This window comes from Schistocerca serialis, chromosome 7 (genome assembly GCF_023864345.2).
Source record: "Schistocerca serialis cubense isolate TAMUIC-IGC-003099 chromosome 7, iqSchSeri2.2, whole genome shotgun sequence".
Taxonomy (NCBI): Eukaryota; Metazoa; Arthropoda; class Insecta; order Orthoptera; family Acrididae; genus Schistocerca; species Schistocerca serialis.
The window spans coordinates 92098564-93030409 of record NC_064644.1 but is presented as its reverse complement, the minus strand read 5'-3'; the positions used below and the strand labels follow the sequence as shown (position 1 = coordinate 93030409).

The window sequence follows — 931846 nt, the reverse complement described above, 5'->3', positions numbered from 1 at the left end:
GCCACACCATGCAGACGTGAGCAACATGGGAAAAAAGCCTATTTCTCGAGTTCTGAATAAACTGCGTACTATGGCATTGATAACCAACGCCCCTGTAACAATCATTGCTGGTAATGGAAAGTTTCTCTGGCTGACTGTCAAATCCAAGACCGGTTCATCTAAAATGATATTCTCCATAGAATCCAGGAGCATATAACAAGAAGTTTGTGCACAACTGAAACTGGAGGGATGAAAGTGTGTATCTCATTGAGTGCAGATAATTTTGATGTGTGAGACGCAGTAATACCGTCAGGAACTATACTGGCCAGTATACAGAAAATAAGTGAGGCTGAGGAGCTCTGTGCTGAAAGGGCAATTAAGAGAAAATGCCAACAAAAGCCATTACCTATCCAAGAAGCGTACAGAGCCATGCCAGCCCACAAATGGCAGTTGCAAAGTAAGCTGCCACATGTTACTGACTCTGAGTGGAATAAATTGTATCTGGTTTTGATGTTACATTCATGTTTGTTTGAGGAAATGCAATACGTCCCCTGCACTGATCTCATTTACAATGAAATATCTACTGGAAACAACAGACCCTAGTGCAGAAACCACAACAAATTCCATATCAATTACAGTCTGTCGTGAAAGAGACAATCCAGCAACAGCTTGATGCAGGAATAATTCAGTCATCTGCTAGCATAGACAAAAAAATCAATCAATGGTGAGGAGTCCTATCACCTACGTGTAGGCATGAAGGCAGTAAGCAAGGTTATTGCAGCTGATACTTTCCCCTTGCCACAAATTGGCGAAACACTGAACAGCTTGGAGAATTGGAAGTTTTGCATTACTCTTTGTATACTGTCAGGCTACCACCAAGTTACAATAGCCTCCCAGGACTGGCCAGAGACAGATTTTGTCACACCCTCAGATTTATATGAGATCTTAAGTATGCATTTTTGGCTGAGATATGCACCTGCCATATTCCAGAGATTTGCTGATTTGTTATTATGATGCTTGAAATTCATCAGCTGTTCAGTATACTGAGATCACACCATAGTGTTCTCTCAAACTATGAAAGAGCATGCTGAGCTACTGATAAATGGATTAGCAGTGTCGCAGAATGCTCTCTTAATTTTGAAGTTGAAAAAAATGCTACTTTGTAGAGTCTCAATTTCAGGATTTGGGATACATTATCAGCTTTCCTGGAGTAAAGGCAGTTCTGTGGCTGTCAGAATCTGTAGACAACTTTCCTGCCACTACAAATCTTAAATAATTGCAGAGTTTTCTGGGGCTGACTAATAACTGCCTTGACTTTCTAAAAGACAATGCTACTGTGACTAAACCTTTGATGAGGACCAAGTTATGAAGGGTCCACTGAGTGTGAAACTGTAATGAGGCAAAATAATGAGATACTAACAAGTTCACATTTGCTCAGGTACTCTGACCTTGAAAATCCATTTATATTATCATGCAATGCTCTGATTTCTCATAGGCTGTATTCTGAGTTAAGAGTACACTGGGAAGGAAAAGCCTATTGCTTATGCTTCTCGCCAGCTCCATAAGGCTGAAGTTAACTACAGCACCACAGAAAAAGAGTTGCTCACTTTGATGTTTGGTCTTAACTATTTTAAATGTTACTTACACAGCAGAAAAACTACCACGGTAACTAATCACATTGCCCTCTTATAGCTTTTCAATGTAAAAGACCCCAGTAGCAACCTGACATGATTGGCATCAAAATTATCTGAGTATAACTAGGAAGTATGCCATAACCTGGTAAACCACATCAAAATGCAGATGACCTAAGTAGAAGGCCCAAGTGCTACAAGCAGATGAAGTACTTACAGCAGCATTAAAAGACACTCACAGAAAAAATACAGATTACAAACAATATACCACATAGCCTGATTTTGTGTCTGAAGACAGTGTCTTAAACCGCCAGACTCAACTTGGAGATGGGTTACTAACACAGGAGTTGCTCCAGACTCATATCATCTCCTAGTGTCATGATAGCGTCCAAGTTGTTACAGTGGCAAACATGCCACAGATGCCCATGCTGCTATTCACTGTTGGTGGCCCGATTGGCTCTTTGACATCAATAAATATATACGCATGTGCTTGATATGCACACAGCAGACACAACAGATACGTCCAAGATTTCTGTTGCAAATCATATCTGAAGGCTCTAGATCTTTTGGGATTGTGGCTGCAGACATAACAGGACCATTCTCCCAGACCCAACAGGAAAACGAATATATCTGGTCAGTTATTGATTACTAGTAGCACTTGCTGATTTCATGGCAGAAACTGCAATAAAGGCATTTGTCAACCACATAATACTATCTTCTGGCACTCCTGATGTTATATTAACTACCAGGGAAGAAATATTATGTCTTCATTATTTGTACAAGTGTGTAGACTTCTCAGAATCAAAAAGTGGAGGACTATGTCCTTCCACCCAGAGGTGAATGGCTGTTTGAATGGGCCATCAAATTATCATTTGTAAGTTATTGTATTATCTGAATAAATCACTTTCTGATTGGGACCAGTATATTCTATATGCCCAATCTGCTTGCAGTAGCAGAATTCATTAGGCAACTGGGCACATCCACTATGAGGTGATCTGTGGTTGTCCTATGAGATTACATTTTGAGGTAGACAAGTTGCATCGAAGTGTAGATTCTAACAAGGGAACCTCCCCATCGCACCCCCCTCAGATTTAGTTATAAGTTGGCACAGTGGATAGGCCTTGAAAAACTGAACACAGATCAATCGAGATAACAGGAAGAAGTTGTGAGGAACTATGAAAAAAATAAGCAAAATATACAAACTGAGTAGTAAATGCGCAACATAGGCAACATCAAGGATAATGTGACCTCAGGAGCGCCGTAGTCCCGTGGTTAGCGTGAGCAGCTGCGGAAAGAGAGGTCCTCGGTTCAAGTCTTCCCTCGAGTGAAAAGTTTACTTTCTTTATTTTCGCAAAGTTATGATCTGTGCGTTCGTTCATTGACGTCTCTGTTCACAGTATTAAGTTTAGTGTCTGTGTTTTGCGACTGCACCGCAAAATCGTGCGATTAGTAGACGAAAGGACGTGCCTCTCCAATGGGAACCGAAAACATTTGATCGCAAGGTCAAAGGTCAACCGATTACCCCACAGGAAAACACGTCTGATACATTCTACACGACACTGGTGACGGCATGTGCGTCACATGACAGGAATATGTTGTCGACCCACCTAACTTGTGCACTTGGCGAATGGGTAAAAAGATTCTTCTACCTTGCCCGATTTAGGTTTTCTTGTGGATTTGATAATCACTCCCAAAAAAGTGATGAAAACATAAGAGCAGTTACCAAGCATCGGACGGACAGATAATAATTGTCTGAAATAACAAATTAAATTCTTCACTCGAGGGAAGACTTGAACCAACGACCTCTCGTTTCGCAGCTGCTCACGCTAACCACTGGACCACGGTGCTCCTGAGCTCACACTCTCTCTGTTGTTGTCTATGTTGCGCATTGAATACTCAGTTTGTATACTTTGCTTCTTTTTTTTCATAGTTCCACACAACTTCTTCCTGTTTTCTCGATTGATCTGTGTTCAGTTTTTCAAGGCCTATCCACTGTGCCAACTTACAACTAAATCTGAGGGGGGTGCGATGGGGAGGTTCCCTTGTAAGGATGTAAGAAACTTGGCACATGGATCCAAATTGATGTGGAAATGAGTTCAGCGAAATACGCTGAATGGCCAAAGAAACTAGTACACCTACCTAATATCATGTAGGGTCCCACGAGCATACAGGAGTGCCGCAACACGACATGACATGGACTCGACTAATGTCTGAAATAGTGCTGGAGGAAACTGACACCATGAATCTTGCAGAGCTGCCATTAAATCTGTAAGAGTACGAAAGGATGGAGACCTCTTCTGAACAGCACGTTGCAAGGCATCTCAGATATGCTCAATAATGTTCATGTCTGGGGACTTTGGTGGCCAGTGGAAGTGTTTGAACTTAGAAGAGTGTTCCTGGAGCCACTCTACAGCAATTCTGGACGTGTGAAGTGTCGCATTGCCCTGCTGGAATTGCCCAAGTCTGTCGGAATGCACAAAGGACATGAATGGATGCAGGTGATCGGACAGGATACTTATGTATGTGTCACCTGTCAGAGTCATATCTAGACGTATCAGGGGTCCCATATCACTCCAACTGCACATGCCCAACAGCATTATGAGCCTCCACCAGCTGAACAGTCCCCTGCCGACATGCGGGGTCCACTGATTCATGAGGTTGTCTCCATACCCATACATGTCCATCTGCTCGAAAAAATCTGAAACGAGACGTGTCCGACCAGCCAACATGTTTCCAGTCATCAACAGCCTAATGTTGGTGTTGACAGCCCCAGACGAGGCGTAAAGCTTCGTGTTGTGCAGCCATCAAGGATACATGAGTGGGCATTCAGCTCTGGAAGCCTGTATTGATGATGTTCCATTGAATGGTTTGCATGCTGACACTTATTGATGGTCTAGCTTTGAAATCTGCAGAAATTTGTGGAAGGGTTGCACTTCTATCACATTGAACGCTTCTTTTCAGTTGTTGTTGGTACCATTCTTGCAGGATCTATTTCCAGCCGCAGCAATGTCGGAGATTTGATGTTTTACCAGATTCCTGATATTCATGGTATATTCGTGAAATGGTCGTACGGGAAAATCCCCATTTCATCGCTACCTCAGAAATTATGTCTCCCATCGCTCATGCACCGACTATAACACCATGTTCAAACTCATTTAAATCTTGATAACTTACTATTCTAGCAACAGTAACCAATCTAACAACTGCGCCAGACAATCGTTGTTTTATATGGGTGTTGCCGACTGTGTTGCTGTATTCTGCCTTTTTACATACCTCTGTATTTGAAAACGCATGCCTATACCAGTTTCTTTGGTGATTAAGTGTAATACTAAACTCAGAACCAAGTAAGTACAGGGAGTAAATAAAAGAACAGTAGTATCCTCTTTATCAACAGAATGACTGGGTCCTGATGCGAAACACAGTATTCAAGAATGGAAAGACAAAGAAATTTATTCCTCCTTATGAAAATTCTTATCAAATTATGCTTTTACCATCTCCTGTCAAATGAGGGATACAACCAGCTGACCACTCCATGGTAGTTCTTTTTGTCAGTTGATGAGCTTATCAGGGGAACACAGTGCTAACCATGCCTGCTGGCATAATAGAGCCACCAAGAGACAAACTGCACATTGGTAAAGCAGTGCTGAATAGGAAAAGATCAGCACCCATGTCATAACCAAGATATTCTCTACATTCAGAACATCCTTATGCACTGTGATCACACAGTTAGCAGCAGTCTATGTTCAGAGCCATTATTCTCTAGCAACTCTCAACTGGAGAGATTCTGAGTTAACAAACAATTCTCTCTAATTTAAGTATATGGCCGAAAGAGTCAGCCTTCAGGAATTCTGAAATGAACCCTGTCGTAAAGTACCGGATGCCACAAAGGGCGCAGATTCGCTACGAGATGGGGTAACTCACAGACGTCTGTCTATTGAGACTTGAGCACTGTAGTGTGCGAGTGAGACAGACGAGTACCCACATCACAGGGAAACCCAGTAGAGGGCTTTTGTGGCCAAGGAGACGTAGCAGTGTTAAATATGGCGCACCTAAGATCGGCCATAAAGGGAAACATTTGTGAAAACTGTTTAATTCTGTAGTAGTGCACGGAATTAAGCCACAGTTATTTTAATCTATCATCCTTCATAAATTTTCGTGGTGATCCCAATAAAACTTGAATTTCATATAGAAGCGCATCATCAAAATGACAATGTTGTAAATAACACCATTGTTTATTTATTTGTTTAAAAGATATACTAAATTTAAATTATCAGTATTTTCAGTTAAGTATCGGATCATCATTTCCTCCACACAAAACACATTGAACGGTGACAGCATGACACCTTATTGAATCATTAGGTAATAGAATATTTGTTGTAAAGTTTAGTGGATAATAGTTACTTTTGTTCTTTATTTATTTATCAGAAAGCACATTGGTGCAAGGCTACTGGCCGTGACATTCAAAGTAAAGGAGAAAATTGTATTGGTTTTATGTAGAAGAATTTAACGTTTATTATGTAATGGATATTCTTGTTACATTATTTTGAATTTGAAAGTGGTCAAGACTTGATTATTTAGATATGTTAAAAAGTAAAACAATGTAGAATAAGTTGTAGCCAATCAGATGGACGGCTTCAGGAAAGGGAACTGCCCTAGTCAATTGAACGAGGATATTCGGCGCGCGGGAAACGCGGCCGGGGACGGGCCTAGGGAGTGCTGGAGGAGACGTGAAAGCACACGGTCGGTCATTAGGTAGCTAGGAAGTGAAACGACTTAGAAAATTTCGCGTTGTGTGGTATCGCGAGACCTAGTCTCTGAGCAGTGAGTAGCCGCACGCCTAGTGTGAACTCGTAGCTTTTCGTGTAGCTAAGGAGGCGGAGTATTGGACTTGTGTTTAGCGATGAGATTGTAAATGATCGAACTGTGTCAAATAGATATGCACTCGAGTGTAACAGTAACTCTAAATACGACGACTTTCTCTATTAGTTTGCTTTCTGAATAAACATTACTCTAACCAAATCGCAACTGTGTGGCCTACATCATTTATGGGTCGTTGATTTAGTTCCCGATATTTTTATTACTGTTATTATACGTAAAATTAACTTTGTATTTCGCAAACTTGTCATCAGCCAGACAATTTAACCAAAGGATCACAAGTGTCTAATTTGACGGGCGTGTAATGCAACACGTGCAGTTCAACCCCTAGACGAGTTTGTGCCAAGATATTTCGACGAAGAGGAACTGCATGTGAGCCAAAACATCTCTGGGATGATAGCTCGCAAGATGTAGCTGGCGCTCACTGAATATTCCTAGCTGGTTACAACAGTATTTCGTTTTATATTTTTTTGTTGTGACCTTTCATACCACCTGTCATCCCTCCCTTGGTGTTGTTTCAGCAGAGGCCTTCACTTAGAGTATATGATCTCACAAACTCCTTGATCAGTTTCAGTAGATGATGTTGTGTTATGGTTATTATGTTTATGGGTCTCCATACTCCCACTATCGGTACTTGCTGATATGCTTCTCAGCTGCCTGGACCAGTTGCTTGCTTTTCTTTTTCAGGGATGGATCAATGTGATGTCGTCAAACGCCTTACATTGCTATGTTGTGCTGCACTGTGCCACTCACATGTGGGATATGGATACCTTAAGATTACGTGTAATTTTCGTTGCAGGTTTTATGCAATGTTTTTTTTTGTTTTTTTTTTACTAAATGTTAGTATAACGCAACAGATGTTTATTTTGGTTGTTATCCAGTTTTGGTCTATAATTTAGACCAACTTCAGGTAGTAGGACCCATGATGGAAGTTGTTGGCGGCAGATAGAGCAAGATCATAAGAACGCGGACGTTAACTTCTCAAGTTGCCACTATCATGGTGCCTGTGATCCGAAGATGGTCTAAGTTATAGACCAAAGCCAGTTTACAACCAAAATAGACATCTGTAGTGTTCAAGACTGTTTTACTAAAAATTTTAAAATATTCACACCAATCACTGTTCACTTTCCATTGAAAAAAATCTTTCTAAAACTTCCATCAGTGGTTGTATTTGCATATTCAGAGGAAGTAAAAGTAAAGATTATCCCTTTACCATGAACTGTCTGCGGATTTGAAATGTTGTCCTCCCTAATGTGAAATGTTATGCTGTAACAATGGGGACAGTTACTTCTATGACAAGATTATAAGTATTCCCAGTCTTCTACTGGAATTAATAGCACCTCACCAAGCATGTCTTCATGCACCAACATGTAAGCCATTAGTACGGCTAGTTACTACCATTTGTGAGGTTGAATATGTGCCAATTATACTGTGCTGCCTTTATTTGTGAATTCTTCTCAGACAACAGCCAATGTAAGTGTTACATCATTAACATGATTCCTTTCCCCCCTTGTAGCTCTGTAATAAACTTGGCAACAAATATTTTCTTTGCTGAAGTTTACATGATTTGAATGCAGAAATAATCTGAGTAATGAACGTTTACGAAATATTTCACTTAAGCCAGAGACTAGGTTGGAGCTACAGTTCGAGAAAGTTTTGTTTTCAAAAGACAAATTTCATATATGTCACTAAATATGGTAAAGAATAACACAGCGTGACTGAGGACTCCACTGACAGCCTGGTGCGCCAAACAACAATAAACTTCTTGATATATATTTTTTTAGTATGTCTGAAAACGTGTTATCCAGTACCCACTGAGATTAAAAGTTAAATGTGTGGCCCCCACTGTGTAATAATTTGCTAACTCCTACACTAATTCTTCCTTCTGGCACTACTGCATGTAAAGACGATCACTGTTATTGTTAGTGTGTTTACATTAACCAATGTCTGGGTGTATCGGTACTTACTCGAATGAAGGCTTCACCCTTTAACTTTTGTGTTGCCCGGAGTCCCCCCTCATGCACATCTCAAATACATTTCCTTGCGTAATTTTGAAAGGTAAGAAGTCTGCTGTGAAGTAGCATTATGAAGTAGTACTGGAATTGTATGTGGCTGGAAATTATTAGTTTGTGATCATACTGTCGTTAACCTTATGCCTACTGGACACTGAAACCAAACCAGCCTTTGCCCTTTTCATTCCAAGTGAAGTTTTGTACAGTCCACTGTTAACAGGCTGCATGTGCAGTACAGACCCTGACCACCTTATTCTTTTCTGGTGAATTCCATTAGTGCCAGCTACATTTTTCTTGAGCAACAGGATTTGTTTCACACATGAGATTACGTGTTGCAGTGCATCACGCACCACCATCAGTAATGTCATCGCTGTATAGATGGAGCCACCCCACCACACACTCCACTGCCATGTAGTCTGTAGTTAGCCTGTAGTTACTACCTGACATCTTCCATGTACGTCATGCTAACCTCTGTTGCATGTCTTATAGACTACACCTCAAACAATGGAAACTCCAGGTAGGAATATCAACAATGTAGTAAAAGACACTATCTGCTTACCGTATAGAAGACAGGTCAAGTAGCAGACAGACACAATTTAAAAACACTCACATAAAGCTTCTGGCCAAAACTTTCGTCGATAAAGGAGACACACACACATATAGATTTTGGGGACAGCCTTTGTCAGTAAAAGAGAGAGACACACACACACACACACACACACACAGAAGCAAGCATACCCCACAAACACATGACTGCCAACTTCAGCATCTCAGGTTGGAATGGCGGTCGTGTGTGTGTGTGTGTGTGTGTGTGTGTGTGTGTGTGTGTGTGTCTTTTACTGACAAAGGCTGTCGCCAAAATCTATATGTGAATGTCTTTAAATTGTCCCTGTCTGCAACTTGACATGCCTTTTTTACGGCAAGTAGCAATTTGTCTTTTGTTACCTTGTTAATATTACAGACTATAATCTGTCATTCATAGTAATTACAGTCCTTGGTCCTCAGTAGCTCACAATAGGGAGAGAAAAACAAAAGAAAAGAAAACTTTAAATAAATTCCCTAATTTTCCCATTGAATTCTACTTCCCTGAGATTAATAACCTGGTGACTTGATGTCTGGAAGTGGCAATGTAAATCATACAGAATACCTGTGCAGCTACATTCACAAGTTTATTACACAAGATGAACAAGGTGTTATCAACCGTCTTGATGACACCCTCTCCATTACACTGGTTAATCGTGGAGAGAACTGTCAGCCACTCTGAAGGTCAATATGCAGTGACTAGCCTGGAGATACTAAAAGGTATCAGATAGATTATATAATGGTAAGACAGAGATTTACGAACCAGGTTTTAAATTGTAAGACATTTCCAGGGGCAGATGTGGACTCTGACCACAATCTATTGGTTATGAACTGTAGATTAAAACTGAAGAAACTGCAAAAAGGTTGGAATTTAAGGAGATGGGACCTGGATAAACCGACTAAACCAGAGGTTGTACAGAGTTTCAGGGAGAGCGTAAAGGAACAAATGGCAGGAATGAGGGAAAGAAATACAGTAGAAGAAGAATGGGTAGCTTTGAGGGATGAAGTAGTGAAGGCAGCAGAGGATCAAATAGGTAAAAAGACGAGGGCTAGTAGAAATCCTTGGGCAACAAAGAAATATTGAATTTAATTGATGAAAGGAGAAAATATAAAAATGCAGTAAATGAAGCAGGCGAAAAGGAATACAAACGTCTCAAAAATGAGATCAACAGGAAGCGCAAAATGGTTAAGCAGGGATGGCTAGAGGATAAATGTAAGGATGTAGAGGCTTATCTCATTAGGTGTAAGATAGATACTGCCTACAGGAAAATTAAAGAGACCTTTGGAGAAAAGAGAACCACTTGTATGAATATCAAGAGCTCAGATGGAAACCCAGTTCTAAACAAAGAAGGGAAAGCAAAAAGGTGGAAGGAGTATATAGAGGGTCTATACAAGGGCGATGTACTTGAGGACAATATTATGGAATTGGAAGAGGATGTAGATGAAGATGAAATGGGAGATATGATACTGCATGAAGAGTTTGACAGAGCACTGAAAGACCTGAGTCGAAACAAGGCCCCGGGAGTAGACAACATTCCATTAGAACTACTGACGGCCTTGGGAGAGCCAGTCCTGACAAAACTCTACCATCTGGTGAGCAAGATGTATGAGACAGGCGAAATACCCTCAGACTTCAAGAAGAATATAATAATTCCAATCAGGAGGTGTTGACAGATGTGAAAATTACCGAACTATCAGTTTAATAAGTCACGGCTGCAAAATACTAACGCGGATTCTTTACAGACGAATGGAAAAACTAATAGAAGCTGACGTTGGGGAAGATCAGTTTGGATTCCGTAGAAATATTGGAACAAGTGAGGCAATACTGACCCTACAACTTATCTTAGAAGCTAGATTAAGGAAAGGCAAACCTACGTTTCTAGCATTTGTAGACTTAGAGAAAGCTTTTGAAAATGTTGACTGGAATACTCTCTTTCAAATTTTGAAGGTGGCAGGGGGTAAAATATATGGAGCGAAAGGCTATTTACAATTTGTATAGAAACCAAATGGCAGTTATAAGAGTTGAGGGGCATGAAAGGGAAGCAGTGGTTGGTAAGGGAGTGAGACAGGATAGTAGCCTCTCCCCGATGTTATTCAATCTGTATATGGAGCAAGCAGTAAAGGAAACAAAAGATAAATTTGGAGTAGGTACTAAAATCCATGGAGAAGAAATAAAAACTTTGAGGTTCGCCGATGACATTGTAATTCTGTCAGATACAGCAAAGGACCTGGAGGAGCAGTTGAACGGAATGGACACTGTCATGAATGGAGGATATAAGATGAACATCAACAAAAGCAAAACGAGGATAATGGAATGTAGTCGAATTAAGTCGGGTGATGTTGAGGGTATTAGATTAGGAAATGAGACACTTAAAGTAGTAAAGGAGTTCTGCTATTTGGGGAGCAAAATAACTGATGATGGTCGAAGTAGAGAGGATATGAAATGTAGACTGGCAATGGGAAGGAAAGCGTTTCTGAAGAAGAGAAATTTGTTAACATCGACTATAGATTTAAGTGTCAGGAAGTCGTTTCTGAAAGTATTTGTATGGAGTGTAGCCATGTATGGAAGTGAAACATGGACGATAAATAGTTTAGATAAGAAGAGAATAGAAGCTTTTGAAATGTGCTACAGAAGAGTGCTGAAGATTAGATGGGTAGATCACATAACTAATGAGGAGGTGTTGAATAGGATTGGGGAGAAGAGAAGTTTGTGGCACAACTTGGCTAGAAGAAGGGATCGGTTGGTAGGACATGTTCTGAGCCATCAAGGGATCACCAATTTAGTACTGGAGGGCAGCGTGGAGGGTAAAAGTCGTAGAGGGAGACCAAGAGATGAATACACCAAGCAGATTCAGAAGGATGTAGGTTGCAGTAGGTACTGGGAGATGAAGAAACTTGCACAGGATAGAGTAGCATGGAGAGCTGCATCAAACCAGTCTCAGGACTGAAGACCACAACAACAACAACAGTCTGGGTTTAGAACATACACCTAATGTGAGTGTTATTAAGTGTTGTTCAAGTGTGCACACGCTGTGCCTATACAAAGAGAGGCATCCTACAGAACCATATCCAGGAAAGCCATTTGCTGGAATACACTATTGAGATGTATACACTTTGATCAATCGTTATTGCATTTGATGAAGACAAACAAATTAAAAAATTGCTTAAACATTTTACCCTTTTTCCTTTGGACTTGTCACCATGTGACGAAGCAAGCTGGGCTATTTTTACTTCCCCTCTTGTTTTGCCATCTGCCTCCTTAAAATTCAATTTTCCATGTCTGACTAATTACTATTAACATACATGAATATAAGATCCATTTTCATAAAAGAGAAAGATTGGTCCTCAGTTTTAGAGAATATAGCACCAGATCTAATTTTGTGCTTAGTTTTATGTATGTATTTGATTTTCTAATTTATTTCGACTATTCCTAGTTAATATCTTTTGTTATAGGGTGAAATCAGTAATTGTTTAGTAACTTAAATTCTATTGTTGACTTATAAACAAATATAAATTCTTTACTAATTATAAACATTGGGAGGACAAAACAATAGTATTCTACAAGTATTTATTTGGCTCTATTCGAAAACATGTTAGCCAAACCAGCCCTTAATTAATTCCAAAGTAATCACCAGTTTTGTCAAAAGCATTGTTTGCGTAACTATATCTGTTAATTTCATCATTTAAACAAATAATTCGGCTTAATCCTCTTGGTAGAAGAAACAGTTAGAAAGAACCAATTTTTCGATGAATTCAGTTAAATTAATGAGTGATGTTGTAATTGTAATTTCTTTAAATTAAACATAAAACAATGTATAGTTTCAGTATGTGTTATTTTGATGATATATAAATGCTCCACTTTTGGTCTCGATACGATCAATCCATGTCCGAGTTTCAGACGAGAAACCCATATTGGTTAGATCAACAACAATGCATCGACTTAACAGTGAAATAAGAGTAATACAAATAGGCCACATGTTAAAACAATGACAGTGTCTGTTTGATACACACTGTATTATTCTATAAGAACTGTGAACTGCGTGGTTATGTTTTTACTGCTCATAGATGTTTAACGGTAACTATTGTAGCAGTATGCTGATGTATGCCTGCAAACTATTAATGAGGCTTATCGAAAGTTAAACAATAGTGCACTGGCCATATAACTGTGTATTATTGGGTGGATTGTCGACAGTGAAAGTAAAGAACTGTGAAACGCCAATGTGCACCTGTTGGCTACATCATTTAAAGCCGTCAGTGTTGATCTTCCACCCCCACCCCCTCCCCATTTTTCAGCCAGTATAGCAACGCAGTACGTCGACACCAAGGACAATCAATGAGAAAACAAAGCAGAACCAGATACCTGTTTACATGGGGCCTAAGCTGACATGTGGCCCACTGTACATTACACTGGTACTATATAAATAAATAAACTCTGTTTGCTACTCACTACAGATCTTGCTATTACACCTAAGTAACTTATGGTTTTTAAATATCAGGTATGTTTCTTAGGCTTTTATTTGACCTATCCAATCTTTTTTAACCAAGGGTATATTGCTTATGTCAATATATGTTTCGTGACACATGTGGATGAGAAAACCAGACCTCCTAGAATGACTACTGTATTTTGCTGCTATTTTGAAGTCATGGCTCTAATATTGATTGTGCTATAGTGAAGTGAGCTATTTCTTTGATGTTAACTGTAGCCAGTTTTAAGAGAGCCACTGATACAACCAATTCAGAGGCATTCCACGCCCCACTCTCCTATAGGAGTTAGCAAACATGTGTGGCACCCGTGTTTGTGGGGGTGGGGTGTAACCTGTCTCCCTGCCATGCAAGTGTCTTGGAATGCTAGCCCATGCCAAGTATTTTGGTGCCTTATCGCCCCCTCCTGCCACGTTACTACCTTCAATAGAGTGAGCTTGACTGCTGTGTCTCCTGCCAGAGATCTTCATGTTGCCTGTAAGTCCTAGAAAGATCCACAGATATCTCTATTAACACAATTTTACCCACATACATGAAACAGTATTTACCACTACAGTTGTGATTGAAGCTATCACCATGTTTTCACCTAGCAGCATTAGGACCACTGTGGAAGTGAGCTCTGGGTGCATAAAGAATGCTGCCATAACCTTGGCCTCTTCTAGTAACACTTCATTCATTGCACATATAATTATACATCTGGTGTGCGTGCCAAATAGTTGTTACATTTGACAAATTGGTGCAGGCCATATCTGGGGCCTATGGTCATGATCAAAGCTGTATCTGTTACTACTCTTCTGTCAATGGGAATGATACACTTTATGCCACTGAAAGCACCTTACCCATTTGGCCTTACTATTACAATTACTTAATCTATGCATAGTTATGTGCATCTCTGGACAATTTTAGTCTTGCTAGTCTTAGTCCCAAACATTTTAATGATGCCACCATCAAACAGCACTGGAAAGTAAACTGTATGACTAGAATTTCTACAGTTTTTTCGGTGCTTTTGGCTACTACTGTTTCATATGTTTTCCAGGAGAGTTATTCCAAGAATTTTGTTCTCTGCATGTTATGATATGAATGCCCTTCTTTATATTGTCCTTTGTAACAATGTTTTTAATATAGTCCTCTGTCACCTGAGCAGTGCCTCTTTTCTTCCACAGTGTGTTTTACAACACAATACTTGTATCTTCATACCTATACAGAGAATATATCCTGTGATGAGCTGTACATCTTAATTACAAGATAGATGTGAAAAACACATCCACAGGGTCTCAGTCATTTCATACACTTTCATGGTTTCTCTACTTAGTGGCATTCTACTGATTGTCAGTCCATCACAATTTCCTGCGTTAGCCAGAGTCACTCACACTGCAATGTCCACGATTCAGTTCAGCAGCAAGCTCAACCAATCACTGTCACTATTTTCTTCCTTCGTCCATAACTGGAAACTTAAGGTGTGAGTTTATTTAGCTCCTAATATATTATTTATGGAGCATTGTTCCAGTCTGAGCTGTCAAATTCACCTTAGTTATAACCTGCTAAATGAGAGTATACATCCAGATGTAAAATCTAGATCCTGGTGCAACTGCATTAGATACAACTGCACCATTAAACGTTAATTTTCCCAGCCATGGCTCTGCTGCATCTATCTTTATGCCAACAGGTAGACTGCGTGTACCCGTTAGAATTTTTAGCAGCTAGCACACTGAATATGAGTTTTAACATTCTATGCAATGTGCAGTTAATACTGACTCAGTGCTCATTTCATAACTTTATTTAGGCTGGACCACTCTTACATGCAATATACAAAGAAACATCCGTAAGATAGACAACACTCTACTCTCTTTACTCTTATTTGGACACTCCTTTTTATCCAGAGGTGAATTGCTTTTAGAACTTACAAAGGTGAGATGTACATCTACCTTGGGATGGTGTAGCTATTGCAGCTGGACTAGGTACTGAGCCACGGGATGAGCTGTCAGCAACCACACTGCATGTGAGGGTGCACCACTGCCTGGCAGCCATATCTCTTAGCACTGATATGTCACCATGTCATGAAAAATTACTGTACTCTGTCCTAAAGACTTTTGTATTTGTCCAATCTTGGCAGGACAACTTCATATAAGCCACTTATTCTCCTTTTTTATTCTGTGGTGACTTATGTCCTGAAGGTTTCACAGAAATGTCTTGATATCTTCTTTAGTTTCCCTGCATATGTTGAAATGAAAGGCCACCCCAAGCACCCCAATAACTGACAACTAACTCCACCATGTTTCTGGCTGCCAACTTTTTAATTTGATCTAATAGTATTGGCCCCACTGCCTGCTACCAGAGCTGCTCCCGCTTTCAAAATGGATTAGGGTATACTTTACCAGGAAGAAGTAGGCCAACTGATAGCTAAGATGGTTTATATTTATACATGCAGTGTCCAAAAGAACAGAGTCCACTCATGAGCCTGCAACCATATATACATGATGAAAGAATAATTCTGATATCAGCTGCAACCTGGCACTGAAATAAATCAAGTGGTGACAAGTGAAAATTTGTGCTGGACCAGGACCTGAGCCTGAATTTCCTGCTTATTGCGGATGGTGGCCTTGACCACATTGGCTATCTGAGCACACTTCTGACCCGACCCAATGGCTCAGTTCCTAGTCCAGCTGGCATAGCTACACCATCCCAAGGCAGGTGTACACCTCACCTTTGTAAGTTCTTAAAGCAGTTCACCTCTGGATTAAAAGGAGTGTCCAAATAAGAATAAAGAGAGTACCACGTCACCTGTCCATTATCCCCATTGTTTTAAGCCTCACATGATGTCCACAATCCACACAGAAGGTATCACTACTTGGTGTCAAGGTGCATATATTTATATGTGTGGTGTCTGTTCTTTCAGACATATTTGGAAGAACAGACTCCATTCATGATACTTCAGCCATATATACATGATGGAACAGAAATTCTGATCTCAGCTGCAATTTGGGACTGAAATAAATGTAATGGTGGCAAGTGAAAATTTGTGCTGGTCTGGGACTTGAAACCAGGTTCCCAATTAGTACGAGTTGTGGCCTTAACAATCTGAGCATGCTTCCCATCTGATCCAAATTCACATATGTTACACACTACATACATGGCATCCACCATCCAATATCTTCATTGCTCACATTGTCACCTGATTCCTGCTAGAGGTCTAACAAACACAGAAGGTATCATTATTTGCCATCATGGCACATGTATTTATATGTGTGGTGTCTGTTCTTTCTTACAAGTCTGCTGAAAACAGAGGGTGATGTCTGTGATTAAGTATGAGGATGCCCAAAATATGCCTATTATTACTCTTTGATTTCTTATAAAGATACGCTAACATCAGTCAGCTAGTGAGCAGTGACATGTACTTCCACCAATGCATAAGTGATGTGTTGGTGATAGCCAAGCTAATTGCATGATTATAAGATGTTACATGCTTGCTATTAACAATGTTAATACTTTGCACATATTATATAAACCTTCGTTTCTAGTGATAATGGTATATTATTTTGTTAACTGTCTTCTTCTGAACAGTTTAAGAGGACATGCTCATAAAAATTATCAAAAATTTGAAAAAAAATTCTTGGCTTATAGAAAAGAGCATTTCATGCAGACTACAAAAAGGTATAGTTAATGGGCATTATCATTTTCTGTTCATTCTAAAATTGAGGTTGAACGTAATGTTCCACCGGGGCCACACGTATCTGTCAGTTTGAAGTGCATCAGAATACATGATGCATTATATTGTTTCTCCATTACTTCCATTGTTAGTTACGGATCGTTAACACAGGTGTATTCTAGAAGGCACTGACTACCAGAACCAAAGTACAGGCATGTCTAGAAGGCTATGGTTCGAATGTAAAGAAAAATCTGAGAATATATGATATCGGAATTACATACACGTGTGGTTTTGTAGTTATTGAGTATGTTTCCTTTGCTACAAATGCCGAGAGTAAAGAAATTTAGCCCCAGACGAAAATTTCGCGGCAATCAGTTCCAAACACAACTGAATAGTACACATCAGTTGCTTCAAAAGTCGCCTGCGGAAACTATGTCTACAGGCAGTGCTTCTAGGCGTAAATTTTCGATTTCTGAATGTAATAAGAACAAGCCTAGTAGTATTGTGAGCAGCAATAACGACGGAAATGTTATTGTGAACCTAAATATGCTGAGAAGACTTTTGAAGAGTGTTGTGAAATGTAAGTACTGCAATTGTTAAGATAGTATTGACGTTTCTGAGGATATTTCAGCAAGCAAGGGCCTTTCAAGTCGGTTTGTGATTGCCTGTAACTCATGTAAGATGCACAGCGATACTATGACATCGCCAGTAACTGATAGTCGACATTATAGTGTAAATATTCAGCTTCCTTATGCAATGCGATGTATTGGAAGGGGCAGGAGAGCTGCACAGACTTTTTGTGCAGTGATGGATTTGACTCCTCCTCCACTGAGGTTTGACAGGTACAATAAATTAATACATAATGCTTTATGTGGTGTGAGTGAACATTCAATGAAAAGAGCAGCAGAAGAAGCAATAGCCTTGTCTGAGAATACAGACATTGTAGCAGCATTTGATGGATCTTGGCAGAAGAGAGGTCATACTTCTCTGAATGGGGCTGTAACTGCCACATTTATTGTAACTGGTAACATACTAGATTATGAATATCTAACAAAGCACTGCCAGTTTGTTCAAAAAATTTAGTGGCACCCATGTTTGTGAAAAGAACTTTTTATGGCCCAAGTGCAAACATGGAAAAGAAAGGAGTTCTAAACATTTTTACAAGATCAAAGGTCAGTTGTGGTGTGAGGTATGTATGCTACCTTGGGGATGGAGAGTGTAAAGGGCACAGTACTGTTGTTAATGACAGACCATATGGGGACACACTGATAGAAAAGCTTGAATGTGTTGGGCATGTACAAAAAAGAATGGGGGCTCGTCTGAGAAAATTATGTAAAGACTTCAGTGGAAAAAAACTGTTAGGAGGAAAACACACAGGTGTTCCAGGTCGTCTTACAAAGTGGAATTGATTCTTTGACTCAGTATTATGGACCAGCAATAAAGAGTAATGTACGAGATTTGGAGAACATGAGATGAGCTGTTTGGGCAATATGGTTTCACAGAGTGTTAACAGATGAAACCCCACAGCATGGTTTGTGTACAAAAGGGGAAGATCCGTGGTGCAAGTACTGGCTGAGCAATGCTACAGGCACACAATATACCCACAAGCATTCCTTACCACTTGCTGTAATGGACGCAGTTAGGCCTATACAGGGTGTCCCATTTATCTTGACCACCCTAAATAACTGTTTGTCCAGATGCAAATTACAATATGTTTCAAGCAAATGTCCTTTAGTCGTCAGGGGGACATCAATCAGCATGATTGCCCTCGTTGTAGCTTTGTTTTTTACAAAGATATGAACAACAGTATGACTTTTTTAAATGGCACCATGCATTTTTTATTCGCTAATTCATTTCCTCTCCTAAAGACCTATTCAAATATGTAGCACAGTGTTCCATTCACTGAAACACAAAGTTATTAATTACATAACACAAATTTGACATTGAGCCCAGGATCACAAACTCTTCCACTTGCTGGAGTTGTCAGAAAACAACTGAAAACCAAGTAAAAACATAATACAAAATTGACTTTGACTCTCCTGTACCATTGACCGGGAACAGAACTTCATAGGTGCTCAAAGTGGTGACCCTGGAGACCGATACACCGGCGCACTCGTTGAATGAAAGAATTATTTACTGCTCCCAGTGTTGCCTGCTGAAGAAAATTACAAGCAAGGTCGACACGTTCCTGCAAGCCCTCTGGAGCTGTTGGAATATCGCGATACACAACGTCTTTAATGCATCCTCAAAGAAGAAAGTCCAAAGGATTTAAATCGGGAGACCTAGCAGGCCAAGTAACTGTTCCCCCTCGACCAATCCATCTGGCTGGATACCTTCGGTTCAGAACAAGACGTGCACACAAGGCATTATATGCTGGACATCCATCGTATTGATAACACATAAGTAGTCTGGTTCTTAGTGGCACTTCATCCAGAAGAGGAGGAAAAATTTGTCTGAGGAAGTTGACATACGCTGTGCCGTTTAGACTACAATTGATGAAATAAGGGCCAATAGTTGTAGTAACAAGCATCCCACACAAGACGTTAACTGTCCACTGACGCTGATGTTCCACCTGTCTAAGCCATTGTGGGTTGTCACTAGACCAATAATGCTTGTTCCTTGTATTTACCTGTCCTTTGTTTGAGAAGGAACACTCATCGGTAAATAGAACATTGGAGAAGAAGTTGGGGTTGGCGAGGATTTGCTGCTTTGCCCACTGACAGAACTGTACACGATTCTGGAAATCATTCCCATGCGATTCTTGATGTAGGTGTACATGGTAAGGATGGAACTGGTGACGTGTAAGAATACGATGTGCACTGGTTTTAGGAGTACCAATCTCGTGTTCAAGCACTTGTGTGCTCACATGTGGATTCGTAACAACAGAAGCGAGTACAGTAACTTCGGCAGCTTTGTCTGTGCGAGTGCTACGACGATTGCGCTGTCGTGGGCTGGAACTTCCCGTTTCCTAAAACCTCGCAACAAGACGAGAAAACATCCGTCGGGAAGGTGCATTGTGCACCTTCTGACAGGCACTCCATATCAGCGACCTCAATAGTCATTAGACATCGTGAGAGAGCAGAATGGGGTGCTCCGCAGAACTCACGGACTCCGTTCAGGTGATTGGATGTCACTTCTGTCCATGCGTCTGTACGCGATATTTCCACTCTCCTAAACATCCCTAGGTCCACTGTTTCCGATGTGATATTGAAGTGGAAACATGAAGGGACACATACAGCACAAGATCGTAAAGGCCGACCTTGTCTGTTGACTGACAGAGACCGCCGACAGTTGAAGAGGGTCGTAATGTCTAATAGGCAGACATCTATCCACACCATCACACAGGAATTCCGAACTGAATCAGGATCCACTGCAAGTACTATGACAGTTAGGCGGGAGGTGAGAAAACTTGGATTTCATGGTCGAGCGAATGCTCTTAAGCCATACATCACGCTGGTAAATGCCAAACGGCGCCTCACTTGGTGTAAGGGACGCAAACATTGGGCGATTTAACAGTAGGAAAACGTTATGTGGAGTGACGTTCACGGTACACAATGTGGCGAGCCTATGGCAGGATGTGGGTGTGGCGAATGCTCGTTGAACGTCATCGGCCAGCGTGTATAGTGCCAATTGTAAAATTCGGAGGCGGTGGTGTTATGGTGTGGTCGTATTTTTTATGGATGGGGCTTACACCCCGTATTGTTTTGCGTGGCACTATCACAGCACAGGTCTACATTGATGTTTTAAGTACCTTCTTGCTTCCCACTATGGAAGAGCAGTTCGGGGATGGCAACTGCATCTCTCAATACGATCGAGCACCTGTTCATAACGTACGGCCTGTGGCGGAGTGGTTACACGACAATAACATCCCTGTGATGGACTGGCCTGCATAGAGTCCTGTCCTGAATCCTACAGAACACCTTTGGGATGTTCTGGAGCGCCCACTTCGTGCCAGGCCTCACCGACCAACATCGATACCTCTCCTCAGTGCAGAACTCCGTGAATAATGGGCTGCCATTCCCCTAGAAACCTTCCAACACCTGATTGAACGTATGCCTGCGAGAGTGGAAGCTGTCTTCAAGGCTAAGGATGGGCCAACACCATGTTGAATTCCAGCATTACCGATGGAGGGTGCCACGAACTTGGAAGTTATTTTCAGCCAGGTGTCCGTTTACTTTTGATCACATAGTGTATAAATGAGAGATAGCTGAAAACTCTTACACACACAGTCAGGGCCATTAGTCCAAGTTTTTCCCACAAAATCATTGAGACATTTATTACATTTTGGTACTGACGACAATATTTATAATAGTATAAAAAATGGAGCACTATTTCACTGTGGTACCATTTTCTTTGGAACAACTGACTGCACGGCTTGGAAAAAGAGTCAGAGTACAGACAACATTAACATAAGTGTTTTACGCTTCCAATTTCCTTTCCTGATCCTGATCTGTGAAAAAGACAAGTAATTTATTGTACTACAACAAAAACATTTAAAAATGTAGCTCAAGTATAACGGACATTATCTTCATGTTAAAAAGTTTTCAGGAAATAGTAGGCAAGGGAGGTAGAGGAGGTCATTCTAAGTATCTGTACCAATTTTTGTAAGTTTAACTTCAGTCATTTAGGAGAAAAGTGTACCCAACTGATGAAATTTCAAGTTTTTGGTAAATCGCAAAAGAAGATTTTCAGATTTATTAACTCATCACTATGCTCGTTTAGAATATTCCAGCTGCATACACCAGTTGTCCTTCTGTTTCCTTATCCTCCATAATCTTTCTCTTCATTCTTTCCTTTATCCTTGACTCCTTGGTAAGAGCTTCTGCAGCTGCCTCTGCTTCGGTTACCCACCGTTTATCAATAGCAGTTAGACCTGAAGCCATATTCCTTATCGTCTGGATGTTCAATTTCTTCATAACATTGATCCTTGACATTGCACCATCACTGAATGTTATTATTGCATCCATTACACCAATCTTCAGCACTGTCAGCCCAACAAATACAGTTTTGGGTATTCTCTCCCATATACAGCTGTTGAACCTTTCATTTGCATTCTGAGAGAGACATTTCCTTAGTAGATTTTTATCTGACAGATCCCTATACACAGGGTGTCACATTTATCTTGACCACCCTAAATAACTGTTTGTCCAGATGCAAATTACAAAATGTTTCAAGTAAATGGAACAGTGGTTTGACTTTTTTTAATGGCACCCTGTATTTTTTATTCGGTAATTCATTTCCTTTCCTCAAGATCTGTTCAAAAATGTATCACAGTGTACCTTTCACTGAAACACAACGTTATTAATTACATAACACAACATTGACGTTGAAACTTCCAGCGCTTACTGCAGGTACCCGGGGTAATGGACCACACCCATATGCTGACGTTGACAGAGGACAAATGTAAACATAAGTAGAAAGCACACCCGTCATTCCGTCAATCATCGTCAGCTGAAGGTTTGTGTGAGTAAAATGTACACCAACGAAGAGAAGGTAGAAATGCTACTCATCTTTGGGGAATGTAAGTTAGCAGTACAGTAACTGCGATACAGTTTCCTTATGTACAGGTAATTTTAGTACAGTAGTTTAGTAAAAAAAAAAAAAAATGTTCTAATGTTTGTGAAATCTTATAGGACTTAACTGTTAAGGTCATCAGTCCCTAAACTTACACACTACTTAACCTAAATTATCCTAAGGACAAACACACAACCATGCCCGAGGGAGGACTTGAATCTCTGCCGGGATCAGCCGCACAGTCGATGACTACAGCGCCCAAGACCGCTCGGCTAATCCCGCGCGGCAGTAGTCCAGTCCTTTCAAATACTGTTGTGTGTAGAGTAGGCAAGCAATAAAGGCTGCTCTTCCTACAAACTGCATCGACATAAGGTTTCTTTTATTGTTGTTGTTGTTGAAGGTAGGCGAAATGCTATACAGGCAGCAGAACTGTACAGAGAGCTATATCCTGACAAGACGTATGTTTTCGAGGTTGTCCGGATACCTTTGATCATGTAGTGTAGATCAGTTGCACTGTGAGGGTGAAGATAATGCTAAAAATGCAGCCCACTCAGGGGGGGGTGTCCCCTTAAGTATTTCCATGTTATGGATGACTATTCTATCTCCATGTCCGTATGCTGCGAGTTCCACTTAACTTTGCCGATTCCTGCCATCTATGGTGCCTGCTTTTTCCATGCAACTCGCACATGGCTTACTACAGTGCTCAGCCAGTTCAGGGATTTAATCAGATCCACATTTGAGTGAATGTCATTCCTGAAGTAGCATGCGACGACGTTTTACTGCCTGTTTTAAAGACATTTTATGCTACACTGCTTCTATAACGTAACAAGATATTGAGTTTAAATGACCAGTTGTATAACACCAACTAAGCAAACAAAGGGGTTCCACCAGCTGTATGAATTTAATCATTAGCTTCCGGAACATGTACATCTTATCTTTTCCAGCTGAACTGAGTATCTGCATATTAAAGGATAACGTCCTAAAGGCTGCCTCATACTAGTCTACTGCCTACGCTACATACACCCTCGTTTGGCACCTGACAAACAAAAGGCCATTTACCTAACCTGGAGGAATCTGCAGAGTCATTTGGACTGTATACGATAAACATCAAACACTCTTAATCTGATACTGCCTATGCAAAACCATGTTTACACACCCATGTTTCCTACATCTTGCAAAAATATAATCGAGGAATTCTCCTCCACCGTTCCTTTTGAGTTATACTACATTGGATAGCTCATGTAACATAGGGTACGCACACTAGCAAATGTGGTTGTCAGAATCTGCTGGCCTTTGGTGTTACCTTTATGACAAACAAGCAGTTAGGGAGGTTGTATCAAACTCACAACAGATAGAGACTGGCTCTGATGTACTTTGGGTGGCCCAGTATCTTCCACTAGCAAGGGGGCACGTCCACAATTGTCTGTTCTGCCAATCTGCGTCTTGAATTAAGATCGGCGGGCGACTGCCATCGGATGTTACCTGGTTTTGTTTTGCCTTCACTGTTTTAATTCTTACTCTCCTGCTGAACTACAAATGCTATACTTTATTTGGTGAAGGTGAATAATTTTGACTAAGCTCTCTCTCCCAACTGCACTGGTAATTAGAAGGGACTGTGGCGGTTTGCTATCTCATCTGTTCCAGACAATTGCGTCTTCCCTCTTACTGCGTCGACTACTCTCTCTCTCTCTCTCTCTCTCTCTCTCTCTCTCACACACACACACACACACACACACTATCCATCTATCTCTCAAGTTCTGCCGTGAGCAAAACTTGAGAACAAGCAAATTCCTAGCCTCACCTTACCCTAAGTTTAATGTGAAATCAGTCAACCCAACTTTCAGTCAAATATATGGTAGCTGTAATTTTGTGTTTTACTTCTTTCCGTGTCAACCAGTAATAATGGAAATTAAAATCTGCACTGTAATGATTTCAGGTTACAAATGCCGATTCTGGTTTCCTGCAAGAGCTGCTGACACTCCAATTCCGTCTCACTGCAGTAAAGTGTCCTCTTACGTCCTCCACGCCATAGAAAAATCGGTGAGTTGATGCCCAACAGCAGTTCCAAACTAAAAGTTCTTCTGAGCAGAGAACTTTGTTTGCTTACACCTCCAAGAACTCAACAACACTGATCAATGGTTGACCGTCAGTCCGCGCCGCCATCTAGCTACTAAAAGTCAATCCTCGCCACACCTACCGACGCATACAGGTGATAACACATGCCTGCTTCCAATGTGGGATTAGATAATGTGCGTTATCCACTTCATATTGGGTCACAACATAAATCTCGTCCTCCTAAGTGGTAATAATAATAATAATGGCGTGTGACGAGGGCCTCCCTTCGGGTAGACCGCTCACCTGGTGCAAGTCTCTCGATTTGACGCCATTTCGGCGACTTGCGCGTCGATCCTAAGTGGTTGTGTCTGTCTATCGTCAGCATCACTGACTGCATGCCCTGTCTGATGGTCTCCTCATCAATTTACTGACCGCTATGTGGGACTCAATTTTTTCTGCCCTTTTTAACGCATGAACTGCCTTACCAGTGCATCAGACTGAAGTGTGATATTTTGTTTCTTTTTCTGAATGTCATCGTCGTAGTGCCAGCATTCCACGTCCAGTATCAGATCAGGAGTATCATTTGAACATACAAGCAACCTGCTGCATACACCTCGCCATGCTGTAATTTTTGGAGAACTGAAGGATTCACTGCCCAATAACGAGGAAAATAATTTGCAAATGTGCAAACGAGAAGCTGATAAAATGCGAGTCTATCATAATGCAACCTGAAGCTCTTTGGGCCTTACAAAATCTGATCACAGTGTTCATTAACTGCAAACAGTTATAAGGCATCGCTGATGCCATTCCACCATCTCGAGTGGTGGTTCAGTGCTGGAGGATCAATCTTTAAAAATCTATTTCTAACACAAGATCATGCAGACGCAAGTTGATGGTATATATCCATCCTTCATCCGCCTCTCTTGCAGCTAATAGCCACGACGTTCTCGTCCGCCAACACTTGAGACTGACCCATTTATATTTCGTGAACAATGGCGGTCGAGTTTAATCTTGTCCTGCACACCTACGCCACGCTTTTTGCGACAGCCAATGAGCGTTCTATAGTGTTCTGCGGTTTGTGGTGGTGTGAACGTCGTAGCCAATGCGAGCATTAAACGTGATCGTAGCGATTTATTTAGTGGATTTTAATTCCATTTGTTGCGAGTTGCCATTTCTGATGGCATTGGTATGCGATGAACTATACACGAGCAAGCGAGAGACTTAATTCGTAAGATACTCTCTTTCTTCAAGCTCAGAGCATGTATGCTCAATTGTGGGTGTCCACATAAATTTTTCCAAGAGGGGACAAGATTCAAAACTTGCCAGTCTGATATAACCGTCTCGGAGAGTTTGCGAACGAGTCGTGCCCCCAAGAAGTAAAACTGACAAGAAGTCCACAAAACTTATTGTATCTGAAGAAAATCTACTTAGCACTTTTAACGTAGATTACCTTGGTACCTAAACGATAAGCACATTTCAACTGCACACCTTTTTACGTTATTGATATGAATGTGGATGACACTTTTTGATTCAGCAATCTGAAATTACATCCTCATATTATTAAATCCAGAACATCCGGAGAGTAATGAAATACAGCTAGAAAATATTCACAAATATTATTTGTTCATATCCTAATAATGTTAGGCTGGAATAGCAAATTAGAAATCTAAAATAGCAGCGGAGAGGGGGGGAATAAATGAAAGAGAAAATACTGTTGGATGTCAATAACAATGCCACGTTAACACTCCTCGAATTAGAGAAAACTTTTAAGATGGCTTATAGAATTTTGGCACTCTCTATAACACTTCATTCGCTCACAAAACTTAACGTCCGTTCACGCTAAGATTGTTAGTGCATTGTGACAACTAAAAAAATCCATGTTGTATAGTGACCGCTGAATCTGCAGTATTTTTCGTCTCGGTCGTCAATGTCAAATCTGCAGTTGAGTGGAGACGCAGACAATAGCTACTAGAAATTCGAGAGAAATCTATAATGAATGAAAAATCTGTACCCATATTCCAGGAGGGGGAAATGCCGCCCCCGCCCCCCTTACTACCAGTTGGGGACGCCTATATGTGGGTGCTTCTGTAACCAAAGAAGCCGAAGTATCTGGTGTTTCAAGAGGCACTGTATCGGAGATTTATACCGCTCACAGGGAAAGCCGAAAAACGTCATCCGTTAAGTTGCAATGTGTTAAGTGATAGTGACAGAGAGTCATTGAAGGAGATTGTGGCGAAAAATAAGAGGACGACAGCTTAAAAAGTCACTGCTGAGCTGAATGTCGCACTTGTGAACCCTGCCAGCACCAGAACAATATGAAGGGAGCTCCATGAACTGCGAATTGCGGGGCAAACTGGAATCCCACAACCTCTCATCAGTGATGCAAATTTCCATAACAGGAAAAAGTTGTGCTGAAGCCATAAAACCTGGGCTATGGGGCAGTGGAAGGAAACCATTTGGTCAGATGAGTCTTGTTTCATACTGTTTCTAACTTCTAGCCGAGTTTACGTCCCGAGAGTGAAACATGGCGTGGGTCCAATGATGACTTGGACAGCCATATCATGGTATGTTAAAGGCCTATGCTTGCTCTGCAGAATGGCGTTACATATGACCATTTTAGCTGACCAGGTCCATCCCATGAAACAATGTTTGTTTCCCAGCAATGATGCCATGTTCCGAGACGACCGCCCCATATTCACAGAGTTCACCTTGTCCAGGACTGATCTTGTGAGCACAAGGATGAATTGTCGCATATGTCCTGCCCACCACAGTCACCAGATCTCAATACAGGTGAGCATTTGTGGTCTACTTAGGGAAGAAGGGTGCGTGATCGCTGTCCAACTCCATCATCATCACCAGAACTTTCCGCTATTTTGCAGCAAGAATTATATCATATTCCCTTGAAAATCATGCAGGGCCCGTATTTATCCATTCAGAGATGACTGGTAGGTCTTTTGAATAGTCACAGTTTTCGTACACAGCGCTGGGTATGACAAATGAGTTGTCTTTTTCGCTGTTTCCATATTTCTGCACATCCTCTTTTACGCTGATTCAGGAATTGGACTTATATACAGCAAGGCAAATATCTTAAAGGACAGTGTGACCATGTCTGGAGCACCAGAGACATTCAGCAAGCGACCATCCTTGCAGCTTCCCATTGTCATAGCAGCACTGAGAAGCATGCTCAGAATGATGTGACCAAATCCAGGAACTGGACTTGTATACAGCAGGGCAAGTATCTGAAAGGACAGTGTGACCATGTCTGGAGGACCAGAGACAGTCAGAATGCGACCATTCTTGCAGCTCCCCATTGTCATAGCAGCACTGAGAAGAACGCTCAGAATGATGTGACGAAATTTAGGAATTGGACTTGTATACAGCAAGGCAAGTATCTAAAAGGACGATGTGACCATGTCTGGAGCACCAGAGACAGTCAGCAGGGGACCATTCTTGCAGCTTCCCATTGTCACAGCAGCACTGAGAAGCACACATAGAATGATATGACTAACGCTCACACTGGACGTAGGTGTGGCACCAAATTATCTATTCCGGGAAGTTTCTGTCCTGCGTAAAGCATCACGATGGCTACATCTGTGTGTGGATGCTCCGAGAAGAATGAATGTGCCAGACTGAATTCGCCACCGCCACATGGAACCAGTACATGGGGCGATGGTACGGGTCCCAGCGGCCACACAAGACTATCACCTGTGGTTCACATAACCCGCCTGTTACGAACAGCAGTCGTCACATTTATGATGCATTACGGTCAGCAACGGTGTCCTAGCTTCGAGGTCTCTGTGATGTTATGTTTCAATAATATAACACAAGACCTCGACGTAGAGGATGTCCCCCTGTTGCCCAGACCAGAATGTTCTACTGATATCTCACCCGTTGAACACACATGCGTTGGTGAGACTGGCAGCACTTGTCAGCCACTACAACTGGTGACTATGACTGTTCAAAGCAGCAAGAGAATGGAGGACCTGTGCCAAGCTCAGTTCGACTCAACGCCTGGCCATGTTAGAACCATTGTTTTTATCAAGGGTGGCAGTACTGTCAACTAAACTTTGCTTCCTATATATCCCCGGATCACCTACAAATCTAATCATACTATACTATTTATATCAAATAAGTAATATTTTGTTATTTGGTAATCTTCAAATGGTTCAAATGGCTCTGAGCACTATGGGACTCAACATCTATGGTCATCAGTCTCCTAGAACGTAGAACTACTTAAACCTAACTAACCTAAGGACAGCACACAACACCCAGCCATCACGAGGCAGAGAAAATCCCTGACCCCGCCGGGAATCGAACCCGGGAACCCGGGCGTGTAATCTTCCTGACATTTCAGTTTTAATGGCCAGCAGGATAAATACTCGTAACTGTACATTTATAAATGAATGTTCGCTATTTTTTATTAAGCTTGTAATGAAACAGTTGCAAAAAATAGAGTTTGTCATAGGCGTCCTTCTGTTGGCTATTATAAAAAAAATAAAAAATAAAAAATGACGCACTATGAAGGAATTATCCGAATGGGATGGAAATCGGTAGATGTGATGTACATGCACACACAAACAAATGATTACAATTTTAGATAAATTGGATGTCTTATTCAAGAGAAAGAGCTTCACAAAATGAGCTAGTCAATAATGCATTGGTCACCTAAGGCCCCTTGGCAAGCAGTTACTCGGCTTGGCACCGACTGATATAGTTTTTGGATGTACTCCTGAGGGACATCGTACCAAATTCTGTCCAGCTGTCGTGTTAGACAGTCACAATCCCGAGATGTTTGGAGGGATCGGCCTATAATGCTCCAGACACGTTTTCGCTGGGCATTGGGGCTCAATTCGAAGCGGCACTCATCATTCAAGATAATTCTACCCCAGTAAATGAGAGTATAGGCCGAAGCCGTGTCTGGAAGCGCCCAAGACAACGGTGGGACACCAACCTGACTGACGCCGGCCGCCGGCCGATGTGGCCGAGCGGTTCCAGGCGCTTCAGTCTGGAACCGCGCGACCGCTACGGTCGCAGGTTCGAATCCTGCCTCGGGTATGGATGTGTGTGATGTCCTTAGCTTAGTTAGGTTTAAGCAGTTCTAAGGACTGATGACCTCTGATGTTAAGCCCCATAGTGCTCAGAGCCATTTTTTGGACTGATGACCTCAGATGTTAAGTCCCATTTTTTTTTTTTTTTTTTTTACGCCCGCCATACGGCCTGACAGATAGGAATGACGGTATGAAATGCCATTTTATTTTACTGCAGAACACATTTGGTTGTCGTGCACGGCACCCTTAAATAACAAAGGCAATTTGATGATATTCTGTGCCCCGTTATGTTGCCCTACATGGCAAGCCATCCTAGCCTTACATTTTAGCAAGATAATGCCCGCCCGCACAAGACGAGAGTCTTATGCTGATTGGCTTGATTTGGTGGAAGAGTCCAAACAGCGGGGGTCATCGGTCTCATTGGATTAGGAAAGGACGGGGAAGGAGGTCGGCGTGCCGTTTCAAAGGAACCATCCCAGTATTTGCCTGAAGCGATTTAGGGAAATCACGGAAAACCTAAATCAGGATGGCCGGACGCGGGAATGAACCGTCGTCCTCCCGAATGCGAGTCTTGTGTGCTAACCACTGCGCCACCTCGCTTGAACTGATTTTCTTCGTATTTGCAAAACCCTAGCTTGCACAGGAAGGTCACCGGATATCTATACAATTGAGCGCGTTTGGAGCATTATGGCAGGTCCCTCCAACCATCTCGGATTTTGACGATACAGCGCGCCAGTTGGATATAATTTGAAAGTGTATCTCTCAGGAGGACATCCAACAACTCTTTCAACCAATATCAAGCTGAGCAATTGCTTGCGTAAGGGCCATAGGTGGACCAACGCATTATTGACGTTTTCAGTTAGTGAAGTTGTTTCTCTTGAATAAATCATCCAATTTATTTGAATTTGTAGTAATTTGTTTGTCTGAATGTGTTCGTCCCATCTCTGAATTCCTTCATTGGGTGTCCTTTTCTTTGTCTTAGAGTGTATTTTTCGAGATAGAAATTGTAATGCACCTTAAGAATGTCCTCTGACAGCTTCTCATTCAACATTTATGCGTGGATTAAAATACTGTTGATAAAATTCAGTTTAGACACCAGCGACAGTTTAAGACCAATGGTATTGTAGGTGACTGCAAGGTAGGTCCACATTTTCTCCTGGCAGATCATAAAGGCACTGTCCGTAAGGACTTCATTCAGCACACTTTTCCAGACCTACTACAGGGTGTGTCCCGCAAGTAAGAGGGAGTGGGTTCATAAATCTTGGAGATACAACACATTTCAGGGGCACTGTTCGAGATGCACTATTTCGGTCATGATAGATGGGTATATGGATGTGTGGACGCGTAGGAAAGGGCCAGTTCCATGACCAGAAAATTCCTCTCACCTTGTTCCTTTGAACTGTTAACTGTGGTACCAAATGGTTTATGCAGCAGAGACTTCGAATTTAGAGCCTCCGACACTGTCATGGAGGTCTGCGAAACCATTTGAAACCATCTGAGAATGATTTAAGAAGTGTGCAATCCGTGATTCAAATACTGCATGCTTGCATGAATACAATCGGTAGACATTTTGAACATTTGTTGTCGTTTTATGACTTGAAAACTTTGTGAAATGTTATTTCATTAACAACTCAAAACGAAAGGTTTCCTGATATATGAAATACGTTTCAGTGTTTTGGGGTGAGAAGTTCTCTCACAAGGATTGTAAAAGTGTCTTTGGTACACACTACATATCCTGCGGCACGTAATCTGACGTCGCAGACAGGATGTTCAGAGCGCTATCCATAGAGTTGCGAATACGAAATGGATTTTGCAAGTGTCACAAGAAGCCTGAATCATCTATAAATATTCTCGGTAAGAATTACTCCGTCGACGAATACAGCCGAAAACATTGTTCACAAAAACTCGAATAGGGAAAAGTAGTGTGTTTCATCATATTTCTTACCTGAAGTTATTCGCCAGCGTAAAACAACCGATTAAGGAACTCAAAGACGTTGAATGACGATCTTCATGTGGCGAACTCGCACGCATATTAATATTTCAAGGATGTGTGTCACGCGACTGGCTTTCGGTAAGAACCTGGGGAATTTTTAAGATTTAATGCGTACTGCGCAGCGCAGCGTCTTCTCTTTGTCTTCCAAACGGACGAAAAAAATTCATTACACAACACACGTGTTAGGCACGAGAACAGTCCCGTCTTCGTTTTGCATAAGACTAATGTGATCCGCTCGATGTTTCACTGTCCTGCGTTTTCCAATGACGAACAGAAAAAAGCAAATGACAGTGATTTAATATTCCTGTACCATGTAAGAAAGGACAGCAATATTTCCGCCTGAGAAATAAAAATGACTAGCTACTATCTTCTAAAATTAACTGGCAAATATTTCTTACAAGAATAATTATTTAAAAAATGAAAGCATACAAATAATATTTAATTATTCAAATTTTGTCTGATTTAGTTCTAATCTTGTAGCTCACGTCGAAATATTTTCTTCGTGGTCCCAGGAACATTGAAGGAACTTGCAAAATTCAAGGAATCGAATTCTCGTTATAGTATTGAAAATGGAAGTCCTATTAATTACATTTTCTACTTTGCCTTCCATAGATTACATAAAATTCATTACAACATCTTGCATTTGAGCAATATTTTCAGTTCAAATAATTTTTAATTTAATCTCTCCATGAGCCTATACAAGTTTTTTTACAAAGCACTCCATCTTGGAACTGTCTGTAAGAGCTTGTACTTTACAGACATGCGACTGGCAATGTTGGCGCCAAAACAAAATTTATATAAATGAGTGACTTAAATACCTTAATATTAATTATTTTGATTAATTATTTTATTATTCAATAATTTAATTATTTAATAATCGCTTAAGACTATTTACAATATATTGTTTTACAACAAGTATTCTGTTTGAGTTTTCAGGTATTACACTGAAGAGCCGAAGAAACTGGTACACCTGCCTAATATCGTGTAGGGTCCCCACGAGCACGCAGAAGTGCTGCAACACGACGTGGCACGGACTCGACTAATGTCTGAAGTAGTGCTGGAAGGAACTGACACCATGAATCCTGCAGGGCTGTCCATAAATTGGTAATAGTACAAGGGGCTGGAGATCTCTTCTGAACAACACGTTGCAAGGCATCCCAGATATGCTCAATAATGTTCATGTCTGGGGAGTTGGGTGGCCAGCGGAAGTGTTTAAACTCAGAAAAGTGTTCCTGGAGCCATTCTGTAGCAATTCTGGACGTGTGGGGTGTCACTTTGTCCTGCTGGAATTGCCCAAGTCCATCAGGATGCACAATGGACATGAATGGATGCAGGTGATCAGACAGGATGCCTACATACTTGTCACCAGTCAGAGTCGTATCTAGACGTATCAGGGGCCCCAGTCACACCATCTTCACACGCCCCACACAATTACAGAGCCTCGACCAGCTTGAATAGTCCCCTGCTCACGTGCAGGGTCCATGTATTCATGAGGCTGTCTCCATATCAGTACACGTCCATCTGCTCGATGCAATTTCAAACGAAACTTTTTCCACCAGGCAAAAAGTTTCCATTCATCAACAGTCCAGTGCTGGTGTTGGCGGGTCGAGGCGAGACGCAAAGCTTTGTGTCGTGCAGTCACAAAGGGTACACGAGTGGCCCTTCAGCTCCAAAAGCCCATAGCAATGATGTTTCGTTGAATGTTTCACACACTGTACAAAAGAGCAAACTCTTACTGCAGAACTACTTTAAGGGGTGGAGGATCATGTATTTATATCAGAAAAGGAAGACAGTTCAAATCCAGACATGACCTCAGTACAGTAAGTGAAGACATACACTTTGAAATATCAGCTATTGAATTAACAGCACTTGATATCAGCAAGAAATTAATAATGTTGTGTGTGTATAGATCTCCTAGTGGTAGTGTGGACACTTTTTTTAAATACATTAACAGAAGTTCTACATAAAGTCACAAGTACAAAGGTCAACATAATTCTGTGTGGGGACATTAACATCAACACTAATATCATAAATGAATCCAGTAGCACCTTCATAAACTTCCTCCAAAGTTTTGACATGTCCATATTGGTCAATAGCACAACCAGGGTTACTACAATGACTGCATCAGTAACTGACCATGTGGCCACAAATACGGACAGGGAAAAATGTGATGTAGCTGTGAAAGGTCTCGGACTATCAGACCATCTCTGTCAAATAACAACAGTAAAATCAGGCATCGAATCATTTCCTAAACTACAAGCCTACAAACGACATCTATCAGAAATAAAAATAAAAGATTTTTCAAAAGAACTAGAAAAACAAAGCTGGGATGAAGTGTATAAGGAAACCAAAGTGAATATGAAAATCTCTAAAATCTCCACACTGTTTAAATTTAACTTTATAAAGGCATTTCCAAAAGTATGCATGTCTGTATCAACATCTCACAAAAAGAGATGGATAACATGTATTAAGAAGTCGTCCGAAACACTTAAACACCTCAGTTCCATGGAAAAGATTCGCAATGATCCACAATTCTTAAATTTCTATCATAGATACAAAATTATCTATAGGAAGGTGCAGATTGCTGCAAAAAAGTCATTTAATGACAAAATAATATATAATGCAGAGAATAAAAGCAAAGCAATCTGGGATGTTATGAAAAAGGAAATGGGGAGAGGCAAACAAATTCAGAATAACATACTGCTAAGGGAGGGGGATGAGTTAATAAATGATCCACAACACTTAGCAAACTATGTAAACGAAAATTTTTCAAGTATTGCAGAAAAGTTACAGCAAAAATTCCCCAAAAGAAATATAACACCTGTAACTAATGTTGCACTAAATACAATGATGTTACTTCCAACCACAGAGAATGAAGTCAATAAAACTGTTCAAAAACTAAAAAATAAAAAGTCAGTAGGCTTAGATGAAGTACCAATGTGTGCACTGAAACAATACATAGGGATTATACATGGCCCCTTAACAAATGTAATGAATGAATCCTTCACATCAGGGACATTTTCAGAGCAGTTAAAACAGGCAAGAGTTGTACCTTTGCTTAAGAAAGGTAATGCAGAAGACAGAAAATTACTGGCCCATTTCCCTGCTGTCAGCATTCTCAAAAATAATAGAAGCAATTATGAAAGACAGATTAATGAGTTACCTGAATTAATACAATCTTTTAAGCGACTTACAGTTTGGTTTCTGAAGTGGCAAAATTGCATAGTCAGCCATAGTAGAATTCACAAAAGTTGTACTTGATGCTCTTATAAAGATGAGTGTGTCACAGGCATATTTTTGGATCTTTCTAAGGCGTTTGATATAGTCGACCACAAGATTCTATTAAATAAATTAGAAGCATTAGGAATAAGAGGGGTAGCTAATGACTGGTTTCGATCATACCTAGCAGATAGGGGACAAAGAGTAGAGATAACACATACTTCAAATAGATCTAAACATTTAGTAAAACACTTATCAGGACCAAAATATATTACTATAGGGTTTCTGCAAGGTAGCATATTAGGACCAATATTATTCCTTATGTACATCAATGACTTTCCCAGTAATGTTAATCATGGTGAAAAAATTCTCTTCGCTGATAACAGCAATATTATAGTCACTGAGAAAGCAAACGAAACTCTCAAGGACATTTATGATTGGTCGGTAAGCAATAGAGCGACATTGAACATAGAGATAAACAATGCCATGAATTTCAGTTTGAAGAGGAAAAATGACAACGTTAAATTAAATGTAGATGGCACCTCTATAGACTGTGTAACAGATGCAAAGTTTATAGGAATGAATATTGATTCTCAGTTGAAGTGGTGTGAACACACGAAAGTACATGCAATCAGAATGTCATCAGATGTTATACCCTTAGAATCCTATCATCAGTGCGTAACATACAGTTTCTTTTAGTTACATGTTATTCATATGTACACTCAATTCTTAGCTATGGCATTCTTTTTTGGGGAACAAATGCACAAAATATGAACACAATTTTCAAACTCCACAAAAGAGCCATAAGAATAATAACCAAAAATAGTAGTCGAGCTCACTGTAAAGATCTGTTCAAAACACTGAGGATTTTAACTGCTCGATGTGAATACATTTACCAGTCAGTTGTACACATCAAAAATAACATTGGTAATTATTGCACCATGCAACAAGGGATAGACTCAAGTTACATTTACCAAGAAAAAATAAACATAAAACTCAAAACAGCATTTTCTACCAAGAAATAAAACTGTACAATAAATTATCAAAAGAGATTAAAGAAATTGCAAAAATACACTTATTTAAAAAGGCAGCTAAAAATACCTGTAGTGCAATACATTTTATACATTGAAGGATTACTGAGATAAAATAAAGTAGGGGTTTGATGAAAAAAATTTTATACAACTAAATAACAATAATAAGGACTATAAAACATCCAACATTCCATATATCACCTTCACTTTATGTTTTTTCCTTTCTAGAAATACTTTCCCCCAATCTATGCATAGCACAATACTAACACCTCTTCCTATTTCTGAGCTCAACATCTCATTCGTTGTGGAGGGATGCCGACTCAGTTTTTCAGGATAGCAAATGGGAAGTTATGGTATAGAAAATGGCCCAGAGATCACCAGTGTGTGTGTGTGTGTGTGTGTGTGTGTGTGTGTGTGTGTGTGTAGTGAGTGAAGTGTTATGAAACGATGTGTGTATAGTGTGTACAGTGACTGATAGTGAGATATGAGTGAATAGTGTGACATTTTATTATTTATTATTTTATTATTTACTAAGTTATTTGTAAAAAAAAGTATTTTATACCAGGAGTAAATGTAATGATTGTCTCTAACTAGAAGTCTGTAACTATACGTGTATACGAATTAGCTTATTTTAAATTGGTCTAAACTTTTAAATACTTTGACATGTCCTATATCCTTCTAAAACGAGATCTACGGATGAATAAACTACTACTACTACTACTACTACTACTACTACACTAACACTTGTTGATGGCCCAGCATTGCAATCTGCTGCAATTTCCGGAAGAGTTGCACTTCTGTCACGTTTAACGAGTCTCTTCAGTGATATCGGAGCTTTGATGTTTTACCGGATTTCTGATATTCACACAGGTTCGAATCCTGCCTCAGGCATGGATGTGTGTGATGTCCTTAGGTTAGTTAGGTTTAAGTAGTTCTCAGTTCTAGGGGACTGAGGACCTCAGCTGTTAAGTCCCATGGTGCTCAGAGCCATTTGAACCTGATAGTCACGGTACACTCGTGAAATGGTCGTACAGGAAAATTCCCACTTCATCACAGCCTCGGAGGTGCTGTATCCCATCGCTCGTGCGCCGGCTATAACACCTCGTTCTTACTCACTTAAATCTTGATAATCTGCCACTGTAGCAGCAGTAACCGATCTAACAACTGCGCCAGACACTTGTTGTCTTATATAGGCGTTGCCGACCACAGTGCCGTTTTCTGCCTGTTTACATACCTCTGTATTTGACTACACAAGTCTGTACCTGTTTCTTACTACGCTGGTGTGCAAAACTGTAACTACACGGTGGAAATGAATGAAAGTGCAGGAGTCTCAAGACTCACGGAAAGCTGTACGTCACATGGCGTGAACTCAGCCTGACTATGGCGCCAAATGGGGCTGGCGCCGCCAATGGATGCAGGTGAAGAAACGGAGAAAGAGAGCGCGTAGCAATCAGCGAGCTGTTGCGGTCCACAGTGGTGGTGTTCTTCTTTACAACGTGGCTCTGGTACAACATTTGGACGGTTCAATACTGGGAAGAACCATTGGGAAGATGGTAGAAGGGTGAAGTGTGAAGAGTGTAGCCCTGGAGTTTGGCGTTGCTCACAGCATTGCTTCACGTGCATGGGGAGCGTTCCAGACGACAGACGCTGCTGCCAGAAGAAGAGGTGCCAGAAGAAGAGGTGATCGACCACGGTCGACTACAGCAGCAGATGACCGCCACAGGTGCAACAGGCATTAAGTGACCCACACCAAACAGGCAAGGCACGCAATCTCACACTCTACAGTGGCAGGGATACTGTGTGGGGGTGGTCTCTTTGCCCGACGACCAGTATGTTGTGTTCCCTTGACACAGCAGCACAGTTTGCGGTGGTATTAACAAATGAAGAGAATAATAAGATTTCACCATTTGCGACATAGTCGCGTATATGAACAGTGATCCAATACTGTCAAATGTTTTTTAGTCCAGTCTTTGATCACAATATTAATTCTTTTGATGATGACCGGTTTCAGTCAGTAATGACCATCCTCAGAACTACAATATAAAAATATATGCACCTACTGAGCAGTGTGTCTGTCAACACAATACAGCATTACGTATCAAAATATATTATCATACAACCAGGGAAATGTATAGATAAAATACGGTAAAACGTACCTTTTCTACACCATGTCCTAAAGTGATAAGGCCGTAATGGCATCGACAAAACACGTGAATATACTCAGCACAGCATCGTCACATAGATATAAAATAAGGTGTAGAATAGGCCACCATGTTAGAGCTCAGTTCCTACAACTGTTCAACATATTAACCATTTACTTTGAAACTAACCCGCATCTGGGAATAGCACATTTGCACTAAAATGAGGGATGACCACGTTCTTGAAGGAACCACTCACAGAAGTGTACCTGTATGTGATATGGATACAGCAGGTTCTCATATAGCAGCCTCGAGACAGACATGTCGTCAACATTACTAGTTACAGCTAATTGTCTTAGGTTGACAGTAGTGTTGCCTTCAACTCAACGAAGGAGTTCCTCCTGCAGCTACGTCCCATGCTCCATTACACGACGATCAGTTACTTGAAACGTCCTCCTGTCGGCCACTTTCGTTCTGGAAATATCTCCCAATTTCAGTGTTGAACGTCACGGTCCTTACTATCTACTAATCTGTACCGAAGATGCCAACTCAGCGTCTGAGTACACTTCCACTGCACAATACTGGAAACACAGCTCACAATGAACACTAAACAGTTGATACTACGTGCTTGATGCTACTAGTGCAATGAAGTGAGTCATATGTCAACATACCTTCAACTGAAACGACGATTACTGGCGTTGTAACCAAGCATAGGTGAGAGGGTATTTTGAACATTGCATCGAAGGAAACGTTTCATGTAATGTTAGTAGGCCGTAATGTTCTGTTTATGTGTATATCCCATGATTCATGTGATTATGAAGACAGGTAGAAAGTGGACTCCAACATGGAAATAAAACGTTTCCAGATCCATGACCATGCAACACATCTTATTCCTACATGTGTGAGGAATATTTATGTACCTTTTTGTTACATCCAGTACATAAACGATTTATCATATAGCTTTCGCAGCACTGTCATGTGGTTGATGATGCTGTTGTCCATCATCATTTGATGGGCCAAATGAAATGACAACACTATGAGATTGGGCTACAGTGAGAAGCTATGAGATTTTTTACTCTGGAATGTAAATCACATACTGTTCGTCTTGCACTTGCAAGATACAACCTAAGCTCTTGGCCATCTTATGCACATTCTTCAAGAGACTGCCAATGCTTGCCACTAAAACCACCCGTGTAAAAGATGCCTTTTACCTGAAAATGGTGGGCTAAGCATCGAAACGTATTGTGAATGAAGTAAAAAACTTTTCGATGTACACAGAAATTTATATATGCAGGGTGTCCCAGAAGGAGTGGTCAATATTCAGAGATATAAAAGGAACGATCATTCGAAGGAAAAAGCCTGTTAAACATGGGCTCTAAAGTGCATGCCTTAAGAGCTATGAGCAATTGTTGAAGAGATGTGTTCGCGGTATGGAAGATGGAGGCGTGCTTTTAGCTCATAAGGCCTGCGTTTTGGAGCCCACATTTACTACACATTTTAGCTCCGATTTATCGTTTCTGTCACATCGCTGAATACTGGCCATTCCACCTTGGACGCCATGTACATACTGATGAACCAAACTATTCTGAGCACTGCTCACCACTACACTGAACGCCGCATAGTAGCTTTTTGGACGTGTGACGCGGTAAGCAAAGTATACAGGCTGAGGAGAGGCGAATGGGGAATCACTCTTGCGACTATGTGGGGCACAAATGAGTAAATGCACTGACAAAAGTGACTTCGACATAGGGCAATTGTTTCGGCCTGGCTCCTGGGGACGAACATCTCAGAAATAGCATAGCTTGTCACGTGCTACCGTAATACCTGTAGAAAGTGGCTGAAGAGTTTTGAAACCAGAAGTAGACGACAAGGTACTGGATGTCCGCGCTTCATACCAGAACATCGAGAAATCAGAGGCTTACCCACTCTGTACAGCAGAATAGGCGGTGATCTGGGTAATTTCCAAGAATGATTGCCTATCGAAGTCGCTGAGTCCAGACGATACATATCGATCGTGCGATAGGAAATCGATCATGCTCCACCGGTGGCGGGCGTTGTGATCAATTATTTGTGATGATCATTTTTATCTGTTTTCGGTTGTACCCTTACTTGCTCTAAATTACATACCTCCGCGAATTATTTGTGAGTTTCTAGGGAAACCCAGGCGATTTATGTCATTAGTGAGTGGGATGTCTGGTGTTGACGTTTCTTCGGCGTTTCTCACATGGAAGAATCTAATTCCACCTTCATCCAGCGTAGAAAATTGTTTACTTTTTGTCGCAAATATGGAGTACTACCGGACGAGGAAAAAAGGGACTGTGTAGACTGTAGACTGTGGTAGTGCGAAGTGTGTAATACTTCGTAACAACAGATTCTACGCTGAAATACCGTTACAATTTCATTGCGGACAGTGCGGAAAACGAACGAGTATCATTAAGAATACGTGGTTCTACTCTTCCAAATTATCGATCCAGACGACCGTAATGGACTTTCACATGACGACAACACCGACGACGAGTAAGGTAAGTCGTCTCCTTTGCAATTACAAGTATTTTTGTAACGCTCTTCTTTTGTCGTTGCTGTAGTGACTAACGCAAACATACTCATAACGCCCGCTGAGTCGCATGATCGATTTACGATCGTACGTTCGATATGTATCGTTTGGACCCAGCGACTTCGATAGACAATCATTTTTGGAAATTACCGCGATCTGTAACATATCTGACGACAGAGTACAAAGCTGGTGCCGGCAAAAGTGTTTGCAAGCACACCATTCAGCTCCACAGCAGATGACTCGTACATGTTGCCATATTGGCCCAACAGCATCATCATTTATGAGTGCAACGGGCATGTGATCATCGAGAATGGATCTTGGATCAATGGAGACATATCACGTAATGGATGAATCACATCTCTTGTTACACCAAGTTGACGGTTGTGCCCAGTTACGCTGCTGGCGAACAGCCAGTCAAAATATGCAACACGTCACAGACACAGGCCGATGGTGGCAGTATTATGCTATGGAGGACAGTCGCCTGGGTTTCCATGGGACCCCTGGGGATAACCAAAAGTATCTCGAAAGCTGTGGACTACGTGGACAATATTACAGATCAACTGTGACGGCATCTTCCAGCAGAATAACTGCCCATGTCAAAAGGGCGGAATCACGCTACATTGATTTGAAAAGTATGGTAGTGGACGCAAATTTATGTTTCCCAAATGGTTCAAATGGTTCTGAGCACTATGGGACTTAACATCTATGGTCATCAGTCCCCTAGAACTTAGAACTACTTAAACCTAACTAACCTAAGGGCGGCACACAGCACCCAGTCATCACGAGGCAGAGAAAATACCTGACCCCGCCGGGAATCGAACCCGGGAACCCGGGCGTGGGAAGCGAGAACACTACCACACGACCACGAGCTGCGGACTATGTTTCCCACAAAATTCATTTGATCTGGACCTGATGTGACACTTCAGACATGCTATCTGGCGCAAGCTCCAGGCCTACAAACCACCAGTCTGCGATTTACAGGAATTGCGTGACCAGCATGGACACATCTGGTGCCACACACTTCTGGAAATGCACCAAGGATTTGTCGAATCGACGCCACGTAGAATCTCTGGTGTATTTCATTCCAAAGGTGGACCAACTCGCCATTAAGCAGATGATCATCATGGTTTGGCTCATTAGTGTATGCACTGAGGTGACAAAAGCCATGGGATACCGATATGCAAGTATACATGTCGCGTTAGTATCGCATACTCAAGGTGTAAAAGGGTGGCGCATTTGCAGAGTTGTCATGTGCACTAAGGTGATTCATGTCAAATGGTTTCCGACGAGATCATTGCCACACGACGGGAATTAAGAGCGTTTGAACGCGGAATGGTAGTTGAGCTAAATGTATGGAACATTCCACTCCGGGAGTCGTTAGCGAATTCAACATTCCAAGATTCACAGTGTCAACAGTGTACCGAGAATACCACATTTCAGGCACTACCTCTCAGCACGGACGATGCAGAGGCCGACGTCCTTCACCTAACGACCGAGAGCAGCAATGTTTCCATAGATTTGTCAATGCTAATACACAAGAAAACTGCGTAACACAATTGCCGAAATCAATGTAGGATGTACGACAAACAAGTCCGTTAGGAAAGTGCGGCAAAATTTGACGTTAATGGGCTATGGCAGCAGACTATCCACGCAAGTTGAAATTACAATGAAATGAATACCCTTAGCTGCATACAGGCGTTGATATAAGTCAATGGGGACAGCTGAAAATGTGTGCCCCGACCGGGACTCAAACCTCGGATCTCCTGCTCACATGGCAGACACTCTATCCATCTGAGCCACAGAGGACACAGTGGATAGTGCGACTGTAGGGACTTATCTGTGGCACGCCTCCCGTGATACACAAACTCGCAGCTTATTGCCCTGCACTATATTCATAGTGCCCCTGCCCATCATACTCATTACTCGTGGCTTTACTGCCGATTACCGTAAGAGTTCTTTCAGACATGTCCGAAAGAACAGATACCATCTTCATATATATATCCACGCAAGTGTCTTTGCTAACAACACAATATCGCCTGCAGCATCTCTCCTGCGTTCATGACCGTATCGGTCGGACCACAGACGTTTGGAAAACCGTGGCCTGGTCCGATGTGTCCCGATTTCAGATGGTAAGAGCTGATGCTAAGGTTTGAATGTGGCGCAGAGCCCACAAAGCCATGGAGCCAAGTTGTCAACAAAGAGCTGTGCAAGATGATGATGGCTCTAAAATGGTGGGAGCTGCGTTTACATGGAATGTACTCTCTCTTCTAGTCCAGCTGAACCGATCATTGACTGGACATGGTTATGTTCCGCTACTTGGAGACCATTTGCAGCCATTCACTAACTCCATGTCCCCGAACAAAGATAGAATTTTTATGGTTAACAATGCACGATGTTTACAGGCCAAAATCGTTTGCGATTGGCTTGAAGAACATTCTCGATAACTCAAGCGAATGATTTGGCCTCTCAGATCACCCGACATGAATCCCGTCGAACAGTTACGGATCTTAGTCGAGAGATCAGTTCGTGCACAAAATCCTGCACTCGTAACACTTTCGCAGTTATGGTCGGCTCTACAGGCAGCATGGCTCTATATTTCTGCAGGGCGCTTCCAACAACTTGCTGACTCCGTGCCACGTCAAATTGCTGCACTACGCCGGGCAAAAGGAGGTCTGACCAGATATTAGAAGGTATCCCACGACTTCTGTCACCTCATTGTACATCACGGTAATTAATTATTTTCTATCGTCTGGGTATATTTCTTAATGAATTAAAGTGTTACAATGTCTGTGTATAACTGTACATAAGATATCATTCATAGTTGAGTCTCGTTTTATTCTCTACAGATTCTTCTACACATATTTGTTGTTGCTCCAGAGGGGGGAAAAAAATAAACAAAATAAAAAAAAAAACCACTTAGACTGATTCTGTGATGATTACACTACTGGCCATTAGAATTGCTACACCAAGAAGAAATGCAGATGATAAACGGGTATTCATTGGACAAATATATCATACTAATACTGACATGGGATTACATTTTCACGCAATTTGGTTGCATAGATCCTTAGAAATCAGTACCCAGAACAACCACCTCTGGCCGTAATGACGGCCTTGGTACGCCTGGGCATTGAGTCAAACAGAGCTTGGATGGCGTGTACAGGTACAGCTGCCCATGCAGCTTCAACACGATACCACAGTTCATCAAGAGTAGTGACTGGCGTATTCTGATGAAAGTTGCACAGGTCACACCAGTATTCAAGTAAGGTAGGAGGAGTAATCTACTAAATTACAGGCCCATATTGTTAACGTCAATATGCAGCAGATTTTGGAACATATATTGTGTTCAAACACTATGAATTACCACGAAGAAAACGGTCTACTGAGACGCAGTCAACATGGGTTTAGGAAACATCGTTCCTGTGAAACACGACTAGCTCTTTATTCACATGAAGAGTTGAATGATATTGACAAGAGATTTCAGATCTATTCTGTATTTCTGGATTACCGGAAGGTTTTTGACACTGTACCACAAAGTGGCTCGCAGTGAAATTACGTGCTTGTGAAATATAGTCTCAGTTATGTGACTGGATTTGTGATTTCCTGACAGAGGTCACAGTTCGTAGTAATTGACGGAAAGTCGTCAAGATTTCTGGCGCTCTCCAAATTTTTATCAATTAAACGGCATATTAATTAAATGCCCGCACTTCAGTTATGCATAAACAAGCATGAATTTCGAAATAAACTAACACTAATTATGAATGAAACGGGATATTAAATAAGTGCCTGCATTTCAGTTATGCATAAACAATTTTTTGGACAAGAAATAAAATTTTTAAATGCACTTTCACTTATGTACGATTTTGTAAGCACTTCTTGTGCAACCCACTGAGTGCTATGTCGCCTTCTTGCTCTAGTTTTTTCTGTCACACAACACATACTCACATGGATTTTCGCACAAAGTACTGATCAACTCATATCAGTCTTTTGACCAAGTGCCCAGATATCGTGTCTGCCTCTGAATTCTGTGTTCCACTGTTTATCGTGAAAATCAGTCTACAACGAAAACCAAAAGTAGAAACCCGACAACAAACCATTTCCCAAACCCAACCATGATCCTCGCTAAAGATTCACTCCAGCAAAAAATGATACGTTGGGAACAAAGTCACAAGGCAAATGACTGATTAACAGTAAGCTCAAATTCCCACAAGTTCTATCTGATTGACTTCAATAAATCCTTCCTACCTCTATGCACCAAATATTGCATGCACATACAATTACAATTTTAATACCCTTCAAATTAACCACTAAATTCTTCCCCACACTCTTATACAAAGCATAAATCAATACTTTCTTGCTTAAATCCATGAGGTCACTGACCTCCATGCACCCTCAGTGCCTAAACTTCCCCTTTTGCACACGCACAGAGCGACAATAAACTACCAAATTACTGATGTATTCCCAAATAAGCATATAAATTTATCCCTCCAAAATTACTACCACTAATTACAAATTAGAACAGCTTTTCATTTCTTCCCTTTCTCTATATACAGCCTCAACTCCGTCACATTTCTTAGACCCAAAGGTTTTCCTGAGACAGGGTATTTTAAACAGTATGCATTTGGGTGAGGGCACTCTGCCACAACAAATGGTCCATAGCATAACTCGAATAATTTCTTAATCTCCCCGTCCACTTTGCTAGAATGCTGTTTGGTGCGTACAAGCACTTTGTCCTCCACTGTGTACTTCATCGGGTGTATCGTCCATCGTGTCGTCTTTCTTTTCAGCAGCTAACTTTTTCATGCGGGCCATTACTGCCTGCTCTCTTTCAGCAGCCAATTCAGCTTTTCGTGGCAGGAATTCTAACTATTTCTGTGAGTAGGAACTTTGGTTTCAACCCGGTCGTAATTTTCAAAGGCGAATACCCCGTAGCATTACTTTTTACTCTGGATTTCTTTCTCCCCCGCTACCCCCTTGATATACAGTAGCTTAAATTTGTTCGGCTCTTCCTTTCCATCAAATGCACTCTCATACTCCACCCACTTGGAATGCTGATTGATCCTACATAAACGTCCTACTTCCAGCATATACCGTTCACACGGCTTGCTTGCTGGGTGGTAGACGGATATGATGTTACACTCTTGTCGTTCATGAACATGTTCCAATCACTCAAAGTAAACTGTGATCTGTTTTCAGACAAAAGCCTTACTGGTTTTACAATATGCTTGAAGAAATCCTTCTCCAGTTTGGTGATCAGAGTTTTAGTATTCGCTTTCTGTTTTGGATTCAGTTTAATGAACTTAGAGAATACGTCCACCACAACAAAGATGTACTTCATGCCACCGCGTCCTGTGGGTAGTGGACCAAAATTGCCCACAACCAGTAACTCGCCCACTTTAGTAGGTATAATGTTTTGCATTTCCCCCCGTTGTGCAGTCCTGCAGTATTAGACCCATTGGCAATGGTCACACACTGCCAGCTACATGCGGACCCGTCTGGCCAGGTTATTTACATGGGCGATGATTTCGATGCACTTTTTGGTCCTGTAATGTCTGTGACTTAAATGGATATAGTCTATTAACTGCTTCACATACCTATTGGGAAAACACAGTCTCCATTTGTCTGTCTCTTCATCCTTCCACCGGAATAACACGCCCTTGTGTACCTTAAAATATTTTGGTACTTTCTTGTATCCCTTGCCGTCGAAATTCATCTTAATGTGTTTCAGCTCAGGATCATCGTTTTGTGCTCACCGCATATCTTTGCACACCGCACGAATTTTTTTCTCCCCCGCTACCCTCTTGATATACAGTAGCTTAAATTTGTTCGGCTCTTCCTTTCCATCGTCTTCCGTCTCCACTGGTAATCTGGACAGAGAATCAGCAACACAATTTTCTGTACCCTTGATGTAGCGGATTTTGTATTCGAATTGCTGCATGAACATTGCCCAATGCATTACGCGGTCGTTCAGTATCCTGCAGTCCAACAGATAACTCAGCGCCTTGTGGTCTGACAACACTGTCCCTTTTCTGCCCTCTAAATACATGCGGAATTTCTTAAATCCATGTACGATCACGAGTATCTCCTTCTGCGATATGCTGTAACCCCGTTCGTGCTTATTTAGCATGCGGCTGGAGAATGCCACACTAAGGAGTTCAATTTTTCCATCGACTAGCTTTTCCTGAAACAGCTCACAACCTGTTCCATAGTCTGAACTGTCCGACGCTAAACAGAAAGGGAGATCCATATCTGGGTAGTACAAAATCTTACTATTGCACAATTTATCTTTTAAAACCTGGAATTCCATTTCACATCCCTTGGTCCACCTCCAAGCTGCATTTTTCTTCAACAATCTGCATAAATTTGGACCATTCATTCCTCCCTCCCCCAAGAATTTTCTGTAGGAACCACACAAGCCCAAGTGTGACTTCAGTTGTTTCCTACTTTTGGGTCTATAACATTTGGCAATGACCTTTACTTTTTCAGAACTAGCTAAAATTCCTTCCAAAGTAAGGATATGCCCCAGGAATTGAATTTCTGCTCGAACAAGTTCACATTTTGTGGGCTTTAAAGCCATTCCACCTCATCTCAGAGCTATGAGTACCTCCTCCAAAACTCGACAACACTCACACCATGTTTCTGTAGTGATCAATATATCATCTATGTCTATCACGAGTTTGCTCATTACACTCTTCCCACGACATGACTCAACGCTCTTACTAAAACTGCCACAGAAATAGTAAGTCTGAATGGTACTACCCTAAACCGGTAGCTTCACCCTTCAAAAAGGAAAGAAGTGTACCGTCTGCTTTCCTCTGCCAATGGGATCTGCCAAAATCCTGAGGTCAGATCAACATGGACATTAAATTGATATTATTAAAATTCTGAAGCAGTTCCTCCATATTGCCAAGCTGGTCAAATCCCTTACAATTACTTTATTTATTTTTCTCATATCTAATACAATTCTGACCAAGTTATCATGTTTTTTAACAATAACGATAGGATTGCAGTAATCGCTCCTACATTGCTCGACTATACCCCAAACCAACATTTGTTTTAATTAACCTCTGACAGCATCCCAATCAGTTATAGGTATTACATACGGTTTGCTCTTTATTGGTTCATGCGGTTTCACTTTTATACAATATTTGAAATCAGTAACTTTACCAGGTCAATCCGAGAATACATCCTTGTAGCAGTACAACAACCCATACAACTCTTTCTTTTCCCCTTTTGATATACCATTGACTGCATGAATCACTTCCTTAATTTTATTATGCATATCGACTTCCTCACTCCAACCCTCAGTCACTATGGCATGAGCAATCTGATTTTCACCTGTTAAAAGTCTTTTAAATTTTACTTGCCCTTTTTCATTCTTAAATTAAAATTCTAGATATTTCCCTACACAATTAAGTGAAGTATTGCATTTGCACAGGAAGTCAGTTCCTAAAATTACCTCCTTTACTAGACCACTCCCTAAAAAACACTCTAGCTCGAATCTATTCTCTCCACATTGAAATTCTAAAAGTATTTGTTGTCTTACTGGCTTACTCATACCACCAACTGTCATTTTAATCTGAACACTAGTGACTGGGAAGATTACTAGTTTCCTACTTTTGATCATGTTCATGAAACTTTTCGACACTGCTGACACATTACTACCTGAATCTAGAAGTGCCTCTACCATTTCTTTGCCAACTTTAATTTCAATAACTAGCTGTACATTTACCATTTCCTTTCGTTCTAAATATTTCTCCCTTAATAAATCATCTCCTATGTCTCGTCCCTTCCCTTCCAATTCTAGTGCACACACCTCCTCTTCTATCCATCCCCCAATCTCATGTTCATCCCAAAATAATTCATTAAATATTTCCTTCACCCCACATTCATTCCTTCCCTTTTCTAAGCCCCTAGCAATTCTAAACTTTTCTCGTTTTCACATATGCGGCAGTAATGATCGTAATGTTGTACCGTACCAACGCCAATCAGTCACATTAAAATCACACTCCTCCTTCATATACCAATTCGTACAAACTTCATTACACAGACTATCCCCATCCACATCCCTCTCTAAATATTCTGTTAGTTCTTCCACACATTTCGCTGATTCACTACCCACAGCATGCACAACTTTACTATTTTTCCCCTCCAAAATATCGACATCTGCAGCTTCAACAAAATTACACGTAAATTCACTGTTAAACACTTTATCTTCTTGAAATAATACATTGATGTCTAAGCCATCATCACTATAAGTACTAATCTCAGCAACCTTATCTGCTGATACATCATTTAAATCACTACATAAATTCACATCAGAAACCGTACTTTCCTCCGTCGACGAATTAACTTTATGTGAATTGTACACAACTTTATCCTCCGCTGCTACATTACACAAATTGCTGCTACTTTGTCGTACAATTTTGGGACTTCCAGCCTTGCTACATTCCACCGTGATCAGACAAAAATCAGCACACACTGCCATTTCTACACATCTTTCATCCAGATTAACCCCGAATCCTATTTTACATACATTCTCACGTTCATACACTGACGAACGTTTTAGATACACACATTCATCAATAAGTTTCGTTTCGCCTTCATTCGTGACTAGAAACGTGTAAATTCATTCCCTCGAAGTGTCAATACCAGTAGCTTTTACATCATTACATAAATTACCATTACTTTGTTCCTTTAAACAGAAATCACCTACCTTCGCAGATACATTTTTAACTTCAACTGCTGATGATACCAATTCTAAGCCCCCCTTAGTAACATTGACTCTTTCCGCTGAAACACGATCACCCTCACTTGCAGCTGGCGAGACCAAAGCTACGCCGCCTTCACTATCATCAACGCTTTTCGCCAACTCACAAACACTTGCTACTACAACACCTTACTTACTTCAATTGTTACTGTTTGCTAATACCTCTTCAGAACTCTCCACAAAATTTGCTTTCACCAAATTCATCTCTTTAACTTCTTTTTGAACTGCTCAATCTTTCCATTCATTAGCATTCGCACACTCACTCATTACACATTCATAACTTACATCATTCCCCGCAAATTAATTCCCATTAGTTTTACTTAAATCTCTCACAAATCTATGTTTCCGCAGTTCGCGCCTGCTTTTATTGAAAGAGCCACCTATATAGCCTTTGTCTTTAACATATTCCGTATTACATATTTGTTGCCTTTCTCCAAACCTACCAACATTCCTACCATTACCATTATCTCCAGTCTTTTTCATCACCTATTCAGATCACCATCCCCGGACCTGAGATGTGGCAAACATCAGTTTCCTGAGCGGTTGTTGTGTGATTGCACTTCGTGTGAATTTCCCCCATCAAGTCTGCGTTCTTTACTTGGGTCCTGTGCACATAAGTTATCCTCCCGTTCGTTCTCTGACCATTCTGCTCATTTCAGCTACTACTTCCCTGAGAATTCCTTTGATTTCATACACAATTACTATTTTGGGATGATTATCTGGATTCCTGTTTTGATAACTACCACCCAGTTTGCTCTGAGGTTTGAACTTCAAAGCCCTCTCTAATTTTTCTACAAATTCTAGAAATTCGACCAGAGAATCACATGGACTGTGGACAAGATCCCACTGCAAATTTTTGGGTAATCACCTTTTTAAGGTGATTTCCATTAGAACCCCCAACAAATGTTTCACAACATAAGCTTGCAAAGTTCGCGCTTGCAAAAATCTCTCATCATCCCATTACCGTACCTGTAACTCAGCCTGTTTAAAAATTCATTTTGGATCCGTGTCTGCTTTGCCTCACTCCTATATTTATTCAAAAAACACTTTTCAAACTCTTTGTACGATTCACATGAACTACATTTAACATTTGCTCAAGACTGTGGGTCTCCCTCCAAATGCCGTTTAACGTATTTTATTTTCACTTCGTCCGACATGACATGAACAAAAGCGTCCCTACACAAACTCAAGAAATTTACTGGGTAGTGATACTGGACTCTATTTTATATTTAATTTTGCCCACTTCTTTCTCCCCCTCATCTACACGAATGGAAATGTCATTAATTGCTAAATTTATATCACTTTTATGAGCATCTTGCACTTTTATACAATCGCTTACCTTACCCCCAAGTTCCATCGGTTTCTTATCCATTTTTTTCCCCAAGATCTTTTTCCACTGATTCGATTTTAGATTTTACTATTACAACTTTGTCTGTAATTTTCCCCGTATTCACCCGGACACATTTTAATTTATCATCAATTGCTTTTTCAAGGTTACCCATAATTTTTTCAACTTTCTCTTTCACAGCAGAACTTATTTCAGTTCACATTGTACTCATATCAGTCCGAATTGTATCCATAACTGTTTGCAATGTGCCCATACCCGTTCGCAATGTACCCATATCTGTTTGAACTGCACTGATATTATTTGACATTCCCTGGATCATTTGCATTAGCTGAGACATCATATCTCCCCCACATTCATTCCCCTTGCCTGAATTCCTACTAGTTACACTTTCGCACTCTGATTTCAGACTAACCAGCTCACTTTCGTTTTCAGAATTGCACATACTAGGTGACTGTTTTATATTTGTGAGATCTATAAGTGGAGCTTGAACTTCAGAGTTAAACACTATCTCACTATTTGCACACACACTTATCTGATCTGAGATGGTTCTCTCTGCCATGGTGATGCCGTTGGTTGTAGTGGGAGATGACAGTGAAGACTGCCCTGGAGTACTTGAAGACGCTGCCATGGTACTGCTGTTGAACTGCGTCTGCCTCTGGAGAAGTCGCCTGATGTAGTTGTAGCTGCTGCCGGTTACCGTGTGTTCCATCCATCTCCGATACCTCTGTCCATTAAATGCGCTAACCGCTACTGTTCCCTACACTCAACTTACTTAGACTCTGAGCCCCATGCAAATTGCCTTTAACATGATAGCTTAGGACCTCTATGGATGGTATGTGTTAGTTGGGAAAATTACTGCATAATTTCACTATTTCCAGAAACCTACTAGCAAAAAAAACAGATCTCACACTGTATTTTGTGAGGGGTTCACCCTACAGAAATCTCTACTAGTTTTGCAAAGGTTTTTACACTTCACATAGTATGCTGACTAACAGAGAGCAAAGGAATTACCACTTTGCAGGACACAAATCCTGAATGAGCCCCCAATTGCAGGCTTTCTAATAAAAAAAAAAAAAAAAAAAAAAAAAAAAAAAAAAAAAAAAAAAAATATGTAATGAAATGTGGTATGGCCCTCAAGTACATACCCTCTGACTCAGAGTTGAAATATTAAAAGGTATCGGCTGGTTTCATTGTCTAGATGGCTGGGATATGTAGTTGCCGCATTACAAGCCAAATACTTCTGAGTCTACAGTATACAATGTGAATATACACATGAATTGAATGGTTGAAGGTTCCCATCACTCGGCAGTTGCGAATTTTGAAAGTTATATAGAAATTTATAAATGAAAGATTGCAATTAAATAAAATCTGCAGGTACTATTTTAATGACTTTAAATGAGGAGTACAATAGCAGAAGTACCTTTAAGAATGCTTTATTACTTTGTAACACTTACTGGTGTCGATGGTCCAGCAATTAAATAAAATATAAGTTGAATAACAGGGAAACAATAGATTCCTACTTCACATAATTGGTTATGAACAAAAACATAGCTCACGAGATATTCACTTCTAAACGCATACTACGTCTTCACTGCAGAAGCCACGGAAATCTCACAAATGCACAAGTCGGCACTATGAAATATTTCTATCTCCCGCAAACTGCTACACTCTTCGAGTCTTTCCCGTGACCATGTGTCCGTCACGCTGTACTGTCCAGGATTCTCTCCTGTCCTCTCCCGAACTGTCCCTCGCGCCGCACTGTTCGAACTGCCTCATGTCCTCCCCGGAAACGATGCTCCTCCCCAACCTCCATAAGTCTCTTCATGTGTCCTTTTTAAAAATGATCACTGTGACTTGCTAGAGTGCTCCCGTCCTGCCTTCAAGCCAACGGTACACTCACAAACATAATGAAACACATTCGAAATACTGGATTTACATTTAAATAACTTGAAATTAAATAAATATTCCTACAGCTGGACCATAAACACACTCTAACACACAATATTAATAGGTAAAAAAATTAAATAAACATATATCAAAGGAACAGAACAGAAGTAAGCCAGTAGACTCTTGTCTCTGTGCTTTCTAAAATAGAGTAAATAATTGACCAATTTCTTCACGAATTGTATATATCAGATATAAACAAAGACATAGATGAATATATATATTTATAAGCATGCTGCTACTGTTTTTTCGTGTAACTGTGGAGTACTTATGGTCTGATGTGATTGTTAGTAATTGGTCACTTTGACCTCCCATAACTCATGTACTATTCAAGTGACATGCCTGTAATTTATACCAATTTAGGTTTACACTAAAAGCATCGATCAACAAAATCAGATTAACTGTTTAGATTTTGGAAATTCATTGCTGGGTGATACTTGTATAATTTATCATCAGATACTAAACTTTAAACTAATAAAGATATTGAAAATTTGATTACACCATGAGAATCGTCATGCAAATAATGGTAACGTTCATGTTTCTTTTTGAGGTATCATGAATCATCTGGCTAATATTAATTTCTATACAAACTGTGAAATGTCTGCCATTAAGGTTTCACAAAGTCCACCATCTTTGGCACTCCTGGCATGTCTCCTTCATTGATACAGTGTCACCATGGAATTCCAAGCCACACTTCGGCTGGACCCTGTGCTGGGGCTACCCCTCTTGCTCAGCTAATGTTCGGCACCACGTGGTTGCTGCCGGGCCCCGGCTTGCCAAGCAGCCACGCCAACTCCAAACTTAGAATATTTTCAGGGCGCCACAATTCGCCCATTACCTCACACGTCACTCACATGGCAGAACAGTCACACACAAAACAGACTGGCTTGCATGCGGCTGTTTCATAGTTTGCCATATTAGGAAATTTGAAGAACTTAAAGCTGTGTCTTTATTTTTAACCGGCAGAAAACTGTAGCAGCGCATCATTTAATGCAAACTACAAAATAAAGCTGAAATTTGCCAGATCTAATAAGCCTTTCAGCAATGGCAAGCTAATTAAAGAGTGAATTGTTGGGGGCAGTGAAATTCATGACACCATTGGAGGTGCAGAAGGTTACCGAAATCAGTCTTTTGCAACAAACAATAACTCATGTTACAGCTGTTGAGGCAGCAGGTGTCTACAGGCATTTAATTGACAAGCCCAGCAAGTTCATTGCATTCTCGATTGCTTTGGACGTGTTGATCAACATTTTGGACATGGTACAACTTGTGATTTACATTCTTGGAGTCGACAGCAATTTGCATGTGACAAAACTGTTAAATCTGGTGCCAATGAAAGACGCAACTACAGGGATTGAAATGGTAAAAATAGTTGAAGAGTCAGTTGAAGTCATTGGCTGGAATTAGAACATGTTGATCTCACTTACTACCGGCAAAGGAATTTTACACAAATAGGGCTCATAGCATTGTTGCGCAAAAAGCTAAAACGATCAAACAATGATCAAGTCACATAGATTATTACATCATCAGTTTAAATAGTTTTTGATGGAACTGCAGGAACAGTATGTACGTGCAAATTTCTACTGTGACGTATATTTTTTATGCCAAGGGCATGCCTGGAATGATTTTTCGAGTCAAGTCCTGCTGCAGAAACAAATGTTAGAAGTTACGGAATGGATTGCAGACCTCGCATTTTTCATTGACATGACTGCACACTTTAACACAATAATATGGAACAAGGTGAGAAGCAATCAATATGTGATTTAATAGGAAAGGTGGGTGCATTTAAAATGAAAATCACATTGTGGAAGAGACAAGTTATGAAAAAGTACACCACCTATTTCTCTAAGTTTTCCAATGTTCAAGAAAATGTGAATTTTTGGACAGTTCATAATAAACACAGGAACAGTTTTCAAATCATTTTCAGGACAGTGCCAACCTCACACATCTGTTTTTGAGGCTTTTTGGATCGATTTGCCATAACAGTTGATAGTGCCCACCTGTTAATTTGCAGATTGAGCTGATGGATCTACAGTGTAATTCCTGATTAAAAGATAAATTCTTTTACATTAAAACTGTCCAAGAGTTCTAAGATGGTTTTCCTTTGGAAGAGTTTCTATGTCTCCATGATAAGGCTACAGAAGTGATATCCATGTTTGCATCAACATGTGTGAGTGGAGGATTTTTTCAATAATGAAACTAAGTCAGTCATGATTACATGGCAGCTTGAGTGACAATCTGATAAACTTGTCTGCACCTGCCAGTGTGCTGACAGTTTCTACCAGATATAAATTTTGTTATGTCTTCAACAAATCAAAAGTAATTAAATAATGATGAAAAATTTTTTTGGTATATTTTGGTGAGAATTTTGCCATGGCACTGTCTCTACAGAAGTACTCGGTAATAACTTTTCATATAGCTGCGATAATTTTTTCCATCCCTTACGGCATTCTGTAGAGATTGCTTTTGTGTCTTCTTCTGTATCAAAACTGAAATGTAAGAACTTAAGTCACTAAGACAGTAAAACACATAGGATTTCTACAAGCAAATGGGTAAAATACACAAACATAATGATCACACTGAGAAAGGCTTGCTGCGCTGCACTGCACCTTTTTAGATCTGTCAACTAGTTTTCTCTTTCATTACCAATTAAATCTTTGAATTCTTTGGTTGGTTTGTTAGTTGGATGATTGACGGGACCAAACTACTAGGTCATGAGTCCCTTTTTCCTCGAACAGAGAGGTCTATACGACTGTAGATAGAGAGAGCATACCGTGTAAAACCCAGGGGAAGAAAACCCCAAGGTCTACCAAAGGCCAGCAAAGCTGAGCCAAGGGACAAAAAGAAGAAAGGGAGTCAGGGGAAGAAAGGCAGGCAAAGTACCTCACACAGCGAGCACCCAGAAGCCTGAAAACAGAGTGCAATGAGGACATACATCCCCCAGTCCTTGCCATTTACCAGAGACACTCCACTCAGAGACTGGCTTGGAAAGACTAGCAACACAGACACGACAAGAGAAGCACAGAGACAAAAAATGAACGAGTCCAACAAACTATGTGGGAGGTGGAGGGAGGGAAGAAGACGAAAATAGCAGGTAGAGTGAGGACAGAGGTGGACCGTCTGGGCAGAGGAGGCAACAGAGTGTTCTGTGAAAACCTCAATGGGCTGATAAGATTAAGTGCACCTCTCTTAAAGGGAGTGGTCAAATCCCGTTTCATGAATGAAACATAAAACTAAATCAGCTGCAGAGCCATCATCTCCTAACATCAGGGGCAGCGAGTCAGGGAAATTAAAGAGTCCGCTGCAGGGCAGGCCGGTTGGGACAGTCCAGCACAATGACGACCAACGCCAAATGCGAACGACAACAACAGTGGTGTCGGTCCTCACTATGGAGATGAACTAGAGACGACCGAGTATGGCTGATGCGGAGCTGGCAAAGGATGGTAGACTCCTTGCGAGACGCCTGCACGGAGGACTTCCATACATTCCCAGTCTCCTTTAACACCCGTAGTTAGTATGGTGAAGTTAGAGTGAACCAATCTGTATTCCAGGCACCTACAACTACAATCAGGTTTGTTTCCGGAATACCAGTCTCAAGAGTCAGCTTACAGGAAGCCAGTTTGACCAGGCTATCAGTGAGTTCATCCTCAGGAATCCTGTCATGGCCTGGACCCCAGACGAAGGTCACTGAGCATTCACACTGTTAGAGGGCACACAGGGAATCCTGGATAGCAATGACCAAGGGATGGTGAGCGTACACTGGTCGAGAGCTTGCAAGCTGCTCGAGGAGTCACTGGAAACGAGAAAGGACCCACCAATGCATGAAGGAATATGCTCAAGAGCACGAGAGATAGCTAGCAACTCGACAGTGAAAACACTGCAGCCCTCCGGCAAGGAGCACAGTTCTAAAGCTTACATGACCAGCAACCATGGAGCCATCAGTGTAGACTATTTTTGATCCCTAGGATTCACCAAGGATGGAGAAAAATTGGTGGTGGAGGGCCTTGGGATGAACCAAGTCTTTCGGACCTTGTGATAGGTCAAGACGAAACTGTGGCCGCAAAACGCCCCATGGAGTTGTACGGGAATACATCTTGAGGAGAGGTGGAAGACGAAACAACAGAAGTTCAGAGAGGATAGACCAGATGTGGGTTGCAATCATAATCCCTGATCTTGGCCATTGCTACAGGAGCTGGAGTACTGTGTTTGGAAAAAGGAGAAGGTAGTTTGGATGCTTAAGGGAGATGTGAACATGGGTAGCACATCTGAAAAGCTGTTGTTGTCACCTGATTCACAATGGAAGGACCCCAGCCTCCACATGTGGAGCTGTTCACATGGCTAGTTCGATAACCTCCTGTCACAAGTCGAAGGCAGTAGTGGTGTATTAGATCCAGTATCTGCAATGCTGAGAGTGATGTCAAACCAAGTGCCACACTCCTACAATCAGGTCATTGTAAAGGGGTAGTGCTATCTGCACCTTGGCTGGCATTATTCCGGCAGCAAAGTGTATTAAGGTGCAGCCAGCAATTTTGCTGAAGCTGGTGAAGATTGGTCCACGTCAATTGAAAATCTAAGAGCAGTCCTACGAAGCGATAGGTCTCCACCACACTGAGCAGTTGCTTGTTGATGGCAAGTTCTGGTTGTGGGTGAATGGTACTATGTCAACAGAAGTACACGATGCAAATTTTGGCACCTGAAAAAGGGACCATGCCTGCACCTTTCATGTGGTGCCTGGCACTTGACATTCAGCAATGCCCACACTGGAGGAGCAATAGTAGAGGCGAAAGTCATCAGCATACAAGGAGAGTGCTACTGAGGATCCCCACAGCTGCTGCTAGACCACTGATGGCTACCAGAAAGAGAAGGACACTCAGTATAGATCCCTGCAGGACCCCATTCTCTTGGACATGGGGGGGGGGGGGGGGGGTTACTGTGGGAATCACTAACTTTAACATGGATCACTGGAACACACGGTGTGACAGGCAGTTCCGTATGAAAATCTGAAATGGGCCCTAGAGACCCCACTCAGGTAAGGTAGCACGGATGTGGTGGTACCACGTGGTGTCATAAGCCATTTGCAGGTCGAAGAACATGGCTACAAGGTGTTTACGTTGTGCAAAGGTTATTTGGGTGACACACTAGAGATAAACTAGATTATTAGTAGTAGAACGGCCTTGACATAAACCACCCTGGGATGGAGCCCGAAGACTCCGAGACTCGAGGAGCCAACACCGCTGCCAGTTCACCATGTGTTCAAGCTACTTACAGAAATCATTGACAAGACTTATTGGGTGATAATTGTCCACCTCTATCGGGTGCTTACGTGGTTCAGTACTGGAACAATGATGCTTTCTCGCCATGCTATGGGAACTCGTCCTCACTCCATATGCAGTTAAAGATGGCAAGGATATGACGCTGACAGTCTACTGGTAGGTGCTTGATTATTTGGTAGTGGATACAGTCTGGCCCTGGGGCTGTATCAGCGCAGTGGTCTAGGACACTGACGAATTCCCACTCACTGAATGGAGCATTATATGGCTCTAGGTGGTGAGTAGTAAATGATAATTGCTTCCATTCCACCTGCTGTTTTCAAACACGAAAGAAATGTTGATAATTCTCAGATGCTGGGGCTTGAGCACAGTGCAGAGCAAAATGTTCAGCGACAGTAGCTGGGTCAGTGTAGACAGTGCCATTCAAGCTAATACCAGGTACACCTGCAGATGTCGAATCTGTAGAGATGTCCGATCTTAGCCCAAACCTGCGAAGGAGAAGTACACAGTCTGATAGTTGAAGTGTACCATTTCCAGCATTCTTGCTTCAGTCTGTTTATTGGGTGGTGAATCTGGGCACAGAGCCACATAAAGGCAATGAGGTGCTCCAACGATGGGTACCACCTATGGTGTTCGAGAGCCTGCCTACAATCTCTGATGGCCTCTGCGATTTCTGAAGACCAGCCAGGTACTGTCTTCTGTTGGAACGGGTCCAATGAACAGGACATCACTAAATCAGCTGCTGAAAGAATGGAAATAATTGTATTCCAGACTGCCTCACTGATATCTCCATGTGGCGGGGAACCAAGATCAACAGCAGAGGCTAGAGCACTCCAGTCAGCACTGTTGGGAGCCCATGCGGACAGGCGCCCAGAGGAGTGACATTGAGGGAGGGCAGGAAGATCGCGAAGTGGTCACTAGCACACAGGTCATTGTGGACCCAGAGGAGTGACGCTGAGGAGCGACGCTGAGGGAGGGACAGGAAGATCGGGAAGTGGTCATAAACACACAGGCCCTTGTGGACCCTCCAGTGGGCAGTTGGGTGGGTGTATGGATGGGCAGATGGATAGGAGAAGAAAAGAGCTGCAAATGGAATAATCAATGGCCAAGTAAGTTCTGTGTGCCACACTGAAGAGTGTGGTGGTACCAGTATTCAAATGCAAAGGTCACATTGAGCCAGTAAATTTTCGAGGTCTTTATCATGGCCAGTGATCATGGTTATACCACACAGAGGGTTATGATGGACATTGAACTCATCCACGATCAGGAAAGACTGGGGGGGGGGGGGGGGGGCAGAGCTGAGAAACGAATACAAACAGTATGTTTTGACACACTTCACCGTCAGAGGGAGGTAAACATTGCAGATGGTAATATCCTGAAATGCCTTTACCTGAACAGCCCGAGCTTCTGCAGGAGTATTAAGAGGCACAAGTTCACTATATATTGTGTCTACAACATATGTAGAAACTCCACCCAATATCCCATCATAGGTAGCATGATTCTTATAGTATTCCCAGTATCAAAGGGAGCCTGGAAAGTGTGTTGCTTGAAACCAGGTCACCTAAAGGGCAAGGCAGAAGACAAGGAAAAAGATTAAAAGTTGATGTAGCTCAGCCAGGTGGTGGAAAAAAACCTGTACAATTCCACCGGAGAATAATGTTGTCGATTTACCGTGTGGTCTCCTCTCTCGGGAAAACAGTGCAATCTCGTGAACTGGGTGTTTTCCACAGTTGACATAGACGGGGAAAGGGCACAACGAGCGTTCACATGTAGCAGTTGTGCACAATCTCTACAGATGGGGCTACCCTTGCAACACACTGACATGTGCCTCAATTTCAGACACATGGAACACCACACAGGGGTGAACGTGCAGTTTCACATCGCTTCAGTATTCCACCACCTTTACCTTTTCAGGGAATTAATTGTCCTCAAAGTCCAAGATGAAGGCATTGGTAGTGACCCTATTGTCCTTTGGCCCCCTATGTACATGATGGACAAAGCATATACCCCGTCACTTCAAGTTAGCGTGTAGCTCATCAGATTGTTAGAGCGGTTCTGTGTGGAAAATGATGGTCTGAACCAAATTTAGACTATTATTGGGAGTAAGAGTCACCAGCAGGAGATAACTTCATCTACTTCATTTGCAGCTCATACGTCATGGTGCCACCCACTCGAAACGGGGGATCTCCCCATGGGTACCACATAGCCCCAGCAACAGCTACTCAGTTGCTTGGAGTACCCGTGCCCAAGTCATGACGGGTACATACTCCTAAGCATACATGTGGAGCTTCCAGCTCACACACCAACAGTGCAATCCCAGCATGGTCACGGGGCTACCACCTTGTAGGTAGTAGGTACTTGATTCTCACCTCAAGAGATGGTTCCTGTGCTGTATTTTGGTTATATTACCGTATTAAAGCAAAGGGTGCAAAAATTGAAACGCACGAAGGTGGGGCATAAACTGCATTGGGTGACCTTCCCTACACAATCCGTATTTCTGGAGAATTTTGAAAATTGGTGGCATGTCAAACCCAACAATGGGAACCACATGTTTATTTCATGAAAATTTGTAGAATACACTTGAAGTGAAATATCAAGATCCAATCATAAACCAGATCTAAGCAGAGTCGGCACCAAGAAAACCATCCAATGGAGGGGCAGAAGGGGAAAGGGATAGTGGAACTACAAGCTTGCAGCACAGAAAGGAAGTAATGCTGGAAAGCCTGGAGCTCTGTGATGGGCCATTGCAACAACAACTGTTATTTTACATTTCCTTTAAACCACAATGAAAACCAAGGAATACACAGCGATGGCACTTTGAAAAATAAAGCAGCAATGCCAGAAGAAACAGGGCTGCATTTCTCTACTACATGAAATGTCACATTGTACTGAGTACTTCCACAAAGGACCAAGCAAGGCCGAGACACTCCGAGCCTTGGCCTACACATTATGCGCGTGTGCAGTTCAGTACACATTGGCTGGCCCTGGTCTACCCAGAGATATAAAAATTTAATGGATAATAAAATTAACTTCAGATACATATTGTAATCATACCTGTGTGTCAACTTCTTACTCTCCACAGCAGAACTTCTGAATGTGTAGGTGCTGTAGCAAGAGCATCATTCCATGTCAAATCGCCTAATTTAAGAACATTTTCCTGGTCGACCATCAAAGATTTCAAAGAAATTGTGTGAGATTATTTGCACATACCCATGATGAACACTCGTGAAATTTAATGTTTGTCAAAGCAATACTGGACAAGATATAGTAAATTGACTCCATGCACAACTTCATCCAAAGCGAGTGTAGATTTCTGGCAACTTTTGGTTGTTGTAACTCGGGCAGAAATTTGTTGAAACAGATAAAATTTGGAATTCTTGAACAATTGTAAGTGGTCTCTTAAGACTAAAAATGAATAACTTTACAAGCTACATTAAGACAGAAAATTTTAGACTAAATCAACCTAAAAATTTCAAAGCTACAGGGGCTACTGGTCATACGAATGTCAAAATTGGCATTTAGTAACCTAACACAAGACAAACTTGGGACCTTTGCCTTTCGCGGGAAAGTGCTCTACCAACTGAGCTACCCAAGCACGACTCATGACCCATCTTCATCTTCACAGCTTCAACTCTGCCAGTACCTCATCTCCTACATTCCAAACTTCACAGAAGCTCTTCTGCAAACCTGTGAAGTTTGGGAGGTAGGAGATGAGGTACTGGCAGAGTTGAAGTTGTGAGGACGGGTCGTGAGTTGTGCTTGGGTAGTTCAGTTGGTAGAGCACTTGCCTGTGAAAGGCAGAGGTCCCAAGTTCAAGTTTCGATCCAGCATACAGTTTTAATCTGCCAGGAAGTTTCATATCAGCACACACTCTGCTGCAGAGAGAAAATCTCATTCTGGAACCTAACACGAGGTTCTCAGGCATTCATTTATGTACCACATTCCACTACTGAGTAAATTAAATGCAAAGTTGAAGATTTTGTAAAGGTCAAAAATGCACTATTTTTGATCCAACTTTGCAAAAAACTGTTCAGTAAAACTCTCCAAACTGAGCTCATTAGAATGGCAATGGTTTTAACTACCTATGAAACTAATTATGCAGCATGACAAATACAAGATAATTTGAATCAAAGTTGGGCATGAAAATTGCAGCACAAAAAATGTAAACTTCATATTCTTATATCTCAAAGAGTAAATGTATGCTAAACATGGAACTTAATATGCGATAGCTCAGAGGCAGGATGTCGACTACAAAACTTCATTCATGTACTGTTTTCCAATAATTAGCAAATTCATTGAAAAGATTGAAGATTTTTGTAGCAAGGTGAAAATAATGTATATTCAATACTTCTGTTACAAATACTGTTTCATTTTAAAACCTCAAAACCAAACTCATTTGAAACCACTTACAAGGGGATGCCATCATGTTTGGAACGGAAAATTACTGTAAACTTCGAACACTCTTAATACTCCATTAGGACAACAAAATGTGTAAGCAGTAGCGCGTACTTCTCAAGCGTTATTGAGGAAATCTCAAGATAATTTGGGTCATCAAATATCGCCAAATATATACCTGAAACTTCCTGGCAGATTAAAACTGTGTGCCGGACCGAGATTCTAACTCGGGACCGTTGCCTTTCACGGTCAAGTGCAGGAGAGTTTCTGTGCAGTTTGGAAGGTGGGAGACGAGGTACTGGCGGAATTAAAGCTGCGAGGACGGGGCATGAGTCGTGCTTGGGTAGCTCAGTCAGTAGAGCACTTGCCCGCGAAAGGCAAAGGTCTCGAGTTCGAGTCTCGGTCTGGCACACAGTGTTTCATATCAGCGCACACTCCGCTGTATAGTGAAATTTTCATTCTACAAATATATACCTGTGCGTGGCCGTTTTTACCATGAAGCGTCGGTAGTCGAGTGGTTAGTGTTCAAGCCCCATAATTACTGGATCGAGTCCCCGCTTGTCAGTTTAATTTCTAACACACTCATTTTCTTTAGTATTTATATTACAATTGATGTAATGGCACAAATACGTGCAATCGGATGAACTTTTATTAAATTTACAATGTTATTTGGCAGTCTACAAATTTTTATTATAACAAATAATATAATATTCATAACTACCGACTATTAAATGGCCAAATGCATAAAGTGATACTGAAAATATACGCTTGTCCGTGATTTGAGAAATCACTTATATCTGGAAGGAACCCAAAACGACTTGTTACCTCCAAGTTTTGACCGGCACAGACGGCTTCCGAAAGATGTACCATTAATTATCACTCTCGACATTACGAGTACAAGTTGCGGGATGATATTTTTTGTAAAAACCAGAAAAACAAGAAGTTAAACGGCACCAGCTGCATTAAATAAGTGCTATGTTTCCGCACACGCAAGGTCTTTTGAGGTTTTCCGTGGAAACCTCTCTTTCAGCCGATAATTTGGAAGCAAACCATGCATAACGCAGCATTTCCTTAAATATCGATGCTGATCATTGGTCATGCAGTATCGAGTGTGTTTTAATAGTGTCTTCACAAGAATCAATTTCTCGTTCTCTTTCGATTAAATATGAACAATTTTGAAGGCATGGACACGCATACATTATCAGTATCAATTCATGTGTTTGGTCGTTTACTAGTCAGTAGTTATGAATATTATATTATATTATTTGTGACAGCAAAAATTTGTAGACTGCCAAATAACATTGTAAATTTAATAAAAGTTCATCTGATTACACGTATTTTTCCCATTACATCAATTGTAATATAAATAGTAAAGAAAATGACTGAGTTAGCAGGACTCGATCCAGCGATTACGGGGCTTGAACGCTAAACACTCAGCTGCTGATGACACTTCATGGTAAAAATGGCCACGCACAGGCATGTATTTGACGATCCAAATTATCTTGCGATTTCCTCAATAACACTTAAGAAGTACGCACTACTGCTTACAAATTTTGCTGTCCCAATGGAGTACTGCCAATGTACGAAGCTTACAGTACATCTGCATTCCAAACGTCGTGGCCTCCCCTTGTTAGTATAAGCCTCCAGAACACCGGGTGTAATTTCCAAGATGGGTTACAGTGCGACAAATTGAGGCAAACTAGATGGAAAAATGATGCAGTGAATAAAGATTTAAGTTTAGCTTCTTGTATCTCATTGACTGAAGACAGGGTGAAGGTGAAACTTTGGACAGCAACTTAGTAACAAAGTTTTCCAATATAAACTATCATTCATCTAATGCTTTCCATATTTATACAAAATCAATTCAAACTTTAGTTTTGTAAAAATTACAAAGAACAGGTAATATTTAGTTTGTTTTTAGAAAATCTGTTTTCCATAAGTGATTTCAGACTAAGCACAGTTAGAAACAGCACGTTTTCAAGCATTCAGAAAATCCTGTACAATTTTCAAGTGTCCTCTAACAATACATGAAAATAAATTTGAGGGAACATAATACAGCAACAGGCTGTGTTTCAGCAGCCTGTTTTTCGTGTTTTGTTACATTTGTTTTATTTTTAAACTGATAAGTAATATTTTACTATACTGCAATGATCAGTGGTGACATTGTCATTACCAGTTCAAGAACAGGAACAGGCACCCCATTTCCATGGGGTTAAACCTGATATCTTCATCCCAATTCCCAAGCCTCTATTTAGTTTCTTAATTTAGGTTCTGAAGCCTTGTGATGGTAATTTTGATTTTAAACTTCTCAACACTACAACATCACTGACATAGCAATGGAACAAAAGGATGCATCTCAACACCTGGCCAATTTGTTTTACTGTTTCTAGAGACAGGATGCTTGTTGAGTATCAGAACAACCCCTATTTCCACGTTTTCTGTTCTTTATTTTCATCTGGTTGACAGTATCATTTTCCAGAAGATAAAAATTAGAAAAATGTAAATTGCAATATTAAATAATTTAAAATCAAAATTGATATTTTTGGCTAGCCACCAAAATGTGCGATACTCGTACAGATTGGATAATCAGAGATAAGGTATTTAGTAAATGGCTTAGTAAGCAGGCAGGTACCACCACAGGGTTTTTAACTTAAATTAAGAAATCAAATTAAAGGCTTGGAGACCTCAATGAAGAAACCCACCCATGGCACAGCTATTAGGCATGACCCCTATGGGGTGGTTTGTTTTGTTTTGTTTTGTTTTGTTTTATGGCACAAAAACAACTATGGCCATACACAGCCACGTCAGAACAGAAACTCGTTAAGCCCAACTGACTGGAGGAAAGACAGTTAAAAACAGGGATTTGGAGAACGGACCATAAAATCACGCCATAGACAAACAGACGTTATGAACTAAAGATTCAATGTTCTTCACCATATTGCTATAACAGATAAAACATAAAATGCGGTCAACAGTCCACGTGTCGTTTTCTAAAATGGCCAGCAAGTCAGATGACAAACATAAATGAGAATGTAAATTTGTTTTTAAGGCATTCTGTCAGGAAATCGTGAACTGTCAGAGGTTGACAACTGAACAGAAAGTGCCCAATACACAACCTACCTTAAATTTATCTCCCCATGGTGAAAGGGCCAAGAGGTGGTCATCCAAGCCAAAGGGAGAGGCTTAATTGCCCGGAGCTTGTTTCCGCGAAAGAAGGACAAGTGGTGATGCCTAAGTGACACCACCTGCTGACAGTTGGCAACACGTAGTTGATCGGAGGAAGTGGAACAACTAGTGGGCCACGGTACAAGGACTGCAGCCTCGGCAGCAGTGTCAGCAGTCTCATTTCCCATCAGACCGGCATGACCAGCGACCCACATAAATGTCATAGTGGCTTCATCAAGAGTGAGCAAGTGACAGCTTTCCTGGTCCCCCTGCACTAAGGGCCAGACTGTGTACAGCACACACAGGCCCTGAAGGGGCACAGAGAGTTGGAGCAGGTGACGCAATTGAAAAGCCTGTGTTGTTGGGTGTACTGCGTGGCCTGATACAGGGACAAGAGCTCTGCTGTAAATACTGAGCAGTGTTCTGGAAGCCAATATGGAAAAACATCAGTGCCAATTAAGAAGCACAACTGATGCCACAGTCAGTCTGAGAGCCATCAGTGTACACAAATGTACTATGGTGAAGTTCCCTGTAAAGGTCATGAAACTTGTGGCGATAGAGCGAGTCTGGAGTAGTTGGTTGGTTGGTTGGTTGGTGCCATCAGTGCCAATTAAGAAGCACAACTGATGCCACAGTCAGTCTGAGAGCCATCAGTGTACACAAATGTACTATGGTGAAGTTCCCTGTAAAGGTCATGAAACTTGTGGCAATAGAGCGAGTCTGGAGTAGTTGGTTGGTTGGTTGGTTTAAAAGGCCGACACGTACCTCTCCCAACACCCTTGTTTCTGTCGTGTTATAAGCAGGTGAATACAGGCACAGAGCTGCTTAAAGGTTATTAGGTGCTCTACGGAAAGGTGCCTCTTATGCTGCTGCAGAGCTCGCCGACGCTCTTTAATTGCCACAGCGACTTCCGGTAACCACCAAGAGACTGTCTTTCACCAGGGGCACCCTAGAGAACAAGTGATCGCATTTTCCGCCACAGAAATTACTGTTGTAGTAACCTGCTCAATCACAACATCAGTGGCACAACATGGGGGAGATTGAACTGTGACAGCAGAGGTGAAGGCTACCCAGTCTGCCTTGTTTAAAGCCCATCTGGGTGGGCACCTGTGGGCAAGGCGCCAGGGGAGTGACAGGAAGATGGGGAAGTGGTCACTACTACACATGTCGTCATGTGCTCTCCAGTGGATAGATGGGAGGAGTCCTGGGCTGCAAATTGATAAATCAATGGCTGAGTAACTACCACGAGCCACACTGAAATGTGTGGCGACCCCAGTATTTAAGAGGCAGAGGTCAAGTTGGAACAGTAAATTTTCGACGTCTCTGCCATGGCCAGTAAGCATGGTGCTACCCCACAAGGGGTTATGGGTATTAAAATCTCCCAGGGGTACTGCACCATCTGGAGGGAGATATACGTTGCAGTCAGTTTATTTCCTGTGTCATCCATATTCTGACAGTCACAGCTTCAAGAGGATTTTGAAGGGGCACAGGTTCATTGCATACCGAGTTCAGGAATCAGTGCAAACTCCACCTGACACTATTATATTCGCCGTGAAGGGCAGGGGTCTGCATTGCCGGGAACCAGGTTTCCTGGAGGGCAATGCAGAAAGAGGGTGTACAGTTTAACAGTTGCCTTAGCTCAATCAGGTGGTGGAAAAAAACCGTCACAATTCCACTGGAGGATGACGTGATCATGAGATTGGGAAGGCATGAAACACTCAATAAGGTAGCTCCAGGGTCACCTGCTGCCGCCAGCTTATTTCCTGAAGAGGCTATATCCATTGTGTCCGAGGGTCTGACAAGCTCTAGGTCTTCAGCAGATCCCAGAATCTTCACCTATCCTCAGATGCAGAGCTCGTAGGCAGCAGTGGTGTGGGTGCCCCAGCAATTCCCTTGGTCTTGGGGGTCTTCTTTCTGGATTTCTCTCACTGCTCCTTGGGTTTCACTGGCTAGGAGGTCTTCACTTGTTCCGTTTCTGGGACTGAGGATGAGCATTAAGCCCTATAACCAGCTGCTTTTGGGCTCTTCAGCCAATGGCGGGTATGAACTTTCCCACTTTCAGAAACTTGTGAAGGGAGTGACCCAAGGGACCGCTTCCTAGTGAGAGGAGGTGAAGAAGACTTGTGCTTCTCTGGTGCAGAAGTGGGGACAGATATCCCTGATGGTTGGGGGGGGGAGGGGGGGGGAGTGTTACTCCTGAAGCAGGTGGTGCAGGAGCAACAGGGAGGGAAGTGCCTCCCACCATCAAGAGGGCAGGTGTAGTCTTCTGGTTCTGAGAGGTGACGGGGGTTGGCGAAGCTGATGGGGTTACAACTGTTGTAATGGCGGCAAAAGATGATGTCATACATAGAGGATGTAGGTGTTCAAATTTCCTCTTAGCCTCAATATAGGTCAGTCTGTCCAGGGTCTAGTGCTCCACAATTTTCCTTTCTTTCTGGAGAATGCTGCAGTCAGGCGAGCAAGGCAAATGGTGCTCTCTGCAGTTGACACAGATGGGAGGCAGGGCACATGGAGTATTGGGACGTGTTGGGTATCCACAATCTTGAAATGTGATGCTGGAAGTACAGTGGGAAGACATATGGCCAAACTTCCAGCACTTAAGAGCACCACATTTGGGGCGGGATACAGGGCTTTACATCACAGCGGTAGACCATGAAGGCACTGGTGGCAACCTGATTATCCCTCAGACCTCGGTGGACACACCGAACGAAATGTACACCTCGGCACTCTAAACTGGCGCGCATCTCATTGTCAGACTGCAAAAGAAGGTCCCTGTGAAATATGATATCCTGGACCGTATTTAAGCTCTTATGGGGCGTGATTGTAACAGAAACATCTACAGCTTGTCACAATGTGAGTAATGCCCTTGACTGGGCAGAGGATGCTGTTTTGATCGAGTGACTCAGATCTCATTTTGGACAAGCCCTCCATCTCCTCAAACTTGTCCTCTAAGTGCTCAACAAAACACTGAGGCTTCATCATCATGAAAGATTCTCCATCAGCTCTCAAACATACAAGGTACTGGGTTGAATAAGAGCCGCTGCCATCCTTAGCCTGACGTTCCTCCCATGGTGCGGCCAGGAAGGGGAACAATTTGGGGTCGTACTTCTGTGCATCGAATTGAGCCCATGAACGCTTAGGGACTGCTGGTGTTTGACCACCAGAAAGAGATGATGTACTATGCTTTATCACGTGTCATCCGCCCTGATGCCATCCACTCAGAGCAGGGGCCCTTCCCACGGGTGCCACCCAGCTGCAGCAAAGGCCACCTGGCAGGATGGCCGTTGCCGGGAGTCCTGATGCCACAGGGTGACGGGCATCTACTCCTCGGCATACGTGGAGAGTTAATGGCGCAGGCATCAGCTGAGTGATCCTCGTGTGTTCAGGGGGCTACAACCAACAGGGTACATGACAACCCCACCACAACGGACTGGCTTCCGTGCTGGATATCAGGTGCAACCAAGCAAACAAGTCCATTATCATTGTCAGTGTAGAAAACTAAACTGCACAGTTGATTGAAAAATACACACCAAGGAGGGTAACCTCACCCAACAGTTGGAGTATGAGCAGAAGTGCAGATCCACATTGACGAAGGATGCGATAGGTCTCAGTGCGTGATGGACACGATGCACCATGTAAGGCACCCTTCCCCAATTGGCTCGCTCTTCGGGAAAATTTTGAAAAATGATCAAACCCTACAGAGGACCAACACATAAGGGCCGAAACGTGAGAGACTTCTTTTGGTCACCTCTTATGACAGGCAAGAATACCTCAGACCTATTCTAACCCCTGGGCCCGCAGGGGGTGGCTGGAGTAGTCTCTTTATGAAGTGAATTGAGGCCGAGGTGAACATAGGCCAACACATGAAGCCAAAGTGGAGAAGGGCTCACAACCATCAGGAGAATGGCAGGTAGTGTAAAGTTAAGCTGCTGGAGCAAGAGCCAAAAACGAACTCCAGGAGGTAACAGAGAAGAGGGATGCATCCCATACTAGCGATGAAAGGAGTCATTGAAGGAGGTAGCATTGGATGGGTGGCCAGGTATGGTAGACAAATGACATGCCTACCTGTTGAGGAGAAAGTCAAAGTGTTATGACAACGGTAGTTTGGTAATTTCAGCATACAGACTCAACCGAGCTAGTGTAAAAGGCACCAATGGAATGGCCAAACGGATACCATGATGGTGGACAGTATTGAGACAGTGTATGAGGGATGGATGGGCAGATGCGTAAATGGAACACCTGCAGTCTAGTTTTGAATGGACAAGGGACTGGTACAAATGGATGAGGGCAGTCTGATCCCTCCCCATGAAATACTTTGAGGACACGCTGGACATCGAGGGACCGCATTCAGCAGGTGGCTAGTAAGGGTTTCCTATCAAGTGTGAGCCCTAGGAATTTTGTAGTGTCAAGGAATGGAAGAAAAACAGGCAAAAGTTGTACAGACAGTAGGAAAAACCAACTGAGCCACCTGAAATTCCCACAAACGGTTTTGTCAGTGGAAAAGTGAAAGCCACTGGCGATGCTCCACGAGTAAAGATTATCGAGACATCACTGAAGATACCGCTTAAGGAGACAAGTTGGTGGAGAACTGCAACAGATTCCAAAATTGTTAATGAAGAGGGAGCTTGAGACGCCCGGCGGGAGACAGGCCATAATAGGGTTATTGGTGATAGCAAACTGGATGACGCTCGTGCTGGAAATGTGAGCATGCTGTCTTCCTGGATAGAGGTGTCCAAAAAGCAGAACCCACACAAAGCTTGAAAGCTAAGTCTTAAGAATTTCTAAAGGAAATGGGGCATTTCCCCATGGAAGCCAAATGTATAGAAAATATGGAGGCTAATAGTCCTCCAGCAGGTGTCTCACTTTTTCCAAATCTAAAAACACAGCCACAGTCTTATTTCTGCAGGAAACCATTCATGACATAGGTTGACAAAGTGATGAGATGGTCAACCGCAGGCTGGCATGCAGTAAATCCACACTGTGTAGTGGTTAGTAAATGGCAAGACTCGAGCCACCAAACCAGCTGGGAATGAACCCTACGTTCCATCACCTTGCAAACACAGTTGGTGTGAGAAATGGGGCAATAGCTAGAAGGACGGCATTTGTCCTTGCCGGGCGTAGGTATGGGCATGGCAGTGGCTTCACGCCAGCTTCTGGGAAACATGCCCTCTGCACGGATGTGACTGTATGTATGAAGGAGAAAGTGCTTGCCCGAGAGAGATTCTGCATCATTTGGCCCTGGAATGGATGATCGGGAAGCAATGAGAGCATCCTTTAGTTCCCTCATAATAAAGGTGGCATTGTAAAACTCATGATTCTGGGAAGAGAAGGGTATCACATGAGTCTCCTCCACTTATTTCCGATGGAGGAAGGCAGGGTAATAGTGGGTGGAGCTCAAAATCTCTGCAAAATAGCCGTCCAAGGAGTAGGAGACAGCAGTGGTCCACAATGACATCATCTGCTACTGTCAACGTGGAAATTGGAAAATGTACCTTGGTCCCAGACAACCATCAGAGGTTGGTCCATGTGACTGAAGACAGTGTGTAACAGTTAAAAGAACTAGTAAAGGAAATCCAGCTTGCTTTTCTGCTATCCTGAAGAACGTGATGACACTGCTATCCTGAAGAACGTGATGACACTAAGCATGCAACTGTTTGGTACAAATGCAGTTGGCCATCACAGGATGACTGTTAAAAATGTGAAGACCACATCTCTGTGCACAAGTTGCGTTGCAGCACACCTCAGTCCACCGAGGGACGAGGACACAGTGGAAGTGCAAGGAATGGAACATTTTGTGGCAGTAAGGATAATGTTTGTAAGATATACTATCTTGTCATCACAGTTGGGGAAATGTTGCTTGTTGTAGGCCACCAGGAGGAGTAAAACCTTCAGTTGGCCTTAGAAAGCTGCCATTTGGGTATGCACACTTAGGTGGCGTACGAGTCGGCAATTGGACAGCACATGGGAAATCTTTGCTCGAGCACATGTCAGGAAGAACGGACCACTCGAGATGATGGGCAAGCTGGGCAGTGCAGAAGGAGAGGTCTAAGTGGGAATAGGTGTGAGTGGAGTCAAAGGAATGTGGGTGCTCCTGTGTTAAGGTAGAAGAGGTTAAGTTGGTTGAGGTCAGCCAAGAGTTCACCTCTCTGACAGGTTCTGGGTGAGCCCAAAAGGGGTTGGTGCACATTAAAAATACCGAGCAGCAGAAAGGGGTAATGGAGTTGCCCGATACACTGGAGGAAGTCTGCCCTGGTGACACCGAATGACGGAGGGATGTAAACAGTACAAAGAGAAAAGGTCAAGTGGGGAAGGAAAATGCGGACTGCAACAGCTTGAAGGCATGTAGTCAGGGAGATGGGTTGACTATGAACGTCATCCCAGATGTGCAGCCTGATTCCCCATGAGATGGGATGCTGTTCTCGAGATGAAGGTAAAAATGGACTGGGAAGAAATACAAGAGCTTATAGCAGTTGTGAGGACACAGTTTCATTTCCTGGAGACAGAGAACAAATGGACACTGCAATTCTAAGAGCAGCCCTAAGTCCTCTTTGTTGGACTGAAGGCCACGTATGTTCCAGTGGAGGAAAGTTATAACAAGGAAAGGGAGCAGGGAAAAAACTGAAGGGGTCTCACCTCTGCGGCTGCCGAGAGCCAGATTTTGAAGACTCACTCCTACAGGGTGCAGAGGCTGGAGGATTCTGATTCATGAGATCTACAGAGGCATCGGCAATCTCCCTCTGTCGAGCGCAAAAAAACACTTGGTGGTGTGCACCGACGTAATGGAGGTCGGCCGGGCAAGGGTATCATGTGATGACACCGTCAAAGAGGATCTCTGAGTCAGTGAAGGAGAAAATTGTTTGACTTCTTGGAGCCTTTCCAGCTGGCAGAGAAAGACTCAGATGTTTTTTGGCTGGATGGACATAGGAAGTCTTTGATGTAATACTACTTCTGTCCCCTTTAGCCCACTGGTTGTGTAGCAGGTGAGTTTGCCCCATGAGGTGCATGTTTGGTGGCTTGTTGCACAGCTGGAGGAGGAGACATGGATGCTACCATGACACTGGGTGATTTCACAACCGCAATGCTGAATCTGAGGTCGCATGGCCATGTCCTTCGGGGAGAGAGATTTAGCGAGAACAGTACTGCAAGTGCCGGATGCTAAAATGTAGGGTTTCCAACTAGCCAACAACTTGTGAGCACCGGGTAAGGTAGTTTTTCCTTCACCTGGATCTCCTGGATGGCCCGCTCATCAAAATACATGGGACAATCTTAGGAGAGCTGGCATTGTTGCCATTGCAGTTGATACAGCAGGGAGAAGGATGTGGGCATTCTCCCTCGTCAGCATCCCTACCATGGGTTACACACTTGGCGAGGTGTCAACAGGGCATTCGAGTGTGGTTGTAACAACGACAATGGTAGCAGCACATCGAGTTCGAAACATACGGTCACACTGTGGCAACTTCATAGCCTGATTTGATCTTTGATGGAAGTGCCACTCTACCAAAAGTGAGAAAAAGAGTGCATGTGAGCACTAAGAATGCATCTCCTTTTTCATCACAGGATGGACTGCAATGACACCCTGATCAGAGAGGTACATTTGGTATTCCATGTTGGTCAGACCATCGAGCAGACTAGTGTAAATAACACCACGGGAAGAATTCAGCGTTCAATGGGTCTCAACATGAACAGGATAGCTGTGAATGAGCAAAGCTGCAAACAGTGGTTGTGCTCGAGATTCACAAGTAGTCTCCAAGTGAAAAGTATCGTTTTGTAAACGAGAGCAGGATTTAACAGGTCCAGTAATTGTATCAACAACTTTCTGGACAATTAACTGATTTACCATAGCAAAGGACTGACCGTCTCCAGTACAAGAAACAATGAGGAACCATGGTGTAGCTGGGACGGTCTTTGAATCATTAGCCTCATTCTGTTTACGTTTGGTAGACACTGACTGGGAAGATCACGATTGGCTCATTTTGAGAAAATCCTCCATGACTGCCAGCATCTCCAATTGTGCACTCCTTCCAACTGGGGACACCCTCAGAAAGTGCGCACCCACCTTAAGTGATTGTTCACATCTCAGGTCACACGAACTGAACACCTGACAGAGGAACCAATCGGCAATCTGGGAAGGGGCAGCTCAGGCAATCACCCCTCCCTGGGCTTGGCCCGTACCAGGAGCTATGTGCGAACCGTACCTGTCAACCCGGGGCTGGGAATTACGTGTTCCAAAGTCACATGTTATGTGTCAGATGCGTGGGCTGGCCTTCAAGAACACACAGGGAGGATAAGAAAAACAGGAACCTCACATGCCGAAGCAGAGGAAGGATAGGAGAAGGGGAACGAAGAAAGAAAGAAAAAGGAACGAAGAAAAAGTGGAGAGACTGTTCTGATATCGGCTACTGAATACGCAGAATACATTTCTGGAATATTCTGACATGTTCCCCAAGGGAGGAGGAAAGGAATAGCAGCAGCATAGACATGCAGCATGGAAGAGAAATGATCCTGCAAAAGATGGGGCCTCGTGGTAGCCAAGCACAAACCCGCCAAAGAGTGGCTAGCCCCACCCCCCTCCCTGCGGGGTGCCTATGGTGTGGTGTTCCTCATTCATGTTGTTCAAGTGGTAGTGATAGCCACCATGGACCAACACAATATATTGAGCTATTTTTCAATTTAAAAATAAAAACCACATTCAATGAAACATGAACAACAGGTTGCTGCAATGTAACCTGTTGGCATGGTGCACTCCCTCAAATTTGTCCACGATTTTCAGGTATTGTTGGTGCACACTGGACAAACGAATGTGGTTTTCTGAATGTTTGGTAATGTGCTCTTTCCAACTGTGATTAGCTTGAAAGCAATTATAGGAAATTATAGATTTCCTAAAAGCAAATTTAAGGTGATCTATTTTTGTTATTTCTATGAAAATCAAGTTTGAACTGATTTTGTAGAAATTTAGAAAGTAGTATGTGCATGATATTTTATATTGGAAAACTTTGTTACTAAGCTGTTGTGTAAAAAGTTTCATGTTTATCATACCTTTGATCAACGAGATACGAGAAACCAAAGTTAAAACTTTATTTGCAGCACCTTTTTCTGTCTAGTTTTCCTCCTTTCATGTTCATCAAGTGTTTACTCTACAAAATATGAGTCCAAAGTTTACATTTTTTTATGCCAAGATTTTCACACACAACTAATGCAAATTATCTAGTAGTGTTAGCCCACGTTAGATAATCAAATACTTTTTAAGGCTGTTGAAACCATTGTCTTTCTAATGAGCCCAGCTTGGAGAGTTTTATAGATTTTTTTTGCAAAATCAGATAAAAAATAGTGGATTTTTACCCCTTTACAGAATGTTCAACTCTGCACTCAATTTACTCAATATTGGTGAGTGGCACATAAACAAAACTTTATATTTGAGAACTTTGTGTTGTTAGGGTTGCTACAAGCTAAGTTTCACATTTGTCACACCTTTAGTCAATGTGATATATGAAGTCAAACTTTGAAATTTTTTTTGGGTGCCGGTTTTCTTGGGCAATTTTATCTACAATTTTGTGGCTGAATATGGCTTGTAGAATTGTTTTCATTCTTATTCATAAGAGAATGCTTACAGTTGAACAGTATAGCCAAATCACATTTTTTTCAACAAATTATAGCTCAAGATATGACAGCTCAAAGTTGCCAGAAATTCGTGCTTGTTATGTGCAGTCATTCATGGAATCAAACAAGTGACTATATGTCAGCCAGTATTGTTTTAACAAATGTTAATCTTGATCAGTGTCCATCAGGGGACGTGTGTGAATGTTCACCTAAAATTTTGTTGAGATCTGTGATGGTCGAGCAGGGAGGCCTAGATGAGTCAATCTAAGGGTGTGACAATTTATTCACTCCCACAACTGGCGGTGCCACAAATGCACAGCAAGCCGCAAGCATACCACAGTGGACCTGAGACACATAGGCTGTCCACATCATGACAACATACTTGTCATATCGACTCTTCATGCCTATATCATGTGTATCAGCTGCCCACTTCTTGACAACCTGCACTGTGAGCACAGACTAAGGTGTTTTGTTTCTGGCTGATTTCTCTGTGCAATGTGATGGACATGGCTTTTATTCATGGATCTGCAGTGTTTCACATGTTTCATTATTTGCATAACCACAACCAACCAGAAGCCTGTGTTGTGCCCCAGTATGGCCAGAGAAAGCACTTATGTTCACAGTGACAATTCTTGCTTGTGTGAATGTGTGCGCGTGCAAATTCATTCTGAAGAATGCTGTGCCCAAAAGCTCAGTGTGTAACAAACAGTCTTTTCATTGCAACTCAGTGTCATTACTGAAGTAGCAACCTATCCTTTTCATAACACTGTTGATATTCCAACCTGGACTTTTCATTGTTAAAATAAGAATACTTACCTTTTGAGCTGCTCCAAATGCCCAGCCATCCAAATCTTACATATTTCAATTATTAACATCTCGGCAAAATTCTCAGACTTACTGCATACTGAACACCACCACACTAGATGAATATTTTCTTGCAAATGCCTTTCACAAGCACTACAGTGACGAGATTCAAAATGAATTCACATTAAAATGTTTTCTGTATGTAGTAGACAGGTATTGCTGTGAATATTGCTCACATAGGACAACTGTAACTATACCTGCAGTTCAATCTTGCCACATACTGATGTATGCTGCCTCAAGTAGGAAGCAGCCTAGGTAGATTGTAGGTACAGCTAAATAGGTGTGTATAATAAATATTTGTGATTTTATACAATGCTAATATTTAAAGTACCGGTAATAGCAGGTTACAATCAAAAGTTGATACATCATCATTTATAGCAAGCTAAGTCTAATTGTCACACTTTCCCATACAGAAACAAGATGTAGGTGTGCACTGAGCCACTATTAAATGAATGAAATATTTTCTAACATATTTCCAAAGGATTGAAGACTTTCAGCAATTGACCTTCCAAAAATTACGTTTCTGATTGTAGCTTCCAGAAGTAAAGAACTAGTTAAAAAAATAAAATAAAAAATGAAGAAAGCGATCATAAGTTTGCTAATTTTTATGAATGTGGGGTGAAAATTTGAAATTTGTGCCACCCCAGGACACACACACATCCTGCTCACAAGGATCAGTTCACTATTCCATTTCAGTGGATTTAATTCATTTCACATGCTACTTTTACTTTACATGTTCATGAACTTCAGGGATGATAAACTAACAGATTCCCTTCCATGTACACGGTTTTTATTTACAAAAGAAAAGATCTCTTAAATGTTTCCATATCCGATGTATTCTTGGGGAAAGTATACAGCTTATAACATTATTAATGTTACACAAAAGCCAATATACTTACGGTATGGTATGTGTCACAACAAATTTCTAAAGAATATTTGATATTTGTGCATCATTAGGATCCTTCAATTGTGTACACACACACACACACACACACACACACACACACACAGCTTTACATAATATTCAAAAGCAGGTCTACATCATTAAAATTCATGATGAAGCCTGAGTATCGACAGTCCATTTTGTCATTACAATATTTTACAGATAGCACTGCTATAATGTCAAGTTTAATTACAGATTCTCACAAACAGAAGAGCATCACCATACTTCTCAGCACATACTGAGAGTCAAAATTTAAATATTTATCTTATACAGCTATATTGTTGAAAAGCTACAGTCGTAAAATTGCCACACTGCTCAACACCAGTCCCCCTACATTCTACAGGGGAGTGTATTTTTATCTGACGCATATGAGTGTCCCGTCCATTCTGGTGATTGCTAATCACTGCTATCTGTATCATAAAAGTCCGTATAGGTTTGTCATTTATGTCTTTGATTGGAATCAGAACCCACCCAGTAGGCTCATTCAAGTCAACTACTTCCACTTCTTGGAGATCATTGAAGTTGGTTCCAGCTCGTATTGAAATCCTGAAACAAAAAAAAGTGAACACTTACACTTTCAAGTAGTAAATGACAGATCTGCTCTCTGTTAAGTAAAAAACTTAGCAACAGATGCAAGACATAAAATAACGAACACTGATATTTGCTGTTATAACACTGATTAAGTATCACTATTTGAGATGTAGACCTATTCAATTTTGCAGCTTCACACTTCACACACAATAGTATTTTCACTTAAATCTATTTCTAATTTCAGCCTTCACACACCTATCTCTAATCACCTTTCTGCACTTTCAAGAAGAATAACTACTTTCAGTAAAAAGAATTGTATTATGTAGGAAGGAAAAGGGGGGAGGGGGGGGGGGGAGGGGGAGAAAAAGTTCACAACAAGCAACATACTAAGCTCACGTGTTGCAGCATATGTACTATCCATGCTTCCATTATCATATGCAGTTTAACTGATCTTTTTACTTCGTTGCCATATAGTTTACCATTTTTAATAGACTGGTAATGTTCTGCAAAAAATACCATTGATAAAGTGTTAATTCTATCAAATTAACACACAAAAACCCCATCTCAAGATGGAGATTTGAGTTGCATTTAGAACTGACCAACTCATTTCCATGAGAGTTTAATTTACTGGGTAAATGAAATAGAGCCCCCTGAATATTGCATATTGTTTCACAATTTTAGTTGGATGATAACTGAACACCTCCCATCTGTGGAGTCACTTCATCCAAGTTGCAGCTCTTAAAGAATCATTATGTTAATGTTATCTCACAGCCACTACAAAAACCTGTATTGTTCTTGGCTCAGTTCTGGGTTTGCTGAGGGCTGGAGACTATAGGGTACCATAATAATGTGGCAAAGCCAATACTGGCCATACTCCATGCATACTTCATGAAAGAAGTGTGGAACATGATGGCCACACTCATTTTGAAGACCAGTAAGTCAATCATAGCTGATTATTGTATCACCACAGAATGTGCTGTGGATTATTCTGCCACAAAAATACTGGTCATGATGTGATCTTTCTGGGATTAATTTTTTAAGGAATTTGTCAAAATAAATTTGATAAAATTATGTGAGATGGTGATTCCCAAGTGGACAAGGTTTGGGACCCACGACTTTCTTTAACATCTTCAGGAAAGCAAAATTTTATGCTTAATGATGTGTAACAATTTTATTATTTTGGTAACTAAATTTTAACCCAGCAGGCCTACAAAATCAACAGAGGGTGTGCAGTGTCATTTGGGATGCACAAGTGCACTTCAGATGGAACAATATTCAAGAAGGGTTGCTGAACTCTAAAGAGTGTAGCCTTGCAACAAAAGCCTATGTGTATGCTCCACCACACCAACTTTTGACCAGCACCAGCAACATTCATTGTAAAACTGGCAGCATGCCAGAACAATTGAATATCCATTGTGCAGGGAAAATTCAAGAATAAGAAACTAATGAATGTTAAAAGAAAAACACCAAGTGGTAGCACACCAACATTCAAAATGTCTATTTATCACAGCACATCTCATTTCAATTGAGCTGATGTTTTCTCCTAACACATTTCAAGATAAAAAGAATTTAACCTCTCGCAATTAGTAAATTGCAAGTACGATGTATTAATAACTTACAGAATTATCCTTTCAAAAATTAGATTTTTTGTATGAATATCCCAAAATCTAAATACCATTTAAAAATGAACAGTTTCTAACAGTCACCACTGTACTGTTTTTTGTATACCCATTCACATATTGAAGTGATATTAAACTTTAACCAATTCCCTATTCAACACAGTTTTTTTTTATTTTTAGATGGAAAGATCATCAAATTGCTTTTGACTCATTCTATATACTTGTATTCTTGGAATAAGTCAATTTGTTTACGTTATTAATGCCTTACAAAACCCAACAAACCAATATTAATAGAATGATTCCATGGATTGGACTGACGGGGTTAAAGGAACCAAAGTATGAGGTCATCAGTCCCTCCATCTAATATGCACTGAGCTGGCTAGAGTCTTTACAGAGTAAGAATAAGAGAAGGCAAAACCTGTGAAATCTGATTGCAACCAAAGATCAATAAAACAAAGAGAGAGAAGCAAGTAGAAATATGAGAGGGGTAAGAGGGTGAAGGTGGGCGAGTTGTTCTGTCTCAAAAGCAGCTGGAGGCCCTGGAACACTGTATGCTTGGGACAGACACCCTCTGCATCCAGCCAGTGTTTTCTCTACTTCCATCACCACAGAAAACTAGCAATACCAACAAGTTGATAATCTCATGAAAGAGAATCATTATGGGACAGTAAAAAGACATCTGATGCAAAAGGGTAAGAACACTCGAAAAGGTGGGAAGGGCAGGAACCAGGCTGCAATGGGCCCTTGGGTCAGAGCAGGCAACAGGCCACCTCTCTAATCCCTCAAGCAGCCAACGAGGCCAATATGCTCTACCTGACAGATGAGTAGAAACCACCTTCCCAAATAAAATGCAAAACAAGATCAGGCACTACGGCGCCATCCGCTAGCACCAGAGGCAGTATGTCAAGTTTATGGTTTTGCTGCAAGGTGGCCAAATTATGGCAGTCCAGGAGAATGTGGGCCACCAGCAGACAACCACCACACTGATAGACATGCCCATGAGTAAGACAAATGCCAATGCAAAGATGAGAAACAGTAGATTCCCTGACACAAACGTGAAGGGAACACTGCCCTGCAGCTGTGGTTTGCTCCACTGCTTGCAGTTTATTTGTAAAAGCCAGAGTGCACCAATCCATGTTCCAAGCATCCAACAACAACATCTTAGAGCCAACCGAAGGTTCAGTTCCAGTACTTCCATCTCCAAAGTCACCAACCTGGTGACCAACAGGTCAGCATGTTCCTTCCCTGGGATCCCAACATGACCTGGGATTCAGACAAAGCAAACCAACCATCCAGCTTGACTGAGCTCAGGAAGAGGTTCTAGACAGTCATGACCAATGTGTGTCTAGGGCAGTGCTGGTCAGTAACCTGCAGACTACTTAGGGAGTGATGTCAATTGTGAACATCTCACTGGTTCACGAATGAATGGACTGAGGGCTCCAGTGATGGCCTCCAATTCTGCAGTAAATACACTGCATCCACTAGGCATGAAGTGTTTTTCACTGCACCTTGCATGGGTGTAGGCAAAACAGGTTCACCCATCGACCGTAGAGCAGTCAATGCATACAATTTTTGAAACTGGAAATGCATCTAGGACAAACAGGAACAGATAGTAAAACACCATGGGAACAAGAGACTTTTGGTTTTTAAGGATGGGGTACACACCACAGGAACACATGTTATTGCTCTCCGACAAGAGGCGACAGATAGAAACTGGAGTTCAGAGTAGATGCTTTATGCAAACTGTGACTGAATTCCAGGGCCTCTTTTGTGGGAAGTGGATCTCCTTACCAGGAAAAACGACATACTACTTTGGATGCTTCGGGGAGCAGTGAATGTGTGTCACATAGTTGAGCAGCAGTAGTTGGTGGTTGATTTGTAGAGAAGGGACCCCTCCCTCTGCAAGTAGGCTGTTCACAGGGCTCGTCTGAAAGGCACCTGTCTAAGTTGGATCTCAGCATCTGAGGCTGACTGCAGTACAATTTTATTGCCGCCAACTTATATTTTGCGGAAAGACCACAAAGATAAGAGAGATTAGGGCTCGTACAGAGGCATATAGCCAGTCATTTTTCCCTCGTTCTGTTTGGGAGTGTAACAGGGAGAGAAGATGCTAGTTGTGGTACGAGGTACCCTCTGCCATGCACCGTATGGTGGATTGTGGAGTATGTATGTAGATGGTGTATCAGCTCCACCATACACAATGCTGAAGGTGATTCTCAGATGCATACCAGACTCCCATAATCAAGGTGGGATAGGATCAGAGCTTTGTAAAGTTGCACAACTGTACAGTGGTCTGCACCCCAGCTGGTGTTATTTGAGGTAGCAAAGAGTATGAAGTTGTGACTAGCACATTCACTTAAGTTGGCAAATATGGGGGAGCCTTTTGAACCAAGCATCACAGAATAGCCGCAAAAAGCAATGAGACTACACCACATTGAGCAATTTGTTGGCATGGTAGAGTTTTGGTGGTGGATGAACAATGTGGTGGTGACAGAAGTGTGTAATGTATGGCTTGGCAGCTGAAAACCAGAAGCCACGGGTGAGAGTCCAGGACTGCACCTTCCGTATGGCGCCCTGTAGTCAGTGTTCAGCAACAGCCACAGTGGAGGAGCAATAGTAAATACAGAAACAGTCAACATACGAGAGCAGTAACAGCAGGTCCCCACGCACAATACAGAGCCTTGTGGGACCCTATTCTCTTGCATATGGATGGTACTGCAGGAAGTACCAACTTTAACCAAGAATGTATCGTGTGACAAGAAGTCGCAGAAAAAAAAAAAAAAAAAAATCTGTAGTGGGCCCCAGAAACCCAACTAGTGTAGGTGGGCAAAAGCTGACCATATGGTAGACTATATTCTAACCCACAGAACAGCCTTGGCAAAAGCCACCCTGGGACAAAGCTGAAAGACCCCGAGACTCAAGGTACCAACACAGCCACCTGGTCACCATACATTCGTGCGACTTGCAGAGAATACTAGTAAGACTAACTGGGCGATAGCTCTATATCAAGGGGGCGTTTACCCAGTTTCAGTACCAGAATGACTATGCTTTCTCAACATTAAGATGGGTACTCACCCTCACTCTAGATACAGTTGAAATTGCAATGACATGATATTGGCACTCCACCGATAGGTGTCTGAGCATTTGGTTGTGGATGAGATCTAGTCCTGGAGAGCAAAGGGAACAAGCAGCACTTGCGTGCAACTGATGTCCTCAATCTCTACAGATGGGGTTCACGTTACTGCACAAAGACATGCACCTGAATATCACACATTTGCAGCACCATATGGGAATGGGAACATACGCTTTCACATTGCGTCGATATGCCATCACCTTGTCTTTCTCTGGCATCAAGTTGCCTTCAGGGGCCAAGATGAAGGCCCCAGTATCAAGCCTACTGTCCTTTGGTACCTGCTCTACATGCCAGACATAATGCACACCTCACTGTTCCAAACTGGCAGGTAACTCATCTGTCTGTAAAGGTCATGGTGGAAGAAGATACCTTGTACCAACTAAGACTGGTATGGTGGTAACCATTACCAGAATGTCACCCAACTTGTCAAAGGCAAGCAGTACTTGTGACAGCACGGAGTGCTGTTGTAATCAGAAATGAACCACTTTTCATTTCTGAAATTGCTGCTACTTCCCAAACATGTCCTCAAGGTGCCAAACAAAAAACAATGACTTCCTGGTCCAAAAGTGGTCTCTGTAGTCATAGAGCAAAGTAAGTATTGTATTTTCCCTTGCCTCTAGCCCTGTGTTCCTCCCACAGCATAGCCAGGGAAGGAAATGTGGTTGTGGTGGTGGTGGTATGTTCTCCACGTTCTAACTGTCCTTTCCTTCAGGAGATACTGTTGGAGCCTCCAGTAGAAAAAAGTTTGATATGCTTCATTTGCATAGCAGTCCCTTGAGTCACTAGGGAAACAAATGTCAACTCAGGGACAGCCACATGTGTCTGAGCAAGCCATACAACATTGAGGGCAGCAGGTGCCCCAAAAATTTCCCACTGATGACTGTTTTTCCTCAACAGCTATTCATATCTTTTTTAAAAGAGGCATGCATCTTCCTTGCAGTCCAGGCAGTGAAGCCAAGGCCCCCATTCTCTGCAAACACCCAATGTTCCATCACTAATGATGTTATCTGAAGTATGCCCAAATTTTATAATAGAAGAGGTATGGTGGCACTAGCCAACCCTCAGCCTAAGAAACAGCCTGGCTCACCGTACATGTTCGGAACCACTGCTGGTTGACCTCCCTGGGAAAAACAAAGCCCTCTGTTGCCTAAAATAAACTAAACTAGTCTCCAAAATTATAAACCAAATCCACATATAGTCAACACCAAGAAGACCATTCAATGGAAAGGCAGAGGGGGAAAATGAATTTTAGAAGGATAGACTTGCAGCACACAAATGTGCATGGGCTGGGGCCCTGTTTTCATCAAGCACGTACTCACAAAGGCCATGTGAGCTCCCTGAGGGAGGGGCAGTGGGGGGGGGGGGGGGGGGGCTGGGGGTTACGGGGTGATTCCATATTAAGCGGTCTTGGGTAGCCCAATAACAATTCAGATTTTAGCCAAATTTGGTGTACGTGTTTGTTAAACAAAGAAAGTTTTACAAATTTCTGGCTCCCAAATTTCAATACTTCATGAGTAGGGACTTCTGAAGTGAAAGGTATGCAAAAGCTGCACTGGCATTTCAATAATTTCAGCTGTGGTCAAACTGCACCATGGTGGTACAGTGTATTTGAAATGGACCGTTTTTGCGAAAGTGCTTGAGTACACGATGGTACTCTAGTGTGGGATGTTTCCAAACTGTATGTGAGTGCTGTTAGTGATGCACTTGCCTTCAGTGCTGTTTGATTTTGGCAGTTATAGGCAACAAATTCATTTTCAGGTTTGGGATTATTAGTGTGCAGTGTTGTTTCTGGTTGAAGATTAGATTTAATTTTGTGTGTTGTGTTTTTATTTGTTATGGATATGACAATAAAGCTCGACAGTAGCTCCCAGCACGCTGCCAAGGGTGACATGTTGACCACTGAGACTTAAGTTGGCAACTTGATAACTTCTTTCTTTCACCACCACCACCACCACCACCACCACCACCACAAAAAGTTGTTTTTAAGCTTTGTTGTATGAAAAATTAAAAAAGTGTATTAATTAATCTTAATACTTATGTGTACATACCTTGTAAGCTGACTTTTCACACTTCGATAAAACAATCGTTCAAATGATGTATGGAACACAACTAAAAACCTACTTTTGATACATATGCACAGGAAATATGTAATATGTACATAAATATTTGTAAGTATTGCTTAGGTAAAGTTCCATTTAAATTTATTATCCAGTTGTGTATACTCAACATGCTGATTACAATTATGTAATTACTTTTACCAGAAACTGTATTGCCTATCTGAAAGTTTTGCTGCAATACACACGGGAAAACATTGTGAGCTAACCAGCCTATGAATATAAAATGACACTATTATAAAGACTAGCATGCCACATTAACAATAACATTTTATTTTGTACAAAACTAACTTCTGAGGAAACTAACACTAAAGTTTGTAATTAGCTACATCTTCCATGACAGATTCTGCCTATATGCTTCTTATATTCTGAACTTTGACAATGCACATTTGTTACTGTATTTTTTTGAATCAGACGAAACCCTTCAACATTTAACTAAGCCACTAATTAATATTTTGGATAATTTAACATACCGGTAATATAAAGTTATTTTCAGGTTTGATGCCATATTTGTAAGCACACTATTCCCAAAGGGGAAGCACACTGGTTCAGCATACTTTTATAATTTACTAATGTTCAATAATTTTCATACACCTAAACAGTAATGTCTCACAGACCATTCGAATTAGCGTCATTCCATACCAAGTGGTCTAGTGGTCACCAAGATGAATAGATTTTTTATCTAGAATGAAATTTTCACTCTACAGCGGAGTGTGCGCTGATATGAAACTTCCTGGCAGATTAAAACTGTGTGCCGGACCGAGACTCGAACTCGAGACCTTTGCCTTTCGTGGGCAAGTGCTCTACCAACTGAGCTACCCAAACACGACTCACGCCCCGTCCTCACAGCTTTACTTCTGCCAGTACCTCGTCTCCTACCTTCCAAACTTTACGGAAGTAAAGCTGTGAGTACGGGGCGTGAGTCGTGCTTGGGTAGCTCAGTTGGTAGAGCACTTGCCTGCGAAAGGCAAAGGTCCAGAGTTCGAGTCTCGGTCTGGCACACAGTTTTAATCTGCCAAGAAGTTTCAGATTTTTTATCTACCCAATTAAATAAGTTTGTCAAAAAATTGTTGTTTTTGTTTTGACAAAAGTTTCACGATCACTAAATCAATACTTCCAGAATAATAGTCATTTGTTTGACCTCATAGGGCAGCTATCAACAGTGCACCCACGAGTTTTCACAACTTTCGCACATAATATAACTGGAAATACAAGGTGTGATTCAGAAGTTTCAAGACTGATTCATTTCTGAGTAGGGAACCAGCTGCGCCGGATGGGGGAGGTAGTGGGGGGTCACAGGGAATGAACTGATGCTACGGCAGTTGCCTCCGCAACCCTGATCGTGTGCATCGCTTGTAGCATGAGTGCGTGTCATTGACCTCAGTCAAAAAGTGGGAGACGCAAAAATGGAGCAGCATTATGTGATTAATTTTTATGTGTGACTGAACAAAACAGCCACAGAGACTCTCGTTATGATTCAAGAGGCCTTTAAGGAAGAAGTTTTGTCCTATGCAATGTTTTTCATGTGGCACAAACATTTCAAAGATGGCTGCGGGAATGTTGAAGATGACGACCGCTCTGGGAGGCCACCATCAAGCCGATGAACTGGGACTCAGTCAGAGTACGATGTGGAGGATTGTGACGGAGAATTTGATGATGCGAAAAGCGTGTGCCAAACTGGTGCGAAAGGTTCTGTCGGTGGATCATGGTGGATCAGAAAGAACGGCGCATGAATGTTTTCCAGGAGGTTGAATGTTGATCCGAACCGTCTGGAGAAAGTGGTTACGGGTGATGAGACCTGGGTTTACAAGTACGATCCTGAGTCGAAGCGTCAAAGCTCAGAATGGCACACTGCTTCCTTGCTGAAGCACAAGAAAGCTTGCATGAGCAAGTTGTGTGTGAAGTGCTTGCTGATATTTTTTATGGAGGAGTGATTCACAAGGAGTTTGATGCTCGTGGACAGATTGTCACAGGTGACTCTTACGCTGGAGTGCTCTGCCGCTTGAGAGTTCGAGTTCACCGCATCCGCCCAGCCATCAAGTGCGATTGGATTCTCCACCACGACAATGCGCTCGCTCACACGTTGCGCGCCGTCACCAAAGTTTTGGTCAAGTTCAACGTGACAACACTGCCGCAGCCACCCTACAGCCCTGAATTGGCTCCAAGTGACTTTTTTATCTTCCCCCGACTCAAGACAGACCTAAAAGGGAAGTGATTTGACTCCATCGACGCCACCCAGCAGGCTTCGACGAGAGCCCTTGACAGCATGATGCCCGAGGCCCTCCAGAAGTGCTACGAACAGTGGAAGACGTGCTGGCAGTGCTGTGTTGATGCTGAAGGACCATATTTTGAAGAATGAACCATGGACCTTGCCGTTGGTGGGGAGGCTTGCGTGCCTCAACGATACAGATAGCCGTACCGTAGGTGCAACCACAACGGAAGGGTATCTGTTGAGAGGCCAGACAAACGTGTGGTTCCTGCAGAGGGGCAGCAGCCTTTTCAGTAGTTGCAGGGGCAACAGTCTGGATGATTGACTGATCTGGCCTTGCAACAGTAACCAAAACGGCCTTGCTGTGCTGGTACTGCGAACGGCTGAAAGCAAGGGGAAACTACGGCCGTAATTTTTCCCGAGGGCATGCAGCTTTACTGTATGATTAAATGATGATGGCATCCTCTTGCGTAAATAATTCTGGAGGTAATATAGTCCCCCATTCGGATCTCCGGGAGGGGACTACTCAAGAGGACGTCATTATCAGGAAAAAGAAAACTGGCGTTCTATGCATCGGAGCGTGGAATGTCAGATCCCTTACTCGGGCAGGTAGATTAAAAAATTTAAAAAGGGAAATGGATAGGTTAAAGTTAGATATAGTGGGAATTAGTGAAGTTTGGTGGCAGGAGGAACAAGACTTTTGGTCATGTGAATACAGGGTTATAAATACAAAATCAAATAGGGGTAATGCCGGAGTCGGTTTAATAATAAATAAAAAAAAATAGGAGTACGGGTAAGCTACTACAAACAGCATAGTGAACGCATTATTGTGGCCAAGATATACACGAAGCCCATGCCTACTACAGTAGTACAAGTTTATATGCCAACTAGCTCCCAGATGACTAAGAAATTTATTAAATGTATGATGAGATAAAAGAATTTACTCAAGTAGAGAAGGGAGACAAAAATTTAATAGTCATGGGTGACTGGAATTCAAGAGTAGGAAAATGGAGAGAAGGAAACATAGTAGGTGAATATAGAATTTTGCGCAGAGCATAACTTAATCATAGCTAACACTTGGTTTAAGAATCATGAAAGAAGGTTGTATACATGGAAGAACCCTGGAGATACTAAAAGGTATCAGATTATATAGTGGTAAGACAGATTTAAGAACCAGGTTTTAAATTTTAAGACATTTCCAGGGGCAGATGTCGACTCTGCCCACAATCTATTGGTTATGAATGGTAGATTAAAACTGAAGAAACTGAAAAAAATGTGGAAATTTAAGGAGATGGGACCTGGATAAACTGAAAGAACCCGAGGTTGTACAGAGTTTCAGGGAGAGCATAAGGGAACAATTGACAGGAATGGGGGAAAGAAATACAGTAGAAGAAGAATGGGTAGCTTTGAGGGATGAAATAGTGAAGGCAACAGAGGATCAAATAGGTAAAACGACGAGGGCTAGTAGAAATCCTTGGGTAACAGAAGAAATATTGAATTTAATTGATTAAAGGAGAAAATATAGAAATGCAGTAAATGAAGTAAGCAAAAAGGAATACAAACATCTCAAAAATGATATCAACAGGGAGTGCAAAATGGCTAAGCAGGGATGGCTAGAGGACAAATGTAAGGATGTAGAGGCTTATCTCACTAGGGGTAAGATAGATACTGCCTACAGGAAAATTAAAGAGACCTTTGGAGAAAGGAGAACTACTTGCATGAATATCAAGAGCTTTGATGGAAACCCAGTTCTAAGCAAAGAAGGGAAAGCAGAAAGGTGGAAGGCGTATATAGAGGGTCTATACAAGGGCGATGTACTTGAGGACAATATTATGGAAATGGTTGGTTGGTTGTTTGAGGTTAAAGGGACCAAACAGCAAGGTCATCAGTCCCTTGTTTCAAATAGACTCCATTCTGTTAACGGGACATCTCAGTATAGTCAGAAAAATAAAACGGATAAAGGGGAAACGTAAAAGGGCAGTCACGTTGTCATTAGTAAAAACAAATGAGGGAAGTTGGCAAGAGAACGAACCCAACACTATGCTGAAACAGCATAGGCAAGACCACCTGTGACTTAAAAGGTACAACTGCTATAATGCAGAAAGTACGTATGGGAATAGAAAAACTAACTAAGCCTTAAAAAGAAGGGGTAAAAACAGAGTAAAAGGGAAAGAAAAGAGGATTCCGGTCAGGGAGGTGAATCGGGAATCTCTGAACACTGCCTACAGTGGGAGACACCCAAACACTCACCGCCCTGCCCCAACACCAGAGGGAGATTAAAAACTTTAAAACTGAGAATAAAAACCACTCTCCCGGAGGAAACCTAGAACCAGAGAGACCATCCGGGAATCGTCAGCCAACATCAAAGGTAAAGTGTGGGGGAGTCTGTACGTAGCACGCAGAGCCAAAAGAAGGGGGCATTCAACCAAAATGTGGGCCACTGACTGGAAGGCTCCACAACCACATAGCGGGGGTGGCTCATCACGCAAAAGGAAACCATGGGTCAGCCTGGTATGGCCAATGCGGAGACGACACAGTGTGGTCGAGTCCTTGCGGGAGAGGCGAAAGGAAGAACGCCATGGGCCTGTATTCACCTTAATGGCACGAAGTTTATTAGACAGTGGAGTAGCCTCCCAAGAATTGGCCCATGACTGTGCAAAGTGGGATTTGATGTGAAGCCGTAAATCCGCTGCAGGAGGGGTTACAGAAAACGGGGGGGTAAGTAACTGCTCCCCCAGCCAAACGATCAGCGAGCTCATTACCCGGGATACCCACATGGCCCGGGACCCATAGGAAGTCAATGGAACAAGCAGCACGGTGAAGATCAGCGAGATGGTCATGGATGGCAGAGACCAAGGGATGGCGCGAAAAACACCGGTCAATAGCAAGAAGGCCACTCATCGAGTCCGTACATAACAAAACGCGGTTGTGTTGGGATTGTTTAATAAAGGTAAGGGCCCGGGAAATTGCCATCAATTCCGCAGTAAACACCCCACATGAGGGTGGCAGTAGATGATTTTCCGTTCCAACAAAGGACGTGAAGGCATACCCAACATGATCAGCAGATTTAGAGCCATCAGTGTAAAAAACAACAGCATCCCGAAACTCCCATAAAATTTGGCGGAAAAAGGAACGGAACACCACCGGGGGGATGGAATCTTTCGGACCGCGGCGGAGATCCATCCGAATTCGAGGCCAAGGAACTAACCAAGGAGGGGTGGAGGGGAGGGAGCGAGGAAGACAGGACAAAGAAGGAAGCCGAAAATCACGGGTAAGAGACGCAAGGCGCAGCCCAACCGGTAAACCCGCCCGAGGGCGGGAGTCAGGCGGGCGACGTCCATGGTCTGGGAATAGGATAGAATAGGAAGGATGAGCGGGAGAAGAACGGATAGTAAGGGCATAAGACACCAGAAGCTGGGACCGCTGAACAGAAAGGGGGGGGATCCCAGCTTCAACCAGGAGACTATCAACAGGGCTAGTACGGAAGGCACCGGTGGCCAAACGGATACCACGATGGTGGACTGGATCCAGCACGTGCAGCGTGGAAGGAGCAGCTGAACCATAAACTTGACAACCATAGTCCAAACGTGACAGAACTAGAGCACGATAAAGACGGAGGAGGAGGGAACGGTCCGCACCCCAGGAGGAGTGGGCAAGGAAGCGAAGGACATTGAGTTTACGGAAACATCCTACCTTCAGGAGTCTGATATGGGGCAGCCAAGTGAGCTTGTTGTCGAAAAGAAGACCTAGGAAACGAAACTGTGGAGCCACAGGCAATCTTTGTGCAGCGAGATAGAGCTCTGGATCAGGGTGGACCGTAGTACGGCGACAGAAGTGGACCACCCGCGATTTTAAAGGAGAGAATTGAAACCCGTGGGAGAGGGTCCATGCAGAGGCACGCCGTATAGCCACCTGGAGCTGCCGTTCTGCAGATGCCATCGAGGAGGAACTAACCCAAATGCAGAAATCATCCACATACAGGGCAGGGGCGACCAAGGGACCGACAGAGGCCACAAGTCCATCGATAGCAATGAGGAAAAGAAGGACACTCAAGACAGAACCCTGTGGGATGCCCGTCTCCTGGGTCCGTGGAGAACTAAAAGCAGTACCAACTCGAACTCTGAATGACCGATGGATCAGGAACTGGCGGATAAAAATCGGGAGTGAGCCCCGAAGACCCCACTGATGAAGGGTTAGTAAGATGTGATGGCGCCAGGCCGTGTCATAGGCCTTGCGAAGGTCAAAAAACACTGCAACCAAATGGCGGCGCTGGGAAAAAGCCTGCCGAACTGCGGATTCCAAGCGAAGCAAATGATCGATTGGAGATCGTCCCTCTAGAAAGCCACACTGGTAAGGGGACAAGAGATCCCGAGATTCAAGGACCCAAATGAGCCGACGGGCTACCAGCCGTTCAAGTAACTTACAACCAACATTGGTCAAACTAATTGGCCGATAGCTGTCAACAGATAGGGGGTTCTGACCAGGCTTAAGGACAGGAACCACAATGCTATCCCTCCACTGAGAAGGGAAGTCACCCTGGAGCCAGATACGGTTAAACACCCGAAGAAGATGGTGCCGTTGTGGAGCACTGAGATGTTGAAGCAGCTGGTTATGAATGGAATCTGGGCCAGGAGCCGTATCATGAGAAGCAGATAGAGCAGAAAGAAATTCCCATTCAGTGAAAGGTTCGTTGTAAGATTCTGACTCACAAGTGGTGAAACATAAGGTGACAGCTTCAGCCTGCTGTTTTTGATGAAGGAAAGCAGCTGGATAGGAGGCCGACGCTGATGCCACTGCAAAATGGGTCGCAAGATGTTCTGCGAGAACTAATGGGTCCGTACAAATGCCATCTGGGAGGTGAAGGCCTGGGAGGGTGGACTGCCGATGGCAACCTTGGAGAGAGCGAAGTGTAGCCCATACCCGTGACAGAGGGACAGTGGAACCAAGGGAAGAAACGAATCGTTCCCAACATATCCGCTTGCTCTGTTTGATTAAATAACGGGCTTTAGCGCGAAGGCGCTTAAAGGTAGAAAGGCTGGCTACAGATGGGTGCCTCTTAAAGTGTTGCAAAGCTCGACGGCGATCACGGATGGCAATGGCAATGGCCGTACTCCACCACGGGACTTGCCGACGACGAAATTGTCCAGATGAGCGCGGGACAGCAAGGTTAGCAGCGCGAACAATCGCGTCAGACACGTCACGTAGGACGTCATCAATACAACCCGACAAAGAGGGAGAAAACTCGACCTGTGCAGTATATAGAGGCCAATCGGCGCGGTGGAAAGACCAACGAGGTAACCTCTCCATCGGGGAGCGGGAAGGGAGCGTGATAATCAATGGGAAATGGTCACTATCACAAAGGTCGTCGTGTGGCGACCAGTGTAATGAAGGGAGGAGAGAGGGAGAAGAAAGAGAAAGATCAATGGCAGAAAACGTACCATGACCAGCACTGAAATGAGTAGGGGAGCCATCATTAAGAAGGCACAGGTCGCGGTCTGCAATAAATTGGTCGATAAGAAGACCTCGTCTAGATGGAAAGGCACTGCCCCACAAAGGATGATGAGCATTAAAATCCCCAAGGAGGAGGAAGGGAGGAGGAAGTTGCTGAAGAAGGGTGGTTAAGGCAGCAGGTGTAAGAGTCCTGTCAGGAGGGAGATAAAGATTGCATACTGTGACTGCAGAGTCTAAGTGGACCCTAACAGCAACTGCTTCCAATGTAGTTTGGAGAGGAATCCACGTGCTAGCAACGTCTGTAAGGACCAACGTACAAACGCCACCAGAAGCCCGCAAGGGTCCGACCCGATTTCGACAGAAAACACGGAACCCACGGAGGGTCGGTGAGTGAGCATCAGTAAAATGAGATTCCTGGAGAACCACACAAGCTGCTGAGTAGGACGAAAGAAGGGATTTCAATTCCGGAAGGTGACGATAGTAGCCATTACAGTTCCATTGGAGAACCACAGAACGATGGTTTAAATGAGGGCTGAACACGCTAAATCCAGTCATACCGCCGGGTCCCCACCCGTCACCGACAAGGAGGGGGCGACATCCATAAACGACAGGTCAGAATCCGGTTGTGAAGCCGGGGAAGGGACCTCCGGTGACACCAGAGGCTCTTTGTCCCGGGACTTATGTTTCTTCTTCTTTTCAGGCTGAGATCGAGGAGGGCTGTGTGGCATAATGGAGCCAGCTGCAGCAAGATCAGGAACAGAAAGAGACCGGGCGACCTGGGGGCCGATAGACCGCGGCTCTCGCGGTCGCCGCGCTGCAGCAGACCTTTGACCTGGAAGGTGCCGGGAAGGGGCATCCCGGGAGAGGCGCCCTTGACCGGCAGACGCCGAAGGAGTGGGACACTTCTCCGGCTGGGGAGGGGGAGCGGCGCCCAGAGGAGAAGGTGTGGGAGCCGCAGGGGAGGGGGGAAGGAGAGGGGTCCGGGACGGGGGTAAGGAAGGGGGAGGAAGGGATGAAGATGTAACCAAGGCGTAACTAGATGTCATGGACACAGGGTGCAATCGTGCATATTTCTTACGGGCCTCTGTGTAGCTTAAACGATCAAGAGACTTATACTCCTGTATCTTTTTTTTCTTTCTTATAGACTGGGCAATCTGCTGAACGTGGAGAATGACTACCATGACAATTTACACATACAGGAGGGGGAACACAGGGACTCCCCTCATGGAGTGGACGTCCACAGTCACCACAGAGAGGGTCCTGGGTACAGCGAGAAGACATGTGGCCAAAACGCAAGCACTTAAAACACCGCATAGGGGGTGGGATGTACGGCTTCACATCACAACGATACACCATAATCTTAACTTTCTCAGGAAGGGTATCCCCTTCAAAGGCCAGGATAAAGGCACCAGTATCAATACGATTATCTTTAGGACCCTTCTGAACACGCCGAACAAAGTGAACACCCCGCCGTCCGAGATTGTCCCGAAGTTCCTCATCAGTTTGAAGGATGAGGTCTCTGTGAAAAATCACACCTTGTACCATATTTAGAGACTGGTGAGGGGTAATGGACACGGGAATTGTGCCAAGATGGGTACAGGCACGAAGGGCCACAGATTGGGCAGCCGAAGCAGTTTTTATCAGTAATGAACCCGACCGCATCTTGCTCAGGGAGTCCACTTCGCCGAACTTGTCTTCAATGTGTTCCACAAAGAATAAAGGTTTAACACTGGTGAAAGTATCTCCATCAGTCCTGGTGCAAACTAGATAACGGGGGAAAGGTTTTGCCCCTAGACGACGGGCCTGACCCTCCTCCCAGGGGGTAGCCACGGAAGGGAAGGCCGAAGGGGCAAGAGAAGCAGCACTTGAGGAATCAGTACCACGCAGAGAGACGGCCGCAGAAGAGCGGCCAGAGGTTTGGACCCTTATGCGTTTCATCTGCATAGCGTCCGCCCTGATACCACCCACTCCGATCAGGGGCTCTCCTCACGGGCGCCACCCAGCCACAGCAAGGGCCGTCTGGCACGGCGGCCATTGCCGGGAGTTCCGATGCTCCAGGATGACGAGCAACCACTCCAAGGCATGCATGAGGAGGTCACAGCTCAGGTATCAGAAGTGTGATCCCTGTGTGTTCAGGGGGCTCAACCAAAAGGGTACATAGCGACCCCACCACACGGGCTGGCTACCGTGCTGGCTATGCACCCTAGCATCAGACAACGACGTAGAAGAAAAGGTGGAATATACTAGGAGGGCACACGTCGGAGACGCTAGGTAAGGTGCTCTTCCCCAAATGGCTCACACTACGGAAGAGAAATTTTGGAATGGAGGTCAAACCCCAGAGGGGGACCAAGGAATGCCAAAAGGAGGAGATGATTACGCAACAAAGCCAGAGTGTAAAACCAACAGAACCAGGAGGATAGCGGGGGCCAACATAAGCAAGGACACCAATAGAGGGAGAGGAGAGGGCGAGGGGAAAGGGGTATGGAGGGGAAAGGAGGGGAAGGGAAAGGAAATGCAGCCCGGGAGAGGAAGAAGGCTGCAATGGCTCGGGGCCCCGTGCTCGCCACGCACGTATCCACGAAAGAGTTGTGGACCCCCTGGGGGGTATGGAAATGGAAGAGGATGTAGATGAAATGGGAGATATGATACTGCGTGAAGAGTTTGACAGAGCACTGAAAGACTTAAGTCGAAACAAGGCCCCGGGAGTAGACAACATTCCATTAGAACTACTGACAGCCTTGGGAGAGCTAGTCCTGACAAAACTACCATCTGGTAAGCAAGATGTATGAGATGGGCGAAATACCATCAGACTTCAAGAAGAATATAATAATTCCAATCCCAAAGAAAGCAGGTGTTGAGAGATATGAAAATTACCGAACTATCAGTTTTAAGTCACAGCTGCAAAATACTAACGCGAATTCTTTACAGACGAATGGAGAAACTGATAGAAGCCGACCTCGGGGAAGATCAGTTTGGATTCCGTAGAAATGTTGGGACACGTGAGGCAATACTGACCCTACGACTTATCTTAGTAGAAAGACTAAGGAAAGGCAAACCTACGTTTCTAGCATTTGTAGACTTAGAGAAAGCTTTTGACAATGTCGACTGGAATATTCTCTTTCATATTCTGAAGGAGGCAGGGGTAAAATACAGGGAGCGAAAGGCTATTTACAATTTGTACAGAAACCAGATGGCAGTTATAAGAGTCGAGGGGTATGAAAGGGAAGCAGTGGTTGGGAAGGGAGTGAGACAGGGTTGTAGCCTCTCCCCGATGTTATTCAATCCGTATACTGAGCAAGCAGTAAAGGAAACAAAAGAAAAATTCGGAGTAGGTATTAAAATCCATGGAGAAGAAATAAAAGCTTTGAGGTTCGCCGATGACATTGTAATTCTGTCAGAGACAGCAAAGGACTTGGAAAAGCAGTTGAATGGAATGGACAGTGTCTTGAAAGGAGGGTTTAAGATGAACATCAACAAAAGCAAAACGAGGATAATGGAATGTAGTCGAATTAAGTCGGGTGATGCTGAGGGAATTAGATTAGGAAATGAGACACTTAAAGTAGTAAAGGAGTTTTGCTATTTGGGGAGCAAAATAACTGATGATGGTCGAAGTAGAGAGGATATGAAATGTAGACTGGCAATGGCCAGGAAAGCGTTTCTGAAGAAGAGAAATTTGTTAACATCGAGTATAGATTTAAATGCCAGGAAGTCCTTTCTGAAAGTATTTGTATGGAGTGTAGCCATGTATGGAAGTGAAACATGGAAGCTAAATAGTTTAGACAAAAATAGAAGATTTTGATATGTGGTGCTACAGAAAAATGCTGAATATTAGATGGGAAGATCACATAACTAATGAGGAGATATTTAATAGAATTCGGGAGAAGAGGAGCTTGTGGCATAACTAGACTAGAAGAAGGGATCGGTTGGTAGGAAATGTTCTGAGGCATCAAGGGATCACCAATTTAGTATTGAAGGGCAACGTGGAGGGTAAAAATCGTAGAGGGAGACCAAGAGATGAATACACTAAGCAGATTCAGAAGGATGTAGGCTATAGTAGGTACTGGGAGATGAAGCTTGCACAGGACAGAGTAGCATGGAGAGCTGCATCAAACCAGTCTCAGGACTGAAGACCACAACAACAACAACAACAACAACTTAAATGTCCAATAAATTTCTAGTTCTGAGTTAAGTCTTGAAACTTTTGAATCACACCCTGTATTCTCTTAACAGAAACAAAACTATGCCATCCTCTAGAACTTTTTGCACTCACTTAAGCAAAGTAATAATAAAAAATATCCTGAGCCATTTTCATATGGATAACGAGAAGCACAGTTGGTTGAAAAAAGATGTTTGAAAAAAATGTGAAGTTTAATGTTTTACAGGTACAGAAGTAAATATGGAATACACCTGAAGCTGCATGTCATAACTTACCAATACAAGGTCTTAGAACATAAAATTTCATCCTCCTACTGCTTTCCAACAGTCTACATACTGGGGACAAAGTTTTTTCCAAAAATGTCTATTTTCGGTCCACTTTTACACAAAAGAAGTTTGTGCGAACTCTCTTCAACCATTTTCATTAGAAAGACCGTGTTCTACATCACATAAAAACTAGATTTGGTCTTGAGATGTGAGGATAAAAGACGCTAAAAAATTAAAAGGTGGAGGTGCATTGAAAGTGGGGCCCATATTCCAATGTTACTCATATCTAACATCTTTTATCATATTTACAATAAATTAGTGATCTCTAGGAAATGCAGCATCAAAAGGCTTTATGATTAGGAAGTGAGACAATGTCCAAATAACCTTAAAAAATTCAAGAAAGAGATGTCCTGTCACAACTCATCATGACATTTTAGTGTAGAATAAAATTGGGTATAAACTTTTCACTTTACATTTCATTACCAAGGCAGTGGGAATCATGGTAGTGAAACTACTGCATAACAGCTGAAGCACATCATCTAAATAACCTTTAGGGTTTACATCATTGTCACACTGTGTAAATTTTGGTGATGTTCATAGCAGTCTTCCTTTCATACTTTGGAATAGAATCATGTTATATTTATTAGTATGTCTATTGTGTAATGCTATTGAAATGCTAAATTAATTCTGGTTCAAGGTACAATGTACTTCATGTTAGTGCAGTTTGTTGTTTATGTGGGACATTAGGTACTGATGAATTGTATAAATGTGTTTTTATGGTCCATGGTGGCATAAGCACTCAGTTTCTTTTAAAATGAGAAAACTAGTATCCCCATTACCACAGGGGACACACCTGATAGCTGTGCAACAGCAGCTGTGGGTGGGTTTCTTTACCAGAAGTTCCCCTATCTGATGAGGGTTTCTTTACACAGGATCCTACACCTGATGATACCTTTATTTACAAGTCAGAGGCCAAAGCCAGAAGAGGTCTCTCCTGGAGTCCTGAGCTTATGTTTGCTTCAAGCAATTCAATTTTTTACAGATTTCATTAATTTGTTGTAGAATGTCATGAGGAAATCTGTACAGCAGGCCAGGTGTCACTGATGGGAAGAAATTTTGATAAGACAGACCCCAAAAAATTACTTTTTACCCATGACCGTTTAAAATTATTAGAGCCACAAAAAGTATTAGTTTTTTACTGGATTCCTTATTCCATTTCATTTTTTATAAAAAGAATTTTGTACAGCTGAATGCTGCCGAGGTGTCTAAAAAGAGGCTACTTATCTGCAGTTTTTCTAACTCATGATCATTTCTTAGCCATCAAGACTTCCAATACTATCTTCCACAGACAGTACTAAACACTCGCACATGATCTCTCTCTCTCTCTCTGTCTCTCTCTCTCTCTCTCTCTCTCTCTCTGTGTGTGTGTGTGTGTGTGTGTGTGTGTGTGTGTGTGTGTGTGTGTGTGTGTGTGTGTGTGTGTGTGTGTGTGTGTGTGTGTGTGTGTGTGTGTGGGGAGGGGGGGGGGGGGGCGCGCGTGCGTGAGCAAAAGCTTTATTTGTGACAGTCTTTTTGTTGTGCCTATCTGCGACTCTGAACCTCCACTATATGGTGAGTAGCAACTTTCTTTTTCATAACATTGTTATCCATCCTGAATTTTCCTATATGGTCATTCTATTTCATATCTCTACAAAGCGTCACACCCAGGTATTTGTATGAGTTGGTCAATTCCAACAGAGACCCATTGACCTTACAGCCAAAGGATACTACATTTTTGTTGTGTGTGAAGTGCACAATTTTACATTTCTGAATATTGAGAGCAAGCTGTCAATTTCTGCACCACATTCCAATCTTATCAAGATCTGCAAAAATCCTGATTTTACTATTAATATTGTCTGCAGGGTCATTAATATACAATATCAATAGCTAGGGTCCCAAAACAGTTTCCTGAGGCACACCTGAAGTTAATTCTACATCTAACGATGACTATCCATCCAAGATAACGTGCTGTGTGCTCCCTACCAAGTTCTCAGCCCAGTCACAAATTTCACTTGATACCCCATATGATCGTACCTTTGAGAATAAAGATAGGTGCAGTAGTGAGTGAAATACTTTTCGGAAATCAAGAAACACAGGTTTGAGCTCAGAATATGTTCCAAGATTCTACAACAAATCAATGTCAAGGATATTGGACAGTAGTTTTCTACATCTACATTGATACTCCGCAAGCCACCCAACGGTGTGTGGCGGAGTTTTGTGTATCACTTCTTCTGTAAAGCCTCGTCACCAGTATTGTAAAGGCCTCTTTGCTACTGCTGCAGAGGTTGAGTTTCCAGTGTTGTTACGGTAGGCAGAGTTTGTGAAATGGCTTCTGGTGCAGTACACCACTAAGACAATTTACCTCTGCCACTATTACACAGCTACGCCCCAGCGTCAGGTAACATGACAAGAGAACGAAGGTTCTACAACACTTCAACAAACCAATGATAAAGTCACACAAATAAATGAAAAGGTTTACTTATCTTTGTGACTAGTTGAAACGTGAAGTCTGCAACACTGCTTGTAATATAGCACAGAAAAGGTCCTCATTGGCTAAGTGTAGGCCTAAATAATTGTTGGTACACTTCACATTACATAGCAAATGCAGTTTACAACAACCGTCTGTTCACTTCTAAGAGTTCAGTAAACAATGTTCCCTGTCTATGTGATCCCTGGATGACGACCTATAGCCTAGTGCATGAGAGTTGCCCTTCTGTCTTCCGAGCCGGCTTCTGTCTGTTGTTCAGTCAATGGCGGCTTGTACTTGGCCTGCAATTGGCCGAGGCAAAGTCGATATATTCATCCTCAGTGTGCCTGTGGCACTGGCGAAACTCACCCAGGTAATGAATCTCTATGGCACTGGCACCAGCTCATATATTTGCACCTGTAGTGTTTTTGTCCTGGCTGTGTCTTGTTCGGACGACACAGCAACTTCTACTACACTTCTTGTAGTCAGCTGTGACCCGTGCCCTTTTCAAAGAACTGGGGAGATACAAGAGGGACTAAATCAGCCACAAATTCAGTTTTGAATCTGACAGGGATTCCATCAGAGCCTTGAGCTTTGTTCAATTTTAACGATTTCAGCTGTTTCTCAACACCACTGACACTAATACTTATTTCATTCATCTTGTCAGTGGTACAACAATTAAATTGGGGCAATTCTCCTAGGTTGTCCTTTGTAAAGGAACAATTCATTTCAGCTTTTGCTTTGCTACCCTCAATTTCAGTTCCTGTCTCATTTGCCAGGGACTGGACACCACTTTAGTGTCACTAACAGCTTTTACATATGACCTGAATTTCTTTGGGTTCTGTGAAAGATCACTTGACAGTATTCTGCTATGGTAGCTGTTGAAGGTATCTGGATGGTCATGCAGGAAATTTATTCGAAATTAGGCCACTTTGTATGGAATGATCCAATAGTGAAACCTAACCTAGCCAATCTTAAAAACATTACGTAGTTACCAAGATCAACCTGCATGCTTGTCTAAATAGACCTACTCACCCCAAAATTACCAATCTGTGGCCCAACATTTAAAATCTTAACTACGTATCTAGAAGTCTGCCGCAACAAACCAACTATGTTGGTGGGTGTGAGAAAGTCTGCATGGTCCAGTCATCATGTTAACATATGCACTAAACTCAAGGTTCAGTTAGCAACCATGTAACAATGCATCTCCCAAACTCTGGCACAATACTAAACAAGCAATATCCGAACGGAACTTTTCAATAAACCTACTTACTGGATATGTCAATTATAATTACTGCTTTCTATACAGCAATAATGTGTGCACTGTGTTTGTGATTAAGTACTGCCACTACGCCAAGTTTTTGTGATGTCCAAAGAGTAGTGTGTTATGGAATTAAAACCAAGTTATTGTTGAGAAGTTTATGATAGGATATGCATAATTTTCTTTTCCTGTAACAATCATTTATTGAATAGTTGGAAATGGCCATCAACATTTTTTGAGAGCAAATAAAGTGGGAAAGAACCATTTAATTTCAGTTACAGTACTTTATAGATCATTTGGCACTACGCTTTCTAAAGCCAGTTTTCAGGATATCACATCAAGATAAGAGACTTCAAGATGAGTAGAACTGAGTGCAAAGCAGGTAAGGGGAGCGTCGCACCTTGATTAAATTTCCGTAGTTAATTGGTTTAATTGCCGAGTATGAAGTGTTGCACCAGCGACCTGTATATAGGGTGTTGTCAGTTGGACAACATCTGGAACTGTACCCCAGAGGTTCCTGGTTTGATAATTCTAGGCTGGTAATTCGGGAGTCTGTGTTTATGATTATTTTTGTATCACTCGATTTGTGTGTTGACTGACTTGTTGATAAATATTTTTTATGGTTTCATTTTTTATTGTGTGTATGGTATGTGAGTGTAAGTGCATAATTGTGTGTTTTTGTATAAAGAAATTGGTGTTAATGCAATTCACAAGTTTCTAGGTTGTGTCATTAGTTCTTGGTAAACATAATTGGTAGGTATTGTGGAGTTTGTGTTACCTACACTGGTGAGGGTAGGTGCTCGTTATTAGTTATCTAGGGCAATTTTGGGATTGTTGTAGTACAGACTTTGTTTAAGCTACAAACATCAAGTTACCTGTTCGATACCAGATTGTCAAACTGTGTGCAATTTTGTATTATCGTGGATTTTGTTTGTTCTATACAGGTGAAATGAAGTTTTCAATACAAGTTTTTCAATTTTGTTTCTAACGACTGTCTTGAGGATTCCAATTGCCTCATTTTTGCGTTAGCATTATTTTGGCATGTCTTCATTATTAGGGTATCATTTAATTGGTTTGTCTCCTCCAAAATTCCATAATTCACACACTAGTCCCATTAGTTTGAGATTATTTCTGCAATTAAAATTTTTTCAAATTATATGTGTCTGTTTACGTGAGTAATGAGTAATGTCACGGTTACCATATCGTATAACCTTCAAATAGGAGTATGCGCCATCTTGACGACTTAGGTCAAACCCACCAGGGTGATAACACAATGTTTGATTTTGCTAGATAACCATTGAATGTTTGGAAAACTCTCCTAAATTCTCCAGAGGCTTTGGAACCTGTTTAAGAAACCCACAAAAGGCTTGACAACCTTTATAAATCAACCCATGAGCAAGCTTGGAAATATGGATAAAGTCTCCCACCCACAGCTGGACTTGCCTGGTTATCAGGCATGCCCTAGTTATCTGAAGTGGCAAGAAGCCAAAATGGACCAACTAACATTTAATTGAGGCACTGAGAACCATAAGGGCCCAAGACAGACACAAAGTCTTGAGAAAAGTAAATTTTTGTGACAATCAAAAATGGATGCAAACCACCAGTCTAAGAATTTGAACTTTTTTAAAAAATCAAGTCAATTTCCTATATTTCCGATAAAAGAATTATGTCAGAACACGCATACACACTACAATTTCAAAATTTATGAGGTGTGCCCCTTCAGTTCTCAGCACCTCAATTACATTGTGACTGACAACTAATTTGAAAAATCTTATGGTTTCTGATACTCCAAAACAGTGACTTGCATAAGAAACTTTACTGACTTTTTGCAAAAAGCATTCGTCAAAATTTGCTATTTGGAAGAAGAAAGGTCACAAAAGATGTTTACAAACCAACTACATGGAGAAGTACAGCTACTTCACCTAAGGAGAAACTTCGTTGTGGCAAATTTCATTGACAACTTTGAGGAAAAATAGTGAGCCAAATGACATAAAACTTACAGAAAATGTAAACCGTTCAGTTATCTTGGCATGTTTTGCAGCTTTACCACAACTATCCACTGACAAAGAGCACTATGAAAATAGCTTAAAGTTTTTGCCAATGCCACCATGACATTTGCATATTCTTCCCTTAAGAGGCCCCTACATCAAAAGCAGCAAAATTGTAAATCTTCCTGTGGTCATATAGTAAATCTGCACATCAAATTTGAACAAGATCTGAGAAAGGTGAATGGGGACTATCTTTGAAACAATTTTACTATGCAGAAACACTGATGGTCAACTGTCATTTGCTACACAGTATTACTGTAGTCCTCAATTTCCAGTAAGAGAGAGGAAACAATCTGCCAGTGCATATTTGATAGTGTTGATTACAACGAGCTGCAATTATTTAATTATCCTAATTCTTAGAGACATCATAATTTTTATGTCATATGGGTAGAAACAAAGATCAGGAGTAGGACCTATATTATTGCCTCCATGTCTCAGTGAGACATTTCCGTAAACTAGCTATTTCAATCACATCTGTGTGAAAGTGGAACCCTCACTATACAACACTGGAGTCTACTAAAGATACTAGGTTCACCTTCCTCCTCTAGTACGCAACCTTCCTCTATTTCTAGCTATAATAGTGATGTGCTTAGATATGATGCAGGAATTTAAATAGTTAACATGGATATATCCTGAAATTACTTTGCAGTTTTAATTTTAAAAAAAAGTTCGTTACATATGGAGGGAACATACACCATTAGGCAATTTTACAGGATCAGCCTTTTACCACAATCTTTATTTAGCCAACATGGGTAGACTTCACCAAATCAAACCCAAGGTGTTAAAATTAGATAGGGAAGGATCTTCTCATTATTCATAGTTTATATACATACGCAGGTAGGTAGGTATATTACATGCACAAAAATACTCTGCCAACCAATGTCTAATACAGGTTTTTCTGAATCCATCTCAGTTTGTTTTTATAGCTAAAAGCACATTGAATATGGTGCGAATGTATGCATTCCGGCCACCTTAAAGATCAATTACAACATTTCACACATGCATCTGACAGCTACATCACTTCACTACAAAATAATCACTTTTCAACCAATCTTAGATTCTGGGCTACATTACTGATCAACTTGTCAGCACAACCAAGATTTCAAGAAGAGTTCACAACTAGACTCTAGACCAAATATCCACCATACAACCGAAATTAGACCTAGGGTTTTATATAACATTTCTGTCACCACAACCAAGATTCCAGATGGAGGTAATTATCAAAACCTAATGATACTACTACTGCATATACAAAAACTTGTTTGCAAATATCACTTTAATTCTGTTAACAGGTATCTTCAGTTGTTGAACTGAGACAACCAGGTACTCACACGCAATAGTTTCACTAAAAATAACCTTTTGTACCTTTCTTAACACAAGCTTGCATTACAAAGATTGGTCTGCAGCGTGGCTCTCCCCTCCGCTCCCCACCCCAAGTTTACTCATTCAATGTGAAAATGCAGTAACAGTTTTAACATACTGATACGAATTGTAACCAATGGTTTATTTTCGCTCCATATTCATCACACTTTTTAGTTATAAACTGTAAAAGTAAACATGCAGTATTGTGGTGCATATTATGCACATATATCTTAGACAAACGATGAAAAATAAAAATAACAAAAAGTGTATTACGGGGGGGGGGGGGGGGGTTGCTTTGCGGTACTACGCAACTCTTACCATTTACTTTATCTTCAAATTACCTGCTTGGAGTGTAGCTCTCATCAAGTTTGTAATCCGTAAAAATGCAGATATCACGGACAGTTGTTTTGCGACGAAACTGTATGTTTACAAGATGTGGTAACTGTCCATCAGACTGCCAGTAAGTGTCCATGCAGTCATCACGAAGCTGGTCGACACCGAAACCTTGAATGTTGCGAGGAATAGAAAAATATATGTATGGATTATTACGGAAGTCTTATTTACTGGCAGACAATTGAGGGTCAACATGCAAACTGCCTAAACTTCTCTTCAAAAATAATATATTACGGAACTAAAGTACAACAAAATGACAACGGCATTTGTCCGCGTAACTATAGCAACGAAACAAATGGAGCAAAAACTACATGACAAAAAATCATTGTTGCATGCGTTTTAAACTGAACATATTCATTCTATACCTGGTTTGCAAGACGACAGACTCCAAATCGCCTGTGACCCAACTTCCCTCACTTTTCCCGCACGTTCTTCTTTTATGGGGTCAACAGTTTCTGCTCCAGTTCTGGTTGACATGGCGCAGAAAACTATATAAACCCGAACTGCTAACACTACTCAACAACATCACAAACACACCCCGACAAATCACCTCCGCGCGGATCGCAGCTGTACTACATTGTAAACAGACTCTATGGCCAACGATGATTCTTTGTCAAAGATATGATCTCCAACTCATGGAGAGTAATCATCATGGAGGTAAAATGGTAATCATGGCCGCATGGAATAGGGAGTGTCTTGCGCCAATAAAACGCCTGGCTGCACTGATGTTTCGGCCCGGAAATTGACATCAAGTGACCTTACATACGGTAGTTATCTAGATTTCGCTTTTAGACTGAATAAATCTTAATAGTTTTAACTTCGCTCGGCTGATGATGTCAATGAAACATCTTCAACAGTGATACAGACGCCTAGAAAAATGAATTTCGTGACACACACCAAATATTATCAGAAAACTGATTGTGAAATATGAACGTCACTTATTTATACAACGTTAAATTAATTTATGGGCATAGACATCTCCATAAATGAATTGACTATTGTGTAATCTAGAGTCGACACTTACAAAGGGGACACACACATGTTCCAAAAATTGCAGTCACATACTTTTTGTCAGATGAAACTTCTCAAGTACAACTAAAATGTAAGTAGCAACGTATTTTCGCTTTTTTAATAGCAGTCAGCTATTTTAGTATACTCACTAATTTTTTTAGTGGATATGCATAACTGAGGGACCAAAATGAGCAGAAGTGCGTGAATTTTATAGCTATAAATATACAACAATATTCAACTCGAACATAAAAGTCTGCATCAGTTGTTCACCTGTCGTTGCAGGCACGCGTGTACAGCAGCTAGTGTCGTGATGCCAGTTTACGGTCCGAGACGTCAGGGCAGCCAGTCATTTTATGGCGCTAGAGACTCCTCCATGGAGTATGTGTCTGGAATAATTCATTTCTGTACCCTCTGAAGATCTGACAAACGATACTGGACATGTGCAGGTCCCTTAAATTAGATTCAGAACACACTACTAAGTTTTCTCAACAAAAAAGCCGATCCACATACTACAATTTATCTTGACATGTCTCATGAGAGCAAACAAATTGCAGTGTGAGGATGGTAAATTCGCACAGCTTTTAAGCGTGCACAAATCCGAAAGTTGGATTTGCAAATCTGAACAAAAATAACTCAAAGCTGTTAGCACAGAAACTCTTTAAACATGTGTAATTCACGTATTTGTTCCGTCTAATGTTTCTCGTCGTTACGTGGGCTGATATGCGTGAGTGCCATAGAGAGAGCTCAGTGTGTAATTTATTGAAATATTAACGTCGGCCAGCCGAGATGGCCGAGCGGTTCTAGACGCTACAGTCCGGAACCGCGCGACCGCTACGGTCGCAGGTTCGAATCCTGCCTCGGGCATGGATGTGTGTGATGTCCTTAGGTTAGTTAGGTTTAAGTAGTTCTAAGTTCTAGGGGACTGATGACCTCAGAAGTTAAGTCCCATAGTGCTCAGACCCATGTGAACCATTTTATTAACATCGTTTCTCTCTTGCTGGAATGAGATGTGAGAACATTCCACAGCTGATTTCAAGTGGCAGCATTCACATAGGCCCTCACTGGAATGGAACAAGAGGGAACAGAATGGTATGTCAAGGTTTCTCAAGAAGAAAGTTTTGACGTTGGTGGCGGGAATGGTATCGTCGCCGACTACCATCAGAAGTTAACCTATTATCGCTGCTCATCTTATATTAGTGGATTTTGAGCTTTTGCATTGTGTTAGCCGTTATTATTTTGTTTCCATGACACAGTGCAAATGTTCCATGATATCGAGAAGTAAAACTTTATTTAGAGCTTACACAGCAAAACAGAAAAGGCCTACACTATGTACAAATAAGAACATTAATTGATAAATTAATTTTCGTTAAATAATTTTAAATAGAGAAAAGGTCAGGTATCTTGAAGCAGAAAATATAGTTATTTGGTATTTAGGAAAAAGGATACACAATATGTAAGGTAAACAGGCTTTTTGTATTAGTTCATAAACTTCATTTGATGTGTTTGTAAGTATAAAGGCCTATTTTGGGGAAGAAAATAAATGTCGATGTTTGAAATGTCTGGATGATACTTTTGCTGTTGATTCCTTCTCAACATTTTATCACACGAACTTTATCACGAAAATCCTTTGTATTGGCTTATATATCTGTACTTATACCCTTTACAATCTGAGCTCTTCATTATTGGTCTTCCAGTCTTATTGTTCACTCTTGGTTCTAATATATATTGTGTGTATTACCCGTCTTTCCCTGTAGCTTACCTTTATTTTTCTAAGAATTTCGAATATCTTGCACTATTTGACATTGTCGAACACTGGTTGTGCGGTAATTTTCGCATTTATAGGCTGTTGCTATCTTCGGAATTGTGTAGATACATTTTTTCCAAAATCCTGATGGTATATCGCCAGTCTCACATATTCTACACACCAGTGTGAACAGTCTTTTGTTGTCATTTCCCCCAATGATTTCAGGCATCCTGGTGGAATGTTATCTATCCATTCTGCCTTATTTCATCTCAAGTCGTCCAAAGCTCTTTTAAATTCTGATTTTAATACTGGACTGTCTATTTCTTCCCTGTTGACTCCAGTATCTTCTTCAATCACGTCATCAGACAGGTCATACCTGTCATGGAGGCTTTGAATGTATTTTTTCCACCGATCCCTCTCTCCTCTGCATTTAATAGTGGAATTCCCATTACACTCTTAATGTTACTGGCCTTGCTTTTGATTTCACTGAAGGTAGTTGTGACTTTTCTGTATGCTGAATCAGTCCTTCTGACAATCATTTCTTTTTCCATTTCTTCACATTTTTCATGCAGGCTTTTCACCTTAGATTTCCTGTACTTTCTATTTTTTTCTTTCCTAAGTGACTTGTATTGCTGTATTCATGAATTTCCCTGAACATTTTTTTCTTCCTTCTTTCATTGGTCAACTGAAGTACTTAATCTGTTGCCTCGGGTTTCTTCACAGTTACCTTCATTGTAACTATGTTTCTCTTTCCAAGTTCTATAATTGTCCTTTTTACAGAAGTCCATTCCTCTTCAGCTGAAATGCCTACTGAGCCACTCGGTATTGCGGTATCTATAACCTCAGAGAACTTCAAGCGATTATCTGCATTCCTTAGTACTTCCATATCCCACTCTTCACAGACTGATTCTTCTTAACTAGTGTCTTATATTTCAGCCTACTCTTCTTTGTTACTAAATTTTGATCTGAGCCTATATCTGCTCTTGGGTACACCTTACAATCCAGTTTCAGATTTAGTCATGTCAACCTGACCATGATGTATTCTACCTGGAATCTTCCAGAATTTCACAGCCTTTTCCAAATATATTTTCTTCTCTTGTGATTCTTGAATGGAGTATTTACTATTACTAGCTGTAATTTATTGCAAGATTCAGTTAGTCTACTATGGAGCCAATTTTCTCCAGTAACCCTCTCTTCTTTTCCTTTCCTTATAAACACATTCCAATCCCCCGCGACTATTAGATTTCCGACTCTCTTTTTTCATCAACCTTATGTGTTGCCACTTTCTGTCATTTTCATAGACAGTCCTATGTCAGTCATAAAAAAACATTGGAATTGACGAAAAGTCGAAAAGCATAAGGCCCATTAAAAATAAAAGTGTGCTCAAGACATAAATAAAATTATTAAAAGTGCATCCAGACGGCCGCATAGTCTCACAGCACTTTCATGCAAATTGCAGCAGATTCATCACAGCAGTGTGCGCTACATTAAGACCATTGTGGGCCCACCAGTGTCATGTAGGCCAAGACGCCTTGCCCCTGACCGTTCTGCTATTGCCAGGGCATAATTCAATACTGTGCTGAAGAAAGGCCTAATGCGCCCCTCTAGTATCCTATGGTTGTCGCCTCTAAACTTGAGCTCCAAAAAGTGTGGCGCGTGGCGCCCATCCAGAGATTACTGCGCCCTTAACGCTAGAACGATACCAGGTCGTTATTCTGTACCCCTGTTGCGAGACTATGTTGCACAACTACATTTAGCGTGCTAGACGTGCCAACACCTACACACAAATTCCTGTGGCAGATTAGGACGTAATCCATACGGCTATAGCTGCACCATTTAGCCTCTTCCAGAGTCTTTACATGATGTTCAGTTTACACAGCGCGGCACAGACTTTGCAGACATATACAGAGTCACAGGGAATGCCTTGAGTGCGAGGCCACAAAGCACCAATGATGGCATTCAACGCTGGCTGCTAATGACAAGAGGGGAAGGGACTAGATGTTATCACCCAATAAATAATGGCATGATAGTGTCAGGATTCATATTGGACAACGGCTTTACCACTGGTCTTGCTCAGTTTGCCAAGAACTTATACATCCGGCCTTGGCTCTCTGTCGGCCTAGCTCATTTATGGCGAAGGGCAGAAATTCTCTGGCGAGGTTATTGATCTGCAATACAGATGGATGAGGCACCGTGGCGTGGAACTCCAGACGCTCCTTTTTGCACCGAGAGCTACAGTCGTGAACAAATGTTATGCTGCGCACAGATGGAATGAAACTGGCACTGACACCTCCATACATGGGCCCTCATCGTGTCTACGGAGAAGCCTACATGTATGGGCACACCCAATCCAACTTCCCTCCCAGTGCAGAAGAACTCAATCATCTGTTCTCTGGATATCTGCACTTAGTGCCTATGTGATGCTCACAACATAACACCTGAGCTCAAAATGTTGTGAACAAAGTTCTTGGCCAATGGTATAAGCATAACTCCATTCACACAGCTATGACAATGAACAAAAGAAAGCAAGATAGGCAGGAAAATGACAAATTGCAGCGAGCAGCACACTTATCCTACATGAATAATGTCGCTGACCAAATTGGTAAACGCCTTTGCTGGGTTGATGTCCAGCCTGTGTCAGCTGCAAGATCGAGGATCTGCTAGGCTATACCAAGGACAATGTAGATGCTACACTCGCTGGAGCAGTGTAGAATGTGGATAGTGTGGAGAAGTATATATTGCTGGGACCGGACCAACAGACTAGTACCTACAGGGTGACAATTATTGAACTATATGAAAAAAACCTGAATTAGTTACAAAATACGGTGTGCACACAATCTATTCAACATGTAAACGTCACCACAGATAATCGTATTTAGGTTATGGCATAGTCGATGTGCTTGCGATGATGTGGCGCAGACGAATAGCGAAATTCTGTATGACCCGCTGAAGGGTCGGAACATCGATGCTGTCGATGGCCTCCTGGATAATTGTTTTCAACTCAGCAGTGGTTTTGGGGACATTGCTGTACAACGTGTCTTTAATATAGCGCCACAAGAAGGAGTCGCATGTGTTCAGATCTGGAGAATATGGCGGCCAATCGAGGCCCAAGCCAGTGGCCTCTGGGAAACCCAGAATCAGAATGCAGTCCCCAAAGTCCAGGACATCAAAAACCCTCCTGCTTCGATGGGGTCGAGCTCCGTTTTGCATGAACACATCTTGTCGAAATCAGAGTCACTTTGGATAATCGGGAAGAAATCATCTTCCAGAACCTTCACAAACCGTTCGGTAATCACCATGCCATCAAGGAATATCGCATCGATTATGCTGTGACTGGACATTGCACACCACGCAGTCACCCACTGAGAGTGAAGAGACTTCTTGATCGCGAAATGCGGTTTCTAAGTGCCCCAAATGCACCAATTTTGGTTATTGAAGAACGCATCCAAATAAAAGTGGGCTTCGTTGCTAAACCAAACCATACAATTCCCATCATTCCCTGTGGCCAACCATGCAGTTTGAACGCCCTAACGCAAACCATTCACAAGTAATGACGATTATATTTCATATGGTTGAATAACTAGCACCCTGTACATGCATATGTGAGCATAAACAATGCACTCATCTTGGGCAGCTCAACAAATCTGCAGTGGCTGAATACAGGCAGACTGTGGCAAGGAAATAAATTTAACGAAATAAATTTAACCTGCATGCTTGCCAAGCTGCTGGGTATGGTGAAACTCAAGATCACAGAAATCACTGAAATATTAAAATACCAACATAGCATAAATAGTGAGGATGGACTCAGGCTTTCCATCAGAGCAAGCGATATCAGCGAATAGCTGCCGCCATGGGGCCTGTGTCCTGCAGGAGGAAAACAGTAGTCGATATCTCATTCGTCAATGATTGGCAATCATGCTACACTCCGAGAACCAACAGACAACAGTAGACCCACACGCCTTCCACCACAGCAATCTATTACAACACAGTTACCAATCTTATCGCCTCAAGAGACCAGTGACATCAACCTTTCTTCGAAATTATGACGTAATGTCTCAGTGAGCAATCCTGACAAACTACAAGTGAGTATGGACAGCAAAAATACACCAGCAGACACAAGAAGGCACTTAATTGTTGTCGAAACATTGGTTTCATCTGTAATACTTTTTTACAGAATGGAGTGGCGCATACCCAGATAACTTTTATATCAGTATGTACCGCATGTATAATTGGTCATAACCACCCATATGTGTTCTGTAGCCCCGGATAACAAATATTGCTAGTTTTAGTTCTGCTAACCTCACACCGATGTCTGCAGTCACCTCACCTCAGGACTTGGTGCTGGTGGATGGAGTTAGCAGCTAGCCACTGTTCCCAGAACTCCATTGTTCGCTTGTACAACCCGTTAGGAGAACATTGCTCCTTACCTGAATCGAAATGCATAGTGAGCGTCAACTTAAGGAGCACAAAAATCGGCCGCGCTATTCCATAAATATTGTATAGCATCACATTTGTGACATCAAGGTAAAAAAGACGTCGTGTTGACCTTTATTTGCAAACATTGAGGTTGATATAGTTGCGGATATTCCAGGCGGGACAACTTTTCCGCCTCTGACTGGGTCGTGAACGCGTTGCTTTTGGCTGTGCAAATGTGTGTTTGATGGGCGATGCATAGAGTGCAGTACCTGTACACACTTCAGAGTCTGGTTTGCCCTGGATCACTTTGTCACCAAAAGGGGGCATTCTTGTGTTTGACAAACTACCTATTAGCTTCTGTCTCGGGTTCTTCAGCCACTCGTGCTGGCGAAATGTCAGTAAAATCATTAGATGAACGTCGGCCGAAGAACCCGAGACAGAAGCCAATAGGCAGTTTGTCAACAAGTGGCCACGAAAGACTTAACAATTTTGTATTCTTGTGTTTGTTACTGTGTGGAGCGGACAGGAAATGGAGCGCCGTTCTTGGGAGGAAAGAGCAGACATGAACTGTGCTTATGGGGAAGAGGATGGAAATGCTCACACTGCCCAACGTTTGTACGATCGGCGGTTTACGAAAGGTCGAGTGCCAGATCCACGCACATTTGCTGTCATCCGCGAGAGACAGGTTCACTCTTGAGGTACATTTTCCACTGGCACGTTCTCGTAATGGCACATGTGCATTTAAAGCCTACGTCGAAAACCGGTGTATTCATTTTGTCTTACAAGTGCGAATGCCTGGCGGATGCGTTCGTCAACGCACATGCGTACACCAGGGCTTGAAGAGGAGGTGTTAGCAGTGCTGAAAAACTCACCCTCAACAAGCTGTCGGCGTGTTGCATGGGAAATGGGTGTAAATCATTCCACAATTTGGCGTCTGTGACATGAAGATGATTCGCACCCATACCGCCTTCGGAAGGGTCAAGCCCTTAACTCAAACGATTTTCCATGTCGAATTGAAGTCTTTCAGTGGTTTTTGCGAAAGCGTCCCATTCTACCGGACTTTCCTAATCGTGTACTTTCTATGGATCAGACATTCTTTACACGAGGGAGTATCTTCAACAGCTATAATCAAGATATGCGGGCACAGGAAAATCCTCATACCGTCTTTGTTCGTGGTCACCAAAATCGCTTCGCTGTCAACATCTGCGCCAGCTTGGTAAGCGATAATCTGATACGTCCATACTTATTACCCCAGCGACTGAACGCAAGCAGATACTTAATCTTTTTACGAGAAACTTTTGCCAGAATTGTTGGAACACGTCCCACTCAACGTGCGACAGCGTATGTAGCGCCAACAACGATGGTGCACTTCGCACGTGCAGTGCAAATGCACTTGTATGAAATCTTTGGTGAGAATTGGATAGGGTGCAGTGGGCCAGTGACGTGGCCTGCACATGTCCCTGACTTGATGCTCATAAATTTTTTCTTCTGGGCCACCTGGAATCTGTTGTCTATGAAACACCCAGTGAGACTCATGAAGAGGTGATAGCGCGCATTACGGCATCCACCAATGAAATTTCGATTTTGCCAGGAGTGTTTGAAAGAGTGTGACACCACTCCAGCATTGTTACACGGCATGCATTTCAGCAGGAGGGCGTAATTTCGAGTACTTGTGTAACTGTTTTCAAATAAGTGGTAAAGATGAGGAAGGTAATGTTTATAGCACATGAGAACTATCTATTTTTGGCGGGGGTGGTCTTCTTCCAGTGGAGAAGCAGATAGAAGCAGAATGCTATGGGAGTCAAGTGGGGATTGAGACTTTTTGAGTGAAGAGCTCAAGGGAGCGATTCTGGGCACTTTTACGTGAGTTCTGAAAGGAGGCAGACCTGCCTGTAGCTACAAGTGATATTCGGTCATAGACATGTTTAATTCTGGGCAGTGAACGGCTGCTATCATACTTTAACTTCTTAAGGGACTTCATATTTCGAGAGACCTGAAAGTACTCCAGAGTAGGACACTTAAGTTTTCCTCCTTGCATTTCGGAACTGAGGACAGACAAAGAATGAGATACTATTCTTTGTATCGCATGTGTTAATTTGTGAATCATCATGTTGAATTCTGGAGTATTTTGAGCTGGTGAATATTTCGTATATTGTGATTCTGAAATGGACCCTTGATGAGTATTTAGTTTGAGGATTTTGCTAGCATTCTCATGATGGTCTCAACGTAACTTTACTGCATTTGATAAGGATATTTTCTTTCTATTTTAAATGAATATTGTAGGACCACTACTTGCTTATTTGAGATATCCTTGTTTGAATAAACATTATGCAACATAATTCTCAGCCATATACATCACTTACAGACGTCAAAAAAGAATCGTTATTATTGAATAATTCATTTGACTTTTATTTTGTATTTATGGGTATTTTATTAACTCGCAGTCATAGCCAATTCATAGACTATTTGACTGCAGTATCACAGCTACGGGTTATTATTTGCAGTGATTTAGCGGTGTGTCACGAAAGCAGACGTGCTCAGCTAGTACGTATGAATACAACGGGCTATTATTTTTAAACACAGAGTTGTGCATAGCCAAAGCATCTAACGCACGAGTAACCACAGGTAAATGCGCAACTGGTTTGCTCTATGGTATGCTTTTAGGAAGAGCAACTCAGCAGCAGTAACCATTGGGTACTATCGCACTGTCTTAGAAGTAAAAGGTGGCTGACAATCCCCTTCAGTCTTATTTTTGGAGGTCCTAGGTTCAAGACGTCTTAGTTCCCTCCATTTATGTTAAGGAATCCATCATTTGCCCTTTTTTTGAAGATGTTTCCTCCACTAAACCCCAGACAAGCATTTGTCATTGACCTGGTCCAACCTTTCAACAACAGTTTCCACTTCTTGTACTGGACCATCGCCCAATCCAATTGTTGAAACAGCTACCATCAGTTCCAATCTGAAGCTTAGGTGCTTGAGATCTCACCAAGTCCCTCAGGTTTTGTTTTGTTCTGTATTCCCCATTTTTGTCTCATGAGAATTGGGAATTTATTTCATCAACACTACAGAACCCCAAGCAGTGCAAGGCTAATTACTGAGATGTCACCTTGTACCCTGAGGCTTCATTAGTGACAAATCTTCCCATATGCCATGCACCCCTCAGCATGGATAACACCACATCTTGAGTTGGGTGTCAGTGGAATGGGGTAAGGGCTATTGGTGTGGATATGGAGGAGATGGGGCGGTTTTGGACACTCTTCATCTGGTCTAGGACTAGGACTATCTGGCATGGGAGACCCTGCCAACAGCAGAGTTACAGCTGACATAGCTCTCAGCTTGATGTGAACACACAAGTCTCTTCGCCCTCAGAGTCAGTATTTTGACAGGGTGGTTTCCTCCAGAGACGAATTTGTGGTACAACTTGACTAAAAGAAGGGATTAGTTGAGAGTACACATTCTGAGGCATAAAGGAATCGTCATTTTGGTAATGGAGAGAAGTGTTGGGGTAAAAATTGTAGTGGGAGACCTAAGGATGAATACAGTAAGCATGTCCAAATGTAACTAGGCTGCACTCGTTATTGGGAGGCAAAATGGCTTGCTCATGGCAGGGTAGCCTGGAGAGCTGCGTCAAACCAGTCTTTGTATTGAAGACTGTAACAACAATAACATTATGTGGAAAGATACTGGATTTCAAAAACAACGTACCTTCTGTCATATATTCTGGAAGTTGAAAATCTTCAAAATAAAATGTTAACATTAACAAAGATATGGTGATATACGTTTACTTTGCCAATGATAACACCTAAAGCTGTGGACGTTGTCCATTGATATAACACAAGGTGCCAAGCCAATGAAGTGTTACAGTACATGTCAGAGACAGCTTCCTATCCAATACTACACTTCTGGCCATTCAAAATGCATCCGCAAGGAGGGCAACAAACACACATATTTTGTTTTATTGAATGTATACATCTCAGGAATAGTGCCTTTAGTTTGGCTGGGCATCAAGACGAACTGATCTTGGATGAGAGACGTGGATATGTCATTCGATGCTGCTTCTTTGCCAGAGTTCATAAATCACAGTGGCTATGAGGTGTGGCCTGCCAGTCTCCACCCATACCCACGTTTTTGGTGAATGAGAGATTTGGAGAACTTTGTTGGCAAGGGCAAGGGTCGAACACCCTTTGTATCAAAACAGATCTGGGCAGTATAGGCAACATGCAGTCTTTGTGTTGTCTTGTTGAAAGATAATGTCGTAGAGACTTCAAAGATAGGGTACAGCTGGGGACTTTAACACATCTGTAATGTAATGGCTGCTGTCCAAATTACCAGCATACATTGGGAAATTTAAATATTAAAGACACTGAATGTTGGGAAAAATTGTAAGATAGCGATGGCGGTAAATTTTTAAAAAAAATGCAAGTGGTTCTGGTAGGAAATATTTTTCAACTAATAAAAGTTTAAGATGGTGGTAGCAGGAAAAATTTTACAGCCATATCTATCATATGTATAAAGCAGAGTGTATATGTGTATACCTGTGATCTCCTACTGGACCGATTCTAAAATCGCACAGAAACGGCAGGCTTCATGAATAACAGCACTGTGGTGTTATAAGCTCCTGGTTTGAATAGGGGTAGAGGTATGACGAAAAACGTATTTTTCCCCAGTTCATGGTTTATAGACTGCCCCGCATGACAGCCATGTTGTGTAGAAACAGTACTGGGCAATCAAATCAACCTATTTTGCAGGGCAGCCTACATGTCAGGGGCAAGAAATGATTTCCAGGTTCTATATGTAGGCTGCCCTGCATGGCAGGCATATTGTGTTGGGGTGGTATAGGCCTGCTTCATTGACCTGCTTTGCATGGTGGCCTGTACATCGGGGGCAAATAAATGTTTTTCAAGTGCCTAATATGTAGCCTGCCCTGCATGACAGGCATCCTGTGAGCGTATTATTGGCCTGCTTTATTGAACTGTATTGCAGGGGCTACACATGGCGATGAGCATCACTGGGGACATGTTGAGATAAATAGAGGAGAGGGTGGACAGAGGAAGAGAAAATGGAGAGAGAGAGGGGAGGAGGAGGAGATGTATGAGACAGGTAGAATGTGGAGAGAAGTGGTGGTCCGATGGAAAAGGAGAAAGGGGAGCCAGATATGGAAAGAGAGGGGGAAGCAGTATATGTTCAAGTGGAAGGTGGAGAATGATATGGGGAGACAGAGAGGTGGAGGAAATTTATGTAGAGAGGAGTAGAGGAGATGAGCAGAAGGTGTTCACTACTGTGTAACACATCTACTCTATTGAATAAGTGCTCATAGTTCTTAAGGTATGCATTTTAGCGCGCACGTTTCCTAGATATTTTTTTCTTGCTTTGGTACACACAGCAGCGAATACTCTGTTCGGGAAAGGTCGATTCCGTGATGGTGATACAAAGTTTCAGGGCATCAAGAGAAGTATCCTTAAGAAGTTTTGATACCCACACTGATATATTTCCGGTCTTGAAGAAACCAGCCATTGCCGTGACCAGTAGTTTCGCCTCCTCCCACGGAGATATCGTGGGCACTACCTCCTTAAGCCAATACATTGTTCCCAGTCCCTCACAGACAAAGATAATAGCACCTCTGTCGAGATAGACATCCCTGAACTTGATGTCCAGTCATTGAACAGCATTGTGCACCGCCAAGAGGGTAGGGACACAATAAGCCATCCGAGTCGTCATGGTAGCAGGTCTGCAGGGCAACGTTTACAATGTATTTGTGGTTTCAAAGTAAGTGGGAAGTCGAAGTGAAGTTTTATAGCCTTTATTTAAAAACGGCAAAATCCCCAAACTAAATACTCATCAAGGATATGTGAAAAGTAAGTCCATTTCATGATCACAATATGGGAAGTATTCACCAGCACAAAACAGTTCAGAGTGCAACATGATAATTCACAAACTAACACGTGTGATACAAAGAATACTCTGTCTATGCTCAGTTCCGAAATTCAGCCGGGAAAAGTTAGAGTCCTACGCTGGAGTTCTTTTAGGCCTCTCAAAATATAAAGTCCCTTCAGAAGCTAAAGTATAGTAGCAGCCATTCACTACCCAGAATCTGACATGTCGACAGTTAAATACCACTCGTTACTACAGGCAGGTCTGCCTCCGTCAAACGTGTCCAGAATGGCTCCCTTGTGCTGTTCACTCGAAAAGCCCCTGTGTCCACTTGACTCCTGTAATGTTTTGCTAGTGTCTTCTTTTCCATTGGCCATCCACCCCAAAAAGTGGTAGTTCTTATGTGCTGCAGATATGATTTGACTCATCTTGACAACTTTCCTGAACAAAACTAATATATTACTAGGTCTACAGCTTTGTTTCCGCCGTTTTTCTCGCAGTTAGAGACTTTATTGTGAAAAACTAACAAAAAATTTACGATTCAAAGTATTGGTCGTCGTTGGCCACTGCTTTCTCCTAGCTTTAAGGCAGTATACGAATCCTGTAGTGTATAAACTGGGCATCTTTTGAGGGGAGCCATGAATCGATCCAATTTTGCACTTGTTCATATGACCGCAAGTGCTAGTCAGCTAGGTCGTGTGTCATAGATCGAGAAAGGTGTCAGTCAGAGGGAGGAATATCTGGAGAATACAGCGGGTGGGGTATAACTTCCCATTTCAACTTTTCCAAGTACGTCTTTACGGGATTTTCGACATGGGGTCATGCACTGTCATACTGCAAAATCATTTTTTCATGTCTATCGCTGCAGTGTGGCTGTTTGTCTTTCAGTGCTTGGCTCAAACACATTACCTGCTTTCGTTAACGATCTCCTGTGATTGTTGGCTCTAAGCACTATGGGACTTAACATCTGAGGTCATCAGTCCCCTCCTGTGATTGTTCCCGTCGGTTGCAGTAGCATCGAAAGCTTTCTCTCTTTCATAACTGCGCCGATCTTCAACGTCAAAATCTCCATTCTTGAAGCATGGAAACCATTTTTTGCGAAGTTCTGTCACTAACAGGCGTCTCATCATAGGTCTTACCCAGCTTTTAATGAGCCTCAGCCACAGATTTCATCATATGAAAGCAGAAAATTAAAACCTCCCGCAGATGACGAGATTGGGCTCATAAGTTGACGTATTCAGTCGAGAATAGCTTCACGATGCAATCAAAAATCGACTGATATTTTGATGGCGTTATGTTCTCAAATGCGTAAGTTTACTGTATTGACACTTACGACGAACGATTTGCACCACTACTTTCCAGTACTGCAGTCTATTGCAAAACTGCGGAAGCAAATTTGTAGACCTAATACAATAATATTTAAATAAAAGAAATGTTATGAACACTTGGTCACACTCAGATCATGTACAATAAATATAAATAAAGGTTTGTCCATAAATAAATAAGCCAGTATTCTTGCTCAAGTGTACTCATGACAAATAACAACGATTTGTCGTTAAATATTATTCAAACAATTATTTATGCCTTCCTGGCAAAGGTGTCTTTCGGTTCTTTTCTGAATTTTGGCATACACTAACACACGCGATTTACCACTTTTAAATTGGATTGGATTGTTTGGGGGAAGAGACCAAACAGCGAGGTCATCGGTCTCATCGGATTAGGGAAGGACGGGGAAGGAAGTCGGCCGTGCCCTTGTAAAGGAACCATCCCGGCATTTGCCTGGAGCGATTTAGGGAAATCACGGAAAACCGAAATTAGGATGGCCGGACGCGGGATTGAACCGTCGTCGACCACTTTTAAATTAACACTGTTTTTTTAATAGCACTTGCAATTAATATTTATATAAAGTTACAGGTAAAATAGTACACTGTTCGTTAAGAAGTTGTTTCACAGTGGAAGACCACACCGGCACAGAAACGGAAGATAACAGAGAGAAGGCCGAAATACTGAATTCGGTCTTCCGAAGTTGTTCCGTCGCGGAAGATCGTAACACTGTCCCTCCTTTCAACCGTCGTACGAACATCGAAATGGCAGATATTGAGATAACCGATTGCGGAATTGAAAAACAGCTACAGTTGCTTAGTAGTGGAAAGGCTTCAGGACCAGATGAGGTACCTATAAGATTCTAGAAAGAACTTGCTCCCCTTCTAGCAGTAATTTATCGTAGATCGCTTGGGCAACGAAAGATACCTAACGACCAACAGGTCGTTTGCTAAATGACATGCTGAATAACAGAGCATAACACCATCGCCTCCGAATTTTACTGTTGGTACTACCAACAGTAAACCGTGATTCGTCACTTCACACAACGTTTCTCCACTGTTCAGTCGTCCAATGTTCACACTCCTTACACCAAGCGAAGAGTCGTTTGGCATTTACCGGCGTGGTGTGTGGCTTATGAGCAGCTGCTCGACCATAAAACCCAAGTTTTCTCATATCCTGCCTAAGTGTCATAGTAATTGTAGTAGATCCTGATGCAGTATGGAATTCCTGTGTGATGGTCTGGATAGATGTCTGCCTATTACGCATTACGATCCTCTTCAACTGTCGGCGGTCTCTGTCAGTCAACAGACGAGTTTGGCCTGTACGCTTTTGTGTTGTACGTGTCCCTTCATGTTTCCACTTCACTATCACATCGGAAACAGTAGACCTAGGGATGTTTAGGGGTGTTGAAATCTCGAGTACAGACGTATGACACAAGTGACACCCAATCACCTGACCACGTTCGAAGTCCGTGAGTTTCGCGGAGCGCCCTACTCTGCTCTCTCACGATGTGTAATGACTACTGAGGTAGCTGATAAGTTCTTGGCAGTAGGTGGCAGCACAAAGCACCTAATATGAAAAATGTATGTTTTTGGGGATATTCAGATCTTTTGATCACATTGTAGGGAAGCAGCCTACTCACGCCGTATAGAATTCATATGTTTTCCATTGTGTGCCAGCCTAGTCCACTGTAACTGATTAGTCACAAATGTTGCGCAATACCTTAAAATTAAAGTAAATAATCTGAAAAGTTAATAGCATCTCACGAATGATGCTAAAATGGTAATGTGTTAAGTTTCAGTTTAGTAACTTCAACAGTTTTCGAAATTTGGACCTTTTTCATAAAAATCATCGGCGCAACGGGAAGGAGCTAGAAACTTCAAAATTTATATTCGGATTTCTTTTTCATTGTAATTTATTGGAAACAGCATGCTGGATCTCACAAAGTAATATTTTGGTTGAAATTCATGACTTTTTGTATCCTAAGAGTAAGGAAGCAAGATAGATTAAGTAAGTGATTAGATAAAGCTACGATGTGTAAATTTAGGTGGAATGGAGGTACGCTATAATAACAAAGATGTGAGAAGTTTCCAAAAGGTAGCTATAAAACTATAGCTGTAGCGTCTCTCCAAACGGCAAGTTCAGATCTCATCTATTGCATGCAGTACAACTAAAATAATTCTCTCGCCAAAAGTATTTAACCTAGCCACATCAGGATTTAATTATGGATATCGAATGAAGCAATTAATTATTTAGTAAATTGAAGTGGTGTTTTGCTAGCCCAGCGGCTAGTCAGTAAGGCAAATATTGTCGGCTGCGCCTTCGGCTGACCGCACCGCGGCTACATAAATAAGAGCACTGTGAGCTAGAGTACTCTCCCGTCTGGCCAGGCTCTATAATGTGGTCCTGTCCACCGGCTACTACCCCGACCTGTGGAAAACCTCCCGCATCCTGATGTTCCTTAAACCCGACAAACCGCCGTCCACTGTTTCCTCCTACTGTCCCATCAGCCTTACCTCGGTCTTCAGCAAGGTCCTGGAATCCATCCTTACCCAACGCATCCACCTGCATCTCCGCCAGCACTGCCTCCTTCCCGTTACCCAGTGTGGCTTTCGGCCATCCTTCTCTACCGATGACCTTCTCCTTCACCTCACTCATCTCCTCTCCGAACAGCTCAATTCTCGTCGCTCCGCTACCTTCCTCTCCCTCGACCTCGAACGTGCCTATGACCGTGTGTGGCATTCTGGTCTCCTCTTCAACCTCCAAACCTTCGCCCTTCCTATAAACTACGTCCGTCTGATAGGGTCCTTTCTCTCCCAACGTCCTTCCTGCGTCACCGTCCATAACACCTTCTTCCCCTCTGCCGGTGTGCCCCAAGGTTCCGTCCTCTCCCCTCTTCTGTACCTTTTGTATACGGCGGACCTGCCGCCGCCTTCACCTCCCATCCACCTTCTCCAGTACGCCGATGACACCCCCTTCCTTGCTCTCGCTCCCACCCTGCAGTGCTCCCAACACCTTCTCCAGTCCCATCTTGACCGATTCACCACTTGGTGAAACCACTGGTTGCTTAAGGTCAATCCTTCCAAAACCCAGGCGATCACTGTAGGCAAAACCACCCCTTCCATCCGCCTCCTCGACTTCTATGCCACCCCCTATGACAGTCCTATCGTCCTCACCCTCACCCTTAAGTACCTTGGCGTCACCCTTAACCGTCGCCTCTCCTGGACCCTCCACCTCCGGACAATCCAAGCCGAGGCACGCTCCCGACTCTGTCTCCTCGAGCTCCTTTCTGGCCGTACATGGGGTCTGGACCCCTGCACCATCCTCCACACCTACAAATCTCTCATCCGCCCTATCCTCTGCTACGCCCACCTGCCTGGATCTCCGCTCCTCCTTCCTTTTACAAATCCCTTCAGATCCTCGAACGCCATGCTCTTCGCCTCCCCTATCGCATCCGTCTCCCCTCCCCCACACGGATCCTGTACGACCTTATTCCGTTCCCCCACCTCCTCCTTTTCCTCGAACGGATACGGATCCTCTACACCTCCCGTAAACTCGATCCTCCTCACCCGCTTGTCTCTCCCATCCTCTCCCACCCCTGCCCACTGCCGCGCCTGTATTTCCACGTCCCACCTGCTCTCAATCTCTCCACTCTCCTTACCCTCTCCCAAGGTGGCTTCTGCCAGCTCCCCCTCCCTGATGATGTCCTCCTCCCCTCCATCTACCTCTCCTACCAACTTTAATACTCTCTTCGCACTTCCTGTGTTTGTTCCTATGGGCACCCTCTCTCCCTTCTCTCCCCCTTTCCTCCCTCCCCCCTTTTTCCCCCCTCCTCCCCCGGGCTTCCCCTACCCCCATACCATCATTCCTCCCACCATCTCGTCTGCCATTGGCATCTTTGCTCTCCCCTCTCCCTCCCCCACCACCTTCTTCCCCTATTGGCAGGTCCCTGACTCGCACACGTTAAATGGACATTCGCGTACCGGAAATTATCGCCATCAGTTTCTCGTGTGTGTGCCATCGTGTTGTGATTTAGTGTTTTTCGCCGCCACGCTCCTTCGTTCACTTGTACCGTCTAAGTCATCAGTGCTTGTGCGCAGTGCCGACAGTTTTTCGTGTTTTGTCGTCGAATGTGAACGGCTTCGTGTTTTTAATTTTTGTATCTACTGTTTTTAACCACCAATCTGTTACTTTCTGTCTTCCTTGTCTCTTTTGCTGTAATACTTGTGGCTGAAGAGCGGAGTAGATTTATCCGCTGCCAGCCCACTTTTGTTTGAGGTGAAAAATAACAATAAAGAAAAAAAAGCTAGAGTCAGGCCCTAGTTCTCTTCTAGATTTGTATCAGCGCGCACTCCGTGTCGGAAGCCGCGTCGCGTTTGTGCAGTTGCAATGAACAGCCTTGGATGCCGTATTACATAACTCGGTATGCACTTAACAATGAGTTCGCAGTGTGATAAAGTGTTAATTGTGGAACGACTTCAGTGATTTATTCTCAGTTTGCGTATGACGTATTTTCACGTGTCGCCACAGGGCAGACCTTCTGTCATTACTAGCATGGCGTTTGATGAGTATTAACATCAAATTTTGGCACGCATTCACTTTGAACGTTTACATCGATAACGATTATTGAACAGTTTCGTTACCTAGGGAAAATAGGATCCGTGAAATAGACTCTGAACAGCTCTGATAGTGCAACAGCTGATAGTAGCATTGGTTAAACATTAATTTGAAATTTTACGCTTTGTCGTTTTCAGAATATAGTGAAAATTGTTATAGTAAACTGCATTTTCTATGAATCCCAGACATCATCCTAAATCCTCAGAGTAATGAACTTCAATGATCAATAACTTTATTTCTCCATCAGAGTGGGCACAGTGAACTTTAATTGTAGGCATCATGTTTTTGTTAATCACTTTCTCGTTGCCAACATTGTACACTCCTGGAAATGGAAAAAAGAACACATTGACACCGGTGTGTCAGACCCACCATACTTGCTCCGGACACTGCGAGAGGACTGTACAAGCAATGATCACACGCACGGCACAGCGGATACACCAGGAACCGCGGCGTTGGCCGTCGAATGGCGCTAGCTGCGCAGCATTTGTGCACCGCTGCCGTCAGTGTCAGCCAGTTTGCCGTGGCATACGGAGCTCCATCGCAGTCTTTAACACTGGTAGCATGCCGCGACAGCGTGGACGTGAACCGTATGTGCGGTTGACGGACTTTGAGCGAGGGCGTATAGTGGGCATGCGGGAGGCCGGGTGGACGTACCGCCGAATTGCTCAACACGTGGGGCGTGAGGTCTCCACAGTACATCGATGTTGTCGCCAGTGGTCGGCGGAAGGTGCACGTGCCCGTCGACCTGGGACCGGACCGCAGCGACGCACGGATGCACGCCAAGACCGTAGGATCCTACGCAGTGCCGTAGGGGACCGCACCGCCACTTCCCAGCAAATTAGGGACACTGTTGCTCCTGGGGTATCGGCGAGGACCATTCGCAACCGTCTCCATGAAGCTGGGCTACGGTCCCGCACACCGTTAGGCCGTCTTCCGCTCACGCCCCAACATCGTGCAGCCCGCCTCCAGTGGTGTCGCGACAGGCGTGAATGGAGGGACGAATGGAGACGTGTCGTCTTCAGCGATGAGAGTCGCTTCTGCCTTGGTGCCGTTGATGGTCGTATGCGTGTTTGGCGCCGTGCAGGTGAGCGCCACAATCAGGACTGCATACGACCGAGGCACACAGGGCCAACACCCGGCATCATGGTGTGGGGAGCGATCTCCTACACTGGCCGTACACCACTGGTGATCGTCGAGGGGACACTGAATAGTGCACGGTACATCCAAACCGTCATCGAACCCATCGTTCTACCATTCCTAGACCGGCAAGGGAACTTGCTGTTCCAACAGGACAATGCACGTCCGCATGTATCCCGTGCCACCCAACGTGCTCTAGAAGGTGTAAGTCAACTACCCTGGCCAGCAAGATCTCCGGATCTGTCCCCCATTGAGCATGTTTGGGACTGGATGAAGCGTCGTCTCACGCGGTCTGCACGTCCAGCACGAACGCTGGTCCAACTGAGGCGCCAGGTGGAAATGGCATGACAAGCGGTTCCACAGGACTACATCCAGCATCTCTACGATCGTCTCCATGGGAGAATAGCAGCCTGCATTGCTGCGAAAGGTGGATATACACTGTACTAGTGCCGACATTGTGCATGCTCTGTCGCCTGTGTCTATGTGCCTGTGGTTCTGTCAGTGTGATCATGTGATGTATCTGACCCCAGGAATGTGTCAATAAAGTTTCCCCTTCCTGGGACAATGAATTCACGGTGTTCTTATTTCAATTTCCAGGAGTGTAGTTAGAGAGCTTGTGTTGAGAATGGCAACAATATAATGTAATATAAGGTTTCCACCTACCACCCCACAACATAGTGCAGAAAGACCCGATCAAAACGGTAATTGCAGCCATAGAGGAAAAATTCAGCTTGAATAAAGCCTGGCATCAAAATGGACCACAAAGCAGAGTAACTAAATTCCATGTATTACCCAAAAGCCTCCGGGTTTTGAGTCGCCGCTTAAAACCTGGTCAGCTCTGAACAGAATACGGAGCTAGCTTGGTAGATGTGCTTATTTCCTGCAAAAATGGGGCAAGAAATCGACGTCCTTCTGCGAATGTGGTGAAATCCAAACCATGAAACACATCACAGAAGAGTGCCCTCAGACAGTTTATGAAGAGAAAGCTGAAGATTTCCTGATGACAACTACAGAAGCAATACCTTATATAATTATGTTACATGTTTGTTTATAATTATTTCAGTTTTCAGTAACTGCATTGTTATTTGTCTCTTACTGTCATACGGTAAATGAATAACGTGAATAAAGAAGGGCGAGTGAAGTTGTATTGACCTCTGTTTAACTTCCTTGAGAGGACAGTATTCCTCGTTCATAGGAAGTGAGGTGACTGGTAGAGAGCTGCTTACAGCAGAATGAATAACTTGGTTGCTTGTCATGCCAGTGTCCGCAACCTTGTGCAGGAAGCAGCGACAACGACAGCAGAGATGAGCACTTACTCGAATATCTACTAGAGGCCGGCCGCGGTGGCCGAGTGGTTCTAGGCACTTCAGTCCGGTACCGCGTTACTGCTACGGTCGCAGGTTCGAATCCTGCCTCGGGCATGGATGTGTGTGATGTCCTTAGGTTAGTTAGATTTACGTAGTTCTAAGATCTAGGGGACTGATGACCTACATGTTAAGTCCCATAGCGCTCAGAGCCATTTGAGCCATTTGAATCTACTAGAGGATAATTTCAGAATATTCAATAGGAATATCGAATCTATCTTCAGGAGCAGAGGGGAAGAAGCAATTGACCTAATTTTGGGTCCACTGTAAGAAATAGTTACGTCAAACAGTGACACTTGGCGTAGATGACATCTTTATCTAACCATATCTAAATTAAGTTTGAGGTAGAAGTTGGTGTTAAACAGACCAGGGCCTATAGGAATCCAGGAAAACAGACTGAGACTCATGTAAGGTAGATCCAAATTCACTCTTATGTGAAGTCAGAACTTTGATTAGGAGCTCAGTAGTTTTGAGGAAATGGAAGACACAGTGACATCTGCCATTACGACCTCATACTTAGGAAACTGAACAGACATCAATAAATGTACAAGCAGAAATGTACCTTGTTGGAACAACAGTCTGGAACTACAAAGATACGGTGACTGTTTAATCTTGCAAGAAAGAAAGAACAGTGGGCAAAGCTGAACCTAGCGATCAAGCAAGCGAACTATCATCCTGGAAGATATTCTGGGAGGAAGTGGAAGGTACAGTTACCTGCGCTGGAACTCATAAAACCATCATTAGAATACCAACGATATCCGTTAAAGATGCAGGTGGTCATAGTAACACAATTTCATTTCTCTATCACAACGTTAACAAAATCCTCAATATATTATGGACGTAAAATTCCTTAAGTCTGAAATTAAACAAAATTATTCCAAAAACGAACAAACAACTGCAGTTCTTCAATGACAAACAAAGTTCCTGACTCCCAAAACAAATAATTAAGTTGCTCAACACATAGAATTAATCACAACACACTTTAAAAGTAAGCCAGATATTGAAATGTGTATACAGTTAAGCTCGGCAACAAGCAAGTTCCTAAGTTTTTGTGTTTGAAAACAAAGTTCGCACTCTGCTGTAAGTCGCGGAAACAGAATAATTCCAAAAAATCGTACGGTAGTACTTCACAGGAGGTGCAACGACAGTTAAACAGTTTAGGAAAATTTGTAAGTTCAGCAAGTGTATACATACAAAATAATGTCTTGGCACTATCATGTGTTGGGAAAAAAGAAAGAGTAGAAATTATACCAAGTCCCAGGTAGCACGTCACCAATCACACTTCAAGTGGAGGAAGTGGTATGGTGGTGGAGTCCAGGCGCACGCGACATCTTCTGGTCGGTTGCTCGCTGCGATGGAACTGCACTACTAGGCAGCCACCTTTCTTCTTGAGGATATTTTCTTCTTTCTTCGTCGGTGGTTGCAGGTCAAATGTGAAGTTACTCCTGCAGACATGCTTTAGAAAAGTACATGAATATCCATAAACATTAACTTTTTCGTTGACTACTTTTATTTTGTTGCATGATTTTTATTTATTCTGTGCTTATTTGGGTAGTGGACTTTTGGAGTAAGGAATATTTGCAGCAGGATGTACAAAAACTATTGAGTTGTCTCATTAGTTCGTTCGTTTTGCTATTGCGTTCCATCTGTAGCGCCTCCAAGCCCTGCACCTGCCGTGCACTCCAGGGTAACACAGTTGCCTTCCAAGATGCTCCTCCAGGCGGGTGTAAAATGAATGTGCGCAACAGAAAAATAAAGATTTGGCCCTGTCTAACAGCCGGCCGAAGTGGTCGCGCGGTTAAAGGCGCTGCAGTCTGGAACCGCAAGACCGCTACGGTCGCAGGTTCGAATCCTGCCTCGGGCATGGATGTTTGTGATGTCCTTAGGTTAGTTAGGTTTAACTAGTTCTAAGTTCTAGGGGACTAATGACCTCAGCAGTTGAGTCCCATAGTGCTCAGAGCCATTTTGAACCCAGTCTAACAATCCCCTCCTTCCTGCTCATATATAAATTACAGGATCAACATAAATGAATAATTAAGGGAACTAGTAACTACAAATAATAAATGCTGTTTCTGCTTATACATTTATTGTGGATTAAAACTGCTTTATATATTACAAATGTTTATATATCAATGTTCAATGGATATAAAGAGATGCAAGTGGATTTCCTAACCAATATGATTGATCAGTGGCCCAAATCTGCCCCTTTTTATGGCTACGTGATGTAATATAAATAATGCTAGATGACTGACATCACCTACGTACCAAACTCTACAAGACACTACTTTCAAAGATGATCTACAGTGGTGGAAATAAAATTTACGTGATCATAGCTATTTAGCTTTATAGCCCTAATAAGCCGAAGCAATTAGCAATATCACCATACGTACTGCGTCCGGTGCATCGGAGTGATAGTTATCGTACATGTTTGTGACGACGGAAGAACTCCAGCCACAAAATATAAAAAAATCTCATTCAAACACTAGGGAAGCAGAAGACGGTTCTCTGACTAGCATAATCTAATACTGTCTGCTCATCTCTGTGTTCTACAGACGAGAAACGCGAACTCCCAGCCACAAGGACGGAGTTCAGATAACGTCTCAATGTGAGTATAGGCAGAATGTTGTTGTTGTTGTTGTTGTGGTCTTCAGTCCTGAGATTGGTTTGATGCAGCTCTCCATGCTACTCTATCCTGTGCAAGCTCCTTCATCTCCCAGTACTAACTGCAACCTACATCCTTCTGAATCTACTTAGTGTATTCATCTCTTGGTCTCCCTCTACGATTTTTACCCTCCACGCTGCCCTCCAATGTTAATTTGTGGTCCCTTGATGCCTCAGAACATGCCCTACCAACCGGTCCCTTCTTCTTGTCAAGTTGTGCCACAAACTCCTCTTCTCCCCTATTCTATTCAGTACCTCCTCATTAGTTACGTGATCTACCCATCTAATCTTCAGCATTCTTCTGTAGTACCACATTTCGAAAGCTTCTGTTCTCTTCTTGTCCAAACTAGATATCGTCCATGTTTCACTTCCATACATGGCTACACTCCATACAAATACTTTCAGAAGCGACTTCCTGACACTTAAAACTAACACATTTCTCTTCTTCAGAAACGCTTTCCTTGCCATTGCCAGTCTACATTTTATATCCTCTCTGCTTCGACCATCATCAGTTATTTTGCTCCCCAAATAGCAAAACTCCTTTACTACTTTACGTGTCTCATTTTCTAATCAAATTCCCTCAGCATCACCCGACTTAATTCGACTACATTCCACTATCCTCGTTTTGCTTTTGTTGATGTTCATCTTATATCCTCCTTTCAAGACACTGTCCATTCCGTTCAACTGCTCTTCCAAGTCCTTTGCTGTCTCTGACAGAATTACAATCTCATCGGCGAACCTCAAAGTGTTTATTTCTTCTCCATGGATTTTAATACCTACTCCGAATTTTTCTTTCGTTTCCATTACTGCTTGCTCAGTATACAGATTGAATAACATCGGGGATAGGCTACAACCCTGTCTCATTCCCTTCCCTACCACTGCTTCCCTTTCATGCCACTCGACTCTTACAACTTCCATCTGGTTTCTGTACAAATTGTAAATAGCCTTTCGCTCTCTGTATTTTACCCTTGCCACCATTAGAATTTGAAAGAGAGTATTCCAGTCAACATTGTCAAAAGCTTTCTCTAAGTCTACAAATGCTAGAAACGTAGGTTTGCCTTTCATTAATCATTCTTCTAAGATACAGCGCAAGGTCAGTATTGCCTCACGTGTTCCAACATTTCCACGGAATCCAAACTGATCTTCCCCGAGGTCAACATCTACCAGTTTTTCCATTCGTCTGGAAAGAATTCGCGTTAGTATTTTGCAGCTGTGACTTACTAAACTGATAGTTCGGTAATTTTCACATCTGCCAACACCTGCTTTCTTTGGGATTGGAATTATTATATTCTTCTTGAGGTCTGAGGGTATTACGCCTGTCTCATACATCTTGCTCACCAGATGGTAGAGTTTTGTCAGGACTGGCTCTCCCAAGGCCGTCAGTAGTTCTAATGGAATGTTGTTTACTCCCGGGGCCTTGTTTCGACTCAGGTCTTTCAGTGCTCTGTCAAACTCTTCGCGCAGTATCGTATCTCCCATTTCATCTTCATCTATAACCTCTTCCATTTCCATAATATGGTCCTCAAGTACATCGCCCTTGTATAGACCCTCTATATACTCCTTCCACCTCTCTGCTTTCCCTTCTTTGCTTAGAACTGGGTTTCCATCTGATCTCTTGATATTCATACAAGTGGTTCTCTTTTCTCCAAAGCTCTTTTTAATTTTCCTGTAGGCAGTATCTATCTTACCCCTAGTGAGATAAGCCTCTACATCCTTACATTTGTCCTCTAGCCATCCATGCTTAGCAGTTTTGCACTTCCTGTCGATCACATTTTTGAGACGTTTGTATTCCTTTTTGCCTTCTTCATTTACTGCATTTTTATATTTTCTCCTTTCATCAATTAAATTCAATATTTCTTCTGTTACCCAAGGATTGCTACCAGCCCTTGTCTTTTTACCTACTTGATCCTCTGCTGCCTTCACCACTTCATCCCTCAAAGCTACCCATTCTTCTTCTACTGCATTTCTTTCCCCCATACCTGTCAGTTGTTCCCTTGCGTTCTCCCTGAAACTCTGTACAACCTCTGGTTTAGTCAGTTTATCCAGGTCCCATCTCCTTGAATTCCCACCTTTTTGCAGTTTCTTCAGTTTTAATCTATAGTTCATAACCAATAGATTGTGGTCAGAGTCCACATCTGCGCCTGGAAATGTCTTACAATTTAAAACCTGGTTCCTAAATCTCTGTCTTACCATTATACAGTCTATCTGATACCTTTTAGTATCACCAGGGTTCTTCCATGTATACAACCTTCTTTCATGATTCTTGAACCAAGTGTTAGCTATGATTAATTTATGCTCTGTGCAAAATTCTACCAGACGGCTTCCTCTTTCATTTCTTACCCCCAATCCGTTTTCACCTGGTATGTTTCCTTCTCTCCCTTTTCCTACTCTCGAATTCCAGTCTCCCATGACTATTAAATTTTCGTCTACCTTCACTACCTGAATAATTTCTTTTATCTGATCATACATTTCATCAATTTCTTCATCATCTGCAGAGCTAGTTGGCATATAAACTTGTACTTCTGTAGTAGGCGTGGGCTTCGTGTCTATCTTGGCCACAATAATTCGTTCACTATGCTGTTTGTAGTAGCTTACCCGTACTCCTATTTTTTATTCATTATTAAACCTACTCCTGCATTACCCCTATTTTTTATAACCCTGTATTCACATGACCAAAAGTCTTGTTCCTCCTGCCACCGAACTTCACTAATTCCCACTATATCTAACTTTAGCCTATCCATTTCCCTTTTTAAATTTTCTAATCTACCTGCCCGATTAAGGGATCTGACATTCCACGCTCCTATCCGTAGAACGCCAGTTTTCTTTCTCCTGATAACGACGTCCTCTTGAGTAGTCCCCGCCCGGAGATCCGAATGGGGGACTATTTTACCTCCGGAATATTTTACCCAAGAGAACGCCATCATCATTTAATCATACAGTAAAGCTACATGGCCTTGGGAAAAATTACGGCTGTAGTTTCCCCTTGCTTTCAGCCGTTCGCAGTACCAGCACAGCTCGGCCGTCTTGGTTAGTGTTACAAGGCCAGATCAGTCAATCATCCAGACTGTTGCCCCTGCAACTACTGAAAAGGCTGCTGCCCCTCTTCAGGAACCACACGTTTGTCTGGCCTCTCAACAGATACCCCTCCGTTGTGGTTGCACCTACGGTTCGGCTATCTCTATCGATGAGGCACGCAAGCCTCACCACCAACGGCAAGGTCCATGGTTCTCGGAGGGGGGTGGGGGGGGGGGGGATAGGCAGAATAGTGCTCTCAATAACTGAACGCTGCTTGCTCAACGACGATTCCCTACAAAAGGTGAAGTCAAGAATCGTATTAATTCGCAACAGTACAGTTCCTAATCGTTCTAACTATAAAATCTCCTGAGAGCAAAGACAGCAATTCCGTCTGTACTAACGAAAGCTGATACTGTGCGGCTGTCAAACACAGGCGCTCAAAACGGAAGAGCTCTTTCTCTTCACCACTGGCTTCCCAGCAAAGCTCGGCTCCCCTCTCTTGTAACTGCATAAGGCGAATCATTTTCTCGAAACCACGGAATATTCTGCCTCTTCCGAACGTCGACCAACCATATTTGAGTCTTTTGTCGTCCAGCGTGGAAAGTTTGCAAGGAAATACCTATCCTCGTTAATTAGGAATACATGCAATGGTACGCTTCTCAGAGAAAAAATCCTCGGAAATAACCTAGTCTGCGTGATTTCCGACGTAATGGTTCCTCGTTCGTCTCTGCTGTGTCCAAGATTCTCAGAGTTTCGGAAGCATTATTTAGGTATACTTCGGGCCTCACTACAAAACCAGCCGACCGCTGCTGTATTGTGCTTCAGCGCTCACGTGTCCTGACCATCCTTGGCTACTTCCTGTGTTAAGCAGGACCAACACACCTGTGTGGGCTTTTCTACCCAGGGTTTGAGCTGTGCCTGCCGTTTCATTTCCACTGGCATTCCAGCGTCTGCTAGTATAGACAATAATTTATTATGGTGTTTTGATAATAAAGACTCTCCGTCACCTTTCATGCAATAAGCGTTAACAACTATTTACAGGGTGTACGTGACAATGTCAGTCTTCTTTAAGCATTCATATATACGATGTGCAACCTATCAAATGATACCTAATTCCAGTTGTAAATCACGGCCAAGTATGTAGATGAGAGCTTGTAAGGTACGAAATTATAGCCACCTTACAATACCCTCACCTAATGAACTATTTTGTACTAGGGTGGGGTAATGCTTATAGTATTATCTCATCCAGTACAAAATAATATAACCATCAATTGTCTGTACAAGCGAACTACTAAGAATATGAGGGCAGAGAAACAATTGAATCATGATATGTTCTTCTACAGTCATTCTGCGTTGATTCATGAGCTTACTGCCATAAATTTATTTACTACGTGTTTATTATTTAATCTCTCTGCTCCTTATGTTTGGCACAATTTTTCGAGGCATGACGATTTGAATAAACAATAATATGCGAAATAACCCAATTTTCAAAAAAAAAAATTTAACTAACATTACAAATTTTTATGCTCTTTCTAAAATGGCAGTTCCCATCTTTCTTTAGACTTAAGTCTCACGCTCTCCGTCATTCACCCATTCCTAAGACATTGAGGCAAGAAATATTAAAATAGCCTAATCTTTTCAAAGTGGTTGTCCAATAAATTACATGTGCTTCATTTAGCCATTAATATGCAAAACAAGCAGTTATGTCATTTATTCTAGAGATTATCTATTGGTCGTTATACAATCATATAAAATTCATTTACATTTACTGTGACAACTAATATTTTTAGTAAGAGTTTGGATCGACCAGCAATTTTAACTAATGTTCTTGTTCACAATGTATAAAAATGTAATACATTAAAACTTTAAAACCCATAGCATCATTATCAAAGGAAATCACAAAGAATAATTTTACATAAATAAATACACAAATATTCAAAAACAGTGAAGCACATAGCATAATTATCAAAGAGAATGACAAACAATAACTTTACATGAATATATACACATATATTATTTTAAGGCTAAGTACAAGACGTGTACAAGATGATAAGTATATAGCACAAGCTGTTAGTTTGTGGGTGTAGCTGTGCAGTATTCATCAAATTATACGCCCTTTTTATCAAGAGTCACTCACTGATGAGGATGTCACAACACACTTTCGTCTTCATTTGTGTATGGAGATGGAAGCTACAGTTTTTGTGAAATTTAGAAAGCGAAGATTGGTTCAACAACTTTTTTGAGATCGATCATGGTGACTTTGCAAGTCAGTCTTTGGACCCTCAGCCCATTGTTGATCCTGTCAGGTTACAAATCTCTCACAGAGTTGATAATGTGGAAGGATCCTGAGAACGTACAGCAAGGTAAGTGGGTGTATGTTTTGAAACAGCCAAGTTTTAGTCGAACTTGCACACAGTATGAGAGAGGTACAGTCATGTAGGATCTTTATAGGTCACCTAAAATTCTTCAGCGTCAGCTAAGAGAAGTGTAATGGTTGATAGCCTTCAGTTCTTCATGTTTCTTCTTTTTGCTATGTTTGTGTCCCTACTCTTCTGTTCTTCATGTTGCTTCTTACTCTTGATTGTATTTTGGATAAGGATATCGGTAATTGTGGACAGGTAGGTTATCTGTTTGGTGACATTATATATGGAACTTGAGTCGTTGTGTGTGACCCAGATTCCTCAGAAGTCAGTGCCAGGTGACTGACCGCTACAGATTATGATGTTTATCAGTCTTTGTCTGGCAGAGAACAGCAGAAGGAAAAGCAAATAGAGTTCACAGTTAAGTACAGCTATTAGCAGTGGCGCTGTAGGATTAACTGACTAAATCGTGTGCAATTTGCTTATCTCGTCTCCGTCGTGTAGTACAACAGTGGGGACAAGTCATTAATGGCCGTTTAAACACACATCTTGACCCAACCCATCAGGTCTGCCACAGATTGCTGCACTACCTGCTCAGTCGTCGCCTGCCGCCTGAGGTCGTCAGATTGTCCCATATGAATAGACCTGCTGTTTGCCCACGTCCGTGACATGGCTTTGGCTTACGGAGGGTGTCCCTTGCTTCCGCTTTTCTTTACAGCTGTGCCGTTAGCATCCCGTTCCATCCGCACATCGCTTTGCTGCTTCCAGTGTGTCTCGCAGAAGGGTTTTTTTTTTTCAATAGAATTAGTTTCTGGTTTACACAAATACTATAAAATACATAACACAAAATGATTGACATGTTTCAGTTACGAATTTTTTTTAGATGCGCTCACCAGTGAGGTCATTTATCTTTACATTTATTATTGTTCTAGTTGTACAATCAGCCAAGACACTGACTTATTTACTCTTATTATTCTGATCAAAATTTCATTTACAAAGTTAATGTTAATTATAAAAGAACATATTCCTCAACCTATATAATTTAATTATTAAATATCTATCAGCACCTGTATACCTATGAAAAAAATACACATAACAGTAGAATAATGATCATCACCAGATCCCAATGTTCATATTGCAAATACTACTTGTTAAACTACTTGTTAAACTATTGGCCAATAGGATGTTTCTACAACCCTATTCAAAGTACTACACCGTCGTTGGGTATCACAAGATCGTCAAATCTCATGGCGCTTTGTTTTGTCGTGGATGTCATCGTGAAGAAGTCTATGAACAAGAAAGTGCACGTCTGCACAAACATACACAAATGAATGATTAGCCCAGCCTCTTCTTCATTTCATGCTTCGGCTTGCTTCCTGTGGATAATCGTAAACTACATAGCAAGTTTAGTACAAAATTACTGACAGCTTCTTTAATCACACTGTCACATACCATCTTTCATGTTTTTAGTCAGTAATACCTTCCCTGTCGCTGTCCTTTTTCCAGAGCTGCTGCTATTACCTTTATCTGTCGTTAACTCTTCCTTTTATGTTAATAAAGTTACATCTTATTTTGTATTGTATTGTATGTTAACCAGGGGCGTAGAAACGATGGAGAGGCTCCATCGCCGCCGCAGCCGTAGTGGTCCACAACCCCACGACGACTACCGCAGTCCACTTCACCTCTCTGCCGCCCCACACCGAACCACTCTTTCAGGGTTATTGTGCAGTTCACCTCCCGATAGACCACCCCAGGGAACGTCTCACGCCAGATGAGTGTAACCCCTACGTTTACGTGGTAGAGTAATGGTGGTGTACACGTACACGGAGAACTTGTTTGCACAGCAATCGCCAATATAGTGTAGCTGAGGCAGAATAAGGGGAAACAGCCCGCATTCGCTGAGTCAGATGGAAAACCGCCTAAAACCATCCACAGACTGGCTGGCTCACCGGACCTCGACACAAGTCCGCCGGGCGGATTCGTGCCGGGGACCAGGCACTCCTACCCAATCCGGAAAGCCGTGCGTTAGACCGCATGGCTAACCAGGAGGATTTACATTTTATTTTTTCTAGTGGTACCTGCAAATGTAAAGATTTTAGTGCCTCTTATAAAATCACTGTTTATCAACTCGACTGCTTGCCCTTATGTATTACCAACGACGTCACGTGCTTCGAACGTATAGCATTTCTTACTTTTTTTCATTAATTTTTATGTGTCTATATCCCCTTATTACTTCCATTTCATGTCGCTATAACACTCAAACAATATTTCGGTGCGCTCATGCGGCGTTCCGCAGAACTGGCAACCATGTACATAATTTTTCTGTCTTTCTGAACAGACATAAATACAAAACTTCCATATACAAATAACGGTGCGCTCTCGCGTAGCCACGTGTAGCAGGTCACCTAGTGAACTCTTATTTCTCTGAATGAAGAAAAAGCACTTGGACGACACACCTGCCTGTTACCGCAAACCATTACCAGCAAATCACTCATTTGTGATCCCATTGCTAAACATGGAAAATAGGTGCTCATTTCATAAAGTAGCTCTAAAATATTTTCAAAATGCTAACATTCTTTTCTAATACGTTCCACATCAGTTGGATAACAAACTTACCTATTAACACATCTTTACAAATCTGTTTTATTCTTTTTTTGCAGTAACACACGTTTATCATTTTTATTTTATTCCTTCATGGACAGATAGCACATCTTAAACTCGAAACACTTTTTAAATAGCATGCTCAGCCTGCTGTGCACATAGTTTTAGTCTACACAAAGAAACATACCCTAATTTTTCACTCTTGACATCCTGCCCTTTTATGCACTGCAGTAGCTCTTTTAACATAACAGCACAGAAAATATTGATAAATCTACATATCCCTTCAGTGTACTAACTTAACATAATTGCTAACTATATACAATATACTATACTTTTTCCATACCAGCTCCCTTCAATTCTCCCTAGTTATTCTATAAATGGCTTGAGATGGCTCACATGCTGGAGTCCCAAAGATTTTCCTGAGTTTACAGACTCAATTTCAACCGCAGTTGCGTGAGCTAGTCTTCTTATACGTACAGGGCCGCTGTATCTCTTGAAGAACTTTTGACATAGCTTCATTTGTTTATTGGACAACCTATAAGACTTAGACTTTTTGTCCAACTACAAATTCACTTAGATGTGCCTTTTGGTCCGCACGCCCCTTGCTCTTCTCCCCAGTGACCCGAATATTACGCAAAGCCTCCTCCACTATGACTTTTTGTTGTCGGCGCGTCCTTTGTGGAAAATCGATCTGTCCTCGAATGTTATCTTGGGGGTCGCTATACTTCAGAACCATCATAAGTGTAGCTCGTTTATCACATCCTGACAATTTAAGAAATACATCCCAGCTAGCATGATTCTTTCCACAGAATAGTCTACATAAATTACCCAAATCTTTCATAGTTCTCTCCACGTGGTTCAAATTCAGATGAAATCTACTAATAAATATGGGCTTTATTTTATACCTTCTTAGTGTTCTTTTCCATACCTCAGATTTATATTAAGGTCCATTATCTGAGGTAATACAATCTACAGTTCCCACTTGATTCATGAAGTCCCTGTACAAGGCTCTACACACAGTTGCATCAGTTGCCCTTTTTAGTGGTGTCAACATCACAAATTTGGATGTCAGCTCCAGTACTACCAATATAATATATTGATGGCCCCTCGTTGTGTTGAATAATGGTCTCATTAAATCCGTCGCTGCCATATGCCTTAGTTTCTCAGGAATAATTGATTATAAAGGAGCCTGGGTCTCTACAATTGTGGATTTCGCCTTTTGGCAGTTTTTACAGATGGCCAGTACTTTCCTTATACGTTTCTCCATGTTTTTAAAAATAGCAGACACTCCTCGTTTTCATAGAACACTTTCGGGGACCGAAATGTGCGTGACTTAGGTGTGTATACCATATAAGCTTATTTATTAATTCATTTGGTGCCCACACCACCCACAACGAATCATAAAAGTTTGCCCTATAAAACAGAATCTCTTTTCTCAAGAGGTAGTTTTGTCTTATGCAGGCCTGCTTCCGATCCTTTCATCTTTCTTTTATTTTGACTAAATCTGAGTCTTTGTCCTGCTCATTCTGGATATTGCGCATCGTTACAGTGACGAAGTTTTCAAATGCAACCCCTTTGATGTAGAACAACGAAAAGTGCTGTTGATTAAATGCTTCAGCCGTCTCTTCTGCTATACCAATAGGTGAGCGGGACTGGGCGTCAGCAATGACGTTTGTCGGACCAGCCACATACACTGTTGAAAACTGGTCTGCTTGAAGCACAGCTACCCATCTCGCTAGTCTTCCATGTGGAAGTTTTCAAGGGCTTCAAGTTCGGTAACAGAGTAATTCCTTTCACTTCTGGATAGTACCCTGGAACCAAAGGCGATTGTCCTGTGTGCTAATTTTCTGTCTTGTTCACACTCTTGAAACAACATAACTCTCAAACCGGGCTTCGCGCTGTCAGTGGCCATACAAAAACCCTGCGATAAGTCAGGATGTGATAAAATAGGAGCATTGACGAGTGCCGCCTTCAAATTATTGAATTCTCGGTCTGCACATTCATGCCACACCCAGGGTGTTCCTTTTCCCGTCATTTGGCAGAGTCGGGGACTAGCTGATGTTTTCACGTAGATAAACTTTTTATAAAAATTTATTATCCTTAGAAACCCTCTCAGTAGTTTTCTGGTTGTAGGAGTGGCAAACTTTGCAATTGCTACCATCCTCTCTGGGTCAGGACTAATCCCTTCTGTTGTTACGTGTCCCAGAAAGCTAACCCTACTGCTCCCAAAACAAGACTTATCAATATTTGCAGTCACCCCACACTTTTTCAAACTACTTAAGACTTCCTCTAAGAGTTTGTTATGTCTCTCCTAGGTATATAATGCTCTCGATATATGGTGGGAATTTAAGGAGATGGGACCTGGATAAACTGACTAAACCAGAGGTTGTACAGAGTTTCAGGGAGAGCATACGGGAACAATTGACAGGAATGGGGGAAAGAAATACAGAAGAAGAAGAATGGGTAGCTTTGAGGGATGAAGTAGTGAAGGCAGCAGAGGATCTAGTAGGTAAAAAGGCGAGGGCTGGTAGAAATCCTTGGGTAACAGAAGAAATATTGAATTTAATTGATGAAAGGAGAAAATATAAAAATGCAGTAAATGAAGCAGGCAAAAAGGAATACAAACGTCTCAAAAATGTGATCGACAGGAAGTGCAAAATGGCTAAGCAGGGATGGCTAGAGGACAAATATAACGATGTAGTGGCTTATCTCACTAAGGGTAAGATAGATACTGCCTACAAGAAAATTAAAGAGACCTTTGGAGAAAAATACTATCGCGAATTCTTTACAGACGAATGGAAAAACTGGTAGAAGCCGACCTCGGGGAAGATCAGTTTGGATTCCGTAGAAATGTTGGAACACGTGAGGCAATACTGACCCTACGACTTGCCTTAGAAGATAGATTAAGTAAAGGCAAACCTACGTTTCTAGCATCTGTTGACTTAGAGAAAGCTTTTTACAATGTTGACTGGAATACTCTCTTTCAAATTCTGAAGGTGGCAGGGGTAAAATACAGGGAGCGAAAGGCTATTTACAATTTGTAGAGAAACCAGACGGCAGTTATAAGAGTAGAGGGGCATGAAAGGGAAGCAGTGGCCGGGAAGGGAGTGAGACAGGGTTGTAGCCTATCCCCAATTTTATTCAATCGTTATATCGAGCAAGCACTTAAGGAAATAAAAGAAAAATTCGGAGTAGGTATTAAAATCCATGGAGAAGAAATAAAAACATAGAGGTTCGTCGATGACATTGTAATCCTGTCAGACACAGCAAAGGATTTGAAAGAGCAGTTGAACGGAATGGACAGTGTCTTGAAAGGAGGATATAAGATGAACATCAACAAAAGCAAAACGAGGATAATGGAATGTAGTCGAATTAAGTCGGGTGATGCTGAGGGAATTAGATTAGGAAATGAGACACTTAAAGTAGTAAAGAAGTTTTGCTATTTGTGAAGCAAAATAACTGATAGTGGAAGTAGAGAGGATATAAAATGTTGACTGGCAACGGCAAGGAAGGCGTTTCTGAAGAAGAGAAATTTATTAACATCGAGTATAGATTTAAGTGTCAGGAAGTCGTATTTGTATGGAGTGTAGCCATGTACGGCAGTGAAACATGGACGATAAATAGTTTGGACAAGAAGAGAATAGAAGCTTTCGAAATGTGGTGCTACAGAAGAATGCTGAAGATTAGATTGGTAGATCACATAACTAATGAGGAGGTATTGAATAGAGTAGGGGAGAAGAGGAGTTTGTGGCACAACTTTACTAGAAGAAGGGATCGGTTAGTAGGACATGTTTTGAGGCATCAAGGGATCACCAATTTAGTATTGGAGGGCAGCATGGAGGGTAAAAATCGTAGAGGGAGACCAAGAGATGAATATACTAAGCAGATTCAGAAGGATGTAGGTTGCAGTAGGTACTGGGAGATGAAGAAGCTTGCACAGAATAGAGTAGCATGGAGAGCTCTCAGGATTGAAGACCACAACAACAACAATATATCGTCTACAGAACACGTGATCTTCTCTTTCAATTCCTCATTCAACATTTTGCAAAAACCCATGATAAATGCAGCCGAAGGTATATTCAATCCAAAAGGGAGCCTTTTGAATTAAAAACACCTTCCGAAGGCTATAAAGGCTGTTTATCTTCAGCAGTCAGGATCTAGCTCTATCTGCCAAAAGCTCTGTCGCAAATCAAGTGAGGAAAACACCGAAACTCCGCGAACTCTTCGAAGGAGCTCCTCAAGCCTTTCAGGGGGATCCGTATTTGGCACAATAATCGCATTTATTTGGCGTAAGTCTAATAGAAGTCGAATTCCACCGCCCTTTTTGTCTACTATGGGTAGTGGACTATTATACTCAGATCTCGCGGCCTAAATTACGCCCTCGTCCTCCATTCTTCGTAGTTCACCGAGGACTATTTCCCGGTATTACCGTGGAATGGCATAAGGAGGTAGCCGAAATGATCTATGTTTCTTTACTTCAAATTTATGTTGATACCCCTTAATGTATCCGCCGGCCGCGGTGGTCTAGCGGTTCTGGCGCTGCAGTCCGGAACCGCGGGACTGCTACGGTCGCAGGTTCGAATCCTGCCTCGGGCATGGGTGTGTGTGATGTCCTTAGGTTAGTTAGGTTTAAGTAGTTCTAAGTTCTAGGGGACTTATGACATAAGATGTTGAGTCCCATAGTGCTCAGAGCCATTTTTGAACCTTAATGTATCCGGTTTTAGGTCAGAAGATCTCTGCATTATTTTTGGGTGCAAGCTCCAACCCTTTCTTGTCCATATTATATATGTTTGCCAGATTCTCGAGTTTCGAATCAATCTTACCGTTAATTTCATTAAACTGCTTACGTTCTGACTTGAACTCTGCTCTATTCTCATTATTTTTTTTACACTCTACCCCCTGAACTGTATGTTGTTCCATTAATTGTAGTTTTAAACAGCTCGCCGGAATTTGAGCTTTTATTGCCTTCTCATCAAATCTGATTATTTTGTATCTCTATCCCTAACGTTAACTCCCCTCTACCTAGATCAATGGTAGCTTTCTGCGCTGAAAGAAAATCCACACCGATTATTATATCATTGTTAGTTTCGGTATTACGAACAGATTTGCGCCGGCCGGTGTGGCCGACCGGTTCTAGGCGCTTCAATCTGGAACCGCGCGACAGCTACGGTTTTCAGGTTAGAATCCTGCCTCGGGCTTGGATGTGTGTGAACTCCTTAGGTCAGTTAGGTTTAAGTAGCTCTAAGTTCTAGGGCACTGATGGCCACAGTTGTTAAGTCCCACAGTGCTCATAGCCATTTGAACCAATTTGAACAGATTTGCAGTCCTATGGTGTCCTTGGCATTCAAAATCTAGACGTGTTTGTTGCCATAAATGGTTCAAATGGATCTGAGCACTATGGGACTCAACATCTTAGTCTTAAGTCCCCTAGAACTTAGAACTACTTAAACCTAACTAACCTAAGGACATCACACACACCCATGCCCGAGGCAGGATTCGAACCTGCGACCGCAGCAGTCCCGCGGTTCCGGACTGCAGCGCCAGAACCGCTAGACCACCGCGGCCGGCTTGTTGCCATATTTCCATATCCTTCCCAACTAACGCACCTTGTTCCTTTGTTTTTTGTACTATGAGCATCGGTGGATTAACTGAATCCTTGCATTTAGCGAACAGCCTATCTGAAATACACTGCTGGTCATTAAAATTGCTACACCACGAAGATGACGTGCTACAGACGCGAACTTTAACCGACAGGAGGAAGATGCTGTGAGATGCAAATGATTAGCTTTTCAGAGGATTCACACAAGGTTGGCGCCGGTGGCGACACCTACAACGTGCTGACATGAGGACAGTTTCCAACCGATTTCTCATACACATACAGCAGTTGACCGGCGTTGCCTGGTGAAACGTTGTTGTGATGCCTCGTGTAAGGAGGAGAAGGGCGTACCATCACGTTTCCGACTTTGATAAAGGTCGGATTGTAGCCTATCGCTATTGCGGTTTATCGTATCGCGACTTTGCTGCTCGCGTTGGTCGAGATCCAATGACTGTTAGCCGAATATGGAATCGGTGGGTTCAGGACGGTAATACGGAACGCCGTGCTGGACCCCAATGGCCTCGTATCACTAACAGTCGAGATGACAGTCATCTTATCCGCATGGCTGTAACGGATTGTGCAGCCACGTCTCGATCCTTGAGTCAACAGATGGGGACGGTTGCAAGACAACAACCATCTGCACGAACAGTTCGACGACATTTGCAGCAGCATGGACTATCAGCTCGGAGACCATGGCTGCAGTCACCCTTAACTCTGCATCACAGTCAGGAGCGCCTGCGATGGTGTACTCAACGACAAACCTGGGTGCACGAATGGCAAAATGTCATTTTTTCGTATGAATCCAGGTTCTGTTTACAACATCATGATGGTCGCATCCGTGTTTGGCGACATCACGTTGAACGCACATTGGAAGCGTGTATTCGTCATCGCCATACTGGCGTATCACCCGGCGTGATGGTATGGGGTGCCATTGGTTACTCGTCTCGGTCACCTCTTGTCCGCACTGACGGCACTTTGAACAGTGGACGTCACATTTCAGATGTGTTACGACCCGTGGCTCTACCCTTCATTCGATCCCTGCGGAACCCTACATTTCAGCAGGATAATGCACGACCGCATGTTCCAGGTCCTGTACGCGCCTTTCTGGATACAGAAAATGTTCGACTGCTGCCCTGGCTAGCACATTCTCCAGATCTCTCACCAATTGAAAACGTCTGCTCAATGGTGGCCGAGCAATTGGCTCGTAACAATACGCCAGTCACTACTCTTTATGAACTGTGGTATCGTGTTGAAGCTGCATGTGCAGCTGTACCTGCACACGCCATCCAAGCTCTGTTTGACTCAATGCCTAGACGTATCAAGGCCGTTATTACGGCCAGAGGTGGTTGTTCTGGGTACTGATCTCTCAGGACTAAGCACCCAAATTCCGTGAAAATGTAATTACATGTCAGTTCTAGTATAATATATTTGTCCAATGAATACCCGTTTATCATCTGCATTTCGTCTTGGTGTATCAATTTTAATGGCCAGTAGTGTAGCTGAGAGTTCGCTTACACTATCTATTAAGCAGTACCCATAATACCTCCAATTTGTACCTTTAACACCGGGTCGATTTTCTGTTTGGGTAAAGCTTTCTTTTCTTCAAGTAATATCTCTCTCATGTCGTCATATTCTATAATATTTATGTTATTACTACCGAGACGGTTTACGGGCGCATTTTCACTAGTGCCCGTTGTCTAGCCTAGTCATTGCTCACTTTCTGTGTCATTTTGGCGTACTCTCCCAGGGTTAGGAGGTCTAATTTCAATTGATTGTTCCCGATTTCTGTTGTTATTGATTCCACCCCAACCTTGGTCAGACCGTTGACAAGTTTCTCCATTGTCGCTGCATGATGCGCCATTATTTTGTGGCTCCCATCTGCGTTCATTTTGTTATCTATGTTCTCTGCCATAGTTCTTCCACTGTACATTGTTCCCACTACGATATTTATGGTCCATGATTTGGAGAGGCGGCCGATTTACATTGTTTTGCCAATTATGGCCTCTATTATTCCCTCCGTTGTTCTCCCTTCTTTCACTTAGCACGTCTCTCTGCTTACGTTTTTCTTGAGTCTGCTGCTCGTTGAAGGCGAACTCCAACTCTCATAAGATACCCTTGAATCCTTCTACATCACTTCCACATCGCCCGACGAGCGTTTGCTGGTAGGAAATTGGTAACTTCACGAAACACAATCTTATAATCTCAGCCGGTATGCATGGGTCGTCAAAATAATGATTTTTCTTGGTCAAGTTTTCGAAATACTTCACTGGACGACGGAACCCTGAACTCTCCAAGTCTCTGCTCATCATTATTTCCTGCTTGATCCTGTCCTGTGCCCCGTTGGACCAGTGTTTGTTTAAAAATGCGTCACGAAATCTTCGTACGACGTGCACGTTTTTGCAATGTTCCGCATGCATTTGGCCGATGTTCCTTCGACATGTGAACATACGAAGTCCAGTTTGTACATCAGAGGCCAGTCGGGAGGTAATGATTTACCAAATTTTCCAACAAAAGTTTTTGAGTGTAAAGTACTACCCTCGTCTTTGTAATGCTGGAATTTTCGTACAGAGAAAAAAATGCTTAAAATTGAAAATTTCATTACAATTTCTACCCGCTCGGCCTTCCACATTCTCACCTGGCGCTAACGTTTCCTGTCTAGCGTTACCTTGGGCGTCCTCTCTTCTGTTCCCTGCACGTTTTCGTTACTGGAAATATGTCCCATCGTGCGCATTATCGGGTAACAATTATGCATACAAAATATCTCGTTGCTGTTCTCCGTATTCGCAATTTGCGACCCAGTCGTGCCCTGTAAAGACGCGGGGCCCATATCTCTAGCGATATTTCGTTGCTCTACGGTACGCTTTCAGTCCGTAGTTGACGAGCAACTCTTACATTCGAGTACATTCTAGTATCGTCTGGGCTTGGACATGATTGTGCTGAGTTCGAACTGGCTCTTTCGGGTTCTGTTATTTCCAAATTGCCTACTATTTCTTTTCTGAGATGTGATTTTTGACTAGGTTAGGACCTGAATTCCTGAGATAGCTGTTTAATTTCGCTTTCTATGTTTTATTTAAATTGTGAGAGCTCCGCGGTCAATGCCTTATTTGGCGCAGTTTCTGTCTTTTGCAGCTGCGTTGTTTCTACTTGTTTCAAGCTCCTCTGCAACTTTCGTTAATGCACCTCTACCTATCTTTGTCGTATTTTCTGTCTTCTCTAACGTTGCGCCCCTCGCTAGTAATCGCGCCTCGTTCGCAGTTCTTCTGACTTCCGCAATCTCTCGTTCTAGTTTTGTTCGCAGCGTCACTATCTCATTTTTCACTTTCCTCGTTTCATGTTTTATCGACTGAATATCGACACTAACGTTTTGAATTTTACTTCCCATTTCAGCACTAATGTTTTGAATTTTACTTCCCATTTCAGAGCGTACTTCATCATTCCCCTTTTCTATTTGGCTTGCCAATTCAGGGTTGACCATTTGAATTTTACTTCCTATTTCACTTCCCTATTGAGAACTGACCTATTGAATTTCATTTCCCATTTCACTCCCAATTGCTTTTGGATATGCAAGGATGTCCAACACACCTGTGTTATCTAAATCTTCTCTCCTATTGTAGCGTTCTCTTCCTCTACTCTTAGGTGATCTTCTGCCCTTTTCCCTTTCTATTTCTTGGTATTCAAAAAAGTCATCACCACGTTTCCCTGACATGCTGTCTCGTGGCGATGTCACTGACGGCGATCTACTACGATTCTTAGTTGTTCTGGGTCCACTTGAACTCCCCACATTATAGTCCCGTATCTTTACGACTGCCTCAGTGTGTATGTTATCTCATCTTCGCTATCAGATTGCCCACCATGGGATTGACTGTGTACATCATTCTCAAAAAGTTCCCTTGGATCGGTATTCCCCTCACCTGTGCCTTGTGCTGCTAACAAAGCTAACTCTTTTTCATCCCATAGGCTTTCTTGGCTATCTCGTGTATGTGCCATTTCTATATTGTTACAACTAGTGATCTGTTGTGCTATTAAGCGCGCTTTCACCCTAGTTATCATGGACTGATCCCTGATAACAGTTCTCTGTTAAAAGTATACACAAATTACACTACCCACATTTATTATGTAACGGGCATGTAACGTATCTACAACAAACAAGCTAAACTAATGGCAACGTCGTGAATGAGCAGTGTCGTTACAATACTAACAAAATACAACGACAAATGACATAACATAAATATAAAATAAATTGCAGCCAGCGGGCTGAAGCTCAACACATCTGAAAAGAAATGCAATAAAATACCCAAATATTGTTTTTAATGTTATCACGTGACTTTACCACTGCAAACTACACACGCGAGCTGGTAATCACTTTCAATAACACCTAAACATTATAAATACGAAATATTTTTTTTAAAAATTTCTGAGGTTTCATAGCACTTTATGACTACTATCAGAAAACACTAAGTAGGATGCTGGCAAAGTAAGCCATATCCAAGATGCTACTCCAGGCGGGTGTAAAATTTATGTGCGCAACAGAAAATACTGAACGCGAAAATGAAGATTTGGCCCTGTCTGACTACCCCCTGAAGCAGATCTTACGATCTCTCAATGGAGATTATCTCCTCCTTCTTGCACTTTAACATATCAATTACAACATAAACACAAATGAATGATTAAGGAAACTAGTAACTACCAAATGATAAATGCTGTTTCCGCTTATACATTCACTGTGGATTAAAACCGCTTTATATATTACATATGTTTATATATCAATGACCTATGGACATAAAGAGCTACAAATGGATTTCTAACTAATATGATTGATCAACTGCCAAAATCTGTCCCTTTTTATGGCCACGCAGACGACTGACATCATATACGTACCAAACTCTACTAGACACTACTTTCAAAGACGATCTATAGTGGTGCGCAACCTATGTGGAAATAAAATTTACGCGATCACAGCTGTTTAGCTTTATAGGCCTAATAAGCCGAAGAAATTAACAATATCACCCTATGTACTGGTGCGTTTGCGACGACGAAAGAACTCCAGCCATAAAATATATTAAAAAACTCATTCAAACACTAGGACCGCACAAGACGGTCCTCTGACTAGTATAATCTCTCTTCCCCACTCTGTGTTCTACAGATAAGAAACGCGAACTCCCAGCCACAACGGAATTCAGATAACATCTCAACGTGACTATATGCATAAGAAGTGCTCTCAATCACTGAACGCTGCATACTCAACGACGACTCCCAACGAAGTCCAGAATCGTATAAGTTCGCAACAGTACAGTGCCTAACCGTTCTAACTATAAAATCTCCTGAGAGCAAAGAGAGAAAGTCCGTCTGTACCAACAAAAGCTGTTAGTGTGCGACATTAAACACGGGCGCTCAAAACGAAAGACCTCTTTCGCCCCGACGGCTTCGCAGTAAAGCTCGGCTTCCCTCCCTCGTAACTGCAGAAGGCCAATCAACTTCTCGAAACCACGGAATATTCTCCTTCTCTACAGATTCTTCTGAACCCGAACAACCATATTTTAGTCGTTTGTCGTGCAGCCTGGAAAGTTTACAAGGAAATACCTATCCTCATTAATGAGGAATACATGCAATGGTACGATTCTCAGAGTAAAAATCCTCGGAAATAACCCAGCCTTCGTGATTTCTGATGTAACGCTTCCTCGTTCCTCTGTGCTGCGTCCAAGATTCTCAGAGTTTCTGAAGTATTATCCAGTTATCCTTCCGGCCCCGCTACAAAACCGGCAGGACACCACTGTGTTGTGGTTCAGCGCTCAGGTGCCCCGACCGTCCGTCTTGGCTGCTTCCTGTATTTAGCAGGACGAAGACACCTGTGCTGGCTTTTCTACCCAGGGCTTGAGTTACGCCTGCCGTTTCATTTCCACTGGCGTTCCAACCTTTACTTGTATAGGCAGTCATTCACTACGCCATTTTGATAATAAAGACACTCCATCACCTTTCATGCAATAAGCGTTAACAACTATTTACAAGGTTTACGTGACAATGTCAGTCTTCTTTAAATATTGATGTATACGATGTACAACCTATAAAATGATACCTAATTCCGGTTGTAAATCATGGCAAAGTATGTAGATGAGTGCTTGTAAGGTGCTAAATTATAGCTACCTTACAGCCTGACCGTCCCTACGATGTAGAAGTCAATAACGTGGTGAGCCATTGAATGTTTCAGCGTGTGTTCGTGCCATGCGTTGGATTGAACGGCGTGAACGTGTGTTTACAAGCTGTGAAAAGCAAGAAGAAACGTTCCCGACATCTTATGCTGTTTTAATATCGCAAGGGGGAAACCTCTTCACAATGCCGGCAGAAGATTTGTGCTGTATACTGGGATGATGCAGTAACGGCTCGAGCATGTCAAAAATGGTTCAGTCGATTTAGAGCTGGGAATATCTCCCTAACAGACAGACCTCGTTTTGGAGGGCCAACGGTTACGGACGTGGAACGGTTTAATGAGATGATGGTCAATAACCGACGAATGACACCGCAGGTATTGGCATTGAAACTCGGCGTCGCTCTTGCTACTGTAGCCAGGAACTTGAAGAAGGTGGGTACGCAAATATTCACGACGAATGAGTTCCTCACGAACTGAGTGAAGCGAATTTGATTCGGTGCGTGTTCATATGTGACTCCTTATTGTGACGTAACCGAAAGCTCCTTTTCTGGAACGATTGGTAACTGGAGATGACTGAACGTTGACGAGTTCAACCTGAAAACCCCCAATTTTGGAAGAATGGGGCTTATAAGCTTCCAGAGAAATTGCAATATATTGTCGACAATAATGGTTTATACCGCATGAAATAAATAGTTTTTGTACAGAACCGACTCGCCTTATTTAGCCATATTGTGCACAGCTTTTTGTGTAAGGAGACGGGCAGCAACCATTGTGTCGTAGCAGTGCTGCGGGGAGATGTGTTAAAAGGCGCTCTTCGTGATTGCACTGTAACGAAAAGCGAACTAACTTATGAGGCAACTGAATATTTGTATTCAGGATGTGGGCTTGGAATAGTTAGTATTCTTGGGAGAGGTGGGTGTTGTCTGCACCGTCTTCTGAGCTTCCCAGAAAGTCTGGCCACCGTATGTAGCGCTGACGGTTGTCAAGGTCGGCTTTGAGTGGGTTGACTGCTCCTTGGATCTTCTTGTAGAAGGTTTGTGATGTCTGTCAGCTCATGGAGCCCAGTGGTTGGTAAGTTCCAAGGCAGGTTGAGGGCACATTTCGGCGCGGTTCTGGACTTCTTGTAGCTGCTCTATGTTTCCTTGTCTCTGTAGCGTATTCGAGGACAGGCTGCACCAGTGTGAGGTAAAATGTGATTCCTTACTCTTATGGGAGTACGGAGCTGGGACTGAGGAGTGTTTAGAGTTTCCACTGTCTGCCCGTGGCCTTCGTGTGGATGTTACCGACGTGTTTTCCGTGGAGTATCGATCTAGCGTTATCTCTAGGTAGAGTGCGATTTTTCGCTAGGGCACTGGAGTGGCACGAACTTCTATGCATGGAAGGTGCTCGGGGAACTTCCTCCTTCAGAATGTAATGATTTGCGCCTTGGTTTCATTGAGAGCCAGGCGTCATTTCGTTGCCCAGTTGCAGAGGATGTTGGTGGCTCTCTGCAGTCTGTGTTGGACGTATCTTGCACTTCTATTCCTGGTGTGTAGAGCCGTATCGTCTGCATAGAGTACAGAGTGAACGTTTGGTGATGTGGGGAGCTTGACAGTGTAGAGATAGGGCCAAGTACACACCCTTGTGGGACTCCAGCTAAGATGCAACATCGCGACGTTTCTCCTTTCTGTATTCGCACGTGGAAGATGCGTCCACTCAATTCCGATTTCAGTAATTTTGCTTGTGACACACACATGAGGCCGTCCTGCCAAACTGAGTCGAACGCTCTTGGTATGTCTAGGAAGACCGCTGCCAGGAACTGCCGACAGAACTGCTCTGCTGAGCTCGTGCGCCAGCCTAAATAGCTGCTAAGGGGAATAACGCATGCGGGCCTGTTTTCGGTACATGACCCCTCTGCCGTCGCCTTGCACGTCCCCTGGTGGCCTGGTTGGAACGCTGTTGTCGCCACCTGCTGATCCGGTCGCGGTGTTACGACGTTGAGTCCCTGCGGGGTCTGTTTCTTTGGGGCGAAGCTCGCGGCAACCCAAACGACTTAGAAGTTGTGCGGGCTGCCGTCGGCGCCTAATATCTTGGGTGCCACGGCATACTCTAAGGAAGGAGGATAGTGGGTATACAAGGAGGGCGTGTGAGATGCTGTATGTGCTCCTCAGGACTCATTTCCCCCGTGCCCTCTGGCAGTTTACATCCGCATCTACATATACTCTTCCCAAACCACCGTACGATGCATGGCGGAGGGTATCTTGTACCACTACGTTATTTCCTCTTCTGTTCCACCCGCAAAAAGAGCGAGGGAAAAACGACTGTCCAACAGCCTCCATACGAAATTTCTCACATCTTATCTTCATGGTCCTTACGCGAAGTGTACGTTGGTGGCAACAGAATCGTTCTGCAGTCACCTCAAATATTTGTTTTCTATATTTTCGTGATAGTGCCTTTCGGAAATCTCTATCACTCCCTGTAACGAGATCAAAGATTGTTGTAGAATGCCATGAAGCCCTTGTGAGGCTATGGGAAAGAAACAGGGTAATCATTCTGTGGGTCAATCAGGAATTAGTGCCAATGAGCAACCTGATAGGCTGGCCAGGATGGGCGGTCCATTTATTGAACCGGAACCTTGTTGTAACCATCAATAAGGCGATAATAAAATCAAAACTATGTAGCTGGGTCAGGAGGCAACACGTGGAATATTGGACTTTGACCCAAAAACAAAATCGTGGCAAGCCTATGATGCCCAAGCCATGTTTCATGAGAAGTTTTGTAGTCCTGGACTTGAATAGAAGAGAGATTAAACTCATGGTAGGATTTACGACCGGCCATGGGATCTTCAAGAAACACCTCCAAACGATAAATGTAGAATAAGAAGAAGAAGCCCCTAAGTGTACGTGGCGAAGAGTATGAAACCGCGCCGGCCAGTGTGGCCGTGCGGTTAAAGGCGCTTCAGTCTGGAACCGCGCGACCGCTACGGTCGCAGGTTCGAATCCTGCCTCGGGCATGGATGTGTTTGATGTCCTTAGGTTAGTTAGGTTTAAGTAGTTCTAAGTTCTAGGGGACTGATGACCTCAGATGTTAAGTCCCATAGTGCTCAGAGCCATTTGAACCATTTTTTTTTATGAAACCGCACCACACCTAATCGTAAAATGCGAAGCATTGGATATCAAAAGACGCACAATAGTCGGGGCATTAAGTCCTGAAGAAATCGTGTATAATAAGGAACCAGTAAAGAGTCTCCTGCTACTCGTAAGGGCACCGACTGCTTTTACTAGACCCACAGGGAGTGAAACGGCACAATAAACTCAGTTTCGGTGCGGGCAACAGTGGGCTAAGACCACTCTTGTTTTTATATATATGGAGATGCTATCTGTTCTTTCGGACATGTCCTAAAGAACAGATAACATCTTCACACAGATAAGGCTTAACGGCCAATGATCTTCTTCAGTGCGGATGCACTCACATTGCTCGAACTCTTACGGGAATCGGTAAATTGACTGTCGCTAGTAATGAGTATAGTGGGCGGGGGCACTAAAAATGTAGTCTGTGGACAGTAATTTGGAAATGTGAGTCTCACGGGGAACGTGCCAGAGACTAGTCCCTGCAGTCACATTATCCACTGTGTCCTCGATGGGTCAGTTGGATATAGTGCCTGCCATGTAAGCAGGAGATCCCGGTCGGGGCACAAGTCCTTTACTGTTTCTGTCAGGATTACAATGTCGTCGGCAAATCTCAAAGTTTTTGTTGGTTTTTCCCTGAACTTTAATTCCCTCGCCAAATTATTCCTTGATTTTTTCTCTGAACTTTGATTTCCTCTTCAGATTAGTCTTTGATTTCCTTTACTGCTTCCACAAGAAAAGAAAATAAGTTAGGGGAAAGGCTATAGTCCTGTCTCCCTCACTGCTGCTCTTTCATGTCCTTTATTCTTATAACTAAAGTATGGTTTCTATAAGAGTTGTAGAGAGCGCTTCGCTCTCTCTGTTTCAAAGAGTACGTTCCAGTCAACACTGTTATAACCTTTCTCTAAATATAAAAATGTTATAAATGTTGTTTCTATAACCTATATTTTAAGATAATTCGTAGTATTAGTATAGCTCCGCGCGTTCCTACATTTCTGTGGAACCCAACTGTTCATCCCCAAGGTTGGATAGTATGGATTTTTCAACTCTTCTGTAAATAATTCGTGTCCATATTTTGCAAACATGACTTATTATTGTGATAGTGCGGTAATAGTCACACCTTTCAGCACCTGTCTTGACGTTCGTTTCCCTTGTACACTCCTTCTACAGATTCCTCCTACCTTTCGACTTCACCTTTTTTGCTCAGTACTGGCTTTCTATCTGAGCTCTTGATATTCACACAGCTGCTTCTGTCTTCTTCAAAGGTCTCTTTAATTTTCCTAAAGATCGAATTTTCCTGTAGATTGTATTTATCTTTGCCCTAATTATGCTTTTCTCTAGAGTCTTGCATTTGCATTTGTCTTCTTCATCTGTTAAACAGCTCTCCCATTCAAGTGGTTTGCGAGAAACCCCATGTCGTGTGCTGAGCCTTGAAAACATCCACAACAAATTCTGAAAGAATGAAATTTTCATTCTGCAGCGGAGTGTGCGTTGATGTTTGATGTTTATACTTGGTTTACTTCGACAGTTGGATGTTAGGAGCCCTTTAGATGGAGACAGTAGATACGAATGCACTAGGTGTACTAACTCGTGTGACAAATGTACTGTGTGTGTTGCTTATGGCAACCCGACTAAATACACCTTCAGAAGTTGGTTCATATGGCTATCTTAACTGCTCCTCTATACACTGACGAGCCGAAATATTATGACCACTGTTAACCACGCAGCTGAATGCGTTTGGAGGCAGCGTGGGCACATGACACAATCAAGCATGTGTATAAGCGGAACACGAATGGAAAATCATACTAGAGACGATACGGTAGCGAACGATATAATGATCTGACATAACCGACTTTGACAAAGAGAGGTTTGAAAAGGCCCACCATTCGGGAACAAGCATCTTGGGAGCGGCGAAACTAGTTTGCTGTCCGCGTGCTACTGTCGTGAGCATCTACGGAAAATGGGGATGAAGGACAGCGAAACCTCGAGTGCGCGGCAAGGTCCACACCTCACCACAGGACGCAGAAGTCGGAGGCTTGGCTACTCCGTAAAACATGATAGGTGGCGATCTGTGGCAGAATACGACGCTGGTGCAGGTAAAGGTGTTTCAGAGCACACCGTTCAGGGCTCAGTGTTGAACTCGGGGACGACCCCTACATGTTCCCACGTTGACCCAACGGCATCGTCAGATTACGACTGCGGTGGGCACGGTGTGATGTGAATTAGCATTTCCAAGGCCCGCTCGAATTTCCGTCTTCCCCTAGCAGTTGCAAAGGCACTGCTCATGTTTCCTGACGCGCCAGAAGGCGTGCTTATCTGATAGTCGCCGACTGCATCACGATGGGGAGATGAGAAGTGGTGTGCCGTCGGCACGAACCTCAGCCTCACGCACGAAACAGGAAATGCAGCTTCACCTTCGACCAGCGTTGGGCCACTGTGTGTAGCGGTTGACAAGACTTCGGTGTGTCGCTGGGGCCATGCGTGGGCCAACGGCTGGGGTTGTTTGGGTATCGGCGTGGACAGCCCAGTAGTGTAAGTATCAGCGTAGATTCATACAGACGCAGGACGGGCGGCCTTCAGGCCAAGGGGAATAGGTATCAGCGAAGGTGTCAGTGAAGCAGAGGGACTTGGAATCGGCTAGCAAAAGTGGAAACAGCCAGCACGTTGGAGCTGGAGAGGGGCCACCGTGAAATGGGGCTGTACTGGACATGTGGCAGAGCAGCAAGGCAGTTGGGCTGATGGATGATCGACGCTGGGTGAGGATTTCTGCCAACACGAGGCATTGTTCCACTTCGCGCAGCAGGCAGTGTTTGCCATATACGTAAGGAGAGATGGCGCAGCTGGGAGTGAGGAATTGCTAGCTAAGTGTGATTGCCATTACGACAAGTGGTTGGCGGTTTGTAGAGCTAGCCGTATAAGCCACTGAGCCTCTACGAGCATAATTAAATAACCAAAATTATGCGTTGGTGAAACGTGGTAAGACCACTGTTTGACCTGGAATTTATAGAATAGCGCTGGAAATTGTAGAATAGCGCTTTATCTCACAGATTTTTTTTTTGGGTTAAGTTAGGTTGTTATCGATGTTGTTTTTCTGTGTGTCCTTGCTGTATGAAGTACATCTTTTTACGTATTACTGGAGACGGTGTTTCTTGTGTAGTTTGTGTGGGATTTGTTTAAGGTATCACTCTTGACTGAGTGCATATTAAAGCTAGATTCTCGAAAAGAGCTATGCTTGTCCTTCTCTTTGCCTGTTGATACGTGCATTGTTATTTTATTTGATAATTAGTGTTTCCTTTACTGTAAGGTCTTCATCTCAGAAGGGCGAAATATTGATTTTTGTGTTGTATATTAGATTAAGGCTTTCTGATTTCGTATGTGTGTCTGTACCACTTTTGTAAAGATGATTATTTCCGTACGACAACAGCTTTGTAGAGTATTATTTTATTATACTAGGCATCGACATCATTTGGTAAACTGAACCCTAGTTCTTGGTTTGTGTTTTCTCGCTGATTCACTCTGAATTATTTAACGATTCACATTGTTTAATAAAACTGACTACCATCTGGGTAAATGTCTACTCCCACTGTTCTCCTGTGCCACAACTGATAGCAGTGCGCGGTTGTGAGTTGGTTGGGAATTGTGATAGTGGTAGTATGAAAATACTGATATCTTTTTGTGTGTCCTTGCACCCTTTTGTTGTAGTGTTGCAGGAATTGGAGCTAGGGAAGTCTCAGACACCTGTTGGCTCAATAAGGACGAGTTGGCGTATGAAGCCTCCATTCACAGGCAGCTTTGTCCGTGTCAACCCAACAGCATCGCCAGGTGACGGGAGGGGCCACTGTGGCTAGATCGTGTAATAAATCATATCATATAACTGGCGGTTATATCCGTCCACAAGGTTTGTGAAGTGTGTGGTATGTCGTCGTCATCATCTGTGTCGACTCATTTCGGCCCGTCGTTGACTGTGCCATTTCTCTCTCGATTAGCTTTTATGAGATAATACTATATGCCGCTGCTACAGAATAGGTTTTAATTTTAATTTTATTCTTTCGTCTTTGATTTATTTTCGTAATCTGTTGACGAATATGAGGCATATTTAGATACAGTAAATTTCCAAGAGTCTCAATCTTTCCAATATTAGCGTCTAGTCCTTTTATGTAGACGTTATAAGAACTGCAGTCGGTTATTTTATTCTGCAGCCGGTGTTGTGCGTCAGTACTAGTACTCACATTCCGTATTTAGTGTACAATTGAGCCTGTGCATACATTATGATCTAGCAGTGACGTTAGTGTTTCCCTTTATACGGTATTGTTTGGCATTTCTGACTGTCAATCTCTTATCTGCATTCAGATTTGTTTCCACGTCACGCAGCCTTTTTCTGGTCGTACTCGTGTGAAAGTTTATCATTAACAGCATCTGTTTATGACATATCTGCTACACAGCGATTTTTGAAAGTAAAGAAGTACACACGTATGACATCGATGGACCTTGTAACATGTATACCGATAAATGGAAATGCCCTGTGGCTAGCGCCTCCCGTCGGGTAGACCGTTCGCCTGGTGCAAGTCTTTCGATTCGACGCCACTTCGGCGACTTGCGTGTCGATGGGGGTGAAATGATGATGATAAGGACAACACAACACTCAGTCCCTGAGCGCAGAAAATCTCCGACCCAGCCGGAAATCGAAGCCGGGCCGTTAAGTATGCCTTCCGTCGCGCTGATCACTCAACTACCAGCGCGGACTACCGATAAATAAAACATCTAACATGCATACCGATAACATATGCGCCGAATTACTAACGTAAGTGACAATAGTTGAATCTATTAAAAGCAATTTTATTTTCTAGTTTCACTGTTTGTAAATCTTCACTGAAATAAACATTGAAAGTTTATGTTAGTGCAAGTCGTTTGAAGCATATTGCTACTATTTCTCAAGATGAATAAACCTATATCTTCCTCATGAATGATACCGAATCTCTAGTCCAATTTTATCTTATGCATAGATTTACAACGTTTTCATTTTCCAGTTTTTTTTTCAGGCGACAGTTAACAGAATGCAGTACACATAATGCTTTCTTGTCACACTCATTTATTACCACCGGTTTCGGTCTTACCACGGTATCACTTGCCATAGAGCCACTTTGCTTTAGTACCGGGTACTTACAATGATGAGCCAAAACATTGTGACCACTGCACACTACAACGTTAGATGCTGCCCCTGGTGGAGTTATGAGCACGTGACGCCGTAACAAAAGTGTAAAAGCGAAGCAGACAAGGGGGGGGGGGGGTGATCACCCTAGTGAAGACGTGCTGCAAATGGGGAAATCCATTAAGATAAGCTACTTCGACAAAGGGGACTGTGAAACTACCAACAGACGCTAAATGACTGGACGTCCACGGCTCTACTCTTCATAGCACGTGGAGTTCAGAGACTTGTCTGCTCTGTAAAGTAGGATAGATGGTGATCTGTGGCTTCCCTGAGGGAAGAGCACAATGCTGGTGCATGCACAAGAGTTTCAGAGCACACCTTTCATAGTGCATTGTTGAACACGGAGTTCCACAGCAGACCACCCCTGCGTGTCCACATGTTGACCCAACGACATCGACAGTTACGATTGCAATGAGCAGACGGCCACGGGGATTCGACCGTTGATCAATGGAAACGTGTCGGGTCGTCGGGCTACACTAGGTCGATGGTCGTCTTCACAAACGCCGTCATCGAGGTGAGCGGTGGCTCGAAACGTGCAGCGCGCCACAGACGCAGGCTGGTGGGATCAGTATAGTGCTATAGGAGACATTCTCCTGCGCTTGCATAGGACCTGTGGTAGTAAACGAAGACACACGCTGGCAGCTGCGAATCACCTACATCCCTTCATGTTTGATGTCTTCCCCGACGGCGATGTGATCTTCCAGATTTATAATTGTCCGCGTCTCGGAGCCAGAACTGCGCTTCTGGGTTTGAGTAGCATTGATGTCTGGGAGACAAACTTCGCCTGATGTAAATCCTATGGAGCTCATCTGGGTCGCTATCGGTCGCCATCACCACGTACGCAAATGAGCGGCCTGTTATTTACGCAAATTACGTGACCTATGTGAGCCGTGCGTGGCTCGTGTTCCCGCCATCATGTGTTTTACACCCTGTTCTTAACGTACTTCCACCTCATGACGTTAATTTAAATTACTACTGTCACTGAGTTGCTGCTTTGCCTGACCGTGAGCGGCGCTAGCAGCGTGTATCGATATATCCTCTCTCGTAATATCTTTGCTCCACTGATATTACTTCCCGGTCGTTGTCTGTCGTAGGCCAGTTCGGTTTTGCGAGTTCGGATTGAGAGTTCGGATCTGACAGTCAGTTGGAACGCGTTTTGAGCGCAGTCCGGACCTGACAGTCGTGGAGTTGCAATGCGGCACTAGTGCAGTCGGGTTGGAGCAGCAGTGAGGCCTGCGCCGACATCGCTTGCCCGACCATTGCCGCCATGCATCACTTGATCCGAGCCACGGTCTTGGTGGATCGGCGGTCGGTCGTCCTACCAGACGACGCGTTTTGGCTCCCCGATCGTTCGAGACTCCCGATTTGTCTTCGCGTGTGCTTAGATACTGTTGGGTATCGTTCTGGTCTTCGTGCAAGTGTTTGTCAGGTTGTGTGTGTAGTTGGCGTAATTTCCGTTGACAAGTTATTTTAAATGTTGTCGGCGTACTGTCTCTGAGAGGTCGGTCGTCTCATCGGGTGACGTGTAACTGGTTCTCTGAGCGCTTCTGGCCCGCTTCAATTACCATCTTGCGGAGCTTGGGTCGGTCCTGGTGCAGGGATGTCGTTTAGCCAGTGGGCGTGTTTCCTCTGCATGGTTGGGTCCTAGACAGTATTTCCGCCGTCGTGTGCCTGGAAGTGAGACGCACCAGCGGTGCATTCGCGACGGAGCAGCAGTTGCGGACGGATCAGCAGGCAGTCGGTCGGTTGGTGCGGCACAAGGACATCTCCGTGCGGTACAGTCGCCTGGGTCTCAGCGTGTGTGGAGCTGTCCGGCTTCGTGGTTCACCGACCCAGGACGTCGAAGTTGAGTGTAGTTTTGACGGCTAATGCATACTCCATTGTGGATTATCACGTTTGTAACCTTTTGTGTTTGAGTTCTCATGTACTGATTGATGGGAAGCAAGTCGTTGTGTCGGTCTGTCCGTGGCTGTCTCCTGGTTGGCTCCCGACGGATTGAGTGTAGTTGGGCTCATCACATGTCTCGCCTAAGTGAACGAGGGTAGACCGACCTGCCTGGAGGCTTCTGAGTGGCACCGGTGTTTAATTATCTATTTTCAGCTACTTTAAATTTAAGGCTTATGGTTATTTTTTTATTTTAATGTCCTTGGTAATATATTCTGAAGTCTTGAAATTTAATTGTGGCCCTCAGTCATTTGTGTTGCACCTTGAATATGTTGCTTTTTGGGTTTTTAATTATTTTATTGCTACCTCAATTGAATTTTCAATTTTATTAGATTTCTTGTGGGCTTTCTGCCTTTAAAGGTCTATGATAATATATTCTAAAATTTTGGAATTTAATTGTGGCCCTCAGCCATTGGTTTTGCACTTTGCGTATGTTGTTTTTTGAATTATTTTATTGCTATCTTAATAGCATTTTATCTTGTTAAGATTTCTTGTTGGAGGCCTTCAGCCGTGAAAGAGTTGCATTCGGTTAAGACTCGGCTATGTGCCGCTTTTGTTGTAAAGGTTATTAAATTACAGTAAATGACAATTAGAAACAGAAACTGACCTCAACTCTTTTGCCCAGCGGGTTTAGCGAGCGTATCACCATGGGTAGGTAGTTAATGCTAGACTTATCCAGCAGAATGTGTGATGTATTTCGTTCCAAAGACAGGCAAACATGCTATTAAGCAGGTGGTCATAATATTTTGGTCGTCAGTAAATGATCATTGCTTTATATATTTTGACTATGTTCAATTTATTTTTCGTGTGTGAAGATATGTTTGACTTCTGATGTTGTGACTATAATTTTTATTACCTTCTCAGGTCAGTGACCGCGTTGTGGCGTGGCTATCTGACCAGTAACACATCACCTCAGTTCGACTGCGCCAGTATGGTCTCAGGAAAAAATACATAACAAAGAGTCCAAGTGTAAGAACCATATATTTGAGCATCAAATCTTGTAAGAAAACAGTGAACGAACTTGGAACAGGTTCCTTAGCATCTAAGTACAATAATGACGGGAGGAAACACTCCGAGAGAGTCCAACGTTAAGTCCATAGCTACCACGCAAACTTTCGAGCGGACGTCCGGGACAACCTAGGCAGTGACGCTCGATTAACTCCGGCTGCAGGCCCACTGCATACTGCCCCGTAGGCCCAGCGAGGCCGGTTATAATATCACGCGGAAGGATACACTCGCCGCGCGGGATTAGCCGAGCGGTCTCAGGCGCTGCAGTCATGGACTGTGCGGCTGGTCACGGCGGAGGTTCGAGTCCTCCCTCGGGCATGGGTGTGTGTGTTTGTCTTTAGGATAATTTAGATTAAGTAGTGTGTAAGCTTAGGGACTGATGACCTTAGCAGTTAAGACTCATAAGATTTCACGCACATTTGAACATTTTTTTTTATACACTCGCTCTGTGTGACTGGCTACTGCTGCTCTCTAATTGGCTCACGAGGTGAGATCATGTCATCTCCCATTTGATTAGTATGTTAGAAGGACATGGAAAAGTAGTTCCTCCGTCTAGAGAGCCCTCTATAGGAGGCCGTGGATCCCTGTTTCGATGAGTGGCCGCACCTGCGAGGTAGGCCACTGGTGGTAACCTGACGTGCACAGGGATGACGTCCGACAGGGACTGGACAACGTAACAGACCGAAACCAAACATACAAATATTTTCAAGCTCGTCCCACACTTTTGCGAGTATGTCTGTAGTTACTGCATTCACTGATGTAGCCGGCCGGTGTGGCCGTGCGGTTAAAGGCGCTTCAGTCTGGAACCACGTGACCGCTACGGTCGCAGGTTCGAATCCTGCCTCGGGCATGGATGTGTGTGTTGTCCTTAGGTTAGTTAGGTTTAATTAGTTCTAAGTTCTAGGCGACTGATGACCTCAGAAGTTAAGTCGCATAGTGGTCAGAGCCATTTGAACCACTGATGTAGCTATGCAGCATCGGAGTTAACCTTAGATTGCTGGGAGGAGAGGAGTGTTCTACAGCCCCCCCCCCCCCCAAAAAAAAAGGCGGGCTGTGATATCAGGTAACCTTGATTCATACATCCCTTACGCTGCAAGACAGGCTGTTTCACTCGGGGCCAGCATGGTGCCCACGGGCACAGGTGGGCAGGGCGAGGAAAACAGTTGATGCGTGTGCACTCTTGCAGTTGGCCACGGCGTACGTGGTCACTCCGCATTCGAGTGCATGCGGGCTGGAATGGCCAAGTGGCTCAAATGGTTCAAATGGCTCTGAGCGCTATGGGACTTAACAGCTGAGGTCATCAGTCCCCTAGAACTTAGAACTACTCAAACCTAACTAACCTAAGGACATCACACACATCGATGCCCGAGGCAGAATTCGAACCTGCGACCGTAACGGTCTCGCGGTTCCAGACTGAAGCGCCTAGAACCGCTCGGCTACTCAGGCCTGCCCAAGCGGCTCGCTCATGCGGCGAACGTATACAATAGAGCCCCCTTGTGGGGTAGCGTACAGTATCTGCGCCAGCCCATGAGCATGCTAGTGCACGGAGAGTAACACTTGCCCAAGGGGGCAGCAATGGAGAAGCCTGGCTGTGTTCTCATCGAAAATTATGGCAGTGTAGTCTTAACTGAAATGCACCTGCTGAAACTGAGAACGCCAGATGAATTTTGTTTCCGTGATGCTGGCGTCTTGACTCAACATATGCTCGGTGATGAACTAGCCAGTGAGCGAACTTGCTAGACTGGAAAGCTGCCTACAGTATACCTTATGAGATGGCAACTAACAACTGGTGCACAGGTAAACGTTATGATAAGATGTGTAAGATAAAATCCGTCACAAGTTCCTATCCCAACATGTGCTGTTCTGCTAGTGGATGGACAACACTACGAAAACACCAAGAACACAACACGTTATCCTCTATGATTTTCAGACAAATGTTATACCATTCTTCCTGCCACATAGTGGCAAGTTCTGGTAACGGAGATGGATAGCTATCACGTACCCTTCTCTCTGCAGTAGACCATGAAGGATCAATAATATTGAGACCTAGTGACTGTGGTCGCCAGGGCAGATGCGGCAATTCATCCTGGTGCTCGGAAAACCACTCCTGGACGAACTCATGTGTGAACAGAGGATCTGTCGGCTTGGAACACAGCAACCCCATTGGGGAAGAAATAGCGAAGCACGGGATGGACCTGGTGAGCCAAGACGGACACATAATCCTTGACAGTAATAGTAGCTTGCAGAGTAACCAAGGGGCCCATGGAATACCGCGATATGGCTGCCCAAAACATCGCCGGATCTCCGCCACGTTTTACTCTTGGCAACGAGAAGCAGTCTGCATCGTGGTCTTGGGACGGCGTACACCAGATGTAAACTCGGCCAGAAGTTGGAAATAGTGTGAAACGAGACTCATCCGACCAAATGGTTCTCTTCCATTGCTCCAGTAAGCTGGTTTTACGCTTCGGCACCACGTTTTCTTGTTAAGGACATTTGCGTCACTGAAGTGTGATTTTCGGATGCGAGCTTGCCCAGCAAGTCTCAGATTACGGAGCACTTTTCGCATTTCAGTTAACAACTGAATTTCCGTGAGTCCATGCGTTGTTTTGTATATCTTGTGCAGAAGGCACTGTTTCTTAAGATACTTGTTGATATTCCCTTTAAACTAACATTGACATCTAATCTGCCGGGTATACATTACCCTAGAGCTTGGCCGACCATTTATTTGAATATGAATTAGAATTTCCCTACGTATTCTCTGACTGAGACAGTTTCTAACTACAGTTTTCTGCTTCTTCCAGCATTTTATGTTTTCTTTTCTATTCCTTTGTTCTTTGGTGCCGATTGTTCGTACAAATACATCCCAGTATCTGTACAAATATCCCTTAAGAGATCGGATCTATCTGTTGCCAATAAGTGTGGTATTTAAAATTATCCCGTCGCATAGATTATTCTGTGAAATATTGGAAGACTGACATCTAGCACTTCTCCCGAAATTTCATGGAACAGGTCCATTGACTTTTCTTTGTGGGTAGAGAGGCATACCGTTTGTTGTAGGTCATTTCCAGGGACACACTTTATTACTGTTTCGCAGAGGATTTCTCTCGTCCACCATTTATGAAGATGTAACGTCAAAAATCTCCTCCAGCTATTACATAACTGCTCGGGAACATAAGAAATAGAGAACGGAGATGTTCTCTGAAGATATCACTGATTTCGGTGGCCCATAGGATGACGCAACTACAGCTTTCATCCCAACAGGGACTGTTATACGTACACAAAACATTTTGGATAGAGACTGAGGTTCTATGTGAGCTGATCTAAGATTCAATCATTATTTTGTTAGTAAACACTGCTGTGGCACTGAGACAAATGGTTTTTGGAAGAGTACTGCATCTACCTGTTTTCTTTCGGCCATGGTTTTCGTGATGTAATGTGAGACGCGTTCTGACCCTACGACCTATTTAAAAGATAGGGTAAAGAAAGACAAACTTACGTTTTGGAAACTGTGGATTTAGAGAAAGCTTTTGACACTATGAATTGGAGTACACTCATTTAAAATTCTGAAGGAGGCGAGGATAAAATACAAGGAGCTAAATGCTATTTACAACTTTTACAGAAACCAGACTGCAGTTATAAAAGTCGAATGACGTGAAAGAGAATCAGAGATAGAGAAGGGAGTGGGACAGTGTTGTTGTCATTCTCGAAGCTTTTCCATCTGTACATTGAGCAAACAGTAAAGGAAACTAAGGAAAAATTTGGAATAGGAATTAAAGTTGGGTGAGAAGAAATAAAAACTTAGATTTATGATGCAAAATTCCCGAATTTACTGCCCACCACGAAGCTTCTTGCGCTCAAATTATTCTCGAGTCCGAGAGCTGGTTGAAACCCTAAGTAAAAAGCTCCAAGATATTTAGCGATTCATTGATCGTACACCGTATAGACAAATGAGACGCCATAGGAGTGGGTGTGTTTATTGCAGTTGACAAAAATATTGTCTCTGCTTAGGTCGAATATGAATCTGACAATGAAATTATCTGGTGGAGTATAACAGGTATAGATGAAATCAAATTAACTGTCAGATGTTTTTACCGGTCACTCGAGTCGGTTGTGAAGGTTTAAAGTCATTGACAGAAAGTCTATGGTAAGTAGTGCAGAAATACCCAGGTCATTCATTATTAGTTGGAGGCGACTTTAACCTACCGAATACCGGAATATGCACGTCTATTGATTCATTGCAGGGGGTACAGACAGACAGTCCTGCGAAGTTCTTTTGAATACGTTTTCCGAAAACTGTCTTGAGCAGACAGTTCGACAGCCCACACGCTATGGAAATATTTAAGATCGCGTACCTGCAAACAGGCCTGACATAACCGACGGCGTCAGTATAGATGCAGCGATTAGTGACCATGACGTCATTATAACACTTTGGTTAATAAAGTTAATAAATCAATCAAGAAGGCTGGGACAGTATTTCCGCTAGTAAGAGCAGATAGATAGTCAGAATCCTACTTAGACAATGACCTGACATCATTTAGTCCCAGTACGATGGACGTAAAGGAACTGTTGTCCTGGTTTAACGCATTGTAAATCATACTCTGAAGAAGTATGTACCGAATAAGTGGATTAAGGAAGGAAAGGACTCATCGTGGCTTGACAAAGAAATTCGAAAAAAGCTCAGGAAGCAAAGGCTGTTGCACTCCCAGTTAAAAAGTTATTACTGTGATGGACATAGTAACAAGCATCGCTGGTGTAGAGAAACAACTGAAATAGTTGAAAGCAAATAAGTCACCACGTCCTGATGGAATCGCAGTTCGGTTTTACAAAGATTACTCAGCAGCACTGGCCCCTTACTTAACTTGCTTTTGTTGCGAATTTCTCGTGCAACTCAAAGTCCCAAGCGACTGTAATAAATAAATAAATAAATAAAACCGCAGGTGACTCATATATACAGGGTGTCACACTTATCTTGACCACCCTAAATAACTGTTTGTCCATATGCAAGTTACAAAATGTTTCAAGAAAATGTTCTTTAGCCGTCAGGGGGACATCAATCATGCTGATTGCCTTCGTTGTAGCTTTGTTTGTTTGTTTTTTTTCCAAAGATATGAACAGCGGTATGACTTTTTTTAATGGCACCCTGTATTTTTTATTCGGTAATTCATTTCCTCTCCTAAAGACCTATTCAAAAACGTATCACAATGTACCATTCACTGAAACACAACGTTATTAATTACATAACACAACACTGACGTTGACGCTCCCAGCGCTTAGTGCAGGTACTCGGGGTAATGGAACACATCCACGTGCTGACGTTGACAGAGGACAAATGTAAACATAAGTAGAATGCACACACGTCATTCCGTCAACCATCGCCAGTTGAAGAGTTGTGTGAGAAGAATGTACAACAACGAAGAGAAGGTGGAAGTGCTACTCATCAATGGGGAATGTAAGTTAGCAGAACAGTAATTGCAATACTATTTTCTTATGTATGGGTACATTTAATACAGTAGTTTAGCCCTTTTAAATGCTGTTGTGTACAGTAGGCATACAGTAAAGGCTGTCCTCCCTACAAACTGCATCGACATAACGTTTCTTTTATTGTTGTTGTTGTTGAAGGTAGGCCAAATGCTGCGCAGGAAGCGGAACTGTACACAGAGCGATATCCTTACAAGAGCCCATCTTCCCGACGGATGTTTTCTCGTCTTGTTGTGACGCTTCACGAAACGGGAAGCTTCAACCCACGGCAACACAATCGTCGTAGCACTCGCACAGACGAAGCTGCCGAAGTTACTGTCCTCGCTGCCATTGCTACGACTCCACATGCGAGCGCACGGCAGCTTGAACACGAGATTGGCATTCCTGAAACCAGTGTACATCGTATTTTTACACGTCACCGGTTCCATTCTTAACATGTTCACCTACATAAAGATTTGCATGCGAATGATTTCCAGAATCGTGTACAGTTCTGTCAGTGGGCACAGCAGCAAATCATCGCCAACCCGAACTTCTCCAATGTTCTGTTTACCGATGAGTGTTCCTTCTCAAACAAAGGACGGGTACATACAAGGAACTTGCGTTATTGGTCCAGCGACAACCCACGATGGATCAGACAGGTGGAACATCAGCGTCAACGGAGAGTTAATGTTGGTATGGGATGTTTGGTACTACAATTATTGGCCCTTATTTCATCAATGGTAATCTAAGCGACACAGCGTATGCCAACTTCCTCAGACGAATTCTTCTTCCTCTTCTGGATGAAGTGCCGCTAAGAACCAGAATGCTTATGTGGTATCAACACGATGGATGTCCAGCACATAAAGCCTTGCGTGCACGTCGTGTTCTGAACCGAAAGTAGCCTGCCAGATGGATTGGAAGAGGAGGAACAGTTACTTGCCCTGCTAGGTCTCCTGATTTAAATCTTCTGGGCTTTTTTCTTTGGGGATGCATTAAAGACGTATTCTAACAACTAAAGAGGACATGCAGGAACGTATCGTGCTTGCTTGTAATTCTCTTCAGCAGGCAACACTGTAAGCAGTATATAGTTCTTTCATTCAACAAGTTCACCAGTGTATCGGCGTCCAGGGTCACCACTTTGAGCACCTCTGAATGTTCTACTCCGGGGCAATGGCACAGGACAGTCAAAGTGAGTTTCGTGTTATGTTTTTACTTGGCCTTCATTTGTTTTCTGACAACTCCAGCAAGTGGATGAGTTTTTGATCTTGGGCTCAAAGTCATTGTTGTGTTATGTAATTAATAACGTTGTGTTTCAGTGAATGGTACACTGTGATACGTTTTTGAATAGGTCTTTAGGAGAGGAAATGAATTACTGAATAAAAAATACAGGGTGCCATTTAAAAAAGTCATACCGCTGTTCATATCTTTGTAAAAAACAAAGCTACAACAAAGGCAGTCATGCTGATGGATGTCCCCCTGACGGCTAAAGAACATTTACTTGAAACATTTTGTAATCTGCATCTCGACAAACAGTTATTTAGGGTGGTCAGCATAGACGGGACACCCTGTATAAGAGAAGTAAAAGAGCGGACCAGCAAAATTACAGACCACTGTGCTTAACAACAATTTACTGCAGAATCCTTGAACATTTTCTCAGATATAAAAAAAAGTTCCTGGAGAGGGAAAAGCTTCAGTCCACATATCAGCGAGGTTTTAGAAAACATCTCTCGTGCGAAACTCAGCTTGCGCTTTTCTCGTGCGAACCAGGAAATTTTCTTTAAGCATTTGACACGATGGTACATTTTCGACTGTTAACGGAGGTACAAGCATACGGAGGAGGTTCCCAGGTATGTGAGTGGCTCGAAGACTTCTTAAGTAACAGAACCCAGTATGTTGTCCTCGACGGCCAGTGTTCACCCGAGGCAAGCGTATCGTCAGGAGTGCCGCAGGGAAGTGCGATAGAACCACTGTTATTCTCTATGTACATAAACGATCTGACGGACCAGGTAAGTAACAATCTGCTGTTGTGTACGGGAAGTTCTAGTTGTTGAATGACTGTAGGAGGATAACGTAGATAAAATTTATGGTTGGTGTGATTAATCGCAGCTAGCTCTAAATGACAACGGAGGGGTATCTGTTGAGAGGCCAGACAAACATGTGGTTCCTGAAGAGGGGCAGCAGCCTTTTCAGTAGTTGCAGGGGCAACAGTCTGGATGATTGACTGATCTGGCCTTGTAACATTAACCAAAACGGCCTTGCTGTGCTGGTACTGCGCACGGCAGAAAGCAAGGGGAAACTACAGCCGTATTTTTTCCCGAGGACATGCAGCTTTACTGTATGATTAAATGATGATGGCGTCCTCTTGGGTAAAATATTCCGGAGGTAAAATAGTCCCCCATTCGGATCTCCGGGCGGGGACTACTCAAGATGACGTCGTTATCAGGAGAAAGAAAACTGGCGTTCTACGGATCGGAGCGTGGAATGTCAGATCCCTTAATCGGGCAGGTAGGTCAGAAAATTTAAAAAGTGAAATTGATAGGTTAAAGTTAGATATAGTGGGAATTAGTGAAGTTCGGTGGCAGGAGGGACAAGACTTTTGGTCTGGTGATTACAGGGTTATAAATGCAAAATCAAATAGGGGTAATGCAGGAGTAGGTTTAATAACGAATAAAAAAATAGGAGTACGGGTAAGCTACTACAAACAGCATAGTGAACGCATTATTGTGGCCAAGATAGACACAAAGCCCATGCCTACTACAGTAGTACAAGTTTATATGCCAACTAGCTCTGCAGATGATGAAGAAATTGATGAAATGTATGATCAGATAAAAGAAATTATTCAGGTAGTGAAGGCAGACGACAATTTAATAGTCATGGGAGACTGGAATTCGAGAGTAGGAAAAGGGAGAGAAGGAAACATACTAGGTGAAAACGGATCGGGGGTAAGAAATGAAAGAGGAAGCCGTCTGGTAGAATTTTGCACAGAGGATAAATTAATCATAGCTAACACTTGGTTCAAGAATCATGACAGAAGGTTGTATACATGGAAGAACCCTGGAGATACTAAAAGGTATCAGATAGACTATATAATGGTAAGACAGAGATTTAGGAACCAGGTTTTAAGTTGTAAGACATTTCCAGGCGCAGATGTGGACTCTGACCACAATCTATTGGTTATGAACTGTAGATTAAAACTGAAGAAACTGCAAAAAGGTGGAAATTTAAGGAGATGAGACCTGGATAAACTGAAAGAACCAGAGGTTGTAGAGAGTTTCAGGGAGAGCACAAGGGAACAATTGACAGGAATGGGGGAAAGAAATACAGTAGAAAAGAATGGGTAGCTCTGAGGGATGAAGTAGTGAAGGCAGCAGAGGATCAAGTAGGTAAAAAGACAAGGGCTAATAGAAATCCTTGGGTAAGAGAAGAAATATTGAATTTAATTTATGAAAGGATAAAATATAAAAATGCAGTACATGAAGCAGGCAAAAAGGAATACAAACGTCTCAAAAATGTGATCGACAGGAAGTGCAAAATGGCTAAGCAGGGATGGCTAGAGGACAAATGTAAGGATGTAGAGACTTGTCTCACTAGGGGTAAGATAGATACAGCCTACAGGAAAATTAAAGAGACCTTTGGAGAGAAGAGAACCACTTGTATGAATATCAAGAGCTCAGATGGCAACCCAGTTCTAAGCAAAGAAGGGAAGGCAGAAAGGTGGAAGGAGTATATAGAGGGTTTATACAAGGGCGATGTACTTGAGGACAATATTATGGAAATGGAAGAGGATGTAGGTGAAAACGAAATGGGAGATAAGATACTGCGTGAAGCGTTTGACAGAGCACTGAAAGACCTGAGTCGAAACAAGGCCCCGGGAGTAGACAACATCCCATTAGAACTATTGACGGCCTTGGGAGAGCCAGTCATGACAAAACTCTACCATCTGGTGAGCAAGATGTATGAGACAGGCAAAATACCCTCAGACTTCAAGAAGAATGTGATAATTCCAATTCCAAAAACAGCAGGTGTTGACAGATGTGAAAATTACCGAACTATCAGTTTAATAAGTCACAGCTGCAAAATACTAACGCGAATTCTTTACAGACGAATGGAAAAACTGGTAGAAGCGGACCTCGGGGAAGATCAGTTTGGATTCCGTAGAAATGTTGGAACACGTGAGGCAATACTAACCTTACGACTTAACCTTAGAAGAAAGATTAAGAAAAGGCAAACCTACGTTTCTAGCATTTGTAGACTTAGAGAAAGCTTTTGACAATGTTAACTGGAATACTCTCTTTCAAATTCTGAAGGTGGCAGGGGTAAAATACAGGGAGCGAAAGGCTATTTACAATTTGTACAGAAACCAGATGGCAGTTATAAGAGTCGAGGGACATGAAAGGGAAGCAGTGGTTGGGAAAGGAGTGAGACAGGGTTGTAGCCTCTCCCCGATGTTATTCAATCTGTATATTGAGCAAGCAGTAAAGGAAATAAAAGAAAAATTCGGAGTAGGTATTAAAATTCATGGAGAAGAAGTAAAAACTTTGAGGTTCGCCGATGACATTGTGATTCTGTCAGAGACAGCAAAGGACTTGGAAGAGCAGTTGAACGGAATGGACAGTGTCTTGAAAGGAGGGTATAAGATGAACATCAACAAAAGCAAAACGAGGATAATGGAATGTAGTCAAATTAAGTCGTGTGATGCTGAGGGAATAAGATTAGGAAATGAGACACTTAAAGTAGTAAAGGAGTTTCGCTATTAAGGGAGTAAAATAACTGATAATGGTCGAAGTAGAGAGGATATAAAATGTAGACTGGCAATGGCAAGGAAAGCGTTTCTGAAGAAGAGAAATTTGTTAACATCGAGTATAGATTTAAATGTCAGGAAGTCGTTTCTGAAAGTATTTGTATGGAGTGTAGCCGTGTATGGAAGTGAAACATGGACGATAAATAGTTTGGACAAGAAGAGAATAGAAGCTTTCGAAATGTGGTGCTACAGAGGAATGCTGAAGATAAGGTGGGTAGATCACATAACTAACGAGGAGGTATTGAATGGGATTGGGGAGAAGAGAAGTTTGTGGCACAACTTGACTAGAAGAAGGGATCGGTTGGTAGGACATGTTTTGAGGCATCAAGGAATCACAAATTTAGCGTTGGAGGGCAGCGTGGAGGGTAAAAATCGTAGAGGGAGACCAAGAGATCAATACACTAAGCAGATTCAGAAGGATGTAGGTTGCAGTAAGTACTGGGAGATGAAGAAGCTTGCACAGGATAGAGTAGCATGGAGAGCTGCATCAAACCAGTCTCAGGACTGAAGACCACAACAACAGCTCTAAATGTAGTGGAATGTAAGTTACGCAGACGAGTAGGAAAAACTCGTAATGTCCTAATACGGCGTTAGTAGAGTGCTACTTGACAGAGTCAGATACATTAAATACGTAGGCTTAACGCTGCATAGCAGCATGAAATGGAACGAGCGTGCAAAGGTTGTAGGGGGGAAGGCGATTCGTTGACTTAAGCTCATGGAAGAGTTTTAGGTAAGTGTTTTTCATCTGTACAAGAGACCGCATATAGGCTGGAAGGCAAGTGCGACCCGTTCTGTGGTGCTGTTCTAGTGGCTGGGATCCCCACCAGATCAGATTAAAGGAAAACATCGAAGAAGTTAAAAACGCGGCCTGCAAGATTTGTTACCGGTAGGTTCGATCAACACACAAGTGTTACGGAGATGCTTCAGGAACTCAAATGGAAATCCCTGAAGGAGAGGCGACGTTCTTTCCGACGAGCAGTATTCAGAGAATTTAGAGAACCGGCATTTAAGTTGACTACAGAACGATTCTAATGACGCCAACATACATTTCGTGTAAGGACAATAAAAATTTGATTAGAGAGTTTGGGGCTCGTAAGGAGGAGTATAGACAGAAAAGGAAATGATTAGTAGTGGTACAGGGTACCCTCCGCCACGTACCTTACAGTGGCTGGCGGTAGATGTATAGTAATTCTGCCAGAGACAGTAAAGGACTTGGAGTAGTGGTTGAAAGGAATACGAAGTACGTTGAGAAGGGGTTACAAGGCGAAATAAACAAACTAGAAGAAGGCTAATAGAATGACGTCGATAACCATACTGAAGAAACAAGTGTAGACAGTGAGACTCTAAAAGTAGTATATGAGCCTTGCTATTTCCGCAGCAAGGTAAAAGATGACAGCAGAAATAGAAACGGCATAAATCGCAGACTGACAATGGCGGGGACAGCATTTCTGAGAAAAAGGTAGTTATCATTTAACATAAATTGTTAAGAAATATTTTCTGAAGGTATATAAGTGATTCGTGACCGATAACTACCAGACAAGAAGTGAATATTTTCAAATGGATGAAAAACAGTCTTGATCTCAATAAAATTGCTTGAGCAGTTGGCGTTCGTTGAGAGACAACACCTGCTCCGTTGACACCCATTGGGTACCTTCGTGTGATAATTGTTCTGAAGATGGCACATTCTGAACGAAACCGGTTACCATAGCAAATAAATATTTTATTACGGTCAAGATGGTTTTCAATCCATTTTAAAGTATTTTAGCTAGACCGATGGTTTTCTCTACAGAAAAATTTCTCAAAAATTACTTAAGAAGATAATACGAAATTGGAGTGCCTGTGATATTCCGAATTACGTAGCAATGTTCCTTCGGACATGCATGCGCGGCAGGGGATCGAGCCAGGATTTCCCGCTTATTGCGAGTGGCCGCCTTTCCATTAGGCTATCCGAAGAGGACTCACGGCCAGACCCAAACCTCCCTACGTGTGCGTGTCCCAATGAAGAGTGAATCGTAATTTGAAACAACACAGGCACTGCAATATCGTATATTTCCACCGACACGGGTAAGAGACTTTCAAGTAAAATGTCTTCTTTGCACGGGATTAACGGATGTACGAGTACACGTTACAGACACCTGGTTTACGACATGTGGAAGTTTGCTTGACTAAAAGAAGTGATTGGTACATAGAGCACATCCTGAGGCATCAAGGAATAGTCAGTTTAGAAATGGAAGTCTGGGACGGTAAAAACTGTAGAGGAGGAAGATCAAACCTTAATTGCAGTACGCAGTTTCAAACGTGTGTAAGTATCAGTATTATAAAATCGCTCTCAGCACTATGGGCCTTAACTTCTGAGGTCATCAGTCCCCTAGAACTTAGAACTACTTAAACCTAACTAACCTAAGGACATCACACACATGCATGCCCGAGGCAGGATTCGAACCTGCGACCGTAGCGGTTACGCAGTTCCAGACTGCAGCGCCTAGAACCGCACGGCCCCACCGGCCGGCTATCAGTATTATAACCCTGGCTTCGGTGAGGGTCAGCCGTGGGATGAGTGGACTACTGTAGCCTGTTGCGATGTTGTGTACCACTGCGGGCTACGGCGAGGACGAAGCCTCTCCATCGTTTCTAGGTCCCCAGTTTGTAATGGTTCTTTATTTAAATGACCATTGCGGCACTCCAACCCCAGTTCTCGATACCAGTAATATCGCACTACTTTTCTGCGAAGTAACAGCCATATTTTTGTGACAATATTCACATTTGGTATTATTAATGTATAGGTACTCCGATGTATCGATATATTACAGTGATATGGTTCTTGTTTGTATTCATTTCTGTGAGACTGTCATAATCTTTGACTTACTTGTAACCGTTTTGGCGCGAATGCCCACAGAGCAGTCTTTGTTTCACTTTGCAGAAGTTAAGTTGTTATTTCCCTTTGTAAAAGAACAGCCAAGTCTTCTGTTTGGTTAAAGTGGACATTAAATATATGAAGATTGATACAAAACTGTTTTCTTGATGATGTGACAATTAAGAAGAAGTATATGTGAATTTACAAGAAATTTAATAAAAATGTGGATCGTGAACACCAAGTCAAAAATTATTTCTACAATAACATTATTCTGATCTGGGATTGTTTGATAATTAAGAATTTACTGAAAAACGCATCTGTTAGGTTTTCAAATATTGCTAAAATACAGATCTGGACCTTCTAGCAGTCAAAGTGGAATGACTTTTTTACAGTGAGTTCATTATTTCCATTCTGACGATAGCATCCACAGTCAATATCTTTGTTGTTGCCCGATAAAGCGAACATATGCTGCGTGAGCAACATTATTAATCTAATTTCTAACCTACTTTGCAAGTGGTGGTAGTGTTAGAAGTTCCATACAATACGATACAATGTATCAGTATTTATAAAGGGATGAAGAAACTTGCACAGGAAAGATAAACTAAAGTGGAGGGCTGCAGCAAACCAGTCTCCAGACGGAAAACAACAACATGTGATCGATCTTTAGTCATGCGCGTTGAGTGGGACGAACGAGCTTTCCCACCGCGCTGACGAAGCAGTAATCGAGCGAGAATAACTGCGGCAAATGTGTTGAGGCTGATAACGCAAGGGGACCAGTTCCCGTAGACGCGGAGCAACAGCGTGGGAGAGGTGCGCACAGGAGCGCGCGCTACGTAAACAGGCGACTGCGCACGCGCGAGGCGGTCGTTTCGAGCTCTGTGGCGTCGGCATCGGGCCGGCGCGTTAGTCGGCTGCCGGCGATGGAGGCGCCCGCAGCTACGCCGGCGCTGCCCGACGCGGGGGCGGCGGCGCCGCCCGCCTGCCGGCTGTACGCGCGCCGCTGGCTCATGCTGGCCATCTTCGTGCTCTGCTCGCTGTCCAACTCCATCCAGTGGATCCAGTACTCAGTCATCACCAACATCGTCACCGAGTACTACCGCGTTGACAGCAACGCCGTCAACTGGACCGCGATGCTGTACGAGGTGCTCTACATACCGCTCATCTTTCCCGCCTCGTGGATCCTCGAGAAAACAGTAAGTCCATTCGCAAACCCTACTAGATAACCCTACAAAACAACTGGCTTATCCTATCTCCTTAAAAACATCGTTCGCGAAATGTTGCTTCAGTACGATATACTTTGACAAAAACTTAGCATATGGTAAATGTTGTTTTGGTTATCAACCATAAGGTTTCCTTGATGCACTTCACCTGTGTTGTCACTAGCTAGGCAGCCCTCCATTTCAGTGTTAAATGCAAGGTAAGGTATGTTTTATTGTAAACTTCCGATCGCATTAGTTTTTGTCCATGTATTTAAGTTTTTGCCCGCATAAAACTATAGCCTGTTCTTTTTTTCTTGCGTCCCAAAGTATAAAAATCTGGAATTATTTCACTGAAATTCGAGATTGTATCCGAGTCTGATCATTCTGCAACTCTCTCCTATAATATTCAATTTTATTCTTATGATATCTCTCTAACAAAAATACGAGACGCTGATTTAATTAATATAAATGATTGGTGTCTCCTGTTGAACGTATAACGAAGTGCTACTGACTATCTCGCGTGTTCAAGCAACCCATATCAAACAGTGACTCCGTCTGTTAACTGTAAACAGCGAAACGGAAACAGGTCCGTTCCCCTTTCTTCGCTTCAATTAATACAGGATGAATTGTGAGCATAAATATTATTTTTTATGGTTGCATCCTCGAGACAGGTGTATCGAGCACTGTTTTATGTTAGCTACTTCCAATAAAGTCGAGAAAGGAAATGTGAAATGAATTCGTTTACACATCCCATACGAATCATGTGGCGACCGCTCAAACAGGTGGTTCCTTGCGACGCTGCCTCATGTCACGGAACGCGCAAGCTAGTACTTATAGAAAATTGCGTGGAACCTACAAAAGGTCGAGTCCCACAGAGTCAATTAAGATGCCAGTACCAGGCACAAAGATTAAGTAATATCAAACTGTTGTTTCCATTTTAGGGATTGCCTGTTGATAAGATGGCCTGAAAAAGTGGTAAAGTGTTCGATCTAAAACCGTTGTACACTCGGTAAGGAACTGCTGAAAACTGTGTTTATGAATACTTCAATTTCAGAAATATTTCTGGATAGCATTAAAGGAAATGTGTTGTAATGCGATTACATTAGGTACTGTTATTCGTTTCTAAATTATTTGACGCGATATTCTTATATGTTGAATGTTTCTCTTGTGTTTCTTTAACAGTAATTACTAAACCCTCATAAAATTTACGATTGCAGCAAGATATAAAACAGGACATTACGTACTTAATTTGGTATGTAGCATACCACTGGTGGTCAAATAATTGTAATTAATAATGCATAGCCTATAAATTATACTTACATTGAATAAAATGTGGAGTGGTGAACTTTACGATTGTTTAGTAGCAATCTAACATTCTTCTCCCTGCAGTATTTCAGAGTTAATACATCGCTCTTGAAGCTTATTCCGCATTTTGATATTTATAAATTACCAGTTTGATATGTCTTCTTCACTCATTTCTCTAGATGAAGATTATTGCAGGTACCCTACAGCGATCGCTAAGCAGAATTTAAACTAAGTAGTTAGAAGTGCTTGTTAATTAAACATAGCAATTTCGTATGCGTAGCATCAGGTGGAAGGTTTTTTTAAAAAAAAAATCTTGTCACCTCATTGTCATACTGCTTTTTGTTACCATGACGTTTCGGAGGGTACGTTGCATCTTAAGGCAGTGTAAATATAATAATTCAAGCACGAGTTTATCTGTTTCTGATCGGCAGCTACAGCACCTCTAGTTGTGAGGTAGCTGCCTTCCATTCAAAAGAATTATGTCGCTTTCCTTCTTACTCGGGAAAGATTAAATTTTCTTCGTCGTACTGCAAGATATATTGTTGGAATGGCTTACTAGTGTACATCTTACTTCAAAGGAAAGAGAAGAGACGATTTTAAGTTTTCGATACACAACTACACGGCAGTAGCGGTGAGTTTAATATACTGACAAGCGGCAATATGTTCAAATCTGCATACGGGCTGTAGACTAACCATTGTGAAAAGTTGAGTGGCAGTCACTGGTTGCTGTTTTATTCTGCGCAAACGGTTGTAGTTTAGACACGGACTCTGATTACAGAGCACTGCAGCTTATTTTAAAGGTTCCTGGAAGAATAAAACTGTGTGCTGGACCGAAACTAGAACTTCATCTAAAAATCCTCCCCTCCCCCCCCCCCCCCCCCCTCCCACAGGGTGCGGTAAATCGTGTCTCCGCAGTATCCTATCTTCTAGGAGTGCTAGTCCCGCAAGGCATGTAGGAGAGCTTCTATGAAGTTCAGAAGGTAGGAGATGTACTGGCGAATGTGAAACTGTGAGAGCGAGTCGTGAGTCTTATTTGGACAGCTGAGACGATAAAGGACTTCCCCGCGAAAGGCAAAGCTCCCAGGTTCGAGTTCAGGTCAGGCACAGTATTAATCTCTTATTATCATAACTGTTTATTGACAAATTTAAAGTTCATCAAGAAGTCCTAACAGTTTCTGGGCGCTGTTCTAAGTTCTTCCTATCAGTTTTTCTCTAGCGGCTCACGATAACGTACTTACAAGCACTCCAGTCAGGTATTTGTTCATAAATAACTTTATTTTAATGTTTTGGCCGATGGAGATGCTATTCCATGAAATTTCTATAACCCTCCACGTCTTTCTGTATATGCCTTGCTGCAGTAACTGCAACCTTAGTCTCTTCTGTCCACCCTCCGACCAAAATGTTGACTTAAACTCTATTTGAAATCTCTCGTAATACTCATATCTATATTCAACAGTCCCCACTGTAATGCAGTATCACAAAACGTATCTTTCTTCTGTAGCCCAGATAAATGCTTTCAGTAAAGGCCCCACTAACCAAATAGGAAGTCTGCTTCTCTTCTAAACGTCTCCCCCTTTCCGCCTGAAGTTGTGCGAAGATCGAAACTAAGTGGTCCGGTTCCCCCGACGATTCATAGACTTCCAGACATCCATAAGCAAGATGTTCCTATGAGCCTAACAGTGAGTAACATTGGCTCTCCAAACTATGACTGTGCGAAACACTAACGCCTCTTGCGTGAAAATGTGCTCATCACAAACACCACTGTGCGGACTTCATTGACAAGCTAAAATCGCTGAAACTGAACAGTTCTGATCTGTTAGTCGGCTTCAGTGTCGTGTTTTTACTCACAAACGTTCCACTTTCATAATTATCACTTACTGGTACAGTTTTCATAAAGATATTTCAGCTTTCTTCAAATATGTAATGACCTCGACATAGTTTTGGTCCAACAACGAATTTTTTAAACATACTGACGGTGTCACCGTGGTTAGTGTCCTGTCACCTCTGATGGCCAATTTATTTACGAAGGATTTCGAGGAAAAGATTCTGAAATCGGCTGTCTTAAAAAACACAGTATTTTGGGGGTATATTGACGGTAAGTTTGTTGTGTGCCCCCGTGGGGAAAATAAATTAAAAGAATTTTTGAACCTTCTGAATTCGATCCATGCACAAATCCCGTTTACAGTGGAAACTGAAATGAAGGGATGCCTTCCATTTAAAGACGTTTCGGTTCCGCACAAAGTTGCCACCTTGTGAAGTACAGTATATCGGAAACTGACGCATACAGTCTTATATTTACGTGCAAGTAGCTGCTACGAGTTTGAGTGTTCTCAGACCTTTGGTTCATAGAGCACCCATCACTGCTGCAGGATGAGCTCCTACAATTAAAGAGTTTTTGAAGCCAACGAGTAATCTCCAATACAGATATGTAAAGTGCTACGAATGAAACCAAAGGTGGCCATAAGTTATGTAGAAGAAGACGACAAAGATTTCAGTGGCTTTCTCACCGTATGTGGGAATCCTATCGTCAGAAACAGGACGGATCCTCAGCAAGCACAAAGTAAAAGTGATCTTTCGTCCTCCACTGAAGACAGCAGCCCTCTTAGGTTCAGTTAAAGATGGTTTGATGCTCCAGAAGGCTGGAGTTTACTAGATGACATTAAATAATACCTTTCATGCATCGGGCAGACTACTTGTACAATCCATGACAGATGTATGGAACGTAGCAGGTATATTTATGTCTACATCATCTTTCTGGGACTCGGTGGTGAAAGAGGCAAGTGTAATTCGTTTGGCGATGGATTTAATTAATAGCTTCAGCTTGCGTAAGTCACAGAAACCGGCGCTTTCTGTAATAAACTTACAAATACGTCGCGACAGTGCAGCTCAGAGTGATACATAGACATCCCAGCGTGGACTGACTGCGAAGCCACAGATACAATTAATGCACAATCTACTACTTTGCCGGCGAGCAACGTCTCTGGCGCCTTTGTCCATCAATGGTCGCATGCGCACTGGCGTGGTCCGCTAGTTTAAAAATGACGGAGCGAGTGCTGAAGCGTCAGTGTTTCGGCTCACTCCGAAGATGGCTGAAATATAAGCAGCCGAAATATTAGAAGTTGAATGTATGTAACTGCACAGCCGAAAGATGATGAAGCACTGCGCCGCGAAAACATGGAGATGGTTCCCTACTTATCTAATCGTCTCTTGTAACAGGTTATCATCTTCCCCAACATCTTAAAGGAAGGGGTGTCTCACCACTACCCTGAGCGTTCTTTCGTTTTCCACTCTGCCCACAAACATCCACATTTGTCACACTCACACTATCCGTAGATAAATCACAATCTATCAACTTCTTTACTAAGCAGTTTCTGCAACTCTGAAAACTCATTATTCAGTTTCTTTAACAATTATAACCATCCTTGGACACTTTCAGTCTCAAGTTCCCTAGTCCAGAGTTGCAATATTCAAGTCCCTCCTTCTGTCTCCTTTCACGATTCGTTGCGATACCGCCTCATTCAAATGCGCTACTTGATTATTGATTTCATCCATTTGTCTCATAAAATGATGCTGCACAGCTTGCTTAAACTCTTCTTTACATTTCTACAATTCTATAGCTAGTTCTCAAAAGTTATTCACAAATATACCTTTCTACTCTTCGTGTTTCGTGAAATCTCTTTTTACATTATCTAATAACTTTTTATATCTTGGAACCAAACGATTAAAAAATCTCATTATCACCACCACTGGCTATTTTGCTGAAATTGAAAAATCACTCGCTGATACAGAAAATAGCATTATTAAATCTATATTTCTAGTTCTACTAGAGCCATAGTATCACGGGCATACTACTTGAAAATACATAGTTTACGATGATAGTTTCTGTCTCGAAGTTAGAAAGAAAGTTAATGTATCTGAACTTGAAAAATACTACAGTGACTAGTGGAGGCCAACAAATGCACGTTTACTCTTCACAACAACATTCTGACTACGGTCAGCACTTCCATAAGGAAAAAGAATTTTTGTTTTTCTACGAACACTTTATCTTAGGCTGTAGCTGCTTATAGTAGCCTCTCTTTGGAAAACGGTTATTAGTTAATCTCCACCAGGCAGTCCCTTTACTTTTCCGCCAACGACGACGTTATTTGAGTCCCTCGTCAGTCCTCAGTACAAACGCATCTAAAATATCTTTGTCAGCTATAGGTATGACATCCAGGTGCAAACAGGGCACTTACGACAGTATTGATAGTAAAATAGTGGATTCTCTTTTCATTACCTGTTTGGAAACTTCTCAGTTAGTTTTACAGATTTGAAAGGACGAAATTCATCTTGTCGTAACGGTTGCCAAAAACACTAGTGCACAAAGTGACAACGTGGATCAGAGTACGTCCGTGAGGCGAACGACATGTTTTCAGTACTGTGTACATAAATTCGATCGTAAAGATACCGCTCCAAAACCTGTATCCAAAGTAAATGAAGGTGGTTTGCTGTTGTAACGTAATATGAGAGAAAGTTAAGACGTGGGTTTCACGTGATAGGTGATATTTAGTTTTCGTAACTGCAGGGTGGCTTTGTTGTGTGATACGCTGCAATCCATAAACAGCGGATAAGAATACATATCCCGTTTCTTTGAAAATATGTTGCAGTTCCCGCGTTATCGAGGGTATGTCTAATCAAAATCATCCAACTAGAACATCCTCTCGCTGTTATACTCGTAATCATACAAGGGAAACAGAACGCCAACATATACAATGTGACTTACTCTTGTGCAATGAGTTTTTAGTTTTACCTACTCGGTGAACAGATGTCGTACCACGCTTCTGTCTGATAATAAAGATGTAACCGCTCTCACGTGTCTGATTCACAACAACTTAAGATACGTCATCGGCAAATCTCTCTTGTACTGATTGTTAAAAACTAAAAGCTTTCCATTCAATTTTTGCAAGAAAAGACAGTCTACAATCTCATTAATGAAAGGAAAGAAATATTTAGTTACATTACATTTTAACATTCCAATTAATCAGCATAGCTGGCGGGGTGGACGAGCGGTTCTAGGCGCTACAGTCTGGAACCGCGCGACCGATACGGTTGCAGGTTGGAGTCCTGCCTCGGGCATGGGTGTGTGTGATGTCCTTAGGTTAGTTAGGTTTAAGTAGTTCTAAGTTCTAGGGGACTGATGACCTCAGATGTTAAGTCCCATAGTGCTCAGAGCCATTTGAACCATTTGAATCAGCATACATTCGTTATTAGCGTTGTCTCAAAAGTTTTTCGATGCTCAGTTCTCATGCCTTCTTAAAATCTCACAACAAAACTCCCTTTTCGGTGTCCATAATCTCACAGATAATTTTAATTATTACTCCAGAAAGAGAGAACACATTTCCTTTCTCCATTCAAGCAGGAAGAACATTCTTGAGAATACTTAACACATCGCCATATCAAAGAATAATAATAGTTCTCTCCCTCCCCCCTCCCCCTCTTCATCGCTTGCGGCGTGAAAACCGAAATAAAAGCCATTTTAACTACTAGTTCCTCTTTATGTACTTAATTGAAAACATTTTTACTTAAATTATATTTCATCTGAGTTCTGCGAGATATTATCTGCATGTCTTGAGGTTAAAAAAAAAAAGAAAAAAAAAACGCTGCTTGTGAACGAAACTCACATGAAAATACATACGGGAAAAAGTGTTACCGTGTAACTTAGCCTACCCCAATTACGAAAGACCCCACTATACGAGCACCAACAATCTGCCCACATAGGAGTTCACTTACTTCCGACATAACGCAGTCAGAACTACACAGAACACTGCTCTGCCCACTGCTGAGACTTGCAACATATCGAGGACATTGCTCTGGTGCTACTCGTGGTGAAACGCAACAGCACACGTCGCAGTATTGCCTACCATCTGTATTTATGTTCAAGCTTCATTTCTCGCGGCGTTTCACAAAATGACAGTCAAAGATAACGACGGAGTTGTGCTGTTTGGGAGAAAAATAGCTGACAATGACGGAAGTAATGTGCAGACTGGCTGTAGCATGTGCTTCTAATAAAAGATAAATTTGTTAACATGTAATATAAAGCATTAGGTTGTCTTTCCTGAAGGTACTTGGCTAGTGTTTAGCCTTTTACGGAAGTAAAACGTAGACAATAAGGATTTCAGACAAAAAGAGAATAGAAGCTTTTGATATGTGATGCTACAGAAGAATGCTGAAGATTAGGTGGGTTGGTCGAATAACTAATGAAGCACTACTAACTGGGGAAACATTTTTTTGTGGCACACATTGACTGAAAGAAAGGATTCTGAGGCATCAAGAATCGCCAGTTTGGTAATGGAAGAAAGTAGGGGGTGTTTAATAACTGTAGAGGGAGACGGCTTGTCAGCAGTGATGAAGAGCTACGCACAGAATAGACCAACTTGGAAGACCACGACAAGAAGAAAAAGAACAAGAACAACAACAACATCGAATTCAATAGAAATGGCAACGCCACTTCATTGCTTCAGGACATCGACTGCTAATACTAAACAGGATTGCGCAGTGGGAAAACTCACTGGACTTATATTCGTAAGGAAGGGATCCAAACTTCAGTCGTGGCGTGCTGATTTAGATTTTCCGTGGTTCCTCTGGGTTACGCCAGACTACCGGCGGCCGGTTCCCTTCCCCAATGTCAACTGCTGTCGATGGCTTGTTGAACTCTGAACCTTTTATCAACGAATAGCTGCGAGTAAAAAAAGTAACTTAGTTCACAATGCCAGCAGCTGACTCAAATCCTACGGCTAGCTCGGCTTCTGCAGACTGGCCATCTGTCGTTACATCTACACACACTGGGAGTCTTCCATTTTTTTTTTAAAGAAAGGCCTATAATTTTACAAATGACAGGTAAATCGGAAAACTGTACAATAAAAATGTGGCAGAGAGAGACATAAGCTCACTAAACGAAAAATTACTCACCTCTAGAGCAATCATTACGAATACATTTTGCTACCGTGTAATTCCGGCCGCGGACTTAATAACTACCTGGAATCGGTAGTGAACCCACAATGTCGTCCAGGTACGTCGCATGCAGATTAAGACACTCGCTGAGGATCTGATCTTGCAGTTCCACCAGATTGCGGGAATGCTGATGTCGGCGCTTTACCCACTGTTCTAACTTTCTGTGGGGTTTAAATCATATGATTCTGCAGACCAGTCGAGATGTTACAGGCTGGGGGAGAGTTCACAAAACTAGTCACATATTCTTCCAGCCCTATGAGCTCTGCTGTTGTCTTGAAAAGTAGGGATACCAATAGCATACTCATCATGCAGATGTTGACTGAAAGGCAACACCCGATCCTTCAGAATGTTTAAATAAGCGTGCTGGTTCATGTTAGTGGCCACCTCAGTGAGTGGACCAAATTCACGATAAGAGAAAGACTCCTAAAACGTCACAGATCCATCTCCGGCTCGAGCCTGACGTCACACACATTTAGGACGAAATGCCTTCGGTGCAGTAGCAGACGTGCGTCATTTGTGAAGACAGGCGACGACGTGATTCGTCAGACCATGTTACGTTCCGCAAGTCAGCTACTGTCCACGTTCGATTATTTCTAGCCGACTGAAGCACAGTTTTGTGTGTCTGTATGAGCAAATGACACTTGAGAGGTGACAGATTTCAAATATTCATTGCATGCAGTTCCTTTCGCAATAATTTCTCGCTGACAGGTGGGAACGGACCTTCATTCACTGCCTGAATCAATTCCTGTCGGGTTTGTAAGTGATTTTGATTTAAAAGACGAGAAACGCGTCAACGGTCCGTCACAGTCAGCATCTTTTTTAGGCCACAGTTGTGACATATTTAGTGGCTACTTGTGTTACACCACTGGTTGTAGACACGTTGGAACAGTTCTCCGCACAACACCAAGAAATCCAGCAACTTCACACACCATTGGCGACTCTGCCACGTCCTTAAATTTTCCCACGTCTACCTACAATGTCGGCTTGAAGCAAAAATATCTCAATAGATCGCTAACGCCTTATGCTCTCGTAGAGCAGTGCTGGCACTGATGAGCACGTGACTCGATCGCTGCCCCATCTGTAAAGGCCTAACGACTTACCTGTGCGTGCGTATGGGGGTGACTAATTTTTCATACGGTAACCTTCCTTTTGAGGTACGGGCCATTCTGTCTTATGATAGTCTTTTAGCACTACAGGAAGTTCTCGGAGTGCTTTCCAATTGTCTTTACACATCCCAACCTACCATTTCAAATAATCGTGAACTTGTGCAAAGACACCTGGATGTCTTCCGATTTCTTCAGAAGCATGCTACACGCGCTACCAAAACGTGTATACGTTGATGATGGGTATGGAAACATCAATGCAATTAAATGACACCAAGAAACTTGAGAAAGCTACAAATGTCGTTTCTCGCTAAGACCATTGTACGACAAGGCCCCCATTGTCAGACTGAGTTCGTGAAACAAGATGCACATTATCAGACTGAGTTCTGTAGCGGTACGAATAACAGTTGCCTCACAGTGTGAGAGTAAATTAGCTCGGGAACTGGAAAAATACTTAGGTTTAAGTACACGGGACAGTACGATTCTTGTGGAAAAACTTCTATATCGCACACAGATTCATTGTGAAATTCGGCGGCACGTGGACCAAATGCAATGACGCGTCCAGCTGTAGTGAAATGGTGCCAACAATTTGACGAAGCCCGCTCAGACAGGATGATGGTGGTCGGAAATGAAGGCCATCGACGAAAGACAATAGCCAGACAACCGAGGATCTGATTCGCAGCAATCGCAGGGTGATTATCGCGGTCATTGTCCAGTAGATGCGTAACGTAACAGGCAGTGCTCGTTCCATCGTCTGGAGTATATTGAACTGCGCTCACTCTAGGTTCCGCGATCTCTGTCCCATGCAAAGGCGCAAGGTTTACGGCGTCTCTGGATTTCGTAGAGCGTTACCCCGTGGAAGGCAATGTTTTCCTAAACAGCATCAAACAGGCGATGAGACACGAATCTACCATTTCACTGCTGCAACAAAGACAGCGTATGTGGAATGGAGATACACCACCCCGCCTTTGCGAAATGGCGCCATCAGCAGTTGAGGTCGTGTTCACCATTTTCGTCAACTGTGAATGAACTGAGCGCACACAGTTTACGGCAGAGGTCACAACCATTAATGCACGTTAGTACGGTGCGACACTGACTCAGCTGCAAAAACTCTATCCAGAGCAAGGGGCGTTGAAAATTAAGCACAGACATTATTCTTCACACGACAGTGCAACACCCGACAAGGCGCCCACAGCGCAAGCTTTGCTTCAGCGTTATCGATGAGATGTTTGGAAGTATCCACCATACAGACCAGATCTTGCACCATACGATTTCCATCTTTTCGGCAACCCGGAAGAATATCTGGGAAGGGGTGGGCTCGAGGGTCGAGGGCGGGGGTGGGGGGGGGGGGGGGGACGCAGAGACCGCCTAACAATGACGACGTTCGCACTGTGGTTCTCGAATGACTTTGCTAGCGTGACACGTCATGAGGCATCGAGCCACCATAAATTTGGTAATGGAGTGAAGGTTTTTGCTAAAAATTGGAGAACGACGATCGAATACAAAAATCAGGTTAAAGGGATATACAGGGGGTGGACAAAATAATTTGAACACCTGACAATCACACAATTTTTAATTTATTATAAGGAGTTGGACCACCATTGGCTTTGAGTACGGCTGCAGTTGCTCACGGAATAAGTTCGTAGAGTACTTGAAGTGTTCCCAACGGAATGTTGCCGAATTTTTGTACCAAACCATCCGCCAACTGCTTCAAAGATGTTGGAGCTGTAAATCTGCTCCTCTCTCTCCCTCCCTCTCTCTCTCTCTCTCTCTCTCTCTCTCTCTCTCCCCCTCTCCCTCTCCCTCTAAAACTCTGCAAAAACGTTCAGTGATAATGAGATCTGGCGATTGTGCTGGCCAGGGGACTTATCTGAGAATATTCTGATGCTCCACAAACTACACTTGAACCTTTTTGGCTCTGTGTATGGACCCTTTATCATCTTGGAATATGGCAGCAAAATGTTAGTCATAGAAGCACTTAAAAATAGTCCAAATGGCTCTGAGCACTATGGGACTTAACTTCTGGGGTCATCAGTCCCCTAGGACTTAGAACTACTTAAACCTAACTAACCTAAGGACAGCACACACATCCATGCCCGAGGCAGGATTCGAACCTGTGACCGTAGCGGTCGCTCGGTTCCAGACTGTAGCGCCTAGAACCGCACGGCCACTCCGTATGGCATAGAAGCACTTAATTGTCAGGGATGTCGAGATATTCATTCACAGTAATCCGGCTAGAGAGGACAACGAAAGGACCAGCTGAATACCAGAATATACCCACAAAAATCATAACGGAACCTCCCTCATGATTGACTGCAGGAAGTAGGAAGGGCTGATCGTAGGCTTCATTTGGGGTTCTCCATACATAAACCAGGCCGTTTGTAGGAAATAAAGTAAACGATGATTCATCGGACCCTATCACATTCTTTCAGTCATCAAGTCTCCAGGTTTTATGATCGTAGCACCATGCCTTCGGCAGCTTTGCATTGGCTTCCGTTATCAAGTACTGCGCAACTGCAGCCTTCCATGGATGTTGGCCTTGTGAAGCTGCCGCCGTTTTTCTCGACACAGTATTGCTCAAGTGAGTGTAGATTTCTGTAGTCACTTCTGCCGCGGAAATTTTATGTTGTCTGTCCACAATCCTTTTTTAAAGCTTGTCGGTGAAGCGTCCGCCTTACTGTTTTTCTCGGTAGAGCATTATTCACGTGAGTGTAGGGTTCCGGAGTCACTTTGCCGCGGAAATTTTTTCTGGTCGTCGGTCTCTGTCAGTTAACTTCACCTTTCGCCCACTAACCGTCATCGTTGATGAATTACCATGTTTTTGTATGCTGTCATTACCGTGGACACTGTTGCTCGTGAAACGATAAACAATCCAAATGTTTTCGTCACAAATGCACCGATAACCGCGCACCAACAAGTTGCCATATTTGCAATTGTAAGAGACCACACATTTCACCGATCACTTGTGTTGACGGTCGCAGTACAAAGCGTATGATAAACTGAAAGATAACCTCCAAGACCTGGCACGTTAGCTGCGCACTGCAGCCGCGTCTCTGCATTTCCACGCACGCGGTGGTGCCACCTTCCAGCAAGATGCACTGTACTTCATAGTGTCCATATTGTTTTGTCCATCCGCTGTAGACTGCAATAATTATGCAAGGTTGGAGGGAGCTGCACAGGCTAGACTAGCGTGGACCGCTTCATAATTGGACTGAAGGTCGCAACATTTGTCGGGACTCGAACTGGCGACTTCAGAGATGAGTGCGTGCGGTAGTGACCACCGCTATGAAGTGCGGTTGGTTAATTACCAACTGCTTAACGAAGAATGTGAATCATCATAATACGACGAGTTAGTTATTGCTTCATGTACTATTCTTTTACTACTTTCCGATTTTTACTCGTTCTTTCTTTTATTTCTAGAGTTCAGTATCTCAGTCGGTAAAAACAGAAACCTTACAAGGTAACTTTGTTGTCCGTCCGTCTGTCTATCTGTGTGTTTGTCTCTCTGTTGGACCGACTTTTAGGAACCCTTTCTCTCTGGAACTAGTAGATGTATCAAGTTGAAATTTGTGTCCCTTACCGGTGTACAAAATTATAGCTTATAAGCCACTGAAATCAAAAGATACGGCCATTTATTTCACATATTTTGGTACTAGCAAACTCACTCATCAAAACCTGTAGCGTACTTCCAGTGACCTAGAACAATAAATTCTGCCAAGAAGCAAGGATTCACAGTACACGTAAAGGAAAAACTCAGAGAAATGTTAGTTTGTAATTACACACACGAAAATAATGTTTTAGTCATTTGTTGACCGTCGGCGTGTCCGTCAGTCTTTTAAGACACCTTTTTCTTAGGAAAAGGTAGGCGTATCAAGTTCAAATGTATGTCACGTACTAAGGTCTACAGTCCCCGGATACAATCAAAAGATACGCCCGATCATGTCTCACGTTTTGATACCCAGACTCGTTCATTAAAACCTATAGCTTAATTCCCGTGACCAAGATTCATGAAATTCAGCAAGAAGCAAGGTTTCATAGTAAAAGTAAAGGAAACAGTCCGAAAATTGTTAATTTGTGATTATGTTACACACATATCTTTTTGCCATTAGTATTTACATAGCGTTAATCATCCGTGAAAAGCACAATTGAAAACATTGCTGCGTCCAAACAAGTCAGTTCCATACTAACTTAATTATATACATAATTAAGTTATATACATAATTTATATATACAATTAAGCTTGTACGGAACTCTGGGTGCGAGTCCTATTCGCTCTTAGCCAGTTTTCTTTATTACTATCTTTTCGTTTTGTGAGGCGTTGGTGTTTTTAGGGGTTTATTTTACAAGATTCTAGTCGTATGTACTGTACGCTAGCGACAAGACAGAATCAATGCCTTCCCTGCTCGACAGCAATGGAAATGCTATCGACGACAATGCTGCTAGAGCAGAGCTACTAAACACAGCCTCCCGTAATTCGTTCAGCAAACAAGACGAAGTAAATATTCCAGAGTTGGAATCAAGAACTGCCAATAAGAATGACTTAGAAGTAGACATCCTTGGATTAGAGGAGCAACTTAAATTACTTAATAAAAGCGAGCCTTCCAGTCCAAACTGCATATCGGTTATGTTCCTTTCAGTGTAAGCTGATTCAATAGCTCAATACTTAACAATCATATACAACCGCTCGCTCATCAAAAGGTCCGTACCCAAAGACTGGAAAGTTGAACAGGTCACACACATTCGAGAAAGGCTGTAGGAGTAATCCATTAAATGGCTGACCCGATATGCAGCAGAGTTTTGGAACATATATTGTGTGCGATCATTATCAATCACCTCGAAGACAACGGCCTGTTGACACACAGTCAACATGGATATAGAAAATATTATTCTTCTCAAGCTATACTCACACCGGTGTTGAGTGCTATCGACAAGGGATTTCAAATTGATTCCTCATTTCTAGATATACAGAAGGCTTTTGACAGCCTATCTCACAAGCGGCATATGATCAAATTGCGTGCTTATGGAATATCGTCTCAGTTTTACTATTGGATTCGTGATTTCCTGTCATAAAGGTGACAGTAGCAACTGGCGGAAAGCCATCAAGTAAAACAGAAGTGATTTCTGGCGTTCCCCTAGGTAGTGTAACAAGCCCTCTGCTGTTCCTTATCTTTATAAACGATTTAGGAGACAATCTCAGCAGCCGTCGTAGGCTGTTCGCAGATGATGCGATCGTTTATTATCGTCTATTAAAGTAATCAGAAGATCAAAAACAATTGCAAAACGATTTGGGTAAGATATATGTATGGTGCGAAAAATCGGCAATTGACCCTAAATAATGAAGAGTGTGAGGTCATCATCTGAGTGCTAAAAGGAATCCGTTAAACTTCGGTTACACGGTAAATCTACTAAATACCTAGGAATAACAGTTACGAACAACTTAACTTGGAAAGAACGCACGCAAAATGATGTGGGGAAGGCAAACCAAAGATTGCGTTTTATTGGCAGAACACTTAGAAGAGGCAACAGATCTACTAAAAAGACTGCCTACGCTACGCTTGTCCGTCCTCTTCTGGAGTGCTGCTGCGCGGTATGGGATCCTTATCAGATAGGATTAACCGAGTATCTCAAGAAAGTTGAAAGAAGGGGAGCACGTTTTGTATTATCGAGAAATAGGGTAAATAATGTCATGGACATGATACAGGATTTGGGTTGGAAATAATTAAAATGAAGATGTTTTTCGTTGCAGCGGAATCTTCTCACGAAATTTCAATCACCAGTGCTCTGCTCCGAATGCGAATGTATTTTGTTGCCGCTGACCCTCATGTAGAGAAACTATCATCATACCAAAAAAGGAAATTAGAGCTCGCACGGAAGGTATAGGTATTCTTTTTCCAGCTCTCTGTTCCAGAGTGGAGTAACAGAGAATTACTGTTGAATGTGGTTCGATGAACCCTTTGTCAGCCGCATCAGTATGATCTACAGAGTAGCCACGCAGATGCAAATGAAAGAGTGCAGACTAGCATGTACCACCGTATCTTTTCTAGGAGCCACAGGACATTTGTGGAGCCAGTGCTAACACAAGAACAAGCAGGTTTCAGGCCAGGAAAGCGCTGTACATCTCAGTTCCTTAACTTCACCCAATTTATTGACCATGGCTTTGAAATGCGGAAAATTACAGGGGTAGCTTTTATCGATCTGACGGCTGCTTACGACATTGTAAATCGCCGTGCACTGTCACAAATGAACTGCGGGATAACAAAAGATGGTTTTTTCAAACTTTTTCAATGTTTACTCCAAAAGAGGAGATACTATTTGAACTTCGTCACAGTCGATGGAGAGATCAAAGAAATGGCTTACCACAAGTAAGTGTTCTTTCGCCACAGTTATTAAGCATTTGTACCAACGAGCAAACACTTCCGGCGAACAAATTTAGTTTCCTTCCTGTCAATGGTCTTTTATTAGATAGTCAAAGGGAATGTTTTGATGTTGAAACTCACCTGACAGATTCATTGATAGAGTTGAGTGTCTATTGCTCTGAAAATCAACATCGTCCAAACCAAGCTACAAACCCAGGTGTGTGCATCTCGTCTATGAAGAATCAGACATGTCACAAACTTAACGTCACATATTAGTAAATATGAATCATTCGAAAAATTTTAAAGTCAGTCTGGATCGCACTCTGAAACATTCAGAGCCTTAAAAAACCCAAGGGCGTAGTTGCATTATTCCGGTCAAAAATGAAAAATGCACTGTAGAGAGACTCTTATTCTTTTGTACTTACACTGAACCGCCAAAGAAACCGGTATAGGCATGCGGATTCAAATGTAGAGACATGTAAACCGGCAGAATATGGCGCAGCGGTCGGCAACGCTTATATGATAACACGTGCCTGGCGCAGTTGTTAGATCGGTTACTGCTGCTACAATAGGGGGTTATCAAGATGGGAGCGAGTGTGAACGCAGAATTACAGTCGGCGTACGAGCGATGGGACACAACATCTCCGAGGCAGCGATGAAGTGGGAATTTTCCCGTACGACCATTACACGAGTGTACCGTGAATATCAGGTATCTGGTAAAGCATCAAATCTCAGACATCACTGCTGCGGGAAAAAGATCCTTGAAGAACAGGTCCAACGACAACTGAAGAGAATCGTTCAAAGTGACAGAAATGCAACATCTTCCGCAAATTTCAATGCTGGGCTATCAACAAGTGTCAGTGTGCCAACTATTCAACGTAACGTCATCAACATGGGTTTTTGGAACCGAAGGCCCATTCGTGTACCCTTGTTGACTGCACCACACAGTTTTATGCGTCGCCTGGGCCCGTCAACACAGTCATTCGACTACTGATGACTGGAAACACCTTGCTTGGTTCGACTAGTCTCGTTTCAAATTGTATCGAGCGGTTGGATTTGTACGGATATGGAGATAACCCGATGAATCCGTGGACGCTGCGTGTTAGCAGGGGACTGTTCAAGCTGGCGGAGGCTCTGTAACGGTGAGGGGCGTGCGCAGTTAGTGATATGAGACCCCTGATGCGTCTAGGTACAACTCTGACAGGTGACACGTACGTAAGCATCCTGCCTGATCACCTGAAGCATGTTAATGGTCTATCTTTGTGTCTCCCTACCTTTACCCCATTCACTCCTTTGTCCCATGTCCTGATTATTTTCTCTAAAACTGCGTTAAATAATATGGGTGACAGGCCATCTCCCTGTCTCACTCCTGTCTTGATTTCAACGGTTCCGAGATCTCTCCTATGAACTTCAGTTTGTATTTTGTATTTTTTAATGTTTCCTGGATTAGTTTCCTGGTCTTGTTGTCTACTTTCGTTACTTCCAGTGTACTGAAAAGTGTTTCTCTGTCTATGGAATCGTAGGCCTTCTTGGAATCAACAAATGTTAGTGTGGCGTTTCTGGACTTTCTCGTTGTTAATATTGTTCTCTGTCACCAGATCTGTTCACCTCACCTCACGATCTTCCCTTCCTGAACCTTGCTTGGTACTCTTAGATATGTGGATGTAGCTGAGGTTCTAGGTGATTTAACAGAGTTTTGGATAGAATTTTGTATGTCACAGGCAGTAACGAAATTCCTCTAGCTACTACCATCTGTTTTGTCTCCTTTCTTGTGGAGGGGGGATGTATTAGGGCTGACTTCCATTCTTCTGGCACCTTTCCTGTTTCCCTGATGTTTTTGATTATTCTGTGTATTTTAGGTGCAATGTTTTCATTGTCTAATTTCCATATTTCTACAAACAGTCCATCTTCTCCTGGTGCTCTGTTATTTTTCAATGATTTTATTATTTTCACTATTTCCTCGTGTGTTGGGTGTTCGGAGTCCTGGTTAGGTTCTGGGTTTGAAAACTGTAATCTCTTTTGGTTCATGGCAGTTGAGTAATGTGTCAAAGTATCGAGCTAATATTTCAGTTTTTCTTCGGATTTGTCTCCAGTGTTCCATCTTGTCTCTCCAAGCATAAGCTTGGAGGTTGATATCCTGTCATACACTCCTGGAAATTGAAATAAGAACACCGTGAATTCATTGTCCCAGGAAGGGGAAACTTTATTGACACATTCCTGGGGTCAGATACATCACATGATCACACTGACAGAACCACAGGCACATAGACACAGGCAACAGAGCATGCACAATGTCGGCACTAGTACAGTGTATATCCACCTTTCGCAGCAATGCAGGCTGCTATTCTCCCATGGAGACGATCGTAGAGATGCTGGATGTAGTCCTGTGGAACGGCTTGCCATGCCATTTCCACCTGGCGCCTCAGTTGGACCAGCGTTCGTGCTGGACGTGCAGACCGCGTGAGACGACGCTTCATCCAGTCCCAAACATTCTCAATGGGGGACAGATCCGGAGATCTTGCTGGCCAGGGTAGTTGACTTACACCTTCTAGAGCACGTTGGGTGGCACGGGATACATGTGGACGTGCATTGTCCTGTTGGAACAGCAAGTTCCCTTGCCGGTCTAGGAATGGTAGAGCGATGGGTTCGATGACGGTTTGGATGTACCGTGCACTATTCAGTGTCCCCTCGACGATCACCAGTGGTGTACGGCCAGTGTAGGAGATCGCTCCCCACACCATGATGCCGGGTGTTGGCCCTGTGTGCCTCGGTCGTATGCAGTCCTGATTGTGGCGCTCACCTGCACGGCGCCAAACACGCATACGACCATCATTGGCACCAAGGCAGAAGCGACTCTCATCGCTGAAGACGACACGTCTCCATTCGTCCCTCCATTCACGCCTGTCGCGACACCACTGGAGGCGGGCTGCACGATGTTGGGGCGTGAGCGGAAGACGGCCTAACGGTGTGCGGGACCGTAGCCCAGCTTCATGGAGACGGTTGCGAATGGTCCTCGCCGATACCCCAGGAGCAACAGTGTCCCTAATTTGCTGGGAAGTGGCGGTGCGGTCGCCTACGGCACTGCGTAGGATCCTACGGTCTTGGCGTGCATCCGTGCGTCGCTGCGGTCCGGTCCCAGGTCGACGGGCACGTGCACCTTCCGCCGACCACTGGCGACAACATCGATGTACTGTGGAGACCTCACGCCCCACGTGTTGAGCAATTCGGCGGTACGTCCACCCGGCCTCCCGCATGCCCACTATACGCCCTCGCTCAAAGTCCGTCAACTGCACAAACGGTTCACGTCCACACTGTCGCGGCATGCTACCAGTGTTAAAGACTGCGATGGAGCTCCGTATGCCACGGCAAACTGGCTGACACTGACGGTGGCGGTGCACAAATGCTGCGCAGCTAGCGCCATTCGACGGCCAACACCGCGGTTCCTGGTGTGTCCGCTGTGCCGTGCGTGTGATCATTGCTTGTACAGCCCTCTCGCAGTGTCCGGAGCAAGTATGGTGGGTCTGACACACCGGTGTCAATGTGTTCTTTTTTCCATTTCCAGGAGTGTATTTTCTCGGAATATTCTGTAAAAAGTTCGTGTGTTGTTTCTGGTGAAGTCCTCTTCTGTCTCCTTCAGCCTGCTGTTCTCGAAACCTCTTTTTTCTATGCGGATTATTTTTGAAGTGTTTTTTGTACCCTGTTGAATTCTTCCCATTTTTCTTGTGTTCTGTGGCTGTTAAATTATTTCCAGGCTTGTATTCTGTGTTCTATGGCTCTGTCGCATGTCATGTTCCACAATCGGTTTCCTTTTTCTCGGTGGTTGCCCCAGTTTTATCAGTTCTCTCATTTTTTTCCGACAGTTCTGTCCAGTTGTAGCTGTTGATTTTCGTAATTTCCTCTATTATTTCTTTCATGTTTAGTTACAGGTACCCTGGATCTTTTCTGAAAAGGTCTGTTGTTTCTCTTGATTTGTCTGTTGGGTATAAATTTTGCTTCGATTTGTAGAAGGTGATGATCAGACTCAAAAACTCCTTTCCTAGTTTATTATGTAATGGATATTATTGTTACTTTATTTAGAACGTGAAAGTGGTCAAGCTTTGATTATTTAAAGATGTTAAAACGTAGAGCAATGTAGAATAAGCTGTAGCCTGTCAGATAGATGGCTTCAGGAAAGGGAACTGCACTAGTCAGTTGAGCGATGATGTGCGGCGCACGGAGAACCCGGTTGGAAACGGGCAGAGGGGAGTTCTGGTCGAGACACCAAAGAGGAAAGTTCGGATGGAGACGTGAAAACGGACAGTTTGGCTGGAGACACCAAAGGGTACAGTTCAGATTGAGACGCGAAAGCGGACAATCGGCCTATAGGAAGCTAGGAAGTGAAACGATTTAGAAAATTTCGCGATGTGTGGTATCGCGGGACTTAGTCTCATAGCGGTGAGCAGCCGCGCGCCTGGTGTGAACTTCTAGTGTAAATATCAAGACGGAGTATTGTGTTTCTCGATGAGATTATGAATGATCGAACTATGTCAAATGGATATGCGGTCGATTGTAATAGTAATTCTAAATACGACCACTGTCGCTGTTAGTTTTCTTTCTGAATAAACGTTGTTCTAATAAAATCGAAATTGTGAAGCCCACATCATTTATGGGTCGTTAATTAGTTACCGATATTATTATTACGGTTATTATATGTTATATTAGCTGTGTATTTCACAAACTTGAAATCAACCAGACAATTTAACCAAAGGGTCACAGGTGTCTAATTTAGGGCGTGTAATGCGGCACGTGCGGTTCAGCTCCTAGACAAGTTTGAGCCAAGACATTTCGACGAAGAGGAACTGCATGTGAGCCCGAACATCTTTGGGATGTTAGCTCGCAGTATCGACGCATTAAAGGAATACGGAAAGGCCCTCTTTCTGAACTGCGGTTGAAGAACGTGATTTGGAAGTTAGAATTAACTGGCGCCTCCGAAATTGCTTCTAGTAGGGGCCGAAAGGCCAATTGCGCCTCGAATTGTTGAAGAAGTTTTAGGGAGTGTGTCAAAACTCGCCATCACGTTGAAAGCAATAAACTTAACGCTATTCTTTGCATTGCGTAACCACTCAGATATCGATGGTGACAATCTCAGGGCGAAACAAGGGAGTTGTGAGACGAAGTCCGGCTGCGAGAATGGTAGTAGTTGTGTCGGTCGAGAGCTCGGAGACAGAAGACGTGTCACGCTTCCCTCACGTCGGCGGTGGCAGATCTCACCACACTCAAGGCCTGGTTTCATTTATATAGCCAGGAGGGATTTAGATGACTTAACTACGCTTGAAGATGGAATTCAAGGTAAAATTCGCAAGCATAGCGCAAAAGCAATTGCAGGGTTAGGCTCATGATTGTTAATTTGCAGTAATCCCATGTTTTCCTTGTCAGTTAAAGAAGCCTCCTTATTCTCGAAATAATAATTATTCTCCACATGTAAATAATATGCTGTGGTTACTAAATATTAATGTAACTGTGACATTGTAATAACTTGTTAATCTGGCGCTGTCATTATTAATGATTCTGAAGTTTTAAGTAGACTTAATTGGTAGTTAACTGGACCCAAGCAAACTCCTTTTTATTAAATTCATTCTTAGTACAATAAGCTTTATGTGCTGCTGCTGCATGCTGCTGCGAATTGCTGTAAACCACACGGAAAAAGGCAGTCATCTAAAGAGGTGAGTGCAAAACTTAGGGACAAAACAGAGACACTGAGACACCACATGTCATGTTCTCTAGTCGAGTAAATTTCGTTGCACAAGTCAGATTCTGTATCACTTGTAAATTTTTGTTCAAATGCGCAGTCAGATAGCTTATCCAAATGTTAGTTTTAAGTGTTTCAAGTAACGATCTGTTGGGAACTTAAACGATAGTGAAACTGACACTCGTACAACAGGCACACAGTATTATGCAGGTTAGATTTCGTTTACGGATAGTTCAGGTTGCTTATAGAGTCCAGTTTCACAGACTAACATAGGTATATTTGTTGTAGCTAAGCTGCTGAATTGGTCGTAGCTACGTTACATATCAGTTGCATATACTGTGGTGTCACCGCCAGACACCACACTTGCTAGGTGGTAGCCTTTAAATCGGCCGCGGTCCGTTAGTATACGTCGGACCCGCGTGTCGCCACTATCAGTGATTGCAGACCGAGCGCCGCCACACGGCAGGTCTAGAGAGACTTCCTAGCACTCGCCCCAGTTGTACAGCCGACTTTGCTAGTGATGGTTCACTGACAAAATACACTCATTTGCCGAGACGATAGTTAGCATAGCCTTCAGCTACGTCATTTGCTACGACCTAGCAAGGCGCCATTACCCGTTACTATTGATGCTGTGAAACATGTACCGTCAACAGCGATGTTCAGCATTTATGGATTAAAGTTAAGTATTCCAGCAGCTGCGTACATTTTTTTTTCTGAAGTCTAAATTCCTTGTCCTGTTCCAGACCTCACGCCAGCCTGCGTTGAGCTTAAACGCGTGCCTTTCGGCTTCCTCTATTTATACGGGTTGGCTCTTCTGCCAGCCCACAACATGTACGTTACAAAGTTACCGTTGCCATGGCTGAGAATGGTGGACGCGATGTGCGGTCTTCAAGCAGGGTACGAGCCGCGTCGCGAAAGCTGAACATTCCACCGTCCACCGTTCGGAAAGTGCTGCAGAAAGTTGTGAGAGGACATCTCTGGTGCGGTTCCACGCTATCGTGGATACAGAAGGTAGTCACATTGAACAACGTTTGTAGCCTGGTCGTAAAAATGGTGCACAAATGTTTATCTCACGTGGAAATTAGAATATTCCTTTCGTTACCTCTCCTCCACAAGCCCTCACAAATGTTTCTAGGTCCTACGATCACTCGTTTTTCTTAGGGGCCCTCTAAGCTAGCGAAAGTCCAATTATAACCACCCTGCATATCCATTACATCATGTATTGAGAATGACGGCTTCAAATCCATTTGAAAATGACCTGGACGTGATGGAGGAAACTGGCCATGGACTTACGTAAAAATCATATTAGCAACTGGAGCGGCTATAAATCAATTGAATTTACACGTACGAAGCAAAAAATGGTTCAAATGGCTCTGAGCACTATGGGACTCAACTGCTGTGGTCATAAGTCCCCTAGAACTTAGAACTACTTAAACCTAACTAACCTAAGGACATCACACACATCCATGCCCGAGGCAGGATTCGAACCTGCGACCGTAGCGGTCGTGCGGTTCTAGACTGTAGCGCCTTTAACCGCTCGGCCACTCCGGCCGGCCAGGTACGAAGCAATAGCAGTCTCTAAACATGTGGAAACTAATACTTTCTATGTTGTTAATTCCTAAACTGGTAAACCATCCGGAGCAACCGTAACAATTATTCGTCCCAAGCGCTATTCGCAGGTGGAACAGGGTTGGAGGGCTCAGTTAGTGGTAGAGAACTACCCTCTGCCACACACCATTAGGTGGATTGTGTAGTATGATGTAGACGTAAGTGAAATGACTACATGAAACAAATAATGGGAAAAGTAGATGCTAGGGGAAGAATCTTAAGGAAGTGTAACTCATCCACGAAGGAAGTTACAAAACATGCGTGCGACCGAGTCTTGAGTATTGCTTGTTACTCTGGGACGCTTACGAAGTAGTAACATTACGAGGGAAGATCAAACGAAGAGCAGTGCGTTTCGTCACGGGGTCGTTTAGTCGGTGAGAGAGCGGTACAGAGATGCTCAAGAAGCTCTGCGCTTCGAGGGAGGCGTTGTGAATCACGTATTGGTTTCCTTTTGAAATGCAGAGATCGTTCTTTCCGGAAGGTATTACTTCCTCCCAGATGTGTCGCGAAATGACAATGACGACGACGACGACGACCACGAGACAATTCGAGGTACTGGAGATAATACAGAGGTTGACCAGCAATCCTTGTCACCACATGCCACTTGCGAATCGAAGGGGGAATCGGATAGTGATACCAGAACTATCCTCCGCTACACACCGTCGGGTGGCTTGCGGAGTATTGATGTAGATGTTGGTGTAAAAAAAGCGAATATACGTCCACGTGATACTCTGCAATTCACACTTAAGCGCGTGGCAGTGTGTTCATCGAATCACTTTCACTCTATTTTTCTGCCGTTCCACTCTCGAACCGCGCTCGGGGAAAACGAATACTTCAGTCTTTCCGTGCGAGATCTGATTTATCTTATTTTATGAAAATCATCATTTCTCCCTATGTGGGTTCAAATGGCTCTGAGCACAATGGGACTTAACATCTAAGGTCATCACTCCCCTAGTACTTAGAACTACTTAAACCTAACTAACCTAAGGACATCACACACATCCATGCCAGAGGCAGGATTCGAACCTGCGACCGTAGCGGTCGCGCGGTTCCAGACTGTAGCGCCTAGAACCGCTCATCCAACCCGGCCGGCTCCCTATGTAGGTGGATGTCAATAAAATATTTTCGTATTCAGAGGAGAACGTCGGACATTGAAATTCGGTGAAAAGATCTTGCCGCTGCCTGAAACACCTTTGTTTCAATGACTGCAATCACAACTGGTGTATGGTATCCGTGACACTTTCTCCACTATTACACACTAACAGAAAACGAGCTGCCCTTCTTTGAACTTTTTCGATGTGCTCCGTCAGTCCTACGTGATAAGAATCCCACACTGCATAGCAATACCCTAGCGGAAGACGGGCAAGAGTAGTTTAGCAGACCTGTTGCATCTTCTAAGTGTCCTGCCAATAAAACGCACTTCTTGGTTTGGCTTCCTCACAACAAAATTATATCGTCCTGTGCTCGGAGCCAAAACGTTGAGAGTGATTAGTTGCCAATGACGTCTTTACATTAGTGACTAATTGCTGCCTATACTTCACCAGAACCTGTGGCAAACGAGTTGTTATGGCAGAGGACGGCCGATGATGTAGTTAAGTGTCTTCGGCGCCGCGCTCGTACAGAGGTGATTCAGACCATTGCTGTTATGCTGTTACGCCATCCACGCTTGAAGCGCAGTGGGGGGACATTGTGACGTAGTACTTCATATGATAAGTGCCTAAGTCATACCACGGCCGTGATGGAATTGTTCTGGACTTGTATCCGCATAATGCCGTTCCTTTCGGTATGAAAGAAGCAGTAAGCAGTTCCAACTGGCTCTTTGTTTGCCCCACTGCGCACTGCCCCCTTCGCAACTGTGTCGGGGAACTCCGTGCTCTCTTATGGCGCAGTGCTCCGTCTACCATTTCACAAATCGTCTTTTTACAACGAAGTAATTCTGCCACTTGTTCTACAGAGTGGCTCACGAAAAACCGATCCGGGAACGACACTGGTCGTTGTCGCCCGCCAGTTGTTGTCCACTGTTTTGAAGCTCTTGCGACTACGTTTCGTATCGTCAGTACGAAAGATGTTGCGACTTGGTTAAGACGTCTGAAGCAAATATCTCACCAAAACGTATCCTCTTCAATGAAGAATCGCAATAGTGGAGGCGTACGTGTCTACAGGTTCATTTAAGGAAACGTGGAGACAGTTTTGCAAATAAATTCCCTGGCGTTTCCATACCGGCAAAGAGCAGTATGCAGGATTTGGTAACAAAGCCCCGTCCGTTGGTACACGTGGTGTGATCGCGAATATTCGAGCACGGATGATTCATAGTCCAAAGAAGCTGACAAGTAAATTGTCGCAACAAGCCAATGTTTCGTATAAGTCTTGCAAACCTGTTCTACAGCATACAGGGATGAAGCCCTACAAAATGTCATGTGTCAAAGACCTGAAGAAAGCAAAACGTGCGAATTACTGTACCTGGCTGCGTCAAACAGTTAAGAGTGGAATGTTGGGTCCACTGCTGTATTTCTTGAGCGCAGCATCTCACAGGACACGTGAACTCGTAGAACATCAGACAGTGGTCAACAAACAGTCTCTGCACGATTAATGACGAATCTCTTCACGGTGGAAAAAGTCGGATTAGGGTGTGTCGTATCAGCAAGTGCGATTGTGGGTCCCATATTTTTTGAAACAACAATAAACATCGCCGTGTGTATAGGAATCTTTGAGGAATTTTACGCTCTGTTGACCCCACAATGAAAGTACGTATGCTGTCTTTTAACAGGATCGGGGCGGCCTGTCACACTTCACACGATTCAGTCTCACGAATCTGAGGAAGATTCGCAGAAGGAAGGACTGTCAGCAAAAGACAGCGGCTGCTGCGTTCGCCATACCTAACAACTTGCGACTTTTATCTGTGGGGCCGCAGAGGAACTGTCATCCGCGTGTTTACTCGACTCATCCGATCTGTTTCTGTAAGCATCTGCGCCCTAATCTAATCTTATCATCCGTTCCCGCTGCCCGGTCCTAGTGCAGGTGGCAGGCATAGTTGCTACGATTTTTACGAAATGTCTGAATAATATGAGTATACAGGGCATTTCTATGTTTATATAACACGAAGGAAGTAAAACTAGGGTTTAAAGTCCCGTCGACGAGGAGGTCATTAGAGTCAAAGCACTTGCTACGACAGCATGAACAAAACTCGCCTATCCTGTTCTTCGGAACCAGCCGTGCATTTGGCTTAAGCGATTTATGGAGAGTACGGAACACCTAATCTGGTTGGTTGTAGAGAGATTTTAAAGCCAGTCCTACTTAATGAGAGTTCGCGGACTTACAACAGCGTCACCTCGCTCGTTTTGTGTAACACACTTTGAGGGCTTCTAGTTTGTTAAGTACAGAAAAGTGCTGTTTCCATACGATGAGAACAAACAATCAAGGTACTTCACTTTCCCACGTTCTATGGGTAAAATAGCAATAGCAGTTAAGTGTAAATCAGTTGGTCACGGGTGTAACAATTAACAAAAAGCAGTACAGTAACATCCATCTGCTCTCCTCTGATATGTCAGACTTGCCCACATATTCACGACAACCGCACAAATACAGTTTGCAGTTGCGAATAAAATATGCACTAACGCTGGCAAAGCAAGAGATGAATCGTATGTGTGTAGAGTCTTCCTTCGTGCCGACCTCCAGAAGGAACACCCGTACCCCGTCGCTCGAAACACACAAGTGTTTATCGCAGTGGCAGTGACCTCGTGCACGGTCCCGGTCAAGCCGTAAGCACTGAACGAGATTCTGATCATATCTCGCTCGCTAATCAACACTTCAGAAATGCGAAAGGACATGAAAGTTCATCTTATCGGTATGCATACGACAGCATGAGCACCTAATTTGATCCAAAACGCTATGCACAAAAACGGTTCTCTTCCGTGCCCATACCGCGGGTTCCGTTAGTGACAAAAATATAGGGTCATGTTTTGGAGAGCCCATGGGGTAGGGATCATTTTTATACCCAACAGAGGGCTCGTCTTAGTGTCACCATCCTATAGTACATGATCAAAGTATGAATATTACATAGTTCTCATGCTTAGGACCGAGCGAGGTGGCGCAGTGGTAAAAATGGAAATGAGCGTACGGCACTGTGGGCCGGGAGTCCCTCATTCGGGGAAGTTCGGCCGCCGAGGGCAAGTACACACCTGACTCGCATTCGGGAGGACGACGGTTCAAACCAGTCCGGCCATCCTGACTTAGCTTTTCCGCGATTCCCCTAAATAGCGTCAGGCAAATGCCGGGATGGTTCCTTCGAAAAAGGTAACGGCCGATTTCGTTTCACATCCTTCCCTGATCAGAGCTCATGCTCAGTCTCTAATGACCTCGTTATCGACGGGACGCTAAACACAAATCTCCCCCTCCTCCTCCTCAGGCAAATGGAGCAAATCGGTCGGTTCTTTTTGCATTTGAGATAGTCTACGGTGGACTTGATGGAACTTGTGGAGGTACCTTTAGTTTATGGACGGTTCCTCGGAAAACCCCACAAAAGGCGATTTCTTTACTATATTTTCGCCGTCAGTAGCGGACCAGAATCCAGTGGCGAATACATGTGTTCCTAAGATCCCGATGTCGAACAACCTTGTCAATTTATTTCATATCGTTATCCGTTTCCGAGGTACAGAGGTTCAAGTTACCCTACCTACACCTAAAATACGGTGCGAGGCGAAAACGTAGTTTACTAAGTGACGTAGCGTGGAGAAATATGCCGTAAGGTTTCTCAGTTACCATTTGAGAACGCTATGTTGTAGTACTGAAGCACATACAAAATTTTTTTAACACGTAAGAGTCATTCTGAGGTGTAAAATTAGCTTTGCGTTATTTCAATTTTACATAAGTAAACTATCTAAATTTTACTGACGAATACATTCTTTTCATGATTGTTACATGGTCTGCTGCAGCTGGGAAAAGTAGGGAACCAGCGGAACAATGCTCCTATCAGAGCACAAAAAATGCGAATATGTTCTTCTTTATTTAAAAGAGTGACTCAGAAGTGGGGTACCACCTGCCCCACTCTACCTTCCTTAGGACCTGTAAAAATGTTACCAAAAGCTTGCGGGCATTCCAAATAATATGAATGAAATGATGGTAGTGGACCTCAACTACGTACCCTCCGACTCAGAGTTGAAGTATTAAAACTTTTGGCTCGTTTCGTTGTCTAGAGGCTGGGATACCTAGTTTCCGCATTACAAGCCAAATACTGCTGAGTCTACAGAATGCAATATTAATATACATACAGATCGAATGGTCAAAGGTTCCTATCACTCGGCAATTGCGAATGACACGTAGAAATTTATAAATGAAAGATTGCAGTTAAATAAAATCTGCAGATACTCTCTTAACGACTTTGAATGATAAGTACGATAATAGAAGTACTTTTGAGAATGTGGTATATTTCTCCAAAACACTTATTGGCATCGATGGTCCAGCAATTAAATAAAATATAAGTTGAATAACAGGGAAACGATAGATTCCTACTTAACGTAATTAGTTACGAACAACAATATAATCACGAGATATTCACTTCCAAACGCGTACTACGTCTTCACTGTAGAAACCACGGAAATCTCACAAGTTCACAAGTCGGCACTCGGAAGTATTTCTATCTCTCGCGACCACGCGAAAACCACTCCAGTCTCCAAGTCCTTCCGCCGACCTCGCGTAGTCGCGCCGTCGCGTCCAGCACTTCTCGTGTCCTGTGCCGTACTCCCTGAACGGCCTCGTGTCCTCCCCACTTCCATACAGTCTCTCCACGTGTCCTTTTTGCAACGATCGCTGTGATTGGCTAGAGCGCTCCCGCCCTGTCTTCAAGCCAACGCACACTCACAAACATAATGAAACATATTCGAAATACTGGATTTACATTTAAAAACTTGAAATTAAATAAATACTCCTACGGCTGGACGATAAACACGCTCTAACACACATTGTTAAATACATAAACAATTAAATAAACATGTATTAACAGAAAAGAAGCAAAAGGTAGGCCAGGAGCCTAATGTCTCTGTGCTTTCTAACACACAGTAAATATTTAACCAATTTCTTCATGAATAGTATATATAGGATATAAACAACGACATGGACGAATAAATATATTTACAAGCATGCTGATACTGTCTTTTCGTGTAACTGTCGAGTACTTATGGCCTGACGCGATAGACAGTAATCGGCCACTTTGACCTCATATACTATTTAAGTTACATGCCTGTAATTCATACCAATTTAGGTTTACACTAATAGCTTTCTAAAGACGTGTACATCGACGAAATCGGATGAACTGTTTAGATTTTGGAAATTCGTTGCTGGGTGCTACTTGTATAATTTATCGTCAGATACTAAACTTTAAACTAATAAATATATTGAAAATCTGATTACACCATCAGAATCGTCGTGCAAATAATGGTAATGTACATGTTTCTTTTTGAGGCATCATGATTAATCTGGCTCTTATTAATTTCTATACAATCTGTGAAATGTCTGCCATTAAGGTTTCACCAAGTCCGACATCTTTGGCACTCCCAGCGTGTCTCCTTCATCGTCACAGTGGAATTCCTAGCCACGCGGCTGGACCATGCGCTGGGGCTACCCCTCTCGTCCGGCTAACGTTCGGCCCCACGTGTTTGCTGCCGGGCCCCGGCTGCCCGAGCGTCCCGTGCGATCTCGCCCAATCCGGATTTAGAATACTTTGAAACGTCCCCTTTAAACAATTATACATGACTGTCCTTAAACTGACACACAATATTTTTAGCGCAACGCAATCTGACTTTCAATAATCCCTACAAAAGAATGGCCCTGACTAACATTAAACTATACCTTTCACAATTCACTTACCTCACAAAAATCTTCGTTACTCGAACTACTGCAACACAGCGAGCGCCACTACTGCCAGCTACATAATAGATTGAAACTACTGAAGGTACTAACTACTGGATATCCAGTTACTGTTGCGTCCATTTTCCGTTTTATATGACTATATGAAGGATGGGTTTCACATGCGCTCTGATGATCGTCAAAAGGGAATAAAGGCTTCAATGACATTAAATAATTTCGCAACAAAGTCTGTTTTTATTCTGAACCAAGTACATACATAAAGATCAGAATAACTTTTGAAACATCAACTTCACACATGAGCATTAAAACAAAACAGAATAAATAACGTCTAAGCATCTTTACAATGTAAATAACATATTATCAGAAAAATTCTACAACATAACTCTTATTAGCTAAACACATAAAGACAGGAAAAACACAAATATACAAGAGTACACAAACACATAGCAGAATAACACAGGAGGAAAGGACAGGGTTTGTTTTCAGTGTAACATTTGGTACTGAAGTCCAACCCAAAACTTCATTCCATAGATCTTTCATCTTATTTCAACATTTGTTTCCACCAAAAAATCCTATCCAAGCATGCTTTCCGTATTTATATGTTCACATATTTCTTACCTCATTATTTATTTTCCATTATCTTACCTCATCATTTATTTCCAAGAAAATCCTACCTAAACCTGTTGTCTCTAAACCCTACTTTTTTGTTCATATCCTCTTTCAAAATACTTTTTTGGCCAAACCATTTTCTTATAGCTTCTCAATGCATTTCTTCCAATTCACCACAACTCGTTCTCTTATATAGCCTACCCCATCTTAAGCAAACTTAAATCTACTGAGCTCAGATGCTAAACTAAGGGACGAGGCAATGCAGCAGCACAAAACAATTAACACAAACAGCAATCCCCCCAGGGGATCCACAACTCTTTTGTGGATACGTGTGTAGCGAGCATGGGACCCCGAGCTAATGTGGCCTTCCTTCCTTTCCGGGCTGCATACCTTCCCTTTCCGTATCCTTCCCCATCCCCCATCTTGCCCCCCCCCTCACCTCTGTCTCTTTCCTTCCCTTTCTCCCCCTCTGGGGAGTATGGTTTGTGCCTACGTCCGGAGACGGACGCTTGTAAATGTCCCGCACTCTTCGCCTTCCTTGCTTGTATGTCTTCATCTTTCTTCGTCCTTCTCTATTCCTTACCTCTTCTCCTTACCTCTTCTCTTTAGCCTTTTCTCCGCTGCGGCGTTTGAGACCTCTCTTCTTTCCTTTCCCTGTCTCTTTCTTCCTCCCTGTGCGTGTCTGAAGGCCGACCCACGCACTTCCATGCGTAGCCGGTGACGGGGTAACGCGTAATTCCCCGCCCCGGGTAGACAGGTAGGACACGTACGTACCCCCTGGTAAAGGCCAGGACCAGGGAGGGGTGATTACCCGAGCTGATACCTTCCAAAAGTGCCGATTGGTCCCTCCGTCCGTTTGTCGGGAGGTGTGACCTGAGGTGTGAACAATCACCTAAGGTGGGTGTGCCCTCGGTGAGGGCCCCCACAAGGGAGGAGCGCGCCATCGGAGACGCCGGTAATCATGGGGGATTCTTCCGCAATGGTTTCCTCACCTTCCACTATGTCTGCTCACAAACGTAAGTTCACTGAGTCTCAGCCACAGACGGTTCTTCCATCGTTGCCACAGTTCCTTGTTGTTTCTCGGTCTGACGAAGGTCACGACTTTTCCACGGTCAACCCTTTCATTATTCAGAAAGGTGTCGACGCAATTGCGGGTCCTGTAAAGTCTTGTTCCAGATTACGGAATGGCACCCTGTTGTTAGAAACACACAGTGTCCTCCAGGCTCAAAAATTGCTGCGTACTTCTCTGCTCCACACCTTCCCTGTCCGGGTGGAACCGCACCGTACCTTAAATTCCTCGCGTGGAGTCGTTTATACGCGCTCCCTCGATGGATTGTCTGACGAAGAAATTCAGCACTATCTGTCTGACCAAGGCGTCACGGCTGTTCATCGGGTTATGAAAAGGGTTGACTCGAACATCATTCCAACCCGCACTGTCTTCTTGACATTTGACAAAGTTCAACTCCCATCAAAAATCAAAGCAGGCTATGAGATAATTTCCGTTCGCCCTTATGTCCCAAACCCTACTCGTTGCTATCGATGTCAGCGGTTCAACCACACCAGCCAGTCCTGTTCCAATCCGGCCAAATGTGTTACGTGTGGCAGGGATGCTCATGAGGGTGCTTGTCCACCTCCATCCCCTCGCTGCATCAACTGTATGGGTGACCACGCTGCTTCCTCTCGAGATTGCCGTGTTTTTAAGGACGAAAAGCTGATCCAGGAAATAAGAGTGAAGGAAAAGGTGTCGACCTTTGCTGCTCGAAAGTTACTCGCCAGTCGACAGCCCACCGTGCCTCAGAAAGGAAAATACAGCACTGTCCTTGCTTCTCCTCGGCCAACAAAGGAGGCGGCCACGCAGACTTGCGACCTCACATTTAGTACCACGGTCGTCAGATCGGCCAGCGCAAAGATCGCCCGTTCAACCTCACCTCTTTCGCCTGCCCACTCTATGGCTCACCCTTCGTCGGGTTCTGCTAAATCTCGAGCCCAAAAGTCAGATGCCAAGTCTTCAAAAAAAGAGCATTCTCGTGAAGAGTTTTTACGTACTGCAACTTCACAACCATCGGTTCCTCAATCATCTAAACATACCTCCAAGAAGGCTACGAAGAAACACAGTTCCTCTCCTTCTCCGTCAAGGCGTGTCCCATCTACAGCACCACCTGGCGGAAATCGCCCTCGGCCATCTTCTGTGTCGCCGAGGCGGACTGTTGGTGGCCGGTCAACTGGCCGATCGTTGGTGGCAGGAGCTGCTCCTGACCAACCTATGGATCAGGATCTTCTGCCTTCGACTGAATGCCATTCCATGCTGTCGGTCGCAAGCTCTGAGCAGTCGTTGAGTTGACAGCACCCTTGGTCACGTTCCTCCATTTTCTGTTCACCCTATGTCCATTATCCACTGGAATATCCGCGGAATTCGCGCCAATCGGGAGGAATTGTCGATCCTCTTACGATCCTACTCGCCGGTCATCTTCTGTCTTCAGGAAACAAAGCTGCGTCCCCATGACCGCTTTGTTCTCCCTCATTTTCAGTCCGTCCGATATGACCTCCCCTCTGTTGAAGGCTCTCCAGCCCATGGAGGACTCATGATTCTGCTCCATGATACTCTCCATTATCACCCAATCCCCTTAAACACTTCCTTCCAAGCTGTCGCCGTCCGTCTTTCCCTTTCTGGATACACGTTCTCTCTTTGTACGGTATACATTCCATCGTCTACACCAATGACACGAGCTGATCTCCTTCATCTTCTTGATCAGCTTCCACCCCCCTATTTGCTGGTTGGGGACTTCAATGCCCACCACCCGCTTTGGGAATCTCCACATCCTTGTCCACGTGGCTCACTATTGCTAGACGTCTTCCACCAAGCGGATTTAGTCTGCCTCAACACTGGGGTCCCCACATTTTTGTCTGCCTCCACGGCACATTTATCCCATTTGGACCTTGCGGTCGGTACTGTTCCGCTAGCTCGGCGCTTCGAATGGTTCGCCCTTGATGATACACACTCGAGTGACCACTTTCCATGTGTTCTTCGACTGCAGCCTCAACTGCCATATATGCGCTCGCGACGCTGGAAGTTTGCCCAAGCCGATTGGACACTTTTTTCGTCTCTAGCGACATTCGATGACCGTCGCTTTCCCAGCGTCGACGATGAGGTCACACATTTTACCGACGTTATTCTCACAGCTGCGGAACGTTCAATACCACGCACCTCCGAATTGCCCCGGCGCCCTCCAGTCCCTTGGTGGAACGAGGCATGCCGTGACGCAATACGTGAGCGGCGACGTGCTCTTCGCATTTTCCGTCACCATCCAACTTTGTCCAACTGTATCCGATATAAGCAGCTCCGTGCGCGATGCCGTCGCGTCATCCGCGATAGCAAGAAGGCAAGCTGGAAATACTTTACTAGCTCATTTAACCACTCCCTCCTCGGAAGTTTGGAGTCGGCTTCGACGGTTCTCAGGCGCGCCTAGTTTCTCCCCGGTCTCTGGGCTCACTGTCGCGCATGATACCTTAGTGGACCCCGTCGCAATTTCTAACTCATTGGGTCAGCACTTTGCTGAGATTTCGAGCTCTTCAAATTACCCGCCGGCGTTTCTCCCGAAGAAACGTGCAGCGGAAGTGCGACATCTTGCTTTCTCCTCTCAAAATCGCGAAAGCTACAATACTGTTTTCTCCATGCGCGAACTCCAACATGCACTCTCTTCTTCTCGCTCCTCCGCCCCAGGACCGGATGGTATCCATGTCCAAATGTTGCTGCACTTATCAACCCATAGCCTGCGTTACCTCCTTCGCATTTATAATCGAATTTGGACCGACAGTACCTTTCCCAGGCGATGGCGGGAAGCTATTGTCGTTCCCGTTCCGAAACCTGGAAAGGACAAACCTCTCCCCTCTAGCTATCGCCCCATTTCTCTCACGAGTAGTGTATGTAAGGTTTTGGAGCGTATGGTGAATTGCCGTTTAGCTTGGTGGCTGGAGTCCCGCAGTCTTTTAACACCAGCCCAATGCGGATTCCGAAAGCATCGTTCTGCTGTTGACCATCTTGTTGCTCTCTCCACTTATATCATGAACAATTTTCTACGGAAACGCCAAACGGTAGCAATATTTTTTGATCTGGAGAGAGCGTACGATACCTGTTGGAGGACAGGCATCCTCCGCACACTGTTCTCTTGGGGCTTTAGAGGCCGGCTGCCCCTTTTTCTTCGCGAATTTATGGCAGAGCGCACATTTAGGGTGCGGGTGAACACTACTCTCTCCCGTACTTTCTCCCAAGAAAACGGGGTACCCCAGGGCTCCGTGCTGAGTGTTGTACTGTTTGCCATCGCCATTAATCCAATTATGGATTGTCTCCTTCCTGATGTCTCGGGCTCCCTCTTTGTGGACGATTTTGCGATCTACTACAGCTCTCAACGGACCAGCCTTCTTGAAAGACGTCTTCAAGGATGTCTCGATCGCCTCCACTTGTGGAGCATCGAAACCGGCTTCCGTTTCTCACCCAGTAAGACCGTTTGTGTTAATTTTTGGCGACGTAAGGAGTTTCTTCCGCCCTCCTTACATCTAGGTCCTGTCAACCTTCCGTTTTCCGACGTCGCTAAATTCTTGGGTCTTATGTTTGACAGAAAACTGTGCTGGTCCTCCCACGTTTCCTATCTTTCGGCTCGCTGTCTGCGTTCCCTTAACACCCTCCGTGTCCTGAATGGTACCTCTTGGGGAGCGGACCGAGTGGTCCTTCTCCGCCTCTATCGCGCCTTAGTGCGCTCGAAATTGGATTATGGAAGCATAGTCTACTCCTCTGCTCGGCCGTCTATTCTTCGGCGTCTCGACTCTATCCACCACCGTGGATTACGTTTAGTGTCTGGAGCTTTTTACACCAGCCCTGTGGAAAGCCTTTATGCTGAGACTGCTGAACCTCCGCTGTCCAATCGGCGGGCAGTCCTTCTGAGTCGTTATGCTAGCCATCTGTCTTCCATGCCTGCTAATCCAGCCCATAACCTTTTTTTCGACGCCTCCTTTGATGTCGGGTATGCAGGCCGCTCCTCCTCCCTACTACCCCCGGGAGTCCGCTTCCGTCAACTGCTCCATTCTCTTTCCTTCCGCTTTCCTAAAACCTTCTTGACAACTTGGGGTACAGCACTGCCTTGGCTCCGTCCCCGGATTGACTTGCTCAGAGACCTATGTCAATTTCCCAAGGATGGTACCCCTACACTTGTTTACCGTCGGGCATTTGCTGCTCTATGTGCACAAATGACGGAAGCCACGTTTATTTACACCGATGGCTCGAAAACATCGTTAGGTGTAGGGAGTGCCTATATTGTTGGCGACACCCCAAATCACTTTCTGCTTCCCGACCAGTGTTCGGTTTATACTGCGGAGCTTTACGCTGTTCTCCAGGCTGTCCACTATATCTGCCGCCATCAGCGGATACAGTACTTAATCTGCTCAGATTCTCTCAGCTCTCTCCTAAGTCTCCAAGCTCTTTACCCTGTGCACCCTCTGGTCCACCGGATTCAGGACTGTCTGCGCTTGCTCCACCTGGGGGGCGTCTCAGTGGCGTTCCTCTGGCTCCCGGGACACGCTGGTATCTGTGGAAATGAGGCGGCCGATGTAGCGGCCAAGGCTGCAGTCTCTCTTCCTCGGCCAGCTCTTCAGTCTCTTCCGTTTAGCGATCTACGGAGCGGTTTATGTCGCCAAGTTACTCATTTATGGCATGCGCATTGGTCAACACTTCCCCACAATAAATTGCGGTAAGTGAAAGCCCTTCCTTGCGTTTGGACCTCTTCCTCCCGAACGCGTCGTCGGGAGGAGGTAATTTTAGCTCGACTCCGGATAGGGCACTGTCTTTTTAGTCATAGACATCTTTTAAGCGGTGATCCTCCCCCACTCTGTCCCCACTGCTCTCAGCTGTGGACGGTCAGACACCTTTTAATTGAATGCCCCTATTTTAATCCGTTACGATCCCGTCTACAGCTCTCGCCTGATCTATCGTCGATTTTAGCAGATGACACGCGCTCAGCTGACCGCGTTCTACAGTTTATTAGTGACAGTGAAATGACGTCAGTCATTTGAAGCTTTTTTTGGGGGGACAACCAACCCCTTTCTATAGTGGATTTTTAAGCATTCCTTCTGCCTTTAGTTTCTCAAATTTTCTGACTTTGTTTCCATTGCTGCTGCTTTTAAATTTCGTTTTTTTCCTGTTTTCTACGTCACAGGCTGGGCGCTAATGACCATAGTAGTTTTGCGCCCTAAAACCACAAAAAAAAAAAAAAAAAAAAAAACAAACAGCAATGACAAAAAAATGGAAATTGTCAAAGCAAGCTACAGTAAATCTAAATTACCAAGCAATGCAACATTACAACTAATATGAGCCAATGTGCAGCAACAAGAAAAATAAATCAGTAGTAAAACTAGCTTCACAGAGTAATACAAAGTGAAATTTAGTAGCAATATGCCTGGCAAACAGCAAAAGCAAATGCAATAACTTACATCTAAACATGACAAAGATCAATCAGAAAAAATATTACACTAAAGATGGCCATGTCTAATACCTATGTCACATCTTAATACTAGAGTGATGCATCACATTAAGTTACTGTAGCAGACAAGTTACCAAATCGTTTAAAAAATTATTTATGCAGTTCCTGTGAAGGGAAATGTCTTTGTGCTCTCTTTTCTAAGAAAGTACATCATAAATGTATTTTTTCCTCGGTCTGTAGACAGAAAATAGTGATATTAGTACATCTATTACATTTTATAATAACCAATGCTGCAGTGCAGCTAGAAACTAGATATTAAACGAAATGAGCAAATATATATAGCCTATATAGAGCAATGCATGAAACGTCATTCACTAGGCAAATGGCGTCTCCAAAGGCAAAAGAATCTCTCAACTAGAAAGACAATAAATGTAAAATGTTTCTTATCATTTCATTAGGCATTTCAGTAAATATCATAAATTAAGAGCTCCACAGTGTAATCATATGTTTTCAAGTTTGAGTGCGTCGTATTTGCGATGCTTTCTACAAAGGAATGTTAATAGCGAGGATAATGGCCTCTTTTTTTTTTCTCCACCTGTGCCTCTGAAAGGTTCACACTAATGCTTTTTTCCAGGCGAATCGCGCAGCTGGATGCCCACGACGCATTATGTGCAGGTGGTCACTTAACTTTCTTACCGAAATATTTACGACGCCAGTTTGCACTACAGTGACAGTCTCATATAAAAATTTCACAGGTAGAGAATTTGCGTTATAAATGTGTAGAAACAAAATCCTATAAATATAAGTGTCCAAAAAATTTTCGCCGGCATTGTGATAGATTCACACATCTAACACATTTCATAACTCTTAAAGTACGATTCTTGGTTTCCAACATCCTTTTTCACAAGTCAGAGTCCCTAACCACTACTCATTACTCCTTACCTTATTACACATATACATATTTGTCGACACTTCTTCAATATTTCATCATAATAAATACAGGGTTATTACAAATGATTGAAGCGATTTCACAGCTCTACAATAACTTTATTATTTGAGATATTTTCACAATGCTTTGCACACACAAACAAAAACTCAAAAAGTTTTTTTAGGCATTCACAAATGTTCGATATGTGCCCCTTTAGTGATTCGACAGACATCAAGCCGATAATCAAGTTCCTCCCACACTCGGCGCAGCATGTTCCCATCAATGAGTTCGAAAGCATTGTTGATGCGAGCTCGCAGTTCTGGCACATTTCTTGGTAGAGAAGGTTTAAACACTGAATCTTTCACATCACTATGCGTGAAACTTGCCCGCACGCGTTCAACCGTTTCTTCGCTCACTGCAGGCCGACCCGTTGATTTCCCCTTACAGAGGCATCCAGAAGCTTTAAACTGCGCATACCATCGCCGAATGGAGTTAGCAGTTGGTGGATCTTTGTTGAACTTCGTCCTGAAGTGTCGTTACACTGTTATGACTGACTCATGTGAGTGCATTTCAAGCACGACTACGCTTTCTCGGCTCCTGTCGCCATTTTGTCTCACTGCGCTCTCGAGCGCTCTGGCGACAGAAACCTGAAGTGCGGCTTCAGCCGAACAAAACTTTGAGTTTTTCTATGTATCTGTAGTGTGTCGTGACCATATGTCAATGAATGGAGCTACAGTGAATTTATGAAATCGCTTCAATCATTTGTAATAGCCCTGTACATATCATAATCAAATTCGTCATATAGCATCAGCTTATTGATCATAAACATACCTCAACAGCATAATACACATCGTCATCGTAATAACATCATAATACCTCAGTCAAATCTCAAAATCTTTGTAGCTTTCTACAATAATGTCAAAACCTAAAAAAAATTCTCTGCTCATTTCAATAGTGTCATCTACCTCAAACGTACTTCAAAATCATGCTCCCTTACCAAATACATCATTCAAAGCTCTCATAGTATCACAATGGTTCCGAAAAAATATGAACATTTCACAAAGTACAGACAAAATACAATTTCATAAGTGTGAAGTTATCCAACTGTGTAATTACGTAAGAATCTGTCACCGATTTACTAAAATAAAGATTTGTATCTCTCAGTTAAATGACCAGATAGCTGTGTAATTCTGTGTTAGAGAAGTATGGTACAGATGTGTAAAGTTGTATAAGCAAATACCATATTAGCTAGGGCTCCTTGTGCTTGCCAAACACGTGGTACACAAAGCAAGCGTGTACCCCCCTGAGGATTAATGTAATTATACCCTCAGGTGTTACAGATTACAGCAATGGAATGAAATGTATCACGGAAAACCTTTGTATCATTGTACTTCAGCTTCAAATATCTTTAAAAATAAATGATTTAAGTACAAAATTAATCACTCAAATACGTGTCCTGTACCGCTAAATGTGCGTCTTGCTGTAAGATAATCTCTGTGGAATTGTCATAGTTATTGTCCTCCAAAAGCTAAGTTCTGCAGAAGCCAATGTACTTACATCATGATAAACAAAAGTGAAATGCTTTGTGTATAGATATCATAGTTATTACGTACAGTACCGTGATCAAGAAAGTACTACACTGTAACGTATTGTTGGGCTACAAAAAAAAGGCTGTCTTATTGTAGCTATACCACAAAGTTACTATTAAACATGTTTTACTTTCCAGAAGAATTCAGAAAACTGTGCAGATATAAAGCAGATACAGCACAAAAGCAACAATGTAAATTGTGTCACACATTAGTAGCGTCGTGATATAATTGTGTAGCTGTCAAAGAAACCAAGTGCTAAGTCATCTTCAATCCCACAGAAAGGACTTCAAATAAAGAATGTCTTTTCAAGTAAACCAAAATGTTGCATGAAAATCTCATTAGCAGTGCCGGTATATGTTCTAAGTATGTGAGCCCTATAATCATTACGTGATCGTGCAACTAACAAGCAAGAATGTACAAATAACAACACTGTGTCGTCTATTCACTACATCAATGAATTTGTAATACTAGTCTAAATAAGTTGCCCAGTTTCTTGACTGGATAGTTAACTTTAAATCATTGTTGCATGTTAACAGTTTCTATGTGTGACAAAGCATACTAGTAACGTGAAGTGAAAAATTTTATAGCAAAGACTAAGTTAAAAAGCAGATTATCTCTCAATAAACGGTTTTACATGTGAAATGTGGTGCAATCCTTTACTCTTCCTAGTGCGCAGAGGTTCAACTTGAACGCAGTTATCATGCGGTATACGTCGGTAAAGAATACTGGAATTTTTCTCAAGGTTAGCGTCTATGTTATTTTTCTCTGAGCCAGCCGGCGCACGCGGCTGCCTGGGGTGCGAGTCATTGTCTGTCTCTTTGTTGGCGCGCGTCGTTATTGGGATTAGGAGACCTAACTTCTACAAATTCACCTTGACGAGAAGGCCCTGCCCTGTTTGAAGCTCGCCAGTTCTGATGGAATTCAGGTCTGTCGTTTTGTCGGTAGTTTACATAGTTTCTTGTTTGTCGGTCATGTGGTGGAGAATTTCTCCCAGAATCGTAACTGCACGCTGAACTGTTGCGTCTGAAGTTATTCTGTCTCCCTTGATAATAATTGTTTTTGTTCCCATATTGTCTGTTTCTATGGTAATCTGTCATATTCATTACTACGGAAATGCGATCTTTCTCTGTAACTATTATTACTCTGCCAGTGGTTGTCATATGGGTGGTGTCTGTTTTGGTCACGATTTGCGTTGTAAGAATAGACTTGTTGTGTCCAGTTATTGTTTCTGTCGTCACGGAATTGTGACGGATGTGATCTGTAGTGATTGTTTTCCTGTTTTTGCATCCTGCAACTGTCTGTCAATTTCTAATTCTTGTAAGAGTCCCTGAAAAGGTTCAATGTCGTCTTTGCAACGACCTGCCAAAATAATATTTCTTAAATGTTCAGGCAATTTCATTAAGCAAATGCGGATGAGTTCTGAAGGGCTGTATGGGTTTGAAAGATATTGATTCTTATGCAACATGTCTTCAAAATATTTGACAAGACTGGAAAATTCAGATTGTTCAAAGTGTTTCATCATCATGATACTATGTTTTACTCGGTCTTGTGTAGCTTGAGACCAATATGCTGAGAGGAAGGCATGGTAAAATTCTCCTTCACTGTGACAATTGTGAATGACCAATCGCATTCTTTCAGCTGGTTCATTCTCTAAGTAGCCACACATAAATTCTAATCTGTGCTCTAATGACCAGTTGGGAGGAAAACAATGAGAGAATTGATGGAGCCACGCTTGTGGATGAATGTCGTTGCCAGAATTCTTAAGTGTTTTAAATTTACGTGTAGTAATGAACAGCTTACAGTCAAAATCATCATGTCGGCGAGTCGCATATCGGTCATTGTTGCGTCGTGTCGGCGGTTCCATCTAAAAATTCGGTGCACCTTGCCAATTTCTTTCATAATTTCCGAAATGCCCTGTGTTATTATTTTGTGGCTTTTCCGTATTTCTAAGTCCCTCTTCCGGTATTGGAGTGCGAGTGTCCTCTGAAATATGAAATTCTTGTATTACTTGTGCCAACTGATCTTGAATTTCCGGATTTCTTTTTGGTGTTGCATATTAATTTGATTCTGATTTTGTTTGAATTTCCTGATTTCTTCATGTCATTAAAGACTACCGGTCTTGCGTCATTCAGATTATCATCTACACTCCTGGAAATGGAAAAAAGAACACATTGACACCGGTGTGTCAGACCCACCATACTTGCTCCGGACACTGCGAGAGGGCTGTACAAGCAATGATCACACGCACGGCACAGCGGACACACCAGGAACCGCGGTGTTGGCCGTCGAATGGCGCTAGCTGCGCAGCATTTGTGCACCGCCGCCGTCAGTGTCAGCCAGTTTGCCGTGGCATATGGAGCTCCTTCGCAGTCTTTAACACTGGTAGCATGCCACGACAGTGTGGACGTGAACCATATGTGCAGTTGACGGACTTTGAGCGAGGGCGTATAGTGGGCATGCGGGAGGCCGGGTGGACGTACCGCCGAATTGCTCAACACGTGGGGCGTGAGGTCTCCACAGTACATCGATGTTGTCGCCAGTGGTCGGCGGAAGGTGCACGTGCCCGTCGACCTGGGACCGGACTGCAGCGACGCACGGATGCACGCCAAGACCGTAGGATCCTACGCAGTGCCGTAGGGGACCGCACCGCCACTTCCCAGCAAATTAGGGACACTGTTGCTCCTGGGGTATCGGCGAGGACCATTCGCAACCGTCTCCATGAAGCTGGCCTACGGTCCCGCACACCGTTAGGCCGTCTTCTGCTCACGCCCCAACATCGTGCAGCCCGCCTCCAGTGGTGTCGCGACAGGCGTGAATGGAGGGACGAATGGAGACGTGTCGTCTTCAGCGATGAGAGTCGCTTCTGCCTTGGTGCCAATGATGGTCGTATGCGTGTTTGGCGCCGTGCAGGTGAGCGCCACAATCAGGACTGCATACGACCGAGGCACACAGGGCCAACACCCGGCATCATGGTGTGGGGAGTGATCTCCTACACTGGCCGTACACCACTGGTGATCGTCGAGGTGACACTGAATAGTACATGGTACATCCAAACCGTCATCGAACCCATCGTTCTACCATTCCTAGACCGGCAAGGGAACTTGCTGTTCCAACAGGACAATGCACGTCCGCATGTATCCCGTGCCACCCAACGTGCTCTATAAGGTGTAAGTCAACTACCCTGGCCAGCAAGATCTCCGGATCTGTCCCCCATTGAGCATGTTTGGGACTGGATGAAGCGTCGTCTCACGCAGTCTGCACGTCCAGCACGAACGCTGGTCCAACTGAGGCGCCAGGTGGAAATGGCATGGCAAGCCGTTCCACAGGACTACATCCAGCATCTCTACGATCGTTTCCATGGGAGAATAGCAGCCTGCATTGCTGCGAAAGGTGGATATACACTGTACTAGTGCCGACATTGAGCATTCTCTGTTGCCTGTGTCTATGTGCCTGTGGTTCTGTCAGTGTGATCATGTGATGTATCTGACCCCAGGAATGTGTCAATAAAGTTTCCCCTTCCTGGGACAATGAATTCACGGTGTTCTTATTTCAATTTCCAGGAGTGTACTTTCGTAGATAAATTATTTATCTGATCCGAAAGTCGACTACTTTCTCTGATAATGAACTAATTCCCTCCATGTGTCTTTCTGAAAAAATTTTCAGAGTATCTACTGTGTCCTTTGAGTTTTCCTGAGTTTTTGCAAGTAGTGTAACCGAATCAGTAGATGTAACTGAGTCAATTTTAGCCCACAAGGAATCATGATTTTCATGAACAATGGTTTGCAGTTCTTTTATGGCTGCTTCGTGATTCTGTAATGCATTTTCATGCCGCGAAAAAATAGGTTGAAAATGCTCACAAATTTGTGTTTTTACGTCATTACAGACTTTCTGACATTTCGATTCAATGTTATGTAACTCAGTAGTTAAATCTTCGCGTGTTTGTTCAAGTGTGGTGTCTAACTTTTGAAGATTTTGTTCCATTATGTCTAACTTCCGAAGATTTTGTTCCATTGTGTCTAACTGTTGCTGTGTTTGTCTCTGATTTTGTTTCAATTGTTGCATTAATTGCAATAATAATGTATTAGTGTCTGGAATCTGATCCTCTATGCTTTTCGGCAGTGCAGTTGCACCGGCAACATTCATATTTTGACAAGCAGAAAATGTGTCTTGACTTAGTTGAGAAAACGGTGAGGACGCAAAACCTGAATCTACAGTATTTGCAAGATTGTGTCCTGTCATTTTGGATTCCTGAGGCGAGCTGTTGTCGACCGATCGATCGATAATGCTTCCCTGTTCACTAATTGTTTCACTGCCTACACCATTATTTGCAGCCCGCTCGATTTCCCTATGCACAATTACCAAATTACTACTTTGAACATTAGTTAATTCATTACTCGGGGGCGCTAACACCTCTGTCATTTGTCAGTTTACTTTGGAGCCTAGTATTACGTTTTTCACACGCCATTATTGTCACAATATTTCACACGATAACACAGAAAAGCACAATTCGAAGAGCAAAAATAAGAGAACACATTAACATAGCATTGAAAGTAATATCTAGTTAATTGCAAGCGCAGCTGCGAAATACTTGGTGGAAATCTACATGCATGCCACAACAACAATGAAAGACTGCAACTACAAAGGAGATTCTCTCTACAATTACGCGCTAGCAATAAACAAAGGCTGCACTAATTACACAAACTACAAGAAAAAATCAGAAGATTCCAGTGAGGTATCCTCGGCTAAGGGTCGACATATGAAACGTCCCCTTAGAAAAATTATACATGACTGTCCTTAAACTGACACACAATATTTTTTAGCGCAACGCAATCTGACTTTCAATAATCCCTACAAAAGAATGGCCCTGACTAACATTAACCTATACCTTTCACAAATCACTTACCTCACAAAAATCTTCGTTACTCGAACTACTGCAACACAGCGAGCGCCACTACTGCCAGCTACATAATAGATTGAAACAACGGAAGGCACTAACTACTGATAGGCATAGTTAGCAAATGAAAGATTTTAATAGAGAACAAACAATGTATTTACCTTAATAGTGTTGAAAAATCATAATATACATAGCAGTTCATGACATCCAGTCTTACAAATTTCAGAACTCCGCCATTTCTCTCCCCACATCCACCACTGCTGGCGGCTCACCTCCAACTGCGCAACGCTACGCGCTGTTAACAACCAACAGCCCAACACTACAATGGCAGACAACAATGCAAACTAGCCACAGACTGCACACAGCACAGCCAGTGATTTTCATACAGAGCGCTACGTGGTGGTGGCGTTACCAATATAAGAACCTAAACAACCTACTTACAACTTTCAGGGCGTCACAATTCGCGCGTTACCTCACAAACTTTGGCATGCGAACATACTCGCACTTTCATGTGCTGAGGTGGAAGAAGACGGTGGCCGTGGCAAAGAGGCGAAAAAAGTAACAAATACTGGAAAATAGTAGACAGTGGTTGCGTTATAGAAAGAGCGAAGGAGACAATGGCAGCGTGAGGGAGAGGGCACAGTAGCAGTGGAACATAGTTGACAATAGTAGGACAACACTGAAAAAGACAGTGCAGGAATAAAGAGAAAGTGGAGGTGCGTGAGAGCCAATGATAGCGAGAGACAGAGTATAAGTCAGTGGCAACGAGGAATAGACAGGACAGTGAGACGAGACAGCAGTGGCAGTAGGAAGGAAGGAATTACCCAGCTGCAATAAGAGAGAGCAAGAGGGAGACAATGACCGTGTGAGGAGACTTCTTCAGAAATGCTTTCCTTGCCATTGCCATTTTACTTTTCATATCCTCTCTTCTTCGACCATCATCAGTTTTTTGCTCATCAAATGGCAAAAGTCATCTATTACTTTGCCTCATGTCCAAATCTACTTCCCTCAATATCATCTCATTTAATTCGACTACATTCGATTATCCTCGATTTGCTTTTGTTGACGTTCATCTTATATCTTCCTATGTCCATTCCGTTCAACAGCTCTTCCAGGTCCTTTGCGGTCTCTGACAGAATTATAATGTCTTCAGCAAACGTCAAGGTTTTATTTTTCCCCGTGTATTTCAGTTCCTACTCCAAATTTTTCTTTTGTTTCCTTTCCTGCTTTCTCAAGATACAGATCGAATAACATCGGCGATTAGGCTACAACCCTGGCTCACTCCCTTCCTAACCACTGCTCCTCTTTTGTGCCCCGTGACTTTTGTAACTGGCATCTGGTTTCTGTACAAATTGTAAATAGCCTTTCGCTCCCTGTATTTGACCCCTGACATTTTCATATTTGAAAGAGAATATTCCAATCAACATTGTCAAACGCTTTCTCTAAGTCTACAAATGTTAGAAACGTAGGTTTACCTTTCCTTAATCTATTTTCTAAGATATGTCGTAGGGTCAGTATTGCCTCACGTGTTCTAACATCAAACTGATCTTCCCCAAGGTCGGGTTCTACCACTTTGTCCATTCGTCTGTAAAGAATTCGTGTTAGTATCTTGCAGCCATGACTCATTATCCTGATAGTTCTGTAATTTTCACACCTGTCGACAACTGCTTTCTTTGGGATTGGAATTATCATATTCTTCTTGAAATCTAAGGATATTCCTGTCTCACACATCTTGCTCACCAGATGGTAGAGTTTTGTCGTGGCTTGCTCTCCCAAGGCTATCAGTAGTTCGATTGCAATGTTGTCTACTCGTGGGGCCTTTTTTTGCCTTGAATCTTTCAGTGCTCTGTCAAACTCTTCACGCAGTATCATATTTCCCATTTCATCTATATGTACGTCCTCTCCTTTTTGATCAAGGTTACAAACTTTGACAATGAAGAAGCTTTCAGCTACTCGATGAGTAAGTAGGGTGGAGAGTGAGAAGGGTATAAGGTAGCAGACAAGATAAGTCACAGGCGTCCTTTTTTGGGTGAGCAACAGCGGTGTTGAATCGAAAACAAAAAGCGAAGCACACTCGCTGACTGTGAACGAATTAGAAAGCTTCAAGTTTATTGCAGGCATTGTCATATGGTATGACCTTCTCTTTGCCATTAACGCCGCAAGTAATGCACTTCAAGTAGGAAACATGGAAGTGAAAGTAGCAACTAAATCCGTCGAAAGTATAGTGAAGTTTACTGAGAAGTTCCGCGAAGGAGGTTTCGTTACTGTGCAGGTAACAGCGAAAGGAAAGAGGTAGCTGAAAGTTTACAGAGTGAACCAAAATTTGGAGAAAATAGAACTGGCATGAAGGCGAACGTATTTGATCACGAAGGTGACGACATGGTTTGCAGAGCTCAACCTGCAGAGGAGATACACAAAATCGATCTTTTCTGCCCTGTCGCTGACACGGTGTCAAAAAGTTTGAAAGCCAACTGGCTTAGTATTCCAAAACATCCAGCTTTTTCTTTTCTCCACGAAGTTTAAAACACATACTGGACGAAAAATTGGAAATGCTATGTAAAAAACGATGAGAAAGTGCTAAGTGGAAACATAAATGATGAATATTCGAAAGAGAATGTTGCATTCGACGTTTTGACAGAAATTAAAGTGTTCAGAGAAATTAAAGTGTTCAGAGAAATTAAAGTGTTCAGAGAAATTAAAGTGTTCAGAGAAATTAAAGTGTTCAGAGAAATTAAAGTGTTCAGAGAAATTAAAGTGTTCAGAGAAATTAAAGTGTTCAGAGAAATTAAAGTGTTCAGAGAAATTAAAGTGTTCAGAGAAATTAAAGTGTTCAGAGAAATTAAAGTGTTCAGAGAAATTAAAGTGTTCAGAGAAATTAAAGTGTTCAGAGAAATTAAAGTGTTCAGAGAAATTAAAGTGTTCAGAGAAATTAAAGTGTTCAGAGAAATTAAAGTGTTCAGAGAAATTAAAGTGTTCAGAGAAATTAAAGTGTTCAGAGAAATTAAAGTGTTCAGAGAAATCGTGCCCGATCACGTGATAACCCCTATGTTAATATTGCAGTGTACCGGAATAACTTTGGAAACCCATTTACCAACATTTGTATTGCCTGCAGAATTTTATTAATCGTGCCAATTTCTGTCGCCTGCGCTGAAAACAGCTTTTCACGTTTGAAGCTTACCAAGACTTATTTCAGAATCAACATCTCTCAAGAAAGCCTGTCTCTTCTTCCCATGCTGTCAGTGGAACATGACGTTGTTTCAAAATTGAATTTTGAGGATCTTATTGATGAATTTGATCGTCAAAAAGCAAGGAAAAGACGTTTCCTGCAAATTGTGTAGAGCAGAAGACCCTTAGAATTTATAACCTACAACCTTTTTAATTTCCTGTAAATATAGAGCACAGTCAAGTGACGAAAACACTTAAGTGTATATCCGAAACAACACGTGTGAACCTTATTTGATTTTCATTAAATTAGGAGGATTCCTATAGTTAGTTCTGCTGTAGTAACAGTTTTTTGATATATTGGTAGTATGTCAATGACGAAACTTAGAATTCCTTTGAACGTGACAAAGGTGAGTAATCTGTATTGGCGGTGCGGAGGGGAGGGGGAGAGGAGAGGAGAGATAGCCCTGCGTGGAAGCTTTGTACATGGCCCCGCGCCAGCTAAGGCCGGGCCTGGTAAAACAGTGTGCGCAGACCCTGGTATGATGTAATACGGTGTCTGTTTATTCTCTGTCGTACTTCGGTTAGGCACAGCGTGAACTGATATTTAGTGACCATGGGTCGGGCCTCGCACTCCCTGTAATTCATAAAATAACTAGAAAAGAAACCGAGAAAGAATAGGCCGTCTTATGATTCTGTTTTAAGGTTTTGTAACATACCCGTATTTACCTGTACACATGTCATCGGCAGCTGCGCCCCCATCAAATCTGGTTGAGATGCTGGTGTTGTGGACAATCTACTACTATTAATAATATGGTCCACACAGGGTTTGTAGTACACATACTTTAACAGGCCTTGGATGTTGACTGAACTACTATTTATGGCCAGATAGTCTCTTCCATTATATACTCACAGATAAGCAGTTAGCCACTTACTACACTCAGTTGATGTCCTATGTTGCGATTGTTAGACTGCAGTGATCTAACACAGTCGTAAATAATCACAAATATTGAGATGTGGCAAATAAATCGTTAATAAAGGTACCGAATAAAGTTCTCAAATAAATGTCCTTGAAATCACAGTCGTACAAATAGGAAAACGATGTGCACAGCAAGTAACTTTTGAAAACAACACTGTTCATATTTTCGCTTCTACTGTCCCAGCAGAAGGCATTACTGAAGATGAACACAGTTCATGAAATTAATTAGAGAAATTTGGGGTAAAGTGGCCAGGACGGTAATAGTGGCCATTGGATATTTTTTGCCCTCAGCAATGGTGGTGCCTACCGAAAAGTGGTCAAACTAGTTCTAATATGCATCGTTACTGCTGTCAGTGAGTTTGACCAAGGAAGTTATTCCGTTACATTTTAGTAAAAACTTTTCTGATTTTCAATAGTCAAATACAAGTGTAATACAAGTCTTATAAAAGTCTTGTTACCTCGATTATGTTTCAGTAATACTTTTTAAAAATATCAATGTTTCAATAAAGTCTTTTGGACTACAAATGTAGTTCCTTGTGGTTTGTTTGCGTTTGATAGTTTCATCTGTGATCCATTAATGCCGGCATGGTGTCCGATAGGGAAAAGTTGCCAACTTGTTTACCCTGGTAAGCGCCAGTTACTTCCATATAACATGCATAATATTTCATGTCGCACTTACTTCGAACTCATTTTATACAAAAAGCTATCGCCTGTCATTCTGTCTCCAGAATTAATTCATATTATTTTAATCTCTCTCCGTTCTATTAAATGTAGCGTAATACAAAAATCCGATTGAAAACGATCTGGCCAGTGTGCGTCGATGTGTAAAGATTATGGCCGAAAGTCAGACCAACAAACATGGGATCCTATTGCGATGGAACTGAGAACATTAACAGCCTAGTTAGGGAAAAGTGGCCACTTCGAAAGCCTTCAGAAAAACTCATACAGCTCCAATATACTGTTTTCGTTTTCACTTTCCAATATTTGGTGTGATATCTTGTAATATGTATATTCAAAAAGTGTAGGCGTTAAGCTTATATTGATAACCACCGCTTGGTGAAAATTCAATTTCCGTTAGGATGGCCACTTTACTCCCCCCCCCCCCCCCCCCTCCATTGTCCTACCAGTTAAGTAATTAAAAACAGTGAATGGATAAACTCTCGGACACGAAATTTAGACCCAAAACAATTCATTCTCCGACTTATAACTTATGCTGAAGCGTTTGCGGTACATTTCCCCCTTTTGGTGGACACAGATCTTGCACCTTTCACAACCTTCCGCAGACTGACTAAAATGGCTTCTGATGAGCCTCTTTTGCTTGGTATTAGCTGTTGTTGTTTACTGGATTTTCACAAATTACAATTAGAGTTAGAGATTTGTATTCGCGATTGATCGAATAGTGAAGAGATACACGTTTTGGATATCTGACGGTACCTAAAGATTACTGCTGGTGTAGTTGTTTTTCTATACAGCATGCCACACGAGCAAACCCGTTGTCTGTTTGCCTGTAGTCACTCGTACTTTAGGTACACGGGCTATGCACAGCTCTGTTTAAAAGACTTAGCTCCTTGTAGTCACAAGGTCGAGGCACACAGGTCTGCTTTCATGCCCTGCTACTAACTCGCTGCGTATAATAATCTGTAGCTGTGACTCTGCAGTCAAATGGTATATGCATTGGCTAGAATTACAGATTAATAAAATATATAGGAATACATAAAATGAATGTTTGAAGAATAATTTAATAACAAGGGTTCCATTCTAACGTCTGTAGTTGATGTAGAAAACGGAGAATTATGTTGAATAATGTTTATTCAAGAAAGGATATCTCAAACAGGAAGCGCTCCTACGATATTCAGCTAAAATATAGATAGAAAATACCCTTATCAAATGCAGTAAGGTAACATAGAGAGAATGGTAGCAAAATCCCCAAAGTAAATACTCCTTAAAGATATACGAAAACTAAGTCCATTTCATAATCATAATACAATAAATACTCATCAGCTCGAAACCGTTGAGAATACAGCATGATGATTCACAAGCTCACACATGATACAAAGAATACTAACTCATACTCTGCCTTTCCTCAGTTCTGTAATACAAGCAGAAAAAATTAGTCTTACACTGGGGCATATTTGGACCTCTCAAAGTACAAAAGCCCTTCATAAGTTAAAAGTATGGTCACAGACATTAACCGCCCAGCATCAGTCATCCACTCTTTCAAAGAACACATACCACCACATGCAGGTCCGTCTTCTTCCAGCACAAACGTAAAGGTGTTCAGAATGATTCGCTTTAGCTCCCCATTCTAAAAGTCCCAGTCTACACTTGATCAAGCAGTGTTCGGTTGCTGTCTGCTTTTCCATTGGTTGAAGGCTGCCCCCCACCAAAAATGCATGGTTATCAAGCTCTGCAGAACATAATTTGACTCAGAATGACCACTTCCCAGACCAAACTAATGTATTAAAACAATATTTAAGTACAGAAATTTTATAAATATTCGGTTTCACTTTACAAATAAATAAGCCAGTATTCTTGTGCAAGTGCATTCACGTTAAAGGACGACAAATTGTCGTTAAATTTTGTTTAAAATATTATTTATGCCTTCTTGACAGAAGTCTTCTGGTTCCCTTTTCAGTTGTGGTGTTTTTTGACATATGCGATCGACCATTTTTAAATTACAGCAATTTTTAAATAGCACTTGCAATTAACTTGTGAATAAAGTTACTGCCAAAACATTTGAATAAAGTTACTGCCAAAACATTCATTAAACAAATACACACATATGACAAAATATGAGGTATTCATGCTGTACTGATTTGCTGTGTAACTGGAGAATATGATGTTTCTCGAAACGCTTGTATAATAGAAAAGTTATAAAAGACATCATAAGTCAATTTATGAAATATAAAGATGATTGGCTTTTGGGGATTATAGTTATCATGCTACCACCAGGGATATCACTTGTTGAAATCACATGAAGCGTTTAGAAGTTTTTGATTCAGTGGTCCATTGTGAAACTATTTAGTCACTATAAATGATTAATTCTGTTGTTTTAAAGATATTGAAATTATTGTTGTCATTATACGCGCTTAACATTTTTTTTTTTTGGAGATTGCGTATGTATTCAGATTTAATATTTGACTGAATTATTGGCGAATTGTAGGCAACAAGATAAAACAGGAGAGACACATGATCTTATTGCCATTTCGCCATACCATGGGATGAGATTCCAAGAAGAAATGAAGGTAGACAGTTCGTCCACTTGTTGCGTTCCAGAACCAGTGGAGAATCTTCTGCAACAACGAAGCCACAATTTCTGGTTGAAAATGTTGAGGATAACTTTCCAGAAGTTGGCGAAGTAGAAGAAATGAGAAGAGGATCTCTGTTCACAAAAAATAAAAAAAATAAAAAAAAACAACTTAAAGCACTTCAAGCCTGTGACAAGCTTGGGGATGTGACAGTTACCATCCCTCCTCATGGAAAGCTCAACAGGATTAAAGATCTCGTCTTGCATTGGGACCTAACGCTACCACAGACGGAGAACCGTGCGCTGACATAGAGCAGGCTCGAGTATATTTTGTTCTTTGCAGTAGGAGGGCACCCAGGGACAATAAGGTCGATACTGGCGCTTTATTTCTAACTTTGGGGAAATGTTTTACCTGAAAAAGTTAAGGTGACGGTTTATAGGTGTGATGTAAGATTGTTTTGCTCCACCTACGAGGTGCATTGGGTGCCCGAGGGTTGGACTAAAGTCCTCTGACTGTACTGATGATCCTACTTGGGTGGCGTGCGGAAGATCGATACGTGAGGGCAGACCTTGCGAACTACATCCTACAAGCATAAACCGCCCAGATCACCATCCACCTCGCTCATGGACAAGTTCACTTATCAGGAGGGAGAAAAAAATGCCAAGGATGAAATAGACCAGCAGTCTACCACCAACCAGTGTCTGTAAAAGCCACAGGCTTCGGTTTGTAGGAAAGTATGATCCTCTTCCGTCCCAGAAACCAGGACATGATAATCCCCCCAGAAACCTGAGACAAAATGGAAAAACTGAAACTACTGTCTGCACTGCTGGTGGAAAAAATCTCCATCTCAGCGTTGGACTTGATATTATTGTGCACAAGTTCACATGATAAATTAACAGATGAAACGTCGAATCGTTGTGGCCAGATCATAAATGTACCAGAACATAATGAAAGTAGCAAAACGGACGAAGGGAAGGTGAAGCGTGTTCTTTAAAATGCTCCATAAAGAAATCAGTCACTGCCGGAGGCAAGTGACAACCCATGGCTATTTCGTCAGTTGTATCATAAAATGTACCACTATACAAAAAGTTGGTGGTTACAAAGTAAGGTGAAACAGTCCGATAATCTTGGGAAGAAAGTGATCGACTAATATGTATCCTAATCAGGGACTTCCGTGAACAAGGAAATCAGATCCACATTGACCATAATTCCTATGCAGTAGTTCTTATTTATTGAATTATATCAATGAGAATCCGTATGCTTTGATATGATGTTTGCAGTAACCAACCATTGGTGGCAGTAAATTGGTTACATACTTAACTAGCCAGCAGGTTGGATACGATTAATGACAAATCGTAAACGGACGTCTTCATTGGGGGTAGCTAGTAGGAGTTCGCTCCCGCAGATTCTTTATCTCATTCAATGGAGTGCCAGAATTCTTCGGTAGCTTCGCCGGCTTCTATTTAGAGGTGACGTAGGATCAGGTGAGAAGGCTTTGTAGGTATTATCATCCAAAAGTAAGTACACATTGTATTGTTGTATTAAGGGTGAGCGTGGCACTTCCCCTCTCAGCGGCTAGCACTGTTAGATATTCGTTTCTCCACAGAACACGCTGTCTTTCACTCTCTGCTCTACCAATATTATACTTTGGAGGCTTCGCTGTAGTTGATATGTGAATTGTAGCTAGTCTCACGTCATTGGCAATGCCCTACGAGATATTCCGTACGGCCTGTTCCACTCCACTGATGATATCCACAAGGGGTAGTGCGCGGGGCGCTTTTGGGACCTCTGGTCAGGGCTAGGATGGGCCCTTAGTCAAGATTTTTGTTTGATAAGCTGACGACCCTGCATGCTGATTCGCTAGACAATACTCAGCATGGCGCTCAGATTTATTTGTTTTGCCGTAGTTTTCTGAGATTAGCTCCTTGGTGGGCTACCGTGCTTATATCAACCCATTACCACTCGAAACCTGAGAGGGTTGTGCCAGCCCGTGTGGCCGAGCGGTTCTAGGCGCTTCAGTCTGGAACCGCTCGGCCGCTACGGTCGCTGGATCGAATCCTGCCTCAGGCATGGATGTGTGTGATGTCCTTACGTTAGTTATGTTTAAGTAGATCTAAGTTCTAGGGGACTTAAGACCTGAGATGTGAAGTCCCATAGTGCTCAGAGCCGTTTCTGAGAGGGTTGTAAATAGAAAGCGATGCCGGCATTAAAATCCAGAAAGTTTTTCTGACATGATCTACACCTTGGTGGATCTACTCACTATGGATCTATTGGAACTAAAAATACATCCAACATAATGTAATCTCTCGTAGTCTTCCTTTATCAGTTGCTAGACTAGTTTTCCGCGAAACATTGTTTAATCTAGCAGACCGTAAATAATGTTTTGCAAACACACGAATCAGTCTTCTCACATATTTTGCGTCTTTCCACTGAGTCATATCTTGTGGAATAATTTGCTGCAGTAACTCATCACTTAGAAAGTATGTATTGCACAAAAGCGAGCAGTAATAATAATGTGTGTGGTACGTGGCGTTCACTCGTAATTATCTTGAAGATACCTCTTAAAGGGTTAGGTATTTTAACTGCATATTCACTATAGACATTTATCCCCAAATTGTAAAATTCGTTATAAATAATCCATAGCAGTCTGGGAAGAATAGTGAATGTCCATACCTTCAACAATACAATACCCATTGTTAAAGCTGTCAGAGGTTCAGAAAATATTTCATTGTGCACCAACAAACATTTCTGATCATTTGCACGATAACATAAAATGTCTGACATGTGGCAGAGCAAGGTTTGAAGCTGACCTAAAATCATTACTTCTGGGCAGCTGGACAGTTCACTTTATTCCGTATACGAATTTTTATTTTGAGACTGGTAGTCCATAGGAGAAGAAGAAAAAGATATTTCTTAAATTTTTAAGTGTAGCTGTATGGGTAGGGCTGAAAAGAAATTACCCATAAGTGTTAAAATTAATCACGTATATGTATCCCGTAAACAGAATTCTTTCACATTTCAATAAAAAAATCGTGCAAATGATCTATCGAACATGTAACTAACGAACTAACTAACTAACTAATGACAGAAAACTTGGACACCACGCCGACCTCTACAGCGTCGCAGGAGTACCAAATTGCTCCACAGGTATGACTGGTTTGTGAGCAGCTTCTTTTAGAAGACGTAAGTTGCGTTCAACGTCCTCCTTACAGAGGAAAATAATGGGAGACCGTAGTTTTTTGCGCTGACATTATGGGTTTTCTTGCCGCTTCAGATTGGTTTTTATATTCTGGATTTCAACATCATCTTCTGTCGTTGTCGTCAGCAGCTAATCCTCGTACTAATAGCAAAATCATCTCCTACTTGCAGCGTTTCATTTCCTAACCTAACTCCCTGATCGTCGCCTGAATTACTTTGACTGCACTGCACTACCTTGATTTACTTTTGTTGGTGTTCATGTAACAACCTCTTTTGGAGACCGTATCGATTCCGTGCAAGTGACCTTCCAGATCTTTTACAGTGCCATACAGAATTACAGTGTCAAACCACGGACTTTTTATTTCTTCTCCTTGAACTTTATTTCCTTATGCAATTTTTTTTTGAATTGCTTCCAATGTTTTCTCTGTGTAAACTATGAGTAATTATGGCGGATAGACTACAAGCCTGTCTCATTTCATTCGCAAAATAGTGTCATTCTTTGGTGCTCTTCTGCTCTTATTACTGCAGTCTAGTTTCTGCGCAAGTTGCAGGCAGTCTTTAGCTTCCTGTACAGTACGCGAACGCAAAAACTTGTCCCGTAATAGTAAAACAGGTTACTAATTACGTGCTTAGTATTGCTAGAAAAGCTTGCGAAAGCGTTAATCTCAACTCGACCGGGGTTATCTACTGGAAATCTGGGTCAAAACCTTATGTCGAGATCAGATTGGCGGACAGAAATCCAAGCTCGTGGTCAGTAAACCTCTAGCGCCAGCAGGGAACCGCTTGATTCGGGGCCTGCTGACTTTGGCCGCGCCACCTCAATAAATCAGTATCTGCTCGTCGGCGACCTCGGTAGTGGCGGGGAACTGTGTGAAGTCCCGCACTGACCATTCCACATGACTGCTGGCACCTGCCTGTGTTCAGCGAAACGTCGCGTTCGTTTTTTGCAGCATCGCCGTGAGACTGATGTCATGTGGTGGTTGCGAGGTACATCGCAAGATAATTACGAGAAAAATCGAGGTCACTCGTAGCGGACGGTTCAGGAACTAACGGTAGGCGTAAAACGTTCGCTTCTGTTCCGCTAATCACTGTAATCCAAAGGTGTCCGACCGGTTCTGAAGTCAAGCTATCGTGATGTCATCTGCTTACGAGCGTTTGGACGCGTCAGTTAATCCGCTGGTATTAAAACCGGGACTGGCGCACTGAACCTTTGTGGTAACGCGCGATGCGCTTTCGCATTGCTCAGTTGGAAAAGTGTTGATAGAGAAGCAAAGGTGGGTTATAGTACTGGTGCGGTGCGGCAGCCAGTGGAGAACCTTCGGGAAAGTGCGAAGTGTTCCGCAGCGTGTGTAGAAACACTGCCTAGTCGAGGACGTCGGGTATTTATGCGGTCAGCTCACGAGGTGTACACAAGGAATGAACTTCTTACGGTCTCTCGCGACAAGGCAATAGTGCTGTTACTCACAACGCTAACATGTGGTAGGAATAGTTGCCACGTCGCAGCGATGTAGGCAGCGCAATGGTTAAGGCACCTGTAAAAAAAACCAGGTGGATTCCACTCAGCTGTTGAGTTTTTCTTAGCACCGAAATTACTTTCCTTTGTGAACATGATCATGTATATGGGATGTGTACAGTATCAAAACTCTTGAAGGCTTAGCAAAGTTAACTTCACTATCTGTTACCTTCTTCTGGTAAATTTCGATCCATAAGTGTTGTTAATTTACCTAAAAACCGTGCTAGTTGCAAACACCAGTAATTCTAAATGTCGGTGCCGTTGTTCATCGTAAACATTGAGGCGTAGCACCGTATACCGATCCTGCCTTGGAGGCGGTTAAGTGGGAGATGTGTCTCAGAGCTGGATAGTGACAGATGGTGACGCGAGACTGGACGCGCACGTAGTTTATGTATCAGCCGATAGAGGACAACATTGGATAGGGGACTGATTTAGTTTCGATTGTGCCCACTAGAGTGCACTAAAGTAGTAGAATGTTTTTCATAAACTGTTCTAGTATTTTCATAGAGTGTTACTATGTCTTTTTGTGTAGGTAAAATGTTATAAATGTGCTTTAGCAGTATGAATGATGCGTGAGTGTGGTTTAAGGTTAATATGAAGATAATTGTTTAACGAGTTATGTAGTGGGATTTAGTGTGAGAACATTTCTAAGAAGTATGGATGTGGACAAAGGGGATTTTTGTAGAATAGATTTGTAAAGTAAGTTTATGGTAAAGGGAAAGTTAATTCAGGTATAAATAACAATAGTAAATGAGCTTATGCATAAACAAAACTTCAGCATATTAGATAATTACGTCGGTAAAAAGTGCAGTCGTTAGGTTTAGTATTTTGCGATTGGTTATTGATGAAAATCGCGGACTGACGCGGGAGAATGTTGTTTTGCTATTGGCTGTTGAGTAAACCGACCAATGGTAAAGCAATATTCTTCGCGCGCCTTTCTCTGTTGGTAGTATTCTAGAGTAGAGTTGGAGCCTAGCCATGAAACAGTTCGGACGTGTGTAGTAGTAGTTGCGATGGAAACGATAAAGTGACGGCATAATTATTCCGATGGGTGTGTAGAAATTTCGGTGTTTTTAAGTGAATTTTGTGACGAGAAAAGACATATTCCGCGTGGCGTATTGAGCAGGTCGGTGGCTAAAAACTGTGATGCGTTAGGTACCGACAGACTTAATAATTGGCGAGCATTATCAATAAAAAACAATACGTATTTTTGAAACTATTGCGTTTTCGGGAAATGCAACACCATAAATTTGCTAACGTGAGTGACAGGGATTGTGAGTGACTGTTAAGACTAGCACGGGCTTGGCAGTGATACTTGTTCACTTAAGTTTCGGGGCAAAATTTCCAAACTTTCATTTCGTGTGAAAGCTTTCTCCCGAAACGTAGATTTAGTGACTTTAATTGCAACCTGATTCACGTTGAAGTACAGTAGGTTTCGCTCGGCTTCCCTACTGATGCTATGCTGAGACAATGTTCACAGGTAGGTGCAGGTCCGTCGTAAAGGGACGGAAAGAACCACGCCGCCGCAACATGTATGCAATTACTAACTTCCTGTCAAAGTAGATGAGAAAGATAGGTAAATAACTATTCAATTTATACGGCTAATACTGAAAAGATGTTAGCAATAAATTACCTCTCACCACGGACAACGCAGTAGCCGACGGCCTTCGCCTTACAACTGATAGAAGCGGCGTTTGCGTGGAGTAGTCAGTGCTCACAGAAAAGCAACACTGCGCGAAATAACCACAGAAATTTCAAATACGGAGAAATACTGTATCTGCCTGAACGCCTTGAACCATAACGTTCAGAAAGTAAGGTGAAAAAACTGCAAGTTGGGTTTCACGTGGTCGATGTTTTCGGCATCCATGCTGCTTGATACGGAGGAGCTACAACATTACATCTGAGATCAGAGCATGTTCTAAAATTATACAACAAATAGATCTCAAGGATAGTGGACGTTTTATGGTTCACTTTTAGTACGCTTCTTGTGTATGGCTGTAACTTGTGCTTTCTTCCAACCACTGGACACCGTTTTTGTTCGAGGGATCTATGACAGATTTTGGTTACAAGGAGGGCTAACTCAGACGGAAATATGGTATAGAATTTAATACATATTGCATAGGGTGCTGAAGCTTTGTCAAATTTTAATGGTGTCAGCTGTTCAACAGCCCTGACACTAATTTTTCTATCGTTTATCTTTGCGGTAGTGCGACAATTCTGCAGGAGCAGTAACCTTGCACAATTCTGCAGATCATTGTCGTTATTACTAAGTGGAAGATGCATTTCCATTACAAAATTCTGTATTAAGTAAGATGCACTAAAAGAGTACTCATTATAACTTATGTAAGACCATAACTTACGTAACAAAAGAACAGTTATTTTTCAAGGTGACAAAGCATAACGATTTTTCATATTAGGAAAGAGTATGCACTGTATGTTACTGATGACAGTGCCATTAAAGGGGAGTCACTAATTCTGGTTTTCCGGAATTTCTTCACCAAAGAAGGCGAAGTAACTATTCCAGAATTCCAATCAAGAAAAGCTGCAAACATGACTAACTTCGAAGGAAATATCCTTGGTGTAGCGAAGCAGCTCAAATCACTTAATAAAGGTGAGTCTTCAAATCAAGATTCTATACGAATTAGGTTGTTTTCAGAGTATCCTGATGTAATAGCTCCACTTTTAGCAATCATAAATAACCGCTCGCTCGACGAAAAATGCGTATCGAAATCGGGAAGTTGTTGCACAGGTCACACCAATTCCCAGGAAAGGAGACAGGAGTAATCCACTGAATTACAAACACATGCCACGGACGTCGATTTACTCGTACAGTAAGATTTTGGAACGTAATTATAATTTATTTTATGTATATAGACAGAGGTGGTGAGTGGAAATTTGTACCAAGGCCATGAATCGAACCCAGTTGTCCTGCTTACTAGGCAGGTGCGTCGGCCACTAAAAATAATTATGATACACCAGGAGGAGGCGTGCCAGGGTAATTCTTGCAGTTGTATGAACCGCTGCGCCAAGGTAGGTTAGTGGCTAACGCACCTTCATAGTAAGTAGGAGACCTGGGTTCGACTCCCAGCCTTGGAACAAATTTTCACTCGTCGCTTTAGTGTATATATATATATATATATATATATATATATATATATATGAGACCAGTAAATTCTCTGAAACTGTGTTATTCCATAGTTATAACGTGCTCGAAAATTACGAATTACCTCGAAGAAAACGATCCATTGATACATAGTCAGCACAGATTGAGTGTAATCGTTCTTGTGTAGCACAACTAGCTCTTTGTTTCATGAAGTAATAAGTGATATCGACAGGATATATGTAATTCCCTATTCCTATAGTTCGAAAAGCTTTTCATACCGTTCCTCACAAGCGATTTTTATTCAAATTGGTAACTATGGAGGATCGTCTCAGTTGTGCGAATAAATTTGCGATTACCTGTCAGAAAGGTCAAATTTCGTAGTAATTGAGGGACAGTCATCGAGCAAAACACAAGTGCTAGCTAGCGTTTCTCAAGGAAGTATTATAGCCCCTCTGCTGCTCCTAACCTATATACACGATTTAGGAGACTATCTTAACAGCTCTCTTAAATTGTTTGCAGATAATGCTGTCGTTTACCGTCTAGTAAAGTCATCAGAATATCAAAACCAATTGCGAGATGATGCAGTCGAAATATCGAGATGGTGCAAAGAGTGGCAATTGACTGTAAATAATGAAAACTGTGATGTCATCTACATGAGTCCTAAAAAAATTGAATAAAATTTCAGTTACGCAGTAAATCTCACAAATGCAAAGGCGGTCGATTCAACTAAGGATGTAGGGATAAGAGTTACGAAATAATTTAATAGGAATGATATATAATCTCGTGTGGAAGGAAAACCAAAGGCTGAGTTTTATTGCCAGAGCAGAAGATGCACAGATATATTTAGTAGACTCCCTACACACTGCGCTTATCCATCGTTTGCTAAAGTATTAATGAGCGGCATGGGATCCTTACCAGATAGCATTAACGAAGGACGTCGGAAAAGTCCAAAGAAGTATAGTTCGTTTCGTATTACGGCGAAACGTGGGGGAGAGTCACGGACATGACACTCCAGTTGGGGCGGCAATCATTAAAAGAAAGGAGTTCTTTGTTGCGTCAACCTTTGTTCACGTAATGCCATTCTCCAACTTTCTCCCTCTCTTGCGAAAATGTTTCATTGAGAAATGACCATCCTAATGAAATAAGGCAAATCAGAACTCGTACGGAAAGGCTTAGGTGTTCGTCTTTCCCGCCCACTGTTGGAGAGTGGAACGGTAGAGAAAAAGTGCGAAAGTGCTTATGCTAGGCACTTAAGTGTGAATTGCAGAGTAGTCATGTGGTTGTAGATATTCATCATATAAGTAGTACAGTAGGATATAACGCTAAAACAAATAGAACCAGTGTCGTATGCGCATGTAACGCGGGACATTGTAGAACGTTGTGTCAACGATTAGTTGCGCTCTTGCTCTCCTTTCGGCAATATGGTGTTCTGTTCACGTTGGTCATTTGCATGGGAGGGTCGAGGCGTGGCGTGGTAGAGGGGGTGGGCGAATACTCGAGGAGCAGTTAGGCCGTGACACAGTGAGGAAGCAGTTCCCAGGTAAAATGGGTGCAGATTTCATTGGATGACCATTTAGCAGCAAACAATCCTGAGCTAATAACGAGCATCAAAACGGATTCAGGGATTAGTGAACATCGGGTTGTCGTAGAGAATATTGTAACCCACCAGAAATAAACGAAAAATATACCTATTCAAACCAGCAGATAAAAATTCACTTGTCGCCTTCGTGAGAGACAACATCCGCTCCTTCCAAATTAAGAATGTACGTACACCAGACGTGGCTTGAATTATAAGAAAGAGAATCGGCAGCAATTGAGAGATTTATACCAAATAAATTAACAAGCGACGGAACTGATCCGTCTTGGTACACTATACGGTTCAGAATACTGTTGCAGAAACAACGAGAAAAGCATGTCAAATTCAAACGAACATAAAATCGCCAAGGCTGGCGATCTTTTACAGAAGTTAGAAATTTAGTACGGACTTTAATGAGAGATTCTTACAATAGTTTCCACAACGAAATCCTTATATCGAAACCTGACAGCAAATCCAAAGGGGTCCTAGTCGTATGTAACGTATGCTAGCGGCAAGACACAATCAACGCATTCTCTGCGCGATAGCAATGGAAATACCATCGACAGTGCAACAGAAGCAGAGTCATTAAACAGAGCCATCCGAAACTCTTTTCCTAAAGAAGGCGATTTACACATTCCATAATCGGAAAAACGAACAGCTGCCAACATGTGTAACTTAGAAGTAGATACCTTTGGAGTAAGGAAACAACTTAAATCACACAAATCTGTTTACAAAACATGACACACTAATGTGTTGCGACAATGAAAGGAGCTTGTGACAACTGGACACAGTGCCATTCAAAAAATGGTAACACAATACATGCGCACATCATACTAACAAATGTAAATCCACCTGATGGAGGTTTAAACCGTTGAAACGCGCCGTGGAGATAAATAAACAGTGACTGGTAACACTAAACTTGTTGTTTCATTTGATTTAATACAAGCAATTCTTCCGGTCCCGACTGTGTACGAAATAGGTTCCTTTTGCAGTATGCTAATACAATAGCTCCATACTTACCGATCATATGCAACTGCTCGCTCAACGAATGATCGGTATCCAAAGACTGGAAAATTGCACAGCTTACACCAATATTCAAGAAATGTAGTAGGAGCAATCCACTAAATTCCAGGCCCATGTCATGAACGTCTATATGCTGCAGGATTTTGGAACACATACTGTGTTCAAACATTATGAATTACCTCGAAGAGAACAATCTATTGACACATTGCCAACACGGATGTAGAAAACATCGTTTTTATGAGTAGATGAATAATAGGGGTACTGGTGCAGAGTGCATTGTTTCCAGATGTATCCAAGATGGCGGCGATGATGTCATCCAAGATGGCGGAAATGACTTCAGATGTCGCGAGTACAGTTTTCCAAATGTGGCTGTACGTTTCTAATTCCCCTAACAAATTCATCTGCAATCTTTTTTTTTTGGCAAAATGTAATATCCCTAAGTTTTCTTCGATTCTTATCTCTGTTTTTCCGTCTTGTACTTCGTTCACTTCTTTGATCAGCATGGATCGTAAAATAAAACCAAACATCTTCCTTATTAGATGTAAGGAGAGCTTCTCAGGAAGTAAGTACAATGTATAGAGAATATGTAAGTGCAAAACTATCTAATCACAGGAACTTTGTTATATTTTATTACGCGCATGTGAAACATGCAGAGAATTCAACTCTACCGATGGGCGATGTGCTCAGTCCCGAAACTAGTAACGGTACAATAAAATCATTTAAAAAATCTTGTGGCTGGTTGCAGTATTGCCTACAGTGTAATTTACGAAAACAGCTCTGTTGTTCTCTAATCAAAATGTGTAACATGATAAAGAATTAGGTTTTCTGTGGATTCCGTAACTGCTTAAGGTAACTGCCAATATCACCCGCTCGAATTAGCTGATTCTTCCTCAGCCTTCTCTAGTCAGAGTTACAACTCAGCCTCCGAAGTTCTCATCGTCAACGAGAAGTTAAACGCTAACTCTCTTCAAATTTACAGCGCTTCTAGGAAGCGCTTAATGAGCAACTATGACAAGCTGAGGCTGAAATCTGAGAAGCGCTCTGCAAGCATTGTTAAGGAAATATACACAAGAACAATATCAGTCCTGAAGCCGGTCACTATATTGGGAGCTTGAATTATTTCTCGCTCTCCACAAAGAGAGTTGGACTAGTGCAGCATAGTGGACTGCGACACGAGACGTATTGAACAGTTTAAACATCAGACTTCCATATCCTTGAGTGACATTAGAGTGTAGGGGAAAAAACATATCCATTTAGTGCCTTGAACATGTTGGACTGTGTACATACAGAGCACCATTCGCGCTAAGAGTTACTCTTCTGATTTCATCTCAGGAAATCTGATGTGGAAAGTCATCGTTCGGTAGTGGAATTTTATGGAGAACATGCTCTTTGGGACTAACTTGCACATATTGGTTACTGCGATTCAAAGACAACGACTGTGAGGTGAGTGATAACGTACGTCCTGATCGGTATGGTGTATCATCAGTTACTGCAGCAGGCTGGGACATTGAATGCTCAGAGCTAAGAAGTACAGTTAGTGATGTACGTGAGTCCAGGCTTTTTCGGCGTATTACAATGATAAAATCTTCTCGAGTGATCAGCCCAGTGATGGAGTTGTCCTGTCGCAATGTTTCAATGAGTTTCGTATCCAACATCTTCAGCGGAAGTCTGACTTCACCTGAAGATGATGGCTACGAAACTTATTGAAACTTTGCGACAAGACGGCGCGACCACTTGGCTGATCACTCGAGAAAATTTTATCGTTGGCATACACGGGAAAGCCTGCAAGCACACTTAACGTGATAGCTATGTTAATTTTCCCATGACGGCGTGCAACTACTTGTGTTACAGGGCGCTGGCACATCTTCAATCACAGACAAGTACAGATGAGTAGAGTGAATACCCTGAGCAATTATGAAACGTCCTAAACATTAAAGTTACTCGTAGAAGGAGCACTTTTCCTTGTTACACTAAGGGGATACGGAATCACCTATCCCCGCAATGTTAATATATGCCTACTATAGGGAACATTTTCTCACAAACTACTGGAGACAGAGAGGTAAAAATTTTACTGTATGTGCATTCATATGTTACAACAATACTGAAACAACAGTTTATTGTCAAAGTATTTTCTTACAGAGATATTGTACATTTATTTTTAAGTAAATTTTTTCCATCGCTTTTTACTAGACTATCACCCCTAAGTCTTTTGTAAATCAAGTAATTAAAAAATCGTTGTTTCAGTATGTAATAGGGACCTATGTCACTACGTCATAAAAATTTCAGACTTCTAGGTTGACCAGTACCTGAGATAATGTTCCTAGATGAAGTAAAAAGTAAACTTACGGGAAACGGAGAAAGAAGATTAAAACATTCCTGATCCGTAGCTAATACCCCCTTCACAGTCTTCATAATCATCTTCAAGTCTTCTTTTGGCACCCCTCTGCACCTGTCTTGCTTTTTTCACTAATGTCTTGATTATATTATCAGCATGCCTTAGTCTGTGCTGATCTAAAAAGAACATAGCACGTACCGTACGGGAACCAACACACATACCCAACTTTTGAAGGACCTGGCATTTAGTTATATTTCCAAGATTGAAGGTTGCCACAGCATCATACACACCAAAATGTAGTGTATTAATTCCGACAAACACTGTTTTTGAGAGACGATGCCATATCACACTATTCAAGCACTCGTTGGGGTTCTGCGTTTTTCCGTGAAGACATTTCATCAGAAGACTTCTGTCAGCCAGATCTCTGAAAATGGGCTTTATTTCTGCCATGATGGCTGATGGTAGACTGTGGTGGTGAATGTATTTCTCTCCTGTTGTTAGTCCCCTATTGTATTTACACCAGCTGTTTTCACCTTTGGGGCACAAACCATGTTGTGGATGCTCATCCGTGGATGCGGTGTGGAAATATAAAGCCCATATAGCTCTCCTCATTTCTTCAAGATTGCCTGTATTTTGCCTGATTGCAAGGCCATAGCAGTTCTGAATGTGGTCTATTATGGAATCAGTCAATCTTCCTCTGCCATCCAAGGTTTTCCCATCATCTAGTTTTTTCCCTTTCATAACTGATTTTAACCTTCTCAGCCTGGCACCCATTCTCTTCTGCACATGTCCTATACATTCAAGTTTGCTTATATTTACACTGTTCCCATATGGTTTGCTTTCCAAAACTTCTTTGAATGCTTTAGAGTCACCATCTCCCAGATATTTGACATAGCGAACATTATACCACTGTGAAGAGCGATGAAAAATTTTCTTCACCCCAGCAACCTCCATGCCACCACTACTACCATAATAATTAGCAATACAGTCATCACTGTGTTCATTTTTCAGCCTGCCTGTGCACCTACAGTATTTAGACATTATTGCAACATCAATAACCTTGCCAGTATCAACACTAGTTGCTGTTACAACACCATTGTTGGAGGTGTGGCCCCTTTTCTGCCACGTGCCATCAAACGCCACTGTGAGGTCACGACTGCCGTCATTTTCTTCCACTGCTTCTTCCACAGCAACCTGCATTGACTTCTGTGCTACATCTTCAACTGCAGATCCTAGTACATAATTGTAAGCTTCAAACTTTGAAGGTGCACTTGGAAGATTTAGAACACCACATAGCATATCACCAGCTGCTTTGCCCTTACCAATTGCTCGCAATCCATAAACTAACCTAATATTTACACTATAAAGTTCAGTTTTCTTGTATCCATTATTTACAGTTACTGAAACCGAACTTGGAAACTTACAGCTGTATTTACAAACACTGCATATTAAATTAAACTGGGCAGCCAGGGCAACATGGGATTCTACTTTCAGAGAAACGTTTCCATGACATTTTTTGCAGCACAAACTGTTTTCAAGAGCTTCACACAATATATTCGTATCAATGAGTTCAAAAACTTCATTCCCTCTATCAAGTAAATTATATTTCTCTTCCAAATCTCTTAGTTTTTTATGAGAAGCACTGTTTTCATTTGGTGTAAGTTCGTTCGGCAAATCAGTAATAAGTGGATTCACATTTTCCAACAGTGATGATGATGAACTGCTTTGCTTTGCTAATGAATCATTATTTCTTTTCTTTTGCCAGTTCACACGCTTTTTAAATACTTTTGCTTTAGCTCTAGGCATTTTCACTGCGAAAAATGAAGCACTAAATACGAAATAACTCAACAACAACTACTTTCTTATATCACACTGTTTACAAAACAGTCCCGCCACAAAGTCAAAGAGTAACTTGAGGAAACCAGAGAGAAACATTTTCGGGCAACTAGTGTATAGTTATAATTGTAGTAGAGCTATGTATGATACGTCATTTTAAAGAGGAAACATGGCAGAATATAATACGCCAATAAAAAAAATTCGATTTTTTAACCCAAAATCCGATTCCGTATCCCCTTAAGTCAGCCTCGACGAGCGTTTTAGATGAAAACACGAAATCCGCCTAATGTTCAGCAGGCATACGACCCATGACAACTATATCATCCAGACAGTTTTAACACGGAGGGATTTCGGCTGCTAATTGTTCTATAAAACGTTGAAAACTAGCTGAAGCTAAATCACTTTAGGCTGGTAATCTTTAAACCGCAACAGTCCGAGGTGAGTAGGACTATTGATCACAAAATATTGCTTGGACTGCACGTCCAGCGACAACTTTAAATTTAACTCACGTAAATGAATCTTCGAAAAGAATCTGCCCTGTCCTACACATTTCACTAATGTCTTTCATCATGGGAGAGGAAATGAATCCACAACAGGTTGTGGGTTTACTGTGGCTTTGAAATCAGCACACAGTTGTAAACCTCATGATAGATTTTAAGTACTACTAAGGGGGATGACCACTGGCTTGCAAAAACGGGTTGTATCACTCATTGTCTTTCCATCGCTGCAGTTCCCGAACAGCCTAATCATCTATAGCATGGAGAACAGGACTGGCTCTATAAACCTCTCTACTTTGCTGACACAAGAAGAGTTCGAGGAGTTCGTGAACAAAGGCTACTTCACTATGAGAAGGAATGGCCTGTTTTGGTCCAGCATGCTGTCAGACTTGACCAAGACGACTTCGATGCGGCCATTCTCAAGCCAAGGTGGCATGACTCATGTTAGAGGTATGACAGATAGTGCTCTCAGTAAAGGGGTCATTGGGATGACTGCAACTTCACCCGCAGAATATTGAGGTGTTAAGTTTTAATCATACGAGGAACACACAGGTGTCGGAGAAGCTTGCCAGAGTCGAGATACAAGAGACAATCTTACACAATAGTTTGATAACAGCCCTCTTTCCTGAGGACCAAGAAAATCATTTCAATAGCGACTAGAGTCACGGGAGGTGATGCAGTCTTGTCATGATGCAGTTACAATTGACAAATGAACAGTGGCAAAAAAGGAAAACTTGCCACTCACGAATATCAAACTCACTGAAAGATCGCACACTTCCTCTTCCCTCAAGGAATTTGACAATCAAGATTGACAGTGAAAAAGTTATCGTGAATACATTTCTGATTTTTCAGCGAATCTCCATTACAAAGAAATCAGACGAGGATTTGAATAATTATATGCAATATAAATTGGCTCCCTATCCCCGGGAATTCTTCAACGTAAGTGGTATGGGGAGGTGCAGAAAGTCACCACTATACACACTATTTAAGAAAATTGATGAGGGCATTGATTTAATTGCATTCAAATTTGTTGTTTACGGATGGATCCTAGCCTACAAAGTTGTTTAGTAAAAAGAGACAACTGTATCAACTGCTCATAATGGTTATGTTAGATTATGAAGACCCATTATCGTTGGAGAGGTTGATGGTTACACTGACACATCAAAGAGCACAGCTGAACAGAGTCGATGATATCGACTCAGGAGATATGTGGATATCAGCGCCAGTTTGGAAAGTGGAAGTAAAAAAGAGTATTTCCTTTCCCACTTCCATAATAAGAGTCAGCTGATAAACATTCTGATGATGCAGCTGCAGAGAAATGGGATAAATACGCTCAAAGGTTCAGGTGATGCTGATGTTGAATTGTGAAGACAGCCATCAACAAATCGCAAAACCCCTCGGGTGCTGTTATTTCAGAGGACGTCGAGTAGGCTGTTCTCCTGGTAGCCAAAATCCTAACTGATCGTGACATTCTGCTGGTAAAATCTGGGAGGGGAAAGGTGAAGATGAGTGTATATTCCTCACAACAGCTGCAGCAGAAGTTGAAACAAGGAAAATGCCTGAAGTCGAAAATCGTACAAAGTGCAGCTAAGGTATTTCTCAGTGTTTCTTCTACCCTGACTCCATTGAGACAGCTGGTATCATGAGTACACTCTTGGCAAGGCTCTAAAGCCACAGAAAATTACTCAACGACTTTCTCCATAAATAATTTATCAAAGCAGCTGGAAACTTGATGCCTGATCTCTCTCTCTCTCTCTCTCTCTCTCTCTCTCTCTCTCACTCACTCACTCACTCACTCACTCACTGTGAACCGGCATGCATTCCGAACTTACCACCAAGAACAAATGTGATGAGGGGGCGACATAATGGCAGGGTGCCGAATTCGGGTTGGGGGAAGGCGGAGCAATGACCAACTCTGAGTTGGATGCTTCTCCTGACGAAATCTTGAAGATTTTTCGTCGATGCGCGAAAGAATGTGGCAGTGGCAGATGTGGTTACAGAAAATTATCGTTAAACTACTGTCACACGCCCGAAATGCAAGGACAGTTGCAACAACGGAGTCAAAATATTACTTCAGGAAGAAGGTGACATAGATACAGAACCAGTCTCGTTGGGTGACGTCTCCACAACACACGAAGATGAATGAGCCCCGATCCTTCCGTCTGAGAAAAAAACCTGGATGTTATCTTGAATGCAAATTTTTCATTTTTAGTTATTATCAGTCAACGTAAATATTTTCGTTGTATAATTTGTAATAATATTATAAAAGCTATAATTATACAAAAGCGTCATGTTTCATTTGCAATTACTTTATTTCCAGTGTTACAGCTTCTCAACATCCTCACTTTTAGAGGAAAACAAAGCTGAGTGTACTTCTTAGAAAGTGTATAATTTTTGATTCGTTGGAGATAAAGTGGTAATAGCTTATATAAAACTGAAGGAAATAAAATGATCCACAACCACGTCTCGGCCGATTTTCCTCAAAAACGATCGTGGACGGCACCAGAAGCAGATCTGTAACAAAAAGAGTGAGGTAAAATTGATATTCTGGAAAATCATCGATTTTCAATAACGTATATCTCGAAAACGTTTGGGAATCAGACAAATATTTATTGGAACAATTTTATAGGAAATTTTAATTAGCTTTAATTTGTATTTGGAACATTTCTTTTATACAGTGTACGGTTTGAGAGATATAAGCAGGAAACCAAATAATGGGATCTAGGCACCCCTTTCGCCCTTAGCTCACATACCAGGGATGGGACTATCTTCCAACTATTCCTAACAAAGTCCTGAAGTCAAAAATTCTCGCATATTTCATGCACTCTACAATGCACTCATTGACAGGACTATACGCACAATTCATAAAATCATATTTTGCGTCATTCGCGGTGTCGCGTATTTGATGCCCATTCGCGTACCCACATCAGAAACTAATATACCTGTTTAATGACGATGCTCTTTAGAGTCCAACAACGGTAACTTATTACTTCCACACAAGATGCTGCTCATAAGTGCCTGAGCTGTCCACAAAATCAGCATAATCTTCCAGCACATCGTTCTTTAGTCATGTCTGTCTATATCTACAGGTTTACTCTGCAAGTCAGAATCAAGTGGCTGGCAGAAGGTTAATAGAACCATCTTCAAGCCGTTATACCGTTCCACTCTCGAATAGAACTAATGGGAAACGAACACTTAAATCTTTCCGTGCGAGCTCTGATTTCCCTTATTTTATTATGACGATTATTTCTTCGTATGTTGGTGGACCCAAACAAAATATTTTCGCATTCTGATGGGAGGGTTATTGATCGAGATTCCATGAGAAGATCCTGCAGAAACGAAAACCGTTTGTGTTTTAATGATTGCCTCCTTAATTCTCGCATCATATGCGTGGCACTCCCTACCTTACTTCGAGACAGTACAAAACGAGCTGCCTTTCTTTTTGAGTTTTTCGATTTCTTGATGCGTATCCCATACGGGCAGCGATATTCCAGAAGAGGACGGACAAGTGGAGTGCAGGCAGTCTCTTCAGTAGACCATAGTTCTGTCAATAAATCGCAGTCTTTGGTTCACTTTCCCCACAACATTGTCTACGCGATCATTCCAATTTAGGTTATTTGTAACTGTAATCTCTAAGTATTTAGTTGAATTCACAGCATTCAGATTTCTGTTATTTGCTTGTAATACTCATGTGGATGACTTCCACATTTCATCTTCAAACTGTCTAAGAACGCTGATCAGACTGTCTCCTAAAACGTTTATGTAGATTAGCAACAGCAGGGGATCTATAACACTTCCTTGAGGATCATCAGATACTACTTCTGTTTTACTCAATGAGTTTCCCTCAATTACTGCGAAATGTGACCTTTCTGACTGGAAGTCACGAATCCTGTCGCACAACGAGACGATACTCCGCAGGTACGCAATTTAATTAGAAGTCGCTTGTTAGGAACAGTGTCAAAAGCCTTCTGGGTATCTAAAAGTATAGAATCAATTTTACATCCCCTGTCGTTAGCATTCATTACTTCACGAGAACAAAGAAATAGCTGTGTTTCATAAGAACGATTTTTCTGAATCCGAATTGGCCATCCGTCAATTTTTATTTTGAGGGAATTCCTAACAACACTATACGTTTGAAAATCCTGCCATGTCCATCGCTAGCGCGACAATGACTGACCAACAGAAAATAAGTTTATGCAGTGCTAATATTAGTCGCGAAAAAAAGAACACTTCATGCTGTTTGCATTTAATTACTGCTGAAGACGTATCGCTACTCACATCGGACCGCAGCCCATCGTAAGGCAGCCAATTACAGTGTGTACCACACGAAGCTTGACCAAAAATCTGTGACGTCAGCGATGTGGAATTTTATGGGATGTTAATGAACTTTATCTTCTAGTATTAATGGAATGGAATGTTTATTGCCCACCGTTACTGTTGCGCCTTATGATGTTTATATCTTTAACTCCGTCTTGGTTGGGAATATTTCCATCTAAACTAGTCGTATGTAACGTTGTAGTATTTACTTCACAATACAGTTCGTCATTCCATTAAAATTAAAAAAAGAACAGTATATTTGAGTTTGGAAATTTATTTCATCATCGCTGACTTTTTCCTTGCTCACTGCATTTCTCTGTGTGCTATGTCATGCGTTGTGAAAATTTCGTTCTGTTTTCAGGGTCTCTCCTCTCAGTTTTAATAAACACGAGACAATTTCCTCCTCAACGGAACAGAGGACTATAATTCGTATGTCCAGCCACGACGAGCATGAAATTTCAGTTAAAATCTTTACCTTCAAGGAACTATTTTTGAAGACTATGGACAACAATAAGAGAACTTATGCCTATGCCTCGCGGTTTGGCATTAACGTTAAGAGGCCTTCGGGCCATTCACCACTTGCTGTCTGGTAGTTCACTCAGTTCGTAGGAATACGGCCAGTACTGCATCTGGGAAGTAGTTTGTGCTCAGCCTGTAAAATTTCCACAGATGCATTAGTCACAACGATTATGGTGTAAAAGCTGACCGTAACAGCCGGACCTGACATGGCAGCTAACGGCGCAGCACACCGTCTTTCCAGTAGTAAGTTTAAAATATCGTACTGTCGCCCCAGTGTAATCAACATAAGCAGCTACATAATTTGATAGCAACGGCCAATGATAACGGGCAGACGACAAACACAGTATTGACTTTTCACAGTCAAACGATGTTGTTATGCGTTTAGAGCCTCAACTCATCTTCAGGCGACCATTCGGTACAACAAATGTACAGTAATAATTACCAGAATTATCGTGAATTATCGCTTCTTTCTCTCTCTCCCTCTCTCCCTCTCCCTCTCCCTCTCCCTCTCCCTCTCCCTCTCCCTCTCCCTCTCCCTCTCCCTCTCCCTCTCCCTCTCCCTCTCCCTCTCCCTCTCCCTCTCCCTCTCCCTCTCCCTCTCCCTCTCCCTCTCCCTCTCCCTCTCCCTCTCCCTCTCCCTCTCCCTCTCCCTCTCCCTCTCCCTCTCCCTCTCCCTCTCCCTCTCCCTCTCCCTCTCCCTCTCCCTCTCCCTCTCCCTCTCCCTCTCCCTCTCCCTCTCCCTCTCCCTCTCCCTCTCCCTCTCCCTCTCCCTCTCCCTCTCCCTCTCCCTCTCCCTCTCCCTCTCCCTCTCCCTCTCCCTCTCCCTCTCCCTCTCCCTCTCCCTCTCCCTCTCCCTCTCCCTCTCCCTCTCCCTCTCCCTCTCCCTCTCCCTCTCCCTCTCCCTCTCCCTCTCCCTCTCCCTCTCCCTCTCCCTCTCCCTCTCCCTCTCCCTCTCCCTCTCCCTCTCCCTCTCCCTCTCCCTCTCCCTCTCCCTCTCCTATGAGAGTTAGTAACATCATCAAGTAATCCCCCTGTATATGCACCGGAAAAATCATGAGAAAGTAATTCACCCACGAAACCGATAAGCTTCGTTGGACAATTTCTTGAGTATTGCTCGTCATTACGGAACTATTTACTAGGTAGGATCAGTAGAAAAAGTAGAGAAGATCCACGTCATAAGAGCGCGTTGTGTGTGTCGCGAGTTCTTTTAGCAAGCGCGAGCGCGCCTCCGACATGCTCTTCTATCTCCAGTGGGGCTGAGAGAGAGGTATTGTGATTCGTGGAGAAGTTTTCTTTTAAGATTTCGAAAGCGTACGTTCCAACAAGAGGCAGGCAACTAATTACTTCCTCCCACATATCTATTGCGAAATGGCCACGACGGGAAAAAAATGAAAGAAATCAGAGCTCTTAAAGGGCATCATCAACAGTCTTGGTTACTTGAACCAGCTACGAATGGAGTAGGGGAGGCGGTCAATCACAGTGCTAGCGGATATACTCTCCCCAGCACGCCAGTTGGTGACTGACTTGCGGAGTGTATGAGTATATGAGGAACCCTGTAAGGCACACAAAGAAGATAGATTCTCTTTATTTTATTCATTAGAAATGATGATGAAAGCCTGTGACTATAACAACAACGGGTTTGTTTACGAAACAAGTTTCTGCTACAAATAATGATTTTATTTTTATTATATTTTGAACGACGCATTTTTCGTGTGCTATGCCGTTTGCGTAAGTGTATCGTTCTGTTTTTGATATGTGATGTACTTACTGCCTTGTTCTGCTGAATTATTGCACAGTACGCAATGAAAACAGCAAATGTACAATAACAAATCAGCGAAAAATGCTCTTTACATGTAGTCAGGAATCTATGCATGACAAACTGGCAGAGATTTCCATACCAGCAGTAGCTACATACAGGAACAATACAGGACACCCATTGGGAAAAAGTAGGGCAAAGCGTCAGAGTGCTCCAACGACTAAATAGAGGTCATAACACTAATCTGTTGAAACAACTGGAGATGCATTCACATCACAAAAAATGTGAGAATGTAAAACTAAAAACTGTGAAGTGAATCAGTGAATATATAAGCACTTTATTAAGCTAAATATCCTCCGTTCGAAAGACTAGTATACACTGTGACCAAAAGTATCCGGACACCTGCCCAAAAGCCGGCCGGTGTGGCCGAGGGTTCTAGGCGCATCAGTCTGGAACCGCGCTACCGCTACGGTCGCAGATTCGAATCCTGCCTCGGGCATGGATGTGTGTGATGTGCTTAGGTTAGTTAGGTTTAAGTAGTTCTAAGTTCTAGGGGACTGATGACCTCAGCTGTTAAGTCCCATAGTGCTCGGAGTCATTTTTCAGTCACCTGCCCAAAAATGACTTAAAAGTTCGTGGCGCCCTCTATCGGTGATGCTGGAATTCAGTATGGTGTTGGCCCACTCTTAACCTTGATGATAGCTTCCACTCTCGCAGGCATACGTTCAGTCAGGTTCTGGAAGGTTTCTTCGGGAATGGCAGCCCAGTCTCCACGGTGTACTGCACTGAGGAGAGGTATCGATGTCGGTCGGAGGGGCCTGGTGCGAAATCGGCGTTCCAAAATGTCCCAAAGGTGTTCTATAGGATGCAGGTCAGGACTCTGTGTAGGCCAGTCCATTACAGGGATGTTATTGTCTTGTAACCACTCCGCCACAGGCCGTGCATTATGAAAAGGTGCTCGATCGTGTTGAAAGATACAATCGCCGTCCCCGAATTGCTCTTCAACAGTGTGAAGTAAGAAGGTGCTTAAAACATCAATGTAGGCCTGTGCTGTGATAGTGCCACGCAAAACAAAAAGAGGTGCAAGTCCCCTCCACGAAAAACACGACCACACCGTAACACCACCGCCTCCGAATTTTACTGTTGGCACTACACACGCTGGCAGATGACGTTCACCGAACATTCGCCATACCCACACCCTGCCATCGGATCGCCATATTGTGTACTGTGATTCGTGACTCCACATACAGTTTTTCCACTGTTCAGTCGTCCAATGTTTACTCTCCTTACACCAAATGAGGCGTCGTTTGGCATTTACTGGCGTGATCTGAGGCCTATGAGCAGCCGCTCGAAGATGAAATCCAAGTTTTCTCACCTCCCGCCTAACTGTCGTAGTACTTGCAGTGGATCCTGATGCAGTTTGTAATTCCTGTGTGATGTCTGCCTATTACACATTACGACCCTCTTCAACTGTTGGAGCCGGCCGAAGTGGCCGTGCGGTTAAAGGCGCTGCAGTCTGGAACCGCAGGACCGCTACGGTCGCAGGTTCGAGTCCTGCCTCGGGCATGGATGTTTGTGATGTGCTTAGGTTAGTTAGGTTTAACTAGTTCTAAGTTCTAGGGGACTAATGACCTCAGCAGTTGAGTCCCATAGTGCTCAGAGCCATTTGAACCATTTTTCAACTGTTGGCAGTCTCTGTCAGTCAACAGACGAGGTCGGCCCGTACGCTTTTGTGCTGTACGTGTCCCTTCACGTTTCCACTTTACTATCACATCGGAAACAGTGGACCTAGGGATGTTTAGGTGTGTGGAAATCTCGCGTACAGACGTATGAGACAAGAGAGACGCAATCACCTGACCACGTTCGAAGTCCGTGAGTTCCGCGGAGCGCCCCATTCTGCTCTCTTACGATGTATAATGACTACTGACGTCGCTGATGTGGAGTGCCTGGCAGTAGGTGGCAGCACAATGCACTTAATACGAAAAACGCATGTTTCTGGGGGTGTCCGGATACTTTTGGTCACATAGTGTATATACTCTCTCGACCACCTCTAGCGCTATCCCTATTAAACTGAGCATGGTTTTACAAGATATCACCTCACATATCAAAATAAATGGTATAATAAACGATAGACGCACTTGAAAATGGGACTAGTTTACTGAAATATGTCGTTCAAAATATGTCGTGCAAAATATGGGGTGTCCCAGAAGGAATGGTCAGTATTGATGGGTAAGACAGGAACGATCATTCAAAGCAAAAAAGTCTATATAATTTAGGTTCTAAAACGCATGTCTCAAGAACTACGGGCACTTGTTGAAAAGAAGAGAAGTTTCACAGTGGCGAAGATCAACAAGTACTGATAGTTCTTAAGGTATGCACGCAACAACCCGTGTTTCCCTGCCATTTTTTCTTGGGTTAATCCATGCCACCACTTCTCAAACTGTGTAAAGCAAAGAATATGCAGTAGAAGACATTTGTTTCACGTTATCGAAGAGGAGGAACTGATTACAGCTCTAAAGTATACATTTCAGAACCCATGTTCGCTACAAGTTTTTACTTCGAATGACTGATGATATTATAGGTCTGAGTATTGACCTCTTCTCCTGGGACACTCTGTATGACAGGCAGCAAAAAAAAATTATTTTATAAACAAAGAAGTCAGTTTTAGAAACAGAAATAATCAGTCGTCAGCTGCAAATTTTTTTAGTTAAAAATTAACTTCTTGATTAGTTTCGGCAAATTAATTTGCCATCCTCAGATCATCATACACTTAAGCTTACATTGAAAAGCAATCGTCAAGCAAACTCTTGACAATAGGCCTTCGTTCAAATTTTTTGCATAGTACTGTCAAGCACTTAAAAAGTAACGTAAAAAATACGATTATGGAGACTATCTCATTTGTGCAGCTGACGACTGACTATTTCTATTCTCAAAACGTACTTCACAGCTGCTGATTGACAAGCAAGAATAAAATTTTGAGGAAGTCAGTTTATTTTTTTCGTAATGATGTACCTAAGAAAATGGCCTGACACTTCCTAACGCCGAATTCTCGAATACGCCACAGCGGCGTGCGACTGGGAAAGCGCTTCCAGCGCAGCTCATCAGCTGAGGAGGGATCCACGCGTGAGGTTATCTGCAGTCCGGACCACCGCACTCAGCGACGCGATAACCACCAGTCGGATGGCGAGGTGGTGGGGGTAGGCTCGGCTAGGCTGAGCAGAGAAGCAGGGGGGCGCATGCGCTACAGTGTGTGGGCAAGCAAACGGCAGGGGCCCGGGTCCTCTGGCCACTAGCTGCCTTGTGTGATAGGAGCAGCCTAGCAGTGGCGGCGCTGCACGTTCTGCAGGCGGCGTGAACACGAATTGCGGTTCGTACGCAGTACTGAGTGTTTCAGAATGCCACTCACGACGGAAGTCGTCGTCCAAGGTCGAATCGTTAAAACTTAGTTATGCTGAAAAACGAAAAACGTCTCTTCTACCGCCCATCAAGGACTTTTATCTGTATAATTCTGCATTTGGGTAAAACGATTTTGAAGTTTAAAGAATTTCCGAACTACATGTCGTTGAGGACAAACAGTACCATATAATAAGCAGTTGTGTGCCACAGATTCACAAGAAGTTTTATTTGCCAAAAGCTATACATTTGCTTGAAAGAATATATGTTGACATATGCAGCGTTTAGAGTCAGTCACTTTGGTACGGTATTTCCTTATTCTTCATCAAAATTCAAATGTAGACTTTCTGCGAAGGTGAGCATAACAGTGATTGTTTGTTCAATTATTATTAATGCTCAAGAAGAGTAATAATCAATAGAAAAAAAAATAACCGGACAAGTGCGAGGACAGCTCGGCTCGTATATACGGTTATATGTATTGATCAGGGAGTTTGCAAATATCAAAACATGTGACATATTGCACACCGTCAAGGACGCCATATTTGTTTACGAATTAGTATACATGTGATGTGTTACGATAGTGAAAGGACCATGTGACCATTGGAGACAGTGCCTCAAGTTCCTCCAAAACATCGTAAAACACACACACACACACACACACACACACACACACACACACACACACACACACACACGTCATAATAACAAATGTAAATCCACCTGATGATGGAGGTTTAAACCTTTGAACCGCGTCATGGCGATAAATAAACAGTGACTGGTATCAGTAAACTTGATGTTTCATTTAATGTGACACAAGTCGAAAAACGGCATTTTTAGTATTTGTCACTGAAAAATAAGTCTGAAGCGCCCAAATGCACGAAAAATATAATGGAATTTACTGTCAACAATACTTACTTGAAATTTAAAAATAAGCTTATATTATTTCAATATAAGTTTTATAGAATTAATTCTTTAAGTCGAGTTTTCTCAAGTTTTTCATTGTTTGACTTGTCACTGTTCTTGCCGGTGCGATTGTATCGATTTAGGAATTTAAACATTTAACATCCCAGAGGAATCGTAGGCCTGAGTATCTGACGTGCGTTTCAATTTAATATCTCTTCCTGTTCCTGAGGAAAAGGTATCGTAACAGACGGGTAACAAAATGATCGTGTAAGGCTTCCGTTTTTACCGACGAGGAACGGAAGCCTGTAAATTACCTGACGTTGGACAAAAATAGCAATAAAACCTTTTACTATAAATATTCTGCAGAAGGTTTAATATTCTAACAACCCAACATCTACTGGTCATACATACTACATCTAAATTTTATTCATTAAAATCTATCTATACTATCACATACACGCTTTCAGCGACAACGTTTTTCACAAATCATAATTTTAAGAGAAGACACTCGTGAACGCTCTGCGTCTCCAAACATCCAGCAACATATCTATGTGCACAGTTAAGGAGCAAAAATTATACAGGCTGCCAGTTCTTCCACAGTAATAGATCTAATGGAATGAGCCTGTTCCTTCGAGTATCCCCACACAAGGGAACTCAGGTGATTCGTGCCATGTGAACACTGAGGCCACAAAAATCCCACACTAAACCACTACTCAAGAAAGACACTTTTTAAAGACCATATTCAGCAGACCCGGTAAAAGCATTGTCTAAATTGGATTGCAAAACAAAGGCAATCCAAATTCCGGGAAATAGATTAAACAACCTGAGATATGCTGATGATATTGTTCTACGTGAAATAGTACAGAAGAACTTCAAATATTGGTAAGCAAACATGCATTAATCCTCTCTGAAGCTGGCCTAAAATGAACTATGATAAAACCAAGATCATGATGTATGAATGGACATCGGAGGAAAATACAGTAGATCTGTTGGAAGTAAACATATCGAAAGGATCACAGAGTATGTTTATGTTGGTCAACATGTAAATGTGAAAAGAGACGTTCTAAGATGTTGGCTGAGCTGAAGAAAACAATTTTTGACCAATGTGTACCGTGAGTAATAACTTGAGTGTCCTGTAGCTGTGAGACATGGATATTGAATAAATTAATTATTAGAAAACTAACGGAAAGATTTGTTGGGCTACGGAAAGATAGGAGAAAGAAAGCAAACTCATATCAGGCGAATAACAAAGATCACGGACATAATGAAAATATCAGATTACCTTCCATTAGGAACGTGGGTGTACTCAGCGAATGTGACATGATTTACAAATTACAGAGCGCAGCAATCAGTCGTCTTTTTGCATGTTTCATTTGGCAAATCCAGATTTCGGCTAGTGCCTAACCATTGTCAATGCACTATTTTCTAGTCTCAATGCATGTCAGTTCCCTGTTGTTCGGGAGTCAGCCAGAGTTCTTTGAATATTTCAAACAACCGAGACTGACGCCCGAGCAACAGGGAACTGAAATGCACTGAGACTAGAAAATAGGAGCGTTGATAATTGTTAGCGACTAGCCGAAATCTGGATTTGCCAAATGTTGTTGTTGTTGTGGTCTTCAGTCCTGAGACTGGTTTGATGGAGCTCTCCATGCTACTCTATCCTGTGCAAGCTTCTTCATCTCCCAGTACCTACTGCAACCTACATCCTTCTGAATCTGCTTAGTGTATTCATCTCTTGGTCTCCCCCTATGATTTTTACCCTCCACGCTGCCCTCCAATACTAAATTGGTTATCCCTTGATGCCTCAGAACATGTCCTACCATACGATCCCTTCTTCTGGTCAAGTTGTGCCACAAACTTCTCTTCTCCCCAATCCTATTCAATACTTCCTCATTAGTTATGTGATCTACCCATCTAATCTTCAGCATTCTTCTGTAGCACCACATTTCAAAAGCTTCTATTCTCTTCTTGTCCAAACTATTTACCGTCCATGTTTCACTTCCATACATGGCTACACTCCATACAAATACTTTCAGAAATAACTTCCTGACACTTAAATCTATACTCGATGTTAACAAATTTCTCTTCTTCAGAAACGCCTTCCTTGCCATTGTCAGTCTACATTTTATATCCTCTCTACTTCGTCCATCATCAGTTATTTTGCTCCCCAAATAGCAAAACTCCTTTACTACTTTAAGTGTCTCATTTCCTAATCTAATACCCTCAGCATCACCCGACTTAACTCGACTACATTCCATTATCCTCGTTTTGCTTTTGTTGATGTTCATCTTATATCCTCCCTTCAAGACACCATCCATTCCGTTCAACTGCTCTTCCAAGTCCTTGCCAAATAAAACCTGCTAAATAGGACGACTGACTGCTGCTCTCTATAATCTATGAATACAGTTAGTACCTTTAAATGACAGTGGGCTGATAATGTCCCTCGAAGAAAAGATTATAGGGGTTCAAAACAAGTACTAGACTGAGGGACAATTTAGCAAAAAGTCCAAGGAGAAAACCACCGGACAGACGGGACAGAGACTTAAGACAGCCACCTAAATTGAATTGGCAACAGGAAGCTCAAGGTAGGCAGAAATGGAAGAGCTTGCAGGGATCCTATGTTGCACACCGACTCAGAGTCCACGTTACCAATTGATCGAATTGGCTGATGATGATGGTATTCACAATTACGATGAGGATTCCTTCCAAAGAGCGAGCGGCGTCGCGCACTGGTATGACACTTCAGTAAGACGACAGTTCCAACTCAAGTCTGGCCTTCCAGAGTTAGGTTTCCATGATTTCCTTAATTCATTTAAGGTGAGTGGTTCTCTTCTGACGTCGTGGCAGATTTTGTTTCCACATCCTTCGTCCTTATGAACTTGCACTCTGCCTCCAACCTACATCTACACACAGGATGACAATTGTTGAACTATATGAAATAAAATCGTTATAGCTTCTGAACGGTTTGCGTTACGACGCTGAAACTGCACGGTTGGCCGCGGGAATTAGTATGCCCATGCATGATTTGGTTTAGCAATGAAGCTCAGTTTCATTAGGATGAGTTCGTCAGTAAGGAAACTTGGCGCATTTGGGGGACTGAGAAACCGCATTTCGCGATCGAGAAGTTTCACCCTCAACGGTTGACTGGTGTGGTGCGCAGAGTCCAGTCACGGAATAGTCGGTGCGATATTTCTTGATGGTACGGTGACTACCGTACGGTACGTGAAGGTTTTGGAAGATTATTTCGTCCCCATTATCCACAGTGACCCTGATTTCGACAAGATGTGAATCATGCAAGACGGAGCTCTCTACCCCATCGAAGCAGGATTGTGTACGATGTTCCAGAGGAGCACTTTGGGGACCGCTTTCTGGCTCTAGATAACCAGAGGCCACTGACATGGGCCTCGATTGGCCGCCCTATTCTCCGGTTCTGAAAACATATGCAGCAATAACCTCAAAACCATTGCTGAGCTGAAAACAGCCATTTAGAACGTCATTGACAACATCGATGTTCAGACACTTCAGCGGGTCATGGTACAATTTCTTTATTCGTATGCGCCACATCATCGTCAATGATGGCAGGCACATTGAACGTGTCATAACCTAAACCCGAATATCTGTAGTTACCGAATATCTGAGCTGAAAACAGCCATTTAGGAGGTCATCGACAACATCCATGTTCCGATACGGGTCATGCACAATTTCTTTATTAGTATGCGCCACATCATTGCCAATGATGGCAGGCACATCGAACATGTCATAACCTAAACCCGAATATCTGTAGTTACGTTTACGTGTTGAATAAAGAGTGTGCACGCCGTAGTTTGTAACTTATTTACGTCTTTTTTCATGTAGTTCAGAAATTATCGCCCTGTACGTACTCCGCCAGGAACCATATGCGTGGTGGAGGGTACCCTGTACCACAACTAGTCATTTCCTTTTCTGTTCCACTCGAAAATAGAGCGAGGAGAAAAACGACTGTATGTGTCTCCGTACGAACCCTAATCTCTCTAATTTATTTTCATGGTTCTTACGTGAAATGTGCGTTGGTGGCATTAGAATCGTTCTGCAGTCAGCATCAAATGCCGGTTCTCTAAATTTTCTCAGCAGTGCTCAACGAAAAGAACGTCGCCTTCCCTCCAGGGATTCTCATTAAGTCCTCCGCAATACTTCTATGTTTTCGAATCTACCAGCAACAAAACTAGGAGCCCGCCTTTGAAATGCTTCGATGTCTTTCTTCGATCCGACCTGGTGCGGATCGTAAACACTCGAACCGTACTCAGCAGTGCCTCGCACCAGCGTCCTATACGCGGTCTCCTGTACAGATGAACTACACTTTCCTACAATCCTCCAAATAAACCGAAGTCAACCATTATCGTTCCCTTCCACAATCCACAAGTGCTCGTTAAATTTCATGTCGCTTTGCATCGTTACGCCCAGATATTTAAACGGCGTGACTGTGTTAAGCAGCATACTACTCATACTGTTTTAGAACATCACGGGTTTGATTTTTCCTTCTCATCTGCCTTTACTTACATTTTTCTTCATTTAGAGATAGCCGCTATTCATCAGGCGGTCCTATCACACTTCCGTGGGCACTCCTGACGATACCCTTGTCTCCGATGATCAGACCTAGTCGTGGACGGGTCGTTAAATCCGAATCCCCTTCCGAGGTATGTTGCAGTTCCTCTACATTGGTTCTATAATCTCTGCCGAACTTAGAGTGCAGCTCCCATATTGTTTATAGTAACTGCAGGAAACCTTCGTACTGTTAATTTGTCCAGCGGCTAGTAGGAGCCCAAAATCTTATCTTCACAATATTCCGGTCCAAGCAGTGATCGTAAGGTGGACCTGAGAGTCAAGGTAGCTGCTGACGCGTGGATTAACTTCACGCCAATGGTGAACGTTGTGCATATTGAAGACGCTCAAACATGAACTCATCTCCAGCAGACCGCATTACAGTGTTTATCAAGTCGTCAATGACATCCTATTGTCGTTGGAACCGTTGTTCCGTAGGGAGGTGGTTTCGAGGAAGATGGTGTTGAGGTAACGAATAGCAAGACTTCAGCCTTCCACCGTGCAACACGTAAATGAGCATGCGTTGGGAGATATGCAGCCGCTTTAATGTGTCACATGTAACCCATTGGGCTGCGTGGTGTGGAGGCTCAAGAATAGCTTCTTCATTTGTAACATGGCTAGGACGTGGATCATGACTGTCCAACTTTGAGGACGGTAGAACCTATCTCTCAAATTTGGAGTAATCTTCTATATTTTTCATCTTTATTGACGTGTTTTCTTTGTGAGCAAGACTAAATCCGTTGTTCAGATCGAGAGATTTCGTTCCACGTTCGAGGATCAATATCTATCTTTCGTTTATTTATCCACGAATGTAGTCCCCCATTCGGATCTCCGGGAGGGGTCTGCCAAGGGGGAGGTTATCATGAGATAAAGATCGAATAATCAACGAAAGGATAACGTTTTACGAGTCGGGGCGTGGAATGTCAGACGCTTGAACGTGGTAGGGAAACTAGGAAATCTGAAAAGGGAAATGCAAAGGCTCAATCTAGATATAGTAGGGGTCAGTGAAGTGAAGTGGAAGGAAGACAAGGATTTCTGGTCAGATGAGTATCGGGTAATATCAACAGCAGCAGAAAATGGTATAACAGGTGGAGGATTCGTTATGAATAGGAAGGTAGGGCAGAGGGTGTGTTACTGTGAACAGTTCAGTGACCGGGTTGTTCTAATCAGAATCGACAGCAGACCAACACAGACAACGATAGTTCAGGTATACATGCCGACGTCGCAAGCTGAAGATGAACAGATAGAGAAAGTGTATGAGGATATTGAAAGGGTAATGCAGTATGTAAAGGGGGACGAAAATCTAATAGTCATGGGCAACTGGAATGCAGTTGTAGGGGAAGGAGTAGAAGAAAAGGTTACAGGAGAAGATGGGCATGGGACAATGAATGAAAGAGGAGAAAGACTAATTGAGTTCTGTAACAAGTTTCAGCTAGCAATAGCGAATACCCTGTTCAAGAATCACAAGAGGAGGAGGTACACTTGGAAAAGGCCGGGGGATACGGGGAGATTTCAATTACATTACATCATGGTCAGACAGAGATTCCGAAATCAGATACTGGATTGTAAGGCGTACCCAGGAGCAGATATAGACTCAGATCACAATATAGTAGTGATTAAAAGTAGGCTGAAGTTCAAGACATAAGTCAGGAAGAATCAATACGCACAGAAGTGGGATACGGAAGTGCTAAGGAATGACGAGATAAGTTTGAAGTTCTCTAACGCTATAGATACAGCAATAAGGAATAGCGCAGTAGGCAGTACAGTTGAAGAGGAATGGACATCTCTAAAAAGGGCCATCACAGAAGTTGGGAAGGAAAACATAGGTACAAAGAAGGTAGCTGCGAAGAAACCATGGGTAACAGAAGAAATACTTCAGTTGATTGATGAAAGGAGGAAGTACAAACATGTTCCGGGAAAATCAGGAATACAGAAATACAAGCCGCTGAGGAATGAAATAAATAGGAAGTGCAGGGAAGGTAAGACGAAATGGCTGCAGGAAAAATGTGAAGACATCGAAAAAGATATGATTGTTGGAAGGACAGACTCAGCACGCAGGAAAGTCAAAACAACCTTTGGTGACATTAAAAGCAACGGTGGTAACATTAAGAGTGCAACGGGAATTCCACTGTTAAAAGCAGAGGAGAGAGCAGATAGGTGGAAAGAATACATTGAAAGCCTCTATGAGGGTGAAGATTTGTCTGATGTGATAGAAGAAGAAACAGGAGTCGATTTAGAAGAGATATGGGATCCAGAATTAGAGTCGGAATTTAAAAGAGCTTTGGAGGACTTACGGTCAAATAAGGCAGAAGGAATAGATAACATTCCATCAGAATTTCTAAAATCATTGGGGGAAGTGGCAACAAAACGACTATTCATGTTGCTGTGTAGAATATGAGTCTGGCGATATACCATCTGACTTTCGGAAAAGCATCATCCACACAATTCCAAAGACGGCAAGAGCTGACAAGTGCGAGAATTATCGCACAATCAGCTTAACAGCTCATGCATCGAAGCTCCTTACAAGAATAATATACAGAAGAATGGAAAAGAAAATTGAGAATGCGCTAAGTGACGATCAGTTTGGCTTTAGGAAAAGAAAAGGGACGAGAGAGGCAATTCTGACGTTACGGCTAATAATGGAAGCAAGGCTAAAGAAAAATCAAGACACTTTCATAGGATTTGTCGTCCTGGAAAAAGCGTTCGACAATATAAAATGGTGCAAGCTGTTCGAGATTCTGAAAAAAGTAGGGGTAAGCTATAGGGAGAGACGGGTCATATACAATATGTACAACAACCAAGAGGGAATAATAAGAGTGGACGATCAAGAACGAAGTGCTTGTATTAAGAAGGGTGTAAGACAAGGCTGTAGCCTTTCGTCCCTACTCTTCAATCTGTACATCGAGGAAGCAATGATGGAAATAAAAGAAAGGTTCAGGAGTGGAATTAAAATACAAGGTGAAAGGATATCAATGATACGATTCGCTGATGACATTGCTATCCTGAGTGAAAGGGAAGAAGAATTAAATGATCTGCTGAACGGAATGAACAGTCTAATGAGTACACAGTATGGTTTGAGAGTAAATAGGAGAAAGACGAAGGTAATGAAAAGTAGTAGAAATAAGAGCAGCGAGAAACTTAACATCAGGATTGATGGTCACCAAGTCAATGAAGTTAAGGAATTCTGCTACCTAGGCAGTAAAATAACCAATGACGGACGGAGCAAGGAGGACATCAAAAGCAGACTCGCTATGGCAAAAAAGGCATTTCTGGCCAGGAGAAGTCTACTAATATCAAATACCGGCCTTAATTTGAGGAAGAAATTTCTGAGGATGTATACGTCTGGAGTACAGCATTGTATGGTAGTGAAACATGGACAGTGGGAAAACCGGAACAGAAGAGAATCGAAGCATTTGAGATGTGGTGCTATAGACGCATATTGAAAATTAGGTGGACTGATAAGGTAAGGAATGAGGAGGTTCTACGCAGAATCGGAGAGGAAAGGAATATGTGGAAAACACTCATAAGGAGAAGGGACAGGATGATAGGACATCTGCGAAGACATGAAGGAATGACTTCCATGGTGCTAGAGGGAGCTGTAGAGGGCAAAAACTGTAGAGGAAGACAGAGATTGGAATAAGTCAAGCAAATAATTAAGGACGTAGGTTGCAAGTGCTACTCTGAGATGAAGAGGTTAGTACAGGAAAGGAATTCGTGGTGGGCCGCATCAAACCAGTCAGTAGACTGATGACCAAAAAAAAAAAGTCATGGCTCACGTTACTTTCCTATGTATACAGTATTACTATAGGTATTAGGTATCATGTGAGAATCCTTCTTGTGGTCATTGTATTCCACGCTGTCCCGTGGAGGACTTCGGTAATTTCGTTGCAGAGCTATCGCGTTGTTTTTATTGAATAGTAAGGGACCATTATATCAATTTTTCTTTGTTTCTCATCCTGAAACCATCTTGGCCAGTTCCCATCAGCTCATTTACTCTTTGACAGAAGCCTAGCATAACTGAATGAGTTGTGTCTTTAGTGAAATCGTTGGGTGGGTCTAAGCTACAGGGAACTTCTAGGCACCTACTGATCCTGAATGTGTTGAGAATGACTTACGTGTATAACGTTCCTTGTGAACATATATTAGTTTATACAATGTTGAGTCTATATCACTACTGCAGTCATTCTCCCTGTGGGAGGATGATATAAGACTTCATATCGTGTTACGTGTGAAGACATTGGGCACAATTTTTCATCGCTTAAACATATGATCAAAGTCCCCTATATTTACCGTTGCGCTGTGAAAGTCCTACATTATTCCGATTATCTCACAAAAAGAATATTCATTTATGGATCAAAATCTTCTGTACGAGGGAAGTACATTCAGGGCATGGATGCGGAAGTCGCAACAATTATGCGTTACAATTAAATTTAGTGCTGTCAAAGCAGAGTTACTAAACACAGCCTTCCGAAATCCCTTCACCAAAGCAGACGAAGTGAATATTCCAGAATTATAATCAAGAGCAGCTGCTAACATGAATAACTTCCAAGAAGATATTCTCGGAGTTGTGAGGCAACTTAAATCACTTGATATAAATAAGTGTTCCGGTCCAGACTGTATACCAATTAGGTTCCTTTTAGAGTATGCTGATGCAATAGCTCCATACTTAACAATCATATACAACCGCTCACTCGGCGAATAATCCGTAACCAAAGACTGGAAAGCTGCATAGGTGACACAAATATTCAAGAAAGATATTAGGAGTAATCCAGTAAACTACAGGCCCATATCATTAACATCGAATTGAGTAGGATATTGGAACATACATTTCCTTCGAACATTATGAATTACGCAAGCTGCGACATAGTCGCAAATAAAACGATGACCCGAATATAGAATAAATTTCCTTTACTTTACGTCTATGGTCAAAAATTGTCACCAGACTAGCGGTTTCGGTCCATAATGACCATCTTCAGATCTGTTTCATAAAAACATGTCCTAATGTACTGCAGCCATAGTGGCATCGTCAAATGTTGGCTGCAGTACATTAGGACATGTTTTTATGAAACAGATCTGAAGATGGTCATTATGGACCGAAACCGGTAGTCTGATAATTTTTGACCATAGACGTAAAGTAAAGGAATTTTACTATGAATTACCTTGAAGAGGAAGCTCCATTGACACACAGTCAACACGGATTGAGAAAAATCGTTCTTGTGAAACACAACTAGTTCTTTACTCTCCCGAAATTTTGAATGCTATTGACAAGGGATTTCAGATTTATTCCGTATTTCTAGATTTGCAAAAGGCTTTTAACTCAGTACCACACAAGCGGCTCGTAGTGAAGTTGAGTGCTTATAGAATATCGTCTCAGTTATGTGACTGGATTCATGATTTCCTGTCAGAGTGGTCACAGTTCGTAGTAATTGACGGAAAGTCATCGAGTAAAACAGAAGTGATTTCTGGCGTTCCCCAAGGTAGTGTTATATGATCTCTGCTGTTCCTTATCTATATAAACGATTTGGGAGACAAACTGAGCAACCGTCTTAGGTTGTGTGCATAAGATTCTGTCGTTTATCGTCTAGTCAAGTCATCAGAAGATCAAAACAATTTGCAAACCGATTCAGAAAAGATTTGTATGGTGCGAAAATTTGCAATTTACCATAAATAACGAAAAGTGTGAGATAATCCCCATGATTGCTACAAGGAATCCGTTAAACTTCGGTTACGCAATAAATCAGTCAAATCGAAAGGCTGTAAAGTCAACTAAATACCGAAGAATTACAATTATGAACAGCTTAAATTGGAAAGAACACACAGAAAATGTTGCGGGGAAGGCAAAACAGACTGTGTTTTGTTTTTTATTCCAGTCTTGGATCACAATACTAATTGTTTAGACGATGACCGGTTTCAGTCCGTAATGACCATCCTCAGATAGGACATGGTGTAAAAAAGATCTGAGGATGGTCATTATGGACTGAAACCGGATATCGTCTAAAGAATTCATATTGTGATCAAAGACTGGAATAATAAACACGCTACGGTCGCAGGTTCGAATCCTGCCTCGGGCATGGATGTGTGTGATGTCCTTAGGTTAGTTAGGTTTAAGTAGTTCTAAGTTCTAGGGGACTGATGACCATAGATGTTAAGTCCCATAGTGCTCAGAGCCATTTGAACCAATAATAAACATTTGACAGTATTGGATCACTGTTTGTATACTCGACCATGTCGCTGTTGGTGAGATTGCGTTTTATTGCCAGAACACTTAGATGTAACAGATCTACTACAGAGACTGCCTACTCTACACTTGACTGTCCTATTTTATAGTACTGCTGCGAGGTGTGGGATCCTTACCAGATAGGATTTACGGAGTACCTCGAGAAAGTTCAAAGAAGGGAAACATGTGTCGTATTATCGAGAAACAGGAGAGAGAGTGTCAAAGACACGATGCTGGATTTGCGGAGGACATCATTAAAACAAAGGCGTTTTTCGTTGTGGTGGAATCTTCTCAAGAAATTTCATCATCAACTTTCTCCTTCGAATGCGAAAATATTTTGTTGACGCCGATCTGTTTAGGACGAAACGACCATCATAATGAAATAAGGGAATAAGAGCTAGTTTTTTCCGCGCGCTGTTAGATGTGGGAATGATCGTATTACTGTGAGGAGGGTTCGATGGACCCGCTGCCTGGCACTTAATGTGATTTGCAGAGTAGCCATGTAGATGTAGATGAAATTTAAGGAGGAATAGGAAGCTTCCAACTTGGCGGATTACTGTTGGTGCAGCTTAATCTCAGGCATTCCAGACATTTGATCATAGAACCACCCCTGGGTCCGCACTGTTCTTTCGTGAGTTCGTGCGCGGCGCACACGGGGCCCTGAGCTATTGCAACTCATTCTTCATTCCCTAGCTGAATTTCCTTCACCCTGCCCCCCTCCCTCCCTATCCCCGCTCCTTCCCCATTGCCACCTCCTTACCCGCTCTCCTGATTTATGTCGACCTGGCTATTCCACTGGTTTCCTATATTGGTTGCAATTTTGTTCCTTTTGCCCATTCTTTCGCCTTTTTGGCGTTTCGGTCCCCACTTGAGATTTGACCACTTCAAAATTTCCTGTTTTTAGTGTGAGCCATATGGGGAAAAACTCCCTCCCTAGAATCTCTACCCCTCCCTTTCCCTCTCGCTTTCCCTTCCCTTCCCCACTGTAGCCTCCTTGCACCTTGCTATGTCACCAGCGTATGTAGCCAGTCCGTGTGGTCGGGCTGTTACGCACCCATATGGCTAGCCCTCTGACAACACAGGGATCACACTAATGGTACCTGAGCTGTTCCCTCCCTGTGTATACCAAGGAGTGGTTGCTTGTCTTCTTAGAGCATTGGAACTCTCGGCAACGACTGCAGTGCCAGATGGCGCCAGTGGGGAGAACCGCTGGTCAGAATGGGTGGTATCAGGGCGGATGCTTGGAGCATGAAGCATATCAAGCTGTTCAAATCTGGCCGTTCTCACACTGCCGTCTCTTCGAATGGTGAAGGATCCTTAAATGCTGCCTCATATGATGTCGCAGCCTTCCCTTTCCTTCCCTGGATACACCATGGGGAAGAGGGCAATGCTCGCCGTCTTAGGTTGAAACCCTACTAGGAGGGATGGGGACACTTTCACCGCCACAAAGCCATTGTTTTTCGTGGAAAATATCTAGCACAAATTTTGTGTAGTGGAGTCTACTAGTAAGATGCATTTGGCTCCCTGTTGATCAAAGCTTCATCTGCCACCCAATCCGCAGCTCTTCGTGCCTGTGATCGTCTTGGCAACGTCCAAGCGTCTGTCACTCCTCACCAATCTTTGAATATGGTCCAGGAAGTCATTTTTCATAGGAACCTCATCCTGCAAACTGATTGGGAACTCCGGGGTAATCTGGAGTGGCGTGGCATTCATTTTGTTCGACGTGTGCAGAAGGGTCGCAAACGCAACTACCCCGATACTAGTGCCTCCATTCTGGCTTTCGAGGGAGATATCGTCCCACAGAAGGTCAAGTTTATGTGGTACAGATGTGACATGAAGCCTTACATCCCTCCACGGTCCTTTCGGTGCTTGTGTTTTTGGCATATGTCTTCCCACTGCACAGCGGACACTGTGTGTGGTGACTGTGGCCACCCAGTCCATGAGTGATGCCCTTGTGTTTTGCCACCTGTGTGTCAGTTGTGCTGACTGCCACTCCCCTGCTTACCGGATTGCCCGGCGTACAAGAGAGAAAAGAAGATACAAGAATACAAGTCTCTGGATTGCCTGTCTTACGCTGAGGCTCGCCAAAAGTATGAGAGACTCCATCCGGTGTCAGTATCTTCAACTTTTGCCTCTCCTCCTCCTCCTCCTCCTCCTCCTCCTCCTCCTCCTCTTCCTCCTCCTCACCCCTTCCCCACCCCACTCTCCTCTTCACCTCCTCTGCAGTTCCCACGACCTCCCATCAGGGAGTCACTCCCCCTCCCCCCCAGATCCCCTTCTTCAGCATCTGCCAGCGATCATGCTCCCTCCAAGGAACCACTCTCTCCAGTGTCTCTCTGGCCAGAAAACTCTCACCACCACTTGGCCATGAGGTGCACCATCTGTGTGCCCAAGGTCGCCCACTCCTTCACTTCCCAATATTGCAGATACCTGTACTCCCCCTGTGTCCTGCCCTCCTCAACCTCAGAAAGAGAAGAACCTGACATCTTATGGATGTCACCCCACCCTTGTCAGTGACTACTACCAGACCTCCTCCTCGGCTCCTTCATGCCTACGTTGGACTCAGGCCACACAATCATCATGTGGAACTGTAATGGATACCATCGCCACCTACCGGAAATGCAACGTCTTGTCTCCTCTTATTCTGTGTTCTGTCTTGTTCTCCAAGAATCGCATTTCCGTGACGATCACACTCCCACTTTACGTGGTTATCAGGCATTCTATCAGAACCGTGCTGGCCCTGGGATGGCATCTGGTGGGGACCTCACTTTGGTTTGCTCCGCTGGCTGGATCCCCCTACGTACCAACTTGGAAGTGATAGCAGTTAGAGTGCAAACGACTCTGGCAATCACCATTTGCAATGCCTACCTCCCCTCAGATAGGCCACTTGCTTATGTTGCACTATCTACCTTAATCCAGCAACTCCCGCCCCCATTACTTCTCCTTGGGGATTTCAATGCGCACCATCAACTGTGGGGAGTGTCACTTCAATGGGTAGGGGTATCCTAATGACCAACTTATCACGGACTTCAGTTTGTCTCTCCTCAACGATGGTTCCCCTACCCACTTCAGTGCCACTCATGGCACCTTCTCTGCTATCGATCTCACGATCTCCTCCCCTGCCCTCGTGGCTTCCCTACAGTGGTCATCCCATCATGACCTTTGTGACAGTGACCACTTTTCAGTGATAGTATCGTTCCCCTAGTGCCGCCACGCAAACAGGCCCCCACGTTGGGGATTCCACAGGGCCAATTGGCCTTTATACACTCCTGGAAATTGAAATAAGAACACCGTGAATTCATTGTCCCAGGAAGGGGAAACTTTATTGACACATTCCTGGGGTCAGATACATCACATGATCACACTGACAGAACCACAGGCACATAGACACAGGCAACAGAGCATGCACAATGTCGGCACTAGTACAGTGTATATCCACCTTTCGCAGCAATGCAGGCTGCTATTCTCCCATGGAGACGATCGTAGAGATGCTGGATGTAGTCCTGTGGAACGGCTTGCCATGCCATTTCCACCTGGCGCCTCAGTTGGACCAGCGTTCGTGCTGGACGTGCAGACCGCGTGAGACGACGCTTCATCCAGTCCCAAACATGCTCAATGGGGGACAGATCCGGAGATCTTGCTGGCCAGGGTAGTTGACTTACAACTTCTAGAGCACGTTGGGTGGCACGGGATACATGAGGACGTGCATTGTCCTGTTGGAACAGCAAGTTCCCTTGCCGGTCTAGGAATGGTAGAACGATGGGTTCGATGACGGTTTGGATGTACCGTGCACTATTCAGTGTCCCCTCGACGGTCACCAGTGGTGTACGGCCAGTGTAGGAGATCGCTCCCCACACCATGATGCCGGGTGTTGGCCCTGTGTGCCTCGGTCGTATGCAGCCCTGATTGTGGCGCTCACCTGCACGGCGCCAAACACGCATACGACCATCATTGGCACCAAGGCAGAAGCGACTCTCATCGCTGAAGACGACACGTCTCCATTCGTCCCTCCATTCACGCCTGTCGCGACACCACTGGAGGCGGGCTGCACGATGTTGGGGCGTGAGCGGAAGATGGCCTAACGGTGTGCGGGACCGTAGCCCAGCTTCATGGAGACGGTTGCGAATGGTCCTCGCCGATACCCCAGGAGCAACAGTGTCCCTAATTTGCTGGGAAGTGGCGGTGCGGTCCCCTACGGCACTGCGTAGGATCCTACGGTCTTGACGTGCATCCGTGCGTCGCTGCGGTCCGGTCCCTGGTCGACGGGCACGTGCACCTTCCTCCGACCACTGGCGACAACATCGATGTACTGTGGAGACCTCACGCCCCACGTGTTGAGCAATTCGGCGGTACGTCCACCCGGCCTCCCGCATGCCCACTATACGCCCTCGCTCAAAGTCCGTCAACTGCACATACGGTTCACGTCCACGCTGTCGCGGCATGCTACCAGTGTTAAAGACTGCGATGGAGCTCCGTATGCCACGGCAAACTGGCTGACACTGACGGCGGCGGTGCACAAATGCTGCGCAGCTAGCGCCATTCGACGGCCAACACCGCGGTTCCTGGTGTATCCGCTGTGCCGTGCGTGTGATCATTGCTTGTACAGCCCTCTCGGAGTGTCCGGAGCAAGTATGGTGGGTCTGAAACACCGGTGTCAATGTGTTCTTTTTTCCATTTCCAGGAGTGTACATGTCTGCTGTCCGCTTTGACACCTCCCTCTCGAATTCCATTCATGTAGTCGTGCAAAGAATCTCTGCCGCTCTTCTTCATGCTGCTGGAACTGCTGCTTCCCCCCCCCCCGCCCCCCCCCCCCCGTTGTCTGGACCAAGCACGTCGCAGTCGCTGTCCAGGACCGCCAACAGGCGCTGCAGCGACTGAAGTGACATCCCTCCCAGACCAACCTCCTCACTTTTAAGCGTCTCCGTGCTAAGGCTCGTTACCTTATTAAGAGTAGTGAAAAGAAATGTTGGGAGCACTGTGTTTCCTTCCTGGCGACATATGCCTCTTCGTCGCAGGTTTGGTCAAAGCTCCGTAGTGTTCTGGGGCGCCGGCCGGTGTGGCCGAGCGGTTCTAAGCTCTTCAGTCTGGAACCGCGCGACCGCTACAGTCGCAGGTTCGAATCCTGCCTCGGGCATGGATGTGTGTGATGTCCTTAGGTTAGTTAGGTTTAAGTAGTTCTAAGTTCTAGGGGACTGATGACCTCCGATGTTAAGTCCCATAGTGCTGAGAGCCATTTTGAACCTTACCGTGCTCTGGTCTTGTCCAGACTAGATTATGGTATTCGGGTTAATGAGTCAACAGCTCCTTCCACTTTGAAACTCCCTGGCCCTGTCCATCATTGTGGGTTATGTCTGGCTATTGGTGCCTTTCGCACTAGTCCTGTTGTCTCCTCACAGAAGTAGGGATTCCTCCTCTACACATCCGACGGAGCCTACTCCTTGTTTCTTACACAGTCGCCATTCGCCAATTCCCTGACCATCCTATGTTCCCTGTGCTCTTCGCCAAAGAGGGGTGTCTCCCTCCTACCACCTGCCCTTGGGTGGGACTACTGGTTACATGTGTCTCACTACCCTCTGCTGGGATCTCTATCTGCGCTCACTGGACTGTAAGCCGTGTCTTTGCTTCCATACCCCCCCCCCCCTCGCCCCCCTTGGATGGTGCCTAGACCACAGATCAGGATTACTCTCTTCCAGGGTCCTAAGGCGTCTGTTGCTCCTATGGTTCACCACCGTCTTCTATGTGCCAACCTTGAAGAGACCAGGGTGCCACCATCTTTTACACTGGTGGTTCTAAGACTACTGAGAGGGATACGCTTTCACATGTCCTACCGGCTTCGAGCACCATTTGTTGCCAGAATCATGTAGTGTATTTACAGCAGAGCTTCTAGCCATTCACAGGGACCCCCTTTTTGTTCTCAGGCCTCCCCCCATAGTGTTTTAATTTGTTCAGACTCATGTGCAGCCTGCAGGCTATCGATCAATGCTACTCCCGTCACCCCTTGGTCTCTGCCATCCATGACCTTCTCTCTGCCCTTGAGCGTGCCGCCTGTTCAGTCGTCTTTCTTTCGGTCCCAAGTCATGTGGGAATCCCAGGGAATGAATTGGCTGACCGTTTGGTTAGAGAATCAGGTGCTTACCCTTATTTCCTTTCACGATTCCAGCTGCGGATATGCGGATCTACGTCAAATCTCTCTTTGCCCAGCAGTGGAATGCCATCTGGAGCGCTACTGCTCATAATAATAAACTCCGTACAATCAAGGAGTCTACCGCAGTTTGGTGCACTTCTTTTCGCCCCTCTCGTAATGAATGCACTGTTTTATGCCGTTTACGTATTGGCCATACCCGGCTCAGCCATTGTTTCCTCCTACATAACGACCCATCCTCACAATGTGGTTGTGGCGCCAGACTGACGATACCTCGCATATTGGTGGCCTCTCCCCTTCTTTCGCCCTTCGTGTTAAGAACAGTCTTCCTGCTGACTTAAATTTAATATTAGCGGACGATCCACGGATGGTTGACCATGTCTTCGGTTTCCTCAGTGAAAGTGGTTTTTATTTCCAGATACAAGATTCTCCTTTAGTCTTGGAGCAGGGGCAGGTTGGTTGTGGTTAGGACTCCTTATGCAGTCTTCACGGTCTATGACCCCACGACCGCCCCCATTTTTTTCCAGTTTTTGGATTTGGTCGCACCTTTTATGCTTTTACTGTGTGTGTTTAATGTTCATTCTTTTATAATTTGACTCCCCTGACTGAATCCGTCCACTTTTAGCAGACCCTCTTTCTCCCGTAACCCACTTTGGAATCGCGGGACTGATGACCTCGCTGTTCGGTCCCATACTCTCTCAATTAATCAATCAATATATCTATTTGATGATAGAAGAACTGTCGCTGTGCACAGACAAATATCAGCTGTTTGGAGCGCAGCATGCGTTTACGTGTCGCGCGGTAACACCTAAGCCCATAGATCTGCTCCAGCAGGGGGGAGTGTTTGGGCTGGCGTTTAGCTGCGGGCCTCGGCGGAGCGCGTGAATTGCGGCGGCCTTGGGTCTGCTCCTCTCGCTGCTAGCCTGCCGTGTTCCCTGGCTTCGCGCTCATACAGAATTCAGCTCGCGTGCGGTGACCACTCGACCGTCTCTGTGGTGTCAGCTCGGCGCCGCGTGGTGGAGCGTCTCACGTATTCCTGTACGTTCCGTCGGTCGGCAGGAGACTAGTTTCTTAATTAAAGCAACACATAACCATCTTCAGCAAATAGGAACTGTATTAAACGTTGTTCATAATCAGTGAATGAGACCATATTTCTCGACAGTAAGTCCCAAAAATAGTAGAACGCGGTACGGCTTAACCATAAGCTATTAGGTACGTAGTGGTGCTCAATACTTCTAATGTAAACAGATATAAAACTGAAAGAAACTACGTTTAAATAAAATATTTTCGTCTATATCAATAACAGTCGTCGCCGAACTAGGGCCCGCAGGACGCATGCCACCCGAATAAAGTATTTCTGTGACCAGAGGTTCTCGGCCGTGGGGTTGGTGGGATCACTCGTGGGAAAATTCCTGCAGTAGTGGGTGTTAGAGCTGCACCTTTTTTTAGATTGAAGTCAGCTAATAGATATTCCTGCTTAAGGGAAGTCTCTCTAACAAAGGAACCACTTTTGACAAAGCTTAGGTATCCGATTAATGAGGGAATTAGTATATTTCATCAAAATATACAAGGTATTAGAGATAAAGTTAGCGAACTGCTTATAGATGTTGACTCTGAAATTATTGGTATATCTGAACACTTCTTAAATAAGGAGATAATTCAGAGGCTTCCTTTACGAGGATACAGGTTGGCTGACAGCTTTTCGAGGAGCTCTTTGCGGTGTGGGGGAGTAGCCATGTATGTGAAAAACGGGATCCCATTTGAGTCAATTGATGTTTCAAAGTACTGCACTGAAAAGGTGTCTGAATGTTGTGCAGGTGTGGTTAGATTTATAGATCCCCAGACTCAGATTTCACAACATTTTTGCTAAAGCTAGAGGAGGTTCTTGGTTCACTTTATAGGAAATACAAAAAGTTAGTTATATGTGGTGACTTCAAGATTAATTGTATAAGTGATTGTGCAAGGAAGAGGATGCTGGTAGACCTCCTTAATTCATATAATCTTATGAAAACCGTATTCTTTCCAACGAGAGTGCAAGGGAACAGTAGAACAACCATAGACAACATTTTTGTTCATTCGTCATTACTAGAAGGGCATTCTGTTAGCAAAAAGGTGAATGGCCTTTCAGATCATGATGCACAAATTTAGCTCTAAAAGATTTTTGTGCTGCAACACGTGTTAAATATAGTCATCAGCTGTTTAGGAAAGCTGATTCAGTTGCTGTAGAGACCTTTGTAAACCTTATCAAGGAACAAGAGTGGCAATATGTTTATAGCGCTGATACAGTAGACGATAATTATGTTTTCTCAAGACTTTTTTCGTGCTCTTTGAAAGTTGCTTTCCATTAGAACGTTCAAAACAGGGTACTTGCACAAACAGGCAGCCTGGGTGGCTGACTACAGGGATAAGAATATCTTGCACAACAAAGTGGCAATTATATCAAAACGTTAGGAACAGCCAAAATCTAAATGCGGCAGCCCATTACAAACAGTACTGCAAGGTGCTTAAAAATGTTATTAGGAAGGCAAAAAGTATGTGGTATGCAGATAGAATAGCTAAGTCTCAGGATAAAATTAAAACCATATGGTCAGTCGTAAAGGAAGTGGCTGGTCTGCAGAGAAAGGTCGAGGATATAGAATCAGTGCGTAGTGGGAATGTCTGTGTTTCTGATAAGTCACATATATGTACAGTATTTGAATTGTGAGTTAGAAACTGCAAAAACTGAGTCTTACTGTGATTTAGCATCAAATTATTTTCCACAAGCCACGAACTTATTTCATGAACTACATTATTTGATACTGTTTCAGTATTACACACAAGATCATTCACTACCAAGCTGGTGTTATCAGCAAACAGAAATATTTTTGAATCACCTGTAATACTAGAAGGCATATCATTTATATAAATAAGAAACAGCAGTGGCCCCAGCACCGACCCTTGGGGAACGCCCCACTTAATAGTGCCCCATTGGGACTGAACATCACTACCACTCTCAATATTGCGGAGAATTACCTTCTGCTTTCTGTTCTTAAAGTAAGAGGCGAACCAATTGTAAGCTGCTCCCCTTACTCCATAATGGTCCAACTTCTGCAGTAATATTTTGTGGTCAACACAGTCAAAAGCCTTCGTTAAATCAAAGAAAACAGCGTTCGCAACCTTTTATTTAATCCGTCCAAAACCTCACAGAGAAAAGAGAATATAGCATTTTCAGTTGTTAAACCATTTCTAAAACCAAACTGAACATTTGACAGAATATTATGTGAATTTAAATGCTCCAGTAACCTTGTATATACAACATTCTCGATAACTTTAGCAAACACCGATGGCACAGAAATAGGCCTGTAATTGTCAACATTATTCCTGTCTCCATTTTTATAAAGTGACTTCACTACCGAGTACTTTAATCGGTCAGGAAACCGACCACTCCTAAAGGAAAAGTTACAGATATGGCTAAGTACTGGGCTAACATACATAGAACAATACTTCAGTATTCTGCTATATACCCCGTCATATCCATGAGAGTTCTTGGTCTTTAGTGATTTAATTATTAACTCAATCTCCCTCTTGTCAGTATCATGGAGGAGCATTTCAGGTAACAGTCTCGGAACACTTTTTTCTAAGAGCGCTATATGATTCCCTGTTGGGACTAGGTTTCTATTTAGCTCACCTGCTAAGCAATTGATATGATTCCAGTTGTTTAGAATGAGTTTTTTACCTGCAGTTTCGATCGCATACGAATGTCATATACACTGTGACCAAAAGTATTCAGACACCCGCAAAAACGTAAGTTTTTTCATATTAGGTGCATTGTGCTGCCACCTACTGCTAGGTACTCCGTATCAGCGATCTAAGCACTATGGGACTTAACATCTGAGGTCACCAGTCCCCTAGACTTAGAACTACTTAAACCTAAGGACATCACACACATCCATGCCCGAGGCAGGACTAGAACCTACGACCGTAGCAGCAACGCGGTTGCGGACTGAAGCGGCTAGAACCGCTTGGGCACAGGGGCTGGCACCTCAGTAGTCACTAGGTATCGTGAGTGATCAGAATGGGGCGCTCCGCGGAACTCACGGACTTCGAACGTGGTCAGGTGATCGGCTGTCATTTGTGTCATAAGTCAGTACGCGAGATTTCCACACTCCTAAATATCCCTAGGTCCACTGTTAGTGAAGTCAAACGTGAAGGGACACGTACAGCACAAAATCGTACAGGCTGACCTTGTCTGATGACTAACAGAGACCGCCGACAGTTGAAGTGGGTCGTAATGTGTAGTAGGCATACATCGATCCAGACCATCACACAGGAATTCCAAACTGCATCAGGATCCACTGCAAGTACTATGACAGGCGGGAGGTACGAAAACAAGGATTTCATGGTCGAGCTGCTGCTCATAAGCCACACATCACGGCCGTAAATGCCAAACTACGCCTCGCTTGGTGTAAGGAGCGTAAACATTGGACGATTTAACAGTGGAAAAACGGAAAAACATTGTGTGGAGTGACGAATCACGGCACACAATGTAGCGATCCGATGGCAGGTTGTGGGTATGGCGAATGTTCGGCGTACATCATCTGGCAGTTTGAGTAGCGCCAACAGTAAAATTCGGAGGCGGTGGTGTTACGATGTGGTCGTGTTTTTCATGAAGGGGGCTTCCACGCCTTGTTTTGTGTGGCACTGTCACAGCACAGGCCTACATTGATGTTTTATGCACCTTCTTGCTCCCTACTGTTCAAGAGCAATTGGGGGATGGCGATTACATGTTTCAACACGATCGAGCACCTGTTCATAATGCACTGCCTGTGGCGGAGTGGTTACACGACAATAACATCCCTGTAATGGATTGGCCTGCACAGAGTCATGACCTGAACCCTGCAGAACACTTTGGGATATTTTGGGAAGTCGATTTCCTGCCAGGCCTCACCGACCGACATCAATACCTCTCCTCAGTGCAGCACTCCGTGAGGAATGGGCTGCCGTTCCCCAAGAAACCTTGCAGCACCTGATTGAACGTATGCCTCCGAGAGTGGAAGCTGTCATCAAGGCTAAGGGTGGGCCAACAGCATATTGAATTCCAGCATTACCGATGGAGGGCGTCACGAACATGTAAGTTATTTTCAGTTAGGTGTCGGGTTACTTTCGATCACATAGTGTGTATTTCATATGTATGTAATATGTTTCGCACTTATTTGTACGTATACGTCACCTACATTGTTACCGAATTCCGCCATGTAGTTCCGTTTTCATGTAGCTTGACGTTTATGACGTCCATACCATCCCACTGGCGTCACTAAATTGGTAACGGTATCGAAAGTTTCTTTTAGACGCCAACAGCAACGGGATCTGCTGGATCCAATGGTGCGCGCCCGCTGAGCCACACCTGCAGCAGCTATGGACTGCGAGCCCCAACTGCCGCCGCGATGTAGGACGGCCGGTGGAGGCCACTGAAATGGTTCAAATGGCTCTGAGCACTATGGGACTTAACATCTGAGGTCATCACTCCCCATGCTCCAGGCAGGATTCGATCCTGGGACCGTAGCAGTCGCGCGGTTCCAGACTGTAGCGCCTAGAACCGCTCGGCCGGCAGTGGAGGCCACTGAGCCCAGTCACAGTTTGAGCCTCGTCTCTGACACCACAGCTCTTTGTTGGTACAGCGAGCCTCATCCTAGTCGCTATTGTTTGAGCTGAACCCTAATTCTTGCTGCAGTATTTCTAATGAGTCTTCACACACTTGGTGAAACACAAATTAAGTAAATATTCTTTTTAATGTGTTAACTTACTCACTAATAGTTTCTGCTATTGTAAAACTTCCCGACGACGACAGTTACTGTACCACTCCGTGGCCCACCTCCCCCCTTTGTGTACAAAAGACATACACAACACGTACCTCCTGAACTGTGTGTCGTACAATGATATAATTTTTCTGGTCGTTCTGTGTTATATATGAATATTCGCCACAAAATGTGTTAAGAATGAAGTTACTAGTAAAGAAGTAATAAATTGAAACGTCATACTTTATGCGACAGTTTTACTGCATGAAGAGGAAAATGTGTAGCAAGCGATAAACTTTCCTATTTTCAACATTTTGTGGGATTGTTACCAAGAAAAAGTTTCGGAAAGGCTTGAAGTTACGCGTAAAGTTCGTTGCAAGTCACGAAGTACTTTAATTCTACGAGGTGCATTCCAGTTCGAAGGCCTCCTATTTTTTTTTTTTTTCTAATTAACTACTCACCCGAAATCGATGAAACTGGCGTTACTTCTCGACGTAATCGCCCTGCAGACGTACACATTTTTCACAACGCTGACGCCATGGTTCCATGGCAGCGGCAGAGGCTTCTTTAGGAGTTTGTTTTGACCACTGGAAAATCGCTGAGGCAATAGCAGCACGGCTGGTGAATGTGCGACCACGGAGAGTGTCTTTCGTTGTTGGAAAAAGCCAAAAGTCACTAGGAGCCAGGTCAGGTGAGTAGGGAGCATGAGGAATCACTTCAAAGTTGTTATCACGAAGAAACTGTTGCGTAACGTTAGCTCGATGTGCGGGTGCGTTGTCTTGGTGAAACAGCACAGGCGCAGCCCTTCCTGGACGTTTTTGTTGCAGTGCAGGAAGGAATTTGTTCTTCAAAACATTTTCGTAGGATGCACCTGTTACCGTAGTGCCCTTTGGAACGCAATGGGTAAGGATTACGCCCTCGCTGTCCCAGAACATGGACACCATCATTTTTTCAGCACTGGCGGTTACACGAAATTTTTTTGGCGGCGGTGAATCTGTGTGCTTCCATTGAGCTGACTGGCGCTTTGTTTCTGGATTGAAAAATGGCATCCATGTCTCATCCATTGTCACAACCGACGAAAAGAAAGTCCCATTCATGCTGTCGTTGTGCGTCAACATTGCTTGGCAACATGCCACACGGGCAGCCATGTGGTCATCTGTCAGCATTCGTGGCACCCACCTGGATGACACTTTTCGCATTTTCAGGTCGTCATGCAGGATTGTGTGCACAGAACCCACAGAAATGCCAACTCTGGAGGTGATCTGTTCAACAGTCATTCGGCGATCCCCCAAAACAACTCTCTCCACTTTCTCGATCATGTCGTCAGACCGGCTTGTGCGACCCTGAGGTTGTTTCGGTTTGTTGTCGCACAATGTTCTGCCTTCATTAAACTGTCGCACCCACGAACGCACTTTTGACACATCCATAACTCCATCACCACATGTCTCCTTCAACTGTCGATGAATTTCTATTTGTTTCACACCACGCAAATTCAGAAAACGAAGGATTGCACGCTTTTCAAGTAAGGAAAACGTCGCCATTTTAAGTATTTAAAACAGTTCTCATTCTCGCCGCTGGCGGTAAAATTCCATGTGCCGTATGGTGCTGCCATCTCTGGGACGTACTGACAATGAACGCGGCCTCATTTTAAAACAATGCACATGTTTCTATCTCTTTCCAGTCCGGAGAAAAAAAATCGGAGGCCTTAGAACTTGAAAGCACCTCGTAAGAGAAACTGGATGAATACAGAATTGGTATTGTCTTGTCGTGGCTACGCATCCTTTTCACATCCCCACCTTTCATAGGTAGGTATAAATAAAATAGCTTATACCATGAATTAACGCATAAGCTATCTCCAATCCAAATTTCATCCAAGTCTGTGCAGCCATTTCAGCATGAAGGACACACACTTTTGCATTTATTACGTATAATATGCTTCTAGCAACTAACAGCCGCGTGCAAAAACGTCAACTAACGTTGGCGCATCCGGTTATCTTGATTTAGTTTTCCGGTGATTTACCTGAATCGGTTCAAGGAAATGCCGGGATCGTTCCTTTGAAAGGGCAAGGTAGACTTCCTTCACTAATCCGATGGAGCTGATGACCTCGCTGTTTGGTCCCCTCCCCCAAATAAACCAACCATGAAATCGCTCGTGAGCCGAGTGAAGTTTGCCACAATGGGGCAGAGGGTTCAGTAGCATGACCGTTGTGTGGTTGGAGCATGTGAGAGGGCGAATGTTTCGTGGTTTGCCTTCCATTACTGACAACTCACGGGCGAGTGTGCATCACATCAGTCAGCTGCTATGGTACAAATTTTAACACAGAAGCAACAAGGATTCATAGATACACATTACACAGACTGTCGTCTTTAAATGTGGTACTTACCTTGTTTTGTACATAGGTCCGTGTAGTCAGAGCGTACACAACTTTCCCACTAGAGCGCGCCCCGCTAAGCACAACAGCGCAGGCGCAGCGCTCGTCCGTCTCCGCACTACGAGATGGCGCTGCCGTAAAGACGGACCAAATTCTGCTTCCGCCGATCCGCGTATTAATACGTAACGGAGCCAATGAGATTGCTGATAACATAGAACCTTTTCTCCTCGCGGATCACACTCGCGCAATGATACCTGAACGCTCGAGGTATTATAACGAGTGTACAGACCTCCGATTAGTCAGTCTGCATCAGTCGGCATTAGTCTGTACCAGTCTATAGTCAAGTTTCAGTCTGCGCCTAAGACGATTATCATATTCCTGTACATAGCCATGAAGATAAATGTATAGACACTTTGTCAAGTATCAGAGATACGTGAGAATAAGATTAACATACCAAGACCAAAGGAACTTTAGATTGTCAATTGTAAACAGCATCCAGAATCAAGTTACGTAATGTCTATGATTTTTATTATTTTAATAAATGTGTGTGAAATTTAATCAATTCTGTTTAAAGTTGGTCACCGTCAATCTGCTACTCTAAACGTGCAAGTGGCATTTCTATCGTCTGCCCTAACGGCAGAAGATAAACACGCCACGATAAGACCACGAGACATATCGCTGACACTCGCCTACTTCGTTAGAGCGACAAGTCAAATAATCTGATGGTGTGTACCGAAGGTCTTACAGTACGCACCCCACATATCTGCAGCAGGGAACAGTAAATTAACGCTGTTGTAATACAATGCCTTGAGTAGGAAAAAACTGGTACTCAAATAATTTAACAAACTTTTGTTGTGGTGCCTCAAACTCAATAGCGAAGTTATACTATTATTAATCAAAGTATTCTGCACACATGGTAAAACCAACAACTCTTTATCAGGCAACTATAGTGTCACAACAATTATATCGCTGAAGTTCGCAGCAATCCAAAAGACATTAAGTAAAACAGTGATTTCTGGTGTTCCCCAGGTTAGTGTTATAGGGCCTGTGCTGTTCCTAATAAACTCGTCAGAAGGTAAAAAGAGTAAAAAATCTGTATGGTGCGAAAATTGAAAGTTGAACCTAAGTAGTGAAAAGTGTGAGTTCATCCACATCAGTGCTAAAAGGAATTCGTTAAACTTCGGTTACACGGTAAATCAATCAAATCTGAAGACCTACGAATTACAATTACTAACAACTTCAATTGCAAAGATTACACAGAAAATGTTGTTGGGAAGGCGAACCAAAGATTGCGTGTTATTGGCAGGACGCTAAGAAGATGCATCAGATCTACTAAAGAGATTTCCAGGACTATGCTTGTTCGTCCTCTTCGATGGTGCTGCTGCGCTGTGTGGGATCCTTGCCAGATAGAATTAACAGGGGACATCGAGAAAGTTCAGAGGAGGACAGCACGTTTTGTACTATTGAGAAACGGGAGAGCGCGTCACGGACATAATACAGAACTTCGGTGTAAGTCATTAAAACAAAGGTGTTTCACGTTGCAGCGGGATTTTCTCACGAAATTTCAGTAGCGAACTTTTTGCGCCAAATGCGGAAATATTTTGTTGACGGCGAACACAGGAAGAAACTATCACCGTAGTACAATAAGGGAAAACAGAGCTCGCACGGAAAGATACAGGTGTTCATTTTTTTTTCCGCGCACCATCCTGTTGCTGCTGTTGCATCGTGAGGGCGCTGAACACCGAGGTCAACGGCATCCGTACGTTGACTGTAAGAGACGTGTGGGGCTGGAGCATTCAAAATAAGAACGGCCTGAAATACAACATAAGGTCGCATATGCTCCCTTGTGCTCTTTTTTACACGAACACTCACGACACCTCTGAACAGTATGACGGAGTAAGCGAGTCAAAGCAAACCATTAAGAAAAAATATCAAATCTGAACGGCCGCTAAGAGACGGGTCATGAAAATTGTATCTTGATAAGCCCCAGTCGTTCTCTAATACACTAAAAGCTTCGACCTAAGAGCTTAGGTAGAGTGGAAGACAAAACACACAATCGTGAAATACATCTACATCTACATGGTTACTCTGCAATTCACACTTAAGTGCCTGGCAGAGGTTTCATCGAACCATTTTTATACTACTTCTCTACCATTCCACCCTCGAATGGCGCATGGGAAAAAGGAACACCTAAATCTTTCCGTTCGAGCTCTGATTTCTCTTATTTTATTATGATTATCATTTCTCCCTAAGTAGGTGGGTGCCAACAAAATATTTTCGCATTCAGAAGAGAAAGTTGGTGATCGAAATTTCATAAATTGATCTCGCCGCAAAGAAAACCGCATTTGTTTCAGTGTCTGCCACCCCAATTCGCGTATCATATCAGTGACACTCTCACCCCTATTGCGCGTTAAAACGAAACGAGCCACCCTTCTTTGCACTTTTTCGATGTCCTCCGTCAATCCTACCTGGTAAGGATCCCACACCTCGCAGCAATACTCCAGCAGAGGACGGGAAAGTAATGTAGGCTGTCTCTGTAGTGGGTCTGTCGCATCTTCTAAGTGTTCTGCCGAAAGTTAAATAAAAGAAAATTATTGTGAAGGTTATTCGATGAGCCTTCTGCTAGGTACTTATGTGTGATTTTTAGGGTATCCACGTAGACGTAGAATCTGAAACAGATTACAGTGAAGCGCGGGATAGCCGCGCGGTCTTAGGCGCCTTGCCACGGTTCGCGCGGCTCCCCCCGACGGAGATTCGAGTTCTCGCTCGGGCATGGGTGTGTGTGTGTTGTACTTAGCGTAAGATAGTTTGTTAGATTAAGTAGTGTGTAAGCCTAGGGACAGACGACCTCAGCTGCCGACCGGTGTGACCGTGCGGTTAAAGGCGCTTCAGTCTGGAACCGTGTGACCGCTACGGTCGCAGGTTCGAATCCTGCCTCGGGCATGGATGTGTGTGATGTCCTTAGGTTAGTTAGGTTTAATTAGTTCTAAGTTCTAGGCGACTGATGACCTCAGAAGTTAAGTCACATAGTGCTCAGAGCCATTTAGACGACCTCAGCTGTTTGGTCCCATAGGAACTTACCGCAAATTCCAGTCAACAAGGACACATAGCGATGTGGCGTAGTGGTTAGCACACTGGACTCGCATTCGGGAGGATGACGGTTCAAACCCGTCTCCGGCCATCCTGATTTAGGTTTTTCATGATTTCCCTTAATAGTTTCAAGCAAATGCTGGGATGGTTCCTTTGAAAGGGCACGGCCGATTTCCTTCCCCATCCTTCCCTAATCGGAGCTTGTGCTCCGTCTCTAATGACCTCGTTGTCGACTGCACGTTAAACACTCATCTCCTCCTCCTCCTCCTCCTCCTCCTCAGTCAACAAGAAGTGTTCCGAGTGGTGGCGACTATTAACGATCAACGCTTAGTCGCCAATAGCAAAGTTACTGCGCCCTTAGCATAGCTGCCAATTAATAATAAGATCGACACATATGCAGCCCGAAATGGGACCCACAGTGTTAATATTGGCTCTCGATCAAAAGTGTTTGACAACCACTAATCTACAATCTGCAAGCCACCTGCAGTGTTCGCAGCCACACCGGTTCACAGTGACCGCACCAGAGGGTGCACCGAGCAGGCGGTCTTCAAGCCCAGCGTCACCCAGTTCCGCTCTGTCGCCACCCAGATGGCGCTCGTAAACTGGAACCAATTTACCCTTATACCACGAGACCTTGCAATAGCCAACTCTGTGGGCCTATAATGATCTCACTCGCCACAGAGGGCGTCGACAAACGAGATCGCAAGATTATTCCACCCCTCCCGTATAAATGCGGACGCACCACACACACTGGTTTTATCGCTTGCTTAAGTTTGTTTTTCATATCTCCTGATTCTGATTTTTAACTTTCCTGTAGGGTACAGAGCGGCGTATTGTGCTGCTGCCAGCCCGCCTCCCCTCTGGGGGGAATCGAAATCCAATAAAGAAAACACACACACACACACACACGGCCAGTTCCTGTCACAGTTCCAGTGGCTGTTAGTTACAGTCTACTTCCATCAGCCAACGCAGATCAGTTGTCGCCATTATAGCCAACCTGTATAAACGCGTGTTCGTCGGATAGTAAATGCAGAGCTTACTGTGTGTAAGCGACTTTCAGATCAATGACAGACTCCTGGACTGTTAGATACAGCAGTCAAGGCTGTAGTTCTATACGTCAGGTAGTTCTGTTCCTCTCTGTTAGGTTAGTTTAGCGTATAGGATATCAACTACACTCTCATGCATTCTCCAACACTCAAAGCTGAGTATTTCATTCTGTGTAAATTCTTTTGATAAATATTAATATTGTGTGTTTCAGTCTCTGGTGCCCATATTATGTATGTTTTAGATGTCACGCTAGCGTGCATGCCAGCTACCGTAAAATGGGGTGAATACATACGGTTTCACATTTAAAAGTAAAAATTGATACTTTTAAAGAGAAATACGAAAAACAAAATTACATGAAATTTTAGATGTTGTGCCTAATTTTAAGCTTGCAGTTAAACCTGGTACCTAGCTCAGGTTTTCATTACATTAAAATAATTACGTGGTGTTTCCATTCATTCCACAGTGAAGCGTGAACAGAACCAACAATGTTACTCGTATTATCTATTATTGGTACTCGGGGTGAAATAGGGACATGTCAAAGTTTGTTTTGGATTAGGTGAATGAAGAAACAATTTTCACCTGCTTCAAAAAAGTTTTATTGAATACGGAAACTAAAATTCTTCATAAGAATATTGCAATAACTGTGGCCACTTATTCTCCTTTCCAAATAAAAATCGTTATATCTGTAATTACTTTATTGTAACATTAAATTGATGAACTCGATAAGTTTAGTAATACATTAAGACTCTGACATCACGCTTAAAAAGGACGTCTTTGAATCGACAAGTCATCTCATCAGAACTAACTAAAAGCTCCTTGACTAAAAAATGGCTCCTCATTTTGATTTTTACAGTATAAATTTTGTTATATTTCTTAAGGATTCTATCCAGTATTTTGTTATATTTCTTAAGGATTCTATACAGTATTTTACTAATAAGATATGTAGGACTGTCTGTACTTGCCACAATTATAAAGCAGTGCATTACACTTATAACAGAAAACGAGAAAAAGCATATGTGGTAACGAACCCAAAAATACTCAGACTACGTGGAAACCCAAAAATAGGTACACCTTCATTTACAACCTTGCCGGTTGTGGATAATATACAGTCCTACATATTAAAAAAAAAAAAAAAAAAAAAGCGCAACGTAACCTTTCCCTCGCAAATAACAAATTTTACATGCATATAATCTAAATGACTGCTTACTTTTTGCATAGTCTTTAATCACAGCATAATATGAGTTGAGAACAGTGGCGGATGGTTCTTCTTTTCCGTGAAACTACTGGTGCTCTTCTCAAGAAACACTGAAAATTGTTTCTTGTCACCACACAAAATCCAAACACAATCCTAAACTGTTGGTTGATGAAACGGCACTGCATATTTACTTAATATGTACTTAAACAACGCCGTTTAAATTGGCTCTTATAAAGTTCGAACGTCTGTCACGGAGTGCACAAAAGTCATCTGACGGTGTCGCCAACTTTGAAATTACTAATTTAACTGAGAGATTGGTTCATTACCAATCTAAATAAACTAATCTTAGCATGATATTCCCATTTGTCTACCGACACGATAGCACAGATCTTTTTTAGAAGTTTCGTTTCTGTTCACCCCATTCTTTCTGGTGACCCCATTTTGTGGTACCATGATGTACAGCATCATATTGTCCGTTGTAGGAGACTGGCTCCCCGCTATCTTGGATGATGGACATCAGAGCTGTTTTCGAGAATACGCCACCACGTTACGTGGTGTGTAGTGGAAGCTACCTAATTTTCCAGTCATCTGCATTCCCTCCCCCCTCTCCACCCCCCCCCCCTGCCCCTCCCCCATCCCCTTACCTATTCTGCTTGCGAAAGGAGCGTGGGAAGAACGACTGTTCGCCAGCCTCCATATATTTTCGCGATGTGCAGAGTGAGACAGTTAACGCATGCCACCCAAATTATATCCAGATGGAGTTCATGTATGGAGGCCTGGTCTTTGCAGAGCTATAGCGAATAGCGCGTGGAATTTTCCGATGTACGCAATACTGAATTACGAAACGGACGTAGTTTTTTTTTCAGTGAAGCTGTATGTCCGTTTTCTGTGGAAAGCGAATTCGAAGATTTCAACAACATAAGTGAAACCTGATCAAATAATCCTGAAACGTCCCCTTTGAAAAATTATACAAGATTATGCTTAAACTGACACACAATATTTTGTTAGCGCAACGCAATCTGACTTTCAATAATCCCTACAAAAGAATGGGCCCTGAATAACATTAAACTATACCTTTCAGAAATCACTTACCTCACAAAAATCTTCGTTGCTCAAGCTACTGCAATACAGCGAGCGCCACTACTGCCAGCTAAATAAAAGATTCAAACTACTGAAGGCACTAACTACTGATAGGGATAGTTAGCAAATGAAAGATATTAATAGAGAACAAACAATGTATTTACCTTGATATCATCATATATAAATATAGCAGTTCATGAAAAATTACAAAACTCCGCCATCTCTCTCCCCACATCCACCACTGCTGGCGGCTCACCTCCAACTGCGCAACGCTACGCGCTGTTCACATCCAGCTGCCGCTGCCCAACACTACAATGGCGAGTATTACAACAATGCAAAGCAGCCACAGACTGCACACAGCACAGCCAGTGATTTTCATACAGAGGTGGCGTTACCAATAAAAAACCTAAACAGCCTACTTACATAGCCCCCATGCTCCCCACAAAAAATTTTACAAATTGGTTTGGGCAGTAGCCAATACAGATTTGAAAAAATTTTCATAATTACAATAAAAAACCTAAACAGCCTACTTACATAGCCCCCATGCTCCCCACAAAAAATTTTACAAATTGGTTTGGGCAGTGGCCAATACAGATTTGAAAAAAATTTCATAATTACAATAACAAAGATGTCAAATGCACACACTTACTGATACAATGTTGGTCAAAAGCTAAAATTTTCTCACAGTCCATAAAGACAGTCCTGATCATTCATCATAATAGTAATTACAGTTTTTTTTCACAAAGTCTCATTAGTAAAAGAAATTGCACACAGAAGTAGTGGATTTCCATGCAGTCTTGAAGAAGTAGTGTTGTCCTTCCAACGAACAGACAGTGCTGACTCTTGACATGCTGACAGGTAATGGGCCACAATGGAGCAAACCCACAGCAGAGTCATTCGAAGTTTTGAAGAATATTGGTAGGTAGGTCATCACAGAGCAGATCCACTGGAGTCCTGGTAGAGATTGTGGTATTGGTGGGCCACCAGAGGTGCAGACCCACTGTAGTCCTTGTAGAGATGGCCAGCAGCCATCTGTTGCGATTGTGCAGGTGCACATTCACCATCAAAGAGTCTTGCGGAGAATATAGCAAGTCCATAAACCACCACTTGTGCACTCACAAAGTTTTTGGAATTGTCCTTAGAACCAGCAATGCTGTTATCCAGTCACTTGCTGAATCATTAACACACGTGCAAACACTATCAGTCCCTACTTCTCACATATTGTCCAAATACTATGACCAACGGAAATGTGTGCAGTGAAATGAATGCTTACAAGTTACTTAGTTTGATAAACTGGTGTCAATTACAATTTTATAACATGAGAATACAATAACAAAGGTACAGAATACATCATTAAAAACATAACAATACAGATAACATTTGTAGTACAGGCTTTACAAAAGAATCGAACTAACATATACATCAGTGGAACTATGACATGAGTACATACATAAAAGATCACAATAACTTTTGAAACATCAACTTCACACATGAGCATTAAACAGAACAGAATTAATAATGTCTAACATCTTTACAAAGTAAATAACATATTATTAATGCCAATTATATTCGAGGATAACAGTATTCCTCATCATAGTGAATGTAGCTTAATATTAAAAGAAGAAAAAATTCTATGAAACTACACAGAGACAGGAAGAAAACAAGTACACAAGGGTACACAAACACATACTGGGATAACACCAATAGGAAAGGACAGGGTTCGTTTTCAGTGTAACATTTGGTACTGTAGTCCAACCCAAAACTTCATATATCTTTCCTCTTATTTCATCCTTTGTTTCCACCAAAAAAATTCTATCTAAGCATGCTTTCTGTATTTATATGTTCACACATTTCTTACCTCAACATTTATTTCCAAGAAAATCCTACCTAACCATGTTTTCTGTACTTTTTTTCGTATAACTTCTCAATGCATTTCTTCCAATTCATCACAACTCATTCTCTTAGAGGCTACCCCCTCTTAAGCTAACTTAAATCTACTGAGCTCAGATGCTAAACTAAAGGACGAGGCAATGCAGCAGCACAAAATAAGTAACACAAACAGCAATGACCAAAAAAATGGAAAATTGCAAAGCAAGCTACAGTAAATCTAAATTACCAAGCAATTCAACATTACAACTAATATGAGCCAATGTGCAGCAACAAGAAAAATAAATTAGTAGTAAACTGGCTTAGCAGAGTAACACAAATTAAAGTTCAGTAGCACTATGCCTGGCAAACAGCAGTAACTTATACCTAAACATGACATAGCTCAAGCAGAAAAAATAGTACACTAAAGACAACAATGCAGACAAGGGAAATGTATATTCACATCTTAATGTCTATGTAATTAAAGTGGTGCACCACAACAACTTATTGTAAAAAAAAAATATTACCATGTACTTGAAAAGAAAATTATGTGTCCAGTTACTGTTACTAGTCCCTTCTTATTGTTCTTTCCTTTCCAAGTGCTCCTTTTTTTAAAGAATGTGGATTACAAAATTATCATTTAATAGATCTGTTGACAGAAAGTGTTCACATTAGCAAATGCATTTAATTTTATTTTATGAAACCAATGCTGCAACACAGCTGGAAAACAGATGTCAAATGAAATAAGCAATTACGCAAACCAAAGCATAAAAATATCATTCAATAGTCATGTGACATTTCATAAGTTAGTAGAAATTCTCTCAACTCTCGTAGAAAGACGCTTGTCGTAATCAGGTGTGCAGATGTAAAAATATTTCTCGTCATTTCATTAGGCATTTCAGTAAATATCATAAATTACGAGCTCCACAGTATTCTTTCAACAAGGAAATGTCAATAGCGAGGACAATGGCCTCCCCTTTCTTTTATTCTACCTGTGCTTCTGATGAGGCACTCACTAATGACTTGTTCTCCCGGCGTCTGACACAGCTGCGTGCCCACGACGCATTGCATGCAGGTGGTCACTTAACTTTCTTACGGAAATATTTATGACAGCAGTTTCCGCTACTGTGACAGTCTCATATACAAAATATCACAGGTCAAGAATTAGCGTTGCAAATCTGTAGAAAGAAAATCCTATAAATATAAGTGTCCAAATAAAATATTCGTCAGCATTGTGATACAGTCACGCATTTACGCACATTTCATAACTCTTAAAGTACGATTCTTGGTTTCCAACATACTTCTTATTCCTCATATACGGTAGCATCATCTTATTGATCATAAATATATCTCAACAACATAGTACACATCGTCGTCGTAATAATAACATCATAACACCTCAGTCAAATCTTAAAAACGTTGTACCTTTCTGCAATAATTTCAAACCCTAAAAAAAATTCTCTGCTCATTTCAATAGTGTCATCTACCTCAAACGTACTTTAACATCATGCTCCCTTACCAAATACATCATTCAAAGCTCTCGTAGTATCACAATGGTTCCGAAAAATATGAGCATTTCTCAAACTACAGACAAAATACAATTTCGTAAGTGTGAATTTATCCAACTGTGTAATTACGTAAACATCTGTCACTGATGTAATAAAAAAATGTTTATCTCTCAGTTAAATGATCAGATAGCTGTGTAATTTGTGTGTTAGAGAAATATGGTACCGATGTGTAAAGTTGCATAAGCAAATACCATATTAGCTAGGGTTCCTTGTGGTTGCCACACACATGGTACACAAAGTAAGCGTGTACCCCCCTGAGGATTAATGTAATTATACCCTCAGGTGTTACAGATTACAGCAATGGAATGAAATGTATCACGGAAAACTTTCTTTGTAATTCAAAAATCTTTAAAAATAAATGTTTTAAGTACAAAATTAGTCACTTAAATACGTGTACTGTAGCGCTAAATGTGCATCTTGTTGTAAGATAATTCTGTGGAAGTGTCGTAATTATCGTCCTCCGAAAGCTAAGTTCTGCAGAAGTCAATGTACTTACCCCATCATAAACGAAAGTGAAATGCTTTGTGTATAGATATCGTAATTATTATGTACATTACTGTGATCAAGAAAATACTATACTGTAAAGTATTGTTGTGCTACGAAAAAGGCCCTCACATTGTAGCTTACTACTAAAACATGTTTTGCTTTCCAGAAGAATTCAGAAAAACTGTGCGGATATAAAACAGATACACCACAAAAGCAACATTGTAAATTGTCACTCATTAGTAGCGTCGTGATAAAAATCGTGTAGCTGTCACATAAACTAACCACTGTGTCATCTGGTATCTCGCAGAAAGTACTTTAAATCCAGAATGTATTTTCAAGTAAACCAAAATGTTGCATTAAAATCTCATTAGCAGTACTGGTAAATGTTCTAAGTATGTGAGCCTTATAGTCATTACATAAACGTGCAACTAACAAGCAAGAATGTACACACACAGTAACACTGTGACGTCTGTTCACTATAACAATGCATTCGTCATTTCTGTTTCAATAAGTTCTCTTGGTTCTTGACTGGATATTTAACTTCAAACATTGTTGCATGTTAACAGATTCTAGGTCTGACAAGCATATTAGTAATGTAAAGTGAAAAGTTATATGACAAAGACAAAGTTAAAAAGTAGATTATCTTTCAATAAACGGTTTTACATGTGAAGTGTGGTGCAAACCTTTACTCTTCATAGTACTCAGAGTTTGAACTTGAATGCAATTGTCAGGCGGTATACATCGGTAAAGAATACTGGAATTTTTCTCAAGGTTAGCGTCTATGTTATTTTTCTCTGAGCCACCTGGCGCACGCGTCTGCCCGCTGTGCGAGTCATTGTCTGTCTCTTTGTTGGCGCGCGTCGTTATTGGGATTTGGAGACCTAACTTCTACAAATTCACCGTGACGAGAGGGCCCTGCTCTGTTTGAATCCCGCCAGTTCTGATGCAATTCAGGTCTGTCGTTACGATCATATCGTCTGTCGTCATGCCGGTAGATTCCATAGTTTCTTTCTTGTCGGTCACATGGTGGAGAATTTCTCCCTGAATCGTAACTGCGCGCTTGTCCGTTGCGTCTAAAGTTATTCTGTCTCCATTGACAGTATTTATTTTGGTTCCCATATTGTCTGTTTCTCTTATTGTCTCTGTGATAGTCATTACCACAGAGAGGTGATCTTTCCCTGTAGTTATTACTACTCTGCCAACGGTTGTCATACGGGTGGTGTCTGTTTTGGTCACGATTTGTGTTGTGAGAATAGCCTTGTCGTGTCAAGTTATTACTTCTTTCATCGCGGAATTGCGACGGACGTGACCTGTAATTGTTGTGTTCCTGGTTTCGCATTCCGCGATTGTCAGTGTAAATTTCTAATTCTTGTAAGAGTCCCTGAAATGCTTCAATGTCGTCTTTGCAACATCCTGTCAAAATAATATGTCGTAAATGTTCAGGCAGTTTGATTAAGCAAATGCGGATGAGTTCTGAGGGGCTGTATGGGTTTGACAGGTACTGATTCTTGTGCAACATGTCTTCAAAATATTTCACAAGACTGGAGAATTCAGATTGTTCGAAATGTTTCATCATTATGATGCCATGTTTTACTCGGTCTTGTGTGGCTTGAGACCAATATGCTGAGAGGAAGGCATGGTAAAATTCTCCTTCACTGTGGCAATCGTGAATGACTGATCGCATTCTTACAGCTGGTTCCTTCTCTAAGTAGCCACACATAAATTCTAATCTGTGTTCTAACGACCAGTTGGGAGGAAAACAATGCGAGAATTGATGGAGCCATGCTTGTGGATGAATGTCGTTGCCAGAATTCTTAAATGTTTTGAATTTACGTGTAGTAATGAACAGCTTATAGTCAAAATCATCATATCGGCGAGTCGCATGTCGGTCATTGTTACGTCGCATTGGCGGTTCAATCTCAAAATTCGGTGCACATTGCCAATTTCTTTCATAACTTCCGAAATGCCCTGTGTTATTATTTTGTGGCTGTTCCGTATTTCTGTGTCCCTCTTCCCGTATTGGGGCGCGAGTATCCTCTGAAATACGTAATTCTTGTATTACCTGTGTCAGCTGATCTTGTACTTCCCGGATTTCTCTTTTGTACTGTGTATTGATTTGATTTTGATTCTGTTTGAATTTTCTAATTTGTTCATACTCTTCTGTGTCAGTGAAGGCTACAGGTCTTGTATCATTCAGATCATCATCTACCTTTGTAGATAAGTTAGTGACCTGATCCGAAAGTTCGGCTACTTTCTCCGATAGTGTACTTATTTCCCCAGTGTGTGTTTCTGAACCAAGTTTCAGAGTGTCCATTTGTGTTGAAATCGTATCTACTGTGTCCTTTAAGTTTTCTTGAGTTTTTGCAAGTTGCGTAACCGAATCGGTAGATGCAACTGAGTCAATTTTAGCTTGCAAGGTGTTGTGATTTTCATGAACAATAGTTTGCAGTTCTTTTATGGCTGCTTCATGATTCTGTAATGCATTTTAATGACGCAAAAAAATAGGTTGGAAATGCTCACAAATTTGTGTTTTTACGTCATTACAGACTTTTTGACATTTCGAATCGATGTTATGTAACTCAGTAGTTAAATCTTCACGTGTTTGTTCAAGCGTGGTGTGAAGATTTTGTTCCATTGCGTCTAACTGTTGCTGTGTTTGTCTCTGGTGTTGTTCCATTGTGTCTAACTTTTGAAGCTTTTGCTGTGTTTGTCTCTGATTTTGTTCCATTTGTTGCATTAATTGCAATAATAATGTATTAGTGTCTGGAATCTGTTTCTCTACGCTTTTCGGCAGTGCATTTGCACCGGCAACATTCACATTTTGACAAGCAGAAAATGTGTCTTGACTTATTTGAGAAAACGGTGATGACCCAAAACCTGAATCTACAGTATTTGCGAAATTGTGTCCTGTCATTTCGGATTCCTGAGGCGAGCTGTTGCCGAGCGATCGATTGATAATGCTTCCCTGTTCACTACCTGTTTCACTGTCTACGCCATTGTTTGCAGCCCGCTCCATTTCCCTATGCACAGTTACCAAATTACTACTTTGAACGTCTGTTAATTCCTTACACAGTGGTGCTGGCAAGCTACGCTCATCGTCACTTTTATTTCTCAGTTTACTTGGGAGCCTAGTGTTACGTTTTTCACACGCCATTATTGTCACAATATTTCACACGATAACACAGAAAATCACAGTTTGAAGAGAAAAAATAAGAGAACACATTAACATAGCACTGAAAATAATATCTAGTTAATTGCAGCTGCGAAATACTAGGTGCAAATCTACATGCATGCCACAACTGTGTACAACAATGAAAAACTACAACTACAAAGTAGATTCTCTCTACAATTGCGCGCTAGCAATAAACAATAGCTACACTAATTACACAAACTACAAGAAAAAGAATCAGAAGATTCCAGTGAGGTATCCTAGGCCAAGGGTCGACATATGAAACCTCCACTTTGAACAATTATACAAGACTGTGCTGAAACTGACACACAATATTTTGTTAGCGCAACGCAATCTGACTTTCAATAATCCCTACAAAAGAATGGGCCCTGATTAACATTAAACTATACCTTTCAGAAATCACTTACCTCACAAAAATCTTCGCTGCTCAAGCTACTGCAATACAGCGAGCGCCACTACTGCCAGCTAAATAAAAGATTCAAACTACTGAAGGCACTAACTACTGATAGGGATAGTTAGCAAATGAAAGATATTAATAGAGAACAAACAATGTATTTACCTTGATATCATCATATATAAATATAGCAGTTCATGAAAAATTACAAAACTCCGCCATCTCTCTCCCCACATCCACCACTGCTGGCGGCTCACCTCCAACTGCGCAACGCTACGCGCTGTTCACATCCAGCTGCCGCTGCCCAACACTACAATGGCGAGTATTACAACAATGCAAAGCAGCCACAGACTGCACACAGCACAGCCAGTGATTTTCATACAAAGGTGGCGTTACCAATAAAAAACCTAAACAGCCTACTTACAATCCATACAAATTATAAAAATGCATGCACTTACCTATGTATGTTCCACATCCCCTAAATCACTGGAACGCTATCTACTAACTTAGTACACATAACATTTGCTGTCTGGTAAGAATCGCTGTGGGCGTAATAACCACTCACCTATCAAAGGGGTGAAACAGCAGTGTAGCCCACGACACGTGAATACCAACACCTCAGTGATCCAGTATTTGTGAATGAGAGCACTTAGAGACTTCCAACAAACTTCACGCATAATTTTAACCCTCTACGAATATTTTTCTCGCTGATGACACCCACATATTAATGAAAGGAAAACGTTTATTGCTTGCTACATTTTCGCTGTGCATGCAGTAAAACTGCCACAGGAAGCATGACGTTTTAATTTATTACGTCTTTACTACTAATTGTTATCATGACACATTTAGCAGACAGTATTCTCATATGCTACTCAATGTACCAGAAAAATTACATCATCGTACGGCACTTAGCATGCCACTGAATGTACCAGAAAAATTACATCATTGTACGTCACTTAGTCCAGAACATAAGACATCATAAACACTGAATGCGTGAAAAACTACTGCATTGTGCAAGACGTTTAAATTTATTGCTACGTTGTTGCTAACTTTATTCGCAACACTTCTCAGACTATTCACACCTGCAGCTGAAAATACATCATTGTACGACAAACAATTTGGGATACATGTCGTCTTAAACACTGAGATGAGTGAAAAACTGCCGTATCAAGCATGTCTTCTTAATTCATTACTTTCCTATTAACGCTATTCACAACACAGTTTGCGCACAGTAGACACGTATACCACTCGATGTATCTGCAAAACTATATAATTGTACAGCACATACTTTTGGAGATACTGCGTCATGAATATTGAGATGCATGAAAATGGAACTACAGGACGCAATTCGGTACACATAAAGGTGAAATATGTGAACAAATACGCATGAAATTTATAAAATATGTGTGAAATTATTTGACACGTGAGTGTGCGAGCAAATTCACATACAAGGAGCTCATCCTAAACCCTTGGAACGATTTCAGTCAAATTTCGTCACATGTTGGTCGCAATCTGGAAAAAAAAAAAACTGTGGGAGTAAGAACCTCCTGCCTCTTATTGGGATGAGCGTGATAATGTGTAGAGAGAAGGGAGGATGAGGAGATAGATACACAGCGATGGAGAAGGAGGAGATAGTAGGAGTTGGGCGAGAGGGAAATGAACAGAGAGAGGGAAGAGGAGGAGGTGGACAGATAAATGAGAAAATACATAGAAAGGAAAGGGGAGGAGGTGAGGGGACAGTGGGGGGATAGGTGGGGACAGTGGGGGGATAGGTGGGGACAGCGGGGGGATAGGAGCAGATGGGCAGATAGGAGGAGATGGGTAGAGAGAGCAGAAGGTGGGTAGAGGCAGGGGAAGCAGGCTGACAGGGGGAGGGAGGGGGGAGGAGATGGACACAGAGTGGGAATCGGAGGAGGTGGACAGAATGTGGGGTAGTGGGGAAGGCAGAGAGAAGAGGGAGGAGATGGACCAAGAGAAGACTGGAATAAAGAGAGACCTAGGCAACGCCAGGTGGTCACCGAGTAACAAGATAAAAGCTCTGCTAACCATAGTCGCGCCGTTAGGAAGAGAGGTCCCTCAAACCTGTAACTGAGGCGAAGTTCGTATCTTTACTATAATTACCGTCATATCAAGTGTTCGAAATCATTAGTGATATGAACGATTCTGCATAGACAGTACTGCACGTTTAGTTTCGTCTCAACATCTCGCAACACACACCCATATTATACGGCATTTGCCATCTAGGGTGTTGCTGGTGATTCCTTGTAGACTTCTTTTTTTTTAATCTTCCCCTCATATAACAGCTAGGAGATGTTAAGTCTGGCAAAGTGTAGGTCAATTTGTGTTTCACGGATGACCAATCGAACGAGCTGGAAATGTTCGTTAAAGTCTGTAATTATCTGTGCGTCTTGGAAGGGGCATCCGTTATATCAGCACCAGCGAACTGCCTTAAGTCCAGGGGAATGTCTCTCAATAACTGCAGCAGCATACATGTTTATGACCTATACATACCTGAGGCTATGTAACAGTACCATCAATTACCTAGGGATCAACATGCAGTTCCTGAAAAGACCGCCCAAATATTGACTAAGGTCTTGTTTATCCATTTCTCTCATCCAACGCTATCACCTGACAAAGTGCATATTGCCGATGGTTTGGAAAATACCATTCATTCGTAAACAAATGCTGCCTACAAACGTCGCATCACTTCAAATTCGTATAGTATTAGGAAGATCGGACAAGGAATTAATAAAAGGTTCTAGCCAATTCTGTCACTAAATTTTGAAATGTTGGTGTTTGTTTTTTCTTTGGCGTATTCTGTTCCTTCCGTAGTCAAATCGTTATGATTGGCAGTAACAGGATACGTGTCAACATATAACCGCACTGCTTCTCTAAAGGTTTGACGATATTTGCCAAAAAGAATAACATTTCGAATGTGGAAGTCTGAATAACTTCAAGAGCAAGTTGTCCGACCGCCGCAAAAGCCGGATCTATGTCACGGCTTGTTTAGGCGTGAGTCAGTAGGGCGGGATAATGCTCTCCTGAGTTACCTTCTTACTATTCGACAAAGTTCCACACATATTATATCGTTCGGGTTATTTTCGATAGCTCTTGGAAATGCCACAGAAAATAAGAGTTCTTAAAAAAACTGATGTCTTAATTCGGCAGCTGTAAATGATAAAATTGCTTGTGTACCTCATAAAATTTGCTATAATATACCGAAAACGACATCCAGATGCATTTACTGGTTTTGGACATACTGATTCGCCAGTCTTAGCGGCCTCTCTCAGAAAATAAAACAGGAAAAACAGGGTGATCCATTTAAGCTGTTGCTTAATTACATGTTCCATAGTTAGCTGAATGATTAGCATTAACATTAATCAGCCGGTCGAAGTGGCCGTGCGGTTAAAGGCGCTGCAGTCTGGAACCGCAAGACCGCTACGGTCGCAGGTTCGAATCCTGCCTAGGGCATGGATGTTTGTGATGTCCTTAGGTTAGTTAGGTTTAACTAGTTCTAGGGGACTAATGACCTCAGCAGTTGAGTCCCATAGTGCTCAGAGCCATTTGAACCATTAACATTAATCAGCACACTACAGTATTTTTTAGTCCTGCTCATGCAACTACCCCTAAAAATAAGGCGGCTTTTTTTTCAGACTACCAGTTTTTAAATGGGAATTCGTCCATAGAAGGAATTTTCCAGGAGAAGCGATTTTAAGCTTAGATTTAAAACTTTCTTTGCTACCTATCAGACATTTTGTGTTATTGCATAACAGGTCAAAAATTGTTCTTGCTGCATGTTGAAGCCTCTTTTGAGCCGCTGATAGCTTTAATAACGGGTAATAAATGTCATTTTTCTTCCCTAGTGCTGTAAGTGTGGGTATCACTACTAGCACCAAATCGTGGTGAATTAATTACGACTAATTTCACTAGCGAATCATATGTGTATTGTGAAGATGCAATTGAAGAGGTACAAACATGAAGAGAGCGGACGAACACCGTGTATTATTCTCACTTCTCGAGTTTGCACAATCAATACGTGCTTTCTAAATGGCGAGCTGCCCCAGAAAATTATTCCATAACATTATTGAGCGGAAATACGTAAAATATCTCAGAAGGTTGATTCGTTTATTTCTAAGACTAGTAATTGTACAAAAAGCAAAAGCAGCCGACCTAAATTCTTTGAGAAGCTTAGTAATGTGCTTCTTCAATTTCAACTTTTCATCAATATATTCACCCAAAAATTTGAAGCTTTCTACCTTCCTTACTGACTCCTGTCCATGGGCTACATTAATTTTTAGTGGAATTATTTGTTGAACAGAACTGAATCTAGCATGTTTGCCAAAATTTAGGGACAGTCCGTTTTCTGGGAACAACTTCATAATTCTTCAAAAAAAATTTACAATTCTTCTTTCGGTTTTTCCTTAGTGGGACTTATTATAATACAAGTATTATCTCCAAAAAGTGCCATTTCTGATTGTTTACTCTCAAGTGGAAGATCATTTGCATATATAAGGAATAAGAATAGACCCCAAATTGAACCCCGTGGGACTCCCTTTGTGATTTGTCCGCGATCACTAAAATTTTCTACCCCTCCTGCAGTGTCTGAATTATCCAGAACAACTTTCTCCTTACTGTTTAAGTAAGATTCAAACCAGCTGTGTGTAAAGCCATCAATTCTATAAAACCATTAATTTTTCAAAGAATGTAAAAGGATCTGCAGAATCAGCGCCTTGGAAATATCACAAAAAATACCAACTGGCGACATTTTATTAACTGAGGCTTGTAATATTTAGTGAAGAATCTATAAATAGCATTCTAAGTCGAGCTACTCCTTTGGAATCCAAACTGTAGTATGCTAAGTAAATTGTTTCTACTTCAGCTTGAGACAACTCTTGAGTACACTAGTTATTCGAATAGTCTAGAGAAGGATGTCACGTTTGTTGTGAAATGGTTTAACAGCTGCATATTTTAATCTGTCCAAAAATTCCCTGTCCCAATGATGCATTACATATATCACGAAGGACAGTACTTAACAAGTTAAAGCAACTTTTCAGAATTCTGTTTGAAATTCCACCAACTTTGAGCTTTTGTTGGTCTCAGATACTTCACGAACTGCTTAACATGCCGTACTTCTGTTTTCACCCACATGAATTATGAAATAGTCCTCGTTAAAAAGGCGTACACTCTCATTTCATAGTTACCTTAGTTACAGATATATCGGTATCAACTTTGCTTTTTACAGCGGAACAACAGTTATATATTGAATTTTTGTCTATAATGGATGCAGCTGAACTCATCACTGTTCTTCCGTACAGTGTAGAACAGTAACCACTGGCAGTGACAACTGAAGGAGATATTATTTCATGCATGTCCGGTTGCGGGCTTGTGCCCATCTTCAGGTGATTTAAATTCGATTATATGTTTCAAAGCTCAATGTTGGAGATCACAGTTTAAATAAAAAACAAGTAATGTGATGACTAAATAGATCCAACTGTAACATTTGGAAGTTGGTAAGCGACATGAATAGTTAGGTGTTGTAATATACTTACGGACTGCTGGAGTATCCATGTCGCTTCGACATTACATACATCTCATACTCGTATTTCAGAAAAATATCTGGAGAAAACTTTGATTTAAACTGATACTAATCACACTTGACTGCGTGTGTTGGACTGACACACCGTCTGCAAGGCAAAGAACGTCATATAGGGATGATTCAGCAGGTCACTATGGTAACAATGCTTCAGTTCTTGTTTCTGCCAGAGCTTTGAAAGACAGGTGCCGCACGTCCAAACTGAAAGGATATCTAAAACTGGGGACTAATGTACGGGGTGCTTATAATTAAACTTTCCCTATTTAATACGTTATAATACGGAAACCAATTACCGTACGCGACCAAATTGGGTAGCATTAATGTCAAGGACATGGAGAAGAAAAATAATGCAGAATCAATTCAGTTGAAACGCTTTTAATGTGCTGCTACGGTAAATTATATCATTACAGACTGCTACAAAAGGGGGTCAATATGGCCCCCATCAGTGTCGAGAGGAGTCTGAAAGCACAGGATTGCGTTCTGCACTGCAGAACGAAGCATGTCCGTAGGTACGCTGGTTACGTCTCTTGATATGCTGCGCTTCAGATCGGTACATCTGTGAATGAATGTTCCCCTGTAAACCCTGTCCTTCAGGTAGTCTCACAACCAGAAATCACACGGAGTGAGTTTAGGTGATCGTGCTGGCCAAGCATTTGGAAACGATCGGCCGATAATTCGATCGTTTCCAAATGTATTTCGGAGAAGCAGGTGAACTTCATGAGCGATGTGTGGTAGGGCCGCATTTTGAATGAAAACTGTTGTGTTCAATGCTTCTCTCGTCTATAGAGCGGGTATGATATACTGGCGAAGCTTACCACAGTAACTCTGGCTGTCACGCTGTACGTCTTGGGTCCTTGAGCACCAATCTGTTCAAAAAATAATGGGCCAAAGATGAACGTAACCGTGAAGCCACACCATGCGCTGACACGTTCGTCACACAGAGGAACTCCATTCACATTGACTGGAGGTGAAGACCCCCATGCTCTGCAATTCTGTGTGTTCCTCACCCGTCAGAGGAAAGTGAGCTTCGTCTGTCCATAGGATGGTTTAACCCTTGCGAGAAAGTGGAGAGCGGAGTCAACACGCCGTTGTGCGTCCTGTGGTGTAAGCTGCTCTACGATATGAATCTTGAACGGATACAATTTGTGAATGGATCGAAGCACTTTCCGTACAGTCAGCCACGGGATGTTCAACTGTCGTGACACACCACGCGCACTGCTTGACGATCGGGAACTGCGTGCTGCGTTGTCTGCCACAGCAACAGCGATTTCATGAACCACCTGTGGTGCAACCTGTCGTCGGCCTCTTCCCGGAGCGACACCCAGTTCTCCAGTTGATTCGAACTACTTCAGAATGATCCGCACAGCAGGTAGAGAAAGAGGATCATTCTGTAATCCACCCAGCCGGCGAGATCCTCTAAATGCGTTGATAATAGAACTTCACCAATAATCCCGTGTTCTTTTCGTTCTAGCTCATGTTGACACGTAAAGTTCACTGCTACTGATCAGGTGTGTGAGACTGTGAATCACGATGACCGATCACGGCACTTGGTGACCATAGTTGGAACTGGACAGTAGCACTGTGACGCCTGGAAAATCATGCACCCCAATCTCTGGACATTAATGATACAAAGTTTGGTGCTCGTACGGTAGTTAGTTTCTGTGTTATAACGTGTCAAACAGGAAAAGTTTAATTATAACCACCCGGTACAAACACTGTTAAAACAAGCTTCGCGTCATAAGTTTAATGACCAGATACACACTCACACTGAAAAATTACATCAGCAACTTCAAAATGAAACACAAAAGACTGTGGTCAAAAAGTCTTCCTTAAAATTCCATTTATGTTATCAAGGGTCTGAAATGGCCAGTGCCTACTGCAGTAACAGTTCGCAACCGCAGGTTCTAGTACTTGCGGACAGATTCAAGAGACTTTCCTATCAATGCATATGCTGCGATAATGCGAAGGGTCGTATAAAATTGTACATACACTTCATCTTTGAGTTTACACTAGAGAAAGAAGTCCAGCGACGTGAAATAGTGCGAACGTGAAGACCAACAGCTGATAAAGTTGCATACAGCTACTAGGAAAGACCTGGGTGAGCGCTTTCCTAGCGAGTAGTAGTAAACCGAGCGCCCGCGACGCAGTGCCACGTAAATTTACGTATTTCAATCGTTATTTTCTCTAGAATAGCCGGTAACACTCGGTACAAAATTGTATCTTTTACCCATTAAGATTTCTTCAGTGATAAAAGACCAATCACGCAATCTCCACAGATGCTACATCAATCGTTCACACCCTACTAGCGCTGATATCAACTTGCCTCAACCACTGCGCATTCTCAGCGATCCAATAGTGAATATTTTTTACATGCAGCTTTCCATAATTTTAAAGATAGCTACATCGATAACGACAGCTCTTTGAAGAAAGATCCTATTGTCTTGATGTCATGTCAGAACCGATCGACAGATTTTCAAGCATCTTCTGCAATGCCATTGGCTAATCAGCTGGTGAAGTGACACGTGGTAGTAGTGGAAGCTGTTAGTACGTGAAATGTGAACAACATTGGGGAGACTTACTCCACACACACTTGAAGTCCCCCCAGGGGATCCACAACTCTTTTGTGGATACGTGCGTAGCGAGCACGGGGCCCCGAGCTAATGTGGCCTTCCTTCCTTTCCGGGCTGCATACCTTCCCTTTCCGCATCCTTCCCCATCCCCTGTCTTCACCCCCCCCCCCCTCACCCCTGGCTGATTCCTTCACTTTCTCCCCCTCTGGGAGTATGGTTTGCGCCTACGTCCGGAGACGGACGCTTGTAAATGTACCGCATTCTTCTTCTTCCTTGCTTGTATGTCTTCTTCCTTCCTTTGTCCATCTCCTTTCCTTACCTCTTCTCTTTACCCTTTTCTCCGCTGCGGCGTTTGAGACCCCCTCTTCTTTCCTTTCCCTTTCTCTTTCTTCCTCCCTGTGCGTGTCTGAAGGCCGACCCACGCACTTCCATGCGTAGCCGGTGACGGGGTAACGCGTAATTCCCCGCCCCGGGTAGACAGGTAGGACACGTACGTACCCCCTGGTAAAGGCCAGGCCCAGGGAGGGGTGATTACCCGAGCTGATACCTTCCGAAAGTGCCGATTGGTCCCTCCGTCCGTTTGTCGGGAGGTGTGACCTGAGGTGTGAACAATCACCTAAGGCGGGTGTGCCCTCGGTGAGGGCCCCCACAAGGGAGGAGCGCGCCATCGGAGACGCCGGTAATCATGGGGGATTCTTCCGCAATGGTTTCCTCACCTTCCACTATGTCTGCTCACAAACGTAAGTTCACTGAGTCTCAGCCACAGACGGTTCTTCCATCGTTGCCACAGTTCCTTGTTGTTTCTCGGTCTGACGAAGGTCACGACTTTTCCACGGTCAACCCTTTCATTATTCAGAAAGGTGTCGACGCAATTGCGGGTCCTGTAAAGTCTTGTTCCAGACTACGGAATGGCACCCTGTTGTTGGAAACACACAGTGCCCTCCAGGCTCAAAAATTGCTGCGTACTTCTCTGCTCCACACCTTCCCTGTCCGGGTGGAACCGCACCGTACCTTAAATTCCTCGCGTGGAGTCGTTTATACACGCTCCCTCGATGGATTGTCTGACGAAGAAATTCAGCACTACCTGTCTGACCAGGGCGTCACCGCTGTTCATCGGGTTATGAAAAGGGTTGACTCGAACATCATTCCAACCCGCACTGTCTTCTTGACATTTGACAAAGTTCAACTCCCATCAAAAATCAAAGCAGGCTATGAGATAATTTCCGTTCGCCCTTATGTCCCAAACCCTACGCGTTGCTATCGATGTCAGCGGTTCAATCACACCAGCCAGTCCTGTTCCAATCCGGCCAAATGTGTTACGTGTGGCAGGGATGCCCATGAGGGTGCTTGTCCACCTCCATCCCCTCGCTGCATCAACTGTATGGGTGACCACGCTGCTTCCTCTCGAGATTGCCCTGTTTTTAAGGACGAAAAGCTGATCCAGGAAATAAGAGTGAAGGAAAAGGTGTCGACCTTTGCTGCTCGAAAGTTACTCGCCAGTCGACAGCCCACCGTGCCTCAGAAAGGAAAATACAGCGCTGTCCTTGCTTCTCCTCGGCCAACAAAGGAGGCGGCCACGCAGACTTGCGATCTCACATTTAGTACCACGGTCGTCAGATCGGCCAGCGCAAAGATCGCCCGTTCAACCTCACCTCTTTCGCCTGCCCACTCTATGGCTCACCCTTCGTCGGGTTCTGCTAAATCTCGAGCCCAAAAGTCAGACGCCAAGTCTTCCAAAAAAGAGCATTCTCGTGAAGAGTTTTTACGTACTGCAACTTCACAACCATCGGTTCCTCCTTCATCTAAACATACCTCCAAGAAGGCTACGAAGAAACACAGTTCCTCTCCTTCTCCGCCAAGGCGTGTCCCATATACAGCACCACCTGGCGGAAATCGCCCTCGGCCATCTTCTGTGTCGCCGAGGCGCACTGTTGGTGGCCGGTCAACTGGCCGATCGTTGGTGGCAGGAGCTGCTCCTGACCAACCTATGGATCAGGATCTTCTGCCTTCGACTGAATGCCATTCCATCCTGTCGGTCGCAAGCTCTGAGCAGTCGTTGAGTTGACAGCACCCTTGGTGACGTTCCTCCATTTCTGTTCACCCTATGTCCATTATCCACTGGAATATCCGCGGCATTCGCGCCAATCGGGAGGAATTGTCGATCCTCTTACGATCCTACTCGCCGGTCATCTTCTGTCTTCAGGAAACAAAGCTGCGTCCCCATGACCGCTTTGTTCTCCCTCATTTTCAGTCCGTCCGATATGACCTCCCCTCTGTTGAAGGCACTCCAGCCCATGGAGGACTCATGATTCTGCTCCATGATACTCTCCATTATCACCCAATCCCCTTAAACACTTCCTTCCAAGCTGTCGCCATCCGTCTTTCCCTTTCTGGATACACGTTCTCTCTTTGTACGGTATACATTCCATCGTCTACACCAATGGCACGAGCTGATCTCCTTCATCTTCTTGATCAGCTTCCACCCCCCTATTTGCTGGTTGGGGACTTCAATGCCCACCACCCGCTTTGGGGATCTCCACATCCTTGTCCACGTGGCTCACTATTGCTAGACGTCTTCCACCAAGCGGATCTAGTCTGCCTCAACACTGGGGTCCCCACATTTTTGTCTGCCTCCACGGCAAATTTATCCCATTTGGACCTTGCGGTCGGTACTGTTCCGCTAGCTCGGCGCTTCGAATGGTTCGCCCTTGATGATACACACTCGAGTGACCATTTTCCATGTGTTCTTCGACTGCAGCCTCAACTGCCATATATGCGCTCGCGACGCTGGAAGTTTGCCCAAGCCGATTGGACACTTTTTTCGTCTCTAGCGACATTCGATGACCGTCGCTTTCCCAGCGTCGACGATGAGGTCACACATTTTACCGACGTTATTCTCACAGCTGCGGAACGTTCAATACCACGCACCTCCGAATTGCCCCGGCGCCCTCCAGTCCCTTGGTGGAACGAGGCATGCCGTGCCGCAATACGTGAGCGGCGACGTGCTCTTCGCATTTTCCGTCACCATCCAACTTTGTCCAACTGTATCCGATATAAGCAGCTCCGTGCGCGATGCCGTCGCGTCATCCGCGATAGCAAGAAGGCAAGCTGGAAATTCTTTACTAGCTCATTTAACAACTTCACTCCCTCCTCGGAAGTTTGGAGTCGGCTTCGACGGTTCTCAGGCGCGCCTAGTTTCTCCCCGGTCTCTGGGCTCACTGTCGCGCATGATACCTTAGTGGACCCCGTCGCAATTTCTAACTCATTGGGTCAGCACTTTGCTGCGATTTCGAGCTCTTCAAATTACCCGCCGGCGTTTCTCCCGAAGAAACGTGCAGCGGAAGTGCGACATCTTGCTTTCTCCTCTCAAAATCGCGAAAGCTACAATACTGTTTTCTCCATGCGCGAACTCCAACATGCACTCTCTTCTTCTCGCTCCTCCGCCCCAGGACCGGATGGTATCCATGTCCAAATGTTGCTGCATTTATCAACCCATAGCCTGCGTTACCTCCTTCGCCTTTATAATCGAATTTGGACCGACAGTACCTTTCCCAGGCGATGGCGGGAAGCTATTGTCGTTCCCGTTCCGAAACCTGGAAAGGACAAACATCTCCCCTCTAGCTATCGCCCCATTTCTCTCACGAGTAGTGTCTGTAAGGTTTTGGAGCGTATGGTGAATTACCGTTTAGCTTGGTGGCTGGAGTCCCGCAGTCTTTTAACACCTGCCCAATGCGGATTCCGAAAGCATCGTTCTGCTGTTGACCATCTTGTTGCTCTCTCCACTTATATCATGAACAATTTTCTCCGGAAACGCCAAACGGTAGCAATATTTTTTGATCTGGAGAGAGCGTACGATACCTGTTGGAGGACAGGCATCCTCCGTACACTGTTCTCTTGGGGCTTTAGAGGCCGGCTGCCCCTTTTTCTTCGCGAATTTATGGCAGAGCGCACATTTAGGGTGCGGGTGAACACTACTCTCTCCCGTACTTTCTCCCAAGAAAACGGGGTACCCCAGGGCTCCGTGCTGAGTGTTGTACTGTTTGCCATCGCCATTAATCCAATTATGGATTGTCTCCTTCCTGATGTCTCGGGCTCCCTCTTTGTGGACGATTTTGCGATCTACTACAGCTCTCAACGGACCAGCCTTCTTGAAAGACGTCTTCAAGGATGTCTCGATCGCCTCCACTCGTGGAGCATCGAAACCGGCTTCCGTTTCTCACCCAGTAAGACCGTTTGTGTTAATTTTTGGCGACGTAAGGAGTTTCTTCCGCCCTCCTTACATCTAGGCCCTGTCAACCTTCCGTTTTCCGACGTCGCTAAATTCTTGGGTCTTATGTTTGACAGAAAACTGTGCTGGTCCTCCCACGTTTCCTATCTTTCGGCTCGCTGTCTGCGTTCCCTTAACACCCTCCGTGTCCTGAATGGTACCTCTTGGGGAGCGGACCGAGTGGTCCTTCTCCGCCTCTATCGCGCCTTAGTGCGCTCGAAATTGGATTATGGAAGCATAGTCTACTCCTCTGCTCGGCCGTCTATTCTTCGGCGACTCGACTCTATCCACCACCGTGGATTACGTTTAGTGTCTGGAGCTTTTTACACCAGCCCTGTGGAAAGCCTTTATGCTGAGACTGCTGAACCTCCGCTGTCCAATCGGCGGGCAATCCTTCTGAGTCGTTACGCTAGCCATCTGTCTTCCATGCCTGCTAATCCAGCCCATAACCTTTTTTTTGACGCCTCCTTTGATGTCTGGTATTCAGGCCGCTCCTCCTCCCTACTACCCCCGGGAGTCCGCTTCCGTCAACTGCTCCATTCTCTTTCCTTCCGCTTTCCTAAAACCTTCTTGACAACTTGGGGTACAGCACCGCCTTGGCACCGTCCCCGGATCGACTTGCTCAGAGACCTATGTCAATTTCCCAAGGATGGTACCCCTACACTTGTTTACCGTCGGGCATTTGCTGCTCTATGTGCACAAATGACGGAAGCCACATTTATTTACACCGATGGCTCGAAAACATCGTTAGGTGTAGGGAGTGCCTATATTGTTGGCGACACCCCAAATCACTTTCGGCTTCCCGACCAGTGTTCGGTCTATACTGCGGAGCTTTACGCTGTTCTCCAGGCTGTCCACTACATCCGCCGCCATCAGCGGATACAGTACGTAATCTGCTCCGATTCTCTCAGCTCTCTCCTAAGTCTCCAAGCTCTTTACCCTGTGCACCCTCTGGTCCACCGGATTCAGGACTGTCTGCGCTTGCTCCACCTGGGGGGCGTCTCAGTGGCGTTCCTCTGGCTCCCGGGACACGCTGGTATCTGTGGAAATGAGGCGGCCGATATAGCGGCCAAGGCTGCAGTCTCTCTTCCTCGGCCAGCTCTTCAGTCTCTTCCGTTTACCGATCTACGGAGCGGTTTATGTCGCCAAGTCACTCATTTATGGCATGCGCATTGGTCAACACTTCCCCACAATAAATTGCGGGAAGTGAAAGCCCTTCCTTGCGCTTGGACCTCTTCCTCCCGAACGCGTCGTCGGGAGGAGGTAATTTTAGCTCGACTCCGGATAGGGCACTGTCTTTTTAGTCATCGACATCTTTTAAGCGGTGATCCTCCCCCACTCTGTCCCCACTGCTCTCAGCTGTGGACGGTCAGACACCTTTTAATTGAATGCCCCTATTTTAATCCGTTACGCTCCCGTCTACAGCTATCGCCTGATCTATCGTCGATTTTAGCAGATGACACGCGCTCAGCTGACCGCGTTCTACAGTTTATTAGTGACAGTGAAATGACGTCAGTCATTTGAAGCTTTTTTTTTGGGGGACAACCAACCCCTTTCTATAGTGGACTTTTAAGCATTCCTTCTGCCTTTAGTTTCTCAAAATTTCTGACTTTGTTTCCATTGCTGCTGATTTTAAATTTCGTTTTTTTCCTGTTTTCTACGTCACGGGCTGGGCGCTAATGACCATAGAAGTTTTGCGCCCTAAAACCACAAACAAAAAAAAAAAAAAAAACACACTTGAAGTAACTGAGGAATTAACGTGTGCATTATCACCAACAGCTGTCTTAACGTCTGTTTCATTCACTCTGCTTGTTCTAAGCTTGCTCGTTACACTCTGGGTAGTACAGTCGCGAAATTAAAACTACAGTGAAAATCTGGTGAACCTTTGCACAGATGTGTTGCACTGAGTCTCTAGACGCTTGTCTATCGTGTCATGCCACACTTTCTGTTTCTAAGCCCACTGTGAGCACGAAAAAGCCTGCAAAATAGTGCCTCTCGCCAAGTTTAAAGTCCTGCTGATGGGTTTCGCCTGATATCATGCAGCCCACATAACAAAGCTGTCACGCGTTTCCTCCTCCCTGACAATTCTCGGCCTTGTACTGCAGGTGCAACTGAGATGCTCCTCTAGGGTTTTCGATGTGAAGTGATTGAGCACCCAACATACAGCCTGGACTTTGTTCCGTCCGATTTTCAGATCTTCATTCCCGTAAATGGCTGGTCACGAGGACAGCGTTTGGGGAAAGACAACGAGCTACGACCAGCGAAAGGAATTTGCGAAAGTCACGGGCAACTGCCTTCTGTTACGAGGGTACAGGAAAGTTGGTAACACAGCAACTGTGTAGAGAAGTGGTTGGAAGGTGTAGCTTAATGTTGCAGATAAAACGTTTTTGATTACCACTGTGGTTTCTATTACGCGAGTGATCCGAGCTTGGAAAAAAAGTCCATCATACTTCAGTTCTCTTCCAGTTATTGTTTTTTTTAGAACATTCACTGAGTAGTTGTTGTTCTTGCTAGACTCTGTCTGTTGGGTTACGTCTATGTGTACAACTAAACTGTTGCCTTCGTGTTCCTTCTCCATTATCTGTAAAGCAGTAGCATATACAGATTAAATTGGTTTATGAAAAACATTTTTTTTCCAACTAACTAGCACTTCACACACGTCAACGACATAGAGAGAATCAAAGCTGCCCTTCCTCTGTGCCCCTTTTGTACTCGTTTTGCGACTGTGGAACTTTGTAATCGTTCTTATATGACGTGAAGTATTTCTGTTTGTAGGTATGGAATTCATGTTTGTAGGTGTGGAATATCCACATAAGACAGTGGTTGTTTTCGAACTTACAACAGATAAATGCTAATTTACAAATATTGTAATTATTCTGGAAGTTTATGAATCGAAATTTGAGGAGTGGGAGGAAGGGAGATTAGTGTTTAATATCCTGTGGACAACGAGATCAAAATATATATGGAACACAATCTCGGATTAGGGAAGGGTGGAGAACGAGAGCGGCTGTGCCTTTCGAAGGAACCATGCGGGCATTTGCGTTAACGATTTAGGAAAATGACGGAAAAACATAAAACAGGATGGCCGGACGCGGGTTTGAACAGTCGCCCGCTAGAATGCGAATGCAGTGTGCTAACCACTATGCCACTTCGCTCGGTATTTGAGGAGTGAAAAACCGTTTAATTCGCCTCTCTTAGAATTTAGATGTTAGCAGCGAAAATACCTGGCGTTACCTTGAGATGAGAATACTGATTGCTAAATTTTGCCATCAGCGTTCTTACCTCAGGATGGTTGAAAGTTCTGTTCTGTTCTTTAGTATACGCAAGAGGACAGAGAGAACAGCCAATTGAATTAATGTACACAGTGCATTTATACTGACAGACTTCCATCTTTTACTGCTCTCCATTGCTGTGAGTGAAGGTAACACGCGTGGGACTAATTGTACAGATATGACTCTTGTGTGCCAAGTAGACAAAGACGGACCCGAAGACAATGAGCCGAGTGATACGACACCTATATTTTTCAGTGCAAGCTCTGATTTCGTTTATATTATTATGATGATCGTTTCTCTCTATGTAGGTCGATGTCAACAAAATATTTTCGCATTTGGAGGAAAAAGCTGGTGATCGAAATTTTGTGAGAAGGTCCCGCCACAACGAGAAACGCCTTTGTTTTAATTATTTGCACCCCAAATCCGCTTTCTTGTCTGTGACACTCGCCGCTGTTTCTCGATAATACAAAACGTGCTGTCCTCCTTTGAACTGTTGATCCTATCTGGTAAGGATCCCACACTGCGCAGCACTACAAAAGTGGACGGACAAGGGTAGTGTAGGCTGTCTCTTTAGCAGATCTGTTACATTTTCTAAGTGTTCTCCCAATAAAACGCTATCTTTGATTCGCTTTCCCCACTACATTTATTACTTGTTCTTTCCAATTCAAGTCGTACAGAAGTGTAGTAGCTAGGTATTTAGTTGAATTTACAGCCTTTAAATTTGACTGATTTATCGTGTAACCAAAGTTTCACAGATTCATTTTAGTACTCATGTTGATGACCTCGCACTTTTCGTTGTATAGGGTTAGTTGTCTATTTGGGCACCATTTCGTAGGATGTTCTGAGGCATCAAGGAACCACCAATTTAGTATTGGAGGGCAGCGTGGAGGCTAAAAATCGTAGAGGGAGACCAAGAGATGAATACACTAAGCAGATTCAGAATGCTGTAGGTTGCAGTCGGTACTGGGAGATGAAGCAGCTTGCACAGGATAGAGTAACATGGAGAGCTGCAAAAACTAGTCTCAGGACTGAAGACCACAACAACAAGAGATATCTTATCCAAATGCGCTTGCAATTTCTTTCGATCTTCTAATGATTTTATAGACGATAAACTACAGCATCATCTACAAGAACCTAAGACGACTATCAGATTGTCTCCTAAATCCGAGGGGCCTACAACACTACGTTGGGGAACGCCAAAAATCACTTCTGTCGTTCTCAGTCACTTTTTGTCAGCTACGACGAACTGTGACCTCTGACAGGAAATCACGGATCCAGTCACATAACTGAAACGATATTCCGTAAGTACGCAATTTTACGACAAGCCGCTTCTGTGATACAGTGTCAAAAGCATTATGGAAATCTAGACATACGGAATTTATTTGAAATTCCTTGTCGACAGTACTCAGCACTTCGTGTGAGTAAAGAGTTTCACAGGAAAGATGTTTTTTAAATTCTTGTTGAACATGTGCCTCTTATTTTGCTCTGCACTAAAACGTACACAAAGCCAATAAATATAGAAGTTTGCCCCTTGGCTATGTTTACTTGTCAGGACATAATGGGTCACATAGGGGCCGCAACGCCACCGTCGGCCAGTGCTGACCGCTACTTCGAGCGACATCGCCGGTTTGCCGTTGGCTGCGAGACTGCGGCTATGTTCCAGTCTGAAGGTGACGGGCTGGGTTTCCGCTAATCCGGCTAATGGGTGCTGGGCCGGTGCGGCTGGGTGGTCTTAAGAGGCGATTGTGTTTCCCACAGAGTGGCTGGCGCTTCCTAGCACCCTTTGTGAAACAAACTTCTCAAAGTGTCGGCAAGCAGGAGCGCTTTACATATGTGCCCTGTGCGTCGGCTGTAAATGGCCACTCGCAGTGACTACATTCTGCTCTAGAGGCTAATTGTCCGAAATGTCAGCATACGAAAATAATGTCGCGGAGCTGTGGAGTCGGTGGGTGGCAGCAGTATGGTGCAGGAGGCGAGTTGAGACCTCTGGGGCAGACGTGGTTTGGAGGCGTATTTCGGAAGCCAGGGTCCAGTAAGGCTATCCTCCAGATGTGGGAACATCAGATGTGTTCGTAAGTGTGATCCCTTTCGCGCTCCTGAGGAACGTCTTAATCTTTTGCTGGTTTTGGAGAAGGGTGTTGGTGTCTCCGAGCGTACACTAACCGTTAAGTAAGAGGTCGCCTAACAGCTTGTGGAGCAACTGGATAGATGGAGGCGTAGTGTACCGCACGAAGCGGACTTCGCGAGGGTTACTGCGAGAAGACTAAACTGGGTTTTACTCCAAGTGTGGAGTTCTTGTGTATGTCCTTACCCTCTTTGTGTTTAGACCAGTTGTCGCTAAACTTTTATACTCAGGAGCCAATACTGACATTGTGGGACGGCACATCGGGCAACATATGTACCGATCTCGTTAGTTGGTGAGATCCCCTGCTATACTCGCAGGACAGGACAGATAGTTTAATTTGCGGAAAGGGGCCAAAATGGGTGGCTGTCAGTTGCGCTCGAACATACTACTTTATTCATTTGACAAACATTACAAGAACAAAGAAAAAATTAAAAACAGAGCAAGCCAAACGTTAATTGTAAAACTTCATTCCCGACTAAATGCGCCATTGAATCTCACGCCTCAAGGGCAAAACAATTTTAAATTGAAACCGGCTGAAGGCCAGTCACTTGAAGACTCAAAACAAGAATTTGAATTTTAAAAGGCAGAAGGCCTCATCTTAAAACATTTCTCTAAATTAGGCTGAAGGCCCAAACTAATTTAAAATCGTCTAGAAGCCATACATAAACCAACAACAAGGACAAATAAGGAAACGCAGCACATCAAACGGCGCTCAGAAGTTTCTAAGGGTCACTCTGGAATACAAACACTAACAGGCAGTTGGCCCAAGAATTCTCAATCCGACGGCAACCCAACCGACAGTCAACGGACCAAGCACACAACAGGGAGTTCAATGGAACAACGCAGAAGGTATCTGCGCCCACAACGAATTACACATTCAGCTGGCAAACTACACGCCGTGCTGGACAGCCACAACACGAAGAGGAAAATACAAAGCCTGATTTTACTTCAACTCTCAGTGCAGGTAACCGGAACGCTAACGGCCACGAGGCAGAAGATTTCGCTGGTGCACTTCAATTAAAAAATAATCAAGTAAAACTCCACAGGAGGGCGGCTAGAATTTCGGCAAGTTGAAAACACACGTTGTTGCTCGCGGGAATGTCCCAACAGCCCACAACGAAATTCAAACGACACAGTGTGAACAGTTGGGGCTGGCTGGTAGATTAAGTAAAGACTCAACTTTCGTGTCCGGGATCGGTGAGCCACGGACCTCGTAGTAATGGGAACAGCACCACACATTCCGACCGCGCGTGGACGCCGCCAGCGGCCCCCGGCCAGACACGTGCCCCGGAGACTTCCTCGCTGCCCCGTGCCAACCGACCAACTGCCCGCACACGGCACAGCGCAAGGCCAAAGATAGTGCAAGGGTGCGAATATCGATACACACTGCTGCTGCCACTCTCGGAGAGAGAGGATAACAGCATAATCGCGATAACCGTGGGAGAATAATCACAGAATAGCAACCAAGGTTGCGTGCGGCACGTTCCTTTTGTACCGCCCTGCCAGTGTCCAGCAATGTTCATTTGTCTAGCTAAAAGCTGTAGTAGAAAATACTAGACCACTACACTCTACTTAATCCGTTACGCTCCCGTCTACAGCTATCGCCTGATCTATCGTTGATTTTAGCAGATGACACGCGCTCAGCTGACCGCGTTCTACAGTTTATTAGTGACAGTGAAATGACGTCAGTCATTTGATTTTTTTTTTGGGGACAACCAACCCCTTTCTATAGTGGATTTTTAAGCATTCCTTCTGCCTTTAGTTTCTCAAATTTTATGACTTTGTTCCCCTTGCTGCTGATTTTAAATTTCGTTTTTTACCTGTTTCCTACGTCACGAACTGGGCGCTAATGACCATAGAAGTTTTGCGCCCTAAAACCACAAAAAAAAAAAAACTACACTCTACTGCAGGTCGCAACATGTATAGAATTATCCGGTAAACGGGATGTGGCCAGCTATTCAAATAAAAGTTTTAACTTGGCAATGTAAATTTTCAGGTGTATTTTTACGATAAAGATCACAGTTAATACTGCCAAGACCGTACTAAGTGAAACACAATGCAAAGTTCACGCGCAATCCACAATCACACACGTAGCCAGTTTATGGTATTTACACCCGTTACCGAAGTTAATAAAGTTCACTAGATCGTTTAGTTATGAAAATGCTCGCTCAAATGTTGTGCACTCTGCTCTACACGTAATACTTGTTCCAGTCTTAGATCGCACAACACGCCACGTGGTTTAAACTAACAGTCAAAAGCAATAATTTCGATATTCCGTCCGAAATTCCACACGACTTCCACTATACCGTTCACTTAAATAGACTTTGTACTACTTCGCGAGCTCGTAATTAGCATTTTTCCACGATTTTACAGTATTTTCGTCGGAGCTGCTTTCAATGAGCTGAGCTGTTACTAGTTCGAACCCCCAGCCCTGACTTACTTAGATCACACCAAAGGCTTTGTTCCCAGCATAGATTGGCGCGAGCCTGCATTTTTCTGATTGGCTGATATCACAAACAGCAAATCAGGTTGCAGTATTATCCCGCTAACCCGCGCTTTACTTCAATGACCAATCATAGTAAACCATTTCTTTCTATGGCAATTGCTAAATAAATAAATTTAGAAAAGTATCAAATATAAAATTACTCCTTCTGAAATTACCGATTAATTTGTGTTCTACTCACGATTTATTAGCACCATAAACTGACTGCACATTTAATTATAGTAAATCCCCTGTATAGTTTAACTGGTACTTCATGAATAAAGAAAACAATTTTCATTTACTTCTGTTCTTCTTCACTCATACAACACTCACACTGCTAATTACCACACATATAAAACAATTATGCAAATACCTTAAATATTAATCAAACATAACTTTACAACATTGTTTTGACTACGACTGCTAGCATTGTCCGTCAACTGCTGACCTCTGCCGCCTACTAGTACAACTACGTGCAGCTCTGTAACTCAGGTCTGTCAGCTGGTGACATCTGTCGATGACTCATGCCTATAACGACATTGTCCTAACAAGTGACAGGAGCGATGCGAAGGCGCTACGCCTCAAGGTATAATGCAAAGCATTACACGAGCCAGCCACGGCTCAGTTGGTAACCTACGTGAATTAGTGAGTTAGGAGGTTCCAGTACACAAGCTGTTGCAAGAGCGTGATAAGTCGGTAGCCAGCCCCGAAATACTGCTTGTTGAAAGTCAGCACCATTAGGAACACTTCGTGTCGACTGTTCTGTTTGATTGCTGCAACCTTCAGTGACAGCAAGCTGTGGCACAGTAATTGCCTGACAAAGTGGTGGTACGCGAGAGCAGATGATTAACTGATTACCAACAGTAACTGTACTTCCATTTAAATACACCATGAAATATGACACTCAATCACAAATACTTGATTCTGGAAGCCTATAGCCTATGGACTGCAGTTTGATGACCATTGATGTAGGCTGTTATCTTGTGTTCTTTACAGAAGAGAGGGCGAAACTGGTTGGTGACGGTGCAGAAATTGACTGCAGTGTTTGTTGTCCAATGCAGTGGTTGGGCTTCAGAGGTTTTGAAGGAAGTCAGAGGACTCCAGAGCACTGAACAGTGGTATAGAAAAACGGACTCTTTAAACCCTGACTCGCGGGTCTGTGTGGCTGGCGACCGTCCTTCAGCTTGATGTCAAATGTATAGCAGGACACAGAAATTATCCAGGTCTGTCAACAAGTTTTCGAGTAAGTCCACAGAGCAGTCTCCCTGACTGCAAGGCGCTAATGCTTTCGAACGTCAACGTTGAACATGCCGAGTTCAAATGCTGCAGAAAGTTCAGAAACGATGCTACTTGTGAACATGGTACGTGTGCCTCAATGTGGTGCACGCGGTTGCAGCGCGCTTCAGCGGCAATTGTGAGCTGTATGTGGTTCACATATCGCAGAGTTTACCAAATGGACAAAAGTACAATTCCAGCGTTAGCTCTTTCAGAACGGACCTTTCCTTCCTAGTTGTGTTGCTCCGTCTGTGGCGTACGCAAACAAAAACTTCAACGTCTATGAACATGTTATAAGGCAGAACCGAAAGTACCAGCGAGCCAGGTGGGCAGTGGTTAGCACAGAGGACACGGATTCGGGAGGACGACAGTTCAGACCCGCGTCCGGCCATCCAGATTTAGGTTTTTCGTGGTTTACCTAGATCTGGTCAAGCAAATGCCAGAACGGTTCTTTTCAAAGGGCACGGCCGACTTCCTTCTCGATCCTTCCCTAATTCGATCAGACTAGTGACCTCACTGTTTGGTCCCCGCCCCCAAATCAATCAACCAATAAACCAGGCAATCGAAAGAACCAAGTATCAATAAGGAGATCAGCTTAAAAAAGTTCCATTCAAATTTACTGTATACGTATATGTGGTGTCTCTTCTTTCGGACATATTCTTAACTAAGACTAGAAGGCGAATGATCTCTTCTGTGCACTTGCACACCAGGCTCTAACTCTTATGGGAATCGGCGAAATGCCTCGAGTAATGCGGATAATGGGCAAGGGCACCTGTGTGGATAAGTAGAATTTTGGGTCTGGCGAGAGGCGTGCTAGGGTAACATGTGCAGTTGCAAAGACCATCTGCCTGACTGGTTCACTGGTGGCAGCACAGTAGATCAGCGTGTTCGGTCAGAGGGTTAACTGCCCTTCTGTAACGAAAAAACAACTGAGTAAATGGATGAGCGATGAAACTGGTGCGTCCACCCCGAATAAAGGCAACGAACAATAACGAAGAAAATGAAATTAAAAATAGCGGTCACAGCATCTGCCTAGTAAGGAGCAGACCCGGGTTCGAATCCCAGTCCGGTACAAATTTTCGTCTTTCCCCATTGATTTCAATCACTGCCCGTTCGCAGCCAAGATCTGTAATTCCTTTGTGTCCTAAATTAACAACAGTTCTCCACATAAGGTAAATTTATTTCATCATTTTCACTTTCTAGTAAAGTCGTAAGGTCATTCTTACTCGATAACTGGTGCTATTCATTAGCAGAAAACTTAAGAAATACAGAACTCGAAACAAGAAATTGCAAAATATCTTGCTGGAAGTAGTGAAAGCTGTCTCGTAGATAAAGCCAATCGAACAAACTCACTCCGCAGAAAGATCGCAGTTACATTTACATAACATCGAATATTGTAGAATATAGATGTATTAAACTCACAAGAAAGTATTAGAACCTATTGTAAGACGTGAAGAACAGTAAAAAAGGGATCTAATAGCACGTGAACCAGTAACATCGCCTTTTTTACCTAACAATTCTGTGTCCCTATTCGTTATGCTAGACAGGCCATGGGTGAGTTACACTTTGCGTCTTACCGTCTCCTGAAACTTTTAATTGTAGATATGTTATAACTGACATTTAATTACAACAAACTACACCAAGAACAATGAGTTTTTGATGGCTCTCCAATGTACCGTTGCCTTGAACCCGCTTACTTTCATAATAAACACGTTACAATAATTCTTTTAACACAAATATGACGTTTCTGGTAATTTTAGTACAAAAAATCGTACTGTTAACGACGGGTTTTCGTGTCATCTTGAACTTCATGGTGTTACGAAAGACATACAAAGAGTTTCACAATTCATGTTACATACCTCTAGAGGTTGTAGAGGGGACTTAGCACATCAAGTTTTACATAGGAACCTCTGTCCGGGACGACATTCAACGACTCTACAAAGCGCCAAAGTTATAGGCACCGGTGCACGTTTGTACAGGGTGATTCCGCGACGATGTTACAAACTTTCAGGGATGATAGAGAAGGATAAATTTATTAATTTGTGGTAAGGGCCCAGTAGCGGAAACGAACGAGTCGAAGGTTCTGACACTTCTGACAATGGAATACATGAACCGGAACGTTGTTGCTAAGATTGCAGGGTAGGCAATTTTCAGAGGTGGTAGTATGGACCAAAACACGAACAAATGTTCAGTAGATATGGCCACTAAACTACATACCTTTACAGCTATGAGCACTTGTTCAATAGATATGTGTTTAAAAAAAAAGTTCGAATGTGTGTAAATTCCTAAGGGACCAAACTGCTTAGGTCGTCGGTCCGTAGACTTACTTACTACTTAAACTAACTTACGCTAAGAAAACACACACACACACACACACACACACACACACACACACACACATCAGTACAGGTGCATACATTCCACTGTCAGAGATATTAGAATGATTTTCGGCTGTAACTTTTTCGATATAGTGACCCCTACCTCAGATGCATACATTTACCCGTCTCCATTATCCTTGAAAGTTTGCAACATCATCACGGAGTCGCCCAGTGTATACTTACATTTACAGACGCTGGAGCCTCTAACTTCGATGCTCTGTAGCGTCGTTGGATGACGTTTCCGGACATGGGTTGCAACATTATGGTATATTGACAATTTTTAATTTATGGACCGTCTGACTGCAACTGAATGAAAGACAATTTTCGTGCCATACGCGTTTCGCCTTTATCTGCAAAGCATCTTCAGTGGCATGGAATATGTACATACTTTACTATTTAGTTTATACTTTGGTGAACGTATCTTTACACGCTTAAAAAACCGCACGCGCGCGCGCACACGCAAGATGCATACACAAACTGATCACAGATACTTCAAAAATTACGCTCGAAAGTTGGCAATAACATTCGATCTTTGGCAATAACATCTGACTGTCGGCAACACAAACCAAAACATTGCACCAAAACAAGTGTTAATTTCCTAGTGCTGTGAAATGTGGAAAAAAAACCGCAAGTGGCATCTACAAGAAGAGGGACGACACCGAAAATGGAACAGGAGCGGAATATGCAGAAAATTGTCCACGCAACCTGAAAGTACAGTTCAAAATATTACTACATAATAGCAAAAACCAACCACCAGAATTGCTTATAACCTATAGGTACATGGGCCAAAATGTAAACTAAATTGTAAAAATATGTACATATCCCAGGCCACTTAAAATGCCTTGCAGAGAATAAAGGCGAAACGCGTTTGGCACGAAAATTGTTTCCTTCAGTTCTACATCTACATTTATACTCCGGAAGCCACCCAACGGTGTGTGGCGGAGGGCACTTTACGTGCCACTGTCATTACCTCCCTTTCCTGTTCCAGTTGCGTATGGTTCGCGGGAAGAACGACTGCTGGAAAGCCTCCGTGCGCGCTCGAATCCCTCTAATTTTACATTCGTGATCTCCTCGGGAGGTATAAGTAGGGGGAAGCAATATATTCGATACCTCATCCAGAAACGCACCCTCTCGAAACCTGGACAGTAAGCTACACCGCGATGCAGAGCGCCTCTGTTGCAGAGTCTGCCACTCAAGTTTGCTAAACATCTCCGTGACGCTATCACGGTTACCAAATAACCCTGTGACGAAACGCGCCGCTCTTCTTTGGAACTTCTGTCTCTCCTCCGTCAACCCGATCTGGTATGGATCCCACACTAATAAGCAATACTCAAGTATGGGTCGAACGAGTGTTTTGTAAGCCACCGCCTTACCAACAATTAATTTTATATGATCATTCTACTTCAAATCATTCGGTACACATACTCCCAGATATTTTACAGAAGTAACTGCTACCAGTGTTTGTTCCGCTATCATATAATCACACAATAAAGGATCCTTCTTTCTATGTATTCGCAATACATTACATTTGTCTATGTTAAGGGTCAGTTGCCACTCCCTGCACCAAGTGCCTATCTGCTGCAGATCTTCCTGCATTTCGCTACAATTTTCTAATGCTGCAACTTCTCTGTATATTACAGCATCATCCGCGAAAAGCAGCATGGAACTTCCGACACTCAGACGGTCCATAAAGTAAAAATTATCAATATACCGTAATATTACATGCAACTGAGGAAGACAGGACTACAAAAGTTGAAGATGGGTTGCAACGTAAAACTTGATCTGCGAAGTCTGCTCTAGAACCTATCTAGAAGTGTGTAACATGAGTTGTGTAACATCCTGTAGATTTACGGGTCTCCAATGAATGCCATTATGGCGTCTCCATACTCTGTACTGAATAGAGCTATTGTCGCGTGATGTAGGTTGCATTCCTCCATCTCACTGGTCTACGTTCAAACGCACGTTCAGAATATCTGACAAGGGAACCTCCCCATCGCACCCCCCTCAGATTTAGTTATAACTTGGCACAGTGGATAGGCCTTGATAAACCGAACACAGATAAATTGAGAAAACAGGAAGAAGTTGTGTGGAACTGTGAAAAAATAAGCAAAATATACAAACTGAGTAGTCCATGGGTCACATATGCAACATTACGGAGTTCGTGGGTTCAGGAGAGCCGTGGTCTCGTGGTAGCGTGAGCAGCTGCAGATGAAGAGGTCAGAGGTCCTTGGTTCTAGTCTTCCCACAAGTGCAAATTTTACTTTCTTTATTTTTGCATAGTTATTATCTGTCCGTTCGTTCATTGACGTCTCTGTTCACTGTAATAAGTTTAGTGTCTGTGTTTTGCGACCGCATCGCAAAACCGTGCGATTAGTAGACGAAAGGACGTGCCTCTCCATAGGGAACGGAAAACATTTGATCGCAAGGTCATAGGTCAACCGATTCCTCCACAGGAAAACACATCTGATATATTCTATACGACACTGGTGACGGCATGTGCGTCACATAACAGGAATATGCTGTCGACCGACCTAACTTGTACACTTGGCGAATGGGTAAAAAGACTCTTCTACCTTGCCCGATTTAGGTTTTCTTGTGGATGTGATAATTACTCCCAAAAAAGTAATGAAAACATAAGAGTTTGTCACATAAACTGGAAATAAAAAATTAAAATTTTCACTCGATCGAGGATTTGAACCATGGACCTTTCATTCCGCAGCTGCTCACGCTACCACGAGACCACGGAGCTGCTGCTGTCGTAGCGTCCTTGATGTTACATATGTTCCCATGAACTACTCAGTTTGTATATTTTGCTTATTTTTTCTCAGTTCCACACAACTTATTCCTGTTTTCTCAATTCATCTGTGTTGAGTTTTTCAAAGCCTATCCACTGTGCCAATTTATAACTAAATCTGAGGGGGCTGCGATGGGGAGGTTCCCTTGTGAGTCGATAAATATTGCTCTACGCGTTCGGAAGGAATCCTCAACGTGCTTTTTCGACGCTATACCGTCAGAAAGTCGGCACGCTTGACGTTCGAATGCACGGGCCGTGTGTCGACGGCTTAATAGCTCGTAGAGTCGGCCGGAGTAGCAGTGCGGTTCTAGGCGCTATAGTCTGGATCCGAGCGACCGTTACGGTCGCAGGTTCGAATCCTGTCTCGGGCATGGATTTGTGTGATGTCCTTAGGTTAGTTAGGTTTAATTAGTTCTAAGTTCTAGGCGACTGATGACCTCAGAAGTTAAGTCGCATAGTGCTCAGAGGCATTTGAACCATTCGAGCCAGCTCGTGGAGTCTGACTGCGGCAGCAAGGGGACTTCACCAGGCACTGCAGAAGCTCCGAGACGACGGACGAGGATAAAAGTTTCACCTGCATACAAGACTCGCACAAGCTCGGCAGAGCGGTGACGTGACGGCTGTGTCCACTGCAAACAGAAGTAGACTAGATGTGAACTTCAAACGGAAATGCCGCGCGTGTCCCCTGCGGCCGTATTTCACAACCGATACGCGGCGGTGACGCGTCGGAACTCCCTGGAGGCTTGGCCCGAGCCTCGACCGGATCGGCTTCGCTGGTGATGCTGCTGCGCTGACACGCGGCGTCATTGCGATGGTAGACTGCCTCTGTGATGTTACCGAAGATCGACGAAATCGCAAGACCGACAACCGAAACACTGTGAGAAAGTATTTGTACGATACGGATGCAGACACGACAAGCATATTGTCAGTTAATGCGACGGGAGATTTCTACGTAGCTACAGAGACTGCTATAGTTCCTTACACCAATGACCACCCACTAGTTGTCAACCATGCTGGTGGTTGAGTGGAACTCCCTACCACCAGAGCTCCTTACTAACTTCGCAGTCAGCATGACAACACGTTGCAGAGCATGTATTACTGTCCGTGGTGATCACACGCTCTATTATGTTAGACTTCTTTGATCATATTTCACCATCATGTGCACAGATATCCTGGTTGCGTTCAGACTAGGGCAGGCTTTTGCATACTCTTTCTCTTCTCTACTGCCTCATCAATGAGCACTGACCCTCATGCAGGGTGACAATTATTGAACTACATGAAATAAAATCGCCATAACTTGTCAACGGTTTGCGTTGGGACGTTCAAACTGCACGGTAGGGCGAGGGGCATGTTGGGAATTAGTATGCGCATGCGCACGCGCCTTGTTGTTGCCAGCCATTTTCACTTGAAAATGTCAAAGTAGAGCAACATTGGCGCATTTGGAAGACTGAGACTCCACATTTTGCGATCAAGTCTCTTCAGCGTCAACGGGTGACTGTGTGCTGTGCAGTGTTCATTCACAGAATAACCAGTGCGACGTTCCTTGATGGCACGGTGACTGCCGAACTGTACGTGAAGGTTTTGGAAGATGATTTCATCCCCATTAGTCACAGCGACTCTGGTTTTGACAAGATGTGGTTCATGCAAGACGGAGATCGATCCCAATGAAGCAGGAGAGTGTTTGATGTCTTGGAGGAGCATTTTGGGGACCGCATTCTGGCTCTGGGTTACTCAGAGGCCACTGGCATGGACCTCAACTGGCCGCCACATTCCCCGGATCTGAAAACATGCGACTCCTATTTGTGAGGCTATATTAAAGACAATTTGAAAACATCCATTCAGGAGATCATAGCGTGGATGTCCCGACACTACAGAGGGTCATGCAGAATTTCGCTATTCGTCTGCGCCACACCATCGCCAATGATGACAGGCATATCGAACATGTCATAACCTAAATCCGAATGTCTGTAGTGGCGATTACATGTTGCATAAAGCGTGCGCAAGCTGTAGTTTGCAACTAATTTACGATTTCTTTCATATAGTTCAATAATTGTCTCCGTGTATCTCTCCTCGACATCAAAGCCTTTACCTGAACAACGTGGCAGCACTATCTGTTCCCATCAGAGCAAAATACTTGCTTTCCAACTCCATCGTTCAGCCATTTTCTCGAAGTCTTAAACAGTGGCAGGAACCCGACTGTGGAATAACCTGCCGAATTATATTAGAGAAGTGAATAATATGATCAGCTTCAGTACTCAATGACATATCTACTAAGGCAACAAACAATAAGGGTTACTGCTGTCCCTGTACGCACTCGTTGCCTTTGTACATCCTTCTTTCCAACCAGATCTTCTCATTTCCTAGTGTACTTAGCTGATGCAGTCCCCTTAAATTTCCTTTTCTCAACTCGTTATATAATTGTTTTTATATCTACCACTATAATTTTTGTTATTACTGTCATTATTATTATTATTATTATTATTATTATTATTATTATTATTATTATCATTACCATCATCACTTAATAGTCGTAGTAGCTGCAGTAAAAGTGCTGCCAGCATTAACTTTACTAGTTCATAGTCAGTATTATTATTTCTTTCCTTTCTTAAACGTTATGTCTGGTTAAAAATGGAAACTAACGCGGACCTTGATCAAGCGTGACTTTCTTTTAACTGTATGATATGTGTTACATTGCATTTAGGAACTTTCGGGTAATTGAACATGTATCAATAATTACAGATTTCTGTAGTTGTATGTATGAGTTTGGATGTAGCTGTATTGCGTTGATGTACTGGTGGATACTGTGTGGTATGACTCCTGTAGTTGATAGTATAATTAGTGTAATGTCAACTTTATCATGATGCTACATGTCCTTGACTTCCTCAGCCAGTTGGATGTATTTTTCAATTTTTTCTCCTGTTTTCTTGTGTATATTTGTTGTATTCGATATGGATATTTCGATTAGTTGTGTTAATTTCTTCTTTTTATTGGTGAGTATGATGTCAGGTTTATGTGGTGGTGTTTTATCTGTTATTATGGTTCTGTTCCAGTATAATTTGTATTCATCATTCTGCAGTACATTTTGTGGTGCATACTTGTATGTGGGAACGTGTTGTTGTATTAGTTTATGTTGTATGGCAAGTTGTTGATGTATTATTTTTGGCCGTGCGGTTAAAGGCGCTGAAGTCTGGAACCGCAAGACCGCTACGGTCGCGGGTTCGAATCTTGCCTCGGGCATGGATGTTTGTGATGCCTTAAGTTAGTTAGGTTTCACTAGTTCTAAGTTCTAGGGGACTAATGACCTCAGCAGTTGAGTCCCATAGTGCTCAGAGCCATTTGAACCATTTTGTATTATTTTTGATACATTGTCATGTCTTCTAGGGTATTCTGTATTTGCTAGTACTGTACATCCGCTTGTGATGTGGTCTAATGTTTCTGTTTGTTGTTTGCAAAGTCTGCGTTTATCTGTTGTGGTATTGGGATCTTTAATAATATGCTTGCTGTAATATCTGGTGTTTATTGTTTGATCCTGTATTGCAATCATGAATCCTTCCGTCTCACTGTATATATTGCCTTTTCTTAGCCATGTGTTGGATGCGTCTTGATCGATGTGTGGCTGTGTTAGATGATACGGGTGCTTGCCATGTAGTGTTTTCTTTTTCCAATTTACTTTCTTCGTGTCTGTTGATGTTATGTGATCTAAAGGGTTGTAGAAGTGGTTATGAAATTGCAATGGTGTAGCCGATGTATTTATATGAGTGATTGCTTTGTGTATTTTGCTAGTTTCTGCTCGTTCTATAAAGAATCTTCTTAAAATGTCCACCTGTCCATAATGTAGGTTTTTTTTTTTTTAATGTCGATAAATCCCTTTCCTCCGTCCTTTCTGCTTAATGTGAATCTTTCTGTTGCTGAATGTATCTGATGTATTCTATGTTTGTGGCATTGTAATCGTGTAAGGTTAGGTTAGGTTAGGTTAGGTTAGGTTAGGTTAGGTTAGGTTGTATTGAGTGCTTCTAGGTCTGTGTTACTCCATTTCACTACTCCAAATGAGTAGGTCAATATTGGTACAGCATAGGTATTTATAGCTTTTGTCTTGTTTTTTGCTGTCAATTGTTTTCAGTATTTTTGTTAGTCTTTGTCTATATTTTTCTTTTAGTTCTTATTTAATATTTGTATTATCTATTCCTATTTTTTGTCTGTATCCTAGATATTTATAGGCATCTGTTTTTTCCATCTATGCAGTCGCTGTGGTTATCCAATATGTAATCTTCTTGTTTAGGGGGTTTCCCTTGACTATGCTATTTTTCTTAAATTTGTCTGTTCCAAAAGCCATATTTATATCATTGCTGAATACTTCTGTTACCTTTAGTAATTGGTTGAGTTGTTGATTTGATGCTGCCAGTAGTTTTAGATCATCCATGTATAGCAAATGTGTGATTCTGTGTGGGTATGTTCCAGTAATATTATATCCATAATTTGTATTATTTAGCATGTTGGATAGTGGGTTCAGAGCAAGGCAGAACCAGAAAGGACTTAATGAGTCTCCTTGGTATACTCCACGCTTAATCTGTATTGGCTGTGATGTGATAGTATTTGAATTTGTTTGGATATTAAGTGTGGTTTTCCAATGTTTCCTTACTATGTTTAGGAACTGTATTAATTTAGGATCTACTTTGTATATTTCCAATATCTGTCGTAACGATGAGTGGGGTACACTATCAAAAGCTTGTTGGTAATCAATGTATGCATAGTGCAGCGACCTTTTAGTTTTAGCTTCATATATCACCTCTGTATCTATTATCAGTTGCTCTTTACATTCTCGTGCTCCTTTGCAGCAGCCTTTTTGTGCTTCATTTATAATTTTGTTCTGTATTGTATGTGTCATTAATTTCTGTGTAATGACTGAAGTTAATATTTTGTATATTGTTGGTAGGCATGTTATTGGGCGATATTTTGCTGTGTTTGCTGTGTCTGCTTCATCTTCAGGTTTCAAATAAGTTATTCCTTGTGTAAGTGTATCAGGGACTGTGTATGGGTCTGCAATGTAATTGTTAAATAATTTAGTTAGATGTGAATGTGTTGAGGTGAACGTCTTTAGCCAGAAATTTGCTATTATAATTATAATTATAATAATAATAATTATTATTATTATTATCACTTCAGACATTCAAATCGTTTTAATACTATTTTCATATTAAAATCGTTATTTCTTAGGTAACTATGACGTAAAAAGATACGGTTTGCGTGAAACCCTGATCCGATGTAAATGGGGTCCTAATGATCCTAACCAGATCAGGAGAAATAAATAAGTAAATAAATATATGTATAAATAAATGAATATGAAGAACCATATCCCGACTTTTGTAATTATCTAGGAATCCATCATCAACCGCGGTGTCCTAAGCGTAATTATTGTCTTTGAATAAAAGTGTTATTTCTGTTCGTCTCACTGCGTATATCTTTCATTTACCTTCTGTACTACACTGTAGCAATTCTATGTATTGTCCAAGTTTCATCGAGCTATCTTATATCGCAGTTCCACATCACGTGGAAGTGACTTTCGTCCTTAAGCTTTGCACACCAGTGAAATCAAACAGGGAAATGGAACTATTTCTGCGCATTCACGCTAAAAATACATTAAAATAAAAACAGTTTTGCTTAAACATATACAAAACGAGAAGGCAGTTCCAGTAGCCTCTGCCACAGCGGTCCAGACAACTTACAGCTGGAAAAACGATTTTTAGCTCACTCATTCGAGCACTGCAGGTTTGACAACCATCTCCAGACGCCTAGTGATGTTTGTTTCGAAGAAATCGTCACCAGCGCTCTTTGTATCGCGGCAAAACACAGCTACACTAAGCATCAAGAGGTAATGGAGTAAGTACCAGCATCACATGAGAAGATACGCATTCTTATTATGCAATATCCTGAACGTAGTTCTTCTCTTGAATAAGATTAATAAATGGTGGGCGCCTCGTTCGTTCACTACATACCATATCCACTTGAAGACAGCATTCGTAAATCGTGTTTGTAAGAGCTGAGAAATGATCCAAAAGGTTCGTGTCTTTATTGCGTGACTGTATTACACTATAGCCACTATACCATCACGGAGACAGAACTGCAGGTTGGAAAATGTGATAGTCCTCCTGAAACAAGAAAAAGAAGAGTTTCGTCGGTGAGAAATGTGGCTGCGAAGTATCTTTCGTCGTCCCGTACCCCTCCCCCCCGCTTCCGCCCCCCCTCCACCACTTTCTTCACTTCTCTCTCTCTCTCTCTCTCTCTCTCTCTCTGTTAAACAAGTGGCCAGATATATCATGCAAAGAAAGTGCTCCCGCATCACCCGAATTTTAATAGCCAAACGAGCAGCGGAATATGGACAAATGATAAATCAAATTGATTAAGATGGTGTGTGATTGCATGTTTCACGAACAGCTGCTGCTACGTGTGCAAATGAAATGTCAAACTGAATCCCAGCATAAATTGAAACTTCTCTGCTTCCTCTTGATCTGTATACACTTAATAATAATAGAATACCGATCGATATTTAAAGATATTATATTTCATGCTTTGTGATCAAACTAGAAAATAAAAAAAAAAGATAAGAGTATTGCAGTTGGTCCTCTCCTTACGTTACTGACGTTTGAGCATCTCAGTTGCTGCACATAATTCCGAGCATCGTGCAGAGGGGCGTCAAATGTTTTTCAAATGTGTTTTATTTTTTACTTTGAAACAAATCGCTTTTCAAAACATTGGAACATCTTTTCTTTCCTATCTGCCGTCCTCATGATTAGGTTTAAAGAAATTTCTCTTTAGATTCTGTTACAATTTTTTATTAGTGCTCATTGGCGCTGGTTTGTTTGTAGAAAACGTTGTTTTTTAACAGACCGTAGGGTGAAAAACAGGAGCCAGCAAGAAGTACTTTGATCAGCTCTTCAGTAACAACCCTGTTGACGCGAGGGGCACTCGATGCTATGTAGTCGTTTTCTACTGACATTCGTAGAAACAGTACTTGCGCCATATACGGTATAGCACAGCGCAAAATATCGTGCAAAGCACTATAGCTAATACCGGTTCAAGGTTATCGGTCTCATGTCGAGGCCTGACACAAGCTAGGCAGGTCACTGCCACGAACCACGTAGTGCGCAGAAACCACATGCGTGTCACGATACGCTGAAGGCCGAAAACACAGTTCGGAGCGAATACAATGTTATGACTGCAAGTAACGTCGCATCAAATCACGTTCGATGAACAAAGCCAAAATCTTTGTAGACAGCAACTCTTACAATCAGATTTTCAATCCAACACATACAATCAGAGTTACAATTGAGGAGCTGAGAGAAAAGCGACACAAGTGCCGTTTCACAAGAAGCTGATACACAGGGTGTTACAAAAAGTTACGGCCAAACTTTCAGGAAACATTCCTCACACACAAAGAAAGAAAATACGTTATGTGGACATGTGTCCGGAAACGCCTACTTTCCATGTTAGAGCTCATTTTATTACTTCTCTTCAAATCACATTAATCATGGAATGGAAACACACAGCAACAGAACGTACCAGCGTGACTTCAAACACTTTGTTACAGGAAATGTTCAAAATGTCCTCCGTTAGCGAGGAGACATGCATCCACCCTCCGTCGCATGGAATCCCTGATGCGCTGATGCAGCCCTGGAGAATGGCGTATTGTATCACAGCCGTCCACAATATGAGCACGAAGAGTCTCTACATTTGGTACCGGGGTTGCGTAGACAAGAGTTTTCAAATGCCCCCATAAATGAAAGTCAAGAGGGTTGAGGTGAGGAGAGCGTGGAGGCCACGGAATTAGTCCGCCTCTACCAATCCATCGGTCACCGAATCTGTTGTTGAGAAGCGTACGAACACTTCGACTGAAATGTGCAGGAGCTCCATCGTGCATGAACCACACGTTGTGTCGTACTTGTAAAGGCACATGTTCTAGCAGCACAGGTAGAGTATCCCGTATGAAATCATGATAACGTGCTCCATTGAGCGTAGGTGGAAGAACATGGGGCCCAATCAAGACATCACCAACAATGCCTGCCCAAACGTTCACAGAAAATCTGTGTTGATGACGTGATTGCATAATTGCGTGCGGATTCTTGTCATCCCACACAAGTTGATTGTGAAAATTTACAATTTGATCACGTTGGAATGAAGCCTCATCCGTAAAGAGAACATTTGCACTGAAATGAGGATTGACACATTGTTGGATGAACCATTCGCAGAAGTGTACCCGTGGAGGCCAATCAGCTGCTGATAGTGCCTGCACGCGCTGTACATGGTACGGAAACAACTGGTTCTCCCGTAGCACTCTCCATACAGTGACGTGGTCAACGTTATCTTGTACAGCAGCAACTTCTGTGACGCTGACATTAGGGTTATCGTCAACTGCACGAAGAATTGCCTCGTCCATTGCAGGTGTCCTCGTCGTTTTAGGTCTTCCCCAGTCGCGAGTCATAGGCTGGTATGTTCCGTGCTCCCTAAGACGCCGATCAATTGCTTCGAACGTCTACCTGTCGGGACACCTTCGTTCTGGAAATCTGTCTCGATACAAACGTACCACGCCACGGCTATTGCCCCGTGCTAATCCATACATCAAACGGGCATCTGCCAACTCCGCATTTGTAAACATTGCACTGACTGAAAAACCACGTTCGTGATGAACACTAACCTGTTGATGTTACGTACTGATATGCTTGATGCTAGTACTGTAGAGCAATGAGTCGCATGTCAACACAAGTACCGAAGTCAACATTACCTTCCTTCAATTGGGCCAACTGGCAGTGAATCGAGGAAGTACAGTACATACTGATGAAACTAAAATGAGCTCTAACATGGAAATTAAGCGTTTCCGGACACATGTCCACATAACATCTTTTCTTTATTTGTGTGAGAAGAATGTTTCCTGAAAGTTTGGCTGTACCTTTTTGTAACACCCTGTAAACGCACATTTGGAAAGGTAAAGTGTGTCTCACTTCAGAGTAAAAGATAATTGAAACCTGATAGTTAAGGGAAGGCAGGATTAGGTTACGATTGTGGACGGGGCCGTAAACAGTTACAATTGGTTGCCTTTTACAGTTACACAATTTATTTTAAACCAGTAGTTCTAGACTCAAAAATAAATAAAAATACCACACGCTATTAATGAAGGAATAAACTACTGTGTAAATAATAGTATTTCAGTGAGTTACAATTTAGAAAATCGCCATTAAATACAGATATAGCATATAATGGTTTAAAAGCAAGCCACTGTGATCTGGGCGGAAGGCCTTACACGCCGGGAATGGCAGTAAATTAAGAATTGTTTAAAACTCGCCGCAACAGGTACTGAAATATTAAAGGCAAGTTGCCACAAACACATCAGAAGGCTTCAGACGCCAGGAATGACAGTAAATAAGGTTTTAAAGACTTACTGCGTAAATACATATACCCAATTAGAATTTGAAGGCAAATGACCACAATCACGGCTGAAGGCCTTACACACCAGGAACGGCAATAATATAAAAAATTTAGTAGCATGCTGTCAAACAGCAAATACAATAGCAAAGGTCAATTAAAAAAAACAAGCAACTGATCACCAAACGGGTGAAATAAGATGATTGTAAACTTCGTAACACAGCCCTTTACGTCCACTGAACACTACACTGCTGGATTTTTTCCAGAAGGCGACCAGAACTATTAACTAGACATATATAACCTTTAATGTAGGCATTACAAGGTATTGTAATAAATAATACAGAAACAAAACACAAGAACCAGTAAATAAGTTCCTTAAAGGGTATTAAGACAGATTATAACCGCAGAAGTCGTGGGCTGAGGGAACGTTACACTGAACTACTGGCCATCAGACCTCCTTTAACAACACACGTCTTAGAAGAACCAAGGGGCTTCAGGAAACGACTTCTGAGAAGCTCTGGCAACAAACACTTCGGCGACCGATGAGATGGACAGCCAAGAGTTGCATTCAATTCACACGATGATAACTCAGGCTAGTGGCAGTCTAACGAATGACTGATGATAACCTTTCTGAAGCTTCCTGACGTCCGATAAACCAAATGCAACGATGGAACAATACGCCCAAGCCGGAACCGGTGGTCTGCACTACGTCCCCAGAATACTGTGTTCAGAGCGCCTGGAACGAGAAAGGAACTACTACCGCCAGAATAGAACAATCACCAACCGGCGTACAATCAAGAAAGCTGTCAAAGCTACACGCCTTACAGGACAGCAGCGGCAAGGTGAGGAAACGTACACTGCCGTTTCAAACACTAACGTTCAGGGCAGGTAACTGGGGCGTTAGTGGCCACAGGTAAGAAAAATTACAGCTGGTTGAACTTAACAAATTGTAACAAGTTCAACGCAGTAAATAGCAATAAGAAGTCGAGGAAAGCTAATCAGATCCGCATTCCCCGCCGGCCGTGGTGGCCGAGCGGTTCTGGCGCTGCAGTCCGGAACCGCGGGACTGCTACGGTCGCAGGTTCGAATCCTGCCTCGGGCATGGGTGTGTGTGATGTCCTTAGGTTAGTTAGGTTTAAGTAGTTCTAAGTTCTAGGGGACTTATGACCTAAGATGTTGAGTCCCATAGTGCTCAGAGCCATTTGAACCATTTGAACCGCATTCCCCAAGCACTTAACTCGCTGCTCTTTGCCTCGGCGACACTACGAGCAGCAACACGAACCCAAGTCACTTGAGAATCGCGAGATACCACAATGGTGGGGGTTTCTCTACTTTGATTGAAATGCACTCACCTTAAAGCTTGCTGGATCCGGTTTACGACGAGGTCGTGCACCCTAGTGACCACAATTCTTCTATCAGTCAGTCCATGCGTGCTGCCAGCGGTCTCGGCGTGTTGTGGCACTGCGCGGACCTCGCACCTCCTGAGTCCCCAACCGAACTGGCCCACTCACACGACCCGGAAAAACGACAACGTTGCCCCAAAGATAGGGCAGAAGTTACTACATATCGATACCCGCTGCTGCTGCCACTAGCGGACAGGCAATGCGTGCGATACCGAGTGGCGCCAGTCAACACGAGAAGAAGACAAACAACCGCAACCATGCCAACTAAATGATACTGTGTGGCCTCCAACGGAGGGCGGAAACCTACAAACGGCACCAACGCGACCAGCAGCACGGCTCAGTTATTAGCACAGTGGGTGGCACTACGCAGGAGGCCTTTAAGTCGAAGGCTGGACTGCATTTAGAGCACAACTAGCGCAAGTGAAACTGCAGACAGGAGGAGAATTGTTGCTATCTCTCATGAAGGTTCAGGTATTGCGAATACATAGAAAGAAGGATCCTTTACTGTATGATTATATGATAGCGGAACAAACACTGATAGCAGTCACTTCTGTAAAATATCTGGGAGTATGCGTGCGGAACGATTTGAAGTGGAATGATCATATAAAATTAATTGTTGGTAAGGCGGGTACCAGGTTGAGATTCATTGGGAGAGTGCTTAGAAAATGTAGTCCATCAACAAAGGAGGTGGCTTACAAAACACTCGTTCGACCTATACTTGAGTATTGCTCATCAGTGTGGGATCCGTACCAGGTCGGGTTGACGGAGGAGATAGAGAAGATCCAAAGAAGAGCGGCGCGTTTCGTCACAGGGTTATTTGGTAACCGTGATAGCGTTACGGAGATGTTTAATAAACTCAAGTGGCAGACTCTGCAAGAGAGGCGCTCTGCATCGCGGTGTAGATTGCTCGCCAGGTTTCGAGAGGGTGCGTTTCTGGATGAGGTATCGAATATATTGCTTCCCCCTACTTATACCTCCCGAGGAGATCACGAATGTAAAATTAGAGAGATTAGAGCGCGCACGGAGGCTTTCAGACAGTCGTTCTTCCCGCGAACCATACGCGACTGGAACAGGAAAGGGAGGTAATGACAGTGGCACGTAAAATGCCCTCCGCCACACACATTTGGGTGGCTTGCGGAGTATAAATGTAGATGTAGATGTAATATTGTCTACAGGGACAGAAACTTGAATACCAGCAATCCGTCACCCCCAATATCCGTGTGTTCAGTAGACCAGTGAATTTCGAAGCAGCAAGTCAGCTGCACGTTAGGCATCCATCAATATTTTCTGGAGACGATGGTCAGGAAACAATGAAATGGCTGCAACGAATCGACTGGGTCGCCAGTTACAGGAGGAGGGATGGCATGACGTGTTTGGCAAATGTATTTTCTTGCACGATACAGCCCAGCGGTGATTCGACAGTAAAGAAGAGAAGTTCGGTAGCTGGGGCAAATACTACGCCGAACTGAAGAAAACGTTTGGAGCCAATCAGCAGCAGGTCCACTTAGCGGAAGAGCAATTGAAGAACACACTTTCGCACGGAATGTATTGGCGCCATGTCATAGTGTGATTCCGAATATGACAGAAGCCAAAGAAATCTCACACTTGATTAAAGGTGTTACAAAAGACATATACCAAGCTCTTTTGGAAAAGGATGTCACAACAGCAGAGTAATTCATCAAGTGGTGTCAGCGCGTCAAGGAAATGCGACGGAAAGGAGTCGGACTAAAAAATGGACGACCAGCTCCCAAATGCAATCACTATGGCAGTTGTGGAAGACCACGTCGTCTTCTCTCTCATACACCAGGTAAGATGGCAACAGGTACAGCATTTAGTGACTGCCAAAAGTGTTGGACAGGCTAAGCAAGAGATAGCAGCCATGAATGTTGAATTCGCACACCAAGAGGTACATGGAATAGAGAATGTTGAAGAAGAGATGTATCAGACGTTAGCAAAAATCTCCCCACCAATGGAATGCACCAGGGAGAATGAAATCGCCTAGAACGGACTTGTGCTGAAGCCATCAAATGACAATCCAGCACTTCACAAAGGCAAGTGCAACCAATTCCTCCACCAACCATAACGTGCCTGGAGGACACAAGACAACATGCCAACATGTCTCAACAGTGACACCCTGAAAAAATGCGCATAATGCAGAGAAAGAAGACAAGTTCCTAATGGCTACCGTGCCATCAAGCTTCAACTATCACAACAGTTCTACTCAAGCCAGTGAACTGCAGACCATTATAGTCCAGCCGGGGATGGAGCCCATCGCCGGGTCCTGGACGAGATAAATCCCCAACACGCCGAAACCTTCCCCCATCGCTGTACAGAGGTAGCTGCTGCTTACCTTGCCACAGACTTCAGAAACAACTGAGGCGACCGTCTGTGGAGGTGAGACACCGCACAAATAAAATTGTCTATGGACGGCACTCAACAGGATGTTCGGAAATCTCACTGACGTCATCACAGAGCGCCAGCTTGTCTCTGCGCTAGTTAGCTTGAGGGCTTCTTTTTCTGTAATGCCGAATACTAATCGTCGTTAGCTAAAGACGACCAGGTTCTGCTATACCAAAGCAATTGTACTGACAGTCGCAAACAGGAAATACTTCCAGTTGACAGGAACATGTATTGCAAGAATAATTATCAATGGTACGATACAGTCCTTTGACGTTTTAACAGAATGTAGTCACACAGTTACTGTTGGATGAGATCTCTTCCAGGCATCACAAGCAGTTATAGACTGTGGAAGATCCGAACTCCGAATTGACGAAGCTATTCCAACAAGCACACTTAACGAAGATTTCTCTGGGCGGTTGTTTGCCATTGTAGGCATTGTTATCCCGCCATATTCAATGAGATGAGTTACAGACATCAGTTTAGATGTTCAGATAACTGTGAAGATTCAGTCGATTGTAAACAGCAACTCAGGCTCACAAAAGAGATCCTCATGATAGCGAAGATGAGAAGTGTTGTAGGTGATCAAGAAGAACTTTGGATCACTGTCATGGGCAGGCACAAGTCCATCCTAGGGATATGTGCTCAGGGAAGCCGAACCAGTCCAGGAAGGACATCTTAGTGCCACTGAAGAGATACTGTACTTCGCTACCACTACAGCCAATGCAGGGAACGAAGACACTATAAATAGGTATCTCGCCTGACATAGGAGGAACGTATCCAAATGACAGGCGTTCTGTATCCATTTTCCGATGCTTTCAAATCTGGAGTGTAGAAGAAATGGATGAAGTGGCCAATGGTGAAACACCATATCAACACTGAGTATAATCCACCAATTAGTCTGTGCTCATACTGGTGTTGCCTGCTAAATGACAAATAATTGGGAGGAAAGGAGATGATGATGCAAGAGACATTAATGAGCCTTCAGAGAATCCTTTCTTTTCTTGTAGTGCTTGTGTTGATGAAGGATGGAAATAGCGTTTCTCCATGGCTAAAAAATATCACGAAAAAAGAGTACTAATTACCATGAACTAATGACACCACAGGCTGCTTGAAAAGAGAAAAGTATTTCTCAGCTATGGAAACGATTAAATTTCCTTTACTTCACGTCTATGGCCAAAAAAATTTGTCATCAGAGTACCGGTTTCGGTCTGTAATGATCATCTTCAGGTCTGGAGCAAAATGTGGGCATAACACAAATACACCAGCAGGTGCTCTACAGCTTAAAACAATAAAATAGATCATAATGAAAAATATTACGGACATTTGTATTTGTACGCTTTAAATATGAAGAGGCATACCTGTATTATAAAATCAAGTCGTAATACACCGGAGCCATAGTGGCATCGTCAAATGCTAAACACAGAACCAGTGTCAGCATCGTAAAATATCTATAAATAATAGCATATATATAAGAATCATCTTGTCAGCAGCACTACCGTTCAAAACAAACTGCCGTACAGCAGCCACAAAATGTTTGTGTTGCAAGTTCGCCAGATGTCGCTGCTGTAGGCGTACACATAATCTTCAATGGTTAAGTGTACGATGTAAAATAACGGGAGATACAATCAGTACAGTCTGTTATGGGCTTATAAGGTGTAAGAGGCATTCTAGTAATAAAAAGCAACGAGAGAAAACACGACAAAAGTTAGATTGTTAAAAAGGAAAAAGTTAAGGGACAGCAACTGACATACGCTCAAGTGGCGATATTATAGATAGTGACATAAATAATAAACAGCTTTCCGAGTGCGGAGAACAATATAAAAATTACAAAAATAGTAGCTAAAGAAGCCCAATGAATGAAAACAGACTGCCGCACATAATCAACGCCCGCTGTTAGCGCTAACGCCAGAACGCCGCATGGGCGTGAAGTGAAGTTGTCAGAGGGACGTGACCACCAGAGGGCACCCCGTACCCTGCGGCACGCCGTTCTAAGAAAAGATTGATGAAACACCGTGCCTGCACATGAGCAAAGTTATCAAGTTAATGAAATATATCATATAAACAGAGAAGGAACAACAAAACACTAGAAATATGCGCACATAGTTAAAAAAAACGAAGTAAATGTATAAGGCACCATACTAGGTGAACCTGCTAGCAAGACACACAAAACAGAGGCGTTCAGTGATTAAGGTAAAACATTATCAAACAAAGCAATGTAGGCATTGGGTCTGCAATCGCTCTGGCAATTAAGCACTTTCGTTGGGTCTTGTTTAAATTAAGAGCATGACCCTTTTCCGCCCTGTGGAGAATATGCATACTCTTCTCAATGTTCGCTGTAGAATGACAAGATTCAGATAAATGCTGTCACAAAGCCGTTTTGTGCCGGGGCTGTGAATGTTCCTTAAAACTTGCGTTAAAAAAAAAAGCGGCCCGTTTGAAGGATATAATATTTGTTACAGTTACTGCAATCAGTCGTATATACTCCAGAGCCATCAAATTTGTCATGCGTCCTTTTCAGTTTGTTTTATTCACAGTTTTAGGGTGGTGTTAGCCTGAAAGCCACATCTAACATCAAATTATCCATAGGAATGGTTTTCGTTCTTTCTTCACTGGTTGTATTGTGCGTGTGCGCCATCTGTTTGTTACACTTTTTTTTTTATTTTTTTTTGTCTACTGTAAGGGTGATGACAACAAAAGAATTTGTGACCATAGACGGGGAAGTAAAGGAAATTTATTCTATATTCCGGTCACTGTTCATTTCGCGACCTATTGCAGCTTCTGAAAATATGAACATGCAGACTGACTGATGTTTACAAGATTGCCTTCATATCTCTCGATAGCCGTGCGGTTAAAGGCGCTGCAGTCTGGAACCGCAAGACCGCTACGGTCGCAGGTTCGAATCCTGCCTCGGGCATGGATGTTTGTGATGTCCTTAGGTTAGTTAGGTTTAACTAGTTCTAAGTTCTAGGGGACTAATGACCTCAGCATTTGAGTCCCATAGTGCTCAGAGCCATTTGAACCATTTGCCATCTCTCGATGGCCTCTGAGTTCAAAGCTATGCCGTTTAGACAGTGTGACACGTTAGCCACCGTCAAATTTGACAGAAGAACTGCTCGGATATCTTAAATGGTCAACATGTCTTTGCTATCCGGATGATTATTTTAGGACTGCTTGAAGTGTGTTCAGACTGCAGGGCTCCTACTGAATATGAAAAAGTGCCTCTGAAGAAATAAAAATCTTAGAGCCCCTTGTAAATGGCGTTAGTCTGTCCCGATCTAGAGAAAATAAGAACAGCCAGATATTCATGACTCCTCAGCACATTTATGACGTGATTTATTTTCTTGTAATGTGCTCATATTACCAGCGATTCATAAAGAGCTTCTGTTCTAAGGCATGCCCCTTGTACGAAATACTACAAGGAGATGCCAAGTTTTGCTGGACCATGGTGTAAGAAATATCTTTCCATGTCCTTTAGGAGGTACTAACAACGTCTCCAGTCCCAGCAATGTATGATAAGAAAGCTGAACACAACATCTATGATAGTGGTTATGGGGTAGGTGCAGTTCTGGTACTCATTTAGGACGGTGCTGAAAAGGTGATGGCTTTTGTTGCCAGAATATTCTCCAAGTCCAAGAGGCCTAATCATTATCGTGATGCACCACCATACTGTATGGTGGCTGACTAGCCTGAAAGATCCTTTGGATCGACTGGCGCTGAAGGCACTAAGATCTCACGTGTATGAGGTCACAGTGGTACACAGGAATGGAGGCAAATACAAAGACGCCAACTATATTTCAAGAAATCCTTTGGCAGAACACAGCAGCTTGGACGAAAACTCTGGCATCATTGTTTTGAATGCCTTTGCTGCTTAACAGAGAGAAGATCCAGCTATAGAAAGAAGCTTTGAAGAATGAGGAAAATTTCAATTAATAAGTGGAACCTTGTATAAAGGGAACTATGATCTGATGACGTCTCAGCTCATCTATGGCCAGTCATCCTGAAGCTTTCTCATGACGCCCAAAATCTGGCCATTTAGGATTCATGAAAACTATAGACAGAATGAGACGCAGGTATCACTGGGCATGTCCTTACTGATGTATTAGACGGTATGTGAGCCACTCTAAAGAATGCTAGTTATGGGAGCACACGCCACAATTACCACCGGGTATCTGGTAGCAATTCCACCAACAGCTGTATCATTCCACCAAATTGGAATCGACCTCTTGGGGAGGTTTCCAGAGTCAGCAGATGGGAATCTATAGATAAGACTCAACTGACTACCTCACCTGCCACACGAAAGCTGCACAGGCCCCTTGTAGAAGACATCATTTCGAAGCACAGAGCACCCTAAATGATGATCGCTGATCATAGAAAAGTTTTCCAGTCGAGACTAGTGTCACAGGTGATTTTACATTTTAACGTCATATACAAGTTGATAACTGTCTACCATCCACAGACGAATGACCTCACAGAACACTTCAGTCAGACGTTGACACATGCGCTCTCGATGCGCTCTCGAAGTGCAGTGATGTCGAGCAGAGAGATTGGGATAGAATACTGCCTTTCATGACATTCATACACAACACATAGAAGCAAGACACTACAGGCGTCACACCATTGCTTCCGGTTTTCGGTTGTGAGGGCAAGACGAAAATGAATAGATCGTTGCTGTCTCAATTGGATGATACAATGATTACATGAGTAATCACATACAAGGGCCGAAGAAGCAAGACAGCTAGCTGGCGTATGGACCCTAGATGCCCAGGAAAAGGACCAAGGGTCTTTGGTGTGACGTCATAAGCGCGTGACTGCGTGTGAGATCGCTCTCTAAGTTTTCATCTACTTTTAGGTTTCAGATACATATTTTAACTGTTTTTGTGATAATATTTACTATATAAGTGACTTATTAGTGGTTTCTTCATTCACCTCTGCATTTCTTGTGTTGTGGCCTGATATTTGTGAGTGTTTCGTATCGAGCAACTTAACCTCTTACCCGTGTTTACATTCCGCGCTGACCAGTTGCAGCTGTAGCGGCGCATCGAAAGCTAAGTACTAATTAATTGTTTGTGTATAGTAGTTTATTTAGGAACTTTAGTAGTCTTCAACCGGTGTTCTTGGTGTTTTCCGGTGAAATAACTTCAGAAGAAATTTTTGCGAACTGCTTTCAGTTTCGTTACTGTCATTAGACGTTTGATTTTCTTTCTGTGTTAGTATTTTGTTATATTCTCATTTTTTGTTGATTAATACCGTCAATAATAATAGTTACTTCCCTTGTAGAGCAAGTTTGTGATAATTGTAGTCAGTTTTTAACATCTTCTTATTGTAGTAGCGGAACTTAGATAAAGTTGTTTTCTTGTTTCAATAATTGTAAAATTTTACCATGAGTGAGAAGTGTGGGCTTTGCCGTAGGTTCGTGAGTAGTGGATTGCGGTGTGAGACTTGTTCGAAGTATTTTCACTGGGGGGAATGCAGTGGGGAAGCCAGTGGGCATTCTGGTGAGATCCTCTCCTGGAACTGCAGGTTATGTAGCAAGAGTAAGTTGATAGAGGAGCAGGAGCGTAAGATCTGTGCCCTTCAGGTGCAGTTGAAACACGCACAGGAGGAGCTAGATAGGATGAGGAGGGAGAAGGGGGTTGGGGAATGGGAGCTGGCTGTTGGCAAGAGATCTGCTAGGAGAAGGAGATTTTCAGATAGTTTTACTATTGGTGTTTGTAATAGATATGACCAACTGTCAGAGTCTAGTGGAGAGGAATCTCTAGTAGCTGTAGATGTAGGAAGTATGCAGCAGACCTCAGCAGTTACGGTGGCTAGGACAGTTGCAAAGTCTAAGAGAAAGAAGAAGGTTCTGCTGTTAGGTAGTTCTCATGGTAGAGGTGTAGGCCAGCAGTTGCAGGAAGTTTTGGGGAGTGAGTACCAGGTCACCAGCATTGTGAAGCCTAATGCAGGATTGGCTCAGGTGACTTTTAACATAGGGGGGTTATGTAGGGATATTACTAAAGAGGATCAGGTAGTGATTGTGGGTGGGGCTGGTAATAGTATTGATAGGGATGGGGAGTATGACATAGATGGTGACCTGGAAAAGATAGCCACTCAGACTGGCAACACGAATGTGCATTTCGTGAAACTGTTTCAGCGTCACGATCGGCCTCATCTTAATACAGCCGTCAGGCGTAATAACATGAGACTTGGGGGTGCGCTGATGACAGAAGGCATGAGTCACATTTCAGTGGTGTCGGTGGAGTCTATCAGTAGGACGGGTTTCACTAGACATGGCCTGCATCTCAACAGGTATGGGAAGGGAAGGTTGGCAAAACTTACAGGTGACAGCATAGGTGGGGGTGGTGGGATCACTCATGGGAAAATTCCGGTAGTTGTGGGTGTTAGAGCTGTACCTTTTTTTAGATTGAAGTCAGCTGATGGGTATTCCTGCTTAAGGGAAGTCTCTCTAACAAAGAAACCACTCTCTACAAAGCTTGGGTATCCGATTAATGAGGGAATTAGTATATTTCATCAAAATATACAAGGTATTAGAGATAAAGTTAGTGAACTGCTTATAGATGTTGACTCTGAAATTATTGGTATATCTGAACACTTCTTAAATAAGGAGATAATTCAGAGGCTTCCTTTACGAGGATACAGGTTGGCTGACAGCTTTTCGAGGAGCTCTTTGCGGTGTGGGGGAGTAGCCATGTATGTGAAAAACGGGATCCCATTTGAGTCAATTGATGTTTCAAAGTACTGCACTGAAAAGGTGTCTGAATGTTGTGCAGGTGTGGTTAGATTTAATGGAGCTAAACTTCTAACTGTTGATATTTATAGATCCCCAGACTCAGATTTCACAACATTTTTGCTAAAGCTAGAGGAGGTTCTTCGTTCACTTTATAGGAAATACAAAAAGTTAGTTATATGTGGTGACTTCAATATTAATTGTATAAGTGATTGTGCAAGGAAAAGGATGCTGGTAGACCTCCTTAATTCATATAATCTTATGCAAACCGTATTCTTTCCAACGAGAGTGCAAGGGAACAGTAGAACAACCATAGACAATATTTTTGTTCATTCGTCATTATTAGAAGGGCATTCTGTTAGCAAAAAGGTGAATGGCCTTTCAGATCATGATGCACAAATTTTAAGTCTAAAAGATTTTTGTGCTGCAACACATGTTAAATATAGTTACCAACTTTTTAGGAAAGCTAATCCAGTTGCTGTACAGACTTTTGTAAACCTTATCAAGGAACAAGAGTGGCAAGATGTTTATAGTGCTGATACAGTAGACGATAAATATAACGCTTTTCTCAAGACTTTTCTCATGCTCTTTGAAAGTTGCTTTCCGTTAGAACGTTTAAAACAGGGTACTAGCACAAACAGGCAGCCTGGGTGGCTGACTAGAGGGATAAGAATATCTTGTAGAACAAAGTGGCAATTATATCAAAACGTTAGAAACAGTCAAAATCTAAATGCAGCAGCCCATTACAAACAGTATTGTAAGGTGCTTAAAAATCTTATTAGGAAGGCAAAAAGTATGTGGTATGCAGATAGAATAGCTAAGTCTCAGGATAAAATTAAAACCATATGGTCAGTCGTAAAGGAAGTGGCTGGTCTGCAGAGACAGGTCGAGAATATAGAATCAGTGCGTAGTGGGGATGTCCGTGTTACTGATAAGTCGCATATATGTACAGTACTTAATAATCACTTTCTGAATATAGCAGGTGAACTAAATAGAAACCTAGTCCCAACAGGGAATCATATAGCGCTCTTAGAAAAAAGTGTTCCGAGACTGTTACCTGAAATGCTCCTCCATGATACTGACAAGAGGGAGATTGAGTTAATAATTAAATCACTAAAGACCAAGAACTCTCATGGATATGACGGGGAATCTAGCAGAATACTGAAGTATTGTTCCACGTATGTTAGCTCAGTACTTAGCCATATCTGTAACTTTTCCTTTAGGAGTGGTCGGTTTCCTGGCCGATTAAAGTACTCGGTAGTGAAGCCACTTTATAAAAAGGGAGACAGGGATAATGTTGACAATTATAGACCTTTTTCTATGCCATCGGTGTTTGCTAAAGTTATCGAGAGGGTTGTATATACAAGGTTACTGCAGCATCTAAATTCACATAATTTGCTGTCAAATGTACAGTTTGGTTTTAGAAATGGCTTAACAACTGAAAATGCTATATTCTCTTTTCTCTGTGAGGTTTTGGACGGATTAAATAAAAGGTTGCGAACGTTAGGTGTTTTCTTTGATTTAACGAAGGCTTTTGACTGTGTTGACCACAAAATATTACTGCAGAAGTTGGAACATTATGGAATAAGGGGAGTAGCTTACAATTGGTTCGCCTCCTACTTTAAGAACAGAAAGCAGAAGGTAATCCTCCGCAATATTGAGAGTGGTAATGATGTTCAGTCCCAATGGGGCACTGTTAAATGGGGCGTTCCCCAAGGGTCGGTGCTGGGGCCACTGCTGTTTCTTATTTATGTAAGTGATATGCCTTCTAGTATTACAGGTGATTCAAAAATATTTCTGTTTGCCGATGACACCACCTTGGTAGTGAAGGATCTTGTGTGTAATATTGAAACATTATCAAATAATGTACTTCGTGATATAAGTTCGTGGCTTGTGGAAAATAATTTGATGCTAAATCACAGTAAGACTCAGTTTTTACAGTTTCTAACCCACAATTCAACAAGAACTGACATTTTAATCAGACAGAATGGGCATGTTATAAGCGAGACGAAACAGTTCAAGTTCCTAGGTGTACGGGTAGATAGTAAGCTGTTGTGGAAAGCCCATGTTCAGGATCTTGTTCAGAAAGTAAATGCCGCTTTATTGACCATTAGAATAGTATCTGAAATAAGTGACATTTCAACACGAAATGTAGTATACTTCGCATATTTTCATACGCTTATGTCATATGGTATTATTTTTTGGGGTAATTCTTCTGATTCAAAAAGGGTTCAAATGGCTCTGAGCACTATGGGACTTAACATCTATGGTCATCAGTCCCCTAGAACTTAGAACTACTTAAACCTAACTAACCTAAGGACAGCACACAACACCCAGCCATCACGAGGCAGAGAAAATCCCTGACCCCGCCGGGAATCGAACCCGGGAACCCGGGCGTGGGAAGCGAGAACGCTACCGCACGACCACGAGATGCGGGCTCAAAAAGGGTATTTTTGGCTCAAAAACGGGCTGTTCGAGCTATGTATGGTGTAAGTTCGAAAACCTCTTGTCGACCCCTATTCAATAGTCTGGGAATTTTGACATTGCCCTCACAGTATGTATTTTCTTTAATGTCGTTTGTTGTTAGCAATATTAGCTTATTCCCAAGAGTTAGCAGCTTTCACTCAGTTAATACTAGGCAGAAATCAAATCTGCATGTGGAATGCACTTCCTTGACTCTTGTGCAGAAAGGAGTGCAGTATTCTGCTGCATCCATTTTCAATAAGCTACCACAAGAACTCAAAAATCTTAGCAGTAGGCCAAACACTTTTAAGTCTAAACCGAAGAGTTTCCTCATGGCTCACTCCTTCTATTCTGTCGAGGAGCTCCTGGAAGAGCTAAAAAATTAGGCAAATTCCAGTGTTACATTCTTGATTTTCTTTATTTAAACTAACGACTTGTCGCCTGAATATGTTTCTTATATTTCATTTTATCTGTTTCTACAATCGTGTTATAATTTCATGTATTGACTCGTTCCATGACCATGGAGACTTCTCCTAAATGTGGTCCCACGGAACAATAAATAAATAAAAAAAAATAAAAAAATAACACCAAGGAACAGCCAGTGAGATAGAGCCTGGGAGACTTTGTACGGATTTTTGTGCGTGTGCGGAAAATGGGACTATCGGAAATGTTAGTAGGTCTCTAGTTTGGACCATGTCATAGCCTTCACCACTTGTCAAATATCACATATGCAGTCGAGAATTGACACTTCATCGAGAAAACAAAAGCCTAAAGAGATTGTCCATGTCCTTTGTATGAAGCCCAACTACAGTCTTGAAATGCAGATCGATGTTGTGGGGCTTTTCGTTCAAGGAAACTGAAGATGCACTCGACGATCGCATTACTTCGATGTGAGGGGCTACCTTCGCTGCTCGTCATAGTGAAGAGGATGTGACAAAACGACCAGAATGAGACGATCCTCCAGTGCTGACATGCACAGGACCACTGACAAGATCAGTTCTAGCCAGTCAGTTCCAGTGAAAACTTGTGAAACGGCGGATCTCTGTTCCTTTCGGAGAGAGAGAAATTCTTCGAACTGAGCTGCATGTAGTGACGTTTCGGTTAACAGTGCTTGTTGACTTCGTTAATTGAAACCAGTCCACTGCCAATCACTTGTTATTTAGTTTATTTAGGATTTTTATTTTGTAGAAGTTTTTTCGAAATTCCTTATATTTACAATGTGCATGTATTTTGAAGTCTCCGTCTGTCCTTGCTGTACGTTGGTGTTTGTAATAAATGTGCTTTCAGTGCCAAGTGTTGCATGAGTACTTTACTGGCGACCTTGCTTTCGGTTTTGGAGTTGATTCTCCATACAACGTGAAGTTTTTTGGTGGAGACGTTAGTAACTTCAAAACTTGTGCATCACATGCGACCTGTCGTACACATGTATCAGTGCCATGAACAAGTGTGTGTAAGTTTGATCTGTAGCTATTCATTACAAGATCATGAACGTTGACGACCGTGCTACGCACAAATAGGCATGGCGTGCGATATTTTGAAGAGATGAGGACTTCGTATCCAGACTTGTTGCTATAGAAACACGTGAAAGTGAGCCACACCCGAAACCATCACAGCGAAGTAAAGTATTTTAAAATACAGCCCGGTAGAATAATTTCTTTCATCAAATTTATCGAGGCTGTGGTACACACCCACAGAAAACGAGTTTAGATTTATATTCAATGTTAACTGATTTTTCTCTTTCTGAAATGCTTTTGTGGGTGGCGTTAGTCGGTATTTAATACCCTCGTTACTTCGGTTATTGTAAGTAATTTTGCTGTCGAAATAATAAGTCATCTAATGCCTTTAATGGGTCAATACTAAGACTGCTGATACTTTGTAAACTATCGGGAGTCTGATATATCGATATTTAAAAAGTATCATTATCGGTGCTCGACACATCGGGAAAAGTATCGATTATCGACGTAAAAATTTCAACGTATTGATCTAAGTAAATATCGGCTGCATATTGTAAATATTCTGCGGGTTTTAGATATGTATTTTTGAGTATAGACTTACTATTAGATACTCTGTACATCAACGAGCTAGCTGCCTTCTTACCCCCCCCCCCCCCCTCCCCCCCTTACAGCAAGAATTGAAAGGAAAAGATGCACATTCACGCTTGGCGATAACCACTTTGCTAACAATGGTAACTGCACGTAAGTGGCACAATAAAAGGTGTCCCGTGCCGTGGGTCCGTCGTTCGGTTTCATCACGTATCGGATTTGTCTGGAAGACTTAATGAGAACTTCTCTGTTTCTTCATTTCTGCAAACGCCAGCGACCTAACAGCTGTAGTGTCAAAATCGCGTGGTGAAGCTAAACGCTGCAGTTTCTGTTGGCAGCCCCGAGTGCCGATAACGTCAGCATCTCCCCTTATACGTCTGCGCCTACCACAAAAACCAGTTTTGCCATTTAGATTATGGTTATCTTTTTTTCAGCAACTGTTTTTGAAGATTGCCGATGTGGAGGAATAGCACACTAGTTGCGTTAAAAATTGTGGTGCCTTTTCTTTTTCGCGGCTGGTGGGCTATTTCTCCATATCGGAAACCATGTTATGCCCCCCCTCTCCCCCCTCTCTCCCCCCCCCCCAGTCCTCAGACGTCTCCTTTGTGACATCTGTACTTGCTTCACACAGTCAAAGAGAAAGATTGGACGTAATGGGTGCTCAAAATGTAGTAAACCGCATTCACAAAGTGGAAGTAAAATTACGTTCTACAATAATTTCAAAAGAACAATCTCCTGTATTTACCGAAAATTGCGAAAAAAATAATATAAATAAAAATATTGCCATTTCGAATCGATATATCGGGGTAAAGAACATTTCCTATGCATATCGAAAGTTTTGAAAATATCGATGTATCGAAGTTTTGACAGCCTAGTCAATACCTAATCTAGTTCCCTCAATATCACCTGATTTAATACATCAGTTCATTACTCTCGTTTTATTTTGATTGCTATTCATCTTATAGCTTCTTTTGAAGATACAATCCATTCCGTTTCACTAAACTTCCAAATCCTTTCATGATACTGCGAGAATTATACGTCTTTGGCAAACTTTAAGGTTTTTGTTTCTTCTCCATGTGCTTCAGTTTCGTTTCCAGACTTTTGGTTGTTTTCCTTTACTGCTTGATCAATGTACAGGTTACAGCCCCATCTGACTCCTCAATTACTGCATCCCTTCCATATCCTTCCGACTCTTACAACTGCAGTCTGTTTTCCGTACAAGTTGTAGATAACTTGTCACTCCCAAAGTTTTATCCTTACTACCTTCAGAACTTCAAAGGGCGTATCCCATTCAGCATTGTCAAAAGCTTTATCTACATCTAGGGATGCTAAACAAATAGATCTGTCTTCTACTTTTTTCCAAACCATACGGTCATTATTGCCTCACGTGATATTTATTTCTCCTGAACCCCTACTGATCTTCACTCAGATAAATCTGTACCAGTCAGTCTGTTCTTTTATAAATAAAGTGTTCGTATTTTGCAATGGTGACTTAATATTGCCGTTGAACACACAGTTAGAGCAGGAATGTTTACCAAAATAAATTGTACACTTCGATTACGGTCTTATAAAATGAAAAGTGGGCTTTCTCGCTTTGGAAACATTTACATAGGGACTAAATTATGCATAGCGGCTAGTTGTACGCGTATTTATAATTTTTTTCAGAGGCAATAGAGAGCATTGTCCCACAAATTAACTAAAATATCTGCAATCTCCCGGTTCAGATCATGGTTTTTGGAGGTTTTTCTTGGTTGTCAGTTAAATGGCGAAACTTGTGAGCGCCTCCCATTTACTGCCAATTGGGAACTCTCTCTGCCTCGTTACCAGCAACTTGCTGAAAAGAGCCGCAACACCATAATGGACCAGATCTAAAACAGACCACTCTGTTTCTTAGAGTGAAGAATGAAAAGTGAAAAGTAAGGCGTGGCAGCACACGCAACGCTAACTTACGTAGGCCAATATATCTAAGTACTTCACTATGTCTTTCCTTTGTATAACTTGGCGATAGGGTGAAATTTATCAAATATGAGAGAACACGCTCGTTAGGAAACGTGGGGGCATGACAAATGAGGGGATGACTCTAAGAATAATGAAGGCCGTATTCCACCAGAAGCAACGCCGAAGACGTGCGATATGCGTGGACATTGTCTCTTCTGATCTTACCGAAATGGATATCCGAGAATGAATGAGGAAAACACGAGAACAGAAATCGTGAAGGCTGTTAGTTGGAGGCCAAGGTCCGTTAAGGAATGTTGTGTAAAAGAGAAAATGTTCAGGTGTTTTTGTATTCGGTGCTAGCTCAGTGTAGTAAGGTTAGTCTTCAGAAATGCTACCATGCGGCACGTGTCCTACCAATTCCCAAGCTGAAATGCTGGGTTCGCTCTCGATACACAGTTACTGAATACATTTGTGTCGGCTTTCGCACTGATAGATTGTATTAAATACGTACAGTATGTGGCCAATCACTTTGGCGTCCCATTTCTAAAGCTATAAATTTTCAAGAGCACTCTCTCAGTCCATGAGGATGACGATGTTATCGAGCCTCGATCACTAGAACTCTGACAGTGAAGGAATAATTTTATGAACTTACTTTCCCCACAATCTGCAGGGTGAATTCGATGTCCATCGACAAAATTTCGAAGGTTTCCTGAGTACTTTGATACTACAGAATCTTGTTACCGGTGGATCGTTACAGAGCACTCACCAAATTATATTTATTTGGTTTGTTACTTGAATTACTTCTGTTGCTTTGAAGATTAGTACACAGTAGCGAAAAGCCTGTCATATGCTATCAACAAAACATAGAACACACAACACACAGTAATCCAGACCAATCCATTGTTCTCAAAACCATGCATCAAAGCGGCCCCTAACATCGAGTGCAAAGTGAGCTGATGCTCCGTCATGCTGGAGCAACATAAGCTATTTGAATTCTCAGTGACGCTTGTTATTCTAGGAAGGGTGTGAGCACATGTTGGAGGAGCGTTTTGTATAAGACCTCTTTCAGTTCATCGGGAAGTACGTGAGTTCGAATAACATGGTTGCCGAAACACCATCCGGCAAATGCAGAGCGAACGCATATTGATAGGAGCGACAAACCAGTGCGTCTGGGTTGTCGTGATCGTATAAGTAGCTATTCCTACTGTTCAACACACCCCCTTTTGTAAACATGGTCTCGTTTAGAGGAAAAGGAATCAGGAAAATTGCAGTTTCCTGCACATTGCTGTGTATCAGCATACTCTGAAAGAAAGTTAATTGATTCACACGGCCGTTACAACTGAACTTTCGCTACTTGACGCAGTGCAGAAGGAAAACTACACTCTTGCTCATAAATTAAGGATAATACATGGTGAAGCAACGCTCTGGTGGGCGGTTTGCGGGTTTAAATCACCTCGGGGGTCTGACCATGTGGTGCATTTGACCTGCGGTCGTCGCACGGTGGCGCTGGCAGCAGTCCACATACGCAGAGGTGTGTGTTGGTGCATGTCAGAGTACGGTGCAGCGAGTAAGTGTGCAGTCGTTTTCAGACGTGCTGATGATGACTGTGTGTCGAAAATGGCTCAAAGAACACACATTAATGACGTTATGAGGGGTAGAATACTAGGGCGACTGGAGGCTGGTCTCATACAGCAGGTCGTAGCACGGGCCCTCCGTGTGCCACAAAGTATGATTTCAAGATTATGGGAACGATTCCAGCAGACAGGAAACTTGTCCAGCCGTTACAGTACAGGACGTCCACAGTGTACAACACCACAAAAAGACCGATTTCTCACCATCAGTGCCAGCAGACGGCCACGGAGTACTTACCGCAGCCACTGGAACAGTTGCCTCCAGACACACAGTCTACAGACGACTGAACAGACATGGTTTATTCGCCCAGAGACCTGCAAGGTGCATTCCATTGACCCCTGGTCACAGGAGATCCCGTAAAGCCTGGTGTCAAGAACACAGTACATGGTCATTGGAACAGAGGTCCCAGTCTATGTTCACGGACGAGTCCAGGTATAGTCTGTACAGTGATTCTCGTCGGTTTTTCATCTGTCGTGAACCAGGAACCAGATACCAACCCCTTAATGTCCTTGAAAGCGACCTGCATGGAGGTCGTGTTTTTATGGTGTGGGGTGGGATTGATTGTTGCACGTACACCACTGTATGTATTTGACAGAGGAACTGTAACAGGTCAGGTGTATCGGGACATCATTTTGCACCACTATGTACACCTTTTCAGGGGTGCACCGGGGTCCCACCTTCCTCCTGTTGGATGATAACGCACGTCCCCACGGAGCTGCCATCGTGGAGGAGTATCTTGAAACAGAAGATATCAGGCGAATGGAGTAGCCTGCCTGTTCTCCAGACCTAAACTCCATCGAGCACATCTGGAATGCTCTCGGTCGATGTATCGATGCACGTCTCCAAACCCCTACGACACTTCAGGAGCTCCGACAGGCACTTGTGCAAGAATAGGAGACTATACCCCAGCAGCTGCTCGGCCACCTGATCCAGAGTATGCCAACCCGTTGTGCGGCCTGTGTACGTTGCATGGTGATCATATCCCATATTGGCGTCGGGGTACATGCGCAGGAAACAGTGGCGTTTTGTAGCACATGTGTTTCGGGACGGTTTTCTCAACTTATCACCAATACCGTGGACTTAAAGATCTGTGTCGTGTGTGTTCCCTATCTGCCTATGCTATTAGCGCCAGTTTTGTGTAGTGCCACGTTGTGTGGCACCACATTATGCAATAATCCTTAATTGAGCATGAGTGTCTGTGGGGACGCAACTTCATAGGCATTATGTTCAGACTGAGTGCTACTGGATTTGCCTTGTTAGTAGTTTTGGTGTCATGAGTTGCCGTAATGGCCGTTGCTGGTACGGCGACGTAGGAGGAACTCGTAAGCCCCAGGGCCAAGGACATGCACCGTGAGGGGCATACGTCACTGCGAACTGCTTGTCCAACGTGTGAGCCCTGCTCTACGGATGAGAGGTGCTTTTGACTCACCTGTTTTGATGCACAATGGAGTTTCACCTCGTGACGTCACTTAGCTATTTCGTAACGCTTTTGGAGAAAACCGAACCATTAGCGTGGCCATCTAGATCACCAGGTTTGAAGCAGAGTGATTTCTGGCTGTGGAGTTACCTGAAGGACAGAGTTCATCAGCAGGGCACTAACACACGTTGGAGGATGAAGATGAGCATAGCGGAGGAGGTAGTAAACATGCCACCTGAGATGTTTCGGCCAGCAGTAGAGCAGTCTCTGCGATTTCAGGATGTATTGTATGCAGGTGGACGTCACACTGAGTAACGTTTGTAGCCTGGAACGTATTGGTACCCAATTAACAAATGTTACTCTCTCGCATGGAAATAAAATTGTATTTATTTCAGTGGTTTAGTCGTTATTTCACTTCCGCGTGTCCTTACAAATATTTCCACAAAGGTTCATCGTCCTTTGATCCCTCGGTTTTCATGGCGGCCCTCTCGGGCAGCTGAAGTTTAATTACAACCACCCTGTACAATCTATACCGGAACACTTGCCTTCATAAGACTTAAGTAGCTTCCCTACACATGGGGCAACTACTTCTAAGCTACTCATTATTGCAATTCTTCTTGATACAAATTCTGTGATATTTTCTTTTTCTTTGGTGAAGGAACTTCGGAAAACCGCGTTTAGTAACTCCCTTTTAGTGGCACTCTGATAAGCAACATTACCACAGCTATTACGCAACGAAGGTATTGCTCCTCCGTCTTGTTGCTGGTGTAATTTGCATACGACCAAAATTTCTTTCGATTTTCTGCCAGAGATCGAGACAGAGTTTCGTTGTGGAAACCAGTGAAAGCATCTTGCACTAAAGTCCGCGCTAAATTTCGAACTTCTGTACAACTTTGACAATCTACTTGATGGTCGAACAAGGGGAGGTTCTGACATACGGATCACCGATTTTGATCAAATTTTGCAAGGACTTTATATACAGAAAATAGAGAGAGACGTATTTCGTGTTTTTGCTAGACATTCCTAGTTTTGGGAAAAAAAGAAAAAGGTCAAATTTGATGACGGAAAATCGTGTTTTCAATACTTTACATCGACAGATCGTCTAAAAACGAACATTTTTTGTTAATATAAGATGGATTCGAAACTTGATAACGTTAGAGTTATTACAGTTTTTGTGTTTTTACGCTACGCTGTACCTTGGGTGTGTGTGTCATTCAGTGTGTCCAAAAGAGTGAGGCCAGTGGTCGTGCAGTCAGGGAATCAATCCACCAGGCCGCTGGTCCGTGTTAGATTCTTGTTCGTGGCATTTTTTCGGTAGATTTTTTTCGGTGCATCTGATAATATTCTGATAATCGAAATACTTTTTCTTCCCTTTTTCTGAAGTAAAATATCGAGAAGTGGGCCACTTAAACAATTCAGCGGAAATATCTCTGGCCCAACAAAAGATACTGGAAAAAGACTTTCACAGGTATGAGAGCAAGGCAGGAGCTCATAGAAGTAAATACTATGAGACATTCTAAAACGTAAGCAAATAAAAGTTTCAACAAGTTACGCTTTTTTTGATATAGATACCCCGTATTATTTCTTATGCAATCAGTAACAAGAGAAATCACAAAAAGAACTGCGTTGGTTGCATCGCAGTACGAAAATTACCCCCGGAGAAATTGGAAACCTAAACTGACGCTTGAAATTATCGAAACGCGCTGCTGTTGCACGTCCCGAGTTGCAAGCGTGATAACCACGTATCAGTGTTTGTGGCAGAAAGCCCTATTATTACTTTCGGCTCCCGAAACAAGTAAGATTACGTATGTCAGTCACATCGCGGTTCTGAGCAACGTGGTATTCACGCTTGCATCTCGAAATGTGCAACAGCGGCAAGTTTCGTTTATTTTAAGCGTTAACTCCGCTTTGCTATTCAAATGGCTCTGAGCACTATGGGACTCAACTGCTGTGGTCATAAGTCCCCTAGAACTTAGAACTACTTAAACCTAACTGACCTAAGGACATCACACACATCCATGCCCGAGGCAAGATTCGAACCTGCGACCGTAGCGGTCGTGCGGTTCCAGACTGTAAGGCCTTTAACCGCTCGGCCACTCCGGCCGGCCGCACTTTGCTATTTCTCGGGATGTAACTAGCGTATTGCGATGTAACCTACGCCATTAGTTTTGTGATTTTTCGTGTTTTTGATTGCACAAGAAAATTTTTTTGTATTGAAACTAATATTTGATTACGTTTTAGATTGTCTGATAGTGTTTATTTTCATTAGCTCCTGCCTTACATTCATTCCAGTGAAAGTCGTTTCTCGATATCTGTTTTTGTTCCAGAAATATTTGCTCTGAAACGTGTAACTGGGCTACCCTGTGTTTCATAATGTATTCATATTTATTTTTCATCGTGATACGTAGTACAAAAATACACAAAGTATATTACTACGTAATCCTAACTGATCGTCCATTCGCGAGGGTTTTCGCCATCAGCGCTGTCAAATTTATCGCAGAAGCATGTCAAACGTAAACTAGTTCTGACACCGTCCGCAGCACACGAACGAAATTTCGCCGCATTGACACTTGTTTTCCGGGACATTATTCGTAGAAAACATTTGTGATTCACTTTGCTAAAAACAGATCTAACAAATATCACTTGTGATATATACAAAGTGTAGAAAAGCAGCTGTGGACAGCTGTGGACAACTGGTTATAGAGCAACGCATGAATCTTAACGATATCCCTCTATCTCTTAATTCTACACTCTACTGTAATGTAGCAAGATTTCGAAGTCGCGCAATGAAATCCTTTACCTGTCAGAAAAGTAAACGGCACACGACTGACAAAGATGCGTACATTCCGGTGGCATCCCTTTCACGGTGCAAGCCGAAAATACCATCTAGCGCGTTAGTGTATCACGATGAAAATAACTGTCAGGACATTATTTATATTTTTTCGATTATTAATCTCACCTCCCGATATTTTACTTCAAGTAAAGAAATGAAATGTATTCCATTGTCAGTATACTATCAGATACGCCGAAAAAAATATCGAAAGAAAGCCATGACTAAGAATCGAGCACAAAGCAGCAGTTTGGTAGTCTCATGCTTTGACCGTCCGACTGGTGACTTCGCTCTGCTAGACACGCAGAATGAGGGTAGCCAAGCTACAGCAGGAAAACATAAAAACGATAATAACTCGAATGTTATTAACGTTGGACCCCATATTATATTGAGAACTGTTTAGATTGCAGCGCGTCAGCAATCGTGAATAATTTAATGATTATAAAGAATCCGCCTCGAGTTTACTTAGAGTTTACCACGAGTTTCCCTGAGAGCCCGCGGCCAACCGAACGTTGGCGTTTGACGTTTGAGCCAAGTACAGCTATTGATATGGTACACACGTACCGTTTAATTTTACATTTTATGCGAGTCTTTTGATCTTTTGGGCGTTCTGTATTAATGTTGGACCATGCCTCTTTAGGCACTTTGTAGTTTTAGTGTGTTCCGAAGAAGGCGTGGCTATTCGCGACGAAACCTAGATCAACATCGGGTTTCAATTTGCAATCGAGACGGATTCTTTATAATCACCAAATTATATTAATTAAAAATGTTTGATTTTAGGCGATCTTTTGAAGTGTAACACTGAAAATAGGATTTTTCATCACCTTTGATGATTTTTTTCAGAGTTAGGAAGTGTGTAGCAAAATGCTGAAACACGTGTCTCTTTATTTTCGGTACAGAACGTCCTGCAAAACTTGACCAAAACCGGTATCTCGCATGTCAGATGCTCCACTTGTAAGCTCTGCTGAGCGCCCTCGGGATAAGACGGCTCGGCTCTTCCAACTGAGTTAGCCGGTCGCAGCCTCGGCAGCGCCGTATCAGCGGATGCGGAAACGGCTGACGGCGCAGATAGCCGCCTCACGGCCCAGGAATGCGGGCGCGATCGTCCAGGCTGCAGGAGCGGCGGCCAGACGGGGGCGTGCTCTGCCTCCAAACCAGCCACCGACCCTCGAGTCTGGTGCAGAGCTCCACTGACGGGGGTCGTTCAGTGAAATTTTTCTGAACATTCTGGTATAAGGGACCCGAGTTCTACGGTGGCCCATTACAAAGTGACAGCATTTCGTTCGAGTTTTCATCTCCCATGTAATGCGGGATTGAGCACTACATCTCACGAGAGGTAGCACCGCAAGTACACTACTGGCCATTAAAATTGCAACACCACGAAGATGATGCGTTACGGACGCGAAATTTAACCGACAAGAAGATGATGCTCTGATATGCAATTGATTACCTTTTCAGAGCATTCACGCAAGGTAGGCGCCGATGGCGACACCTACAACGTACTGACATGAGGAAAGTTTCCAACAGATTTCTCATACACAAACAGCAGTTGACCGGCGTTGCCTGGTGAAACGTTGTGGTGATGCCTCGTGTAAGGAGGAGAAATGTGTACCATCACGTTTCCGACTTTGATGGAGGTTGGATTGTAGCCTATCGCGATTGCGGTTTATCGTATCGCAACATTGCTGCTCGCGTTGGTCGAGATCCAATGACTGTTAGCAGAATATGGAATCGGTGGGTTCAGGAGGGTAATACGGAACGCCGTTCTGGATCCCAACGGCCTCGTATCACTAGCAGTCGAGATGACAGGCATCTTATCCGCATGGCTGTAACGGATCGTGCAGCCACGTATCGATCCCTGAATCAACAGATGGCGACGTTTGCAAGACAACAACCATCTGCACGAACAGTTCGACGACGTTTGCAGCAGCATGGATCAGCTCTGAGACCATGGCTGCGGTTACCCTTGACGCTGCATCACAGACTGGAACGCCTGCGATGGTGTACTCAACGACGAACCTGGGTGCACGAATGGCAAAACGTCATTTTTTCGGATGAATCCAGGTTCTGTTTACAGCAAAATGATGGTCACATCCGTGTTTGGCGACATCGCGGTGAACGCACATTGGAAGCGTGTATTAGTCACCGCTATACTGGTGTATCACCCGGCGTGATGGTATGGGGTGCCACTGGTTAGACGTCTGTCACCTCTTGTTCGCATTGACGGCACTTCGAACAGTGGACGTTACATTTCAGATGATTTACGACCCGTGGCTCTACCCTTCATTCGATCCCTGCCAAACCCTACATTTCAGCAGGATAATGCACGACCGCATGTTGCATGTCCTGTACGGGCCTTTCTGGATACACAAAATGTTCGACTGTTGCTCTGGCCAGCACCTTCTCCAGATCTTTCACCAATTGAAAACGTCTGGTCAATGGTGGCCAAGCAACTGGCTCGCCACAATACGCCAGTAACTTCTCTCGAGGAACTGTGGTACCGTGTTGAAGCTCCATGGGCACCTGTACCCATACACGCCATCCAAGTCGTATCAAGGCCGTTATTACGGCCAGAGGTGGTTGTTCTGGGTACAGATTTCTCAGGATCTATGCACCCAAATTGCGTGAAAATGTAATCACATGTCAGTTCTAGTATATATTTGTCCAGTGAATACCCGTTTATCATTTGCATTTCTTCTTGGTGTAGCAATTTTAATGGCCGGTAGTGTATAGAAGGAGGCGCGGAACATGTTGCCTGTAGAATGAAAAACGAATCAAAGTTGTAAATTTTTACTTTTTGTTCATTCGATGACTGGTTTTGACCCGAGACCCATTTTCAAATCATCATAAAGTCTAAATGGCATTTCCGAAAATGTTGATTGCACATTTTTTACATATTCCGAAATGTCATTTTCGACTTTGTTATAATGGTTTGAAAATGGGTCTCGGGCCGAAACTAGTCATCGAATGAATAACAAGTAAAAATTTGCGGCTTGGACTGGTTTTTCGTTCCACTGATTAACAGAAGTTGCCGACTCAAGCTACTCCAACATGGTGAATGTTTGTAAATGGTGTTGACTTTCTATTACGAGAGGACGTCGTGAATCATCCAGCCAGGATGAAGAGGAACAGCGTCCAGAAATGCTTAGACTCCTGTACCTCATACCAAGGATATGGTCATCTGTTAGCGACAGTGGTGTTATCTAGCTGTGGACCAAGCTGTTGTTTCGGAGTATGTGTTATTAGGGTTATGTTTATTTTTTATACTAGTTACTTTTAACAGCTATTTATAACTTTCACTTTTACTGCCAAATTGCTGCACGAGGGTATAGCTCAATAACTAACTAGGTAGTATCCATCAATCTATCAGCGTAATTAAAACTGCGGGTATAGTGTTTGAAGGATTATCGGCGTTTCATGTTACATGTATGTTGACTGAATTTTCTCATGCTGAAAAATTAGGAGCGGTCTGTTTTACTTGTTAAAATCAAGATCGCATAAATATTTCTTCATTTGGAAACAACCGGTCAACAACAATTGTCTACAAGACGACTTGCCATGAGGTCCAACTCAAAATGAACACATTTTATAATCTAAATTTTCGAAGATCTGAAATTACAGGAAAATCTGTCGGAAACGGTTGTTTGCAAATAAAGAAATATTTACGCGATCCTAGCTTTAGAAAGTTTTTAATGTGTACCTTGATTATGGGTCGCTGTTAAATATAACTCTCACAGCTGTTACAGAAACTATACGAAATTTGGCCACAGCACTATTAACAGTTAAATGTGCTTTTGCAAGATCAACTAATATATAAGCCGTATATTGTAGTCAAAATTCGAAGTTTGATTTCTGGTGCTGTTCACTTAGTGCAACAAGTGTAGGGCCATGAAATTCAAAATAAAAGTAAGCGTGACGTGATACGTTCGTTTACTGTAGTACAAAATATTCCATTTGAGAGGACTGAGAGAACGGTAACAAAGTTTTATGTGAGATTTGAAAAAACTGCTCGATATCTGCAAAGTTTCTTCAGATACCGACGTGGTCTCCAGCAGTTCTTTAGTGTGAGAATGACTAATTACATTTCTCCAAGCCTTGAGTGTGTCGCGTAAATCTTACGTTTAATATTGTTTATAATATCGTTTTAAAACGTTCTAAAAAGTATAAAATGGCTCTGAGCACTACGGGACTTAACATCTGAGTCAAAAGTCCCCTAGAACTTAGAACTACTTAAACCTAACCAACCTAAGGAAATCACACACACCCATGCCCGAGGCAGGATTCAAACCTGCGGTTCCAGACTGTAACGCCTAGAACCGCTAGGCCACTGCGGCCGGCCTAAAGAGTATAAAACAATTAGTTCTAGCTTCATGTAAATTCCTAATGCCATACATACAGTTCTGAAAATTTGTCCTTGTTCTTTTTATTAACGCTGACAGTACTTATAACACTAAAACAAAAAACTTGGGACGTATGGTATATTGCATACGCCTCAGGTCTTTCGTTTGAAATTTTAAAAGTCCTGTCGTAGCTATTAAAAATTCACAAGCGCATGTTTTCAGGACTATCAGTATGGAGTTAGGAATCTGTAGCGTCTAGGAATTTATTTTATACTTTGTTACATTAAAAAGTTTTTGGTTTAAAAATTATTTTCTGATTTTTAGTCTTGTTTGTGTGAAATTCTTCAATCGATTTCAAACATTTTGATAAGGCTGTGACAGGGACATTTGGCAAATTTCAGGTTTGCTTCAGTTTCTCTTCCTCTGAGTTAACTAACGAAAAGACCGTGAAGGAAATGAGAGATTCCACGTCACATGGACGCTGGCCAGCAATCGTTCTTGCCTCCAGTATTCGTGACTGGAGCTGAAAATGGGGGAATAGCAGTGGTCCACAAACTACACGCAACTACACACCACACAAGAAAGCAAGCTCATATTGCACTGTCATCCGGTTCTGAGCTATGATGAAAGTTTCAAGTCTCTTGATCATTCGGAAGTCAGTTTATAATCGATTTCTACCAAACATCAGAAAGAAAAACAAAGTACTCTTCACCGCACGCAACACAAGAAAGGAAGTTACTACGGACTGCGTTGTCATCAGTTTCCGAGATATGTAGAAAGTTTCAGGTCTCTACCTCATCGGGAAGTTAATTTGAAATCAACTCTGTGGAAACCCCTGACGACTGGCGGTAATTTCGCAGAACTACGAAAATACTTGTTTCACGACAGCATCTGCCGTCTCTGGAAATATCACGGTCTGCTACGACTTGCTGGAGTCCGGGACACAGTTATTGACTCGTAGGGTACCTGTAGTGGTAGCCCTTAAGTCACAGAGGAAAAGAACTGCGAGCCAAAGTAACTGCCACAGAAAAATAATTACAGATCTATTTATATACTGACATTTATTCCCATTGATGGCACGCAGCCTAACAGCTATAACTGCCACAGAAAAATAACGTATACTCATCTGCTGACGGTTATTTCCATAGTGGCAGGAATTCCTTATGGGCGCTCTGTGTAGTAAGATAGCCCGAAACTGAGATACACACTACGATAAAAAGATGGCGTCCGTGGTCTGAGATTTATTTCCATAAACTACAGAACACGTTGCCAACGGCCTTGCCGTAGCGGTAACACCGGTTTCCGTCAGATCACCGAAGTTAAGTGCTGTCGTTCTGGGCTAGCACTTGGATGGGTGACCGTCCCCTCTGCCGAGCGCTGTTGGCAAGCGGAGTGTACTCAGCTCTTGTGAGGCAAACTGAGGAGCTACTAGACTGAGAAGTAGAGGCTCCGGCGTCTTAAACTGACATACGGCTGGGAGAGCGGTGTGCTGACCACATACTCCTCCATACCAGCATCCGGTGACGCCTGTGAGCTGAGGATGACACGGCGGCCGGTCGGTACAATTGGGCCTTCATGGTCTGTTCGGGCGGAGTTTAGTTTTATAGAACACCTTAAAGATGGTCCGTCCCTCTGCTCTCTTCAGTTATTCATGGTCAGATCTCAGATGACGCGAAAGCGTAGCACTCACGTTGGTAAACAGATGACACCACTCACTACTGACAGTTATCAAAATAACTCCCAGTAATAGGTGAGAGGTTACTACAATAACTGCTACATACCAGTATCCGGTAATTTCTGACAGCTATTTTTTGCCACATCTAGGGTTATCAGCAGAGCAGCAGTACGAGCGGAGGCCGGCCGGAGTGGCCGTGCGGTTCTAGGCGCTACAGTCTGGAGCCGAGCGACCGCTACAGTCGCAGGTTCGAATCCTGCCTCGGGCATGGGTGTGTGTGATGTCCTTAGGTTAGTTAGGTTTAATTAGTTCTAAGTTCCAGGCGACTGATGACCTCAGAAGTTAAGTCGCATAGTGCTCAGAGCCATTTGAACCAAGCCAGTACTTGCGGAATGAGTCGCCCAGGAGAGCTCAGCGACTTCCGACGTGGAGGAATTATTGGATGTCCCTTGAGTAACGAATCCATCAGGGGACATGTCGACTCTCGTAAATCTGTGCAAGTCGACCTTTCGTGATGTAACTGTGAAGTGGAAACACGGAGCCCCGAAAACTGCTTAACCGAGACCAGACACACCTCATGAACTGGCAGACACGGATCGTCGAGCACTGGGAAGGTCTGTTGCAAAACACTGCATGAAGTCAGCGGAGGGAACCACTTTTGAGGTTCCAGACTGCTCCAGCGGTCCAACTAGCACAGTGACTGGGAACAGGGAGCTTAAGAAAATGGGTTACAGAGGTCAGTCAGCTCCTCATAAGCAACACATCGTTTGTGGGCAACAGCATTCCTGAAATACACTGAGCTGCCATGGGGTGGCGACCTCCACTGCGCCACAGAACACCTCTGGGGTGATGTAGGACGCCGACGTCGCTCCATAACCCAGCGTCCAACATCAAAACCTTCTTTGGTTTCGACACATAAGGAGAAAATGCACTGCCGTTCCATGACAGGCATTGGCACTGAAAGAGCCCCAAACAAGTTTAAGGCCATCGTAAAGGCGAAGGCTGGACATGCGCCTTTTAAATGTCCGCTAGAATGTGTCCCGATACTTTGATCATATACGAGACCTGTTCTTCCGAGCCGGCCGGAGTGACCGAGCGGTTCTAGGCGCAAGTTCGAATCCTGCCTCGGGCATGGATGTTAGATTGAAGTAGTTCTAAGTTCTAGGGGACTGATGTCCTTAGAAGTTAAGTCCCATAGTGCTCAGAGCCATTTGAACAAATTTTTTTGTTCTTCCGAAACTCTGGCTACAACATTTTTCTACGCTTACCTTTCGCTTACTGTGCATTCTATCCTTCGAAATACTCTCCCCCACAATCAGTACACAGCTGCCAACGACGTTTTGACTTCCGGAAGCAGTCTTGGTACGCCTCTTGCAGGACCGCGATTCTTGTACCTCGTCTATCGCTGCAAATCTTGTCCGTTCAACGGGGTTTCCAACTTTGTAAATTAGAAAAAGTCCGCAGGAGCCAGGTCTGTGCAGTACGGTGGATGGGGCAGCACAGTGATCCCGTTTTTTGCGCAAGAGTCACGCACTAACAGGGATAAATGCGCGGGTGCGTTATCGCGATGCAAGAGCCATGAATTGTCTCGACACGTTTCGACCGTCATGCATTTTCTCACAGGCGTCGCAACACGTGCCGATAGTACCATCGACTAACAGTTTGTCTCTGTGGCAAGAATTAATGATGAACTAATCCTTCAAAGTCAAAGAAAGCTATGAAAATGGTTTTGGCATTTGAACTGACCTGACGAGCTTTTCTTGGTCTTGGAGAACCTTTCCCGACCCATTACAAAGATTGAACCTTGGCCCCAATATCACAACCGTAGACCCACGTCTCATCACCTGTTATGATTCTTTTGAGGAACATCTACATCTACATACATACTCCGCAATCCACCATACGGTGCGTGGCGGAGGGTACCTCGTACCACAACTAGCATCTTCTCTCTCTGTTCCACTCCCAAACAGAACGAGGGAAAAATGACTGCCTATATGCCTCTGTACGAGCGCTAATCTCTCTTATCTTTGTGGTCTTTCCGCGAAATGTAAGTTGGCGGCAGTAAAATTGTACTGCAGTCAGCCTCAAATGCTGGTTCTCTAAATTTCCTCAGTAGCGATTCACGAAAAGAACGCCTCCTTTCCTAGAGACTCCCACTCGAGTTCCTGAAGCATTTCCGTAACACTCGCGTGATGATCAAACCTACCAGTAACAAATCTAGCAGCCCGCCTCTGAATTGCTCCTATGTCCTCCCTCAATCCGACCTGATAGGGATCCCAAACGCTCGAGCAGTACTCAAGAATAGGTCGTATTAGTGTTTTATAAGCTGTCTCCTTTACAGATGAACCCCATCTTCACAAAATTCTACCCATGAACCGAAGACGACTATCCGCCTTCCCCACAACTGCCTTTACATGCTTGTCCTACTTCATATCGCTCTGCAATGTTACGCCCAAATATTTAATCGACGTGACTGTGTCAAGCGCTACAGTACTAATAGAGTATTCAAACATTACGGGATTCTTTTTCCTATTCATCTGCAATAATTTACATTTATCTATATTTAGAGTTAGCTGCCATTCTTTACACCAATCACAAATCCTGTCCAAGTCATCTTGTATCCTCCTACAGTCACTCAACGACGACACCTTCCTGTACACCACAGCATCATCAGCAAACAGCCGCACATTGCTATCCACCCTATCCAAAAGATCATTTATGTATATAAAACAACAGCGGACCTACCACACTTCCCTCGGTCACTCCAGATGATACCCTCACCTCCGTTCTCATTTGCGCGATCCAAAGGCTGTTCAGAGTTTGCGAGGCGACGGTCTTTCTGATCCCCGACTCATGAGCCGTGGGCGAACTTCGTGGCAACACGATGCAGTCCAAGATGCTGTGTCAGAATTTCGTGGTGGGGCCCAACTGAAGTGTTACATTCTTCTGCAGTCTCTCGGGCAGTCTGTCTTCGATTGGCACGCACAATTTCACTGACGTTTCTCACATGAGCGTTGCCGGTAGATGTCGAAAGGTGTCCTGAACAAAGGTCATCTTTAATTTCCGTCCCGCCGTTTGTAAAACGTATGAACAGTTCGTAACACCGAGTATGGCTTAAGCCCTCACCACTGTAGGCTTCCTGCATCATTTAGTGTGTCTCTGAAAAGATTTTCTTAAGTGTCACGTAAAATTTAATACAGACGCGTTGCTCCTCTTACTCTGCCATCTCGAAATTTGCAAACTGTGCGACGCAACGTTCTTCTCAATACAGCACTGAACAATAACTAATGGGCATAAACAATGAAACTTCTGTTTGTCACACATTAAACACAGGCGTGTGCAGGAATGCCAACCGCATTTCACCCCAACACCCCACAGGCACGAAATTATGGGTGTTGTGGAACTTTTTGAACAGATGTCGTAGCGTATGACTAACATTTAACGGTATGCAAGATGGATAACATGTAAAACGGCTTCATTTGACTTCCCAATGTTAAGGAAACATTCTACAGGGCTTTTCACAAAACCCGTGTGATTAATTACGACAGAAATTCGTAACGTTGAACATACCAAGAACATTACAGACCAAGTTCCATTAAAATGTAGTCATGATCGTCTTCAAAGTATTTAGTCACTGGGTTATAATTAAATGTCCGACTTAAAAAAGTGAAAATGTAGAGTAGGGAGGAGTCATATCGTCACTTCTACCGAGCAGATTGAAGTGATGTACAAAATTAGAATATCTAGTCCTGCAGAGATGTTCATTTCCACCGTATTCTGACGCAGCCATACGCTAAGAAACATTATGCGCTGCTGAAAATGAATAAAGAGTCGGAATCGCTGTAGCCAATAAAAAATCTTTGTGTGAATGCTTGCTGATGGCATTCGTAGTCAGTCTAACTAGTGATCCTCGGATTCTTTGTAGAAGGAAGATGAAGTTAATGATGCACTGAATCGAAGAGTATTAAGGCTTTTGCAAGAAACTGGAACTGCTTACATTTCGAAACATATAATTTGTACCGAGTGTGATAAGGCAAGTATTTGAGCATTTACGTGCTCGATGGCAATGATGATGATGATGATGATGATGATGATGATGATGATGATGATGATGATGATGATTATTATTATTATTGTTATTGTTATTGTTATTGTTATTGTTATTGTTATTATGAGACATGAGCAAAGCCTGTATCACGTATTCCATGACGAAGTAAACCCGAAGTTAATTCGTTCCCCGTGGATGGCTGTTAGAGTTCTACCGGTCTACACGTTCACGACCCAACATAAAATTTTTTTCCGTATTATGTGCGAATTTCTTTTGTTAGTAGCTAACGGAGCTGTAGTGAATCGAAACCTTTTGTGTAAGTCTGTGAACATGGAATCCACAGGCTAATTCAGTCGATTACTCTTTGGGATATCTTGTGCGCTGTCGATGCGTCGCCTTGCGCAGTGTGTCACACGAGTGCAGCTCCGGCTGCGATACACATCTTTAGGTCCTGTGGCTCCGCTGTTTCCGACTACCTGCTACACAAAGGCGCTTTCTGCGGTACAGCGAACCTTGAGCAGCCCCGGACCACCCAGACAAAGCCACGTGTAGCCGCCTGGCTTCTTCCAGCAAAACCTGCTGCACTGCTCTGCGCGTGCGAGCCTGTGGCCAGTCCATCTTCGCACTGTTACAACTCTCGTCTTGTTTCCTTCATAGCTGATCGACCGCGTGGAGTTGTCACCACAGAACTTACTTTTCTTTCACAGGAGAAATGACAATTAACGCCTCCTCTACTTGTACAAGGTGGTTATAACGAAACTATCGCTACTTGGGAGGGCCCCCACGAAAAATCAGTGGTCGCAGGCCAATGAAACATTGCGGAAACATTTGTAAGGATATGTGGAAGAGATGCAACGAATAAACCATTGAAAGAAAGACATTTTACTTTCAGCATCAGAGGGTAGCATTGGTCAGTTGCGTACCTTGCTTAAGTTCCATGTTACAAGCGTTTCTCAATGTGACGACCATTAGCAACCGCGCTAGGGATACCCCAACTGTTCGTAGCACTTTTCGAACGGTGGACCATGAAATGTTCTGTTGTCGTGACACAGATCGTGCACTGCTTGAAAATCACACATTGCATACAGCATCCTCAGCCATGGCAATAGTAATTTTTCCAAAAATTTGTGGCGCTATAGGACACCGGTTTCTCCCAGGAGCAATTCACAAATAACGAGTTAATTTTTAATTCAAATCATGTTCTTCATTCCCAGTATGAAAAGAGGACGTCCCCGCTTTCCTTTAATGCGGCGATACTCGGGGAGATGTAATCAATCTCGCCTCCTTACAAATTTTCGATTCCCTATAAATTTCGGCCTGACTTGAGATAATTTTTAAATTATATATTCCACACTTAAAAATAATTTTGCGTGTACTTGATCACCAAAACACTATTCTTCTGATAATATAATTTTACTTTTCATATCGATCCATTTAGGAACATCGACCTTGGAACGTGAGAATTTACCGAGCGAGGTGGCGCAGTGGCTAGCACACTGCACTCGCATTCGGGAGGACGGCGGTTCAATCCCACGTCCGGCCATCCTGATTTAGGTTTTCCGTGATTCCCTAAACCTCCAGGCAAATGCCGGGGTGGTTCCTTTGAAAGGGCACGGCCGACTTCCTTCCCCGTCCTTCCCTAATCCGATGAGACCGATGACCTCGCAGTTTGGTCTCTTCCCCCAAGCAACCCAACCGCAACTCATGAGGATAAGTAATAACAATCGTTAACTTAAATGAGTCAAAAATCACTTTACAGTGAAACTAATATTATTATACTTAAGTTCCCTTGTAAACAAAATTTGTTTTTATTTTACATTTTTCGAATTTTACCGTCAATATTTCAGTCGACTACTATTCAAAGACAGGAAGGTGACAGTTTTTATACTCTCTAAATTTGCCACCTTCATTATTAATTATTAGATGTACAAACCCTGATATAAATAATTATCTCCAAAAGACGTCCTGTAAATTGTGCCTGAAAAGTAATTTCAATTAAGACAGTCATCAAATTAATTTGAACTACATCTTGTTCTAGAAGTATCTGGGAGTTATGAACGTAATACTTAAATAATTTTAGACGCCAAGCCCGCTATGATAGTTTCAGTTGTTGTTGATATTGGTCAACTTAACTATCAAGTTCCTTGTGTAAAATTGAAATGTTGCACAATGCGATTACTTAACAAGTGGTGTTGCAGAAAGTGTCAAATAGTTACGAATAAATCTTGATGTCAAAAAGCAGAAGTATTCTAGCTACTTTTACTGAAACAAAAAGCTTTGAACATAATAATTGGAAAGCATAAATAGGAAGCGACCCCCTATACATCGAGACAGCCATAGCAAGATAAGAAACGTTTATCTGCTTATAGAATGTTTCTACCCTTACGAAATTGTATAAACGTTGACAACACTAGAATAGTTGGGGTAGTAGGATATACACATCCTATATATCTACGAACATTTTGATAGTAATGGATATGTAACATTACAAAGAGGAGCAGCACTATTACCGTCGTTTTTTTTTTTAAAAAAAACAGCTTTATCAATAAAGCGCTGTTCGCCTTGTCCAGAACCATGTTGATAGTCTGCAGGTGTAATGTACACAGGTGCTTGCGTTTCAACACTACGTTATCTTACCAGTACTGAAATCTGACGAAAGATCATGGCACTAACACTACCAACAACATAAATCTTGCAGCGCTCGGGTACCCACACCACAAATAGTTTTCCATCTACACTGGTTCAAGTATCGGAAGTTCAGTTACAACCACACAGTATAGCACTCCGCAAGCCACCTGACAGTTTATGGTGACGGGTGCTTCTGGCACCACTAACTGATCCCCCCCCCCCCCCCCCTTCCCTGCTTCGTTCATGAATGGCGCGTGGGAAGAATGACTGGTAACCCCTGTGTTAGCCCCATGTTATCGAATTTTCTCGACTTTTCCCGGAACGAAATTTCTCTCGGAATTTCAACGCCCCTGTCACAGCGGCCACCACTGGATCTCTCGCGCCGACTAAACGATCGCGTGACGAAAAGCGCCCATCATATCTCTCTCTCTCTCTCTCTCTCTCTCTCTCTCTCTCCCCCCCTATTAATCCAACTTGGACAAAGAAATATAACTCATCTACGAAATTAGTGTATACCACTAATTTCGTAGATTAGTTACATTTCTTTAAGATCCTTTCCATAATTTGTCTCGCATCTGCTTTTCCTTCGATTTGTTTTATGTGGTCATTCTATTTCAGATCTCTTGGGATTGTTAATCCTAGAATTTGTTTGCTCTAAGTGAATAAATATTAACGCAATGCTAAAGTTAATATGATACCAACACATATTGTAAAAATATGAAGCCGCCCGCTACTTTTTTCTGTGTATATGTGACTGATAGTCTCAGGAGCTACAGTAGGGATTATTATTGGGTTTTTCACTAAAAGATAGACTGAAGAGGAAGATTTTCGAACGTAATTTACAAATTTTTCGTGCCTGCTGGTTGAACTATGGTGAGTTTTAGTCTCCCGCCACGTTTTTCTGTCCGTATGTCAAGGGTAACACGAGTAACTACTGCAGGGATTTTGTTACAGTTTTCTCTAATACACGTACTGATTTACGTGGAAGGTTTGTGTACGTAATTTATCACCGCTATTCCAGAAGAGTCATCCGACCATAAATAATTACTGCTATCCGTGCAAACCAGACCGGGCAGCCAGTACTCTCTTTCTAAGGTGTGTAATCAGCATGAAACACGTGGCTGCGAATGTGAAAATCTTAATCCAATCTACGTCTGTTTACTGTCCCAGATAAATCCCATCTACCACTGTTTACCGTCGCAGATAAATCCAACCTGTGTCTGTTCACACTGCCAGATAAAAGCTTTTTAATGTTGATGTAGCAGAGAAAAAAAATGTTCAGTAGCTAATCCGTTTCTGCACAGCCACAAGTTGAATGTTCGTCTTCTGGGTCCTTAATTTCTCATTTTTTATTTTTATTTTTTTTATCGGACGTTACCAAAACGATAAGACACCAATAGCAGTACACAGCGTGAGGCAACGAAGTCTAACCACCTCAAATTTATCCACAACGGATTTCGATATTCTATAGAAGAGGTGTGGCGAATCTTATGGCGTAAGCGAGTAATTCTCAACGTACGTAGGTGCCAAAATATGACATACATTTTTTCTGTAACCGTATACGTTTTCCTGCGGCAATAGGAGACTACTACCACGAGAGCATTCTTCCGACCATAACCTATGGAATATAACAAGTACAATCATAAAAGTTTAGCTATGAAACGAACAATAACTACATCGGTTAATATATACATTTAGAAATAAAACGCTGTTTGGGTTCATATTTTGGTTAGTTTGCGAACTAATCCATGTTATTTAAAATCATGCCCCAGCTTATTTCAAACAAGTATTCGTCTAGTAAACAAGATCCCAGGAACGCTCCCGCACTGACACACACCCCTATCCCTCTCCTTCTGCAGTTGTGCGAAATCTACTTTAGCGAATAGTTTCCTCTCTGTTTTCGAAGGCTATGAGTGGTATTTAAGTAATACGGGTCGAAAACGTCGCGAAACTACAAGAGAAGGAAGAGAATTCTGATTCAGGTTGTTTCGAAAAGCAAAATCTTCTGAAGAAATCGGAGAAACCAAAGGCAAACATACCAGTACAGAGAACACAATTTTATAACTTGCCACCGCACTTCAAATGCATATAGGACAGTACGTTTCACCACGGACTGTAAGAAATGTAGTTTGATGCAGCTCTCTAGGCTACTCCATCCTGTGCAAGTCTCTTCATCTCTGAATAACTACTGCAACCATTCTTCTGAATCTGCTTGGTGTATTCATCTCTTGGTCTCCCTCTAAGATTTTTACCCTCCACGCTTCCCTCAAATACTAAATTGGTGATCCCCTGATGCCTCAGAATGTGCCCTATCAACCGATCCCTTCTTCTAGTCCAGTTGTGCCACAAATTCCTCTTCTTCCCAATTCTATTCAGCACCTCCTCATTAGTTACGTGATCTACCCACCTAATCATCAGCATTCTGTAGCAATACATTTCGAAAGCTTCTGTTGTCTTCTTGTCCAAACTATTTATCGTCCACGTTTCACTTCCGTACATGGCTCCACTCCATACAAATACTTTCAGAAAAGACTTTCTGACACTTAAATCTATCCTCGATGTTAACAAATTTCTCTTCTTCAGAAACGCTTTCCTTGGCATTGCCAGTCTACATTTTATATCCTCTCTACTTCGGCGATCATCAGTTATTTTGCTCCCCAAATAGCAAAAATCATTTACTACCTTAAGTGCCTCATTTCCTAGTCTAATTCTCTCAGCATCACCTGATTTAATTCGACTACATTCCATTATCCTCGTTTTGCTTTTGTTGATGTTCATCTTGTATCCTCCATTCAAGACACTATCCATTCCGTTCAGGTGCTGTTCCAGGTCCTTTGCTCTGTCTGACAATAACAATGTCATCGTCAAACCGCAAAGTTTTTATTTCTTCTCCATGGGTTTTTATTTAATTCCTACCCCTAATTTTTCTTTTGTTTCCTTTACTGCTTGCTCAATATACAGATCGGAAAACATCGGAGACAGGCTAAATCCATGGCTCACTCCCTTCTTAACCACTGCTTCCCTTGCGTGCCCCTCGACTTTTATAACTGCCACCTGTTGTCTGTACAAATTGTAAATAGCCTTTCACTCCCTATATTTGACCCCTGCCACCTTCAGAATTTGAAAGAGAGTATTCCAGTCAACATTGTCAAAAGTTTTCTCTGAGTCTACAAATGCTAGAAATGTAGGTTTGCCTTACCTTAACCTATTTTCTCAGATAAGTCGCTAGGTCAGTATATCCTCACCTGTTCCAACATTTCTACGGGTTCCAAAGTGACCCTCCCCGAGGTCGGCTTCTACCAGTTTTTCCATTCGTCTGTAAAGAATTCGTGTTAGTATTGTGCAGCCACAACTTATTAAACTGATAGTTCGTCAATTTTCACACCTGTTAGGACCTGCTCTTTGGGATTGGATTTATTATATTCTTCTTGAAGTCTGAGGGCATTTCGCCTGTCTCATATAGCTTGCTCACCATATGATAGAATTTTGTCAGGGCTTGCTCTCCCAAGGCTGTTAGTAGTTCTAATGGAATCTTCTCTTCTTCAGGGGCCTTGTTTCGACTTAGATCTTTCAGCGCTCTGTCAGATTGTTCACGAATTATCATATCTCCCATTTCCTCTTCATCCACGTCCTCTTCCATTCCCATAATATTTTCCTCAAGTACGTCGCCCTTGTATAGACCCTCTGTATGCTCCTTCCACCTTTCTGCCTTCCCTTCTTTGCTTAGAACTGGTTTTCCATCTGAGCTCTTGATATTAATACAAGTGGTTCTCTTTTATCCAAAAGTCTCTCTAACTTTTCTGTAAGCAGTATCTATCTGACCCTATGACCCGTCGTGATATATGCCTCTACATCTTTACATTTGTCCTGTAGCCATCCCTGCTTAGCCATTTTGCACTTCCTGTTGATCTCATTTTTGAGACGTTAGTACTCCTTTTTGCCTGCTTCATTTCCTGCACTTGTATCTTTTATCTTTTCGTCAATTAAATTCAATATCACTTCTGTCACCGAAGGATTTCTACTAGCCGTTGTATTTTTACCTACTTGATCGTCTACTGCCTTCACTTTTCATCTCTCAAACCTACTCATTCTTCTTTTACTGTATTTCTTTCCCCCGTTCTTGTCAACTGTTCCCTAATGCTCTCTCTGAAACACACTAAAACCTCTGGTTCTTTCATTTTATCCGGCTCCCATGTACTTAAATTCCCACCTTTTTGCTGTTTCTTCAGTTTTAATCTACAGTTCACAAGCATAGACTGTGGTCAGGGTCCACATCTGCCCCCGGAATTGTGTTACAATTTAAAACCTGGTTTCTAAATCTGTCTTACCATTATATAATCTAAGTGAAACCTTCTAGTGTCTCTGGGGCTCTTCCACGTATACACCCTTCTTTCATGATTCTTAAACCAAGTGTTAGCTATGCTTAAGTTGCGCTCTGTGCAAAATTCTACGAGGCGGCTTCCTCTTTCATTCCTTATCCCCACTTGATATTCATTTACTACTTTTCCTTCTCTTCCTTTTCCTACTATGGAATTCCAGTCTCCTATTAAATTTTCGTCTTCCTTCACTATCTGAATAATTTCTTTTATCTCAGAATACAGTTCTTCAGTCTCTTCCTCATCTGCGGAGCTAGTTGGAATATAAATTTGCACTACTGTGCTAGGCGTGGGCTTCGTGTCTATCTTGGCTACAATAATGCGTTCACTATGCTGTTCGTAGTAGCTTACCCGCACTCTATTTTTTTTTTTTTAAGTTCAGTATAATAGCTACACCTGCATTACCCCTATTTGATTTTGTATTTATAACTCTGTATTCACCTGACCAGAAGTCTTGGTCCTCCTGCGACCGAACTGCACTAATTCCCATTATATCTAACTGTAACCTATCCATTTCCCTTTTTAAATTTTCTAACCTACCTGTCCTATTAAGGGGTCTGACAGTCGATGCTCCGATCCGTAGAACGCCAGTTTTCTTTCTCCTGATAACGACGTACTCCTGAGTAGTTCCCGCCTGGAGATCCGAATGGGGGACCGTTTTACCCCCGGGATATTTTACCCAAGATGACGCCATCATTATTTAACCATACAGTAAAGTTGCATGCCCTCGGGAAAAATTACGGCTGTAGTTTCCTCTTGCTTCCAACTGTTCGCAGTACCAGCACAGACAGGCCGTTTTGGTTATTGTTACAAGGCCAGATCAGTCAATCATGCAGTCTGTTGCCCCTGCAACTACTGAAAAGGCTGTTGCCGCTCTTCAGGAACCATAGGTTTGTCTGGCCCTCCAACAAATACCCCTCAGCTGTGGTTGCACCTGCAGTACGGCTATCTGTATCGCTGAGGCACGCAAGCCTCCCCACCAACGGCAAGGTCCATGGTTCGTGGGAGGAGGTTGAACAAAATGTGGAGTAGTAAAATTTTGATTGTTTATTAACAATCTAACATTTTCTCTTTCAGTGTTCTAGGGTTAAGTCAAATGAGCGAGTAATAGTTTGGATATAAAGGAACTGTGATCTAAAAGAGAGAAAAATAAGAGCCTCAGTTTAACATGGAGTAGGTTCAGTACTTGCCTGGAACTTCATGAGTACAAATGTTGTAAGGGATTTGTATTTTATTGATGAAACTATGGGTCACGAGGTTTACACAGCCATCCTAAAAACACATCTATGTAGAAGTGTGAATAATGTGGGTCTCTCTGGAGGATTATATTTCGAAACAAGAAAATTGTCCAAAACAGGTAGCTCTAGATGTAAGGCTGTGGCTGTTGTATAACACTCCCCGCTGGATGCCGACACCACTGAAATCCCCAGACATTAATCCAATACCGAATTTGTGGAATGTTCTCTACAGAAATATGAGGAAACATCGGAAGTCGAATAGAAATGACCTAAAGAACTCTCTACTAGAGGAGTGATGTAAAATGACAGTGCAAACAACAGAATCTCTGGTGAAACTCGTGCTAAAGAGAATGGAAAACATCATTAAGAGGAAGTGTGGGCATACTGACCGTAAAATTACATATTCAGAGTATCATTTTCAGTATTGTAGACGAATACTTATTTTGCATCATAAATCGCGTATGTTTACTGTTGAATGTTTAACTACGTTTACGTAAATAGAAACCTAAGTTCCTTTATTGTATTCTCGTTTTCACCGATTAATAAAAAACACCGTATCTCTGCTGCACTTCGTTCTGACAATTTTTCACTATCTGTTCCCCATTAGACATAAACTCAAGTATTAGATGGATATTTTTTGTATAACTGTAACTTGTATGGCCCTCGATGAGACAGTAACAGGAAAACAGCGCCAAAAACCATTATCCTGCCGTCAGAAGAGGGGATGAGGTCCCACTATCGTCTACGACAATGTACCAACTGTTAGCAAACATGTGACGCAGGTACGGTTCGTGTGTTTATCCGCGCGCTTGAAGGCTGCCAGTCTGCTCAGATGTTACAGCGATCAAATGACATATAAGTCAAACTATTCAGACTTTCACATTGTATAGAGTGTCGAAAATATCGATATGACTTTCAGGGAATGTCGTCAAAGTGCTGGAGTAGCGGCAGGGCTGTAAATACTCATTGCGGCGCAGGTGCAAGTACGTAACGTCCAGGGCTCCCTCACCGTCTTGCACGTCTACCCCTATCCCACCCCATGTACGACTGATGCAGCCAGCCACACATCCCACTACCGAGCGAGGTGGCGCAGTGGTTAGTACACTGGACTCGCATTCGGGAGGACGACGGTTCAATCCCGCGTCCGGCCATCCTGATTTAGGTTTTCCGTGGTTTCCCTAAATCGCTCCAGGCAAATGCCGGGATGGTTCCATTGAAAGGGCACTGCCGACTTCCTTCCCTAATCCAATGAGACCGATGACCTAGCTGTTTGGTCTCTTCCCCCACACAACCCAACCCAACCCCACACATCCCACTAACCCCTCACATTACACCACTCCCGGCAGCTCTCCTCCCATTTGAATCTTGAAGTGAAATGAGCGAGATAAATTAAAAAAGAAAAGCCTCATAAAACGCAGGCTACCGCCGTCGGAATTTTGCTTGTTGCTGCTATTTATTTTAAGGGCATTAGGCGGTGTTCCAAGGCGTAATTCTCTGCCTAACGTTCCTTCTTCAGTTGCTGGAGACATCAACATGGGCTTTAACGATTCAGAAAGCACATACTCAGTTGCTTCTTGGACTGCGACCTAATGCCCGTAAAACAAATATTAGCAATAACTGTGAAGCGAAATGTAATCTTAACAAGTTTTCACTTGTCTATCAGTACGTGAAACAGGTATTTGTCCCTGCTCGTAATAAATATGACACACTACACCAGCGGCATTTTAATTAAATGCAAAATCAAACTGTTTTTATGAGTTTCCGTATCTCACTACTAAGACAATCTTTTTACGTTCAAAATAAAAAGAAATTAAAATAAATATTAATCAGCCCCGAATAATGTGAAATAATACTCAATACTTTATTATTCTCGGCCATAATGGCTATGTTTGTGAACCGTGACTGTGTGGGATAATCATTTATTTGTAATTTCTGCTAACAGTCACTTTTTTAAGTGTCTGGTAGCAGAAATTAGAAATACTCAGTACTTTAGCGCAAGACGAAACAAGAACGAATACATAACTTCAGCGAAGAAGATATGTTTGAGTATTTGTTTGAAAACGTAAATTGCTGTTGAAATCTGTGTGGTTAGTGATCTAAGTTCTCGTCTTACTTCAGTGATCACATAATGCAAACTTTAATGGGCTGTCATTTACGTCATCCGTGATTTTTTGTTTTGCGGTCATTACACTAGGGTCCAAAGCCTGTTCTGTGCCCAACGTTTAGTTTCCTGATGCTGGAGACACCATCGGAAGCTGTAAATGCCCAGATAACGGTTTCAAGCTTAACCGACCTCAGAGAGCGCCTGCTTCGATAGCTGTTGGGTCAGCGCGGGAGATTGCAAACGGAATGAGCCAGAGTTCGATTCCCGGCCAGTTCGAGGAGTGGGTGTTGCGTTGTCCTTATCTACGTACCGCCATAAGTGACACGAACATTGCCTACACGGATTCACATGACAACTCTAAGCATATTTAGCTTCGTACAAGGGTACGCCTTAACCCTCATGAATATTTTGAATTGTTGAGAGACACTGCCGTATCTTCCACTGTCAAGATAGTTGACAGTCAGGGAACCGAACTGTTTTATTGTATCCGCGTTAAGTGATGGTCCGTTCCAGACCTCATTAGACGGCTGCCTGAAACCGTGTTGTCGCGCCGGCCTGTGTGGTGGGTATTGGAGTGCCGAAGAGTTCCCACTTTTTTCTTTATTTGGCACTAGGGCCGACAAAACATTTTCACTCCAGTCTTTCCACTTTCCTTTTCAGTTGCTTTTTTGTTTTTCAAGGATTCTCTAGGTCAACATCTACGTTGCTATTCTGCAAATTGCACTTAAGTGCCTGGCAGAGGGTTCATCGAAGCACCGTCACAGTAATTACGTTACTCCACTCTAGAACAGCGCGCAGAAGGAAACAAACACATGCACCTTTCCGTGCGAGCTCTGATTTACCTTACTTTGATGATCACTTCTCACTATGTAGGTCGGCGTCAAGATGATACAGCATTCGGAGCAGAAAGCTGGAGATCGAAATTTCGTGAGAAGATCCCACCGCAACGAGATTGTTTAATGACGTCCACCCCAGGTCCTGAACCCCCAGGGGGCTCGCCACTCTTTTGCGGGTTAATGCTTGGCTACCATGGGGCCCCAGCCTTTGCAGCGTTTTTTCCCTTCCGTGCTGAATGTCTACCCTCTTGCTATTCTTTTTCTCCTCCACTGGGCAACATGTCTTGGGTGTTACTGGTAATCATCCGCATTCTGTCGCTGACGTAAGAACAGTCCCACCTTTGTTTTTCGCTCTCTTTGCCGGCCGCGGTGGCCGTGTGGTTCTAGGCGCTGCAGTCCGGAACCGCGGGGCTGCTACGGTCGCAGGTTCGAATCCTGCCTCGAGCATGGATGTGTATGATGTCCTTAGGTTAGTTAGGTTTAAGTAGTTCTAACTTCTAGGGCACTGATGACTTAAGATGTTAAGTCCCATACTGCTCAGAGCCATTTGAACCATTTTTTTCGCTCTCTTTTCCTTTATTTGTTTCCCTTCTCCTCTCATCCACTTCAGCGTTTGAGGTTCCTCTTTCACTTCTTCCTCCCTGTGCACTCCTGAAGGCTGGCCCACGCGTCTGACGCATAACAGGTGACTGGGTAACATACAATTCCCAGCCCCGGGTCGACAGGTAGGGTTGGCACATACCCCCTGGCACAGGCTAGGCCCAGGCAGGGGTGGTTGCCTGAGCTGCAGCCTTTCCAAATTGCCGATTGGTCCCTCTCTGATGTTCGGGAGGTGTGACCTGAGGTGTGAACCATCACCTGAGGTGGGTACGCCCACTTGGGAAAGGGGCCCCCAATTGGAAGGAGCGCGCCACGGAACACTGGCAATCATAAGGATTTCCTCGCGCTGAGTGAATCATCTTCCCACTCAACGTCTACAAAACGTAAACGTAATGAGGCTAATGATTCAAAGACCCTTGCCGTTGCAAAACGGTTCCTCGTGGTCTCACATACTGAAGGCGCTTAGTGAATCCATTTATTATTCTGAAAGGTGTTGATGATGCACTTGCTGGCCCTGTGAAATCCTGCTCTCGTTTACAGAATGGCACTTTGCTTTTGGAGACCACTTCTGATTCTCAAACACAACAATTGCTTGCTGCCTCGCTTCTCCACAGTTACCCTATTCATGTCGAAACCCACAGAACTTTGAATTCTCCCCATGGTGTAATTTGCACCAGGCTGCTCGACGGTATGAGGCGGAAATCCAATCTTACCCCTATGATCAGGGTTTCATTGCCGTCTATCATGTAATGAAAAAGGGTGATTCCTTCTTAGTGCCCGCCCACACTCTTTTTCTTTGATAGAGTGGTGCTTTCGTCCAAGATCAAAGCAGGCTATGAACTTATCACAGCTTGGCCGTACATTCCGAGCCTGATGCGCTGCTACCAGTGTCATCGCTTCAACCACAATAGAGCGTCTTATTGACACCCAGCCGAATGTGTCACCTGTGGTAGGGATGCGCACGAAGGCGATTGTCCACCTCCTCCTCCCCCTCCCTGCTGTGTCAACTGCCATACCGCCTCCTCTCGAAATTGTCCCATGTATCTTGATGATCAGGATGTTCAAGAGATCTGGGTAAAGGAAAACATGCCTTACCCAGTCGCTCGCAACTTACTGGCTAGTCGCAAACTCTCCATTCTCCCGTCTGGTTTCTATTGTTCTGTTCTTGTTACCCCTCGCTCCGTGAAGGACATTGCCATTCAGACATGCGACCTCCTATTCAGTTCTGAGGTTGTGAAATCGCCTAGTGTCAAGGTAGCATCGCCATCCCGCCATCCAACTGTGCACCAAGCTGTCAAACTCTCGCCTCAAGGGGTGAAGCTACCAGCTACACAACCGGTAAGCAAGGAAGGATAGGTGGAGTACTCCCGTGAAGACTTCCTCCATCCATCAGGGCAAACAACACCCGAGTCTTCCTGTAACTGGAGAGGCTCGGAGAAGTCCACCAAAGGCAAGTGGTCTTCTCCTTCGCCAACTCTAAGATCCTCTTCGATGGTGTCGCCATGTGATACCTTAGCCTGGCCGGCCTCTGTGTCGCTGGTGCGAACCAACAACCGTTTTTCAGCGTTGGACTCCACGGACCGACCGCAAAAGCAAGCTGATGGTTCTGTGGACCTCATTGAGCAGGATCCTCCTGCTTCTGTGCCCTGTAGCAGCGATTCTTTCCGAGCTGTCACTCGGTAGTTGCCGCAGTGATACCCCTACGTCTCTTCCTCATTGTGACTCTCCTACAATGGAATGTTCGCAGCCTTTGGTGCCACAAAGAGGATTTACGGGTGCTTTTAGCATCGCAGCGTCCCCTTGTACTCTCCGTTCAGGAAACGAAATTGCGCTCTCATGATTGGTTTGAGCTTTCACATTTACTACCGCTTCGTTTTGACCTTCCCCCTGAGGTCGGCATTCCGTCTCATGGGGGCTTCACGCTACTCATACGGGATGACATTCGTAGTAAACCCATCTCTCTGACTACCCATCTTCAAGCTGTTGTAGTTCGCCTTCTCCTTCCCCAGCGGACTTTTTTCCTGTGTACCATTTATCTCCCTCTGTCATTCGATGTCACCAGGGCAGACATCCTTCAGCTTATTGGGCAGCTACCTTCCCCATTTTTACTACTCGGTGACTTTAATGCACATCATCCCCTTTGGAGTTCTCCCAGCACCAGTCAGAGTGGTGCCCTTATGTCTGGCCGCCTTAACCAACTTACTCTTCTGCCTTAAGACTGGAGCACCTACTTTCCTTTCAGACTCCTCCCACACCTATTCCCATTTAGACCTCTCCTTGTGCACTGCCCAGCTTGCCCCTCGTCCTGAATTGTCTGCTCTTTCTGACACCTAGTCCAGCAACCATTTCTCGTGTGCTATCCGTTTGCTGACTCCTACCCTATCTGCGTGCATGCCCAAATGGCAGCTTCCTAAGGCTGACTAGCAGCTTTACTCCTCCCTGGAGACTTTAGTAGAAAAAGGTTTCCCCAGTTGTGCTGACCAAGTGGAATATCTAAAAAACGTTATCCTTACTTCTGCAGAACGTTCCATTCCCCGCACTTCTTCTTTACCACGTCGTGTCCCAGTCCCTTGGTGGACTGAGGCATGCTGCGAGGCAATTCGCGCACGGAGACGTGCTCTCCTCGTTTTTAACCGCCATCCTGCGATGGAAAACCGAATTCATTGTAAACAGATCCGTGCAAAGTGTCGTCGCGTAGTTCGGGATAGCAAAAGAGCTAGCTGGATTTCACTCCCTAGTTCTTTTAACAGGTCCACCCCTTCCACTGTCGTGTGGGCCAACCTCCAACGGATCTCTGGTACATAGATCCATTACCTTATTTCCGGCCAAACAGTAGCTGACGATATCATTGTGGACCCTATTGCTATCTCCAACACCTTGTGCCACCATTTTGCGGAAGTTTCGAGCTCTTCCCACTATCACCCCGCCTTCCTCCATCGGAAACGAGCGGAGGCGGCTCTGGTGATATCCTTCTCTTCTCCTAATCGTGAGAGCTGCAATGCCGCCTTTGCTATGAGGGAGCCAGATCATACTCTGTTTATCCCGATCCTCCGCGCCAGGGACAGACGCCGTCCACATTCAGATAGGGCAGCACCTTTCTCTTACGGACAAACGCTTTCTGCTTAACATGTTGACCGTGTTGGGGTCATGTTATGGATTGGTTTAAACCTTGGTTCCTATACCGTGTTTGGTTTCCCGCGGTTATTGCGATTATGCTGTTATTCGCTCTCTCCGTGAGAGGCAGCAGCGGTGTGTATCGATATTCGCACCTTGTACTGTCTTTGGTGTGGTGCTTATAGTTTCCAGCTGTGCTGGGTGCGAGAAGTCAGTCGGTTGGCGTGGAGCAGCGAGGAAATCTCCGCGGGGCGTAGTGTGGCCGGGCCCGCTGTCTGTCTCTACGCAGTGTCGGAGTGTGTGGGGCTACGTGATCCGTGGCTCACCGACCCTGGACACGAAAGTTGAGTTCGGATTTAATTTACCAGCAAGTCAAGACTGTTCACATTGTGCCGTTTGGTTCTCGTTGTTGGCTGTTAGGACATTACCGCGAGCAACAACGTGTGTGTTCGAGTTGGCGAAGGTTTAGCCGCTGTCCGGTGGAGTCTAACTGTATTTGGTTATTTGCAGTTGAAGGGCACCAGCGGAAATTTCTGCCTCGTGGCCGTTAACGTTCCGGTTACCTGGCTTGGCTGTTGACGTAAATTTAGGCAGTGTCCTTTCCTCAGCATGTTGTCGCTGTCCAGCACAGTGTGTAGTTCGACAGCTTAATGTATGCTTGGTTGTGGGCTTCCATGCTTTTACGTTTGCATTGAACTCCCGGTTGTGTGCTGGTAGAGTGGAGTGCAAGTTACCTTGTCGATGGGTCCGTTGACTGTCTGTTGGTTGGGTTGTCGTCGGATCGAGAATGGTTGGGTCGAATGCCTGTCTCACCTAAGTGAACGTTAGTATTTCAAGTGCTGGTCGACCCCTGAAACTTCTGAGCGCCTTTAGCTGCACTGCCATTTCTTATTTTCTGTTGTGTGTATTTGTATGGCTCATAGCCGATGGTTTTGAATCAAAGTTGAATTATTTTTAGTGGTATTTTAAGTCATGAGGCCTTCAGCTGTTTTTAAATTAAGGATCTTTGTCTTTGGAGCATCAGACTGCTTGGGGCCTTCAGCCTAACTGAAGATAAGGCCTTCTGCCTTGTGCTTTTTATTTAATTTTACCCTGAGTCATCAATCATCGGCCTTCAGCTCTCTTTAAATTGAGGTGGTTGCTTTTCAAGTGTTAGATTTTTGGGCCTTCAGCCAAATTATAGAACTTACTTAACGTGAGGCCTTCTGCCTTCTAAATATTCTTTTTGGCGTCTGAATTTTGAGTTAATGGCTTTTAGCCATTTTTTAAAAATTAAAGTGGTTGTGCCCTTAAGGCATAAGATAGTGTGGTGTATTCAGCAGATAACTAAGTTCAAGAATTTGTACGGTAATATTTGGACAAATAAATAAAGTTATGTGTTCGAGTGTAACTGATAGCCGCTCATTTTGGCCCCTTTCCACTATTCCAGCTACCTGTCCTGTCCTGCGGGTTTAGCAGGGCGTTTCACATGTACAGCCGCATCTGGGCAGAGGGCACATTTCCCGGACGCTGGCGTGAAGCCACCGTCATACTCAGTAAGGACAAAAACCTTCCTTCTAACTACCACCTCATCTCTCTTACCAGCTGCATTTGCAAGTTGATGGAACGTATGATTCATGCCAGGCAGGTATGTTGGCTCGTTGGCTCGAGTCTCTCAATTTACTGAAGAATGGACAGCGTGGATTTCGAGCGCGGCGTTCTGCAGTTGACCATCTCGTTACTTTGTCCACCCATGTCATGAATGGATTTCTGCGGAAATCCCAGACTGTGGCCGTGTTTTTCGATTTTGGATTAGGCCTACGACACCTGTTGGAGAACTGGTATCCTCAGTACTCTTTATACGTAGGTCTTCCATGGGCGCCTGCCCTGTTTCCTTCAGGCATTTGTAAAATACCGAGTTTTCATGGTTTGTGTGAGAGTGTGTGTGTGTGTGTGTGTGTGTGTGTGTGTGTGTGTGTGTGTGTGTGTGTGTGTGTGTGTGTGTGTGTGTGTTCTACCTTGTCAGACATCTTTATCCAGGAAAATTGTGTGCCTCAGGGTTCCGTGCTGAGCATCGTCCTCTTTGCTATCGCCATGAACCCTATAATAGCCTGTCTCCCGGCGAGCATCTCTGGCTCTCATTTTGTTGACGATTTTGCTGTCCATTGCAGTTCTCCACGGACCTGTCTCACTGAGCGGTGTCCTCAGCACTGTACTGATCGTCTTTACTCCTAGAGCATCGACAATGGCTTTCGCTTTTCCACTGACAAAACCGTATGTATGAATTTCTGGCGGCGCAAATGGATTCTCCCACTGTCTCTACATCTTGGTCCTGTTGCCCTTCCGCTCGTTCGAAATACGAAACTTCTGGGGCTGATGCTCGACAGGAAACACTCTTGGTCTTTCCATGTGTCGTACCTGGCAGCCCACTCTAAGTAGTCCCTCAGTCTCCTATGTGTCCTCAATGGTGCTTTATGGGGTGCCGATGGAACCACTCTCCTTTGTTTGTTCCGGTCCCTTGTTCGTTCACAACTCGACTACGGGTGTTTCGTTCATGCGTCTGCACGCCCATCCCTCTTACGCCGTCTCAACACTATCCACCATCGTGGCATCCGTTCAGCCACAGGCGCCTTTTACACCAGTCCGGTTGACTGTCTGTATGCTGAAGCTGCTGAACTACCACTGTCCTGCCGCCGTGAGATTCTCCTCAGCAGGTATGCATGCCGTTTGTCTGCCATGCATAGCCACTCCTCCTATGCCTCCGTCTTTGATGATTCCTTTGATCGTCAGTTTGGGGCTCGTCTCTCTGTTGTCTGTTACTTCCTGGAGTCCGCTTTCGCCACTTGCTACGGTGGCTTAAATTCACGCTACCTGCAATACTCCCAGTGGGTGTCAACCCTTCATCATCCTGGCTTCGTGAAGCGGCCTATGTTAACGTTGGCATTTATTCGCTTCATAAAGACACTACTCCAGCCTAGGTCTATCCCCTTCAGTTTAAAGACCTTCACATGGAACTTAGCAATAGTGCCTTTGTCTACACTGATGGCTCTTGGACTGACCATGGGGTCAGGTATGCCTTCGTCATTGGCACCCGTGTCTTTCGATATCAGCTTCCGGCACACTCTTCGCCTTGTATCAGGCCACAGAGGACATCTAGCGACACAGCCTTTCCAATTGTTGGGCTCTGCTCAGACTCACTCAGTGCCCTCCAAAGACTATGTGCGCTGTATACTGCTCATCCTTTAGTGCAGCGGGTCCAGGAAAATTGTCACTTGCTCACTCTTCGTGGACCCGGTGTCACGATTCTGTGGGTCCCTGGTCACGACGGTCTGCCAGGAAACGAGGCTGCTGACGCTGCTGCCAAGGCTGCAGTCCTCGTACGTCAGCCCGCGAGTACCTATATTCCCTCCGATGATCTCTGCGTTGCCGTCTGTCGGGGGGTGGTGTCCCTTTGGCATCACCAAAGGGACACCACGAGAATAGGCTTCGGCTGATTAAGCCTCTCCCAGAGTCTTGGACGACCTCCTCTCGGGCCGGCCAGGGTGGCCGAGCGATTCTAGGTGCTACAGTCTGGAACCGCGCGACCGCTCCGGTCGCAGGTTCGAATCCTGCCTCGGGTATGGATGTGTGTGATGTCCTTAGGTTAGTTAGGTTTAATTTGTTCTAAGTTCTAGGGGACTGATGACCTTAGAAGTTAAGTCCCATAGTGCTCAGAGCCATTTGAACCTCCTCTCGGCCCTCCCGCCGGGAGGAGATTATTTTAACTTGGTTGCGTATAGGGCACTGCCTTTTTAGCCATCGTCATTTGACAAGTGGCGCTACCTCAACACTTTGTTCACATTGCACCCAAGTTTTAACTGTCCACCTTCCTGCTGGAAATCCGTTTTTTAACAATTTACGTTCCAGGTTGGGTTTTACTTCTGAGTTATCGGCTGTTTTAGCAAATGACGTGCGGGCTGTCGACCGCGTTTGCTTTTTATTCGCCAAAGCAATATGGCGAAGCTCATTCAATTTTTAGTTTTCGACATCTGTTTCAGTATGGTGCCTTTTTTAGCTCTTTTTCCACGTGCCTGTTTTTAGCTGTCTTCTCTTATGTCAATAGGGACTTACGTATAGTCGTTTCTTAACTCCTCTCTGTGTTGGTGTTCTATAGTTTTTACTTGGGCGCGAATGACCCCAGTTGTTTTTTGCGCCCTAAAGAAAACCAAAACCAAAATCAAAATCCAGGTCCTGTATTATGTCTATGACACTCTTTCCTATTTCTCGGTAATACAGAAGTGCTGCCTTTCTCTGAACTTAGTTGATGTACTCCGTAAATCCTACCTGGTAATGATCCCACACCGCGCAGCAGTACTCCAAAATAGGCCGGTCAAGTGTAGACTAAGCAGTCTCTGTAGTAGATCTGTTACCTCTTCTTAGTGTTCTGGCAATAAAACGCAATCTTTGTCTTGCCTTCCCCGCAACATTTTCTATGTGTTCTTTCCAACTTCAGTTGTTCGTCATTGTAATTCTTAGGTATTTATTTGAATCTGCGGCCTTTAGATTTGGCACTCACCGGGATGACCTTACACTTTTCATTATTTAGAGTCGATTGACAATTTTCCCACCATGCAGATATAATATCTAAATCGTTTTGCAATTTATTTTGATCTCATGATAATTTTACTAGACGTTAAAACAGTCAACTGCGAACAACCTAAGACGGCTGCTCAGATTGTCTCCTAAATTGTTTATATAGATAAGGAACAACAGAGGACCTATGACACTACCTTGGAGAACGCCAGAAATAACTTTTGTTTTACTCCCCCACTGAGACGATATTCCATAATCATTCAGTTTCACTACAAGCTGCTTGTGTGGTACTGTGTGAAAAGCCTTCCGGAAACCTACAAATACGGAAATACCTTGTCAATAGCACTCAACACTTCGCGCGTGTAACACACGTAGTGTGTTCTCTTCGATGTGATTCACAATGTTCGAACACAACATATGTCCCACAATTTTGCTGCATATCGACGTTAATGATACGGGCTTGTAATTTACTTTACTCCTATTGCTTTTCGCGTGTATTGATGTGACCTGTGCAACTTTCCAATCTTTGGGAACGGATATTTCTCGAGCGAGCAGTTGTATATGATTGTTAAGTATGGAGCTATTGCATCAGCAAACTCTGAAATGAATGTATTTGGTATGCAATTTGGACCAGATGACATGCTTTTATTAAGTGATTTAAATTGCTTCACTACTCCGATATGTACTAAGTTTACCGTTAAATCTGTTTTTGTGCTCTCTGAAGGTTTCAAAGTATACAACTTGTGTCTGGGCTTAGTGCTAATTAAAGCAAACAGCGCCAGTTAGTCCGCATTACAAGCTCCTTAACACAAGTCGACGTGACTACGTGAGCATAAGCAGTTCGGCTCTGTGAGGTTGTTTAAGTTTGAAACTGCTGTGTGAGTGTTTACAGCCTGTGACGGTGTCTCCAGCAAAGGAAGAAAAAAAAAAAATCCACAGAAACATATCTAGGACCATGTCCTGACGACCATGAAACTATAATCATGTAAATGAATTTTTTCCCGTTCTTGAATGTGCAAAATTGTCGATCTGTATAAATACAAATGTAAATGTTCGTTCGTTCAAAACCGCGTATCTCTGAAAATTCTTAACTGATTGCTTTGAAACTTTGACACAACGTTGCATTCTAATACGGGCTTTGTTTTAGGTACCTGGTTCCTTAATGTATGTATATTTTTAATATTTTATATTTTTATAAATGGAAATCATTGTTACCAAAAATTTCAAAATGTACCAATCCGGTTTCCTTTAAATTTTTACACGTTACTGTAACAAACGTTTAACCACACAGATATAGACCTTTTAATACATAAATGAATATTCAAAATATACAACACTGAAACGTTGTTAGCAAACAGGAAAGTTGTATTTATGGCTTACTAGTTTATGACTTGAATACTTCTATAGAATATGAATTTGCAATAACGGGGGGGGGGGGGGGGGGAGAGAGCTGATGGACAGAAGTGAGAGGAAATGGACATAGAAAACGGGAAGCAGGAGATGGCAGAGAGAGGAAACAGGAGGAGGAGGAGGAGGAGAGAGAAAAGGAGGAGGTGAAGATGGGCAGAAAGAGAGGAGGAGGAGGAAGAGGGGGAGGGGGAGGAGGGGGAGGGGGAGAGGGAGATATACAAAGAAAGAAGGTGGGGGAGATGGAGATGGTCAGAGGACAGGAGGAGGTTAGGACGTATATCCAATACCCACACGTGTTAGCAACGTGCGTTTTGTCTTTCTTTTCCATTTAAGCATGCTGAACCGCAGCTAAGCATGGCCGGTTAAAGCTAGTGTTTTATAAAAATCAGTATTTCGTGCTCTTTCAGTTTCTCCATAAATTTACACGCCAGCATAGTCACATTTACTCTGCGTGGCAATTGACACTTACTACTGAACCATACAGTAAAACCCGTTGGTCTTCCATTCGCGAATAATGCGTGTAAATAATGACTGCTTCTACGCCTGGTATCATCTGCACGATCGCTACGGCACGCTTCCGTAGGGGGCTGAACATCTGTGGTTTGTGCGCTGAGACGTGGGCCTTAGAGTTTTCCAAGCATCTTCTTGAGGGATTTCCGACGTCTTGCTTAGAGTTCCACGAGCAATGTAGGATTTTTCAACATTTCTCTTAAACTCTGTCACCAGAGTATTCGCGCCGTCCTCCTCCTACTGAAACTACTGACAAATTCGACAAGCATTCCTCACTCATTGTAAAGTGCAAATATAAAAAAAGAGCTTGAAAAAAGAATGGTCAGCCTTTACAATAGCCGTGGTTTCTGTAAGACATGGAATGTCCATACTTAAAGTTTCAGGTAAAAAGAGAACCACAGCTCAGAATGACGTCAAATTTAAACAGCATATTATTGACTCGCAGGGAAACGTCATGGAATAAAAACAGATAATTTTACCAATAGATGCGCTGTAAGCGTCTTAACATGAATTAGGTCGGCTAGAAATGACAAATGAATCGCAGTGCGACAGCTATAGTTTGTTGTAGATTTCGCGCCCGCACTGTTCAATGTGTATGACTGCACGAGTTCGACAGTCAACAGTTGTGGCACTGTTAGTTAAGTAAGAGTATCAAGCACGGCAAGGTCGAACCTTATCGAATGGGAAAAATCTGTTTTCAACTGTCCTGAGGCCAAAAATTGCATACAAAGCAAAATGACTCCGGTTTTTAATTGTTAATGGATCAAAAACAGAATAGAAAACAAATGTCATAGGTTTTCAATTGTCCTGGAGCCACAATCCGCATAAAAATCAAAATGAAATCGGTTTCTAACTGTCGTGAGACAGGTGCAAGACATATTTAACATTCTGTCCACCTTTTTCTGCCACAAACTAAAATCGAGAAACAGCTTGTTCCACAATAAACCGTAGTCTCGGGAGTCACGTTCAAATGCGTTGCGCATTGGGGGTGCCTTAAATTCGGATACGTTCGTAATTGGAGCTATGAACACAGTGTCTTTCAGATAACTCCTTTGCCGGAAATCACACGGATTAAGATGAGGTGATCAGGATGTAACATTCCCGCAATGCCTCTGCAGCCGCTTCACTGACTTCGCGATGTACGGAGGAGCGCCATCTTGTCTAAAAATGATCCTACCTACGCATACACAATACTGATGGGTTGGAATGAGGATGATACGCAAAAAAGACTATCATAGCGTTTACCAGTGAGGGTACAGGTAACAGGATCAACAGGAATCATCTCCTTGGAAACGTAGGGCCCTACGGTAAACAATGCAGTAAACCCGCACAGTCACCTTTGCAGAATGAAGCGCTACTGACATCGGTCCAGTCCCTTTTTTCGTGCCCTTCAGTGTGCGAAACTTCTGCAAGGCCACTGGCGAACAGCGATCGTTCTCGTGAAAGAGTTTTATCAGCAGCGAGCGGTCCTTCATGGCGACAGTCACATTCGCGTCTCGGGCGCAAACTGAGGAACAGCCGTGTGCCGCGCTCGTCTATTAGTGTGCATATTCTGACATTTACAGCGCTATCCTTTGGTCAGATCTTCTTTTTTTTCCCCCATGATGTTTTCCCCTGCTTCAATAATACCCCGGTCAAATTTGACGTCCTTCTGAGCAGAGAATCTCTTTCTACAGCGTATTGAAACTGGAACTTTTAATTGTAGGTACCCTGTAGATCAGGACAGCTTTAACCCCCACAATAGCAGGGCGGAGGGGTGGGGAAGGTGTACTTTACGCCCAACTTTTGAAGATATTGTAATCTTTTCAATTACTTTATATTGTAAAACTTTGAAAAATGTTGTTGTGGTCTTCAGTCCTGAGACTGGTTTGATGCAGCTCTCCGTGCTACTCTATCCTATGCAAGCTTCATCGTCTCCCAGTACGTACTGCAGCCTACATCCTTCTGAATCTGCTTAGTGTATTCATCTCTTGGTCTCCCTCTACGCTTTTTACCCTCCACGCTGCCCTCCAGTACTAAATTGGTGATCCCTTGATGATGCCTCAGAACATGTCCTACCAACCGATCTCTTCTTCTAGTCAAGTTGTGCCACAATCTCCTCCTCTCCCCAATTCTATTCAATACCTCCTCATTAGTTATGTGATCTACTCATCTAATATTCAGCATTCTTCTGTAGCACCACATTCCGAAAGCTTCTATTCTCTTCTCGTCCAACTATTTATCGTCCATGTTTCACTTCCATACATGGCTACACTCTACACAAATACTCTCAGAAACGACTTCCTGACACTTAAATCTATACCAGATGTTAACAAATTTCTCTTCTTCAGGAACGCTTTCCTTGCCATTGCCAGTCTACATTTTATGTCCTCTCTACTTCGGCCATCATCAGTTACTTTGCTCCCCAAATAGCAAAACTCATTTACTACTTTAAGCGTCTCATTCCCTCAGCATCACCCGAGTTAAATCGACTACATTCAGTTATCCTCGTTTTGCTTTTGTTGATGTTCATCTTATACCCTCCTTTCAAGACCCTGTCCATTCCGTTTAACTGCTCTTCCAAGTCATTTGCTGTCTCTGACAGAATTACAATGTCAGCGGCGAACCTCAAAGTTTTTATTTCTTCTCCATGGATTTTAATACCTACTCCGAATTTTTCTTTTGTTTCCTTTATTGCTTGCTCAACATACAGATTGAATAACATCGGGGAGAGGCTACAACCCTGTCTCACTCCCTTCCCAACCACTGCTTCCCTTTCATGTCCGTCGACTCTTATAACTTTGAAAAATATATTTCTTTTTTAAATGAATTCTTCTACCAGATTCTATAAATGTAATAAATTTTTAATTTGAAGTTAACACAAGAGTTTACGTCTCAGTGGTAGAGACTTCCTCCAGTGAATCTCGTGTTAAATATTTTTGGGTTCAGTACCTTACTTACAGATAAACATATTTTGATGGTATGTTGAGTAAAAGTCAACAACAATTAACATTTTTCGTTTTTTATTTTTTTTAGGGTTAGCATAAAGTATCCAACCCTTCACAATACGTGTTATGAAAATAATATTTATTTTGAAGTCTTTATCTCCACTTGCTTGGTGTGAACAGAGGAGAAATGTTCTGATGAAACGTCACTGAAAAATTTTTGTGCTTTATTTTTGAGAGCTTTGTCACAGGCAGTATTCCAACGTAAACGTCTATACGATACATCATTCCTTAGCCAGATACTTAATTGCGAATAAGTGTTGCCAATCACAAGTTATTACTACAGGCCCCTTTAACGGGATCTGTCGGCCCCTCGCCCTCTTAACAACGCTTCACGATGTGCTTCGCGGCTGCTGTTATGCGTTTGTTAGACAATTTGCATTCAGTGACCCACCTTTCACAGACGTCGAGAGGATGATACTTTGATAACAGCTATTTCTGTCCGACGTAGTTTTTGCGTGGTTTACACCAACTCGCCTGAGGCAAATGCCGGGATGGTTCCTTTGAAAAGGATACTTCAAACTTCCTCAATGCCTATCCTTTACCTACTCGAGTTCAAGCTCCGTCTCTAATGACCTCGTCGACGGGGCCTTAATACCCTGATATCCCATCACGCTACAGTTCGTTCTTCACATTCCTTATTCGCAGGAATTACGTTTGTCGGAGCCGTAATAACGTCAGTAAATCTCCCTTTCCTTGTATATATTAAATTAACTGTAGTTCTTACTCTAATGCTGATCTTTGACCTCAGTAAAAGAGAGAAATTATAATTATCATATCTTTATATCAGAATGGTTTAAATGACGATCTTCCATTATTTTAACACAACGACAGACTTCTCTTGACCGATCGATTACACTAATATCTGCACTTTTCCTTCCTATCTTAATTTCTCTCTCTTCTTTTTTTTTTAATTTCAGAGGCGCCTTATCCTAGGGGCTATTGCCCAGATCGTCCAAGACTGTTTACGCCCCATCTCTTACCGTTAGATAGTCTCCATAATTGTGTGGTGATTATTTTTCGCATATCCTCTTCCAAACAACCACAAGGAAACCGGATATTTGTAATTTTTTTATTTAAGTTCATCGGGTTCAAAACTAAAAATACTTTTCGCAAAGCAGCTAAATGCAATTCTTAAACTCGAGAAAATAAAATTTGAAATATTCCTACAATTTTTAATATGTTGAACGAAGGGGGTTTTCCTTCAGCAAGCGGTGTGGCTATGTGGTATAGTGCTTACCTGTCGCCTGGGGGGGCCTGGGTTTGAAACCCGGCTGAAAAAATTTCTTAAGCAAACTTGCATGTTGCATGAGCATTTACTTGAAACGTAAAATTAAAAAAAAAAATAGAAAAAGATCTAATCTGTGATTTTTAAATTAGATTAAATTTCAATTTTTTAAAATTGTAATTTTGATTATGAGTCTTTTATAAAAGATAAATAATTAAGAATTTTTATTTGCAGTGAAAATTGGATTTTGTGTGCAGTATATAATCAAATATAAAACTACGAGTACTGCCCTTAAAAAGTCAATAGAATGTATTAATTGGTGTATATTTGAAGAATTTTGTATTTGAATGACGTAGGTATTCGAACTGAACGAAAAAAAGACAAAATTATGATCGAAATGAGACTCGACCTAGTGATCACCAGTCTCGTGTGCTTAATGTATCATACGCTTCACAGAAATGCTCGTAGAAAATCCACTTTTGTTTAAAAAGATTGATTCAAACTGAAATCGAAACTTTTTCCAAGAATTAATTTTGTATCTTTTGTTTATTATAGTAAGGCAAATTGCTTACGGAAGTATCGTTGACACGTCAGCACGGTAGCAAGGAAAGAGGTTGGTTGGTTGGTTGTTTGGGGAAGGAGACCAGACAGCGTGGTCATCGACCTCATCGGTTTAGGGAAGGAAGTCAGCCGTGCCCTTTCAGAGGAACCATCCCGGCATTTGCCTGGAGTGATTTAGGAAAATCACGGAAAACCTAAATCAAGATGGCCGGACGCGGGATTGAACCGTCGTCCTCCCGAATGCGAGTCCAGTGTCTAACCACTGCGCCACCTCGCTCGGTAAGGAAAGGGGGCTGACGGGTGTAGGGAAATACGTAGAAAGGAAAAAAATGGGAGTTAACAGCATCTTCTTTATATAACAGCATAAAATTTATTTGTTACGTAAACGCAACAAAAAGCAAGTAGAAAAATTTGCAATACATTTAGTTACCATTTTTTGTAGCGGTTCTAGCCGCGCAGACCGGAACCGCGCGGCTGCTACGGTCTCAGGTTCGAATCCTGCCTCGGGCATGGATGTGTATGATGTCCTTAGGTTAGTTAGGTTTAAGTAGTTCTAAGTTCTAGGGGACTGATGACCACAGATGTTAAGTCCCATAGTGCTCAGAGCCACTTGAACCATTTTTTGTTGAAAACTTTCTTTCGCATTCGTTTATGTTTCTTCTTTTTATGATAAGAATCTTTTTTGATTGTCTTCTGGCTGCTGTTTTCTAAAAGTCTATTTCATTCACTTCCGTCTTTCCGCTTAAGTCATCGAGACTTACATGAACGGTCCAGTGTTTAAGTGCTTGTTTTGCTACGAACGCCATCAACTAGAAAATTATTATACCACTAGATATTCACAAAATGAAAATTTTAATCAACACAGTAAAGATAAAAATATAAGTATTTGGCAGACTATACACAATATTGAGAGTTCGTGGTAGTAGCTTAAATGATTTGTAGTTTACACATACATAAATTATGAAGATGGAATCCACAATTTTTCGTGGAGCAGATAGAAAGAAGACAGTTAATACACAAACAATTTTAAAACAAACAGTTGAAGCAAGTGGAGCGGTTGTATTGCAGGGTACAATGAATTATTAAAAATTAGCAGGACAGTCAATAAGTATAATACTAATATAAGGAAAGACAGAGCACATAAAACTGGGACAAATTAAATCGTCATATCAAACATGAAAATAAGACAGTCAACTAATGAGCAAAGTTGGATGGATAACAATAGGTAAAATAATATTTAACAAGATCTAATTTAATAGTTAAATGAAGCACAGTTTTCGATGGGAAAATGTCGGCGAGACGAACACTTAACGAAACAGAGAGAGAGAGAGGAAAATTTTCAGGCCCCTCAAACAGCGAGGGGGGACCATACCACAGAGCTATACTGCTCCTTATGTTAGTGTACTAAACGTGGCTGGAAAACTTCGAAGTCGATTTTCTCGAGAATTTTGTAGCGCTATATCGAACTGCTTTGGAAAAGACTTCATGGACTATAAACAAGGAAAACTACAAAAATCCGATTGGCGTGTGGTCGGCCCGTTTTCTTGGAGTAAACAAACATATCACGCGGTACGCAGTTGTCAACAGTACGGGGATCCCTGCAGTCGACCACGCCGTTGCGCGGCGACAGTTTCAGACGGGGCGACTGGCGCGTAACATGAACGTATCAACTCCCAGGCAGCACAATCTTAAGAAACCAGTGAAAAGCAGCAAGAACATGGGGCACCGATCGCTGGCAGGAGGTAAGCCATCTACAAACATCTGTGTTCCGCCAATGCGTACCAACCAAAACACGTGTGTGAAATAGACTACAGCTTGAAGTATGACATACATTCTGATCTCCCAATGTTTCCCGGCGCAACTACCTGTGTGCTTCTGTGCGTTTTGCCCGGTTGTTGTTTCCATTCTATACACTTCTCAATTTTATGGAAACAAGAAGTCGGCAGAACAGCCGGAAGCCCATTATCAGACAAGAATTCTCACAGCATGTGCGTTTATTGGATACGGATAAAATCCCACGCTGGTTTTCAAAATCACATTACCATGAATGTAACTCCAGTCATACAGCCTGTTTATCAGGGTCTGTCAGAGGCACTTTCTGTTTCAGAAGCGTGAATTTTACAAATCTTATAATTACAGGAAAATCACAATACTATAACTTTAACTTTGTGTTCTGCCTTACGGCAGTTCTTGCCATGGGGGAAGCCTCGTCAGAGAGGTCCACCGCATGAGCGTCTAGGGAAGTGATTCCAGTGGTGGTTTCCCGTTGCCTTCCACTGGTGATGATGAAATGATAATGAGGACAACACAACACCCAGTCCTGGATCGGAGAAAATCTCCGACCCAGCCGGGAACCGAACCCGAGCCCCTTGGAGTGACAGACCGCCGCGCTGACCACTCAGCTATCGGGGCGGACGGAATACTATACAGGGTGTTACAAAAAGGTACGGCCAAACTTTCAGGAAACATTCCTCACACACAAATAAAGAAAAGATGTTATGTGAACATGTGTCCGGAAACGCTTAATTTCCATGTTAGAGCTCATTTTAGTTTCGTCAGTATGTACTGTACTTCTTCGATTCACCGCCAGTTGGCCCAATTGAAGGAAGGTAATGTTGACTTCGGTGCTTGTGTTGACATGCGACTACTCGCTCTACAGTACTAGCATCAAGCACATCAGTACGTAGCATCAACAGGTTAGTGTTCATCACGAACGTGGTTTTGCAGTCAGTGCAACGTTTACAAATGCGGAGTTGGCAGATGCCCATTTGATGTATGGATTAGCACGGGGCAATAGCCGTGGCGCGGTACGTTTGTATCGAGACAGATTTCCAGAACGAAGGTGTCCCGACAGGAAGACGTTCGAAGCAATTGATCGGTGTCTTCGGGAGCACGGAACATTCCAGTCTATGACTCGCGACTGGGGAAGACCTAGAACGACGAGGACACCTGCAACGGACGAGGCAATTCTTCGTGCAGTTGACGATAACCCTAATCAGCGTCAGAGAAGTTGTTGCTGTACAAGGTAACGTTGACCACTTCAGTGTATGGAGAGTGCTATGGGAGAACCAGTTGTTACCGTACCATGTACAGCGTGTGCAGGCACTATCAGCAGCTGATTGGCCTCCACACGTACACTTCTGCGAATGGTTCATCCAACAATGTGTAAATCCTCATTTCAGTGCAAATGTTCTCTTTACGGATGAGGTTTCGTTCCAACGTGATCAAATTGTAAATTTTCACAATCAACATGTGTGGGCTGACCAGAATCCGCACGCAATTGCCCAATCACGTCATCAACACAGATTTTCTGTGAACGGTTGGGCAGGCATTGTTGGTGATGTCTTGAGTGGGCCCCATGTTCTTCCACCTACGCTCAATGGAGCACGTTATCATGATTTCATACGGGATACTCTACCTGTGCTGCTAGAACATGTGCCTTTACAAGTACGACACAACATGTGGTTCATGCACGATGGAGCTCCTGCACATTTCAGTCGAAGTGTTCGTACGCTTCTCAACAACAGATTCGGTGACCGATGGGTTGGTAGAGGCGGACCAATTCCATGACCTCCACGCTCTCCTGACCTCAACCCTCTTGATTTTCATTTATGGGGGCATTTGAAAGCTCTTGTCTACGCAACCCCGGTACCAAATGTAGAGACTATTCGTGCTCGTATTGTGGACGGCTGTGATACAATACGCCATTCTCCAGGGCTGCATCAGCGCATCAGGGATTCCATGCGACGGAGGGTGGATGCGTGTATCCTCGCTAACGGAGGACATTTTGAACATTTCCTGTAACAAAGTGTTTGAAGTCACGCTGGTACGTTCTGTTGCTGTGTGTTTCCATTCCATGATTAATGTGATTTGAAGAGAAGTAATAAAATGAGCTCTAACATGGAAAGTAAGCGTTTCCGGACGCATGTCCACATAACATACTTTCTTTCTTTGTGTGTGAGGAATGTTTCCTGAAAGTTTGGCCGTACCTTTTTGTAACACCCTGTATATATATATATATATATATATATATATATATATATATATATATATATTCAGCATCCACACAAATGCTCCTCAAGCCACCATATGGTGAGTATCGGAGGGTGCCGTGTACCTTTGTCATTTTCTTTCCTATTCTACTCGCAAATAGTGTTGGAGAAAGGCGACTGTCTATATGCCCATGTACGAGCCGTTATTTCTCGTATCTTATCTTCGTAATCATTACGCGAAATGTATGTAGGCGGCATTGGAATCGTTATGCCGTAGCCTTCAAATGCCGGTTATCAAAATTTTCTCAACAGTGTTTCGCGGAAAGAACGTCTTCTTCCCTACTGCGAATTCCACTTGAGTTCGCCAAGCATCTACGCAATACTCGCTTGCTGACCGAACCTAAAGGTAACAGATCTAGCAGCATGTATCTGGTTTGCTTCGATGTCTTCCTTTAATTCGACCTGGTGTGGTTACACTCAATCTTGGGTGCTGGTTCCATTGTATATCGCTTTGAAACGTACGTCTAGATATTTTAGCGACGCGACAGTGTCGATCAGTACTCCAATAATGCTGCATTCGAACGTTACGGATTTGCTTCTCCTACCCGTCTGCATAAACTTACATTTGTCTAAATTTAGAGTAAGCTGCAAATCATCGCAACTACTAGAAACTTTGTCATCTTGTATCCTCCTACAATGAAATCCACTTTCCCGTCCGCCACAGCATCATTAGCAAACAGCCGTAAATGACTGCGCACCATGTCCCTCAGCTTATTTATGTACATATAGAATAAGAGCAGTTCTACGAACATCCATGGGACAATCCTGACTATACCCTTGCCTCTGCTGAACACCTGCCGTCGAGGATAACGTACTAGTTGGTAATTTCCAAGAATGATTGCCTATCGAAGTCGCGGGGTCACTACATCAACGACAAAAGAAGAGCGTTAAAAAATACTTGCAGTTACAAAGGAGACGACTTACCTTGTTCGTCTTCGGTGTTGTCATGTGAAAGTCCATTACGGTGGTCTGGATGGATTATTTGGAAGAGTCGAACCATGTATTCTTCCTGATATTCGTTCGTTTTCCGCACTGTGCGCAATGACAGTGTAACGGTATTTCAGCATCGAAACTGTTCTTACGAAGTTTTACACACTTCGCACTACCAAGGTCTACACAGTCCCTTCTTTCCTCGTCCCTTAGTACTACATATTTGCGACGAAAAGTCGAACAATTTTATACACTGGATAATCAAGGAATTAGATTCTTCCATATGAGACAATCCGCCGAAGAAACGGCGAGAACACTAGACATTCTACTCACTAACGACATAAATCGTCTGGGATTCCCTGGCAACTCACCAATAATTCGCGGAGGTATGTAAATTAGTGCAACTAAGAGAACGAGGAAAACAGATAAAAATGACGATCACAAATAACTGATCACAACGCCCGCCACCGGAGTCAACTGCTCGATTTACGATCGCACGTTCGATATGCATTGTTTGCACCCAGCGACTTCGATAGGCAATCATTCTTGGAAATTACCTACTAGTTTCTACTACTTACGAAGTCTTCCAGCCACTCGCATATTTAGGAACCTATTCCGTATGCTCATACTTCATTAAAAGTGTGCAGTGGGACACTGTGTTAAAAGCTTTAAGGAAATCCAGCACCACGGAATCTGCTTGTTGCTCTTCATCCGTAGTTCGTAGTATATCATGTGAGAAAAGGGCAACCTGAGTTTCGCACGAGCGATGCTTTCTAAAACCGTGCTGATTCTTGAACATAAGCTTCTCGCTCTCGAGAAAACTTATTGTATTCTAACTGAGAATATGTTCAATGATTTTGCAGCGGACTGATTTTAAGGATATTGGTCTGTAATTCTGCGGATCGTTTTTTTACACTTCTTACATACAGGAGTTACCTGCGCCTTTTTTTTCCATTCGCTTGGGACTTTGAGCTGGCAAGGGATTCCCGATAAGTGCAAGTTAAGTAAGGAGCCAATGCCATAGAGTGCCCTTAGTAAAACTAAAATGACATTTCATCCACACCTGGCGATATATTTGTATTCAATCCTTTCAACTGCTTCTCTACGCCGGGGATGCGTATTACTACGTCCTCCACACCGAAGTCAGTGTAATGTCAAATGACGGTAGGTCTGTCCGATCCTCCTGAGCGAATGATTTCTTTAAAGTGAGGTTTAAAACTTCGGCTTTCCCCCTGCTCTCTTTTATAGCCACACCAGACTGGTCAACGAGTGACTGGATAGAAGCCTTGAACCGCTTAGTGATTTTATGTAGGAACAGAATTTACTCGGGTTCTCGGCAAGATCTTTTCCTAAGGTGGCAGTCGTTATGTTTCGCGCATCATTCTTTTTAAAGATGAACGAATTTCTGCTAACGTTTGACTGTCATCATTTGAGAATTCTCTTCAGCCGACAGTGCTACAGTGTCTGCTTCCTCAGCAATTTCCAAATTTTGTAACGAAAACAGAGTGGATCTTTTCCGTCCGTAATCCACTTATTCGGCACGCATGTCTACTAGACATTTTATTTCGATGGGCAGACCGTCAAATAGTCTTATAGGTGCATATTTCTCGCCTTTCTCTACAAAATCAGGTTCATTACAGGGTATTGCAAATCATTTTTTCTACTAGTGTCGTACTAGTGAATTTCTCTGTTACTTTTTAGCTCAGATGAATTGTTGACAATAAATTTCATAAGCGAAGAAGATCGTGTAAACAGATGTCCGCAAGGTGTTGGTGTGCACATCACTCTCATAACTCTAATTGCTTTCTTTTGTGCAGTGAAAATTTTTGCCTAAGTAAGGAGTTAGACTAGAATATTATCACGCAAGGCATCAGTGAATGAAAATATGATATTTAAAGATAATTTTGCATACATTTGGCCACAAAAACGTTTTTCTGGTAATATAATTTTATTCTTCATATCGATCCATTTAACTACATCGATCTTGAACCATGAAAATCGTTCATCACAAATGAGGCAAAAACCACTTTACAGTGAAACTAATATTATTATGCTTTAGTATTCATGTAACCAAAATTGTTGTCATTTTTAACTTTTCTGACGTTTACTATCGATAATTCAATCGACAATTATTCAAAGACAGGAAGTTGTCAATGTTTGCTACCTTCATTATTATTAGGCGCATAAATCTTTATATAAAATAATTATTTCCAGAAAACATAATGTAAAGTATATTTGAAAAGTAATTTCATTTAAGACAGTCATAATAAAATTCATTTCAACTACATGCTGTTCTAGAATTATCTGGACGCTATGTACCTACAGAAATTTTAGAGGCAAACGCGCCATAATAGTTCGTTGTTTCCGAGATTTATCGATATAAGTATCAAGACCTTTGTGTTGAAATGTTGCACAGTGCATTTACTTAACAAGTGGTGTTGAAGAAAGTGTCAAGTATTTATGAATAAATGTTGATGGTATCAGAAAGCAGCAATATTCCATTGACTTTTACTGTAACAAAAAGCCTTGGACCTATTAATTGGAAAGCATAAACAGGAGCCGACACCCTAGACCATGGGACAGCCATAGCAAGATAAGTAACATTTATCTGCCAATGTAAGGTTTCTGCCCTTAAGAAATTATGTAAACTTTGACAACACTAGAAAGGTACGAGTACTACAAGAAATTCCTACTCGACGATCGGTTATCAACATGACGAGGAAATCTACAGATGACGTGACTACGTATTGGCAAGTGGTCTTAATTTTGCTTCTACATCGGTCACTAGAGGATTTTGTCAGTTCCATCGAAGATGAAGTGCGACGTCTTACAACAGAGGCAGCAGAAATAAATGGTCCGAAATCTTACCGTGTCCTGACGACAGCCGCACCATCGAAGAGCAACATAACTTACGAATAGCCGTGGATGCGGTAGTACTAAAGCCAGATAAGGGTAATGCTACAGTGCTTATGCCACCGGAGGACTATATTAATAAGATCAAACCTTTGATGTGTGACTCAACGAATCACATAATCGATAAGGATCCTACTAACCGTGTGATGCGAAAGACAGTAGAACTTTAGACGAAAGTTTTCTTGCAAAGGACTCCATTAAGCGACTGAGACAGAATAGTTCAGTTCCACCTAGGTTGTACGGACTGTCCAAGATCCATAAAGGTGTATCTTTACGTCATATAGTGAGCAATATTGGAGTAGCCACCCTGTGATTTCGCCAAATACTTGGCGTCTTTACTACGAGAACCCATTGTAGGCAAGTGGCCACATCATATAAGAAATTCGAGTGATTTAATCAGCAGACTCCAGTCATTCAAACTCAAGAGCAGCGATTTGTTGGTCAGTTTTGACGTCGTTTTGCTTATTACAATGTGCCTTTGGTGGACTCATTACCGCGCTGTTTAAGCATACTCTCTCCTCGACGTTCTTTTTATTCAACAACAGATTTTTTGAACAATCGGCTGACAGTGTCGCCATGGGAGTCCTTTGTCTCCCCTAGTGGCGAACTTTCTCATGGAAGTATTTGCCGAGCGAGCACTCGACTGAGCTATTATGAAACCAACAGTTTTTGGCGGTAGCTGATGACACTTCTATAATTTGGTCTCATGGTGTCAACAGTCTCAGAGAGTTTCTTCAACAGCTGAGTTCCATACATGAAAAAATAAAATGTACTGTGGAGGCGGAGAGAGATGGTTGCTTGCCGTTTTTAGACGTCTTTGTGCGTTGTAAGAGCGATGAAACAATGGGGCATCCAGTGTTTCGAAATACCATTCATACTGGCCTTTATTTACAGTCTGCCAGTTGCCACAATCCTGCACAAACGATAGGTGTTTTATATAGCTTGACCCACAATGCCGATTCGATCTCAGATGCCGATAGCCTGAAAACGTAACTGGGACACCTGCAAAGTGTGCTCCTGAACAACGAACACCCGTATCAACAAGTTCAGAGTCTCTAAAGAAGTACAAATGACAGACCAAGAAAGATGTTGAGGCCTTCAAAACAGAGAGAATATTAAGAAGACATAAGGTAATCTTTCGACCTCCTTCCAAAATATCAGCACTTTTGAGATCTATTAAAGACGATTTAGAGTTAAGCAAAGCTGGTGTGTACAGGATTCCCTGTGAATGCGGAAAATATTATACAGGGCAAACGACACGCACTGTGCACGATTGCATTATAGAACATCAGCGACAAAGTCGCCTTCTCCAAGGAAATAAGTCAGCTACCGATGAACGCTGTACGAGTACTTACATTGAGCATTCGACGAAATATAATGGCCCATGTTTCAAAATTTTGGAACTCAATCATCAATCAATCAGTGGAAATACGACTGTCTGAATTCCTTACCGATCGAGATGGCGGTTTCCAAGTAACTTCTGCATGGGACCCGAGTATAGGAACAACTTGGTGCTCTGCGTAATCGGCGTCGCCCTACTATCTTACTGCACGAAGACAATCGTTGTGACATCGAAGAGGCGAGCTTTTACGGCGGAGGGCGCGCAGAACAGCGCACAGACTTCCAGCAGAAGCGCGTATGCTCAGGCAACGCAACGCATACGCAGTGCCAACGAGGACACCTCGCACGTGCCAGTGGGAGCTCAGTGCGTGGCTCGTCAGTATTCACCTGAAGATGGCCAGAAGACTCTGCGCCGAAATATCGTACCAGCATGTTACAGAAATACGGCAGTTCTCCCGAAATTTTTCAGGACAAGCTAGAACAGCTAGTTCAACGTAGAATGTTTACCTTTTGTAAATCTACGAACATTTGGACAGTAAGGGATATGTAACGTGATACATGGAAGAGCTTCATTGAGGATCTCATTCACTTCCTCAGTGCATCGTTCCAGTGAAAGCACAAGCTAGGATTTTCGCAGAACACTCCATTTTTTTGTGTATCCTGTGACAACATCCATGCTTTTCGTACGTGGATGATCAATTTTATGAAACTTCGATATTGCGTAAAATGAAAGAAAACCAGCAAAGAATAATACAATTTTCAAGCCATTTTATATCATTTAACACGACAGTAACACGTTCGCTAATGTCACTACACTTACACAGTATGTGACGGTACGTCACATAAATGGTCATTTCTAGAAAGGGGAAAGAAGTTTTTGCTATGAGACGTGTGAAACATAAATTATCTAAAGACTAAGTACGTCACCGGGATGTATAACAAATAGTAAAGAACGTAAGTTGTTATTATCAAAACCCAAATATCGATGTAGTTAATAAAACACAGTTTTTAGGTATAATCTCTGTGTAACATAGCCATGAAGATCAGAGACAATGCTTTGATTGAACAAGCTCTCTTGTTTTTGTTTCGTCTAGAAGTAGGCCGCAATTGTAACGCTAGATAATATTTAATGTAAGTTTGGTTGTAATTTAGTAAAATATACTTACAATTGTTATTAGAAAGTGTGTATTATTGACTTAGTTGTCACCTCTCATGATTGCAACCATTAATTCTCATTAACCAAGTTTTTACAGAACTTCGTAGTGCAGGGAACTCATCTCCCCTAGCAGGATTTAGTCGGCCCTTACGCTGACTGTATTATTTAATTAAAATTTCATGTCATAATATTAAATGTAAATGCGAGAGACTTCTCAATCTTGATCTTTCATTAATTTCAAAGTTAAAAAGCTTAGTAATAAATTTCATTTACTAAAATCCACAGCACTGAATGAGCTCAGTAGGTATCATTTTGGCCGCCTAACGGCAGACGAGATTCTCTCCAGTTTTGCCTTGCAAATAATGAACAAGAAATACTGAAAATCATTACACCCAATGAGCTCCGCAATATCTCAGTTAACCTTTGGGACACTTGGTACATAAATAACCAGTAGCCCCTGAGACCCATATTAATAATTACAGTTTGCGTAAGAATACGCATATTTTCTTTTCTAAATAGCAGCGCTCACACAATTTATTAGAAGGCGGTGATTAGCGCGTTGTGTTTAAAAAATATTATATCGTACGAGTGTTATCGCGGCATAAGTTAATTAAAAGTCTCATACTAGCCCACAATATTTAACCCCCCCCCCCTCCCCCCACATATATATATAAAGTTATACTGTGATAGGTATTATAACAAGAAACGCTTAAAAGTGGCATCTAATCATCTGTTGTAGTTTAACTGTATTTCATTAACCTTGTTTGAGTTTCGTTCATGTGTAGAAGGTGTGTCGAAATGAAAAGGAGACTATAGTTATATTTACAGAAATTCTAATAAAAATATTGTAATTACAGTTCATGTGGGACAGTACAACTATACATAGGTGCCATTGACAATGGAACGCCGATCCCTGTGCGTAAGAGGGAAGTACATCGTTTCAGTGGAGAAACGCTTAGGTTGCTGACGGTTCCAGTTTTCCATGTTGGCCTACACTTCATTGTCACAGGAGAACCTCTGACATTTCAGAGACTGTTTTTAGGGGCCGAAGGTATGAGAGTCACGTGGGAGATACGTGGCTGTGAGGAGGATGTTCTAGGACCTGGCATAGAGATTTCTGAAGCAGTTCGAGGGTCGTCTTGGACGCATGTCGGCTAGCATCGTCCTGGGAAAGCATTATCACATTCGAGAGCTTGCTTGCCTCTGCACTTGTTCTTGATGTCCTCTTTGAACCTCGTCAATGTGTCCCGTTATTGATCAGCGTTAACTGTTGCACCCCCAGGCAGCCAATCTGAGAGGAAAAAGAAACCGAGAATCATCTTTCGGACTCCGAGGCCGAGTGCCCCTGTTTTGGACAAGGGGGGCCTTGATGAGGCCCCTTCATGCTCATCCGTTTGAAGGTAGAGTCTATGTGGTGACACCACGTTTCATCACATGCCACAATTTGAGCCATGATGGGTCAGTCAAACACCTGTTCTCGCAGACTTCCCATTCTGTGTAAGATGCTTGGGCGCAAAGAAATTGGAAGACTGCTCTTTGTGCTGATCGGGAAGAGTCCATCATGCAAGGAAATGCGAGAACAACCCTTCAGAAATGAGGAAGTTGCCGAGAAACCTTTAAAGCTGCTTGTGCAACTGGAAAATACCACCATACCAACTCTCGGCAGACATATTCGTGGGATCGCATACGACGCCATTTTCTTTTCAGTTGGACACACCTTACATACAAGATGATTCTTATTGACTTACCGAGCGAGGTGGCGCACTGGTTACCACACTAGACTCTCATTCGGGAGGACGACGGTTCAAACCAGCGTTTAGCCATCCTGATTTACGTTTTCCGTGATTTCCCTAAATCGCTCCAGGCAAATGTCGGGATAGTGCCTTTGAAAGAGCACGGCCGACTTCCCTCCCCATCATTCCCTAATCCGAGGACCCATGACCTCGCTGTTTGGTCCCCTCCTCCCAAATCAATCAGCCAACCCCATTAACCCCCGAAGCGACATAGATGAAACTGAGATAATAAATTAATGTAAGATACATTGGGAAGCAAATGTCGGGAAATCAGTGACAAAAGTTTCATATGTGTCGTCACCAGATAACGTACCTCGCTCCACATGCAGCGGTAGAGCCTATCAGTCCGTTGCACCTGCTCAATCCAACCCAACCCAAGACAAGTCAAGTCCTGACGTCGGTGTGGGTCTGGGCCTACGAGCGCGGCTTTAGCGTTTGGGGCTCAGGGTTCGACTCTTGTGTCTGGCAAGCAGTACTTTTTTCCATTGCGTTAGACAATTATGTCTTTACATTGAAGTAAAATACATCATTTTCTTTTTTACTGGTCTCACCGCCTCCCCTGGTTTATTGCAAAGTGTAGTACAATACAACAAAAACCTACCGTATTGCGCCACAAGTAAACGAGAATGAGCTTCCGAACTGAGTCGTTATCAGTAAATGACCTACGTTTTCTTTAAAAATTATTCCATTCCACTGTGGCAGGATGCTACAGCAACGAGTTTCGAATTATTCTAGAATAAAAACAATTCTGGCCGCGAAATTACTTAATATCAATGACGCGTTTCACCCTTTTGGGACATCACCAGATTGTGTAAAAGTAGCTGCTTACGTAACTCATTCCTCAACATCCATATAAAATGGAAAATGGACGCCACAGTAACTGGATATGTAATACATCATCATAGAAACGATTAACATGCAGTGTGGACTTTCAGCACATCAGGTGACTCCTCCATTGTAGTACAAAAAAAGATCCATCTTGCGGTTTGTGTGTTTATGACGGATGGATAACATATACAGTTACTGTTGCGTCTGTTTTCCATTTTATATGGCTTCGTGACGGATGGGTTATATATCCATCTACTTTCCACACACACACACACACACACACACACACACACACACACACACACACACACTGATGTCCTAAAAGGGTGAAACGCATCATTGATATTAAATAATTTCGCAGCCAAGACTGTTCTTACTTTGGAATACGTTGTCTTTACAAAATAAAATTTGCAAACAGAAAAGAACTGACAAAAAGAAAGAAATACAAAATAAGAACAGACGTTGCTTCGTTACAGCGAAGACAATAATAGTAATTTATACGTCAATAATAGATCACATTTACAAAACGTGTTACTAATTTGCATCGTTTGCTCAAATGCCAATATAGAAACATGTTATTATCCCTTCATGCACGAGCTCGAAGGTATCCTCCGTAGTTTGGATCACCGCAGCGGTAACAGCTAAGCGAGCTATGAGGCTCAGTCGGGACTGTACTGGAGCGCTGTACACTAGCTGCTTCATACGGCCCGCCCCCCTCCCCCCCCCCCCAAAAAAAAAACAAGGTAGTGGGTTTAAATCTGGCGATCTTTCTGGCTAGCGAATTAATCCGCTTCGACCAATCCAACTATCTCTATACACCTGATTTAAGTAATATGTTGCGATGGCACGCTACGGCGGAGATCCATCCTGCTGAAGCCAAATGTTTGCTCTTACTTCGCGAGGAAAATCTTCAAGTAGCTCTGGCAATCCCCCCCCACCCCTCCACCCCGTTCAAAAAGACTGATTATGTCCATTTAGATCATACCGTAAAATTTAGTCCCATTATTTGATTACCTAAAATTCCAGCCCATACAATAACCTAAGATATGTCTAGACGACCATGCTCGTGCATTTGATTTGAATTAGCATCGAGTCAGTAAATGTTACTTTTGGCGTCGAAGATCCCTTCTTCATCAAATGTCACTTCTTCGGTGAGCATAACCACGAAAGTAAACTTACGGTGCTGTTGCTGTCGCGCACGAAACCATTCACAAAATTCAATATCGAGCGAGGCGGCGCAGTGGTTAATACACTGGACTCGCATTCAGGACGTCGACGTCTCAAGCCCGTGTCCGGCAGTTCCGATTTAGGTTTTCCGTGATTTCCGTAAATTGCTTCAGGAAATGCCAGGATGGTCTTTTAAAAGAGCACGGCCGACTTCCTTCCCCATCCCTTCCAAATCCGATGGGACCGATGACGTCGCTGTTTGGTCCCTTCCGCCAAAATTAACCAACCAACCAATGAACGAAATTCAGTACGAGTACATAATCTCTTACGTACAACTTGCGCACTTTAGCCCTGCGGTACCCTAACGTGCCTTCTCCGTTCTACGCATGCTATACTGTTCACTGCGAAACACCCAACTGGTCCGTAACCTGTGGTGTACTCGTTACAGGGTCCTGCTGCACTCACGCCAAAGCAGCTTCCGCAAGGGCGAGGCACAGCAGTACCGGCATGTCAGAGACCCTAGAAAGGTGATGGTTCAAATGGCTCCAAGCACTATGGGACTTAACATATGAAGTCATCAGTCCCCTAGACTTAGAACTACCTAAACCTTAGGACATCACACACATCCATGGCCGAGGCAGGATTCGAACCTGCGACCATGTGGTTCCGGACAGAAGCGCCTAGAACCGATCGATCTCAGTGGCCGGTTCTGGAAAGGTGAAATTAATGACAAACGTTCACATGCGACGGTAACATCTTGAATAACGTAGAGTATGAGTGGAAAAGCTGCGGTGAGTTTCATGTTTGTCCGCAGCTCGTGGTCGTGCGGTAGCGATCTCGCTTCCCGCGCCCGGGTTCGATTCCCGGCGGGGTCAGGGATTTTCTCTGCCTCGTGATGACTGGGTGCTGTGTGATGTTCTTAGGTTAGTTAGGTTTAAGTAGTTCTAAGTTCCAGAGGACTGATGACCATAGATGTTAAGTCCCATAGTGCTCAGAGCCATTTGAACCATTTTTGAGTTTCATGTTTCAATACTCGAAACAAAAACACGGTTTTAAGGTACTATACTTATTTATAGAACATGATAACTTAAAAACCCATAAAACAAATAGCGACAAAGCATAAATAATTTCATACGTTAGATCTTCTCTGACAATTAACCTTGATTTCAGAACACAGCGTGCCTGATTACTGTGTTATCATCCCTCAATACAGTTTTTTGCTGACAGTGTGTACTTAAGCACAGGATCCCTGTTTCACTCATTCGACTAGCCACAGTGGCAGACAATACGTAAGAAGGTAAAACACGCTGTGGGGAAAATCTGTGTGTAAATACGTATTGCTGGAAGCGCATTGGAATTAGGTGAACCCTAAGAGATGCGTGTCTGCAGGCTCATTAAATGTAAACGGAATCATCGTAGTCTTGTACTGCCACTGCTGCAAGCACTGGCGTATGACATCGCAAAGTGGAAGAAGGAAAACAGAGTAACCTACAGGGTGAAAAGTATTTAAACCGACAAACTCTGGGGGGTTGTAGGGGACATAAAAACAAATATTTTTCCCTAATGTCATTTTTTCCTATGAGGATTATTTAAACCAGTGGAGTGCGTATTACGCTCTTCAGTTGTAGGCAACTGCTGTCCACCAGTGTAGCAGTGCATTGTCTCTGTTTACTAATGGAGCGATACACCTGGAGTGAGTAAACTGATGTGGTTGGTGCGCACTACGCAGCGCACCACAACGGACGAGCTGCACAACGGGTTTATCAACAATAATATCGTAATCGCCGTATCCCGCATCATACAACCTTTGCTGCTGTACCAACGTCTGCGTGAGACCGGGTCATTTAGCAGATTATCTGGACAGGGACGCCGTCGCACTTTAAGAACGCTGCAATTTGAGGAAGCTGCCTTGCAGCATGTGGAGTGGGATCCTTCAATCAGCACTCGTGCAATTGCAAGTAACATGGGGACGAATCAGACGAATGTAAGAACAGTCCTTCGAAAGCAGTTGTAACGCCCATTTCACTTACAGCGTGTCCACAACCTGGAATCAGTTGATTATCCACCCAGAGCACAGTTTTCGCAGTGGTACCTGGAACAGTGTGAAATGCATCCTACATTTCCATCCTCTACGTTGTTTACCGATGAATCAACGTTCGGGCATGATGTAGTCTTCAACATGCACAATTCGCATGTTTGGGGTAAGGATAACCCACATGCCACAGCTACTAGCGCTCATCAAGTGCGGTTCTTCGTTAATGTGTGGGTCGGTGTTGTTGGGGACTGTTTAATTGAGCCGTATCTGCTACCTAGGCCATTAAATGGCAGGCACTATTACAATTTTCTCGCCAGAGCATTGCCAGAATTGCTGGAAGACGTCCCGCTCCCTACAAGACACACATGTGGTCCCAACATGACGGGGCGCCGTCACATTTCAGTCGTGGTGTGCGTCGATTCCTGGACCGACGGTTCCCAGAAACATGGATTGGCAAAGGTGGTCCTGTACCATGGCCTGCTCGATCCCCAGATATGTCCTCTCTCTACTCTTTTGTGTGGGGAGAGATGCGCAACCTTGTTTGCGCGACTCCTGTTGCATTAGAAGAGGATCTGGTTGCCCGGATAGTAGCAGCAGTAGGAACAATTCAGGATACTCCTGGGGTTTTTGCCCGTGTCAGACAGAACATGATCCGACGGTGTAACCTTTGTTTACGTGTCAATTGAGGCATTTTTGAAAATCTACTGTAACTGAAATTGGGTTGTGTTAATGTGTTGTCTATTGGTCATAAAAAATGGAAAAGTATTTGTTGGTTTAATTAATTTGCCGCCAGAGAAATCTTCCTCTACCGGTTTAAATGCTCCTCATAGGAAAAAATGACATTAGGGAAAAATATTTGTTTTGATGTCCGCTACAACCTCCCAGAGTTTGTCGGTTTAAATACTTTTCACCCTGTGATGTGCAGCACTGATCCCTACCGGCGAGGGTAGGGCGGGCAAGCTCCTTACATGTAAACCGAAGGTGGAGAGGGCGAGAAAAGAAACGAAAGGGAGGGAATCACTTCTGTCAGCTGCATCGGGACATTGCACCGAATCAGCGGCGACGAGTGACAGGGTGTACCGGACCGGGATTCGAACCCGGGATCTCCGGCTTACTAATCAGGGGCGATAACCACTGCGCCATCCTGGACACGGCGCGAACTCTCTCGACTCAGTTAAGGCAGATCTACATTCCCATCGATCGGCACCTATCCGCAGTCTCTGTGCATTTCCTCAAAGTTCGCTACTCAGAGATTCCCACAGGATGTCGGACGTATCTGTGCTTCCGCACTGAAGAATGTGGATACATTGGCCAGCTAGACGTATCAGTTATATGAATGCATGTTGTTCTATAAAGAACAGACAGCATGCATTCGTATAAAGACAACTCCTATACTTGGGGCGAGTTACGGATGTGATGACGTCACATGTTGTACATTGCTCATCGAGGTTTGGGACATTTCCCGACATTTGCGGCCCATGTGTCCTATATTAAATTACTTATCTCAGTACCATCTACGTCGTTACGGTTTTTTTTAAGCGTCAGTAATGTGTGATAATGTTAGCATACATGTGAGATTTTTCGGTGTTAGTTCATGCTGTTATATACACTACCGGCCATTAAAATTGCTACACCAAGAAGAAATGCAGATGATAAACAGGTATTCATTGGACAAATACATTATACTAGAACTGACATGTGATTACATTTTCACGCAATTTGGGTGCATAGATACTGAGAAATCAGTACCCGGAACAACCACCTCTGGCCGTAATAACGGCATTGATGCGCCTGGGCATTGAGTCAAACAGAGCTTGGATGGCGTGTACAGGTGCAGCTGCCCATGCAGCTTCAACACGATACCACAGTTCATCAAGAGTAGTGACTGGCGTATTGTGACGAGCCAGTTGCTCGGCCACTGTTGAGCAGACGTTTTCAATTGGTGAGAGATCTGGTAATGTGCTGGCCAGGGCAGCAGTCGAACATTTTCTGTACGCAGAAAGGCCCGTACAGGACCTGCAACATGCGGTCGTGCATTGTTGTTGTTGTTGTTGTTGTTGTTGTTGTTGTGGTCTTCAGTCCTGAGACTGGTTTGATGCAGCTCTCCATGCTACTCTATCCTGCGCAAGCTTCTTCACCTCCCAGTACCTACTGCAACCTACATCCTTCTGAATCTGCTTGGTGTATTCATCTCTTGGTCTACCTCTACGATTTTTACCCTCCACGCTGCCCTCCAATACTAAATTGGTGATCCCTTGATGCCTCAGAACATGTCCTACCAACCGATCCCTTCTTCTAGTCAAGTTGTGCCACAAACTTCTCTTCTCCCCAATCCTATTCAACACCTCCTCATTAGTTATGTGATCTACCCATCTAATCTACAGCATTCTTCTGTAACACCACATTTCGAAAGCTTCTATTCTCGTCTTGTCTATACTATTTATCGTCCATGTTTCACTTCCATACATGGCTACACTCCATACAAATACTTTCAGAAGCGACTTCCTGACACTTAAATCTATACTCGATGTTAACAAATTTCTCTTCTTCTGAAACGCTTTCCTTCCCATTGCCAGTCTACATTTTATATCCTCTCTACTTCGACCATCATCAGTTATTTTGCTCCCCAAATAGCAAAACTCCTTTACTACTTTAAGTGCCTCATTTCCTAATCTAATTCCCTCGGCATCACCCGAATTAATTCGACTACATTCCATTATCCTTGTTTTGCTTTTGTTGATGTTCATCTTATATCCTCCCTTCAAGACACTATCCATTCCATTCAACTGCTCTTCCAAGTCCTTTGCTGTCTCTGACAGAATTACAATGTCATCGGCGAACCTCAAAGTTTTTATTTCTTCTCCATGGACTTTAATACCTACTCCGAATTTTTCTTTTGTTTCCTTCACTGCTTGCTCAATATACAGATTGAATAACATCGGGGAGAGGCTACAACCCTGTCTCACTCCCTTCCCAACCACTACTTCCCTTTCATGCCCCTCATCTCTTATAACTGCCATTTGGTTTCTATACAAGTTGTAAATACCCTTTCGCTCCCTATATCTTACCCCTGCCACCTTCAGCATTTGAAAGAGAGTATTCCAGTCGTGCATTATCCTGCTGAAATGTAGGGTTTCACAGGGATCGAAAAAAGGGTAGAGTCACGGGTCGTAACACATCTCAAGTGTAACGTGCACTGTTCAAAGTGCCGTCAATGCGAACAAGAGGTGACAGAGACGTGTAACCAGTGGCACCCCATACCATTACGCCGGGTGATACGCCAGTATGGCGATGACTAATGCACACTTCCTATGTGCGTTCACCGCGATGTCGCCAAACACGGATGCGACCGTCATGATGTTGTAAACAGAACCTGGATTAATCCGAAAAAATTACGTTTTGCTATTAGTGCACCCAGGTTCGTCGTTGAGTACACCATCGCAGGCGCTCCTGTCTGTGACGTAGCGTCAAGGGTAACCGCAGCCATGGTCTCCGACGGGATAGTCCATGCTGCTGCAAACGTCGTCGATCTGTTCGTGCAGATGGTTGTTGTCTTGCAAACGTCCCCATATGTTGACTCAGGGATCGAGAGCTGGCTGCACGATCAATTACAGCCATGCGGATAAGATGCCGGTCATCTCGACTGCTAGCGATACGAGGCCATTGGGATCCAGCACGGCGTTCCGTATTACCCTCCTGAACCCACCGATTCCATATTTTGCTAACAGTCATTGGATCTCGACCAACGCGAGCAGCAATGTCGCGATACGATAAACTGCAATCGCGATAGGCTACAATCCGACCTTTATCAAAGTCGGAAACGTGGTGGTACGCATTTCTCCTCCTTACAGGATGCACCACAACAACGTTTCACCAGGCAACGCCGGTGAACTGCTGTTTGTGTATGAGAAATCGGTTGGAAACTTTGCTCATGTCAGCACGTTGTAGGTGTTGCCACCGGCGGCAATCTTGTGTGAATGCTCTGAAAAGCTAATCATTTGCATATGACAGCATCTTCTTCCTGTCGGTTAAATTTCGCGTCTGTAGCACGTCATCTTCGTGGTGTAGCATTTTAATGGCCACTAGTGTAGTTACGATACCATTCCATAGTGTTTAATTTACAGATGTCCCATCATAATTCACGTTATTCTCGTGCAGCAGGCCAGCGCGACATTGGCACAGGTAGTAATCAGTCAGCCACTTGCGAGGTGTGAGGTGTGTACAGCACGCGTGGTGTTCGGCAGGGCCTGCGCGTGTGCCTGCTGGCGGGCATCCTGGGCACGGCGCTGGGCTCCTGGGTGAAGGTGTTCTCGGTGGGCCGCCACCTCTTCTGGGTGGGCTTCGCCGGCCAGAGCATCGTCGGCGGCTCGCAGATCTTCATCCTCAGCCTGCCCGCGCGCATCGGCGCCGTCTGGTTCGGCCCCGACGAGGTCTCCACCGCCGTCTCCATCGGCGTCTTCGGCAACCAGGTCAGTTCGCGCGCAGACCAGCTGCTACCAGCCTACAGCGATGGTGGTGTTCTGTCTTGTTCGTCGAAGCTGCTCTGCTGTTCCGAAAGCGCGAGGACACAGTTCGTTTATTTACAACCTGATATGAGCGCAGATCAAAAACTGGCTCCTTCTGTTTAAGTTCCTGTGGGACCAAACTGCTGAGGTCATCGGCGCCTAGGCTTACACACTATCTAATCTAGTTTAAACTAACTTATTCTATGGACAAGACACACACCCATGCCCGAGGGAGGACTCGAACCTCCGACAAGGGTGAGTCGAGTGAACCGTTCTAAGGCGCCACAGACCGCGCGGTTACTCCGCGCGGCTACTCCGCGCGGCGCTCCTTCTGTCCAGGGAATTCGGACGGTAAATAGTTCGACAAGGAAACGTCCACAGAAAAGTTCACAGCGTTGGGGCTCGACTCTTTAAAACCATCTATACGACGATCTAGGTTAACACTGTGGTGCCGGCCGGTGTGGCCGAGCGGTTCTAGGCGCTTCAGTCTGGAACTGCGCGACCGCTACGGTCGCAGGTTCGAATCCTGCCTCGAGCATGGATGTGTGTGATGTCCTTAGGTTAGTTAGGTTTAAGTAGCTCTAAGTTCTAGGGGACTGATGACCTCAGAAGTTAAGTCCCACAGTGCTCAGAGCCATTTGATCACTGTGATGTACATGTCCAATGCAGTGGACAGCTGGTAATGGTCGTTCTTTGGCGATTTCAACCAGTCCTGACGTTGCAAATGCACACAGTGCACAGCACCAGCAAGGAGTGTCCGCTGGCGAAAGGGCGGGAGGGGGGGGGGGGGGGACTGCGTACATTTGCAGCTTCAGCGCTGTTTGACAAGGTCAAAGAAGCCACCATTAAGCATTAAGTTGTCCACTGCAGTGGACCTGTGCACCACAGGTTTAGGTCCTGGGTATCACACCCTACAACCATTCACCCTGGTAGGGCCTATTATGCGAGTTATGGACGAAGAAAGATTTCAGTATTTAGCATGACGCTCCTCAGCTTCAAGAAAGGAGTATTTTACAGGATGGTTACGTTCTGTAACGCCGACAGTCCTGTTGCAAAAAGTTGTGAGTTCGAATCTCAGCAGGTACTTCAAAATTTTTATTTTTAAGTATTTGTCAAAAAGACTTTGATCATTATTTTTATTCAGTTAATTGGTTTAAATGTATTTCTCTATTTTTATCATTGTATTACCTTTTTCATGTGCTCTCATTTTTCTTCCTATCCCTATTGCATTCATTATTTCTGTTGCTCATTTTGCTTGAATTTGGTTTTACATATAATTCATCTTCCGTTTATACCAGTGGAGTGAATCTACCGACGCAAACACAATTTCCTAGCGCTTTGCTGAGCAGTATGTTTGGTCCTTTGCATTGGAGAATTACCCCCCCCCCCCCCCCCCTCCTCCCCGCCTTCCGTACCATCAATCGGCTTATGGAAGGGAAACTCATCTCGTTCACTGTACGCCACAGTGAACCATATAACGCTACATTTACTCCTCAGCGTCCTTGCACATTGCCCCGACAACGCTGCTGGGCCAGATCGGATTTGCACTCAGATGACTAAACATCTCTCGTCGGACTACCAGTGATATATCCTCGTCATCTTCAACAGCATCTGGAGCGAAGGCGTATTCCCGTTGGCATGGTGGGAGAGCACAATCGTTCCAGTGCTCAAACCTAGTAAAAACCCGCTTGATGTGGATAGCTGTCAGCCCATCAGCCTAACCAATGTTCTTTGTAAGCTGCTAGAACGTATGGTGAGTCGGCGGTTGTGTTGGCTCCTGGAGTTACAGGGCCTACTGGCTCCATGTCAGGGCGGTTTCAGCCAGGGCTGATGACCTAGTGCCCTCGAGTCTGCCGTCCGAACAGCCTTTTCCAGACGCAAACACCTGATTGCCGTCTTTTTGGATTTAAGAAAAGCTTACGACACGACCTGACGACATCATAGCCTTGCCACGTTATATGAGGAGGGTCTCCGGGACATGCTCCCGATTTTTATCCAAAACTTCCTGTCGCTCCGTGTTTTCCGTGTCCAAGTTGGTGCCTCCCGTAGTTCCCCCAGATCCAGGGGAGTGGGGTCTCACAGGGCTCAGTACTGAGTGTGTCTCAATTTTTAGTGGCCATTAACGGTATAGCAGCAGCAGTGGGGCCGTCTGTCGTACCTTCTCTGTATGCAGAAGACTTTTGCATTTCCTACTGCTCCTCCAGTACTGGTGTCCCTGTGTGGCGGCTACAGAGAGCCATCCAAAAGGCGCAGCCATGGGCTCTAACCCACGGCTTCCAGTTTTCAGCCGTAAAGTCGTGCGTCGTCCAATTCTGTGGGTGTCATACCGTTTATCTAGGACCAGAACTTTACCTTGATAACAATCCACTGACTGTAGTGGAGTTATATCGATTTTTAGGATTGGGTTTTGACGCCAGATTGACTTGGCTTGCTCATCTTAGCTTAACCGGGAGTGCTGGCAGCACCTCAATGCCGTCTGCTGCCTGAGCAACACCATCTGTGGTGCAGATCGCTCTACGCTGCTGCAGCTCTACAGAGCCCTTGTTGAATCCCGCCTTGACTATGCGAGTCTAGTTCACGGTTCGGCGACGCCCTCAGCGTTGCGTTTAGTCGACGCAGTGCACCACCGTGGCGTTAGACTGGCAACAGGAGCTTTTAGGACGAGTCCGGCGATCCACCTATTGGTGGAGGCCGGGGGTCCCTCCACTGCAGATCAGGCGCCGACAAATGCTCGCCAATTGTGTCGCACAAATTCATAGCTTTCCTGAGTATCCAAATTACCTTCTCCTTTTCCCACCCACGATGGTTTATCTCACGCATCGGCGGCCCGGGTCAGAAATTACGATCGTGATTCGCGTCGAATCCCTTCTGTCTGAACTGGAGTGCTTCCGTTTACCACCTCTACTCCAGGTCCATTCTCATACAATCCATGGTGTATACCTAGGCGGCAGCGTCACCTAGCTTTCGCATGGCCTTAAGGACTCATTTCCACCTGAGGCTCTCCGTTGTCACTTCCTCTTGATTCTTGACGGGTCCCGGGGCTCTGAAGTAGTTTACACCGACGGCTCGATGGCTGATGGTCACGTTGGTTTTGCGTATGCTTACACATGACAAAATGAACTGCGCTCCTTGCCTTTCACTGAAGAGTTGGTGCTCGTGCCCTTCAGCATATTTGTTCATACTCCGAGGAGCCCTTCCTTGTCTGTAGTGACTCCTTGAGCTGCTTATAAGCAACAGCCCTCGCCATTCTGCGACTGCTACGGTCGCAGGTTCGAATCCTGCCTCGGGCATGGATGTGTGTGATGTCCTTAGGTTAGTTAGGTTTAAGTAGTTCTAAGTTCTAGGGGACTGATGACCTCAGAAGTTAAGTCCCATAGTGCTCAGAGCCATTTGAACCATTTGAACCTCGCCATTCTTTCGTAGCGATCATCCAGTAGTCCATCCGTGCCCTGGAACGGTCTGGTCGTTCAGTGTTGATTGTCTGGAACTCGGGACACGTCGGAATCCAAGGAAATGAAGTTGGTGACAGGCTGGCCAAACAGGCTACTCGGAAACCTCTTCTGGAGATGGGCATCTCTGAGACTGACCTGTACGCGGTACTACGCCGCATCGTTTTCCAGATTTGGGATACCGAATGGCCTAATCTCGGTGTACACAATAAACTGCGTGCCATAAAGGAGGCTACGAATGAGTGAAGTCCTCCAAGCGGGCCTCTCGCAGGGCTCTGTGGTTCTCTGCCAGCTCCACATTGGCCAGTCTTGGGTGTCACACGGCTACCTCCTGCGCCGTGAAGACCCACCCCAGTGTCGGTGCGGCGGCCGGTTGACGATGGCCCACATTCAGTTGCAATGTCCCGTTCTGCTGCCCCGCGACGGCACTTTGTTACCAGACTCGTTACCCTTAGATTTAGCTGACAACGCCTCATTGGCTGATTTAGTTTTATGTTTGATGCTAAGAGGGGTTTTATCATTCCATCTAAGTTTCAGCACATGTCCTACGTCAGTCTGTGTTCTCTACCCTAGTGCTTTTAGGCTGGAGGTATCAATGTGAGGAAGAATGGCCGGCTTATCTCCTTTTATTCTCGTGATCAGCCAGCCACGGCCATGTGCTCTCTTGTATCAATCCTTTCTGCTTGTTTCTGTTGTTTTCTTGTCCTATTTTGTCCATTGTAGTATTTGTTGCCTTCTGTAATTCTTGCGTCTTTCTTTTCTCCAGGTTTTGTGCGGTAAGTCTTGTTTGTTTTATTCCTTCCCTCGTGGACGTGTTTTATAGGAACAAGGGACCGATTACCTAGCAGTTTGCCCCCCCCCCCCCCCATTCTGCCGTTTAAACCTTCATCTGCGTTATTTTGTGCATAATGCAGTAAGAATTTATATTAAACGCCTGTATGAAGATGACCGTCCAAAGAGTGTACTCCTTGTAACGAAAAATACTTTGACATCATTAGACTATCAACACAAATAGATTATTTCGTCTTTTGTTTTCTAACCGGTAGATCAGCATTTTCCAATAATAAATATTTTGACAGGTACATAAAAATAATTGAATTCAAATGCACAAAGATTCAAAGTGGAAACAGAATGATATAAGGGAAAATGAGAGCAGTCCAAAAAGTTAATATGGTTTTTTAAAATGATGTGACAAAAAAAAAAAAAAACATCTTCATTTAAACCTATTAATTGAATAAAATAACGATCAAAGTCATTTAAAAGTAAAAAGAAAAAAAATCAGTGCAACTGAAACGTTCGAACCCGCGTCCTTTTACATGTGAGGACTTCACCTTAACCATTAAGCTGCACAACCAGTATGTATAAGGCTCCTTTTTTAAAGCTATAGAGCATCATGTGAAATTCCTATTTCTTTTTCTTGTCGATTAGTCACAAATGAGAGCCCACCAGGGTGAATGCTCGCTGGGTGTGATACCTAGGATCTTAACTTATTTTGCTACATAAACTGTCTTAAAAAGTAGATTCTACCGCTGGGTACATCTCCGTGTTCGGCAAGTTCCGGCGCCTACTCAGATCAATCCCAGTCGGTAGTAAAATGTCAGTTTGCGTTTGGAGTCTATCAGGGAAGGCTATTTCGTATGTGGCCATCCAGTTGTCGGGGATCACTGCGGATGGAGTCAACGTCCGTGGAGGGACAGCGGGGCGAAGCGGGGTGTTTCGGCAGATGTGTGGAGTGTGATCTGAGTGCAGATGGAATGTGTTGACATTTGTGCTCAGCCGGTGAAATTTCAGGTAGCGGACTGCGGAACAGGCCGTTTCAGAAGTGCGAGTACGATATACTGGCCCGTCCGCCGCTGCCTGCGACGTGTTACTGGAAAAGGAAACTTCAAGTAACCAGTTTGGACAGTACTCTACACTTCACGTAAGCGATTCTCAACCTGTCGGTCCCCCTTCCATCTAGGGGGGCGTGACCACATTGAAAAGAAAAAAATATGAATTTAAAATTAATTCACTGAAAGGAAAGCAAAACAAAATATATTCTAGTATAATAAAACATTTAAATTCACATTCACCCCGACACAGCGCACTAAGACTTTACCGGTTCTGCACAATGCAATTAATAATTAATGTTTCAGTACTACATTGAAAATAACTTCATTATTTATTAATGACTTCCTTGGATCAGAGTTACAGAGAGAAATTTGTCGAATTACGTAATTCGTCAACGTTTCGCGTACTTCCTGCGAGACGGAAGCAATAGATCGTCAGTAGATTCTGGTTTTGTCAACGTAGCAGACCGATATTGCGCAGTAGCAATAAATTTAGTCAGTCTTGGTAATTTTTAAGGTTTGTAGCTTTAGCGTCAAAATACGCAGAATGCATTATATACACTGAGGTGACAAAATTATGAGATAGCGCAATGCTCATTTACAGAAGGTGATAGTATGGCGTACACAAGGTCTAAAAGAGTAATGCGTTGCTGGAGCTGTCATATGATCTCAGGTGAGTCACCTGAAAGGGTTTCTGACTTGATCATGGCCGCCTGACGGGAATTAACAGACTCTGAAAGTGGAATAGTAGTTGGAGCTAAATGCATGGGACTTTCCCTTTAGGAAATCGTTAGAGAATTCAATATTCCGAGATCTCCAGTCTCAAGGATAAGTTGAGAACACCAAATTTCTAGTATTACCTCTCACCAATGACAACCTAGTGGCCGACGGTCATAATTTACCGACCGAAAGCGGCAGTGTACGTCTAGAGTTGTCAGCGCTAAAAAACAAGCATCACTGAAGGAACAGCAGTATGCAATGTACGACGTACGACGAACGTATTCGTTCGGGCAGTGCGGCGAAATTAGACGTTAATGGTCCATGGCAGCACGTGGCAGACGCGATTGCCTTTGCTAACAGCATGACATCGCCTGCAGCGCCTCTCCTGGACTCATGACCATACAGCTTGGGCCCTAGGTGACTGGGAAGCCGTGGCCTGGTCAGATGAGTCCCGATTTCACTTTGGAAGAGCTAATGGTGGGGTTCAAGTATGGTGCAGACCCCAATGAGCCATGGGCCCAAGCTGCGAACAAGACATTGCGCACGCTGGTGCTGGCTCCATAATGGTTCAAAATGGCTCTGGGCACTATGGGACTTAACTTCTAAGGTCATCAGTCCCCTAGAACTTGGAACTACTTAAACCTAACTAACCTAAGGACATCACACACATCCATGCCCGAGGCAGGAATCGAACCTGCGACCGTAGCAGTCGCGCTGTTCGCTCCATAATGGTGTGGGCTGTGTAGACATGGAATGGTGTGCATCCTCTGATCCAACTGAACCAACCATTAACCGAAAATTGTTATATTCGGCTACCTGCAGCCATTCATGGACTTGGTGGTCCCAAACCACAATGGAACTTTTATGTATGACAATGCGCCCTGTCACCAGGTCACAATTGTTCGCCATTGGTTTGAAGAACACTGTGGACAGTTCGATCAAATAATCTGGCTACCCAGATGGCCTGACTGGAATCCCATCGAGTATATGTGGGACATGATCGGTAGGTCAGTTCGAGCACAAACACTTTTACAATTATGAACGGCTATAGAGGCATCATGGTTCAATGTTTCTGCAGGGCACTTTGTAAACGCCTTGTTGAGTCCATGCCGCGTCGAGGTGCTGTACTACGCCGGGAAAAATATGGTCAGACACCATACCAGAAGTATCCCATAACTTTTGTTGCCTCATTGTATGTGTTTTCATATGAGGACTGGATGGCGATGAAAATTAAGATTGAAAATTCGTTCGCAAGTACTGAAAGGTTGAGAAACGCTGCTTAAAGCTAATGTTCCTAGTTCTTGGGAGGAAACCAACGCTATTTATGCTGTCTAAGGTTTGTTAATGGACAAAAGACGAGAAATATTTGAACGTCTTTTTAAACGTACTGAAAGCAACGTTCGTGGATGGTACACAGCGCGTCTCTCGCGATGGACTTCGAAGTTGCTATTGTCCAATCAACTAGAAGCTTGTTTCCTGAAACAGACATTATGTATTTCAATTATTAATTTATCCAATGTTCGTGGAAACAAGTTCAGTGTTGCGGCCGTGTTCCTCCCTGTAAGGAAAACGAAGCAATACGGTGCCATGTAAGGATGTGTCCAGCTCCAGCACATCCACCCCTGAAAGTGCACGCATGAAAACCAAAAGGTTTAGGACTTCTATGACTATTTTTTGCATCAGTGGCACGAGAACGAGCCTTTTGCAATAGGCATGTGGAGCTGCAGTGGAAGCCGCTATGGCAGTAAGAAAGGCTCTGAACGATAGAACAGAAAGAGTAATAAACATTTGGATAAACTTCTTGTATTAATGTAAACATTAGTAAAGAATCTTCCACAAGACGCAGAGTTCCACGCCCAGCAGTTTGACTGATTAATTTTATATGTCGATGGGAAAAATGAGAAAGAAGACAGTAATTAAGACTGACGAGACTATTGCAAAGACTACAGACTCCAAATTGGTCCGCAGCTCGTGGTCGTACGGTAGCGTTCTCGCTTCCCACGCGCGGGTTCCCGGGTTCGATTCCCCGCGGGGTCAGGGATTTTCTCCGCCTCGTGATTACTGGGTGTTGTGTGACGTCCTTAGGTTAGTTAGGTTTAAGTAGTTCTATGGGACTGATGACCATAGATGTTAAGTCCCATAGTGCTCAGAGCCATTTGAAGCCATTTTGAAGACTCATTTCTAACCTGTGTGGCTAACCCGCAGAAATTACAGTGGCTGTGTGATAAATATGAGCTTCTAAATCGATGCAATCGGAAGATACGGTCATTTATGTGGCATCTTTCGATCCTCGTAAAGTCACTCATCAAAATCTGCAGGCTACTTCCCGTTGACCTAGAATCATAAAATTTGAAAGAACCAAGGTTTCACAGTACAAGTAAAAAAGAAAAGTTTTAATATGTAATTATATCATAGGAAAAATATTTCTTTCGTCATTTGTTATTTGAATTCAGACTTTAAATCAAAACATTCTCGAAAATCGGGATCGATATCTTGCCACTATCAATGTCGATGACAGGCAAAAATCGTAGAGTTTCTCGATTCCCGAAATGGGTGAAATGTCTGTAAAGATCAGGGGTGGCCAAAAAGTTGGCTCACCAACCTTGCGCTGGAACGAGCGCCTTATCGCTCTGCAGCCGACCGGAGTGGCCGTGCGATTCTAGACGCTACAGTCTGGAGCCGAGCGACCGCTACGGTCGCAGGTTCGAATCCTGCCTCGGGCATGGATGTTTGATGTCCTTAGGTTAGTTAAGTTCAAGTAGTTCTAAGTTCTAGGCGGCTGATGACCTCAGAAGTTAAGTCATTGAACCATTTTATCGCTCTGCCTCCCTGCACATTTGCTCACACAGCCACGCCACGCTGTCTGTGCGTGAGGAAGCGGGAGAGGGGAAAACTGCGAATGCGCCTCATCCAAATGGCATTGCACTCACACTGCATACGACTTGGTTTTGTATTACGCATTTCTCTGTAACATAGATGACAAGACATTTTCAATATTTTTAGTTATTTTTGGCACACTGAAGACATAAAAAATTTTTATGTGGTACAAAGTAATGTAGGCATGTGGACAGGCGCAGATAATTTAAGAGATTTTCGCTCTCAAGTTGCCACGTAATCTTGACTTAGTTAGATCATAATCAAGAAAAGGTCTCGTACACAAATACATCGACAGCGATGTTGTAGCACTATTGCCTCCTCATTATGGAACTGTGGAGACTCCACCTGAGGAAAGCAATGTAGGCGTCATGGACAGTTTTAACGTGAAAGGATTTATCATTAAATCGTGAATTACATTGCCGAATAATAATTAGATCTGCACATGATGCACATGCACACGCACAGGAGCGCTTTCAACTGGATAGGCTAACGGTCTCGAAAACAGAAGATTGGAAGTGTCCTCGAAACGTTTAGGAAAGTATCCTTGTAATTGTTTTAAGGTCACAATGAATTCGTCAGTCCTCGCGTTCTCTTTAGCGCCCGTGAGCTTAGGGAACAGGACTGTGCTTTTCAGAATCCGTTCCTTCTATGACGCGATTTTCTTTTTCAATACACCCCATGAAATCAGAAGTTGTTTCGCACCTTGCAGTATCTTATTATGGGCAGTGTGCAGTGGAGTCTGCTTAAAATGCGACGTCTGCAACCCATTCAAGATGCCATAATTTTCGTTCCTTCACTCCTTTTGCCTTCATAATTTCAACAACAGAGGGCTCTAAATAAAAAAATCGTTGGAGGCATGTCGCTTGACTAAAACAACGTATGTTGCAATAATATATAAAGTCTCCACACTCTTTGTTCAGTTTCATCGAATACTATTGCAACTGACACTGGAATAAAGCGTGCGACTTCAAAAATGTTACTATTCGTACCACTAGTTTCTTCACGTGTTGTGTGCCAGTAAACTTAGCACAACGTGCTTCTTGATGGACAGAACAATGAATCCCGTGTGTCGAGCGTTGTAATCTTATTCTTTTTCACTGTCCACTCAATCTTTAAATTCCTTCATCACGATATAGTAATATTGTTTCATAACAGACTATCAATGCCCGTCACGTAAGTAACTGCATAATACGTATTGAAAATTCTCATCCCTCTCTTCTGTCATTCACAGTCATTTTAAAGGCTTCAGACGATAGATCGCTAGACTGCACTTTTTTGTGCAAACAGCCACGTGACATGTAAGCGTCCTTAATACCTCAAACAAATACCAAAGGGTAAACAACGCTGACACCACAATTCTGCCATACTGAAGAGAGTTGTGCCGACCAGAAAATGTCACACCGCAGTACTAGATGAAATGTTGTACTATATTGGGTACTTCCGAGAATCGAATCCTTCCGGTGGATTAACGAAGAGGGCCGGTATGCCGGCCAGCATGGATGTTGTTTTTTGGCTGTTTTCCACGTCCCGCTAGGTGAATACAGGGCTGGTCCCCACGTTCCGCCTCAGTTCCACAACTCACAGACGTTCGCACAATTTCATGGTTTACACCAGACGCAAACAGCTGGGGTACACTCCTTATGTCCTGGTGGGGGGGGGGGGGGGGGAGGGGGGGTTCGGGGTGGTGGCAGGAAGGGCATCCGGCCACGAAAGAAAACTGGTTTCTTCCGAGAAGGACCTAGCAAATCCGAGAAGGCCGAAATTTATCCCGCACGCCACCCGCACACACGGCAAGTTTATCACGCCGAGGCCGACGCCGGTACAGATAATTAAGTTAGTGAGGAATAGTCAGAGCTCGAGTCCTCCTCGCACATGGCCAGTTTCTTTCGTTTCGCATCATACTTCCAGAGGCACACAGCCGTGTCTGTTTCCGTAACCTCCATCTCGCGACCGATCTGCGAGCAAACGACTGCAAGCCGTTCCGGAGAGCCGCAGCCCAGACCAGCCCAGGTCGCAGCAGCTGCTGCCACGACATTCGTTGGCCGTGGTCGTACTAGTGCACCACCGCTGCGCGGCTGGTCGTAATGTTCTTCTGCAGTTTGCTTCTCGCCGGTGACTGTGGGTAACGGCACGCCTTTACCGCCACTCATGACGGAGTCGAGAAGTTCATACTTTGCGACAAAAGTAGCCGCTAGAGCTATAAGGGAATAGAACTTTATCTGCAGCCTACAGCTTTACAGTCCAGCGATAGCCCGTTCTTGTACGTAGGGGCAGTCGGAGAGCGGATTGCTTTCTTCCTGTTACCTCTGTGTTCGCGTCAGGTGGTGTCTAGTTAAGCTAAGCGGCAGAAACAAATGGGAAACGTTCCAAGTGCCAAATCTGGCATTTGACAGGACAATGAAAAAAAAAGTGTGTGTCTTTCTACAAAATTGATTTGTATACAAACAATTGAAAAGTTATTCCGATATCCCACAGTTATGCTGCTCTCCGTATCATGCCAAAAAAAAAGAAAAAATAGGAAAGCAATATTTTTTAAGAATGTTCTAAATTCCACTCCAGGAAACGGACTGGTCAAAGCTGTTAATGAGAAAGATTTTACAGATCTATTCTCCCAAAGAAGAAGACCAACCACTACCAACAACGCTATTTAGTTGCACAAATTTCTCCGTCATCGGTTTCTAACTGACAGGTTCATCTTCAGTCGGCTCCTCACGTTTATATTGTTTGTTGCTGTTTACTTTAGTTGCTGACTACTTTTATCCTACAACTAACGTAAACAGCGATGATAATATAAATGTGAACAACAGTCTGAAGATAAAACTGTCGGTTCGAAACCTGTGACGGCACTATTTGTGTAAATAACTAGGATTGGTAATAGTGGCTGGTTGCTGTTTTCTTCTTTGCAAGAATCAACATGTACTTTGTAGACAACAATGGTCTCAAAAATATCAATTTTCGACAAAAAGCAGCAAGGATGTTTTTGTTCCAAGTGCCAGTAATGCTGACGCATTATGTTTTATTTGTGATTGTACAAGTACAGAAATGTTTTTAATCAGTAGCATTATAGTGAACAAAAACCAGTTCTGAGATATTTTAAATTTTGGAATTGCAGGTGGAAAAAGGTTGGCGCAAAGACTACTCGTATGAGCCGTGTGCTAACGCATCTCTGAAGGACTTTATCCGCCGTCTGTCACTTGCATCAAGTCTAGAAACATGATACAGAACACCGAGAACACAGTAGCACGGGAAACAAATTTTGTAATAAAAAAATGGCACTCAAAACGTTTCCAATTTCCACTCGCCAATTAATTCCTGACCTAATCGGTAACGTAACACACATCGTGTTCTACTAGCAGGCAAGGGTGTTTTATGGGCTTGTTTGCCATCTCACTATATCCGAGGAATCTATACGCAACTATAAGAAGTGAAAACAAACAGGGAGATTGGTTATTGCAGCTGATCAGTATGTTCTATTTACGGTTCCGCATCTCAGTCTCTAAAAACGGAACCCTTGTAGGATCGTTTTGCCGTCTGTCTCTATCTGTCAGACTTTTAGAAACCCTGCTTCTCAGATGCAGACAGACGCATCAAGTTGAAAGTGATGTCACATACTAAGGTTTATGGTCCGTTGGAGGTGTAAAAAATTTAAGCCTGTACATCAATGCAATCAAAAGATACCGCCATTTACATAATATATTTTGATACTCGGAAAGTCTCTCATCAAAACCTATAGGGTACTTCCCGTTGATCTGGAACTCTGAAATTCGACAATAAGCAACGTTTTTATAGTAAAAGTAAGGGAAACAACAATCCGAAAATTGTTACCACACGAAAAAAATTTTTTGGTCATTTGTTAACCTAATGCCTGTGTGTCCGTCTGTTAAGACCTTTTTTCCCTCAGAAAAGGGTGAACATTTATGATACTAAGGTCTATGGTCCCTTGGCAATGCAAATAATTTAAGCTTCTATGTCAATGCAATCAAATGTTATGGCCATTTTTGCCAAATAATTTAATATGTTTCTAGTATCGATATCAATAGTCTAACAGTCAAAAATGACTGAAATTCCGGATTCCCGGGATGGATAAACTATCTACGTACATATATAATTGAGTTTGTACGGAACCTTGGATGCGCGAGTTGTGCTCGCACTTATCGGGATTTTTTGTACAGCCTCGTTCTGTAGTACTGAAATGCAGGCTAAGGTTCTAGCAATCTGATATTAGAAACAAAGATTTTTCTCGCATACAAACGGTGATATTGAAGCTCAAGATCTGTCTGCCACTTGTGGTCTAAGAAAAAGACTTGGACAATGATCGTAGATAATTCCACATTTCTACGGATCCAGAGAGAGAGAGAGAGAGAGAGAGAGAGAGGTCGACATAAGAGGAGAGAAAGCCAAAACCGTCAGTGATCAGCTGGTGTACGGGCGACAGCCTGCTGTCCGATGAAGCGTCCGGACGCTCCTCCCTGCAAGCAGTGGTTGTATAGAACAAGGCGCCGTAGGGACTGTCACCTACCTCTGCGTAGTCTGCAACCTTGTTAGTCAGAAGATGGTCTCAGACAAAGTGACATTCAGTTAATATATCGTGAAACTCAGCTACAATGGCTGTACTAAAAGGAATACTCCTACGATGTACTTACTCGATGAAAATACGGCACCGTGGTCCGGCGTTTGAGAAGACAAGAACTGCTGTATCTTGGAGAGAAGAGACTTCTTTGTGCTGGCCGTCTCCTCAATAGGGACTGAAAACTCCGCTCCGTAGTAAGTCAACCGACCGCCAGGATTTTCTTCTATAGTGTCCGCAGCCTGCTGAAGGCATTCCTGTCATAACGTTCCCGTTCGAAGCATCCTTCTGCGAAAATCAGAGACGTACACATATCGAACGGGACGACAACTTAACGGCTGGCATACATTTTAACTAGAGGATGAATTAACAGCGATTACTGTGTCTGGAAGTCGACACACAGTCACTACAGTATGTATGGATTACAATATTTACACTCGTTGCTCTCTCCTAGGTCGAGAAGATACATTTCTGCGCCAAAAAAATTTAGTGTGTTAAGAAAACTGAATTATGCAAAATCCAAATACTACTAGAAATGTTGATTAATGCCCACTACATTTGACACAATCTGCGTAAAGGTTATTGTTCTTGGCTGGAGACAATAAAATGTATTGAACCCTTTCTTTTGGTATGCATATAGCCTCAACTTTACATCTGCAGGTTCCAGTCACATTAAGGCGAACTCCTGTCAAGAACCTGAATAACCACCTTTTGCAGCTTGGGCGTAGAGCAAGTGTCAGTGATGTTCTAGAAGGTGGTGGATGTGGAGCAATGCCGACTCCAGTGTCGTAGGCAACTGTGCTAGGTTTCACGTTTAACCATCTATGACGTGAACATCCCGATGGAGGTAGTCCCACTTTCTAGATTCTGTTTAAGTTGGGTGAGTTTGGTGGGCGGCGAGTACGGTCAACTCACTCACGCACGAACACTGCAAGTTGTATTACACATTACATTGTCCTGCTAGTAGATGTCGTCATGCGAAGAAAGAAAGGAAAAAAAAAAAGCTGCAAGTAGGGGCGTACACGGTCGCCAAGGATAGATGAAAACTTTTGTTGAACTATTGCACCTTCCAGAATGACGAGATCACCCAGGGTGTGCCACGAAAACATTCCTCAGACCATAAGGCCCCTCCTCCGACCTGGATCCTTGTGACGATTATTGCAGGGCCGTACACCTCAACGACAATTTGTCGCATAAAACGTGATTCACCAGAAAAGGCCATTCAGCGGACTCCTAGCTGCGGTACTGGCGTGCAATTTCCAGCCTTCGTCACCAGTGAACAGCAGTCAGCATGGGTGCATGACCCAGGCTCCTGCTGCGGAGACCTTCATGCAGCAAAGGTCGCTGAGGAGACACTCGTGGTAGCCCCTATGGTTGTCTGGGCTGTCAGCTGCTCAACAGTTACACGTCTCTTCACCCGTACACATCTTCGCAGCCTTCGTTCACCCTGTCATCTGTGGCCCGAGGTGCACAACAGGACCTTAGGCGCCGGTTTTCGACAGCGCCTTCTTGCCACGCACAGTATGCTCTAACCACGGTGGCACGTGACAGTTTACAGACGTAGCCGTGTCGGAAATGCTTCCACACTTTTCCCGAAAGCCAGTGATCTTGCCCTTTTGGACGACAGACAAATCGCTCCGTTTCCGCGGTAGAACGGTTCCACTGTTTCACGCTTACCCGACACGCTTTATATACCCCCCCGCAGGGGGTCCACAACTCTTTTGTGGACACGTGTGTAGCGAGCACGGGACCCCGAGCTAATGTGGCCCTCCTTCCTTTCCGGGCTGCATACCTTCCCTTCCCTTTCCGCATCCCTCCCCGTCCCCCATCTTCGCCCCCCCCCCCTCACCTCTGGCTCTTTCCTTCCCTTTCTCCCCCTCTGGGAGTATGGTTTCTGCCTACGTCCGGAGACGGACGCTCGAAACTTTTCCAACTTACTTGCTTTCTACACTTACAAGTCCTCGTCCTTCCTCTGTCCTTCTCTTTTCCTTCCCTTTTCCTTCCCTCTTCTCCTTGCCCTTTTCTCCGCTGCGGCGTTTGAGACCCCCTCTTCTTTCCTTTCCCTTTCTCTTTTTTCCTCCCTGTGCGTGTCTGAAGGCCGACCCACACACTTCCATGCGTAGCCGGTGACGGGGTAACGCGTAATTCCCCGCCCCGGGTAGACAGGTAGGACACGTACGTACCCCCTGGTAACGGCCAGGCCCAGGGAGGGGTGATTACCCGAGCTGATACCTTCCGAAAGTGCCGATTGGTCCCTCCGTCCGTTTGTCGGGAGGTGTGACCTGAGGTGTGAACAATCACCTAAGGCGGGTGTGCCCTCGGTGAGGGCCCCCACAAGGGAGGAGCGCGCCATCGGAGACGCCGGTAATCATGGGGGATTCTTCCGCAATGGTTTTCTCACCTTCCACTATGTCTGCTCACAAACGTAAGTTCACTGAGTCTCAGCCACAGACGGTTCTTCCATCGTTGCCACAGTTCCTTGTTGTTTCTCGGTCTGACGAAGGTCACGACTTTTCCACGGTCAACCCTTTCATTATTCAGAAAGGTGTCGACGCAATTGCGGGTCCTGTAAAGTCTTGTTCCAGATTACGGAATGGCACCCTGTTGTTGGAAACACACAGTGCCCTCCAGGCTCAAAAATTGCTGCGTACTTCTCTGCTCCACACCTTCCCTGTCCGGGTGGAACCGCACTGTACCTTAAATTCCTCGCGTGGAGTCGTTTATACACGCTCCCTCGATGGATTGTCTGACAAAGAAATTCAGCACTACCTTTCTGACCAGGGCGTCACAGCTGTTCATCGGGTTATGAAAAGGGTTGACTCGAACATCATTCCAACCCGCACTGTCTTCTTGACATTTGATAAAGTTCAACTCCCATCAAAAATCAAAGCAGGCTATGAGATAATTTCCGTTCGCCCTTATGTCCCAAACCCTACGCGTTGCTATCGATGTCAGCGGTTCAATCACACCAGCCAGTCCTGTTCCAATCCGGCCAAATGTGTTACGTGTGGCAAGGATGCCCATGAGGGTGCTTGTCCACCTTCATCCCCTCGCTGCATCAACTGTATGGGTGACCACGCTGCTTCCTCTCGAGATTGCCCCGTTTTTAAGGACGAAAAACTCATCCAGGAAATAAGAGTGAAGGAAAAGGTGTCGACCTTTGCTGCTCGAAAGTTACTCGCCAGTCGACAGCCCACTGTGCCTCAGAAAGGAAAATACAGCACTGTCCTTGCATCTCCTCGGCCAACAAAGGAGGCGGCCACGCAGACTTGCGACCTCACCTTTAATACCACGGTCGTCAGATCGGCCAGCGCAAAGATCGCCCGTTCAACCTCACCACTTTCGCCTGCCCAGTCTATGGCTCACCCTTCGTCAGGTTCTGCTAAATCTCGAGCCCAGAAGTCAGATGCCAAGTCTTCGAAAAAAGAGCATTCTCGTGAAGAGTTTTTACGTACCGCAACTTCACAACCATCGGTTCCTCCTTCATCTAAACATCATACTTCCAAGAAGGCTACGAAGAAACACAGTTCCTCTCCTTCTCCGCCAACGCATGTCCCATCTACAGCACCACCTGGAGGAAATCGCCCTCGGCCGTCTTCTGTGTCGCCGAGGCGCACTGCTGGTGGCCGGTCAACTGGCCGATCGTTGGTGGCTGGAGCTGCTCCTGACCAACCTATGGATCAGGATCTTCTGCCTTCGACTGAATGCCATTCCATGCTGTCGGTCGCAAGCTCTGAGCAGTCGTTGAGTTGACAGCACCCTTGGTCACGTTCCTCCATTTTCTGTTCACCCTATGTCCATTATCCACTGGAATATCCGCGGCATTCGAGCTAATCGGGATGAATTGTCGATCCTCTTACGATCCTACTCGCTGGTCATCTTCTGTCTTCAGGAAACAAAGCTGCGTCCCCATGACCGCTTTGTTCTCCCTCATTTTCAGTCCGTCCGATATGACCTCCCCTCTGTTGAAGACACTCCAGCCCATGGAGGACTCAAGATTCTGCTCCACGATACTCTCCATTATCACCAAATCCCCTTAAACAGTTCCTTCCAAGCTGTCGCCGTCCGTCTTTCCCTTTCTGGATACACGTTCTCTCTTGGTACGGTATACATTCCATCGTCCACACCAATGGCACGAGCTGATCTCCTTCATCTTCTTGGTCAGCTTCCACCCCCCTATTTGCTGGTTGGGGACTTCACCAAGCGGATCTTGTCTGCCTCAACACTTGGGTCCCCACATTTTTGTCTGCCTCCACGACAAATTTATCTCATTTGGACCTTGCGGTCGGTACTGTTCCGCTAGCTCGGCGCTTCGAATGGTTCGCTCTTGATGATACACACTCGAGTGACCACTTCCCATGTGTTCTTAGACTGCAGCCTGAACTGCCATATATGCGCTCGCGACGCTGGAAATTTGCCCAAGCCGATTGGACACTTTTTTCGTCTCTAGCGACATTCGATGACCGTCGCTTTCCCAGCGTCGACGATGAGGTCACACATATTACCGACGTTATTCTCACAGCTGCGGAACGTTCAATACCACGCACCTCCGAATTGCCCCGGCGCCCCCCAGTTCCTTGGTGGAACGAGGCATGCCGTGACGCAATACGTGAGCGGCGACGTGCCCTTCGCATTTTCCGTCACCATCCAACTTTGGCAAACTGTATCCGATATAAGCAGCTCCGTGCGCGATGCCGTCGCGTCATCCGCGATAGCAAGAAGGCAAGCTGGAAATTCTTTATTAGCTCATTTAACACCTTCACTCCCTCCTCGGAAGTTTGGAGTCGGCTTCGACGGTTCTCAGGCGCGCCTAGTTTCTCCCCGGTCTCTGGGCTCACTGTCGCGCATGATACCTTAGTGGACCCCGTCGCAATTTCTAACTCACTGGGTCAGCACTTTGCTGAGATTTCGAGCTCTTCAAATTACCCGCCAGCGTTTCTCCCGAAGAAACGTGCAGCGGAAGTGCGACATCTTGCTTTCTCCTCTCACAATCGCGAAAGCTACAATACTGTTTTCTCCATGCGCGAACTCCAACATGCCCTCTCTTCTTCTCGCTCCTCCGCCCCAGGACCGGATGGTATCCATGTCCAAATGCTGCTGCATTTATCAACCCATAGCCTGCGTTACCTCCTTCGCCTTTACAATCGAATTTGGACCGACAGTACCTTTCCCAGGCGATGGCGGGAAGCTATTGTCGTTCCCGTTCCGAAACCTGGAAAGGACAAACATCTCCCCTCTAGCTATCGCCCCATTTCTCTCACGAGTAGTGTCTGTAAGGTTTTGGAGCGTATGGTGAATTACCGTTTAGCTTGGTGGCTGGAATCCCGCAGTCTTTTAACACCAGCCCAATGCGGATTCCGAAAGCATCGTTCTGCCGTTGACCATCTTGTTGCTCTCTCCACTTATATCATGAACAATTTTCTCCGCAAACGCCAAACGGTAGCAATATTTTTTGATCTGGAGAGAGCATACAATACTTGTTGGAGGACAGGTATCCTCCGCACACTGTTCTCTTGGGGCTTTCGAGGCCGGCTGCCCCTTTTTCTTCGCGAATTTATGGCAGAGCGCACATTTAGGGTGCGGGTGAACACTACTCTCTCCCGTACTTTCTCCCAAGAAAACGGGGTACCCCAGGGCTCCGTGCTGAGTGTTGTACTGTTTGCCATCGCCATTAATCCAATTATGGATTGTCTCCTTCCTGATGTCTCGGGCTCCCTCTTTGTGGACGATTTTGCGATCTACTACAGCTCTCAACGGACCAGCCTGCTTGAAAGACGTCTTCAAGGATGTCTCGATCGCCTCCACTCGTGGAGCATCGAAACCGGCTTCCGTTTATCACCCAGTAAGACCGTTTGTGTTAATTTTTGGCGACGTAAGGAGTTTCTTCCGCCCTCCTTACATCTAGGTCCTGTCAACCTTCCGTTTTCCGACGTCGCTAAATTCTTGGGTCTTATGTTTGACAGAAAACTGTGCTGGTCCTCCCACGTTTCCTATCTTTCGGCTCGCTGTCTGCGTTCCCTTAACACCCTCCGTGTCCTGAATGGTACCTCCTGGGGAGCGGACCGAGTGGTCCTTCTCCGCCTCTATCGCGCCTCAGTGCGCTCGAAATTGGATTATGGAAGCATAGTCTACTCCTCTGCTCGGCCGTCTATTCTTCGGCGTCTCGACTCTATCCACCACCGTGGATTACGTTTAGTGTCTGGAGCTTTTTACACCAGCCCTGTGGAAAGCCTTTATGCTGAGACTGCTGAACCTCCGCTGTCCAATCGGCGGGCAGTCCTTCTGAGTCGTTATGCTAGCCATCTGTCTTCCATGCCTGCTAATCCAGCCCATGACCTTTTTTTCGACACCTCCTTTGATGTCGGGTATGCAGGCCGCTCCTCCTCCCTACTACCCCCGGGAGTCCGCTTCCGTCAACTGCTCCATTCTCTCTCCTTCCGTTTTCCTAAAACCTTCTTGACAACTTGGGGTACAGCACCGCCTTGGCTCCGTCCCCGGATCGACTTGCTCAGAGACCTACGTCAATTTCCCAAGGATGGTACCCCTACACTTGTCTACCGTCGGGCATTTGCTGCTCTATGTGCACAAATGACGGAAGCCACATTTATTTACACCGACGGCTCGAAAACATCGTTAGGTGTAGGGAGTGCCTATATTGTTGACGACACCCCAAATCACTTTCGGCTTCCCGACCAGTGTTCGGTTTATACTGCGGAGCTTTACGCTGTTCTCCAGGCTGTCCACTACATCCGCCGCCATCAGCGGATACAGTACGTAATCTGCTCAGATTCTCTCAGCTCTCTCCTAAGTCTCCAAGCTCTTTACCCTGTGCACCCTCTGGTCCACCGGATTCAGGACTGTCTGCGCTTGCTCCACCTGGGGGGCGTCTCAGTGGCGTTCCTCTGGCTCCCGGGACACGCTGGTATCTGTGGGAATGAGGCGGCCGATATAGCGGCCAAGGCTGCAGTCTCTCTTCCTCGGCCAGCTATTCACTCTCTTCCGTTTACCGATCTACGGAGCGGTTTATGTCGCCAAGTTGCTCATTTATGGCATGCGCATTGGTCAACACTTCCCCATAATAAATTGCGGGAAGTGAAAGCCCTTCCTTGCGCTTGGACCTCTTCCTCCCGAACGCGTCGTCGGGAGGAGGTAATTTTAGCTAGACTCCGGATAGGGCACTGTCTTTTTAGCCATCGACATCTTTTAAGCGGTGATCCTCCCCCACTCTGTCCCCACTGCTCTCAGCTGTGGACGGTGAGACACCTTTTAATTGAATGCCCCTATTTTAATCCGTTACGCTCCCGTCTACAGCTATCGCCTGATCTATCGTAGATTTTAGCAGATGACACGCGCTCAGCTGACCGCGTTCTACAGTTTATTAGTGACAGTGAAATGACGTCAGTCATTTGATTTTTGGGACAACCAACCCCTTTCTCTAGTGGATTTTTAAGCATTCCTTCTGCCTTTAGTTTCTCAAATTTTATGACTTTGTTCCCCTTGCTGCTGATTTTAAATTTCGTTTTTTTTCCTGTTTCCTACGTCACGGGCTGGGCGCTAATGACCATAGAAGTTTTGCGCCCTAAAACAAAAAAAAAAAAAACCGCTTTATATACCCTACACTGCTACTGCTGCCACGTGCCGTCTGTGAGTGGTTACTGCACGTTGACATCGAACACAGGCGGTGATCGCATTAATGTGGTTCAAATGGCTCTGAGCACTATGGGACTTAACTTCTCAGGTCATCAGTCCCCTAGAACTTAGAACTAGTTAAACCTAACTAACCTAAGGACATCACACACATCCATGCCCGAGGCAGGATTCGAACCTGCGACCGTAGCAGTCGCGCGGTTCCAGACTGTAGCGCCTAGCATTAATGTGGCTGCACCGTGTATAAGATAATTGCTGTTTGTCTCGATGGTTTCCTCTGTGGTTGCATATCTAGATGGTCTTTCTCGTGGATCATACGCGGGAGAGGTTCGGCCATGTTTCCATTCATCTCTCTAATCCTTCATTCTCTAAACTTAAAGAACAAACACCTAATAAAACGTCTGCAACAATGATCAATTTTCCTTTGGTGATAACTACTGAAAACTGTAAGACACACACACACACACACACACACACACACACACACACACCTCAAAAACAGTATGAACAGAACTTTCCCACAGTGAAACTGATCCATGATTTACGCTATCGTGCAACCTTTTACTACAAGAAAAATATCTATACGGCAAAAGATTCCACAACAGCACTTCAGGGCGAATTCTTTAAACAGTCTTCTTACCACAGCGAAGCAACAAAAATAGCATCAATCAATATACAAGGCGTATCTGTTCGAACAGACAAGTGTCTTTAAGTTCAGTTTGTAAATGAATCAAAATGGTCGGTAGATGCTTCAAAAATTATTTCTCGCTGTAGTATTTTTATCCTGGTTTTAATTTCGTTCTATCTATTCACTGTGTTTGTTTTGTTTGATTTTTATGACCGAGTGAGTCTCAGACCCAAATTGTTTGCAAGTTAGTCAGACACCGAGAAATATGAAACAGACACGTTTGAAAGCGTGCATTTTTTTTTCGGACAGCCAGCTACAGTGGGATTTTAATGCTACAGATCGTTTCCGCTTCGCTCTGAGCTTATTTTTGCTAAAAGGCAGTTTCAGACTGGTAGTGTAATGGAATGGCAATAAACATCGCGGAATACGATTCCCCAGATGACATAACTCTATCTACAGGATGCAAGACTCGGTCTTTAGAAAAACAGTTCCACAGCGATTAGTACGAACGGAAACTATGTTGACGTGACTCACACCAGGGGGCAGAGCTAATACAAGGTAACCACTAACATCAGGATCTGCACTGTACGTAACTAGCCCCGAGATGGATGTATTCAGACATTACTCTTACTAATATTGTTTGTAACGGCTTCACAGCCTTGATATATTTTTCAAGGGCGCTGATGACCTCGACGTTGAGCGCTCATAAGCTCCAAAACACACACACACACACACACACACACACACACACACACACACACACACACACTATATTTTTCAAAAAGAAAACAGAAAAAAATTGTGTATTGCGGGCTGCACAGCTCTCATGTGATTTGTTATTGGTCAATTTTGACTGTATGGTCGTTATCAATCAATCTACAGATCCTTTCTATCTAACATGCCGCAGCAGATGCGACATATAAATTAGACCATCAGCTCACATGTGGAACCACACACAGACATTAACATGATCTGAATCGAATATCAACTGAAAGTTTATAATGTGTGTGGAAAAATTGTATACAATAGTACTTCTGTACGTATTTGACATCCAGCGTCCAAAAATCCAGCTTTTTCCGTAAATGAACCTCATCTTATTCTTTCGAAAGATCTTTGTGTGTATTAGCAGTTCTGGTTTATGGTGGCGAGACAAAGAGTTTTAAAACGAAAGCAGTTAAACGACTTGAGTGTTGCTTAGTCAGCAATGGAGAGATATATCTTAAAAGACTAGGAAAGACATAAAGACAAACTAGTGGATCAGGGGAACAAATGGAGGAAAAGACTGCAATGGATATGATATGTAGCCACGTCCACAGGTGGAAGATGGACCGAGAAAGCTGTTTGCAGCATTTTAAGACATAAGAAAAGGCGAGACATCTATCTGAAAGGTATTAGGAAACCTGCAACAGCAAAGTAGGTACCTACAATTGAAGTCTTTAATGCATGGAAACATCTAGCGGAGGCATTTATCCAGCAGTGCATGTCAAATGGCCAGTGATGATAACGGTGACGAATCTTCTTGTGTACTCGCAGCAGTTAAAAAATAAGATAACAAGATGAGAAGTGTATCATTGTATAAAAAAGAGGTGCCTGTAACTGTTCTAGTCTATTAACTCCGAGCATAAAAACGGGACTTTTGCAGCTCATACTTCAGAGTTCTGTGGGTCATAGAAAGGTAGCGTCAAGTGTTTTGGATAGCCCTTGGAATAGGGACCATTTGTATTCCCAGCAGAAGGATCATCTTACTCTAACTACCCTACAGTACAGGGTCAAATTATGACTATCACACACTTACTGCCGCTTACTATCCATCTGAACACACAGAAATTCAGTTTAATCAATCATATGACCATTCTGTGAAATTAAAATGTAGGGTTTTGTTGAATTCTGTGGTAGAATCTGTATAAACTGAGTCTTACTGTGATTTAGCGTTACTTTATTTTCTACAAGCCATGAACTTGAACTTGTCATGAACTGCACTATTTGAAACAGAGTCAATATTAGAGAGCATATCATTTGTGTAAATAAGGAACGGGAGTGGCCCCAGCACTAATCCCTGGGGCACCATCCCCCCTCCCCGTACCCCCAGTTGACCGTGCTCCGCTCAGGCCCCACATCAGAGCCACTTTCAGCACTAAAGTTGGTTCTGATCTAACGTAATACTACTTATTAACTGAGCTGCCTCCATCTCCTGCGTCTTGTTATATCGTGGTTTAACCACCTCAGCCAGTGATTTCCTCAGCTCCACTGCTCTATGCAAGCTACCAGGCGCAAGTATTTCTATTGTAACTGACAGAAAATTATTTACATTTGTGTTTAGTTGTGGCCATGGGTGGCCTAGCGGGTGAAGTACTAGACTCCGGCCCCGAAGGAACCGGGTTCGATCCTGGATAGAGGCCGGGGCTTTTGCTCGTCAGTTCGCTCCAGGACGGCCCTAGGTCTTTCAACGTGTTGTCAAAATGTGTGCTGAGGATCTAGAATGAGATTTCCACTCTGCAGCGGAGTGTGCGCTGATATGAAACTTCGTGGCAGACCAAAACCGTGTGCCGGACCGAGACTCGAATTCGGAAACTTTTACTTTCGCGGGCAAGTGCTCTACCATCTGAGCTACCCAAGCACGACTCACGCCCCGCCCTCACAGCTTTACTTCAGCAAGTCTGGAAAGTAGGGGACGATGTACTGGCAGAAGTAAAGCTATGAGAACGGGGCGTGAGTCGTGCTTGGGTAGCTCAGATGGAAGAGCACTTGCCCGCGAAAGGCAAAGGTCTCGAGTTCGAGTCTCGGTCTGGCACACAGTTTTGATCTGCCAGGAAGTTTCAGTGTTGAGGATGTTTCCTGAGTGTAAAAGGAGGCTGGTACGACCGGCACGCCACCGTCTCCCTACTCCTGTCACGGCGGAAAGACTGTGTTCTACCTGCAGTCCGGCCGATAGCTAGGCCACGGGCTTGCGCTACGTTTACCTTTTGTTTATAGTTAATGTCTATCACCTTGCTTCGTAAGGTTCCAGTCCGTAGCTTCAACCTTAAGTCAACTAGTTTCTGCATTTGTGTGAAATAATCATGATGATGATGATGATGATGATGATGATGATGATGATGATGATCTTCTTCTTTCTTCCTTCCCTCCCTCCCTCCCTCCCTCCCTCCCTCCATCCCTCCCTCCTATTAGGCCTCTTGTCCTGTTAAGGTCCAGTTGAAGTTTTCCTGCCATCTATTCATTGGTCGACCTAGCGATCTTACACCGTTGAGATCGTAGTAAAGCATGCATTTTGAGATCCTCTTTGAGCTCACTCGTTGTAAGCTCGTCACTCGTTGACCACTTGGTCTGGCACTAGAAGACAGCAAAGGAATAGCCCAAGTTTTAAATTACGCGTTTAAGAAGTAGCTCACGCATGAGATTTGTACAAACATACCGTCGTTTGACCATCTTACAGATTACCGTGTGAACGACGTAGTAATACGCTTCCCTGGCGTAGAGAAACAACTGGAAGAGTTGAAAACAAATAAGTTGCCAGGTCCGGACGGAATCCGACTTGGGTTTTACGAAGGGTGCTCTTCGGCATTTGCTCCCAAGCGACTGGAAAATATGCAGGTGACTCCTGTATATAAGTAGGGGAAAAGAACGGGCCCCCAAAGTTACAGACCAATATTCTTAATATCGGCTTACTACAGAATTCTTGAACTTATTCTGAGTTAGAATTCAATAAAATTCACGGAGACGAAAAGCTTCTGTCCACTAGTCAGTGTGGTTTTAGAAAGCATCGCTCGTGCGAAACTCAGCTTGTCCTCTTTTTCACATGATATACTACAAAGTATGAATGAAGGGGAACAGGCAGATCCCAAATTTCTGTGCTTTCGGAAAGCACTTCACACGGTGCTCCGCTGCAGACTGTTAAATTAAAGATACGAGCATACGGTATTGTTTCCCACATGCGTGAATGGCTCGAAGACTTCGTAAGTGACAGAACCCAGTACTTTGTCCTTGATGGCGGGTGTTCATCAGATGCAAGGGTATTGTCAGGAGTGCCCCATGGAAGTGTGACAGGACAACTCTTACTCTCCTTATACACGAATGACCTGACGGACAGGGTCAGCAGCCATCTGTGGTTATTTGCTGATGATGCGGTGGTGTATGGGAAGTTGGTGTCGTTGAGTGATTGTAGGATGATAAGACTTACAGAACATTATTAGTCGCTGTGATGATTGGCAGCTAGCTCTAAATGTAGAAAAATGTAAGTTAATGCAGATGAGGAAGAAAATCAAACCCGTAATTTCGAGTACAGCATTAGTTGTGTTCTGCTTGACACAGGCACGTCGATTAAATATCCAGCGTAACGTTACAGAGCGATGTGAAATGGAAAGAGCGTGTAAGAATTGCAGTAGCGAATGTGAATAGTCGACTTCGATTTATCGGGAGAACTTCATGAAAGTGTGGTTCATCTGTAAAAGAGAGCGCATATAGAACACTAGTACGACCTGTTCGTGAGTACTGCTCAAGTGTTTGTTCTCCCCACGCTGTCGGATTAAAGGAAGATATCGAAGCAAATCAGAGGCGGACTGCTAGATTTGTTACCGGTAGGTTTGAACATGACGCAAGTATTACGGAAATGCTTTGGGAACTCATATGGGAATCCCTGGAGCGAAGGCGATGTTCTGTTCGAGAACGATTCTACTGCTACCAACGTACATTTAACATAAGGACCACGAATATAAAACAAATTAGGGCATACAGACAGTTCTTTTTCCGTCGCTCTATTTGCGAGTGCAACAGGAAAGGAAATGACTAGTAGTGGTACAGAGTATTGTCCGCTACGCACCGTACTGTGGCGGAGTATGTATATAGACACAGACGTAGATGTTTTTCCAGTTGTTCTGAATATAATATGTGATTGGTTCGTTTTTAAATTCCTTCAACACGTCTTCATTCCTTTTGTATCCCATTCTATGTAACCTGCTGTTCATCTCAAGAATTTCATTTTACAGGCTGTTAGTATTTTGCATATTTTGTCTTTATTGTCCAACGAAGCACAGGTCTTGCAAAGTACTTACAAAGGTGTTTTGTGCTGTGCTTCTTGACTAGGGGAAGTTTCTTTACATTATTTATGACTCAATTGTTTATATGTACTTGAGGCTTTTCCAGCTATGTCTATTTCTTTCAGAAAGACTACTTTACAGTCCAAATGTGTGAATATGTTGACTATTTCTTAACCTTTGTTTTTCAAACAGATCTTACTTCGTACTGGGTATTTTCCGCAGAAGGCTGTAGGTTTTTTAATTATTCTTTTATTATTACTGGTGCCCATAGTGTATTTCTCAGATGTTACCTGTAAACTGTGTACGCAACATCGCAGGCCATCCTCTGAAGACGCTACAAGAGCTAAATCATCTGCAAAAAGTAGAGCATCTAATTCTGTGTTTCTGTTGATCTGAATGAGACCAAATGACATTTATCTGCATTCTTGGATGCTTTTATTCCTGTCGCACAGCTTCCGACTGCAGTGGTAAATCTTCCCTGTGAGACACACCCGTAACAACTGAGGCGTTTAGGAGATTATTAGGGTTTGAAGGTTACAGAGTGCTCTGATTTACAACAACACTACATTATACAGCCTGAGGTTGTCTTCAGCATCACATTATCCGGATACTTGGTAGTGCAAAAGGGAAAGCTCTTCTTGCCAAATATTTCCTAAAAATTCAGCCTACAGTCGTTGAAGACCTTATCGTCGTCGGCAGATTAAACGCTACTCCTGCTGATTACCGTGTTTTGGTTTGGTCCACCACTCACCAGGATTCCCAGTGCTGGTCATGTCTTTAGTTCGGAGTCGGCCCCACTGCTCACCTCACAGCTTGTCCTTGGTGTTTGTCGCACCACTCCAGACCGTGTTTACCCACTCGTAGAGCTGGCGTTTAGCCCAACATTTCCAGCTGTGGCGTTTAGACGACTGACGTGCAATTTCACACAGTTTAACATCTTCACCAGTTGTGCTCCTGGCAGAGACGTTCTAACGGAGCTGCTACAGCAGCGGTAGAGTCATCGGGCTGTTTCGGGTACTGGCGCTTGGTGAGTGGTACAGCAACGAGAGGTACTAGCAGACAGAACGCGACACGAATGTTTGGGGAGACCGCCAACAGTGTGTTACACGCACACTACCGTCCGCAGTACGTACACATCTATAAATGATCTAGTGCAGTAGACGGAAACTTATCACTCAAAAGAGAGAAATCTCAACAGTACAAAGATAGAAATTTCTCTTAAGAGTCAGTTTTTTTAACTGAAACTATATACGTAGGCAGGTACGCTGTTACTAACAGAATTAGGGTACTCCTAAGCTAGCCTGTGCTGAAAACTTCCTTTATATGATTGTGGTACTTTCACTGAAGTTGACTCCTTCTGACTCCCTTCATCCACATTCATGTTGCTTACCTCTGCCGTTGTCTCCTTTAGCTCGCAATCTCCATACAGTATGTCCAAACCATCTCAACACACCTTTCACAATACTCAATACCACACCTTCTTTTACTCCACAACGTACCCTAGAATTAACATAATAAACGTAACTTAAAGTTTTAAGACTTAGCCAGGTACATTGAATAAAACTTTGTATGATACTTAATTAAGGATAAAAACTGTTTTTCTGCCGATTGTATGTGTCAGCAATACTATTTCAGGTGCTGAAAATCAACATATTTTCCTTCTCAAAGTATTTCAAAGCCGATCACTTGCGCTTTGAATGAAGTTCACATTTGTTTTTCTCCAATATTTCTATTTCGAGCTCGACAATGCTCCGATTTTTTTAAGTTCATCTAGCGCAGTTTTTTAAAATTCTAACGTTACTTTCCTGTTTCTGAATTTCTCAAACCTGTTGAAAAAAGCTTCACTTACATTCGAAAGTGCTCTTTCGAAATATAAAATGTCAATATCAAAATTATGTTCATGGTGATGTTTCGACAGGCTTGGAAAGTGAATCAATGTTATTCATTCAAAAAGTTTAGCAGAAAGAGAAAATTCGTTTTCAAATAAAAAAAAATTCTTTACTCCTGTAGCTTACGATTAAGATGATAGAGATAAAACGTAAAGTTTAGCCTGAAGTAAAATTTTTTCATTCACTGATCTTTCCTTAGTCCTGGATCTTGAAGATACTTTTGAAGGAGAAATACTTTAATTTATATTAATGAGAAAGCGAAATGTTTCAAAACGTTTTCTACTCATAACCAACTTACCGCGTTACGTAGCAGAACACCTGCGTCTCAATCGCCATTTCAAATACTTTTTAAAAAAATTGTCGATGATTAGGAGCGCCGGCCGCGGTGACCGAGCGGTTCTAGGCTCTTCAGTCCGGAACAGCGTGACTGCTAGGGTCGCAGGTTCGAATCCTGCCTCGGTCATTGATGTGTGTGACGTCCTTAGGTTAGTTAGGTTTAAGTAGTTATAAGTTCTAGGGGATTGGTGACCTCAGTTGTTAAGTCCCATGGTGCTCATAGCCATTTGAGCCATTTTTGATTAAGAAAAAAAAAGTTCAAATGTGTGTGAAATCTTATGGGGCTTAACTGCTAAGGTCATCAGTCCCTAAGCTTACACACTACTCAACCTAAATCACCCTAAGGACAAACACACATACCCATGCCCGAAGGACGACTCGAACCTCCGCTGGGACTAGCCTTTGATTAAGAGCTTTGTTTATAGCGGAATTGGTAATCTTAATCCACAGTTCTATAACTTCGCAAAATTCTTCTGGAAATATCTGTCTAAAAAGCTCTTCTTGATTAATGCTGTTACGGTAAGTAAGTATTTCACGATTAATTTGTTTCTTTCAAAAATTGTAACAAACCCATATGTCGCGCCAATCATACTTTACTCCCTGTCTGTTAAAACTGAAAATGAGGCAGTATCATACGGTGGATTATGATGCTTTTCAATGCACTGAGTTTCAGTATTTCTTATTTCCTCTCCAAATGTTTGACCTTTGAGTGACTACAATCCTAAAAATTCTCCTTTAACACCTGCATATGAAATCGACCAAAAAGTGAAACTTGCGCTGTATCATTTAGGTCACAAAACTTGTCAGCTCCCATTGATGAAGCTGAAACCAATTTAAAATCTTCAACTTGCTCTTTGGTTACAGTCGAAGACATCTTGTCCGTTCTATCTTTCACCGCTTTAGCAGACAATGGAAATTCCTTAACTTTTTTTAGAATATCTGCTTTGTTTTTAAAATCCCGAAATAGCTCTTCAGATGCATCAGTAAAACAAATTTCATGTATTCGACATCTGTATATTTTCCTCCCTTCGTAGTCTCTTTACTAACCTCAAAACTTGAGTTATTGACATTGTTGGAAGATTATATCAAGCAATTAAATACAGAACTTGATTTTTCTTGATTCTTCTGAAGTTCCTTTCCTGCTTTTTTCCTTGTATTACCGACAGTACATATAGCACTACATATTATGTATTTGATTGATAAGTGACACTACAAATTTGATTTTTTGTTATGAGCCAATTTTGGCTGATAAATAAGACTGGTTGGGAGGGCATTTAAGTTCTGAATAATAGCGGAAGTCCCGGTTCATTCAACTTTAAATTCGCGGTTTACGTCTTCTGTTGTTCTTCCTTTGCTTTGCAGCCACGTCTAACAAGGCACTTAAAACGTGTCATTTCATAATAATAGTCATCAACACACAATAATTACAATCTGATGACAAAAATACCTGTAGGATTTTCAGCTATTTGGAAAAATGTAGGGAACTTTATGCTCCGAGTAGCACTAACAGCTCGCCACTGGCTCACTCTGCTCGTACTTTAATCCCGAGCGTCTCCTCCGCGCGTACAGGCCGACTGAAAGTTCGTGGCCCTTAAATGTGCAGAACGGCAGCGAATGGAGGGGAAAGTGCCACTGGCGGGGGAACGTTTGAAGGAAAGCAAATCGTTTCGGACAGAGGCAGATGAAATTCCCAACCGCGTGGGGTGCTGATTTTAACTACAATGGTAGTCTTTCGGGCATGGACGAAGGCATTTTGATCATACTGTTGAGAGGAACCCACATGCCTTGCTCATACTGTGGCATCAAGCAGTCAGGCCTGCAAGATGAGTGGTCTGCCAAGCGAGTGGATTCATTTTTATTTATCGAGAAACATGAGCTCTAGTACTCACAATTAAGTTACAAATTATTCTCCTGTTTGAATATTACGCAACGGAAACTGATAACGCAAACCTGACTATTAGTAATTTACTCAACTCTGACTGTTCACTATGCACTGGCAATACCACATTTTCTTTCTTACCCAACGGCTTTGATCAACACGTGGCCATCGCACTGAATATGAATGGATCTTTTTTATTCCGATAAAATCTATAATCTAAACACACCATTACATTTTCTACAACAATAACACATGATAAACTCCGCCCAGTGGGCATGGCTTTACATTAGTGATTCTCTATCTTATGGTCTCGTAATTATTGAACACTACAGTGCACTTTCTGGATAGGATGGTGGATCTTTTGCTACCTCTCACACTTCGACTCTCACACCCCATCATCACGAAAATTTCCTCCAGACCGAGCGGTACAAAAAGGAACATGCATAACCCACCGCCTCTGAACCTATCTTGCTACTCTCCCATGCAAACCACACATTCTTAAATTACATGAAATACACCACACTGGCAACATGGAATACAACAAAAGGAATAGTCACAACGTTATAATTACATCACTTTCAGCTTTCCCACTTCAATTAGTATTCATCTCAGTTTCAAACGACACTGCCCCGCTTCGTAACTTTTCTTTCCTACTATGAACTCAGGAGGATATATGCACGTCTTCCTGTGCAATGCAAGCCAAGTGGCGTTGCTGGATAGACAGCTGACTCACCTTGCTTCACTCTGAGTATTATAGTTTGAATCAAGCGTCACACGGAAACATAACACGCAAAGTAATATTAAGAACATATTCATCACACACGCGAGTCCTCAACTGATACCATGGACGAGTACTTCTTATCCTTTGTCTCATACACAGACTGAGACTCACACAGTACTCACCACGTGGAAGTACTCGTCTCTAATTTCAAGTCCTGCACACGCCATTTCTTAAATATTTCCAACTCATAGTACACACGCCAGTAATTCAGCTTACCTTTAGGATTTTAAACATAGCTGTGTAACAGCAACGGTTCCACGTAATTAGATTTAAAACAGCCGACCCGTTGCAAAGGATAAAGTAATCTTTACCTAGGTTTCGATAAGTTTAAACCTATCTACTTCAGAAGTCGGCCTGAGGAAAATGAACATCGTGATCTATATGAAAGGTGTACACATAAGTCAAGTTTTTTTTTTTTTTTTTTTTTTTACTTTATTGTTATTTTAAAACCTGTACAACAGGCAGGCTGTCAGCAGCACACTACGCTGCTCTTCAGCCATAGAAGACACAAGCAGCAAAAACGGTGAGAAGACACATAAGTCACAGAGCGGTGGGCAATAAAACAGGAGAGACATAGAGACAATCATGGAGCCGTTCACACTCGTCGATAATCCACACTGCTAGCTGATGAGACGACGCACAACCACTGAAGATGATGATGGCACTGGTGAACGATGGAGGGGACGGTGAACACTAAACACAAAACACACAAAACACTGATGGTGGCGACATCCGGCGCGCGAATGTCCACGTAACGTGTGCGAGTCCGGGGACCTGCCAAGAGGGGTAGAAGGGGGAGGTGGGGGAGAGGGGAGAAAAGGGATGCCAATGGCTGAGGAGTCGGGGGCAGGAGGAGAGGAACAGGGGAGGGGAGGCCCGGGGGAGGAGGGGGGGGAGAAAAGGAGGAGGGAGGGAAAAGGGAGAGGAGGGAGGGAGGGTGCACGGAGGAATAAGTACAGGAGGAGGGCGGGAGGATCAAAGTTGGTAGGAGGGGTAGATGGAAGGGAGGAGGGCATCATCAGGGAGGGGGAGCTGGCGGAAGCCACCTTGGGAGAGGGTAAGGAGGGTGGAGAGGTGGAGACCGGGTGGGACGTGCGAATACAGGCGCGGCAGCGGGCGGGGGTGGGAGAGGATCGGGGAGACGAGCGGGTGAGGAGGATCGAGTTTGCGGGAGGTGTACAGGATCCGTATCCTTTCAAGGAAAAGGAGGAGGTGGGGGAAGGGGATGAGATCGTAGAGGATCCGCGTGGGGGAGGGGAGACGGATGCGATAGGCGAGGCGGAGAGCATGGCGTTCAAGGATTTGGAGGGATTTATAAAAGGTAGGGGGAGCGGAGATCCATGCTGGATGGGCATAACAAAGGATAGGGCGGATGAGGGATTTACAGGTGTGGAGGATGGTGGAGGGGTCCAGACCCCACGTACGGCCGGAAAGGAGCTTGAGGAGACGGAGGCGGGAACGTGCCTTGGCTTGGATTGTCTGGAGATGGGGAGTCCAGGAGAGGCGACGATCGAGGGTGACGCCAAGGTACTTAAGGGTGGGAGTGAGGGCGATGGGACGGCCATAGACGGTGAGATAGAAATCAAGGAGGCGGAAGGAAGGGGTGGTTTTGCCTACAATGATCGCCTGGGTTTTGGAAGGATTGACCTTGAGCAACCACTGGTTGCACCAAGCAGTGAACCGGTCAAGATGGGATTGGAGAAGGCATTGGGAGCGCTGTAGGGTGGGGGCAAGGGCAAGGAAGGCAGTGTCATCGGCAAACTGGAGAAGGTGGACGGGGGGTGACGGCGGCGGCATGTCCGCCGTGTACAACAGGTACAGAAGGGGGGAGAGGACGGAGCCTTGGGGCACACCGGCGGAGGGCATAAGTCAAGATTAGAGTTTAAAATATATTAAGAGAAACTTGTGTTACAGAATATGAGAAGAATTTCTTGTACTTACACTATTATATTGTAATGGAGTATTACGTCATTGCCATTTTTACAAACGTCTCCATAGCTCCATTAGTCAATATCAAATATAGCCCTAAGAGTAGGGTTTGTCAGATAAATAAAATTAAGTACATGGAAGCTGGAGAGCGCATAAGCAACTGAGTAAAATCGGCCTGCGTGGTAGCACTGCGACCAGGGCAGGTGGCGCTCAAGTCGCGTACTATGTGCCGATTGGGGTACTGAAGCAACATGTAAAATATAAATGTTAATTGCGTCCTTAGATAGAGTGACAGTAAATAAGAGGAAAGCATTTAACATTCCCATTATGACAATGTGGGAGCCTTAGAAACAATAACGTAGGAACATATTTCAAAAAGGTAGGTGGCGCATACGCCATGAGTTACATGCAGTGGCATATACAGCCAAAATAAAATTATATTACCATATTAGTGAAGCACATAGAGCGTATATAAGTCTAAACTTTAAAATAAACAGTAATGGCATCTTAAGACATAAATTATGAAAGCTGGTCCACAATCTAGTTAATATATATTCACTGGGATCCGAGGTTTTAGGATAAGCGAGAATTACATGAGGGCCAGTGTAGTGGCAGCCATACATCATAAGTAAATCACATTGCATAAAAGGTAGTGAGCTTAGAGATATAAAAATGCATTACAGTTTCCTGAGGAAATAGACAACTGAGGTTATCAACATTAATGTTATGAATTAAATAGTACGGGTTTAAAGCCTTCAAAAAATTGTCTACAGGCAACGTTCAACTGATCATTGAGTATATTACCGTCTTTGAGCACTAGATGTTTAAAAATAAATAACTCTTCCCACAGATCTAGTCTCCGTCCTTTAACTTGTCTGTCTAGGATAACCGTGTCTTCTAACTGTTTAGGCGTATGGCCGGCTATCAAGAGGTGTTCAGCAAAAGTAGAGTTGTGAACATTAGCTCCTTTTTTACCTAATAGATGTTCTTTATATCGTGTTTTAACAGCTCTCCCTGTTTGACCAATATAATATGAGGGGCAGTTATTACAGGTTAGTTTGTATACACCTGAATTAGAAAACCAATTGTTAGCAATTTCTACTGAATGTATAAGATTTCTTTTTAAGCTGTTGTCTGTAGAAAAGGAGACGTTACAGTTATATTTTTTATTTAGAAGACGTTTAATCCTATACGAAATGTTACCCAAGAAGGGGATGGAAATAAATTTTTTAGTTTCTGTGGTATCTGTGGGGAGGTTATTACTCAAAGTCGAACAATTTCGGGAAATTTTCTTATTAAGCAATTGATCGATCATATTCTGGTTATATCCATTATTAACAGCAATCGTTTTGATGACATTCAATTCCTTCTGTTGATCCGCAGGTGATAAAGGCGTGGTTACCATTCGGTGAATGGCGGAATGAAAAAACGCCAGTTTGTGCGCTTTAGGATGAGTTGAGCCAGCAGGAATGACATTATCTGAATATGTTTCCTTGCGGAAGATATTGAAATGAAAGGTATTATCTTGTACAGAAATTGTTAAATCTAGAAAATTAAGCTCATGTTTATCATTTTGAAGTTCTTTTGTGAAGGAAATTTTTTCATGTAAACCATTGAAAGTGTTGAAAAGCTGCTCTAGCTCATGGTCAGTGCCATCAATAGCAATGAAAATGTCGTCCACATAACGTGCATAATAGCGGATTTTTTAGTGTAATTCTGAACTAGAATTGAAAAATGCTGTTTCCAGGGCGTTAATGAAAACCTCTGCTAGAATACCGGCGAGAGGGCTGCCCATTGCTAGACCATCTGGCTGTATATACATTTTCCCATTAAATGTGAAATAATTGTATTTTAATATGACCTTAAGCAAACCAATAAGTTAAGCAAGCTGAGTTTCACTTAGTTTTTTATGGTTAAAAAGATTTTCTTTTACAAGGTCTATGGTTTCATCAACCGGGACATTTGTATAGAGGCTGACGATGTCGAAGGACACCAGTCTAGTGTCAGGTGTACATTTTACAGATTGAATATTGTTAATTAATTTCTTACTATTTTTTATAGAAAAGTTATTTTCAAATATGAAAGCATCTTTAATTTTAAAATGGAGGCGCCTAGCAAGAGTGTGATGTGGACTGCCTATACCATTCACTACAGGGCGGATCGGATGATTTTGTTTGTGCAGTTTAAACTGGCTTCTGAGCACGGGTGGTTTCGGGTTCATATTTATAAGCCCTTTTTTTGAAACTTATTAAACAGGCTGACGGAATTAGAGTACGTCGGATTTCATTTTGCAGTTCAGCAGTAGGATCTACGGTAACCTCAGTGATGTCGTTTTCCTCAAAAAACTTTACAGTTTTCTCTATATATTCATTTTTATAAGCCACGACAACGGTGTTACCTTTGTCACTCTTAGTGACTAAGGCGTCGTGTTCTCTAAGTTTATGATTAATGCTTTTTACTATACTATATTCGCCCGACTGACTATTAGGAGATAATTTAATTTCTTTTTCTATTATGTTATTACATTCGTAGGCACATTTAACTTGCTCCGTTTTCTCTAATTTCAGAGATTCTAAACCGGTTTTCAGATCTACAATGAGATTACAAATAACTGGATATTTATCAAGTTTAGAAGGCAAGTTATATTTAAGGCCTTTACACAATAAGTCATTCTCAGCCTGCGTAAAAGTGATAAACGTGAGCTTAATTTTCTAGATTTAACAATTTCTATACAAGATAATACCTTTCATTTCAATATCTTCCGCAAGGAAACATATTCAGATAATGTCATTCCTGCTGACTCAACTCATCCTAAAGCGCACAAACTGGCGTTTTTTCATTCCGCCATTCACCGAATGGTAACCACGCCTTTATCACCTGCGGATCAACAAAAGGAATTGAATGTCATCAAAACGATTGCTGTTAATAATGGATATAACCAGAATATGATCGATCAATTGCTTAATAAGAAAATTTCCCGAAATTGTTCGACTTTGAGTAATAACCTCCCCACAGATACCACAGAAACTAAAAAATTTATTTCCATCCCCTTCTTGGGTAACATTTCGTATAGGATTAAACGTCTTCTAAATAAAAAATATAGCTGTAACGTCTCCTTTTCTACAGACAACAGCTTAAAAAGAAATCTTATACATTCAGTAGAAATTGCTAACGATTGGTTTTCTAATTCAGGTGTATACAAACTAACCTGTAATAACTGCCCCTCATATTATATTGGTCAAACAGGCAGAGCTGTTAAAACACGATATAAAGAACATCTATTAGGTAAAAAAGGAGCTAATGTTCACAACTCTACTTTTGCTGAACACCTCTTGATAGCCGGCCATACGCCTAAACAGTTAGAAGACACGGTTATCCTACACAGACAAGTTAAAGGACGGAGACTAGATCTGTGGGAAGAGTTATTTATTTTTAAACATCTAGTGCTCAAAGACGGTAATATACTCAATGATCAGTTGAACGTTGCCTGTAGACAATTTTTTGAAGGCTTTAAACCCGTACTATTTAATACATAACATTAATGTTGATAACCTCAGTTGTCTATTTCCTCAGGAAACTGTAATGCATTTTTATATCTCTAAGCTCACTACCTTTTATGCAATGTGATTTACTTATGATGTATGGCTGCCACTACACTGGCCCTCATGTAATTCTCGCTTATCCTAAAACCTCGGATCCCAGTGAATATATATGAACTAGATTGTGGACCAGCTTTCATAATTTATGTCTTAAGATGCCATTACTGTTTATTTTAAAGTTTAGACTTATATACGCTCTATGTGCTTCACTAATATGGTAATATAATTTTATTTTGGCTGTATATGCAACTGCATGTAACTCATGGCGTATGCGCCACCTACCTTTTTGAAATATGTTCCTACGTTATTGTTTCTAAGGCTCCCACATTGTCATAATGGGAATGTTAAATGCTTTCCTCTTATTTACTGTCACTCTATCTAAGGACGCAATTAACATTTATATTTTACATGTTGCTTCAGTACCCCAATCGGCACATAGTACGCGACCTGAGCGCCACCTGCCCTGGTCGCAGTGCTACCACGCAGGCCGATTTTACTCAGTTGCTTATGCGCTCTCCAGCTTCCATGTACTTAATTTTATTTATCTGACAAACCCTACTCTTAGGGCTATATTTGATATTGACTAATGGAGCTACGGAGACGTTTGTAAAAATGGCAATGACGTATTACTCCATGTTAATATAATAGTGTAAGTACAAGAAATTCTTCTCATACTCTGTAACACAAGTTTCTCTTAATATATGTTAAACTCTAATCTTGACTTATATACTAAGCTGCTGCCAGCCCGCCCCCTTCGGGGGGAATTGAAATTCAATAAATGAAAAAAAAAAAAAAAACTTATGTGTACACCTTTCATATAAATCACGATGTTCATTTTCCTCAGGCCGACTTCTGAAGAACATAGGTTTAAACTTATCGAAACCTAGGTAAAGATTACTTTATCCTTTGCAACGGGTCGGCTGTTTTAAATCTAATTAACTTTAGCACTCGGAAGTATTTCAACTTATCGCTACACGTGGTTTCATTTTGACCGTTGGTCACTTCCGAAGATTACTACGATCCCCTTAATATTACCTGCCAGCATTTAATTCTCCCCACAAAAGTTCCTGAAATAGAGAAATTATTATTCCAAACTACTCTTAAGTATTTCACATGCACACCATGTCTCCACTCTTTTTTCTTTACGGACCACACCTAAGACAGGTCTTACCAACACAAGACCCAGCGGCAGAGTGCTGAAACATGGCCGATCTCGCACCTCCGCCAAGGTGGGGGAGCACCATTCTACCGTATTGGTCAGCCACATTTCAGGCACTCAAAGCTCAGGTAAATATCATCTCTTTGGTTCCACCAAATGTGACCAAAGGACCGTCTCAAAGATGATCATATATTGAACATTCACTATCTGCGGTTAGCAGACGACCATACATTCATTCATTTCACATATCTCACCAAATTGGATGTAGGGATTTATTTTTTGGGAGTGCGCATGTAATCAATTAAATAAATAGTCATCCTTTCCTACACTGTTATCCGGTTTCGCAGTATTAATTGAAATTGAGTTATTATTAGAAAAAATATGTTGTTCTGACAAGAATAACGAAGAATGTTGTACCTATTTTCAATGTCCTGCGGTACTGTACCCTTTCACTGTATATCCGCCCTCGCACTTCGTTATTGTGTGGCAGAGCCGGTATTAAGAGGCCAAAGAGCCGTATGTGGTTCGCTAACCGCGGTTTGTCGACCGCTGATCTAGGGGATGACGTGGGAACTCCATGAGGTTGTTCGGAGGACGACGCTGCTGTTTGTAAGGATGCAGCAACCGTAGACAGCAGTAATGAAATGCAGGAAGACCTGCAGAGAACCGGTGATTGGTGTGTGGACTGGTAATCGACCCTTAGTGTAAACAGCCATAATAAATTGCACATAAACTTTTAGATTGCGCTGCTGATGAAAAATCATTGCACTCAGTGACATCCGTAAAATATCCAGTAATGACTGAATGAGGTGACGCTGTGGTTAGCATACTGGACTCGCATTCAAACCCGCGTCCAGACATCCTGAAATAGGTTCTAAGTCATTTCCCTAAATAGCTTCAGGCAAATGCTGGGATGGTTCCTCTATAGGGCAAGGTGGACTTCCTTCCTCATCCTTCCCTAATCCGAAGGGACCGTTGACATCACTGTTTGGTCCCCTCCCCCAAATCAATCAACTCAGTAATGACCGTCCAGGGCAGCCCAACGTTGAACGACCACATGCAACAAATTTTAGGAAAAGCAAATGCCAACTAGATTTTCATTTCAGGGATCTTAAGGAAATGCAATTAGTCCACGATAAATGTGGCTGACAAAAAACTTGAGACCGAATTTGAATATTGCTCATTAATCTGAACTTTATCAGGTTGGCTTAACAGAAATGATAGAGGAGATCCAACGAAGAACGGCACGTTTCGTTACAGGATGGTCTAGGAAGCACGAGAGCGTTAAGGCGATGCCCAAGAAAATCCATTGGTTAAAAAAGGACGTTCTCTATAATCAAGATGATTACTGTTGATATTCCGAGAGCGTACTTTTGAAGAAAATTAGGCCACTAGAGATCAGAAGTGAGCTCCGCTAACCCTCTTTAAACTCGCCAGCGGATACAGTGACGTCATATCCGAACTCTTCTGGCGAGTCCCCGCCGCTGGTTGTTTAACTGTAGGCCGGCCGGAGTGACCGAGCGGTTCTAGGCCATTCAGTCCGGAACCGCGCGATTGCTACGGTCGTAGGTTCGACTCCTGCCTCGGTCATGGATGTGTGAGATGTCCTTAGGTTAGTTAGGTTTAAGTAGTTCTAAGTTCTAGGGAACTGATGACCTCAGATGTTAAGTCCCATAGTGCTTAGACCCATTCGAACCATCCTCTGCGCCCTTCGATCCACAATCTGGTTGTAATATCTCTTATTATTCTACTAATTATCGCTGCACAATTCTATGAGTGAATTACGTTTCCTACTTGACCATCTATATACTCGCAGAATCGATGCGCAAAGTCGTACAGTACTATTACTATTCCATGAGCGCATTATTACTCTTTGTAATATTCTCTCTGATGTGTTGAGGGGACTTCTAGGATCTTATCAGTGCCGAATAGCCGCATTGAATAATTGTAATTTTGCTATCGAGATTACTGGAAGAAAGAGATTGAAAATATATTTATGCTACTCAAGAAAATATATACTGAGCATCTACATCAAAGGTGTGGAAGGAATTTCATTATATATGTATTCTTTAATTGGAAATACGCACGGAGGTGTTGTTTCGTTGGTAATCAGAAGGGAACTTCAGATGAATTGGAAACGAACCTGCAGTTATTAGATCCAAGAGCACTATTAAACTCTACCAAAGCAAACTTTCCGTTTGATCTGAGGTTTCCCGACTGACTACGCAACGCAAGTAAACCAAGACATTTTATTTGCACAGGATTGCAGATCGCTTCGAATCATCGAGAGTGCGGACAAGGAGAGTCATCGTCCGATTCTGATTAAACAAGTAAAGCTTAATTATAACTTTCTTGAGCAACTATGATGGCTGTGTTATGGCTGCTTATGAATGAGATCATTAATAAAATACTAAAAATAATTTTCCTCCTCACCAACAACCAGTATAAACACAATATGAATTAAAATTATATGGTTTTGATTGTATATTTATAGTGTGTATGTGTATATGTATTACCTGTGCACATCTCTCTCTCTCTCTCTCTCTCTCTCTCTCTCTCTCTCAACATAACCCAGTCTGTGTATAAGAAAACACGACAGAAGCATGAAATGTATTCTGTAAATGGTGTTTAATTACTAAAATAAATATAAAACCACCTTCAAAACATTTACAGAAATTAATAATAACTTACCATTAGCCCATAAACACAAGCTGCCATGACGAAACAAATACTATCCGAAGAGGACTTGAAGGTCCAATGGTACCGTCCAGCCGTCATACCATCCTCAGCCCTTGGGTGACACAAGTGCGGATATGGAGGGACATGAGGTCAGCACACCACTCTCCAGGCTGTTGACAGTTTCCGTGACTGGAGATGCTGCTGCTCAGTCAAGTAGCTCCTGAACTGGCCTCACAAGGGCTCAATGCACCCCACTCACCAACGGCACTCGGCAGACCTGGATGGTGACCCACCCAAGTGCTAGCCAAGCTCGACAGCGCTTAACTTCGGTGATGTAACAGGAATTCATGTTACCATTGCGGCAAGGCCGATGGCTGCCGTGACCGAGAGAACACACACATACTCTCTTTTTGGTCGTAGGGACATAACAGTGACAGTGCTCTGTACCCTGTCTTTGACGAAGGTTATATGTTTTATCTTGGTCGAGGTGGAATAAACAAGAATACAACCACATGGTTTCTTTTGAACGAACTTAGTACGTTTTTCATACAATGTAAGCTTTCACGGCCGGTATTGTCTTCACTTAAAACTTCCGGGCTGATAGGCCGCTTTACCTCCGAGGATGTCTCCCGCAGTCGGAGACGAAACGTCAGGAGAGAGTTTATACTTCGACCACGGCCTATCAGCCCGGAAGTTTTAAGTTAGTACGTTTTCAGTCTGAAGCGTAGTCTGGATCATCGAACTTTCTCCAGACATTACTCTTTCTGTAATTGGGCACACCTGCAATCGTACACACTGCATCATTTAATTTTTCTATTGCACTCTCTACAGCCTCACAAAACACAGCTTTGTTAGAGGCCAACTGACACCAACAATCGGTGCTACGTTACTACAGTAAGATTGTGCACTCAACTTCCGTACTAGGTCACAACTTGTCTTACACATCACCAGGGTTCAGTAAGAGAGAAAAGTAGACGAGAAGAAAGCGATCGCAGTGCCAGCGTCTTCAGACTCGCCATATTCACAGAGATACGGTGGGGAGGAAGGAAGCCAACAGAGTCCTGACTTAAAGAGTGGCGCCTTGATTTGTAAAGTATGCAAACCTCAACAGAATACTCGTACGTACTTCATTTGTGATCTCTGTTGGTCACTTTATTCCTCTTCTCACATCTATCTCGTGAAATGACCGTGACAAGAAAATCAAGGAAATCAGAGCTCATATCGATGTTTATCAAATCAGTCTTCCCTTGCTCCATTTTTAAATGGAAAAACAGGTGGGGGGGGGGGTGTGTGGTTATATCACTCTCTGCCACATACCATAAACTATCTTGTGGAATATAGATGCCAAAGTAGATGGCGTAGACCTGTTGAATGGAAGGAATAGTTCATTGAGTACAAAATATGGATTAGCAGCCAACAAAAAGAGAGAAAAATATCGAGAAGTAGCGGAAATGTGCTTAGGACTAAACTGGATGTAATTAGAGGGACAGTTTGGTAGACAAAGTGAAGTCTTAATTTTGTGGATATGCATGCAGCTCAACTGTTCAGACACCGCATGAATTTTATTCACTGTTTGACTTCAGGATGCACAAAACCATACAGCAGAATGGCAATACTGATACAGATTCAATACATTGTATTTAATGCAGAAAAAAATCTATTAAGACATTTACTAGAAAAAAAATTAAGCCCTTCAAAAATGTAAGATTTGGAATTTGTTATTCTCTACCATGGTCTGATCTCTGATAATATATATGCCTCCCCAGAATCCAGAGACGTTTGGAGGGTCCTGCCCATAAAGCTCAAAACGTTCTCAAAAATGGTTCAAATGACTCTGAGCACTATGGGACTTAACATCTATGGTCATCAGTCCCCTAGAACTTAGAACTACTTAAACCTAACTAACCTAAGGACAGCACACAACACCCAGCCATCACGAGGCAGAGAAAATCCCTGACCCCGCCGGGAATCGAACCCGGGAAAAACGTTCTCAATTGACCAGAGATCCGGCGACCTTGCTGGCCAAAGTAGGGTTTGGCGGGCACGAAGACAAGCAATAGGATCTCTCGATGTGTGCGGGCGGACATTATCTCACTGAAATGTAAGCCCAGGATGCCTTGGCATGGAGGGCAACAAAACGCGTCGTCGAATATCGTCGACGAACCGCCATGCGTGACATAGAAATAAGCCCTGTTATGAAATGAAATGTACCCCAGATCATCAGTCCTGATTCTCGGGCCTTACGGCGGACTACAGTCACGCTGATATCCAACCACTGTTTAGGGCCTCAACAGACACGCCTTCGCTGGTTATCGGAACTCATCACCGAAGACAATTCTACTCCAGTCAATGAGATTCCAGGCCGCAGACGAGTCTCAAGACCCTGGACGGCGGTGAGACACCAACCTGATTGTCACTCGCCATCCGTACAACCCGACAACCAGGAGTGATTATCTGCTGTGCCATTGCTTTTTAGAGCAGGACCGCTTTGGTTGTCAATTGTGTCCCTTAAAGCACAGCGACATGACGACGATATTCTATGCGCCATTTTGTTGCCCATCTTGGCAAGCAATCCTGAGCTTACATTTTAGCAAGGTAATTCCCACCCGCACACATCGAGAGTTCCTATTGCTTGCCTTCGTGCTTGAAAAATCATTCCTTGACCATCAAGGTCGCCGGATCTCTCCTCAATTGATAGGGTCTGGGCCATTTGGGCAGGACCCTCCAACCAGCTCGGGATTTTTATGGTCCAACACAACAGTTGGACAGAATCCGCCACGATAACCCTCAGGAAGCCATTCGACAACTCTATCAATCAATACCAAGCCGAATAACTGCTTGCATAAGAGCCAGACGTGGAACAACACGTTATTGACTTGCTCAGTTTGTGTATCTTTCTCTTGAAGAACTAAACCAATTTTTCTGAAATTTTAATGATTTCTTTGTCTGTACATGTACATTACATCTGCTGATTTCCGTTTCGTTCGGGTAATTCCTTCGTGGTGTGTCGTTCTTTTTTTGTCTTAGAGTGCATATATCCAATGAGACAAACGCCCTTACCAATGCAGCTAACGTTAGGAATGTATATGGCTGAAAGATGCTAAAGTGTGCCGTGATAGTTAAAGTAGTTAATAGTAGTTCACACAGAAAACTGAATTTCACTTACTGAAACAAAAACACATTGTTCGTTAACTGTACTGGTGCACAGGGTCACTATTAAGGCACGCTTATGCAACCCCAAGCAGTAGTTCCAAAAACTGACATACTTCACAGCTCTAATGTAAAAGCAGTTGATTTATTTAACCTCTCACTTTGGACGTGGGGAGAACAACAAATGTATTGGATGATAACTTACAAACTTCGAGCTCTCTAAGGACCGCCGTTCACACACTCAATACTTAACGGACTTTGTCGCTATGAGGGTCAAATATCCTGAAACTCGTCCTTCTACAATAATATTTCCTGTGTTGGTAGTAACATCATTTCACCTCATACGTTACTGGCTAGTAACTTTCCTTTCAGATGAGTACCCCACAAGAGAAAAATAAGAAATGATTTTGTTAGTAAGAGTTTAACTAGACTATCTGTTTTGATCAGGATCTGTAGGAGAGAGCAAAATATGAACCATAACAATATTTGACCACCACCTCTGTGAATTAATGATGCTGGTAGATAATAGAAGTCTTAAAAATAAAAGGAAATCGTTTCTGTTTGATAGCTGCTTCTATATGAATTTCTGAGTGGACAGTATCATATTTAAAACATGCAGTTATTTATGTGGGAAGCATGTATCCACGTTTCCACAGAGGTATGTACCTTATTTGTAACATTATTTACAAGTACCGCGCGAGTTGCCGCGAATATGTTCCACATATGATGCACAGAACTAAAGTAAGATAGTACATGGTTTCACAGGAGCAAATGTCCACGTCAAAGTTACAAAAACAAAAAGTAAAAATATATACAAAATGATAGGCAAATAACTTCCAAAATAATGATATGGTGGACGTTTTTCAGACGCGAAATTTATTTATTTTTACTTAACTTAATTTTCAGTGAGAAAGGTCTTCCTTTTTGGACCTCTTGTTGTACTCCGTACGCAATTATTCTGATCTGGAATTCACTTTTCTCGAACCTCTGCGTCCTGAAGTTACAACAAATGCTGATCCGTTTCCTTGACTTTATCGAGCTACAGGTAAGTAGTCATGTTTATAATGAGACTTCTGTCTGTGGATTTGGAAAGTGAAATGATATTCTATGCGGGCTTGAATAAGGCGTCTGAAAGATTCGTTGTAAGTATAGCGCAGAGTGGAAACGATGCGCATTGTCGGGCGTTCTTTTGCTATACTTCTTACCTGAATATACCTAAATCATCTGGGGTAATAATCACAAAAATAGGTCAAGACTTCTCGCATCGATAGCAACTGATTGGAATTCGTAACCAGAGCACATATCCACGCACGACTACCGCCTGCAGCAACATCAGAGAGCTACCTCCGCCACTTTCCTCGTCCTAAAGTTGCCCTCTAGCCTTTAATCTTTGTTCGTATTCCTACTGGCGGAGAACTGGGCAACAACGTGTATCCTTTAAGCCAGCGTTTCTGGAACAAGGACGTTGCCTCATCTTCCATGCCTTTGATTTTGGGCCTCTTTAATAAATACTGTATTGCGTGTTGCGTTTACGTGGTCGTCCCGTTAGCCACTTTTGTATTATACAAGACGAACAGCTACCTCTCAGCGGGAGTAAAGCCGTAACACGTATTCTGATAGAACATACGAATGAGTGTGCATTACACTCGTGTCGTAGCGCCTGGTACAATTGCGATTCGTACAATAACTGCAGACTTGAACGCTGGTAAGCGCACAGATGGAGTTTTTAAACGATCAGGAAGTAATACGTAATAAAATTCTGTATTACTATCGCTTGTAAAGCTGTTGACCCAGCACTCCTAGTCATGAGTACATGACGTTACTGTTCACATTGATGCCGGCCGGCGTGGCCGAGCGGTTCTAGGCGCTTCAGTCTGGAACCGCGCGTTCGCTACGGTCGCAGGTTCGAATGCTGCCTCGGGTATGGATGCGTGTGATGTCCTTAGGTTAGTTAGGTTTAAGTAGATCTAAGTTCTAGGGGACTGATGACCTCAGAGAAGTTAAGTCCCATAGTGCTCAGAGCCATTTTGTTCACATTGACAGCTTCCGTTCCGCCAGCCAGCTAATCTCTCTTTGTCGTTCGTTTACTTTGCCCAACACTGTGTTGTCCTGCCGTCACACCAGTAAGACACTGCCACCTGACACATTCCAAACAGTATAACATACATGGTGCCACGACTAATTATGTTAGCAGTGACAATTTTTAACAGCCAATCCGGCCTCTTTTAAAAACTTTCAGCGTCCTCTCACTATAAAATATTTTTCTTTTTAGATGCAGGCTAATTTTAAAGCTTGGGTCTGTAACTGCAAGTAGCACCTGTGAGTAACTTGTCCTAAATGAACGAACATCTTAGTTACCTTTCGCCCGCCATACTATTGACAGTATTCACTGAATAGTAAATTTTGACTAAGAGCGATGGGTGTGCCTATGATCGTTTTAACGTTGTTAATATATTTTAGACATTCCTTTATTAATTTTAATGTCCACAAAATGTGGTGACACTGTACTTCGCTGTTTACGATGTAGTCTGCTCCTGATGATGTGGCTTAAGACCGCGAAATCGCTTGTATTTTAACAAACAACTACTTTATCAGCTGTTAGCGGATTTCTTTCGAACCTCCTTTTGCCTGTCGTCGTGCAGCAACTCCACACAGCTCGGACTCAACAAGTCGTTGGAAGTCCCCTGCGGAAATATTCAGTCATGCTGCCTCTACAGCCGTCCATAGCTGCGAAAGTGTTGCCGGTGCTGGATTTTGTGCATGAACTGACCTCTGGATTATGTCCCATAAATGTTCGATTAGATTCAGCTGGGCCATTTCGGAGGACAAATGATTCGCTCGAACTGTCAAGAACGTTCTTCAAAGCAATAGCGAACAATTGTGATCCAGTGACATGCTGCATTGTCATCCATAAAAATTCCATCGTTGTTTGGGAGGATAACATAAATGAATGGCTGCAAATGGTGTCCAAGCAGACGAACATAACCACTTCCAACCAATGATCAGTTCAGTTGGACCACATAATTCCATATAAAGACAGCCCACACCATTATGGAGCGACCACCAACCGGAGCAGTGCATTGTTGACAATTTTGGTCATTGGCTTCCTGGGTTCTGTGTCACACCTGAATCCTATCATCAGCTCTTACCAAATGAAGTCGGGACTCATCTGACCAGACCACGATCTTAGAGTCGTCTAGGGTCCAACCAATATGTCACGCGGCTAGGCGAGGCGTTGCAGACGATGTGCTGTTCGGAAAGGCATTAGTGTCGGTCATCTACTATATAGCCCATTAACGCCAAATTTCAGTGCACTGTCCTAATGGATACATTGATTTCTGCGGTTGTTTCGCGCAGTGTTCCTTGTCCTCGGCCACTGCGTTCTCCGTGGTGAGAGGTAGTAACTGAAATTTTGTATTCTCGGCACACTCTTGACTGTGTCTATCTCGGAAAATTGAATTCCCTAACTACACTCCTGGAAATGGAAAAAAGAACACATTGACACCGGTGTGTCAGACCCACCATACTTTCTCCGGACACTGCGAGAGGGCTGTACAAGCAATGATCACACGCACGGCACAGCGGACACACCAGGAACCGCGGTGTTGGCCGTCGAATGGCGCTAGCTGCGCAGCATTTGTGCACCGTCGCCGTCAGTGTCAGCCAGTTTGCCGTGGCATACGGAGCTCCATCGCAGTCTTTAACACTGGTAGCATGCCGCGACAGCGTGGACGTGAACCGTATGTGCAGTTGACGGACTTTGAGCGAGGGCGTATAGTGGGCATGCGGGAGGCCGGGTGGACGTACCGCCGAATTGCTCAACACGTGGGGCGTGAGGTCTCCACAGTACATCGTGTTGTCGCCAGTGGTCGGCGGAAGGTGCACGTGCCCGTCGACCTGGGACCGGACCGCAGCGACGCACGGATGCACGCCAAGACCGTAGGATCCTACGCAGTGCCGTAGGGGACCGCACCGCCACTTCCCAGCATATTAGGGACACTGTTGCTCCTGGGGTATCGGCGAGGACCATTCGCAACCGTCTCCATGAAGCTGGGCTACGGTCCCGCACACCGTTAGGCCGTCTTCCGCTCACGCCCCAACATCGTGCAGCCCGCCTCCAGTGGTGTCGCGACAGGCGGGAATGGAGGGACGAATGGAGACGTGTCGTCTTCAGCGATGAGAGTCGCTTCTGCCTTGGTGCCAATGATAGTCGTCTGCGTGTTTGGCGCCGTGCAGGTGAGCGCCACAATCAGGACTGCATACGACCGAGGCACACAGGACCAACACCCGGCATCATGGTGTGGGGAGCGATCTCCTACACTGGCCGTACACCACTGGTGATCGTCGAGGGGACACTGAATAGTGCACGGTACATCCAAACCGTCATCGAACCCATCGTTCTACCATTCCTAGACCGGCAAGGGAACTTGCTGTTCCAACAGGACAATGCACGTCCGCATGTATCCCGTGCCACCCAACGCGCTCTAGAAGGTGTAAGTCAACTACCCTGGTCAGCAAGATCTCCGGATCTGTCCCCCATTGAGCATGTTTGGGACTGGATGAAGCATCGTCTCACGCGGTCTGCACGTCCAGCACGAACGCTGGTCCAACTGAGGCGCCAGGTGGAAATGGCATGGCAAGCCGTTCCACAGGACTACGTCCAGCATCTCTACGATCGTCTCCATGGGAGAATAGCAGCCTGCATTGCTGCCAAAGGTGGATATACACTGTACTAGTGCCGACATTGTGCATGCTCTGTTGCCTGTGTCTGTGCGCCTGTGGTTTTGTCAGTGTGATCATGTGATCTATCTGACCCCAGGAATGTGTCAATAAAGTTTCCCCTTCCTGGGACAATGAATTCACGGTGTTCTTATTTCAATTTCCAGGAGTGTATTTCCGAAATTGTAAGTCCCATGCTTCTAGCTCCAACTACCACTCCTCGTTGAAAGTTTGATGATTCTCGTTGTGCGGCCATAACAGCTTCGGAAACCTTTTCACATGAATTACATGAGTTCAAATGATAGCTCCGCTGATGCACTGCCCGTTTATACCTAGTGTAAACGATACTACCGCTATCCGTCTATCTGCATATCCCCGTCCCATGACTTTTGTGATCTCAGTCTATGTATTTAACAGTAAAGCTCGTATCAGGCTCCCGTTAGGCGAGAGTTCTGGTGGTATCATAACATCTAGAACGAAGTGCCGAATTCTGTTTGATAAGAAACTTCACTCTGCATCTACATCTGTACTCCCAGAACCCCTGAGAAGTGCATGGCAGATGGTACGTCTCACTGTACCAGCTGTTAGAGCTTTTCCCCGTTCCATTCTCCTAAGGAGCGCGGGGAGAATGATTAAATGCCTCTTTGCATGCTGTATTTAATCTAGTCAGTCATCATTGAAAGCATGTTCTTGAAACTTTGTTAGTAGACTTCCTCGGGATAGCTTCCGTCTATCTTCAAGAGTCACTAATTCAGTTCTTCAAACATCTGTGTGACTCTCGTACGGGTCAAATAAACCTATGACCATTGGTTTTGCCCTTCTCTGTTTACGTTCAATATCCTCTGTTGGTCCTACTTAGTAGCGGCCTGCCGCACGGAGTGGCCGCGCGGTTTGGTGCGTCATGTCACGGACTACGCGGTCCCTCTCACCGGAGGTTCGAGTCCTCCCTCGGGCATGGGTGTGTGTGTTTTGTTCTTAGCATAGGTTAGTTTAAGTTAGTTTAAGTTAGTTTAAGTAGTGTGTAAGTCTAGGGACCCATGACCTAAACAGTTTGGGCCCTTAGGAATTCAGACATAAATTTTTTTTTTTTAAGTAGCGGCCTGTCAAACTTGGGCAGTATTCTAGCATGGATCCCACAAGTGATTTGTAGTCTATCTTCTATGCAGACTGATTGCATTTCCCCGTTATTATACCAATAAACAGACGTCTGCTACCTCCTTTAGCCAAGACTTAGCCCATGTTTATCACTGCACTTCATGTTCCTACAAAGTGTTACACCCAGGTATTTGTAAGAACTGATCGATTCCATTTGTGACTAGTTATTGAAAATACTAAGTTTCTTATTTTCTGAAGTGCACAGTTTTACATTTCCGAACATTTACAGCAAGATGCCAAACTTTGTACCATATTGACATCTTATCAAGGTCTGAGTGAAAATTTGGGTGTTGGGTGTCCTTCATTATCATTTTCATCATTACTGACTCGCAAGTCGCCGATGTGGCGTCACCTAAGAAGTACTTGAGATACGGCGGCCGAACTCCCCCGAATGGGGCCTACCGGCCAACAGTTCCATACGATCATTTAATTTCATTTTTTTTTCCACATCTGCCCACCACTCTCCATTCAAGACGACGCGCTGCGTTCTCTCTGCCAATAAATCCTCAGCCCAGCCCCAAATATCGCCTGTAGCCCCGTACGATCGTACTTTCGATAATAAGCTTAGAAGTGCTACTGAGTCAAATACTCTTCTGAAATGAAGAAGCACTGTACCTACTCGAATCCCTCGATTCATGGCTTTCAGAATGCTATGTGAGAAAAGTCCAAGTTGGGTTTCACAACATCTGTATTTTCGAAATCTATGTTGGATGGCTTGGAGGAGGTCATTACGTTAGAATTTAGAATATGATTTAAGATTCTATAACAACTTTCTTTATTTCTTTCCTCTAGGGACGCACGATATATCATAGTTCATAGGTCACATAGGGGCTAACTCCAGTCACATACCAGATATTCCTTAAGCCCTGGTTTTTTTTTAGCTTACCACGTGATGGTGCAAAAATGTAAAATGTTCATTGTGAACGGCCTTTTGCAATGGAGCACAAACAGAGCGAGTTGAGTTTCACGAACCTGCGCTCCAACTTTGTGTTCGGTCAACGTAGTGGAAGTCTGATCTTCCGATTAGTCCTAAAACGCTATCGCAAAACATCGCCCATAATTGTACAACATATTGGGATCAGTTGCGAAGGTCTGTAGCTCTCCTCATCTGGCCTTCCCATTAACCCGGTCAAGCTGTGCCTTTTCCCACTCACAGAGAACTTGGCGTTGTTCCAGGGATCAATGTACGCGGAACAGCTGCTAGATAAAGGACCAGGTCTTTCCAAAATTTGGTGCGGAATCCAACTACTAATCGTTAGGTTCAGCGGCCTTCCTTTTATTTAACAACGTCACTTAATTTTCGATTTCTGAACAATTTACGTCTATTTCTGACATCATTTCTACATCTACTTCCATACTCTGCAAATCAAAATTAAGTGCCTTGCAGAGGGCTCATCGAACCATCTTCAGAATAATTCTCTATTATTTAAATCTCGAACAGCACGCAAGGAAAAACGAACACTTGTATCTTTCTGCACGAGCTCTGATTTCCCTTAATATGATGATGATCGTTTATCAGTATGTACGTCGGTATCAACAAAATATTTTCGCACGGAAGAGAAAGTTGTTGTTTAGATTTCGTGAGAAGATCCCGCCCTAACGAGAAACGCCTTTGTTTTCATGACGTCCACCCCAAATCCTGTCTATGTCAGTGACACTCCCTCCCTTATTTATCGATAATACAAAACGTGCTGCTCTTCTTTGAACTTTCTCAATGTACTCCGTTATTTCTATCTGGTAAGGATTCCAGACCGCGCAGCAGTACTCCAAAAGAGGACAGACAAGCGTAGTGCACACTAGGTGTTAAATTTTCTAAGTGTACTACCAATAAAAAGTAGTCTTTGGTTTCCCTTCCCCACAATATTCTGTGTTCCTTCCAATTCAAGTTGTTCTAACTATAGCTCCAAGGTATTTAGTTGAATTTACGGCCTTCAGATTTGATTGATTTATGGTGTAACCCAAGTTTAACGGATTACTTTCAGCACTCTTGTGGATGACATCACACTTTTAATTATTTAGCTTCAATTGCCAATTTTCGCCCCATATAGATACTTTTTCTAAATCGTGTTGCAATTTGTTTTCAAAAATGGCTCTGAGCACTATGGGATTTAACATCTGAGGTCATCAGTACCCTAGAACTTAGAACTACTTGAACCTAACTAACATAAGGACATCACACACATCCATGCCCGAGGCAGGATTCGAAACTGTGACCGTAGCAGTCGCGCGGTTCCAGACTGTAGCGCCTAGAACCGCTCGGCTACTACGGCCGGCAATTTGTTTTCATCTTCTGATGATTTTACTGGGCGATAAACGACATAATAAACTGCAAACAACCTAACACTGCTGCTCAGATCGTCTCCTAAATCGCTTGTATGCAGGTTGGGTCACTAACTATTGCCACCTAGAATAATTCCGAAAGTATGTTAGGAGCTGAAAAGTTTGTGGGGCAAATGTTGCATGGGACAGCGGGGAGAACAAAATACAGGTTAGGTCAACCACAGTGGCCACATATAAAGACACTACTGTATATTATCGCACATATTGTGCTAACTGCATATTTTGTTTCATATATTAAGATACTTCACATTATACCTACAACATTTTCAACGGAACAGACCTTGGTCCTATTTACAAAAATTCTCGCAGATGGCAGCACTATGTAGGGTTGAGCAGATGGGTTCAGTTGAAGCCACTACGTCAGTCGGCTAAGGAAAAACTAAAAGGGTAGGTGGACTCAAACGAAACCATTATGCCTCAAAGGGATACAAACAGAAAACCGTGCCAGCTCCGGCAGGCAGTGGTTTTTACTGCTCATGACGATGGCGGAGATAGCCTTCGTAAGCTCTAGTGTTTCATTCGAAATGGCATGGCCTGAAAACCTAGAAGATATTATTCAGCCACGTAGCCGCGAAAGACTCAGAGGACACACATCTTCGTCATGCTGAAAGAACGTTGTGCGAGATCCATAGCTGATTTTTCACATTCTTCGCTATCGCCACAACTGCAATAACCCGTTCTTCCATAAACAAAACCGAGCGAGGTGGCGCAGTGGTTAGCACTCTGGACCCGCATTCGGGAGGACGACGGTTCAGTCCCGCGTCCAGCCATCCTGATTTAGGTTTTCCGTAATTTCCTTAAATTGCTCCAGGCAAATTCCTTTGAAAGGGGACGGCCGACTTCCTTCCCCGTCCTTCCATAATCCGATGAGACCGATGACCTCGCTGTCTCGCCTCCTCCCTCACACAACCCAACCCCTCCCACAATCAAAGCCTTCACTTCCCTATCGTGTCACAACCCGATATGTCACAGAGAGAGACCATCAATCACTTCGTACTTCGTCAGTTGGACTTGTCTGACCACTATGGAAGCGTCTTCGCAACCCCTACCGCTGTGTCATATGATGATTTTGGCACCAGCCCAGGACAGACAACTGCAGCGTCAGTCCCGTTCACATGCAGAAAACCAATTACTGCACGAGACTGCACTTCATCAGTGGATTTCATTTCGTCTTCCCCCTCTAGCTACAATACTGTGCAGTGCGTTGTACTTCAACTTTTACCTGGACTGTAGACATGCATTTGTAAAGAAACAGTAGATTAATTGACTTTATTTCTCAAGATCGTAATGAAAATTTTTTGTTTTCTACGTCGTACTGTTGCATTCTTTTGTGTTTTGTCACATCACTGTAGACCTATATTTGGACTTTCATAACACATGAGGGAAGAACTTACGTTAACACAGCAACTTCTTTTTTGAGAATTATGACTGTACGTATATAGTGTGTCAACTTATGTTGCTTTGAAACTAATCTTAATCTTCAGAAGTAGCTGGTTTGAACTGAGAAATAAAAAGGTGCAAGCGCTGCCCTCTCTAACAGCTTAGTACGCAATATTGCACTGACAATTTGGCCACTGCACACGGTAGTAACACCATAACATTGAAACAACACCATAGTATATTCCTGATTACATTTGTTAAATAAGAGTTGCGTGATCATGCGAGAAGTTGTAGGAAGTAGAGTTCACAAATGAAAGTCGACTTCATAATTATCAAACCTTTTTTTTAAATTAAAAAAATAAAAGAAACAGGAACTGTTATTGCCAAGTTACTCTTGGAAAACAAAAACGCGGAAAACATGGGACACCTCAGGCTAATTATGTAGGACTTTGACTGTGATTGTCAGGAAGACTGAGAATAGAATAAAATCAGAACTTCTCATTTGCACAATTTAACACGAGAAATAACCCAGTTACCTCCTAGGCCAAGACGCACAAAGCTCCAGTTAAATTTGAGCTGCTCAGAGTGCGGGCTCTGAAATGTGAACTTAACGCCTCACGCCACTAGCAAAAGCGACACTGGAGAGTCAGCACGGGACGACAGCCGGGAAGCGAATGATAAGACCTCAAAGTTCCCTGTTCTCAGCTCAGAGTCCACTGGACCCGGACAGCAGCCACAGCACGCGCACCGACGACACACAGGACGCTACAAGTCTGTGTTGTCAGCTGTTATGTTGGTGACAAACACACGAGCGTGTCGACTTTTGACATCAGTACTTGCCTGGATAATATCTGTGAGGGGCATTGTCTGTTGCTTGACATGGGCCTACAACCACAGTTCATCAAGAGTAGTGACTGGCGTATTGTGACGAGCCAGTTGCTCGGACACCATTGACCAGACGTTTTCAATTGGTTAGAGATCTGGAGAATGTGCTGTCCAGTCGAACATTTTCTGTATCCAGAAAGGCCGGTACAGGACCTGCAACATGTTGTCGTGCATTATCTTGCTCAAATGTAAGGTTTCGCAGGGATCTAATGAAGGGTAGAGCCACGGGTCGTAACACATCCGAAATGTAACGTCCACTATTCAAAGTGCCGTCAATGCGAAAAAGAGGTGACCGAGACGTGTAACCAATGGCACCCCATACCATCACGCCGGGTGATATGCCAGTATGGCGATGACGAATACACGCTTCCAATGTGCGTTCACCGCGATGTCGTCTAACACGGAATCGACCATCATGATGCTGTAAACAGAACCTGGATCGATCCGAAAAAATGACGTTTTGCCATTCGTGCAGCCAGCTTCGTCGTTGAGTACACCACCGCAGGCGCTCCTGTCTGTGATGCAGCGTCAAGGATAACCGCAGCCATAGTCTCAGAGCTGATAGTCCATGCTGCTGCAAAAGTCCAACTGTTCGTGCAGATGGTTGTTGTCTTTCAAACGTCCCCATCTGTTGACTCAGGGATCGAGACGTGGCTGCACGATCCGTTACAGCCATGCGGATAAGATGCCTGTCATCTCGACTGCTAGTGATACGAAGCCGTTGGGATCCAGCATGACGTTCCGTATTACCCTCCTGAAACCATCTATTCCATATTCTGCTAACAGTCATTGGATCTAGACCAACGCGAGCAGCAATGTCGCGATACGATAAACCGCAATCGCGATAGGCTGCAATCCGACCTTTATCAAACTCGGAAACGTGATGATACGCATTTCTCCTCCTTACACGATGCATCACAACAACATTTCACCAGACAACGCCGGTCAACTGATGTTTGTGTATGAGAAATCGGTTGGAAACCTTCCTCATGTCAGCACGACGTAGGTGTCGCCACCGGCGCCAACCTTGTGTGAATGCTCTGAAAAGCTAATCATTTGTATGTCACAGCATCTTCTTCCTGTCGATTGAATTTCTCGTCTGTTGCATGTCATCTTCGTGGTGTAGCTATTTTAATGGCCAGTAGTGTATATACACCGGAAGATGTAACTGAAAAGTTGCGAAATCGTTTGTGTGGGTCTGTTATTGACTTGAATAAATATTGCTACAGCGGAATATTAGACTTTTCATTCAGTTTTATATTCAAAAATTTTAACACCTGTATTAAAAACCATGTTGACTGTATGAAATGTTAATCAATCATGTCTACTGGATGGGGGCCAACATGCTTGTAGTCAGTGTGGCGACTGTCAAAGTTCCCCAAAACGCGTGGTTGAAACGCTGTAAAAGTGTCCTTGATATAGCAATCGAATAGGCTTATGAAATTTATAAGGTTTGTATCAAGTCCGAATGGGCTTCTACCATTGATTATCGTAGCAGTGTCGAGTAGGGGAGGCAATACTCCGGATTGGACGGACAGAAACTGTGTTGAGGTAGTTCGAAGTTTGTCACGTTCCATGGCAAACGAGAACGTCGCGATTCACGTTGACATAAATGCTGAGTCTATGCTTGTTGCATATCAAGCAGGCATTTGGGAACTAGGAACCCCTGCGGCCGCATGTAAGGAAGGGATTAACGCCCAGCTACTTCAGAACTTGGCGAGCAGGCTCTGGGAACGTTCCAGATGGCCACCCAAGACTTGAACAAATCTCTTCTGCTGCAACTCGACCGTAAACACGGTTCTTCCTGGAATCCTCTTCCTTACATGAGAGCCTTAGAATTACCTGCTAACAGTTGTAGTGCCCCTTTTTATACCGATGAGCCAAAACATTACGACCACTGCCCATCGTGAGGTTGTATGCTCTGCCTGGTGGCGCTGAGGGCACGTGGCGGGGTAAGAGAAGTTTATGAATGGAGCAGAGACGAATGGAGATCATTCTACATCTAAATACATACTCCGCAATCCACCATACGGTGCGTGGCGGAGGGTACCTCGTACCACAACTAGCATCATCTCTCCCTGCTCCACTCCCAAACACAACGAGGGAAAAATGACTGCATTTATGCCTCTGTACGAGCCCTGATCTCTCTTATCTTGTCTTATCTTTGTGGTCTTTCCACGAAATGTAAGTTGGCGGCAGTAAAATTGTACTGCAGACAGCCTCAAATGCTGGTTCTCTAAATTTCGCCAGTAGCGATTCACGAAAAGAAGGCCTCCTTTCCTGTAGAGACTCCCACCCAAGTTCGTGAAGCATTTCCGTAACACTCGCGTGATGATCAAACCTACCAGTAACAAATCTAGCAGCCCGCCTCTGAATTGCTTCTATGTCCTCCCTCAATCCAACCTGATAGGGATCCCAAACGGTCGAGCAGTATTCAAGAATACGTCGTATTAGTGTTTTATAAGCGGTCTCCTTTACAGATGAACCACATCTTCCCAAAATTCTGCCAGTGAACCGAAGACAACTACCCGCCTTCCCCACAACTGCCATTGGATGCTTGTCCCACTTCATATCGCTCTGCAATGTTACACCCAAATATTTAATTGACGTGACTGTGTCAAGCGCTACACTACTAATGGAGTATTCGAACATTACGGGATTCTTTTTCCTATTCGTCTGCATTAATTTACATTTATCTATATTTAGAGTTAGCTGCCATTCTTTACACCAATCACAAATCCTGTCCAAGTCATCTTGTATCCTCCTACAGTCACTCAACGACGACACCTTCCCGTACACCACAGCGTCATCAGCAAAACGCCGCACATTGCTATCCACCCTATCCAAACGATCATTTATGTAGATAGAAAACAACAGCGGACCTACCACACTTCCCTGGGGCACTCCAGATGATACCCTTACCTCCGATGAACACTCACCTTCGAGGACAACGTATTGGGTTCTATTACTTACGAAGTCTTCGAGCCACTCATATATTTGGGAACCAATCCCATATGCTCGTGCCTTAGTTAGGAGTCTGCAGTGGGGCACTGTTTTAGGGAGGATAAGTGATACAAATGGAGAAAACTGCTGACTTAAGTGGCTTTGACGAAAGCCAGGTTGTTGTGTCCCGGTGCCTGGGAGAGAGCATTTCGGAAACGGTGACATTGGTCGGCTGGTCGCATGCTACTGTCCTATGCACCGATGGAAAGTGGTTGAAGAATGCTGAAAACACGAGTATGAGACAAGAAGTTGGACGTCGAGACCTCGCCGCTCTCTAAAGCACGATAGGTGGCGATCTGTGGCGGATCCGATGACAGAGCACAGTGCCGGGGCAGGCACAGGTATGTTGGAGCTCACTGTTCAGTGATCAGCGTTGGACGTGGTGGTCCGCAGGTAGAGGTCCCCTACGTATTCGCAAGTTGGCCTAAGAACATCGTCAATTATGATTACAGTGGGCACGCGGTCGTAGAGATTGGACCGCGAATCAGTGGAATTGTTTTGCTTGGTCGGATGAATTCCGTTTATTGTCCAACCAGGTCGATGGCCGTGTTCAGATACGCCGTCATCCAGGCGAACGGCTGCCTGGAACACGCAGCTCGCCATGTACGCAGGCTAGCGAGAGCAGTGTTATGGGGCGCATTGGACAGGGCTTCCATGGGACCCACAGCAGTAATCGATGGCACCATGACATCTGTGCACTACGTGAACATTACTAGGGACCACCTGTAATCCCTCATGCTTGATGTTTTCCCCAACAGTGATGGCATCTTCCAGCAGGTGACTGTCGGTACCACAAGGCCAGAATCGTGCTGCAATTGTCTGAGGAGCGTGATAATGAGCTCACGCTGATGTCTTGGCCATGAAATTCGTCTCATCTGAATCCGATGAAACCCAACTGGGACGCTATCGGGCGCTATATCTGCGCCCACAGACCAACCGACCCTAAATTACGGGAAGTGTGTGATCTGTGCGTAGGCAACTGGTGCCACAAACTTCTGGACACCTATCAAGTACTTGACAATCCATGGTACGCAGAATCACTGATGAATTGCGTTCCAGAAGTGGACCAACACGCTTTTAAGTAGGTGGTCACAGAAATAACTCTGACCTGATACAGAACCGTGAAGCGATCTCTATCCGTCATCTTACATCTTTTCAACTAAATATATGCTTGTGTACTATTCTGCAAGATAACTGTTTCTTTGGTTCTGCTTATCGTAACTGTCTGTCACACGCTACTGCTTCTTCAACCACTCATATTGCTGCAGTATTTAAGTTCGTGAGCCTTCAAAAAAAAGTATGTATATATTTTTACACAGAAATGATCTTGATGACTGCAAACAATAAATTTCCGTATTTAAATTTTTTCGATTTTTTTTTTCGGTTTCAGGCGTTCGTTCTCCAGAGTACATTCCTTGTAAGAAGCAATAAAAATGCAATAAAAACTAAAATTCAGTAGTAAAGAAAGCGAATGTAAGGCTCAGAATTGTTGACAGCTATCTAAGAAACTGCTGTGCTTCTGTCAGCCAAACTGAATCCACATGCCACTAACTCCGAGCTACTACTCCACCATAAGGAGTCCTCAGCAAGCAGACGCGGCAACAGAAATTTGAATGCCTAATGCTACCTACCGCTCTCCCAGCCGTTGTCAGTTTTTGTGACCTGCAGCCACTACTTATCAGTCAAGTGGCTCCTCAGTTGGCCTCACAAGGGCTGAGTACATCCCGCTTGCCAACAGTGCTCGGCAGACCCGGACGGTCACCCATACAAGTGTTAGACAAGCCCAACAGCGCTAAACTTCGGTGATCTGACTCTGATGCGACCACTGCGGCAGGCTCTTTGGATGTATCAAACACAGGGCGCTGGAATGGTAAGCAGTCTGCACACGAAAATGTGACAGAGTTAGTGTTCCATGAAACCATATTGAGGGATTTTAGAGAAATGGTATTCGATGAAGACTGAGCAGCAGTTCTGCTTGCCTCTACTGAATGTCAGGCGTAGAGATGGTAGGACAGGACAGAGTAGGGCGCGTACCAAGGGACATACACGGCCTGAGAAAAAGTGAAGTCCTAGGAGACATGGGTGGATGTCAATGTAACTTTGTACACGTTCGCAACGGCCACGAACTGTAATTGGTTAGAGTCACAATTCTCTGCGACAGATGAAATGGCTATCAACGTGCATTAGTGTTTTTCGTGTTGTCACGAGGCTTGGTAGGATGTACAATGGGCATGAACTGTGTCAGATGTTGAATAATCACTGTGATGTGGATGGGGATAGTGGGTACTCTTGTGAGACTGTGTTATCAGCATGTGTCAGAGTATGAAAGCGCCCTCATTTTGGGCCTCCATTGGCCGGCAGGTCAAATCGCGAAATATTCAGATGTGTGGGGTATTCGGATGTGACAGTGGCTCGATGTTGGACTGCATTGAAACGTCTGCACAGCTCCGGTCGAACACGGCTGACTGCAACAAGGAAGGCTCGTGACATTGTCCACTCGAGCACGCTGTAACCCCTTCACATTTGGACCTGGCATCCACGAGCAAGTAATAGATTCCCTGCAACGTACCGAGTCATCCCGCACTACTGGTCGGAGAATAGTAGCAGCCAGACTAAGAAACTGTCGTCCCATGCCTAGGTTGCCGTTTCCACAACACAAAAGGTTGCGTTTGGAGGGCGCCATAGCCTATAACGCATGGACTCCCGATACAGAGGCTTACCGACAACCATTCTTCCAACACGCCATTCGCGAATGGAACAGGAAAGGGGCGATCAGGTAGTGGTACCAGAAGTACTCTGCGCCACACACCCAGAGGTGGTTTGCGGAATATTGATGTAGATGTAGGTGAATGGCGTCATATGTTCCGCGATGAATAGTGATCTACACAACTCCGGTTGATCATAGTCAGCGAGTATAACGGCTACCTGGGAAGAGATCGCATTCGTCAAGTGTTTTGGAGAGGCGGTGTTGTTACTCCTCCAGTCAAGGTCTGGGGAGCCTTTGGGAGTGACTTCACGGTTCGGCTGTTCGTGGCTCAGGGCGCTCTGGCAGCTCAACGGTGCGTCACGTTGATCTTGCGTCCTCATCTTCGTCTCTCATCCTACAGTGTCTTGGCGCCATTTTTCAGCAGAACATTGTACAGCGTGTGTGATGTTGAGCTACCCCCGCTGCCAGCAAGATGCTCAGACCTGTCCCCGACAGAACGTCTGCGAGACCAGCCCGGATGTGAACTCGGCCACAGTGGCAGTATCCTGTATCTCGTGGACCAGTTAAAACAGTTACGCACCAGTTTCCCTGGGGAGAGGATACAGGGGTTGTACGGTAACCTTTCCAACCGCGTCAGTGCGTGCATACATGTCAGAGAGGGGGGGGGGGGGGGGTGCAACGTCATACTGATAAGTGGGTCCATACTGCCAAGGTCTTTGTAAATCTCAGTATTGGCGGGTAATGTAGATTAGTCACCTTTTGTTAGCACAATATGCGAAATATACTGTAGGTAGAGATAGATGTAGAACTGCTTTTGTGTGTGTCATGTGTGTCCAGCTGTATAGTTGTGGTCTTGATGTTGTAGACAAAAGAGGCATTTCGACCGCACTGTTATTAAATTTCGTGCAGGGCGGAACACATTTCGACACGGGTATGTGAGAAAATCGGTCATGAGGTAACCCAAGTTTCATGCAGCGCTGTTACGTGGATAGCACCAGTTATTTTCCTTTCTTCTCAGCGACTAATCTTGGATTTTCCTCACTTTATTAAGCTTTTTGACAAAACCACACTTTCCTGTTGTACGGGAATATGTGCACACAAGCTAATTTCGCTTCAATTGTCGTAACCATCCAGTATCGGTGTTATCGATTTTTGTTTCTCGAAAGCAACGTTTGTCTCATACTTCGCTGATGTGTGCCTTGTCTTCAGCGCTCTTTAAGAAGATCCTTAGTGAGGGGGCTGATGGGGGTTGCACAATCGAAACATATCAAATGATATCGATTAGTATTTAGTGCTTCCTGATCGCTGTGATCCATAGCTAGTAGACGTCATGGTGAGTAGTGCGCCTACATCTGAGAAAGCAGGAGCGACACGCTGAGTTACATATAGCTGCAAATACTGTGCGGAATTCAGTTTGAAATCACCTCGTTTATGTGTACGTTAGAGGGATTAAACAGTGCTGTGTGACAGCTAAAGTTGGGAGCGACGCAAAACAGTCAATTTCGGTCAGGGTAATTAGATTTCTATCGAATTATCTGTTCCGAACAGAAGCACCACAGAGCGTCTCATTAAACGAGCTCGGTCAGTTTCCACCGTACTTTCATAAACAGTTACTGCCCGTTATTCCCGTGCTGACAAGCTTCATTTCAGTGGAATTGTTGCTGATAATAGTTACATACACAACATTAGCTCCGATAACAGTAACAAATAATTTACACAGCTGAATGTTTGCGATCAATAGTGTGTATGTATTGTGTACAGTTGAACAGTACTGGGTAATTACGAGGTTTAATGACAGTTTACGCTGCGCTGAAATTCAGTAGTTTACATTGCATGGGGATGAAGTTGATGTTAATGAAGAAACAAGAAGAAGAAATATTTTACCGGTCAGTCATTTTCAGATGATGCGGCACCAAATTAATGTAAAAGTGTGAAGGGAGAACACTGTGTCCAAACTACACTTTTGCGATAGACTGAGGCCAAAGACTGTAAAGCAGATTGTAGATGCTCAACACACTGTCAAGTCGAGAAAGTCGTGACAAGTGGCTCATTGAAATGTCTTTTATTGCAGTTTACTCACTAAGATAGCCGGTTTCGCTCGATCGGTCCTGGTAAACATTTTTCACAGGTCTGCTGAGGTTGGTTGTGCATAGCCACTTGTGCACGGAATTAGTTACGTATGACCACACTTGGCGCGTCTGGTATTTATTTCTATAGATCCACAGCTGTTTTGTAATCGAACGAAACCGATTATCATTGTGAAAAAGTGCAACGGTAGTCTGAAATAAATGGTATGTAAGCGGCAATTGATTTCTACAGGTGAGTAAATCTATGACGGCAAAGTGGCAGTATTCTGTGTTATATAAGAATGACGCAAGTCAACGTTGAAATGCCGTGAATTCTCCTGTGCATTCGGTATCCAACACTTAGTCACTTACAGAAGTATTCTATTCCTTGTCGATCGAGTCTGTAACACTACGAACTCTGTAAATAATTTTTCGTGGTCACAATGCGACTAGGGGTTTCTTTCAGGGTTTGAAAAGTCACGTCTTCTGCTTCTGTCGATAAATTAGTTGAAAACTAGTTGATAACGACCTAAACTGTGCGGTGAAGTCTAGAGGGCAAATACTGTACCTTCAGAGACGATTTAATTTAAAAAATAGGAATGTCAGATCCTATAGAAGGGACCGAAGTGAAAAGTTGTCACGCTTCGCAGAGAAATGGCTAGAGTACGGTTCCAGTGACAAAGACGACAGTAGACATCAGATCGCACTACTACTGCTATCGCGAGCAATAGCGACAGAAACGTTATTGGTATGTCTATTCTCTCATGTCAAAATATAACGACTGTTTACTCAAGTGTCAGTATTACCCTTGTACTTGTATACCTGGTATCTACCGTTGTTCCATCCCTCCCACTGCGCTCTCTCTTTATAGTTGTCTTTACTATGTAAAAACAATGATGTTATCACTTTGTCTTCTTCTTACTCCTCAATCGGAAAACTGGTTGACAGCATTTCTCCTACTCCACCCCTCTGTTCCCTGTTAGTCTCTTCACTTCCTCGAGAGTAGAATGATTGTATTTCATTAAGAGAAGCTAAATTTAGCATTTAAGGATACCTTAGAGCGTGATGAGACCTACTTCGTCCACTGTGACTGTGGTGTAAACAATTCCGATTTGTGGCGGACAAGACACATTCCGCTGGCAGCAGTTCTGGAGGGCAGTCATGAAGATAATACAGCGGAGTATTTGTTTTAACTGTTGATTTCTTTTTGCCCAACTAGATGCATACAATAGACTGTACAAGGCGCAAAATGACGAGATTACTGATACTGTAGAGGGGAGAAGTACGGAACATTAGATCGTGACCCACACGACATAAATCTGAGCTAGTGAACTGTGACATTTTTTATTTACAGGAGTTTTGCGCTGCCAGCAAGTGCCCGGCGGCACTATATACTGTACTCCGTTCCGGATGATCGGTGGTTCAAGCAGCCCGTCTAGCCTTACAGATAGTTTTTTTGAGTCGTCAGTTCCGACTTGTTTCATGCGGCCCGCCACGAATTCCTCTCCTGTTCCAGCCTTTTCATTTCAGAGTAGCACCTGCGACCTACGTCCTCTTATATTTTCTGGATGTGTTCCATTCTCTGGTCTTCGACTGCAATTTTCACCCTCTACATCTCTCTCTAGTGTCAGGGAAGTCACTCCCTGATTTTCTGTCATTAGCGATTTGCATACATTCCCTACCTCGCTGATTCTGTGTAGGCCCTCATTCCTTACCTTATCAGTCCACCTAGTTTTCAACCTTCGTGTGTAGCTCCGCAACTCAAATACTTTGATTCTCTTATGTTCTGGTTTCCCCAGAGTCCAGGTTTTCACTACTATACGATGCTATGCTCCAGTTGGATATTCTCAGAAATTTTTTCCTCAAATAATGACGTATGTCTGAGACTTGTAGACCTCTCTTGGGCAGGAATGCCGCCTTTGCAAACGCTAGTCTGTTTTTTATGTGCTCATTGCTCCGTCTGTCATGGATTATTTTGCTGCCTAAGTGGCAAAATTCCTTACCTTCATTTACTTCGTGATCACCATTTTTGACGTTAAGTTTCACGGTGTTCTTATTATTGCTACTTCTTACTTTCGCCTTTCTTCGATTTACTCTCTATACATATTCCGTACTCACGGGGCTGTTCATTTCATTCACCGGATCCTGTAATTATTCCTCACTTTTACTGAGAGTAGCAGTGCCATCAGCGAATCTTATCATTGGTATCCCTTCACTTTGCATTTTAATCCTACTCTTGAATCTTTCGTTTCTTTCCGTCAGTGGTTCTTCGAGTACAGATTAAACAGTAGGGGCGAAAGACTACGATCTTGTCTTACGCCATCTTTAAACCGAGCACTTCATTCTTCCACTCTTATTATTCTCTCTTGTTTCTTGTACGTTTTGTGTGTCACTCGTATTTTCCTATCAATTTGTCAGCAAATGATTCATGGAACAGTGTATTTTGTCAGCTCGTCATAGCAGTTACTTTGAAAAAGTGGAGGGAGGTAAAATAAGGTCCATATTTTCATTGCGTGAGTGCTCTTGTTGCTGGCTCCTTTTTCTGGAATATTCACGTACTTCAAAAATTCGCCGAAAACTTTTTTCTAACTTATAGCAGTAAGAGTATTGTACAGCTGTCTTGGCGAGTAGTGCTGCTTGCTACAATTGAGTTTTTATTTCGTCTTTAGAAGTGAAGTATGGAAATTATGGTAAAAGTCACAGTCGTAAACCATACCATAAATGTCCATTGTCTATTTTGCAGTAAGTCCATTAGCACTCGTTGAGTGGTGCGATATTCGTCTTGATTCCTGAAATTACGCAAGTGTTGTTAATGTTTAGATCGCAGCTGAACATTTGATACAAGCAACACACAGTCGGAAATCGGGAAATAGTCGGAATAAGCAGCAAAGTATTTCTGACAAGCAAGGTTAGAAATATGTGTGCTGCTTGTTTTACTCCAGCAATTTAAGCTGTTACAAATGCGAAAATGAAAAAAAGGAAAAAATGACTCTAGCAGGATGCGGAGCTGCTTCCTCCGACGCCATAACCAGAAGACTAAGTCTTTGACACACTGTATAAATTTGGCCTTGCTATTATTTACCTTTCGATCTCCAAAAGACTTTCTATCACTGATGTTGTTGGAATGGGAAAACCCGGCCAGTTAAAACCGATAAGGGCATTTTATTCCTGAATAATCAGTATGTCTCGATATGTCCTTAGTATGGGTTATAACAGGTGTTTTTTATGTTTTACTAAGAACAGGGAAAAAAGAACGAAATATCAATGAGGCATAGAGGCAATGCTAAAATTTTGCGTTATTAAATAAACTTTTTTCGAAAGAACTAGTAATATTTGTTCGTAAAATGTGCATTACTTTCTAATATTGCGTTATTATAGAAAATGGGGAAAAGCGAACAGTGCTATCTTAATAACAATGCCGACAGAAAGGAGCAACAAAAAATGGCATAAGAAATGGTGCAGCACTGCTGCGACAATACTGTACCTGCTAACATGTCACACGGCCTATTAGATGGTAAGACTTGCCCCATCTGGTCTATGAAAGTGGTAGTTCCTCTTTTGCGTCGTCAGATGCCGGTTGCATTACTGAAAGGCAACATCCCTACTCTGAAAGGATTTTAGAGGTGCTGTGTCAACGAAGTACAATGCACCATTTGTTTTGAAAAATTAAAAACGGGAGGAGCCACAGCCAAACTTGAGACATAATATGGAGAAATCTTCTAACTTAACAGTTCATTCGTAGTTTACATCAGAAGTAGAAAACAGCTGATCTTCTGCCTGTGACTACACATCATGCCTTTATCGGCTCGTAGTCCTTGAAAATGGATAAATCAACGCGAAAAACAGTTCTTCAATCTCAGTTTTCACCCTTCAGCACTGACTATTCATAATGTCCGAATAGAGGTGTGACTCCCGATTACGACGACTTGATTTTTGAGCAGAATTTCGAAAGATTAGAATCAGTACGAGAATATTGATGATTTTTTTGTAGTATTTAAGCACGTATCAGTTTTCGAGCAAAAGAACGATGGACTAAGTTTTTTTCTTTTATTTGTGTTTTTAACTTAATATTTTAATTCTATGTGTCTTGAAACTGAGGAAATCATAATTTTTCTATCCTTGTTGGATTTCTACCTTTATTACAGGAAATAACAGGAATAAAAAAACGAAAATCAATTATTTCAGAAATCGGTTTTTTTGGGGTGGGTTTAACAGTCCAGTTAAAGTGGCGATGAAAAAACCGATTAACCGAAAACCGGTTGTTTCAGCGATAGCCGCCGTCCCTGCGATGTGGCTTTAACTGATATTTAACTGTAACAAATCGTACAAGAGTGACATTTGTGATAAATCTTAATGCGACATTGCCTTGAAAAGGCATACTGTCGTAACACACAAGCTACAACCCAGTAATAAATGACAACAACGAAATCCAAAATGGAGTCTGCGAAGTAGCAAGGGAACGACGTCACGAGACCCGACCCGAATGGCATTGGTTATTCTTGTTCCGGGCCGAGCTGTCCCCAGCGGTAACTGTGTGTGTGTGTGTGTGTGTGTGTGTGTGTGTGTGTGTGTGTGTGCGTGCGTGTGTGTGTGTAGGCCTGCCGACTTCCACCTGCGGGCGGACAGTGGCAGCGCGACACAGCAGGTGTCGCCGGCAAGGCCAGTCCGCGTGGGCGCCTGAATACCAAGCGAGCCCCTACAAGGCCCGCCACTCACTCTGCGTCGTCTCTCTCTCTCTCTCCGAATTCCCTCGCTGTCTTGCAGTCTGTGGTCCTGTTGTGGTTCGAGCTCGCTAAAACCAACGTTGACATAGCACTTCCCACAGGGTGAGGACAGAAATATCGAGCTACCACAGACGCAACACATTACCGTGCCTGATACAATGGAGGGAACCCGCTCGCATTCAAAACAACTTCCACTAATCACGGAATGGAGAAATACAGATCCTATATAGTTTTCAATGGAATTTTACACCATTTATCGTGCACAGTAGTGGCTAGTTCAGTTAAAAAAAGGAAAAAAATGCGTCGTATGGTATCAGTGACTGCGAGACCCTGAAGTACACGTTCAGCCCCCGCAGGCACCTTTCCTTCTGGAGACGTGAAGTTGTGCGAGTAAGTGTATCTGTTAAGTGTAGATGAATACAATGATTTGTTTGTTGTTTAGTGTCGTGTTCACCTTACAGGTGACGAGAGGTGACGAGAGGGTGAAACCTGGTGCCAGAACATTGCTTATACCTGCCGAAAAGCACTAAGTGGGCCGCAGAGCTTAACTTCTTCATCCGAGGGTTAGTCCAGGTAGCGACCATGGACGTGGATAGAGATCATGTACCCTTCTCTCCAAATTAGACCACAAAGATGCAGTAATACTGAGATTTGGTAACTCTGGTGACCAAGGGAGATGCAACAGTTCATCTTCGCGCTTATAAAATCAGTCTAGCACGATGCGAGCTGTGTAGACAATCGTCCTGTCGTCTTGTAACACAGCTCGGTATTGGGGAACAAACATCATACCATGGGATGGGCCTGGAATGGTCGCACAATCCTTGCCAGAAATGCCATCTTGAACACTAGCCACGGGGGACTTGGAGTACCATGATGTGGCTGCCCAAATCACCACCGGACTCCTGCCATGTTTCGCTCCTCGGACGTCAAATCGAGCAAAAGTTGGAAACAGTGTGAAATAAGGGAATGCAGATTTTCAAGGCGAAATCCGATGATGAAGTCTTCTCGGGTTATTAGTGGAGTCAAGGCATCGTTCTGCAGCAACAGTTCGACAAGAAAAATAAAAGCATAAAAAAGAGACTACTTGGAAGAATATACATACCGTCTGGTGTTCCTTCCATACGCTGGGCCATCCACGGCCAAGATTGCAAGGATATTGGAGAACAACATTAAAACCATTTTCCGCCGGCCGGGATGGCCGAGCGGTTCTAGGCGCTACAGTCTGGAACCGCGCGACCGCTACGGTTGCAGGTTCGAATCCTGCCTCGGGCATGGATGTGTGTGATGTCCTTAGGTTAATTAGGCTTAAGTAGTTCTAAGTTGTAGGGGACTGATGACCGCAGAAGTTAAGTCCCATAGTGCTCAGAACCATTTGAACCATTTTTAAAACCATTTTCCGTTCATCGGCTAAAATCAACAATGTGCGTGGCTCAGTGAAAGAGAAACTAGGACTAGGGACACGAGGAATCTACAGCATCAGTTGCAGATGTGGTAAGCAGGATATCGGCCAGACGCAAAACGTTGCTCAGAGTATGTGTGAAACGTTTGCCTGGGGGAAACTGACAAATCTGCAGTGGCACAGCACAGCCTGAACAAAGCTCATGTGTCTGATTTTGAACAGACAGAGGTGTTGTGCCGGATGAAGTGGTTCTGGGACTCGATCGTCAAAGAGGCAGTCTAAATACGGGTCGATGATGATCTTGTCAACCGAGGTAGCCGTTTACAACTGAGCTCCGCATCGCGTATGTCGCTAGCAACTACGTCAAGAGCGCTCTGATGTGGAAGTGGTGAAGGCAGCGGTTGGAATAGACAGGCAGCACCAGGACGCGACGCCAGGAGCTTCCAACAGGCCACGAGATGTTCCCACCATTATCCGCGACACATCTTCCGTATGCGCGCGATTGGCCCAGCCTTTGTGGACGATGCAGAGCAGCCAGCTGTCCAGCGCCTGTAGAGATACGAACTGGACATGGATCCGACTCTTCGCCTGAAGCTGACAAGTAGGAAACTTGTCGAAACGTTGCCGCAGAAAGACGCCTCGACTCAAGTGATAACCCGAGAATACTTAATCAGTGTGAAATAAGACTTAACTGGCCAAACTATATTCTTCCATTGCTACACTACTGGCGACTAAAATTGCTACACCAAGAAGAAATGCAGATGATAAATGGGTATTCATTGGACAAATATACAAGAACTGATATGTGATTACATTTTCACGCAATTTGGGTGCATAGATCCTGAGAAATCAGTATCCAGAACAACCACCTCTGGCTGTAATAACGGCTTTGATACGCCTGGGCATTCAGTCAAACAAAGCTTGGATGGCGTGTACTGGTACAGCCGCCCATGCAGCTTCAACATGATACCACAGTACATCAAGAGTAGTGACTGGCGTATTGTGACGAGCCAGTTGCTCGGCCACCATTGACCAGACGTTTTCAATTGGTGAGAGATCTGGAGAATGTGCTGGCCAGGGCAGCAGTCGAACGTTTTCTGTATCCAGAAAGGCCCGTGCAGGACCTGCAACATGCGGTCGGGCATTATCCTGCTGAAATGTATGGTTTTGCAGGGATCGAATGAAGGGTAGAGCCGCGGGTCGTAACACATCGCAAATGTAACGTCCACTGTTCAAAGTGTCGTAAGTGCGAACAAGAGGTGACCGAGACGTGTAACCAATGGCACCCCGTACCATCACGCCGGGTGATACGCTATTATGGCAATGACGAATACACGCTTCCAATGTTCGTTCACCGCGGTGTCGCCAAACACGGATGCGACCATCATGATGCTGTAAACAGAACCTGGATTCATCCGAAAAAATGGCGTTTTGCCATTCGTGCACCCAGGTTCGTCGTTGAGTACACCATCGCAGGCGCTCCTGTCTGTGATGCAGCGTCAAGGGTAACCGCAGCCATGGTCTCCGAGCTGATAGTCCATGCTGCTGCAAACGTCGCCGAACTGTTCGTGCAGATGGTGGTTGTCTTGCAAACGTCCCCATCTGTTGAGTCACGGATCGAGACGTGGCTACACAATCCGTTACTGCCATGCGGATGAGATGCCTGTCATCTAGACTGCTAGTGATACGAGGTCGTTGGGACCCAGCACGGCGTTCCGTATTACCCTCCTGAACCCACCGATTTCATATTCTGCTGACAGTCATTGGATCTCGACCAACGCGAGCAGCAATGTCGCGATACGATAAACCGCAATCGCGATAGGCTACAATCCGACCTTTATCAAGGTCGGAAACGTGATTGTACGCATTTCTCCTCCTTGCACGAGGCATCACAACAACGTTTCACCAGGCAACGGCGGTCAACTGCTGTTTGTGTATGAGAAATCGGTTGGAAACTTTCCTCATGTGAGCAGTGTCGCCACCGGCGCCAATCTTGTGAGAATGCTCTGAAAAGCCAATCATTTGCATATCACAGCATCCTCTTCATGTCTGTTAAATTTCGCGTCTGTAGCACGTCATCTTCGTGGTGTAGCAATTTTAATGGCCAGTAGCGTACATAGCCTAGGTTTTATGCCTTCGGCACGACACGACATTTACATCACTCACGAGTGGCTTTGAAATTCCAGCTCGCCCTGCAGTTCGCTGCTTGTAGACCTCCGTTAGTGTTACTTTGGTGTTGACAAGATTAGCGAGTGCTATACACAGTTTTACAGTGACATTTCGAGATGTCTTCTTCATCACTGTCTTGGTCAATAGCCGTCCGTCACTGTTACTCAAAATATTATTTCGGTCACGTTGTGTCTTAGCGGATCATTTTGTTTCCCGTTTCACTGTATGCGGTACAAACCTTAGATACGGTGCCTCTGAAACACCAAATACTTAGTCTCCCTTGATTACGCAAGCACATAACACACTAGTACCTAAAATTTACCCACGTTCGAATTGACTTAGCTCCGGCAAAATGGTTTTACAACTACACAGAGTACATTTGTGAGCATGACTAATACTTACAACTTCTTCAGGAAATTGCACATGTGCGTTCGGTGTCAACTACAACAGGGCAGCCTGCAGACTTGGGCAGTATCTGCATGTGTGTTTAAGCACTCCTTCCTCGCGGTGTTTACGTATTTTTGTCCAACCCCTGGGCGTTGACAGTACATTATGACTGTCCAGTTATATCATGGGTCCATGCACCTTTTTCATTACATCTAACTACACTGTGTGTTCAGAATTATCGGAAACCGCCAAAAACATACGTTTCTCATATTAGGTGCATTGTACTGCCACCTACTGTCAGGTACTCCATATCAGCGACCTAACTAGTCATTAGACATCGTGAGAGAGCGGAATGGGGCGCTCCACGAAACTCAAGGGCTTCGAACGAGGTCAGGTGATTGGGTGTCACTTTTGTCATACGTCTGTATGCGAGATTTCCGCACTCCTAAACATCCCTAGTTCCACTGTTTCCGATGTGATTGTGAAGAGGAAATGTGAACGGACACCTACAGCACAAAAGCGAACAGGTCGACCTCGTTTATTGACTGATAGAGACCGGCGACAGTTGAAAAGGGTTCACAATGTGTAATAGGTAGACATCGCGCAGGAATTCCAAACTGCATCGGGATTCACTGCAAGTACTATGACAGTTAGGCGGGAGGTGATAAAACTTGGATTTCAGGTCGAGCGGATGCTCATAGGCCACACATCACGCCGGTAAATGCCAAACGACACCTCGCTTGGTGTAAGGACCGTAAACATTGGACAATTGAATAGTGGAAAAAGGTTGTGTGGAGTGACGAATCACGATACACAATGTGGCGATTCGATGGCAGGGTATGCGTATGGCGAATGCCCGGTGAAAGTCATCTTCCAGCGTGTCTAGTACCAACAGTAAAATTCGGAGGCAGTGGTGTTATTGTGTGCGCGCTTGTTTCATGGAGCGGGCTTGCACCACTTGCTGTTTTGCGTGGCACTATCACAGCACAGGCCTACATTGATGTTTTAAGCACCTTCTTGCTTCGGACTGTTGAAGAGCATCTTTCAACACGATCGAACACCTGCTCATAATGCACGGCCTGTGGCGGAGTGGTTACACAACAAAATCATCCCTGTAATGGACTAACCTGCACATATTCCTGGCCCGAATCCTACAGAACTCCTTAGGGATGTTTTGGGTCGCTGACATCGTGTCAGGCCTCACCGACCAAAATCGATACCTCTCTTCAATGCAGCACTCCGTGAAGAATGGGCTGCCATTCCCCAAGAAACTTTCCCGCACCTGATTTGAACGTATGCCTGCGAAGAGTGGAAGACGTCATCAAGGCTAAGGGTGGGCCAACACCATATTGAATTCCAGCATTACCGATGGAGGGCACCGGGAGCTTGTAAGTCATTTTCTGCCAGGTGTCCGGATACTTTTGAACACGTAATGTATTATACGTCGCTGACGTCATTCTGTTGTATTATGGGACATCATCTATGCCCACACATCATGATGTTTCCGAAGAAAGAAAAACGGGCTGTACCGAAACCGACACGGGTTCCATATCAGAAATCTTGCAAACGTAGCTCGCTGACTTCTTCTGTAAAGATCACCGTAGACGAAGGCGCTCAGATTGGTACCGTGTTTCTTGACCTGCGGAAGGCGTACGACAAAGTTCCGCACTGTGCTTCAGTGAATAAAATACGAGCTTACCTAGTACCCAACAAGATCGTGACTGCAGTGAGAACGTTCTAAGGGATACTACTCAATCGACAGATGTAGTAATTATTTCTAGGTAATTATTTCTAGAGTTCCTCAAGAGAGTGTTATAGGGCAGTTACTATTTTCAGCATGTATAAATGACCTGACGGATAAGGTCGGAATCTATATAACGGTTTTTGGAGATGTTACTTTCGTCTACAAGAAGCTTGCAACATAAGAAGACTACCGTAACGCAGAAGCTCGTGCAGACGAGGAATGATTGGTGCAGGGATGGGCAGTGTATCCTGACCATAGATAAATGCAACACACTGCACATAAACGAGCGAAGACATTCACTACAGTTCGGATACGCGGTTGGTGAAAAATCAATGGAAACATTAAGAACGTTGGAGTAGTCGTCCAGATCGACTTGAAGTGGAATGACCACATCAAACAAGCCGGATTAGCAGGAGAGAGAGGGGGTGGGGGGGGGGGAGGGGAGAGAAGAGGGGAGAAGATCGAAGATCCAATAAAGAGTGGCGCGTTTCGTCATGGAATCGTTTCGTAAAGGTGAGACCGTTACAGAGATGCTCGACAAACTCAAGTGGCAGACAGTACACGAGAATACCAGGTCAGAACACTACTGCAGAAACAACGAAAAAAGCATGCCAAATGGAAACCGACGCAAAATCTCCGAGATTGGCGACAGTCTACATAGCCTTGAAATTTAGCGCTGACTTCGGTGCGAGATGCTTGTAATAGTTAGCACAACGAAACTTTATCTCGAAACCTGGCAGAATATCCAAAGACATAATGGTCGTATGCGAAGTATGCTAGCGGCAAGTCACAGTCACTGCCTTCTCTGCACGATAGCAATGGAAATAGTATAGACGACAGTGCTGTCAAATCAGAATTACTAAACAGCTTTCCCAAACGAAACTTCCTGGCAGATTAAAACTGTATGCCGGATCGAGACTCGAACTCGGGACCTTTACCTTTCGTGAGCAAGTGCTCTACCAGGCTGTGGCAAAGCCATGTCTACGCAATATCCTTTCTTTCAGGAGTGCTAGTTCTGCAAGGTTCGCTGGAGAGCATCTGTAAAGTTTGGAAGGTAGGAGACGAGGTACTGGCCGAAGTAAAGCTGTGAGGACGGGGCGTGAGTCGTGATTGGGTATCTCAGTTGGTAGAGCACTTGCCTACGAAAGGCAAAGGTCCCGAGTTCGAGTCTCGGTCCGGCACACAGTTTTGTCTGCCAGGAAGTTTCATATCAGCGCACACTCCGCTGCAGAGTGAAAATCTTATTTTGGAACCTTCCCTATTACTTTGAGTAATTACTAAATAAATTTTCTCCCGGCTAAAGAATTGCTCAAGTTGCTAAAGAACTCCAAGTTAACGTCGTGTTAAAGTGTTGTCTGTAAGTTGTGTGTCACTAAATCACAGCTCATACAACAGATTCTATACAACTATGGATTATGATGGAAACCGTTATCTTCAGCAAAATGATCATTAAAACCACCGACTATCAGCCGCGCACAACACTGACATATGTTACCTGAAACAATATCCTTCGCAAGTCGTGCGTAATTAATTTCGGCTCCATATATCAGCTAGAAAAGTTTGTTATAACGATCGTGCTATGAGCTTTGTTTTTAAAAAACCAATCTGATTCAAATTATTTTCATTAAAATGAGTTCGGAACCACCGGTGCACATTTATTTTTATACATTTGTATTACGTTCGGCATTTATGTCTGCAGAGTTGCGTAATTTGAATTTTCCGCTGAGACAATTGTTAAGATGGCGGCATACAATTGAGACTTTCTATTGTTAGAGCAAATAAGTATTTTAAATGCTTATTAAACTTTACAGAAACTCTACTTTCGTATTGTGCACTATTTAGACTTCATCAAGCAAACATTTGATTTGTTTCTAAGGAAAACACAGACAAAAACGCGATACAAGTTGCTATCATCAATGGCTGCGCTCCTTGTAGCGGAAAGAAATAACTAACACAGATGCTGCTTACTGAGAGAGGAATTAAAGTTACAAATAATTATTCACTCATATTTATAATAATAATGAACTCTATTTTCAAGTAATAATTAACAATTAATTACAATTTCTTAACAGACCTCAGTTTAATATGCGTCCGCAACTTACAAAAGCCAACCAACAAAAGGTAAAAAGAAAGGAAGACAAACGCAGATCATAAAAGGAATTTACAATTATCATTGTCTTTGTATGATACACATCGATATGTCTAATTACATCATAGAATATTATATAAACAATTAATATTTATAAGTTTTCACTGTTTTTTCATACGTCGAATACATAATGTTTATAACTGCTAGAGGCATAATTTCCTCTCGTCGCACTGCAGCCAAAAATTTAAGAACAGCTGCCAACATGAGGAACATAGAAGTATGTATCCTCAGAGTGGTGAAGCAACTTAAATCGCCTAATAAAAGCAGGTCATCCAGTCCAAACTGCATACTAGTAAGTTTACTTTAAGAGTATGGTGATAGAATAGCTCCATACTTAACATTCATATACAACCGTTCGCTCGACGGAAGATCCGTTCCCAAAGACTGAAAAGTTGCTCAGGTCACATCAATATTCAAGAAAGGTAGTAGGAGTATTACACTAAATTAAAGACCCATATCACTAACGTCGATGTGCACCAGGATTTTGCCACACATGTTGTGTTCGGACATAAGGAACTATCTGGAAGAGAATGGTCTATTGACACATTCAACACGGATATAGAAAACACCGTTCTTGTGAAGCACAATTAGCTCTTTACTCATATGAAGTGTTGAGTGCTACTGACAAGGGATTTAAAATTTATTCCGTATTTCTAGATTTCCAGAAAGCTTTTGACACTGTACCACACAAGCGGCATGTAGTGAAATTGCATGCTTTTGAAATATCGTCTCAGTTATGTGACTGGATTCGTGATTTCCTATCAGAGAGGTCACAGTTCGTAGTAATTGTCGGAAAGTCATTAATTAAAACAGAAATGATTTCTGGTGTTGCCCAAGGTAGTGTTACAGAACCTATGCTGTTCCATATATATGCGATTTAGGACGCAATTTGAGCAGCCGTCCTAGTGTTTGCAGATGACTCTGTCGTTTATCGACTGGTAAAGTCACCAGAAGATCAAAACGATTTGCAAAACAGATTTAGAAAAGAAATCTGTATAGTGCAAAAATAGGGAATTGACCCTTAATAACGAAAATTGTGAGGTGACTCACATGAGTGCTGAAAGGAATCTGTTAAACTTCCGTTTCACAATAAATCAGTCAAATCTAAAGACCGTAAATTCAACTAAATACCTAGGTGTTACAATTACGACAACTTAAATTGGAAGGAGCACACAGAAAATGTTATGGAAGAGGCTACCCAAAGAATGCGTTTAATTGGCTGGACACTCATAAAATGTAACGGATCTACTAAAGATACTGCCTACACTACTCTTGTCCGTCCTCTTTTTAGAATACTGTTGCACGGTGTGAGATCCTTACCAGATAGCGTTGACGGAGTACATCGAGAAAGTTCAAAGAAGGGCAGCACGTTTTGTATTTTCGCGAAATAGCTAAGAGTATGTCACTGAAATGATACAGGTTTTGGTTTGGACATCAATAATACAAAGGCGTTTCTCGCTGCGACGCAATCTTCTCAGGAAATTTCAGTCACCAATTTTCTCCTCCGAATGCGAAAATATTTTGTTGACACCGACATACATAGCGTGAAACTATTATAATACTAAAATAAGGGAAATCCGAGCTCGCACAGAAAGACACAGTGTTCAGTGTTCGTCTTCTCCGCGCTGTAAGAGATTGTAATAATAGAGAATTACTGTGAAGGTAGTTAAAAAAATGTTCAAATGTGTGTGAAATCTTATGGGACTTACCTACTATAGTCATCAGTCCCTAAGCTTACACACTACTTAACCTAAATTATCCTAAGGAGAAACACACATACCCATGCCCGAGGGAGGACTCGAACCTCCGCCGGGACTAGCCGCACAGTCCATGACTGCAGCGCCTTAGACCGCTCGGGAAGGTAGTCCGATTAACCCTATGCCATGCACTTAAATGTGATTTGCAGAGTATCCACCTAGACATAGATGTAGATGAAGATAGCGGTGTGCACCACTGAGAAACTTATGCTGCTGAAATTCCGAGAGCGTACATTCAAAGACGACTCCAGCAATATACAGAGTGGTTATAATTAAAGTGCATTCCTCATGGAGAACCAGTGTGTGCTGTAGATACCGTATGGCAGCGAAAGTTGCTAGATACGATAATGCGTTAATGTGGTATGGTTTATGCTGGAAAAATAAATAATAGCAATTTTGGCCACCAGGTGCCAAGCTAGCGCTGTACAGCATCTCGTCGACGTGTCCTGTGCTCATGCTGAACAAATCGTGTAAGTGTTGATTAATAATAAAATAAAAAATATGCCTTCCTCTCTTGGCTGACCATCGTGGTTCGACCTTTGCTGCCCACGTCCTGTTGCTAATCCATTACATATCGAAACATTTCTATACGTCTTTCTTGCATTCACAGCGACAGATTTGAAAATGGGGACCAAAATTGGAACTAATTGTTTTCCAGCGTAAACTGGTTACACACGAGGCATTAGAATATGTACTACGTTTCGCTGTTATATGATAATTACGGCCAATACCGCACCTTCATGAGTAGCTGCACCTTAATTGTAACCACCCGGTACTGCTTCCTGCCACACCTGTCTCGTGAAATGTCCACGAACAAAGAAAATCAGAGAAATTATCACTCATACGGAAGTTCATCGACAGTCGTTCTTCGCATACATCAAGGAAGGGGAGAAATTACACTGGAACTAGAGGTGCTTTTTGCCACACACCGTAAGGTGGATTGCCCGTATAGAAGCAGTGGCAGATGTAGATGTACAATCATTAATGCTATTTGTGGCCGCGCGGGATTAGCCGAGCGGTCTAAAGACGCTGAAGTCATGGACTGTGCTGCTTTAAGTCCCATAAGATTTCACACACATTTGAACTTTTTTTTTTTTTTTTTTTTTTTTTTTTTTTTTTTTTTTGTGATTAACAACCTGAGACAGTTCATGATGAAAGCTGCAGTTTTGGTCTCTCTCGGTGTGATTGGTTAATAGTCTGCTACCAAACGTTCGAGAGAGTTATTGATTCCATTCATAGGCACGATATTTTGACGCCTGACCATTTCATCTTCTTTAGGTACTGCGCGAACTCTATTGTTTCGTGCACTCGCTGCCAGGACTCCAATAAGAATGTGGACTATTGCTGGTGCAGCGGCGGTGTTTATAGCCGAGCTCGACTACTCCATTCGACGCCCATTAATTTTCCGCAGCCCGCACTGATATTCAGCGAAACGCACGTTATCGCGCCGTTTCCCGACTAAAACAACCAACCGAATCTTCCGCCGCCGAGCACTGCTTCGGACATAATCACGGCAGGAAATATGACGAGACCGGTATCGTGTTGCGAACGCTAACTTTGAGGAACAGCGTAATTAAGGAGTCAAGCGAAATAAAGATGTTTGAAAAGCTAATAAACCGGGGTGGAGGTTTCAATTTAATCAAGACTTGCAGTCTGGCACTTCGGCACTCAATTATTACTTCACCGGCCATCTCGTCCATCACTATAATGAAATCTGTACAGTTGTGGTCCCACAACTCTACTTTCGTGTAAGCCCAGAACTTTACCGGTGTACAAAACTAAAGGACGAGAGCAACTTTCGCGTGACGTATCACCGCTCGATGGACGATATACAGGGTGGTCCATAGGTCGTGACCGGGCCAAATATCTCACGAAATAAGCGTCAAACGAAAAAACTACAAAGAACGAAACTTGTCTACCAGATGGAACTATGGTCAAACGGATATCGACTGCATTTTTTAAAATAGGAACCCCCATTTTTTATTACATATTCGTGTAGTACGTAAAGAAATATGAATGTTTTAGTTGGACCACTTTTTCGCTTTGTGACAGATGGCGCTGTAATAGTCACAAACATATGGCTCACAATTGTAGACGAACAATTAGTAACAGGTAGGTTTTTTAAATTAAAATACAAAATGAAGGTATTTCATTGTAAAAATACAGCAACCAGCCACTTTTTAATGCGTTTTATTTATGCCAATATGCATTTCGGGTTTGCACCCATCTTCAGCTGGCAAATTACATGGATCTTCAGTTACTACAGTAGTACAATCTCGACAGCAGTTTGGATGCTGCAGCAGGTACGTTTGAACATTTTATTTTGGTTTTTACGATGTGATACATGTACCTTTGTGAACTTACCATTTCTGAGAACGCATTCTATTACAGCGTTATTACCTGTAAATACGACATTAATGCAATAAATGCTCAAAATGATGTCGGTCAACCTCAATGAATTTGGCAATACGTGTAACGACATTCCTCTCAACAGCGAGTAGTTCGCCTTTCGTAATGTTCGCACACGCATTGACAATGCGCTGACACATGTTGTCAGGCGTTGTCGGTGCATCACGATAGCAAATATCCTTCAACTTTCCCCACAGAAAGAAATCCGGGGACGTCAGATCCGGTGAACGTGCGGGCCATGCTTCGACGTCCAATCCACTTGTCACGAAATATGCTATTCAATACCGCTTCAACCGCACTCGAGCTATGTGCCGGACATCCATCCTGTTGGAAGTACATCGCCATTCTGTCATGCAGTGAAACATCTTGTAGTAACATCGGTAGAACATCACGTAGGAAATCAGCATACATTGCACCATTTAGATTGCCATCGATAAAATGGGGGCCAATTATCCTTCCTCGCATAATGCCGCACCATGCATTAACCCACCAAGGTCGCTGATGTTCCACTTCTCGCAGCCATCGTGGATTTTCCGTTGCCCAATAGTGCATATTATGCCGGTTTACGTTACCGCTGTTGGTGAATGACGCTTCGTCGCTAAATAGAACGCGTGCAAAAAATCTGTCATCGTCCCGTAATTTCTCTTGTGCCCAGTGGCAGAACGGTACACAACGTTCAAAGTCGTCGCCATGCAATTCCTGGTGCATAGAAATATGGTACGGGTGCAATCGATGTTGATGTAGCATTCTTATCACCGACGTTTTTGAGATTCCCGATTCTCGCGCAATTTGTCTGATGCTGATGTTCGGATTAGCGACAGCAGCTAAAACACCTACTTGGGCATCATCATTTGTTGCAGGTCGTGGTTGACGTTTCACATGTGGCTGAACACTTCCTGTTTCTTTAAATAACGTAACTATACGGCGAACGGTCCGGACACTTGGATGATGTCGTCCAGGACACCGAGCAGCATACACAGCGCACGCCCGTTGGGCATTTTTGATCACAATAGCCATACATCAACACGATATCGACCTTTTCCGCAATTGGTAAGCGGTCCATTTTAACACGGTTAAAGTATCACGAAGCAAATACCGTCCGCACTGGCGGAATGTTACGTGATACCACGTACTTACATGTTTGTGACTATTGCAGCGCCATCTATCACAAGGCGGAAAAAGTGGTCCAACTAAAATATTCCTATTTCTTTACGTACTACACGAATATGTAATAAAAAATGGGGGTTCCTATTAAAAAAAAACGTAGTTGATATCCGTTTGACGTATGGCCGCTACGGTCGCAGGTTCGAATTCTGCCTCGGGCGTGGATGTGTGTGATGTCCTTAGGTTAGTTAGGTTTAATTAGTTCTAAGTTCGAGGCGACTGATGACCTCAGAAGTTACGTCGCATAGTGCTCAGAGCCATTTGACCTATGGCAGCACCATCGAGCGGGCCAACCATAGCGCCATCTGCTTTCCCCCTTCAAGCTAGACGAGTTTCGTTTTTTGTACTTTTATCGTTTGATGCTTATTTCGTGAGACATATTTGGCCCGGTCACTATCAACGGACCACCCTGTATAGAAAGAACTGCTACAGTGTAGTGCAGAAAGTAACTAAAAGATATGTCCAATGTGACGAACAAAAAATACTCATTCAAGAGCAGTAATTACACTGAAGTCTTCGCAATTCATGGTGGTCCCCCGGACATTGTAAAAGGCCGGACATCCTTCTCAACATCCATAAATCACATGTTATTAGTGAGGTTAATCCACCTGCCACAATTTCTCGTGCTCATCAATTGCAGTTCTCCGTGAATGTGTGGGCAGATGTTGTTGCTGGCTGTTTAACTGGGCCATATCTCCTACCTAGACCATAAAGTGACGGGCACCATTACAATTTCCTCACCAGAGTTGCTGGATGACGTGCCAATCGCTACAAGTCAGCGCATGTGGTTCTAGTATGACGAGGCGCCCGCATATTTTCCTGTGCGTCGATTCTTGAACAGACAGTTTCCAGAAAACGTGGACTGGTATAGGTGGTCCTATACCACAGCCTACTAGATCCTCTGATTTGACCCCTCTGGACTTTTTTGTGTGGGAAGAGATGCGCAACCTCGTTTACAAAACCCTGTTTTCAGGTCTGGTTTCCCGGGTAGTAACAGCAGCAGGAGAAATTAAGGACACTCCTACAACCTTGGACCGTGTAAGGTAGCACATGACCCACAGGTGAAACCTCTGTTTGTAAGTTAGTGGAGGCATTTTTGAGCTTCTGCTGTCACTGAAGTAATTGCGTTGTGGTAATGTTGTTGTCTCTTGGTAATAAATAATTAAAACTTGTTTATCTTATTTTTTGTGCTCACAAGAAAACACATTAGAAAAAATGTTTTCATTTTCCTGAAATTTCCAAGAGTTTGTTAGGTTAACTGATTTTCAACCAGAGAAAACTCCCTCTGCCGGTATAAGAAACCCTCACAGGAAATTATGACATTAGGGAAAAATATTTGTTTCGGTGTCGTGTGCAACCTCCCAGGGTGTGTCGGTTTAAGTAATTTTCACACTGTATGTTGCACAGATTACAGTTTTCTCTCGCATTGTCGAAAATACATTTTGTGTAGAGTCTAACACATGTCTCAATACTCCAAGTCACTGCAGTCGATGTATGTGGAACAGAGTAGTTAATAGAGGCTGATTGCTGTTTAACTTTCAGGAAGGAACCGCCTGTATTTTCAACAGCCACGTTGTAATCAGAACCCATTCAGCCTGACTGTAATAGCTCGTCACTGGAATTTTGCTGCATTCGCCTAATGGGTCTCACAGAATGTCATCAGTCCCTATCAGCTGACATCGCAGTGCTGGGTTAGTTGACCGTCGCCTCATGCATATTCAAACGCAGCTCTACGGACTCAGCAGCGCGCGGCATTGTCTCGCTGCCGTACTGGTCACGCTTCCGGTTGTAGCCACATTACACTTATGTCACTAAAGTCCGCGTAGGATGAGTCTGTTATTAGTGATGATGACTAATCCAGTGAGTAATTCACTAAATTGAGATCATATGGGGTGCTGCCAAAGGTACATGTTTGTATGCCAAAACTCAGTAGGTAGTATTTTTTTGTAATCTGTCCAACACATTTGATCCTGTAGAGAACATTTTTCCACACAAGCAACTCTTAATTTGCCCCTTGCCCTGTATGTCACCCGACATCTAAAAGTCAATTTTTACTGCTGTTTGGGATACACAGTGAACACAAATCCTTCACTCTCCACTTGATGCCCCAAGTGGCCGCTACCGTACTCTGATCATCGTAAGAATAAACTTGATGTAAACATTACACCAAGTATTCTTCCTCGTTTGCTTGAATCTCATTGCATTTCATTTCACGTGGAGCAGAAGCCAAACCGTCTCCAGTACAGTCAAGTGCGATCGTAAGGATACGTTGTATGCTGTTACACGCGCATAGACCTGAGCGATAACGCGAGACAACAGATTTAGCGGCGCATTAATCTCGGACAGCACAGGCCAGCCAACTGTCCAAGTAACATTCAGTGGTGTGAGCAGTTGCAGTTCAGAGGTAAAAAAGAGACGAGCAAAGAAACAATATAGCTTCGAATGTCGTTTAATTTTTGAAGAGAATGAAATAATATTCGAAGAAACTCCAGCACTACCGCGGGATTCTTAGGTGACCAGACGGAAGGCATAAAATGCACTCGTTCTCACCTGACATGATATTCTAATTGCAAACAAGACTGATGAAAATTCCTAACTTAAGCACAGGGTAATTTTTCTGAGGAAGCTATCATGATGCAAAAAGCATATTGCAGGCATTTCACCGTATTGATGAATACTGAAGCCACTGGACGGTATCAATTACAGTCAGTCGTCTTGTAATCTCTCGGATCCTTCCTTATCCGAATCCGAGAAATATATTTCACTTCTCGAACTGTTGATAACGAGTCGATCAACAACAGAATCCACGAAGCTACCCAGACGCCGCATTTTCCGCTCTTCTTTGATGACGTGCCGTTCTACATCGAGCCATCGTTCGGCAGTGACATGTGAAGAAGCTGCGTGCGTTAGTTCCAATACGTCTGGCATCTTAACAGTCTTGTTATTACTTGTGACAAATCCCTTAACTTGGCTCAAGATCAGTTTTGTTAGGTTCACATAGTAATGCTGCAGTGGCAAATGTAAGAAATGCAGCATTTGTATCGTGTGCTCGATGCCGTGAAATAGATTGTTTTTCGTGTTCCTATGACACTATTCATCTCTGATGTAAGACAATGGACATAGTCCAAATAAAAGAGTATTTGGTTTTAAATTTTTGTCTCAAAATTGAAATTTTTGTTAATTTAAGCAATCTTTGATAACAATCTGTTATAAAAATATCGATAATTCAGAATTTAAATTTGAAATGAAAAGAGGAGTTTCACTTGCAATATGTAATTAGAAACAAGAAGACTTCCATCATTCATAAAAATGATTATGAATTTTACAATTGCGAGATGTAGGTATTACAAATGGAAACAAAATAAATGACTGATTTGAGACTTAATCCAGCGATCCGTGAACTGCATCGGATTATGAATCGACTACGCTACTAATTGCGCTATATATCCAATGTGTTTTTGTATCTCAACTGTATTAAATAGTCCCTCGAAAAACTTCAAAGCCGATTTTTTTCTGTAAATTTATGAAAAACATTCAGAACAACCTATTTCTCGGCACTTTTTAACAATGTTCCACACGCGTGTATCACTACGGAGCAGAAAGCAGTCTCAGCCATTTTCATACTGCGTACTATCAGCGTAACAATCGGAGCACAACAGTACAAAGATTGTGACTGTACACGATTTTTTAAATAAAAACTACGTAGTTCAAGTATGATTAAGGATAGCGTTGATAGCTGTCAGTACATTACAATATCTTAAAGTTTCATGTAACGCAACAAAGTAACAAGATATCTAATACATCAGTAGGACTACTTCCAAGAGCGTAATAACACAATGTATGTGTGCTACAGCTTCTGATCAGTCACGGCGTTCGTGTTTGTTTACATCAGGTTTATTGTTATGATGAGCAGAGTATAATTGTGATACGTTCCGCAGAGAAATTTTACAGCCATGGCGCTTCGGGCGCCCGAAGCGGTAGCCTCTGTCGCTTGGGCCTTAAACCGGTTCTGAGAGCATGGCGCTAGGTATAGTAGACAGCCAACCAGTTGCAATAATTGGGGTTTTCACATAACCTTCACCATGGTTTCGACGGATTTAAACCCGTCTTCCTCAAAAGGACAAACTTCGCATTAGAAAGCAGTCAGCAAAGCTGTCTCCATGTCACATGTATCGGCAGCTGTCTGTATGTCCATATATACAAATTAAGGCCCCTTAACAATGGCTTGTCACATCAGTAAAACCAATCTTTTAAAATAACAGACCATGCTAGTATCTTCCTGCGGACCTCAGCACGTTTAGCATTTATTGCAACTGGTTGGTTGTCTGTTATATCAGCTGTTCTGTAACCGTTCTTGTAGTGCAGCCATTGTTCAAAACATTCGTCGTGACACTGTTTCAAAAAGTATTACCGCTTCTGGAGCTATATCTGTTACAAACAACTGATTTAAATCATAATTAACAAAAACAAAAATAACCCAAAAAGTTGTGCTAAATAATTCAAACAATTCACTGACATGAGAGAAATAACGAGTGGAGTGCAACGGAACACAATCGTGAACGTATACGTATTCCTCACATAAGTGAATAACTTTCCCATTAAGATACATAACGCTGTTTCGGTATATTCTGTAGATGCCGAATATGTTACAATTAATCCAGTCACAGAAAAAAATTAATAACGATTCTCAAAGAATTAAAAGCCATTATCTGCAAATAGACTCCATCTTATTTTGGGAAAAGCACGCGAAATTCAGTTCTGTTCAACGAGTAGTATATTGCTAACAATTAAAGCAATGCATGAGCTGGAATAGCTAACTAGAGTAGAATATTCCAAATTATTGGGTGAATACTTGAAAATTTGAGATGTAAAGATGATGTTACTGTGTTTCTGAAACGGGTAAGTTCAGCAACTTTACATGCGCTTTACTGCAGTTTTTAAAATAAAAATTTTAGTAAATTAAGTATTTGTCCCCCCTTTAAGGACTTAGAACATAGGTAAGTACTGAAAAGAATCCCTTAAATTTCAGTGGCACGATAGCTAATACAAATTTAAAGATTGTCGATTCAAATAAATACCGAGTGATTACAATTACGAACAGTTCGAATTGGAACCATTGCATAGAAAACACTCTGGGGAACGCGAACCAAAGATTGAATTTTATTTTCAGAACTCTTAGAACAAGCGGCGAACCTACTGAAAAGTCTGCCCACGATGCGCTTGTCCGTTCTCTGCCAGAGTATTGCTCTGCGGCATAAGATCCTTACCAAAACGGTTTGGCAGAGGGCATCGAAAAGCTCGTAGGAAATAGCGGAGAGAGTCGCAGATGTGATGCGGCAGGTGGTGTGGCCATTGTTGAAACAAAGGCGTTTTTCGTTGCGGCGAGATCTTTTCACAAAATTTCAGTCACCATCTTTCCCCTCCGAATGCGGAAATACTTCGTTGACTTCCATCCACGTAGGGTAAAATGACCATCGTGATAAAATAAATCAGAGCTCGCACGGAAATACTTAGGTGTTCATTTTTCCCACGTACTAATCGAGCGTGGAAGCGTCGAGAAACGGTCTGTGAACCCTCTGCCGAGCAGCTGTATGTGAACTGCCAAAAAAAAAAAAAAAAAAAAAAAAAAAAAAAAAAAAAAAAAGGTGCAAATGGCTCCGAGCACTATGGGACTTAACTTCTCTGAGGTCATCAGTCCCCTAGAACTTAGAACTACTTAAACCTAACTAACCTAAGGACATCACACACATCCATGCCCGAGGCAGGATTCGAACCTGCGGCCGTAGCGGTCACGCGGTTCCAAACTGAAGCGCTTAGAACCGCACGGCCACACCGGCCGGCTGTAAATTGCAGAGCATAAATGTGGACGTAGATGTAGCTGTAGAACACATCATTTAAAAGGAAAGTAGTGATTGCACAAAAGCGCTCACTAAAAGTAAGAGTGGTTTTAATCATTACCAAGAAAAAATTTAATTACGTGATTAATTTTTCGATTGTTTACGGGTCCGAGACTGTAGTCAGATTACACGCGAAATTACAGCGCCATAGTGCTGTGCATGTCGCAAGAGTAGCGAAAAAATAGTGCAGTCCTTTGATAAAAGTGCGGTCTAGTACGGTAATTCGTTTCTGCTTCTGTAATATTTATACGATTAGCGTGTTGTCATACCCAACAATAAATAGTTTTGTCATGACGTGTACTCTGACTAGTTCCACGCCCTACGACGAAAATTATACAAATTATCAACTAACTGTATTCTCTAATTTGTGTTTCAAGAATACTGTCACGTATTTCTCCACTATTCGAACCGCCTTCGGCCATTCTAACCAACAGCAAGAACGTCTCAGGCGCTAAAATACGAAGTAAAAGAGCCTTTGAAAGCTTCAAGTATTTACGGAATAAACATGATCTTAGCTATCATACAGATTGACAGTAATCTTTGACACTGATATTTTAACAATAAACTGGAACTTCTGTCATGGGTACACACAGTATTTAATGATGGGCAACCAGACAACTTTGAGAACGATTACCATAAGGCAAAGGACGTATTTAAAGTTGAAGACAGTGTGCTAATAGAAGCAAATAACTGCATTCGTGACATTTAGTTTCCGTTGTATTCACTGTCTACATATTTTCAGAAGTGTGTGGATAACATGTAAAATGAGGGAAAAATATGACAGGTCCGAGAAAAATTTATATGAGTTAAATCTGGCACGAAGCACTAAGCCCAGTTAACGAAGAGGGGAACACTTTTTTGCGAGAGAAACTGGAATGGCCACCTATACGTCAGCGCAGAGGTACCTCTGCAGTGAGTTGGTCACGAAATGTCGAAAACAATAGACGATTTTGTTAAGGCCATCCTGTATTATTGATGGTTACAAAACCTGACATAATTATTTAATGTGCCTATGAACGGCTAAAAAGTTCAAAATACTAGAAAGTTAACCTAGAAACTCTGTTTTAACATATCTAGTCTACATCTACACATATACTCTGGAAGGCACCTTACTGCGTGTGGTGGAATGGATGCGGTCACTGCAACAAGTGGCACTATTACTAGTATTATTACTCACAAAACATGTCTGTTTCAGTATTTCAAAGATTACTGGAACTTCATTTCAAAATAGCTAAAATGGTTCTGAGCACTATGGGACTTAACATCTGAGGTCATCAGTCCCCTAGAACTTAGAACTACCTAAACCTATCTAAGCTAAAGACAGCACACACATCCATGCCCGAGGCAGGATTCGAACCTGCGACCATAGCGGACGCGCGGTTCCAGACTAAAGCGCCTAGAACCGCTCGGCCACACGGCTGGCCCTTAATTTCACATCAGTAAATAAAACAATGACGACGCAGTTGCGATGAAACATGTTTAAGGCATGAAAAATACGCCGAATAACTATCTTCTACATCTACATCTACATTTATACTCCGGAAGCCACCCAACGGTGTGTGGCGGAGGGCACTTTACGTGCCACTGTCATTACCTCCCTTTTCTGTTCCAGTCGCGAATGGTTCGCGGGAAGAACGACTGTCGGAAAGCCTCCGTGCGCGCTCGAATCTCCCTAATTTTACATTCGTGATCTCCTCGGGAGGTATAAGTAGGGGGAAGCAATAAATTCGATATCTCATCCAGAAACGCACCCTCTAGAAACCTGGGCAGCAAGCAACACCGCGATGCAGAGCGCCTCTCTTGCAGAGTCTGCCACTTGAGTTTGTTAAACATCTCCGTAACGCTATCACGGTTACCAAATAACCCTGTGACGAAACGCGCCGCTCTTCTTTGGATCTTCTCTCTCTCTCCCGTCAACCCGATCTGGTACGGATCCCACACTGATGAGCAATACTCAAGTATAGGTCACACGAGTGTTTTGTAAGCCACGTCCTTTGTTGATGGACTACATTTTCTAAGGACTCTCCCAATGAATCTCAACCTGGTACTCGCCTTATCAACAATTAATTTTATATGATCATTCCACTTCAAATCGTTCCGCACGCATACTCCCAGATATTTTACAGAAGTAACTCCTACCAGTGTTTGTTCCGCTATCATGTAATCATACAATAAAGGATCCTTCTTTCTATGTATTCGCAATACATTACATTTGTCTATGTTAAGGGTCAGTTGCCACTCCCTGCACCAAGTGCCTCTCCGCTGCAGATCTTCCTGCATTTCGCTACAATTTTCTAATGCTGCAACTTCTCTGTATACTACAGGATCATCCGCGAAAAGCCGCATGGAACTTCCGACACTATCTACTAGGTCATTTATATATATTGTGAAAAGTAATGGTCCCATAACACTCCCCTGTGGCACGCCAGAGGTTACTTTACCGTCTGTAGACGTCTCTCCTTTGATAACAACATGCTGTGTTCTGTTTGCTAAAAATTCTTCAATCCAGCCACACAGCTGGTCTGATATTCCGTAGGCTCTTACTTTGTTTATCAGGCGACAGTGCGGAACTGTATCGAACGCCTTCCGGAAGTAAAGGAAAATAGCATCTACCTGGGAGCCTGTATCTAATATTTTCTGGGTCTCATGAACAAATAAAGCGAGTTGGGTCTCACACGATCGCTGTTTCCGGAATCCATGTTGATTCCTACAGAGTAGATTCTGGGTTTCCAAAAAGACATGATACTCGAGCAAAAAACATGTTCTAAAATTCTACCCTCGTTTCCGCGCTTTGTGTTGGACAGTGTTTTTTGTATAGGACGACGTTTACCAATACACACATTTTATCCTGGCTGTTTAAAGTCGTCTGTAATTAACACCTTCTCCACCTACATCTCTTGAGAGTTTGACCATGCTTTGGAAAATAAATTTAATGTCAGAAGGTCTCTATAGCCTCATTTTGCTGTAGGGTTAAAAAGCACGGAAATTGAGCGGTTATTGGTACTACCACCCATGGTGTGGTGTGTATCAAAGTTATGAGGAATACTTCTAGTATAAATCCTGATCTGTATGCAGAAGTGTATGTGGCGTAGAATGAAATAGAGGCAGCATGTTCTCTCAGTATTCCTCTGGCAGCACAGCACGGGAATACAATACGGAGTTATCGGTACCGACAACTATAACTGAACAATTTGTACCGAATTAGTGGTCTTCTCCTTAGCTCCAGGTAGCGTAATCATATTCTACAATATATTCCAATACATCATGGCTTCGTAATATACCACAGTGTGGTTTGGATAACGTGCGCCATTAGGAAAATACCGGTTACCATCTTGATGTTGTGTACTGCTAGGAAGACTGTGGCCCATTGTTTTTGTAGGAAGGAGCCAGCCAGCACAAAAACAAGGCGTCAGTTCTCACTTGGCACCGTTGCTGCCCCGGATTCTCACGCGCCCGGCTTAAAACCGTCTCGTGGCGTCCTGCAAACACTGTCCAACACAAAGCGCGGAAACGAGGTGGCAAGCATAGCATACGTCACACGTAACTATGAGACAGTAAGAGCAGCGTACGTAAATCGAACAACCCTCGCTCGCCTCCCACAAGTTACTACATTACTGGCCCTTAAGATTGCTACACCAAGAAGAAATGCAGATGATAAACGGGTATTCATTGGACAAGTATATTATACTAGAACTGACATGTGATTACATTTTAACTCAATTTGGGTGCATAGATCCTGAGAAATCAGTACCCAGAACAACCACCTATGGCCGTAATAACGGCCTTGATACGTCTGGGCATTGAGTCAAACAGAGCTTGGATGGCGTGTGCAGTTACAGTTGCCCACGCAGCTTCAACACGATACCACAATTCGTCAAGAGTAGTGACTGGCGTATTGTGACGAGCCAGTTGCTCGGCCACCATTGACCAGACGTTTTCAATTGGTGAGCGATCTGGAGAATCTGCTGGCCAGGGCAGCAGTCTAACATTTTCTGTATCCAGAAAGGTCCGTACAGAACCTGCAACATGCGGTCGTGCATTATCCTGCTGAAATGTAGGGTTTCGCAGGGATCGAATGAAGGGTAGAGCCACGGGTCGTAACACATCTGAATGTGACATTCACTATTCAAAGTGCCGTCAATGCGAACAAGAGGTGACCGAGACGTGTAACCAGTGGCACCCCATACCATCACGCCGGGTAATACGCCAGTATAGCGATGACGAATACACGCTTCGAATGTGCGTTCACCGCGATGTCGCCAAACACGAATGCGACCATCGAAAAAATGACGTTTTGCCATTCGTGCACCCAGGTTCGTCGTTGAATACGCCGCCGCAGGCGCTCCAGTCTGTGATGCAGCGTCAAGGGTAACCGCAGCCGTGGTCACCGAGCTGATAGTCCATGCTTCTGCAAACGTCGTCGAATTGTTCGTGCAGATGGTTGTTGTCTCGCAAACGTCCCTGTCTGTTGACTCAGGGATCGAGACGTGGCTGCACGATCCGTTACAGCCATGCGGATAAATGCCTGCCATCTCGACTGCTAGTGACATGACGCCGTTGGGATCCAGCACGGCATTCCGTGTTACCCTCCTCAACCCACCGATTCCATATTCTGCTGACGGTCATTCGATCTCGACCAACGCGAGCAGCAATGTCACGAGGCGATAAACCGCAATCACGATAGGCTACAATCCGACCTTTATCAAAGTCGGAAACGCATTTCCCCTCCTTACACGAGGCATCACAACGACGTTTCACCAGGCAACGCCGGTCAACTGCTGTTTGTGTATGAGAAATCGGTTGGAAACTTTCCTCATGTCAGCACGTTGTAGGTGTCGCCACCGGCGTCAGCCTTGTGTGAATGCTCTGAAAAGCTAATCATTTACATATCACCGCATCTTCTTCCTGTCGGTTAAATTTCGCGTCTGTAGCACGTCATCTTCGTCGCGTAGCAGTTTTAATGGCCGGGTAGTGTACTTAGAAGAAGAGCAAACAACAACATTAGGGATTTTTATTTAGCCTATAAAGAAATCAGTCTGTAAACACACCATTGCCTGAACAACTGTGAGTTTATCTTCGGAAACTTCCCGGACTCGTGAATGCTGATGCGTGGTTTTACTGATTTGACTTGTTAGTTGTGCAACAGTAACGACACTTCTTCACATTTCAGTTTTTTCTAGAATGAATTGCATCCTCGCTATCTATCCAGAGACAGTCGTGGTTACATTTCATTACAGCGATTAACTGGTTTGTCCTAGTGGAAAATAAAGTGTTTACATTTGTGTGCCGTGCGGACTACGGTGCTTTAAATTACTACTTTTCTCTCTGTAGCGCCAAACTCCTTGTTTGAGACCATCTAATTATTACATGGAGATGACAAATAGTCTCCACCTTCATGTATAGCGATCAGATACGGGTTTCCGGAGTGCAATGAACTATCGACAGAGCTCCAAAAATAACACTTCCAGCTACATAGCAGGTTAGAGCTAGACTGGATACTCACATTTAAAGTACAATTAAATAATGACTTTAATATTCAGAGAGACAGATTGTAGGGAAGCAGCCTACTCACGCTGTATAAAGTTCACATCAGTCTTTCCATTGTGTGCCATCCTAGCTTTGACGTCATAAATATTGCGCAATACTTTAAAATTCAAGTAAATAACCTGAAACGTTTCTAGCATGTCAGGAGTAACACTAAATCAATATGTGTTGGATATTAGTTCAATAACTTTAACCATTTTCGAAATTTGGACGTTTTTCGGTAAAAATCATTGGCGCAACAGAAAAGAGCTAGAGACTTAAAAATTTATATTTAGATTCCTTTTTCATAATAATTTAGTAGAAGCAGTCTTCTGGATCTCATAAATTAAGATTTTAGTTGAAATTCAATATTTTCTGGTTTTTGTCTTAAAAATTAAGGAAGCAAGATAGATTAAGTAGGCTAATAAATAAGGCTAGGATGTTTAAATTTAAGTAGAATGGAGATCCGCTATAACCATAAAGATGTGAGAAATTTCAATTGAATAACTAAAGAACTATAGCGATGGCTTATCTCCAAAGGGCAAGTTCAGAGCTCGTCTACTGCGTGTAGTGTAATTAAATTAATTCTCTCGCCCAAAATATTTGACTTAGCCACGTCAGACTTTTATTATGATCACTTACCTGTGTGCTGAAAGCACATTTAAATTGTGAGCTTCATCGGCCATCAGCAAAGGAAGCGATGATTTATTCAATAACTTGAAATGGTGCATTACTAGCCCAGCAGCTACTCGGGAGAGCCGATTTGATCAGGCGTTCCCTTAGCCATCCGCACCGCGGCTTTATATATAAGAACAGTGCGCGGAGTTTAGAGAGAGCCTGCAAAGTACCCTCAATGTCATCTCAGACCCAGCTGACATAGGTACAGATGAGGCAATCAGAAGACTTAATGCAGCTACAATACAGGCCATAGCAAATGCGTCCCCCAGAGGCCCACAAAAAATTAAAGACTTCCCACGCCAGCTCCCCCCAGAGCTAATAGACGCTATAGCCCGCAAAAATAGAGTCTTTCGGGAATGGCAAGTAACCACAAGTCCTGTCACTAAGCGTCTCCTCAACAGGCTCAGGAGAGAGTTGAAAGTGGCGGTGGAAGGCCATCGTAATAGGGAATGGGAAGGGAAAATAGCCAGCTTGCAGATAAATGATGGGTGAGCCTGGAAAACGACAAAGTACTTTCTGAGGAAAGGTCAAAGCATCCCTCCCCTACAAGTCAGGGGTGAGGCGATATGCGAGCCTGACGCCAAGGCCAGTGCCTTGGCCGATGTCTTTGCGGAGAATTTCACTCCTGTAGAGGATCCCATTGATGAGGAGCACATTCGTTTAGTGCAGCAACGGCTCCCAGTCTTCCTCGAAAGTGATGCAGGAAGAGACATAGAAGACTTCTCAGAGGAGGAAGCACAGGCACAATTGAAGCTGTTAAACCCGAGGAAAGCGGGAGGGTGCGACCAGCTAGAAAATGCAATACTACTTCAGTTACCACAAGCAGCCATTCGCCCCATCACCACGATCTTCAATCGAATCATGCAGACTGGCAACTTCCCCTCTGCATGGAAACATGCAGAGGTGGTTGCCACACCAAAACAGGGCAAAGACACCAGGCTTCCACAGAATTACAGGCCGATCAGCCTTTTACCAGCAATCTCTAAGGTATTTGAGCGCCTGTACTCTAAAAGGCTAATGCTTCACGTAAACGCGGAGGAGCTGATCCCGCCGGAACAATTCGGCTTCCGACGTGGACATAGCACAGAGCAACAGCTGTTACGTCTTGTGGAGGATGCGATGGGTGCCCTGGAGAGTCGACAGTACACAGGGGTAGTGCTGCTTGATGTCTCTAGGGCCTTCGATTGTGTGTGGCACAAGGGCCTCCCCTACAAACTGTTTGCAATGGGGGTACCTACGCCACACGTTCGACTCATCAAGTCCTACCTTAGTGGACGCACGTTCAATGTCCGTGCGGGAGCGGGTATATCCACAGCAAGGCCCATACAGGCGGGAGTGCCACAGGGTTCTGTCTTTGGCCCCCTGTTGTACTCCTTATATACCTCGGACACGCCAAAGGCTAACAGAGTCTCGGTCGCATTGCACGCCGACGACACCGCGTTGTATACCAGAAGCGCGAACGTGAACCTCATGCGCCGCCGCCTGCAGACGGCATGTGAAGCTCTAGGTACATGGGCCACAAAGTGGCGCCTGAAATACAATGCCAGTAAAAGCCAGGCAATCATCATTACGAGGAAAAGAATCCCCATCGACCTACAGCCGGTGCGGATCATGGGAGGCCCCATCACATGGACCCGCACTGCGAAATACCTTGGGGTGACCCTAGACAGGCGCCTCACGTGGGGACCACACATAAGGGACATTGTGGGTAAAGCCTATGGCAGATTGAGAGCGCTATACCCAATCCTGAACCCGAAGACAACCCTACCCACACGCTGCGGCATTACGCTGTTTCTCGCCCTTATAAGGCCGGTGATGGAGTATGCGGCAGTAGTGTGGGGCAACGCGGCAGACTGCCACATCCGGAGATTACAGGGCTGCGGCATTACGCTGTTTCTCGCCCTTATAAGGCCGGTGATGGAGTATGCGGCAGTAGTGTGGGGCAACGCGGCAGACTGCCACATCCGGAGATTACAGGGCCTCCAGGGTAGAGTACTTAGGATGATCTTGAAACTCCCGCGTGATTTTCCCACTAGGGAGTTGCATACCATCACTGGAGTGCAGCCAATAAAGGAAAGAATAAGACAGACCGCTCAATTTTTCTATGAGAAATCACAGCAGTCAGAGAACAGACTGGTCTCGAACCTCGGGAACCAGATACATAGAAGGGGCACCACAAGATGGCCCGACCTGCAACGGCAGTAAAAACCACCACAGTAACGATTACTAACTAACATAAAATGCTCATCACAAAATTAGGACCAACACACACGATAGGCCCACTCAAAATACATATTAGGAAACGCAGGAATAGTGCAAAGCACTTAACTTGCTTAACCTAGAGATAGTCAGGCACTATCCAACTAGGTAAAGAGCGGTGAGAGAAGAGGCCCTAGTTCTCTCCAGACGCTAAATAGCACACCATCTGTGCCAGGCGTCGCGTCGGTATCATTGCTATAAGCAGCCTCGGATGCCGTATTAAGTTACTCGGGATACGCGTAACCATGAAATCATTTTCAAGTGAAGTGTTAATTCTGGGGCCCGCAGCTCGTGGTCGTGCGGTAGTGTTCTCGCTTCCCGCGCCCGGGTTCCCGGGTTCGATTCCCGGCGGGGTCAGGGATTTTCTCTGCCTCGTGATGGCTGGGTGTTGTGTGATGTCCTTAGGTTAGTTAGGTTTAAGTAGTTCTAAGTTCTAGGGGACTGATGACCATAGATGTTAAGTCCCATAGTGCTCAGAGCCATTTTTGTTAATTCTGGGATGACTTTAATGATCTATCTTCAGTTTGCGTATGTCGTATTTTCACGTGCCGCCGCGGGACAGACATTCTACCATTATTTAGCGTGGCGTTTGATGAGCATCATCATCAAATTATGGCGAACATTCACTTAAACCTTTAATTTGAACAGTTATAGTTGCATCAGCGCATTAGACTCTGAACTGCTCTGGTAGTTGGATTGTGTGGTTTCTTGTTTTTTTTTTTTTTTTTTCATCTGTGACTTTCAGAATATAGCGAACGTTTTTACACGATCGTTTTTGATTATGAATCCCAGACAATCTCCTAATTCCTCAGAGCTATAAGCTGTAGCTATAAGTGTATTTCTCAGGTGAAGTGGGCACTAGGAATTCTAATTACAGGCTTCACGTTTTACTAATCACTTTCTGGTTGCCAATATTGTAGTTAGAGAGCCAGTGTTGAGATCGGCAAAAGACAGCAAAAATAATAGGAACATTTATATAACAATTAATTCCACCCGCCGCCCCACATGTGGTTAATCGGCCGGGAAATGCATTCTTTTTCTACATTGCATTCTACAACATTTAAATAACAACAGTAATAATAAAATCCACCCGCCACCCCACAAGATTATATACACAGATAAAACTGTATCGTCAGTCATCAATGGTGTAAGGAAGGCAGATAGCGAAAAAGTGCGTTCCGTATCATCTGCGCTAGGTAGACAACAAGACCCAACCTCCTTCAAAAAAAGAGCGCAAAATATCATTACACGTTTTGGGCTCAACAGAAATATGTAAGAGAGCTACATAATTTTTCTGAGTTGGCCCTTGCTATCGGCCAACGTGGAAGTGGCTCGTGTTTTGGTGCCGTTTCGGAAAACTACATTTCGCTTTAGAGATTCACATGAGCGCAGTTGTGGGAGATTAACTGAAACCGCTGCTTTCACACTGGAATGCCAAGGAAGGAGTTTAAACAAGGTAAATACGCCTTTATTCCAGTACATGCGGTGTGTGACATAAATGGTGTTCAACGAATTCCAAAATTATATTTGAAAACAAGCTGCGGCAAGCTGTCGTACGGATCACTTATCATTTGGGACAGTGGGAGGGGGAGGCGATTTTCAAATCGTTAGTAGAGTCAAATAAGCGTGCCACTGTATTTCGAAAAGTGATTACTTAGTAACGGGCGTGAGAGATCGTTAGAGTTCAGTGGTAGATTAAGTGTAAAACAGTCGCGTTTAAACTTTTTACCTCAACAGTTTCTGGGGAAATCCGTCTCCTTGCTAATTCCCTGTCACCTTACAACCCCCTTACGTATCGCCCCCGATCCGAAAGATCAAAGCACAACCTAGAATTCTGAGCCTGATGCACGAAGTAGAGGGTCTGCCAGAGCTATGAACCTCTTAGAAAGATAGAAATTGTGTATTAGACATCAGTAAACAAATTTTTGCGGGTAGTAATCATACAAGCTGAGCTATCCAAACAGCACTTGCGACCCGACCTCGTATTCTGCATTCTGATACTACGTCACTTCTTTCCAAACATAAAAATACTGTCGTGCGTATCATGATGGATGATTGTTCCCGGAAGACAGGCTTAGGGACAGATTGTTGTCGAATGAACGTTCCAATCTGCAGCGGAATGTGCGCTCTTGTGTAACATCCAGAGAGATTAAAACTGCGTGTCCAAGATATTCCTCCGTTGTGATTCACATCAGTACTCACTCTGGGGCTGAGTAAAACATCCACTCCGATACAGCTACTAGTATCTTCCGACAGTTTGCTTTGCAAGACGACAGATATTATTCCTGGATACGTCACGTGAGTACACCCAACAGAGAGTCGTCACTGATTTTACGTATCTTGTCTTCTCAAGCTTTTATTCCGAACGAGGAGAATCTGGGTCGAACATAAGGTTTTTTTACGGAACCATGAAAGTGATTTCACAAAACTTGAGATCGCATACTTAATGTTTTAAGGATGGGCGGTTGTATAAAGTAGTCTGCTACTACGTTGAAGCGCCTAAGAGACTGGTATAGGCATGAGTATTCAAACACAGATATACGTAAACAGGCAGAATACGGCGATGCGGTCGGCAACGCCTATATGAGACAAGAAGGGTCTGGCGTAGTTGTTAGATCGGTTACTGCTGCTACAGTGGTAGGTTATCAAGATATAAGTGGGTCTGAACGTGGTGTTATAGTCGACTCATGAGCTGTGGAACACAGCATCTCCGAGGTAGCTATGAAGTGGGGATTTTCCCATACGACCATTTCGCGAGTGTGCCGTGAATATCAGGAATCCGATGAAACAAGGGATCTCAAGACATCGCTGCAACCGGAAAAAGATCCTGCAAGAAAGGGATTAACGACGACTGAAGAGAATCGTTCAACGTGACAGAAGTGTAACCTTTATACAAATTGCTGCAGATTTTAATGCTGGGCCGTCAACAAGTGTCAGTGTGCGAACCATTCAACGAAACATCATCGATACGGGCTTTCGGAGCTTAAGGCCCACTCGTGTAACCTTGATGACCGCACGACACAGAGCTTTACGCCTCGCCTGGGCCCGTGAGTAGCGACATTGGACTGTTGATGACTGGAAACATGTTGCCTGGTCGGGCGAGTCTCGTTTCAAATGGCATTGAGCGGGTGGACACGTACGGGTAGGGAGACAACTTCATGAATCCATGGACCATGCATGTAAGCAGGGGACTGTTCAAGTTGTTGAAGGCTTGTAACGGTATGGGGCATGTGCAGTTGGAGTGATATGGGACCCCTGATACGTGTAGATACGACTGTGACAGGTGACACGTACGTAAGCATCCTGTCTGATCACCTGCATCCATTCATGTCAATTGCGCATTCCGACAGACTTTGGCAATTCCAGCAGGACAATGCGACATCTAATACGTCCATAATTGCTGCAGAGTGACTCTAGAAACACTCTACTGACTTTAAACGCCGGCCGGTGTGGCCGTGCAATTCTAAGTGCTTCAGTTTGGAACCGCGTGACCGCTACGGTCGCAGGTTCGAATCCTGCCTCGGGCATGGATGTGTGTGATGTCCTTAGGTTGGTTAGGTTTAAGTAGTTCTAAGTTCTAGGGGACTGATGACCTCAGATGTTGAGTCCCATAGTACTCAAAGCCATTTGAACTATATGAACTTAAACTAGCTTAACAACAATTTTCGATACCCGACTTGTTACGCCCCAGAGTACATCAGCGTGATCTAAGCAATCTATGGGAAGCTAGTGAGTGAGTTGGATGTTGGCTACGCTACTAGAGTCTAACATCATAGTTGGCGACACTGCGTCTCGTTATTGTTACCGACGGCGTTAGCAGCACCCCAAACGGCCAGCAAGCGACAATTCTGAATACGATTGCGGATGAGTGCGAATACTAACATTTATATTGATTTGCCACATAGTTTTTACAACAAGGAGTGTATGTAGAGCCATCAAAATCGACAGTAACTAAACAATGACACCACATTTGTCTTCGTTTAGTTTCCTAAGCACCCTGGGAGGTATGGAACGGTACGTTACAGGGCAGTTTATTTACGTTTCTCTTGTAATACACAGATATTTACTTAATAATGTCGTTTTCGTTTAATAGCAAGAAAGCGCAAGTTAACTCCAGAAGATCTGGCGTTCTGTAGAAATACGCAGCATATCCACCCAACAAAGCAGAGTTTTATTCGTTACATTTTCAGCCAAATCAGTGAATGTGGCACGTAGAAAGCCTACATGGGATGTAATCCCTACATTATTTAACGTACCAAATAAGCCATACCACCTGCAACTTGCGAGAAAACGACACAGACTTGATGATAAACTATCAAAATCAATAAAACTTCTTCCTAACACAGAAGAAACCAGAAAACGATGTCTTTTGCGATGGCACTAATATGTAAAACATTCTCGATTTTCTTGCCACGTCAATTCGGGATAAAATCTCAAGCTTTCACGATAGTCTTCATAGTCATCGTCAGGAGCAACTGACTCTTCACTGGCTGTCTGTCTGTCTTCACTGCTTTCTTTTTTCTTTATTGCAATTTCGTTCCCTGCCCCATATCGGCAGGGGAGGGCCGGCAGTGGCACAGCCCACCACTCTTTAGTCAATTGGCTTTACACAAATACAGAGGGGCGATTACATAAAAAGGGGGATAAAAAGAGGGATATAAAAACACACTAAATGGAGATCTGAGAGCTAAAATATAAACTAAGATGGGGACATGCACCGGGGACAGTTAAAAAGTCGACATAAAGGTAAAAGAACACAGCTGGCAAATCAAACTGCACTTAAAAAAGCACTGGAGGCAAACACAAGTTAAAAGTCGGCCACAGGATATAAGTCACACAGAACACAACAGTTGAAAAACCGTTGGAAACGAAGAGCACTCATGAAGAATAATAAAAAAAACCTCTGGTATGGACCTGCAGAGGGACTGGAGGCCGTAGAGGAGGGAAAAAGAGGGGAGGAAGGCACAGTGAGAGGGGGGGGGGTGGCGAGAGTAAGAGGAGAAAAGGGGGGCAGGAGGAGCATCAAGGGGCCAGAGATGGGCAGGGCAGGAGGAGAAGAGGGAACACAAGGCAGGAGGGAGTGCAGACACACTGAAGGGGAGTACAGGTGAGGGAGAGGGTGTGGCAGGGGGAAAGCCCCTGTGGAGAAGGGAGGCGAGGAGAGGGAGCCCTGAGGAGGAGGCAAGAGGAAGGTAAGGTTAGAGTTGGTAGGAAGGGAGGATGTGATAGCGAAGATCATCATCTGGGAGGGGTAGGTGCTGGAAATTGCATTGGGAAAGGAGGTGGAACTGTGGAGGTGGAGAGAGGGCAGGACACAACAGTAAAGGTGCAGCAATGGGCTGGGGGTGGAGAAGAAGGGTGACACCAAGGGGTGGGGCAGTTCGAGTAAGTGGGCAATATACAGGGTGCAGATGTGTTCAAGGAAAAGGAGAAAGTGGGAGAAGGGGATGAGGTCGTAGAGGATGCGCTTGGGGGACAGAAGGCGGATATGGAAGGTGAGGCAGAGTGCATGGCGCTCAAGGATTTGGAGGGCATTGTAGAACCTGGGAGGGGCGGAAATCAAAGCTAAGCTGTCACAACAAAGTATGGGGTGGATCAAGGATTTGAAGATATGAAGGATGATGGTATGATGCTGTCATTGGCAATCGAGGGTGAAGCCAAGGAATTTGAGGGTAGGAGTGAGGTGGAAAGGACGGCCATAAATGGTTAGGTAGAAATCATGGAGATGGAAGGAGTGGGTGTGCGGCCTACGATGATCGCCTGGGTCTTGGAGTGGTTGGTATGAAGGAACCACTGGTTGCACCAAGTGGTGAACTGATCAAAGTTGGTTTGGAGAGTACGTTGAGACCATTGAGAGGGAGGATAAAGGGCTAGGAATGCGGTGTCATCAGCAAATTGTAGGAGACGAAGAGGCGGGGAGGTTTGGGCATGTCAGCAGTGTACAGGAGATAGAGGAGAGGGGAAAGGATGGAGCCTTGAAGCACGCCGACGGAGGGATAGAAGGTATGGGAATTGGAATTGTGGATAGTGACATAGGAGGGACGATAGGAGAGGAAGGAAGCATCGAGATGGACGAAATTGATGGGGAGAGCATAGGTCTGAAATTTTAAGAAGAGCCCAGGAAGCCAGACATGGTTGTAGGCGTTCTGGAGGTCAAGGGAAACAAAGATAGCGGAGCGACTGGTGTTAAGTTGGAAGGAAAGAAGATTGGTAAGGTTAAGGAGCTGGTCGACGGCTGAGAGGGAAGGCCGGAAGCCACACTGGGTAAGGTGGTGCTGGTTAAGGTGGCGGTGGTTTGGAGAGTATGTCTTCACTGTTGCTGTGGTGGCCTTACACAGCCCATGGACGGCTTGTGATTGGTCGGCGATTACGCACTGATGTCGCAGACGTCGTCAATGTCTGTGGTGGTGGCGCCACCGCTTCCGTGGGATCTTAAACCCTGCAAGAAGCGTCTTGCAGCTACGCAAAGATCGGAGTCATCGTATGGAACAGCACACACTGTCGTCAACCTGTCGGACAAGAACCTGGACAAAGGAGCCATCTCGGCCCTTAATAAAGGTTTGAATTTGGCTCCTACTCCACGTACTATACCCATGGTGGATTTTATCAGTGGAGTGAAACAGGTGGTGCGGCATCTTGCACAGAACGACGCCGACGAAGTGAGATTTATTACCAGTCGCTTTTAGGCCTCAGCTAAGTCTCCGTGATCTAATTCAGTAGAGAGAAGAGGGAGGGGTTTCGTTGACTTCGGAGATATAAAGATCTTGTCGTATTACCAGTTGACAAAGGAAATGCCACAGTCGTTCTATACTACCGAATATCACATCAAAATGACATCACTGTTGGAGGACAAAACCTACAAAAGTCTTAAACGGTACCCAAATTTGACGTGCAGCAGAAAAAACCTTGGAGCTACTGAAGATGATATTACGAAAAATCTCAGAGTTAGAGCGCCTAGACCTCTCAGGTTGTACGGACTACCGAAGATCCACAAGGACAATGTTCCCTTGAGAGCTATTGTCAGTGCAATTGGTTCTCCTACCTTCAAGCTGGCCAAATACGTAACAAAGTTGATTACTCCTATAGTCGGCCAGTGTGAACATCACATCAAAAACTCCCAGATGCTCATTGAGAAAATCAAACAGATTAGAATTGGTCCAAATGACACTTTAGTCAGCCTGGGTGTGGTAGCGCTGTTCACAACAGTTCCTGTGGAGGACACTTTGAAAATTCAGGCGGATCTTTTTCCTCCTGAAACTATAAAGTGGTTCTGGTTTGTGATGACGACCACCTATCTTTGTAATACATTTCATGAAATGACGGACGGTATGGCGATGGGCTCTCCGTTGTCTACATCATTGGCTAACTTTTTTATGGAGAATTTTGAGGAACGTGTATCAAATTCGGCTCCCCTCCATCCATCCTTATTTTATCGTTATGTTGACGATACATTTATGGTCTGACCACACGGCGCAGAAGCTCGCGAACAATTCATGGAAGACACGAACAGCATACATCCGAAATCCGGTTCACTGTCGAGATGGAGAAGGAAGGCTGCCATTCTTAGACGTTTTAGTACAACGACAGGCGGACGGGCGTCTTGGCCACTCTGCGTACCCTAAGCCGACGCATACCGATTTGTACATTAATACGCAGAGTTTCCATCATCTTGTTCAGACGAGAGCCGGTTTGAACACGGGGTATACAGCAAAAGCTGTTTCTGACGAGGACCACTTGAAATCCGTCATGAACCATCTGAAGTGTGTGTTCCGAAAGAATGGCTATGGTGCAAGCGATATAAAGGCAGCGTTCTCCAAGAAAAGGAAACGTGAAAATGCTGCACAATCACAGGATGAAACACCGATTGCGGTTCTTCGTTTTTGTGGCGCTACATCCAGCAAAATAGGAAGAGTTGTGGGTAGACGGGATATAAGGCCGAATTTTCGTCCTCCTAAGAAAATTAAGGAAATGATGCGCCCTGTTAAGGACAGTCTTGGCCTCAGGGGCCCGGACATTTATAATATCCCTTGTGAGTGTGGAAGCAGTTTTGTATAAGTTAGACGATTCGTACCGTTTCCAGCCACTGTGCAGAATACCAGCGGCATATTAAAAACCGAGACCTGGAGAATTCGGCAACTGCGGTGCACAACTTCACGAACAAACATGAAATACTGTTCGATGAAACAAAAATTTTTGCCCCATGCCTCCACATACTGGGATCGTATTATTAAGGAGGCTGTTGAAATAAGAATGAGCGAGAAGAGCTTTAACCATGTTAGGGGATACTATCTAAGCGGTGCATGGAAACGGGTGCTCGATGCAGAGAAGCAGGAGAGACATTCCTTGCAGGGTGTACGTAATCGCCGACCAATCACAAGCCGACCACGGGCTGTATAAGGCTACCACAGCAGCAGTGAAGACAGTCAGTTCCTCCTGACGATGACGATGCAGGCTATCGTCGAAAGCTCGAGATTTTATCCCCGAACTGATGCTGCAAGAAAACCGACAATGTTTTATATAACAGACGAAATCAATTCAACAATTTTGCAAATCTGAGCTACGAACGACAAGGAACTTGAACACATTCGCTTTTGAAGCAGAAACAAATTTACAAAAATATTTGTTTTAGAAAGACAAGTGAAGTATAAGAAAGGGCGAATCATTAGAATCCATAAATTTTTTTAAAGTGTCATGGAAAGTGCCTACACTAATAATACAGATAATATGCTTCTCATGCATAAAATATGTGTTTACATTCTCTTGATTTCAGCGGAGTAAAACGCAAATACAAATTTTCGAAAGCATTTCTTCACGAATAAGTTGTAGCTTATGTCACTGAATCAGTGTGGTTCGGCTATTTTCAGATGTATTTAATGATACATCATGTCTGTTGATATCTTACTAACGCATGGAACGCAATAATAACCGTTTCATTAATTAAGTAGAAAATAATTTTAAAAAATCATCCTTACGACGCATGTGAATGCCTGCTTTCTCACCTCTTGGAGCTCTAGTATCGCTCCAGCTGTCTAACGGTAACAACTTTTGCACCAGAGAGTGTCGTGACTGTGCGTATCAGACTTCGACGCTACGGAGCAGTCTTGAAATAGCTTCCGGAGCGCAGAGATAAATATATAGAGAAGAACGAATTCAGAAATATGATATGGTAAAGACTGATTTGAGAAGTGTGAAGATATTCATGTAGTGTTGTTGCTGTACTTCTTACTTGCGCGTGATTTATGTGGTGTTTGGAAAGGGGAAGTTTTAAGTGGAATTTTTCTTTATTGGTTCTGGTCGATTAGCTTGACTGTGGAGACGAGAGCAAGTAAAATTATCTATTTAAATGAATTTTACTCAGAAGTTATAGACTTTTCCAATCCTTTACGACTCTGTTAACTCATTGAATGGCACAGTCACATTTTTTTTTTTTTTGTAAAAATAGTGATTTTGTAAAGATGATAGCAAATACTGAGGAAACAGAATTTCGATAAAAGTTTAAATGGGTATCAGTCCGCAGCCATTCAGCAAATGCAATATCTTACACCTTCTCCTCACGAAAATCTGGTTTTCTAGCAGGGTGTCGCCCCATTGCACTTTGCGGAACACAGTGGCTAAAGCCAAAGCGTAATGTGCTTAGTACAGCTGCACTTCCTGGCAGTGTAGTGTGCAAGGCTTTTGTTTCTTTTAGCTGGTTTGCTGCTGCACTAGATTTTTAATGTTCATCACTTTCCAGCAGTAGAGTTCCCGTTACCACAGGTAAGCCATGGAAATTTGTTAGGGACTCTTTTATATTACAGTCAGGAAACAATAAGATCATTCACTTTTAAATTTTGCATGTCAAAATTATCGTGATTAGTGTAGGTAAAGTTCAATTTAGATCTCATTTATTATGCAGACAGTCCTATACTTAGGTGCAATGTTACATTTGTATCTGCATCATGTGACGTTCGGACGTTCGCAATTTTATTTAATCAGTTTTGGTACGTAAATTTACAGGGCATTTTAAAAGGATTTTGGACATTAATTCTTTCAAAATTCAGTTTTCGATTTATGCTTAATTTTTATTCTGTTAGCCCGGAATGTAGGAACTGCATACGACGCATTATGACTGCACGTATTGTAGTACTGGCTATTTCCCTGCTCAATATAGACTTTCACAGGACAGCTTTTTAGGTTTTCTAATTAATTTGGATGAAGTTAATGCAATACAGTTACGCGGTTTCAGACAGGCGCGCCGACTACGTGGGTGCTCCGGGGCTCGAACGCCCACATAAATAATTGTGTGAGTGCGGCGCACCCACAAGGTGTTTAGCTTGATAAGAGCAAAATGAAATAAACATTTCTCGCTTAACATTATGAAAAAAAAATAAGCAGTTAAAACTTCGAGATCGAAGTTAAAATTTCAAACCTCTAAGACGTAGACTGATTGTTCGTTTCAAAAGGATACCATGCAGCAACCCCTCCCTTCCTTGCCTGTCTCTGGCCAAGTGATACGCAGTGCCCACAATAACAGTGGAAGTGTATTATGAATACAATTGCGTATTTTCGGCCTGCGTTGACGTTATCTTCAAATGATACACAACAATACGCCCACTCGATTCATCAACAATTGTTTTAAAATGAGTAATGTTGACATTGGGCAGCAACAAAGCATAGACCGAAACGCAAGGAAGCGGATTGTGACCTACTGCCTCAGTACTGTAGTTGATTGTTTTCTTCTTTTTGTTTCAATCAGATAAGGGCTGTGTGGTTTACGATTTCAGCTAAGTCGTTTTCGTGAATGATACTCTGGATTGCTATCGTTTTGCTTGTTCTCGGAGACAAAATAGCTTGGGAGACACAATAGCTTTACAGACAAAAGAGATGTTACCGTGGTAATAGTACAAAGGAGAAGACCGGATACGTGGATCGACGGCTCTTCCGCGAGCAAAACTTTTCCAACTTTTCTTACTATAAGAAAATGCGTGTGGAAAGCTTAAACGTAATATTGAGTATTATATCTTTAATGCACTTTTCTAATTCGATCAGTAAGTTTGGTAGTCGCTGTGGGTAAATTCGTCGTGGGTTTGTCCTCATTACAGGGTGGGAAGTACTACTAACGCTAACATAGTGACAACCACGCTCAGTCAACAAATAAGGATCGCGAGAATGTGCCTTCTGTCAGTTCCTGTAGTAAATTAGCAACAAACAAACAAAAATTGATCTTTAAAAAAGTATCGAGGTCGCCCTGAATACATATAACTCTTTTCGCAATCGATATGCACCCACAGAAATGTCAGAATATCGGCGCTCATGGTGTCACGTACTCTTGGTGACTCCTTTTATCTGGTAGCGTTAACTTAATTACTCCACTCGAATTGTCCTGGATTACCACACACACACACACACACACACACACACACACACACACACACTCGAATATAAGAACTGGAAACCAGTCCAGTTCAGTTTACAACAACAAACTCTTTTAACTCAAGTTACAGTTATCCCAAGCAGAACGCAAATTCACTAGCACATAACCTATGTATCAGCTACATTTAATTCGTACTCAACATATTTCCCTTAATTTAGCTCGTAAATATCTGATCTTTTTTGCAGCAGACACACTAAATACATATACACGTGTGAATATCCGTGAATGAGTTTAATATACATGTCCGCTATTCAGTTCTGTGTACGCACTAAATAACACTAACATTAAAGCGACGCCAGGAAAACAAAGATCATAGTGACATAGTAGGCTAATTTACAGGGGTCTGCTTCCTTTCACAGATGTTTCACACCTGATGTGTGATGATCTGCGTTGGTCATGTTGCACTATCATGATCACATCAGGTATCAGAGTGGCCTTTAGAGTGCACACAACGCAGGGTGTGAAACTACCTCGGTACAGGCAATCGAATGCGAGTAATGAATTAATTCATAAAGCCACATTGAGTTATTAATTACCTCGTGTTCGTACACAAAAGGAAGATGTTAAAATTAGAAGCCTTCTTTACGCACAAAATCCAAATGAAGACATGCAGCAGAAAATTATTTTTACAGGTCTTTATTTCAGAGGACAAGTAGCAGCATTTTATTTTTAAACGTCACCCATATTGTATCCTTTAAAATCCAGTTCAATTAAAAGTATTATAAAGAGTGATTCCAGATCGAGGTACCTGCCATTCCGCGGGGAATTACATATAAAATTTTACTGGTGTTACTTTCCTTCGAATCTGGTCTTTAACAGAACACAGTGATAGGAAATATGCCCTTACTTCGTAACTGATCACGTAAACACAGTTATCTTTCAACAGAAGAAATTCACACAGAAGTGGCACCAGACGTGTATCAGCCATCGCCTGCTACCAGATAATTTTTCTTGGTTATTAGGTGTTAGTGCCATATTAACTATGTTGCCTTGTGTCGACAATATGTTGTTTAAATGTTTACGAAATAAAATCGTATGAAATTGTGTTACTTTAAATTAGTGATTTAAAAGCCAGTAACCGAGTAATTCTGCAAACAGTCAACATGAGAACATTCCACACTAAAGCGCATGCTAAGTATTTTAATTAAATGTGCAGACGGGCATCCCAGTACTTGTGGCCGGATATACGTCCACTCTCGCAACTAATGAAATGCTTTCCATTGCCTTCGAATTGCGTGCTCATTCGAAGCTGTGAATTCTCTTTTTCTGTACTGACAGCACAGTTCCAATTTGTGGGGAAACATATTGATAGCAATTTACAGCAAGTCTTTCTCTTTTCATGTTCCCCTTTCCTTGAATGTACTCAAGTCTTGGACACTACGGACACTACTGTATCTCTTCCACTCGAAAGAGGAGCGACTACGTACAAATCGGGGGTGTCGTGGTACCACTGTACGGTAGCCGAGGTTACTGACGCCGATGACTGTACAGGTGTTCGCTCGAAATACCTTCGGCTTGGTTGCTCGCGGCCCTGTTGGCCCACCGCAGGCGCCGAGGTTCCAATCTGGCTCTTCGGATTTAGTACTCTGCTGGAAATATCAAAATGGACACGCTAGTTTCTACAGTCTCGTGCGTCAGCCACACCAAGCCAGGGGACATCCGGTGTGTGTGAAGGTGGCCTCTGATGTTGGAAACGTTGCGTAAGTCGCCAGACGCATGCGGGACCCCAGCCAAATGATGCAGCGTAGGCGAGCTGCGTTCCTCCATCGCCAGAAGTTATTAAGTCCACGAGACTTCAGTTTTTCCCCGGACGTGTGTGACAGTATACCTACGTGCGTCACTGATACCTGTTTCCTTTCACGCTTTTCTGATCGACCACCAGGTGGCTTGCTGTAGTCACTCTCTGGTAGAGAGTCCTCAGCTAGTCATATCAGCTCCCTAGAACTGTTGCTTTCTGATCAACTGATCAATGACTTTCAGCCGAGGTCCCTTGTCAGTTTTTCTTTCCGTATTCCCCTTAAAATTGTCTTCTTAAAAGCTTCATGGCTAAATGCGCCCAATCCATGTGCACCTTTTAGTAGATGAAATGTTCCATATTGCACGTGTAGTTTCAATACACGCAGTAACATTTCGTTCTCGATAGCCAACCATGAGCAAAAAGTAAATACAAATAAAACAAAAAATCAGAAACACTAAAAAAATATTTGACAACCAACTTCAGAATAGGGAACGATTAGCTGAAACTTGTGAAGGACATACACGGTCCGTCCATAAATTTATTCATGGCGTATAAGCGACAGCAGCGCACTAACTGTGGCGGCAGCTTCAACTAACAAATGTAAACAACAGATGTGCATTCAACGAGTCAGTTGTGAGCCGACAGTCTTAAGAAGTGCGTGTGTCGCGATAGTATATCAACGTTGTTGTTGTCACAAATTGCTGTGGAGAAACATCTCTAAATCACTTCTTTAGCTACGCGGGATTAGCCGCGCGGTCTAGGGCTCTGCAGTCATGGATTGTGCGGCTGTTCCCGGCGGGGTTCGAGTCCTCCCTCGGACATGGGTGTGTGAGTTTGTCCTTAGGATAATTTAGGTTAAGTAGTATGTAAGTTTAGGGACTGATGACCTTAGCAGTTAAGTCCCATAAGATTTCACACACATTTGAGCATTTTTTCACTTGTTTAAGATATTCTCCACAATATTTTGAAGAACAGGGAAGTGTGTTGTCCCGCACACCTAGACCCTCGAATAAAAACTACGACGGTGGACGCCGTCTGCGACTTGATTGAAATGCAAGACGGGTACAGTACTTTTTCTGGAAAAGTCTTCATAGGTGAAGAGACTTACCATTGTCAAAACGAACCTAGCACTAAACCACGAAGTGCAGAAATTCACATGAAGGGTCATCTCTTTGTAACCGTTATTCAGGTCTATGTGATGCGCGAGTTTAAGAACTCTGACGGTTTCGCGTGGTTGAATGGACGTTCTATGCGTTGAACTCAAACGAAGAAAGACTATGTAGAACACCGGCCTCATTAAAATCACCGCCTTAGCTTTCCCCATTTTCTGTTAATCTAGTCCCGAATCTTCTTGCGCACAGCATTTTATTTCTTCTAGACAGGATCAGTGACTGTGTCTGGGAGACATAAAAGGCGATGTTTAATACACGTCAATCACTTTTTTCCACAGACAGAACGTTTTTTCTCCTAAAAACAGGTGAAGAAATTCTATTGTTTGGGTGTCTAATAAATTTTTTAAAGGAAAAGAAAAATTCTGTATGGAATAAATATGCCGTGTAGCGGCAAAGAATTAATTTATGTCCTTGTGATAGACGTCAAGAGATAATCTCATATAATTTTTATTTGTAAAACAAAGACAAAAACTTTCTATTATTATTATTATTACTTTTCTTTCTCAGACGTTACGTCTGGTTAAAAATGGAAAGTGACGCCGATCTTGATCAAGCGTGACTTCCTTTTAACTGTACGGTATATGTTACATTGCATTTAGGAACTTTCGGGTAATTGAACAAGTATCAATAATCACAGATTTCTGTAGTTGTATATATAAGTTTGGATGTAGCTGTATTGCGTTGATGTACTGGTGGATATTGTGTGGCATGACTCCTGTAGTTGATAGTATAATCGGTATAATGTCAACTTTATCCTGATGCCCCATGTCCTTGACTTCCTCAGCCAGTTGGATGTATTTTTCAATTTTTTCTCCTGTTTTCTTCTGTATATTTTTTGTCTTGGGTATGGATATTTCGATTTGTTGTGTTAATTTCTTCTTTTTATTGTCGTTTGCAAAGTCTGCATTTATCTGTTGTGGTATTGGGATCTTTAATAATATGCTTGCTGTAATATCTGGTGTTTATTGTTTGATCCTGTATTGCAATCATGAATCCTTCCGTCTCACTGTATATATTGCCTTTTCTTAGCCATGTGTTGGATGCGTCTTGATCGATGTGTGGCTGTGTTAGATGATACGGGTGCTTGCCATGTAGTGTTTTCTTTTTCCAATTTACTTTCTTCATGTCTGTTGATGTTATGTGATCTAAAGGGTTGTAGAAGTGGTTATGAAATTTCAGTGGTGTAGCCGATGTATTTATATGAGTGATTGCTTTGTGTATTTTGCTAGTTTTGCTAGTTCTGCTCGTTCTAGAAAGAATTTTCTTAAATTGTCTACCTGCCCATAATGTAGGTTTTTTATGTCGATAAATCCCCTTCCTCCTTCCTTCCTGCATAATGTGAATCTTCCTGTTGCTGAATGTATGTGATGTATTGTACATTTGTGGCATTGTGATCGTGTAAGTGTATAGAGTGCTTCTAGGTCTGTGTTACTCCATTTCACTACTCCAAATGAGTAGGTCAATTTTGGTATAGCATAAGTATTATTATTATTATTATTATTATTATTATTATTATTATTATTATTCTCTCTGTTAGAGTTTTGAAGAAACGTCTTAGCGTATCCACCAGGCGCTGCATAATTATTTAGTTGATAAAGTATGTAATCAAAAGTATCTGTGTTTTATTTAAAATGATAAACAATTTGTATAGTAATATTTCGCAGAAATCAGCACGAAGATACTTGATGAAGCACAATGGCCGTTAACTATCATTTTATTAGTGGTCTCGTACAAATGTGTCCTTTCATACCAGCAGCCAATATCTTTTAAATATCGAAGTCAGATGCTTCCTTGTCCAGCGACCGTAGAAATTATATTTGAGAGACCGTAACTCAAACCTGTAATAAGAATATTTTTGTCAGTTTATGAATAAGAAAAACTTTAGGTGAAATACTGACTGATGGTAACATGAACGTAACAAATAACAAAAACAATTACAACAAACAAACATGTCTTCAAAAACAAAAATAATCTATATGCACAGGACAAAATCTAAGGAAAACTATTCGCTTATGGAAGACACTGGGAAAAAATGAGTATAATCAAAGAAAGTTCGAATGCTGTATCTCATTAACCCAAAATAATTCTTGATGAAATGTAACAGCCGGCCCGTTGTGACCGAGCGGTTCTAGGCGCTTCAGTCCGGAACCGCGCTGCTGCTATAGTAGCAGGTTCGAATCCTTCCTCGGGCATGGATGTGTGTGATGTCCTTAGTTTAGTTAGGTTTAAGTAGATCTAAGTTCTAGGGGACTGATGACCTCAGATGTTAAGTCTCATAGTGCTTACAGCCATTTGAACCATTTATAATGTATCCTTATACTTATGTCTAATATTATAGAACAAATGGTGTGCACTTCTGAAACAGTTCGGAACAGGTAAGACGACGTTGTGAAATCCCACTTTAGAGAGAATGAAGTTACATCATCTTTCGAATCCAACTAGTCCATAGCTATAAACGACACCAACGATGGTTATTTGTATCCGTTTCAAATTAATATCTGACAGAAATTTCATCACTCATAACAGAAAAACACTCAGCATAAAATCGTTGGTGTCGTTCATAATTTTTTCACGTCCGGTACCAACATGTTTGGAAATTTTTGGACGACAGAGAGAAACGGAAATCTTTTTTCGAATGATGATAGTGTTCCCTGCCCAGTTCTGCATCTGGCATCTACACTTACACGTCACTAATCGTGAGATGGAGGTTCTCGGTGTTCCAGAACAATTCTCCTCCTTCCCGTCCACTCGGAGAGGCTACTTGGCAAGAAAATCTGCCGATACTCTCTCGTATTTGACCGAACTGAATTGTGACGTCTTGGCCGTTAAGTGGGATACTCCCCTTCCGTCCAAAAAGTTTCGAGACTTATTAATACAAAATAGAAAGAGTTAAGATGATTTAAAGCTTCATGTGTTGTATACATTCCTACCTCCCACTCCCATCCCCCACCCCCACCTCCCACTTGAGTACAGCTTGGAGAACTCTCCTCTCACACAACCACGTAAGACTGTCCGAAAAGTTCGTCTTTGGGATGTAGTTCAACTCGCGCATCACATCGCACATTCTCTCGCCTTATACACGTTGAGTGCCATCCTGCCAGTTCTTGCAGTCGACACTGATCATTTGCAAGGCTTTGTGCATTTCGTAGCCAGTTGGTAGCGATGTTACTTCTCTGTACACTACTGGAGCTGTCTGTGAAGAATTTCATGGGAACTGTTTAGCCAGAACGTTATGAGCGCCTGTTTAAGACCGTGATGGTGCACTGTTGGAACGCATTACGACGACGATTCTGCATGCCATGGGTTCCACAAGTCTTTCGTAGGTTTCTGGAGGTATATATACATCTATCTATACTCTGCAAACCACTGTGAAGTGCATGGCGGAGGGTCATGCCACTGTATCAGTTATTTGGGCTTGTTCCAGTTCCATTCACGTATGGTGGGCACGAAGAATGATAGCTTGAAAGCCTCTGTGCGTGCACTAATTAATCTAATCTGGTCCTCACTATTCCTATGTGAGAGATACGTAGGGGGTTGTAATACATTCCTAGAATCGTCATTTAATTCCGGTTCTTGAAACTTCGTTGGTAGGCTTTCTCGGGATAGCTTCCGTCTACCTTCAGAGTGTCTCCGCGGTTCAAACAAACCTGTGACGAGGTACGAGGTACTGGCAGAAGTAAAGCTGTGAGGACCGGGCGTGAGTCGTGCTTCGGTAGCTCAGATGGTAGAGCACTTGCCCGCGAAAGGCAAAGGTCCCGAGTTCGAGTCTCGGTCGGGCACACAGTTTTAATCTGCCAGGAAGTTTCAAACCTGTGAAAAATCGTACTGCCCTTCTCTACATACTCTCAGTATACCCTGTTAGTCCTATTTGGTACGGATCCCACACACTTGAGGAATATTCTTGTATGGGCTGCGTGAGTGATTTGTAAGAATGTCGTATGTGGCCTGATTGTGTTGCCCTAATACTCTACCAGTAAACCGAAACCTGCTACCTGCTGTATCCATGACTGAGGCTACGTGATAGTTTCGTTTCATGTCCCTATAAAGTGTTGCACCCAAGTATTGTATGAGCTAACCGACTGATTCCTTCTGTGACTCGTTGTAGTTTAGTAACAGGTTGCAAGGTGTTCTACCGTTTTGTAAAATGGACTGTTTTACATTTCTGAACATTTAAAGAAGGTTTCCAATGTTTGTGGCACTTTGAAATCTTATCAGCGTCTGAGTATTTGTGCAGATTCGTTCAGACTGTACTTATTGCAAATAACTGCGTCATCTACGAAAAGTCTGAGCTTACTACTAATGATATCCGCGAAGTCATTAATGTATAACACGAACAGTAAGGTTCCCAACACCCGAAGTTGCTTCTACATCTGTCGATGATTCCATCCAAGACAAAACGCTGTTTCCTCCGTACCAAGAAACCATCCGTCCAATCACAAATTTCGCATAATATCCCCTAACATCGTACTTCTGGTAATAAGCGTAAGTGTGGTACTGAGTCATACGTTTTTTTGGAACCGAGAAATACTGCACGTACTTGACGCCTTGATCTGTTTCTTTCAGGATGTCACGTCAGAAAACTGCGAGTTGAGTTTCACATGACTAATGTTTTCGCAACCCATTCTGGTTGACATAGCTGTTAGAGAGATCTCATTTGTCTGAGCTCGGAATATTTTCTAAGATTCTACAACAAATGGGAGTCAAAGACACTGGACAGTAGCTCCGTGGACCACTTCTGCTAGCCTCGTTGTAGACAGGTATGACCTACGGTTCTTCCAGCTGTGGGACACGGTTTTTTGTTCGATGTATCTAAGACAGATTTTAGTCAAAAAAGGGGATAACTCAGACGCAGATAGGGTGTAGAATCTGTCGGGAATGCCATCTGGCCCTGGGACTTCGTTTAGTTTTAAGTTGTTCAGCTGTTTCTCAGCTCCACTGAGACTGGGACCAGATGTCTACGCCCAGGTCCCGCAACCAAGTAAATTAGGTACCGTCGGTTGGGGGCGAGAAACTGTCGCCGGACTTCATCGGAGACGTGTTGCATCAGGTGCAGGTCATGCGAATTTGCTGGCCAAGACATTGAAGGTGAGTTCACTGTCATGTCCCTCAAACCACTGTACCACGATTCTGGCCATTTGACACAGACAGTTCTCCTGCCGGAAGATACGACCGTCGTCAGGGAAGACATGAAGCATGAAAGAATGCAGGTGGACCCCAATAATACTGACGTAGACCACTGCTGTCATGATGCCTTAGATTACTACCAGAGGTCCCATGGGGGACGGCAAATGTCCCCCTATAGCAATCTGTTTCTAGCAGCCATTCACCAGTGCGGCTGCATTTGCATACACGACCGTCGACCTGGTGTAACGAAAAACGCGATTCATCCGACAAGGCCGCATGTTTCCATCTTTTCACGGTCTAATCTCGATGATGTGCCCGCTGCAGTCGTAACTGATTTCCGTAGGACTGTTTGGTAACGAGTATAGGACGTCTGCTGCGGAGCTCCACGTTCAACAACGTGCACCGAACGGTGTGTTCCGAAACACTTTTATCCTACATCAGCATTATATTGTCTCTTCAGATTTGCCACAGATCGCTGCCTATCTTTCTTCACAGAGTGGTCAAGCTTCGGACTGTGCTGAGGCGTGGACGTCCAGCACCTCGTCGCCAATTCGTAGTTTCACAGTACTTGAGCCACTTTCCATAGACTCCCAAGACAATATCAGGTCAACAGCCGACCACCTTCGATGTTTCTGTGATGACCATTCTCAGGTGCCAGACAATAACAACGTGTCATTTACTGAAGTCGCTCATGACACTGGACTTCCCCATCTGCGAACGGCAACGTCAGTTTTATGTTTACCCATCCGTCTCTCTTCCGCTTGCACAACTCGTTACCTTGTCACGTGACTGCGACGCCTCCAGTAGCTATTCAGTTTCATAGCGGACTGAAGTCAAACTCTCCATCTACATGACTATTCTGCTGTTCACAATAGTGAATAAATGACCTTGTGTATAACATCGGAAGTTCACTGAGTCTTTTTGCGGATGAAGCTGTGGTATATCGAGAGGTTGTAACAATGGAAAATTGTACTGAAATGCAGGAGGATCTGCAACGAATTGACGCATGGTGCAGGGAATGGCAATTGAATCTCAGTGTAGACAAGTGTAATGTGCTGCGAATACATAGAAAGATAGATCCCTTATCATTTAGCTGCAATATAGCAGGTCAGCAACTGGAAGCAGTTAATTCCGTAAATTATCTGGGAGTACGCATTAGGAGTGATTTAAAATGGAATGACCATATAAAATTAATCGTCGGTAAAGCAGATGCCAGGCTGAGATTCATTGGAAGAATCCTAAGGAAATGCAATCCGAAAACAAAGGAAGTAGGTTACAGTACGCTTGTTCGCCCACTGCTTGAATACTGCTCAGCAGTGTGGGATCCGTACCAGATAGGGTTGATAGAAGAGATAGAAAAGATCCAACGGAGAGCAGCGCGCTTCGTTACAGGTTCATTTAGTAATCACGAAAGCGTTAGGGAGATGACAGATAAACTCCAGTGGAAGACTCTGCAGGAGAGACGCTCAGTAGCTCGGTACGGGCTTTTGTTGAAGTTTCGAGAACATACCTTCACCGAGGAGTCAAGCAGTATATCGCTCCCTCCTACGTATATCTCGCGAAAAGACCATGAGTATAAAATCAGAGAGATTAGAGCCCACACAGAGGCATACCGACAATCCTTCTTTCCACGAACAATACGAGACTGGAATAGAAGGGAGAACCGATAGAGGTACTCAAGGTACCCTTCGCCACACACCGTCAGGTGGCTTGCGGAGTATGGATGTAGATGTAGATGACTCGCAGAGGGCTCACTGAACCACTTTCACACGAACACTTCGTCTTTCCGTGCGAGTTCTGATTGCTTTTATTTTTATATGATTATCATTTCTCCCTACGTAGGAGTGCACCAACAAAATATTTTCGGATTCGGGGGAGAAAATTGGAGATTGAAGTTTCCTCCTCAACGAAAAATGTATTCGTTTTAATGATTCCCACCTGTACTCTTGTATCATATCCGAGAAACTCTGTCCTATTTCGCGATAATACAAAATGAGCTGCGCTTCTTCGAACTTTTTCCATCTGTCCTATCTGGTAAGGATCCCATGCTGCGCAGCAATACTCCAAAATGTAGTGTAGCCAGTCTCATTATTAAATCTATTGCATCTTTTAAGTGTTCTGCAAATAAATCGCAATCTTTGGTTCGCCTTTCAGATAAAATTATCTTTGTAATCATTACAGCTTAAGTTGTTCGTAACTATCATCCCGGGGTATTTAGCTGAACTGATAGTCTATAGATCTGTATGATTTATCGTGTAAGCGAAATTTAGCGCATTCCTTTTAGAACTGAAGTGGATGATTTGATATATTTCAATACTTACACTCAGTTGTCGCTTTTCGCACTGTACACACACCTCGTTTCAGTCACTCGTGAAGTCATGTAATGCCTTTACTGGACAGTAAATGATAGCATCATTTGCAAACAATCTAATAAGGCTGCTCAGATTCTCTCCTTAATTGTCTGTACAGATTAGCAACTGCAGAGCGCCTATAACACATTCTTGGGAACACCGGATATCACTTCTGTTTTGTTCGATTATTTACCGTTGATTATTAAGTACAGTGACCTTTGACAGAAAATCACGAATCCAGTGGCATAGCTGGTACGATACGTGATAGGAACGCCATTTGACTAGAAGCCACTGTGAGCGACGGTACCGGAAGCCTTCTGGGTATCGAGAAATATGGAACCAATTTGAGGCCCCAGATGATATCACTCATTACTTCATGAGAATAAAGAGTAACTTGCATTGCAAAACGACGAAATTGTTTGAATTCGTTCTGGTTGTGCGTCAATAGATCGTTTTCTTCGAGGTAATTCATAATGTTCGAACACAGCATGTGTTCCAAAATGTACTGGAAATCGACGTCACTGATATGGATCTGTGTTTTGGCAGGTTACTCCTATTTCCTTTCTGGATTACTAGCGTGGCCTGTGAAAATTTCTGGTCTTTACGGGTGGATATGATTGCGTAGTACAGAGTTACTGTATCAGCATACTCTGAAGAGAACCTAATTTGTATACAATTCGGACCGGAGGATTTGCTTTTTTTGTTAAGTTATTTAAGCTGCTTCGCTACACCGAAGATACCTTCTTTTAAGTTAGTCATGTTTGTACTTCTTAGTTCAAATTCTGGAATATTTATTTTATTTGGCGAAAGAGTTTTGGAAAAATATATTTAGCAAGTCCGCTTTACTGGAGCTGTCATCGGTAACATTACCATCGCTATCGCTTTGTGAAGATTTTGAGTGTATCTGGCCACTAGTGTGCTTTAATATATTTGAGTGGTCTCTGTTCTGCTGGACATGTCCGACAGAACAGGCACCATTCATATACATCGCAATGATTCCTTGACGTTTGCCTCATTGCGGATGCGCTAATATCGTCCTAACTCCTACAGGAAACAATACTCTGTGAGTAGGAAGTAACGGACAAGGGACGCTGCATTGCAGTGTGCGATGAGTTGGAAATTTGAGTCGGTTAAGGCAACCCCTCAGGAGTGCGGTAAATCCGGGTAGCGTTCTGGTCCGACATAAACTTTAAACTTCCGTCATTGCATTACCACAATGCCCTGTGCTGTTGGAAGTCACGAATTCTGACACAATCCCTTCCCTTTCTTTCCCCATATCTATTTCATGTAAACACGCTGTTGTCCAAAATAAATACACCGGTGTCCAAAATCAAAGCAAAAAACTGAAATTTTTCAAGTTTGTGTTTCTTTTGCCCCAAAAAATTATAAACAGGTGATGGTAAAGTAGGAACAATGTAAAGAATACAGAACGTAATTAACTGCAACATGTGTAACGGTAGACAAGTGTTTCTCCTTGTTTTGTAACTTAGCTGATTTGCTCACAGATTCTGACAACTGGTTAATGTTATCGGTATGGAGTATGATCACCTCTGTCATCAATACAGGCCTGACACGACGGGACACGCTGTGAATGATTTCATCAATCTCATGTTGAGGCAATAACGCCCACTCTTCCTGTAAAACTGCTCACACGTCTTGGGGAGTGGTTGGTGGATTCTGACGTGATGCAACGCGTCTCCCTAATGCCCTCTAGACATGCTCTACGGGACTCAAATCGGAAGAGCGATCAGGCCACGACATGCGTGCAATATCTTCCGTTCAAAAAAAAAAAAAAAAAAAAAAAAACTGTTCGTGCTCTATGAGAGCACCTCGCAACACCCGCGCATTGAGATCTCAAGATCTCCTCACGGTACATGACAGCAGTTAAATCTTGCTAATTCAATTGTACAATTTCATAAAGAAGTGCTAGAGTGGTCAACATAATCCCTGCCCATACCTCCTTGATGTCGGTCTCTTTCCACAATGTTTGGGTCCCGAAATTGTGTTCCACGTGCCCTCCATATGCGAATTCGTCGAGAATCATTCTACAGACCAAATCGGGACTCATCTGTGAAAAGAACACCGCTCGACCGTCGTTCCCTTCTGTGAAGACATGCCAGAGGTAAACATACAGCAGGTCTCCTACAATAAAGGCCACTCTGCTGAAGCTGTAACGTCCCCTTAGAAAAATTTATGATTGACTGTGCTGATAAACCTCTTACATTTTTTGCTTTTCAAACAGCTGAGCAAAACTGGACGTACTCAGACATTACTCTCTTTACGTATTCTGATCAACACTAAACTGACACACAATATTTTTAGCGCAACGCAATCTGACTTTTAATAATTCCTACAAAAGAATGGCCCTGAATAACAATAACCTATCCTTTCATGAATCACTTACCTCACAAAAATCTTAGTTACTCTAACTACTGCAATATAGCGAGCGCCACTACTGCCAGTTAAATAAATGATTCTAACTGCTGAAGTATGCTACTGATAGGCATAGTTAGCAAATGAAAGATTTTGATAGAGAACAAACAATGTATTTACCTTAATAGTGTTCAAAAGTCTTAATATATATATCAGTACATGACATCCTGTCTTACAAATTTACTGTCTCTGATGGACACACGTCCAGATCATCCGCTCTCAAAGCTCCGCCATCTCTCTCCCCACATCCACCACTGCTGGCGGCTCACCTCCAACTGCGCAAGGCTACGCGCTGTTAACAGCCAACTGCCCAACGCTATAATGGCGAGTATTACAACAATGCCAACCAGCCACAGACTGCACACAGCACAGCCAGTGATTTTCATACAGAGCGCTACGTGGCGTGACCGATATAAAAACCTAAACAGCCTACTTAAAAAGCCTTCTGTACACCGTTTGCCTCGATACACCACCTCCAGGGGATGCTGCGAGGCCAGCTGCCAGTTGCAGCACAGTACTAAGGCGATAGTGTCGCGCTCTTACAGGCAAATAACCGTCCACTCTTTCTAATGTCACATGTGGTCGGTCCTTTCCTGGTCTCCGGGATACAGTTTCGGTCTCTATAAACTATCGCCTCATCAGAGAAACAACACGATGATTCACATTACGCCATCGAGACACATCAGTTTGCACCTCTCCGGTTTCCATTCTTTCAATGGCTCTCCGCAGCATACTGTCTTTAGGCGTCTTCTCTGTGCCATACTGCACCGTCTGTGGCTGTGCACATAGCGATTACGGATGTGAGACTACGCTGCATCACTACCCCGCTTGATAGGTGCCTTTACGTTACTGCTGCCGCGGTTGTCCGTTGATTGAATTGTCATCTTCGGAGTCTGTGAAGTCTTGCGCGGCAGGAAGCACGCCGCCGCCACAGCATGCTGCTCCAGGTCGACATACAAGAGGTGAGTTGATACATACAAGTTTCGTTCGCTCAGATTTCCAAAGCCTCAGCGGTAAGTAAAAGCAGTACAAATTGTAATGGTAGAAGCTGCACCCCGCGCAGGATTAGCCGAGCGGTCTTAGGCGCTGCAGTCATGGACTGTGAGGCTGGCCCCGGCGGAGGTTCGAGTCCTCCCTCGGGCATGGGTGTGTGTTTGGCCTAAGGATAATTTAGGTTAAGTAGTGTGTAAGCTTAGGGACTGATGACCTTAGCAGTTAAGTCCCATAAGATTTCACACACATTCGAACATTTTTTGTCATCTTCCGTGCAGAAAAGATCGTAACGACGTCTGTTAATAGTTTGTATGATTATATCGTGAGTTAGACAGAGGACGGGGAAACAGCACTTCGTTGCTTTAATTTTGGACACGAGTGTACTTAACATATAAGCAGAATGTCTTTGGACCTTCTGCCAGGTTTAGAGTCAGAGTTTGTTGTGGAAACCGTTAAAACCATCTCACTAAGTTTCGAACTTGTGTAAAACTTCACCAATTTTGGCTCATCATGTGTACACGTTGCCACACTTTGAATTTCTCTCCGTATCACTGGATGATGGATTTTAGAGCTGGTTTTATGGAAGTCAAGAAACATAGCATCCATGTGAACTCCGTTGGTTTCTGATTTCCGGATCTCGTATACGAAGAGGGAACGCTGGGAACAGCACGACTGGAGCTTGTGGAAACCGATTTCACATGTAGACGCACCTGTTTTTCGCAAAGCGCGAAATCGCGAAATTTTCACGAAATTTTACACATTTTGCTGAAAACGCGAAACTTTTTACTTTTAAGACAAATCGCGAAATAATTGACGAAACTATGCAAAATCTCATCATTTGAACTTAACTGCGGAAATTCGATTGGAGTTATGGTAATACAATCCCGATATCGATTGTACACCATTTCGATGTACATAATATATCGAGTATTCCAAAGACATTCTACAATATTCTGGTGATGTATTCAGTATTGCGTGTTGGAAATCGTTGTGGATCGCTGGTGCATTGAGTGTGATATTTTGTGTTTTGTTTTCGTGCTACAGATGATTAATATGGTAGTGACAGTTTTCGACCGAGAAAAGGAATTTTCGTCAGAAGGATTTTATGTTTTCGACGAAAGTAGGAAGATACTTACGTGCAAATACTGCAACGCGCGTATTGAGTGGCAGAGGAAGGACACGTGCCTGAAACACATTAATAACAGTTCTTCCCATAAGAAGAACAAGGAGAAGGCGCTAACAACTACTGGTATAAAAAGACAAGCTACACTCACGGAAGTCACTGCAGCGGCAAAACGAGTGAAAAATGATAAAGAAGAATTCATTTGATCGACTACTGGAGCTATCATTAAGGCTAACATTCCGATGGAAAAAGTTGATCATCCGAAGCTGAGAGAATGGATGAACAAATACATATTAGCTTTGTGTAATAATTAATTTAGGTAAAGATGTTGATGTGATTGGTATTCTTCTTTACCTGAAAGCAGAGTATGGACTTTTTGTGGAAGCTGCAGTGAAGGCTTTGTGGATCCAAGTCAGTAATGTTGATAGTGAATCATTTTCTAGATATTGCAATATAATGTCTGACAGGAGAACAGCTCTGACTCCCAGTAACATGGAAGTCATGGTATCCTTGTCTTTCTCAGAGTGACTTGTGTGTTGTGTACATAGACTAGGACAGGATAAATGTTTTCCAAACTTTCATGATTTGGTATTTGTGTTTCAATAAGATTTATAATTTTTACGCTTCTTCAATTTATGTAAAATAAAAGATTTTTCATTGCAAATGTGCCATAAATGTATTTGCCTCACCTTTCACTGCTGAAAAGTGGAAATAAAATTTAGCGAAATTATTAACGAAATGGAAAAAAACTAGCGAAAAATATACCGAAATAACTTTTTTAAAATGGCGAAATCGGGCAAAAATTTTCTCCACAAACAGGTGCCTCTGCCTATGTGGAGTCGTTCGGTCTACAGGGAAGTCTTCCTACAGTGTCATTAGCCGGTGCACGCAGCCGATTTCCGGGGCGGCAGCCGCCAGACAGATAGCAGGGGCGATAACGAGATGGAGTGCCTCAGCTGCGGAGTGCAGACTGCAGAGCTCGCGGCGCGGGCAGCCCGCCAGGTGCACGTGTTGGGCCGCTGCCAGGCGTGGGAGTCTGCCCGGCTGAGTGTCTCCCCTCCATTCTCCCGCCGCTGCCATTCATCTGCAGGCGACGTGTCTCTCGCTGCTCCGACCCCCCGTGGCTCCCCCCATCTCACGTCTGCCGGGAGGGGCAGCCACACCCATTGCTCTGTGTTGCCTTGTTCACACTGGCGATCGGGCCGGCCTGTACTGGGCCGAACCACCGACACACAGAAGTGAAGAAAGTCATGCAGAACTTCCTAGTATCGCATCGGACCTCCTTTCACCCGGCGTAGTAAAACCACTCGACATGGCATTGTCCAAACAAGTCGTTGCAAGTCCCCTGCAGAAATATTGAGCCCTGCTACCTTTTTACTCTTCCATACTGCGAAACTGTTGCCGATACAGTATATTGTGCACGAACTGACCTCTCGATTTTGTTCCATGAATTTTGGTGGGAATCATGCCGGGCGATCTCGACGGACAGTCAGTCGCTCTAACTGCCCAGAATGTTCTTCAAACCAATCGCAGACAACAGTGGCCCAGTGACACCCATAAAAATTGCATCGTTGTTTGGCGCATTAAGTGCATGAATGGCTGCAGATGGTCTCCAAGTAGCCGAACACAACCATTTGTTGTGAATGATCGGTTCAGTTAGAGTAGAGTACCCCCAGTCCATACAATGTGAACACAGCCCAACCCATTACGGAGCCACCACCGGCTTGCACAGTGCCTTGTTCAATACCTGGGCCCATGGCTTCGTGGGGTCTCCGCCACAGCTCTTATCAACCGAAGTCTGACTCATCCGACCAGGCCACGGTTTTTCAGTCTTCTAGGGTCCAACAGATGCATTCAAGAGCCCAGGAGAGGCGCTGCAGGCGATGTCGTGCTGATAGCAAAGGCACTCGCGTCGGTCGTCTGCTGCCAAAGCCCACTAACGCCAAATTTCGCCGCACTACCTAACTGATACATTCGTCGTACGTCCCACATTGATTTGTGTGTTTTTTTTTAACGCGATGTTGCCTATCTGTTAGCACTGACATGTCTACGCAAACCCCGCTGCTCTCGGTCTACATCTACGTGATTACTCTGCTATTTGCAATAAAGTGCCTAGCAGAAGGTTCAATAAACCACCTTCAAGCTGTCTCTCTACTGTTCCACTCCCGAGCGGCGCCCGGGAAAAACGACCATTTAAATTTTCTGTGCGAGACCTGATTTCTATTATTTTATCGTGATGATCATTTCTCCCTATGTAGGGGGTGCCAATAGAAGGCCGTCGGCCACTGCGTGGTGAGAGGTAATGCCTGAAATTTGGTATTCTCGACGCACGCTTGACTCTGTGGATCTCGGAATATCGAATTTCCTAACGATTTCCAAAGCAGAATGCCCCATGCATCTAGTTCCAACCATCATTCCCCGTTCAGAGTCTGTTAATCCCAGTCATGTAGCCTTAATCACGTCGGAAATCTTTACACACGAATCACCTGATTACAAATGACAACTCCACCAGTGCACTGCCCTTTTATAACTTGTACGTGATACTACAGTCATCTGTATATGTGAACATCGCTATCTCATGACTATTGTCACCTCAGTGTAAGTATAATGATTAGTCAAGTCAACATCAGCATCTACAGCTTCCAGCCCATGTATCGGTCTCTTTCCAACATAAGTCTCTCCATCTCTTCACTATCTCCAACCAAGTTTCCGCCTCCATCCTGTCCCTAACTTCTCCTCTCCTCTTTACATATTTCACTCCAGCAACCTATTTGTTTCCGGTCTTCCTCTACGTCTCTTGCTTCGTACTGTCATTTCATGATCCCGCCTCGGTATTCTGCCTTCACCCATTCTTTTATCATGCCCAACTTTATTTTGCTTGATTTCTGGTCTGTGTATAAAAATCATACTCCTTTACAGCAAAGTATCCCTCCTGAAAAGTGTCTCTCATTGCAGTTCATACAACCTGAAAGCACTAGACAAATTCGACCTCTGGTTGTTCGTTTCCCCCTTTTTTTTCCTGTAAAACATATTATCGCACTATCAGCAGCTACGCCTTAAAGGACAGCTAGTTTCACTATAAGATCCACGACCCAATGTTTTCCATTCGGATTTATCTCGTCACATTCCATCAGTTTTCATCACTCCTTTACACCAACGTGCTTCTATATGCATTATTTAAGAGTTGATACTTAGCTAAACGTTAGTGCACGTTCTGTAACTCCCAAAGAGTTCGCCTTCATTCTTGAAGGTGCGAAACTTCATCACTGTGGCGCGCCATTTTTCATTCGGTGTTGGTGTTGCAAGTTAATGGTTTGTTTTGAACATTTCTTGATAGTGGACAATGTACACTTTCTCAAGTGTAATACACACATCCCATAGAAATTTGATCTCTGCACCTCCCAGACATTCATTCTGTCACACTCCTCATGCACATGGTGAATCATTAGCAACTGATAATTTTCCTGTCCTAATTGTGAAGACAACGCTTTCAAATGAGCCTCACTAAAGACTGAACCTGCAACCTCGCACTAAAGGGGCTCCTTGTCAGACGAGTTTTGTGCTGCCGTGGGTGTTCGGACTGAATTAATAGTAGTATTTGGTTCCTGCATTCACAACAGCGTCCTACCAGCTTCTTGTCGAAGTTTTACATATGTTAAATTCGTCGCAGATTCGCCAGAGAATCTCATCATTCCTTATCTTGTCAGTTCACCTAATTTTTAATATCATTCTACAGCATCACATTTCAAACGCGTCCATTTTCTTCCTTTACGGTTTTCCGACAGTCCATGTTTCACTACCATACAATGCTGTTCTCCGAACGTACATACCAAGAACTTTTTTTCTCTAATTAAGGTCGATGTTTGCTACTAGTTGATTTCTTTTGGCCGATAATTCCCCCTTTTCCCAGTGTTAGTCCGGTTTTCATGTCGTCTTTGCTCCTTGTATCATGGATTTGCCGACTAGGTAACAAAATTCCTTCACATCGTCTGTTTCGTGAGCACAAATTTTGATGCTAAGTGTCTCGCTCTTCTCATTTGTGCTGCTTCTCATTACTTTCGTCTTTCTTCGATTTATTCTGAATCTAAATTCTGTAGTCATTAGACGGTTCGTTCCATCCTACAATTTCTCTTCACATTCACCGAGAACAGCAATGTCAGCAGTGAATCTTACCATCGATTTCTTTTCATCCTGAATCTTTCTTTTTATTTCCGTCATCGCTTATTCGACGAGTATGTATACAGTGAACACGTGGGCAGAAGACTACACCCTTGTATTGTACCCATTCTAGGCCGAGCACTTCGTGGATGCTCTTCTACTCTTGATGAAAGTTATAGCCATTCAAATACTTGTCCAGCCATGCAGATGTTTTCCGTGGTTTCCATAAATCGTTTAAGGTGAATTCCGAGGAGGCGTTCCCTTTGAAAAGCACACGGCCTATTTCTTTCCGCACCCCTTCCCATAAACCCTAACCTACGCTCGTTTCTATTTTTTTCTTTTAACAACTACTGCCGGCGCATCTCTTGTGGGACCGAAGCAATGTACATCAGTGCGCGGCGGCGTCGATAAATACAATGGAAGCTTGTTGAGCAGGAGTCGATAGAGCACCGTGTCACTATTTGTTCTGCCGCCTCTGCTTTCGGCTTGATATTCAGCTGGCGTGGAAGCAGCATTCAGAGCACTCTGCGGCTGCTTCCAAACGATGCGCTTCTGCCTCTGTACCTTCATCCTCTATGCTGTTATTTCGTATTTTTTCGACTACAGGATTACTCTCTCTAATTTTGGCCCCCTTTGCAATTGAAATTTAACCCTCGAATCTTTTGAAGCATTAATGCATTACTCAACAAAATTACTTTCACTTCTATCGAGTTCGCGCAATCCGTCTGCGAACAGGATTTTCCCCGTGACGCAGTCTAAATTTTAAAACAGATTACAAGTGGTTTTCTTTTTCATGGAAGTGGATGCATAGGTTTTTCCTCTAAATTGAAGAGAGTCTCCTCTAGAGACTGCGAAACTGAAACACACCCTCCTCAAAATTTATGTTTTTTTTTCTAGACACGTCACTGTACGGTATATGACGGGAGAGTTTTCTTACCACTACAACCCATTCACTGTCAAGTTAACGTATGGTGTGAGGGAAACATGTCTAAAGGAAGTCGAAAGCACCATGATCTTTCTCTCCTTATTTTCGTTGTCGTTACGACAGATACACGGCAGTTTTTTGTATCCTTCTCGCTACGTTAGCATGATGCGGCTTTCTTTTTTTTTTTTTTTTTTTTTTCTTTACTTTCAGCGCAAGTGTTAGAGGAAAAAATAAAAATTATTTTTCCTTTTGAATATTTGTTTTGAACCAGGTTTGACTATTATTGCATTATTTTCTTGATGCTGAGTTTAATTCAGCCTTCTCCTACACTTTTGCAATCACGAGTATTGGCCAAAGCTGTTCGCCGGTATACGTATTTGGAAGCGTAAGACCGGTTACTGTTCTACGAAATTATTGTTCAATTCGGCATTACTGTCTCTAACTCAGGGTACGGAGGTTCTGCGTCACAACTAAGAAAGTTTGAACTGAGCGCGTGATGGCGACGTATTGTTGGGCTTCCAACTACGACAACGAGGAGGCTGTTAATATTTGCCGTAATTATTTCTGAATTTCTGCAATGATTATTTATTTACATGAAACAGTTCCTCCAGTACTACCTACGAAGTGTGTGAAAACAGTAATGAAACTTATCTTTTTATCTATCGAAGTTTTTGTTTTCAAACAAGGACATCGTCTCCTTCAAAGCAGTTCCCTTCGGCAGCTATACATAAGTGGAGTCGTTGTTCCCAGTCTTGGTAGTAGCGCTGAAAGGCTTCAGCTACTAGCGCCTTTAAAATGTCGGTCACATATTTTTGAATGTTCTCCAGAGCTCCAAAGTGACGTCCTTTTAAGGCATTTTTCAAATAAGGGAAAAGAAAAAGTCACAAGGACTCTTATCGAAAGCTCAGGTGATTAGGGGCGCTGTGGAGCAACAGGAATGCCTTTTTAGATCAAAAATTCCATGATAAAAGCGGCCGTTATACACGATGCGTTATCATGATGGAGCATTCACTTCTCTGCAGTGTCTGATCTCGCTCGATTCACACTTTTCCTGAGCGTTTCAAAGAAATCTTTGTAAAAAAACTTGGTTGGCAATTTGTCTTGGAGGACAAAAATTGTTCACGCACGCTCACGTTGGACATTAACTTGTCCCTGAGAGAGGTTCATCTTCAGCGTTTTCGCGGCCTTCCAAAAAATGGTTGTGCCAGTGAAAATCTTGTGCAATTGATAAAAAATGTTCCCCATAGGACTGTTCATCTTTTCAAAGGCCATACAAGCAGATTCCTTAAGTTTAACACAACACGTGAAGGCTTAACGTTACTCTAAATTCCGCAGTTCCATTTTCGTAATGTACAACAAAAACACAAGTTCACTGACGGTGCTCTCAAAAATCACGTGGTGGCTGTGAAGAGCTGAAACTCCAGCTGAGCATCTGGGATGGGATGAACACGCCGGTCTACACAAGGAGAACAACACTGCGTTGCCAGATCGCTCGCAGTGTTGTTCGCATTATTACTTTTCTCACACACCTCCTAAACAACTCATTTAACACACATATTCACATTAATGCAATTATTACAGACCTTTACATCCGATCAGCGTACACTGCAACCATATACTTTCAGTCCGGAGAAGAAGTGTTCTGCATTGTTTTCCTACCGAAGTAGACAAACGATATTACATATCATCTTTTTTACAGATTACTCAGTTTTGTATCTCTTCTGTGTCGGCGAATCAATACATATTTAAATATTCACTGAAGAACGCTTTTACTCATGTCATATGTTCGTATCGTACACCATAAAATTGCTTACTGTTTTTGAGTTATTCCCTCCACTACTTCCTTCCCCAAGCAATTTGTTTTAAATAATCGTGATGCTATTCCATACGCTTAAGAGACATCGATGCTTTCTTTCAAATCTATCTTGGAATAGTCTGTCCTAATGATTTCAAGCGTTCTTTCCATATCATGTTAGTTATATGTAACTCTCAAGATAATTAAAAGATGTAGCAACGGCAAAGAATCATAATGGAATCTGATACTAACGATTGTGGGACAACAATATCAAAGTGTGGTCTACTTTGGTCTTCACATGCAAGGTCAGTAATGGAAGAGTGGGGTTTTTAAGTTTAGAATTTTTAAATTTTGTGAATGCTCGGAATTTTCGTTACTGCATTATTCTCCCGTTTATTATAGATTTGGCGGATACTCAGTGCTAGTGTATCGACCTGTAGTGACGTCACAACGTGAACACGTGCGTAAGTCGTTGGCTTGCGTCTGAAGATTAAGTCGCTTATCTAAGGCGCCGACTCAGAGCAAACATGTGCACTTAGGCAACAGAACTCGTGTTTAAACACGCCGATACTGCCTTTGTCGTAAATCAGACGTGGTGAAACACATACATTGTTTCAAAGGAAAGTCTGTCAGTTATCTTCAACACGTTCCCAGTCCCTTCTTTCTGCCAAAGGCGAAAACGTTGCATCCTGCCTTTCAGAGCCATAGTACACATCAAAAAAAGCTTTGCATCACCTCGGTTCCGAGAGTACCTTTTTATTCCTCATCAAAACCACACATTGCATGTTGTACGACCATACAGCGAGACCTTCAGAGGTGATAGTCCATATTTCTGTACACGCCGGTACCTCTAATACCCAGTAGCGCGTCCTCTTGCATTGAAGCATGCTTCTATTCGCCGTGGCATACTATCCACAAGTTCATCAAGGAACTGTTGGTCCAGATTATCCCACTTCCCAACGGCGATTCGGCGTCGATCCCTCAGAGTGGTTGGTGGGTCACGTTGTCCATAAACAGCCCCTTTCAATCTATACCAGGCATGTTCGATATGATTAACGTGTGGAGAACATACTGCCCACTCTAGTCGAGCGATTTCGTTATACTGAAGGAAGTCATTCACAAGATGTGCACGATGGGGCGCGAATTGTCGTCCATGAAGGCTATGCTGCCGATATGGTTGCACTGTCGATCGGAGGATGGTATTCACGTATCTACAGCCGTTACAGCGCTGGATCTGTGAAGATGAAAGCTTCAATGACAATATTTCACATAGATTTTATCTACGAATCGGTAAAATTGCAAAGTTAGCCATAAAAGCAACTTACTTGTTTTCTATTACGTCCGACTGCGAGGAAGAAAACAATACAGCACATTGATATGTATACAGTCTTTGCATAAAGAAGACAGAATATATTTTAAAGAAGCGATTTGTGTAATGGCTTAAGTGCTCTGCTCTGGTCGTTAAAACAACTGTCCGTGAGAAACAAACCGAAACTGCACGTTTTCCGCAGCACAACAGTTTGTTTCTCGCAGTCATTTTCAACAGAAAACATACACATTGTTGTTTAAAAACATTTTGCCAATGTTCATCTCAATTTTCGTTAGAGTTTCATGTAAAGATCTGATGTAAATAAGTCAAGAAAGCTTCAAGATTTTTGCTAACAGTATTTCCCCTTTATATTATATACTTAAAAAATATAGTACCTTATGTCTGTTAAATGTTTTTGAGAGCATTGTGTGAAGCTACAAACGTTCCATTTATATATATATATATATATATATATATATATATATATATATAGTGTGTGTGTGTGTGTATAAACAGGGTAAGTCACCTAACATTACCGCTGGATATATTTCGTAAACCACATCAAATACTGACGAATCGATTCCACAGACCGAACTTGAGGAGAGGAGCTAGTGTAGTTGGTTAATACAAACTATAAAAAAATGCACGGAAGTAAGTTTTTTAACACAAACCTACTTTTTTTAAATGGAACCTCGTTAGTTTTGTTAGCACCTCTGAATATATAAACAAATACGTAATCAGTGCCGTTTGTTGCATTGTAAAATGTTAATTACATCCGGAGATATTGTAACCTAAAGTTGACGCTTGAGTACCCCTCCTCCGCTGTTCGATCGTGTGTATCGGAGAGCACCGAATTACATAGGGATCCAAAGGGAACGGTGGCGGACCTTAGGTACAGAAGAGACTGGAACAGCACATTACGTCCACATGCTAACACCTTTTTATTGGTCTTTTTCACTGACGCACATGTACATTACCATGAGGGGTGAGGTACGCGTATACACGTGGTTTCCGTTTTCAATTACGGAGTGGAATAGTGTGTCCCGACATGTCAGGCCAATAGATGTTCAACGTGGTGGTCATCATTTGCTGCACACAATTGCAATCTCTGGCGTAATGAATGTCGTACACGCCGCAGTACATCTGGTGTAATGTCGCCGCAGGCTGCTAATACGTTGTTTCATATCCTCTGCGGTTGTAGGCACATCACGGTACACATTCTCCTTTAACGTACCCCACAGAAAGAAGTCCAGAGGTGTAAGATGAGGAGAACGGGCTGGCCAATTTATGCGTCCTCCACGTCCTATGAAACGCCCGTCGAACGTGTACTGCACCCCTCATGGTAATGTACATGTGCGTCAGTGAAAAAGACCAATAAAAAGGTGTTAGCATGTGGACGTAATGTGCTGTTCCAGTCTCTTCTGTACCTAAGGTCCATCACCGTTCCCTTTGGATCGCTACGTAATTCGGTGCTCTCCGATACACACGATCGAACAGCGGAGGAGTGGTACTCAAGCGTCAACTTTAGGTTACAATATCTCCGGATGTAATTAACATTTTACAATGCAACAAACGGCACTGATTACGTATTTGTTTATATGTTTAGATATGCTAACAAAACTAACGGGGTTCCATTTAAAAAAAAACGTAGGTTTGTGTTAAAAAACATACTTCCGTGCATTTTTTTTATGGTTTGTATTAACCAATTACACTAGCCCCTCTCCTCACGTTCGGTCTGTGGAATCGATTCGTCAGTATTTGATGTGGTTTACGAAATATATCCAGCGGTAACGTTAGGTGACTCACCCTGCATATGTATGTATTTACACTGTACGTATTAAAAATATGTAGTCTGTCTGCCAGAACGTTAATGATTGTATCGTGTAAAAGTTTGACACGAATCGGTCAAGAACTTATTGATGTTCGCTAACATTTGTCATAGTATCGTGTAAAATTTTCGAAGAAAATGAATCAGGAACTGTCCGGGATTTCTACTAAGAACCGTACTCTATTATGTATTTATGTATTTGTATACTATATGTGTTAATATTACGTAGCCTATGCTCATCCAAACGTTTATTAGAGTATCGTGTATGGATTTGAAGTTAATCAGTAAAGAATTATTGAAGATTTATTTAATCAGCTTTTCGGTATTACATGTTGCTTATATAAAATGTATATGTAAAATATTTTGCCTATGTCTGCGTGCGAGCTAATTACGGTGTTGTGTAAAGATATTAAATAAATCTGTCAATAACTTGTTGAAGTACTCGCTTACTACTTTTCCTCACATAATCACATTTATTTTAAAACAGTACACTGATCAGCGAGAACATTGTGACCTCCGACCTACTTTTCATATAAACCCGACCAGCTGATAGCAGCGTCACCTGGCGCTGAATGGCTACTAGTCAGACACAAGCACTGTGCATGTAGAATCAGTGAGCGTGCTGTCCGTGTGTAGAATGGGGAAGGCGCGCGGTCTGAGTTTGACCGAGGGCTGTTTCTGACGGCCCGGAGGCTCGGCACGAGAATTTCGGAAACTGCGCGACTTGTCGGGTGTTGGAAACCAAGGTGAAACCGCGTCCAGACGTCGTGGGGTTGGGTGGCCACCACTCATTACACACGACTTATGCCGGACATCGTAACCTGGGGAGACTGGTAAAACAGAACAAGCCTAGAACTGCGGTGGAACTAACATCTGAGCTGTTCAGAGTACAAGTGTGACGGAACACACATTGAAGCGAGCGCTCCTAACGATGGGCCTCCGTGGACGACCATCAATGCATGTGCCAACGTTAACACCACGACATCGGCAGCTACAGCTGAAATGGGCAAGTGACCACCGGCACTGGGAGTTCATCTACATCCATACTCCGCAAGCCACCTGACGGTGTGTGGCGGAGGGTACCTGGAGTACCTCTATCTGTTCTCCCTTCTATTCCAGTCTCGTATTGTTCGTGGAAAGAAGGATTGTCGGTATGCTTCTGTGTGGGCTCTAATCTCTCTGATTTCATCCTCATGGTCTCTTCTCGAGATATACGTAGGAGGGAGCAATATACTGCTTGACTCCTCGGTGAAGGTATGTTCTCGAAACTTCAACAAAAGCCCGTACCGAGCTACTGAGCGTCTCTCCTGCAGAGTCTTCCACTGGAGTTTATCTGTCATCTCCCTAACGCTTTCGCGATTACTAAATGAACCTGTAACGAAGCGCGCTGCTCTCCGTTGGATCTTTTCTATCTCTTCTATCAACCCTATCTGGTACGGATCCCACACTGCTGAGAGGTATTCAAGCAGTGGGCGAACAAGCGTACTGTAACCTACTTCCTTTGTTTTCGGATTGCATTTCCTTAGGATTCTTCCAATGAATCTGTCTGGCATCTGCTTTACCGACGATCAACTTTATATGATCATTCCATTTTAAATCACTTCTAATGCGTACTCCCAGATAATTTATGGAATTAACTGCTTCCAGTTGCTGACCTATTTTGTAGCTAAATGATAAGGGATCTTTCTTTCTATGTATTCGCAGCACATTACACTTGTCTACATTGAGATTCAATTGCAATTCCCTGCACCATGCGTCAATTCGCTGCAGATCCTCCAGTACAATTTTCCATTGTTACAACCTCTCGATATACCACAGCATCATCCGAAAAAAGCCTCAGTGAACTTCCGATGTCATCCACAAGGTCATTTATGTGTATTGTGAATAGGAACGGTCCTACGACACTCCCCTGCGGCACACCTGAAATCACTCTTACTTCGGAAGACTTCTCTCCATTGAGAATGACATGCTGCGTTCTGTTAACTAGGAACTCATCAATCCAATCACACAATTGGTCTGATAGTCCATATGCTCTTACTTTGTTCATTAAACGACTGTAGGGAACTGTATTGAACGCCTTGCGGAAGTCAAGAAACACGGCATCTACCTGTGAACCCGTGTCTATGGCCCTCTGAGTCTCGTGGACGAATAGCGCGAGCTGGGTTTCACATGACCGTCTTTTTCGAAACCCATGCTGATTCCTACAGAGTAGATTTTTAGTCTCCAGAAAAGTCATTATACTAGAACATAATACGTGTTCCAAAATACTGCAACTGATCGACGTTAGAGATATAGGTCTATAGTTCTGCACATCTGTTCGACGTCCCTTCTTGAAAACGAGGATGACCTGTGCCCTTTTCCAATCCTTTGGAACGCTACGCTCTTCTAGAGACCTACAGTACACCGCTGCAAGAAGGGGGGCAAGTTCCTTCGCGTACTCTGTGTAAAATCGAACTGGTATCCCATCAGGTCCAGCGGCCTTTCCTCTTTTGAGCGATTTTAATTGTTTCTCTATCCCTCTGTCGTCTATTTCGATATCTACCGTTTTGTCATCTGTGCGACAATCTAGAGAAGTTGCCGCAGTGGAAGAGCGACGACTGCTCTGGTGAAGTCAGATACCTTCTTCATAATGCCAATAGGAGGGAGACACTCCGTCGTCTTCCATGAGAACAGTTCCTTGACACCTGTACTGCGGGACGGCGGCGGCTCCATTACGCTCTGGGGAACAGTCACGTTGGCATCCATAGGTCCAGTGGAGCTCGTACAAGACACCATGACGACTAAAGTGTGTCGTACACTGGTTGCCGACCACGTACACCCCTTCACGACGATGATATTTTTGGGCGACAGTCGCATTTTTCAACAAGATAATGTGCCATGTCACAAGGCCACGAATGTGATGGAGTGGTTCGAGGAACACAGTGGCGAGTTCCAATCCATGTGCTGGGTCGACAACTCGTCAAATCTGAACCCAATGCAACACATCTGGAATATGGTTGAACTTGGCGTCACAGCCTCCTCGAAATATACGAGAATTAGGCGACTTGTGTGTGCAGATGTTGTTCCAACTCCCTCCAGCGTCCTACCAAGGCCTCATTGGCTCCATGCTACGACGCGTCACCGCTGTTATCCGTGTCAAAGGTGGGGCATACTGGCTATTAGATAGGTGGTAACCATGTTCTGCCTGATCAGTGCATATAGCCTGTGTCCCTCCGAACGTTTATCACAGTACCGTGTAAGAATTTGAAGTAAATTAGTCAGGAATGTTTCGACGTTTTTGGTAACAAAGGTAAACAACAATTTGCCTTTATATGGTAGTATAGATAATGTTCTTTGTTCTCTTTTCTTCCGGACGTCAGGCGGCTGCCTCTTCCCGCTTCTCCTCCTATCTACGTTCTTGGTTCTCTCACTGGATGGTACTGCGTTAGTTGGTTAGGTAATCCATGGTCTTGCATTACTGAAATTGGTTTTTCCATATCTATGTATAATTCTGCAGTTTGTCACTTGGAGCACAATTTCCTATGTTATAATTTTTGTTACTGGTTGTGTCAGAGTCGAGATGTGTATTCTAACTACTTGCTAACATTTAAAAGCGGTTACTTTCGTCCTTGATTTGATATTCTCATACTGTAATTTTTATGGAACATGCTTTTGGGATTTTACTATTTATGATTAATAACTTGGTTGTTTGCAAATATAACCTGTTGCCATATGTGGCTCTAATTCAGTTAATTAGTTTTTGCGTTATTTTTGGGTTATTTTTATTTACTGTGATGGTAGTAGTGCTTTCAGAGTCTCTATCTATTGTGTGTAGAGCATGGTCTATTCTTTGACCGAATGGTTTTTATTTTTACTTAATATAGTGACATACAACTAAGTACGATTATGCTGCAACGCTGTTAGTCTTATCATAGACATCTCTCATTTATTGCGCCCTTTGCTCTTGTGTCAAGGAGTTTAGGTTTCACAAGAACGTATCATGCTACCTCACTGTTAAGTCACAGATCTATATGAACCTGCAAATGCATGCGGGCTCACCTATAACTATATAAATAGCAATATCCACATGAGAAAGTTACTTTGTGTGATGCCTGCTTGAAGTCTAATCTTCGTCAGCGTATGTTGAAATGTTATGTAAATACTACTCGTCTCTGGTGGACTCGAAACTTGAACGTTACAAGAGACCAATGTAAGACAATTACAGACTCTGGATTTGGCGTTTCACAGGAGGGTGCTGAGAAGTTGATGAGTAGGACAAACTAGCAACAATGAAATATTGCTGTAGACAGACTGGAAGAGAAAGTTGCTGCAAGGTGTGGGGTGTCCTCGAGAATTAAACTCTCTGAGCCATCCGGTGTTTCGTTTTTTCTGAACATGAGTACATATCCGACGAAAAATATTATATAATAATTTGTGTAAAATAACGCAACAAGATGCAAGGTGTCAATTTGGTGTTCAGGCAGTCATAACAAACGATTGCACTATCAAAAAACAAAATAAATGCATCTTACGTTCTAAAATTCTTTGGTAACCTCTCGGGTTTTTCTGCAGTCAGTGCTGAGCGATGCTTGAGGCGGTGTATGGCGCAACGCCACGGGACGATGTGTGACTCGAAACGAGTGATTTCCAGTGAAGAATCACACTACACAGTGGCGATCTGGTGGAAGCGTTTGGGTTAGGTGAAGGTCTGGTGATAGTTAGCTGCCATCATGACTTGCAACAACAGGATAAGTACCAAGATGGTGGTGTACGGTATTGTTTTTTCTTCGTGATTAGGATGTGATCTTCTTCCTACGCTTAAGAAAACGCTAAACCTAGAACGGTATGAACACGTTTTACAGCATTCTGTACTAAGTACGGAAGAGCAATGGTTCGGACACGATGATCGTATCATCATGACATTGCAAACTGTGATAAATCAGCATCTGTGTGACAGTGATTTATGGCCAGCAACATTCCTGAAGTAGACAGACATACCCAGAGTCCCGATCTGAACTCAACTCAATGGCGGATCTGTGGAGTGAGTCAGAAAGCCGGCTTCGCTCCAGACCCCAGCGTCCAAACAGTACTAAGTTCTCTGGCTTCGGCTCTTGAGGAAGAATGGGCTGCCATTCCTCCCGAGACATTCAGACACCTCACTGAAAGTGTGCCCAGTAGAGCACAAGCCGTCCTGTAGGTGAAGGGCAGATACAGCCTGAATCAGTGTCCACTAATAGGTGTCCAGATGCTGTAAATCAGGCGTATTGTTATAAAGATGCTTTATAAACTTGGGATGTACAGAAAGTGCGACGTTACATCTGCGCGCGACTTTAGTTAAATATGGGGAGGGAGAGTTTTGCTTAATTTGGGAGACAGCAGCTGGCGCCATTTGTTGTTTATTCACCTAAGTAAGGCAGAGCTTGAATGGTTGCCTCCGTTTGTTTGGTCACTAGTGTGAGCTACCTCGCATCCGGTTCATGCTGACCTTCACCCCAGCGGCGAGAAAATTTCTCGCACATCATATATCATCCAGATCGTAAATCATAGGACTCATAAAAAGCTTGGCTCTTCACGAGCCTGCGCGATCTGTCAGAATCAGAGAGCGGGCTGCTGTGTTTCGGTACTGAATGAGCGTGGCAGCTGCATTTAATGTTCGTCAGCCCTTCTCCTTCCCTCGCATTTTATTTTTTTACGACCGTCCACTGATTTACGCCGTTGCCCCCAGCCGTATTTCACGCCGTCCGTGGACTACCAACACTCACCGACGTACCGCTGCAGCCGATATTCGCTCCGTGCAGAGCGCAGAGAGGCACAGAAAAGAATGGATTTCGCAGAGATCTGGACTTAGGACGAAAGCGCTACTCCAAGCAAACTTTGTCAATACCCCAAGAGAGTATTACAGTACCAGTACTGCTCACCATATGCTTAAATTACGTACTGAATAGTATTGGTGGCCCCGTAAGCGTGTTCGCAGAAGATACTTTTGTGTAAAGGAAAATTGGAAGGCTAGAAAACTACAGCGATATACAAAGGCAACATGCAAAGAATCAACGAGTGTTGCAGTCACCGGCAAGATAAATAAAAATTACTGATGTGCATAAAAAGAAGGATGGAATAATTGCCACCCGATTACAAAATTTGCGATAGTACACTAGAAACAGTACGGTAAAAACCTTAAAATATCTAGCAGCAGTCGAAAGTGGAATGATGACATAATAATTTGCAATGACGTCACAAAACCCATGGGATATATCGTAACATCGTGCAGAACCTCCTTTTGCCCGGCATAGTGCAGCATCTTGAGTGGCATTGACTCAAAAACTCGTCGCAAGTCCCCTGCGGAAATACTGGGCCATGATGCCCCTATAGCCGTCCATAATAACCAAAGAGTTACCGGTGCAGGATTTTTTGCACGAAATGACGAAATATTCCTGAAACCAATGGCGAACAATTGTGGCCCGATGGAATGACGTGTTGTCATCCATAAAAATTCCATCGTTGTTTGGGAACATGACGTCCACTAATGGCTGCAAATGGTCTCCAAGTATCCGAACATAACCATTTCCGGTCAAAGCACGGCTTAGGTGTACCAGATGACCCAGTCTGTTCCATGTGAACACAACCCACACCATTAGGAGGCCACCACAAGTTTGCATAGATCCTACGATCAGCTCTTTCCAACTGAAATCTGGACTCTTCTGACCAGGCATCTAGCGTCCAGGCGATATGGTCCCGAGCCCAGCAGAGGCGCTGCAGGCGATATCGTGCTGTTAGCAGACACACTTGCGTCGGTCGTCTGCTATCATAGGCCATTAACGCCAAATTTCGCACCCACTGTCGCAAGTGATGCGTTATACGTCCGACGTTGATTTCTGTGTTTATTCCATGCAGTGCTGCTTGTCTGTTAGCACTGACAACTCTACACAAGCGCCGCTGCTGTCAGTTGTTAAGCGAACGAAGGCTGTCGGCTACTGCGTTTTCCGTGGTGAGAGATAGTGTCCGAAATTCTGTACTCTCCGCACGCTCTTGACACTATATGGATTTCCAGCCGCGCGGGGTAGGTGGTGTGCGGACATTTGCCACGCCGGACATTTTACCTAATCCGAAGGGTTGGGTCCCTTGCCTCCCCCTCTTTCTTCTCCTCCTCCTCATCGCTAACTGAGCCTTTCCGCTGGTTTACTTAACATAGAACTAGAATCTCTTTGGATTTTCCGCCACATTTCTAGAGAGAGTTTCATTGTGGAAACTATTAAATGCATCTCGCATTGAAATCCGCACCAAATTTCGAGGCTCAGTAAAACTTCGCCAATCTTGGAGATTTTGCGTTCGTCTAAATTATACTTGCCTTTTTCAGTGTTACTGCAGCAGCTTACTTTCGTGTTTTGTGTACCATGGGAGATCAGTTCGGTCTCTTATTAATGTATTTGATATGAATCTCTTGAGTGCTGTTGTCTTTGAACTTAACCCACACATGGTCTTCACTGACATAGTTTGGAGGGATTGGAAACTGTCCTTTAGAAAGACGTCAACCGAATTTTTAGTTGCTTTTATAAATAAACATATTTCGCGTTTATTTTTGGTGAATTTCTTTGTTACGGAATTGAGCCTCGCTACCACTGTGTGTTCACTAATCCCTGTATCCGTCGTGATGCTCAGGATTGTTTGTTGCTAAGAGGTCAAGTGTATTTTCGTAATCATTTACAATTTGAATGGCCTCGTGGACTAATTGTTGAAAATAATTTTTAAAAAGCATTTAGAACAATTACGGAAGTTGTTTTCTATCTACAAAGGGTCTGAAAATGTATTTTTGTCAACATAAGGAAGGTGGATTGAAGTCACTGCCAACTCTAATTGTATGAGTAGGGTACCTATTTGTGATGAGACTCAAGTTTTCTTTGAACTGTTCAGCAACTGTTTCATCTGAGACCGAGGGCCGGCAAAAGGAGCCAATTATTAATTTCTTCCGGTTGTTGAATATAACCTCTGCCCGTACTAAGTCACAGGAACTATCTTCTTCAATGTCGCTTGTGAGCTGGAACACACATTACATTATTTTTCCTTAAGTTGTGCTTCTTGTTTCTGTTGTAGTGCAGATCATTACAATTACGGCTTTTCCCTCCGAAAGCTAGGATGCTTTCTCTGTGACCCTGTAAATATCAGAGCTAAACAATGTAGAACAACAACGTACGTTACAAGCATAGTACTCTGTATCACTTCATTTCCTTATTTCTAACATTTTAAAATCGTACGTCGACTTTAGATGACATGTTAATCATATATGTTCTTATCTCTATTTAGTGAACGTGTTTTCAGTCACGTTTTGAACATTGTCCCGCTACACTTAATTGACTAATGTTTCGCCGCAAGGGATATCGCATTTTAAAGAGAAAATTAATATGGAGTATGTCGTCCTTCTTTTCAAACATTCACATACCCACTTCTTCTTTCCTTATTGTCTTTTGGGCACGCAGTTGTAGTAATTAAAGTAGGCACAAATGCAGTGATCAAAAAGAAATGATTAGCTTACATTCGAATTCTCTTTACATCGTTCCTTTCTTGTTGCTCCCATGGCGATGGACTGTTTCTATCGCAATCAGTAAGCGTGAAAGTAAGCTACCGTACAGACAGAGGGATCTATATTTATACTTGGCAGAACTAATTACATACTGACATAATCGTCGGTATTGTTTTCGTTTCCCAAAAGTTATAGATATTTCGATTTCGAAAAAGCAGCTCTGTATTTGGCCAAGATGTCGAAGAAGAAGAAGAAGGAGGTCCCTTACGTACTGGTTGTATCGAGTAAGATGTGGAGACGGCGGTTTGAAAACAGACAGTAGTAGTACGAGGAAGGGCGTCCCTTACCTGAGGGATCGCTTCCTGGCGAAGGGGCAAGTGTGGACAATGTCCGGCATTGGGGGTAGGTATGCGGTCTGAGGCGTCTCCCCCCGTCGGAGGTTCGAATCCTCCCTCGTGTGTGTGTGTGTGTGTGTGTGTGTGTGTGTGTGTGTGTGTGTGTGTGTGTGTGTGTGTGTGTGTGTGTGTGTGTCGTCCTTAGTTTAAGTTAGATTACATAGTGTGTAAGCTTAGGGACAGATGACCTCAGCAGTTTGGACCCATAACACCTTACCACAAATTTCCAAATTTTTTACTATGGATTTCTGAATATTAAATTCCCTAGCGATTTTCGAAATGGAATGTCCCATGATTGTAGCTCCAGCTACCATTCCGAGTTCAAAGTCTGTTAATTCCAATCGCGCGACTATAACCAGGTCGAAAAGCTTTTCACATGAGTCAGCTGAGTACAAATGACAGCATCATCAGTACAATGCCCTTTTACACATTGTGTACGCTGCACTACCGCCGTTTGTGTAAGTGCATATCGCAGTACAATGATTTTTGTCACTTCAGCGTATAGTTTTGTTGACTGAGCCCAAAGTTTCTTTATTCGTATGTAAAGAAGCAAGATTTAGGATGCTGTCGACTTTAAGATCATCATGGCGGGGGTGCAAGCTCAATACGGACCAGGATGGGGAAGGGAGCGGATCGTACCTTTGCTCAAGGCTGCCACAGTCACGTTGAACTGACCTCATACATCGAAGGAGGGAAGATCAGTATTTAACGCCCCGCCGACATCGAGATCGTTAGAGACACGGAACAAGCACGGAATGTTTCATGGAGGGTGAAAGTAACCGACCGTGCCCTTTCAGAGGCGATTTAGGATAATGACGGAAAACCTAAATTTCTGTTGTTGGAGGCGCGTTTGAACCGTTGTCCTCCCGAATGCGAGTCCAGTGTGCCAAGCACTGCACCACCTCGCACGATGTCGTATATGGCTCCGGTTGGGATGCAGTGTTGCTTTCGTCACGTTTAATTCTATATAGGCTGCTCGGTAGTTAAGCTGGCCGACATAAGAAATCAGTTGCTGGCACTGAATTCCTTACCGATAAGGTCCCGCAATCTGTTACTTCCTGAGAGGCGTCATTACTCCACTTTCGCACTTATCTCTCTGCTTATACAGGGTGGCCAAAGCACAATTGGCACGGAAAATACAATCTAAGAAAGAAATAAAAACGACGCACCACGGAGGAGTTGGGCAAATTGGTATTCATACACGTATCGACGGCAAAGCAAAATTGTAAACTTTGGCGGCCGATGGATGAAAATGTGACGCTGCAGTGGAGTTTGACCGTGCATCTCGCAAGGATAGAAAACGGGGTCGGTACCAGGGCATAATGTATTCGCGAATTTCAGTTGGACAGTAATTGTGCCTCGCAGACAGGCGCATGGACAACATACTGAGACGCTGGCGTTGGGAGAGGTCCTGTAATTGGGATCAGAGGAGCCGGTTGGAATAATCGGCGAATCACTAATTTGAATTAGAGATGGGTCGTTCGCGAACTAATGGGTCCAAATGAACGGTTCATCAAGGTGAACGGTTCATCAAGGTGAACGGTTCATCAAGGTGAACGGTTCATCAAGATGAACGGTTCATCAAGATGAACGGTTCATCAAGATGAACGGTTCATCAAGATGAACGGTTCATCAAGATGAACGGTTCATCAAGATGAACGGTTCATCAAGATGAACGGTTCATCAAGATGAACGGTTCATCAAGATGAACGAAACGAGTGAGGAACGAATTCTAAGGAAGTGTCTTTCATAGTTCACTTCGGTCACGGCTTTATGCTTATAGTTGCCGGGAACGGGGAACGATCAGTCTCGTTCCAGCCTCGGTCCCGTTCCCGTCGGTCTCGGTCTCGCTCTCGCTCGGCCGGACTCGTCTTTCCTCGTGCGGCCAGTCGTCGCAATCCACTGCCGACTGCTCATAGTTCAGTATCGAGATGTTGTTCGTTTTGTTCGCTGCGCACGCCCATTCTAGATCTGTTTCAAATCTGTTTTGTACTTTGAACTTCTGGTTCTTTTCGTATTCTATTCAGCATCCACGACCAGATTAGATTAGATTAGATTAGATTAGATTAGATTAGATTAGATTAGATTAGATTAGATTAGATTAGATTAGATTAGATTAGATTAGATTAGATTAGATTAGATTAGATTAGATTAGATTAGATTAGATTAGATTAGATTAGATTAGATTAGATTAGATTAGATTAGATTAGATTAGATTAGATTAGATTAGATTAGATTAGATTAGATTAGATTAATATTAGTTCCATGGATCATGAATACGATATTTCGTAATGATGTGGAACGAGTCGAATTTTCCAATACATGACATAATTAGGTTAATTTAACAACATACTTAAGTTAATATAACGACTTTATTTTTTTGTGTTTTTTGTTTTTCTTTATTTTTTATTTTTATTTTTTTATTTTTTAATATTTTTGTTTTTTCTTTTTTTTTCTTAATTTATATCTAAAAATTCCTCTATGGAGTAGAAGGAGTTGTCATTCAGAAATTCTTTTAATTTCTTCTTAAATACTTGTTGGTTATCTGTCAGGCTTTTGATACTATTTGGTAAGTGACCAAAGACTTTAGTGCCAGTATAATTCACCCCTTTCTGTGCCAAAGTTAGATTTAATCTTGAATAGTGAAGATCGTCCTTTCTCCTAGTATTGTAGTTATGCACACTGCTATTACTTTTGAATTGGGTTTGGTTGTTAATAACAAATTTCATAAGAGAGTATATATACTGAGAAGCTACTGTGAATATCCCTAGATCCTTAAATAAATGTCTGCAGGATGATCTTGGGTGGACTTCAGCTATTATTCTGATTACACGCTTTTGTGCAATAAATACTTTATTCCTCAGTGATGAATTACCCCAAAATATGATCCCATATGAAAGCAATGAGTGAAAATAGGCGTAGTAAGCTAATTTACTAAGATGTTTATCACCAAAATTTGCAATGACCCTTATTGCATAAGTAGCTGAACTCAAACGTTTCAGCAGATCATCAATGTGTTTCTTCCAATTTAATCTCTCATCAATGGACATACCCAAAAATTTGAAATATTCTACCTTAGCTATATGCTTCTGATTAAGGTCTATATTTATTAATGGCGTCATACCATTCACTGTACGGAACTGTATGTACTGTGTCTTATCAAAATTCAGTGAGAGTCCGTTTACAAGGAACCACTTAGTAATTTTCTGAAAGACAGTATTGACAATTTCATCAGTTAATTCTTGTTTCTCAGGTGTGATTACTATACTTGTATCATCAGCGAAGAGAACTAACTTTGCCTCTTCATGAATATAGAATGGCAAGTCATTAATATATAATAAGAACAACAAAGGACCCAAGACTGACCCTTGTGGAACCCCATTCTTGATAGTTCCCCAGTTTGAGGAATGTGCTGATCTTTGCATGTTACGAGAACTACTTATTTCAACTTTCTGCACTCTTCCAGTTAGGTACGAATTAAACCATTTGTGCACTGTCCCACTCATGCCACAATACTTGAGCTTGTCTAGCAGAATTTCATGATTTACACAATCAAAAGCCTTTGAGAGATCACAAAAAATCCCAATGGGTGGTGTTCGGTTATTCAGATCATTCAAAATTTGACTGGTGAAAGCATATATGGCATTTTCTGTTGAAAAACCTTTCTGGAAACGTATTTTATAATTAAGTAAACGACATAAAAATTACGTGGTATGTAATACATACATTTTTTCAGGTAACAAAACGGAATATCAGCTTACTTCGCTATTTCCGTAAACAGCAGAAGAAATACTTCTAAAAAGGCAAGACTTTTTTGTTAATACACATGCAAAGGAAGTCGCACCGCACACACGAATGGCCATTTTTCGGCTTTTTTTTTATCCAAGGTTAGATTAGATTAATACTAGTTCCGTGGATCATGAATACGATATTTCGTAATGATGTGGAACGAGTCAAATAATGTTCATTGTTATTGTGCGCAGACCGTCTTACAACCGAATGCAGCCTGCGCTCCATAATCGAGTGTCTGGTGTCATATTTTGTAAAGAGAATATGATAGCTTCTACAATATTGTTTCAGTGGTACAGGGTGGCGCACGAAAAATCGGCCCCGAGTACTAGACTGCTCATTGTCGCCCAGAAATCGTCATCTATTGTTTCGAAGTTGTTGTTTGTATTAACTTATTTGCTATTTCTTCGCTGCTTTATTATTACATGTTTATTTATTCTGCTCGTAGCGGTCAAGAAATCGTGCGTAGTTGGAGAGCAGTCTGTACTCGGAGCCGGCTTTTCGTGCGCCACCTTACATTATTTCACTGCTATCAGCCACATAACGCAACGGTTGTCTAAACGAGAGCTTGTGCAGAATCACGAAAATTACAAGTGTGTGAGAATTCTGTTATGAATAAAAACGCTGTACTCAAGGGGGGAGGAAAGTGCCCCTCTTGCCGCCTTCCATCTTCTGTCACCTATGCTACTAATTTTCATTTTTTCATAAGAACCATATACCAAGCACAAATGAACGACGAACGAGTAAAAATGAACGATTCCCAATTCACTCTGCAGCGGAGTGTGCGCTGATATGAAACTTCCTGGCACATTAAAACTGTGTGGAAGAGGAGGAGGAGAGGAGAGGAGGAGAGTAAGAGAGTAAGAGAGTAAGAGAGTAAGAGAGTAAGAGAGTAAGAGAGTAAGAGAGTAAGAGAGTAAGAGAGTAAGAGAGTAAGTGAGCAGAAGTTCGGAATAGGGGACGATGGGGAAGGAAATCGGCCGTGCCCTTTAGAAACCATCCCGAATTTGCCTCAAGCGATTTGGGGAAATCACGGAAAACCTAAATCTGGATACCTAGACGCGGGTCTGAACCGTCTGCCTCCTGAATGCGAGTCCAGTGTGCTAGCAATGCACCACTTAGCTCAGTGTGTCGTCTCTCCATGTCAGCCGCTTCCTTCTCGATGCTGTGTTCGGCTGTGGTTCACCCATTCCTGCCAATGTCGTCGAATAGTGGTATCGCTCCTATTCAAATTAGAGATGGAAAAACTCGTTCATCCTTGGGAACTAGTTCACTCGTATGAAACTTCCTGGCAGATTAAAACTATGTGCCGGACCGAGGCTCGAACGCGGGACCTTCGCCTTTCGCGGACAAGTGCTCTCCCATCAGAGCTACCCAAGCACAACTCATGCCCCGTCCTCACAGCTTTACTTCTGCCAGCACCTCGTCTCCTACCTTCCAAACTTTACAGGAGCTCTCATGTAGACCTTGCAGATCTAGCACTCCTGAAAGAAAGGATATTGCGGGGACATGGCTTAACCACACCCTCTCTTTCAGGAGTGCTAGTTCTGCAAGGTTCGCAGGAGAGCTTCTGTAAAGTTTGGAAAGTAGAAGACGAGATAATGGCAGAAGTAAAGCTGTGAGGGCGAGGCGTAAGTCGTGCTTGGGTAGCTCTGATGGTAGAGCACTTGACCGCGAAAGGCGAAGGTCCCGCGTTCGAGTCCCGGTCCGGCACACAGTTTTAATCTGCCAGGAAGTTTCATACCAGTGAAGTAGTTCCCAGGGATGAACGAGTTTGTCCATCTCTAATTTGAATAGGGGCGATACCACTATTCGACGACATTGGCAGGAATGGGTGAACTACAGCCGAACACAGCGTCGAGAAGGAAGTTGCTAGCACACTGGACTCGCATTCAGGAGGCTGACGGTTCAGACCCGCATCTAGGTATCCAGGTTTAGGTTTTCCGTAATTTTCCCAAATCGCTTAAGGCAAATTCGGGATGGTTTCTAAAGGGTACGGCCGATTTCCTTCCCCATCGTCCCCTATTCCGAACTTCTGCTCTGTCTGTAACGATCTAGTTGTCGATGGGACGTGTAACACTAATCTCCTCTTCCCCTCTCCTCCTCCTCTTCCCCTCTCCTCCTCCTCTTCCCCTCTCCTCCTCCTCTTCCCCTCTCCTCCTCCTCTTCCCCCCTCCTCCTCCTCCTCTTCCCCCCCCTCCTCCTCCTCCTCTTCCACCCCCTCCTCCTCCTCCTCTTCCACCCCCTCCTCCTCCTCCTCTTCCACCCCCTCCTCCTCCTCCTCTTCCACCCCCTCCTCCTCCTCCTCTTCCACCCCCTCCTCCTCCTCCTCTTCCACCCCCTCCTCCTCCTCCTCTTCCACCCCCTCCTCCTCCTCCTCTTCCACCCCCTCCTCCTCCTCCTCTTCCACCCCCTCCTCCTCCTCCTCTTCCACCCCCTCCTCCTCCTCCTCTTCCACCCCCTCCTCCTCCTCCTCTTTCCCCCCTTCTCCTCCTCTCTTTCCCCCCTTCTCCTCCTCCTCCTCCTCCTCCTCCTCCTCCTCCTCCTCTTCTGTCCCGGCAGCCAAGCCGATAGTATGGGCTGTAATTTCTTTTCATAGCAGGATCCCTTTGGATGTCATGTACGGCACCTTTACAGCACAGCGACGATATTCTACGCGTCGTTTTGTTGCCCTTCATGGCAAGCCATCTTGCGCTTACATTTCACAAATTAGCAAGATAATGCCCTCCCACCCACGGCAGGAGTTTCTGATGTCTCTCTTTTTTTTCGTGCTTGCGAAACCTATCTCGCCCAGCAAGTTCGCCGGAACGTCTGAAACGTTATGGGCAGGGCCCTCCAAACGACTCGGGATTTTGACGATCTGGACAGAATTTGGCACTATATCCCTCAGGACGACATCCAACAACTCCATCAATGAATGTCAAGCTGAGTAAGTGCTTGCATAAGGCCCAGAGGCGGACTGACGTGTTTTTCACTTGTTCAATTAGTGAAGCTTTTCCTCATCAATGAATAATCTAATTTTTATGAAATTGTAATATTTTAGCCGGCCCGTGTGGCATAGCGGTTCTAGGCGCTTCAGTCTGGAACCGCGCGACCGCTACGGTCGCAGGTTCGAATCCTGCCTCGGGCATGGATGTGTGTGATCTCCTTAGGTTAGTTAGGTTTAAGTAGTTCTAAGTCCTAGGGGACTGATGACCTCAGATGTTAAGTCCCATAGTGCTCAGAGCCATTTCAACCATTTTTCAAGAATGCAGGAAGGCGACGAAGGAAATTGGTGCCAGTGCGGAGCCAGACCAAGCAGCCAGCTAATGCTTAGAAAGGAAAAGAAGAGAGAGACTGAAACAAAAAGAGGAAAGACAACGTACACATTCCGTAGCATCGATATGTCACGTGCAAGAGGGAAAAATGACAGTTCTGTAGGAAATATACTGAAGTAGGATGTCTGACAGATAAGGTCTATGAGTGGATGTGCGGTAGGAAAGCCGCCTGTCATATCGTTATCTACATTAATCGGCTGTCAGCTGCCGATGAAGAAGCTATATGGGTTGATGATCTTAACGAGTATGGTTGTTTATCCGAAAGAACTGCAGCTATCTCTTCAGTATAAGCCGATAAAACCGTACGAGCAGATTCTTAAGAACACTAGTGATTGTGCTGAGGGCCTTTTGATGTGGCTACTCCACATGAGTAGGCACGAGTGTTCCTCGTTCTCAACCGGGCAGAGATGCATGCAGCTGGCACACAAGACTGTAATCGTCACAGACCCACGCCATCACCGATTTAAAATCAAATGTGCTTCTGGTAACACACAAAAATTAGTTAAATATTGATTGCAAGGACGAATAATTTTTCGCCTGATTAAAAAAATTTACGTACCAATGCTCGTTCGTATCGCCAGCGTCCAAGACGAAAACTGGGTGTACCACCGTGAAGCTTGGAAATAATTTTGACAATATACAGGGTAACTTTTCGATCTGTAGGGGAAATCAAATGACACGCCCCTTTCCATCCAACTCATGTTCCCGACGGGTTTATTAATATTATCATCATGATTATTGTTATTTTCTGCCGGACTGGGCCTTTTAACTTGCTTGCAAACGAACCGCAACGATCGTGCTCGTTCTGCGTAACGTATTTCTCTTGATTACACTTCTAGCAGGTCGCGGCACCTGCAGCTCAGTTTTATCAAGGCGAAAGCACTGGGCCGTGCCATGTCAGTAGCTAGTGGTCACGTAAAACTGAGTAGTGTCGGCAATCTGCTGGGTATGACTGTTCGTAAAAGAGTATATGACGATGTCGTACCGAATATTATTAGTAATCGCCTGTCTATGTGTAGTAATTTCGCATTAAATACATTCGAGGAAAGTTCAGTAAGTAATAAACCACTTCTTATTCTAGACCAATTTTGATTCAAAGAAATTGGGGATTACTTGCGGGAGATGGTGTAATATTCCCGCTTAAGGGCCTATCGTATAATGAAGTTCCGCTAGGTGGCGGAGTTATACGTAGCTTCCAAAATAGCATCTGAAACGGAGATTCGTTCCAAGCAGAGACCTGTAGCTGAGTTTCTTTTGGCGGAAAACCAGAGCATCGCAGATAATAGGCGGAATGTTTACGGAGACCTGGCAGTGAACAAAACCAATGTGAAACTTCCTGGCAGATTAAAACTGTGTGCCGGACCGAGACTCTAACTCGGGACCTTTGCCTTTCGCGGGCAAGTGCTGTACCAACTGAGCTACCCAAGCACGATTCACGCCCCGTTCTCACAGCTTTAACTCCGCCAGTACCTCGTCTCTCTAAAGCTGTGAAGAAGGGGCGTGAGTCGTGCTTGGGTAGCTCAGTTGGCAGAGCACTTATCCGTGAAAGGCAAAGGTCCCCGAGTTTGTCTCGGTCCGGGACACAGTTTTAAACTGCTAGGAAGTTTCATATCAGCGCACACTCCGCTGCAGAGAGAAAATTTCATTCTGAAAACCAATGTGAGTTGTCGAGCGAGGCGTTTGTCCCCATCACAACAAGGTCGCTTAAACCTGTCCAGCATCCCGCGTGCTGGCCAGCAGCACACAGCTGTTACTCCTGCAGTGTTGGAACGTACGGACAATCTCATTCGAGGTGATCGACGTATCACAAACAAATACCTCGCTACAAGACTAGACGAAGCTGTTGGTAGTGCTAACACACACGAGTGGGTGTACTCTAAGGTGTGTACCCGCTGGGATTCTCGCCACCTAACAGAAGGCCACAAAGAGCAACGAATGACCATGTGTGCGAAATTGCTTGCGCGTTACGAGGCTGATTGTGACGATTTTTTGTCGCATATCGTCACAGGCGATGAAACGTGGGTACATCATTTCCAGCCGGAAACAAAACGGCAATCCATGAAATGGCGGCACACTACCTCTCCACCTACTAAAAAGGTTCAAAGCCGTAGCCTCAGCCGGTAGTCATGGCTACTGTCTCCTCGGACTCTGAAGGAGTTACTCTTTTTGTTGTCCTCCCTCATGGTGCAATCAGAAACTTTGAGTGTACTTTGCTACCGTCAGGAAATTGAAGAAACGGCAGCGTGTTCGTCACCATAAAAATGCAAAGGAATTTCTCCTCCATGGCAACACAAGGCCTCATCCAACTCTGGGCACCCGAGAGCAGCTCATAGAACTTCGCGGAGTTGTTCTTCCTTATCCACCCTATAGCCCGGATCCCGCACTTCCGACATCCACCTCTTTGGCTCAATGAAGGATGGTCTCCGCAGCAAGCAGTACGTGGATGACTGTGTAACGGGACATGCACCTCTGGCATTACTTTTCCTCATCAGTAGTTGTCGATACCAGTGTTATTTTTCGAATTTTGGACCGTTCAATGTTATCTGCCGGTCGAAGTGGCCATGCGGTTCTGGGCGCTACAGTCTGGAACTGAGCTACCGCTACTGTCGCAGGTTCGAATCCTGCCTGGGGCATGGATGTGTGTGATGTCCTTAGGTTAGTTAGGTTTAAGTAGTTCTAAGTTCTAGGCGACTGATGACCTCAGAAGTTAAGTCGAATAGTGCTCAGAGCCATTTGAGCCAATATTATCTCAGTTTCTTTCCAGAAAAGTTTCATATAATTTTATACGCAGTATGTTACACTTCAAACTAAAATTTATGAAAGGGAATTACGTTATTTTCGATGTTATTATCGATAAGTTACAGCTCTGAATGTACAATTGAAATTATTTTTTTAGCTACATTCGAAATTGCGAAATACCTGCACATTTAAAATTTCTATTATTAATTACGCAATCCTGCGCTGTTTACTATATTTACTTCTGAATTCATTTATGAAATAATAATCGAAATTAATAATGTAATACAAACTAGTAGAAATTCATTTATTCAGATAAATTGTGCACCCTTTGGAGTACTGTTATTTCCGCCTTGTGTGTGAGTCGTAAGTATTCCTCTGATGTGATCGAACGTATTTTTGTATTTTTGTGCGAACAATGTAATTTCGACTTTGCTAACATGGAAAAATCAAAAAAGTGTATGATATATTAAAATGTGACGAAATATATTTACATAAAAACAAAAATTTTACAACAACAATCTTCAAATTTATTTAGTTCAATTCAGCCGTGAGGACCTAAAACGTCAGGATTTCAGCTTCAAGAACAAGAACTGGAGCCAGCTCAACATGACAAGCTAAGTAAACTAGAAAGTTTATTGTGATATTCGCTCTTCTCAAATTTTTCATAAAAGAAGGTTATTGATGCAGCAGGAGGTTGACTATGACGTCGACCAGTGAAGTGCTGCCACGCGATCATATAGACCCGCTCAGTGACGTGGGGTAAGGCCGTCTCATTGGACGAAAATTACGCTAAAAATGGGGTTTCGTAGCCAAAATAGTGGGGAATGATATGGTGTATTGGAATCCTGAATAAAACCAATCTGCTTTCAGAAAAAAAATGGTGGCTTACTTATTGAACGCTTTTCGTACTAACACGAATGTGCGAGTTGGTGTTTACTGTATAACTTTAGCCGTGAACCGATATGATTGTGTGCATGTGCTGTCATTCTTTTTTGGAAATTATGTTATGGGAGAGCTTTCGATGTACTTTAGCTTTGTTCTATGCAGCTCTAACAGAAGATCAGATTCGTTCTCTGTTAGACAGTTCTGATTTGAATCGCGTGTGACAGTATTTATTGCCTTAATTTTATCCATATTTCGCAGCTCTAAACGTGACTGTATTCAGTACACTAGAGGTATGAATTAAAAAACGCCTCCAGTCACAACTTTTCGTGTTTTATTAAATACACGATGCATTTAGGACCCTGTGGGTCCATCATCAAGTGTAATTTGTCTCAATACATGTTGTATTTCCTCTTTTGAATGAGGTGAAATGCACATTCCACATAATCCAAGAAAAGCGTTTTTAACGTTTTAGCATCAGCAAACATTCTTTTCGCCGTCGTTTTGGTACATGTCACTCCATTCAAGAGGCACATTTGCATACACATGTTTGTAAACACTTCACAGATGTGACTGAAGGCGTTTTCTAAATCCATACCTCCAGTATTTATTGCATTTCATAGATCTTTGAGTTGTCAGCTGCTGGTACAGAGAGTACTGCCGTGAAAACTATACTATGAAAAGTTTAAGAGGTCTCTGGCAGAGGCTCTTATGTCTTGGCTGGACAGAAAGAACAGGGTAGAAGAGAGTGAGTCGCTGTTGCAGGATGAGTTACGTACTCTAAAAAAGTCAAGACCAGATCTGGACAGGCGACACGTTGGGTATGATCACTGGCGCTTAGCGGCTGACATTTTGTGACCACGAACATATCGGTAAGAGCACTGCAATAGCAGAATAAAATAAGTGCATAATATGCAACCAGTACCTTTTTCTTTCAAAGAGAAAGGTTCGTTTCAAACTCTTTCACAGAACATGAAGCAACCTGCATCACTCACGTCTTTGTAATTACAAAAGTTCTAAATTTGTCGTGATTGTTAAATTTTACTAGCATTGCTATCAGTTGTAACTAAAATAAGAACAAGCTGTCATTCCTTACTGTTGATCGTAATATCTAATATATTGCAATAAGTCAGATGAAAATAATCCACACGATCGTAGTGTTTTTCCCATTAAGTTTCTAGTGAAAGAATTTTTTACTTCTTTTTTATCATATACCATTTATTCAGAGGATTCGAGTTAACTGATTATTTTCTTAAAAATGGCTAGTATGGAAAGGGATACACATAACGCTGAAAAAATCGAAAAGTAATGCTCTGTTTTTCACGCAAACCAATATCAGCGGAGTTATCGCTACGTTTCTGTAGCTCGCTAACGACTATTCGAAAGAACATAAGACGTCTGGCAACAAAGGTGACATAGAGCTGCTTTATTTAAAGCACACATGTTGGTCGCAAAACGTACGAATATTTCCAACAGCGAACGGAGCGAAAGAAGATCATAAGCCTGCAAACACCGTATTTCCTCTGTGCTATGCCGGCGGTACTGTTGGGCGACTGTTGTAGACGGGGTGTGCTCGTTTCCTTCTACGTATTCACCGCGTACACACGAACCAGGAAATTTCCAGCGTAGATGCTTGTGACGGCATCTGAGTGTGACAGCCCGTCATGGGCATACAGAAAAAAGGGGAGTAGTTTTTTTGCTGAATATTATATTTCGTTCTGAGAGCAACATTTTTGTAACGGTGTGGAAAAGTCGCCTAGGGTAAAATAAAAAATAGGGTCAATAACAAGCAGATTATTTAATGACCAGACTCTTGGCTGCAGACAGATATCTTCCCTGGACCTCATGCCTTGGTATCGACCTGTACCCTGTTTACTATCCCTGCCGGCTGCGACGTGTAACTGCGGTGCAGCGTCACACATTTATCCGTCGGCCGCCAAATTTTACAGTTTCGCATTTTCCGTCGATACCTGTGTGAGTATCAGTTTGTGACAAATTCGCATAACTCCTTCGAGGTGCGTAGATTTGTTATTTTGTCTTCCGCTGGGAACCGTCTGACACTCCAGCTCCATCTGGCTATGGTAAACGTAGGTGGATCAGCTGGCGAGTTGCTGGGGGAAGACGAGACGGGGTCCTCTGCCTCTGTAACGCCACCGCAGGATCTGGGACGCTGCTGATGTGGTAGAGGTTCGTCTGTGTGGTGTGATATGGGCTGCTCAGCTGGCGTGAGTGGAAACTTAGGGCACGACTCCGGCGCCGGCAGCACACTTCCCCCTCCACCTCGCCAACAGAGCTGCCCATGGGTGACACACACACACACACACACACACACACACACACACACACACACACACACACACACACACACTATATATATATATATATTAAAGCAATCAGGTCAAAACCAATAATCTGCACATTCGTTGATTTCAAAAAGGCATACGATTCCATAGACAGACAGTCTCTATGTCACATTCTCGAAGAACGAGGCCTAGACACTAAAACCCGAAAACTAATTGAACAAACACTAACAGAAACCAAATCAAAAATTAAATTCAGAGGGGAAATTTCGGAACCATTCTCAATTAAAACAGGAGTAAGACAAGGAGATGGGATCTCACCACTATTATTCAATATAGTTTTGGAAAAAAGTTATGAAAGAGTGGGAAGTAACACTAAGGAAACAAAGCTTTTGGAAGCCAATTGAACTAGGAAGAGGTAAAGGAAAATTGAACATCCCTTATTTAGCGTTTGCAGATGACTTGGCAATTATAACTGACAGTGAAGAAACAGCAGTAAAACAAATTGAGACACTTAAAGAATGTGCTGAGAAGGTTGGCCTGCAAATCTCCTTTGAGAAGACAGAATTCATCTGCTCAAAATTAGATATTTCGAAACTAAAAACAAAGTATGGTGAAATAACTAGAGTCAAGCACTTTAAGTATCTCGGTGAAGTTATTGAACCAACAGGACTTGAGAAAATAGCACAAAAAAACCGATTACAGAAAATCAAGAAAGTATTCGGACTTATTCAAAATATATATAACAAGAAATGTCTATCAAAAGGCACTAAAATCAGACACTACAACACAGTCATCAAACCAACAGTCACATATGCAAGTGAAACACTCTCCCTGAATAGAAAATTAGATTTACACGAAATTAAGAAAGTAGAGAGAAAAATTATTAGAAAAATCCTAGGACCACGATACACACAAGATGGATACAGGCTGCAGACTACCGAGACAACCGAAAAAATATCAAACATCGAGGCAGATATCAGGAAGAGGCGGATGAAGTTTTATGGACATATAGACAGATTACCTGGAAACAGGTTAACTAAACGTCTATTGGACTATATGACATCACTTAAGGCAACAATACCCTCGGTAACTGAAGTTAAGAAGGATTTGAAAAAGGCAAAAATTGACATAACAAACACATCAGACCGGGATACATTCAGAAGAAAAATCGACAAGTGGAAGTTTACTCCAGAGACGGAATCTAAACCTTTCCGACCAAAGTGGACCGAAGAAAGGAAGAAGGCCTTTGGGGAGGCAATGAAGAAATACTGGGGAAATAAGAAGAACATTAAGAAATGTTAATCACCTGCTTATCGTTCTCCCATGGGGACATTCGCTAATAATAATAATAATAATAATAATATATATATATATACACACACTCCTGGAAATGGAAAAAAGAACACATTGACACCGGTGTGTCAGACCCACCATACTTGCTCCGGACACTGCGAGAGGGCTGTACAAGCAATGATCACACGCACGGCACAGCGGACACACCAGGAACCGCGGTGTTGGCCGTCGAATGGCGCTAGCTGCGCAGCATTTGTGCACCGCCGCCGTCAGTGTCAGCCAGTTTGCCGTGGCATACGGAGCTCCATCGCAGTCTTTAACACTGGTAGCATGCCGCGACAGCGTGGACGTGAACCGTATGTGCAGTTGACGGACTTTGAGCGAGGGCGTGTAGTGGGCATGCGGGAGGCCGGGTGGACGTACCGCCGAATTGCTCAACACGTGGGGCGTGAGGTCTCCACAGTACATCGATGTTGTCGCCAGTGGTCGGCGGAAGGTGCACGTGCCCGTCGACCTGGGACCGGACCGCAGCGACGCACGGATGCACGCCAAGACCGTAGGATCCTACGCAGTGCCGTAGGGGACCGCACCGCCACTTCCCAGCAAATTAGGGACACTGTTGCTCCTGGGGTATCGGCGAGGACCATTCGCAACCGTCTCCATGAAGCTGGGCTACGGTCCTGCACACCGTTCCGCCGTCTTCCGCTCACGCCCCAACATCGTGCAGCCCGCCTCCAGTGGTGTCGCGACAGGCGTGAATGGAGGGACGAATGGAGACGTGTCGTCTTCAGCGATGAGAGTCGCTTCTGCCTTGGTGCCAATGATGGTCGTATGCGTGTTTGGCGCCGTGCAGGTGAGCGCCACAATCAGGACAGCATACGACCGATGCACACAGGGCCAACACCCGGCATCATGGTGTGGGGAGCGATCTCCTACACTGGCCGTACACCACTGGTGATCGTCGAGGGGACACTGAATAGTGCACGGTACATCCAAACCGTCATCGAACCCATCGTTCTACCATTCCTAGACCGGCAAGAGAACTTGCTGTTCCAACAGGACAATGCACATCCGCATGTATCCCGTGCCACCCAACGTGCTCTAGAAGGTGTAAGTCAACTACCCTGGCCAGCAAGATCTCCGGATCTGTCCCCCATTGAGCATGTTTGGGAATGGATGAGGCATCGTCTCAGGCGGTCTGCACGTCCAGCACGAACGCTGGTCCAACTGAGGCGCCAGGTAGAAATGGCATGGCAAGCCGTTCCACAGGACTACATCCAGCATCTCTACGATCGTCTCCATGGGAGAATAGCAGCCTGCATTGCTGCGAAAGGTGGATATACACTGTACTAGTGCCGACATTGTGCATGCTCTGTTGCCTGTGTCTATGTGCCTGTGGTTCTGTCAGTGTGATCATGTGATGTATCTGACCCCAGGAATGTGTCAATAAAGTTTCCCCTTCCTGGGACAATGAATTCACGGTGTTCTTATTTCAATTTCCAGGAGTGTATATATATATATACAGCCGGAGGGCGCGGTGTACGGTATAAGACGGCGCCTAGCAGAATAAAAATCACTTTTCCCACCATACAAGCGGTACTCAGGGAGAATCGTTCCACAAGCGATCCACTATCAAGACTATCCAGCAAGAAGCATTCAGCCACAGCCAGTATACACTCGCTTATTTCTAGATATCGAAAGAGCGTTCGATAAGATATGACACAATGGGCTGCTGATGAAACTACATAAATGATACGAATCGTTAAAGGACACACCACTGGAAGGTAGTGCAAAGTGCATATAGGGAAGGAAACCCCAGATTTTTCCTCACCACAAACTGGCGTACCATGTGCATGCATTTTGTCCTCACTGTTGTGCACACCAGGTAAGCCGACCACAAATAATAACAAGGAAGCACTACATGGAGGTAATACGCGTAATAGGTCTTAGACGACCGAACAACTGTACAAAGGGAAGCAAAGACTTCTCGCTAAACTAGAAACATCAAGCTCAACTCAAATAAAATACAAGGGTACTCTTCCGTCACTGGAACTTAGCGAAACGGAAGAACCAAGATGAAGAGAAGTATGGCTCCACACTTACGGGGACACTGCTGTAGCTGAGAAACACTTCATGTTGCATATTTTTAGCACGGTGCAGCAGAGTCAGCAACTGTAAAATGCAATTATATTAAATTTCGGCCTCCAGTTACATAAGCAAAGAAACTTTACCTAGGTTTCGGCTATAATAATGTAGCCTTCTTCAGAAATGTCAGAAAATTAAATTAAAACATGCCAGATATTGGCCTTGTCAAACTTCAAATGTTAGTAGTACAGTACATAGCCATAAGACTGCGTCACTTATACCAATGTTCTGCCGATAGGCCACACAAACAGGCCAGACAGGTGGGCCGCGGGCGCTGAGTCGTAACTGGGGTCCGCGGGTAGCGACGAAGCGAGCTCAGCTGGTGGTCGCGCGCATGCGCGTGCGGAGTAATACCGACTTAAAACCAATAAATGTTAAATAAGATTTTTATGGAAAATAGCTCATTAAAATAGCTCGGACTATAAATGGCATTAATACCTTAAGTTACTGAAGTTACCGTTCCATAAATTGCAAAAGACATACAGGGTGTTACAAAAAGGTACGGCCAAACTTTCAGGAAACATTCCTCACACACAAATAAAGAAAAGATGTTTGTGGACATGTGTCCGGAAACGCTTAATTTCCATGTTAGAGCTCATTTTAGTTTCGTCAGTATGTACTGTACTTCCTCGATTCACCGCCAGTTGGCCCAATTGAAGGAAGGTAATGTTGACTTCGGTGCTTGTGTTGACATGCGACTCATTGCTCTACAGTACTAGCATCAAGTACATCAGTACGTAGCATCAACAGGTTATTGTTCATCACGAACGTGGTTTTGCAGTCAGTGCAATGTTTACAAATGCGGAGTTGGCAGATGGCCATTTGATGTATGGATTAGCACGGGGCAATAACCGTGGCGCGGTACGTTTGTATCGAGACAGATTTCCAGAAGGAAGGGGTCCCGACAGGAAGACGTTCGAAGCAATTGATCGGCGTCTTAGGGAGCACGGAACATTCCAGCCTATGACTCGCGACTGGGGGAGACCTAGAACGACGAGGACACCTGCAATGGACGAGGCAATTCTTCGTGCAGTTGACGATAACCCTAATGTCAGCGTCAGAGAAATTGCTGCTGCACAAGGTAACGTTGACCACGTCACTGTATGGGAGTGCTACGGGAGAACCAGTTGTTTCCGTACCATGTACAGCGTGTGCAGGCACTATCAGCAGCTGATTGGCCTCCACGGGTACACTTCTGCGAATGGTTCATCCAACAATGTGTCAATCCTCATTTCAGTGCAAATGTTCTCTTTACGGATGAGGCTTCATTCCAACGTGATCAAATTGTAAATTTTCACAATCAACATGTGTGGGCTGACGAAAATCCGCACACAATTGTGCAATCACGTCGTCAACACAGATTTTCTGTGAACGCTTGGGCAGGCATTGTTGGTGATGTCTTGATTGGGCCCCATGTTCTTCCACCTACGCTCAATGGAGCATGTTATCATGATTTCATACGGGATACTCTACCTGTGTTGCTAGAACATATGCCTTTACAAGTACGACACAACATGTGGTTCGTGCACGATGGAGCTCCTGCACGTTTCAGTCCAAGTGTTCGTACGTTTCTCAACAACAGATTCGGTGACCGGTGGATTGGTAGAGGCGGACCAATTCCATGGCCTCCACGCTCTCCTGACCTCAACCCTCTTGACTTTCATTTATGGGGGCATTTGAAAGCTCTTGTCTACGCAAGCCCGGAACCAAATGTAGAGACTCTTTGTGCCCGTATTGTGAACGGCTGTGATACAATACGCGATTCCCCAGGGCTGCATCAGCGCATCAGGGATTCCATGCGACGGAGGGTGGATGCATATATCCTCGCTAACGGAGGACATTTTGAACATTTCCTGTAACAAAGTGTTTGAAGTCACGCTGGTACGTTCTGTTGCTGTGTGTTCCCATTCCATGATTAATGTGATTTGAAGAGAAGTAATAAAATGAGCTCTAACATGGAAAGTAAGCGTTTTCGGACACAGGTCCACATAACATATTTTCTTTCTTTGTGTGTGAGGAATGTTTCCTGAAAGTTTGGCCGTACCTTTTTGTAACACCCTGTATAAAAAGTGTACTGTACATAAGTATGAATATACATTAATAACATTATTTGTTCCAACAGCTAGAAATGTTACTGGAAAATAAACTATAGTAACTGAAATGTTCTATGAGAGGCAAATGACATTATATAGCGTAAAGAAACCTTTAAATAGGAAAGGAGCAAAAATTAAGGTTAACAGTTCCTGAAATGTGTGGAACTTAGCTAACAATTAACGCCTGTGATTGATAATGAGAACAAATGTCTCATACAGGTTAGCGGTTAGATGTACAGTATGTGATTAGCAATTAATACATAAGAAAACCAATAGGCTATATATCAGCCAGATACTGATGTGGGTAGAAGACCATATAAAGTAATGGATTTATCGGATGATAAGTGCGTGCAACACAATAAACTTATGAAGACAGTATAGCCAGTGGAGTTATGAGAACTTTATAAAGCTCTTAAATATAAATACATCATTTGATGTGTAACAAACTGATACAGCGTTGAACATAGGTTATGCTGTCGTGGTCTTCAGTCCTGAGACTGGTTTGATGCAGCTCTCCATGCTACTCTATCCTATGGAAGCTTCTGCATCTCCCAGTACCTACTGAACCTACATCCTTCTGAATATGCTTAGTGTATTCATCTCTTGGTCTCCCTCTACTATTTTTACCCTCCACGCTGCCCTCCAATACTAAATTAGTGATCCCTTGATGCCTCAGAACATGTCCTACCAACCGATCCCTTCTTCTGGTCAAGTTGTGCCACAAACTTCTCTTCTCCCCAATCCTATTCAATACTTCCTCATTAGTTATGTGATCTACCCATTTAATCATCAGCATTCTTCTGTAGCACCACATTTCGAAAGCTTCTATTCTCTTCTTGTCCAAACTATTTATCGTCCATGTTTCACTTCCATACATGGCTACACTCCATACAAATACTTTCAGAAACGACTTCCTGACACTTAAATCTATACTCGATGTTATTCTTTTTCTTCTTCAGAAACGCTTTCCTTGCCATTGCCAGTCTACATTTTATATCCTCTCTACTTCGACCATCATCAGTTATTTTGCTCCCCAAATAGCGAAACTCCTTTACTAATTTCAATGTCTCATTTCCTAATCTAATTCCCTCAGCATAACCCGACTTAATTCGACTACATTCCATTATCCTCGTTTTGCTTTCGTTGATGTTCATCTTATATCCTCCTTTCAAGACACTGTCCATTCCATTCAACTGCTCTTCCAAGTCCTTTGCTGTCTCTGACAGAATTACAATGTCATCGGCGAACCTCAAAGTTTTTATTTCTTCTCCATGAATTTTAATACCTACTCCGAATTTTTCTTTTGTTTCCTTTACTGCTTGCTCAATATACAGATTGAATAACATCGGGAAGGGGCTACAACCCTGTCTCGCTCCCTTCCCAACCACTGCTTCCCTTTCATGTCCCTCGACTCTTATAACTGCCAGCTGGTTTCTGTACAAATTGTAAATAGCCTTTTGCTCCCTGTATTTTACCCCTGCCACCTTTAGAATTTGAAAGAGAGTATTCCAGTCAACATTGTCAAAAGCTTTCTCTAAGTCTACAAATGCTAGAAACGTAGGTTTGCCTTTCTTTAATCTTTCTTCTAAGATAAGTCGTAAGGTCAGTATTGCCTCACGTGTTCCAGTATTTCTACGGAATTCAAACTGATCTTCCCCGAAGTCGGCTTCTACTAGTTTTTCCATTAGTCTGTAAAGAATTCGTGTTAGTATTTTGCAGCTGTGGCTTATTAAACTGATTGGTCGGTAATTTTCACATCTGTCAACACCTGATTTCTTTGGGAATGGAATTATTATATTATTCTTGAAGTCTGAGGGTATTCGCCTGTTTCATACATCTTGCTCACCAGATGGTAGAGTTTTGTCAGGACTGGCTCTCCCAAGGCCGTCGGTAGTTCCAATGGAATGTTGTCTACTCTGGGGGCCTTGTTTTGACTCAGGTCTTTCAGTGCTCTGTCAAACTCTTCACGCAGTATCGTATCACCCATTTCATTTTCATCTACATCCTCTTCCATTTCCATAATATTGTCCTCAAGTACATCGCCCTACATCCTTACATTTGTCCTAAAGCCATGCCTGCTTAGCCATTTTGCACTTCCTGTTGATCTCATTTTTGAGACGTTTGTATTCCTTTTTGCCTGCTTCATTTACTGCATTTTTATATTTTCTTCTTTCATCAATTAAATTCAATATATCTTCTGTTGGCCAAGGATTTCTACTAGCCCTAGTCTTTTTACCTACTTGATCCTCTGCTGCCTTCACTACTTCGTCCCTTAAAGCTACCCATTCTTCTTCTACTGTATTTCTTTCCCCCATTCCTGTCAATTGTTCCCTTATGCTCTCCCTGAAACTCTGTACAACCTCTGGTTCTTTCAGTTTATCCAGGTCCCATCTCCTTAAATTCCCACCTTTTGCAGTTTCTTCAGTTTTAATCTACAGTTCATAACCAATAGATTGTGGTCAGAGTCCACATCTGCCCCTGGAAATGTCTTACAATTTAAAACCTGGTTCCTAAATCTCTGTCTTACCATTATATAATCTATCTGATACTTTTTAGTATCTCCAGAGTTCTTTCATGATTCTTAAACCATAGGTTAGTGTACTAAATATGCAGTGTATAATCCGGAAATACCCGAAGCTAGTAATAAGAAGAAAAAGGCTGTATGTTGTTTCTAGGTATTGGTGCGGGTAATAAGCACTATACAGTATTAGATTTAACGAGTTAATAAGTAGTACATAGGGGCGTACCACGCCACAATTCATTATAAAGGCAGTTGTAAGAAGTCATGTTGGATGCAATCTTTATTAAGCTCATAATTAGCGGTACACCATTTGACGTGTATCATATTGTGAAACAGCCTTAAACTTAGTGAAAATAACGACGATTACGTGAAATCCATACGTAAACATAAAGATAAGAGGGCAATAGCATCGAGCGACACAGAAAGTCCCGCATCATCATAGTAGACGAAGCAAGGGCTGAAATCCTTCGAAGTAGTTATTATTTTTCAACTGCAGTTGGTCATTAAGCAAGTTGTCTTTATCGTAAAGTAGGTGTTCGAAAATTTGCATTTCCTAGATTGTATCTAGCCTGCATCCTTTAGCTTCTTCTATCGGCAAAACATGTTAGAAGTGACGCAGTCTTATGACTATGTACTGTACTACCAACATTTTAAGTTTGACAAGGCCAATATCTGGAATGTTTTAATTTAATTTTCTGACATTTCTGAAGAAGGCTACATTATTATAGTCGAAACCTAGGTAAAGTTTCTTTACTTATGCAACTAGAGGTTGAAATTTAATATAATTACATCGTGTTGTCTTGGCGTATACTACAGCAAATACCTGAATTGACTCATTTACCAAAAATCAGTACTAAACAGTTTATCAAAAAGAGTAGGATTAGTCCGACAACTACAGTGCAGAAGGGAAGAATGCAGCACTCAAACAGCCGCAAACATATAAAAGGCCTATTTTAGACCACTGTTAGAATACTGCGCCCCAGCAATAGCAGGGATGTCGGCTACTGTCACCAACAAAATTTATTCCCCGACAGAACACTGATACGTAACTGTATGAGAAAGGACAACGGAATACCGAACAACGAAGGCCACGGAAACGCACGAATAACCCCGCTGCAAACACAGCTAGTCAACCTAAGAGGTAGACGAATTCTTCATAGCCGCCCATACCTAGAAGACCTAATAACAACCAGGATAATAAAAGGAAGAAAACCCAAACACAGATACATACATGGAAACAGAACAATAGCACGAAACACAACGAAACTCTTTCGTGAGCTTACTCTCACAATGCTGCCCGTAACAGAAAATAAAGAAACACCAACTCACGCAGACGAAAGGCACCAGATCAATAAAGTTATAATTCATAAAGTTTTAACTCATCATCCACCATGTTACCATTAACAGACACGATAGCCAGACCGGTCGCAGGTTCGAATCCTGCCTCGGGCATGGATGTGTGTGATGTCCTTAGGTTAGTTAGGTTTAAGTAGTTCTAAGTTCTAGGGACTGATGACCTCATATGTTAAGTCCCATAGTGCTCAGAGCCATTTGAACCATTTGTGATAGCCAGACAACAAGCATAGCACAATGAAATGCTAGGATATAAATCACTATAAATATTGCAGTAGCCAGTCACTGCACACATCAATGGGATCTGTAAATAGTAATGTAAATCTCAACAAAAGAATCAAATTATTGAACTTAAACTCCTCATTGGTCCATCAGTTATCAATAAAATGTATAGAAATAAGTTACTAAATCATTATTTTATCTATATAATGTGTAGACGTTAGTTTATAAAAGTTAGTAGAAATAGAGTGTACATAAATAAATAATGAAAAAACCATAAGGCTGAACAGAGTGAAGGTCTCAAGCGGAGTGCACTATTTCCCCCCCCCCCCCCCCTTGGGAAGTGTGACGCCACCTATTGCTGCCTACTGCCACCTCCACTATGAATGAAAGGGTAACATCTTTTTTCTATGCCTAGCCAGTATTCTTCACCTCGTCGAGATAAGTGAAAGCGAGGCGACACATCTCTGTGTGTTACTGCAGCCAATATTTGCTGATTATGTCCGTTCTTTGCACTAATTTGAGCCAGACACATTCGTTAGTAAGTTTAGATTCTAATTACTACTATCGGCTAGCTGCGTTGCTTAGCGGTTGCCGCCAAAGATGGTTATTAACAGTTACTAGGAGGCAGATTCGCTTTTCAAAATGAACTGATATCTTTGATTTGCGTAGCACGTGTCCATCCAAATAATTCCTTTAAAAGTCACAGGGTTAATTTAACACAGCACGATGTTTTGTCCACTGAAAAGTATCCCCTTTAATACTAATGCGGAATAAACTATTATTATTATTATTATTATTATTATTATTATTATTATTATTATTATTACTATTACTGTGGCCGAGCGGTTCTAAGCGCTTCAGTCCGGAACCGCGCGACTGCTACGGTCGCAGGTTCGAATCCTGCCTCGGGCATGGATGTGTGTGATGTCCTTAGGTTAGCTAGGTTTAAGTAGTTCTAAGTTCTAGGGGACTGATGACCTCAGATGTTAAGTTCCATAGTGCTGTGAGCCATTATTAGTGTTATTATTGTTGAGATACATTCCACTACACAGTGCACTTCTCGTGATATTCTGGTAGAAATCGTAGGGCACTACAGTTTTTTTCCTTAACTCGATTTTTATTAACACAGTTTCATTGATATGATTCACTACTATGAATGGCCACACTTTAGCTCGACCAACAGGGTCTATAATCGAAAGTCAAGTTGCGTGCGATGTTTGAATGATGGCTTCGGCAACAACTGAAGTTCTTAATTGAAATTAATGATATCGAGCTTTTATTGATTGAGATGTTCGCTCGATGTTAGTGTTCTCAGTTCTGTGATTTTTTCATACTTTTGACAATGAACATAAATTTACTTTTAATTAGCCCAACTTCAAATGAAGTTAAATATTTCACACAGTGGCGCATGAACTGAAGAGATGCGAATACTCAGGACTCAAACGCTAAAAGCTCGGACACTAAAATCTCGAACGCAGACTCCCAGATGCTAGAAAATCTCAGACGATGAAGATGTTAGCAATACGTGCGTTGAGTTTATATAACAGTTGTGACACAAAAGGGACGCTCGTTAGAAACTCTTTGAATAAAGCCCTTCGCAACTTTGCATATAATATTCTGTCCCATTGGCTCTTATCACTCTTTTATTTAATTTTCTTTACTTTAAAACGGGAATTTGAGATTTTATATGAAATATGGGAATTGTTCATGGCCAGTTCCAACAAATTTTAGTTTCAAAAAAAGACCAGATATGTAACGGGAGGTTTCAGACGGTAGTAAAAGATAAAAAAATGAAGGCAAATCAGTCATCAGCACCGGCCGGGAACGAGTAAAATCACAACTTCACTTATATTTCGTACTTCTTGTGTCATAACAATATTGCTGTTAGTTTGATCTCAGTCGCATTGGGGAGACCTTGCTGCTCACTTCAAGCAACTACGTCCACTTCGGCAACGAAATTTATTGATGTTTGATAGACACCAAGCAAATTTTACACAAAATTCACTGCGCTGAAACTGGAGGTTCTATTCACAAGATAACCTGAAATTTTGGCTATTTTTTCTATGCACATGTTTAATGCTACCAAACTAAAGACAGACACTTAAGTAACTAAAGGTATTGCTATATAATTATAGATATATCTTTTTGACAAAAAAAAGAAGGCAGTCACCTCGACCCACCTGTATAAACTTCTCGCTCTTCCCTTTTAGTCATAGTACGTCAGAGACTGACTGAAACGACGCGAAATGTTGACCTCCAGGAAAACCACTGTGTAGCTCACGCACGGAAGAAGTTGTTCACAAGGCGCGTTCATCAATCTGGGATCCTTACCAGGTAGGACTGATAGAAGAGGTAAAGAAGATCCAACGAAGAGCGGCGCATTTCGTCACGGGATCGTTTAGTCGGTGTGAGAGCATTACAAAATGGTTCAAAGGCTCCAAGTACTATGGTACTAAACATCTGAGGTCATCAGTCCCCTAGACTGAGAACTACTTAAACATAACTAACCTGAGGACATCACACACATCTATGCCCGAGGCAGAATTCGTACCTGCGACCGTAGCAGCAGCGCGGTTCCGGACTGAAGCGCCTGGAACCGCTCGGCCACAGCGGCCGCCGAGAGCATTACAGCAGTCCTCAAGAAACTCCAGTGGCGGATTTTACAAGGAGTCGTTGTGGGTCACAGAGAGGTTCACTACCGAAATTTCGAGAGAGCACTTTCCGGGAAGAGTCGGACAACATATTACTTTCTCCCACGACCATTTCGTGAAATGACCACGAGGAGAAAATTCGAGAAGTTGGAGCTAGTACAGAGGCTTCCCTGCAGTCGTTTTTCTCACGCGCCATTCGCTAGTGGAACACTGAACGCTGAACACTGTAAGGGGGGGGGGGGGGGGAGGGGGCTGGCGCCGGTAGGATACTTCAGTCATTACAGGTCAAGGGGAAATAGAAAGACATCGGTGCAGTACACCCACGCGCGGTTTCAGCGGGAAGGTGTGGGGTTCACGACGCTCCACCCTCACAAAAAAAGCTGTAGAAGCATTTATATTTTTACGCATATGTCTACCTTCAAATTTCACAATGAGCTTTCGAAGAATAAAACATCATGAAAACTGAGCGTCTAGAATTTGTCAAGCAATTGTAGAAATTAGAAACTGTGTTCAACACAAGATAGTTTCCGGCTTCCTGCATTGGGAGTCTGCACACGTGCGTATGCCTGCTGCTTGACGTACCTGTTGCTAATAACAGTTTCGACACGGTTCGTGAACAGACTGGTGCAACCGGAAAAAGCACGGAAGGATGATTAAAGAAAGGCCGAAAGCGAAAGAACTTCAGCTAAGCAAAAATAATAGAAAAACTGACTACCCAAACAAAGGTGGAAAAATTACAAGAAACAATAATCGCCTCACTGACTCGCTCATATTGGCATAGTTGGCGAAACAATATTAACAATCGTAGTGTTTAGTGAATTATTCATAACGGTGAGTGTGCCATTCGATTTTATGTGGTGTAAATTATAATGTTGCCAAAGTTGATGCTGTTACAGTTCTCAAATTACCTGCTGGACACATGTACTCGTACTCCTCAAGTTTTCGGATGGAGAACAATGACAAAAAAGATTATAGGTCATACCTTACGACCTCACGGGTTATTTCCACGGTGCTTCAGAACGTAAGGTGCAAGTGCTACCCGAAGGTGAAGAGGTGTGTATACAAGGAACGTCCAGTACTGAAGGCAGGTTGGTTTCATTCAGGATTCTAATAAACCATATTCTTCCCTACCCTTTTTGCTACAAACCTTATTTTTTCAATATAACCTCCGTTAAATGCGACGGTCTTAAGCTACCTTACTGTGAGGCCCTGTACGCTGGCATGGTACCAATCTATTGGTCGACGTCGGAGCCAACGTCCTGCTGCATCACTAAATCAATAACCACCTCATCATCCACGTACTGCTTCCTGCGGAGTGCATCCTTCATTGAGCGAAACATATGGAAGTCGGAATATTCGAGATCCGCGTTCTAGGGTGGATGAGGAAGAACAGTTCAATGAAGCGTCGTGACCACCTCTCGGGTGCACATACTTGGGTGAGGCCTTGCGTTCCGAAAGAGAACTGCATTTCTGTGGCGGCGAGCACGCTGCAGTCGTCTCTTCAATTTCCTGAGGGCAGCACAACGCGCCTTACAGCAGATCGTTACGTCATGACGGTGGACAACAAAGAGAATAACCCCTTCAGAGTCCCAGAAGACCGGCTGAGGGTGCGGCTTTGAACTTTTTCTTCGGAGGAGAGGTGGTGTGACGCCAGTCTTTGGATTGCCGTTTTGTTTCCAATTCGAAGTGATAAACCAATCTTTCATCACCTGTGACGATGTTCGACAAAAATTGCCGTGATCAGCCACATAACACTCAAACAATTCTGGACAGCAGTCACATACCTTTGAGTACCCCGAATGATGGATGAACGTGTCAGCACTACCAGCAAAGTCATCTGGTTGAACAGAGAGGTGTTTGGTCGTGATCTGTCGATCACCTCGAGCGAAAGTGTCTGCACGTTCCAACATTGCAGGAGTCACAGCTGTGTGGGGTCGGCCGACACGCGGGAGATCGGACGGGTTTGCGTGACACTTGCTGCGATCATGACAGACGCCTCGCCCAACGGCTCGCAGTGCTTTTGTTAGCATTTCAATCATCCCCATCCTTCCTTCTTCTAGCTATTGTCCGGTTGAAACAGTACCCAGTCCAAGTAATTAAGAAGCAAAGTCTTTATAAAGATTCTGCGAGGGGCCGAGATTACAATAAACTTTAAAAGTTTACTTAATTGTCATATTGGTATGGCTTCAGTTCTTCTTGTCCAGGCGTATGATTATTGAAACACATCAGGTCGTCACGGTTGGTTTGAAGTAAATAAATTTGAAGATTGTTCTTGCAGAAATTTTTACGTAAATATATTTCCTTACATTTTAGTATTTTACGTTAACAGAGCCGAAATTACATTGTGCACACACTTTATACAAAAATACTTCCGATCACATCAGAGGCAAGCTTACGACTCTCACACTCCGCGGAAAAAAAATATTGCAGAGGGTTTACAATTTTTCTTAACAAATGAATTTCTACTAGCTTTCTTTGCATTATTAACTTCGATTATTATTTTATGAATGGATCCAGAAATAAACCTAGTAAACAGTATAGGATTGCGTTATTAATAATAGGAATTTTAAGTGTGCAAATATTTCGTAATTTCAAATGTTTCCAAAAACAAAATTTTAACTGTACATTCAGGACTAGTGATTATCGATTATAATATCGAATCTAAAATATATTTATAAGTTAATTCCTTTTCATACATTTTAGGTTGAAATATAACACACTGTGTATAAAATTATATGAAATCATATTAACAGAATCTACCGTCGGTTCTTGGTAGAACAACATTATAATAATAAATGAAAAGCAAACTGGTGCTTTTCATTTATTATTAAATTATATGAAAGTTTCCAGCAAAGCAACTGAGATAATATTGACCCGTCCAAAATTCGAAAAATGATACTGGTACCGACAACTACTGTTGAGGAAAAGTGATGAGGATGTACCGCTACAGCTACGCTCTGCAAGCGCTTAGGGATATCTACGATGCTCTGGTTTTCCGCCAAAACGAACTCGATGACAGCTCTTTGCTTGGAACGCACCTCCGTTGCAGGCGCCATTTTGAAAACTACGTATTGAGCTGCCACCTATAGAAACCTCAGGGAACTGTAGGTTCCGAAGCGGGAATACTCCACGATGTCCCACAGTAAGTTCCGAATTTTTTAAACCGAAATTCCCCGAAAAAAAGTGTCGTGTTACTTCTTGAGCGCCTCTCGTATGAGCCGGCCGTAGTGTCCGTGCGGTTCTAGGCACTGCAATCTGGAACCGCGAGACCGCTACGGTCGCAGGTTCGAATCCTGCCTCGGCCATGGATGTGTGTGATGTCCTTAGGCTAGTTAGGTTTAACTAGTTCTAAGTTCTAGGGGACTGATGACCTCAGAAGTTGAGTCCCATAGTGCTCAGAGCCATTTGAACCTCTCGTATGAACAGTTGAAAGTGGTGGTGAAGGCACATTCGGGCGGGGGGAATAACAAACTCTGACTCCCAACCCTTGAACAGAACCCTGGATCCGTATGTGAGCATACACAGTTAACAGCGTTGGTTTCTGAAGTGAAATATTCGAACCTTGTTGTCCATTCCCCTTGTATTTCTTCAGACTCAACAAGACAGTGACGAGTACCCCTATGGGCGGAGACTGACGTAACTGGCAAATCGGTTAGCGCCATACGGCCTCCTGCGGAGCAGTGGCTACCGTGGACTGTGGACGGTCCGGCGCTGTGTGTGGCGCCCTGGCCTGCTCATCCCGCCACCCTGGCTGCCACTGATACGCGCCTTGCCACGGACCCGCTAAGGCTAAGCACTCCGGCCAGCGTATTACGTAAGGCCAAGCCGTCCACATGGCCGCTTCTATAGCCCGCAGATTGCGTAATGGAACATGTGCGACAGCTCATCACGTCGTGCAAATATCGCAGGCTGCGCAGGGGTATCGAGCGATAACTATAGACGCTTTACCCTTGAACAATATCATAAGAAAGGTATTGTACTCATAAAAGTATCGAATGGTAAGTACCGAGGCCTTCAGGTTACGTTATACAGGGTGATCCATTGATCGTGACCGAGCCAAATATCTCACGAAATAAGCGTCAAACGAAAAAACTACACTGAACGAAACTTGTCTAGATTGAAGGGGGATACCAGATGGTGCTGCCATAGTTGCAACGGATATCAACTGCGTTTTTTAAAATAGTAACCCCATTTTTATTACATATTCGTGTAGTACGTAAAGAAATATGAATATTTTAATTGGACCACTTTTTTCGCTTTGTGGTAGATGGCGCTGTAATAGTCACAAATATATGGCTCACAATTTTAGACGAACAGTTGGTAACAGGTAGGTTTTTTAAAATAAAATACAGAACGTAAGTATCTTTGGACATTTTATTTCGATTGTTCCAATGTAATACATCTATCTTTGTGAAGTTATCATTTCTGAGAACGCATGCTGCTACAGCGTGATTACCTGTAAATACCACATTAAGGCAATAAATGCTTAAAATGATGTCCGTCAACCGCAATGCATTTGGCAATTTGTGTAACGACATTCCTCTCAACAGCGAGTAGTTCGCCTTCCGTAATGTTCGCACATGCATTGACAATGCGCTGACACGTGTTGTCAGGCGTTGTCGGTGGATCACGATAGCAAATATCCTTCAACTATCCCCACCGAAAGAAATCCGGGGACGTCAGATCCGGTGAACGTGCGGGCCATGGTATGGTCCTCGACGACCAGTCTACCTGTCATGAGGAATTCACACACATTTGAACATGTGAACGGCACAATGCTACGTCACAGACGTCCTTCGTCCTCATGAGTTACCTTTCATGTGACTGCCTCACTGTGCCATTTCTCAACGGGACAACGCTCGTATACTCACGCGACATGCCTATGAACTACCTGCGTGTTGTTGAGGTTTTTTAGTGGTCAGGAAGATCCCTCTGCCTATACCCGACAGGCAATGTGTGGAACCAGCACTGAAATAACTCCTTCTCAGTGCCAATATTAAGGATATCAAAGACAAGTTACAACAATTTTCGGACAGCTTATCTCATGAGAGGATTCGACAGCTTTGTAACACAATTACCAAACGAGTCAGTAAACCTGTCCAGGCCAGAGGGGGCACACCCAGCTCCATACTGATAAATGGGCTCACCGAGCGAGGTGGCACAGCTGTTAGCGCAATGGATTCGCATTCGGTAGAACGTCAGTTCAGCGATCCCTACGGTCGCAGGTTCGAATCATGCCTCAGGCATGGATGTGTATGTTGTCCTTAGGTTAGTTAGGTTTAAGTAGTTCTAAGTTCTGGGGGACTAATGACCTCAGAAGTTAAGTCCCATAGTGCTCAGAGCCATTTGAACCATTTGAACGTCAGTTCAGATCCCCTTCGGGCCATCCAGAGGTTTGTCCTCTGTTACCGCAAAATTGCTTGTGAAGTGTTTATGAAGATGCAGTTAATACGGCTATAATAAGAGACAGTAAGTTGTGCAGTGAGGACTTTGTTACAATTGATCTGCCTGAAAACAAAACTGCCATAGCTTAATGTCGCAGGAATTGTATTTGCGATCAACAACTTAGGTGAATCAGTCTTTATAAAGCAGTATCCTTGTATATTGTGTTATGTCATCAGAAAGAAGCATTTTCTGATGATAGATTAAATTTAGGACAGATATTGTATTTCGTAAATCAACTTTCATTAACATCCTAAAAATTTTCAGAGAGATTCTACATGAACTACTCTGATCTCGTATCGGTTTTTAACTGTCGGTGATTTTGACAGCAGATGTAACAGTGTTACCTGTGACTCTCTTTCTGTTTATAATGGTAAAATCCAGTATTTATCTGACAATATATACTACCTCTTTCCAATATTAGACATAAAATTTTTTTAAGGGTTTGTATTTTTCCAAAGCTATAGGGACCGATGACCTCGCTGTTTGGTCCTCTCTCCCGAATCAACCAACAAATCAACCAAAGCTAAAGCATCGTTCGTGAATTTTATGTCGAGCATGTTGAAAAGCAGGAGTTAATAGCAATTAGCGTTTCTATCGATCTCGAAAAGACTCCAAAATAGCGCTCTAAAGCTTTCATGGCAGCCATTTGGCATACTAGCCGGTACGACTCACACCAGCTTAACGCCCCGTTACTCTCAGGTAATTACCGTACGTCACGGCTCACCTGTGTGGACTAAATATAGAACTAGGTTTTTGATGTATGACGCATGTACCAGAAATATCTATCCCTTGGCTTAAGGATTACACCATATCACCCTCTCTACTCGTATTGGATATGTTTGGAAGAGGTAACCTGATAACTACTATGTATTTAATTCACACAAAATGTACTACTTCTTCTTTAGACATTTCATACAACCGCGTAAGACCGTTTTGGACGTATCTGAGTATTGATATGTTTGATGCTCGGAAACCAATAAAACGAAGTCTGTTAATACAAGACATTGATTATATTCTGCATCAAGTTACATTTACTAGTCTTATATTCAGTAATATTATAATGGAGATTGAAGATTCGTAAACTTAATAATTGTCAATTGTAAATTAGAGGGACGTTTTGAATATTATAAAATAATAATTCTGCTGCCAGTCAGGATTTTCCTTTATTTTCTGCAAGATACATTTAGAAAACCTCACTGGTTCGTAGAACGCGCCCTACAGAAAATATGTAAAGGAAATTTCTAACTGACAGCAGATCAAGTTGCTTTCTAACAAATAAAATAATTGCTTTTACATTCACAAGCTTTCATCAACCATTTCTGATGGATAAAAATGGAAAAACTGTGCATTGAAATTAAAGTAACAATTTGGTCGAAACTCCGATAAAAATGATGTAGAAAACAAGCCATTAAAACCTTCACAATGTAGAGTGCTATACATGGCCATCGCAGAGCTTCCGTTTTTCAAGTCCAATATCGATTACAACTAACATGATACGACCTACATTTTCTATAGCACAACTATTATTACTTCACTGCGCAGCACTAAATTCAGTGTTAATTTCGATCGCTCTCTGGTAGTTCACTATTTAGATGTATCGCGAGTCACCGGCACAGCACCCAGGTCTTGCTCGCTTTCTGTCTACCACCGCGTAGTGAAAGGAAAGACGCGCGTAGTATATTGAATGAAATCTTACTCCCAATTTACACCATGTTATCAAAAGTATGCGGGCGACTCTATGAAACGCGAAACTGACCAATTTGAAAGGAGGCATGGAGTATTCTGTTGTCAGAAGAGAAGCGGTAACAGCGAAAGTTGTTAATTTTATACACTGAAGCGCAAAAGAAACTGGTATAGGCATGCGTATTCAACTAGAAAGAGATTCTAAACAGGCAGAATACGCCGCTGCGGTCGGCAACACCTATATAAGACAAAAAGTATCTGACACAGTTGTTAGATCAGTTACTGCTGCTACAATGGCAGGTTATCAAGATTTAAGCGAGTTTAAACGTCGTGTTAGTAGGCGCACAAACGACAGGACATAGCACCTCCGCGCTAGTGATGAAGTGGGGATTTTCCCGTACGCTCATTTCACGAGTGTACCGCGAATATCAGGAATCCGGTAAAACATCAAATCTCCAATATCGATGCAGCCAGAAACATTCTCCAAGAACGGGATCAACGACGACTGAATGAATCGTTCAACGCGACAGAAAAGAATCGTTCAACCCTTCCACAAATTGCTGCAGATTTCAATCCCGGGCCACCAACAAGTGTCAGCGCGCGAACCATCCAACGAAACTCATCGATATGGGATTTCGGAGCCGAAGGCCCACTCATGTACCCTTGATGACAACACGATACAAAGCTTTACGCCTCGCCTGGGTCCGTCAATACTGTCAATGACTGGAAACATGTTGCCTGGTCGGACGAGTCTCGTTTCAAGTGGTTCAAATGGCTCTGAGCAATATGGGACGTTTCAAGTGGCACTGAGCGGATGGACGTGGACGTGTACGGGTATGGAGACAACCTCATGAATCCATGGACACTGCATGTCATTAGGGACTGTTCAAGCTGATGGAGGCTGTGTAATGGTGGGGCGTGTGCAGTTAGTGATATGGCACCCCTGATAAGTCTAGATACGACCGTGACAGGTGACACTTACATAAGCATCCTGTCTGATCACCTGCATCCGATCATGTCAATTGTGCATCCCGACGGACTTGGGCAATTCCAGCATTACAATGCGACAACCCAGACGTCCATAATTGCTACAGAGTAGTCCAGCAACATTCTTCTGACTTTAAACACTTCCGCTGGCCACCGGACTCCCCAAACATGGACATTATTGAACACATCTGGCATGCTTTGCAACGTGCTGTTCAGAAGAGATCTCCACCCCTTCGTACTCTTACGGATTTATGAACAGCACTGCAGGATTCTTGGTGTCAATTCTCTCCAGCACCACTTCAGACATTAGTCGAGTTTATGCCACGTTGTGTTGCTGCACTACTGAATGCTCGCTAGGGCCTTACACGATATTAGGCAGGTGTACCAGTTTCTTTGGTTCTTCAGTGTAGTTCTTTAGTGTATATATGTAATTATTACTTGTTCTGTTGAAAGACGTACGGAAACGTGTGAAGTTCGACCTCTGACAATAATAGTATTTTAACTGAAAACAGACAAAGGAATTAATTACTCTTCCTACAAATCATGAAAAAATCAATTCTCTAGTATCTGACTGCGAGTTTTAAAATATTCTCTAACGTCTGCTAACTGTACTGCAATGCTCCTTTACGCAACAGACATCCTACCTCCCCCTGCAACTGAGTGACCTGCAACATGCTATAATAATTTAAAAGAAATATTAAGATTCATGCAGAGTGCAATCCATGGTCACAATTTTATTTTTTTTAGATTGAAATTGATCAGGAGGGGTCTGGTCATGAAGCCTGAAGCGGTGTAAAAAATGAAAGGAACCAATTTTTTTTTAAATTTACTATATTCAGAAAATTGATGACAAAGTTTACACAGACCCTTGTATTTCTTGGACAGTATCATTAGCAACAACTTTAATTATTCCACAATGTCGATAATCAATAATCGCGTATCTGGTCACAACAAAGTTACGGATATTACTCTCAATGTATGCGTACACAAATCTGACAATCCCTATAGTGGGCAAGCAGCGACTATGTGCAGCGAAAAGGTAAATTACCAAAAATACCTCAATTAATACCAAAGTCTCCTCCGCTGCTACTAGCACAATGACGGCAGGCTGCGACCTCTCACGTCGCGCGTCCTCTCTCCGACGACTCCAGACTCCTCTGAACAACTGTTCGCTCTCTACTGCTCGCGATAATAGTATCTCACACTCAGAGTTTATGTGTGCACACCACAGCAGAATCAGTGGCCAACATTCCAAAGAAATATTAATGTCCAACTTCCAAAAGACAAATGCGTCGTTCACGAGAGCTCATTCACTTCGAATGTGGACTGGTGATTGAATGTGACCTGAGTAACAGATCAGTCACAGATATTTGAGAGCTTCAACAGCTGCCCAAGTCACTGTCGTGATTGTGAAATGGAAACGCGAAGGAACAACTATAACTAAACCAACACGAGGTGGACCTCATATACTGACGGTCTCGTACAGTCGAGCGTTGCTCAGGGTGGATATAAAAAATCGCATGAAATCAGAGTAAGGAATCACTCGTGAGGTCGAAAGCCTACACCAGTCCAGCTAGCACAATGGCTTTGCGTAGGGAGTGCAATGGGCGAGCAGAGCCATGTGTGTCACACATGGCCCTGCTTTAAGTGGTGTAAAGGGCGCCGCCACTGGATTGTGGGTGGTTCGAAACGAGTGATCTGAAATAATGAATCAAGCTACAGCCAGCGGCAACCTGACGGAAAGGCTTCGGTTTTTAGAATGCCTGGAGAACGTTACCTGCCATTATGTACGGCGTCAGCCTTGAAGTACGGAGGTGGTGATGTCGCAGTATGGGGGTGTTTTTGGGGCTTGGGATGTGGTCCCCTTATTGCGCTGGGTGCAGCCCCGAATCCTCCCCAAACCAGGTAGGTAAGCAGGTAACAGGGCCGAATCCTCCGAAACTGACACATTGTATGTTGTATTATAGACAATGATATAATTTCCAGAATGAGATTTTCATTCTGCAGTGTGCGTTGATATGAAACTTCCTGGCAGATTAAAACTGTGTGCCGGACCGAGACTCGAACTCGGGACCTTTGCCTTTCGCAGGGAAGTGCTCTACCAACTGAGCTACCCAAGCATGACTCACGCCCTGTCCTCACAGCTTTACTTCTGCCAGTACCCCGTATCCTACCTTCCAAACTTTACAGAAGCTCTCCTGCGAACCTTGCAGAACTAGCACTCCTGAAAGAAAGGATATTGCGGAGACATGGCTTAGCCACAGGAGACGAGGTACTGGCAGAAGTAAAGCTGTGAGGACGGGGCGTGAGTCGTGCTTGGGTAGCTCAGTTGGTAGAGCACTTGCCCGCGAAAGGCAAAGGTCCCGAGTTCGAGTCTCCGTCCGGCACACAGTTTTAATCTGCCAGGAAGTTTCAATGATATAATTATCTCTGCCATGTTCCTTATTCCCTCCCCTACCCCTCCCACGTTTTAAACAAAAAATATTGATTCACTTACTCACGCTTTAGCGCGTGACCTTGAGTGGGACTTAGTCTCTGGCGTTGTGCCGGCTGGACTTCATCTCAATTAGATAAAAGATAATACTTCTAAACATACAATACACGCGAAAACTTTTACATCTTCTACTGTAACTTCATATGCTTTCCTTTGCCTAGTTGGAGTGTTCATAATGTTTAGAACTGCTACCTGCTTCAAACGCGAGGATTCGGTCCCATCGTTTTTCAGACCCTTGCGGGCTTGGGAGGATTTGGTACAATGTTTCTAACAGCGGGAGGATTCGGGGCTGCGCCCATTGCGCTTAAGATAACGCTAAAAGTGGAAGGATATGAACACATTTTACAACTTTGTGTAGTGGGTGCAATAAGGTACAGATGGGAGGTATTGATTCTGTCGGCATGAGAATGAACCCGGACGTAAAGCGGCGTCTGTGAGACAACGGTCTGTGGACAATAAAATATCTGAAATGAACTGGCCTACTCAGAGTCGTGATCTGAATCCAATGGACCACCTTTGGGATGAGTTACAATGCTGACATGGCTCCAGATCCCAGCGTCCAACATCACTACCTTCTCTGGTATCAGGTCTCGATAAAGAAAGGACTGTCATTCCTCCACAGGCATTTAGACGCGTTTTTGGAAGTGTCCCCGGAAGAGTTCAGGCAGCCATAAAGGCGAAGGGTCGGCATAGCCCTTATTAATGTGCACTAGTAGGTGTATGGATCCTTTTCATTATATATTTATCATTAGTCTCTAAGGGATCCAACACAACCATTCCTCAGCAAGACACTTACTTCTAACAACATTTTTATGTTGACGTTGGTAGATACACTACCTCCAGACCTTTAGGTTCAAGATTACACGGTGTTTCGAATCCTAAACTGTTTACTTTGAGGGAAGGAATGAATAATCGGAAACGTTGATTTCAAGCGGCATGATATCTTCAATGAGCAAAGGTTTGAAATGGGTGTTTTTTTCACAAGAAACAACTGCCTGCTTCAGCGACGTTGGTGCTTCTACCTTAAATCAGCTGTGATGCATCGATTATGTGGTGAAACAATGCCAAAAGTTAGTCAGTGTTTGTCAAAGACGGAACATTACTCACTACAGTACTTTTAGACATGCATTTAATATATAACTAACACAATGATCTGCCACGAAAGACGAACTAATATGGAACAAAATATTAATGTAAAAGCTCCTATAAATGATGAAACGAGGGGCGCTCAATAAGTGATGCAACACATTTGTTGGATAATTTGGCTTCAAAAAATTGTAACTTTGTTTACGACATCCTCAAACATATACACGTTGTGTCACGTACTTTCCTTACCTCCCGCTTGGTGAGAGCGCTGTAACAGAGTCTTCAAAATGTCATCTAAAACTGAAGTGCGTTCGGTTCAAAAAGTCGCTACTGAATTTCTTTTGGCGGGAAACCAGATCATCACAAATATTCACAGGTGTTTACAGAATGTCTACGGATACCGGGTGGTGGATAAAAGCGCGGTAAGTCTCTGGCCGAAGCGCCTGTCGTCAACACAACGAGGAGCAGAAAATCAGTGTGATCTCCCACGAGCAGGTCGACCGCACATAGCTATGACGCCTCCAGTGTTGCAACGTGCGGACACTCATGTTCGAGTTGATCGACGATAAAAATTCAGGCAACTTAGAGCTCAAGTTTACTTGTCTGCTTGTAGTGCTGACACGCTGGTCCACCAATTAGCGTATTCATAGGTTTGTACCCGCTGCATTCCTCGAAGCCTAACTGAAGAGCGTATAGAGGATTCACCACTCGGCAGCTGAAACAAAATGGCAATCTATGTAGTGGCACCTCGCTTTCGAAGACGAAATTCAAATTCAAAACGCGACAAACAGATCATAGTCATACCTACAGCCTCGTGGGACTCTGGAGGGGTTATTCTGTTCGATGTCCTTCCTCGTCGCCAAACGATCAACTCCTAGGTCCACTGTGAGTCTCTTAGGAAACTGAAGAAACAATTAGTGTGCAATACCACCTGTGACCATCACTCTTGGGTGTCGGGACATACGATGGGCTACAGTCGAGTTGGTATCCTACCATTGTCCGGGGCTCCCGAGACACGTCTTCGACCTGGAATTTCATTGAGCGCATTAGAATTGCCTTCAGTGTTAAGTCCCATTTCGAAGTGAACCCCGATGACCAGTGAAGACGTGTCTGGAGACGCCCCGTACACTATTTGGATACCGATCTGCCGGTCGCCGGCCTCTACAACCATGAGTCTGGGGTGGCAATTCGTTTCACAGCGGGACCCACTTGGTAGTTATTCACGGCACCCTCACAGCACAAGGGTATGCAGACGATATTCTACGCCCCGTTTTGTTGCCCTTAGTGGCAAGCCATCTTGGGCTTACATTTCAGCAAGATAATGCTCACTCGTATAGGTGGGAGTTTTTACTGCTTGTCTTGGTGCTTACCAAACCCTAACTTGGCCAGCAAGGTCGCCGGATCTCTCCCCAGTTGAGAATGTTTGTTTATGGGTAGGGGCCTTCAACCAGGTCGGAATTTTGACGATGTAACACGCCAATTGGACAGAACCTGGGGTGATATCCCTGGGGAGGACATCCAACAATCAATGCCAAGCTGAATAACTGCTTGTATAAGGACCAGAGGTGGACCAACGCGTTATTGACGTCCTTAATTTGTGAAACTCTTTCTCTTGAATAGATCACCCATTTTTTATGAAACTGTAATCAGTTTTTTGTCTGTACATCTACATCACACACACCGATTTCCATTCTATTCGGATAATTTCTTCGTGGTGCGTCGTTTTTTCTATCTTTCTTAGAGTGATTTTGTTTCCGGAAATAAGTTTTCAGGCCCTCCTTCTCTATTACAGGCCTGTAAGATCTCTCGTAAGAATGTGGAACAATTTCTTAAACACTTCATACAGCGTGTTAGTGTTTCGCCTTGGACGTAGGAAGAGTTTCATACCTTAGTATTTTTTTTTCCTTGATGTATACGCCTCTAGATGTGGTCGATGACAGAGTAACATGTATACATTTTATCAACTTTCGTAAGTTGGTGCGATTTCAGTACTATACTGTTCTGCATATGATCGTTAACCAACCAACAATATTGCCAATACAGGTCAGAGGCCACGCAATATACTTTGTCCCCTGCCCGGAAACGTATTCTCGTCCAGAGTACCGGGCGATTCCATCCCTTGTCTACGGCCTGCTGACCTCCGCATTTCGAACGTTCTCATTGCTGTCTCTCGTACAGTCAGGCACGTGAGATTATATGCAGTGCCATTACATTTATGAGGACTAGGAGGCAAACGACAGGGCAAAAATTTCATTAAAATGTATGCCTCAGAGGCTGGCAGAAACCGCTAGTTATTCCAATTGCACAATAAAGGGAATAAATAAGAAGGGTGACAGCATAGCTTAAAGTACTCACGAACGATATGAACGAAAGAAAATATTTATATTTAGGTGATATTGATGAACAGGTTGTCAGGGGACTGACACACAGTTTCCATGTGACACACATTTTTCACTTTACGTCGCCAGTTCACGGTATGTGACGTTTTGTGTTCCACTACGTTTACCTCGGAGATTTTCTTCTGGCAGTGTATAGTCGGACTTGTTTTGCTTTCGTCGAAGCTCTGTCACTGCGCCTCTTTATTTCGTTATTTGATGGAGAAATACATCCGTGATAGAAGCAGGCGACAATGCAGATTTGTCACAACTCTGAAATATGGAAAACTTTGAGCCCCATCTGGGCTCACGTAAACGATTCTGTTATGTAATTTATTACACGTTCGTCGATTGTAGTATTACTACATTTGGTGATACTTACGTAACATCTTATTTAGTGATGGTTGTAAACTTATTCCTTCACAACTTGTATTTTATTTATTATCTGTATTGGTTTTATGTTCATATTGTACCACACCAGTTATTGGTTGCAAATGCCTTATGTTTTGATTGTTGACTGAACACTACCTCTGCAACGTTCTTCACGATGTAACCTAAAAGCGCACTTTTTACACTGTTAGTATGAGTTTCTCTTCCATAAAAAAAGCATAAATGTTTTTGTCAAGTTGTTCACGAGATGTTGATATGTATTGAATCTCAGTATATAGAAGTTTGAAAGCTACTCTTTGACTTGCTTTCTGTGGTCAATTCTAGCGTCACCTACTGGCCTTCGTTTACCTATTTGATAGTTCAATCGTAGCACATAGTTTGGAACTCGTTCTATTCGAATAGACAAAGGCACTTTTAAATATGCCTACATGAGATGAGAAGTGTATCGTATTCAGTCTATATGCTCACTTTCGTGAGCTTTGTACTTAAGTTTGATTTTTATAAAAGTACGATGGTACCGGTATTCGAAATTTTCTGTATAATGAAATACCTAGACGCCCACTTATGTATACATTTCCTGTCATTAATTTCTTGTACACTTCATTCCACAGCTTCAGTCTCATAATGAAATTTCGAAATGAGTAACGCTTAATAAAGAATTGTGCAATCAAGACCTTTGTATATTTCGAAGTTCTGAAAAATCTGAATGGTCGCCTCCCCTACCATGGAAGTATTCCTACATCAAGTAATATAAATATTATTATTAAGCTTACACGTGTCAAAATTTTATCGCCAGATGGAAGTTGTGGGATAAAGGGTATGAAGGGTACAAAGGTATTAACGATAACAAATACAGATGTAGAAACGTAGGTACACATATTAGTAACCCATACACAGAATTTTCAGTTAGTATCAAACATTTAAATCGGACATGTGAATCGGACATGTGAATCGGACATGTGAATCGGACATGTGAATCGGACATGTGAATCGGACATGTGAATCGGACATGTGAATCGGACATGTGAATCGGACATGTGAATCGGACATGTGAATCGGACATGTGAATCGGACATGTGAATCGGACATGTGAATCGGACATGTGAATCGGACATGTGAATCGGACATGTGAATCGGACATGTGAATCGGACATGTGAATCGGACATGTGAATCGGACATGTGAATCGGACATGTGAATCGGACATGTGAATCGGACATGTGAATCGGACATGTGAATCGGACATGTGAATCGGACATGTGAATCGGACATGTGAATCGGACATGTGAATCGGACATGTGAATCGGACATGTGAATCGGACATGTGAATCGGACATGTGAATCGGACATGTGAATCGGACATGTGAATCGGACATGTGAATCGGACATGTGAATCGGACATGTGAATCGGACATGTGAATCGGACATGTGAATCGGACATGTGAATCGGACATGTGAATCGGACATGTGAATCGGACATGTGAATCGGACATGTGAATCGGACATGTGAATCGGACATGTGAATCGGACATGTGAATCGGACATGTGAATCGGACATGTGAATCGGACATGTGAATCGGACATGTGAATCGGACATGTGAATCGGACATGTGAATCGGACATGTGAATCGGACATGTGAATCGGACATGTGAATCGGACATGTGAATCGGACATGTGAATCGGACATGTGAATCGGACATGTGAATCGGACATGTGAATCGGACATGTGAATCGGACATGTGAATCGGACATGTGAATCGGACATGTGAATCGGACATGTGAATCGGACATGTGAATCGGACATGTGAATCGGACATGTGAATCGGACATGTGAATCGGACATGTGAATCGGACATGTGAATCGGACATCCGAATCGGACATCCGAATCGGACATCCGAATCGGACATCCGAATCGGACATCCGAATCGGACATCCGAATCGGACATCCGAATCGGACATCCGAATCGGACATCCGAATCGGACATCCGAATCGGACATCCGAATCGGACATCCGAATCGGACATCCGAATCGGACATCCGAATCGGACATCCGAATCGGACATCCGAATCGGACATCCGAATCGGACATCCGAATCGGACATCCGAATCGGACATCCGAATCGGACATCCGAATCGGACATCCGAATCGGACATCCGAATCGGACATCCGAATCGGACATCCGAATCGGACATCCGAATCGGACATTAGTAAAAGGACCACGAAAGTTAGCATAAGATTGAATATAATACAGATCTCATTTCTTATAGGAGTATTTGACAGTGCCGCTGTCTATTCGAACAGAACTAGTGCGAAACTGACTGTGGCGATTAAGCTGCCTAAGAAGTAAACGAAGGCAAGTAAAGGCGCTAGCTTCGATCGTACAAATAAAAACAAAGAGTAACTTTACTAAGAAAATACACACAGCGACGAGCTACGTGGCAGGACATCTTGGACAACTTGACAAAGATCCATTTATCCTACTAATGAAGAGAAGAAAACCATACTGATATTAGATAGAATTTACATAGCCAAAATCGTGAAAACGTTATGGAGATACTCGTTAGTCAATAATCGAAACAGAAGACATATTTGCAACCATTAACTGGTGCAATACAACATAAAATATAAGTTGTGAAACAATAAGTTTACAACTACCACAAAGTGTTAAGTAAGTATGAGCACCTATAGTCACATTACACAGATCAAACATATAATAGCTGACATATAACGGGATAATTTTAGGTAAGCCTAGACGAGTGGCAGCAACTTGAATTGCATTTCACAAGTTATATTTTATTCTATTTTGCGGTCTTATGTTTACATTACTCTACACCGGTAAATGGTTGCAAACATGTCTTCCATTTTAATTATTGACCAACGAATATCGCTGTTTCATCTTTCATGATGTTACCTTAAGACACACATTTCATGCTATATAAAATTTATCTGATGTCAATATGAGTGTCTTCTCTATATAAGTTGAATAAATGTATCTGTGTCAATTCGTCCACGATATTCTGACATGTAGTTCGTCGATGTGTATGATTTCTTCCTAAAGTTACTCTTTGATATCCTTTGTGTGGTCAACGGTAGCACCCCCTACCAGCCTTCGTTTACTTCTTAGGCAACTTAATCGCCACAGTCAGTTTGGCACTGGTTGTCTTCGGATAGACAACGGTACTGTCGAAATGGCTATAACAGAGGAGAGCTGTGCTCTCTTTCGGGAGCCTTTTACAAAAGTTTGATTTATATGTAAATGTGATGTTAATTGAAAATTCTGTGTATGGCTCACTAATATGCGTACGTACGTTAGCACGTCTATATTTGTTATCGTTAATTACTTTGTACCCTTTATCCCATAGCTTCTATCTGGTGATGAAATTTTGAAACGCACAACGCTTTAAAAGAATGGTGCCATGAAGACCTTCCCATGTTGTATTTCAAAGTTGTGCCAGACTATTGCTTTTTTGATACTCTAGCGAGAAAATCTGTATTTGTCTAATTATTGATCGTGCTCGTGTAACCTGTAAACACGGACATCTGCTAACTCAGGTGTTGCAGCTTGCAAGGTAAGCGAGCTTCATGTTTGTGCGTAGGGTTCAGAGATCAAACTGCACCTCCCTCAAAGGCGTGGTGGCCGTCGACATCTTCCTGTGTCCACTCTCATATCTGCACATGTGCACACACTACTCATTCGAGCTCAATTCAATCCCATCGGGAAATTGTCAAGTTCAAGTCATTTAGAGGCACGTATAATTCTGAGCGCAAAGTTTAGTTTACTGACTGCTCGTAACAGCTGGATACATTTTTCTTAAGGCTTAAGTCATTGTGTTTAGTTAACTCCACTCCGGTTCTCATGGTTTTCTCCCGTCTGCTGTTACTTTCAACTGGGCGCTACTCTACACCTTCCGTTACGCTTTCTGCTCTACGAATTACGCATGAGAGCTCTGTTTCCCGCCGTGATGCCCCATGGCGCATTCAGCAAGTCACGTTTGTTTGCTGGCAGTTTCAGCTGCTAGTCGACGGAGACGCACATCAACGCTCCGCGTGGCTTTCCAAACAGACGTGTGAGATTGCATGTCGCAATGAGAACTGCATCTGTTCCTGGGTACGTGTAACGTTCCAAAAGCCGGAGGGGCTCTGGCAATATGTGTTTGCCTACTCGTCCAGCCGTGGTATCTGCACGGCTGTCATTAACTACTGTGTACCAGGGGTCCGCTCTATCTCATCTCTGCGGACGACGATGTGCGTTGGCTGATGACGTGTCGCGTCGTGTCGTACGAACTGCATACACGCACTCCGCTACAAGCGGTATCACTCTCGTACTGCTCCTCTCTGTCAACTGTTCTCCAAATTTTGTAGAGGAAAAGAATCCACCAAACAGCAACAAATTTTATTTTTCCCCCCGAAATGCATTTCTATACAGATTTCTGATTATTGAGCAACGAATATCGCTGTTTCATCTTTCATGATGTTTCCTTACGTCACACATTTCATGCTATATAAAATTTATCTGATGTCAATATGAGTTTCTTCTCTATATAAGTTGAATAAATATATCTTTGTCAAGTCGTCCACGATATTCTGACATGTAGTTCGTCGATGTGATTTCCACTCTCAATATTGTACAAAGAAATGAAATATTGTTACAGTCGACTCTTTGTAACGCGTCCTCTTATATTATTATGTTTTACTATTGTTACTGCTAGAAAAATCTTTATTTAGTCGGTCGTCGAAATTTTGAAATAAAAGTTATTATGGATGTCGCGTAATAAATATTTCGCGTGAAGCGCTGTTGCGACACAGGTAAAGATCAATTGTGGGAACTAAGCCACTGAAAACTACAAATAATAATATTAAAAAATACGGCCGACTGACTACATCAAATAAGAGGGCACGTACATTCGCGAATGAGTGGTCAAAAATAAAATAAGGGTCAATACTGTGTAGGAAATGAGTCTTAAACATAGTTACGATTGTACACACTCAAATGTATGCGAACATGCGAACGGGATAGAGGCACGTACATTTTGAGTGCAACCATTCCCCGTGTCCTGGATAAAAAGAATTACAGTTAAATGAATTTATTCATCTTAGAACATAAATGCGTGGACTTCGAAATTAAATGAAAAGAAAGAATGCAGGTCCTGAATGTCGCGGCAAATATATTGAAATTGACGGTGGCGGCCACGAAAGGAAAAAGACGAACACATTCACGTACCTCTATTGTTGAGCAGCGTCGCCGTGAAGATCGTCACCTCCATCTAAATTCTCTGCATAAAATTAAAATAACAGTAATAATTTTCCAGAATTTCAGGAGCTGGGACCCATGGTATCACAAGAGACGAAATCGCTCTGCTTCAAAATTACTTTCATTATTTAACCCAATTTTATCAGTAAGAAATGGCGCAACACGTCTTAACACCAGAACAGGATAACAGCGAAAGGTAACTTACTCTAAAACTAATAAACAAAGAGCGTAAAGCTTCTTTTGTTCGGCAAATGCTTTACGCATTAATCTCTGGTAATTGAATTCGTGTCTAAAAAATTTTATATAATTCCTTTACATCTTGCTAATTCTAAACGCAGTCAATCGAATTTCCTGATAAATCGAAATAGTTGTTCAATCTCTTGGAAAACCGTCATAAATTTAAGAAACGGCGTGTGTTTCGGTGTACTCGATAAATAGAAACAATTCCCATGGCAGGACGCCCCCAAATACTTTGTAATTCTAAGTTAGCGGCTGCGTAATACCCTGTAATCCCAAATACTCCGTCAGTTGTTTCCGTACTTGTTTCGACATTCAGCTACCAACGTCATTCCTTTGTTTATCCTACAATGCATTATGTACTGCAGCACATAAACCAATCTGTCTTCGGAAGAAAAAGTATGTAGCGAAAAATCTTTGCCAACTCTGTTGACATTTCTGAAGCAGAAAGATCTGCGTGCTTAAAACGTAACATTCGGAGGAAGGAAGCGGATCTGGAAAGCTGAGTTCCCACCACTTGAAGAATGTTTGCTGAAATGGGTTACTGATAATAGAGGACAAACCATACCTATCGGAGATTATATGTTAAAAGAAAAGGCGAAGCTGTTTGCTCTTGGTCTCGGGAATGAAAGGGTTCGTCTCGCCTCCAATGACTGGTGGCTCACAACTTAAAGAAAGGACATAACTTTGTTATTGAGATTATATGTAGAGAAAGTCTGCTGGGGAGCTGTTCAGTCCTGACGAAATGGGACACTGATTCCAGCTGTGACTCCAAACCAGAGAAAGTTGTCCAGAATGAAATTTTCACTCTGCAGCGGAGTGTGCGCTGATGTGAAACTTCCTGCCATATTAAAACAGTTTTAATCTGCCAGGAAGTTTCAGAGAAAGTTGTCGTTGGAAACGTTGAGCAAGTGTAAAGATTGAAGAGAAGTAGACGATTATGTACTTTCGGCTTTACTCACAATAGAAAATGCGCTTGGTCAAGCACTTTGGAAATAATTAAAGAGAACACGTTTACGGATATCATTGCAAAATAATGTTTAAGTTTTCTTTTGTATGTTCAGGAATTTATTTGCACCATTTGTTTGAAATGTTAAAATAAATTAAAAATAACAAAACTGGGAAAAATTTTATTTTTAGTTCTAGCTACTGTTGTGAAGAAATACAAATGTTGTTGGAACTACAGTAACATTTTCTAACTTTATATTTAATGTGACCCTTTTAGCTCTACTTTTCCTTGATTCCTTTATGATCAGTAAACCTTTCGTTGAATAGAACTTAGATTTACATACTTTCTATGAGGTCTCCTTAATTTCGAAACATTGACAGTTGACTGTACGTCATTATTAATAAGTTAAAAATGTACGTATAAGAAATTTTTAACTTTTCCTTGTAACAAAAAATAAGCATATGGATGTCAATTACGCCGTAGCCTAAATAAGTTTTACCGCGAACAAACCACGATATATTCTTAAATTTTGAAATCATCGCAAATCAGATACTCAAATGTTAAGCAATATCTCAAATTACAGTAAAATTGCTAAAGAGACAAACACGAAAAACATTAGTTCCACATTTCAGGTGATACCTGAATACGTGGTACAGTTCATGGCAAATAATTACTATAAAAGGGTGTGTACATCGTACGATGGTTGCCCAGAAAGTAATGCACCTCATTTTTTCTTCAACAATCCTTTATTGAACGTAATGAGAATTAAACCAATAAAGAAGGGTGTTTTATCTACATAATATACTTTTCCACGTAATCTCCATCCCGTTTTATGGCCGTCTTCCAGAGCGAAAGAAGGGCGTGTATGCCATGTCGGTACCAATCCTTGTCCTAGTGGCGGGGAGCGTGCTTCACTGTGTGAATCACCTCCTCATTGTCCTCAAAATGTCTTCCACGAATGGCATCCTTTAACGGTCCAAAGAAGTGACAGTCCGAGGGGACTAGTTCAGGGCTGTAGGGTGGATGGAGTAGCACTGCCCAACCCTGTTTCGCGATGTGTTCAGCAGTCCTCAGACTTGTGTAGGGCCGAGCGTTACCGTGATACAGCAAAACATCTCCTGGGTTGGTGTGGCGCCGAAGTTGCCGGGAGTGAGTCTTGAGTTTTGTTAATGTGTTGACATTCGCTTCTGAATTAATGGTATCACCTCTTGGCATCATATCAATGAGATCACACCTTCATAGTCCCAGAACACGGTGATCATGACCTTACCGGCGGGAGCAGTTGCTTTGAATTTTTTCTTCTATGGGGAATGGGAATGGCGTCATTCCATCGACTGTTGTTTTGTTTCGGGCTCAAAATGGCGAACCCAGGTTCCGTCACCTGACACCGTCCGGGACAAGAAGGCCTTACCCTCAGCTTCAAAACTTTGCAACAAATCAAGACAAATGTTTTTTCTGTGCGATTTTTGATCCACCGTTAGTCACCGCGGGACCCATCTCGCGCACACTTTTGAATATCCAAGAGTGCGGGTAATTGCATCCACATTCCCTTTACTGATTGACAGATGCAGCGCCTACTACCGAGTCGTAAAGCGTCTGTCCTCGCGAATGGCGACATCAACTCGCTGCACCATGTTACGTGTGACAACCGTGGATGGTCTCCCCGGGCGCTGCAAATCGTGGAGCTCCGACGACCGCCTTCTGATGACCTCACTCTCCATGCCCAGCGACTAACTATACGTCTGTCGACAGCAGATGCTCCATACACTTTCCACAAGCGTTTGTGAATATTCTCATTGGTTTCTTTCCCTGCAATGAGAATTTCAATGACGGCACGTTGGTTGTAACTTACATCAACTATAGACGCCAGTTTGAAACTGTCCTGCAGCTACGCTATCTTTCGGAAGTGACGGAAACTTGGTGCAATCACTCAGGAGACTTCAGATAATACACACGTAACGTTTCGCATTCGTAGCATTGTCTTCGGCTGAGAAGAAAAATGCGGTGCATTACTTTCTGAGCTACCCTCATAGTTAGATGGTATGCTAGTACCAATAAGCACAAGGTATCATAATTACATAAACTAAGAAAGAGTTGGACTCGTTAATAATATATAAAAGGATCTGCGTATTTAACGAAAAACGGGTATTAACTGTATGTGAATGTAGGCTTTCCCGCTGTATACTGCTGATGAAATCTTTTCGGGCTTCCATCTGGGTAGCTGCGTCGAAAATCCGCGACGTTTCGATGAGTGTCATTCTCATCAGCTTCTGGCGAGGTGTCGATGGACTGCGGACGTCATCTATATATAGCTGGTCAGCGGCGCGCGGAGGCCGTCCCTGCCCACTCCTCAGCTGACTAGCTATATACAGGGTGGTCCATTGATCGTGACCGGGCCAAATATCTCACGAAATAAGCGTCAAACGAAAAAACTACAAAGAACGAAACTCGTCTAGCTTGAAGCTATGGTTGGCGCTATGGCGCTGTGGTTGGCCGGCTAGATGGCGCTGTCATAGGCCAAAAGGATATCTACTGCGTTTTTTAAAATAGGCACCCCCATTTTAATTACATATTCGTGTAGTACGTAAGTAAATATGAATGTTTTAGTTGGACCACTTGTTTCGCTTTGTGATAGGTGGCGCTGTAATAGTAACAAACACATGGCTCACAATTTTAGACGAACAGTTGGTTTTTTAAATTAAAATACAGAACGTAGGTACGTTTGAACATTTTATTTCGGTTGTTCCAACGTGATGCATGTACCTTTGTGAACTTATCATTTCTGAGAACGCATGCTGTTACAGCGTGATTACCTGTAAATACCACATTAATGCAATAAATGCTTAAAATGATGTCCGTCAACCTCAATGTATTTGGCAATACGTGTAACGACATTCCTCTCAACAGCGAGTAGTTCGCCTTCCGTAATATTCGAACATGCATTGAGAATGCGCTGACGCATGTTGCAGGCGTTGTCGGTGAATCACGATAGCAAATATCCTTCAATTTTCCCCACAGAAAGAAATCCGGGGACGTCAGATCGGGTGAACGTGCGGACGTCCAATCCACCTGTCACGAAATATGCTATTCAATACCGATTCAACCGCACGCGAGTCCGCAGCTCGTGGTCGTGCGGTAGCGTTCTCACTTCCCACGCCCGGGTTCCCGGGTTCGATTCCCGGCGGGGTCAGGGATTTTCTCTGCCTCGTGATAACTGGGTGTTGTGTGCTGTCCTTAGGTTAGTTAGGTTTAAGTAGTTTTAAGTTCTAGGGGACTGATGACCATAGATGTTAAGTCCCATAGCGCTCAGAGCCATTTGAACCATTTTTTTCAACCGCACGCGAGCTATGTGCCGGACATCCATCATGTTGGAAGTACATCGCCATTCTGTCATGCAGTGAAACATCTCGTAGTAACATCGGTAGAACATTACGTAGGAAATAAGCATACATTGTACCATTTAGATTGCCATCGATAAAATGGGAGCCATTTATCCTTCCTCCCATAATGCCGCACCATACATTAACCCGCCAAGGTCGCTGATGTTCCACTTATCGCAGCCATCGTGGATTTTCCGTTGCCGAATGGTGCATATATGCTGGTTTACGTTACCGCTGTTGGTGAATGACGCTTCGCCGCTAAATAGAACAATTACAAAATTCTGTCATCGTCCCGTAATTTCTCTTGTGTCCAGTGGCAGAACTGTACACGACGTTCAAAGTAGTCGCCACGCAATTCCTGGTGCATAGAAATATGGTACGGGTGCAATCGATGTTGATGTAGCATTCTCATCACCGACGTTTTTGAGATTTCCGATTCTCGCTCAATTTGTCTGCTACTGACGTGCGGATTAGCCGCGACAGCAGCTAAAACACCTACTTGGGCATCATCATTTGTTGCAGGTCGTGGTTGTCGTTTAACATGTGGCTGAACACTTCCTGTTTCCTTAAATAACGTAACTGTCCGGCGAACGGTCCGGATACTTGGATGATGTCGTCCAGGATACCGAGCAGCAAACACAGCACACGCCCGTTGGGCATTTTGATCACAATAGCCATACATCAACACGATATCGACCTTTTCCGCAATTGGTAAACGGTCCATTTTAACACGGGTAATGTATTACGAAGCAAATACCGTCCGCACTGGCGGAATGTTACGTGATACCAAGTACTTACATGTTTGTGACTATTACAGCGCCATCCATCACAAAGCGAAAAAAGTGGTCCAACTAAAACATTCATATTTCTTTACGTATTGCACGAATATGTAATAAAAAATGGGGGTTCGTATTTTAAAAAACCGCAGTTGATATCCGTTTGACCTATGGCAGCGCCATCTAGCGGGCTAACCATAGCGCCATCTGGTTTCCCCCTTCAAGCTAGACGAGTTCCATTGTTTGTAGTTTTTTCGTTTGATGCTTATTTCGTGAGATATTTGGCCCGGTCACTATCAATGGACCATCCTGTATATATGACACTTCGCCAGAAGATGATGAGAATGACACTCATCGAAACGTCGCGGATTTTCGATGCAGCTACCTGGATGAAAGCTCGAAAAGATTTCATCAGCGTGTATTAACTGGTTTACTGGAATATATCACCATGTCACACCAAAATGGGAATATTGTGGCTGAGCAAGCTGATACACTGACAATTATTACGTATTTTCTTAAAGCGGAAGTAGACGTACTAGAATTCTCCCGTTATTGAAAATACCAATTTTTTTACTTACCTACAATTACAAATTATGAAATTTTGTAAAATATAAAGTTAATATTACTAAGAGTTATTATTACCAAGTTACACGAAAACATGACGTTTCATGACGTAGTCAAAAGACCCTGAGCGACCGTCCATCACCCACGGGGGATTATTTTTCGTTCCTAAGCCTTCGGAATTGGTTGGCAGTTGTTTACACGCGATGCTCCACTTCGTAGATCTGGTATTGAGTTCTACACTGCCTGATGAAAAAAGTGATGCTCCCAAAAGTGGAAGAGGAGACAAGATGTTTTGGAGGGTTTGTGTTCGTTTCAGTGTTCCCAAAATTGATTTAAATTCGCAAAGAACTTTGCAGTATAAACCCACTTACCAGGATGGCAGTGCACTCCCCTCCCCTCCCCCCTCCCCACTCCCCCCCCCCCCCCCCCCCCCACTCCCGTGGTCTGTACGCATACACTGATTCGGTAATGATGGGTGTCATAAGGCCACTGTATACTCCCCTCAGGCAAGCTGGTCCACAACTGTTGAAACAAGGCCTTGGAATTCTGCGTACTGTCACTGGGACGTAGTTGATGTCTGAGTTTGTGCCACACGTGTTCTATCCGGGACATACTTGTAAATACTGCCGGCTATGGGAGCATCTCTGCATCACGCAGACAATTCAAAGGGTCTCGTGACGTGTGTGGACGAACATTGGCACGATGATACTGTCGCATGAAGGAGGGGCACATGGGGATGCAGGCTGTCAATGAGGTACCGTTGTGCCAACAGAATTTTGCATCTACATCAATACCTGACGATGTATGGTGGAGGTTCCCTGAATCATTACCAGTTATGGCACGAAGTCAAATCCGATGGCTCTATACACCTTGGCGCCAGGGGTAACTGCTGTGTCCTCGTTAGCCACTTTTATGTCATCTCGTTGTCTCTGTAGAACTGTACCATTGCAATCAAGGAGAGGATGTTGATTAGTGGACGGTATACTCGTTCTATAATACAAACTGTACGCAATTTGTAACTGGGTTCTTTATTCACAAACAAAGAGCTACCTAACTTTAGTTTCCATGTGCTGCAGTACAAGCTCTCTTCTATATAGTTCACGTACCCTCCATGCTGTTGAAGTAGAAGTCCGCTATGTTCACTATAAGGTTTCTGTGTGCTGCCTCTCTCTATGCTCCATCTCGGTGACATGCTGGAACACTCACGGAGTACAGAGACGAACTAACTGCCTAACTGGCTCTCCGGTCCGCGGCAGCGATCCTAAATACTGGTGGCTGAGAGGGCGTTGGCGGCACGTTTCCAGCGAGTCTTGTCATTGGCCTCTATCATTACTCCCGTAACCTCTATTCCACATGGTGTGTTGGCGCCAGCGTATGCCAACACAGTAAAATTGCTGCGGCTTTCCATAACAACGGAAAAACAGTATTTCTCGCCAAGCCACAGTCATACTCGCCAGTGATGGTCATCCAGGGTAGTGCGACACTGCGATTCATCACTGACCACACTGTGACGCCATTCATCAGATATCCCAGCTGCCATTTGTTATGCGGTATTAAAAGCAACCAACGTATGGGATAGTAACTGCCTAGGGCAGCTGCAGTTAGTGTTCAACCAATGTCATAGGATGACATAAAAAGTTGTAGCGAGTCACTGTCGGATAGCAGGCTTGGATGTGAAGGTGTTCCGATGTGCATAGTGCACAATACGGCGGTCTCCTGTGTGGTGTCCACACGTGGCCGACTGGAATTTAGACGCTGACTATGCCTGCGCTCACATTCCCATAGAGCCCAACATCGGGCCTCTGTTACATCCGAGTGGCCCCAAAATCTGGATACTGCATGATCCGACGAGCTGGCGAAACGGTGACCAATAATCGGGCCTCTTTCAAACTGTAACAGGTGCTGATGGCGCTGTCTCACACGAGTACGCGACATCTCAGTGTCCTTCACAGTGTGCAGTCATCTGACGTTGTTCTTGACCTTACTACGCCTCATCAACAACACTGAACACTAAGAACACTAATGAACTCTGGTGCCCTTTCTACCTGTGACTGAGAATTGTAACTAATAACGTACGTATCAGCCGATGGTGTGTACTTGTACGAAGTTACGCTGACATCAGTTCATGTCACTTGGGTATTTCTCTTTCTTGTCTGTTTGAGGTCACTGACATTACTGTGAGTTTCTGTAAGGAACAGGTGTTTCTCATATCTCTGAGCACCGGTTTTGTAATAGTACACATATATGGCGAAGTGTCTCCGCTTTACATTCTTCGTTGAGGAACTGGGATCTCTGTCCTGGGCATGTTGGTGGAGGAAGGTGTACTGTGCGGATGCTATGTAGAGAGGTTCAGTAAGTGACCTTCTAGTTTAGGTGCTGTGTAGCACGTTTTTTGGACCTACGTTATGTACATTTGGGGGTTACTGCAGGACTACAGCACACAAGTGTAGCATCTCAGAACGTAGAGGCACTGGAGCTACCAAATTTCTCACAGATATGGAGTTTATGTATCAAAACGCTCCAGTGGATGACACTCTTGAGACATCAGTTGCTAATAAATCATGGTAGTCGCCAGTGGTTACAATAATTGAGATTTATGCCACTGTGGATACCATCCTCTAATGTTGTAAGTCAATATGCATCCTCAACCGCTCGCCTGTGGGCTCTTGCTCTTGGCTGTTGTGAACGCCACAGCCGATTTACGGTACCTGAGGAAAGGGGACTTCGTCCAGCCTGGTGATGAAGCATCAATCTTTCCATAATCCTTCTAAATGGGGCTGCGGCCAGGACTTACTGTGGTGGCTCATCGGCCCGTGATTTTCCCAGAACGTCAGGTATTCTCTAGCATCTACGTGACTACTGTGCAGTTCACACTTAAATGCTTGGTAGAGGGTTCATCAAACCACTTTCACACTTTTTCTCTACTGTTCGACTCTCTAACAGCTCGCACGAAAACGAACACTTAAATCTTCCCGTGAAAGATGTGATTTCTCTTATCTTATTTGCGATGGTCATTTCTCACTCTGTAGATGGGGCTGAACAAAATATTTTCGCGTTCGGAGGAGAAAGTTGGTGATTGAAATTGGAAAGCTGTGACCTGAAGTAACACTTTGCAGAGGAGCGTGTTAATCGTGATCAGGAAATGGCAAATTGAACTGCCTGCATTCTGCTCCTGAGATGGGCTGACTGAAAGAGTTGAGCGTGAAGCAGTTTCATGGAGTTGCTTGACAACCTTCGGGGGTGTATAAATCAAGTCGTGGGCGCTGTGGGGGGTGAAGGTCAGATTGCAAGTGTTGCTTGTATGAAGCCGGAGTCAGTGATCCTCTGTGTTCCGTTAAGTTACGCTCCTGGCACGAGAGCTTACAGGAATTTGAAAGCACGTTCCCGTGTGTCGGCATGGACAAAGTAGCTAACTTCGATGAGAACACGGACGGAAGTCTATACTTACAAAACCGAGCGAGGTGGTACAGTGGTTAGCACACTGGACTCGCATTCGGGAGGACGACGGTTCAGTCCCGCGCCCGGCCATCCCTAAAGGCCTGGCCAGACAGAAGGCGGCCTGGCCGTCCGGCCTGTGGCCTTGAACCGCAGCCGGCAGGCCGCACTGTTGAATCGCTCGTTATTGTATGGCGGCAGTCACACTGAGTGCGGCTTTGACGCACCGGCAGCCGGACTGCCGCACCGGCCGCCGCCGGGTTGTCACAGATTACAGATTCGCCGCAAGCCGGAGCGGCTGCTTGCCTCTGTTGGAGCGTTCAACTGCTCTGCTGTCACACTAGAAGCAGCGGTGTGAGGCGGTTTTTGTCTTGCAGCTCGTAGTGCCTGCACACAGAAAGACTTGTAGAGGAGGTGAGAGAATACAACTCTTTGTATGATACACGCGATCCTGATTTGGAGGTAGAATACATTTGTCCTCGATATACTCTTGATAGAAAGCTAAATAGTGTTGTCACTGTGACGTCCATAACTTCCAATATCAACTACTGTAAACTCGGTAGTATGGATCAACGATCGCCAAGAGAACTAGCGGAAAGAACAGTTTGTAACAGAAGAACTGGGATCCACTATCCTTCAGGCATTTTAACCTGACAGCCTTTCCGTCTGTACTTCCAAGGCAGTTCGGAAACCCCCAGTTCTATAAATCCTTCTTCAGATTTCTTCCACATCTCTGTTGTAGGAGTAGGAAAATACTTGGTATGTAGAACAGCCCTTATTGTCTGGCACACTTGTTTCACAATATCTGAGAGTGTTGAACGTCCTAACCGAAAAGAAAAAGCTATGGTCTGGTGACTGTCGCCTGTAGTCAAGTATCTGGAAAAGATTAAAATAAATTATGCCGATAGACGAATAGATAAGTTAACGACCAAAGATATGTTTGTTTAAATTCAATGACAATGTTATGAATACAATGAAACAAAACAATCTATTAAGTAGAAAGTTCTCTCTAGCGGGACATACGGAATAGATGTTACTATCGTTTGCTGTATTCGTAAACACTGCAGATAAATTTATCACTCCACTCGTAACTATGTTGTGGGATAGCACTTTCTTCCGCCAAACCTTACATATGATACTGCAAAACTGAAATGGAATAAATTATACGACTTCTGTTTGAAGCACAAAGAGGCCACAAATGGTAAAACTTACCTCAAATAAATGACTAGTCTCTGCCTTGTATCAATTGGCTTTCTCCGGTTCGTTGTGCACTCCTCGGTGCTACCTTTTTATCAGGCGATGCAGTTCCTCGAAACATTCTCAAAAATGTTCAAATGTGTGTGATATCTTATGGGACTTAACTGCTAAGGTCATCAGTCCCTAAGCTTACACACTACTTAACCTAAATTATCCTAAGGACAAACACACCCATGCCAGAGGGAAGACTCGAACCTTCCCCGGGACCAGTCGCATAGTCCGTCACTGCAGTGCCTTAGACCGCAAACATTCTCGCGACATACGAAAATATTTGAAGAAGCTATCTTCGTCAGACTCTAGATCAATACACAGCCGATGGTATTCTCCTAAGCTTCCTCTCTTGCTATTAATGTCGTGCACCCAACACCTCCTCTTCTTGGTGCCATCTCGTATCGCTAGTGCGAGCTTACTCATTTCTGCACTTTAAGCTTAATAATGGGGTTCAGCCCTTTCCACAGTGTAACAGCTGACGCATCAAGAGTCGCTGCGGCCCTTGCCTGTGTGGCGTCCCTGGCCGTTGACTGGCCCGGCCCGCCGCTGCGCCGTCCGTCTCAGCGGCAGGCCGGATTCTGTCTGGCCAGGCCTTAAATCGCTCCAGGAAAATTGTGGGATGGTTTCGTTGAAGGGGCTCGGCCGACTTCCTTTCCCGTCCTTCCGTAATACAATGAGACCGATGACCTCGCTGTCTGGTCTCCATCCTCAAAACAACCCAACCAATACACACAAGAGACAACGAACACGTCACATGGGACGAGCTAGCTGATGTGATTTGCGACTGCAGTGCTGTCCAATGGCAGCTGCCGGCTATTTCTCGCTCGCAAAACACAGCTTGTTTAGGAAAAGGGATGCGCATAAAATAACTATATGATACGAATTAGAACCCACATTGTCTCACTTGTCCATCTGCTAGTCATATTAATATGACTGGAATACACACGAATCAAAACTTCAATATCCATGAATATGTTAAAAGAAGAAAGGAAAGTTTAATGTCCAGTCAGCAAGGATACCAGCTACTGAAACTTCACAAAACTGGACTACATCAGTCGTGAGAGAGAGAGAGAGAGCGTACTTTCATTTACATAACATCAAACTTTACATAAAATATACTTATTAATTTAATAAGAAAGTCCCACATTTCAGAACTACGAAAGTGAAAACAAAATTTGGTTACAGCAAGACGAGAATCCTCTACAAATAGCCTCTTAACATGGTGCCTCTACTAACTACGCTACGCTGAACTACTGCAAGAAACGACATTGTATTTTGCTGCTATTATATAAAGGCTTTCATTGGCGATATCTTATTAACTGACACTTAATTGTTACAAATACTACCAAGAACGACACGTTTTTGCTTAATCTTCAGTGAGCCATTGTCTGAAATGGAGTACTTTCATAGTACGCGAGTTACAGGACGGAAATAACTAAATACGAAAACTCCTTAACCATCAATATGACGTTTCACGTCATTTCATCACAAAAAAGCGCACCAATAACGAAGAGTTTTCGAGAGATCTTCCATGTGCTAGTGCTTCGAAAGAGTACATAGTCTGAGTCGCGTGAGACATAACACCTCCTCTATTTCGTAAATGGTCCCAGATATCGAAATGAGGTTTGGGGCAAACGATAGTACGCAAAGGGAGCACGTACAATGTTATGTGATCGATCGAGATGATGAAGCAAGTATGATACACTGAAGAGCCAAAGAAACTGGTAACCTGCGTAATATCGTGTAGCGCCCCGTGAGGACGCAAAGGTGCCGCAGCACGACGTGACATGGGCTCGACTAATATCTGAAGTAGTGCTGGATGGAACTGTCACCATGAATCCTGCAGTGCTGTTCATAAATCTGTAAGAGTACGAGGGGGTGGAGATCTCGTCTGAACAGCACGTTGCAAGGCATCCCAGATGTGCTCAATAATGTCCATGTCCGGGGAGTTTGGTGGCCATCGGAAGTATTTTAACTCAGAAGAGTATTCATGGAGCCACTCTGTAGCATTTCTGGACGTGTGGGATGTCACTGTGTCCTGCTAGAATTTCTCAAAAAATAGCTCTGAGCACTATGGGAATTAACATCTACGATCATCAGTCCCCTAGAACTTAGGACTACTTAAACCTAACTAACCTAAGGATATCACACAACACCCAGTCATCACGAGACAGAGAAAATCCCTGACCCCGCCGGGAATCGAACCCGGGAATCCGGGCGTGGGAAGCGAGAACGCTACCTCACAACCACGAGCTTCGGACTAGAAGTTCTCAAGTCCGCCGGAATGCACAATGGACATGAATGGATGCAGGTGATCAGACATGATGTTTACGTACGTGTCACCTATCAGAATCGTATCTAGACGAATCAGGGCTCCCATATCACTCCAACAGCACAGGTCCCACACCATTACAGCTTGATCAGTCCCCTGCTGGCATGCAGCGTCTATGGATTCATGAGGTTGTTTCCATATCCGTACACGTCCATCCGCTCTACATAATTTGAAACAAGACTCGTCCGACCAGGTAACATGTTTCTAGTCATAGAGAGTCCAACGTCAGTGTTGGCGGGCCCAGGCGAGGCGTAAAGTTTTGTGTCGTGCAGTCATCAAGGGTACGCGACTGGGCCTTCGGCTCCAGAAGCCCCATATCGATGATGTTTCGTTGAATGGTTTGCACGTTGACACTTGTTGATGGGTCAGCATTTGAAATCTACAGCAATCTGGAGAAGGGTTGCAATCCTGTCACGATGAACGATTCTCTTCAGTTGTCGTTGGTCCCATTATTGCAGGATCTTTTTCCGGCCGCAGTGATGTCCGAGGTTTGATGTTTAGTAACATCCCAATGCGCTTGAAAAGACGAGTACAGTGATAGAATAGTTCGTAATATTGAGAAATATTCTAAAATTGAGAGGCAAGTAGGCTGGAATCGGCACTTGCCCATGCCAGGTTACATCGTCGCATCAAACCTTTCGACCGTTTACCTTTACTGCACTTCAGAATTAGGAGGAGCTGTGACTATCGGCAGCCGACTTCTGCTTCAATATTTCTTGCATACAAACATGTACACTAGTGAGAAGAATTCATTCATGCTACTTTTATACAGCGAATGTCAAAGCAATTCTGTCTACACGGTACGACAAGATATCTATCCCGATCGTCGGTGTTGTCGCACCAGACACTTGCACAAATTATTAGGTCACTATCCCCAACAGGCAGCTTGAACGTGAAACAGAGGAGGATGACAAAGACTGCAACTGACACAGCCATGAAGAAGCAGTTCTGGCTGTGAGGCTTATCAGTCCGCATGGCAGCACGAGATATATTGCCAATAAATGTGGGATTAGCCAGACGAATGCCATTCGTACCTTGCATCAAATGGTTCAAATGGCTCTGAGCACTATGGGACTCAACTGTTGTGGTCATTAGTCCCCTAGAACTTAGAACTACTTACACCTAACTAACCTAAGGACATCACACACACCCATGCCCGAGGCAGGATTCGAACCTGCGACCGTAGAAGCAGCGCGGCTCCGGACTGGAGCGCCTAGAACCGCACGGCCACCGCGGCCGGCGTACGTACCTTACATCGACGTAAATCCCACCTCTATCATCTGCCGCTACATCAGGCACTCGTACGACGCCCCCAGCTCTTTTTTCGCATCTTGCAACCTGAACAGTGAATGAAAAGTTCCTGAATTGTTGTAGACGACAGAATCCTTCAGTACAACGGCCGGCAAGGTCACCTGGTTTGACACCTTTTGATTTATTTTTGCGGGAAGCACTGAAAGATGCAGTCCATCACGTAGCCTCAACTACGCCAAACGATAGGCGCCCTTGAACCGCCACAGCATGCAACGGCATCTACTTCTCAAATGAGTCTTGCAGTCGATGGTAACCAGTTTGAGCACATGCTTAAGTAAAGTGTACAACTACCATTCGTTAAGAGGATATGTTTTGTGGGTGACATATCGACCAATATTCTGAATATAATGTTTAAAGTGAATTCGGAGGAATTATAGTTTCGAGCAGAAAATGTGGACATATTTGTCCGACAGCAGGTGTTTTATCTTTAAGGAGCATTCAGGCGTCTCCAGGAAAAGACAGATCAGATTTTTTTTTCAAATCTCAGGAAGTTAATACAGTATTTTCATTTTTTCCGTGAATAAGGCTGATTGCAGAATATGAACGAATGACGTTTCTGTTTTGACTTTAAAAAATTAAGCAGCAACGGGGAGAGTTTAAATTGACAACTACCTGACATAATTAGTTGATCCCACAAAAATCTGAAACGTACAAACATCTGAAATAGTTTCCCTAAGCACCAACTGATGCTCCAGAAGCAACCGTATATCTTAGTTCCATATACAAAAATCATAGGTGACCCTGCCTGCACCTATGTCGTAGAGGGGATGAGGTGCAATGTTAGTAGCGTAGACCTGTCTTGCTGCATATAGCGACGGAGCCTGGCATGAGAGCTCGGCTTGGTACTGTCTACATAGCAATAGCCGAATATGTCCGCATTGCTTTCCAATTTTAGTACATTTCTCCGATTCTTTTGCGAAATGTTTAAAGTCTGTGTTAATAAGCGCTATATGACTGTCTTTCCAAGAACTATTGCGTTTATGTAAAGTATAAGAGTCCATTCGAAAAAAACTTGATTTAATATTCCGAGATATACAAGAGTTAAGACTTTGTAGCATATACCAAAGTAGATGCCCCCTAGCGTACTAACATTTGCCGAAAACCTCGTTTCGATATCTGGAACCGTTCACGAAATAAGAGGCGTTACGTCTTACGTGACTCGACCTGTAATTTCTAGGGTATAAGTTGTAATATAAAACCCAGCAAGTATGGATTTCAACTGAAAACCACAAGTACAATAGTCTCTCACAAGCTCTGCTTTGACGTACAGAGGGTTCTTGCTTCTTGTTTATTCTGCACTAAGCGGCACTTTCCCGAAAAATCGCAGAACTTATTTTGTGTTTCACGTGAAACAGCAGGAAGTGACGTCGCAAAACTCATAGTGCCACGTTAACGCTAGCTAACTCGTCCCGTGTAAGGATGGCTTTTGTCATGTTCCGGTGTTTTGGGCGAGTATTGCGATGCAGTGGGCTCAGTAGGCAGATGTCTCTCATCAGAACGTGCAACCACTGGCCAGGCAGAGGCGGTGTCTGAGAAAAGTAAAGGACTCGGCGAGGTCTAATTGAGCAGCGTGTTACCTTCATGAGTTTGTACTGTCATTCTATTTTGTTTGTGAGGGGATTAATTGCGGGAGTTACTAAAAACCATTTGACAGTGACGTAGTGACACTATGCGGGATATATCTCCCAATTTATAGATTGGATGTGAGAGTCTTTCTAAAAGTAGTTAGTGCTATAGCAGTAGCGACAGTTTTAACGCCGGCCGCGGTGGTCTAGCGGTTCTAGGCGCTCAGTCCGGAACCGCGCGACTGCTACGGTCGCAGGTTCGAATCCTGCCTCGGGCATGGATGTGTGTGATGTCCTTAGGTTAGTTAGGTTTAAGTGGTTCTACGTTCTAGGGGACTGATGACCACAGATGTTAAGTCCCATAGTGCTCAGAGCCATTTGAACCGTTTTTGAACAGTTTTAACCCTGTGTAGTGGTTCAAAGCGAGGCTGGCGACCGTTTAGTTTACACTGATGTAGTAGTGTATCAGTGCAGAGGATTAATTCGTGTTAGAAAATAAAGTTTCCGAGCAAATGTGTTGAGCAATTGGTAATTTATTTTGCTGGTCGAACTTCGCTAATGTTGCGTTGATTCTGGGCGCGGCTGCTAGTGGGACTTCACACGACGACGCGGAAACTTCGAGGAAGAGGCAGAAGGAAATTCTCAGCTTCACTATCAGAAAGAACAGATGTCTTATGAGCTTCACTATCAGAAAGAACAGATGGTTTAACGACAATGTCTCCAACATAGTCTAACAGATTCGCACAGAATATATGTCTTCAGAGTCTACAAGTATAACAGAAGCCGTGAACTCTACATCAGAAGTGACCTCTCATTTCCAGCAATGTATAATAAATTTCTCCCGATGGTCTGTCTCATCTTGCGTGTCCAACTAGTGCACGCAGTTTCGCCCATTAAAAAAGTTTGCTGTAAGGCCTCATTGCGCAGGTGAGGTCCAATACCAGCTGCAGAAATTTACGAGTTGCAGCCTCCTAATTGTGTGTCGTATTTCACATAATGGTGTCCCGTATCCTGCATAGTAAAACATAAAAAAATTTTGCTGTTATCAAAGCGTTTGGATACATTTCTCAGAATCTTTTAGGTCAAATACTTAACTTCACCAAACATGTCGTGCGTAATGCCTGTAGTTATGTGGCCACTGTCTTTTGTTCTGACAAGAGTAACTGCTCTTTCACCAGCATCACGATGTTCTGAAAGGGCGCTGATGACCACGCTGTTGAGCGCCAAGCAATTTTAACTCCATCCACAGCTGGAAACCTAAAATGAAAGTGTACCACGCCCTTGTGTAGCAATGCAGTGTCTCAGTTTGCGGTTTGTTTTAGGAAATACAATTACAAACGTGTTTGTCATATCGATAAACGGTATCATCTGTTACTTCTATGAAAATTGGTAAACTTAGTCATTACACCCTCAGTTTCAAGGTTGGTTTCTCAAAAAAAAAAAAAAAAAAAAGAGTAACGTTAATATTGTGATTTTAACGCTTCAGATGTTCTTTTAGGACTACAACTTAGCTTCCGCCGTTTTACAATAGATGATAGTAGCGGCAAGTGGCGTGCAGGTGATAGGTGATAGGTTGTAAGTGGCGTACAATGAGCTTAGGGATTTGTTCAGATAATGCCATCAAAATATCAGTGGATTTGTGATTGAATTATAAAGTTATTCTCGATTGAATACATCAGCTTACTAGCCCAGTTCTCGTTATTTGCAGGAAGTTTTAATTTTCAGCTTTAATATGAATATATATATATGCGGCTGAGGCTCTTAAAGTGCTGTGTAACACCGATGGTGATGCACCTGTTTGTGAAGAAACGTGCAGAGAATGGTTTCAACGCTTCAAGAACGGTGATTTTGACGTCGAAGACCGGCATGGCGGTGTAAGAGAGACAGTTTTCGAAGCTACCGAAACCGACGGAAACAGTCAAAGGAGATCATCATCGAGAGCAACTGATACGTTTCAGCCGAGCACTGAAAGAGAAACGGCCACAGTACAGACACGAAAACGTCATTTTGCAGCATGACAATGATCTACCCGATGTCGCGAAACCCGTTAAAACTTACTTGGAAACTCTGAAGTGGTAAATCCTACCCTGCTCCCCTTATTCCATAGGAATTGCTCCTTCTGACTGCCACCTTTTTCAATCAATGGCACACGGCCTGGCTGACCAGAACTTCTGGTCATATGAAAAAGTACAAAATTGGTTCGATTCATAGATCTCCTCAAAAGACGCCCCGTCCTTCCGTCCCTGGATTTTGTCTGCTGCCCGAAAATTGGGAGAAAGTGTGTGACAGCTCTGGTCGACACTCTAAATCGTAACTTTTTCAGGATAAAGCCTCGAATTTTCACAAGAAACGGCAAAAGCAAGGCTGTAGGTCTAATACACAGTCGTCTCCCACATTAGTTCAACGCACAGAACTTCCATTCGACCATGCGAAACTATCGGAGAAGCCCTTCGTTGGAATGTCGTTCAACTATCGCGACACACTGGCTTTAACGTCGATTCTCTTGTCAGACGTGTGACCCTTGATGTGAATTTCTGCACCTTGTGGTAGGTTCGTATTAATAACATAAAGTCTCGTCACCTGTGATTTTATCCAGTAAAGAATTGTCCCCATTTTGCATTTTCATCAAGTCCCGGTACGTTCGTTGTTGTTTTTTTTGTTTTTTTTGTTTTTTTGGGGGGGGGGGGGGAGCCAAGGTGTGCGGCACAAATTCTGCACTTAATTTAGAGATGTTGCTCCACCGTGCTTTGTGGCAAAAAGACGATGAGACATTATCCCCATACATCCACTACGGCAAATCAAAAAGTCTTTGACTCTATTTTTTATTAGCCGAAGTACGGTACATACAGCTAATCACAAATATACATCCTATTCTACGTAGTTTATATTATTTTTCCACATAGTCTCCACGCCAGTTCACACGTTTGTCCCACCGCAGCACAAAATTTTAGAGATCCCTGCGGTAGAATTCGTCTGACTAGGGAACCACCGTCGGTCTGTTGTCTTGGCTTCATCGTTATTTGTAATTCAGTGTCCTTCCAGGAACTTCTTCAGCGGTCCGAAAACGTGATCACTAGGGGGGTGAGGTCTGGACTGTACGGTGGGTAGTTCAGAACCTCCCAGTGAAAGGCCCGGAGCTTTTCGGCAGTTACGATTGCCACAAGTGATCTCGCATTGTCGTGGAGCATAATCACGTTGTCCCTCTCCGCCTTCGCCTGATGGCAGCACTCAGACGTAATAGTGTGGAACAACAACTGTCGTCATTCATGGTTGCGCATTGTGGCATGAAATCCACACGGGAAATGTCGTCAGTCAGCAACGAACGCGGCCCACCGATCACTTACAGTGAAACGTCCCCTTTGAACAATTATACATGACTGTGCTTAACCTGACACACAATATTTTGTTAGCGCAACGCAATCTTTCAAAAATCCCTACAAAAGAATGGCCCTGACTAACATTAAACTATACCTTTCACAAATCAAAATTTGTTTCTTTCACACCGTTACGTAAAGCCACTGGACGGTCTGTATCCAACGCCTTTGTTAAAAATTTCTTACGTGAAGTTGGCCACGTTGCTAAAGTCATTTCAGATAACGGACCGCAATTTAGATCTGCTGTTTGGTCACGCATGCTTCGCAACCATAAAATCAAACCTGTTTTTATTTCATTGTACTCACCACATTGTAACCCCTCCGAACGGATTATGAAAGAAATCAATCAGCTTTGCAGGCTTTATTGTCACAGAAAGCATCAGCATTGGGACAGATATTTACACTTATTTCAAAACGTGCTGAATGAAATGCCTCATGATTCCACTGCTTTACCACCTACTCTTGTACTGAAGAATGAAGAACCACCGAACAGAATCAGAGGGCTTGTACCTTTCCCGAATACACGTAAACTTCGACACAAAGACATAATTGATTTGGCTCTTAAAAATATAAAATCTGCAGCAGACAAAAGGAGAAAACTACGCGGTAAAGCAAATGCAAAGAAATTGTATATTGGTCAGAAAGTTCTCATTAAAGCTCATTCATTGTCACATAAGAAGAAACACTTGTCACAAATTCTTTCTAGTTTACAATGGACCATACAGAATCCGACGTATACCACATGATAATTGCGTTGAAGTTGAAACTCTGCGTACTAGGAAGAGTAAAGGTTTACACCACATTTCACATGTAAAACCATTTATTGAAAGATAATCTGCTTTTTAACTTTGTCTTTGCCATGAAACTTTTCACTTCACATTTCTAGTATGCTTTGTCAGACTTAAGAAACTGTTAACATGCAACAATGTTTGAAGTTAAATATCCAGTCTAGAACCTAGGGAACATTTTTAAACAGAAATTACGAATGCATTGTTATAGTGAACAGACGACACAGTGTTGTATTTGTACATTCTTGCTTGTTAGTTGCACGATTACGTAACGACTATCAGGCTTACATACTTAGGACACATACTGGTACTGCTAATGAGATTTTAATGCAGCATTTTGGTTTACTTGAAAATACATTCTGGGTTTAATGTACTTTCTGTGAGATACCAGACGACACAGTGGTTAGTTTAAGTGACAACTACACGGTTTTATCACGACGCTTCTAATGAGTGACAATTTACAATGTTGCTTTTGTAGTGTTTCTGTTTTATTTCTACACAGTTTTTCTGTTTTATTCTGCAAAGTAAAACATGTTTTAGTAGTAACTTTTGTGGTATAGCAACAATGAGACAGCCTTTTTCGTGGCATAACAATACGTTACTGTACAGTACTTTCTTCATCACGCCAATAAGCATAATAACTACGATATCTATACGCAAAGCATTTCACTTTTGTTTATCATGTGGTAAGTACATTGACTTCTGCAGAACTTAGCTTTCGGAGGACGATAACTACGACACTTCCACAGAGATTATGTTGCGACAAGATGCACAGTTTAGCGCTACAGTACACGCATTTGAGTGATTAATCTTATACTTAAAACAATTATTTTTAAAGATTTTTGAATTACAAAGAAAGTTTTCCGTGATACATTTCATTCCATTGCTGTAATCTGTAACACCTGAGGGTATAATTACATTAATCCTCAGGGGGGTACACGCTTACTTTGTGTACCATGTGTGTGGCAACCACAAGGAACCCTAGCTAATATGGTATTTGCTTATACAACTTTACACATCGGTACCATATTTCTCTAAAACATAAATTACACAGCTATCTGATCATTTAACTGAGAGATAAACATTTTTTTACTACATCAGTGACAGATGTTTACGTAATTACACCGTTGGATAACTTCACACTTACGAAATTGTATTTTGTCTGTACTGTGTGAACTCTTCATATTTTTTCGGAACCATTGTGATACTATGAGAGCTTTGAATGATGTATTTGGTATGGATTCATGATTTTTAAAGTACGTTTGAGGCAGATGACACTTTTGACATGAGCAGAGAATTTTTTTAATTATTGGAGGAAGCTACGACGATTTTGAGATTTGACTGAGGTGTTATGATGTTATTTTTACGACGACGATGTGTATTATGCTGCTGAGGTATGTTTATGATTAATAGGCTGAGGCTATATGAGTTATTTGATTATGCTTCATATTTATAATGACGAAATATTGACGAGTGTCGATGGATACGTATATGTGTAATAAGGTAAGGAGTAATGAATAGTGGGTAGGGACTCTTGACTTGTGAAACAGGATGTTGGAAACCAAGAATCGTACTTTAAGAGTTATGAAATGTGCGTAAATGTGTGACTGTATCACAAGGCTGACGAATATTTTATTTGGACACTTATATTTATAGGATTTTCTTTCTACAGATTTGCAACGCTAATTCTTGACCTGTGAAATATTTTTATGTGAGACTGTCACTGTAGCGGAAACTGCTGTCGTAAATATTTCCGTAAGAAAGTTAAGTGACCACCTGCACGTCATGCGTCGCGGGCACCCACCTGGGCGACAGCCGCCCGAAAAAAAAAGCCATTAGCCTTTTCAGCAGCACAGGTAGAAAAAAAAAAGGGACGCCATTAACCTCGCTTCTGACATTCCTTTGTAGAAAGCATCGCAAAAACGACATGGTCGAACTTGGAAACATATGATTACACTAGCTCTTAATTTACGATATTTACTGAAATGCCTAATGAAATGACAAGAAATATTTTTACATCTGCACACCTGATTATGACAAGTGTCTTTCTACGAGAGTTGAGAGCTACTGACTTACGAAATGCCACATGACTATTGAATGATATTTTTATGCTTTGGTTTGCGTAATTGCTTATTTCATTTGACATCTGTTTTCCAGCTGTGTTGCAGCATTGGTTTCATAAAATAAAATTAAATGCATTTGCTAATGTGAACACTTTCTGTCAACAGATCTGTTAAATAATAATTTTGTGATCCACATTCTTTAAAAAAGGAGCACTTGGAAAGGAAAGAACAATAAGAAGGAACTAGTAACAGTAACACGTAATTTTCTTTTCAAGTACATGGTAATATTTCTTTTACAATAAGTTGTTGTGGTGCACCACTTTAATTACTTAGACATTAAGATGTGATTATACATTTCCCTTATCTGCATTGTTATCTTTAGTGTAATGTTTTTTTTTCTGCTTGAGCTATGTCATGTTTAGATATAAGTTATTTCTGCTGCTATTTGCCAGGCATAGTGCTACTAAATTTCACTTTGTATTACTCTGTTAAGCTAGTTTTACTATTGATTTATTTTTATTGTTGCTGCACATTGGCTCATATTAGTTGTAATTTTGCATTTTATCTGTTAATTTAGATTTGCTGCTGCTTGCTTTGCAAATTGGCATTTTTTTGTCATTGCTGTTTGTGATAATTTGTTATGTGATGCTGCATTGCCTCGTCCCTTGGTTTGGCATCTGAGCTCGGTAGATTTGAGTTGGCTTAGGAGGGGGTAGACTATATAAGAACCTAACTATGGAGAATAGGGAAAGAATGCTTTGAAAGTTATATGAAAACGATTTGGGCCTAAATGAGTATTGTACAATGAGCCATATTTCTTTTGAAAGAAATATGGTTAGAATACAGAAAAGAGGTACAGATAGGACTTTTTGGGAATAATGATGAACAAAGGGAGATCTCCATGCAAAATACTGCAGTAAAACAAACCCTGTCCTTTCCCTTTTGTGTTATCCCACTATATGTTTGTGTACCCTTGTGTATTTGTTTTCTTCCTGTCTCTGTGTACTGTTTCATAGAACTTTTTTCTCTTCTAATACTAAGTTACATTCACTATGATGAGGAATACTGTTATCCTCAAATACAATTGGCATTAATAATGTGTTATTTACTTTGTAAAGATGTTTAGACATTATTTATTCTGTTTTGTGTTAATGCTCATGTGTGAAGTTGATGTTTCAAAAGTTATTCTGATCTTTTATATATTTACTTATGTCATAATTCCTGTAACATTGATGTATATGTCTATTTCTATTCTTTTGTAAAGCCTGTTTTACTACAAATGTTATCCGTATTGTTATGTTCTTTAATGATGTTTTCTGTACCTTTGTTATTGTATTCTCATGTCATAAAATTGTAATTGACACCAGTTTATCAAACTAAGTAACTTGTAAGCATTCATTTCACTGCACACATTTCCGTTGGTCATAGTATATGGACAATATGTGAGAAGTTGGGACTGTTAGTGTTTGCACATGTGTTACTAATTCAGCAAGGGACTGGATAACAGCATTGCTGGTTCTAAGGACAATTCCAAAAACTTTGTGAATGCACAAGTGGTGGTTATGGACTTGCTATATTATTCGCAAGACTCTTCGATGGTGATTGTGCACCTGCACAGTCGCAACAGATCGCAACAGATGGCTGCTGGCCATCTCTACAAGGACTACAGTGGGTCTGCATCTTTGATGACCCACCATGCCATTATTTCTACAAGGACTGCAGTGGGTCTGCACCTCTGGTGGCCCACCAATACCACAATCTCTACCAGGACTCCAGTGGGTCTGCTCTGTGATGACCTACCTACCAATATTCTTCAAAACTTCGAATGACTCTGCTGTGGGTTTGCTCCATTGTGGCCCATTACCTGTCAGCATGTCAAGAGTCAGCACTGTCTTTCCGTTGGAAGGACAACACTACTTCTTCAAGACTGCATGGAAATCCACTGTGTGCAATTTCTTTTACTAATGAGACTTTGTGAAAAAAAACCTGTAATTACTATTATGATGAATGATCAGGACTATCTTTATGGACTGTGAGAAAATTTTAGCTTTTGACCAACATTGTATCAATAAGTGTGTGCATTTGATTTCTTTGTTATTGTAATTATGAAAAATTTTATCAAATCATTACTGGCCACTGCCCAAAAAAAATTTGTAAAATTTTTTGTGGGGAGCATGGGGGCTATGTAAGTAGGCTGTTTATGTTTTCTCTATGTAAGTAGGCTGTTTATGTTTTCTTATTGGCAACGTTACGTAGCGCTCAATATGAAAATCACTGGCTGTGATGTGTGCAGTCTGTGGCTGCTTTGCATTGTTGTAATACTCGTCATTGTAGTGTTAGGCAGCTGGCTGTGAACAGCGCGTAGCGTTGCGCAGTTGGAGGTGAGCCGCCAGCAGTGGTGGATGTGGGGAGAGAGATGGCGGAGATTTGTAATTTGTCATGAACTGCTATATTTATATATGATGATATCAAGGTAAATACATTGTTTGTTCTCTACTAATATCTTTCATTTGCTAACTATCCCTATCAGTAGTTAGTGCCTTCCATAGTTTGAATCTTTTATTTAGCTGGCAGTAGTGGCGCTCGCTGTATTGCAGTAGCTTGAGCAGCGAAGATTTTTGTGAGGTAAGTGATTTGTGAAAGGTATCGTTTAATGTTAGTCAGGGCCATTCTTTTGTAGGGATTTTTGAAAGTCAGATTGCGTTGCGCTAACAAAATATTGTGTGTCAGGTTAAGCACAGTCATGTATAATTGTTCAAAGGGGACGTTTCAACAGTAATGCAAGCCCTCACGACCTTTGTCGGTCTTCCACCACCACCACCACCACCACCACCACCACCACCAGCTGACAGTTATCTAAGCGACACAGTTTTCCCCGTACTTGGGCTGCATTTTCCTGTACATCTCAGTGGGCGTTCGTCCCTTGCTTCATAGAAAACGAACCACACTTCGTTGCTCTAACACCGTGGACGTGTGAAGCACAACCGCCATCTTCAACAAATGACAGCAGTGCCGTGCGGCGAAGCTATCGGCAGATAAGGTCGGCACGAACCGAGAAAGGTCCAACGCTGGGAATGGATGTGTTGACTTCGCATTTACAGCCGTAATTTGGCTAAAAAAAAAAAGGGAATAGGGGCAAAGACTTTCTGCAATGAGGTTTTCACTCTGCAGCGGAGTGTGCGCTGACATGAAACTTCCTGACAGATTAAAACAGTGTGCCGGACCGAGACTCGAACTCGGGATCTTTGCCTTTCGCAGGCAAGTACTCTACCATCTGAGTTACCCAAACACGACTCACGCCCTGTCCTCACAGCTTTACTTCTGTCAGTACCTCGTCTCCTACCTTCCAAACTTCACAGAAGCTCTTCGCAGGTGAGCTTCTGTAAAGTTTGGAAGGTAGGAGACGAGGTACTGGCAGAAGTAAAGCTGTGAGGACAGGGCGTGAGTCGTGTTTGGGTAACTCAGATGGTAGAGCACTTGCCCGCGAAAGGCAAAGGTCCCGAGTTCGAGTCTCGGTCGGGCACACAGTTTTAATCTGCCAGGAAGTTTCAAAGACTTTATGATTTGCCCTCGTAACAGTTTCTGGTCACAGCTGACCGGTCGAATGCCTCTATGTTGTTCACAGCTGTTAGTTCAGGCTGCCATCGTAGTTACAGCTCTGACGCCGCTTCTATGCCAGGAATAAAACCAGTATAACTGAAGAACAGACAATGTTGCAAAATTCAGTTTTATTTCCTTGATGACTAGTTTCTGGTCGGGACCCATTTTCAAATTATCATACAGGGCAGAAAACCAAAATTAAAATCATGTCCTTTTTTTCGTAGTATTGATTAACACAAGTTGTTGCGCTACGATTGCTCCAGCATGCTGGAAATTCGTAAATAAAATCTGTCACTGAACTTTTTGGACGGGCGGCGTATATTCTTGTAGCACCGTCTTATGCCTTTTAGCTCCCTGAACCCACACACCGATTGCGCGCCTGTGAATGAGGGAACTGGCTACTAGCGACGAAGCGCAAGTTCTGCCCGTGCGCTCCGTCATGGCTTCCGGACGTTACAAAAAATGGTTCAAATGGCTCGGAGCACTATGGGACTCAACTGCTGTGGTCATCAGTCCCCTAGAACTGAGAACTACTCAAACCCAACCAACCTAAGGACATCCCACACATCCATGCCCGAGGCAGGATTCGAACCTGCGACCGTAGCAGTCGCACGGTTCCGGACTGCGCGCCTAGAACCGCGAGACCACCGCGGCCGGCCCGGACGTTACATTGGGGTGGAATGCAAACTCGCCGAGACGCAACTTTAAGTTCGGTGCGTCGCACGAGGTTTCTCCCGAAATACCTGGGCAGAGCTAAGGAAGCGACGGAATTACTTGAGGCCATCCTGGAATCTGTCCAGCAGCCAGATATACGACGCACCTGTCGCTGCAGCTGGAAAGGCGTTTCCCACTCTGTCGTCTCGACCAGTGGCGGAGTCAACTACGTGGCTGCAGCAGCAGAAATCGCGCACTGCTCCTTGAGAAAAGTCTTAAAATAAGTGCATATGTTAAACGTTTTTAAATAAATAAAAATGCTAGGTACTGTTAACACTAGTTTACACGCCGACTTTAGGTTGCCCAACTCGTTTCGTGAAACAAGTTTGACGCATGTGGTTTTGTGTATGACTGCAGACACAGCGGCAGTGGTGTACATGTCAGGTTCATAGTTTTGTAAGCGCCGTAGTCGTGTCCGAAGTGAAAGTTTCGGCAGCTGCACGAGATGTCACTTAGTTTAGGCTTTTCTGCATGAAATCGCTGCATAAGAAAAAAAAAAAGAAACGTTCTTGGATTCGTGATTGTATAAAGAAAAGACGTGACGTCGGTTGCTCAAAAACCTTGCTGTAAGAAACTGTTGTGGAAGATTGGCAAATTTAGCATTGTTCTTTCGCAGTTGTAGACAGTAACTACTGTTTCACCTACGTTGATGTACCGTAGACGAAGCAAGAACGGAATCTAGTGGTGGTAGTTCTGGAAGTGGTACTCTAAAAGCGGCAATAGAGTCAAGAAATCTCTGCCTGCCAGAAGATGCAGTTTCAGCTGGTGATGCTTTACCTGTAACACTGTATTTGATTCTATATTTCTAGGTTTCCAGAAGACTTTTGATACCGTTCCTCACAAGCGTCTTCTAGTCAACTGCGTGCCTGTGAAGTATCGTCACAGTTGTGGGACTGGATTCGTGATTTCTTGACAGGAAGGTCACAGTTAGTAGTAATTTGGCGGAAAGTCATCGAATAAAACGGAAGTGATATCTGGCGCACACTAAGGAAGTGTTACAGGTTATGTGTTGTCCCTAGTCTACACAGGCTGATTTTTTTTCCATCGTGTACACTCTCTAGGGATCAATCAATGAGAGAATACAGTACAAAAAATAATAAACTTATGTACGGAAATGCGTGGTTTCCATGCTAGACACCATTTATTCAATCATATATTGTTACAGAGACTGCAGATTAATACGCGCAAAGTACCACTGGCAAAACTGCTACCAATGTGGAAAGTCTGTCGCTAGTAAGCCCTGCGCACGTTGTAAGTAGTAAAGGTTGTAACAATTGTCGTGGAGAATCTTCCACACGGTCGTCTGTCTTACCCTGTACTGGCGGGTCAACCTGATACTAACACGGCTTCACTTTACACAGCGTTAATCACATTTCCCTCGAAGTCTGGAGTTCGAACATTTCGTTACGTCCTGCATGATTTCCTGCTTCCTGAAACGACCCTGTCGCAGGGAAACGGCGAAACATTGTTGCAAACACTGAATGCTCTGGTTGTTGTCAGCGGGTATAGGGCTCCTGATAACAACCTTGCTACCCGCATCCCTTTGCAGTTTGCCTTTTCGTAAGTAAACACCATGTCGACAAGTGAACAAGACATAACATTATCAGTTACTATGGCAGCAGAGGGCGCTAGGGCACGACACTGGGGAACACTACCACCATCTAGGAGTGAGCCATGCATGCTGTAACTCTCGCTCCATGGAACAGCGCGTACTAGACAGCAGTCTCTCTGACAAAGTATGATTGAATAAACGGTCTCTAGAACGGAAACCATGCATTTCCGGACATAAGCTCATTAAACCTTTTTGGTTGCGTGTCTTCTCATCGATCAATCCGTAGAATTTGTACACAGTGGAAAAAATCACCCCGTTGAAACGATGTAGGAGACAATCTCAGCAGCCCTCTTAGATTATTTGCAGATGATGCTGTCTAGAAAAGTCATAACGAAGTCAAAATCAAATGCAAAACGATTTAGATAAGATTTCACACTGAGTAGAAAAAAAATTTCGGCTAGACGATGAATTACACAAATCTACAGGCTGTCAATTCAAGTGAGCACCTAGACACTAAAATTGCGAACAACTTAAACTGGAACGATCACATAGATTATGCTGTGTGGAAAGCGAACCAAAAACTGCGTTTTATTGGTAGAACAGTTACAAGATGCAACAGGTCTACTAAAGAGACTGCCTACACCGCGTACGTCCATCTTCTGCTAGAGTATCCCCGTGCCGTATGGGACTCTCACCTGATTGGAAAGATGGTGGACATCGAAAAAATTCATACAAGGGCAACTCGTTTTATACTATCTCGAAATAGGGATGAAAGTGGAAGGAATGTGGCAATCACTAAAACAAAGCCGTATTCCATAGCGGCGAGATATTTTCATGAAAATCTTGTTCCATTGGATGAGGAAATATTTTGTTCATGCCAAGCTACATCGGGAGAGATGATAATCGTAATAAAATAAAAGAAACTAGAGCTCACGAGGGAAGATTTAAGTGTTCATTTCTTCCGAGCACTGTTCAAGAGCAGAAAGGTAGAGAAAAAGTGTGAACGTGGTTGAATGAGCCCTCTACCAGGCACTTACGTGCGGATTGCGTAGAATACATGTAGATGTAGATGAAATGACGCGTTTTTCGGAGCGTGGCCCATTGAGATACAACGAAAGAATATTCATTTGAAGACTGGAGAGAGCTCGCAGTGCTGCGGAAAATGGGTTTGGAATTCTGGTTTCCAAATTTCCTGTGAACGATTTTTCTTAAAAAAGAACCGGTCAACTCGAACAACGCGATTTTAGTCTTGTAGACGTGAGTTATTCCACAGACGGATGTTTTGCTTGTTTGTAGTATTTTAATTTATTTGCGTATGTACTCTTATTTACTTTACATGTGATAAGCGCCTTAGCGACCATACGCCTGCTGTATGAGCCTCTTCCACATCTGCCTGTCCAATGCGCTGTTTGTCCAATTGCTGTTGCTGTTCATCCTAGTTGTGTCCTCCCGAATGATATCCCGTCATTTGATTCTGGGTCTCCCTCTTCCTCTCTATCCATCTATTGTTCTGCTGAATACCATTCTAGGTAGTCTATTCTGTCATTCTTGCTACATGGCCTGCCCAATTCAACCTTCTCCTCTTGAGCACTTAGACGAACGGTGTTTGTACAGCCCTCTTAATTCTTCATTCCAAATGGTTCAAATAGCTCTGACCACTACGGGACTTAACTGCTGAGGTCATCAGTCCCCTAGAACTTAGAACTAGTTAAACCTAACTAACCTAAGGACATCACACACACCCATGCCCGAGGCAGGATTTGAACCTGCGACCGTAGCGGTCGCGCGGTTCCAGACTAAAGCGCCTAGAACCGCTCGGCCACAACGGCCAGCAATTCTTCATTTCTTCTTATTCTCCATACCATGTTATTTTCGTCGTATACAGGTCCAAAAATTTTCCTTAGTACTTTTCTTTCGAATATTAACAGTTTTTCTTCATCTTTCTTTCTAAATATTAATGTTTCTCATCCATATATCATCACAGGTATAACGGTCGATTGATATAAGCGGATTTTGAAGTTACTGCTACATGATCTTAACTGAATGAAATGAGCTGTGCAGCTCAGACATTTTCAACCCATCTATGTTCAGATGGCATAGGACTACCTCAATACCAGCAACACGTTCGCTGCTTGTTTTTGAAGTCAATAGTCATCCAAAAAACACCTATGCATGGCACAGGTATCTAAAAAGCGTTATCCACTTCATATTTAACTTCGCCATTCTACAGACACGACACCTTAGCTCGAAACATGTGCGAGTAGTGTCGCCAAAGTTGCAACAAGCCAGAACTGTTCAGTTTCACCGCCGAGTTGCGCACATGTGGAACGCGCATGCGCGGTGTCCAGTAGCGCAGTTGCTCGCAAGCCAGCGTCGCCTTGTAAATTAGACTTTAATGTTTTAGCTTCATTTAAAATTTTAATGTGAATGTTTGCAATCTCTTTTTTTTTCTCTGACATGTGTTCCACTTTCGAGTAGGGTGTTACTGTTTGCATATTCACTTTCATTTCGCGCTATCTTTGCCGGCTGACTGACCACCCCATGTGGCATTGCCTTTCGGTAGTGGTCAAGCGAGATGATACAGGATTTTCTACAAACATCTCCATCTAGATCTACGTAGACTGCATACTCCACAAGCCACCGTATGATGTATGACGGAGGGTACCTTGTCCCACTACTAGTTGTTTTCCTTCCTGTTCCACTCGTAAATAGAGCAAAGTAAAAACCACTGCTCCGTATGAGCCCTAATTTCTCGTATCTTATCTCCATAGTCGTTACACGAAATGAACGTTGGCAGCTGCAGAATCGATCTACAGTCAGCTTCAAATGCCGGTTCTCTATATTTTCTCAATAGTGCTTTTCGGAAAGACGTCGCCTGAACTCCAGTAACTAACATTTGAGTTTCCCAATCATCCTCGTAATACTTGCATGTTGTTAGACTGTACCCACAAAAACTCTAGCAGTCAGCCTCTGAATTGCTACGATGCCTCCCTTTAATCCGATCTAATGGAGATCTCAAATAGCCACGCAACACTCGATAATGGGTTCCACTAGTATTCTACAACGAAGCGCCGAAGAAACTGGTATAGGAATGCGTATTCAAATACAGAGGTATGGAATCAGGCAGAATACGGCGTTACGGTCGGCAACGCCTATATAAGACAATACGCGTCTGGCGCAGTTGTTAGATCGGTTACTGCTGCTATAATGGCAGGTTATCAAGATTTAAGTGAGTTTTAACGGGGTGTTATAGTCGGCCCACTAGCTATGGGACGCAGCATCTCCGAGGTAGCGACGAAGTGGGGATTTTGCCGTACGACCATTTCACGAGTGTACCGTGAACATCAGAAATCCGGTAATACACCGACATCACTGCGGCCGAAAAGAATCCTGCAGGAAGGGGACCAACGAAGAGTGAAGACAATCGTTCATTATGACAGAGGTACAACCCTTTAGCAAATTGCTGCAGATATCAATGTTGGGCCATCAACAAGCGTCAGTGTGCGAAGCACTCAACGAAACACCATCGATAAGGGCTTTCAGAGCTTAAGGCTTACTCGTGTACCGTTGATGACTGCACGATACAAAGCTTTACCCCTCACCTGGCCCGTCAGCACCGACATTGTACTATTGCTGACTGGAAACACGATGCCTGGTCATACGAGTCTCGTTTCAAATTGTATCTAGCATATCGACGTGTACGGGTGTGAAGGCAGCCTCATGCATCCATGGGCCCTGCATGTCAGCAGGGGACTATTCAAGGTGGTGGAGGCTCTGTAATGGTGTGACGCGTGTGCACCTGGAGTGATATGGGACCCCTGATAAGTCTAGATACGACTCTGACAGGTGATACGTACGTAAGCATCCTCTGTGATGACCTGCATCAATTCATGTCCATTGTTCATTCCGACAGACTTGCGCAATCCCAGCAGGACAATGCGACACCCCACACGTATAGAGTGGCTCTAGGAGCACTCTACTGAACTTAAACACTTCCACACATGAATACTATTGAGCATATCTGGGATGCCTTGCAACATGTTGTTCAGAAGACATCTCCAACCCCTCGTACTCCTACGGATTTATGGACAGCCCTGCAGGATTCATGGTGTCGGTTCCCTCCAGCACTACTTGAGGCATTAGTCGAGGCCATGGCACGTCGTGTTGCGGCACTTTTGCGTGCTCGTGGGGTCCTACACGATATTAGGCAGATGTACCAGCTTCTTTGGCTCTTCAGTGTAACGCAACAAACCGAAGTCGACCATTCTCCGCCGCTATTGCAATACTTACATTTTTGTTCTATTTAATACTGCTTTCAAACGTTATGCCTAAATATTTAATCGTCATGACTGTGCCAAGCAGTATTCTACTAATCCTGTAGTCGAACACTATTGGATTCTTTTTAATAGTCACCTACATTAACTTACATTTTCTTTTACATTTAGTGCTAGTTGCTATTCATCACAACGACAAATCTTTCCTGTTCACCACAGCATCATCAGCAAACAGCCGCAGATTACTGCTCAGCGTGCCCGTCAGATCATTTAAGTATACAAACAATAACAGCGATTCTATCTGACTTCCATGGGGCACTCATGACGATACCCTTGCCTCTGATGATAACTCGTTGTTGTGGACAACATACGTGTTCTATTACTTAAGAAATCATTTAGCCACTCACATGCCTGGGAAACTACTCTATATACTCGTACCTATTGTTAACAGTCCACAGTGGGGACCGTGTTAAACGCTTCATTTAGCCACTCACAGGTCTAGGAACCTACTCTATATACTCGTACCTATTGTTAACAGTTTGCAGTGGGGACCGTGTTAAACGCTTTTCGGAAATCTGACAGTTGCCATTATCCGTGGTTCCCAGTGTTTCATAGGAGAAAAGGGCAAGCTGAATTTCGCATGATCAATGGTTTCTAAAAGGCTGCTGATTTGTGGACAGAAGCTTTTCCGTCTCACGGAAATTTATTTTTCTATGTGGTGCTACAGGAAAAACCTGAAGATTAGACGTGTGTGAAGACGTATTAAATCTAATTGGGAAGAGAAGTAATTTATGGCAAACCTTGATTAAAAGATAGGTTCGGTTGATGGAACGTCTCCAGAGACATCATAGAATCCTCACTTTGGTAGTGGAGGGAAGTGTGGAGAGGAAAAAAATTGTGAACGGAGACCAAGAACCAAGGAGGTTCAACTGCGTGTAGGATGCAGTAGAGATTTACGCAGGATGGAGTAGCGTGGAAATTGGAAATTTTTGGTAGGTTTCTATGGGACCAAAATACTGAGGTCAACGGTCCCTAAGCTTACACACTACTTAATCTAACATAAACTGACTTATGGTAAGGACAAAACACGCGCGCACGCTCACGCCCGAGGGAGGACTCAAACCTCCGACGAGGGGAGATGCGCGAACCGTGGCAGGGCGCCCAAGACCGCGCGGCGACTAGCGTGTACCACTGCGTCAAACCAGTCTCCTATATCGTAAATATATTTGTACGTACAGTTCACCTGGATAGTCGTGCGTCTTAAATCGCCGCTGTCGGGACGGGGAGGTGCCCCGGCCCCGGATATAATCTGCCCGGCGGATTAACGACGAGGGTCAATGTGTCGACCAGCCGGGATGTGGTCTTTAGGCTGTTTCCCACACCCCACTGGGCGAATACCGGACTGGTACCCACGTCCCACCTAAGTTACACGATTTACCGTCATTTAGGAAACCGTCGCTCACTTTACGTGACCTATCACCTTTCGCAGACAGGTTGGATACCCACATCCCGTCCCGGAGGGTACCAGAGTGGCGACAGGAAGGGCATCCGGCCACCCTTTAAACTAACCATGCCACATTCGTTAATAACGCCGATCCTGCGTCAATTGGGGGGGGGGGGGGGGACAAAGGCACAAGAAAAAGAACAAAAAAGAATCAGTTGTTGTTATAGCATCGTGAGGTAAATAAGTTACAGTACAAAGTGCATCCTGATCTATAAACAATGCAGTGCTGCAGTCGCGAATAGGGACGACCACAGCAGTGTCGCATGACGTCATTCGAATTGCTTCATACAAGTTGGTGGCGCAACTATATTCCTAATTGGTACGCAAGAAACAGTGATAGATGACGGTATGTAGCAAAAGTTCATGTGCTGCTTTAAGCTACACTCTCAGGCTGCCGAACGTCACTTTCAACAGTTGCTATGAGGTTAAGCTACTTATTTTAAGGTTAAAGTCCGTAATACCAGCAAAATATTAAGTACCATTATTTACTTATCTGATAGCACCAATACCACCTGCACAACGTTTCACCTGACGGCTTGGAGCATCCAGTATATTTTATTTTAATTTAGTTTAATGAACTTGATCTACGTCTGATGCGTGGTAATGCTCCACAGTGGTCAGCCGAGAGGTCACGTGACTAGAGCGACCAGCTGGCTTCTCGGACTGGAATCCTCTTAAACGTGTGCGCCACTCTCTAGGCGGAACGACTGGAGCTCCAGAAGTCTACTGACCTCCTGAGGCCAATGGGACAAGACCGTGAGACGGGAAAGTAATTTCCGAGGGTACCTCAGGAAAATCTGATTGGGCCATTACTGTTTGCAATGTATATAAATGATCTAGCAGAAAGCGTCGGAACCTCTTTAAGACTGTTCGCAGGTGGTGCGGTTGTTTATAAGAAAGTAACAACGCCAGTGGACAGTGTCGATTTACAATGCCGAAGGACATTTACTCTTTCGTTCGGGACCTCCGCTGTATATGCAGCGTATTTTGTGGACCTATCTCCACGAGGAAATTGCCGGCCGCTATGCCGAGCGGTTCTAGGCGCTTCAGTCAGAACCGTGCGACTGCTACGGTCGAAGGTTCGAATCCTGCCTCGGGCATGGATGTGTGTGATGTCCTGAGGTTAGTTAGGTTTAAGTAGTTCTAAGTTCTAGGGGACTGATGACCTCGGATGTTAAGTCCCAAAGTGCTCAGAGCCATTTAAATGCACGAGGAAATCCTCGTTCTTAGCTCGCTTTCGTTCCGTCGATTGGGCTTCACATATAGTCGCTTTTAAGTTGTTCTACTTCTTGATGATCTAAGGTTATGACGTAGGCGCTTATGACCTTAGTTGTTTTTGCGTCCTAAGACAAACAAAAACAATTTATGAATGGGGCACGCTCTGGCAGGTGATCTTGCAAGTAAATAAATGTAACATACTGCGCATACGTAGGAAAAGAAATCAACTACTGTACACTGTTGGTGGCAAACTGCTAGAAACAGCATTTACCGTAAAACATGTAGGAGTAACTATCCAGAGCGAACATAAATGAAATGAACAAATAAAAGAAAATAGTAGGAAAAGCAGATGCCAGACTGAGATTCATAGAAAGGATCTTAAGGAAACGTAACGCATCCTCGAAAGTTGTGGCATACTAGACACTTCTTCGACGGATTCTTGAGTATTGTCCACCAATCTGGGATCCTTACCAGAGAGGACTGATAGGAAGGAGGAAAAGAGAAAGAGAGAGGGAGAGAGAGAGAGAGAGAGAGAGAGAGAGAGAGAGAGAGAGAGAGAGAGAGAGAGAGAGAGAGAGAGATATGATGCAACGAGGAGCGGTGAATTTCGTGATAGGATCCATTTTTTGGTGACAGAGCGCTACAGGGATGATCAACAGACTTTAGTGGCAGAAACTACAAGAGAATCGTTTGGTTCACGGAGAGGTTCACTACTGAAATTTGGAGAGGGTACTATCCGGGAAGAGTCGGACAACACATTACTTCTTCCTACATACGTCTCGCGAAATGACATAACGAGAAAATCTAGAAATTGGGACCAAAGAGTGTTAGTAAATTATTTTTAAAACTTAAGACATTAAGATACTTTTAAAACTGTACTAGGTATTAACAAATGGCTTTCAACATGTGATAATACAACTTGTACAATTTTCCTTCCTCATTCATACAAATCAATGTGTGCACCCTTAGTGGCACGGATAGTGCCTAGTCGGAACTCTATTTCACTCGATTTACGGTTCAAGATCTCCACGGTGACAAGTTCAGATGCATTGTGAATGCTTGCCTACAAGTCTTGTAGGTCTCTAACCTTTATTGCATACGCCAGATCCTTTACAAAACCCCACAGAAAGAAGTCTGGTGGTGCGACGTCAGAGGATAGTGCCGTCTGTACGAACTACGCTACACACAGAGCTTTCTGCTGTGGTGTCCATATTTTATCAGATCGTCAAGTTCAATTTTGTATCAAAATTGCGCACCTGGAAGGTAATAAAAACACTTTACGAGTTATCTTATCAGATATTCCATACCTTTTATTAATATCTAGTGTAGACTTGTTGTTGTTGTTGTTGTTGTTGTTGTTGTTGTTGTTGCGGTCTTCAGTCCTGAGACTGGTTTGATGCAGCTCTCCATGCTAATCTATCCTGTGCAAGCTTCTTCGTCTCCCAGTACTTACTGCAACCTACATCCTTCAGAATCTGCTTAGTGTATTCATCTCTTGGTCTCCCTCTACGATTTTTACCCTCCACGCTGCCCTCCAATGCTAAATTTGTGATCCCTTGATACATCAGAACATGTCCTACCAACCGGTCCCTTCTTCTTGTCAAGTTGTGCCACAAACTCCTCCCCAATTCTATTCAATACCTCCTCATTAGTTATGTGATCTACCCATCTAATCTTCAGCATTCTTCTGTAGCACCACATTTCGAAAGCTTATATTCTCTTCTTGTCCAAACTATTTATCGTCCATGTTTCACTTCCATACATGGCTACACTCCATACAAATATTTTCAGAAACGACTTCCTGGCACTTAAATCTATACTCGATGTTAACAAATTTCTCTTCTTCAGAAACGCTTTCCTTGCCATTGCCAGTCTACATTTTATATCCCCTCTACTTCGACCATCATCAGTTATTTTGCTTCCCAAATAGCAAAACTCCTTTACTACTTTCAATGTCTCATTTCCTAATCCAATTCCCTCAGCATCACCCGATTTAATTCGACTACGTTCCATTATCCTTGTTTTGTTTTTGTAGATGTTCATCTTATACCCTCCTTTCAAGACACTGTCCATTCCGTTCAACTGCTCTTCCAAGTCCTTTGCTGTTTCTGACAGAATTACAATGTCATCGGCGAACCTCAAAGTTTTTATTTCTTCTCCATGGATTTTAATACCTACTCCGAATTTTTCTTTTGTTTCCTTTACTGCTTGCTCAATATACAGATTGAACAACATCGGGGAGAGGCTACAACCCTGTCTCACTCCCTTCCCAACCACTGCTTCCCTTTCATACCCCTCGACTCTTATTACTGCCATCTGGTTAAATGTAGACTTAATGTCATTAAAGACTTAAGTTGTAAAGATAACTAATGGACACACTGCCTTACAGAGGCTTACCGACAATCATCGTTCCAACGCGCCATTCTCAAGTTGATCATGGGAGAGGGGACTGGATAATAGTACCAGAAGTACCCTCCAACACACACCATCAGGTGCCTTTGGGAGTACTGATGTAGATACAGTGGTATGCGTTCCACATCACTCTTCCTTTGAAGTATTCGAAACTCGTATCCTTATTCACACGCCAAAAGAACTTCCAAGTGCCACTCAGTGAGGAGATTTTCAGTGAATCCCTCATTTGCTGTAGACGGAAGGGGCCGGTGCGTCCCACGGCTGGTAACGTCACTGCCTCCAGCTCGTTTCCTGCGGCCGGGGTGCAGAAGAGGGGGTGGAGCAGCAGCGGACGGCCAAACCGCCGCTGACGCCTGTCCTCCGGCCGCAGGCAGAACTCACACGGGCAGCTGTGGAATCCAGACAAACGCTGGACAATGACTCTTTTTCTAGTGTATTCTGTTCACACGTCACTGCATCACACGTTACAATATTTCAGCGAGGTACTGACGTCAGCCGCAATAGAGCACTGAAACATTTCAATGACGGAAGTTGAAAACTTGTGCCGGACCAGGATTCGAAATTGTATTCCCCGCTGTACCATATTAATTTTTACGGCAGCCGTTTCATAAATAGTAGCATCTGTTATGTCTGACACACATAGTATATCTGTGGGCTTGATTACAATGATAGGAGGATGCAAAATAGGGTGCGAATCTCTTGAGGGAGTATAGGAAACGCTGCGAGCAAATTACGTAAATGGAGAGGGATGTTACTTTGTAGTGTGCGATAAGCTGAGAATTTGGGTCAGACGGCAAGCGCTCTCGGATAGCCGAAGCAGTTAAGGCGACCGCTCCCGGAAAGCGGGAAATCCGGGTTGGAGTGCCGGTCTGAAACGAATATTCAACTACGACCATTGAATCACGAGTGTCGTTCAATAAGTAATGCCCCACATTTTTTTCAAACGCCAATAATATACACTACTGGCCATTAAAATTGCTACACCAAGAAGAAATGCACATGATAAACGGGTATTCAATGGACAAATATATTATACTAGAACTGACATGTGATTACATTTTCACGCAATTTGTGTGCATAGATCCTGAGAAATCAGTACCCAGAACAACCACCTCTGGGCATAATAACGGCCTTGATACGACTGGCCATTGAGTCAAACAGAGCTTGAATGGCGTGGACAGGTACAGCTGCCCATGCAGCTTCAACACCATACCACAGTTCATCAAGAGTTGTGACTAGCGTATTGTGACGAGCCACTTGCTCGGCCACCATTGACCAGACGTCTACAGTTGGTGAGAGATCTGGAGAATGTGCTGGCCAGGGCAGCAGTCGAACATTTTCTGTATCCAGAAAGGCCCGTACAGGACCTGCAACATGCGGTCGTGCATTATCCTGCTGACATGTAGGATTTCGGAGGGCTCGAATCAAGGATAGAGCCACGGGTCGTAACACATCTCAAATGTAACGTCCACTGTTCAAAGTGCCGTCAATGCGAACAAGAGGTGACCGAGACGTGTAACCAATGGCACCCCATACCATCACGTCGGGGGATACGCCAGTATGGCGGTGACGAATACGCTTCCAATGTGCGTTCACCGCGATGTCGCCAAACACGGATGAAGCCATCATGATGCTGTAAACAGAACCTGTATTCATCCGAAAAAATGACGTTTTGCCATTCGTGCACCCAGGTTCGTCGTTGAGTACACCATCGCAGGCGCTTCTGTCTGCGATGCAGCGTCAAGGGTAACCGCAGCCATGGTCTCCGAGCTGATAGTCCCAAGCTGCTGCAAACGTCGTCGAACTGTTCGTGCAGATAGTTGTCGTCTTGCAAACCACCCCATCTGCTGTCTCAGGGATCGAGACGTGGCTGTACGATCCGTTACAGCCATGCGGATAAGATGCCTGTCATCTCGACTGCTAGTGATACGAAGCCGTTGGGATCCCGCACGGCGTTCCGTATTACCCTCCTGAATCCACCGATTCCATATTCTGCTAACAGTCGTTGGATCTCGACCAGCCGGCCTAAGTGGCGAAGCGGTTCTTGGCGCTTCAGTCTGGTACCGCGCGACCGCTACGGTCGCAGGTTCGAGTCCTGCCTCGGGCATGGCTGTGTGTGATGTCCTTAGGTTAGTTAGGTTTAAGTAGCTCTAAGTTCTAGGGGACTGATGACCTGAGAAGTTAAGTGCCATAGTGTTCAGAGCAATTTGAACCATTTTTTTGATCTCGATCAACGCGAGCAGCAATGTCGCGATACGATAAACCGCAATCACGATAGGCTATAATCCGACCTTTATCAAAGTCGGAAACGTGATGGTAGGCATTTCTCCTCCTTACACGAGGCATCACAACAACGTTTCACCAGGCAACGCTGGTCATCTGCTGTTTGTGTATGAGAAATCGGTTGGAAACTTTCCTCATGTCACCACGTTCTAGGTGTCGTCATCGGCGCCAACCTTGTGTGAGTGCTCTGAAAAGCTAATGATTTGCATATTACAGCATCTTCTTCCTGTCGGTTAAATTTCGTGTCTGTAGCACGTCCTCTTCATGGTGTACCAATTTTAATGAGCAGTAGTGTACGTGGACAAACGTCGTTGTTTGTCCTTCAAATTTGATGTTTTTTTGTGCGCCGTTGAAGTTCCGAATCGTTCTGGCAGATGGCAGAGCCATAGAAGAGGATCAAAAAGGCGTCTACATACGACTCACGTTACAAGTAGCGTGCTGTTATTGAATTCTTGTGTGCAGGAAAAGAAACCGTGGTGAACATTCATAAACGTTTGTGTGTAGTGTAGGGCGATGCTACAGTTGATAGTACAGTTGGGCGATGGATAAAGAAAGGTACAACCTCAGGAAACGTAGAAACAGAGCTCCAGATCAGCCACGCTCGGACGTCCTGTCGCAGACACAGCTCCAGTCATGCTGAATCGTCCCCCCTGCGGGTCCGGGGATTAGAATAGGCCCGCGGTATTCCTGCCTGTCGTAAGAGGCGACTAAAAGGAGTCCATCCCCCTCACGGGGGTAGTTAGCGCCTGCGTCCGGAGACGGACGGTTCCACGACCTATCATCGTGGTCCTTTTGGTTTTTCACTTCTCGTTTCTTCCTTCCTTTTGTTGGTTCCTTTCTTTGCTCTTCTCCACCTCACTGTCTTCCTTACTCTTTCCCTTGCCTTCTCCTTGCCTTCTCATTGCCTTTTTCTCCTTGCCTTCTCATTGCCTTCTTCTCCTTGCCTTCTTATTGCCTTCTTCCCCTTGCTTTCTCATTGCCTTCTTCTCCTTGCCTTCTCTGGTCTCCGCCTCGGCGTTTGAGACAGTCTGTCCTCTTTCTCCCTCTCTCTCTTCTTTTTCCTCTTCTTCCTTCCTCCCTGTGCGTGCCTGAAGGCCGACCCACGCGTTCGCACGCGTAGCCGGTGACGGGGTAACGCGTAAGTCCCCGCCCTGGGTAGACATGTAAGGCACGCGCGTACCCCCTGGTAAAGGCCAGGCCCGGGGAGGGGTGATTGCCTGAGCTGATACCTTCTGACCATGCCGATTGGTCCCTCCGTCTGTTTCTCGGGAGGTGTGACCTGAGGTGTAAACATTCACCTAAGGCGGGAGTGCCCTCTGAGAGGGTCCCCACAAGGAAGGAGCGCGCCATCGGAGACGCTGGCAATCATGGGGGATTCCTCCGCAATGGATTCTACTCCATCTCTTTCGACTTCGACCCAAAAACGGAAACGTGACCAGCCAACAGTGACAAAAGTACTACCGCCTGCCCCACAGTTCCTCGTAGTTTCTCGAACTGAGGACGGAAAGGATTTTTCCTCTGTCAACCCTTTCGTTATTCAGAAGGGCGTAGATGCCATCGCCGGATCTGTCAAATCCTGTACCAGGTTGCGTAACGGCACCTTATTACTGGAAACTGAGAATGCCTTTCAGGCACAAAAACTGCTTCGGGCCACCCTCCTGTACACTTTCCCTGTCCGGGTGGAGGCCCACCGAACTTTGAATTCGTCTCGTGGTGTGGTCTATACTGGCTCCCTCGACGGATTGACTGACGAGGAGCTTCAATCATTCCTCGCTGAGCAGGGCGTGACGGCTGTCCATAGGGTCATGAAAAAGGTCAACAATGACCTTGTACCGACCCGGACAATTTTCTTGACCTTCGATAGTGTTAAGCTGCCATCGCGCATCAAGGCGGGCTATGAGGTTATTTCTGTTCGCCCATATATCCCGACACCTACGCGCTGCTACCAGTGTCAGCGTTTCAATCACACTCGACAGTCTTGTTCCAATGCGGCTAAATGTGTCACCTGTGGCAGGGATGCCCATGAGGGTGACTGTCCACCTCCGTCTCCTCGTTGTGTGAACTGTCAGGGTGACCATGCAGCATCCTCCCGCGACTGTCCTGTCTATAAGGAAGAACGCTGTATCCAGGAAATTCGGGTCAAAGAGAAAGTGTCCACCTCGGCTGCTCGCAAGCTATTGGCTAGTAGGAAGCCCACGCTGCTCCCAGCGGGGAAATACAGTACTGTCCTCGCCTCTCCTCGGACTACCCGGGAGGTAGCAACCCAGACATGCGATCTGACCTTCAGCACCACGGTCGTCCGTTCGGCCAGTGCTAAGATCGCGCGGTCGACGTCTCCTCTTCCTCCCATCACCCCACAGACACGAGCACCTTCTTCAGCTTCTGCTAAAACGAAGACACCGAAGTCAGATGCACGGGCCTTCAAGAAGGAACCATCCCGTGCAGACTTCCTCCGTACCTCGACCTCACAGCCTTCGACCGGTACTTCCACTACACGTCCTTCCAAAAAGGCGCATAGGAAGCACAGTTCTCCTTCCCCGCCACGGCGCATTTCTTCTCTTGCGCCACCCAGCGGCTGCCGCCCCAGGCCGTCATCCGTTTCGCCTGGCCGCACCGCTGGTCGCCGTACATCTGGCCGTTCACTGGCGGAGGAAGCTCCCCCTCTCGGCCATCCTCCCGAGATGGCCGATGACCCTATAGACCCAATGGACGATGACTGTCCGCCTACTGATAGCGGCGGCAGTGCTCGCTCGAAGCCAGGCCCTAAGCGGCCTTCGAGCTGACCACTTCTCTCATCTTTCTTTTCTTACGATGGCACTTATTCACTGGAATATTCGCAGCATTCGCTCCAACCGAGAGGACTTGAAGTTGCTGCTCCGCTTGCACCGTCCGCTTGTCGTAGCCCTCCAGGAAACGAAGCTACGCCCATGCGATCAAATTGCCTTGGCACACTACACCTCTGTGCGTTTTGACCTACCCCCTGTGGTAGGTATCCCAGCTCATGGAGGGGTTATGTTGCTGGTCCGGGATGATATTTACTACGATCCCATCACGTTGCACACCGGCCTGCAGGCAGTTGCCATCCGCATTACTCTCCCCACTTTTACGTTTTCCTTTTGTACCGTTTACACTCCATCGTCATCTGCCGTTACCAGGGCAGACGTGATGCAACTTATTGCTCAGCTACCTGCACCATTTTTGTTAACTGGAGACTTCAATGCCCACCATCCCCTTTGGGGCTCTCCAGCATCCTGCCCGAGGGGCTCCTTGTTAGCAGACCTTTTCAACCAGCTCGATCTTGTCTGCCTCAATACTGGCGCCCCTACTTTTCTTTCGGACACATCTCACACCTATTCCCATTTAGACCTCTCTATATGTACTCCCCAACTTGCACGCCGGTTTGAGTGGTACGCACTTTCTGATACATATTCGAGCGACCACTTCCCGTGTGTTATCCATCTCCTGCAGCATACCCCATCTCCGTGCTTCTCTAATTGGACCATCTCCAAGGCAGACTGGGGGCTCTTCTCTTCCAGGGCGACCTTTCAGGATCAAACCTTTACAAGCTGCGATCGTCAGGTCGCACACCTCACGGAAGTCATTCTCGCTGCTGCTGAATATTCCATCCCTCACCCTACTTCTTCTCCACGTCGCGTACCGGTCCCCTGGTGGACCGCAGCATGTAGAGACGCTTTACGTGCTCGTCGACGTGCTTTACGCACCTTTACGCGCCACCCTACAGTGGCGAATTGTATTAATTATAAACGATTACGTGCTCAGTGTCGTCGTATTATTAAAGAAAGCAAGAAAGCCAGCTGGGCTGCTTTCACAAGCACCTTCAACAGTTCTACTCCTTCTTCTGTTGTCTGGGGTAGCCTGCGCCGGCTATCTGGCACTAAGGTCCACTCCCCAGTTTCTGGCTTGAAGGTCGCGAATGAAGTCCTTGTGGCCCCTGAGGCTGTCTCCAATGCCTTCGGCCGCTTTTTCGCCGAGGTTTCGAGCTCCGCTCATTACCACCCTGCCTTCCTCCCCCGCAAACAGGCAGAGGAGGCTAGGCCACCTGACTTCCGCTCCTCGAATTGTGAAAGTTATAATGCCCCATTCACCATGCGGGAACTCGAAACCGCACTTGGCCGATCACGGTCCTCCGCTCCAGGGCCTGATTCTATTCATATTCAGATGCTGAAGAACCTTTCTCCTGCGGGTAAAGGTTTTCTTCTTCGTACATACAATCGCATCTGGATTGAGGGACATGTTCCCGCATGCTGGCGCGAGTCTATTGTTGTCCCGATTCCTAAGCCGGGGAAGGACAAGCACTTGCCTTCCAGTTATCGACCTATCTCGCTTACCAGCTGTGTCTGTAAAGTGATGGAGCGAATGGTTAACTCTCGATTGGTTTGGCTGCTCGAGTCTCGACGCCTACTTACCAATGTACAATGTGGATTTCGAAGGCGCCGCTCTGCTGTTGACCATCTGGTTACCTTGTCGACCTTCATTATGAATAACTTCTTGCGGAAGCGCCCGACCGCGGCTGTGTTCTTTGATTTGGAGAAGGCTTACGACACCTGTTGGAGGGCGGGCATTCTCCGCACCATGCATACATGGGGCTTTCGCGGTCGCCTCCCTCTTTTTATTCATTCCTTTTTAATGGATCGACAGTTTCGGGTACGTGTGGGTTCTGTCCTGTCCGACACCTTTCGCCAGGAGAATGGGGTGCCACAGGGCTCAGTTTTGAGCGTCGCTCTCTTCGCCATCGCGATCAATCCAATAATGGATTGCCTCCCAGCTGATGTATCAGGCTCCCTTTTCGTGGACGATTTTACCATCTATTGCAGCGCGCAGTGTACACGTGTCCTGGAGCGCTGTCTTCAGCGTTCTCTTGACCGTCTTTACTCCTGGAGTGTCGCCAATGGCTTCCGTTTTTCTGCGGAGAAGACGGTCTGTATTAACTTCTGGCGCTACAAAGAGTTTCTCCCACCGTCCTTACGACTCGGTCCCGTCGCTCTCCCACTCGTGGAGACAATCAAATTTTTAGGCCTTACCTTTGACAGGAAACTTAGCTGGTCTCCACATGTGTCATATTTGGCCGCCCGTTGTACCCGTTCTTTAAATGTCCTCCGTGTTCTCAGTGGTATGTCGTGGGGAGCGGATCGAACCGTCCTACTTCGTCTATATCGGTCGATCGTCCGCTCCAAGCTGGATTATGGGAGCTTCGTATACTCCTCTGCACGGCCATCCATCTTACGCCGCCTCAACTCCATACAACATCGGGGTTTACGACTTGCGATCGGAGCATTTTATACCAGTCCCGTAGAGAGTCTTCACGCTGACGCTGGCGAATTGCCACTCACCTACCGGCGCGATATACTGCTTTGTCGGTATGCCTGTCGGCTACTGTCAATGCCCGACCATCCGTCATATCGTTCCTTTTTTGACGACTCTCTTGACCTTCAATACGGGTTGTATGTCTCTGCCTTGCTACCCCCTGGAGTTCGCTTTCGTCGCCTCCTTCAACACCTTCATTTTTCACTCCCTGCAACCTTTCGAGTGGGCGAGAGCCGCACGCCACCTTGGCTCCAGGCTCAGGTCCGCGTTCACCTCGACCTCAGCTCGCTCCCAAAAGAGGTCACCCCCGGTTCGGTCTACCACTCCCGTTTTTTGGAACTTCGTTCGAAGTTCAACAACATGACTTTCATTTATACAGATGGCTCTAAGACCAATGAAGGGGTCGGGTGTTCCTTTCTTGTCGGGGCACAAAGTTTCCAATACCGGCTCCATGGCCATTGTTCGGTCTTCACAGCTGAGCTCTTTGCCCTCTACCAGGCTGTTCTTTACATCTGCCGCCACCGACATTCTGCTTATGTCATCTGCTCAGATTCCCTGAGCGCCATCCAGAGCCTCAGTGATCTGTACCCGGTTCACCCTTTCGTACACCGGATCCAACGCTCTCTTCAGCAGCTGGTGGACGTCGGTACGCCGGTTAGCTTTATGTGGGTTCCTGGCCATGTCGGTATCCCTGGGAACGAAGCTGCAGATGCCGCGGCCAAGGCTGCGGTCCTCCAGCCTCGGACAGCTTCTTGTTGTGTCCCTTCGTCCGATTTTAGCAGGGTCATTTGTCGGCGCGTTGTGTCGCTGTGGCATGCCGATTGGGCTGCACTTACCGACAACAAGCTTCGGGCCTTAAAACCTCTTCCCGTGGCTTGGACGTCCTCCTCACGCCCTTCTCGGCGGGAGGAGGTCGTTTTAGCAAGGTTAAGAATTGGACACTGCCGGTTCAGCCATCGCCATCTGCTGACGGCTGCGCCGGCGCCGTTCTGCCCATGTGGGCACTTGCTGACGGTTAGACACATTTTAATGTCCTGTCCTGATCTTAACACACTGCGCCTCAATCTTAACCTGCCTAATACTTTCGATGCCATTTTAGCGGATGACCCACGAGCAGCTGCTCGTGTTCTTTGTTTTATCAATTTGACACACCTCGCTAAGGACATTTGATGATGTTTTTTAATCCTATGCCTGTCAGTCTGTCTTTTATTGTGTTTTCCCTTTTAGTTGTTGTTGTCAACTTGTGCCTCGCAGTGCATTTTTAGAGTAGTCAGGGCGCTAATGACCATTGAAGTTGTGCGCCCGAAAACCACAAAAAAAAAAAAAAAAAAAAAAAAATGCTGAATCGTGCGGATACCATTATTCGTGCCGACCGGCGCATCGCAACTCGACAATTGGCTCTAGAGTTGTCGGTCAGCATTGGAAGTGCGTCTGCAATGATCGAGACTCTCGGATATTCTAAGAGGTACTCACGATGGGTTCCACGAAAGGTCACAGCGGACCACAAGATTCAAAGAAAGACCATTTCATCTAAATTCTCCACTTAAAGATTCTCTACGGGAAACACACACTTCGCGGTTCTAGGCGCTACAGTCTGGAACAGCGCGACCGCTACGGTCGCAAGTTAGAATCCTGCCTCGGCCATGGATGTATGTGATGGCCTTAGGTTTAAGTAGTTCTAAGTTCTAGGGGACTGATGACCACATCAACTAAGTCCTATAGTGCTCAGAACCATTTGAACCATACTTTGAAGATGACTAGAGTGTCAGTCGTGGAGTGAAAACATGGCTACGCCTACAGGACAAGAGCTTTTAGCAGCAGGGAATACATGCTCTTTCACAACGTTGGCGTTCGGCTATAGAACTTGATGAAGACCACGTAGAAAAATATGACATGGATAAGACATGTTGATGTATGTAGTCAACAAATTCTGGATAAACATGTTCTGAGAGAAAAATGTGGGGCATTACTTATTGAACGACCCTCATATTTCGATGCCCAACTGCAGCTGCCGTCGGTACCTCCCTGAATCACTGATATTTACGCCCGCTGTATAAAAAATGGTGTCCAAAAGATCAGACACCATGCCTATATAGTACATATTACAAAATTGGTGCACACACAATCGCTGTATTTCGTGTTATTCCGAGGATCTCGAAGATGCAGCAAGTTACAGGCACGATTATACACTCCTGGAAATTGAAAAAAGAACACATTGACACCGGTGTGTCAGACCCACCATACTTGCTCCGGACACTGCGAGAGGGCTGTACAAGCAATGATCACACTCACGGCACAGCGGACACACCAGGAACCGCGGTGTTGGCCGTCGAATGGCGCTAGCTGCGCAGCATTTGTGCACCGCCGCCGTCAGTGTCAGCCAGTTTGCCGTGGCATACGGAGCTCCATCGAAGTCTTTAACACTGGTAGCATGCCGCGACAGCGTGGACGTGAACCGTATGTGCAGTTGACGGACTTTGAGCGAGGGCGTATAGTGGGCATGCGGGAGGCCGGGTGGACGTACCGCCGAATTGCTCAACACGTGGGGCGTGAGGTCTCCACAGTACATCGATGTTGTCGCCAGTGGTCGGCGGAAGGTGCACGTGCCCGTCGACCTGGGACCGGACCGCAGCGACGCATGGATGCACGCCAAGACCGTAGGATCCTACGCAGTGCCGTAGGGGACCGCACCGCCAATTCCCAGCAAATTAGGGACACTGTTGCTCCTGGGGTATCGGCGAGGACCATTCGCAACCGTCTCCATGAAGCTGGGCTACGGTCCCGCACACCGTTAGGCCGTCTTCCGCTCACGCCCCAACATCGTGCAGCCCGCCTCCAGTGGTGTCGCGACAGGCGTGAATGGAGGGACGAATGGAGACGTGTCGTCTTCAGCGATGAGAGTCGCTTCTGCCTTGGTGCCAATGATGGTCGTATGCGTGTTTGGCGCCGTGCAGGTGAGCGCCACAATCAGGACTGCATACGACCGAGGCACACAGGGCCAACACCCGGCGTCATGGTGTGGGGAGCGATCTCCTACGCTGGCCGTACACCACTGGTGATCGTCGAGGGGACACTGAATAGTGCACGGTACATCCAAACCGTCATCGAACCCATCGTTCTACCATTCCTAGACCGACAAGGGAACTTGCTGTTCCAACAGGACAATGCACGTCCGCATGTATCCCGTGCCACCCAACGTGCTGTAGAAGGTGTAAGTCAACTATCCTGGCCAGCAAGATCTCCGGATCTGTCCCCCATTGAGCATGTTTGGGACTGGATGAAGCGTCGTCTCACGCGGTCTGCACGTCCAGCACGAACGCTGGTCCAACTGAGGCGCCAGGTGGAAATGGCATGGCAAGCCGTTCCACAGGACTACATCCAGCATCTCTACGATCGTCTCCATGGGAGAATAGCAGCCTGCATTGCTGCGAAAGGTGGATATACACTGTACTAGTGCCGACATTGTGCATGCTCTGTTGCCTGTGTCTATGTGCCTGTGGTTCTGTCAGTGTGATCATGTGATGTATCTGACCCCAGGAATGTGTCAATAAAGTTTCCCCTTCCTGGGACAATGAATTCACGGTGTTCTTATTTCAATTTCCGGGAGTGTACTCGCACCAAAGAATCAACCTCACGTGTGCCAGCAAATATCCGTGGAGACAGAGGAGGTATCGAAAGACATATTGTGGTGGGCATACCAACTCGCTACTAGCTGAAATAGAAGACGAAGTGACGTCATAAATTAGAGCGCCCGCTGCCTCTACAGTGAGCGTTGAGGCACAAAGAGCACGTGACAAACAGCGCCAGTCTTCCTCGTGCTCTGTTTTTTAATAAAGCAGCTCGATAATGATTTCCGCTCGCCTGCGCCTCTTAATGAGGTTTTACGGCGGCTCATACGGCTGGCGAATGTGCCCTATAGCCGTTCTCCTCGTCCTCTTACCAGTTCTCCAAGCGAGTCCCCGTTGCGCACCATGTCTCCGCGATATGAAGTAGAACACACGGACATCTATAAAACTTATCCAAGGGAGGGCAACACTCCAAAAGCGCCATTTTTATATAAGTGGTCAGTTGGGTTTCAGAACCTGTCGGACACAAGGAAAAAAATTAGGCACTAATTACGCTAAGATTATTGTATCTCAAACGTTGACAGTTGTCCAATATTTTTATGAAGGTAGGTTACATGATGGTAAGCTCACACTAATATATTCGAAGTACTGGGTGATCAAAAAGTCAGTATAAATTTGAAAACTTAATAAAACACGGAATAATGTAGATAGAGAGGTAAAAATTAACACACATGCTTGGAATGACATGGGGTTTTATTAGAACCAAAAAAACACCCCATATTGCTAGACGCGTGAAAGATCTCTTGCGCTCGTCGTTTGGTGGTGATCGTGTGCTCAGCCGCCACTTTCGTCATGCTTGGCCTCCCAGGTCCCCATACCTTAGTCCTTGCGATTATTGGCTTTGGGGTTACCTGAAGTCGGAAGTGTATCGTTATCGACCGACACCTCTATGGACGCTGAAAGACAACATCCGACGCCAATTCCTCACCATAACTCCGGACATGCTTTACAGTGCTGTTCACAACATTATTTCTCTACTACAGCTATTGTTGAGGAATGATGGTGGACATATTGAGTATTTCCTGTAAAGAACATCATCTTTGCTTTGTCGTACTTTGTTATGCTAATTATTCCTATTCTGATCAGATGAAACGCCGTCTGTCGGACACTTGTTGAACGTTTGTATTTTTTTGGGTTCTAATATAACTCATGTCATTCCAAGCATGTGTGTCAATTTGTATCTCTCTATCTACATTATTCCGTGATTTATTGCCGGCCGTTGTGGCCGAGCGGTTCTAGGCGCTTCAGTCCGGAACCGCGCTGCTGCTACAGTTGCAGTTTGGAATCCTGCCTCGGGCATGGATGTGTGTGATGTCCTTAGGTTAGTTAGGTTTAGGTAGCTCTAAGTCTAGGGGACTTATGACCACAGATGTTAAGTCCCATAGTGCTCAGAGCCATTTGAACCATTTTTGAACCATGTTTTATTCAGTTTTCAAATTTATACTGACTTTTTGATCACCCAGTACATCATTTCATATAATAGTAAACAATACAGCCATCAAATTGATCAGTAGAACAAACTCTTAAGTCTAGGATAGAACCAAAATGGCCCTTGAATCTCTGGTTTCGTAGGTCATTGTGTAGCCAAGGCAGTTGGGCTGCAGAACCCATAGTTCTATTTCCGAATGTCATATTGGGTTACACACCATATAGTATAAGAACCACATACGATTCACAACAAAATTAAAGGATCAGTTTTCGAAATCCTTTTACTGTCTCCGCATTGCGAAGCAGAAGTTTGAAATTAGGCTCAAAGGTGCCTACAACTTCCCTCTGTAATGTCGCAGAAAAGTGGCGTGCTGCTACGTCACCCTCGGACTCGGCGACGCTCCAGACAGCAGGGTGCGGCACATGCGAAGGAAGGTCGCATCCATGTGAGCTGTAAGCTGGTTCAATTACGTCACATTTTCAGCAAACTTCACGCCACCATGGACGTGTCACATGATGAGACAGGCATCACAGCCCCTCAGAAACTGTCCTGGAGTAAGGTGTTGCCAGCACACCAGTCGGCAAAGAGGTTGCAAGAAGATCGACAGCAGGCGCTGAAACAAGCGCGCCAGTTAGGAGAGAGGCCAAAGACAGACTGGCAGGCAACGCGCCACCAACACCCTCTTGACCGCCAGTATTTAGATCGCCGCCGCAGACCGGAGCGCCCTGTGAGTCACGGTCAATCTGTCTCAGTCCCAGTCAGTCACTATTCTAATTGTCAGTTCACATCACTGGCTACGAAAGAGTAGTGTAAACAGCGGGACTTGGCCTCCACTAGCAGTGAGGCTAATGTGGACTACTGCGAAAGAGCTTGTACCACAACTACTTGTTTAAAGGAAAGTGGCCTTTTGTTCTGGTAAATAAAGAATCCTGTGAATACATGTGTGGAGTTGTGTTATAGAAAGAGGGTACCAGCCACCAAACAACATCCACTCCCTTGATTCCCCTGGTGCAAGACACAATAGTGTTAACGAGACGACACAAAAGAAATGCGCCTTCAGAAATTTCGACACCAAATCAGTCTGCGGCTGCTCTAGCGCCTAGGGCGTAATCAACCCCTTCTGCACTCTTTGCATGGGGCTTACCTACATTCAGGCGCTAGAGTTCTCGCCAGGCTGAATTGGTGTCCAAGTGTTTGACATGTACATTTGTAACGTACTCAGTGAAGTTGCGTTGGTGGCGCCGAGGGTGACGGCAAATTGGGGAGGGGTTGAACGGACTTCTGCCGTTTTACTCGGGCACTTGTTGCAGTTCCACTCTTGCTTGGTTACGCCACAGGAGGGCGGAAAACAGGCGCTCTGAAGAAGCATAACTACCCTTTGCTACTCCGGATTGTGGTCAAATTTATTTGAGTTATTTTGAACGGTCCTTAGTGGTTCCAGTGCGTACACCAGAGCAAGAACTGCAGTCGCGCTGCAATCCATAGGGGTGCGATCAAGTTTAATTGGGATGCCAGCCTTAGAAAGGGGTTGAAAGATCCGAGGGTACCAGAAGTGTGAAAGGTTGTCAAGAACATCTTCCTGTTAGTCATCGCACTGCGAACTGTCGTTTTCGACCGCGAAATATGTAGGAAATAACGCGCTGGGAAAAGGAATGGTGTCGTTAGCGCCCTTAGGCAGATGATCGCGAATCTCTTTCCAAACGTAAAGTCCCGAGCGACTGGAAAAAAGCGCAGGTGACGCCTGTATATACAGGGTGTTTCAAAAATGACCGGTATATTTGAAACGGCAATAAAAACTAAACGAGCAGCGATAGAAATACACCGTTTGTTGCCATATGCTTGGGACAACAGTACATTTTCAGGCGGACAAACTTTCGAAATTACAGTAGTTACAATTTTCAACAACAGATGGCGCTGCAAGTGATGTGAAAGATATAGAAGACAACGCAGTCTGTGGGTGCGCCATTCTGTACGTCGTCTTTCTGCTGTAAGCGTGTGCTGTTCACAACGTGCAAGTGTGCTGTAGACAACATGGTTTATTCCTTAGAACAGAGGATTTTTTTGGTGTTGGAATTCCACCGCCTAGAACACAGTGTTCTTGCAACAAGACGAAGTTTTCAACGGAGGTTTAATGTAACCAAAGGACCGAAAAGCGATACAATAAAGGATCTGTTTGAAAAATTTCAATGGACTGGGAACGTGACGGATGAACGTGCTGGAAAGGTAGGGCGACCGCGTACGGCAACCACAGAGGGCAATGCGCAGCTAGTGCAGCAGGTGATCCAACAGCGGCTTCGGGTTTCCGTTCGCCGTGTTGCAGCTGCGGTCCAAATGACGCCAACGTCCACGTATCGTCTCATGCGCCAGAGTTTACACCTCTATCCATGGAAAATTCAAACGCGGCAACCCCTCAGCGCCGCTACCATTGCTGCACGAGACACATTCGCTAACGATATAGTGCACAGGATTGATGACGGCGATATGCATGTGGGCAGCATTTGGTTTACTGACGAAGCTTATTTTTACCTAGACAGCTTCGTCAATAAACAGAACTGGCGCATATGGGGAACCGAAAAGCCCCATGTTGCAGTCCCATCGTCCCTGCATCCTCAAAAAGTACTGGTCTGGGCCGCCATTTCTTCCAAAGGAATCATTGGCCAATTTTTCAGATCCAAAACGATTACTGCATCACGCTATCTGGACATTCTTCGTGAATTTGTGGCGGTACAAACTGCCTTAGACGACACTGCGAACACCTCATGGTTTATGCAAGATGGTGCCCGGCCACATCGCACGGCCGACGTCTTTAATTTCCTGAATGAATATTTCGATGATCGTGTGATTGCTTCGGGCTATCCGAAACATATAGGAGGCGGCGTGGATTGGCCTCCCTATTCGCCAGACATGAACTCCTGTGACTTCTTTCTGTGGGGACACTTGAAAGACCAGGTGTACCGCCAGAATCCAGAAACAATTGAACAGCTGAAGGAGTACATCTCATCTGCATGTGAAGCCATTCCGCCAGACACGTTGTCAAGGGTTTCGGGTAATTTCATTCAGAGACAACGCCATATTATTGCTACGCGTGGTGGATATGTGGAAAATATCGTACTATAGAGTTTCCCAGACCGCAGCGCCATCTGTTGTTGAAAATTGTAACTACTGTAATTTCGAAAGTTTGTCTGCCTGAAAATGTACTGTTGTCCCAAGCATATTGCAACAAACGGTGTATTTCTATCGCTGCTCGTTTAGTTTTTATTGCCGTTTCAAATATACCGGTCATTTTTTAAACACCCTGTAAGAAGGGTAGAAGGACGGATCCTCAAAATTACAGACCAATATCCTTAACATCGGTTTGTTGCAGGATTCTCGAACACATTCTCAGTTCGAATATAATGAATTTCCTTGAGACAGAGAAGTTTCTGTCCATGCATCAGCACGGCTTTAGAAAGCATCGCTCCTGCGAAACGCAACTAGCCCTTTTTTCACATGATATCTTGCGAACCATGGATGATGTATATCAGACGGATGTCATATTCCTTGACTTAAGGAAAGCGTTTGACTCGGTGCCCCACTGCAGACTCCTAACTAAAGTGCGATCATATGGGATTGGTTCCCAAGTATGTGAGTGGCTCGAAGACTTCTTAAGTAATAGAAACCAGTACGTTGTCCTGGATGGTGAGTGTTCATCGGAGGTGAGGATATCACCTGGAGTGCCCCAGGGAAGTGTAGTAGGTCCGCTGTTGTTTTCTATCTACATAAATGATCTTTTGGATAGGGTGGATAGCAACGTGCGGCTGTATGCTGATGATGCTGTGGTGTACGGGAAGGTGTCGTCGTTGAGTGACTGTAAGGGGATACGACTTTGGACATGATTAGTGATTGGTGTAAAGAATGGCAGCTAACTCTAAATATAGATAAATGTAAATTAATGCAGATGAATAGGAAAAAGAATCCCGTAATGTTTGAATACTCCATTAGTAGTGTAGCGCTTGACACAGTCACGTCGATTAAATATTTGGGCGTAACATTGCAGAGCGATATGAAATGTGACAAGCATGTAATGGCAGTTGTGGGGAAGGCGGATTGGTAGAATTTTGGGAAGATGTGGTTCATCTGTAAAGGAGACCGCTTATAAAACACTAATACGACCTATTCTTGAGTACTGCTCGAGCGTTTGGGATCCCTAGCAGGTCGGATTGAGGGAGGACATAGAAGCAATTCAGAGGCGGGCTGCTAGATTTGTTACTGGTAGGTTTGATCATCACGCGAGTGTTAGAGAAATGCTTCAGGAACTCGGGTGGGAGTCTCTAGAGGAAAGGAGGCGTTCTTTTCGTGAATCGCTACTGAGGAAATTTAGAGAACCAGCGTTTGAGGCTGACTGCAGTACAATTTTACTCCCACCAACTTACATTTCGCGGAAAGACCACAAAGATAAGAGAGATTAAGGCTCGTACAGAGGCATATAGGCCGCCATTTTTCCCGCGTTCTGTTTGGGAGTGAAACAGGGAGAGAAGATGCTAGTTGTGGTACGAGGTACCCTCCACCACGCACCGTATGGTGGATTGCGGAGTATGTATGTAGATGTAGATGATGAATTTGAAACCCATAAGAAAACAGTGATTTCAACGCTGGGTCTCGCGGTTCTCTCCATCACAGACACGTTAAAATAAGGTATGAAATTTGAGTACGAAGTGTGTGGACGACCGTACCATCGCGTGGCACGTCCGCGGAGGCTATGGGCAGAATTTTGGTGAAATTTGATGCCAATGAAAGATCATTAATCCACCTTACAGCTGACGTTAACGTCCAAGCTACGGCTTTTTTTTTCCACATGTGTCGACAGCTTGCTGTTGGAAGCGTCGCCTAACACGGGGGTGACTTGGCAGCGTGCCACGCTTTTGCACCATTGCAGAGGACGGTGGTAGGTACCTCAGAGTCAAATTTCAAACTTCGGCGTCACAATGGGAGGCAATTACAGAGTTTAGAAAGAGTGATTATTTCAATCTGTTGCGCAGTGTAATTTAAGAATGACGTTACAGCTTCACGACCTTGATATTTCACCATTTTTTCCTCTCATCCAGGGCAGAAACTGGTATTTCTTTTGAATTTGGATCCACACGTACAGTATACTCAGAGCACAGCATGATCGTGTTCTCCATTTTTATTTATTTATTTATTTATTTTTGTTGCTTTAGGGCGCACAACTACAGTGGTCATTAGCGCCCAGACTAAATTATGAATGCACTGCGAGGCACAATGGTAAAACAGCAACTAAGAAGGACAACACTATAAAAGGCACATTAACGGGCAAGGGATTAAAAGAAAACAGCATAATCAAATGTCCTTAGACAGGTTTATCAAGTGGATAAAACGAAGAACGCAAGCAGCTGCTCCTGGGTCATGCGCTAAAATTTCATCCAGAGTACATGGAAGGCAAAGATCAACGCGCAGTGTATTCGGACAGGACGTTAAAATGTGGCGTACCGTTAGCAATTGCCCACATGGGCAGAACGCTGCCGGCGCAGCCGTCAGCAGATGGCGATGGCTGAACCGGCAGTGTCCAATCCGTAACCGGGCCAAAACGACCTCCTCCCGCCGAGAAGGGCGTGAAGAGGTCGTCCAAGCCGTGGGGAGAGGTTTCAAGGCCCGAAGCTTGTTTTCAGTAAGTGTAGACCAATCGGCATGCCACAGCGATAAAATGCGCTGAAAAACGACCCTGCTAAAATCAGATGAAGGCACACAACAAGAAGCTGTCCGAGACTGGAGGACGGCAGCCTTGGCCGCGGCATCTGCAGCTTCGTTCCGAGGGGTACCGACATGGCCAGGAACCCACATAAAGGTAACCGGAGAATCGTCGTCCACCAGCTGCTGAAGAGAGCGGTGGATTCTCCATGCGCTCCTACAATCGCTCTACCGTGTAACACTGAATCAGATATCAGCAAGCCTTGAAAAGGTCAACTGCAAAAGTATTGTCGAGATGTGCAGCACACGAAAGGGCCGTTCATTTAGGAATTGCTGACGTGTATCTGGAAGGTATATAGCAGCCATGTTTGTACCTTCCTGCGTGTTGGAACTGGTCCTTTATGTAGGTTATTAAGGGCTGTACAAGGAAGCAACAGAGTGAAGATAGGATACCGTGTTTCAGTAATATTCTTTAAACGTTCACATCCCCCAAGATAAAAAAACAGCGAAGCCTCGCCACGACAAGAAAACACTATAATTTATGTCTCGTGAACAATCTGATATCCAAACAATGTAATATTTAATAAAGCCACAGTGTCTCCCTTTGCATTCGGCAGTGGCAAATCCGTGACCCAGTACAATCAGACAAAATCGTTTCTAGAAATACATAAGAATTCTGAAATTAGTAAAAAAGTCGATCCCAGATTTCCGGAGGATCTTCTGCCCCTTACTACGCCGCACCCGACCCCGCCCCTCTTTGCTGACGTCTATGGTAGGATAGCTGCGTTAATGGCTAGCGAGAAACCACTGTTATTCTGGCTGCAAATACCACATACAGGGACAACAGAATGTTCAAATTCGTCTAGTGGGCACATGAAGGATTGCAGAATGGTGCGTGGATAGAGTTTACAGTTACGGCTGGAGCATATCTGCGCATACAAATTGTTGCGTCCTGCTTGTTGACTTGTGGGAAAAGCTCCATTTTTCAGGAACACCGTTAGAACTTCGTTGTTCGTTTTCGTTGAGTTGTTACTTCGCTGTTCGGGCTGTAACGTCGTCGTCTTGATTCTGGAGAATACTATATATGAGTCAAAATTTAGAAAGCCTGCATTCGAAGTAGACAGTGCGACCATTTGCTGCCATCGTCCTACAGCTCTCACACAGATCATGAGAATAAGATGAGAGGTACTACGGAACACAGCACGTCGGGATAGACGAGTGCGTTAAGGTGTCAGCTTCTGAGACTGGGGAGGCACGGTGGGCTCGGATCGAATCCACCTCACAGATTAACGACAGGGGCCGGTGCGGCGACCTGATTTGAGGCGGTTTTCCATTTCCACCTAGGTGAATACCGGGCTGGTTCCCACGTCCCACCTTAGACGACGCACAAAAACTTTGGAAAACGAAGTCACATTTGACCATGCGATAACACTAGACGCAGGCAGAAGTGGTACACGGATTTCTCCTTGGCGGAAAGTGGGTGAGCGCTGGCAGTAGCTTCAAAATGCCTTCAGAAGTGGCGTCCCCGTCGTAATAATGACCTATATACAGGGTATTTCACAGTATTTACATCAGATGTACAGAGGTGATAAGTAACATAATGGGTGACAACTTTTGTTCGGGATGCAGTGTTCGCTTACATTTCCTGGCATCGGTACGTGTACGACTGGTCATGGCCCTCAGAAGCGCCGATTATAGGCATTCTGCAACGTGCGTATACAAAGTGTGTTGCCTACCTTCCAGTCATCTGCACCTTGCGAAACACGGTAGGCCGAACAAAATCGTAGTTTCTGATTCACTTCTAAAATATCTTTCTCGTCTTAGTAACTCTCATTCTTATTGTTTTCTTTTTGAAAATAACTCAGTTTCGTCGCCCATTATGTGAGCTTTCACTCTTACACGTTTGATGCAAAGAATTTAAGGGTACCTGTATGGTTGGTTCTCCACGAAATTGGAAGTTTACCAACTAGTACCGACCCTTCCCCCTTCATTAGCTGGATACAGGGCATCGGTCAGGAAAGGAGCACTGGAGTGCTTAAAGAGGCGTATAGATAGTAATTTTTTCCTTAGCTCAAAACGCAAAAGGAGCAGATAAAAATGCCACTGTAAGGTGCCTTTTGGAATGTACAGGGTATAGATGAACATATTGTGAACATTAGTACCTTAATATGTACCCGCTTCAGTGTGTTAGTTGTTTTCACTCTGTACCTGAGTCTTCCTATAAACACGTCTCAAATTTTACTACCTGATGTTTTCTGCGTAGTTGTAACTGCACAAGTGGCCCACGCTTGTCAGTGTAGACTAACAGTTTGCACCCACACGTTCAGATTTGAACACCTAACCTCTGCCCGCCTCAGTAGCTGCGCGGTCAGCGCGGTGGATTGCTAACCGAAGAATCTATGTTCGATTTCCGACCGGATGGGAGATTTTCTCCGCTTGGAGACTGAGTATTATGTTGTCCTTACTTTCGTATAGCCAAAAATAACATTCCACTGTTGATATGGCTGTATTGACACGTCTCAAAAGCCAATAACTTAAAAAAAACACCTGACTTGCTGCCCAGATGAAAATAAACATTAATGGCTTGCTCTTGTCACATGTACTTGGAGGTACTAACCAACCTAAAACCATACTGCTCTTAATAGTTATAATCATTAGTCAGCAAATGAAGTAAATACTGGTTTAACGTTGTTCAGTACACTGTCCTCAGTCACCAATAAAAGTATCTGCACTTACATCCCTAACTCCCTGTACACGTTCAAAGAAACGTATTATGTCAAAAAACCAACATACACCACGACCCGTTGTGAAGACATTTCAAATTTTTTTCTTTTTTGAAGGGATTAGTTTTTCAGACGACTATTTCATCTACATCTACGTGATTACTCTACTATTCACAATAAAGTGCCTGGCAGAGGGTTCAATGAACCACCTTCGATGCTGCCTCTCTACGGTTCCACTCTCGAACGGCATGCGGGAAAAACGAGCACTTAATTTTTTCTGTGCGAGCCCGATTTCTCTTATTTTATCGTGAAGATCATTTCTCCCTATGTAGGTGGGTACCAACAGAATGTTTTCGCAATTGGAGGAGAAAACTGGTGATTGAAATTTCATGAGAGATCCCGTCGCAACGAAAAATACCTTTTTTTTGTAATGATTGCCACTCCAATTCACGTATGATGTCTGCGACACTATCTCCCCTATTTCGCGATATTACAAAACGAGCTGCCCTTCATTGTACTTTTTCGATGTCATCCGTCAGTCCTACCTGATGCGGATCCCACACCGCTCAGCAGTACTCCAGAATAGAGCGGACAAGCGTAGTGTAAGCAGTCTCTTTGGTAGACCTGTTCCACCTTGTAAGTGTTCTGCCAATGCATCGCAGTCTTTGGTTTGCTCTACCCACAATATTATTTATGTGATCGTTCAATTTAGGTTATTTGTAATTGTAATCCTTAAGTATTTAGTTAAATTTACAGCCCTCAGATTTGTGTGAATTATCGCGTAATCGAAATTTAGCTAATTTGTTTTAGTACTCATGTGAATAACTTCGCACTTTTCTGTATTCAGGGTCAATTGCCGCTTTTCGCACCACACAGATATCTTATCTAAATCATTTTGCGAGTCATTTTGATCATATGATGACTTTACAAGACGGTAAATGACAGCATCATCTGCAAACAATCTAAGACGGCTACTCAGATTGTCTCCTATGTCGTTAATATAGATCAGGAACAATAGAGGGCCTATAGCACTTCCTTGGGGAACGCCGGATATTACTTCCGTTTTACTCGATGACTTTCCGTCTATTACTGCGAACTGTGATCTTTCTGACAGGAAATCACGAATCCAGTCGCACAACTGTCGCGATACTCCGTAGGCACGCAGTTTGATTAGAAGACGCTTGTGAGAAACGCTGTCGAAAGCCTTCGGGAAATCTAAAAATATGGAATCAATTTGACATCCCCTGTCGATAGCACTTATTACTTCATGAGTATAAAGAGCTAGTTGTGTTTCGCAAGAACGATATTTTCTGAATTCGTGCTGACTATACGTCAATAAATCGTTTTCTTCGAGGTACTTCATAATGTTCAAATAGAGTATATGTTCTAAAACCCTACTGCAAATCGACGTTAGTGATATAAGCCTGTAATTCAGCGGATTACTCCTACTTTCCTTTTTGGGTATTGGTGTGACTTGAGCAATTTTCCAGTCTTTAGGTACGTATCTTTCTGTGAGCGAGTGGTTGTATGTAATTGCTAAATATGGAGCCATTTTATCAGCATACTCTGAGAGGAACCTGACTGGTATACAATCTGGACCGGAGGCCTTGTCTTTATTAAGTGATTTAAGCTGCTTTGTTACACCGAGGATGTCTTCTTCTATGTTTCTCATCTGGGCAGTTGTTCTTGATTGGAATTCAGGAATATTTACTTCGACTTCTTTGGTGAAGGAGTTTCGGAAAACCGTGTTTAATAACTGTGCTTTGGTGGCACTGTCATCAGTGACTTCACCGTTGTTATCGCGCAGTGAAGGTATTCATTGTGTCTTGACAGTGGTGTATGACCAGAATCTCTTTGGGTTTTCTGCCAGATTTCGAGACAGAATTTCGTTGTGGTAATTATTAAAAGTATCTCGCATTTAAGTAAGCGCCATGTTTCGAACTTCTGTAAAACTTTGCCAAAATTGGGAATTTTGCGTTCTTTTAAATTTGGCATGCTTTTATCGTTGCTTCTGCAACAACGATCTGACCCGTTTTGTGTACCATGGGGGAAAAGTACCATCACTTATTAATTTTTTGTCGTATATATCTCTCAATTGCTGTTGATACTATCTCGTTGAAAACATTCCACAACTTTTCTACACTTACATGATCAGATCGGAAGGAGTGAAGACTGTCTCTTAAAAAGGCGTTAAGAGCATTTTTATCAGCTTTTTTGAATAGATATACTTTGCGTTTCTTTTTGATGGTTGTAGATGTTATGGTATTCAGCCTAGCAGCAACTGCGTTGTGGCCGCTAATCTCTGTACTCGTCACAACAGTCACTATTTGTCCAGGATTATTTGTTGCTAAAAGGTCACGTCTGCTTTCGCAACCATTTACGCTTCGAGTGGGCTCATGAGCTAATTGTTCAAAATAATTTTCTGTGAAGGCATTCAGTACAATTTCGGATGATGTTTTATGCCTGCCGCCGGCTTTAAACGATTAATTTTTCCAGCATATCGACGGTAGATTAAAGTCACCACTACTTTGCAACTGGTACGGTGCTAGCGGATGCACGGGTGTGAGGCATATACTGTTGATCGTTAATCTATGGATTGCATTTTTAAAACCTCGTAATTCATTGATTATCAGTACAATAAAATATTTAGTCAAAAGAAAAATAAGACAGCTTTGTCGGTCAAACACTAGCCCGTCAAATGGTAAGGTCCCACGCTCGTGTCCTGGTCGGGCACACACTTTTAATCTGCAAGGAAATATCAGCGGTTGTTTGCTTTGTATGTTTTGTTAACAATAAGTCGCCCGTTCGTTACTTGCGCAGCTATTGACGTAAGTCGCTAAGCGAAGAAAACGGACATCCAGAATATACTTATATTCTGACATCTATTCGATTGAATTGCGATTAGTGATAACCTAGTTCACTTAGCGCCGGTTTTGGGACCCTTTTCGTTTTTTTCAGTGATGTTACGTTTAGTGACAGTGTTGCTTTACAGTATGTCATCGAATATGTTTCGAAGCAGTTTTGTAAAATGTTCATTGATACGTTGATGTTTAACCTATTGCTAAATCCAACTTAGATGTGTTTCTCCTAACCAGGGTGTCCCTACGTTTCACTGTGTGGTATAGTCCTGACATCTTTCGTACTCACTTCATCCAGTTAACACTACCTTTCCTGCAAATAACACACAGCATTTAACTATTTACTTGCCTGAACAGCGGTTTCTGTTTCCTCCCTATGCGAATGGAACTGATAAATCTAAATGTAATGGGTAGTTTTGTTGTCTTAACTAATATTCATCTTATTGATCGAATAAAGATTGAAAGACAAGAATGTTTAGCGTATGTTAATGACTATATTAGTTCATAAAAATTTTATTATGCCTTATCTACACATATTTTCGAAGTACGAGGGCAGTTCAATAAGTAATGCAACACGTTTTTTTTCTCGGCCAATTTTGGTTGAAAAAACCGGAAATTTCTTGTGGAATATTTTCAAACATTCCCGCTTCGTCTCGTATAGTTTCATTGACTTCCGACAGGTGGCAGCGCTGTACGGAGCTGTTAAAATGGCGTCTGTAACGGATGTGCGGTGCAAACAACGGGCAGTGATCGAGTTTCTTTTGGCGGAAAACCAGGGCATCTCAGATATTCATAGGCGCTTGCAGAATGTCTACGGTGATCTGGCAGTGGACAAAAGCACGGTGAGTCGTTGGGCAAAGCGTGTGTCATCATCGCCGCAAGGTCAAGCAAGACTGTCTGAACTCCCGCGTGCGTGCCCGCCGTGCACAGCTGTGACTCCTGCAATGGCGGAGCGTACGAACACACTCATTCGAGATGATCGACGGATCACCATCAAACAACTCAGTGCTCAACTTGACATCTCTGTTGGTAGTGCTGTCACAATTGTTCACCAGTTGGGATATTCAAAGGTTTGTTCCCGCTGAGTCCCTCGTTGTCTAACCGAACACCATAAAGAGCAAAGGAGAACCATCTGTGCGGAATTGCTTGCTCGTCATGTGGCTGAGGGTGACAATTTCTTGTCAAAGATTGTTACAGGCGATGAAACATGGGTTCATCACTTCGAACCTGAAACAAAACGGCAATCAATGGAGTGGCGCCACACCCACTCCCCTACCAAGAAAAAGTTTAAAGCCATACCCTCAGCCGGTAAAGTCATGGTTACAGTCTTCTGGGACGCTGAAGGGGTTATTCTGTTCGATGTCCTTCCCCATGGTCAAACGATCAACTCTGAAGTGTATTGTGCTACTCTTCTGAAATTGAAGAAACGACTTCAGCGTGTTCGTAGGCACAAAAATCTGAACGAACTTCTCCTTCTTCATGACAACGCAAGACCTCACACAAGTCTTCACACCCGAGAGGAGCTCACAAAACTTCAGTGGACTGTTGTTCCTCATGCACCCTACAGCCCCGATCTCGCAACGTCGAATTTCCATATGTTTGGCCCAATGAAGGACGCAATCCGTGGGAGGCACTACGCGGATGATGAAGAAGTTATTGATGCAGTACGACGTTGGCTCCGACATCGACCAGTGGAATGGTACCGTGCAGGCATACAGGCCCTCATTTCAAGGTGGCATAAGGCCGTAGCAATGAATGGAGATTACATTGAAAAATTGTGTTGTGTAGCTAAAAGATTGGGGAATAACCTGGTGTATTTCAATGCTGAATAAAACAACCCCTGTTTCAGAAAAAAAATGTGTTGCATTACTTATTGAACTGCCCTCGTAGAATAACAAATTTCAAAAAAACATATGGGTACGCTCAATGGCACTTCGCAGTTTATCGGTGCTACGGGCCCCACGTGACTTTAACCCTGTATTTACCGACCGGACGATGGAATCCCGGCAGACTCGGTGTGGAATTATGTAACTCGACAGCCCATTAGACCAGTACGGAGAGAAAGGTCCAATTCGATAGAGTTTGTGCTTCCTCCGCTGCATTTCAGTACAGCCTGCACGACATTCGGAGATATATATATCAGCCTGGAATGTGAACATCGGCTGCTTTGTGTGTGAAACAACGCTGCTAGGTTACGAAAATAAACGTAAGTTTTAAATGTGAACTGAAGATAGCTGCATGATGTAAATAACATTTTTGGTCTACAAGGATTTCAGTGTAGAGTGAGATCTAGTGTACACAACTGTGTACAAAGTACGAGGGGTGCTCACCAAGTAATGCAACACGTTTTTCTCTGTCTCGACCAATTTCGGTTGAAAAAAAAAAAGGCGAAATTTGCTGTTGGACATCGGGGAAAAATGGAAAATTTGTGGCAAGTTCTGTGGGACCAAACTGCTGAGGTCATCGGTCCCTAGGCTTACACACTAGCGTAAGTTAGCTTAAGTTAGATTAAGTAATGACAACACACACCCATGCCCAAGGGAGGACTCGAACCTCCGGCGGGGGGAGAGGGCGGGGGGGCGACATCGCGGAATATTCCAGCTTTCCCCTGTATTTTCATGAAGTTTAGATATGTGGCGGCGCTGTACAAAGCCTTCAAAACAGCATGTGTAACCACACAAGTGCGTTCCAAGCAGAGAGCTGTCATTGAGTTTCTCTTGGCGGAAAACTAGAGCATCGCTGATATTCATAGGCGCTTGCAGAATATCTAGAGAGACCTGTCAGTGAACAAAAGCACGACGAGTCGTTGGCCGATGCGTCTGTCATCGCAACAATGTCGCGCAAACCTGTCCGATCTTCCGCGTGCCGGCCAGTCGCCCGCAGATGTGACTCCTGCAATATTCGAACGTGCAGACACTCTCACTGGAGGTCATCGACAGATCACAATCAGACACCTCGCTGCACAGAGGAAAGTCCACTGGACCTGACGGGATACCAATTCGATTCTACACAGAGTACGCGAAAGAACTTGCCCCCCTTCTAACATCCGTGTACCGCAAGTCTCTAGAGGAACGGAAGGTTCCAAATGATTGGAAAAGAGCACAGGTAGTCCCAGTCTTCAAGAAGGGTCGTCGAGCAAATGCGCAAAACTATAGACCTATATCTCTGACGTCGATCTGTTGTAGAATTTTGGAACATGTTTTTTGCTCGCGTATCATATCATTTCCGGAAACCCAGAATCTACTCTGTAGGAATCAACATGGATTCCGGAAACAGCGATCTTGTGAGACCCAACTCGCGTTATTTGTTCCTGAGACCCAGAAAATATTAGATACGGGCTCCCAGGTAGATGCCATTTTCCCTGACTTCCGGAAGGCGTTCGATACAGTTCCGCACTGTCGCCTGATAAACAAAGTACGAGCCTACGGAATATCAGACCAGTTGTGTGGCTGGACTGAAGAGTTTTTAGCAAACAGAACACAGCGTGTTGTTCTCAATGGAGAGACGTCTAGAGACGTTAAAGTAACCTCTGGCGTGCCACAGGGGAGTGTTATGGGACCATTGTTTTTCACAATATATATAAATGACCTAGTAGATAGTGTCGGAAGTTCCATGCGGCTTTTCGCGGATGATACTGTAGTATACATAGAAGTTGCAGCATTAGAAAATTGCAGCCAAATGCAGGAAGATCTGCAGCGGATAGGCACTTGGTTGGTTGGTTGTTTCGGGGAAGGAGACCAGACAGCGAGGTCATCGGTCTCATCGGATTAGGGAAGGACGGGGAAGGAAGTCGGCCGTGCCCTTTGAAAGGAACCATCCCGGCATTTGCCTGGAGCGATTTAGGGAAATCACGGAAAACCTAAATCAGGATGGCCGGACGCGGGATTGAACCGTCGTCCTCCCGATAGGCACTTGGTCCAGGGAGTGGCAACTGACCCTTAACATAGACAAATGTAATGTATTGCGAATATATAGAAAGAAGGATCCTTTATTGTATGATTATACACTCCTGGAAATTGAAATAAGAACACCGTGAATTCATTGTCCCAAGAAGGGGAAACTTTATTGACACATTCCTGGGGTCAGATACATCACATGATCACACTGACAGAACCACAGGCACATAGACACAGGCAACAGAGCATGCACAATGTCGGCACTAGTACAGTGTATATCCACCTTTCGCAGCAATGCAAGCTGCTATTCTCCCATGGAGACGATCGTAGAGATGCTGGATGTAGTCCTGTGGAACGGCTTGCCATGCCATTTCCACCTGGCGCCTCAGTTGGACCAGCGTTCGTGCTGGACGTGCAGACCGCGTGAGACGACGCTTCATCCAGTCCCAAACATGCTCAATGGGGGACAGATCCGGAGATCTTGCTGGCCAGGGTAGTTGACTTACACCTTCTAGAGCACGTTGGGTGGCACGGGATACATGCGGACGTGCATTGTCCTGTTGGAACAGCAAGTTCCCTTGCCGGTCTAGGAATGGTAGAACGATGGGTTCGATGACGGTTTGGATGTACCGTGCACTATTCAGTGTCCCCTCGACGATCACCAGTGGTGTACGGCCAGTGTAGGAGATCGCTCCCCACACCATGATGCCGGGTGTTGGCCCTGTGTGCCTCGGTCGTATGCAGTCCTGATTGTGGCGCTCACCTGCACGGCGCCAAACACGCATACGACCATCATTGGCACCAAGGCAGAAGCGACTCTCATCGCTGAAGACGACACGTCTCCATTCGTCCCTCCATTCACGCCTGTCGCGACACCACTGGAGGCGGGCTGCACGATGTTGGGGCGTGAGCGGAAGACGGCCTAACGGTGTGCGGGACCGTAGCCCAGCTTCATGGAGACGGTTGCGAATGGTCCTCGCCGATACCCCAGGAGCAACAGTGTCCCTAATTTGCTGGGAAGTGGCGGTGCGGTCCCCTACGGCACTGCGTAGGATCCTACGGTCTTGGCGTGCATCCGTCCGTCGCTGCGGTCCGGTCTCAGGTCGACGGGCACGTGCACCTTCCGCCGACCACTGGCGACAACATCGATGTACTGTGGAGACCTCACGCCCCACGTGTTGAGCAATTCGGCGGTACGTCCACCCGGCCTCCCGCATGCCCACTATACGCCCTCGCTCAAAGTCCGTCAACTGCACATACGGTTCACGTCCACGCTGTTGCGGCATGCTACTAGTATTAAAGACTGCGATGGAGCTCCGTATGCCACGGCAAACTGGCTGACACTGACGGCGGCGGTGCACAAATGCTGCGCAGCTAGCGCCATTCGACGGCCAACACCGCGGTTCCTGGTGTGTCCGCTGTGCCGTGCGTGTGATCATTGCTTGTACAGCCCTCTCGCAGTGTCCGGAGCAAGTATGGTGGGTCTGACACACCGGTGTCAATGTGTTCTTTTTTCCATTTCCAGGAGTGTATGATAGCGGAACAAACACGGGTAGCAGTTACTTCTGTAAAATATCTGGGAGTATGCGTACGAAACAATTTGAGTGGGATGATCATATAAAATTAATTGTTGGTAAGACGGGTGCCAGGTTGAGATTTATTGTGGAGAGTCATTAGAAAATGTAGTTCATCAACAAAGGAGGTGGCTTACAAAACACTCTTTCGATCTATGCTTGAGTATTGCTCATCAGTGTGCGATCCGTACCAGGTCGGGTTGACAGAGGAGAGAGAAGGTCCAAAGAAGAGCAACGCGTTTCGTCACAGGGTTATTTGGTAAGCGTGATAGCGTTACGGAGATGTTCAGCAAACTCAAGTGGCAGACTCTGCAATTGAGGTGGTCTGCATCGCGGTGTAGCTCGCTGTCCAGGTTTCGAGAGGGTGCGTTTCTCGATGAGGTATCGAATATATTGCTTTCCCCTACTTATAGCTCCCGAGGAGATCAGGAATGTAAAATTAGAGAGATTCGAGCGCGCACGGAGGCTTTGCGGCAGTCATTCTCCCCGCGAACCATACGCGACTGGAACAGGAAAGGGAGGTAATGACAATGGCACGTAAAGTGCCCTCCGCCACACACCGTTGGGTGGCTTGCGGAGTATAAATGTAGATGTAGATGCAAAACTGGACGTCTCTGTTGACAGTGCTGGCACACACGTCCACCAATTGGGTACTCGAAGGTGTGTGCCCACTGTGTTCCTCCCTGCGTAAGAGAAGACCATAAAGAGCGACGTAGGACCATCGGTGCGGAATGTCTTACGCCTTACGAGGCTGATCTTGACAATTTTTTGTCGAAAACTTGAAACGTCACTTCGAACCGGAAACAAAATGGTGATCCACGAAGTGGCGCCACACCACCACTCCACCGAAGAAAAAGTTCAAAGCCGCAGCTTCAGGTGGTAAAGCTATGGCGACGTTCTTCTGGGACTCTGAAGGAGTTAATCTGATCTTCCCCCTCGTAGTTCAACGAACAACTCTTAAGTGTATGGTGCTATTCTCAGAAAACTGAAGAAACGGCTTTAACGTGTTCGTCGCTACATAAATGCAAACGAAGCCCTCCTCCTCCTCCTCCTCCCCCTCCTCCTCCATGACAACTCCAGGCTTCACAAAGTTGTGCGCACCTCGAGAGGGGCTCACATATCTTCATTGGACCATTCTTCGTCATCCACCCTACAGCCCAAGTCTCGCACCGTCCGGCTTCCATGTGTTTTACCCAGTGAAGGATACACTCCGTAGGAAGCCATACGTGATAGATTTGAGGTGGGGGGGGGGGAGGGGTAGGGGAGGAGAGGCTATTCATGCAGCAAGACGTTCACTCCGGCGTCGACCAGTAGAGTGGTTCATATGGCTCTGAGCACTATGGGACTTAACATCTGATGTCATCAGTACCCTGGAACTTAGAACTACTTATACCTAAGTAACCTAAGGACATCACACACACACATACCCGAGGCAGGATTCGAATCTTCGACCGTAGCAGTCGCGCAGTTCCGGACTGAAGCGCCTAGAACCGCTCGGCCAACGCGGCTGGCGTGGATATAGAGTAGAGGCCCTCCCAGTTAGGTGGCGTAAGGCCGTCGCTTTGGACGGAGATTATATTTATAAAACAGCATTTCGTAGCCAAAATAGTGGAAAATAATATGGTCTATTGGAGCCCCGAAGAAATCAAAGCTGATTTCAGAAAAAAAATTGTTGCAATGCTCATTGAGCTCCTCCCGTATGTTTTGGAATCGGATGCGCATATTTGTATAAATCTTGCTTCTCGAATCATTAAAAAAATAGCCTAATAACATTAGAGCATTAAAAGAAGTCGTTCCACCAGAAAAAATTGATGCCTGAAATGGTTAAACCACTGTAGACATGTTTCATCGTTATATAGTCTTCAATCTACCCTCGCTATTAACACCGGAGAATTCTCGCGTCTGCCCTGACCTCCGCAACTGGACAGAAACGTCACCTAGTAGACTGGTAGATCGGTCTGTCTGTCGGGTGTGTATTTCTGGAGAAGGGGGACGGGGTGGCTGCATCCAGTGGCTTGTTCATCAATATCCTGCAGCCGTCAGTACCAGTGAATTATGTAGGCGCCCGGATCGAACCGGCCCGACACGTAACACTGCACCAACGCGTCCGGCGCCTCCGTTTCGCTGCCACGACCTGGAGCAACCCTGGCGGCGGTTTCTGGGGGGCGCTGTTGCTGCACTGGTCAGATAATACATTGGCCGTGCAGTTAGCGATAGTTTCCTCACAGCGTTTGTGATTTACGTGCGTACCTGTATGTATAGCCGAGTATCTGGGTAGTTATTGAATCGTTAAAGGGACACGAAAATCGTGTTTATTAACGACTGCTGTTGCGACATATTTACGGCAAAAACTATTCATGCCGTATTGGAAAAGTCAAATCTGGTATTAAGACGGAACAAAAAAGCTTTTTTCACCCTCACAATTTGATACTATTGAGAGTTGATGTCACGGTTGGAAAATACAGGTCTGACAAGAAATAAATACGGGCTAAATTGCAGTAGTTCAAATGAAAACCCCCTTTGTATGCTGTACATAAAGTTTTTTTATTTAACTTGTGTACTCATACGTGTTTAGTCCTTTTTACAACGAATTATCAGTGGGTGTCCTGCAATATTACACGATTTATTCGTCCACGCATAACGGTTACCGTTTATACATATAAGTTATAATTTAAAAACAGTCCACCAAAGTTTTTACAATAAAACGGAAAGGTACTTACAGATGACGGCCTAATTCATTATTTGTAAGCCTAACGGCTTTCTCCCACGTGTCAAACAGAATGAAAGCTTCCATTTTTCCTTGTGTTCTCCGTTTTCGATAGATAGCACTATAACAGACTTTCTCTGTGCCTAGTGTTTCTTTTATATGAAATTTCTGCCATTTGACGTTTGTTTGTTTGTTTCACACGATCATTATTTCAGCTTTTTAGCCATTCCCAAGTGCATGGTGAAATGAAAATTAATAAAGCGTTCATATCATACAGCGCAGGGCATAGGAGCGAGAAGTCATTACGTATTTTTTACTTGTTACAATACATCCGGCCTGTCTTATCATACAGCGCAGGGCATAGGAACGAGAAGTCATTACGTATTTTTCTTACTTGTTACAATACATCCGGCCTGTCTGTGACATTCCAGCGTCTAAAAGACTTACTTAGGTCTTATAGAACAATTATCGTATTATATGATATAAATACACACTGAATACAAATAATATGGCTAACATTGTGCACGGCGAGTAACCACTAATACACAGTATTTAACAGCCAATACCTTCCTGTGACCAGCATTCATGTCATCTATGTATCAAATGACGTCAACATTTGTCAAAACAGATGCAGATGTCGTAACAATGCTGCATCACTGCGTGAACAACATAATTTTCGGGTTACCAGAGGAGAAACGACCGCAAGTACGAGGACTATTCAGAAAGTGTTTCGACGTCCGTGGCGAGAGATGTCGTTGGCGTTGCCGTCTTTGTGTTAGAGCGTCTACTGAATCCTTAACCTGTAGTGTTCCGACCGTTTGCGGTAGGTGTTGCCTCTTCTTCGTTCACTGTGAATGTTTAAAATAAGTACTACAATAGAAAATCCAGCAAGATGTGAGGTGCGGTTAGTGATTAGGTTTTCGTTCGCCAAAAAAAATTGAGACCAACTGCAAAATTTCTTTCTAATTTATTACCGTGTTTGGAAACGACGTGGGGTCACACAAGTTCTCCCAATAAACCAAGGAAATGTTTGTAAGCTTTGTCATGAATAAAGTTCATGGTGACTGTGTTTCGGGGTAGAGAAGGTGTTCCTGTGGAGTTCCTTAAAAGTGGCGAAAAACTGTATAGTGAAAGACATTGTGAAACATTAAAGAAACTAACAAGAGCGATACAAAATGAGCGCCGAGGAAAGTTGTTTTCAAAGTTTCTTTTTCTTAGTGACAACGCACGACCCAACACAGCCATCCAAACACGACTACTCTCCGGACCTCGCTCCGAGCGACTTTCACTTGTGTCCACAAGTACAGACAATGAAATTTAAAGCTGGTATACCGTTAAGATAAGTTTCTTAGTTTATACGGTGATTACGTTGACAAATAGCTGGACAATGTGCTTTTCAAATGCAAGTAATAAAATATGTTCCGTACCACAATCGATGCAAACGAAACCCAGAATCAGTCTATAATCAGCCTTTTAAAAGCTCTTTTCCTCATCAGCGGGTAGACATATGAAGTTGAAATTTATTCGAAGCACTAAGCTCTACGGTGTCTTGGCGGTGCCAAAAGTGAAGCTTTTAAGACAATGAGATCAAAAGATATGGTGATTTATGTCACATATTTTGATACTCGAAAACACAATCATCGAAACCTGTACTGTATTTCCCGTTGACATAGAACCATGAAACATGGCAAGTGTAAGATTTCGCAGTAAAGATTAAGTGAAAATCCTAAAATTTTTAATATGTCATTATATCACATAAAAATGTCTTTCGTAATTTGTTATTCGACGTGAAAAATTAGAATACTCTCGAAAGTCTTGGAATTCTCGGGACCGACGTCTTTACGGTATCAATGTCACTAACAGGCAAAATCCGTAGAGTTTCTCAGTTTTGGGGGATAATTAAGTTTGTTCGGAGCCCTCAGTGCGCCGGTCGTACTCCGACCAATTTTTTTATTCTGAAACGTAAGTTAGTTTCTGAATAGCCCTAGTATTTGTTCGAATTACCCTCAGCAACGGACTACAGGCTGGTTTGCAGAGCTCACGTGTACGAAGCGTATTCGAAAAATAAGATTCGTTCGGTTATATTATTTAATTGTTAGTGTCTTCAGAACGGAAATTGCACGAATGCAGTGCCAGCTAAAAAATCTTTGTTTTGATTCAGTTGCCTTTCGATTGAGAGTGAAAGCAACAACAGTAGCTTCCAAAATCGTTGTTCCCATCATGTGCGAAAAAAATGGTTCAAATGGCTCTGAGCACTATGGGACTTAACATCTGTGGTCATCAGTCCCGTAGAACTTAGGTTAGTTAGGTTTAAGTAGTTCTAAGGACACCACACACATCCATGCCCGAGGCAGGATTCGAACCTGCGACCGTAGTAGTCGCGTGGTTCCGGACTGAGCGCCTGAACCGCTAGACCACCGCGGCCGGCCATCATGTGCGAAGTGCGTGCTGTTGTTAGATTTTTGTGTACAAAACTATCTACAGAACCCAAAATTCATTAGGAGTTGTGGGTAATTAAAGGGCTAGCAGTAATGAGTGGAAGAAAGTTCAAGAACTGGTGTCAGGACCTTGAGAGGCTCGGTGTTCGGGCCGATAAAGTCGCGAAACAAGCAGACTGAAAATTAGGATCTGTTCAGGACTGACGATTAATTATATGGGCAAGGAGTTTCCTCATGTTGGACGAGCCATTATTTACACGGTTCTCATGGATCTCGAAAAATGTGTGCAAATACATGTGTTCACATTACTGCCCTACCAGCGACAAAAGTCAGCATTTCCGGTGGGTACCTTACGGCCACCGCCCTTAAGTCTCAACCTCCCACTCGGTGATGATTACCAATCCTTTCTCGTGAAATTATGCCTTGACTGACAATGACGAGTAGCTCGGAACCACGGTTATAGACTGACTGAGTTCCCAGGTGGAGATCTTCTATGCAGAAGCGTTAAAGAACCTAGTGTAACGATGCGAAAAGTGCTTAGAAGTGAGGTACGATTTTATGTTAGTTCGTAGGAAACAACCAGTAAATGCTATTGCTTCTGGAATATATTTTTTTTTAATGAACGAAGGGTTCTTGCTTCTGGAATATCCCTCGTAGCTACTATGGCTCGCCTCAGGGAAGTGGGTCCTTGAGCAGGCGGTTCGCTGCAGCCCCGTCTGACTATACAGAGAGCAGACGGAGCGGGTCAGCTGGGGACCGTAATGTGTGTCAACTAGGTCGCGGGGTGGCGCAGATTGGATGATTGCGTCCATCTGGCGGCTTCCTGTCGCCGCTCGCCATCCTGCAGGGTGTCACCCCAGCCCAGCCCAGGCCAGGCCGGACCAGAACACTTCAGCCGGCTCTCGTGCTGGACTGACCGCGTCCACAGGATGTCCACTGCTCGACCGCCCTGTGAGGCAAGACCCCAGTACTCGACAGTCGACAATCGAGACCGACGGTGTTGCAACGCGAATTCTTAGTCGACAGACTTTCCGCAGGCCAGATGAATTCTATTTCGCAGAATCTTTGAGCAAGGTTTTGGTTTCGAGCTCTGGTTAGGTCGTCGTCATAAGTTGTTGTTCTCATTTTGTTCTCATTGCTGAGCGTTGTGATCCCATGAACCAAGCGTCGCCATCCTGGGTGGTTGTCAGCTTCTCTTAGTGCCAGCTGAAGAGGTAGACCGGAGATCTTCTTGATTTGATCTATCAATCTGCTCGCTGCTCTTCCTCTTGGTCTCGTGCCCTCGATCTTTCCTTGCAAGATTATTTTCTCTAGATTTTCTCCATTTCTCACAATATGACTAAAGAACTGGAGAAGTTTATCGGTGACTCGAAAAGAAAGACGTCTGGAGATATCGAGTTGTTCAATAATGGACATATTTGTTCTTCTTTCGGGCCATTTTATGTGTAGCATCCTACGCTAGCACCAAAGTTCAAATGCATCAGTGCGATGTTTGTCTCTGGCCTTGAGTGTCCATGTTTCGCAACCATAAAAGAAGACAGAAAACACGAGCGTTTCAACTAGCCGGATCTTTGTGCTATTTGTTATTGCTCCGCTCTGCCACATCTTGGAGCATAGTTTTAATTTGTCAGGAAGATTCAAAACAACTCACTCTTTGCTGCAAAGGGAATGATTCATTCTGGTCGGCATTATAAATTATAATTTTCCCTTTGATTGTGCCCATACTTAATCGTCATGATCTTTATTCTATTACACCTCCTCTTCTTCAACGCTTTATTTGGTAAATAACTGAATACTCGGCTTTATGCGGGTTTTTATTTATTCCCTCCTCCACCTCCCATCCCATATCCTCTCCATCTTCCACCTCCTTCCTCCCATCCTTTCCGTCTTTCACCTGCCTCCACAGATCCTCATCCTTTTCCAAGTGCCCACTACTCCTTTCCATATTCCATCTACCTCATACGCCTCCCACTCCTCGCCTTTCTCTCTGTCCACATCCTCCTCCCCTTTTGTCTTCCAATCTCCTCCTTCCTCCTCCTTCTCCCCCCCCTCTCTCTCTCTCTCTCTCTCTCTCTCTCTCTCTCTCTCTCTCTCTCTCTCTCTCTCTCTCTCTCGCTCCGACTACGTCCTCCTCCCCCTCTGTCTGTCACTCTCCTTCTCTCCCTATCCCGCTTATCTCCATCTTCTTCTCTTTCTAGCCATCTTATAATAATGCAAAGAGTAGTGAGCCTTTGTTCAAGGGAAAGACAGTTCTCCCGACTTATGTGATGTTCGTTATGTTCATTAAATGAGGGTAAAAGCTTGTATTGCACTAATTTGAGAATAAGTTCATCATAGAGTCCTCACACCATGACAGAGAAATACAGTGACATGCTGAACACTAATCTTTCGAGTATATGCTGAAAACATCTGTACAGATACTGCGCCTTGTGTTAGTTACCTATTTCTTCTATGACACTGAAACAATGTTGAGTTCGATCAGTCTGACCTGACGAAGCAATAATTTACGAGGGTATGGTGAAAAGTAAGGAATCCTATTTTCTTACTCTGTTTTCAATATCGGGTGAAGTAATACGTGTGGTGCGTATAGGTCATTCTGCTTCCCTGCCTCGTTGACGCTAGAGGGCTCCGAAATGTAGCGTGTAACATGGCGGTGTGTAATGTAACTATCTCTATGCGTGAGAAACAGCGTGCTGTAATCCCTCAGAAAAACTGCAAGCACGAATTCGAAGAGTTCGTCCACATGTGGAGCACCGTCTCCTCCGTATGACAAGGCCAGACTGCACACGAGAGCTGTGACGTCTGCAGCAGTCCGACGGCTTGGATTCACTATCATCGATCATCCTCCGTACAGTTCCGACTTGGCCCCATCCGATTTTCATCTGTTTCCAAAACTTCCATCCGATTTTCATCTGTTTCCAAAACTTAAAGAACACCTTCGAGGGCTCCGAATTGTAGCGTGTACTTCACTTTGGTAGTGATAAAGTGGAGAAAGCAGAGTTGAGGTTTCAGCTCCGTCGACAAAGCCATTCTACAGTTACGGTATCAACCAACTGGTGTCTCATTGGGAGAAATGCGTTCATCGTCAAGGTGATTATGTTGAGAAATAAGTTCAAATGGTTCAAATTGCTCTGAGCACTATGTGAATTAACATCTGAGGTCATCAGTCCCCTAGAACTTAGAACTACTTAAACCTAACTAACCTAAGGACAACACACACATCCATGCCCGAGGCAGGATTCGAACCTGCGACCGTAGCGCTCGCGCGGTTCTAGACTGTAGCACTCCCTCGTATGTATACTATATACTACACTCCTGGAAATGGAAAACAGAACACATTGACACCGGTGTGTCAGACCCACCATACTTGCTCCGGACACTGCGAGAGGGCTGTACAAGCAATGATCACACGCACGGCACAGCGGACACACCAGGAACCGCGGTGTTGGCCGTCGAATGGCGCTAGCTGCGCAGCATTTGTGCACCGCCGCCGTCAGTGTCAGCCAGTTTGCCGTGGCATACGGAGCTCCATCGCAGTCTTTAACACTGGTAGCATGCCGCAACAGCGTGGACGTGAACCGTATGTGCAGTTGACGGACTTTGAGCGAGGGCGTATAGTGGGCATGCGGGAGGCCGGGTGGACGTACCGCCGAATTGCTCAACACGTGGGGCGTGAGGTCTCCACAGTACATCGATGTTGTCGCCAGTGGTCGGCGGAAGGTGCACGTGCCCTTCGACCTGGGACCGGACCGCAGCGACGCACGGATGCACGCCAAGACCGTAGGATCCTACGCAGTGCCGTAGGGGACCGCACCGCCACTTCCCAGCAAATTAGGGACACTGTTGCTCCTGGGGTATCGGCGAGGACCATTCGCAACCGTCTGCATGAAGCTGGGCTACGGTCCCGCACACCGTTAGGCCGTCTTCCGCTCACGCCCCAACATCGTGCAGCCCGCCTCCAGTGGTGTCGCGACAGGCGTGGATAGAGGGACGAATGGAGACGTGTCGTCTTCAGCGATGAGAGTCGCTTCTGCCTTGGTGCCAATGATGGTCGTATGCGTGTTTGGCGCCGTGCAGGTGAGCGCCACAATCAGGACTGCATACGACCGAGGCACACAGGGCCAACACCCGGCATCATGGTGTGGGGAGCGATCTCCTACACTGGCCGTACACCACTGGTGATCGTCGAGGGGACACTGAATAGTGCACGGTACATCCAAACCGTCATCGAACCCATCGTTCTACCATTCCTAGACCGGCAAGGGAACTTGCTGTTCCAACAGGACAATGCACGTCCGCATGTATCCCGTGCCACCCAACGTGCTCTAGAAGGTGTAAGTCAACTACCCTGGCCAGCAAGATCTCCGGATCTGTCCCCCATTGAGCATGTTTGGGACTGGATGAAGCGTCGTCTCACGCGGTCTGCACGTCCAGCACGAACGCTGGTCCAACTGAGGCGCCAGGTGGAAATGGCATGGCAAGCCGTTCCACAGGACTACATCCAGCATCTCTACGATCGTCTCCATGGGAGAATAGCAGCCTGCATTGCTGCGAAAGGTGGATATACACTGTACTAGTGTCGACATTGTGCATGCTCTGTTGCCTGTGTCTATGTGCCTGTGGTTCTGTCAGTGTGATCATGTGATGTATCTGACCCCAGGAATTTGTCAATAAAGTTTCCCCTTCCCGGGACAATGAATTCACGGTGTTCTTATTTCAATTTCCAGGAGTGTATTAAGACTACACTGGGTGATAGCTGCCCCAACCTACGGATTTTATGCAACCCGCAACGCCGTCAAAGACCACATGCAAGATTTTCATAGTCTCTCATTTCATACATGCAAACTATTAATCCTACAGAAAAAATGAACAGGACATTTTTGTAGGAAATTTAATACAACTAAATTTTGTCGATGGATGCATTATTAAAAAAAAACTTATAAAAGTGACCTCAAAACGCGTTTTTCTTGAATGATGCTGAAACCTTGGCCTCTGGGAAAACGTATTCCAGTACAAAATTTGACTTCATTAACTTTCTTACAAAAAGGGTCCTGGTCATTTTTTTTTCTATAAGACTAATAGTTTGTCATATTCTCTCGCTCTCCATGTACAATCTCGCGCATAGTTTTTGAATCCATTGTGGGTTGCATAAAGCCTTTCAGTAGGGGCCAGCTGAATCACCATGTACAATATGTGCTACATATTGCAATACAGTACAATATACTATATGTGGTAACACTTCTGAGCACACCCTTGTACCAGATGTTACATAACAATTAACAATATGATTATTCCCCACTAGCAGTCCCTATTCCACCGACTATCAAACCGTTTCAATGGATCTCTTTAGTATCAAGTTATTAGCTAACACTTTGCCATAGGACAGAATGGTAATTACCATGAATATAATCGGACCGTGGCAGATTTTTATAACATCAGTAGGATTACGACACGTATGTAAAATCTGCGCGTTTTTGTTGCTCACAAACTCGTTTTAATAGAATTTTTTTTTAACATTAATAGTGTGATATCTACCCACCAGGGTAGCCGAGAGCGCTAATGCTCTGCTTCCTGGACTTAGGTAAGCGTGCAGACCCTGGATCGAATCCGCCCAGCGGATTAACGACGAGGGCCGGAATGTTGGCCAGCCTGGATGTGGTTTTTAGGCGGTTTTCCACATCTCACTAGGTGAATACCGAGCTGGTCCCCACGTTCCGCCTCGGTTACACGACTGACAGACATTTGGAAACGTTCACACTATTCCATGGCTTACACTCGACGCAGACAGCTGGGGTACTCTGATTTCACTCTGGGGGGTTCGGGATGGTGGCAGGAAGGGCATCCGGCCACCCTCTGCGACTAACACTGTCAAATCAATAGTAACACTGCCGTTCCCGCGTGACAAAGGCCCCAAGAAAGTAAGTGTGATATCTGAAATTAGTTTATTCAGTTGCTAATGTTGTTAAACTGGTACTCTAAAACGTGCATTGAATGAAACAAAACTCTCGTGGTTGAAACATAGTGCTTTTTTTCGTTTTAATCAGCACACTCAGTCTTCACAATACATTCCATAGTAGATAAAACCATTGTCTGTAGAAGATCTTAAGAGTTCCACAAACCACCATTGCCCTCTGCTAATGAATATTTCACATACAGAAATATTACAATATTTTCATGTTTTGGAAGCATTTTTTACCGAATTATCGTCGGGAGTATCATTTCTCTACTTGATTCGACTCATTGATGACAGAAAGGCGTATCGCCGAAAAAATCTTCAGCCCTTGTTTTTAATTCTTAAAGTATGAAGGAACTTCGCATTTAACGCAACGATATTTCGTCACGCGACCAACCGTACTTCCTCCTACAGCAGTAAGCACACTTGAGTTTGTCAGGCATAAGATATTGTATTGGTTTAGTTTCTATTGCGTTTACAGGCTTATACGGCGGTAACCGTTCCACACGACCGGTTTGTTCATACGCTTCCCCGCTTTATAAACAAGCACACAACTGCGAGCCGTATCAGTTTTTTAGCAGACAGTGTGGCTTGTTTATCCTGCCTCCCTAGGGTTTTGGAGGGAGAGCTTAGCGTCCGTGCGTCCGTCGCGGGTTTATCCTTTCCCACCCCCTTCCGCCGGTCCAAGGAAAAAGAAGATAAAACTGCAGGCTTTCCTGATCCACCGAGCATGAGAGGTCTCTGCAATTCAGCTCGTGGATGCTGGCTGGGCGGTGTCCTGGCTGGCTACATGTTTCATGCTAACCATTGGGAAAATGGAAATCATCAATTATTCAACGGTGTTGTTGTCGAAGACCAAACAATCAGATATACATTCGGCAATCAAGATCTGCCATGTGTACAGGCTAGATGCTGTGGGAGGCACCACACATTTCAGTCGTGCATCTGGCTGTATTCGTTAAAGGTCTCGGATCTGCATCTGGCGTGCTTGCCTCCATTACGTGGGATTTTAAGGCGCCTGTTGTGCTTCTGAAGCAAACAATTCTGTGTAAACAAAGCGAAACTACATCCTTTTATGAAATTAGTTTTCTGGCTAACATTTGATTTACCATATAAAAATAAAAAAGATAACTGTGTTTTATGACTCTCTTGTTTTCCTTACAGTGCTGTCTTTTTACATGTGCTTTTAAGGAAGCAATTACGTAAAAAAATATTCTTTCGCCTGTTATAGACTCACATCGTTGCATAAAACATTGGTCTCTTCAGGAAAGTGTTTGGGGCCTTTGATGTTTACGCTGTATATCAACGACTTTGCAGATAATATTAAAAGTAGCCTCAGACTTCTCCAATCAGTAGAGTTACCTATAATAGAGTATATAGTGCAAAAGTGCAGGCAAAATGCTGTGGCCACTAGATGCGCAGTTCGCTGGGGAAGCATGGGGAGAGTGGCAGTGGTGGGGGTCGCTCAGAGCACTGCAGGGGAAATGCCGAGGGCTGGAGGGGAAGTGTCATACTAAACAGAAGCATATGCTCATAATTTCTGCAAATATTGAGTGGGGCCCCTCCACACCCTCACTTTCGTGGTGACTATTCAAAAAGATCTACTATCACTTCTGCTTTCATTAGTATCTAACAAGAATTCCGCAAAAAATGAATAATTTATTTTCGCTGGCTTGTTAACCATTTGAAACGTTCATAGAACTGTCACAAGTGCCCACTTGTGGGTAAAATCTACACATTTCTCTGGCTGGAATGTCAAAGTTTGCTTCTTTTGCCAAAACACAACAGAATTTACACTGCCTCACCTCATTAACATGTTGTGCTGACACAATTGTGAAAGAATTCTGCAACACTTGTTTATTAAGTGAGGAACTGAGGAAGAGTAAAGTCAGTAGCTTATAAAAAAGCACATCGTCGGTACAAAAAAGTGTAATATCTTCACATATGTTGTTCCAAAAACGCACAGCATTTTTAGTTTCAGTAGCTACCAATGGCCCTTAAAAAATACATTCTTTCAGAGAACAAGTCTGTAATCAGTGGAATAACATGGGAGATAATGAATTTTTCCATAATAATCATACGACAAAATACTCTGTTTGCGTGCTATCATTCTCCAAAGTCTCATTTCGTTATATCAAACCGTTTATGAAATGTAAGTGCTGTGGGTATTTCACTGTGGCTTTATCGCTGGCGCGGCGCGATCGCAAATGAGTATACTACATCAGATCAATATTCTCGAGATTGCTGGCAAATAGATACCACTACCCAAGTCTAAAGAAAAATTAAATACCTCAGCTAAATTTCATATGCACCAAACGCAAAATCATAGCGACCTTTACTATTCATTCCACACTTTTCCAATTTTCGCGTAGTGTCTTACCTTCACGTAAATATCACTATAACTATGGCCATTAACGAAATGATGGCCACATCATCACGAACCTGACATATAACGCTATTAGTAAAGCAAAAATTATTTTTTTATCGAATAGTTTCTGTAAAATCGTTGGCGTGTGCGCCTCGATTCTATCATCACTGACCGGCCGAAAGGTGGAAAACACTTATCGGCCTCCCCCGGCCACCGTATCCTGTGCGAGCTGCACACTCTGATAAGGTTTCAAACTAGTAACTACATGCGGTAGACCGAGCGAGGTGGTGCAGTGGTTAGCACACTGGACTCACATACGGGAGGACGACGGTTTAATCCCGCGTCCGGCCATCCTGATTTAGGTTTTCCGTGATTTCCCTAAATCACTCCAGGCAAATGCCGGGATGGTTCCTTTGAAAGGGCACGGCCGACTTTCTTCCCCATCCTTCCCTAATCCGATGAGACCGATGACCTCTCTGCCTGGTCTCCTTCCCCAAACAACCCAACCCAACGTATGCGGTGGCGCCTAAGGTCTGAGATGATACGGCGGTCGGTCAGTACCATTGGGCCTTCAAGGTCTTTTCGGACAGTGTTTTTGTTTTAGTGCAGTGATCGGCAACTTGCATTAAATGTTCAGAATGTGAAATTGTATACTGCACAAAACGAAAACACGGAGTAGTATCAGTGAAGCACAGCTGGAGTCGATCGGCTTATATCAAATACCTGAATGTAGCAATTTGTAGCGATATGAAATGTAACGACCACATAATCTCAGCCAAAACGATAAAGCAGGTGGCAGACAGTGGTTCGCTGATAGAATGCAAGGAAAATGCAGCCAGTCTACAAAGGAGACTGCACACAAAGCGCTCGTACGACTCAGCCTAGAATATATGCTGCTTACCACAATGAAAACGTCACCTTTTTGAAAGCACGTAACTCTCTCCCATTGCGACGCAGAAGTTTGAGATTTAGCTCAAAGGTGAACACAACGTTACTGTGTAATGGTGCAGAAGCGTGGTGCCCTCCGACGCTACAAACAGCGAGGTGTCGCCACAGGCGGGAGAAAAAGGCCTGATCTCAGACGTTCGTATGAGGTGTAATCACAGTAGAAAAGGAATGCCGAGAGTTAGCCACTCGAAATGTTCATGTCCGTCGCATTTTGCGGCTACGTTTCAGTTTCGAACAATATAGTTCTAGCTTCATATTTTCGCTGCGCATTGATTGTTTCATAAAACTTCGGGCGTGCGACCGCATAAATTTCACTACTTCTTCTGGTATTTCGGCTGTATACCGTCCAGCCATCTTTAGAGTGAGCAGAGGTGACACGACTCACTCCGAAGATGGCTGAACGGTATACAGCCGAAATACTAGAAGAAGAAGGGAAATTTATGCGACTGCACGCCCGAAATCTTATGCAACAATATAATATTAAGCTGTTAAAACAAAACAAGGTGAACTTCTGTGGGGATTACTTCTAAGCTTAGAGGTGGAAAATAATTTCGTGTCGTGTTTGGTATTCAGTAATGAGGCTACGTGCCATTTAAGTGCAAAAGTGAACCGCCACAGCGTGTGAGAACTGGCACCATAGGCAGGTACGCGAGAGACACCTCAAACATTCAAGCGTTTTACATCGCTTCGTCGGAAAAAAATACAGATCGTTAAATGTTCAAGGGAAGATGGTTCCAGGAATCAACTACCTGGTTATGTTCAGAAATGTCGAGAATTTGCTTCAGGACGAAGCGCCACAGCGCTAATATCTGCACCTAAGAGCATTACTCAACAATCTGTAAACCGCGATTGATTTCCTGTAAAAGCGCTGTGTCTGTTTGAACACGACAATCTCCAAAACTACTAGATGAATTTTCATGGGGTTTTCACAGGTAACTTGAACATAGCTTGGGGCAACGTTTAACCTTTATCATCATCAAATCGAAACGAGGAAAGAAATATATCGTAATTTAGTCTTATCTTGAGTCGTCGTCTCAGCTTAGTAGTTCGGTTGCCTAATATCACAGTGTGGTACAGCAAAGAATCAACAGATGGCGCCGTTGTTTTCTTTTTTTGTTTTTTAAGAACTCAGCGACAGATGAATTTTCCGAAGTTTTACGTCAGTGATAGAATTAGGCTCCGCAATCTTATCTTTACGAATACAAACTAACATTGATTTTACTGGCTAGGATACACGGATTTACTGATTTCGCTATGTACATTACAACTTTAACGACATTGCAATGCTTCATTCCAAGATTTTATTTATATTCTTTACAAGGAAAAACGAATTTATGAATTTTGCTTTGTTAACCGAAAGGCGCGGGTGCGGTTCCCGGCCTGGTGGGAAATTTTCTCCGCCACGGACTGAGTCTCGTGTTATCCCTCATAACTGACACTAAAATATCCTGCGTGGCTTCACATGACAAATCTAAGCCTACATAACTTCGTATCAGGATATGGCTTGAGCCTAACGAGTAATCTGAATTGTCCTAACACGCTGTTGTATCGTCTTTCCAATGTCGAGGTGGCTGTTTTGACACATCACGAAAGCCAATACATAAAAAAGTATTTGTCTTGTGATTTGGGTGCCTACTCATTACATTTTGGTAATATCTTTACAATACACTATGTAACCTCCCCACACGAAAATTTAAATAATTAAAATGAGCCAAGTGTAACCTCCACACAAAAATATAATAATGAGAAACCAAGAACCAGGAACCAAGCGTAAACTCCCTCAAAAATAATAATTAAATGAATTTTAGTTATTGTAACCTCTGAACAAAATTAATTTTTAATGTAATCTGAACAAAATTGATTCCCATTTATAATCTCAGTGCAGAAATGCATTCACATTTAATGTAACCACAAAATTCAATTCCTAAACCCGGAAATAATAAAGAAAATTCAGTAACCTGGTAAATTTTATGAGGACAGCAGCGCTGCCCTTCGGCCCTGTATTCTGAATTTAAAAAAAAGGAAAAATTCTAACCTCAATAAAAACTGCGAATATATATCTGCACTTATGTAGAAATATTTTGGCACAGCTTCGTGCAATGCTGGCGTATATATATTGGTTGTTAGAAGGAATGATCATGCATTGGAAATATTCTTTAAATCGAAGTGAATGCTTTTCTTTAAAAAATTACTTTATATTATGAAAATTATTATTGCGGCATTTTTGAAAGAAGTTAATAACAGTTAATATACATTACAAGACATGCGCAAGGCTGCTTCTTTACCTTCTACAATAATACTCATCCTCCAGAATCCCGACCAGAGCAGACTGCCGACACGCGCGGGCAGGCCCCGACCACTGCATACTCAAGACTAACGCAGACGGAAGACTACTACGGACTGGTTACTACTGCCGACTCGCGCCGACTAGCGACAAGCAACAATTAACTACATACTGCTCTCTGGTCAGAGACTCTCCTATGCCTTGCCCATCGCCGGCAACGCATACGTCTTACATAACCCTCCACTGGGGGGGGCAAAAATTTGGCAGCGATGGTGAGACAATTAGACTTGCCATGAGCAACAAATTTTTCCTAATTAACTAAGTTTACAATCACAGAATATATACATATAAGTGCAGAACATAAAATAAAATATAGTGCACATGCACCGAGTACAGAACATATCAAGCAATGACAAAATGTATACACAATGAGTAGAAATCATATTAACAAACGGCAAAAGTGCACACGCACTGTAATACAGAACATATCAGCAAATCACAAAATGTATACGCAATAAATACAAATCATATTAACAGATGACATAAAGTGCACACGCACTATAGTAGAGAACATATCAGGAAATCACAAAATGTATACGTAATGAGTACAAATCATATTAACAAAATGACGAAAGTGCACACGCACTGTAGTTCAGAACATATCAGCAAATCACAAAATGTATGGAATGAGTACAAATCATATTAACAAATAGCATAAAGTGCACACGCACTGTAGAAGTCTTTAGTATTTTTACATAACAGATCATGGATTGAAATAAAGTGCACACGGACTGTAAAAGTCTTTAGCCTATTTGGGACAACTGATCTTGTTAACAAATGAAATGAAGGTTACACGCACTGTATATGTCTTTATCATTTTACAAGAACTAGGAAAGGAATGGGAAGGATTGCATCATGGTTGTAGCACATTAGGTTGCACGCAGCTGCACTGAAAGTCCATATCTTTCTACAGAAGCACAACACCAAGTGAGACAATCTGAAGTTCCTTTCCCTGAAGTCTTAATCAGTGTAGCCAAGACACTGAAATGTCGTATTAATATTCCATCTTATCATTTTGGTAGTACATTAGGTACACCAAACAGTGGGACCATAATAATATCCCCATTGCTCAAGGTGGTGGACAGCATGTCGTGTCAACACCACGTTCTTGTAAGGTACACCAACGTAGAATCAGTGCAAAAACCAAATATAGTGCTCCATGAGCATGAGGATAGACAGGACAAACGGATATTGCAGTAATTTGTGGTAATTAGGTTAGAAGGTGAAGGACATTAAATCTTATGCCAGTCATCACTGATAATCACACTAGTCGATTAACTGATTTTTAAGTAATTCGAGGCACTCATCGCCCAGTTCCTGAACATTTCTGTACCATGTATGAAGTATTACAGAATAATGTTCATAAATTATCTGTTTACAGAGAACATTGGCACTCATTGACCAGTTACTAACCATCAGAAGTCATCATTCAAAACAGGAGCTAATGAATCGCATAGTATTAACATAATTCACTTAGTTATAGTAATCATTGGCACTGATTGGCCAGTTACAAAACATATAGCAAGTATTGAATAGCACAAAATATTTTTTCATCATTCAAGTGACGTACGACATATTTAAAATAATTATTGGCACTCATTGGCCAGTTACAAAGTATTCTTATATTTTTACAAAACATTATTCAGTATTATTCAGAAGTCATCATTCAAAACATGAGTTAATTATTGGAATAGCATTAATGCATAAGTCATCATTCAGTATTACTCAGAACCAATCATTCAAGTGACATAGGACATATTTAACATGTAACACACTGTAACTATTACTCAAGGTCTGTGACTAGAAAAAATTACTCAGAATTCATCATTCAAATGACATATTACTCAGAACTGATCATTCCAGTGACATAGAACATATTGAAAATGTAATATACTGCTACTATTATTCAAGGTCTGTGGTTAGAAAACATTATTCAGTATTACTCAAAATTCTCTTAAACTGGTAGCACTATTTGGGACTGTTAATACATTTTTTTTTGTGCAAGTAATGCATTGCGTTGGGATCGATAATTAATTACTGGGGCATAACAATATTTGCATTTGACTTATTGTTGGAAATGAAGATGTGTAACGTTATTCGTCATGAGTCAGCTGTAGCAAGGTTAAGAAACAAATAGAGTATATGTGATCACATTCATAAACGACATAGGTTTGATAAACAACTATTTATACCACATTAATTTCATGAATAATTTCTCCCGCAAAATATACAAAATGGATTATGAAACTGAAAGAAGAAACGCATATTATGCTGAAAAGTAGTGAACTTCGAATTAACAGGTAGTGAAATGTGTATAAAAATATATATGCTCTCAAGCTGTCCTTTCCAAAACCTTCAGTCATCATACCATACGATATAAAACATACTGTCAAAACGAACTGCAACAAATACTTAAATAACTACATAGCATCTCTTAACTAACAGCAAATATATAAACTTCATCATTATTTTCATCTGCAAAGAAAAACTTCGTTATCCATATCATCATAATTCCATTATTATCATCACCTGTAAAGAAAAACTTCATAATCCATATCACTATATTCTTCATCATTATTCATCATCATTCATTATCATCTGCAAAAAAGTCACTTCATTATTCATTATACAACTATTCATAGTATAGAGTTCCTTATTTCTAGCATATTTCATCACTAAAACTAAGATGTGTAGTTCTGTCTGACAGTCTGCATCAATCGCCTCGTATTCTGAAAGAAAAAATTAGTTAAGACTGCTATCATACGATGTGTGTAGTGTATTCTTGTCAATGCTTGTTAATTCTGATCCATTTACTCTTCGTGACGAGGTATTGTATCTTCTTTCGTTCATTACGAAGGTGAAATTCCCATAATTTATTTCGTTTACACGTTATTTCTTTCTGAAAATGATGAACAAAGATTAATGTCTTGTATTTAAATCATATACCCATTAAATAAAAACTGGTTTCTAGTGATATAATTAAGCATACAGCGTAGCATGACAGAAAACGTAATATGTCAAAAACATAGACAGTGTTCAGAAGCAAAAAAGTACACAGAGTATCACAATGTAGCAGCAAAAAAAAAAAGTAAAATAGTCACGATGTTGAGATATCATAAGGCATAATGTCAAAGTCAACTGGTGTCTTAAATATTTCATAGTGCATACAAACAAAACCGGAAAACAATCATACGTACATAAAGAATGGAAAATGTGCGCAGTCTGATGTGTAACGACAAGAAAAACGACCTGCTAACCTTACCTTACCTTGCCGGGCACTTGCCAAGAAAAAATACGATAATCATCAGTAAGTGTTCATGTGAATATAATTGCATAAGTGGTCATAAAAAAATTAGGAAATGGCATTACAGTGTGATAAATCATAAAGTATGTTCATTCAATAAAGGGTTTGATGTTGGAGACGTGGTGATTCCCTTTGGTTTTTCTGGTTCTCAAAGTTTCGTCGTGTACTACATTGGGGTGAGGAATGCTGCGAATTCGATATGGACCTGCATATAGAAGCTCAAATTTACTGCATCTACTTTTTCCTTTGTTAGATAAGTAATGTGTGCGTACTAATATCTTCTGTCCAATGTGAAAATCACGGCGTGTACAAACCTGTTTTTGCTGTCTTCTCCGGCGCTCTGCGGCACGTTTGATGTTGTTCAGCGCAATGTCAATTATTTCATGGTGTCGTAGTCGACGAGATGTAGGAAAGGTTACTAATTCTTTAATTTTGTTAGGTGGTTCAACATATTTCAGTATAACAGACGGAGATAGGATAGTAGATTCATTTGGTATGGAATTAATTACATCCTGGAATGAGAGTATGTGTGTGTCCCAATCAATATGTCTTTTATGGCAGTATATTCTACACAGTTTACCAATTTCTTTCATTAATCGTTCACAAGGGTTCGAAGAAGCATGATACCTGGATATATAGATCGGAGAAATATTTCTAGCTCGTAACATACGTGTCCATATAGCAGATCGAAACTGTGGTCCATTGTCGGAAATTACCTTCAATACATGCCCTACATGAAATAGAAAATGTTTTACAAATGCTTTCGAAACAGTTTTAGCAGTAGCTTTGCGTAACGGAGTGAAGGTAACAAATTTTGAAGTGAGTTCAACAGCGACAAAGGTGTAGCAAAAACCTCTACTAGTTCTGGGAATCGGACCAAAAATGTCTACAGCGGCCATGTGTCTCAATTTAACAGGTACAATGGGATGTAATGGAGGAATATGTGAAGTCGTATCTGACTTAGCTTTCTGGCAGATTTTACATGACGCTAAAACTCGTCGAATACGTTTCTCCATGTTGGTAAAATAACAGTTCTGTCTCAGTATAAGAAAACGTTTTCTGGCTCCGTAATGTGCGTAACTTAAATGAGTATACCATATTAATTTGTTAACAAGCTCGTCAGGAATGCATAATAACCAATTGTTGCTGTCAGGGTGAGAGCGGCGAAAGAGAATATTATTGCGTACAGTGTAATGGTTTCTAATGGTAACATTATTCCTATCTTGCCAAGGGTGTTTAATTTCTTTCCATATGTTGTCTTTACTCTGTTCTTGTGCTATGTCTTGTAATGACGACGAAATGAAATTTTCAAATGCAACTTGTTGAATGTACATGACGCTGAAATTTGCTTTGCAGAAGTTGGTTGCGATGTCTTGCTGATTGTTGCTGAGAGAACGGGATAGTGGGTCTGCTATAACATTTTGTGTGCCTGGAATGTGAACAACTGTAAAATTAAATTCCTGTAAATAAAGTTTCCATCTGCTTAATCTGTCTTGTGTAAATTTACCCGAAAATAAAAACTGTATCACTCTATGGTCTGTGTAAACGGTGGTATGTCTTCCATAAAGAAAATGCCGAAATCTCGTAAATGCCCATACAACACACAATGTTTCAAGTTCTGTAACAGAATAATTCGTTCAGCAGGCGACAGAATGCGACTCGCAAAGGCGATGTTTTTAATTACTGTACAACCATCTTCTTCAATTTCCTGAAAAATGTGTACGCCTAAAGCGGTGTTAGAACTATTGGTGGCAATGGAAAAATTTCTAGTAAGATCTGGGTGCGATAAAAGCGGTGCATTCAACAAAGCATGTTTGAGATTGACTAATTCAGACTATTGGTTTTTCATGTAAAAGTATGTCTCAGATGTCGTCAAAAGTAATAACATTTTCGTGTACAAGATTCTCTGTGTCAAAAGTATCGCTTGCGTTACTGGAAGATGCAACCTGTACTGTATCTAGTCAAATCCTATCTGACGTGCTAATATTTGCGGGAGGATGCTGTGGCATTTCGACTATTTGTACTGATCTGTTATTTCTTCCTGACGTATTACGTTCGGGATGATATCTCCTGTCTGGTTCATTCATGATGATATGTTGTTGCGGATGATTTTGCTGCTGATAAGACCGACTGTTATTAAATGTACGCTGAAAATTGTGCTCATTATTTTTACGTCTGTCATGATAGTAATTTCTATACGGTGCATTGCGATAGGAATTGAAATAGTGTGTTTTCTGTACGTACTGATTCCCTTGTTGCTGTGCATTACTATTTGTTGGAGCTGACGCTATACGTGCAGGCGGCGAAACATTAAAGCTTGGTTGACCTTGTACATTACATTGTTGGTTAGGTATGCTAACTGGCTGGTTTTGTTGCTATTGCTGTGAAAAACCTCTATTGTTACCAAAATTATGTTTGCGACTGCTGAAAGTTTTACACGTACTGATGATTAAATTTGTCTGATATTAACATTACGCTGATAGTTCTTGTCATTTCGGGAACGTATAATGATAAAATTGTCATTTTCGGTATAACTTGTCTTATCGGGTTTTCTTTACAGATTCTTAATCCTAGATAGAGCGATAGTTGAAGAGCTGTTTTGATAGATATAAAGGATAGTAGAAGAGAAGGCAGCAGCGCAGAAAACTAAAGATGAAACAGCACTACTACGGCTCAGGGCCCTGTGCACGCTACGGCACATATTCATTAAAGCGTAATGATTCCCCTGAGGTCTTTACGCGCTGCAAATAAATTTTAGCTTCTGCGTTACAGGCTATTCCGGTGAAAATTCAAAAGAAAATTGTTGTATCCACGCTAATTCTAGTTTCTGCATTACACGAAATGCTGATGAAAATACAAAAGCAAATTGTCGTACCCAGTCCAAAGCGTGACTCTGTGTTCTATCATTATCAAGTACCTTACATTTTTTTACGGATAAAAATTGCTTTTAATCAACGTTCTCGTCCCTGAATTTGTGAACAGGTTCAGGATTGCATAGAAATCTGTTTGTGTTTTTACGGATTTTAAGTCGCGTAGTCTCTGTAAATTACCTAAGTTACACTGGCTGTGTGAGTATGAGAAATGTTCGCAACGTGGCGTATGCTGTGACGTGTTAATGAGTGAAACAATTTTTATTTCTGTCACTTTAAAACATTCGTCAATTTGGCTATTCTGTTGTTCAAATTTCTTATCGACTTCCGTGTCAGAGTGTGTGAAAGTTTTGGTGACTTTAAATTAAACTCATCGTGTAACTGTGTCGCATTTTCAGAACATTTTTCAGCGACTGCATTAATTTCATCTCTAAGTGATTCTGTTGTCGCTGCATCTGTATTACTTAATTCTTGTGCAACAGATCTAACTTCTCCATTACTGTTCCTAGCACGTCTTAATTTCGTCACGTAATTGTTCTTTAGTATCATGACATTGCGCGGCAACGGCTGTAATCTGTTCATTAAGCTGTCTGGAATTGTTGTCTAATTTTTCATTAAGGTTGTCATATTTTTCATTAAGTTGTTTGTTCTGTTCACTAAGTTGTTTGTTCTGTTCATCAAGTTTTTTGAGAAAGTCGTCTTGTTCTTTATTGAGTTGTAGTAATAATGCGATAACCTGATCCCAGCCAAAATTAGCGGCTCTATTCTCTGTGCTGTTTGATGACGTACCTGCAATTGTCACGTTTTCTGTAACCATTCGGTCATTTTGTGATTCTTGAAAATGTTTGCTAATCGGATGTGCACTGTTGCTCACTACCCCGGAATTAAATAAATTTGCTGTATTTTGAGTACACTGTTCATTTTCGTTAGAAACATTTGCCTGTTCATTACGTAAATTTTGCAAACCGGGTGTGTCATGCTGGGCAGCGTTCATTGTAACAGAACGTGCCGCGTCATCCATTGTAGTTAAATTAACAAATGACACAATTGAATTTATTTGCTTATCACTAGGATTAAAATTATTACTAATAACCCGCACGCACTGATTGTTTGTAAATAGGGACTTATCACTATTACACTGAGTGTCGCAAATACTATCGGTCAAATTATTCGAGTCGGCTATATCACTCATTACACATCGCGATGTGCTTTTAACAGTTTTTCGCGGCAATTTTCACAAAAATCAAAATTAAACACACGATGAAACAAGGACAATGCGAAAATGCAACAAACACAATTACAACAGAGCAACTAATTGCCGATGATCTGTGAAAGCAAGAGTGACAGATTAGTAAATGCGTTGCGCCAGATGCAGACTACATTTAACTAAATAAGAGCAGGTATATGACTACTTCTCAGAAGATTCACAAAGAAATACGATCCCGGTCCGGATGTCGCCAAGTGTAACCTCCCCACACGAAAATTTAAATAATTAAAATGAGCCAAGTGTAACCTCCACACAAAAATATAATAATGAGAAACCAAGAACCAGGAACCAAGGGTAAACTCCCTCAAAAATAATAATTAAATGAATTTTAGTTATTGTAAACTGTGAACAAAATTAATTTTTAATGTAATCTGAACAAAATTGGTTCCCATTTATAATCTCTGTGCAGAAATGCATTCACATTTAATGTAACCACAAAATTCAATTCCTAAACCCGGAAATAATAAAGAAAATTCAGTAACCTGGTAAATTTTATGAGGACAGCAGCGCTGCCCTTCGGCCCTGTATTCTGAATTTAAAAAAAAGGAAAAATTCTTACCTCAATAAAAACTGCGAATATATATCTGCTCTTATGTAGAAATTTTTTGGCACAGCTTCGTGCAATGCTGGCGTATATATATATATATATATTTTGTTTGTTAGAAGGAATGATCATGCATTGGAGATATTCTTTAAATTGAAATGAATGCTTTTCTTTAAAAAATTACTTTATATTATGAAAATTATTATTGCGGCATTTTTGAAAGAAGTTAATAACAGTTAATATACATTACAAGATATGCGCAAGGCTGCTTCTTTACCTTCTACAATAATACTCGTCCTCCAGAGTCCCGACCAAAGCAGACTGCAGACACGCGCGGGCAGGCCCCGACCACTGCATACTCAAGACTAACGCAGACGGAAGACTGCTACGGACTGACTACTACTGCCGACTCGCACCGACTAGCGACAAGCAACAACTAACTATATACTGCTCTCTGGTCAGAGACTCTCCTATGCCTTACCCATCGCCGGCAACGCATACGTCTTACAACTAGAATGGCTAAAATACTGAGGATCATGCGCTCTTTAGAATGCAGTGGACACCGTGAGGCAGGCCTTGCTGCAGCTCGTAAACATCCAGCTGTAGCTCGTTCTTTGGAAACTTCTTCCGAAAGCGAGGGACAACGTAACTCTGATCGAGAACGCCACGCATTATCTCGCTCCTCAGAACCTTTCAGTCATAGACGCTCGAAGTTCATCCTCTCCAACGTAACAACGTAGAAGCGGAAATTTTGATGAGAAGTGGCGCGCAGGTGAGCGAGTTTTTATATCCTGAACCCCACTTGTTCCCAGCAGTTTAGCATCTCGCTTTAAACGTGCACAGTTACGAGCAAGCTTATGTTATGTCACGTCACGACCATAAACAAAGCAAGCACCAAAGTGTACAAAAAATAGGTCTCATCAAAGGAGGCAAGGAATGAAAACTCTAGCTGCAGAGCTTAACGAAGGATAAAATAGAAATAAAATCTAGTGATATGAGACTTGTACATGGAATTTCGTTGTACCTGTCATTTATTCGTCAAGATAAGTAGGAAGTACAAGCATAAATTCTTTTCATCTGGCAGTAAGCAATTTAAAACTATAATATTATTTTTTCTTATGCTCACATATTTGGTGGTAGTCTAATAACTGTTCTAGTTTGTCATTATTTGCTTACTAACTGCAAATGCATATGTACATAACTCATGAACGTAAGAGATAGTCCAGTGATTAAAACTCTGCACGTACCTTAGCATATCAATCAGAGACATCCTCGTAGTATGTCAAGCATAATATTAAATTTTCTTGCTTATTAACACTAAGTGGTGGTCATAATGGTTGGTTTGTGGGGCGCTCCACTGCGCGGTCATTAGCACCCGTACGAAGTCCCAATTTTTTCACAGTCCATTCCAGTCACCGTCACGGATGATGATGATGATGATGATGATGATGATGATGATGATGATGATGATGATGAAATGAGGAGGGCAAAACAAACACCCAGTCCCCAGGCAGAGAAAATCCCCAACCTGCCGGTAATCGAACCCGGGACCCCCTGATCCAGATGAAGTACATCAAGTGACAAAATCTTTATTACCCACTTTGCATACTGAATTGCAGATAATATTACTCAGTTATTGTATTTCTACAACATCAGCAGACCACCATCTAATCATAACTTTTCATTAATAAGTGCTCCTTTTAAGTTCATGCTATATAGTACTATAAGTTATATCTTCTAGGTAGAGCACAGCACACCCTCTAGTAATTCTAAAGACTGAAGTCTCTTTGCACTCTTGATTACATTACAAAGACAAATGGTTTATTGTCAGGGTTGAACACTAATGCTTTTACAGCTTCCATTTGTTAACATTAGATAGTTACTTACATATATTAGAGAAAGAGATCCTCATATCAGCCCCGCTGTACTTGGTCCTATATTGTTATCAATATGTGGTGGGAAGCTTGCTTGAATCTATATTGTAGAAACGGAATAGTTTCTTAAAATGGCTGTAAATGAACAATACTTGCTGTTTACTGAACATTGTTTCAGAATAGACTTCTCATGTTTATATTGTCAGTTGACACGGTTTGTTACGTTTGTTACGCATTACTCAGTTATTCAGACATCTGAGACTGCTAGTATTTATATTTTAACTGATATGGATAGATAACTTTACCAGTTCTGCATGAAACTGTGTCTGTTTTATCACATACTCATTTCGTAAAAAACCCTTACACGCCTGTTTACATGTCCATTATTTAAATTCCACTCCTTACGGAAAGTCGATCCACTCGACCCTTCCCAATATTCCCCGCTCTCGACCAACCTGCACCTAAATGCTTATTTGGGCCATCTCGTCTGACTCAGATTCCTTTTTACGAGCTTATTCTGAAAGCAACAGTGGTCGTGTACGTACTTTCACTCACCACAAGAAGTCTGTATTCACTGAATAATACCAGTTAGACATCAATGTAATCTAGTTACTTACAAAATATTAAGATTCATTTAGAAGAATAAAGGTAAGGCATCACAGAGACAACTTCGGATGTTATTCACTTCATAATAGTTGGAAAATACTCGTTCACTTTTATTTTACCCTAGTTCAGCCATAATTTGAAAGCACTCAGTGAAGCCTAACTGAACAAATAATAAATACGGAGTATGACCTTATATAAAGAATTGTAATTTCGAACCTCGTTCACTTTCTACTTCTGTATTAGGTGAACGTATTTCTTAAAGTCTCTGTACGAATAAACTACTTTAACCTTTTTGGTAGTGGGTTATAGTAACAAGTAACTGATGTTAATTATTCTACCATCTCTGGTGGTTCGTTGTTTGTGTAATGTTTCATGTTCAGTGTATTGTGTCATCATCTGGAGGACGTTAACGATTTCGGTTCCCGTCAGTGTGCATGGCCGACCACTCTGCATGGCGTGTGTAACGTAGTAGCCACGGCATATCTTGCGTCACAGAAATGACGTCTCCATCTTAGGACGTAGCACGCCGACAAAACTTTCCACGCAGCTGCGAGAAATAACTCGCACTGCAACTATTATTGTACTTTTTGTCATTGCCATTATTGCTGCTTGTCATCAAGGTAAAATTTTGAAGCAGTTTGTCTGTTAATAGGCTTTCTTCTTACATAACAGAAGAAAGAGTGCCCTCTGTCCCCATGCTCCTGCTTGTATGGTTTTATGGCAACTGATTACAACACACAAATATTTTCGTTGGATATTGGTCTATGATAAACAGCATCGGTCTCAGTTACCTAAGCCTCTTGGGTTATGTCAGTCCTAAACCGTCTCCGTACAGCATTTAATTCCTTTTCTCTGTTACCTATCTGATCATTAAGGTGACTTTGGATATTTTCATGCCATTTAGAGAACTCTTGTTTTGAAGTTTCTTTCATTTCGTCTAAGTTGCTATTGTTCATTCATTTCGTCTAAGTTGCTATTGTTCATTTGTATAGAAGTGATTTTTTGTACATGTTTCAGTAAACCGTTCTGATTGATACCATGTCAATACAAATATCTTGAATTTCAACGTACACCAACAGTAGTGAAGTAACACTGTTTGTTTTTATTTCGTATTAACACCTGATTTCCTTCTAGCACGATCTAAATGTGCCTGGAGCATTAGATATAGGAAAAAGTCCTTGTCTTTTAAGACTGGTCTGAAGTAATGCTGAATGAGAGTGTAACATTGTACCAGCATTAAAATTAAGATTTTTACTCTAATAGGTCATAGTTAGTACACATTTTCATTTCTCCAAGCACTCAGTAATAACAGATGTAAAATGTTATAATGTCTGTTATGATGTGTAATTTATTTTGTGTCTAGTATTTTCAAAAAATGGTGAAAAATGGTACAAAATTACCCCTGTTAACTGTATGGCAGTAAAGCCATCGTTATGCTATTTTGTTTTTGTATTCTTTTGTCACAGTTTTCAGATGTTATTCGTTTGTTGTTCAGTGCTACCATTTCTTTAAATCATAATTCCCTTCATAGTGTTCGTACTCTCTTGTCTTTGATCAATATCACCAAATTTTTTTATTCACAGAAGTTATGGCAAACACAGTCTCTAGTTTTTGTAACATTACTTTGTACCGTGCCTGTAGCAACATACTTCGCAGCAGTTCCAAACGTAGCCGGTAACGTGACTTTACTCATCGCAGCTGTAACATTACTTGAATCTCCAGTGACAAATTCGCCTTCTGGTATCTGATAAAACGGTGTGGAGAAGGCATCATTCGAAATCGCTGACTACTGAAGTGATCCAACATTGTCACCTTCGAATATTTTAAGTGCGCCAGTATTTTTGCAGTAGCAAATAGGACTTTGTAAAATTAAATAGCAATCAGGTCCTGAATAATTACTACAATTCGTAGCGATCTCAGTCAGAGAGCTTAGCTGACATCGCTCAAGCCGGTTATTTACCTTCATAGAAACAGACTCACCCGCACTTCCACTGTAAAATCTGTCAATAACATACCAAGGGTGTCAGTGGTACGAAATAAAAGAATGACTCAATGTTTGAACAAACATAAGTAATTATTCTCACTTAAAGAAACTTGCATTGATACATGCTTCTTAAAAGATCGCGGCTAGGAGGAGAAAAGGTGACGGGGGAATTAACAAGTGAAGTATGTCAGACAAAAGACAGGTATTGCTTTACAAAGGTAACTTATTTACCAGACTGATCACTACAGACTTCACACACTCTGACTGTATGTTTCATATACATGAGTCTTCTCTTCATCATAAATAACAGATTTATAGCCAGTAGATTGTATTTGCTCTAAAAATAGTTTAATAAAACAAGAAAAAAGAAATTTCTAATATGTTGTTACAACCTGTAGTGATATATTACCTATGTCTATGCATTACTTCTGCTCAGTCTGTTTCGTGGGTCATGTGTGATTCAGTAAACTTGGGAAGAAATCACACACAGTTTTTGTCAGTCGATGCGGGTATTGATAATTTTTGCTTCGATTGTGGAATGGCGTTATTACGTGTCATAATCTGTATGGTTTCGTGGATTTTCCGACCGTGAGCTTCTCAATCCGTGACGTCAACGTGGTATTTCCGATCACAAATATTCTAGGCGTTGATTTTTCGATCGTCGAGGGGAGCTGCAACAGTGGATGAGGTTCTGATCGGAAATGTTACGGTGCAAAAGTGGTAGGTGCTACGCTACCAGCGGCACCTACAAGAGGTTCGGAAACACACCGGGCGGGAAGTCGTCGGATCCATTCGTTTCCCGCCTCTAGAAGTCTAGAGTCTCAGCTATCAGGCGCAGTGAGAATGGAATATTGTTATAATTATGGCAGAGCACGTGAAAATAATGCACGCCTGACTTTCTCTGTCTAGTGATTGGTGGTATCTAATTTTAGACACTAGTGTTCGTTTAAAATAGTGGTTGGAAATCTACGATCCATTTACATCTTACCAGGCGCATTAAAGTTATTTCGGAAACTTACGACTGTGGCACGAAATTAGGGTTAAGAATTTTTCTTATTCCCGTTCTCTTCTAACAGGAAGTAGGAAAACGGAATGCATTCCCTATTGTATCATATCAGCATACATTAAGTCTGGCGAATAATTCCAAAATACGTCTTCGTGCGTTGCGAAGAAATATTATCAGAGTTGTAAAACGGCGCGTCGTTCTGAACAAAACACAGCCGCTTCAGGGCTGCCAACGCTATCGCATGTTCCGCTGGTCGCTAAGTAACGAGAGCGTATGAATAGCGGCGCCGGAGTGATTACTTCTCCCGCTCAGCGCTTCAGCCGTCCCAGCGTTAACACCGACACTCAGGCTGGCGCCATTGTCATAGGATCTCTACCGCCAGCTCTGCCTCGATATCGGAAGCACGCCGGCGAATACGCAAACGCTCGCCCGCGGTTGGAAATTGGCAAGTGCATTCGCTGCGGCACAGCCATTATTCCTATATCAGAGTGTACGTGCGTGCGTGCGTGTGTGTGCGTGTGTGTGTGTGTGTGTGTGTGTGTGTGTGTGTGTGTGTGTGTGTGTGTGTGTGTGTGTGTGTGTGTAAGAGAGAGAGAGAGAGAGAGAGAGAGAGAGAGAGAGAGAGAGAGAGAGAGAGAGAGAGAGAACATCGGTAATGAACAGTAAAATAAGGTCGCAAAGACAGCATTGTTTTTAACAGAGATGAATGTACACGCTACGTGAATCAGTTCTGTCACACTAGTTATGGGCTAGCCTGAGAAGATTATCAAGTTTCTTACTTCTCTCTTACATTATTTCCGCTTATACACCACGTTTGAGCTACTAAATCAGTTTCATGCTTACTCTAATACTCTCTCATTAGCTTATTGTTTTAGTCTCTTTTACTCTCCATTTTCTTCCTTCCCACGTCCTAATTTTATTTCTGTATGTTGTTCCAGTTCTTCTTATTCGATAAAGGTTAAGCTGATCTAAATACGATAAAAAATAACAAATTTAGTCTGCATTTCTGAAATAAAGAGTTGATATTAGGGAAAAAATTGTAATTGTTAGAAAGCCTAAGCTGTTTTCAAATAACACTGTATTTAATTTTTTAAATGTGCGAATGTAGACTAGAAAAAATAAAAAGTGTTTAATTTATTGGACTGAAACTCTTAGATATGATACTTCTCGTCAAAAATACGATGCACATGTGATTTTGGGATGTACTTTAAGGATAGAAGGTGAGGTCTTAGAAATGAGATAGAGAACCTACAAAACCATACATAAATGTACCCTAACTGGAAATTTACTGTGGGGGGATATTGCTAGGATATTTATGGCATGAAACTAAAGTCAGGGGGAACCACAGGAGTTCCTTGATTTGTTTTTCCTGTTTTTACTACAATGAAATAAACTACCAATGGGTAGGAATGTTCAAAATTACACTTAATACATTTACACTAATACAAAATTAAGAAATACGCAAAAGAGAATCACTATCTCATATTTTTTCATGAACATCAACAGGACTATTAAACACAAAGCAGATTCCTGGTTTGATAATTCCCACCCCAGCAGCAGCACGAGGAAGCGACAGTTTCTATTCACATCACTCCTCACTCCACATCACTCTTATTAAGAAGAAAAATGTCTTTTTCAGCCGGCCGTTGTGGCCGAGCGGTTCTAGGCGCTACAGTTTGGAACCGTGCGACCGCTACGGTCGCAGGTTCGGATCCTGCCTCGGGCATGGATGTGTGTGATGTCCTTAGGTTAGTTAGGTTTAAGTAGTTCTAAGTTCTAGGGGACTAATGACCTCAGAAGTTAAGTCCCATAGTGCTCAGAGCCATTTTTTTTGTCTTTTTCATTTAAAAGAGAGACACATTTTTCCTTGCGCATACACTATAGTGGCATAGTTTCTAGGTCATTTCAGAGTACTTTCTGTTTGGAGCAGTCATATCTTTAGCTGTATAAATTCATTTTTCCTTCTCGAAATGTAGCAGAAATATAATATCGTCCACTTACATGTGCTGGATCTCTCTCCAAAGGAATCGACACTCATCAAAGAGATGTCGGAATCAGAGTCGGTACCCTCAACTTCCATTATTTTTCGTTTACTTGCCACAGCTTTGTTCACAGGCGTAGTTTTCTGACTTTCCTAGTTTTAGCCTATTCCTGTTTTGTTTGGAGGCTTTTCCGATGAGCAATGAGCTTGCTGCTGGAGGTGTGATCGGCAGTGTTGTGTTGCTGGCGTATGGGAAGAGCAGCAACCTGCAGTACACCACTGTGTGGCTTGTAGCTGCGACGTAGGCGACAGTTTATTACTTTTGGAATCCCGTATCACATGGAATGTATCATATTCAAGGATTACATTGACTGCTTAATATTTATCACGATACAAAAAATGTGACAGTAATGAATAATGTAGCAGATAGAGCAAAGTATTCTGTGTGTTCAACACAAATTTGTTGGATGCAAAGTCAATACTTGCGTAAGAGTAAATGTTCTAGAACTGTGTGCACACTTATTTTCAGTCTCGAGTTTATTTTTTACCGCCAAAGTTAAGCGTCTAATGGAAAATCCTATTATGACTGGCTATTCTTAAGCAACAGTAGCATAACTGACAGTAGGAAAATTTTTCATAGATATGGTTTTTTTACGAACAGACTGCATGTATCATTTTTTTTAGAAATTTTTGCCTGTATCAGTTTTAGAATGTCTTACCCTAACTGTCTTAAACAAGATTCGATTCGACACTCTTCCCTTTTCTCCGTTTTGAGGAACTTCCTTAATATGCTTCTAACTTCGTCCATTTTTAATGTACTCTAGTATGGCAAGTCATCTTACCTCGCTCTCTTCACGGCAATCTTTAATTTTTTTTAATTTATCTCGTTGCAGGGGATTCCTTCTTAGTGTGTTTCTGAGCTAAGACGTTTCTCTCAATCTTACCATTCCCATGAGTTTTCTTTCCTCTCCTGTTCTTAGGAGTAGTTCATTAGTCATTGATTTTCACTTCAAGCATTCTTCTTCTCAACCACATTTGAAAATCATCCAAGTATTTTTCCTCCTTCTGGCTGCTCAGGATTCGCTGCTACATAACATTACAACCTGGGCAAGACGTTAGGTGAATATCTTTCTTGTTTCTATAAGCATTCTTCTTGCTGTCAACATAACTCACATCTTTTGGAAAGCTTTTCCGCCCATAGAATTTCTTATTTCCTCCATAAAGCTTCGATTTTCCGTCACCAAACTTCCGTTGTGTGTAAAGGATTTTACTTGTACCAGAATCTTTCCTTCCAATGATATTTTGCTGGAACTTTGATGATTGCTGATTCTCGTCACTATAGTCTTCCTTCCATTCCATACTCTCTTCCTTTCACGAACCTCTCCGTTCTATGTTTGTTCATACTAACTGAAACTTTGTAAGCTGGATTTCACCGGAATATTTTGCGTCTATGTTTAAGCGTCTGCCTGTTAATCTTTTTCAGCATGCCTGCAAAGCTGTAACGTGGGCCGAACATAGATGTTACCACTCTTGCTTCCCTTCTTAGTCCTTTTTGGTGCGAGTAACATGCATTTCAGCAATATTCAAGGATAGGTCGACGACTATTTTGTAACCGAACTGCTATATTGACTGATTGTCTCGTCCTAGTATCTTAGCAATGAACCGAACTCCAGCACCTGCTCTGACTGCGACTGAGCCCATGTGATCATTTCACATCCCCACAGATTCTTATATCCAGGTATTTTTGTGTTTACATACATTTACAGCTAGCTGTCAATCGTTACACGCTTCTAATCCTATCTCGAAATGGTTCAAATGGCCCTGCGCACTATGGGACTTAACATATGAGGTCATCAGTCCCCTAGAACTTAGAACTACTTAAAACTAACTAACCTAAGGACATCACACACATCCATACCCGAGGCAGGATACGAACCTCCGACCGTAGCGGTCGCGCGGTTCCAGACTGAAGCGTCTAGAACAGCTCGGCCACACCGGCTGTCTCCTATCTCGATCTGGCTGAACATTTGTGCAGCTGTCTACAGGCAGTATTTCATTTCACAGTGTAAACGACAACTGTTTACAACGTACCACAGTGGTGAAGGGGAAGTCGAGATGAACAATTTGATAAAGGACACTTGTGATCCATCAAATCGGAAATTACTTCAAATTTCCCTACAAAAATCACCTAAGCTACTGTGCAGGAGCGGTCCGCGAGGTTTTCAATGTGTTCTCGCTCTTTGCCCGCAAACTATAGGTCATAGAGAAGAAAATGAATAGTACCTTTTCCATAGGAAATTCAGTGTAGTTTACTTTTATGGGATACGTTTACTCGGCAGTTTTAGAGTTATTCAATAACAACGTACAAAAATGACCTTCAAATGTAGCCCTACACGCACCCCCTCCTACCCCCCACACCTCATCCAGGCAGGGCTTTTAGTATGTTCATACCGAAAATGCATCGTAATGTTGCTTCGGGGTATTGACCCCCAAATCTTCGAACACAGCAGGCACACTGGTCACCATGATGGTGGTACTGTACTGCTTCCTTACGTGCGTCTTTACAGGGGTGCATTTGGATCGGACTTAATTTTTGTAGATTCCAATGTGCGACCACATCGCACTGCGCAGCTGGAAGAGCTCTTGGAGCTGGAAGATATTCAGCGAATGCACCGTCCTGCCCGTTCTGCCAACTTAAATCCCTCGAACACGTGTCGGATGCGATTGGGAAACGTAATGCAGCAGGTGCACATGCACCAACGACCATCCAGCAGTTTTGAAACGCGCTGATGGAGGAATGGAGCGCCTCACCTCAAGAACACCTTACCACCCCTGTCGCCACCGAGCGAGGTGGCGCAGTGATTAGCACACTGGACTCGCATTCGGGAGGATGAGGGTTCAATCCCGCGTCCGGCCATCCTGATTTAGGTTTCCCGTGATTTCCCTAAATCGCTCCAGGCAAATGGCGGGATTGTTCCTTTGAAAGGGCACGGCCGACTTCCTTCCCCATCCTTCCCTAATCCGATGAGACCGATGACTTCGCTGTCTGGGATCCTTCCCCAAACAACCCAACCCAACCTCGTTCCCCTCTCTGTACATCTCGTCCACCCGTCCCCCACTCTCTGGCCACTCTGGCCTTGTCGCCAGCTTGGGAGCACATTGGAGAGCATCCATTTTCATTCGTGGTGATCGCACAGTCTATTAACAACCATTTAGCTTCTTTCGTTACGTCCCGGACCATCATAAATGGCGCAGAGTTTAAGTGGAGTTTTACTATCTTTTGGTTCAAAAAATCAGTTTTTTTTTAAAATTGCATTTTTGGATCCACAAATGTGTTTAGAATCCACACCTGAAACGGTTTTCCCGAATACGGAACGGAAATGTTTGTTATTTGCGGTTGAACAAAAAAATGCACATGCCTGAAATCGGCCTTTTTCACGCACCAGTTTTTTTCTTTCGGAGGACGAGTTATTGTACCGGTGCTTGGGTGGAAACACACAAAATTCAAATGAAAGATTGAACGCGTGTGTTTGGAAGTTAGCCCCCAAGCAATTGCATTCTGGTGCGAAGACTGTGGAGATTGCGACTTTCCTGGCAGTGAGCAGGTTCAACGAAGGGTATTCAGCAATTCTGAAGACCATGACAACGATGGACGTCACACTGGGACTCTATTCGACGCAGTTCGCCAAGCATTCGGACGACCACCGGATTCAAGCGGCCGAAAACAGCTTATCACCGGCCGTACGAGCGGCTCTGGAGCAGCGGAAGATGTCCCAGATCGAGCAGAACGCCCTCTATGAGGAAGAAGAAGGACTAGTTTATGGACCCGGAATATCAGGTTGAAACTGCGTTGCATAATATTGCATTTATATGTAGTCAAAACTTCAGATGCGTTTTACTCGAGATGACTTTTTTTTTTTTTTTTTCTTAATCGCGCGGTATGGTAACTTTAAATCTACTGAACCAATTGGCATGATTCTTTGTTTCCGACGAAGCTAACTAAATTGCCTTGGAGTTGTACCACTTTTATTCCGATCCATCAACTATACATATTTTTACTTGGCCGACGAAGTCGAAAAAGCGATGAAAAAACCCTTTTTTTTTTTTCAAATGGCCGCCATTTTGTTTCCTATGGACCAAATAACTTAAGCGAGGTACAACTCCTAAAGAATCTTATATACTTCGCTAACATCAACTCAATTTTGATTTCAGACTAGCCGGCTGACCTGTGACATACCGCGCGTGGAGGTCTACATACAAATTTTGTTTCGTTCCGACGGCACTTCCGTCTTTGCTCTTCGACATTTCCGGTCGAAAAAATTCCAGTTTGCAGAGGAAATAACAAAAAACATTTTGATCAACTTTGACATTGACATCTATAACATATCATGAGAAAAAAATTCTCAAAGAACATGGTTTTTTAGGGCCAAAGATAGTAAACCTCCTCTTAATGTAGTTACTGTCTTGATTAAAGGAGCATTTCTTTTCGTCTCCTTGAGTATTTCTTCCAGATAACTACTATTTCGTACTGTGCTGTACTGTTGCAGTTTTTTTCCATGTATGCCCACGTTCCATCGAGCTACGTTACTTGGCAGTGACACATGATTCGAAAGTTTCTTTCGTTTTTACGTTCTGTACAACAGTGTATAATGAGATGACAAAGTCATCGGATATATCCTAATATGGTGTCGGGCCACCTTTTGCCCGGCGTAGTGTAGCAAACACGACGTGGCATGCACTCAGCAAGTCGTTGGAAACCCCCTGCGGAAATACTAAGCTATGCTGCCTCGATAGCCGTCCATAATTGCGAAAGTGTTGCCAGCGCAGGATTCCATGTGCCAACTGACGTCTCGATTATGTCCCATAAATGTTCAATGGGATTCTTGTCGGGCGATCTGCTAGGCTAAACCGTTCGCTCGAACTGTCCAGAATGTTCTTCAAACCAAGCGCGGACAACAGTGGCCCAGTGGCATGGCGTATTGCCATCCATAAAAATTACATCATTCTTCGGGAACAAGAATGGATGCAGGTGGTCTCCAAGTAGCCGATCATAACCATTTCCGATCAATCATCGCTTCAGTTGGACCAGGAGAGCCAGTCTATTCCACCTAACCACAATCTGTACTACACTCCTGGAAATTGAAATAAGAACACCGTGAATTCATTGTCCCAGGAAGGGGAAACTTTATTGACACATTCCTGGGGTCAGATACATCACATGATCACACTGACAGAACCACAGGCACATAGACACAGGCAACAGAGCATGCACAATATCGGCACTAGTACAGTGTATATCCACCTTTCGCAGCAATGCAGGCTGCTATTCTCCCATGGAGACGATTGTAGAGATGCTGGATGTAGTCCTGTGGAACGACTTGCCATGCCATTTCCACCTGGCGCCTCAGTTTGACCAGCGTTCGTGCTGGACGTGCAGACCGCGTGAGACGACGCTTCATCGAGTCCCAAACATGCTCAATGGGGGTCAGATCCGAAGATCTTGCTGGCCAGGGTAGTTGACTTACACCTTCTAGAGCACGTTGGGTGGCACGGGATACATGCGGACGTGCATTGTCCTGTTGGAACAGCAAGTTCCCTTGCCGGTCTAGGAATGGTAGAACGATGGGTTCGATGACGGTTTGGATGTACCGTGCACTATTCAGTGTCCCCTCGACGATCACCAGTGGTGTACGGCCAGTGTAGGAGATCGCTCCCCACACCATGATGCCGGGTGTTGGCCCTGTGTGCCTCGGTCTTATGCAGTCCTGATTGTGGCGCTCACCTGCACGGCGCCAAACACGCATACGACCATCATTGGCACCAAGGCAGAAGCGACTCTCATCGCTGAAGACGACACGTCTCCATTCGTCCCTCCATTCACGCCTGTCGCGACACCACTGGAGGCGGGCTGCACGATGTTGGGGCGTGAGCGGAAGACGGCCTAACGATGTGCGGGACCGTAGCCCAGCTTCATGGAGACGGTTGCGAATGGTCCTCGCCGATACCCCAGGTGCAACAGTGTCCCTAATTTGCTGGGAAGTGGCGGTGCGGTCCCCTACGGCACTGCGTAGGATCCTACGGTCTTGGCGTGCATCCGTGCGTCGTTGCGGTCCGGTCCCAGGTCGACGGGCACGTGCACCTTCCGCCGACCACTGGCGACAACATCGATGTACTGTGGAGACCTCACGCCCCACGTGTTGAGCAATTCGGCGGTACGTCCACCCGGCCTCCCGCATGCCCACTATACGCTCTCGCTCAAAGTCCGTCAACTGCACATACGGTTCACGTCCACGCTGTCGCGGCATGCTACCAGTGTTAAAGACTGCGATGGAGCTCCGTATGCCACGGCAAACTGGCTGACACTGACGGCGGCGGTGCACAAATGCTGCGCAGCTAGCGCCATTCGACGGCCAACACCGCGGTTCCTGGTGTGTCCGCTGTGCCGTGCGTGTGATCATTGCTTGTACAGCCCTCTCGCAGTGTCCGGAGCAAGTATGGTGGGTCTGACACACCGGTGTCAGTGTGTTCTTTTTTCCATTTCCAGGAGTGTATTATGGAACCACCACCAGCTTAAACAGTGCGTTAATGAAATCTTGGGTCCATGGCTTCGTGGGGTTTGTGCCACACTCGAATCCTACCGTCAGCTCTTACCAACTGATATCGGGACTCATCCAACCAGGCCACAGTTTTCCATTCGTCTGGGGTCCAACCGAATGGTCACGAGCCCAGGAAAGCCGCTGTAGACGATGTATTCCTGATAGCAAAGGCATTCGCGTCGGTCGCCTGCTGACCTACCCCATTAACGCCAGATTTCGCTGCTCTGTCCTAAGCGTTACGTTCATCCTACGTCCCACATTGAATCCGGCTGTTATTTCACACAATGTTGCTTGTCTGTTAGCACTGACAACTCTGCCCAAACGCCACTCAGTCGTTACATAAAGGTCATCATCAGCCACTGCGTTGTCTGTGGAGACAGGTAATGCCTGTAATTGGGTGTTCTCGACGCACTCTTGACTCTGTGGATCTCGGAATATTGAATTCCCTTGAGAGAAGACAAGTTACTCTCACACCTATTTTCGTAAGGATTTTGTTACAACGTTACGCAACTTGTGCGAGACCCCAGAAAGTTAACAACCGAGAGTGGCATTGATGGAGCTAAAAGCACGAGGTATTTTTATGGTTCTTAGTTCGTAGAAATGGCATGCTTGGAAGTTGAAAGCAAGTTGCGGCGAGCCATCCCTCGGTAAATCTTGCCAGACAGGCCCAGGGACACATAGGGGCCGACAGAGCACCCCCTAGTCGAGACGGGTTTCCAGCAGTACAATGTCTGCTTACCTGTATCGGCGCCAGCCAAAAGCTGGGCGGGGGGCGATGGACTGAAGGGACGCATCTAGACACTAGGGTTGTAAGCTGGGCATTGTGGACTGCGCCGCGCCTAATAAAAATTTACAAGTTTTCGTGTTCGCCGAAACTGCAAAGGGGCCTCTTCCATGGGTCGCCTTGGTCGTAGAGGAAACGCTGGCGTCTGGGAAACGTTTAAAGATAGAATCTTTATTACACCTCATAGCTAGGACTAACTTGCCCCAAGGCACAGGCAATTAAGATAAAGTTCTGTAAGACTGTATCTGTTCGCTTGTTTCCGTGGGAAGCGACCCGACTTCGGGGAAAAACATCTGCTCCCACCGCGAGAACCGAGAAATGTCTGTAATTGGCGGATTCCTTTTTCCTGAGACGCACGTCTCTTTAACTGTTGCGCTGGTTCGTCGTGAGTTTGTGCTGGCGTGCAGGAGGGGAAATTTAGCGCCTCTAAAGCTCTGTGGTTGGCTAAAGTCGAAATGGAAGGCGTTGTCATTCATGTACTGTGCGGAGAAATGGGAATTTTTGTTTATCTGGAGAGGTGCGAGGCACTCTGGCTCTGGACTTTGGTCTGGAAGCAACTTCTGGTCGAAGCTCTCGCAGGTGTGGTTTGTACTTGGAACCTGTCCTAAAACTGACTCAACTTGCGAGAAGTTAGACTGGGGAGTCTGTGGGGAAGTTTTCACTGTACCGACAGTGTGACTTCAATTGTCTCGGACTACTCGTTTGTCGAGGGCACATTTATTCGACTTGGTTTACTAGTCTCGACGTTCGGCATCCTTGGGCGCTGTGCCGTATAAGTGAGCCGAATTGGTGCTTGGTACGACCAGCGAACGGGTGTGTCACACAATGAAATCTTCCTCGATTTCAGAGTTCTAGCAGGGAGTAAATTGCGATCCGTCTGCCTGATCGCTAGATCGTGGGATTCTTCTACATCTACATCTACATTTATACTCCGCAAGCCACCCAACGGTGTGTGGTGGAGGGCACTTTACGTGCCACTGTCATTACCTCCCTTTCCTGTTCCAGTCGCGTATCGTTCGCGGGAAGAACGACTGTCTGAAAGCCTCCGTGCGCGCTCTAATCTCTCTAATTTTACATTCGTGATCTCCTCGGGAGGTATAAGTAGGGGAAGCAATATATTCGATACCTCATCCAGAAACGCACCCTCTCGAAACCTGGCGAGCAAGCTACACCGCGATGCAGAGCGCCTCTCTTGCAGAGTCTGCCACTTGAGTTTATTAAACATCTCCGTAACGCTATCACGGTTACCAAATAACCCTGTGACGAAACGCGCCGCTCTTCTTTGGATCTTCTCTATCTCCTCCGTCAAACCGATCTGGTACGGATCCCACACTGATGAGCAATACTCAAGTATAGGAACGAGTGTTTTGTAAGCCACCTCCTTTGTTGATGGACTACATTTTCTAAGCACTCTCCCAATGAATCTCAACCTGGTACCCGCCTTACCAACAATTAATTTTATATGATCATTCCACTTCAAATCGTTCCGCACGCATACTCCCAGATATTTTACAGAAGTAACTGCTACCAGTGTTTGTTCCGCTATCATATAATCATACAATAAAGGATCCTTCTTTCTATGTATTCGCAATACATTACATTTGTCTATGTTAAGGGTCAGTTGCCACTCCCTGCACCAAGTGCCTATCCGCTGCAGATCTTCCTGCATTTCGCTACAATTTTCTAATGCTGCAACTTCTCTGTATACTACAGCATCATCCGCGAAAAGCCGCATGGAACTTCCGACACTATCTACTAGGTCATTTATATATATTGTGAAAAGCAATGGTCCCATAACACTCCCCTGTGGCACGCCAGAGGTTACTTTAACGTCTGTAGACGTCTCTCCATTGATAACTACATGCTGTGTTCTGTTTGCTAAAAACTCTTCAATCCAGCCACACAGCTGGTCTGATATTCCGTAGGCTCTTACTTTATCAGGCGACAGTGCGGAACTGTATCGAACGCCTTCCGGAAGTCAAGAAAAATAGCATCTACCTGGGAGCCCGTATCTAATATTTTCTGGGTCTCATGAACAAATAACGCGAGTTGGGTCTCACACGATCGCTGTTTCCGGAATCCATGTTGATTCCTACATAGTAGATTCTGGGTTTCCAAAAACGACATGATACTCGAGCAAAAAACATGTTCTAAAATTCTACAACAGATCGACGTCAGAGATATAGGTCTATAGTTTTGCGCATCTGCTGGACGACCCTTCTTGAAGACTGGGACTATCTGTGCTCTTTTCCAATCATTTGGAACCCTCCGTTCCTCTAGAGACTTGCGGTACACGGCTGTTAGAAGGGGGGCAAGTTCTTTCGCGTACTCTGTGTAGAATCGAATTGGTATCCCGTCAGGTCCAGTGGACTTTCCCCTATTGTGTGATTCCAGTTGCTTTTCTATTCCTTGGACACTTATTTCGATGTCAGCCATTTTTCCGTTTGTGCGAGGATTTAGAGAAGGAACTGCAGTGCGGTCTTCCTCTGTGAAACAGCTTTGGAAAAAGGTGTTTAGTATTTCAGCTTTACGCGTGTCATCCTCTGTTTCAATGCCATCATCATCCCGTAGTGTCTGGATATGCTGTTTCGAGCCACTTACTGATTTAACGTAAGACCAGAACTTCCTAGGATTTTCTGTCAAGTCGGTACATAGAATTTTACTTTCGAATTCACTAACGCTTCACGCATAGCCCTCCTTACGCTAACTTTGACATCGTTTAGCTTCTGTTTGTCTGAGAGGTTTTGGCTGCGTTTAAACTTGGAGTGGAGCTCTCTTTGCTTTCGCAGTAGTTTCCTAACTTTGTTGTTGTACCACGGTGGGTTTTTCCCGTCCCTCACAGTTTTACTCGGCAAGTACCTGTCTAAAACGCATTTTACGATTGCCTTGAACTTTTTCCATAAAAACTCAACATTGTCAGTGTCGGAACAAAAATTTTCGTTTTGATCTGTTAGGTAGTCTGAAATCTGCCTTCTATTACTCTTGCTAAACAGATAAACCTTCCTCCCTTTTTTTATATTCCTATTAACTTCCATATTGAGGGATGCTGCAACCGCCTTGTGATCACTGATTCCCTGTTCTGCACTTAGAGTCGAAAAGTTCGGGTCTGTTTGTTATCAGAAGGTCCAAGATGTTATCTCCACGAGTCGGTTCTCTGTTTAATTGCTCGAGGTAATTTTCGGATAGTGCACTCAGTATTTCTTTCGTGGCGCGATCGATTCACAGGTGCCGTCTTACGACTCGCCACTGCCGCACGTGACTCGCCAGATGCAAGTTACACCGCTGCACAAAGCAAACAGGGTAAAGTACTGCTGCTCCGGCCTTGGCTTGGTGTACAAACCCCAATCGCCACTTGCTCTCAGCTGCACCCATATAGTCTAATGTACATTGAACAGTCAGTCTCCTCAGCGTCAGAATAATTAAAGATCGCGTTGTCCATTTTTTTTTTTTTTTAGGGCAAGTGTATTTAACTTACCTTTGCCACCCAGGATCCTTGTCCACTGTGGTCTCAAGCCACCTGTTAGTTGTTTAAGATATTCGAAAATAATCTGTTTTGGTTTAATTAGATATGTCTTTGTTTCTTTTGTTTTTGTGTGTTTGGAAAAAGAAATACTGTCAGTAAACTAAATTTTGCCTGCCTTCTCAATCAAATCATTACTTTAATATAGTCACCCCAAGTGTTAATTTCATTGTGTACGACTGTGCTAGGATGATATACATTTTAGCGTCAGCTGCCAAGAGTAAATATTCCATTTAGCGGACCCGGTCAGAAAAATTTTCGTAACTATTCTATTTAGAGTACCCTGTCAGAAGGGTAAAATTTTGTAACCATTCCATTTAGCATTCCCTGTCAAGTGTTATCTTGCAATTAGTGTCACCTGCCAGGATCTCTTACTTCATTAACGCTATCTTTCACCCTTAAGATTTAGGAAATGAAATGCCCCATGCGTCTAGCTTGCGCTATTATTCTGCGTTCAAAATCTGTTAATTCCCGTGGTGCGGCCATAACCACGTCAGAGACCTTTTCGCATGAATCTCCAGAGCGCAAATGACAGCTCCGCCAATGCACTGTCCTTTCAACCTACTGCACGAGACACTATAGCGATCTTTATACCTGCATATCGCTATTTTTTTCACCTTAGTGTATATGCATGCTTTCGCTAGCGAGCGTAGGTGGCGGTACTCAGGGCAGCGAGCGAGCGTCAGGCAGTGGTCAGGTCAGGTGTCGTGGTGGTGGTGGTGGTGGTGGTGGTGGTGGCAGCGGCGGCGGCCGCTGTAGCGAGTCCAGCTGGGTGGGTGGGCACCTGTGGCGGCCCAGGCTTAGCGGAGCTCAGCTCTCCCCTGGGGCTGCGACGGGACGCTCTTTCGGCGAATATTGATTTGGCGGCTGGAATGTGGCCAACGGCTCCAGGCTGCTGGAGGGCTCTACACGGGCAGGCTATGTCCAGACCCCCTCGTGCGTGGCTACCCCACCGTTGTCTGCAGCTCCCGCATATATCCATCGACAGCTGGGCGGGGCGAAGACACTCTGCTTCCCTGACAATACGGGCGGGTCAGTTTTGGCGTGAAATCTGTAATGCATCGTTTGCATGGTTTGTGGGTACAGATTTTAATAACAGAAAAACCATCAATCCTGATTGAATTCTAGAGATTGATTTTATGTACTCAAATGAAGTTCATGATACCGTAGAAATGTAGGAGTGATCTCTTGTCATTCGTACTCCAGCCGCCGTAACACGTATCCGGTCTACTCTGAGATTATTAAATTGAAGGATGTACCATGAAATATTTGTTAATGAGACAAAAGCGAATGTGTGTGTAAATTAACGTGACTTGAGTTAGTCTGAATGTCGAACAAGTTCCTAGAACAGTTCCAGGCATGGAGAGCCGTTGGGGTCAAATGTGATTTTGTGCGGCCTGCACTAGACATTCTGGAATGATTAAATCAAGGAATTATTAGGTAAATGGATAAAGAAAGGAATAAATAAATAAGAAAAGGAATAAATAAATATGTAAAGGAAGGAATAAATGATTAAAGAGACGAATGAACTGGTAGATGAAGGAATTAGTACACGAATGAATGAGCCAGTAGAGGAGGAGGAGGAGGATGATGATGATTAGGGTTGTTGCGTTTAAACAGTGAGCTCATCGGTGCCCTGAATGATTAAACGACTGACTGAATGATTTCATAAAGAAGTGAATAGCGTGGAGGAATGAATGAATGAATTTAGGTATGAAGGAAAGAATGAAGACTAGTTGGTATTTCGTCGACTATTGTAAATTATTGCCGGGTAGTACAGCCCCAGTCAAAAATATGTACCGCCTAGTGTATGTTCGGGGTACTATAAAGTATCTTCACAGTTTCTGACTTTAATAACTTCGAAACTATTTTAGATTATTTATAAGTGATATTCAACATATGACAAGATAAATCATAAAGTTTTCTTTCCTCCCTCGTACACGTCAATGTGTTAACCACTAGTGCACGATCGATTATCAGTCGATATTCCTAAAACGCTGTTGAGAAAATTTAGAGAACGGCATTTGAAGCTGACTGTCAAAGATTATATTGCTGCCAACGTACATTTCACGTAGTAACCACGAAGATAAGATGGGTGAAATTAGGCCTCGTACAGAGACTTAGAGGCATTCGCTCTGTTTGCGAATGGAACATGAAAGGAAATGACTAGCAGTACAAGGTACCCTCCGCCACTCTCCGTACCGTGGCTTGTGGCGTATTTACGTATATGTACATTCAATTTTTCTCCATGTAAGCACAGGAATCCCACGGCGACGTGTTGAGATGCATTGCGGTTGCGTGTTTTCCTATTCTGTAAGTCTGTAACTTTTGTTTGGTGCACCTGATCCCTCACAAAATCCCAAAGGGAAAAAAATCTAGTGGTATGATGTCAGGTTATAGTGGCAACCACGGAATCGAACCGTCTCGGCCAATAAATATATCAACAAACTTTTCACACCAATTTGGTGGTGTGATGTCAGGTTATCGTGGCAACCACGGAATCGGACCCTCTCGGCCAATAAATCTATTAACAAACTTTTCACCCGGTAATTGGCAGACATTAAAGGATCAGGGAGGTGGTACTCCATACTGCTGCAATATGACGCCAGATTGTAGGCACTCGAATGGTGGCACATCGAACTCTTGTAATATGTCCACGCAAAGATAATGCTCTCGATAAACTCGTGAAAAGAGTGGGCCAAAGATGCAACTGTACATAAGTCTGGACCAGACACTGATCTTTGGACTGCTGCTTTCCGTTTCATATGAAATTATAAGACGATCTCATCCCCAGATACGGACGGTATGACGATTCAGTCTGCGGGTAAATGAAAAAAATTTACTCATCAGAGAACCAAATCTTCCTCAAAAGTCAGTCAGTGTCCAGTCCAGTCACATAAATATGACCACCGCCTATGTTCGAAGTCAACTTGCAATAACGACTCACAGATGGCAAATGGCAGCACTAGCAGTCGACGGTATTTAAAGTGAGTGTGTCGGAGGATGCGGAAAACAGTCCACTTCTTGTTACAATGCGGAAACGGAGCGATCTACCTGAAGTCCAAAAGGGCATGATAATTGGCTCTCGGGCCAACGGTGGAAGCATTTCCGAAACGCCTGAGACCGTAAACAATATACGTGCTGCAATGATTAAAGTACACTACGCACGGCAAAATGGCGCTGCCCAAAAGCGGCGCCGACCAAACTGGGTTGCAGCACAACTCATAGATAAGCAGCTGACCTCCCAGATGGCACAAGGGTCTACGAACAGTGTTTCCTCAACGACTGTTACCGAACGTTGCTGCGTGTAGGCCTCCACAGCAGACGCCTGGTTCAAGCATCCATGCTGACTGCTGGTCATCGGGGATGAAGGCTGGAATTCGCATACCAATGCCACAAAGGTACGTCTACTGACTACCGACATTTGGCCTTTTCAGATGCATCACGTTTTATACTCCATGCGACAGATGGCCGTTGGCATGTACGGCCCTGCAATAATCAGCAGGAGAGTCCAGGCCGGAGGAGGGAGCGTTACGGTCTGGGGAATGTTTTCTTAGCATTCCCTGGGTGATCTCTTCATTCTGGAAGGCACATTGGATCAATACAGGAACGCATCTATCCTTGGGGACTATGGCCACCCCTACATGCAGTTTGCTTTTACCTCGGCATGGCATCTACCATCAGGGTGAAGTAACATGCCACACAGCTCACGGTGTAAATGTGTGGTTCGAAAAGCACCAGGATGAGTTTATAGTGCTCTCGTGGCCACCAAACTAACGTATTTAAATGCAATCGAGAACGTTTGGGACCACCTTATTCGGACTGTTCGTACCATGGGTCCTCAGCAGAGAAACCTACTGCAGCTGGCCACGGCAATGGAGGCGGCATGGTTCCCTATCCCTGTTGGTACCTTCAAGAACCTCATTGACTGTCTTCCTGCACGTCTGCCCTGCAAAAGGTGTTACTTAGGCTTTCGAGAGGTCGTCATATAAATGACACTGGACCGTGTATATCTACAGCAAAATGTTTATATTTATCGGCTTTAGTGCTTGAAGCAGAGGCAGCTTGTTGACATTAAGGCGTAACCTTTTATGCAAGGCTTGTACAATACTGATCGTGGCATTTCCAAGTCTCTGGCAGCTGTATAAACTGTTCTGTTCTTGAAAATTTGCGCTCGTTGACTTCCGAAACACATGAACGACCTGCCAACTGCGTGCGGAGGGCACTATCTGTTTCCATAAACGACATATGCCAACCCCGAACAGGCGGTCGGGACTGTAGTTTCATTCCGTACTGTGTCCAAAAATTTCATTTCACTCGGGTATCAGACTTCGTCTCTGTCAACCAGCTACGCAGTGAGATTTCACCTGTGGCGAACTCATTTTTTATCAAATCCGAGTTATTTCCACCGTCTTCTCGATAGCCATACTGTTCACTCACGTTGTGGATTTTAATATGACAGCGAGAGTCTCACAACAACATACAAACAGAATGAGATTTTCACTCTGCAGCGGAGTGTGCGCTGATATGAAACTTCCTGGCAGATTAAAACTATGTGCGCGACCGAGACTCGAACTCGGGACCTTTGCCTTTCGCGGGCAAGTGCTCTACCAACTGAGCTACCGAAGCACGACTCACGCCCGGTACTCACAGCTTTACTTCTGCCAGTACCTCGTTTCCTACCTTCCAAAATTTGCAGAAGCTCTCCTGCGAACCTAGCAGAACTAGCACTCCTGAAAGAAAGGATATTGCGGAGACATGGCTTGGCCACAGCCTGGGGGATGTTTCCAGAATGAGATTTTCACTCTGCAGCGGAGTGTGCGCTGATATGAAACTTCCTGGCAGATTAAAACTATGTGCCCGACCGAGACTCGAACTCGGGCTCAGTTGGTAGAGCACTTGCCCGCGAAAGGCAAACGTCCCGAGTTAGAGTCTCAGTCGTGCTTCGGTAGTTCAGTTGGTAGAGCACTTGCCCCCAAAAGGCAAAGGTCCCGAGTTCGAGTCTCGGTCGGGCACATAGTTTTAATCTGCCAGGAAGTTTCATATCAGCGCACACTCCGCTGCAGAGTGAAAATCTCATTCTGGAAACATCCCCCAGGCTGTGGCCAAGCCATGTCTCCGCAATATCCTTTCTTTCAGGAGTGCTAGTTCTGCTAGGTTCGCAGGAGAGCTTCTGCAAAGTTTGGAAGGTAGGAAACGAGGTACTGGCAGAAGTAAAGCTGTGAGTACCGGGCGTGAGTCGTGCTTCGGTAGCTCAGTTGGTAGAGCACTTGCCCGCGAAAGGCAAAGGTCCGGAGTTCGAGTCTCGGTCGGGCACATAGTTTTAATCTGCCAGGAAGTTTCATATCAGCGCACACTCCGCTGCAGAGTGAAAATCGCATTCTGGAAACATCCCCCAGGCTGTGGCCAAGCCATGTCTCCGCAATATCCTTTCTTTCAGGATTGCTAGTTCTGCTAGGTTCGCAGGAGAGCTTCTGCAAAGTTTGGAAGGTAGGAGACGAGGTACTGGCAGAAGTAAAGCTGTGAGTACCGGGCGTGAGTCGTGCTTCGGTAGCTCAGTTGGTAGAGCACTTGCCCGCGAAAGGCAAAGGTCCCGAGTTCGAGTCTCGGTCGGGCACATAGTTTTAATCTGCCAGGAAGTTTCATATCAGCGCACACTCCGCTGCAGAGTGAAAATCTCATTCTGGAAACATCCCCCAGGCTGTGGCCAAGCCATGTCTCCGCAATATCCTTTCTTTCAGGAGTGCTAGTTCTGCTAGGTTCGCAGGAGAGCTTCTGCAAAGTTTGGAAGGTAGGAGACGAGGTACTGCCATAAGTAAAGCTGTGAGTACCGGGCGTGAGTCGTGCTTCGGTAGCTCAGTTGGTAGAGCACTTGCCCGCGAAAGGCAAAGGTCCCGAGTTCGAGTCTCGGTCGGGCACACAGTTTTAATCTGCCAGGAAGTTTCATATCAGCGCACACTCCGCTGCAGAGTGAAAATCTCATTCTGGAAACATCCCCCAGGCTGTGGCCAAGCCATGTCTCCGCAATATCCTTTCTTTCAGGATTGCTAGTTCTGCTAGGTTCGCAGGAGAGCTTCTGCAAAGTTTGGAAGGTAGGAGACGAGGTACTGGCAGAAGTAAAGCTGTGAGTACCGGGCGTGAGTCGTGCTTCGGTAGCTCAGTTGGTAGAGCACTTGCCCGCGAAAGCCAAAGGTCCCGAGTTCGAGTCTCGGTCGGGCACACAGTTTTAATCTGCCAGGAAGTTTCATATCAGCGCACACTCCGCTGCAGAGTGAAAATATCATTCTGGAAACATCCCCCAGGCTGTGGCCAAGCCATGTCTCCGCAATATCCTTTCTTTCAGGAGTGCTAGTTCTGCTAGGTTCGCAGGAGAGCTTCTGCAAAGTTTGGAAGGTAGGAGACGAGGTACTGGCAGAAGTAAAGCTGTGAGTACCGGGCGTGAGTCGTGCTTCGGTAGCTCAGTTGGTAGAGCACTTGCCCGCGAAACGCAAAGGTCCCGAGTTCGAGTCTCGGTCGGGCACATAGTTTTAATCTGCCAGGAAGTTTCATATCAGCGCACACTCCGCTGCAGAGTGAAAATCTCATTCTGGAAACATCCCCCAGGCTGTCGCCAAGCCATGTCTCCGCAATATCCTTTCTTTCAGGAGTGCTAGTTCTGCTAGGTTCGCAGGAGAGCTTCTGCAAAGTTTGGAAGGTAGGAAACGAGGTACTGGCAGAAGTAAAGCTGTGAGTACCGGGCGTGAGTCGTGCTTCGGTAGCTCAGTTGGTAGAGCACTTGCCCGCGAAAGGCAAAGGTCCCGGGTTCGAGTCTCGGTCGGGCACACAGTTTTAATCTGCCAGGAAGTTTCAACATACAAACAGTTTACAGCACCAGATTTGCACCTGATGGCCAAAAAAGGAACTAGTTTTTTTCACCGTAAATAGTTTTCACGTTACCGCATTAGCATGTCTACAAAGTTTCACTGCCATACGGTAATTACAGCCCGCACTGGACCCCGTGAGTACCTGCACTTTAACTACATCGATCAGCCAAAACATTGTGACCACTGCCCACCGCGGCGTTGGACCCCGACTGGTGGTGTTGCGGGCACGTGACGCGGTAGCAAAAGTATGCAAGCCGCGCATACAGGGACAGGGATCACCGTAGCGAAGATATGAGCTGCAAATGGGGAAATCCATTGAAATAAACGACTTCGACAAAGGGCATATTATTATTACGCAGAGCCTAAGAATGAGTATCACGAAAACGGCGAAGCTGGACGAATGTTCACGTGTTACTGTCGTGAGCAGCTGCGAAAAGACGTAAGATAGTGAAACTACCAATAGGCGCAATATAATTGGACGTCCACGACTCTTCACAGAACGTGGGGTTCGGAGGCTTGTTTGCTCTGCAAAGTAGGATAGATGGTGACCTGCGGCATCTCTGTCGAAAGAGCACAATGCTGATGCGTGTTTCGAGCACGCCGTTCATCGTACATTGTTGAACATGGTGCTCCGCAGCACCCCACCCCCTACGTGTTCACATGTTCACCCAATTACATCGTCAATTACGGCAGCAGTGGGCACGGGACCATCGGGAATCGACCATCGATCAGTCGAAACCCGTCAGCTCTTCAGGTGAACCAGATTTTAGCTACACTAGATCGATGGTCGTCGCCACAAACGTCGTCATCGAGGTGAACGGCGGTTCGAAATGTCCAGCGCGCCTCGGATGCAGGCTGGGGGAGCAGTATTATGCTCTGAGAGACATTCTCCTGCGCTTCCACAACACTTGTGGCAGTAATCGATGACGTGCTGACACCTGCGAAGCACTTGCATCCCTTCGTGCTTGATGGCTTCCCCGATAGCGGTGTCATCTTTGTGCGGTATAATTGACCGTGTCTCGGACCCAGGACCGTGCTACAGTGGTTTTGAAGAGCGTTACAGTGAATTGACGTTCATTTCTCGGCGACCAAATTCTCCTGATGTAAATCCTATGGAACCCATCCGGGTCGGGAGCGGGTGTCATCGTCGTGTACGCAAATCGGCGACCCGTTATTTACGCGAATTACATGATATGCGCGTAGACATCAAATGCCACGTACCTCTACAAACCTCGAATGCCTGATACGCAGAATCAGCGACGTATTTCGTTCCAAAGACGGACATATAAGCTACATTACTGGCCATTAAAATTACTACATCAAGAAGAAATGCAGATGATAAACGGGTATTCATTGGACACATATATTATACTAGAACTGATATGGGATTACATTTTCACGCAATTTGGGTGCATAGATCCTGAGAAATCATTACCCAGAACAACCACCTCTGACCGTAATAACGGACTTGATACGCGTGGGCATTGAGTCAAACAGAGTTTGGCTGGCGTGTACAGGTACAGCTGTCAATGCAGCTTCAACACGATATCACCACAGTTCATCAGGAGTAGTGACTGGCGTATTGTGACGAGCCAGCTGCTCGGCCACCATTGACCAGACGTTTTCAGTTGGTGAGAGATCTGGAGAATGTGCTGGCCAGTGCATAAGTCGAACGTTTTCTGTATCTCGTACAGGACCTGCAACATGCGGTCGTGCATTATCCTGCTGAAATGTAGGGTGTCGCAGGGATCGAATGAAGGGTAGAGCCACGGGTCGTAACACATCTGAAATGTAACGTCCACTGTTCAAAGTGCCGTCAATGCGAACAAGAGGTGACCGAGACGTGTAACGAATGGCACCCCATACCATCACGCCGGGTGATAGGCCAGTATGGCGATGACGAATACACGCTTCAAATGTGCGTTCACCGCGATGTCGCCAAACACGGATGCAACCAGCATGATGCTGTAAACAGAACCTGGATTCATCCGAAAAAATGACGTTTTGCCATTCGTGCACCCAGGTTCGTCGTTGAGTACACCGTCGCAGGCGCTCCTGTCTGTGATGCAGCGTCAAGGGTAACCGCAGCCATGGTCTCCGAGCAGATAGTCCATGCAGCTGCAAACGTCGTCGAACTGTTCGTGCAGATGGTTGTTGCTTTGCAAACGTCCCCATCTCCTGACTCTGGGATCGAGACGAGGCTGCACGATCCGTTACAGCAAACCGGATAAGATGCCTGTCATCTCGACTGCTAGTGATACGAGGCCGTTGGGATCCAGCACGGCGTTCCGTATTACCCTCCTGAAGCCACCGATTCCATATTCTGCTAACAGTCATTGGATCTTGACCAACGAGAGCAGCAATGTCGCGATACGATAAACCGCAATCGCGGTAGGCCACAGTCAGACCTTTATCAAAGTCGGAAACGTGAAGGTACGCTTTTCTCCTCCTTACACGAGACATCACAACAACGTTTCATCAGGCAACGCCGGTCAACTGCCGTTTGTGTATGAGAAATCGGTTGGAAACTTTCCTCATGTCAGTACGTTGTAGGTGTCGCCACCGGCACCAGCCTTGCAGGAATGCTCTGAAAAGCATATCACAGCATCTTCTTCCTATCGGTTAAATTTCGCGCCTTTAGCACGTCATCTTTGTGGTGTAGCAATGTTAATGGCCAGTAGTGTATTAAGGAGGTATTAAGAAGGTGGTCATACCGTTTTGGCTCATCGCTGTAGATATCCAACCGGCAGTATAGTTTTATAATTATTGAAGCCTATTGTTGTTCAGGTAGTTTATGGACACGCTGTACGTTTGTGTAATTTCGTGTGTAAACGGCACGCAGCGTCCGTCGCCTGACAGCCGCCGGCCTCAGCAGAAATGTGGCTTGTGGTTGCAGCTGGGCGTGGCTCTGGGGTTCCTGCTGCCGCCGCTGATCGTCAAGTACCACGAGGGCGACATGGAGGCGAGCGGGAGCGAGTTCGCGCTCATGTTCTACCTGATGGCCGGCTTCTGCACCGTGCTGCTCCTCGTCGTCGTTGCGCGTGAGTACGTCCCTCTCCCAGTGCACGCCTCGAACTCGGGACCCCAGCTTCGTAGGAGTGGGGGTTGTGGGCTATTAGGCCGTCAGCAAGTGTGCTGTGGGAGCTGTTACTTCTTACATCTTTTAAGCCTAGTTTACACGACGACATTGGGTTGCGCCATTCGTTGCGTGGAATGATTTGCACGCAAGTCGTTTCATGTGAAGGGCTTATTCAATAGTGGTACAAGTCCATTACCTCCACTTTTCTGCCTATAATGCTTCTGAAATTAATGATCCAAACAAATAGAAAGAAAGGTTCATCTCTAGCAAGAAGCCATATGCTTGAATATCTCTGGTATCTCAATTGCCGATTTTTCAGCGCTCATTTAACTTTAGGACTCTGAGTCTAAAAATGAACAAAAATGGACTTGTACCACTATTGAAATAAGTCCTTCATATATGACTGTAGACACGGCGACACCAGTATACACTTCAGTTTCGTCGTTTTGTGGGTCCCTGAGTCGTGTCTGAAATAAAAATTTTGGTAGCTGCACGTCGCACGAGTTGTGATGGAGTTAAAGTTTGTTGCGTGGAATCGTTGCATAAGAAAAAAAAATAAGAAACGTGTTTCGATTCGTGACTGGATGAAGAAAAGACGTCAGCTTGGTTGCTCAGCATCGTTGCTGAAATAATTTATAACGGATGATCCGAGAAGTTCTTTTAATTACCTTAGAATGTCACCAGACTGTTCACGTTTCTTCTAAATAGAGTAAATTATGCCATAAGGAATAAAGGTACTGTAATGCATGAAGCACTGTCGCCAGAACTGAAATTACATATCATATTGCGTGCATTACAATCGAGAACACTGGGCATGCTATAAGATACACTTTTAGTTGGTAATGACCCTTTTGCATTTACACCAATAATTATTAACATTAAAATTAGCAACAATAATTATTCGAAGCAGGCCGCATTAAGAAGAATATGGTTTGCAACTACTCTCTTGAAGATAGATCTGTACAGTGGCAATATTGCAAAATTCAAACATGTGTGAATGGGAAGCACTGCAGCGACGTTTTAAATAGATGAATATTGAATAAAGAATGCAGCTTATTGAATCTGTATAGCTTTCCCTCCTGTCAACAGTATTCCTTAACAAAAAGTTGGCCAATTCGAACGATGGGATTTTAGTCTTGTACACCAGAGAACTGGCATAGCTGGAACTGCACTTGCTTGTATTTTTCTTAATTCAGTTGTATATGTGCTGTTAACTCAATTTTGTCCTGCAGCTCAGATATTGTCAAACCACCTATGTTATGATCGCACATGATGGTGACAGCGGCAGCAATACGCTGCTTATTTTTGTAATCAGCATCACTGAAATCCCACTAACACCGATGCAAAGCATAGATATCCAAAAAGCGACCACTTCATATTCCAGTTTTTCTACACTCTACGAACACACACAACCTCAAAACTCATGCAACTAGTGTCGCCAAAGTTGAAACACGCCGAAAGTGTTTAGTTTCACCAACGAGTTGCGCAAACGCGCTGCGCGCATGCGCAGTGGCCGGTAGCGTAGTTGCCTGCGACCTAGTGTTGTCGTGTAAACAAGGCTTTACGTTTTTATCTTGTTTCAAAGTTCCTGTATGTTTGCCCAGTTTTGGTTGTGGGCTATTCGGTGGCCAGCAAATGTGCCATGGGAGCTTGTCTTAAAGTTCCTGTACATGTGCCCTGTTTATGGTGACTGACAAGAGTTGCATGTAAGTTCATATATGCCTAATCTGTTCAGCATGGGTCCAGTGTTTTCTGTTTTCCGAGTTTTTACTATGGTGTGCTGTCTGTTCTGTATCCCATTTTAAGTTCCCATTTCTTTCAAATGTTTCCTATTCTGCGCGATATTTTAGTGTTACAGGTGCGTATGAGGCACTTTGTTTTGTGAGTGGGTTTGCTTTCTGTGCTGTGTCGCATGAGATCATTTTATGTTGTGGTCTTCTGTTGTCGTGCAAGGTCTTGTGTACATGCAGCCTGTACATTCGTTTCCCGTATACATGCGAGGGTTATTCGGAAAGTAAGGAACGATAGATCGCGAAATGGAAACCACAGTGAAAATCAAAACTGTTTTATTTACAATGGTTAGCTACACCTTGCAGCTACTTCTCAGCACAGTCGCAGCTCAGACTGAGACATCTGTCGTAGCGTTGTACCAACTTTTCAATTCCCTTGTTATAGACGACAGCCGCCAGTGCTTTTCGACAATTTTCTACTCTGGACTGCAGCTCGTTGTCTGTGTCAAAATACAGGGCGAGTCAAAAGTCCTTGGACACCTTCGTAAGTTGGAAGATTAAAGGGAAAATTGAAATGTGATGATAGTGAAAGGGTACAGTACCGCCCGACATTGAAAATAGGTACAACATTCTTCGTTATTCTTGTCAGTACAACATATTTTTTTAAATAATAATTCAATTTCAATTAATACAACGAAGCCGGATACCAGCGTGGGAAAGAATGACAATTTATTTATTTAATTGATCACATGTGCACTTCCACAAAATAAATCCCTACATCCAGTTTGGTGAGATCTGTGAAATGAATGAATGTATGGTCGTCTGCTGACCGCAGAAAGTGAATGTGAATATATGATCATCTTTGAGACGATCTTTTGGTCACCTGTGGTGGAACCAAAGAGATGAAATTTACTGGAGCTTTGAGCGCCTGAAATGTGGCTGACCAATGGGTAGCATGGTCTTCCCCCACCACGACAGAGGTGCGAGATGACCTGAAGAACGGCCATGTTTCGGCACTCTGCCGCTGGATCTAGTGTTGGTAAGGCCTGTCTTAGGTGTGTGGAGACGTAATATGCATGTGAAATAGTTTATAATAATAATTTCTCTATTTCAGGAACTTTGGTGGGGAGAATTAAATGTCAGGCAGGTAATATTAAGGGGATCGTAGTAATCTTCGGAATTGACCAACGGTCACAATGAAACCACGTGTAGCAATAAGTTGAAATACTTCCGAGTGCTTAAGTTAAGCTGAATTATTAGTGTGTGTACTATAAGTTGGAAATATTTAAGAAATAGCATGTGCAGGACTTGAAATTAGAGACGAGTACTTCCACATGGTGAGTACTGTGTGGGTCTCAATCTGTGTATGAGACAAAGGATAAAGAGAAGTACTCGTCCATGGTATCAGTTGAGGACTCGCGTGTGTGATGAATATGTTCTTAATATTACTTTGCGTGTTATGTTCCCATGTGACGCTTGATTCAAACTATAATACTCTGAGAGTGAAGCAAGATGAGTCAGCCGTCTATCCAGCAACGCCACTTGGCTTGCATTGCACAGGAAGACGCGCATATATCCTCCAGAGTTCATAGTAGGAAATAAAAGTTACGAAGTGGGGCAGTCTCGTTTGAAACTGGGATGAATACTAATTGAAGTGGGAAAGCTGAAAGTGATGTAATTGTAACGTTGTGACTATTCCTTTTGTTGTATTACATGTTGCCAGTGTGGTGTATTTCATGTAATTTAAGTATGTGTGGTTTGCATGGGAGAGTAGCAAGATAGGTTCAGAGGCGGTGGGTTATGCATGTTCCTTTTTGTACCGCTCGGTCTGGAGGAAATTTTCGTTATGATGGGTGTGAGTCGAAGTGTGAGATATAGAGAAAAATCCACCATCCTATCCAGAAAGTGCACTGTATCGTTAAATAATTACGAGACCATAAGATAATCACCAATATAAAGCCATGCCCACTGGGCGGAATTTCTCATGTGTTGTTGTTGTAGGTTATAGAATTTGTGTGTTTAGGTTATAGAATTTATCGGAATAAATAAGATAGTGAAAAGAAAAAGATTGGTGGCCTTTTCCTTCGAATAGTATGTTGTCACGATACCCAGAATTTATAATGTGTGCGCCATTCATATTCAGCGCGATGGCCATATGTTGATCAAAGTCGTTAAATAAGAAAGAAAATGTGGTACTGTCAGTGCGCAGTGAACAGTCAAAGTTATGTAAATTACTAATAGTCAGATATGCGTTTCCGTACCCGTTGTGTAATATTCAAACAGGAGAATAACTTGTAACTTAATTGTGAGTACTAGAGTTCATGTTACTCGATAAATAAGAATGAATCCACTCGCTTGGCAGACCACTCATCTTGCAGGCCTGACTGCTTGATGCCACAGTATGAGCAAGGCATGTGGGTGCCTCTCAATAGTAACATAAGCTTGACATAGGCCACAACTTTTGGAGTGAATGTCATTCATGGCCGCCATCTTGAAATCTGCCATTTTGGTTTGAAGTCTTTTTTTTTTTTAATGGGAAGGGGTGTGTGTGACACATCAAATAACACTCGCATGCACTCTGGAATTGAGTGGTGTAATTTGTTTTTGCCTATCTTGAACAGTTTAGAAGTTATTACTGTTCAAAGTTACCTTGACACCGACTCATGTCTCTCTTTGATCCAGGTGATCTAAAATGGATCTAACACGTCAACAACTTTGAACATTAATAACCTCTAAACTGTACAAGATAGACAAAAACAAATTACACCACTAAATTACAGAGCTCAAGCGAGTGTTATTTGATGCGTCATACTCTCCCCATTCCCATTAAAGAAAAAGACTTGAATCCAAAATGGCGGATATCAAGATGGCGGCCATGAATGAAATTCACTCCAAAAGTTGCGGCCCACATCAAATCTATGTTCCCATCATCACATTTCAATTTTCCCTTTAATCTTCCAACTTATGGAGGTGTCCAAGGACTTTTGACTCGCCCTGTATTATCTTCATAGCCAGCAGTTCATTTCAGCAAAGATGAACTTCAGGGGTAGCCAATTACGGGCTATATTGTGGGTGATCAAACACCTCCCATCGAAAACGCTGCAGGAACATCTTCATTGCCCCTGCAGAATGCGGCCAAGAATTGTCATGTAGAACGAGCCGCATGACAGTTACGTTATGTGAATTGCATAGCTTCAGGCGAAATCTTTCGCCAGGCCCTCGTACTTGGAAGGAGACGCTAATTTCTAGCCATCTTTACGTTCTCACTGTGAGCTCTGAACTGAAAAGAGCGACATGATGCGATCGATGGGCGTACTAGACACAGCGCCCAACGCATCTGTGCAAAGCTTCATAGGTATTTCACTGTATTTTCCATTTCGCGACCGATCGTTCCTTACTTTCCGAATAACCCTCGCATTTGCTTGTGTTTAATTTCTCTACCATACCTATTTTATTTGCAAACATGCTCACTGCAACAGCAGCATACCCAAACTATTCACATGGTCAAGGTACTAAGCCACTGTAATATTCATTACAGGTCGCATAAAGCGTACACTTAAAGTATTATGTCAAGAAGCGACGAGTATAATTTCCTGAGGATATACACGGACCAGACCACATGTGACCTCATGTTAAAACCTTGAATGACCACCTTCTGCAGTGCGGACCACTGCGAGGCGTGCAGGAAGAGTGTCGGTGACTTTCTGAAAGGTGCCGACTGGCATGTGGAGCCATGCCGACTCCAGTGCAATGACCAGATGCCCTGGGTTTCTCATCTAATGCGTACATCCCGATCGAAGTGGTCCACAGATTCTCGAATGAGCTCGAATCCAGGGACTAGGAGCTACGATAAACTCAATCTGGTGCTCTTCGAAGAACGCCTGTACACTGTGAGGTGACTGACACGTTGAATTTTCCTGCTGGGAGTTACCGTCATGTCGAGGAGCAAGAAACTGACTGTAGGGATGCACATGGTATCCAGGGATGGATGCATACTTCCGCTGATCCGTTGTGCCTTTTGGAATGAAGATATCGCCCAGAGAATTCCACAAAAACATTCCCCATACCAGTGCGCTCCCTCCTCTGACCTGGACACTTCCGACTATTGTCGCAGGGCTGTACACTCCAATGGCAATGTGTCCGATGGAGCATAAAACGTGATTCATCTGAAAAGGACACCTGTCGACACTCAGTTGACGTTCACTTGCGGTACTCATGTGCAAATGCCAGCCTTCATCGACGATGAACAGTAGTTAGCATCGGCTCATGAACCAGCCGCCTGCTGCAGAAGCCCATACATTGAAAACTTCGCCGAACGGCCATTGAAGAGGCACTGTTTGAAGCCCCTTGTTTCACCTGTGTGGCCAGTTGCTCTATAGTTGCACATCTGTTCATCCGTACACATCCCCGCTGCCCTCGTTCACACGTCATTATAGCCCATATTGCACCACAGTTGCCTCGGTGGGAGTTTTGGATCGCCATTTAGCCATGCACGGTGTACTTTAACCATGGTGGCACACCAACAGCTTACAGACGTAACGGTTTCGGAAATGCTTCCACCCTTCGCCCGGAAACTGATGATTATGCCTTTTTGGACATCTTTCTGTTTACGCATTACGACAGCGACGTCACTGTTTTCCGCGTCCCGCCCGATATGCTTTATGTACCCTCCACTGCTAGTGCTGCCACCTTTTGCCTCTGAGTGGTTATTGCGCCACATTGACGTTGAACATGGGTGGTGGCCACAGTAACGTAACTGGACCACGTAAATTCCTCTAGAAAGAATCAGAAGAACAACAGGGCCCAATGTGGAGCTCACCCCAGTGTTGCCAGTTATCAGGGTACTCCACAGTTTTGGCGCATGGAAACTGGCAACGCCGCATAGCATTCTGCGTACTTCTCAGTGCAGAATGCGTCTCACACCCGCCTCCTCACTTGCGTTCCACTATAAGGCTCACATTTCTAATCATATGACTCGAGTTGCCATCATTGCACCACTTGAGATCTGACTGAGATAGGACAAGATATTTATGGAGCTTTTTCAAGACAGCACTTCATTAAGGGTAACTGCGTCATCTGCAGAAAGTCTGAAGTTAGTGTTGATGTTGTTTGCAAGGTAATTAATATACGGCATCAACAGCAAGATGGTTCAAATGGCTCTGAGCACTATGGGACTCAACAGCTGAGGTCATCAGTCCCCTATAACTTAGAACTACTTAAACCTAACTCACCTAAGGACGTCAAACACATCCACGCCCGAGGCAGGATTCGAACCTGCGACCGTAGCGGTCGCGCAGTTCCAGACTGAAGCGCCTAGAACCGCTCGGCCACTCCGGCCGGCTGAACAGCAAGAGTTCCATCATATTTCCCTGGGGTATACCTGAAGATTTCTACATCTGAAGCTGATTCTCCATCCAAGATATATGCTAAGCTCTCCTCACCAATAAATCCTCCATCCAGTCAAAAATTTCGCACAATACCTCGAACGATGGTATTTTCAATAGCATGCGTAGGTTTGGTACTGAGTCAACTGCTTTTGGAGACGAAGCAGTACTGCATCTAACAGACGGTCTTGATTCCTTGACTTTCCGGATGCCATGTGACAAAAGTATGAGTCGGCTTGCACATGATCCTTGCTTTTGGTATCCTTGCTTTTGGTATCCTTGCTTTTGGTATCCTTGCTTTTGGTATCCTTGCTTTTGGTATCCTTGCTTTTGGTATCCTTGCTGCTTGATATGGAGGACTGTATTCTCTTTGAGATACCTAATAACAAAACTCCGTAAATACTAAAACAGTCTCTGATCGCAAATATTTGTTTATTCAGTTCTCGGTTTCAATCATTATGGTCATCTTCAGAGTGATTTAAAAAGATGAAATGTGCGTATTTATGAAAAAATGTACGTAATAGTAGGCTATCAACTATTACAAGCAGTATCGTAGCATGCAAAGTCTAGAAGGTTAGCAGTCGTAGACATCTTGAGGCAGTTAACAGAGTAAGCAAATAAAATACAGAGTGAACAGTAATAAAACCGACAAAGTGCAGGGACGGATTCCTGGGTGGAGATGGAAGAAAGAAGGTCCTATGAAAACGTACCGGAAATGGACGGTGTTCGTGTAACGACAACAAATCGTCCTGGGAGAGAATATTTCGTGCAGAGCGAAATCCTCTTTGACAACCCTTGCATTCGTTGCAGGTGATATGGGACAGTAGCGGTTGTCATGTTGGATACATATAATAGTACGTTGACTTGCACAATGTTGACAGCCACTTACCTGGAGGTTGTACAAGGGTTCGCCTTAGTATCCTGTACAACCCGACCCTCCAAATCTAGTGTACGCACGGTTCGACAACGCCCTGCAACTTCGTCTGTCTCAAGTGACCCATCGTCTCACATACTCCCAGAAAGGGCTTGACATGTAGTGTGATGTGGTTGGTGTCTGTGAGGATACTTGTTTCTGTATAAATGTGCTGCCTCTCGACGTTTTCATGTGGTTGGCCATAAACAAACACCATTTCGACTTGTTCCCGGCGCGAATACCGGACCAATATGCTGTTTACAGTACGCTGCGACAATCACAGCCTGCAACACAAGCCGGCTGGAGTGGCCGAGCGGTTCTAGGCGCTACAGTCTGGAACCGCGCGACCGCTACGGTCGCAGGTTCGAATCCTGCTTCGGGCATGGATGTGTGTGATGTCCTTAGGTTAGTTGGGTTTAAGTAGTTCTAAATTCTAGGGGACTGATGACCTCAGAAGTTAAGTCCCATAGTGCTTAGAGCCATTTTGAACCCGCAACGCAGAAGGAACACACAGCACGTGGTCTGAGAAACTTTCACTCGTCAGCGCCATCTACCGTGGCAACGATGCATTTCTGGACTCGTGTTCAAAGGAACTTTTTACTCCGTTTCCCGTCAGGAATCCGTCCCTGCAGGTTTTCGGTTGAATTATGTTCACCCTGTATAATGAGAAACAGGCGTTGGCTGCATATTCATCTTGTTCGTTAAGAAGTTTTAAAGGGCGGCGCTTCCTATTCCTCCATTTCTTCCAAAAGATTCAATAGACGTTCGTTAGGCGGAGTGCGTTGAAGCTGCATATTGTAGTCTACGTTAATTACGTAATGCTTGTCCATAGCAGGGTCCTGTCCAAATGTAGTTCTGTTAGTTCTGTTTTGTGGATGTGCGTGCTCCTTGGAACTAATGTTATAATTCCCGCCCGCCTGTCCAAGATAAAGCTCCTCGCGATCACTGCATTGTATCCTTATAGACGGAGCGAGGCGCTTCAGTCTGGAACCGCGCTGCTGCTACGGTCACAGTTTCGAATCCTGCCTCGGGCATGGATGTGTGTGATGACCTTAGGTTAGTTAGGTTTAAGTAGTTCTAAGTTCTAGGGGACTGATGACCTCAGATGTTGAGTCCCATAGTACTCAGCCATTTGAACGATTTTTTTATCCTATAGACGTCAAAATTCCAAATTTTATTATGTTTTGTCGCCTATCTTACCTACTTTTAGTGTGTTATTTATCTGATTATCTGAAAGCCGCACTTGTCATATCATCCGGACAAATATCTTCTTACTACTTACTATTTACTGTTACCTGTGGTCCTGAACGTTTGTATTGATCTTTTTTCTTCATTTTGTTGTATGGTTATATGGACTTGTGGCATCTTAGAACTTTCTCGTAGATGGCTTCTTGGAATGCTCGCCGTGCGCCCGACTTTTTTATCTTTTGACATGCTAGTGTTGTTTAACTTCATTGTACTACATATTTCACATGCTTATTTGCCGTTATCTTTTATAATTTAAACTTATATTTCTCTTTGTACTCATGTTAAAAACATAGCTATTTCTTAAAGTGCATTTTAATGTATCCGATTTAGTTTTATGCAGAATGCCTGAGATTATGTTTCTGACCTTGCATCACGACGTTACAAACTCGATTCGACTGCGCAAATCATCTGCTGTAGTAGGAGCTTCATGGTAGACTGCATCTTTCATTCCTCTCCCAACAGAAATAAATAAAGAGGAGTGAAATTGAGAGACATGGGCAGCCTTTGTACTGCTGCATTGCGTCCTACCCAAGGGTCAGGAAACTTTTCATCCAGTATTTGTGTTTCAACACGTGAAGAGTGAGGTGGTCAGCCCTCGTGTTCCACCACATACACTGTCACTCAACCAGTGGTACTACTTCTAGAAAAGACAGAATGTTTGTAGCTAAGTGTGCATACGTAGTTCTATTTACCATCCCTGGGATGAGGTAAGTCCCGCAATGGAATTTCCTATGATGCCGCACCACAGGTTTGCGCTTCACGGTCGTTGGTGTTGTGCCTGGCAAAGCCAGCGTGCATTTTCAGTTGCCCAGTACTACATGTTGCATAAATTTACATCACCGTGGTTCGTAAACGTTGCTTCTTCGGTAAAGACAAAAGTTGGAAAAACGTAGTGTCGTCTTCCAAACGATGCAGATCAACCCGACAAAATGCTATACGATTTTCGAAATCTCATCCTCAAAGTGGTAGCTGATTTAGTGATAGATGTTAAAGGCGGAAATTATGTCGATGCAAGAAGCGAATGCCAATCCTCTGCGTGATCCTTGACAATGTGTCTCGCGCCACCATTCGCTGTATAAAAGGAGCATTTTTGTACATGTCTGCATGCGAGGAATATTAAAGCAGAAAACACCTGCCGATAGACAACAAGTTTCCTCTATTTCTGCAGTGCAGACAGGTGAACAGTCAAAAGGCTGGATACAATGGCGTACTCTGGCATGAGCGTGTTTACAACGCAATAGCCGATTCCGGCCGACTTGGCTTTCAGCTTCAATATATTTCCTGGATTATTTTGGGAAGAGTTTCAGCCTCAACAGTAGCAAGCATTATATGATTGTGCTCGTCTTTTAGAGCGCTTTCGGGTGTCGTTAAAAAGGTATATCGTTCTATTTTTAAAACATTGTGGTTGCTTCAGTATGTCGATCGATACAAGAGTTAAGACTTTGACATTTTTTCACATGCCGAAGTACGTGACCCCTAGCGTTTTTGGTCGAAAACCTCGTTTCGTATCTGGAGATGTTCATCGAAATAAAACTGTTGATAGGCCATAAGGGTCATAAGGGCCATAAGGGAAGTGGCGGTGCGGTCCCCTACGGCACTGCGAAGGATCCTACGGTCTTGGCGTGCATCCGTGCGTCGCTGCGGTCCGGTCCCAGGTCGACGGGCACGTGCACCTTCCGCCGACCACTGGCGACAACATCGATGTACTGTGGAGACCTCACGCCCCACGTGTTGAGCAATTCGGCGGTACGTCCACCCGGCCTCCCGCATGCCCACTATACGCCCTCGCTCAAAGTCCGTCAACTGCACATACGGTTCACGTCCACGCTGTCGCGGCATGCTACCAGTGTTAAAGACTGCGATGGAGCTCCGTATGCTACGGCAAACTGGGTGACACTGACGGCGGCGGTGCACAAATGCTGCGCAGCTAGCGGCATTCGACGGCCAACACCGCGGTTCCTGGTGTGTCCGCTGTGCTGTGCGTGTGATCATTGCTTGTACAGCCCTCTCGCAGTGTCCGGAGCAAGTGTGGTGGGTCTGACACACCGGTGTCAATGTGTTCTTTTTTCCATTTCCAGGAGTGTATATACAGATGTCATCAGGAAACGGGTTGCTGATGACACTGTGCTTTTAGCCAGCAGCAAAGATGAATTTGATGAGCTACTAACAAAAGTAAAGAACACTATTCTACCGTGTGGATAAGGCCTCAATCTCAGTAAGTCCAAACACATGATAATTGACGTAGGAGCACACGTTCAGCTCACAGGTCTATTAAAGGAACTGGAATTCGCGTATTGATTCATCTATCTTGGGTCAACCCTTTACGAGAGGACGAGGTAAGAAGATGGATCATGCTAGGCTGCGAGGCTATGAAGCAGCTCACCAAGATTTGGCAGAACAGAGTGATAACGAACACCGTAAAGGCCTGGCTTCTTGCAACATTTCCATTTTCCATCTTCTTTTATGCTTGCAAAACATAAACCCTTGAGGCCAGAGGCAAGCAGCTGTGGTGCTGATGGAGAATGATACCCATAAAATGATCAGAAAGAAGAACGAATGCGATCATTATTGAGCAACTCAGTATCTCCAGGAGCCTTTATTCTCATGTCAAACAAAATCCTCGTTTACTGGCCAAAATGTGAGAAGAGCTGGATAAAACAGAAAATAACTATTGAGGAGAATGCCGAGGGCAAGAGACTGGTGGGAACAGCAGCAAACAGGTGGATGGAACAAATCAAGCTATGGGAATGAATAGAGAAGCTATTGCAGTATATTTTTCTTTAGTTCTGGATGTCTTAACAGCAAATTCTTTACTGGATAAGCCTGGCCGGCTGCACAACGTGCACGAAACTGGGTTTCAGATGTATCCTAGACCAGACAAAGTGATAACAGAAAAAGGTTCTCCTTCTTTGTATCAAGTAACTTCACGAGGAAAAGGGGAAACCATAACGGTAATCACATGTTGCAATGCTGAAGGCAACTTCATTCCTCCATCGTGCATTTTAAAAGGTCAAAGAAAGAAGTCTGAATGGGAGGATGGACTTCCGAGTGGTTCGATTGTATTTATCAATGAGAGATCAGGGTGTGTCAACTCTTATATATTCATGAGTTGGATGAAAGCCAACTTTATTCCCAGTTCTGCTTCTCGATGGGCACACCTCATGTTCTACTGATCCAGCTATGCTTGATATTGCAACGGAAAATGATGTGATCATGATTTGTTTTCCTCCGCATTCAACACACTACCTTCACCCTCTTAACAGGTGTGCTTTCAAATCACTGAAACAAGCTTTTTACAGGACAATGCGGAACTGGACATTGTGTCATCCTGAACGTAAAGTCTCAAGAGCACAGTTCCCAGTCTTCCTCATTGAAGCCTGGAAGAAAGCTGCAGTTCCATCCAATGCTCAATCTGGATTTGAAGCTTCTGGCTTGTACCCATACAACCAAGAAAGAAATCCAGAGAAGGCATTTCAAATTTCTGATCTGGTTGATACTGGTGTGGCAGACAAGAATGAAGGATATAACACCGACTGTAGAGGATGTGCTCAGGTTGTTCTCCCACAGAAAGGCAATAGAAGTCTTTAAGCACATGTTGATGACTGATGACCTCAGAAGTTAAGTCCCATAGTGCTCAGAGCCACATGTTGATAATGAGCCGATGCCACGAACATCGTTCGAAGAAATTACTCCTATGCCTATCTTGGATCCGCTGCCATCTAAGTGAAGAAAGAAAACCGCTGAAGTTCTCACAGAAGGGAGTCGAAAAGAAGCAGCAAGAGCTAGGTCACAGCGAATTAAAAGCAGAAAATCAACTCCAGTTCGGTCTAAGTTTAGCAAACCAAGTAACTCAGCAAATGACAGTGATTACTGTGCTGTGTGTGCCAAGAATTACTATGATAAAAATGGACCACAGGTGGATTGGCGTCAGCGTGTCATTTGCAATAAATGGTTGCATGAAACCTGTACAGACGAAGAAAACAAGTGCAATAACTGTGCAAATGAATTCTGATTTCATTTGGATGTTTTCTTGTCATTTGCTTATTCTAAAATATATTTATATACTTGTTTTGTATTCTATTCCTTACAAACGTAATAAGTTTGCTTTCTGAATTACTTATGTAGCTATGTTGTATCATAAATGCACAAAACTAGTGCTGAAATCTCCTAGCAATATAACTGTCATCTCACCTCGATGTCTGGGGTGAGATGCCTAAACGACACTGTTCATCAAAAAAATTAAATACGCATATAATTACTAATGGTTTCGTAACGCCAACTGGCCTTTACATAGAAAAATCTCATCAGTGAACAATATTTCAGTTCTGATCCTAAATCTCCAGTTCTAACTCGCCTTTTGATCCTCCAAACCTTAAGTTTGGCATCTTCCCCCGATCTACTATAAAAGCTGCAAATGCGTTTTACATCTCAAAATAACTAAACTGTTTGTAAAAAGAAAAAAAAAGACGGAAAAACACGTAACTTCTAGCTGACGCTCTTGTAACACACGTATAGCTTCGTCCTAACCCCACCCTGTGACGTAACCAGAGCTTCGGCCGGTAACAGAACGTTTTCAATCACGTGACTAAAGCTTGAAATGTAGTGATTTTTAACCTTTAATTACTTAAAAATAACAGATATTTCATCAGATTACTGACCGAAAATGCTATTCGAATGTTATAACCATTCTGAATAACAATAATCCACACGTTAATTTTAACATGGGACAGTAGCTTATTGCTTGTAGACACGTTCCAACAGTCCGCACACGAAACACCAACAAAGCAACTTCACATACGGTATGGTCATGGGCACGTACAAACTCGATTGCTCATTTTTGCCACACACTGTCACGTCCTTACATGGACCCATGGTTACGTACAATGGCCACTTGAAACATAACTGTCTCACTGATCGCTATGCTTTATGCCCACGTGGAGGCAATGTGCGCGCAGTTGAGCACGTGACTCCATCACTACGCCATATGTAAAAGCTTAACAGTTCATCTTTGCGTGCCCACTGGCGCGACAAATTTATTGTCCGGTGAGGTTATGATGGTGCATCGTTGCAAAACACTTCCACCAACCCAGCACAGACTGCCGCAGCGTAGTCCCCCTTCAATTACTGCAACCAAATTATCGTCGCGCTCCACTTTACAAATGGGCTGTGTCATTTGGTCTTGGGTCCTCTAGCATCGGAACTACAGACATATATGTTGTTGTTGCATCTTCAGTCCAGAGACTGGTTTGATGCATCTCTCTATGCTACTCTATCCTGTGCAAGCTTCATCTCCAAGAAACTGCTGCAACCTACATCCTTCTGATTCTGCTTAGTGTATTCATCTCTTGGTCTCCCTCTACGATTTTTACCTGCACACTTCCATCCAGTACTAAACTGGTGACACATTGATGCCTCAGAATGTGTCCTACCAACCGATCCCTTCTTCTAGTCAGGTTGTCCCAAATAGTCCTCTTTTCCCCAATTCTATTCAGTACCTCCTCATTAGTTACGTGATCTACCAATCTAATCATCAGCATTTTTCTGTAGCACCACATTTCGAAAGCATCTATTCTCTTCTTGTCTAAACTATTTATCGTCCATGACACAGACATATATATGCGAGCAAAAAAAGAAATAATTACGTAGTTTTTATTTTTTGGAGGTGATGGGTAAGGCTTTCCTAGACTGACGGCCGTGTGTGCACCCACCAGTGTTCCGGGCGGCGCCGCCCACGCCCCCGAGCCCGGCGCAGGCGGCGCAGAAGGAGGCGGCGGCCGACGAGGGCGGCGGCGGGGGCGGCAGCTTCCTGTCCTCCACGTGGCGCCTCGTCACCAACCCCGGGTTCGCGCTGCTGCTCGTCGCCTACGGTATCAACGTCGGCGACTTCTACGCCATCTCCACGCTGCTCAACCAGGTCGTCCTGCAGTACTTCCCGGTGAGTCGCCCATCTCTCCTTATCTACTGTACTGCTGCAGCCAACCAAACAGATGCAGGCTTCCGAAATAATACAGGTTGTTCAACAAGCTATACAAATCATTCGAGAAAAATGACCAAGTAATAAAAGTTTACCTCAAGCATTAGATAATCTTTTCAGTGCTACTCTATAAATAAAAATCGTTATTTAAATATGTTACCACAAATCTCGAAAAGTACTTGACAGATTTACTTAAAATTTTTACACAATTCTCTGATGAACATTTCGGAAAGCATAGGCACTCTCACTCTCACTCACTATGTACACACATCAAAAAATGTTTTGCATCATCTCGGTTCCGAGAGTTCCCGAATCTGTACAGAAAACTGGAATAGAGATCAACATAAACATCATTTCCGCCCTTTTTGTTGCTCATGAAAACCACACATTGCATGTTGTACCACCATACAGCGAGACCTTCAGAGGTAGTGGTCCAGATTGCTGTACACACCGGTACCTCTAATACCCAATAGCACGTCCTCTTGCATTTATGCATGCCCGTATTCGTCGTGACATACTATCCACAAGTTCATCAAGGCACTGTTGCTCCAAATTGTCCCTCTCCTGCCGCGCTGGATTAGCCGAGCGGTTTCAGGCGCTGCAGTCATGGACTTTGCGGCTGACCCCGGCGGAGGTTCGAGTCCTCCCTCGGGCATGGGTGTGTGTGTGTGTGTGTGTTTGTCCTAGGATAATTTAGGTTAAGTAGTGTGTAAGCTTAGGGACTGATGACCTTAGCAGATAAGACCCGTAAGATTTCACACACATTTGAACATTTTGTCCCTCTCCTCAACGGCGATTCGGCGTAGATCCCTCAGAGTGGTTGGTGGGTCACGTCAATCATAAACAGCATATTTCAAACTATCCCAGGCATGTTAGGGTTCATATCTGTAGAACATGCTGGCCACTCTAGTCGAGCGATGTCGTTATCCTGAAGGAAGTCATTAACAAGATGTGCACGATGGGGGCGAGAATTGTCGTCCATCAAGACGAATGCCTCGCCAAAATTCTGCCGATATGGTTGCACTATGGGTCGGAGGATGGCATTCACGTATCGTACAGCCGTTACGGCGCCTTCCATGACCATCAGCGGCGTACGTCGGCCCCACATAATGCCACCCAAAGCAGCTGGGAACCTCCACCTTGCTGCATTCACTGGAGAGTGAGTCTAAGGCGTTCAGCCAGACCGGGTTGCCTCCAAATACGTCTCCGACAATTGTCTGGCTGAAAAAATATGCGACACTCATTGGTGAAAATAACATAGTGCCAATCCTGGGCCCATCTGTACTGCGCTGCATGGTGTCATAGTTACAAAGATGGACCTCGCCATGGACGTCAGGAGTGAATTTGCACATCATGCAGCTTATTGCGCACAGTTTGAGTTGTAACACGACGTCCTGTGGCTGCACGAAAAGCATTATACAACATGGTGGCATTGCTGTCAAGGTTCCTGCGAGCCATAATCCGTTCCGTAGGTAGCGGACATCCGCTGCAGTAGTAGCCCTTGGGCGGCCTGAGCGAGGCATGTCATCGACAGTTCCTGTCTCTCTGTATCCCCTCCATGTCCGAACGATATCGCTTTGGTTCACTCCGTGAAGCTTAGACACTTCCCTTGTTGAGAGCGCTTTCTGGCACGAAGTAACAATGTGGACGCGATCGAACCGCGGTATTGACCGTCTAGGCATGGTTGAACTACAGACAACACGAGCCGTGTACCTCCTTCCAGGTGGAATGACTGAAATTGATCGGCTGCCGGACGCCTTCCGTCTAATAGGATCTGCTCACACATGGTTCTTTACATCTTTGGGCGGGTTTAGTGTCATCTCCTAACAGTCAAAGGGACTGTGTCTGTGATACAATATCCACAGTCAACGTCTATCTTCAGGAGTTCTGGGAACCAGGGTGATGCAAAACTATTTTTGATGTGTGTATACAAAGTTAAGAAAATTTTCGAAAACTTAGTGACCCATGTGTGTGAAATACTTACACAATACTCTTTCAAAATGTTCTCCACCGATTAGTTCAGACATTTGCATGATACCCTAATAAACATTTAGACGGACACTGGCTACATATTCGTAACATACATAACATATAAATACCGTATATTTAAAATGTAAAGTGGAAACTCTGTTATCAAAAGTGTCGAACGGTGTTTGACCACTTTACTTTGAATTTTTATACGATGCTCTAATAAATATTAATACTGACATTTTTTAAATAACAGTTTCCAGGTTTTCTGTTAAAAGTGCGGGAAAGAAAATACTGTGCTCTGAAAACGTGCAGTTTCGTTAACATTTTCAGAGCCAGTTTTAAATACAATAGCAGGACCTTTAAACCGTTAGGCAAATGGTGTTTCTCAAACATATTCTTTCTCATTATACATAATTTTAAATAAAAACGTGCTGGTTAGTTTTCGTCCTCGCAGTTGGTCTTAAGAAAGAATAGAAAAGTAGTTTCTATGGATTATTGACTTACGTTTGGAATACATTGTCATCTTCCCCACTCGCAGATTAAAACTATGCAAAATACCATCATTGAAGTTGTTATCCTCACAGACCCAGCAGGAGGAGAGAGCTCTCTCGTATACAGCATATCAGTGGTACCAACAATTATCCCATTCATTTTAGGCGAATTCAGCCCCCTATTGAGTTCTTTTTTGCGATAGCAATAATCAGGCCTTAAGGGCAGTGAGAGGGTGGAAGAGGAGATGGACAGAGAGCGGGAGGAGGAAACACACATAGAGAGGAGGAGGAGGAGGAGGAGGAGTTGGGCAGAAAGAGAAGAGGAGGAGAAAATGGACAGAGGTACGGGGGAGAAAGTTACGAGGAGATACAGAGGAGGAATGAGGACGAAACGGACAGAGCAAGGTAGCAGAAGGAGATACGGATGTGTATCACATTTACATAGATATTTAGCTATTGCGAAGCATTACTGTGTTCGCTAGTATTAGATACATTCTGGTTGGCAAAAAAAAAAAAAAAAAAAAAAAAAAAAAAAAAAAAAAACACCACGCATATGGGAAGAAAGAAACGAAATGGAACTTGAAGGGTTGACAGAGAATGTGATACTTTTCCGGTGATTAGAAAATAGAGTCAAATATGCAAAGAACTTGCCTGTATGAGCTCACTCATGATGTTACCTGTGGCTACATTGCATGCACTGATTCGGTTGCGAGGGATGCCAGAGAGCCGCTGTTTCAACTGCTGAGACAAGCTGGCCAACTGCTGTTGTAACTGGTCCTTGATGTCTTGGATACCGGCACTAGAACAGAGTTGACGTCCAATCTGGTCCCACACATGTATTGGGAACACACCTGCGATGATGCCTGCCACGGGTATAACTCAACATCAGACAGACAGATCCCACAGACACGTGCCATGTGTGGACGAGCATTGTCGTGTTGAAAAATGGCATCTTGATTACATGAGAGGTGACGCGTGAGGACACCGGATGTCCGTCACGAACCGCAGTGCTGTCAAGAGCTCTCTCTGTCACTACCAGCCGTGACCTGAAGTCTACTCGGTGGCTCCCCACAGATTTAGGCAGGAGTAACACTGCTGGGCCTCCCCGTCGGAAGGCTGACGCCTCACCGCACGTCGCCGACGATGGTCATCCAGGGTAATGCACAACTGCGATTAGTCGCTGAACACGACGTGGAAACATTCTTCAGCAGGCTACGCTTCCCGGTTACGGTAACACCTCAAACGCAGCCGTTTCTGATGCATTGACAGCAGCCTACACTAATTTCCCAGTCCGGCTGCCTGTAGTCTCCGACCAGTGATGTGGGAGGACACAGAATGTTGCGAGGAGATGTGAAGGGATTTAAGACGTGCTTGGTGCACAGTGCGGCCGTGCTCCCTTGTGCTAGTCCGGCGTGTGTGGTCGACCGGGATGTTGACGACGAGTGTGCCTGCCCATGCAGTCCAGTATCAGGCCACTGGACCATCCGAATGCTCCACCAATCTGAATACTGTAATCTGTCAAGTGGAGACCAACAGCAATTGAGAGATTCATACCCCATAAATTGGTAAGAGATGGAACTGATCCCCCATGGTACACAAAACAGGTCCGAACGCTGTTGCAGAGGCAACGGAAAAAGCATGCGAAGTTCAGAAGAACGCGAAATCCCGAAGATTGGCTAAAATTTACAGACGCGCGAAATTTGGCACGGACTTCAATGCGAGATGCCTTTAATAGGTTCCACAACGAAACATTGTCTCGAAATTTGGTAGAAAATCCGAAGAAATTCTGGTCGTTTGTAAAGTACACAAGCGGCAAGACGCAGTCAATACCTTCGCTGCGCAGTGCCGATGGTATTGTTACCGACGACTGTGCCGCTAAAGCGGAGTTATTGAACGCAGTTTTCAGAAATTCCTTCACCAGGGAAGACGAATGGAATATTCCAGAATTTGAAACACGAACAGCTGCTAGCATGAGTTTCTTAGAAGTAGATACCTTAGGGGTTGCGAAGCAACTCAAATCGCTTGATACGGGCAAGTCTTCAGGTCCAGATTGTATACCGATTAGGTTCCTTTCAGATTACGCTGATACAATAGCTCCCTACTTAGCAGTCATATACAACCGCTCGCTCACCGATAGATCTGTACCTGCAGACTGGAAAATTGCGTAGGTCGCACTAGTGTTTAAGAAGGGTAGTAGGAGTAATCCATCGAACTACAGACCAGTATCATTGACGTCGGTTTGCAGTAGGGTTTTGGAGCATATACTGTATTCAAACATTATGAATCACCTCGAAAGGGACGATCTATTGATACGTAATCAGCATGGTTTCAGAAAACATCGTTCTTGTGCAACGCAGCTAGCTCTTTATTCGCACGAAGTAATGGCCGCTATCGACAGGGGATCTCAAGTTGATTCTGTATTTCTAGATTCCCGGAAAGCTTTTGATACCGTTCTTCGCAAGCGACTTCTAATCAAGCTGCGGGCCTATGGGGTAACGTCTCAGTTGTGCGACTGGATTCGTGATTTCCTGTGAGGAAGGTCGCAGTTCGTAGTAATAGACGGGAAATCATCGAGTAAAACTGAAGTGATATCAGGTGTTCCACAGGGAAGCGTCCTGGGACCTCTGCTGCTCCTGATCTATATAAATGACCTGGGTGACAATCTGAGCAGTTCTCTTAGGTTATTCGCAGATGATGCTGTAATTTACCGTCTAGTAAGGTCATCCGAAGACCAGTATCAGTTGCAAAGCGATTTAGAAAAGATTGCAGTATGGTAGGGCAGGTGGCAGTTGACGCTAAATAACGAAAAGTGTGAGGTGATCCACATGAGTTCCAAAAGAAGTCCGTTGGAATTCGATTACTCGATAAATAGTAAAATTCTCAAGGCTGTCAATTCATCTAAGTACCTGGGTGTAAAAATTACGAACAACTTCAGTTGGAAAGACCACATAGATAATATTGTGAGGAAGGCGAGCCAAAGGTTGCGTTTCATTGGCAGGACACTTAGAAGATGCAACAAGTCCACTAAAGAGACAGCTTACACTATACTCGTTCGTCCCCTGTTAGAATATTGCTGCGCGGTGTGGGATCCTTAGCAGGTGGGATTGACGGAGGACATCGAAAGGGTGCAAAAAAGGGCAGCTCGTTTTGTATTATCACGTAATAGGGGAGAGAGTGTGGCAGATATAATACGCGAGTTGGGATGGAAGTCATTAAAGCAAAGACGTTTTTCGTCGCGGCGAGATCTATTTACGAAATTTCAGTCACCAACTTTCTCTTCCGAATGCGTAAATATTTTGTTGAGCCCAACCTACATAGGCAGGAATGAACATCAAAATAAAATAAGAGAAATCAGAGCTCGAACAGAAAGGTTCAGGTGTTCGTTTTTCCCGCGCGCTGTTCGGGAGTGGAATGGTAGAGAGATAGTATGATTGTGGTTCGACGAACCCTCTGCCAAGCACTTAAATGTGAATTGCAGAGTAATCATGTATATGTAGATGCAGAGGACCCTTTCAAGCTGTGTCAGCCACTGATGACGCTGTCTTATGCGACTACGCGGCATATCCGTATCCTTGACAGAGATTACTCCAACATCCGATGCAGATTACGGCCCTTATACGCGCCAACAGGCTGGGTAATACCACGTAACACGAACAACACTAATGCGCTCTGGTGTTGGTCTACCTGTCCCTGAGTAGTGTCGCTCTTGTCATTCACGTATCCGACAATGCCTTCTGGGTGCTTCTTTTTGCCAGCCATTGCACATCGCTGACGGAAGGACGGTCACGACGAAGTTCTACATACCAGTTGTGCAGTTCATTTTCTAAAGTGTTTAACTTCTTTCCCCACTAAATTGTAGTTAAATTATTATGACTGAATAATAGCTAACTACTTGACTGGAAACTTCTGGGCGAGAGAAGTTGCTTCCCCAATATTTTAGCACAAATATCTCCCACATTCCCAGGTATAAATTTAATTGTCGGCCGGTGTGGCTGAGCGTTCTAGGCGCGTCAGTCTGGAACAGCGCGACCGCTACAGTCGCAGGTTCGAATCCTGCGTCGGGCATGGATGTGTGTGATGTCCTTAGGTTAGTTAGGTTTAAGTAGTTCTAAGTTCTATGGGACTGATGACCTCAGAAGTTAAGTTCCATAGTGCTCAGAGCCATTTGAACCATAAATTTAATTCCTGTTTGGATTCTCAAGTCTATATAACAAAATAATTAGGCAATTCCATTTCGTAATAGTACTCTGTCGGCGTCTCGATGTCGCAGTCAGCACCTGGAACAAAATTTCTGTGGCTCTGCAAAATTCCAACGATTGTAGACTCTGAGAATTATTAAAATAGTCAGAGGCACAATGGTACGCCATGGGCGCTATGACATACTCACTCTGCAGGATGGAAATCAGTTTCCTAGTTATGTGTTTATTTCGATAAAAGTCCAGAAATTAATCCCTCAAAATAGATCATAAACGACCGTGGTACAGGCTTTACTGACTTCCCAGGACACGTAGTTCCCTACAAGTTCAAATGGTTCAAATGGCTCTGAGCATTATGGGACTTAACATTTGAGGTCATCAGTCCCCTAGAACTTACAACTACTTAAACCTAACTAACCTAAGGACATCACACACATCCATGCCCGAGGCAGGATTCGAAACTGCGACCGTAGCGGTCACACGGTTCCAGGCTGTAGCGCCTAGAACCGCTCGCCCACAGTGGCCGGCCAACGAGTTCACATGGCTTGTTTATTTACAATGATCGTCCCAGAAATAAACAGGTTTACTGTCCAGTATGTCATTTGGATCTCTACGAACGAGCTTCAACCATATTTTATGTATCTCCTCAATCTTTCGAACACTCAAAAACAATTTTTCATGAGTTATTATGGACTTACTTGTACAGAGTGGTACTACACACCGTTTGCAATCCGTTTTACGAAACGTAAATTCCGAAACGAGGTATCACTGAGAATGCGTTTTACAACAATAGGAGAAGCGCGCTAGCCAATGACGTCACACATCCATGACCGAGGCAGGAATCGAACCTGCGACCGTAGCGGTCGCGCGATTCCAGACTGAAGCGCCTAGAACCGTTCGACCACACCGGCCGGCCACAGACAAGGAAGAAGTTAAAATATTCAAAGAATTAAACATATCTTTTCAATTCATAAAGTTACATGTTTCCAGAAATGATCTTCATTGCTACATTCCAGGATACATCATCCTCTTTTACGAGATAAAATGTTGTTATAAGGAATTAAATTACATTCTGTATTCAAAATGGCAGCTCCCAACAATGCCGCTAATTACAGTTCCGCTGCGATCACACTCTCTGCAATTGCTAAATCGGAAGTTAAGTCAGCAGTTCCTAGTACACGCAATGTTCCACATTATATCCACAGGGTTTTTGCATGACGAGTCAGAGATTCTCTCTCTCTCTCTCTCTCTCTCTCTCTCTCTCTCTCTCTCTCTCTCTCTCTCTCTCTCTCTCACACACACACACACACTCACCCCCCCCCCTCCCCCCCACACACAGTCGTGATGAGTGTTTGATCTATATAGACCACTTGCGCAGATACAAACATTTGAGCTGAAAGAGAACAATAGTAGGAAGCAGGTGATATTATATAGTTTGCCTGCCCTCACATTCCATTGGCACATCCGCAAGCCCCATAAATTTGGATATTGTAAGGCACCAAATTGAGACCAACAGTGAGGTCCTTTCCAACTGTCTGAGGCACTGATTACGTTGTCTCAAGCGACTACGTGGCATATCCGTACACTTGACAGTGGTCATTCAACAACTGATGTAGTTTACGGCCTGTCACAGAGAATTGCAGCCGTAATCATCTACTCATCCGCAATGTCTTCTGGGTACTTAACTTTTTTGTCAGGCATTGTACATCGCTGACGGCAGGACGTTTACGACGATATTCTACAAACCAATTGTACACATTATTTTCTAAACTTGATTGCTTTCCAAAAGTGGAACGAAACGGTTCGAGGCGCAGTTGTTGAGCTCGGCCTTTACGAACGTCATAAAAATGTGGCCTTCACTCGACGTCTCCACTTTTCGTAGTACTGTTCATTTAAATCCTCATTATAAACAAACTATTGACAGCTTCAGCGTTGCCATATTTAACAATAGCAAACGACAAATTTTGAAACAGTTGTAATGTCTCTTCTCAGTAGCGTCATCCATCCGTCGTGTGTGGAAATCTGAAAGGGCGACAATTGATACATTCAATAGATGCGTTTGTCAAAGTGGTGTCTTTCAGACTCATAGCTCATTTATAAAAACTTGACAGTGTCATGACTTCTGTCTCTATCCTGTTCATTTTTGGAACACAACCTACGATCAGCTTAGAGACAGAAGTGATGACACTTTCTGTGGGACCTGACCATCATTTTACAGGACAATGCTCAAGCTGTTACTGATTTCAAAATTGGCTCTGAGCACTATGGAACTCAACTTCTGAGGTCATTAGTCCCCTAGAACTTAGAACTAGTTAAACCTAACTAACCTAAGGACATCACAAACATCCATGCCCGAGGCAGGATTCGAACCTGCGACCGTAGCGATCTTGCGGTTCCAGACTGCAGCGCCACTTCGTCCGGCCAATGTTACTGATTTGTTTGATTGATGGGGCTGCTAGGTGCTATACCACCTATTGGACTCCCGTGACTTAAGCCCTCGTGAGTTTAACTAGGTTTCTAAACCGAAGGAAACCTTTCACGGCCTTCGCTTCAGAACTGCTACAAATTCGTCGGGCAATAGACCGAGCCGCTCGAAGTGTCAACACAACTGGCACTGCTAAGAGTATCCTACGACTTCCAGATCGCTGGCAACGGGTTATAACCAATGCTGGTGACTACTTTTGAAGGTTAGTAACACTTTGAAACACGTACCTATTTTGTACGAGCTGTAAATAAATAGTTGCCACTATTAAAGTTCCAACCCTCGTAGTATGTTTCTTTTTCTCAGAATTTATAGCCTTTAAATAATATACCAAGAACAAGATCCTGCCGTTCAGGATGGCATTGTTTCAGTAATTTTGGAACTTACTGTTGAGGTTATAATAAATAAAATATCAGAAGCGGTACTATTTAGGCAACTCTCCCCTACCGGTCTGCATGTCCTCACATGTGTTACGTTACACTTCTTAATTACTCGTGGCCTCTACAAGTATTTATCACGGCAGTTGACTTGACTTCCACCTCTAGTAATGGTTTATGCATTGAAGAGTGCAACGTTGTGCCCTATGTAGATGACTGAGCAAACCAATTCCCATATTGGATAAAGACAAGGGCGTACAACCTCCGAAAAGACCATGCCTAAGAAAGCACTATTGTGTACAAAACAGCATTCCAATAGACGAAACATTTGACTAAGTTTTTTCCCTTAACGATAACACATTTCTAATTAATGTCATAATAAAGTGCAACTCATTTTCTGTTCTCAGAGACAGTAAGTAAATTGCTGTCGTCTCTAAATCAACCAAACTTTGTGCGCATTACCTGTTTCGGTGAAGTGGCACACGTTTTTCGTATCAGCGCCTGAGGACTTTGAAGATGAGCGGCGCAAAAGTTGTTAGACTCCGGTTACCCTCATTAACTACGGCCCCCGGCTCAAGACGCAGCAGCCTGGTAACGTATATTAGACGCCATTACCTCCAGCGGGCTCAGGTAGCGGCGGGTAAACTGCTTACCCTCGCGGGACGCAACGATGCTTGTGTGACGTCCAACAAACGCCGAAAGCAGCGCCCATTCACAAGGCTAAACATTTGCGGAGCGCTTTATCTTCCCTACCAACAGTAAACCTCATCGTCCACTTACTTCCAATTTCTGCAGCTGCTCTGTCCATTTTACGTTTGCTCTGTCAACATTTCTTCTCCTCGGTGGGAATGGCTCGCTGTTATACATAACTTTTCTTCGAATATCCTCTGTACGGGGTACCGCCTTTAATATAGTCGTCAAAATATTTTCTGGTATAATAAATATCGTGTTCACCTGCAAAGGTGGCACTAAAACTGTTTGCAACAATTTCAATATGGGGATTGAGTAGGTTTACAATAGTCTTGCTTTCTCGAATTGCGTTGTCAAAAAGGAAGAAGGAAAGAAAAAAAACTAACTCCCAAACCTCCAGATACCAGACGCTCAGATCGTTACCAAAAGTTGTATGTTGACTGAGTATCAATGTCCGCCGCTCGTGGTCTCGCGGTTGCGTTCTCGCTTCCCGAGCACGGGGTCCCGGGTTCGATTCCCGGCGGGGTCAGGAATTTTCACCTGCCTCGAGATGACTGGGTGTTTGTGTTGTCCTCATCATTTCATCATCATCCAGGAAAGTGGCGAAATTGGGCTGAGCAAAGGTTGGGACATTGTACGGGCGCTGACAACCGCGCCGCAAGCGCCCTACAAACCAAAACATCACATCATCACACATCACATGAGTATCAATGAAAACTCAGATTTTGATCGCACTATGTGCTGTTGTCCAGCAGAAAGGGCGTATAAGTTAATTAAAAGTAACAACAGATTTACGGAGCACAGGAAAAGAGTAACTGTGACTAATGTAGCTTCTGTGAGGAAGTTGGTAAAGCATTATATCTTCGTACCAAACGTCTTGGGTTCAAACCCTAATCACGACAAATAATTTTACTATATTAAGAGTGAAAACGTTATATGGGACAACGTGTTTGTCATGTAAAACAATTGCTTGGAGTTTACAGCAGTGTTCTCTTCGCAGTCTGCTTTAGTTTCACAGAATATACAAGCAAAACAGAAAATAAGGAAAAAATTGAATCACACGTGCGAAAATAATAGCAATAATAATAAAATAATAGTAATAATAATAAACAAAGTAATACGATGAATAATGGGTACATAACGTTCAACTAACGAAGCAAAAATAGACTACCAAAAGAACATTGCTACAAACTCCGAAAAGTTCCTTTACACGTCAGGAAAATGTTCTCCTGTATAACAGTTTTACACGTAAACAGTTTAAAAAAATTTCATCAGTGAGGCCTGAATGTGGGACCTTTTGATACGACGACCACACGCTCTACAAACTCACCCACGTGAGATATACGAAACAATCACTCACAGATACGCTTCTCCTGTGCTTCTTAGTTATGGTGTTACATTTAATTGACTACTACGCTTGGTCTACTGGACGGCAGCACGTAGCATGAACTAAATCGATGTTTAGTTTATAGTCGATGGACATAAAATATTTGGTACCGATCTGAGCGTCTGACATGTAGAGGTTTGGGTGTAAGCAAGATCAGTGTCGACGACGAAGTCAGTAGAGAGACGGATAACGACTTCGGATGAGGATGTCTGGAAACCATTGCGGCATTTAGGTTAAGCGAGTCTTAAACACCGTGGAAGACCAGCTGGATGGTGGGAATGTAGAACCGAACTTCCGCTGCCTAATTTCGAATCCAATGCTCCACATCGTCCGATGGTATTGTCGAGACATAAATTTAGAAGCCTGAGAGAATAGTCATACACTTGAGAAGCATAAAGAACGGGAAGAGTTGGAGCTGACTGCCGTTAAATTCTCAGTTCCGACATCCAGATTTAGGTTCTTCGCGGTTTCTCAAAATCGCCTAAAATGAATGCAGGGATGCTTCCCTTTGAAAATGGCACAGCCGTTCTCGTTCCCCACCTTGTGCCCCTTTTCTGACATCATCATCGTCGACGAGAAGTCCTACGCAGATATTCTTCCTTTTTCGCTGTTCTGATGAAACACTTGATGAAAAGAAAATACTTGGCGTAATTCATTTCTTACCTTTCGTATCTGTTCCCATAATTTGTAGTACCTCTTCTGGAAGCCTTTTCCGTTTCTTTTAGTAGACAGATTGCTATTATTTACGCGTAAGTATCGACCCTGTTTCATCCATGTTGTGAACTCGTGCTCCATTGTATATTTAGGGCAACAGAAATTTTCTGCATTGACTGACTAAGGTGGTTGTTAGCTAGTCGTTTAAATCACATCGTCGAATCTAATTTCCGTGACTTACCAGCTGAAATAATAATCTTTCAAACGCATTGATCCTACAGGAAATTTCTATTGTGAAATTGCTGTCGCAGCAGCGTCCCCATAGGGTTCCCTGTGCCCACTGTCTGTTTAGTTGCAAAATTTACTGACTTTTGGTTAAAGGGATTTCCCTTCACATGACCCTCTGTTACTCTGTGTTCGTTTTTCTGGGCTAAATCCTGACGGCGATTTGTGAGTCTGGTGGCAGAAACTCATTCTAACTCAACAGTTGTGTACATAAACAATAATGTACACTATTGGCCATTAAAATTGATACTCCAAGAAGAAATGCAGATGATAAACGGGTATTCATTGGACAAATATATTATACTAGAACTGACATGGGATTACATTTTCACGCAATTTGGGTGCATACATCCTGAGAAATCACTACCCAGAACCACCTCTGACCGTAATAACGGCCATGATACGCCTGGGCATTGAGTCAAACAGAGCTTGGATGGCGTCTACAGGAATAGCTGCCCATGCAGCTTCAAGACGATACCACAGATCATCAAGAGTAGTGACTGGCGTATTGTCCGCAGCTCGTGGTCGCGCGGTAGCGTTCTCGCTTCCCGCGGCCGGGTTCCCGGGTTCGATTCCCGGCGGGGTCGGAGGTTTTTCTCTGCCTTGTGATGACTGGGTATTGTGTGATGTCCCTAGGTTAGTTAGGTTTAAGTAGTTCTAAGTTCTAGCGGACTGATGACCATAGATGTTAAGTCCCATAGTGCTCAGAGCCATTTGAACCAATTTGACTGGTGTATTGTGACGAGCCAGTTGCTCGGCCACCATTGACAAGACGTTTTCAGTTGGTGAGAGATCTGGTGAATGTGCTGGCCAGGGCAGCAGTCGAACATTTTCTGTGTCCAGAAAGGCCCGAACAGGACCTGCAACATGCGGTCGTGCATTATCCTGCTGAAATGTAGGGTTTCACAGGGATCGAATGAAGGGTAGAGCCACGGGTCGTAACACATCTGAAATGGTACGTCCATTGTTCAAATTTGCCGTCAATGCGAACAAGAGGTGATCGAGACGTGTAACCAATGACACCCCATACCATCACGCCGGGTGATACGCCAGTATGGCGATGATGAATACACACTTCCAATGTGCGTTCACCGCGATGTCGCCAAACACGGATGCGACCATCATGATGCTGTAAACAGAACCTGGATTCATCCGAAAAAATGACGTTTTGCCATTCGTGCACCCAGGTTCGTCGTTGAGCACACCATAGCAGGCGCTCCTGTCTGTGATGCAGCGTCAAGGGTAACCACAGCCATGGTCTCAGAGCTGATTGTCCATGCTGCTGCAAACGTCGTTGAACTATTCGTGCAGATGGTTGTTGTCTTGCAAACGTCCCCATCTGTTGACTCAGGGATCGAGACGCGGCTGCACGATGCGTTACAGCCATGCGGATAAGATGCCTGTCATCTCGACTGCTAGTGATAAGAGGCCGTTGGTATCCAGCAAGGCGTTCCGTATTACCCTCCTGGACCCACTGATTCCATATTCTGGGTCTCGACCAAGTCGAGCAGCAATGTCGCGATACGATAAACCGCAATCGCGATCGGGTACAATCCGACCTTTATCAAAGTCAGAAACGTGATGGTACGAATTTCTCCTCCTTACACGAGTCACCACAACAACGTTTCACCAGGCAACGCTGGTCAAGTGCTGTTTGTGTATGAGAAATCGGTTGGAAACTTTACTCGTGTCAGCACGTTGTAGGTGTCGCCATCGGCGCCAACCTAGTGTGAATGCTCTGAAAAGCTAATCATTTGCATATCACAGCATCTTCTTCCTGTCGGTTAAATTTCGCGTCTGTAGCACGTCATCTTCGTGGTGTAGCAATTTCAATGGCCAGTAGTGTAAATCTCCAGTCGCATCGTGACTCGTATATAAACAAGTACGAATATCCCATATTTTGGGGAAAATATGGCGGACAGTTACGGGTGTATTATCCTTACGGGACTGCCGCTAGGACCGGGCGCTCCGGGCGCCTCTTCTGTAGGTGACGGCGGCTCTTCGACACAGCGGCGGCCTCCACGGTGGCGTCCTGCCCCGCCCGGCGCCTGCCCTTCCCCACCGCACTCTGCAGGCGGCCAGCCCGGAGAGCCCGTCTTTTGTCTCGCGGCGAGTCCCGCCCCGGCTTAAAGGCGACGCGCCCGCCCACCTGGCGTTTCCGCTTTTGTTTCCTCCGGGAAACAATTCCACAGGCGCCACGAGGAGCACCGCGGACTGCCGACTCTCGCTCGAGTCTCCACCTCTTTTTGTTTCAGTCCATCCGTAAAAAAAAGTCTGAGACCTCCGTGTCGTAACGCGTTCGGGCATCACCACACCTTCACCGTCCGAACTGGCCAGTGAAGCACATTTACCGGTTGCACCAGCGCCTGGACGTAATCGCCTTACGACCTGAATTTCTCTCCGCGGCCTTTAAGAATGAATAGTTCTCGTGCCACATCGACAGCGGGGAGTTTTCGTCGGACGCGCGGACTCCAGTCTTCCACGCCTATTACGAAGGAACATTGTAATCGGATACTCATCTTCGGTTGGAGCTCACTTCTTCTCTATATTTCCTTTCAAATAAGTACTTACGAAAATAAAGTTATGCCTTGAGAAGACAAAAATTATTCTTGCTTGGCACCTACATAAGCTGAAAAACATCACGGGATGGCTGGAAGAAACACGAAGGGACTTAAGAAAACGCCACAAGATACACAATACAGAACAGGGAACATTCCAAGCATCTGATCAAAATTACAAAACGGTTCTAGGCGCTTCAGTCTGGAACCGCATGACCGCTACGGTCGCAGGTTCGAATCTTGCCTCGGGCATGGATGTGTGTGATGTCCTTAGGTTGGTTAGGTTTAAGTAGTTCTAAGTTCTAGGGGACTGATGACTTCTGATGTTAAGTCCCATAGTGCTCATAGCCATTTGAACCAATATTGCAAAATTTCCTGTCCAACAACAAAATTCACATTATTTTCTCCAGTTTTTGTTGGTGAGCACAGGAAGCTTCTGATCAATACTGAAAAATTTCCTGTCCAACATTAAAATTCACATTATTTTCACCAGTTTTTGTTGGTGAACACAGCAGATGTTCTCCTAAATTATATTGTAGGGAGTATTGCAACCAGCAACAAGTTCTTTTTAAAATGATTTTGTTGTATTATTGCTAGTTTCGGGTGTGTATTTAGTTCAGTTCATTGACCAGTATGGATTGTAAAAGAAAATCAAACCTCTGTCTTATAATACGTAAACGAGGGCTTTCCAGGTCGATACAAATGTAAAACATGCAAAGAAGGCAACAGTAATATCTGACGATGGACTCAGGCCGGAAACTAGTAATGGTACAACACAAACATTTCATAAAAACATGTGGCTGGTTACAGTATTTCCTGCATTGTAATTCTCAAAATTCACAACCTAGGGGAGTGATATCAAGTGAACAGTGGCAGGCCATCAGCCAACACATGAAGTAGTTCTGAGGAGATAAAAAGAAAAAGATTGTACCTAGTCTCAGGTTTTAGGCGGCCCGTAATTGGCCAAATTCCGTAGTTCGAAAAAAAAAAGAAAAAGAAAAAACTGGGAAAAAGGAAAATCTTTCGGTGAGGTTTCATGATCGGCAGTGGCTTCGTTTCTTTTCTTAGTATAACGTATTGACGTTTGTATGGCTGTCTGGTATTTGGAAATTTGCAGTACAGCTGATATTTTGGACCCGCTTCTCATTTCTTTTGTTGATTCTTCTTTTTCATGTCTCTACACTGTTATACTATCTGAACAAAACTATCCGATCTATTAGTGGACATTAATATGATGTCTGTGCTCACCCTTCGCCTTTATGACGGCTTGTTTTCTGCTGGAGTCACTTTGTCAGGTGTCTGTCTCTGGATGAATGGTGACCCTCTCATCGTCAAGTTCCGAAACCAGAGAACGTAGTGATGTTGGACGCTTGGGTATATCACGTCAACATTCTGACTCATTGCAAAGGTGTTCCACTGGTTTCAGGCCTGCAGTCTGTACAGGGCAATCCCTTTCAGAAATGTCATAGTTCAGAAAACATTGGTTCCCAGGAGCTGCCTCGTGGCAGGGTATACCGTCGTGCTCACACAGTCATCGTCTCTGCAACGTTGGTCTACTGTACACAGTGCACAATACTGTAAAATATGGCCATATCCATCCGTATTTAGAGTTATCTTAAGCGGATTGAAGGGGACCCCATTCTGACCATTTATGGTCAGGCACCCCCTTAACGCAATACTACCTCCGCTGTACACCACTGTTGGCACTATACATGATGGCGGGTAGCGTTCTCAAAGTTTTCGCCAGACCCACACCCTTCCATCAGAGCTTCATGCGTCACTCCAAATCAATCACCGAGCGAAGTAGCGCAGTGGTTAGCACACTGGACTCGCATTTGGGAGAACGATAGTTCAAACCCGCGCCCGGCCGTCCTGATTTAGGTTTTCCGTGATTTCCCAAAATCGCTCCAGGCAAACGCCAGGACCGTGCCTTTGGAAGGGCATGACCAACTTCCTTCCCCATCCTTCCTTAATCCGATGGGACCGATGATCTTGCTTTTTGGCTCTCGATCTTGCACCATAATAGAGTCCATCAACATGAGGTGGCAAATATGTGGTAGCCAAGGAGGTTGAAACTTGGGTTCTACTATGCGAAGACTGCTTGGTAGCTACAACAGAAAAACACAGATAAGTAGGAGGAATACAAAATAAGAAAGTATTTGTTACTTAACTTTGCTGTAGTCCATGATCAGTTGGTTGACAATTATAGAAGACGCGACTAGACTAAGCGTCTAAATTACAGAATTTAAAGCTCAAGCCATCACAGTTTCTTCCCCACAAGTAATTTTTAACAAAACCATAGTAACTAAACTAGGTGCCTTTGCGTTGTCAGTTCACACCATGTCTATAATTTAATCACAAGCAAGACATACAAGTAAAACTATTAATGCGAATGATACCAACATATTTTTCTCTATACTCTTTAGAAAATCAGCAATCACTTTACACAGGGGACTGGCTTTAGTAACTAAAGGAGAAGAAGTTCTTTTAGTGAGGAGGTATCACATACTCATTAAAGTATTCAAAAAGTCCCATCGCTCGCAGTCAAATTAGGGACTCGTAAACAAGATGGGGTTTATATCAATTTCTGTCATAGAATCGCACACACATGCTGGGGTGATCGGAAATGTCGATTCTGTGTAGATGTAGAGGAAAAAGAGGCTTAGTTAAAGAGGGATCGGGTGGTGCTGGAAACATTATGTTGATAGATATTACTTTTAGATCCCTCAAATTACAATTGAAAAAACAAATTCTTCTTGCCATATACGTTTCGCTTTTACTGTTTCCAAGGCATTTTCAGTGGACTGTAATGAATCGATATTTGTATGTAAATAGATCTAAAGTAACACCTAACAACTGAGGTGGACAGGGCAACAAATAGTTAAGGTTGGTGGAAGTCGTTGATCGGTCCTGGCGCTTCCTTGTAAACCACAGATTTGAAGGAATTTGAGTTCTTTATGTCGCGTCATATCCATTTCTCCTTTGTTGGGACACATTCCACATCTCATGCCATTGCTGTTTTCCGTGGCTCTTGACCTCAAATAAGTAGGCTGTGCTTCAAATAGAGAGCAACTTGGGCCGGCCAGTGTGGCCGAGCGGTTCTAGGCGCTTCGCTTCAGTCTGGAATCGCGCGACCGCTACGGAGGTTCGAACCCTTCCTCCGTCATGGACGTGTGTGGTGTCCATAGGTTAGTTAGGTTTAAGTAGTTCTACGTTCTAGGGGACTGATGACCTCAGATGTTAAATCCCATAGTGCTGAGAGCCATTTGAACCATTTTTTTGAACTTCCTTCGCTAAAATGTAAACTCCTTCATTAAACACACATCAACAAAAATTATGCATCACCCCTACATTTCGAAATTCATGACAAAAAAAAAATTGTGTCTGAAGTATACGTACATGTTCTTGTTGTGGTCTTCAGTCCTGAGACTGGTTTGATGCAGCTCTCCATGCTACTCTATCCTGTGCAAGCTTCATCATCTCCCAGTACCTACTGCAACCTACATCCTTCTGAATCTGTTTAGTGTATTCATCTGTTGGTCTCCCTCTACGATTTTTACCCTCCACGCTGCCATCCAATACTAAATTGGTGATCCTTGATGCCTCAGAACATGTCCTACCAACCGATCCCTTCTTCTAGTCAAGTTGTGCCACAAAGTTCGCTTCACCTCAATCCTATTCAATACCTCCGCATTAGTTTTATGATCTACCCATCTAATCTTCAGCATTCTTCTGTAGCACCACATTTCGAAAGCTTCTATTCTCTTCTTGTCCAAACTAGTTATCGTCAATGTTTCACTTCCATACATGGCTACGCTCCATACAAATACTTTCAGAAACGACTTCCTGACACTTAAATCTATACTCGATGTTAACAAATTTCTCTTCTTCAGAAACGCTTTCCTTGCCATTGCCAGTCTACATTTGATATCCTCTCTTCTTCGACCATCATCAGTTATTTTGCTCCCCAAATAGCAAAACTCCTTTACCACTTTAAGTGTCTCATTTCCTAATCTAATTCCCTCAGCATCACCCGACTTAATTCGACTACATTACATTATCCTCGATTTGCTTTTGTTGATGTTCATCTTACACCCTCCTTTCATGACACTGTCCATTCCGTCCAACTGCTTTTCCAAGTCCTTTGCTGTTTCTGACAGAATTACAATGTCATCGGCGAACCTCAAAGTTTTTATTTCTTCTCCATGGATTTTAATACCTACTCCGAATTTTTCTTAAACTGTAAATAGTCTTTCGCTCCCTGTATTTTACCCCTGCCACCTTCACAATTTGAAAGAAAGTATTCTAGTCAACATTGTCAAAAGCTTTCTCTAAGTCTACAAATGCTAGAAACGTAGGTTTGCCTTTTCTTAATCTAGCACCTAAGATAAGTCGTAGGGTCAGTATTGCCTCACGTGTTCTAATATTTCTACGGAATCCAAACTGACCTTCCCCTACGTCGGCTTCTACCAGTTTCTCCATTCGTCTGTAAAGAATTCGTGTTAGTATTTTGCATCCGTGACTTATTAAACTGATTGTTCGGTAATTTTCGCATCAGTCAGCACATGCTTTTTTTGGTATTGGAATTATTGTATTCTTCTTGAAGTCTGAGGGTATTTTGCCTGTCTCATACATCTTGCTCACCAGATGGTAGAGTTTTGTCAGGACTGGCTCTCCCAATGCCGTCAGTAGTTCTGATGGAATGTTGTCTACTCCCGGGGCCTTGTTTCGACTCAGGTCTTTCAGTGCTCTGTCAAACTCTTCACGCAGTATCGTATCTCCCATTTCATCTTCATCTACATCCTCTTCCATTTCCATAATATTGTCCTCAAGTACATTGCCCTTGTATAGACCTTCTATATACTCCTTCCACCTTTCTGCTTTCCCTACTTTGATTAGAACTGGGTTTCCATCTGAGCTCTTGATATTCATACAAGTGGTTTTCTTTTCTCCAAAGGTCTCTTTAATTTTCCAGTAGGCAGTATCTATCTTACCCCTAGTGAGATAAGCCTCTACATACGTACATGTTCATTTGCAATTTGCCGATACGTTTGTTTTAGAAAGAGAAAAAAGAAAAGCATTTGTGTGACGACAAAATTATCTGTTTCCTGTGGGGAGTTTTTCACAGTACTCCTGAGTAACGTGAATACATGGTGGAATACCCCCTTCCTCGACTTCAGGCTTGACTGAATCCTCCATGAGGTACAATATTTAGCCAGCTCTGGTCCAGACTGCTCCGTTCTTCAGTGGTGGTTCTGAGTAAGTCGTGTAGAATACGTGGTCGTTGTTGACGTCCAAGAGAAAGCTCGTTTCAGTCGATCGATGGATTTCATGTTAGGGGTACAATACTGTCTCACTCCTGGTTGCAGAAGTCCCTGTACCCCATGGAGGAGTGAGACTGCTCTCGACAATGCCACCCCAGGAACATTACTTCACCACTTTGTTGCTCATGTGGGACACAGTTTCGGAGGTGCTCGATGTCGCCGGCTTGTCTCTAAGCACATTGTCTGCGGTTATCAGCACACAAAGATACCGAGTTCCGTCCGTAAACAACACCGGACGTCAATCCTGGGACGTCCATTCTGCATGATTTTTTTGCCCATCTGTAATAGATTCCATGGAGTTGCGGTGGGCGATGTGGTGCTCGCTGTGGTCGCTAGGAATGGAGACTCGCATCATACAGTAGTCTCCGAACAGGTTGATGCGATGCGTGACGTCCTGTAACCTCACTGAATACCGAATTCAGTTATGGAGCACTCAGCCCAAGGTTTATTTGACTCGAACGTCGTAAATTTCGATCATACTGGGCTGTCGAACAAAGGTGGCCTGTGCTGTCGAAGTATTCGTAACTACCTGTTAGCTGGAACCGATTCCATGTCGGCACCACATCACTTTGACTCCGGTGCAGATGTCGAGCGAATTCCCCGGTTAACAATCGTTCTACGCGTAACGTGATGATACGGACTGGCTCATTGGTCGCCATTGTCCCTCGTGGCACGATGGAGGTTCACCCTACTTTTCCATAGATGCCTCTAACGCTTCCCTACCATTGCTTTGCTTTCAACTGAAATACTGCAAACCATTCGAGTGCGGTGTTCTACCCACTGGTTGTGGTCATGGTAGCTGTCTGTGTGTTTACAAACAACGTCAGGGGTGACCTAATCAGTAGAGGAATAGTCACAATAGCAACAAACCCAGCGCGACATACAGAGGTGATGCAAAACTTTTTTGATGTATGTAGTAAACTACATATGTAGACATGTAACTATATTATATTTATTATCTCTGTAGTCATGTTCCTGCTCCAAAAATTATTAGTAGTATAACTTTATTCCGGTCAGCGACAGCGACATATTTCAACAGTATCGGATGAGTTGTTCCATTCTGTTGTAATAGCGTCTAGCACACACGAAATTTCCTCTCATGAGTTACAAGGTCGTCAACCAGCGATGAATTCTTCTTTTACTCTATGCTTAAGATCCTATTCAATCACACTTAAGTTAAATTATTTTGTACTCTTATATCATTTCTTACTTTCTTTTGACTAAACTTTTAATATTTTTCAAACTTGTAATTTTTGCATGTGAAGATGTTTCCACATTAATAGTACAGGAACATATTCTATTTGATCGCTTCAGTTTCGTAGCTCTATAAAACACTTCGTATTATTCGTCAGTATTTTAAAGTTTTCAATAAAACCCTCTATCAATAAAATATTTTTTTCGCGCTTTGCAGCAATACAACTTCACAATATTTAACAGCAACATTGCTGTCGTGATCAGTGTTACATAGTCTTCCGTAAGTTGCCATACAGACAGGACTTGGATACCAGGTACAACATGAAGACTGAACATTACAAGAGAGAAATTCGTAAAACTTTTATAAGCAATCTTTTTAATTTCAAAATGGATTTGCCTTAATAATGGTTGCAGGGAACGAGAAAAACAGCGGTATCTTCTCACCTGCTGTATAAGTGTTTGCTTTTTTTGTCATCTGTCTTCTGACTGGTTTGATGCCGCTCGCTACGAATTTCTCTCCCGTGCTTACCTCTCCATCTCAGAGTAGGACTTGCAACCTACGTCCTCAAATATTTGCTGGATGTGTTCCAGTCTCTGTCTTCCTCTACAGTTTTGCCCTCTACAGTTCCCTCTAGTACGATGGAAGTCATTCCCTCATGTCTTAACGGATGTCCTATCACCCTGTCCCTTCTTCTTATCTGTGTTTTCCTTATATTCCTTCCCTCCCAGATTCTGCGCAGAACCTCCTCATTCCTTATCATTTCACCTAATTTTCAACATGCGTCTGTAGCACCACATCTCAAATGCTTCGATTCTCTTCTGTTCCAGTCTTCCCACAGTCCATGTTTCACTGCCATACAATGTTGTGCTCCAGACACATTCTCAGAGCCGGCCGCGGTGGTCGTCCGGTTCTAGGCGCTCCAGCCCGGAACCGCGCTGCTGCTACAGTCGCAGGTTCGAATCCTGCCTCGGGCATGGATGTGTGTGATGTCCTTAGGTTAGTTAGGCTTAATTAGTTCTAAGTTCTAGGGGACTGATGACCACAGCAGTTGAGTCCCATAGTGCTCAGAGCCATTTGAGCCATTTACAATCTCAGAAATTTCTTCCTCAAATTAAGGCTAATATTTGATATTAGTAGACTTCTCTTGGTCAGGAATGCCCTTTTTGCCATTGCTAGTCTGCTTTTGATGCTCTCCTTACTCCGCCCGCCACTGGTTATTTTACTGCTTGTTGTTGTTGTTGTTGCTGTGGTCTTCAGTCCTGAGACTGGTTTGATGCAGCTCTCCATGCTACTCTATCTAGTGCAAGCTTCATCATCTTCCAGTACCTACTGCAATCTACATCCTTCTGCATCTGCTTGGTGTATTCATCTCTTGGTCTCCCTCTACGATTTTTACCCTCCACGCTGCTCTCCAATACTAATTAGTGATCCCTTGATGCCTCAGAACATGCCCTACCAACCGATCCCTTCTTCTAGTCAAGTTCTGCCACAAACTTCTCTTCTCCCCAATCCTATTCAACACCTCCTCGTTAGTTTTGTGATCTACCCATCTAATCTTCAGCATTCTTCTGTAGCACCACATTTCGAAAGCTTCTATACTCTTCCTGTTTAAACTATTTATCGTCCATGTTTCACTTCCATACATGGTTACACTCCATACAAAATACTTCCAGAAACGCCTTCCTGACACTTAAATCTATACTCGATGTTAACAAATTTCTCTTCTTCAGAAACGCTTTCCTTGCCATTGCCAGTCTACATTTTATATCCTCTCTACTTCGACCATCATCAGTTATTTTGCTCTCCAAATAGCAAAACTCCTTTACTACTGAAGTATCCCATTTCCTAATCTAATACCCTCAGCATCACCCGACTTAATTCGACTACATTCCATTATCCTCGTTTTGCTTTTGTTGATGTTCATCTTATATCTTCCTTTCAAGACACTATCCATTCCATTTAACTGCTCTTCCAAGTCCTTTGCTGTCTCTGACACAATTACAATGTCATCGGTGAAACTCAAAGTTTTTATTTCTTCTCCATGCGTTTTAATACCTACTCCGAATTTTTCTTTTGTTTCCTTCACTGATTGCTCAATATACAGATTTAATAAAATCGGGGAGAGGCTACAAACCTGTCTCACTCCCTTCCCAACCACTGCTTCCCTTTCACGCCCTTCAACTCTTATAACTGCCTTTGGCTTCTATACAAATTGTAAATAGCCTTTCGGTCCCTATATTTTACTCCTGCCACCTTCAGAATTTGAAAGAGAGTATTCCAGTCAACGTTGTCAAAAGCTTTCTCTGAGTCTACAAATACTAGAAACGTATGTTTGCCTTTCCTTAATCTACCTTCTAAGATAAGTCGTAGGGTCAGTATTGCCTCACGTGTTCCAATATTTCTACGAAATCCAAACTGATCTTCCCCTAGGTCGGCTTCGACTAGTTTTTCCATTCGTCTGTAAAGAATTCGCGTCAGTATTTTGCAGCCGTGACTTATTGAACTGATAGTTCGGTAATTTTCACATCTTTCAACACCTGCTTTCTTTGGGATTAGAATTATTATATTATTCTTAAAGTCTGAGGGTATTTCGCCTGTCTCATACATCTTGCTCACCAGATGGTAGAGTTTTGTCAGGACTGGCTCTCTCAAGGCCGTTAGTCGTTCTAATGGAATGTTGTTTACTCCCGGGGGCTTGCTTCGACTCAGGTCTTTCAGTGCTTTCTCACACTCTTCACGCAGCATCGTATCTGCTATTTCATCTTCATCTACATCCTCTTCCATTTCCATAATATTGTCCTCAAGTACATTGCCCTTGTATAGACCCTCTATATACTCCTTCCACCTTTCTGCTTTCCCTTCTTTCCTTAGAACTGGGTTTCCATCTGAGCTCTTAATATTGGTAGCAGAATTCCTTAACTTCATCTACTTCGTGACCATCAATCCTGATGTTAAGTTTCTTGCTGTTCTCATTTCTACATCTTCTCATTACCTTCGTCTTTCTGCGATTTACTTTGAATCCGTACTCTGTACTCATTAGACTGTCGATTCCGTTCAGCATATCATGTAATTCTTCTTCACTTTCACTATAGATAGCAATGTAATTAGCGAATCGTATCATTCGTATCCATTCACCTTGAATTTTAATTCCGCTCCTGAACCTCTCCTTTATTTCCACCATTGCTTCCTCGATATACAGATTGAACAGTAGGGGCGAAAGGCTACATACTTGTCTTATAGCCTTTTTAAAACGAGCACTTCGTTTTTGGTCGTCTACTCTTATTATTCCCTCTTGGCTGTTCTACTTATTGTATATGACCCGTCTCTCCCTATAACTTACCCCTATTTTTCTCAGGATTTCTAACATCTTGCACCATTTTACATTGTCGAACGCATTTTCCAGGTCGACAAATCCTATGAACGTGTCTTGATTTTTCTTTAGTCTTGCTTCCATTATCAACCGCAAGTCAGAATTGCCTCTCTCGCGCTTTTACCTTTCCTAGAGCCAAACTGATCGTCATCTAGCGCATCCTCAATATTCTTTTCCATTCTTCTGTATATCAGTCTTTTCATCAACTTGGATGCATGAGCTGTTAAGCTTATTGTGCGACAATTCTCGCACTTGTCAGCTCTTGCCGTCTTCGGAATTGTGTGGATGATGCTTTTCCGAAAGTCAGATGGTATGTCGCCAGAGTCATACATTCTAAACACCAACGTGAATATTCGTTTTGTTGCCACTTCCCTCAATGCTTTTAGAAACTCTGATGGAATGTTACCTATCCATACTGCGTGAACATAAAATACAAACGTTTTGTAATTATTTCACAAGTTATAATTGATAAAACTCCTTAATTATGGTTTAAAAAGAAATACATACTTTACGTCTCTGAGGTAGAGGTGTGGACGAAAATTCTATCACTTTACATGCTATGGAAGCAGCAGCACAACGTCACGATGGCAGCTACCATCGAATTCGCCAACAACGAACAATCAAAAATTCCCATCATGTCTCCCAGTAATAGCGTCTGATAGCCCTCCCACCTTGACCCAGTCAGCTAATAAAAATGTGTTACGCCACATAAATGTTCAGCCATTTTCAAATAATAAATGTAAAGTAGCGACCTCAAGCCACAAGGAGTCATCCTGATGGCAGGTGTCCGCAATAGCCAGCCGACACACTGATAGTTTTACAACGTGGTCACACACCGACAAAATTCTATCCAAATGGACTCCAGTCATGAAAGGTTGCGCTCTTACGCACTGTGAGGTACGACATGTCTCAGGTCGACACGATATGTAAGTCATAAGATCACGGAAGGTGAACGCTACAGTATGTGCGCAAGCTGCAGTCGACTACACCAGCAAAAGCGCCAAGTCGCGGAATACTTGTTAGTATTCAGCTTCTCTGACTCCTACGCTGCCAAGCCGCATCTGCGGGTCTATTAATAGAATGCCAGTCGCTTTTTAATGAGGATCTTGCGTGTACCTCTATGTTATTTATACGTCGCAGCAAGACTTGGAATATCCCTCTTTACATTCATTGGCGGCAAGAAGACCCGGCAGTAGCTGCTTGCGAAATACCCTCGCCAGACGTCGTGTGGCGCATTCCTCAAGCGAGGCGGGAAGAAAATTATTCTGCAAACCGCTGTACGTAAATCCAGCAAGTCATTGTGCAGTAAAAGATCACATCACATTGCTTGATTCAAGGAGAGAACGCATTCTCATATGCTGGTTAACCAAAACTTTACGACCAACTGCTGAACTTTATTTAGGTCAGTGTCAGGTTACAGACAGACCGTAATGAAAGAAATTAGAGCAGAATAGTCCACAATACATATAACAGTTTCCAGAATAATGAAATTAATTTGTCTCGTAAGAACATTAGGAGGCTAAAAGACAAGGTACATGAGTTTCATGTATGTTTAGAAGATGTGGAAAATTCTGAAGTGATAGATGGTCTGTGCCTCTCTTAACACCACATAACCACAAGGACGGAAGAAGTAAGATATCATAGATTACAGACTCGCATCATTTTCGTGTAGGATTAATATGGAAAAAGGAGAAGTTGCAACATACGTCAAAGTTGACACAAAATCAAAAATATTGAAATAAGCAGTCTTCGTGTTCATCAGAACCTGGAAGCATGTGAGTTGTTATTTCAGAATACTTCTCTAATAATTGTATTAGTTTACAGGTTCAATGGTTCAAATGGCTCTGAGCACTATGGGACTTAACTTCTGAGGTCATCAGTCCCCTAGAACTTAGAACTACTTAAACCTAACTAACCTAAGGACATCACACACACCCATGCCCGCGGGAGGATCCGAACCTGCGACCGTAGCGGTCGCGCGGTTCCAGACTGTAGCGCCTAGAACCGCTCGGCTACCCCGGCCGGCTATTGGTTTACAGATCCCCCTCTAGAAACTTCCAGCTATTTATGAGAAAACTAGATGCATTATTATGAAGCAAGACAGTAGGAAGCTGATAACATGTTAACAGACAGTGATCAGGGTGAAACGACTAACGTGTACCCAATTGCTAATGGCCCATCTGATTAAAATCTACGTTTAATGGAGATAAACGATGTGGAACCTTACAATTCTGAGTCATCTTCATACAAAACAGTGATTCTTATTAATGAGAACATAATACAGTGTCTTAGGAGTAAGCTAAAACGAATGGTATGGGACAGAGGTACTTAAGGAGAGATGCCAATGTCAAATTCAATTTAACCCATATTAAATCTGTGTCAATATTTGTATCTTGCTTCCTGAAAAAAATTTCCAGAAGATCGATTAAAGGAAACAATTAAGTGAATTAAAATCTCTTATGGTGTTCATATAATTCTGAAAAGTTGTTGCGTCTTAATAATTTAAGTCCTTTGTGAAAGATGTGATGCATCACTGGCTTAGGAACTTTTTCCAGACAGGTTAAAATATGCAGTTGTTAAACCTCTACATAAAAAATGTGCTATACAAACTCAAACAATTGTAATACAGTTTCCTTACTGGCGTCTTTTTCCAAAATATTCTAAAAAGTAATGTACTCGAAAGTAGTCTCATACTTAAGTGGAAACAATTAACTTAGCCCATCACAGTTAGCATTCCCGAAGAGTTAATCGACTGAGAATGCTATTTATACACTCAATCGTCAAATAACAAACTTTAAATAACAAAATATTGCCAGCTGGTACTTTTTGTGATCTTTCCAAGGCTTTTGATTGTTTACATCATATTACTGTTACCAAATCTCAAGTTTTGTGGAACACATTGCTTTACCCTCAGCTGGCCGGCTGGTGTGGCCGAGCGGTTCTAGGCGCTTCAGTCTGGAACCGCGCGACCGCTACGGCCTGATGAACTCGGATGTTAAGTCCCATAGTGCTCAGAGGCATTTGAACCATTTCTTTTTAAGCCTCAGATGGTTTGAATCATACGTAACAAACAGTATGCAAACGGTTGTGCTGAATAATGTAAACAATGTCGGATGGGTAGAAAATTTTAGTGACTGGGGAGAAATCACAAAGTTAACATGCAGAATTCGAACTTTTTGCCGACGATACTAGTGCTATAAATCTCACTAAAGAGAAAGCAAGAAAAGAGATGGCAAATGATATTTTTCAAAGAATTATAAAGAGTGTGTGAGAAAATGGACTCTCTCTAAATTCCGATAGAACACACTTTATTCAGTTCTGTGCGACAAATAGTCACACCAACAACTGATTTAGCAGATGAGCAAGAGTCAGTAATTAGGGTAGAATCCTCCAAATTTTTGGATCTACATAGTGATGAAAATTTGAACTGGAAGAAGCATATTAATGAGCTTCTCAGACAATTACGTTCAGGTACTTTAGCTCTTCCAATAATTGCTAATATTGGAAGCAAACAAACCAACCTCCTTACGTATTTTGCCTTTCTTTCTCTCAGTAATGTCTTATGAAATAATTTTCTGGCGTAACTCATCACTTAGAAAGAAAGTATTGATTGCACAATAGGGAGCAATGTGACTATTATGTGGTGGTCACACACAGCCATCCCGTGCATACCACTTCAGGGGGATAGGCATTCTAGTTGCGCCATCACAATGCATATATTTGCCTATCAAATACGTCATAAATAATTCATCACAATTTGAGAAGATAAGTGACGTTCCCACCCTACAAAACCAGAGGGAAAAATGACCTTTATTACCCATTGTTAAAGCCGTCATTGTCTCAGAAAGGAGTTCAGTATGCACTGTCAATAACATAAAATGTCTGACAGGTAGCCAATCATTTAGCCTCGACAGGTGCTTCTGTTCCGTCGACCAATTTTTACTTAAAAACTTGTAGTCGTTAAAAATAACTTGTTTTTAAATGTAGACGCATGAGCTGGACGAAGGTAATGTGTTCATTGCCCACCCAGCTAGCCGCGCGGTCTAACGCGCTGCTTCCCGAGCGGGAAGGCGTGCCGGTCCCCTGCACGAATCCGCCCGGCGGATTTGTGTCGAGGTCCGGTGTGTTGGCCGGTCTGTGGATGGTTGTTAAGACGGGCTGCTTCCTCTTATTCCGCCCCAGTTACACTATGTCGGCGATTGCTGTGCTAACACTGTCTCCACATACGTGTATACCATAATTACTCTACCACGCAAACTTTTGGGGTTACACTCGTCTGGTATGAGACGTTCCCTGGGGACAGGGGTAGCTGTCCACTGGGGGCCGAACCGGACAACTGCACAATAACCCTGGGTTCGGTGTGTGGGGCGGCGGTGGGGTGGGTGGACTGCTGTGGCCTGTATTGTGGCTGTGAACCATTGAGGGCTACGGTGGGACGAAACCTCACCGTCGTTTCTAGGCTCCTGGTTCAATACACAATGTGTTCATTAATGGTAAAACTAAATATATATACATATCCTGTAAATTGATTCGTTCCACGTCACTTTTAAGAAAGAATTGTTTAAATTATCCCTGGAACATGTAACTTTCAAACAACGTGTTGTTTCAACTTTGGAACCTGGTGCAGCAGTGATTGTGTGCTTCTTGGATTCGACAAGTGCCTAGTAGACTTCCGAAGGTATGTGGCTCCAGATGCCTATGCACGAGAGGCACAGTTCCAGCAACTTACGGGCTGCTGGCTTGGGGACGCGGAGCTGACCCGCGATAGTATCGTAGAAGGGTTGCACTGAGTTCATATCAGGTGAATTTGGCGGCCAAGACATCAACATCTTCTCAGACTACTGTAGCACCATTCTGACCGTGAGACACGCGGTTATGCTGCTGCAAAATGCCACCACTATTGTGGAAGACATCAAGAATGAAGAAATGCAGGTGGTCCGCAATAATGCTCAGTTAGTCCACAGCTGTCATGGTATCTTCGATTACTACCGCAGCTTCCATGGAGTCCAGGTGTTACAGCCTGTGTCCGTGGCGTGGTTTCTGGCAGCGGTTCGCTTTTTGCAGCGAATCAAAATATGTAATTTGCTATAGAGAGAAGTCGACTTATTTGACCAGTGATTAATACAGTGTAATTTTTTACATTATTATTATTATTATTATTATTATTATTTAGGGCACTTTGATGGTGTCACAAACGTCTCAATACGATAATTTTAAATCATCGTCAGTATATCTTTGCCTAGACGAATTGCCGTCTTGTAATTGGTACATTTTCTGCAGAGTTGTTCAGTTGTGTTTTAACACACAATAAAAAGAAATTACAGTGGGGTTTTCGGTGAAGCTCGAACAGTGACACGTTTCTTCGCTTTTCTCATTGAAAGAGACATGACGACTCAAATTCAGGAGGATGTCTCATTAAGTTTATTTATAAATCACGATATGTAACTTTATATACAGGCTAAAACGCGTAAAGTCTACCTACAAGTAGCTTTCAAAATGTTCAAAAATGTGTGTGAAATCTTATGGGACTTAACTGCTAAGGTCATCAGTCCCTAAGCTTACACGCTACTTAACCTAAATATTCCTAAGGACAAACAAACACACACCCATGCCCGAGGGAGGACTCGAACCTCCGCCGGGACCAGCCGCACAGTCCATGGCTGCGCCGCCTGAGACCACTCGGCTAATCCCACGCGGCACCAGTAGCTTTGACTAAGAACATAAACCTCGAGCAGTAAGAGCCACCAGGTCCAATGATGTCACCACAAGTAGCTACACGCAATGTATAAAATTTATTTTTTTTCTCATCGCCCATCATTCGCGTGGAATAACTGAAAAGCTGGTTAAAAACATTGTGAAGTCACTAGTTCTAGTTTCTACTAAGATCTACCGCTACTTTGCAACAATCGCAGTATACTGAGGTGAAAAAAAGTCGTGGGATAGCGATGTGCATATACAGGGTGGTCCATTGATAGTGACCGGGCCAAATATCTCACGAAATAGGACCAAACGAAAAAACTACAAGGAACGAAACTCGTTTAGCTTGAAGAGGGAAACCAGATTGCGCTATGGTTCGCCCGCTAGATGGCGCTGCCATAGGTCAAACGGCTCTCAACTGCGTTTTTTAAAATAGGAACCCCCATTTTTTATTACATATTCGTGTAGTACGTAAAGAAATATGAATGTTTTAGTTGGAACACTTTTTTCGCTTTGTGATAGATAGCGCTGTAATAGTCACAAACATGTCGCTCACAATTTTAGACGAACAGTTGGTAACAGGTAGGTTTTTCAAAATTAAAATACAGAACGTAGGTACGTTTGAACATTTTATTTCGGTTGTTCCAATGTGATACATGTACCTTTGTGAACTTATCATTTCTGAGAACGCATGCTGTTACAGCGTGTTTACTTGTAAATACCACATTAATGCAATAAATGCTCAAAATGATGTCCGTCAACCTCAATGCATTTGGCAATACGTGTAACGACATTCCTCTCAACAGCGAGTAGTTCGCCTTCCGTAATGTTCGCACATGCATTGACAATGCGCTGATGCATGTTGTCAGGCGGTGTCGGTGGATCACTATAGCAAATATCCTACAACTTTCCCCACAGAAAGAAATCCTGGGACGTCAGATCCGGTGAACGTACGGGCCATGGTATGGTGCTTCGACGACCAATCCACATGTCATGAAATATGCTATTCAATACCGCTTCAACCGCACGCGAGCTATGAGCCAGACATCCATCATGTTGGAAGTACATCGCCATTCTGTCATGCAGTGAAACATCTTGTAGTAATATCGGTAGAACATTACGTAGGAAATCAACATACATTGCACCATTTAGATTGCCATCGATAAAATGGGGGCCAATTATCCTTCCTCCCATAATGCCGCACCATACGTTAACCCGCGAAGGTCGCTGATGTTCACTTGTCGCAGCCATGGTGGATTTTCCGTTGCCCAATAGTGCATATTATGCCGGTTTACGTTACCGCTGTTGGTGAATGACGCTTCGTCGCTAAAGAGAATGCGTGCAAAAAAAATCTGTTATCGTCCCGTAATTGCTCTTGTGTCCAGTGGAAGAACAGTGCACAGAATTCCTGGTGCTTAGAAATATGGTATGGGTGCAATCGATCTTGATGTAGCATTCTCAACACCGACGTTTTTGAGATTCCCGATTCTGGCGCAATTTGTCTGATGCTGATGTTCGGATTAGCCGCGACAGGAGCTAAAACATCTACTTGGGCATCATCATTTGTAGCAGGTCGTGGTTGACGTTTCACATGTGGCTGAACAATTCCTGTTTTCTTAAATAACGTAATTACCCGGCGAACGGTCCGGACACTTGTACGATGTCGTCCAAGATACCGAGCAGCATACAAAGCACACGCTCGTTGGGCATTTTGATCACAATAGCCATACATCGACACGATATCGACCTTTTCCGCAAATGGTGAACGGCCCATTTTAACACGGGTAATGTATCACGAAGCAAATACCGTCCGCACTGGCGGAATGATACGTGATACCACGTACTTATACGCGTGTGACTATTACAGGGCCATTTATCAAAAGCGAAAAAAGTGATCCAACTAAAACATTCATATTTACTTACGTACTACACGAATACGTAATAAAAATGGGGGTTCCTATTTTAAAAAACGCAGTTGATATCCGTTTGACCTATGGCAGCACCATCTAGCGGGCCAACCATAGCGCCATCTGGTTTCCCCTTTCAAGCTAGACAAGTTACATTCTTTGTAGTTTTTTCGTTTGACGCTTATTTCGTGAGATATTTGGTCCGGTCACGATCAATGGACCACCCTGTATACGATGGCGACAATATCGCCTAGGTATAAAAGTGCAGTGCATTGGCTGAGCTGTCATTTGTATTCAGGTGATTCACGTGAAAAGGTTTCCGACGTGATTATGGCCGCAGGATGGGGATTAACAGACTTTGTAAGCGGACTGTTAGTTGGAGCAATTAGGTAATCGTTACGGAATCCAATATTCCCAGATCCACAGTGTCAAGAGCGTGCCAAGGCTCCACAGAGAACTCAGTGGTCTCGACGACAGCCTTCACCTAACGACCGAGAGCAGCAGTGTTTACGTAGCGTTGTCAGTGCTAACTGACAAACAACACTGCGTGAAATATCCGCAGAAATCATCGGAGGACGTACGACAAACGTATCAGTTAGGACAGCGTGGTGGAATTTGGCGCTAGTGGGCTTTGGCAGCAGACGACCGACGCGAGTGCGTTCGCTAACAGCGCGTCATGGCCCGCAGCGCCTCCCCTGGGCTGATGGCCATTCCAGTTGGGTCCTAGACGACTGGAAACGGTGGCCAGCTCAGATGAGTCCTGATTTCAGTTAACAAGAGCTGATGGTAGGGTTCCAGTGAGAGGCAGATCCCACGAAGCCATGGACCAGAGTTCTCAACAAGGCACAGTGCAAGCTGGTGGTGGTTCCATAACGGTGCGTGGTGTGTTTACATGGAATGGACTGACTCCTCCGATTAATTCAACTAATCATTAATCATCTTCAGTCATTCATGAACTTCATTTTTATCGATGACAATGTGCTATGTTACCGGGTCACAGTTGTCCACAACTGTTTTGAAGAACATCGTGGACAGTTCGAGCGAAAGATTTGCTGCCTCAGGTCGCCGACATGAATCCCATTGAACACTTATAGGACATAATAGAGATGTCAGTTCGTGTACAAATTCCTGCACCAGCAGTACTTTCACAATTATGGAGGGCTCTAGAGGCAACGTGACTCAATATTTCTGTAGAGGGCTTCCAACCATTTGTTGAGTCCATGATACGTCGGGTTTCTACACTATGCTTTCAAGAGTAGGTCAAACACGATATTAGTAGGTATCTCATGATCTTTATTACCTCAGTCCACAACTGATAAAGTATTTAAAATAAGAAATAACGTGGTTTGTTATTTATAAATGGTTTTTCCCAGATTTAGTTCGTGAGTGATTTCATTGTACTATCGCATCGTCAATTTTTTTTATAAGTTATATAGAAGAAATACCGTCTATTGCGGCAGTAAAAAAAGTCTTATAAAGACCAAATTGTTTTCGCTGTATTTTCACGTATCTCCAGTGGACATCGTAACAGTACAGTTTTTCCTATAATTTTGTTCGCTAGGGACATGAATAGCTTTCATGCTTTATCTTACTACTATAAACAGTGTGGAGTTTCTCCACAGCAGAGTTATTCTCACTTCCGCAAAGTCCGCTCTTCATCGCCCCAAAAGACTCACTGCCAACAGCACGCACAAACGTAGCAGCTGGGCGCCCTTGGCTTGTACAACGTACGGATTCATTCGAGGCGAAAAGCACACGGTTGCGATGTTCGCACTGCAGAAATTTCAGCTCTATTTCTGCTATAGTGCCGTAAGTTATCAGAGCAGAATATGTTACGAAGAACAATTAGGAGCCCATTGATGAACCAAACTTACAAAGTTTCATCACTTTTCTGAATTTTCGTTCTACTATTTCCTACACTCGCCGAACACGTCGAAAATTGGTACAATTCGTCAAGGAAATCTGTTAACGTTTCGAGCGAGCTATCGTCACAAGCAATCCCGTCAAACAAAGGGTGTCCCAAAAGGGACGTCACAACTTCAATGTCATATAACGTGACTTCTAATTAACTTAGACAGAAAAAGTAAAGTTTGTCTGGCGTACCGGTTCAATTTTTTTAATGGAAGGTAATGAGTAAACGTTATGCCTTCCCTGACGACAAGAGCAACATAACTGACAAAAAGTTTTTTCTTCGCTGCTGCACGGTGTCTGCAGCACCATAAATGAATCGAAAATGGAGTCTGCACCGAAAAAGGCAGCGTGTGAGGCTCGGTTTATGAAAACGAAATCGGACACCCAAATTAAGAGAAACATATGAAGACGCTTTCAGAGTACCCGGTGCACTGCCGAACGAGAGATTCGTAATTCTTTTGATGCCTTAGGAACTGACCTTTGTGATGAACGTTCGAAAACCTGTTTCCATGAAGTTCCTGTGCCATATTCTTATGGATTGCTGAGAGCATGGTGTTACCTCACATCACGTTCTGAACATGGGCTTCCTACGGAAGCTTACTATCTGAATACCTAGGAATTTTGATTGTTCGGAGTCATTAATATCAAGCCCATTCTCAGAAACCAAAACTGTCAGGTTCACGAGAGGCGTACAGTTAGTAATGCAACACTTTTTTCAACTGAAATTGGGCTTGAAAGAAACGCGAATTTTGTTTTTGTGGAATATTCCCACTCCTATAGTTTCGTTAAGTTCCGATACGTTGGGGCGCTATATCTACGCTTCGAAATGGAGTCTGAAGAAGGTGCGTTCCAAGCAGAGAGCTGTCATTGAATTTCTCTTGGCAGAAAACAAGAGCATCGCAGATATTCGTAGACGCTTGTAGAATGTCACGGAGACCTGGCAGAGAACAAAAGCACGGTGAGTCGATGGGCCGTGACAACGCAAGGTCTCACACAAGTCCGCAAACCCGAAAGGAGCTCACTAAACTTCGTTGGACAGTGCTTCCGCATCCGCCCTACAGCCCAGATCTCGCACCTTCCCTACTTTGATTTGTGTGACCCAATGAGGGATGTACTCCGGGGGAAGCAGTACGTGGACGATGGTGAGGTTAGTGATTCAGCAAGACGTTGGTTTCAACTTCGACCAGTAGAGCGCCACCGTGCAGGTATATATGCCCTCCCAGTGAAGTGACGTAAGGCTGTCGCACTCAACGGAGATTACGATGAAAAATAGCATTTTGTAGATGTGGGGGATAATATGGTGTGTTGGAATCCTCAATAAAACCAACCTGCTTTCAGAAAAAATATTGTTGCATTACTTACTGAACACTCCTCGTAGTTGAACTGTGTTTTAGAAACTGTAAAAACTGAGTCATTCTGTTATTTAGGATAACTTTATTTCCTACAACCCATGTCTTAGACTGCACTATTTGTACATAGGCTATTTTGCATTCAACATCCTCCATTACTAAGCTAGTGACATCAGCAAAAGGAAATATTTTAGAACCACCTCTCATGTTAGAAGACCTATCATTTATATACGAGAATAGTGCATGTCCCTCCTAAGAGTCGTCAGGCGCATTTTCCCTGGTGCTTCATCAGATACTTGCAATTTCACTTTTACATTGTGTAACTGTCTTACTTTAGCGGTAACACCGGCACCTTAAACGGCAACGTTAAACCTCTGCAAGGAATTTTTAAGAAGGTTGTGACCGTGAGACAGCCTAATGGGAACAGAACAATCAAACTGGGATTTGTTTCCGAAACACTCCAGCAGAGTACAACCAACAGAAAACAGGTGGGTCAGGAACAAACGTTCTCCGAGCACAAACCTAAGTTGTAACTTTACGTATTAATATCGGTCGCCATCATAATTAGGCGCCGGCCCGTATGGCCGAGCGTTTCTAGGCGCTCCAGTCTGGAACCGCGTGACCGCCACGGTCGCAGGTTCGAATTCTGCCTTGGGCATGGATGTGTGTGATGTTCTTAGGTTAGTTAGGTTTCAGTAGATCTAAGTTCTAGGGAACTGATGACCTCAGATGTTAAGTCCCATAATGCTCAGAGCCATTTGAACCTGATTAGGCAGTCTTGTGTCAAGCAATATAATAAAGGAGAAGGCAGTGCTAAGGCTAACCTAACATTCCTCGAGACACACACACACACACACACACACACACACACACACACACACACACACACACACACACACACACGCGCGCGCGCTCTAAACTCTTTCTTTATATCTGCTCACACTACAACACAGTAATCTAACCTTGCAGATAAATGTACTACTACCTTGGAAGTCAGACAGAAAAGTGGCCAATGAGATAGCAAGCCGTAACATGTGCCTCTCAACAACACGATCCTTAACTGAACTAGGTACAGCAGTTTATAGAACCAATAACCAATACACATGAAACTAGTAACAGTACTGAACAGGGATGATCATGAAATGATTCTGATTTAAATCAGGGGGTCCGTTAATGATCATGCACTATAACATCATTGCTAGTACAGGGTCTCTATGCCTGTGCATTAACCAAATTGCGTTAGAATAGGTAACATAATAAATAGTTTTTTCTTAAACTCGGTCTGAACCAATTGAACAGAATGCAAATATAATTACACTAGCTCTGAAGGAGCCTTTGCTTTGCTTCATTATTAATTACGAAAGCACCACAAACTATAACTCTTTAAATAACAAATGTGCCTTCATAAGCAGTCTTTTAACCTACTCAAATATACACTCCTGGAAATTGAAATAAGAACACCGTGTATTCATTGTCCCAGGAAGGGGAAACTTTATTGACACATTCCTGGGGTCAGATACATCACATGATCACACTGACAGAACCACAGGCACATAGACACAGGCAACAGAGCATGCACAATGTCGGCACTAGTACAGTGTATATCCACCTTTCGCAGCAATGCAGGCTGCTATTCTCCCATGGAGACGATCGTAGAGATGCTGGATGTAGTCCTGTGGAACGGCTTGCCATGTCATTTCCACCTGGCGCCTCAGTTGGACCAGCGTTCGTGCTGGACGTGCAGACCGCGTGAGACGACGCTTCATCCAGTCCCAAACATGCTCAATGGGGGACAGATCCGGAGATCTTGCTGGCCAGGGTAGTTGACTTACACCTTCTAGAGCACGTTGGGTGGCACGGGATACATGCGGACGTGCATTGTCCTGTTGGAACAGCAAGTTCCCTTGCCGGTCTAGGAATGGTAGAACGATGGGTTCGATAACGGTTTGGATGTACCGTGCACTATTCAGTGTCCCCTCGACGATCACCAGTGGTGTACAGCCAGTGTAGGAGATCGCTCCCCACACCATGATGCCGGGTGTTGGCCCTGTGTGCCTCGGTCGTATGCAGTCCTGATTGTGGCGCTCACCTGCACGGCGCCAAACACGCATACGACCATCATTGGCACCAAGGCAGAAGCGACTCTCATCGCTGAAGACGACACGTCTCCATTCGTCCCTCCATTCACGCCTGTCGCGACACCACTGGAGGCGGGCTGCACGATGTTGGGGCGTGAGCGGAAGACGGCCTAACGGTGTGCGGGACCGTAGCCCAGCTTCATGGAGACGGTTGCGAATGGTCCTCGCCGATACCCCAGGAGCAACAGTGTCCCTAATTTGCTGGGAAGTGGCGGTGCGGTCCCCTACGGCACTGCGTAGGATCCTACGGTCTTGGCGTGCATCCGTACGTCGCTGCGGTCCGGTCCCAGGTCGACGGGCACGTGCACCTTCCACCGACCACTGGCGACAACATCGATGTACTGTGGAGACCTCACGCCCCACGTGTTGAGCAATTCGGCGGTACGTCCACCCGGCCTCCCGCATGCCCACTATACGCCCTCGCTCAAAGTCCGTCAACTGCACATACGGTTCACGTCCACGCTGTCTCGGCATGCTATCAGTGTTAAATACTGCGATGGAGCTCCGTATGCCACGGCAAACTGGCTGACACTGACGGCGGCGGTGCACAAATGCTGCGCAGCTAGCGCCATTCGACGGCCAACACCGCGGTTGCTGGTGTGTCTGCTGTGCCGTGCGTGTGATCATTGCTTGTACAGCCCTCTCGCAGTGTCCGGAGCAAGTATGGTGGGTCTGACACACCAGTGTCAATGTGTTCTTTTTTCCATTTCCAGGAGTGTAGTAACAGTACTGAACAGGGATGATCATGAAATGATTCTGATTTAAATCAGGGGGTCCGTTAATGATCATGCACTATAACATCATTGCTAGTACAGGGTCTCTATGCCTGTGCATTAACCAAATTGCGTTAGAATAGGTAACATAATAAATAGTTTTTTCTTAAACTCGGTCTGAACCAATTGAACAGAATGCAAATATAATTACACTGGCTCTGAAGGAGCCTTTGCTTTGCTTCATTATTAATTATGAAAGCACCACAAACTATAACTCTTTAAATAACAAATGAGCCTTGATAAGCAGTCTTTTAACCTACTCAAATATAGTTGGCTGTGCAAATGCCAACACAACCTTAAATTCAAGTTCAAACATTTTCTCATGAAATGAACACTGATAGAACTTCGTAATTCTGATCAAAGTGCATAAATACCACAGTTAATAATCTTTTTCACTTCAGTTCAATATAATTGTTCTTTTAACTACCAACTTTACTGTTCTCAGGCAACTTTCCAAGTAAGGCAAATCATTTAAGAGAATGACTACAGATTGATTTAAAAATGCACTGGAAGTGGAGTATTTTTCAAAACGTAAAACTTAACTTTGAACACTATAAATCCACATATTAGAAAGCAATCACAACTATTTTTACAGCTGCCAAGTAAGTCTTTCCATAATAAATTAGGACACTCGGAATTAAATTCAATAGGGTAGGATTCCCGTCCAGGTTTGTGATTTGGGATACTACGGTTAGTATTAAAATCAGCCAAATTTCACAAATACCTGGTCCATTTACAGAGTGCCAAATACTAACAATTTAGTAGAAGGTTGGTGGCACTGGTGGCGTAATTTTCAGTGGCCGTTAGCCTGGTGGCGATGCAGTCATAGCAGTACTGTTGGCCTCGCCCTGTTACTGATCTTCTTGGCGTCGGAATTATATTTTTTCAGGGCCAAAAACCATGCCATGATAATAGTATCACCAAACGCATCATCCACGGCCCATAAATACCACTCTTAAGCTCATCTGGCCCCAAAACTCCAAGAATATGAGCCACAATGATCCGCTACTGCTAGCGGAATGTTAACCACAGCACTGCTGAGCCCAGACTCCTTACACGTCACGCGCCAACCACACCTTTCAACTCTGCCAGGTTGCTTCCGTAGCTGCGGGGCTTCCCCACATCTTTTACATCCAACCCTACGTTCCTAACTATGGACCACGTCATTTACAGTACGTTATATAACAATTATTCCAGTAGTTATTAAAATCCACAAGTACAGTTTAAACAACATCGTTCAAGAATTTCACATAACTGAAATATGTACACATAGTCAAAGAATTTCCATTAAAGATATAACACTCTACATAAACAACACTACAAATTGACATACAAATATCGATACAGATGCCAAATAGGTTGAAAATAGGTGTTACATTACTTCTCTTCAATAAACCAGACCACACATTGTGCCTTTTCGTGTCCAGACTCCATTCTTAGATTGATTTGTGGTCCCCCTAACACCACGCAACGAGAAAGACTAAACTTTTTTTCAGTTCTGTTGCTCTCGTCACCTTGGAAGATAAAACATTGTCATTATCTTACATTTAAAAAATTTCTAAAGTGGTATATCGGACAAACTTTTCTTTTGTTTTCTACATTAACAAGTCGTGTTACGCCGGCCGCGGTGGTCTCGCGGTTCTAGACGCGCAGTCCGGAACCGTGTGACTGCTACGGTCGCAGGTTCGAATCCTGCTTCGGGCATGGATGTGTGTGATGTCCTTAGGTTAGTTAGGTTTAAGTAGTTCTAAGTTCTAGGGGACTGATGACCACAGCAGTTGAGTCCCATAGTGCTCAGAGCCATTTGAAGTCGTGTTACTTCACTGAAGTTGTAACGTACTTTTTGTGACATCCTGTATATGGTTCTGAAGCTCCTGCGGAAATCTACACCTGCACGATCAGACTACGTGTCCGTCGAACTAGGGCTTACTGAGGTTGTCTGCCGTTCCAGTTTTCACTTCCTGGCCAATAGATGCTCGAAGAAGGGCGAAGGTGAGTCACGCGCAATTTTGATATCGAGTATAAGAATAATTCACTCACTTTTTCTAGTTATTTAGCAGGTAACGTACGGCAAACCTAGAGATAAATGTAAAGTAAAAGGTCTGTCGTAGGGGACTCCAGGCAGGGGACAACTTTTCTTCGCCTAGGGACTAGGAAGGGGAGCGTAGCGGGGCCATCCAGGCCGTGTTCCACCATCGGAAAACATTCACGTCACTCATATGGTAGCAGGCTGAGTTCATCTGGAACAGTCCTGAAAGGACTGTAACAATGAAAAATCCCCCCCCCCCCCTATCTGAGATAGAAGGCGGAGCCATAAGGGGCGGACTACTTTGTCCGCCAGACCACCACGACCATACAGATAAAGGTCACACATCTTCTGATGACAAGTAGAACACTTACCGAAACGTCACTAGACAAATGGTTCAAATGGCTCTGAGCACTATGGGACTTAACATCTGAAGTCATTAGTCCCCTAGACATAGAACTACTTAAACCTAACTAACCTAAGGATATCACACACATCCATGCCCGAGGCAGGGTTCGAACCTGCGACCGTAGCAGCAGCGCGTTTCCGGACTGAAGCTCCAGAACCGCTCGGCCACAACGGCCGGCGTCACTGGACATCGACCAGTTAACTCGTCTGACGTCTCGTGAATAATCCATCACTAATCACTGAAATTCGCCGAGTAAGCTTACATTGCCAACCACAATTACTGTTGCCGTCATCATGTTAAATATCTTTACTTTCTACTTGGTCTTTCAACGACAACATTTTGACAGGATGTGCCTTACTGGACAGAGCGAAGTGGCGCAGTGGTTAGACACTGGACTCGCATTCGGGAGGACGACGGTTCAATCCCGCGTCCGGCCATCCTGATTTAGGCTTTCCGTGGTTTCTCTAAATCGCTCCAGGCAAATGCCGGGATGGTTCCTTTCAAAGGGCACGGCCGACGTCCTTCCCCGTCCTTCCCTAATCCGATGAGACCGATGACCTCGCTGTCTGGTCTCCTTCCCCGAAACAACCAACCAACCTTACTGGACAATAAATTTGTCAGGTGATAATTGTATGACATTTTGGAGAAGTAACTTGTGCTTTGATACTTTGTTTGATTTGTTTGGTGAGATTAGACTTTCGTGGCAAGTTCGTGGCAGTGAAAGAAAAATGTATTTATGAAGTTGTTGCATAAGCTCGTAGCGTTTTCGTTTTGCGTGTTGGGATTACGGTTGCTATGGGTTTAATTATAGATTGTCATTTTTTATTTATACTTCACTGTGCCTATCTGAGTTTGCATGTTGTGATAGTGAGTGGAGCTGTAAGGCTAGAAAATAGAGTGCCATTGGAGAAATCGGAACATTTCCGACAGACTCTCCTGTTTGAGATCTATAGGGGGGTGACTGCAGCGAAGGCAGTTAGAAACATTTACACCGTGTATGGTAATGTCCTTGGACAGAGAATAGCAAGAAAATGTTTTCTCGTTTTAAGAAGGATCGTTTTGACATTAATGACTCTCCGCGCTCAGGAAGACCTTCGATGTTTGTTGAAAATAATTTAAACGCATTAATTCGCAATGGCACACGACATTGTACTCGAGAACTGGCAACTGTGACCATTCCACCATCGTTCGATATTTTCACCAAGTGGGGAAGGTTCAATGCGAGCTCTAAGCTAAAATCACAAAAATCAGCGAATGGCCATGTGCGCATCTCCACCGGGCTAGTCATCAGTTGGATTGTGAACAACTGCGACCATACCTGTCCTTCATCGTTACTGGCAACGATAAATGCTTTCTTTATGCTACCGTAAGGAAAAAAAAGGAAAGGTTGAGTCCAAACAAAGCAGCAGCTGCCCCTACAAAGAACTGCTTGCATCCGCAAGAAGATAATGTCACGTATCAGGTGCAACACCGATGGTGTAGTGTACTAAGAGTTGCTTCCCCGAGGTGTAACCATCACTGCTGTCATTTATCGCCCATAGCTGAGACGTCTTGCAGAAGCAATTCAATAACAACGACCAGTAAGACTGCGTGAAGGGATGATACTCCTCGTTAACGCCCACCCGCATTCTGCTAGACTGACAAAAAAACACTATACAGGAGCTGTGTTGGGAATTCATTCCGCATCCACCTAACTCACCTGATCTTGCACCAGCATTTTCACCTTTCCCGTTCTCCGTCGAACACTCTTCAAGCAACTTCCTTTCCTGACGAAAGTGCTCTCCGAACATGGTTGGACGAGTCCTTCGCCTCAAGACCACGTCATTTCTACAGTCGCCAAATGGAAAAGTTACCCCAACGTTGGCAGACTGTTGTAAATAGCGAAGGAGAATATATTATTGATAAACTTACGGAAAAACGCTACGAACCCGATAACTATGGTCTGACTTAAGCTGAAAAGATTTCTGAAAATGAATGTAGAATACTAGTGCTATAACTCTGAAGTTTGCATGACGTTCAAGCGTGGAGATGTGGTGATCTTTGCACTCGAACACTTTCATGAAAGCAGAACATGTCATTCGATGTGGTTAGTTATAAACATCAGTAGATGGCACGAGGTGCTTGCAAGGTGCTTACCATACTACGCTCTAACGGTGACAGGCCGCTTCCAGATTACGTTAATTCGTTAGCAGGCTCAGTGAGTCACTCGATAGTCAGAATTGGAAGATGATTTAATACCTGAGACAAAATCTATTATTGCGTAGTATTCTGCTGCTGTCTGAAGACAAGTAATGGACTCACTGGCACAGATTATGTCATTCCGCACCATTGGTTGGAGACCAGCAGAGGACGGAATGTAGTATTACCATACTGGGTGTAGGCTGCTTTTAATGCCACAATACAGACTAGAGATGGGCAAAACTGTTCTTTTCAGAGATCGGATCAGAACTGTTCAGTCTCTGAAATGAACTAGCTCTTTTTCATGACTCACCACTCATTCACAATAGAAAATAAATGGAAGGCACATTGCCCTTTAAACTTGGTTTATTCCAGTACTATACCTGTATTTTGATCTTATTTGATCCTATATTGAAGTAACACAGATAATGAGTAAGAATTTTGTATTGTTTATTGAAATTTCCACGATATGACAAAGTTTTTGATTATTGATTTATTTTGCACTATCGTGGTTTTTTGGGTGATCAGAAAATGTTGTAACTTGAGATTTACATTAACAACATATTTGGCTATAATGTATTAAAATTTAATTAACCTCGTACAAATAAATAGCAAGCCATATATTTTTAAAGTGAACGTTTCCTTCCGAAGACGCCTAAAATCGCAAAATCCGTACCAGAATAAGAAAAAAAATATATAAATTTGACTGTAAGACAAAAGTGCTGCATATAGCCTTACGCAGAATAAAACAAGGAAAATATTGGTGTGTCACATTTTGCTATACGTTTATCGGTTCGCTCGTAATTAAAGCGTAAATTCGAGTGTCCATAATAAAAATCCTATAGTAAGAGGAGTCGTCAGGAACCTAATCTGATCATTTTAAACAAATAAAAATAAAATAAAAACAAATGATGTATACATAACATAATAATGTAATATACACAGCGGTATTACTACCAAGAACAATATCCAGTAGAGACGAACTCCGATGCAGAGGCGCTGAGTCAAGCAGGTGGAGTCGCGAGCTGTATTACTGCGTGAGCTAAGACCGCAGAGACCAGAGTGACACCTGAGTTGCTTTGCTCAAGGCTCTGGCTAGAGTCGAGAACGGTGGGGTGAGCGTTGAGCGGGCGAGTTCCGAGGGTGGGGGGAGCGGTGAACGGCCACCAGCTCCGAGACAAATCGTCCGTTCTCTTGCGAGCAGTTTGTTGCAAGTAGTTCTTATGTTCTCCGCTAGGAGGCTCTCTGTCCTGTTGCTAGCATTAACTGCCCAGAGGGCCGGACGTGCGACTGAAACGATCGCCGATGCCCGCGATACTAAGTAAAGCTGCGCCAGACACTGCACGCGGCAGAGGAAGCACAGAGACGGCACGGCACGGCATATGTGAAACACAAAATCCAATGGGGCACTGCACAATGCAGGCAGCCAAGGTAGAAGCAGGGCAGAGGCTGGCGCTGGCTGTGTTGTGTGGCGTGTAGTGTGCTCTGACCAGCAGAGGCCCCACTGATATGCTCTCTCTCTCTCTCTGCTGTGGGAAACGTTTGGAGCTACCGTTCTTTTTTTCTGAATCACTGATTGTTCACTCCTTTGAAAGATTCAACTCTATGAATCAGTTCAGGAGCGGATCCCCCATCCCTAATACAGACAGCTGCGCTTGGAGTGGTGCCCCGCCTGGGAAGCATGGACTGCTGATGAATGGCGTTGCATTGTATTCAATGACGAATCGCTGTTCTGCAGTACGCTGGATGACCATCGTTAGCCAGTATGCCGGAATAGTTCCTTTGAAACAGCGCGACCGATTTCATTCCCTATCCTTCCCTCACCCGGTGCGACGACCTCGGTGTTAGGTTCCCTTCCCTTAACCAACCAACCAACCAACCAACGATACTGTCGCTTGAGAGGTAACACACAAGGATGCAGGATGTCAGTGACGTACCATCAGAGAGAGAAGTCCCATTCTTCCAATGTTTTTGAAAGGCACAGCTGTGATACTCCTGGGATCATGGTGTGCGGAGCCATTGGGTATGGCTTTAAGTCAAGGCTGGTAGTGATTGAGGGAACAACAGCACCAGACACTTGTCTTAAATAGCCGTTGCCGACCGCAGCGCTGTATTCTGCCTGTTAACATATCTCTTATTTGGATACGCTTGCCTATACCAGTTTCTTTGGTGCTTCAATCTATTATGCATAGTATACTGCTAAGATTTTTGAATTTTTATACTAGCTTATTCAAAATGGATGCAGCAGAATACTGTACGCTTTTCTGCAGAAGAGTCAAGGAGGTCCGGTCCAAATGCAAATTGGATATCTGTTTAGTATTAACTGACTGAAAGCTGCTAATTCTTGGGAATAAGCTGACATTGTTAAAAAGAAACGACATTAACGAAGATTATATATATATATATATATATATATATATATATATATATATATATATGTAATTTTGTTTATTCGTTTCAGAGGTCAATGTCAGAATACTTAGACTAATGAACAGGTATAGACAAGTGGTTCGCGAACTTACACCACTTACTGCCCAAACCGCCCGTTTCTGAGCCAAATATATCCTTTTAGAATACGATCAGTTAACCCAAAATATATCATACGCTATAAGCGAATGAAAATAAGCAAAGTAGACTACTTTTCGTTGCGAACCATCACTTACTTCAGATACTGTTCTAATAGTCCAAATGGCAGCATTAAGTCTTTGAATAAGATCCTGAAAATGGACTTTCCACGACGGTTCACTATCTGAACACCTAGAAATTTAAACTGCTCAATCTCATTAACCATAAAACTGTCCTTCAAAGAATCACGTGACTTAACATCACCACACGTCAGATAAGTCGTGAAAACAGTCCTATAGTCATAGTGACGCCCTTAATGTTGGTTAATGGGATGAATTACTTGCAGACTCGGATGAATGAGCAGAAAAAGGATATCGATTCCCATGTGCCGGCTGGAGTGGCCGAGCGGTTCTAGGCGCTACAGTCTGGAACCGCGCGACCACCACGATCGCAGGTTCGAATCCTACCTCGGGCATGGATGTGTGTGATGTCCTTAGGTTAGTTAGGTTTAAGTAGTTCTAAGTTCTAGGGGACTGATGACCTCAGAAGTGAAGTCCCATAGTGCTGAGAGCCATTTGATCAATTTTTTTTTTATTCCCATGTGTTACAAGTAAGTTGTGAAACAAAACAAAGCAACTAACGTCGTTCACATGAAAAAAAAGTACCTCCCTCTGTGTGCCCATTTCAGCATCAAAAGACAGCATCTGAGTTCGACACATCGAACAAGAAGGAAGGCAGAGCGTGTTTACGTCAGGAGGCGAACATCAAGAACGTCCCTTTGTCGAAGAGGCCGAGCGGGGCCTCCGTAACAGACTACAGCGCCAAGCAATACTATTGGCCAGCTTATCTCACAGTTTAAGTAGCCGGCTTAACACGTGCTTCTGCGGTTCTCAACCAAAGATGAAGCTGCTCTAGCACGTGAAAGACTGACTCTAATGCTCGTTGAGATATTAAAGTGCTTATCGACACGCTTGTTGATATATAGTGTGAAAGATTCTTATAGCAGACGTCTTTCACGTTAGCTGAAAACTTAAAAGGCCGATCACGCACACATTTTAGCACACATTGTTGTTACGTTCCGTAAATTAAAAATTTCTGTCGAAATTAGTGAAATGGATTTTGTACAGTTTCCAGCGAAACATTTGCTGAACATTGGGATGTAAGCTGAAGTTATTTTGTCATGGCATATTGTATACTATCAAAGGTTTGTAATGAATTTGTTTATGAAATCTACGTTAGTTTAGCATAATTTAAATCATACTAACGTGCTTGACTTATCATTGTAATAAGCGTTGCATCGTGTACTTTTAAATGTATTTAAGAGAAACGTTTACAGATTAGCCGATTTTCTGCCAAACATTACTTGTGTTGAATGTGGCACAAAAACAGGAGGTAGACGATGAAGTGAAGATTCCTATGGATGGAGTATCATAGAACAGCAGTAGCTTTGTGGCAGCTTTCGGTAATTGCACAAGTGTTCTCTGCTACTGAATACGAAACATGATGCTATGACGAAAATATGACGTAGATGTTATTGTGTGTAAAATTAGGAAAAGGACATATTAAGTCTTGAGATATTAATAATTTTTATTATCGATTGCAATTAATTGATGAAAATCGCAATACTCACACTGTCCTTTAATTTTTAACCTGAAAGTAAATATTATTGAAAAAACCTCATGATAAAACACTCGTAACAGCCAGGGAGAAACCTCTCTGAAACTGTGGAAGAAAATTCAAGTCTGCTCGTCCGCCGAACTCTCACTCCTCAGAGAGAAATCCCGTTACGAGCGTGGTGAACCCGCACGCAGCAGTAACGCAATTTTTGTCGCTCGTCGTCCTTTCATTGGGCGAGCAGCGGATAAAATTGTCTCGCGGCAGCAAAAGGATCACGACTCTTTTCCGCTATGCCTCCAGGTGCTCCCTTTCTACGTCAGGGACGATGTAATGGTGGATCAGTTTTATTAAGTGTAGTGTTCCCGTTCACTTTCATAACGAGCCTTCGATACGCTTAGAAAACATCCATGATGGTAATCTGTGTATCATAATGTTGTAATGCTCATTTCACATACACCACAAGAGTATTGTTCCTTGAGTGCTTACAATGTGAGGGGAGGTACTTCTACCGGCTGGTTATAATTAAAATGCAGCTACTGACGTAAGTCCAGTGTGTGCTGTAAGTGCCGTATGGCAGCGAGCTTGGTAGAGATGCTGGTGCATTAATGCGGAACCGATTTACACTGAAAAAAAGCTCTAATTTTGGCCACCAGGTGCAAATGTGTCGCTGTGCGCTGTTTGTATGATGGTACGACGTAAACGCTGCTTCTTGATAAGCCATAACGTGAGTCAACAGTATTGCTATCGAGAAGAGAGACCGTGCATTGTTGGTGAAACTGTTTTATGTGAACGGTAGCAATTGCAGTGCTTCATTGATAGTGTCGCCGTTTGAAAGGTCTGAGGAAAGAGGTTTGAAGAAAATGCTAATGAAATTTGGAAACATAGGAGAGCATGGTGTGGCATCTGGAAGAGAAGGCATCCAATCCCGGTGGAGGTTGCTGTTCTGTTGCTGTAACTGACAATGCAGCTCGTGCCCAGGATAGCAATAGAGTTCGTGCAGTGTCACGAAACTGTCTACCCCATGGTAAAGTGTGGAAAGCTTTGAGGTATATTTTACATTGGTACCCGTAAAAGAGCCAGACGGTGCAGCTACAGGAACTTCATGATCCGGAGTTATGTTCTGGATTTGTTCTTCGTCTTCTGGATCAGAAGTAGATGACATGTGGCTGGGCAATATTCTTTGCAGTGACGAGGCATCTCTTACACTGGAGGGTGCAGTGAATACACAAAAGTGCCGAATTAGGGGTACTGTTAAACCGCGTATTTTGCACGAAGAGCCACTGCACTCGCCGTGTGTGACTGTGTGGTGTGGATTCGGTAGCACCTTTATTCTCGCCCCGTTCTTCTTTCAAGAGAACATCCTCAGGGGGCCTGTCAGGTGTACCATGACATCTTCACGTTATCGAGACCACCTTGTGCAGCATGTGAGTCCTGTTTCTGAAGAGCGCAGTTCTATAGAAAACATAGTTTCATGCAAGATGGGGCAACACATCCTGTCTCTCGCCCAGTGAAAGACATGCTTAATACAACCTTCCGCGCTCTTTTTGTCTCTAGAAGTTTTCCAGATGCATATCCTGCAAGATCACCTGATCTGAATCCCCGTGGCTTTCGGCCCTAGGGATATAAAAAACAAAGCGTTTGCCAGGAACGCGTTTGGTCTCTACCCGATCAGAAGGCCAGTATACAGGAACACTTTGTTCAGATTCCACCGGAAATGCTGCGAGCAACTGTGGATACAGCATCTCATCGGCGTCTGCGGTGCTCATATTGAAAAAATTGTGTAGGCGGCGGTTCATAATAAAATCAGCATTTGCCTTCCAGACTTGTTTGACCTTGTACACCCATGTCCCGTTCCTAATCTACTACGTATGGAAACATTTACATACGTCCTTCTTGCACTCACGACGCCCTGCACCTGGTGGCCAAAATTAGAACTAATTTTTTTTTCAGCGTAAATCGTTTCCACATTAATTAGAATATTTACAAAGCTTCGCTACCCCACGATAATTACAGCCCAAACTGGACCTCTGTGAGTAGCTGCACTTTGATTATAACCACGCTGCGTTTGTTGGTGTCTGTCATGATGTCTGTCACTTCGGGCATTGCATCTTCGAACGACCTATATTTACGGGGAGAAAGATTTGTCACCCCATTGAAAGAGAAGCGCTGTAGATGCTGCAGAACTGGTACAGATCATGTGAACCTCTACTGGTGACGAAAGCCACGGCGGGGAAGCGGTGGTATGTGATAGCCCGATGTATGGAATCAGACCGATAAGATACGTCACTGCGAGCATGCGACAGAATAGCAGAAACTACACTAATAGCCATTAAAATTGCTACACCAAGAAGAAATGCAGATGATAAACGGGTATTCATTGGATAAATATATTATACTAGAACTGAGATGTGATCACATTTTCACTCAATTTGGGTGCATAGATCCTGAGAAATCAGTACCCAGAACAACCGCCTCTGGCCGTTATAACGGCCTTGGTACGCCTGGGCATTGAGTCAAACAGAGCTTGGATGGCGTGTACAGGTACAGCTGCCCATGCAGCTTCAACACGATACAACACTTCATCAAGAGTAGTGACTGGCGTATTGTGACGAGCCACTTGCTCGGCCACCATTGATCAGACGTTTTCAATTGGTGAGAAATCTCGATAATGTGCTGGCCAGGGCAGCAGTCGAACATTTTCTGTATCCAGAAAGGCCTGTACAGGACCTGCAACATACGGTCGTGCATTATCCTGCTGAAATGTAGGGTTTTGCAGGGATCGAATAAAGGGTAGAGCCACGGGTCGTAACACATCTGAAATACGAACAAGAGGTGACCGAGACGTGTAACCAATGGCACCCCATACCGTCACGCCGGGTGATACGCCAGTATGGCGATGACGAATACACGCTTCCAATGTGCGTTCACCGCGATGTCGCCAAACACGGATGCGACCATCGTGATGCTGTAAACAGAACCTGAATTCATCCGAAAAAATGACGTTCTGCCATTCGTGCACCCAGGTTCGTCGTTTAGTACGCCATCGCAGGCGCTCCTGTCTGTGATGCAGCGTCAAGGGTAACCGCAGCCATGGTCTCCGAGCTGATAGTCCATGCTGCAGGAAACGTCTTCGAACTGTTCGTGCAGATGGTTGTCTTGCAAACGTCCCCATCTGTTGACTAAGGGATCGAGACGTGGCTGCACGATCCGTTACAGCCATGCGGATAAGATGCCTGTCATCTCGACTGCTAGTGAAACGAGGCCGTTGGGATCCAGCACGTCGTTCCGTATTGCCCCCCTGCACCCACTGATTCCATACTGGATCTCGACCAACGCGAGCATCAATGTCGCGATACGATAAACCGCAATCGCGATAGGCTACAATCCGACCTTTATCAAAGTCAGAAACGTGATGGTACGCGTTTCTCCTCCTTACACGAGGCATCACAACAACGTTTCACCAGACAACGCCGGTCAAATTCTGTTTGTGTATGAGAAATCGGTTAGAAACTTTCCTCATGTCAGCACGTTGTAGGTGTCGCCACCGGCGCCAACCTTGTGTGAATGCTCTGAAAAGCTAATCATTTGCATATCACAGCATCTTCTTCCTGTCGGTTAAATTTCGCGTCTGTAGCACGTCACCTTCGTGGTGTAACAATTTTAATGGCCAGTAGTGTAGTTATCCTGTTTGGACGGGCCGTCACCACACTGTGAATGAAGTTGGCCTATTTGTTTCTGTGCATTACACTGACTGCAGAACATTAAATGCAAATGTTGCCTGGCATTGTTGGCTGGCATATGCCAAAGGGTGGGTTCAATCGTCCATCGGAAACGGTTTTCTTCCTTCCTTCCTTCCTCCGCGTAGATTGGTCCGTTTCCTTGTGTATATGCGACACTTGTGTCATACGTATATTTGTGAAATGTATTTGAGTATAATGGATGTGTGTACAGTGCAATGTCACGTTTGTGTTGCATGTTGTTCAAATCAAATGGCTCTAAGTACTATGGGACTTACCATCTGAGGTCATCAGACCGCTAGGCTTAGAACTGCTTAAACCTAACTAACTTAAGGACATCACACACATCCATCCTCGAGGCAGGTTTCGAACCTGCGACCGTAGCAGCATCGTGGTTTCAGACTGAAGCGCCTAGAACCGCTCGGCCACAGCAACCGGCTGTATGTTGTTGTTGTTGTTGATGATGATGATGATGATGATGATGATGATGATGATGATGATGATGATTAGAGAAGAGAGAGGCTGAAATCCGGTGCCGACACACATCCTGGTCTTCTCGATCGGTACCAGAGGGACTGCTGAACTTAGCGTCCCAATCAGGTCGATTGTTCACAATCAACAGTATCACATGCCTTCACTTCATGAGACACTGCTGAGAAGTTTTGAATTTCATCCACTGCATGGGCGCAAAATCTGGTGATCGCGAACTTCACAGCAGCACCTTTCCTACCGTTGCCAGATGAATACTGCCAGTCATGGAAATGTCATCCGCCACCAGAATTCCTGCCGGTTTACGCCCGAGTCGAGCTCCACCGCACAGTAGTGCTCTGGTAACCTCGTCTACGGAACTTGGTGTCGAGCGTGTGTACATGAAATAGTGTATCACTCGCAACTGCGTAACACGGCGTAAGAGCAGTAGTCGTAGCAAGTTCACAGGCGACAGGAACTGGGGGCGAGTGTAGACGCCTTGTGGAAGGCAATCGGTTTCAAACCTGACTGCAGTGGCTACTGTCAGTGGCTCATCATCTCGACAAGCTTTCGAGCAAACAATACGATGACAATTACATGCAACAGATGTTTGGAGCCGGGTCTGAGGAAAAGGGCGTCCTCACAGCGATACATAAAGCTGCGCGTCTTCCATGGGCCAAACGGTAAAGAAACAGTACTTCTTTTCTTCCACTATCTGTCTGTTGCTGCCTACTTTCAACGAACCTCGATCGTTTTATTCTACGTCTGCCTGACACCTGCAGTTTAGCTGCACAAACTCAACGAAAAATAGGTTTTACTGATTATTACAGTTTAAGTATATCGTAGTGGCTTTGAGTTTATTGCAAGAGTAGCTTCATGTGTGACCAATGTGCATGTTGCTGTTGGTTAATTTGTATAGAAGAAACATGTCAGGACTGCGGGTTGGTGTTTCATCGGAGAAAATTCAGCGGAGAAGCTAAAAGTGTGTCAGATGAGGCTCTTCCATGGAGTTGTAGATTATTTAGTCGAGACAAGAAGGAGGTCGTGGAGCAAGGAAAAAAGATTTGTGCCCTCCATGCAGGATTAGAAATGGCATATTTTCGATGAGATAGGTTTAAGGATGAACAAAACGAGCTGAGCGATTTGCCATTGACAAAAACATAGTATCATATCTGTGGCGTGCCTGTTGCTGCGATTAGGAGATGGTAACACACTAATCATGGCTTTCACCTTAGTAGGAGGGGGAACGAAAGCTTAACTGAACGCCTTGCAGCACGTATAAGGAGAGCCACAAGCGCACAAGACAAAATCCCTGTGGTTAGTGGAATCAAACGGGCACATGGTCAGATTACAGACAGAGTGCTGAAAGCAATTGAAATAGTACAACGCCATAATAAGTGTAACAATTTCAAATGTGTGTGAATTTCTAAGGGACCAAACTGCTGAGGTCATCGATCGCTAGACTTACACACTACTTAAACTAACTTAAAGTAACTTATGCTAAGAACAACACACACACACTCATGCCGGAGGGAGGACTCGAGTCTCTGGCGGGAGGAACCGCGCAGTCCGTGACATGACCCCTCTAACCGCGCGGCCACTCCGCGCAGCTAATTTGTTTCATCAGAGCATTAGGGGACTGACAACAGGATATATGAGCTTATTGTATGCCTAGAAGATGCGGAAAATTCTGAAGGGATATATGTTCTGTCCTCTCACAGCACTACGTAACCACAGGGATGGAGAAGTTCAATATCAGGGATTGTAGAGTTACATTTTTTCGTGTAGAGGTAACATAGAAAAAGAAGGAATTGCAAGATACGTAAATGCTGGATGCAAGTCAGAAATATTGAAACAAACAGCTTTACTGTAGATCAGAATCTAGAAGCATGTGCTTGTTGGTTGTTTTTGCAGAATACTTCATCTGAATACTATAATAATCTGCAGATCCCCTCTGGAAACTTTCAGCTATTTGTGTGAAACCTAGATGCATTAATGAGCTACTTGCAGAATGAGATTTTAACTCTGCAGCGGAGTGTGTGCTGATATAAAACTTCCTGGCAGGTTAAAACTGTGTGCCGGACCGAGACTCGAACTCGGGACCTTTGCATTTCACGGGCAAGTGCTCTACCAACTGAGCTACCCAAGCACGACTCACGCCCCGTACTCACAGCTTTACTTCCGCCAGTACCTCGTCTCCTACGTTCCAAATTTTAGAGAAGCTCTCCTGCGAGCCCTGCAGGACCAGCACTCCTGAAAGAAAGGATACTGCGGAGACATGGCTTAGCCACAGCTTGGAGGATGTTCCCAGAATGAGATTTTCACTCTGCAGCGGAGTGTGAGCTGAAATGAAACTTCCTGGCAGATTAAAACTGTGTACCGGACCGAGACTCGAACTCGGGACCCGAGTTCGAATCTCGGTCCGGCACACAGTTTAATCTGCCAGGAAGTTTCGATGAGCTACTTGTCGGACCAGAAGAAACAGTTAATAGTTTGTGGAGATTGCAGGGTAGGTTTCTTAAAAGATACGAACGGGATTAGGAACTAGAATTATTGTTTGGGTGTTTCAATCCAATTTCAGTAGTTAGTTTTCCACTTCATATGGGGCGAAATAGTAGGACTGATAATTCAAAGGTGCAAGTACTTTTAACAGTCACTTTCTAAACCTAGCAGCAAATAGAGGATTAAATGGTTCATTGAAGAACCAAGAGAATATATTAAAAATCTCATAAAACTTCAAACAACTAGAAATATCACCGACATCCTTCTATGAATTGTTAAAACTCTAAAAAAGCAAAAGCTCTTGTGAGATTGGTGGAATCCCAAACAGAATTCTGAAAAGTTGTTGCAAACTCAATAAGTAATGTCCTTACTGAAATGTGCAATGCATCAACGGCACAGGGAATTTTTCCATACGCGTTGAAATACGCAATTATTACACCACTTCATAAGAAACGTGACAAGGCAGACTTAAACAATTGTCGTCCAATTTCTTTAATGATATCCTTTTCCAAAATATTCGAAAAAGTAGTGTACTCAAGAATAGTCGCAAACTTAAGTGGAAAAAATTTACTTAGCTTATCACAGTTTGGGTTCCAGAAAGGTTTCCCAGCTGTCACCTACTATGAGCGATTCCGCTGAAGTAATAATCATGCGCTCATATTCAAGCATTCATCGGCGGAGAGTACCCTCCAACACTACCAGGCATTTCATTTTCTGTTCCACTCGCAAATAGAGCGAGGGAAAAGCGACTGTGTATATACCTCCATATAAGCCGTAATCTCTCTAATCTCTTCTTCACGGTCCGTACGCGAAATGTACGTTGGCGACAGTAGAATCGCTCGGCAGTTAGACTCAAGTCTTCGTTCTCTCTCTAAAAGAACGTCACATTCCTTCCAAGGATTCCAATTTTAGTTCCTGAAACATCCCCGCAACACTCGCATATTTTTCTAACCTACCAGTAACAGATCTTGCATCCCGCCTCTGAATTGCTTCGATGTCGTCCTTAATCCGATCAGGTGGGGACCCAAGTACTCTAAAAGCACTCTACAATGGGTCACACTTGTGTCCTATATGTGGTGTCCTTTACAGATGGACCACTCGTTCCTAGTATTCTACCAATAAAACGGAGCAGACCATTCGCCTTCCCTATCTTAATTCTCACATGCTCATTCCATTTCAAACTGCTTTGCAACGTTACGACCAGATATTTAAGCAACGTGCCTGTGTCAAGCGCCGGCCGGTGTGGCCCAGCGGTTCTAGGCGCTTCAGTCTGGAACCGCGCGACCGCTACGGTCACAGGTTCGAATCCTCCCTCGGGGATGGATGTGTGTGATGTCCTTAGGTTAGTTAGGTTTAAGAAGTTCTAGGGAACTGATGACCTCAGATGTTAAGCCCCATAGTGATCAGAGCCATTTGAACCATTTTTTGAACTGTGTCAAGCAGCACACTGCTAATACTGTATTCTAACATCATGGGTTTCTTTTCCCTACTCATCTGCGTTAAACTTACATTTTTCTACATTTATAGCTAGTTGCCACTCATCATACTAACTACAAATTTTGACTAAGTAATCTCGTTATCTTCGGACAGTCCCTCAACTTCGACACCTTCCGCCACACCACGGTATCATCAACAAACAGGTGCAGATTGCTGGCCACCCTGTCCGCCAGATCATGAATGTGGAGAATAACAGCAGTCCTACCAACTTCACTGGGGCACTCCTGACGACACCCTTGTCTCTGATGAACACTCGCCGTAGAGGACAACATACTGGGTTCTCTAACTTAAGTCTTCAGCCAGTCACATTCATCGGAACCTGTTCCGCCCACTTGCACCTTCGTTAATGGTCTACAATGTGGCTCCGTGTCAGATCATTTACGGAAATCTAGAAAAGTAGAATCCGCCTTTTCCCCTTCATCTAACCTTTTCACGATCTCATGTGAGAAAAGGGCAAGCTGTGTTTCGCACGAGGGATGATTTCCAAAATCGTGCTGAACTGTGGACAGAAGGTTTCCCCCCTCAAGGAAATTTATCATATTCCAACTGAGAATATGTTTAAGTTTCCTGCGGCGAACCGACATTAAAGATATAGGTTTTTAATTCTGCAGGTCCGTTCATTTACCCTTCTTGTATACGGGAGTCACCTGAGATGTTTTCCGGTCGCTTCGACTTTGCGCTGGGCGAGAGATTCGCGATAAATGCAAGCTAAGTGAGGGGCCAGTGCTTTATTTATTTATTTATTTACATGTCAAGTTCCGTAGAACCAAATTGAGGAGCAAATCTCCAAGGCCATAGAACATGTCAGTACATGAAATTACAACATAAAAGTAATAACAGATGAAAATAAAATATTTATGAACCCAAAAAAAAGTCAGTCCATAAGTTTCAGTAAACGCAGTAAACACAACAAGAATCAGCTTAATTTTTCAAGGAACTCGTCGACAGAGTAGGAGTGACCCTTGAGGCAACTCTTCTGTTTCGATTTGGAAGCGCGTGGATTACTGGTAAGATTTTTGAATTCGAGCGGTAGCTCATTGTAAATGGATGCAGCAGTATACTGCACACCTTTCTGCACAAGAGTTAAGGAAGTTCGATCCAAGGGCAGATTAAATTTCTGCCGAGTATTAACTGAGTGAAAGCTGCTTATTCTTGGGAATAAGTTAATGTTGTTAACAAGAAATGACACTAAGGAATATGTATATTGAGAGACCAGTGTCAAAATACCCAGACTCGTGAACAGGCGTCGATAAGAGCTTCGTGAACGTACGCCACTTATTGCCCGAACCGCCCGTTTCTGAGCCAGAAAAGCCTTTTAGAATGGGAAGAGTTAGCCCAAAATATAATAAAATAGGACATAAGGGAACGAAAATAAGCTAAGTAGTCTAATTTTCGTGCCAAACGATCACTCACTTCATACACGATGCGAATAGTAAAAATGGCAGCATCAAGTCTTTGAACAAGATCCTCTACGTGGGCTTTCAGCGACGGTTTACTATCTATCTGAACACCTAGAAATTTGAACTCTTCAGTTTCACTGATCATATGCCCATTCTGTGAAATTAAAACGTCAGGTTTTGTTGAATTGTGTGTTAGAAATTGTAAAAACTGGGTCTTACTGTGATTTAGCGTTAGTTTATTTTCTACAATCCATGAACTTAGGTCACGAACTGCATTATTTGTAACCGGGCCAATGTTGTGCACAACTAGTGTCGTCACCAAACATAAATATTTTAGTTACCCGTAATGCTTTAGAGTACTCGTTGTAAAATCGAATTGTTTATTATTATGTCCTCCATACGGAGTCTCTACGATGGTCAAACGACAGTATGTTTCTATGATTCTCCTGCTTGAACGATTTTTTAAATGTGAAGTTTAAAACTTCAGCTTTACTTTTGCTGCCTCCTACTGCCGCAGCAGACAGGTCGACGAGTGGTTGGATTAGAGTCTTAGTTTGGACCCAGTTAGAGATTCTACATAGAAATAGAATTTTCTCATGTTCTCGGCAAGATCTAAGGAATGGCGACGGTAGCTGTTGTAAGCTTCGCTCATCGATCTTTTTACAGACGCACGAATTTCTATTAACTTTTGTCTGTCGTCATTGGCATGTTATCTTTTGAAACGAGAGTGATACAGCCTTTTGCTTGCTCAGAATTTTTCCAATTTCATTGTTAAACAACTGTAGGTATTTTCCAACCCTAATCCATTTACTCCTCACCTGATTCTTCGTGGTATGACTTAAATCTGTTAACCAATTCGTCTACTTCCGTCGTACTGGAACTAAATGATGTCAGTTCATTGTCCAAGTGAGACGGTAACAATTGTTTATCTCCTCTTTCTAGCACAAATACTCTCCTAGCCTTCTTGATGGCTTTGCTAACTTTAGTAACCAAAGTCGCTATGCTGACATGGTCACTAAACCCTGCCTTTATACTATGAATGCTGTCATAGTATTTCTGTTTAAAAGACTAGCAGTATATTAGATGCTAATTGGCTCTGAGCACTATGGGACTTAACATCTATGGTCATCAGTCCCCTAGAATTTAGAACTACTTAAACCTAACTAACCTAAGGACAGCACACAACATCCAGTCATCACGAGGTAGAGAAAATCCCTGACCCCGCCGGGAATCGAGAACGCTACCGCACGACCACGAGCTGCGGACTTAGATCTTAATTGATCTTTGGATTATCCCTCACTGGAGACTGTCAAGCTACTGCAGATTGTTTGGTACTCAAACAAAACACGTGCGAGTCGTACGTCGCTGTTATCAGTTCAGTTCGAGAGGCACTCAGTGAGCTATCAGCGCTTCTGTCTCGAGTATTCCAGACGCCTTATATCCCCTGAAGTGTTTACTCGTCTAGATTTCATTATCCGACAGGAAACAAGACAGTTATCGAAGAAGTGGCCGTTTCGCTACGAGTCTTAATTTCGCCACGGTTGCTGACAATTGTGAAAGATCGATGTGAGGCAAGAGTTCGTAGGGAAAGAGATACTCCTTTGCATGTTTTGAACATTCTATCTAAAGCAAATGCTGCAAAAGAAATATTCGTGAATGTTTCCATTACAACGCTTCTTAACAAACATACTGTCACACAGTGTACCATATGATACTTAGGAATGAGCAGAGGATTTCTTGGTAGAGCGGATGCTTCGTGTTATTTTGAATGGAGAGTCATCGACGGATGTGAAATTAACCTCAGGCGTATCCCAGGAGTGGATGTTAGGACCCTTGCTCTTCATGTTATTTATTAACTCATTTCCAGACGATATTAATGGTAACACGAGACTTTTCTCAGATAATGCAGTTGTGTAGAATCAAATAACGTCTGAAAAAATTTGCGCAAAGTCCAGTCAGTTCTTGATAAGGTTTCTTACTGATGCATAGATTATAAATGTACTTTAAATATGCAGAAATGTGAATTGTGCATTTCCCAAATCGGAAAAAGGAGTTTTTCATAGTAGTTTCCACTGTGCAATCATTGCCTACTTCCTATAGTCACACGTTGGGCAGCGGCGCAGTGCATTGCAAAGTGGAGAAAGTTCCACACATCTCGTGGTGAATCTCTTCTAACACACACGCCTCCTTGAAATTACTGACACGCAGTTATCAGCCGCAAAAAACTATATTAAAAACAGCTGCACACATCGTAACTACAAGTCTCGCCAAAATTATTTTATTGGTGCAAGAGACAATTAAATAAAAGTATGTACGTGCATGATATGCCACTCTATTACGACAGCTTGCATACACCAGTCACTACCAAGCCTTATAATCTACATTGTACAAAGTGTGGAAAGTCCACATGTACACACAATTCATAACAATAGCCATTTTAGCTACTCTCCAAAACTTTACAGACGGATTGTTTCTTTTAGAATAACTCGCTCAGAAGTTGCTATAATCGGTCTCACGTAACGCAATGTTCACGTTGGCTAGTAAGCAACCCACCACACTTAATTTAGTTATTTTAAACTTTACCAAAATTTCTGAATTTCACCCCGTGCATTAACTAGAACTCTCTTCCACGCTTTACGCCACATCTAAAACGTTCTGGAAGCGAAACATAACGATATTAATAATTTACAACGGAGCACACATCAATACGGCTGATCACCATGAGATCCAAGCCCCGACTCTCTTCTTATCTCAACGCAAAAGAAGTTTCCAGTTCCCCAAACAACGCGCGGATATGCTACTTTCTGATTGCCAGAGAAACATCATAGCCAATGGGAAAGAAGAATCAAACCCTCTCAATCCCGCAGATTCAAAATTTGTCACTGAACCAGAACAGTCAATTATCATAAATAAATTTAGAAGACCCACAAGTATAACATTAATTCCCTTTTAACAAAACTACTTTAACGAAATCACAATCTCATTTCCCCGGTACCATAAACTGACGAAATAGTTTATAACAAATTCCCCGGTACGAATGCCTAACACACACGTCGTTCTCGAACATCCTTCACGTGACCAATTACTGCACCCTATAGTATAAAAACTTTACATGAAACAGTATTTCACATTATATATTTCTTTCACTCTCACAGCTAAGCACAATTATAGTAATAGTTAATAAAGTTAGAAAATTAAACAAACAGAACTTGAAATGAAATTGACAGTATTCTGACTGCAGCTCAAGCAGTGTCCTTCAGCTAGTGACCTCTATCAGATCGTATAGAAACTACGTACACTCGAGCAATCTGATGCCACTTGTTCTACACGTGATTCATACTGCACGTCTGATCACTGTCGTAACGTCCCATCTAAATATGTAAGATGCAGAGGCGCTACGCTTCACTTGGTCTCCTCCTACAAGTTTAATTACCACGCTTCCACAGATTGCTAAATGTCATTTTAGCAACTACTGGTACGAAAGTTAAGAAATCAGTTAAGGAAGTATGCGAGTGTATCTCCTAGAAAGAGCAGATAAGCACTCGTTAGCGTCTTATTTAGACAGTGAATTGACATTGCTTGGTTACAGTAAGATGGACGTAGGGGAATTATGGGCAGAGTTTAAGCAGATTGTAAATCGTGGTTTGGAGAATTGTACGCCTGGCAAGTAGGTCTTGGACGAAAAAGACCCACGGTGGTTTAACAACACTCTCGGTTCAAAGTAGAACTCGAAAATGACGACAGACAAAATTTAATAGGAACCCGTTCGTCTGTGAAAAGGTCGATGTGTGAACCTTACAGCTACCACCGCCATACCTTAGAGATAGACCTTGCCGAGAACCCGATATAATTCTCGTCGTACGTAAAATCGATAGCTGGGTCTGAGGGTTCTGTCCAGTCCCTTATTCACCAGTCTGGTGTGGCAGTTGAGGATAGCAAAATGAAAGCCGCAGTTTTAAATTTCGCCTTTAAGAAGTCGTTCAAGCAGGAGAAACGTACAAACATTCTGTCGTTTGACCATCGCACGGTCCCGTATGGATGACTTAGTAATAAGTACTCCTAGCGCAGAGAAGCAACTTAAAGGTTCGAAAACAAGTAAGTTACCAGATCCGGATGGAATCCTAATTCGGTTTATTAAAGAGTACTGCAAAAAAAAAAGCACTGGTGACTCCTGTATAAAAGAAGGGCAACAGACAGCTCCCTCAAAATTACAGACCGATATCCCTAACATCGCTTTGCTGCAGAATTCTGGAACATATTCTCAGTTCGAATACAGCAAATTTTTTGAGACCGAGAAGCTTATGACCACGAACCAGAAGAGTTTTGGAAAGGTTGCCTTTTCTTACATGATATACTGCGAGTTATGGATGAAGGGCGACACACAGATTCCACATTTGTAGATTTCAGGAAAGAGTTCGACACGGTGCTTCATTGTAGGCTGTTGAAGAAGGTAGGAGCATATGGAATAGGTTTACAGATATATGAGTGGCTCGAAGATTTCCCAAATTACAGAACCCAGTATGTTGTTCACAGACAAGTGCATCGTCTGGAGTGCTCAAGGGAACTGTGATCCGATCACTGCTATTCTGTATATACATAAATCATTTGCCAGACAGCTGCGGTTGTTTGCTGATGATGCTGCAGTGGTGTACGGGAAGGTGTCCAAGTTTAGTGACCTTAGGAGGATACAAAGTGATTTTGACAACGTTTCTAGTTGTTGTGATCGACGGCGGCTAGTTCTAAAAGTAGCAAAAGGCACGTTAATGCGGTTGAATAGGAAAAATTAAACCGTAATGTTCGAATACAGCATTCATGGTGCGCTGCCTGACCCAGTGACGCCGTTTAAATGTCTGAGTGCAGGGTTGCAAGGAGATACGAAATTGAACGAACATGTCAGTATTGTGGTAGGGGAGACCAATGGCCGACTCCAGTTTATTGGGAGAAGTTTAGGAAAATGTTGTTAATCTGTAAAGGAGGCAGCATATATGACACTAGTGCGACCTGTTCTAAGGGTACTGCTCAAGTGTTTGGGACCAGTACCTGGTCGGATTGCAGGAGACATCGAAGCAATTCAGAGGCAGGTTGCTATATTTGTTGTCATCAGGTTCGAACCACACACAAGTGTTACAGAGATGCTTCGGGAACTCAAATGGAAATTCTTGAAGGGGAGGTGACATTCTTTTCGAGGAACACTACTGATATAATGTAGAGAACTGGCATCAGCTTCTGACTGCAGAACGGTTCTACTGTTCTACTGTTTTTCTGGCTCCAATATACATTGCCCGTTAGGACCACGAAGATAACATACGAGAAATTAGGCCTCATACGGAGGAGTATAGACAGTCGTTTTCCCCTCGTTCTATTAGCGACTAGAGCATGAAAGGAAATGAATAGTAGTGGTACATGATACCCCTCCCCTCCTCACTCCTCTCCTCTCTTCTCCTCACCCACCCCACCCCTCCCGCCGGCCAAAGTGGCCGTGCGGTTAAAGGCGCTGCAGTCTGGAACCGCAACACCGCTACGGTCGCAGGTTCGAATCCTGCCTCGGGCATGGATATTTGTGATGTCCTTAGGTTAGTTAGGTTTAACTAGTTCTAAGTTCTAGGGGACTAATGACCTCAGCAGTTGAGTCCCATAGTGCTCAGAGCCATTTGAACCCACCCCTCCCCACCGCCCTCCCCTCCCCTCCCCACCCCACTACCCTCCCTTCTCCACCCCTACCCTCCCCTACCCGCACCTCCCCACCCCCTCCCCTCCCCTCCCCACCCCCTCCCCTCCCCTCACCACCCCTTCCCACCCTCCCCTCCCCACCCTCCCCTCCCCACCCTCCCCTCCCCACCCTCCCCACCCTCCCCCCACCATCCCCACCCTCCCCTCCCTCCCCTCCCCACCCTCCCCACCCTCCCCACCCTCCCCACCCTACCCACCCTCCCCACCCTCCCCACCTTCCCCACCCCTCCCCCACACCTTCCCCACCCCTCCCCCACACCTTCCCCACCCCTCCCCCACACCTTCCCCACCCCTCCCCCACACCTTTCCCTCCCCGACCCCTCCCCGACCCCTCCCCGACCCCTCCCTGTCCCCTCCCCGACCCCTCCCCGTCCCCTCCCCGACCCCTCCCCGACCCCTCCCCGTCCCCTCCCCGTCCCCTCCCCGTCCCCTCCCCGTCCCCTCCCCGTCCCCTCCCCGTCCCCTCCCCGACCCCTCCCCGTCCCCTCCCCGTCCCCTCCCCGTCCCCTCCCCGTCCCCTCCCCGTCCCCTCCCCGTCCCCGTCCCCTCGCCCGTCCCCTCGCCCTCCCCTCGCCCTCCCCTCGCCCTCCCCTCGCCCTCCCCTCGCCCTCCCCTCGCCCTCCCCTCGCCCTCCCCTCGCCCTCCCCTCGCCCTCCCCTCGCCCTCCCCTCGCCCTCCCCTCGCCCTCCCCTCGCCCTCCCCTCGCCCTCCCCTCGCCCTCCCCTCGCCCTCCCCTCGCCCTCCCCTCGCCCTCCCCCATCTGCCTCCGCCCCCCACTACATTCCATACGGTGGATTGCGGAGTGTACATGTAGATATAGATGTAAATTAACCGTTCCTTGACGCCTCAGTCAACCTGCACCTTCATTTAGGCAAGTTGTCCCGTAAATGTTTAGAACATTTCTATTTTGCCTGATTTTATTTTGTAGAAAGTATACTGAATTTTCAGTTAGTACTTGACTGATTTGTTGTAACATCTCTTACTGCAGAGGCTGAAGGTATGAATTCCATAAGGTGGTCTCATCTGGAATGATCTTCCCAGTATATTTATGCAAAAATTTTTTTACAAGTTTGGAAAGACAAAACCACATGCTACAAATGTCTTTATGTTTGAGTAAACAAAAGTAATTTTTTTCTTGAATTTGAAGAAGCCATTGCCTTGCAAATGAATTGTTGACAAATCCTACCGTTACTACATTGTAGTTCCTTACCATTCCGATTCAAATGTGTGTGAAATCTTATGGGACTTAACTGATAAGGTCATCAGTCCCTAAGTTTTCAGTCTACTTAACCAAATTATCCTTAGGACAAACACACACACCCATGCTCGAGGGAGGACTCGAACCTCCGCCGGGACCAGCCGCACAGTCCATGACTGCAGCGCCTCAGATCGCTCGACTAATCCCGCGCGGCTTATCCTTCCGATGTTTTGTGCTAGCTATATGCTGCGTAACACGATAACGTTGGCGTTTTTCATCCGTTGTTTTTAATATATCATAAACACTTAACGTCACAACAAACCCGTTGCTCCGAATATCATCCGCAATAAGCAGCTTAGTAATGTCACGTATTTTCCCCAGAGTTCACTTGTAGTTTCGATATACGTGATTTATGATGCTGGCAACACAGGAAAGTGGCAAAGCCACACACGGTCTAAGCATATTCTGAAACGCTGCCTACGTCACAGTGACGAGGCCTGTAGGCTTGTAGTTTAACAATCATTCAAAATGGTTCAAATGGCTCTGAACACTATGGGACTTAACTGCAGAGGTGATCAGTCCCCTAGAACTTAGAACTACTTAAACCTAACTAACCTAAGGACATCACACACATCCATGTCCGAGGCAGGATTCGAACCTGCGACCGTAGCGGTCGCGCGGTTCCAGACTGTAGCGCCTAGAACCGCCCGGCCACCTCGGCCGGCTCAACAATCATTCATCGGAGTCGTACTTAGATCCGCATTTGTACAGTATCGGGAGCCTACGATGCTAGCAGCGAACTTGAGGGACTACGTAGAACTAAGCTTTGCAGAGGAAAACGTCTCCATATCCTGACATTTATAGTAATTTTCATTTCTTTCTTTTCGTTTCTTTAGGAATAATATGTGACAAAAGAGCAAAGGAAAGTATTAAAGAAATGGAAAAGTGTTGACGTTAAGAAAATGTACAAAAAGGTGGTTGTATTGAGAAAACATTGAAATAATGCAAACAAAACTAACTAATTTTCATTTAATGTTTTCTTTGTGAGGCCAGCTAATCTCGGCATTTTAAGAGCAAGTTAAAACCAAGGTGCAGCACGTAAGATTCCTAGTACCGCTCATAAGGCGAACATTGCTGTAGTGAGTGCTAACTAACGCTTCAGGTGGTGTAAACAGCTACGTCATTGGACGCTGGATGACTGGAAATGTGTGACTTGGAGCGATGATAACCCCGTGGAAGGCTCTGGGTTTGGCGAAAGACTGGAGAACGTTATCTGTCATCGTGTGCAGTGCCATCAGCGAAGTACGGTGATAGTAATCTTACTGTAGGGGAGTGTTTTTCGTGGTTAGGGTGCGGTTCCCTTACTCTGGCTAAGAAAACACTAAATACGGTAGGATATAAACAAGTTCTGCAGCGTTGTAAACTGCGGTCAATGGAGGAACAGTTCGAAGACGATGACTTTATCAGCATGACACTGAACCCTGTCATTAAGCAGCAAGTGTGAGGCAATGTTTTGTGAACAACAGTAGTCCTGAAATGAACTTGTCTGCGCAGAGTCTCTACCTGGACCCAATTAAACATGTTTCAGATGAGTTAGGACGTCTACTTTGCTCCAGAACCAAGTATCTATCAGCACCTTGTCTGGTTTCGGCTCTTGAGGGAAAATATGCTTTGATATGTGATTGTGGAATAGCAAAACAACTAAAGATGCTCAAGAGTAGATATCTGGATTGGACTGGAAGAGATACCTTTAAACCTTTGAGTACCAGAGGTTGCTACCTAAACTAACATTTCTTTATATACACTATGCAATCAAAAGTATCCGGACACCTGGCTGAAAATGTCTTAAAAGTTCATGGCGCCCTCCATCGGTACTGCTTGAATTCAGTATGGTGTTGGCCCACCCTTAGACTTGATGACAGCTTCCATTCTCGCAGGCATACGTTCAATCAGGTGCTGGAAAGTTTCTTGGGGAATGGCAGCCCGTTCTTCGCGGAGTGCTGCACTGAGGAGTGGTATCAATGTCAGTTGGTGAGGCCTGGCACGAAGTCGGCGTTCCAAAAATTCGCAAAGATGTTCTATAGGATTTAGGTAAGGATCCCGTGCAGGCCAGACCATTACAGGAATGTTATGGTCGTGTAACCACTCCGCCACAGGCCGTGCATTATGAACAGGTGCTCGATCGTGTTCAAAGATGCAGTCGCCATCCCCGAATTGCTCTTCAACGGTGGGAAGCAAGAAGGTGCTTAAAACATCAATGCAGGCCTGTGCTGTGATAGTACCACTCAAAACAACAAAGGCTGCAAGCCCACTTCACAAAAAGCATGACCACACCGTAACACAACCGCCTCCTAATTTTACTGTTGGCACTACACTCGCTGTAAGATGACGTTCACCGGGCATTGGCCGTACCCACACCCTGCCATCGGATCGCCACGTTGTGTACTGCGATTCGTCACGCCATACAACGTTTTTCCACTGTTCAATCATTCAATGTTTAGGCTCCTTACACCAAGCGAAGCGTGATGTATGGCTTATGAGTAGCCGCTCGACCATGAAATCCAAGTTTTCTCACCTCCCACCTAACTGTCATAGTACTTGCAGTGGATCCTGATGCAGTTTGGAATTCTTGTGTGATGGTGTCGATAGATGTTTGCCTATTACACATTGCGACCCTCTTCAACGGTCGGCGGTCTCTGTCAGTCAACAGACGAGGTCGGCATATATGCTTTTGTGCTGTATGTGTCTCTTCACATTTCCACTTCACTATCACATCGGAAACAGTGGACTTCGGAATGTTTAGGAGTGTAGAAATGTCGCGTACAGACGTATGACACAAGTGACATCCAATCACGTGACCACGTTCGAAGACCGTGAGTTGCGTGGAGCGCCCCGTTCTGCTCTCTCACGATGTCCAATGACTACTGAGGTCGCTGATATGGAGTAGCTGGCAGTAGGTGGCAGCACAATGCACCTAATGTGAAAAAAGAATGTTTTTGGGGGTGTCAGGACACCTTTCATCACATAGTGTATATATATGTTCTAGTGCCTTTGACATGAAACCCCCGATACTGTTGAAAGACAGAGACATCTAGTGGTAGATTGAGGTACTTCTTCAAATGTAGTGCATTGTGGCAGTCACAGTGTTCAAAGCAAGAGTCAACGCGGAAGTTGTGTCACGTGATTTTTGGAGATAGTGACGTGTTTTTTTTTTTTGTTTTTTTTTCGGTATAGTTACCATATTGAGGTGGTCAGTGACAGTTACTTCTTCCTTTGCACGCTGTGTGGTTCTTTAGTGGATGCAGGAACGAGGAACAGAAGCTGTTCATGAATAGACAATTCAGACATTAATTTATTCTACATCTAAGACCAAATAGTAATAATAAGACATAACTTTGTTGCTGAAGTCGCAGCGTAGGTTGCTAACAGTGGATGTGAATCAAGAAATATGTACAGATGCAAAAGATTTATAAATCTGTCAATCTTCTATCCAAAGTATAGATGAGTGTTCAATCTTACGTACACCCGCCGCTGGATGTCCGAAGAGGGGAAGTTCGCATCTCATTTGCAGCTGCGTAATTGCTGGTGGCAGCGCCCTCGTGCCACGGTGGCGGTTGTAGGAAACGCGGCGGAGTAAATGGCGGGGCGCGTATTAGAATGTGCGGCCGACCGAATATAGGGCCGATACCGCAGAAGTACGTCTAAAGTTACTGTATCGTAAATTTCAGCTTGTACTACTGTTGTTATAAGTGGTTTCGAAATGAAAGCAATGGAGCAGTATGTACTTTTGATATAAATGTGTTAAATTTTAGGCCCATTTTTGCTTGTTATTTAGGACTATAATCTGTTTGGTCATTACGAGTTCATGGAAGCTTAGAGATGTGGTAATGTGTATGGGAAAAAGCGAATTTGATTTCAAATATATAAATACAACACAAGAAATTATGGGTGGTTGATAACTGTATTTCCTAGTTGTTCCAAAGTCAAAGTACCTCCTTAAAACAACTGACTGTTCACTTTTTGCTAATTTCTTCTTGGACTCGTTGCTTACTATGATGATAACTATAACTCACATGTTTTTTTTATTCCAGTCTTTGATCACAATATAAATTCTTTTATTTATATGGTGATCAAAGACTGGAATAAAAAAAACATGTGACAGTATTAGATCATTGTTTATATTAGCGACTATGTCGCAGCTGGTGGTATAGCTGTAACTTCTGTAAAAAAATTTGAACTATTTGTTTTCATGTTGTTGGGACTCAGAGGGTGAAGATTTCACTAAAATACCGCATAAGAAGTTGCTTCCCTTCTAGCAGTAACTTATCGCTCGTCGCTGAAGCAGCAAAGAATACCAAGCGATGGGAAAACATGCATATCAATCCAGTTTTGAAGAAGGGTCGTCGGATAGATGTGCATAGTTATCGGCCTAGATAGCTGACTCAGTCTTTTGTAGAATTGTGGGACGTTTTAACACTTTCAGACCTGTATTATTTTATTTTATTTATTTATTTTTTTTTTGTTTTGAGAAAGGGAAATTTTTCTTTTATATGGAAATGCTCTTAAGTGATTTTTAATGATTTTAGATGCAAGTTAATGCAAAGATCGGTACTCTCTTTCAAAACATACTTTGTACACTTCGCTTCGTTTTATGAACAAAAATAACTAATTACTAAATATTCTCTATTGTAATTAACAGTTAAGTGATCATTCAACAATTTTCAATCAAAATAACAATAACAATACTCAATTATAAAGTTGAATACAGCGAACCAAACGCATCCGTGTACTCTGGTGGTCACAAGGTACTGCGCACTGTTAGAGTACTTCGTGATATTTTCATAGTGATGCCCAACAGTTGGCAGCATTTGTGCATGATGAAAAGGTTGAATATTCATAACTGGTGTGCATCAGGTTCCCATTGGGAAAAAGTACCTATGTTGGGGCTAAGAGACAGTGAAAGTTAATGTACCCAATTGTAGCAAGAGTGTCTGAGAAGTTCGAGCTATCACAGTATGTCGTCTTTGAAGAACAAAAGTCTCCATAAAAATCCTCCATGAGATCCATATCGCTGCAGACTTCGGCGTCCAGGGTGGTGATGCGCTACATGCCTTCTGGAAAGCATTCGACGTAGTTCTGCACTGTCTTTCACCGATCAACAACCGAGTTTCCGAAGTGTCTGAACAGATATGGCCGGATTCAGGGCTTCCCTGCAAATAGAATTCACGATCTACATCTACATGGTTACTCTACAATTCACACTTAAGTGCCTGGCAGAGGGTTCATCGAACGATTTTCATACTACCTCTCTACCATTCCACTCTCGAATGGCGCGTGGGAAAAAGGAACACCTAAATCTTTCCGTTTGAGTTCTGATTTCTCTTATTTTATTATGATTATCATTTTTCCCTACGTAGGTGGGTGTCAATAAAATATTTTCGCATTCAGAAGAGAAAGTTGGTTATTTAAATTTCGTAAATAGATCTCGCCGCAAAGAAAACCGCCTTTGTTTCAGTGAGCCGGCGAGTGGCCGTGCGGTTCTAGGCGCTACAGTCTGGAACCGAGCGACCACTACGATCGCAGGTTCGAATCCTGCCTCGGGCATGGATGTGTGTGATGTCCTTAGGTTAGTTAGGTTTAATTAGTTCTAAGTTCTAGGCGACTGATGACCTCAGAAGTTAAGTCGCATAGTGCTCAGAGCCATTTGAACCATTTTGTTTCAGTGACTGCCACCCCAACTCGCGTATCATATCAGTGACACTCTCACCCCTATTGCGCGATAATACGAAACGAGCTGCCCTTCTTTGCACTTTTTCAATGTCCTCCGTCAATCCTATCTGGTAACGATCCCACACAGCGCAGCAATATTCCAGCAGACCAGCAGAGGACGGACAAGTGTAATGTAGGCTGTCTCATTAGTGGGTTTGTTGGATCTTCTAAGTGTTCTGCTAACAAAGCTCAGTCTTTGTTTCGCCTTCCCCACAATATTATCTTTGCGGTCTTTCCAATTTAAGTTGCTCGTAATTGCAATTTCCAGGTATTTAGTCGAATTGACAGCCCTTAAATTTGTGCGATTTGTCGTACACCCAAAATTTATCGGATTTCTTTTAGTACCCATGCGTATGACCTCGCACTTTTCTTTGTTTAGTACCAGTTACCACTTTTCGCACCATACAGAAATTCTCTCTAGATCATTTTGTAATTGGAATTGATCGTCTGATGATTTTATTAGACGGTAAATTACAGCGTCAATTGCAAACAATCTAAGGGGACTGCTCAAATTATCACCTAGATTATGTTGTTAAGAGAACAAAATCGATAGATTTAAAGATAATTTCAGTTTCCCAAAGGGGAACAGTACGTGTTAATGGTCTAGTGGATGTAACGTATTGCTCATAAACAGGTGAAGAGTTCCACTATTACTGATAAATCACTGCAAACAAAATCACCACTAAATACATCTAATTACCTGGAGCGATGTGAAGTGGGATGACCACATAAAGGAAATTATTCAGAGGCATTACTTTCCGGCAAGAGTAGGGCAATATGTTAGTTCGTCCCACATAGGTCACGCGAAATGACTATGACCAGGAAATCAGAGAAATTATAGCCCAAAAGGAGGTTTAACGACATTCTTCCCACTCGCCAATCGTGAAGCGACAGAGATGAGCGTAAGATATAATGGCAACAGATGTTTCCTCGGGCACACATCGTAAGGAGGCTTGCCGAGTGTAGATGTAGACCCATTTGTAGAAATACTTGTATCTCTTTTGACTTAAGCTCATAACATTGTCCATATATTTCTGTATCTTCGCATGATTGAGAAATGGTGTAGCCATTTATAGTACGTATAATGTACGTATTGTATACGCTACCTTATCGAAAGTATCTGGGTACCTATTAGTGGGCATTAATATGGCGTGAGTCCACCCTTCGTCTTCGTGATGGCTTTAACTCTGTTGAGGACACTCTGTTGAGGACACTCTGTTGAGGACACTCTGTTGAGGACACTCTGTTGAGGACACTCTGTTGAGGACACTCTGTTGAGGACACTCTGTTGAGGACACTCTGTTGAGGACACTCTGTTGAGGACACTCTGTTGAGGACACTCTGTTGAGGAATGGAAGACCATTTTTCCTCAAGAGCCGACACCAGAGAGGTAGTGACATTGGACGCTGGAATACTGTAATGAAATCGACGTCGTAACTCATCTCAAAGGTGTTTCCATAGGTTCATCAGAACGGTATCCTGTTAAGGACACTCCACTTCAGGAATGTCCAAAAACCATTGCCTCACACAAGCTGCTTTGCGACAGCGTGCATTGTCATGCAGATATAAACAACGATAGTTTACTATATGCAGCACGCAATCTTGTAAAATGTGTTGACAACCTTCCGCACTCAGCGTTTTCTGAAGAGCAACAAGAAACCCCATCCTAACAACGAAAAACTTACCCGTTGGCATTACGCGTGATGGCAGTAACGCTTTCCAGGCATCCGTCAAACCGAAACCCTTCCATCGGACCGAGCGAGGTGGCGCAGTGGCTAGCACACTGGACTTGCATTCGGGAGGACGACGGTTCAGTCCCGCGTCCAGCCATCCTGACTTAGGTTTTCCGTGATTTCCCTAAATCGCTCCAGGCAAATGCTGGGATGGCTCCTTTGAAAGGGCACAGCCGACTTCCTTCCCTAATCCGATGAGACCGACGACCTCGCTGTCTGGCCTCCTCCTCCAAACAACCCAACCCAACCCTTCCATCGGACTGTCACATGGTATGCCTCGATTCATCACTCCAAAGCACTCAGACATCCACTGTCGAGTGGTGTCGCCTCTTTACACCATCTCAAGCGTCGCGTAGCATTGACTACAGAAACGTGTAGCTTACGAGGAACTGCACGACCATTGCTTCCCATCCTTTTTAACATCCTACGCACTGGCAGTGCTCAATTGCTGCTAGCACTTTGGAGCTCACGAGTTACTTCTTCCGGTGATTTTAAGCGATGTTTTTACAAACACCCTCCTCAGTCCTCGACGGTCCCTGTCCATCAGTACACGAGGCCTGCCTGATCTCTGTTTCGCTGTAAAAGTAGTCCCTTCGCGTTTCCTCTTCGCACTCCCACCCTCAACAGTCGACTCGCACAGCTTTACAATGAGTGAAATGTCCCTGACGGATTTGTTACTCAGCTCACATCCAATGACCAGTGCACGTCCGAAGTGACTGAACGTTCTGACCGACCCACTCAGCTTTTATTGCTTCTCTATTGACAGCACGATATTCCCCCTCCCCCCCCCCCCTATTTTTAATCTGGCAGAGCCGACTCCGATATCTGATGATCAATTCCGATTTGCGTCGGGGTTTTCGGATGCTTTAGATCCGTTAGTGCATACTATATGCTGGAAATTTTATACGGTATACGAGGCATGTGTCTATATGTTTTTCGACAAAGGAGACCAACATGTCAACTAGTGCGATATTTTCAAATGCCTTATCTCATATCTTGTTACTCTTTGTGCATAAATTGAATACATGAAACGTATTTGCAGTTGCTAATATGGACAACCATCAGCTGTATAATGGAATGACGACAGTGAAAATTTGTGCCTTACCGGGACTCGAACTCGGATTTATCGCTTTACGCGAATAGTTGCCTTAACCGCTTTCGCCATCCGTGAACTACCACTGACAGACCCATACTGTCGTCGTCGTTCATGCGGCACAGCCTGACCTCGTACACATTATGTAATTCCCTTCCGAACGAACATCGCTTCATACTTCTTAACAACGCAGGCATCGCAATATGGTATTCATCAGCGAATTTCAATTAAAATGTCTCCCCCTGTACGGGAATGCGCACGAGTGTAGATTGTGCGCATGAACGTCGACGTATGGAACTCTGATTATGGCCGTGAGTCCTGCACGGATAGCCAAAACGGTTAAGGCGACCGCTCGCGTAAAGCGGGGAATTCGGGTTCGAGTCCCGGTGCGTCGAAAATTTTCATTGTCGTCATTCCACGACACGGCTGATGGCAGTTGGTATTCGCAACTGCGAATACATTTCATATATTCCACGACTACTGTAGTCACCGCAGTGCCTGTTTCCTCAGACATGCATGCATGTCCAAAGGAACATTGCATCGTACGTACTTCTTAACGTCACAGACCCTGCAACTTCGGCTAAATTGACTGTAACCTGTTCCGCATGTGCAACTAATCGCTGCTTTTGTACGTTAGTAAACAACGGAATATTCCAAACGATCAAGCTCACAGTTGTTTTAATCAAATAACATAGTAAGTTTTTATTTACGATCATATTTGGACATGATTTACGTATTTCCTACTGTTACCACCACTGCCATGTTCCCTGTGACTAACTGCACGCGATACCTATTAAAAAGTTTCTGTAAATGTATTCATCTAATTAATACCTATAATGGGTCGAAAGCAAACCAGTAGCATACAACGGTTTCGGAAAGATTAAAAAGCGACTGGGCAAAGTTCTCACATAAATTACCTGCTGAATAACAGTTGGGGAGTCGCTAAATTGACTGACGTCTTTCGGTTACGTCACACGACTCATTCAGCTGGTAACGTGCGGTGACACTGTCCTATAAATAAAACACATTTAGGCACCTGCCTAGGGCAACGAATTCGATCTGACGGCAGTCAGCCCGCTTGTACGTCAATACCGCGACTTATTGATGCGGACGACTTCTGCTCAGTACACAGAATCCGCCAGAACACCGAGGGAAGTGCGTTTTGTGTCATTATGCTTTGCATGCAGGCAGGAGGGTGCATCCTACTGTCTGCTCGACTGCCCCTGATATGTTTTGGATGAAGTACATACAAAGCTACTGAAGAGTGTGAAATTCTGTGACGTGAGGACTCTTTATTAAAAAGGTAGGAGGCCACAGTGTATTACAGAGGAGACGGTGAAACTTATTCCTTAATATTGACTGTCTCGTGAAACACGATTCTTTCACATTTTTATATGCAGCTGCTCGATATTAGCAGCATACCTCTGCACTGGTAAACTCTTCATTTCTGTGTATGTCCGTTGCAGTTCGCCAGCGCGTGCCGTCACTCGTAACAGGGGTAGCGCCTGACGTTAGGCAAACCTTCGGGCAGGTCAGCAGCGCTGGCAGCTGCACCGTAGGCGTACGGAACCTGCGCGGCAGCCGATAGCTCTCGCTTAAACTTCTTGAGGGTTTCGTAACGTCTCTTTCACATGCTGTCTGTTTAAAGTGTCACTATCGTTAATCAACAATACTTTTTGAAGGGACGGAAGTAGGTCTGTAGCGTGATGTTGCCTTCCAGACTCTGCCAGTGCAGACCCCTAACAAAGTTGCTCACTGTAACACATACTTTTTCAAGCGTTTTAGTTAGGCCGCATTCTTGTCTGTCTGTCTGTCTGTGATTCTGTACAAGTTTTGCGATGGATTTTAAAATAATTTCCCGATGAGCTGGAGACTTTCAACATAGCTCAGAACTGCATGACAACGCAATATTAATTCACTTTCTTGTCTGGTCTTTGGCCAAGGGTACTTCGTGTACCACTACCATTTCCTCCTTCCTGTTCCACTCGCGTGTTGCTTCTGTGTGAGCTTGAATCTTGCTGATTTTTACCTTCGCGGTCTTTTCTCAAGATGTAAATGGCGGGAAGCAATATATTGGTTGAATCAGATGAAGAGAAACTGAAATTAACCTGAAATTTACCACTAATCTATGTTGGAATCTCATCAATATGTTTGAAATAAACTGAAAAATTTCACACATACAATCTCTCCTCTCTCTCTCTCTCTCTCTCTCTCTCTCTCTCTCTCTCTCTCTCTCTCTCTCTCTCTCTCACACACACACACACACACACACACACAAACACACACACACACGAGATTAACAAGTTAAGCAGAAAATAATTATTAATGAAAGACAGATCTAAATACCATGGTTTTAAATCAGAACCCCGTAAAGACAGTCCCGAAAATCTGTGATTGTGATTTTTTAATAACTGTAAAATTATTTTTATTACGATTCTAAAAAATGCTGGTTGGTCGGAAAAAGGTATTCACTAGTGTTAACGGTCCTTCTTTACATTCATAACGCGTTTCTCATATATTTTAAAAAATAAAGGAATTCCATGAGCGTCTAGTTACTACTTTTTGTGACCTATTAGCTATTTTTAATCACAATTAATATCATTATAAATGGTCGCAAGGCTCACTCACGATTTTCAGTCGTACTTGCAACTGTTAAAATACTCTGAGATGACAAAAGTCATGCGATACCTGCTAAAATCGTGTCGGACCTCCTTTTGCCCGGCGGAGTGCAGCAATTCGACGTCGCATGAACTCAACAAGTCGTTGCAATTACCCTGCAGATATATTGAGCCAGCTCCCTTTATAGCCACTCATAAATGAGAAAGAGTTGCCGGTGTAGGATTTTGTGCACGAACTGACCTCTTGATTATGATATTCGGTGGGATTCACATCGGGCGATCTGTCGAATTGTCCAAAATGTTCTTCAAACCAATCGCGAACAACTGTGGGCCGGTGACAGTGCGCATTGTCATTCATAAAAATTCCATCGTTGTTTGGGAACATTTACTTCATGAGTGGCTGAAAATGGTCTCCAAGTAGGCGGGCATAACCATTTCCAACCAATGGCCAGTTCGATTGGACAGAGGAGCCAGTCCATTCCATCCAACACAGCATACACCATTATGGAGCCACCACCAGCTTTCACAGAACCTTGTTGACAATTTGGGTCATCGGTTTCGTAGGATCTGCGCCACTCTCGTTCCCTACTCTCAGCTCTTACAACTGAGATTGGGACTCATCTGACCAGACAGATTTCCAGTCGTCAAGGACCCAACCGAAATGGCCACGAGCCCAGGAGGCGCGCTGCAGGCGATGTCGTGCTGTTAGCAAAGGCACTCGCGTCGGTCGTCTGTTACCACAGCCCATTAACGCCTAATTTCGCTTCACTGTCCTAACTGATACGTTCTTCGTACGTCCTACATTGATTTCTACGGTCATTTCGCCCAGTGTTGCTTGTCTGTTAGCACTGACAACGCTACGCAAACCCCGCTTCTTTCGGTCGTTAAGTGAAGGCCGCCGGCCACTCCGTGGTCCGTGGTGAGAGGTAATGGTATTCTCGGTGCACTGCTGACACTGTGTATCTCGAAATATTGAGTTTCCTAACGATTACCGAAATGCGTGTGACTCCAATAACTATTCCGCCCGCGCTCAAAGTCTGCTAATTCCCGTCATGCGGCCAGAATCGTGGGGGAAACCTTTTCACATGTATCACCTGGAAGTAAGTGGCAGCTCAGCCAATGAGCTGTCCTTTATACCTTGTGTACGCAATACTACCGCCATCTGTATATGTGAATGACACTTGTGACGTCAGTGTACTTGCAACATTTAGAACGAAAAACGCATGCCAGCCATAAAGAGCGTTAAGGAGATGAACTATTCATGCAGTAACTATGTGTTGCACTCGTCTCACAGTCTTAGATTTAAACTTTACACGTATTTTCATAGAAATTAAAAATTCACAATCATTAATTTTCTGAACTATCTGATGGGGCTTAGAATCTATATGGAGCTAGGAGAAATTTATACTTTTTAGTTCGATTTAGTGTAGTGGTAAGTTAAAAAATTGATTTTCATTTAAATGATTATTTTTGAAGTTTCTTTATTTTAACTTCATTCAGAACAAGGATACAGTTAATTTTAATTGACATCACTGTATATGAGCTTAATTCTTTTGAATTAGTAGACCCCGCTGAGACCCTGACTGTCAAAGAAAGGAGACATTTTTTAAAATTATGACCGTTATTTATGCCAGCAAATCACTTTACTTCGAAGTTTATTCTCTTTTAAAAACCAGTAATGTAATACTCACCTATTGCGTCATTACACGGAAACCATGTAGCAGGAAAACGTATTTCGTCATTGTTTGCTGGCTTGAGATTGTAAAGATTTATGCAGGATTATAAGCCGACTTGATCTCAAAAATACATGCGTTACGTTCCAAATATCACAACGTAACTTCTATCGCCTGTACTGAATAAGATTTGAGGTATGTGAAGACTACTAATACTTACGTAACGCACTGTTTCGAGTTATTTTAATAACGTCTGTGTAACAGAAAAGGGGCACTTAATCAATTAATTTTACTTTTCTTGCTGGCAAGATATGCGTATAAAATTATATACGCTTGTAACTTTGGCTGTGTTACGACGTAATAATTAACTGAAACAAATCTGTTGAACAAGAAAGCGTAAGTTTGATCAAAAATCGGTTATAAGCTTCCAAAACAACAAATTTCTTCGCTTTGATCAGCAGAGTCAGAACAGACTACAGGTCGCGTTTTGTTCACACAGCTCATTAGTGAGAAGTCTGATTTCCATATGCGGAGGTATCTGTACGCCTCACGAAATCAGTCTCTTTTCCTCCATCACTCAAAACAGAAAGGATACAGGAAAACAAAAGAGAAACTTAATACCTTTCTGAATTTCTTTTTGATAAGACTTGTTTATTTTGTGATACTTCAGGTTTATCCGGTAGAAATGTTCAACTTAAGGTTTCTCGGTCTGCCGCTGAATGAAGTTTCGTAAACGTCACTACATTTCATCGAGGCAACTTAGTCAAGTAGTTGTTTATTCATACAGAGATCATTTTACAATGACATTAGACATGTCAACCAAATGTTAAGTACAACAAAATATAAATGAAAATAGACAAGAATGCAGGTGTATTTTTGAAACTTCCTGGCAGATTAAAACAATGTCATGCCGAGACTCGAACTCGGGACCTTTCCCTTTGGCGGTCAAGTGCTGTGCTGCGGAACAGAAGCTGTGAGGACGCGCCATGAGTCGTGCTTGGGTAGCTCAGTCAGTTTAGCTGCCCTATGCAATAAAAAATATATAAAAAATAAAACTCAGTGCGGGATCAACAATGAAGTTGATCGCGTGTCATATGGACGTCCGCCCCCTAACAAATGCAACATTAATGAACAAAATGAGATCAATTAAAAAAAGAGAGTCGGTAGAGCACTTTCCCGCGGAAGGTAAAGGTCCCGATTTCGAGTCTCGGTCCGGCGCACAGTTTTAATCTGCCAGGAAGCTTCATATCAGCGCACACACCGCTGCAGAGTGAAAACTTCATTACAGGTGTATTTTTGCTTGCATGTGTTGTCAATTCAAAAACTAGTGTCAATATTCTCTCTCTCTCTCTCTCTCTCTCTCTCTCTCTCTCTCTCTCTCTCTCTCTCGTGCACGCGCGCACACACACACACACACACACACACACACACACACACACGCACACACACACACACACACACACATTGTAGTGATCGAAATAAAATTGTTGAACTCTACTTCATCATTTTCAGGCGGTCTAATGCACTGAATGAACCGTCTGAAAGAGAAATCAAAATAAATGTCACTGCTGCTGTTTGTTACTGACTTTGGTGCTGGGTGTGTGCTCGTTCTTTTTTGTTGTTTTTGTTGTTTCTGCATCACCCTGCATAAGCGTATGCACATTTCTGTTAAGCACCACGAGAGTTCGGCATAAGGCGTGGCACATCGCACGGGCGACCTGGGAGGTAGGTTTCTGGCCGCTGCCAGACAGTGCTCGAAGGCGTCGCCCTTCTCATGGGCGAGCCCGTTTTGTTTACAGAATACTGAGAAGTTATCTCACAGATTTTATTTTCATTTTTTTGTTCAATTAACTCACGGTTTAAAGAAATGGAAGGAGTGCGTTGCTATGTACGGAACTCTCTGTATGGCTCAGATATTGTTCAGTGTGGTTTCTGTTCTGTAATAATAGTTATATAAGTTTCAGCCGGTGCCTTCTAATTTCCGAGAACGATTGCTTATCAAACAGTTGAGCCCTCAATGATATATATATATATATATATATATATATATATATATATATATATATATATATATATATTCGAACTTGCGACTCGACGTCGGCCACTAGATTCCTGTGGCTCTAGCTATGGATACTGTTTACAGCGTGCACTAGACAAAAGACGGAAGGTTACTAAGTTACAGTAAATTAGAAATGAAAGTAGTAACTTTACTTACTAACTTCTCCGCCATGTCTTCTTCATGCACTATTCCTCGTGTTGTATAAGTGGCTGGCAACAATCCTTTCTTTCCCAAAACTCTTGCTATGACAGTCAGAAATATTGGAAGTCGCCCTCGGCCGAATACAGAGATAGGCTAGATATGAATGTACTCGTATATAAGGCGGACGGCTGATGATGTGGGACCTATATCTACATACATATTTCTCAAGCCACCATACGGTGCATGGCTAAGTGTATCTTTCCTATTCCACTCGCAGATGAAGCTTTGGAAAAACGATTGTCTAGATGCCTTCGTATGGGCCCTACTTTCTCTTATCTTGTCTTCGCAGTCCTTACATGAAACATTAAGTTGACGGCAGTTGGCTCTTTCTGTCGTCACATACAAATTCTGGTTCTCTAAATTTCAGTAGCCTTTCGTTAAAAGAACGTAGACTTCCTCCAGGCATTCCCACTTGAGTTCATAAAGCATCTCCGTTATAATTGTGGTGATATGACCTGGCAGTTACAAATCTAGCAGGACGCAACTGGATTACTTCCAAGTCTTCCTTTAGTACGACCTGGTGGGATTTCAAACTCTTGAGCCACACTCAAGGACCTTTCTCATATATGAGCCATACTTTCCTAAAAGTCTCCCAATAAACGGAAGTCGACCACTCTCCTGCTGACTTTGCGTTCTCCGTTCCACTTCGTATCGTTTTGTTGTGTTACGCCCAGATATTTGCACGACGTGACTGTGTCAATCTCACATTACCAATAATGTATTCGAACTTTACTGTATTGTAGTTCCTACTAATCTTGTGTTTTTCTACATTTAGAGCTAGCTGCCATTCATTGTACAAAATAGAAATTTTAGCTAAGTCATTTTGTGTTCTCCTACAGTCGCTCAACGACGATACTTTGCAGTACACCACAGCGTCATCAGCAAACAGTCGCACATTGCTGCTCAACCTGTGCGTCAGATCATTCATGTAAACGGAGGGTAAGCGATCCTATCGCACTTGTCTGAGGCACTCGTGACAATACCCCTGTCCCTGATGAACACTCACCGACGATGAGAACGTACTGCGTCCTATTAGTTAACACATCTTCGAGCCACTCACATATCTGAGAACCTACACCATATGCTCGTACCTTCGTTAAAAGTCTGCAGGAGGTGCCGTGTCAAAAGTTTTTCTGAAATGCACACATATTCTAAAAATGTATGATGCACATACATATATATGTTCCCCATCTGCTTTTAAATCACTGACCGATTTCAGCCAAACTTGGTACACATACCACATACTGTCTCAAAAGAATCTTTGCGGGGGAATAAGAAACACCTAAAAATGATGAAAAGAAAAAAGTTCATTTCTTTCTACATTTCGATGTTCATACAGTAAAACTGACACACGAAGCATGACGTTTTAATTTATTCCTTCTTTACTGGTTATTGTATTCGCGACACATTTTGCAGACGCTATTCATGTATATCATTTGAATGTACCAGTAGGATTATATCATCGTACGGTTGTATACCATTGGATGTGCCTGCAAAATTATATCGATGTACGACGCAATGTTCGGAAGAAAAGATGTGATAAATACTGAGCTGCTTGGAAATGGAACTGTATGGCGTTTTCCGCTGGACAGGCAGTTGAAATATTCGTGTGACATACGTTAAATGCGCGAACCCACGGGCTAAAGACTCAAGACTCATCCTACACACCCGGAACGATTGCTCCTAAATTTGGTACATACGCATAATTGTTACGATATGGAAAGAAATGCTGTGAGCGTAAGAATCACAAGCCTTCTATTGAGGTGATAATGATCATGTGTAGAGATGGACAGAGAAAGGAAAAGGGAGGAGATGGACAGAAAAAGAAAAGGGGACGAGGAGGTGGACAGAGAGGGGGAAGAGGAGGAGGTGAAGAGCGAGGGGGGGGGGGACAGTGTGGGAAGAGTAGAAGATGAGCAGAGAGAGGGGAAATAGTAGATGGACAAAGATGGAGGCGATTAACACTGAGAGAGGGAAGGAGAAGATTGTCAGGGGGAGAGACAGGAGGAGATGGACAGAGATGGGGGGGGGGGTGGAGGGGGGGGGGGCAGAAAGAGTGGAAAGGAGGAGGTGGACTAATAGGAGAAATCTGCCTGTTGCCTTTCTTCCATAGTTCGTAGGATATCATGTGAAAAGTGAATCTTAAGAGTCAACTCGATTTTCAGCATCCTTCTGTAACACCACACCTTAAATACTTCGGTTCTCGTTTTTTAGTCATGCAGTGGTGGTGAGAGTTTGGCCCTTTTTAAGACTGTTTTCGTTTAGATGAAAAGGTAGTGCTCGGTAGCACGTAACGGACAAAGCTACTTCTAGAATGAGATTTTCACTCTGCAGCGGAGTGTGCGCTGATATGAAACTTCCTGGCAGATTAAAACTGTGTGCCGGACCGAGACTCAAACTCGGGACCTTTGCCTTTCGCGGGCAAGTGCTCTACCAACTGAGCTACCCAAGCACGACTCACGCCCTGTCCTCACAGCTTTACTTCTGCCAGTATCTCGTCTCCTACCTTCCAAATTTACAGAAGCTCTCCTGCGAAACCTGCAGAACTAGCAATCCTGAAAGAAAGGATATTGCGGACACATGGCTTAGCCACAGCCTGGGGAATGTTTTCAGAATCAGCGCACACTCCGCTGCAGAGTAAAAATCTCATTCTGGAAACATCCCAGGAAGTTTCAAAGCTACTTCTGTTGACCACTAGTAGAGTGAAGAAACTGAGCCAGGGCATATGTACATCCAAAGGATACAGCCAAATTTACCAAGGAAGCGAGATAACTCTGACGAGCTACGTGAAGTCCTAAGACAAATGGAAAATACTGTAGAAACGCCGAAGGACCTGAGAGAGTTAACACAGAGTTACTAAAATATCTAGGACCACTGCTAAACTAATTATTGAAAGTATTGAATATTTGCTATAAAACGATGGTAATACAATACAGCTGGACAACAGCTGAAGTAATTCCGTTCTGTAGAACAGGAGATTGTAATAACTGCGAAAACTACTCTAAATAAGTCATCCTATTACCTTTTATAAGCTATACGCACGATTAAGCAACAGTCATTTAGAAAACATAGCCGAGTCACTATTATTATAAGAGCAGAATGGCTGTAGGAAGCGAAGAGACAGTTTTTTGGTACAATCTGACTGGATAATAGTAATAAAAGAATCTAAGACACGCAATGTCTGTTCTTCAGTGTTGACTACCATTTTCTTCATTTTAAAAATGTCTCTCGATCTGCCTTCCGCACCGGAAGTAACGGTTTTTGGAGCATGTCAACAATGTGAGCTGTTTTATTGTGCATCACGGTACCGAAACCTGGTTGAGAACATCGCTACTGTCATGGTATCGTCATTGTAAACCATAAAGGTGGTATTTATGGAAAGGTGATTATGTTAAATTATTATGTGATTATGTTAAATTATTATGTGATTATGTTAAATTATTATGTGATTATGTTAAATTAGAAATGTATCATTGTACTCGTTTTTATGTATATTATTATTATTATTATTATTATTATTATTATTATTATTATTAATCAACTATAGTCTTAACACCAAGCGTGAGTGTACAAAGCTAGTACCGATTACACCATCTTCGTCAGTCGCACTAGACACTACGGTGAACGCTGCAATAAACACAGTACTTTGCCTATTATTCACTTATAATGCTCGAGCCTATCTTGCGCCTTCAACATGAATTTACCATTCGATAAATTTTGTCTGTGCTGCCGTAACCGCACACCATTACACAATTCTCTCTTCCGCTCCTCTGTGACCAACGTCAACTTCCAACCCTTCCGGACGGCGACTTTTGGAACTGCCGCGCTGGCGTCTCTTCGGCACGGTGTCTCCGACTGCGTGTCACATTCTGATCACGTAAACACAATAGAAGGGCACGCAGTAGCAAAGTATGCGTTTCTCACGTGATAGTCTGAGGAGAACAACACTTTTCTCAACAATTCTCTTTCTTTACGATACTTTTATAACCGGAGAATGAAATCAAATGGGCACTGACTCTAGGGGCAAACTCATATATTAATTTTCGTGTTATAAATTAAACAAAAATTGTATTAATAAGATGTGAGGTGACATTTGAGGTTTCAGAAGATACTATCACGTAGCGCAGTTACTTTCTTCAAGTATAGCCCTACGCGTTGCAGGAATTTATTCCAATTTTCAAGTGCTCCGTGAGTTCGAACACAGTACTCATGTATATTGCCTCAGCAGTTAAATTCCTGAAAAACCGCGAGCTATGCATGAAAAAACATAATTGGCGCAATATTTTATTATCCGAATCACTATTTTTGGTTAAATTATTGAGCGGAGGAGACCCCATAATGCTATGTCCAATGGCTATTGACAGAAAAAAAAGTTCAGAGTCACTTATAAGGGTTTTATTACAAGTTTAACTGCCAACCGAAAAGATTCTTCAGACACACATAAATTAACCGTGCTAATGGTCACTTCTGAGGCCCACATTTAGGTAATTAAATCAGGCCGGCCGGTGTGGCCGCGCGTTTCTAGGCGCTTCAGTCTGGAACCGCGTGACCGCTACGGTCGCAGGTTCGAATTCTGCATCGGACATGGGTGTGTCTGATGTCCTTAGGTTAGTTATGTTCAAGTAGTTCTGAGTTATAGGGGACTGATGACCTCAGATGTTAAGTCTCATAGTGCTCAGAGCCATTTAAACCATTTTTAATTAAATCAGAAACTTGTTCAAATTCAAACACACCTTAATACCACTACGCTAGACGGAAGTTCGGCATTGCCGTAAAAGTTAACCAACAAAATAGCTACTTGAGTAAGAGTGAATGAGCACCGTCAAAGTCCACGTTACCGTCTGGGATGACCGTTGACGTGAAGACTTCCAGGGGTCGACGTTTCGGGGATCGGTGGAGTGTGGACGACGCCTCGGTTGCTGCCAGGAGCCGCTCATACGATGTGAAGACCTTCCGTGCCCCAGCGCGGGCCTATACAGGGTGTTACAAAACGGTACAGCCAAACTTTCAGGAAACATTCCTCACACACAAAGAAAGAAAATATGTTACTTTCAACGTTAGAGCTAATTTTATTACTTATCTTCAAATCACATTGATCATGGAATGGAAACACACAGCAACAGAACGTACCGGCGTGACTTCAAACACTTTGTTACAGGAAATGTTAAAAATGTCCTCCGTTAGTGAGGATACATGCATCCACCCTCCGTCGCACGGGATCCTTGATGAGCTGATGCACGCCTGGAGAATGGCGTTTTGTATCACAGCCGTCCACCATACGAGCACGAAGAATCTCTATATTTGGTACCGGGGTTGCGTAGACAAGAGCTTTCAAATGCCCCCATAAATTAAAGTCAAGAGCGTTCAGGTCAGGAGAGCGTGGAGGCCATGGAATTAGTCCGCCTCTACCAATCCATCGGCCACCGAATCTGTTGTTGAGAAGCGTACGAACACTTCGACTGAAATGTGCAGGAGCTCCATCGTGCATGAACCACACGTTGTGTCGTACTTGTAAAGGCACATGTTCTAGCAGCACAGGTAGAGTATCCCGTATGAAATCATGATAACGTGCTCCAATGAGCGTAGGTAGGAGAACATGGGGCCCAATCAAGACATCACCAACAATGCCTGCCCAAACGTTCCCAGAAAATCTGTGTTGTTGACGTGATTGCACAATTACGTGCGGATTCTCGTCAGCCCACACATGTTGATTGTGAAAATTTACAGTTTGATCACGTTGGAATGAAGCGTCATTCGTAAAGAGAACATTTGCACTCTAATGAGGATTGACACATTGTTGGATGAACCATTCGCAGAAGTGTACCCGTGGAGGCCAATCAGCTGCTGATGGTGCTGTGCATATGCTGTACATGGTACGGAAACAACTGGTTCTCCCGAAGCACTCTCCATAGAGTGACGTGGTCAACGTTGCCTTGTACAGCAGCACCTTCTCTGACGCTGACATTAGGGTTATCGTCAACTGCACGAAGAATTGCCTCGTCCATTGCAGGTGTCCTCGTCGTTCTATGTCTTCCCCAGTCGCGAGTCATAGGTTGGGATGTTCCGTGCTCCCTAAGACACCGATCAATTGCTTCGAACGTCTTCCTGTCGGGACACCTTCGTTCTGGAAATCTGTCTCGATACAAACTTACCGTGCCACGGCTATTGCCCGTGCTAATCCATACATCAAATGGGCATCTGCCAACTCCGCATTTGTAACCATTGCACTGACTGCAAAACCATGTTCGTGATGAACAATAACCTGTTGATGCTACGTACTGATGTACTTGATGCTAGTACTGTAGAGCAATGAGTCGCATGTCAACACAAGCACCGTAGTCAACATTACCTTCCTTCAATTGGGCCAACTGGCGGTGAATCGAGTAATTACAGTACATACTGACCAAACTAAAATGAACTCTAACATGGAAATTAAGCGTTTCCGGACACATGTCCACGTAACATCTTTTCTTTATTTGTGTGTGAGGAATGTTTCCTGAAAGTTTGGCCGTACCTTGTTGTAACACCCTGTGTAGTACACGAGCTCCAGGATACATTGATGACTATGTTCCATCACGTGGTATGCGGAATAAATCAGAATCGCACATACCGCGACCTTTGGTGGCGCATGTGAGGCCGCTTAGTGGCCGTCGACGGGTGTTTGCGTACACCGGGGCACCGACAACGCTAACTCCTAGTCTGTCCGGAACCCGCTTTACACGTCCGTTCCGCGGGTGACCGGTGTGGCAGGCACACATCGTAGAGACATTACCTAGACATTACGCAGTGGATCTTCGTCCGAATTTTCATAGACAAACTAAGAGCGAGGAAAGGCCAGTTGGGTTATCAAATTGACCACCTGAGGCATTTTTTCGCAAAAACGGGTTTATCTTTTAATAATAATCACTGTAATGACGAAAAACTTAGTTATGTCAGACAAAATTGCACAATGCAGTTCTGGCCAAATTTTCATAGACAAAAGAAAAATGAAAATGGGCGGATTGAGCGTCAAATTGAACAGCGTGATGTCTAGTTTCGCAATAAATAAATAAATAACTAAATAAATAAATAAATAAATAAATAAATTACATGGAAGGAAGCCGGATAATGAACAACAAATTAGTTATTAATCTGAGGGAAAATTGCACAATCGATTTTGTTAGATTTTTCATAGCCAAACGACGAGTAGGAAATTGACAAATGTCGTATCAAACTGACCAGCGTCAGGTCTAATTTTGAAAAAAAAAGTAACTGCTTCAGCTGTGCTCATCTTGGGCAGACGAATATTCATTGCCGGTCAATACTACTGTTTTCGTGGTTTTGAGACATGAGAATGTAAATATTACGCGTTCTGCATGTTGAAGCTTTGTAACGTATATTAAACCTATTTTACACAAATTGTTACTTCTTCAGTTGGAGAGTTTCATGGTGGGCGAAATGTCGTATATTTTTAGAACCAGTCACATGACGTGTGAGTGGTTAAGCCATACTTAGTGAGACGCGAATCATCTTGTTCCTTGAACAGGAAGCTCTCTTTACCAAGGAACAAGTGATATTTGCAAATGAACTGAGACTCTTTAATATGTTAACATTTTTCGCTTTTTTTTGGTAAATAGACATTTTTGTTAGCTGCCAATAGTTCCTATTTCAAAATACAGACAGTACTGACAAGATTTTCTCCGTTGTAATACTTTTAAATATGAATATTTGTTCCTGGGTACATGACCATGTTTTTCAGTTTTTCACGTTTAGAAAAACCTTACTTTTCATGAATAGTTTTTGTAATTTCAGGAAAAGACTGCAGAACGCGTAAAGTGAATGATATCATTTCGGAAAGTAGTAATAAATTATATTAAACTTCTACTACAGGGCTAGCTAGAGGTGGAAGTGTGAGAAGTTTTCCAAGGTACAGCACTCTCGCCTCCCCTTTAGAATTCAAACTTAAACACTGAACATTAAATTCCCAGTCGGCACTTCATTTGGTGCACGTCAGTCCGAACATCATTCGAATGAACTTCAAATGTTTCCCTAATCTGTTTTATTTCTTAGTTTTAGACAGTCATAGCACAAAGCATTTGACCTTTTCTCCAAATTTTTTAAATCAGTTATCTACGTTTGCAAATACAATACGGCACGTGGCAGAGGGTACTCCGTAGCATTACTAATCATTTCCTTTCGTCTTCCACTCGCAAATACAGCGAGGGAAATGGACTGTCTATACGCCTCCGTATGAGCCCTAACTTCTCGTATCTTACGTTTGTGGTCTTTACGCGCAATATGTGTTGGAAACCGTAAATCGTTCTGCAATCAGCTTCAAACGCGGGTTCTCTAAATTTTCTCTACAGTGTTCCTCGAAAAGAATGTCGGCTTCCCTCCAGGGATTCCAACTGAGTCCCTGAAGCATGTTCGTGACACTTGCGTGTAGTTCGAACCTATCAGAAACACATCCAGCAACCCGCCTCTGAACTGCTTCGATGTCTTCCTTTAATGCGACCTGGTACGGATCCCAAACACTCCAGCAGTACTCAACAATTGGTCGCACTTGCGTCCTATATGCGGTCTCCTTTACAGATGAACCACACTTTCTTGTAAATCTCTCAATAAGCCTTAGTAGACCATTCGCCTTCTATATCACAATCCTCACATTCTCGTTCCGTTTCATATCGCTTTTCTGCGTTACGCCCACGTATTTAAACGTCGTGATTGTGTGAAGTATGTCATTTATTAATGGTGTAGCCGCGCGGGGTTAGCCGAGCGGTCTGGGGTGCTGTGGTCATGGACTGTGCGGCTGGTCCCGGCGGAGGTTCGAGTCCTCCCTCGGGCATGGGTGTGTATGTGTTTGTTCTTAGGATAATTTAGGTTAAGTAGTGTGTAAGCTTAGGGACTGATGATCTTAGCAGTTACGTCCCATAAGATTTCACACACATTTGAACATTTTTTAACTAATTCTATACCCAAACACTACTCATTTGTTTTTCCTGTTCCTCCGCATTAACTTACGTTTTTCAACAATTAATAGCTAGTTGCCGTTCATCTCATAATTTGTCGAAATCATCTTGTATCCCTACACAATCACTCAACTTCGACACCTTACCGTATACCGCAGCATCTTCAACAAACAACCGCAGATTATTACGCATCCTGTCCGCCAAATCATTTATGCATATAAAGAATAATATCGGTCCTATCATACTTCTCTGGGGCAATCCTGACGATACACTTACCTCTGAAAAACACTCGGTGTCTAGAACAATATAACAGGGTCTATTTCTTAAGAAGTCTTCGAGCCACTCACATATATTGGACCTATCCCAAATGCTCATATGTTCTTTAACGGCCAGGAACGGGACACCGTGTCAAACGGTTTCCGGAAATCCTAGAAACCTAGAAATATGGAATCTGCCTGTTGCCCTTCAATCATAGTTCGCAGTATATCATGTGAGAAAAGAGCAAGCGGGGTTTCGCATCAGCGATGCTTTCTAAATTCCTCCTGATTCGTGGACATAAGATTCTCAGTCTCAAGAAAATCTATTATATTCGAACTGAGACTGTGTTCAAGGATTCTACGGCAAACCGATGTTAGGGCTATTGGTCTGCAATTTTGCGAGTCCGTTCTTTTACCCTTCTTGTATACAGGAATTACTTGCGGTTTTTCCCAGTGGCTTGGGAGTTTGCGTTTGGCGAGAGATTAGCGATAAATGCAAGCTCTGTAACGGGCAAATGCTTTAGAGTTCTCTTTGAAAAATCGGATTGGGATTCCATCCGGATCTGATGACTTAATTGTTTTCAACTCTTTCAGTTGTTCCTCTACGCCATGGATGCTTAATACTATATCGTAAACACGGGAGTCTGTTCTATGGTCAAATGACGGTATGTTTGTACGATTCTCCTGCGTGATCGACTTCTTAAACAAGAAATTTAGAACTTCGCCTTTCGATTTTCTATCTTCAGCTGCCACTCCAGACTGGTCAACGGGCAACTGAACGCAAGCCTAAGACCCAGTTAGCGACTTTAAGTAGGAGCAGAATTTTCTCGGGTTCTGTGCCAGATCTTTTGCTAAGGTATGACGGTGGTATTTGCTTTATGCTTCACGCATCGATCATTTCACAGACGCACGAGTCTCTACTAACCCTTGCTTGTCGTCATTTGCGCGTCCTCTTTTGAACCGAGAGTGCAACAGCCTCTGGTTCGTCACCATTTTCCGAATCTCGTTTTTAAACCATGGAGGGTCTTTCCCGTCCTTAATCCACTTACCAGGCACATAATTCTCCAGATCACGATTTAAAATGTGCTTAAACTAAGCCTATAATTTCTCTACGTCGATCTTAAAGGAAGTAAGTGATCTCAGTGTACCAAGTGAGATGCTAGCTACTGATTAGATGCTGTTTCTAGTAGACACACTTTCCTAGTGTAATTCTAGAAAGGTTTTTACTAACATAATAATAAGAAATTATATTCGCCGTATAGTTTAACGTATTTGCAGTTCGGGGTTTTATACACAAAATGCCAACAGTTTATGCCCTCGTAGTTATAAGAAATATAGCATTACAACATTGTTATACGAATTCCTAAGTAAAATTTTTCATGTCACAGTAAGGAGGATTCCTTCACAATCGCTGGCAATGATCTAAACGAGACCCTGCCCTCTTCACATAACAGAAGTTTTTCGGTCAAGAGCTTGATGTTCCTCAATTACAGGGAAAATATGATCCCTTATGTGTGTTGTTAATGTAATGTAGCCTCTGCTTAAACAAAGATTACTTTTAGTATTTTGACAGAAGAAGAGAGTTGCTGCGTCAATTCTGGTAGTCTTCAGTCCGATACATCTAAAATTTACTGAAATTCTGGTAAATCTTGTTAGTAGTACTTGCGTAATAACTCGTGAATAACGATGTAGTTTTTATCTGAATAATTTGTCCACTGCGGCCGTATTTAAACAGATTAGTAATCCACGCAGTAATGAATGCCAAAATGAAAATATCCGTTTGAAATTAATTCTGAAAATACCAGATAAAGGGTGTTAATGTTGACACAAATAAAATCACATACCTCTTTAACAAACGTAAGTCGTATTTTAAAGATAACAGATACGTAATTTCCAGCAGTACAAACCTTTTATCAACCGAGCAAAACAACAGCATCAAGATGCCACACCCTATGTGTCACTAAGACGCAAAGAAGAATGAGCACAAAGTAGTAGTCCCTACGTTACAGATGAAACAACTGTCTCTAATTACTCTTTGCTTTGGTCCTATTGTAGATACGATTTGTAAATCCATTTGCAAACTCCGATAAAATTCCTGTGTCCTGTGTCTGTTTTTTTTACATCATTTTTGACACAGTTCGCTTATATTTTGCACTAAATTTTTCCAGGAGACGTTACACTTGGTTTGTTAACTGATTTCTTAAGTGCCGCAACCATAGTTGCTACAATGACATCGCGGTCGCTAATCCCCGTTTCTATACTGACGTTGCCGATAAGGTCGGCCCTGTTTGTAGCTACAAGGTCTAAGGTAGTTCCAATGCGTGTGGACTGCAGAACTAGCTGCTGAAGACAGTTTCCACAAAACGTATTTCAAAGTACTTCGTACGACTGTCTGTCTGTACCCCCCGCAATGAATCCATAAACATCGCAGTCTATACTCGGTAGGTTAAAATCGTCTCCAACTAGTACTGCAACATTTGAATGGACTTCAAATGTTGCTTTGATCTGTTTCATTTCTTACTTTTATACAGTCATTTCACGAAAATTTGACTTTTTTCCTAATTTTTTAAAATCAGTCATGTCCCAAATACATTTGTGGAGATGCGAACTCCTTCCATGCGTGTTGTCAGTTTTGAAGTGGATCTAACATTCTGCGTGGTGTCTGTTTGTTCTAAGTCGTGTCTCCCTACCACTTTCGCGCAACGACGCTCTGAGCGTGTTTTTTAGGGAATTGAACCTGGGACCTGTTGCTGGTAAGGAGACGCCAGACCACACATGACATGTAGAGTTCAGAAGAGTTCAGTGAGACTAGCGATGATATAATCAAATACTTAATGATTTCAGCGTCAGCTCCACTGCGCTCCCTGTAAAAGAATCTTAATACTAACTAAATTTAGTGGAAGGGGTTCAAGGCTTTCCTATTTTTAGTTAGCTGGTAAAATAACGTCGAAAAAGCAGTTAAGTTTACCATTGGAAATTTTATTCTACTCACAAAACATTGTTTATAAATTGCACTATTGATAAAAGGAAATATTTTAATACAGGATGATAAAAACCAACTGCGTTCAACAAAAATGTGAACGAATATTCCCTGAATGGGTTTCCAAGTTTTCCAAGTTCTATAATGGATCGAAGGATGACCTATGCCATATCACATGTATAATCTAGGTTTAAATTAAGTTTCGCAAAAGAGAAAACTATCAAAATGGTCTACAGTGACCCTCAATTATCTTTAATTACTTATTTAACTTGTCGTAAATTACAGTGGCTGATGAGGCTACTCAATGATTATATAACAGAAAAATCATCGTGTTTCAGATTTTAACTTATGTAGCAAATGTGAATACCATTACATAAAAAGAGGGTGTAACAGATGAGACTTCTGCAGTTCTGAGTGAAGCTTTATGCGCTGTTATGCGGCATCGCGTGCGTTCATTACCTTGTCGTTGGTTAGGCAGCGTCAGGGGGCGGCGGACGGCGCAGCTCCATTCACCTCGCCGTCTCGGAAGCAACTCTCTCCTAACTTGTCCTTACTACAATTTACCGAAGTTGGTTTTAGAAAAGCTATCTGGCTGCGTTTTCAACTGGCCAATCAGAGTCTCAATGTTAACCTTAAGCTCCGCCTACAAAACTTCTGTCTGTCCAATGAGAAACATTATGCTTTTCGTGGTGGGGAAATGTTTTTAATGTTTGCCACGTCACAGAGACGTGAAAAAGTCTCACGCTAAAACTTGCAGCTGGTGTGGCCCCTTTAGTGTTATCGTAAGATCTATACTGTTCTTCTGGAGGGCTCTATCTTTTAACATGGGCTGGGGGGTGGTTTTGGCGGTCGGCTGGCGACGTGGGTGTCCGTCCCTTATCGTAGGGCCGCCTAGCCTACACGATTCTGCTCTCGGCTTCTGGTCTCGTTTCTCACCTAAGAACTGCGTCTGTTTCACGGTGAGAAGGTATGACATACATTTAGGCGTTATTCCATTTGCTCACTCGTTGATCGTGTTACGAGGGCAGTTCAATAAGTAATGCAACACATTTTTTTCTCGGCCAATTTTGGTTGAAAAAACCGGAAATTTCTTGTGGAATATTTTCAAACATTCCCGCTTCGTCTCGTATAGTTTCATTGACTTCCGACAGGTGGCAGCGCTGTACGGAGCTGTTAAAATGGCGTCTGTAACGGATGTGCGTTGCAAACAACGGGCAGTGATCGAGTTTCTTTTGGCGGAAAACCAGGGCATCTCAGATATTCATAGGCGCTTGCAGAATGTCTACGGTGATCTGGCAGTGGACAAAAGCACGGTGAGTCGTTGGGCAAAGCGTGTGTCATCATCGCCGCAAGGTCAAGCAAGACCGTCTGATCTCCCGCGTGCGGGCCGGCCGTGCACAGCTGTGACTCCTGCAATGGCGGAGCGTGCGAACACACTCGTTCGAGATGATCGACGGATCACCATCAAACAACTCAGTGCTCAACTTGACATCTCTGTTGGTAGTGCTGTCACAATTGTTCACCAGTTGGGATATTCAAAGGTTTGTTCCCGCTGGGTCCCTCGTTGTCTAACCGAACACCATAAAGAGCAAAGGAGAACCATCCGTGCGGAATTGCTTGCTCGTCATGTGGCTGTTACAGGCGATGAAACATGGGTTCATCACTTCGAACCTGAAACAAAACGGCAATCAATGGAGTGGCGCCACACTCACTCCCCTACCAAGAAAAAGTTTAAAGCCATACCCTCAGCCGGTAAAGTCATGGTTACAGTCTTCGGGGACGCTGAAGGGTTATTCTGTTCGATGTCCTTCCCCATGGTCAAACGATCAACTCTGAAGTGTATTGTGCTACTCTTCAGAAATTGAAGAAACGACTTCAGCGTGTTCGTAGGCACAAAAATCTGAACGAACTTCTCCTTCTTCATGACAACGCAAGACCTCACACAAATCTTCGCACCCGAGAGGAGCTCACAAAACTTCAGTGGACTGTTCTTCCTCATGCACCCTACAGCCCCGATCTCGCACCGTCGGATTTCCATATGTTTGGCCCAATGAAGGACACAATCCGTGGGAGGCACTATGCGGATGATGAAGAAGTTATTGATGCAGTACGACGTTGGCTCCGACATCGACCAGTGGAATGGTACCGTGCAGGCATACAGGCCCTCATTTCAAGGTGGCGTAAGGCCGTAGCATTGAATGGAGATTACGTTGAAAAATAGTGTTGTGTAGCTAAAAGATTGGGGAATAACCTGGTGTATTTCAATGCTGAATAAAACAACCCCTGTTTCAGAAAAAAAATGTGTTGCATTACTTATTGGTTAATTTAATGTCAGGATTTATTCGGAACTATGTGACATACTGTCGGATTTGCTATCGTGTCAGGGTTTTCATGGAAGGTGTTGGATTTGCCTGACACCTTACATGGTTTGCAGCATTTCACGGTGGTGACGGGTAGAGCTCGCCCCGAACGCCTGTCCCTGTAGTGTCCTGACCTCGTGGCGGTAGCCACACGTTGTGCCGTCCCACGTCGTGTCGGCTCAGGCAGCAGCCATGTCCTGAGGATCCTCGAGGCGTGCCCCGCTGCGTTACCGCATTGTCCGCCCCCTCACAATGGGGCCGCACACACCCCCAGTCCTTAATTGGACGACCAATTACGGCCCTCACAACCTCCCGGCAGTGGGCACACACCTCAAGGTGGAGGTCTAGCAAACTCCGGACACTGCCAGGTGCCGCGCCGAGGTCAGATACTTGGTGGCTTATGTACGTACTGACGGCGGTTATCACTGAAACAACCGGTTTTCGGTTATATCGTTGTTTTTCCACGCCACTTTAACGTGACTGTTAAAACCGCTCAAAATAACAGGTTTCTAAAATAACCAATTTTCAGTTATTTATTCCTATTATTTCCTGTTTAGTAAAAGTAAAAAGTGAGACAAGATTAAAAAATATCGACTCTCTCAGTTTCAAGATACAGAAACTCAAAGTACGGGTTGAGACAAAAAGGACTTTACAACTTTGGAATGATACAGAAATTTATTGAGACGACTTACAGATCATAAATTTAGACAATATTATCTGTGGAGCGCAGCGATCTGATACTATACTAAGGTTAAAATCAACAGTCGAGACCGCAATAATATTTGTTTACTTACAGGTTTCGGCTTATGTTGAAGCCATTCTCACAATTTTTGCGCCTCCTATGGATGGTGCTGGCGTCACTTCGGTTTTTCACATCGTACCGCGATCGACAGTATGCTAACCTAACTTACAGAATGGCTATAAGTGTAATTTTTCAGCAATCACCTCAGGTTTCACATAAAAGTGTCAAGTGTCGTTTTGGTTCGATGAAACTACCATTTGTGACGCGGCAAACATCCCACCAACAATCAATTTTTCTCCACAGTCCTTGCAGCAAATCTGGAATAACTTCTGCAATGGTGGCGTAGATTCGATTTTTCAGGTCGTCTAAATTGTTTGGTACGAGAGATACATACACACGGTTTTTAATGAAACGTCAGAGAAAGATCACCAGTGATGGCAAGTTTGGGGTGCGAGGTGGCCAAGTGATTGGCCCTTCATTGCCAACCGACCGAGCTGGGAAGCCATTATCGAGGAAACCTCGGACTTCCGTGAGGAATGAGATTTGTGCATCGTCTTGCTGGTAGTAAACCATCCCATCTCGTTCATCTTCATCGATCTGCGGAATTGAAAAGTTTTCAATCATATCCAAATTCACAATACCGGTGAAAGTTGCCATTTTAACTGTGCCCTACGCTGGCGCTCCTGGTGGCAGAATGGGGTACTGATGCACTACGTAAATGTTGAGGTTGTTTGCCACAAAATGACACGTATACTGATTCTGTCAGTTACTTCAATAAATTTCTATATCATTTCTATATCATGTCCTTTTTGATTCACACTGTATCAAATTACATAAGTAAATGACAGAAAACTTAGTCCATTCAGCGCCGGCCTGGGTGGGCGAGCGGTTCTAGGCTCTACAGTCTGCAACCGCGCTACACCTACGGTCGCAGGTTCAAATCCGACCTCGGGTATGGATGTGTGTGATGTCCTTAGGTTGGTTAGGTTTAAGTAGATTTAAGTTCTAGGGGGCTGATGACCTCAGAAGTTAAGTCCCATAGTGCTCAGAGCCATTTCAACCATTTTTATTCCGTCCAGCACCCGCTGCTTTTTTCGAAAAGTGATAAGTGGATGAATACTACAAAAAATCGCCAGCACATGCCTATTGATATTAATTTCTTGAAACTCTCTTCAGAAATCATGTTGTAATCGGAGATCATACCACAGTTTGGGCGTTATGAATAGTCAGATTTAAAGGGTAAAAACTGAAGTTCAATAACTCAGTTTACCGTGCTCGTTTGTCTGTTTGCAAAAGCTACAAGCAGATAAAGGCATATTGTGTAGACACAGGCAGTAAATGAGCTAATATCTATTTTTATTGTGTCCTATGATGAGCTGTTGTTAAGTTTTTAATTCATTAGTGTTCCATAATTTACTTCCCCTTTTATTATCTCGTAGAAATGGCAGAGAAATATTTAACGTTTCAAATCAAACTATGCGTTATGCTTCATTGCTATGTCACTTCATAAAAATGTTTCTTGGCTAGGGTAGGCGGCATTCTGCAGTACAATGGATATCCGGCGACGACAGCGAGAAACTACCGTATAGAAGAGGTGGGGACAAGTCTTGCACGCGCACTTCAAGCCATAACGACAAGTACGTCACTGTCTCGGTTATGCTGTACCAGTTCTTATGCCATACGTTTGTTACTCGTTTCTGTTGGCATAGTTATTAAAATAGCACTCACTGCTTTTTTATTTTCTATTATAACGGAATATTTTAAATAAATGCAAAATTTACGAATATAAGTTACGCCTTTTTTAAAAAAGGTTACTTCAAAAATGAAAAATTTTACCACTGCTACTGCAGAAGATCCATATTTCCGTTTTTTTACTTAGTTATTATTAAAAAAAATAACACCTGTTATCAGCGAGACCAAACAAGCACGGGAAAATATCAGTTATTCGGAACTAAAATAACGATATCTGTTTTAACTGGTCCGATTTTCCCATCCGTAATATAAAACAGAGACCACGCCGGCGACAGTACTAAGCAACTATTTGTCGTACTGGAGTGAGTATTTGTGTCCAGGGCAGGGTTGTACGAAAGTGAAACGCGGATAGTTAACAGTTCAGGAAATAAAAGAAGCGTTTCAAATGCGGCGCTACAGAATGCTGAATAGTAGATGAGCAGAACGGATGACTAAATAGTGAGGTATTAATCGCACTGTTGAATGAACAAGTTCTTATAGGAAGTCACTTACCTGTTCCTTTACTTCATCACTAGCTGAAAGCATGCAATTTCCCGGGTATTCATTTCGCCAATTTGCTATTAAAAACGAAAACAAAAAAACGAACTGTGTTTGTGTGTTTGTAATGTAATATCGAAAAAAATTCATTTCCATATATTCCTGAAAACACCTTTGAAATTATGAAACAGTCGTACAAAGAAATATGCATAATGTACAAAGGCATACGTACAGTAACTCGGATGTTTCTGCTCCGCGCGTCTCCACTGCGATTTTGTAAATCTCTCTATGGTAACGCCTCTTCATAGCTCTACAGACGGCTATTGTCTCCGCCTACAGCTGTTTGCACTTAGCAGTTGAAAGCTGTCAAAAGCCCTGCCAGATGTCAGGAAGTTCCTTAAGGTGACTCGACTGCAGGACTGTCTGAGCAATAAAGACTAAATATATTAAAACTTCATGCATGATGTGGCATTTTATTTCACACTAATCAGTGTTTACGACGCGATATCTCTTGAACTGTGTGTCGTACAGTGATATATTTTTGTAGGTACATTCAGCTGCACATGTGAATAGTGTCTGCGAAATATGTTGCGAATAGAGTGAGTAGTATTAACGTCGGTATGAAACAGGATTTTGGAACATATATTGTGTTGAAACATTATGATTTACCCCTAAGAGAACGTCCATTGACACGTAGCCAACACGGATTTAGAAAACATCGTTGTTGTGAAACACAACTATCTCTTTATCAACAATAAGAGTTCAGTGCTATTGACTAAAGATTTAAAATTGATTCCGTACTCAGTTCTCCAGAAGGCTTTTGAAACCGTACCTCACCCAGCGGCTTGTAAGCAAATTGTGTGCTTATGGAACAGTGTCTCAGTTATGCAACTGAATTCATGATTTCCTGCAGGTTACTCGCAGTTCCTAGTAACTGACGGAAAGTCATCGAGTAAAACAGAAGTGATTTCTGCCTTTCCCCAAGGTGGCGTTACAGGCCCTCAGCTGTTCCTGATCCGTATAAACGATTTAGGAGTCAATCTGAGGTTTTTTCCAGGTAATGTTATCGTTTTTTGTCTAGTAAAGACATCAGAAGAGTTAAACCAATCGCAAAAAGATTTACATAAGGTACCCATATGGTACAACTACATGAGTGCTAAAAGAAGTCCGTTAAACTTCGGTTAAACGATAAATCAGTCAAGTCTAAAAGCCGTAAATTCAAGTAAATTTTAGGAATTACACTTGCGAACAACTTAAATCGGAAAGAAAACACAGAAAACGTTGTGGAGGAGGCGAACCAGACTGCGTTTTATTGGCAGAACACTCAGGAGATGCAACAGATCTACTAAAACATCTGCCTCCACTACGGTCTGTCATCTTCTGGAGTACTGCTGCGTAATGCGGGATCCTTACAATATAGGATTAAATGAGTACATCGAGAAAGCTCAAAAAAGGGCAGCATGTTTTCTGTTATCGAGAAATAGGGGATAGAGTGTCACGGACATGGTACAGAATTTCGGGTGGACATCATAAAACAAAAGCGTTTCTCGCTGCGGCGGAATATTCTCACGAAAGTTCAACCACCAACTTTCTCCTCCGAATGCGAAAATAGTTTATCGACCCAGAACTACATAGGAAGAAACTTTCATCATAGTAAAATAACGGAAATCGGATCTCAGAGGGAAAGATATAGATGTTCGTTTTTTTCCACGCACTATTCGAGAGTGGAATTATTGTGAAGGTGGTTCGGAAAACCGTCTGCCAGGCACTTAAGTCTGATTTACAGAGTATCCATGTAGATGCAGATGTCGATGTAGTAAAGAATTAATAAATTCAACCGTCATGCATGGTGCGGCAGTTTTTCATGTGTCTCAATGTTTATGACGTCATATATCCTGAACTATGATTGATAAGTGTTTCTTATTACTCCAACAACAATTGTCACCCGACAGTAAAGCATATGTGTACCAAGTCTGGCTGAAACCGGTTCAAATGGCTCTGAGCACTATGGTACTTAACATCTATGGTCATCAGTCCCCTAGAACTTAGAACTACTTAAACCTAACTAACCTAAGGACATCACACAACACCCAGCCATCACGAGGCAGAGAAAATCCCTGACCCCGCCGGGAATCGAACCCGGGAACCCGGGCGTGGGAAGCGAGAACGCTACCGCACGACCACGAGATGCGGGCGCTGAAACCGGTCTAGTGGTTTAGGAGGAGGTGCAGAACATACATACATCCATTTTATAATATGTACGGATTTATTAAGCCTTGGGCATTATCAAGAAACATCATAACAAAAACTGTTATCCTTAGAGGTATGTTCAAAAAGTTTCCAACTCTCTTCTTTTCTGCATAAACCTATGAAGCACGGGTGACTAACTTTGGTGGAGATGTGGTGGAGGACACTCATGCACAATCGTGAAATTTTTCCCATCAGCAGAATCAGTGACAGGCAATCCATCCTATCAGTGAGGACATAGTTGAGCGTTCCTCGGATTCTAACAAGTTGTAAAATGGCGGAACAAACTCAGCTGGTGATACAGCATCAAATTTTGCCAAAAACTTGGCGGTAACCAAACAAATTATTCGCAAGATTCAGAAGACTGTAGGGGACAATGCCGTGAGCAACTCGTAGATAAAGGAGTGGTAGAACCGTTTCACACATCAGTGGGCAGCGAACCGCGTTCAGGCAAACTCTCAACAAGCCGAAAAGACAATAATAATTGAGAAAGTGCGGACTTTGATTATGGAAGACTGTCGTCTCACAGTATGAGAACTTGCGATTGAGGTAGAGGTAAGCATTGGATCGGAAGATTCAGCTTTGAGACACGACTTGTGCAAATAAATTCGAGGCGTTGAAAAGTTCAAATTTGTGGGTTCGATGATAGACAAACAAAATCAGAGACTAGCAGAAGTGCAAATGAAACAGCAGAATATTAACAGAGCCTCCAATCCCATAAAAAGCTTCTACAGTCTGAACAATTGACAAAGAAAACTAAATTGAAGCTACATAACACAGTCATGAGACCAGTTGTAAACTATGAACCAGAAACTTGGAGTTAAGCTAAAACCGACGAACACCAGCTACAAGTATTTGAAAACAGAGTTCATGGGAAAACCTTCGGTCCATACTGCGGTAATGATTCGCAAAGCTGAAAAACAGACACAACACACAAATCGATATGCTATTACAACAAGGAATGCTAGTGAGCGTAATAAATTTCAGATGATTTCAATGGGCGGGCCATAAGATGTGAATGAAAGAGGACCGAATTGTTTCAAGTCATTTGGTAAAAGACCAAACGAGAGACACAAAGATAGAACGCCTTTGGAGGCAACAAATGAGATCAACGCTGGATCTTTGAGTCCCTTAGAAGCTAAGAAGAAGAAGAAGAAGAAGAAGAAGAAGAAGCTAAAAAAAATTGTGAAAAAGGAGGACGTCCCGCGAAATTCGTGCCGAAACCGCTGACAATGGAGGTGAAGCAACGCCGTCTGGAAATCGTACAGAACATTCTTAACAATGAAAATAGTAACCCCCAACTTTCTGAACACTGTGATTAGAAGCGATGAGACGTGGGCATGTGGGTACGACTCAGAAACCGAGATGTAGTAATAACAATGGAAACTCATAACTTTCCCAAGGCCAGAAAAAGCACAGGTTTCTTTGACACTCAAGCACCGGTTCCAAGGCCAAACCATCACAGGGCATACAAGCAGGAGGTGTCTCTTCGCTTTCGTGATGCTGTGCGGAGCAAATGACCGGATATGTGGGCAGCGAAATCTTGGTGGCTTCATCAGGATAACGCACCCGCTAATTCTACGCATCAGACCTTCATCGCGAAACATGACATTTCTGTGGTTAGTCAGGCTCCCGACTGCCCCGACATGCCTCCGTGTGACTTCTGGCTATTTCCCAAGCTGAAAATGTCCGTGAAAAGGACACGGTTTGAGTGAAAAGAAAACATCACGCGGAATGCAATCAATGGCCCGAGTGATCACCACCGAGCGAGGTGGCGCAGTGGTTAGCACACTGGACTCGCATTCGGGAGGGCGACGGTTCAATCCCACGTCCGGCCATCCTGATTTAGGTTTTCCGTGATTTCCCTAAATGGCTCCAGGCAAATGCCGCGATGGTTCCTTTGAAAGGGCACGGCCGATTTCCTTCCCCATCCTTCCCTAATCCGATGAGACCGATGACCTCGCTGTTTGGTCTCTTCCCCCAAACAATCCAATCCAATCCAAAGACGCATTCTAATAGTGTTTCCAACAATGGGCGGAGAGGTAGCAAGTGTGTGTGTGTGTGTGTGTGTGTGTGTGTGTGTGTGTGTGTGTGTGTGTGTTGTGTGTGTGTGTGTTTTACCAAGGAGATCGCTTTGAAGAGGAGGAGGGTTCTGTTCAATAAAAATATTTCTGCCAACCAAAGGTTCGATACTTCGATACTTTTTGAACGTATCTTCCATTCCACACATCAGTGTTGATGAAAAGGAAGACGTGATATCGTCCCTAATACGAATTTCAAACAATCACAGCAAGTGCTGGCGGAAGTTCATGTGAAAACACGGATGGCGTGGTGAACGCCTTGTCATTTTAGTATTTTAAGGCGCAGATTAGCCGGGTGCAACCCTAGCTATGTGTACGACCCGACCCTTTGGTGAAAGAATGAAATACCAAAAGAAATCTTCGGAAAAGGCCGCTAGTTCGTCGTAAGCAAATGTTTTACACTCTAGCACAGAAAGCCGGTGGCATGAGCAAAAGACTGTCAGCCCAAGCGATAGAGGCCGATGTTTTCGCATGTCTCGAACGGCTCGAGCAGCTTATGTCACAGGTAGGGAAATGTCGGACACGGCTCGAAGTATTGATAGTCTCGTATATAAAGACGTATACACTGAAGCACCAAGGAAACTGGTTTAGGCATCCGTATTCAAATAAAAAGATAGTACACAGGCAGAATGCGGCACTATGGTCGGTAACGCCTATATAAGACAACTGTCTGATGTAATTGTCAGATCGGTTACTGCTGCTACAATGACCGGTATCAAGATTTAAGTAAGTTTGAACGTGGTGTTATAGGGATGGGACACAGAATCTCCTAGGTAGCGATGAAGAGGGGATTTTGTCCGTGCGATCCTTTCACGAGTGTACCGTGAATATCAGGAATCCGGTAAAACATCAAATCTCCGACATTGCTGCGGCCTGTAAAAGATCGCCGGCCGCGGTGGTCTCGCGGTTCTAGGCGCTCAGTCCGGAACCGCGCGACTGCTACGGTCGCAGGTTCGAATCCTGCCTCGGGCATGGATGTGTGTGATGTCCTTACGTTAGTTAGGTTGAAGCAGTTCTAAGTTCTAGGGGACTGATGACCTAAGTCCCATAGAGCCATTTGAACCATTTTTTTGTAAAAGATCCTCCAAGAACTGGACCAAAGATGACTGAAGAGAATCGTTCAGCGTGACAGAAGAGCAACCTTTCCGTAAATGGCTGCAGGTTTCAGTGCTGGGCCATCAACAAGTGTCCGCGTGCGAACCGTTCAACGAAACATCATCGATATGGGCTTTCGGAATCGAAGGCCCTCTTATGTAGCCTTGATGACTGCACGACACAAAGCTTTAGCCTCGCCTGGGCCCGTCAACACCGATATTGGAGTGTTGATGAGTGGAAACATGTTACCTGGTCGGACGAGTCTCGTTTCAAATTGTATCGAGCGAATGAACGTGTACGGTTATGGAGACAACCTCATGAATCCACGGGCCCTGCATATCAGCAGAGGACTGTTCAAGTTGGTGGAGGGTCTGTAATGGTGTGGGGCGTGTGCAGTTGGAGTGATATGGGACCCCTGATACATCTAGATGTGGCTCTGACAGGTAACACATACGTAAGCATCCTGTCTGATCGCCTGCATCCATTCATGTCCATTGTGCATTTCGACGGACTTGGGCAATTGCAGCAGGACAATGCGATAGCTCACACGTCCAGAATTGCTCCAGGAACACTCTTCTGAGTTTGAACACTTCCACTGGCCACTCAATTACCCAGACATGGCCGGCCCGGGTGGCCGAGCGGTTCTAGGCGCTACAGACTGGAACCGCGCGACCGCTACGGTCGCTGGTTCGAATCCTGCCTCGGGCATGGATGTGTGTCCTGTCCTTAGGTTAGTTAGGTTTAAGTAGTTCTAAGTGTAGGGGACTGATGACCTCATATGTTAAGTCCCATAATGCTCAGAGCCATTTGAACCCCAGACATGAAAATTACTGAGCAGGTCTGGGATGCCTTGCAACGTGCTGTTTAGAAGAGATGTCCAACCCCCCCCCCCCTTCACCCCGTACTCTTACAGATTTATGGACAGCCCTGCAGGATTCGTGGTGTCATTTCCCTCCAGCACTACTTCAGACATTATTCTAGGCCATGCCACGTCGTGTTTCGGCACTTCTGTGTGCTTGCGTGGACCTTACACCATATTAGACAGGTTTACCAGTTTCTTTGGCTCTTCAGTGTAGCTCCACGGCGGGTCGCACCTTCGCAATTTATTTTTGAGATTGCGACTGTAACCGAGTCCAAATCTATATCTCACTTCAATTTCTCTTGAATTTTCTTCTTTATTTCATCCAAATATTCTACGTGTAGGCCCTATGTTACAGATGCCCTACCTTCTACGGCAAATAAACAATGTTTTAGAAGTGCTCTTAAATTTACAGGTACGACATTTAGGGAACAGACTACTTCCAGTTGGTGGATGTGACAAGTCAAAACTGTTTCTCTCATGTTCACTTATAAACAGGGGCCTCTTCAGCTCTAAGATAGACATCGCTGACAGGAAATCAGAATGGAACTATTCCAAGATTTATTGAGGTCTGCATCTAGATACGGAATTAAATAAACAGAACATTCAAACAAGAAACAATAAAATGTTTTTTTGAAATAGTTTGTCAGAAAGTAAGAAATAAAATACGTTACAGAACCGTTTACAGCACCTCTGAATGATGCTTGAAATCATGCAAAACAAAATGAGGAGCCGATTGATAATTTAAAGTTAAATGCTTCACTTAGGAAATTAGAGTTTTAAAGACTACCATAGGATATTTTTCTGGTGGAATTTGACTCCGTGGTCTCTCTAGGCCACAAAAGTATAAGTATCTCAGCTGCTGTATATTATTTAGAGCTTCATTAAAAGACGCGTCTAATGTTCCTCTAATCTGCTTTTATCCCTACTTTTAGACAAATCATTTCACAAAACATTTGACCGTTTTCTTACAATTATATTTTATTTTCAAGTATTGTTAATGAAACATGAAATACTTGGATAATGCATCTAAATTTCCATTGCTATTCTACTATTATGTATTAAGAGTATATTGCTTAAGAGAAAGCAGGAAGTTTCAATTTATGCAATGATTTGATAATTTTTGACACTTCACATTGATAGCTAGCAGGAGCTGTTTGTGAAACATTTCACTTCTCATTCAAATCACAAGTAACGTTTTGCGTAATTACCCAGATTACTCTGTAGCAATTAAATCTTCCTTTGCAAAACTAGACCTAACACAGGCGCACTTGATACCCCCACTTGTCCATATCCCTCTCTTCATTTGGTCATGAAAATTCGAAAAAACAATTCACCGCCTAATTTCTAGGTAGTCTTGTTTTTGCTCCACTCAAACACTTGAATAATTAACTTTCGCCCGAAAATTAACAAAGCTCAAAGTAAACGTTGCACCCCCTGATTTATCTAGTGTTTAAGGCTTGGGTGGTCAACAGCATAAATTAATCTACCTCTGGTCGCAATACCCACAGAGACGAGTGAGTAAGAGGTGTGTACCACAGCTCGCGCACCCGAAATCTGTAGTACAGTATGTAGCCACCGGCTAAAAAAAAAAAAAAACAAACACACACACACACACACACACACACACACACACACACACACACACACACACACTCCTTACGAATGCGTAAGGAAAGCAACATAATATCTCCATGACACAACTCTTCTGTCTCAGATCGGAATGTCATTCGTTTGCTTATCAGGAAACTTAGCTGATAACACTGCAGGCAAAATTCTTTTGGATATCCTACCACACTGATCATTAAAGAAGCCACCTTCAAAACTAATTGGTCTAAGCTAGTTGTCTGATGAACAAAATGCAGTGGTACTTCTGCAACTTATATCTCAGTTACTAATGGCGTTTTACAAAATCTGCCGAAGCTCCAAGTATCCAAAAAACATTAAATTTTCTCTCGTCTCGAATCAAAAGCTCAGACAAAATTACTGTTATTAATTAAAAGTCAACGAAGATAACAGCTGCAGTCACATACCGGTGACACAGGGCATATGACTTCAACAACCTAACAGGTCTGAGAGGCAGACGTTTTAGCAACATCCGGCCGTGCGACGCACTTCACATGTTATCACCACGCCGCACTACATGTTACTCGATTCTCGTCACACAGCGGCCTGCCCACTATATCAACAGGACGCAGGCGTGATGTTTGCGTACTCAGATATGCACTAAAGATAAAGGGGGCAGGATGCATAGTTAATGCGTTTTTGAAGTTTCATTTGGCGCTTGATGATACGATTTGATTCCTGAAAAGTTCCTGGCATTTCGGTCAGTAAAAATTTGAAACAAAAGTAAACTCATTTGTATTTCATTGAGGTCGGTCACTGATGAATTTTCGTCATATTCGTTAACGTCTAGTAATAAAGGATAACGACACAAAGGAATTATACACATTGGATGTTAGTGGGTATTGATTTAAAGCAATGGAGAAAGTTGAAAATTGGTGCCAGAGTGGGTTATGAGCCCGGGTCTCGTGCTTACGAGGCAGATGCTCTGACCACTACGCCATCCGGACACAGTTATCACCACAGCTGCACGGACTATCCTAGAACGCCTCCCGTCAGATCGATATTTTCAACACGCTACTAATGTAATGATCCTTACCCATTATCCCAATTACCCGCAGCATTTCACCGGTTCCTGTAAGACTTCGAATCTGATGTGCAGCTGCACTGAAGGGATTAATGGCCGTCCTCGCCTTAATTAGAGATATGTCGTGTGTGTTCCTTCTGACATGTCCGCAAGAATAGTCACCACATATAAATAATGGATAAATCTAACGTCTGTTTACTTGTTTCTTAACATTTAGTTTTTGATCGTCCTTGCCATTTATTATACAAACAAGCTGGTCGGGTTCGACACGTGTCATGATACAGAATTGAAATTTATAGGTGACACAAAAAATTTATTATATTCCAGAGAATTGTTGGTTTTCCACTGAATCCAGTCTTCCTTGAAAGTGAAAAAATGCAGCTCCACCGAAAGAAACAGCGTAATTTTCCAAAAGCGATATGACAATCAAACAAACGTAAGTTATACAGCAGCTGCTAAACCCACGATCAGTCACGTAATGCTAGGGAAATCACTTCTAGAAGCGTATGAGAATTCTTTAGCGAATAAAAGCTCTGTGCTACAGATTCATGGGGGAAGGGGGGCAAGTGTTCTTGCCACCCCATTGGCGAATCGAAGAGGAAGCTGCTGTAAAACGTCATTTTATCTAACAGAATCACCTGTCACACAATTCAACTCAAGAATGTGGATCTCAATAAACAATTAGCTCCGAAAACAATGTCCACAGAACTTTGAATCAAAAATGACTGTAAATGGGAGTCAACAAAAAGGGACCACATTATTTATCTGTTCTAGGCAATACGGTGAGAATTTAAAGACATTAGGCTGTCCAGTGAACTTAAAGATTCACTTTTTAACTACTATCTTCAAGCAGAGAGAGAGAGAGAGAGAGAGAGAGAGAGAGAGAGAGAGAGAGAGAGAGAGAGAAACGAAATGTAAGCCGATAGTTACGTAATTCATAGTATGAAGGCTTTCACGACCGGATGAAATATCTTCTGGTAAACCTTGCGGGATGTAAGGTCGTGGTCCATGAAACTCTTCAGCTCCTAACGTTTCGTCCAGTGCTTCGCTGGACATCTTCAGAGGGGTGTTTCTCCTCCGGTGAGTCTTGCCGACTGACGGGTCGGACGTCTGAGAGCGACTTATGTATCGTAGAAAGTGGGCGTGACCAGAGTTACACGTGATATGCAGAGATAACCTTTGTCAGAGATAAAACTTAACTATCGATCGTAACCTTGTCACGGATAAAACTGTCTAGCAATTCTGTAGTGCTACTGTCCAAATATCACTAAGTTTCATGGTCTCATGAAACTTAGTGATATTTGGACAGTAGCACTACAGAATTGCTAGACAGTTTTATCCGTGACAAGGTTACGATCGATAGTTAAGTTTTATCTCTGACAAAGGTTATCTCTGCATATCACGTGTAACTCTGGTCACGCCCACTTTCTACGATACATAAGTCGCTCTCAGACGTCCGACCCGTCAGTCGGCAAGACTCACCGGAGGAGAAACACCCCTCTGAAGATGTCCAGCGAAGCACTGGACGAAACGTTAGGAGCTGAAGAGTTTCATGGACCACGACCTTACATCCCGCAAGGTTTACCAGAAGATAGTTACGTAATTACTATGAAATAAAGAAGAGTTTTCATATTTGTACTTCAATAAAACATTTGTTCACATATTGAAAAATTAAATTACTTTCCATACCGGTTTCATAAGTTTTGCTGTTTTATAATTTATAAAAAAGTCACATTGCGAAAAACTGATGTTACGCATGGATTCAGTGCTCAAAGAACCATAAGATTAGCTATTCCTATCGCTGCATCACAGTACCTGCCGTCATGACTGTACCAGAGGCATCGTTTTGTATTTTAACACTTTGACTTACCACTACGACATTCATTCTTTCTTCTTAAGGTTTGCTTATCACTTCGTGTTCATTGTCTAGGCACATGGCCCGCTTATCTTGAACTGGATGGACGCTTATTTAGCAGCATACTAGTTCTATGGATGTCCTCAATCTATAATTGGTAAAAATTTCCTTAGATATTTTATTATGTCCGTACATGATAGAACCATTCCTTACCTATTATTTTTCATTTATTCTTTTTGTAGATAACTAGACGATGCCCTACAAAAGCTAAACGTGTCATTAAAGCAATATTTTCGAAACCAAGACTGTTTTGTTAAAAAAAAATAATTTTCCTACGGTTGTTATGCCAGTTGCCCACATGGAGTGGGAGATGTTCTACACACTGCGCAACAGAATTCAAGAACCACTTTTTCAAAAATCCGTAATAGCCTCCGACTGCGACGCATAACTGTGAAATTTGGTTCACAAAAACCTTCCTGTGTAACGATGCAAACGCACGGTGCCCTGCGACGCCCCCCCCCCCCCCCCTCCCTGGGGCTCTATGGCGCTTCAAACAGCAAAATGTCGGCACATGCGAAAAAACGCCACAGCTCAGTTCATGTGATGTGTAAAGTGCGTTAACGATGTGACAATGGCACCAAATTTCATCACACTTCTGCCCAACGCCACCGTATGCGTTTCACGCGATGGGAAGATCGCCCCAGACCCTCTTACTGAAACTTCGTCCTTTCTTTGACGCCTCTGTGAAGGAGGTCAGAACCGCGACACCCAGCACTGAGTCACACCACTTGTTAATGAGTCGCCGAGGAAAAAATTCCAGACTCGCCAACGCTCAGACCCGGCATGAAAAGGCTTGAGGGGATGGGATAAATGGCGTCTATGAAACCACCCCTTTCTCTGGTACATTGATTCCCACACATATCATACCCCTTTGAACCGCAGCGCCACCGCCATTTTTACTCCCGTGTACAGGTTGGAAGCGTTATGGACTCATCAAAATCATTCCATGAAATTTATAGTTTATCAACATTTATTTCGCGTGGACTGATCGAGGGGAGGGGGGAAGTGGGGGAAGGGGAGAGGGAGCGAAATTGACAGATTTGTGAATGCGAGGCTATTTGGAAAGTGAGGAACGATCAGTCGCCAAATGGAAACCACTGTGAAAATCTGACGGGGCTTTTCACAGACGTTTTGGGTAGTGTCTCTAGTATGACTGTCGATCGCATCAAGACGCTCTTTTCAGTTGTGAGCTCACTGTGTGCGAGTAAAGGTGCATAGAACAACAATATCTCCCCCCAAGCAGGAGAGCCCGCTGAGAGGCTTCGCCTTAATGAATGCAGCCCGCCTGACACAACTGCCACACACTTCTTTCTTTATGGCAATTCTCAGCCGCATTCTGCAGGGGCAGTGAAGATGCTCTCGCAGCCTTTTCGAAGGGAAGTGTTCGATCACCCACAACACAGCCCTAATTGGCTCGTTCTGAGCATCACCTCTGTTCACATGAAACTGTGGATACGAAGACAATACTTGGGTGCAGGCTACTCGCTATAGACCAGCGTAGAAAACTATCGGAAAGCACAGGCGGCTGCCTTCTATGACGATGGTGTTGGAAATTTGGTATAACGCTCCGACAAATGTTTAAGTCGGAGCGGCGACTATGTAGAGAAGTACCTGGAAGGTGTAGCTAAAAGTGCAAAGAAAACAGTTTTGATTTTCACTGCGGTTTCCATTTCGCGACCGATCGTTCCTCACTTTCCGAACAACCGTCGTAAAACAGCAAAGGGACGCGCTGACAGGCGCCAACAGGCAGACAATTGGAATTTCAGGGCTGTCTGGGGTTGCCCACCTGCAGGCACCTCGGAGTACTTTACAGGTTCTCTCTGTACAAGACCATTTTTAAGGGGGTAGGACGTCAAACGGGCCGACTTGGAGCAGGAGAGGCACCACAGGACATTTCAATTTCCAGTGTGTATACCTTTACAAATAAATTCATAAAACTTTGTTAGCACGACCAGGAAGGATTCAGAATTCACACTAATAGCTGTGGAAGTTCTAAAACATAACGAAGTTATTTTTTTACCTGTGAAATTTCATCATTTTTTTCACTTACTAATAGCAGCATTTGTTATAGGTACACTTTTCTTCATAAGTAAGAGAGATTCTTCAATGAATTTTGCACAGATTCAGAAGGATGTAGGTTGCAGTAGGTACTGGGAGATGAAGAAGCTTGCACAGGATAGAGTAGCATGGAGAGCTGCATCAAACCAGTCTCAGGACTGAGGACCACAACAACAACAACAAACCATACTTAAAGGTGTATGAAACTCTAGAATTTTCCAAATCTATTAAAAAGTGTGGCAAAAATTGAGGTAATTAACTATAAAATTTGTGTTTTTTCTAAACATGAAGTTTAAAATATAACAGCTCATTCGTTTTTTTCATAAATTAAATAAATTCTAGAGTTTCATACACCTGTGAGTATGGTATGTATGCTATGCAAAATTCATCGAAGAATCTCTCTAAGTTACAAAGAAAAGTGTACCTATAGCAACAAATGCAGCCATTAGTAAGTGAAAAAAATCATGACATTTCGCACGTAAAAAAAATTATTTTGTTATTTTTTCGAACTTCCACTGCAATGGGTGTGAATCCTGAATCCTTTGTGGTGATGCTGACAAAGTTTTATGAATTTATTTGTAAAAGTATAGACACTGGAAATTAAAATGTCGTGAGATGCCTCTCCTGCTCGAAGTCGGCTCGTTTGACGTCCTACCTCCCTTAAGACTCTCAACAAAAGTGGGTGAGTGCCAGCGAGGGTTTTGCCGAACTGAGAGGTATTAGAAGGACCCTTTGTTATTTTATTCGAGCATGTGTCAATACCGCACGCGCCCCCTGCCCCCTCCCGCCACAGGAGGACGCGAAATAAGAGCGGCTTAACCCCACTGGTTGCAACATGTGAGCTGGACGCGACAGTGAAAATTGCGACCGCGCTGTGCACCAAAGGGGTGCTATCACGCTCAGTGAGAATCGAGCTCCCAAATATCCTTATAGAACGGTTGAAACGTTAGAGGGTGTCAGCAGTGTCAAGGTTGTCCAGAACGTCTTCCTGCTGCTCATCACACTGACAACTGTAGTTTTCGACAGAAAAATGTGTGGGAGTCAACGGCCAGGGAAAGGAGTGGTTTTATTGACGCCGTTTACGCCACTCCCTCAGGCCTTTTCGTGCCAGTTCTGAGCAGTGGCGTGTGTGTGTGTGTGTGTGTGTGTGTGTGTGTGTGTGTGTGTGTGTGTGTGTGTGTGTGTGTGTGTGTGGAACGTTTTGCTCGACCACCGATAAGAATACTGCGCGATTTTAGTGCTGCACGTCGCGGTTCTGGCCTTCATCGCAGAGGCGTCAAAGAAGGGGTGAAATATGGGTAAAAGGGCCTGTGACGATCTTCTCTTCGTCTAAGTCCACGGTGGCGTTGGGTAGAACTGTGGTGAAATTTGGTGCCAATGTGACGTCATTAACACAGCTTAAACGTCACATTAACTTCCGATCTGTGGCCTTTTCTTCGTAAGTGTCGACATACTGCTGTTTTGAAGCTTCGTCGAGCCCAAGGATGATATCGCATGGGGTCATGCTTTTGCATAATTACAGAGGAAGGTTATAATCACCTTTGAGCCAGTCACAATTATGTGTCGCTATGGGACGCTATAACAGGGCTTCGAAAAAGTGATCCTTTAATTCTGTTGGGCAGTGTAATTTGTCTTAGCCTTCCATATTGATTGTGTCAGCAGTAAACGAGTTTAGATATCGCGTTCCCTCTTGAACAGCCCAGAGTCGCTGAGAATGGTAAGCATTTGGTGTGGTGTCGTGGTGTGTTCCAGGGTCGTGAGGTGGACGTGGGCCGCCTCGGTCTGGTGATGGTGCTGGCCGGGATGGTGGGCAGCGTCTGCTGCGGCGTCGTGCTCGACAAGACGCACAAGTACAAGTGAGTACCCTACACCACATGACGCACAAGTAAGTACCCTACACCACATGACGCACAAGTAAGTACCCTACAACACATGACGCACAAGTATGACTGAATACACGACATCACTAGATGTATGAGTACAAGTGAGTTCTTGGCACTATGTAATGTTGTTGCATTAATTTGTTCTGAAAACGGTGCTGATATTCAAGACCATAAAAGTGGGTTAAAAGCTGTGAGCTATCTGAGGAAGTTAACCTTGCATTACTGAGCAACTGTTTCACCAGGTATCCAGTCTAGCTTACCAAATTCCCAACCAGATTAACATTAATTATAATCTTTTAGTAGTCATCTTACGATAACATATAGACAATTTAAATAAAAAGAAATAAATAAGTTTATATTTGGACATTTATTTTAACATTGATCATTGTTCCGTTAAAATTTCAGCATATTAAACTTGATTCATAACTAAACTGGTGCCTTATTTAGGATTGTGAAAATGTGTGTTTGTAATCTTACGGAATACATCAAATATGGAACCAAGATTGGGAGACTGCATAGAACACTGCATTCATAAAATAACACACGAAGAACGTTGAAACATATGCAAGAGGAAATTAACCACAACCAACCGATTCAATTTTCACCCAAAGAAGTTATGTTCGTAGCCCAATCCTGTCCGTCATGAACTTACCATACACTGGTATCCTAAATTCATACTAACTCTCTGTGAAATCTTCCCGAAAAGAATAGCGGAGGGCTACTTTGATGATTACACTACATGCTTCACATGGTCAACTTGGTTTACACAAAGAGTGTAACTCCACAATAATTTTGATAATTAATATAAATTACATCGAAACACAAATTACAAAAGAAAAACTTTGAACTGGTTACTATCGTCTTACTATTAACCTGATGGGTCAAACAATTGTTATAAGCACGTGGTACTGGTCTCACAAAGTACACCCCACATGGGTTGAACATAAAGAAAAGTTGCTATATTGAAAAATATTGTCAAGACGAGACGTTATAATCTCACGCACATTCGCATTTAAGATTGATGATCTTAGTTAGAGTTACTGATCAACACGTGTTTCCACTTTACTCACAAAGTAGTGACAAAGCAACTACTGGAAGATATTCTGAACTTCACACTCGAAATACACTGCGTTGTAATTTAAGATAACATTAGATATTTTAGAGCTAAACCTGAAATAAAGGTGATTAAATTTTCAGTTAGGCTGAACTTAAGAAATCCATTGTCCTACGGACTTAGCAGACACGCGCTTAGCCGGAGATCTTACCACTTCAGACGCTCGCCGCGGACAGACTGACCTGGGCTCCTACCGAGGGTGCTTCCGTATACAAAACGGAAGTGACCAGAGAGGCAGCTTCCTATACCAACATGACAAGGGACGGATAGGACCATACTAAGGATAGAAACCTCTTTGTTTTTAGAAAGCGTAGCTACCTGTTCTGACGTTGGTCCTACTGTTCTCTAGCAGACAGGCTTGTCTGCTACCATCCAGCATGCAACTAGAAATACATTTGCTCATTCATCCTCTCACACAGAATGGAAGGGGGATGACAGTATCTTATCATATACATTATATAAAAGAAAGCAGATGTAGGTTCTGTATGAGACTGTGTGACATGAATTACATATAAACTGTGTTTTAAAGTGTAGTGGTGTGACAGATCGTTCTTGATTATGTGTAAAAGTAACACGTTCCACTGCTCAGTCTCCTCCCAGATAGTCAGAAACACCACAGTAAATTTAGAAGCGGAATGTTTGCCGTAAATGACAACAGTTTTAAAAAATTAACATGAAAGGAATCCAAGAGAGACCTTTCAACTATAAGACACATGAGTACAAGTGAGTAATCGATACTTCAAGTCATACATGTACAAGTGAGTACCAGCACCACTGGACACAATAGTGCAAAAGAGTAGCTAACATATCAAAAGGCGTGAGTACATGTGAGTACTTCACACCACAGTACAAGTGAGTAGCCGACACCATAAGATGCACAAGTAAGTATCTGATATCAAAAAAGATGCACAAGTGAGTACCCAACATTCGAAGTCACACGCATACTACTGAGTATCTGACACCACTTGATGCACGAGTACATGTGAGTAGCCAACATAGCAAAAGCAGAGTGCAAGTGCAAGTTAGCTAACAACACAGTACAAGTGCGTAGCTGACACCTCAGGATGTACAAGTATTCAACATGAGTACTCAACACCATAAAACGCATGAGTGCAAGTGAGTACCTAATACTACAGTACAAGTGAATGGTCAACACCACAAGACGCACAAGTACATGTAAGTATCCGGCACCACAAATCCACAAGTACAAGTGAGTATCCGAGAGCAGTGAGTAGAAGTGAGTAGTCCATATGACAAGACTCTCTAGTATAAGTATACTGAAATACACTAGAGTAAAAGTGAGTACCAAACATGACTAGTATGAATGAGTACTTGACCCGCAACATTTAGATTATATACGCTACATGGTCCACTCTTCTGCAGCGATGAAATCGTTAGAAAAAATAACACACTAAAATCGAGAGATATGAAATGTTCCATCCATAGATCCCAACTGAACTGGTACTCATGAATGCGGATAAGTCGAAAAATCTGAAGCATATATTTCTTTATTAGGTCTTTAGAAACATGTAAATGTACATGCAGTGAGATACATAAGATAATAATTAGGCTAATGTAGCCACAAGTCATCAAATAGTAATTTAATTTACACTACGTTTTTCCATTGATCACAATACAGCAGTGAAGATGTTCAGAAGTCATATTTTATGTATTTTTCGCGTTATTTGACTTTATTAACGACATATGCGTCAACAGGTTCTGTTCAGTGGGATAGACGGAGTTTAGTATCCATGTAATCTTTAGGCTCCTCTTACAGTGAACTTAACAGTTTCTAAACTGATTTATGGTTGCTAGGGAGTTACTTTAAATGTATGTTCATGAATAACAGACCTTTCTATACCAAAGTAAGTGACTATCTTTGTTAAGATTTTTCATATCTGGTACTGATTCCATCAACTGAGCTGTTGGTCTGAAAAAGAAACACTTCTCTATGACAAATTTCATTATGGAATAAATATATTGGGAAGCAGTAGTTGGTATCCCCAGTTCTCTGAACAGGACTCTGCAGGAAATTCTTGAGTTTACCTCACAAATATTTCGCGTTAGAAGCTTTTGGACTGTAAACCTTAGTTTGGATTGATGTTTTACCCTAAAAATGATTCCCATATGATATTATGTAAAGAAAGTAAGTGAACTACGGTAGCTTTTTTATTTGCCGATGTGGAGCCATGTCCCTAACGATTAATATTGGTTGCCTATTCACATTGGTCCTTGTTGTGCTCAGTTATGGTGGTTGCGGCCGGATACGTAACGATGTTGTCACATGCTGTCTGTATAAATCAATTTCTTAGCCACCAGACTCATCGCTGCGTCCCCTCTCACATCACATATCTCATCAGCACTATTCTACAGCACCAACACAAAACCTGACACTCCAGGTATCGAAGCTGTATCTACACTGAAGTGACAAACGTCGTGGGATAGCGATATGCACATATATAGATGGCAGTAGTATCGGGTCCACAGCGTATAAAAGGGCAGTGAACTGGCAGAGCTGTCGTTTGTATTCAGGTGATTCAAGTGAAGAGGTTTCCGGCGTGACCCTGCCAGCACTACGGAAATTAACAGACTTCGAAAGCGGAATGGTCGTTGGAGTTAGACGAGTCGGATATTCCATTCCGGAAATCGTTAGGGAAATTCAATATTCCGAGATCCACAGAGTCAAGGATGTGCCGAATATAAAATTTCGGGTGTTAGCTCTCAGCAACCCAGTACTGCAATGCTTCGTTAGGAGATGAACTAAATTTTTACAACTTATCGTGGATTGTGCCCCTGCAGATAATAGAGGGATGGTTAGTGCTTCATAAATATTCCGTATGGTTTTTATATTTACTGTCTACATCGCGCAGGAAATTCACATACATTTGTGAAATCATTCCAGATATCCATTATATCTCAAGTTCAACATGTATCTCTACCGTCCAAACAGACCAAACTCAGTACACAGAGGTGTAAATAACATGCCTAGAATCTCATTACTTAACATCCTGTTGAGAGAAATAAATTGTCGAATTTGTGTGCCTTGTTTATTTATTGGCAACATATATGCTGACAGGTAGGGCGCAATTTCAGGTACGTAGTGAGTAGAAATGAGTGTCGCTTAAGACTCCAAAGTAGGTGCCCCTTGCACGCTGTAATATCAGTTAGAACTTAATGAGTACTTGCTTAGTCCATTCGTAGTTGTTGTCATCAGTTGTGCCATGTCTGAGTAAAGAATGTCAAGTTTGTTCAAGAGATGTCTACATGTTTCCAACACATTATTTTACGAATTACAAAACACACCTACTTTGGTTGTCATCCACTGCACCGACACAGCACAGTGGTACATCCACAACGTTCTACGCCCCATTTTGTTGCCCTTCCTGGTGGTCTATCCTGGGCTTACATTTCAGCAAGAGAATGCCCACCGCCCCACGGGGAGAGTTTCTGCCGTCTGTCTTCGTGCTTGCCGAACCCTACTTTCACCAACTAGGTCGACGGATGTCTCCCTACTGAGATCGTTTGAAGCATTGTAGGCAGGGCTTTTGACGATATAACACGCTAATTGGACACAATGTGTCCCTTATGAAGACATCCAACAACTCTGTCAATCATTGCCAAGCCTACTAACTGCTTGCATAAGGGGCAGAGTTAGACCAACGCGTTCTTGACATTCTCAACGTGTGAAGCTCTTTATCTTGAATAAATTACCGAATTCTTCTGAAACTGTAATCATTTTTTTGTCTGTTCGTGTACATCACATCTACCGTGCGTGATTTTTTTATCGACTTGTGCCGCATGTCATGGTGTTGTTTTACACAAAGGAAGTATGAGTGAAACGCACGTTAAGAAAAATGGAATCATTTGTTCTGATCAATCCGTCATTTTTCCGATAAACTTCAAGTTTTGAAATGATGCGAGAGAGTTGTGACTGTTTTTCCACAGTGTACCAAACAATTCATTTTGGCCTGCCCCACTACTGGGTAACATCAGATGTAACAAGTTCATGTTGGCAGAAACAGCAGAAAGTATTTTCTTTCGTATTTTCTTTCGTATTCTAGTAACACTCTGCGGGCGTTATGTGGTGTTGGGCATGAAATGAAATGACTCGCTATTTAACCAGCACGTTCAAATTGTTGCAGATCGACATCCTGTTCAGGTATAAGTCGGTGACTGTCACACGTTGCGCGTAACGCGATTCTAGTGTCAACTTGGTCTGTAGGAATGTTTGGCTTCCAGGTTTCTTTAAAGTAGTTGCCTTGTGGGTGTTCCATCCACATCGTCAATCTCGAATACTGATTTTGTATGTAATGCGACCCTCCGTACGATCGTTTGTAAGATTGCAACTTACGATTTGGTGTCGGCGAGCCTACTTAATTTTGGTCGTCAGTTCTATACTTTCTGGCTTCCTTGCATTTATTAAGGCTGTATGATGGTGATCTTTTGATAATGAGGCTTTAGCCTTTAAACTCGTAAAATTTCTTAGAACAGTTTCTGATCCCTTCCATATTGCACCAGGAGTCAGACAAACTGTCAGTTTGTCACCACTATTATTCAATCGTATGCTGGAAAAAGTTGAGAGACAATGGAAAATAGGCATAGGAAAACAGAAACTCAACAACCACATGATGCTGGGTGACCGAAAGAAGCACTAAATTGTTTGGCTTTCGCAGATCATATCGAAATAATAGAATCTTGGACAGTGTAAAGAAATGACTAGAACTTCTCAGACAGACAGCTGAGAAGGCAGGTCTTTAAATATCCTTTGAAAAGACAAAGCACATGACAAACAAAAGCAGCTCATTAAGAATTTTGAAAACTAAGTATAACGACGACGACGACACCACCACCACCACCACCAACAACAACAACAACAAAGCAGACAACTTTAAATACATGTAAAGAGCATACTTGAGATTGAGAAATCGAAACAACAGCAAAATGTTTTTTTCTAAAGATCTTAAATTAAGGCATTATAATACAGTTGTAGAACCAGAAGTCCTCTGTAGGTGAGAAACACCAGTTTTATCTCGACAATAATGGCTTTAGGAGATTTAGAAAGGACAGAAACGGGAATCTTGCGAAAAATATAAGGTCCAGTCACGAAAAAAGACAATTCGGTTTTCCGAATAATGAAATATACTCATTTGTGCTAAAACAAAAAATTAAATCAGAAAGAGGCGTGTTACACTCGAATCTAGAGAGAATGAAGAGAGACAGATTAACAAAAAAGATCCACATAGAAAAGCAGACAAACAAAATGGAAGGGGAGTAGGACAAAAGAAGGACTTAACAGTGAAGTAGGTTGAATAGGAGGCATAACAGAGACATGATCAGAATAGAAGTCAATAAATTAAGTAGTTTACAGGAATATAAAACAAACAGAAAAACTACTCGAGTCACAAGTTCATATGAGAGAGAAATAGCTCATTCTGAGAAAATTAAAGAATTTTAGTGAAAGATGAGACAAAAGAGAAATTAATATTTATCTTGACATGGTCTTTAGCTGGCCTGAAAAGAAATTTTTAAAGAAGTCAGCTGGAGCTGTGGAAGGCTTATTTCCTGAAATATCACCATCAGCTACGGAACCATAACAGCGTTTTCTGCAGAACTGAGGGGGATCGTGAACTTTCCGTTTCCTTTTGAGTCAGGCACGTTTTCAGTGCTACGAGAATTCTTCCTATACATACAGCACAATTCCGGTTTGTGGGGAAATTTTTGGGGGTCCTTTCTGGCAATATCTCTACTTTCCTTCTCCGTTTGTCACTGTTCCCACTTATGTTTCATTAGTCTCTTACAGACTGCAACAAAAGATGCCAATAAACTTCGAGTTGTTGTAAACGGTGTCAGGAGGGGGGGGGGGGGGGGGGGGGCGGCATTTATAACACAACGCAATACCTGAAAATATCGTGCAACCGCGCCCCTAACATCAAAGTCAAAGGGGCCACTGCCTGCCACTAAACGAAACCATCTGCAACAATCGTGAATTTGAATGTTGATACGGAGTCGCTGTGATAAGGCATTGATGCATCTGACGCCATCAATGCTGTCAGGGTGGTCCACTAGCGAAGAAACTCTCATTTTGCCTCAATGTAGTGACCTAGCGCCAGTTGTTGGTCCCGATGGTCTTTGGCGTCGTTGGATGACTTTTTGTACATCGTTTCGTAGCCTGAATTTTTTTCGTCGAGATGTCCTCTACAAAACGTCCAAGTTAGTCGATAGGAACACACATCACACATCACATACATGTACTTACAAGTAATCTTCGGGCTCTTGGTCGTCAGTTCCCAAGCAACCTCCAGACCATGTTAGCAACCGACGATAATGTAACCTGCGCTATGTGACAAAATGTATCCGGACACCTGGTTGAAAACGACTTAAAAGTTCGTGGTGCCCTCTATCGGTAATGCTGGAATTTAATATGGTGTTGGCCCACCCTTAGCCTTGATGACAGGTGCCACTCTCGCAGGCATATGTTCCATCAGGTGCTGGAAGGTTTCTTGGGGAATGGCAGTCCGTTCTTCACTGAGGGCTGCACTGAGGAGAGATATCGATGTTGGTCGTTGAGGCCTGGCACGAAGTCGGCGTTCCAAAACAAAACATCCCAAAGGTGTTCTGTAGGATTCAGATCATAACGTTGTACAGGCCAGTCCATTATGGTGATGTTATTGTCGTGTAACCACTCCACCAGAGAACGTGCATTATGAACAGGTGCTCGATCGTGTTGAAGGTGCAGTCGCCATCCCAGAATTGCTCTTCGACAGTGGGAAGCAAGAAGGTGCTTAAAATGTCAATGTAGGCCCGTGCTGTGATAGTGCCACGCAAAACGACAAGGGGTGCAAGCCCCCTCTATGAGAAAAACACACGCACACGCACACGCACACACACACACACACACACACACACACGCAAGCGCGCGCGCGCGCGCTCGAACCGAATTGACACACATATGACCACTGTCTTTGGAAGTTGAAGCAAGACGGGCTGTTTGTGTATGTTGTTTATTTTCGACGTAGGACTTGTTGGCCGAAAGCTCCGACAGTCTTTTTTGTTGTGCCTGTCTGCGATTCAGCTTCTCCGCTATAGGATGAGCAGGACCTGTCCTTTTCATAATATTGATACAATCCAACCCGGATTTTCCATTGTTTGTAATAGACAGATCTGATTCTTCTAAACCGCTCTCATATTCTTTCAAGACGGTACTTACAGATCTGCAGAAATATTCAGTTCTCTTCCACAGCTTTTGAAACAATACGTACAAGATACATAAAGAACATTTTATTGTTAATTTAGACACATATTAATATGGACTGAACTGGGAATAGACAAAATCTGTACGAACGGCGATTTATCATTTCCTGTCAGTAAGATTTTAGTAGCATATTACCAGTGTGTATATTGTTTTGCGTTTTCGTCTTGTTTACTCGTTTTAGTATACGCTGACTGTGAAACTTGTTTTATGTCGAATCAGACCTTCGTTAAGCCTGTGTAACTTCGTCCCAGACTACGACTTAAACTAATGTCTACCGTTAATTGTCGAAATAAATGGTAATATAATATTTCCTGTGTTGAGATGGCTCTATGGACAAGTTCAGAAAGACAATACATTTAAAAAGAATTTTGTCGGTATCACTTTATTACATTCTGTATACTGAGCAGCTTTTCTGAATACTGTTGTAGAACTACCATGCGGTAACATTGTGATATTGATACTGGCTTTTTTTTTTTTTTGATGATAATCACCTATGTCTAAATTTAAGGTGCTAGCTTCCTGTCTGCATTCTTCCAAACAGTAACGTACAATGATATCTGTCGCCTGCTACTTGACAGTACGTGTGCTACAACCTGTGTGTCGTCTGTCCGTTCCAGAGAGGTGACGCTGGCCATCTACTTCATGTCTCTGGTGGGCCTCGTCATCTACACCTTCACCCTCAACTGCGGCTACATCGAAGTCGTCTACTTCACCATCATCTTCCTCGGGTGAGTCACAACACCGATACCGCTGTCTCGTCGCCTCGTCAGATTTTTGTGCAGCAAAGATCGCATAGCGCTGCTGACAATTTATCCTTATGCCTTTATATGTAGTTTGCCATTACGTTCATACTGCATGCTCGTAACAGTACTTTCATCACGAGCTCGAGGAATGACTGTACACCGGTCTCTTCACATTCACCAAGCTAGATGACTGATGGCCATTACGAAGGACTCGCATTAGAGAGAAAAAGTGTCCGAACCTCCGTCCAGGATACAGATTTAGGCTTCAGTGACTTCACTAAATCGCTTAATAGTCCAAGCATTTTGGAGAATGACTGCAAAAAATTATTCCTCGAAAACAAAAAAAATTGAGCGAAATTGGTCGTCAGTTCCCAAGCAACCTCCAGACCATGTTAGCAACCGGCGATAATGTAACCTGCACTATTTGACAAAATATATCCGGACACCTGGTTGAAAGTGACTTAAAAGTTGAAACACGATCCAAGATGACCAAATTGCTGAAAAATGTCCGCAAAGTTTCAAACAATAGTTTTTCGTAAATGAGTAAAAAACTTAGCTCGGATCGGAAAATGTTGAAGACAAAGCTGTCGGGCTTAAAAAGACCTATCGATTGCTTTTTTATAAGTATCGATTCGTTTCTAACGCTCCCAGATGATCGAAAAACCGTTATAACTGAGTTCTCTATAACTCGTTAACATCCACGTTCCCATACTTGCATTTATAGTACGTATACTCCGCGGTAAGACGAAGTTCTTGTTTGAAATATTTCCAAAATGTGAATTATTTTTTGACATACCGATTTTTCGGAAAGAAGGTGCTCTCGATAATTGGCTATTTCTTCTCAGCAGAATGCCTTTCAGTAACGGTTTTAGGCTTTTTTTCCTTCAAAACGTGTTTTGCTACCACTCTATTAAATACTTGTTACGATATTATTAATTGTAAGGATCCAAAAATGGCTTCCAACAACTTGACCCTCATTTCACTTGCTTTTTGAGCTAAGTATCCCAATTTTTATCTTATGAAAATAACTTTCAAAGAAAGAAACCGCTGACATTTTGCCACGAACTTAAAAAAAAAAAAGAAAAAAAGGATTTGTTCGAACTTCTGCAGTGCAGCTAACTTCGTTCTTTTAAGGCTGTAAAAAGTTAATTGTGTCTACTGGATTTTTTTTAAAAAAAAGGGTTATATCTGCTCCAGAACACCGTAGAAAAAATATTCTTTTTAAATTATAGAAAAAATGTTAGCAATTGCTTTCTTTAAAAGTTATTTTCATATAATAGAAATTGAGATAGTTAGTTAAAACGCAGGTTCGAATCCTGCCTCGGTCATGGAGGTGTGTGATGTCCTTAGGTTAGTTAGGTTTAAGTAGTTCTAAGTTCTAGGGGACTATGACCTCAGAAGTTAAGTCCCATAGTGCTCAGAGCCATTTAGTTAGTTAAAATAGACGCGCGACGAAATTTTGAGTTCCTCGAAATCATTTTTTGATCCGTACAGTTAATAAAATCGTAAGAATTATTTGATAGTATGGTAGACAACTCTTTGCGAAGAAAATACCATAAAACTGTTTCTGTAGGGCCATCCGCAGAGAAGATCTAGCCAGTTATCGAGGGAAAGTTTTCCGTCGAAAAGTCGATACATCTAAAAAATAATTAATTTTTTTTAATTTTTCAAATAAGAACATTTTTGGTTAGCCGCGAGCGATACAGTAAAGAGCATATATGGGAACATGAATTTTAAAGAGCTGTAGGGAAACCAGCTTTTAACGATTTTTAGATATATCTCGAACAGTAAGAAAGCTATCGATACTTGTAAAAGGAATCGACAAATCTTTTTAAACCCGAAAACATTCTCTTGAACGTGTATCGATCGGAGCTGTAGTTTTTCACTCCTTTAAGGAAAGCAGACTTCTGAAACATCGCAGATATTTTTGGCTATCTTGGATCGAATTTCAAGAAAAGGAAACTATATTTAAAATTTGATTTCCTATACGCTTATACTTTGTCTCCAGGTAATAATTTTAGCAAATTTAACATTTGGTCGTCACAGAATGCTTGGACTTCAAGACGAATGCTGGGATGGTCCCTTTGACGAGAGACGCGATCTAGTTGTCATTCGTACTCGTACAGTAGGAGCTTGTTCTCCATTTTCAGGGACTTCCATGTACTCTCCAAATCACTGCGAAGTGTATGGCAAAGGGTACTTTCTGATGTTATGTTTCCTTCCAGTTACATTTGCATATGGAGCTTTGCAGTTCGTCTAACATCGTCTTCGCCATACCTACGGGAGTGCCACATAGGGGGCAGAAGTATATTCCTAGACTCCTCATTCAATACTGGTTCCTGAATCTTTATAAGTAGGTTTTTGCGAGATAATGGACGTCAGTCTTCGTATCTGCCAGTTCAGGTTCTTTAACATACCCATGACGCTTGTTCCACGAGTCACACAAACCTGCGCCCATTCACGGAGTCCTTCCTTGTATACGATCAAAGTCGCTGATAGTCCTACTTGCTACAGGTCCCACACACTTCAACAGTATTCGAGAATGGACCACACCAGTGTTTTGTAAGCAATCTCCTTCCACTATCAGAGCATCCTACAAATGAACCAAAGACTTTCACTAACTCCATATGAGCATATGAAATCTTTCTAATTCATATCTATATTAACTGTTACACCTAAGTATCTGTATGAGCTGACTGATTCCAACGGTGAGTCAAAGGACATAACATTTCATTTTTTTCTTCTTCATTTTTTAAGTGCTAAATATTTTATTTCTGACATTTAAAACAAATTGCCATTCTTTACTCCATTCTGAAACCTTATAAGGATTTCACTGAATATCTGTGCAGCTCTTCTCAAACAGTACTGCAAAACGTCTCAGATTACTGCTGATACTGTCTTGCAAGGTCGTTATTACCCAATGCGAATAGCAAGAATCCGAACACCCTTCCCTGGCGCACTTCTCATTTTGTCGGTGCTCCTCATCCCAGGTTAGCAATCTGCGTCCCCCCCTACCAAGAAATCCTCAGTGCAATCACCAACGTTTGCTTAATACTCCACATGAACGTGGTTTCATTGCGAGGCGTCGGAGTGATGGCGAGTCAAAAACTTATTGGAACTCAAGAAACACTGCAGCTACATGATTCCCTTTATCCATGGCTTTCAGGCTCGCATGTGAGACTAACTCTAGTTGGTTTCCGCAAGACCGAGATTGGTTGGCATGAAGGAGAACATTGTATTCAAAATACCTCATTTTTACTTCTCTTTAAATTTTGAGCTTGTTTACTTTGCGGTCTTCATCTGTCACTGCAGAGAGACATATGGTTGGAACTAGTCTCTCAGAAGGAAATAACGACGCCAGTTGCAATTTTATTTTCTAATTATAAAGTAAAATCTATCTAGAAAATAAAGTTGCAACTGGCGTCGTTACTTGCTTCCAAGCAGTTACTGCAGTTGCGGACCCTGCACTATCATGTTCGTCAAACTGGTCAAGAAATGAAACTAGTCAGTCTCATCTTTGAGTTAAAAGTATGACTGGATTCGTGATGCCCTGGGACCACTTTCATGTCTACTTATGCGATGCATCCTGCTGCAGTATTTCGCCTTCTGGACGTGTGTTTAAGTGTCAGTGTTAGATTAACCATTCCTGTTTGTACCTGATGGTCTCACGAGGAAACACGAACGCATACGCTGCTAGCTAACCACTGCAGTGTCTGTTGAGTGGGCGCCACCATTGTCATCTCCTGCAATGCGGAACAAGGAGTTGTGCTGTGCCCGATCAAGCCACTTTCACAGATTCGGCGTACAGTGACTGTCGTGTAGCAAAATTCTTTTATCAGTATCGGATCACACAAACACTATCATAATCGGTTTCTACTTCTTAGTGAAGGGGTACGTATACGACAGCGTACGCAACCTAATACGTTCCAAAACCCCTCGTACAAAAACGAGATTCTTCCCTCACTAATACCTCGGGTTCTATAGGTGATAGAAAGATAGGGCCAAGTGTTTTGGATAGCCCTTGGGCTAGGGACCATTTGTTTTCCCAAAATAAGGATAGTCTTAGTGTCACTATCCTACAATACAGTACCGTACAGTATAGGGTCTAAGTATGAATATTTGACACTTCCTCCTCTTTAGGCAAATCGAGCAAATCGATTGGTTCTTCTTTCATTTGATGTGGTCTACGATGGGTCTTGAGCGGCTTATAGAGGCACCATTAGTTCGTAGGCGATTCCTTAGAAAATCCCAAAAAAGTGTTTTCTTTTTACCATTTTTTCCTACCAAAAGCGAGTCGCGCATTCCAAGATGGCTATGTACAGAACATGGCTGAAATTTTGACGGTATATACCTAAGATACCGTTCTCGAACAACCTGGAAAATTTTCTTTATATCTTCATCTGTTTCCTAGATACAGAGATTCAAATTTACTTTTCTTGTACACGTAAAATACGCACGTAAAATCCGGTGTGACGCAGAAATGTTGTTTATAAAGAGGCGTAGCACAGAGAAATATGCTGAAAAGTGTCTCCATTATCATCACAAGGGTTCTGGAAACCCTATGTCGTAGTATTCAAGCATACGCAAAATATCTGTGCACGTAAAAGCCGATCTGACTCGTAAAATGATTTTTGCTTTATTTCAATTTCACATAAGTAAACTATGAAAATTTTACTGACCCATAAAGTTTTTTTTCATATGAGTAACATGCCCTGCTGCGGCAGGGAAAAGAGACACCAGTGAAAAAATGCTCTTATCGGAGCACAAAAAATGCGATTATGCTCGGGTTTAAAAGACTCTGACTGAAAGTGGTGTGGTATTTACCTCATTCTACCTTTCTCAGCGCCTTTAAAAAATTTTCCCCAGAATTTTGACATGCGAACATGTTCGCCCTTGTTTATTCTGAGAGAGGAGGACACAGTGGCAGTCGGAATGAAACGGGAAAGTAATAAATACTGGAAGATAGTAGATAGTTGTCGTATACATAGAGCAAAGGCCACAATGGCAGTGTGAGAGAAAGAGGAGGACACAGGGGCAGAGGAACATAGTTGACAGTTCTAGAACAGTGAAAGGAATAAAGAGGAGGAGGAAATAGAAGTGAGTGGGAGTCAGTTATAATGAGAGACAATCTATCACAAAGACAACGAGAAGGAGAGAGGTAGTGACAGTGAGGAGAGACAGAAACGTAGTGACTGACAATTCGCGAGTTTTCACAAACACAACTTTTATTTATGTACGTTTACAAGGTTGATGACTGAACAACAAAAGAAAGATAAAGATAATGATGCCAGTAAAAGTTTCCTAATTCAGGCAAACAGAAGTTCACTTGCTAATTTTCCATGCACACACTAGTAAGAGTCCAACTGAGAGACGAAGACGTAATCTTCAGCGGTCGAAGTCCACGAGACTGGCATCCGTAGTGAACTGAACTTAGGGGCTGGTTCTAGCTCCTAAATAGCTGTCTCCAGCCAATCACGTTTTGGCGTAGTGATACTTCCTGCAGACCATGGCTCGAGCTCTCCCTGCAGGAAGTAGTGCTCGGAATGTCTGTTTCCATTATCTTGTATGTAAATAGCCGGTGTTTACCATGGTCTTCTGGCACGCCTTGGACATAGACAACTCTGTCTTCTGTGGTGTAATATAGGTTGCCGGCCCTCAGGGGCTACCTTGGCTCTGGCATAACAAGAAGCAGCTGTAAGGTATTAATGGGATACTAGCAGAGTGTGTGTGTGTGTGTGTGTGTGTGTGTGTGTGTGTGTGTGTGTGTGTGTGTGTGTGTGAGAGAGAGAGAGAGAGAGAGAGAGAGAGAGAGAGAGACAGACAGAGACAGTGAAAATGAGAATAATAGCAGTAGTAGTAATAGTAGGACAGAGCGAAGGACACCGTGTCTGTGGGACGGGAGAAGTGGCAGTTGGAGAGACACACATAATGACAATGAGTTGTGCTGAATGAGCGTGTAAGAATGGGCAGGTGGAAGTGAAAGAGTATGAGTAACTCACGGTGTTGGACTATTGGTTGTGAGCGAGTTACAGTGAGGAGAACTTGTGGTAGTCTGAGGTGAGTTGCATGCAAAAAGAGCACGAATATGTTCGGTTACCAAGAGTTTTGGGAAAAGTTTGAAAGGTGCTGAGGAAGGTAAAATGAGGCAGCTGGTATCCCTATTTTCAGTGAGAGTCTTTTAAGTAGGAGCATATTCAATTTCTTTATTTTTTCTTCAATTGGTACGTAGAGACTTGTGAACTCAAGAGAACAAGCGAGGCATACCTGTCTAATGGCGAAAGATAACATTCAAAATTTAATGGTATTTTCCCATCAGGAAAAGATAACTTCTTTACAGAATTGCAGTAATTACTTGTTCAACGTATATTTTTCGTAACAGCTTCCACAGTACTTCTTTTATAGTGTACAAACAGTGAATTCGAATTTACTTAACCCTCTGACTGCTACATACCATATTCGGTGGCCGTGCTTTTGGAGCTGGATACTTCCAATGCGCACCCTATTTGTAAGCGTTTTACGGTGGACCTTCAACAAGTAAATCAACACATTTCTTTCTGAAAGCCGGTTGTTTTTATCCCGGATTTCAATACACCATATTATTTCCTACTCTTTTGACTACAAAACCCTATTTTTCAACATTACCTCCACCAATAATCTTCCCATCACCCAAGTACTACTTCCCGCAAAGCGCAGCGTTCATTGGGCCAAACAGATGCAAGTCGTTAAGTGCGAGGTTCGGGCTGTAGGTTGGATGAGGAAAACAGTCCATTGAAGTTTTGTGAGCTCCTGTGGGGCGCGCAGACTAGTATGAGGCTTTGCGTTGTCATGGAGAAGGTGAAGTTCGCTTGCATTTCTGTGGCGAAGGACACAATACGAGTGTCACAGCTACGTGTGGCTGGCCGGCACGCGGGAGACTGGTTTGCACGACCTTGTTGCAATGATGACAGACACCTCTTCCAACGACTCACTGTGCTTTTGTTCACTGCCATATCTCCGTAAACATTCTGTAAGCTCCTATGAATATCTGTAATGTTGTGGTTTTGCACCAAAAGAAACTGAGTTACAGCTCTCTCCTTGGAACGTGCCTCCGTTACAGACGCCATTTACAAAGCTATATATAGCACCACCACTTACCTTCATGAACTTATAGAGGCTGAAGCGGGAAAGTATTTACCTCTATTTTGACACTATTTACATTCATTTCAGGTGGACCCAGACGAGCTAAAACAGAGTAACCACTGGCTTAACAGCTTGTTGGTAGAACTTTGGAACGCAGTACAAGAGCGATTCAGCGTGGCGTGGTTCCGAGAAGTCTTCGTAAGTTTGCGCAACTATGGATCGCTAGATGTCTCTGCACAGGTCACACAATTCCCGTAAATCACAGGCCACCTATTTATGGGCCCGGAGCTGATGTCCTATAACGTTCCAGATGTCTCCATTGGATTCTGTTTAAAGATGCCGTAGCCATTGGGGAAGACAAAAAAAAAAAAAATGCTTCAAATGGCTCTGAGCACTATGGGACTCAACTTCTGAGGTCATTAGTCCCCTAGAACTTAGAACTAGTTAAACCTAATTAACATCCATGCCCGAGGCGGGATTCGAACCTGCGACCGTAGCGGTCTCGCGGTTCCAGACTGCAGCGCCTTGAAGCGCACGGCCACTTCGGGCGGCTTGGGGAAGACATCGCCCATGAAGGGATGCATGTGGTCAGCAATCACATCTACGTAGCCCACAGCTGTCATGGTGCCTTCGATTACTACCACAGATTCCATGGAAACCTAGGTGAATGTACCCAACAGCGTAATGCTGCCAATGGCTCGCGTTCGTGGCGTGACGATGTGCTTGTTTCAAGCAGTCATCTGCGTGGATGACGGCATATCCAGGCATGAACATCGGCCTGGGGTAACAAGGAAAGTCATTCATCCGACCAGGCGACACATTTACAGCGAACCACGGTCCAACCTCCGTGGTCTAGTGCCCACTGTAATCATAACTGACTGTGTCGTTCGGTCGATATGGGAACATACATGAGCTGTCTACTGCAGAGCCCCATGTACAAATATGTACACTGGACGGTGCGCTTAGAACAACCAGTGCCTGCTTTAGCACTGCAGTCAAGATAGGGGAGAGAGAGTCCTTTACCCTGCCTTTCAGGGCAGGTAAGCCTCCAACCTACAAGTTCTACGTTGAAGCATGGATGTCCAACACGTTGCTGCTTACTCGTGGTTCCATATCCTTCAGCCACTTTCCACAGGTGTTCGCGACTCCAGCACTCAGTCAACTCACTGTTTCCGAGGTGCCCGTTCCTTCGCGCTGCACACTAAAAATCTGCTCCTTGTCAAGGCCGCTTATGCCAGCCGGTTTCCCTATGCCTCGTGTCGTCGATACAATTATTCATCATCCGGCTCTGGTCGGCTTACACACGAGTATTTGCTTTACCGCATCACCTACCCGCACAGCCATCCATAGTCATATCCGAAGTATGGAAAAATAATTTTCTGTATCACTAACAAGATTTCCTCGTACTTACCACTTTGGTCAACTAGTCCTGCTGATTTATAATGGGCGATCAAAAAGTTACAGTTTCAGGACGTTGGTGAAGCTTGCATGCAACGTAGCGTGACTCCCATGTGGGTACATAAGCACAGGCATGTAAGAAAGGAATCGGTGTGAGATTCCTGTCTTTCCAACGAGCGGGCGGTAAATGCGGAAGCGGGAACCATAGTGACATTATTACCGAATGTTTCGAAACAGGACCAACGTGCTTTTAGTATTTTCTTGGCTGCCGAAGGACAAACATCGGTAGACATCCACCAGCAAGTCTGTCACAAAAGACCGTTGTGCGCGACCGCTGTGGAATGTTGCGCGGATGGTGCTTTACAATGACGCACGTCCCCTTATCACAAATGTCGTAACACAGAAGTTACACGAACTGAAATGGGTGATACTCGAGCTCTCGCCCTGTAATTCTGACCTCTTCCCACGATATTATTACTCACTGAGACTCTTTTAAGATGCCTTGAGAGGTCGAAGATTCCTGCAGTAGGCAGTTACTGACCTCTTCACGCAGCAGAACACCATGTTTTACCAAACGGTGCGTCGGCGGGATAATTGCGTCAATGCTCACGGCGATTTTGCCTAACGATTCTGGACCGTACGGCCTTCGATGGGAAACTTTTGGATCGTCCCTTACATTATAATCAACTATCACACTCTGTTTGAATTTCAGATCGCCAGTCTCTTCCATGTGGGCACTGCATTAGTAATTACAGATCGTGAGGCCAAAGAGTCATCATGAGCGAATCGCAAGTCTACTCTCATATATATATATCAAAGGAACTGTCCTGACAGATTGACTGGCTCATCATCGCTCCGGTAGACCCGCTGATTCAGCTCATCCATTGTTTACAGCGGCTCCAACGCCGTGGCAAGGAGGTGATGTTTTGCTGGATAGCTGGCCTCGTTGGGATACAGGGTAATGACATGGCTGATAAAGCTGCCAAGGAAGCATGTGGGGATGGTGCTGTCCATCAGTGTCCCATCTCGTTGCCCGCCATTATCTCATTTTCTGACAGATGCGTCAAGCGTCAGTGGGAGACTGAATGGTTGCAGGTGTCGGACAACAAACTGCGGTCGCTCAAACCGACCACAAGGCTTGGCGGACTTCGTATCAGCCTCGCCGCTGGAAGGAGGTTTTCCTTACCAGACTGCTCATTGGGCATAGCCCTTTCACATCTGGCTTCCTCCTCCGGGGGGAGGATCCACCTTTCTGTGAAGTTTGTGGCGTGCCGCTTTCAGTTCAACATATTGTGGCTAAGTGTGTCCTGTATACTGATATTAGGACAGCCCTTGGTCTCGCTGGAGATCTGCCCACTGTCCTCTCAGATACCGATACCAGTGTTAACAGAGTGGTGAAATTTTGTGAACTATCAGGCCTCATCCCTAAACTGGTGGGGAAGGGCGGCAGATTTTAGTGCGTTATAAACTGCTCTGCATGTGGGGACGGCCTTCGTCCCCCCCCCCCCCCCCCCCCCATGAGATTTCATGTTAACTTTCGTCAGGGTGCTGATGACCGTGATATCGAGCGCCCCTTCAACCCAATTCTTCATCATCATCATCATCATCGCCCATACCAAATTGCTGAGGTTAGAAACTTGAAATTTCTAGTTGTGGATCTTACACTGTGGGCCCCGCCTAGAAGGGATTGCCCGAGATTTCACTTCTCAAGGGGGTGAAAAAGGGGATGAAAGGCTTTTCGAAAGTACGTCGCTAATAAGGGAATTCTGAAGCTAGAACTACGAAATTGATATTCGGTTCTCCGTCAGAAATTAAAAAAAATCGTGCTTGAGCATTTTTTGAAGTTCAATCACTAAGGGGATAAAATAGTAGTTGAAAGTATTTTAAATAAATAATTACTAAAGAACTACTAAAGGATTTTTAAGGCTTTATGTACGACAATTATCATTTGACTTCTCAATTAGAAACAAAAAAATTGTTTCAGTGTTTCTGGAAATTCAACCCCTAAAGGAGTGAAATAGGGGATGAAAATTTTAAAGAAAATATATTGTTACCTTAAAAAAATTTTAAATCTAAATTTATGAAAATTGGTGTTTCACTTCTCGGTTGTATATAAAGAAATATTTGTTACAGGATGCAAGTTGCTATGAAAATACCTCCACAAGAACGCAAAAGACACGATTAACAAAAATTTTGGGCTCCGGCTACCAGAATCGCTTTTTGATCAGAGGTAAATTCCATAAATATCATGCCTACATGGCCTAAATTAACGTGAAAAGCTTATAAGGTGTTGCAATTTGTGAACAACATAATAATTCGATTAAATAAAAACAAAAATCCATGCAGGACATACGGTCTATGCGAACGAAGTAGCGGGTGCTAGTCATTCATAAAAGAACTTCAATTTTTCAGAAATTGCCTCTGCTGATGAAGGAAGCGATTCTTCGGAATCAGTCTCCACTAACATCTGACACATTCAGGTGAAGACACGCTGAAGAAGAAGAAAGGTGAAACAGCATTCCGAGCATTAAAAAAATCAAGAAAGCTAGTCATTTTTAAAGGCAGGATAAGAACCATGTTTGGAGACTGTCGGCATTTCGCAAACCTGGAATGCTCGTCGCTGCTGATGAGATTTCTGCACGTCATGACGGTTCATAAGCAGCTCTGAAATCTAGCGAACTTCGTAATGTCCATTTCTCAAAACTTGCACAGGAGTGTCCGCACTTTTTGTAATGGCACGTCGGCGTTGAACTGATATGGCGGTCGAAAGCGCTCATGGCACTGCGCACTTCGACCGCTGCACGGTCTCACACAATCAGCGGGCTGATAACAAGTAATAACACGACTAACGTATTGCATACAGTCACGTAAAAAAAAATGTTAATGCAGAATAAGTAGTGTATTAAAAGAGTAATGGGAATTTTGTTACTGAACATCTCGTATTAATCGCATTCTCGTCATTTTTTCGTTGTCGCGTTGGTAAACAAGCCTCAAAATTATCTGTACAGTGTTAGCCACATGGTATGTTTAGTGCGTCATCATCTGTAAAAAGAGTTACGTATGTGTTTCTAGCATCTGCGAATAATTATTTTGTATACGTACACTCCTGGAAATGGAAAATAGAACACATTGACACCGGTGTGTCAGACCCACCATACTTGCTCCGGACACTGCGAGAGGGCTGTACAAGCAATGATCACACGCACGGCACAGCGGACACACCAGGAACCGCGGTGTTGGCCGTCGAATGGCGCTAGCTGCGCAGCATTTGTGCACCGCCGCCGTCAGTGTCAGCCAGTTTGCCGTGGCATACGGAGCTCCATCGCAGTCTTTAACACTGGTAGCATGCCGCGACAGCGTGGACGTGAACCGTATGTGCAGTTGACGGACTTTGAGCGAGGGCGTATAGTGGGCATGCGGGAGGCCGGGTGGACGTACCGCAGAATTGCTCAACACGTGGGGCGTGAGGTCTCCACAGTACATCGATGTTGTCGCCAGTGGTCGGCGGAAGGTGCACGTGCCCGTCGACCTGGGACCGGACCGCAGCGACGCACGGATGCACGCCAAGACCGTAGGATCCTACGCAGTGCCGTAGGGGACCGCACCGCCACTTCCCAGCAAATTAGGGACACTGTTGCTCCTGGGGTATCGGCGAGGACCATTCGCAACCGTCTACATGAAGCTGGGCTACGGTCCCGCACACCCTTAGGCCGTCTTCCGCTCACGCCCCAACATCGTGCAGCCCGCCTCCAGTGGTGTCGCGACAGGCGTGAATGGAGGGACGAATGGAGACGTGTCGTCTTCAGCGATAAGAGTCGCTTCTGCCTTGGTGCCAATGATGGTCGTATGCGTGTTTGGCGCCGTGCAGGTGAGCGCCACAATCAGGACTGCATACGACCGAGGCACACAGGGCCAACACCCGGCATCATGGTGTGGGGAGCGATCTCCTACACTGGCTGGCCGTACACCACTGGTGATCGTCGAGGGGACACTGAATAGTGCACGGTACATCCAAACCGTCATCGAACCCATCGTTCTACCATTCCTAGGCCGGCAAGGGAACTTGCTGTTCCAACAGGACAATGCACGTCCGCATGTATGCCGTGCCACCCAACGTGCTCTAGAAGGTGTAAGTCAACTACCCTGGCCAGCAAGATTTCCGGATCTGTCCCCCATTGAGCATGTTTGGGACTGGATGAAGCGTCGTCTCACGCGGTCTGCACGTCCAGCACGAACGCTGGCGCCAGGTGGAAATGGCATGGCAAGCCGTTCCACAGGACTACATCCAGCATCTCTACGATCGTCTCCATGGGAGAATAGCAGCCTGCATTGCTGCGAAAGGTGGATATACACTGTACTAGTGCCGACATTGTGCATGCTCTGTTGCCTGTGTCTATATGCCTGTGGTTCTGTCAGTGTGATCATGTGATGTATCTGACCCCAGGAATGTGTCAATAAAGTTTCCACTTCCTGGGACAATGAATTCACGGTGTTCTTATTTCAATTTCCAGGAGTGTATTAAATTATCCTGTAAGAACGTAATTCAGTGCAGCAAACTTCTAGAAATGTTAAATATTTGCTTTTGGGGAGTCTTCTATGAGTAAAACAAGGCTTTAAGCGCGACATAAGCGTTTCAAAGAACGTCGTGAAGACAGTGAGGACGACGAGTGCCCTGGAGACCGCAGCACACCACAACCGATGAAATCGTGCGAAAAAATGAAACAAATGATTACGAAAGCTTGCCGAAATACAATTAGAGAAATCGCCGGTGATGCTGGTAAATCAGTTGACGCATGTCACGAAATTTTTCGGATGTTTTGGGATTGAAACACGTGACGGGAAATTACGTCCAAAAATTGTTGAAAATGGAACGAAAACAGCGGCAGATCCAAGTTCCTGGGAGACCTGTAGATGAAGCCAAGGACGATGCAGAACTACCCAAACAGTAAACGATACATGTGGAAACTAAGGCTCAATCGTCAGAGTGGAAGCATTCTGAATCACGGATAACGGACAAAGCTCGTTAAATGCGGCCAAGGTCACCTTCGCTATGTTCTTCAATTTTATTGACATGGCGAACCACGAGTTCCTTCCACAAGGTCTCATGATGAATAAGTTGCAAGTTCAGTGCCGTTTGCTTCAACTCGATGGTCAAGGAAGCTGCTTATCATGAACTGAATTGTGCATGGCACTCGTCCCAGCGCTATGAGGGTGCCAACTTGGCCAGCATATAACGTCTCTTCTCGGCTATGGTTCACCTCTGTGAAGCTTAGTAGACGTAATGTGACCTCTCTCATCCGCATGAGGCTGGAACACGGGTGTTGCCCCTCCGACATATACCGGTTGAAAGTTCTCTCTTCCTGATAGTATGGAGGTCTGGGTCTGAACCACGTCATATTGTCGTGTATCAAAGTACCCCGTCCCACAGGAAGTCTTCAACAAGAAACTGGTTACGAGGTGCTACCCCTCTCCCAACAACTGCTTTACTTCAAATGTTCGATATATATAGGTACCCTATACATTAACTGTATAAAAGAGGCAAATACCCAGCTTTGACCTATAAAATGTGTGGATCTTGTCCTCTTATGGAAACAGCGCGATTCGAAACTAGAACGTCTACTAGTGTTTTAATTTTGCATTAAGAACTTACCTTTGTAAACGGTGCCGTTATTCAGCAGTGTATGTCATTTTCGTTTGGAACCGAACCGGTTCGAACCCTGGTTAGAACTCTGTATTTTTTTTAATTTGTATAACGAATTTATCTTTGTACTTTACACTCTCTTCATTGTCCTCCTGTGAAAATTGCGCTGGTGTTAAATTGGTACTGTGGTAACTACTGCTGGCTGCTTGGTGTTAGTCTTTTATGTATTTTTTTAGGACATATTTATCCATCGAAATCTTTTTATCATTCAACTGCGTACATTACAATTCTGTTAATGCGGAACTTGTATATAGATTGTTGGCTGTATGGTCTTTGCTGCCCAAAGTCAAAATAAATAAATAACGCTGTCTGCGTGAAGCAATGCGGAAAATAGACCCGAATTCGTTGCGAAACAATTCACGGTTTTTGCAGAACGATAACAGACCTACTCACCACACTTCATTGCTTCTTCGTGAATTTGTGGCCCAAATCAATACTGTAATGATGCCGCAGCCTCGACATTCGACAGGCATGGCCCTGTGCGACTTTTTTCCGTTTCGAAAAGTGATGGAAATCTTTTAGGACCATCTTTTTACAAGCATAAGTGAGATTAAAAACGCATCGCTGAGAGAGCTAAAAGATATCCCAAAAAGCACCAGAATGTTTCAGGAACTGGAAAAAGCGTTGGCATAGGGTATAATACTTAACGAGGATTATTTTGAAGGGACTAACATTGCTTTATAGTAATAAACAAAATTCGTGTTATTACATGAATACAACCGGTACAGTTAACAAGGATGCACACGGAATGTACACAGGGTGTTAAAAAATTTCCATTATTTCGATAGAGGGCAGTATGGACCCGAACAAGACAAGAGTGACCGGTAAATATGGGATTTAAAACGCATACCTCAAGAGCACAAGCACTTATTTGTCTTCAGTATTCTGAAAAACTTCCCTTCTACCGCAAACCCTTTGCTATTAGAACGATCTACAGAGTGCAGTAAACAATGACGAAACATTATTCTGTTACTGGGAAACATCAGAACTTCTAAAGTAATCTGCTTGCTATTACTGCGACCTGTACTTGCGAGAGTGTTCGATAGGATATCCATTCATAATAAGCTATGCTTCTGCCTCAGGTCTTAGAGACTCACGCAAGCTCTAAAATACTCCAGAATGGTCACCGATGCACTGGCGGACATTTACGACGCTTTCCTTTAGTGATAGTACATTATTAATGGAGCTTCTTCATGTACACCTACATTGTTACTCTTCAGTTCACAATTAAGTGCCTGGCAGAGGTTTATCGATCCACCTTCAAGCTGTTTCTTTGCCGCTCCATTCTCGAACAGTGCGTGGGAAAGGGGAACACTTGAATTTTTCCGTACGAGCTCTGATTTCTCTTTGTTACAATGATCTCACATTCCTATGTAGGTGGGCGCCAACAAAATATTTTCGCATTCAGACCCCCCACCCTGCGGGTCTGGGGCTTAGAATAGCCCCAACGTATTCCTGCCTGTCGTAAGAGGCGACTAAAGTTCAGGTCCCATTTCGTGGTTTGATGTGCCACTTTCCAAATTCTACAGAAGTGCGGCCCATGTGGGGAAGGTCGGTTACGTGGTGCCCAGTTCTCCATAGTTCTGTGAGATTCGATCTCCCGAACTGCTTCTCGTCATAGCTTTGCATCTCCAGCTGCAATTCAACTATTCGGGTGAGGACACTTTCCGGGGCACGTCATCTTCTTCCGTTGCCTCCTGCTCTCTTTCGCCCCATGATATTACTGGATTTCTCTGTGCCAAATATCCAGCACGGCAGCCAGTCCGTTGTGATGGGGCCATCATGTACCCATTTGGTGGCAGCCCCCTGACAACACAGGGATCGCACTGCTGATGCCTGACCTGTACACTCCCCACGTATGCCAAGGAGTAGATGCCTTTCTTCCTGGGGCATTAGGACTCCCGGCAGTGGCCATCACACCAAGTGGTCTTTACTGTGGCTGGGTGGCCCCCGTGGGGAGAGCCCCTGACCGGAGTGGGTGACATCCGGGCGGATGACCCGCAATGAAGGGGAGTAAGTCGTCTTTTGCTGGGGCCCGAATGGCTCCAGCGGTCTCTAAGAAAGGAAAGGTTGATTTCAGTGCTAACAGGTATGACCCTAAATCGTTCCACTCACACCTTGGGCGGAACGTAGAGCTTCAGAGAGACAGGATCCGTATTTGCCACGTTACTTAGTGTGCAGCTGAACTGATGGGTACTCCTTTCTGGAAACGAAGACTATGTTTCTCGTTGAGCTTCGGGAGGATAAGTTTGGCGAAGTGACAGCGCTGTCCAAAATGCGAAATGGGTCGGTTCTGATTTAGACACCATCCCCAACCCAGTCACTAGCGTTACTCACCTGTGACAAGCTGGATGATATTCTTGTTTCGGTCACTCCCCAGAAAAGCCTCAAAATGGTCCAGGGAATTATTTTTCCATCGCTACCTCCTGTTACAGTCCGATGACGAGCTATGTGCCAATTTAAAATGGCAGGGTGTTCATTTAGTCTGGCACTTTTACAGGGAAGCCAAAGACAATAGTGTTGCTACCGGTGCCTTCATCTTGGCCATTACCTGAAAAGGTAAAGATGATGGTGTACTGATGTGATGTCAAACCCTATGTCCCTCCCCCTATTCGGTGCTTTAAGTGCTGGAAATTCGGGCACATGTCCTCCCAGTGCCCTTCCAGCGCCACATGTAAAGACTGCAGACGTTCGCTACGTCCAAATACTCCATGTGCGCTTCCTCCCCCCTGTCTGAACTGTGGACAGCATCACTCTCCCTGCTCGCCAGGCTGTCCAGTACTCCAAAAGGAGCGCAAAATTATGGAGTACAAGAGCCTGGACAGGCTGTCTTAGCACGAGGTTAAACTCAAATTTGAAACCTTAACCCTGTTCTCATGCAAACTACTTATGCTGCCGCCACGACGGCATCGCCATCGATGACGCTGTTACACACATCATCGCAGGTTACTCCAGAGGACCCTCAGGGCTAGCCCCTCTGGGCTGTGGCATGTCTTCTTCTGTTGCCCTCATAGCTTCTACTCTAGGAGTATGACTCCCCCGAAATGCTGGGACATCGGCCCCCACCTCCCCCCCCCCCCCCACTAGAGAAGCAATGGCCTCCTAAAAGTAGTAGTCCACCAAGAAACAGAAACCTCCTCCAGTGCCCCCTACACCAGCACTCCCCTATAGCTCTGTATTTGAGGACAAGGTGGAGGTTCTGGCGTCCCCTGAGGATCTAGACCATGCTGACACCTTGGATGCCATGGAACTGGATGCCAACACTCAACCAGTGGCGACAGGTCATTCTGCGGCCTAATTTGCCTCCTTGGTCACTCCATGTCATTCCAGGCGACAGAAAGCGTCATTCTCCAGTGGAACTGCGGCGGTTTTTCCTCCAATCTGACTGAGTTACGTCAACTTTTAAGCAGTATACCAGATTTTTACATTGTCCTTCAAGAGACCTGGTTTCCCACAATGCGGAACCCCGCCCTTCATGGCTATCAGAGGGTACTATAAAAACCATCCTGCCTATGACAGACTGTAAAATGGAGTATGTATTTTCGGCCTTACCTCTGTCTGTAGCGAACCTGAGCCCCTTGAAACACCTTTAGAAGCTGTGGCTGTCAGGGTGAGAACAATGCAGGAAATTACCATCTTAACATCTATATACCCCCAGATGGTGAAGCGACACCCCATGTTTTGGCTGCACTCATTTCACAACTCCCCCCACCTTTTCACCTTCTTGGTGCTTTTAACGCCCATAACCCTTTGTCGGGTGGAATCAAGGTTAATGGCTGTGGCAAAGATGTTGAGGACCTACTCACTCGCCTCGACCTTTGCCTCCGCAATACAGGTGTCCCCACACATTTCGGTGTGGCACATATTCGGACATTGATCTCTGTTTGCATTCCTGGCCTTCTCCCATCTATCCACTGCAGATCACACGACAATTTGGGTGGTAGTGACCACTTCCCCATCTTCCTGTCGCTCCCCTGGCGTCACGCCCACGGCCGCCTGCCCAGATGGGCTTTAACCAAGGCAGATTGGGAAGCCTTCACCGCTGCTGTCACCGTTGAGTCTCCCCAACATGGTGCCATCGATGTGGTGGTTGAGCAGGTCACTACAACGATCGTTTCTGCGGCGGAAAACGCGATCCCTTGTTCCTTAGGGTGCCTCCAGCGAAACTGTTAAGGCCATTAAAGAGCGTAGGCGGGCTCTACAGTGACATAAGCGGCACCCTTTCCTGGAGCACCTAACAGCTTTTAAACGCCTCCGTGTCAGCGTTCACCAGCTTATAGAAAGATGGATACAGGAGTGTTGGGAGAGGTGCGTCTCGACTGTTAGGTGTCATACGTCACCTTCTCAAGTCTGGACGAAGATCAGACCTGTTTTTTGGTACCAGACCCCAACAAGTGTCCCTCCCATTAACATCAATGACGTGTTATCTACCGACGCAAACGCGATTACCGAGCACTTTGCTGAAAAATGTTCTCGAGCTCCTACGTCGGAGAATTACCCCCCCCCCCCCCCCCAACCTTTCGCACCCACAGGGGATAGAAATGGAAGTCCTCTCGTTCACTACATGCCACAGTGAACCCTATAACGCCCCACTTACAGACTGGAAGCTCCTCAGCGCCCTTGCACATTGCCCCAACTCAGCTCCTGGGCCGGATCGGATCCACAGTCAGATGATTAAACATCTATCGTCCGACTACTTGCGACAACCCCTCGTCATCTTCAACTGGATCAGCTGTGATGGCGTCTTTCCATCCCAATGGCGGGAGTGCACCATCATTTTGGTGCTCAAACCCGGTAAAAACCCGCTTGATGTGGATAGCTATCGGCCCTTCAGCCTCACCAACGTTCTTTGTAAGCTGTTGGGACGTATGGTGTGTCAGCGGTTGGGTTGAGTCCTGGAGTCACGTGACCTACTGACACTCTGACAGGGCTCTTTCAACCAAGGGTCGCCCTACCACTGATAATAATACTGTGTCCCTCGAGTCTGCCATCCCAACAGCGTTTTCCAGACGCCAGCACCTGATTGCCATCTTTTTTGATTCTGCATCTCGTATTGCTCCAACAGTACTGGTGTAGGTGAGAGGCGGCTACAGGGTGTCATCCGCACGGCGCAGTCATGGGCTCCGTCCCACTGCTTCCAGTTTTCAGCAGCAGAGTCGTGTGTCATGCACTTCTCTCGACGTCGTACCGTTCATCCAAAACCAGAAATTTATCTTAATGACGATACACTCACTTTAGTGGAGACATTTCGATTCTTAGGACTGGTTTTCGAAGCCCAATTGACTTGGCTTTCTCACCTTCGTCACCTTAAGCGGAAGTGCTGGCAGCACCTCAATGACCTCCGCTGCCTGAGCTACCCCAACTGGGGTGCAGATCGCCCTACGCTGCTGCAGCTCTACAGAGTCCTTGTTCCACCCCGTCTTGACTACGGGAGTCTGGTTTATGGCCCGGGGTTGCGTTTACTCGACCCAGTGCACTACTGTGGCGTTAGACTGGCAATAGGAGCTTTTAGAACGAGTCCGGTGACCAGCGTCCTGGTGGAGGCTGGAGTCGCTCCATTGAAGGTTAGGCATGCACAACTGCTGGCCAGTTATGTTGCACGCATTCATAGTTTGCCAATCCAAATTACCATCTACTTTTCCCACCCGTGGTGGTTTATCTACTGCATCAGCGCCCCAGGTCAGGACTTAATATTGCGGTTCACGTCCTATCTCTTCTGTCTGGAGTCCTTGCCCTTACCACCTATACTGCTGGTCCATTCAATGCACCTCCATGGTGTATGCCTAGGCCGAAGCTTCACCTAGACCTTTCGAATGGCCCTAAGGACTCAGTTACCGCCGCAGCTCACCACTGTCACTCTCGTTTCTAGACATGTACCAGGGCCATGAAGTGGTTTACACCGACGGCTCGATGATTGATGGTCACGTTGGCTTCGCGTGTGTTCATGGAGGGCATGTTGAACAACATTCCTTGCTAGATGGCTGCAGTGTTTTCACTGCAGAGCTGGCGGCCATTTCTCGTGCTCTCGAGAGCATCCGCTTACGCCTTGGCGAGTCGTTTCTGGTCTGTACTGACTCCTTTAGCAGCCTACAAGCTATCGACCAGTGCTACCTCCGCCATCCTTCGGTAGTGACCATCCAGAAGTCCATCTATGCCCTGGAACGGTCCAGTCATTCCGTGGTGTTTGTGTGGACCCCAGGCCACGTCGGAATACCAGTACATGAACTTGCCGACAGGCTGGTCAAACAGGCTACACGGAAACCACTTCTGGAGATCGGCATCCCTGCAACTGACCTGCGATCATTATTACACCGCAAGGTTTTTCGGCTTTGGGAGACAGATTAGCGCAATTTCGGTACGTACAATAAACTGCGTGGCATTAAGGAGACAATGAATGTGTGGAGGTCCTCCACGTGGGCCTCTCACAGGGAGTCTGTGGTTCTCTGCCAGCTCTGCATTGGCCATATGTGGCTAACATACGGTTACCTCCTCCATCATAAGGACCCACCTCGGTGTCGCTGTGGCTCATAAATGACTGTTGTCCACCTCTTACTGAACTGCCCACTTTTAGCCGCTCTGCCGCGGACTTTCTTTCCCAGCTTCGGTGGTTGGTGACACTACCTCAACAGCAGCTTTAGTTTCACGTTTTATTCGTGAGGAGGGTTTTTACCTTATCATCTAAGCGTGGACGTTTGGCCTTCTCTCCGAGGCCTCCACTCTCCCTCCATTTTAACTCTGTCACCCTTTCTTTGCATTTGCTTGTCCTGGTGTTCGCCCATTCCATGCACGTGTGCGTTGCAGAGTTGGCGCCTCATACTCTTTTATTCTTGTGATCAGCCAGCCCAGACCTTCTGCTCTATGGTTTTAATACCTTCGTCTCCTTTTGCTTGTGGCGTACGTTTTCCCCGTTGTTTGTTCTTTCCATTCGTTTTCTTTTTAGGTGAGGTTCGACATTCCTTTTCCCCCTTTTACTTTCCCAAACGTACTTTGGATGTTGTTTTACGCTGAACATTGTTTGTGTCAGAAAAATGGACTGATGACCCTGTAGTTTGGTTCCTTCATACCTCAAACCAATCAACCAACCATCGCATTCAGAGGAGAAAGTTGCCGACTGAAATTTCATGAGAAGGTCCTGTAACGACGAAAAGCGCCATTGTTTAAAGATGTCCACACCAAATCCTGTATCATGTCCGTGACACACTCTCCCCTATTTCTCGATAGTACAAAAGTGTTGCCCTTCTTTGAACTCTCTCGATGTACTCAGTTAATCCTATCTGGTAAGGATCCTACACCGTCAATCATTACTCCAAAAGACGGACGACAAGAATAGTGTAAGCAGTCTCTTTAGTACAACTGTTCCATCTTCTGAGTGTTCTGCGAACGCAGTCTTAGGTTTGTCATCACCACAAAATTATCTTTGTGATCGGTCCAATTTAATTTATTTGCAGTTGTATTCCCTAAGCATTTAGATGAACTTTATGATTTAAGCCGCAACCGAAATATAATGGATTTCTTTTAGTACTCTTGTGGATAACTTTACGATTTCCATTATTTAGCCTCAATTCCCACTTTTCGTACCATACTAATACATTGTACGAGTCATTTTGCAATTGGTTTTGATCATTAGATGAGTTTACGAGACGGTAAACGACAGCATCATGTGCAAAGGATCTAAGAGGGCTTCTCAGATTGTCTCGTACATCGTCTATATGGGTCAGGAACAGCTGAAGGCCTATAAGACTTCGTTTGGGAACTCCAGGTCTGTTTTACTCAACGAATTTTCGTCAGTTACTACGAACTGCAACCTTTCTGACAGGAAATCGCGGGTCTGTTCGCACAACTGAGACGATACTCCGCAGGCACCCGCAATCCGATTAGGAGTCGCTTGTGTGGAACGGTGTCAAAAACCTTCTGGAAATCTAAAAATATGGAATCAATTTGAGATCCCTGTCGATAGCACTCATTACTTAATGTGAATAAAGAGGTAGCTGTGAACGTCAAGAACGATATTTTCTGAATCCATATTGGCTATTCGTCAATAAATCGTTATCTTCGATGTAACTCGTAATGTTCGAACACAGTATATGTTTCAAAATCCTGCTCCAAATCGACGTTAGCGGTATGGGTCTGTAATTCAGTGGATTACTCCTAAGGCCTTTCTTGAGTGATGGTGTGACCAGTGCGACTTTCCAGTCTTTAGATACGGATCTTTCGTCGAGCGAGCGGTTGCATAAGATTGCTAACTGTGCATCTACTGTATCAGCATACTCTGAAAGAAAACCCACTGGTATACTATCTAGACCGGAGGTCTTTTCTTTATCAGGTGCATACATCGAAGATTTCAAGTCTGCAAAACCATAAATCCAAGGGGAAATGAGCTGGCCAAGGCACTGCACCTGTCCATTAAATGGATGTGTGAGGTTTTCTTGGACATTCCAGAGAAATTGGTCTGGTCAGCCATCATGCATGAAGTACATCCCCAGCGGCTGTTGGAATGACATCTCCTGTAGCAGAACAAGCTACTCGTTTGTTCGTAACTGACAATATCTTGTACCAGTCAACCTGGTTCGTAATGCCTAAGGTGCTATTAGTTTATCGTCTATAATGCTTGCCCATACAATGATTGAAAATCGATGCTAATCCCTTTGGTTCGTCAACTACGTGTGGATTTGCATAAACCCGCACATGTTGCTTATGGAAACTGAAAAATCCATGTCGCATGAAAGCGGCCTCGTGTGTGAACATTATCTTTGTTATTAAAAGCAGATCGACACCACATCCTTGCAACAGCCACTAGCAGAAGTGCATTCCGGCAGGCTGTTCTTCTGGCTGAAGGGCTTGGACACGCCGTACACGTTATGTATAGTGGATGACTGACGCCCAAACTCTACGTACTCCAGTTCCAGGATCACATTCCAGTCGTTCCAATATTGGCCCTCTACAACAGGAGTCCGAATGGTGCGAGGTCTGACACAATGCACCGTTGTTGGAGGTACGGACTCAGAGTCTGCTACTCGCTGGAAAAGTCGGCTGAATAACTGTACAATTGGTACCCTACGTTCTGAATATTTTTCAGCACACAGGACACGGGCTCGGCGCATGTTTCCAGTCGCCATTTCCCGTGAGGTATGATAGGGGTCTGTTACGCTGATAATTGCAAAGATAAACCTATAAAGTAAAAGCATTTCGCAAACTTCTCAGAACACAACTTAGTTCCATTAGAACTAACGAATAAGCTGCATTTACTCAGAAGCGTGAATATGATTTACAGTAACAACGCTAACAGATGATCATTACAGGCTATATCCATGGACAATAACAGAGGGCTGGCAGGGGTGCCCGAGCGGTTCTAGGCGCTACAGTCTGGAACCGCGCGACCGCTACGGTCGCAGGTTCGAATACTGCCTCGGGCATGGATGTGTGTGATGTCCTTAGGATAGTTAGGTTTAAGTAGCTCTAAGTCTAGGGGACTGATGACCTCAGAAGTTAAGTCCCGTAGTGCTCAGAGCCAATGACGGAGGAATGCGTCCTCATCTCTTTACTGCGTTCTGTAGTAGGTATGGTGAAAAACCAACCAGCTAAAACCGATAACGGTAATTTGCTTCTGAATAATCAGAATTTTTCGGTATTTGCTTGACCTCGGTTGGTTATAACAGGTGTTTTTTTATTTCTGCTAATAACCGAGTAAAAATCCAAAATATCACTTAGCTGTAGCAGCGGTGCTAAAATTGCTCGTTTTTAAATAGCCTAAACTTTTTTTAAAAAGGAGTAACTTTCGTTTGTAAAATTTGCATTGGTTTGAAATATTGCGTTATTATACACTCCTGGAAATTGAAATAAGAACACCGTGAATTCATTGTCCCAGGAAGGGGAAACTTTATTGACACATTCCTGGGGTCAGATACATCACATGATCACACTGACAGAACCACAGGCACATAGACACAGGCAACAGAGCATGCACAATGTCGGCACTAGTACAGTGTATATCCACCTTTCGCAGCAATGCCGGCTGCTATTCTCCCATGGAGACGATCGTAGAGATGCTGGATGTAGTCCTGTGGAACGGCTTGCCATGCCATTTCCACCTGGCGCCTCAGTTGGACCAGCGTTCGTGCTGAACGCGCAGACCGCGTGAGACGACGCTTCATCCAGTCTCAAACATGCTCAATGGGGGACAGATCCGGAGATCTTGCTGGCCAGGGTAGTTGACTTACACATTCTAGAGCACGTTGGGTGGCACGGGATACATGCGGACGTGCATTGTCCTGTTGGAACAGCAAGTTCCCTTGCCGGTCTAGGAATGGTAGAACGATGGGTTCGATGACGGTTTGGATGTACCGTGCACTATTCAGTGTCCCCTCGACGATCACCAGTGGTGTACGGCCAGTGTAGGAGATCGCTCCCCACACCATGATGCCGGGTGTTGGCCCTGTGTGCCTCGGTCGTATGCAGTCCTGATTGTGGCGCTCACCTGCACGGCGCCAAACACGCATACGACCATCATTGGCACCAAGGCAGAAGCGACTCTCATCGCTGAAGACGACACGTCTCCATTCGTCCCTCCATTCACGCCTGTCGCGACACCACTGGAGGCGGGCTGCACGATGTTGGGGCGTGAGCGGAAGACGGCCTAAGGGTGTGCGGGACCGTAGCCCAGCTTCATGTAGACGGTTGCGAATGGTCCTCGCCGATACCCCAGGAGCAACAGTGTCCCTAATTTGCTGGGAAGTGGCGGTGCGGTCCCCTACGGCACTGCGTAGGATCCTACGGTCTTGGCGTGCATCCGTGCGTCGCTGCGGTCCGGTCCCAGGTCGACGGGCACGTGCACCTTCCGCCGACCACTGGCGACAACATCGATGTACTGTGGAGACCTCACGCCCCACGTGTTGAGCAATTCGGCGGTACGTCCACCCGGCCTCCCGCATGCCCACTATACGCCCTCGCTCAAAGTCCGTCAACTGCACATACGGTTCACGTCCACGCTGTCGCGGCATGCTACCAGTGTTAAAGACTGCGATGGAGCTCCGTATGCCACGGCAAACTGGCTGACACTGACGGCGGCGGTGCACAAATGCTGCGCAGCTAGCGCCATTCGACGGCCAACACCGCGGTTCCTGGTGTGCCCGCTGTGCCGTGCGTGTGATCATTGCTTGTACAGCCCTCTCGCAGTGTCCGGAGCAAGTATGGTGGGTCTGACACACCGGTGTCAGTGTGTTCTTTTTTCCATTTCCAGGAGTGTAGAAAATGGGAAAAGTGATTAGTGCTATTTTAATAACAATATCGGCAGAAACAAGCAACAAACACATGGCATAAGAACTGGTACAGCATTGCACAGACATTGATGAGCGTAGTACCCTGTCTCGTGGCTAAGCCACACGTGTATGGTCACTGTGCAAGACTTGCCCCTACCTGGTCTATGCGGTAGTCTCTCTCGCTGTTGTCGCCGGACAGCTGTTGTATTGCTGAAGGTGACGTTGCCATCAAGTGCAATGCTTCATTTGCTTTAAAAGATTAAAGATTTTTCTTCCATTTCTGTGAAATACGAATAATATCAGGAAGGAAATGACGGTAACATTGACAAATTGAAATTTTAACAAGAATTCATTCATAGCATACAATAAAAACATTAAGTATTTGTTTTGATGCCTGTGCTTACATATTATGCCTCTGTCTGCTTGTAGCCCTTGAAAACTGATAAATGAACAGGAAGAAGGAGTCTTTCAACCTCAGTTTCCCCCCATAAAGCACTGACTATTCGTGATGCTCAAATAGTAGTATGGTCCCCGAATACAGCCGGCCGTTGTGGACGAGCGGTTCTAGGCGCTTCCGTCCGGAACCGCGCTGCTGCTACAGTTGCAGGTTGGAATCCTGCCTCGGGCATGGATGTGTGTGATGTCCTTAGGTTAGTTAGGTTTAAGTAGCTCTAAGTCTAGGGGACTGATGACAACAGAAGTTAAGTCCCATAGCGCTCAGAGCCATTTGAACCCGATTACAACATGAATTTTGAGCAGAGTTTCAAATGTTAGAACCAATAGAATAGGGTGATTTTTCGTAGTCTTCAATCACTTCCCTCCTTTCGAGAAAAGTAGTGAACGGTGGACAAACTAAGTTTTCTTTTATTTGCCTATTTAATTTAATATTTTAAGTCTGTATCTTGAAGTAGGTCAAAAATTTTCAACCTTTATTCGATTTCTAAGTTTATTACAGAAAATAATAGGAGTAAAAACCAACAAATCGATTTCTTCAGAAACCGGTAATTTTGAGCGGCTTTAACAGTCAGATTAAACTGGTGCGGAAGAAAACCGACATAGTCGGATAACGGTTGTTTCGTAAACAGCTGCCATCCCTATTCAGTAGGCCGTTCATAACAACAAAAACCGTGCGGCAGAAGACATACGTTGCACAGTAGCGAAGATGAACAATTGTTTTTAGCTCTGAAGGTACGCATTTTACAGCCAGTGTACACTGGACATTCTTTTTTCTCTTGTTAGGTACGTACTAGCACTTCTACCATTTTTAACACCCTGGACACGCGTGTGTAGCGTTGTTACGTCACACACTCTACAGCAGTTCCAGACAGACCTCAGCCACTGCTCTGCTGGGACGCCGTTTCCTCTTTAAGCGTCACAGCTGGCGGCTGCGCACGCAGCCCCTCCGCCCCCATGCCCCCACCACGCGGCCCCGCGTGCGTGGGCGGGCCTCCCCGCGCAACGCCACGTAGCGTCGCGTAGCGTCGGGACGCCGGGCTGGCGCTGTGCCCGCGTGCCGCCTAATAGCTGCGCTGCGACGCGAAGAGCACCATCGATTTGGCAGCCACGAGCGTCGGGTCCAGCGTAATCCAGCGAGCCTGTCCACCTGTGGACCGGTTTATATTAGTCGCCAGTCGGCGCTCATCGTTTGCAAGTTGCGCAGTTACAGCGACGAGAACTATCTGCATGCAGCCGCAGCAGCGGGAAAAAAATCGCGAGAAAGAGATCCTTTTAAAGTCTCCGTCACCTACAAAGGTCACGTAAAATATGTGTAATTCACGTACAGTATACACTGAAACGCCAAAGAAACTACACCACTGGCCATTAAAATTGTTACACCAAGAAGAAATGTAGATGATAAACGGGTATTCATTGGACAAATATATTATACTAGAACCGATATGTGATTATATTTTCACGCAATTTGGGTGCATAGATCCTGAGAAACCAGTACCCAGAACAACCACCTCTGGCCATAATAACGGCCTTCATACGCCTGGGCATTGCGTCAAACAGAGCTTGGATGGCGTGTACAGGAACAGCTGCCCATGCAGCTTCAACACGATACCACAGTTCATCAAGAGTAGCGACTGGCGTATTGTGACGAGCCAGTTGCTCGGCCACCATTTGTCCAGACGTTTTCAATTGGTGACAGATATGGAGAAAGTGATGGCCGGCGCGGCAGCCGAACATTTTCTGTATCCAGAAAGGCCCGTACAGGACCTGCAACATGCGATCGTGCATTATCCTGCTGAAATGTAGGGTTTCGCAGGGATCGAATGAAGGGTAGAGCCACGGGTCGTAACACATCTGAAATGTAGCGTCCACTGTTCAAAGTGCCGTCAATGCGAACAAGAGGTGACCGAGACGTGTAACCAATGGCACCCCATACCATCACGCCGCGTGATACGCCAGTATGGCGATGACGACTACACGCTTCCAATGTGCGTTCACAGCGATGTCGCCAAACAGGGATGCGACCATCATGATGCTGTAAACAGAACCTGGATTCATCCGAAAAAATGACGTTTCGCCATTTGTGCACCCATGTTCGTCGTTGAGTACACCATCGCAGGCGCTCCTGTCTGTGATGCAGCGACAAGGGTAACCGCAACCATGGTCTCCAAGCTGATAGTCCATGCTGCTGAAAACGTCGTCGAACTGTTCGTGCAGATGGTTGTTGTCTTGCAAACGTCCCCATCTGTTGACTCAGGGATCGAGACGTGGCTGCACGATCCGCTACAGCCATGCGGATAAGATGCCTGTAATCTCGACTGCTAGTGATAAGAGGCCGCTGGGATCCAGCACGGCGTTCCGTATTACCCTCCTGAACCCACCGATTCCATATTCTGCTAACAGCAATTGGATCTCGACCAACGCGAGCAGCAATGTCGCGATACGATAAACAGCAATCGCGAGGGCTACAATCCGACCTTTATCAAAGTCGGAAACGTGGTGGTACGCATTTATCCTCCTTACACGAGGCATCACAATAACGTTTCACCAGGCAACGCCGGTCAACTGCTGTTTGTGTATGAGAAATCGGTTGGAAACTTTCCTCGTGTCAGCACGTTGTAGCTGTCGCCACCGGCGCCAGCCTTGTGCGAATGCTCTGAAAAGCTAATCATTTGCATATCACAGCATCTTCTTCCTGTCGGTTAAATTTCGCGTCTGTAGCACGTCATCTTCGTGATGTAGCAAACTTTAATGGCCTGTAGTGTAGTATAGGCATTCGTACTCAGAGATATGTAAACAGCATAATACGGCGCTGCTGTCGGCAACGCCTATATAAGTCAACAAGTCTCTGGCGCAGTTGTTAGTTCGGTTACTGCTACTACAAGGGCAAGATTTAAGTGATTTTGAACGTGGTGTTGTAGTCGGCGCGCGAGCGTTGGGACACTGCATCTCCGAGGTAGCAATGAAGTGAGGATTTTCCCGTACGTCCATTTCACGAGCGTACCGTGAATATCAGGAATCCGGTAATACATAAAATCTCCAACATCGCTGCGGCTGGAGAAGGATCCTGGAGCAACGGGACCATCGACGATTGAAGAGAATCGTTCAGCCTGACAGAAGCGCAACCCTTCCGCAATTGCTGGACGATCAACAAGTGTCAGCGTGCGCACTATTCAACGAAACGTCATCTGAGTGGAAGGCTGACTCGTGTACTCTTGATGACAACACGACACAAAGCTTTACGTCTTGCCTGGGCCCGTCAACACCAACATTGGACTGTTGATGATTTAAAACTTGTTGCTTGGTCGGACGAGTCTCGTTTCAAATTGTATGGAGCGGACAGACGTGTACGGGTATGGGGACAATCTCAAGAATCCACGGACCCTGTATGTCACCAGGGGATTGGTCAAGCTGGTGGAGACTATGTAATAATATAGAGCATGTGCAGTTGGAGTCATATGGGACCCCTGATACGTGCAGATACGACTCTGACAGGTGACATGTACGTAAGCATACTGTCTGATCAGCTGTATCCATTCATGTCCATTGTTCATTCCGACGGACATGGGAAATTCCAGGAGGAAAATTCGACTCCCACACGTCCAAAATTGCTACAGAGTGGCTCCAGGATCACTCTTCCGAGTTTAAACACTTCCGCTGGCCATCAGACATGAACGTTATTGAGCATATGTGGGATGCCTTGCAACGTGCTGTTCAGAAGAGACCTTCACCCCGTCATACTCTTACGGATTTATGGACAGCCCTGCAGGATTCACGGTGTCAGTTCCCACCAGCACTACTTCAGACATTAGTCGAGTGCATGCCACGTCGTGTTGCGGCACTTCTGCGTGGTCTCGGAGGCACTACGCGATATTAGGCAGGTGTACCAGTTTCTTTGGCTCTTCAGTGTAGATCTGCTGGGTGGTTGTAATTAAACTGGCTATGTTCCAAGTGTTGCAGTGCGGGCTGCGTACATCGCAGGAAGCCGAAATGTCGTCGTAGGTCTGTTCGTTAATTCCTCGCGCTCGTAGAGAATGCTGTAAAAAAAAATAGTTCTGCTTCCTGCCACAAGGTGCAAGTGGCTCTGTAAGCAGTCAGAATGCGAATCGTTTCCTGTTTTGCCGTCACTGTGCTGTCTGTCGCTTGGCGTTTTATTTTGTGGAATGACTGTTGCTTCAATCTTTCCGTACGAAAGATAACGGCTATTGAGAAGAAAGATAGAATACTGCTGGTAAAGCTGTTTTATCAGGACACCAAGAATAGCGGCGCTGCGTTGTGGGCATATCGCCGACAGAAACAACAGCAAGAGGCGCCATGCAATACATGGGCTAAAGAGCAGAAATTTCAAGGAACAGGTGAATTAGGTGGTGCAGCACAGGGAGAGAGGCGACCCATTCCCATGGTAGTTGACGAAGTTGCTGTAGCTATAGCCGACTGTGCAGCAAATGTCTCAAATTTTTCCGCCACTGCTCGAGCAGTCTCACAGGAATTGTTCCTCCCCTAGTCAACAGTTTAAAAGGTTTTGCGGCCCATTTTACACTGGCATCCCTAGAAGGTTCGGGAAGTGCACCACATGAAGCCCCAAATAAATTACGACGCCGTGACTTTGCTATTCGTTTTTTGGCACATATGGAAATGGATGACATGTGGCCGGAAATATTCTTCGGACGTATGAGCGCCGGCCGAAGTGGCCAAGCGGTTCTAGGAGCTACAGTCCGGAACCGCGCGACCGCTACGGTCGCAGGTTCGAATCCTGCCTCGGGCATGGATGTGTGTGATGTCCTTAGGTTAGTTAGATTTAATTAGTTCTAAGTTCTAGGGGACTTTTGACCTCAGCAGTTGAGTCCCATAGTGCTCAGAGCCATCTGAACCATTTGGACGGATGAGCCACATTTTATGCTCTATGGCGCCCGGAATGCACAGAACTGTTGCATATGGGATCTATTCCACCACAAGTCCAGGAACATCCACTTTCATGACTGTGGGGTGTTCACAAATTCCTTTATTCTCGGTCCGTTTTTCCTCGAGGACATGACCCCTCGTCGTTCTGTTAGATGTACAGTGACATCTGCACACTACAAGGACTTCTTCGTGCGACACGTGTGTCCGGCTTCGCAAAAACTCAACTGTGTCCACACCGCTATTTCACGCAAGATGGGGTGTACCACATATCACCTGCCACGTGAAAGATTTTCTTCGAGAAGCCTTCGGTAACGACCTCATCATCTTATAACACTACCGGCTACTCTTAAATTAGTAATGTGCCGATAATGTTACTCCTATGAAAGGATGCTACTTTGGCCGTGGTCGTGCGTAATGGAATAATATATGACTACGTTTGTTTCCCTAAAGATTTCTATTGAAAGGAAGCAGTAGCAAAACAAACGGGAATCGAAAGAGGTTCTGTTAGTAGTCACGTAAACTGTAATTACGTAAAAGGAAATGGTAGCCAGCCTAATTAGGCAAAGTTGTGCCCAGTAATAGCATGCTTCATACAGGAAGTTAACTACTGGGATTGACTTTACTTGATACTGGACTTCTGTTTTGTTCAAAATATCGTGTGTGAAATCTTATGGGACTTAACTGCTAAGATCATCAGTCCCTAAGCTTACACACTACTTAACCTAAATTATCCTAAGGACAAACACACACACCCATGCCCGAGGGAAGACCCGAATCTCCGCCGGGACCAACCGCACAGTTCATTACTGCAGCGGCTCAGACCGCTCGGCTAATCCCGCGCGACTTATCTTTTGTTGATAAGATGCAAGCAGTAGTACAATTTAGCAAGTAATGTTACGGTGATTTGACAGAAGGACTATGAATACGTTTAGGTAACAACCGCTGTCAATAACATTTACTATCCGTAAATTACAGTAGGAAGATAACGAAAATTAATGGTTACTAATGGTGGAGCAGTACTGACTTGGACGAGAGGTCCTGTTGTAAGTTTAGTTATAGGAAATTAATACTACTGAAATTGTTGTGAAGTAATTGTATCTTTTATACTGATTATTATCTACATTCTCAAGGAACATTCACTTCCTTCTATTATTTTGCTCAAGTGGAAGATGTGATACCTGGATCTAGTATAGTTTGCATATTGTAGCCAAGTGCTTACTTCTAGCTTAACTCCGTCCGAACAGGCCTTGGAAGGCCCAACGATACCGACAGCCGCCGTGTCATCCTCAACCATAGGCGTCACCGGATGCGGATATGGAGGGGCATGTGGTCACATGGACGTGTTTCCGAAGTAACACACATTTCATGTACATTGTTATTTATTTTCTGCATTATTCAGCACATTCTCATACTTACACATGCAAATATGTACAACAGATCGCAAACGTTACAAAATATTTTTTACACAGTATCAGTTGAAAAATACGTATTTTTAACACGTTCACCTCTAAGCATTATCGTACACATCACCTTACAGCTGTTCTACAGTTAACAATAAATGTTCGAATATCCCACCATCAACTGGAATGCATTTGTGCGTTCTTGGGAGAACATGTTGTGTTGTTTGTGTCTGACTTCTTCCGCTCCTTCCCTAATGGAGAGGCAGCAGCGTCCATGATGTGATCAAGCAGTTAATATCGCGTATTCACCTTTCGTTTGTACATCTAAGACTTATCGAGCCCCATAAACAAAAATCTAAAGGCGTAAGATCTGGTAATCTCTGTAGCCATTTAACTGTACCACTACGATAAATTCAGCTATTATGGTAAGGGAAGGAAAGGGAAGCGGTAGTAGAGGGAATGACGCAGGGTTGTAGGCTATCCCTGATGTTATTCAGTCTTTATATAGAGCAAGCAGTAAAGGAAACGAACAGTTCATTATAGGAGGTGAACCTCCATCGATAAAGTCTCTGTAAATAAACTTGTACAGAAATAGCAACTTCTGCATAGTTGGTGTAAAACAAAGCATCGCGCCATATATATAGACAGACAGAATTAACTGCATTTGGCTGTCTAGAGGGCGAAGTCTTCTGTGAGCACCTCAGCAGTATCGTAGAGGGAGATCTCTCACAAAAACCCTGAGAAATTATGGTCATATATAAAGGCTGTCAGCAGCACCAAATTAAGTGTCCAGTCACCCGGGAACGAGACAGTTTCCGATACTTCGGGTATCGAAGCAAAAGCAGAAGTATCGAATTCAGTTTTCAGACGTTCCTTTGTAAGATTGATACAAATGTTCTGTCCCAATTTACTTCTCACGCCCCTCCTAAGATTGATGTAGGTATTCATATAGCGACGTTAAGAAACAGTAGAAACCACTCAAATTAAACAAAGCTCCAGCGCCAGGTGGACAGTAGAATTAACCACTCTGTTACCGATAATATAGCGTAGATCCCTCAAACAAAAAACGTTTTCCAGAAGTTGGAAGCAGCACAGGCCACACCGAGTAACAAGTAGGGTAGCACAAAGTGATCCACAAAACATGGTCGAATAGCCTTGGCATCCATATGTTGTAGAACCGTAGATCGTAATGTCAGCTCAAAGATAATGAGGTATCTCGAATAGAATGATCTCCTCCACGCCAATCAGCATGGATGCCGAATCATGTGAAACCAAAGTATCTCTTTTCTCACATGACATCCTGAAAGCTATGGGTGAAAACAGTCATGTAGATGTGGTATTTCTCGACATCCGAACAGCATTTGACTTGGTACTACACAAGTGGGTTGTTAACGAAAGGATGATCAACAAACGAAATTTGAAAATGGACTGAGGATTTTTTGGTATTGTCTGAAAAAAAAAAGCTGTGAGTATATTTAGACAGCTCCTAATAACATCTGCCGAGGCGCAAAAATTTCAAGTTGCTTTAAATGTTCAGAAAAGTAAAATTTTGCACATTAGAAACGCAGTTATTACGATATCAGCAAGTTGCAAGTGGAGTCAGTCACTTCGCACTTGGGTGTAACAGTTTGTAGGGAGGTGAAATGGAATGATCACATAGGCTCAGTTGTAGGTAAAGCAGGTGGCAGAACTTAATCACCACGATAATAAGAGGGGATTAATTACAGTACCCACGGTAACATTTAAGCAGTCTTTCTTCCCGCGGTCCATACGTAAGGGAACGGAAGGAATCCGTAGTACGTGGCACAATGGGATCTTCGCAGTGGTTGCAGAACATAGACCTAGATTTAAATGTAGTTGTTCTTGCTGTTGTGGTGTTCAGTCCGAAGTCAGGCTTGATGCAGCTCTCTGCACTACTCTGTGCCATGCAAGCCTCTCCATCTCCGAATAACTTCTGCAGCACACATCCATTTGAAACTTCTCACTGCACTCGTCTCTTGGTCTTCCTCTGCAACGTTCGCTTCCCATATATCCCTCCCCCTCCAATACTAATTTGAAGATACCTTGGTCTCCCAGAATGCCTCCTATCAGCCGATCCCTTCTTTGCGTCATATTATGCTACAACTTGTTTTCTCCCCAGTTCAGTACCACCTCACAGTTCCATGGTATACCCATCTAATCCTCCAGTATTCCTCTGTAGCGCAGCATTTAGAAAGCTTTTATTCCCTTCTAGTCTGAAACGTTCATCGTCCTTCATTCACCTCCGTACAATGCTGCACTCTAGACAAATACCCATAGAAAAGATTTCCATACACTTAAATTTTTTTCTATATTAAAAAATGTCTCTTCTTCAGAAGCGCTTTTATTGCCACTGTCAGTCTACATTTTATATCCATCGTCACTGCCCAAATAGTAAGACTCATCTGCTAATTATAATTTCTCATTTCCTAATCTGATTCCCTCAGCATCGCCATATTTACTTCGAATATATTCCACTATCTCTGTCTTGCCTTTGTCGATATTCATCTTGTTGTTGTTGTCTTCAGTCCTGAGACTGGTTTGATGCAGCTCTCCATGCTACTCTATCCTGTGCAAGCTTCATCATCTTCCATTACCTACTGCAGCCTACATCCTTCTGAATCTGCTTAGTGTATTCATCTCTTGGTCTCCCTCTACGATTTTTACTCTCCACGCTGCCCTCCAGTACTAAATTGGTGATCCCTTGATGCCTCAGAACATGTCCTACCAACCGATCCCTTCTTCTAGTCAAGTTGTGCCACAAACTCCTCTTCTCCCAAATTCTACTCAATACCTCCTCATTAGTTATGTGATCTACCCATCTAATCTTCAGCAATCTTCTGTAGCACCACATTTCGAAAGCTTCTATTCTCTTCTTGTCCAAACTATTTATTGTCCATCTTTCACTTCCATACATGGCTACACTCCACACAGATAGTTTCAGAAACGCTTTCCTTGCCATTGGCAGTCTGCATTTTATATCCTCTCTACTTCGACCATCATCAGTTATTTTGCTCCCCAAATAGCAAAACTCCTTTACTACTTTAAGTGTCTCATTTCCTAATCCCTAATTCCCTCAGCATCACCCGACTTAATTCGACTACTATCCATTATCCTTGTTTTGCTTTTGTTGATGTTCATCTTATACCCTCCTTTCAAGACACTGCCCATTCCGTTCAACTGTTCTTCCAAGTCCTTTGCTGTCTCTGACAGAATTACAATGTCATCGGCGAACCTCAAAGTTTTTATTTCTTCTCCATGGTTTTTAATACCTACTTCGAACTTTTCTTTTGTTTCCTTTACTGCTTGCTCAGTATACAGATTGAATAGCATAGGGGAGAGGCTACAACCCTGTCTACTCCCTTCCCAACCACTGCTTCCCTTTCATGTCCCTCGACTCTTACAACTGCCATCTGTTTTCTGTACGAATTGTAAATAGCCTTTCGCTCCCTATATTCATCTTATGTCCCCTTTCAAGACACAGTCGATTCCGCTCTGGTGCACTTACAAGTTCTTTGCTGTATCGGCAAACCTCAGAGTTTTTATTTCTTTTCCCTGAGCTTCTATTCCCTTTCCAACAAGGAATCACGGTCTAGTGTGCCATTTATTTTCATTGCAGGACCCCTTTTGTTATCATCCGCAGCACCCTTACAGCACAGCGGTACGTCGACGATATCCTACGCCCCACTTTGTTCTTCTTCATGGTAAGCCATTCTGGGCTTACATCTCATCAGGATAATGCCCGCCTGCACACGGCGAGAATTTCTACTACTGCTTGTCTGCCTGCATAACATACGCCACCCTGGCCAGCAAGTTCGCCAGATCTCTCCTCAATTTTGAACGTTCAGAGCATTATGGGTAAGTCCCCTCAACCATCTCGGTGGATTTTAGCAGGATATCCCTCACGAGGACTCCCAAAAACTCTATTAATGCCAAGCTGAATAACTGCTTGCGTAAGAGTCGGACCGAGGCGTTATTGAATTGAATTGCTCAATTTGTGACGCCCATTCACTTCAATAGATCATCCTATGTTTCTAAGATTGCAATAATATGTTTGTTTGTACATGTACATCATATCTACCGATTTCCGTCCCATTCGGAAATTCCTTCGTGGTGCACCTTTTCTCTTAGTGCATGTCCATCATCACTGGGTTACTTTGAAGAGTACAGAAATGCCGTGTACTCGTGTGAGACAGCGTTGTCAGCATCTGACAGATTTTGAGAGGGGCCTAGTCGTGCGTTTCCATTTGGCCAACTGGTCGAATCGTGCAGTATGCAAATGCGTAAGAGATTCAGATGGGTCATGGCCTGATGCTGGTCGACAGGCAGGGCAGGCTAACTTGTCTCATGGTTGCAATCGAACACCGCAAGCGAGGATCGTCGCATGGAGCACGAAGCACATTGTAAACTCTTCATATTTGCTCCTGCCATCTGAGAACAAGTAGTGGACTCCCTGTACCAACAGCCAGGCTATACCACAACACAAACGGCTGGGTCTGGAGTGGTGCTGTGACTGTGAAGCATCTACTGCTGCTGAATGTCATTGCATTGGGTTCACCGATGAGGTGCGGTTTTGCACCACCCCATATTGCTGTTGTCGACGGGTATGACGGCGACCAGGGCTGAAATCTCATTCTTCTAATGTTTTGGACAGGCACAGCGGTGTTACTCCTGGTGTTACGGTGTGGAGAGCCATCAGGTTTGATTTCAGGTCATGGTTTGTAGTGACTGAGGGAACTCTAACTGCACGACAGTAGCTCAAGGACATCCCAATCCTCATGTGTTACCTCTCTTGCAACAGTATAATGGTGCCGTTTTTCAACTAGACAATGCTTGACCACACACGCATGTATCGGTGAACTGTATGGGCGAGCCAATAAACTTCTTCTGGGTCTGTGTCCGCATTGTCAGTGAGTAAGACTCCCGATATTTCGGCAACTATTGGACTCGACTTTCCTCAAGGTGGTCTTTTTTTTCCCTAATGGCGGTTTACACATGGAAAATTCGGTCACACAGACACAGAAGAGTGCTATTGACTGTGACAATGTCAGTGGAAGTCTTCGCTTACATGAATCAGTTACGCTGCGGTACTACCGAGGCCAGAATGATTCCCAGATCTGTCACTGATAGAACATGGGTGGAGCCAGCTTGGACGCCAAGCCTTCCGAGTGCGACTATCCAGGAAATCAAGCACCATTTGCAAAGGTAGTGGGCCAACATCTGTCAAGAGAGGATACAACGGCTTTGACACATCAAGGACTCAAGGCTTGCAGCGTCATACTGATAAGTAGACTCATACTGCCAAGTTCTTTCTGAAATGGGCTCGGTTTTGTTAACTTCGGAATAAGATCACATATCCCCTTAACTCGTGCAGTTTCATTTCATTTCCTCCTCACCTTCTGGGTGTTTTTGATAGTTCCGTACCTCAAAAACTAAACCCTTATCAAATCACTTTGTTGTCTCTTTTTGTCTTAGCTGCGACTGTCTGTCTATCCGTCCGTCTGTCTGTCTCTCTGTGTCTCTGTCCGACTGTTAAAAAAAACTTTCGCTCAAGAACGGATGGTTGTACCAAGTTGAAGTTTATGCCACATACTAAGGTCTGTGACTCCTTAGCAGTGTAAAAGAGTGAAGCTTCTAACTCATTCAACAAATATATGAGGTGAATGCGTGATTTCCGTTTTTTTTAGACATTTCAGGAGGAATAGACAACGCGCGTTCATATAACTAATTCGCCTAGATGGGCAATACACCCATCATCTTCAGCGTGGATGCACATTTACGTTTGACTCCAGCGGGAATCTAAAATTAGTGAGCCTGGAGGACGTGGATGGGGATTTCAAATAGGTGGCGCTGGATGGGAGTGAGAGTGAGTCGGCCGAGGAGCGCAACGAGGCAGTCCGCGCAAGTGCGATAAATACTGTGTCCGGGTGATGCTGTGGTTGACGCAACTGCCTAGTAAGCAGAAGGTCCCGGGTTGGAATCCCGGTCCGGCACACAATTTCCGTCGTCGCCTCTAATTGTGCTCACAGTTTCGATCAGCTGTTACCATTAATTCCTTTCCTTTCTGTCCCCTCCACCTTCACTTACATGACCACTCCTTAAAACCTATAGGTTACTTCCCATTGACCTAGAATCACGAAATTTGGCAAGGAGCAAGGTTTCACAGTACAAGTAAATAAAAAAAACCTAAGATTATTAATTTGTAATTATGTCACACAAAAAATATTTCTTTTGTCGTTTTTTATCCAACTTCAAACTCAAGATTAAAGAGTTCTTGAGGGTTTTGCTTTCCCAGGACCAGTAACCTGTTAGTATCATTGTCGATAACAGGCAAAAAGCCCTCGATATTTTCGATTCCAAGGATCAAAAAGAGGTCATCAGTCCCCTACAACTTAGAACTACTTAAACCTAACTAACCTAAGGACATCACACACATCTATGCCCGAGGCAGGATTCGAACCTGCGACCGTAGCGGTCCCACGATTCCAGACTGACGCGCCTTGAGCCGCTCGGCCACACCGGCCGGCTCCAAGGATCGATGAACTGTCTATACACATATTTAAGTTTACGAGGTCTATCCAAAAAATTGCGTAACATTCGTAATTTCTCGCCAATAGTGCGTTGGAGTGAAATACGGTTGGCGTCCCTGCACACACCTGTCTTTGATATGTAACTGACGAAAGTGTCATTGTTGTATGTCTTTTAGTTATTGTTCAGTGCTGTATTGAGTAGAACATTGTGTCGCGCAGCTCGCAAATTTCGAGATGGCATAGTTAGAGGAGCAACGCGTCTGCATTAGATTTTGTGTGAAACTCGAGGAAAACTTTATAGATACACAACAAATGATGCAGGGCTGAGGAGTGCTTAAACTGTACTCGGTGTTACGAATGGTTCACAAGTTATAAAAATGGTCCTCGTTCAGGACGCCCTTCGCCTTGTACCGACGACACTCGTGTCAGGAACGTCAACGAAACACTGCGTGTCAACCGAAGACTGAGTGTCCGAGAGATTGCAGAAGAATGTAACATTTCAGTTGGATCATGTCAAGAAATCCTGACGCAGCATCTTCAAATGCATCGTATTGCCCCCATGTTCGTACCACGACTCATGAGTCAAGACCCGAAAGACCTTCGCCTCGTAATCTTCGAAGAGCTTTTGGATCGCGCAAATGAGGACGATGTTCCACAGAATCATAACTGGTGATGAGACGTGGGTCTACGGTTATGATGTTGAGACCAAGGTTCAGTCTTAAAAATGGGTCGGGAAAGATTCTTCAAGACCAAAAAGAGCTCGTCAGGTCAGATCAAATGTCAAATCCACGCAGATAGTTTTCTTTGACTTTGAAGAATTAGTTCATCATGAAATATTTCGAGTAGATTTCCCCACCATGTTATAGTTCTGGGTGGAGATTTTAATTTGCCGGATATAGACTGGGAGACTCAAACGTTCATAACGGGTGGCAGGGACAAAGAATACAGTGAAATTTTTTAAGTGCTTTATCTGAAAACTACCTTGAGCAGTTTAACAGAGAACCGACTCGTGGCGATAACATATTAGACGTTCTGGTGACGAACAGACCCGAACTATGTGAAACAGTTAACGCTGAACAGGGAATCAGCGATCATAAAGCGGTTACTGCATCGATGATTTCAGCCGTAAATAGAAATATTAAAAAAGGTAGGAAGATTTTTCTGTTTAGCGAAAGTGAAAAAAAGCAGATTACAGAGTACCTGACGGCTCAACACAAAAGTTTTGTCTCAAGTACAGATAGTGTTGAGGATCAGTGGACAAAGTTCAAAACCATCGTGCAATATGCGTTAGATGAGTATGTGCCAAGCAAGATCGTAAGAGATGGAAAAGAGCCACCGTGGTACAACAACCGAGTTAGGAAACTGCTGCGGAAGCAAAGGGAACTTCACAGCAAACATAAACATAGCCAAAGCCTTGCAGACAAACAAAAATTACGCGAAGCGAAATGTAGTGTGAGGAGGGCTATGCGAGAGGCGTTCAATGAATTCGAAAGTAAAGTTCTATGTACTGACTTGGCAGAAAATCCTAAGAAATTTTGGTCTTATGTCAAAGCGGTAGGTGGATCAAAATAAAATGTCCAGACACTCTGTGACCAAAATGGTACTGAAACAGAGGATGACAGACTAAAGGCCGAAATACTAAATGTCTTTTTCCAAAGCCGTTTCACAGAGGAAGACTGCACTGTAGTTCCTTCTCTAGATTGTCGCAGAGATGACAAAACGGTTGATCGTCGGTAAAGCAAATGCCAGATTGAGATTCATTGGAAGAATCCTAAGGAAATGCAAGCCGAAACCAAAGGAAGTAGGTTACAACACGCTTGTTCGCCCACTGCTTGAATACTGCTCAGCAGTGTGGGATCCGTACCAGATAGGGTTGATAGAAGAAATAGAGAAGATCCGACGGAGAGCAGCGCGCTTCGTTACAGGATCATTTAGTAATCGCGAAAGTGTTACGGAGATGATAGATAAACTCCAGTGGAAGATTCTGCAGGAGAGACGCTCAGTAGCTCGGTACGGGCTTTTGTTAAAATTTCGAGAACATACCTTCACCAAAGAGTCAAGCAGTATATTGCTCCCTCCTACATATATCTCGCGAAGAGACCATGAGGATAATATCAGAGAGACTAGGGTGCACACAGAAGCTACCGACAATCCTTATTTCCACGAACAATACGAGGCTGGAATAGAAGGGAGAACCGATAGAGGTACTCTGGGTACCCTCCGCCTGTAAGGTGTCAGGCAAATCCAACACCTTCCATGAAAACCCTGACATGATAAGCAAATCCAGTAGTATGTCACATAGCTCCGAATAAATCGTGACATTACATTAACCAATGTAATACGAGTAACGAGTGAGCAAATGGAATACCACAGACTAACACAGGAATGCCTAAATGCATGTCATACCTTCCCACAGTGAGACAGACGCAGTTCCGAGGGGAGAAACGAGAACAGAAGCCGAGAGCAGAACCATGTTAAACTGGAAGGCCCTACGATAAGGGACGGACACCCACGTCGCCAGCTAATCGCTGGGATCACCCCCCATACCATGTTAAAAGCTAGAGCCCTCCAGAAGAACAGTATAGATCTTACGATAACACTAAAAGGACCACACCAGCAGCAAGTTTTAGCGTGAGACTTTTTCGCGTCTCTGTTACGTTGCAAACTTTAAAAACATTGCTCCACCACGAAAGGTATAACGTTTCTCATTGGATAGACAGAATCTTTGTAGGCGGAGCTTAAGGTTAACATTGAGACCCTGATTGGTCAGATGAAAACACAGCCAGATAGTTTTTTTAAACCAACTTCGGTAAATTGTAGTAAGGAGAAGTTAGGAGAATGTTGCTTCCGAGACGGTGAGGTGAGCGGATATGTGCTGCCCGCCGCTCCCTGATGAACACCGACAAGGTAATGAACGCACGCGATGCCTCATAACAGCGCATAAAGCTTCACTCAGAACTGCAGAAGTCTCATCTGTTACACCCCCTTTTTGCGTAATACTAGTGTCGATCGTCAATTAAAGCTTATGGTGTTCACATTTGGCAGTTGAAGTAAAAATCTGAAACGCAATGATTTTTCTGTTATATAGTTATTGAGAAGCCACATCAGCCACTGTAATTTATGAAAAGTTAGATAAATAATTAAAGATAATTGAGGGTCACTGTAGACCATTTTGATAGTTTTCTCTTTTGTGAAACATAATTTAAACCTAGATTATAGATGTGATATGGCATATGTCATCCTTCGGTCCATTGTAGAACTTGGAAACCCATTCAGGGAATATTCGTTCACAATTTTGTTGAGCGCAGTTGGTTTTTACCATCTTGTAAGTAAAAATCTGAAATGCGATGATTTTTCTGTTATATAGTTATTGAGAAGCCACATCAGCCACTGTAATTTACGACAAGTTAGATAAGTAATTAAAGATAATTGAGGGTCACTGTAGACCATTTTGATAGTTTTCTCTTTTGTGAAACTTAATTTAAACCTAGATTATAGATGTGATATGGCATAGGTCATCCTTCGTTCCATTGTAGAACTTGGAAACCCATTCAGGGAATATTCGTTCACATTTTTGTTGAGCGCAGTTGGTTTTTACCATCCTGAATTAAAACATTTCCTTTTATCAATAGTGCAATTTATAAACAATGTTTTGTGAGTAGAATCAAATTTCCAATGGTAAACTTAACTGCTTTTTCGACGTTATTTTACCAGCTAACTAAAAATAGGAAAGCCTTGAACCCCTTCCACTAAATTTAGTTAGTATTAAGATTCTTTTACAGGGAGTGCAGTGGAGCTGACGCTGAAATCATTAAGTATTTGGTTATATCATCGCTAGTCTTACTGAACTCTTCTGAACTCTACATGTCATGTGTGGTCTGGCGTCTCCTTACCAGCAACAGGTCCCAGGTTCAAACTAGTCAATTCCCTAAAAAACATGCTCATAGCGTCGTTACGCGAAAGTGGTAGGGAGACACGATGTAGAACAAACAGATACCACGCAGAATGTTAGACGCCACACACCGTCAGGTGGCTTGCGGAGTATAGATGTAGATGTAGATGTAGAATTCGTACCACAGGCACAAACCATTAATAGATGGTACTGTCGCGACTTGTTGCGACGCCTGCGAGAAAATGTGAGAAGGAAACGGCCTGAAATGTGGCGAGGCAATTCATAGCTTTTGCATCACGATAACGCATCCGTACGTTCATCTCTGTTGCAGCGTGACTATTGCGCGGAAAACGAAATCGCTGTGCTGCCTCATCCTCCGTATTCTGCAGACCTGGCCCCTGCGGACTTTTTTTTTATTTCCAAAGTTGAAAACCCTGTTTGTAATTATCACATGCTTCACATGCCGAAGTTCCGATTTTGGCTACCGCATTTGCAGTAGCGTGGTTACAAATAAGGCGGTTAGCCCCAGAGGACGTAATGAGGCTGTTCCACTGGGATTACACGCCTTTTGTGGTCGCTCCACTGGAGTACAGGCGCCACTCTGTTGTGAGAAGGTTCATCCGCCTTGATGACCGTTGGGATTCGCCAGATCTTCTTTTGAAATGACTGGCCATCTTCTTCCGCCCCTCAAGCTTTTGACCTTTCCCCGCTACAATTTCCTTTGAGAATGATAAGGGAAAAAGATAGGCTTAGGATAGAATAGGATAGGATACAATATATCGATAGTTCATTGTGGGACACGCTTTGCGTGGTTCCTCCCCTTTAGCCTGTCCAGCTTGGGTGAACCTTCTGGTAGCTAAGCTACCGCCGGCGTAGCCCTCCGGATCCAGAGCACGCAAACCACCTCGCCCGCACAGACAGTGCTACGTTAAGGCCGTGTCCCCTGAGGAGGAAACGTTAAGCGATACCAATGCGAGGATCAGGCATCGCAGCACGCTGTCAGACAGGTTCGAAATAAAAACAGGAGTCTGGCAAGCGGATGGACTGTCGCCAATTTCATTTAACCTGGTTTTGGACGAAGTAGTGAGACAGTGGAGACAACTAAATAGTAACATGAAGATCAAAGGTGTGCAAATAGGGTACAAGGTCAAACATAATGCAACAGTGGACTGACTGGCATTCGTAGATGACATGGCACTCCTTAAATGAAACAGGACAAGAGGCAAAGACAGCACTAAAAAATCTAGCCGAAACAGCAGAAAAGATCGGACTGAAGATTGCATATAAGAAAATGTTCAAATGAGTGTGAAATCTTATGGGACTTCTGCTAAGGTCATCAGTCCCTAAGCTTACACACTACGTAACCTAAATTATCCTAAGGACAAATACACACACCCATGCCCGAGGGAGGACTCGAACCTCCGCCGGGACCAGCCGCACAGTCCATGACTGCAGCGCCTGAGAGCGCTCGGCTAATCCCACGCGGTGCTTATAAGAAGACAAAGACATTGAACACAGTCTGACTGAAAGATAAATGGCCGAGTGGTTGAGAAAGTCAGCAGTTTTCGTTATTTGGGGAGAAGATAACTGGTGGTATACAGAGCAACAGTAGCGCAGTAGATAGGGCACAGCTTTTGCAGCTCAGATATGCGGTGAAAACAACGTGTGGCAAGAAAAATCTGTCACGTAATGCCAAACTGCGACGTTACACAGCAACTGTAAGAAATGCTGCACTGTATGCATCAGAAACTATCACACTCGGCAAGAGAGCTTGTATACAGCTGGAGGAGGAAGAGCGGAAAATTTTGAGACACATATGGGGCACCGGAAAACATGGAGATATCTGGATACACAGAACACGACAGGTGGTGTATGAAAATACTGAACCCATATCGAGCGAGATACAGAAGAGGTTACAATTTGTTGGGCACGTCATGAGGATGAATGAGGAGAGGTTCACAAAGAAGGTATGGAATGCAACATGTCATACGGGAAACAAATGAGTGAAGGAAGTCAGAGATGACTGGAAGGCTGTAGGAATAAACGAAAGGAATTTTCAGGCAGCAGTACAGGACAGGGAGAGGTATAAAGGGTTGGTGGATGGTCATAAGCGACCGGACACCAAAATCAGAGTTGTCTTAACAGAAGAAGAAAGAAACAGAAGAAGAAAGAAACAAAAGAAGCGAGAGAATGAAGAGGTATTGGGAAGAAAGAAGACGTGTAAAAGAAGCCACACGTCATCCTGAAGGGTCCTAACGACGAAGAAGAAGAAGAAGAAGAAGAAGAAGAAGAAAACCTTGTTGAAAGGACGAAGATTTGCAACGATAGACGAGAGGGGAAAAAAAAAATCACAGACGGCGCTTCGCGCGATCTAGTAAGAGGCGTACCGAGACTGCTTCCGGAAGTGGAAACGGTGTTGGAGCGGTGTATCAATTGTGGAGGAGAGTATTTCGAAGAAGACCATGCACAATAAGCAAAAAGTAGGCGTATAAAAATTTTGTGGATAAACTTTCGGAAATTTTTGAACAAACCTCGCATACGGAACGCTTAAGCACGAGTACTGTCGGACAATGTATGTTCATAACTCCACAGAAAGAGTAACTATTGATTGATTTATATTTATTTCACTTATTATGTTGTAAGTTGCATTGAAAACACATTATGTGAAACACCATGTATCTATCAAATAACATTTAAATAGAATGTTTCACAACGAAACTATTTTTACGTATTTCACGTAGTTACAAGGGTTGCCAACAGATGGCAACACACTCTTTAGGTACGGCAATGCTATGAATAGCTCGTAACGGCAACAAAAATATTACTTCTGTATTACCGGATGCCACAGGACACGCCGAATGTTACTCGTCAGGGGTTTCTTGTGGACGCCACATGCTATTATGCGGCAAGTGCTGCGTCAGGGCCGCCCACTTTGGCTGACCGTGCGGCGGAACGCAGACGAACTAATCCCGCTGAGTCACGCCTCTGCCAGACCGGCTGCGCTCGGCGCCGTCTGCGGATCGATCCCCGGCGGGCGCGGAGTGGCGCGATCTGAGTCCGCCTATAGCGCACCGTCTCGTCCACGCTGGGCTGTTCGCCGAGGTCTCCCAGCTGGCTGATGACTCTAGCGGGTCGCGCGCGCACGAGCCACACACACACACACACACACACACACACACACACGCGCGCGCGCGCGCGCACACTCTTCGAAACTTCCTGCGTCACACATGTGCAAGTGTACTCAGTGAGCACCACGGGATACCTGCTATTATCGTGTCGGATCTCCTTTTGGCTGGCGTAGCGCAGCAGATCGACGTGACATGGAGTCAACAAGTCGTTCGAAGTCACCTGCAGATATATTGAGCCATCCTACCTCTATAGCCGCCCATAACTGCGAAAGTGCTGCCGCTTCTGTACACGAGCTGACCTCTCGATTATGTCCCATAAATGTTCGTGGGATTCATGTTGGGCGATCTGGAAGGCCAAATCATTCTCTGGAATTGTCCTGGATGTTTTTCAAACTAATCACGAACAGTTGTGGCCCAGTGACTTAGTGCATTGTCGTCCATAAAAATTCCACAGTTATTTGGGAACATGAAGTCTATGAATTTCTGCAAACGGTCTGCAAGTAGCCGAACATAACCATTTGCAGTCAATGATCGGTTCAGTTGGACCAGAGGACCCAGTCCATTCCACGTAAACACAAAAAATGGTTCAAACGGTTCCGAGCACTATGGGACTTAACTTCTGAGGTCATCAATCCCCTAGAACTTAGAACTACTTAAACCTAACCTAAGGACATCACACACACGCATGCCCGAGGCAGGACTCGAACCTGCGACCGTAGCGGCCGCGCGGTTCCAGACTGTTGCGCCTAGAACCACTCGGCCACGTAAACACAGCCTACACCATTATGGAGCAACCACCAGCTTGCACACTGCCGTAACTTCCTGGGATCCGATCCATTGTCGAACCCTACCATCAGAACCGAAATCGGGACCCATCTGATCAGGGCACGGTTGTGCAGTCGTTTGGGGTCCAACCTATATGGTCACGAGCCCAAGAGAGTCGCTGCAGGCGATGTCGTGTTGTTAGCAAAGGTTCTCACCCGGTCGTCTGCTCCCACAGGCCATTAACGCACATTTCGCCACAGTCTCCTGTCGGATACTTTCGCCGTGCGTTCACGCTGGTTTCTGCTGCTTCTTCACGCACTGTTGCTTGCCTGTTAGCACAGACAACACTACGCAAGCGCCGCTGCTCTCGTTCGTTAAGTGAAGGCCGTCGGTCACCGCGTTGTCTATGGGGAGAGATAATGACTGAAATTCAATATTCTCGGCCCACTCTTGACACTGGGGATCTACGAATACTGAATTCCCTAAGGATTTCCGAAATTGAACGTCCCATACTTCTAGCTCCAACTACCATTGCAGGTTCAAAAGCTATTAATTCCCGGCGGGCGGCCATAATCAAGTTGTAAACCTTTTCACACGAACCACGTGAGTGCAAATAACAGCTCCGCCAGTGCACTGCCCTTTCATATCTCGTGCACGCGATACTACCGCCATCTGTATGCTATTTTCACATCGCTATCTCATGACTTTTGTCACCTCAATGTAAGACCCTCACCTGATTACTTTGGCTTAAGGAATTGTTGGGAGTTACTAACACGTCGACAAAAGTTTTGCATCACTCCTTTACTTCGAATTTCATGACGTAGAAAGTAAAAATTGGTTAGACAGCATTTGTATATAATCATTTGTAATGCGTCCAGATCACCGAATCAAATAAATAAATTTATTCACAGGACACCTGAGCGAAGTCAATACGTGGTTGAACGTCCCCTTCCTCGGATTCTGCCGTGAATCAGTTGAAGCAAACCAGTTCATCAAGCCAGCCCTGGTCCAGACTGCTCCACTTTTTAATGGTGATCCTGCGTAAGTTGCGGAGAATTCTCGGTCATTGTCGACTTCCAAAAACAGCTCGTTTCAGTCTATTCCACACATGTCCGATTGTGTTCATGTCCGGGGAACAGGCAGGTCACTGCAGTCTGCAGCGTACAGCAAGATGAACACGAGAGTTATCATCCACGAGATGAAATTCTCACCAAAATGTTGGTAATACAGTCCCACTATTGGTTATAGAATCTCGCCCCTGCACTGTACATCGGTGAGGTTGCCCTCAACAACGACCAGAAATGTACGCTTGTCCCATATAAAGCCACCCCATAGCATCACTCCACAAGACCTCACTGACATGGGAGACGTGTTGTTGGAGGCATTTGGTGTTACCGCGTTGTCTCCAAACGCGTTATCAGTAAGAATGAGATTTTCACTCTGCAGCGGAGTGTGCGCTGATATGAAACTTCCTGGCAGATTAAAACTGTGTGCCCGACCAAGCTGAGAGTACCGGGCGTGAGGCGTGCTTCGGTAGCTCAGTTGGTAGAGCACTTGCCCGCGAAAGGCAAAGGTCCCGAGTTCGAGTCTCGGTCGGGCACACAGTTTTAATCTGCCAGGAAGTTTCACATCAGCGCACACTCCGCTGCAGAGTGAAAATCTCATTCTGGAAACATCCCCCAGGCTGTGGCTAAGCCATGTCTCCGCAATATCCTTTCTTTCAGGAGTGCTAGTGCTGCAAGGTTCGCAGGAGAGCTTCTGTAAAGTTTGGAAGGTAGGAGACGAGGTACTGGCAGAAGTAAAGCTGTGAGTACCGGGCGTGAGTCGTGCTTCGGTAGCTCAGTTGGTAGAGCACTTGCCCCCGAAAGGCAAAGGTCCCGAGTTCGAGTCTCGGTCGGGCACACAGTTTTAATCTGCCAGGAAGTTTCACGTTATCAGCGATTGTTACGTGTAACTGTCATGTTTTATGTTTTTCTACTATGTTGTAATTGTAAAGTAATCTGCTTTCCCATTCTTAAACTTTAGTGTATACGTGTTTCGAATGTGAGCTGGCCGCGGTGACCGAGCGGTTCTAGGCGCTTCAGTCCGGAATCGCGCGACTGCTACGGTCGCAGGTTCGAATCCTGCCTCGGGCATGGATGCGTGTGATGTCCTCAGGATAGTTAGGTTTACGTAGTTCTAAGTTCTAGGGGACTGATGACCTCAGATGTTAAGTCCCATAGGGCTCAGAGCCATTCGAACCATTTGATTTGAATGTGAACCTGAACAATGCAGGCGTGTTTACGAGAAAGCTGTCTGATGAAAGAGTCGCCGAATCAGTCTGAAACTGTATAACTGTACTGCAAATAACTTTTATGTATATAAAAAAATGCCGCGCTGTCTGAGGCGTCCTGTCACTATCCTCGCGGCTCCCCCGTCGGAGGTTCGATTCCTCCCTCGGGCATGGGTGTGTCTGTTGTCCTTAGCGTAAGTTAGTTTAAGTTAGATTAATTAGTGTGTAAACTTAGGGACCGATGACCTCAGCAGTTTGGTCCCATAAGAACTTACCACAAATTTCCAAATTTTAAAAAAAAATTAGAAAACGTAAAACTGTATACTCAAAAAACAGTTCTGAAAAACTCTTTATCGTGCAGTGCAGTGAACGGAGCTACAATGCTTGACGTCACATAACTAACGTAATGAACATTACACAGAAAATTACAAATCTAAAGAATTAATTTCCAAAATGCTTTCAATAAATGTCCTGGAAATTAACGTACGCAAAGGACTACATAAAATTCCAAACATTAAATGACACTCAGCGGATGTAACACTTCACTGTAAGAATGAGACTGTCTGCACAACAAATAAAATCTGGACAAACTTTGCCTACATTTTTAAATTCAACGCTTTACTAAGAGTGATCTTACTCTGTCCAGACTGCGACGCTAAACTGGCCCTAACAAATTTTGTGGCTTACCTTGTGGCAACGGAAATTTGGTACTGCTCGAAAGTCATGAAAATAAAAAAATGCAGAGCAGCAACGAACCAACTAAAGGAAAGAAACCCCGTCTAGCGTAGTGCAAGGAAAAGCAGCTGTGCATAGCAGCGTATTTCGCTCAGTGCAATGCGGTGACACACAATTGCAAAAGAAAATATTCGTGAAAAGACATGAGTAGAAACTCGAATTATAAAATAACTGAAAAGAGACTAGCGTTCAAAAACTATATTGCGAATAATCAAACTCATTCCTTGACAATTAAAACCATCTTTACAAAAATCACTTCTTATTAAAAAACATACACACATCAAAAAAAGTCTTGAATCACTCCAGTACCCAGAACTCCTGAACATAGACGTTGACTGTGGATATTGTATCACAGACACAGTCCCTTTGACTGTTCAGAGATGTCACTAAACCCGCCCAAGGATGTAAACAACCGTGCATGAGCAGCGTCTATTAGACGGAGGGGGTCCGACAGTCGATCAGTTCCAGTCATTCCACCAGGACGGAGGTACACGGCTCGTGTTATCTGTAGTTCGACCATGCCTAGACGGTCATTACCGCGGTTCGATTGCGTCCTCATTGTTACTTTGTGCCAGGAAGGGCTCTCAACAAGGGAAGTGTCCAGGCGTCTCGTAGTGAACCAAAGCGGTGTTGTTCGGACATTGAGGAGATACAGAGAGACAGGAACTGTGCTGGGCATGCCTCGCTCGGACCGTCCAAGGGCTGCTACTGCAGTGGATGACAGCTACCTACGGATTATGGCTCGGAGCAACTCTGGCAGCAACGCCACCATTTTGAATGATGCTTTTCGTGCAGCTACAGGACGCCATGTTAAGACTCAAACTGCGCGCAACAGGCTGCATGATGCGCAACTTTAGTCCCGACGTCCATGGCGAGGTCTATCTTTGCAACCACGACATTATGCAGCGTGGTACTGATGGGCCCAACAACATACCGAATGGACCGCTCAGGATTGGCATCACGTTCTCTTCACCGATGCGTGTCGCATATGCCTTCAACAAGACAATCGTCGGAAACGTGTTTGGAGGCAACCCGGTCAGGCTGAACGCCTTAGACACACTGTCCAGCGAGTGCAGCAAGGTGGAGGTTTCCAGCTGTTTTGGGGTGGCATTATGTGGGGCCGACGTACGCAGCTGGTGGTCATGGAAGGAGCCGTAACGGATGTACGATACGTTAATGCCGTTCTCCGACCGATAGTGCAACCATATCGGCAGCATATTGGCGAGGCATTCGTCTCCGTGGACGACAATTCGCGCCCCCCTCGTGCACTTCCTTCAGGATAACGACATCACTCGACTTGAGTGACCAGCAAGTTCTCCAGACATTGAACCCTATCGAAAATGCCTGGGATAGATTGAGGAATGGGACAATCTGGACCAACAGTGCCTTGATGAACTTGTGGATAGCATGCCACGACGAATACAGTCACGCATCAATGCAAGAGGACGCGCTATTGGGTATTAGGGGTACCGGTGTGTATAGAAATCTGGACCACCACATCTGAAGGTCTCGCTGTATGGTGGTACAACATGTAATGTGTGGTTTTCATGAGCAATAAAAAGGGCGGAAATGATGTTTATGTTGATCTCCATTCCAATTTTCTGTACAGGTTTAGGAACTCTCGGAACCGAGGTAATGCAAAACTTTTTCTTATGTGTCTATCACACTGCCATATAGTACGTTACTGAAACAGCAAAGGAGTAGTCAAACTGTAGCCCTGAATTCTAGCCATGTGAACAGACAATTTTGCTTAATCTCGTCTCGACATCAAATTAACTGACCCTAAGCCATAAAGAGTAAATACAGAAAATTTGCTTTTCAGCAATTCGTCATAAAGTACGCGCGAGCCAGCAAATGGAGCAACAACTGATGAGCCAAAACATTATGGCCATCTGCTTAACGGCTTATTTGTCCTTCTTTGGAACGAAATACATCGCTGATTCTGCTGATGAGGGATACGAGAGCTTGTTAGTAGGTTTGTGGACGTATGTGTCATTAAATGTCTACGCACATGTCATGCAATTAGCGTAAATATCGGACCGCTGATTTGCGTATAAGGTGATGGCGCCCAGTAGCGACCCAGATAGGTTCCACAAGATTTACATCAGGCGAATTTGGTCACCGAGACCTCAACATGAGTTCACTATAATGCTGATCAACCCACTGTAACACTGTACTGGCTCCGAGACACGGATTGCTGAAAGACGATACCGCCGTCGGGTAAGATATCAAACGCGAATGGATGCATGTGGTTCTCAGCAGTCAGCGTGCCTTCGTTTACTATAAAAAATCCTATGGAAGCGCAGGGGAATGTCTCTCATAACATAATACTGCTTCCACCAGCCTGCGTCCGTGGCGCGCTGCACATTTCGAGCAGCCTGGGTTTGTGGATACGAGAACCGACCTAGTGTAGAAAAAATGTGATTCACCTGAAGAGCCGACACGTTTCCATTGATTGACGGTCGATTCCCGATGGTCCCCCCACTGCGATCGTAGCTAACGATGTCGTTGGATCAACATGTAAACACGTAGGGATGGTCTGCTGCGGAGCTCCATATTCAACCATGTACGATGAACGGTGAGCTCCGAAACACTTGCGTGTGCACCAGCATTGTGCTGTTTCGGCAGAGATACCCCAAGTCACCATCCATCCTACTTTACAGAGTAGACAAGCCTCCGAACCACACGTTCTTTGAAGAGTCGTGGGCTTCCAACCATTTAGCGCCTACGGTAGTTTCATTGTCCTTCTACCTCTCTCCATAGATGCTCACGACAGTAGCACGTGAACAGTCGACCAGGTCCGCCGTTGTCGAGCTGCACGTTCACAGGCAGTGCGTAATAATAATCTGCCTTTGTCAACGTCGCTTGTGTCAATGGATTTCTCCATTTGCAGCCCATAGCTAGGATGATCCCCCATCCATGTCTGCTCCGCTTACATACTTCTGTTACTGCGTCACGTGCCCGCATCGCCATCAGGCAGCATCCAAAGTCCCATTGGGGTGTGGTCATAACGTTTTGGCTTATCAGTGTATCTTCAAACTTCTCAAATCAGTCTTTACCAAATAATACTTCCCAAAAACCAATATCCTCTGAATTTGCATCTCTGTGTTCTGCTAGTTATTAGGTCTACAACTTTGCTTCCGACGTTTGGCAATAGACGGCAGTAGCGGCAAGTGGGGTTCAGGTGGTTGGTCGTAGGTGTAATACAATAAGCTTAGTCATCTAATTTCATAAAAATATTAGTCGATTTGTGATTGCATCAGAAGGTTGTTCTCGATTAAGTACGTCAACTTACGTACCCATTTCTCGGCCTTTGAGGGAAGTTTTCATTTTCTGCTTTAACATGAATAAATCTGCGGCTGTGGCTCTTAAAATGCTGGGTAAGACCAATGGTGAGGGAACTATTAGTGGAAGAACGTGCAGAGAATATTTTCAACGTCTTAAGAACTGTGATTTTGATGTCGAAGACCGGCATGGCCGGAGTGGCCTAGCGGTTCAAGGCGCTACAGTCTGGAACCGCGCGACCGCTACGGTCGCAGGTTCGAATCCTGCCTCGGGCATGGATATGTGTGATGTCCTTAGGTTAGTTAGGTTTAAGTAGTTCTAAGTTCTAGGGGACTGATGACCTCAGAAGTTAAGTCCCATAGTGCTTAGAGCCATTTGAACCATTTTTGAACCGGCATGCTGGTGGAAGACAGAACGTTTTCGTATCTACTGAAACAGACGAAGACAGTCACATGACATCATTATTAAAAACAATTGATGCGTTAGAGCCCAGCACTGAAACCCAAACGGCCAAAATACAGTGACAGACACGTAAAGGTAATTTTGCAGCAGGTCAGTGGTCGACCCCATGTCGCAAAAGCCGTCAAAGTATACACGGAACCGTTGAAATGAGAAGTCCTATCCCTCCCGCCGTATTCTCCATACGTTGCTCTCTCTGACTACCACCTTTTTCGATTAGTGGCATACAGTCTGGCTGACCAGCACTTTCGATCATATGAATAAGTGCAAAATTGAATCGATTCATGGATCCCCACAAAAGACGCCCGGTTATTCTGCCACGAGATTCGTATGCTATCCGAAAGATAAGAGAATGTAGTGGCCAGCGATGGCAAATGCTATGAACCATAATATTTTTGTAACTTTTTCACAATAAAGCCCCGAAATTCAATAGAAAACGGCGGAAGCAAAGTTGTAGACTTTGTATTTTCACACCGCACAGCAGCGTAACCAACACCTGACTCTCACTTACACTCCGGGAAATGGAAAAAAGAACACATTGACACCAGTGTGTCAGACCCACCATACTTGCTCCGGACACTGCGAGAGGGCTGTACAAGCAATGATCACACGCACGGCACAGCGGACACACCAGGAACCGCGGTGTTGGCCGTCGAATGGCGCTAGCTGCGCAGCATTTGTGCACCGCCGGCGTCAGTGTCAGCCAGTTTGCCGTGGCATACGGAGCTCCATCGCAGTCTTTAACACTGGTAGCATGCCGCGACAGCGTGGACGTGAACCGTATGTGCAGTTGACGGACTTTGAGCGAGGGCGTATAGTGGGCATGCGGGAGGCCGGGTGGACGTACCACCGAATTGCTCAACACGTGGGGCGTGAGGTCTCCACAGTACATCGATGTTGTCGCCAGTGGTCGGCGGAAGGTGCACGTGCCCGTCGACCTGGGACCGGACCGCAGCGACGCACGGATGCACGCCAAGACCGTAGGATCCTACGCAGTGCCGTAGGGGACCGCACCGCCACTTCCCAGCAAATTAGGGACACTGTTGCTCCTGGGGTATCGGCGAGGACCATTCGCAACCGTCTCCATGAAGCTGGGCTACGGTCCCGCACACCGTTAGGCCGTCTTCCGCTCACGCCCCAACATCGTGCAGCCCGCCTCCAGTGGTGTCGCGACAGGCGTGAATGGAGGGACGAATGGAGACGTGTCGTCTTCACCGATGAGAGTCGCTTCTGCCTTGGTGCCAATGATGGTCGTATGCGTGTTTGGCGCCGTGCAGGTGAGCGCCACAATCAGGACTCCATACGACCGAGGCACGCAGGGCCAACACCCGGCATCATGGTGTGGGGAGCGATCTCCTACACTGGCCGTACACCACTGGTGATCGTCGAGGGGACACTGAATAGTGCACGGTACATCCAAACCGTCATCGAACCCATCGTTCTACCATTCCTAGACCGGCAAGGGAACTTGCTGTTCCAACAGGACAATGCACGTCCGCATGTATCCCGTGCCACCCAACGTGCTCTAGAAGGTGTAAGTCAACTACCCTGGCCAGCAAGATCTCCGGATCTGTCCCCCATTGAGCATGTTTGGGACTGGATGAAGCGTCGTCTCACGCGGTCTGCACGTCCAGCACGAACGCTGGTCCAACTGAGGCGCCAGGTGGAAATGGCATGGCAAGCCGTTCCACAGGACTACATCCAGCATCTCTACGATCGTCTCCATGGGAGAATAGCAGCCTGCATTGCTGCGAAAGGTGGATATACACTGTACTAGTGCCGACATTGTGCATGCTCTGTTGCCTGTGTCTATGTGCCTGTGGTTCTGTCAGTGTGATCATGTGATGTATCTGACCCCAGGAATGTGTCAATAAAGTTTCCCCTTCCTGGGACAATGAATTCACGGTGTTCTTATTTCAATTTCCAGGAGTGTATTTCTCTCTGAATGCTACTGACAACCAAAGATCATACTGCTTGTACTCAGAATTTCTGTGGCGTAAAATATCGGCTATTGAAGACTTCTGCTTGAAAAATATCCAGTATACAAATATGAAGTACGACACATCGAATAAAAATTGAGCTCACATCACTTTCATTGAATACCAAAAAATAAACTAGTAACCTTACACATGGAACAAACGGATGTTAGTTTCGTCAGTAAAGAGCATGCGACAGCAATCCTGTGGCGTTCATTCTGCATGTTTTCTTGCCCATCTCTAACGGAGTCCAAGGCGTTGTGGTGTGCGACGAAGGTGATACGTGACGCCTTGTAGCTTCTTCTAACGCCAAATTAAGTTCTGGATCACTCAGCGCACAGTTCCTTTGATTCATAAGTCGTGGATATCGATCATCCTGTTGACTTGTCAAAGTTGGCCGGTCTGTACGGTATAAGTCTTCAACGCTGCTTGTCAGTACGAAGCGACTCCTTGTCCGCACCATAACCGTTTGACTACGGTGCACACGTTGAGCAATTTCCATGATTGACAAGCGTTCTGCGCGCAACGTGATGAAGTGGACCCGATCATTAGTCGCGATTGTCCTTAGTGGCGTGATTGACGTTCACTCTATTCCACAGACGCCTGTCATTCGTCTCTACTGGTGCTTTAGTTTTAGCTGTAATGCTCCAGTCCATTACAGTACGGCGTTCTACCCATAGGAACCATCCGATCACAATATTATTGCACTTGGCCTCCCGTGCCCGTTATCGGAAACACACGGTGGCGTTACAGTAAAGAAATACAGTGTTGATAAGCAAAACGCACCGCACACTGAATGATTTCGAGACTGTTGTGCATATACACTGAAGCTCCAAGGAAACTGGTATAGGCATGTGTATTCAAATACAGAGATATGTAAAGAGACAGAACGCAGCGTTGCGGTCGGCTACACCTATATAAGACAACAAGAGTCTGGCCCAGTTGTTAGATCGGTTACTGCTGCTAAAATGGGAAGTTATCAAGAATTAAGTGACTTTGAACGTGGTGTTATAGTTTGCGCACGAGCTATGGGACACAGCGTCTCCGAGGTAGCGATGAAATGGGAATTTTCCATACGACCATTTCACGAGTGTACCGTGAATATCACGAATCAGGTAAAACATCAAATCTCCGACATCGCTGTGGCCGGAAAAAGATCCTGCAAGAACGGGACCGACGACAACTGAAGAAATCGTTCAGCGTGACGGAAGTGCAATCCTTCCGCAAATTGCTGTAGATTTCAATGCTGGGCCATCGGTAAGTGTCAGCATGCGAACCATTCAACGAAACATCGTCGATATGGGCTTTCGGAGCTGAAGGCCCATTCGTGTACCCTCTATGACTGCACGACACAAAGCTTTACGCCTCGCCTAGGCCCGTCAACACAGACAAAGACTGTTTGGAAACACGTTGTCTGGTCGGACGTGTCTCTCTTCAAATTGCATGGAACGGATGGATGTGTACGGGTATGGAGACAACGTCATGAATCCATGGACCCTGCATGTGAGCAGTGGACTGTTCAAGCTGGTGGATGCTCTGTAATGGTGAGAGGCATGTGGCATGTGCCCCTGATACGTCTAGATACGACTCACAGGTGACACGTACGTAAGCATCCTGTCTGAGCACCTACATCCATTCGTGTTCATTGCGCATTCCGACGGACTTGGGCAGTTCCAGCAGGACAATGCGATGCCCCATACGTCCAGAATTACTACCGAGTGGCTCCAGGGACAGTGTTCTGAGTTTAAACACTTCCGCTGGTCACCAAACTCCCCAAACGTGAACATCATTGACCATATCTGGGATGCCTTGCAACGTGCTGTTCAGAAGAAAGCTCCAACCCCTCGTACCCTTACGGATTTATTGACAGCCCTGCAGGATTCATTGTGTCAGTTCCCTCCAACACTACTTCAGACATTAGTCAAGTCCATGCCACATCGTTGGGCCCTGCGCAATATTATGCAGGTGTACCAGTTTCTTTGGCTCTTCAGTGTACTATCAAATGGTTTAGCGTGTCCTCGCGAAATTTCGCGATAAAATCTCTCTATAAGCCGACTAAAGCGTCCTCATTGCCTGCCGCAGTAACGTCGTGGTCAAGCAACAGCGCTCGTGGTAACTGTGTTTGTGTTCAAACACATCATCAGGGGTGGATTTTCGATAGGTACAGGAACAGTCATGATAGCAACAACACACGTGAACGACAATTAGTATGATGCAAAACGTTTGTTGATGGGTGTATTGCTGCCAGTACGGTGTATTTAAAGCTTGCCGATGACGCTAAAATTTCGTCAGGAACAAAAATTGAAGTATATCTACATCTACATCCACACTCCGCAAGCCACCTGACGGTGTGTGGCGGAGGGTACCTTGAGTACCTCTATCGGTTCTCCCTTCTATTCCAGCCTCGTATTGTTCGTGGAAAGAAGGATTGTCGGTATGCTTCTGTGTGGGCTCTAACCTCTCTGATTTTATCCTCATGGTCTCTTCGCGAGATATGCGTAGGAGGGAACAATATATTGTTTGACTCTTCGGTGAATGAATGTTCTCGAAACTTCAACAAAAGCCCGTACCGAGCTACTGAGCGTCTCTCCTGCAGAGTCTTCCACTGGAGTTTATCTATCATCTCCGTAATGCTTTCACGATTACTAAATGATCCTGTAACGAAGCGCGCTGCTTTCCGTTGGATCTTCTCTATCTCTTCTATCAACCCTATCTGGTACGGATCCCACACTGCTGAGCAGTATTCAAGCAGTGGGCGAACAAGCGTGTTGTAACCTACTTCCTTTGGTTTCGGCTTGCATTTCCTTAGGATTCTTCCAATGAATCTCAGTCTGGCATCTGCTTTACCAACGATCAACTTTATCTGATCATTCCATTTTAAATCACTCCTAATGCGTACTCCCAGATAATTTATGGAATTAACTGCTTCCAGTTGCTGACCTGCTATTGTGTAGCTAAATGATAAGGGATCTATCTATCTATGTATTCGCAGCACATTACACTTCTCTACATTGAAATTCAACTGCCATTCCCTGCATCATGCGTCAATTCGCTGCAGATCCTCCTGCATTTCAGTACAATTTTCCAATGTTACAACCTCTCGATACACCACAGCACCATCCGCAAAAAGCCTCGGTGAACTTCCGATGTCATCCACAAGGTCATTTATGTATATTGAAAATAGCAACGGTCCTACGACACTCCCCTGCGGCACACCTGAAATCACTCTTACTTCGGAAGACTTCTCTCCATTGAGAATGACATGCTGCGTTCTGTTATCTTGGAACTCTTCAATCCAATCACACAATTGGCCTGATAGCCCATATGCTCTTACTTTGTTCATTAAACGACTGTGGGGAACTGTATCGAACGCCTTGCGGAAGTCAAGAAACACGGCATCTACCTGTGAACCCGTGTCTATGGCCATCTGAGTCTCGTGGACGAATAGCGCGAGCTGGGTTTCACACGACCGTCTTTTTCGAAACCCATGCTGATTCCTACAGAGTAGATATGTAGTCTCCAGAAAAGTCATTATACTCGAACATAATACGTGTTCCAAAATTCTACAACTGATAGACGTTACAGATATAGGTCTATAGTTCTGCACATCTGTTCGACGTCCCTTCTTGAGAACGGGGATGACCTGTGCCCTTTCCCAATCCTTTGGAACGCTACGCTCTTCTAGAGACCTACGGTACACCGCTGCAAGAAGGGGGCCAAGTTCCTTCGCGTACTCTGTGTAAAATGGAACTGGTATCCCATCAGATCCAGCGGCCTTTCCTCTTTTGAGCGATTTTAATTGTTTCTGCTGACCGGAATGAATAGTGTCTTGAAAAAGAGGTTATAGGATGAGAATCAGCAAATATGAAACAGGCTTAATGGTATAGCGTCGAATAAAAATCTTGATAGAATCATTTTGGGAAATGAACTGTTAAGAGCGTGGGATGAGTTTTGCCATTTGAGTTAGAAAATAAACGACGCTGGCCGAAGTAGAGAGGGTATAAACTGCAGATCTGCAGTTGCAAGGAAAGCGTTTCTGAATATAAACGTTGTTAATATGAAATAGAAAATTTAAATGTTAGAGCGGCCTTGTACAGAAGTGAAACGTGGAAGAGAAACAGTTCAGATAAGAAGAAAATAGAAGCTGTTGATATGGTGTGTTTCGGAAGAACACTGAAGATTAGAAGGGTTATTCTGACTAGTTCCATGTAGCCCACCACAAATTCCTCTCCTGCGCGCACCTCATCGTTTCAGAATAGCACTCAATTATTTGTTGGATATATTCCTATTTCTGTCTTCCTCTACAATTTTTACCCTATACAACTACCTCAACTATCGTGGAGGTTATGCCTTGATGTCTTAACACATGTCATCCTGTCCCTTCTTCTTATCAGTTGCTTCGAGGTGTGGGACCCGCTTTGGACAGGGTGACGGAAGACATCGAGAAAGATAAAAGAAGGGCAGCTTGTAAGGTGCCTCTTACGTGTGGAAGACATTTTTACCAGTTTTAATAAATTGTCTCTTATTGATGTATTCACGATAGTTAGGAAGTGCTGTAGTCCGTAGCCGGCAATGAGTCGGAGAGGATTTCCCACGCTGGCTGGCTAGGTGACGAAGCGACCATATGTCGCGCGTAGTGGGGTGGGGCTCGGCGCTGGACTGTAGGATCAAGCGTCAGGCTGGGAAATATACATGACGAGAAGTACCGCCATCTTGGCGCCAAAGTCACCGATTTTGTTTATTTCTATTTAATAATTAAAGTCATTTATGACAACATGAATACTAGGAGGAGCCTCTGGATGTTTAAAACTATTTATCATAAATTTTCCTCGTTAAAATTCACACCCGTTCATTAACAAATGCATATCTTAGTAAGTACGAACTTGATCGGAAATCCACGAACCGTGACGAAACTAGCAAGAAATAAGGACTGTGCGCCAAAGTCGGCAGTCGGCGTTAAGCGCTCTTCCTGTCTTGTTCGATGGTAGCCAAGGTCTCGGTTACGAGTAGTTTGTGACATGAGTGTTTCATTATTGATCTAATAGGAATAAAAGTGATATTACGGCATTCTGAATTTCGAGTAAATAGATACACCAAAGTTGATCGATAGCAATTTCAGATAATTAGCTACCAACGACAGAGACATCCAATGCGCCAATGGAGAATCTGCACAGGACGATATTTACGAGAGCTGAACCGGGAAAGGAGGAAATCCGACGACACGACCCACAAAGGCGGATCAAGGAAGGTCCGACTTACACTCGTCAATTCCGGGTGGAAATGCTGACCAGTCATACTGTACGTCACATATACCACCCTCTACGGACTAGCGGCTAAGCTGAGTAATAACAGTATCAGTTTAGAAGCGAGGGGATCGTGCAAGCTCATTTTGTACTATCGCGAAACAGGGGAAAGGGCGTCGCGGATATCATTCACGAATTCGGGTGACAGTCATTGAAAGAAAAGAGTTTTTCGCTGTGGCATTTCTAATGAAATTTTGATCAGCAACTTCCACCGTAGGGTGTGAAAATTACTTATTGGCGGCCACCTACGTAAAGAGTAATAAACACCATAGTGAAATAATAAAAATCAGAGCTCGCATGTTAAGATTTAAATGTTCGTTTTCCCAGTGCACTGTTCGAGAGAGGAGCGGTAGAGAAGCAGCTTGAAGGTGGTTCGATGAACCCTCTTCCAGGTACCTAATTGTGAATTCCAGAGTAATCATGTAGATTTAGATGTTATCCACATGTTTCTTTCCTCGCCGATTCTGTCGAGAACCACCACCTTCCTTACACTGTCAGTCAGTCCACCTAATTATCAAATTCTTTTCAGCATCACATCTCATACTCTTCGAAACTATTCTTTTCCGGTTTTCCAGCCGTCTAAAAGTACAGTTTTAGAAACTCCTTTCTCAAATTAGGGGCGATGTTTCATACTAGTATACTTCTGTTTTTACGTGCTCCTTGATTTGTCCATCATGTGTCATTTGGCTTCAAACGTCGTAAAATTCTTTTAATTCGTCTACTTCGTTACCCCCAATTTTGATGTTGAGTTTATCATTAACCTCATTCCTGCTACTCCATGTTACTCTCATCTTTCTTCGGTTAACTCTTAGTCCATATTCTACGCTCAGTAGTTTCTTCATTCCATTGAGAATCTACTGTAATTCTTCTTCGCTCTTACTGAGGATAGCAATGTCAAGAGCTATTCTAATCACTGATATCCTTTCACTATGAATTTTGACCCCACTACTGAACCATTCTATTATTTCCGCCATTGGTTCTTAGATGTGTAGACTGAACTAGTAGCTGCATGCCCTCGGGAAAAATTACGGCTGTAGTTTCCCCTTGCTTTCAGCCGCTCACAGTACCAGCACAGCAAGGCCGTTTTGGTTAATGTTACAAGGCCAGATCAGTCAACCATCCAGACCGTTGCCCCTGCAACTACTGAAAAGGCTGCTGCCCCCTTCAGGAACCACACATTTGTCTGGCCTCTCAACAGATGCCCCTCAGTTGTGGTTGCACCTACGGTGCGGCTATCTGTATTGCTGAGGCACGCAAGCCTCCCCACCAACGGCAAGGTCCATAATTCATGGGAGGAGGGATCCAGGTATATTTACAACAAAAGCATTTTACACCATGGTAAAGAAAGCTGCCAGGTCACTATCTTACCTGCAAACACAGGCCGGACACACTAGAAATAGAGACAAGAGGTACATGGAGGATGGGGGTATCGGTATGGAGGATTTTAAAATTGGGGTAAACTTATTACATCTAGAAATTTTTTCCTTCTTCGAAGCCTTTTCTCAAAAAGTGTATGTGCTAATGGTACGAAATTTTCAGGAGTTGTTCGAAAGATGTTGCTTCTCATTGTAACCAAAAAATACAATATCCCTCTATTACTTTCTGATTTATAGGATTGTATGCAGAAAAAAGAACTTAATTTTGAATGTGTAAAATTCAAAATTCTATAAATAATAAAAATTTTATCGTTAATTAATGATCGTAGCTCACTGGTCGTAGAACTTTCTTAGGATCGGACAGTAGAATTTTCAAATTCATTACGTGATTAGGATTTGAGTTACAGGTTTCATAAAAAAGGCAACAAAAAATTAAAGATTCATATTTGGGGCAAAAAATTAATTTTGAAGCTTTTACTTTATTTTTCCATTAAAATCGAGCTCTTTCTTTACACATGCAAAATATTTGATCCGTAAGTTAACAACTATTGATGTAATTTATTTTTTACATAAATGTTTATATGGTAGGCTACATCTCCCCTTAAATAAGTGGACACCTTGTTTCTGCACTGAGTTCAGGGGGATCAAATTTATGCACTTTTGCATGCACTCGAATCAGTTCTGGAATCTCTGATATTGGTACGTGCATCTAAAAAACATGATTTTGGAACGAGTCAGTAGCATCAGGCAGGAAGTCGTTAGCGATAAATTAGACGAATACGGCGAATAAGACTTTAATTTCATGTTTTTCGCCAACAATTAACCAATCGTTAACATGCTGTCACAGCTGGAGCTGTCGCTGTGAGGACTGACGCCATGGTTTGTTTTACCGAGTGGGGTAGCGCAGTGCCTAGCATACTGGACTCGCATTCAGCAAGACGATGGTCCACACCTGCATCCGGCCATCCAGATTTAGGTTTTCCGTGATTTCCCAAAATAGCTTAAGGTAGATGCCTGTATGGCTCCTTCGAAAGGGCACGCCCGGTTTCCTTCATCCTACCCTAATCCGAGCTTCTGCTCTGTGTCTAAAGACGTTGTTGCCGACGGGACGTTAAATACTAATGTACTCCTCCTCACTAAGTTGTTTTTCTTTATTTCTTCGGTGACTTGTGGCATACTGCTCTTCAATTGTCTAAAAGGAATTATAGTAATGTGTTCAGTGCTACCACAGAAGGCGACCACTGTCCTGCGAAAGCTTAGCGCAAGGGTCTGTTTTATTGGTTTTGCTTCATCTTAGGACACCCAGACAGATGACTGGAACAGAGTTTCCGGCTCTTTTGCGTATTTCCAAGTTCATCTCTAGTTACGATGTTGTGTCGTATTTTGCATTCCCTCGCTCGAATTTTTCGTGTTCCCTTACACTAGTTTACAGTAGCATGATGTTGTGCTCAGGTGGAATTGTGAGGAATCCATCGGGACCACGTCTTTCTCACAGCTAAATGTTCATTTAGTTTTGAACGTAGTCCGGATTTCAGCACGCCTGAACAGGGCGCCTCTATCTCACACACCGTCAAACGACGATAGTTTTCAATCGCTTTGCGCACATCTGTTTTTTTTATTCTCTTTTTTTATCAGGTAGGCCAACTAAGGACCACGTGCCAATTTCACTTTCTTATAAGTTCTTCTTTTATTTTCTTCCAGGAGTTCTTCATCTGTTCATTATGTTTTTTATACCTGCCTTCTGACCACTCCATACCAATTTTTTTCATTCTTCTACCTTCGAATCCTTCCATATTCACTATTTTTTCGCCAAACGCTTCTGTTAGTTGTTTCTTCAGTTTTTTTTACTTCGTGGATCCACCTTGTCGTTGCCATCTTATCCCACAAATATTTGAAGATGTTTTTGGTTAAGCTACTGTCTTGCATTCGCTATAAGTGTACAAAAACCAACAGCCCTATTTTTCCCATTACTTCTGATATGTTTCAACCTTTCAAAATTTTTCGTGGACGTAATATCTTCCTTATGATTTATCTAAATTATAGCTCACTGCTAGACTTTCGCTTCCATATATACATTCTGACTTCACCACTGTACTGTAATGCCTTGTTTTTCATTTTTAGACAGGCTTATTTTGTTGTAAGAGTCTTTGGTTATACCATATGTGCTACCCATTTTATGTATCCTTTACTGTATAGCAGCTTTTTCCAAACCATTTTTTGGATTATCTCGCCAAGATATTCAGGTTTCTAACTCTTTCAATTTGGCCAATATCTGTTTTCAGAAATTTCGATGTACTTTTAATGTTTGTAAAAAAAATGGATTTCTCCCCAGAGATTCTTAAACAGGCCCTACTGGCTTTTTTGTTCTAAAAGACTAATTTGTATTACAACAGATGTCACATTTTCAGAAAGTATAGGAAACTCATCTGCAAATGCGAGATAATTTATTCTAATATTTTTGTTTCCTCTTCACAGAATTATTGGTGAAATCTTATATTCAATCAGTTTTTCATTGTAAATTCTCACTATTTTTTGTAGAACACAGTTGAAAAGAATTCGTGATGGGCCACCACTTTGCGTATACCTCCGCTTATTTCGAAAGACTAACATATTTCTCCCATAAATTTCACTTTGGATGCCGTGTCTGTGTTTCACAAGTTAGGTTTGCTAATTTAGAGTCTACACCCAATTTTCGGATTATGTTAGTTATAGTACATCTGTCAGCGGGATTCAACAAACATTACTAGAATATCTTTAGAATTCAGTAACCTGTGGCGAGTGATTTCAGTTTGGAACCGCGCTACCGCTACGGTCGCAGGTTCGAATCCTGTCTCGGGCATGGATGACTGATGTCCTTAGGTTAGTTAGGTTTAAGTAGTTCTAAGTTCTAGGGGACTGATGACCTCAGATGTTAAGTCCCATAGTGCTCAGAGCCATTTTTGTGGCGAGTGATTGACATCAGATTAAATTTTTGTTTTTATTTTATTTTTATTTATTTGTTTATTGCTTTACACAAAAACAAATTCTGGTCTACTTTCTCAAAATTCATCGCTCCTGTTAATTCGACCAAGTCGAAAATCTGGAAATCAATTTTAAACAGTATTTCTTAAAGGTAACTGATGATCAATAGTTGAACGAGGTGATCTGAGGCATTGTTATTGTAGGCCAGGAAAAACTTAAAAATTCTTCTTGTCAGATGTCCATTTTCCCACGACCCTGTTTCTTTAAATGCTCACGGTAAACAAACTACCCCGCCATTTCCGAGCTGCAACTATATTAAAAATAAACTATGGAAAAACATGAAACAAGAGTGGTGTCACGTTAAAAGGTAAAGGTGATCACCGTATTTACCAAATATACACAGTTGGCGAAGGTAGACTACAAGGTTGGATCTATCTCCATTCACTCACCTATGCGTTTATTTCTTCCACTCGCAAAACTACTTAAAAAATCGTCATGCATGATGCTCTCAAGGGCTTTGTCGTTTTTCCCTTCTAGAGAGGCGCGAAAATACGTCTGCAGCAAACTGCTAGTCCACTGCCTCAGGGTTGTTTGATTTTTACGGAAGTAGTCATAGCATAAGGCCACAGTTCAAGATCGAAAAACAGACTCCCACTAATGAGCTATGGCAAATACACTTCCTGACTAACTGAAGCATCCAGAAGACATGGCTGGAAGTCAGTGTAACTTCGAGCACGTGCACACCACTGGCGGGTATGTAAATGATAAGAGCTGCTATCCTCTGTGGCAGGTAGAACGACCACCACAGTGCATTAATATTGTCCGCGTTTTGTGTTTTTACCAAGCCTGACAGAAGTGGAGTGATCAGTGTGAAGGACACGGAATGCCACATACTCGTGAGACTGCGTTATCAGTAAGAGGCCTCAATGTGGGTCTGGTCGAAGAGTCAAGTATCCAGATTTGCATTGCATTCGGATGTGACAGTGGCCCAATGGTGGTCTGCGTGAGAATGTGAGGACATGCATATTCGTCGTTAATGTCCTGTCGACCACCACAAGGGAGGATCGCCATATTGTGCACCAAGTATATTATGATCCCTTCATATCTGTCCCCGCTACCCAGTGACAAGTAATGGACTCTTGGCATTAAGGGGCTCCGGAAAGGCTCAAAATCATGAAAAGTTCAATTTTTACTTTTTTGCGTTTTCTGAATCTGCAGACTGTTCCTCTTCACAGAATTATTGGTGAAATCTTACATTCAATCAGTTTTTCATTGTAAATTCTCACTATTTTTTGTAGAACACAGTTGAAAAGAATTGGTGATGGGCCACCACTTTGCGTATACCTCCGCTTATTTCGAAAGACTAACATAGATATATAATAGATATATAATTTATTCAATTCCGAAGACGACAACTATTTTTAAATTTTTTTTGAAATGTGTTCTACATGGGCGTGACCTACTGTGGCGCTGTTAAACTGCTGTCAAATGGTGTTATTATTAACGTCCGTGTTCTTCAGGTACATTTTAGTGATGTGAGATAAAGTATGTGTTGTGGCTAACCTGTGATGGTTCAATATATATCGCTGGTGTGATTGTCGATTGTTTCATGTTTATTTACTCTGTCGTTATCTCGAAAATATTCGTAATTAATTCTGTTTCTTGAGTCTCTGTTTGTTGAAGTATAATAATGAGTAAAAGTAAAGTTATTAGAAATCCTCTGAAGGCTTTTAAGAAAAGGAGAAATGTTGGAAAGCCAAAGGTATGTGCTATTACTGTAAACAATAAAGACGATAACCAAGTGAGTGAACCTAACCTTTCAAGTACACCTGCCCATAGCAGTCAAAGTGGGAAAGAAAATACTTCACAGAAGAAGCTTGGTTCAATGAGTGAAAACTATAAATGTTTTATGGCGAATTGGATGTGAATGAAATATTTGATATGTTGGTTCTCAAAGGAATTTTTTCAAACTGTGTAAGATGTATTCATTGTAGTGAAGTTGGTCTGGAACTCTCCATAATAAAGCACGTAGGACTTGCTAGTGAAATTCAACTGAAATGTGATAAGTGTTCATACATGACCACCTTTTGGAACAGTGTTGCAGTAACTGCAACTGAAGAAAATGGTAACAAAATCTACAAACACAACAACGAGCGATGCTTGCTTTAGACAAGGAACGCCTTCGGGCTGCAGACAGGGCTGTAAAGAGTCTAGAAATACAAGCAAGAGTAAACAGGAGGAGGAACAAGAGGAAGCTGGAGGAGGAGTTTGCAGAGGATGAAGATAATCCATCGTATGGACCTTGAATGCACTAAAAAGTTAATCCAATCTTTGTCGATCGATTCCCAAAACTTTTATTTTCTCATTCTAATTACATGTTTTCTAAGGATCTTCCAAACATATTTGTTTCAAACTTTCAGTAAATGTTACACAGTACCTTCTGCATGATTTAACACAGCCTTTTTCCAAAAAACTGTATATTTTTGAATATATAAATAAAAAATTGCAAGAAAATGTTGTGAATTTTCATTACAATTGAAAAATTTCATCTTTAATAACTGAACTAAAATTTTGTAAAATCCCTGTGTTAAGTTGTAGCCCATATTCCAATAAATAATCTGTAAAAAGTTCAACTTCCTACCTCAAATACTTTGTGAGGAAAGATGTAATTTATAAGCGTTATTTTAACATTGCAAGTATAGGGCGTTCCGGAGCCCCGTAGGGTGTGGGAAGCCATCGGGTATGACTACAGTTTGTGGCTGGCAGTGATTGAGGTATAAGTCCAATGGCACAATAGTAAGTCACCGACATCCTACATCAATATGTATTAACCCTCGTGCAGTAGTACTGTCCAGCCATTTTTCAACAGGACAGTACCCGTGAACACATGGTATATGCCGAACTGTCTGCGTGGTGGTGAGGTACTCCCCTGACTAGCAAAATCCCCAGATCTGCCCCTAATAGAACATGTGTGGGGCCAGCTTGGATGTCAACTCCTTCCCAGCACCAGTATCTATATCTATGATTACAATATCAGTGAACCACAATTGGAATCAGTCCACTCATGCAAATACCTGGGTGTGACAGTTTGTAGCTATATGAAATGGAATCATCAAATAGGCTCAATCGTACGTCAAAGAGGTAGGAGACTTCGGCTCATTGGTAGAACACTGGGGCAACGCAAATAATCTACAAGATGATTGTCTATAAAAACAGCTGGGCAATGTATTCAAGAATATTGGTCAAGTGCATGAGACGCATACCAAATACAAATAACAAGAGATGTTGAGCTTATTGCAAAGAAGGGCAACCCGAACTGAGACAAGTTTTGGAAAGAATGTCTTTCCGGTCATACTGGAGACGTAGATGGTCTTTCAAATACTTGTTTTGAAATCAGTTTACCTTCCCTTCACCAATACACACAATTTCAACAAGAAATTACCGGTTTTAGACGTCACGTGCCATCTTCATATCACAAGATGTATAGGCCTATAGAGTTCACTTTAGCTACCCGGGAAACCACGCTCTGTGCTTGGAATAAACTAATGCATTTGTCTTTTGAGTTCACAGGTTTGTTACACAAAAGAGCGACAGAAGTGCAGAAACACCTGACTGGCAGACATTTGAAACTAGATGTCGGTTAATTCCAATGATCTCGCGGACTCCGACTTACAATGTTCCTGAAACAGTATTAAGTGAAGAATCGAGCAATACAGGGTGTAAACGATAACTGTTTACAACGAACCACAGTAGTGCAGAGGAAGACGAGACGAACGATTTGATACAGAGTCGGAAACAACCTCGAATTGGCCTACAAAAACAACCTAAAATACAGTACATACGCTTTGGGCAAGATTTTCAATATTCTCTCGTTCTCTTAGAGCAAACTCTTAGCCCTAGAGAAAAAATGAGTAGGACATTTCTTGGTATGAAATTTAATGTACTTTAATTTTGTACTGTAATGCGTTTTCTTCGGTAGAGACCACGGTTTCAGACTTCTTCAAGAAAAGCTTGCTAAAGTGATCATAGGTACATAGGATTAACGGAGTACAGAGAAAGTTCAACAAATAGCAGCACGTTTTATATTATCGCAAAGTGGGGGAGACAGTGTCACGGACATGATACAGGATGGACACTACTAAAACAAAGTCGTTTTTCGTTGTGGTGGAATCTTCTCACGAAATTTCAGTCACTAACTTTCTTCTCTGAATGCGAAAATACACTCCTGGAAATTGAAATAAGAACACCGTGAATTCATTGTCCCAGGAAGGTGAAACTTTATTGACACATTCCTGGGGTCAGATACATCACATGATCACACTGACAGAACCACAGGCACATAGACACAGGCAACAGAGCATGCACAATGTCGGCACTAGTACAGTGTATATCCACCTTTCGCAGCAATGCAGGCTGCTATTCTCCCATGGAGACGATCGTAGAGATGCTGGATGTAGTCCTGTGGAACGGCTTGCCATGCCATTTCCACCTGGCGCCTCAGTTGGACCAGCGTTCGTGCTGGACGTGCAGACCGCGTGAGACGACACTTCATCCAGTCCCAAACATGCTCAATGGGGGACAGATCCGGAGATCTTGCTGGCCAGGGTAGTTGACTTACACCTTCTAGAGCACGTTGGGTGGCACGGGATACATGCGGACGTGCATTGTCCTGTTGGAACAGCAAGTTCCCGTGCCGGTCTAGGAATGGTAGAACGATGGGTTCGATGACGGTTTGGATGTACCGTGCACTATTCAGTGTCCCCTCGACCATCACCAGTGGTGTACGGCCAGTGTAGGAGATCGCTCCCCACACCACGATGCCGGGTGTTGGCCCTGTGTGCCTCGGTCGTATGCAGTCCTGATTGTGGCGCTCACCTGCACGGCGCCAAACACGCATACGACCATCATTGGCACCAAGGCAGAAGCGACTCTCATCGCTGAAGACGACACGTCTCCATTCGTCCCTCCATCCACGCCTGTTGCGACACCACTGGAGGCGAGCTGCACGATGTTGGGGCGTGAGCGGAAGACGGCCTAACGGTGTGCGGAACCGTAGCCCAGCTTCATGGAGACGGTTGCGAATGGTCCTCGCCGATACCCCAGGAGCAACAGTGTCCCTAATTTGCTGGGAAGTGGCGGTGCGGTCCCCTACGGCACTGCGTAGGATCCTACGGTCTTGGCGTGCATCCGTGCGTAGCTGCGGACCGGTCCCAGGTCGACGGGCATGTGCACCTTCCGCCGACCACTGGCGACAACATCGATGTACTGTGGAGACCTCACGCCCCACGTGTTGAGCAATTCGGCGGTACGTCCACCCGGCCTCCCGCATGCCCACTATACGCCCTCGCTCAAAGTCCGTCAACTGCACATACGGTTCACGTCCATGCTGTCGCGGCATGCTACCAGTGTTAAAGACTGCGATGGAGCTCCGTATGCCACGGCAAACTGGCTGACACTGACGGCGGCGGTGCATAAATGCTGCGCAGCTAGCGCCATTCGACGGCCAACACCGCGGTTCCTGGTGTGTCCGCTGTGCCGTGCGTGTGATCATTGCTTGTACAGCCCTCTCGCAGTGTCCGGAGCAAGTATGGTGGGTCTGACACACCGGTGTCAATGTGTTCTTTTTTCCATTTCCAGGAGTGTATTTTGTTGACGCCGACCTACATAGGGAGAAACAATCATCATAATAAAATAAGCGAAATCAGAGCACGCACGGAAAGACACAGGTGGTCGTTTTTACCGCACGCTGTTCGAGAGTGGAAACTAGAGAACTATTGTGAAGTGGTTCCATGAACCCTCTGCCAGGCACTTAAGCGTGATTTGCAGAGTATCAATGTAGATGCAGGTACACCCCCCCGCCCCTTCAAGCCCACTCCCCCGCCGCGCCCCAACTGTTCAGGATTTTCATGCCGCTCTTTCTGAGTTGTCCGCTATCTGGGGAAGACGGAAGGAACATAAAGGGAATAAAGAATAAAGACTATAATTACTTTCGCCTCCTCTGGGTCTACCACTTAATTTTCTGGAAAAGTTTGCCTTCACGGAGAATATTGCTCACAAAAAATGCTGACACTGATCATTATAGTTTACCTCAGGCTCATGATGGAAGGATTCACTAAGTTAAAGATGTGAAGTTTCATAATTTTGAAAAGTATATGCATAATCCCCCCCATGAACCATGGACCTTGCCATTGGTGGGGAGGCTTGCGTGCCTCAGCGATACAATAGCCATACCGTAGGTGCAACCACAACGGAGGGGTATCTGTTGAGAGGCCAGAAAAACGTGTGGTTCCTGAAGAGGGGCAGCAGCCTTTTCAGTAGTTGCAGGGGTAACAGTCTGGATGATTGACTGATCTGGCCTTGTAACATTAACCAAAACGGCTTTGCTGTGCTGGTACTGCGAGCGGCTGAAAGCAAGGGGAAACTACAGCTGTAATTTTTCCCGAGGGCATGCAGCTTTACTGTATGATTATATGATGATGACGTCCTCTTGGGTAAAATATTCCGGAGGTAAAATAGTCCCCCATCCGGATCTCCGGGCAGGGGCTACTCAAGAGGACGTCGTTATCAGAAGAAAGAAAACTGGCGTTCTACGGATCAGAGTGTGGAATGTCAGATCCCTTAATCCGGCAAGTAGGTTAGAAAATTTAAAAAGGAAAATGGATAGGTTAAAGTTAGATATAGTGGGAATTAGTGAAGTTCGGTGGCAGGAGGAACAAGACTTCTGGTCAGGTGAATACAGTATTATAAATACAAAATCAAATAGGGGTAATACAGGAGTAGGTTTAATAATGAATAAAAAAAAATAGGAGTGCGGGTAAGCTACTACAAAAAGCATAGTGAACACATTATTGCAGCCAAGATAGACACATAGCCCACACCTACTACAGTAGTACTAGTTTATATGCCAAGTAGCTCTGCAGATGATGAAGAAATTGATGAAATGTATGATGAGATAAAAGAAATTATTCAGATTGTGCAGGGAAACGAAAATTTAGTAGTCATGGGTGACTGGAATTCGACAGTAGGAAAAGGGAGAGAAGGAAACGTAGTAGGTGAATATGGATACGGGGTAAGAAATGAAAGATGAAGACACCTGGTGGAATTTTGCACGGAGCACAACTTAATCATAGCTAACACTTGGTTCAAGAATCATAAAAGAAGGTTGTATACATGGAAGAATCCTGGAGGTACTAAAAGGTATCAGACAGATTATATAATGGTAAGACAGAGATTTAGGAACCAAGTCTTAAATTGTAAGACATTTCCAGGGGCAGATGTGGACTCTGACCACAATCTATTGGTTATGAACTGTAGATTAAAACTGAAGAAACTGCAAAAAGGTGGGAATTTAAGGAGATGGGACCTGGATAAACTGATTAAACCGGAGGTTCTACAGAGTTTCAGGGAGAGCATAAGGGAACAATTGACAGGAATGGGGGAAAGAAATACAGTAGAAGAAGATTGGGTAGCTCTGAGGGACGAAGTAATGAAGGCAGCAGACGATCAAGTAGGTAAAAAGACGAGGGCTAATAGAAATCCTTGGGTAACAGAAGAAATATTGAATTTAATTGGTTAAAGGAGAAGATATAAAAATGCAATAAATGAAGCAGGCAAAAAGGAATACAAACGTCTCAAAAACAAGATCGACAGGAAGTGCAAAATGGCTAAGCAGGGATGGCTAGAGGACAAATGTAGGGATGTAGAGGCTTATCTCACTAGGGGTAAGATAGATACTGCCCACAGGAAAATTAAAGAGACCTTTTGAGAGAAGAGAACCACTTGTATGAATATCAAGAGCTCAGATGGAAACCCAGTTCTAAGCAAAGAAGGGAACGCAGAAAGGTGGAAGGAGAATATAGAGGGTTTATACAAGGGAGATGTACTTGAGGACAATATTATGGAAATGGATGAGGATGTAGATGATGACGAAATTGGAGATAAGATACTGCGTGAAGAGTTTGACAGAGCACTGAAAGACCTGAGTCGAAACAAGGCCCCGGGAGTAGACAATATTCCGTTAGAACTACTGACAGCCTTGGGAGAGCCAGTCATGACAAAACTCTACCATCTGGTGAACAAGATGTATGAGACAGGCGAAATACCCTCAGACTTCGCAAAATACTAACGTGAATTCTTTACAGACGAGTGGAAAAACTGGTAGCAGCGGACCTCGGGGAAGATCAGTTTGGATTCCATAGAAATGTTGGAACACATGAGGCAATACTAACCTTCCGACTTATCTTAGAAGAAAGATTAAGAAAAGGCAAACCTACGTTTCTAGCATTTGTAGACTTAGAGAAAGCTTTTGACAATGTTGACTGGAATACACTCTTTCAAATTCTGAAGGTGGCAGGAGTAAAATACAGGGAGCGAAAGGCTATTTACAATTTGTACAGAAACCAGATGGCAGTTATAAGAGTCGAAGGGCACGAAAGGGAAGCAGTGGTTGGGAAGGGAGTGAAAAGGGTTGTAGCCTGTCCTCGATGTTATTCAATCTGTATATTGAGCAAGCAGTAAAGGAAACAAAAGAAAAGTTCGGAGTGGGTATTAAAATCTATGGAGAAGAAATAAAAACTTTGAGGTTCGCCAATGACATTGTAATTCTGTCAGAGACAGCAAAGGACTTGGAAGAGCAGTTGAACGGAATGGACAGTGTCTTGAAAGGAGGATATAAGATGAACATCAACAAAAGCAAAACGAGGATAATGGAATGTATTCAAATTAAATCGGGTGATGCTGAGGGAATTAGATTAGGAAATGAGACACTTAAAGTAGTAAAGGAGTTTTACTATTTAGGGAGTAAAATGACTGATGATGGTCGAAGTAGAGAGGATATAAAATGACTGGCAATGGCAAGGAAATCGTTTCTGAAGAAGAGAAATTTGTTAACATCGAGTATAAATTTAAGTGTCAGGAAGTCGTTTCTGAAAGTATTTGTCTGGAGTGTAGCCATGTATGGAAGTGAAACATGGACGATAAATATTTTGGACAAGAAGAGAATAGAAGATTTCGAAATGTGGTACTACAGAAGAATGCTGAAGATTAGATAGGTAGATTATATAACTAATGATGAAGTATTGAACAGAACTGGGGAGAAGAGGAGATTGTGGCACAACTTGACAAGAAGGGACCTGTTGGTAGGGCATGTTCTGAGGCATCAAGGGATCACAAATTTAGCATTGGAGGGCAGCGTGGAGGGTAAAAATCGTAGAGGGAGACCAAGAGATGAATACACTGAGCAGATTCAGAAGGATGTAGGTTGCAGTAGGTACTCAGAGATGAAGAAGCTTGCACAGGATAGAGTAGCATGGAGAGGTGCATCAAACCAGTCTCAGGACTGAAGACCACAACAACAACAACATATCCATAATGCAATCGGTCAATCAAGTTATGCTGAATGGTTAATTAAATGTCGTTTCTAAGAGACTGCAGGTTCATTGGTGCACAATAAAAAAAATGATATGATAAATTAGCATTTCATGTTACGCCAATGGTGAATAAGTCACATGTCTGAAATTTTTCGTCTTCTTCACATAACATCTGTACATGAAAAGCTGATACTTACATAGCTGTAACATACATAGAGGGTCTGTCTTTGAAACAAACTGGCCAAATAAACGTTCAATGAATTCAGTATACTATTCCTTAATGAAAGACTAAGCTATTGATTCTTACACAGTGGTAGCTGGATCAAGAAAAATAGCGCGAAACTGGGAGGTTTCTCCTACCTGCTCGCAGAAAAAAGTGAAGACTGCACCTTCCTTTATTTAAAAGAGAGTTTATTATAGTAAGTTAAATATCACTAGTGGACTCTTTGGTCTTCTGTCTCTTGACACAAATTTCAAACATAGCACATAGAAGATAGAAAAAGAAAACTAAGTATGAGGTTCTATACTTTCTACCGCTGTACAAAAATTTGCAACTACACAAATTATTTACCACATACGACCCTGTCCGGTCTTCATTGACTGGACTATTATGCCACTGGCTGTCAGCTATTTCATTAACATCATTAAATTAAACTTTGCAGTGAGGGTAATGAAAGAAAAAAGACATTCGTAAACCTTATGCAAAAGCTAATTACATTCATTGCTCGATATGAAACTACCTTTTACAAGCACAGTAGTTCTGTAGTAAGAACTCCAAACAACCAAAACGATTTAACTGTTAATTTTATTTATGTTTTTAAAATTCACAAAATTGTGAGGTGAAATTCACGCAAACACCATTTCATAATTTGTACGTGCACTACTAAGCCGGTGTCATAATAATCAGGACTAAAAAGGATTGAATATGGTAAATAATTCATTTAGTCACTAATTTTTGTCAGTAGTGCTAAGAGGAAGTGACGTGAACAACATTGTGACTATTGGGGAGTGAGTGAGGATGATGTATTTGAGGACCACTTTTGGGCTTCTTTCTTTTCTCAGTAATTCAGACCTCTAGCAAAATGTATCCCAGTATAAAAGTAAACTACATTCAGTTTCCAGAATGAGATTTTCACTCTGCATTCAGTTTGCTGCAGTAAAGGTCCTATTCATTTTTTTCTAGGACAGTGTCTTTATTTTACAGTGCCTGTATAGTTCGATGCAATGTTCTTTCGGACATACAAGCATAGATGACAAGTGCCCTGTATAAAACTGTTTGTCTCGACTTTCTCCACACCACTGTGGTACATCGTAAATAGTTATCATTTACACCTTATACAGTAGAATCCTCAATGTAGCACATCCATAGGGACAGCGGCCAAGTGTAAATTAGGTGTACTCATCCGAAGTGAGGAGATCCTGTGGGATGTAGAACATGTCAGAAAACAAGAATACACAATAAATATTTACAAAATAAGAATAGATATTGCACTTCTGGATGTGGAATCTGTCAAAAAATAAATAAAATTAAGCATATTTACATTGAAAAGGCTATGAAACTGTTCACCAAATACTAAATGTCCAGTACATTTAGGGGCCTATAATTCTTAGGCTATTGTAGCCACACATCATCAAATAAAATAAACAAAATATTTTATAGCACTTATTTACCATGATCGAATGATTGCACAAAATTTGTACAGAAGTCAGACTCTACACAATATTCACATTATGTGATATTAATAAAGCATACACTCATCAATTGCTTCTGCTAAGGAATTCATCAGCTGAGTAGAAGGATGGCCACCAATAAATCCTTTAGACTCTTCTCAAATGGAAGTTTATTAGCAACTAAACTTCTTATCATTGCTGGCAACTTATTCAAATTGTATACTGCTGAATGGTGGACACCTTTCTGAACCAGTGACTTTAAATATTTGTGAAAGCTATTCTGATTTCTAGTATTGATTCCATGAACCGAGCTGTTGGTTTGAAAAAAAGATATATTTTTAATGGCAAATTTCATTAAGAAGTAAATAATTGGGAAGCCGTAGTTAGTATCCGCAGTTCCTTAGACAACCTTCTGCAGCACGTTCTTGATTTTACACCACAAATAATTCATATTGCACATTTTTGAGCTCAGAAAACCTTAGCTTGGCTACGTGAGTTACCCCAGAACATAATCCCGTATGACATTATAGAATGAAAATAAGCATAGCACACGTAATTTTTTATTTTTATATCACCTATGTCTGACAACAGTCACACAACAAATAAAGATTTGTTTGGGCACTTCAGCAGTTCTGTGGAATGCCCCTGCCAGTTACATTTATTATCAAACTGCAGTTCCAAGAATTTGACACCTTCAACTTCTTCTATCTGCTTGTCGTCATATTTTAGGTGTGTACTGGCAAGAACTTGGCATCTGGTAATGTTACTGATGAAAGGTCATTGATATACACATGAGTAAGTAAGCGCCCTAAGACAGAACATTGGGGGGACACCACATGTTATTGGTTGCCAGTTGGATGATGGCTGATAGCCTAATACACATCTCTTTCCTATTGAACCCCTTTGTTTTCTGACAGATACATAGGATTAGAATCATTTTCAGCATTTCTTGTTACAACATAATATTATAATTTACTTAAAAGGATCTTTTTATTTACATAGTCAAAATGCCCTTGACAGATCACAAAATATACCTGTAGCCTGTAATTTATTGTCTAATGAATTAAGTACTTCCTCACTGCATTTGCAGAAAGCTTTCTCAATATCAGGACTCTACAGTAATCCGAATAGTGACTTGGATTATATTTTCTTCATGGCCAGATGGTTAAAATAATTATTGTATATTATATTTTGTAAAAGTTTAGAGAATGCAAGCAAAAATGAAACCGGACAGGAGTTTGATGGTATTGTTTTATTTCCTTTCTGATACAAAGCCGAAACTTCAGTATATTTCAACCCTTTAGGAAATGTTCCACTGATGAAAGACTGGTCACACGTATAAATTAAAATGTCAGTAAACTCAGAGGTACACTGTTTAATCATCTTTATTGGCATATTATTGTAGCCACTAGAATTTTTGATTTTAAAATTTTTGTGGTGGAAATTATGTCTACTGATGTAAGGGTCATACTCATATTATTGTAGTTATTTGTAGTGATTAGTCATAGATATTCCATGGCAGCATGTACTGAATCTGACAACACCATGTTTTCAGTAATAATAAAATAAAATGTTCTTGTTACAACATAATATTATAATTTACTTAAAAGGATCTTTTTATTTACATAGTCAAAATGCCCTTGACAGATCACAAAATATACCTGTAGCCTGTAATTTATTGTCTAATGAATTAAGTACTTCCTCACTGCATTTGCAGAAAGCTTTCTCAATATCAGGACTCTACAGTAATCCGAATAGTGACTTGGATTATATTTTCTTCATGGCCAGATGGTTAAAATAATTATTGTATATTATATTTTGTAAAAGTTTAGAGAATGCAAGCAAAAATGAAACCGGACAGGAGTTTGATGGTATTGTTTTATTTCCTTTCTGATACAAAGCCGAAACTTCAGTATACACTCCTGGAAATTGAAATAAGAACACCATGAATTCATTGTCCCAGGAAGGGGAAACTTTATTGACACATTCCTGGGGTCAGATACATCACATGATCACACTGACAGAACCACAGGCACATAGACACAGGCAACAGAGCATGCACAATGTCGGCACTAGTACAGTGTATATCCACCTTTCGCAGCAATGCAGGCTGCTATTCTCCCATGGAGACGATCGTAGAGATGCTGGATGTAGTCCTGTGGAACGGCTTGCCATGCCATTTCCACCTGGCGCCTCAGTTGGACCAGCGTTCGTGCTGGACGTGCAGACCGCGTGAGACGACGCTTCATCCAGTCCCAAGCATGCTCAATGGGGGACAGATCCAGAGATCTTGCTGGCCAGGGTAGTTGACTTACACCTTATAGAGCACGTTGGGTGGCACGGGATACATGCGGACGTGCATTGTCCTGTTGGAACAGCAAGTTCCCTTGCCGGTCTAGGAATAGTAGAACGATGGGTTCGATGACGGTTTGGATGTACCGTGCACTATTCAGTGTCCCCTCGACGATCACCAGTGGTGTACGGCCAGTGTAGGAGATCGCTCCCCACACCATGATGCCGGGTGTTGGCCCTGTGTGCCTCGGTCGTATGCAGTCCTGATTGTGGCGCTCACCTGCACGGCGCCAAACACGCATACGACCATCATTGGCACCAAGGCAGAAGCGACTCTCATCGCTGAAGACGACACGTCTCCATTCGTCCCTCCATTCACGCCTGTCGCGACACCACTGGAGGTGGGCTGCACGATGTTGAGGCGTGAGCGGAAGACGGCCTAACGGTGTGCGGGACCGTAGCCCAGCTTCATGGAGACGGTTGCGAATGGTCCTCGCCGATACCCCAGGAGCAACAGTGTCCCTAATTTGCTGGGAAGTGGCGGTGCGGTACCCTACGGCACTGCGTAGGATTCTACGGTCTTGGCGTGCATCCGTGCGTCGCTGCGGTCCGGTCCCAGGTCGACGGGCACGTGCACCTTCCGTCGACCACTGGCGACAACATCGATGTACTGTGGAGACATCACGCCCCACGTGTTGAGCAATTCGGCGGTACGTCCACCCGGCCTCCCGCATGCCCACTATACGCCCTCGCTCAAAGTCCGTCAACTGCACATACGGTTCACGTCCATGCTGTCGCGGCATGCTACCAGTGTTAAAGACTGCGATGGAGCTCCGTATGCCACGGCAAACTGGCTGACACTGACAGCGGCGGTGCACAAATGCTGCGCAGCTAGCGCCATTCGACGGCCAACACCGCGGTTCCTGGTGTGTCCGCTGTGCCGTGCGTGTGATCATTGCTTGTACAGCCCTCTCGCAGTGTCCGGAGCAAGTATGGTGGGTCTGACACACCGGTGTCAATGTGTTCTTTTTTCCATTTCCAGGAGTGTATTTCAACCCTTTAGGAAATGTTCCACTGATGAAAGACTGGTCACACGTATAAATTAAAATGTCAGTAAACTCAGAGGTACACTGTTTAATCATCTTTATTGGCATATTATTGTAGCCACTAGAATTTTTGATTTTAAAATTTTTGTGGTGGAAATTATGTCTACTGATGTAAGGGTCATACTCATATTATTGTAGTTATTTGTAGTGATTAGTCATAGATATTCCATGGCAGCATGTACTGAATCTGACAACACCATGTTTTCAGTAATAGTCATGAAGAACTTGTAGGGAAGGAACCATATAAAATTCAAATTCCCATACTGTTTGCCAGCCTAGTCCGCTGTAATTAGCTATGACGTCACAAATGTTGCGCAATACCTTAAAAATAAAATAAATAATCTGAAAAGTTAATAGCATGTCAGGACTGATGCTAAAATAATAATGTGTTGAGTTTCAGTTTGGTAACTTAAACAGTTTTAGAAATTTGGCCGTTTTATGTAAAAATCATCGGCGCAACAGGAAGGAGCTAGAAACTTCAAAACTTATATACAGATTCCTTTTTCATTGCAATTTAATGGAAACAGCATGCAGGATCTCACAAAGTAATATTTTGGTTGAAATTCATGATTTTCTGTTTTTGTGTCCTAAAAGTTCAGAAGCAAGATAGATTAAGTAAGTGATTAGATAAATCTAGGGTGTTTAGATTTAAGTAGAATGGAGATATGCTATAACAACAAAGATGTGAGAAGTTTCAAAAAGGTAGCTATAAAACTATAGCTGTAGCATCTCTCCAAAGGGCAAGTTCAGAGCTCACCTATTGCGTGCAGTACAACTAAAATAATTCTCTCGCCAAAAGTATTTAACCTAGCCACATTAAAATGTTATTATAGATACTTACCTGTGTGCTGATTGCAAAATTATATCGAGAGCTTCATTGGCCTTTAGGGAATGAAGCAATTAATTATTTAGTAATTTGAAGTGGCGTTTTGCTAGCCCAGCGCCTAGACAGTAAGGAAAATGTTGTCAGCTGTGTCTTCGGCAGTCTGCACTGTGGCTATATAGATAAGAGCGTGCGAGCTAGAGTAAGGCCCCAGTTCTCTTCTAGATTCATATCAGCACGCACTCCATGTTGGAAGCTGCGTCGCGTTCGTGGTGTTCCCAGGAACAGCCTTGGATGCCATATTACGTAACTCGGAATGCACTTAACAATGAGATCACATTGGGGTAAAGTGTTAATTACGGAATGACTCCAGTGATTGTCTCAGTTAGCGTATGTCGTATTTTCACGTACCGTCGCAGGATAGACTTTCTGCCATTACTAGCATGGCGTTTGATGAGTATTAACACCAAATTTTGGCGAGCGTTTTCATTATCTGTGCAGCTTATATGGAAGTTATATCAACAAGTATCTCATGTAGTATCTCTAACATCCTGGACAGTGAAATTGTAAATACTAATGGGAGTGGTGCTGTGCACCCATGTGTACAGGTTCTTCATGACGGGCTACCTACCCGTCGGCTTCGAACTAGCGGCAGAGCTGACGTACCCCGAGCCCGAGGGCACCTCCGCCGGCATGCTCAATGCGTCAGTGCAAGTATTTGGCATCGCCTTCACGCTCTTCTACGCGTGGCTGTTCGAGCTTGCGGGTGACATGTGGGCCAACGGTGCGCTTTGCATCACGCTGGTGGTCGGCACTGTCATCACCGCAGTCATCCGTGCTGACCTGCGCCGCCAGAGTGCACAGCGGCAGCACCTGCAGCCAGTACCATTGCCTGCCTGATAGGTGCGCCACAGTTGGCAGCCCTGCACCAGCAACCTGGGCTCTGCCTGCAGCACACAGGGGATTCCCTCACTTGGTAATGAAGTACTGTGCTCTACCCAGTGATATATAACTAGACTGGATGTCTAACTGCAGCTGTCTGAACATTCCGAACAAGTATACTCGTACGTGATTTCTTGCTGAACTACAGTATGGAGGCTATGAAATATCACTAGAATGTAAGCAAAATACCTCCGATTCTGTGTCGTCATGAGCCTATTACATTGAATGTTACAGATTTCTGCAGAAGAATGAAATTAATTGTTTAAAAACTAGAACAAAAGGGTGACAAGTCTGCTGTATCATTTAAAAACTTTGGGCTGATTAGAAAGTTTATATGCTTTATTTCACTTACCCTTCGCTCATACTTCTCTTACCATACACACAAACACCATTAAATGCAACAGAAATTGAGGAATTAAGTATGATATTATCAAAACACTTAAGAAGGTGTAATTCATAAAATTGAGTGTACTGTGTGGTGAAAATGTTTGTTGACCAAAGTTGACATTGTTTGCTGAAACAAACCACTACTGATCATAATAATTATGAATGGACTAATAAGGTACTCATTAAATGTAAACTGATATTCAAATTGCAAGCCCACTTATTTCTCAATCCAAAATGGAGTAGATTGTTATGTACTCGGTGTCTGAAGTGATGCATTGCCGAGCAGCATTTTTGTTGCCACTCAGTGTCATAGACACAAGAATGTGTTACTCTCGATGGGACATTAAATATCAATTCTTACCAGTTTCCTGTGGTATACTCACAGTAAAGATACAAACAACATAAAATGTCTCTGTAACACTATATTTTCTGTTACCATTTGCACAGGGTCAGTTTAAGGAAAAAGTGAGAAGCCACTGCTTGGCACACCAAGATGAGAGCAACATCCAACTGCAAGATCTATATTATAATGTGTGTCACAATTATTAGTACAACCAACCTGAGGTGAAACTGTATGAAGGAGAAGGGGAGGGGAGGGGAGGGGATCGGGTGGGGAGGGGAGGGGAAGGGAGGGTGGTGGCACCCTATAATAAGTCACTTGTGGTGGCTATCTTACTTAATGCAATCCCCATCTGCTACCACTGCTTCAAGGTGCAAATTGGACGCATACAATTTAATCCAAATCAGTGTTATTATGAACAAATGTTGGTTGTGTTATGGGAAGGACGTAGAGCAGTTGCTTATCAAACAGTGGCTGACTGAGGTGAACTATAACCACAATATATCAAGAAAACTTTTGTAACTTGAATCAAAATACCCATGACAAAAACAGGAAGCAGTTTATCTTCAGATAATTCTGTAGTCTATTAAATATGCTGGAATTGTAAAGCTTCTACGCTCTCGTATAGTTAATGATGATTTCCTCTTTCTCTATGTAGGACTAATGATTGTCATGACCCAAGAATGGTTCAGGAAATGTTATGCTGCCTTCTGGAGGAGGATGGAAAGATACAATTAGATATTGTGCCAAAAAGCTGTGACATCCACCCGGAATATTTAAGATTCGTTTTTATGTATGTAAATAGTGCACTTGTTACTTGTTGACACCATTAACTTATTATACTGTATGATGTTAATGTCATTGGCAGGTTAACGAAATACATCTGACTATGTTATCACAATTATCAACTTTTTTCATAAGCAAGTGAAAACGTGGTGTGAAGATCAAAAGCTACTGAGTGTTATAATGTATCATTGAAATACACATAATCATGTGTCCGAGGTTTATACTATAATTCACTGCCCTGTTTCTCCTCACTCTTTTCTGTGTCATTTCCATTGCAGCACTAAGTTATTGTTAAGTTTACTAAAATAAGTGTTTGAAATAGGCCACGACTGCCTCCATAGGTATTAGAATTGTTGCTTATTAAAAGATGGCTTAGAGTGTAATTTTCAGTGATAGTTCTTTTTATTTATGAATCAGTGTGGCGTCTTATGTTGTTAAATGAGTAATTCTTTGTATTAGTCAGCAGTGTTGTTTTCAATCCTTTGCAACTATTTTGCTAAATCCTTTACAAATATTTTGCTACAATGGTGTCTAATTGAAGGTCTGAGTCTAGTATGTGAAACAAAACATGTTTCTACAGCAAAATATCCACTTCTGGCATGAAACACAGAAAGTATTGTTTTAAGGTTAATTTCGAATCACAGTTGTAGTTGCAATTTGGTAGTTTTGTATTCCATATGGCTTATATCCTACGATACCAGTATTACTGATTTACAAATGAGTCTGAATGTAAGAGAATCTCATTTGTGATGTTCTCCAAACATCAGAACAGATGATTCATGGAACATAAAATGTCTGCAGCCCTGTCTGTTAGATCTTTCAGGCTGTACATGATTAAGTACCAGTGACATGTTCATCTTGAGAAGAGATTCCTACAATAATTTTTCACAAGGCCTATTGGCTGTATTTTCCTTGAAGGGCTAATTAAAAGATAAGAGTTCACATAAACACCATATAAATATTTTAACAGCTAGTCCTTTTTGTTTCTCAAATAATCTATTGGAACACTATTCACATTTACGTGCCCTCTGAAATAAAATCATGAATCACATTAAAATAAAGTTGTATTATCGACCATCAAATAATATCCTTTTATAAGAATGTTCTCTTGCAAATACGAGTGTATTTGAGCTAAACAAAAATGAAGTAAAGGATCAAATGTTCAGATTTGGAAGCTATTAACTGAAGCTGGGATTCACAGTTTGAATTTTATTTTTAAAACAGCACACTGGCTTTCAGGCACTAATAAGAGTGAGCATGAATTACTTACATTAAATACAAAGAATTGTTCCAATTTTTTTTTTTTTTTTTTTTTTTTAGATGTCAAACATTGATTTCACTAAAATCTTTTATTGAAAGAGTGCAAATATGAATAATTATTCCTGTAAGCTTGTCAGTTTAGATCAGTGTGTTCAGTATTGCACCCCTACAGCAATTACTGGCCCTTCCGTTTATACAGTGTGTCCCAGTGCAAACTGAATTGTTTATTCTGTTGCCACTGCTTCATCTACATCACCACAAGAATGATGTTGTATATAATCCACTACATGAACATATTTTATCATAGGTGTACACATGTCTTTGACAATAAGATGTGATTCTGGTATAGTCACTTGCTAGAAAGACTCAAGCTTATATTTATAGAATAGTAATGCCATTGTGTCTTAACTAGAGCTGTGCACGTATAAGAATATTGTATGGCGTTAAACCATAAGAATTTGTTTGGACAATATAAAACTATTTTGTAGTACATTTTCACTATTTATTCTTTATATGTATCAGTCCTGGAAGTAAGCCTATATCATAACCAATGTAAACAACTGATGAACAAGTAATATATTTTTATGGCTCTTAAATTTGTTTTCAAATTACATTAGGCTTGACATTGTCAGTTAAAATGTGGTTTTTATCATCATGACACTACAAAGTACTATTTTTTTCTCAGTAGTAGTTTTAAGATTATCCAGAAAGTGTGCATCCCCAGAACTTTAAACAAAAGCAAAACATATTTATGTGGAAAAATTTATAGGAAGATGACGGCAACTGTAGATATATCTCAACACATTCATCTAAAGAATAGTGACATTTTTGCTACTGTGGGATCAATATTTGTACTTCTGTGCCATAGATTTCTGCTGACTGCAATTGGACCCAGGGTATGCCATACAAACTTTCCTGTCCCTATAGGAAACTGTTGAATGTTCCTAATCTTTTCAGGTAGACAAAAAATGCAGAAGTCTATTTGTGAGCAAGATGTCAACTACAGGATTGATGGAAAACCATATCCCAGCATAATGTCAGCAGAAAATTTGTCATGTGCTGAGTTGTCTGTAAGCACTACCATGCCCTACCAAGCAA

The 931846-nt window shown here is 43.5% G+C and overlaps 2 protein-coding genes and 1 non-coding gene across 3 annotated transcripts; 2 read left to right on the top strand and 1 right to left on the bottom strand.

Moving 5' to 3' along the window:
• Window positions 1–76925: 76925 nt before the first annotated feature.
• Window positions 76926–104702, bottom strand: LOC126412308 (anaphase-promoting complex subunit 10). The gene is made up of 3 exons (XM_050081829.1): window positions 104470–104702; window positions 104053–104215; window positions 76926–77601 (listed from the first exon to the last, which is right to left on the bottom strand). Exons 1-3 carry the CDS (start codon window positions 104579–104581, stop codon window positions 77316–77318), a joined length of 561 nt encoding a protein of 186 aa, XP_049937786.1. The 5' UTR covers window positions 104582–104702; the 3' UTR covers window positions 76926–77315.
• A 68563-nt stretch (window positions 104703–173265) lies between these two features.
• On the top strand, window positions 173266–928942 carry LOC126412164 (feline leukemia virus subgroup C receptor-related protein 2). The gene is made up of 7 exons (XM_050081631.1): window positions 173266–173538; window positions 406027–406251; window positions 710773–710917; window positions 725942–726165; window positions 837606–837709; window positions 846720–846830; window positions 927642–928942. The coding sequence occupies exons 1-7, from the start codon at window positions 173266–173268 to the stop codon at window positions 927931–927933; spliced, it is 1374 nt and encodes a 457-aa protein (XP_049937588.1). The 3' UTR covers window positions 927934–928942.
• Trnas-cga (transfer RNA serine (anticodon CGA)) lies at window positions 895234–895308 on the top strand. Its single transcript has one exon. It is a non-coding gene; the product is annotated as a tRNA-Ser (tRNA).
• Window positions 928943–931846: the final 2904 nt, after the last annotated feature.

Bases quoted from the DNA above. Each gene is read 5' to 3' on its own strand.
- LOC126412308 (XM_050081829.1), bottom strand. From the start codon at position 104,581: ATGTCAACCAGAACTGGAGCAGAAACTGTTGACCCCATAAAAGAAGAA. The intron at 104,216-104,469 runs GTATAGAATGAA...GCAACATTCAAG, and splicing joins TCTGTCGTCTTGCAAACCAG to GTTTCGGTGTCGACCAGCTT. The intron at 77,602-104,052 runs GTAATTTGAAGA...TTTTTGTTTCAG, and splicing joins GAGAGCTACACTCCAAGCAG to GATTTCAATACGAGCTGGAA.
- LOC126412164 (XM_050081631.1), top strand. From the start codon at position 173,266: ATGGAGGCGCCCGCAGCTACGCCGGCGCTGCCCGACGCGGGGGCGGCG. The intron at 726,166-837,605 runs GTGAGTCGCCCA...GGTGTGTTCCAG, and splicing joins TCGTCCTGCAGTACTTCCCG to GGTCGTGAGGTGGACGTGGG. The intron at 837,710-846,719 runs GTGAGTACCCTA...TGTCCGTTCCAG, and splicing joins GACAAGACGCACAAGTACAA to AGAGGTGACGCTGGCCATCT.